The following is a 1153433-nucleotide window of genomic DNA, read 5'->3' on the forward strand; positions in this document are numbered from 1 at the left end:
TGGGTCTCGTATGGGTTTGGGACTGGTGTGGGTCTGGTGTGGGTATGGGACTTGTGTGGGTGTGGGGTGTGGGTCTGGTATGGGTATGGGACTGGTGTGGTTGTGGGGTGTGGGTCTGGTACGGGTATGGAACTGGTGTGGGTGTGGTATGGGTATGGGACTGGTGTGGGTGTGGGGTGTGGGTCTGGTGTGGGTATGGGACTGGTGTGGGTGTGGGGTGTGGGTCTGGTATGGGTATGGGACTGGTGTGGGTCTGGTATGGGTATGGGACTGGTGTGGGTCTGGTGTGGGGTGTGGGTCTGGTATGGGTATGGAACTGGTGTGGGTGTGGTATGGGTTTGGGACTGGTGTGGGTGTGGGTCTGGTATGGGTATGGAACTGGTGTGGGTGTGGTGTGGGTGTGGGGTGTGGGTCTGGTATGGGTTTGGGACTGGTATGGGTATGGTACTGGTGTGGGTGTGGGGTATGGGACTGGTATGGGTATGGGACTGGTTTGGGTTTGGTATGGGTTTGGGATTGGTGTGGGTCTGGTATGGGTATGGGACTGGTTTGGGTCTGGTATGGGTATGGTACTGGTTTGGGTCTGGTATGGGTTTGGGACTGGTATGGGTCTGGTATGGGTATGGGACTGGTGTGGGTGTGGGGTGTGGGTCTGGTATGGGTATGGGACTGGTGTGGGTGTGGGGTATGGGTCTGGTATGGGACTGGTGTGGGGTGTGGGTCTGGTATGGGACTGGTGTGGGGTGTGGGTCTGGTATGGGTATGGGACTGGTGTGGGTCTGGTATGGGTATGGGACTGGTGTGGGTGTGGGGTATGGTTCTGGTATGGGTATGGGACTGGTGTGGGTGTGGGGTATGGGTCTGGTATGGGTATGGGACTGGTGTGGGTGTGGGGTGTGGGTCTGGTATGGAACTGGTGTGGGTGTGGTATGGGTTTGGGACTGGTGTGGGTGTGGGGTTTGGGTCTGGTGTGGGGTGTGGGTCTGGTGTGGGTGTGGGGTGTGGGTCTGGTGTGGGTATGGGACTGGTGTGGGTCTGGTATGGGTATGGGACTGGTGTGGGTCTGGTATGGGTATGGGACTGGTGTGGGTCTGGTGTGGGGTGTGGGACTGGTGTGGGTCTGGTATGGGTATGGGACTGGTGTGTGTGTGAGGTGTGGGTCTGGTGTGGGTATGGGACTGGTGTGGGTCTGGTATGGGTATGGGACTGGTTTGGGTCTGGTACGGGTATGGGACTGGTTTGGGTCTGGTACGGGTATGGGACTGGTGTGGGTGTGGGGTGTGGGTCTGGTGTGGGTATGGGACTGGTTTGGGTCTGGTGTGGGGTGTGGGTCTGGTGTGGGTGAGGTGTGTGGGTCTGGTGTGGGTATGGGATTGGTGTGGGTCTGGGGTGTGGGTCTGGTGTGGGTATGGGACTGGTGTGGGTCTGGTATGGGTATGGGACTGGTGTGGGTCTGGTGTGGGGAGTGGGACTGGTGTGGGTCTGGTATGGGTATGGGACTGGTGTGGGTGTGGGGTGTGGGTCTGGTGTGGGTATGGGACTGGTGTGGGTCTGGGGTGTGGGGTGTGGGTCTGGTGTGGGTATGGAACTGGTGTGGGTCTGGTATGGGTATGGGACTGGTGTGGGTGTGGGGTGTGGGTCTGGTGTGGGTATGGGACTGGTGTGGGTCTGGTATGGGTATGGGACTGGTTTGGGTCTGGTACGGGTATGGGACTGGTGTGGGTGTGGGGTGTGGGTCTGGTGTGGGTATGGGACTGGTTTGGGTCTGGTGTGGGGTGTGGGTCTGGTGTGGGTGAGGTGTGTGGGTCTGGTGTGGGTATGGGATTGGTGTGGGTCTGGGGTGTGGGTCTGGTGTGGGTATGGGACTGGTGTGGGTCTGGTATGGGTATGGGACTGGTGTGGGTCTGGTGTGGGGAGTGGGACTGGTGTGGGTCTGGTATGGGTATGGGACTGGTGTGGGTGTGGGGTGTGGGTCTGGTGTGGGTATGGGACTGGTGTGGGTCTGGGGTGTGGGGTGTGGGTCTGGTGTGGGTATGGAACTGGTGTGGGTCTGGTATGGGTATGGGACTGGTGTGGGTGTGGGGTGTGGGTCTGGTGTGGGTATGGGACTGGTGTGGGTCTGGTGTGGGGTGTGGGACTGGTGTGTGTCTGGTATGGGTATGGGACTGGTGTGGGTGTGGGGTGTGGGTCTGGTTTGGGTATGGGACTGGTGTGGGTCTGGGGTGTGGGGTGTGGGTCTGGTGTGGGTATGGAACTGGTGTGGGTCTGGTATGGGTATGGGACTGGTTTGGGTCTGGTATGGGTATGGGACTGGTGTGGGTGTGGGGTGTGGGTCTGGTGTGGGTATGGGACTGGTGTGGGTCTGGTATGGGTATGGGACTGGTGTGGGGTGTGGGTCTGGTATGGGTATGGGACTGGTGTGGGTCTGGTATGGGTATGGGACTGGTGTGGGTGTGGGGTGTTGGTCTGGTATGGGTATGGGACTGGTGTGGGTCTGGTATGGGTATGGGACTGGTGTGGATGTGGGGTGTGGGTCTGGTATGGGTATGGGACTGGTGTGGGGTGTGGGTCTGGTAGGGGTATGGGACTGGTGTGGGTGTGGGGTATGGGTCTGGTATGGGTATGGGACTGGTGTGTGTCCGAGGTGCGGATATGGGTCTGGTATGGGTATGGGACTGGTGTGGGTCTTGTATGGGTATGGGACTGGTGTGGGTGTGGGGTATGGGTCTGGTATGGGTATGGGACTGGTTTGGGTTTGGTATAGGTTTGGGTCTGGTATGGGTATGGGACTGGTGTGGGTGTGGGGTATGGGTCTGGTATGGGTATGGGACTGGTGTGGGTCTGGTATGGGTTTGGGACTGGTGTGGGTGTGGGGTGTGGGTCTGGTATGGGTATGGGACTGGTTTGGGTTTGGTATGGGTTTGGGACTGGTGTGCGTGTGGGGTGTGGGTCTGGTATGGGTATGGGACTGGTGTGGGTCTGGTATGGGTATGGGACTGGTGTGGGTGTGGGGTATGGTTCAGGTATGGGTATGGGACTGGTGTGGGTGTGGGGTATGGGTCTGGTATGGGTATGGGACTGGTGTGGGTGTGGGGTGTGGGTCTGGTATGGAACTGGTGTGGGTGTGGTATGGGTTTGGGACTGGTGTGGGTGTGGGGTGTGGGTCTGGTGTGGGGTGTGGGTCTGGTGGGGGTATGGGATTGGTGTGGGTCTGGTGTGTGGGTCTGGTGTGGGTATGGGACTGGTGTGGGTCTGGTATGGGTATGGGACTGGTGTGGGTCTGGTGTGGGGTGTGGGACTGGTGTGGGTCTGGTATGGGTATGGGACTGGTGTGGGTGTGGGGTGTGTGTCTGGTGTGGGTATGATACTAGTGTGGGTCTGGGGTGTGGGGTGTGGGTCTGGTGTGGGTATGGAACTGGTGTGGGTCTGGTATGGGTATGGGACTGGTTTGGGTCTGGTATGGGTATGGGACTGGTGTGGGTGTGGGGTGTGGGTCTGGTGTGGGTATGGGACTGGTGTGGGTCTGATGTGGGGTGTGGGTCTGGTGTGGGTGTGGGGTGTGGGTCTGGTGTGGGTATGGGATTGGTGTGGGTCTGGGGTGTGGGTCTGGTGTGGGTATGGGACTGGTGTGGGTCTGGTGTGGGGTGTGGGTCTGGTGTGGGTATGGGACTGGTGTGGGTCTGGTGTGGGTATGGGACTGGTGTGGGTCTGGTGTGGGGTGTGGGTCTGGTGTGGGTATGGGACTGGTGTGGGTCTGGTGTGGGGTGTGGGTCTGGTGTGGGTGTGGGGTGTGGGTCTGGTGTGGGTATGGGATTGGTGTGGGTCTGGGGTGTGGGTCTGGTGTGGGTATGGGACTGGTGTGGGTCTGGGGTGTGGGTCTGGGACTGGTGTGGGTCTGGGGTGTGGGTCTGGTGTGGGTATGGGACTGGTGTGGGTCTGGTGTGGGTATGGGACTGGTGTATGTCTGGGGTGTGGGTCTGGTGTGGGTATGGGACTGGTGTGGGTGTGGGGTGTGGGTCTGGTATGGGTATGGGACTGGTGTGGGTCTGGGCTGTGGGTCTGGTGTGGGTATGGGACTGGTGTGGGTCTGGGGTGTGGGTCTCGTATGGGTATGGGACTGGTGTGGGTCTGGTATGGGTATGGGACTGGTGTGGGTGTGGGGTGTGGGTCTTGTATGGGTATGGAACTGGTGTGGGTGTGGTATGGGTTTGGGACTGGTGTGGGTGTGGGTCTGGTATGGGTATGGAACTGGTGTGGGTGTGGTATGGGTTTGGGACTGGTATGGGTATGGGACTGGTGTGGGTCTGGTGTGGGTGTGGGGTGTGGGTCTGGTATGGGTTTGGGACTGGTATGGGTATGGTACTGGTGTGGGTGTGGGGTATGGGACTGGTTTGGGTTTGGTATGGGTTTGGGACTGGTGTGGGTCTGGTATGGGTATGGGACAGTTTGCGTTTGGTATGGGTATGGGACTGGTTTGGGTCTGGTATGGGTTTGGGACTGGTATGGGTCTGGTATGGGTATGGGACGTGTGGGTGTGGGGTGTGGGTCTGGTATGGGTATGGGACTGGTGTGGGTGTGGGGTATGGGTCTGGTATGGGACTGGTGTGGGGTGTGTGTCTGGTATGGGACTGGTGTGGGGTGTGGGTCTGGTATGGGTATGGGACGTGTGGTGTGTGGGTCTGGTATGGGTATGGGACTGGTGTGGGGTGTGGGTCTGGTATGGGTATGGGACTGGTGTGGGTCTGGTATGGGTATGGGACTGGTGTGGGTGTGGGGTGTGGGTCTGGTATGGGTATGGGACTGGTGTGGGTCTGGTATGGGTATGGGACTGGTGTGGGTGTGGGGTGTGGGTCTGGTATGGGTATGGGACTGGTGTGGGGTGTGGGTCTGGTATGGGTATGGGACTGGTGTGGGTGTGGGGTATGGGTCTGGTATGGGTATGGGACTGGTGTGGGTCCGAGGTGCGGATATGGGTCTGGTATGGGTATGGGACTGGTGTGGGTCTGGTATGGGTATGGGACTGGTGTGGGTGTGGGGTATGGGTCTGGTATGGGTATGGGACTGGTGTGGGTGTGGGGTGTGGGTCTGGTATGGGTATGGGACTGGTTTGGGTTTGGTATGGGTTTGGGTCTGGTATTGGTATGGGACTGGTGTGGGTGTGGGGTATGGGTCTGGTATGGGTATGGGACTGGTGTGGGTCTGGTATGGATTTGGGACTGGTGTGGGTGTGGGGTGTGGGTCTGGTATGGGTATGGGACTGGTTTGGGTTTGGTATGGGTTTGGGACTGGTGTGCGTGTGGGGTGTGGGTCTGGTATGGGTATGGGACTGGTGTGGGTCTGGTATGGGTATGGGACTGGTGTGGGTGTGCGGTATGGTTCTGGTATGGGTATGGGACTGGTGTGGGTGTGGGGTATGGGTCTGGTATGGGTATGGGACTGGTGTGGGTGTGGGGTGTGGGTCTGGTATGGAACTGGTGTGGGTGTGGTATGGGTTTGGGACTGGTGTGGGTGTGGGGTGTGGGTCTGGTGTGGGGTGTGGGTCTGGTGTGGGTGTGGGGTGTGGGTCTGGTGTGGGTATGGGACTGGTGTGGTTCTGGTATGGGTATGGGACTGGTGTGGGTCTGGTGTGGGGTGTGGGACTGGTGTGGGTGTGGGGTGTGGGTCTAGTGTGGGTATGGGACTGGTGTGGGTCTGGGGTGTGGGGTGTGGGTCTGGTGTGGGTATGGAACTGGTGTGGGTCTGGTATGGGTATGGGACTGGTTTGGGTCTGGTACGGGTATGGGACTGGTGTGGGTGTGGGTATGGGACTGGTTTGGGTCTGGTGTGGGTGAGGGGTGTGGGTCTGGTGTGGGTATGGGATTGGTGTGGGTCTGGGGTGTGGGTCTGGTGTGGGTATGGGACTGGTGTGGCTCTGGTATGGGTATGGGACTGGTGTGGATCTGGTATGGGTATGGGACTGGTGTGGGTCTGGTGTGGGGTGTGGGTCTGGTGTGGGTATGGGACTGGTGTGGGTCTGGTGTGGGGTGTGGGTCAGGTGTGGGTATGGGACTGGTGTGGGTCTGGTGTGGGGTGTGTGTCTGGTGTGGGTGTGGGGTGTGGGTCTGGTGTGGGTATGGGATTGGTGTGTGTCTGGGGTGTGGGGCTGGTGTTGGTATGGGACTGGTGTGGGTCTGGTATGGGTATGGGACTGGTGTGGGTCTGGGGTGTGGGTCTGGTGTGGGTATGGGACTGGTGTGGGTCTGGGGTGTGGGTCTGGTGTCGGTATGGGACTGGTGTGGGTCTGGTGTGGGTATGGGACTGGTGTGGGTCTGGTGTGTGGGTCTCGTATGGATTTGGGATTGGTGTGGGTCTCGTGTGGGTATGGGATTGGTGTGGGTCCGGGGTGTGGGTCTGGTGTGGGTATGGGACTGGTGTGGGTCTGGGGTGTGGGTCTGGTGTGGGTATGGGACTGGTGTGGGTCTGGGGTGTGGGTCTGGTGTGGGTATGGGACTGGTGTGGGTCTCGTATGGGTTTGGGACTGGTGTGGGTCTCGTGTGGGTATGGGATTGGTGTGGGTCCGGGGTGTGGGTCTGGTATGGGACTGGTGTGGGTGTGGTATGGGTATGGGACTGGTGTGGGTCTGGGGTGTGGGTCTGGTGTGGGTATGGGACTGGTGTGGGTCTGGTGTGTGGGTCTCGTATGGGTTTGGGACTGGTGTGGGTCTGGTATGGGTATGGGACTGGTGTGGGTCTGGTGTGGGGTGTGGGACTGGTGTGGGTCTGGTATGGGTATGGGACTGGTGTGGGTGTGGGGTGTGGGTCTGGTGTGGGTATGGGACTGGTGTGGGTCTGGGGTGTGGGGTGTGGGTCTGGTGTGGGTATGGAACTGGTGTGGGTCTGGTATGGGTATGGGACTGGTTTGGGTCTGGTATGGGTATGGGACTGGTGTGGGTGTGGGGTGTGGGTCTGGTGTGGGTATGGGACTGGTGTGGGTCTGGTGTGGGGTGTGGGTCTGGTGTGGGTGTGGGGTGTGGGTCTGGTGTGGGTCTGGGGTGTGGGTCTGGTGTGGGTATGGGACTGGTGTGGGTCCGGTATGGGTATGGGACTGGTGTGGGTCTGGTGTGGGTCTGGTGTGGGGTGTGGGTCTGGTGTGGGGTGTGGGTCTGGTGTGGGTATGGGTCTGGTGTGGGTCTGGTGTGGTGTGTGGGTCTGGTGTGGGTATGGGACTGGTGTGGGTCTGGTGTGGGGTGTGGGTCTGGTGTGGGTGTGGGGTGTGGGTCTGGTGTGGGTATGGGATTGGTGTGGGTCTGGGGTGTGGGTCTGGTGTGGGTATGGGACTGGTGTGGGTCTGGTATGGGTATGGGACTGGTGTGGGTCTGGGGTGTGGGTCTGGTGTGGGTATGGGACTGGTGTGGGTCTGGGGTGTGGGTCTCGTATGGGTTTGGGACTGGTGTGGGTCTCGTGTGGGTATGGGATTGGTGTGGTTCCGGGGTGTGGGTCTGGTATGGGACTGGTGTGGGTGTGGTATGGGTATGGGACTGGTGTGGGTCTGGGGTGTGGGTCTGGTGTGGGTATGGTACTGGTGTAGGTCTGGGCTGTGGGTCTGGTGTGGGTATGGGACTGGTGTGGGTCTGGGGTGTGGGTCTCGTATGGGTTTGGGACTGGTGTGGGTCTGGTGTGGGTATGGGACCTGTGTATGTCTGGGGTGTGGGTCTGGTGTGGGTATGGGACTGGTGTGGGTCTGGTATGGGTATGGGACTGGTGTGGGTGTGGGGTGTGGGTCTGGTATGGGTATGGGACTGGTGTGGGTCTGGTATGGGTATGGGACTGGTGTGGGTGTGGGGTGTGGGTCTGGTATGGGTATGGGACTGGTGTGGGTCTGGTATGGGTATGGGACTGGTGTGGGTGTGGGGTGTGGGTCTGGTATGGGTATGGAACTGGTGTGGGTGTGGTATGGGTTTGGGACTGGTGTGGGTGTGGGTCTGGTATGGGTATGGAACTGTTGTGGGTGTGGTATGGGTTTGGGACTGGTATGGGTATGGGACTGGTGTGGGTCTGGTGTGGGTGTGGGGTGTGGGTCTGGTATGGGTTTGGGACTGGTATGGGTATGGTACTGTTGTGTGTGTGGGGTATGGGACTGGTATGGGTATGGGACTGGTTTGGGTTTGGTATGGGTTTGGGACTGGTGTGTGTCTGGTATGGGTATGGGACTGGTTTGGGTCTGGTATGGGTTTGGGACTGGTATGGGTCTGGTATGGGTATGGGACTGGTGTGGGTGTGGGGTGTGGGTCTGGTATGGGTATGGGACTGGTGTGGGTGTGGGTCTGGTATGGGTATGGGACGTGTGGGGTGTGGGTCTGGTATGGGTATGGGACTGGTGTGGGGTGTGGGTCTGGTATGGGTATGGGACTGGTGTGGGTCTGGTATGGGTATGGGACTGGTGTGGGTGTGGGGTGTGGGTCTGGTATGGGTATGGGACTGGTGTGGGTCTGGGGTGTGGGTCTGGTGTGGGTATGGGACTGGTGTGGGTCTGGGGTGTGGGTCTGGTGTGGGTATGGGACTGGTGTGGGTCTGGGGTGTGGGTCTCGTATGGGTTTGGGACTGGTGTGGGTCTCGTGTGGGTATGGGATTGGTGTGGGTCTGGTGTGGGGTGTGGGTCTGGTGTGGGTGTGGGGTGTGGGTCTGGTGTGGGTATGGGATTGGTGTGGGTCTGGTGTGGGGTGTGGGTCTGGTGTGGGTATGGGACTGGTGTGGGTCTGGTGTGGGGTGTGGGTCTGGTGTGGGTATGGGACTGGTGTGGGTCTGGTGTGGGTATGGGACTGGTGTGGGTCTGGTGTGGGGTGTGGGTCTGGTGTGGGTATGGGACTGGTGTGGGTCTGGTGTGGGGTGTGGGTCTGGTGTGGGTGTGGGGTGTGGGTCTGGTGTGGGTATGGGATTGGTGTGGGTCTGGGGTGTGGGTCTGGTGTGGGTATGGGACTGGTGTGGGTCTGGGGTGTGGGTCTGGGACTGGTGTGGGTCTGGGGTGTGGGTCTGGTGTGGGTATGGGACTGGTGTGGGTCTGGTGTGGGTATGGGACTGGTGTATGTCTGGGGTGTGGGTCTGGTGTGGGTATGGGACTGGTGTGGGTGTGGGGTGTGGGTCTGGTATGGGTCTGGGACTGGTGTGGGTCTGGGCTGTGGGTCTGGTGTGGGTATGGGACTGGTGTGGGTCTGGGGTGTGGGTCTCGTATGGGTATGGGACTGGTGTGGGTCTGGTATGGGTATGGGACTGGTGTGGGTGTGGGGTGTGGGTCTGGTATGGGTATGGAACTGGTGTGGGTGTGGTATGGGTTTGGGACTGGTGTGGGTGTGGGTCTGGTATGGGTATGGAACTGGTGTGGGTGTGGTATGGGTTTGGGACTGGTATGGGTATGGGACTGGTGTGGGTCTGGTGTGGGTGTGGGGTGTGGGTCTGGTATCGGTTTGGGACTGGTATGGGTATGGTACTGGTGTGGGTGTGGGGTATGGGACTGGTTTGGGTCTGGTGTGGTGTGTGGGTCTGGTGTGGGTATGGGACTGGTGTGGGTCTGGTGTGGGGTGTGGGTCTGGTGTGGGTGTGGGGTGTGGGTCTGGTGTGGGTATGGGATTGGTGTGGGTCTGGGGTGTGGGTCTGGTGTGGGTATGGGACTGGTGTGGGTCTGGTATGGGTATGGGACTGGTGTGGGTCTGGGGTGTGGGTCTGGTGTGGGTATGGGACTGGTGTGGGTCTGGGGTGTGGGTCTCGTATGGGTTTGGGACTGGTGTGGGTCTCGTGTGGGTATGGGATTGGTGTGGGTCCGGGGTGTGGGTCTGGTATGGGACTGGTGTGGGTGTGGTATGGGTATGGGACTGGTGTGGGTCTGGGGTGTGGGTCTGGTGTGGGTATGGGACTGGTGTAGGTCTGGGCTGTGGGTCTGGTGTGGGTATGGGACTGGTGTGGGTCTGGGGTGTGGGTCTCGTATGGGTTTGGGACTGGTGTGGGTCTGGTGTGGGTATGGGACTGGTGTATGTCTGGGGTGTGAGTCTGGTGTGGGTATGGGACTGGTGTGGGTCTGGTATGGGTATGGGACTGGTGTGAGTGTGGGGTTTGGGTCTGGTATGGGTATGGGACTGGTGTGGGTCTGGTATGGGTATGGGACTGGTGTGGGTGTGGGGTGTGGGTCTGGTATGGGTATGGGACTGGTGTGGGTGTGGGGTGTGGGTCTGGTATGGGTATGGGACTGGTGTGGGTCTGGTATGGGTATGGGACTGGTGTGGGTGTGGGGTGTGGGTCTGGTATGGGTATGGAACTGGTGTGGGTGTGGTATGGGTTTGGGACTGGTGTGGGTGTGGGTCTGGTATGGGTATGGAACTGGTGTGGGTGTGGTATGGGTTTGGGACTGGTATGGGTATGGGACTGGTGTGGGTCTGGTATGGGTATGGGACTGGTGTGGGTGTGGGGGTGTGGGTCTGGTATGGGTATGGGACTGGTGTGGGTCTGGGGTGTGGGTCTGGTGTGGGTATGGGACTGGTGTGGGTCTGGGGTGTGGGTCTGGTGTGGGTATGGGACTGGTGTGGGTCTGGGGTGTGGGTCTCGTATGGGTTTGGGACTGGTGTGGGTCTCGTGTGGGTATGGGATTGGTGTGGGTCTGGTGTGGGGTGTGGGTCTGGTGTGGGTGTGGGGTGTGGGTCTGGTGTGGGTATGGGATTGGTGTGGGTCTGGTGTGGGGTGTGGGTCTGGTGTGGGTATGGGACTGGTGTGGGTCTGGTGTGGGGTGTGGGTCTGGTGTGGGTATGGGACTGGTGTGGGTCTGGTGTGGGTATGGGACTGGTGTGGGTCTGGTGTGGGGTGTGGGTCTGGTGTGGGTATGGGACTGGTGTGGGTCTGGTGTGGGGTGTGGGTCTGGTGTGGGTGTGGGGTGTGGGTCTGGTGTGGGTATGGGATTGGTGTGGGTCTGGGGTGTGGGTCTGGTGTGGGTATGGGACTGGTGTGGGTCTGGGGTGTGGGTCTGGGACTGGTGTGGGTCTGGGGTGTGGGTCTGGTGTGGGTATGGGACTGGTGTGGGTCTGGTGTGGGTATGGGACTGGTGTATGTCTGGGGTGTGGGTCTGGTGTGGGTATGGGACTGGTGTGGGTGTGGGGTGTGGGTCTGGTATGGGTCTGGGACTGGTGTGGGTCTGGGCTGTGGGTCTGGTGTGGGTATGGGACTGGTGTGGGTCTGGGGTGTGGGTCTCGTATGGGTATGGGACTGGTGTGGGTCTGGTATGGGTATGGGACTGGTGTGGGTGTGGGGTGTGGGTCTGGTATGGGTATGGAACTGGTGTGGGTGTGGTATGGGTTTGGGACTGGTGTGGGTGTGGGTCTGGTATGGGTATGGAACTGGTGTGGGTGTGGTATGGGTTTGGGACTGGTATGGGTATGGGACTGGTGTGGGTCTGGTGTGGGTGTGGGGTGTGGGTCTGGTATCGGTTTGGGACTGGTATGGGTATGGTACTGGTGTGGGTGTGGGGTATGGGACTGGTTTGGGTTTGGTATGGGTTTGGGACTGGTGTGGGTCTGGTATGGGTATGGGACAGTTTGGGTTTGGTATGGGTATGGGACTGGTTTGGGTCTGGTATGGGTTTGGGACTGGTATGGGTCTGGTATGGGTATGGGACGTGTGGGTGTGGGGTGTGGGTCTGGTATGGGTATGGGACTGGTGTGGGTGTGGGGTATGGGTCTGGTATGGGACTGGTGTGGGGTGTGTGTCTGGTATGGGACTGGTGTGGGGTGTGGGTCTGGTATGGGTATGGGACGTGTGGTGTGTGGGTCTGGTATGGGTATGGGACTGGTGTGGGGTGTGGGTCTGGTATGGGTATGGGACTGGTGTGGGTCTGGTATGGGTATGGGACTGGTGTGGGTGTGGGGTGTGGGTCTGGTATGGGTATGGGACTGGTGTGGGTCTGGTATGGGTATGGGACTGGTGTGGGTGTGGGGTGTGGGTCTGGTATGGGTATGGGACTGGTGTGGGGTGTGGGTCTGGTATGGGTATGGGACTGGTGTGGGTGTGGGGTATGGGTCTGGTATGGGTATGGGACTGGTGTGGGTCCGAGGTGCGGATATGGGTCTGGTATGGGTATGGGACTGGTGTGGGTCTGGTATGGGTATGGGACTGGTGTGGGTGTGCGGTATGGTTCTGGTATGGGTATGGGACTGGTGTGGGTGTGGGGTATGGGTCTGGTATGGGTATGGGACTGGTGTGGGTGTGGGGTGTGGGTCTGGTATGGAACTGGTGTGGGTGTGGTATGGGTTTGGGACTGGTGTGGGTGTGGGGTGTGGGTCTGGTGTGGGGTGTGGGTCTGGTGTGGGTGTGGGGTGTGGGTCTGGTGTGGGTATGGGACTGGTGTGGTTCTGGTATGGGTATGGGACTGGTGTGGGTCTGGTGTGGGGTGTGGGACTGTTGTGGGTCTGGTATGGGTATGGGACTGGTGTGGGTGTGGGGTGTGGGTCTAGTGTGGGTATGGGACTGGTGTGGGTCTGGGGTGTGGGGTGTGGGTCTGGTGTGGGTATGGAACTGGTGTGGGTCTGGTATGGGTATGGGACTGGTTTGGGTCTGGTACGGGTATGGGACTGGTGTGGGTGTGGGTATGGGACTGGTTTGGGTCTGGTGTGGGGTGTGGGTCTGGTGTGGGTGAGGGGTGTGGGTCTGGTGTGGGTATGGGATTGGTGTGGGTCTGGGGTGTGGGTCTGGTGTGGGTATGGGACTGGTGTGGCTCTGGTATGGGTATGGGACTGGTGTGGATCTGGTATGGGTATGGGACTGGTGTGGGTCTGGTGTGGGGTGTGGGTCTGGTGTGGGTATGGGACTGGTGTGGGTCTGGTGTGGGGTGTGGGTCAGGTGTGGGTATGGGACTGGTGTGGGTCTGGTGTGGGGTGTGTGTCTGGTGTGGGTGTGGGGTGTGGGTCTGGTGTGGGTATGGGATTGGTGTGGGTCTGGGGTGTGGGGCTGGTGTGGGTATGGGACTGGTGTGGGTCTGGTATGGGTATGGGACTGGTGTGGGTCTGGGGTGTGGGTCTGGTGTGGGTATGGGACTGGTGTGGGTCTGGGGTGTGGGTCTGGTGTGGGTATGGGACTGGTGTGGGTCTGGTGTGGGTATGGGACTGGTGTGGGTCTGGTGTGTGGGTCTCGTATGGATTTGGGACTGGTGTGGGTCTCGTGTGGGTATGGGATTGGTGTGGGTCCGGGGTGTGGGTCTGGTGTGGGTATGGGACTGGTGTGGGTCTGGGGTGTGGGTCTGGTGTGGGTATGGGACTGGTGTGGGTCTGGGGTGTGGGTCTGGTGTGGGTATGGGACTGGTGTGGGTCTCGTATGGGTTTGGGACTGGTGTGGGTCTCGTGTGGGTATGGGATTGGTGTGGGTCCGGGGTGTGGGTCTGGTATGGGACTGGTGTGGGTGTGGTATGGGTATGGGACTGGTGTGGGTCTGGGGTGTGGGTCTGGTGTGGGTATGGGACTGGTGTGGGTCTGGTGTGTGGGTCTCGTATGGGTTTGGGACTGGTGTGGGTCTGGTATGGGTATGGGACTGGTGTGGGTCTGGTGTGGGGTGTGGGACTGGTGTGGGTCTGGTATGGGTATGGGACTGGTGTGGGTGTGGGGTGTGGGTCTGGTGTGGGTATGGGACTGGTGTGGGTCTGGGGTGTGGGGTGTGGGTCTGGTGTGGGTATGGAACTGGTGTGGGTCTGGTATGGGTATGGGACTGGTTTGGGTCTGGTATGGGTATGGGACTGGTGTGGGTGTGGGGTGTGGGTCTGGTGTGGGTATGGGACTGGTGTGGGTCTGGTGTGGGGTGTGGGTCTGGTGTGGGTGTGGGGTGTGGGTCTGGTGTGGGTCTGGGGTGTGGGTCTGGTGTGGGTCTGGGGTGTGGGTCTGGTGTGGGTATGGGACTCGTGTGGGTCCGGTATGGGTATGGGACTGGTGTGGGTCTGGTGTGGGTCTGGTGTGGGGTGTGGGTCTGGTGTGGGGTGTGGGTCTGGTGTGGGTATGGGTCTGGTGTGGGTCTGGTGTGGTGTGTGGGTCTGGTGTGGGTATGGGACTGGTGTGGGTCTGGTGTGGGGTGTGGGTCTGGTGTGGGTGTGGGGTGTGGGTCTGGTGTGGGTATGGGATTGGTGTGGGTCTGGGGTGTGGGTCTGGTGTGGGTATGGGACTGGTGTGGGTCTGGTATGGGTATGGGACTGGTGTGGGTCTGGGGTGTGGGTCTGGTGTGGGTATGGGACTGGTGTGGGTCTGGGGTGTGGGTCTCGTATGGGTTTGGGACTGGTGTGGGTCTCGTGTGGGTATGGGATTGGTGTGGGTCCGGGGTGTGGGTCTGGTATGGGACTGGTGTGGGTGTGGTATGGGTATGGGACTGGTGTGGGTCTGGGGTGTGGGTCTGGTGTGGGTATGGGACTGGTGTAGGTCTGGGCTGTGGGTCTGGTGTGGGTATGGGACTGGTGTATGTCTGGGGTGTGAGTCTGGTGTGGGTATGGGACTGGTGTGGGTCTGGTATGGGTATGGGACTGGTGTGGGTGTGGGGTTTGGGTCTGGTATGGGTATGGGACTGGTGTGGGTCTGGTATGGGTATGGGACTGGTGTGGGTGTGGGGTGTGGGTCTGGTATGGGTATGGGACTGGTGTGGGTGTGGGGTGTGGGTCTGGTATGGGTATGGGACTGGTGTGGGTCTGGTATGGGTATGGGACTGGTGTGGGTGTGGGGTGTGGGTCTGGTATGGGTATGGAACTGGTGTGGGTGTGGTATGGGTTTGGGACTGGTGTGGGTGTGGGTCTGGTATGGGTATGGAACTGGTGTGGGTGTGGTATGGGTTTGGGACTGGTATGGGTATGGGACTGGTGTGGGTCTGGTGTGGGTGTGGGGTGTTGGTCTGGTATGGGTTTGGGACTGGTATGGGTATGGTACTGTTGTGGGTGTGGGGTATGGGACTGGTATGGGTATGGGACTGGTTTGGGTTTGGTATGGGTTTGGGACTGGTGTGTGTCTGGTATGGGTATGGGACTGGTTTGGGTCTGGTATGGGTTTGGGACTGGTATGGGTCTGGTATGGGACTGGTGTGGGTGTGGGGTGTGGGTCTGGTATGGGTATGGGACTGGTGTGGGTGTGGGTCTGGTATGGGTATGGGACGTGTGGGGTGTGGGTCTGGTATGGGTATGGGACTGGTGTGGGGTGTGGGTCTGGTATGGGTATGGGACTGGTGTGGGTCTGGTATGGGTATGGGACTGGTGTGGGTGTGGGGTGTGGGTCTGGTATGGGTATGGGACTGGTGTGGGTCTGGGTTGTGGGTCTGGTGTGGGTATGGGACTGGTGTGGGTCTGGGGTGTGGGTCTGGTGTGGGTATGGGACTGGTGTGGGTCTGGGGTGTGGGTCTCGTATGGGTTTGGGACTGGTGTGGGTCTCGTGTGGGTATGGGATTGGTGTGGGTCTGGTGTGGGGTGTGGGTCTGGTGTGGGTGTGGGGTGTGGGTCTGGTGTGGGTATGGGATTGGTGTGGGTCTGGTGTGGGGTGTGGGTCTGGTGTGGGTATGGGACTGGTGTGGGTCTGGTGTGGGGTGTGGTTCTGGTGTGGGTGTGGGGTGTGGGTCTGGTGTGGGTATGGGATTGGTGTGGGTCTGGGGTGTGGGTCTGGTGTGGGTATGGGACGTGTGTGTCTGGTATGGGTATGGGACTGGTGTGGGTCTGGGGTGTGGGTCTGGTGTGGGTATGGGACTGGTGTGGGTCTGGGGTGTGGGTCTGGTGTGGGTATTGGACTGGTGTGGGTCTGGGGTGTGGGTCTGGTGTGGGTATGGGACTGGTGTGGGTCTGGGGTGTGGGTCTCGTATGGGTTTGGGACTGGTGTGGGTCTCGTGTGGGTATGGGATTGGTGTGGGTCCGGGGTGTGGGTCTGGTATGGGACTGGTGTGGGTGTGGTATGGGTATGGGACTGGTGTGGGTCTGGGGTGTGGGTCTGGTGTGGGTATGGGACTGGTGTAGGTCTGGGCTGTGGGTCTGGTGTGGGTATGGGACTGGTGTGGGTCTGGGGTGTGGGTCTCGTATGGGTTTGGGACTGGTGTGGGTCTGGTGTGGGTATGGGACTGGTGTATGTCTGGGGTGTGGGTCTGGTGTGGGTATGGGACTGGTGTGGGTCTGGTATGGGTATGGGACTGGTGTGGGTGTGGGGTGTGGGTCTGGTATGGGTATGGGAAAGGTGTGGGTCTGGTATGGGTATGGGACTGGTGTGGGTCTGGTATGGGTATGGGACTGGTGTGGGTGTGGGGTGTGGGTCTGGTATGGGTATGGAACTGGTGTGGGTGTGGTATGGGTTTGGGACTGGTGTGGGTGTGGGGTGTGGGTCTGGTATGGGTATGGAACTGGTGTGGGTGTGGTATGGGTTTGGGACTGGTATGGGTATGGGACTGGTGTGGGTCTGGTGTGGGTCTGGTGTGGGTGTGGGGTGTGGGTCTGGTATGGGTTTGGGACTGGTATGGGTATGGTACTGTTGTGGGTGTGGGGTATGGGACTGGTATGGGTATGGGACTGGTTTGGGTTTGGTATGGGTTTGGGACTGGTGTGTGTCTGGTATGGGTATGGGACTGGTTTGGGTCTGGTATGGGTATGGACTGGTTTGGGTCTGGTATGGGTTTGGGACTGGTATGGGTCTGGTATGGGTATGGGACTGGTGTGGGTGTGGGGTGTGGGTCTGGTATGGGTATGGGACTGGTGTGGGTGTGGGGTATGGGTCTGGTATGGGACTGGTGTGGGGTGTGGGTCTGGTATGGGTATGGGACGTGTGGGGTGTGGGTCTGGTATGGGTATGCGACTGGTGTGGGGTGTGGGTCTGGTATGGGTATGGGACTGGTGTGGGTCTGGTATGGGTATGGGACTGGTGTGGGTGTGGGGTGTGGGTCTGGTATGGGTATGGGACTGGTGTGGGTCTGGTATGGGTATGGGACTGGTGTGGGTGTGGGGTGTGGGTCTGGTATGGGTATGGGACTGGTGTGGGTCTGGTATGGGTATGGGACTGGTGTGGGTGTGGGGTGTGGGTCTGGTATGGGTATGGGATTGGTGTGGGTCTGGGGTGTGGGGCTGGTGTGGGTATGGGACTGGTGTGGGTCTGGTATGGGTATGGGACTGGTGTGGGTCTGGGGTGTGGGTCTGGTGTGGGTATGGGACTGGTGTGGGTCTTGGGTGTGGGTCTGGTGTGGGTATGGGACTGGTGTGGGTCTGGTGTGGGTATGGGACTGGTGTGGGTCTGGTGTGTGGGTCTCGTATGGATTTGGGACTGGTGTGGGTCTCGTGTGGGTATGGGATTGGTGTGGGTCCGGGGTGTGGGTCTGGTGTGGGTATGGGACTGGTGTGGGTCTGGGGTGTGGGTCTGGTGTGGGTATGGGACTGGTGTGGGTCTGGGGTGTGGGTCTGGTGTGGGTATGGGACTGGTGTGGGTCTCGTATGGGTTTGGGACTGGTGTGGGTCTCGTGTGGGTATGGGATTGGTGTGGGTCCGGGGTGTGGGTCTGGTATGGGACTGGTGTGGGTGTGGTATGGGTATGGGACTGGTGTGGGTCTGGGGTGTGGGTCTGGTGTGGGTATGGGACTGGTGTGGGTCTGGTGTGTGGGTCTCGTATGGGTTTGGGACTGGTGTGGGTCTGGTATGGGTATGGGACTGGTGTGGGTCTGGTGTGGGGTGTGGGACTGGTGTGGGTCTGGTATGGGTATGGGACTGGTGTGGGTGTGGGGTGTGGGTCTGGTGTGGGTATATGACTGGTGTGGGTCTGGGGTGTGGGGTGTGGGTCTGGTGTGGGTATGGAACTGGTGTGGGTCTGGTATGGGTATGGGACTGGTTTGGGTCTGGTATGGGTATGGGACTGGTGTGGGTGTGGGGTGTGGGTCTGGTGTGGGTATGGGACTGGTGTGGGTCTGGTGTGGGGTGTGGGTCTGGTGTGGGTCTGGGGTGTGGGTCTGGTGTGGGTCTGGGGTGTGGGTCTGGTGTGGGTATGGGCCTGGTGTGGGTCCGGTATGGGTATGGGACTGGTGTGGGTCTGGTGTGGGTCTGGTGTGGGGTGTGGGTCTGGTGTGGGGTGTGGGTCTGGTGTGGGTATGGGTCTGGTGTGGGTCTGGTGTGGTGTGTGGGTCTGGTCTGGGTATGGGACTGGTGTGGGTCTGGTGTGGGGTGTGGGTCTGGTGTGGGTGTGGGGTGTGGGTCTGGTGTGGGTATGGGATTGGTGTGGGTCTGGGGTGTGGGTCTGGTGTGGGTATGGGACTGGTGTGGGTCTGGTATGGGTATGGGACTGGTGTGGGTCTGGGGTGTGGGTCTGGTGTGGGTATGGGACTGGTGTGGGTCTGGGGTGTGGGTCTCGTATGGGTTTGGGACTGGTGTGGGTCTCGTGTGGGTATGGGATTGGTGTGGGTCCGGGGTGTGGGTCTGGTATGGGACTGGTGTGGGTGTGGTATGGGTATGGGATTGGTGTGGGTCTGGGGTGTGGGTCTGGTGTGGGTATGGGACTGGTGTAGGTCTGGGCTGTGGGTCTGGTGTGGGTATGGGACTGGTGTGGGTCTGGGGTGTGGGTCTCGTATGGGTTTGGGACTGGTGTGGGTCTGGTGTGGGTATGGGACTGGTGTATGTCTGGGGTGTGAGTCTGGTGTGGGTATGGGACTGGTGTGGGTCTGGTATGGGTATGGGACTGGTGTGGGTGTGTGGTTTGGGTCTGGTATGGGTATGGGACTGGTGTGGGTCTGGTATGGGTATGGGACTGGTGTGGGTGTGGGGTGTGGGTCTGGTATGGGTATGGGACTGGTGTGGGTGTGGGGTGTGGGTCTGGTATGGGTATGGGACTGGTGTGGGTCTGGTATGGGTATGGGACTGGTGTGGGTGTGGGGTGTGGGTCTGGTATGGGTATGGAACTGGTGTGGGTGTGGTATGGGTTTGGGACTGGTGTGGGTGTGGGTCTGGTATGGGTATGGAACTGGTGTGGGTGTGGTATGGGTTTGGGACTGGTATGGGTATGGGACTGGTGTGGGTCTGGTGTGGGTGTGGGGTGTGGGTCTGGTATGGGTTTGGGACTGGTATGGGTATGGTACTGTTGTGGGTGTGGGGTATGGGACTGGTATGGGTATGGGACTGGTTTGGGTTTGGTATGGGTTTGGGACTGGTGTGTGTCTGGTATGGGTATGGGACTGGTTTGGGTCTGGTATGGGTTTGGGACTGGTATGGGTCTGGTATGGGTATGGGACTGGTGTGGGTGTGGGGTGTGGGTCTGGTATGGGTATGGGACTGGTGTGGGTGTGGGTCTGGTATGGGTATGGGACGTGTGGGGTGTGGGTCTGGTATGGGTATGGGACTGGTGTGGGGTGTGGGTCTGGTATGGGTATGGGACTGGTGTGGGTCTGGTATGGGTATGGGACTGGTGTGGGTGTGGGGTGTGGGTCTGGTATGGGTATGGGACTGGTGTGGGTCTGGGTTGTGGGTCTGGTGTGGGTATGGGACTGGTGTGGGTCTGGGGTGTGGGTCTGGTGTGGGTATGGGACTGGTGTGGGTCTGGGGTGTGGGTCTCGTATGGGTTTGGGACTGGTGTGGGTCTCGTGTGGGTATGGGATTGGTGTGGGTCTGGTGTGGGGTGTGGGTCTGGTGTGGGTGTGGGGTGTGGGTCTGGTGTGGGTATGGGATTGGTGTGGGTCTGGTGTGGGGTGTGGGTCTGGTGTGGGTATGGGACTGGTGTGGGTCTGGTGTGGGGTGTGGTTCTGGTGTGGGTGTGGGGTGTGGGTCTGGTGTGGGTATGGGATTGGTGTGGGTCTGGGGTGTGGGTCTGGTGTGGGTATGGGACGTGTGTGTCTGGTATGGGTATGGGACTGGTGTGGGTCTGGGGTGTGGGTCTGGTGTGGGTATGGGACTGGTGTGGGTCTGGGGTGTGGGTCTGGTGTGGGTATTGGACTGGTGTGGGTCTGGGGTGTGGGTCTGGTGTGGGTATGGGACTGGTGTGGGTCTGGGGTGTGGGTCTCGTATGGGTTTGGGACTGGTGTGGGTCTCGTGTGGGTATGGGATTGGTGTGGGTCCGGGGTGTGGGTCTGGTATGGGACTGGTGTGGGTGTGGTATGGGTATGGGACTGGTGTGGGTCTGGGGTGTGGGTCTGGTGTGGGTATGGGACTGGTGTAGGTCTGGGCTGTGGGTCTGGTGTGGGTATGGGACTGGTGTGGGTCTGGGGTGTGGGTCTCGTATGGGTTTGGGACTGGTGTGGGTCTGGTGTGGGTATGGGACTGGTGTATGTCTGGGGTGTGGGTCTGGTGTGGGTATGGGACTGGTGTGGGTCTGGTATGGGTATGGGACTGGTGTGGGTGTGGGGTGTGGGTCTGGTATGGGTATGGGAAAGGTGTGGGTCTGGTATGGGTATGGGACTGGTGTGGGTCTGGTATGGGTATGGGACTGGTGTGGGTGTGGGGTGTGGGTCTGGTATGGGTATGGAACTGGTGTGGGTGTGGTATGGGTTTGGGACTGGTGTGGGTGTGGGGTGTGGGTCTGGTATGGGTATGGAACTGGTGTGGGTGTGGTATGGGTTTGGGACTGGTATGGGTATGGGACTGGTGTGGGTCTGGTGTGGGTCTGGTGTGGGTGTGGGGTGTGGGTCTGGTATGGGTTTGGGACTGGTATGGGTATGGTACTGTTGTGGGTGTGGGGTATGGGACTGGTATGGGTATGGGACTGGTTTGGGTTTGGTATGGGTTTGGGACTGGTGTGTGTCTGGTATGGGTATGGGACTGGTTTGGGTCTGGTATGGGTATGGACTGGTTTGGGTCTGGTATGGGTTTGGGACTGGTATGGGTCTGGTATGGGTATGGGACTGGTGTGGGTGTGGGGTGTGGGTCTGGTATGGGTATGGGACTGGTGTGGGTGTGGGGTATGGGTCTGGTATGGGACTGGTGTGGGGTGTGGGTCTGGTATGGGTATGGGACGTGTGGGGTGTGGGTCTGGTATGGGTATGCGACTGGTGTGGGGTGTGGGTCTGGTATGGGTATTTGACTGGTGTGGGTCTGGTATGGGTATGGGACTGGTGTGGGTGTGGGGTGTGGGTCTGGTATGGGTATGGGACTGGTGTGGGTCTGGTATGGGTATGGGACTGGTGTGGGTGTGGGGTGTGGGTCTGGTATGGGTATGGGACTGGTGTGGGTCTGGTATGGGTATGGGACTGGTGTGGGTGTGGGGTGTGGGTCTGGTATGGGTATGGAACTGGTGTGGGTGTGGTATGGGTTTGGGACTGGTGTGGGTGTGGGTCTGGTATGGGTATGGAACTGGTGTGGGTGTGGTATGGGTTTGTGACTGGTATGGGTATGGGACTGGTGTGTGTCTGGTGTGGGTGTGGGGTGTGGGTCTGGTATGGGTTTGGGACTGGTATGGGTATGGTACTGGTTTGGGTTTGGTATGGGTTTGGGACTGGTGTGTGTCTGGTATGGGTATGGGACTGGTTTGGGTCTGGTATGGGTATGGGACTGGTTTGGGTCTGGTATGGGTTTGGGACTGGTATGGGTCTGGTATGGGTATGGGACTGGTGTGGGTGTGGGGTGTGGGTCTGGTATGGGTATGGGACTGGTGTGGGTGTGGGTCTGGTATGGGTATGGGACATGTGGGGTGTGGGTCTGGTATGGGTATGGGACTGGTGTGGGGTGTGGGTCTGGTATGGGTATGGGACTGGTGTGGGTCTGGTATGGGTATGGGACTGGTGTGGGTGTGGGGTGTGGGTCTGGTATGGGTATGGGACTGGTGTGGGTCTGGGGTGTGGGTCTGGTGTGGGTATGGGACGTGTGGGTCTGGGGTGTGGGTCTGCTGTGGGTATGGGACTGGTGTGGGTCTGGTGTGTGGGTCTCGTATGGGTTTGGGGACTGGTGTGGGTCTCGTGTGGGTATGGGATTGGTGTGGGTCTGGTGTGGGTGTGGGGTGTGGGTCTGGTGTGGGTATGGGATTGGTGTGGGTCTGGTGTGGGGTGTGGGTCTGGTGTGGGTATGGGACTGGTGTGGGACTGGTGTGGGTGTGGTATGGGTATGGGACTGGTGTGGGTCTGGGGTGTGGGTCTGGTGTGGGTATGGGACTGGTTTAGGTCTGGGCTGTGGGTCTGGTGTGGGTATGGGACTGGTGTGGGTCTGGGGTGTGGGTCTCGTATGGGTTTGGGACTGGTGTGGGTCTGGTGTGGGTATGGGACTGGTGTATGTCTGGGGTGTGGGTCTGGTGTGGGTATGGGACTGGTGTGGGTCTGGTATGGGTATGGGACTGGTGTGGGTGTGGGGTGTGGGTCTGGTATGGGTATGGGACTGGTGTGGGTCTGGTATGGGTATGGGACTGGTGTGGGTGTGGGGTGTGGGTCTGGTATGGGTATGGGACTGGTGTGGGTCTGGTATGTGTATGGGACTGGTGTGGGTGTGGGGTGTGGGTCTGGTATGGGTATGGAACTGGTGTGGGTGTGGTATGGGTTTGGGACTGGTGTGGGTGTGGGTCTGGTATGGGTATGGAACTGGTGTGGGTGTGGTATGGGTTTGGGACTGGTATGGGTATGGGACTGGTGTGGGTCTGGTGTGGGTGTGGGGTGTGGGTCTGGTATGGGTTTGGGACTGGTATGGGTATGGTACTGTTGTGGGTGTGGGGTATGGGACTGGTATGGGTATGGGACTGGTTTGGGTTTGGTATGGGTTTGGGACTGGTGTGTGTCTGGTATGGGTATGGGACTGGTTTGGGTCTGGTATGGGTTTGGGACTGGTATGGGTCTGGTATGGGTATGGGACTGGTGTGGGTGTGGGGTGTGGGTCTGGTATGGGTATGGGACTGGTGTGGGTGTGGGTCTGGTATGGGTATGGGACGTGTGGGGTGTGGGTCTGGTATGGGTATGGGACTGGTGTGGGGTGTGGGTCTGGTATGGGTATGGGACTGGTGTGGGTCTGGTATGGGTATGGGACTGGTGTGGGTGTGGGGTGTGGGTCTGGTATGGGTATGGGACTGGTGTGGGTCTGGGGTGTGGGTCTGGTGTGGGTATGGGACTGGTGTGGGTCTGGGGTGTGGGTCTCGTATGGGTTTGGGACTGGTGTGGGTCTCGTGTGGGTATGGGATTGGTGTGGGTCCGGGGTGTGGGTCTGGTATGGGACTGGTGTGGGTGTGGTATGGGTATGGGACTGGTGTGGGTCTGGGGTGTGGGTCTGGTGTGGGTATGGGACTGGTGTGGGTCTGGGGTGTGGGTCTCGTATGGGTTTGGGACTGGTGTGGGTCTCGTGTGGGTATGGGATTGGTGTGGGTCCGGGGTGTGGGTCTGGTATGGGACTGGTGTGGGTCTGGTATGGGTATGGGACGTGTGGGGTGTGGGTCTGGTATGGGTATGGGACTGGTGTGGGGTGTGGGTCTGGTATGGGTATGGGACTGGTGTGGGTCTGGTATGGGTATGGGACTGGTGTGGGTGTGGGGTGTGGGTCTGGTATGGGTATGGGACTGGTGTGGGTCTGGGGTGTGGGTCTGGTGTGGTTATGGGACTGGTGTGGGTCTGGGGTGTGGGTCTGGTGTGGGTATGGGACTGGTGTGGGTCTGGGGTGTGGGTCTCGTATGGGTTTGGGACTGGTGTGGGTCTCGTGTGGGTATGGGATTGGTGTGGGTCTGGTGTGGGGTGTGGGTCTGGTGTGGGTGTGGGGTGTGGGTCTGGTATGGGTATGGGACTGGTGTGGGTGTGGGGTATGGGTCTGGTATGGGACTGGTGTGGGGTGTGGGTCTGGTATGGGTATGGGACGTGTGGGGTGTGGGTCTGGTATGGGTATGCGACTGGTGTGGGGTGTGGGTCTGGTATGGGTATGGGACTGGTGTGGGTCTGGTATGGGTATGGGACTGGTGTGGGTGTGGGGTGTGGGTCTGGTATGGGTATGGGACTGGTGTGGGTCTGGTATGGGTATGGGACTGGTGTGGGTGTGGGGTGTGGGTCTGGTATGGGTATGGGACTGGTGTGGGTCTGGTATGGGTATGGGACTGGTGTGGGTGTGGGGTGTGGGTCTGGTATGGGTATGGGATTGGTGTGGGTCTGGGGTGTGGGGCTGGTGTGGGTATGGGACTGGTGTGGGTCTGGTATGGGTATGGGACTGGTGTGGGTCTGGGGTGTGGGTCTGGTGTGGGTATGGGACTGGTGTGGGTCTTGGGTGTGGGTCTGGTGTGGGTATGGGACTGGTGTGGGTCTGGTGTGGGTATGGGACTGGTGTGGGTCTGGTGTGTGGGTCTCGTATGGATTTGGGACTGGTGTGGGTCTCGTGTGGGTATGGGATTGGTGTGGGTCCGGGGTGTGGGTCTGGTGTGGGTATGGGACTGGTGTGGGTCTGGGGTGTGGGTCTGGTGTGGGTATGGGACTGGTGTGGGTCTGGGGTGTGGGTCTGGTGTGGGTATGGGACTGGTGTGGGTCTCGTATGGGTTTGGGACTGGTGTGGGTCTCGTGTGGGTATGGGATTGGTGTGGGTCCGGGGTGTGGGTCTGGTATGGGACTGGTGTGGGTGTGGTATGGGTATGGGACTGGTGTGGGTCTGGGGTGTGGGTCTGGTGTGGGTATGGGACTGGTGTGGGTCTGGTGTGTGGGTCTCGTATGGGTTTGGGACTGGTGTGGGTCTGGTATGGGTATGGGACTGGTGTGGGTCTGGTGTGGGGTGTGGGACTGGTGTGGGTCTGGTATGGGTATGGGACTGGTGTGGGTGTGGGGTGTGGGTCTGGTGTGGGTATGGGACTGGTGTGGGTCTGGGGTGTGGGGTGTGGGTCTGGTGTGGGTATGGAACTGGTGTGGGTCTGGTATGGGTATGGGACTGGTTTGGGTCTGGTATGGGTATGGGACTGGTGTGGGTGTGGGGTGTGGGTCTGGTGTGGGTATGGGACTGGTGTGGGGTGTGGGTCTGGTGTGGGTGTGGGGTGTGGGTCTGGTGTGGGTCTGGGGTGTGGGTCTGGTGTGGGTCTGGGGTGTGGGTCTGGTGTGGGTATGGGACTGGTGTGGGTCCGGTATGGGTATGGGACTGGTGTGGGTCTGGTGTGGGTCTGGTGTGGGGTGTGGGTCTGGTGTGGGGTGTGGGTCTGGTGTGGGTATGGGTCTGGTGTGGGTGTGGGGTGTGGGTCTGGTGTGGGTATGGGATTGGTGTGGGTCTGGGGTGTGGGTCTGGTGTGGGTATGGGACTGGTGTGGGTCTGGTATGGGTATGGGACTGGTGTGGGTCTGGGGTGTGGGTCTGGTGTGGGTATGGGACTGGTGTGGGTCTGGGGTGTGGGTCTCGTATGGGTTTGGGACTGGTGTGGGTCTCGTGTGGGTATGGGATTGGTGTGGGTCCGGGGTGTGGGTCTGGTATGGGACTGGTGTGGGTGTGGTATGGGTATGGGATTGGTGTGGGTCTGGGGTGTGGGTCTGGTGTGGGTATGGGACTGGTGTAGGTCTGGGCTGTGGGTCTGGTGTGGGTATGGGACTGGTGTGGGTCTGGGGTGTGGGTCTCGTATGGGTTTGGGACTGGTGTGGGTCTGGTGTGGGTATGGGACTGGTGTATGTCTGGGGTGTGAGTCTGGTGTGGGTATGGGACTGGTGTGGGTCTGGTATGGGTATGGGACTGGTGTGGGTGTGTGGTTTGGGTCTGGTATGGGTATGGGACTGGTGTGGGTCTGGTATGGGTATGGGACTGGTGTGGGTGTGGGGTGTGGGTCTGGTATGGGTATGGGACTGGTGTGGGTGTGGGGTGTGGGTCTGGTATGGGTATGGGACTGGTGTGGGTCTGGTATGGGTATGGGACTGGTGTGGGTGTGGGGTGTGGGTCTGGTATGGGTATGGAACTGGTGTGGGTGTGGTATGGGTTTGGGACTGGTGTGGGTGTGGGTCTGGTATGGGTATGGAACTGGTGTGGGTGTGGTATGGGTTTGGGACTGGTATGGGTATGGGACTGGTGTGGGTCTGGTGTGGGTGTGGGGTGTGGGTCTGGTATGGGTTTGGGACTGGTATGGGTATGGTACTGTTGTGGGTGTGGGGTATGGGACTGGTATGGGTATGGGACTGGTTTGGGTTTGGTATGGGTTTGGGACTGGTGTGTGTCTGGTATGGGTATGGGACTGGTTTGGGTCTGGTATGGGTTTGGGACTGGTATGGGTCTGGTATGGGTATGGGACTGGTGTGGGTGTGGGGTGTGGGTCTGGTATGGGTATGGGACTGGTGTGGGTGTGGGTCTGGTATGGGTATGGGACGTGTGGGGTGTGGGTCTGGTATGGGTATGGGACTGGTGTGGGGTGTGGGTCTGGTATGGGTATGGGACTGGTGTGGGTCTGGTATGGGTATGGGACTGGTGTGGGTGTGGGGTGTGGGTCTGGTATGGGTATGGGACTGGTGTGGGTCTGGGTTGTGGGTCTGGTGTGGGTATGGGACTGGTGTGGGTCTGGGGTGTGGGTCTGGTGTGGGTATGGGACTGGTGTGGGTCTGGGGTGTGGGTCTCGTATGGGTTTGGGACTGGTGTGGGTCTCGTGTGGGTATGGGATTGGTGTGGGTCTGGTGTGGGGTGTGGGTCTGGTGTGGGTGTGGGGTGTGGGTCTGGTGTGGGTATGGGATTGGTGTGGGTCTGGTGTGGGGTGTGGGTCTGGTGTGGGTATGGGACTGGTGTGGGTCTGGTGTGGGGTGTGGTTCTGGTGTGGGTGTGGGGTGTGGGTCTGGTGTGGGTATGGGATTGGTGTGGGTCTGGGGTGTGGGTCTGGTGTGGGTATGGGACGTGTGTGTCTGGTATGGGTATGGGACTGGTGTGGGTCTGGGGTGTGGGTCTGGTGTGGGTATGGGACTGGTGTGGGTCTGGGGTGTGGGTCTGGTGTGGGTATTGGACTGGTGTGGGTCTGGGGTGTGGGTCTGGTGTGGGTATGGGACTGGTGTGGGTCTGGGGTGTGGGTCTCGTATGGGTTTGGGACTGGTGTGGGTCTCGTGTGGGTATGGGATTGGTGTGGGTCCGGGGTGTGGGTCTGGTATGGGACTGGTGTGGGTGTGGTATGGGTATGGGACTGGTGTGGGTCTGGGGTGTGGGTCTGGTGTGGGTATGGGACTGGTGTAGGTCTGGGCTGTGGGTCTGGTGTGGGTATGGGACTGGTGTGGGTCTGGGGTGTGGGTCTCGTATGGGTTTGGGACTGGTGTGGGTCTGGTGTGGGTATGGGACTGGTGTATGTCTGGGGTGTGGGTCTGGTGTGGGTATGGGACTGGTGTGGGTCTGGTATGGGTATGGGACTGGTGTGGGTGTGGGGTGTGGGTCTGGTATGGGTATGGGAAAGGTGTGGGTCTGGTATGGGTATGGGACTGGTGTGGGTCTGGTATGGGTATGGGACTGGTGTGGGTGTGGGGTGTGGGTCTGGTATGGGTATGGAACTGGTGTGGGTGTGGTATGGGTTTGGGACTGGTGTGGGTGTGGGGTGTGGGTCTGGTATGGGTATGGAACTGGTGTGGGTGTGGTATGGGTTTGGGACTGGTATGGGTATGGGACTGGTGTGGGTCTGGTGTGGGTCTGGTGTGGGTGTGGGGTGTGGGTCTGGTATGGGTTTGGGACTGGTATGGGTATGGTACTGTTGTGGGTGTGGGGTATGGGACTGGTATGGGTATGGGACTGGTTTGGGTTTGGTATGGGTTTGGGACTGGTGTGTGTCTGGTATGGGTATGGGACTGGTTTGGGTCTGGTATGGGTATGGACTGGTTTGGGTCTGGTATGGGTTTGGGACTGGTATGGGTCTGGTATGGGTATGGGACTGGTGTGGGTCTGGGGTGTGGGTCTGGTGTGGTTATGGGACTGGTGTGGGTCTGGGGTGTGGGTCTGGTGTGGGTATGGGACTGGTGTGGGTCTGGGGTGTGGGTCTCGTATGGGTTTGGGACTGGTGTGGGTCTCGTGTGGGTATGGGATTGGTGTGGGTCTGGTGTGGGGTGTGGGTCTGGTGTGGGTGTGGGGTGTGGGTCTGGTATGGGTATGGGACTGGTGTGGGTGTGGGGTATGGGTCTGGTATGGGACTGGTGTGGGGTGTGGGTCTGGTATGGGTATGGGACGTGTGGGGTGTGGGTCTGGTATGGGTATGCGACTGGTGTGGGGTGTGGGTCTGGTATGGGTATGGGACTGGTGTGGGTCTGGTATGGGTATGGGACTGGTGTGGGTGTGGGGTGTGGGTCTGGTATGGGTATGGGACTGGTGTGGGTCTGGTATGGGTATGGGACTGGTGTGGGTGTGGGGTGTGGGTCTGGTATGGGTATGGGACTGGTGTGGGTCTGGTATGGGTATGGGACTGGTGTGGGTGTGGGGTGTGGGTCTGGTATGGGTATGGGATTGGTGTGGGTCTGGGGTGTGGGGCTGGTGTGGGTATGGGACTGGTGTGGGTCTGGTATGGGTATGGGACTGGTGTGGGTCTGGGGTGTGGGTCTGGTGTGGGTATGGGACTGGTGTGGGTCTTGGGTGTGGGTCTGGTGTGGGTATGGGACTGGTGTGGGTCTGGTGTGGGTATGGGACTGGTGTGGGTCTGGTGTGTGGGTCTCGTATGGATTTGGGACTGGTGTGGGTCTCGTGTGGGTATGGGATTGGTGTGGGTCCGGGGTGTGGGTCTGGTGTGGGTATGGGACTGGTGTGGGTCTGGGGTGTGGGTCTGGTGTGGGTATGGGACTGGTGTGGGTCTGGGGTGTGGGTCTGGTGTGGGTATGGGACTGGTGTGGGTCTCGTATGGGTTTGGGACTGGTGTGGGTCTCGTGTGGGTATGGGATTGGTGTGGGTCCGGGGTGTGGGTCTGGTATGGGACTGGTGTGGGTGTGGTATGGGTATGGGACTGGTGTGGGTCTGGGGTGTGGGTCTGGTGTGGGTATGGGACTGGTGTGGGTCTGGTGTGTGGGTCTCGTATGGGTTTGGGACTGGTGTGGGTCTGGTATGGGTATGGGACTGGTGTGGGTCTGGTGTGGGGTGTGGGACTGGTGTGGGTCTGGTATGGGTATGGGACTGGTGTGGGTGTGGGGTGTGGGTCTGGTGTGGGTATGGGACTGGTGTGGGTCTGGGGTGTGGGGTGTGGGTCTGGTGTGGGTATGGAACTGGTGTGGGTCTGGTATGGGTATGGGACTGGTTTGGGTCTGGTATGGGTATGGGACTGGTGTGGGTGTGGGGTGTGGGTCTGGTGTGGGTATGGGACTGGTGTGGGTCTGGTGTGGGGTGTGGGTCTGGTGTGGGTGTGGGGTGTGGGTCTGGTGTGGGTCTGGGGTGTGGGTCTGGTGTGGGTCTGGGGTGTGGGTCTGGTGTGGGTATGGGACTGGTGTGGGTCCGGTATGGGTATGGGACTGGTGTGGGTCTGGTGTGGGTCTGGTGTGGGGTGTGGGTCTGGTGTGGGGTGTGGGTCTGGTGTGGGTATGGGTCTGGTGTGGGTCTGGTGTGGTGTGTGGGTCTGGTGTGGGTATGGGACTGGTGTGGGTCTGGTGTGGGGTGTGGGTCTGGTGTGGGTGTGGGGTGTGGGTCTGGTGTGGGTATGGGATTGGTGTGGGTCTGGGGTGTGGGTCTGGTGTGGGTATGGGACTGGTGTGGGTCTGGTATGGGTATGGGACTGGTGTGGGTCTGGGGTGTGGGTCTGGTGTGGGTATGGGACTGGTGTGGGTCTGGGGTGTGGGTCTCGTATGGGTTTGGGACTGGTGTGGGTCTCGTGTGGGTATGGGATTGGTGTGGGTCCGGGGTGTGGGTCTGGTATGGGACTGGTGTGGGTGTGGTATGGGTATGGGATTGGTGTGGGTCTGGGGTGTGGGTCTGGTGTGGGTATGGGACTGGTGTAGGTCTGGGCTGTGGGTCTGGTGTGGGTATGGGACTGGTGTGGGTCTGGGGTGTGGGTCTCGTATGGGTTTGGGACTGGTGTGGGTCTGGTGTGGGTATGGGACTGGTGTATGTCTGGGGTGTGAGTCTGGTGTGGGTATGGGACTGGTGTGGGTCTGGTATGGGTATGGGACTGGTGTGGGTGTGTGGTTTGGGTCTGGTATGGGTATGGGACTGGTGTGGGTCTGGTATGGGTATGGGACTGGTGTGGGTGTGGGGTGTGGGTCTGGTATGGGTATGGGACTGGTGTGGGTGTGGGGTGTGGGTCTGGTATGGGTATGGGACTGGTGTGGGTCTGGTATGGGTATGGGACTGGTGTGGGTGTGGGGTGTGGGTCTGGTATGGGTATGGAACTGGTGTGGGTGTGGTATGGGTTTGGGACTGGTGTGGGTGTGGGTCTGGTATGGGTATGGAACTGGTGTGGGTGTGGTATGGGTTTGGGACTGGTATGGGTATGGGACTGGTGTGGGTCTGGTGTGGGTGTGGGGTGTGGGTCTGGTATGGGTTTGGGACTGGTATGGGTATGGTACTGTTGTGGGTGTGGGGTATGGGACTGGTATGGGTATGGGACTGGTTTGGGTTTGGTATGGGTTTGGGACTGGTGTGTGTCTGGTATGGGTATGGGACTGGTTTGGGTCTGGTATGGGTTTGGGACTGGTATGGGTCTGGTATGGGTATGGGACTGGTGTGGGTGTGGGGTGTGGGTCTGGTATGGGTATGGGACTGGTGTGGGTGTGGGTCTGGTATGGGTATGGGACGTGTGGGGTGTGGGTCTGGTATGGGTATGGGACTGGTGTGGGGTGTGGGTCTGGTATGGGTATGGGACTGGTGTGGGTCTGGTATGGGTATGGGACTGGTGTGGGTGTGGGGTGTGGGTCTGGTATGGGTATGGGACTGGTGTGGGTCTGGGTTGTGGGTCTGGTGTGGGTATGGGACTGGTGTGGGTCTGGGGTGTGGGTCTGGTGTGGGTATGGGACTGGTGTGGGTCTGGGGTGTGGGTCTCGTATGGGTTTGGGACTGGTGTGGGTCTCGTGTGGGTATGGGATTGGTGTGGGTCTGGTGTGGGGTGTGGGTCTGGTGTGGGTGTGGGGTGTGGGTCTGGTGTGGGTATGGGATTGGTGTGGGTCTGGTGTGGGGTGTGGGTCTGGTGTGGGTATGGGACTGGTGTGGGTCTGGTGTGGGGTGTGGTTCTGGTGTGGGTGTGGGGTGTGGGTCTGGTGTGGGTATGGGATTGGTGTGGGTCTGGGGTGTGGGTCTGGTGTGGGTATGGGACGTGTGTGTCTGGTATGGGTATGGGACTGGTGTGGGTCTGGGGTGTGGGTCTGGTGTGGGTATGGGACTGGTGTGGGTCTGGGGTGTGGGTCTGGTGTGGGTATTGGACTGGTGTGGGTCTGGGGTGTGGGTCTGGTGTGGGTATGGGACTGGTGTGGGTCTGGGGTGTGGGTCTCGTATGGGTTTGGGACTGGTGTTGGTCTCGTGTGGGTATGGGATTGGTGTGGGTCCGGGGTGTGGGTCTGGTATGGGACTGGTGTGGGTGTGGTATGGGTATGGGACTGGTGTGGGTCTGGGGTGTGGGTCTGGTGTGGGTATGGGACTGGTGTAGGTCTGGGCTGTGGGTCTGGTGTGGGTATGGGACTGGTGTGGGTCTGGGGTGTGGGTCTCGTATGGGTTTGGGACTGGTGTGGGTCTGGTGTGGGTATGGGACTGGTGTATGTCTGGGGTGTGGGTCTGGTGTGGGTATGGGACTGGTGTGGGTCTGGTATGGGTATGGGACTGGTGTGGGTGTGGGGTGTGGGTCTGGTATGGGTATGGGAAAGGTGTGGGTCTGGTATGGGTATGGGACTGGTGTGGGTCTGGTATGGGTATGGGACTGGTGTGGGTGTGGGGTGTGGGTCTGGTATGGGTATGGAACTGGTGTGGGTGTGGTATGGGTTTGGGACTGGTGTGGGTGTGGGGTGTGGGTCTGGTATGGGTATGGAACTGGTGTGGGTGTGGTATGGGTTTGGGACTGGTATGGGTATGGGACTGGTGTGGGTCTGGTGTGGGTCTGGTGTGGGTGTGGGGTGTGGGTCTGGTATGGGTTTGGGACTGGTATGGGTATGGTACTGTTGTGGGTGTGGGGTATGGGACTGGTATGGGTATGGGACTGGTTTGGGTTTGGTATGGGTTTGGGACTGGTGTGTGTCTGGTATGGGTATGGGACTGGTTTGGGTCTGGTATGGGTATGGACTGGTTTGGGTCTGGTATGGGTTTGGGACTGGTATGGGTCTGGTATGGGTATGGGACTGGTGTGGGTGTGGGGTGTGGGTCTGGTATGGGTATGGGACTGGTGTGGGTGTGGGGTATGGGTCTGGTATGGGACTGGTGTGGGGTGTGGGTCTGGTATGGGTATGGGACGTGTGGGGTGTGGGTCTGGTATGGGTATGCGACTGGTGTGGGGTGTGGGTCTGGTATGGGTATGGGACTGGTGTGGGTCTGGTATGGGTATGGGACTGGTGTGGGTGTGGGGTGTGGGTCTGGTATGGGTATGGGACTGGTGTGGGTCTGGTATGGGTATGGGACTGGTGTGGGTGTGGGGTGTGGGTCTGGTATGGGTATGGGACTGGTGTGGGTCTGGTATGGGTATGGGACTGGTGTGGGTGTGGGGTGTGGGTCTGGTATGGGTATGGAACTGGTGTGGGTGTGGTATGGGTTTGGGACTGGTGTGGGTGTGGGTCTGGTATGGGTATGGAACTGGTGTGGGTGTGGTATGGGTTTGTGACTGGTATGGGTATGGGACTGGTGTGTGTCTGGTGTGGGTGTGGGGTGTGGGTCTGGTATGGGTTTGGGACTGGTATGGGTATGGTACTGGTTTGGGTTTGGTATGGGTTTGGGACTGGTGTGTGTCTGGTATGGGTATGGGACTGGTTTGGGTCTGGTATGGGTATGGGACTGGTTTGGGTCTGGTATGGGTTTGGGACTGGTATGGGTCTGGTATGGGTATGGGACTGGTGTGGGTGTGGGGTGTGGGTCTGGTATGGGTATGGGACTGGTGTGGGTGTGGGTCTGGTATGGGTATGGGACGTGTGGGGTGTGGGTCTGGTATGGGTATGGGACTGGTGTGGGGTGTGGGTCTGGTATGGGTATGGGACTGGTGTGGGTCTGGTATGGGTATGGGACTGGTGTGGGTGTGGGGTGTGGGTCTGGTATGGGTATGGGACTGGTGTGGGTCTGGGGTGTGGGTCTGGTGTGGGTATGGGACGTGTGGGTCTGGGGTGTGGGTCTGCTGTGGGTATGGGACTGGTGTGGGTCTGGTGTGTGGGTCTCGTATGGGTTTGGGACTGGTGTGGGTCTCGTGTGGGTATGGGATTGGTGTGGGTCTGGTGTGGGTGTGGGGTGTGGGTCTGGTGTGGGTATGGGATTGGTGTGGGTCTGGTGTGGGGTGTGGGTCTGGTGTGGGTATGGGACTGGTGTGGGACTGGTGTGGGTGTGGTATGGGTATGGGACTGGTGTGGGTCTGGGGTGTGGGTCTGGTGTGGGTATGGGACTGGTTTAGGTCTGGGCTGTGGGTCTGGTGTGGGTATGGGACTGGTGTGGGTCTGGGGTGTGGGTCTCGTATGGGTTTGGGACTGGTGTGGGTCTGGTGTGGGTATGGGACTGGTGTATGTCTGGGGTGTGGGTCTGGTGTGGGTATGGGACTGGTGTGGGTCTGGTATGGGTATGGGACTGGTGTGGGTGTGGGGTGTGGGTCTGGTATGGGTATGGGACTGGTGTGGGTCTGGTATGGGTATGGGACTGGTGTGGGTGTGGGGTGTGGGTCTGGTATGGGTATGGGACTGGTGTGGGTCTGGTATGTGTATGGGACTGGTGTGGGTGTGGGGTGTGGGTCTGGTATGGGTATAGAACTGGTGTGGGTGTGGTATGGGTTTGGGACTGGTGTGGGTGTGGGTCTGGTATGGGTATGGAACTGGTGTGGGTGTGGTATGGGTTTGGGACTGGTATGGGTATGGGACTGGTGTGGGTCTGGTGTGGGTGTGGGGTGTGGGTCTGGTATGGGTTTGGGACTGGTATGGGTATGGTACTGTTGTGGGTGTGGGGTATGGGACTGGTATGGGTATGGGACTGGTTTGGGTTTGGTATGGGTTTGGGACTGGTGTGTGTCTGGTATGGGTATGGGACTGGTGTGGGTGTGGTATGGGTTTGGGACTGGTATGGGTATGGGACTGGTGTGGGTCTGGTGTGGGTGTGGGGTGTGGGTCTGGTATGGGTTTGGGACTGGTATGGGTATGGTACTGTTGTGGGTGTGGGGTATGGGACTGGTATGGGTATGGGACTGGTTTGGGTTTGGTATGGGTTTGGGACTGGTGTGTGTCTGGTATGGGTATGGGACTGGTTTGGGTCTGGTATGGGTTTGGGACTGGTATGGGTCTGGTATGGGTATGGGACTGGTGTGGGTGTGGGGTGTGGGTCTGGTATGGGTATGGGACTGGTGTGGGTGTGGGTCTGGTATGGGTATGGGACGTGTGGGGTGTGGGTCTGGTATGGGTATGGGACTGGTGTGGGGTGTGGGTCTGGTATGGGTATGGGACTGGTGTGGGTCTGGTATGGGTATGGGACTGGTGTGGGTGTGGGGTGTGGGTCTGGTATGGGTATGGGACTGGTGTGGGTCTGGGTTGTGGGTCTGGTGTGGGTATGGGACTGGTGTGGGTCTGGGGTGTGGGTCTGGTGTGGGTATGGGACTGGTGTGGGTCTGGGGTGTGGGTCTCGTATGGGTTTGGGACTGGTGTGGGTCTCGTGTGGGTATGGGATTGGTGTGGGTCTGGTGTGGGGTGTGGGTCTGGTGTGGGTGTGGGGTGTGGGTCTGGTGTGGGTATGGGATTGGTGTGGGTCTGGTGTGGGGTGTGGGTCTGGTGTGGGTATGGGACTGGTGTGGGTCTGGTGTGGGGTGTGGTTCTGGTGTGGGTGTGGGGTGTGGGTCTGGTGTGGGTATGGGATTGGTGTGGGTCTGGGGTGTGGGTCTGGTGTGGGTATGGGACGTGTGTGTCTGGTATGGGTATGGGACTGGTGTGGGTCTGGGGTGTGGGTCTGGTGTGGGTATGGGACTGGTGTGGGTCTGGGGTGTGGGTCTGGTGTGGGTATTGGACTGGTGTGGGTCTGGGGTGTGGGTCTGGTGTGGGTATGGGACTGGTGTGGGTCTGGGGTGTGGGTCTCGTATGGGTTTGGGACTGGTGTGGGTCTCGTGTGGGTATGGGATTGGTGTGGGTCCGGGGTGTGGGTCTGGTATGGGACTGGTGTGGGTGTGGTATGGGTATGGGACTGGTGTGGGTCTGGGGTGTGGGTCTGGTGTGGGTATGGGACTGGTGTAGGTCTGGGCTGTGGGTCTGGTGTGGGTATGGGACTGGTGTGGGTCTGGGGTGTGGGTCTCGTATGGGTTTGGGACTGGTGTGGGTCTGGTGTGGGTATGGGACTGGTGTATGTCTGGGGTGTGGGTCTGGTGTGGGTATGGGACTGGTGTGGGTCTGGTATGGGTATGGGACTGGTGTGGGTGTGGGGTGTGGGTCTGGTATGGGTATGGGAAAGGTGTGGGTCTGGTATGGGTATGGGACTGGTGTGGGTCTGGTATGGGTATGGGACTGGTGTGGGTGTGGGGTGTGGGTCTGGTATGGGTATGGAACTGGTGTGGGTGTGGTATGGGTTTGGGACTGGTGTGGGTGTGGGGTGTGGGTCTGGTATGGGTATGGAACTGGTGTGGGTGTGGTATGGGTTTGGGACTGGTATGGGTATGGGACTGGTGTGGGTCTGGTGTGGGTCTGGTGTGGGTGTGGGGTGTGGGTCTGGTATGGGTTTGGGACTGGTATGGGTATGGTACTGTTGTGGGTGTGGGGTATGGGACTGGTATGGGTATGGGACTGGTTTGGGTTTGGTATGGGTTTGGGACTGGTGTGTGTCTGGTATGGGTATGGGACTGGTTTGGGTCTGGTATGGGTATGGACTGGTTTGGGTCTGGTATGGGTTTGGGACTGGTATGGGTCTGGTATGGGTATGGGACTGGTGTGGGTGTGGGGTGTGGGTCTGGTATGGGTATGGGACTGGTGTGGGTGTGGGGTATGGGTCTGGTATGGGACTGGTGTGGGGTGTGGGTCTGGTATGGGTATGGGACGTGTGGGGTGTGGGTCTGGTATGGGTATGCGACTGGTGTGGGGTGTGGGTCTGGTATGGGTATGGGACTGGTGTGGGTCTGGTATGGGTATGGGACTGGTGTGGGTGTGGGGTGTGGGTCTGGTATGGGTATGGGACTGGTGTGGGTCTGGTATGGGTATGGGACTGGTGTGGGTGTGGGGTGTGGGTCTGGTATGGGTATGGGACTGGTGTGGGTCTGGTATGGGTATGGGACTGGTGTGGGTGTGGGGTGTGGGTCTGGTATGGGTATGGAACTGGTGTGGGTGTGGTATGGGTTTGGGACTGGTGTGGGTGTGGGTCTGGTATGGGTATGGAACTGGTGTGGGTGTGGTATGGGTTTGTGACTGGTATGGGTATGGGACTGGTGTGTGTCTGGTGTGGGTGTGGGGTGTGGGTCTGGTATGGGTTTGGGACTGGTATGGGTATGGTACTGGTTTGGGTTTGGTATGGGTTTGGGACTGGTGTGTGTCTGGTATGGGTATGGGACTGGTTTGGGTCTGGTATGGGTATGGGACTGGTTTGGGTCTGGTATGGGTTTGGGACTGGTATGGGTCTGGTATGGGTATGGGACTGGTGTGGGTGTGGGGTGTGGGTCTGGTATGGGTATGGGACTGGTGTGGGTGTGGGTCTGGTATGGGTATGGGACGTGTGGGGTGTGGGTCTGGTATGGGTATGGGACTGGTGTGGGGTGTGGGTCTGGTATGGGTATGGGACTGGTGTGGGTCTGGTATGGGTATGGGACTGGTGTGGGTGTGGGGTGTGGGTCTGGTATGGGTATGGGACTGGTGTGGGTCTGGGGTGTGGGTCTGGTGTGGGTATGGGACGTGTGGGTCTGGGGTGTGGGTCTGCTGTGGGTATGGGACTGGTGTGGGTCTGGTGTGTGGGTCTCGTATGGGTTTGGGACTGGTGTGGGTCTCGTGTGGGTATGGGATTGGTGTGGGTCTGGTGTGGGTGTGGGGTGTGGGTCTGGTGTGGGTATGGGATTGGTGTGGGTCTGGTGTGGGGTGTGGGTCTGGTGTGGGTATGGGACTGGTGTGGGACTGGTGTGGGTGTGGTATGGGTATGGGACTGGTGTGGGTCTGGGGTGTGGGTCTGGTGTGGGTATGGGACTGGTTTAGGTCTGGGCTGTGGGTCTGGTGTGGGTATGGGACTGGTGTGGGTCTGGGGTGTGGGTCTCGTATGGGTTTGGGACTGGTGTGGGTCTGGTGTGGGTATGGGACTGGTGTATGTCTGGGGTGTGGGTCTGGTGTGGGTATGGGACTGGTGTGGGTCTGGTATGGGTATGGGACTGGTGTGGGTGTGGGGTGTGGGTCTGGTATGGGTATGGGACTGGTGTGGGTCTGGTATGGGTATGGGACTGGTGTGGGTGTGGGGTGTGGGTCTGGTATGGGTATGGGACTGGTGTGGGTCTGGTATGTGTATGGGACTGGTGTGGGTGTGGGGTGTGGGTCTGGTATGGGTATGGAACTGGTGTGGGTGTGGTATGGGTTTGGGACTGGTGTGGGTGTGGGTCTGGTATGGGTATGGAACTGGTGTGGGTGTGGTATGGGTTTGGGACTGGTATGGGTATGGGACTGGTGTGGGTCTGGTGTGGGTGTGGGGTGTGGGTCTGGTATGGGTTTGGGACTGGTATGGGTATGGTACTGTTGTGGGTGTGGGGTATGGGACTGGTATGGGTATGGGACTGGTTTGGGTTTGGTATGGGTTTGGGACTGGTGTGTGTCTGGTATGGGTATGGGACTGGTTTGGGTCTGGTATGGGTTTGGGACTGGTATGGGTCTGGTATGGGTATGGGACTGGTGTGGGTGTGGGGTGTGGGTCTGGTATGGGTATGGGACTGGTGTGGGTGTGGGTCTGGTATGGGTATGGGACGTGTGGGGTGTGGGTCTGGTATGGGTATGGGACTGGTGTGGGGTGTGGGTCTGGTATGGGTATGGGACTGGTGTGGGTCTGGTATGGGTATGGGACTGGTGTGGGTGTGGGGTGTGGGTCTGGTATGGGTATGGGACTGGTGTGGGTCTGGGGTGTGGGTCTGGTGTGGGTATGGGACTGGTGTGGGTCTGGGGTGTGGGTCTCGTATGGGTTTGGGACTGGTGTGGGTCTCGTGTGGGTATGGGATTGGTGTGGGTCCGGGGTGTGGGTCTGGTATGGGACTGGTGTGGGTGTGGTATGGGTATGGGACTGGTGTGGGTCTGGGGTGTGGGTCTGGTGTGGGTATGGGACTGGTGTGGGTCTGGGGTGTGGGTCTCGTATGGGTTTGGGACTGGTGTGGGTCTCGTGTGGGTATGGGATTGGTGTGGGTCCGGGGTGTGGGTCTGGTATGGGACTGGTGTGGGTCTGGTATGGGTATGGGACGTGTGGGGTGTGGGTCTGGTATGGGTATGGGACTGGTGTGGGGTGTGGGTCTGGTATGGGTATGGGACTGGTGTGGGTCTGGTATGGGTATGGGACTGGTGTGGGTGTGGGGTGTGGGTCTGGTATGGGTATGGGACTGGTGTGGGTCTGGGGTGTGGGTCTGGTGTGGTTATGGGACTGGTGTGGGTCTGGGGTGTGGGTCTGGTGTGGGTATGGGACTGGTGTGGGTCTGGGGTGTGGGTCTCGTATGGGTTTGGGACTGGTGTGGGTCTCGTGTGGGTATGGGATTGGTGTGGGTCTGGTGTGGGGTGTGGGTCTGGTGTGGGTGTGGGGTGTGGGTCTGGTGTGGGTATGGGATTGGTGTGGGTCTGTTGTGGGGTGTGGGTCTGGTGTGGGTATGGGACTGGTGTGGGTCTGGTGTGGGGTGTGGGTCTGGTGTGGGTGTGGGGTGTGGGTCTGGTGTGGGTATGGGATTGCTGTGGGTCTGGGGTGTGGGTCTGGTGTGGGTATGGGACGTGTGTGTCTGGTATGGGTATGGGACTGGTGTGGGTCTGGGGTGTGGGTCTGGTGTGGGTATGGGACTGGTGTGGGTCTGGGGTGTGGGTCTGGTGTGGGTATTGGACTGGTGTGGGTCTGGGGTGTGGGTCTGGTGTGGGTATGGGACTGGTGTGCGTCTGGGGTGTGGGTCTCGTATGGGTTTGGGACTGGTGTGGGTCTCGTGTGGGTATGGGATTGGTGTGGGTCCGGGGTGTGGGTCTGGTATGGGACTGGTGTGGGTGTGGTATGGGTATGGGACTGGTGTGGGTCTGGGGTGTGGGTCTGGTGTGGGTATGGGACTGGTGTAGGTCTGGGCTGTGGGTCTGGTGTGGGTATGGGACTGGTGTGGGTCTGGGGTGTGGGTCTCGTATGGGTTTGGGACTGGTGTGGGTCTGGTGTGGGTATGGGACTGGTGTATGTCTGGGGTGTGGGTCTGGTGTGGGTATGGGACTGGTGTGGGTCTGGTATGGGTATGGGACTGGTGTGGGTGTGGGGTGTGGGTCTGGTATGGGTATGGGAAAGGTGTGGGTCTGGTATGGGTATGGGACTGGTGTGGGTCTGGTATGGGTATGGGACTGGTGTGGGTGTGGGGTGTGGGTCTGGTATGGGTATGGAACTGGTGTGGGTGTGGTATGGGTTTGGGACTGGTGTGGGTGTGGGGTGTGGGTCTGGTATGGGTATGGAACTGGTGTGGGTGTGGTATGGGTTTGGGACTGGTATGGGTATGGGACTGGTGTGGGTCTGGTGTGGGTTTGGGGTGTGGGTCTGGTATGGGTTTGGGACTGGTATGGGTATGGTACTGTTGTGGGTGTGGGGTATGGGACTGGTATGGGTATGGGACTGGTTTGGGTTTGGTATGGGTTTGGGACTGGTGTGTGTCTGGTATGGGTATGGGACTGGTTTGGGTCTGGTATGGGTATGGGACTGGTTTGGGTCTGGTATGGGTTTGGGACTGGTATGGGTCTGGTATGGGTATGGGACTGGTGTGGGTGTGGGGTGTGGGTCTGGTATGGGTATGGGACTGGTGTGGGTGTGGGGTATGGGTCTGGTATGGGACTGGTGTGGGGTGTGGGTCTGGTATGGGTATGGGACGTGTGGGGTGTGGGTCTGGTATGGGTATGGGACTGGTGTGGGGTGTGGGTCTGGTATGGGTATGGGACTGGTGTGGGTCTGGTATGGGTATGGGACTGGTGTGGGTGTGGGGTGTGGGTCTGGTATGGGTATGGGACTGGTGTGGGTCTGGTATGGGTATGGGACTGGTGTGGGTGTGGGGTGTGGGTCTGGTATGGGTATGGGACTGGTGTGGGTCTGGTATGGGTATGGGACTGGTGTGGGTGTGGGGTGTGGGTCTGGTATGGGTATGGAACTGGTGTGGGTGTGGTATGGGTTTGGGACTGGTGTGGGTGTGGGTCTGGTATGGGTATGGAACTGGTGTGGGTGTGGTATGGGTTTGTGACTGGTATGGGTATGGGACTGGTGTGGGTCTGGTGTGGGTGTGGGGTGTGGGTCTGGTATGGGTTTGGGACTGGTATGGGTATGGTACTGGTTTGGGTTTGGTATGGGTTTGGGACTGGTGTGTGTCTGGTATGGGTATGGGACTGGTTTGGGTCTGGTATGGGTATGGGACTGGTTTGGGTCTGGTATGGGTTTGGGACTGGTATGGGTCTGGTATGGGTATGGGACTGGTGTGGGTGTGGGGTGTGGGTCTGGTATGGGTATGGGACTGGTGTGGGTGTGGGTCTGGTATGGGTATGGGACGTGTGGGGTGTGGGTCTGGTATGGGTATGGGACTGGTGTGGGGTGTGGGTCTGGTATGGGTATGGGACTGGTGTGGGTCTGGTATGGGTATGGGACTGGTGTGGGTGTGGGATGTGGGTCTGGTATGGGTATGGGACGTGTGGGTCTGGGGTGTGGGTCTGGTGTGGGTATGGGACTGGTGTGGGTCTGGGGTGTGGGTCTGTTGTGGGTATGGGACTGGTGTGGGTCTGGGGTGTGGGTCTCGTATGGGTTTGGGACTGGTGTGGGTCTCGTGTGGGTATGGGATTGGTGTGGGTCTGGTGTGGGGTGTGGGTCTGGTGTGGGTGTGGGGTGTGGGTCTGGTGTGGGTATGGGATTGGTGTGGCTCTGGTGTGGGGTGTGGGTCTGGTGTGGGTATGGGACTGGTGTGGGTCTGGTGTGGGGTGTGGGTCTGGTGTGGGTGTGGGGAGTGGGTCTGGTGTGGGTATGGGATTGGTGTGGGTCTGGGGTGTGGGTCTGGTGTGGGTATGGGACTGGTGTGGGTCTGGTATGGGTATGGGACTGGTGTGGGTCTGGGGTGTGGGTCTGGTGTGGTTATGGGACTGGTGTGGGTCTGGGGTGTGGGTCTGGTGTGGGTATGGGACTGGTGTGGGTCTGGGGTGTGGGTCTGGTGTGGGTATGGGACTGGTGTGGGTCTGGGGTGTGGGTCTCGTATGGGTTTGGGACTGGTGTGGGTCTCGTGTGGGTATGGGATTGGTGTGGGTCCGGGGTGTGGGTCTGGTATGGGACTGGTGTGGGTGTGGTATGGGTATGGGACTGGTGTGGGTCTGGGGTGTGGGTCTGGTGTGGGTATGGGACTGGTGTAGGTCTGGGCTGTGGGTCTGGTGTGGGTATGGGACTGGTGTGGGTCTGGGGTGTGGGTCTCGTATGGGTTTGGGACTGGTGTGGGTCTGGTGTGGGTATGGGACTGGTGTATGTCTGGGGTGTGGGTCTGGTGTGGGTATGGGACTGGTGTGGGTCTGGTATGGGTATGGGACTGGTGTGGGTGTGGGGTGTGGGTCTGGTATGGGTATGGGACTGGTGTGGGTCTGGTATGGGTATGGGACTGGTGTGGGTGTGGGGTGTGGGTCTGGTATGGGTATGGGACTGGTGTGGGTCTGGTATGGGTATGGGACTGTTGTGGGTGTGGGGTGTGGGTCTGGTATGGGTATGGAACTGGTGTGGGTGTGGTATGGGTTTGGGACTGGTGTGGGTGTGGGGTGTGGGTCTGGTATGGGTATGGAACTGGTGTGGGTGTGGTATGGGTTTGGGACTGGTATGGGTATGGGACTGGTGTGGGTCTGGTGTGGGTGTGGGGTGTGGGTCTGGTATGGGTTTGGGACTGGTATGGGTATGGTACTGTTGTGGGTGTGGGGTATGGGACTGGTATGGGTATGGGACTGGTTTGGGTTTGGTATGGGTTTGGGACTGGTGTGTGTCTGGTATGGGTATGGGACTGGTTAGGGTCTGGTATGGGTATGGGACTGTTTTGGGTCTGGTATGGGTTTGGGACTGGTATGGGTCTGGTATGGGTATGGGACTGGTGTGGGTGTGGGGTGTGGGTCTGGTATGGGTATGGGACTGGTGTGGGTGTGGGGTATGGGTCTGGTATGGGACTGGTGTGGGGTGTGGGTCTGGTATGGGTATGGGACGTGTGGGGTGTGGGTCTGGTATGGGTATGGGACTGGTGTGGTTGTGGGGTGTGGGTCTGGTATGGGCATGGGACTGGTGTGGGTGTGGGGTATGGGTCTGGTATGGGACTGGTGTGGGGTGTGGGTCTGGTATGGGTATGGGACGTGTGGGGTGTGGGTCTGGTATGGGTATGGGACTGGTGTGGGGTGTGGGTCTGGTATGGGTATGGGACTGGTGTGTGTCTGGTATGGGTATGGGACTGGTGTGGGTGTGGGGTGTGGGTCTGGTATGGGTATGGGACTGGTGTGGGTCTGGTATGGGTATGGGACTGGTGTGGGTGTGGGGTGTGGGTCTGGTATGGGTATGGGTATGGGACTGGTGTGGGGTGTGGGTCTGGTATGGGTATGGGACTGGTGTGGGTGTGTGGTATGGGTCTGGTATGGGTATGGGACTGGTGTGGGTCCGAGGTGCGGATATGGGTCTGGTATGGGTATGGGACTGGTGTGGGTCTGGTATGGGTATGGGACTGGTGTGGGTGTGGGGTATGGGTCTGGTATGGGTATGGGACTGGTTTGGGTTTGGTATGGGTTTGGGTCTGGTATGGGTATGGGACTGGTGTGGGTGTGGGGTATGGGTCTGGTATGGGTATGGGACTGGTGTGGGTCTGGTATGGGTTTTGGACTGGTGTGGGTGTGGGGTGTGGGTCTGGTATGGGTATGGAACTGGTGTGGGTCTGGTATGGGATTGGGACTGGTGTGGGTCCGAGGTGCGGATATGGGTCTGGTATGGGTATGGGACTGGTGTGGGTGTGGTATGGGTTTGGGACTGGTTTGGGTTTGGTATGGGTTTGGGACTGGTGAGCGTGTGGGGTGTGGGTCTGGTATGGGTATGGGACTGGTGTGGGTCTGGTATGGGTATGGGACTGGTGTGGGTGTGGGGTATGGGTCTGGTATGGGTATGGGACTGGTGTGGGTGTGGGGTATGGGTCTGGTATGGGTATGGGACTGGTGTGGGTGTGGGGTGTGGGTCTGGTATGGAACTGGTGTGGGTGTGGGGTGTGGGTCTGGTATGGAACTGGTGTGGGTGTGGTATGGGTTTGGGACTTGTGTGTGTGTGGGGTGTGGGTCTGGTGTGGGTCTGGTGTGGATGTGGGGTGTGGGTCTGGTGTGGGTATGGGATTGGTGTTGGTCTGGGGTGTGGGTCTGGTGTGGGTATGGGACTGGTGTGGGTCTGGTATGGGTATGGGACTGGTGTGGGTCTGGTGTGGGGTGTGGGTCTGGTGTGGGTCTGGTGTGGGGTGTGGGTCTGGTGTGGGGTGTGGGTCTAGTGTGGGTATGGGACTGGTGTGGGTCTGGTGTGGGGTGTGGGTCTGGTGTGGGTGTGGGGTGTGGGTCTGGTGTGGGTATGGGATTGGTGTGGGTCTGGGGTGTGGGTCTGGTGTGGGTATGGGACTGGTGTGGGTCTGGTATGGGTATGGGACTGGTGTGGGTCTGGGGTGTGGGTCTGGTGTGGGTATGGGACTGGTGTGGGTCTGGGGTGTGGGTCTGGTGTGGGTATGGGACTGGTGTGGGTCTGTGGTGTGGGTCTCGTGTGGGTATGGGATTGGTGTGGGTCCGGGGTGTGGGTCTGGTATGGGACTGGTGTGGGTGTGGTATGGGTATGGGACTGGTGTGGGTCTGGTATGGGTATGGGACTGGTGTAGGTGTGGGGTATGGGTCTGGTATGGGTATGGGACTGGTGTGGGTGTGGGGTATGGGTCTGGTATGGGTATGGGACTGGTGTGGGTCTGGTATGGGTATGGGACGTGTGGGTATGGGGTATGGGTCTGGTATGGGTATGGGACTGGTGTGGTTGTGGGGTATGGGTCTGGTATGGGTATGGGACTGGTGTGGGTCCGAGGTGCGGATATGGGTCTGGTATGGGTATGGGACTGGTGTGGGTCTGGTATGGGTATGGGACTGGTGTGGGTGTGGGGTGTGGGTCTGGTATGTGTATTGGACTGGTGTGGGTCTGGTATGGGTATGGGACTGGTTTGGGTTTGGTATGGGTTTGGGACTGGTGTGGGTGTGGGGTGTGGGTCTGGTATGGGTATGGGACTGGTGTGGGTGTGGGGTATGGGTCTGGTATGGGTATGGGACTGGTGTGGGTATGGGACTTTTTTGGGTGTGGGGTATGGGTCTGGTATGGGTATGGGACTGGTGTGGGTCTGGTATGGGTATGGGACTGGTGTGGGTATGGGGTATGGGTCTGGTATGGGTATGGGACTGGTGTGGGGTGTGGGTCTGGTATGGGTATGGGACTGGTGTGGGTCTGGTATAGGTTTGGGACTGGTGTGGGTGTGGGGTGTGGGTCCGGTATGGGTATGGGACTGGTGTGGGTGTGGGGTGTGGGTCTGGTATGGGTATGGGACTGGTGTGGGTGTGGGGTGTGGGTCCGGTATGGGTTTGGGACTGTTGTGGGTGTGGGGTGTGGGTCCGGTATGGGTATGGGACTGGTGTGGGTGTGTGTCTGGTATGGGTATGGGACTGGTGTGGGTCTGGTATGGGTATGGGACTGGTGTGGGTGTGGGGTGTGGGTCTGGTATGGGTATGGAACTGGTGTGGGTCTGGTATGGGTATGGGACTGGTGTGGGTGTGGGGTGTGGGTGTGGTATGGGTATGGGACTGGTGTGGGTGTGGGGTGTGTGTCTGGTATGGGTTTGGGACTGGTGTGGGGTGTGGGTCTGGTATGGGACTGGTGTGGGTCTGGTATGGGTTTGGGACTGGTGTGGGGTGTGGGTCTGGTATGGGTATGGGACTGGTGTGGGTCTGGTATGGGTATGGGACTGGTGTAGGTCTGGTATGGGTTTGGGACTGGTGTGGGTGTGGGGTGTGGGTCTGGTATGGGAATGGGACTGGTGTGGGTCTGGTATGGGTTTGGGACTGGTGTGGGTGTGGGGTGTGGGTCTGGTATGGGTATGGGACTGGTGTGGGTGTGGTATGGGTTTGGGACTGGTGTGGGTCTGGTATGGGTATGGGACTGGTGTGGGTCTGGTATGGGTATGGAACTGGTGTGGGTCTGGTATGGGTATGGGACTGGTGTGGGTGTGGGGTGTGGGTCTGGTATGGGTATGGGACTGGTGTGGGTCTGGTATGGGTTTGGGACTGGTGTGGGTGTGGGGTGTGGGTCTGGTATGGGTATGGGACTGGTGTGGGTGTGGTATGGGTTTGGGACTGGTGTGGGTCTGGTATGGGTATGGGACTGGTGTGGGTATGGGGTGTGGGTCTGGTATGGGTTTGGGACTGGTGTGGGTGTGGGGTGTGGGTCTGGTATGGAACTGGTGTGGGTGTGGGGTGTGGATCTGGTATGGGTATGGAACTGGTGTGGGTGTGGTATGGGTATGGGACTGGTGTGGTTGTGGGGTGGGTCTGGTATGGGTATGGGACTGGTGTGGGTCTGGTATAGGTTTGGGACTGGTGTGGGTGTGGGGTGTGGGTCTGGTATGGGTTTGGGACTGGTATGGGTCTGGTATGGGTGTGGGACTGGTGTGGGTTTGGGGTGTGGGTCTGGTATGGGTATGGAACTGGTGTGGGTGTGGTATGGGTTTGGGACTGGTGTGGGTCTGGTATGGGTATGGGACTGGTGTGGGTGTGGGGTGTGGGTCTGGTATGGGTATGGAACTGGTGTGGGTCTGGTATGGGTATGGGACTGGTGTGGGTGTGGGGTGTGGGTCTCGTATGGGTATGGAACTGGTGTGGGTGTGGGGTGTGGGTCTGGTATGGGTATGGGACTGGTGTGGGTCTGGTATGGGTATGGGAGAGGTGTGGGTGTGGGGTGGGGGTCTGGTATGGGTATGGAACTGGTGTGGGTGTGGTATGGGTTTGGGACTGGTGTGGGTGTGGGTCTGGTATGGGTATGGAACTGGTGTGGGTGTGGTATGGGTTTGGGACTGGTGTGGGTGTGGGTCTGGTATGGGTATGGAACTGGTGTGGGTGTGGTATGTGTTTGGGACTGGTATGGGTATGGGACTGGTGTGGGTCTGGTGTGGGTGTGGGGTATGGGTCTGGTATGGGTTTGGGACTGGTATGGGTATGGTACTGGTTTGGGTCTGGTATGGGTTTGGGACTGGTGTGGGTCTGGTATGGGTATGGGACTGGTTTGGGTCTGGTATGGGTATGGGACTGGTTTGGGTCTGGTATGGGTTTGGGACTGGTATGGATCTGGTATGGGTATGGGACTGGTGTGGGTGTGGGGTGTGGGTCTGGTATGGGACTGGTGTGGGTGTGGGGTATGGGTCTGGTATGGGTATGGGACTGGTGTGGGTCTGGTATGGGTATGGGACTGGTGTGGGGTGTGGGTCTGGTATGGGTATGGGACTGGTGTGGGGTGTGGGTCTGGTATGTTTATGGGACTGGTGTGGGTCTCGTATGGGAATGGGACTGGTGTGGGTGTGGGGTGTGGGTCTGGTATGGGTATGGGACTGGTGTGGGTCTGGTATGGGTATGGGACTGGTGTGGGTGTGGGGTGTGGGTCTGGTATGGGTATGGGACTGGTGTGGGGTGTGGGTCTGGTATGGGTATGGGACTGGTGTGGGTCTGGTATGGGTATGGGACTGGTGTGGGTGTGGGGTATGGGTCTGGTATGGGTATGGGACTGGTGTGGGTCTGGTATGGGTATGGGACTGGTGTGGGTGTGGGGTATGGGTCTGGTATGGGTATGGGACTGGTTTGGGTTTGGTATGGGTTTGGGTCTGGTATGGGTATGGGACTGGTGTGGGTGTGGGTTATGGTTCTAGTATGGGTATGGGACTGGTGTGGGTCTGGTATGGGTATGGGACTGGTGTGGGTGTCTGGTGTGGGTCTGGTATGGGTATGGGACTGGTGTGGATCTGGTATGGGATTGGGACTGGTGTGGGTCCGAGGTGCGGATATGGGTCTGGTATGGGTATGGGACTGGTGTGGGTCTGGTATGGGTATGGGACTGGTTTGGGTTTGGTATGGGTTTGGGTCTCGTATGGGTATGGGACTGGTGTGGGTGTGGGTTATGGGTCTAGTATGGGTATGGGACTGGTGTTGGTCTGGTATGGGATGGGACTGGTGTGGGTGTCGGGTGTGGGTCTGGTATGGGTATGGGACTGGTGTGGGTCTGGTATGGGTTTGGGACTGGTGTGGGTGTGGGGTGTGGGTCTGGTATGGGTATGGGACTGGTGTGGGTCTGGTATGGGTTTGGGACTGGTGTGGGTGTGTGGTGTGGGTCTGGTATGGGTATGGGACTGGTGTGGGTCTGGTATGGGTTTGGGACTGGTGTGGGTGTGGGGTGTGGGTCTGGTATGGGTATGGGACTGGTGTGGGTCTGGTATGGGTTTGGGACTGGTGTGGGTGTGGGGTGTGGGTCTGGTATGGAACTGGTGTGGGTGTGGGGTGTGGGTCTGGTATGGGTATGGAACTGGTGTGGGTGTGGTATGGGTATGGGACTGGTGTGGTTGTGGGGTGGGTCTGGTATGGGTATGGGACTGGTGTGGGTCTGGTATAGGTTTGGGACTGGTGTGGGTGTGGGGTGTGGGTCTGGTGTGGGTATGGAACTGGTGTGGGTGTGGTATGGGTTTGGGACTGGTGTGGGTCTGGTATGGGTATGGGACTGGTGTGGGTGTGGGGTGTGGGTCTGGTATGGGTATGGAACTGGTGTGCGTCTGGTATGGGTATGGGACTGGTGTGGGTGTGGGGTGTGGGTCTCGTATGGGTATGGAACTGGTGTGGGTGTGGGGTGTGGGTCTGGTATGGGTATGGGACTGGTGTGGGTCTGGTATGGGTATGGGAGAGGTGTGGGTGTGGGGTGTGGGTCTGGTATGGGTATGGAACTGGTGTGGGTGTGGTATGGGTTTGGGACTGGTGTGGGTGTGGGTCTGGTATGGGTATGGAACTGGTGTGGGTGTGGTATGGGTTTGGGACTGGTGTGGGTGTGGGTCTGGTATGGGTATGGAACTGGTGTGGGTGTGGTATGTGTTTGGGACTGGTATGGGTATGGGACTGGTGTGGGTCTGGTGTGGGTGTGGGGTATGGGTCTGGTATGGGTTTGGGACTGGTATGGGTATGGTACTGGTTTGGGTCTGGTATGGGTTTGGGACTGGTGTGGGTCTGGTATGGGTATGGGACTGGTTTGGGTCTGGTATGGGTATGGGACTGGTTTGGGTGTGGTATGTGTTTGGGACTGGTATGGGTATGGGACTGGTGTGGGACTGGTGTGGGTGTGGGGTGTGGGTCTGGTATGGGTTTGGGACTGGTATGGGTATGGTACTGGTTTGGGTCTGGTATGGGTTTGGGACTGGTGTGGGTCTGGTATGGGTATGGGACTGGTTTGGGTCTGGTATGGGTATGGGACTGGTTTGGGTCTGGTATGGGTTTGGGACTGGTATGGATCTGGTATGGGTATGGGACTGGTGTGGGTGTGGGGTGTGGGTCTGGTATGGGTATGGGACTGGTGTGGGTGTGGGGTATGGGTCTGGTATGGGTATGGGACTGGTGTGGGTCTGGTATGGGTATGGGACTGGTGTGGGTGTGGGGTATGGGTCTGGCATGGGTATGGGACTGGTTTGGGTCTGGTATGGGTTTGGGACTGGTATGGATCTGGTATGGGTATGGGACTGGTGTGGGTGTGGGGGTGTGGGTCTGGTATGGGTATGGGACTGGTGTGGGTGTGGGGTATGGGTCTGGTATGGGTATGGGACTGGTGTGGGTCTGGTATGGGTATGGGACTGGTGTGGGGTGTGGGTCTGGTATGGGTATGGGACTGGTGTGGGGTGTGGGTCTGGTATGTTTATGGGACTGGTGTGGGTCTCGTATGGGTATGGGACTGGTGTGGGTGTGGGGTGTGGGTCTGGTATGGGTATGGGACTGGTGTGGGTCTGGTATGGGTATGGGACTGGTGTGGGTGTGGGGTGTGGGTCTGGTATGGGTATGGGACTGGTGTGGGGTGTGGGTCTGGTATGGGTATGGGACTGGTGTGGGTCTGGTATGGGTATGGGACTGGTGTGGGTGTGGGGTATGGGTCTGGTATGGGTATGGGACTGGTGTGGGTCTGGTATGGGTATGGGACTGGTGTGGGTGTCGGGTGTGGGTCTGGTATGGGTATGGGACTGGTGTGGATCTGGTATGGATTGGGACTGGTGTGGGTCCGAGGTGCGGATATGGGTCTGGTATGGGTATGGGACTGGTGTGGGTCTGGTATGGGTATGGGACTGGTTTGGGTTTGGTATGGGTTTGGGTCTCGTATGGGTATGGGACTGGTGTTGGTCTGGTATGGGATGGGACTGGTGTGGGTGTCGGGTGTGGGTCTGGTATGGGTATGGGACTGGTGTGGGTCTGGTATGGGTTTGGGACTGGTGTGGGTGTGGGGTGTGGGTCTGGTATGGGTATGGGACTGGTGTGGGTCTGGTATGTGTTTGGGACTGGTGTGGGTGTGTGGTGTGGGTCTGGTATGGGTATGGGACTGGTGTGGGTCTGGTATGGGTTTGGGACTGGTGTGGGTGTGGGGTGTGGGTCTGGTATGGGTATGGGACTGGTGTGGGTCTGGTATGGGTTTGGGACTGGTGTGGGTGTGGGGTGTGGGTCTGGTATGGAACTGGTGTGGGTGTGGGGTGTGGGTCTGGTATGGGTATGGAACTGGTGTGGGTGTGGTATGGGTTTGGGACTGGTGTGGGGTGTGGGTCTGGTATGGGACTGGTGTGGGTCTGGTATGGGTTTGGGACTGGTGTGGGGTGTGGGTCTGGTATGGGTATGGGACTGGTGTGGGTCTGGTATGGGTATGGGACTGGTGTAGGTCTGGTATGGGTGTGGGTCTGGTGTGGGTATGGGACTGGTGTGGGTCTGGGGTGTGGGTCTGGTGTGGGTATGGGACTGGTGTGGGTCTGGGGTGTGGGTCTCGTATGGGTTTGGGACTGGTGTGGGTCTCGTGTGGGTATGGGATTGGTGTGGGTCCGGGGTGTGGGTCTGGTATGGGACTGGTGTGGGTGTGGTATGGGTATGGGACTGGTGTGGGTCTGGGGTGTGGGTCTGGTGTGGGTATGGGACTGGTGTAGGTCTGGGCTGTGGGTCTGGTGTGGGTATGGGACTGGTGTGGGTCTGGGGTGTGGGTCTCGTATGGGTTTGGGACTGGTGTGGGTCTGGTGTGGGTATGGGACTGGAGTATGTCTGGGTGTGGGTCTGGTGTGGGTATGGGACTGGTGTGGGTCTGGTATGGGTATGGGACTGGTGTGGGTGTGGGGTGTGGGTCTGGTATGGGTATGGGACTGGTGTGGGTCTGGTATGGGTATGGGACAGGTGTGGGTGTGGGGTGTGGGTCTGGTATGGGTATGGGACTGGTGTGGGTCTGGTATGGGTATGGGACTGGTGTGGGTGTGGGGTGTGGGTCTGGTATGGGTATGGAACTGGTGTGGGTGTGGTATGGGTTTGGGACTGGTGTGGGTGTGGGGTGTGGGTCTGGTATGGGTATGGAACTGGTGTGGGTGTGGTATGGGTTTGGGACTGGTATGGGTATGGGACTGGTGTGGGTCTGGTGTGGGTGTGGGGTGTGGGTCTGGTATGGGTTTGGGACTGGTATGGGTATGGTACTGTTGTGGGTGTGGGGTATGGGACTGGTATGGGTATGGGACTGGTTTGGGTTTGGTATGGGTTTGGGACTGGTGTGTGTCTGGTATGGGTATGGGGACTGGTTAGGGTCTGGTATGGGTATGGGACTGTTTTGGGTCTGGTATGGGTTTGGGACTGGTATGGGTCTGGTATGGGTATGGGACTGGTGTGGGTGTGGGGTGTGGGTCTGGTATGGGTATGGGACTGGTGTGGGTGTGGGGTATGGGTCTGGTATGGGACTGGTGTGGGGTGTGGGTCTGGTATGGGTATGGGACGTGTGGGGTGTGGGTCTGGTATGGGTATGGGACTGGTGTGGTTGTGGGGTGTGGGTCTGGTATGGGCATGGGACTGGTGTGGGTGTGGGGTATGGGTCTGGTATGGGACTGGTGTGGGGTGTGGGTCTGGTATGGGTATGGGACGTGTGGGGTGTGGGTCTGGTATGGGTATGGGACTGGTGTGGGGTGTGGGTCTGGTATGGGTATGGGACTGGTGTGTGTCTGGTATGGGTATGGGACTGGTGTGGGTGTGGGGTGTGGGTCTGGTATGGGTATGGGACTGGTGTGGGTCTGGTATGGGTATGGGACTGGTGTGGGTGTGGGGTGTGGGTCTGGAATGGGTATGGGTATGGGACTGGTGTGGGGTGTGGGTCTGGTATGGGTATGGGACTGGTGTGGGTGTGTGGTATGGGTCTGGTATGGGTATGGGACTGGTGTGGGTCCGAGGTGCGGATATGGGTCTGGTATGGGTATGGGACTGGTGTGGGTCTGGTATGGGTATGGGACTGGTGTGGGTGTGGGGTATGGGTCTGGTATGGGTATGGGACTGGTTTGGGTTTGGTATGGGTTTGGGTCTGGTATGGGTATGGGACTGGTGTGGGTGTGGGGTATGGGTCTGGTATGGGTATGGGACTGGTGTGGGTCTGGTATGGGTTTTGGACTGGTGTGGGTGTGGGGTGTGGGTCTGGTATGGGTATGGAACTGGTGTGGGTCTGGTATGGGATTGGGACTGGTGTGGGTCCGAGGTGCGGATATGGGTCTGGTATGGGTATGGGACTGGTGTGGGTGTGGTATGGGTTTGGGACTGGTTTGGGTTTGGTATGGGTTTGGGACTGGTGTGCGTGTGGGGTGTGGGTCTGGTATGGGTATGGGACTGGTGTGGGTCTGGTATGGGTATGGGACTGGTGTGGGTGTGGGGTATGGGTCTGGTATGGGTATGGGACTGGTGTGGGTGTGGGGTATGGGTCTGGTATGGGTCTGGGACTGGTGTGGGTGTGGGGTGTGGGTCTGGTATGGAACTGGTGTGGGTGTGGGGGTGTGGGTCTGGTATGGAACTGGTGTGGGTGTGGTATGGGTTTGGGACTTGTGTGTGTGTGGGGTGTGGGTCTGGTGTGGGTCTGGTGTGTGTGTGGGGTGTGGGTCTGGTGTGGGTATGGGATTGGTGTTGGTCTGGGGTGTGGGTCTGGTGTGGGTATGGGACTGGTGTGGGTCTGGTATGGGTATGGGACTGGTGTGGGTCTGGTGTGGGGTGTGGGTCTGGTGTGGGTCTGGTGTGGGGTGTGGGTCTGGTGTGGGGTGTGGGTCTAGTGTGGGTATGGGACTGGTGTGGGTCTGGTGTGGGGTGTGGGTCTGGTGTGGGTGTGGGGTGTGGGTCTGGTGTGGGTATGGGATTGGTGTGGGTCTGGGGTGTGGGTCTGGTGTGGGTATGGGACTGGTGTGGGTCTGGTATGGGTATGGGACTGGTGTGGGTCTGGGGTGTGGGTCTGGTGTGGGTATGGGACTGGTGTGGGTCTGGGGTGTGGGTCTGGTGTGGGTATGGGTCTGGTGTGGGTCTGTGGTGTGGGTCTCGTGTGGGTATGGGATTGGTGTGGGTCCGGGGTGTGGGTCTGGTATGGGACTGGTGTGGGTGTGGTATGGGTATGGGACTGGTGTGGGTCTGGTATGGGTATGGGACTGGTGTAGGTGTGGGGTATGGGTCCGGTATGGGTATGGGACTGGTGTGGGTGTGGGGTATGGGTCTGGTATGGGTATGGGACTGGTGTGGGTCTGGTATGGGTATGGGACGTGTGGGTATGGGGTATGGGTCTGGTATGGGTATGGGACTGGTCTGGTTGTGGGGTATGGGTCTGGTATGGGTATGGGACTGGTGTGGGTCCGAGGTGCGGATATGGGTCTGGTATGGGTATGGGACTGGTGTGGGTCTGGTATGGGTATGGGACTGGTGTGGGTGTGGGGTGTGGGTCTGGTATGTGTATTGGACTGGTGTGGGTCTGGTATGGGTATGGGACTGGTTTGGGTTTGGTATGGGTTTGGGACTGGTGTGGGTGTGGGGTGTGGGTCTGGTATGGGTATGGGACTGGTGTGGGTGTGGGGTATGGGTCTGGTATGGGTATGGGACTGGTGTGGGTATGGGACTTTTTTGGGTGTGGGGTATGGGTCTGGTATGGGTATGGGACTGGTGTGGGTCTGGTATGGGTATGGGACTGGTGTGGGTATGGGGTATGGGTCTGGTATGGGTATGGGACTGGTGTGGGGTGTGGGTCTGGTATGGGTATGGGACTGGTGTGGGTCTGGTATAGGTTTGGGACTGGTGTGGGTGTGGGGTGTGGGTCCGGTATGGGTATGGGACTGGTGTGGGTGTGGGGTGTGGGTCTGGTATGGGTATGGGACTGGTGTGGGTGTGGGGTGTGGGTCCGGTATGGGTTTGGGACTGTTGTGGGTGTGGGGTGTGTGGGTCCGGTATGGGTATGGGACTGGTGTGGGTGTGTGTCTGGTATGGGTATGGGACTGGTGTGGGTCTGGTATGGGTATGGGGACTGGTGTGGGTGTGGGGTGTGGGTCTGGTATGGGTATGGAACTGGTGTGGGTCTGGTATGGGTATGGGACTGGTGTGGGTGTGGGGTGTGGGTGTGGTATGGGTATGGGACTGGTGTGGGTGTGGGGTGTGTGTCTGGTATGGGTTTGGGACTGGTGTGGGGTGTGGGTCTGGTATGGGACTGGTGTGGGTCTGGTATGGGTTTGGGACTGGTGTGGGGTGTGGGTCTGGTATGGGTATGGGACTGGTGTGGGTCTGGTATGGGTATGGGACTGGTGTTGGTCCTGGTATGGGTTTGGGGACTGGTGTGGGTGTGGGGTGTGGGTCTGGTATGGGAATGGGACTGGTGTGGGTCTGGTATGGGTTTGGGACTGGTGTGGGTGTGGGGTGTGGGTCTGGTATGGGTATGGGACTGGTGTGGGTCTGGTATGGGTTTGGGACTGGTGTGGGGTGTGGGGGGGTGTGGGTCTGGGTATGGGGTATGGGACTGGTGTGGGTGTGGTATGGGTTTGGGACTGGTGTGGGTCCTGGTATGGGTATGGGACTGGTGTGGGTGTGGGGGTGTGGGTCTGGTATGGGTATGGAACTGGTGTGGGTCTGGTATGGGTATGGGACTGGTGTAGGTGTGGGGTATGGGTCTGGTATGGGTATGGGACTGGTGTGGGTGTGGGGTATGGGTCTGGTATGGGTATGGGACTGGTGTGGGTCTGGTATGGGTATGGGACGTGTGGGTATGGGGTATGGGTCTGGTATGGGTATGGGACTGGTGTGGTTGTGGGGTATGGGTCTGGTATGGGTATGGGACTGGTGTGGGTCCGAGGTGCGGATATGGGTCTGGTATGGGTAAGGGACTGGTGTGGGTCTGGTATGGGTATGGGACTGGTGTGGGTGTGGGGTGTGGGTCTGGTATGTGTATTGGACTGGTGTGGGTCTGGTATGGGTATGGGACTGGTTTGGGTTTGGTATGGGTTTGGGACTGGTGTGGGTGTGGGGTGTGGGTCTGGTATGGGTATGGGACTGGTGTGGGTGTGGGGTATGGGTCTGGTATGGGTATGGGACTGGTGTGGGTATGGGACTTTTTTGGGTGTGGGGTATGGGTCTGGTATGGGTATGGGACTGGTGTGGGTCTGGTATGGGTATGGGACTGGTGTGGGTATGGGGTATGGGTCTGGTATGGGTATGGGACTGGTGTGGGGTGTGGGTCTGGTATGGGTATGGGACTGGTGTGGGTCTGGTATAGGTTTGGGACTGGTGTGGGTGTGGGGTGTGGGTCCGGTATGGGTATGGGACTGGTGTGGGTGTGGGGTGTGGGTCTGGTATGGGTATGGGACTGGTGTGGGTGTGGGGTGTGGGTCCGGTATGGGTTTGGGACTGTTGTGGGTGTGGGGTGTGGGTCCGGTATGGGTATGGGACTGGTGTGGGTGTGTGTCTGGTATGGGTATGGGACTGGTGTGGGTCTGGTATGGGTATGGGACTGGTGTGGGTGTGGGGTGTGGGTCTGGTATGGGTATGGAACTGGTGTGGGTCTGGTATGGGTATGGGACTGGTGTGGGTGTGGGGTGTGGGTGTGGTATGGGTATGGGACTGGTGTGGGTGTGGGGTGTGTGTCTGGTATGGGTTTGGGACTGGTGTGGGGTGTGGGTCTGGTATGGGACTGGTGTGGGTCTGGTATGGGTTTGGGACTGGTGTGGGGTGTGGGTCTGGTATGGGTATGGGACTGGTGTGGGTCTGGTATGGGTATGGGACTGGTGTAGGTCTGGTATGGGTTTGGGACTGGTGTGGGTGTGGGGTGTGGGTCTGGTATGGGAATGGGACTGGTGTGGGTCTGGTATGGGTTTGGGACTGGTGTGGGTGTGGGGTGTGGGTCTGGTATGGGTATGGGACTGGTGTGGGTCTGGTATGGGTTTGGGACTGGTGTGGGTGTGGGGTGTGGGTCTGGTATGGGTATGGGACTGGTGTGGGTGTGGTATGGGTTTGGGACTGGTGTGGGTCTGGTATGGGTATGGGACTGGTGTGGGTGTGGGGTGTGGGTCTGGTATGGGTATGGAACTGGTGTGGGTCTGGTATGGGTATGGGACTGGTGTGGGTGTGGGGTGTGGGTCTGGTATGGGTATGGGACTGGTGTGGGTCTGGTATGGGTTTGGGACTGGTGTGGGTGTGGGGTGTGGGTCTGGTATGGGTATGGGACTGGTGTGGGTGTGGTATGGGTTTGGGACTGGTGTGGGTCTGGTATGGGTATGGGACTGGTGTGGGTATGGGGTGTGGGTCTGGTATGGGTTTGGGACTGGTGTGGGTGTGGGGTGTGGGTCTGGTATGGAACTGGTGTGGGTGTGGGGTGTGGGTCTGGTATGGGTATGGAACTGGTGTGGGTGTGGTATGGGTATGGGACTGGTGTGGTTGTGGGGTGGGTCTGGTATGGGTATGGGACTGGTGTGGGTCTGGTATAGGTTTGGGACTGGTGTGGGTGTGGGGTGTGGGTCTGGTATGGGTTTGGGACTGGTATGGGTCTGGTATGGGTTTGGGACTGGTGTGGGTTTGGGGTGTGGGTCTGGTATGGGTATGGAACTGGTGTGGGTGTGGTATGGGTTTGGGACTGGTGTGGGTCTGGTATGGGTATGGGACTGGTGTGGGTGTGGGGTGTGGGTCTGGTATGGGTATGGAACTGGTGTGGGTCTGGTATGGGTATGGGACTGGTGTGGGTGTGGGGTGTGGGTCTCGTATGGGTATGGAACTGGTGTGGGTGTGGGGTGTGGGTCTGGTATGGGTATGGGACTGGTGTGGGTCTGGTATGGGTATGGGAGAGGTGTGGGTGTGGGGTGGGGGTCTGGTATGGGTATGGAACTGGTGTGGGTGTGGTATGGGTTTGGGACTGGTGTGGGTGTGGGTCTGGTATGGGTATGGAACTGGTGTGGGTGTGGTATGGGTTTGGGACTGGTGTGGGTGTGGGTCTGGTATGGGTATGGAACTGGTGTGGGTGTGGTATGTGTTTGGGACTGGTATGGGTATGGGACTGGTGTGGGTCTGGTGTGGGTGTGGGGTATGGGTCTGGTATGGGTTTGGGACTGGTATGGGTATGGTACTGGTTTGGGTCTGGTATGGGTTTGGGACTGGTGTGGGTCTGGTATGGGTATGGGACTGGTTTGGGTCTGGTATGGGTATGGGACTGGTTTGGGTCTGGTATGGGTTTGGGACTGGTATGGATCTGGTATGGGTATGGGACTGGTGTGGGTGTGGGGTGTGGGTCTGGTATGGGTATGGGACTGGTGTGGGTGTGGGGTATGAGTCTGGTATGGGTATGGGACTGGTGTGGGTCTGGTATGGGTATGGGACTGGTGTGGGGTGTGGGTCTGGTATGGGTATGGGACTGGTGTGGGGTGTGGGTCTGGTATGTTTATGGGACTGGTGTGGGTCTCGTATGGGTATGGGACTGGTGTGGGTGTGGGGTGTGGGTCTGGTATGGGTATGGGACTGGTGTGGGTCTGGTATGGGTATGGGACTGGTGTGGGTGTGGGGTGTGGGTCTGGTATGGGTATGGGACTGGTGTGGGGTGTGGGTCTGGTATGGGTATGGGACTGGTGTGGGTCTGGTATGGGTATGGGACTGGTGTGGGTGTGGGGTATGGGTCTGGTATGGGTATGGGACTGGTGTGGGTCTGGTATGGGTATGGGACTGGTGTGGGTGTGGGGTATGGGTCTGGTATGGGTATGGGACTGGTTTGGGTTTGGTATGGGTTTGGGTCTGGTATGGGTATGGGACTGGTGTGGGTGTGGTTTATGGTTCTAGTATGGGTATGGGACTGGTGTGGGTCTGGTATGGGTATGGGACTGGTGTGGGTGTCTGGTGTGGGTCTGGTATGGGTATGGGACTGGTGTGGATCTGGTATGGGATTGGGACTGGTGTGGGTCCGAGGTGCGGATATGGGTCTGGTATGGGTATGGGACTGGTGTGGGTCTGGTATGGGTATGGGACTGGTTTGGGTTTGGTATGGGTTTGGGTCTCGTATGGGTATGGGACTGGTGTGGGTGTGGGTTATGGGTCTAGTATGGGTATGGGACTGGTGTTTGTCTGGTATGGGATGGGACTGGTGTGGGTGTCGGGTGTGGGTCTGGTATGGGTATGGGACTGGTGTGGGTCTGGTATGGGTTTGGGACTGGTGTGGGTGTGGGGTGTGGGTCTGGTATGGGTATGGGACTGGTGTGGGTCTGGTATGGGTTTGGGACTGGTGTGGGTGTGTGGTGTGGGTCTGGTATGGGTATGGGACTGGTGTGGGTCTGGTATGGGTTTGGGACTGGTGTGGGTGTGGGGTGTGGGTCTGGTATGGGGATGGGACTGGTGTGGGTCTGGTATGGGTTTGGGACTGGTGTGGGTGTGGGGTGTGGGTCTGGTATGGAACTGGTGTGGGTGTGGGGTGTGGGTCTGGTATGGGTATGGAACTGGTGTGGGTGTGGTATGGGTATGGGACTGGTGTGGTTGTGGGGTGGGTCTGGTATGGGTATGGGACTGGTGTGGGTCTGGTATAGGTTTGGGACTGGTGTGGGTGTGGGGTGTGGGTCTGGTGTGGGTATGGAACTGGTGTGGGTGTGGTATGGGTTTGGGACTGGTGTGGGTCTGGTATGGGTATGGGACTGGTGTGGGTGTGGGGTGTGGGTCTGGTATGGGTATGGAACTGGTGTGCGTCTGGTATGGGTATGGGACTGGTGTGGGTGTGGGGTGTGGGTCTCGTATGGGTATGGAACTGGTGTGGGTGTGGGGTGTGGGTCTGGTATGGGTATGGGACTGGTGTGGGTCTGGTATGGGTATGGGAGAGGTGTGGGTGTGGGGTGTGGGTCTGGTATGGGTATGGAACTGGTGTGGGTGTGGTATGGGTTTGGGACTGGTGTGGGTGTGGGTCTGGTATGGGTATGGAACTGGTGTGGGTGTGGTATGGGTTTGGGACTGGTGTGGGTGTGGGTCTGGTATGGGTATGGAACTGGTGTGGGTGTGGTATGTGTTTGGGACTCGTATGGGTATGGGACTGGTGTGGGTCTGGTGTGGGTGTGGGGTATGGGTCTGGTATGGGTTTGGGACTGGTATGGGTATGGTACTGGTTTGGGTCTGGTATGGGTTTGGGACTGGTGTGGGTCTGGTATGGGTATGGGACTGGTTTGGGTCTGGTATGGGTATGGGACTGGTTTGGGTGTGGTATGTGTTTGGGACTGGTATGGGTATGGGACTGGTGTGGGACTGGTGTGGGTGTGGGGTGTGGGTCTGGTATGGGTTTGGGACTGGTATGGGTATGGTACTGGTTTGGGTCTGGTATGGGTTTGGGACTGGTGTGGGTCTGGTATGGGTATGGGACTGGTTTGGGTCTGGTATGGGTATGGGACTGGTTTGGGTCTGGTATGGGTTTGGGACTGGTATGGATCTGGTATGGGTATGGGACTGGTGTGGGAGTGGGGTGTGGGTCTGGTATGGGTATGGGACTGGTGTGGGTGTGGGGTATGGGTCTGGTATGGGTATGGGACTGGTGTGGGTCTGGTATGGGTATGGGACTGGTGTGGGTGTGGGGTATGGGTCTGGTATGGGTATGGGACTGGTTTGGGTCTGGTATGGGTTTGGGACTGGTATGGATCTGGTATGGGTATGGGACTGGTGTGGGTGTGGGGTGTGGGTCTGGTATGGGTATGGGACTGGTGTGGGTGTGGGGTATGGGTCTGGTATGGGTATGGGACTGGTGTGGGTCTGGTATGGGTATGGGACTGGTGTGGGGGTGTGGGTCTGGTATGGGTATGGGACTGGTGTGGGGTGTGGGTCTGGTATGTTTATGGGACTGGTGTGGGTCTCGTATGGGTATGGGACTGGTGTGGGTGTGGGGTGTGGGTCTGGTATGGGTATGGGACTGGTGTGGGTCTGGTATGGGTATGGGACTGGTGTGGGTGTGGGGTGTGGGTCTGGTATGGGTATGGGACTGGTGTGGGGTGTGGGTCTGGTATGGGTATGGGACTGGTGTGGGTCTGGTATGGGTATGGGACTGGTGTGGGTGTGGGGTATGGGTCTGGTATGGGTATGGGACTGGTGTGGGTCTGGTATGGGTATGGGACTGGTGTGGGTGTCGGGTGTGGGTCTGGTATGGGTATGGGACTGGTGTGGATCTGGTATGGGATTGGGACTGGTGTGGGTCCGAGGTGCGGATATGGGTCTGGTATGGGTATGGGACTGGTGTGGGTCTGGTATGGGTATGGGACTGGTTTGGGTTTGGTATGGGTTTGGGTCTCGTATGGGTATGGGACTGGTGTTGGTCTGGTATGGGATGGGACTGGTGTGGGTGTCGGGTGTGGGTCTGGTATGGGTATGGGACTGGTGTGGGACTGGTATGTGTTTGGGACTGGTGTGGGTGTGGGGTGTGGGTCTGGTATGGGTATGGGACTGGTGTGGGTCTGGTATGGGTTTGGGACTGGTGTGGGTGTGTGGTGTGGGTCTGGTATGGGTATGGGACTGGTGTGGGTCTGGTATGGGTTTGGGACTGGTGTGGGTGTGGGGTGTGGGTCTGGTATGGGTATGGGACTGGTGTGGGTCTGGTATGGGTTTGGGACTGGTGTGGGTGTGGGGTGTGGGTCTGGTATGGAACTGGTGTGGGTGTGGGGTGTGGGTCTGGTATGGGTATGGAACTGGTGTGGGTGTGGTATGGGTTTGGGACTGGTGTGGGGTGTGGGTCTGGTATGGGACTGGTGTGGGTCTGGTATGGGTTTGGGACTGGTGTGGGGTGTGGGTCTGGTATGGGTATGGGACTGGTGTGGGTCTGGTATGGGTATGGGACTGGTGTAGGTCTGGTATGGGTTTGGGACTGGTGTGGGTGTGGGGTGTGGGTCTGGTATGGGAATGGTACTGGTGTGGGTCTGGTATGGGTTTGGGACTGGTGTGGGTGTGGGGTGTGGGTCTGGTATGGGTATGGGACTGGTGTGGGTCTGGTATGGGTTTGGGACTGGTGTGGGTGTGGGGTGTGGGTCTGGTATGGGTATGGGACTGGTGTGGGTGTGGTATGGGTTTGGGACTGGTGTGGGTCTGGTATGGGTATGGGACTGGTGTGGGTGTGGGGTGTGGGTCTGGTATGGGTATGGAACTGGTGTGGGTCTGGTATGGGTATGGGACTGCTGTGGGTGTGGGGTGTGGGTCTGGTATGGGTATGGGACTGGTGTGGGTCTGGTATGGGTTTGGGACTGGTGTGGGTGTGGGGTGTGGGTCTGGTATGGGTATGGGACTGGTGTGGGTGTGGTATGGGTTTGGGACTGGTGTGGGTCTGGTATGGGTATGGGACTGGTGTGGGTATGGGGTGTGGGTCTGGTATGGGTTTGGGACTGGTGTGGGTGTGGGGTGTGGGTCTGGTATGGAACTGGTGTGGGTGTGGGGTGTGGGTCTGGTATGGGTATGGAACTGGTGTGGGTGTGGTATGGGTATGGGACTGGTGTGGTTGTGGGGTGGGTCTGGTATGGGTATGGGACTGGTGTGGGTCTGGTATAGGTTTGGGACTGGTGTGGGTGTGGGGTGTGGGTCTGGTATGGGTTTGGGACTGGTATGGGTCTGGTATGGGTTTGGGACTGGTGTGGGTTTGGGGTGTGGGTCTGGTATGGGTATGGAACTGGTGTGGGTGTGGTATGGGTTTGGGACTGGTGTGGGTCTGGTATGGGTATGGGACTGGTGTGGGTGTGGGGTGTGGGTCTGGTATGGGTATGGAACTGGTGTGGGTCTGGTATGGGTATGGGACTGGTGTGGGTGTGGGGTGTGGGTCTGGTATGGGTATGGAACTGGTGTGGGTGTGGGGTGTGGGTCTGGTATGGGTATTGGACTGGTGTGGGTCTTATATGGGTATGGGAGAGGTGTGGGTGTGGGGTGGGGGTCTGGTATGGGTATGGAACTGGTGTGGGTGTGGTATGGGTTTGGGACTGGTGTGGGTGTGGGTCTGGTATGGGTATGGAACTGGTGTGGGTGTGGTATGGGTTTGGGACTGGTTTGGGTTTGGTATGGGTTTGGGTCTCGTATGGGTATGGGACTGGTGTGGGTGTGGGTTATGGGTCTAGTATGGGTATGGGACTGGTGTTGGTCTGGTATGGGATGGGACTGGTGTGGGTGACGGGTGTGGGTCTGGTATGGGTATGGGACTGGTGTGGGTCTGGTATGGGTTTGGGACTGGTGTGGGTGTGGGGTGTGGGTCTGGTATGGGTATGGGACTGGTGTGGGTCTGGTATGGGTTTGGGACTGGTGTGGGTGTGTGGTGTGGGTCTGGTATGGGTATGGGACTGGTGTGGGTCTGGTATGGGTTTGGGACTGGTGTGGGTGTGGGGTGTGGGTCTGGTATGGGTATGGGACTGGTGTGGGTCTGGTATGGGTTTGGGACTGGTGTGGGTGTGGGGTGTGGGTCTGGTATGGAACTGGTGTGGGTGTGGGGTGTGGGTCTGGTATGGGTATGGAACTGGTGTGGGTGTGGTATGGGTTTGGGACTGGTGTGGGGTGTGGGTCTGGTATGGGACTGGTGTGGGTCTGGTATGGGTTTGGGACTGGTGTGGGTGTGTGGTGTGGGTCTGGTATGGGTATGGGACTGGTGTGGGTCTGGTATGGGTTTGGGACTGGTGTGGGTGTGGGGTGTGGGTCTGGTATGGGTATGGGACTGGTGTGGGTCTGGTATGGGTTTGGGACTGGTGTGGGTGTGGGGTGTGGGTCTGGTATGGAACTGGTGTGGGTGTGGGGTGTGGGTCTGGTATGGGTATGGAACTGGTGTGGGTGTGGTATGGGTTTGGGACTGGTGTGGGGTGTGGGTCTGGTATGGGACTGGTGTGGGTCTGGTATGGGTTTGGGACTGGTGTGGGGTGTGGGTCTGGTATGGGTATGGGACTGGTGTGGGTCTGGTATGGGTATGGGACTGGTGTAGGTCTGGTATGGGTTTGGGACTGGTGTGGGTGTGGGGTGTGGGTCTGGTATGGGAATGGGACTGGTGTGGGTCTGGTATGGGTTTGGGACTGGTGTGGGTGTGGGGTGTGGGTCTGGTATGGGTATGGGACTGGTGTGGGTCTGGTATGGGTTTGGGACTGGTGTGGGTGTGGGGTGTGGGTCTGGTATGGGTATGGGACTGGTGTGGGTGTGGTATGGGTTTGGGACTGGTGTGGGTCTGGTATGGGTATGGGACTGGTGTGGGTGTGGGGTGTGGGTCTGGTATGGGTATGGAACTGGTGTGGGTCTGGTATGGGTATGGGACTGGTGTGGGTGTGGGGTGTGGGTCTGGTATGGGTATGGGACTGGTGTGGGTCTGGTATGGGTTTGGGACTGGTGTGGGTGTGGGGTGTGGGTCTGGTATGGGTATGGGACTGGTGTGGGTGTGGTATGGGTTTGGGACTGGTGTGGGTCTGGTATGGGTATGGGACTGGTGTGGGTATGGGGTGTGGGTCTGGTATGGGTTTGGGACTGGTGTGGGTGTGGGGTGTGGGTCTGGTATGGAACTGGTGTGGGTGTGGGGTGTGGGTCTGGTATGGGTATGGAACTGGTGTGGGTGTGGTATGGGTATGGGACTGGTGTGGTTGTGGGGTGGGTCTGGTATGGGTTTGGGACTGGTGTGGGTTTGGGGTGTGGGTCTGGTATGGGTATGGAACTGGTGTGGGTGTGGTATGGGTTTGGGACTGGTGTGGGTCTGGTATGGGTATGGGACTGGTGTGGGTGTGGGGTGTGGGTCTGGTATGGGTATGGAACTGGTGTGGGTCTGGTATGGGTATGGGACTGGTGTGGGTGTGGGGTGTGGGTCTGGTATGGGTATGGAACTGGTGTGGGTGTGGGGTGTGGGTCTGGTATGTGTATGGGACTGGTGTGGGTCTGGTATGGGTATGGGAGAGGTGTGGGTGTGGGGTGGGGGTCTGGTATGGGTATGGAACTGGTGTGGGTGTGGTATGGGTTTGGGACTGGTGTGGGTGTGGGTCTGGTATGGGTATGGAACTGGTGTGGGTGTGGTATGGGTTTGGGACTGGTTTGGGTTTGGTATGGGTTTGGGTCTCGTAGGTATGGGACTGGTGTGGGTGTGGGTTATGGTTCTAGTATGGGTATGGGACTGGTGTTGGTCTGGTATGGGATGGGACTGGTGTGGGTGTCGGGTGTGGGTCTGGTATGGGTATGGGACTGGTGTGGGTCTGGTATGGGTTTGGGACTGGTGTGGGTGTGGGGTGTGGGTCTGGTATGGGTATGGGACTGGTGTGGGTCTGGTATGGGTTTGGGACTGGTGTGGGTGTGTGGTGTGGGTCTGGTATGGGTATGGGACAGGTGTGGGTCTGGTATGGGTTTGGGACTGGTGTGGGTGTGGGGTGTGGGTCTGGTATGGGTATGGGACTGTGTGGGTCTGGTATGGGTTTGGGACTGGTGTGGGTGTGGGGTGTGGGTCTGGTATGGAACTGGTGTGGGTGTGGGGTGTGGGTCTGGTATGGGTATGGAACTGGTGTGGGTGTGGTATGGGTTTGGGACTGGTGTGGGGTGTGGGTCTGGTATGGGACTGGTGTGGGTCTGGTATGGGTTTGGGACTGGTGTGGGGTGTGGGTCTGGTATGGGTATGGGGCTGGTGTGGGTCTGGTATGGGTATGGGACTGGTGTAGGTCTGGTATGGGTTTGGGACTGGTGTGGGTGTGGGGTGTGGGTCTGGTATGGGAATGGGACTGGTTTGGGTCTGGTATGGGTTTGGGACTGGTGTGGGTGTGGGGTGTGGGTCTGGTATGGGTATGGGACTGGTGTGGGTCTGGTATGGGTTTGGGACTGGTGTGGGTGTGGGGTGTGGGTCTGGTATGGGTATGGGACTGGTGTGGGTGTGGTATGGGTTTGGGACTGGTGTGGGTCTGGTATGGGTATGGGGACTGGTGTGGGTGTGGGGTGTGGGTCTGGTATGGGTATGGAACTGGTGTGGGTCTGGTATGGGTATGGGACTGGTGTGGGTGTGGGGTGTGGGTCTGGTATGGGTATGGGACTGGTGTGGGTCTGGTATGGGTTTGGGACTGGTGTGGGTGTGGGGTGTGGGTCTGGTATGGGTATGGGACTGGTGTGGGTGTGGTATGGGTTTGGGACTGGTGTGGGTCTGGTATGGGTATGGGACTGGTGTGGGTATGGGGTGTGGGTCTGGTATGGGTTTGGGACTGGTGTGGGTGTGGGGTGTGGGTCTGGTATGGGTATGGAACTGGTGTGGGTGTGGTATGGGTATGGGACTGGTGTGGTTGTGGGGTGGGTCTGGTATGGGTATGGGACTGGTGTGGGTCTGGTATAGGTTTGGGACTGGTGTGGGTGTGGGGTGTGGGTCTGGTATGGGTTTGGGACTGGTATGGGTCTGGTATGGGTTTGGGACTGGTGTGGGTTTGGGGTGTGGGTCTGGTATGGGTATGGAACTGGTGTGGGTGTGGTATGGGTTTGGGACTGGTGTGGGTCTGGTATGGGTATGGGACTGGTGTGGGTGTGGGGTGTGGGTCTGGTATGGGTATGGAACTGGTGTGGGTCTGGTATGGGTATGGGACTGGTGTGGGTGTGGGGTGTGGGTCTGGTATGGGTATGGAACTGGTGTGGGTGTGGGGTGTGGGTCTGGTATGGGTATGGGACTGGTGTGGGTCTGGTATGGGTATGGGAGAGGTGTGGTTGTGGGGTGGGGGTCTGGTATGGGTATGGAACTGGTGTGGGTGTGGTATGGGTTTGGGACTGGTGTGGGTGTGGGTCTGGTATGGGTATGGAACTGGTGTGGGTGTGGTATGGGTTTGGGACTGGTGTGGGTGTGGGTCTGGTATGGGTATGGAACTGGTGTGGGTGTGGTATGTGTTTGGGACTGGTATGGGTTTGGGACTGGTGTGGGTCTGGTGTGGGTGTGGGGTATGGGTCTGGTATGGGTTTGGGACTGGTATGGGTATGGTACTGGTTTGGGTCTGGTATGGGTTTGGGACTGGTGTGGGTCTGGTATGGGTATGGGACTGGTTTGGGTCTGGTATGGGTATGGGACTGGTTTGGGTCTGGTATGGGTTTGGGACTGGTATGGATCTGGTATGGGTATGGGACTGGTGTGGGTGTGGGGTGTGGGTCTGGTATGGGTATGGTACTGGTGTGGGTGTGGGGTATGGGTCTGGTATGGGTATGGGACTGGTGTGGGTCTGGTATGGGTATGGGACTGGTGTGGGGTGTGGGTCTGGTATGGGTATGGGACTGGTGTGGGGTGTGGGTCTGGTATGTTTATGGGACTGGTGTGGGTCTCGTATGGGTATGGGACTGGTGTGGGTGTGGGGTGTGGGTCTGGTATGGGTATGGGACTGGTGTGGGTCTGGTATGGGTATGGGACTGGTGTGGGTGTGGGGTATGGGTCTGGTATGGGTATGGGACTGGTGTGGGTCTGGTATGGGTATGGGACTGGTGTGGGTGTGGGGTATGGGTCTGGTATGGGTATGGGACTGGTTTGGGTTTGGTATGGGTTTGGGTCTGGTATGGGTATGGGACTGGTGTGGGTGTGGGTTATGGTTCTAGTATGGGTATGGGACTGGTGTGGGTCTGGTATGGGTATGGGACTGGTGTGGGTGTCGGGTGTGGGTCTGGTATGGATATGGGACTGGTGTGGATCTGGTATGGGATTGGGACTGGTGTGGGTCCGAGGTGCGGATATGGGTCTGGTATGGGTATGGGACTGGTGTGGGTCTGGTATGGGTATGGGACTGGTTTGGGTTTGGTATGGGTTTGGGTCTCGTATGGGTATGGGACTGGTGTGGGTGTGGGTTATGGGTCTAGTATGGGTATGGGACTGGTGTTGGTCTGGTATGGGATGGGACTGGTGTGGGTGTCGGGTGTGGGTCTGGTATGGGTATGGGACTGGTGTGGGTCTGGTATGGGTTTGGGACTGGTGTGGGTGTGGGGTGTGGGTCTGGTATGGGTATGGGACTGGTGTGGGTCTGGTATGGGTTTGGGACTGGTGTGGGAGTGTGGTGTGGGTCTGGTATGGGTATGGGACTGGTGTGGGTCTGGTATGGGTTTGGGACTGGTGTGGGTGTGGGGTGTGGGTCTGGTATGGGTATGGGACTGGTGTGGGTCTGGTATGGGTTTGGGACTGGTGTGGGTGTGGGGTGTGGGTCTGGTATGGAACTGGTGTGGGTGTGGGGTGTGGGTCTGGTATGGGTATGGAACTGGTGTGGGTGTGGTATGGGTATGGGACTGGTGTGGTTGTGGGGTGGGTCTGGTATGGGTATGGGGCTGGTGTGGGTCTGGTATAGGTTTGGGACTGGTGTGGGTGTGGGGTGTGGGTCTGGTGTGGGTATGGAACTGGTGTGGGTGTGGTATGGGTTTGGGACTGGTGTGGGTCTGGTATGGGTATGGGACTGGTGTGGGTGTGGGGTGTGGGTCTGGTATGGGTATGGAACTGGTGTGCGTCTGGTATGGGTATGGGACTGGTGTGGATGTGGGGTGTGGGTCTGGTATGGGTATGGAACTGGTGTGGGTGTGGGGTGTGGGTCTGGTATGGGTATGGGACTGGTGTGGGTCTGGTATGGGTATGGGAGAGGTGTGGGTGTGGGGTGTGGGTCTGGTATGGGTATGGAACTGGTGTGGGTGTGGTATGGGTTTGGGACTGGTGTGGGTGTGGGTCTGGTATGGGTATGGAACTGGTGTGGGTGTGGTATGGGTTTGGGACGTGTGGGTGTGGGTCTGGTATGGGTATGGAACTGGTGTGGGTGTGGTATGTGTTTGGGACTGGTATGGGTATGGGACTGGTGTGGGTCTGGTGTGGGTGTGGGGTATGGGTCTGGTATGGGTTTGGGACTGGTATGGGTATGGTACTGGTTTGGGTCTGGTATGGGTTTGGGACTGGTGTGGGTCTGGTATGGGTATGGGACTGGTTTGGGTCTGGTATGGGTATGGGACTGGTTTGGGTCTGGTATGGGTTTGGGACTGGTATGGATCTGGTATGGGTATGGGACTGGTGTGGGTGTGGGGTGTGGGTCTGGTATGGGTATGGGACTGGTGTGGGTGTGGGGTATGGGTCTGGTATGGGTATGGGACTGGTGTGGGTCTGGTATGGGTATGGGACTGGTGTGGGTGTGGGGTATGGGTCTGGTATGGGTATGGGACTGGTTTGGGTCTGGTATGGGTTTGGGACTGGTATGGATCTGGTATGGGTATGGGACTGGTGTGGGTGTGGGGTGTGGGTCTGGTATGGGTATGGGACTGGTGTGGGTGTGGTGTATGGGTCTGGTATGGGTATGGGACTGGTGTGGGTCTGGTATGGGTATGGGACTGGTGTGGGGTGTGGGTCTGGTATGGGTATGGGACTGGTGTGGGGTGTGGGTCTGGTATGTTTATGGGACTGGTGTGGGTCTCGTATGGGTATGGGACTGGTGTGGGTGTGGGGTGTGGGTCTGGTATGGGTATGGGACTGGTGTGGGTCTGGTATGGGTATGGGACTGGTGTGGGTGTGGGGTGTGGGTCTGGTATGGGTATGGGACTGGTGTGGGGTGTGGGTCTGGTATGGGTATGGGACTGGTGTGGGTCTGGTATGGGTATGGGACTGGTGTGGGTGTGGGGTATGGGTCTGGTATGGGTATGGGACTGGTGTGGGTCTGGTATGGGTATGGGACTGGTGTGGGTGTCGGGTGTGGGTCTGGTATGGGTATGGGACTGGTGTGGATCTGGTATGGGATTGGGACTGGTGTGGGTCCGAGGTGCGGATATGGGTCTGGTATGGGTATGGGACTGGTGTGGGTCTGGTATGGGTATGGGACTGGTTTGGGTTTGGTATGGGTTTGGGTCTCGTATGGGTATGGGACTGGTGTGGGTGTGGGTTATGGGTCTAGTATGGGTATGGGACTGGTGTTGGTCTGGTATGGGATGGGACTGGTGTGGGTGTCGGGTGTGGGTCTGGTATGGGTATGGGACTGGTGTGGGTCTGGTATGGGTTTGGGACTGGTGTGGGTGTGCGGTGTGGGTCTGGTATGGGTATGGGACTGGTGTGGGTCTGGTATGGGTTTGGGACTGGTGTGGGTGTGTGGTGTGGGTCTGGTATGGGTATGGGACTGGTGTGGGTCTGGTATGGGTTTGGGACTGGTGTGGGTGTGGGGTGTGGGTCTGGTATGGGTATGGGACTGGTGTGGGTCTGGTATGGGTTTGGGACTGGTGTGGGTGTGGGGTGTGGGTCTGGTATGGAACTGGTGTGGGTGTGGGGTGTGGGTCTGGTATGGGTATGGAACTGGTGTGGGTGTGGTATGGGTATGGGACTGGTGTGGTTGTGGGGTGGGTCTGGTATGGGTATGGGACTGGTGAGGGTCTGGTATAGGTTTGGGACTGGTGTGGGTGTGGGGTGTGGGTCTGGTGTGGGTATGGAACTGGTGTGGGTGTGGTATGGGTTTGGGACTGGTGTGGGTCTGGTATGGGTATGGGACTGGTGTGGGTGTGGGGTGTGGGTCTGGTATGGGTATGGAACTGGTGTGGGTCTGGTATGGGTATGGGACTGGTGTGGGTGTGGGGTGTGGGTCTGGTATGGGTATGGAACTGGTGTGGGTGTGGGGTGTGGGTCTGGTATGGGTATGGGACTGGTGTGGGTCTGGTATGGGTATGGGAGAGGTGTGGGTGTGGGGTGTGGGTCTGGTATGGGTATGGAACTGGTGTGGGTGTGGTATGGGTTTGGGACTGGTGTGGGTGTGGGTCTGGTATGGGTATGGAACTGGTGTGGGTGTGGTATGGGTTTGGGACTGGTGTGGGTGTGGGTCTGGTATGGGTATGGAACTGGTGTGGGTGTGGTATGTGTTTGGGACTGGTATGGGTATGGGACTGGTGTGGGTCTGGTGTGGGTGTGGGGTATGGGTCTGGTATGGGTTTGGGACTGGTATGGGTATGGTACTGGTTTGGGTCTGGTATGGGTTTGGGACTGGTGTGGGTCTGGTATGGGTATGGGACTGGTTTGGGTCTGGTATGGGTATGGGACTGGTTTGGGTCTGGTATGGGTTTGGGACTGGTATGGATCTGGTATGGGTATGGGACTGGTGTGGGTGTGGGGTGTGGGTCTGGTATGGGTATGGGACTGGTGTGGGTGTGGGGTATGGGTCTGGTATGGGTATGGGACTGGTGTGGGTCTGGTATGGGTATGGGACTGGTGTGGGGTCTGGGTCTGGTATGGGTATGGGACTGGTGTGGGGTGTGGGTCTGGTATGTTTATGGGACTGGTGTGGGTCTGGTATGGGTATGGGACTGGTGTGGGTGTGGGGTGTGGGTCTGGTATGGGTATGGGACTGGTGTGGGTCTGGTATGGGTATGGGACTGGTGTGGGTGTGGGGTGTGGGTCTGGTATGGGTATGGGACTGGTGTGGGTGTGGTATGGGTTTGGGACTGGTGTGGGTCTGGTATGGGTATGGGACTGGTGTGGGTGTGGGGTGTGGGTCTGGTATGGGTTTGGGACTGGTGTGGGTGTGGGGTGTGGGTCTGGTATGGAACTGGTGTGGGTGTGGGGTGTGGGTCTGGTATGGGTATGGAACTGGTGTGGGTGTGGTATGGGTATGGGACTGGTGTGGTTGTGGGGTGGGTCTGGTATGGGTATGGGACTGGTGTGGGTCTGGTATAGGTTTGGGACTGGTGTGGGTGTGGGGTGTGGGTCTGGTATGGGTTTGGGACTGGTATGGGTCTGGTATGGGTTTGGGACTGGTGTGGGTTTGGGGTGTGGGTCTGGTATGGGTATGGAACTGGTGTGGGTGTGGTATGGGTTTGGGACTGGTGTGGGTCTGGTATGGGTATGGGACTGGTGTGGGTGTGGGGTGTGGGTCTGGTATGGGTATGGAACAGGTGTGGGTCTGGTATGGGTATGGGACTGGTGTGGGTGTGGGGTGTGGGTCTGGTCTGGGTATGGAACTGGTGTGGGTGTGGGGTGTGGGTCTGGTATGGGTATGGGACTGGTGTGGGTCTGGTATGGGTATGGGAGAGGTGTGGGTGTGGGGTGTGGGTCTGTTATGGGTATGGAACTGGTGTGGGTGTGGTATGGGTTTGGGACTGGTGTGGGTGTGGGTCTGGTATGGGTATGGAACTGGTGTGGGTGTGGTATGGGTTTGGGACTGGTGTGGGTGTGGGTCTGGTATGGGTATGGAACTGGTGTGGGTGTGGTATGTGTTTGGGACTGGTATGGGTATGGGACTGGTGTGGGTCTGGTGTGGGTGTGGGGTATGGGTCTGGTATGGGTTTGGGACTGGTATGGGTATGGTACTGGTTTGGGTCTGGTATGGGTTTGGGACTGGTGTGGGTCTGGTATGGGTATGGGACTGGTTTGGGTCTGGTATGGGTATGGGACTGGTTTGGGTCTGGTATGGGTTTGGGACTGGTATGGATCTGGTATGGGTATGGGACTGGTGTGGGTGTGGGGTGTGGGTCTGGTATGGGTATGGGACTGGTGTGGGTGTGGGGTATGGGTCTGGTATGGGTATGGGACTGGTGTGGGTCTGGTATGGGTATGGGACTGGTGTGGGGTGTGGGTCTGGTATGGGTATGGGACTGGTGTGGGGTGTGGGTCTGGTATGTTTATGGGACTGGTGTGGGTCTCGTATGGGTATGGGACTGGTGTGGGTGTGGGGTGTGTGTCTGGTATGGGTATGGGACTGGTGTGGATCTGGTATGGGTATGGGACTGGTGTGGGTGTGGGGTGTGGGTCTGGTATGGGTATGGGACTGGTGTGGGGTGTGGGTCTGGTATGGGTATGGGACTGGTGTGGGTCTGGTATGGGTATGGGACTGGTGTGGGTGTGGGGTATGGGTCTGGTATGGGTATGGGACTGGTGTGGGTCTGGTATGGGTATGGGACTGGTGTGGGTGTGGGGTATGGGTCTGGTATGGGTATGGGACTGGTTTGGGTTTGGTATGGGTTTGGGTCTGGTATGGGTATGGGACTGGTGTGGGGTGTGGGTCTGGTATGTTTATGGGACTGGTGTGGGTCTGGTATGGGTATGGGACTGGTGTGGGTGTGGGGTGTGGGTCTGGTATGGGTATGGGACTGGTGTGGGTCTGGTATGGGTATGGGACTGGTGTGGGTGTGGGGTGTGGGTCTGGTATGGGTATGGGACTGGTGTGGGGTGTGGGTCTGGTATGGGTATGGGACTGGTGTGGGTCTGGTATGGGTATGGGACTGGTGTGGGTGTGGGGTATGGGTCTGGTATGGGTATGGGACTGGTGTGGGTCTGGTATGGGTATGGGACTGGTGTGGGTGTGGGGTATGGGTCTGGTATGGGTATGGGACTGGTTTGGGTTTGGTATGGGTTTGGGTCTGGTATGGGTATGGGACTGGTGTGGGTGTGGGTTATGGTTCTAGTATGGGTATGGGACTGGTGTGGGTCTGGTATGGGTATGGGACTGGTGTGGGTGTCGGGTGTGGGTCTGGTATGGGTATGGGACTGGTGTGGATCTGGTATGGGATTGGGACTGGTGTGGGTCCGAGGTGCGGATATGGGTCTGGTATGGGTATGGGACTGGTGTGGGTCTGGTATGGGTATGGGACTGGTTTGGGTTTGGTATGGGTTTGGGTCTGGTATGGGTATGGGACTGGTGTGGGTGTGGGTTATGGGTCTAGTATGGGTATGGGACTGGTGTTGGTCTGGTATGGGTATGGGACTGGTGTGGGTGTCGGGTGTGGGTCTGGTATGGGTATGGGACTGGTGTGGGTCTGGTATGGGTTTGGGACTGGTGTGGGTGTGGGGTGTGGGTCTGGTATGGGTATGGGACTGGTGTGGGTCTGGTATGGGTTTGGGACTGGTGTGGGTGTGGGGTGTGGGTCTGGTATGGGTATGGGACTGGTTTGGGTCTGGTATGGGTTTGGGACTGGTATGGATCTGGTATGGGTATGGGACTGGTGTGGGTGTGGGGTTTGGGTCTGGTATGGGTATGGGACTGGTGTGGGTGTGGGGTATGGGTCTGGTATGGGTATGGGACTGGTGTGGGTCTGGTATGGGTATGGGACTGGTGTGGGGTGTGGGTCTGGTATGGGTATGGGACTGGTGTGGGGTGTGGGTCTGGTATGTTTATGGGACTGGTGTGGGTCTGGTATGGGTATGGGACTGGTGTGGGTGTGGGGTGTGGGTCTGGTATGGGTATGGGACTGGTGTGGGTCTGGTATGGGTATGGGACTGGTGTGGGTGTGGGGTGTGGGTCTGGTATGGGTATGGGACTGGTGTGGGTGTGGTATGGGTTTGGGACTGGTGTGGGTCTGGTATGGGTATGGGACTGGTGTGGGTGTGGGGTGTGGGTCTGGTATGGGTTTGGGACTGGTGTGGGTGTGGGGTGTGGGTCTGGTATGGAACTGGTGTGGGTGTGGGGTGTGGGTCTGGTATGGGTATGGAACTGGTGTGGGTGTGGTATGGGTATGGGACTGGTGTGGTTGTGGGGTGGGTCTGGTATGGGTATGGGACTGGTGTGGGTCTGGTATAGGTTTGGGACTGGTGTGGGTGTGGGGTGTGGGTCTGGTATGGGTTTGGGACTGGTATGGGTCTGGTATGGGTTTGGGACTGGTGTGGGTTTGGGGTGTGGGTCTGGTATGGGTATGGAACTGGTGTGGGTGTGGTATGGGTTTGGGACTGGTGTGGGTCTGGTATGGGTATGGGACTGGTGTGGGTGTGGGGTGTGGGTCTGGTATGGGTATGGAACTGGTGTGGGTCTGGTATGGGTATGGGACTGGTGTGGGTGTGGGGTGTGGGTCTGGTATGGGTATGGAACTGGTGTGGGTGTGGGGTGTGGGTCTGGTATGGGTATGGGACTGGTGTGGGTGTGGTATGGGTTTGGGACTGGTGTGGGTGTGGGTCTGGTATGGGTATGGAACTGGTGTGGGTGTGGTATGGGTTTGGGACTGGTGTGGGTGTGGGTCTGGTATGGGTATGGAACTGGTGTGGGTGTGGTATGTGTTTGGGACTGGTATGGGTATGGGACTGGTGTGGGTCTGGTGTGGGTGTGGGGTATGGGTCTGGTATGGGTTTGGGACTGGTATGGGTATGGTACTGGTTTGGGTCTGGTATGGGTTTGGGACTGGTGTGGGTCTGGTATGGGTATGGGACTGGTTTGGGTCTTGTATGGGTATGGGACTGGTTTGGGTCTGGTATGGGTTTGGGACTGGTATGGATCTGGTATGGGTATGGGACTGGTGTGGGTGTGGGGTGTGGGTCTGGTATGGGTATGGGACTGGTGTGGGTGTGGGGTATGGGTCTGGTATGGGTATGGGACTGGTGTGGGTCTGGTATGGGTATGGGACTGGTGTGGGGTGTGGGTCTGGTATGGGTATGGGACTGGTGTGGGGTGTGGGTCTGGTATGTTTATGGGACTGGTGTGGGTCTCGTATGGGTATGGGACTGGTGTGGGTGTGGGGTGTGGGTCTGGTATGGGTATGGGACTGGTGTGGGTCTGGTATGGGTATGGGACTGGTGTGGGTGTGGGGTGTGGGTCTGGTATGGGTATGGGACTGGTGTGGGGTGTGGGTCTGGTATGGGTATGGGACTGGTGTGGGTCTGGTATGGGTATGGGACTGGTGTGGGTGTGGGGTATGGGTCTGGTATGGGTATGGGACTGGTGTGGGTCTGGTATGGGTATGGGACTGGTGTGGGTGTGGGGTATGGGTCTGGTATGGGTATGGGACTGGTTTGGGTTTGGTATGGGTTTGGGTCTGGTATGGGTATGGGACTGGTGTGGGGTGTGGGTCTGGTATGTTTATGGGACTGGTGTGGGTCTGGTATGGGTATGGGACTGGTGTGGGTGTGGGGTGTGGGTCTGGTATGGGTATGGGACTGGTGTGGGTCTGGTATGGGTATGGGACTGGTGTGGGTGTGGGGTGTGGGTCTGGTATGGGTATGGGACTGGTGTGGGGTGTGGGTCTGGTATGGGTATGGGACTGGTGTGGGTCTGGTATGGGTATGGGACTGGTGTGGGTGTGGGGTATGGGTCTGGTATGGGTATGGGACTGGTGTGGGTCTGGTATGGGTATGGGACTGGTGTGGGTGTGGGGTATGGGTCTGGTATGGGTATGGGACTGGTTTGGGTTTGGTATGGGTTTGGGTCTGGTATGGGTATGGGACTGGTGTGGGTGTGGGTTATGGTTCTAGTATGGGTATGGGACTGGTGTGGGTCTGGTATGGGTATGGGACTGGTGTGGGTGTCGGGTGTGGGTCTGGTATGGGTATGGGACTGGTGTGGATCTGGTATGGGATTGGGACTGGTGTGGGTCCGAGGTGCGGATATGGGTCTGGTATGGGTATGGGACTGGTGTGGGTCTGGTATGGGTATGGGACTGGTTTGGGTTTGGTATGGGTTTGGGTCTCGTATGGGTATGGGACTGGTGTGGGTGTGGGTTATGGGTCTAGTATGGGTATGGGACTGGTGTTGGTCTGGTATGGGATGGGACTGGTGTGGGTGTCGGGTGTGGGTCTGGTATGGGTATGGGACTGGTGTGGGTCTGGTATGGGTATGGGACTGGTGTGGGTCTGGTATGGGTTTGGGACTGGTGTGGGTGTGTGGTGTGGGTCTGGTATGGGTATGGGACTGGTGTGGGTCTGGTATGGGTTTGGGACTGGTGTGGGTGTGGGGTGTGGGTCTGGTATGGGTATGGGACTGGTGTGGGTCTGGTATGGGTTTGGGACTGGTGTGGGTGTGGGGTGTGGGTCTGGTATGGAACTGGTGTGGGTGTGGGGTGTGGGTCTGGTATGGGTATGGAACTGGTGTGGGTGTGGTATGGGTATGGGACTGGTGTGGTTGTGGGGTGGGTCTGGTATGGGTATGGGACTGGTGTGGGTCTGGTATAGGTTTGGGACTGGTGTGGGTGTGGGGTGTGGGTCTGGTGTGGGTATGGAACTGGTGTGGGTGTGGTATGGGTTTGGGACTGGTGTGGGTCTGGTATGGGTATGGGACTGGTGTGGGTGTGGGGTGTGGGTCTGGTATGGGTATGGAACTGGTGTGGGTCTGGTATGGGTATGGGACTGGTGTGGGTGTGGGGTGTGGGTCTGGTATGGGTATGGATCTGGTGTGGGTGTGGGGTGTGGGTCTGGTATGGGTATGGGACTGGTGTGGGTCTGGTATGGGTATGGGAGAGGTGTGGGTGTGGGGTGTGGGTCTGGTATGGGTATGGAACTGGTGTGGGTGTGGTATGGGTTTGGGACTGGTGTGGGTGTGGGTCTGGTATGGGTATGGAACTGGTGTGGGTGTGGTATGGGTTTGGGACTGGTGTGGGTGTGGGTCTGGTATGGGTATGGAACTGGTGTGGGTGTGGTATGTGTTTGGGACTGGTATGGGTATGGGACTGGTGTGGGTCTGGTGTGGGTGTGGGGTATGGGTCTGGTATGGGTTTGGGACTGGTATGGGTATGGTACTGGTTTGGGTCTGGTATGGGTTTGGGACTGGTGTGGGTCTGGTATGGGTATGGGACTGGTTTGGGTCTGGTATGGGTATGGGACTGGTTTGGGTCTGGTATGGGTTTGGGACTGGTATGGATCTGGTATGGGTATGGGACTGGTGTGGGTGTGGGGTGTGGGTCTGGTATGGGTATGGGACTGGTGTGGGTGTGGGGTATGGGTCTGGTATGGGTATGGGACTGGTGTGGGTCTGGTATGGGTATGGGACGTGTGGGGTATGGGTCTGGTATGGGTATGGGACTGGTGTGGGGTGTGGGTCTGGTATGTTTATGGGACTGGTGTGGGTCTGGTATGGGTATGGGACTGGTGTGGGTGTGGGGTGTGGGTCTGGTATGGGTATGGGACTGGTGTGGGTGTGGGGTGTGGGTCTGGTATGGGTATGGGACTGGTGTGGGTGTGGTATGGGTTTGGGACTGGTGTGGGTCTGGTATGGGTATGGGACTGGTGTGGGTGTGGGGTGTGGGTCTGGTATGGGTTTGGGACTGGTGTGGGTGTGGGGTGTGGGTCTGGTATGGAACTGGTGTGGGTGTGGGGTGTGGGTCTGGTATGGGTATGGAACTGGTGTGGGTGTGGTATGGGTATGGGACTGGTGTGGTTGTGGGGTGGGTCTGGTATGGGTATGGGACTGGTGTGGGTCTGGTATAGGTTTGGGACTGGTGTGGGTGTGGGGTGTGGGTCTGGTATGGGTTTGGGACTGGTATGGGTCTGGTATGGGTTTGGGACTGGTGTGGGTTTGGGGTGTGGGTCTGGTATGGGTATGGAACTGGTGTGGGTGTGCTATGGGTTTGGGACTGGTGTGGGTCTGGTATGGGTATGGGACTGGTGTGGGTGTGGGGTGTGGGTCTGGTATGGGTATGGAACAGGTGTGGGTCTGGTATGGGTATGGGACTGGTGTGGGTGTGGGGTGTGGGTCTGGTATGGGTATGGAACTGGTGTGGGTGTGGGGTGTGGGTCTGGTATGGGTATGGGACTGGTGTGGGTCTGGTATGGGTATGGGAGAGGTGTGGGTGTGGGGTGTGGGTCTGTTATGGGTATGGAACTGGTGTGGGTGTGGTATGGGTTTGGGACTGGTGTGGGTGTGGGTCTGGTATGGGTATGGAACTGGTGTGGGTGTGGTATGGGTTTGGGACTGGTGTGGGTGTGGGTCTGGTATGGGTATGGAACTGGTGTGGGTGTGGTATGTGTTTGGGACTGGTATGGGTATGGGACTGGTGTGGGTCTGGTGTGGGTGTGGGGTATGGGTCTGGTATGGGTTTGGGACTGGTATGGGTATGGTACTGGTTTGGGTCTGGTATGGGTTTGGGACTGGTGTGGGTCTGGTATGGGTATGGGACTGGTTTGGGTCTGGTATGGGTATGGGACTGGTTTGGGTCTGGTATGGGTTTGGGACTGGTATGGATCTGGTATGGGTATGGGACTGGTGTCGGTGTGGGGTGTGGGTCTGGTATGGGTATGGGACTGGTGTGGGTGTGGGGTATGGGTCTGGTATGGGTATGGGACTGGTGTGGGTCTGGTATGGGTATGGGACTGGTGTGGGGTGTGGGTCTGGTATGGGTATGGGACTGGTGTGGGGTGTGGGTCTGGTATGTTTATGGGACTGGTGTGGGTCTCGTATGGGTATGGGACTGGTGTGGGTGTGGGGTGTGGGTCTGGTATGGGTATGGGACTGGTGTGGATCTGGTATGGGTATGGGACTGGTGTGGGTGTGGGGTGTGGGTCTGGTATGGGTATGGGACTGGTGTGGGGTGTGGGTCTGGTATGGGTATGGGACTGGTGTGGGTCTGGTATGGGTATGGGACTGGTGTGGGTGTGGGGTATGGGTCTGGTATGGGTATGGGACTGGTGTGGGTCTGGTATGGGTATGGGACTGGTGTGGGTGTGGGGTATGGGTCTGGTATGGGTATGGGACTGGTTTGGGTTTGGTATGGGTTTGGGTCTGGTATGGGTATGGGACTGGTGTGGGGTGTGGGTCTGGTATGTTTATGGGACTGGTGTGGGTCTGGTATGGGTATGGGACTGGTGTGGGTGTGGGGTGTGGGTCTGGTATGGGTATGGGACTGGTGTGGGTCTGGTATGGGTATGGGACTGGTGTGGGTGTGGGGTGTGGGTCTGGTATGGGTATGGGACTGGTGTGGGGTGTGGGTCTGGTATGGGTATGGGACTGGTGTGGGTCTGGTATGGGTATGGGACTGGTGTGGGTGTGGGGTATGGGTCTGGTATGGGTATGGGACTGGTGTGGGTCTGGTATGGGTATGGGACTGGTGTGGGTGTGGGGTATGGGTCTGGTATGGGTATGGGACTGGTTTGGGTTTGGTATGGGTTTGGGTCTGGTATGGGTATGGGACTGGTGTGGGTGTGGGTTATGGTTCTAGTATGGGTATGGGACTGGTGTGGGTCTGGTATGGGTATGGGACTGGTGTGGGTGTCGGGTGTGGGTCTGGTATGGGTATGGGACTGGTGTGGATCTGGTATGGGATTGGGACTGGTGTGGGTCCGAGGTGCGGATATGGGTCTGGTATGGGTATGGGACTGGTGTGGGTCTGGTATGGGTATGGGACTGGTTTGGGTTTGGTATGGGTTTGGGTCTGGTATGGGTATGGGACTGGTGTGGGTGTGGGTTATGGGTCTAGTATGGGTATGGGACTGGTGTTGGTCTGGTATGGGTATGGGACTGGTGTGGGTGTCGGGTGTGGGTCTGGTATGGGTATGGGACTGGTGTGGATCTGGTATGGGATTGGGACTGGTGTGGGTCCGAGGTGCGGATATGGGTCTGGTATGGGTATGGGACTGGTGTGGGTCTGGTATGGGTATGGGACTGGTTTGGGTTTGGTATGGGTTTGGGTCTGGTATGGGTATGGGACTGGTGTGGGTGTGGGTTATGGGTCTAGTATGGGTATGGGACTGGTGTTGGTCTGGTATGGGTATGGGACTGGTGTGGGTGTCGGGTGTGGGTCTGGTATGGGTATGGGACTGGTGTGGGTCTGGTATGGGTTTGGGACTGGTGTGGGTGTGGGGTGTGGGTCTGGTATGGGTATGGGACTGGTGTGGGTCTGGTATGGGTTTGGGACTGGTGTGGGTGTGGGGTGTGGGTCTGGTATGGGTATGGGACTGGTTTGGGTCTGGTATGGGTTTGGGACTGGTATGGATCTGGTATGGGTATGGGACTGGTGTGGGTGTGGGGTGTGGGTCTGGTATGGGTATGGGACTGGTGTGGGTGTGGGGTATGGGTCTGGTATGGGTATGGGACTGGTGTGGGTCTGGTATGGGTATGGGACTGGTGTGGGGTGTGGGTCTGGTATGGGTATGGGACTGGTGTGGGGTGTGGGTCTGGTATGTTTATGGGACTGGTGTGGGTCTGGTATGGGTATGGGACTGGTGTGGGTGTGGGGTGTGGGTCTGGTATGGGTATGGGACTGGTGTGGGTCTGGTATGGGTATGGGACTGGTGTGGGTGTGGGGTGTGGGTCTGGTATGGGTATGGGACTGGTGTGGGTGTGGTATGGGTTTGGGACTGGTGTGGGTCTGGTATGGGTATGGGACTGGTGTGGGTGTGGGGTGTGGGTCTGGTATGGGTTTGGGACTGGTGTGGGTGTGGGGTGTGGGTCTGGTATGGAACTGGTGTGGGTGTGGGGTGTGGGTCTGGTATGGGTATGGAACTGGTGTGGGTGTGGTATGGGTATGGGACTGGTGTGGTTGTGGGGTGGGTCTGGTATGGGTATGGGACTGGTGTGGGTCTGGTATAGGTTTGGGACTGGTGTGGGTGTGGGGTGTGGGTCTGGTATGGGTTTGGGACTGGTATGGGTCTGGTATGGGTTTGGGACTGGTGTGGGTTTGGGGTGTGGGTCTGGTATGGGTATGGAACTGGTGTGGGTGTGGTATGGGTTTGGGACTGGTGTGGGTCTGGTATGGGTATGGGACTGGTGTGGGTGTGGGGTGTGGGTCTGGTATGGGTATGGAACTGGTGTGGGTCTGGTATGGGTATGGGACTGGTGTGGGTGTGGGGTGTGGGTCTGGTATGGGTATGGAACTGGTGTGGGTGTGGGGTGTGGGTCTGGTATGGGTATGGGACTGGTGTGGGTGTGGTATGGGTTTGGGACTGGTGTGGGTGTGGGTCTGGTATGGGTATGGAACTGGTGTGGGTGTGGTATGGGTTTGGGACTGGTGTGGGTGTGGGTCTGGTATGGGTATGGAACTGGTGTGGGTGTGGTATGTGTTTGGGACTGGTATGGGTATGGGACTGGTGTGGGTCTGGTGTGGGTGTGGGGTATGGGTCTGGTATGGGTTTGGGACTGGTATGGGTATGGTACTGGTTTGGGTCTGGTATGGGTTTGGGACTGGTGTGGGTCTGGTATGGGAATGGGACTGGTTTGGGTCTTGTATGGGTATGGGACTGGTTTGGGTCTGGTATGGGTTTGGGACTGGTATGGATCTGGTATGGGTATGGGACTGGTGTGGGTGTGGGGTGTGGGTCTGGTATGGGTATGGGACTGGTGTGGGTGTGGGGTATGGGTCTGGTATGGGTATGGGACTGGTGTGGGTCTGGTATGGGTATGGGACTGGTGTGGGGTGTGGGTCTGGTATGGGTATGGGACTGGTGTGGGGTGTGGGTCTGGTATGTTTATGGGACTGGTGTGGGTCTCGTATGGGTATGGGACTGGTGTGGGTGTGGGGTGTGGGTCTGGTATGGGTATGGGACTGGTGTGGGTCTGGTATGGGTATGGGACTGGTGTGGGTGTGGGGTGTGGGTCTGGTATGGGTATGGGACTGGTGTGGGGTGTGGGTCTGGTATGGGTATGGGACTGGTGTGGGTCTGGTATGGGTATGGGACTGGTGTGGTTGTGGGGTATGGGTCTGGTATGGGTATGGGACTGGTGTGGGTCTGGTATGGGTATGGGACTGGTGTGGGTGTGGGGTATGGGTCTGGTATGGGTATGGGACTGGTTTGGGTTTGGTATGGGTTTGGGTCTGGTATGGGTATGGGACTGGTGTGGGGTGTGGGTCTGGTATGTTTATGGGACTGGTGTGGGTCTGGTATGGGTATGGGACTGGTGTGGGTGTGGGGTGTGGGTCTGGTATGGGTATGGGACTGGTGTGGGTCTGGTATGGGTATGGGACTGGTGTGGGTGTGGGGTGTGGGTCTGGTATGGGTATGGGACTGGTGTGGGGTGTGGGTCTGGTATGGGTATGGGACTGGTGTGGGTCTGGTATGGGTATGGGACTGGTGTGGGTGTGGGGTATGGGTCTGGTATGGGTATGGGACTGGTGTGGGTCTGGTATGGGTATGGGACTGGTGTGGGTGTGGGGTATGGGTCTGGTATGGGTATGGGACTGGTTTGGGTTTGGTATGGGTTTGGGTCTGGTATGGGTATGGGACTGGTGTGGGTGTGGGTTATGGTTCTAGTATGGGTATGGGACTGGTGTGGGTCTGGTATGGGTATGGGACTGGTGTGGGTGTCGGGTGTGGGTCTGGTATGGGTATGGGACTGGTGTGGATCTGGTATGGGATTGGGACTGGTGTGGGTCCGAGGTGCGGATATGGGTCTGGTATGGGTATGGGACTGGTGTGGGTCTGGTATGGGTATGGGACTGGTTTGGGTTTGGTATGGGTTTGGGTCTCGTATGGGTATGGGACTGGTGTGGGTGTGGGTTATGGGTCTAGTATGGGTATGGGACTGGTGTTGGTCTGGTATGGGATGGGACTGGTGTGGGTGTCGGGTGTGGGTCTGGTATGGGTATGGGACTGGTGTGGGTCTGGTATGGGTTTGGGACTGGTGTGGGTGTGGGGTGTGGGTCTGGTATGGGTATGGGACTGGTGTGGGTCTGGTATGGGTTTGGGACTGGTGTGGGTGTGTGGTGTGGGTCTGGTATGGGTATGGGACTGGTGTGGGTCTGGTATGGGTTTGGGACTGGTGTGGGTGTGGGGTGTGGGTCTGGTATGGGTATGGGACTGGTGTGGGTCTGGTATGGGTTTGGGACTGGTGTGGGTGTGGGGTGTGGGTCTGGTATGGAACTGGTGTGGGTGTGGGGTGTGGGTCTGGTATGGGTATGGAACTGGTGTGGGTGTGGTATGGGTATGGGACTGGTGTGGTTGTGGGGTGGGTCTGGTATGGGTATGGGACTGGTGTGGGTCTGGTATAGGTTTGGGACTGGTGTGGGTGTGGGGTGTGGGTCTGGTGTGGGTATGGAACTGGTGTGGGTGTGGTATGGGTTTGGGACTGGTGTGGGTCTGGTATGGGTATGGGACTGGTGTGGGTGTGGGGTGTGGGTCTGGTATGGGTATGGAACTGGTGTGGGTCTGGTATGGGTATGGGACTGGTGTGGGTGTGGGGTGTGGGTCTGGTATGGGTATGGAACTGGTGTGGGTGTGGGGTGTGGGTCTGGTATGGGTATGGGACTGGTGTGGGTCTGGTATGGGTATGGGAGAGGTGTGGGTGTGGGGTGTGGGTCTGGTATGGGTATGGAACTGGTGTGGGTGTGGTATGGGTTTGGGACTGGTGTGGGTGTGGGTCTGGTATGGGTATGGAACTGGTGTGGGTGTGGTATGGGTTTGGGACTGGTGTGGGTGTGGGTCTGGTATGGGTATGGAACTGGTGTGGGTGTGGTATGTGTTTGGGACTGGTATGGGTATGGGACTGGTGTGGGTCTGGTGTGGGTGTGGGGTATGGGTCTGGTATGGGTTTGGGACTGGTATGGGTATGGTACTGGTTTGGGTCTGGTATGGGTTTGGGACTGGTGTGGGTCTGGTATGGGTATGGGACTGGTTTGGGTCTGGTATGGGTATGGGACTGGTTTGGGTCTGGTATGGGTTTGGGACTGGTATGGATCTGGTATGGGTATGGGACTGGTGTGGGTGTGGGGTGTGGGTCTGGTATGGGTATGGGACTGGTGTGGGTGTGGGGTATGGGTCTGGTATGGGTATGGGACTGGTGTGGGTCTGGTATGGGTATGGGACGTGTGGGGTGTGGGTCTGGTATGGGTATGGGACTGGTGTGGGGTGTGGGTCTGGTATGTTTATGGGACTGGTGTGGGTCTGGTATGGGTATGGGACTGGTGTGGGTGTGGGGTGTGGGTCTGGTATGGGTATGGGACTGGTGTGGGTCTGGTATGGGTATGGGACTGGTGTGGGTGTGGGGTGTGGGTCTGGTATGGGTATGGGACTGGTGTGGGTGTGGTATGGGTTTGGGACTGGTGTGGGTCTGGTATGGGTATGGGACTGGTGTGGGTGTGGGGTGTGGGTCTGGTATGGGTTTGGGACTGGTGTGGGTGTGGGGTGTGGGTCTGGTATGGAACTGGTGTGGGTGTGGGGTGTGGGTCTGGTATGGGTATGGAACTGGTGTGGGTGTGGTATGGGTATGGGACTGGTGTGGTTGTGGGGTGGGTCTGGTATGGGTATGGGACTGGTGTGGGTCTGGTATAGGTTTGGGACTGGTGTGGGTGTGGGGTGTGGGTCTGGTATGGGTTTGGGACTGGTATGGGTCTGGTATGGGTTTGGGACTGGTGTGGGTTTGGGGTGTGGGTCTGGTATGGGTATGGAACTGGTGTGGGTGTGGTATGGGTTTGGGACTGGTGTGGGTCTGGTATGGGTATGGGACTGGTGTGGGTGTGGGGTGTGGGTCTGGTATGGGTATGGAACAGGTGTGGGTCTGGTATGGGTATGGGACTGGTGTGGGTGTGGGGTGTGGGTCTGGTATGGGTATGGAACTGGTGTGGGTGTGGGGTGTGGGTCTGGTATGGGTATGGGACTGGTGTGGGTCTGGTATGGGTATGGGAGAGGTGTGGGTGTGGGGTGTGGGTCTGTTATGGGTATGGAACTGGTGTGGGTGTGGTATGGGTTTGGGACTGGTGTGGGTGTGGGTCTGGTATGGGTATGGAACTGGTGTGGGTGTGGTATGGGTTTGGGACTGGTGTGGGTGTGGGTCTGGTATGGGTATGGAACTGGTGTGGGTGTGGTATGTGTTTGGGACTGGTATGGGTATGGGACTGGTGTGGGTCTGGTGTGGGTGTGGGGTATGGGTCTGGTATGGGTTTGGGACTGGTATGGGTATGGTACTGGTTTGGGTCTGGTATGGGTTTGGGACTGGTGTGGGTCTGGTATGGGTATGGGACTGGTTTGGGTCTGGTATGGGTATGGGACTGGTTTGGGTCTGGTATGGGTTTGGGACTGGTATGGATCTGGTATGGGTATGAGACTGGTGTGGGTGTGGGGTGTGGGTCTGGTATGGGTATGGGACTGGTGTGGGTGTGGGGTATGGGTCTGGTATGGGTATGGGACTGGTGTGGGTCTGGTATGGGTATGGGACTGGTGTGGGGTGTGGGTCTGGTATGGGTATGGGACTGGTGTGGGGTGTGGGTCTGGTATGTTTATGGGACTGGTGTGGGTCTCGTATGGGTATGGGACTGGTGTGGGTGTGGGGTGTGGGTCTGGTATGGGTATGGGACTGGTGTGGATCTGGTATGGGTATGGGACTGGTGTGGGTGTGGGGTGTGGGTCTGGTATGGGTATGGGACTGGTGTGGGGTGTGGGTCTGGTATGGGTATGGGACTGGTGTGGGTCTGGTATGGGTATGGGACTGGTGTGGGTGTGGGGTATGGGTCTGGTATGGGTATGGGACTGGTGTGGGTCTGGTATGGGTATGGGACTGGTGTGGGTGTGGGGTATGGGTCTGGTATGGGTATGGGACTGGTTTGGGTTTGGTATGGGTTTGGGTCTGGTATGGGTATGGGACTGGTGTGGGGTGTGGGTCTGGTATGTTTATGGGACTGGTGTGGGTCTGGTATGGGTATGGGACTGGTGTGGGTGTGGGGTGTGGGTCTTGTATGGGTATGGGACTGGTGTGGGTCTGGTATGGGTATGGGACTGGTGTGGGTGTGGGGTGTGGGTCTGGTATGGGTATGGGACTGGTGTGGGGTGTGGGTCTGGTATGGGTATGGGACTGGTGTGGGTCTGGTATGGGTATGGGACTGGTGTGGGTGTGGGGTATGGGTCTGGTATGGGTATGGGACTGGTGTGGGTCTGGTATGGGTATGGGACTGGTGTGGGTGTGGGGTATGGGTCTGGTATGGGTATGGGACTGGTTTGGGTTTGGTATGGGTTTGGGTCTGGTATGGGTATGGGACTGGTGTGGGTGTGGGTTATGGTTCTAGTATGGGTATGGGACTGGTGTGGGTCTGGTATGGGTATGGGACTGGTGTGGGTGTCGGGTGTGGGTCTGGTATGGGTATGGGACTGGTGTGGATCTGGTATGGGATTGGGACTGGTGTGGGTCCGAGGTGCGGATATGGGTCTGGTATGGGTATGGGACTGGTGTGGGTCTGGTATGGGTATGGGACTGGTTTGGGTTTGGTATGGGTTTGGGTCTGGTATGGGTATGGGACTGGTGTGGGTGTGGGTTATGGGTCTAGTATGGGTATGGGACTGGTGTTGGTCTGGTATGGGTATGGGACTGGTGTGGGTGTCGGGTGTGTGTCTGGTATGGGTATGGGACTGGTGTGGGTCTGGTATGGGTTTGGGACTGGTGTGGGTGTGGGTTGTGGGTCTGGTATGGGTATGGGACTGGTGTGGGTCTGGTATGGGTTTGGGACTGGTGTGGGTGTGGGGTGTGGGTCTGGTATGGGTATGGGACTGGTTTGGGTCTGGTATGGGTTTGGGACTGGTATGGATCTGGTATGGGTATGGGACTGGTGTGGGTGTGGGGTGTGGGTCTGGTATGGGTATGGGACTGGTGTGGGTGTGGGGTATGGGTCTGGTATGGGTATGGGACTGGTGTGGGTCTGGTATGGGTATGGGACTGGTGTGGGGTGTGGGTCTGGTATGGGTATGGGACTGGTGTGGGGTGTGGGTCTGGTATGTTTATGGGACTGGTGTGGGTCTGGTATGGGTATGGGACTGGTGTGGGTGTGGGGTGTGGGTCTGGTATGGGTATGGGACTGGTGTGGGTGTGGGGTGTGGGTCTGGTATGGGTATGGGACTGGTGTGGGTGTGGTATGGGTTTGGGACTGGTGTGGGTCTGGTATGGGTATGGGACTGGTGTGGGTGTGGGGTGTGGGTCTGGTATGGGTTTGGGACTGGTGTGGGTGTGGGGTGTGGGTCTGGTATGGAACTGGTGTGGGTGTGGGGTGTGGGTCTGGTATGGGTATGGAAGTGGTGTGGGTGTGGTATGGGTATGGGACTGGTGTGGTTGTGGGGTGGGTCTGGTATGGGTATGGGACTGGTGTGGGTCTGGTATAGGTTTGGGACTGGTGTGGGTGTGGGGTGTGGGTCTGGTATGGGTTTGGGACTGGTATGGGTCTGGTATGGGTTTGGGACTGGTGTGGGTTTGGGGTGTGGGTCTGGTATGGGTATGGAACTGGTGTGGGTGTGGTATGGGTTTGGGACTGGTGTGGGTCTGGTATGGGTATGGGACTGGTGTGGGTGTGGGGTGTGGGTCTGGTATGGGTATGGAACTGGTGTGGGTCTGGTATGGGTATGGGACTGGTGTGGGTGTGGGGTGTGGGTCTGGTATGGGTATGGAACTGGTGTGGGTGTGGGGTGTGGGTCTGGTATGGGTATGGGACTGGTGTGGGTGTGGTATGGGTTTGGGACTGGTGTGGGTGTGGGTCTGGTATGGGTATGGAACTGGTGTGGGTGTGGTATGGGTTTGGGACTGGTGTGGGTGTGGGTCTGGTATGGGTATGGAACTGGTGTGGGTGTGGTATGTGTTTGGGACTGGTATGGGTATGGGACTGGTGTGGGTCTGGTGTGGGTGTGGGGTATGGGTCTGGTATGGGTTTGGGACTGGTATGGGTATGGTACTGGTTTGGGTCTGGTATGGGTTTGGGACTGGTGTGGGTCTGGTATGGGTATGGGACTGGTTTGGGTCTTGTATGGGTATGGGACTGGTTTGGGTCTGGTATGGGTTTGGGACTGGTATGGATCTGGTATGGGTATGGGACTGGTGTGGGTGTGGGGTGTGGGTCTGGTATGGGTATGGGACTGGTGTGGGTGTGGGGTATGGGTCTGGTATGGGTATGGGACTGGTGTGGGTCTGGTATGGGTATGGGACTGGTGTGGGGTGTGGGTCTGGTATGGGTATGGATCTGGTATGGGTATGGGACTGGTGTGGGTGTGGGGTGTGGGTCTCGTATGGGTATGGGACTGGTGTGGGTGTGGGGTGTGGGTCTGGTATGGGTATGGGACTGGTGTGGGTCTGGTATGGGTATGGGACTGGTGTGGGTGTGGGGTGTGGGTCTGGTATGGGTATGGGACTGGTGTGGGGTGTGGGTCTGGTATGGGTATGGGACTGGTGTGGGTCTGGTATGGGTATGGGACTGGTGTGGGTGTGGGGTATGGGTCTGGTATGGGTATGGGACTGGTGTGGGTCTGGTATGGGTATGGGACTGGTGTGGGTGTGGGGTATGGGTCTGGTATGGGTATGGGACTGGTTTGGGTTTGGTATGGGTTTGGGTCTGGTATGGGTATGGGACTGGTGTGGGGTGTGGGTCTGGTATGTTTATGGGACTGGTGTGGGTCTGGTATGGGTATGGGACTGGTGTGGGTGTGGGGTGTGGGTCTGGTATGGGTATGGGACTGGTGTGGGTCTGGTATGGGTATGGGACTGGTGTGGGTGTGGGGTGTGGGTCTGGTATGGGTATGGGACTGGTGTGGGGTGTGGGTCTGGTATGGGTATGGGACTGGTGTGGGTCTGGTATGGGTATGGGACTGGTGTGGGTGTGGGGTATGGGTCTGGTATGGGTATGGGACTGGTGTGGGTCTGGTATGGGTATGGGACTGGTGTGGGTGTGGGGTATGGGTCTGGTATGGGTATGGGACTGGTTTGGGTTTGGTATGGGTTTGGGTCTGGTATGGGTATGGGACTGGTGTGGGTGTGGGTTATGGTTCTAGTATGGGTATGGGACTGGTGTGGGTCTGGTATGGGTATGGGACTGGTGTGGGTGTCGGGTGTGGGTCTGGTATGGGTATGGGACTGGTGTGGATCTGGTATGGGATTGGGACTGGTGTGGGTCCGAGGTTCGGATATGGGTCTGGTATGGGTATGGGACTGGTGTGGGTCTGGTATGGGTATGGGACTGGTTTGGGTTTGGTATGGGTTTGGGTCTGGTATGGGTATGGGACTGGTGTGGGTGTGGGTTATGGGTCTAGTATGGGTATGGGACTGGTGTTGGTCTGGTATGGGTATGGGACTGGTGTGGGTGTCGGGTGTGGGTCTGGTATGGGTATGGGACTGGTGTGGGTCTGGTATGGGTTTGGGACTGGTGTGGGTGTGGGGTGTGGGTCTGGTATGGGTATGGGACTGGTTTGGGTCTGGTATGGGTTTGGGACTGGTATGGATCTGGTATGGGTATGGGACTGGTGTGGGTGTGGGGTGTGGGTCTGGTATGGGTATGGGACTGGTGTGGGTCTGGTATGGGTATGGGACTGGTGTGGGGTTTGGGTCTGGTATGGGTATGGGACTGGTGTGGGTGTGGGTTATGGGTCTAGTATGGGTATGGGACTGGTGTTGGTCTGGTATGGGTATGGGACTGGTGTGGGTGTCGGGTGTGGGTCTGGTATGGGTATGGGACTGGTGTGGGTCTGGTATGGGTTTGGGACTGGTGTGGGTGTGGGGTGTGGGTCTGGTATGGGTATGGGACTGGTTTGGGTCTGGTATGGGTTTGGGACTGGTATGGATCTGGTATGGGTATGGGACTGGTGTGGGTGTGGGGTGTGGGTCTGGTATGGGTATGGGACTGGTGTGGGTGTGGGGTATGGGTCTGGTATGGGTATGGGACTGGTGTGGGTCTGGTATGGGTATGGGACTGGTGTGGGGTGTGGGTCTGGTATGGGTATGGGACTGGTGTGGGGTGTGGGTCTGGTATGTTTATGGGACTGGTGTGGGTCTGGTATGGGTATGGGACTGGTGTGGGTGTGGGGTGTGGGTCTGGTATGGGTATGGGACTGGTGTGGGTGTGGGGTGTGGGTCTGGTATGGGTATGGGACTGGTGTGGGTGTGGTATGGGTTTGGGACTGGTGTGGGTCTGGTATGGGTATGGGACTGGTGTGGGTGTGGGGTGTGGGTCTGGTATGGGTTTGGGACTGGTGTGGGTGTGGGGTGTGGGTCTGGTATGGAACTGGTGTGGGTGTGGGGTGTGGGTCTGGTATGGGTATGGAAGTGGTGTGGGTGTGGTATGGGTATGGGACTGGTGTGGTTGTGGGGTGGGTCTGGTATGGGTATGGGACTGGTGTGGGTCTGGTATAGGTTTGGGACTGGTGTGGGTGTGGGGTGTGGGTCTGGTATGGGTTTGGGACTGGTATGGGTCTGGTATGGGTTTGGGACTGGTGTGGGTTTGGGGTGTGGGTCTGGTATGGGTATGGAACTGGTGTGGGTGTGGTATGGGTTTGGGACTGGTGTGGGTCTGGTATGGGTATGGGACTGGTGTGGGTGTGGGGTGTGGGTCTGGTATGGGTATGGAACTGGTGTGGGTCTGGTATGGGTATGGGACTGGTGTGGGTGTGGGGTGTGGGTCTGGTATGGGTATGGAACTGGTGTGGGTGTGGGGTGTGGGTCTGGTATGGGTATGGGACTGGTGTGGGTGTGGTATGGGTTTGGGACTGGTGTGGGTGTGGGTCTGGTATGGGTATGGAACTGGTGTGGGTGTGGTATGGGTTTGGGACTGGTGTGGGTGTGGGTCTGGTATGGGTATGGAACTGGTGTGGGTGTGGTATGTGTTTGGGACTGGTATGGGTATGGGACTGGTGTGGGTCTGGTGTGGGTGTGGGGTATGGGTCTGGTATGGGTTTGGGACTGGTATGGGTATGGTACTGGTTTGGGTCTGGTATGGGTTTGGGACTGGTGTGGGTCTGGTATGGGTATGGGACTGGTTTGGGTCTTGTATGGGTATGGGACTGGTTTGGGTCTGGTATGGGTTTGGGACTGGTATGGATCTGGTATGGGTATGGGACTGGTGTGGGTGTGGGGTGTGGGTCTGGTATGGGTATGGGACTGGTGTGGGTGTGGGGTATGGGTCTGGTATGGGTATGGGACTGGTGTGGGTCTGGTATGGGTATGGGACTGGTGTGGGGTGTGGGTCTGGTATGGGTATGGATCTGGTATGGGTATGGGACTGGTGTGGGTGTGGGGTGTGGGTCTCGTATGGGTATGGGACTGGTGTGGGTGTGGGGTGTGGGTCTGGTATGGGTATGGGACTGGTGTGGGTCTGGTATGGGTATGGGACTGGTGTGGGTGTGGGGTGTGGGTCTGGTATGGGTATGGGACTGGTGTGGGGTGTGGGTCTGGTATGGGTATGGGACTGGTGTGGGTCTGGTATGGGTATGGGACTGGTGTGGGTGTGGGGTATGGGTCTGGTATGGGTATGGGACTGGTGTGGGTCTGGTATGGGTATGGGACTGGTGTGGGTGTGGGGTATGGGTCTGGTATGGGTATGGGACTGGTTTGGGTTTGGTATGGGTTTGGGTCTGGTATGGGTATGGGACTGGTGTGGGGTGTGGGTCTGGTATGTTTATGGGACTGGTGTGGGTCTGGTATGGGTATGGGACTGGTGTGGGTGTGGGGTGTGGGTCTGGTATGGGTATGGGACTGGTGTGGGTCTGGTATGGGTATGGGACTGGTGTGGGTGTGGGGTGTGGGTCTGGTATGGGTATGGGACTGGTGTGGGGTGTGGGTCTGGTATGGGTATGGGACTGGTGTGGGTCTGGTATGGGTATGGGACTGGTGTGGGTGTGGGGTATGGGTCTGGTATGGGTATGGGACTGGTGTGGGTCTGGTATGGGTATGGGACTGGTGTGGGTGTGGGGTATGGGTCTGGTATGGGTATGGGACTGGTTTGGGTTTGGTATGGGTTTGGGTCTGGTATGGGTATGGGACTGGTGTGGGTGTGGGTTATGGTTCTAGTATGGGTATGGGACTGGTGTGGGTCTGGTATGGGTATGGGACTGGTGTGGGTGTCGGGTGTGGGTCTGGTATGGGTATGGGACTGGTGTGGATCTGGTATGGGATTGGGACTGGTGTGGGTCCGAGGTTCGGATATGGGTCTGGTATGGGTATGGGACTGGTGTGGGTCTGGTATGGGTATGGGACTGGTTTGGGTTTGGTATGGGTTTGGGTCTGGTATGGGTATGGGACTGGTGTGGGTGTGGGTTATGGGTCTAGTATGGGTATGGGACTGGTGTTGGTCTGGTATGGGTATGGGACTGGTGTGGGTGTCGGGTGTGGGTCTGGTATGGGTATGGGACTGGTGTGGGTCTGGTATGGGTTTGGGACTGGTGTGGGTGTGGGGTGTGGGTCTGGTATGGGTATGGGACTGGTTTGGGTCTGGTATGGGTTTGGGACTGGTATGGATCTGGTATGGGTATGGGACTGGTGTGGGTGTGGGGTGTGGGTCTGGTATGGGTATGGGACTGGTGTGGGTCTGGTATGGGTATGGGACTGGTGTGGGGTTTGGGTCTGGTATGGGTATGGGACTGGTGTGGGTGTGGGTTATGGGTCTAGTATGGGTATGGGACTGGTGTTGGTCTGGTATGGGTATGGGACTGGTGTGGGTGTCGGGTGTGGGTCTGGTATGGGTATGGGACTGGTGTGGGTCTGGTATGGGTTTGGGACTGGTGTGGGTGTGGGGTGTGGGTCTGGTATGGGTATGGGACTGGTTTGGGTCTGGTATGGGTTTGGGACTGGTATGGATCTGGTATGGGTATGGGACTGGTGTGGGTGTGGGGTGTGGGTCTGGTATGGGTATGGGACTGGTGTGGGTGTGGGGTATGGGTCTGGTATGGGTATGGGACTGGTGTGGGTCTGGTATGGGTATGGGACTGGTGTGGGGTGTGGGTCTGGTATGGGTATGGGACTGGTGTGGGGTGTGGGTCTGGTATGTTTATGGGACTGGTGTGGGTCTCGTATGGGTATGGGACTGGTGTGGGTGTGGGGTGTGGGTCTGGTATGGGTATGGGACTGGTGTGGGTCTGGTATGGGTATGGGACTGGTGTGGGTGTGGGGTGTGGGTCTGGTATGGGTATGGGACTGGTGTGGGGTGTGGGACTGGTATGGGTATGGGACTGGTGTGGGTCTGGTATGGGTATGGGACTGGTGTGGGTGTGGGGTATGGGTCTGGTATGGGTATGGGACTGGTGTGGGTCTGGTATGGGTATGGGACTGGTGTGGGTGTCGGGTGTGGTTCTGGTATGGGTATGGGACTGGTGTGGATCTGGTATGGGATTGGGACTGGTGTGGGTCCGAGGTGCGGATATGGGTCTGGTATGGGTATGGGACTGGTGTGGGTCTGGTATGGGTATGGGACTGGTTTGGGTTTGGTATGGGTTTGGGTCTCGTATGGGTATGGGACTGGTGTGGGTGTGGGTTATGGGTCTAGTATGGGTATGGGACTGGTGTTGGTCTGGTATGGGATGGGACTGGTGTGGGTGTCGGGTGTGGGTCTGGTATGGGTATGGGACTTGTGTGGGTCTGGTATGGGTTTGGGACTGGTGTGGGTGTGGGGTGTGGGTCTGGTATGGGTATGGGACTGGTGTGGGTCTGGTATGGGTTTGGGACTGGTGTGGGTGTGTGGTGTGGGTCTGGTATGGGTATGGGACTGGTGTGGGTCTGGTATGGGTTTGGGACTGGTGTGGGTGTGGGGTGTGGGTCTGGTATGGGTATGGGACTGGTTTGGGTCTGGTATGGGTTTGGGACTGGTATGGATCTGGTATGGGTATGGGACTGGTGTGGGTGTGGGGTGTGGGTCTGGTATGGGTATGGGACTGGTGTGGGGTGTGGGACTGGTATGGGTATGGGACTGGTGTGGGTCTGGTATGGGTATGGGACTGGTGTGGGTGTGGGGTATGGGTCTGGTATGGGTATGGGACTGGTGTGGGTCTGGTATGGGTATGGGACTGGTGTGGGTGTCGGGTGTGGGTCTGGTATGGGTATGGGACTGGTGTGGATCTGGTATGGGATTGGGACTGGTGTGGGTCCGAGGTGCGGATATGGGTCTGGTATGGGTATGGGACTGGTGTGGGTCTGGTATGGGTATGGGACTGGTTTGGGTTTGGTATGGGTTTGGGTCTCGTATGGGTATGGGACTGGTGTGGGTGTGGGTTATGGGTCTAGTATGGGTATGGGACTGGTGTTGGTCTGGTATGGGTTTGGGACTGGTGTGGGTGTGTGGTGTGGGTCTGGTATGGGTATGGGACTGGTGTGGATCTGGTATGGGATTGGGACTGGTGTGGGTCCGAGGTGCGGATATGGGTCAGGTATGGGTATGGGACTGGTGTGGGTCTGGTATGGGTATGGGACTGGTTTGGGTTTGGTATGGGTTTGGGTCTCGTATGGGTTTGGGACTGGTGTGGGTGTGGCGTGTGGGTCTGGTATGGGTATGGGACTGGTGTGGGTCTGGTATGGGTTTGGGACTGGTGTGGGTGTGTGGTGTGGGTCTGGTATGGGTATGGGACTGGTGTGGGTCTGGTATGGGTTTGGGACTGGTGTGGGTGTGGGGTGTGGGTCTGGTATGGGTATGGGACTGGTGTGGGTCTGGTATGGGTTTGGGACTGGTGTGGGTGTGGGGTGTGGGTCTGGTATGGAACTGGTGTGGGTGTGGGGTGTGGGTCTGGTATGGGTATGGAACTGGTGTGGGTGTGGTATGGGTATGGGACTGGTGTGGTTGTGGGGTGGGTCTGGTATGGGTATGGGACTGGTGTGGGTCTGGTATAGGTTTGGGAGTGGTGTGGGTGTGGGGTGTGGGTCTGGTGTGGGTATGGAACTGGTGTGGGTGTGGTATGGGTTTGGGACTGGTGTGGGTCTGGTATGGGTATGGGACTGGTGTGGGTGTGGGGTGTGGGTCTGGTATGGGTATGGAACTGGTGTGGGTCTGGTATGGGTATGGGACTGGTGTGGGTGTGGGGTGTGGGTCTGGTATGGGTATGGAACTGGTGTGGGTGTGGGGTGTGGGTCTGGTATGGGTATGGGACTGGTGTGGGTCTGGTATGGGTATGGGAGAGGTGTGGGTGTGGGGTGTGGGTCTGGTATGGGTATGGAACTGGTGTGGGTGTGGTATGGGTTTGGGACTGGTGTGGGTGTGGGTCTGGTATGGGTATGGAACTGGTGTGGGTGTGGTATGGGTTTGGGACTGGTGTGGGTGTGGGTCTGGTATGGGTATGGAACTGGTGTGGGTGTGGTATGTGTTTGGGACTGGTATGGGTATGGGACTGGTGTGGGTCTGGTGTGGGTGTGGGGTATGGGTCTGGTATGGGTTTGGGACTGGTATGGGTATGGTACTGGTTTGGGTCTGGTATGGGTTTGGGACTGGTGTGGGTCTGGTATGGGTATGGGACTGGTTTGGGTCTGGTATGGGTATGGGACTGGTTTGGGTCTGGTATGGGTTTGGGACTGGTATGGATCTGGTATGGGTATGGGACTGGTGTGGGTGTGGGGTGTGGGTCTGGTATGGGTATGGGACTGGTGTGGGTGTGGGGTATGGGTCTGGTATGGGTATGGGACTGGTGTGGGTCTGGTATGGGTATGGGACTGGTGTGGGGTGTGGGTCTGGTATGGGTATGGGACTGGTGTGGGGTGTGGGTCTGGTATGTTTATGGGACTGGTGTGGGTCTGGTATGGGTATGGGACTGGTGTGGGTGTGGGGTGTGGGTCTGGTATGGGTATGGGACTGGTGTGGGTCTGGTATGGGTATGGGACTGGTGTGGGTGTGGGGTGTGGGTCTGGTATGGGTATGGGACTGGTGTGGGTGTGGTATGGGTTTGGGACTGGTGTGGGTCTGGTATGGGTATGGGACTGGTGTGGGTGTGGGGTGTGGGTCTGGTATGGGTTTGGGACTGGTGTGGGTGTGGGGTGTGGGTCTGGTATGGAACTGGTGTGGGTGTGGGGTGTGGGTCTGGTATGGGTATGGAACTGGTGTGGGTGTGGTATGGGTATGGGACTGGTGTGGTTGTGGGGTGGGTCTGGTATGGGTATGGGACTGGTGTGGGTCTGGTATAGGTTTGGGACTGGTGTGGGTGTGGGGTGTGGGTCTGGTATGGGTTTGGGACTGGTATGGGTCTGGTATGGGTTTGGGACTGGTGTGGGTTTGGGGTGTGGGTCTGGTATGGGTATGGAACTGGTGTGGGTGTGGGTCTGGTATGTTTATGGGACTGGTGTGGGTCTGGTATGGGTATGGGACTGGTGTGGGTGTGGGGTGTGGGTCTGGTATGGGTATGGGACTGGTGTGGGTCTGGTATGGGTATGGGACTGGTGTGGGTGTGGGGTGTGGGTCTGGTATGGGTATGGGACTGGTGTGGGGTGTGGGTCTGGTATGGGTATGGGACTGGTGTGGGTCTGGTATGGGTATGGGACTGGTGTGGGTGTGGGGTATGGGTCTGGTATGGGTATGGGACTGGTGTGGGTCTGGTATGGGTATGGGACTGGTGTGGGTGTGGGGTATGGGTCTGGTATGGGTATGGGACTGGTTTGGGTTTGGTATGGGTTTGGGTCTGGTATGGGTATGGGACTGGTGTGGGTGTGGGTTATGGTTCTAGTATGGGTATGGGACTGGTGTGGGTCTGGTATGGGTATGGGACTGGTGTGGGTGTCGGGTGTGGGTCTGGTATGGGTATGGGACTGGTGTGGATCTGGTATGGGATTGGGACTGGTGTGGGTCCGAGGTGCGGATATGGGTCTGGTATGGGTATGGGACTGGTGTGGGTCTGGTATGGGTATGGGACTGGTTTGGGTTTGGTATGGGTTTGGGTCTCGTATGGGTATGGGACTGGTGTGGGTGTGGGTTATGGGTCTAGTATGGGTATGGGACTGGTGTTGGTCTGGTATGGGATGGGACTGGTGTGGGTGTCGGGTGTGGGTCTGGTATGGGTATGGGACTGGTGTGGGTCTGGTATGGGTTTGGGACTGGTGTGGGTGTGGGGTGTGGGTCTGGTATGGGTATGGGACTGGTGTGGGTCTGGTATGGGTTTGGGACTGGTGTGGGTGTGTGGTGTGGGTCTGGTATGGGTATGGGACTGGTGTGGGTCTGGTATGGGTTTGGGACTGGTGTGGGTGTGGGGTGTGGGTCTGGTATGGGTATGGGACTGGTGTGGGTCTGGTATGGGTTTGGGACTGGTGTGGGTGTGGGGTGTGGGTCTGGTATGGAACTGGTGTGGGTGTGGGGTGTGGGTCTGGTATGGGTATGGAACTGGTGTGGGTGTGGTATGGGTATGGGACTGGTGTGGTTGTGGGGTGGGTCTGGTATGGGTATGGGACTGGTGTGGGTCTGGTATAGGTTTGGGACTGGTGTGGGTGTGGGGTGTGGGTCTGGTGTGGGTATGGAACTGGTGTGGGTGTGGTATGGGTTTGGGACTGGTGTGGGTCTGGTATGGGTATGGGACTGGTGTGGGTGTGGGGTGTGGGTCTGGTATGGGTATGGAACTGGTGTGGGTCTGGTATGGGTATGGGACTGGTGTGGGTGTGGGGTGTGGGTCTGGTATGGGTATGGAACTGGTGTGGGTGTGGGGTGTGGGTCTGGTATGGGTATGGGACTGGTGTGGGTCTGGTATGGGTATGGGAGAGGTGTGGGTGTGGGGTGTGGGTCTGGTATGGGTATGGAACTGGTGTGGGTGTGGTATGGGTTTGGGACTGGTGTGGGTGTGGGTCTGGTATGGGTATGGAACTGGTGTGGGTGTGGTATGGGTTTGGGACTGGTGTGGGTGTGGGTCTGGTATGGGTATGGAACTGGTGTGGGTGTGGTATGTGTTTGGGACTGGTATGGGTATGGGACTGGTGTGGGTCTGGTGTGGGTGTGGGGTATGGGTCTGGTATGGGTTTGGGACTGGTATGGGTATGGTACTGGTTTGGGTCTGGTATGGGTTTGGGACTGGTGTGGGTCTGGTATGGGTATGGGACTGGTTTGGGTCTGGTATGGGTATGGGACTGGTTTGGGTCTGGTATGGGTTTGGGACTGGTATGGATCTGGTATGGGTATGGGACTGGTGTGGGTGTGGGGTGTGGGTCTGGTATGGGTATGGGACTTGTGTGGGTGTGGGGTATGGGTCTGGTATGGGTATGGGACTGGTGTGGGTCTGGTATGGGTATGGGACGTGTGGGGTGTGGGTCTGGTATGGGTATGGGACTGGTGTGGGGTGTGGGTCTGGTATGTTTATGGGACTGGTGTGGGTCTGGTATGGGTATGGGACTGGTGTGGGTGTGGGGTGTGGGTCTGGTATGGGTATGGGACTGGTGTGGGTCTGGTATGGGTATGGGACTGGTGTGGGTGTGGGGTGTGGGTCTGGTATGGGTATGGGACTGGTGTGGGTGTGGTATGGGTTTGGGACTGGTGTGGGTCTGGTATGGGTATGGGACTGGTGTGGGTGTGGGGTGTGGGTCTGGTATGGGTTTGGGACTGGTGTGGGTGTGGGGTGTGGGTCTGGTATGGAACTGGTGTGGGTGTGGGGTGTGGGTCTGGTATGGGTATGGAACTGGTGTGGGTGTGGTATGGGTATGGGACTGGTGTGGTTGTGGGGTGGGTCTGGTATGGGTATGGGACTGGTGTGGGTCTGGTATAGGTTTGGGACTGGTGTGGGTGTGGGGTGTGGGTCTGGTATGGGTTTGGGACTGGTATGGGTCTGGTATGGGTTTGGGACTGGTGTGGGTTTGGGGTGTGGGTCTGGTATGGGTATGGAACTGGTGTGGGTGTGGTATGGGTTTGGGACTGGTGTGGGTCTGGTATGGGTATGGGACTGGTGTGGGTGTGGGGTGTGGGTCTGGTATGGGTATGGAACAGGTGTGGGTCTGGTATGGGTATGGGACTGGTGTGGGTGTGGGGTGTGGGTCTGGTATGGGTATGGAACTGGTGTGGGTGTGGGGTGTGGGTCTGGTATGGGTATGGGACTGGTGTGGGTCTGGTATGGGTATGGGAGAGGTGTGGGTGTGGGGTGTGGGTCTGTTATGGGTATGGAACTGGTGTGGGTGTGGTATGGGTTTGGGACTGGTGTGGGTGTGGGTCTGGTATGGGTATGGAACTGGTGTGGGTGTGGTATGGGTTTGGGACTGGTGTGGGTGTGGGTCTGGTATGGGTATGGAACTGGTGTGGGTGTGGTATGTGTTTGGGACTGGTATGGGTATGGGACTGGTGTGGGTCTGGTGTGGGTGTGGGGTATGGGTCTGGTATGGGTTTGGGACTGGTATGGGTATGGTACTGGTTTGGGTCTGGTATGGGTTTGGGACTGGTGTGGGTCTGGTATGGGTATGGGACTGGTTTGGGTCTGGTATGGGTATGGGACTGGTTTGGGTCTGGTATGGGTTTGGGACTGGTATGGATCTGGTATGGGTATGGGACTGGTGTGGGTGTGGGGTGTGGGTCTGGTATGGGTATGGGACTGGTGTGGGTGTGGGGTATGGGTCTGGTATGGGTATGGGACTGGTGTGGGTCTGGTATGGGTATGGGACTGGTGTGGGGTGTGGGTCTCGTATGGGTATGGGACTGGTGTGGGTGTGGGGTGTGGGTCTGGTATGGGTATGGGACTGGTGTGGATCTGGTATGGGTATGGGACTGGTGTGGGTGTGGGGTGTGGGTCTGGTATGGGTATGGGACTGGTGTGGGGTGTGGGTCTGGTATGGGTATGGGACTGGTGTGGGTCTGGTATGGGTATGGGACTGGTGTGGGTGTGGGGTATGGGTCTGGTATGGGTATGGGACTGGTGTGGGTCTGGTATGGGTATGGGACTGGTGTGGGTGTGGGGTATGGGTCTGGTATGGGTATGGGACTGGTTTGGGTTTGGTATGGGTTTGGGTCTGGTATGGGTATGGGACTGGTGTGGGGTGTGGGTCTGGTATGTTTATGGGACTGGTGTGGGTCTGGTATGGGTATGGGACTGGTGTGGGTGTGGGGTGTGGGTCTGGTATGGGTATGGGACTGGTGTGGGTCTGGTATGGGTATGGGACTGGTGTGGGTGTGGGGTGTGGGTCTGGTATGGGTATGGGACTGGTGTGGGGTGTGGGTCTGGTATGGGTATGGGACTGGTGTGGGTCTGGTATGGGTATGGGACTGGTGTGGGTGTGGGGTATGGGTCTGGTATGGGTATGGGACTGGTGTGGGTCTGGTATGGGTATGGGACTGGTGTGGGTGTGGGGTATGGGTCTGGTATGGGTATGGGACTGGTTTGGGTTTGGTATGGGTTTGGGTCTGGTATGGGTATGGGACTGGTGTGGGTGTGGGTTATGGTTCTAGTATGGGTATGGGACTGGTGTGGGTCTGGTATGGGTATGGGACTGGTGTGGGTGTCGGGTGTGGGTCTGGTATGGGTATGGGACTGGTGTGGATCTGGTATGGGATTGGGACTGGTGTGGGTCCGAGGTGCGGATATGGGTCTGGTATGGGTATGGGACTGGTGTGGGTCTGGTATGGGTATGGGACTGGTTTGGGTTTGGTATGGGTTTGGGTCTGGTATGGGTATGGGACTGGTGTGGGTGTGGGTTATGGGTCTAGTATGGGTATGGGACTGGTGTTGGTCTGGTATGGGTATGGGACTGGTGTGGGTGTCGGGTGTGGGTCTGGTATGGGTATGGGACTGGTGTGGATCTGGTATGGGATTGGGACTGGTGTGGGTCCGAGGTGCGGATATGGGTCTGGTATGGGTATGGGACTGGTGTGGGTCTGGTATGGGTATGGGACTGGTTTGGGTTTGGTATGGGTTTGGGTCTGGTATGGGTATGGGACTGGTGTGGGTGTGGGTTATGGGTCTAGTATGGGTATGGGACTGGTGTTGGTCTGGTATGGGTATGGGACTGGTGTGGGTGTCGGGTGTGGGTCTGGTATGGGTATGGGACTGGTGTGGGTCTGGTATGGGTTTGGGACTGGTGTGGGTGTGGGGTGTGGGTCTGGTATGGGTATGGGACTGGTGTGGGTCTGGTATGGGTTTGGGACTGGTGTGGGTGTGGGGTGTGGGTCTGGTATGGGTATGGGACTGGTTTGGGTCTGGTATGGGTTTGGGACTGGTATGGATCTGGTATGGGTATGGGACTGGTGTGGGTGTGGGGTGTGGGTCTGGTATGGGTATGGGACTGGTGTGGGTGTGGGGTATGGGTCTGGTATGGGTATGGGACTGGTGTGGGTCTGGTATGGGTATGGGACTGGTGTGGGGTGTGGGTCTGGTATGGGTATGGGACTGGTGTGGGGTGTGGGTCTGGTATGTTTATGGGACTGGTGTGGGTCTGGTATGGGTATGGGACTGGTGTGGGTGTGGGGTGTGGGTCTGGTATGGGTATGGGACTGGTGTGGGTCTGGTATGGGTATGGGACTGGTGTGGGTATGGGGTGTGGGTCTGGTATGGGTATGGGACTGGTGTGGGTGTGGTATGGGTTTGGGACTGGTGTGGGTCTGGTATGGGTATGGGACTGGTGTGGGTGTGGGGTGTGGGTCTGGTATGGGTTTGGGACTGGTGTGGGTGTGGGGTGTGGGTCTGGTATGGAACTGGTGTGGGTGTGGGGTGTGGGTCTGGTATGGGTATGGAACTGGTGTGGGTGTGGTATGGGTATGGGACTGTTGTGGTTGTGGGGTGGGTCTGGTATGGGTATGGGACTGGTGTGGGTCTGGTATAGGTTTGGGACTGGTGTGGGTGTGGGGTGTGGGTCTGGTATGGGTTTGGGACTGGTATGGGTCTGGTATGGGTTTGGGACTGGTGTGGGTTTGGGGTGTGGGTCTGGTATGGGTATGGAACTGGTGTGGGTGTGGTATGGGTTTGGGACTGGTGTGGGTCTGGTATGGGTATGGGACTGGTGTGGGTGTGGGGTGTGGGTCTGGTATGGGTATGGAACTGGTGTGGGTCTGGTATGGGTATGGGACTGGTGTGGGTGTGGGGTGTGGGTCTGGTATGGGTATGGAACTGGTGTGGGTGTGGGGTGTGGGTCTGGTATGGGTATGGGACTGGTGTGGGTGTGGTATGGGTTTGGGACTGGTGTGGGTGTGGGTCTGGTATGGGTATGGAACTGGTGTGGGTGTGGTATGGGTTTGGGACTGGTGTGGGTGTGGGTCTGGTATGGGTATGGAACTGGTGTGGGTGTGGTATGTGTTTGGGACTGGTATGGGTATGGGACTGGTGTGGGTCTGGTGTGGGTGTGGGGTATGGGTCTGGTATGGGTTTGGGACTGGTATGGGTATGGTACTGGTTTGGGTCTGGTATGGGTTTGGGACTGGTGTGGGTCTGGTATGGGAATGGGACTGGTTTGGGTCTTGTATGGGTATGGGACTGGTTTGGGTCTGGTATGGGTTTGGGACTGGTATGGATCTGGTATGGGTATGGGACTGGTGTGGGTGTGGGGTGTGGGTCTGGTATGGGTATGGGACTGGTGTGGGTGTGGGGTATGGGTCTGGTATGGGTATGGGACTGGTGTGGGTCTGGTATGGGTATGGGACTGGTGTGGGGTGTGGGTCTGGTATGGGTATGGGACTGGTGTGGGGTGTGGGTCTGGTATGTTTATGGGACTGGTGTGGGTCTCGTATGGGTATGGGACTGGTGTGGGTGTGGGGTGTGGGTCTGGTATGGGTATGGGACTGGTGTGGGTCTGGTATGGGTATGGGACTGGTGTGGGTGTGTGGTGTGGGTCTGGTATGGGTATGGGACTGGTGTGGGGTGTGGGTCTGGTATGGGTATGGGACTGGTGTGGGTCTGGTATGGGTATGGGACTGGTGTGGGTGTGGGGTATGGGTCTGGTATGGGTATGGGACTGGTGTGGGTCTGGTATGGGTATGGGACTGGTGTGGGTGTGGGGTATGGGTCTGGTATGGGTATGGGACTGGTTTGGGTTTGGTATGGGTTTGGGTCTGGTATGGGTATGGGACTGGTGTGGGGTGTGGGTCTGGTATGGGTATGGGACTGGTGTGGGTCTGGTATGGGTATGGGACTGGTGTGGGTGTGGGGTATGGGTCTGGTATGGGTATGGGACTGGTGTGGGTCTGGTATGGGTATGGGACTGGTGTGGGTGTGGGGTATGGGTCTGGTATGGGTATGGGACTGGTTTGGGTTTGGTATGGGTTTGGGTCTGGTATGGGTATGGGACTGGTGTGGGTGTGGGTTATGGTTCTAGTATGGGTATGGGACTGGTGTGGGTCTGGTATGGGTATGGGACTGGTGTGGGTGTCGGGTGTGGGTCTGGTATGGGTATGGGACTGGTGTGGATCTGGTATGGGATTGGGACTGGTGTGGGTCCGAGGTGCGGATATGGGTCTGGTATGGGTATGGGACTGGTGTGGGTCTGGTATGGGTATGGGACTGGTTTGGGTTTGGTATGGGTTTGGGTCTCGTATGGGTATGGGACTGGTGTGGGTGTGGGTTATGGGTCTAGTATGGGTATGGGACTGGTGTTGGTCTGGTATGGGATGGGACTGGTGTGGGTGTCGGGTGTGGGTCTGGTATGGGTATGGGACTGGTGTGGGTCTGGTATGGGTTTGGGACTGGTGTGGGTGTGGGGTGTGGGTCTGGTATGGGTATGGGACTGGTGTGGGTCTGGTATGGGTTTGGGACTGGTGTGGGTGTGTGGTGTGGGTCTGGTATGGGTATGGGACTGGTGTGGGTCTGGTATGGGTTTGGGACTGGTGTGGGTGTGGGGTGTGGGTCTGGTATGGGTATGGGACTGGTGTGGGTCTGGTATGGGTTTGGGACTGGTGTGGGTGTGGGGTGTGGGTCTGGTATGGAACTGGTGTGGGTGTGGGGTGTGGGTCTGGTATGGGTATGGAACTGGTGTGGGTGTGGTATGGGTATGGGACTGGTGTGGTTGTGGGGTGGGTCTGGTATGGGTATGGGACTGGTGTGGGTCTGGTATAGGTTTGGGACTGGTGTGGGTGTGGGGTGTGGGTCTGGTGTGGGTATGGAACTGGTGTGGGTGTGGTATGGGTTTGGGACTGGTGTGGGTCTGGTATGGGTATGGGACTGGTGTGGGTGTGGGGTGTGGGTCTGGTATGGGTATGGAACTGGTGTGGGTCTGGTATGGGTATGGGACTGGTGTGGGTGTGGGGTGTGGGTCTGGTATGGGTATGGAACTGGTGTGGGTGTGGGGTGTGGGTCTGGTATGGGTATGGGACTGGTGTGGGTCTGGTATGGGTATGGGAGAGGTGTGGGTGTGGGGTGTGGGTCTGGTATGGGTATGGAACTGGTGTGGGTGTGGTATGGGTTTGGGACTGGTGTGGGTGTGGGTCTGGTATGGGTATGGAACTGGTGTGGGTGTGGTATGGGTTTGGGACTGGTGTGGGTGTGGGTCTGGTATGGGTATGGAACTGGTGTGGGTGTGGTATGTGTTTGGGACTGGTATGGGTATGGGACTGGTGTGGGTCTGGTGTGGGTGTGGGGTATGGGTCTGGTATGGGTTTGGGACTGGTATGGGTATGGTACTGGTTTGGGTCTGGTATGGGTTTGGGACTGGTGTGGGTCTGGTATGGGTATGGGACTGGTTTGGGTCTGGTATGGGTATGGGACTGGTTTGGGTCTGGTATGGGTTTGGGACTGGTATGGATCTGGTATGGGTATGGGACTGGTGTGGGTGTGGGGTGTGGGTCTGGTATGGGTATGGGACTGGTGTGGGTGTGGGGTATGGGTCTGGTATGGGTATGGGACTGGTGTGGGTCTGGTATGGGTATGGGACGTGTGGGGTGTGGGTCTGGTATGGGTATGGGACTGGTGTGGGGTGTGGGTCTGGTATGTTTATGGGACTGGTGTGGGTCTGGTATGGGTATGGGACTGGTGTGGGTGTGGGGTGTGGGTCTGGTATGGGTATGGGACTGGTGTGGGTCTGGTATGGGTATGGGACTGGTGTGGGTGTGGGGTGTGGGTCTGGTATGGGTATGGGACTGGTGTGGGTGTGGTATGGGTTTGGGACTGGTGTGGGTCTGGTATGGGTATGGGACTGGTGTGGGTGTGGGGTGTGGGTCTGGTATGGGTTTGGGACTGGTGTGGGTGTGGGGTGTGGGTCTGGTATGGAACTGGTGTGGGTGTGGGGTGTGGGTCTGGTATGGGTATGGAACTGGTGTGGGTGTGGTATGGGTATGGGACTGGTGTGGTTGTGGGGTGGGTCTGGTATGGGTATGGGACTGGTGTGGGTCTGGTATAGGTTTGGGACTGGTGTGGGTGTGGGGTGTGGGTCTGGTATGGGTTTGGGACTGGTATGGGTCTGGTATGGGTTTGGGACTGGTGTGGGTTTGGGGTGTGGGTCTGGTATGGGTATGGAACTGGTGTGGGTGTGGTATGGGTTTGGGACTGGTGTGGGTCTGGTATGGGTATGGGACTGGTGTGGGTGTGGGGTGTGGGTCTGGTATGGGTATGGAACAGGTGTGGGTCTGGTATGGGTATGGGACTGGTGTGGGTGTGGGGTGTGGGTCTGGTATGGGTATGGAACTGGTGTGGGTGTGGGGTGTGGGTCTGGTATGGGTATGGGACTGGTGTGGGTCTGGTATGGGTATGGGAGAGGTGTGGGTGTGGGGTGTGGGTCTGTTATGGGTATGGAACTGGTGTGGGTGTGGTATGGGTTTGGGACTGGTGTGGGTGTGGGTCTGGTATGGGTATGGAACTGGTGTGGGTGTGGTATGGGTTTGGGACTGGTGTGGGTGTGGGTCTGGTATGGGTATGGAACTGGTGTGGGTGTGGTATGTGTTTGGGACTGGTATGGGTATGGGACTGGTGTGGGTCTGGTGTGGGTGTGGGGTATGGGTCTGGTATGGGTTTGGGACTGGTATGGGTATGGTACTGGTTTGGGTCTGGTATGGGTTTGGGACTGGTGAGGGTCTGGTATGGGTATGGGACTGGTTTGGGTCTGGTATGGGTATGGGACTGGTTTGGGTCTGGTATGGGTTTGGGACTGGTATGGATCTGGTATGGGTATGGGACTGGTGTGGGTGTGGGGTGTGGGTCTGGTATGGGTATGGGACTGGTGTGGGTGTGGGGTATGGGTCTGGTATGGGTATGGGACTGGTGTGGGTCTGGTATGGGTATGGGACTGGTGTGGGGTGTGGGTCTGGTATGGGTATGGGACTGGTGTGGGGTGTGGGTCTGGTATGTTTATGGGACTGGTGTGGGTCTCGTATGGGTATGGGACTGGTGTGGGTGTGGGGTGTGGGTCTGGTATGGGTATGGGACTGGTGTGGATCTGGTATGGGTATGGGACTGGTGTGGGTGTGGGGTGTGGGTCTGGTATGGGTATGGGACTGGTGTGGGGTGTGGGTCTGGTATGGGTATGGGACTGGTGTGGGTCTGGTATGGGTATGGGACTGGTGTGGGTGTGGGGTATGGGTCTGGTATGGGTATGGGACTGGTGTGGGTCTGGTATGGGTATGGGACTGGTGTGGGTGTGGGGTATGGGTCTGGTATGGGTATGGGACTGGTTTGGGTTTGGTATGGGTTTGGGTCTGGTATGGGTATGGGACTGGTGTGGGGTGTGGGTCTGGTATGTTTATGGGACTGGTGTGGGTCTGGTATGGGTATGGGACTGGTGTGGGTGTGGGGTGTGGGTCTGGTATGGGTATGGGACTGGTGTGGGTCTGGTATGGGTATGGGACTGGTGTGGGTGTGGGGTGTGGGTCTGGTATGGGTATGGGACTGGTGTGGGGTGTGGGTCTGGTATGGGTATGGGACTGGTGTGGGTCTGGTATGGGTATGGGACTGGTGTGGGTGTGGGGTATGGGTCTGGTATGGGTATGGGACTGGTGTGGGTCTGGTATGGGTATGGGACTGGTGTGGGTGTGGGGTATGGGTCTGGTATGGGTATGGGACTGGTTTGGGTTTGGTATGGGTTTGGGTCTGGTATGGGTATGGGACTGGTGTGGGTGTGGGTTATGGTTCTAGTATGGGTATGGGACTGGTGTGGGTCTGGTATGGGTATGGGACTGGTGTGGGTGTCGGGTGTGGGTCTGGTATGGGTATGGGACTGGTGTGGATCTGGTATGGGATTGGGACTGGTGTGGGTCCGAGGTGCGGATATGGGTCTGGTATGGGTATGGGACTGGTGTGGGTCTGGTATGGGTATGGGACTGGTTTGGGTTTGGTATGGGTTTGGGTCTGGTATGGGTATGGGACTGGTGTGGGTGTGGGTTATGGGTCTAGTATGGGTATGGGACTGGTGTTGGTCTGGTATGGGTATGGGACTGGTGTGGGTGTCGGGTGTGTGTCTGGTATGGGTATGGGACTGGTGTGGGTCTGGTATGGGTTTGGGACTGGTGTGGGTGTGGGGTGTGGGTCTGGTATGGGTATGGGACTGGTGTGGGTCTGGTATGGGTTTGGGACTGGTGTGGGTGTGGGGTGTGGGTCTGGTATGGGTATGGGACTGGTTTGGGTCTGGTATGGGTTTGGGACTGGTATGGATCTGGTATGGGTATGGGACTGGTGTGGGTGTGGGGTGTGGGTCTGGTATGGGTATGGGACTGGTGTGGGTGTGGGGTATGGGTCTGGTATGGGTATGGGACTGGTGTGGGTCTGGTATGGGTATGGGAATGGTGTGGGGTGTGGGTCTGGTATGGGTATGGGACTGGTGTGGGGTGTGGGTCTGGTATGTTTATGGGACTGGTGTGGGTCTGGTATGGGTATGGGACTGGTGTGGGTGTGGGGTGTGGGTCTGGTATGGGTATGGGACTGGTGTGGGTCTGGTATGGGTATGGGACTGGTGTGGGTGTGGGGTGTGGGTCTGGTATGGGTATGGGACTGGTGTGGGTGTGGTATGGGTTTGGGACTGGTGTGGGTCTGGTATGGGTATGGGACTGGTGTGGGTGTGGGGTGTGGGTCTGGTATGGGTTTGGGACTGGTGTGGGTGTGGGGTGTGGGTCTGGTATGGAACTGGTGTGGGTGTGGGGTGTGGGTCTGGTATGGGTATGGAACTGGTGTGGGTGTGGTATGGGTATGGGTCTGGTGTGGTTGTGGGGTGGGTCTGGTATGGGTATGGGACTGGTGTGGGTCTGGTATAGGTTTGGGACTGGTGTGGGTGTGGGGTGTGGGTCTGGTATGGGTTTGGGACTGGTATGGGTCTGGTATGGGTTTGGGACTGGTGTGGGTTTGGGGTGTGGGTCTGGTATGGGTATGGAACTGGTGTGGGTGTGGTATGGGTTTGGGACTGGTGTGGGTCTGGTATGGGTATGGGACTGGTGTGGGTGTGGGGTGTGGGTCTGGTATGGGTATGGAACTGGTGTGGGTCTGGTATGGGTATGGGACTGGTGTGGGTGTGGGGTGTGGGTCTGGTATGGGTATGGAACTGGTGTGGGTGTGGGGTGTGGGTCTGGTATGGGTATGGGACTGGTGTGGGTGTGGTATGGGTTTGGGACTGGTGTGGGTGTGGGTCTGGTATGGGTATGGAACTGGTGTGGGTGTGGTATGGGTTTGGGACTGGTGTGGGTGTGGGTCTGGTATGGGTATGGAACTGGTGTGGGTGTGGTATGTGTTTGGGACTGGTATGGGTATGGGACTGGTGTGGGTCTGGTGTGGGTGTGGGGTATGGGTCTGGTATGGGTTTGGGACTGGTATGGGTATGGTACTGGTTTGGGTCTGGTATGGGTTTGGGACTGGTGTGGGTCTGGTATGGGTATGGGACTGGTTTGGGTCTTGTATGGGTATGGGACTGGTTTGGGTCTGGTATGGGTTTGGGACTGGTATGGATCTGGTATGGGTATGGGACTGGTGTGGGTGTGGGGTGTGGGTCTGGTATGGGTATGGGACTGGTGTGGGTGTGGGGTATGGGTCTGGTATGGGTATGGGACTGGTGTGGGTCTGGTATGGGTATGGGACTGGTGTGGGGTGTGGGTCTGGTATGGGTATGGGACTGGTGTGGGGTGTGGGTCTGGTATGTTTATGGGACTGGTGTGGGTCTCGTATGGGTATGGGACTGGTGTGGGTGTGGGGTGTGGGTCTGGTATGGGTATGGGACTGGTGTGGGTCTGGTATGGGTATGGGACTGGTGTGGGTGTGGGGTGTGGGTCTGGTATGGGTATGGGACTGGTGTGGGGTGTGGGTCTGGTATGGGTATGGGACTGGTGTGGGTCTGGTATGGGTATGGGACTGGTGTGGGTGTGGGGTATGGGTCTGGTATGGGTATGGGACTGGTGTGGGTCTGGTATGGGTATGGGACTGGTGTGGGTGTGGGGTATGGGTCTGGTATGGGTATGGGACTGGTTTGGGTTTGGTATGGGTTTGGGTCTGGTATGGGTATGGGACTGGTGTGGGGTGTGGGTCTGGTATGTTTATGGGACTGGTGTGGGTCTGGTATGGGTATGGGACTGGTGTGGGTGTGGGGTGTGGGTCTGGTATGGGTATGGGACTGGTGTGGGTCTGGTATGGGTATGGGACTGGTGTGGGTGTGGGGTGTGGGTCTGGTATGGGTATGGGACTGGTGTGGGGTGTGGGTCTGGTATGGGTATGGGACTGGTGTGGGTCTGGTATGGGTATGGGACTGGTGTGGGTGTGGGGTATGGGTCTGGTATGGGTATGGGACTGGTGTGGGTCTGGTATGGGTATGGGACTGGTGTGGGTGTGGGGTATGGGTCTGGTATGGGTATGGGACTGGTTTGGGTTTGGTATGGGTTTGGGTCTGGTATGGGTATGGGACTGGTGTGGGTGTGGGTTATGGTTCTAGTATGGGTATGGGACTGGTGTGGGTCTGGTATGGGTATGGGACTGGTGTGGGTGTCAGGTGTGGGTCTGGTATGGGTATGGGACTGGTGTGGATCTGGTATGGGATTGGGACTGGTGTGGGTCCGAGGTGCGGATATGGGTCTGGTATGGGTATGGGACTGGTGTGGGTCTGGTATGGGTATGGGACTGGTTTGGGTTTGGTATGGGTTTGGGTCTGGTATGGGTATGGGACTGGTGTGGGTGTGGGTTATGGGTCTAGTATGGGTATGGGACTGGTGTTGGTCTGGTATGGGTATGGGACTGGTGTGGGTGTCGGGTGTGGGTCTGGTATGGGTATGGGACTGGTGTGGGTCTGGTATGGGTTTGGGACTGGTGTGGGTGTGGGGTGTGGGTCTGGTATGGGTATGGGACTGGTTTGGGTCTGGTATGGGTTTGGGACTGGTATGGATCTGGTATGGGTATGGGACTGGTGTGGGTGTGGGGTGTGGGTCTGGTATGGGTATGGGACTGGTGTGGGTCTGGTATGGGTATGGGACTGGTGTGGGGTTTGGGTCTGGTATGGGTATGGGACTGGTGTGGGTGTGGGTTATGGGTCTAGTATGGGTATGGGACTGGTGTTGGTCTGGTATGGGTATGGGACTGGTGTGGGTGTCGGGTGTGGGTCTGGTATGGGTATGGGACTGGTGTGGGTCTGGTATGGGTTTGGGACTGGTGTGGGTGTGGGGTGTGGGTCTGGTATGGGTATGGGACTGGTTTGGGTCTGGTATGGGTTTGGGACTGGTATGGATCTGGTATGGGTATGGGACTGGTGTGGGTGTGGGGTGTGGGTCTGGTATGGGTATGGGACTGGTGTGGGTGTGGGGTATGGGTCTGGTATGGGTATGGGACTGGTGTGGGTCTGGTATGGGTATGGGACTGGTGTGGGGTGTGGGTCTGGTATGGGTATGGGACTGGTGTGGGGTGTGGGTCTGGTATGTTTATGGGACTGGTGTGGGTCTCGTATGGGTATGGGACTGGTGTGGGTGTGGGGTGTGGGTCTGGTACGGGTATGGGACTGGTGTGGGTCTGGTATGGGTATGGGACTGGTGTGGGTGTGGGGTGTGGGTCTGGTATGGGTATGGGACTGGTGTGGGGTGTGGGACTGGTATGGGTATGGGACTGGTGTGGGTCTGGTATGGGTATGGGACTGGTGTGGGTGTGGGGTATGGGTCTGGTATGGGTATGGGACTGGTGTGGGTCTGGTATGGGTATGGGACTGGTGTGGGTGTCGGGTGTGGGTCTGGTATGGGTATGGGACTGGTGTGGATCTGGTATGGGATTGGGACTGGTGTGGGTCCGAGGTGCGGATATGGGTCTGGTATGGGTATGGGACTGGTGTGGGTCTGGTATGGGTATGGGACTGGTTTGGGTTTGGTATGGGTTTGGGTCTCGTATGGGTATGGGACTGGTGTGGGTGTGGGTTATGGGTCTAGTATGGGTATGGGACTGGTGTTGGTCTGGTATGGGATGGGACTGGTGTGGGTGTCGGGTGTGGGTCTGGTATGGGTATGGGACTGGTGTGGGTCTGGTATGGGTTTGGGACTGGTGTGGGTGTGGGGTGTGGGTCTGGTATGGGTATGGGACTGGTGTGGGTCTGGTATGGGTTTGGGACTGGTGTGGGTGTGTGGTGTGGGTCTGGTATGGGTATGGGACTGGTGTGGGTCTGGTATGGGTTTGGGACTGGTGTGGGTGTGGGGTGTGGGTCTGGTATGGGTATGGGACTGGTGTGGGTCTGGTATGGGTTTGGGACTGGTGTGGGTGTGGGGTGTGGGTCTGGTATGGAACTGGTGTGGGTGTGGGGTGTGGGTCTGGTATGGGTATGGAACTGGTGTGGGTGTGGTATGGGTATGGGACTGGTGTGGTTGTGGGGTGGGTCTGGTATGGGTATGGGACTGGTGTGGGTCTGGTATAGGTTTGGGACTGGTGTGGGTGTGGGGTGTGGGTCTGGTGTGGGTATGGAACTGGTGTGGGTGTGGTACGGGTTTGGGACTGGTGTGGGTCTGGTATGGGTATGGGACTGGTGTGGGTGTGGGGTGTGGGTCTGGTATGGGTATGGAACTGGTGTGGGTCTGGTATGGGTATGGGACTGGTGTGGGTGTGGGGTGTGGGTCTGGTATGGGTATGGAACTGGTGTGGGTGTGGGGTGTGGGTCTGGTATGGGTATGGGACTGGTGTGGGTCTGGTATGGGTATGGGAGAGGTGTGGGTGTGGGGTGTGGGTCTGGTATGGGTATGGAACTGGTGTGGGTGTGGTATGGGTTTGGGACTGGTGTGGGTGTGGGTCTGGTATGGGTATGGAACTGGTGTGGGTGTGGTATGGGTTTGGGACTGGTGTGGGTGTGGGTCTGGTATGGGTATGGAACTGGTGTGGGTGTGGTATGTGTTTGGGACTGGTATGGGTATGGGACTGGTGTGGGTCTGGTGTGGGTGTGGGGTATGGGTCTGGTATGGGTTTGGGACTGGTATGGGTATGGTACTGGTTTGGGTCTGGTATGGGTTTGGGACTGGTGTGGGTCTGGTATGGGTATGGGACTGGTTTGGGTCTGGTATGGGTATGGGACTGGTTTGGGTCTGGTATGGGTTTGGGACTGGTATGGATCTGGTATGGGTATGGGACTGGTGTGGGTGTGGGGTGTGGGTCTGGTATGGGTATGGGACTGGTGTGGGTGTGGGGTATGGGTCTGGTATGGGTATGGGACTGGTGTGGGTCTGGTATGGGTATGGGACTGGTGTGGCGTGTGGGTCTGGTATGGGTATGGGACTGGTGTGGGGTGTGGGTCTGGTATGTTTATGGGACTGGTGTGGGTCTGGTATGGGTATGGGACTGGTGTGGGTGTGGGGTGTGGGTCTGGTATGGGTATGGGACTGGTGTGGGTCTGGTATGGGTATGGGACTGGTGTGGGTGTGGGGTGTGGGTCTGGTATGGGTATGGGACTGGTGTGGGTGTGGTATGGGTTTGGGACTGGTGTGGGTCTGGTATGGGTATGGGACTGGTGTGGGTGTGGGGTGTGGGTCTGGTATGGGTTTGGGACTGGTGTGGGTGTGGGGTGTGGGTCTGGTATGGAACTGGTGTGGGTGTGGGGTGTGGGTCTGGTATGGGTATGGAACTGGTGTGGGTGTGGTATGGGTATGGGACTGGTGTGGTTGTGGGGTGGGTCTGGTATGGGTATGGGACTGGTGTGGGTCTGGTATAGGTTTGGGACTGGTGTGGGTGTGGGGTGTGGGTCTGGTATGGGTTTGGGACTGGTATGGGTCTGGTATGGGTTTGGGACTGGTGTGGGTTTGGGGTGTGGGTCTGGTATGGGTATGGAACTGGTGTGGGTGTGGTATGGGTTTGGGACTGGTGTGGGTCTGGTATGGGTATGGGACTGGTGTGGGTGTGGGGTGTGGGTCTGGTATGGGTATGGAACTGGTGTGGGTCTGGTATGGGTATGGGACTGGTGTGGGTGTGGGGTGTGGGTCTGGTATGGGTATGGAACTGGTGTGGGTGTGGGGTGTGGGTCTGGTATGGGTATGGGACTGGTGTGGGTCTGGTATGGGTATGGGAGAGGTGTGGGTGTGGGGTGTGGGTCTGGTATGGGTATGGAACTGGTGTGGGTGTGGTATGGGTTTGGGACTGGTGTGGGTGTGGGTCTGGTATGGGTATGGAACTGGTGTGGGTGTGGTATGGGTTTGGGACTGGTGTGGGTGTGGGTCTGGTATGGGTATGGAACTGGTGTGGGTGTGGTATGTGTTTGGGACTGGTATGGGTATGGGACTGGTGTGGGTCTGGTGTGGGTGTGGGGTATGGGTCTGGTATGGGTTTGGGACTGGTATGGGTATGGTACTGGTTTGGGTCTGGTATGGGTTTGGGACTGGTGTGGGTCTGGTATGTTTATGGGACTGGTTTGGGTCTGGTATGGGTATGGGACTGGTTTGGGTCTGGTATGGGTTTGGGACTGGTATGGATCTGGTATGGGTATGGGACTGGTGTGGGTGTGGGGTGTGGGTCTGGTATGGGTATGGGACTGGTGTGGGTGTGGGGTATGGGTCTGGTATGGGTATGGGACTGGTGTGGGTCTGGTATGGGTATGGGACTGGTGTGGGGTGTGGGTCTGGTATGGGTATGGGACTGGTGTGGGGTGTGGGTCTGGTATGTTTATGGGACTGGTGTGGGTCTCGTATGGGTATGGGACTGGTGTGGGTGTGGGGTGTGCGTCTGGTATGGGTATGGGACTGGTGTGGGTCTGGTATGGGTATGGGACTGGTGTGGGTGTGGGGTGTGGGTCTGGTATGGGTATGGGACTGGTGTGGGGTGTGGGTCTGGTATGGGTATGGGACTGGTGTGGGTCTGGTATGGGTATGGGACTGGTGTGGGTGTGGGGTATGGGTCTGGTATGGGTATGGGACTGGTGTGGGTCTGGTATGGGTATGGGACTGGTGTGGGTGTGGGGTATGGGTCTGGTATGGGTATGGGACTGGTTTGGGTTTGGTATGGGTTTGGGTCTGGTATGGGTATGGGACTGGTGTGGGGTGTGGGTCTGGTATGTTTATGGGACTGGTGTGGGTCTGGTATGGGTATGGGACTGGTGTGGGTGTGGGGTGTGGGTCTGGTATGGGTATGGGACTGGTGTGGGTCTGGTATGGGTATGGGACTGGTGTGGGTGTGGGGTGTGGGTCTGGTATGGGTATGGGACTGGTGTGGGGTGTTGGTCTGGTATGGGTATGGGACTGGTGTGGGTCTGGTATGGGTATGGGACTGGTGTGGGTGTGGGGTATGGGTCTGGTATGGGTATGGGACTGGTGTGGGTCTGGTATGGGTATGGGACTGGTGTGGGTGTGGGGTATGGGTCTGGTATGGGTATGGGACTGGTTTGGGTTTGGTATGGGTTTGGGTCTGGTATGGGTATGGGACTGGTGTGGGTGTGGGTTATGGTTCTAGTATGGGTATGGGACTGGTGTGGGTCTGGTATGGGTATGGGACTGGTGTGGGTGTCGGGTGTGGGTCTGGTATGGGTATGGGACTGGTGTGGATCTGGTATGGGATTGGGACTGGTGTGGGTCCGAGGTGCGGATATGGGTCTGGTATGGGTATGGGACTGGTGTGGGTCTGGTATGGGTATGGGACTGGTTTGGGTTTGGTATGGGTTTGGGTCTGGTATGGGTATGGGACTGGTGTGGGTGTGGGTTATGGGTCTAGTATGGGTATGGGACTGGTGTTGGTCTGGTATGGGTATGGGACTGGTGTGGGTGTCGGGAGTGGGTCTGGTATGGGTATGGGACTGGTGTGGGTCTGGTATGGGTTTGGGACTGGTGTGGGTGTGGGGTGTGGGTCTGGTATGGGTATGGGACTGGTGTGGGTCTGGTATGGGTTTGGGACTGGTGTGGGTGTGGGGTGTGGGTCTGGTATGGGTTTGGGACTGGTGTGGGTCTGGTATGGGTTTGGGACTGGTGTGGGTGTGGGGTGTGGGTCTGGTATGGAACTGGTGTGGGTGTGGTATGGGTTTGGGACTGGTGTGGGTGTGGGGTGGGTCTGGTATGGGTTTGGGACTGGTATGGGTCTGGTATGGGTTTGGGACTGGTGTGGGTGTGGGGTGTGGGTCTGGTATGGGTATGGAACTGGTTTGGGTGTGGTATGGGTTTGGGACTGGTGTGGGGTTTGGGTCTGGTATGGGTATGGGACTGGTGTGGGTCTGGTATGGGTATGGGACTGGTGTGGGTGTGGGGTGTGGGTCTGGTATGGGTATGGAACTGGTGTGGGTCTGGTATGGGTATGGGACTGGTGTGGGTCTGGTATGGGTATGAGACTGGTGTGGGTGTGGGGTGTGGGTCTGGTATGGGTATGGAACTGGTGTGGGTCTGGTATGGGTATGGGACTGGTGTGGGTGTGGGGTGTGGGTCTGGTATGGGTATGGGACTGGTGTGGGTCTGGTATGGGTATGGGAGTGGTGTGGGTGTGGGGTGTGGGTCTGGTATGGGTATGGAACTGGTGTGGGTGTGGTATGGGTTTGAGACTGGTATGGGTATGGGACTGGTGTGGGTCTGGTGTGGGTGTGGGGTGTGGGTCTGGTATGGGTTTGGGACTGGTATGGGTATGGTACTGGTGTGGGTTTGGGGTATGGGACTGGTATGGGTATGGGACTTGTTTGGGGTTGGTATGGGTTTGGGACTGGTGTGGGTCTGGTATGGGTATGGGACTGGTTTGGGTCTGGTATGGGTATGGGACTGGTGTGGGTTTGGGGTGTGGGTCTGGTATGGGTATGGGACTGGTGTGGGTGTGGGGTATGGGTCTGGTATGGGTATGGGACTGGTGTGGGGTGTGGGTCTGGTATGGGTATGGGACTGGTGTGGGTGTGGGGTGTGGGTCTGGTATGGGTATGGGACTGGTGTGGGGTGTGGGTCTGGTATGGGTATGGGACTGGTGTGGGTCTGGTATGGGTATGGGATTGGTGTGGGTGTGCGGTATGGGTCTGGTATGGGTATGGGACTGGTGTGGGTCTGGTATGGGTATGGGACTGGTGTGGGTGTGGGGTGTGGGTCTGGTATGGGTATGGGACTGGTTTGGGTTTGGTATGGGTTTGGGTCTGGTATGGGTATGGGACTGGTGTGGGTGTGGGTTATGGGTCTAGTATGGTTATGGGACTGGTGTGGGTCTGGTATGGGTATGGGACTGGTGTGGGTGTCGGGTGTGGGTCTGGTATGGGTATGGGACTGGTGTGGGTCTGGTATGGGATTGGGACTGTTGTGGGTCCGAGGTGCGGATATGGGTCTGGTATGGGTATGGGACTGGTGTGGGTCTGGTATGGGTATGGGACTGGTTTGGGTTTGGTATGGGTTTGGGACTGGTGTGGGTGTGGGGTGTGGTTCTGGTATGGGTATGGGACTGGTGTGGGTCTGGTATGGTTATGGGACTGGTGTGGGTGTGGCGTATGGGTCTGGTATGGGTATGGGACTGGTGTGGGTGTGGCGTATGGGTCTGGTATGGGTATGGGACTGGTGTGGGTGTGGGGTATGGGTCTGGTATGGGTATGGGACTGGTGTGGGTGTGGAGTATGGGTCTGGTATGGGTATGGGACTGGTGTGGGGTGTGGGTCTGGTATGGTTATGGGACTGGTGTGGGTCTGGTATGGGATTGGGACTGGTGTGGGTCCGAGGTGCGGATATGGGTCTGGTATGGGTATGGGACTGGTGTGGGTCTGGTATGGGTATGGGACTGGTTTGGGTTTGGTATGGGTTTGGGTCTGGTATGGGTATGGGACTGGTGTGGGTGTGGGTTATGGGTCTAGTATGGGTATGGGACTGGTGTTGGTCTGGTATGGGTATGGGACTGGTGTGGGTGTCGGGAGTGGGTCTGGTATGGGTATGGGACTGGTGTGGGTCTGGTATGGGTTTGGGACTGGTGTGGGTGTGGGGTGTGGGTCTGGTATGGGTATGGGACTGGTGTGGGTCTGGTATGGGTTTGGGACTGGTGTGGGTGTGGGGTGTGGGTCTGGTATGGGTTTGGGACTGGTGTGGGTCTGGTATGGGTTTGGGACTGGTGTGGGTGTGGGGTGTGGGTCTGGTATGGAACTGGTGTGGGTGTGGTATGGGTTTGGGACTGGTGTGGGTGTGGGGTGGGTCTGGTATGGGTTTGGGACTGGTATGGGTCTGGTATGGGTTTGGGACTGGTGTGGGTGTGGGGTGTGGGTCTGGTATGGGTATGGAACTGGTTTGGGTGTGGTATGGGTTTGGGACTGGTGTGGGGTTTGGGTCTGGTATGGGTATGGGACTGGTGTGGGTCTGGTATGGGTATGGGACTGGTGTGGGTGTGGGGTGTGGGTCTGGTATGGGTATGGAACTGGTGTGGGTCTGGTATGGGTATGGGACTGGTGTGGGTCTGGTATGGGTATGAGACTGGTGTGGGTGTGGGGTGTGGGTCTGGTATGGGTTTGGAACTGGTGTGGGTCTGTTATGGGTATGGGACTGGTGTGGGTGTGGGGTGTGGGTCTGGTATGGGTATGGGACTGGTGTGGGTCTGGTATGGGTATGGGAGTGGTGTGGGTGTGGGGTGTGGGTCTGGTATGGGTATGGAACTGGTGTGGGTGTGGTATGGGTTTGAGACTGGTATGGGTATGGGACTGGTGTGGGTCTGGTGTGGGTGTGGGGTGTGGGTCTGGTATGGGTTTGGGACTGGTATGGGTATGGTACTGGTGTGGGTTTGGGGTATGGGACTGGTATGGGTATGGGACTTGTTTGGGGTTGGTATGGGTTTGGGACTGGTGTGGGTCTGGTATGGGTATGGGACTGGTTTGGGTCTGGTATGGGTATGGGACTGGTGTGGGTTTGGGGTGTGGGTCTGGTATGGGTATGGGACTGGTGTGGGTGTGGGGTATGGGTCTGGTATGGGTATGGGACTGGTGTGGGGTGTGGGTCTGGTATGGGTATGGGACTGGTGTGGGTGTGGGGTGTGGGTCTGGTATGGGTATGGGACTGGTGTGGGGTGTGGGTCTGGTATGGGTATGGGACTGGTGTGGGTCTGGTATGGGTATGGGATTGGTGTGGGTGTGGGGTATGGGTCTGGTATGGGTATGGGACTGGTGTGGGTCTGGTATGGGTATGGGACTGGTGTGGGTGTGGGGTGTGGGTCTGGTATGGGTATGGGACTGGTTTGGGTTTGGTATGGGTTTGGGTCTGGTATGGGTATGGGACTGGTGTGGGTGTGGGTTATGGGTCTAGTATGGTTATGGGACTGGTGTGGGTCTGGTATGGGTATGGGACTGGTGTGGGTGTCGGGTGTGGGTCTGGTATGGGTATGGGACTGGTGTGGGTCTGGTATGGGATTGGGACTGTTGTGGGTCCGAGGTGCGGATATGGGTCTGGTATGGGTATGGGACTGGTGTGGGTCTGGTATGGGTATGGGACTGGTTTGGGTTTGGTATGGGTTTGGGACTGGTGTGGGTGTGGGGTGTGGTTCTGGTATGGGTATGGGACTGGTGTGGGTCTGGTATGGTTATGGGACTGGTGTGGGTGTGGCGTATGGGTCTGGTATGGGTATGGGACTGGTGTGGGTGTGGCGTATGGGTCTGGTATGGGTATGGGACTGGTGTGGGTGTGGGGTATGGGTCTGGTATGGGTATGGGACTGGTGTGGGTGTGGAGTATGGGTCTGGTATGGGTATGGGACTGGTGTGGGGTGTGGGTCTGGTATGGTTATGGGACTGGTGTGGGTCTGGTATGGGTTTGGGACTGGTGTGGGTGTAGGGTGTGGGTCCGGTATGGGTATGGGACTGGTGTGGGTGTGGGTCTGGTATGGGTATGGGACTGGTGTGGGTGTGGGGTGTGGGTCCGGTATGGGTATGGGACTGGTGTGGGTGTGGGGTATGGGTCCGGTATGGGTATGGGACTGGTGTGGGTGTCTGGTATGGGTCTGGTATGGGTATGGGACTGCTGTGGGTCTGGTATGGGTTTGGGACAGGTGTGGGTCCGAGGTGCGGATATGGGTCTGGTGTTGATCTGGTGCAGGCTGCTTGGGAAAAGAGAGTGGCCGGGAGATGAGAAGTTTGTTTGCTTATGTTTGTCATGGAATGCATTGTGCTGCAGCTGCAAGTAAAACTCGTTTTCTTAGCATTGCTATGTTGAATATGAAAACATATGACAATGAACTTGAAGGTGAGACCAAAATTACCTGGCATTGGAACATTGAATAATTACCCCCCTGCAGATTACCCAGGCCAAAGGTGAAGGACGGTTTTTTGTGTTGGAACGAGTGGCCTAGAGGGAAACCGGTGCTAGTACTGATCCCACGGGGTCCTGGGTGCTGGAGTCTGAAGACAGAATCCTGCCCCTTCCAACATCATGGAAAACCTCCATCCTCTCGCAGAGTTTAACTAGTAGCCGACAGCGGCGGCAAGAAGCAGCACCTTAGGACAGTGTAACCGGAATAATTACAGCAATGATATTAAAATAAGTAGTACCGTTGAAAAGAAAAGACAATCCAGCTTTAAATACCGGAGGCTGGTCTCGCCTCTGCAAGGAGCTCAGTCTGACCGGGTGCCGTGTGGATTGAGGACAATCTGCTCCGCAGCTCCGCTCGTCATGCCCCGTTGCAGTCTTTGGGTCGGCATCTTATTGTTCCAACTTTTATTATGGACCTTGCTCTTTGCTGAAACTGAACTGGACTCGAAAACTGCGGCACCGAACAACGAGAGTGGCCAATGGGATTCGGCAGCCTCCAGCCAGCCCGAATCCAAAGCGATGCAGCCGGCATTGGAGCCCGAGGAGAAAGAGAGCGCAGGCGGCGCCGCACTCAAGATTTTCTCCATTGAATATCACCACGTCCAGGTCCCCTTTGAGATAACACTATGGATTATGTTAGCGTCGCTGGCAAAAATAGGTAAGGATGTAGAACCGTCCTTTACCGGTCCGGTATACATCTGCAGGTTCTCTGATTGCTGCTTTGTGCGGATTAGAGAATCTGCCAGTTTATCTGCCTTTGCAGCTCAGTATGTAAAGATGCTTTTGTTGGGGTTCGGACTGAGGATGCAAATCATGTAAATTCTGCTGCTTTAGTTGCTATGGAAGTGGGAGAGATTACATGACATCGTTAGAGACGGTCGCCGATGCCCGGCGCTGCGATCAATACACTGGTTGTTTACGTTGTTAGTCCGTACTGCAGTTCAGCGCTGTGGAAGAAAACTCCCAAACTGTTTGGCTTTAAGCCCTGCACTGAAAGGACGAGAAACTGTCATTACATTCAATCCAGTTTGTTATTTATTTAACGTTTTGATGACTTTAACTAATTCCAAGTGAGATACCCAAGTAGTCTGTGTTGACAATGGGACAGATTCATATCTTTTTATATATTTTCAGGCTGGTCCGAGAAACGGGATGGACGTGGGTGTGTGTGGCGGGGCGGGGGTTGCCATTTCCACAGATCGGTTGTATTAAGGAGATGCAGTGATTTCTGAGTTGGCCTTGTCTTTCCGAGGGACATTGAGATGTAATGTTTTCCCAGGGCTTGCGCAGGTGTGCTAAGATTCCTGGAAGCAATCCTTGGATAAGACTGGGGGAACATTAGTTTATAAAACATGAGTTTTTTTGTGCAAAACTGTTTTCAAACATACTGAGTTTGGATAAATACAAAGAGTGGTGCTCTGACTAACGTTAACCTATAGCGAGGTCATTCGGCCTATCAGATATGATGGTTTACTGAGAGAGCTATCCAATTAGCCCCAGGCCACTGATTTTTACCTCAGAGCCCTGCACTGATTTTCTTTTACAAAAATCTTTCTTGTACCCCATGAGGATTACTATTTCTCCAGGAAAATAATAACCTATGTAATATTTGTCTGTGAAGTGAAGTAGAAGGAAATATTTTTATTCCATGAATCACTGCTGTGCTGGCACTTATTACCCAGTCTTATTCCAAGGAGGAGGTGATGATGAGCAATTTTAGACCAGTACAGAAGAGAAACAGACCCTTTGGCCCATTGCATCTCTGCAAGACATCATGCCAATCGATACTAATCCCTCTTGTCTGTATTAGTTCCATATACATCTGTGCTTTGCTCATTAAACGATCTATCTGGGTGGCTCTGAAATGTCATCACTGTCCCTAATACCAAATAGCCAAGCAGTACCCTGACAGCACTAGTCAAAATGGACATGGGTTAATACATGGGTGCCACAGTAGCATAACATGATAACAGGTCCAGCACTCAGTCTGGGTCTCCATTCTGATGCCGGCTGTGAGGGGCTTGAATGTTCCACCCTGTAAGCACACGGGTTTCCTCCGAGTGCTCCGGTTTCCTCCCACATTCCAAAGATGTACCAGTTAGTAGTATTACAAAATTTCCCCTGATTAGGCTAGGCTTACATCTGTGGGTTGCAGCTCAATGGGCTAGAAACAATAAATAAATAAAAGAGGGGCCTGTGGAGGGTCAGGATTGTTCCTTCAAGCAGTATGTCACATCGGCAAAAAGCTAATTTAGATTTGGTCAAGAGTTACAGGTAGGGTTAAAGACAGAGGTGAAATGAACAGACAAGTCTTCCTGTCCCACCACTCGGGGGGGGGGGGTGGTGATCAGTAACTCCCACCACCTGGGGGGGTGATCAGTAATTCCCACCACCCGGGGAGGGGGTGATCAGTAATTCCCACCACCCGGGGAGGGGGTGATCAGTAATTCCCACCACCCGGGGAGGTGATCAGTAATTCTCACCACCCGGGGGGGCGATCAGTAATTCTCACCACCCGGGGAGGGGGTGCGGTCAGTAATTCCAGGTGAAGCAACAGTTCTCTTCCACTTCTGACAACCTAATCCACTACATTTGGTGTTCACGATTGTGACCTCCTCTACGCTGTAGAACACAAACACAGTTTGGACAATTGTTTCACAGAGCATTAATACAATGCTGGAAATCCAGAGCAACACAGACAAAATACTGAGTACCTCTAGCAGTTTTTGCATGTCACTTCACAGAACAACCATGCTCCATGTGCAAACGTGATTCAAGTTTCCTTCTGCCTGCTGCTTCAATTCCCAATCCCAGTTCCTTTCCAACCTATCTGTCTATAGTCTCCTGCACTACCATCCCAATGTACATAAGTTATTACAAAATATGAGATCAACAATCTGGACATTTTTCAACCTTCTGGATAAACACTGAAATCCTCAACTTCAGATAAGCTCCCACTATCATGTTCCTTTCGCACGCAGTCTTTTTGAAATGCCTCACTAATGGACAGTACCCATGCTCTTTTCAGCCAGACTAGATAAGTTGCACCCTAGGGTTCTGAAAGAGGTATTGTTACAGATTGTGGCAACATTAGAAATGATCTTTTAAAAATCATTGGACTCTGGCATGGTTCTGGAGGACTGGAAAATCGCAAATATCACTCCACTCTTTATGAAAGGAGGAAGGCAGCAGAAAGGAAATTATAGACCAGTTTGTTTGACCTCAGTGGTTGGGAAGATGTTGGAGTCAATTGTTAAGGATGAGGTAATGGAGTTCTTGGTGACACAGGACAAGATAGTACAAAGTCAGCATGGTTTCCTTAAGGGAAAATCTTGCCTGATGAACCTGTTGGAATTCTCTGAGGAGATTACAAGTAGGATAGATAAAGGGGATGTAGTAGATGTTGTATATTTGGATTTTCAGAAGGCCTTTGACAAGGTGCCACATATGAGGCTGCTTACCAAGTTAAGAGCCCATGGTATTACAGGAAAATTACTAAAATGGTTAGAGCATTGGCTGATTGGTAGGAGGCAGCCAGTGGAAATAAAAGGATCCCTTTCTGGTTGACTGCCAATGACTAATGGTGTTCCACATGGGTCAGTGTTGGGACCGCTTCTTTTTATGCTGTATATCAATGATTTAGATGATGGAATAGATGGCTTTGTTCCCAAGTTTGCAGATGATATGAAGATTTGTGGAGGGGCAAGTAGTATTGAGAAAACAGGTAGGATGCAGAACAACTTAGACAGATTAGGAGAATGGGCAAGAAATTGGCAAATAAAATACAATGTTTGAAAATGCATGGTCATGCACTTTGGTAGCAGAAATAAATATTCAGACTATTTTCTAAATGGGGAGAAAATCCAAAAATCTGAGATGTAAAGGGACTTGTTCAGAACACCCTAAAGGTTAACTTGCGGGTTGAGTTGGTGGTGAGGAAGGCAAATGCAATGTTAGCATTCATTTCAATAGGTCTAGAATACAAGAGCAGGGATGTGATGCTGAGGCTTTGTAAGGCACTGGTGAGGCCCCACCTTGAGTATTGTGAACAGTTTTGGGCTCCTCATCTCAGAAAAGATGTGCTAGCATTGGAGAGGAGGTTCACAAGGATGATTCTGGGAATGAAAGGTTTATCATACAAGGAAGATTTGATGGGTGGATCTGTACTTGCTGAAATTTAGAAGGATGGGAGGGGATCTCACTGAAACCATTCAAATGTTGAAAGGCCTGCACAGAGTAGATGTGGAAAGGATGTTTCCCATGATGAGGGGCTGTGACAAGAGGGCACAGCCTCAGAGTAGAGGGGCATCCATTTAAAACAGAGATGCGGAGAAATTTCTTTTGCCAGAGGGTGGTGAATTTGTGGAATTTATTACCACAGGCAGCTGTGGAGGCCAGGTCATTGGGTGTATTTAAGGCAGAGATAGATAGTTTCTTGACTGGACATGGTATTAATCATTACCGGGAGAAGGCTGGGGAGTGAGGTTGAGAAGGGAAAAAAAATGATCAGCCATGATTGAATGGGGGAGCAGACTTGATGGGCCAAATGGCCTTATTCTGCTCCAATGTCTTATAGTCTTAAGGTGTTATCAATATCCATGGGATCTTTTGTCTTACTCCCCTTTTGTCACACCTCCCCAGCCCCCAGCTCTGCTTTCAAAATTGTACACGCTCAGCTTGTCCTCTATTTTTGAGAATGGGTCGCTGGCCCAGATTTCTTTCCACAGATTCCGCTTAACTAGCTCATTTCTTCCACTATTTCCGTTTTTGATCAAATCCCATTATTTGCAGTTTTATTTGTTCTATGTAAGTGAGGGATCGAGGTGTTCTTCTGCATAAATCACAAAGTGTTGGCAGCCTGCTGCAGCAAGTGATTCAGAAATCAAATGACATGTTGGCTTTTACTGTGTGTGGGAAATCTTGCAAAGCCTTCTTGAATTGCTGCATTCCTTTCAAAGTCAAAGGAAATGCATTATCTAAATATATATATATATATATATCACCATATGCTACCTTGAGATTCATTTTCTTGCAGGCATTTACAGGAAATTAAAGAAATACAATGGAAATTATGAAAATCTTTTGCAGGTTGTGACCCTGCTGAACCTCACATCACAGCGCTAAGCAATATTGCACCCATATTGTACTGTCTCAGTACTTTTATATCTGTGTGCTCTCGCACTTACTTTTTATTCACAGTTATTTTGTAAATAACACTATTCTTTGCATTTCTGGTTAGATGCTAACTGCATTTCATTGGCTTTGTATCTGTATTCAGCACAATAACAATAAAATTGAATCTAATCTAATCTAATAAATAAAGACTGCCAAACAACCAGTGTACAAAAAAAACAAATAGTGCCAATAAAAAAAACAAATAAATAATTCTGAGAACATGACTTGTAGAGTCTTGGAAAGTGAGCCTGTAGGCTGTGGAATTAGTTGAGAGTTGAGGTGAGTGTAATTACTCACACTGGTTCAGGAGCCTGATGTTTGTAGGGCAGTAACTGTTCCTGAACCTGGTGGTCGGGTGTGTAGGCTCCTGTACCTCCTGCCCAATGGTAGTAGTGAGAAGAGATTATGGCCGGGTTGGTGGAGGTCTTTGATGGATGCTGCTTTCCTGTGACTGCACTCACAAGAAAGAAGTGAAGTAGAAGGATCTCCCAGGGTGCTACTGGAGAGGTGTAATGGGCTGGATTAATCAGTCCCAACCTTCAAGTGTCCAAGAGATGTGGTATTAAGTGTACAAGCACAACAAAGTATCTTCAGCCTAATTTGTTGCCATAAAGCAGAAAACACAAATAAACCACACAACGTACTACATAGCAAGTCACAAAGATTTCCACAAACAATTCTGTAAGACACAAAGACTTTGGGGCTCATGATTGTTAGTCGCCACTTGATTGTGCTGTTATCAGTGGAACTTCGAATTTTGACTCGTTAGTGAAACTGATTGTGATCAGTGAAACTGTCCTGCTTGAAGCCTAATGAAACGGGAAAGGCATCCCCATAAATACAAGTTTCACAAATGCGGAGGCACACAGGGACAGACAAATTCTTTGATCTTTTGTTCCCTTTCCATTAACTCAGTCTGGTTTCTTTCTTTCAGACAGTACATGTGTTCAACAACACAATGTTTAGCATAGCCTCAAAAATCAATTAGACATTTTCATGGTTACAACTCATTATCTGTAAGACACAACATTCCTTGGATTTACAGAAGTATATTAACGTTTATGTATAAGTGATAAACCTGGATCCAAAAAATAATCCATGAAGCTACCTATCAAACCATTTGACAGACAACCACATTTAATGGTGTCTGAGACTAAGAAAGAATTCAGCTACTTTTACAAGCATTTTACAGACATTAACAGCGTTTACTCTGTCATTCTACACCATTACTCACTCACAGACCTCGCATGCCACAAGATCAGAAAGAGCTGAATTATCATTTTGACCTTCCAGTCATTCATCTAAAGTTTTACAAAATCTAATATGACTCAAGAGGGATCTCTGGTGTTCAGGACTGGCCATATACTTCTACATCAGGATGCTGAGTGCCTCAGAGGAGAACTTGCTAGTCATAGTCAATTCTCCTGGACACTGCTGCGCTTGGCTTTCTAGATGGAGTGGTCACAGGTTGGAAAGCTGCAGCTGGTGATCAATAACTGTGGTTTATTTTTAAAAGGGTACATGCTGTAACCACCGTGCATCTGTAGTGGGGAAACTAACTTTTCATTGTTCTGAATGGGTGCCAATTAAGCAGGCTGCTTTAGAACTTTAGAATAAAAGAACATAAGGAATAAGAGCAGAAGTAGGCCATCTGGCCCATCGAGACTGCTCCGCCATTCAATAAAATCATGGCTGATCTGTCAATGGATTCATCTCCACCTACCTGCCTTTTTCCTCATAACCCTTAATTCCCCTACTATGCAATGATCTATCCAACCTTGTCTTAAGTATATTTACTGAGGTAGCCTCCACTGCTTCACTAGGCAGAAAATTCGACAGATTCCCCACTCTCTCGGAAAAGCAGTTCCTCTTCATCTCCATCCTAAATCTACTCCCACAATCTTGAGGCTATATCCCCTATCTCTAGTCTCACCTTCTAGTGGAAACAACTTTCCTGCCTCTTATCTATCCCTTTCATAATTTTATATGTTTCTACAAGATCTCCTCTTATCCTTCTGAATTCCAGTGAGTACAGTGGCAGGCGACTCAATCTCTCCTCATAGTCTAACCCCCTGATCTCTGGAATCAACCTGGTGAACCTCCTCTGCACTGTCTCCAAAACCAGTATGTCCTTTCTCAAGTAAGGAGACCAGAACTGCATGCAGTACTCCAGGTGTGGCCTCACCAGCACCCTGTACAGTTGCAGCATAACCTCCCTGCTCTTAAATTCAATCCCTCTAACAATGTTCCATTTGCCTTTTTCATAACCTGCTGCACCTGCAAACCAACCATTTGTGATTCATGCACAAGCACTCCCAAGTCCCTTTGCACAGCAGCATGCTGCAATTTTTTTTATCATTTAAGTAATCTGCTCTTCCACTTTTCCTTCCAAGGTGGATGACCTTGCATTTATCAGCATTATACTCCATCTGCTGGACCCTTGCTCACTCACTTAACCTGTCTATATTTCTCTGCAGACTCTCCGTATCTCTGCAGAACTTGCTTTTCCACTCAGTTTGGTGTCATCAGCAAACTTAGATACACTACACTCGGTTCCCTCTTCCACATCGTTAATGTATATCGTTAACAGTTGTGGGCCCAACACCGACTCCTGCAGCACACCGCCCACCACTAATTGCCAACCAGGCTTTAGAGCATTGCTGCCTTGGTATTCATCCAAGGAGTAATGCAGTACAAACTTCACTTGTCTTTTCTTGGCACTATCTACAACACACAGCCTCCTGTGGTTGCAACAACTGCAATAGAATTGTGGCTGCTCCTTTTGAGTTTCTGGTCAATGGTAATTCCAAAATGTTCCTTAAGTTCCTTGAGTTCCCATGCTCACCTCACAATTTTGGAATTGACATATAGATGCACTTATATAAATGTTCTCATTCAGTGATGAAATTGCTAGGTTGTGTTGTTAATTTGGATCCTGTTTCTGTCAGCTTCTTTCATTATCACTGCACACAAACATAGATATCTATTTTACTTGGCAAAATATAATAATTCCAAAATAGAACTGAAAATGACTTCTGCTGTCTCTTTCTGCAAGTGAGAGTTATAGAGAAAGAAGCCCTTCAGCCACTCTGTCCACACTGACCAGGATTCAGCCAGTGAACAGACTCTCCAGCCGCTCTATCCACACTGACCACTGAAATGAAGTAGATGGGAGATGCCAGAGAGTAGTGGTGGATAATTGTTTATCGGGATGGAGGCCGGTGACTAGCGGGGTGCCTCAGGGATCTGTTTTGGGCCCAATGTTGTTTGTAATATACATAAATGATCTGGATGATGGGGTGGTAAATTGGATTAGTAAGTATGCTGATGATACTAAGGTAGGAGGTGTTGTGGATAATGAGGTGGGTTTTCAAAGCTTGCAGGGAGATTTATGCCGGTTAGAAGAATGGGCTGAACGTTGGCAGATGGAGTTTAATGCTGAGAAGTGTGAGGTTCTACATTTTGGCAGGAATAATCCAAATAGAACATACAGGGTAAATGGTAGGGCATTGAGGAATGCAGTGGAACAGAGAGATCTAGGAATAACAGTGCATAGTTCCCTGAAGGTGGAGTCTCATGTAGATAGGGTGGTGAAGAAGGCTTTTGGAACGCTGGCCTTTATAAATCAGAGCATTGAGTACAGAAGTTGGGATGTAATGTTAAAATTGTACAAGGCATTGGTAAGGCCAAATTTGGAATATTGTGTACAGTTCTGGTCACCGAATTATAGGAAAGATATCAATAAATTAGAGAGAGTGCAGAGACGATTTACTAGGATGTTACCAGGGTTTCAGCACTTAAGTTACAGAGAAAGGTTGAACAAGTTAGGTCTCTATTCATTGGAGCGTAGAAGGTTGAGGGGGGATTTGATCGAGGTATTTAAAATGTTGAGAGGGATAGATAGAGTTGACGTGAATAGGCTGTTTCCATTGAGAGTAGGGGAGATTCAAACGAGAGGACATGATTTGAGAGTTAGGGGGCAAAAGTTTAAGGGAAACACGAGGGGGTATTTCTTTACTCAGAGAGTGATAGCTGTGTGGAATGAGCTTCCTGTAGAAGTAGTAGAGGCCAGATCAGTTGTGTCATTTAAGGTAAAATTGGATAGGTATATGGATAGGAAAGGAGTGGAGGGTTATGGGCTGAGTGCGGGTAGGTGGGACTAGGTGAGATTAAGAGTTCGGCACGGACTAGGAGGGCCGGAATGGCCTGTTTCCGTGCTGTGATTGTTATATGGTTATATGGAATCGCTGAGCTTTTTTCCTCTTTGTCAGCTAAAGCAGCTTTCAATTTTGTTGTAATTAAAAATCCCCAACCATTCATTAGCATTTTCTTTCTGAGTTAATTTTTAAACTCTTTGATTTGACAGCTATTTACAGATTTACAAGCTGTATATTTTTATTTTAGATTCATTTCTAGCTGATCAAATATTAATGAAACGTTGCCCTGAAGGTGGGATTCGATACTTCTCAGCAATGAATCAATATGCACCATATAGCGGGTACAGAAATGAATCACCAATATTTGAGGGACACAATCTCAAAGAATTTATTTCATAATACCATGCTTTTTGCTGTCATATTTTGAATTTTTGCTTCCTACAGTCAAATTATTAAGGATTTGCTGAGAAATTATAGATCAGTTTTAAAATGACGCGATGCCGCTTTAATTTTTTACGTTAGCCGTGGCCTCAGCTGGTTACACTCATAGTCCCAGCAAGAATTTAACCACAAAATCAGAGTCATAAATCATGCGGCACTAAGACAGGACCTTCAGCCCAGTGAGTGCATACTAACCCCATTTTACTCTACCCAACTCCTACAGTTCCTAACCCACACATGTCCTAGAGTAAATTTATAGTGGTCAGCTAACCCAGCAATTTAAAAGTCTGGAGATGTTAGAAGAAACTGGAGCACCCAGAGAAATTCATGCATTGAGTGGAGAACATGTAGACTCCACATAGACAGTGGCAGAGGCTACAACTGAACCCAGCTCACGAGAGCAGTAAGATAGCAGCTCCACTCGCTGTGCCATAATGTGGTTGGAAGTCCTACTCTAGAGACTGAAAAAGACATTTGGGGCTGAGACTTGGGGCAGAATGAAGACGGTAAACAGTCTACCGTTCAGCTATGTCAGCTGGATGTAAAAATCATACTGCCGTATTCTGAAGAAGAGCAATGGTTATCATGGTTCACCCTAACGCCAGTGTCATCTTTAGTGTGTTCGTTAATATCATCAATGTGTGTTGATATACCAACAAAACCTGCAATCAATAACCTCTATTGTTTACTCACTGGTAATCAAGGAATAAGTCAAGCTAAAAGCTGAGCACCATTCATGAGTTGAAGGATTCCTGCTTCAACATCAATTCATCCTCATTTTCAAAGACTCCCCAACACTGATTTTAATATGCAATGCCTTGTTCAATCATCTGCACTAAGAAGGGGAAGTAGGAAGCTGAAGGGAATCTTATGGAGGGGTCTAATCATACTGTGGGCTATCAAGACTAAAGGACTTATTGGCCACTCTTTAGCACATGACCCCACAAAATTACACTAATTAACATGTGACTATGCCCTAGATACCCACCTCAATTTTCTTCCCTCAACTTTGCACAAACCCTCCCCACTTTTGCATGCTATTTCCATCTCCTTCACCCTCATGGTGGCTCGTGGTCCTGCCACAGACAGCACTGATCAACTTGCTAGCTGGAGTGTGCGAATGGGGCAGCAGCTGTGAGCTCAGAATTTGTGGGGTGAGTAGAACACAGTAAGGAAGCACTATTATGATTTCTTAAAGTGATTATATCGCAATTCGCAAAACATCCCTCATTTAATTCCTAGGCCATTTCTATATTGTTATTATATTGCTGTTTGTGGATGTTTGTTAAAAGCAAACTGGATTTCCTAATTTACAACAGGGCTACACTTTAAAACGCCTGAACTGTGAATAGCACTGTATGCATGTTTTTCTTTGCTTTTGTGAAAATGTCCATATTCGTTGGGCCAGACTTTGCTGCTGTCCCTAATCAGTACTGACACATTTAGAAACATCTGTATTCAAGAGGATCAGAGAAGAGTTCATGGGCATCTCAGAGTGAATAGGGTACAAGGGAACAAGAAGTGGGAGAATGAAATGGAGGGAGCTGACATAAACTCAATGGGCTGAAGGGTGTTCATCTATTGCATAGGTAATATGTAGATTCCCAAACATTAACATGTTGGGATGTAAATTCTTTATAGAAATAGTAGATCTTCGCTCTGCTGTGGGACCTTGTTAACCTACTATTGTCAGGTTGATTAAATCCCTCCGCAAAACAACTGAGAGAAATGCTTGCAGCTCCCCCCATTCCCTTTTGTCAAAAACATTGAAGACCCCTTATTGAAACAATTAAAATGCATTGAAAATTAATGAAAAATAAGAAATTTTATCACTTGAAAGCATTTGGAAAAGTGTTTAAACATATTTAAGGAAAATCTAACTAAGTAAAAGTTAACACAAAATGCTGGAGGAACTCAGCAGGCTAGGCAGCATCCACGGAAAAAAGTACAGTCAACATTTCGAACCGAGGCCCTTCAGCGGGTCCTGAAGGGTTTTGGCCTGAAACTTCTTTTCCACATTTACTTTATCTAGGCCTTTATCTTGCATTATTTTGCTTTTACTATTTTAATGTACTTATGTCCACAATCTGTGTGGAGGACACACAAAACAAAAGCTTTTCACTGTATATGTGACACCAATAATTCAATATTTGCAACAGTATGGTTCTAAATATATTCAAACTTCTGAACTTTAAATAAACAGTGAAAATCACATTTCAAAGGCAACTAACAACATGGGTAATAGTTTCATGCACCAGCAACAACACATCAATATAAAATCACACGGGGATCTACAGGTGGCTGTAGAGGTCAAGCCATTGGGTATATTTAAGGCAGAGGTTGATAAATTCTTGATTGATCAGGGCATGAAGGGATACAGGTAGAAGACAGGAGATTGGGGCTGAGAGGGTAAATGGATCAGCCATTTTTAAATGGTGGAGCAGACTCAATAGGCCAAATGGCTTAATTCTGGCCTATATCTTATGGTCTTGTGGTCTCATAAGATTGCAGTTACAGAACATTGCAAGTAGACAAATAATATGTGAGGGAGGGCTACGACAAAGTAGGCCAGGTCATCTTTGGATTTGCTGAAGCCATCTTGCTCCAGTATTTCCTGTAGTAATAGGGTTGGGAAAGTTTCTGCAAGATAGTTGAAATCAAAACATGTGATATGACAGAACATAGAACAATTTGGCTCAGGGAAAGTTTTTTGCTCCACTATTTTGTGCTGAACTATTTCATAATTAAATGCTAAATTTAACTAGCAATGGATTTAATCACAAAATAATCATGCACTGCACAAATGCATGCCCTTTACCTTGGGCATAAAGATACTGGTAGCCTACTCTATCTATTCCTCTCATAATCTTATAAACTTCTATCAGATCTCCTCTCAGCCTCCACAGTTCCAAAGAAATAACACAATGCATGACCACGTTAATGGGAATATATTATTGACCACAACAGTCCGTGGGATTTAGAGGAACAAAGTTGTAGAGAGATCGCAAACTGTTGCAAGAAACATAAGGTTGTTAAGGTGGATGATTTTAACTATCCATAGATTGACTGGGACTCCCACACTGTAAAAGGACTGGATGGGATAGAGTTTGTCAAATGTATTTAGGCAAGTTTCCTTAATCAGTATATATCAGTCCCAATGAGTGAGTGTGGAATACTTGATCTCCTATTAGGGAATCAGACAAGACAGGTGACAGAAGTTTGTGTAGGGAAACACTTTGCATCTAGTGATCATAATGCTATTATGTTCAAAGTAAGTGTGGAAAAAGATAGATTTGGTCCATGAGTTGAGATTCTAAATTGGAGAAAGGCCAATTATGGTGGTATCAGAACAGATCTGGCAAGTGTGGATTGGGAAAGGTTGTTTTCTGGCAAAGTTGTACTTGGTAAGTGGGAGGCTTTCAAAAGTGAAATTTTAAGAATACAAAGCTTGTATGCGCCTGTCAGAATAAAAGGTAAAGGTGATGGGTTTAGGGAACCTTGGTTTTCAAGAGATATTGAAGCCCTGGTTCAGAATAAAAAGGAGGTGTGTAACAGGTATAGACAAGTGGAATCAAATGAGGTACTTATGGAGTATACAAAATGCAAGAGAATATTTAAGAAAGAAATCAGGAGGACTAAACAAAGGTATGAGCGAAGAAGAATCCTAAGGGATTCTACAAATATATTAAGAGTCAAGGATTGCAAAATTGGACCTCTGGAAGATCAGAATGGCAATCTATGAGTGGGGTGAAAGAGATGGGGAAGATATTAAATGGATTTTTTTTTTGCATCTGTATTTACTCAGGAGATGGATACAAAGCCTATTGAAGTGAGGCAAAGCAGCATTAAGGTAATGGACCTGATACAGATTACAGAGGAGCAGGTGCTTGCTGTCTTGAGGCAGATCAGGGTGGACAAATCTCAAGGGTCTGACAAGGTGTTCCCTCAGACCCTGCGGGAGGCAAGTGCAGAAATTGCAGGGTCTGAGCAGAGATGTTTACACCATCCTTAGTGACAGGTGAGGGACCAGAGGGTTGGAGGATTTCCAATGTTGTTCCGCTGTTTACAAAAGGCTCTAAGATTAACCCAGGAAATTATAGACTGGTGAACCTGATATCAGTAGTGGGAAAGTCATTGGAAGACAGTCTAAGGGACCAGATATATGAATGTTTGGATAGACAGGGACTGATTAGAGATAGTCAGTATGACTTTGTGTGTGGTAGGTTGTGTCTAACTAATCCTACAGAGTTTTTTGAGGAAGTTACCAGGAAAGTTGATGAAGGGAAGGCAGTGGATGTTGTCTACATGGATTTTAGCAAGGCATTTGACAAGGTCCTGCATGGGAGTTTAGTCACAATAGTTCAGTCACTTGGCATTCAAGATGAGGTTGAATTAGACATTGGATTTGGGGGAGAAGCCAGACAGTGGTAGTAGATGGTTGCCTCTCTGACTGGTGGCTTATGACTGATGGAGTGCTGCAGGGATCATTGCTGGGTCCATTGCTGGTTAACTGGATCAACAAATTTGTGGATGACACCAAGACTAGGGGTGGAGTGGACAGTGAGGTAGGCTATCAGAGCTTGCAGTGGGGTCTGGACCAGCTGGAAAAATAAGCTGAAAAATGGAAGATGGAGTTTAATGCAGACAAGTGTTTCAATTCGGTAGGACCAACTAGGATTGGTCTTACACACTGAAGGGTAGGACACTGAAGGGTAGTGTGTTAGAACAAAGGAAACAAGGAATACAGGTCCATAATTCATTGAAACTGGCAACACAGGTAGATAGAGTCATAAAGAAAGCTTTTGGCATATTGGCCTTCATAAATCAAAGTCTTTCGTACAGGGATGTTATGTTGAAGTTGTTAAGATGTTGGTGAGGCCTAATGTGGAGTATTGTGTGCCGTTTTGGTCATCTAGCTGCAGGAACAGATGTAAACAAGGTTAAAAGACTGCAGAGAAAATTTACAAGTATGTTGTCAGGACTGGATGACTTGAGTTGTAAGGAAAGGTTAAGACTTTATTCCTTGGAACATAAAAGATTGAGAGAAGATATGATAGAGGTATACAAAATTATCTATAGGGTATAAATAGGATAAATACAAGCAAGATTTTTTCAACAAGGTTGGATGGGACTACAAATGGAGGCCATGCATTAAGGGTAAAAGGTGAAATGTTTAACGGGAAGATGAAAGGAAACTTCTTCACTCCGAGAGTGTGGGTGGAATGAGCTGCCAGTGCAAGTGGTGCATATGAGTTTGGATAGGTATATGAATAGGAGGGGTATGGAGGCTATGGTCCGGATGCCGGTTGATGGGTATAGGTCGTTTAAACGGTTTGGCATGGATTAGATGGGCCAAAGGCCTGTTTTTCTGCTGTGCTTTTCTATGACTCTATTACAAATTTGTCCAAGCTCTCCCTATACTATGTTTCCCTAACCCAGGCTGCATCCTGGTACAGCTCTTCTACACTCTTCCCAAAGCTTTCACATACTCCCGAGAATGGGTTGACCAGAAATGAATGCAAACCTTATGCTATTTTCAGAAGGCATTTGATAAGGTCCCACATAGGAGATTGGTGGGTAAAATCGGGGGGAAGGCATTGACATGGATAGAAAACTGGTTGGCAGATAGAAAGCAAAGGGTAGCGGTGAATGGGTGTTTCTCGGAATGGCAGGTGGTGACTAGTGGGGTGCCACAGGGCTCGGTATTGGGACCACAGCTGTTTACCATTTACGTTAACGATTTGGATGAAGGCATAGAAAATAACATCAGCAAATTTGCTGATGATACTAAGCTGGGTGGCAGTGTGACATGTGATGAGGATGTTAGGAGAATTCAGGGTGACTTGGATAGGCTGGGTGAGTGGGCAGATACTTGGCAGATGGCGTTTAATGTGAACAAGTGTGAGGTTATCCACTTTGGGAGTAAGAACAGGAAGGCAGATTATTATCTGAACGGTGTAGAGTTAGGTAAGGGAGAAATACAAAGAGATCTCGGAGTCCTTGTTCATCAGTCACTGAAGGTGAATGAGCAAGTGCAGCAGGCAGTGAAGAAGGCTAATGGAATGTTGGCCTTTATTACAAAGGGAATTGAGTACAAGAGCAAGGAAATCCTCTTGCATTTATACAGAGCCCTGGTGAGACCACACCTGGAGTATTGTGTACAGTTTTGGTCTCCAGGGTTAAGGAAGGACATCCTGGCTGTAGAGGAAGTGCAGCGTAGATTCACAAGGTTAATTCCTGGGATGTCTGGACTGTCTTACGCAGAGAGGTTAGAGAGACTGGGCTTGTACACGCTGGAATTAAGGAGATTGAGAGGGGATCTGATTGAAACATATAAGATTATTAAGGGATTGGACAAGATAGAGGCAGGAAATATGTTCCAGATGCTGGGAGAGTCCAGTACCAGAGGGCATGGTTTGAGAATAAGGGGTAGGTCATTTAGGACAGAGTTAAGGAAAAACTTCTTCTCCCAGAGAGTTGTGGGGGTCTGGAATGCACTGCCTCAGAAGGTAGTGGAGGCCAATTCTCTGGATGCTTTCAAGAAGGAGCTAGATAGGTATCTTATGGATAGGGGAATCAAGGGATATGGGGACAAGGCAGGAACTGGGTATTGATAGTAATTGATCAGCCATGATCTCAAAATGGCGGTGCAGGCTCGAAGGGCCGAATGGTCTACTTCTGCACCTATTGTCTATTGTCTATATGTTCTAAATCAATAGTAATAACACTGCGACATAAGCTGCTGCCACTTGACCTGAGTGCCTTGTAAATATAACATATAACAATTACAGCACGGAAACAGGCCATCTCGGCCCTTCTAGTCCGTGTCGACGCTTACACTCACCTAGTCCCACTGACCTGCACTCAGCCCATAACCCTCCATTCCTTTCCTGTCCATATACCTATCCAATTTTACTTTAAATGACAATACTGTACCTGCCTCTACCACTACTACTGGAAGCTCATTCCACACAGCTACCACTCTCTGAGTAAAGAAATTCCCCCTCATGTTACCCTTAAACTTTTGCCCCCTAACTCTCAATCATGTCCTCTTGTTTGAATCTCCCCTACTCTCATTGGAAAAAGCCTATCCACGTCAACTCGATCTATCCCCCTCATTATTTTAAATACCTCTATCAAGTCCCCCCTCAACCTTCTATGCTCCAAAGAATAAAGACCTAACTTGTTCAACCTTTCTCTGTAACTTAGGTGTTGAAACCCAGGTAACATTCTAGTAAATCTTCTCTGTACTCTCTCTATTTTGTTGATATCTTTCCTATAATTCAGTGACCAGAACTGTACACGATTCTCCAAATTCAGCCTTACCAATGCCTTGTACAATTTTAACATTACATGCTATATATGCTATATGCATTCTTTACCTCCCCATCAATCCAGGCAGCCATTTTTAGGAAACCATTGTCAACATTGTAAATGGACTTTGTGCAGTCCCTTTACATTTCATTTTGAATATCTCCAAAATTGTTAGTTATACTAACAGGTATAACCTAGGCAAGTCCTTCATTGCAAAAGATGCTGCAGAATTGGAAGTTATCAACTGTGAGCACACCACAACACACCTTCTGCCACATTAGAACATAGTGCATAGATCAGTACAGTAGAGCAGCCCACAGGCCCTTCAGATCACGATGTCATGCCAACTCTTTAACGTACACTTATATTAGTCTAAACCTTCCCTGCCACACAGCTATTCATGTTTCCATGTCCACTTGCCTTTCTAAGAGTTCCTTAAATGTTCCTAATGTATCTGCATCAACCATCACCTTAACTGTATGTTCCCACTCTCTGTGTAAAAAAAGAACTACCTATGACATTCCCCCTCTACACCTTAAAGTTATATCCTTCGCACTAGTCATTGCTACTCTGGGAACATGTATCTGGCTGTCCACTCTATCTATGCCACTTAACATTTCGTACACCTCTATCAAGTATTTTCTCATTCTCCTTGGCTCCAAAGGGAAAAGCCCAGGCTTGGTCAACATATCCTCATAAGAGATACTCTCTAATTACAGGCAGATCCTGATAAACTTACATTGGACCCTCTCTTAAAGCTTACACGTCCTTCGGATAGTGAGGTAACCAGAAGAACCCAGTACTGATTTATTTGTTCAGAGATACAGCACAGGATAGACCCTTTGAGTCAGCTACACACCGACTTCACTCTAGCCTACTCATGGGACAATTTACAAATGACCAATTAACCCACTAGCCGGTACGTCTCTGGACTGTGGGGGAAAAAATCAAAGCACCCAGAGGAAACTCACAAACATACAGAAAAAAACATACAAACTAGCTTACAGAGGATTCTGGAATTGAACTCTGAACTCTAATGCCCTGAGCTGTGATATAGTTGCTACGCTACCGTGACGTCCCACTTCAACTGTGTTCTAACTGGAGTGTCAGGGGGCAGCTCTTAAATACAATTCCTCCAGTCATGAAACCCAACACACCCTGTGCCTTCTTAACTACCCTATCGACTTGCACTGCAGCTTTGAGGGATCTATGAACGTGGACCCCACACTGTTAAGAATTCTGCCATTCACCCTGTATTGTGCCTTCAAGATTAACCTCACTTTACATCTTTCAGGATTGAACTCCATCTGCCCTGCTCAATCCTGCTCTGCATCCCATCAATGCTCCGTTGAAACCCTCAATAACCTCCTACATAGTACCTCCAATCTTCAAGTCATCTGCAAACTTACTAACACATCCTTCCAATTCTTCATCCAAGTAGTTTATAAATATCTCAGGAAGTAGGGATGCCAGAACAGATCTCTATGGAAGACCCATGGTCACCGACCTCCGGGAATAATAGGCTCTATGTACTACCTCCATATCCTTTTTGTGGGAGAGCGATTCTGAATCCACACAGCTGTCTTTCCCTGGATCCCATGCCTCCTGGCATTCTGAATGAGCCTATCTTATCAAATGTCTTACTAGAGTCCACATGCATCACATCCACTGCCCTACCTTCATCAATTTATTTTGTCACTTCCTCAAAGAATTGAATCAGGCTCATGTGGCATCCCTGATCAGACTATCCCTGATCAGACTCAAGGCTCTCAGTGGATGTTACATCCCCTGTGTCTACGTGATACACAAGACAGGGCAGTACGATATGGAGAGCAAATTGTTGCCCATTGTTCCCCTTCTCCATGAAGCTGATGAATCCAAACAAACCACAGAGTCCAATACAGTTTGGCACCAGCGGTGTCACAGGAATTGCCAGTCAGTGTTGAACTCAACGGAAGACTGCCTTAGGGGTCGTAGCTCTGGATTTTTCCTGGGGGTTTACTCCTGAATTGTTCCCTGTGAGTGGTTATAGTCACAAGGTAGCAGAGGTTTGAGATCAGAGTTTTCTTTCTCTTAGATGAGCTGTCAACCACAGCTGATGAGCCCCATCTTCCCGAAGCGACTGGTTTTAAGGTAGTAACCCACCTATGGCCCTACTTCTGTCACTGAGCTTTGTAACTGAACCACACATGAAGACCAGGACTTAGTCAGGACTCTGACTTAGTGGTCAGAGGCTATTTGAGATGCACGCCATTAGGAGAATTTAATAGACAGTGGGTGCTTATTCCCACTACCACCCCTGGCTATAACAACCTTAACAAACCTGAAGAATACATAGTCTAATCAGACTGTATCTTCTGATGCTTGTAAATCATGTGTCTAGGAATCCACTCTGGTAGTTTGCTCACCACTGACATCAGACTCACTGGTCTATAATTCCCAGGTTTACCTTACTCCCTTCCTTTCAAAAAGGAATAACATTTTCCAATCTCCAATCTTCTAGTACTACTCCTGTGGCCAGGGACGACATGAAGATCATTGCCAAGGTGCAGCAATCTCTTTCCTTACTTCCTGTAGTAATGTAGGATAAATCCCATCCAGCCTTGAGGACTTATCTATCAAAATGTTTGTCAAGAGTTCCAGCATATCCTCTTTCTTAACTTCTACATGTTTCAGCATAGCAGCCTGTTCTATGCTGATTTCACATTCATCAAAGGCCCTCTTACTAGTGAATACTGAAGAAAGTATTCATTAAGGACTTCCCCTGATTCGTCTGACTCCAGGTATATGTTTCCTTTTTCATCCCTGATCAGTTCCACCCTCACTCAAGTCATCCTCCTGTTCTTCATGTATGTTTAAAACATCTAGGTGTATTCCATAATCCTACTGAACAAGGCTTTCTCATGTCCCTTCTAGGTCTTCTAAGTCTATTCTTAAGCTCCCTCTTGGCTACTTTGTATCTTACTAGAGCTCTGTCCAATCCTTGCTTCCTATACCTTAAGTATGCTAACAACGCACACAAAATGCTGGTGGAATGCAGCAGGCCAGGCAGCATCTATAGGGAGAAGCACTGTCAATGTTTCGGGCTGAAACCCTTCGTCAGGACGAACCCAAAATGTCGACAGTGCTTCTCCCTATAGATGCTGCCTGGCCTGCTGTGTTCCACCAGCATTTTGTGTGTGTTGTTCAAATATTTTCCAGCATCTGCAGATTTCATGGTGTTTGCACCTTAAGTATGCTTCTTTCTTCCTCTTGACTAGGTGGTCCTCCTCATTTTCAACCATGCTTCCTTCACATGCAACCTACCATTCTTTCCCTGCCTCAATGGGACAACATTATCTAGAACCCCATGAAAGTCCTCCTTCAACCACTTCCTCTGGTTGGCCCATCTATATACTGTGTCAGGAATCCTAGCTAAATTTACTAACAAATTCCACACCATCTAAACATTTTGCACTGAGGAAGTGCCAATGAAAATTAGGGAAGTTGAAGCCCCCATGATAAAAACCCTGTTATTTTTGCATCTTTCCGAAATCTGTCTCTCGATCTACTCCTCAGTGTCTCTTTGCTATTGGGAGGTTTATTGGATATGCTCCCTTCCTGTCTCTAACTTCTACCTAACTGATTCAGTAGACAATCCCTCCAAGATGTCCCGCTTTCTGCAGTTGTGATAGTATTTCTGATTAGCAATGCCACTCCCCCACCTCATTACACTCCCTCGCTGTCCTTTTTGAAACATGTAAACCCTGGAACATCCATCAGACATCCTCCCTTTGGGACTACCATGAGTCTGTAATGGCCACAATGTCACTGCCCCATGCGCTGTTCATCGCCTTGTTCCTGACACTTCTCACATTAAAATAGACACACTTCAACCCAACCAACTGGCTGCAATTGTGCCCTTTCCACTGTTGATCCGTCCTCACAGTCTCTCTACATGGCGCATCTACCTTTATACCAACTGGCTCATCATACTCTGACCCATCACTCTGCTTCCTGTCCATCTGCCAAACTAGGTTAGACCCTGTAAAACAGCTCTAGCAAACCTGCTTGTAAGGATATTGGTCCCCCTTGAATTCAGGTGTAAATCATCCCTTTTGTATAATAGTTCATGCCTTTTCCAGAAGAGGTAGATCCCAATGAGCCACAAATCTGAAACACTGTCCCCTACACCAGTTCTTCAGCCATACATTCATCTTATTCTTACCCTCACTGATGCATGACATAGGCAACAATCCAGAGGCTACCACCCTTCAGGCCCTGCTTTTTAGCTTTCTAGCTTCCTATATTCTCTCCTCAGTACCCCATCCTTTAACCTAGTGGTCACAAACCTTTGTCAGCCCAAGATCCCCTTAGTGAAAGCAAGATCAACCTACTAAATCATTCAGAAAAAACAGCTCAGATTGCACTTCCAACTTGAGGCCCTTTATTTGGGCTAATTGCATTTGAATTACATAGAATGCTTTTGTCAAACTTTCAAATTAATTCAACCAAGAAAACACTGTAACTAGCATATCAAACAGGCCATAGCTGTCTTTCTTTAAGAATATTACAATACTTCATACCTTTAATTCTGAGATGGTCTGTGAGGTGCTTGTCAGTAAGACAGCTCCTGTACTTAGATTTAATAATTTTCATCTGTAAAGATGCAATTCCACACAGATAACTTGACCCGGAGTAGGCACTGAATTTTAGTGCACATGGGGTGAGATGAGGAAACTTCTCCCTGCTGACAAGCCCCAAAAGTCACCGTACCTTGATTTTGCAAAATGTCATTTTGCAAATCAATTATTTCCATTTCAATATCACTTGGCACACCAAATACTTGCTGGAATTTGGCTGCTATCTGTTCTATATCGATTGGCAGAAATGGGTTTTAAATAAATGCAGCAATATCTTTCATGCTGTTTACCTCCACAAAACACTGAAATCCAAACACCGAGCTTGGCCTTAAACGCATTTACTGCACTTATCATGTGGGGCAGGTGTCAGTCTTTTCCCATGAGCTCGTTGTTAAGTACGTTTAATTTAGCCGTTAGGTCTGTCAGAAACCCTACATCCACTAGCCATGCATCATCCGACAGTTCTTCGTGCTCCTCGTTTCTTGTCGACAAGAAAGTCTTAATCTCAGGCAGCAAGTCAACAAATCATTGCAGTACTTTGCTGCAACTCAACCACCGAACATCAGAGTAAGTCTCTGTAAGCGGCATCGAGTTCATCCAATAACACCTTGAATAAGCAGTACTGAAGCGCTTTTGCTCAAATCAAGTTTATCAGTTTGACCATCAGTGTCATTACAATCGAAGCAAGAGGCTGAGAGTGGAAGACTGAAGCATCGCTGAGGGAAAGTCGTTTTTCTTTTGTTTAACTGATCAGGGAAAAGAAGCTAGACTGCTCAGGCGCATGACATAGCACGCCTAGGTTTAAAAGAAAGACTGCCATATACAGCGGCCATCATTGGAGTGGACTGAGTCGGAGTGGGACGGCTTTGGCTCAATCAGGCTTCGGCGAGAAACAGGCAGAGGCGAGGGTAGGTTCTGGTAAGTTTCTGTTTTTCTTTTTTTTTGTTCAGACTAGAGAATATGCCAGGCAGGATGTTGGCAAGCTCCTCTTGCAGGATGTGGGAAGTCAGGGAGCCCTCCGGTGTCCCTGACAACGATACCTGCAAGAAAAGCATCCAGCTGCAGCTCCTAATAGACCGCATTAGGGAACTGGAGCAGGAGCTGGATGACCTCCGGATCATTCGGGAGACTGAGCAGTTTATAGATGGTAGCTTCCGGGAGGTAGTTACACCTAAGGAACAGGGCACAGGTAATTGGGTTACCGTCAGGTGAGGGAAGGGGAAAGGGCAGGTAGTGCAGGGTTTCCCTGTGGCCATTCCCCTCCAAAACAGGTATACCGATTTGGATACTGTTGGAGGGGATGGCTTACCTGGGACAAGCTGCGGCAGCCGGATCTCTGGCTCTGAGTCTGGTTCTGCAGTGCAGAAGGGAGGGAGGAAGAAGAGGAGAGCGGTAGTGATAGGGGACTCCTTAGTCAGGGGACTCTGTCACTCTGTGGTCGTGACAGAGACTCCCGGATGGTTTGTTGCCTCCTGGGTGCCAGGGTCAGGGATGTCTCTGATCGCGTGCACAGCATTCTGAAGTGGGAGGGAGATCAGCCAGATGTCGTGGTACACAACGGTACCAATGACATAGGTAGAAAGAGTCAGGAGGTCCTGAAGAGTGAGTACAGAGAGCTTGATAGGAAGTTGAAAAACAGGACCTCGAGGGTAGTAATCTCCGGATTGCTGCCTGTGCCACGTGTCAGTGAGGGTAAGAGTAGGATGCTCTGGCAGATGAACATGTGGCTGAGAAACTGGTGTAGGGGGCAGGGTTTCAGATTTCTAGATCATTGGGACCTCTTCTGGGGCAGGTGGGACCTGTGCAAGAGAGACGGGTTGCACCAATATACTTGCAGGGAGGCTTATTGGGGAGGTTTAAACTAGATTTGCAGGGGGATGGGAACCAGAGTGCCAGAGTAGATAGTGGAACAGGGGTAAAAATAAATGATGTTAGTAGTTCATGCAAAGTCACAAATAGTAAGGTTGTGTGTGGTGGTAATAATCTTCTGAGGTGTGTATATTTCAATGCGAGGAGTATTGTGGGAAAGACAGACAAGCCGAGGGCCTGGATTGACACGTGGAATTATGACATCATAGCCATTACTGAAACTTGGCTACGGGAGGGGCAGGACTGGCAGCTCAATGTTCCAGGGTTCCAATGTTTCAGACGTGATAGAGGCAGGGGGATGAAGGGTGCGGGGGTGGCTTTGCCAGTCAGGGAAAATGTTACAGCAGTGCTTCGGCAGGACAGATTAGAGGGCTTGTCTACTGAGGCCATATGGGTGGAGCTGAGAAACAGGAAAGGTATGACCACATTAACAGGGTTGTATTATAGACCACCCAATAGTCAGCGAGAATTGGAGGAGCAAATCTGCAGAGAGATAACAGACAACTGCAGGAGACAGAAAGTTGTGATTGTAGGGGATTTTAATTTTCCACACATTGATTGTGACTCTCATACTGTTAAAGGTCTAGATGGGTTAGAGTTTGTGAAATGTGTTCAGGAAAGTTTTCTAAATCAATATATAGATGTACCAACTAGGGAGGATGCAATATTAGATCTCCTATTAGGAAATGAGTTAGGGCAGGTGACGGAAGTGTGTGTAGGGGAACACTTTGGTTCCAGTGATCATAACGTCATTAGTTTCAACTTGATCATGGATAAAGATAGATCTGGTCCTTGGGTTGAAGTATTACACTGGAAAAAGGCCAAATCTGAAGAAATGAGAAAGGATCTAAAAAATGTAGATTGGGACAGGTTATTCTCTGGCAAGGATGTGATTGGTAAGTGGGAGGTCTTCAAAGGAGAAATTTTGAGAGTGCAGAGTTTGTATGTTCCTGTAAGGGTTAAAGGCAAAATGAATAGGAATAAGGAACCTTGGTTCTCGAGGGATATTGGAACTCTGATAAAGAAGAAGAGAGAGATATATAACATGTATAGGCAACAGGGAGGAAATAAGATGCTTGAGGAGTATAAAAAGAGTAAGAAAATACTTAATAAAGAAATCAGGAAAGCTGAAAGAAGACATGAGGTTGCTTTGGCAGTCAGGGTGAAGGATAATCCTAAGAGCTTCTACAGCTATGTTAAGAGCAAAAGGATAGTAAGTGATAAAATTGGTCCTCTTGAAGATCAGAGTGGTCAGCTATGTATGGAACCAAAAGAAATGGGAGAGATATTAAATGGGTTTTTTGCATCTGTATTTACTAAGGAAACTAGAATGGAGTCTATGGAAACAAGGCAAACAAGTAGGGAGATCATGGAACTTATACAGATTAAAGAGGAGGAGGTGCTTGCTGTCTTGAGGCAAATCAGAGTAGATAAATCCCCAGGACCTGACAGGGTATTCCCTCGGTCCTTGAAGGAGACTAGTGTTCAAATTGCAGGGGCCTTGGCAGACATAGTTAAAATGTCGATATCCACGGGTCAGGTGCCGGAGGATTGGAGGATAGCTCATGTAGTTCCGTTGTTTAAAAAAGGCTCAAAAAGTAAGCTGGGAAATTATAGGCCGATAAGTTTGACATCGGTAGTAGGTAAATTATTGGAAGGAATACTAAGAGATAGGATCTACAAGTATTTGGATAGACAGGGACTTATTAGAAAAAGTCAGCATGGCTTTGTGCGTAGTAGGTCATGTTTAACCAATCTATCAGAGTTTTTTGAGGAAGTTACCAGGAAAGTGGATGAAGGGAAGGCAGTGGATGTTGTATACATGGACTTCAGTAAGGCCTTTGACAAGGTCCCACATGGGAGGTTAGTTAGGAAGATTCAGTCGCTAGGTATACATGGAGAGGTGGTAAATTGGATTAGACATTGGCTCAATGGGAGAAGCCAGAGAGTGGTAGTGGAGGATTGCTACTCTGAGTGGAGGCCTGTGACTAGTGGTGTGCCACAGGGATCAGTGCTGGGTCCATTGTTATTTGTCATCTATATCAATGATCTGGATGATAATGTGGTAAATTGGATCAGCAAATTTGCTGATGATACAAGATTGGAGGTGTAGTGGACAGTGAGGAAGGTTTTCAAAGCTTGCAGAGGGATTTGGACCAGTTGGAGGAATGGGCTGAAAAATGGCAGATGGAGTTTAATGTGGACAAGTGTGAGGTATTGCACTTCGGAAGGTCAAACCAAGGTAGAACACACAAGGTAAATGGTAGGACACTGAGGAGTGCAGTAGAACAGAGGGATCTGGGAGTACAGATACATAATTCCCTAAAAGTGGCATCACAGGTGGATAGGGTCATAAAGAGAGCTTTTGGTACATTGGCCTTTATAAATCGAAGTATTGTGTATAAGAGTTGGAATGTTATGGTGAGGTTGTATAAGGCATTGGTGAGACCGAATTTGGAGTATTGTGTGCAGTTTTGGTCACCTAGTTACAGGAAGGATATTAATAAGGTTGAAAGAGTGCAGAGAAGGTTTACAAGGATGTTGCCGGGACTTGAGAAACTGAGTTACAGAGAAAGGTTAAAAAGGTTAGGACTTTATTCCCTGGAGCATAGGAGAATGAGGGGTGATTTGATAGAGATATATAAAATTAAGATGGGTATAGATAGAGTGAATGCAAGCAGGCTTTTTCCACTGAGGCTAGAGGAGAAAAAAAACAGAGGTCATGGGTTAAGGGTGAAGGGGGAAAAGTTTAAAGGGAACATTGGGGGGGCTTCTTCACGCAGAGAGTGGTGGGAGTGTGGAATGAGCTGCCAGATGAAGTGGTGAATATGGGCTCACTTTTGACATTTAAAAAAAAACTTGGACAGGTATATGGATGAGAGGGGTTTGAAGGGTTATGGCCCAGATGCATGTCAGTGGGACTAGGCAGAAAATAGTTCAGCACAGCCAATAAGGGCCAAAAGGCCTGTTTCTGTGCTGTAATGTTCTATGGTTCTATGAGAAAAGTCCACGACCTTCCCAGCCATGGCCTGCTGATGAATGACATAGTGATAATCAAGGAAGTCGGGAAAATCAGGGTCACTATGGCACAGTGCTATAAAACCAACGTGCGAACTGTGCAGTGCTGGGGCCCCAGCAGTAGTAATTGCCACCAGTTTATGAATGGGGATGTCATGTTCAGGGACATATTTTTTAAACTCATTGTAAGTATCCTCACCTCTCGTTCTCTCCTTTAAGTGCAAAAGAGTGAAGAAGTCCTACTTTGTTGTAAAATTCCAGAAAGCCATTCTGACAAATACAAACAACAAGCTGAGCTGCTTGCATTACATACAGGGATTCTTCGAACTATAGTGAAAAATATTCACAGAGTGCAAGTCCTTTAACACTTATCGATCCATGTCCTCTGACAGTGACTCTGCCCTCCTTGTCACTGTTGCAGGGCCAAGCGGTATATTACATATTGCAGTTTTGATGTCGTTTTTGTTTTTAAAGTCATTAAAAACAGTCTCTGGCAGTATGGCCATTGCTTCCTTGAATAAATAGCCACCTGTAAAAAACTTCTTGTGTTTAGCCAAAAGGTGACTTACACAAAATGATGCTTCAATAGCAGCCTTATTTTGAGCAGCATGTTTTGTGAAAAACGATTGCTGGGCCTTCAACCCCGAATGGAAGTAAAATCCTGCAACCCCGGAAACAACCTCTCTTTACAAACAGCTTTCCGTAGCGGGAGTATTGCTGTATTACCATTATCCTAATTAGTATTACTTATTTTTATAATGCTCACATTACAACAGTATATGTGCATTTATTTTTATTTTTATTTTCGGGATCTACTGGAAAGTCTCAAAGATCGACCAGTCTATCACGATCGAATGGTTGGCGACCACTACTTTAACCGAATGTCACGAGTGTCATTGGTGTCAATTTGTACCATGACTACCAGTTGCTCCCCCTCCACGTTAAGAATGCTATGGATGCAATATGATTCAGCCCTAACCTGATTCATTGCTTAGCACCAAACCCAATATGGCCTCTGCTCTTGTCGAACTGTCCACATATTGAGTCAGGAATGCTTCCTGGATACATCTAACAAATTCTGCCCCATCTGAATGTTTTGCACTAAGGCGACATCAATCAATATTAGCGAAGTTGAAGCCTGTGATTTTTGCATCTTTCTAAAATCTACCTCTCAGTGTCTCTGTTGCTATTGGAGGGAGAGTCCTATGGATACTCCCAAGTGAATGATTGCTTCCTTCCTTTTTCTGGCTACCACCCACATTCACTCAGTAGACAACCCCTCCAAGACATCCTCCCTTTCTATAGCTGTGAGACTATCTCTGATTATTAATGCCACATATTACTGAAAGTTTTTATCCTTTATCATCAGCAAGTGATATCCAGAGTACCTATCTTTCAATGTTCGTACAGCTATATTCATACACCTGTATAGCTTGAATCCTGAGGAAAACACACAAAATGCTGGTGTCACACAGTACTGTAATGGTTACATCTCAGGGCATCAGAGTTCGGATTTCAATTCCAGCGTCCTCTGTTAGGAGATTGTGCTTCTTCCCCTTGGAACGTGAGGGCTTTCCCAGGTGCCCCAGTAACCTCCCACTGTCCAAAGATGAGTACTTTAAATGGCCATTGTAAACTGTCTCATGAGTATGCCAGGGTTAAATCAAGGTGGTCGGGGGTTGTTGGGGTGATGAGGCTCAAAGGGCTGGAAAGACTGACTCCATCCTGTATCACTAAATAAGCTCAGCAGGTCAGCCAGCACCTATGGAAATCAGTTTGGTGCAGCTGCTCGTAATGCAAACTTCTAATCAGACATTCGTGTGGCAGTGGCTCAACACATAACACCACACAGACAAGAGGTTCAGTTGTTGTTCAGAATGGGGAAGAACTGTGATCTCAGTGACTTTGGCTGTGGATTGGAATGGTTTGTGTACCTCAGAAACTGCTGATAGCCTGGGATTTTCATGCACAACAATATTTACAGAGAATGGTGTAAAAAACAAAAAAAAATCAGTAAGTGACAGTTCTATGGGCAAAAATGCCTTTTTAATGAGAGAGATCAGAGGAGACTGGCCAGACTGGTTAAGCTAATAGCAGATCAAATAACAACAGTGGTGTGTAGAACATACAGCACGTCAAAACTTGAAATGGATGGGCTACAGCAGCAGGAGCCCAGAAACGTGCACTGACTGAACACTTTATCAGGTACAGGAGCTAACCAATGAAGCGGCCACTGAGTGCTTTGTGGAAATTTGCTTCATCGTCTATGCCTCCAGTTGCTGGTTCAGTAAATTAGCACTAATAGTTATCAAACTAATAGTGGGATGACATCAGAGGCAAAGGTCACATTTGGCTCAGATCCATAGTAAATGAGCTGAAGAAGATTAATGTAGGTCAGGAACGCAAAGATAATGAAAAGGGTTAAAGAAAGCAAGCTGGGAGAGAGAAATGTGAAATGCAGTAATAAAGCATCTGAACAAGAGAGATTGAGGCGTGTGGTCTAAATTGAGTTCTTTATATGAAGAAACAAATTGAATGAGCTATTTCACATCAAAGAGTATTCATCTGTAAGACATGACTGAAGATGAAGTACAGCAGGACCAAAACACACCACCTTTACAAGATCTACAGTATATTTAGTAAAAAGGTGATTGAGCGGAAGGTTATCATTATAGTGATTATTATGGTAAAAATCATGTCAGCATGTGCAGATCACTTCTGCATCCAACTGCCAGCTGGCTGTCCAGTTAAGCATCATGTAGGTTTACGGAAAATGATCACAGAACCTGGCCTTCATATCTAGAAGGTTCAAAGGTCAAATTTCATATCAGAGAAATGTTTAAAATATACATCCTGCAATGCTTTTTTTCGCAAACATCCACGAAAACAGAGAAGTACCCCAAAGAATGAATGACAGTTAAACATGAGAACCCCAAAGTCCTCCCAGTTCCCCCTCCTGCACCTAAGCAGCAACAAGCAATGATCCCCCTCTCCCCACCAGCAAAAAAGGCACATCGGTACCATCACCAAGCCCAAGAATGTGCTAAGCAAAGGCACAGACCAAAGTTTCCCCAAAAGCTTTGCATTTCATCCAAAATTCAACAACTCACAGGTTCTCTCTCTCCCTGGCAAGAGAGAGGGAGGTGTCCCCCATTTTCACAGCAAGCGGGAGACATAACAACAACCCACTGGTTTATGGTCTTAAAATTCTTTTTCATCGCTTTTTTCAAGCTCTGTGTCCGAAGATCACGAAGAGTTCGGATCTTCAGGCCCACGGTGAAAGATTTTCCGGCCTCCGCGACAGCACACAAGTCTCCGGCCGTGACACTGACTCTCGATCCACCCGTCTCCAGAGCCCTGAGATCTTAGGCTTCTGAACTCGATCGAGACTTTCAGGCCAGTCATGGAACCCCATACACAGGTCCTATTCCGGCAAAGAATCGAAGCCCGTGTGTAACTCCAGGTGAGGGTCTTCAAAAGAACTCTGAAAGGGAAAAATAGAGATATTAAAGATAGAAACAGAGCTGTTTCCGAAGATGCAAGCAAAGGAGTCGCCGTTAGGCGCCATTAACCCTCCTAAGCTCCTCTTTCAAGAAGACTGAAATACAAGCAGATGGAAGGGCTACCTCAGGTATGCAGGGCTTTGTTCAGACTGACAACAGTTCTGGGCATCACCGCTTGGAGGGAGCTCATGGATTTAACTTGAACCTCAACTCCAAAGGTTAAAGTTTTGAGGGCAGATTAGATAAACTAGTGTTATATTCCTGGAATTTTAAGGTGAAATGATGCTAACTTTTTTGAATATTAAAAGATGCTGATGAAACAAATAGAATACTGCTGTCCCTGGTGAAGGGTTTGGACTCAAAACATCAGCTGTCCATTTTCCCCCACAGAAGTTCCCCTTGCAGATTGTGTTGCTCCAGACTCCAGTACCACTGCTGCTGGTTGGGATGTACGACACCAGGAGCACATTCTAAAAACTGGAGTCAGGATTTAAGAATGAAGTTAGCAAACAATTCTATTTACACTTCTGGCAGAGGTTTGCAACTCTCTGATACTAGGTCAGCTCTCCATTATAAATCTGAATTTGATAGTAGTAGCCACTGGAATACATGGTTAAAGGGCAAAGGTCACATGGTAACTTGCTCAAATAGCCACAGTGAAGTCTAGGACCTCATCCCCATCTTCCATCCTAAACATTTCTTCCTTTTACCACTGAAATATGATGGCAGTGTTTGTCTTCTATGTGATTAACTGCTGTATACCTACTGTACCCACAAGTGCCACCTGCTAGGACAACAGATACCAGGCATTTGGCTGATGGCAGGTTCCTTCCCTGTTCTCTGGCCAATAGTTGTGAATGGGAGTAATTCAGCACTGTGGCTACAGCAGTTCAAGGCAGCCGATCATCACCTTTGCAGTAATCAATAATAAATCCTCAGAGCCAACGTCAACCTGTGAATGAAAATCCAAACTTATCATTGCACTCTTTCTGATAATCCAGAATTGTGCTGAGTGTTGGCAGTCTTAATTCTAAAAGTCCACAGTGATAAAGGGAACTCAAATGCTTGCGACTCTTTGAACTTACACAATTTCTTTGGCTATTAAGATCCTCCTCTGGAATATTTAAGTGGCTGGAAAAACCATTCTCTGATTGGCCAAGATAGATAGCAATTGTAGAACCAGACGGAGGCAGCAGTAATCATGGTGGCTTCAACACTTTGTTGTTTCTTTTCAAGTATAATTTATGTTAGTGTACTGTGAATTTACATTAGCTTATGCTTGTCCTCATCGTGCACATGACTGGCATTGCACATTTGGATGGAGATGTCAACCTAACGATTTTTACTCCTCATGTATATGAAGGATGTAGGAAATAAAGTCAATTCAATTTAATCTTGTAATGGATTGTGCAGCTGCTGCAAGAGGTAATTTCATGGCATTTATTCCCTTTGTATGTATGGCTAAGACAACAATAAAATCAAACTCATTTTCACCCTCTACTACAAGCACCGGCCACTGAGATTGTTGCTGATAAACCATAAAGAGATTCCACTACAGCAACAGAGATTAATTCCTTCCACGGGGCTGACAATCAAAAACCTTCTTCTGACTAAATGGAGATTTGGGCTTTTATCTCCCCCATCTTGTTTAGGATCTGAATGGGTAGCTTGGGTAGCTGTCTGTTGCCCGTCCCCTATTCTTCAGGAAGTGGCGATGAGCAGTCTTCTGGTGAAAGTTCTCTCACAGTGCTGATGGGAAGTTGTTCCATGATTCCAACTCAGTGATGGTGAAGGACTATCCATGTACTTTGAAGTCAGGACGGTGTGTGACTGGAAGGGAACCAGCTGATCGTGATGCTCCTGTGTCCCTTGTGGTGCTAGACATTTCACAGATTTGGAAGGTGCTGAAAGAGGAATAACATGGGCAAGGAAATGCAGTGCCTTTTACCAGTGGTACTGTCACACCTGATACATTTATGATCCAAAGGTTCTTTGGAAGTCAAGAGTGAGGCATTAAATTATATTGCTTATAAACATTTTATAAAGTGTTAAAGAGCAGAAATGAATGAGAAAGATGAGACAAGAGAACAAAGAAAAAAAGAAAAAACAGTCACGGTTATCAAATACTCAGACTAGAGATAATAAAATGCAGTAATATCTGATAAAATAGTAAGATTCAAGTGGTGTGACACGTGTTACTGAAAACCTAGGTGATGGTATTAAAATACAATCACGCATAGGAAAACTCAACCGCAAGAAAAAACACAAGGAAAATAACAATACTACTTTGTAATCCAACGGGAGACACTGCAGTCCTTGAAGGAAGGGAGTATTAAGGTGGTTGTCAGTCACGTTCTTCTGAATGGTTTTGACTTGTTGAGAGTTATGTCATGGTCAGCTGTTGTTATGAATTGTTGTCATGGTGATGGTGGCTTCTATTCTTTCAAAATAGCTCCAACAATGTGTAAGACTAATGGAAAAGATCTGCCTGTAATAAATTGAGCATATGCAGTTACTTGGTTCAGAGACATGTGAAGAATGTTTGAAAGAAAACTGCAACAAACCCAGCTGACACAGAAATGCAAACACGAGGAAATCTGCAGATGCTGGAAATTCAAACAACACACACAAAATTCTGGCGGAACACAGCAGGCCAGGCAGCATCCATAAGGAGAAGCACTGTCAATGTTTCGGGCCGAGACCCTTCGTCTGGACTTCTCCTTATGGATGCTGCCTGGCCTGCTGTGTTCCGCCAGAATTTTGTGTGTGTTGTTTGAATTTCCAGCATCTGCAGATTTCCTCGTGTTTGCATTTCTGTGTCAGCTGGGTTTGTTGCAGTTTTCTTTCAAACATTCTTCACATGTCTCTGAACCAAGTAACTGCATATGCTCAATTTATTACAGGCAGATCTTTTCCATTAGGGAGTGCGGTATAATTTAATACTAGCAATCGTGAAGCAATACCTTGGGAAGAATTTATTTTAGCAAAATGAGCTTTATTCATAATAGAAATTATTTACAAGAATAAACTGTACAATCCCTTTTCATTCTTCACATTCAGAGTCAATACTTCCAGTACTGTCCATTATATTCCTACACATCAATAGCATGCTACCACTCTGGGGCAGCCCTCTGAGTTAGTATACTACTAAAATTATTGAGGTGACTCCTCCTCCTCCAGTGGCAGAAGAACCCTACACCCTGGTCCTCCCCTTACAGTGGCTGTACTGAGCTTCAGTGAGTCCCTCAGCATGCACCGTAAAATGGACAGTCGAATGCAAGTCAGCAGCATTCCTGCACAGATATCTCAACATGGTGGCAGACCCACCACTTTCAGACACCATCTTTCACTGAGCTGATGATCTTCTAACACACTTGAGGTTTTTTGCCATGTGTGTCCCTGAGAAAAGGCCATAGATCAGAGAGTAAACTGTCATGGAGCTGTTCAGGATGAACCGTCATACATCTTTCTCCATGTCCTCTTCACAAACCCACAGTCCACTAAACGGTGAGCTGCCATCTCTTCCCCACCACAGTCACCCTGCAGGCAGATGTGGTGGGAGTGATCCTCTGGGCATTCTGGAAGGAAGGCTCCCTCTCACTGCCAGTCAGGCAGGGTCTTGGTGCCTGTTGGTAAGGGCCGCTGATGAGGCATCCTGCCAGAAGGTCTGGATGACCTGTTCGGGAATCACCCCAGTGTTTCCATTGAGTCCTTCTCCTGCAGTGTTTACAGGATGTTCACGCTGACCACTGCCTAGTGGACCAGTGCTCAAAGGAGTTCGTCCACAACAAACTTTTCATGAGAGGGAGAGGCGGGGTGGGGGGGGGGGGGGGGGGGAGAAGAGAGAGAGAGATAGATGTGGAACCCGACAGACACCGAAGAGAGATGGGACCTGACACTGAAGAGAGATGGGACCCAACAGACACTGAAGAGAGATGGAACCCGACAGACACTGAAGAGAGATGGAACCCGACAGACACCGAAGAGAGATGGGACCTGACACCGAAGAGAGATGGGACCCAACAGACACTGAAGAGAGATGGAACCCGACAGACACCGAAGAGAGATGGAACCCGACAGACACCGAAGAGAGATGGGACCTGACACCGAAGAGAGATGGGACCCGACACCGAAGAGAGATGGGACCCGACAGACACCGAAGAGAGATGGGACCCGACAGACACCGAAGAGAGATGGAACCCGACAGACACTGAAGAGAGATGGGACCCGACAGACACTGAAGAGAGATGGAACCCGACAGACACCGAAGAGAGATGGGACCCGACAGACACCGAAGAGAGATGGGACCCGACAGACACCGAAGAGAGATGGGACCCGACAGACACTGAAGAGAGATGGAACCCGACAGACACTGAAGAGAGATGGGACCCGACAGACACCGAAGAGAGATGGAACCCGACAGACACCGAAGAGAGATGGGACCCGACACCGAAGAGAGATGGGACCCGACAGACACCGAAGAGAGATGGGACCCGACAGACACCAAAGAGAGATGGGACCCGACAGACACCGAAGAGAGATGGGACCCGACAGACACCGAAGAGAGATGGGACCCAACAGACACCGAAGAGAGATGGGACCCGACACATGGTGGTACTTTTTGTTCATATTTTTAGGTTCCACACACAATCAGGTGGAGCCACACACAAAAGTGATCATGAAGGCAAGGGTGCCGTTGGATGTGTTTCTTCCCCCGTTGCCCAGGGACATGCACGGTGCCCTGGTCCATATTGAACCACCAGATGAACCTGAAGACAGGCTCAAATGAGGATAATTGCATAGTTTGGGTTGTTCTCACATGAATGCGGGAGACTGAGAGCTGATCGTATGAAGGTGGCACGTTATGTTAGTGATTAGTGTAACACTATTACAGTGTTAGCGACTTGGGTTCAATCCATCGCTGTCTGTAAGGAGTTTTAAATTACTCTCCCTGACTCTGCGGGTTTCCTCCAACTGCTCTGATTTGCACCCACATTCTATGGTAAATGGGTGGTAGATTAATTGGTCAGATGGGTGTAATTGGGCTCGATGAGTCAGTTACCGTGCTGTATCTCTAAATAAAATCACTGTCTCACAGAGCCCTGTAGACTGTCTGTTGCATCAGGAAGTTCCTGCTGTCTGCCTCAGGGAACAGTACTGCCAATTCCTGGTCTCAACTCAGGAAACAGCACTGCCATTTCTCTGTTCATCTCAGGAAACAGCACTGTCATTTCCCTGTTCATCTCAGGAAACAGCACTGTCATTTCCCCGTTCGTCTCAGAGAACAGTACCAGCATTTCCCTGTTCATCTCAGGTAACAGCACCGGCATTTCCCCATTCATCTCAGAGAACAGCGCTGCCAATTCTTAGTCTCACCTCATTGCTATTCTCGCTTTTATGGAGCCAGAGTTATACAGACTAGAGACAGTTCCTTGGACCCAGCTCATTTGTGTCAACTATGGTGCATAATTGAGTTAGTTCCATTTCCCTATTTATTTGCTATTGATTAACTGTTGTTACATGCACCAAAATATGGTGGAAAGATTGAATTGCCTACTGTTTATACATATCAAATTATTACACAGAGCATTGACATAAAATAAGATAAAGCAATAAAGCTACAATCGAGCAGAATAACGTGCAAAATTCTACTGAAAAATGCAGTGCAGGTAAACAATAAAGTACAAATTTATAGCGAGGTAGGTTTCAAGGCCTAGATTCTTTATTATCATAGACGAGGTCCATTTAAACGTCTGATAACAGGGGTTAGAAGCTGTCCTTTCAGGCTTTTGTATCTTTTGCCCCTGTTATGACCCCAGCCCCCTCCTTTGTGAGATTCGCAAGAGCCCTAGTCAAAGGGGGGGGGGTCAAATGACCCAAGAGAGAGAGGGAGACGTGCTGAAGACCACGTTCCCCAGGGAAGCAGAATAAAGCGACTCTTTGACTATTGTCTCATGAAGACCACGTGTAAAGCCCTCGGGCAAAGTGGGCTGGTCGCTCAACAAGACAAAAGCCTCGGACATAGCCATTGTCTTGGGAGACACCTTTGTGAGATAAGGAACTGGCCTACGTGCAAAATCTCAGGGCAATGTGAGATGGGTGATGGGGGAAGGATTGCCTCGCCCCCCCCCCCACCCTGATGGACATCTACAACCCTGCCAGTCCAGATAAAAGGTGGGCTGCCGAGGCGGGGCGCCAGATGCACCAGAAGATATGTGAGAATTCCTGCGACTGCGTTTAGAGAGCGACAGCCGGTGGTGGGGTTCGTGTGCATCCTTCCCTTGCCTGGGATTGGCGACCTCACCACGGAAGAACGGCTTAGCTACAGGGGAAGCCACAGATGAGCGTTCATTCCCCAACGAGACTTCCGACTACCTCCTGCAGGTTGGAAAACCTGTCGGGTAAATGTTTCATTCTCTCTCTCTCTTTCTAACAAAAGTGCACCAACGCGACACCACGACAACGGCGGCTGGTGGAACTGAAGTGACCGCAAAAAGACTTTTAAATATCCAGTAAACAATATATATCTACATTACCCCTAGACAACTGTAGAGCTTATTTCTGATTGATTATTACTATACCTGTGCTTTAGATTGAGTTGTGACGACGTATACGATCTGAATGTTTTGTATTAACCATACGTTTGTGCCCCTTTATAAATAAAAACTTTTGAAAATAGTAGCATCAGGCTTCGGTGGACCCATCTATCTTTGCTGGAAAACTACCCGGTTACTGGGGAACGTAACACCCCATGGGAGAAGAGAGAAAAAAGAATATCTGGGGTTGAGTATTTCTAGATCCAACATGAAACAGGCTATTCTGGGCCAATAACCTGCACTGCCCAGCAGGGTAACTATCTATTTAACCCTAGGTTCTTCACAGGACAATCCACTGTGATCAATTAACCTATATGTTTGGACTGTGGGAGGAAACTGGAGCACCCGGAGGAAACCCATGTGCTCACAGGAAGGATGTATAAACTTCTTCCTGATGGCATCACACTTGAACTCCTAACTCTGACTCTAGGGTTGGCTTCTTTAACGTGGAAGCAAGTAGGAGAGACAGAGTCCGTAGAGGGGGAACGTCTTTTCCATGATGTGCTGAGTTGTCTCCACAACCCTGCATGTTCTGGTGGCCGGTCGTGTGTGGGGCAATTGACAGACGAAGTGATGATGCATCCAGACAGAATGGTGCAATTGGTAAGAGTCAACAGAGACATGCTGAATTCCTTTAGCCTCCTGAGGAATAGAGACGATGGTGATTCCCCTAAACACTTGCTTTCCATTTACCTGTCCAAATGTTTACCTACCACTACCACTTCCTCTGGCAGTTTGTTCCATAAATCTACACTGACTGTGTGGAAGGAGATACCCTTCAGGCCCTATATCTTTCTCCTCTCACCCTAAATCTACACCCTCTAGTTTCAGACTCCTCTACTGTAGAAACAGATAGTGACCATGTACCATATCTAGACCCTCATGACTTTATAAACTGCTATAAGATCACCCGTCAGCCACCTAACTCCAGGAGAAATCTCCAGCCTGTCTCGTTTCTCCTTTAATGAAGGTGCTCCAGGTCCAAACCATCCTTCTGAGTTCTTTTCTGAACTTGCTCTATTTTATAAATTAAATTAGACTAGATTAGATTTGGGGTGTATGTGGTGTCCTGGGAGGGGTAGTGTCTCTGGTGAAGGGGACTATTGAGTCCATTCCGGGGCAGTTCACTCACCTTTGGACCCCTCTCACCTGTGGCTCAAACTTAGCTGTTTGCATGAGATGAGGAAACACTCCAGTACACTGCTTCGACAGGCAGACTGAACAATTGAGGACAGTCTGATAGCCTTTCAGCATCATGCCCTGGTGAGATAGGGGCATGCCTGTCCCAGCATATGAAGCCAGCTTTGGTGGAATGGGTGGACGATATCAGCAGTGGGATCCTATAGCCAGGAAGGTAGTTCTGCATGGTCATCTACTACAATATAAAAAAAACCCAGTTTGCGATGACTACTTGTACCACTGGACGCGGAATTCCAAGTCAAGAGAATGGAACAGTCCCAGTGACCTGGTTTTTCCATTTTAACTCATCTCCTGTCATTGTTGGATAGGACAGATAAGCAATCAGATCAGAGTAAATAAGATATTAGTCACATACAGTGCAATGTGTTGTTTCTATTATTTATTTAGAGATACATTGAACAAAGAAGTTTGCAGCACATTACAGGCCCTTCGGCCCACAATCTTGTGCCAACCATGTAATCTACTGTACTCTAGAAACTGCCTAGAATTTCCCTAGCACGTAGCCTTCTAATTTTCTAAGCTCCATGCACCTATCTAAGAGGATCTTAAAAGACCCTATTGTATCCGCCTCCACCACCACGACCGGCAGTGCATTCCACACACTCACCATTCTCTGTGTGAAAAACTTACCCCTGTCATCTCCTCTGTACCTATTTCCAAGCACATTGAAACTGTTAACTCTTGTGTTAGCCATTTCAGCCCTGGGAAAAAGCCTCTGACTATCAACAAGATCAATGCCTCTCATCATCTTATACACCTCTATCAGGTCACCTCTCATCCTCCGTCGCTCCAAGGAGAAAAGGCCAAGTTCACTCAATCTATTCTCATAAGGTACACACTCCAATCCAGGCAAATCCTCGTAAATCTCCTCTGCACTCTCTCTATAGTATCTACATCCTTCCCGTAGAGAGGTGACCAGAACTGAACACAGTACTCCAAGTGGGGTCTGACCAAATTTTTATATAGCTGTAACATTACCTCACTGCTCTTGAACTCAATCCCACAGCTGATGAATGCCAACACACCATATACCTTCTTAACAACCGGCTCAGCAACTTTGAGTGTCCTATGGTCACGGACCCAACATCCCTTTGATCCTCCACACTGCCAAGAGTCTTACCATTAATACTATATTCTGCCATCATGTTTGACCTAGCAAAATGAACCACTTCACACTTATTTGGGTTGAACATTTGCCACTTCTGGGCCCAGTTCTGCATCCTGTTGATGTCCTGCTGTTACCTCTGACAGCCCACCACACTATCCAGAACACCCCCAACCTTTGTGTCATCAGCAAACTTACTAACCCACCCCTCTACTTCTTCATCCAGGTCATTTATAAAAATCACGAAGAGAAAGGGTCCCGACCCCCATGCAGAATACGAACCATCTATAACCAACCACTGCCTTCTGTAGGCAAGCCAATTCTGGATCCACAAAGCAAGGTCTCCTTGGATCCCATGCCTCCTTACTTTCTGAATGAGCCTTGCATGGGGAACCTTATCAGAGATAAGATGAGATAAGAAATAAGATAACCTTGCTGTATCAGAGATAAAGCACAGAATCGGTCCTTCTGGCCTTTCAAGCCATACCATGCAGCAACCCCATAACAATCTGCTATTTAACCCTAACTCACAATGACCAATAACTCTGCTAAGCATGTACCTGGACTGTGGGAGGAAACTGGAGCAGCTGAAGAATACCCATGCATTCCGCGGGGAGGAAGTACAGACTCCTTACAGAGTACCCTGGGGTTGAGCTCCCGAACTCCAGTGAACTGAGCTGTGATAATATCACACTAACCACTATGCTACCATGGTGACTGATTTTTGCAGCCAGCACAGTCTGAGGATGTGCTAGGGACAGCCTGCAAGTGTCACCACACAGCCGCACTTCTGCTGTCAACACAGGATGCCCATAACTTTCGTCAAAACAACTTGCAGCCACAAAACAAACCAAACACCACAACAGCAAAACAAATCCTTTATCCCTCCCGCTCCCATACTGGCCCTAGTCCTCAGTGCCTGCCGACAGTGACTCTTGACCTTGGGGATCAGGGAACATCCTTCCATTCCTAAAGCTGAGCCACACAACTATACACAATACTCCAAGTGCTTTCTCACCTCTGTCTTCTACAGCTGGAATACAACTCCATTTGCAGATGTTGCACTGAGTGGAGCTACAAGCTAGGGGTCACAGGTAGGATCGATATCCCTGGTGAAGCTTTGAAAGTGCAACCAGCAATCTTTTCATAATCTCCCCCTGTCTGAGGAGCAGTGTGTCTGGAGCTGAAGGATTTGGAGGCACTGGTGGAAAATGAACCATTTCACCTCTCTGATAAGGAATGATTATAACTAAATAGGTCTCTGATGCTTCAGTCTTAGATATGCATTCAATGTTATTTTCAACAGCATATGATGGAACAGATCTTCCTACTACTCTATGGACTGTATCTAATGTTGTTTGTTGCTGTACAGATGAGTGACAAAAGACAGAGGTAAAACTGTAACAGAATCTATTGTTAATACAGTAAGTATTTTTGGCTTTCTGCTTGATGAAAATAGTGAAAAATCACACTAATATTTCCTACTCATCCAAATGGCTGCTCAACTAGTATACAGAGAACTGATTCTGTTCTCCACAAAGTTTTTGCCTTCATGGACTGAGTTGAGATGAGCATGTGCTGTGCCCAGCTGAAATTCCCAAGGCCAGGGACAGAGTGTCTGCACCCCCTGGAGTCAGGCAGACAGCTACAACAGGGCCTCAGTGGTCATTAGTCCATTGCCAAGGACCCATTATTATCCCACTTCTCACCGTGAGATGTCATAACAATCTTTCCACCAGCACCAAGGAAGCTTTTCAAGCTTTTTTTAAATGTTTCTGACGTTCAAATTCAGATCCATCAGAGATACAAAATCCTCCACCAGGCTAAAGCACAGCTTGTATCACACTGAGACTATTGAATGGATCTTTTAAGATAAATATGAACTCTTGACTTCACAATCTAGCTTGCATGACCATTGCACTTTATAGTCTACTTGCACTCTGCTTTCTCCATAACTGCGATACTAGAGTCTACATTCTTCTATTCCTTTCCTCTGTTACTGCCTTGATGGACTCACAGTGCTTAAAAAAGGTATTCACACCCCCCCAGAAGTTTTCATCTTTTATTGTTTTACAACATTGAATCACAGTGGATTTAATTTGGCTTTTTGACACGTCAACAGAAAAAGACTCTTTCATGTCAAAGTGAAAACAGATCTCTACAAAGTGATTTAAATTAATTACAAATATAAAACACAAAATAATTGATTGCATAAGTATTCACCCCTTAAAGTCAGTATTTAGTAGATGCATCTTTGGCAGCTATTGTATCCTTGAGTCTGTGTGGATAGATCTCTATCAGCTTTGCACATCTGGACACTACAATTTTTCCCCACTGTTCTTTACAGAACTGCCCAAACTCTGTCAGATTGCATGGGGATTGTGAGTGAACAGCTCTTTTCAAGTCCAACCACAACTTGTCAATTGGATTGAGGTCTGGACTCTGATTTGGCCACTCCAGGACATTAACTTTGCTGTTTTTTAAGCCATTCCTGTGTAGCTTTGGCTTTATGCTTGGGGTCATTGTCGTGCTGTAAAACAAATCTGCTCACAAGTCACAGTTCTTTTGCAAATGGCATCAGGTTTTCCTCCAGGATTTCCCTGTATTTTGCTGCATTCATTTTACCCTCTACCTTCACAAGCTTTCCAGGGCCTGGTGCAGTGAAGCATCTCCACAGCATAATGCAGCCACCACCATACTTCACAGTAGGGATAGTGTGTTTTCGGTGATGCTTATGCTACACATAGCATTTAGTCTGATGGCTAAAATTTTGATTTCATCAGACCATAGAACCTTCTTCCAGCTGACTTCAGAGTCTCCAACATGCCTTCTCACAAACTCCAGTCAAGATTTCATATGAGTTTTTTTTCAACAGTGTCTTTCTCTTTGTCACTTTGTGACTGGTGAAGCACCTGGACAACAGTTGTATGCGCAGTCTCTCCCATCTCCCATCTCAGCCACTGAAGCCTGTAACCCCTCCAGAGTTGTCACAGGTCTCTTGGTGGCCTCCCTCACTCGTCCCCTTCTTGCACGGTCACTCAGTTTTTGAGGACGGCCTGCTCTAGGCAGATTTGCAGCTGTGCCATATTCTTTCCGTTTCTTGATGATTGACTTAACTGTACTCCAAGGGATATTCAGTGACTTGGAAATTTTCTTGTATCCCTCTCCTGACTTGTGCTTTTCAATAACCTTTTCACAGAATTGCTTGGAATGTTCATTTGTCTTCATGGTGTAGTCTTTACCAGGATACTGACTCACCAGCAGCTGGATCTTTCAAATACAGGTATACTTTAACTACAGTTAATTGAAACACATTGACTGTACACTAGTGATCTCTATTTGACTAATTATGTGACTTCTAAAAGCAATTATCTGCATGATTTGGTGTGTCATATTAAAGCAGGTGAATGCTTATGCAATCAATTATTTTGTGTTTTGTAACAATAATACATGAAAACTTACAATAGTTGGGGGGGAGTGGTGAATACTTTTTACAGGCACTGTATATTTTGAAATTCTCTGCATGTAGAACTAACTTTTTCCTTGTATCTCAGCATGGGTGAGAAAAATAAGCCAATCTGAATTTCCTATTTCCAAAATGCTTTCAATAATTTAAATAGAAAATAATTATTGAACCATTAACAAATACAATTAATTTAAATCCAAAGAAATAATTCAAAACTTAAGTAATAAATAGGTAAAATAATCTTTTGTCTTTAATTCCTGGACAAGAGTTCTGATGGGGAATTCCTATTCACAAATAAAAGAGGAACCTGGCACTACTGAAGTAAACTTGGGAAGCCTGGCGATTTGAGGAACTGGCAGCACTAAAGTTCTATGACACTGATCCCGAACCATTTTTCTTTTTTCTTGTACTTTATTTTTTATTGAAGTTCATCATCAAACAAACATTTCCATAAGATGTATTTCAGACATTGTACGTATATATCATATAATCTATGAAACAAAATCTTTACATAAGAAAGTTAATACAGTTTTTGAGGATGTTGGTTTAATTGATATATGGAGGGACCTTTTCCCCGACAGAAGGGATTACACTCATTATTCTGCTACACGTTCTGTATATACAAGAATAGACTATTTCATAACATTTGGAAAAGACAAAGACAAAATAAACACCTGTGGAATTGGGACAATAGATGTAAGTGACCATGCACCTATATATTTATCTGTTGATTTTGACCTACAACTGAAGAATACTATTTGGAAACTAAATTCAAGTCTACTCAATGATCCATACTTTAAGGAACAAATTAAAAAAGAAATTGGTCTCTACTTAGAATTTAATGATAATGGAGAGGTTTCACCTCCCATTTTATGGGATACTCTGAAGGCGGTCTTAAGAGGGAAAATTATAGTGATATCTTCATATAAGAAAAAAAAGGAATAAAACATTAGAGGAATTACAAAATAGGCTGAAGGAACTAGAGAAAAAACACAAATTGAATTTGGCACAGGATACATTAGGGGAAATTAAAAGAATTAGGAATGAAATAAATAATTTGGCTACACAAGAAATCAGGAAAAACTTAATGTTTCTGAAACAGAGACATTATGAAAGTGGATCGAAATCTATGAAAATACTGGCGTGGAAACTGAAAAAAAAATAGCAGAAAATACAATTCATAGAATTAGGGACCCAAGAACGAAAATGATTAAAAAAATAAGCAAAGTGAAATTCAAGAAGCTTTTGAAGTGTTTTACAAAATGCTATATTCCAAAGTTCCAAGGGGAAGCATAACCCAAATTGACACCTTCTTGAATTCTCTAGAGTTACCCACTTTAAGTGAAGAACAAAATAGAAGGATGACTGTTGACATAACTGAAGTTGAATTAAAAGCTGCAATTAGTAGGCTTAAATTAAGCAAGTCACCAGGATCAGATGGGTATACGGCAGAGTGGTACAAAGAATTTAAAAATGAGTTAATTCCTGTTTTACTCCCCACACTGAACTGGGCTCTAAAAAAGGCACAAATGCCACCTAGTTGGAAGGAAGCGATAATCTCAGCTATACCGAAAGAAGGCAAGGATAAAATAGAATGCGGGTCATTTAGACCAATATCCGTTCTTAATGTAGATTATAGGTTATTTACCTCCATCATGGCCAAACGATTAAAGGAGTTTCTACCCATACTGATATGTAACGATCAGACAGGTTTTATACGACAACGCCAAAGACAAGACAATATACAAAGGACACTTCACATTATGGATCATATACAAAAAAATAAAATCGAAGCAATAGTGATGTGTGGACGCTGAAAAGGCATTTGATTCAGTTAACTGGAATTTTCTTTACAGAGTTTTACATAGATTTGGTTTCCAAGACACAATCATTAAAACTATACAGACACTATATGACAACACTACTGCTAGGATTAAAATCAATGGATATTTATCAAATAGTCTTACCCTAGAAAGGGGCGCAAGACAGGGTTGTGCATGATCACTGTTACTCTTCGCATTATATCTGGAACCATTAGCACAATACATCAGACAAACTGAAGATATCAGGGGAATTACTATTAAAGGGACAGAGCATAAATTGGCATGTTACGCGGATGACACTTTGATCTATCTAGGGCAACCAACATACTCTTTACCTAAATTGATGCAATCCTTTGAACAATATGGTCAATTAACAGGATACAAGATCAACAGATAAAACCCAATTACTTTCATATTACTATAGTCCACCAAGGGAAATTGAAAGTAGATATCACTGGGCATGGCACACAGAGTCTTTCAAATATTTGGGCATCATTATGCCAAAAGATTTGGCAAAATGATCAGAATGTAATTATCAGCCTTTATATAAAAAAAATTAAGGAAGATGTGGCAAGATGGAACCTGATTTCTTTTTTCAGTCTCAGTTCAAGGATTGAGTCTATTAAAATGAATATACTGCCCAGACTGTTATATCTCTTTAAGACCCTACCAATACAGATTAATCAAAATCAATTCAATGAATGGAACAAGATGCTCTCAAGGTATATTTGGCAGGGTAAAAGGCCTAGAGTTCATCTCAAAACTTGGCAATTAGCAAAGGAAAAGGGGGGATGGGGCTTGCCTTCTCTTAGAGATTATTATTTTGCAGCACAGTTGAGAACTTTGATATGTTGGTGCAACTCATCATATGACGCTCAATGGAAAAACATTGAGGAGCGGGTACTTCCCATCCCCATACAAGCAATTTTGGCTGATAACAACCTGCAAAGGTACATAAATACTATTGATAACCCATGGGTGAAATTGACTCTTAAAATATGAAAAACTACTATAAAAGAATATAATCTAGAGAGAGATATTGTAATTCTTAAATGGTGTGCATATGACACTGATTTTACATCAAATAAATTGGATGCTAGATTTAAGGACTGGACAGCTAAAGGAATAACAGTTCTTTGCAACATAATGAAAGAAGGAACACTGTTCAGTTTTGAAATGCTTAAAGAGAAACACTTATTAGAAAAACAAGATTTTTATTGGTATTTACAGATGCGACAATATGTTAATAAGACACTTTGAATGTAACCAAGGCAAATACATGCTTGATAGAGCTCTTTAAAAAAGCATATAATTCAGATAATGGTAGTAGAATCATTTCAAGCATGTATAAGGGGTTGTCAAATCTTAAAACACATTCGACTTCATACATTAAAACAAAATGGGAGAAGGAAGGAGGGATAATTATATCTGAGGAAGAATGGACAACAATATGGAGGTATCAATGAAAGTGTACCAGTTCACAGAAATGGAGGGAGTTTGGATGGAAAAACTTGATAAGATATTTTATTACACCCTCTCAGAAATCCCACAATGATAGTAACCTCCCTGTTTGCTGGAGAAATTATGGAAATCAAAATGCAAATCGTTATCATATTTTTTGGGACTGCCCTATTATCAATAACTATTGGAGGGGTTACACAATGCCCTACAAGACAACTTTAAATGTGGAATACCCTTGGAGAGTAAGACCATATATTTTGGATATATATACCTCAAGAATGGTTGAAAAGAGATAAATATTTAATGAATATACTGTTGGTGGCTGGTAAAAAGACTCTTACTAGGAAATGATTATCACAGGAGAGCCCAACTTTAAATACATGGATGGAAATTACAATGGACATTTACAAAATGGAGAAGATAACAGCATCTGTTAATCATAAGCTGGAACAATTTGATTCATACTGGGAAAAATGGTTTAACTACATAATGCCTCATAGGCCTGATTTTATTCTCACAAATCAATGAATCTGTTGTAAAAAAAAAGATCACTCCCTACTTGTACATAGTTCTTTCCTTTTGCTTTGTGGAAATTTTGTGATTTATTTTCATTTTGAAAGAATGGCTTTTTGGCAGCAACTCTTCCATAAAAAACACTTCTGACAAAACTGCTCTGGACTATAGAGGGGTGTATTTGGGTTCCAGAGGTTTTCGTGAGCTCAGAGCTGATAGTAGTGCTGTACTTTGTCCGATTTAGAAGGCTTGTCAGTTTGATGTATCTCTTGTCTGCTGAACTCATTTTCCTTGCTGACAACTGCATTTCTGGTCCTCAACCATTCCTGTTTCTTTGTGCTTCTTCAGAAGAGCTTGAACAGTACATCTTGAACCTCCTGCCTGCTGTGAAATTTCTGCTTAGGAGACCTTGCTGATGCAGGATGACCACCTTGTGCCCTGTTGCTATGTCTATTCTTGCCATGGAGTCAGAATAAATGCTATAAGGTCACATCTGCCACACCCTCACCTTTTAGTTTGGTTGTCCTTCACCCAGTTTGATTCCTTCTGCTTCGATTCTGTTTCAGCGTGTCAGTTTAGTTCATTCAACTCATTATGTCATTGATCATTAGCACATTTGTTATCTTTGTTTAATCATGCACTGGGCTAGATACCTACAAAATAATCAAGCTTTTATTTGAAAAATGGTCTATTATTTAATATGTTACTTTCTTTAACAAAATACAAACATTTCTCTGTAACATTTAATTTTTTGTAAAATGAATGTTTGGAAATCCAAATTTGCTCTTTTCTACTGCCACACTAATGCAGAAGACAAGAAATAAATATCTAAAGCAAAATTTATATAAAAAATCTAGGGTGCCTAAGACTTGAACACCATGGCTAACTGGTTTCCTACCACTGGTAGTACCTACAGAAAGTAAGGTTTCAAGAAGGCTATATCCATAGTCAAAGCTGACCACCACACAGGCCACGCCAACTGTTCACAGTAACTGCCAGACCGGAGGTGCAGAAGCTTGAAGTCCAATACCAGCAGGTTCAAGACACTAACTTTCCTTCAACCATTCCGATCTTCAACCGACAAGCCAATCCCTAATCACTACAGCTTAAAGACTTTATGATGATGCTGAGCACTTTGCACTAATTTTGTTCTAATTATGTTCTTTCTTACAAAATATATGTACAATTGATGTTTACTTTCATGTGAATGTGACTGTAATGCTGTCGCAAGTTTTAACACTGCACCTATGCATAAATGCCTTTGTGCATATGACATGACCCTTGTCTTTGAATATTAAGTGCTCCTATTGTTGGATAATTTAAAAAAATTATTTTAATGAACAAAAAGCCATATCAATAACTAGAAAGAAAGCTTCCAACCAACTCCCATGTTTGTGAGATTTTCTCAGGTCAGCTTGCTCCCCCTTTGATCTTTGACTAACCTTCGTGGGTTGATGGACAGATTCTCCCTTTCAGATGTGTGGGCTGTAGCTCGCTGTGAGGAATGGTCAAGGACAGTTCTAGGACTGGAGCATTGGTAACTGCAGCATTTTCGGTTAGTGGGATGTACCATCAGTTTGATGACTATGGGGTGCAGGTGAGAAAACTGCTTGAAAGACATTGGTGGGAAGGGAACTGCTGCTATTGTGAGAGAGGGCAGAAATCCAAGTTTCACTGTCCCATTGGGAGTATTGGGCAAAACGCCAGCACAGAATGGGACAAACATAGACATGATATTCAACATTGGGAGGGGTAGATGCACAGCAACTCTGCAGAAATATTTGTTTTAGAAGTTCATAAAGTTCTGGAGCATCAGGTCAACAGCAAATGCCATCTCTCTGGCACTACATTCCTCCTTAGAACACCTGGAGAATAAAGACTCATATGTAGGGCTCCTTTTCATCGACTACAGCTCTGCCTTTAATACCATCATTCCAAATAAACTGATTCCTGTGCTCCGGAACCTGGGTCTTAGCACTCAGATCTTCAGCTGGATCTTCAACTTCCTCACAGACAGGACCCAGGCAGTAAAGATCGGGGATAAGCTCTCCTATACAATCACTCTGAGCACCGGTGCCCCACAAGGCCATGTACTCAGCCCCCTGCTGTACTCACTGTACACCCATGATTGTGTAGCCAAGTTTCCAGTGAACTCAATAAATAAGTTTGCTGATGACACCACAATTGTAGGCCGCATCTTGGGTAATGATGAGTCTGAGTACAGAGAGGAAATTAAGAACCTGGTGGCATGGTGTGAAGACAATAACCTATCCTTCAATGTCAGCAAGACGAAGGAATTGGTTGTTGACTTCAGAAGGAGTAGCAGACCGCATGACCCCATCTACATCGGTGGTGTGCAGGTGGAACAGGTCAAAAGCTTTAAGTTCCTCAGGATGAATATCACAAATGACCTGACTTGGTCTAACCAAGCAGAGTCCACTGCCAAGAAGGCCCACCAGTGCCTTTACTTCCTGAGAAAACTGAAGAAATTTGGCCTGTCCCCTAAAACCCTCACTAATTTTTATAGGTGCACCATAGAAAGCATTCTTCTAGGGTGCATCACAACCTGGTATGGAAGTTGTCCTGTCCAAGACCGGAAGAAGCTGCAGAAGATCGTGAACCTAGTCCAGCACATCACACAAACCAATCTTCCATCCTTGGACTCACTTTACACCATATGCTGTCGGAGCAGTGCTGCCAGGATAATCAAGGACACGACCCACCCAGCCAACACACTTTTTGTCCCACTTCCCTCCGGGAGAAGCTTCAGGAGCATGAAGATACGTATGGCCAGATTTGGGAACAGCTTCTTTCCAACTGTGATAAGACTGCTGAACAGATCCTGACCCGGATCTGGGCCGTACCTTCCAAATATCTGGAGCTGACCTTCACTACCGTACTTTCCCTTTTCTATTTTCTAATTATGAGTTATAATTTAAATTTTTATTATATTTACTTTGATTTGTACTTCAGGGAGTGTGAAGGGCAGGGACAAATATCACTGTGATGATTGTACACTCTAGTATCAATTGTTTGGTGACAATAAAGTATTTGTATTTTGTATTTGTATTTATAAAATGACAAGAGGCATAGATAGTGTAGGTAGACAGAGGCATCTTCTGGTCAAGATGGTGCCAAGTTCTGATGTTCTTCGATGTTGTTCTTCAGATGTTCTCCAAGTCCCAGCTTGGAGATCAGTATAGGTGAGAGTTATGAGGATTGATAACTCCCCCAGACCATTGAGATCAGAGGTACTTGTGGGTCTGGAAGTTGAGGCCCAAAGTTCAAACTCATGGTCAACAAGTCCCAGAATCGTGGCCCAATAATCCATCCCATAACTGGAGAGATATCATTAAAGCCACAATGTGGATCAGTTAGAAATTTGGCCAGAGAAATTGCAGATGGAGTTTAATCTGGACAAGTGTGAAGAGTTGTATTTTGGGAGGTCAAATGGCAGAGGTCTGAAGAAGATTGATGTAATGATGTTCTGAGTGCAAGTCCCTAAAAGTGGCAAAAGAAGTACACACGTGTCATGCTTGCTTTCATTGACCATTGAGTATAAAGACTTGGAACATTTGGAGAGGGTTCAGAAGTATTTCATTATATGGTTGCCTGGATTAGAGAATATTAGCTGTAAGGAGAGGTTGGATAAACCTAGATAGTTTCTCTGATGTGTCAGAGACAAAATTATGCATATATAAAATTATGCAAAGCATAGAGATGGTAGAAATCAGAGTCTTTTTCCAGTTGTAGTAATGTCAAATATAGGATGGCATAGCTTTAAGAAGAGAGTTTAAAAGAGTTGTGCAAGACAAGTTACACAAAGTGTGGTTAGATGCCTGGCACTACCAGAGGAAGTTGCAGAAGCAGATGAAACAGCAACATTTAAGAAACATTTAGACAGATACACAAATAGGCAGGGAATGGAAGGATATAAGCCATGGACAAGCAGGTGGGCCTAATTTAAGTTGAAATCATGGTTGGACAGACATGGTGACTCAAAGGCCCATGCCTGTGTAGTTCACGTCTATGTAAGCTGCCGCCATGCTTTGCCTCCTTGCCCGATATTGGTGCTTTCAACAACATTCCTAACTGTCAGACCACTTGGATGAGGATTTGGTAGAATTGTAGCTCACAGCTCCAGTTATCACCTTTGGAGCTCCTCTATGTGGAGTATGCATGTTCTCCCTGTAGCCGCTTAGCTTTCCAATTTCCTCACTCATCCCCAAGAAATGGTTAGATTAATTGACCACTGTAAGTTACTTCTATTGATTAGGTGGTCAAATTGGGCTGGGAGTGGAGATGGCAGGAAAATAGTGAGAAAATAAAACAGTAAACATAAATGGTTGCATGCTAGTGCTAATTTTTGTGCTGATTGACTCCATAATCTATCTATATTTATTATATCTAATTTTCTTTTATTTTAATACCCTATTCAGGATTTCATCTCTACATCAAACTTCCCTCAATTGTGCCTGAAAGCTGCCTGCTGATAATTGTGGGCCTGATAATGGGAGGAATAATGTATGGAGTGAATGAAAGGTCAGCACCTGTAATGAGCACTGACACCTTCTTTCTTTACCTGCTGCCACCCATCGTACTGGATGCAGGCTATTTTATGCCAAGTCGGCCTTTCTTTGAGAACATTGGAACAATCCTTTGGTATGCGGTTGTGGGGACCATATGGAATGCTTTTGGAGTTGGCTTGTCTCTCTACGGGATTTGTCAGATTGAATCATTTGGCCTGAAGGATATCTCCCTTCTCTACAACCTGTTGTTTGGAAGCTTGATCGCAGCCGTGGACCCAGTGGCCGTCCTGTCTGTGTTTGAAGAGATTCACGTAAATGAGCAGCTGCACATTCTGGTTTTTGGTGAATCCCTGCTCAATGATGCTATCACAGTGGTAAGTGATCCCTGTTAGTATCTGCTTTTTTAAAAAAAAATAATTTTTTAATTGTATTTTCAAATAGGTTACAGAAAGAAAAAAAAAATTATCAACCCTTCCCCCCTCCCCTTAACCTCTCCCCCCTAACATATCCCTATAGAAAAAAAAGAGAAGAAAAAAGAAAGAAAGAAAGAAAAAATAAAGAAAGAATGCCTGGATATCAGAAGATCCCCACATGCTCCATGGAGTTCATAATAGCTTTAATATGTATATTTATTTATTTCTCCAGATAACCAATAATTTTATCTTCAGAGCACCTATATATTTAATCATATCTTTTGTAAATAAGGGCGCCAAATTTTCAGAAATATTTCATATTTATCTCTTAAATTATAAGTAACTTTTTCAAGTGGAATGCAGCTAAAAATTTCATTCTTCCAACGATCTATACTTAAATATGAATCCAATTTCCAAGTAACTGCAATAGCCTTTTTGGCTACTGCCAATGCAATTTTTACGAATGCTTTCTGATATTTATTCAATTTGGATTTCGATTTTATCCCTTCAATATTGCCTAGTAAAAATAATGTTGGATAATGTGAAAGTTGTATTCCAATAATTTGTTCCAGTAAAACTCTTAAATTTGTCCAAAAAGGTTGAATTTTAAAACAAGACCAAGTAGAGTGTAAAAAAGTACCAATTTCTTGATTACATCGGAAGCATTGATCAGATAAATTTGGGTTTAGTTTATTTATTTTTTGTGGTTTAATATATAATTGATGTAAAAAATTATATTGCACTAGTCTTAGCTGGACATTTGTTGTATTTGTCATACTGTCAAGACATAGTCTTGACCAATTTGTTACTTCAATTTTAATATTCAAATCAGTTTCCCATTTTTGTCTTGACTTATGAATTCCTTGTTTAATTGCCTGCTTTTGAATCAAACTATACATACAAGAAATAAATTTTTTAATTTTTCCTTTTTGAATTAAAATTTCTATTTCATTAGGTTTTGGCAATAACATTGTTTGACCCAATTTATCTCTTAAATAAGCCCTTAATTGGAAATAACAAAAAAGAGTGTTTTATATTTATTCTTTAATTGATCAAATGACATTAATATACCTCCTTCAAAACAATCTCCTATATATCTAATCCCTTTTTAAAACCAGTTGTATAAAAGTTGGTTATCCATTGTAAAAGGAATAAGTTTATTTTGAATTAAAGGTCTCTTTGCTAATAAAGATTTCTTTATCTCATCATCAACATTTATCTTAATCCATAAATCAATCAAATGTTTTAATATAGGAGATTCTTTCTTTTCCCGTATCCATTTAGATTCCCATTTATATATAAAATCTTCTGGTATATTTTCTCCTATTTTATCTAGTTCTATTCTAATCTATGCTGGTTTATCTTCATCAAAAAATATGCAATAAATCAAAGTTGATTTGCTTTATAATAATTTCTAAAGTTTGGACGTTGTAACCCTCCTAGGTCAAATTTCCATGTCAGTTTTTCCAACGATATTCTTGACATCTTACCTTTCCAAAGGAACTTCCTCACACATTTATTTAACTCTTGAAAAAACTTCTGCAGTAATTGTATTGGTAGTGTTTGGAATAAATATTGTAATCTAGGGAATACATTCATTTTTACAGCATTTACTCTGCCTACTAATGTTATTGGTAACATCATCCATTTATCAAGATCTTCTTGAATTTTTTTCAATAATGGTAAATAATTTAATTTATATAAATTCTTTATATCATTATCAACTCTTATACCTAAATATTTTATACCATTTATCGGCCATCTAAATTAAGTTATTAATTGACATCGACTATAATCTCTCTTAGTAAGGGGTAGAATTTCACTTTCATCCCAATTTATTTTGTAGCCTGATATTTTCTCATATTCTTCCAATCTAGAAGATAATTTACGCAGCAAATACAATGGGTTTGTTAAATAAAGCAGAACATCGTCAGCAAATAAATTAATCTTATATTCCTCCTGGTTAACTCTGAAACTCTTAATATCTGGGTCCATTCTGATTAATTCAGCTAATGGTTCTATCGCCAACACAAATAAAGCAGGTGATAATGGACAACCTTGTCTAGTTGACCTTGTTAACTGAAATGATGTTGAAATTTGACCATTTGTCATTACTTTTATCTTTGGGATTAGTATTTAAGGTTTTAATCCATTTTATAAAAGATTTTCCTAACCCATACTTTTCCAATACCTTAAATAAAAAATCCCATTCCAATCTATCAAATGCTTTTTCTGCAACTAAAGCAACTGCCACACTCATTTCCTCCCTCTTTTGTGCCAGATGAATTATACTAAGTAACTGAGTTACATTATCTGCCGATTGTCTATTTTTGATAAATCCTGTTTGATCCATATGTATTAATTTTGGTAAGTATTTAGATAATCTATTAGATAAAATTTTTGCTATTATTTTATAGTTGGTGTTCAACAAAGAAATATGTCTATATGATGTTGGCTTTAAAAGATCTCTGTCTTTTTTTGACAATACCATTAAAATAGCTGTCGAAAAAGATTCTGGAAGTTTATGCGTTCTTTCCGCTTGGTGTATTAACTCCATAAAAGGAGGAATTAGTAAATCTTTAAACATTTTGTAAAATTCAGGTGGAAAACCATCTTCTCCTGGGGATTTATTACTCTGAAGTGATCCTAGAGCTTCTTCGACCTCTTTTAATATAAAAGGCATATCTAATCCCTTCTGTTCTTCTGAATTCAATTTTGGAAGAGTTATTTGTGATAAAAACTTTTCTATCTCAACATTATCATTTTGTGATTCTGATTGATACAGTTCAGAATAAAGATTCTTAAGAATTTCATTGACTTCTAAAGGTTTATAAGTAATTTTATTTACACTTGTTCTAATTGCATTTATCGTTTTGGAAGTCTGGTCTGTTTTTAACTGCCAAGCAAGAATCTTGTGTGATCTTTCACCTAGTTCATAATATCTCTGTTTAGTTCTCATAATTGCTTTTTCTGTTCAGTATGTCTGAAGTGTATTATATTGTAACTTCTTGTTAACAAGTTGTCTTCTTTTTTCTTCTGTCATATATCTTTGAGATTCTTTTTCTAATTTTGTAATCTCTTTCTCCAAATGATCTGTTTCTACCATATATTCCTTCTTAATTTTAGAAGTATAACGTATTATCTGACCTCTCAAATATGCCTTCATTGCTTCCCACAATATAAATCTATCATTAACTGAATGTAAATTTGTATCTAAAAAAAACTGAATCTGCTTTTTCATGAAATCACAAAGATCTTGACATTTTAATAATATTGAATTAAATCTCCATCTGTAAATTGATTCCTCTTTATCCATCATTATCAAGGGGGAATGATCTGACAATATTCTTGCTTTATATTCCATATTTTTCACTCTGTCTTGAATATTCGTTGATAATAGAAAAAAATCTATCCTTGAAAAAGTTTTATGTCTATTTGAATAAAATGAATAATCTCATTTTTTTGGATTAATTCTTCTCCATATATCAATCAAATTTAAAACTTTCATCAATGATTAAGTTAATTTTGCTACTTTTCATTTTGTAACAACCTTTGTTGATCTATCTAAAACTGGGTCTAGACAAAAATTAAAATCTCCACCTATTAATATTTTGTCAAATGCATCAGCCAAATTCAAAAAGGCCTCTTGTATAAATTTTACATCATTTTCATTTGGTGCATAAATATTCATAAGAGTCCATAGTTCTGAAAAAATTTGACAATGTATAATTACATATCTCCCCGCAGAATCAATTAATATATTTTGTATTTTAATTGGTAAAGTTTTATTAACCAAAATTGCAACTCCCTTCGCCTTTGAGTTAAATGAAGCTGCGATAACATTTCCGACCCAATTTCTCTTTAATTTCTGATGTTCTTTCTCTGTTAAGTGTGTTTCTTGTAAAAAAGCTATATCTATTTTCATTTTCTTAATAGATGTTAAAATTCTTTTTCTTTTCACCGGTCCATTAAGCCCATTAAAATTAAAACTTTAAAAATTCAGTAAATTAGTCATTATTTTTAACAGAGTTACTCCAATCTATAATAATACCTAATCTTTCAACTTTTGTAGTACCTTGGGGAATCTTTTTAAAATTCTTCATGTTGCTCTGTGTCTTCCCCCCCCCCCCCCCCCGATTGTCCAGGTGAAGAAAGAAAGATAAAAGAAAAATAGATTATAAAGAAAAAAATAACAAAATACCCCCCTACTAATGTTGTGAATGAAAAAAAACACATCATTATCCCCCTTCATTGTACGGGTCATGGCAATCGCCATGATTACACATGTGAATCCCGTAGCAATCGATCCAAAGTTCCCCCAGCTCCCCATAACATAAAAAATTATATATGAGAAGAAAAAAATAATATCACTACTCTCAATTAATATTTCTCAAGTTTCACTTTTAAATCTTTGACTATAATTAACGAATATTTGGGAGTTCTTGTGCGAATTCTTCTGCATCCCGATAATCAATAAAAAATCTTCTTTTTCTGTCATCCAAAAAAATTATCAGGGTTGCTGGGTGGCGCAATATAAATTTATAGCCTTTTTCCCATAAAACACTTTTCGCTGGGTTAAATTCCTTCTTTCTCTTCAAAAGGTCATAACTTATATCAGGATAGAAAAGAACTTTTTTCCCTTCTATCATCAATGGCCCATTTCTCTTTCTGGAACGTTGGGCAGCTGCCTTCAGGATCTTTTCTTTATCTTGCTATCTTAAGCATTTTATCAAGATTGATTGAGGGTTTGATCAACTTGAGGTCTTGGTCTTAAGGCTCTGTGAGCCCTTTCAATTTCAATTAACTGGGTTCCTTCTTCCATTTCCAAATTTTCCGGAATCCATTTTTGAAAAAAAATTATTGGATCCTCTCCCTCTATACCTTCTTTAAGTCCAACAATCTTAATATTATTTTGTCTGCTAAAATTTTCAAGTACATCCACTTTTTCCAACAACCGTTTTCTTTCTGATGTCCAGGCAGAAATATTATCTTCCATTTTATTCACTCTATCAATGGTGTCTCCCATTGTTTCTTCCAAGTTTTTAATTTTCTTGTCCATTTTGTCCTGTCTTTTCATCATTTTATCAAACATAATCTTCATATTTTTAATATCTTTTTATTACTTTTAATGCTATTAATTCATGCATTATTTGCACCAAAGTTTTTCTTATGTCTCCATCACCTCCAACCTCTTCCTGTTGCTCTTCTTTGTTTGTCTCTTCATCTTCATCTGATTTATCCAGAGAATCTGATTCCACCTCATCTTCACTTTCACTTTCAGTTCCGATCATAGCTGGGATTTGTAGTTTGGGTTGCTCGTGTTTGCGCATGCCCCTTCCTTCATGCATGCACAATTCCTGTTGCTCTTTTTTTTTTGGAAATGGTTGATGTTGCCATAGATTCCTGTTCTGTATCGCCATAGGTAAAATGCAGTTGAGCCCAAGGCTCATTCATAGCGACTGGCCTTGATTCTTTTCCAACTTGTGTTGTCTTCAAAGTAGTAGTTTTCTTCTGCTTCTGTTTAGGAGGCATATCTTAAGACAATCCTGAATAGATTATAAGAAGTTTTTAAAAAGTATTTACTAACTTTTCTTCACTTAAACGTTATTTTACTGTTTTTTTACGGGAGAGCTGGATTTCCACGTCTCGATCCTACATCATCACGTGATGTCCCCTCAGTATCTGCTTTACAGGACGAAATTCATGATTATAGAAAACAAGAGGAGAATATGTCTCAGAGAATGGAGACATATTCCAGCTGGGTAGTCTACCACAGGCCACATGAGCATTGCATTCTCCAGCTTCCAAGAACTTCTCTCCCTCTGTCCCTTTACTCTCACTTTCTGATCTACCCAGTTCTTCCTACACTCGTTCCATCCCCATCACCCTATTTATTTCCCTCTCTCTGCTTACTCCATCATCACTATATTACTCCCTCACTGTTCCCATTTGCCCTCCACCTCCCTTGCTTGATTCCATGTTCCTCCTTACTTGCCCGTCAGATTTCCTATTCTGCAGTTCTGTGTCTGCTACTCCCAATCTCTTTCACAGTCCAGATTCTCCTCTCTCCATTTGTCTATCATCCCTTCCCATCAGCTGGATCCACCTACAGTATCACTTGTTAGCTCTTGTTATGCTCCTTCCCCTTACCATTCTATACTGCTGTCTCCCCCCTCTCTCCTCTATCCTTCAGGCCAGATAAAACATCTTAGCCCAAAATGCTATTTCCCTCTACAGATCCTGCCAGCATCTTGTTTATTCCTTTATTCCAGATGAACTCTTGTCTGTGCTGAGAAACTGATCGATGTTCTAGAATCACTTTTTTTATAAGATAATGTTGGTGCATACTTTGGGACATATATCCATTTTGGTACCAGGGTAGATCAGAGCACTTTGAATTCAATGTGGTAGAATTGAATCTATTGTTGGAAGGTACTGGAGATTAAATATTTTGCTGGAAGCGGCTATTCAATGGATGGAAATAGAAACAACATGAACCAGAGAAATTTATGTTGAACACTGAAGTATCCCATCACAAACAAAATTTAACAATTTCATCTATAGAAGCATCAGGAAGGTTGACTTAAAGGTTTTTAGGGAGGTAGGGAAGAAAGGTAGAGAGGTCAAGGGTGGGAATTCCTGAGGTTGAGGTCAGAGAAAATGATCAGCATTGGTAGATCAATAAAAATCAAGGACGTGAAAATAAAAAGAAACTGCAGGTACAGGAAATCTGAACTTAAAATGTGAAACTGGTGTAAATACTCAACAGTCAACATGCCATCAGCCAGTCAGCATATGCAAAGCCAATGGCATCTTGTAACTTCAGCAGTCCTCCAATTGCTGCTCTCCAATGATTGGAAATTAACCATAGTAACTTTATTTAGATACAACTCGTAGAATCAGTTCAGAATCGTGGTGATTCGTGAATCGTGAAGTTACATTTTGGTAGGAATAATCAAAATAGGACATACATGGTAAATGGTACGGCACTGAAGAATGCAGTAGAACAGAGTGATCTAGGAATAATGGTGCATAGTTCCCTGAAGGTGGAATCTCATGTGGATAGGGTGGTGAAGAAAACTTTTGGTATGTTGGCCTTTATAAATCAGAGCATTGAGTATAGGAGTTGGGATGTAATGTTAAAATTGTACAAGGCATTGGTGAGGCCAAATTTGGAGTATTGTGTACAGTTCTGGTCACTGAATTATAGGAAAGATGTGTCAACAAAATAGAGAGAGTACAGAGGAGATTTACTAGAATGTTACCTGGGTTTCAGCACCTAAGTTACAGGGAAAGGCTGAACAAGTTAGATCTTTATTCTTTGGAGTGTAGAAGGTTGAGGGGGGACTTGATAGAGGTATTTAAAATAATGAGAGGGATAGATTGAGTTGACGTGGATAGGCTTTTTCCATTGAGAGTAGGGGAGATTCAAACAAGAGGACATGATTTAAGAGTCAGGAGGCAAAAATTTAAGGGTAACACGAGGGGGAATTTCTTTACTCAGAGAGTGGTAGCTGTGTGGAACGAGCTTCCAGTAGAAGTGGTAGAGGCAGGTTCGGTATTGTCATTTAAAGTAAAATTGGATAGGTATATGGACAGGAAAGGAATGGAGGGTTATGGGCTGAGTACGGGCCAGTGGGACTAGGTGAGTGTAAGCGTCGGCACGGACTAGAAGGGCCAAGATGGCCTGTTTCCGTGCTGTAATTGTTATATGTTATATGGTTATATTGAATATCAGGGTAAAGTTTTTCACACAAAGAGTGGTGGGTGGCATGGAATGCACTGCCAATGGTGGTGGCGGAAGTGGATACAATAGGGTCTTTTAAGAGCCTGTTAGATAGGTATGTGGAGCTTTGAAAAATAGAGGGCTATGTGGTAGGGAAATTCTAGGCAGTTTGTAGAGTAGGTTACATGGTCGGCATAACACTGTGGGCCGAAAGGCCTGTAATGTGCTGCAGGTTCCTAGATTCTATATTCTATGTGCCTTTTCACAGGATGATATTGGGCAGAGTGCAGTACTCTCTGCAGCTTCTTGTGTCGCTGTACATTTGAACAGCCATACTAGACCACAATGGAACCATCAAAAGTACACTAGTCAAAGATTATCAGAGTGCTTGATGACAAGCTGGACTTGCTCAAGCTGCTAAGGAAATAAAGACACTGCTGTGTTTCCCCATGACCACATCTACATGCTGGTCTTGGGACATTTCACCCGATATGCTGTTACTCAGGGGTTTAAAGCTGATGACTCTCTCCACTACCAGTTGTACAATGTAGATTCCTGAAGTCAACAACAGCACTTTAGTTTTGCAGCACAACTCAAACAAGTGTCCTGTCTCAGTCGAGTTAGCTGACTCATGAATATCTGTGATTCGTCCAACTACAGAAATGTTGTTGATGAATTTTACGATGGCATTGGAACTGTTAATAACTATACAATTATGTGTGTATGCAGCAGAAGCTAAGGTGTGTGGCCCTGAGGTGTATCAGTACTGATGGTCAGTGAGGAGGAGATTTTGCACCATTTGTCATGGACTGAAGTCTGTCTATGTGGAAGTTGAGCATCCAGTTACAGAGGCCCGGGTCTTGATGCTTGATGATGAGCTTGGATGGGATGATTGTGTTGAACACTGAGCCGTAGTCAATGTACAGCAGCTTGACGTATGAGTTCCTGTTGTCGAAATGGTCCAGAGCAGTGGGAAGAGTCAGAGAAGTCGCATCTGCCTTTGACTTGCTTTGGTGGTAGGCAAACCAGAGAGGATCCAGATGATCTCAGAGGGAGGAGTTAATCTGCACCATAAAAAACCTCCCAGAACTCTTCATTAGAGTGGAGTAAGTACTAACAGACAGTAGTCATCAGGGTAGTTCACCATGCTCTCCTTGGGCACTGATACAATAGCTACCTTTCTGAAGCAGGTGGAAACCCCGGACCACAGAAGTGAGAAGTTGAATATATCCACTAATATTCCAGTGCATTGGTCAGGTACACTGTCAGGACCTGATGCCTTTCATGAATTCACCCTCTTAAAGAATGTTCGGACATCAGCCTCAGAGAATGAAAGATGTCAACAAAACAGAGAGAGTACAGAGGAGATTTACTAGAATGTTACCTGGGTTTCAGCACCTAAATTACAGAGAAAGTTTGAACAGGTCTTTATTCTTTGGAGCGTAGAAGGTTAAGGGGAGACTTGATAGAGGTGTTTAAAATTATGAGGGGGATAGATAGAGTTGACGTTGATAGGCTTTTTCAATTGAGAGTAGAAGAGATTCAAACAAGAGCACATGAGTTCAGAGTTAGGGGGCAAAATTTAGGGGTAACATGAAGGGGAATTTCTGTACTCAGAGAGTGGTAGCTGTGTGGAATGAGCTTCCAGTAGAAGTGGTAGAGGCAGGTTCGGTATTGTCATTTAAAGTAAAATTGGATAGGTATATGGACAGGAAAGGAATGGAGGATTATGGGCTGAATGCAGGTTGGTGGGACTAGGTGAGAGTAAGCATTCGGCATGGACTAGAAGAGCCGAGATGGCCTGTTTCTGTGATGTAATTGTTGTATGGTTATATGGTTATCCATGCTGGTTCAGGAGCCTGATGATTGTAGAGTTCCTGAACCTGGTGGTGTGGAACATAAGGTTTCTGTTCTTCCTGCTGCATGATACTAGTGAGAAGAAGTAATGGCCTGGATGATGGGGGTCTTTGATGATGGACATTGCTTTCTATGGCAGTGCTCCATTTAAATGTGCACACTGGTGTGGAATGTTTTGCTTGTGATGGACTGGGTGCTATCTACCACTTTCTGTAGCCTTTTCCATTCTTTAGCAATGGCACTTCCATACCAGACCATGATGCCACCAGCTGGGAAATTCTACAGACCTAACCTAACATTAGTTTGCATAGTATTTGCCTCGTATTGGCCCATTTCCTTCTAAACCTTTCCTGTCCATGATTCAGTCCAAATGACTTTCAATTATTTACTTATGCCAATCCCTAGGGCAGCTCATTCCATATACCTAACATTTTCTGTGTGAAACATTTGCATGTCAGGCACCCTTTAAATCCTTCAGCATAAACCTATCCCCTCTTGTTTTAAAATCCTCTTCCTTGGGAAAAAGACTGCGACCAATGGATGATGGTTTGAGTAAAAGCCCTGACATCAGAAAACCTGCCACAACTTTCCCATTGACCTCTGCAAGTAGAAGCAACTCCTGAAGATATCAGCAGCTAATAATCCACCCGGGTAAATCAGTGAACCCTTTTAAGAGCATTGAGAGGGGTCCCTTCACTGTGTTCAACCACTATGGCAGGGCAGTGATTTGACAATTGTTCTCCAAAATCTCAATACTGCCATCAAACTAGTGTTGCATGCTGACTGACATTATGGTCTGTGTGTATTGACGCCATGAGCAATTCACCACCAAATTGCATCATATACTGCAGATGTCATTTTGGATCTCTGAAGTACCATTAAAAAGGGTGCTAATAATGCCTGCTCCCATTAAGAAGTAAGCTGTCCTACCTGTCCTGGAGCTTTGCTACAAGTACCTTATGAAGTGAAAAAAGAATGTTAGACTTGAAACCTTCCCCTCCCTAACATCGGCCTGTGACCTTGCTCATGCAATGTTTAAACATCTTTTCAGATAACTGAAAATTACCACGATTACATTCCAGACTCAAGTTTTGTGGACCTGGAGGCTATCTTCTACTCAACCCCTTCTCAAATACAATCCAGGTGGTAAACCTTATGCAGATCTGTCTGCATGCTGAGGCAAGCAGGGCAAAAGGACAGCAGTTCCTCACTGTGACATTGTTGAGGGGCCAGTCATCAATGCAGGGACAGAGCTTGCTATCTCTCTTGCTCAGGGAAAGAAAGCCTACCCCTGCTGATGAAGTTGACAATGGATAAACCCTAAGGTCATGTCTCCCTTAGTGTATTCCTCTCCGGTCCCCATTTCAGTATGAGAGAGGGCAAAGAGCTGGTCATGGAGGGGACTAGTGCTGGGCAAGGAGAGGTCAGTGGTGCAGTCACACGGCTGTTGTGCAGGCAAGGAAGTGGCCTTTTTACTGAACCCCTCAAGAAGACAGGTCCATACTAGTAGTTGATGCTCGAGGCGATTAAAGACAGCAGCTTCTGCTGGACCCAGAAAGGTAAACTGGCATGCCGGTCCCCACTTTTGGATCACCTTTAAGGATAATCAATCCATTGGTTGTGTCGAGATAACCAGGGGAGACCAGACACAAGTTGGAAAGGCGGATCTTGCTGGTACCCAGACGTGACCTGCCAGGGCCTTGACATCGATACTACCTCTCAGCTGCTGATTTGGAACTCTCCACTTTTGAGACAGAGATGTCCATGAGGTTCCTGGCTGCCCTGGAGTCAATAAATGCCTGAAGCTCATGGGTCTGGGACCACCACAACCTGGAAGCTGGGAACGTTACCTGATTATGGGAGGATGTTTGCAGGGAGAACCAATCCAACTGAACTCCCTGCTGAGGGTATGCTCTTTCACTGGGTGCTCGGGACATGGACTGGAAGTGTCCTGGATCGTCACAATGGAGACAGCAACTTGTTCTCCTGCACTCATCTCGTTCCTCTGGAGATAGGTGCATGGCCCTCACCTGCACGGGCTCCTTTGTGGACTAGGTAATGCAGACAAATGGTGATCTAAGTATCTTGGGCATTCTTTCTTTGCGAAACTCAGTTGCCTGGTTGTCAATTCAAAAGTCCAGATTAATCAGGTCATCCAACCTTGTCATGCACTACGAACTCATTCCAGGCCCCAATGGTAAATCTCTGCTGGAAAGCACAGATGAGGGCTCTCTTGTTCCACCACAAGTGTGTGGAACTTTACTACATAGTCCCTCATTGTCCCAGTAGTCAGTGGGCAGCTTCCTGACCCCATACTAGAAGATCAAAACTCTCTTGAGCTCGGCAACAAATTGCTGAAATGACTGGCTGTTTGGTAACCTTGTTCCCAGACAGTTGAGCAGCCTGAGTGGGGGTTCATTGAAGGGATTCATTGTGTACCTCAGTTTACATGCATCATCACCCAACAGACTAGCCTGGGCTTGGAAAGTCAACTCCCACTGAGTAACAACAAGCTGCAGCCTTCAGGCCCACCGGAGTATCAGCCTGGTGGCGGACTCAGTTCTGGTCCAGACATAGTTACGAGAGATGGGACATTAGTAGCCGAGTTTGCTGAAGTGAAGCTGCTGAAGAGGACGATCTGGGACTGGGACTGATGTGGCTAATGGCTGCTGAGTGGCGATAGTGAGAAAGGTAGTGCCTTCACCTGATTCTGGTTGTTGGTAGCAATTTGCTGAACCGCTACATTATTTCGGCTGCTGTCAGCAGTGAATTGCCAAACCATTGCTCTAAGGGCTGATAACTGTTCCTCCAGCTGGGACTGGCTCACCACTCTGAGAGTAGCTGTCTCACTGTATGTTGACCAACCTAGTTTTTATTGATTTTCGTTTCTCCTCCACAAACTTTGGTCTGGACTGGTCTCATCATTCTGTGAGTGTCTATTGCACTGCTTGAGTCACAACATAACTTCGACTGACTGTAACTTCTCTCCTATCTGGCCAAGGTCAGCTGTTCTCCCTCTTGTGGGTCTGTTTTCTTTGGTTGAGACTTGCTGACAGGAATGCACTGTTATGTCAAATGCTGAGATGGAGAGACATTGAAGCCAATCACTGAAGCTGACTTTTAATAGGAACTGTGTGGAAATAAAGGAAAAATAATTAATGCCAGGCCATTAACTAGAACTTCCAAACTAAAGGTAGCATCAATACAGCAGCTTGGCTGCAGTAGCTTAACAATAAAGTGATACTGCACTTTAATATCATTAGTCTAAACAGCAGTCTTCTTTCCTAGAACCAAGAAAACAATAAGCCAGGAACATCAACATTGCTCTGCTTTAGGTCAAGTTTCAACAACACTGAAATGAGAAAAAAGGAGTTAAGTACCACCACGATGAAGCACTAATTGGCCGTAATGTGCATAGTCTTGAGTATGATTGTTGAACACGGTCTGCAGTTCACCTGCAAAGGTGCATAACCCCGCAGCAGAGTTTGCGGTCGTGACAGGAACTGCTGTTTCTGAGGAGCACAGCAGAACACCTTGTAATTTAGGATATAACCAGTTGTCAATGATACTTTGTGGTAAAGAGACTGAGATTATAAGTATCTACACCAAATATCAGAGACAAAAGCAAGGGGAGCCCATTGTGCTGCCCACACCTTCCTCACTATTCAACACCGTCATTGGTGATCAAGAGCTTTTCTGTCCTACTACTCCCTTTCCCACATATTCCTTGATCACTTTTGCATTAATATATTATCTATTTCCTTGGGCTTCATTGCATCTCAGGTAGAGAAAGGACATAGGGGCATGAGACAGACTTCTCATGGTCTATAGTACACAGGTCTGATCTCCCTACCTAAAGGGGAATGCAGAAGGGATTCACCAGCTTGGTACTCCTGGTGGGGTGGCGTGGTTTTTTCAATATAGAGACTTTGAGTAGACCATAACTATTCTGTCTTGAGTTTAGAAGAATAATACGTAATCTCATACAAAATTCTTATGGGCTCTTCAGGGTAGCTGTTCCTCTGACTGGGGTGTCCAGAACCAAGATAAGGATTCTGACATTCAGAACAGATGTGAGGAGATATCTCTTCTCTCAGAGTCAGGAGAATCATTGCAGTTCTCTACCCAAGAGGGCTGTAAAGGCTGAAGAAACAGCTGCATGGAATCACAAGGGAAATGGAGGTACTACAGGAAACGTGCTGGAGTTCAGGGTCAATTGTGATTCGAATGAATGGCAGAACCTAATCCTGCTTCTATTCCTTGTGTTTGCTGAGATTGTATTCCATACAACTGCACTGGAACATGCAATACACAATCGGAAAACCTGTGGGATCCAGGTCTCTGTCATCTGTTTTTTAAACAATATTTTTTATTGAATTTTACATATATTTCACATATACAAATAAACAATAATAATAATTAAACTAAATAGTGAAACATGTCCTTATGTTTTTCCCAACCATCAAAGGAAAAGAGATATAACATTTCACATACTTCACATATTTAATAAAGAAATAAAATAAAAACACATCAGAAATAAAAACCATAGAAGCACTCAACAACACACACCTATTTCAAAATGACTGTGCACCTTGACATCCAAGAAACTCCAATAAAGTTTTCCACACATTTTCAAATTCTCCTGCCCTACTCCTGGTTATGTAAATCAGTCTCTCCAATATAATACAAGATGCCATCTTCACCCATACATGTATTGAAGGTATATTTATTTTTCTCCAAGATAAAGATCCATTTCCTACTGGCCTGTAGGAGTCCAAAGTCAATTAAAGTTGACTGTTTTCGACTAACAGTAAAGTTCTTTGGATACTGTATATACCTAGTACACACATTTTTGGTTGGTGAGGCATCTTTACTCCAACAATCTCAGATATAGTCTGAACAACTGTTTTCCAGTATTTTTTTTAAATTTAGGGCAGTCCCATACACAGTGAAACACAGTACCCTTTTCTTCTAAACATTTAACACAAGTGTACAGGATGTCAGGAGTCCAACGGTTCAGTTTGACTGGGGTAATATAAGTTCTCATCAACCATTTGTATTGCCATAGCTTCATTCTTGAGTTAATTGATTGTTTTTGGGCTTTTAAGGATGCCATTTCCCACACAGTTTCTTGTATGTCCTTTTGAACATCCAGTCTCCATGCCTCCAGCCTGTCAACGGTGGACTCCATATCATATGCCATCAGAGCTGGATAGAATAAAGAAATCTGACTCCTCCCCTTTAGGTTTAGAAGTGTAAGATTTTCAAGATGTGATAGTGGTGGTTCAGAAATTCAATGCTTTTATTTTGATAGTATGAAATGTTTCAGTTGCAAATATTTTTTAAAGTATTTTTCAGGAATATGGTATGTCTGACACAATTGATCAAATGTAATAAGATTACCATTCATATAAAGGTCCTCTATTTTCTCCACACCTTTGTCTGCCCAGATTCTGAAACTATCATCAGCTCTTCCTGCACTGAAGTATGTGTTGCTCCATACTGGGGAGAAGCGGGAGATGGGAGGAGTATCTTCAATATGCTGATGTGCTTTCTACCAGATGTCAATAGTATTTTTGAGGAAAGGGTTCTCGGTTGATCTGTTCAGATTTCTTGGGGCTGCAGGGTATAGATAGAGCTTTAATGGGAGGTTTGGTACTGATGCCTGTTCAATACTCACCCAGGCTGGAAGGGCCTCCATTGAGAAATAAAACATTGCAGAACGTAACTGAGCAGACCAATAATACCATTTCAGGTTGGGGAGCCATAGCCCCCCCCCCTTTCATAAGGCAGATATAACAGCCCAAGTCTCAGTCTAGAGTTTTTAGTATTCCAAATGAATTTACTAAAAATACTATCAAGCTGATCAAAAAATGATTTTTGTTGTGGGAGAGGAAGTGATTGAAAAAGGTATAGAAATGTTGGTAATATATTCATCTTGATCATGTTTATACGGCCAATTATTGATATGGGCATTGTTATCCATCGATCCAACGTCTCTTTCACTTCATCCACTAGTGGGTCATAATTTGTTGGGACGATCGTTTTAATTTTGGGGGTAATTTTGACACCAAGGTAGGTAAATCCTTCCTTTGCATTTATAAATAGGGTTTTTATGACTGGTTTCAGTCTTTCTTCTTTGTTCAAAAATAGCATTGATGATCTTGAGTTGTTAATGTTATAATCAGAGAACTGCCCAAACAATTCAATCTGTTGCATTACGTTTGGAATACTGATGGATAAATTTGTTAAAAAAAAAGAATCACGGTGTCAGCATATAAGGATATTCTACATTCCTGTTCTCCTAGCTGGATGCCCGACAGGCCCATCTGCACGCTTATTGCCATAGCCAGGGGTTCTATGCCCAGTATAAACAACATCGGTGACAAAGGGCATCCCTGGCGAGTAAATCACTCCAAGATGACAGGTTTAGAAACTATACTATTTGTTAAGACACTGGCTATTGGGTTTGTATATAAGATCTGAATCTATTTAAGGAAGTTCTTTTCAAATCCAAATCTAGGCAATACATTAAATAAATATGGTCATTCTATTCTATGAAAGGCCTACTGAACATCCAGTGATAATACTGCTGTATCTTTAGCATCCAATTTTTCATGAATTATGTTAAGAACTCTTCTAATATTATGGAACCCTTGACGTTCTTGCACAAAACCATTCTGATCATTATGAACTAGATATGGGATATAAGGATCCGATCTTTTTGCTAAGGCTTTACAAAGTATTTTTGCATCCAATCCAGTTAGACATCAGTCTAAATGTAGGAGGTTTGCCTGGCTTCAAGATCAGCGTTATCATTGCCAGCCTTAAAGAGGGTGGGAGAGTTCCATTCTGATAAGATTTGTCATACATATTTAAGAGTGGGACTGGTAATTTTTCTTGAAATGTTTTGTAGAATTCAACTGGTAGGCTCTCAGGCCCTGGTGCTTTACCACTGTTAATATTGTTACGAACCCCATAACTGGGTGTCTTACCAGCAAAGATAGGAGTAGCCGTTGAAGTCTGATGATACTATTTTTAACAGTATTTATTAGTAAAAATACACAAAAATAATATCAATGCAAATATACAGATAATATACATCATCAATACTAAACCTAAAAGTGCAGGTATAATAATAATCAATAAGAAATATGTTCTATCGTTGTCTAGGGGATAATGTATTGTCCGATGGAAATATAAAGTTCACTCAGTTCATGCAGGCTGCAGCCTTTAGGGACCGCTGGTTGCAATGGTTGGAGAGAGAGAGAGAGAAAAACTTGCCGACTTTCCTTTTACGATCTTGATCCGTATTCGTCCTTTAGCTAGACCGTTCCATGGAGGACTCATCACCCAGGCAAGGGCGGACACACACACAAGCCCCCACCGGTCTCATACGTTTCTCCTGGTGTGTCTGAGGGGTGTTCCCCAGACCCTACTTTTATCCCCACTCAGGATGTCAATCAGGTTGGGATGTTGCAATCCCTCAACCAGACCACTCAGGTTGCTCCCTGAGGGGTTTCAATGAATAGAACAGTACTCAATACACAATTCCTCCTTCAAGAGACAATAGCAGTAATCTCTCTTTGTCAATAGGAGACATTCCATCTTTGTGTATTCTGGTGTTGTCTCTCTCTCATTACTGACATGCTGTGTATCTCTCTCACTTCCTGGGTATCAGACCCGAAATAATAGCGATCTTGCGATTCTCAAAAGGAGGGGGGCAGGCATTGGCGATTCTGTACCCTTCTGCCCATCAGAGTTGCTCCTCATTTGTAACAATATTTTGGATAGCCTGTGATAACTCTTCAATTGTTAAACCTCTATCTAACTCCTTTTTTGCATCTTCTGTCAGTGTCAAAATCAAACTCATCAAGAAATGTATCCCGTTCTTCTGAGGCTTGGGGACATTCTGATCTATATGAATGTTCATAAAATTCTCTAAAACTGTTATTAATTTCCAATGGGCCTATTGTTAGGCTTCCTGAAGAGGTTATTATACTGTTGGTTGCTCTATCAGACTGTAATTTTTTAATTCTCCATGCCAAAAGTTTCCCAGCTTTTTCTCCTTGATTGTAATAAGATTGCTTCAGCCACATTAAAATTTTTGCAGCTTTATCAGCAGGTAATTTATTATATTTAGCTCTCAAAAGTAGCAGATCTCTGTTTTGTTGGATCATGTCTCTGTTATCTGTTTATTATTTCAGGGTTACAGATATCACGATCAAAGGTTGAGAAATAATAATGATTAGCAACCTATAACCAAGTGCTTGATGGATACGGTCAGTCAGACAGCCAGTAAGGACATGATCAGGATTAGAATCATTTGTGTATTTCTTGTTCAGTATCATAATCTCTGAGGAGCAGTTGCAAGAATTTTCTGGAACAATACAACTGCAGAGAAGGGGCAGTTAGATTTAATTAATAATGAGCTAGAATTAGCCTCTTGATTGATAATTTGATATATCTTGGGAAAGTAAGATGATTAAATGTGATATTAGACTTGGAATTGAGCAGGAAAGGCCACAAGTTAAGGTATTAAACCTAACTAAAGACAATTATTTACCACATTAAACTAGCCAAGTCCACAGGTGAACAGAGATAAAGTATTTGCTATAATGCAAGGCGAGGAAACACTTACTTTGTAAATGAAACATGATTAGCAAGTGAGGGAAGAGACTGCATCAAAATGAAGGATAGAACATCAGACAGAACAGAACAGCAACAGGCCTTTCAGCTCCAGATGTCTATGCCAATTCAAACTAACCCTGCATTTGATCCATATCCCGTCATTCCCTCTTTAAATGCCTCCTGAAAGTTTTACACACTTTGTAGATTGCCACAAAATTGTAAGACAGGCTGACACAGATATTTGTATTCACATGATCATCCATCAGGTGCTATCTCAATGGAGATATTGCAACTCTACAGTGTACAGCAAAAGGCAATCGTGAGTTTCACTCCAGGGAGCAGACCTGTGGCAATGGGCTTATGGAGCTATTTGTGGAACTCTCATATTCAGCTCATTCTCATATTCCCTAACAATGTCGATAGAAGATATTCAGCCACTAGGGCTCTGCTCACAATCCAATCTCCCCACCTATTCCCTCTTTATTGTTGATTGTCCCTCCCTACAACCCCCCCCCCCCCCACTTCTCATATGCCCACTTACTCAGGGTAATTTACAATGAACCTACCAATCAGCTCATCTTTCAAGGGAAATAAGTGGTCCCGTGTGACCACCGCAGACACAATGGCAGATGTCAGGATTATTGGAGCTATGAGTACCAGCACTACCAGTGGTATCTCTGTGTGCCATGTTGCTCACTAGTCAGTACAGTCAGCATAAACTGGCCACTTCCATTGGATAGGGACAGTGCTCTGAATCACTGGTCCACTATGGATATTACTCTCAGAGTGACCTTTAACTAACTGCTGCCTCAAATTTCCAGACTTTCTGGAAAGAAGTAACATAAATCACATAACTGGTGAAAGACAATAATGATTTTCTTTCTTCTTTCAGGTTTTATACAAATTGTTTAAGACTTTCTGCATCATGCCCTCAATTGCAGTGTCCGATATTTTGGTTGGAATTATCAAGTTCTTTCTTGTGGGATTCGGAGGTTTACTTGTGGGAGTTATTTATGGAATCATTGCAGCCCTTACCACTCGCTTCACAGAGAATATCCGCGTGATCGAACCTCTGTTCGTATTCCTGTACAGCTATTTGTCATACCTGACTGCTGAAATGTTGCACTTCTCTGGCATTGTAGCGTAAGTATTATCTTCAACACTCTAATCTCACTGATAAGCAATGCACCTAATAAGCATGTGGAAAAAATTGTTCTTGGACCTTTACCAGAGGACTTTGGAGCTCACCTGAGAGGAATTCTCGAGGGGAGAATTAAATTCCATGTTTTAGTTTCTGAGTTTCTCAATAATAATTGCCTGCAGATTTATCCTGCTTTTAATGAAAGTCCTATATTTTCTGAGGTTAAAGCAAAACTGACTCAGAGCCAAAAGTGCGAATGAGAATGAATGGTGGCCTAAATGCATTCAAGGTTGGACTTTGCAATGTGCATTAAGGGAAGGAAGTGCTTTAGGATAAATGGACAGGAAGATGGATGCACTGTACTTGAAGGCAAATCGAAATGAACCCAGTCCTTGGCTGGGGGATGGGAACTGGAGTGATAGGGCTGACATTAAAGTGCTTTAGGATAAATGGACAGGTAGATGGATGCACTGTACTGGAAAGCAAATCGAAATGAATCTGGTCCTTGGCTGGGGGATGGGAACTGGAGTGATAGGGCTGAGGGTGGGGCAGTTGGTATACAAGTAGATGCAGCACTTCCCAAGACGTGAGGAAGGACAGGACAAAATTGCAGTCAGTGGGATGAGTTGAAGTGTACTGTGGGGGCAAACTCAAAAGGGAGAATACAGGACTGAAGGTGTTGTATTTGAATGTGCACGCATACAGAGTAAAGTAGATGATCTTGTAGCACAGTTACAGATTGGCAAGTATGACATTGTATGGGCATCACTGAATTGTGGCTAAAAGATCACAGTTGGGAGCTAAAATATCCCAAGATGCGCATTGTATCAAAAGGACAGGCAGGTAGGGAGAAAGAGTGGGGTGGCTCTGCTAATTAAAATTGAAATCAAATCTTTAAAAAGAGGTGACATAGGATCGGAAAATGTAGAATGCTTGTTGGTAGAGTTAACCCTTACATACTGTTTGGGTCAAATTTGACCCATTTTGACATTTGACAGCAGTAAAACACCATAAATGACATTTTTTTAGCCAAAATTTGATGACTTTTCCTAAACTGACCCAAAATGTGCAAAAATGAAAATATTTAAAAATTTTACAGGTGCTACAAATTTTTGTACATTGAGGCTGTTCCGGGTCAAATTTGACTTGTATCTATTAAAATGGATTTTAGACCTCTGAAACATTAATTAAGGATTAATCACCCATTTATTAATGTCAGATAGGCTATTTATACATTCTAAATAGATCCGTGGTTCAAAATTTGGTATAGACACTTGTTATGAGGGAATTCTTGGTTCGGGTCAAATGACCTGGACCATACTGTGAAGGTATAGAATATGAACAGATTGCCTGGGTTAAGGAACTGCAAAGGTAAAAAGACTCTGATAGGAGTGAAATATAGGCCTCCCCGTAGTAGCCAGGGTGTGGAATATAAATTAGAATTGGAGGTATAAAATGCTTGTAATAAGGACAATGTTACTATAGTCACAGGGGATTTCAGTATGCAGGTTAATTGGGAAAATCAGGTTGACGCTGGATCCCAAAAGATGGAATCTGTAGAATGCCTATGAGGTGGCTTTTTAGAGCTGCTTGTGGGTTTGATTAGGAAGCTTAAAGTAAATGGACATTTGGAAGGCAGTGATCATAATAAGGAATAATTCACCATGCAGTTTGAGAGGGAGCATATAAATTCAGACCTATTAACATTACAGTGGAGGAAAGGGAATTAGAGGCATGAGAGAGGAGTTGGTCAAAGGATTGGAAGGGGATACTAGCAGGGATGATGGCAGAACAACAATGGCTGGAGTTTCTGGTGGCAATTCAGAAGGTGCAGGGTAGATACTCTACATCCCAATGATGAAGGCACAATGAGGCAACCTTGGCTGACAAGGGAGGTGAAAGACAGCAAAACAGGAAAAGAGAGAGCATAAAATATGGCAAAAATTATTGGGAAGTTAAAGGATGGGGAAGGTTTTAAAAACCAACAGAAGACAACTAAAAAGCTATTAGGAGAGAAAAGATGAGATATGAAGGTAAGCTAGCCAATAATATAAAAGAGGATACTGTACTAAAGGTGTTTATGAATATAGAGAGTAAAAGAGAGGCAAAAGCAGGACTCAATGGGCCAAATGGCTTCATTCTGCTCCCATGTCTAATGATTCGGAACTGTGACATTTGAATGGTGTCTGTCTTTACCTGAACCGTATATTTAAACTACAGCCTTACTTAAATTGCATTACACTGTCATGTGATGCATGAATCATCATGCCCTGCATTTATGGTTTGCATTGCATACTTGATGCTTCGTATTACACAGCTGATGAATATGAGACAGATTGACAGTGCAAATGCCTTCCAAGGCCACTCACAGGAAACACATTTCACCTTAATGACATTGTTAATTGTTAGTTTATTTTTGAAGGCACATGTTTTAGAACTTTCAAACTGCCATAATACTATTCAAAGTACAATCGAACAGTAACAAGCCAACAGTATTTTCTCCTTTGAAATACAAGGAATTGTGGACTATGGTTTTAATGGACCCCTTAAAATCATTTGTAACCTCTGTCAATCTCAGAATCCATCTCATTGTTGATATTACACAAATCAAATTAAACATTAATTGTGAAATATAAGCCATTTTCTCAAGCCTCACCCCTGGATACATCAGACCAAGGCCATGGACGTGGAAGGGAGCGACGGGGTGATAGGTGTGGATGAATATATACGTTATCAAGGAGACAAATTTTGATTAGTCAGAAACTCGAACAGTTGATGAGTCGAGTCTACAATAAAAAAAGCATTAATGTTGTCAGCCTACAGGGTAACAGACAAACACTCCTGCACACTGCAATCCTTTCCACAAACCTCATAGGCATTTTCAATGACAGCAGCAGGATTTGGCTTCAGAGTAGCTGACAGGAACTCTCACTCCTTCCAGAGACTGAATGTAATCTCTCAGGTTGAATAATTTTGGAAGGGAAAGTGGAATTATATTGTTTCTGTTTACTTATCCAACTTTCAACTGCTCATTCAGAGATCACAGTCATTGCTGACTGATAATAGAATCTTCTCCTATCTGGCAGTCAACACAGGCACACTTCAAGGACGTCTGCTTGACAAACTGCTCTACTCTCCCTGTATTGCTAAGCACTGCTCAAACGGCATCTATAAATTCAGTGATGACACCACAGAATCTGAGCAGAATCTCAGATGGCAATGAGGAGCAAGATAGACCGGCTGGTTGAGTGTTGCTGCAATAACGGCCTCGGACAACACTGATTATGGACTTCAGGAGGGTGAAGCCAAGAGAAACACACACCAGTCCTCACTGAGGGGTCAGTCATGGAAAGGGTGAACAACTTTTAGTTCCAGAGCATCAACATCTCAGAAATCTATCTTGGCTCAACACATTGACACAACCACAAAGCAGGTATATCAGTGACGAGATCTGGTATGCCACTACAAACCATTAAATTTCTACAGATGTACAGTAGAGAGCATATAAACTGGTTGTATCACAGTGCGCTGTGGAACCTCCAACACACAGGATCGCAGGAGGCTGCAGAGGCTTGAAAACTCAGCCCATCCATCACAGGCACAACCATCCTGCCATCGAGGACATCTTCAAACATCCTCACAAAGTTGACATCCATCACCAAAGACCTTCACCAACATGCCCCTTTTACAGGAAGTTTACAACCCTGAAGACCCACACTCAATGTTTTTGGAACAGCCTCTTTCCATCTGGCATCAGATTTCTAAATGGCCCATGAACACTCTCTCAATATTCATCCTTGGTATTATTTATTTAATTTTGTAATTTATAGCTATTTTTATAATACCATACTGCTGCTGAAAACCTATGTCAGTGATAATAAACCTGGCTTTGATTCTAACACTTGCAGTTAGTTTATATGCTGAGACTAAAATCCAGTGGCACTGATCCTGAATCTGATGCCCTAGTGAATAGGCCAGAAAACTTTGTCAGGATAGGACCGAGTTTGACAAACTGCATGCTAATGAATGAAACAGGTTTCATTACAATATCAAGCAAAACCCAAAAATGCTGGAAATGCTCAAAAGGAAAAGCAGCATCCTCGCGAAGTGAGAAAGAGTTAATGTATCAAGTTAGCACATTTGGGAATGAGATAAAAGCAAGATCACTATGCAGATTGTGGATACTGAATGCAGTACACTAGATTGGAAGAAATCATACACTTCGTCACCTAGGAAGACTAGTTCCCTGGATAGTTGGAAGAGAAAAAGTGAAAAGATGCATATTGCACCAGTTGCGGTTGCAAGGGGAAGTGCTTTAAAAGGGGAGTGGTTGGTGGGAACAAGAGTGGACCAGGGAGTTATGGAAGGACATGTTAGCAGGTTTCAAGCTGTAGATCACTCCTTGAAGCAACTGGGTTTTACTGGTATTGCTGCAGATTTCAGCTGATCTGCTGAGAATGAGAGACAAGATGCAGACATCAGGAAGTGACTGGATAATTGAAAGATGCAAAACTGATTGGGCTGGGGTGGTCATACTGTACTTAACAGATGCATTATAGGACCTGCCGGAGATAGTAGACAAAATGTTAAATTATTTATTGATCAATTTTGATGATTTGCAACATGTTAATCTATACTAACTGCATATTGATACATTGTCTATTAACTTAGACAATTTATTTACCACACATCAGTAAACATCCTTGATGAACCTCATTCAGAAACCCTGAAAAATGAATGAGGGCATTCCCATTGAGTCTCTGTGTGGAAAGCTGTAGAAATAGCCCTTCAGCACATGCAGTATTGCAATCCAGTGTGCTATTCTCCTAAGGAGAGGGTCCTCAGGTAGCTGTGGAAGCTGATCTGGTATCCACTTTCGGGATATCGAGGTGGATTCCCTCAAAGGAGAACGCCTGAGCGTGATTTTGTTTAATGTGAGGAGGCTGATGCAGGGGTAGCGACCTCATGGTCCCTGACAGATCAGGGTCAGGGGCCAGAGCATTAAATGCAAAATGATGAGGGGAATGTTTACTGCAACAGCCTTCCTCCGCCATCACTGCCCTTGTGAGGTGTCACCTTCCAAATGCTCCACTATTTAGGTCTTGGTAGGCTCATTCTTTGCCTGGAACTTCGCTCTTGACTTTAGCACAATGAGTAACCCTACCAGGAGCTAAGTATCAGATGGCGAAACTCCAGAAAGTGTCACTCTCGGGATCTCAGAAGTTCATACATTTCTCCATCATGACAAGGTGACAATCCTTGGAGAAGTATAACACATGAAAATAGTGGCAGAAGTAGATAGGTTAGTGAAGAAGCCTTTTGGCCTGCTGGCCTTTATCACTTAGGGAATTGAGAATAGAATATTACGTTGTATAGTGTTACAAGGCATTCCTGAGGCTCTCTTGGTTCAGTTTGGTCACCTTGCTGTAAGAAATTGTTTAGAGGAGTTTTGCGAGATGCTGCAGGGACTCAAGGGACTGAGTACTAGAGAGACAATGAGCACGTTGGGACTTTTCTCACTGGAGCTTATGAGGATGAGAGGTGATCTTACAGGTGTACAAGATCATGAAGGCATCAATAAGGTGAATGCAGAGTCTTGAGGAATCAGAATTAGAGTGCATCGGGGTAAGATCATATAACCTGAGGAGCACCCAGAATAGAGCGCACAGCGGTGGAATGAACTGCCAGAGAAAGTAGTTGAGGCAGGTATATTAACAAGTATTTGGACAGGTACTGTACATGAATAGGAAAGGTTTAGAGGGATATGGGCCACACACAGGCAAATGGGACTAGCTTAGAATGGAGCATTTGCTGGGATGGACCAGTTGGGCCGATAGACCTGTTTCTGTGCTCTACGACTCCGTGACTCTAGGATATACTGTATTTTCAAGTTCATAAAATGCGTTGTATTTTAGACCTTGGAGATGGGAAGTGGAGCTGACCAGTTTAAGCCTGCTGTATGTAGCCATGGTGGCAGCTTTCGGCAGAGCAAGTAAGAAAGACTTCAGAAGCTATATGCTTCATGCTTCAAGAATTCCACACTGTCACCATCTCATGATGCCTATCAATGTTAGCTTCACTCTGGTGTTCTGATTTGAAACCTGTGACAATATCAGGGACAACACCTATGCCCTTCAGGGACAAACTCTTCAATTCTTTAACGATCTATTCTTCACTTACCTGAATGAGTGATACTCCAACAACAAAGTACATTTATTATCAAAGGGTGTATAATTATACAACCTTGAGATTTGCCCACTTACAGGCAGCTACAAAGTATAAATCCAAAAGAACCCAGTTTAAAAAAGACCAACACCCAATGTGCAGAGAGACAGAAAAAACACACCATGCAAAAATAAAAGCAAAGTTTTCAGAAACACAGTGAGTCCATAGCCTCTGCCTCAGTACATCGCACAGTGGGCCAAATCATCATGAAGCTCGCAGACACAAAGCCGAGAGTAGCCGTGGCAGGACATAATCCAAGCCTCAGCCCTGCGGAGAGCGGAGGAAGTGTAACTGAGGATGTCGTGGAGCAATGAGCTGAACTGGCTCGATCCTTTTCTCCGGTCCTGACATCCAGCCTTTTTAATCCATCTGGCCCAGCATTTAAATCGCCACCCTGCCCCCGCACTAGGACCTGCGCCCTGCTGCATCAATACGCTCTGAGCCCAGAACCAACTGCCACGGTCCAGTTCGTACCCGACGTTTCCAAATTGATCCAAGGACTCTCTTGGTTTAGATGGAAGGACTCTGAAACTCATCCACTCCAACTTTTCTCTGCTCCGCTCACTCCAACTTCATCTCCAACTGCGATGTCGTCCCAAGCATTCCTCGACCTCACTCTGGCCAATTCTCCTTGACCTTGTTCTCTGCATCGACCTTTGAGTGTTCCTCGCCTTTGCTCACTTTTCATTATTTGTTAATGATAGTTATTCACAAAGTGTAATTAATAAAGTCTGTATTATATATCTTTCCTTATGAACCACCAATAAGCTGTTGCCCATCTTCCATTGCAAAACATTAAACCACATAAAAAGAAAGCTGAAATCATCCAACACAAAATAACCTGCTTGATTTCCAAAGCACCTCCCCGTACCATACAAAGTCAACAATTTCTCCTGCTACAGTGCATCTGGGAGTGGTGTGTAACAGATAAAAAGTACACTGCAGTTATGTAAGAAAGTGAGAAGTAGAAGGTAAAGTGGGGCATGTACCTTGTCCCTGCCTCATCATTCAACCATGGCGAATATTTCAAATCAATACACCTTTCCCTTATCAAATCAGCATTCCAAATGTCCAGGAATAACTCGGGCAATTCTATACGCATCACCCAAATGTTCAACTGCCACCTCAAAAACGGATAAGGGCAGCAAATACATGGGAAAACCACGTACCACCTCCATGTCTGACCACCCTACTCCATGTCTGATCACTCTACTCCATGTCCGATCTCTTTACTCCGTGTCTGATCGCTCTACTCCATGTCTGATCTCTGTACTCCATGTCCGATCTCTTTACTCCGTGTCTGATGTGACACTGTACTCCATGTCTGATCACTCTACTCCATGTCTGATCACTCTACTCCATGTCTGATGTGACACTTTACTCCATGTCTGATCTGACACTCTACTCTATGTCCGATCACTCTACTCCATTTCTGATCACCCTACTTCATGTCTGATCAATGTACTCCATGTCTGATGACTCTCCTCCATGTCTGATGTGACACTCTACTCAATGTTTGATGTGACACTCTACTCCATGTCCGATCACTCTACTCTATGTCTGATGTGACTCTACTCCATGACTGATCACCCTACTCCATGTCTGAACTGTCTACACCATGGCTGATGTGATACTCTACTCCATGTCTGATCACTCTACTCCATGTCTGATCACTCTACTCCATGTCTGATCACTCTACTCCATTTCTGATCACTCTACTCCATATCTGATCACTCTACTCCATTTCTGATCACTCTACTCCATTTCTGATCACTCTACTCCATTTCTGATCACTCTACTCCATTTCTGATCAACCTACTGCATGTCTGATCACTCTAGTCCATGTCTGATCACTCTATTCCATGTCCTATAACTGTACTCCATGTCCGATGTGACACTCTACTCCATGTCTGATGTGACTCTACTCCATGTCTGATCACTCTACTCCATGTCTGATCACTCTACTCCGTGTCTGATCACTCTACTCAATGTCTGATGTGACTCTACTGCTTATCTGATCACCCTACTCCATGGCTGATTACTCTACTCCATGCCTGATCACTCTACTCCCTATCTGATTACACTACTCCATGTCTGATCACACAATTCCATGTCTGATCACTCTACTCCATGACTGATTACACTACTCCATTTCTGATCACTCTACTCCATGTCTGATCACACTACTCCTTGTCTGATCACACTACTCCATGTCTGATCACACTACTCCATGTCTGATCACACTACTCCATGTCTGATCACACTACTCCATGTCTGATCACACTACTCCTTGTCTGATCACTCTACTCCATTTGTGATGTGACACTCTACTCCATGTCTGATCACACAATTCCATGTCTGATCACTCTACTCCATGTCTGTTCACTCTACTCCTTATCTGATCACACTACTCCATGTCTGATCTCACAATTCCATGTCTGATCACTCTACTCCGTCTGATGTGTCACCCTTCTCCATATCTGATCACTCTTCTCCATGTCTGATCACTCTACTTCATGTCTGATCACTCTGCTCCATTTGTGATGTGACACTCTACTCCATGTCTGATGTGACACACTACTCCATCTCTGATCACAGTACTCCATGTCTGATCTCACAATTCCACGTCTGATCACTCTACTCCCTATCTGATTACACTACTCCATGTCTGATCACACAATTCCATGTCTGATCACTCCACTCCATGTCTGATTACTCTACCCAATTTCTGATCACACTACACCATGTCTAATCTGAAAGTCTACTCCATGTCTGATCACTCTACTCCTTGTCAGATGTGACACACTACTCCATGTCTGATCACTCTACTCCCTATCTGATTACACCACTCCATGTCCGATAAATCTACTCCATGTCTGATCACTCTACTCCATGTCTGATGTGACTCTACTGCTTATCTGATTACTCAACTCCATGTCTGATTACTCTACTCCATTTGTGAAGTGACAATCTACTCCATGTCTGATGTGACACTCTACTCCATGTCCGATCAATCTACTCCATGTCTGATCACACAATTCCATGTCTGATCACTCTACTCCATGTCTGATTACAATACTCCATTTCTGATCAGACTACTCCATGTCTAACCTGACACACTACTCCATGTCTGATCAATCTACTCCCTATCTGATTACACTACTCCATGTCTGATCACACAATTCCATGGCTGATCATGCTACTCCATGACTGATTACTCTACTCCATTTGTGATGTGACACTCTACTCCATGTCTGATGTGACACCCTACTCCATGTCCGATCACTCTACTCCATGTCCGATCAATCTACTCCATGTCTGATCACTCTACTCCATGTCTGATCACACAATTCCATATCTGATCACTCTACTCCATGTCTGATTACTCTACTCCATGTCTGATCACTCTACTCCATATCTGATTACTCTACTCCATATCTGATCACTCTACTCCATGTCTGATCACTCTACTCCATATCTGATGTGACACTCTACTCCATGTCTGATCACTCTACTCCATGTCTGATCACTCTACTCCATGTCTGATTACTCTCCTCCATGTCTGATCACTCTACTCCATGTCTGATTACTCTACTCCATGTCTGATCACTCTGCCCCATTTGTGATGTGACACTCTACTCCATGTCTGATGTGACACCCTACTCCATGTCCGATCACTCTACTCCATGTCCAATCAATCTACTCCATGTCTGATCACTCTACTCCATGTCTGATCACACAATTCCATGTGTGATCATTCTACTCCATGTCTGATCACACAATTCCATATCTGAACACTCTACTCCATGTCTGATCACACAATTCCATATCTGATCACTCTACTCCATGTCTGATCACACAATTCCATGTGTGATCATTCTACTCCATGTCTGATCACACAATTCCATATCTGAACACTCTACTCCATGTCTGATCACACAATTCCATATCTGATCTCTCTACTCCATGTCTGATCACTCTACTCCCTATCTGATCACTCTACTCCATGACTGATCTCACTACACCATGTCTGATCTGTCACTCTACTCCATGTCTGATCACTCTACTCCATGTCTGATTACTCTACTCCATGTCTGATCACTCTATTCCATGTCTGATCACTCTTCTCCATGTCTGATTACTCTCCTCGATGTCTGATCACTCTACTCCATGTCTGATTACTCTACTCCATATCTGATCACTCTCCTCCATGTCTGATCACGCTACTCCATGTCTGATTACTCTACTACATATCTGATCACACTACTCCATGTCTCATCACACAATTCCATGTCTGATCACTCTACTCCCTATCAGATCACACTACTCCATGTCTGATCACACAATTCCATGTCTGATCACTCTTCTCCATGTCTGATTACTCTACTCCTTTTCTGATCACTCTACTCCATATCTGATCACTCTACTCCATGTCTGATCACTCTACTCCATATCTGATGTGACACTCTACTCCATGTCTGATCACTATGCCCCATTTGTGATGTGACACTCTACTCCATGTCTGATCACTATGCCCCATTTGTGATGTGACACTCTACTCCATGTCTGATCACACAATTCCATGTGTGATCATTCTACTCCATGTCTGATCACACAATTCCATATCTGATCACTCTACTCCATGTCTGATCACACAATTCCATATCTGATCACTCTACTCCATGTCTGATCACTCTACTCCCTATCTGATCACTCTACTCCATGACTGATCTCACTACACCATGTCTGATCTGTCACTCTACTCCATGTCTGATCACACTACTCTATGTCTCATGACTCTCCTCCATGTCTGATGTGACACTCTACACCATGACTGATGTGACACTCTACTCCATGACTGATGTGACACTCCACTCCATGTCTGATCACTCTGATGCATGGCTGATCACACAATTCCATGTCTGTTCACTCTACTCGGTCTGATTACACTACTCCATGTCTGATAGTCTACTCCATGTCTGATCACACTACTCCATGTCTGATCATTCTACTCCATGTCTGATCACTCTACTCCATGTCTGATTACTCTACTCCATGACTGATCTCACTACACCATGCCTGATCTGACACTCTACTCCATGTCTGATTAGTCTACTCCATGTCTGATCACTCTGCTTCATGTCTGATTACTCTACTCCATGACTGATCTCACTAAATCATGTCTGATCTGACACTCTACACCATGTCTGATTACTCTACTCCATATCTGATCTCACTACTCCATGTCTGATCACTCTACTCCATGTCTGATCTCACTACTCCATGTCTGATCACTCTAATCCATGTCTGATCACTCTACTCCATATCTGATGTGAACCTCTACTCCTTGTCTGATCACTCTACTCCATATCTAATCACTCTACTCCATTTGTGATGTGACACTCTAATCCATGTCTGATGTGAAATTCTACTCCATGTCCAATCAATCTACTCCATGTATGACCACTCTACTCCATGTCTGATTACTCTACTCCATGTCTGATCACTCTGCCCCATTTGTGATGTGACACTCTACACCATGTCTGATGTGACACCCTACTCCATGTCCGATCACTCTACTCCATGTCCAATCAATCTAGTCCATGTCTGATCACACAATTCCATATCTGATCACTCTACTCCATGTCTGATCACTCTACTCCCTATCTGATCACTCTACTCCATGACTGATCTCACTACACCATGTCTGATCTGTCACTCTACTCCATGTCTGATCACTCTACTCCATGTCTGATTACTCTACTCCATGTCTGATCACGCTACTCCATGTCTGATCACACAATTCCATGTCTGATCACTCTACTCCCTATCTGATCACACTACTCCATGTCTGATCACACAATTCCATGTCTGATCACTCTAATCCATGTCTGATTACTCTACTCCATTTCTGATCACTCTACTCCATATCTGATCACTCTACTCCATGTCTGATCACACTACTCCATGACTGATGTGACACAGTTCTCTATGTCTGATCACACTACTCTATGTCTCATGACTCTCCTCCATGTCTGATGTGACACTCTACTCCATGACTGATGTGACACTCCACTCCATGTCTGATCACTCTACTCCATATCTGATGTGACACTCTACTCCATGTCTGATCACTCTACTCCATGTCTGATCACTCTACTCCATGTCTGATTACTCTCCTCCATGTCTGATCACTCTACTCCATGTCTGATTACTCTACTCCATGTCCGATCAATCTACTCCATGTCTGATTACTCTACTCCATGTCTGATCACTCTACTCCATATCTGATTACTCTACTCCATATCTGATCACTCTACTCCATGTCTGATCACTCTACTCCATATCTGATGTGACACTCTACTCCATGTCTGATCACTCTACTCCATGTCTGATCACTCTACTCCATGTCTGATTACTCTCCTCCATGTCTGATCACTCTAATCCATGTCTGATTACTCTACTCCATTTCTGATCACTCTACTCCATATCTGATCACTCTACTCCATGTCTGATCACACTACTCCATGACTGATGTGACACAGTTCTCTATGTCTGATCACACTACTCTATGTCTCATGACTCTCCTCCATGTCTGATGTGACACTCTACTCCATGACTGATGTGACACTCCACTCCATGTCTGATCACTCTGATGCATGGCTGATCACACAATTCCATGTCTGTTCACTCTACTCGGTCTGATTACTCTACTCCATGTCTGATAGTCTACTCCATGTCTGATCACACTACTCCCTATCTGATTACACTACTCCATGTCTGATCACACAATTCCATGGCTGATCATGCTACTCCATTACTGATTACTCTACTCCATTTGTGATGTGACACTCTACTCCATGTCTGATGTGACACCCTACTCCATGTCCGATCAATCTACTCCATGTCTGATTACTCTACTCCATGTCTGATCACTCTACTCCATATCTGATTACTCTACTCCATATCTGATCACTCTACTCCATGTCTGAACACTCTACTCCATATCTGATGTGACACTCTACTCCATGTCTGATCACTCTACTCCATGTCTGATCACTCTACTCCATGTCTAATTACTCTCCTCCATGTCTGATCACTCTACTCCATGTCTGATTACTCTACTCCATGTCTGATCACTCTGCCCCATTTGTGATGTGACACTCTACTCCCTGTCTGATGTGACACCCTACTCCATGTCCGATCACTCTACTCCATGTCCAATCAATCTACTCCATGTCTGATCACTCTACTCCATGTCTGATCACACAATTCCATGTGTGATCATTCTACTCCATGTCTGATCACACAATTCCATATCTGAACACTCTCCTCCATGTCTGATCACACAATTCCATATCTGATCTCTCTACTCCATGTCTGATCACTCTACTCCCTATCTGATCACTCTACTCCATGACTGATCTCACTACACCATGTCTGATCTGTCACTCTACTCCATGTCTGATCACTCTACTCCATTTCTGATTACTCTACTCCATGTCTGATCACTCTATTCCATGTCTGATCACTCTTCTCCATGTCTGAATACTCCCCTCGATGTCTGATCACTCTACTCCATGTCTGATTACTCTACTCCATATCTGATCACTCTCCTCCATGTCTGATCACGCTACTCCATGTCTGATCACACAATTCCATGTCTGATCACTCTACTCCCTATCTGATCACACTACTCCATGTCTGATCACACAATTCCATGTCTGATCACTCTTCTCCATGTCTGATTACTCTACTCCTTTTCTGATCACTCTACTCCATATCTGATCACTCTACTCCATGTCTGATCACTCTACTCCATATCTGATGTGACACTCTACTCCATGTCTGATCACTATGCCCCATTTGTGATGTGACACCCTACTCCATGTCCGATCACTCTACTCCATGTCCAATCAATCTACTCCATGTCTGATCACTCTACTCCATGTCTGATCACACAATTCCATGTGTGATCATTCTACTCCATGTCTGATCACACAATTCCATATCTGATCACTCTACTCCATGTCTGATCACACAATTCCATATCTGATCACTCTACTCCATGTCTGATCACTCTACTCCCTATCTGATCACTCTACTCCATGACTGATCTCACTACACCATGTCTGATCTGTCACTCTACTCCATGTCTGATCACTCTACTGCATGTCTGATTACTCTACTCCATGTCTGATCACTCTATTCCATCTCTGATCACTCTACTCCATGTCTGATTACTCTCCTCCATGTCTGATCACTCGACTCCATGTCTGATTACGCTACTCCATATCTGATCACTCTACTCCATGTCTGATCACGCTACTCCATGTCTGATTACTCTACTCCATATCTGATCACACTACTCCATGTCTGATCACACAATTCCATGTCTGATCACTCTACTCCCTATCTGATCACACTACTCCATATCTGATCACTCTAATCCATGTCTGATTACTCTACTCCATTTCTGATCACTATACTCCATGTCTGATCACTCTACTCCATGTCTGATCACACTACTCCATGACTGATGTGACATAGTTCTCTATGTCTGATCACACTACTCTATGTCTCATGACTCTCCTCCATGTCTGATGTGACACTCTACACCATGACTGATGTGACACTCTACTCCATGACTGATGTGACACTCCACTCCATGTCTGATCACTCTGATGCATGGCTGATCACACAATTCCATGTCTGTTCACTCTACTCGGTCTGATTACTCTACTCCATGTCTGATAGTCTACTCCATGTCTGATCACACTACTCCATGTCTGATCATTCTACTCCATGTCTGATCACTCTACTCCATGTCTGATTACTCTACTCCATGACTGATCTCACTACACCATGCCTGATCTGACACTCTACTCCATGTCTGATTAGTCTACTCCATGTCTGATCACTCTACTCCATGTCTGATTACTCTACTCCATGACTGATCTCACTACACCATGCCTGATCTGACACTCTACTCCATGTCTGATTAGTCTACTCCATGTCTGATCACTCTACTTCATGTCTGATTACTCTACTCCATGACTGATCTCACTAAATCATGTCTGATCTGACACTCTACACCATGTCTGATTACTCTACTCCATATCTGATCTCACTACTCCATGTCTGATCACTCTACTCCATGTCTGATCTCACTATTCCATGTCTGATCACTCTAATCCATGTCTGATCACTCTACTCCATATCTGATGTGAACCTCTACTCCTTGTCTGATCACTCTACTCCATATCTAATCACTCTACTCCATTTGTGATGTGACACTCTAATCCATGTCTGATGTGAAATTCTACTCCATGTCCAATCAATCTACTCCATGTATGACCACTCTACTCCATGTCTGATTACTCAACTCCATGTCTGATTACTCTACTCCATGTCTGATCACTCTGCCCCATTTGTGATGTGACACTCTACACCATGTCTGATGTGACACCCTACTCCATGTCCGATCACTCTACTCCATGTCCAATCAATCTAGTCCATGTCTGATCACTCTACTCCATGTCTGATCACACAATTCCATATCTGATCACTCTACTCCATGTCTGATCACTCTACTCCCTATCTGATCACTCTACTCCATGACTGATCTCACTACTCCATGTCTGATCTGTCACTCTACTCCATGTCTGATCACTCTACTCCATGTCTGATTACTCTACTCCATGTCTGATCACTCTATTCCATGTCTGATCACTCTACTCCATGTCTGATCACTCTACTCCATGTCTGATTACTCTACTCCATGTCTGATCACTCTATTCCATGTCTGATCACTCTACCCCATGTCTGATTACTCTCCTCCATGTCTGATCACTCTAATCCATGTCTGATTACTCTACTCCATTTCTGATCACTCTACTCCATATCTGATCACTCTACTCCATGTCTGATCACACTACTCCATGACTGATGTGACACAGTTCTCTATGTCTGATCACACTACTCTATGTCTCATGACTCTCCTCCATGTCTGATGTGACACTCTACTCCATGACTGATGTGACACTCCACTCCATGTCTGATCACTCTGATGCATGGCTGATCACACAATTCCATGTCTGTTCACTCTACTCGGTCTGATTACTCTACTCCATGTCTGATAGTCTACTCCATGTCTGATCACTCTACTCCATGTCTGATCACACTACTCCATGTCTGATCACTCTACTCCATGACTGATTACTCTACTCCATGACTGATTACTCTACTCCATGACTGATCTCACTACACCATGCCTGATCTAACACTCTACTCCATGTCTGATTAGTCTACACCATGTCTGATCACTCTACTCCATGTCTGATTACTCTACTCCATGACTGATCTCACTACACCATGCCTGATCTAACACTCTACTCCATGTCTGATTAGTCTACACCATGTCTGATCACTCTACTCCATGTCTAATTACTCTCCTCCATGTCTGATTACTCTACTCCATGTCTGATTACTCTACTCCATGTCTGATCACTCTGCCCCATTTGTGATGTGACACTCTACTCCATGTCTGATGTGACACCCTACTCCATGTCCGATCACTCTACTCCATGTCCAATCAATCTACTCCATGTCTGATCACTCTACTCCATGTCTGATCACACAATTCCATGTGTGATCATTCTACTCCATGTCTGATCACACAATTCCATATCTGAACACTCTACTCCATGTCTGATCACACAATTCCATATCTGATCTCTCTACTCCATGTCTGATCACTCTACTCCCTATCTGATCACTCTACTCCATGACAGATCTCACTACACCATGTCTGATCTGTCACTCTACTCCATGTCTGATCACTCTACTCCATTTCTGATTACTCTACTCCATGTCTGATCACTCTATTCCATGTCTGATCACTCTTCTCCATGTCTGAATACTCTCCTCGATGTCTGATCACTCTACTCCATGTCTGATTACTCTACTCCATATCTGATCACTCTCTTCCATGTCTGATCACGCTACTCCATGTCTGATCACACAATTCCATGTCTGATCACTCTACTCCCTATCTGATCACACTACTCCATGTCTGATCACACAATTCCATGTCTGATCACTCTTCTCCATGTCTGATTACTCTACTCCTTTTCTGATCACTCTACTCCATATCTGATCACTCTACTCCATGTCTGATCACTCTACTCCATATCTGATGTGACACTCTACTCCATGTCTGATCACTATGCCCCATTTGTGATGTGACACCCTACTCCATGTCCGATCACTCTACTCCATGTCCAATCAATCTACTCCACGTCTGATCACTCTACTCCATGTCTGATCACACAATTCCATGTGTGATCATTCTACTCCATGTCTGATCACACAATTCCATATCTGATCACTCTACTCCATGTCTGATCACACAATTCCATATCTGATCACTCTACTCCATGTCTGATCACTCTACTCCCTATCTGATCACTCTACTCCATGACTGATCTCACTACACCATGTCTGATCTGTCACTCTACTCCATGTCTGATCACTCTACTGCATGTCTGATTACTCTACTCCATGTCTGATCACTCTATTCCATGTCTGATCACTCTACTCCATGTCTGATTACTCTCCTCCATGTCTGATCACTCGACTCCATGTCTGATTACGCTACTCCATATCTGATCACTCTACTCCATGTCTGATCACGCTACTCCATGTCTGATTACTCTACTCCATATCTGATCACACTACTCCATGTCTGATCACACAATTCCATGTCTGATCACTCTACTCCCTATCTGATCACACTACTCCATGTCTGATCACACAGTTTCATGTCTGATCACTCTAATCCATGTCTGATTACTCTACTCCATTTCTGATCACTATACTCCATGTCTGATCACTCTACTCCATGTCTGATCACACTACTCCATGACTGATGTGACATAGTTCTCTATGTCTGATCACACTACTCTATGTCTCATGACTCTCCTCCATGTCTGATGTGACACTCTACACCATGACTGATGTGACACTCTACTCCATGACTGATGTGACACTCCACTCCATGTCTGATCACTCTGATGCATGGCTGATCACACAATTCCATGTCTGTTCACTCTACTCGGTCTGATTACACTACTCCATGTCTGATAGTCTACTCCATGTCTGATCACACTACTCCATGTCTGATCATTCTACTCCATGTCTGATCACTCTACTCCATGTCTGATTACTCTACTCCATGACTGATCTCACTACACCATGCCTGATCTGACACTCTACTCCATGTCTGATTAGTCTACTCCATGTCTGATCACACTACTCCATGTCTGATCATTCTACTCCATGTCTGATCACTCTACTCCATGTCTGATTACTCTACTCCATGACTGATCTCACTAAATCATGTCTGATCTGACACTCTACACCATGTCTGATTACTCTACTCCATATCTGATCTCACTACTCCATGTCTGATCACTCTACTCCATGTCTGATCTCACTACTCCATGTCTGATCACTCTAATCCATGTCTGATCACTCTACTCCATATCTGATGTGAACCTCTACTCCTTGTCTGATCACTCTACTCCATATCTAATCACTCTACTCCATTTGTGATGTGACACTCTAATCCATGTCTGATGTGAAATTCTACTCCATGTCCAATCAATCTACTCCATGTATGACCACTCTACTCCATGTCTGATTACTCTACTCCATGTCTGATCACTCTGCCCCATTTGTGATGTGACACTCTACTCCATGTCTGATGTGACACCCTACTCCATGTCCGATCACTCTACTCCATGTCCAATCAATCTAGTCCATGTCTGATCACTCTACTCCATGTCTGATCACACAATTCCATATCTGATCACTCTACTCCATGTCTGATCACTCTACTCCCTATCTGATCACTCTACTCCATGACTGATCTCACTACACCATGTCTGATCTGTCACTCTACTCCATGTCTGATCACTCTACTCCATGTCTGATTACTCTACTCCATGTCTGATCACTCTATTCCATGTCTGATCACTCTACTCCATGTCTGATCACTCTACTCCATGTCTGATCACTCTATTCCATGTCTGATCACTCTACCCCATGTCTGATTACTCTCCTCCATGTCTGATCACTCTAATCCATGTCTGATTACTCTACTCCATATCTGATCACTCTCCTCCATGTCTGATCATGCTACTCCATGTCTGATTACTCTACTCCATATCTGATCACACTACTCCATGTCTGATCACACAATTCCATGTCTGATCACTCTACTCCCGATCTGATCACACTACTCCATGTCTGATCACACAATTCCATGTCTGATCACTCTTCTCCATGTCTGATTACTCTACTCCATTTCTGATCACTCTACTCCATATCTGATCACTCTACTCCATGTCTGATCACTCTACTCCATATCTGATGTGACACTCTACTCCATGTCTGATCACTCTACTCCATGTCTGATCACTCTACTCCATGTCTGATCACCCTATCTGATCACTCTACTCCATGACTGATCTCACTACACCATGTCTGATCTGTCACACTACTCCATGTCTGATCACTCTATTCCATGTCTGATCACTCTACTCCATGTCTGATTACTCTCCTCCATGTCTGATCACTCGACTCCATGACTGATTACGCTACTCCATGTCTGATCACACAATTCCATGTCTGATCACTCTACTCCCTATCTGATCACACTACACCATGTCTGATCACACAATTCCATGTCTGATCACTCTAATCCATGTCTGATTACTCTACTCCATTTCTGATCACTCTACTCCATATCTGATCACTCTACTCCATGACTGATGTGACACAGTTCTCTATGTCTGATCACACTACTCTATGTCTCATGACTCTCCTCCATGTCTGATGTGACACTCTACTCCATGACTGATGTGACACTCCACTCCATGTCTGATCACTCTACTCCATATCTGATGTGACACTCTACTCCATGTCTGATCACTCTACTCCATGTCTGATCACTCTACTCCATGTCTGATTACTCTCCTCCATGTCTGATCACTCTACTCCATGTCTGATTACTCTACTCCATGTCCGATCAATCTACTCCATGTCTGATTACTCTACTCCATGTCTGATCACTCTACTCCATATCTGATTACTCTACTCCATATCTGATCACTCTACTCCATGTCTGATCACTCTACTCCATATCTGATGTGACACTCTACTCCATGTCTGATCACTCTACTCCATGTCTGATCACTCTACTCCATGTCTGATTACTCTCCTCCATGTCTGATCACTCTAATCCATGTCTGATTACTCTACTCCATTTCTGATCACACTACTCCATATCTGATCACTCTACTCCATGTCTGATCACACTACTCCATGACTGATGTGACACAGTTCTCTATGTCTGATCACACTACTCTATGTCTCATGACTCTCCTCCATGTCTGATGTGACACTCTATCCATGACTGATGTGACACTCCACTCCATGTCTGATCACTCTGATGCATGGCTGATCACACAATTCCATGTCTGTTCATTCTACTCGGTCTGATTACTCTACTCCATGTCTGATAGTCTACTCCATGTCTGATCACACTACTCCCTATCTGATTACACTACTCCATGTCTGATCACACAATTCCATGGCTGATCATGCTACTCCATGACTGATTACTCTACTCCATTTGTGATGTGACACTCTACTCCATGTCTGATGTGACACCCTACTCCATGTCCGATCAATCTACTCCATGTCTGATTACTCTACTCCATGTCTGATCACTCTACTCCATATCTGATTACTCTACTCCATATCTGATCTCACTACTCCATGTCTGATCACTCTACTCCATGTCTGATCTCACTACTCCATGTCTGATCACTCTAATCCATGTCTGATCACTCTACTCCATATCTGATGTGAACCTCTACTCCTTGTCTGATCACTCTACTCCATATCTAATCACTCTGCCCCATTTGTGATGTGACACTCTACTCCATGTCTGATGTGACACCCTACTCCATGTCCGATCACTCTACTCCATGTCCAATCAATCTAGTCCATGTCTGATCACTCTACTCCATGTCTGATCACACAATTCCATATCTGATCACTCTACTCCATGTCTGATCACTCTACTCCCTATCTGATCACTCTACTCCATGACTGATCTCACTACACCATGTCTGATCTGTCACTCTACTCCATGTCTGATCACTCTACTCCATGTCTGATTACTCTACTCCATGTCTGATCACTCTATTCCATGTCTGATCACTCTACTCCATGTCTGATCACTCTACTCCATGTCTGATCACTCTATTCCATGTCTGATCACTCTACCCCATGTCTGATTACTCTCCTCCATGTCTGATCACTCTAATCCATGTCTGATTACTCTACTCCATATCTGATCACTCTCCTCCATGTCTGATCATGCTACTCCATGTCTGATTACTCTACTCCATATCTGATCACACTACTCCATGTCTGATCACACAATTCCATGTCTGATCACTCTACTCCCGATCTGATCACACTACTCCATGTCTGATCACACAATTCCATGTCTGATCACTCTTCTCCATGTCTGATTACTCTACTCCATTTCTGATCACTCTACTCCATATCTGATCACTCTACTCCATGTCTGATCACTCTACTCCATATCTGATGTGACACTCTACTCCATGTCTGATCACTCTACTCCATGTCTGATCACTCTACTCCATGTCTGACTACTCTCCTCCATGTCTGATCACTCTACTCCATGTCTGATTACTCTACTCCATGTCTGATCACTATGCCCCATTTGTGATGTGACACTCTACTACATGTCTGATGTGACACCCTACTCCATGTCTGATCACTCTACTCCATGTCTGATTACTCTCCTCCATGTCTGATCACTCTACTCCATGTCTGATTACTCTACTCCATGTCTGATCACTATGCCCCATTTGTGATGTGACACTCTACTCCATGTCTGATGTGACACCCTACTCCATGTCCGATCACTCTACTCCATGTCCAATCAATCTACTCCATGTCTGATCACTCTACTCCATGTCTGATCACCCTATCTGATCACTCTACTCCATGACTGATCTCACTACACCATGTCTGATCTGTCACACTACTCCATGTCTGATCACTCTATTCCATGTCTGATCACTCTACTCCATGTCTGATTACTCTCCTCCATGTCTGATCACTCGACTCCATGACTGATTACGCTACTCCATATCTGATCACACTCCTCCATGTCTGATCACGCTACTCCATGTCTGATCACACAATTCCATGTCTGATCACTCTACTCCCTATCTGATCACACTACTCCATGACTGATCACACAATTCCATGTCTGATCACTCTAATCCATGTCTGATTACTCTACTCCATTTCTGATCACTCTACTCCATATCTGATCACACTACTCCATGTCTGATCACACTACTCCATGTCTGATCACACTACACCATATCTGATCACTCTACTCCATGTCTGATCACACTACTCCATGACTGATGTGACACAGTTCTCTATGTCTGATCACACTACTCTATGTCTCATGACTCTCCTCCATGTCTGATGTGACACTCTACTCCATGACTGATGTGACACTCCACTCCATGTCTGATCACTCTACTCCATATCTGATGTGACACTCTACTCCATGTCTGATCACTCTACTCCATGTCTGATCAATCTACTCCATGTCTGATTACTCTCCTCCATGTCTGATCACTCTACTCCATGTCTGATTACTCTACTCCATGTCCGATCAATCTACTCCATGTCTGATTACTCTACTCCATGTCTGATCACTCTACTCCATATCTGATTACTCTACTCCATATCTGATCACTCTACTCCATGTCTGATCACTCTACTCCATATCTGATGTGACACTCTACTCCATGTCTGATCACTCTACTCCATGTCTGATCACTCTACTCCATGTCTGATTACTCTCCTCCATGTCTGATCACTCTAATCCATGTCTGATTACTCTACTCCATTTCTGATCACACTACTCCATATCTGATCACTCTACTCCATGTCTGATCACACTACTCCATGACTGATGTGACACAGTTCTCTATGTCTGATCACACTACTCTATGTCTCATGACTCTCCTCCATGTCTGATGTGACACTCTATCCATGACTGATGTGACACTCCACTCCATGTCTGATCACTCTGATGCATGGCTGATCACACAATTCCATGTCTGTTCATTCTACTCGGTCTGATTACTCTACTCCATGTCTGATAGTCTACTCCATGTCTGATCACACTACTCCCTATCTGATTACAGTACTCCATGTCTGATCACACAATTCCATGGCTGATCATGCTACTCCATATCTAATCACTCTGCCCCATTTGTGATGTGACACTCTACTCCATGTCTGATGTGACACCCTACTCCATGTCCGATCACTCTACTCCATGTCCAATCAATCTAGTCCATGTCTGATCACTCTACTCCATGTCTGATCACACAATTCCATATCTGATCACTCTACTCCATGTCTGATCACTCTACTCCCTATCTGATCACTCTACTCCATGACTGATCTCACTACACCATGTCTGATCTGTCACTCTACTCCATGTCTGATCACTCTACTCCATGTCTGATTACTCTACTCCATGTCTGATCACTCTATTCCATGTCTGATCACTCTACTCCATGTCTGATCACTCTACTCCATGTCTGATCACTCTATTCCATGTCTGATCACTCTACCCCATGTCTGATTACTCTCCTCCATGTCTGATCACTCTAATCCATGTCTGATTACTCTACTCCATATCTGATCACTCTCCTCCATGTCTGATCATGCTACTCCATGTCTGATTACTCTACTCCATATCTGATCACACTACTCCATGTCTGATCACACAATTCCATGTCTGATCACTCTACTCCCGATCTGATCACACTACTCCATGTCTGATCACACAATTCCATGTCTGATCACTCTTCTCCATGTCTGATTACTCTACTCCATTTCTGATCACTCTACTCCATATCTGATCACTCTACTCCATGTCTGATCACTCTGATGCATGGCTGATCACACAATTCCATGTCTGTTCACTCTACTCGGTCTGATTACTCTACTCCATGTCTGATAGTCTACTCCATGTCTGATCACACTACTCCATGTCTGATCATTCTACTCCATGTCTGATCACTCTACTCCATGTCTGATTACTCTACTCCATGACTGATCTCACTACACCATGCCTGATCTGACACTCTACTCCATGTCTGATTAGTCTACTCCATGTCTGATCACTCTACTCCATGTCTGATTACTCTACTCCATGACTGATCTCACTACACCATGCCTGATCTGACACTCTACTCCATGTCTGATTAGTCTACTCCATGTCTGATCACTCTACTTCATGTCTGATTACTCTACTCCATGACTGATCTCACTAAATCATGTCTGATCTGACACTCTACACCATGTCTGATTACTCTACTCCATATCTGATCTCACTACTCCATGTCTGATCACTCTACTCCATGTCTGATCTCACTATTCCATGTCTGATCACTCTAATCCATGTCTGATCACTCTACTCCATATCTGATGTGAACCTCTACTCCTTGTCTGATCACTCTACTCCATATCTAATCACTCTACTCCATTTGTGATGTGACACTCTAATCCATGTCTGATGTGAAATTCTACTCCATGTCCAATCAATCTACTCCATGTATGACCACTCTACTCCATGTCTGATTACTCAACTCCATGTCTGATTACTCTACTCCATGTCTGATCACTCTGCCCCATTTGTGATGTGACACTCTACACCATGTCTGATGTGACACCCTACTCCATGTCCGATCACTCTACTCCATGTCCAATCAATCTAGTCCATGTCTGATCACTCTACTCCATGTCTGATCACACAATTCCATATCTGATCACTCTACTCCATGTCTGATCACTCTACTCCCTATCTGATCACTCTACTCCATGACTGATCTCACTACACCATGTCTGATCTGTCACTCTACTCCATGTCTGATCACTCTACTCCATGTCTGATTACTCTACTCCATGTCTGATCACTCTATTCCATGTCTGATCACTCTACTCCATGTCTGATCACTCTACTCCATGTCTGATTACTCTACTCCATGTCTGATCACTCTATTCCATGTCTGATCACTCTACCCCATGTCTGATTACTCTCCTCCATGTCTGATCACTCTAATCCATGTCTGATTACTCTACTCCATTTCTGATCACTCTACTCCATATCTGATCACTCTACTCCATGTCTGATCACACTACTCCATGACTGATGTGACACAGTTCTCTATGTCTGATCACACTACTCTATGTCTCATGACTCTCCTCCATGTCTGATGTGACACTCTACTCCATGACTGATGTGACACTCCACTCCATGTCTGATCACTCTGATGCATGGCTGATCACACAATTCCATGTCTGTTCACTCTACTCGGTCTGATTACTCTACTCCATGTCTGATAGTCTACTCCATGTCTGATCACTCTACTCCATGTCTGATCACACTACTCCATGTCTGATCACTCTACTCCATGACTGATTACTCTACTCCATGACTGATTACTCTACTCCATGACTGATCTCACTACACCATGCCTGATCTAACACTCTACTCCATGTCTGATTAGTCTACACCATGTCTGATCACTCTACTCCATGTCTGATTACTCTACTCCATGACTGATCTCACTACACCATGCCTGATCTAACACTCTACTCCATGTCTGATTAGTCTACACCATGTCTGATCACTCTACTCCATGTCTAATTACTCTCCTCCATGTCTGATTACTCTACTCCATGTCTGATTACTCTACTCCATGTCTGATCACTCTGCCCCATTTGTGATGTGACACTCTACTCCATGTCTGATGTGACACCCTACTCCATGTCCGATCACTCTACTCCATGTCCAATCAATCTACTCCATGTCTGATCACTCTACTCCATGTCTGATCACACAATTCCATGTGTGATCATTCTACTCCATGTCTGATCACACAATTCCATATCTGAACACTCTACTCCATGTCTGATCACACAATTCCATATCTGATCTCTCTACTCCATGTCTGATCACTCTACTCCCTATCTGATCACTCTACTCCATGACAGATCTCACTACACCATGTCTGATCTGTCACTCTACTCCATGTCTGATCACTCTACTCCATTTCTGATTACTCTACTCCATGTCTGATCACTCTATTCCATGTCTGATCACTCTTCTCCATGTCTGAATACTCTCCTCGATGTCTGATCACTCTACTCCATGTCTGATTACTCTACTCCATATCTGATCACTCTCTTCCATGTCTGATCACGCTACTCCATGTCTGATCACACAATTCCATGTCTGATCACTCTACTCCCTATCTGATCACACTACTCCATGTCTGATCACACAATTCCATGTCTGATCACTCTTCTCCATGTCTGATTACTCTACTCCTTTTCTGATCACTCTACTCCATATCTGATCACTCTACTCCATGTCTGATCACTCTACTCCATATCTGATGTGACACTCTACTCCATGTCTGATCACTATGCCCCATTTGTGATGTGACACCCTACTCCATGTCCGATCACTCTACTCCATGTCCAATCAATCTACTCCACGTCTGATCACTCTACTCCATGTCTGATCACACAATTCCATGTGTGATCATTCTACTCCATGTCTGATCACACAATTCCATATCTGATCACTCTACTCCATGTCTGATCACACAATTCCATATCTGATCACTCTACTCCATGTCTGATCACTCTACTCCCTATCTGATCACTCTACTCCATGACTGATCTCACTACACCATGTCTGATCTGTCACTCTACTCCATGTCTGATCACTCTACTGCATGTCTGATTACTCTACTCCATGTCTGATCACTCTATTCCATGTCTGATCACTCTACTCCATGTCTGATTACTCTCCTCCATGTCTGATCACTCGACTCCATGTCTGATTACGCTACTCCATATCTGATCACTCTACTCCATGTCTGATCACGCTACTCCATGTCTGATTACTCTACTCCATATCTGATCACACTACTCCATGTCTGATCACACAATTCCATGTCTGATCACTCTACTCCCTATCTGATCACACTACTCCATGTCTGATCACACAGTTTCATGTCTGATCACTCTAATCCATGTCTGATTACTCTACTCCATTTCTGATCACTATACTCCATGTCTGATCACTCTACTCCATGTCTGATCACACTACTCCATGACTGATGTGACATAGTTCTCTATGTCTGATCACACTACTCTATGTCTCATGACTCTCCTCCATGTCTGATGTGACACTCTACACCATGACTGATGTGACACTCTACTCCATGACTGATGTGACACTCCACTCCATGTCTGATCACTCTGATGCATGGCTGATCACACAATTCCATGTCTGTTCACTCTACTCGGTCTGATTACACTACTCCATGTCTGATAGTCTACTCCATGTCTGATCACACTACTCCATGTCTGATCATTCTACTCCATGTCTGATCACTCTACTCCATGTCTGATTACTCTACTCCATGACTGATCTCACTACACCATGCCTGATCTGACACTCTACTCCATGTCTGATTAGTCTACTCCATGTCTGATCACACTACTCCATGTCTGATCATTCTACTCCATGTCTGATCACTCTACTCCATGTCTGATTACTCTACTCCATGACTGATCTCACTAAATCATGTCTGATCTGACACTCTACACCATGTCTGATTACTCTACTCCATATCTGATCTCACTACTCCATGTCTGATCACTCTACTCCATGTCTGATCTCACTACTCCATGTCTGATCACTCTAATCCATGTCTGATCACTCTACTCCATATCTGATGTGAACCTCTACTCCTTGTCTGATCACTCTACTCCATATCTAATCACTCTACTCCATTTGTGATGTGACACTCTAATCCATGTCTGATGTGAAATTCTACTCCATGTCCAATCAATCTACTCCATGTATGACCACTCTACTCCATGTCTGATTACTCTACTCCATGTCTGATCACTCTGCCCCATTTGTGATGTGACACTCTACTCCATGTCTGATGTGACACCCTACTCCATGTCCGATCACTCTACTCCATGTCCAATCAATCTAGTCCATGTCTGATCACTCTACTCCATGTCTGATCACACAATTCCATATCTGATCACTCTACTCCATGTCTGATCACTCTACTCCCTATCTGATCACTCTACTCCATGACTGATCTCACTACACCATGTCTGATCTGTCACTCTACTCCATGTCTGATCACTCTACTCCATGTCTGATTACTCTACTCCATGTCTGATCACTCTATTCCATGTCTGATCACTCTACTCCATGTCTGATCACTCTACTCCATGTCTGATCACTCTATTCCATGTCTGATCACTCTACCCCATGTCTGATTACTCTCCTCCATGTCTGATCACTCTAATCCATGTCTGATTACTCTACTCCATATCTGATCACTCTCCTCCATGTCTGATCATGCTACTCCATGTCTGATTACTCTACTCCATATCTGATCACACTACTCCATGTCTGATCACACAATTCCATGTCTGATCACTCTACTCCCGATCTGATCACACTACTCCATGTCTGATCACACAATTCCATGTCTGATCACTCTTCTCCATGTCTGATTACTCTACTCCATTTCTGATCACTCTACTCCATATCTGATCACTCTACTCCATGTCTGATCACTCTACTCCATATCTGATGTGACACTCTACTCCATGTCTGATCACTCTACTCCATGTCTGATCACTCTACTCCATGTCTGATCACCCTATCTGATCACTCTACTCCATGACTGATCTCACTACACCATGTCTGATCTGTCACACTACTCCATGTCTGATCACTCTATTCCATGTCTGATCACTCTACTCCATGTCTGATTACTCTCCTCCATGTCTGATCACTCGACTCCATGACTGATTACGCTACTCCATGTCTGATCACACAATTCCATGTCTGATCACTCTACTCCCTATCTGATCACACTACACCATGTCTGATCACACAATTCCATGTCTGATCACTCTAATCCATGTCTGATTACTCTACTCCATTTCTGATCACTCTACTCCATATCTGATCACACTACTCCATGACTGATGTGACACAGTTCTCTATGTCTGATCACACTACTCTATGTCTCATGACTCTCCTCCATGTCTGATGTGACACTCTACTCCATGACTGATGTGACACTCCACTCCATGTCTGATCACTCTACTCCATATCTGATGTGACACTCTACTCCATGTCTGATCACTCTACTCCATGTCTGATCACTCTACTCCATGTCTGATTACTCTCCTCCATGTCTGATCACTCTACTCCATGTCTGATTACTCTACTCCATGTCCGATCAATCTACTCCATGTCTGATTACTCTACTCCATGTCTGATCACTCTACTCCATATCTGATTACTCTACTCCATATCTGATCACTCTACTCCATGTCTGATCACTCTACTCCATATCTGATGTGACACTCTACTCCATGTCTGATCACTCTACTCCATGTCTGATCACTCTACTCCATGTCTGATTACTCTCCTCCATGTCTGATCACTCTAATCCATGTCTGATTACTCTACTCCATTTCTGATCACACTACTCCATATCTGATCACTCTACTCCATGTCTGATCACACTACTCCATGACTGATGTGACACAGTTCTCTATGTCTGATCACACTACTCTATGTCTCATGACTCTCCTCCATGTCTGATGTGACACTCTATCCATGACTGATGTGACACTCCACTCCATGTCTGATCACTCTGATGCATGGCTGATCACACAATTCCATGTCTGTTCATTCTACTCGGTCTGATTACTCTACTCCATGTCTGATAGTCTACTCCATGTCTGATCACACTACTCCCTATCTGATTACACTACTCCATGTCTGATCACACAATTCCATGGCTGATCATGCTACTCCATGACTGATTACTCTACTCCATTTGTGATGTGACACTCTACTCCATGTCTGATGTGACACCCTACTCCATGTCCGATCAATCTACTCCATGTCTGATTACTCTACTCCATGTCTGATCACTCTACTCCATATCTGATTACTCTACTCCATATCTGATCTCACTACTCCATGTCTGATCACTCTACTCCATGTCTGATCTCACTACTCCATGTCTGATCACTCTAATCCATGTCTGATCACTCTACTCCATATCTGATGTGAACCTCTACTCCTTGTCTGATCACTCTACTCCATATCTAATCACTCTGCCCCATTTGTGATGTGACACTCTACTCCATGTCTGATGTGACACCCTACTCCATGTCCGATCACTCTACTCCATGTCCAATCAATCTAGTCCATGTCTGATCACTCTACTCCATGTCTGATCACACAATTCCATATCTGATCACTCTACTCCATGTCTGATCACTCTACTCCCTATCTGATCACTCTACTCCATGACTGATCTCACTACACCATGTCTGATCTGTCACTCTACTCCATGTCTGATCACTCTACTCCATGTCTGATTACTCTACTCCATGTCTGATCACTCTATTCCATGTCTGATCACTCTACTCCATGTCTGATCACTCTACTCCATGTCTGATCACTCTATTCCATGTCTGATCACTCTACCCCATGTCTGATTACTCTCCTCCATGTCTGATCACTCTAATCCATGTCTGATTACTCTACTCCATATCTGATCACTCTCCTCCATGTCTGATCATGCTACTCCATGTCTGATTACTCTACTCCATATCTGATCACACTACTCCATGTCTGATCACACAATTCCATGTCTGATCACTCTACTCCCGATCTGATCACACTACTCCATGTCTGATCACACAATTCCATGTCTGATCACTCTTCTCCATGTCTGATTACTCTACTCCATTTCTGATCACTCTACTCCATATCTGATCACTCTACTCCATGTCTGATCACTCTACTCCATATCTGATGTGACACTCTACTCCATGTCTGATCACTCTACTCCATGTCTGATCACTCTACTCCATGTCTGACTACTCTCCTCCATGTCTGATCACTCTACTCCATGTCTGATTACTCTACTCCATGTCTGATCACTATGCCCCATTTGTGATGTGACACTCTACTACATGTCTGATGTGACACCCTACTCCATGTCTGATCACTCTACTCCATGTCTGATTACTCTCCTCCATGTCTGATCACTCTACTCCATGTCTGATTACTCTACTCCATGTCTGATCACTATGCCCCATTTGTGATGTGACACTCTACTCCATGTCTGATGTGACACCCTACTCCATGTCCGATCACTCTACTCCATGTCCAATCAATCTACTCCATGTCTGATCACTCTACTCCATGTCTGATCACCCTATCTGATCACTCTACTCCATGACTGATCTCACTACACCATGTCTGATCTGTCACACTACTCCATGTCTGATCACTCTATTCCATGTCTGATCACTCTACTCCATGTCTGATTACTCTCCTCCATGTCTGATCACTCGACTCCATGACTGATTACGCTACTCCATATCTGATCACACTCCTCCATGTCTGATCACGCTACTCCATGTCTGATCACACAATTCCATGTCTGATCACTCTACTCCCTATCTGATCACACTACTCCATGTCTGATCACACAATTCCATGTCTGATCACTCTAATCCATGTCTGATTACTCTACTCCATTTCTGATCACTCTACTCCATATCTGATCACACTACTCCATGTCTGATCACACTACTCCATGTCTGATCACACTACACCATATCTGATCACTCTACTCCATGTCTGATCACACTACTCCATGACTGATGTGACACAGTTCTCTATGTCTGATCACACTACTCTATGTCTCATGACTCTCCTCCATGTCTGATGTGACACTCTACTCCATGACTGATGTGACACTCCACTCCATGTCTGATCACTCTACTCCATATCTGATGTGACACTCTACTCCATGTCTGATCACTCTACTCCATGTCTGATCAATCTACTCCATGTCTGATTACTCTCCTCCATGTCTGATCACTCTACTCCATGTCTGATTACTCTACTCCATGTCCGATCAATCTACTCCATGTCTGATTACTCTACTCCATGTCTGATCACTCTACTCCATATCTGATTACTCTACTCCATATCTGATCACTCTACTCCATGTCTGATCACTCTACTCCATATCTGATGTGACACTCTACTCCATGTCTGATCACTCTACTCCATGTCTGATCACTCTACTCCATGTCTGATTACTCTCCTCCATGTCTGATCACTCTAATCCATGTCTGATTACTCTACTCCATTTCTGATCACACTACTCCATATCTGATCACTCTACTCCATGTCTGATCACACTACTCCATGACTGATGTGACACAGTTCTCTATGTCTGATCACACTACTCTATGTCTCATGACTCTCCTCCATGTCTGATGTGACACTCTATCCATGACTGATGTGACACTCCACTCCATGTCTGATCACTCTGATGCATGGCTGATCACACAATTCCATGTCTGTTCATTCTACTCGGTCTGATTACTCTACTCCATGTCTGATAGTCTACTCCATGTCTGATCACACTACTCCCTATCTGATTACAGTACTCCATGTCTGATCACACAATTCCATGGCTGATCATGCTACTCCATATCTAATCACTCTGCCCCATTTGTGATGTGACACTCTACTCCATGTCTGATGTGACACCCTACTCCATGTCCGATCACTCTACTCCATGTCCAATCAATCTAGTCCATGTCTGATCACTCTACTCCATGTCTGATCACACAATTCCATATCTGATCACTCTACTCCATGTCTGATCACTCTACTCCCTATCTGATCACTCTACTCCATGACTGATCTCACTACACCATGTCTGATCTGTCACTCTACTCCATGTCTGATCACTCTACTCCATGTCTGATTACTCTACTCCATGTCTGATCACTCTATTCCATGTCTGATTAGTCTACTCCATGTCTGATCACACTACTCCATGTCTGATCATTCTACTCCATGTCTGATCACTCTACTCCATGTCTGATTACTCTACTCCATGACTGATCTCACTAAATCATGTCTGATCTGACACTCTACACCATGTCTGATTACTCTACTCCATATCTGATCTCACTACTCCATGTCTGATCACTCTACTCCATGTCTGATCTCACTACTCCATGTCTGATCACTCTAATCCATGTCTGATCACTCTACTCCATATCTGATGTGAACCTCTACTCCTTGTCTGATCACTCTACTCCATATCTAATCACTCTACTCCATTTGTGATGTGACACTCTAATCCATGTCTGATGTGAAATTCTACTCCATGTCCAATCAATCTACTCCATGTATGACCACTCTACTCCATGTCTGATTACTCTACTCCATGTCTGATCACTCTGCCCCATTTGTGATGTGACACTCTACTCCATGTCTGATGTGACACCCTACTCCATGTCCGATCACTCTACTCCATGTCCAATCAATCTAGTCCATGTCTGATCACTCTACTCCATGTCTGATCACACAATTCCATATCTGATCACTCTACTCCATGTCTGATCACTCTACTCCCTATCTGATCACTCTACTCCATGACTGATCTCACTACACCATGTCTGATCTGTCACTCTACTCCATGTCTGATCACTCTACTCCATGTCTGATTACTCTACTCCATGTCTGATCACTCTATTCCATGTCTGATCACTCTACTCCATGTCTGATCACTCTACTCCATGTCTGATCACTCTATTCCATGTCTGATCACTCTACCCCATGTCTGATTACTCTCCTCCATGTCTGATCACTCTAATCCATGTCTGATTACTCTACTCCATATCTGATCACTCTCCTCCATGTCTGATCATGCTACTCCATGTCTGATTACTCTACTCCATATCTGATCACACTACTCCATGTCTGATCACACAATTCCATGTCTGATCACTCTACTCCCGATCTGATCACACTACTCCATGTCTGATCACACAATTCCATGTCTGATCACTCTTCTCCATGTCTGATTACTCTACTCCATTTCTGATCACTCTACTCCATATCTGATCACTCTACTCCATGTCTGATCACTCTACTCCATATCTGATGTGACACTCTACTCCATGTCTGATCACTCTACTCCATGTCTGATCACTCTACTCCATGTCTGATCACCCTATCTGATCACTCTACTCCATGACTGATCTCACTACACCATGTCTGATCTGTCACACTACTCCATGTCTGATCACTCTATTCCATGTCTGATCACTCTACTCCATGTCTGATTACTCTCCTCCATGTCTGATCACTCGACTCCATGACTGATTACGCTACTCCATGTCTGATCACACAATTCCATGTCTGATCACTCTACTCCCTATCTGATCACACTACACCATGTCTGATCACACAATTCCATGTCTGATCACTCTAATCCATGTCTGATTACTCTACTCCATTTCTGATCACTCTACTCCATATCTGATCACACTACTCCATGACTGATGTGACACAGTTCTCTATGTCTGATCACACTACTCTATGTCTCATGACTCTCCTCCATGTCTGATGTGACACTCTACTCCATGACTGATGTGACACTCCACTCCATGTCTGATCACTCTACTCCATATCTGATGTGACACTCTACTCCATGTCTGATCACTCTACTCCATGTCTGATCACTCTACTCCATGTCTGATTACTCTCCTCCATGTCTGATCACTCTACTCCATGTCTGATTACTCTACTCCATGTCCGATCAATCTACTCCATGTCTGATTACTCTACTCCATGTCTGATCACTCTACTCCATATCTGATTACTCTACTCCATATCTGATCACTCTACTCCATGTCTGATCACTCTACTCCATATCTGATGTGACACTCTACTCCATGTCTGATCACTCTACTCCATGTCTGATCACTCTACTCCATGTCTGATTACTCTCCTCCATGTCTGATCACTCTAATCCATGTCTGATTACTCTACTCCATTTCTGATCACACTACTCCATATCTGATCACTCTACTCCATGTCTGATCACACTACTCCATGACTGATGTGACACAGTTCTCTATGTCTGATCACACTACTCTATGTCTCATGACTCTCCTCCATGTCTGATGTGACACTCTATCCATGACTGATGTGACACTCCACTCCATGTCTGATCACTCTGATGCATGGCTGATCACACAATTCCATGTCTGTTCATTCTACTCGGTCTGATTACTCTACTCCATGTCTGATAGTCTACTCCATGTCTGATCACACTACTCCCTATCTGATTACACTACTCCATGTCTGATCACACAATTCCATGGCTGATCATGCTACTCCATGACTGATTACTCTACTCCATTTGTGATGTGACACTCTACTCCATGTCTGATGTGACACCCTACTCCATGTCCGATCAATCTACTCCATGTCTGATTACTCTACTCCATGTCTGATCACTCTACTCCATATCTGATTACTCTACTCCATATCTGATCTCACTACTCCATGTCTGATCACTCTACTCCATGTCTGATCTCACTACTCCATGTCTGATCACTCTAATCCATGTCTGATCACTCTACTCCATATCTGATGTGAACCTCTACTCCTTGTCTGATCACTCTACTCCATATCTAATCACTCTGCCCCATTTGTGATGTGACACTCTACTCCATGTCTGATGTGACACCCTACTCCATGTCCGATCACTCTACTCCATGTCCAATCAATCTAGTCCATGTCTGATCACTCTACTCCATGTCTGATCACACAATTCCATATCTGATCACTCTACTCCATGTCTGATCACTCTACTCCCTATCTGATCACTCTACTCCATGACTGATCTCACTACACCATGTCTGATCTGTCACTCTACTCCATGTCTGATCACTCTACTCCATGTCTGATTACTCTACTCCATGTCTGATCACTCTATTCCATGTCTGATCACTCTACTCCATGTCTGATCACTCTACTCCATGTCTGATCACTCTATTCCATGTCTGATCACTCTACCCCATGTCTGATTACTCTCCTCCATGTCTGATCACTCTAATCCATGTCTGATTACTCTACTCCATATCTGATCACTCTCCTCCATGTCTGATCATGCTACTCCATGTCTGATTACTCTACTCCATATCTGATAACACTACTCCATGTCTGATCACACAATTCCATGTCTGATCACTCTACTCCCGATCTGATCACACTACTCCATGTCTGATCACACAATTCCATGTCTGATCACTCTTCTCCATGTCTGATTACTCTACTCCATTTCTGATCACTCTACTCCATATCTGATCACTCTACTCCATGTCTGATCACTCTACTCCATATCTGATGTGACACTCTACTCCATGTCTGATCACTCTACTCCATGTCTGATCACTCTACTCCATGTCTGACTACTCTCCTCCATGTCTGATCACTCTACTCCATGTCTGATTACTCTACTCCATGTCTGATCACTATGCCCCATTTGTGATGTGACACTCTACTACATGTCTGATGTGACACCCTACTCCATGTCTGATCACTCTACTCCATGTCTGATTACTCTCCTCCATGTCTGATCACTCTACTCCATGTCTGATTACTCTACTCCATGTCTGATCACTATGCCCCATTTGTGATGTGACACTCTACTCCATGTCTGATGTGACACCCTACTCCATGTCCGATCACTCTACTCCATGTCCAATCAATCTACTCCATGTCTGATCACTCTACTCCATGTCTGATCACCCTATCTGATCACTCTACTCCATGACTGATCTCACTACACCATGTCTGATCTGTCACACTACTCCATGTCTGATCACTCTATTCCATGTCTGATCACTCTACTCCATGTCTGATTACTCTCCTCCATGTCTGATCACTCGACTCCATGACTGATTACGCTACTCCATATCTGATCACACTCCTCCATGTCTGATCACGCTACTCCATGTCTGATCACACAATTCCATGTCTGATCACTCTACTCCCTATCTGATCACACTACTCCATGTCTGATCACACAATTCCATGTCTGATCACTCTAATCCATGTCTGATTACTCTACTCCATTTCTGATCACTCTACTCCATATCTGATCACACTACTCCATGTCTGATCACACTACTCCATGTCTGATCACACTACACCATATCTGATCACTCTACTCCATGTCTGATCACACTACTCCATGACTGATGTGACACAGTTCTCTATGTCTGATCACACTACTCTATGTCTCATGACTCTCCTCCATGTCTGATGTGACACTCTACTCCATGACTGATGTGACACTCCACTCCATGTCTGATCACTCTACTCCATATCTGATGTGACACTCTACTCCATGTCTGATCACTCTACTCCATGTCTGATCAATCTACTCCATGTCTGATTACTCTCCTCCATGTCTGATCACTCTACTCCATGTCTGATTACTCTACTCCATGTCCGATCAATCTACTCCATGTCTGATTACTCTACTCCATGTCTGATCACTCTACTCCATATCTGATTACTCTACTCCATATCTGATCACTCTACTCCATGTCTGATCACTCTACTCCATATCTGATGTGACACTCTACTCCATGTCTGATCACTCTACTCCATGTCTGATCACTCTACTCCATGTCTGATTACTCTCCTCCATGTCTGATCACTCTAATCCATGTCTGATTACTCTACTCCATTTCTGATCACACTACTCCATATCTGATCACTCTACTCCATGTCTGATCACACTACTCCATGACTGATGTGACACAGTTCTCTATGTCTGATCACACTACTCTATGTCTCATGACTCTCCTCCATGTCTGATGTGACACTCTATCCATGACTGATGTGACACTCCACTCCATGTCTGATCACTCTGATGCATGGCTGATCACACAATTCCATGTCTGTTCATTCTACTCGGTCTGATTACTCTACTCCATGTCTGATAGTCTACTCCATGTCTGATCACACTACTCCCTATCTGATTACAGTACTCCATGTCTGATCACACAATTCCATGGCTGATCATGCTACTCCATATCTAATCACTCTGCCCCATTTGTGATGTGACACTCTACTCCATGTCTGATGTGACACCCTACTCCATGTCCGATCACTCTACTCCATGTCCAATCAATCTAGTCCATGTCTGATCACTCTACTCCATGTCTGATCACACAATTCCATATCTGATCACTCTACTCCATGTCTGATCACTCTACTCCCTATCTGATCACTCTACTCCATGACTGATCTCACTACACCATGTCTGATCTGTCACTCTACTCCATGTCTGATCACTCTACTCCATGTCTGATTACTCTACTCCATGTCTGATCACTCTATTCCATGTCTGATCACTCTACTCCATGTCTGATCACTCTACTCCATGTCTGATCACTCTATTCCATGTCTGATCACTCTACCCCATGTCTGATTACTCTCCTCCATGTCTGATCACTCTAATCCATGTCTGATTACTCTACTCCATATCTGATCACTCTCCTCCATGTCTGATCATGCTACTCCATGTCTGATTACTCTACTCCATATCTGATCACACTACTCCATGTCTGATCACACAATTCCATGTCTGATCACTCTACTCCCGATCTGATCACACTACTCCATGTCTGATCACACAATTCCATGTCTGATCACTCTTCTCCATGTCTGATTACTCTACTCCATTTCTGATCACTCTACTCCATATCTGATCACTCTACTCCATGTCTGATCACTCTACTCCATATCTGATGTGACACTCTACTCCATGTCTGATCACTCTACTCCATGTCTGATCACTCTACTCCATGTCTGACTACTCTCCTCCATGTCTGATCACTCTACTCCATGTCTGATTACTCTACTCCATGTCTGATCACTATGCCCCATTTGTGATGTGACACTCTACTACATGTCTGATGTGACACCCTACTCCATGTCTGATCACTCTACTCCATGTCTGATTACTCTCCTCCATGTCTGATCACTCTACTCCATGTCTGATTACTCTACTCCATGTCTGATCACTATGCCCCATTTGTGATGTGACACTCTACTCCATGTCTGATGTGACACCCTACTCCATGTCCGATCACTCTACTCCATGTCCAATCAATCTACTCCATGTCTGATCACTCTACTCCATGTCTGATCACCCTATCTGATCACTCTACTCCATGACTGATCTCACTACACCATGTCTGATCTGTCACACTACTCCATGTCTGATCACTCTATTCCATGTCTGATCACTCTACTCCATGTCTGATTACTCTCCTCCATGTCTGATCACTCGACTCCATGACTGATTACGCTACTCCATATCTGATCACACTCCTCCATGTCTGATCACGCTACTCCATGTCTGATCACACAATTCCATGTCTGATCACTCTACTCCCTATCTGATCACACTACTCCATGTCTGATCACACAATTCCATGTCTGATCACTCTAATCCATGTCTGATTACTCTACTCCATTTCTGATCACTCTACTCCATATCTGATCACTCTACTCCATGTCTGATCACACTACTCCATGACTGATGTGACACAGTTCTCTATGTCTGATCACACTACTCTATGTCTCATGACTCTCCTCCATGTCTGATGTGACACTCTACTCCATGACTGATGTGACACTCCACTCCATGTCTGATCACTCTACTCCATATCTGATGTGACACTCTACTCCATGTCTGATCACTCTACTCCATGTCTGATCAATCTACTCCATGTCTGATTACTCTCCTCCATGTCTGATCACTCTACTCCATGTCTGATTACTCTACTCCATGTCCGATCAATCTACTCCATGTCTGATTACTCTACTCCATGTCTGATCACTCTACTCCATATCTGATTACTCTACTCCATATCTGATCACTCTACTCCATGTCTGATCACTCTACTCCATATCTGATGTGACACTCTACTCCATGTCTGATCACTCTACTCCATGTCTGATCACTCTACTCCATGTCTGATTACTCTCCTCCATGTCTGATCACTCTAATCCATGTCTGATTACTCTACTCCATTTCTGATCACACTACTCCATATCTGATCACTCTACTCCATGTCTGATCACACTACTCCATGACTGATGTGACACAGTTCTCTATGTCTGATCACACTACTCTATGTCTCATGACTCTCCTCCATGTCTGATGTGACACTCTATCCATGACTGATGTGACACTCCACTCCATGTCTGATCACTCTGATGCATGGCTGATCACACAATTCCATGTCTGTTCATTCTACTCGGTCTGATTACTCTACTCCATGTCTGATAGTCTACTCCATGTCTGATCACACTACTCCCTATCTGATTACACTACTCCATGTCTGATCACACAATTCCATGGCTGATCATGCTACTCCATGACTGATTACTCTACTCCATTTGTGATGTGACACTCTACTCCATGTCTGATGTGACACCCTACTCCATGTCCGATCAATCTACTCCATGTCTGATTACTCTACTCCATGTCTGATCACTCTACTCCATATCTGATTACTCTACTCCATATCTGATCACTCTACTCCATGTCTGATCACTCTACTCCATATCTGATGTGACACTCTACTCCATGTCTGATCACTCTACTCCATGTCTGATCTCTCTACTCCATGTCTAATTACTCTCCTCCATGTCTGATCACTCTACTCCATGTCTGATTACTCTACTCCATGTCTGATCACTCTGCCCCATTTGTGATGTGACACTCTACTCCATGTCTGATGTGACACCCTACTCCATGTCCGATCACTCTACTCCATGTCCAATCAATCTACTCCATGTCTGATCACTCTACTCCATGTCTGATCACACAATTCCATGTGTGATCATTCTACTCCATGTCTGATCACACAATTCCATATCTGAACACTCTACTCCATGTCTGATCACACAATTCCATATCTGATCTCTCTACTCCATGTCTGATCACTCTACTCCCTATCTGATCACTCTACTCCATGACTGATCTCACTACACCATGTCTGATCTGTCACTCTACTCCATGTCTGATCACTCTACTCCATGTCTGATTAGTCTACTCCATTTCTGATCACTCTACTCCATTTCTGATCACTCTACTCCATATCTGATCACTCTACTCCATTTCTGATCACTCTACTCCATTTCTGATCACTCTACTCCATTTCTGATCACTCTACTCCATTTCTGATCAACCTACTGCATGTCTGATCACTCTAGTCCATGTCTGATCACTCTATTCCATGTCCTATAACTGTACTCCATGTCCGATGTGACACTCTACTCCATGTCTGATGTGACTCTACTCCATGTCTGATCACTCTACTCCATGTCTGATTACTCTACTCCATGTCTGATCACTCTACTCCGTGTCTGATCACTCTACTCAATGTCTGATGTGACTCTACTGCTTATCTGATCACCCTACTCCATGGCTGATTACTCTACTCCATGCCTGATCACTCTACTCCCTATCTGATTACACTACTCCATGTCTGATCACACAATTCCATGTCTGATCACTCTACTCCATGACTGATTACACTACTCCATTTCTGATCACTCTACTCCATGTCTGATCACACTACTCCTTGTCTGATCACACTACTCCATGTCTGATCACACTACTCCATGTCTGATCACACTACTCCATGTCTGATCACACTACTCCTTGTCTGATCACTCTACTCCATTTGTGATGTGACACTCTACTCCATGTCTGATCACACAATTCCATGTCTGATCACTCTACTCCATGTCTGTTCACTCTACTCCTTATCTGATCACACTACTCCATGTCTGATCTCACAATTCCATGTCTGATCACTCTACTCCGTCTGATGTGTCACCCTTCTCCATATCTGATCACTCTTCTCCATGTCTGATCACTCTACTTCATGTCTGATCACTCTGCTCCATTTGTGATGTGACACTCTACTCCATGTCTGATGTGACACACTACTCCATCTCTGATCACAGTACTCCATGTCTGATCTCACAATTCCACGTCTGATCACTCTACTCCCTATCTGATTACACTACTCCATGTCTGATCACACAATTCCATGTCTGATCACTCCACTCCATGTCTGATTACTCTACCCAATTTCTGATCACACTACACCATGTCTAATCTGAAAGTCTACTCCATGTCTGATCACTCTACTCCTTGTCAGATGTGACACACTACTCCATGTCTGATCACTCTACTCCCTATCTGATTACACCACTCCATGTCCGATAAATCTACTCCATGTCTGATCACTCTACTCCATGTCTGATGTGACTCTACTGCTTATCTGATTACTCAACTCCATGTCTGATTACTCTACTCCATTTGTGAAGTGACAATCTACTCCATGTCTGATGTGACACTCTACTCCATGTCCGATCAATCTACTCCATGTCTGATCACACAATTCCATGTCTGATCACTCTACTCCATGTCTGATTACAATACTCCATTTCTGATCAGACTACTCCATGTCTAACCTGACACACTACTCCATGTCTGATCAATCTACTCCCTATCTGATTACACTACTCCATGTCTGATCACACAATTCCATGGCTGATCATGCTACTCCATGACTGATTACTCTACTCCATTTGTGATGTGACACTCTACTCCATGTCTGATGTGACACCCTACTCCATGTCCGATCACTCTACTCCATGTCCGATCAATCTACTCCATGTCTGAACACTCTACTCCATGTCTGATCACACAATTCCATATCTGATCACTCTACTCCATGTCTGATTACTCTACTCCATGTCTGATCACTCTACTCCATATCTGATCACTCTACTCCATGTCTGATCACTCTACTCCATATCTGATGTGACACTCTACTCCATGTCTGATCACTCTACTCCATGTCTGATCACTCTACTCCATGTCTGATTACTCTCCTCCATGTCTGATCACTCTACTCCATGTCTGATTACTCTACTCCATGTCTGATCACTCTGCCCCATTTGTGATGTGACACTCTACTCCATGTCTGATGTGACACCCTACTCCATGTCCGATCACTCTACTCCATGTCCAATCAATCTACTCCATGTCTGATCACTCTACTCCATGTCTGATCACACAATTCCATGTGTGATCATTCTACTCCATGTCTGATCACACAATTCCATATCTGAACACTCTACTCCATGTCTGATCACACAATTCCATATCTGATCACTCTACTCCATGTCTGATCACACAATTCCATGTGTGATCATTCTACTCCATGTCTGATCACACAATTCCATATCTGAACACTCTACTCCATGTCTGATCACACAATTCCATATCTGATCTCTCTACTCCATGTCTGATCACTCTACTCCCTATCTGATCACTCTACTCCATGACTGATCTCACTACACCATGTCTGATCTGTCACTCTACTCCATGTCTGATCACTCTACTCCATGTCTGATTACTCTACTCCATGTCTGATCACTCTATTCCATGTCTGATCACTCTTCTCCATGTCTGATTACTCTCCTCGATGTCTGATCACTCTACTCCATGTCTGATTACTCTACTCCATATCTGATCACTCTCCTCCATGTCTGATCACGCTACTCCATGTCTGATTACTCTACTACATATCTGATCACACTACTCCATGTCTCATCACACAATTCCATGTCTGATCACTCTACTCCCTATCAGATCACACTACTCCATGTCTGATCACACAATTCCATGTCTGATCACTCTTCTCCATGTCTGATTACTCTACTCCTTTTCTGATCACTCTACTCCATATCTGATCACTCTACTCCATGTCTGATCACTCTACTCCATATCTGATGTGACACTCTACTCCATGTCTGATCACTATGCCCCATTTGTGATGTGACACTCTACTCCATGTCTGATCACTATGCCCCATTTGTGATGTGACACTCTACTCCATGTCTGATCACTCTACTCCATGTCTGATCACACAATTCCATGTGTGATCATTCTACTCCATGTCTGATCACACAATTCCATATCTGATCACTCTACTCCATGTCTGATCACACAATTCCATATCTGATCACTCTACTCCATGTCTGATCACTCTACTCCCTATCTGATCACTCTACTCCATGACTGATCTCACTACACCATGTCTGATCTGTCACTCTACTCCATGTCTGATCACACTACTCTATGTCTCATGACTCTCCTCCATGTCTGATGTGACACTCTACACCATGACTGATGTGACACTCTACTCCATGACTGATGTGACACTCCACTCCATGTCTGATCACTCTGATGCATGGCTGATCACACAATTCCATGTCTGTTCACTCTACTCGGTCTGATTACACTACTCCATGTCTGATAGTCTACTCCATGTCTGATCACACTACTCCATGTCTGATCATTCTACTCCATGTCTGATCACTCTACTCCATGTCTGATTACTCTACTCCATGACTGATCTCACTACACCATGCCTGATCTGACACTCTACTCCATGTCTGATTAGTCTACTCCATGTCTGATCACTCTGCTTCATGTCTGATTACTCTACTCCATGACTGATCTCACTAAATCATGTCTGATCTGACACTCTACACCATGTCTGATTACTCTACTCCATATCTGATCTCACTACTCCATGTCTGATCACTCTACTCCATGTCTGATCTCACTACTCCATGTCTGATCACTCTAATCCATGTCTGATCACTCTACTCCATATCTGATGTGAACCTCTACTCCTTGTCTGATCACTCTACTCCATATCTAATCACTCTACTCCATTTGTGATGTGACACTCTAATCCATGTCTGATGTGAAATTCTACTCCATGTCCAATCAATCTACTCCATGTATGACCACTCTACTCCATGTCTGATTACTCTACTCCATGTCTGATCACTCTGCCCCATTTGTGATGTGACACTCTACACCATGTCTGATGTGACACCCTACTCCATGTCCGATCACTCTACTCCATGTCCAATCAATCTAGTCCATGTCTGATCACACAATTCCATATCTGATCACTCTACTCCATGTCTGATCACTCTACTCCCTATCTGATCACTCTACTCCATGACTGATCTCACTACACCATGTCTGATCTGTCACTCTACTCCATGTCTGATCACTCTACTCCATGTCTGATTACTCTACTCCATGTCTGATCACGCTACTCCATGTCTGATCACACAATTCCATGTCTGATCACTCTACTCCCTATCTGATCACACTACTCCATGTCTGATCACACAATTCCATGTCTGATCACTCTAATCCATGTCTGATTACTCTACTCCATTTCTGATCACTCTACTCCATATCTGATCACTCTACTCCATGTCTGATCACACTACTCCATGACTGATGTGACACAGTTCTCTATGTCTGATCACACTACTCTATGTCTCATGACTCTCCTCCATGTCTGATGTGACACTCTACTCCATGACTGATGTGACACTCCACTCCATGTCTGATCACTCTACTCCATATCTGATGTGACACTCTACTCCATGTCTGATCACTCTACTCCATGTCTGATCACTCTACTCCATGTCTGATTACTCTCCTCCATGTCTGATCACTCTACTCCATGTCTGATTACTCTACTCCATGTCCGATCAATCTACTCCATGTCTGATTACTCTACTCCATGTCTGATCACTCTACTCCATATCTGATTACTCTACTCCATATCTGATCACTCTACTCCATGTCTGATCACTCTACTCCATATCTGATGTGACACTCTACTCCATGTCTGATCACTCTACTCCATGTCTGATCACTCTACTCCATGTCTGATTACTCTCCTCCATGTCTGATCACTCTAATCCATGTCTGATTACTCTACTCCATTTCTGATCACTCTACTCCATATCTGATCACTCTACTCCATGTCTGATCACACTACTCCATGACTGATGTGACACAGTTCTCTATGTCTGATCACACTACTCTATGTCTCATGACTCTCCTCCATGTCTGATGTGACACTCTACTCCATGACTGATGTGACACTCCACTCCATGTCTGATCACTCTGATGCATGGCTGATCACACAATTCCATGTCTGTTCACTCTACTCGGTCTGATTACTCTACTCCATGTCTGATAGTCTACTCCATGTCTGATCACACTACTCCCTATCTGATTACACTACTCCATGTCTGATCACACAATTCCATGGCTGATCATGCTACTCCATTACTGATTACTCTACTCCATTTGTGATGTGACACTCTACTCCATGTCTGATGTGACACCCTACTCCATGTCCGATCAATCTACTCCATGTCTGATTACTCTACTCCATGTCTGATCACTCTACTCCATATCTGATTACTCTACTCCATATCTGATCACTCTACTCCATGTCTGAACACTCTACTCCATATCTGATGTGACACTCTACTCCATGTCTGATCACTCTACTCCATGTCTGATCACTCTACTCCATGTCTAATTACTCTCCTCCATGTCTGATCACTCTACTCCATGTCTGATTACTCTACTCCATGTCTGATCACTCTGCCCCATTTGTGATGTGACACTCTACTCCCTGTCTGATGTGACACCCTACTCCATGTCCGATCACTCTACTCCATGTCCAATCAATCTACTCCATGTCTGATCACTCTACTCCATGTCTGATCACACAATTCCATGTGTGATCATTCTACTCCATGTCTGATCACACAATTCCATATCTGAACACTCTCCTCCATGTCTGATCACACAATTCCATATCTGATCTCTCTACTCCATGTCTGATCACTCTACTCCCTATCTGATCACTCTACTCCATGACTGATCTCACTACACCATGTCTGATCTGTCACTCTACTCCATGTCTGATCACTCTACTCCATTTCTGATTACTCTACTCCATGTCTGATCACTCTATTCCATGTCTGATCACTCTTCTCCATGTCTGAATACTCCCCTCGATGTCTGATCACTCTACTCCATGTCTGATTACTCTACTCCATATCTGATCACTCTCCTCCATGTCTGATCACGCTACTCCATGTCTGATCACACAATTCCATGTCTGATCACTCTACTCCCTATCTGATCACACTACTCCATGTCTGATCACACAATTCCATGTCTGATCACTCTTCTCCATGTCTGATTACTCTACTCCTTTTCTGATCACTCTACTCCATATCTGATCACTCTACTCCATGTCTGATCACTCTACTCCATATCTGATGTGACACTCTACTCCATGTCTGATCACTATGCCCCATTTGTGATGTGACACCCTACTCCATGTCCGATCACTCTACTCCATGTCCAATCAATCTACTCCATGTCTGATCACTCTACTCCATGTCTGATCACACAATTCCATGTGTGATCATTCTACTCCATGTCTGATCACACAATTCCATATCTGATCACTCTACTCCATGTCTGATCACACAATTCCATATCTGATCACTCTACTCCATGTCTGATCACTCTACTCCCTATCTGATCACTCTACTCCATGACTGATCTCACTACACCATGTCTGATCTGTCACTCTACTCCATGTCTGATCACTCTACTGCATGTCTGATTACTCTACTCCATGTCTGATCACTCTATTCCATCTCTGATCACTCTACTCCATGTCTGATTACTCTCCTCCATGTCTGATCACTCGACTCCATGTCTGATTACGCTACTCCATATCTGATCACTCTACTCCATGTCTGATCACGCTACTCCATGTCTGATTACTCTACTCCATATCTGATCACACTACTCCATGTCTGATCACACAATTCCATGTCTGATCACTCTACTCCCTATCTGATCACACTACTCCATATCTGATCACTCTAATCCATGTCTGATTACTCTACTCCATTTCTGATCACTATACTCCATGTCTGATCACTCTACTCCATGTCTGATCACACTACTCCATGACTGATGTGACATAGTTCTCTATGTCTGATCACACTACTCTATGTCTCATGACTCTCCTCCATGTCTGATGTGACACTCTACACCATGACTGATGTGACACTCTACTCCATGACTGATGTGACACTCCACTCCATGTCTGATCACTCTGATGCATGGCTGATCACACAATTCCATGTCTGTTCACTCTACTCGGTCTGATTACTCTACTCCATGTCTGATAGTCTACTCCATGTCTGATCACACTACTCCATGTCTGATCATTCTACTCCATGTCTGATCACTCTACTCCATGTCTGATTACTCTACTCCATGACTGATCTCACTACACCATGCCTGATCTGACACTCTACTCCATGTCTGATTAGTCTACTCCATGTCTGATCACTCTACTCCATGTCTGATTACTCTACTCCATGACTGATCTCACTACACCATGCCTGATCTGACACTCTACTCCATGTCTGATTAGTCTACTCCATGTCTGATCACTCTACTTCATGTCTGATTACTCTACTCCATGACTGATCTCACTAAATCATGTCTGATCTGACACTCTACACCATGTCTGATTACTCTACTCCATATCTGATCTCACTACTCCATGTCTGATCACTCTACTCCATGTCTGATCTCACTATTCCATGTCTGATCACTCTAATCCATGTCTGATCACTCTACTCCATATCTGATGTGAACCTCTACTCCTTGTCTGATCACTCTACTCCATATCTAATCACTCTACTCCATTTGTGATGTGACACTCTAATCCATGTCTGATGTGAAATTCTACTCCATGTCCAATCAATCTACTCCATGTATGACCACTCTACTCCATGTCTGATTACTCAACTCCATGTCTGATTACTCTACTCCATGTCTGATCACTCTGCCCCATTTGTGATGTGACACTCTACACCATGTCTGATGTGACACCCTACTCCATGTCCGATCACTCTACTCCATGTCCAATCAATCTAGTCCATGTCTGATCACTCTACTCCATGTCTGATCACACAATTCCATATCTGATCACTCTACTCCATGTCTGATCACTCTACTTCCTATCTGATCACTCTACTCCATGACTGATCTCACTACACCATGTCTGATCTGTCACTCTACTCCATGTCTGATCACTCTACTCCATGTCTGATTACTCTACTCCATGTCTGATCACTCTATTCCATGTCTGATCACTCTACTCCATGTCTGATCACTCTACTCCATGTCTGATTACTCTACTCCATGTCTGATCACTCTATTCCATGTCTGATCACTCTACCCCATGTCTGATTACTCTCCTCCATGTCTGATCACTCTAATCCATGTCTGATTACTCTACTCCATTTCTGATCACTCTACTCCATATCTGATCACTCTACTCCATGTCTGATCACACTACTCCATGACTGATGTGACACAGTTCTCTATGTCTGATCACACTACTCTATGTCTCATGACTCTCCTCCATGTCTGATGTGACACTCTACTCCATGACTGATGTGACACTCCACTCCATGTCTGATCACTCTGATGCATGGCTGATCACACAATTCCATGTCTGTTCACTCTACTCGGTCTGATTACTCTACTCCATGTCTGATAGTCTACTCCATGTCTGATCACACTACTCCATGTCTGATCATTCTACTCCATGTCTGATCACTCTAATCCATGTCTGATTACTCTACTCCATGACTGATCTCACTACACCATGCCTGATCTAACACTCTACTCCATGTCTGATTAGTCTACACCATGTCTGATCACTCTACTCCATGTCTAATTACTCTCCTCCATGTCTGATTACTCTACTCCATGTCTGATTACTCTACTCCATGACTGATCTCACTACACCATGCCTGATCTAACACTCTACTCCATGTCTGATCACTCTACTCCATGTCTGATTACTCTACTCCATGACTGATCTCACTACACCATGCCTGATCTAACACTCTACTCCATGTCTGATTAGTCTACACCATGTCTGATCACTCTACTCCATGTCTAATTACTCTCCTCCATGTCTGATTACTCTACTCCATGTCTGATTACTCTACTCCATGTCTGATCACTCTGCCCCATTTGTGATGTGACACTCTACTCCATGTCTGATGTGACACCCTACTCCATGTCCGATCACTCTACTCCATGTCCAATCAATCTACTCCATGTCTGATCACTCTACTCCATGTCTGATCACACAATTCCATGTGTGATCATTCTACTCCATGTCTGATCACACAATTCCATATCTGAACACTCTACTCCATGTCTGATCACACAATTCCATATCTGATCTCTCTACTCCATGTCTGATCACTCTACTCCCTATCTGATCACTCTACTCCATGACAGATCTCACTACACCATGTCTGATCTGTCACTCTACTCCATGTCTGATCACTCTACTCCATTTCTGATTACTCTACTCCATGTCTGATCACTCTATTCCATGTCTGATCACTCTTCTCCATGTCTGAATACTCTCCTCGATGTCTGATCACTCTACTCCATGTCTGATTACTGTACTCCATATCTGATCACTCTCTTCCATGTCTGATCACGCTACTCCATGTCTGATCACACAATTCCATGTCTGATCACTCTACTCCCTATCTGATCACACTACTCCATGTCTGATCACACAATTCCATGTCTTATCACTCTTCTCCATGTCTGATTACTCTACTCCTTTTCTGATCACTCTACTCCATACCTGATCACTCTACTCCATGTCTGATCACTCTACTCCATATCTGATGTGACACTCTACTCCATGTCTGATCACTATGCCCCATTTGTGATGTGACACCCTACTCCATGTCCGATCACTCTACTCCATGTCCAATCAATCTACTCCACGTCTGATCACTCTACTCCATGTCTGATCACACAATTCCATGTGTGATCATTCTACTCCATGTCTGATCACACAATTCCATATCTGATCACTCTACTCCATGTCTGATCACACAATTCCATATCTGATCATTCTACTCCATGTCTGATCACTCTACTCCCTATCTGATCACTCTACTCCATGACTGATCTCACTACACCATGTCTGATCTGTCACTCTACTCCATGTCTGATCACTCTACTGCATGTCTGATTACTCTACTCCATGTCTGATCACTCTATTCCATGTCTGATCACTCTACTCCATGTCTGATTACTCTCCTCCATGTCTGATCACTCGACTCCATGTCTGATTACGCTACTCCATATCTGATCACTCTACTCCATGTCTGATCACGCTACTCCATGTCTGATTACTCTACTCCATATCTGATCACACTACTCCATGTCTGATCACACAATTCCATGTCTGATCACTCTACTCCCTATCTGATCACACTACTCCATGTCTGATCACACAGTTTCATGTCTGATCACTCTAATCCATGTCTGATTACTCTACTCCATTTCTGATCACTATACTCCATGTCTGATCACTCTACTCCATGTCTGATCACACTACTCCATGACTGATGTGACACAGTTCTCCATGTCTGATCACACTACTCTATGTCTCATGACTCTCCTCCATGTCTGATGTGACACTCTACACCATGACTGATGTGACACTCTACTCCATGACTGATGTGACACTCCACTCCATGTCTGATCACTCTGATGCATGGCTGATCACACAATTCCATGTCTGTTCACTCTACTCGGTCTGATTACACTACTCCATGTCTGATAGTCTACTCCATGTCTGATCACACTACTCCATGTCTGATCATTCTACTCCATGTCTGATCACTCTACTCCATGTCTGATTACTCTACTCCATGACTGATCTCACTACACCATGCCTGATCTGACACTCTACTCCATGTCTGATTAGTCTACTCCATGTCTGATCACACTACTCCATGTCTGATCATTCTACTCCATGTCTGATCACTCTACTCCATGTCTGATTACTCTACTCCATGACTGATCTCACTAAATCATGTCTGATCTGACACTCTACACCATGTCTGATTACTCTACTCCATATCTGATCTCACTACTCCATGTCTGATCACTCTACTCCATGTCTGATCTCACTACTCCATGTCTGATCACTCTAATCCATGTCTGATCACTCTACTCCATATCTGATGTGAACCTCTACTCCTTGTCTGATCACTCTACTCCATATCTAATCACTCTACTCCATTTGTGATGTGACACTCTAATCCATGTCTGATGTGAAATTCTACTCCATGTCCAATCAATCTACTCCATGTATGACCACTCTACTCCATGTCTGATTACTCTACTCCATGTCTGATCACTCTGCCCCATTTGTGATGTGACACTCTACTCCATGTCTGATGTGACACCCTACTCCATGTCCGATCACTCTACTCCATGTCCAATCAATCTAGTCCATGTCTGATCACTCTACTCCATGTCTGATCACACAATTCCATATCTGATCACTCTACTCCATGTCTGATCACTCTACTCCCTATCTGATCACTCTACTCCATGACTGATCTCACTACACCATGTCTGATCTGTCACTCTACTCCATGTCTGATCACTCTACTCCATGTCTGATTACTCTACTCCATGTCTGATCACTCTATTCCATGTCTGATCACTCTACTCCATGTCTGATCACTCTACTCCATGTCTGATCACTCTATTCCATGTCTGATCACTCTACCCCATGTCTGATTACTCTCCTCCATGTCTGATCACTCTACTCCATGTCTGATTACTCTACTCCATATCTGATCACTCTCCTCCATGTCTGATCATGCTACTCCATGTCTGATTACTCTACTCCATATCTGATCACACTACTCCATGTCTGATCACACAATTCCATGTCTGATCACTCTACTCCCGATCTGATCACACTACTCCATGTCTGATCACACAATTCCATGTCTGATCACTCTTCTCCATGTCTGATTACTCTACTCCATTTCTGATCACTCTACTCCATATCTGATCACTCTACTCCATGTCTGATCACTCTACTCCATATCTGATGTGACACTCTACTCCATGTCTGATCACTCTACTCCATGTCTGATCACTCTACTCCATGTCTGACTACTCTCCTCCATGTCTGATCACTCTACTCCATGTCTGATTACTCTACTCCATGTCTGATCACTATGCCCCATTTGTGATGTGACACTCTACTCCATGTCTGATGTGACACCCTACTCCATGTCTGATCACTCTACTCCATGTCTGATTACTCTCCTCCATGTCTGATCACTCTACTCCATGTCTGATTACTCTACTCCATGTCTGATCACTATGCCCCATTTGTGATGTGACACTCTACTCCATGTCTGATGTGACACCCTACTCCATGTCCGATCACTCTACTCCATGTCCAATCAATCTACTCCATGTCTGATCACTCTACTCCATGTCTGATCACCCTATCTGATCACTCTACTCCATGACTGATCTCACTACACCATGTCTGATCTGTCACACTACTCCATGTCTGATCACTCTATTCCATGTCTGATCACTCTACTCCATGTCTGATTACTCTCCTCCATGTCTGATCACTCGACTCCATGACTGATTACGCTACTCCATATCTGATCACACTCCTCCATGTCTGATCACGCTACTCCATGTCTGATCACACAATTCCATGTCTGATCACTCTACTCCCTATCTGATCACACTACACCATGTCTGATCACACAATTCCATGTCTGATCACTCTAATCCATGTCTGTTTACTCTACTCCATTTCTGATCACTCTACTCCATATCTGATCACTCTACTCCATGTCTGATCACACTACTCCATGACTGATGTGACACAGTTCTCTATGTCTGATCACACTACTCTATGTCTCATGACTCTCCTCCATGTCTGATGTGACACTCTACTCCATGACTGATGTGACACTCCACTCCATGTCTGATCACTCTACTCCATATCTGATGTGACACTCTACTCCATGTCTGATCACTCTACTCCATGTCTGATCACTCTACTCCATGTCTGATTACTCTCCTCCATGTCTGATCACTCTACTCCATGTCTGATTACTCTACTCCATGTCCGATCAATCTACTCCATGTCTGATTACTCTACTCCATGTCTGATCACTCTACTCCATATCTGATTACTCTACTCCATATCTGATCACTCTACTCCATGTCTGATCACTCTACTCCATATCTGATGTGACACTCTACTCCATGTCTGATCACTCTACTCCATGTCTGATCACTCTACTCCATGTCTGATTACTCTCCTCCATGTCTGATCACTCTAATCCATGTCTGATTACTCTACTCCATTTCTGATCACACTACTCCATATCTGATCACTCTACTCCATGTCTGATCACACTACTCCATGACTGATGTGACACAGTTCTCTATGTCTGATCACACTACTCTATGTCTCATGACTCTCCTCCATGTCTGATGTGACACTCTATCCATGACTGATGTGACACTCCACTCCATGTCTGATCACTCTGATGCATGGCTGATCACACAATTCCATGTCTGTTCATTCTACTCGGTCTGATTACTCTACTCCATGTCTGATAGTCTACTCCATGTCTGATCACACTACTCCCTATCTGATTACACTACTCCATGTCTGATCACACAATTCCATGGCTGATCATGCTACTCCATGACTGATTACTCTACTCCATTTGTGATGTGACACTCTACTCCATGTCTGATGTGACACCCTACTCCATGTCCGATCAATCTACTCCATGTCTGATTACTCTACTCCATGTCTGATCACTCTACTCCATATCTGATTACTCTACTCCATATCTGATCTCACTACTCCATGTCTGATCACTCTACTCCATGTCTGATCTCACTACTCCATGTCTGATCACTCTAATCCATGTCTGATCACTCTACTCCATATCTGATGTGAACCGCTACTCCTTGTCTGATCACTCTACTCCATATCTAATCACTCTACTCCATTTGTGATGTGACACTCTAATCCATGTCTGATGTGAAATTCTACTCCATGTCCAATCAATCTACTCCATGTATGACCACTCTACTCCATGTCTGATTACTCTACTCCATGTCTGATCACTCTGCCCCATTTGTGATGTGACACTCTACTCCATGTCTGATGTGACACCCTACTCCATGTCCGATCACTCTACTCCATGTCCAATCAATCTAGTCCATGTCTGATCACTCTACTCCATGTCTGATCACACAATTCCATATCTGATCACTCTACTCCATGTCTGATCACTCTACTCCCTATCTGATCACTCTACTCCATGACTGATCTCACTACACCATGTCTGATCTGTCACTCTACTCCATGTCTGATCACTCTACTCCATGTCTGATTACTCTACTCCATGTCTGATCACTCTATTCCATGTCTGATCACTCTACTCCATGTCTGATCACTCTACTCCATGTCTGATCACTCTATTCCATGTCTGATCACTCTACCCCATGTCTGATTACTCTCCTCCATGTCTGATCACTCTACTCCATGTCTGATTACTCTACTCCATATCTGATCACTCTCCTCCATGTCTGATCATGCTACTCCATGTCTGATTACTCTACTCCATATCTGATCACACAATTCCATGTCTGATCACTCTACTCCCGATCTGATCACACTACTCCATGTCTGATCACACAATTCCATGTCTGATCACTCTTCTCCATGTCTGATTACTCTACTCCATTTCTGATCACTCTACTCCATATCTGATCACTCTACTCCATGTCTGATCACTCTACTCCATATCTGATGTGACACTCTACTCCATGTCTGATCACTCTACTCCATGTCTGATCACTCTACTCCATGTCTGACTACTCTCCTCCATGTCTGATCACTCTACTCCATGTCTGATTACTCTACTCCATGTCTGATCACTATGCCCCATTTGTGATGTGACACTCTACTACATGTCTGATGTGACACCCTACTCCATGTCTGATCACTCTACTCCATGTCTGATTACTCTCCTCCATGTCTGATCACTCTACTCCATGTCTGATTACTCTACTCCATGTCTGATCACTATGCCCCATTTGTGATGTGACACTCTACTCCATGTCTGATGTGACACCCTACTCCATGTCCGATCACTCTACTCCATGTCCAATCAATCTACTCCATGTCTGATCACTCTACTCCATGTCTGATCACCCTATCTGATCACTCTACTCCATGACTGATCTCACTACACCATGTCTGATCTGTCACACTACTCCATGTCTGATCACTCTATTCCATGTCTGATCACTCTACTCCATGTCTGATTACTCTCCTCCATGTCTGATCACTCGACTCCATGACTGATTACGCTACTCCATATCTGATCACACTCCTCCATGTCTGATCACGCTACTCCATGTCTGATCACACAATTCCATGTCTGATCACTCTACTCCCTATCTGATCACACTACTCCATGTCTGATCACACAATTCCATGTCTGATCACTCTAATCCATGTCTGATTACTCTACTCCATTTCTGATCACTCTACTCCATATCTGATCACTCTACTCCATGTCTGATCACACTACTCCATGACTGATGTGACACTCTACTCCATGTCTGATCACACTACCCTATGTCTCATGACTCTCCTCCATGTCTGATGTGACACTCTACTCCATGACTGATGTGACACTCCACTCCATGTCTGATCACTCTACTCCATATCTGATGTGACACTCTACTCCATGTCTGATCACTCTACTCCATGTCTGATCAATCTACTCCATGTCTGATTACTCTCCTCCATGTCTGATCACTCTACTCCATGTCTGATTACTCTACTCCATGTCCGATCACTCTACTCCATATCTGATTACTCTACTCCATATCTGATCACTCTACTCCATGTCTGATCACTCTACTCCATATCTGATGTGACACTCTACTCCATGTCTGATCACTCTACTCCATGTCTGATCACTCAACTCCATGTCTGATTACTCTCCTCCATGTCTGATCACACTACTCCAAGTCTCATGACTCTCCTCCATGTCTGATTACTCTACTCCATATCTGATCACTCTCCTCCATGTCTGATCACGCTACTCCATGTCTGATTACTCTACTCCATATCTGATCACACTACTCCATGTCTGATCACACAATTCCATGTCTGATCACTCTACTCCCTATATGATCACACTACTCCATGTCTGATCACACAATTCCATGTCTGATCACTCTACTCCATGTCTGATTACTCTACTCCATTTCTGATCTCTCTACTCCATATCTGATCACTCTACTCCATGTCTGATCACACTACTCCATGACTGATGTGACACAGTTCTCCATGTCTGATCACACTACTCTATGTCTCATGACTCTCCTCCATGTTTGATGTGACACTCTACACCATGACTGATGTGACACTCTACTTCATGACTGATGTGACACTCCACTCCATGTCTGATCACTCTGATGCATGGCTGATCACACAATTCCATGTCTGTTCACTCTACTCGGTCTGATTACTCTACTCCATGTCTGATAGTCTACTCCATGTCTGATCACACTACTCCATGTCTGATCATTCTACTCCATGTCTGATCACTCTACTCCATGTCTGATTACTATACTCCATGACTGATCTCACTATACCATGCCTGATCTGACACTCTACTTCATGTCTGATTACTCTACTCCATGTCTGATCACTCTACTTCATGTCTGATTACTCTACTCCATGTCTGATCTCACTACACCATGCCTGATCTGACACTCTACTCCATGTCTGATTAGTCTACTCCATGTCTGATCACTCTACTTCATGTCTGATTACTCTACTCCATTACCGATCTCACTAAATCATGTCTGATCTGACAGTCTACACCATGTCTGATTACTCTACTCCATATCTGATCTCACTACTCCATGTCTGATCACTCTACTCCATGTCTGATCTCACTACTCCATGTATGATCACTCTACTCCATGTCTGATCACTCTACTCCATATCTGATGTGAAGCTCTACTCCTTGTCTGATCACTCTACGCCATACCTGATCACTCTACTCCATTTGTGATGTGACACTCTAATCCATGTCTGATGTGACACTCTACTCCATGTCCAATCAATCTACTCCATATATGATCACTCTACTCCATGTCTGATTACTCTACTCCATGTCTGATCTGACACTTTACTCCATGTGTGATCATTCTACTCCATGTCCGATCACTCTACTCCATGTCCAATCACTCTACTCCATGTCTGATGTGACACAGTGCTCCATGTCTGATCACACAATTCCATGTCTGTTCATTCTTCTCCTTATGATTACTCTACTCCATGACTGATCACACTGCACCATGTCTGATCTGACACTCTACTCCATGTCCGATCACAGTGCTCCATGTCTGATCACACTACTCCATTTCTGTTCTCACAATTCCATGTCTGATCACTCTACTCCATGTCTAATGTGACACACTGCTCCATGTCTGATCACTCTACTCCCTATCTGATCACACTACTCCATTTCTGATCTCACAATTCCATGTCTGATCACTCTACTCCCTATCTGATCACACTACTCCATTTCTGTTCTCACAATTCCATGCCTAATCACTCTACTCCATGTCTGATGTGACACACTTCTCCATGTCTGATCACACTACTCCATGTCTCATGACTCTCCTCCATGTCTGATTAATCTACTCCATGATTGATCTCACTACACCATGACTCATCTGACACTCTACTCCACGTCTGACCACTCTACTCCATGTCCGATTACTCTACTCCATGTCTGATTACTCTACTCCATGTCTGATCACTCTACTCCATGTCTGATCACTCTACTCCATGTCTGATCACACTACTCCATGTCTGATTACTCAACTCCATGTCTGATCTCACTACTCCATGTCTGATCACTCTACTCCATATCTGATCACACTACTCCATGTCTGATCACTCTACTCCATGTCTGATCTCACTACTCCATGTCTGATCACTGTACTCCATGTCTGATCACTCTACTCCATATCTGATGTGACGCTCTACTCCTTGTCTGATCACTCTATGCCATACCTGATCACTCTACTCCATTTGTGATGTGACACTCTACTCCATGTCCAATCAATCTACTCCATATATGATCACTCTACTCCATGTCTGATTACTCTACTCCATGTCTGATCTGACACTTTACTCCATGTGTGATCATTCTACTCCATGTCCGATCACTCTACTCCATGTCCAATCACTCTACTCCATGTCTGATGTGACACAGTGCTCCATGTCTGTTCACTCTGCTCCATGTCTGATCACACAATTCCATGTGTGATCACTCTACTCCATGTCTGATCAGACAATTCCATCTGTGATCACTCTACTCCATGTTTGATCACACAATTCCATGTGTGATCACTCTACTCCATGACTGATATCACTACACCATGTCTTATCTGACACTCTACTCCATGTCTGATCACTCTACTCCATATCTGATGTGACACACTACTCCTTGTCTGATCAATCTACTCCATAACTGATCACTCTACTCCATTTGTGATGTGACACTCTAATCAATGTCTGATGTGACACTCTACACCATGACAGATGTGACACTCTACTCCATGACTGATGTGACACTCCACTCCATGTCTGATCACTCTGATGCATGGCTGATCACACAATTCCATGTCTGTTCACTCTACTCGGTCTGATTACTCTACTCCATGTCTGATAGTCTACTCCATGTCTGATCACTCTACTCCTTGTCTGATTACTCTACTCCATGACTGATCTCACTACACCATGCCTGATCTGACACTCTACTCCATGTCTGATTAGTCTACTCAATGTCTGATCACTCTACTTCATGTCTGATTACTCTACTCCATGACTGCTCTCACTACACCATGCCTGATCTGACACTCTACTCCATGTCTGGTTAGTCTACTCCATGTCTGATCACTCTACTTCATGTCTGATTACTATACTCCATGACTGATCTCACTAAATCATGTCTGATCTGACTCTCTACACCATGTCTGATTACTCTACTCCATATCTGATCTCACTACTCCATGTCTGATCACTCTACTCCATGTCTGATCTCACTACTCCATGTCTGATCACTCTACTCCATGTCTGATCACTCTACTCCATATCTGATGTGACACTCTACTCCTTGTCTGATCACTCTACTCCATATCTGATCACTCTACTCCATTTGTGATGTGACACTCTAATCCATGTCTAATGTGACAATCTACTCCAGGTCCAATCAATCTACTCCATGTATGATCACTCTACTCCATGTCTGATTACTCTACTCCATGTCTGATCTGACACTTTACTCCATGTGTGATCATTCTACTCCATGTCCGATCACTCTACTCCATGTCCAATCACTCTACTCCATGTCTGATGTGACACAGTGCTCCATGTCTGTTCACTCTGCTCCATGTCTGATCACACAATTCCATGTCTGTTCATTCTTCTCCTTATGATTACTCTACTCCATGACTGATCACACTACACCATGTCTGATCTGACACTCTACTCCATGTCCGATCACAGTGCTCCATGTCTGATTACACTACTCCATGTCTGATGTGACACAGTGCTCCATGTCTGTTCACTCTGCTCCATGTCTGATCACACAATTCCATGTCTGTTCATTCTTCTCCTTATGATTACTCTACTCCATGACTGATCACACTACACCATGTCTGATCTGACACTCTACTCCATGTCCGATCACAGTGCTCCATGTCTGATTACACTACTCCATTTCTGTTCTCACAATTCCATGTCTGATCACTCTACTCCATGTCTAATGTGACACACTGCTCCATGTCTGATCACTCTACTCCCTATCTGATCACTCTACTCCATGTCTGATGTGACACAGTGCTCCATGTCTGTTCACTCTGCTCCATGTCTGATCACACAATTCCATGTGTGATCACTCTACTCCATGTCTGATCAGACAATTCCATCTGTGATCACTCTACTCCATGTTTGATCACACAATTCCATGTGTGATCACTCTACTCCATGACTGATATCACTACACCATGTCTTATCTGACACTCTACTCCATGTCTGATCACTCTACTCCATATCTGATGTGACACACTACTCCCTGTCTGATCAATCTACTCCATAACTGATCACTCTACTCCATTTGTGATGTGACACTCTAATCAATGTCTGATGTGACACTCTACACCATGACAGATGTGACACTCTACTCCATGACTGATGTGACACTCCACTCCATGTCTGATCACTCTGATGCATGGCTGATCACACAATTCCATGTCTGTTCACTCTACTCGGTCTGATTACTCTACTCCATGTCTGATAGTCTACTCCATGTCTGATCACTCTACTCCTTGTCTGATTACTCTACTCCATGACTGATCTCACTACACCATGCCTGATCTGACACTCTACTCCATGTCTGATTAGTCTACTCAATGTCTGATCACTCTACTTCATGTCTGATTACTCTACTCCATGACTGCTCTCACTACACCATGCCTGATCTGACACTCTACTCCATGTCTGGTTAGTCTACTCCATGTCTGATCACTCTACTTCATGTCTGATTACTATACTCCATGACTGATCTCACTAAATCATGTCTGATCTGACTCTCTACACCATGTCTGATTACTCTACTCCATATCTGATCTCACTACTCCATGTCTGATCACTCTACTCCATGTCTGATCTCACTACTCCATGTCTGATCACTCTACTCCATGTCTGATCACTCTACTCCATATCTGATGTGACACTCTACTCCTTGTCTGATCACTCTACTCCATATCTGATCACTCTACTCCATTTGTGATGTGACACTCTAATCCATGTCTGATGTGACAATCTACTCCAGGTCCAATCAATCTACTCCATGTATGATCACTCTACTCCATGTCTGATTACTCTACTCCATGTCTGATCTGACACTTTACTCCATGTGTGATCATTCTACTCCATGTCCGATCACTCTACTCCATGTCCAATCACTCTACTCCATGTCTGATGTGACACAGTGCTCCATGTCTGTTCACTCTGCTCCATGTCTGATCACACAATTCCATGTCTGTTCATTCTTCTCCTTATGATTACTCTACTCCATGACTGATCACACTACACCATGTCTGATCTGACACTCTACTCCATGTCCGATCACAGTGCTCCATGTCTGATCACACTACTCCATTTCTGTTCTCACAATTCCATGTCTGATCACTCTACTCCATTACTAATGTGACACACTGCTCCATGTCTGATCACTCTACTCCCTATCTGATCACACTACTCCATTTCTGATCTCACAATTCCATGTCTAATCACTCTACTCCATGTCTGATGTGACACACTTCTCCATGTCTGATCACACTACTCCAAGTCTCATGACTCTCCTCCATGTCTGATTACTCTACTCCATATCTGATCACTCTCCTCCATGTCTGATCACGCTACACCATGTCTGATTACTCTACTCCATATCTGATCACACTACTCCATGTCTGATCACACAATTCCATGTCTGATCACTCTACTCCCTATCTGATCACACTACTCCATGTCTGATCACACAATTCCATGTCTGATCACTCTACTCCATGTCTGATTACTCTACTCCATTTCTGATCACTCTACTCCATATCTGATCACTCTACTCCATGTCTGATCACACTACTCCATGACTGATGTGACACAGTTCTCCATGTCTGATCACTCTACTCCATATCTGATCACTCTACTCCATGTCTGATCACACTACTCCATGACTGATGTGACACAGTTCTCCATGTCTGATCACTCTACTCCATATCTGATCACTCTACTCCATGTCTGATCACACTACTCCATGACTGATGTGACACAGTTCTCCATGTCTGATCACTCTACTCCATATCTGATCACTCTACTCCATGTCTGATCACACTACTTCATGACTGATGTGACACTCCACTCCATGTCTGATCACTCTGATGCATGGCTGATCACACAATTCCATGTCTGTTCACTCTACTCGGTCTGATTACTCTACTCCATGTCTGATAGTCTACTCCATGTCTGATCACACTACTCCATGTCTGATCATTCTACTCCATGGCTGATCACTCTACTCCATGTCTGATTACTATACTCCATGACTGATCTCACTACACCATGCCTGATCTGACACTCTACTTCATGTCTGATTACTCTACTCCATGTCTGATCACTCTACTTCATGTCTGATTACTCTACTCCATGTCTGATCTCACTACACCATGCCTGATCTGACACTCTACTCCATGTCTGATTAGTCTACTCCATGTCTGATCATTCTACTCCATGGCTGATCACTCTACTCCATGTCTGATTACTCTACTCCATTACCGATCTCACTAAATCATGTCTGATCTGACAGTCTACACCATGTCTGATTACTCTACTCCATATCTGATCTCACTACTCCATGTCTGATCACTCTACTCCATGTCTGATCTCACTACTCCATGTATGATCACTCTACTCCATGTCTGATCACTCTACTCCATATCTGATGTGAAGCTCTACTCCTTGTCTGATCACTCTACGCCATACCTGATCACTCTACTCCATTTGTGATGTGACACTCTAATCCATGTCTGATGTGACACTCTACTCCATGTCCAATCAATCTACTCCATATATGATCACTCTACTCCATGTCTGATTACTCTACTCCATGTCTGATCTGACACTTTACTCCATGTGTGATCATTCTACTCCATGTCCGATCACTCTACTCCATGTCCAATCACTCTACTCCATGTCTGATGTGACACAGTGCTCCATGTCTGATCACACAATTCCATGTCTGTTCATTCTTCTCCTTATGATTACTCTACTCCATGACTGATCACACTGCACCATGTCTGATCTGACACTCTACTCCATGTCCGATCACAGTGCTCCATGTCTGATCACACTACTCCATTTCTGTTCTCACAATTCCATGTCTGATCACTCTACTCCATGTCTAATGTGACACACTGCTCCATGTCTGATCACTCTACTCCCTATCTGATCACACTACTCCATTTCTGATCTCACAATTCCATGTCTGATCACTCTACTCCCTATCTGATCACACTACTCCATTTCTGTTCTCACAATTCCATGCCTAATCACTCTACTCCATGTCTGATGTGACACACTTCTCCATGTCTGATCACACTACTCCATGTCTCATGACTCTCCTCCATGTCTGATTAATCTACTCCATGATTGATCTCACTACACCATGACTCATCTGACACTCTACTCCACGTCTGACCACTCTACTCCATGTCCGATTACTCTACTCCATGTCTGATTACTCTACTCCATGTCTGATCACTCTACTCCATGTCTGATCACTCTACTCCATGTCTGATCACACTACTCCATGTCTGATTACTCAACTCCATGTCTGATCTCACTACTCCATGTCTGATCACTCTACTCCATATCTGATCACACTACTCCATGTCTGATCACTCTACTCCATGTCTGATCTCACTACTCCATGTCTGATCACTGTACTCCAAGTCTGATCACTCTACTCCATATCTGATGTGACGCTCTACTCCTTGTCTGATCACTCTATGCCATACCTGATCACTCTACTCCATTTGTGATGTGACACTCTACTCCATGTCCAATCAATCTACTCCATATATGATCACTCTACTCCATGTCTGATTACTCTACTCCATGTCTGATCTGACACTTTACTCCATGTGTGATCATTCTACTCCATGTCCGATCACTCTACTCCATGTCCAATCACTCTACTCCATGTCTGATGTGACACAGTGCTCCATGTCTGATCACTCTGCTCCATGTCTGATCACACAATTCCATGTCTGTTCATTCTTCTCCTTATGATTACTCTACTCCATGACTGATCACACTACACCATGTCTGATCTGACACTCTACTCCATGTCCGTTCACAGTGCTCCATGTCTGATCACACTACTCCATTTCTGTTCTCACAATTCCATGTCTGATCACTCTACTCCATGTCTAATGTGACACACTGCTCCATGTCTGATCACTCTACTCCCTATCTGATCACACTACTCCATTTCTGATCTCACAATTCCATGTCTGATCACTCTACTCCCTATCTGATCACACTACTCCATTTCTGTTCTCACAATTCCATGTCTAATCACTCTACTCCATGTCTGATCACTCTACTCCATATCTGATGTGACACACTACTCCTTGTCTGATCAATCTACTCCATAACTGATCACTCTACTCCATTTGTGATGTGACACTCTAATCAATGTCTGATGTGACACTCTACACCATGACAGATGTGACACTCTACTCCATGACTGATGTGACACTCCACTCCATGTCTGATCACTCTGATGCATGGCTGATCACACAATTCCATGTCTGTTCACTCTACTCGGTCTGATTACTCTACTCCATGTCTGATAGTCTACTCCATGTCTGATCACACTACTCCATGTCTGATCATTCTACTCCATGTCTGATCACTCTACTCCTTGTCTGATTACTCTACTCCATGACTGATCTCACTACACCATGCCTGATCTGACACTCTACTCCATGTCTGATTAGTCTACTCAATGTCTGATCACTCTACTTCATGTCTGATTACTCTACTCCATGACTGCTCTCACTACACCATGCCTGATCTGACACTCTACTCCATGTCTGGTTAGTCTACTCCATGTCTGATCACTCTACTTCATGTCTGATTACTATACTCCATGACTGATCTCACTAAATCATGTCTGATCTGACTCTCTACACCATGTCTGATTACTCTACTCCATATCTGATCTCACTACTCCATGTCTGATCACTCTACTCCATGTCTGATCTCACTACTCCATGTCTGATCACTCTACTCCATGTCTGATCACTCTACTCCATATCTGATGTGACACTCTACTCCTTGTCTGATCACTCTACTCCATATCTGATCACTCTACTCCATTTGTGATGTGACACTCTAATCCATGTCTGATGTGACAATCTACTCCATGTCCAATCAATCTTCTCCATGTATGATCACTCTACTCCATGTCTGATTACTCTACTCCATGTCTGATCTGACACTTTACTCCATGTGTGATCATTCTACTCCATGTCCGATTACTCTACTCCATGTCCAATCACTCTACTCCATGTCTGATGTGACACAGTGCTCCATGTCTGTTCACTCTGCTCCATGTCTGATCACACAATTCCATGTCTGTTCATTCTTCTCCTTATGATTACTCTACTCCATGACTGATCACACTACACCATGTCTGATCTGACACTCTACTCCATGTCCGATCACAGTGCTCCATGTCTGATCACACTACTCCATTTCTGTTCTCACAATTCCATGTCTGATCACTCTACTCCATGTCTAATGTGACACACTGCTCCATGTCTGATTACACTACTCCATGTCTGATTACACTACTCCATGTCTGATGTGACACAGTGCTCCATGTCTGTTCACTCTGCTCCATGTCTGATCACACAATTCCATGTCTGTTCATTCTTCTCCTTATGATTACTCTACTCCATGACTGATCACACTACACCATGTCTGATCTGACACTCTACTCCATGTCCGATCACAGTGCTCCATGTCTGATTACACTACTCCATTTCTGTTCTCACAATTCCATGTCTGATCACTCTACTCCATTACTAATGTGACACACTGCTCCATGTCTGATCACTCTACTCCCTATCTGATCACACTACTCCATTTCTGATCTCACAATTCCATGTCTAATCACTCTACTCCATGTCTGATGTGACACACTTCTCCATGTCTGATCACACTACTCCAAGTCTCATGACTCTCCTCCATGTCTGATTACTCTACTCCATATCTGATCACTCTCCTCCATGTCTGATCACGCTACACCATGTCTGATTACTCTACTCCATATCTGATCACACTACTCCATGTCTGATCACACAATTCCATGTCTGATCACTCTACTCCCTATCTGATCACACTACTCCATGTCTGATCACACAATTCCATGTCTGATCACTCTACTCCATTTCTGATTAATCTACTCCATTTCTGATCACTCTACTCCATATCTGATCACTCTACTCCATGTCTGATCACACTACTCCATGACTGATGTGACACAGTTCTCCATGTCTGATCACTCTACTCCATATCTGATCACTCTACTCCATGTCTGATCACACTACTCCATGACTGATGTGAAACTCTACTTCATGACTGATGTGACACTCCACTCCATGTCTGATCACTCTGATGCATGGCTGATCACACAATTCCATGTCTGTTCACTCTACTCGGTCTGATTACTCTACTCCATGTCTGATAGTCTACTCCATGTCTGATCACACTACTCCATGTCTGATCATTCTACTCCATGTCTGATCACTCTACTCCATGTCTGATTACTATACTCCATGACTGATCTCACTACACCATGCCTGATCTGACACTCTACTTCATGTCTGATTACTCTACTCCATGTCTGATCACTCTACTTCATGTCTGATTACTCTACTCCATGTCTGATCTCACTACACCATGCCTGATCTGACACTCTACTCCATGTCTGATTAGTCTACTCCATGTCTGATCACTCTACTTCATGTCTGATTACTCTACTCCATTACCGATCTCACTAAATCATGTCTGATCTGACAGTCTACACCATGTCTGATTACTCTACTCCATATCTGATCTCACTACTCCATGTCTGATCACTCTACTCCATGTCTGATCTCACTACTCCATGTATGATCACTCTACTCCATGTCTGATCACTCTACTCCATATCTGATGTGAAGCTCTACTCCTTGTCTGATCACTCTACGCCATACCTGATCACTCTACTCCATTTGTGATGTGACACTCTAATCCATGTCTGATGTGACACTCTACTCCATGTCCAATCAATCTACTCCATATATGATCACTCTACTCCATGTCTGATTACTCTACTCCATGTCTGATCTGACACTTTACTCCATGTGTGATCATTCTACTCCATGTCCGATCACTCTACTCCATGTCCAATCACTCTACTCCATGTCTGATGTGACACAGTGCTCCATGTCTGATCACACAATTCTATGTCTGTTCATTCTTCTCCTTATGATTACTCTACTCCATGACTGATCACACTGCACCATGTCTGATCTGACACTCTACTCCATGTCCGATCACAGTGCTCCATGTCTGATCACACTACTCCATTTCTGTTCTCACAATTCCATGTCTGATCACTCTACTCCATGTCTAATGTGACACACTGCTCCATGTCTGATCACTCTACTCCCTATCTGATCACACTACTCCATTTCTGATCTCACAATTCCATGTCTGATCACTCTACTCCCTATCTGATCACACTACTCCATTTCTGTTCTCACAATTCCATGCCTAATCACTCTACTCCATGTCTGATGTGACACACTTCTCCATGTCTGATCACACTACTCCATGTCTCATGACTCTCCTCCATGTCTGATTAATCTACTCCATGATTGATCTCACTACACCATGACTCATCTGACACTCTACTCCACGTCTGACCACTCTACTCCATGTCCGATTACTCTACTCCATGTCTGATTACTCTACTCCATGTCTGATCACTCTACTCCATGTCTGATCACTCTACTCCATGTCTGATCACACTACTCCATGTCTGATTACTCAACTCCATGTCTGATCTCACCACTCCATGTCTGATCACTCTACTCCATATCTGATCACACTACTCCATGTCTGATCACTCTACTCCATGTCTGATCTCACTACTCCATGTCTGATCACTGTACTCCATGTCTGATCACTCTACTCCATATCTGATGTGACGCTCTACTCCTTGTCTGATCACTCTATGCCATACCTGATCACTCTACTCCATTTGTGATGTGACACTCTACTCCATGTCCAATCAATCTACTCCATATATAATCACTCTACTCCATGTCTGATTACTCTACTCCATGTCTGATCTGACACTTTACTCCATGTGTGATCATTCTACTCCATGTCCGATCACTCTACTCCATGTCCAATCACTCTACTCCATGTCTGATGTGACACAGTGCTCCATGTCTGATCACTCTGCTCCATGTCTGATCACACAATTCCATGTCTGTTCATTCTTCTCCTTATGATTACTCTACTCCATGACTGATCACACTACACCATGTCTGATCTGACACTCTACTCCATGTCCGTTCACAGTGCTCCATGTCTGATCACACTACTCCATTTCTGTTCTCACAATTCCATGTCTGATCACTCTACTCCATGTCTAATGTGACACACTGCTCCATGTCTGATCACTCTACTCCCTATCTGATCACACTACTCCATTTCTGATCTCACAATTCCATGTCTGATCACTCTACTCCCTATCTGATCACACTACTCCATTTCTGTTCTCACAATTCCATGTCTAATCACTCTACTCCATGTCTGATCACTCTACTCCATATCTGATGTGACACACTACTCCTTGTCTGATCAATCTACTCCATAACTGATCACTCTACTCCATTTGTGATGTGACACTCTAATCAATGTCTGATGTGACACTCTACACCATGACAGATGTGACACTCTACTCCATGACTGATGTGACACTCCACTCCATGTCTGATCACTCTGATGCATGGCTGATCACACAATTCCATGTCTGTTCACTCTACTCGGTCTGATTACTCTACTCCATGTCTGATAGTCTACTCCATGTCTGATCACACTACTCCATGTCTGATCATTCTTCTCCATGTCTGATCACTCTACTCCTTGTCTGATTACTCTACTCCATGACTGATCTCACTACACCATGCCTGATCTGACACTCTACTCCATGTCTGATTAGTCTACTCAATGTCTGATCACTCTACTTCATGTCTGATTACTCTACTCCATGACTGCTCTCACTACACCATGCCTGATCTGACACTCTACTCCATGTCTGGTTAGTCTACTCCATGTCTGATCACTCTACTTCATGTCTGATTACTATACTCCATGACTGATCTCACTAAATCATGTCTGATCTGACTCTCTACACCATGTCTGATTACTCTACTCCATATCTGATCTCACTACTCCATGTCTGATCACTCTACTCCATGTCTGATCTCACTACTCCATGTCTGATCACTCTACTCCATGTCTGATCACTCTACTCCATATCTGATGTGACACTCTACTCCTTGTCTGATCACTCTACTCCATATCTGATCACTCTACTCCATTTGTGATGTGACACTCTAATCCATGTCTGATGTGACAATCTACTCCATGTCCAATCAATCTTCTCCATGTATGATCACTCTACTCCATGTGTGATCATTCTACTCCATGTCCGATCACTCTACTCCATGTCCAATCACTCTACTCCATGTCTGATGTGACACAGTGCTCCATGTCTGTTCACTCTGCTCCATGTCTGATCACACAATTCCATGTCTGTTCATTCTTCTCCTTATGATTACTCTACTCCATGACTGATCACACTACACCATGTCTGATCTGACACTCTACTCCATGTCCGATCACAGTGCTCCATGTCTGATTACACTACTCCATGTCTGATGTGACACAGTGCTCCATGTCTGTTCACTCTGCTCCATGTCTGATCACACAATTCCATGTCTGTTCATTCTTCTCCTTATGATTACTCTACTCCATGACTGATCACACTACACCATGTCTGATCTGACACTCTACTCCATGTCCGATCACAGTGCTCCATGTCTGATTACACTACTCCATTTCTGTTCTCACAATTCCATATCTGATCACTCTACTCCATTACTAATGTGACACACTGCTCCATGTCTGATCACTCTACTCCCTATCTGATCACACTACTCCATTTCTGATCTCACAATTCCATGTCTAATCACTCTACTCCATGTCTGATGTGACACACTTCTCCATGTCTGATCACACTACTCCATGTCTCATGACTCTCCTCCATGTCTGATTACTCTACTCCATATCTGATCACTCTCCTCCATGTCTGATCACGCTACTCCATGTCTGATTACTCTACTCCATATCTGATCACACTACTCCATGTCTGATCACACAATTCCATGTCTGATCACTCTACTCCCTATCTGATCACACTACTCCATGTCTGATCACACAATTCCATGTCTGATCACTCTACTCCATGTCTGATTACTCTACTCCATTTCTGATCACTCTACTCCATATCTGATCACTCTACTCCATGTCTGATCACACTACTCCATGACTGATGTGACACAGTTCTCCATGTCTGATCACACTACTCTATGTCTCATGACTCTCCTCCATGTCTGATGTGACACTCTACACCATGACTGATGTGACACTCTACTTCATGACTGATGTGACACTCCACTCCATGTCTGATCACTCTGATGCATGGCTGATCACACAATTCCATGTCTGTTCACTCTACTCGGTCTGATTACTCTACTCCATGTCTGATAGTCTACTCCATGTCTGATCACACTACTCCATGTCTGATCATTCTACTCCATGTCTGATCACTCTACTCCATGTCTGATTACTATACTCCATGACTGATCTCACTACACCATGCCTGATCTGACACTCTACTTCATGTCTGATTACTCTACTCCATGTCTGATCACTCTACTTCATGTCTGATTACTCTACTCCATGTCTGATCTCACTACACCATGCCTGATCTGACACTCTACTCCATGTCTGATTAGTCTACTCCATGTCTGATCACTCTACTTCATGTCTGATTACTCTACTCCATTACCGATCTCACTAAATCATGTCTGATCTGACAGTCTACACCATGTCTGATTACTCTACTCCATATCTGATCTCACTACTCCATGTCTGATCACTCTACTCCATGTCTGATCTCACTACTCCATGTATGATCACTCTACTCCATGTCTGATCACTCTACTCCATATCTGATGTGACGCTCTACTCCTTGTCTGATCACTCTACGCCATACCTGATCACTCTACTCCATTTGTGATGTGACACTCTAATCCATGTCTGATGTGACACTCTACTCCATGTCCAATCAATCTACTCCATATATGATCACTCTACTCCATGTCTGATTACTCTACTCCATGTCTGATCTGACACTTTACTCCATGTGTGATTATTCTACTCCATGTCCGATCACTCTACTCCATGTCCAATCACTCTACTCCATGTCTGATGTGACACAGTGCTCCATGTCTGATCACACAATTCCATGTCTGTTCATTCTTCTCCTTATGATTACTCTACTCCATGACTGATCACACTGCACCATGTCTGATCTGACACTCTACTCCATGTCCGATCACAGTGCTCCATGTCTGATCACACTACTCCATTTCTGTTCTCACAATTCCATGTCTGATCACTCTACTCCATGTCTAATGTGACACACTGCTCCATGTCTGATCACTCTACTCCCTATCTGATCACACTACTCCATTTCTGATCTCACAATTCCATGTCTGATCACTCTACTCCCTATCTGATCACACTACTCCATTTCTGTTCTCACAATTCCATGCCTAATCACTCTACTCCATGTCTGATGTGACACACTTCTCCATGTCTGATCACACTACTCCATGTCTCATGACTCTCCTCCATGTCTGATTAATCTACTCCATGACTGGTCTCACTACACCATGACTCATCTGACACTCTACTCCACGTCTGACCACTCTACTCCATGTCCGATTACTCTACTCCATGTCTGATTACTCTACTCCATGTCTGATTACTCTACTCCATGTCTGATCACTCTACTCCATGTCTGATCACTCTACTCCATGTCTGATCACACTACTCCATGTCTGATTACTCAACTCCATGTCTGATCTCACTACTCCATGTCTGATCACTCTACTCCATATCTGATCACACTACTCCATGTCTGATCACTCTACTCCATGTCTGATCTCACTACTCCATGTCTGATCACTCTACTCCATATCTGATGTGACGCTCTACTCCTTGTCTGATCACTCTATGCCATACCTGATCACTCTACTCCATTTGTGATGTGACACTCTACTCCATGTCCAATCAATCTACTCCATATATAATCACTCTACTCCATGTCTGATTACTCTACTCCATGTCTGATCTGACACTTTACTCCATGTGTGATCATTCTACTCCATGTCCGATCACTCTACTCCATGTCCAATCACTCTACTCCATGTCTGATGTGACACAGTGCTCCATGTCTGATCACTCTGCTCCATGTCTGATCACACAATTCCATGTCTGTTCATTCTTCTCCTTATGATTACTCTACTCCATGACTGATCACACTACACCATGTCTGATCTGACACTCTACTCCATGTCCGTTCACAGTGCTCCATGTCTGATCACACTACTCCATTTCTGTTCTCACAATTCCATGTCTGATCACTCTACTCCATGTCTAATGTGACACACTGCTCCATGTCTGATCACTCTACTCCCTATCTGATCACACTACTCCATTTCTGATCTCACAATTCCATGTCTGATCACTCTACTCCCTATCTGATCACACTACTCCATTTCTGTTCTCACAATTCCATGTCTAATCACTCTACTCCATGTCTGATCACTCTACTCCATATCTGATGTGACACACTACTCCTTGTCTGATCAATCTACTCCATAACTGATCACTCTACTCCATTTGTGATGTGACACTCTAATCAATGTCTGATGTGACACTCTACACCATGACAGATGTGACACTCTACTCCATGACTGATGTGACACTCCACTCCATGTCTGATCACTCTGATGCATGGCTGATCACACAATTCCATGTCTGTTCACTCTACTCGGTCTGATTACTCTACTCCATGTCTGATAGTCTACTCCATGTCTGATCACACTACTCCATGTCTGATCATTCTTCTCCATGTCTGATCACTCTACTCCTTGTCTGATTACTCTACTCCATGACTGATCTCACTACACCATGCCTGATCTGACACTCTACTCCATGTCTGATTAGTCTACTCAATGTCTGATCACTCTACTTCATGTCTGATTACTCTACTCCATGACTGCTCTCACTACACCATGCCTGATCTGACACTCTACTCCATGTCTGGTTAGTCTACTCCATGTCTGATCACTCTACTTCATGTCTGATTACTATACTCCATGACTGATCTCACTAAATCATGTCTGATCTGACTCTCTACACCATGTCTGATTACTCTACTCCATATCTGATCTCACTACTCCATGTCTGATCACTCTACTCCATGTCTGATCTCACTACTCCATGTCTGATCACTCTACTCCATGTCTGATCACTCTACTCCATATCTGATGTGACACTCTACTCCTTGTCTGATCACTCTACTCCATATCTGATCACTCTACTCCATTTGTGATGTGACACTCTAATCCATGTCTGATGTGACAATCTACTCCATGTCCAATCAATCTTCTCCATGTATGATCACTCTACTCCATGTGTGATCATTCTACTCCATGTCCGATCACAGTGCTCCATGTCTGATTACACTACTCCATGTCTGATGTGACACAGTGCTCCATGTCTGTTCACTCTGCTCCATGTCTGATCACACAATTCCATGTCTGTTCATTCTTCTCCTTATGATTACTCTACTCCATGACTGATCACACTACACCATGTCTGATCTGACACTCTACTCCATGTCCGATCACAGTGCTCCATGTCTGATTACACTACTCCATTTCTGTTCTCACAATTCCATATCTGATCACTCTACTCCATTACTAATGTGACACACTGCTCCATGTCTGATCACTCTACTCCCTATCTGATCACACTACTCCATTTCTGATCTCACAATTCCATGTCTAATCACTCTACTCCATGTCTGATGTGACACACTTCTCCATGTCTGATCACACTACTCCATGTCTCATGACTCTCCTCCATGTCTGATTACTCTACTCCATATCTGATCACTCTCCTCCATGTCTGATCACGCTACTCCATGTCTGATTACTCTACTCCATATCTGATCACACTACTCCATGTCTGATCACACAATTCCATGTCTGATCACTCTACTCCCTATCTGATCACACTACTCCATGTCTGATCACACAATTCCATGTCTGATCACTCTACTCCATGTCTGATTACTCTACTCCATTTCTGATCACTCTACTCCATATCTGATCACTCTACTCCATGTCTGATCACACTACTCCATGACTGATGTGACACAGTTCTCCATGTCTGATCACACTACTCTATGTCTCATGACTCTCCTCCATGTCTGATGTGACACTCTACACCATGACTGATGTGACACTCTACTCCATGACTGATGTGACACTCCACTCCATGTCTGATCACTCTGATGCATGGCTGATCACACAATTCCATGTCTGTTCACTCTACTCGGTCTGATTACTCTACTCCATGTCTGATAGTCTACTCCATGTCTGATCACACTACTCCATGTCTGATCATTCTACTCCATGTCTGATCACTCTACTCCATGTCTGATTACTATACTCCATGACTGATCTCACTACACCATGCCTGATCTGACACTCTACTTCATGTCTGATTACTCTACTCCATGTCTGATCACTCTACTTCATGTCTGATTACTCTACTCCATGTCTGATCTCACTACACCATGCCTGATCTGACACTCTACTCCATGTCTGATTAGTCTACTCCATGTCTGATCACTCTACTTCATGTCTGATTACTCTACTCCATTACCGATCTCACTAAATCATGTCTGATCTGACAGTCTACACCATGTCTGATTACTCTACTCCATATCTGATCTCACTACTCCATGTCTGATCACTCTACTCCATGTCTGATCTCACTACTCCATGTATGATCACTCTACTCCATGTCTGATCACTCTACGCCATACCTGATCACTCTACTCCATTTGTGATGTGACACTCTAATCCATGTCTGATGTGACACTCTACTCCATGTCCAATCAATCTACTCCATATATGATCACTCTACTCCATGTCTGATTACTCTACTCCATGTCTGATCTGACACTTTACTCCATGTGTGATTATTCTACTCCATGTCCGATCACTCTACTCCATGTCCAATCACTCTACTCCATGTCTGATGTGACACAGTGCTCCATGTCTGATCACACAATTCCATGTCTGTTCATTCTTCTCCTTATGATTACTCTACTCCATGACTGATCACACTGCACCATGTCTGATCTGACACTCTACTCCATGTCCGATCACAGTGCTCCATGTCTGATCACACTACTCCATTTCTGTTCTCACAATTCCATGTCTGATCACTCTACTCCATGTCTAATGTGACACACTGCTCCATGTCTGATCACTCTACTCCCTATCTGATCACACTACTCCATTTCTGATCTCACAATTCCATGTCTGATCACTCTACTCCCTATCTGATCACACTACTCCATTTCTGTTCTCACAATTCCATGCCTAATCACTCTACTCCATGTCTGATGTGACACACTTCTCCATGTCTGATCACACTACTCCATGTCTCATGACTCTCCTCCATGTCTGATTAATCTACTCCATGACTGGTCTCACTACACCATGACTCATCTGACACTCTACTCCACGTCTGACCACTCTACTCCATGTCCGATTACTCTACTCCATGTCTGATTACTCTACTCCATGTCTGATCACTCTACTCCATGTCTGATCACTCTACTCCATGTCTGATCACACTACTCCATGTCTGATTACTCAACTCCATGTCTGATCTCACTACTCCATGTCTGATCACTCTACTCCATATCTGATCACACTACTCCATGTCTGATCACTCTACTCCATGTCTGATCTCACTACTCCATGTCTGATCACTCTACTCCATATCTGATGTGACGCTCTACTCCTTGTCTGATCACTCTATGCCATACCTGATCACTCTACTCCATTTGTGATGTGACACTCTACTCCATGTCCAATCAATCTACTCCATATATGATCACTCTACTCCATGTCTGATTACTCTACTCCATGTCTGATCTGACACTTTACTCCATGTGTGATCATTCTACTCCATGTCCGATCACTCTACTCCATGTCCAATCACTCTACTCCATGTCTGATGTGACACTGTGCTCCATGTCTGATCACTCTGCTCCATGTCTGATCACACAATTCCATGTCTGTTCATTCTTCTCCTTATGATTACTCTACTCCATGACTGATCACACTACACCATGTCTGATCTGACACTCTACTCCATGTCCGTTCACAGTGCTCCATGTCTGATCACACTACTCCATTTCTGTTCTCACAATTCCATGTCTGATCACTCTACTCCATGTCTGATCACACAACTCCATGTCTGATTACTCAACTCCATGTCTGATCTCACTACTCCATGTCTGATCACTCTACTCCATATCTGATCACACTACTCCATGTCTGATCACTCTACTCCATGTCTGATCACACTACTCCATGTCTGATTACTCAACTCCATGTCTGATCTCACTACTCCATGTCTGATCACTCTACTCCATATCTGATCACACTACTCCATGTCTGATCACACTACTCCATGTCTGATTACTGAACTCCATGTCTGATCTCACTACTCCATGTCTGATCACTCTACTCCATATCTGATCACACTACTCCATGTCTGATCACTCTACTCCATGTCTGATCTCACTACTCCATGTCTGATCACTGTACTCCATGTCTGATCACTCTACTCCATATCTGATGTGACGCTCTACTCCTTGTCTGATCACTCTATGCCATTCCTGATCACTCTACTCCATTTGTGATGTGACACTCTACTCCATGTCCAATCAATCTACTCCATATATGATCACTCTACTCCATGTCTGATTACTCTACTCCATGTCTGATCTGACACTTTACTCCATGTGTGATCATTCTACTCCATGTCCGATCACTCTACTCCATGTCCAATCACTCTACTCCATGTCTGATGTTACACAGTGCTCCATGTCTGATCACTCTGCTCCATGTCTGATCACACAATTCCATGTCTGTTCATTCTTCTCCTTATGATTACTCTACTCCATGACTGATCACACTACACCATGTCTGATCTGACACTCTACTCCATGTCCGTTCACAGTGCTCCATGTCTGATCACACTACTCCATTTCTGTTCTCACAATTCCATGTCTGATCACTCTACTCCATGTCTAATGTGACACACTGCTCCATGTCTGATCACTCTACTCCCTATCTGATCACACTACTCCATTTCTGATCTCACAATTCCATGTCTGATCACTCTACTCCCTATCTGATCACACTACTCCATTTCTGTTCTCACAATTCCATGTCTAATCACTCTACTCCATGTCTGATCACTCTACTCCATATCTGATGTGACACACTACTCCTTGTCTGATCAATCTACTCCATAACTGATCACTCTACTCCATTTGTGATGTGACACTCTAATCAATGTCTGATGTGACACTCTACACCATGACAGATGTGACACTCTAATCCATGACTGATGTGACACTCCACTCCATGTCTGATCACTCTGATGCATGGCTGATCACACAATTCCATGTCTGTTCACTCTACTCGGTCTGATTACTCTACTCCATGTCTGATAGTCTACTCCATGTCTGATCACACTACTCCATGTCTGATCATTCTACTCCATGTCTGATCACTCTACTCCTTGTCTGATTACTCTACTCCATGACTGATCTCACTACACCATGCCTGATCTGACACTCTACTCCATGTCTGATTAGTCTACTCAATGTCTGATCACTCTACTTCATGTCTGATTACTCTACTCCATGACTGCTCTCACTACACCATGCCTGATCTGACACTCTACTCCATGTCTGGTTAGTCTACTCCATGTCTGATCACTCTACTTCATGTCTGATTACTATACTCCATGACTGATCTCACTAAATCATGTCTGATCTGACTCTCTACACCATGTCTGATTACTCTACTCCATATCTGATCTCACTACTCCATGTCTGATCACTCTACTCCATGTCTGATCTCACTACTCCATATCTGATCACTCTACTCCATGTCTGATCACTCTACTCCCTATCTGATGTGACACTCTACTCCTTGTCTGATCACTCTAGTCCATATCTGATCACTCTACTCCATTTGTGATGTGACACTCTAATCCATGTCTGATGTGACAATCTACTCCATGTCCAATCAATCTACTCCATGTATGATCACTCTACTCCATGTCTGATTACTCTACTCCATGTCTGATCTGACACTTTACTCCATGTGTGATCATTCTACTCCATGTCCGATCACTCTACTCCATGTCCAATCACTCTACTCCATGTCTGATGTGACACAGTGCTCCATGTCTGTTCACTCTGCTCCATGTCTGATCACACAATTCCATGTCTGTTCATTCTTCTCCTTATGATTACTCTACTCCATGACTGATCACACTACACCATGTCTGATCTGACACTCTACTCCATGTCCGATCACAGTGCTCCATGTCTGATCACTCTACTCCCTATCTGATCACACTACTACATTTCTGATCTCACAATTCCATGTCTAATCACTCTACTCCATGTCTGATGTGACACACTTCTCCATGTCTGATCACACTACTCCATGTCTCATGACTCTCCTCCATGTCTGATTACTCTACTCCATATCTGATCACTCTCCTCCATGTCTGATCACGCTACTCCATGTCTGATTACTCTACTCCATATCTGATCACACTACTCCATGTCTGATCACACAATTCCATGTCTGATCACTCTACTCCCTATCTGATCACACTACTCCATGTCTGATCACACAATTCCATGTCTGATCACTCTACTCCATGTCTGATTACTCTACTCCATTTCTGATCACTCTACTCCATATCTGATCACTCTACTCCATGTCTGATCACACTACTCCATGACTGATGTGACACAGTTCTCCATGTCTGATCACACTACTCTATGTCTCATGACTCTCCTCCATGTCTGATGTGACACTCTACACCATGACTGATGTGACACTCTACTTCATGACTGATGTGACACTCCACTCCATGTCTGATCACTCTGTTGCATGGCTGATCACACAATTCCATGTCTGTTCACTCTACTCGGTCTGATTACTCTACTCCATGTCTGATAGTCTACTCCATGTCTGATCACACTACTCCATGTCTGATCATTCTACTCCATGTCTGATCACTCTACTCCATGTCTGATTACTATACTCCATGACTGATCTCACTACACCATGCCTGATCTGAAACTCTACTTCATGTCTGATTACTCTACTCCATGTCTGATCACTCTACTTCATGTCTGATTACTCTACTCCATGTCTGATCTCACTACACCATGCCTGATCTGACACTCTACTCCATGTCTGATTAGTCTACTCCATGTCTGATCACTCTACTTCATGTCTGATTACTCTACTCCATTACCGATCTCACTAAATCATGTCTGATCTGACAGTCTACACCATGTCTGATTACTCTACTCCATATCTGATCTCACTACTCCATGTCTGATCACTCTACTCCATGTCTGATCTCACTACTCCATGTATGATCACTCTACTCCATGTCTTATCACTCTACTCCATATCTGATGTGACGCTCTACTCCTTGTCTGATCACTCTACGCCATACCTGATCACTCTACTCCATTTGTGATGTGACACTCTAATCCATGTCTGATGTGACACTCTACTCCATGTCCAATCAATCTACTCCATATATGATCACTCTACTCCATGTCTGATTACTCTACTCCATGTCTGATCTGACACTTTACTCCATGTGTGATCATTCTACTCCATGTCCGATCACTCTACTCCATGTCCAATCACTCTACTCCATGTCTGATGTGACACAGTGCTCCATGTCTGATCACTCTGCTCCATGTCTGATCACACAATTCCATGTCTGTTCATTCTTCTCCTTATGATTACTCTACTCCATGACTGATCACACTACACCATGTCTGATCTGACACTCTACTCCATGTCCGTTCACAGTGCTCCATGTCTGATCACACTACTCCATTTCTGTTCTGACAATTCCATGTCTGATCACTCTACTCCATGTCTAATGTGACACACTGCTCCATGTCTGATCACTCTACTCCCTATCTGATCACACTACTCCATTTCTGATCTCACAATTCCATGTCTGATCACTCTACTCCCTATCTGATCACACTACTCCATTTCTGTTCTCACAATTCCATGTCTAATCACTCTACTCCATGTCCGATGTGACACACTTCTCCATGTCTGATCACACTACTCCATGTCTTATGACTCTCCTCCATGTCTGATTAATCTACTCCATGACTGATCTCACTACACCATGACTCATCTGACACTCTACTCCACGTCTGACCACTCTACTCCATGTCCGATTACTCTACTCCATGTCTGATTACTCTACTCCATGTCTGATCTCACTACTCCATGTCTGATCACTCTACTCCATGTCTGATCACACTACTCCATGTCTGATTACTCAACTCCATGTCTGATCTCACTACTCCATGTCTGATCACTCTACTCCATGTCTGATCACACTACTCCATGTCTGATCACTCTACTCCATGTCTGATCTCACTACTCCATGTCTGATCACTCTACTCCATGTCTGATCACTCTACTCCATATCTGATGTGACGCTCTACTCCTTGTCTGATCACTCTACGCCATACCTGATCACTCTACTCCATTTGTGATGTGACACTCTAATCCATGTCTGATGTGACACTCTACTCCATGTCCAATCAATCTACTCCATATATGATCACTCTACTCGATGCCTGATTACTCTACTCCATGTCTGATCTGACACTTTACTCCATGTGTGATCATTCTACTCCATGTCCGATCACTCTACTCCATGTCCAATCACTCTACTCCATGTCTGATGTGACACAGTGCTCCATGTCTGATCACTCTGCTCCATGTCTGATCACACAATTCCATGTCTGTTCATTCTTCTCCTTATGATTACTCTACTCCATGACTGATCACACTACACCATGTCTGATCTGACACTCTACTCCATGTCCGATCACAGTGCTCCATGTCTGATCACACTACTCCATTTCTGTTCTCACAATTCCATGTCTGATCACTCTACTCCATGTCTAATGTGACACACTGCTCCATGTCTGATCACTCTACTCCCTATCTGATCACACTACTCCATTTCTGATCTCACAATTCCATGTCTGATCACACTACTCCCTATCTGATCACACTACTCCATTTCTGTTCTCACAATTCCATGTCTAATCACTCTACTCCATGTCTGATGTGACACACTTCTCCATGTCTGATCACACTACTCCATGTCTCATGACTCTCCTCCATGTCTGATTAATCTACTCCATGACTGATCTCACTACACCATGACTCATCTGACACTCTACTCCACGTCTGACCACTCTACTCCATGTCCGATTACTCTACTCCATGTCTGATTACTCTACTCCATGTCTGATTACTCTACTCCATGTCTGATCTCACTACTCCATGTCTGATCACTCTACTCCATGTCTGATCACACTACTCCATGTCTGATTACTCAACTCCATGTCTGATCTCACTACTCCATGTCTGATCACTCTACTCCATGTCTGATCACACTACTCCATGTCTGATCACTCTACTCCATGTCTGATTACTCTACTCCATGTGTGATCACTCTACTCCATGACTGATCTCACTACTCCATGTCTGATCTGACACTCTACTCCACGTCTGATCACTCTACTCCTTGTCTGATTACTCTACTCCATGTCTGATCTCACTACTCCATGTCTGATCTGACACTCTACTCCACGTCTGATCACTCAACTCCATGTCTGATCTCACTACTCCATGTCTGATCACTCTACTCCATGTCTGATCACACTACTCCATGTCTGATCTGTCACTCTACTCCATGTCTGATCACACTACACCATGTCTGATCACACTACTCAATGTCTGATCACTCTACTCCATGACTGATGTGATGCACTTCTCCATGTCTGATCACACTACCCCATGTCTCATGACTCTCTTCCATGTCTGATGTGACACTTTACTCCTTGTCTGACCACTGTACTCCATATCTGATGACACTACACCATGTCCGATCAATCTACTCTGTGTCTGATGTGACACTCTATTCCATGTCTGATCACACAATACCATGTCTGATCACTGTACTCTGTGTCTGATGTGACATTCTACTCCATGTCTGATCACACAATTCCATGTGTGATCACTCTACTCCATGTCTGATCAGACAATTCCATCTGTGATCACTCTACTCCATGTTTGATCACACAATTCCATGTGTGATCACTCTACTCCATGACTGATATCACTACACCATGTCTTATCTGACACTCTACTCCATGTCTGATCACTCTACTCCATATCTGATGTGACACACTACTCCTTGTCTGATCAATCTACTCCATAACTGATCACTCTACTCCATTTGTGATGTGACACTCTAATCAATGTCTGATGTGACACTCTACTCCATGTCCAATCAATCTACTCCATGTATGACCACTCTACTCCATGTCTGATTACTCTACTCCATGTCTGATTACTCTACTCCATGTCTGATCACTCTGCCCCATTTGTGATGTGACACTCTACTCCATGTCTGATGTGACATCCTACTCCATGTCCGATCACTCTACTCCATGTCCAATCAATCTACTCCATGTCTGATCACTCTACTCCATGACTGATGTGACGCACTTCTCCATGTCTGATCACACTACCCCATGTCTCATGACTCTCTACCATGTCTGATGTGACACTCTACTCCATGACTGATGTGTCACTCCACTCTATGTCTGAGCACTCTACTCCATGTCTGATTATTCTACTCCATGTATGATCACACTACTCCACGTCCGATCAATCTACTCTGTGTCTGATGTGACACTCTACTCCATGTCTGATCACACAATTCCATGTCTGATCACTCTACTCCATGTCTGATCTCACTACTCCATGTCTGATCACTCTACTCCATGTCTGATCACTCTACTCCATATCTGATGTGACACTCTACTCCTTGTCTGATCACTCTACTCCATATCTGATCACTCTACTCCATTTGTGATGTGACACTCTAATCCATGTCTGATGTGACAATCTACTCCATGTCCAATCAATCTACTCCATGTATGATCATTCTACTCCATGTCTGATTACTCTACTCCATGTCTGATCTGACACTTTACTCCATGTGTGATCATTCTACTCCATGTCCGATCACTCTACTCCATGTACAATCACTCTACTCCATGTCCAATCACTCTACTCCATGTCTGATGTGACACAGTGCTCCATGTCTGTTCACTCTGCTCCATGTCTGATCACACAATTCCATGTCTGTTCATTCTTCTCCTTATGATTACTCTACTCCATGACTGATCACACTACACCATGTCTGATCTGACACTCTACTCCATGTCCGATCACAGTGCTCCATGTCTGATCACACTACTCCATTTCTGTTCTCACAATTCCATGTCTGATCCCTCTACTCCATGTCTAATGTGCACACTGCTCCATGTCTGATCACTCTACTCCCTATCTGATCACAATACTCCATTTCTGATCTCACAATTCCATGTCTAATCACTCTACTCCATGTCTGATGTGACACACTTCTCCATGTCTGATCACACTACTCCATGTCTCATGACTCTCCTCCATGACTGATTACTCTACTCCATATCTGATCACTCTCCTCCATGTCTGATCACGCTACTCCATGTCTGATTACTCTACTCCATATCTGATCACACTACTCCATGTCTGATCACACTACTCCATGTCTGATCACACAATTCCATGTCTGATCACTCTACTCCCTATCTGATCACACTAATCCATGTCTGATCACACAATTCCATGTCTGATCACTCTACTCCATGTCTGATTACTCTACTCCATTTCTGATCACTCTACTCCATATCTGATCACTCTACTCCATGTCTGATCACACTACTCCATGACTGATGTGAAACAGTTCTCCATGTCTGATCACACTACTCTATGTCTCATGACTCTCCTCCATGTCTGATGTGACACTCTACACCATGACTGATGTGACACACTACTTCATGACTGATGTGACACTCCACTCCATGTCTGATCACTCTGATGCATGGCTGATCACACAATTCCATGTCTGTTCACTCTACTCGGTCTGATTACTCTACTCCATGTCTGATAGTCTACTCCATGTCTGATCACACTACTCCATGTCTGATCATTCTACTCCATGTCTGATCACTCTACTCCATGTCTGATTACTATACTCCATGACTGATCTCACTACACCATGCCTGATCTGACACTCTACTTCATGTCTGATCACTCTACTCCATGTCTGATTACTATACTCCATGTCTGATCTCACTACACCATGCCTGATCTGACACTCTACTTCATGTCTGATTACTCTACCCCATGTCTGATCACTCTACTTCATGTCTGATTACTCTACTCCATGTCTGATCTCACTACACCATGCCTGATCTGACACTCTACTCCATGTCTGATTAGTCTACTCCATGTCTGATCACTCTACTTCATGTCTGATTACTCTACTCCATTACCGATCTCACTAAATCATGTCTGATCTGACAGTCTACACCATGTCTGATTACTCTACTCCATATCTTATCTCACTACTCCATGTCTGATCACTCTACTCCATGTCTGATCTCACTACTCCATGTCTGATCACTCTACTCCATGTCTGATCACTCTACTCCATATCTGATGTGACGCTCTACTCCTTGTCTGATCACTCTACGCCATACCTGATCACTCTACTCCATTTGTGATGTGACACTCTAATCCATGTCTGATGTGACACTCTACTCCATGTCCAATCAATCTACTCCATATATGATCACTCTACTCCATGACTGATTACTCTACTCCATGTCTGATCTGACACTTTACTCCATGTGTGATCATTCTACTCCATGTCTGATCACTCTACTCCATGTCCAATCACTCTACTCCATGTCTGATGTGACGCAGTGCTCCATGTCTGATCACTCTGCTCCATGTCTGATCACACAATTCCATGTCTGTTCATTCTTCTCCTTATGATTACTCTACTCCATGACTGATCACACTACACCATGTCTGATCTGACATTCTACTCCATGTCCGATCACAGTGCTCCATGTCTGATCACACTACTCCATTTCTGTTCTCACAATTCCATGTCTGATCACTCTACTCCATGTCTAATGTGACACACTGCTCCATGTCTGATCACTCTACTCCCTATCTGATCACACTACTCCATTTCTGATCTCACAATTCCATGTCTGATCACTCTACTCCCTATCTGATCACACTACTCCATTTCTGTTCTCACAATTCCATGTCTAATCACTCTACTCCATGTCTGATGTGACACACTTCTCCATGTCTGATCACACTACTCCATGTCTCATGACTCTCCTCCATGTCTGATTACTCTACTCCATGACTGATCTCACTACACCATGACTCATCTGACACTCTACTCCACGTCTGACCACTCTACTCCATGTTCGATTACTCTACTCCATGTCTGATTACTCTACTCCATGTCTGATTACTCTACTCCATGTCTGATCACACTACTCCATGTCTGATTACTCAACTCCATGTCTGATCTCACTACTCCATGTCTGATCACTCTACTCCATGTCTGATCACACTACTCCATGTCTGATCACTCTACTCCATGTCTGATCTCACTACTCCATGTCTGATCACTCTACTCCATGTCTGATCACTCTACTCCATATCTGATGTGACGCTCTACTCCTTGTCTGATCACTCTACGCCATACCTGATCACTCTACTCCATTTGTGATGTGACACTCTAATCCATGTCTGATGTGACACTCTACTCCATGTCCAATCAATCTACTCCATATATGATCACTCTACTCCATTTCTGATTACTCTACTCCATGTCTGATCTGACACTTTACTCCATGTGTGATCATTCTACTCCATGTCCGATCACTCTACTCCATGTCCAATCACTCTATTCCATGTCTGATGTGACACAGTGCTCCATGTCTGATAACTCTGCTCCATGTCTGATCACACAATTCCATGTCTGTTCATTCTTCTCCTTATGATTACTCTACTCCATGACTGATCACACTACACCATGTCTGATCTGACACTCTACTCCATGTCCGATCACAGTGCTCCATGTCTGATCACACTACTCCATTTCTGTTCTCACAATTCCATGTCTGATCACTCTACTCCATGTCTAATGTGACACACTGCTCCATGTCTGATCACTCTACTCCCTATCTGATCACACTACTCCATTTCTGATCTCACAATTCCATGTCTGATCACTCTACTCCCTATCTGATCACACTACTCCATTTCTGTTCTCACAATTCCATGTCTAATCACTCTACTCCATGTCTGATGTGACACACTTCTCCATGTCTGATCACACTACTCCATGTCTCATGACTCTCTTCCATGTCTGATTAATCTACTCCATGACTGATCTCACTACACCATGACTCATCTGACACTCTACTCCACGTCTGACCACTCTACTCCATGTCCGATTACTCTACTCCATGTCTGATCTCACTACTCCATGTCTGATCACTCTACTCCATGTCTGATCACACTACTCCATGTCTGATTACTCAACTCCATGTCTGATCTCACTACTCCATGTCTGATCACTCTACTCCATGTCTGATCACACTACTCCATGTCTGATCACTCTACTCCATGTCTGATCTCACTACTGCATGTCTGATCACTCTACTCCATGTCTGATCACTCTACTCCATATCTGATGTGACGCTCTACTCCTTGTCTGATCACTCTACGCCATACCTGATCACTCTACTCCATTTGTGATGTGACACTCTAATCCATGTCTGATGTGACACTCTACTCCATGTCCAATCAATCTACTCCATATATGATCACTCTACTCCATGTCCGATCACTCTACTCCATTTCCAATCACTCTACTCCATGTCTGATGTGACACAGTGCTCCATGTCTGATCACTCTGCTCCATGTCTGATCACACAATTCCATGTCTGTTCATTCTTCTCCTTATGATTACTCTACTCCATGACTGATCACACTACACCATGTCTGATCTGACACTGTACTCCATGTCCGATCACAGTGCTCCATGTCTGATCACACTACTCCATTTCTGTTCTCACAATTCCATGTCTGATCACTCTACTCCATGTCTAATGTGACACACTGCTCCATGTCTGATCACTCTACTCCCTATCTGATCACACTACTCCATTTCTGTTCTCACAATTCCATGTCTAATCACTCTACTCCATGTCTGATCACACTACTCCATGTCTCATGACTCTCCTCCATGTCTGATTAATCTACTCCGTGACTGATCTCACTACACCATGACTCATCTGACACTCTACTCCACGTCTGACCGCTCTACTCCATGTCCGATTACTCTACTCTATGTCTGATTACTCTACTCCATGTCTGATTACTCTACTCCATGTCTGATCTCACTACTCCATGTCTGATCACTCTACTCCATGTCTGATCACACTACTCCATGTCTGATTACTCAACTCCATGTCTGATCTCACTACTCCATGTCTGATCACTCTACTCCATGTCTGATCACACTACTCCATGTCTGATCACTCTGCTCCATGTCTGATTACTCTACTCCATGTGTGATCACTCTACTCCATGACTGATCTCACTACTCCATGTCTGATCTGACACTCTACTCCACGTCTGATCACTCTACTCCATGTCTGATTACTCTACTCCATGTCTGATCTCACTACTCCATGTCTGATCTGACACTCTACTCCACGACTGATCACTCTACTCCATGTCTGATTACTCAACTCCATGTCTGATCTCACTACTCCATGTCTGATCACTCTACTCCATGTCTGATCACACTACTCCATGTCTGATCTGTCACTCTACTCCATGTCTGATCACACAATTCCATGTCTGATCACTCTACTCTGTGTCTGATCACACTACTCCATGTCTGATCACTCTACTCCATGTCTGATCACACTACTCCAAGTCTGATCTGTCACTCTACTCCATGTCTGATCACACAATTCCACGTCTGATCACTCTACTCCATGTCTGATGTGACACTTTACTCCTTGTCTGACCACTGTACTCCATATCTGATGACACTCACCATGTCCGATCAATCTACTCTGTGTCTGATGTGACACTCTATTCCATGTCTGATCACACAATACCATGTCTGATCACTGTACTCTGTGTCTGATGTGACATTCTACTCCATGTCTGATCACACAATTCCATATCTGATCACTGTACTCCATGTCTGATCACACTACTCCATGTCAGATCACACAATTCCATGTGTGATCACTCTACTCCATGTCTGATCAGACAATTCCATCTGTGATCACTCTGCTCCATGTTTGATCACACAATTCCATGTGTGATCACTCTACTCCATGACTGATATCACTACACCATGTCTTATCTGACACTCTACTCCATGTCTGATCACTCTACTCCATATCTGATGTGACTCTCTACTCCTTGTTGATCACTTTACTCCATGTCTGATTACTCTGCTCCATGTCTGATCACTCTACTCCATGTCTGATGTGACACACTACTCCTTGTCTGATCAATCTACTCCATAACTGATCACTCTACTCCATTTGTGATGTGACACTCTAATCAATGTCTGATGTGACTCTCTACTCCATGTCCAATCAATCTACTCCATGTATGACCACTCTACTCCATGTCTGATTACTCTACTCCATGTCTGATTACTCTACTCCATGTCTGATCACTCTGCCCCATTTGTGATGTGACACTCTACTCCATGTCTGATGTGACATCCTACTCCATGTCCGATCACTCTACTCCATGTCCAATCAATCTACTCCATGTCTGATCACTCTACTCCATGACTGATGTGACACTCTACTCCATGTCCGATCACAGTGCTCCATGTCTGATCACACTACTCCATTTCTGTTCTCACAATTCCATGTCTGATCACTCTACTCCATGTCTAATGTGACACACTGCTCCATGTCTGATCACTCTACTCCCTATCTGATCACACTACTCCATTTCTGATCTCACAATTCCATGTCTGATCACTCTACTCCCTATCTGATCACACTACTCCATTTCTGTTCTCACAATTCCATATCTAATCACTCTACTCCATGTCTGATGTGACACACTTCTCCATGTCTGATCACACTACTCCATGTCTCATGACTCTCCTCCATGTCTGATTACTCTACTCCATGACTGATCTCACTACACCATGACTCATCTGACACTCTACTCCACGTCTGACCACTCTACTCCATGTTCGATTACTCTACTCCATGTCTGATTACTCTACTCCATGTCTGATTACTCTACTCCATGTCTGATCACACTACTCCATGTCTGATTACTCAACTCCATGTCTGATCTCACTACTCCATGTCTGATCACTCTACTCCATGTCTGATCACACTACTCCATGTCTGATCACTCTACTCCATGTCTGATCTCACTACTCCATGTCTGATCACTCTACTCCATGTCTGATCACTCTACTCCATATCTGATGTGACGCTCTACTCCTTGTCTGATCACTCTACGCCATACCTGATCACTCTACTCCATTTGTGATGTGACACTCTAATCCATGTCTGATGTGACACTCTACTCCATGTCCAATCAATCTACTCCATATATGATCACTCTACTCCATTTCTGATTACTCTACTCCATGTCTGATCTGACACTTTACTCCATGTGTGATCATTCTACTCCATGTCCGATCACTCTACTCCATGTCCAATCACTCTACTCCATGTCTGATGTGACACAGTGCTCCATGTCTGATAACTCTGCTCCATGTCTGGTCACACAATTCCATGTCTGTTCATTCTTCTCCTTATGATTACTCTACTCCATGACTGATCACACTACACCATGTCTGATCTGACACTCTACTCCATGTCCGATCACAGTGCTCCATGTCTGATTACACTACTCCATGTCTGATGTGACACAGTGCTCCATGTCTGTTCACTCTGCTCCATGTCTGATCACACAATTCCATGTCTGTTCATTCTTCTCCTTATGATTACTCTACTCCATGACTGATCACACTACACCATGTCTGATCTGACACTGTACTCCATGTCCGATCACAGTGCTCCATGTCTGATCACACTACTCCATTTCTGTTCTCACAATTCCATGTCTGATCACTCTACTCCATGTCTAATGTGACACACTGCTCCATGTCTGATCACTCTACTCCCTATCTGATCACACTACTCCATTTCTGATCTCACAATTCCATGTCTAATCACTCTACTCCATGTCTGATGTGACACACTTCTCCATGTCTGATATCACTTCTCCATGTCTCATGACTCTCCTCCATGTCTGATTACTCTACTCCATATCTGATCACTCTCCTCCATGTCTGATCACGCTACTCCATGTCTGATTACTCTACTCCATATCTGATCACACTACTCCGTCTGATCACACAATTCCATGTCTGATCACTCTACTCCATGTCTGATTACTCTACTCCATTTCTGATCACTCTACTCCATATCTGATCACTCTACTCCATGTCTGATCACACTACTCCATGTCTGATTTGACACAGTTCTCCATGTCTGATCACACTACTCTATGTCTCATGACTCTCCTCCATGTCTGATGTGACACTCTACACCATGACTGATGTGACACTCTACTTCATGACTGATGTGACACTCCACTCCATGTCTGATCACTCTGATGCATGGCTGATCACACAATTCCATGTCTGTTCACTCTACTCGGTCTGATTACTCTACTCCATGTCTGATAGTCTACTCCATGTCTGATCACACTACTCCATGTCTGATCATTCTACTCCATGTCTGATCACTCTACTCCATGTCTGATTACTATACTCCATGACTGATCTCACTACACCATGCCTGATCTGACACTCTACTTCATGTCTGATTACTCTACCCCATGTCTGATCACTCTACTTCATGTCTGATTACTCTACTCCATGTCTGATCTCACTACACCATGCCTGATCTGACACTCTACTCCATGTCTGATTAGTCTACTCCATGTCTGATCACTCTACTTCATGTCTGATTACTCTACTCCATTACCGATCTCACTAAATCATGTCTGATCTGACAGTCTACACCATGTCTGATTACTCTACTCCATATCTTATCTCACTACTCCATGTCTGATCACTCTACTCCATGTCTGATCTCACTACTCCATGTCTGATCACTCTACTCCATGTCTGATCACTCTACTCCATATCTGATGTGACGCTCTACTCCTTGTCTGATCACTCTACGCCATACCTGATCACTCTACTCCATTTGTGATGTGACACTCTAATCCATGTCTGATGTGACACTCTACTCCGTCCAATCAATCTACTCCATATATGATCACTCTACTCCATGACTGATTACTCTACTCCATGTCTGATCTGACACTTTACTCCATGTGTGATCATTCTACTCCATGTCTGATCACTCTACTCCATGTCCAATCACTCTACTCCATGTCTGATGTGACACAGTGCTCCATGTCTGATCACTCTGCTCCATGTCTGATCACACAATTCCATGTCTGTTCATTCTTCTCCTTATGATTACTCTACTCCATGACTGATCACACTACACCATGTCTGATCTGACATTCTACTCCATGTCCGATCACAGTGCTCCATGTCTGATCACACTACTCCATTTCTGTTCTCACAATTCCATGTCTGATCACTCTACTCCATGTCTAATGTGACACACTGCTCCATGTCTGATCACTCTACTCCCTATCTGATCACACTACTCCATTTCTGATCTCACAATTCCATGTCTGATCACTCTACTCCCTATCTGATCACACTACTCCATTTCTGTTCTCACAATTCCATGTCTAATCACTCTACTCCATGTCTGATGTGACACACTTCTCCATGTCTGATCACACTACTCCATGTCTCATGACTCTCCTCCATGTCTGATTACTCTACTCCATGACTGATCTCACTACACCATGACTCATCTGACACTCTACTCCACGTCTGACCACTCTACTCCATGTTCGATTACTCTACTCCATGTCTCATTACTCTACTCCATGTCTGATTACACTACTCCATGTCTGATCTCACTACACCATGACTCATCTGACACTCTACTCCACGTCTGACCACTCTACTCCATGTTCGATTACTCTACTCCATGTCTGATTACTCTACTCCATGTCTGATTACTCTACTCCATGTCTGATCACACTACTCCATGTCTGATTACTCAACTCCATGTCTGATCTCACTACTCCATGTCTGATCACTCTACTCCATGTCTGATCACACTACTCCATGTCTGATCACACTACTCCATGTCTGATCTCACTACTCCATGTCTGATCACTCTACTCCATGTCTGATCACTCTACTCCATATCTGATGTGACGCTCTACTCCTTGTCTGATCACTCTACGCCATACCTGATCACTCTACTCCATTTGTGATGTGACACTCTAATCCATGTCTGATGTGACACTCTACTCCATGTCCAATCAATCTACTCCATATATGATCACTCTACACCATTTCTGATTACTCTACTCCATGTCTGATCTGACACTTTACTCCATGTGTGATCATTCTACTCCATGTCCGATCACTCTACTCCATGTCCAATCACTCTACTCCATGTCTGATGTGACACAGTGCTCCATGTCTGATAACTCTGCTCCATGTCTGATCACACAATTCCATGTCTGTTCATTCTTCTCCTTATGATTACTCTACTCCATGACTGATCACACGACACCATGTCTGATCTGACACTCTACTCCATGTCCGATCACAGTGCTCCATGTCTGATCACACTACTCCATTTCTGTTCTCACAATTCCATGTCTGATCACTCTACTCCATGTCTAATGTGACACACTGCTCCATGTCTGATCACTCTACTCCCTATCTGATCACACTACTCCATTTCTGATCTCACAATTCCATGTCTGATCACTCTACTCCCTATCTGATCACACTACTCCATTTCTGTTCTCACAATTCCATGTCTAATCACTCTACTCCATGTCTGATGTGACACACTTCTCCATGTCTGATCACACTACTCCATGTCTCATGACTCTCTTCCATGTCTGATTAATCTACTCCATGACTGATCTCACTACACCATGACTCATCTGACACTCTACTCCACGTCTGACCACTCTACTCCATGTCCGATTACTCTACTCTATGTCTGATCTCACTACTCCATGTCTGATCACTCTACTCCATGTCTGATCACACTACTCCATGTCTGATTACTCAACTCCATGTCTGATCTCACTACTCCATGTCTGATCACTCTACTCCATGTCTGATCACACTACTCCATGTCTGATCACTCTACTCCATGTCTGATCTCACTACTCCATGTCTGATCACTCTACTCCATGTCTGATCACTCTACTCCATATCTGATGTGACGCTCTACTCCTTGTCTGATCACTCTACGCCATACCTGATCACTCTACTCCATTTGTGATGTGACACTCTAATCCATGTCTGATGTGACACTCTACTCCATGTCCAATCAATCTACTCCATATATGATCACTCTACTCCATGTCCGATCACTCTACTCCATTTCCAATCACTCTACTCCATGTCTGATGTGACACAGTGCTCCATGTCTGATCACTCTGCTCCATGTCTGATCACACAATTCCATGTCTGTTCATTCTTCTCCTTATGATTACTCTACTCCATGACTGATCACACTACACCATGTCTGATCTGACACTGTACTCCATGTCCGATCACAGTGCTCCATGTCTGATCACACTACTCCATTTCTGTTCTCACAATTCCATGTCTGATCACTCTACTCCATGTCTAATGTGACACACTGCTCCATGTCTGACCACTCTACTCCCTATCTGATCACACTACTCCATTTCTGTTCTCACAATTCCATGTCTAATCACTCTACTCCATGTCTGATGTGACACACTTCTCCATGTCTGATCACACTACTCCATGTCTCATGACTCTCCTCCATGTCTGATTAATCTACTCCATGACTGATCTCACTACACCATGACTCATCTGACACTCTACTCCACGTCTGACCGCTCTACTCCATGTCCGATTACTCTACTCCATGTCTGATTACTCTACTCCATGTCTGATTACTCTACTCCATGTCTGATCTCACTACTCCATGTCTGATCACTCTACTCCATGTCTGATCACACTACTCCATGTCTGATTACTCAACTCCATGTCTGATCTCACTACTCCATGTCTGATCACTCTACTCCATGTCTGATCACACTACTCCATGTCTGATCACTCTACTCCATGTCTGATTACTCTACTCCATGTGTGATCACTCTACTCCATGACTGATCTCACTACTCCATGTCTGATCTGACACTCTACTCCACGTCTGATCACTCTACTCCATGTCTGATTACTCTACTCCATGTCTGATCTCACTACTCCATGTCTGATCTGACACTCTACTCCACGTCTGATCACTCTACTCCATGTCTGATTACTCAACTCCATGTCTGATCTCACTACTCCATGTCTGATCACTCTACTCCATGTCTGATCACACTACTCCATGTCTGATCTGTCACTCTACTCCATGTCTGATCACACAATTCCATGTCTGATCACTCTACTCTGTGTCTGATCACACTACTCCATGTCTGATCTGTCACTCTACTCCATGTCTGATCACACAATTCCATGTCTGATCACTCTACTCTGTGTCTGATCACACTACTCCATGTCTGATCACTCTACTCCATGTCTGATCACACTACTCCATGTCTGATCTGTCACTCTACTCCATGTCTGATCACACAATTCCACGTCTGATCACTCTACTCCATGTCTGATGTGACACTTTACTCCTTGTCTGACCACTGTACTCCATATCTGATGACACTACACCATGTCCGATCAATCTACTCTGTGTCTGATGTGACACTCTATTCCATGTCTGATCACACAATACCATGTCTGATCACTGTACTCTGTGTCTGATGTGACATTCTACTCCATGTCTGATCACACAATTCCATATCTGATCACTGTACTCCATGTCTGATCACACTACTCCATGTCAGATCACACAATTCCATGTGTGATCACTCTACTCCATGTCTGATCAGACAATTCCATCTGTGATCACTCTGCTCCATGTTTGATCACACAATTCCATGTCTGATTAATCTACTCCATGACTGATCTCACTACACCATGACTCATCTGACACTCTACTCCACGTCTGACCGCTCTACTCCATGTCCGATTACTCTACTCCATGTCTGATTACTCTACTCCATGTCTGATTACTCTACTCCATGTCTGATCTCACTACTCCATGTCTGATCACTCTACTCCATGTCTGATCACACTACTCCATGTCTGATTACTCAACTCCATGTCTGATCTCACTACTCCATGTCTGATCACTCTACTCCATGTCTGATCACACTACTCCATGTCTGATCACTCTACTCCATGTCTGATTACTCTACTCCATGTGTGATCACTCTACTCCATGACTGATCTCACTACTCCATGTCTGATCTGACACTCTACTCCACGTCTGATCACTCTACTCCATGTCTGATTACTCTACTCCATGTCTGATCTCACTACTCCATGTCTGATCTGACACTCTACTCCACGTCGGATCACTCTACTCCATGTCTGATAGCTCAACTCCATGTCTGATCTCACTACTCCATGTCTGATCACTCTACTCCATGTCTGATCACACTACTCCATGTCTGATCTGTCACTCTACTCCATGTCTGATCACACAATTCCATGTCTGATCACTCTACTCTGTGTCTGATCACACTACTCCATGTCTGATCTGTCACTCTACTCCATGTCTGATCACACAATTCCATGTCTGATCACTCTACTCTGTGTCTGATCACACTACTCCATGTCTGATCACTCTACTCCATGTCTGATCACACTACTCCATGTCTGATCTGTCACTCTACTCCATGTCTGATCACACAATTCCACGTCTGATCACTCTACTCCATGTCTGATGTGACACTTTACTCCTTGTCTGACCACTGTACTCCATATCTGATGACACTACACCATGTCCGATCAATCTACTCTGTGTCTGATGTGACACTCTATTCCATGTCTGATCACACAATACCATGTCTGATCACTGTACTCTGTGTCTGATGTGACATTCTACTCCATGTCTGATCACACAATTCCATATCTGATCACTGTACTCCATGTCTGATCACACTACTCCATGTCAGATCACACAATTCCATGTGTGATCACTCTACTCCATGTCTGATCAGACAATTCCATCTGTGATCACTCTGCTCCATGTTTGATCACACAATTCCATGTGTGATCACTCTACTCCATGACTGATATCACTACACCATGTCTTATCTGACACTCTACTCCATGTCTGATCACTCTACTCCATATCTGATGTGACTCTCTACTCCTTGTTGATCACTTTACTCCATGTCTGATTACTCTGCTCCATGTCTGATCACTCTACTCCATGTCTGATGTGACACACTACTCCTTGTCTGATCAATCTACTCCATAACTGATCACTCTACTCCATTTGTGATGTGACACTCTAATCAATGTCTGATGTGACACTCTACTCCATGTCCAATCAATCTACTCCATGTATGACCACTCTACTCCATGTCTGATTACTCTACTCCATGTCTGATTACTCTACTCCATGTCTGATCACTCTGCCCCATTTGTGATGTGACACTCTACTCCATGTCTGATGTGACATCCTACTCCATGTCCGATCACTCTACTCCATGTCCAATCAATCTACTCCATGTCTGATCACTCTACTCCATGACTGATGTGACACTCTACTCCATGTCCGATCACAGTGCTCCATGTCTGATCACACTACTCCATTTCTGTTCTCACAATTCCATGTCTGATCACTCTACTCCATGTCTAATGTGACACACTGCTCCATGTCTGATCACTCTACTCCCTATCTGATCACACTACTCCATTTCTGATCTCACAATTCCATGTCTGATCACTCTACTCCCTATCTGATCACACTACTCCATTTCTGTTCTCACAATTCCATGTCTAATCACTCTACTCCATGTCTGATGTGACACACTTCTCCATGTCTGATCACACTACTCCATGTCTCATGACTCTCCTCCATGTCTGATTACTCTACTCCATGACTGATCTCACTACACCATGACTCATCTGACACTCTACTCCACGTCTGACCACTCTACTCCATGTCCGATTACTCTACTCCATGTCTGATTACTCTACTCCATGTCTGATTACTCTACTCCATGTCTGATCTCACTACTCCATGTCTGATCACTCTACTCCATGTCTGATCACACTACTCCATGTCTGATTACTCAACTCCATGTCTGATCTCACTACTCCATGTCTGATCACTCTACTCCATGTCTGATCACACTACTCCATGTCTGATCACTCTACTCCATGTCTGATTACTCTACTCCATGTGTGATCACTCTACTCCATGACTGATCTCACTACTCCATGTCTGATCTGACACTCTACTCCACGTCTGATCACTCTACTCCTTGTCTGATTACTCTACTCCATGTCTGATCTCACTACTCCATGTCTGATCTGACACTCTACTCCACGTCTGATCACTCAACTCCATGTCTGATCACTCTACTCCATGTCTGATTACTCTACTCCATGTCTGATCTCACTACTCCATGTCTGATCTGACACTCTACTCCACGTCTGATCACTCTACTCCATGTCTGATTACTCAACTCCATGTCTGATCTCACTACTCCATGTCTGATCACTCTACTCCATGTCTGATCACACTACTCCATGTCTGATCTGTCACTCTACTCCATGTCTGATCACACAATTCCATGTCTGATCACTCTACTCTGTGTCTGATCACACTACTCCATGTCTGATCTGTCACTCTACTCCATGTCTGATCACACAATTCCATGTCTGATCACTCTACTCTGTGTCTGATCACACTACTCCATGTCTGATCACTCTACTCCATGTCTGATCACACTACTCCATGTCTGATCTGTCACTCTACTCCATGTCTGATCACACAATTCCACGTCTGATCACTCTACTCCATGTCTGATGTGACACTTTACTCCTTGTCTGACCACTGTACTCCATATCTGATGACACTACACCATGTCCGATCAATCTACTCTGTGTCTGATGTGACACTCTATTCCATGTCTGATCACACAATACCATGTCTGATCACTGTACTCTGTGTCTGATGTGACATTCTACTCCATGTCTGATCACACAATTCCATATCTGATCACTGTACTCCATGTCTGATCACACTACTCCATGTCAGATCACACAATTCCATGTGTGATCACTCTACTCCATGTCTGATCAGACAATTCCATCTGTGATCACTCTGCTCCATGTTTGATCACACAATTCCATGTCTGATTAATCTACTCCATGACTGATCTCACTACACCATGACTCATCTGACACTCTACTCCACGTCTGACCGCTCTACTCCATGTCCGATTACTCTACTCCATGTCTGATTACTCTACTCCATGTCTGATTACTCTACTCCATGTCTGATCTCACTACTCCATGTCTGATCACTCTACTCCATGTCTGATCACACTACTCCATGTCTGATTACTCAACTCCATGTCTGATCTCACTACTCCATGTCTGATCACTCTACTCCATGTCTGATCACACTACTCCATGTCTGATCACTCTACTCCATGTCTGATTACTCTACTCCATGTGTGATCACTCTACTCCATGACTGATCTCACTACTCCATGTCTGATCTGACACTCTACTCCACGTCTGATCACTCTACTCCATGTCTGATTACTCTACTCCATGTCTGATCTCACTACTCCATGTCTGATCTGACACTCTACTCCACGTCGGATCACTCTACTCCATGTCTGATAGCTCAACTCCATGTCTGATCTCACTACTCCATGTCTGATCACTCTACTCCATGTCTGATCACACTACTCCATGTCTGATCTGTCACTCTACTCCATGTCTGATCACACAATTCCATGTCTGATCACTCTACTCTGTGTCTGATCACACTACTCCATGTCTGATCTGTCACTCTACTCCATGTCTGATCACACAATTCCATGTCTGATCACTCTACTCTGTGTCTGATCACACTACTCCATGTCTGATCACTCTACTCCATGTCTGATCACACTACTCCATGTCTGATCTGTCACTCTACTCCATGTCTGATCACACAATTCCACGTCTGATCACTCTACTCCATGTCTGATGTGACACTTTACTCCTTGTCTGACCACTGTACTCCATATCTGATGACACTACACCATGTCCGATCAATCTACTCTGTGTCTGATGTGACACTCTATTCCATGTCTGATCACACAATACCATGTCTGATCACTGTACTCTGTGTCTGATGTGACATTCTACTCCATGTCTGATCACACAATTCCATATCTGATCACTGTACTCCATGTCTGATCACACTACTCCATGTCAGATCACACAATTCCATGTGTGATCACTCTACTCCATGTCTGATCAGACAATTCCATCTGTGATCACTCTGCTCCATGTTTGATCACACAATTCCATGTGTGATCACTCTACTCCATGACTGATATCACTACACCATGTCTTATCTGACACTCTACTCCATGTCTGATCACTCTACTCCATATCTGATGTGACTCTCTACTCCTTGTTGATCACTTTACTCCATGTCTGATTACTCTGCTCCATGTCTGATCACTCTACTCCATGTCTGATGTGACACACTACTCCTTGTCTGATCAATCTACTCCATAACTGATCACTCTACTCCATTTGTGATGTGACACTCTAATCAATGTCTGATGTGACACTCTACTCCATGTCCAATCAATCTACTCCATGTATGACCACTCTACTCCATGTCTGATTACTCTACTCCATGTCTGATTACTCTACTCCATGTCTGATCACTCTGCCCCATTTGTGATGTGACACTCTACTCCATGTCTGATGTGACATCCTACTCCATGTCCGATCACTCTACTCCATGTCCAATCAATCTACTCCATGTCTGATCACTCTACTCCATGACTGATGTGACACTCTACTCCATGTCCGATCACAGTGCTCCATGTCTGATCACACTACTCCATTTCTGTTCTCACAATTCCATGTCTGATCACTCTACTCCATGTCTAATGTGACACACTGCTCCATGTCTGATCACTCTACTCCCTATCTGATCACACTACTCCATTTCTGATCTCACAATTCCATGTCTGATCACTCTACTCCCTATCTGATCACACTACTCCATTTCTGTTCTCACAATTCCATGTCTAATCACTCTACTCCATGTCTGATGTGACACACTTCTCCATGTCTGATCACACTACTCCATGTCTCATGACTCTCCTCCATGTCTGATTACTCTACTCCATGACTGATCTCACTACACCATGACTCATCTGACACTCTACTCCACGTCTGACCACTCTACTCCATGTTCGATTACTCTACTCCATGTCTGATTACTCTACTCCATGTCTGATTACTCTACTCCATGTCTGATCACACTACTCCATGTCTGATTACTCAACTCCATGTCTGATTAATCTACTCCATGACTGATCTCACTACACCATGACTCATCTGACACTCTACTCCACGTCTGACCGCTCTACTCCATGTCCGATTACTCTACTCCATGTCTGATTACTCTACTCCATGTCTGATTACTCTACTCCATGTCTGATCTCACTACTCCATGTCTGATCACTCTACTCCATGTCTGATCACACTACTCCATGTCTGATTACTCAACTCCATGTCTGATCTCACTACTCCATGTCTGATCACTCTACTCCATGTCTGATCACACTACTCCATGTCTGATCACTCTACTCCATGTCTGATTACTCTACTCCATGTGTGATCACTCTACTCCATGACTGATCTCACTACTCCATGTCTGATCTGACACTCTACTCCACGTCTGATCACTCTACTCCATGTCTGATTACTCTACTCCATGTCTGATCTCACTACTCCATGTCTGATCTGACACTCTACTCGACGTCTGATCACTCTACTCCATGTCTGATTACTCAACTCCATGTCTGATCTCACTACTCCATGTCTGATCACTCTACTCCATGTCTGATCACACTACTCCATGTCTGATCTGTCACTCTACTCCATGTCTGATCACACAATTCCATGTCTGATCACTCTACTCTGTGTCTGATCACACTACTCCATGTCTGATCTGTCACTCTACTCCATGTCTGATCACACAATTCCATGTCTGATCACTCTACTCTGTGTCTGATCACACTACTCCATGTCTGATCACTCTACTCCATGTCTGATCACACTACTCCATGTCTGATCTGTCACTCTACTCCATGTCTAATCACACAATTCCACGTCTGATCACTCTACTCCATGTCTGATGTGACACTTTACTCCTTGTCTGACCACTGTACTCCATATCTGATGACACTACACCATGTCCGATCAATCTACTCTGTGTCTGATGTGACACTCTATTCCATGTCTGATCACACAATACCATGTCTGATCACTGTACTCTGTGTCTGATGTGACATTCTACTCCATGTCTGATCACACAATTCCATATCTGATCACTGTACTCCATGTCTGATCACACTACTCCATGTCTGATCAGACAATTCCATCTGTGATCACTCTGCTCCATGTTTGATCACACAATTCCATGTGTGATCACTCTACTCCATGACTGATATCACTACACCATGTCTTATCTGACACTCTACTCCATGTCTGATCACTCTACTCCATATCTGATGTGACTCTCTACTCCTTGTTGATCACTTTACTCCATGTCTGATTACTCTGCTCCATGTCTGATCACTCTACTCCATGTCTGATGTGACACACTACTCCTTGTCTGATCAATCTACTCCATAACTGATCACTCTACTCCATTTGTGATGTGACACTCTAATCAATGTCTGATGTGACACTCTACTCCATGTCCAATCAATCTACTCCATGTATGACCACTCTACTCCATGTCTGATTACTCTACTCCATGTCTGATTACTCTACTCCATGTCTGATCACTCTGCCCCATTTGTGATGTGACACTCTACTCCATGTCTGATGTGACATCCTACTCCATGTCCGATCACTCTACTCCATGTCCAATCAATCTACTCCATGTCTGATCACTCTACTCCATGACTGATGTGACACTCTACTCCATGTCCGATCACAGTGCTCCATGTCTGATCACACTACTCCATTTCTGTTCTCACAATTCCATGTCTGATCACTCTACTCCATGTCTAATGTGACACACTGCTCCATGTCTGATCACTCTACTCCCTATCTGATCACACTACTCCATTTCTGTTCTCACAATTCCATGTCTAATCACTCTACTCCATGTCTGATGTGACACACTTCTCCATGTCTGATCACACTACTCCATGTCTCATGACTCTCCTCCATGTCTGATTACTCTACTCCATGACTGATCTCACTACACCATGACTCATCTGACACTCTACTCCACGTCTGACCACTCTACTCCATGTTCGATTACTCTACTCCATGTCTGATTACTCTACTCCATGTCTGATTACTCTACTCCATGTCTGATCACACTACTCCATGTCTGATTACTCAACTCCATGTCTGATCTCACTACTCCATGTCTGATCACTCTACTCCATGTCTGATCACACTACTCCATGTCTGATCACTCTAATCCATGTCTGATCTCACTACTCCATGTCTGATCACTCTACGCCATACCTGATCACTCTACTCCATTTGTGATGTGACACTCTAATCCATGTCTGATGTGACACTCTACTCCATGTCCAATCAATCTACTCCATATATGATCACTCTACTCCATTTCTGATTACTCTACTCCATGTCTGATCTGACACTTTACTCCATGTGTGATCATTCTACTCCATGTCCGATCACTCTACTCCATGTCCAATCACTCTACTCCATGTCTGATGTGACACAGTGCTCCATGTCTGATAACTCTGCTCCATGTCTGATCACACAATTCCATGTCTGTTCATTCTTCTCCTTATGATTACTCTACTCCATGACTGATCACACTACACCATGTCTGATCTGACACTGTACTCCATGTCCGATCACAGTGCTCCATGTCTGATCACACTACTCCATTTCTGTTCTCACAATTCCATGTCTGATCACTCTACTCCATGTCTAATGTGACACACTGCTCCATGTCTGATCACTCTACTCCCTATCTGATCACACTACTCCATTTCTGTTCTCACAATTCCATGTCTAATCACTCTACTCCATGTCTGATGTGACACACTTCTCCATGTCTGATCACACTACTCCATGTCTCATGACTCTCCTCCATGTCTGATTAATCTACTCCATGACTGATCTCACTACACCATGGCTCATCTGACACTCTACTCCACGTCTGACCGCTCTACTCCATGTCCGATTACTCTACTCCATGTCTGATTACTCTACTCCATGTCTGATTACTCTACTCCATGTCTGATCTCACTACTCCATGTCTGATCACTCTACTCCATGTCTGATCACACTACTCCATGTCTGATTACTCAACTCCATGTCTGATCTCACTACTCCATGTCTGATCACTCTACTCCATGTCTGATCACACTACTCCATGTCTGATTACTCAACTCCATGTCTGATCTCACTACTCCATGTCTGATCACTCTACTCCATGTCTGATCACACTACTCCATGTCTGATCTGTCACTCTACTCCATGTCTGATCACACAATTCCATGTCTGATCACTCTACTCTGTGTCTGATCACACTACTCCATGTCTGATCTGTCACTCTACTCCATGTCTGATCACACAATTCCATGTCTGATCACTCTACTCTGTGTCTGATCACACTACTCCATGTCTGATCACTCTACTCCATGTCTGATCACACTACTCCATGTCTGATCTGTCACTCTACTCCATGTCTGATCACACAATTCCACGTCTGATCACTCTACTCCATGTCTGATGTGACACTTTACTCCTTGTCTGACCACTGTACTCCATATCTGATGACACTACACCATGTCCGATCAATCTACTCTGTGTCTGATGTGACACTCTATTCCATGTCTGATCACACAATACCATGTCTGATCACTGTACTCTGTGTCTGATGTGACATTCTACTCCATGTCTGATCACACAATTCCATATCTGATCACTGTACTCCATGTCTGATCACACTACTCCATGTGAGATCACACAATTCCATGTGTGATCACTCTACTCCATGTCGGATCAGACAATTCCATCTGTGATCACTCTGCTCCATGTTTGATCACACAATTCCATGTGTGATCACTCTACTCCATGACTGATATCACTACACCATGTCTTATCTGACACTCTACTCCATGTCTGATCACTCTACTCCATATCTGATGTGACTCTCTACTCCTTGTTGATCACTTTACTCCATGTCTGATTACTCTGCTCCATGTCTGATCACTCTACTCCATGTCTGATGTGACACACTACTCCTTGTCTGATCAATCTACTCCATAACTGATCACTCTACTCCATTTGTGATGTGACACTCTACTCCATGTCTGATGTGACACTCTACTCCATGTCCAATCAATCTACTCCATGTATGACCACTCTACTCCATGTCTGATTACTCTACTCCATGTCTGATTACTCTACTCCATGTCTGATCACTCTGCCCCATTTCTGATGTGACACTCTACTCCATGTCTGATGTGACATCCTACTCCATGTCCGATCACTCTACTCCATGTCCAATCAATCTACTCCATGTCTGATCACTCTACTCCATGACTGATGTGACACTCTACTCCATGTCTGATCACACTACTCCATTTCTGTTCTCAGAATTCCATGTCTGATCACTCTACTCCATGTCTAATGTGACACACTGCTCCATGTCTGATCACTCTACTCCCTATCTGATCACACTACTCCATTTCTGATCTCACAATTCCATGTCTGATCACTCTACTCCCTATCTGATCACACTACTCCATTTCTGTTCTCACAATTCCATGTCTAATCACTCTACTCCATGTCTGATGTGACACACTTCTCCATGTCTGATCACCCTACTCCATGTCTCATGACTCTCCTCCATGTCTGATTACTCTACTCCATGACTGATCTCACTACACCATGACTCATCTGACACTCTACTCCACGTCTGACCACTCTACTCCATGTTCGATTACTCTACTCCATGTCTGATTACTCTACTCCATGTCTGATCACACAACTCCATGTCTGATTACTCAACTCCATGTCTGATTAATCTACTCCATGACTGATCTCACTACACCATGACTCATCTGACACTCTACTCCACGTCTGACCGCTCTACTCCATGTCCGATTACTCTACTCCATGTCTGATTACTCTACTCCATGTCTGATCTCACTACTCCATGTCTGATCACTCTACTCCATGTCTGATCACACTACTCCATGTCTGATTACTCAACTCCATGTCTGATCTCACTACTCCATGTCTGATCACTCTACTCCATGTCTGATCACACTACTCCATGTCTGATCACTCTACTCCATGTCTGATTACTCTACTCCATGTGTGATCACTCTACTCCATGACTGATCTCACTACTCCATGTCTGATCTGACACTCTACTCCACGTCTGATCACTCTACTCCATGTCTGATTACTCTACTCCATGTCTGATCTCACTACTCCATGTCTGATCTGACACTCTACTCCACGTCTGATCACTCTACTCCATGTCTGATTACTCAACTCCATGTCTGATCTCACTACTCCATGTCTGATCACTCTACTCCATGTCTGATCACACTACTCCATGTCTGATCTGTCACTCTACTCCATGTCTGATCACACAATTCCATGTCTGATCACTCTACTCTGTGTCTGATCACACTACTCCATGTCTGATCTGTCACTCTACTCCATGTCTGATCACACAATTCCATGTCTGATCACTCTACTCTGTGTCTGATCACACTACTCCATGTCTGATCACTCTACTCCATGTCTGATCACACTACTCCATGTCTGATCTGTCACTCTACTCCATGTCTGATCACACAATTCTACGTCTGATCACTCTACTCCATGTCTGATGTGACACTTTACTCCTTGTCTGACCACTGTACTCCATATCTGATGACACTACACCATGTCCGATCAATCTACTCTGTGTCTGATGTGACACTCTATTCCATGTCTGATCACACAATACCATGTCTGATCACTGTACTCTGTGTCTGATGTGACATTCTACTCCATGTCTGATCACACAATTCCATATCTGATCACTGTCCTCCATGTCTGATCACACTACTCCATGTGAGATCACACAATTCCATGTGTGATCACTCTACTCCATGTCGGATCAGACAATTCCATCTGTGATCACTCTGCTCCATGTTTGATCACACAATTCCATGTGTGATCACTCTACTCCATGACTGATATCACTACACCATGTCTTATCTGACACTCTACTCCATGTCTGATCACTCTACTCCATATCTGATGTGACTCTCTACTCCTTGTTGATCACTTTACTCCATGTCTGATTACTCTGCTCCATGTCTGATCACTCTACTCCATGTCTGATGTGACACACTACTCCTTGTCTGATCAATCTACTCCATAACTGATCACTCTACTCCATTTGTGATGTGACACTCTAATCAATGTCTGATGTGACACTCTACTCCATGTCCAATCAATCTACTCCATGTATGACCACTCTACTCCATGTCTGATTACTCTACTCCATGTCTGATTACTCTACTCCATGTCTGATCACTCTGCCCCATTTGTGATGTGACACTCTACTCCATGTCTGATGTGACATCCTACTCCATGTCCGATCACTCTACTCCATGTCCAATCAATCTACTCCATGTCTGATCACTCTACTCCATGACTGATGTGACACTCTACTCCATGTCCGATCACAGTGCTCCATGTCTGATCACACTACTCCATTTCTGTTCTCACAATTCCATGTCTGATCACTCTACTCCATGTCTAATGTGACACACTGCTCCATGTCTGATCACTCTACTCCCTATCTGATCACACTACTCCATTTCTGTTCTCACAATTCCATGTCTAATCACTCTACTCCATGTCTGATGTGACACACTTCTCCATGTCTGATCACACTACTCCATGTCTCATGACTCTCCTCCATGTCTGATTACTCTACTCCATGACTGATCTCACTACACCATGACTCATCTGACACTCTACTCCACGTCTGACCACTCTACTCCATGTTCGATTACTCTACTCCATGTCTGATTACTCTACTCCATGTCTGATTACTCTACTCCATGTCTGATCACACTACTCCATGTCTGATTACTCAACTCCATGTCTGATCTCACTACTCCATGTCTGATCACTCTACTCCATGTCTGATCACACTACTCCATGTCTGATCACTCTAATCCATGTCTGATCTCACTACTCCATGTCTGATCACTCTACGCCATACCTGATCACTCTACTCCATTTGTGATGTGACACTCTAATCCATGTCTGATGTGACACTCTACTCCATGTCCAATCAATCTACTCCATATATGATCACTCTACTCCATTTCTGATTACTCTACTCCATGTCTGATCTGACACTTTACTCCATGTGTGATCATTCTACTCCATGTCCGATCACTCTACTCCATGTCCAATCACTCTACTCCATGTCTGATGTGACACAGTGCTCCATGTCTGATAACTCTGCTCCATGTCTGATCACACAATTCCATGTCTGTTCATTCTTCTCCTTATGATTACTCTACTCCATGACTGATCACACTACACCATGTCTGATCTGACACTGTACTCCATGTCCGATCACAGTGCTCCATGTCTGATCACACTACTCCATTTCTGTTCTCACAATTCCATGTCTGATCACTCTACTCCATGTCTAATGTGACACACTGCTCCATGTCTGATCACTCTACTCCCTATCTGATCACACTACTCCATTTCTGTTCTCACAATTCCATGTCTAATCACTCTACTCCATGTCTGATGTGACACACTTCTCCATGTCTGATCACACTACTCCATGTCTCATGACTCTCCTCCATGTCTGATTAATCTACTCCATGACTGATCTCACTACACCATGACTCATCTGACACTCTACTCCACGTCTGACCGCTCTACTCCATGTCCGATTACTCTACTCCATGTCTGATTACTCTACTCCATGTCTGATTACTCTACTCCATGTCTGATCTCACTACTCCATGTCTGATCACTCTACTCCATGTCTGATCACACTACTCCATGTCTGATTACTCAACTCCATGTCTGATCTCACTACTCCATGTCTGATCACTCTACTCCATGTCTGATCACACTACTCCATGTCTGATTACTCAACTCCATGTCTGATCTCACTACTCCATGTCTGATCACTCTACTCCATGTCTGATCACACTACTCCATGTCTGATCTGTCACTCTACTCCATGTCTGATCACACAATTCCATGTCTGATCACTCTACTCTGTGTCTGATCACACTACTCCATGTCTGATCTGTCACTCTACTCCATGTCTGATCACACAATTCCATGTCTGATCACTCTACTCTGTGTCTGATCACACTACTCCATGTCTGATCACTCTACTCCATGTCTGATCACACTACTCCATGTCTGATCTGTCACTCTACTCCATGTCTGATCACACAATTCCACGTCTGATCACTCTACTCCATGTCTGATGTGACACTTTACTCCTTGTCTGACCACTGTACTCCATATCTGATGACACTACACCATGTCCGATCAATCTACTCTGTGTCTGATGTGACACTCTATTCCATGTCTGATCACACAATACCATGTCTGATCACTGTACTCTGTGTCTGATGTGACATTCTACTCCATGTCTGATCACACAATTCCATATCTGATCACTGTACTCCATGTCTGATCACACTACTCCATGTGAGATCACACAATTCCATGTGTGATCACTCTACTCCATGTCGGATCAGACAATTCCATCTGTGATCACTCTGCTCCATGTTTGATCACACAATTCCATGTGTGATCACTCTACTCCATGACTGATATCACTACACCATGTCTTATCTGACACTCTACTCCATGTCTGATCACTCTACTCCATATCTGATGTGACTCTCTACTCCTTGTTGATCACTTTACTCCATGTCTGATTACTCTGCTCCATGTCTGATCACTCTACTCCATGTCTGATGTGACACACTACTCCTTGTCTGATCAATCTACTCCATAACTGATCACTCTACTCCATTTGTGATGTGACACTCTAATCAATGTCTGATGTGACACTCTACTCCATGTCCAATCAATCTACTCCATGTATGACCACTCTACTCCATGTCTGATTACTCTACTCCATGTCTGATTACTCTACTCCATGTCTGATCACTCTGCCCCATTTCTGATGTGACACTCTACTCCATGTCTGATGTGACATCCTACTCCATGTCCGATCACTCTACTCCATGTCCAATCAATCTACTCCATGTCTGATCACTCTACTCCATGACTGATGTGACACTCTACTCCATGTCTGATCACACTACTCCATTTCTGTTCTCAGAATTCCATGTCTGATCACTCTACTCCATGTCTAATGTGACACACTGCTCCATGTCTGATCACTCTACTCCCTATCTGATCACACTACTCCATTTCTGATCTCACAATTCCATGTCTGATCACTCTACTCCCTATCTGATCACACTACTCCATTTCTGTTCTCACAATTCCATGTCTAATCACTCTACTCCATGTCTGATGTGACACACTTCTCCATGTCTGATCACCCTACTCCATGTCTCATGACTCTCCTCCATGTCTGATTACTCTACTCCATGACTGATCTCACTACACCATGACTCATCTGACACTCTACTCCACGTCTGACCACTCTACTCCATGTTCGATTACTCTACTCCATGTCTGATTACTCTACTCCATGTCTGATCACACTACTCCATGTCTGATTACTCAACTCCATGTCTGATTAATCTACTCCATGACTGATCTCACTACACCATGACTCATCTGACACTCTACTCCACGTCTGACCGCTCTACTCCATGTCCGATTACTCTACTCCATGTCTGATTACTCTACTCCATGTCTGATCTCACTACTCCATGTCTGATCACTCTACTCCATGTCTGATCACACTACTCCATGTCTGATTACTCAACTCCATGTCTGATCTCACTACTCCATGTCTGATCACTCTACTCCATGTCTGATCACACTACTCCATGTCTGATCACTCTACTCCATGTCTGATTACTCTACTCCATGTGTGATCACTCTACTCCATGACTGATCTCACTACTCCATGTCTGATCTGACACTCTACTCCACGTCTGATCACTCTACTCCATGTCTGATTACTCTACTCCATGTCTGATCTCACTACTCCATGTCTGATCTGACACTCTACTCCACGTCTGATCACTCTACTCCATGTCTGATTACTCAACTCCATGTCTGATCTCACTACTCCATGTCTGATCACTCTACTCCATGTCTGATCACACTACTCCATGTCTGATCTGTCACTCTACTCCATGTCTGATCACACAATTCCATGTCTGATCACTCTACTCTGTGTCTGATCACACTACTCCATGTCTGATCTGTCACTCTACTCCATGTCTGATCACACAATTCCATGTCTGATCACTCTACTCTGTGTCTGATCACACTACTCCATGTCTGATCACTCTACTCCATGTCTGATCACACTACTCCATGTCTGATCTGTCACTCTACTCCATGTCTGATCACACAATTCTACGTCTGATCACTCTACTCCATGTCTGATGTGACACTTTACTCCTTGTCTGACCACTGTACTCCATATCTGATGACACTACACCATGTCCGATCAATCTACTCTGTGTCTGATGTGACACTCTATTCCATGTCTGATCACACAATACCATGTCTGATCACTGTACTCTGTGTCTGATGTGACATTCTACTCCATGTCTGATCACACAATTCCATATCTGATCACTGTCCTCCATGTCTGATCACACTACTCCATGTCTGATCAGACAATTCCATCTGTGATCACTCTGCTCCATGTTTGATCACACAATTCCATGTGTGATCACTCTACTCCATGACTGATATCACTACACCATGTCTTATCTGACACTCTACTCCATGTCTGATCACTCTACTCCATATCTGATGTGACTCTCTACTCCTTGTTGATCAATCTACTCCATAACTGATCACTCTACTCCATTTGTGATGTGACACTCTAATCAATGTCTGATGTGACACTCTACTCCATGTCCAATCAATCTACTCCATGTATGACCACTCTACTCCATGTCTGATTACTCTACTCCATGTCTGATTACTCTACTCCATGTCTAATCACTCTGCCCCATTTGTGATGTGACACTCTACTCCATGTCTGATGTGACATCCTACTCCATGTCCGATCACTCTACTCCATGTCCAATCAATCTACTCCATGTCTGATCACTCTACTCCATGACTGATGTGACACTCTACTCCATGTCCGATCACAGTGCTCCATGTCTGATCACACTACTCCATTTCTGTTCTCACAATTCCATGTCTGATCACTCTACTCCATGTCTAATGTGACACACTTCTCCATGTCTGATCACACTACTCCATGTCTCATGACTCTCCTCCATGTCTGATTACTCTACTCCATGACTGATCTCACTACACCATGACTCATCTGACACTCTACTCCACGTCTGACCACTCTACTCCATGTTCGATTACTCTACTCCATGTCTGATTACTCTACTCCATGTCTGATTACTCTACTCCATGTCTGATCACACTACTCCACGTCTGATTACTCAACTCCATGTCTGATCTCACTACTCCATGTCTGATCACTCTACTCCATGTCTGATCACACTACTCCATGTCTGATCACTCTAATCCATGTCTGATCTCACTACTCCATGTCTGATCACTCTACGCCATACCTGATCACTCTACTCCATTTGTGATGTGACACTCTAATCCATGTCTGATGTGACACTCTACTCCATGTCCAATCAATCTACTCCATATATGATCACTCTACTCCATTTCTGATTACTCTACTCCATGTCTGATCTGACACTTTACTCCATGTGTGATCATTCTACTCCATGTCCGATCACTCTACTCCATGTCCAATCACTCTACTCCATGTCTGATGTGACACAGTGCTCCATGTCTGATAACTCTGCTCCATGTCTGATCACACAATTCCATGTCTGTTCATTCTTCTCCTTATGATTACTCTACTCCATGACTGATCACACTACACCATGTCTGATCTGACACTCTACTCCATGTCCGATCACAGTGCTCCATGTCTGATTACACTACTCCATGTCTGATGTGACACAGTGCTCCATGTCTGTTCACTCTGCTCCATGTCTGATCACACAATTCCATGTCTGTTCATTCTTCTCCTTATGATTACTCTACTCCATGACTGATCACACTACACCATGTCTGATCTGACACTCTACTCCATGTCCGATCACAGTGCTCCATGTCTGATTACACTACTCCATTTCTGTTCTCACAATTCCATGTCTGATCACTCTACTCCATGTCTAATGTGACACACTGCTCCATGTCTGATCACTCTACTCCCTATCTGATCACACTACTCCATTACTGATCTCACAATTCCATGTCTAATCACTCTACTCCATGTCTGATGTGACACACTTCTCCATGTCTGATATCACTTCTCCATGTCTCATGACTCTCCTCCATGTCTGTTTACTCTACTCCATATCTGATCACTCTCCTCCATGTCTGATCACGCTACTCCATGTCTGATTACTCTACTCCATATCTGATCACACTACTCCATGTCTGATCACACAATTCCATGTCTGATCACTCTACTCCCTATCTGATCACACTAATCCATGTCTGATCACACAATTCCATGTCTGATCACTCTACTCCATGTCTGATTACTCTACTCCATTTCTGATCACTCTACTCCATATCTGATCACTCTACTCCATGTCTGATCACACTACTCCATGCCTGATGTGACACAGTTCTCCATGTCTGATCACACTACTCTATGTCTCATGACTCTCCTCCATGTCTGATGTGACACTCTACACCATGGCTGATGTGACACTCTACTTCATGACTGATGTGACACTCCACTCCATGTCTGATCACTCTGATGCATGGCTGATCACACAATTCCATGTCTGTTCACTCTACTCGGTCTGATTACTCTACTCCATGTCTGATAGTCTACTCCATGTCTGATCACACTACTCCATGTCTGATCATTCTACTCCATGTCTGATCACTCTACTCCATGTCTGATTACTATACTCCATGACTGATCTCACTACACCATGCCTGATCTGACACTCTACTTCATGTCTGATTACTCTACCCCATGTCTGATCACTCTACTTCATGTCTGATTACTCTACTCCATGTCTGATCTCACTACACCATGCCTGATCTGACACTCTACTCCATGTCTGATTAGTCTACTCCATGTCTGATCACTCTACTTCATGTCTGATTACTCTACTCCATTACCGATCTCACTAAATCATGTCTGATCTGACAGTCTACACCATGTCTGATTACTCTACTCCATATCTTATCTCACTACTCCATGTCTGATCACTCTACTCCATGTCTGATCTCACTACTCCATGTCTGATCACTCTACTCCATGTCTGATCACTCTACTCCATATCTGATGTGACGCTCTACTCCTTGTCTGATCACTCTACGCCATACCTGATCACTCTACTCCATTTGTAATGTGACACTCTAATCCATGTCTGATGTGACACTCTACTCCATGTCCAATCAATCTACTCCATATATGATCACTCTACTCCATGACTGATTACTCTACTCCATGTCTGATCTGACACTTTACTCCATGTGTGATCATTCTACTCCATGTCTGATCACTCTACTCCATGTCCAATCACTCTACTCCATGTCTGATGTGACACAGTGCTCCATGTCTGATCACTCTGCTCCATGTCTGATCACACAATTCCATGTCTGTTCATTCTTCTCCTTATGATTACTCTACTCCATGACTGATCACACTACACCATGTCTGATCTGACATTCTACTCCATGTCCGATCACAGTGCTCCATGTCTGATCACACTACTCCATTTCTGTTCTCACAATTCCATGTCTGATCACTCTACTCCATGTCTAATGTGACACACTGCTCCATGTCTGATCACTCTACTCCCTATCTGATCACACTACTCCATTTCTGATCTCACAATTCCATGTCTAATCACTCTACTCCATGTCTGATGTGACACACTTCTCCATGTCTGATATCACTTCTCCATGTCTCATGACTCTCCTCCATGTCTGATTACTCTACTCCATATCTGATCACTCTCCTCCATGTCTGATCACGCTACTCCATGTCTGATTACTTTACTCCATATCTGATCACACTACTCCATGTCTGATCACACAATAACATGTCTGATCACTCTACTCCCTATCTGATCACACTAATCCATGTCTGATCACACAATTCCATGTCTGATCACTCTACTCCATGTCTGATTACTCTACTCCATTTCTGATCACTCTACTCCATATCTGATCACTCTACTCCATGTCTGATCACACTACACCATGTCTGATCACTCTACTCCATGTCTGATCACACTACTCCATGACTGATGTGACACAGTTCTCCATGTCTGATCACACTACTCTATGTCTCATGACTCTCCTCCATGTCTGATGTGACACTCTACACCATGACTGATGTGACACTCTACTTCATGACTGATGTGACACTCCACTCCATGTCTGATCACTCTGATGCATGGCTGATCACACAATTCCATGTCTGTTCACTCTACTCGGTCTGATTACTCTACTCCATGTCTGATAGTCTACTCCATGTCTGATCACACTACTCCATGTCTGATCATTCTACTCCATGTCTGATCACTCTACTCCATGTCTGATTACTATACTCCATGACTGATCTCACTACACCATGCCTGATCTGACACTCTACTTCATGTCTGATTACTCTACCCCATGTCTGATCACTCTACTTCATGTCTGATTACTCTACTCCATGTCTGATCTCACTACACCATGCCTGATCTGACACTCTACTCCATGTCTGATTAGTCTACTCCATGTCTGATCACTGTACTTCATGTCTGATTACTCTACTCCATTACCGATCTCACTAAATCATGTCTGATCTGACAGTCTACACCATGTCTGATTACTCTACTCCATATCTTATCTCACTACTCCATGTCTGATCACTCTACTCCATGTCTGATCTCACTACTCCATGTCTGATCACTCTACTCCATGTCTGATCACTCTACTCCATATCTGATGTGACGCTCTACTCCTTGTCTGATCACTCTACGCCATACCTGATCACTCTACTCCATTTGTGATGTGACACTCTAATCCATGTCTGATGTGACACTCTACTCCATGTCCAATCAATCTACTCCATATATGATCACTCTACTCCATGACTGATTACTCTACTCCATGTCTGATCTGACACTTTACTCCATGTGTGATCATTCTACTCCATGTCTGATCACTCTACTCCATGTCCAATCACTCTACTCCATGTCTGATGTGACACAGTGCTCCATGTCTGATCATTCTGCTCCATGTCTGATCACACAATTCCATGTCTGTTCATTCTTCTCCTTATGATTACTCTACTCCATGACTGATCACACTACACCATGTCTGATCTGACATTCTACTCCATGTCCGATCACAGTGCTCCATGTCTGATCACACTACTCCATTTCTGTTCTCACAATTCCATGTCTGATCACTCTACTCCATGTCTAATGTGACACACTGCTCCATGTCTGATCACTCTACTCCCTATCTGATCACACTACTCCATTTCTGATCTCACAATTCCATGTCTGATCACTCTACTCCCTATCTGATCACACTACTCCATTTCTGTTCTCACAATTCCATGTCTAATCACTCTACTCCATGTCTGATGTGACACACTTCTCCATGTCTGATCACACTACTCCATGTCTCATGACTCTCCTCCATGTCTGATTACTCTACTCCATGACTGATCTCACTACACCATGACTCATCTGACACTCTACTCCACGTCTGACCACTCTACTCCATGTTCGATTACTCTACTCCATGTCTGATTACTCTACTCCATGTCTGATTACTCTACTCCATGTCTGATCACACTACTCCATGTCTGATTACTCAACTCCATGTCTGATTAATCTACTCCATGACTGATCTCACTACACCATGACTCATCTGACACTCTACTCCACGTCTGACCGCTCTACTCCATGTCCGATTACTCTACTCCATGTCTGATTACTCTACTCCATGTCTGATCTCACTACTCCATGTCTGATCACTCTACTCCATGTCTGATCACACTACTCCATGTCTGATTACTCAACTCCATGTCTGATCTCACTACTCCATGTCTGATCACTCTACTCCATGTCTGATCACACTACTCCATGTCTGATCACTCTACTCCATGTCTGATTACTCTACTCCATGTGTGATCACTCTACTCCATGACTGATCTCACTACTCCATGTCTGATCTGACACTCTACTCCACGTCTGATCACTCTACTCCATGTCTGATTACTCTACTCCATGTCTGATCTCACTACTCCATGTCTGATCTGACACTCTACTCCACGTCTGATCACTCTACTCCATGTCTGATTACTCAACTCCATGTCTGATCTCACTACTCCATGTCTGATCACTCTACTCCATGTCTGATCACACTACTCCATGTCTGATCTGTCACTCTACTCCATGTCTGATCACACAATTCCATGTCTGATCACTCTACTCTGTGTCTGATCACACTACTCCATGTCTGATCTGTCACTCTACTCCATGTCTGATCACACAATTCCATGTCTGATCACTCTACTCTGTGTCTGATCACAATACTCCATGTCTGATCACTCTACTCCATGTCTGATCACACTACTCCATGTCTGATCTGTCACTCTACTCCATGTCTGATCACACAATTCTACGTCTGATCACTCTACTCCATGTCTGATGTGACACTTTACTCCTTGTCTGACCACTGTACTCCATATCTGATGACACTACACCATGTCCGATCAATCTACTCTGTGTCTGATGTGACACTCTATTCCATGTCTGATCACACAATACCATGTCTGATCACTGTACTCTGTGTCTGATGTGACATTCTACTCCATGTCTGATCACACAATTCCATATCTGATCACTGTCCTCCATGTCTGATCACACTACTCCATGTCTGATCAGACAATTCCATCTGTGATCACTCTGCTCCATGTTTGATCACACAATTCCATGTGTGATCACTGTACTCCATGACTGATATCACTACACCATGTCTTATCTGACACTCTACTCCATGTCTGATCACTCTACTCCATATCTGATGTGACTCTCTACTCCTTGTTGATCACTTTACTCCATGTCTGATTACTCTGCTCCATGTCTGATCACTCTACTCCATGTCTGATGTGACACACTACTCCTTGTCTGATCAATCTACTCCATAACTGATCACTCTACTCCATTTGTGATGTGACACTCTAATCAATGTCTGATGTGACACTCTACTCCATGTCCAATCAATCTACTCCATGTATGACCACTCTACTCCATGTCTGATTACTCTACTCCATGTCTGATTACTCTACTCCATGTCTGATCACTCTGCCCCATTTGTGATGTGACACTCTACTCCATGTCTGATGTGACATCCTACTCCATGTCCGATCACTCTACTCCATGTCCAATCAATCTACTCCATGTCTGATCACTCTACTCCATGACTGATGTGACACTCTACTCCATGTCCGATCACAGTGCTCCATGTCTGATCACACTACTCCATTTCTGTTCTCACAATTCCATGTCTGATCACTCTACTCCATGTCTAATGTGACACACTGCTCCATGTCTGATCACTCTACTCCCTATCTGATCACACTACTCCATTTCTGATCTCACAATTCCATGTCTGATCACTCTACTCCCTATCTGATCACACTACTCCATTTCTGTTCTCACAATTCCATGTCTAATCACTCTACTCCATGTCTGATGTGACACACTTCTCCATGTCTGATCACACTACTCCATGTCTCATGACTCTCCTCCATGTCTGATTACTCTACTCCATGACTGATCTCACTACACCATGACTCATCTGACACTCTACTCCACGTCTGACCACTCTACTCCATGTTCGATTACTCTACTCCATGTCTGATTACTCTACTCCATGTCTGATTACTCTACTCCATGTCTGATCACACTACTCCACGTCTGATTACTCAACTCCATGTCTGATCTCACTACTCCATGTCTGATCACTCTACTCCATGTCTGATCACACTACTCCATGTCTGATCACTCTAATCCATGTCTGATCTCACTACTCCATGTCTGATCACTCTACGCCATACCTGATCACTCTACTCCATTTGTGATGTGACACTCTAATCCATGTCTGATGTGACACTCTACTCCATGTCCAATCAATCTACTCCATATATGATCACTCTACTCCATTTCTGATTACTCTATTCCATGTCTGATCTGACACTTTACTCCATGTGTGATCATTCTACTCCATGTCCGATCACTCTACTCCATGTCCAATCACTCTACTCCATGTCTGATGTGACACAGTGCTCCATGTCTGATAACTCTGCTCCATGTCTGATCACACAATTCCATGTCTGTTCATTCTTCTCCTTATGATTACTCTACTCCATGACTGATCACACTACACCATGTCTGATCTGACACTCTACTCCATGTCCGATCACAGTGCTCCATGTCTGATTACACTACTCCATGTCTGATGTGACACAGTGCTCCATGTCTGATCACTCTGCTCCATGTCTGATCACACAATTCCATGTCTGTTCATTCTTCTCCTTATGATTACTCTACTCCATGACTGATCACACTACACCATGTCTGATCTGACACTCTACTCCATGTCCGATCACAGTGCTCCATGTCTGATTACACTACTCCATTTCTGTTCTCACAATTCCATGTCTGATCACTCTACTCCATGTCTAATGTGACACACTGCTCCATGTCTGATCACTCTACTCCCTATCTGATCACACTACTCCATTTCTGATCTCACAATTCCATGTCTAATCACTCTACTCCATGTCTGATGTGACACACTTCTCCATGTCTGATATCACTTCTCCATGTCTCATGACTCTCCTCCATGTCTGTTTACTCTACTCCATATCTGATCACTCTCCTCCATGTCTGATCACGCTACTCCATGTCTGATTACTCTACTCCATATCTGATCACACTACTCCATGTCTGATCACACAATTCCATGTCTGATCACTCTACTCCCTATTTGATCACACTAATCCATGTCTGATCACACAATTCCATGTCTGATCACTCTACTCCATGTCTGATTACTCTACTCCATTTCTGATCACTCTACTCCATATCTGATCACTCTACTCCATGTCTGATCACACTACTCCATGACTGATGTGACACAGTTCTCCATGTCTGATCACACTACTCTATGTCTCATGACTCTCCTCCATGTCTGATGTGACACTCTACACCATGACTGATGTGACACTCTACTTCATGACTGATGTGACACTCCACTCCATGTCTGATCACTCTGATGCATGGCTGATCACACAATTCCATGTCTGTTCACTCTACTCGGTCTGATTACTCTACTCCATGTCTGATAGTCTACTCCATGTCTGATCACACTACTCCATGTCTGATCATTCTACTCCATGTCTGATCACTCTACTCCATGTCTGATTACTATACTCCATGACTGATCTCACTACACCATGCCTGATCTGACACTCTACTTCATGTCTGATTACTCTACCCCATGTCTGATCACTCTACTTCATGTCTGATTACTCTACTCCATGTCTGATCTCACTACACCATGCCTGATCTGACACTCTACTCCATGTCTGATTAGTCTACTCCATGTCTGATCACTCTACTTCATGTCTGATTACTCTACTCCATTACCGATCTCACTAAATCATGTCTGATCTGACAGTCTACACCATGTCTGATTACTCTACTCCATATCTTATCTCACTACTCCATGTCTGATCACTCTACTCCATGTCTGATCTCACTACTCCATGTCTGATCACTCTACTCCATGTCTGATCACTCTACTCCATATCTGATGTGACGCTCTACTCCTTGTCTGATCACTCTACGCCATACCTGATCACTCTACTCCATTTGTGATGTGACACTCTAATCCATGTCTGATGTGACACTCTACTCCATGTCCAATCAATCTACTCCATATATGATCACTCTACTCCATGACTGATTACTCTACTCCATGTCTGATCTGACACTTTACTCCATGTGTGATCATTCTACTCCATGTCTGATCACTCTACTCCATGTCCAATCACTCTACTCCATGTCTGATGTGACACAGTGCTCCATGTCTGATCATTCTGCTCCATGTCTGATCACACAATTCCATGTCTGTTCATTCTTCTCCTTATGATTACTCTACTCCATGACTGATCACACTACACCATGTCTGATCTGACATTCTACTCCATGTCCGATCACAGTGCTCCATGTCTGATCACACTACTCCATTTCTGTTCTCACAATTCCATGTCTGATCACTCTACTCCATGTCTAATGTGACACACTGCTCCATGTCTGATCACTCTACTCCCTATCTGATCACACTACTCCATTTCTGATCTCACAATTCCATGTCTGATCACTCTACTCCCTATCTGATCACACTACTCCATTTCTGTTCTCACAATTCCATGTCTAATCACTCTACTCCATGTCTGATGTGACACACTTCTCCATGTCTGATCACACTACTCCATGTCTCATGACTCTCCTCCATGTCTGATTACTCTACTCCATGACTGATCTCACTACACCATGACTCATCTGACACTCTACTCCACGTCTGACCACTCTACTCCATGTTCGATTACTCTACTCCATGTCTGATTACTCTACTCCATGTCTGATTACTCTACTCCATGTCTGATCACACTACTCCATGTCTGATTACTCAACTCCATGTCTGATTAATCTACTCCATGACTGATCTCACTACACCATGACTCATCTGACACTCTACTCCACGTCTGACCGCTCTACTCCATGTCCGATTACTCTACTCCATGTCTGATTACTCTACTCCATGTCTGATCTCACTACTCCATGTCTGATCACTCTACTCCATGTCTGATCACACTACTCCATGTCTGATTACTCAACTCCATGTCTGATCTCACTACTCCATGTCTGATCACTCTACTCCATGTCTGATCACACTACTCCATGTCTGATCACTCTACTCCATGTCTGATTACTCTACTCCATGTGTGATCACTCTACTCCATGACTGATCTCACTACTCCATGTCTGATCTGACACTCTACTCCACGTCTGATCACTCTACTCCATGTCTGATTACTCTACTCCATGTCTGATCTCACTACTCCATGTCTGATCTGACACTCTACTCCACGTCTGATCACTCTACTCCATGTCTGATTACTCAACTCCATGTCTGATCTCACTACTCCATGTCTGATCACTCTACTCCATGTCTGATCACACTACTCCATGTCTGATCTGTCACTCTACTCCATGTCTGATCACACAATTCCATGTCTGATCACTCTACTCTGTGTCTGATCACACTACTCCATGTCTGATCTGTCACTCTACTCCATGTCTGATCACACAATTCCATATCTGATCACTCTACTCTGTGTCTGATCACACTACTCCATGTCTGATCACTCTACTCCATGTCTGATCACACTACTCCATGTCTGATCTGTCACTCTACTCCATGTCTGATCACACAATTCTACGTCTGATCACTCTACTCCATGTCTGATGTGACACTTTACTCCTTGTCTGACCACTGTACTCCATATCTGATGACACTACACCATGTCCGATCAATCTACTCTGTGTCTGATGTGACACTCTATTCCATGTCTGATCACACAATACCATGTCTGATCACTGTACTCTGTGTCTGATGTGACATTCTACTCCATGTCTGATCACACAATTCCATATCTGATCACTGTCCTCCATGTCTGATCACACTACTCCATGTCTGATCAGACAATTCCATCTGTGATCACTCTGCTCCATGTTTGATCACACAATTCCATGTGTGATCACTGTACTCCATGACTGATATCACTACACCATGTCTTATCTGACACTCTACTCCATGTCTGATCACTCTACTCCATATCTGATGTGACTCTCTACTCCTTGTTGATCACTTTACTCCATGTCTGATTACTCTGCTCCATGTCTGATCACTCTACTCCATGTCTGATGTGACACACTACTCCTTGTCTGATCAATCTACTCCATAACTGATCACTCTACTCCATTTGTGATGTGACACTCTAATCAATGTCTGATGTGACACTCTACTCCATGTCCAATCAATCTACTCCATGTATGACCACTCTACTCCATGTCTGATTACTCTACTCCATGTCTGATTACTCTACTCCATGTCTGATCACTCTGCCCCATTTGTGATGTGACACTCTACTCCATGTCTGATGTGACATCCTACTCCATGTCCGATCACTCTACTCCATGTCCAATCAATCTACTCCATGTCTGATCACTCTACTCCATGACTGATGTGACACTCTACTCCATGTCCGATCACAGTGCTCCATGTCTGATCACACTACTCCATTTCTGTTCTCACAATTCCATGTCTGATCACTCTACTCCATGTCTAATGTGACACACTGCTCCATGTCTGATCACTCTACTCCCTATCTGATCACACTACTCCATTTCTGATCTCACAATTCCATGTCTGATCACTCTACTCCCTATCTGATCACACTACTCCATTTCTGTTCTCACAATTCCATGTCTAATCACTCTACTCCATGTCTGATGTGACACACTTCTCCATGTCTGATCACACTACTCCATGTCTCATGACTCTCCTCCATGTCTGATTACTCTACTCCATGACTGATCTCACTACACCATGACTCATCTGACACTCTACTCCACGTCTGACCACTCTACTCCATGTTCGATTACTCTACTCCATGTCTGATTACTCTACTCCATGTCTGATTACTCTACTCCATGTCTGATCACACTACTCCACGTCTGATTACTCAACTCCATGTCTGATCTCACTACTCCATGTCTGATCACTCTACTCCATGTCTGATCACACTACTCCATGTCTGATCACTCTAATCCATGTCTGATCTCACTACTCCATGTCTGATCACTCTACGCCATACCTGATCACTCTACTCCATTTGTGATGTGACACTCTAATCCATGTCTGATGTGACACTCTACTCCATGTCCAATCAATCTACTCCATATATGATCACTCTACTCCATTTCTGATTACTCTATTCCATGTCTGATCTGACACTTTACTCCATGTGTGATCATTCTACTCCATGTCCGATCACTCTACTCCATGTCCAATCACTCTACTCCATGTCTGATGTGACACAGTGCTCCATGTCTGATAACTCTGCTCCATGTCTGATCACACAATTCCATGTCTGTTCATTCTTCTCCTTATGATTACTCTACTCCATGACTGATCACACTACACCATGTCTGATCTGACACTCTACTCCATGTCCGATCACAGTGCTCCATGTCTGATTACACTACTCCATGTCTGATGTGACACAGTGCTCCATGTCTGTTCACTCTGCTCCATGTCTGATCACACAATTCCATGTCTGTTCATTCTTCTCCTTATGATTACTCTACTCCATGACTGATCACACTACACCATGTCTGATCTGACACTCTACTCCATGTCCGATCACAGTGCTCCATGTCTGATTACACTACTCCATTTCTGTTCTCACAATTCCATGTCTGATCACTCTACTCCATGTCTAATGTGACACACTGCTCCATGTCTGATCACTCTACTCCCTATCTGATCACACTACTCCATTTCTGATCTCACAATTCCATGTCTAATCACTCTACTCCATGTCTGATGTGACACACTTCTCCATGTCTGATATCACTTCTCCATGTCTCATGACTCTCCTCCATGTCTGTTTACTCTACTCCATATCTGATCACTCTCCTCCATGTCTGATCACGCTACTCCATGTCTGATTACTCTACTCCATATCTGATCACACTACTCCATGTCTGATCACACAATTCCATGTCTGATCACTCTACTCCCTATCTGATCACACTAATCCATGTCTGATCACACAATTCCATGTCTGATCACTCTACTCCATGTCTGATTACTCTACTCCATTTCTGATCACTCTACTCCATATCTGATCACTCTACTCCATGTCTGATCACACTACTCCATGCCTGATGTGACACAGTTCTCCATGTCTGATCACACTACTCTATGTCTCATGACTCTCCTCCATGTCTGATGTGACACTCAACACCATGGCTGATGTGACACTCTACTTCATGACTGATGTGACACTCCACTCCATGTCTGATCACTCTGATGCATGGCTGATCACACAATTCCATGTCTGTTCACTCTACTCGGTCTGATTACTCTACTCCATGTCTGATAGTCTACTCCATGTCTGATCACACTACTCCATGTCTGATCATTCTACTCCATGTCTGATCACTCTACTCCATTTGTAATGTGACACTCTAATCCATGTCTGATGTGACACTCTACTCCATGTCCAATCAATCTACTCCATATATGATCACTCTACTCCATGACTGATTACTCTACTCCATGTCTGATCTGACACTTTACTCCATGTGTGATCATTCTACTCCATGTCTGATCACTCTACTCCATGTCCAATCACTCTACTCCATGTCTGATGTGACACAGTGCTCCATGTCTGATCACTCTGCTCCATGTCTGATCACACAATTCCATGTCTGTTCATTCTTCTCCTTATGATTACTCTACTCCATGACTGATCACACTACACCATGTCTGATCTGACATTCTACTCCATGTCCGATCACAGTGCTCCATGTCTGATCACACTACTCCATTTCTGTTCTCACAATTCCATGTCTGATCACTCTACTCCATGTCTAATGTGACACACTGCTCCATGTCTGATCACTCTACTCCCTATCTGATCACACTACTCCATTTCTGATCTCACAATTCCATGTCTAATCACTCTACTCCATGTCTGATGTGACACACTTCTCCATGTCTGATATCACTTCTCCATGTCTCATGACTCTCCTCCATGTCTGATTACTCTACTCCATATCTGATCACTCTCCTCCATGTCTGATCACGCTACTCCATGTCTGATTACTCTACTCCATATCTGATCACACTACTCCATGTCTGATCACACAATTCCATGTCTGATCACTCTACTCCCTATCTGATCACACTAATCCATGTCTGATCACACAATTCCATGTCTGATCACTCTACTCCATGTCTGATTACTCTACTCCATTTCTGATCACTCTACTCCATATCTGATCACTCTACTCCATGTCTGATCACACTACTCCATGACTGATGTGACACAGTTCTCCATGTCTGATCACACTACTCTATGTCTCATGACTCTCCTCCATGTCTGATGTGACACTCTACACCATGACTGATGTGACACTCTACTTCATGACTGATGTGACACTCCACTCCATGTCTGATCACTCTGATGCATGGCTGATCACACAATTCCATGTCTGTTCACTCTACTCGGTCTGATTACTCTACTCCATGTCTGATAGTCTACTCCATGTCTGATCACACTACTCCATGTCTGATCATTCTACTCCATGTCTGATCACTCTACTCCATGTCTGATTACTATACTCCATGACTGATCTCACTACACCATGCCTGATCTGACACTCTACTTCATGTCTGATTACTCTACCCCATGTCTGATCACTCTACTTCATGTCTGATTACTCTACTCCATGTCTGATCTCACTACACCATGCCTGATCTGACACTCTACTCCATGTCTGATTAGTCTACTCCATGTCTGATCACTCTACTTCATGTCTGATTACTCTACTCCATTACCGATCTCACTAAATCATGTCTGATCTGACAGTCTACACCATGTCTGATTACTCTACTCCATATCTTATCTCACTACTCCATGTCTGATCACTCTACTCCATGTCTGATCTCACTACTCCATGTCTGATCACTCTACTCCATGTCTGATCACTCTACTCCATATCTGATGTGACGCTCTACTCCTTGTCTGATCACTCTACGCCATACCTGATCACTCTACTCCATTTGTGATGTGACACTCTAATCCATGTCTGATGTGACACTCTACTCCATGTCCAATCAATCTACTCCATATATGATCACTCTACTCCATGACTGATTACTCTACTCCATGTCTGATCTGACACTTTACTCCATGTGTGATCATTCTACTCCATGTCTGATCACTCTACTCCATGTCCAATCACTCTACTCCATGTCTGATGTGACACAGTGCTCCATGTCTGATCACTCTGCTCCATGTCTGATCACACAATTCCATGTCTGTTCTTTCTTCTCCTTATGATTACTCTACTCCATGACTGATCACACTACACCATGTCTGATCTGACATTCTACTCCATGTCCGATCACAGTGCTCCATGTCTGATCACACTACTCCATTTCTGTTCTCACAATTCCATGTCTGATCACTCTACTCCATGTCTAATGTGACACACTGCTCCATGTCTGATCACTCTACTCCCTATCTGATCACACTACTCCATTTCTGATCTCACAATTCCATGTCTGATCACTCTACTCCCTATCTGATCACACTACTCCATTTCTGTTCTCACAATTCCATGTCTAATCACTCTACTCCATGTCTGATGTGACACACTTCTCCATGTCTGATCACACTACTCCATGTCTCATGACTCTCCTCCATGTCTGATTACTCTACTCCATGACTGATCTCACTACACCATGACTCATCTGACACTCTACTCCACGTCTGACCACTCTACTCCATGTTCGATTACTCTACTCCATGTCTGATTACTCTACTCCATGTCTGATTACTCTACCTCATGTCTGATCACACTACTCCATGTCTGATTACTCAACTCCATGTCTGATCTCACTACTCCATGTCTGATCACTCTACTCCATGTCTGATCACACTACTCCATGTCTGATCACTCTACTCCATGTCTGATCTCACTACTCCATGTCTGATCACTCTACTCCATGTCTGATCACTCTACTCCATATCTGATGTGACGCTCTACTCCTTGTCTGATCACTCTACGCCATACCTGATCACTCTACTCCATTTGTGATGTGACTCTCTACTCCTTGTTGATCACTTTACTCCATGTCTGATTACTCTGCTCCATGTCTGATCACTCTACTCCATGTCTGATGTGACACACTACTCCTTGTCTGATCACACTACTCCATGTCTGATTACTCAACTCCATGTCTGATCTCACTACTCCATGTCTGATCACTCTACTCCATGTCTGATCACACTACTCCATGTCTGATCACTCTACTCCATGTCTGATTACTCTACTCCATGTGTGATCACTCTACTCCATGACTGATCTCACTACTCCATGTCTGATCTGACACTCTACTCCACGTCTGATCACTCTACTCCATGTCTGATTACTCTACTCCATGTCTGATCTCACTACTCCATATCTGATCTGACACTCTACTCCACGTCTGATCACTCTACTCCATGTCTTATTACTCAACTCCATGTCTGATCTCACTACTACATGTCTGATCACTCTACTCCATGTCTGATCACACTACTCCATGTCTGATCTGTCACTCTACTCCATGTCTGATCACACAATTCCATGTCTGATCACTCTACTCTGTGTCTGATCACACTACTCCATGTCTGATCTGTCACTCTACTCCATGTCTGATCACACAATTCCATGTCTGATCACTCTACTCTGTGTCTGATCACACTACTCCATGTCTGATCACTCTACTCCATGTCTGATCACACTACTCCATGTCTGATCTGTCACTCTACTCCATGTCTGATCACACAATTCCACGTCTGATCACTCTACTCCATGTCTGATGTGACACTTTACTCCTTGTCTGACCACTGTACTCCATATCTGATGACACTACACCATGTCCGATCAATCTACTCTGTGTCTGATGTGACACTCTATTCCATGTCTGATCACACAATACCATGTCTGATCACTGTACTCTGTGTCTGATGTGACATTCTACTCCATGTCTGATCACACAATTCCATATCTGATCACTGTACTCCATGTCTGATCACACTACTCCATGTCTGATCACACAATTCCATGTGTGATCACTCTACTCCATGTCTGATCAGACAATTCCATCTGTGATCACTCTGCTCCATGTTTGATCACACAATTCCATGTGTGATCACTCTACTCCATGACTGATATCACTACACCATGTCTTATCTGACACTCTACTCCATGTCTGATCACTCTACTCCATATCTGATGTGACTCTCTACTCCTTGTTGATCACTTTACTCCATGTCTGATTACTCTGCTCCATGTCTGATCACTCTACTCCATGTCTGATGTGACACACTACTCCTTGTCTGATCAATCTACTCCATAACTGATCACTCTACTCCATTTGTGATGTGACACTCTAATCAATGTCTGATGTGACACTCTACTCCATGTCCAATCAATCTACTCCATGTATGACCACTCTACTCCATGTCTGATTACTGTACTCCATGTCTGATTACTCTACTCCATGTCTGATCACTCTGCCCCATTTGTGATGTGACACTCTACTCCATGTCTGATGTGACATCCTACTCCATGTCCGATCACTCTACTCCATGTCCAATCAATCTACTCCATGTCTGATCACTCTACTCCATGACTGATGTGACACTCTACTCCATGTCCGATCACAGTGCTCCATGTCTGATCACACTACTCCATTTCTGTTCTCACAATTCCATGTCTGATCACTCTACTCCATGTCTAATGTGACACACTGCTCCATGTCTGATCACTCTACTCCCTATCTGATCACACTACTCCATTTCTGATCTCACAATTCCATGTCTGATCACTCTACTCCCTATCTGATCACACTACTCCATTTCTGTTCTCACAATTCCATGTCTAATCACTCTACTCCATGTCTGATGTGACACACTTCTCCATGTCTGATCACACTACTCCATGTCTCATGACTCTCCTCCATGTCTGATTACTCTACTCCATGACTGATCTCACTACACCATGACTCATCTGACACTCTACTCCACGTCTGACCACTCTACTCCATGTTCGATTACTCTACTCCATGTCTGATTACTCTACTCCATGTCTGATTACTCTACTCCATGTCTGATCACACTACTCCATGTCTGATTACTCAACTCCATGTCTGATCTCACTACTCCATGTCTGATCACTCTACTCCATGTCTGATCACACTACTCCATGTCTGATCACTCTACTCCATGTCTGATCTCACTACTCCATGTCTGATCACTCTACTCCATGTCTGATCACTCTACTCCATATCTGATGTGACGCTCTACTCCTTGTCTGATCACTCTACGCCATACCTGATCACTCTACTCCATTTGTGATGTGACTCTCTACTCCTTGTTGATCACTTTACTCCATGTCTGATTACTCTGCTCCATGTCTGATCACTCTACTCCATGTCTGATGTGACACACTACTCCTTGTCTGATCACACTACTCCATGTCTGATTACTCAACTCCATGTCTGATCTCACTACTCCATGTCTGATCACTCTACTCCATGTCTGATCACACTACTCCATGTCTGATCTGTCACTCTACTCCATGTCTGATCACACAATTCCATGTCTGATCACTCTACTCTGTGTCTGATCACACTACTCCATGTCTGATCTGTCACTCTACTCCATGTCTGATCACACAATTCCATGTCTGATCACTCTACTCTGTGTCTGATCACACTACTCCATGTCTGATCACTCTACTCCATGTCTGATCACACTACTCCATGTCTGATCTGTCACTCTTCTCCATGTCTGATCACACAATTCCACGTCTGATCACTCTACTCCATGTCTGATGTGACACTTTACTCCTTGTCTGACCACTGTACTCCATATCTGATGACACTACACCATGTCCGATCAATCTACTCTGTGTCTGATGTGACACTCTATTCCATGTCTGATCACACAATACCATGTCCGATCACTGTACTCCATGTCTGATCACACTACTCCATGTCTGATCACACAATTCCATGTGTGATCACTCTACTCCATGTCTGATCAGACTACGCCATACCTGATCACTCTACTCCATTTGTGATGTGACACTCTAATCCATGTCTGATGTGACACTCTACTCCATGTCCAATCAATCTACTCCATATATGATCACTCTACTCCATTTCTGATTACTCTACTCCATGTCTGATCTGACACTTTACTCCATGTGTGATCATTCTACTCCATGTCCGATCAGACTACGCCATACCTGATCACTCTACTCCATTTGTGATGTGACACTCTAATCCATGTCTGATGTGACACTCTACTCCATGTCCAATCAATCTACTCCATATATGATCACTCTACTCCATTTCTGATTACTCTACTCCATGTCTGATCTGACACTTTACTCCATGTGTGATCATTCTACTCCATGTCCGATCACTCTACTCCATGTCCAATCACTCTACTCCATGTCTGATGTGACACAGTGCTCCATGTCTGATAACTCTGCTCCATGTCTGATCACACAATTCCATGTCTGTTCATTCTTCTCCTTATGATTACTCTACTCCATGACTGATCACACTACACCATGTCTGATCTGACACTCTACTCCATGTCCGATCACAGTGCTCCATGTCTGATTACACTACTCCATGTCTGATGTGACACAGTGCTCCATGTCTGTTCACTCTGCTCCATGTCTGATCACACAATTCCATGTCTGTTCATTCTTCTCCTTATGATTACTCTACTCCATGACTGATCACACTACACCATGTCTGATCTGACACTCTACTCCATGTCCGATCACAGTGCTCCATGTCTGATTACACTACTCCATTTCTGTTCTCACAATTCCATGTCTGATCACTCTACTCCATGTCTAATGTGACACACTGCTCCATGTCTGATCACTCTACTCCCTATCTGATCACACTACTCCATTTCTGATCTCACAATTCCATGTCTAATCACTCTACTCCATGTCTGATGTGACACACTTCTCCATGTCTGATATCACTTCTCCATGTCTCATGACTCTCCTCCATGTCTGATTACTCTACTCCATATCTGATCACACTACTCCATGTCTGATCACACAATTCCATGTCTGATCACTCTACTCCCTATCTGATCACACTAATCCATGTCTGATCACACAATTCCATGTCTGATCACTCTACTCCATGTCTGATTACTCTACTCCATTTCTGATCACTCTACTCCATATCTGATCACTCTACTCCATGTCTGATCACACTACTCCATGACTGATGTGACACAGTTCTCCATGTCTGATCACACTACTCTATGTCTCATGACTCTCCTCCATGTCTGATGTGACACTCTACACCATGGCTGATGTGACACTCTACTTCATGACTGATGTGACACTCCACTCCATGTCTGATCACTCTGATGCATGGCTGATCACACAATTCCATGTCTGTTCACTCTACTCGGTCTGATTACTCTACTCCATGTCTGATAGTCTACTCCATGTCTGATCACACTACTCCATGTCTGATCATTCTACTCCATGTCTGATCACTCTACTCCATGTCTGATTACTATACTCCATGACTGATCTCACTACACCATGCCTGATCTGACACTCTACTTCATGTCTGATTACTCTACCCCATGTCTGATCACTCTACTTCATGTCTGATTACTCTACTCCATGTCTGATCTCACTACACCATGCCTGATCTGACACTCTACTCCATGTCTGATTAGTCTACTCCATGTCTGATCACTCTACTTCATGTCTGATTACTCTACTCCATTACCGATCTCACTAAATCATGTCTGATCTGACAGTCTACACCATGTCTGATTACTCTACTCCATATCTTATCTCACTACTCCATGTCTGATCACTCTACTCCATGTCTGATCTCACTACTCCATGTCTGATCACTCTACTCCATGTCTGATCACTCTAATCCATGTCTGATGTGACACTCTACTCCATGTCCAATCAATCTACTCCATATATGATCACTCTACTCCATGACTGATTACTCTACTCCATGTCTGATCTGACACTTTACTCCATGTGTGATCATTCTACTCCATGTCTGATCACTCTACTCCATATCCAATCACTCTACTCCATGTCTGATGTGACACAGTGCTCCATGTCTGATCACTCTGCTCCAGGTCTGATCACACAATTCCATGTCTGTTCATTCTTCTCCTTATGATTACTCTACTCCATGACTGATCACACTACACCATGTCTGATCTGACATTCTACTCCATGTCCGATCACAGTGCTCCATGTCTGATCACACTACTCCATTTCTGTTCTCACAATTCCATGTCTGATCACTCTACTCCATGTCTAATGTGACACACTGCTCCATGTCTGATCACTCTACTCCCTATCTGATCACACTACTCCATTTCTGATCTCACAATTCCATGTCTAATCACTCTACTCCATGTCTGATGTGACACACTTCTCCATGTCTGATATCACTTCTCCATGTCTCATGACTCTCCTCCATGTCTGATTACTCTACTCCATATCTGATCACTCTCCTCCATGTCTGATCACGCTACTCCATGTCTGATTACTCTACTCCATATCTGATCACACTACTCCATGTCTGATCACACAATTCCATGTCTGATCACTCTACTCCCTATCTGATCACACTAATCCATCTCTGATCACACAATTCCATGTCTGATCACTCTACTCCATGTCTGATTACTCTACTCCATTTCTGATCACTCTACTCCATATCTGATCACTCTACTCCATGTCTGATCACACTACTCCATGACTGATGTGAAACAGTTCTCCATGTCTGATCACACTACTCTATGTCTCATGACTCTCCTCCATGTCTGATGTGACCCTCTACACCATGACTGATGTGACACTCTACTTCATGACTGATGTGACACTCCACTCCATGTCTGATCACTCTGATGCATGGCTAATCACACAATTCCATGTCTGTTCACTCTACTCGGTCTGATTACTCTACTCCATGTCTGATCACACTACTATATGTCTGATCATTCTACTCCATTCGTGATGTGACACTCTAATCCATGTCTGATGTGACACTCTACTCCATGTCCAATCAATCTACTCCATATATGATCACTCTACTCCATGACTGATTACTCTACTCCATGTCTGATCTGACACTTTACTCCATGTGTGATCATTCTACTCCATGTCTGATCACTCTACTCCATGTCCAATCACTCTACTCCATGTCTGATGTGACACAGTGCTCCATGTCTGATCACTCTGCTCCATGTCTGATCACACAATTCCATGTCTGTTCATTCTTCTCCTTATGATTACTCTACTCCATGACTGATCACACTACACCATGTCTGATCTGACATTCTACTCCATGTCCGATCACAGTGCTCCATGTCTGATCACACTACTCCATTTCTGTTCTCACAATTCCATGTCTGATCACTCTACTCCATGTCTAATGTGACACACTGCTCCATGTCTGATCACTCTACTCCCTATCTGATCACACTACTCCATTTCTGATCTCACAATTCCATGTCTGATCACTCTACTCCCTATCTGATCACACTACTCCATTTCTGTTCTCACAATTCCATGTCTAATCACTCTACTCCATGTCTGATGTGACACACTTCTCCATGTCTGATCACACTACTCCATGTCTCATGACTCTCCTCCATGTCTGATTACTCTACTCCATGACTGATCTCACTACACCATGACTCATCTGACACTCTACTCCACGTCTGACCACTCTACTCCATGTTCGATTACTCTACTCCATGTCTGATTACTCTACTCCATGTCTGATCACACTACTCCATGTCTGATTACTCAACTCCATGTCTGATCTCACTACTCCATGTCTGATCACTCTACTCCATGTCTGATCACACTACTCCATGTCTGATCACTCTACTCCATGTCTGATCTCACTACTCCATGTCTGATCACTCTACTCCATGTCTGATCACTCTACTCCATATCTGATGTGACGCTCTACTCCTTGTCTGATCACTCTACGCCATACCTGATCACTCTACTCCATTTGTGATGTGACACTCTAATCCATGTCTGATGTGACACTCTACTCCATGTCCAATCAATCTACTCCATATATGATCACTCTACTCCATTTCTGATTACTCTACTCCATGTCTGATCTGACACTTTACTCCATGTGTGATCATTCTACTCCATGTCCGATCACTCTACTCCATGTCCAATCACTCTACTCCATGTCTGATGTGACACAGTGCTCCATGTCTGATAACTCTGCTCCATGTCTGATCACACAATTCCATGTCTGTTCATTCTTCTCCTTATGATTACTCTACTCCATGACTGATCACACTACACCATGTCTGATCTGACACTCTACTCCATGTCCGATCACAGTGCTCCATGTCTGATCACACTACTCCATTTCTGTTCTCACAATTCCATGTCTGATCACTCTACTCCATGTCTAATGTGACACACTGCTCCATGTCTGATCACTCTACTCCCTATCTGATCACACTACTCCATTTCTGATCTCACAATTCCATGTCTGATCACTCTACTCCCTGTCTGATCACACTACTCCATTTCTGTTCTCACAATTCCATGTCTAATCTCTCTACTCCATGTCTGATGTGACACACTTCTCCATGTCTGATCACACTACTCCATGTCTCATGACTCTCCTCCATGTCTGATTACTCTACTCCATGACTGATCTCACTACACCATGACTCATCTGACACTCTACTCCACGTCTGACCACTCTACTCCATGTTCGATTACTCTACTCCATGTCTCATTACTCTACTCCATGTCTGATTACACTACTCCATGTCTGATCTCACTACTCCATGTCTGATCACTCTACTCCATGTCTGATCACACTACTCCATGTCTGATTACTCAACTCCATGTCTGATCTCACTACTCCATGTCTGATCACTCTACTCCATGTCTGATCACACTACTCCATGTCTGATCACTCTACTCCATGTCTGATCTCACTACTCCATGTCTGATCACTCTACTCCATGTCTGATCACTCTACTCCATATCTGATGTGACGCTCTACTCCTTGTCTGATCACTCTACGCCATACCTGATAACTCTACTCCATTTGTGATGTGACACTCTAATCCATGTCTGATGTGACACTCTACTCCATGTCCAATCAATCTACTCCATATATGATCACTCTACTCCATTTCTGATTACTCTACTCCATGTCTGATCTGACACTTTACTCCATGTGTGATCATTCTACTCCATGTCCGATCACTCTACTCCATGTCCAATCACTCTACTCCATGTCTGATGTGACACAGTGTTCCATGTCTGATAACTCTGCTCCATGTCTGATCACACAATTCCATGTCTGTTCATTCTTCTCCTTATGATTACTCTACTCCATGACTGATCACACTACACCATGTCTGATCTGACACTCTACTCCATGTCCGATCACAGTGCTCCATGTCTGATCACACTACTCCATTTCTGTTCTCACAATTCCATGTCTGATCACTCTACTCCATGTCTAATGTGACACACTGCTCCATGTCTGATCACTCTACTCCCTATCTGATCACACTACTCCATTTCTGATCTCACAATTCCATGTCTGATCACTCTACTCCCTATCTGATCACACTACTCCATTTCTGTTCTCACAATTCCATGTCTAATCACTCTACTCCATGTCTGATGTGACACACTTCTCCATGTCTGATCACACTACTCCATGTCTCATGACTCTCTTCCATGTCTGATTAATCTACTCCATGACTGATCTCACTACACCATGACTCATCTGACACTCTACTCCACGTCTGACCACTCTACTCCATGTCCGATTACTCTACTCCATGTCTGATCTCACTTCTCCATGTCTGATCACTCTACTCCATGTCTGATCACACTACTCCATGTCTGATTACTCAACTCCATGTCTGATCTCACTACTCCATGTCTGATCACTCTACTCCATGTCTGATCACACTACTCCATGTCTGATCACTCTACTCCATGTCTGATCTCACTACTCCATGTCTGATCACTCTACTCCATGTCTGATCACTCTACTCCATATCTGATGTGACGCTCTACTCCTTGTCTGATCACTCTACGCCATACCTGATCACTCTACTCCATTTGTGATGTGACACTCTAATCCATGTCTGATGTGACACTCTACTCCATGTCCAATCAATCTACTCCATATATGATCATTCTACTCCATGTCCGATCACTCTACTCCATTTCCAATCACTCTACTCCATGTCTGATGTGACACAGTGCTCCATGTCTGATCACTCTGCTCCATGTCTGATCACACAATTCCATGTCTGTTCATTCTTCTCCGTATGATTACTCTACTCCATGACTGATCACACTACACCATGTCTGATCTGACACTGTACTCCATGTCCGATCACAGTGCTCCATGTCTGATCACACTACTCCATTTCTGTTCTCACAATTCCATGTCTGATCACTCTACTCCATGTCTAATGTGACACACTGCTCCATGTCTGATCACTCTACTCCCTATCTGATCACACTACTCCATTTGGTTTTCTCACAATTCCATGTCTAATCACTCTACTCCATGTCTGATGTGACACACTTCTCCATGTCTGATCACACTACTCCATGTCTCATGACTCTCCTCCATGTCTGATTACTCTACTCCATGACTGATCTCACTACACCATGACTCATCTGACACTCTACTCCACGTCTGACCACTCTACTCCATGTTCGATTACTCTACTCCATGTCTGATTACTCTACTCCATGTCTGATTACTCTACTCCATGTCTGATCACACTACTCCATGTCTGATTACTCAACTCCATGTCTGATCTCACTACTCCATGTCTGATCACTCTACTCCATGTCTGATCACACTACTCCATGTCTGATCACTCTACTCCATGTCTGATCTCACTACTCCATGTCTGATCACTCTACTCCATGTCTGATCACTCTACTCCATATCTGATGTGACGCTCTACTCCTTGTCTGATCACTCTACGCCATACCTGATCACTCTACTCCATTTGTGATGTGACACTCTAATCCATGTCTGATGTGACACTCTACTCCATGTCCAATCAATCTACTCCATATATGATCACTCTACTCCATTTCTGATTACTCTACTCCATGTCTGATCTGACACTTTACTCCATGTGTGATCATTCTACTCCATGTCCGATCACTCTACTCCATGTCCAATCACTCTACTCCATGTCTGATGTGACACAGTGCTCCATGTCTGATAACTCTGCTCCATGTCTGATCACACAATTCCATGTCTGTTCATTCTTCTCCTTATGATTACTCTACTCCATGACTGATCACACTACACCATGTCTGATCTGACACTCTACTCCATGTCCGATCACAGTGCTCCATGTCTGATCACACTACTCCATTTCTGTTCTCACAATTCCATGTCTGATCACTCTACTCCATGTCTAATGTGACACACTGCTCCATGTCTGATCACTCTACTCCCTATCTGATCACACTACTCCATTTCTGATCTCACAATTCCATGTCTGATCACTCTACTCCCTGTCTGATCACACTACTCCATTTCTGTTCTCACAATTCCATGTCTAATCTCTCTACTCCATGTCTGATGTGACACACTTCTCCATGTCTGATCACACTACTCCATGTCTCATGACTCTCCTCCATGTCTGATTACTCTACTCCATGACTGATCTCACTACACCATGACTGATCTGACACTCTACTCCACGTCTGACCACTCTACTCCATGTTCGATTACTCTACTCCATGTCTCATTACTCTACTCCATGTCTGATCTCACTACTCCATGTCTGATCACTCTACTCCATGTCTGATCACACTACTCCATGTCTGATTACTCAACTCCATGTCTGATCTCACTACTCCATGTCTGATCACTCTACTCCATGTCTGATCACACTACTCCATGTCTGATCACTCTACTCCATGTCTGATCTCACTACTCCATGTCTGATCACTCTACTCCATGTCTGATCACTCTACTCCATATCTGATGTGACGCTCTACTCCTTGTCTGATCACTCTACGCCATACCTGATCACTCTACTCCATTTGTGATGTGACACTCTAATCCATGTCTGATGTGACACTCTACTCCATGTCCAATCAATCTACTCCATATATGATCACTCTACTCCATTTCTGATTACTCTACTCCATGTCTGATCTGACACTTTACTCCATGTGTGATCATTCTACTCCATGTCCGATCACTCTACTCCATGTCCAATCACTCTACTCCATGTCTGATGTGACACAGTGCTCCATGTCTGATAACTCTGCTCCATGTCTGATCACACAATTCCATGTCTGTTCATTCTTCTCCTTATGATTACTCTACTCCATGACTGATCACACTACACCATGTCTGATCTGACACTCTACTACATGTCCGATCACAGTGCTCCATGTCTGATCACACTACTCCATTTCTGTTCTCACAATTCCATGTCTGATCACTCTACTCCATGTCTAATGTGACACACTGCTCCATGTCTGATCACTCTACTCCCTATCTGATCACACTACTCCATTTCTGATCTCACAATTCCATGTCTGATCACTCTACTCCCTATCTGATCACACTACTCCATTTCTGTTCTCACAATTCCATGTCTAATCACTCTACTCCATGTCTGATGTGACACACTTCTCCATGTCTGATCACACTACTCCATGTCTCATGACTCTCTTCCATGTCTGATTAATCTACTCCATGACTGATCTCACTACACCATGACTCATCTGACACTCTACTCCACGTCTGACCACTCTACTCCATGTCCGATTACTCTACTCCATGTCTGATCTCACTTCTCCATGTCTGATCACTCTACTCCATGTCTGATCACACTACTCCATGTCTGATTACTCAACTCCATGTCTGATCTCACTACTCCATGTCTGATCACTCTACTCCATGTCTGATCACACTACTCCATGTCTGATCACTCTACTCCATGTCTGATCTCACTACTCCATGTCTGATCACTCTACTCCATGTCTGATCACTCTACTCCATATCTGATGTGACGCTCTACTCCTTGTCTGATCACTCTACGCCATACCTGATCACTCTACTCCATTTGTGATGTGACACTCTAATCCATGTCTGATGTGACACTCTACTCCATGTCCAATCAATCTACTCCATATATGATCACTCTACTCCATGTCCGATCACTCTACTCCATTTCCAATCACTCTACTCCATGTCTGATGTGACACAGTGCTCCATGTCTGATCACTCTGCTCCATGTCTGATCACACAATTCCATGTCTGTTCATTCTTCTCCTTATGATTACTCTACTCCATGACTGATCACACTACACCATGTCTGATCTGACACTGTACTCCATGTCCGATCACAGTGCTCCATGTCTGATCACACTACTCCATTTCTGATCACACTACTCCATTTCTGTTCTCACAATTCCATGTCTAATCACTCTACTCCATGTCTGATGTGACACACTTCTCCATGTCTGATCACACTACTCCATGTCTCATGACTCTCCTCCATGTCTGATTAATCTACTCCATGACTGATCTCACTACACCATGACTCATCTGACACTCTACTCCACGTCTGACCGCTCTACTCCATGTCCGATTACTCTACTCCATGTCTGATTACTCTACTCCATGTCTGATTACTCTACTCCATGTCTGATCTCACTACTCCATGTCTGATCACTCTACTCCATGTCTGATCACACTACTCCATGTCTGATTACTCAACTCCATGTCTGATCTCACTACTCCATGTCTGATCACTCTACTCCATGTCTGATCACACTACTCCAAGTCTGATCACTCTACTCCATGTCTGATTACTCTACTCCATGTCTGATCACTCTACTCCATATCTGATCACACTACTCCATGTCTGATCACTCTACTCCATGTCTGATCTCACTACTCAATGTCTGATCACTCTACTCCATGTCTGATCTCACTACTCCATATCTGATCTGACACTCTACTCCACGTCTGATCACTCTACTCCATGTCTGATTACTCAACTCCATGTCTGATCTCACTACTCCATGTCTGATCACTCTACTCCATGTCTGATCACACTACTCCATGTCTGATCTGTCACTCTACTCCATGTCTGATCACACAATTCCATGTCTGATCACTCTACTCTGTGTCTGATCACACTACTCCATGTCTGATCTGTCACTCTACTCCATGTCTGATCACACAATTCCATGTCTGATCACTCTACTCTGTGTCTGATCACACTACTCCATGTCTGATCACTCTACTCCATGTCTGATCACACTACTCCATGTCTGATCTGTCACTCTACTCCATGTCTGATCACACAATTCCACGTCTGATCACTCTACTCCATGTCTGATGTGACACTTTACTCCTTGTCTGACCACTGTACTCCATATCTGATGACACTACACCATGTCCGATCAATCTACTCTGTGTCTGATGTGACACTCTATTCCATGTCTGATCACACAATACCATGTCTGATCACTGTACTCTGTGTCTGATGTGACATTCTACTCCATGTCTGATCACACAATTCCATATCTGATCACTGTACTCCATGTCTGATCACACTACTCCATGTCTGATCACACAATTCCATGTGTGATCACTCTACTCCATGTCTGATCAGACAATTCCATCTGTGATCACTCTGCTCCATGTTTGATCACACAATTCCATGTGTGATCACTCTACTCCATGACTGATATCACTACACCATGTCTTATCTGACACTCTACTCCATGTCTGATCACTCTACTCCATATCTGATGTGACTCTCTACTCCTTGTTGATCACTTTACTCCATGTCTGATTACTCTGCTCCATGTCTGATCACTCTACTCCATGTCTGATGTGACACACTACTCCTTGTCTGATCAATCTACTCCATAACTGATCACTCTACTCCATTTGTGATGTGACACTCTAATCAATGTCTGATGTGACACTCTACTCCATGTCCAATCAATCTACTCCATGTATGACCACTCTACTCCATGTCTGATTACTCTACTCCATGTCTGATTACTCTACTCCATGTCTGATCACTCTGCCCCATTTGTGATGTGACACTCTACTCCATGTCTGATGTGACATCCTACTCCATGTCCGATCACTCTACTCCATGTCCAATCAATCTACTCCATGTCTGATCACTCTACTCCATGACTGATGTGACACTCTACTCCATGTCCGATCACAGTGCTCCATGTCTGATCACACTACTCCATTTCTGTTCTCACAATTCCATGTCTGATCACTCTACTCCATGTCTAATGTGACACACTGCTCCATGTCTGATCACTCTACTCCCTATCTGATCACACTACTCCATTTCTGATCTCACAATTCCATGTCTGATCACTCTACTCCCTATCTGATCACACTACTCCATTTCTGTTCTCACAATTCCATGTCTAATCACACTACTCCATGTCTGATGTGACACACTTCTCCATGTCTGATCACACTACTCCATGTCTCATGACTCTCCTCCATGTCTGATTACTCTACTCCATGACTGATCTCACTACACCATGACTCATCTGACACTCTACTCCACGTCTGACCACTCTACTCCATGTTCGATTACTCTACTCCATGTCTGATTACTCTACTCCATGTCTGATTACTCTACTCCATGTCTGATCACACTACTCCATGTCTGATTACTCAACTCCATGTCTGATCTCACTACTCCATGTCTGATCACTCTACTCCATGTCTGATCACACTACTCCATGTCTGATCACTCTACTCCATGTCTGATCACTCTACTCCATATCTGATGTGACGCTCTACTCCTTGTCTGATCACTCTACGCCATACCTGATCACTCTACTCCATTTGTGATGTGACACTCTAATCCATGTCTGATGTGACACTCTACTTCATGTCCAATCAATCTACACCATATATGATCACTCTACTCCATTTCTGATTACTCTACTCCATGTCTGATCTGACACTTTACTCCATGTGTGATCATTCTACTCCATGTCCGATCACTCTACTCCATGTCCAATCACTCTACTCCATGTCTGATGTGACACAGTGCTCCATGTCTGATAACTCTGCTCCATGTCTGATCACACAATTCCATGTCTGTTCATTCTTCTCCTTATGATTACTCTACTCCATGACTGATCACACTACACCATGTCTGATCTGACACTCTACTACATGTCCGATCACAGTGCTCCATGTCTGATCACACTACTCCATTTCTGTTCTCACAATTCCATGTCTGATCACTCTACTCCATGTCTAATGTGACACACTGCTCCATGTCTGATCACTCTACTCCCTATCTGATCACACTACTCCATTTCTGATCTCACAATTCCATGTCTGATCACTCTACTCCCTATCTGATCACACTACTCCATTTCTGTTCTCACAATTCCATGTCTAATCACTCTACTCCATGTCTGATGTGACACACTTCTCCATGTCTGATCACACTACTCCATGTCTCATGACTCTCTTCCATGTCTGATTAATCTACTCCATGACTGATCTCACTACACCATGACTCATCTGACACTCTACTCCACGTCTGACCACTCTACTCCATGTCCGATTACTCTACTCCATGTCTGATCTCACTTCTCCATGTCTGATCACTCTACTCCATGTCTGATCACACTACTCCATGTCTGATTACTCAACTCCATGTCTGATCTCACTACTCCATGTCTGATCACTCTACTCCATGTCTGATCACACTACTCCATGTCTGATCACTCTACTCCATGTCTGATCTCACTACTCCATGTCTGATCACTCTACTCCATGTCTGATCACTCTACTCCATATCTGATGTGACGCTCTACTCCTTGTCTGATCACTCTACGCCATACCTGATCACTCTACTCCATTTGTGATGTGACACTCTAATCCATGTCTGATGTGACACTCTACTCCATGTCCAATCAATCTACTCCATATATGATCACTCTACTCCATGTCCGATCACTCTACTCCATTTCCAATCACTCTACTCCATGTCTGATGTGACACAGTGCTCCATGTCTGATCACTCTGCTCCATGTCTGATCACACAATTCCATGTCTGTTCATTCTTCTCCTTATGATTACTCTACTCCATGACTGATCACACTACACCATGTCTGATCTGACACTGTACTCCATGTCCGATCACAGTGCTCCATGTCTGATCACACTACTCCATTTCTGTTCTCACAATTCCATGTCTGATCACTCTACTCCATGTCTAATGTGACACACTGCTCCATGTCTGATCACTCTACTCCCTATCTGATCACACTACTCCATTTCTGTTCTCACAATTCCATGTCTAATCACTCTACTCCATGTCTGATGTGACACACTTCTCCATGTCTGATCACACTACTCCATGTCTCATGACTCTCCTCCATGTCTGATTAATCTACTCCATGACTGATCTCACTACACCATGACTCATCTGACACTCTACTCCACGTCTGACCGCTCTACTCCATGTCCGATTACTCTACTCCATGTCTGATTACTCTACTCCATGTCTGATTACTCTACTCCATGTCTGATCTCACTACTCCATGTCTGATCACTCTACTCCATGTCTGATCACACTACTCCATGTCTGATTACTCAACTCCATGTCTGATCTCACTACTCCATGTCTGATCACTCTACTCCATGTCTGATCACACTACTCCAAGTCTGATCACTCTACTCCATGTCTGATTACTCTACTCCATGTCTGATCACTCTACTCCATATCTGATCACACTACTCCATGTCTGATCACTCTACTCCATGTCTGATCTCACTACTCAATGTCTGATCACTCTACTCCATGTCTGATCTCACTACTCCATATCTGATCTGACACTCTACTCCACGTCTGATCACTCTACTCCATGTCTGATTACTCAACTCCATGTCTGATCTCACTACTCCATGTCTGATCACTCTACTCCATGTCTGATCACACTACTCCATGTCTGATCTGTCACTCTACTCCATGTCTGATCACACAATTCCATGTCTGATCACTCTACTCTGTGTCTGATCACACTACTCCATGTCTGATCTGTCACTCTACTCCATGTCTGATCACACAATTCCATGTCTGATCACTCTACTCTGTGTCTGATCACACTACTCCATGTCTGATCACTCTACTCCATGTCTGATCACACTACTCCATGTCTGATCTGTCACTCTACTCCATGTCTGATCACACAATTCCACGTCTGATCACTCTACTCCATGTCTGATGTGACACTTTACTCCTTGTCTGACCACTGTACTCCATATCTGATGACACTACACCATGTCCGATCAATCTACTCTGTGTCTGATGTGACACTCTATTCCATGTCTGATCACACAATACCATGTCTGATCACTGTACTCTGTGTCTGATGTGACATTCTACTCCATGTCTGATCACACAATTCCATATCTGATCACTGTACTCCATGTCTGATCACACTACTCCATGTCTGATCACACAATTCCATGTGTGATCACTCTACTCCATGTCTGATCAGACAATTCCATCTGTGATCACTCTGCTCCATGTTTGATCACACAATTCCATGTGTGATCACTCTACTCCATGACTGATATCACTACACCATGTCTTATCTGACACTCTACTCCATGTCTGATCACTCTACTCCATATCTGATGTGACTCTCTACTCCTTGTTGATCACTTTACTCCATGTCTGATTACTCTGCTCCATGTCTGATCACTCTACTCCATGTCTGATGTGACACACTACTCCTTGTCTGATCAATCTACTCCATAACTGATCACTCTACTCCATTTGTGATGTGACACTCTAATCAATGTCTGATGTGACACTCTACTCCATGTCCAATCAATCTACTCCATGTATGACCACTCTACTCCATGTCTGATTACTCTACTCCATGTCTGATTACTCTACTCCATGTCTGATCACTCTGCCCCATTTGTGATGTGACACTCTACTCCATGTCTGATGTGACATCCTACTCCATGTCCGATCACTCTACTCCATGTCCAATCAATCTACTCCATGTCTGATCACTCTACTCCATGACTGATGTGACACTCTACTCCATGTCCGATCACAGTGCTCCATGTCTGATCACACTACTCCATTTCTGTTCTCACAATTCCATGTCTGATCACTCTACTCCATGTCTAATGTGACACACTGCTCCATGTCTGATCACTCTACTCCCTATCTGATCACACTACTCCATTTCTGATCTCACAATTCCATGTCTGATCACTCTACTCCCTATCTGATCACACTACTCCATTTCTGTTCTCACAATTCCATGTCTAATCACACTACTCCATGTCTGATGTGACACACTTCTCCATGTCTGATCACACTACTCCATGTCTCATGACTCTCCTCCATGTCTGATTACTCTACTCCATGACTGATCTCACTACACCATGACTCATCTGACACTCTACTCCACGTCTGACCACTCTACTCCATGTTCGATTACTCTACTCCATGTCTGATTACTCTACTCCATGTCTGATTACTCTACTCCATGTCTGATCACACTACTCCATGTCTGATTACTCAACTCCATGTCTGATCTCACTACTCCATGTCTGATCACTCTACTCCATGTCTGATCACACTACTCCATGTCTGATCACTCTACTCCATGTCTGATCACTCTACTCCATGTCTGATCACTCTACTCCATATCTGATGTGACGCTCTACTCCTTGTCTGATCACTCTACGCCATACCTGATCACTCTACTCCATTTGTGATGTGACACTCTAATCCATGTCTGATGTGACACTCTACTCCATGTCCAATCAATCTACACCATATATGATCACTCTACTCCATTTCTGATTACTCTACTCCATGTCTGATCTGACACTTTACTCCATGTGTGATCATTCTACTCCATGTCCGATCACTCTACTCCATGTCCAATCACTCTACTCCATGTCTGATGTGACACAGTGCTCCATGTCTGATAACTCTGCTCCATGTCTGATCACACAATTCCATGTCTGTTCATTCTTCTCCTTATGATTACTCTACTCCATGACTGATCACACTACACCATGTCTGATCTGACACTCTACTCCATGTCCGTTCACAGTGCTCCATGTCTGATCACACTACTCCATTTCTGTTCTCACAATTCCATGTCTGATCACTCTACTCCATGTCTAATGTGACACACTGCTCCATGTCTGATCACTCTACTCCCTATCTGATCACACTACTCCATTTCTGATCTCACAATTCCATGTCTGATCACTCTACTCCCTATCTGATCACACTACTCCATTTCTGTTCTCACAATTCCATGTCTAATCTCTCTACTCCATGTCTGCTGTGACACACTTCTCCATGTCTGATCACACTACTCCATGTCTCATGACTCTCCTCCATGTCTGATTACTCTACTCCATGACTGATCTCACTACACCATGACTCATCTGACACTCTACTCCACGTCTGACCACTCTACTCCATGTTCGATTACTCTACTCCATGTCTCATTACTCTACTCCATGTCTGATTACACTACTCCATGTCTGATCTCACTACTCCATGTCTGATCACTCTACTCCATGTCTGATCACACTACTCCATGTCTGATTACTCAACTCCATGTCTGATCTCACTACTCCATGTCTGATCACTCTACTCCATATCTGATCACACTACTCCATGTCTGATCACTCTACTCCATGTCTGATCTCACTACTCCATGTCTGATCACTCTACTCCATGTCTTATCACTCTACTCCATATCTGATGTGACGCTCTACTCCTTGTCTGATCACTCTACGCCATACCTGATCACTGTACTCCATTTGTGATGTGACACTCTAATCCATGTCTGATGTGACACTCTACTCCATGTCCAATCAATCTACTCCATATATGATCACTCTACTCCATTTCTGATTACTCTACTCCATGTCTGATCTGACACTTTACTCCATGTGTGATCATTCTACTCCATGTCCGATCACTCTACTCCATGTCCAATCACTCTACTCCATGTCTGATGTGACACAGTGCTCCATGTCTGATAACTCTGCTCCATGTCTGATCACACAATTCCATGTCTGTTCATTCTTCTCCTTATGATTACTCTACTCCATGACTGATCACACTACACCATGTCTGATCTGACACTCTACTCCATGTCCGATCACAGTGCCCCATGTCTGATCACACTACTCCATTTCTGTTCTCACAATTCCATGTCTGATCACTCTACTCCATGTCTAATGTGACACACTGCTCCATGTCTGATCACTCTACTCCCTATCTGATCACACTACTCCATTTCTGATCTCACAATTCCATGTCTGATCACTCTACTCCCTATCTGATCACACTACTCCATTTCTGTTCTCACAATTCCATGTCTAATCACACTACTCCATGTCTGATCTGTCACTCTACTCCATGTCTGATCACACAATTCCATGTCTGATCACTCTACTCTGTGTCTGATCACACTACTCCATGTCTGATCACTCTACTCCATGTCTGATCACACTACTCCATGTCTGATCTGTCACTCGACTCCATGTCTGATCACACAATTCCATGTCTGATCACTCTACTCCATGTCTGATGTGACACTTTACTCCTTGTCTGACCACTGTACTCCATATCTGATGACACTACACCATGTCCGATCAATCTACTCTGTGTCTGATGTGACACTCTATTCCATGTCTGATCACACAATACCATGTCTGATCACTGTACTCTGTGTCTGATGTGACATTCTACTCCATGTCTGATCACACAATTCCATATCTGATCACTGTACTCCATGTCTGATCACACTACTCCATGTCTGATCACACAATTCCATGTGTGATCACTCTACTCCATGTCTGATCAGACAATTTCATCTGTGATCACTCTACTCCATGTTTGATCACACAATTCCATGTGTGATCACTCTACTCCATGACTGATATCACTACACCATGTCTTATCTGACACTCTACTCCATGTCTGATCACTCTACTCCATATCTGATGTGACTCTCTACTCCTTGTTGATCACTTTACTCCATGTCTGATTACTCTGCTCCATGTCTGATCACTCTACTCCATGTCTGATGTGACACACTACTCCTTGTCTGATCAATCTACTCCATAACTGATCACTCTACTCCATTTGTGATGTGACACTCTAATCAATGTCTGATGTGACACTCTACTCCATGTCCAATCAATCTACTCCATGTATGACCACTCTACTCCATGTCTGATTACTCTACTCCATGTCCGATCACTCTACTCCATGTCCAATCAAACTACTCCATGTCTGATCACTCTACTCCATGACTGATGTGACGCACTTCTCCATGTCTGATCACACTACCCCATGTCTCATGACTCTCTTCCATGTCTGATGTGACACTCTACTCCATGACTGATGTGTCACTCCACTCTATGTCCGATCACTCTAATCCATGTCTGATGTGACTCTACTGCATATCTGATCATTCTACTCCATGTCTGATTACTCTACTCCATATCTGATCATTCTACTCCATGTATGATCTCTCTATTCCATGTCCTATAACTGTACTCCATGTCCGATCACTCTACTCCATGTCCGATCACTCTACTCCATGTCTGATGACTCTCCTCCATGTCTGATGTGACATACTGCTCCATGTCTGATCACACAATTCCATGTCTGTTTACTCTACTCCGTCTAATTACTCTGCTCTATGACTGATCACACTACACCATGTCTTATCTGACACTCTTCTCTATGTCTAATGTGACACACTTCTCCATGTCTGATCACTCTACTCCCTATCTGATTACACTACTCCATGTCTGATCTCACAATTCCATGTCTGATCACTCTACTCTATGTCTGATTACTCTACTCCATTTCTGATCACTCTACTCCATATCTGATCACTCTACTCCATGTCTGATTACTCTACTCCATTTCTGATCACACTACACCATGTCTAATCTGAAAGTCTACTCCATGTCTGATCACCCTACAACATGACTCGTCACTCTACTCCATGTTTGATCACTCTCCTCCATTTCTGATCATACAATTCCATGTCTGTTCACTCTACTACATGTCTGATGTGACTCTACTCAATATCTGATCACTCTACTCCATATCTGTTCACTCTACTCCATCTCCGATCACTCTACTCCATGTCCAATCACTCTACTCCATGTCCAATCACTCTACTCCATGTCTGATGTGACACAGTGCTCCATGTCTGATCACTCTGCTCCATGTCTGATCACACAATTCCATGTCTGTTCACTCTACTCCATCTGATTACTGTACTCCATGACTGATCACACTACACAATGTCTGATCAGACACTCTACTCTATGTCTGATGTGACACTCTACTCCATGTCTAACCACTCTGCTCCGTATCTGACCACTCTAGTCCATGTCAGATCACACAATTCCATGTCTGATCACTCTACTCCATGTCTGATTACTCTACTCCATGTATGATCACACTACTCCATGTCCGATCAATCTACTCTGTGTCTGATGTGACACTCTACTCCATGTCTGATCACACAATTCCATGTCTGATCACTCTACTCTGTGTCTGATCACACAATTCCATTTCTGATCACTCTGCTCCATGTCTGATCACACAATTCCATGTCTGATCACTCTACTCCATGTCTGATCACACTACTCCATGTCTGATCTCACTACTCCATGTCTGATTACTCAACTCCATGTCTGATCTCACTACTCCATGTCTGATCACTCTACTCCATGTCTGATCACACTACTCCATGTCTGATCACTCTACTCCATGTCTGATCACACTACTCCATGTCTGATCACTCTACTCCATGTCTGATTACTCTACTCCATGTGTGATCACTCTACTCCATGACTGATCTCACTACTCCATGTCTGATCTGACACTCTACTCCACGTCTGATCACTCTACTCCTTGTCTGATTACTCTACTCCATGTCTGACCTCACTTCTCCATGTCTGATCTGACACTCTACTCCACGTCTGATCACCCTACTCCATGTCTGATTACTCAACTCCATGTCTGATCTCACTACTCCATGTCTGATCACTCTACTCCATGTCTGATCACACTACTCCATGTCTGATCTGTCACTCTACTCCATGTCTGATCACACAATTCCATATCTGATCACTCTACTCCATGTCTGATGTGACAGTTTACTCCTTGTCTGACCACTGTACTCCATATCTGATGACACTACACCATTTCCGATCAATCTACTCTGTGTCTGATGTGACACTCTACTCCATGTCTGATCACACAATTCCATATCTGATCACTCTACTCCATGTCCAATCACTCTACTCCATGTCCAATCACTCTACTCCATGTCTGATGTGACACAGTGCTCCATGTCTGATCACTCTGCTCCATGTCTGATCACACAATTCCATGTCTGTTCACTCTACTCCATCTGATTACTGTACTCCATGACTGATCACACTACACAATGTCTGATCAGACACTCTACTCTATGTCTGATGTGACACTCTACTCCATGTCTAACCACTCTGCTCCGTATCTGACCACTCTAGTCCATGTCAGATCACACAATTCCATGTCTGATCACTCTACTCCATGTCTGATTACTCTACTCCATGTATGATCACACTACTCCATGTCCGATCAATCTACTCTGTGTCTGATGTGACACTCTACTCCATGTCTGATCACACAATTCCATGTCTGATCACTCTACTCTGTGTCTGATCACACAATTCCATTTCTGATCACTCTGCTCCATGTCTGATCACACAATTCCATGTCTGATCACTCTACTCCATATCTGATTACTCTACTCCATATCTGATCTCACTACTCCATGTCTGATCACTCTACTCCATGTCTGATCACTCTACTCCATATCTAATGTGACGCTCTACTCCTTGTCTGATCACTCTACTCCATATCTGATCACTCTACTCCATGTATGATCATTCTACTCCATGTCCAATCACTCTACTCCATGTCTGATGTGACACAGTGCTCCATGTCTGATCACTCTGCTCCATGACTGATCACACAATTCCATGTCTGTTCATTCTACTCCTTATGATTACTCTACTCCATGACTGATCACACTACACCATGTCTGATCTGACACTCTACTCCATGTCCGATCACAGTGCTCCATGTCTGATCACACTACTCCATTTCTGTTCTCACAATTCCATGTCTGATCACTCTACTCCATGTCTAATGTGACACACTGCTCCATGTCTGATCACTCTACTCCCTATCTGATCACACTACTCCATTTCTGTTCTCACAATTCCATGTCTAATCACACTACTCCATGTCTGATCTGTCACTCTACTCCATGTCTGATCACACAATTCCATGTCTGATCACTCTACTCTGTGTCTGATCACACTACTCCATGTCTGATCACTCTACTCCATGTCTGATCACACTACTCCATGTCTGATCTGTCACTCGACTCCATGTCTGATCACACAATTCCATGTCTGATCACTCTACTCCATGTCTGATGTGACACTTTACTCCTTGTCTGACCACTGTACTCCATATCTGATGACACTACACCATGTCCGATCAATCTACTCTGTGTCTGATGTGACACTCTATTCCATGTCTGATCACACAATACCATGTCTGATCACTGTACTCTGTGTCTGATGTGACATTCTACTCCATGTCTGATCACACAATTCCATATCTGATCACTGTACTCCATGTCTGATCACACTACTCCATGTCTGATCACACAATTCCATGTGTGATCACTCTACTCCATGTCTGATCAGACAATTTCATCTGTGATCACTCTACTCCATGTTTGATCACACAATTCCATGTGTGATCACTCTACTCCATGACTGATATCACTACACCATGTCTTATCTGACACTCTACTCCATGTCTGATCACTCTACTCCATATCTGATGTGACTCTCTACTCCTTGTTGATCACTTTACTCCATGTCTGATTACTCTGCTCCATGTCTGATCACTCTACTCCATGTCTGATGTGACACACTACTCCTTGTCTGATCAATCTACTCCATAACTGATCACTCTACTCCATTTGTGATGTGACACTCTAATCAATGTCTGATGTGACACTCTACTCCATGTCCAATCAATCTACTCCATGTATGACCACTCTACTCCATGTCTGATTACTCTACTCCATGTCCGATCACTCTACTCCATGTCCAATCAAACTACTCCATGTCTGATCACTCTACTCCATGACTGATGTGACGCACTTCTCCATGTCTGATCACACTACCCCATGTCTCATGACTCTCTTCCATGTCTGATGTGACACTCTACTCCATGACTGATGTGTCACTCCACTCTATGTCCGATCACTCTAATCCATGTCTGATGTGACTCTACTGCATATCTGATCATTCTACTCCATGTCTGATTACTCTACTCCATATCTGATCATTCTACTCCATGTATGATCTCTCTATTCCATGTCCTATAACTGTACTCCATGTCCGATCACTCTACTCCATGTCCGATCACTCTACTCCATGTCTGATGACTCTCCTCCATGTCTGATGTGACATACTGCTCCATGTCTGATCACACAATTCCATGTCTGTTTACTCTACTCCGTCTAATTACTCTGCTCTATGACTGATCACACTACACCATGTCTTATCTGACACTCTTCTCTATGTCTAATGTGACACACTTCTCCATGTCTGATCACTCTACTCCCTATCTGATTACACTACTCCATGTCTGATCTCACAATTCCATGTCTGATCACTCTACTCTATGTCTGATTACTCTACTCCATTTCTGATCACTCTACTCCATATCTGATCACTCTACTCCATGTCTGATTACTCTACTCCATTTCTGATCACACTACACCATGTCTAATCTGAAAGTCTACTCCATGTCTGATCACCCTACAACATGACTCGTCACTCTACTCCATGTTTGATCACTCTCCTCCATTTCTGATCATACAATTCCATGTCTGTTCACTCTACTACATGTCTGATGTGACTCTACTCAATATCTGATCACTCTACTCCATATCTGTTCACTCTACTCCATCTCCGATCACTCTACTCCATGTCCAATCACTCTACTCCATGTCCAATCACTCTACTCCATGTCTGATGTGACACAGTGCTCCATGTCTGATCACTCTGCTCCATGTCTGATCACACAATTCCATGTCTGTTCACTCTACTCCATCTGATTACTGTACTCCATGACTGATCACACTACACAATGTCTGATCAGACACTCTACTCTATGTCTGATGTGACACTCTACTCCATGTCTAACCACTCTGCTCCGTATCTGACCACTCTAGTCCATGTCAGATCACACAATTCCATGTCTGATCACTCTACTCCATGTCTGATTACTCTACTCCATGTATGATCACACTACTCCATGTCCGATCAATCTACTCTGTGTCTGATGTGACACTCTACTCCATGTCTGATCACACAATTCCATGTCTGATCACTCTACTCTGTGTCTGATCACACAATTCCATTTCTGATCACTCTGCTCCATGTCTGATCACACAATTCCATGTCTGATCACTCTACTCCATGTCTGATCACACTACTCCATGTCTGATCTCACTACTCCATGTCTGATTACTCAACTCCATGTCTGATCTCACTACTCCATGTCTGATCACTCTACTCCATGTCTGATCACACTACTCCATGTCTGATCACTCTACTCCATGTCTGATCACACTACTCCATGTCTGATCACTCTACTCCATGTCTGATTACTCTACTCCATGTGTGATCACTCTACTCCATGACTGATCTCACTACTCCATGTCTGATCTGACACTCTACTCCACGTCTGATCACTCTACTCCTTGTCTGATTACTCTACTCCATGTCTGACCTCACTTCTCCATGTCTGATCTGACACTCTACTCCACGTCTGATCACCCTACTCCATGTCTGATTACTCAACTCCATGTCTGATCTCACTACTCCATGTCTGATCACTCTACTCCATGTCTGATCACACTACTCCATGTCTGATCTGTCACTCTACTCCATGTCTGATCACACAATTCCATATCTGATCACTCTACTCCATGTCTGATGTGACAGTTTACTCCTTGTCTGACCACTGTACTCCATATCTGATGACACTACACCATTTCCGATCAATCTACTCTGTGTCTGATGTGACACTCTACTCCATGTCTGATCACACAATTCCATATCTGATCACTCTACTCCATGTCCAATCACTCTACTCCATGTCCAATCACTCTACTCCATGTCTGATGTGACACAGTGCTCCATGTCTGATCACTCTGCTCCATGTCTGATCACACAATTCCATGTCTGTTCACTCTACTCCATCTGATTACTGTACTCCATGACTGATCACACTACACAATGTCTGATCAGACACTCTACTCTATGTCTGATGTGACACTCTACTCCATGTCTAACCACTCTGCTCCGTATCTGACCACTCTAGTCCATGTCAGATCACACAATTCCATGTCTGATCACTCTACTCCATGTCTGATTACTCTACTCCATGTATGATCACACTACTCCATGTCCGATCAATCTACTCTGTGTCTGATGTGACACTCTACTCCATGTCTGATCACACAATTCCATGTCTGATCACTCTACTCTGTGTCTGATCACACAATTCCATTTCTGATCACTCTGCTCCATGTCTGATCACACAATTCCATGTCTGATCACTCTACTCCATATCTGATTACTCTACTCCATATCTGATCTCACTACTCCATGTCTGATCACTCTACTCCATGTCTGATCACTCTACTCCATATCTAATGTGACGCTCTACTCCTTGTCTGATCACTCTACTCCATATCTGATCACTCTACTCCATGTATGATCATTCTACTCCATGTCCAATCACTCTACTCCATGTCTGATGTGACACAGTGCTCCATGTCTGATCACTCTGCTCCATGACTGATCACACAATTCCATGTCTGTTCATTCTACTCCTTATGATTACTCTACTCCATGACTGATCACACTACACCATGTCTGATCTGACACTCTACTCCATGTCCGATCACAGTGCTCCATGTCTGATCACACTACTCCATTTCTGTTCTCACAATTCCATGTCTGATCACTCTACTCCATGTCTAATGTGACACACTGCTCCATGTCTGATCACTCTACTCCCTATCTGATCACACTACTCCATTTCTGATCTCACAATTCCATGTCTGATCACTCTACTCCCTATCTGATCACACTACTCCACTTCTGATCTCACAATTCCATGTCTAATCACTCTACTCCATGTCTGATGTGACGCACTTCTCCATGTCTGATCACGCTACATGTCTCATGACTCTCCTCCATGTCTGATTACTCTACTCCATGACTGATCTCACTACACCATGACTCATCTGGCACTCTACTCCACGTCTGACCACTCTACTCAATGTCTGATTACTCTACTCCATGTCTGATCTCACTACTCCATGTCTGATCACTCTACTCCATGTCTGATCACACTACTCCATGTCTGATCTCACTACTCCATGTCTGATTACTCAACTCCATGTCTGATCTCACTACTCCATGTCTGATCACTCTACTCCATGTCTGATCACACTACTCCATGTCTGATCACTCTACTCCATGTCTGATCACACTACTCCATGTCTGATCACTCTACTCCATGTCTGATTACTCTACTCCATGTGTGATCACTCTACTCCATGACTGATCTCACTACTCCATGTCTGATCTGACACTCTACTCCACGTCTGATCACTCTACTCCTTGTCTGATTACTCTACTCCATGTCTGACCTCACTTCTCCATGTCTGATCTGACACTCTACTCCACGTCTGATCACCCTACTCCATGTCTGATTACTCAACTCCATGTCTGATCTCACTACTCCATGTCTGATCACTCTACTCCATGTCTGATCACACTACTCCATGTCTGATCTGTCACTCTACTCCATGTCTGATCACACAATTCCATATCTGATCACTCTACTCCATGTCTGATGTGACAGTTTACTCCTTGTCTGACCACTGTACTCCATATCTGATGACACTACACCATTTCCGATCAATCTACTCTGTGTCTGATGTGACACTCTACTCCATGTCTGATCACACAATACCATGTCTGATCACTCTACTCTGTGTCTGATGTGACATTCTACTCCATGTCTGATCACACAATTCCATATCTGATCACTCTACTCCATGTCTGATTACTCTACTCCATTTCTGATCACACTACACCATGTCTAATCTGAAAGTCTACTCCATGTCTGATCACCCTACAACATGACTCGTCACTCTACTCCATGTTTGATCACTCTCCTCCATTTCTGATCATACAATTCCATGTCTGTTCACTCTACTACATGTCTGATGTGACTCTACTCAATATCTGATCACTCTACTCCATATCTGTTCACTCTACTCCATCTCCGATCACTCTACTCCATGTCCAATCACTCTACTCCATGTCCAATCACTCTACTCCATGTCTGATGTGACACAGTGCTCCATGTCTGATCACTCTGCTCCATGTCTGATCACACAATTCCATGTCTGTTCACTCTACTCCATCTGATTACTGTACTCCATGACTGATCACACTACACAATGTCTGATCAGACACTCTACTCTATGTCTGATGTGACACTCTACTCCATGTCTAACCACTCTGCTCCGTATCTGACCACTCTAGTCCATGTCAGATCACACAATTCCATGTCTGATCACTCTACTCCATGTCTGATTACTCTACTCCATGTATGATCACACTACTCCATGTCCGATCAATCTACTCTGTGTCTGATGTGACACTCTACTCCATGTCTGATCACACAATTCCATGTCTGATCACTCTACTCTGTGTCTGATCACACAATTCCATTTCTGATCACTCTGCTCCATGTCTGATCACACAATTCCATGTCTGATCACTCTACTCCATATCTGATTACTCTACTCCATATCTGATCTCACTACTCCATGTCTGATCACTCTACTCCATGTCTGATCACTCTACTCCATATCTAATGTGACGCTCTAATCCTTGTCTGATCACTCTACTCCATATCTGATCACTCTACTCCATGTATGATCATTCTACTCCATGTCCAATCACTCTACTCCATGTCTGATGTGACACAGTGCTCCATGTCTGATCACTCTGCTCCATGTCTGATCACACAATTCCATGTCTGTTCATTCTTCTCCTTATGATTACTCTACTCCATGACTGATCACACTACACCATGTCTGATCTGACACTCTACTCCATGTCCGATCACAGTGCTCCATGTCTGATCACACTACTCCATTTCTGTTCTCACAATTCCATGTCTGATCACTCTACTCCATGTCTAATGTGACACACTGCTCCATGTCTGATCACTCTACTCCCTATCTGATCACACTACTCCATTTCTGATCTCACAATTCCATGTCTGATCACTCTACTCCCTATCTGATCACACTACTCCACTTCTGATCTCACAATTCCATGTCTAATCACTCTACTCCATGTCTGATGTGACGCACTTCTCCATGTCTGATCACAGTGCTCCATGTCTGATTACACTACTCCATGTCTGATGTGACACAGTGCTCCATGTCTGATCACTCTGCTCCATGTCTGATCACACAATTCCATGTCTGTTCATTCTTCTCCTTATGATTACTCTACTCCATGACTGATCACACTACACCATGTCTGATCTGACACTGTACTCCATGTCCAATCACAGTGCTCCATGTCTGATCACACTACTCCATTTCTGTTCTCACAATTCCATGTCTGATCACTCTACTCCATGTCTAATGTGACACACTGCTCCATGTCTGATCACTCTACTCCCTATCTGATCACACTACTCCATTTCTGTTCTCACAATTCCATGTCTAATCACTCTACTCCATGTCTGATGTGACACACTTCTCCATGTCTGATCACACTACTCCATGTCTCATGACTCTCCTCCATGTCTGATTAATCTACTCCATGACTGATCTCACTACACCATGACTCATCTGACACTCTACTCCACGTCTGACCGCTCTACTCCATGTCCGATTACTCTACTCCATGTCCGATTACTCTACTCCATGTCTGATTACTCTACTCCATGTCTGATTACTCTACTCCATGTCTGATCTCACTACTCCATGTCTGATCACTCTACTCCATGTCTGATCACACTACTCCATGTCTGATTACTCAACTCCATGTCTGATCTCACTACTCCATGTCTGATCACTCTACTCCATGTCTGATCACACTACTCCAAGTCTGATCACTCTACTCCATGTCTGATCACACTACTCCATGTCTGATGTGACACTCTACTCCATGTCTGATCACACAATTCCATGTCTGATCACTCTACTCTGTGTCTGATCACACAATTCCATTTCTGATCACTCTGCTCCATGTCTGATCACACAATTCCATGTCTGATCACTCTACTCCATATCTGATTACTCTACTCCATATCTGATCTCACTACTCCATGTCTGATCACTCTACTCCATGTCTGATCACTCTACTCCATATCTAATGTGACGCTCTAATCCTTGTCTGATCACTCTACTCCATATCTGATCACTCTACTCCATGTATGATCATTCTACTCCATGTCCAATCACTCTACTCCATGTCTGATGTGACACAGTGCTCCATGTCTGATCACTCTGCTCCATGTCTGATCACACAATTCCATGTCTGTTCATTCTTCTCCTTATGATTACTCTACTCCATGACTGATCACACTACACCATGTCTGATCTGACACTCTACTCCATGTCCGATCACAGTGCTCCATGTCTGATCACACTACTCCATTTCTGTTCTCACAATTCCATGTCTGATCACTCTACTCCATGTCTAATGTGACACACTGCTCCATGTCTGATCACTCTACTCCCTATCTGATCACACTACTCCATTTCTGATCTCACAATTCCATGTCTGATCACTCTACTCCCTATCTGATCACACTACTCCACTTCTGATCTCACAATTCCATGTCTAATCACTCTACTCCATGTCTGATGTGACGCACTTCTCCATGTCTGATCACAGTGCTCCATGTCTGATTACACTACTCCATGTCTGATGTGACACAGTGCTCCATGTCTGATCACTCTGCTCCATGTCTGATCACACAATTCCATGTCTGTTCATTCTTCTCCTTATGATTACTCTACTCCATGACTGATCACACTACACCATGTCTGATCTGACACTGTACTCCATGTCCGATCACAGTGCTCCATGTCTGATCACACTACTCCATTTCTGTTCTCACAATTCCATGTCTGATCACTCTACTCCATGTCTAATGTGACACACTGCTCCATGTCTGATCACTCTACTCCCTATCTGATCACACTACTCCATTTCTGTTCTCACAATTCCATGTCTAATCACTCTACTCCATGTCTGATGTGACACACTTCTCCATGTCTGATCACACTACTCCATGTCTCATGACTCTCCTCCATGTCTGATTAATCTACTCCATGACTGATCTCACTACACCATGACTCATCTGACACTCTACTCCACGTCTGACCGCTCTACTCCATGTCCGATTACTCTACTCCATGTCCGATTACTCTACTCCATGTCTGATTACTCTACTCCATGTCTGATTACTCTACTCCATGTCTGATCTCACTACTCCATGTCTGATCACTCTACTCCATGTCTGATCACACTACTCCATGTCTGATTACTCAACTCCATGTCTGATCTCACTACTCCATGTCTGATCACTCTACTCCATGTCTGATCACACTACTCCAAGTCTGATCACTCTACTCCATGTCTGATTACTCTACTCCATGTCTGATCACTCTACTCCATATCTGATCACACTACTCCATGTCTGATCACTCTACTCCATGTCTGATCTCACTACTCCATGTCTGATCACTCTACTCCATGTCTGATCTCACTACTCCATATCTGATCTGACACTCTACTCCACGTCTGATCACTCTACTCCATGTCTGATTACTCAACTCCATGTCTGATCTCACTACTCCATGTCTGATCACTCTACTCCATGTCTGATCACACTACTCCATGTCTGATCTGTCACTCTACTCCATGTCTGATCACACAATTCCATGTCTGATCACTCTACTCTGTGTCTGATCACACTACTCCATGTCTGATCTGTCACTCTACTCCATGTCTGATCACACAATTCCATGTCTGATCACTCTACTCTGTGTCTGATCACACTACTCCATGTCTGATCACTCTACTCCATGTCTGATCACACTACTCCATGTCTGATCTGTCACTCTACTCCATGTCTGATCACACAATTCCACGTCTGATCACTCTACTCCATGTCTGATGTGACACTTTACTCCTTGTCTGACCACTGTACTCCATATCTGATGACACTACACCATGTCCGATCAATCTACTCTGTGTCTGATGTGACACTCTATTCCATGTCTGATCACACAATACCATGTCTGATCACTGTACTCTGTGTCTGATGTGACATTCTACTCCATGTCTGATCACACAATTCCATATCTGATCACTGTACTCCATGTCTGACCACACTACTCCATGTCTGATCACACAATTCCATGTGTGATCACTCTACTCCATGTCTGATCAGACAATTCCATCTGTGATCACTCTGCTCCATGTTTGATCACACAATTCCATGTGTGATCACTCTACTCCATGACTGATATCACTACACCATGTCTTATCTGACACTCTACTCCATGTCTGATCACTCTACTCCATATCTGATGTGACTCTCTACTCCTTGTTGATCACTTTACTCCATGTCTGATTACTCTGCTCCATGTCTGATCACTCTACTCCATGTCTGATGTGACACACTACTCCTTGTCTGATCAATCTACTCCATAACTGATCACTCTACTCCATTTGTGATGTGACACTCTAATCAATGTCTGATGTGACACTCTACTCCATGTCCAATCAATCTACTCCATGTATGACCACTCTACTCCATGTCTGATTACTCTACTCCATGTCTGATTACTCTACTCCATGTCTGATCACTCTGCCCCATTTGTGATGTGACACTCTACTCCATGTCTGATGTGACATCCTACTCCATGTCCGATCACTCTACTCCATGTCCAATCAATCTACTCCATGTCTGATCACTCTACTCCATGACTGATGTGACACTCTACTCCATGTCCGATCACAGTGCTCCATGTCTGATCACACTACTCCATTTCTGATCTCACAATTCCATGTCTGATCACTCTACTCCATGTCTAATGTGACACACTGCTCCATGTCTGATCACTCTACTCCCTATCTGATCACACTACTCCATTTCTGATCTCACAATTCCATGTCTGATCACTCTACTCCCTATCTGATCACACTACTCCATTTCTGTTCTCACAATTCCATGTCTAATCACACTACTCCATGTCTGATGTGACACACTTCTCCATGTCTGATCACACTACTCCATGTCTCATGACTCTCCTCCATGTCTGATTACTCTACTCCATGACTGATCTCACTACACCATGACTCATCTGACACTCTACTCCACGTCTGACCACTCTACTCCATGTTCGATTACTCTACTCCATGTCTGATTACTCTACTGCATGTCTGATTACTCTACTCCATGTCTGATCACACTACTCCATGTCTGATTACTCAACTCCATGTCTGATCTCACTACTCCATGTCTGATCACTCTACTCCATGTCTGATCTCACTACTCCATGTCTGATCACTCTACTCCATGTCTGATCACACTACTCCATGTCTGATTACTCAACTCCATGTCTGATCTCACTACTCCATGTCTGATCACTCTACTCCATATCTGATCACACTACTCCATGTCTGATCACTCTACTCCATGTCTGATCTCACTACTCCATGTCTGATCACTCTACTCCATGTCTGATCACTCTACTCCATATCTGATGTGACGCTCTACTCCTTGTCTGATCACTCTACGCCATACCTGATCACTGTACTCCATTTGTGATGTGACACTCTAATCCATGTCTGATGTGACACTCTACTCCATGTCCAATCAATCTACTCCATATATGATCACTCTACTCCATTTCTGATTACTCTACTCCATGTCTGATCTGACACTTTACTCCATGTGTGATCATTCTACTCCATGTCCGATCACTCTACTCCATGTCCAATCACTCGACTCCATGTCTGATGTGACACAGTGCTCCATGTCTGATAACTCTGCTCCATGTCTGATCACACAATTCCATGTCTGTTCATTCTTCTCCTTATGATTACTCTACTCCATGACTGATCACACTACACCATGTCTGATCTGACACTCTACTCCATGTCCGTTCACAGTGCTCCATGTCTGATCACACTACTCCATTTCTGTTCTCACAATTCCATGTCTGATCACTCTACTCCATGTCTAATGTGACACACTGCTCCATGTCTGATCACTCTACTCCCTATCTGATCACACTACTCCATTTCTGATCTCACAATTCCATGTCTGATCACTCTACTCCCTATCTGATCACACTACTCCATTTCTGTTCTCACAATTCCATGTCTAATCTCTCTACTCCATGTCTGATGTGACACACTTCTCCATGTCTGATCACACTACTCCATGTCTCATGACTCTCCTCCATGTCTGATTACTCTACTCCATGACTGATCTCACTACACCATGACTCATCTGACACTCTACTCCACGTCTGACCACTCTACTCCATGTTCGATTACTCTACTCCATGTCTCATTACTCTACTCCATGTCTGATTACACTACTCCATGTCTGATCTCACTACTCCATGTCTGATCACTCTACTCCATGTCTGATCACACTACTCCATGTCTGATTACTCAACTCCATGTCTGATCTCACTACTCCATGTCTGATCACTCTACTCCATATCTGATCACACTACTCCATGTCTGATCACTCTACTCCATGTCTGATCTCACTACTCCATGTCTGATCACTCTACTCCATGTCTGATCACTCTACTCCATTTGTGATGTGACACTCTAATCCATGTCTGATGTGACACTCTACTCCATGTCCAATCAATCTACTCCATATATGATCACTCTACTCCATTTCTGATTACTCTACTCCATGTCTGATCTGACACTTTACTCCATGTGTGATCATTCTACTCCATGTCCGATCACTCTACTCCATGTCCAATCACTCGACTCCATGTCTGATGTGACACAGTGCTCCATGTCTGATAACTCTGCTCCATGTCTGATCACACAATTCCATGTCTGTTCATTCTTCTCCTTATGATTACTCTACTCCATGACTGATCACACTACACCATGTCTGATCTGACACTCTACTCCATGTCCGATCACAGTGCTCCATGTCTGATCACACTACTCCATTTCTGTTCTCACAATTCCATGTCTGATCACTCTACTCCATGTCTAATGTGACACACTGCTCCATGTCTGATCACTCTACTCCCTATCTGATCACACTACTCCATTTCTGATCTCACAATTCCATGTCTGATCACTCTACTCCCTATCTGATCACACTACTCCATTTCTGTTCTCACAATTCCATGTCTAATCACACTACTCCATGTCTGATCTGTCACTCTACTCCATGTCTGATCACACAATTCCATGTCTGATCACTCTACTCTGTGTCTGATCACACTACTCCATGTCTGATCACTCTACTCCATGTCTGATCACACTACTCCATGTCTGATCTGTCACTCTACTCCATGTCTGATCACACAATTCCATGTCTGATCACTCTACTCCATGTCTGATGTGACACTTTACTCCTTGTCTGACCACTGTACTCCATATCTGATGACACTACACCATGTCCGATCAATCTACTCTGTGTCTGATGTGACACTCTATTCCATGTCTGATCACACAATACCATGTCTGATCACTGTACTCTGTGTCTGATGTGACATTCTACTCCATGTCTGATCACACAATTCCATATCTGATCACTGTACTCCATGTCTGATCACACTACTCCATGTCTGATCACACAATTCCATGTGTGATCACTCTACTCCATGTCTGATCAGACAATTCCATCTGTGATCACTCTACTCCATGTTTGATCACACAATTCCATGTGTGATCACTCTACTCCATGACTGATATCACTACACCATGTCTTATCTGACACTCTACTCCATGTCTGATCACTCTACTCCATATCTGATGTGACTCTCTACTCCTTGTTGATCACTTTACTCCATGTCTGATTACTCTGCTCCATGTCTGATCACTCTACTCCATGTCTGATGTGACACACTACTCCTTGTCTGATCAATCTACTCCATAACTGATCACTCTACTCCATTTGTGATGTGACACTCTAATCAATGTCTGATGTGACACTCTACTCCATGTCCAATCAATCTACTCCATGTATGACCACTCTACTCCATGTCTGATTACTCTACTCCATGTCCGATCACTCTACTCCATGTCCAATCAAACTACTCCATGTCTGATCACTCTACTCCATGACTGATGTGACGCACTTCTCCATGTCTGATCACACTACCCCATGTCTCATGACTCTCTTCCATGTCTGATGTGACACTCTACTCCATGACTGATGTGTCACTCCACTCTATGTCCGATCACTCTAATCCATGTCTGATGTGACTCTACTGCATATCTGATCATTCTACTCCATGTCTGATTACTCTACTCCATATCTGATCATTCTACTCCATGTATGATCTCTCTATTCCATGTCCTATAACTGTACTCCATGTCCGATCACTCTACTCCATGTCCGATCACTCTACTCCATGTCTGATGACTCTCCTCCATGTCTGATGTGACATACTGCTCCATGTCTGATCACACAATTCCATGTCTGTTTACTCTACTCCGTCTAATTACTCTGCTCCATGACTGATCACACTACACCATGTCTTATCAGACACTCTTCTCTATGTCTAATGTGACACACTTCTCCATGTCTGATCACTCTACTCCCTATCTGATTACACTACTCCATGTCTGATCTCACAATTCCATGTCTGATCACTCTACTCTATGTCTGATTACTCTACTCCATTTCTGATCACTCTACTCCATATCTGATCACTCTACTCCATGTCTGATTACTCTACTCCATTTCTGATCACACTACACCATGTCTAATCTGAAAGTCTACTCCATGTCTGATCCCCCTACAACATGACTCGTCACTCTACTCCATGTTTGATCACTCTCCTCCATTTCTGATCATACAATTCCATGTCTGTTCACTCTACTACATGTCTGATGTGACTCTACTCAATATCTGATCACTCTACTCCATATCTGTTCACTCTACTCCATGTCTGATCACACTACTCCATGTCTGATCTCACTACTCCATGTCTGATTACTCAACTCCATGTCTGATCTCACTACTCCATGTCTGATCACTCTACTCCATGTCTGATCACACTACTCCATGTCTGATCACTCTACTCCATGTCTGATCACACTACTCCATGTCTGATCACTCTACTCCATGTCTGATTACTCTACTCCATGTGTGATCACTCTACTCCATGACTGATCTCACTACTCCATGTCTGATCTGACACTCTACTCCACGTCTGATCACTCTACTCCTTGTCTGATTACTCTACTCCATGTCTGACCTCACTTCTCCATGTCTGATCTGACACTCTACTCCACGTCTGATCACCCTACTCCATGTCTGATTACTCAACTCCATGTCTGATCTCACTACTCCATGTCTGATCACTCTACTCCATGTCTGATCACACTACTCCATGTCTGATCTGTCACTCTACTCCATGTCTGATCACACAATTCCATATCTGATCACTCTACTCCATGTCTGATGTGACAGTTTACTCCTTGTCTGACCACTGTACTCCATATCTGATGACACTACACCATTTCCGATCAATCTACTCTGTGTCTGATGTGACACTCTACTCCATGTCTGATCACACAATACCATGTCTGATCACTCTACTCTGTGTCTGATGTGACATTCTACTCCATGTCTGATCACACAATTCCATATCTGATCACTCTACTCCATGTCTGATTACTCTACTCCATTTCTGATCACACTACACCATGTCTAATCTGAAAGTCTACTCCATGTCTGATCACCCTACAACATGACTCGTCACTCTACTCCATGTTTGATCACTCTCCTCCATTTCTGATCATACAATTCCATGTCTGTTCACTCTACTACATGTCTGATGTGACTCTACTCAATATCTGATCACTCTACTCCATATCTGTTCACTCTACTCCATCTCCGATCACTCTACTCCATGTCCAATCACTCTACTCCATGTCCAATCACTCTACTCCATGTCTGATGTGACACAATGCTCCATGTCTGATCACTCTGCTCCATGTCTGATCACACAATTCCATGTCTGTTCACTCTACTCCATCTGATTACTGTACTCCATGACTGATCACACTACACAATGTCTGATCAGACACTCTACTCTATGTCTGATGTGACACTCTACTCCATGTCTAACCACTCTGCTCCGTATCTGACCACTCTAGTCCATGTCAGATCACACAATTCCATGTCTGATCACTCTACTCCATGTCTGATTACTCTACTCCATGTATGATCACACTACTCCATGTCCGATCAATCTACTCTGTGTCTGATGTGACACTCTACTCCATGTCTGATCACACAATTCCATGTCTGATCACTCTACTCTGTGTCTGATCACACAATTCCATTTCTGATCACTCTGCTCCATGTCTGATCACACAATTCCATGTCTGATCACTCTACTCCATATCTGATTACTCTACTCCATATCTGATCTCACTACTCCATGTCTGATCACTCTACTCCATGTCTGATCACTCTACTCCATATCTAATGTGACGCTCTAATCCTTGTCTGATCACTCTACTCCATATCTGATCACTCTACTCCATGTATGATCATTCTACTCCATGTCCAATCACTCTACTCCATGTCTGATGTGACACAGTGCTCCATGTCTGATCACTCTGCTCCATGTCTGATCACACAATTCCATGTCTGTTCATTCTTCTCCTTATGATTACTCTACTCCATGACTGATCACACTACACCATGTCTGATCTGACACTCTACTCCATGTCCGATCACAGTGCTCCATGTCTGATCACACTACTCCATTTCTGTTCTCACAATTCCATGTCTGATCACTCTACTCCATGTCTAATGTGACACACTGCTCCATGTCTGATCACTCTACTCCCTATCTGATCACACTACTCCATTTCTGATCTCACAATTCCATGTCTGATCACTCTACTCCCTATCTGATCACACTACTCCACTTCTGATCTCACAATTCCATGTCTAATCACTCTACTCCATGTCTGATGTGACGCACTTCTCCATGTCTGATCACGCTACATGTCTCATGACTCTCCTCCATGTCTGATTACTCTACTCCATGACTGATCTCACTACACCATGACTCATCTGGCACTCTACTCCACGTCTGACCACTCTACTCAATGTCTGATTACTCTACTCCATGTCTGATCACACTACTCCATGTCTGATCTCACTACTCCATGTCTGATTACTCAACTCCAAGTCTGATCTCACTACTCCATGTCTGATCACTCTACTCCATGTCTGATCACACTACTCCATGTCTGATCACTCTACTCCATGTCTGATCACACTACTCCATGTCTGATCACTCTACTCCATGTCTGATTACTCTACTCCATGTGTGATCACTCTACTCCATGACTGATCTCACTACTCCATGTCTGATCTGACACTCTACTCCACGTCTGATCACTCTACTCCTTGTCTGATTACTCTACTCCATGTCTGACCTCACTTCTCCATGTCTGATCTGACACTCTACTCCACGTCTGATCACCCTACTCCATGTCTGATTACTCAACTCCATGTCTGATCTCACTACTCCATGTCTGATCACTCTACTCCATGTCTGATCACACTACTCCATGTCTGATCTGTCACTCTACTCCATGTCTGATCACACAATTCCATATCTGATCACTCTACTCCATGTCTGATGTGACAGTTTACTCCTTGTCTGACCACTGTACTCCATATCTGATGACACTACACCATTTCCGATCAATCTACTCTGTGTCTGATGTGACACTCTACTCCATGTCTGATCACACAATACCATGTCTGATCACTCTACTCTGTGTCTGATGTGACATTCTACTCCATGTCTGATCACACAATTCCATATCTGATCACTGTACTCCATGTCTGATCACACTACTCCATGTCTGATCACACAATTCCATGTGTGATCACTCTACTCCATGTCTGATCACACAGTTCCATCTGTGATCACTCTACTCCATGTTTGATCACACAATGCCATGTGTGATCACTCTACTCCATGACTGATATCACTACACCATGTCTTATCTGACACTCTACTCCATGTCTGATCACTCTACTCCATATCTGATGTGACACTCTACTCCTTGTTGATCACTTTACTCCATGTCTGATGTGACACACTACTCCTTGTCTGATCAATCTACTCCATAACTGATCACTCTACTCCATTTGTGATGTGACACTCTAATCCATGTCTGATGTGACACTCTACTCCATGTCCAATCAATCTACTCCATGTATGACCACTCTACTCCATGTCTGATTACTCTACTCCATGTCTGATTACTCTACTCCATGTCTGATCACTCTGCCCCATTTGTGATGTGACACTCTACTCCATGTCTGATGTGACATCCTACTCCATGTCCAATCACTCTACTCCATGTCCAATCAATCTACTCCATGTCTGATCACTCTACTCCATGACTGATGTGACGCACTTCTCCATGTCTGATCACACTACCCCATGTCTCATGACTCTCTTCCATGTCTGATGTGACACTCTACTCCATGACTGATGTGTCACTCCACTCTATGTCCTATCACTCTAATCCATGTCTGATGTGACTCTACTGATTATCTGATCATTCTACTCCATGTCTGATTACTCTACTCAATATCTGATCATTCTACTCCATGTCTGATCTCTCTATTCCATGTCCTATAACTGTACTCCATGTCCGATGACTCTACTCCATGTCCGATCACTCTACTCCATGTCTGATGACTCTCCTCCATGTCTGATGTGACATACTGCTCCATGTCTGATCACACAATTCCATGTCTGTTTACTCTACTCCGTCTAATTACTCTGCTCCATGACTGATCACACTACACCATGTCTGATCTGACACTCTTCTCTATGTCTAATGTGACACACTTATCCATGTCTGATCACTCTACTCCCTATCTGATTACACTACTCCATGTCTGATCTCACAATTCCATGTCTGATCACTCTACTCCATGTCTGATTACTCTACTCCATTTCTGATCACTCTACTCCATATCTGATCACTCTACTCCATATCTGATTACTCTACTCCATTTCTGATCACACTACACCATGTCTAATCTGAAAGTCTACTCCATGTCTGATCACCCTACTGCATGACTCGTCACTCTACTCCATGTTTGATCACTCTCCTCCATTTCTGATCATACAATTCCATGTCTTTTCACTCTACTACATATCTGATTACTGTACTCCATTTCTGATCACACAATTCCATGTCTGTTCACTCTACTACATGTCTGATGTGACTCTACTCAATATCTGATCACTCTACTCCATATCTGATCACTCTACTCCATGTCCGATCACTCAACTCCATGTCCAATCACTCTACTCCATGTCCAATCACTCTACTCCATGTCTGATGTGACACAGTGCAACATGTCTGATCACTCTGCTCCATGTCTGATCACACAATTCCATGTCTGTTCACTCTACTCCATCTGATTACTGTACTCCATGACTGATCACACTACACAATGTCTGATCAGACACTCTACTCTATGTCTGATGTGACACTCTACTCCATGTCTAACCACTCTGCTCCGTATCTGACCACTCTAGTCCATGTCTGATCACACAATTCCATGTCTGATCACTCTACTCCATGTCTGATTACTCTACTCCATGTATGATCACACTACTCCACGTCCGATCAATCTACTCTGTGTCTGATGTGACACTCTACTCCATGTCTGATCACACAATTCCATGTCTGATCACTCTACTCTGTGTCTGATCACACAATTCCATTTCTGATCACTCTGCTCCATGTCTGATCACACAATTCCATGTCTGATCACTCTACTCCATATCTGATTACTCTACTCCATTTCTGATCACTCTACTCCATATCTGATCACTCTACTCCATGTCTGATCACACTACTCCAAGACTGATGTGACACAGTTCTCCATGTCTGATCACACTACTCTATGTCTCATGACTCTCCTCCATGTCTGATGTGACACTCTACACCATGACTGATGTGACACTCTACTCCATGACTGATGTGACACTCCACTCCATGTCTGATCACATTGATGCATGGCTGATCACACAATTCCATGTCTGTTCACTCTACTCGGTCTGATTACTCTACTCCATGTCTGATATGACACTCTACTCCATGTCTGATAGTCTACTCCATGTCTGATCACACTACTCCATGTCTGATCATTCTACTCCATGTCTGATCACTCTACTCCATGTCTGATTAGTCTACTCCATGTCTGATCACTCTACTCCATGTCTGATTACTCTACTCCATGTATGATCACACTACTCCACGTCCGATCAATCTACTCTGTGTCTGATGTGACACTCTACTCCATGTCTGATCACACAATTCCATGTCTGATCACTCTACTCTGTGTCTGATCACACAATTCCATTTCTGATCACTCTGCTCCATGTCTGATCACACAATTCCATGTCTGATCACTCTACTCCATATCTGATTACTCTACTCCATTTCTGATCACTCTACTCCATATCTGATCACTCTACTCCATGTCTGATCACACTACTCCAAGACTGATGTGACACAGTTCTCCATGTCTGATCACACTACTCTATGTCTCATGACTCTCCTCCATGTCTGAGGTGACACTCTACACCATGACTGATGTGACACTCTACTTCATGACTGATGTGACACTCCACTCCATGTCTGATCACTCTGATGCATGGCTGATCACTCAATTCCATGTCTGTTCACTCTACTCGGTCTGATTACTCTACTCCATGTCTGATCTGACACTCTATTCCATGTCTGATAGTCTACTCCATGTCTGATCACACTACTCCATGTCTGATCATTCTACTCCATGTCTGATCACTCTACTCCATGTCTGATTAGTCTACTCCATGTCTGATCACTCTACTTCATGTCTGATTACTCTACACCTTGACTGATCTCACTAAATCATGACTGATCTGACACTCTACACCATGTCTGATTACTCTACTCCATATCTGATCACACTACTCCATGTCCGATCACTCTACTCCATGTCCAATCAATCTACTCCATGTCTGATCACTCTACTCCATGTCTGATCACACAATTCCATATCTGATCACTCTACTCCATGTCTGATCACACAATTCCATATCTGATCACTCTGCTCCATGTCTGATCACACAATTCCATGTCTGATCACACTACTCCATGACTGATGTGACACAGTTCTCCATGTCTGATCACACTACTCTATGTCTCATGACTCTCCTCCATGTCTGATGTGACACTCTACACCATGACTGATGTGACACTCTACTCCATGACTGATGTGACACTCCACTCCATGTCTGATCACTCTGATGCATGGCTGATCACACAATTCCATGTCTGTTCACTCTACTCGGTCTGATCACTCTACTCCATGTCTGATTACACTACTCCATGACTGATCTCACTACACCATGCCTGATCTGCCACTCTACTCCATGTCTGATTAGTCTACTCCATGTCTGATCACTCTACTTCATGTCTGATTACTCTACTCCATGACTGATTTCACTAAATCATGTCTGATCTGACACTCTACACCATGTCTGATTACTCTACTCCATATCTGATCACACTATTCCATGTCTGATCACTCTACTCCATGTCTAATCTCACTACTCCATGTCTGATCACTCTACTCCATTTGTGATGTGACACTCTAATCCATGTCTGATGTGACACTCTACTCCATGTCCAATCAATCTACTCCATGTATGACCACTCTACTCCATGTCTGATTACTCTACTCCATGTCTGATTACTCTACTCCATGTCTGATCACTCTGCTCCATGTCTGATCACACAATTCCATGTCTGTTCACTCTACTCCATCTGATTACTGTACTCCATGACTGATCACACTACACAATGTCTGATCAGACACTCTACTCTATGTCTGATGTGACACTCTACTCCATGTCTAACCACTCTGCTCCGTATCTGACCACTCTAGTCCATGTCTGATCACACAATTCCATGTCTGATCACACTACTCCATGTCTGAAACTCTACTCCATGTATGATCACACTACTCCACGTCCGATCAATCTACTCTGTGTCTGATGTGACACTCTACTCCATGTCTGATCACACAATTCCATGTCTGATCACTCTACTCCATGTCTGATCACACAATTCCATTTCTGATCACTCTGCTCCATGTCTGATCACAGAATTCCATGTCTGATCACTCTGCTCCATATCTGATTACTCTACTCCATTTCTGATCACTCTACTCCATATCTGATCACTCTACTCCATGTCTGATCACACTACTCCATGACTGATGTGACACAGTTCTCCATGTCTGATCACACTACTCTATGTCTCATGACTCTCCTCCATGTCTGATGTGACACTCTACACCATGACTGATGTGACACTCCACTCCATGTCTGATCACTCTGATGCATGGCTGATCACACAATTCCATGTCTGTTCACTCTACTCGGTCTGATTACTCTACTCCATGTCTGATCTGACACTCTACTCCATGTCTGATAGTCTACTCCATGTCTGATCACACTACTCCATGTCTGATCATTCTACTCCACGTCTGATCACTCTACTCCATGTCTGATTACTCTACTCCATGACTGATCTCACTGCACCATGCCTGATCTGACACTCTACTCCATGTCTGATTAGTCTACTCCATGTCTGATCACTCTACTTCATGTCTGATTACTCTACTCCATGACTGATCTCACTAAATCATGTCTGATCTGACACTCTACACCATGTCTGATTACTCTACTCCATATCTGATCACACTATTCCATGTCTGATCACTCTACTCCATGTCTAATCTCACTACTCCATGTCTGATCACTCTACTCCATTTGTGATGTGACACTCTAATCCATGTCTGATGTGACACTCTACTCCATGTCCAATCAATCTACTCCATGTATGACCACTCTACTCCATGTCTGATTACTCTACTCCATGTCTGATCACTCTGCCCCATTTGTGATGTGACACTGTACTCCATGTCTGATGTGACATCCTACTCCATGTCCGATCACTCTACTCCATGTCCAATCAATCTACTCCATGTCTGATCACTCTACTCCATGACTGATGTGACGCACTTCTCCATGTCTGATCACACTACCCCATGTCTCATGACTCTCTTCCATGTCTGATGTGACACTCTTCTCCATGACTGATGTGTCACTCCACTCTATGTCCGATCACTCTAATCCATGTCTGATGTGACTCTACTGCTTATCTGATCACTCTACTCCATGTCTGATTACTCTACTCCATATCTGATCATTCTACTCCATGTCTGTTCTCTCTATTCCATGTCCTATAACTGTACTCCATGTCCGATCAGTCTACTCCATGTCCGATCACTCTACTCCATGTCTGATGACTCTCCTCCATGTCTGATGTGACATACTGCTCCATGTCTGATCACACAATTCCATGTCTGTTTACTCTACTCCGTCTAATTACTCTACTCCCTATCTGATTACACTACTCCATGTCTGATCTCACAATTCCATGTCTGATCACTCTACTCCATGTCTGATTACTCTACTCCATTTCTGATCACACTACACCATGTCTAATCTGAAAGTCTACTCCATGTCTGATCACCCTACTACATGATTCGTCACTCTACTCCATGTTTGATCACTCTCCTCCATTTCTGCTCGTACAATTCCATGTCTGTTCACTCTACTACATGTCTGATTACTGTACTCCATTTCTGATCACACAATTCCATGTCTGTTCACTCTACTACATGTCTGATGTGACTCTACTCAATATCTGATCACTCTACTCCATATCTGATCACTCTACTCCATGTCCGATCACTCTACTCCAAGTCCAATCACTCTACTCCATGTCCAATCACTCTACTCCATGTCTGATGTGACACAGTGCTCCATGTCTGATCACACAATTCCATGTCTGTTCACTCTACTCCATCTGATTACTGTACTCCATGACTGATCACACTACACAATGTCTGATCAGACACTCTACTCTATGTCTGATGTGACACTCTACTCCATGTCTAACCACTCTGCTCCGTATCTGACCACTCTAGTCCATGTCTGATCACACAATTCCATGTCTGATCACACTACTCCATGTCTGAAACTCTACTCCATGTATGATCACACTACTCCACGTCCGATCAATCTACTCTGTGTCTGATGTGACACTCTACTCCATGTCTGATCACACAATTCCATGTCTGATCACTCTACTCTGTGTCTGATCACACAATTCCATTTCTGATCACTCTGCTCCATGTCTGATCACACAATTCCATGTCTGATCACTCTGCTCCATATCTGATTACTCTACTCCATTTCTGATCACTCTACTCCATATCTGATCACTCTACTCCATGTCTGATCACACTACTCCATGACTGATGTGACACAGTTCTCCATGTCTGATCACACTACTCTATGTCTCATGACTCTCCTCCATGTCTGATGTGACACTCTACACCATGACTGATGTGACACTCTACTCCATGACTGATGTGACACTCCACTCCATGTCTGATCACTCTGATGCATGGCTGATCACACAATTCCATGTCTGTTCACTCTACTCGGTCTGATTACTCTACTCCATGTCTGATCTGACACTCTACTCCATGTCTGATAGTCTACTCCATGTCTGATCACACTACTCCATGTCTGATCATTCTACTCCACGTCTGATCACTCTACTCCATGTCTGATTACTCTACTCCATGACTGATCTCACTGCACCATGCCTGATCACTCTACTTCATGTCTGATTACTCTACTCCATGACTGATCTCACTAAATCATGTCTGATCTGACACTCTACACCATGTCTGATTACTCTACTCCATATCTGATCACACTACTCCATGTCTGATCACTCTACTCCATGTCTGATCTCACTACTCCATGTCTGATCACTCTACTCCATGTCTGATTACTCTACTCCATGTCTGATTACTCTACTCCATGTCTGATCACTCTGCCCCATTTGTGATGTGACACTCTACTCCATGTCTGATGTGACATCCTACTCCATGTCCGATCACTCTACTCCATGTCTAATCTCACTACTCCATGTCTGATCACTCTACTCCATTTGTGATGTGACACTCTAATCCATGTCTGATGTGACACTCTACTCCATGTCCAATCAATCTACTCCATGTATGACCACTCTACTCCATGTCTGATTACTCTACTCCATGTCTGATTACTCTACTCCATGTCTGATCACTCTGCCCCATTTGTGATGTGACACTGTACTCCATGTCTGATGTGACATCCTACTCCATGTCCGATCACTCTACTCCATGTCCAATCAATCTACTCCATGTCTGATCACTCTACTCCATGACTGATGTGACGCACTTCTCCATGTCTGATCACACTACCCCATGTCTCATGACTCTCTTCCATGTCTGATGTGACACTCTTCTCCATGACTGATGTGTCACTCCACTCTATGTCCGATCACTCTAATCCATGTCTGATGTGACTCTACTGCTTATCTGATCACTCTACTCCATGTCTGATTACTCTACTCCATATCTGATCATTCTACTCCATGTCTGTTCTCTCTATTCCATGTCCTATAACTGTACTCCATGTCCGATCAGTCTACTCCATGTCCGATCACTCTACTCCATGTCTGATGACTCTCCTCCATGTCTGATGTGACATACTGCTCCATGTCTGATCACACAATTCCATGTCTGTTTACTCTACTCCGTCTAATTACTCTACTCCCTATCTGATTACACTACTCCATGTCTGATCTCACAATTCCATGTCTGATCACTCTACTCCATGTCTGATTACTCTACTCCATTTCTGATCACACTACACCATGTCTAATCTGAAAGTCTACTCCATGTCTGATCACCCTACTACATGATTCGTCACTCTACTCCATGTTTGATCACTCTCCTCCATTTCTGCTCGTACAATTCCATGTCTGTTCACTCTACTACATGTCTGATTACTGTACTCCATTTCTGATCACACAATTCCATGTCTGTTCACTCTACTACATGTCTGATGTGACTCTACTCAATATCTGATCACTCTACTCCATATCTGATCACTCTACTCCATGTCCGATCACTCTACTCCAAGTCCAATCACTCTACTCCATGTCCAATCACTCTACTCCATGTCTGATGTGACACAGTGCTCCATGTCTGATCACACAATTCCATGTCTGTTCACTCTTCTCCATCTGATTACTGTACTCCATGACTGATCACACTACACAATGTCTGATCAGACACTCTACTCTATGTCTGATGTGACACTCTACTCCATGTCTAACCACTCTGCTCCGTATCTGACCACTCTAGTCCATGTCTGATCACACAATTCCATGTCTGATCACACTACTCCATGTCTGAAACTCTACTCCATGTATGATCACACTACTCCACGTCCGATCAATCTACTCTGTGTCTGATGTGACACTCTACTCCATGTCTGATCACACAATTCCATGTCTGATCACTCTACTCTGTGTCTGATCACACAATTCCATTTCTGATCACTCTGCTCCATGTCTGATCACACAATTCCATGTCTGATCACTCTGCTCCATATCTGATTACTCTACTCCATTTCTGATCACTCTACTCCATATCTGATCACTCTACTCCATGTCTGATCACACTACTCCATGACTGATGTGACACAGTTCTCCATGTCTGATCACACTACTCTATGTCTCATGACTCTCCTCCATGTCTGATGTGACACTCTACACCATGACTGATGTGACACTCTACTCCATGACTGATGTGACACTCCACTCCATGTCTGATCACTCTGATGCATGGCTGATCACACAATTCCATGTCTGTTCACTCTACTCGGTCTGATTACTCTACTCCATGTCTGATCTGACACTCTACTCCATGTCTGATAGTCTACTCCATGTCTGATCACACTACTCCATGTCTGATCATTCTACTCCACGTCTGATCACTCTACTCCATGTCTGATTACTCTACTCCATGACTGATCTCACTGCACCATGCCTGATCTGACACTCTACTCCATGTCTGATTAGTCTACTCCATGCCTGATCACTCTACTTCATGTCTGATTACTCTACTCCATGACTGATCTCACTAAATCATGTCTGATCTGACACTCTACACCATGTCTGATTACTCTACTCCATATCTGATCACACTACTCCATGTCTGATCACTCTACTCCATGTCTGATCTCACTACTCCATGTCTGATCACTCTACTCCATGTCTGATTACTCTACTCCATGTCTGATTACTCTACTCCATGTCTGATCACTCTGCCCCATTTGTGATGTGACACTCTACTCCATGTCTGATGTGACATCCTACTCCATGTCCGATCACTCTACTCCATGTCCAATCAATCTACTCCATGTCTGATCACTATACTCCATGACTGATGTGACGCACATCTCCATGTCTGATCACACTACCCCATGTCTCATGACTCTCTTCCATGTCTGATGTGACACTCTACTCCATGACTGATGTGTCACTCCACTCTATGACCGATCACTCTAATCAATGTCTGATGTGACTCTACTGCTTATCTGATCACTCTACTCCATGTCTGATTACTCTACTCCATGTCTGATCACTCTGCCCCATTTGTGATGTGACACTCTACTCCATGTCTGATGTGACACCCTACTCCATGTCCGATCACTATACTCCATGTCCAATCAATCTACTCCATGTCTGATCACTCTACTCCATGTCTGATCACTCTACTCCATGTCTGATTACTCTCCTCCATGTCTAATCACTCTACTCCATGTCTGATTACTCTACTCCATATCTGATCACTCTCCTCCATGTCTGATCACGCTACTCCATGTCTGATTACTCTACTCCATATCTGATCACACTACTCCATGTCTGATCACACAATTCCATGTCTGATCACTCTACTCCCTATCTGATCACACTACTCCATGTCTGATCACACAATTCCATGTCTGATCACTCTACTCCATTTCTGATTACTCTACTCCATTTCAGATCACTCTACTCCATGACTGATGTGTCACTCCACTCTATGTCCGATCACTCTAATCCATGTCTGATGTGACTCTACTGCTTATCTGATCACTCTACTCCATGTCTGATTACTCTACTCCATGTATGATCACACTACTCCACGTCCGATCAATCTACTCTGTGTCTGATGTGACACTCTACTCCATGTCTGATCACACAATTCCATGTCTGATCACTCTACTCTGTGTCTGATCACACTACTCCATATCTGATCACTCTGCTCCATGTCTGATCACACAATTCCATGTCTGATCACTCTACTCCATATCTGATTACTCTACTCCATTTCTGATCACTCTACTCCATATCTGATCACTCTACTCCATGTCCGATCACTCAACTCCATGTCCAATCACTCTACTCCATGTCCAATCACTCTACTCCATGTCTGATGTGACACAGTGCTCCATGTCTGATCACTCTGCAGCATGTCTGATCACACAATTCCATGTCTGTTCACTCTACTCCATCTGATTACTGTACTCCATGACTGATCACACTACACAATGTCTGATCAGACACTCTACTCTATGTCTGATGTGACACTCTACTCCATGTCTAACCACTCTGCTCCGTATCTGACCACTCTAGTCCATGTCTGATCACACAATTCCATGTCTGATCACTCTACTCCATGTCTGATTACTCTACTCCATGTATGATCACACTACTCCACGTCCGATCAATCTACTCTGTGTCTGATGTGACACTCTACTCCATGTCTGATCACACAATTCCATGTCTGATCACTCTACTCTGTGTCTGATCACACAATTCCATTTCTGATCACTCTGCTCCATGTCTGATCACACAATTCCATGTCTGATCACTCTACTCCATATCTGATTACTCTACTCCATATCTGATCTCACTACTCCATGTCTGATCACTCTACTCCATGTCTGATCACTCTACTCCATATCTAATGTGACGCTCTACTCCTTGTCTGATCACTCTACTCCATATCTGATCACTCTACTCCATGTATGATCATTCTACTCCATGTCCAATCACTCTACTCCATGTCTGATGTGACACAGTGCTCCATGTCTGATCACTCTGCTCCATGTCTGATCACACAATTACATGTCTGTTCATTCTTCTCCTTATGATTACTCTACTCCATGACTGATCACACTACACCATGTCTGATCTGACACTCTACTCCATGTCCGATCACAGTGCTCCATGTCTGATCACACTACTCCATTTCTGTTCTCACAATTCCATGTCTGATCACTCTACTCCATGTCTAATGTGACACACTGCTCCATGTCTGATCACTCTACTCCCTATCTGATCACACTACTCCATTTCTGATCTCACAATTCCATGTCTTATCACTCTACTCCCTATCTCATCACACTACTCCACTTCTGATCTCACAATTCCATGTCTAATCACTCTACTCCATGTCTGATGTGACGCACTTCTCCATGTCTGATCACTCCACTCCATGTCTCATGACTCTCCTCCATGTCTGATTACTCTACTCCATGACTGATCTCACTACACCATGACTCATCTGGCACTCTACTCCACGTCTGACCACTCTACTCAATGTCTGATTACTCTACTCCATGTCTGATCTCACTACTCCATGTCTGATCACTCTACTCCATGTCTGATCACACTACTCCATGTCTGATCTCACTACTCCATGTCTGATTACTCAACTCCATGTCTGATCTCACTACTCCATGTCTGATCACTCTACTCCATGTCTGATCACACTACTCCATGTCTGATCACTCTACTCCATGTCTGATCACACTACTCCATGTCTGATCACTCTACTCCATGTCTGATTACTCTACTCCATGTGTGATCACTCTACTCCATGACTGATCTCACTACTCCATGTCTGATCTGACACTCTACTCCACGTCTGATCACTCTACTCCTTGTCTGATTACTCTACTCCATGTCTGACCTCACTTCTCCATGTCTGATCTGACACTCTACTCCACGTCTGATCACCCTACTCCATGTCTGATTACTCAACTCCATGTCTGATCTCACTACTCCATGTCTGATCACTCTACTCCATGTCTGATCACACTACTCCATGTCTGATCTGTCACTCTACTCCATGTCTGATCACACAATTCCATATCTGATCACTCTACTCCATGTCTGATGTGACACTTTACTCCTTGTCTGACCACTGTACTCCATATCTGATGACACTACACCATTTCCGATCAATCTACTCTGTGTCTGATGTGACACTCTACTCCATGTCTGATCACACAATACCATGTCTGATCACTCTACTCTGTGTCTGATGTGACATTCTACTCCATGTCTGATCACACAATTCCATATCTGATCACTGTACTCCATGTCTGATCACACTACTCCATGTCTGATCACACAATTCCATGTGTGATCACTCTACTCCATGTCTGATCACACAGTTCCATCTGTGATCACTCTACTCCATGTTTGATCACACAATTCCATGTGTGATCACTCTACTCCATGACTGATATCACTACACCATGTCTTATCTGACACTCTACTCCATGTCTGATCACTCTACTCCATATCTGATGTGACACTCTACTCCTTGTTGATCACTTTACTCCATGTCTGATTACTCTGCTCCATGTCTGATCACTCTACTCCATGTCTGATGTGACACACTACTCCTTGTCTGATCAATCTACTCCATAACTGATCACTCTACTCCATTTGTGATGTGACACTCTAATCCATGTCTGATGTGACACTCTACTCCATGTCCAATCAACCTACTCCATGTATGACCACTCTACTCCATGTCTGATTACTCTACTCCATGTCTGATTACTCTACTCCATGTCTGATCACTCTGCCCCATTTGTGATGTGACACTCTACTCCATGTCTGATGTGACATCCTACTCCATGTCCAATCACTCTACTCCATGTCCAATCAATCTACTCCAAGTCTGATCACTCTACTCCATGACTGATGTGACGCACTTCTCCATGTCTGATCACACTACCCCATGTCTCATGACTCTCTTCCATGTCTGATGTGACACTCTACTCCATGACTGATGTGTCACTCCACTCTATGTCCTATCACTCTAATCCATGTCTGATGTGACTCTACTGATTATCTGATCATTCTACTCCATGTCTGATTACTCTACTCAATATCTGATCATTCTACTCCATGTCTGATCTCTCTATTCCATGTCCTATAACTGTACTCCATGTCCGATGACTCTACTCCATGTCCGATCACTCTACTCCATGTCTGATGACTCTCCTCCATGTCTGATGTGTCATACTGCTCCATGTCTGATCACACAATTCCATGTCTGTTTACTCTACTCCGTCTAATTACTCTGCTCCATGACTGATCACACTACACCATGTCTGATCTGACACTCTTCTCTATGTCTAATGTGACACACTTATCCATGTCTGATCACTCTACTCCCTATCTGATTACACTACTCCATGTCTGATCTCACAATTCCATGTCTGATCACTCTACTCCATGTCTGATTACTCTACTCCATTTCTGATCACTCTACTCCATATCTGATCACTCTACTCCATATCTGATTACTCTACTCCATTTCTGATCACACTACACCATGTCTAATCTGAAAGTCTACTCCATGTCTGATCACCCTACTGCATGACTCGTCACTCTACTCCATGTTTGATCACTCTCCTCCATTTCTGATCATACAATTCCATGTCTTTTCACTCTACTACATATCTGATTACTGTACTCCATTTCTGATCACACAATTCCATGTCTGTTCACTCTACTACATGTCTGATGTGACTCTACTCAATATCTGATCACTCTACTCCATATCTGATCACTCTACTCCATGTCCGATCACTCAACTCCATGTCCAATCACTCTACTCCATGTCCAATCACTCTACTCCATGTCTGATGTGACACAGTGCTCCCTATCTGATCACTCTACTCCATGACTGATCTCACTACACCATGTCTGATCTGTCACTCTACTCCATGTCTGATCACTCTATTCCATGTCTGATCACTCTACTCCATGTCTGATTACTCTCCTCCATGTCTAATCACTCTACTCCATGTCTGATTACTCTACTCCATATCTGATCACTCTCCTCCATGTCTGATCACGCTACTCCATGTCTGATTACTCTACTCCATATCTGATCACACTACTCCATGTCTGATCACACAATTCCATGTCTGATCACTCTACTCCCTATCTGATCACACTACTCCATGTCTGATCACACAATTCCATGTCTGATCACTCTACTCCATTTCTGATTACTCTACTCCATTTCAGATCACTCTACTCCATATCTGATCACTCTACTCCATGTCTGATCACACTACTCCATGACTGATGCTGACACAGTTCTCCATGTCTGATCACACTACTCTATGTCTCATGACTCTCTTCCATGTCTGATGTGACACTCTACTCCATGACTGATGTGTCACTCCACTCTATGTCCGATCACTCTAATCCATGTCTGATGTGACTCTACTGCTTATCTGATCACTCTACTCCATGTCTGATTACTCTACTCCATGTATGATCACACTACTCCACGTCCGATCAATCTACTCTGTGTCTGATGTGACACCCTACTCCATGTCTGATCACACAATTCCATGTCTGATCACTCTACTCTGCGTCTGATCACACTACTCCATATCTGATCACTCTGCTCCACGTCTGATCACACAATTCCATGTCTGATCACTCTACTCCATATCTGATTACTCTACTCCATTTCTGATCACTCTACTCCATATCTGATCACTCTACTCCATGTCCGATCACTCAACTCCATGTCCAATCACTCTACTCCATGTCCAATCACTCTACTCCATGTCTGATGTGACACAGTGCTCCATGTCTGATCACTCTGCTCCATGTCTGATCACACAATTCCATGTCTGTTCACTCTACTCCATCTGATTACTGTACTCCATGACAGATCACACTACACAATGTCTGATCAGACACTCTACTCTATGTCTGATGTGACACTCTACTCCATGTCTAACCACTCTGCTCCGTATCTGACCACTCTAGTCCATGTCTGATCACTCTACTCCATGTCTGATTACTCTACTCCATGTATGATCACACTACTCCACGTCCGATCAATCTACTCTGTGTCTGATGTGACACTCTACTCCATGTCTGATCACACAATTCCATGTCTGATCACTCTACTCTGTGTCTGATCACACAATTCCATTTCTGATCACTCTGCTCCATGTCTGATCACACAATTCCATGTCTGATCACTCTACTCCATATCTGATTACTCTACTCCATATCTGATCTCACTACTCCATGTCTGATCACTCTACTCCATGTCTGATCACTCTACTCCATATCTAATGTGACGCTCTACTCCTTGTCTGATCACTCTACTCCATATCTGATCACTCTACTCCATGTATGATCATTCTACTCCATGTCCAATCACTCTACTCCATGTCTGATGTGACACAGTGCTCCATGTCTGATCACTCTGCTCCATGTCTGATCACACAATTCCATGTCTGTTCATTCTTCTCCTTATGATTACTCTACTCCATGACTGATCACACTACACCATGTCTGATCTGACACTCTACTCCATGTCCGATCACAGTGCTCCATGTCTGATCACACTACTCCATTTCTGTTCTCACAATTCCATGTCTGATCACTCTACTCCATGTCTAATGTGACACACTGCTCCATGTCTGATCACTCTACTCCCTATCTGATCACACTACTCCATTTCTGATCTCACAATTCCATGTCTGATCACTCTACTCCCTATCTCATCACACTACTCCACTTCTGATCTCACAATTCCATGTCTAATCACTCTACTCCATGTCTGATGTGACGCACTTCTCCATGTCTGATCACGCTACATGTCTCATGACTCTCCTCCATGTCTGATTATTCTACTCCATGACTGATCTCACTACACCATGACTCATCTGGCACTCTACTCCACGTCTGACCACTCTACTCAATGTCTGATTACTCTACTCCATGTCTGATCTCACTACTCCATGTCTGATCACTCTACTCCATGTCTGATCACACTACTCCATGTCTGATCTCACTACTCCATGTCTGATTACTCAACTCCATGTCTGATCTCACTACTCCATGTCTGATCACTCTACTCCATGTCTGATCACACTACTCCATGTCTGATCACTCTACTCCATGTCTGATCACACTACTCCATGTCTGATCACTCTACTCCATGTCTGATTACTCTACTCCATGTGTGATCACTCTACTCCATGACTGATCTCACTACTCCATGTCTGATCTGACACTCTACTCCACGTCTGATCACTCTACTCCTTGTCTGATTACTCTACTCCATGTCTGACCTCACTTCTCCATGTCTGATCTGACACTCTACTCCACGTCTGATCACCCTACTCCATGTCTGATTACTCAACTCCATGTCTGATCTCACTACTCCATGTCTGATCACTCTACTCCATGTCTGATCACACTACTCCATGTCTGATCTGTCACTCTACTCCATGTCTGATCACACAATTCCATATCTGATCACTCTACTCCATGTCTGATGTGACACTTTACTCCTTGTCTGACCACTGTACTCCATATCTGATGACACTACACCATTTCCGATCAATCTACTCTGTGTCTGATGTGACACTCTACTCCATGTCTGATCACACAATACCATGTCTGATCACTCTACTCTGTGTCTGATGTGACATTCTACTCCATGTCTGATCACACAATTCCATATCTGATCACTGAACTCCATGTCTGATCACACTACTCCATGTCTGATCACACAATTCCATGTGTGATCACTCTACTCCATGTCTGATCACACAGTTCCATCTGTGATCACTCTACTCCATGTTTGATCACACAATTCCATGTGTGATCACTCTACTCCATGACTGATATCACTACACCATGTCTTATCTGACACTCTACTCCATGTCTGATCACTCTACTCCATATCTGATGTGACACTCTACTCCTTGTTGATCACTTTACTCCATGTCTGATTACTCTGCTCCATGTCTGATCACTCTACTCCATGTCTGATGTGACACACTACTCCTTGTCTGATCAATCTACTCCATAACTGATCACTCTACTCCATTTGTGATGTGACACTCTAATCCATGTCTGATGTGACACTCTACTCCATCTCCAATCAATCTACTCCATGTATGACCACTCTACTCCATGTCTGATTACTCTACTCCATGTCTGATTACTCTACTCCATGTCTGATCACTCTGCCCCATTTGTGATGTGACACTCTACTCCATGTCTGATGTGACATCCTACTCCATGTCCAATCACTCTACTCCATGTCCAATCAATCTACTCCATGTCTGATCACTCTACTCCATGACTGATGTGACGCACTTCTCCATGTCTGATCACACTACCCCATGTCTCATGACTCTCTTCCATGTCTGATGTGACACTCTACTCCATGACAGATGTGTCACTCCACTCTATGTCCTATCACTCTAATCCATGTCTGATGTGACTCTACTGATTATCTGATCATTCTACTCGATGTCTGATTACTCTACTCAATATCTGATCATTCTACTCCATGTCTGATCTCTCTATTCCATGTCCTATAACTGTACTCCATGTCCGATGACTCTACTCCATGTCCGATCACTCTACTCCATGTCTGATGACTCTCCTCCATGTCTGATGTGACATACTGCTCCATGTCTGATCACACAATTCCATGTCTGTTTACTCTACTCCGTCTAATTACTCTGCTCCATGACTGATCACACTACACCATGTCTGATCTGACACTCTTCTCTATGTCTAATGTGACACACTTATCCATGTCTGATCACTCTACTCCCTATCTGATTACACTACTCCATGTCTGATCTCACAATTCCATGTCTGATCACTCTACTCCATGTCTGATTACTCTACTCCATTTCTGATCACTCTACTCCATATCTGATCACTCTACTCCATATCTGATTACTCTACTCCATTTCTGATCACACTACACCATGTCTAATCTGAAAGTCTACTCCATGTCTGATCACCCTACTGCATGACTCGTCACTCTACTCCATGTTTGATCACTCTCCTCCATTTCTGATCATACAATTCCATGTCTTTTCACTCTACTACATATCTGATTACTGTACTCCATTTCTGATCACACAATTCCATGTCTGTTCACTCTACTACATGTCTGATGTGACTCTACTCAATATCTGATCACTCTACTCCATATCTGATCACTCTACTCCATGTCCGATCACTCAACTCCATGTCCAATCACTCTACTCCATGTCCAATCACTCTACTCCATGTCTGATGTGACACAGTGCTCCATGTCTGATCACTCTGCTCCATGTCTGATCACACAATTCCATGTCTGTTCACTCTACTCCATCTGATTACTGTACTCCATGACTGATCACACTACACAATGTCTGATCAGACACTCTACTCTATGTCTGATGTGACACTCTACTCCATGTCTAACCACTCTGCTCCGTATCTGACCACTCTAGTCCATGTCTGATCACACAATTCCATGTCTGATCACTCTACTCCATGTCTGATTACTCTACTCCATGTATGATCACACTAATCCACGTCCGATCAATCTACTCTGTGTCTGATGTGACACTCTACTCCATGTCTGATCACACAATTCCATGTCTGATCACTCTACTCTGTGTCTGATCACACAATTCCATTTCTGATCACTCTGCTCCATGTCTGATCACACAATTCCATGTCTGATCACTCTACTCCATATCTGATTACTCTACTCCATTTCTGATCACTCTACTCCATATCTGATCACTCTACTCCATGTCTGATCACACTACTCCAAGACTGATGTGACACAGTTCTCCATGTCTGATCACACTACTCTATGTCTCATGACTCTCCTCCATGTCTGATGTGACACTCTACACCATGACTGATGTGACACTCTACTCCATGACGGATGTGACACTCCACTCCATGTCTGATCACACTGATGCATGGCTGATCACACAATTCCATGTCTGTTCACTCTACTCGGTCTGATTACTCTACTCCATGTCTGATATGACACTCTACTCCATGTCTGATAGTCTACTCCATGTCTGATCACACTACTCCATGTCTGATCATTCTACTCCATGTCTGATCACTCTACTCCATGTCTGATTAGTCTACTCCATGTCTGATCACTCTACTTCATGTCTGATTACTCTACTCCATGACTGATCTCACTAAATCATGACTGATCTGACACTCTACACCATATCTGATTACTCTACGCCATTTCTGATCACACTACACCATGTCTAATCTGAAAGTCTACTCCATGTCTGATCACCCTACTACATGACTCGTCACTCTACTCCATGTTTGATCACTCTCCTCCATTTCTGATCATACAATTCCATGTCTTTTCACTCTACTACATATCTGATTACTGTACTCCATTTCTGATCACACAATTCCATGTCTGTTCACTCTACTACATGTCTGATGTGACTCTACTCAATATCTGATCACTCTACTCCATATCTGATCACTCTACTCCATGTCCGATCACTCAACTCCATGTCCAATCACTCTACTCCATGTCCAATCACTCTACTCCATGTCTGATGTGACACAGTGCTCCATGTCTGATCACTCTGCTCCATGTCTGATCACACAATTCCATGTCTGTTCACTCTACTCCATCTGATTACTGTACTCCATGACTGATCACACTACACAATGTCTGATCAGACACTCTACTCTATGTCTGATGTGACACTCTACTCCATGTCTAACCACTCTGCTCCGTATCTGACCACTCTAGTCCATGTCTGATCACACAATTCCATGTCTGATCACTCTACTCCATGTCTGATTACTCTACTCCATGTATGATCACACTACTCCACGTCCGATCAATCTACTCTGTGTCTGATGTGACACTCTACTCCATGTCTGATCACACAATTCCATGTCTGATCACTCTACTCTGTGTCTGATCACACAATTCCATTTCTGATCACTCTGCTCCATGTCTGATCACACAATTCCATGTCTGATCACTCTACTCCATATCTGATTACTCTACTCCATTTCTGATCACTCTACTCCATATCTGATCACTCTACTCCATGTCTGATCACACTACTCCAAGACTGATGTGACACAGTTCTCCATGTCTGATCACACTACTCTATGTCTCATGACTCTCCTCCATGTCTGATGTGACACTCTACACCATGACTGATGTGACACTCTACTCCATGACTGATGTGACACTCCACTCCATGTCTGATCACACTGATGCATGGCTGATCACACAATTCCATGTCTGTTCACTCTACTCGGTCTGATTACTCTACTCCATGTCTGATCTGACACTCTACTCCATGTCTGATAGTCTACTCCATGTCTGATCACACTACTCCATGTCTGATCATTCTACTCCATGTCTGATCACTCTACTCCATGTCTGATTAGTCTACTCCATGTCTGATCACTCTACTTCATGTCTGATTACTCTACTCCTTGACTGATCTCACTAAATCATGACTGATCTGACACTCTACACCATGTCTGATTACTCTACTCCATATCTGATCACACTACTCCATGTCTGATCACTCTACTCCATGTCTGATCTCACTACTCCATGTCTGATCACTCTACTCCATGTCTGATTACTCTACTCCATGTCTGATTACTCTACTCCATGTCTGATCACTCTGCCCCATTTGTGATGTGACACTGTACTCCATGTCTGATGTGACATCCTACTCCATGTCCGATCACTCTACTCCATGTCCAATCAATCTACTCCATGTCTGATCACTCTACTCCATGACTGATGTGACACTCTACTCCATGTCTGATGTGACACCCTACTCCATGTCCGATCACTCTACTCCATGTCCAATCAATCTACTCCATGTCTGATCACTCTACTCCATGTCTGATCACACAATTCCATATCTGATCACTCTACTCTGTGTCTGATCACACTACTCCATATCTGATCACTCTGCTCCATGTCTGATCACACAATTCCATGTCTGATCACATTACTCCATGACTGATGTGACACAGTTCTCCATGTCTGATCACACTACTCTATGTCTCATGACTCTCCTCCATGTTTGATGTGACACTCTACACCATGACTGATGTGACACTCTACTCCATGACTGATGTGACACTCCACTCCATGTCTGATCACTCTGATGCATGGCTGATCACACAATTCCATGTCTGTTCACTCTACTCGGTCTGATCACTCTACTCCATGTCTGATTACACTACTCCATGACTGATCTCACTACACCATGCCTGATCTGCCACTCTACTCCATGTCTGATTAGTCTACTCCATGTCTGATCACTCTACTTCATGTCTGATCACTCTACTCCATGTCTGATCACTCTACTCCATGTCTGATCACTCTATTCCATGTCTGATCACTCTACTCCATGACTGATCTCACTACACCATGCCTGATCTGACACTCTACTCCATGTCTGATTAGTCTACTCCATGTCTGATCACTCTACTTCATGTCTGATTACTCTACTCCATGACTGATCTCACTAAATCATGTCTGATCTGACACTCTACACCATGTCTGATTACTCTACTCCATATCTGATCACACTATTCCATGTCTGATCACTCTACTCCATGTCTAATCTCACTACTCCATGTCTGATCACTCTACTCCATTTGTGATGTGACACTCTAATCCATGTCTGATGTGACACTCTACTCCATGTCCAATCAATCTACTCCATGTATGACCACTCTACTCCATGTCTGATTACTCTACTCCATGTCTGATTACTCTACTCCATGTCTGATCACTCTGCCCCATTTGTGATGTGACACTGTACTCCATGTCTGATGTGACATCCTACTCCATGTCCGATCACTCTACTCCATGTCCAATCAATCTACTCCATGTCTGATCACTCTACTCCATGACTGATGTGACGCACTTCTCCATGTCTGATCACACTACCCCATGTCTCATGACTCTCTTCCATGTCTGATGTGACACTCTACTCCATGACTGATGTGTCACTCCACTCTATGTCCGATCACTCTAATCCATGTCTGATGTGACTCTACTGCTTATCTGATCACTCTACTCCATGTCTGATTACTCTACTCCATATCTGATCATTCTACTCCATGTCTGTTCTCTCTATTCCATGTCCTATAACTGTACTCCATGTCCGATCAGTCTACTCCATGTCCGATCACTCTACTCCATGTCTGATGACTCTCCTCCATGTCTGATGTGACATACTGCTCCATGTCTGATCACACAATTCCATGTCTGTTTACTCTACTCCGTCTAATTACTCTGCTCCATGACTGATCACACTACACCATGTCTGATCTGACACTCTTCTCTATGTCTAATGTGACACACTTCTCCATGTCTGATCACTCTACTCCCTATCTGATTACACTACTCCATGTCTGATCTCACAATTCCATGTCTGATCACTCTACTCCATGTCTGATTACTCTACTCCATTTCTGATCACACTACACCATGTCTAATCTGAAAGTCTACTCCATGTCTGATCACTCTACTACATGATTCGTCACTCTACTCCATGTTTGATCACTCTCCTCCATTTCTGCTCGTACAATTCCATGTCTGTTCACTCTACTACATGTCTGATTACTGTACTCCATTTCTGATCACACAATTCCATGTCTGTTCACTCTACTACATGTCTGATGTGACTCTACTCAATATCTGATCACTCTACTCCATATCTGATCACTCTACTCCATGTCCGATCACTCTACTCCAAGTCCAATCACTCTACTCCATGTCCAATCACTCTACTCCATGTCTGATGTGACACAGTGCTCCATGTCTGATCACTCTGCTCCATGTCTGATCACACAATTCCATGTCTGTTCACTCTACTCCATCTGATTACTGTACTCCATGACTGATCACACTACACAATGTCTGATCAGACACTCTACTCTATGTCTGATGTGACACTCTACTCCATGTCTAACCACTCTGCTCCGTATCTGACCACTCTAGTCCATGTCTGATCACACAATTCCATGTCTGATCACACTACTCCATGTCTGATTACTCTACTCCATGTATGATCACACTACTCCACGTCCGATCAATCTACTCTGTGTCTGATGTGACACTCTACTCCATGTCTGATCACACAATTCCATGTCTGATCACTCTACTCTGTGTCTGATCACACAATTCCATTTCTGATCACTCTGCTCCATGTCTGATCACACAATTCCATGTCTGATCACTCTACTCCATATCTGATTACTCTACTCCATTTCTGATCACTCTACTCCATATCTGATCACTCTACTCCATGTCTGATCACACTACTCCATGACTGATGTGACACAGTTCTCCATGTCTGATCACACTACTCTATGTCTCATGACTCTCCTCCATGTCTGATGTGACACTCTACACCATGACTGATGTGACACTCTACTCCATGACTGATGTGACACTCCACTCCATGTCTGATCACTCTGATGCATGGCTGATCACACAATTCCATGTCTGTTCACTCTACTCGGTCTGATTACTCTACTCCATGTCTGATCTGACACTCTACTCCATGTCTGATAGTCTACTCCATGTCTGATCACACTACTCCATGTCTGATCATTCTACTCCACGTCTGATCACTCTACTCCATGTCTGATTACTCTACTCCATGACTGATCTCACTGCACCATGCCTGATCTGACACTCTACTCCATGTCTGATTAGTCTACTCCATGTCTGATCACTCTACTTCATGTCTGATTACTCTACTCCATGACTGATCTCAATAAATCATGTCTGATCTGACACTCTACACCATGTCTGATTACTCTACTCCATATCTGATCACACTACTCCATGTCTGATCACTCTACTCCATGTCTGATCTCACTACTCCATGTCTGATCACTCTACTCCATGTCTGATTACTCTACTCCATGTCTGATTACTCTACTCCATGTCTGATCACTCTGCCCCATTTGTGATGTGACACTCTACTCCATGTCTGATGTGACATCCTACTCCATGTCCGATCACTCTACTCCATGTCCAATCAATCTACTCCATGTCTGATCACTATTCTCCATGACTGATGTGACGCACATCTCCATGTCTGATCACACTACCCCATGTCTCATGACTCTCTTCCATGTCTGATGTGACACTCTACTCCATGACTGATGTGTCACTCCACTCTATGACCGATCACTCTAATCAATGTCTGATGTGACTCTACTGCTTATCTGATCACTCTACTCCATGTCTGATTACTCTACTCCATGTCTGATCACTCTGCCCCATTTGTGATGTGACACTCTACTCCATGTCTGATGTGACACCCTACTCCATGTCCGATCACTATACTCCATGTCCAATCAATCTACTCCATGTCTGATCACTCTACTCCATGTCTGATCACACAATTCCATATCTGATCACTCTACTCCATGTCTGATCACTCTTCTCCCTATCTGATCACTCTACTCCATGACTGATCTCACTACACCATGTCTGATCTGTCACCCTACTCCATGTCTGATCACTCTACTCCATGTCTGATTACTCTACTCCATGTCTGATCACTCTATTCCATGTCTGATCACTCTACTCCATGTCTGATTACTCTCCTCCATGTCTAATCACTCTACTCCATGTCTGATTACTCTACTCCATATCTGATCACTCTCCTCCATGTCTGATCACGCTACTCCATGTCTGATTACTCTACACCATATCTGATCACACTACTCCATGTCTGATCACACAATTCCATGTCTGATCACTCTACTCCCTATCTGATCACACTACTCCATGTCTGATCACACAATTCCATGTCTGATCACTCTACTCCATTTCTGATTACTCTACTCCATTTCAGATCACTCTACTCCATATCTGATCACTCTACTCCATGTCTGATCACACTACTCCATGACTGATGCTGACACAGTTCTCCATGTCTGATCACACTACTCTATGTCTCATGACTCTCTTCCATGTCTGATGTGACACTCTACTCCATGACTGATGTGTCACTCCACTCTATGTCCGATCACTCTAATCCATGTCTGATGTGACTCTACTGCTTATCTGATCACTCTACTCCATGTCTGATTACTCTACTCCATGTATGATCACACTACTCCACGTCCGATCAATCTACTCTGTGTCTGATGTGACACTCTACTCCATGTCTGATCACACAATTCCATGTCTGATCACTCTACTCTGTGTCTGATCACACTACTCCATATCTGATCACTCTGCTCCATGTCTGATCACACAATTCCATGTCTGATCACTCTACTCCATATCTGATTACTCTACTCCATTTCTGATCACTCTACTCCATATCTGATCACTCTACTCCATGTCTGATCACACTACTCCATGACTGATGTGACACAGTTCTCCATGTCTGATCACACTACTCTATGTCTCATGACTCTCCTCCATGTCTGATGTGACACTCTACACCATGACTGATGTGACACTCTACTCCATCACTGATGTGACACTCCACTCCATGTCTGATCACTCTGATGCATGGCTGATCACACAATTCCATGTCTGTTCACTCTACTCGGTCTGATTACTCTACTCCATGTCTGATAGTCTACTCCATGTCTGATCACACTACTCCAAGACTGATCATTCTACTCCATGTCTGATCACTCTACTCCATGTCTGATTACTCTACTCCATGACTGATCTCACTACACCATGCCTGATCTGACACTCTACTCCATGTCTGATCACTCTACTCCATGTCTGATTACTCTACTCCATGTCTGATCACTCTATTCCATGTCTGATCACTCTACTCCATGTCTGATCACACTACTCCATGACTGATGTGACACAGTTCTCCATGTCTGATCACACTCCTCTATGTCTCATGACTCTCCTCCATGTCTGATGTGACACTCTACACCATGACTGATGTGACACTCTACTCCATGACTGATGTGACACTCCACTCCATGTCTGATCACTCTACTCCATGTCTGATTACTCTACTCCATGACTGATCTCACTGCACCATGCCTGATCTGACACTCTACTCCATGTCTGATTAGTCTACTCCATGTCTGATCACTCTACTTCATGTCTGATTACTCTACTCCATGACTGATCTCACTAAATCATGTCTGATCTGACACTCTACACCATGTCTGATTACTCTTCTCCATATCTGATCACACTACTCCATGTCTGATCACTCTACTCCATGTCTGATCTCACTACTCCATCTCTGATCACTCTACTCCATTTGTGATGTGACACTCTAATCCATGTCTGATGTGACACTCTACTCCATGTCCAATCAATCTACTCCATGTATGACCACTCTACTCCATGTCTGATTACTCTACTCCATTTCTGATTACTCTACTCCATGTCTGATCACTCTGCCCCATTTGTGATGTGACACTCTACTCCATGTCTGTTGTGACATCCTACTCCATGTCCGATCACTCTACTCCATGTCCAATCAATCTACTCCATGTCTGATCACTCTACTCCATGACTGATGTGACGCACTTCTCCATGTCTGATCACACTACCCCATGTCTCATGACTCTCTTCCATGTCTGATGTGACACTCTACTCCATGACTGATGTGTCACTCCACTCTATGACCGATCACTCTAATCAATGTCTGATGTGACTCTACTGCTTATCTGATCACTCTACTCCATGTCTGATCACTCTGCCCCATTTGTGATGTGACACTCTACTCCATGTCTGATGTGACACCCTACTCCATGTCCGATCACTATACTCCATGTCCAATCAATCTACTCCATGTCTGATCACTCTACTCCATGTCTGATCACACAATTCCATATCTGATCACTCTACTCCATGTCTGATCACTCTACTCCCTATCTGATCACTCTACTCCATGACTGATCTCACTACACCATGTCTGATCTGTCACTCTACTCCATGTCTGATCACTCTACTCCATGTCTGATTACTCTACTCCATGTCTGATCACTCTATTCCATGTCTGATCACTCTACTCCATGTCTGATTACTCTCCTCCATGTCTAATCACTCTACTCCATGTCTGATTACTCTACTCCATATCTGATCACTCTCCTCCATGTCTGATCACGCTACTCCATGTCTGATTACTCTACTCCATATCTGATCACACTACTCCATGTCTGATCACACAATTCCATGTCTGATCACTCTACTCCCTATCTGATCACACTACTCCATGTCTGATCACACAATTCCATGTCTGATCACTCTACTCCATTTCTGATTACTCTACTCCATTTCTGATCACTCTACTCCATATCTGATCACTCTACTCCATGTCTGATCACACTACTCCATGACTGATGCTGACACAGTTCTCCATGTCTGATCACACTACTCTATGTCTCATGACTCTCCTCCATGTCTGATGTGACACTCTACTCCATGACTGATGTGTCACTCCACTCCATGTCTGATCACTCTGATGCATGGCTGATCACACAATTCCATGTCTGTTCACTCTACTCGGTCTGATTACTCTACTCCATGTCTGATAGTCTACTCCATGACTGATCACACCACTCCATGTCTGATCATTCTACTCCATGTCTGATCACTCTACTCCATGTCTGATTACTCTACTCCATGACTGATCTCACTACACCATGCCTGATCTGTCACTCTACTCCAAGTCTGATTAGTCTACTCCATGTCTGATCACTCTACTTCATGTCTGATTACTCTACTCCATGACTGATCTCACTAAATCATGCCTGATCTGACACTCTACACCATGTCTGATTACCCTACTCCATATCTGATCACACTACTCCATGTCTGATCACTCTACTCCATGTCTGATCTCGCTACTCCATGTCTGATCACTCTACTCCATTTGTGATGTGACACTCTAATCCATGTCTGATGTGACACTCTACTCCATGTCCAATCAATCTACTCCATGTATGACCACTCTACTCCATGTCTGATTACTCTACTCCATGTCTGATCTCACTACTCCATGTCTGATCACTCTACTCCATTTGTGATGTGACACTCTAATCCATGTCTGATGTGACATCCTACTCCATGTCCGATCACTCTACTCCATGTCCAATCAATCTACTCCATGTCTGATCACTCTACTCCATGACTGATGTGACGCACATCTCCATGTCTGATCACACTACCCCATGTCTCATGACTCTCTTCCATGTCTGATGTGACACTCTACTCCATGACTGATGCGTCACTCCACTCTATGACCGATCACTCTAATCAATGTCTGATGTGACTCTACTGCTTATCTGATCACTCTACTCCATGTCTGATTACTCTACTCCATGTCTGATCACTCTGCCCCATTTGTGATGTGACACTCTACTCCATGTCTGATGTGACACCCTACTCCATGTCCGATCACTATACTCCATGTCCAATCAATCTACTCCATGTCTGATCACTCTACTCCATGTCTGATCACTCTATTCCATGTCTGATTACTCTACTCCATGACTGATCTCACTACACCATGCCTGATCTGACACTCTACTCCATGTCTGATCACTCTACTCCATGTATGATCACTCTACTCCATATTTGATCACTCTACTCCATGTCTGATCACACTACACCATGTCTGATCACACAATTCCATGTCTGATCACTCTACTCCATGTCTGATTACTCTACTCCATTTCTGATCACTCTACTCCATATCTGATCACTCTACTCCATGTCTGATCACACTACTCCATGACTGATGTGACACAGTTCTCCATGTCTGATCACACTACTATATGTCTCATGACTCTCCTCCATGTCTGATGTGACACTCTACACCATGACTGATGTGACACTCTACTCCATGACTGATGTGACACTCCACTCCATGTCTGATCACTCTGATGCATGGCTGATCACACAATTCCATGTCTGTTCACTCTACTCGGTCTGATTACTCTACTCCATGTCTGATCTGACACTCTACTCCATGTCTGATAGTCTACTCCATGTCTGATCACACTACTCCATGTCTGATCATTCTACTCCATGTCTGATCACTCTACTCCATGTCTGATTACTCTACTCCATGTCTGATCTCACTACTCCATGTCTGATCACTCTACTCCATGTCTGATCACTCTATTCCATGTCTGATCACTCTACTCCATGTCTGATCACACTACTCCATGACTGATGTGACACAGTTCTCCATGTCTGATCACACTACTCTATGTCTCATGACTCTCCTCCATGTCTGATGTGACACTCTACACCATGACTGATGTGACACTCTACTCCATGACTGATGTGACACTCCACTCCATGTCTGATCACTCTACTCCATGTCTGATTACTCTACTCCATGACTGATCTCACTACACCATGCCTGATCTGACACTCTACTCCATGTCTGATTAGTCTACTCCATGTCTGATCACTCTACTTCATGTCTGATTACTCTACTCCATGACTGATCTCACTAAATCATGTCTGATCTGACACTCTACACCATGTCTGATTACTCTTCTCCATATCTGATCACACTACTCCATGTCTGATCACTCTACTCCATGTCTGATCTCACTACTCCATCTCTGATCACTCTACTCCATTTGTGATGTGACACTCTAATCCATGTCTGATGTGACACTCTACTCCATGTCCAATCAATCTACTCCATGTATGACCACTCTACTCCATGTCTGATTACTCTACTCCATTTCTGATTACTCTACTCCATGTCTGATCACTCTGCCCCATTTGTGATGTGACACTCTACTCCATGTCTGTTGTGACATCCTACTCCATGTCCGATCACTCTACTCCATGTCCAATCAATCTACTCCATGTCTGATCACTCTACTCCATGACTGATGTGACGCACTTCTCCATGTCTGATCACACTACCCCATGTCTCATGACTCTCTTCCATGTCTGATGTGACACTCTACTCCATGACTGATGTGTCACTCCACTCTATGACCGATCACTCTAATCAATGTCTGATGTGACTCTACTGCTTATCTGATCACTCTACTCCATGTCTGATCACTCTGCCCCATTTGTGATGTGACACTCTACTCCATGTCTGATGTGACACCCTACTCCATGTCCGATCACTATACTCCATGTCCAATCAATCTACTCCATGTCTGATCACTCTACTCCATGTCTGATCACACAATTCCATATCTGATCACTCTACTCCATGTCTGATCACTCTACTCCCTATCTGATCACTCTACTCCATGACTGATCTCACTACACCATGTCTGATCTGTCACTCTACTCCATGTCTGATCACTCTACTCCATGTCTGATTACTCTACTCCATGTCTGATCACTCTATTCCATGTCTGATCACTCTACTCCATGTCTGATTACTCTCCTCCATGTCTAATCACTCTACTCCATGTCTGATTACTCTACTCCATATCTGATCACTCTCCTCCATGTCTGATCACGCTACTCCATGTCTGATTACTCTACTCCATATCTGATCACACTACTCCATGTCTGATCACACAATTCCATGTCTGATCACTCTACTCCCTATCTGATCACACTACTCCATGTCTGATCACACAATTCCATGTCTGATCACTCTACTCCATTTCTGATTACTCTACTCCATTTCTGATCACTCTACTCCATATCTGATCACTCTACTCCATGTCTGATCACACTACTCCATGACTGATGCTGACACAGTTCTCCATGTCTGATCACACTACTCTATGTCTCATGACTCTCCTCCATGTCTGATGTGACACTCTACTCCATGACTGATGTGTCACTCCACTCCATGTCTGATCACTCTGATGCATGGCTGATCACACAATTCCATGTCTGTTCACTCTACTCGGTCTGATTACTCTACTCCATGTCTGATAGTCTACTCCATGACTGATCACACTACTCCATGTCTGATCATTCTACTCCATGTCTGATCACTCTACTCCATGTCTGATTACTCTACTCCATGACTGATCTCACTACACCATGCCTGATCTGTCACTCTACTCCAAGTCTGATTAGTCTACTCCATGTCTGATCACTCTACTTCATGTCTGATTACTCTACTCCATGACTGATCTCACTAAATCATGCCTGATCTGACACTCTACACCATGTCTGATTACTCTACTCCATATCTGATCACACTACTCCATGTCTGATCACTCTACTCCATGTCTGATCTCGCTACTCCATGTCAGATCACTCTACTCCATTTGTGATGTGACACTCTAATCCATGTCTGATGTGACACTCTACTCCATGTCCAATCAATCTACTCCATGTATGACCACTCTACTCCATGTCTGATTACTCTACTCCATGTCTGATCTCACTACTCCATGTCTGATCACTCTACTCCATTTGTGATGTGACACTCTAATCCATGTCTGATGTGACATCCTACTCCATGTCCGATCACTCTACTCCATGTCCAATCAATCTACTCCATGTCTGATCACTCTACTCCATGACTGATGTGACGCACATCTCCATGTCTGATCACACTACCCCATGTCTCATGACTCTCTTCCATGTCTGATGTGACACTCTACTCCATGACTGATGCGTCACTCCACTCTATGACCGATCACTCTAATCAATGTCTGATGTGACTCTACTGCTTATCTGATCACTCTACTCCATGTCTGATTACTCTACTCCATGTCTGATCACTCTGCCCCATTTGTGATGTGACACTCTACTCCATGTCTGATGTGACACCCTACTCCATGTCCGATCACTATACTCCATGTCCAATCAATCTACTCCATGTCTGATCACTCTACTCCATGTCTGATCACTCTATTCCATGTCTGATTACTCTACTCCATGACTGATCTCACTACACCATGCCTGATCTGACACTCTACTCCATGTCTGATCACTCTACTCCATGTATGATCACTCTACTCCATATTTGATCACTCTACTCCATGTCTGATCACACTACACCATGTCTGATCACACAATTCCATGTCTGATCACTCTACTCCATGTCTGATTACTCTACTCCATTTCTGATCACTCTACTCCATATCTGATCACTCTACTCCATGTCTGATCACACTACTCCATGACTGATGTGACACAGTTCTCCATGTCTGATCACACTACTATATGTCTCATGACTCTCCTCCATGTCTGATGTGACACTCTACACCATGACTGATGTGACACTCTACTCCATGACTGATGTGACACTCCACTCCATGTCTGATCACTCTGATGCATGGCTGATCACACAATTCCATGTCTGTTCACTCTACTCGGTCTGATTACTCTACTCCATGTCTGATCTGACACTCTACTCCATGTCTGATAGTCTACTCCATGTCTGATCACACTACTCCATGTCTGATCATTCTACTCCATGTCTGATCACTCTACTCCATGTCTGATTACTCTACTCCATGACTGATCTCACTACACCATGCCTGATCTGACACTCTACTCCATGTCTGATCTCACTACTCCATGTCTGATCACTCTAATCCATTTGTGATGTGACACTCTAATCCATGTCTGATGTGACACTCTACTCCATGTCCAATCAATCTACTCCATGTATGACCACTCTACTCCATGTCTGATTACTCTACTCCATGTCTGATTAATCTACTCCATGTCTGATCACTCTGCCCCATTTGTGATGTGACACTCTACTCCATGTCTGATGTGACACCCTACTCCATGTCCGATCACTCTACTCCATGTCCAATCAATCTACTCCATGTCTGATCACTCTACTCCATGTCTGATCACTCTACTCCCTATCTGATCACTCTACTCCATGACTGATCTCACTACACCATGTCTGATCTGTCACTCTACTCCATGTCTGATCACTCTACTCCATGTCTGATTACTCTACTCCATGTCAGATCACTCTATTCCATGTCTGATCACTCTACTCCATGTCTGATTTCTCTCCTCCATGTCTAATCACTCTACTCCATGTCTGATTACTCTACTCCATTTCTGATCACACTACTCCATGTCTGATCACACAATTCCATGTCTGATCACTCTACTCCCTATCTGATCACACTACTCCATGTCTGATCACACAATTCCATGTCTGATCACTCTACTCCATATCTGATCACTCTACTCCATGTCTGATCACACTACACCATGTCTGATCACACTACCCAATGTCTGATCACACTACTCCATGACTGATGTGACACAGTTCTCCATGTCTGATCACACTACCCCATATCTCATGACTCTCTTCCATGTCTGATGTGACACTCTACTCCATGACTGATGTGTCACTCCACTCTATGTCCTATCACTCTAATCCATGTCTGATGTGACTCTACTGCTTATCTGATCACTCTACTCCATGTCTGATTACTCTACTCCATGTATGATCACACTACTCCACGTCCGATCAATCTACTCTGTGTCTGATGTGACACTCTACTCCATGTCTGATCACACAATTCCATGTCTGATCACTCTACTCTGTGTCTGATCACACTACTCCATATCTGATCACTCTGCTCCATGTCTGATCACACAATTCCATGTCTGATCACTCTACTCCATATCTGATTACTCTACTCCATTTCTGATCACTCTACTCCATATCTGATCACTCTACTCCATGTCTGATCACACTACTCCATGACTGATGTGACACAGTTCTCCATGTCTGATCACACTACTCTATGTCTGATTACTCTACTCCATGTCAGATCACTCTATTCCATGTCTGATCACTCTACTCCATGTCTGATTTCTCTCCTCCATGTCTAATCACTCTACTCCATGTCTGATTACTCTACTCCATGTCTGATCACTCTACTCCCTATCTGATCACTCTACTCCATGACTGATCTCACTACACCATGTCTGATCTGTCACTCTACTCCATGTCTGATCACTCTACTCCATGTCTGATTACTCTACTCCATGTCTGATTACTCTACTCCATGTCTGATTACTCTACTCCATGACTGATCTCACTACACCATGCCTGATCTGACACTCTACTCCATGTCCGTTCACAGTGCTCCATGTCTGATCACACTACTCCATGTATGATCACTCTACTCCATATTTGATCACTCTACTCCATGTCTGATCACACTACACCATGTCTGATCACACAATTCCATGTCTGATCACTCTACTCCATGTCTGATTACTCTACTCCATTTCTGATCACTCTACTCCATATCTGATCACTCTACTCCATGTCTGATCACACTACTCCATGACTGATGTGACACAGTTCTCCATGTCTGATCACACTACTATATGTCTCATGACTCTCCTCCATGTCTGATGTGACACTCTACACCATGACTGATGTGACACTCTACTCCATGACTGATGTGACACTCCACTCCATGTCTGATCACTCTGATGCATGGCTGATCACACAATTCCATGTCTGTTCACTCTACTCGGTCTGATTACTCTACTCCATGTCTGATCTGACACTCTACTCCATGTCTGATAGTCTACTCCATGTCTGATCACACTACTCCATGTCTGATCATTCTACTCCATGTCTGATCACTCTACTCCATGTCTGATTACTCTACTCCATGACTGATCTCACTACACCATGCCTGATCTGACACTCTACTCCATGTCTGATCTCACTACTCCATGTCTGATCACTCTAATCCATTTGTGATGTGACACTCTAATCCATGTCTGATGTGACACTCTACTCCATGTCCAATCAATCTACTCCATGTATGACCACTCTACTCCATGTCTGATTACTCTACTCCATGTCTGATTAATCTACTCCATGTCTGATCACTCTGCCCCATTTGTGATGTGACACTCTACTCCATGTCTGATGTGACACCCTACTCCATGTCCGATCACTCTACTCCATGTCCAATCAATCTACTCCATGTCTGATCACTCTACTCCATGTCTGATCACTCTACTCCCTATCTGATCACTCTACTCCATGACTGATCTCACTACACCATGTCTGATCTGTCACTCTACTCCATGTCTGATCACTCTACTCCATGTCTGATTACTCTACTCCATGTCAGATCACTCTATTCCATGTCTGATCACTCTACTCCATGTCTGATTTCTCTCCTCCATGTCTAATCACTCTACTCCATGTCTGATTACTCTACTCCATTTCTGATCACACTACTCCATGTCTGATCACACAATTCCATGTCTGATCACTCTACTCCCTATCTGATCACACTACTCCATGTCTGATCACACAATTCCATGTCTGATCACTCTACTCCATATCTGATCACTCTACTCCATGTCTGATCACACTACACCATGTCTGATCACACTACCCAATGTCTGATCACTCTACTCCATGACTGATGTGATGCACCTCTCCATGTCTGATCACACTACCCCATATCTCATGACTCTCTTCCATGTCTGATGTGACACTCTACTCCATGACTGATGTGTCACTCCACTCTATGTCCTATCACTCTAATCCATGTCTGATGTGACTCTACTGCTTATCTGATCACTCTACTCCATGTCTGATTACTCTACTCCATGTATGATCACACTACTCCACGTCCGATCAATCTACTCTGTGTCTGATGTGACACTCTACTCCATGTCTGATCACACAATTCCATGTCTGATCACTCTACTCTGTGTCTGATCACACTACTCCATATCTGATCACTCTGCTCCATGTCTGATCACACAATTCCATGTCTGATCACTCTACTCCATATCTGATTACTCTACTCCATTTCTGATCACTCTACTCCATATCTGATCACTCTACTCCATGTCTGATCACACTACTCCATGACTGATGTGACACAGTTCTCCATGTCTGATCACACTACTCTATGTCTCATGACTCTCCTCCATGTCTGATGTGACACTCTACACCATGGCTGATGTGACACTCTACTCCATGACTGATGTGATACTCCACTCCGTGTCTGATCACTCTGATGCATGGCTGATCACACAATTCCATGTCTGTTCACTCTACTCGGTCTGATCACTCTACTCCATGTCTGATTACTCTACTCCATGACTGATCTCACTACACCATGCCTGATCTGACACTCTACTCCATGTCTGATTAGTCTACTCCATGTCTGATCACTCTACTTCATGTCTGATTACTCTACTCCATGACTGATCTCACTAAATCATGTCTGATCTGACACTCTACACCATGTCTGATTACTCTACTCCATGTCTGATCTCACTACTCCATCTCTGATCACTCTACTCCATTTGTGATGTGACACTCTAATCCATGTCTGATGTAACACTCTACTCCATGTCCAATCAATCTACTCCATGTATGACCACACTACTCCATGTCTGATTACTCTACTCCATGTCTGATTACTCTCCTCCATGTCTGATCACTCTGCCCATTTGTGATGTGACACTCTACTCCATGTCTGATGTGACATCCTACTCCATGTCCGATCACTCTACTCCATGTCCAATCAATCTACTCCATGTCTGATTACTCTACTCCATGACTGATGTGACGCACTTCTCCATGTCTGATCACACTACTATATGTCTCATGACTCTCCTCCATGTCTGATGTGACACTCTACTCCATGACTGATGTGACACTCCACTCCATGTCTGATCACTCTGATGCATGGCTGATCACACAATTCCATGTCTGTTCACTCTACTCGGTCTGATTACTCTACTCCATGTCTGATCTGACACTCTACTCCATGTCTGATAGTCTACTCCATGTCTGATCACACTACTCCATGTCTGATCATTCTACTCCATGTCTGATCACTCTACTCCATGTCTGATTACTCTACTCCATGACTGATCTCACTACACCATGCCTGATCTGACACTCTACTCCATGTCTGATCTCACTACTCCATGTCTGATCACTCTAATCCATTTGTGATGTGACACTCTAATCCATGTCTGATGTGACACTCTACTCCATGTCCAATCAATCTACTCCATGTATGACCACTCTACTCCATGTCTGATTACTCTACTCCATGTCTGATTAATCTACTCCATGTCTGATCACTCTGCCCCATTTGTGATGTGACACTCTACTCCATGTCTGATGTGACACCCTACTCCATGTCCGATCACTCTACTCCATGTCCAATCAATCTACTCCATGTCTGATCACTCTACTCCATGTCTGATCACTCTACTCCCTATCTGATCACTCTACTCCATGACTGATCTCACTACACCATGTCTGATCTGTCACTCTACTCCATGTCTGATCACTCTACTCCATGTCTGATTACTCTACTCCATGTCAGATCACTCTATTCCATGTCTGATCACTCTACTCCATGTCTGATTTCTCTCCTCCATGTCTAATCACTCTACTCCATGTCTGATTACTCTACTCCATTTCTGATCACACTACTCCATGTCTGATCACACAATTCCATGTCTGATCACTCTACTCCCTATCTGATCACACTACTCCATGTCTGATCACACAATTCCATGTCTGATCACTCTACTCCATATCTGATCACTCTACTCCATGTCTGATCACACTACACCATGTCTGATCACACTACTCCACGTCCGATCAATCTACTCTGTGTCTGATGTGACACTCTACTCCATGTCTGATCACACAATTCCATGTCTGATCACTCTACTCTGTGTCTGATCACACTACTCCATATCTGATCACTCTGCTCCATGTCTGATCACACAATTCCATGTCTGATCACTCTACTCCATATCTGATTACTCTACTCCATTTCTGATCACTCTACTCCATATCTGATCACTCTACTCCATGTCTGATCACACTACTCCATGACTGATGTGACACAGTTCTCCATGTCTGATCACACTACTCTATGTCTCATGACTCTCCTCCATGTCTGATGTGACACTCTACACCATGGCTGATGTGACACTCTACTCCATGACTGATGTGATACTCCACTCCGTGTCTGATCACTCTGATGCATGGCTGATCACACAATTCCATGTCTGTTCACTCTACTCGGTCTGATCACTCTACTCCATGTCTGATTACTCTACTCCATGACTGATCTCACTACACCATGCCTGATCTGACACTCTACTCCATGTCTGATTAGTCTACTCCATGTCTGATCACTCTACTTCATGTCTGATTACTCTACTCCATGACTGATCTCACTAAATCATGTCTGATCTGACACTCTACACCATGTCTGATTACTCTACTCCATGTCTGATCTCACTACTCCATCTCTGATCACTCTACTCCATTTGTGATGTGACACTCTAATCCATGTCTGATGTAACACTCTACTCCATGTCCTATCAATCTACTCCATGTATGACCACACTACTCCATGTCTGATTACTCTACTCCATGTCTGATTACTCTCCTCCATGTCTGATCACTCTGCCCATTTGTGATGTGACACTCTACTCCATGTCTGATGTGACATCCTACTCCATGTCCGATCACTCTACTCCATGTCCAATCAATCTACTCCATGTCTGATTACTCTACTCCATGACTGATGTGACGCACTTCTCCATGTCTGATCACACTACCCCATGTCTCATGACTCTCTTCCATGTCTGATGTGACACTCTACTCCATGACTGATGTGTCACTCCACTCTATGTCCGATCACTCTAATCAATGTCTGATGTGACTCTACTGCTTATCTGATCACACTACTCCATGTCTGATTACTCTACTCCATGTCTGATCACTCTGCACCATTTGTGATGTGACACTCTACTCCATGACTGATGTGACACCCTACTCCATGTCCGATCACTATACTCCATGTCCAATCAATCTACTCCATGTCTGATCACTCTACTCCATGTCTGATCACACAATTCCATATCTGATCACTCTACTCCATGTCTGATCACTCTACTCCCTATCTGATCACTCTACTCCATGACTGATCTCACTACACCATGTCTGATCTGTCACTCTACTCCATGTCTGATCACTCTACTCCATGTCTGATTACTCTACTCCATGTCTGATTACTCTCCTCCATGTCTGATCACTCTGCCCATTTGTGATGTGACACTCTACTCCATGTCTGATGTGACATCCTACTCCATGTCCGATCACTCTACTCCATGTCCAATCAATCTACTCCATGTCTGATCACTCTACTCCATGACTGATGTGATGCACTTCTCCATGTCTGATCACACTACCCCTTGTCTCATGACTCTCTTCCATGTCTGATGTGACACTCCACTCCATGACTGATGTGTCACTCCACTCTATGTCCGATCACTCTAATCCATGTCTGATGTGACTCTTCTGCTTATCTGATCACTCTACTCCATGTCTGATTACTCTACTCCATGTATGATCACACTACTCCACGTCCGATCAATCTACTCTGTGTCTGATGTGACACTCTACTCCATGTCTGATCACACAATTCCATGTCTGATCACTCTACTCTGTGTCTGATCACACTTCTCCATATCTGATCACTCTGCTCCATGTCTGATCACACAATTCCATGTCTGATCACTCTACTCCATATCTGATTACTCTACTCCATTTCTGATCACTCTACTCCATATCTGATCACTCTACTCCATGTCTGATCACACTACTCCATGACTGATGTGACACAGTTCTCCATGTCTGATCACACTACTCTATGTCTCATGACTCTCCTCCATGTCTGATGTGACACTCTACACCATGACTGATGTGACACTCTACTCCATGACTGATGTGACACTCCACTCCATGTCTGATCACTCTGATGCATGGCTGATCACACAATTCCATGTCTGTTCACTCTACTCGGTCTGATCACTCTACTCCATGTCTGATTACTCTACTCCATGACTGATCTCACTACACCATGCCTGATCTGACACTCTACTCCATGTCTGATTAGTCTACTCCATGTCTGATCACTCTACTTCATGTCTGATTACTCTACTCCATGACTGATCTCACAAAATCATGTCTGATCTGACACTCTACACCATGTCTGATTACTCTACTCCATATCTGATCACACTACTCCATGTCTGATCACTCTACTCCATGTCTGATCTCACAACTCCATGTCTGATCACTCTACTCCATTTGTGATGTGACACTCTAATCCATGTCTGATGTGACACTCTACTCCATGTCCAATCAATCTACTCCATGTATGACCACTCTACTCCATGTCTGATTACTCTACTCCATGTCTGATTACTCTACTCCATGTCTGATCACTCTGCCCCATTTGTGACGTGACACTCTACTCCATGTCTGATGTGACATCCTACTCCATGTCCGATCACTCTACTCCATGTTCAATCAATCTACTCCATGTCTGATCACTCTACTCCATGACTGATGTGACGCACATTTCCATGTCTGATCACACTACCCCATGTCTCATGACTCTCTTCCATGTCTGATGTGACACTCTACTCCATGACTGATGTGTCACTCCACTCTATGACCGATCACTCTAATCAATGTCTGATGTGACTCTACTGCTTATCTGATCACTCTACTCCATGTCTGATTACTCTACTCCATGTCTGATCACTCTGCCCCATTTGTGATGTGACACTCTACTCCATGTCTGATGTGACACCCTACTCCATGTCCGATCACTATACTCCATGTCCAATCAATCTACTCCATGTCTGATCACTCTACTCCATGTCTGATCACACAATTCCATATCTGATCACTCTACTCCATGTCTGATCACTCTACTCCCTATCTGATCACTCTACTCCATGACTGATCTCACTACACCATGTCTGATCTGTCACTCTACTCCATGTCTGATCACTCTACTCCATGTCTGATTACTCTACTCCATGTCTGATCACTCTATTCCATGTCTGATCACTCTACTCCATGTCTGATTACTCTCCTCCATGTCTAATCACTCTACTCTATGTCTGATTACTCTACTCCATATCTGATCACTCTCCTCCATGTCTGATCACGCTACTCCATGTCTGATTACTCTACTCCATATCTGATCACACTACTCCATGTCTGATCACACAATTCCATGTCTGATCACTCTACTCCCTATCTGATCACACTACTCCATGTCTGATTACACAATTCCATGTCTGATCACTCTACTCCATTTCTGATTACTCTACTCCATTTCTGATCACTCTACTCCATATCTGATCACTCTACTCCATGTCTGACCACACTACTCCATGACTGATGCTGACACAGTTCTCCATGTCTGATCACACTACTCTATGTCTCATGACTCTCTTCCATGTCTGATGTGACACTCTACTCCATGACTGATGTGTCACTCCACTCTATGTCCGATCACTCTAATCCATGTCTGATGTGACTCTACTGCTTATCTGATCACTCTACTCCATGTCTGATTACTCTACTCCATGTATGATCACACTACTCCACGTCCGATCAATCTACTCTGTGTCTGATGTGACACTCTACTCCATGTCTGATCACACAATTCCATGTCTGATCACTCTACTCTGTGTCTGATCACACTACTCCATATCTGATCACTCTGCTCCATGTCTGATCACAGAATTCCATGTCTGATCACTCTACTCCATATCTGATTACTCTACTCCATTTCTGATCACTCTACTCCATATCTGATCACTCTACTCCATGTCTGATCACACTACTCCATGACTGATGTGACACAGTTCTCCATGTCTGATCACACTACTCTATGTCTCATGACTCTCCTCCATGTCTGATGAGACACTCTACACCATGACTGATGTGACACTCTACTCCATGACTGATGTGACACTCCACTCCATGTCTGATCACTCTGATGCATGGCTGATCACACAATTCCATGTCTGTTCACTCTACTCGGTCTGATCACTCTACTCCATGTCTGATTACTCTACTCCATGACTGATCTCACTACACCATGCCTGATCTGGCACTCTACACCATGTCTGATTACTCTACTCCATATCTGATCTCACTACTCCATGTCTGATCAATCTACTCCATGTCTGATCACTCTACTCCATGTCTGATCTCACTACTCCATGTCTGATCACTCTACTCCATTTGTGATGTGACACTCTAATCCATGTCTGATGTGACACTGTACCACATGTCCAATCAATCTACTCCATGTATGACCACTCTACTCCATGTCTGATTACTCTACTCCATGTCTGATTACTTTACTCCATGTCTGATCACTCTGCCCCATTTGTGACGTGACACTCTACTGCATGTCTGATGTGACATCCTACTCCATGTCCGATCACTCTACTCCATGTCCAATCAATCTACTCCATGTCTGATCACTCTACTCCATGACTGATGTGACGCACATCTCCATGTCTGATCACACTACCCCATGTCTCATGACTCTCTTCCATGTCTGATGTGACACTCTACTCCATGACTGATGTGTCACTCCACTCTATGACCGATCACTCTAATCAATGTCTGATGTGACTCTACTGCTTATCTGATCACTCTACTCCATGTCTGATTACTCTACTCCATGTCTGATCACACAATTCCATATCTGATCACTCTACTCCATGACTGATCTCACTACACCATGTCTGATCTGTCACTCTACTCCATGTCTGATCACTCTACTCCATGTCAGATCACTCTACTCCATGTCTGATCACTCTGCCCCATTTGTGATGTGACACTCTACTCCATGTCTGATGTGACACCCTACTCCATGTCCGATCACTATACTCCATGTCCAATTAATCTACTCCATGTCTGATCACTCTACTCCATGTCTGATCACTCTACTCCCTATCTGATCACTCTACTCCATGACTGATCTCACTACACCATGTCTGATCTGTCACTCTACTCCATGTCTGATCACTCTACTCCATGTCAGATCACTCTACTCCATGTCTGATTACTCTACTCCATGTCTGATCACTCTATTCCATGTCTGATCACTCTACTCCATGTCTGATTACTCTCCTCCATGTGTAATCACTCTACTCCATGTCTGATTACTCTACTCCATATCTGATCACTCTCCTCCATGACTGATCACGCTACTCCATGTCTGATTACTCTACTCCATATCTGATCACACTACTCCATGTCTGATCACACAATTCCATGTCTGATCACTTTACTCCCTATCTGATCACACTACTCCATGTCTAATCACACAATTCCATGTCTGATCACTCTACTCCATTTCTGATTACTCTACTCCATTTCTGATCACTCTACTCCATATCTGATCACTCTACTCCATGTCTGATCACACTACTCCATGACTGATGCTGACACAGTTCTCCATGTCTGATCACACTACTCTATGTCTCATGACTCTCTTCCATGTCTGATGTGACACTCTACTCCATGACTGATGTGTCACTCCACTCTATGTCCGATCACTCTAATCCATGTCTGATGTGACTCTACTGCTTATCTGATCACTCTACTCCATGTCTGATTACTCTACTCCATGTATGATCACACTACTCCACGTCCGATCAATCTACTCTGTGTCTGATGTGACACTCTACTCCATGTCTGATCACACAATTCCATGTCTGATCACTCTACTCTGTGTCTGATCACACTACTCCATATCTGATCACTCTGCTCCATGTCTGATCACACAATTCCATGTCTGATCACTCTACTCCATATCTGATTACTCTACTCCATTTCTGATCACTCTACTCCATATCTGATCACTCTACTCCATGTCTGATCACACTACTCCATGACTGATGTGACACAGTTCTCCATGTCTGATCACACTACTCTATGTCTCATGACTCTCCTCCATGTCTGATGAGACACTCTACACCATGACTGATGTGACACTCTACTCCATGACTGATGTGACACTCCACTCCATGTCTGATCACTCTGATGCATGGCTGATCACACAATTCCATGTCTGTTCACTCTACTCGGTCTGATCACTCTACTCCATGTCTGATTACTCTACTCCATGACTGATCTCACTACACCATGCCTGATCTGGCACTCTACACCATGTCTGATTACTCTACTCCATATCTGATCTCACTACTCCATGTCTGATCAATCTACTCCATGTCTGATCACTCTACTCCATTTGTGATGTGACACTCTAATCCATGTCTGATGTGACACTGTACCACATGTCCAATCAATCTACTCCATGTATGACCACTCTACTCCATGTCTGATTACTCTCCTCCATGTCTGATTACTCTACTCCATGTCTGATCACTCTGCCCCATTTGTGACGTGACACTCTACTGCATGTCTGATGTGACATCCTACTCCATGTCCGATCACTCTACTCCATGTCCAATCAATCTACTCCATGTCTGATCACTCTACTCCATGACTGATGTGATGCACATCTCCATGTCTGATCACACTACCCCATGTCTCATGACTCTCTTCCATGTCTGATGTGACACTCTACTCCATGACTGATGTGTCACTCCACTCTATGACCGATCACTCTAATCAATGTCTGATGTGACTCTACTGCTTATCTGATCACTCTACTCCATGTCTGATTACTCTACTCCATGTCTGATCACACAATTCCATATCTGATCACTCTACTCCATGACTGATCTCACTACACCATGTCTGATCTGTCACTCTACTCCATGTCTGATCACTCTACTCCATGTCAGATCACTCTACTCCATGTCTGATCACTCTGCCCCATTTGTGATGTGACACTCTACTCCATGTCTGATGTGACACCCTACTCCATGTCCGATCACTATACTCCATGTCCAATTAATCTACTCCATGTCTGATCACTCTACTCCATGTCTGATCACTCTACTCCCTATCTGATCACTCTACTCCATGACTGATCTCACTACACCATGTCTGATCTGTCACTCTACTCCATGTCTGATCACTCTACTCCATGTCAGATCACTCTACTCCATGTCTGATTACTCTACTCCATGTCTGATCACTCTATTCCATGTCTGATCACTCTACTCCATGTCTGATTACTCTCCTCCATGTCTAATCACTCTACTCCATGTCTGATTACTCTACTCCATATCTGATCACTCTCCTCCATGACTGATCACGCTACTCCATGTCTGATTACTCTACTCCATATCTGATCACACTACTCCATGTCTGATCACACAATTCCATGTCTGATCACTTTACTCCCTATCTGATCACACTACTCCATGTCTAATCACACAATTCCATGTCTGATCACTCTACTCCATTTCTGATTACTCTACTCCATTTCTGATCACTCTATTCCATATCTGATCACTCTACTCCATGTCTGATCACACTACTCCATGACTGATGCTGACACAGTTCTCCATGTCTGATCACACTACTCTATGTCTCATGACTCTCTTCCATGTCTGATGTGACACTCTACTCCATGACTGATGTGTCACTCCACTCTATGTCCGATCACTCTAATCCATGTCTGATGTGACTCTACTGCTTATCTGATCACTCTACTCCATGTCTGATTACTCTACTCCATGTATGATCACACTACTCCACGTCCGATCAATCTACTCTGTGTCTGATGTGACACTCTACTCCATGTCTGATCACACAATTCCATGTCTGATCACTCTACTCTGTGTCTGATCACACTACTCCATATCTGATCACTCTGCTCCATGTCTGATCACACAATTCCATGTCTGATCACCCTACTCCATATCTGATTACTCTACTCCATTTCTGATCACTCTACTCCATATCTGATCACTCTACTCCATGTCTGATCACACTACTCCATGACTGATGTGACACAGTTCTCCATGTCTGATCACACTACTCTATGTCTCATGACTCTCCTCCATGTCTGATGTGAAACTCTACACCATGACTGATGTGACACTCCACTCCATGTCTGATCACTCTGATGCATGGCTGATCACACAATTCCATGTCTGATCACTCTGCCCCATTTGTGACGTGACGCTCTACTCCATGTCTGATGTGACATCCTACTCCATGTCCGATCACTCTACTCCATGTCCAATCAATCTACTCCATGTCTGATCACTATACTCCATGACTGATGTGACGCACATCTCCATGTCTGATCACACTACCCCATGTCTCATGACTCTCTTCCATGTCTGATGTGACACTCTACTCCATGACTGATGTGTCACTCCACTCTATGACCGATCACTCTAATCAATGTCTGATGTGACTCTACTGCTTATCTGATCACTCTACTCCATGTCTGATTACTCTACTCTATGTCTGATCACTCTGCCCCATTTGTGATGTGACACTCTACTCCATGTCTGATGTGACACCCTACTCCATGTCCGATTACTATACTACATGTCCAATCAATCTACTCCATGTCTGATCACTCTACTCCATGTCTGATCACACAATTCCATATCTGATCACTCTACTCCATGACTGATCTCACTACACCATGTCTGATCTGTCACTGTACACCATGTCTGATCACTCTACTCCATGTCTGATTACTCTACTCCATGTCTGATCACTCTATTCCATGTCTGATCACTCTACTCCATGTCTGATTGCTCTCCTCCATGTCTAATCAATCTACTCCATGTCTGATTACTCTACTCCATATCTGATCACTCCCCTCCATGTCTGATCACGCTACTCCATGTCTGATTACTCTACTCCATATCTGATCACACTACTCCATGTCTGATCACACAATTCCATGTCTGATCACTCTACTCCCTATCTGATCACACTACTCCATGTCTGATCACACAATTCCATGTCTGATCACTCTACTCCATGTCTGATCACTCTACTCCATGACTGATCTCACTACACCATGTCTGATCTGTCACTATACTCCATGTCTGATCACTCTACTCCATGTCTGATTACTCTACTCCATGTCTGATCACACTATTCCATGTCTGATCACTCTACTCCATGTCTGATTACTCTCCTCCATGTCTAATCACTCTACTCCATGTCTGATTACTCTACTCCATATCTGATCTCTCTCCTCCATGTCTGATCACGCTACTCCATGTCTGATTACTCTACTCCATATCTGATCACACTACTCCATGTCTGATCACACAATTCCATGTCTGATCACTCTACTCCCTATCTGATCACACTACTCCATGTCTGATCACACAATTCCATGTCTGATCTCTCTACTCCATTTCTGATTACTCTACTCCATTTCTGATCACTCTACTCCATATCTGATCACTCTACTCCATGTCTGATCACACTACTCCATGACTGATGTGACACAGTTCTCCATGTCTGATCACACTACTCTATGTCTCATGACTCTCCTCCAAGTCTGATGTGACACTCTACACCATGACTGATGTGACACTCTACTCCATGACTGATGTGACACTCCACTCCATGTCTGATCACTCTGATGCATGGCTGATCACACAATTCCATGTCTGTTCACTCTACTCGGTCTGATTACTCTACTCCATGTCTGATAGTCTACTCCATGTCTGATCACACTACTCCATGTCTGATCATTGTACTCCATGTTTGATCATTCTATTCCATGTCTGATTACTCTACTCCATGACTGATCTCACTACACCATGCCTGATCTGATACTCTACTCCATGTCTGATCACTCTACTCCATGTCTGATCACTCTACTCCATATCTGATCACTCTACTCCATGTCTGATCACACTACACCATATCTGATCACACTACTCCATGTCTAATCACTCTTCTCCATGACTGATGTGATGCACTTCTCCATGTCTGATCACACTACCCCATGTCTCATGACTCTCTTCCATGTCTGATGTGACACTTTACTCCATGACTGATGTGTCACTCCACTCTATGTCCGATCACTCTAATCCATGTCTGATGTGACTCCACTGCTTATCTGAGCACTCTACTCCATGTCTGATTATTCTACTCCATGTATGATCACACTACTCCACGTCCGATCAATCTACTCTGTGTCTGATGTGACACTCTATTCCATGTCTGATCACACAATTCCATGTCTGATCACTCTACTCTGTGTCTGATCACACTACTCCATATCTGATCACTCTGCTCCATATCTGATCACTCTACTCCATGTCTGATCACTCTACTCCATATCTGATCACTCTACTCCATGTCTGATCACACTACTCCATGACTGATGTGACACAGTAGTCCATGTCTGATCACACTACTCTATGTCTCATGACTCTCCTCCATGTCTGATGTGACACTCTACACCATGACCGATCTGACACTCTACTCCATGACTGATGTGACACTCCACTCCATGTCTGATCACTCTGATGCATGTCTGATCACACAATTCCATGTCTGTTCACTCTACTCGGTCTGATCACTCTACTCCATGTCTGATTACTCTACTCCATATCTGATCTCAATACACCATGCCTGATCTGACACTCTACTCCATGTCTGATTAGTCTACTCCATGTCTGATCACTCTACTTCATGTCTGATTACTCTACTCCATATCTGATCACACTACTCCATGTCTGATCACTCTACTCCAAGTCAAATCAATCTACTCCATGTCTGATGACTCTCCTCCATGTCTGATGTGACATACTGCTCCATGTCTGATCACACAATTCCATGTCTGTTTACTCTACTCCGTCTAATTACTCTGTTCCATGACTGATCACACTACACCATGTCTGATCTGACACTCTTCTCTATATCTAATGTGACACACTTCTCCATGTCTGATCACTCTACTCCCTATCTGATTACACTACTCCATGTCTGATCTCACAATTCCATGTCTGATCACTCTACTCCATGTCTGATTACTCTACTCCATTTCTGATCACTCTACTCCATATCTGATCACTCTACTCCATGTCTGATTACTCTACTCCATTTCTGATCACACTACACCCTGTCTAATCTGAAAGTCTACTCCATGTCTGATCACCCTACAACATGACTCGTCACTCTACTCCATGTTTGATCACTCTCCTCCATTTCTGATCATACAATTCCATGTCTGTTCACTCTACTACATGTCTGATTACTGTACTCCATTTCTGATCACACAATTCCATGTCTGTTCACTCTACTACATGTCTGATGTGACTCTACTCAATATCTGATCACTCTACTCCATATCTGATCACTCTACTCCATGTCAGATCACTCTACTCCATGTCCAATAACTCTACTCCATGTCTGATGTGACACAGTGCTCCATGTCTAACCACTCTAGACCATGTCTGATCACACAATTCCATGTCTGATCACTCTACTCCATGTCTGATTACTCTACTGCATGTATGATCACACTACTCCACGTCCGATCAATCTACTCTGTGTCTGATGTGACACTCTACTCCATGTCTGATCACACAATTCCATGTCTGATCACTCTACTCTGTGTCTGATCACACAATTCCATATCTGATCACTCTGCTCCATGTCTGATCACACAATTCCATGTCTGATCACTCTACTCCATATCTGATTACTCTACTCCATTTCTGATCACTCTACTCCATATCTGATCACTCTACTCCATGTCTAATCACACTACTCCATGTCTGATGTGACACTCTACACCATGACTGATGTGACACTCTACTCCATGACTGATGTGACACTCCACTCCATGTCTGATCACTCTGATGCATGGCTGATCACACAATTCCATGTCTGTTCACTCTACTCCGTCTGATTACTCTACTCCATGTCTGATCTGACACTCTACTCCATGTCTGATAGTCTACTACATGTCTGATCACACTACTCCATGTCTGATCATTCTACTCCATGTCTGATCACTCTACTCCATGTCTGATTACTCTACTCCATGACTGATCTCACTACACCATGCCTGATCTGACACTCTACTCCATGTCTGATTAGTCTACTCCATGTCTGATCACTCTACTTCATGTCTGATTACTCTACTCCATGACTGATCTCACTAAATCATGTCTGATCTGACACTCTACACCATGTCTGATTACTCTACTCCATATCTGATCACACTACTCCATGTCCAATCAATCTACTCCATGTATGACCACTCTACTCCATGTCTGATCACTCTACTCCATGTCCAATCAATCTACTCCAGGTCTGATCACTCTACTCCATGTCTGATCACACAATTCCATATCTGATCACTCTACTCTGTGTCTGATCACACTACTCCATATCTGATCACTCTGCTCCATGTCTGATCACACAATTCCATGTCTGATCACTCTACTCCATATCTGATTACTCTACTCCATTTCTGATCACTCTACTCCATATCTGATCACTCTACTCCATGTCTGATCACACTACTCCATGACTGATGTGACACAGTTCTCCATGTCTGATCACACTACTCTATGTCTCATGACTCTCCTCCATGTCTGATGTGACACTCTACTCCATGACTGATGTGACACTCCACTCCATGTCTGATCACTCTGATGCATGGCTGATCACACAATTCCATGTCTGTTCACTCTACTCGGTCTGATTACTCTACTCCATGTCTGATAGTCTACTCCATGTCTGATAGTCTACTCCATGTCTGATCATTCTACTCCATGTCTGATCACTCTACTCCATGTCTGATTACTCTACTCCATGACTGATCTCACTACACCATGCCTGATCTGACACTCTACTCCATGTCTGATCACTCTACTCCATGTCTGATTACTCTACTCCATGTCTGATCACACTATTCCATGTCTGATCACTCTACTCCATGTCTGATTACTCTCCTCCATGTCTGATCACTCTACTCCATGTCTGATTACTCTACTCCATATCTGATCACTCTCCTCCATGTCTGATCACGCTACTCCATGTCTGATTACTCTACTCCATATCTGATCACACTACTCCATGTCTGATCACACTACTCCATGTCTGATCACACAATTCCATGTCTGATCACTCTACTCCCTATCTGATCACACTACTCCATGTCTGATCACACAATTCCATGTCTGATCACTCTACTCCATGTCTGATTACTCTACTCCATTTCTGATCACTCTACTCCATATCTGATCACTCTACTCCATGTCTGATCACACTACTCCATGACTGATGTGACACAGTTCTCCATGTCTGATCACACTACTCTATGTCTCATGACTCTCCTCCATGTCTGATGTGACACTCTACACCATGACTGATGTGACACTCTACTCCATGACTGATGTGACACTCCACTCCATGTCTGATCACTCTGATGCATGGCTGATCACACAATTCCATGTCTGTTCACTCTACTCGGTCTGATTACTCTACTCCATGTCTGATAGTCTACTCCATGTCTGATCACACTACTCCATGTCTGATCATTCTACTCCATGTTTGATCACTCTACTCCATGTCTGATTACTCTACTCCATGACTGATCTCACTACACCATGCCTGATCTGACACTCTACTCCATGTCTGATCACTCTACTCCATGTCTGATCACTCTACTCCATATCTGATCACTCTACTCCATGTCTGATCACACTACACCATGTCTGATCACACTACTCAATGTCTGATCACTCTACTCCATGACTGATGTGATGCACTTCTCCATGTCTGATCACACTACCCCATGTCTCATGACTCTCTTCCATGTCTGATGTGACACTCTACTCCATGACTGATGTGTCACTCCACTCTATGTCCGATCACTCTAATCCATGTCTGATGTGACTCTACTGCTTATCTGAGCACTCTACTCCATGTCTGATTATTCAACTCCATGTATGATCACACTACTCCACGTCCGATCAATCTACTCTGTGTCTGATGTGACACTCTATTCCATGTCTGATCACACAATTCCATGTCTGATCACTCTACTCTGTGTCTGATCACACTACTCCATATCTGATCACTCTGCTCCATGTCTGATCACACAATTCCATGTCTGATCACTCTACTCCATATCTGATTACTCTACTCCATTTCTGATCACTCTACTCCATATCTGATCACTCTACTCCATGTCTGATCACACTACTCCATGACTGATGTGACACTCTACACCATGACTGATGTGACACTCTACTCCATGACTGATGTGACACTCCACTCCATGTCTGATCACTCTGATGCATGGCTGATCACACAATTCCATGTCTGTTCACTCTACTCCGTCTAATTACTCTGCTCCATGACTGATCACACTACACCATGTCTGATCTGACACTCTTCTCTATGTCTAATGTGACACACTTCTCCATGTCTGATCACTCTACTCCCTATCTGACTACACTACTCCATGTCTGATCTCACAATTCCATGTCTGATCACTCTACTCCATGTCTGATTACTCTACTCCATTTCTGATCACTCTACTCCATATCTGATCACTCTACTCCATGTCTGATTACTCTACTCCATTTCTGATCACACTACACCATGTCTAATCTGAAAGTCTACTCCATGTCTGATCACCATACTACATGACTCGTCACTCTACTACATGTCTGATTACTGTACTCCATTTCTGATCACACAATTCATTGTCTGTTCACTCTACTACATGTCTGATGTGACTCTACTCAATATCTGATCACTCTACTCCATATCTGATCACTCTACTCCATGTCCGATCACTCTACACCATGTCCAATCACTCTACTCCATGTCCAATCACTCTACTCCATGTCTGATGTGACACAGTGCTCCATGTCTGATCACTCTGCTCCATGTCTGATCACACAATTCCATGTCTGTTCACTCTACTCCATCTGATTACTGTACTCCATGACTGATCACACTACACAATGTCTGATCAGACACTCTACTCTATGTCTGATGTGACACTCTACTCCATGTCTGACCACTCTGCTCCGTATCTGACCACTCTAGTCCATGTCTGATCACACAATTCCATGTCTGATCACTCTACTCCATGTCTGATTACTCTACTCCATGTCTGATCTCACTACTCCATGTCTGATTACTCAACTCCATGTCTGATCTCACTACTCCATGTCTGATCACACTACTCCATTTCTGATCACACTACTCCATGTCTGATCACTCTACTCCATGTCTGATTACTCTACTCCATGTGTGATCACTCTACTCCATGACTGATCTCACTACTCCATGTCTGATCTGACACTTTACACCACGTCTGATCACTCTACTCCATGTCTGATTACTCTACTCCATGTCTGATCTCACTACTCCATGTCTGATCACTCTACTCCATGTCTGATCACACTACTCCATGTCTGATCTCACTACTCCATGTCTGATTACTCAACTCCATGTCTGATCTCACTACTCTATGTCTGATCACTCTACTCCATGTCTGATCACACTACTCCATGTCTGATCACTCTACTCCATGTCTGATCACTCTACTTCATGTCTGATTACTCTACTCCATGACTGATCTCACTAAATCAAGTCTGATCTGACACTCTACACCATGTCTGATTACTCTACTCCATATCTGGTCACACTACTCCATGTCTGATCACTCTACTCCATGTCTGATCTCACTACTCCATGTCTGATCACTCTACTCCATTTGTGATGTGACACTCTAATCCATGTCTGATGTGACACTCTAATCCATGTCTGATGTGACACTCTACTCCATGTCCAATCAATCTACTCCATGTATGACCACTCTACTCCATGTCTGATTACTCTACTCCATGTCTGATTACTCTACTCCATGTCTGATCACTCTGCCCCATTTGTGATGTGACACTCTACTCCATGTCTGATGTGACATCCTACTCCATGTCCGATCACTCTACTCCATGTCCAATCAATCTACTCCATGTCTGATCACTCTACTCCATGACTGATGTGACGCACTTCTCCGTCTGATCACACTACCCCATGTCTCATGACTCTCTTCCATGTCTGATGTGACACTCTACTCCATGACTGATGTGACACCCTACTCCATGTCCGATCACTATACTCCATGTCCAATCAATCTACTCCATGTCTGATCACTCTACTCCATGTCTGATCACACAATTCCATATCTGATCACTCTACTCCATGTCTGATCACTCTACTCCATGTCTGATCACTCTACTCCATGACTGATCTCACTACACCATGTCTGATCTGTCACTATACTCCATGTCTGATCACTCAACTCCATGTCTGATTACTCTACTCCTTGTCTGATCACACTATTCCATGTCTGATCACTCTACTCCATGTCTGATTACTCTCCTCCATGTCTAATCACTCTACTCCATGTCTGATTACTCTACTCCATATCTGATCTCTCTCCTCCATGTCTGATCACGCTACTCCATGTCTGATTACTCTACTCCATATCTGATCACACTACTCCATGTCTGATCACACAATTCCATGTCTGATCACTCTACTCCCTATCTGATCACACTACTCCATGTCTGATCACACAATTCCATGTCTGATCTCTCTACTCCATTTCTGATTAATCTACTCCATTTCTGATCACTCTACTCCATATCTGATCACTCTACTCCATGTCTGATCACACTACTCCATGACTGATGTGACACAGTTCTCCATGTCTGATCACACTACTCTATGTCTCATGACTCTCCTCCAAGTCTGATGTGACACTCTACACCATGACTGATGTGACACTCTACTCCATGACTGATGTGACACTCCACTCCATGTCTGATCACTCTGATGCATGGCTGATCACACAATTCCATGTCTGTTCATTCTACTCGGTCTGATTACTCTACTCCATGTCTGATAGTCTACTCCATGTCTGATAGTCTACTCCATGTCTGATCATTCTACTCCATGTCTGATCACTCTACTCCATGTCTGATCACTCTACTCCATGTCTGATTACTCTACTCCATGACTGATCTCACTACACCATGCCTGATCTGACACTCTACTCCATGTCTGATCACTCTACTCCATGTCTGATTACTCTACTCCATGTCTGATCACTCTATTCCATGTCTGATCACTCTACTCCATGTCTGATTACTCTCCTCCATGTCTGATCACTCTACTCCATGTCTGATTACTCTACTCCATATCTGATCACACTACTCCATGTCTGATCACACTACTCCATGTCTGATCACACAATTCCATGTCTGATCACTCTACTCCCTATCTGATCACACTACTCCATGTCTGATCACACAATTCCATGTCTGATCACTCTACTCCATGTCTGATTACTCTACTCCATTTCTGATCACTCTACTCCATATCTGATCACTCTACTCCATGTCTGATCACACTACTCCATGACTGATGTGACACAGTTCTCCATGTCTGATCACACTACTCTATGTCTCATGACTCTCCTCCATGTCTGATGTGACACTCTACACCATGACTGATGTGACACTCTACTCCATGACTGATGTGACACTCCACTCCATGTCTGATCACTCTGATGCATGGCTGATCACACAATTCCATGTCTGTTCACTCTACTCGGTCTGATTACTCTACTCCATGTCTGATAGTCTACTCCATGTCTGATCACACTACTCCATGTCTGATCATTCTACTCCATGTTTGATCATTCTATTCCATGTCTGATTACTCTACTCCATGACTGATCTCACTACACCATGCCTGATCTGACACTCTACTCCATGTCTGATCACTCTACTCCATGTCTGATCACTCTACTCCATGTATGATCACACTACTCCACGTCCGATCAATCTACTCTGTGTCTGATGTGACACTCTATTCCATGTCTGATCACACAATTCCATGTCTGATCACTCTACTCTGTGTCTGATCACACTACTCCATATCTGATCACTCTGCTCCATGTCTGATCACACAATTCCATGTCTGATCACTCTACTCCATATCTGATTACTCTACTCCATTTCTGATCACTCTACTCCATATCTGATCACTCTACTCCATGTCTGATCACACTACTCCATGACTGATGTGACACAGTAGTCCATGTCTGATCACACTACTCTATGTCTCATGACTCTCCTCCATGTCTGATGTGACACTCTACACCATGACCGATCTGACACTCTACTCCATGACTGATGTGACACTCCACTACATGTCTGATCACTCTGATGCATGTCTGATCACACAATTCCATGTCTGTTCACTCTACTCGGTCTGATCACTCTACTCCATGTCTGATTACTCTACTCCATATCTGATCTCAATACACCATGCCTGATCTGACACTCTACTCCATGTCTGATTAGTCTACTCCATGTCTGATCACTCTACTTCATGTCTGATTACTCTACTCCATATCTGATCACACTACTCCATGTCTGATCACTCTACTCCATGTCAAATCAATCTACTCCATGTCTGATGACTCTCCTCCATGTCTGATGTGACATACTGCTCCATGTCTGATCACACAATTCCATGTCTGTTTACTCTACTCCGTCTAATTACTCTGTTCCATGACTGATCACACTACACCATGTCTGATCTGACACTCTTCTCTATGTCTAATGTGACACACTTCTCCATGTCTGATCACTCTACTCCCTATCTGATTACACTACTCCATGTCTGATCTCACAATTCCATGTCTGATCACTCTACTCCATGTCTGATTACTCTACTCCATTTCTGATCACTCTACTCCATATCTGATCACTCTACTCCATGTCTGATTACTCTACTCCATTTCTGATCACACTACACCCTGTCTAATCTGAAAGTCTACTCCATGTCTGATCACCCTACAACATGACTCGTCACTCTACTCCATGTTTGATCACTCTCCTCCATTTCTGATCATACAATTCCATGTCTGTTCACTCTACTACATGTCTGATTACTGTACTCCATTTCTGATCACACAATTCCATGTCTGTTCACTCTACTACATGTCTGATGTGACTCTACTCAATATCTGATCACTCTACTCCATATCTGATCACTCTACTCCATGTCAGATCACTCTACTCCATGTCCAATCACTCTACTCCATGTCTGATGTGACACAGTGCTCCATGTCTAACCACTCTAGACCATGTCTGATCACACAATTCCATGTCTGATCACTCTACTCCATGTCTGATTACTCTACTGCATGTATGATCACACTACTCCACGTCCGATCAATCTACTCTGTGTCTGATGTGACACTCTACTCCATGTCTGATCACTCTACTCTGTGTCTGATCACACAATTCCATATCTGATCACTCTGCTCCATGTCTGATCACACAATTCCATGTCTGATCACTCTACTCCATATCTGATTACTCTACTCCATTTCTGATCACTCTACTCCATATCTGATCACTCTACTCCATGTCTGATCACACTACTCCATGTCTGATGTGACACTCTACACCATGACTGATGTGACACTCTACTCCATGACTGATGTGACACTCCACTCCATGTCTGATCACTCTGATGCATGGCTGATCACACAATTCCATGTCTGTTCACTCTACTCCGTCTGATTACTCTACTCCATGTCTGATCTGACACTCTACTCCATGTCTGATTAGTCTACTCCATGTCTGATCACTCTACTTCATGTCTGATTACTCTACTCCATGACTGATCTCACTAAATCATGTCTGATCTGACACTCTACACCATGTCTGATTACTCTACTCCATATCTGATCACACTACTCCATGTCCAATCAATCTACTCCATGTATGACCACTCTACTCCATGTCTGATCACACAATTCCATATCTGATCACTCTACTCTGTGTCTGATCACACTACTCCATATCTGATCACTCTGCTCCATGTCTGATCACACAATTCCATGTCTGATCACTCTACTCCATATCTGATTACTCTACTCCATTTCTGATCACTCTACTCCATATCTGATCACTCTACTCCATGTCTGATCACACTACTCCATGACTGATGTGACACAGTTCTCCATGTCTGATCACTCTACTCTATGTCTCATGACTCTCCTCCATGTCTGATGTGACACTCCACTCCATGTCTGATCACTCTGATGCATGGCTGATCACACAATTCCATGTCTGTTCACTCTACTCGGTCTGATTACTCTACTCCATGTCTGATAGTCTACTCCATGTCTGATAGTCTACTCCATGTCTGATCATTCTACTCCATGTCTGATCACTCTACTCCATGTCTGATTACTCTACTCCATGACTGATCTCACTACACCATGCCTGATCTGACACTCTACTCCATGTCTGATCACTCTACTCCATGTCTGATTACTCTACTCCATGTCTGATCACACTATTCCATGTCTGATCACTCTACTCCATGTCTGATTACTCTCCTCCATGTCTGATCACTCTACTCCATGTCTGATTACTCTACTCCATATCTGATCACTCTCCTCCATGTCTGATCACGCTACTCCATGTCTGATTACTCTACTCCATATCTGATCACACTACTCCATGTCTGATCACACTACTCCATGTCTGATCACACAATTCCATGTCTGATCACTCTACTCCCTATCTGATCACACTACTCCATGTCTGATCACACAATTCCATGTCTGATCACTCTACTCCATGTCTGATTACTCTACTCCATTTCTGAACACTCTACTCCATATCTGATCACACTACTCCATGACTGATGTGACACAGTTCTCCATGTCTGATCACACTACTCTATGTCTCATGACTCTCCTCCATGTCTGATGTGACACTCTACTCCATGTCTGATGTGACACTCTACACCATGACTGATGTGACACTCTACTCCATGACTGATGTGACACTCCACTCCATGTCTGATCACTCTGATGCATGGCTGATCACACAATTCCATGTCTGTTCACTCTACTCGGTCTGATTACTCTACTCCATGTCTGATAGTCTACTCCATGTCTGATCACACTACTCCATGTCTGATCATTCTACTCCATGTCTGATCACTCTACTCCATGTCTGATCACTCTACTCCATATCTGATCACTCTACTCCATGTCTGATCACACTACACCATGTCTGATCACTCTACTCCCTATCTGATCACACTACTCCATGTCTGATCACACAATTCCATGTCTGATCACTCTACTCCATGTCTGATTACTCTACTCCATTTCTGAACACTCTACTCCATATCTGATCACACTACTCCATGACTGATGTGACACAGTTCTCCATGTCTGATCACACTACTCTATGTCTCATGACTCTCCTCCATGTCTGATGTGACACTCTACACCATGACTGATGTGACACTCTACTCCATGACTGATGTGACACTCCACTCCATGTCTGATCACTCTGATGCATGGCTGATCACACAATTCCATGTCTGTTCACTCTACTCGGTCTGATTACTCTACTCCATGTCTGATAGTCTACTCCATGTCTGATCACACTACTCCATGTCTGATCATTCTACTCCATGTTTGATCACTCTACTCCATGTCTGATTACTCTACTCCATGACTGATCTCACTACACCATGCCTGATCTGACACTCTACTCCATGTCTGATCACTCTACTCCATGTCTGATCACTCTACTCCATATCTGATCACTCTACTCCATGTCTGATCACACTACACCATGTCTGATCACACTACTCAATGTCTGATCACTCTACTCCATGACTGATGTGATGCACTTCTCCATGTCTGATCACACTACCCCATGTCTCATGACTCTCTTCCATGTCTGATGTGACACTCTACTCCATGACTGATGTGTCACTCCACTCTATGTCCGATCACTCTAATCCATGTCTGATGTGACTCTACTGCTTATCAGAGCACTCTACTCCATGTCTGATTATTCAACTCCATGTATGATCACACTACTCCACGTCCGATCAATCTACTCTGTGTCTGATGTGACACTCTATTCCATGTCTGATCACACAATTCCATGTCTGATCACTCTACTCTGTGTCTGATCACACTACTCCATATCTGATCACTCTGCTCCATGTCTGATCACACAATTCCATGTCTGATCACTCTACTCCATATCTGATTACTCTACTCCATTTCTGATCACTCTACTCCATATCTGATCACTCTACTCCATGTCTGATCACACTACTCCATGACTGATGTGACACTCTACACCATGACTGATGTGACACTCTACTCCATGACTGATGTGACACTCCACTCCATGTCTGATCACTCTGATGCATGGCTGATCACACAATTCCATGTCTGTTCACTCTACTCCGTCTAATTACACTGCTCCATGACTGATCACACTACACCATGTCTGATCTGACACTCTTCTCTATGTCTAATGTGACACACTTCTCCATGTCTGATCACTCTACTCCCTATCTGACTACACTACTCCATGTCTGATCTCACAATTCCATGTCTGATCACTCTACTCCATGTCTGATTACTCTACTCCATTTCTGATCACTCTACTCCATATCTGATCACTCTACTCCATGTCTGATTACTCTACTCCATTTCTGATCACACTACACCATGTCTAATCTGAAAGTCTACTCCATGTCTGATCACCATACTACATGACTCGTCACTCTACTACATGTCTGATTACTGTACTCCATTTCTGATCACACAATTCATTGTCTGTTCACTCTACTACATGTCTGATGTGACTCTACTCAATATCTGATCACTCTACTCCATATCTGATCACTCTACTCCATGTCCGATCACTCTACACCATGTCCAATCACTCTACTCCATGTCCAATCACTCTACTCCATGTCTGATGTGACACAGTGCTCCATGTCTGATCACTCTGCTCCATGTCTGATCACACAATTCCATGTCTGTTCACTCTACTCCATCTGATTACTGTACTCCATGACTGATCACACTACACAATGTCTGATCAGACACTCTACTCTATGTCTGATGTGGCACTCTACTCCATGTCTGACCACTCTGCTCCGTATCTGACCACTCTAGTCCATGTCTGATCACACAATTCCATGTCTGATCACTCTACTCCATGTCTGATTACTCTACTCCATGTCTGATCTCACTACTCCATGTCTGATTACTCAACTCCATGTCTGATCTCACTACTCCATGTCTGATCACACTACTCCATTTCTGATCACACTACTCCATGTCTGATCACTCTACTCCATGTCTGATTACTCTACTCCATGTCTGATTACTCTACTCCATGTCTGATCTCACTACTCCATGTCTGATCTCACTACTCCATGTCTGATCACTCTACTCCATGTCTGATCACACTACTCCATGTCTGATCTCACTACTCCATGTCTGATTACTCAACTCCATGTCTGATCTCACTACTCTATGTCTGATCACTCTACTCCATGTCTGATCACACTACTCCATGTCTGATTACTCTACTCCATGTCTGATTACTCTACTCCATGTGTGATCACTCTACTCCATGACTGATCTCACTACTCCATGTCTGATCTGACACTCTACACCACGTCTGATCACTCTACTCCATGTCTGATTACTCTACTCCATGTCTGATCTCACTACTCCATGTCTGATCACTCTACTCCATGTCTGATCACACTACTCCATGTCTGATCTCACTACTCCATGTCTGATTACTCAACTCCATGTCTGATCTCACTACTCTATGTCTGATCACTCTACTCCATGTCTGATCACACTACTCCTTGTCTGATCACTCTACTCCATGACTGATCTCACTACTCCATGTCTGATCTGACACTGTACTCCACGTCTGATCACTCTACTCCGTGTCTGATTACTATACTCCATGTCTGATCTGACACACTACTCCACGTCTGATCACTCTACTCCATGTCTGATTACTCAACTCCATGTCTGATCTCACTACTCCATGTCTGATCACTCTACTCCATGTCTGATCACACAATTCCATGTGTGTTCACTCTACTCCATGACTGATCTCACTACACCATGTCTGATCTGACACTCTACTCCATGTCTGGTCACACAATTCCATGTCTGATCACTCTACTCTGTGTCTGATGTGACATTCTACTCCATGTCTGATCACACAATTCCATATCTGATCACTCTACTCCATGTCTGATGTGACACTTTACTCCTTGTCTGACCACTGTACTCCATATCTGATGACACTACACCATGTCCGATCAATCTACTCTGTGTCTGATGTGACCCTCTACTCCATGTCTGATCACACAATACCATGTCTGATCACTCTACTCTGTGTCTGATGTGACATTATACTCCATGTCTGATCACACAATTCCATATCTGATCACTCTACTCCATGTCTGATCACTCTACTCCCTATCTGATCACTCTACTCCATGTCTGATCGCACAATTCCATGTGTGATCACTCTACTCCATGACTGATAACACTACACCATGTCTTATCTGACACTCTACTCCATGTCTGATCACACAATTCTATGTCTGATCACTCTACTCTGTGTCTGATGTGACACTCTACTCCATGTCTGATCACACAATTCCATGTCTGATCACTCTACTCTGTGTCTGATGTGACACTCTACTCCATGTCTGATCACCCAATACCATGTCTGATCACTCTACTCCATGTCTGATCACTCTACTCCATGTCTGATTGCTCTACTCCATGTCTGATTACTCTACTCCATGTCTGATTACTGTACTCCATTTCTGATCACACAATTCCATGTCTGTTCACTCTACTACATGTCTGATGTGACTCTACTCAATATCTGATCACTCTACTCCATATCTGATCACTCTACTCCATGTCCGATCACTCTACTCCATGTCCAATCACTCTACTCCATGTCTGATGTGACACAGTGCTCCATGTCTGATCACTCTGCTCCATGTCTGATCACACAATTCCATGTCTGTTCACTCTACTCCATCTGATTACTGTACTCCATGACTGATCACACTACACAATGTCTGATCAGACACTCTACTCTATGTCTGATGTGACACTCTACTCCATGTCTGACCACTCTGCTCCGTATCTGACCACTCTAGTCCATGTCTGATCACACAATTCCATGTATAAATCACTCTACTCCATGTCTGATTACTCTACTCCATGTATGATCACACTACTCCACGTCCGATCAATCTACTCTGTGTCTGATGTGACACTCTACTCCATGTCTGATCATACAATTCCATGTCTGATCACTCTACTCTGTGTCTGATCACACTACTCTATATCTGATCACTCTGCTCCATGTCTGATCACACAATTCCATGTCTGATCACTCTACTCCATGTCTGATTGCTCTACTCCATGTCTGATCACTCTACTCCATGTCTGATTACTGTACTCCATTTCTGATCACACAATTCCATGTCTGTTCACTCTACTACATGTCTGATGTGACTCTACTCAATATCTGATCACTCTACTCCATATCTGATCACTCTACTCCATGTCCGATCACTCTACTCCATGTCCAATCACTCTAATCCATGTCCAATCACTCTACTCCATGTCTGATGTGACACAGTGCTCCATGTCTGATCACTCTGCTCCATGTCTGATCACACAATTCCATGTCTGTTCACTCTACTCCATCTGATTACTGTACTCCATGACTGATCACACTACACAATGTCTGATCAGACACTCTACTCTATGTCTGATGTTACTCTCTCTCCATGTCTGATCACTCTACTCCATGTCTGATTACTCTACTCCATGTATGATCACACTACTCCACGTCCGATCAATCTACTCTGTGTCTGATGTGACACTCTACTCCATGTCTGATCACACAATTCCATGTCTGATCACTCTACTCTGTGTCTGATCACACTACTCCATATCTGATCACTCTGCTCCATGTCTGATCACACAATTCCATGTCTGATCACTCTACTCCATATCTGATCACTCTACTCCATGTCTGATCACACTACTCCATGACTGATGTGACACAGTTCTCCATGTCTGATCACACTACTCTATGTCTCATGACTCTCCTCCATGTCTGATGTGACACTCTACACCATGACTGATGTGACACTCTACTCCATGACTGATGTGACACTCTACTCCATGACTGATGTGACACTCCACTCCATGTCTGATCACTCTGATGCATGGCTGATCACACAATTCCATGTCTGTTCACTCTACTCGGTCTGGTTACTCTACTCCATATCTGATCATTCTACTCCATGTCTGATCACTCTACTCCATGTCTGATTACTCTACTCCATGACTGATCTTACTACACCATGCCTGATCTGACACTCTACTCCATGTCTGATTAGTCTACACCATGTCTGATCTTACTACACCATGCCTGATCTGACACTCTACTCCATGTCTGATTACTCTACTCCATGACTGATCTTACTACACCATGCCTGATCTGACACTCTACTCCATGTCTGATTATCTACTCCATGTCTGATCAATTACTTCATGTCTGTTTACTCTACTCCATGACTTATCTCACTAAATCATGTCTGATCTGACACTCTACTCCATGTCTGATCACTCTACTCCATGTCTGATCTCACTACTCCATGTCTGATCACTCTACTCCATGTCTGATCACTCTACTCCATATCTGATGTGACACTCTACTCCTTGTCTGATCACTCTACTCCATATCTGATCACTCTACTCCATTTGTGATGTGACACTCTAATCCATGTCTGATGTGACACTCTACTCCAAGTCCAATCAATCTACTCCATGTATGATCACTCTACTCCATGTCTGATTACTCTCATCCATGTCTGATCTGACACTTTACTCCATGTGTGATCATTCTACTCCATGTCCGATCACTCTACTCCATGTCCAATCACTCTACTCCATGTCCATTCACTCTACTCCATGTCTGATGTGACACAGTGCTCCATGTCTGATCACTCTGCTCCATGTCTGATCACACAATTCCATGTCTGTTCATTCTTCTCCTTATGATTACTCTACTCCATGACTGATCACACTACACCATGTCTGATCTGACACTCTACTCCATGTCCGATCACAGTGCTCCATGTCTGATCACACTACTCCATTTCTGTTCTCACAATTCCATGTCTGATCACTCTACTCCATGTCTAATGTGACACACTGCTCAATGTCTGATCACTCTACTCCCTATCTGATCACACTACTCCATTTCTGATCTCACAATTCCATGTCTGAGCACTCTACTCCCTATCTGATCACACTACTCCACTTCTGATCTCACAATTCCATGTCTAATCACTCTACTCCATGTCTGATGTGACACACTTCTCCATGTCTGATCACACTACTCCATGTCTCATGACTCTCCTCCATGTCTGATTACTCTACTCCATGACTGATCTCACTACACCATGACTGATCTGACACTCTACTCCACGTCTGACCACTCTACTCCATGTCCGATTACTCTACTCCATGTCTGATCTCACTACTCCATGTCTGATCTGACACTTTACTCCACGTCTGATCACTCTACTCCATGTCTGATTACTCTACTCCATGTCTGATCTCACTACTCCATGTCTGATCTGACACTCTACTCCACGTCTGATCACTCTACTCCATGTCTGATTACTCAACTCCATGTCTGATCTCACTACTCCATGTCTGATCTCACTACTCCATATCTGATTACTCAACTCCATGTCTGATCTCACTACTCCATGTCTGATTACTCAACTCCATGTCTGATCTCACTACTCCATGTCTGATCACTCTACTCCATGTCTAATGCGACACACTACTCCATGTCTGAATACCCTACTCCATGACTCATCACTCTACTCCATGTCTGATCACTCTCCTCAATGTATGATCACACAATTCCATGTATTATCACGCTACTCCATGTCTGATCACCCTACTCCATGACTGATCACACTACTCCATGTCTGATCTGACACTCTAATCCACGTCTGATGACTCTACTCCATGTCTGATTACTCAACTCCATGTCTGATCTCACTACTGCATGTCTGATCACTCTACTCCATGTCTGATCACACTACTCCATGTCTGATCTCACTACTCCATGTCTGATTACTCTACTCCATGTCTGATTACTCAACTCCATGTCTGATCTCACTACTCCATGTCTGATCACTCTACTCCATGTCTGATCACACTACTCCATGTCTGATCACTCTACTCCATGTCTGATTACTCTACTCCATGTCTGATCACACTACTCCATGTCTGATCACTCTACTCCACATCTGATCACTCTACTCCATTTGTGATGTGACACTCTACTCCATTTCTGATGTGTCTCTCTAATCCATCTCCGATCAATCTACTCCATTTCTGATGTGACACTCTACTCCATGTCTGATCACACAATACCATGTCTGATCACACAATTCCATGTGTGATCACTCTACTCCATGACTGATCTCACTACACCATGTCTGATCTGACACTCTACTCCATGTCTGATCACACAATTCCATATCTGATCACTCTACTCCATGTCTGATGTGACACTTTACTCCTTGTCTGACCACTGTACTCCATATCTGATGACACTACACCATGTCCGATCAATCTACTCTGTGTCTGATGTGACACTCTACTCCATGTCTGATCACACAATACCATGTCTGATCTCTCTACTCTGTGTCTGATGTGACATTCTACTCCATGTCTGATCACACAATTCCATATCTGATCACTCTACACCATGTCTGATCACTCTACTCCCTATCTGATCACTCTACTCCATGTCTGATCACACAATTCCATGTGTGATCACTCTACTCCATGTCTGATCACACAATTCCATGTGTGATCACTCTACTCCATGTCTGATCACACAATTCCATGTGTGATCACTCTACTCCATGACTGATCTCACTACACCATGTCTGATCTGACACTGTACTCCATGTCTGATCACTCTACTCTGTGTCTGATGTGACATTCTACTCCATGTCTGATGTGACACTTTACTCCTTGTCTGACCACTGTACTCCATATCTGATGACACTACACCATGTCCGATCAATCTACTCTGTGTCTGATGTGACATTCTACTCCATGTCTGATCACACAATTCCATATCTGATCACTCTACTCCATGTCTGATCACTCTACTCCCTATCTGATCACTCTACTCCATGTCTGATCACACAATTCCATGTGTGATCACTCTACTCCATGTCTGATCACACAATTCCATGTGTGTTCACTCTACTCCATGACTGATATCACTACACCATGTCTTATCTGACACTCTACTCCATGTCTGATCACTCTACTCCATGTCTGATTACTCTACTCCATGTCTGATTACTCTCCTCCATGTCTGATCAGTCTACTCCATATCTGATTACTCTACTCCATGTCTGATCTCACTACTCCATGTCTGATCTGACACTCTAATCCACGTCTGATCACTCTACTCCATGTCTTATTACTCAACTCCATGTCTGATCTCACTACTCCATGTCTGATCACTCTACTCCATGTCTGACCACATTACTCCATGTCTGATCACTCTACTCCATGTCTAATGCGACACACTACTCCATGTCTGAATACCCTACTCCATGACTCATCACTCTACTCCATGTCTGATCACTCTCCTCAATGTATGATCACACAATTCCATGTATTATCACGCTACTCCATGTCTGATCACCCTACTCCATGACTGATCACACTACTCCATGTCTGATCTGACACTCTAATCCACGTCTGATCACTCTACTCCATGTCTGATTACTCAACTCCATGTCTGATCTCACTACTGCATGTCTGATCACTCTACTCCATGTCTGATCACACTACTCCATGTCTGATCTCACTACTCCATGTCTGATTACTCTACTCCATGTCTGATTACTCAACTCCATGTCTGATCTCACTACTCCATGTCTGATCACTCTACTCCATGTCTGATCACACTACTCCATGTCTGATCACTCTACTCCATGTCTGATTACTCTACTCCATGTCTGATCACACTACTCCATGTCTGATCACTCTACTCCACATCTGATCACTCTACTCCATTTGTGATGTGACACTCTACTCCATTTCTGATGTGTCTCTCTATTCCATCTCCGATCAATCTACTCCATTTCTGATGTGACACTCTACTCCATGTCTGATCACACAATACCATGTCTGATCACACAATTCCATGTGTGATCACTCTACTCCATGACTGATCTCACTACACCATGTCTGATCTGACACTCTACTCCATGTCTGATCACACAATTCCATATCTGATCACTCTACTCCATGTCTGATGTGACACTTTACTCCTTGTCTGACCACTGTACTCCATATCTGATGACACTACACCATGTCCGATCAATCTACTCTGTGTCTGATGTGACACTCTACTCCATGTCTGATCACACAATACCATGTCTGATCTCTCTACTCTGTGTCTGATGTGACATTCTACTCCATGTCTGATCACACAATTCCATATCTGATCACTCTACACCATGTCTGATCACTCTACTCCCTATCTGATCACTCTACTCCATGTCTGATCACACAATTCCATGTGTGATCACTCTACTCCATGTCTGATCACACAATTCCATGTGTGATCACTCTACTCCATGTCTGATCACACAATTCCATGTGTGATCACTCTACTCCATGACTGATCTCACTACACCATGTCTGATCTGACACTGTACTCCATGTCTGATCACTCTACTCTGTGTCTGATGTGACATTCTACTCCATGTCTGATGTGACACTTTACTCCTTGTCTGACCACTGTACTCCATATCTGATGACACTACACCATGTCCGATCAATCTACTCTGTGTCTGATGTGACATTCTACTCCATGTCTGATCACACAATTCCATATCTGATCACTCTACTCCATGTCTGATCACTCTACTCCCTATCTGATCACTCTACTCCATGTCTGATCGCACAATTCCATGTGTGATCACTCTACTCCATGTCTGATCACACAATTCCATGTGTGTTCACTCTACTCCATGTCTGATCACACAATTCCATGTGTGATCACTCTACTCCATGTCTGATCACACAATTCCATGTGTGATCACTCTACTCCATGACTGATATCACTACACCATGTCTTATCTGACACTCTACTCCATGTCTGATCACTCTACTCTGTGTCTGATCACACTACTCTATATCTGATCACTCTGCTCCATGTCTGATCACACAATTCCATGTCTGATCACTCTACTCCATGTCTGATTGCTCTACTCCATGTCTGATCACTCTACTCCATGTCTGATTACTGTACTCCATTTCTGATCACACAATTCCATGTCTGTTCACTCTACTACATGTCTGATGTGACTCTACTCAATATCTGATCACTCTACTCCATATCTGATCACTCTACTCCATGTCCGATCACTCTACTCCATGTCCAATCACTCTAATCCATGTCCAATCACTCTACTCCATGTCTGATGTGACACAGTGCTCCATGTCTGATCACTCTGCTCCATGTCTGATCACACAATTCCATGTCTGTTCACTCTACTCCATCTGATTACTGTACTCCATGACTGATCACACTACACAATGTCTGATCAGACACTCTACTCTATGTCTGATGTTACTCTCTCTCCATGTCTGATCACTCTACTCCATGTCTGATTACTCTACTCCATGTATGATCACACTACTCCACGTCCGATCAATCTACTCTGTGTCTGATGTGACACTCTACTCCATGTCTGATCACACAATTCCATGTCTGATCACTCTACTCTGTGTCTGATCACACTACTCCATATCTGATCACTCTGCTCCATGTCTGATCACACAATTCCATGTCTGATCACTCTACTCCATATCTGATCACTCTACTCCATGTCTGATCACACTACTCCATGACTGATGTGACACAGTTCTCCATGTCTGATCACACTACTCTATGTCTCATGACTCTCCTCCATGTCTGATGTGACACTCTACACCATGACTGATGTGACACTCTACTCCATGACTGATGTGACACTCCACTCCATGTCTGATCACTCTGATGCATGGCTGATCACACAATTCCATGTCTGTTCACTCTACTCGGTCTGATTACTCTACTCCATATCTGATCATTCTACTCCATGTCTGATCACTCTACTCCATGTCTGATTACTCTACTCCATGACTGATCTTACTACACCATGCCTGATCTGACACTCTACTCCATGTCTGATTAGTCTACACCATGTCTGATCTTACTACACCATGCCTGATCTGACACTCTACTCCATGTCTGATTACTCTACTCCATGACTGATCTTACTACACCATGCCTGATCTGACACTCTACTCCATGTCTGATTATCTACTCCATGTCTGATCAATTACTTCATGTCTGTTTACTCTACTCCATGACTTATCTCACTAAATCATGTCTGATCTGACACTCTACTCCATGTCTGATCACTCTACTCCATGTCTGATCTCACTACTCCATGTCTGATCACTCTACTCCATGTCTGATCACTCTACTCCATATCTGATGTGACACTCTACTCCTTGTCTGATCACTCTACTCCATATCTGATCACTCTACTCCATTTGTGATGTGACACTCTAATCCATGTCTGATGTGACACTCTACTCCAAGTCCAATCAATCTACTCCATGTATGATCACTCTACTCCATGTCTGATTACTCTCATCCATGTCTGATCTGACACTTTACTCCATGTGTGATCATTCTACTCCATGTCCGATCACTCTACTCCATGTCCAATCACTCTACTCCATGTCCATTCACTCTACTCCATGTCTGATGTGACACAGTGCTCCATGTCTGATCACTCTGCTCCATGTCTGATCACACAATTCCATGTCTGTTCATTCTTCTCCTTATGATTACTCTACTCCATGACTGATCACACTACACCATGTCTGATCTGACACTCTACTCCATGTCCGATCACAGTGCTCCATGTCTGATCACACTACTCCATTTCTGTTCTCACAATTCCATGTCTGATCACTCTACTCCATGTCTAATGTGACACACTGCTCAATGTCTGATCACTCTACTCCCTATCTGATCACACTACTCCATTTCTGATCTCACAATTCCATGTCTGAGCACTCTACTCCCTATCTGATCACACTACTCCACTTCTGATCTCACAATTCCATGTCTAATCACTCTACTCCATGTCTGATGTGACACACTTCTCCATGTCTGATCACACTACTCCATGTCTCATGACTCTCCTCCATGTCTGATTACTCTACTCCATGACTGATCTCACTACACCATGACTGATCTGACACTCTACTCCACGTCTGACCACTCTACTCCATGTCCGATTACTCTACTCCATGTCTGATCTCACTACTCCATGTCTGATCTGACACTTTACTCCACGTCTGATCACTCTACTCCATGTCTGATTACTCTACTCCATGTCTGATCTCACTACTCCATGTCTGATCTGACACTCTACTCCACGTCTGATCACTCTACTCCATGTCTGATTACTCAACTCCATGTCTGATCTCACTACTCCATGTCTGATCTCACTACTCCATATCTGATTACTCAACTCCATGTCTGATCTCACTACTCCATGTCTGATTACTCAACTCCATGTCTGATCTCACTACTCCATGTCTGATCACTCTACTCCATGTCTAATGCGACACACTACTCCATGTCTGAATACCCTACTCCATGACTCATCACTCTACTCCATGTCTGATCACTCTCCTCAATGTATGATCACACAATTCCATGTATTATCACGCTACTCCATGTCTGATCACCCTACTCCATGACTGATCACACTACTCCATGTCTGATCTGACACTCTAATCCACGTCTGATGACTCTACTCCATGTCTGATTACTCAACTCCATGTCTGATCTCACTACTGCATGTCTGATCACTCTACTCCATGTCTGATCACACTACTCCATGTCTGATCTCACTACTCCATGTCTGATTACTCTACTCCATGTCTGATTACTCAACTCCATGTCTGATCTCACTACTCCATGTCTGATCACTCTACTCCATGTCTGATCACACTACTCCATGTCTGATCACTCTACTCCATGTCTGATTACTCTACTCCATGTCTGATCACACTACTCCATGTCTGATCACTCTACTCCACATCTGATCACTCTACTCCATTTGTGATGTGACACTCTACTCCATTTCTGATGTGTCTCTCTAATCCATCTCCGATCAATCTACTCCATTTCTGATGTGACACTCTACTCCATGTCTGATCACACAATACCATGTCTGATCACACAATTCCATGTGTGATCACTCTACTCCATGACTGATCTCACTACACCATGTCTGATCTGACACTCTACTCCATGTCTGATCACACAATTCCATATCTGATCACTCTACTCCATGTCTGATGTGACACTTTACTCCTTGTCTGACCACTGTACTCCATATCTGATGACACTACACCATGTCCGATCAATCTACTCTGTGTCTGATGTGACACTCTACTCCATGTCTGATCACACAATACCATGTCTGATCTCTCTACTCTGTGTCTGATGTGACATTCTACTCCATGTCTGATCACACAATTCCATATCTGATCACTCTACACCATGTCTGATCACTCTACTCCCTATCTGATCACTCTACTCCATGTCTGATCACACAATTCCATGTGTGATCACTCTACTCCATGTCTGATCACACAATTCCATGTGTGATCACTCTACTCCATGTCTGATCACACAATTCCATGTGTGATCACTCTACTCCATGACTGATCTCACTACACCATGTCTGATCTGACACTGTACTCCATGTCTGATCACTCTACTCTGTGTCTGATGTGACATTCTACTCCATGTCTGATGTGACACTTTACTCCTTGTCTGACCACTGTACTCCATATCTGATGACACTACACCATGTCCGATCAATCTACTCTGTGTCTGATGTGACATTCTACTCCATGTCTGATCACACAATTCCATATCTGATCACTCTACTCCATGTCTGATCACTCTACTCCCTATCTGATCACTCTACTCCATGTCTGATCACACAATTCCATGTGTGATCACTCTACTCCATGTCTGATCACACAATTCCATGTGTGTTCACTCTACTCCATGACTGATATCACTACACCATGTCTTATCTGACACTCTACTCCATGTCTGATCACTCTACTCCATGTCTGATTACTCTACTCCATGTCTGATTACTCTCCTCCATGTCTGATCAGTCTACTCCATATCTGATTACTCTACTCCATGTCTGATCTCACTACTCCATGTCTGATCTGACACTCTAATCCACGTCTGATCACTCTACTCCATGTCTTATTACTCAACTCCATGTCTGATCTCACTACTCCATGTCTGATCACTCTACTCCATGTCTGACCACATTACTCCATGTCTGATCACTCTACTCCATGTCTAATGCGACACACTACTCCATGTCTGAATACCCTACTCCATGACTCATCACTCTACTCCATGTCTGATCACTCTCCTCAATGTATGATCACACAATTCCATGTATTATCACGCTACTCCATGTCTGATCACCCTACTCCATGACTGATCACACTACTCCATGTCTGATCTGACACTCTAATCCACGTCTGATCACTCTACTCCATGTCTGATTACTCAACTCCATGTCTGATCTCACTACTGCATGTCTGATCACTCTACTCCATGTCTGATCACACTACTCCATGTCTGATCTCACTACTCCATGTCTGATTACTCTACTCCATGTCTGATTACTCAACTCCATGTCTGATCTCACTACTCCATGTCTGATCACTCTACTCCATGTCTGATCACACTACTCCATGTCTGATCACTCTACTCCATGTCTGATTACTCTACTCCATGTCTGATCACACTACTCCATGTCTGATCACTCTACTCCACATCTGATCACTCTACTCCATTTGTGATGTGACACTCTACTCCATTTCTGATGTGTCTCTCTATTCCATCTCCGATCAATCTACTCCATTTCTGATGTGACACTCTACTCCATGTCTGATCACACAATACCATGTCTGATCACACAATTCCATGTGTGATCACTCTACTCCATGACTGATCTCACTACACCATGTCTGATCTGACACTCTACTCCATGTCTGATCACACAATTCCATATCTGATCACTCTACTCCATGTCTGATGTGACACTTTACTCCTTGTCTGACCACTGTACTCCATATCTGATGACACTACACCATGTCCGATCAATCTACTCTGTGTCTGATGTGACACTCTACTCCATGTCTGATCACACAATACCATGTCTGATCTCTCTACTCTGTGTCTGATGTGACATTCTACTCCATGTCTGATCACACAATTCCATATCTGATCACTCTACACCATGTCTGATCACTCTACTCCCTATCTGATCACTCTACTCCATGTCTGATCACACAATTCCATGTGTGATCACTCTACTCCATGTCTGATCACACAATTCCATGTGTGATCACTCTACTCCATGTCTGATCACACAATTCCATGTGTGATCACTCTACTCCATGACTGATCTCACTACACCATGTCTGATCTGACACTGTACTCCATGTCTGATCACTCTACTCTGTGTCTGATGTGACATTCTACTCCATGTCTGATGTGACACTTTACTCCTTGTCTGACCACTGTACTCCATATCTGATGACACTACACCATGTCCGATCAATCTACTCTGTGTCTGATGTGACATTCTACTCCATGTCTGATCACACAATTCCATATCTGATCACTCTACTCCATGTCTGATCACTCTACTCCCTATCTGATCACTCTACTCCATGTCTGATCGCACAATTCCATGTGTGATCACTCTACTCCATGTCTGATCACACAATTCCATGTGTGTTCACTCTACTCCATGTCTGATCACACAATTCCATGTGTGATCACTCTACTCCATGTCTGATCACACAATTCCATGTGTGATCACTCTACTCCATGACTGATATCACTACACCATGTCTTATCTGACACTCTACTCCATGTCTGATCACTCTACTCCATGTCTGATTACTCTACTCCATGTCTGATTACTCTCCTCCATGTCTGATCAGTCTACTCCATATCTGATTACTCTACTCCATATCTTATCACACTACTCCATGTCTGATCACTCTACTCCATATATGATGTGACACTCTACTCCTTGTTGATCACTTTACTCCATGTCTGATTACTCTACTCCATGTCTGATCACTCTACTCCATGTCTGATTACTCAACTCCATTTCTGATCTCACTACACCATGTCTAATCTGAAAGTCTACTCCATGTCTGATAACTCTACTCCATGTCTGATCACCCTACTATATGACTCGTCACTCTACTCCATGTCTGATCACTCTTCTCCATTTCTGATCTTACAATTCCATGTCTGTTCACTCTACTACATGTCTGATGTGACTCTACTCAATATCTGATCACTCTACTCCATATCTGATCACTCTACTCCATGTCTGATCACTCTACTCCATGACTGATGTGACGCACTTCTCCATGTCTGATCACACTACCCCATGTCTCATGACTCTCTTCCATGTCTGATGTGACACTCTACTCCATGACTGATGTGACACTCCACTCCATGTCCAATCACTCTAATCCATGTCTATTGTGTCTCTACCGCTTATCTGATCACTCTACTCCATGTCTGATTACTCTACTCCATATCTGATCATTCTACTCCATGTCTGATCACTCTACTCCACATCTGATCACTCTACTCCATATCTGATCACTCTACTCCATGTCTGATTACTCTACTCCATATCTGATCATTCTACTCCATGTCTGATCACTCTACTCCATATCTGATCATTCCACTCCATATCTGATCACTCTACTCCATGTCTGATTACTCTACTCCATATCTGATCATTCTACTCCATGTCTGATCTGACACTCTACTCCATGTCTGATCTCTCTATTCCATGTCCTATAACTGTACTCCATGTCCGATCACTCTACTCCATGTCAGATGACTCTCCTCCATGTCTGATGTGACATACTGCTCCATGTCTGATCACACAATTCCATATCTGTTCACTCTACTCCGTCTAATTACTCTGCTCCATGACTGATCACACTACACCATGTCTGATCTGACACTCTTCTCTATGTCTAATGTGACACACTTCTCCATGTCTGATCACTCTACACCCTATCTGATTACACTACTCCATGTCTGTTCTCACAATTCCATGTCTGATCACTCTACTCCATGTCTGATTACTCTACTCCATTTCTGATCACACTACACCATGTCTAATCTGAAAGTCTACTCCATTTCTGATAACTCTACTCCATGTCTGATCACTCTACTACATGACTCGTCACTCTACTCCATGTCTGATCACTCTCCTCCATTTCTGATCTTACAATTCCATGTCTGTTCACTCTACTACATGTCTGATGTGACTCTACTCAATATCTGATCACTCTACGCCATAGCTGATCACTCTACTCCATGTCTGATTACTGTACTCCATTTCTGATCACACAATTCCATGTCTGTTCACTCTACTACATGTCTGATGTGACTCTACTCAATATCTGATCACTCTACTCCATATCTGATCACTCTACTCCATGTCAGATCACTCTACTCCATGTCCAATCACTCTACTCCATGTCTGATGTGACACACTTCTCATGTCTGATCACACTACTCCATGTCTCATGACTCTGGTGACAGGGAAAATGCAGAATGCGGTGTTCCGGTCACAGGTGCAGAATGTGGTGTTCCAGTCACAGGGAAAATGCAGCATGTGGTGTTCCGGTCACAGGAAAAATGCAGAATGTGCTGTTCCAGTCACAGGGAAAATGCAGAATGTGGTGTTCCTGTCACAGGAAAAATGCAGAATGTGGTGTTCCAGTCACAGGGAAAATGCAGAATGTGGTGTTCTGGTCACAGGTGCAGAATGTGGTGTTCCAGTCACAGGGAAAATGCAGAATGTGGTGTTCCGGTCACAGGTGCAGAATGTGGTGTTCCGGTCACAGGGAAAATGCAGAATGTGGTGTTCTGGTCACAGGGAAAATGCAGAATGTGGTGTTCTGGTCACAGGTGCAGAATGTGTTGTTCCGGTCACAGGTGAAGAATGTGGTGTTTTGGTCACACGGAAAATGCAGAATGTGGTGTTCTGGTCACAGGGAAAATGCAGAATGTGGTGTTCTGGTCACAGGGAAAATGCAGAATGTGGTGTTCTGGTCACAGGTGCAGAATGTGTTGTTCCGGTCACAGGTGCAGAATGTGGTGTTCCGGTCACAGGTGCAGAATGTGGTGTTCCGGTCACAGGTGCAGAATGTGTTGTTCCGGTCACAGGTGCAGAATGTGTTGTTCCGGTCACAGGTGCAGAATGTGGTGTTCCGGTCACAGGTGCAGAATGTGGTGTTCCGGTCTCAGGTGAAGAATGTGGTGTTTTGGTCACACGGAAAATGCAGAATGTGGTGTTCTGGTCACAGGTGCAGAATGTGTTGTTCCGGTCACAGGTGCAGAATGTGTTGTTCCGGTCACAGGTGCAGAATGTGGTGTTCTGGTCACAGGTGCAGAATGTGGTGTTCCAGTCACAGGGAAAATGCAGAATGTGGTGTTCTGGTCACAGGTGCAGAATGTGGTGTTCCGGTCACAGGGAAAATGCAGAATGTGGTGTTCTGGTCACAGGTGCAGAATGTGGTGTTCTGGTCACAGGTGCAGAATGTGTTGTTCCGGTCACAGGTGCAGAATGTGGTGTTCTGGTCACAGGTGCAGAATGTGGTGTTCTGGTCACAGGGAAAATGCAGAATGTGGTGTTCTGGTCACAGGTGCAGAATGTGTTGTTCCGGTCACAGGTGCAGAATGTGGTGTTCCGGTCACAGGTGCAGAATGTGTTGTTCCGGTCACAGGTGCAGAATGTGGTGTTCCGGTCACAGGTGCAGAATGTGGTGTTCTGGTCACAGGTGCAGAATGTGGTGTTCCGGTCACAGGTGCAGAATGTGGTGTTCCAGTCACAGGTGCAGAATGTGGTGTTCCGGTCACAGGTGCAGAATGTGGTGTTCCGGTCACAGGTGCAGAATGTGGTGTTCCGGTCACAGGGAAAATGCAGAATGTGGTGTTCCGGTCACAGATGCAGAATGTGGTGTTCCGGTCACAGGTGCAGAATGTGGTGTTCCGGTCACAGGTGCAGAATGTGGTGTTCCCGTCACAGGTGCAGAATGTGGTGTTCCGGTCACAGGTGCAGAATGTGGTGTTCTGGTCACAGGTGCAGAATGTGGTGTTCCGGTCACAGGTGCAGAATGTGGTGTTCCGGTCACAGGGAAAATGCAGAATGTGGTGTTCCGGTCACAGGTGCAGAATGTGGTGTTCCGGTCACAGGTGCAGAATGTGGTGTTCTGGTCACAGGTGCAGAATGTGGTGATCCGGTCACAGGTGCAGAATGTGGTGTTCCAGTCACAGGTGCAGAATGTGGTGTTCCGGTCACAGGTGCAGAATGTGGTGTTCCGGTCACAGGTGCAGAATGTGGTGTTCTGGTCACAGGTGCAGAATGTGGTGTTCCGGTCACAGGTGCAGAATGTGGTGTTCCGGTCACAGGGAAAATGCAGAATGTGGTGTTCCGGTCACAGGTGCAGAATGTGGTGTTCCGGTCACAGGTGCAGAATGTGGTGTTCTGGTCACAGGTGCAGAATGTGGTGATCCGGTCACAGGTGCAGAATGTGGTGTTCCGGTCACAGGGAAAATGCAGAATGTGGTGTTCCGGTCACAGGAAAAATGCAGAATGTGGTGTTCCAGTCACAGGGAAAATACAGAATGCGGTGTTCCGGTCACAGGTGCAGAATGTGGTGTTCCGGTCACAGGGAAAATGCAGAATGTGGTGTTCCGGTCACAGGGAAAATGCAGAATGTAGTGTTCCGGTCACAGGGAAAATGCAGAATGTGGTGTTCCGGTCACAGGGAAAATGCAGAATGTAGTGTTCCGGTCACAGGGAAAATACAGAATGCCGTGTTACAGTCACAGGTGCAGAATGTGGTGTTCCGGTCACAGGTGCAGAATGTGGTGTTCCGGTCACAGGGAAAATGCAGAATGTAGTGTTCCGGTCACAGGGAAAATGCAGAATGTGGTGTTCCGGTCACAGGGAAAATACAGAATGCCGTGTTACAGTCACAGGTGCAGAATGTGGTGTTCCGGTCACAGGGAAAATGCAGAATGTGGTGTTCCGGTCACAGGGAAAATGCAGAATGTGGTGTTCCGGTCACAGGGAAAATGCAGAATGTAGTGTTCCGGTCACAGGGAAAATGCAGAATGTGGTGTTCCGGTCACAGGTGCAGAATGTGGTGTTCCGGTCACAGGTGCAGAATATAGTGTTCCGGTCACAGTTTCAGAATGTGGTGTTCCGGTCACAGGTGCAGAATGTGGTGTTCTGGTCACACGTGCAGAATGTGGTGTTTTGTTGACAGGGAAAATACAGAATGTGGTGTTCTGGTCACAGGGAAAATGCAGAATGTGGTGTTCAGGTCACAGGGAAAATGCAGAATGTTGTGTTCCGGTCACAGGTGCAGAATGTGGTGTTACGGTCACAGGTGAAGAATGTGGTGTTTTGGTCACAGGGAAAATGCAGAATGTGGTGTTCCGGTGACAGGGACAATGTAAAATACGGTGTTCCGGTCCCAGGTGCAGAATGTGGTTTTCTGGTCACAGGGAAAATGTAGAATACAGTGTTCTGGTCACAGGTGCAGAATGTGGTGTTCCGGTCACAGGTGCAGAATGTTGTGTTCCGGTCACAGGTGCAGAATGTGGTGTTACGGTCACAGGTGAAGAATGTGGTGTTTTGGTCACAGGGAAAATGCAGAATGTGGTATTCCGGTGACAGGGACAATGTAGAATACGGTGTTCCGGTCCCAGGTGCAGAATGTGGTTTTCCGGTCACAGGGAAAATGTAGAATACAGTGTTCTGGTCACAGGTGCAGAATCTGGTGTTCCGGTCACAGGTGCAGAATGTGGTGTTCCGGTCACAGGTGCAGAAAGTGGTGTTCCAGTCACAGGGAAAATACAGAATGCGGTGTTCCGGTCATAGGTGCAGATTGTGGTGATCCGGTCACAGGGAAAATACATAATGTGGTGTTCCGGTCACAGGTGCAGAATGTGGTGTTCCGGTCACAGGGAAAATGCAGAATGTAGTCTTCCGGTCACAGGGAAAATGCAGAATGTGGTGTTCCGGTCACAGGGAAAATGCAGAATGTGGTGTTCCGGTCACAGGGAAAATGCAGAATGTGGTGTTCCGGTCACAGGGAAAATGCAGAATGTGGTGTTCTGGTCACAGGTGCAGCATGTGATGTTCCGGTCACAGGTGAAGAATGTGCTGTTCTGGTCACAGGTGCAGAATGTGGTGTTCCAGTCACAGGTGCAGAATGTGTTGTTCTGGTCACAGGTGCAGAATGTGGTGTTCCGGTCACAGGGAAAATGCAGAATGTGCTGTTCTGGTCACAGGTGCAGAATGTGGTGTTCCGGTCACAGGTGCAGAATGTGGTGTTCCGGTCACAGGTGCAGAATGTGTTGTTCCGGTCACAGGTGCAGAATGTGATTTTCCGGTCACAGGTGAAGAATGTGGTGTTTTGGTCACAGGGAAAATGCAGAATGTGGTGTTCCGGTGACAGGGACAATGTAGAATACGGTGTTCCGGTCCCAGGTGCAGAATGTGGGTTTTCCGGTCACAGGGAAAGTGTAGAATACAGTGTTCTGGTCACAGGTGCAGAATCTAGTGTTCCGGTCACAGGTACAGAATGTGGTGTTCCGGTCACAGGGAAAATGCAGAATGTGGTGTTCCGGTCACAGGTGCAGAATGTGGTGTTCCGGTCACAGGTGCAGAATGTGTTGCTCCGGTCACAGGTGCAGAATGTGATGTTCCGGTCACAGGTGAAGAATGTGGTGTTTTGGTCACAGGGAAAATGCAGAATGTGGTGTTCCGGTGACAGGGACAATGTAGAATACGGTGTTCCGGTCCCAGGTGCAGAATGTGGTTTTCCGGTCACAGGGAAAATGTAGAATACAGTGTTCTGGTCACAGGTGCAGAATATAGTGTTCCGGTCACAGGGAAAATGCAAAATGTGGTGTTCCGGTCACAGGGAAAATGCAAAGTACGGCATTCCGGTCACAAGGAAAATGCAGAATGTGGTGTTCCGGTCACATGGAAAATGCAGTATGTGTTGTTCCGTTCACAGGGAAAATGCAGAATGCGGAGATCAGGTCACAGGTGCAGAATGTGGTGTTCTGGTCACAGGTGCAGAATGTGGTTTTCCGGTCACAGGGAAAATGCAGAATGTGGTGTTCCGTTCACAGGGAAAATGCAGAATGTGGTGTTCCGGTCACAGGGAAAATGCAGAATGTGGTGTTCCGGTCACAGGGAAAATGCAGAATGTGGTGTTCTCGTCACAGGTGCAGAATGTGGTGTTCTGGTCACAGGTGCAGAATGTGGTTTTCCGGTCACAGGGAAAATGCAGAATGTGGTGTTCCGTTCACAGGGAAAATGCAGAATGTGGTGTTCCGGTCACAGGGAAAATGCAGAATGTGGTGTTCCGGTCACAGGGAAAATGCAGAATGTGGTGTTCCGTTCACAGGGAAAATGCAGAATGCGGTGATCAGGTCACAGGTGCAGAATGTGGTGTTCCGGTCACAGGTGCAGAATGTGGTGCTCTGGTCACAGGTGCAGAATGTGGTGTTCTGGTCACAGGTGCAGAATGTGGTGTTCTGGTCACAGGGAAAATGCAGAATGTGGTGTTCCGGTCACAGGGAAAATGCAGAATGTGGTGTTCCGGTCACAGGGAAAATGCAGAATGTGGTGTTCCGTTCACAGGGAAAATGCAGAATGTGGTGTTCCGGTCACAGGGAAAATGCAGAATGTGGTGTTCCGGTCACAGGGAAAATGCAGAATGTGGTGTTCCGGTCACAGGGAAAATGCAGAATGTGGTGTTCCGTTCACAGGGAAAATGCAGAATGCGGTGATCAGGTCACAGGTGCAGAATTTGGTGTTCTGGTCACAGGTGCAGAATGTGGTGTTCCGGTCACAGGTGCAGAATGTGGTGTTCCGGTCACAGGTGCAGAATGTGGTGTTCTGGTCACAGGTGCAGAATGTGGTGTTCTGGTCACAAGTGCAGAATGTGGTGTTCTGGTCACAGGGAAAATGCAGAATGTGATGTTCCAGTCACAGGGAAAATGCAGAATGTGGTGTTCCGGTCACAGGGAAAATGCAGAATGTGGTGTTCCAGTCACAGGGAAAATGCAGAATGTGATGTTCCAGTCACAGGGAAAATGCAGAATGTGGTGTTCCGGTCACAGGGAAAATGCAGAATGTGGTGTTCCGTTCACAGGGAAAATGCAGAATGTGGTGTTCCGGTCACAGGGAAAATGCAGAATGTGATGTTCCGGTCACAGGGAAAATGCAGAATGTGGTGTTCCGTTCACAGGGAAAATGCAGAATGCGGTGATCAGGTCACAGGTGCAGAATGTGGTGTTCCGGTCACAGGTGCAGAATGTGGTGTTCTGGTCACACGGAAAATGCAGAATGTGGTGTTCAGGTCACACGGAAAATGCAGAATGTGGTGTTCTGTTGACAGGGAAAATGCAGAATGTTGTGTTCCGGTGACAGGGACAATGTAGAATGTGGTGTTCCGGTCACAGGGAAAATGCAGAATGTGGTGTTCTGGTCACAGGTGCAGAATGTGTTGTTCCGGTCACAGGTGCAGAATGTGGTTTTCCGGTCACAGGTGAAGAATGTGGTGTTCCGGTGACAGGGAAAATGTAGAATACGGTGTTCCGGTCCCATGTGCAGAATGTGGTTTTCCGGTCACAGGGAAAATGTAGAATACAGTGTTCTGGTAACAGGTGCAGAATGTGGTGTTCCGGTCACAGGTGCAGAATGTGTTGTTCCGGTCACAGGTGCAGAATGTGATGTTCCGGTCACAGGTGAAGAATGTGGTGTTTTGGTCACAGGGAAAATGCAGAATGTGGTGTTCCGGTGACAGGGACAATGTAGAATACGGTGTTCCGGTCCCAGGTGCAGAATGTGGTTTTCCGGTCACAGGGAAAATGTAGAATACAGTGTTCTGGTCACAGGTGCAGAATATAGTGTTCCGGTCACAGGTGCAGAATGTGGTGTTCCGGTCACAGGTGCAGAATGTGGTGTTCTCGTCACAGGTGCAGAATGTGGTGTTCTGGTCACAGGTGCAGAATGTGGTGTTCTCGTCACAGGTGCAGAATGTGGTGTTCTGGTCACAGGTGCAGAATGTGGTGTTCCGGTCACAGGGAAAATGCAGAATGTGGTGTTCCAGTCACAGGTACAGAATGTGGTGTTCCGGTCACACGTGCAGAATCTGTTGTTCTCGTCACAGGTGCAGAATGTGGTGTTCTGGTCACAGGTGCAGAATGTGGTGTTCCGGTCACAGGGAAAATGCAGAATGTGGTGTTCCGGTCACAGGGAAAATGCAGAATGTGGTGTTCCGGTCACAGGGAAAATGCAGAATGTGGTGTTCCGTTCACAGGGAAAATGCAGAATGCGGTGATCAGGTCACAGGTGCAGAATGTGGTGTTCCGGTCACAGGTGCAGAATGTGGTGTTCCGGTCACAGGGAAAATGCAGAATGTGGTGTTCCGTTCACAGGGAAAATGCAGAATGCGGTGATCAGGTCACAGGTGCAGAATGTGGTGTTCTGGTCACAGGTGCAGAATATAGTGTTCCGGTCACAGGGAAAATGCAGAATGTGGTGTTCCGGTCACAGGGAAAATGCAGAATGTGGTGTTCCGGTCACAGGGAAAATGCAGAATGTGGTGTTCCGGTCACAGGGAAAATGCAGAATGTGGTGTTCCGTTCACAGGGAAAATGCAGAATGCGGTGATCAGGTCACAGGTGCAGAATGTGGTGTTCTGGTCACAGGTGCAGAATGTGGTGTTCCGGTCACAGGTGCAGAATGTGGTGTTCTGGTCACAGGTGCAGAATGTGGTGTTCTGGTCACAGGTGCAGAATGTGGTGTTCTGGTCACAGGGAAAATGCAGAATGTGATGTTCCAGTCACAGGGAAAATGCAGAATGTGGTGTTCCGGTCACAGGGAAAATGCAGAATGTGGTGTTCCAGTCACAGGGAAAATGCAGAATGTGATGTTCCAGTCACAGGGAAAATGCAGAATGTGGTGTTCCGGTCACAGGGAAAATGCAGAATGTGGTGTTCCGTTCACAGGGAAAATGCAGAATGTGGTGTTCCGGTCACAGGGAAAATGCAGAATGTGGTGTTCCGGTCACAGGGAAAATGCAGAATGTGGTGTTCCGTTCACAGGGAAAATGCAGAATGCGGTGATCAGGTCACAGGTGCAGAATGTGGTGTTCCGGTCACAGGTGCAGAATGTGGTGTTCTGGTCACAGGTGCAGAATGTGGTGTTCAGGTCACACGGAAAATGCAGAATGTGGTGTTCAGGTCACACGGAAAATGCAGAATGTGGTGTTCTGTTGACAGGGAAAATGCAGAATGTTGTGTTCCGGTGACAGGGACAATGTAGAATGTGGTGTTCCGGTCACAGGGAAAATGCAGAATGTGGTGTTCTGGTCACAGGTGCAGAATGTGTTGTTCCGGTCACAGGTGCAGAATGTGGTGTTCCGGTCACAGGTGAAGAATGTGGTGTTCCGGTGACAGGGAAAATGTAGAATACGGTGTTCCGGTCCCATGTGCAGAATGTGGTTTTCCGGTCACAGGGAAAATGTAGAATACAGTGTTCTGGTAACTGGTGCAGAATGTGGTGTTCCGGTCACAGGGAAAATGTAGAATACAGTGTTCTGGTCACAGGTGCAGAATGTGGTGTTCCGGTCACAGGTGCAGAATGTGTTGTTCCGGTCACAGGTGCAGAATGTGATGTTCCGGTCACAGGTGAAGAATGTGGTGTTTTGGTCTCAGGGAAAATGCAGAATGTGGTGTTCCGGTGACAGGGACAATGTAGAATACGGTGTTCCGGTCCCAGGTGCAGAATGTGGTTTTCCGGTCACAGGGAAAATGTAGAATACAGTGTTCTGGTCACAGGTGCAGAATATAGTGTTCCGGTCACAGATGCAGAATGTGGTGTTCCGGTCACAGGTGCAGAATGTGGTGTTCTCGTCACAGGTGCAGAATGTGGTGTTCTGGTCACAGGTGCAGAATGTGGTGTTCTCGTCACAGGTGCAGAATGTGGTGTTCTGGTCACAGGTGCAGAATGTGGTGTTCCGGTCACAGGGAAAATGCAGAATGTGGTGTTCCAGTCACAGGTACAGAATGTGGTGTTCCGGTCACAGGTGCAGAATGTGGTGTTCTCGTCACAGGTGCAGAATGTGGTGTTCTGGTCACAGGTGCAGAATGTGGTGTTCCGGTCACAGGGAAAATGCAGAATGTGGTGTTCCGTTCACAGGGAAAATGCAGAATGTGGTGTTCCGGTCACAGGGAAAATGCAGAATGTGGTGTTCCGTTCACAGGGAAAATGCAGAATGCGGTGATCAGGTCACAGGTGCAGAATGTGGTGTTCTGGTCACAGGTGCAGAATGTGGTGTTCTGGTCACAGGTGCAGAATATAGTGTTCCGGTCACAGGGAAAATGCAGAATGTGGTGTTCTGGTCACAGGTGCAGAATGTGTTGTTCCGGTCACAGGTGCAGAATGTGGTGTTCTGGTCACAGGTGCAGAATGTGGTGTTCCGGTCACAGGTGCAGAATGTGGTGTTCCGGTCACAGGTGCAGAATGTGGTGTTCCGGTCACAGGGAAAATGCAGAATGCGGTGATCAGGTCACAGGTGCAGAATGTGGTGTTCTGGTCACAGGTGCAGAATGTGGTGTTCCGGTCACAGGTGCAGAATGTGGTGTTCCGGTCACAGGGAAAATGCAGAATGCGGTGATCAGGTCACAGGTGCAGAATGTGGTGTTCTGGTCACAGGTGCAGAATGTTGTGTTCCGGTCACAGGTGCAGAATGTGGTGTTCCAGTCACAGGGAAAATACAGAATGCGGTGTTCCGGTCATAGGTGCAGATTGTGGTGTTCCGGTCACAGGGAAAATGCAGAATGTGGTGTTCCGTTCACAGGGAAAATGCAGAATGTGGTGTTCCGGTCACAGGGAAAATGCAGAATGTGGTGTTCCGGTCACAGGGAAAATGCAGAATGTGGTGTTCCGTTCACAGGGAAAATGCAGAATGCGGTGATCAGGTCACAGGTGCAGAATGTGGTGTTCCGGTCACAGGTGCAGAATGTGGTGTTCTGGTCACAGGTGCAGAATGTGGTGTTCAGGTCACACGGAAAATGCAGAATGTGGTGTTCAGGTCACACAGAAAATGCAGAATGTGGTGTTCTGTTGACAGGGAAAATGCAGAATGTTGTGTTCCGGTGACAGGGACAATGTAGAATGTGGTGTTCCGGTCACAGGGAAAATGCAGAATGTGGTGTTCTGGTCACAGGTGCAGAATGTGTTGTTCCGGTCACAGGTGCAGAATGTGGTGTTCCGGTCACAGGTGAAGAATGTGGTGTTCCGGTGACAGGGAAAATGTAGAATACGGTGTTCCGGTCCCATGTGCAGAATGTGGTTTTCCGGTCACAGGGAAAATGTAGAATACAGTGTTCTGGTAACTGGTGCAGAATGTGGTGTTCCGGTCACAGGGAAAATGTAGAATACAGTGTTCTGGTCACAGGTGCAGAATGTGGTGTTCCGGTCACAGGTGCAGAATGTGTTGTTCCGGTCACAGGTGCAGAATGTGATGTTCCGGTCACAGGTGAAGAATGTGGTGTTTTGGTCTCAGGGAAAATGCAGAATGTGGTGTTCCGGTGACAGGGACAATGTAGAATACGGTGTTCCGGTCCCAGGTGCAGAATGTGGTTTTCCGGTCACAGGGAAAATGTAGAATACAGTGTTCTGGTCACAGGTGCAGAATATAGTGTTCCGGTCACAGATGCAGAATGTGGTGTTCCGGTCACAGGTGCAGAATGTGGTGTTCTCGTCACAGGTGCAGAATGTGGTGTTCTGGTCACAGGTGCAGAATGTGGTGTTCTCGTCACAGGTGCAGAATGTGGTGTTCTGGTCACAGGTGCAGAATGTGGTGTTCCGGTCACAGGGAAAATGCAGAATGTGGTGTTCCAGTCACAGGTACAGAATGTGGTGTTCCGGTCACAGGTGCAGAATGTGGTGTTCTCGTCACAGGTGCAGAATGTGGTGTTCTGGTCACAGGTGCAGAATGTGGTGTTCCGGTCACAGGGAAAATGCAGAATGTGGTGTTCCGGTCACAGGGAAAATGCAGAATGTGGTGTTCCGGTCACAGGGAAAATGCAGAATGTGGTGTTCCGTTCACAGGGAAAATGCAGAATGCGGTGATCAGGTCACAGGTGCAGAATGTGGTGTTCTGGTCACAGGTGCAGAATGTGGTGTTCTGGTCACAGGTGCAGAATATAGTGTTCCGGTCACAGGGAAAATGCAGAATGTGGTGTTCTGGTCACAGGTGCAGAATGTGTTGTTCCGGTCACAGGTGCAGAATGTGGTGTTCTGGTCACAGGTGCAGAATGTGGTGTTCCGGTCACAGGTGCAGAATGTGGTGTTCCGGTCACAGGTGCAGAATGTGGTGTTCCGGTCACAGGGAAAATGCAGAATGCGGTGATCAGGTCACAGGTGCAGAATGTGGTGTTCTGGTCACAGGTGCAGAATGTGGTGTTCCGGTCACAGGTGCAGAATGTGGTGTTCCGGTCACAGGGAAAATGCAGAATGCGGTGATCAGGTCACAGGTGCAGAATGTGGTGTTCTGGTCACAGGTGCAGAATGTTGTGTTCCGGTCACAGGTGCAGAATGTGGTGTTCCGGTCACAGGTGCAGAATGTGGTGTTCCCGTCACAGGTGCAGAATGTGGTGTTCTGGTCACAGGTGCAGAATCTGGTGTTCTGGTCACAGGTGCAGAATGTTGTGTTCCGGTCACAGGTGCAGAATGTGGTGTTCCAGTCACAGGGAAAATACAGAATGCGGTGTTCCGGTCATAGGTGCAGATTGTGGTGATCCGGTCACAGGGAAAATACATAATGTGGTGTTCCGGTCACAGGTGCAGAATGTGGTGTTCCGGTCACAGGGAAAATGCAGAATGTAGTCTTCCGGTCACAGGGAAAATGCAGAATGTGGTGTTCCGATCACAGGGAAAATGCAGAATGTGGTGTTCCGGTCACAGGGAAAATGCAGAATGTGGTGTTCCGGTCACAGGGAAAATGCAGAATGTGGTGTTCTGGTCACAGGTGCAGCATGTGATGTTCCGGTCACAGGTGAAGAATGTGCTGTTCTGGTCACAGGTGCAGAATGTGGTGTTCCAGTCACAGGTGCAGAATGTGGTGTTCCGGTCACAGGTGCAGAATGTGGTGTTCCGGTCACAGGGAAAATGCAGAATGTGCTGTTCTGGTCACAGGTGCAGAATGTGGTGTTCCGGTCACAGGTGCAGAATGTGTTGTTCCGGTCACAGGTGCAGAATGTGATTTTCCGGTCACAGGTGAAGAATGTGGTGTTTTGGTCACAGGGAAAATGCAGAATGTGGTGTTCCGGTGACAGGGACAATGTAGAATACGGTGTTCCGGTCCCAGGTGCAGAATGTGGGTTTTCCGGTCACAGGGAAAGTGTAGAATACAGTGTTCTGGTCACAGATGCAGAATCTAGTGTTCCGGTCACAGGTACAGAATGTGGTGTTCCGGTCACAGGGAAAATGCAGAATGTGGTGTTCCGGTCACAGGTGCAGAATGTGGTGTTCCGGTCACAGGTGCAGAATGTGTTGCTCCGGTCACAGGTGCAGAATGTGATGTTCCGGTCACAGGTGAAGAATGTGGTGTTTTGGTCACAGGGAAAATGCAGAATGTGGTGTTCCGGTGACAGGGACAATGTAGAATACGGTGTTCCGGTCCCAGGTGCAGAATGTGGTTTTCCGGTCACAGGGAAAATGTAGAATACAGTGTTCTGGTCACAGGTGCAGAATATAGTGTTCCGGTCACAGGGAAAATGCAAAATGTGGTGTTCCGGTCACAGGGAAAATGCAAAGTACGGCATTCCGGTCACAAGGAAAATGCAGAATGTGGTGTTCCGGTCACAGGGAAAATGCAGAATGCGGTGATCAGGTCACAGGTGCAGAATGTGGTGTTCTGGTCACAGGTGCAGAATGTGGTTTTCCGGTCACAGGGAAAATGCAGAATGTGGTGTTCCGGTCACAGGGAAAATGCAGAATGTGGTGTTCCGGTCACAGGGAAAATGCAGAATGTGGTGTTCCGGTCACAGGGAAAATGCAGAATGTGGTGTTCCGTTCACAGGGAAAATGCAGAATGCGGTGATCAGGTCACAGGTGCAGAATGTGGTGTTCCGGTCACAGGTGCAGAATGTGGTGTTCCGGTCACAGGGAAAATGCAGAATGTGGTGTTCCGGTCACAGGGAAAATGCAGAATGTGGTGTTCCGTTCACAGGGAAAATGCAGAATGTGGTGTTCCGGTCACAGGGAAAATGCAGAATGTGGTGTTCCGGTCACAGGGAAAATGCAGAATGCGGTGTTCCGGTCACAGGGAAAATGCAGAATGTGGTGTTCCGTTCACAGGGAAAATGCAGAATGCGGTGATCAGGTCACAGGTGCAGAATTTGGTGTTCTGGTCACAGGTGCAGAATGTGGTGTTCCAGTCACAGGTACAGAATGTGGTGTTCCGGTCACAGGTGCAGAATGTGGTGTTCCGGTCACAGGTGCAGAATGTGGTGTTCTGGTCACAGGTGCAGAATGTGGTGTTCTGGTCACAGGTGCAGAATGTGGTGTTCCAGTCACAGGTACAGAATGTGGTGTTCCGGTCACAGGTGCAGATTGTGGTGTTCTGGTCACAGGTGCAGAATGTGGTGTTCCAGTCACAGGTACAGAATGTGGTGTTCCGGTCACAGGTGCAGATTGTGGTGTTCTGGTCACAGGTGCAGAATGTGGTGTTCCAGTCACAGGTACAGAATGTGGTGTTCCGGTCACAGGTGCAGAATGTGGTGTTCCGGTCACAGGTGCAGAATGTGGTGTTCTGGTCACAGGTGCAGAATGTGGTGTTCTGGTCACAGGTGCAGAATGTGGTGTTCTGGTCACAGGGAAAATGCAGAATGTGATGTTCCAGTCACAGGGAAAATGCAGAATGTGGTGTTCCGGTCACAGGGAAAATGCAGAATGTGGTGTTCCAGTCACAGGGAAAATGCAGAATGTGATGTTCCAGTCACAGGGAAAATGCAGAATGTGGTGTTCCGGTCACAGGGAAAATGCAGAATGTGGTGTTCCGTTCACAGGGAAAATGCAGAATGTGGTGTTCCGGTCACAGGGAAAATGCAGAATGTGGTGTTCCGGTCACAGGGAAAATGCAGAATGTGGTGTTCCGTTCACAGGGAAAATGCAGAATGCGGTGATCAGGTCACAGGTGCAGAATGTGGTGTTCCGGTCACAGGTGCAGAATGTGGTGTTCTGGTCACAGGTGCAGAATGTGGTGTTCAGGTCACACGGAAAATGCAGAATGTGGTGTTCAGGTCACACGGAAAATGCAGAATGTGGTGTTCTGTTGACAGGGAAAATGCAGAATGTTGTGTTCCGGTGACAGGGACAATGTAGAATGTGGTGTTCCGGTCACAGGGAAAATGCAGAATGTGGTGTTCTGGTCACAGGTGCAGAATGTGTTGTTCCGGTCACAGGTGCAGAATGTGGTGTTCCGGTCACAGGTGAAGAATGTGGTGTTCCGGTGACAGGGAAAATGTAGAATACGGTGTTCCGGTCCCATGTGCAGAATGTGGTTTTCCGGTCACAGGGAAAATGTAGAATACAGTGTTCTGGTAACAGGTGCAGAATGTGGTGTTCCGGTCACAGGGAAAATGTAGAATACAGTGTTCTGGTCACAGGTGCAGAATGTGGTGTTCTGGTCACAGGTGCAGAATGTGTTGTTCCGGTCACAGGTGCAGAATGTGATGTTCCGGTCACAGGTGAAGAATGTGGTGTTTTGGTCACAGGGAAAATGCAGAATGTGGTGTTCCGGTGACAGGGACAATGTAGAATACGGTGTTCCGGTCCCAGGTGCAGAATGTGGTTTTCCGGTCACAGGGAAAATGTAGAATACAGTGTTCTGGTCACAGGTGCAGAATATAGTGTTCCGGTCACAGGTGCAGAATGTGGTGTTCCGGTCACAGGTGCAGAATGTGGTGTTCTCGTCACAGGTGCAGAATGTGGTGTTCTGGTCACAGGTGCAGAATGTGGTGTTCTCGTCACAGGTGCAGAATGTGGTGTTCTGGTCACAGGTGCAGAATGTGGTGTTCCGGTCACAGGGAAAATGCAGAATGTGGTGTTCCAGTCACAGGTACAGAATGTGGTGTTCCGGTCACAGGTGCAGAATGTGGTGTTCTCGTCACAGGTGCAGAATGTGGTGTTCTGGTCACAGGTGCAGAATGTGGTGTTCCGGTCACAGGGAAAATGCAGAATGTGGTGTTCCGGTCACAGGGAAAATGCAGAATGTGGTGTTCCGTTCACAGGGAAAATGCAGAATGCGGTGATCAGGTCACAGGTGCAGAATGTGGTGTTCCAGTCACAGGTGCAGAATGTGGTGTTCTGGTCACAGGTGCAGAATGTGGTGTTCTGGTCACAGGTGCAGAATATAGTGTTCCGGTCACAGGGAAAATGCAGAATGTGGTGTTCCGGTCACAGGGAAAATGCAGAATGTGGTGTTCCGGTCACAGGGAAAATGCAGAATGTGGTGTTCCGGTCACAGGGAAAATGCAGAATGCGGTGATCAGGTCACAGGTGCAGAATGTGGTGTTCCGGTCACAGGTGCAGAATGTGGTGTTCTGGTCACAGGTGCAGAATGTGGTGTTCTGGTCACAGGGAAAATGCAGAATGTGATGTTCCAGTCACAGGGAAAATGCAGAATGTGGTGTTCCGGTCACAGGGAAAATGCAGAATGTGGTGTTCCAGTCACAGGGAAAATGCAGAATGTGATGTTCCAGTCACAGGGAAAATGCAGAATGTGGTGTTCCGGTCACAGGGAAAATGCAGAATGTGGTGTTCCGTTCACAGGGAAAATGCAGAATGTGGTGTTCCGGTCACAGGGAAAATGCAGAATGTGGTGTTCCGGTCACAGGGAAAATGCAGAATGTGGTGTTCCGTTCACAGGTGCAGAATGTGGTGTTCCGGTCACAGGTGCAGAATGTGGTGTTCTGGTCACAGGTGCAGAATGTGGTGTTCTGGTCACAGGTGCAGAATGTGGTGTTCTGGTCACAGGGAAAATGCAGAATGTGATGTTCCAGTCACAGGGAAAATGCAGAATGTGGTGTTCCGGTCACAGGGAAAATGCAGAATGTGGTGTTCCAGTCACAGGGAAAATGCAGAATGTGATGTTCCAGTCACAGGGAAAATGCAGAATGTGGTGTTCCGGTCACAGGGAAAATGCAGAATGTGGCTTTCCGTTCACAGGGAAAATGCAGAATGTGGTGTTCCGGTCACAGGGAAAATGCAGAATGTGGTGATCAGGTCACAGGTGCAGAATGTGGTGTTCCGGTCACAGGGAAAATGCAGAATGTGGTGATCAGGTCACAGGTGCAGAATGTGGTGTTCCGTTCACAGGTACAGAATGTGGTGTTCCGGTCACAGGTGCAGAATGTGGTGTTCCGGTCACAGGTGCAGAATGTGGTGTTCTGGTCACAGGTGCAGAATGTGGTGTTCTGGTCACAGGTGCAGAATGTGGTGTTCTGGTCACAGGGAAAATGCAGAATGTGATGTTCCAGTCACAGGGAAAATGCAGAATGTGGTGTTCCGGTCACAGGGAAAATGCAGAATGTGGTGTTCCAGTCACAGGGAAAATGCAGAATGTGATGTTCCAGTCACAGGGAAAATGCAGAATGTGGTGTTCCGGTCACAGGGAAAATGCAGAATGTGGTGTTCCGTTCACAGGGAAAATGCAGAATGTGGTGTTCCGGTCACAGGGAAAATGCAGAATGTGGTGTTCCGGTCACAGGGAAAATGCAGAATGTGGTGTTCCGTTCACAGGGAAAATGCAGAATGCGGTGATCAGGTCACAGGTGCAGAATGTGGTGTTCCGGTCACAGGTGCAGAATGTGGTGTTCTGGTCACAGGTGCAGAATGTGGTGTTCAGGTCACACGGAAAATGCAGAATGTGGTGTTCAGGTCACACGGAAAATGCAGAATGTGGTGTTCTGTTGACAGGGAAAATGCAGAATGTGGTGTTCCGGTCACAGGTGCAGAATGTGGTGTTCTGGTCACAGGTGCAGAATGTGGTGTTCAGGTCACACGGAAAATGCAGAATGTGGTGTTCAGGTCACACGGAAAATGCAGAATGTGGTGTTCTGTTGACAGGGAAAATGCAGAATGTTGTGTTCCGGTGACAGGGACAATGTAGAATGTGGTGTTCCGGTCACAGGGAAAATGCAGAATGTGGTGTTCTGGTCACAGGTGCAGAATGTGTTGTTCCGGTCACAGGTGCAGAATGTGGTGTTCCGGTCACAGGTGAAGAATGTGGTGTTCCGGTGACAGGGAAAATGTAGAATACGGTGTTCCGGTCCCATGTGCAGAATGTGGTTTTCCGGTCACAGGGAAAATGTAGAATACAGTGTTCTGGTAACTGGTGCAGAATGTGGTGTTCCGGTCACAGGGAAAATGTAGAATACAGTGTTCTGGTCACAGGTGCAGAATGTGGTGTTCCGGTCACAGGTGCAGAATGTGTTGTTCCGGTCACAGGTGCAGAATGTGATGTTCCGGTCACAGGTGAAGAATGTGGTGTTTTGGTCTCAGGGAAAATGCAGAATGTGGTGTTCCGGTGACAGGGACAATGTAGAATACGGTGTTCCGGTCCCAGGTGCAGAATGTGGTTTTCCGGTCACAGGGAAAATGTAGAATACAGTGTTCTGGTCACAGGTGCAGAATATAGTGTTCCGGTCACAGGTGCAGAATGTGGTGTTCCGGTCACAGGTGCAGAATGTGGTGTTCTCGTCACAGGTGCAGAATGTGGTGTTCTGGTCACAGGTGCAGAATGTGGTGTTCTGGTCACAGGTGCAGAATGTGGTGTTCCGGTCACAGGGAAAATGCAGAATGTGGTGTTCCAGTCACAGGTACAGAATGTGGTGTTCCGGTCACAGGTGCAGAATGTGGTGTTCTCGTCACAGGTGCAGAATGTGGTGTTCTGGTCACAGGTGCAGAATGTGGTGTTCCGGTCACAGGGAAAATGCAGAATGTGGTGTTCCGGTCACAGGGAAAATGCAGAATGTGGTGTTCCGGTCACAGGGAAAATGCAGAATGTGGTGTTCCGTTCACAGGGAAAATGCAGAATGCGGTGATCAGGTCACAGGTGCAGAATGTGGTGTTCTGGTCACAGGTGCAGAATGTGGTGTTCTGGTCACAGGTGCAGAATATAGTGTTCCGGTCACAGGGAAAATGCAGAATGTGTTGTTCCGGTCACAGGTGCAGAATGTGGTGTTCCGGTCACAGGTGCAGAATGTGGTGTTCCAGTCACAGGTGCAGAATGTGGTGTTCCGGTCACAGGTGCAGAATGTGGTGTTCTGGTCACAGGTGCAGAATGTGGTGTTCCGGTCACAGGTGCAGAATGTGGTGTTCCGGTCACAGGTGCAGAATGTGGTGTTCCGGTCACAGGTGCAGAATGTGGTGTTCCGGTCACAGGGAAAATGCAGAATGCGGTGATCAGGTCACAGGTGCAGAATGTGGTGTTCTGGTCACAGGTGCAGAATGTGGTGTTCCGGTCACAGGTGCAGAATGTGGTGTTCCGGTCACAGGTGCAGAATGTGGTGTTCCGGTCACAGGGAAAATGCAGAATGCGGTGATCAGGTCACAGGTGCAGAATGTGGTGTTCTGGTCACAGGTGCAGAATGTGGTGTTCCGGTCACAGGTGCAGAATGTGGTGTTCCGGTCACAGGGAAAATGCAGAATGCGGTGATCAGGTCACAGGTGCAGAATGTGGTGTTCTGGTCACAGGTGCAGAATGTTGTGTTCCGGTCACAGGTGCAGAATGTGGTGTTCCGTTCACAGGGAAAATACAGAATGCGGTGTTCCGGTCACAGGTGCAGAATGTGGTGTTCCGGTCACAGGGAAAATGCAGAATGTGGTGTTCCGGTCACAGGGAAAATGCAGAATGTAGTGTTCCGGTCACAGGGAAAATGCAGAATGTGGTGTTCCGGTCACAGGGAAAATGCAGAATGTGGTGTTCTGGTCACAGGTGCAGAATGTGGTGTTCTGGTCACAGGTGCAGAATGTGGTGTTCCGGTCACAGGGAAAATGCAGAATGTGGTGATCAGGTCACAGGTGCAGAATGTGGTGTTCTGGTCACAGGTGCAGAATGTGGTGTTCCGGTCACAGGGAAAATACAGAATGCGGTGTTCCGGTCACAGGTGCAGAATGTGGTGTTCCGGTCACAGGGAAAATGCAGAATGTGGTGTTCCGGTCACAGGGAAAATGCAGAATGTAGTGTTCCGGTCACAGGGAAAATGCAGAATGTAGTGTTCCGGTCACAGGGAAAATACAGAATGCCGTGTTACAGTCACAGGTGCAGAATGTGGTGTTCCGGTCACAGGTGCAGAAGGTGGTGTTCCGGTCACAGGGAAAATGCAGAATGTAGTGTTCCGGTCACAGGGAAAATGCAGAATGTGGTGTTCCGGTCACAGGGAAAATACAGAATGCCGTGTTACAGTCACAGGTGCAGAATGTGGTGTTCCGGTCACAGGGAAAATGCAGAATGTGGTGTTCCGGTCACAGGGAAAATGCAGAATGTGGTGTTCCGGTCACAGGGAAAATGCAGAATGTGGTGTTCAGGTCACAGGGAAAATGCAGAATGTTGTGTTCCGGTCACAGGTGCAGAATGTGGTGTTACGGTCACAGGTGAAGAATGTGGTGTTTTGGTCACAGGGAAAATGCAGAATGTGGTGTTCCGGTGACAGGGACAATGTAAAATACGGTGTTCCGGTCCCAGGTGCAGAATGTGGTTTTCTGGTCACAGGGAAAATGTAGAATACAGTGTTCTGGTCACAGGTGCCGAATGTGGTGTTCCGGTCACAGGTGCAGAATGTTGTGTTCCGGTCACAGGTGCAGAATGTGGTGTTTTGGTCACAGGGAAAATGCAGAATGTAGTCTTCCGGTCACAGGGAAAATGCAGAATGTGGTGTTCCGGTCACAGGGAAAATGCAGAATGTGGTGTTCCGGTCACAGGGAAAATGCAGAATGTGGTGTTCTGGTCACAGGTGCAGCATGTGATGTTCCGGTCACAGGTGAAGAATGTGCTGTTCTGGTCACAGGTGCAGAATGTGGTGTTCTGGTCACAGGTGCAGAATGTGGTGTTCCGGTCACAGGTGCAGAATGTGTTGTTCCGGTCACAGGTGCAGAATGTGATGTTCCGGTCACAGGTGAAGAATGTGGTGTTTTGGTCACAGGGAAAATGCAGAATGTGGTGTTCCGGTGACAGGGACAATGTAGAATACGGTGTTCCGGTCCCAGGTGCAGAATGTGGTTTTCCGGTCACAGGGAAAGTGTAGAATACAGTGTTCCGGTCACAGGTACAGAATGTGGTGTTCCGGTCACAGGGAAAATGCAGAATGTGGTGTTCCGGTCACAGGTGCAGAATGTGGTGTTCCGGTCACAGGTGCAGAATGTGTTGCTCCGGTCACAGGTGCAGAATGTGATGTTCTGGTCACAGGTGAAGAATGTGGTGTTTTGGTCACAGGGAAAATGCAGAATGTGGTGTTCCGGTGACAGGGACAATGTAGAATACGGTGTTCCGGTCCCAGGTGCAGAATGTGGTTTTCCGGTCACAGGGAAAATGTAGAATACAGTGTTCTGGTCACAGGTGCAGAATATAGTGTTCCGGTCACAGGGAAAATGCAAAATGTGGTGTTCCGGTCACAGGGAAAATGCAAAGTACGGCATTCCGGTCACAAGGAAAATGCAGAATGTGGTGTTCCGGTCACAGGGAAAATGCAGCATGTGTTGTTCCGTTCACAGGGAAAATGCAGAATGCGGTGATCAGGTCACAGGTGCAGAATGTGGTGTTCTGGTCACAGGTGCAGAATGTGGTTTTCCGGTCACAGGGAAAATGCAGAATGTGGTGTTCCGTTCACAGGGAAAATGCAGAATGTGGTGTTCCGGTCACAGGGAAAATGCAGAATGTGGTGTTCCGGTCACAGGGAAAATGCAGAATGTGGTGTTCCGTTCACAGGGAAAATGCAGAATGCGGTGATCAGGTCACAGGTGCAGAATGTGGTGTTCCGGTCACAGGTGCAGAATGTGGTGTTCTGGTCACAGGTGCAGAATGTGGTGTTCTGGTCACAGGTGCAGAATGTGGTGTTCTGGTCACAGGTGCAGAATGTGGTGTTCTGGTCACAGGGAAAATGCAGAATGTGGTGTTCCGTTCACAGGGAAAATGCAGAATGTGGTGTTCCGGTCACAGGGAAAATGCAGAATGTGGTGTTCCGGTCACAGGGAAAATGCAGAATGTGGTGTTCCGGTCACAGGGAAAATGCAGAATGTGGTGTTCCGTTCACAGGGAAAATGCAGAATGCGGTGATCAGGTCACAGGTGCAGAATGTGGTGTTCTGGTCACAGGTGCAGAATGTGGTGTTACGGTCACAGGTGCAGAATGTGGTGTTACGGTCACAGGGAAAATGCAGAATGTGGTGGTCCGGTCACAGGGAAAATGCAGAATGTGGTGTTCCGGTCACAGGGAAAATGCAGAATGTGGTGTTCCGTTCACAGGGAAAATGCAGAATGCGGTGATCAGGTCACAGGTGCAGAATGTGGTGTTCCGGTCACAGGTGCAGAATGTGGTGTTCCGGTCACAGGTGCAGAATGTGGTGTTCTCGTCACAGGTGCAGAATGTGGTGTTCTGGTCACAGGTGCAGAATGTGGTGTTCTCGTCACAGGTGCAGAATGTGGTGTTCTGGTCACAGGTGCAGAATGTGGTGTTCCGGTCACAGGGAAAATGCAGAATGTGGTGTTCCGTTCACAGGGAAAATGCAGAATGTGGTGTTCCGGTCACAGGGAAAATGCAGAATGTGGTTTTCCGTTCACAGGGAAAATGCAGAATGTGGTGTTCCGGTCACAGGTGCAGAATGTGGTGTTCCGGTCACAGGTGCAGAATGCGGTGATCAGGTCACAGGTGCAGAATGTGGTGTTCTGGTCACAGGCGCAGAATGTGGTGTTACGGTCACAGGTGCAGAATGTGGTGATCAGGTCACAGGTGCAGAATGTGGTGTTCTGGTCACAGGTGCAGAATGTGGTGTTACGGTCACAGGTGCAGAATGTGGTGTTCCGGTCACAGGGAAAATGCAGAATGTGGTGTTCCGGTCACAGGGAAAATGCAGAATGTGGTGTTCCGTTCACAGGGAAAATGTAGAATACGGTGATCAGGTCACAGGTGCAGAATGTGGTGTTCCGGTCACAGGTGCAGAATGTGGTGTTCTGGTCACAGGTGCAGAATGTGGTGTTCCGGTCACAGGTGCAGAATGTGGTGTTCCGGTCACAGGTGCAGAATGTGGTGTTCTGGTCACAGGTGCAGAATGTGGTGTTCTGGTCACAGGTGCAGAATGTGGTGTTCTGGTCACAGGGAAAATGCAGAATGTGATGTTCCAGTCACAGGGAAAATGCAGAATGTGGTGTTCCGGTCACAGGGAAAATGCAGAATGTGGTGTTCCAGTCACAGGGAAAATGCAGAATGTGATGTTCCAGTCACAGGGAAAATGCAGAATGTGGTGTTCCGGTCACAGGGAAAATGCAGAATGTGGTGTTCCGTTCACAGGGAAAATGCAGAATGTGGTGTTCCGGTCACAGGGAAAATGCAGAATGTGGTGTTCCGTTCACAGGGAAAATGCAGAATGCGGTGATCAGGTCACAGGTGCAGAATGTGGTGTTCCGGTCACAGGTGCAGAATGTGGTGTTCCGGTCACAGGTGCAGAATGTGGTGTTCTGGTCACAGGTGCAGAATGTGGTGTTCAGGTCACACGGAAAATGCAGAATGTGGTGTTCAGGTCACACGGAAAATGCAGAATGTGGTGTTCTGTTGACAGGGAAAATGCAGAATGTTGTGTTCCGGTGACAGGGACAATGTAGAATGTGGTGTTCCGGTCACAGGGAAAATGCAGAATGTGGTGTTCTGGTCACAGGTGCAGAATGTGTTGTTCCGGTCACAGGTGCAGAATGTGGTGTTCCGGTCACAGGTGAAGAATGTGGTGTTCCGGTGACAGGGAAAATGTAGAATACGGTGTTCCGGTCCCATGTGCAGAATGTGGTTTTCCGGTCACAGGGAAAATGTAGAATACAGTGTTCTGGTAACAGGTGCAGAATGTGGTGTTCCGGTCACAGGGAAAATGTAGAATACAGTGTTCTGGTCACAGGTGCAGAATGTGGTGTTCCGGTCACAGGTGCAGAATGTGTTGTTCCGGTCACAGGTGCAGAATGTGATGTTCCGGTCACAGGTGAAGAATGTGGTGTTCCAGTCACAGGGAAAATGCAGAATGTGGTGTTCCGGTGACAGGGACAATGTAGAATACGGTGTTCCGGTCCCAGGTGCAGAATGTGGTTTTCCGGTCACAGGGAAAATGTAGAATACAGTGTTCTGGTCACAGGTGCAGAATATAGTGTTCCGGTCACAGGGAAAATGCAAAATGTGGTCTTCCGGTCACAGGGAAAATGCAGAATGTGGTGTTCCGGTCACAGGGAAAATGCAGAATGTGGTGTTCCGTTCACAGGGAAAATGCAGAATGCGGTGATCAGGTCACAGGTGCAGAATGTGGTGTTCCGGTCACAGGTGCAGAATGTGGTGTTCCGGTCACAGGTGCAGAATGTGGTGTTCTCGTCACAGGTGCAGAATGTGGTGTTCTGGTCACAGGTGCAGAATGTGGTGTTCTCGTCACAGGTGCAGAATGTGGTGTTCTGGTCACAGGTGCAGAATGTGGTGTTCCGGTCACAGGGAAAATGCAGAATGTGGTGTTCCGTTCACAGGGAAAATGCAGAATGTGGTGTTCCGGTCACAGGGAAAATGCAGAATGTGGTTTTCCGTTCACAGGGAAAATGCAGAATGTGGTGTTCCGGTCACAGGTGCAGAATGTGGTGTTCCGGTCACAGGTGCAGAATGCGGTGATCAGGTCACAGGTGCAGAATGTGGTGTTCTGGTCACAGGTGCAGAATGTGGTGTTACGGTCACAGGTGCAGAATGTGGTGATCAGGTCACAGGTGCAGAATGTGGTGTTCTGGTCACAGGTGCAGAATGTGGTGTTACGGTCACAGGTGCAGAATGTGGTGTTCCGGTCACAGGGAAAATGCAGAATGTGGTGTTCCGGTCACAGGGAAAATGCAGAATGTGGTGTTCCGTTCACAGGGAAAATGTAGAATACGGTGATCAGGTCACAGGTGCAGAATGTGGTGTTCCGGTCACAGGTGCAGAATGTGGTGTTCTGGTCACAGGTGCAGAATGTGGTGTTCCGGTCACAGGTGCAGAATGTGGTGTTCCGGTCACAGGTGCAGAATGTGGTGTTCTGGTCACAGGTGCAGAATGTGGTGTTCTGGTCACAGGTGCAGAATGTGGTGTTCTGGTCACAGGGAAAATGCAGAATGTGATGTTCCAGTCACAGGGAAAATGCAGAATGTGGTGTTCCGGTCACAGGGAAAATGCAGAATGTGGTGTTCCAGTCACAGGGAAAATGCAGAATGTGATGTTCCAGTCACAGGGAAAATGCAGAATGTGGTGTTCCGGTCACAGGGAAAATGCAGAATGTGGTGTTCCGTTCACAGGGAAAATGCAGAATGTGGTGTTCCGGTCACAGGGAAAATGCAGAATGTGGTGTTCCGTTCACAGGGAAAATGCAGAATGCGGTGATCAGGTCACAGGTGCAGAATGTGGTGTTCCGGTCACAGGTGCAGAATGTGGTGTTCCGGTCACAGGTGCAGAATGTGGTGTTCTGGTCACAGGTGCAGAATGTGGTGTTCAGGTCACACGGAAAATGCAGAATGTGGTGTTCAGGTCACACGGAAAATGCAGAATGTGGTGTTCTGTTGACAGGGAAAATGCAGAATGTTGTGTTCCGGTGACAGGGACAATGTAGAATGTGGTGTTCCGGTCACAGGGAAAATGCAGAATGTGGTGTTCTGGTCACAGGTGCAGAATGTGTTGTTCCGGTCACAGGTGCAGAATGTGGTGTTCCGGTCACAGGTGAAGAATGTGGTGTTCCGGTGACAGGGAAAATGTAGAATACGGTGTTCCGGTCCCATGTGCAGAATGTGGTTTTCCGGTCACAGGGAAAATGTAGAATACAGTGTTCTGGTAACAGGTGCAGAATGTGGTGTTCCGGTCACAGGGAAAATGTAGAATACAGTGTTCTGGTCACAGGTGCAGAATGTGGTGTTCCGGTCACAGGTGCAGAATGTGTTGTTCCGGTCACAGGTGCAGAATGTGATGTTCCGGTCACAGGTGAAGAATGTGGTGTTCCAGTCACAGGGAAAATGCAGAATGTGGTGTTCCGGTGACAGGGACAATGTAGAATACGGTGTTCCGGTCCCAGGTGCAGAATGTGGTTTTCCGGTCACAGGGAAAATGTAGAATACAGTGTTCTGGTCACAGGTGCAGAATATAGTGTTCCGGTCACAGGGAAAATGCAAAATGTGGTCTTCCGGTCACAGGGAAAATGCAGAATGTGGTGTTCCGGTCACAGGGAAAATGCAGAATGTGGTGTTCCGTTCACAGGGAAAATGCAGAATGCGGTGATCAGGTCACAGGTGCAGAATGTGGTGTTCCGGTCACAGGTGCAGAATGTGGTGTTCCGGTCACAGGTGCAGAATGTGGTGTTCTCGTCACAGGTGCAGAATGTGGTGTTCTGGTCACAGGTGCAGAATGTGGTGTTCTCGTCACAGGTGCAGAATGTGGTGTTCTGGTCACAGGTGCAGAATGTGGTGTTCCGGTCACAGGGAAAATGCAGAATGTGGTGTTCCGTTCACAGGGAAAATGCAGAATGTGGTGTTCCGGTCACAGGGAAAATGCAGAATGTGGTTTTCCGTTCACAGGGAAAATGCAGAATGTGGTGTTCCGGTCACAGGTGCAGAATGTGGTGTTCCGGTCACAGGTGCAGAATGCGGTGATCAGGTCACAGGTGCAGAATGTGGTGTTCTGGTCACAGGTGCAGAATGTGGTGTTACGGTCACAGGTGCAGAATGTGGTGATCAGGTCACAGGTGCAGAATGTGGTGTTCTGGTCACAGGTGCAGAATGTGGTGTTACGGTCACAGGTGCAGAATGTGGTGTTCCGGTCACAGGGAAAATGCAGAATGTGGTGTTCCGGTCACAGGGAAAATGCAGAATGTGGTGTTCCGTTCACAGGGAAAATGTAGAATACGGTGATCAGGTCACAGGTGCAGAATGTGGTGTTCCGGTCACAGGTGCAGAATGTGGTGTTCTGGTCACAGGTGCAGAATGTGGTGTTCCGGTCACAGGTGCAGAATGTGGTGTTCCGGTCACAGGTGCAGAATGTGGTGTTCTGGTCACAGGTGCAGAATGTGGTGTTCTGGTCACAGGTGCAGAATGTGGTGTTCTGGTCACAGGGAAAATGCAGAATGTGATGTTCCAGTCACAGGGAAAATGCAGAATGTGGTGTTCCGGTCACAGGGAAAATGCAGAATGTGGTGTTCCAGTCACAGGGAAAATGCAGAATGTGATGTTCCAGTCACAGGGAAAATGCAGAATGTGGTGTTCCGGTCACAGGGAAAATGCAGAATGTGGTGTTCCGTTCACAGGGAAAATGCAGAATGTGGTGTTCCGGTCACAGGGAAAATGCAGAATGTGGTGTTCCGTTCACAGGGAAAATGCAGAATGCGGTGATCAGGTCACAGGTGCAGAATGTGGTGTTCCGGTCACAGGTGCAGAATGTGGTGTTCCGGTCACAGGTGCAGAATGTGGTGTTCTGGTCACAGGTGCAGAATGTGGTGTTCAGGTCACACGGAAAATGCAGAATGTGGTGTTCAGGTCACACGGAAAATGCAGAATGTGGTGTTCTGTTGACAGGGAAAATGCAGAATGTTGTGTTCCGGTGACAGGGACAATGTAGAATGTGGTGTTCCGGTCACAGGGAAAATGCAGAATGTGGTGTTCTGGTCACAGGTGCAGAATGTGTTGTTCCGGTCACAGGTGCAGAATGTGGTGTTCCGGTCACAGGTGAAGAATGTGGTGTTCCGGTGACAGGGAAAATGTAGAATACGGTGTTCCGGTCCCATGTGCAGAATGTGGTTTTCCGGTCACAGGGAAAATGTAGAATACAGTGTTCTGGTAACAGGTGCAGAATGTGGTGTTCCGGTCACAGGGAAAATGTAGAATACAGTGTTCTGGTCACAGGTGCAGAATGTGGTGTTCCGGTCACAGGTGCAGAATGTGTTGTTCCGGTCACAGGTGCAGAATGTGATGTTCCGGTCACAGGTGAAGAATGTGGTGTTCCAGTCACAGGGAAAATGCAGAATGTGGTGTTCCGGTGACAGGGACAATGTAGAATACGGTGTTCCGGTCCCAGGTGCAGAATGTGGTTTTCCGGTCACAGGGAAAATGTAGAATACAGTGTTCTGGTCACAGGTGCAGAATATAGTGTTCCGGTCACAGGGAAAATGCAAAATGTGGTGTTCCGGTCACAGGGAAAATGCAAAGTACGGCATTCCGGTCACAAGGAAAATGCAGAATGTGGTGTTCCAGTCACAGGGAAAATGCAGCATGTGTTGTTCCGTTCACAGGGAAAATGCAGAATGCGGTGATCAGGTCACAGGTGCAGAATGTGGTGTTCTGGTCACAGGTGCAGAATGTGGTTTTCCGTTCACAGGGAAAATGCAGAATGTGGTGTTCCGTTCACAGGGAAAATGCAGAATGTGGTGTTCCGGTCACAGGGAAAATGCAGAATGTGGTGTTCCGGTCACAGGGAAAATGCAGAATGTGGTGTTCCGTTCACAGGGAAAATGCAGAATGCGGTGATCAGGTCACAGGTGCAGAATGTGGTGTTCTGGTCACAGGTGCAGAATGTGGTGTTCTGGTCACAGGTGCAGAATGTGGTGTTCTGGTCACAGGGAAAATGCAGAATGTGGTGTTCCGGTCACAGGGAAAATGCAGAATGTGGTGTTCCGGTCACAGGGAAAATGCAGAATGTGGTGTTCCGGTCACAGGGAAAATGCAGAATGTGGTGTTCCGGTCACAGGGAAAATGCAGAATGTGGTGTTCCGTTCACAGGGAAAATGCAGAATGTGGTGTTCCGGTCACAGGGAAAATGCAGAATGTGGTGTTCCGGTCACAGGGAAAATGCAGAATGTGGTGTTCCGGTCACAGGGAAAATGCAGAATGCGGTGATCAGGTCACAGGTGCAGAATGTGGTGTTCTGGTCACAGGTGCAGAATGTGGTGTTACGGTCACAGGTGCAGAATGTGGTGTTACGGTCACAGGGAAAATGCAGAATGTGGTGGTCCGGTCACAGGGAAAATGCAGAATGTGGTGTTCCGGTCACAGGGAAAATGCAGAATGTGGTGTTCCGTTCACAGGGAAAATGCAGAATGCGGTGATCAGGTCACAGGTGCAGAATGTGGTGTTCCGGTCACAGGTGCAGAATGTGGTGTTCCGGTCACAGGTGCAGAATGTGGTGTTCTGGTCACAGGTGCAGAATGTGGTGTTCTGGTCACAGGTGCAGAATGTGGTGTTCCGGTCACAGGTGCAGAATGTGGTGTTCCGGTCACAGGTGCAGAATGTGGTGTTCTGGTCACAGGTGCAGAATGTGGTGTTCTGGTCACAGGTGCAGAATGTGGTGTTCTGGTCACAGTGAAAATGCAGAATGTGATGTTCCAGTCACAGGGAAAATGCAGAATGTGGTGTTCCGGTCACAGGGAAAATGCAGAATGTGGTGTTCCAGTCACAGGGAAAATGCAGAATGTGATGTTCCAGTCACAGGGAAAATGCAGAATGTGGTGTTCCGGTCACAGGGAAAATGCAGAATGTGGTGTTCCGTTCACAGGGAAAATGCAGAATGTGGTGTTCCGGTCACAGGGAAAATGCAGAATGTGGTGTTCCGTTCACAGGGAAAATGCAGAATGCGGTGATCAGGTCACAGGTGCAGAATGTGGTGTTCCAGTCACAGGTGCAGAATGTGGTGTTCAGGTCACACGGAAAATGCAGAATGTGGTGTTCAGGTCACACGGAAAATGCAGAATGTGGTGTTCTGTTGACAGGGAAAATGCAGAATGTTGTGTTCCGGTGACAGGGACAATGCAGAATGTGGTGTTCCGGTGACAGGGACAATGTAGAATACGGTGTTCCGGTCCCAGGTGCAGAATGTGGTTTTCCGGTCACAGGGAAAATGTAGAATACAGTGTTCTGGTCACAGGTGCAGAATATAGTGTTCCGGTCACAGGGAAAATGCAAAATGTGGTGTTCCGGTCACAGGGAAAATGCAAAGTACGGCATTCCGGTCACAAGGAAAATGCAGAATGTGGTGTTCCGGTCACAGGGAAAATGCAGCATGTGTTGTTCCGTTCACAGGGAAAATGCAGAATGCGGTGATCAGGTCACAGGTGCAGAATGTGGTGTTCTGGTCACAGGTGCAGAATGTGGTTTTCCGTTCACAGGGAAAATGCAGAATGTGGTGTTCCGTTCACAGGGAAAATGCAGAATGTGGTGTTCCGGTCACAGGGAAAATGCAGAATGTGGTGTTCCGGTCACAGGGAAAATGCAGAATGTGGTGTTCCGTTCACAGGGAAAATGCAGAATGCGGTGATCAGGTCACAGGTGCAGAATGTGGTGTTCTGGTCACAGGTGCAGAATGTGGTGTTCTGGTCACAGGTGCAGAATGTGGTGTTCTGGTCACAGGGAAAATGCAGAATGTGGTGTTCCGGTCACAGGGAAAATGCAGAATGTGGTGTTCCGGTCACAGGGAAAATGCAGAATGTGGTGTTCCGGTCACAGGGAAAATGCAGAATGTGGTGTTCCGGTCACAGGGAAAATGCAGAATGTGGTGTTCCGGTCACAGGGAAAATGCAGAATGTGGTGTTCCGGTCACAGGGAAAATGCAGAATGTGGTGTTCCGTTCACAGGGAAAATGCAGAATGTGGTGTTCCGGTCACAGGGAAAATGCAGAATGTGGTGTTCCGGTCACAGGGAAAATGCAGAATGTGGTGTTCCGGTCACAGGGAAAATGCAGAATGTGGTGTTCCGTTCACAGGGAAAATGCAGAATGCGGTGATCAGGTCACAGGTGCAGAATGTGGTGTTCTGGTCACAGGTGCAGAATGTGGTGTTACGGTCACAGGTGCAGAATGTGGTGTTACGGTCACAGGGAAAATGCAGAATGTGGTGGTCCGGTCACAGGGAAAATGCAGAATGTGGTGTTCCGGTCACAGGGAAAATGCAGAATGTGGTGTTCCGTTCACAGGGAAAATGCAGAATGCGGTGATCAGGTCACAGGTGCAGAATGTGGTGTTCCGGTCACAGGTGCAGAATGTGGTGTTCCGGTCACAGGTGCAGAATGTGGTGTTCTGGTCACAGGTGCAGAATGTGGTGTTCTGGTCACAGGTGCAGAATGTGGTGTTCCGGTCACAGGTGCAGAATGTGGTGTTCCGGTCACAGGTGCAGAATGTGGTGTTCTGGTCACAGGTGCAGAATGTGGTGTTCTGGTCACAGGTGCAGAATGTGGTGTTCTGGTCACAGTGAAAATGCAGAATGTGATGTTCCAGTCACAGGGAAAATGCAGAATGTGGTGTTCCGGTCACAGGGAAAATGCAGAATGTGGTGTTCCAGTCACAGGGAAAATGCAGAATGTGATGTTCCAGTCACAGGGAAAATGCAGAATGTGGTGTTCCGGTCACAGGGAAAATGCAGAATGTGGTGTTCCGTTCACAGGGAAAATGCAGAATGTGGTGTTCCGGTCACAGGGAAAATGCAGAATGTGGTGTTCCGTTCACAGGGAAAATGCAGAATGCGGTGATCAGGTCACAGGTGCAGAATGTGGTGTTCCAGACACAGGTGCAGAATGTGGTGTTCTGGTCACAGGTGCAGAATGTGGTGTTCAGGTCACACGGAAAATGCAGAATGTGGTGTTCAGGTCACACGGAAAATGCAGAATGTGGTGTTCTGTTGACAGGGAAAATGCAGAATGTTGTGTTCCGGTGACAGGGACAATGTAGAATGTGGTGTTCCGGTCACAGGGAAAATGCAGAATGTGGTGTTCTGGTCACAGGTGCAGAATGTGTTGTTCCGGTCACAGGTGCAGAATGTGGTGTTCCGGTCACAGGTGAAGAATGTGGTGTTCCGGTGACAGGGAAAATGTAGAATACGGTGTTCCGGTCCCATGTGCAGAATGTGGTTTTCCGGTCACAGGGAAAATGTAGAATACAGTGTTCTGGTAACAGGTGCAGAATGTGGTGTTCCGGTCACAGGGAAAATGTAGAATACAGTGTTCTGGTCACAGGTGCAGAATGTGGTGTTCCGGTCACAGGTGCAGAATGTGTTGTTCCGGTCACAGGTGCAGAATGTGATGTTCCGGTCACAGGTGAAGAATGTGGTGTTTTGGTCACAGGGAAAATGCAGAATGTGGTGTTCCGGTGACAGGGACAATGTAGAATACGGTGTTCCGGTCCCAGGTGCAGAATGTGGTTTTCCGGTCACAGGGAAAATGTAGAATACAGTGTTCTGGTCACAGGTGCAGAATATAGTGTTCCGGTCACAGGTGCAGAATGTGGTGTTCCGGTCACAGGTGCAGAATGTGGTGTTCTCGTCACAGGTGCAGAATGTGGTGTTCTGGTCACAGGTGCAGAATGTGGTGTTCTCGTCACAGGTGCAGAATGTGGTGTTCTGGTCACAGGTGCAGAATGTGGTGTTCCGGTCACAGGGAAAATGCAGAATGTGGTGTTCCGTTCACAGGGAAAATGCAGAATGTGGTGTTCCGGTCACAGGGAAAATGCAGAATGTGGTGTTCCGTTCACAGGGAAAATGCAGAATGCGGTGATCAGGTCACAGGTGCAGAATGTGGTGTTCTGGTCACAGGTGCAGAATGTGGTGTTACGGTCACAGGTGCAGAATGTGGTGTTACGGTCACAGGGAAAATGCAGAATGTGGTGGTCCGGTCACAGGGAAAATGCAGAATGTGGTGTTCCGGTCACAGGGAAAATGCAGAATGTGGTGTTCAATTCACAGGGAAAATGCAGAATGCGGTGATCAGGTCACAGGTGCAGAATGTGGTGTTCCGGTCACAGGTGCAGAATGTGGTGTTCCGGTCACAGGTGCAGAATGTGGTGTTCCGGTCACAGGGAAAATGCAGAATGTGGTGTTCCGGTCACAGGGAAAATGCAGAATGTGGTGTTCCGTTCACAGGGAAAATGTAGAATACGGTGATCAGGTCACAGGTGCAGAATGTGGTGTTCCGGTCACAGGTGCAGAATGTGGTGTTCTGGTCACAGGTGCAGAATGTGGTGTTCTGGTCACAGGTGCAGAATGTGGTGTTCCGGTCACAGGTGCAGAATGTGGTGTTCCGGTCACAGGTGCAGAATGTGGTGTTCTGGTCACAGGTGCAGAATGTGGTGTTCTGGTCACAGGTGCAGAATGTGGTGTTCTGGTCACAGGGAAAATGCAGAATGTGATGTTCCAGTCACAGGGAAAATGCAGAATGTGGTGTTCCGGTCACAGGGAAAATGCAGAATGTGGTGTTCCAGTCACAGGGAAAATGCAGAATGTGATGTTCCAGTCACAGGGAAAATGCAGAATGTGGTGTTCCGGTCACAGGGAAAATGCAGAATGTGGTGTTCCGTTCACAGGGAAAATGCAGAATGTGGTGTTCCGGTCACAGGGAAAATGCAGAATGTGGTGTTCCGTTCACAGGGAAAATGCAGAATGCGGTGATCAGGTCACAGGTGCAGAATGTGGTGTTCCGGTCACAGGTGCAGAATTTGGTGTTCCGGTCACAGGTGCAGAATGTGGTGTTCTGGTCACAGGTGCAGAATGTGGTGTTCAGGTCACACGGAAAATGCAGAATGTGGTGTTCAGGTCACACGGAAAATGCAGAATGTGGTGTTCTGTTGACAGGGAAAATGCAGAATGTTGTGTTCCGGTGACAGGGACAATGTAGAATGTGGTGTTCCGGTCACAGGGAAAATGCAGAATGTGGTGTTCTGGTCACAGGTGCAGAATGTGTTGTTCCGGTCACAGGTGCAGAATGTGGTGTTCCGGTCACAGGTGAAGAATGTGGTGTTCCGGTGACAGGGAAAATGTAGAATACGGTGTTCCGGTCCCATGTGCAGAATGTGGTTTTCCGGTCACAGGGAAAATGTAGAATACAGTGCTCTGGTAACAGGTGCAGAATGTGGTGTTCCGGTCACAGGGAAAATGTAGAATACAGTGTTCTGGTCACAGGTGCAGAATATAGTGTTCCGGTCACAGGTGCAGAATGTGGTGTTCCGGTCACAGGTGCAGAATGTGGTGTTCTCGTCACAGGTGCAGAATGTGGTGTTCTGGTCACAGGTGCAGAATGTGGTGTTCTCGTCACAGGTGCAGAATGTGGTGTTCTGGTCACAGGTGCAGAATGTGGTGTTCCGGTCACAGGGAAAATGCAGAATGTGGTGTTCCAGTCACAGGTACAGAATGTGGTGTTCCGGTCACAGGTGCAGAATGTGGTGTTCTCGTCACAGGTGCAGAATGTGGTGTTCTGGTCACAGGTGCAGAATGTGGTGTTCCGGTCACAGGGAAAATGCAGAATGTGGTGTTCCGGTCACAGGTAAAATGCAGAATGTGGTGTTCCGGTCACAGGGAAAATGCAGAATGTGGTGTTCCGTTCACAGGGAAAATGCAGAATGCGGTGATCAGGTCACAGGTGCAGAATGTGGTGTTCTGGTCACAGGTGCAGAATGTGGTGTTCCGTTCACAGGTGCAGAATGTGGTGTTCTGGTCACAGGTGCAGAATGTGGTGTTCCGGTCACAGGTGCAGAATGTGGTGTTCCGGTCACAGGTGCAGAATGTGGTGTTCTGGTCACAGGTGCAGAATGTGGTGTTCCGGTCACAGGTGCAGAATGTGGTGTTCTGGTCACAGGTGCAGAATGTGGTGTTCTGGTCACAGGTGCAGAATGTGGTGTTCTGGTCACAGGTGCAGAATATAGTGTTCCGGTCACAGGGAAAATGCAGAATGTGGTGTTCTGGTCACAGGTGCAGAATGTGTTGTTCCGGTCACAGGTGCAGAATGTGGTGTTCTGGTCACAGGTGCAGAATGTTGTGTTCCGGTCACAGGTGCAGAATGCGGTGTTCCGGTCACAGGTGCAGAATGTGGTGTTCCGGTCACAGGTGCAGAATGTGGTGTTCTGGTCACAGGTGCAGAATGTGGTGTTCCGGTCACAGGTGCAGAATGTGGTGTTCTGGTCACAGGGAAAATGCAGAATGTGGTGTTCTGGTCACAGGGAAAATGCAGAATGTGGTGTTCCGGTCACAGGGAAAATGCAGAATGTGGTGTTCCGGTCACAGGGAAAATGCAGAATGTGGTGTTCCGGTCACAGGGAAAATGCAGAATGTGGTGTTCCGGTCACAGGGAAAATGCAGAATGTGGTGTTCCGGTCACAGGGAAAATGCAGAATGTGGTGTTCTGGTCACAGGTGCAGAATGTGTTGTTCCGGTCACAGGTGCAGAATGTGGTGTTCCGGTCACAGGTGCAGAATGTGGTGTTCCGGTCACAGGTGCAGAATGTGGTGTTCCGGTCACAGGTGAAGAATGTGGTGTTTTGGTCACAGGGAAATTTCAGAATGTGGTGTTCCGGTGACAGGGACAATGTAGAATATGGTGTTCCGGTCCCAGGTGCAGAATGTGGTTTTCCGGTCACAGGGAAAATGTAGAATACAGTGTTCTGGTCACAGGTGCAGAATGTGGTGTTCCGGTCACAGGGAAAATGCAGAATGTGGTGTTCCGGTCACAGGGAAAATGCAGAATGTGGTGTTCTGGTCACAGGTGCAGAATGTGGTGTTCCGGTCACAGGTGCAGAATGTGGTGTTCCGGTCACAGGTGCAGAATGTGGTGTTCTGGTCACAGGGAAAATGCAGAATGTGGTGTTCTGTTGACAGGTGCAGAATGTGGTGTTCTGGTCACAGGTGCAGAATGTGGTGTTCTGGTCACAGGTGCAGAATATAGTGTTCTGGTCACAGGTGCAGAATGTGGTGTTCCGGTCACAGGTGCAGAATGTGGTGTTCCAGTCACAGGTGCAGAATGTGGTGTTCCGGTCACAGGTGCAGAATGTGGTGTTCTGGTCACAGGGAAAATGCAGAATGTGGTGTTCTGGTCACAGGTGCAGAATGTGGTGTTCCAGTCACAGGTGCAGAATGTGGTGTTCTGGTCACAGGTACAGAATGTGGTGTTCTGGTCTCAGGTGAAGAATGTGGTGTTCTGGTCACAGGTGCAGAATGTGGTGTTCCAGTCACAGGTGCAGAATGTGGTGTTCCAGTCAGAGGTGAAGAATGTGGTGTTCCGGTCACAGGTGCAGAATGTGGTGTTCTGGTCACAGGTGCAGAATGTGGTGTTCCGGTATCAGGTGAAGAATGTGGTGTTCTGGTCACAGGTGCAGAATGTGGTGTTCCAGTCACAGGTGCAGAATGTGGTGTTCTGGTCACAGGGAAAATGCAGAATGTGGTGTTCTGGTCACAGGTGCAGAATGTGGTGTTCCAGTCACAGGTGCAGAATGTGGTGTTCTGGTCACAGGTGCAGAATGTGGTGTTCTCGTCACAGGTGCAGAATGTGGTGTTCTGGTCACAGGTGCAGAATGTGGTGTTCCGGTCACAGGGAAAATGCAGAATGTGGTGTTCCAGTCACAGGTACAGAATGTGGTGTTCCGGTCACAGGTGCAGAATGTGGTGTTCCGGTCACAGGTGCAGAATGTGGTGTTCTCGTCACAGGTGCAGAATGTGGTGTTCTGGTCACAGGTGCAGAATGTGGTGTTCCGGTCACAGGGAAAATGCAGAATGTGGTGTTCCGGTCACAGGGAAAATGCAGAATGTGGTGTTCCGGTCACAAGGAAAATGCAGAATGTGGTGTTCCGTTCACAGGGAAAATGCAGAATGCGGTGATCAGGTCACAGGTGAAGAATGTGCTGTTCTGGTCACAGGTGCAGAATGTGGTGTTCTGGTCACAGGTGCAGAATGTGGTGTTCTGGTCACAGGTGCAGAATATAGTGTTCCGGTCACAGGGAAAATGCAGAATGTGGTGTTCTGGTCACAGGTGCAGAATGTGTTGTTCCGGTCACAGGTGCAGAATGTGGTGTTCTGGTCACAGGTGCAGAATGTGGTGTTCCGGTCACAGGTGCAGAATGTGGTGTTCCGGTCACAGGTGCAGAATGTGGTGTTCCGGTCACAGGGAAAATGCAGAATGTGGTGTTCCAGTCACAGGGAAAATGCAGAATGTGGTGTTCTGGTCACAGGTGCAGAATGTGGTGTTCCGGTCACAGGTGCAGAATGCGGTGTTCCAGTCACAGGTGCAGAATGTGGTGTTCCGGTCACAGGTGCAGAATGTGGTGTTCTGGTCACAGGTGCAGAATGTGGTGTTCTGGTCACAGGTGCAGAATGTGGTGTTCCGGTCACAGGTGCAGAATGTGGTGTTCTGTTCACAGGGAAAATGCAGAATGTGGTGTTCTGGTCACAGGGAAAATGCAGAATGTGGTGTTCCGGTCACAGGGAAAATGCAGAATGTGGTGTTCTGGTCACAGGGAAAATGCAGAATGTGGTGTTCCGGTCACAGGGAAAATGCAGAATGTGGTTTTCCGGTCACAGGGAAAATGCAGAATGTGGTGTTCCGGTCACAGGGAAAATGCAGAATGTGGTGTTCCAGTCACAGGTACAGAATGTGGTGATCCGTTCACAGGTGCAGAATGTGGTGTTCTCGTCACAGGTGCAGAATGTGGTGTTCTGGTCACAGGTGCAGAATGTGGTGTTCCGGTCACAGGGAAAATGCAGAATGTGGTGTTCCGGTCACAGGGAAAATGCAGAATGTGGTGTTCTGGTCACAGGGAAAATGCAGAATGTGGTGTTCCGTTCACAGGGAAAATGCAGAATGCGGTGATCAGGTCACAGGTGCAGAATGTGGTGTTCTGGTCACAGGTGCAGAATGTGGTGTTCTGGTCACAGGTGCAGAATGTGGTGTTCCGTTCACATCTGCAGAATGTGGTGTTCTGGTCACAGGTGCAGAATGTGGTGTTCTGGTCACAGGTGCAGAATGTGGTGTTCTGGTCACAGGTGCAGAATGTGGTGTTCCGGTCACAGGTGCAGAATGTGGTGTTCTGGTCACAGGTGCAGAATGTGGTGTTCCGGTCACAGGTGCAGAATGTGGTGTTCTGGTCACAGGTGCAGAATGTGGTGTTCTGGTCACAGGTGCAGAATATAGTGTTCCGGTCACAGGGAAAATGCAGAATGTGGTGTTCTGGTCACAGGTGCAGAATGTGGTGTTCTGGTCACAGGTGCAGAATGTGGTGTTCCGGTCACAGGTGCAGAATGTGGTGTTCCGGTCACAGGTACAGAATGTGGTGTTCCGGTCACAGGTGCAGAATGCGGTGTTCCAGTCACAGGTGCAGAATGTGGTGTTCTGGTCACAGGTGCAGAATGTGGTGTTCTGGTCACAGGGAAAATGCAGAATGTGGTGTTCCGGTCACAGGTGCAGAATGTGGTGTTCTGGTCACAGGTGCAGAATGTGGTGTTCCGGTCACAGGTGCAGAATGTGGTGTTCTGGTCACAGGGAAAATGCAGAATGTGGTGTTCTGGTCACAGGGAAAATGCAGAATGTGGTGTTCCGGTCACAGGGAAAATGCAGAATGTGGTGTTCCGGTCACAGGGAAAATGCAGAATGTGGTGTTCCGGTCACAGGGAAAATGCAGAATGTGGTGTTCCGGTCACAGGGAAAATGCAGAATGTGGTGTTCTGGTCACAGGTGCAGAATGTGTTGTTCCGGTCACAGGTGCAGAATGTGGTGTTCCGGTCACAGGTGCAGAATGTGGTGTTCCGGTCACAGGTGCAGAATGCGGTGTTCCAGTCACAGGGAAAATGCAGAATGTGGTGTTCTGGTCACAGGTGCAGAATGTGTTGTTCCGGTCACAGGTGCAGAATGTGGTGTTCCGGTCACAGGTGCAGAATGTGGTGTTCCAGTCACAGGGAAAATGCAGAATGTGGTGTTCTGGTCACAGGTGCAGAATGTGTTGTTCCGGTCACAGGTGCAGAATGTGGTGTTCCGGTCACAGGTGCAGAATGTGGTGTTCCGGTCACAGGTGCAGAATGTGGTGTTCCGGTCACAGGTGCAGAATGTGGTGTTCCGGTCACAGGTGAAGAATGTGGTGTTTTGGTCACAGGGAAAATGCAGAATGTGGTGTTCCGGTGACAGGGACAATGTAGAATATGGTGTTCCGGTCCCAGGTGCAGAATGTGGTTTTCCGGTCACAGGGAAAATGTAGAATACAGTGTTCTGGTCACAGGTGCAGAATGTGGTGTTCCGGTCACAGGGAAAATGCAGAATGTGGTGTTCCGGTCACAGGGAAAATGCAGAATGTGGTGTTCTGGTCACAGGTGCAGAATGTGGTGTTCCGGTCACAGGTGCAGAATGTGGTGTTCCGGTCACAGGTGCAGAATGTGGTGTTCTGGTCACAGGGAAAATGCAGAATGTGGTGTTCTGTTGACAGGTGCAGAATGTGGTGTTCTGGTCACAGGTGCAGAATGTGGTGTTCTGGTCACAGGTGCAGAATATAGTGTTCTGGTCACAGGTGCAGAATGTGGTGTTCTGGTCACAGGTGCAGAATGTGGTGTTCCGGTCACAGGTGCAGAATGTGGTGTTCCAGTCACAGGTGCAGAATGTAATGTTCCGGTCACAGGTGCAGAATGTGGTGTTCTGGTCACAGGGAAAATGCAGAATGTGGTGTTCTGGTCACAGGTGCAGAATGTGGTGTTCCAGTCACAGGTGCAGAATGTGGTGTTCTGGTCACAGGTACAGAATGTGGTGTTCTGGTCTCAGGTGAAGAATGTGGTGTTCTGGTCACAGGTGCAGAATGTGGTGTTCCAGTCACAGGTGCAGAATGTGGTGTTCCAGTCACAGGTGAAGAATGTGGTGTTCCGGTCACAGGTGCAGAATGTGGTGTTCTGGTCACAGGTGCAGAATGTGGTGTTCCGGTCTCAGGTGAAGAATGTGGTGTTCTGGTCACAGGTGCAGAATGTGGTGTTCCAGTCACAGGTGCAGAATGTGGTGTTCTGGTCACAGGGAAAATGCAGAATGTGGTGTTCTGGTCACAGGTGCAGAATGTGGTGTTCCAGTGACAGGTGCAGAATGTGGTGTTCTGGTCACAGGTGCAGAATGTGGTGTTCTCGTCACAGGTGCAGAATGTGGTGTTCTGGTCACAGGTGCAGAATGTGGTGTTCCGGTCACAGGGAAAATGCAGAATGTGGTGTTCCAGTCACAGGTACAGAATGTGGTGTTCCGGTCACAGGTGCAGAATGTGGTGTTCCGGTCACAGGTGCAGAATGTGGTGTTCTCGTCACAGGTGCAGAATGTGGTGTTCTGGTCACAGGTGCAGAATGTGGTGTTCCGGTCACAGGGAAAATGCAGAATGTGGTGTTCCGGTCACAGGGAAAATGCAGAATGTGGTGTTCCGTTCACAGGGAAAATGCAGAATGCGGTGATCAGGTCACAGGTGAAGAATGTGCTGTTCTGGTCACAGGTGCAGAATGTGGTGTTCTGGTCACAGGTGCAGAATGTGGTGTTCTGGTCACAGGGAAAATGCAGAATGTGGTGTTCTGGTCACAGGTGCAGAATGTGGTGTTCTGGTCACAGGTGCAGAATATAGTGTTCCGGTCACAGGGAAAATGCAGAATGTGGTGTTCTGGTCACAGGTGCAGAATGTGTTGTTCCGGTCACAGGTGCAGAATGTTGTGTTCTGGTCACAGGTGCAGAATGTGGTGTTCCGGTCACAGGTGCAGAATGTGGTGTTCCGGTCACAGGTGCAGAATGTGGTTTTCCGGTCACAGGTGCAGAATGCGGTGTTCCGGTCACAGGTGCAGAATGTGGTGTTCCGGTCACAGGTGCAGAATGTGGTGTTCTGGTCACAGGTGCAGAATGTGGTGTTCAGGTCACAGGTGCAGAATGTGGTGTTCCGGTCACACGGAAAATGCAGAATGTGGTGTTCTGGTCACAGGTGCAGAATGTGGTGTTCCAGTCACAGGTGCAGAATGTGGTGTTCTGGTCACAGGTACAGAATGTGGTGTTCTGGTCTCAGGTGAAGAATGTGGTGTTCTGGTCACAGGTGCAGAATGTGGTGTTCCAGTCACAGGTGCAGAATGTGGTGTTCCAGTCACAGGTGAAGAATGTGGTGTTCCGGTCACAGGTGCAGAATGTGGTGTTCTGGTCACAGGTGCAGAATGTGGTGTTCCGGTCTCAGGTGAAGAATGTGGTGTTCTGGTCACAGGTGCAGAATGTGGTGTTCCAGTCACAGGTGCAGAATGTGGTGTTCTGGTCACAGGGAAAATGCAGAATGTGGTGTTCTGGTCACAGGTGCAGAATGTGGTGTTCCAGTCACAGGTGCAGAATGTGGTGTTCTGGTCACAGGGAAAATGCAGAATGTGGTGTTCCGGTCACAGGTGCAGAATGTGGTGTTCCGGTCACAGGTGCTGAATGTGGTGTTCTGTTGACAGGTGCAGAATGTGGTGTTCTGGTCACAGGTGCAGATTGTGGTGTTCTGCTCACAGGTGCAGAATGTGGTGTTCCGGTCACAGGTGCAGAATGTGGTGTTCTGTTGACAGGTGCAGAATGTGGTGTTCTGGTCACAGGTGCAGAATGTGGTGTTCCAGTCACAGGTGCAGAATGTGGTGTTCTGGTCACAGGTGCAGAATGTGGTGTTCCAGTCACAGGTGCAGAATGTGGTGTTCTGGTCACAGGTGCAGAATGTGGTGTTCCGGTCACAGGGAAAATGCAGAATGTGGTGTTCTGGTCACAGGTGCAGAATGTGGTGTTCCTGTCACAGGTGCAGAATGTGGTGTTCTGGTCACAGGTGCAGAATGTGGTGTTCCGGTCTCAGGTGAAGAATGTGGTGTTCTGGTCACAGGTGCAGAATGTGGTGTTCTGGTCACAGGTGCAGAATGTGGTGTTCCGGTCTCAGGTGAAGAATGTGGTGTTCTGGTCACAGGTGCAGAATGTGGTGTTCCAGTCACAGGTGCAGAATGTGGTGTTCCGGTCACAGGTGCAGAATGTGGTGTTCCGGTCACAGGTGCAGAATGTGGTGTTCTGTTGACAGGTGCAGAATGTGGTGTTCCGGTCACAGGTGCAGAATGTGGTGTTCCGATCACAGGTGCAGAATGTGGTGTTCCGGTCACAGGTGCAGAATGTGGTGTTCTGTTGACAGGTGCAGAATGTGGTGTTCTGGTCACAGGTGCAGAATGTGGTGTTCTGGTCACAGGTGCAGAATGTGGTGTTCCGGTCACAGGGAAAATGCAGAATGTGGTGTTCTGGTCACAGGGAAAATGCAGAATGTGGTGTTCTGGTCACAGGTGCAGAATGTGGTGTTCCGGTCACAGGGAAAATGCAGAATGTGGTGTTCTGGTCACAGGTGCAGAATGTGGTGTTCTGGTCACAGGTGCAGAATGTGGTGTTTTGGTCACAGGGACAATGTAGAATACGGTGTTCCGGTCCCAGGTGCAGAATGTAGTTTTCCGGTCACAGGGAAAATGTAGAATACAGTGTTCTGGTCACAGGTGCAGAATCTAGTGTTCCAGTCACAGGTGCAGAATGTGGTGTTCCGGTGACAGGGACAATGTAGAATACGGTGTTCCGGTCCCAGGTGCAGAATGTAGTTTTCCGGTCACAGGGAAAATGTAGAATACAGTGTTCTGGTCACAGGTGCAGAATCTAGTGTTCCAGTCACAGGTGCAGAATCTAGTGTTCCAGTCACAGGTGCAGAATGTGTTGTTCCGTTCACAGGGAAAATGCAGAATGCGGTGTTCCGGTCACAGGTGCAGAATGTGGTGTTCTGTTGACAGGTGCAGAATGTGGTGTTCCGGTCGCAGGTGCAGAATGTGATGTTCCGGTCACAGGGAAAATGCAGAATGTGGTGTTCTGGTCACAAGGAAAATGCAGAATGTGGTGTTCCGGTCACAGGGAAAATGCAGAATGTGGTGTTCCGGTCACAGGGAAAATGCAGAATGAGGTGTTCTGGTCACCGGGAAAATTCAGAATGTAGTGTTCCGGTCACAGGGAAAATGCAGAATGTGGTGTTCCGGTCACAGGGAAAATGCAGAATGTGGTGTTCCGGTCACAGGTGCAGAATGTGGTGTTCTGTTGACAGGGAAAATGCAGAATGTGGTGTTCTGGTCACAGGGAAAATGCAGAATGTGGTGTTCTGTTGACAGGGAAAATGCAGAATGTTGTGTTCCGGACACAGGGAAAATGCAGAATGTGGTGTTCTGGTCACAGGGAAAATGCAGAATGTGGTGTTCTGGTCACAGGTGCAGAATGTGTTGTTCCGGTCACAGGTGCAGAATGTGATGTTCCGGTCACAGGTGAAGAATGTGGTGTTTTGGTCACAGGGAAAATGCAGAATGTGGTGTTCCGGTGACAGGGACAATGTAGAATACGGTGTTCCGGTCCCAGGTGCAGAATGTGGTTTTCCGATCACATGGAAAATGTAGAATACGGTGTTCTGGTAACAGGTGCAGAATCTACTGTTCCGGTCACAGGTGCAGAATGTGGTGTTCCGGTCACAGGGAAAATGCAGAATGTGGTGTTCTGGTCACAGGGAAAATGTAGAATACGGTGTTCTGGTAACAGGTGCAGAATCTAGTGTTCCGGTCACAGGTGCAGAATGTGGTGTTCTGTTGACAGGGAAAATGCAGAATGTGGTGTTCTGGTCACAGGTGCAGAATGTGGTGGTCTGGTCACAGGGAAAATGCAAAATACGGCATTCCGGTCACAGGGAAAATGCAAAATGTGGTGTTCAGGTCACAGTTGCAGAATGTGTTGTTCCATTCAAAGGGAAAATGCAGAATGTGGTGTTCCGGTCACAGGTGCAGAATGTGGTGTTACGGTCACAGGTGCAGAATGTGGTGTTCCGGTCACAGGTGCAGAATGTGGTGTTCCGGTCACAGGTGCAGAATGTGATGTTCCGGTCACAGGTGAAGAATGTGGTGTTTTGGTCACAGGGAAAATGCAGAATGTGGTGTTCCGGTGACAGGGACAATGTAGAATACGGTGTTCCGGTCCCAGGTGCAGAATGTGGTTTTCCGGTCACAGGGAAAATGTAGAATACAGTGTTCTGGTCACAGGTGCAGAATATAGTGTTCCGGTCACAGGTGCAGAATGTGGTGTTCCAGTCACAGCTGCAGAATGTGGTGTTCCGGTCAAAGGGAAAATGCAGAAAGTGGTTTTCCGGTCACAGGTGCAGAATGTGGTGTTCCGGTCACAGGTGCAGAATGTGGTGTTCCGGTCACAGGGAAAATGCAGAATGTGGTGTTCTGGTCACAGGTGCAGAATGTGGTGTTCCGGTCACAGGTGCAGAATGTGGTGTTCAGGTCACAGGTGCAGAATGTGGTGTTCCTGTCACAGGTACAGAATGTGGTGTTCTGGTCACAGGTGCAGATTGTGGTGTTCCTGTCACAGGTGCAGAATGTGGTGTTCTGGTCACAGGTGCAGAATGTGGTTTTCCGGTCACAGGTGCAGAATGCGGTGTTCCGGTCACAGGTGCAGAATGTGGTGTTCCGGTCACAGGGAAAATGCAGAATGTGGTGTTCCGGTCACAGGGAAAATGCAGAATGTGGTGTTCCGGTCACAGGGAAAATGCGGAATGTGGTGTTCCGTTCACAGGGAAAATGCAGAATGTGGTGTTCTGGTCACAGGGAAAATGCAAAATGTGGTGTTCCGGTCACAGGGAAAATGCAGAATGTGGTGTTCCGTTCACAGGGAAAATGCAGAATGCGGTGATCAGGTCACAGGTGCAGAATGTGGTGTTCCGGTCACAGGTGCAGAATGTGGTGTTCCGGTCACAGGTGCAGAATGTGGTGTTCCGGTCACAGGTGCAGAATGTGGTGTTCTGGTCACAGGTGCAGAATGTGGTGTTCTGTTGACAGGGAAAATGCAGAATGTTGTGTTCCATTCAAAGGGAAAATGCAGAATGTGGTGTTCTGGTCACAGGTGCAGAATGTGGTGTTCCGGTCACAGGTGCAGAATGTGATGTTCCGGTCACAGGTGAAGAATGTGGTGTTTTGGTCACAGGGAAAATGCAGAATGTGGTGTTCCGGTGACAGGGACAATGTAGAATACGGTGTTCCGGTCCCAGGTGCAGAATGTGGTTTTCCGGTCACAGGGAAAATGTAGAATACAGTGTTCTGGTCACAGGTGCAGAATATAGTGTTCCGGTCACAGGTGCAGAATGTGGTGTTCCGGTCACAGCAGCAGAATGTGGTGTTCCGGTCAAAGGGAAAATGCAGAATGTGGTTTTCCGGTCACAGGTGCAGAATGTGGTGTTCCGGTCACAGGTGCAGAATGTGGTGTTCCGGTCACAGGGAAAATGCAGAATGTGGTGTTCTGGTCACAGGTGCAGAATGTGGTGTTCCGGTCACAGGTGCAGAATGTGGTGTTCAGGTCACAGGTGCAGAATGTGGTGTTCCTGTCACAGGTACAGAATGTGGTGTTCTGGTCACAGGTGCAGATTGTGGTGTTCCTGTCACAGGTGCAGAATGTGGTGTTCTGGTCACAGGTGCAGAATGTGGTTTTCCGGTCACAGGTGCAGAATGCGGTGTTCCGGTCACAGGTGCAGAATGTGGTGTTCCGGTCACAGGGAAAATGCAGAATGTGGTGTTCCGTTCACAGGTGCAGAATGTGGTGTTCTGGTCACAGGTGCAGAATGTGGTGTTCCGGTCACAGGTGCAGAATGTGGTTTTCCGGTCACAGGTGCAGAATGTGGTGTTCCGGTCACAGGTGCAGAATGTGGTGTTCTGGTCACAGGTGCAGAATGTGGTTTTCCGGTCACAGGTGCAGAATGTGGTGTTCCGGTCACAGGGAAAATGCAGAATGTGGTGTTCCGGTCACAGGGAAAATGCAGAATGTGGTGTTCCGGTCACAGGGAAAATGCGGAATGTCGTGTTCCGTTCACAGGGAAAATGCAGAATGTGGTGTTCCGGTCACAGGGAAAATGCAAAATGTGGTGTTCCGGTCACAGGGAAAATGCAAAATGTGGTGTTCCGGTCACAGGGAAAATGCAAAATGTGGTGTTCCGGTCACAGGGAAAATGCAGAATGTGGTGTTCCGTTCACAGGGAAAATGCAGAATGCGGTGATCAGGTCACAGGTGCAGAATGTGGTGTTCCGGTCACAGGTGCAGAATGTGGTGTTCCGGTCACAGGTGCAGAATGTGGTGTTCCGGTCACAGGTGCAGAATGTGGTGTTCTGGTCACAGGTGCAGAATGTGGTGTTCTGGTCACAGGTGCAGAATGTGGTGTTCTGTTGACAGGGAAAATGCAGAATGTTGTGTTCCGGTCACAGGGACAATGTAGAATGTAGTGTTCCGGTCACAGGGAAAATGCAGAATGTGGTGTTCTGGTCACAGGTGCAGAATGTGTTGTTCCGGTCACAGGTGCAGAATGTGGTGTTCCGGTCACAGGGAAAATGCAGAATGTGGTGTTTTGGTCACACGGAAAATGCAGAATGTGGTGTTCCGGTGACAGGGACAAAGTAGAATACGGTGTTCCGGTCCCATGTGCAGAATGTGGTTTTCCGGTCACAGGGAAAATGTAGAATACAGTGTTCTGGTAACAGGTGCAGAATGTGGTGTTCCGGTCACAGGGAAAATGTAGAATACAGTGTTCTGGTCACAGGTGCAGAATGTGGTGTTCCGGTCACAGGTGCAGAATGTGTTGTTCCGGTCACAGGTGCAGAATGTGATGTTCCGGTCACAGGTGAAGAATGTGGTGTTTTGGTCACAGGGAAAATGCAGAATGTGGTGTTCCGGTGACAGGGACAATGTAGAATACGGTGTTCCGGTCCCAGGTGCAGAATGTGGTTTTCCGGTCACAGGGAAAATGTAGAATACAGTGTTCTGGTCACAGGTGCAGAATATAGTGTTCCGGTCACAGGTGCAGAATGTGGTGTTCCGGTCACAGGTGCAGAATGTGGTGTTCCAGTCACAGGTACAGAATGTGGTGTTCCGGTCACAGGTGCAGAATGTGGTGTTCCGGTCACAGGTGCAGAATGTGGTGTTCTGGTCACAGGTGCAGAATGTGGTGTTCTGGTCACAGGGAAAATGCAGAATGTGGTGTTCCGGTCACAGGGAAAATGCAGAATGTGGTGTTCCGGTCACAGGTGCAGAATGTGGTGTTCTGGTCACAGGTGCAGAATGTGGTTTTCCGGTCACAGGTGCAGAATGCGGTGTTCCGGTCACAGGTGCAGAATGTGGTGTTCCGGTCACAGGGAAAATGCAGAATGTGGTGTTCCGTTCACAGGTGCAGAATGTGGTGTTCTGGTCACAGGTGCAGAATGTGGTGTTCCGGTCACAGGTGCAGAATGTGGTTTTCCGGTCACTGGTGCAGAATGTGGTGTTCCGGTCACAGGTGCAGAATGTGGTGTTCTGGTCACAGGTGCAGAATGTGGTTTTCCGGTCACAGGTGCAGAATGTGGTGTTCCGGTCACAGGGAAAATGCAGAATGTGGTGTTCCGGTCACAGGGAAAATGCGGAATGTGGTGTTCCGTTCACAGGGAAAATGCAGAATGTGGTGTTCCGGTCACAGGGAAAATGCAAAATGTGGTGTTCCGGTCACAGGGAAAATGCAGAATGTGGTGTTCCGTTCACAGGGAAAATGCAGAATGCGGTGATCAGGTCACAGGTGCAGAATGTGGTGTTCCGGTCACAGGTGCAGAATGTGGTGTTCCGGTCACAGGTGCAGAATGTGGTGTTCTGGTCACAGGTGCAGAATGTGGTGTTCTGGTCACAGGTGCAGAATGTGGTGTTCTGTTGACAGGGAAAATGCAGAATGTTGTGTTCCGGTCACAGGGACAATGTAGAATGTGGTGTTCCGGTCACAGGGAAAATGCAGAATGTGGTGTTCTGGTCACAGGTGCAGAATGTGTTGTTCCGGTCACAGATGCAGAATGTGGTGTTCCGGTCACAGGGAAAATGCAGAATGTGGTGTTTTGGTCACACGGAAAATGCAGAATGTGGTGTTCCGGTGACAGGGACAAAGTAGAATACGGTGTTCCGGTCCCATGTGCAGAATGTGGTTTTCCGGTCACAGGGAAAATGTAGAATACAGTGTTCTGGTAACAGGTGCAGAATGTGGTGTTCCGGTCACAGGGAAAATGTAGAATACAGTGTTCTGGTCACAGGTGCTGAATGTGGTGTTCCGGTCACAGGTGCAGAATGTGTTGTTCCGGTCACAGGTGCAGAATGTGATGTTCCGGTCACAGGTGAAGAATGTGGTGTTTTGGTCACAGGGAAAATGCAGAATGTGGTGTTCCGGTGACAGGGACAATGTAGAATACGGTGTTCCGGTCCCAGGTGCAGAATGTGGTTTTCCGGTCACAGGGAAAATGTAGAATACAGTGTTCTGGTCACAGGTGCAGAATATAGTGTTCCGGTCACAGGTGCAGAATGTGGTGTTCCGGTCACAGGTGCAGAATGTGGTGTTCCAGTCACAGGTACAGAATGTGGTGTTCCGGTCACAGGTGCAGAATGTGGTGTTCCGGTCACAGGTGCAGAATGTGGTGTTCTGGTCACAGGTGCAGAATGTGGTGTTCTGGTCACAGGGAAAATGCAGAATGTGGTGTTCCGGTCACAGGGAAAATGCAGAATGTGGTGTTCCGGTCACAGGGAAAATGCAGAATGTGGTGTTCCGTTCACAGGGAAAATGCAGAATGCGGTGATCAGGTCACAGGTGCAGAATGTGGTGTTCTGGTCACAGGTGCAGAATGTGGTGTTCCGGTCACAGGTGCAGAATGTGGTGTTCTGGTCACAGGTGCAGAATGTGGTGTTCCGGTCACAGGTGCAGAATGTGGTGTTCTGGTCACAGGTGCAGAATGTGGTGTTCCGGTCACAGGTGCAGAATGTGGTGTTCTGGTCACAGGTGCAGAATGTGGTGTTCTGTTGACAGGGAAAATGCAGAATGTGGTGTTCTGGTCACAGGGAAAATGCAGAATGTGGTGTTCCGGTCACAGGGAAAATGCAGAATGTGGTGTTCCGGTCACAGGGAAAATGCAGAATGTGGTGTTCCGGTTACAGGGAAAATGCAGAATGTGGTGTTCCAGTCACAGGGAAAATGCAGAATGTGGTGTTCTGGTCACAGGTGCAGAATGTGTTGTTCCGGTCACAGGTGCAGAATGTGGTGTTCCGGTCACAGGTGAAGAATGTGGTGTTTTGGTCACACGGAAAATGCAGAATGTGGTGTTCCGGTGACAGGGACAATGTAGAATATGGTGTTCCGGTCCCAGGTGCAGAATGTGGTTTTCCGGTCACAGGGAAAATGTAGAATACAGTGTTCTGGTAACAGGTGCAGAATGTGGTGTTCCGGTCACAGGGAAAATGCAGAATGTGGTGTTCCGGTCACAGGGAAAATGCAGAATGTGGTGTTCTGGTCACAGGTGCAGAATGTGGTGTTCCGGTCACAGGTGCAGAATGTGGTTTTCCGGTCACAGGTGCAGAATGTGGTGTTCTGGTCACAGGGAAAATGCAGAATGTGGTGTTCTGTTGACAGGTGTAGAATGTGGTGTTCAGGTCACAGGTGCAGAATGTTTTGTTCCGGTCACAGGGAAAATGCAGAATGTGGTGTTCCGGTCACAGGTGCAGAATGTGGTGTTCCGGTCACAGGTGCAGAATGTGGTGTTCCGGTCACAGGTGCAGAATGTGGTTTTCCGGTCACAGGTGCAGAATGTGGTTTTCCGGTCACAGGTGCAGAATGTGGTTTTCCGGTCACAGGTGCAGAATGTGGTGTTCTGGTCACAGGGAAAATGCAGAATGTGGGGTTCTGTTGACAGGTGCAGAATGTGGTGTTCTGGTCACAGGTGCAGAATGTGGTTTTCCGGTCACAGGTGCAGAATGTTTTGTTCCGGTCACAGGGAAAATGCAGAATGTGGTGTTCCGGTCACAGGTGCAGAATGTGGTGTTCCAGTCACAGGTGCAGAATGTGGTGTTCCGGTCACAGGTGCAGAATGTGGTGTTCTGTTGACAGGTGCAGAATGTGGTGTTCTGGTCACAGGTGCAGAATGTGGTGTTCTGGTCACAGGTGCAGAATGTGGTGTTCCGGTCACAGGGAAAATGCAGAATGTGGTGTTCCGGTCACAGGTGCAGAATGTGGTGTTCCGGTCACAGGTGCAGAATGTGGTTTTCCGGTCACAGGTGCAGAATGTGGTTTTCCGGTCACAGGTGCAGAATGTGGTGTTCTGGTCACAGGGAAAATGCAGAATGTGGTGTTCTGTTGACAGGTGCAGAATGTGGTGTTCTGGTCACAGGTGCAGAATGTGGTTTTCCGGTCACAGGTGCAGAATGTTTTGTTCCGGTCACAGGGAAAATGCAGAATGTGGTGTTCCGGTCACAGGTGCAGAATGTGGTGTTCCAGTCACAGGTGCAGAATGTGGTGTTCCGGTCACAGGTGCAGAATGTGGTGTTCTGTTGACAGGTGCAGAATGTGGTGTTCTGGTCACAGGTGCAGAATGTGGTGTTCCGGTCACAGGGAAAATGCAGAATGTGGTGTTCCGGTCACAGGGAAAATGCAGAATGTGGTGTTCCGGTCACAGGGAAAATGCAGAATGTGGTGTTCTGGTCACAGGTGCAGAATGTGGTGTTCCGGTCACAGGGAAAATGCAGAATGTGGTGTTCTGGTCACAGGGAAAATGCAGAATGTGGTGTTCTGGTCACAGGTGCAGAATGTGGTGTTCCGGTCACAGGGAAAATGCAGAATGTGGTGTTCTGGTCACAGGTGCAGAATGTGGTGTTCAGGTCACAGGTGCAGAATGTGGTGTTCCGGTCGCAGGTGCAGAATGTGATGTTCCGGTCACAGGGAAAATGCAGAATGTGGTGTTCCGGTCACAGGGAAAATGCAGAATGAGGTGTTCTGGTCACCGGGAAAATTCAGAATGTAGTGTTCCGGTCACAGGGAAAATGCAGAATGTGGTGTTCTGGTCACAGGGAAAATGCAGAATGTGGTGTTCCGGTCACAGGGAAAATGCAGAATGAGGTGTTCTGGTCACCGGGAAAATTCAGAATGTAGTGTTCCGGTCACAGGGAAAATGCAGAATGTGATGTTCCGGTCACAGGGAAAATGCAGAATGTGGTGTTCCGGTCACAGGGAAAATGCAGAATGTGATGTTCCGGTCACAGGGAAAATGCAGAATGTGGTGTTCCGGTCACAGGGAAAATGCAGAATGAGGTGTTCTGGTCACCGGGAAAATTCAGAATGTAGTGTTCCGGTCACAGGGAAAATGCAGAATGTGGTGTTCTGGTCACAGGGAAAATGCAGAATGTGGTGTTCCGGTCACAGGGAAAATGCAGAATGTGGTGTTCCGTTCACAGGGAAAATGCAGAATGCGGTGATCAGGTCACAGGTGCAGAATGTGGTGTTCCAGTCACAGGTGCAGAATGTGGTGTTCTGGTCACAGGTGCAGAATGTGGTGTTCAGGTCACACGGAAAATGCAGAATGTGGTGTTCAGGTCACACGGAAAATGCAGAATGTGGTGTTCTGTTGACAGGGAAAATGCAGAATGTTGTGTTCCGGTGACAGGGACAATGTAGAATGTGGTGTTCCGGTCACAGGGAAAATGCAGAATGTGGTGTTCTGGTCACAGGTGCAGAATGTGTTGTTCCGGTCACAGGTGCAGAATGTGGTGTTCCGGTCACAGGTGAAGAATGTGGTGTTCCGGTGACAGGGAAAATGTAGAATACGGTGTTCCGGTCCCATGTGCAGAATGTGGTTTTCCGGTCACAGGGAAAATGTAGAATACAGTGTTCTGGTAACAGGTGCAGAATGTGGTGTTCCGGTCACAGGGAAAATGTAGAATACAGTGTTCTGGTCACAGGTGCAGAATGTGGTGTTCCGGTCACAGGTGCAGAATGTGTTGTTCCGGTCACAGGTGCAGAATGTGATGTTCCGGTCACAGGTGAAGAATGTGGTGTTTTGGTCACAGGGAAAATGCAGAATGTGGTGTTCCGGTGACAGGGACAATGTAGAATACGGTGTTCCGGTCCCAGGTGCAGAATGTGGTTTTCCGGTCACAGGGAAAATGTAGAATACAGTGTTCTGGTCACAGGTGCAGAATATAGTGTTCCGGTCACAGGTGCAGAATGTGGTGTTCCGGTCACAGGTGCAGAATGTGGTGTTCTCGTCACAGGTGCAGAATGTGGTGTTCTGGTCACAGGTGCAGAATGTGGTGTTCTCGTCACAGGTGCAGAATGTGGTGTTCTGGTCACAGGTGCAGAATGTGGTGTTCCGGTCACAGGGAAAATGCAGAATGTGGTGTTCCGTTCACAGGGAAAATGCAGAATGCGGTGATCAGGTCACAGGTGCAGAATGTGGTGTTCTGGTCACAGGTGCAGAATGTGGTGTTCCGGTCACAGGTGCAGAATGTGGTGTTCTGGTCACAGGTGCAGAATGTGGTGTTCCGGTCACAGGTGCAGAATGTGGTGTTCTGTTGACAGGGAAAATGCAGAATGTGGTGTTCTGGTCACAGGGAAAATGCAGAATGTGGTGTTCCAGTCACAGGGAAAATGCAGAATGTGGTGTTCTGGTCACAGGTGCAGAATGTGTTGTTCCGGTCACAGGTGCAGAATGTGGTGTTCCGGTCACAGGTGAAGAATGTGGTGTTTTGGTCACACGGAAAATGCAGAATGTGGTGTTCCGGTGACAGGGACAATGTAGAATATGGTGTTCCGGTCCCAGGTGCAGAATGTGGTTTTCCGGTCACAGGGAAAATGTAGAATACAGTGTTCTGGTAACAGGTGCAGAATGTGGTGTTCCGGTCACAGGGAAAATGCAGAATGTGGTGTTCCGGTCACAGGGAAAATGCAGAATGTGGTGTTCTGGTCACAGGTGCAGAATGTGGTGTTCCGGTCACAGGTGCAGAATGTGGTTTTCCGGTCACAGGTGCAGAATGTGGTGTTCTGGTCACAGGGAAAATGCAGAATGTGGTGTTCTGTTGACAGGTGTAGAATGTGGTGTTCAGGTCACAGGTGCAGAATGTTTTGTTCCGGTCACAGGGAAAATGCAGAATGTGGTGTTCCGGTCACAGGGAAAATGCAGAATGAGGTGTTCTGGTCACCGGGAAAATTCAGAATGTAGTGTTCCGGTCACAGGGAAAATGCAGAATGTGGTGTTCCGGTCACAGGGAAAATGCAGAATGTGATGTTCCGGTCACAGGGAAAATGCAGAATGTGGTGTTCCGGTCACAGGGAAAATGCAGAATGAGGTGTTCTGGTCACCGGGAAAATTCAGAATGTAGTGTTCCGGTCACAGGGAAAATGCAGAATGTGGTGTTCTGGTCACAGGGAAAATGCAGAATGTGGTGTTCCGGTCACAGGGAAAATGCAGAATGTGGTGTTCCGTTCACAGGGAAAATGCAGAATGTGGTGTTCCGGTCACAGGGAAAATGCAGAATGTGATGTTCCGGTCACAGGGAAAATGCAGAATGTGGTGTTCCGGTCACAGGGAAAATGCAGAATGAGGTGTTCTGGTCACCGGGAAAATTCAGAATGTAGTGTTCCGGTCACAGGGAAAATGCAGAATGTGGTGTTCTGGTCACAGGGAAAATGCAGAATGTGGTGTTCCGGTCACAGGGAAAATGCAGAATGAGGTGTTCTGGTCACCGGGAAAATTCAGAATGTAGTGTTCCGGTCACAGGGAAAATGCAGAATGTGGTGTTCCGGTCACAGGGAAAATGCAGAATGTGATGTTCCGGTCACAGGGAAAATGCAGAATGTGGTGTTCCGGTCACAGGGAAAATGCAGAATGAGGTGTTCTGGTCACCGGGAAAATTCAGAATGTAGTGTTCCGGTCACAGGGAAAATGCAGAATGTGGTGTTCTGGTCACAGGGAAAATGCAGAATGTGGTGTTCCGGTCACAGGGAAAATGCAGAATGTGGTGTTCCGTTCACAGGGAAAATGCAGAATGCGGTGATCAGGTCACAGGTGCAGAATGTGGTGTTCCAGTCACAGGTGCAGAATGTGGTGTTCTGGTCACAGGTGCAGAATGTGGTGTTCAGGTCACACGGAAAATGCAGAATGTGGTGTTCAGGTCACATGGAAAATGCAGAATGTGGTGTTCTGTTGACAGGGAAAATGCAGAATGTTGTGTTCCGGTGACAGGGACAATGTAGAATGTGGTGTTCCGGTCACAGGGAAAATGCAGAATGTGGTGTTCTGGTCACAGGTGCAGAATGTGTTGTTCCGGTCACAGGTGCAGAATGTGGTGTTCCGGTCACAGGTGAAGAATGTGGTGTTCCGGTGACAGGGAAAATGTAGAATACGGTGTTCCGGTCCCATGTGCAGAATGTGGTTTTCCGGTCACAGGGAAAATGTAGAATACAGTGTTCTGGTAACAGGTGCAGAATGTGGTGTTCCGGTCACAGGGAAAATGCAGAATGTGGTGTTCTGGTCACAGGGAAAATGCAGAATGTGGTGTTCCGGTCACAGGGAAAATGCAGAATGAGGTGTTCTGGTCACCGGGAAAATTCAGAATGTAGTGTTCCGGTCACAGGGAAAATGCAGAATGTGATGTTCCGGTCACAGGGAAAATGCAGAATGTGGTGTTCCGGTCACAGGGAAAATGCAAAATGTGATGTTCCGGTCACAGGGAAAATGCAGAATGTGGTGTTCCGGTCACAGGGAAAATGCAGAATGAGGTGTTCTGGTCACCGGGAAAATTCAGAATGTAGTGTTCCGGTCACAGGGAAAATGCAGAATGTGGTGTTCTGGTCACAGGGAAAATGCAGAATGTGGTGTTCCGGTCACAGGGAAAATGCAGAATGTGGTGTTCCGTTCACAGGGAAAATGCAGAATGCGGTGATCAGGTCACAGGTGCAGAATGTGGTGTTCCAGTCACAGGTGCAGAATGTGGTGTTCTGGTCACAGGTGCAGAATGTGGTGTTCAGGTCACACGGAAAATGCAGAATGTGGTGTTCAGGTCACACGGAAAATGCAGAATGTGGTGTTCTGTTGACAGGGAAAATGCAGAATGTTGTGTTCCGGTGACAGGGACAATGTAGAATGTGGTGTTCCGGTCACAGGGAAAATGCAGAATGTGGTGTTCTGGTCACAGGTGCAGAATGTGTTGTTCCGGTCACAGGTGCAGAATGTGGTGTTCCGGTCACAGGTGAAGAATGTGGTGTTCCGGTGACAGGGAAAATGTAGAATACGGTGTTCCGGTCCCATGTGCAGAATGTGGTTTTCCGGTCACAGGGAAAATGTAGAATACAGTGTTCTGGTAACAGGTGCAGAATGTGGTGTTCCGGTCACAGGGAAAATGTAGAATACAGTGTTCTGGTCACAGGTGCAGAATGTGGTGTTCCGGTCACAGGTGCAGAATGTGATGTTCCGGTCACAGGTGAAGAATGTGGTGTTTTGGTCACAGGGAAAATGCAGAATGTGGTGTTCCGGTGACAGGGACAATGTAGAATACGGTGTTCCGGTCCCAGGTGCAGAATGTGGTTTTCCGGTCACAGGGAAAATGTAGAATACAGTGTTCTGGTCACAGGTGCAGAATATAGTGTTCCGGTCACAGGTGCAGAATGTGGTGTTCCGGTCACAGGTGCAGAATGTGGTGTTCTCGTCACAGGTGCAGAATGTGGTGTTCTGGTCACAGGTGCAGAATGTGGTGTTCTCGTCACAGGTGCAGAATGTGGTGTTCTGGTCACAGGTGCAGAATGTGGTGTTCCGGTCACAGGGAAAATGCAGAATGTGGTGTTCCAGTCACAGGTACAGAATGTGGTGTTCCGGTCACAGGTGCAGAATGTGGTGTTCTCGTCACAGGTGCAGAATGTGGTCTTCTGGTCACAGGTGCAGAATGTGGTGTTCCGGTCACAGGGAAAATGCAGAATGTGGTGTTCCGGTCACAGGGAAAATGCAGAATGTGGTGTTCCGGTCACAGGGAAAATGCAGAATGTGGTGTTCCGTTCACAGGGAAAATGCAGAATGTGGTGTTCTGGTCACAGGTGCAGAATGTGTTGTTCCGGTCACAGGTGCAGAATGTGGTGTTCCGGTCACAGGTGCAGAATGTGGTGTTCCGGTCACAGGTGCAGAATGTGGTGTTCCGGTCACAGGTGAAGAATGTGGTGTTTTGGTCACAGGGAAAATGCAGAATGTGGTGTTCCGGTGACAGGGACAATGTAGAATATGGTGTTCCGGTCCCAGGTGCAGAATGTGGTTTTCCGGTCACAGGGAAAATGTAGAATACAGTGTTCTGGTCACAGGTGCAGAATGTGGTGTTCCGGTCACAGGTGCAGAATGTGTTGTTCCGGTCACAGGTGCAGAATGTGATGTTCCGGTCACAGGTGAAGAATGTGGTGTTTTGGTCACAGGGAAAATGCAGAATGTGGTGTTCCGGTGACAGGGACAATGTAGAATACGGTGTTCCGGTCCCAGGTGCAGAATGTGGTTTTCCGGTCACAGGGAAAATGTAGAATACAGTGTTCTGGTCACAGGTGCAGAATGTAGTGTTCCGGTCACAGGTGCAGAATGTGGTGTTCCGGTCACAGGTGCAGAATGTGGTGTTCTCGTCACAGGTGCAGAATGTGGTGTTCTGGTCACAGGTGCAGAATGTGGTGTTCTCGTCACAGGTGCAGAATGTGGTGTTCTGGTCACAGGTGCAGAATGTGGTGTTCCGGTCACAGGGAAAATGCAGAATGTGGTGTTCCAGTCACAGGTACAGAATGTGGTGTTCTGGTCACAGGTGCAGAATGTGGTGTTCCGGTCACAGGGAAAATGCAGAATGTGGTGTTCCGGTCACAGGGAAAATGCAGAATGTGGTGTTCCGGTCACAGGGAAAATGCAGAATGTGGTGTTCCGTTCACAGGGAAAATGCAGAATGTGTTGTTCCGGTCACAGGTGCAGAATGTGGTGTTCCGGTCACAGGTGCAGAATGTGGTGTTCCGGTCACAGGTGCAGAATGCGGTGTTCCAGTCACAGGTGCAGAATGTGATGTTCCGGTCACAGGTGAAGAATGTGGTGTTTTGGTCACAGGGAAAATGCAGAATGTGGTGTTCCGGTGACAGGGACAATGTAGAATACGGTGTTCCGGTCCCAGGTGCAGAATGTGGTTTTCCGGTCACAGGGAAAATGTAGAATACAGTGTTCTGGTCACAGGTGCAGAATGTAGTGTTCCGGTCACAGGTGCAGAATGTGGTGTTCCGGTCACAGGTGCAGAATGTGGTGTTCTCGTCACAGGTGCAGAATGTGGTGTTCTGGTCACAGGTGCAGAATGTGGTGTTCTCGTCACAGGTGCAGAATGTGGTGTTCTGGTCACAGGTGCAGAATGTGGTGTTCCGGTCACAGGGAAAATGCAGAATGTGGTGTTCCAGTCACAGGTACAGAATGTGGTGTTCCGGTCACAGGTGCAGAATGTGGTGTTCTCGTCACAGGTGCAGAATGTGGTGTTCTGGTCACAGGTGCAGAATGTGGTGTTCCGGTCACAGGGAAAATGCAGAATGTGGTGTTCCGGTCACAGGGAAAATGCAGAATGTGGTGTTCCGGTCACAGGGAAAATGCAGAATGTGGTGTTCCGTTCACAGGGAAAATGCAGAATGTGTTGTTCCGGTCACAGGTGCAGAATGTGGTGTTCCGGTCACAGGTGCAGAATGTGGTGTTCCGGTCACAGGTGCAGAATGCGGTGTTCCAGTCACAGGTGCAGAATGTGGTGTTCCGGTCACAGGTGCAGAATGTGGTGTTCCGGTCACAGGTGCAGAATGTGGTGTTCCGGTCACAGGTGAAGAATGTGGTGTTTTGGTCACAGGGAAAATGCAGAATGTGGTGTTCCGGTGACAGGGACAATGTAGAATATGGTGTTCCGGTCCCAGGTGCAGAATGTGGTTTTCCGGTCACAGGGAAAATGTAGAATACAGTGTTCTGGTCACAGGTGCAGAATGTAGTGTTCCGGTCACAGGTGCAGAATGTGGTGTTCCGGTCACAGGTGCAGAATGTGGTGTTCTCGTCACAGGTGCAGAATGTGGTGTTCTGGTCACAGGTGCAGAATGTGGTGTTCTCGTCACAGGTGCAGAATGTGGTGTTCTGGTCACAGGTGCAGAATGTGGTGTTCCGGTCACAGGGAAAATGCAGAATGTGGTGTTCCAGTCACAGGTACAGAATGTGGTGTTCCGGTCACAGGTGCAGAATGTGGTGTTCTCGTCACAGGTGCAGAATGTGGTGTTCTGGTCACAGGTGCAGAATGTGGTGTTCCGGTCACAGGGAAAATGCAGAATGTGGTGTTCCGGTCACAGGGAAAATGCAGAATGTGGTGTTCCGGTCACAGGGAAAATGCAGAATGTGGTGTTCCGTTCACAGGGAAAATGCAGAATGTGTTGTTCCGGTCACAGGTGCAGAATGTGGTGTTCCGGTCACAGGTGCAGAATGTGGTGTTCCGGTCACAGGTGCAGAATGCGGTGTTCCAGTCACAGGTGCAGAATGTGGTGTTCCGGTGACAGGGACAATGTAGAATATGGTGTTCCGGTCCCAGGTGCAGAATGTGGTTTTCCGGTCACAGGGAAAATGTAGAATACAGTGTTCTGGTAACAGGTGCAGAATGTGGTGTTCCGGTCACAGGGAAAATGTAGAATACAGTGTTCTGGTCACAGGTGCAGAATGTGGTGTTCCGGTCACAGGTGCAGAATGTGATGTTCCGGTCACAGGTGAAGAATGTGGTGTTTTGGTCACAGGGAAAATGCAGAATGTGGTGTTCCGGTGACAGGGACAATGTAGAATACGGTGTTCCGGTCCCAGGTGCAGAATGTGGTTTTCCGGTCACAGGGAAAATGTAGAATACAGTGTTCTGGTCACAGGTGCAGAATATAGTGTTCCGGTCACAGGTGCAGAATGTGGTGTTCCGGTCACAGGTGCAGAATGTGGTGTTCTCGTCACAGGTGCAGAATGTGGTGTTCTGGTCACAGGTGCAGAATGTGGTGTTCTCGTCACAGGTGCAGAATGTGGTGTTCTGGTCACAGGTGCAGAATGTGGTGTTCCGGTCACAGGGAAAATGCAGAATGTGGTGTTCCAGTCACAGGTACAGAATGTGGTGTTCCGGTCACAGGTGCAGAATGTGGTGTTCTCGTCACAGGTGCAGAATGTGGTGTTCTGGTCACAGGTGCAGAATGTGATGTTCCGGTCACAGGGAAAATGCAGAATGTGGTGTTCCGGTCACAGGGAAAATGCAGAATGTGGTGTTCCGGTCACAGGGAAAATGCAGAATGTGGTGTTCCGTTCACAGGGAAAATGCAGAATGTGGTGTTCTGGTCACAGGTGCAGAATGTGTTGTTCCGGTCACAGGTGCAGAATGTGGTGTTCCGGTCACAGGTGCAGAATGTGGTGTTCCGGTCACAGGTGCAGAATGTGGTGTTCCGGTCACAGGTGAAGAATGTGGTGTTTTGGTCACAGGGAAAATGCAGAATGTGGTGTTCCGGTGACAGGGACAATGTAGAATATGGTGTTCCGGTCCCAGGTGCAGAATGTGGTTTTCCGGTCACAGGGAAAATGTAGAATACAGTGTTCTGGTCACAGGTGCAGAATGTGGTGTTCCGGTCACAGGTGCAGAATGTGTTGTTCCGGTCACAGGTGCAGAATGTGATGTTCCGGTCACAGGTGAAGAATGTGGTGTTTTGGTCACAGGGAAAATGCAGAATGTGGTGTTCCGGTGACAGGGACAATGTAGAATACGGTGTTCCGGTCCCAGGTGCAGAATGTGGTTTTCCGGTCACAGGGAAAATGTAGAATACAGTGTTCTGGTCACAGGTGCAGAATGTAGTGTTCCGGTCACAGGTGCAGAATGTGGTGTTCCGGTCACAGGTGCAGAATGTGGTGTTCTCGTCACAGGTGCAGAATGTGGTGTTCTGGTCACAGGTGCAGAATGTGGTGTTCTCGTCACAGGTGCAGAATGTGGTGTTCTGGTCACAGGTGCAGAATGTGGTGTTCCGGTCACAGGGAAAATGCAGAATGTGGTGTTCCAGTCACAGGTACAGAATGTGGTGTTCCGGTCACAGGTGCAGAATGTGGTGTTCTCGTCACAGGTGCAGAATGTGGTGTTCTGGTCACAGGTGCAGAATGTGGTGTTCCGGTCACAGGGAAAATGCAGAATGTGGTGTTCCGGTCACAGGGAAAATGCAGAATGTGGTGTTCCGGTCACAGGGAAAATGCAGAATGTGGTGTTCCGTTCACAGGGAAAATGCAGAATGTGGTGTTCTGGTCACTGGTGCAGAATGTGTTGTTCCGGTCACAGGTGCAGAATGTGGTGTTCCGGTCACAGGTGCAGAATGTGTTGTTCCGTTCACAGGTGCAGAATGCGGTGTTCCAGTCACAGGTGCAGAATGTGGTGTTCCGGTCACAGGTGCAGAATGTGGTGTTCCGGTCACAGGTGCAGAATGTGGTGTTCCGGTCACAGGTGCAGAATGTGTTGTTCCGGTCACAGGTGCAGAATGTGATTTTCCGGTCACAGGTGAAGAATGTGGTGTTTTGGTCACAGGGAAAATGCAGAATGTGGTGTTCCGGTGACAGGGACAATGTAGAATATGGTGTTCCGGTCCCAGGTGCAGAATGTGGTTTTCCGGTCACAGGGAAAATGTAGAATACAGTGTTCTGGTCACAGGTGCAGAATGTGGTGTTCCGGTCACAGGGAAAATGCAGAATGTGGTGTTCCGGTCACAGGGAAAATGCAGAATGTGGTGTTCTGGTCACAGGTGCAGAATGTGGTGTTCCGGTCACAGGTGCAGAATGTGGTGTTCCGGTCACAGGTGCAGAATGTGGTGTTCCGGTCACAGGGAAAATGCAGAATGTGGTGTTCTGGTCACAGGTGCAGAATGTGTTGTTCCGGTCACAGGTGCAGAATGTGGTGTTCCGGTCACAGGTGAAGAATGTGGTGTTCCGGTGACAGGGAAAATGTAGAATACGGTGTTCCGGTCCCATGTGCAGAATGTGGTTTTCCGGTCACAGGGAAAATGTAGAATACAGTGTTCTGGTAACAGGTGCAGAATGTGGTGTTCCGGTCACAGGGAAAATGCAGAATGTGGTGTTCTGGTCACAGGGAAAATGCAGAATGTGGTGTTCCGGTCACAGGGAAAATGCAGAATGAGGTGTTCTGGTCACCGGGAAAATTCAGAATGTAGTGTTCCGGTCACAGGGAAAATGCAGAATGTGATGTTCCGGTCACAGGGAAAATGCAGAATGTGGTGTTCCGGTCACAGGGAAAATGCAAAATGTGATGTTCCGGTCACAGGGAAAATGCAGAATGTGGTGTTCCGGTCACAGGGAAAATGCAGAATGAGGTGTTCTGGTCACCGGGAAAATTCAGAATGTAGTGTTCCGGTCACAGGGAAAATGCAGAATGTGGTGTTCTGGTCACAGGGAAAATGCAGAATGTGGTGTTCCGGTCACAGGGAAAATGCAGAATGTGGTGTTCCGTTCACAGGGAAAATGCAGAATGCGGTGATCAGGTCACAGGTGCAGAATGTGGTGTTCCAGTCACAGGTGCAGAATGTGGTGTTCTGGTCACAGGTGCAGAATGTGGTGTTCAGGTCACACGGAAAATGCAGAATGTGGTGTTCAGGTCACACGGAAAATGCAGAATGTGGTGTTCTGTTGACAGGGAAAATGCAGAATGTTGTGTTCCGGTGACAGGGACAATGTAGAATGTGGTGTTCCGGTCACAGGGAAAATGCAGAATGTGGTGTTCTGGTCACAGGTGCAGAATGTGTTGTTCCGGTCACAGGTGCAGAATGTGGTGTTCCGGTCACAGGTGAAGAATGTGGTGTTCCGGTGACAGGGAAAATGTAGAATACGGTGTTCCGGTCCCATGTGCAGAATGTGGTTTTCCGGTCACAGGGAAAATGTAGAATACAGTGTTCTGGTAACAGGTGCAGAATGTGGTGTTCCGGTCACAGGGAAAATGTAGAATACAGTGTTCTGGTCACAGGTGCAGAATGTGGTGTTCCGGTCACAGGTGCAGAATGTGATGTTCCGGTCACAGGTGAAGAATGTGGTGTTTTGGTCACAGGGAAAATGCAGAATGTGGTGTTCCGGTGACAGGGACAATGTAGAATACGGTGTTCCGGTCCCAGGTGCAGAATGTGGTTTTCCGGTCACAGGGAAAATGTAGAATACAGTGTTCTGGTCACAGGTGCAGAATATAGTGTTCCGGTCACAGGTGCAGAATGTGGTGTTCCGGTCACAGGTGCAGAATGTGGTGTTCTCGTCACAGGTGCAGAATGTGGTGTTCTGGTCACAGGTGCAGAATGTGGTGTTCTCGTCACAGGTGCAGAATGTGGTGTTCTGGTCACAGGTGCAGAATGTGGTGTTCCGGTCACAGGGAAAATGCAGAATGTGGTGTTCCAGTCACAGGTACAGAATGTGGTGTTCCGGTCACAGGTGCAGAATGTGGTGTTCTCGTCACAGGTGCAGAATGTGGTCTTCTGGTCACAGGTGCAGAATGTGGTGTTCCGGTCACAGGGAAAATGCAGAATGTGGTGTTCCGGTCACAGGGAAAATGCAGAATGTGGTGTTCCGGTCACAGGGAAAATGCAGAATGTGGTGTTCCGTTCACAGGGAAAATGCAGAATGTGGTGTTCTGGTCACAGGTGCAGAATGTGTTGTTCCGGTCACAGGTGCAGAATGTGGTGTTCCGGTCACAGGTGCAGAATGTGGTGTTCCGGTCACAGGTGCAGAATGTGGTGTTCCGGTCACAGGTGAAGAATGTGGTGTTTTGGTCACAGGGAAAATGCAGAATGTGGTGTTCCGGTGACAGGGACAATGTAGAATATGGTGTTCCGGTCCCAGGTGCAGAATGTGGTTTTCCGGTCACAGGGAAAATGTAGAATACAGTGTTCTGGTCACAGGTGCAGAATGTGGTGTTCCGGTCACAGGTGCAGAATGTGTTGTTCCGGTCACAGGTGCAGAATGTGATGTTCCGGTCACAGGTGAAGAATGTGGTGTTTTGGTCACAGGGAAAATGCAGAATGTGGTGTTCCGGTGACAGGGACAATGTAGAATACGGTGTTCCGGTCCCAGGTGCAGAATGTGGTTTTCCGGTCACAGGGAAAATGTAGAATACAGTGTTCTGGTCACAGGTGCAGAATGTAGTGTTCCGGTCACAGGTGCAGAATGTGGTGTTCCGGTCACAGGTGCAGAATGTGGTGTTCTCGTCACAGGTGCAGAATGTGGTGTTCTGGTCACAGGTGCAGAATGTGGTGTTCTCGTCACAGGTGCAGAATGTGGTGTTCTGGTCACAGGTGCAGAATGTGGTGTTCCGGTCACAGGGAAAATGCAGAATGTGGTGTTCCAGTCACAGGTACAGAATGTGGTGTTCTGGTCACAGGTGCAGAATGTGGTGTTCCGGTCACAGGGAAAATGCAGAATGTGGTGTTCCGGTCACAGGGAAAATGCAGAATGTGGTGTTCCGGTCACAGGGAAAATGCAGAATGTGGTGTTCCGTTCACAGGGAAAATGCAGAATGTGTTGTTCCGGTCACAGGTGCAGAATGTGGTGTTCCGGTCACAGGTGCAGAATGTGGTGTTCCGGTCACAGGTGCAGAATGCGGTGTTCCAGTCACAGGTGCAGAATGTGATGTTCCGGTCACAGGTGAAGAATGTGGTGTTTTGGTCACAGGGAAAATGCAGAATGTGGTGTTCCGGTGACAGGGACAATGTAGAATACGGTGTTCCGGTCCCAGGTGCAGAATGTGGTTTTCCGGTCACAGGGAAAATGTAGAATACAGTGTTCTGGTCACAGGTGCAGAATGTAGTGTTCCGGTCACAGGTGCAGAATGTGGTGTTCCGGTCACAGGTGCAGAATGTGGTGTTCTCGTCAAAGGTGCAGAATGTGGTGTTCTGGTCACAGGTGCAGAATGTGGTGTTCTCGTCACAGGTGCAGAATGTGGTGTTCTGGTCACAGGTGCAGAATGTGGTGTTCCGGTCACAGGGAAAATGCAGAATGTGGTGTTCCAGTCACAGGTACAGAATGTGGTGTTCCGGTCACAGGTGCAGAATGTGGTGTTCTCGTCACAGGTGCAGAATGTGGTGTTCTGGTCACAGGTGCAGAATGTGGTGTTCCGGTCACAGGGAAAATGCAGAATGTGGTGTTCCGGTCACAGGGAAAATGCAGAATGTGGTGTTCCGGTCACAGGGAAAATGCAGAATGTGGTGTTCCGTTCACAGGGAAAATGCAGAATGTGTTGTTCCGGTCACAGGTGCAGAATGTGGTGTTCCGGTCACAGGTGCAGAATGTGGTGTTCCGGTCACAGGTGCAGAATGCGGTGTTCCAGTCACAGGTGCAGAATGTGGTGTTCCGGTCACAGGTGCAGAATGTGGTGTTCCGGTCACAGGTGCAGAATGTGGTGTTCCGGTCACAGGTGAAGAATGTGGTGTTTTGGTCACAGGGAAAATGCAGAATGTGGTGTTCCGGTGACAGGGACAATGTAGAATATGGTGTTCCGGTCCCAGGTGCAGAATGTGGTTTTCCGGTCACAGGGAAAATGTAGAATACAGTGTTCTGGTCACAGGTGCAGAATGTAGTGTTCCGGTCACAGGTGCAGAATGTGGTGTTCCGGTCACAGGTGCAGAATGTGGTGTTCTCGTCACAGGTGCAGAATGTGGTGTTCTGGTCACAGGTGCAGAATGTGGTGTTCTCGTCACAGGTGCAGAATGTGGTGTTCTGGTCACAGGTGCAGAATGTGGTGTTCCGGTCACAGGGAAAATGCAGAATGTGGTGTTCCAGTCACAGGTACAGAATGTGGTGTTCCGGTCACAGGTGCAGAATGTGGTGTTCTCGTCACAGGTGCAGAATGTGGTGTTCTGGTCACAGGTGCAGAATGTGGTGTTCCGGTCACAGGGAAAATGCAGAATGTGGTGTTCCGGTCACAGGGAAAATGCAGAATGTGGTGTTCCGGTCACAGGGAAAATGCAGAATGTGGTGTTCCGTTCACAGGGAAAATGCAGAATGTGTTGTTCCGGTCACAGGTGCAGAATGTGGTGTTCCGGTCACAGGTGCAGAATGTGGTGTTCCGGTCACAGGTGCAGAATGCGGTGTTCCAGTCACAGGTGCAGAATGTGGTGTTCCGGTGACAGGGACAATGTAGAATATGGTGTTCCGGTCCCAGGTGCAGAATGTGGTTTTCCGGTCACAGGGAAAATGTAGAATACAGTGTTCTGGTAACAGGTGCAGAATGTGGTGTTCCGGTCACAGGGAAAATGTAGAATACAGTGTTCTGGTCACAGGTGCAGAATGTGGTGTTCCGGTCACAGGTGCAGAATGTGATGTTCCGGTCACAGGTGAAGAATGTGGTGTTTTGGTCACAGGGAAAATGCAGAATGTGGTGTTCCGGTGACAGGGACAATGTAGAATACGGTGTTCCGGTCCCAGGTGCAGAATGTGGTTTTCCGGTCACAGGGAAAATGTAGAATACAGTGTTCTGGTCACAGGTGCAGAATATAGTGTTCCGGTCACAGGTGCAGAATGTGGTGTTCCGGTCACAGGTGCAGAATGTGGTGTTCTCGTCACAGGTGCAGAATGTGGTGTTCTGGTCACAGGTGCAGAATGTGGTGTTCTCGTCACAGGTGCAGAATATGGTGTTCTGGTCACAGGTGCAGAATGTGGTGTTCCGGTCACAGGGAAAATGCAGAATGTGGTGTTCCAGTCACAGGTACAGAATGTGGTGTTCCGGTCACAGGTGCAGAATGTGGTGTTCTCGTCACAGGTGCAGAATGTGGTGTTCTGGTCACAGGTGCAGAATGTGATGTTCCGGTCACAGGGAAAATGCAGAATGTGGTGTTCCGGTCACAGGGAAAATGCAGAATGTGGTGTTCCGGTCACAGGGAAAATGCAGAATGTGGTGTTCCGTTCACAGGGAAAATGCAGAATGTGGTGTTCTGGTCACAGGTGCAGAATGTGTTGTTCCGGTCACAGGTGCAGAATGTGGTGTTCCGGTCACAGGTGCAGAATGTGGTGTTCCGGTCACAGGTGCAGAATGTGGTGTTCCGGTCACAGGTGAAGAATGTGGTGTTTTGGTCACAGGGAAAATGCAGAATGTGGTGTTCCGGTGACAGGGACAATGTAGAATATGGTGTTCCGGTCCCAGGTGCAGAATGTGGTTTTCCGGTCACAGGGAAAATGTAGAATACAGTGTTCTGGTCACAGGTGCAGAATGTGGTGTTCCGGTCACAGGTGCAGAATGTGTTGTTCCGGTCACAGGTGCAGAATGTGATGTTCCGGTCACAGGTGAAGAATGTGGTGTTTTGGTCACAGGGAAAATGCAGAATGTGGTGTTCCGGTGACAGGGACAATGTAGAATACGGTGTTCCGGTCCCAGGTGCAGAATGTGGTTTTCCGGTCACAGGGAAAATGTAGAATACAGTGTTCTGGTCACAGGTGCAGAATGTAGTGTTCCGGTCACAGGTGCAGAATGTGGTGTTCCGGTCACAGGTGCAGAATGTGGTGTTCTCGTCACAGGTGCAGAATGTGGTGTTCTGGTCACAGGTGCAGAATGTGGTGTTCTCGTCACAGGTGCAGAATGTGGTGTTCTGGTCACAGGTGCAGAATGTGGTGTTCCGGTCACAGGGAAAATGCAGAATGTGGTGTTCCAGTCACAGGTACAGAATGTGGTGTTCCGGTCACAGGTGCAGAATGTGGTGTTCTCGTCACAGGTGCAGAATGTGGTGTTCTGGTCACAGGTGCAGAATGTGGTGTTCCGGTCACAGGGAAAATGCAGAATGTGGTGTTCCGGTCACAGGGAAAATGCAGAATGTGGTGTTCCGGTCACAGGGAAAATGCAGAATGTGGTGTTCCGTTCACAGGGAAAATGCAGAATGTGGTGTTCTGGTCACTGGTGCAGAATGTGTTGTTCCGGTCACAGGTGCAGAATGTGGTGTTCCGGTCACAGGTGCAGAATGTGTTGTTCCGTTCACAGGTGCAGAATGCGGTGTTCCAGTCACAGGTGCAGAATGTGGTGTTCCGGTCACAGGTGCAGAATGTGGTGTTCCGGTCACAGGTGCAGAATGTGGTGTTCCGGTCACAGGTGCAGAATGTGTTGTTCCGGTCACAGGTGCAGAATGTGATTTTCCGGTCACAGGTGAAGAATGTGGTGTTTTGGTCACAGGGAAAATGCAGAATGTGGTGTTCCGGTGACAGGGACAATGTAGAATATGGTGTTCCGGTCCCAGGTGCAGAATGTGGTTTTCCGGTCACAGGGAAAATGTAGAATACAGTGTTCTGGTCACAGGTGCAGAATGTGGTGTTCCGGTCACAGGGAAAATGCAGAATGTGGTGTTCCGGTCACAGGGAAAATGCAGAATGTGGTGTTCTGGTCACAGGTGCAGAATGTGGTGTTCCGGTCACAGGTGCAGAATGTGGTGTTCCGGTCACAGGTGCAGAATGTGGTGTTCTGGTCACAGGGAAAATGCAGAATGTGGTGTTCTGTTGACAGGTGCAGAATGTGGTGTTCTGGTCACAGGTGCAGAATGTGGTGTTCTGGTCACAGGTGCAGAATGTGGTGTTCTGGTCACAGGTGCAGAATATAGTGTTCTGGTCACAGGTGCAGAATGTGGTGTTCTGGTCACAGGTGCAGAATGTGGTGTTCCGGTCACAGGTGCAGAATGTGGTGTTCCAGTCACAGGTGCAGAATGTGGTGTTCCGGTCACAGGTGCAGAATGTGGTGTTCTGGTCACAGGGAAAATGCAGAATGTGGTGTTCTGGTCACAGGTGCAGAATGTGGTGTTCCAGTCACAGGTGCAGAATGTGGTGTTCTGGTCACAGGTACAGAATGTGGTGTTCTGGTCTCAGGTGAAGAATGTGGTGTTCTGGTCACAGGTGCAGAATGTGGTGTTCCAGTCACAGGTGCAGAATGTGGTGTTCCAGTCACAGGTGAAGAATGTGGTGTTCCGGTCACAGGTGCAGAATGTGGTGTTCTGGTCACAGGTGCAGAATGTGGTGTTCCGGTCTCAGGTGAAGAATGTGGTGTTCTGGTCACAGGTGCAGAATGTGGTGTTCCAGTCACAGGTGCAGAATGTGGTGTTCTGGTCACAGGGAAAATGCAGAATGTGGTGTTCTGGTCACAGGTGCAGAATGTGGTGTTCCAGTCACAGGTGCAGAATGTGGTGTTCTGGTCACAGGTGCAGAATGTGGTGTTCTCGTCACAGGTGCAGAATGTGGTGTTCTGGTCACAGGTGCAGAATGTGGTGTTCCGGTCACAGGGAAAATGCAGAATGTGGTGTTCCAGTCACAGGTACAGAATGTGGTGTTCCGGTCACAGGTGCAGAATGTGGTGTTCCGGTCACAGGTGCAGAATGTGGTGTTCTCGTCACAGGTGCAGAATGTGGTGTTCTGGTCACAGGTGCAGAATGTGGTGTTCCGGTCACAGGGAAAATGCAGAATGTGGTGTTCCGGTCACAGGGAAAATGCAGAATGTGGTGTTCCGGTCACAGGGAAAATGCAGAATGTGGTGTTCCGTTCACAGGGAAAATGCAGAATGCGGTGATCAGGTCACAGGTGAAGAATGTGCTGTTCTGGTCACAGGTGCAGAATGTGGTGTTCTGGTCACAGGTGCAGAATGTGGTGTTCTGGTCACAGGTGCAGAATATAGTGTTCCGGTCACAGGGAAAATGCAGAATGTGGTGTTCTGGTCACAGGTGCAGAATGTGTTGTTCCGGTCACAGGTGCAGAATGTGGTGTTCCGGTCACAGGTGCAGAATGTGGTGTTCCGGTCACAGGTGCAGAATGCGGTGTTCCAGTCACAGGTGCAGAATGTGGTGTTCTGGTCACAGGTGCAGAATGTGGTGTTCTGGTCACAGGTGCAGAATGTGGTGTTCAGGTCACAGGTGCAGAATGTGGTGTTCCGGTCACAGGTGCAGAATGTGGTGTTCCGGTCACAGGTGCAGAATGTGGTGTTCTGGTCACAGGTGCAGAATGTGGTGTTCCGGTCACAGGTGCAGAATGTGGTGTTCTGGTCACAGGGAAAATGCAGAATGTGGTGTTCCGGTCACAGGTGCAGAATGTGGTGTTCCAGTCACAGGTGCAGAATGTGGTGTTCCGGTCACAGGTGCAGAATGTGGTGTTCCGGTCACAGGTGCAGAATGTGGTGTTCTGTTGACAGGTGCAGAATGTGGTGTTCCAGTCACAGGTGCAGAATGTGGTTTTCCGGTCACAGGTGCAGAATGTGGTGTTCCGATCACAGGTGCAGAATGTGGTGTTCCGGTCACAGGTGCAGAATGTGGTGTTCTGTTGACAGGTGCAGAATGTGGTGTTCTGGTCACAGGTGCAGAATGTGGTGTTCCGGTCACAGGGAAAATGCAGAATGTGGTGTTCTGGTCACAGGGAAAATGCAGAATGTGGTGTTCTGGTCACAGGTGCAGAATGTGGTGTTCCGGTCACAGGGAAAATGCAGAATGTGGTGTTCTGGTCACAGGTGCAGAATGTGGTGTTCTGGTCACAGGTGCAGAATGTGGTGTTTTGGTCACAGGGAAAATGCAGAATGTGGTGTTCCGGTGACAGGGACAATGTAGAATACGGTGTTCCGGTCCCAGGTGCAGAATGTAGTTTTCCGGTCACAGGGAAAATGTAGAATACAGTGTTCTGGTCACAGGTGCAGAATCTAGTGTTCCAGTCACAGGTGCAGCATGTGTTGTTCCGTTCACAGGGAAAATGCAGAATGTGGTGTTCTGGTCACAGGTGCAGAATGTGGTGTTCCGGTCACAGGTGCAGAATGTGGTGTTCCGGTCACAGGTGCAGAATGTGGTGTTCTGTTGACAGGTGCAGAATGTGGTGTTCTGTTGACAGGTGCAGAATGTGGTGTTCCGGTCGCAGGTGCAGAATGTGATGTTCCGGTCACAGGGAAAATGCAGAATGTGGTGTTCTGGTCACAAGGAAAATGCAGAATGTGGTGTTCCGGTCACAGGGAAAATGCAGAATGAGGTGTTCTGGTCACCGGGAAAATTCAGAATGTAGTGTTCCGGTCACAGGGAAAATGCAGAATGTGGTGTTCCGGTCACAGGGAAAATGCAGAATGTGGTGTTCCGGTCACAGGTGCAGAATGTGGTGTTCTGTTGACAGGGAAAATGCAGAATGTGGTGTTCTGGTCACAGGGAAAATGCAGAATGTGGTGTTCTGTTGACAGGGAAAATGCAGAATGTTGTGTTCCGGACACAGGGAAAATGCAGAATGTGGTGTTCTGGTCACAGGGAAAATGCAGAATGTGGTGTTCTGGTCACAGGTGCAGAATGTGTTGTTCCGGTCACAGGTGCAGAATGTGATGTTCCGGTCACAGGTGAAGAATGTGGTGTTTTGGTCACAGGGAAAATGCAGAATGTGGTGTTCCGGTGACAGGGACAATGTAGAATACGGTGTTCCGGTCCCAGGTGCAGAATGTGGTTTTCCGATCACATGGAAAATGTAGAATACGGTGTTCTGGTAACAGGTGCAGAATCTACTGTTCCGGTCACAGGTGCAGAATGTGGTGTTCCGGTCACAGGGAAAATGCAGAATGTGGTGTTCTGGTCACAGGGAAAAAGTAGAATACGGTGTTCTGGTAACAGGTGCAGAATCTAGTGTTCCGGTCACAGGTGCAGAATGTGGTGTTCTGTTGACAGGGAAAATGCAGAATGTGGTGTTCTGGTCACAGGTGCAGAATGTGGTGGTCTGGTCACAGGGAAAATGCAAAATACGGCATTCCGGTCACAGGGAAAATGCAAAATGTGGTGTTCAGGTCACAGTTGCAGAATGTGTTGTTCCATTCAAAGGGAAAATGCAGAATGTGGTGTTCTGGTCACAGGTGCAGAATGTGGTGTTCCGGTCACAGGTGCAGAATGTGGTGTTCCGGTCACAGGTGCAGAATGTGATGTTCCGGTCACAGGTGAAGAATGTGGTGTTTTGGTCACAGGGAAAATGCAGAATGTGGTGTTCCGGTGACAGGGACAATGTAGAATACGGTGTTCCGGTCCCAGGTGCAGAATGTGGTTTTCCGGTCACAGGGAAAATGTAGAATACAGTGTTCTGGTCACAGGTGCAGAATATAGTGTTCCGGTCACAGGTGCAGAATGTGGTGTTCCGGTCACAGGTGCAGAATGTGGTGTTCTGGTCACAGGTGCAGAATGTGGTTTTCCGGTCACAGGTGCAGAATGTGGTGTTCCGGTCACAGGTGCAGAATGTGGTGTTCCGGTCACAGGGAAAATGCAGAATGTGGTGTTCTGGTCACAGGTGCAGAATGTGGTGTTCCGGTCACAGGTGCAGAATGTGGTGTTCAGGTCACAGGTGCAGAATGTGGTGTTCCTGTCACAGGTACAGAATGTGGTGTTCTGGTCACAGGTGCAGATTGTGGTGTTCCTGTCACAGGTGCAGAATGTGGTGTTCTGGTCACAGGTGCAGAATGTGGTTTTCCGGTCACAGGTGCAGAATGCGGTGTTCCGGTCACAGGTGCAGAATGTGGTGTTCCGGTCACAGGGAAAATGCAGAATGTGGTGTTCCGGTCACAGGTGCAGAATGTGGTGTTCTGTTGACAGGTGCAGAATGTGGTGTTCCAGTCACAGGTGCAGAATGTGGTTTTCCGGTCACAGGTGCAGAATGTGGTGTTCCGATCACAGGTGCAGAATGTGGTGTTCCGGTCACAGGTGCAGAATGTGGTGTTCTGGTCACAGGTGCAGAATGTGGTGTTCCGGTCACAGGGAAAATGCAGAATGTGGTGTTCTGGTCACAGGGAAAATGCAGAATGTGGTGTTCTGGTCACAGGTGCAGAATGTGGTGTTCCGGTCACAGGGAAAATGCAGAATGTGGTGTTCTGGTCACAGGTGCAGAATGTGGTGTTCTGGTCACAGGTGCAGAATGTGGTGTTTTGGTCACAGGGAAAATGCAGAATGTGGTGTTCCGGTGACAGGGACAATGTAGAATACGGTGTTCCGGTCCCAGGTGCAGAATGTAGTTTTCCGGTCACAGGGAAAATGTAGAATACAGTGTTCTGGTCACAGGTGCAGAATCTAGTGTTCCAGTCACAGGTGCAGCATGTGTTGTTCCGTTCACAGGGAAAATGCAGAATGTGGTGTTCCGGTCACAGGTGCAGAATGTGGTGTTCCAGTCACAGGTGCAGAATCTAGTGTTCCGGTTGCAGGTGCAGAATGTGATGTTCCGGTCACAGGGAAAATGCAGAATGTGGTGTTCTGGTCACAAGGAAAATGCAGAATGTTGTGTTCCGGTCACAGGGAAAATGCAGAATGTGGTGTTCCGGTCACAGGGAAAATGCAGAATGAGGTGTTCTGGTCACCGGGAAAATTCAGAATGTAGTGTTCCGGTCACAGGGAAAATGCAGAATGTGGTGTTCCGGTCACAGGGAAAATGCAGAATGTGGTGTTCCGGTCACAGGTGCAGAATGTGGTGTTCTGTTGACAGGGAAAATGCAGAATGTGGTGTTCTGGTCACAGGGAAAATGCAGAATGTGGTGTTGTGTTGACAGGGAAAATGCAGAATGTTGTGTTCCGGACACAGGGAAAATGCAGAATGTGGTGTTCTGGTCACAGGGAAAATGCAGAATGTGGTGTTCTGGTCACAGGTGCAGAATGTGTTGTTCCGGTCACAGGTGCAGAATGTGATGTTCCGGTCACAGGTGAAGAATGTGGTGTTTTGGTCACAGGGAAAATGCAGAATGTGGTGTTCCGGTGACAGGGACAATGTAGAATACGGTGTTCCGGTCCCAGGTGCAGAATGTGGTTTTCCGATCACATGGAAAATGTAGAATACGGTGTTCTGGTAACAGGTGCAGAATCTACTGTTCCGGTCACAGGTGCAGAATGTGGTGTTCCGGTCACAGGGAAAATGCAGAATGTGGTGTTCTGGTCACAGGGAAAATGTAGAATACGGTGTTCTGGTAACAGGTGCAGAATCTAGTGTTCCGGTCACAGGTGCAGAATGTGGTGTTCTGTTGACAGGGAAAATGCAGAATGTGGTGTTCTGGTCACAGGTGCAGAATGTGGTGGTCTGGTCACAGGGAAAATGCAAAATACGGCATTCCGGTCACAGGGAAAATGCAAAATGTGGTGTTCAGGTCGCAGTTGCAGAATGTGTTGTTCCATTCAAAGGGAAAATGCAGAATGTGGTGTTCTGGTCACAGGTGCAGAATGTGGTGTTCCGGTCACAGGTGCAGAATGTGGTGTTCCGGTCACAGGTGCAGAATGTGATGTTCCGGTCACAGGTGAAGAATGTGGTGTTTTGGTCACAGGGAAAATGCAGAATGTGGTGTTCCGGTGACAGGGACAATGTAGAATACGGTGTTCCGGTCCCAGGTGCAGAATGTGGTTTTCCGGTCACAGGGAAAATGTAGAATACAGTGTTCTGGTCACAGGTGCAGAATATAGTGTTCCGGTCACAGGTGCAGAATGTGGTGTTCCGGTCACAGCTGCAGAATGTGGTGTTCCGGTCAAAGGGAAAATGCAGAATGTGGTTTTCCGGTCACAGGTGCAGAATGTGGTGTTCCGGTCACAGGTGCAGAATGTGGTGTTCCGGTCACAGGGAAAATGCAGAATGTGGTGTTCTGGTCACAGGTGCAGAATGTGGTGTTCCGGTCACAGGTGCAGAATGTGGTGTTCAGGTCACAGGTGCAGAATGTGGTGTTCCTGTCACAGGTACAGAATGTGGTGTTCTGGTCACAGGTGCAGATTGTGGTGTTCCTGTCACAGGTGCAGAATGTGGTGTTCTGGTCACAGGTGCAGAATGTGGTCTTCCGGTCACAGGTGCAGAATGCGGTGTTCCGGTCACAGGTGCAGAATGTGGTGTTCCGGTCACAGGGAAAATGCAGAATGTGGTGTTCCGTTCACAGGTGCAGAATGTGGTGTTCTGGTCACAGGTGCAGAATGTGGTGTTCCGGTCACAGGTGCAGAATGTGGTTTTCCGGTCACAGGTGCAGAATGAGGTGTTCCGGTCACAGGTGCAGAATGTGGTGTTCTGGTCACAGGTGCAGAATGTGGTTTTCCGGTCACAGGTGCAGAATGTGGTGTTCCGGTCACAGGGAAAATGCAGAATGTGGTGTTCCGGTCACAGGGAAAATGCGGAATGTGGTGTTCCGTTCACAGGGAAAATGCGGAATGTGGTGTTCCGGTCACAGGGAAAATGCAAAATGTGGTGTTCCGGTCACAGGGAAAATGCAGAATGTGGTGTTCCGTTCACAGGGAAAATGCAGAATGCGGTGATCAGGTCACAGGTGCAGAATGTGGTGTTCCGGTCACAGGTGCAGAATGTGGTGTTCCGGTCACAGGTGCAGAATGTGGTGTTCCGGTCACAGGTGCAGAATGTGGTGTTCTGGTCACAGGTGCAGAATGTGGTGTTCTGGTCACAGGTGCAGAATGTGGTGTTCTGTTGACAGGGAAAATGCAGAATGTTGTGTTCCGGTCACAGGGACAATGTAGAATGTGGTGTTCCGGTCACAGGGAAAATGCAGAATGTGGTGTTCTGGTCACAGGTGCAGAATGTGTTGTTCCGGTCACAGGTGCAGAATGTGGTGTTCCGGTCACAGGGAAAATGCAGAATGTGGTGTTTTGGTCACACGGAAAATGCAGAATGTGGTGTTCCGGTGACAGGGACAAAGTAGAATACGGTGTTCCGGTCCCATGTGCAGAATGTGGTTTTCCGGTCACAGGGAAAATGTAGAATACAGTGTTCTGGTAACAGGTGCAGAATGTGGTGTTCCGGTCACAGGGAAAATGTAGAATACAGTGTTCTGGTCACAGGTGCAGAATGTGGTGTTCCGGTCACAGGTGCAGAATGTGTTGTTCCGGTCACAGGTGCAGAATGTGATGTTCCGGTCACAGGTGAAGAATGTGGTGTTTTGGTCACAGGGAAAATGCAGAATGTGGTGTTCCGGTGACAGGGACAATGTAGAATACGGTGTTCCGGTCCCAGGTGCAGAATGTGGTTTTCCGGTCACAGGGAAAATGTAGAATACAGTGTTCTGGTCACAGGTGCAGAATATAGTGTTCCGGTCACAGGTGCAGAATGTGGTGTTCCGGTCACAGGTGCAGAATGTGGTGTTCCAGTCACAGGTACAGAATGTGGTGTTCCGGTCACAGGTGCAGAATGTGGTGTTCCGGTCACAGGTGCAGAATGTGGTGTTCTGGTCACAGGTGCAGAATGTGGTGTTCTGGTCACAGGGAAAATGCAGAATGTGGTGTTCCGGTCAGAGGGAAAATGCAGAATGTGGTGTTCCGGTCACAGGGAAAATGCAGAATGTGGTGTTCCGTTCACAGGGAAAATGCAGAATGCGGTGATCAGGTCACAGGTGCAGAATGTGGTGTTCTGGTCACAGGTGCAGAATGTGGTGTTCCGGTCACAGGTGCAGAATGTGGTGTTCTGGTCACAGGTGCAGAATGTGGTGTTCTGGTCACAGGTGCAGAATGTGGTGTTCCGGTCACAGGTGCAGAATGTGGTGTTCTGGTCACAGGTGCAGAATGTGGTGTTCCGGTCACAGGTGCAGAATGTGGTGTTCTGGTCACAGGTGCAGAATGTGGTGTTCCGGTCACAGGTGCAGAATGTGGTGTTCTGGTCACAGGTGCAGAATGTGTTGTTCTGTTGACAGGGAAAATGCAGAATGTGGTGTTCCGGTCACAGGGAAAATGCAGAATGTGGTGTTCCGGTCACAGGGAAAATGCAGAATGTGGTGTTCCGGTCACAGGGAAAATGCAGAATGTGGTGTTCCAGTCACAGGGAAAATGCAGAATGTGGTGTTCTGGTCACAGGTGCAGAATGTGTTGTTCCGGTCACAGGTGCAGAATGTGGTGTTCCGGTCACAGGTGAAGAATGTGGTGTTTTGGTCACACGGAAAATGCAGAATGTGGTGTTCCGGTGACAGGGACAATGTAGAATATGGTGTTCCGGTCCCAGGTGCAGAATGTGGTTTTCCGGTCACAGGGAAAATGTAGAATACAGTGTTCTGGTAACAGGTGCAGAATGTGGTGTTCCGGTCACAGGGAAAATGCAGAATGTGGTGTTCCGGTCACAGGGAAAATGCAGAATGTGGTGTTCCGGTCACAGGGAAAATGCAGAATGTGGTGTTCTGGTCACAGGTGCAGAATGTGGTGTTCCGGTCACAGGTGCAGAATGTGGTTTTCCGGTCACAGGTGCAGAATGTGGTGTTCTGGTCACAGGGAAAATGCAGAATGTGGTGTTCTGTTGACAGGTGTAGAATGTGGTGTTCAGGTCACAGGTGCAGAATGTTTTGTTCCGGTCACAGGGAAAATGCAGAATGTGGTGTTCCGGTCACAGGTGCAGAATGTGGTGTTCCGGTCACAGGTGCAGAATGTGGTGTTCCGGTCACAGGTGCAGAATGTGGTTTTCCGGTCACAGGTGCAGAATGTGGTTTTCCGGTCACAGGTGCAGAATGTGGTGTTCTGGTCACAGGGAAAATGCAGAATGTGGTGTTCTGTTGACAGGTGCAGAATGTGGTGTTCTGGTCACAGGTGCAGAATGTGGTTTTCCGGTCACAGGTGCAGAATGTTTTGTTCCGGTCACAGGGAAAATGCAGAATGTGGTGTTCCGGTCACAGGTGCAGAATGTGGTGTTCCAGTCACAGGTGCAGAATGTGGTGTTCCGGTCACAGGTGCAGAATGTGGTGTTCTGTTGACAGGTGCAGAATGTGGTGTTCTGGTCACAGGTGCAGAATGTGGTGTTCTGGTCACAGGTGCAGAATGTGGTGTTCCGGTCACAGGGAAAATGCAGAATGTGGTGTTCCGGTCACAGGTGCAGAATGTGGTGTTCCGGTCACAGGTGCAGAATGTGGTTTTCCGGTCACAGGTGCAGAATGTGGTTTTCCGGTCACAGGTGCAGAATGTGGTTTTCCGGTCACAGGTGCAGAATGTGGTGTTCTGGTCACAGGGAAAATGCAGAATGTGGTGTTCTGTTGACAGGTGCAGAATGTGGTGTTCTGGTCACAGGTGCAGAATGTGGTTTTCCGGTCACAGGTGCAGAATGTTTTGTTCCGGTCACAGGGAAAATGCAGAATGTGGTGTTCCGGTCACAGGTGCAGAATGTGGTGTTCCAGTCACAGGTGCAGAATGTGGTGTTCTGGTCACAGGTGCAGAATGTGGTGTTCTGTTGACAGGTGCAGAATGTGGTGTTCTGGTCACAGGTGCAGAATGTGGTGTTCTGGTCACAGGTGCAGAATTTGGTGTTCCGGTCACAGGGAAAATGCAGAATGTGGTGTTCCGGTCACAGGGAAAATGCAGAATGTGGTGTTCCGGTCACAGGGAAAATGCAGAATGTGGTGTTCTGGTCACAGGTGCAGAATGTGGTGTTCCGGTCACAGGGAAAATGCAGAATGTGGTGTTCTGGTCACAGGTGCAGAATGTGGTGTTCCGGTCACAGGTGCAGAATGTGGTGTTCCGGTCGCAGGTGCAGAATGTGATGTTCCGGTCACAGGGAAAATGCAGAATGTGGTTTTCCGGTCACAGGGAAAATGCAGAATGTGGTGTTCCGGTCACAGGGAAAATGCAGAATGAGGTGTTCTGGTCACCGGGAAAATTCAGAATGTAGTGTTCCGGTCACAGGGAAAATGCAGAATGTGGTGTTCTGGTCACAGGGAAAATGCAGAATGTGGTGTTCCGGTCACAGGGAAAATGCAGAATGTGGTGTTCCGTTCACAGGGAAAATGCAGAATGCGGTGATCAGGTCACAGGTGCAGAATGTGGTGTTCCAGTCACAGGTGCAGAATGTGGTGTTCTGGTCACAGGTGCAGAATGTGGTGTTCAGGTCACACGGAAAATGCAGAATGTGGTGTTCAGGTCACACGGAAAATGCAGAATGTGGTGTTCTGTTGACAGGGAAAATGCAGAATGTTGTGTTCCGGTGACAGGGACAATGTAGAATGTGGTGTTCCGGTCACAGGGAAAATGCAGAATGTGGTGTTCTGGTCACAGGTGCAGAATGTGTTGTTCCGGTCACAGGTGCAGAATGTGGTGTTCCGGTCACAGGTGAAGAATGTGGTGTTCCGGTGACAGGGAAAATGTAGAATACGGTGTTCCGGTCCCATGTGCAGAATGTGGTTTTCCGGTCACAGGGAAAATGTAGAATACAGTGTTCTGGTAACAGGTGCAGAATGTGGTGTTCCGGTCACAGGGAAAATGTAGAATACAGTGTTCTGGTCACAGGTGCAGAATGTGGTGTTCCGGTCACAGGTGCAGAATGTGTTGTTCCGGTCACAGGTGCAGAATGTGATGTTCCGGTCACAGGTGAAGAATGTGGTGTTTTGGTCACAGGGAAAATGCAGAATGTGGTGTTCCGGTGACAGGGACAATGTAGAATACGGTGTTCCGGTCCCAGGTGCAGAATGTGGTTTTCCGGTCACAGGGAAAATGTAGAATACAGTGTTCTGGTCACAGGTGCAGAATATAGTGTTCCGGTCACAGGTGCAGAATGTGGTGTTCCGGTCACAGGTGCAGAATGTGGTGTTCTCGTCACAGGTGCAGAATGTGGTGTTCTGGTCACAGGTGCAGAATGTGGTGTTCTCGTCACAGGTGCAGAATGTGGTGTTCTGGTCACAGGTGCAGAATGTGGTGTTCCGGTCACAGGGAAAATGCAGAATGTGGTGTTCCAGTCACAGGTACAGAATGTGGTGTTCCGGTCACAGGTGCAGAATGTGGTGTTCTCGTCACAGGTGCAGAATGTGGTGTTCTGGTCACAGGTGCAGAATGTGGTGTTCTGGTCACAGGTGCAGAATGTGGTGTTCTCGTCACAGGTGCAGAATGTGGTGTTCTGGTCACAGGTGCAGAATGTGGTGTTCCGGTCACAGGGAAAATGAAGAATGTGGTGTTCCAGTCACAGGTACAGAATGTGGTGTTCCGGTCACAGGTGCAGAATGTGGTGTTCTCGTCACAGGTGCAGAATGTGGTGTTCTGGTCACAGGTGCAGAATGTGGTGTTCTGGTCACAGGTGCAGAATGTGGTGTTCTCGTCACAGGTGCAGAATGTGGTGTTCTGGTCACAGGTGCAGAATGTGGTGTTCCGGTCACAGGGAAAATGCAGAATGTGGTGTTCCAGTCACAGGTACAGAATGTGGTGTTCCGGTCACAGGTGCAGAATGTGGTGTTCTGGTCACAGGTGCAGAATGTGGTGTTCCGGTCACAGGGAAAATGCAGAATGTGGTGTTCGGGTCACAGGGAAAATGCAGAATGTGGTGTTCCGGTCACAGGGAAAATGCAGAATGTGGTGTTCCGTTCACAGGGAAAATGCAGAATGCGGTGATCAGGTCACAGGTGCAGAATGTGGTGTTCTGGTCACAGGTGCAGAATGTGGTGTTCTGGTCACAGGTGCAGAATGTGGTGTTCCGTTCACAGCTGCAGAATGTGGTGTTCTGGTCACAGGTGCAGAATGTGGTGTTCTGGTTACAGGTGCAGAATGTGGTGTTCTGGTCACAGGTGCAGAATGTGGTGTTCTGGTCACAGGTGCAGAATGTGGTGTTCCGGTCACAGGTGCAGAATGTGGTGTTCTGGTCACAGGTGCAGAATGTGGTGTTCCGGTCACAGGTGCAGAATGTGGTGTTCTGGTCACAGGTGCAGAATGTGGTGTTCTGGTCACAGGTGCAGAATGTGGTGTTCTGGTCACAGGTGCAGAATATAGTGTTCCGGTCACAGGGAAAATGCAGAATGTGGTGTTCTGGTCACAGGTGCAGAATGTGTTGTTCCGGTCACAGGTGCAGAATGTGGTGTTCTGGTCACAGGTGCAGAATGTGGTGTTCCGGTCACAGGTGCAGAATGTGGTGTTCCAGTCACAGGTGCAGAATGTGGTGTTCTGGTCACAGGTGCAGAATGTGGTGTTCCAGTCACAGGTGCAGAATGTGGTGTTCCGGTCACAGGTGCAGAATGTGGTGTTCTGGTCACAGGTGCAGAATGTGGTGTTCTGGTCACAGGTGCAGAATGTGGTGTTCCGGTCACAGGTGCAGAATGTGGTGTTCTGGTCACAGGTGCAGAATGTGGTGTTCCGGTCACAGGTGCAGAATGTGGTGTTCTGTTCACAGGGAAAATGCAGAATGTGGTGTTCTGGTCACAGGGAAAATGCAGAATGTGGTGTTCCGGTCACAGGGAAAATGCAGAATGTGGTGTTCTGGTCACAGGGAAAATGCAGAATGTGGTGTTCCGGTCACAGGGAAAATGCAGAATGTGGTGTTACGGTCACAGGGAAAATGCAGAATGTGGTGTTCCGGTCACAGGGAAAATGCAGAATGTGGTGTTCTGGTCACAGGTGCAGAATGTGTTGTTCCAGTCACAGGTGCAGAATGTGGTGTTCCGGTCACAGGTGCAGAATGTGGTGTTCCGGTCACAGGTGCAGAATGCGGTGTTCCAGTCACAGGTGCAGAATGTGGTGTTCCGGTCACAGGTGCAGAATGTGGTGTTCCGGTCACAGGTGCAGAATGTGGTGTTCTGGTCACAGGTGAAGAATGTGGTGTTTTGGTCACAGGGAAAATGCAGAATGTGGTGTTCCGGTGACAGGGACAATGTAGAATATGGTGATCCGGTCCCAGGTGCAGAATGTGGTTTTCCGGTCACAGGGAAAATGTAGAATACAGTGTTCTGGTCACAGGTGCAGAATGTGGTGTTCCGGTCACAGGTGCAGAATGTGTTGTTCCGGTCACAGGTGCAGAATGTGATGTTCCGGTCACAGGTGAAGAATGTGGTGTTTTGGTCACAGGGAAAATGCAGAATGTGGTGTTCCGGTGACAGGGACAATGTAGAATACGGTGTTCCGGTCCCAGGTGCAGAATGTGGTTTTCCGGTCACAGGGAAAATGTAGAATACAGTGTTCTGGTCACAGGTGCAGAATATAGTGTTCCGGTCACAGGTGCAGAATGTGGTGTTCCGGTCACAGGTGCAGAATGTGGTGTTCTCGTCACAGGTGCAGAATGTGGTGTTCTGGTCACAGGTGCAGAATGTGGTGTTCTCGTCACAGGTGCAGAATGTGGTGTTCTGGTCACAGGTGCAGAATGTGGTGTTCCGGTCACAGGGAAAATGCAGAATGTGGTGTTCCAGTCACAGGTACAGAATGTGGTGTTCCGGTCACAGGTGCAGAATGTGGTGTTCTCGTCACAGGTGCAGAATGTGGTGTTCTGGTCACAGGTGCAGAATGTGGTGTTCTGGTCACAGGTGCAGAATGTGGTGTTCTCGTCACAGGTGCAGAATGTGGTGTTCTGGTCACAGGTGCAGAATGTGGTGTTCCGGTCACAGGGAAAATGAAGAATGTGGTGTTCCAGTCACAGGTACAGAATGTGGTGTTCCGGTCACAGGTGCAGAATGTGGTGTTCTCGTCACAGGTGCAGAATGTGGTGTTCTGGTCACAGGTGCAGAATGTGGTGTTCTGGTCACAGGTGCAGAATGTGGTGTTCTCGTCACAGGTGCAGAATGTGGTGTTCTGGTCACAGGTGCAGAATGTGGTGTTCCGGTCACAGGGAAAATGCAGAATGTGGTGTTCCGGTCACAGGGAAAATGCAGAATGTGGTGTTCCGTTCACAGGGAAAATGCAGAATGCGGTGATCAGGTCACAGGTGCAGAATGTGGTGTTCTGGTCACAGGTGCAGAATGTGGTGTTCTGGTCACAGGTGCAGAATGTGGTGTTCCGTTCACAGCTGCAGAATGTGGTGTTCTGGTCACAGGTGCAGAATGTGGTGTTCTGGTTACAGGTGCAGAATGTGGTGTTCTGGTCACAGGTGCAGAATGTGGTGTTCCGGTCACAGGTGCAGAATGTAGTGTTCTGGTCACAGGTGCAGAATGTGGTGTTCCGGTCACAGGTGCAGAATGTGGTGTTCTGGTCACAGGTGCAGAATGTGGTGTTCTGGTCACAGGTGCAGAATATAGTGTTCCGGTCACAGGGAAAATGCAGAATGTGGTGTTCTGGTCACAGGTGCAGAATGTGTTGTTCCGGTCACAGGTGCAGAATGTGGTGTTCTGGTCACAGGTGCAGAATGTGGTGTTCCGGTCACAGGTGCAGAATGTGGTGTTCCAGTCACAGGTGCAGAATGTGGTGTTCTGGTCACAGGTGCAGAATGTGGTGTTCCAGTCACAGGTGCAGAATGTGGTGTTCCGGTCACAGGTGCAGAATGTGGTGTTCTGGTCACAGGTGCAGAATGTGGTGTTCTGGTCACAGGTGCAGAATGTGGTGTTCCGGTCACAGGTGCAGAATGTGGTGTTCTGGTCACAGGTGCAGAATGTGGTGTTCCGGTCACAGGTGCAGAATGTGGTGTTCTGTTCACAGGGAAAATGCAGAATGTGGTGTTCTGGTCACAGGGAAAATGCAGAATGTGGTGTTCCGGTCACAGGGAAAATGCAGAATGTGGTGTTCTGGTCACAGGGAAAATGCAGAATGTGGTGTTCCGGTCACAGGGAAAATGCAGAATGTGGTGTTACGGTCACAGGGAAAATGCAGAATGTGGTGTTCCGGTCACAGGGAAAATGCAGAATGTGGTGTTCTGGTCACAGGTGCAGAATGTGTTGTTCCGGTCACAGGTGCAGAATGTGGTGTTCCGGTCACAGGTGCAGAATGTGGTGTTCCGGTCACAGGTGCAGAATGCGGTGTTCCAGTCACAGGTGCAGAATGTGGTGTTCCGGTCACAGGTGCAGAATGTGGTGTTCCGGTCACAGGTGCAGAATGTGGTGTTCTGGTCACAGGTGAAGAATGTGGTGTTTTGGTCACAGGGAAAATGCAGAATGTGGTGTTCCGGTTACAGGGACAATGTAGAATATGGTGATCCGGTCCCAGGTGCAGAATGTGGTTTTCCGGTCACAGGGAAAATGTAGAATACAGTGTTCTGGTCACAGGTGCAGAATGTGGTGTTCCGGTCACAGGGAAAATGCAGAATGTGGTGTTCCGGTCACAGGGAAAATGCAGAATGTGGTGTTCTGGTCACAGGTGCAGAATGTGGTGTTCCGGTCACAGGTGCAGAATGTGGTGTTCCGGTCACAGGTGCAGAATGTGGTGTTCTGGTCACAGGGAAAATGCAGAATGTGGTGTTCTGTTGACAGGTGCAGAATGTGGTGTTCCAGTCACAGGTGCAGAATATAGTGTTCTGGTCACAGGTGCAGAATGTGGTGTTCCGGTCACAGGTGCAGAATGTGGTGTTCCGGTCACAGGTGCAGAATGTGGTGTTCCAGTCACAGGTGCAGAATGTGGTGTTCTGGTCACAGGTACAGAATGTGGTGTTCTGGTCTCAGGTGAAGAATGTGGTGTTCTGGTCACAGGTGCAGAATGTGGTGTTCCAGTCACAGGTGCAGAATGTGGTGTTCCAGTCACAGGTGAAGAATGTGGTGTTCCGGTCACAGGTGCAGAATGTGGTGTTCTGGTCACAGGTGCAGAATGTGGTGTTCCGGTCTCAGGTGAAGAATGTGGTGTTCTGGTCACAGGTGCAGAATGTGGTGTTCCAGTCACAGGTGCAGAATGTGGTGTTCTGGTCACAGGGAAAATGCAGAATGTGGTGTTCTGGTCACAGGTGCAGAATGTGGTGTTCCAGTCACAGGTGCAGAATGTGGTGTTCTGGTCACAGGTGCAGAATGTGGTGTTCTCGTCACAGGTGCAGAATGTGGTGTTCTGGTCACAGGTGCAGAATGTGGTGTTCCGGTCACAGGGAAAATGCAGAATGTGGTGTTCCAGTCACAGGTACAGAATGTGGTGTTCCGGTCACAGGTGCAGAATGTGGTGTTCCGGTCACAGGTGCAGAATGTGGTGTTCTCGTCACAGGTGCAGAATGTGGTGTTCTGGTCACAGGTGCAGAATGTGGTGTTCCGGTCACAGGGAAAATGCAGAATGTGGTGTTCCGGTCACAGGGAAAATGCAGAATGTGGTGTTCCGGTCACAGGGAAAATGCAGAATGTGGTGTTCCGTTCACAGGGAAAATGCAGAATGCGGTGATCAGGTCACAGGTGAAGAATGTGCTGTTCTGGTCACAGGTGCAGAATGTGGTGTTCTGGTCACAGGTGCAGAATGTGGTGTTCTGGTCACAGGTGCAGAATATAGTGTTCCGGTCACAGGGAAAATGCAGAATGTGGTGTTCTGGTCACAGGTGCAGAATGTGTTGTTCCGGTCACAGGTGCAGAATGTTGTGTTCTGGTCACAGGTGCAGAATGTGGTGTTCTGGTCACAGGTGCAGAATGTGTTGTTCCGGTCACAGGTGCAGAATGTTGTGTTCTGGTCACAGGTGCAGAATGTGTTGTTCCGGTCACAGGTGCAGAATGTTGTGTTCTGGTCACAGGTGCAGAATGTGTTGTTCCGGTCACAGGTGCAGAATGTTGTGTTCTGGTCACAGGTGCAGAATGTGTTGTTCCGGTCACAGGTGCAGAATGTTGTGTTCTGGTCACAGGTGCAGAATGTGGTGTTCTGGTCACAGGTGCAGAATATAGTGTTCCGGTCACAGGGAAAATGCAGAATGTGGTGTTCTGGTCACAGGTGCAGAATGTGTTGTTCCGGTCACAGGTGCAGAATGTTGTGTTCTGGTCACAGGTGCAGAATGTGGTGTTCTGGTCACAGGTGCAGAATGTGGTGTTCCGGTCACAGGGAAAATGCAGAATGTGGTGTTCCGGTCACAGGGAAAATGCAGAATGTGGTGTTCCGGTCACAGGGAAAATGCAGAATGTGGTGTTCCGGTCACAGGGAAAATGCAGAATGTGGTGTTCCGTTCACAGGGAAAATGCAGAATGCGGTGATCAGGTCACAGGTGAAGAATGTGCTGTTCTGGTCACAGGTGCAGAATGTGGTGTTCTGGTCACAGGTGCAGAATGTGGTGTTCTGGTCACAGGTGCAGAATATAGTGTTCCGGTCACAGGGAAAATGCAGAATGTGGTGTTCTGGTCACAGGTGCAGAATGTGTTGTTCCGGTCACAGGTGCAGAATGTTGTGTTCTGGTCACAGGTGCTGAATGTGGTGTTCTGGTCACAGGTGCAGAATGTGGTGTTCCGGTCACAGGGAAAATGCAGAATGTGGTGTTCCGGTCACAGGGAAAATGCAGAATGTGGTGTTCCGGTCACAGGGAAAATGCAGAATGTGGTGTTCCAGTCACAGGTGCAGAATGTGGTGTTCCGGTCACAGGTGCAGAATGTGGTGTTCTGTTGACAGGTGCAGAATGTGGTGTTCTGGTCACAGGTGCAGAATGTGGTGTTCTGGTCACAGGTGCAGAATGTGGTGTTCCGGTCACAGGGAAAATGCAGAATGTGGTGTTCCGGTCACAGGTGCAGAATGTGGTGTTCCGGTCACAGGTGCAGAATGTGGTTTTCCGGTCACAGGTGCAGAATGTGGTTTTCCGGTCACAGGTGCAGAATGTGGTTTTCCGGTCACAGGTGCAGAATGTGGTGTTCTGGTCACAGGGAAAATGCAGAATGTGGTGTTCTGTTGACAGGTGCAGAATGTGGTGTTCTGGTCACAGGTGCAGAATGTGGTTTTCCGGTCACAGGTGCAGAATGTTTTGTTCCGGTCACAGGGAAAATGCAGAATGTGGTGTTCCGGTCACAGGTGCAGAATGTGGTGTTCCAGTCACAGGTGCAGAATGTGGTGTTCCGGTCACAGGTGCAGAATGTGGTCTTCTGTTGACAGGTGCAGAATGTGGTGTTCTGGTCACAGGTGCAGAATGTGGTGTTCTGGTCACAGGTGCAGAATGTGGTGTTCCGGTCACAGGGAAAATGCAGAATGTGGTGTTCCGGTCACAGGGAAAATGCAGAATGTGGTGTTCTGGTCACAGGTGCAGAATGTGGTGTTCCGGTCACAGGGAAAATGCAGAATGTGGTGTTCTGGTCACAGGGAAAATGCAGAATGTGGTGTTCTGGTCACAGGTGCAGAATGTGGTGTTCCGGTCACAGGGAAAATGCAGAATGTGGTGTTCTGGTCACAGGTGCAGAATGTGGTGTTCAGGTCACAGGTGCAGAATGTGGTGTTCCGGTCGCAGGTGCAGAATGTGATGTTCCGGTCACAGGGAAAATGCAGAATGTGGTGTTCCGGTCACAGGGAAAATGCAGAATGTGGTGTTCCGGTCACAGGGAAAATGCAGAATGAGGTGTTCTGGTCACCGGGAAAATTCAGAATGTAGTGTTCCGGTCACAGGGAAAATGCAGAATGTGGTGTTCTGGTCACAGGGAAAATGCAGAATGTGGTGTTCCGGTCACAGGGAAAATGCAGAATGTGGTGTTCCGTTCACAGGGAAAATGCAGAATGCGGTGATCAGGTCACAGGTGCAGAATGTGGTGTTCCAGTCACAGGTGCAGAATGTGGTGTTCTGGTCACAGGTGCAGAATGTGGTGTTCAGGTCACACGGAAAATGCAGAATGTGGTGTTCAGGTCACACGGAAAATGCAGAATGTGGTGTTCTGTTGACAGGGAAAATGCAGAATGTTGTGTTCCGGTGACAGGGACAATGTAGAATGTGGTGTTCCGGTCACAGGGAAAATGCAGAATGTGGTGTTCTGGTCACAGGTGCAGAATGTGTTGTTCCGGTCACAGGTGCAGAATGTGGTGTTCCGGTCACAGGTGAAGAATGTGGTGTTCCGGTGACAGGGAAAATGTAGAATACGGTGTTCCGGTCCCATGTGCAGAATGTGGTTTTCCGGTCACAGGGAAAATGTAGAATACAGTGTTCTGGTAACAGGTGCAGAATGTGGTGTTCCGGTCACAGGGAAAATGTAGAATACAGTGTTCTGGTCACAGGTGCAGAATGTGGTGTTCCGGTCACAGGTGCAGAATGTGTTGTTCCGGTCACAGGTGCAGAATGTGATGTTCCGGTCACAGGTGAAGAATGTGGTGTTTTGGTCACAGGGAAAATGCAGAATGTGGTGTTCCGGTGACAGGGACAATGTAGAATACGGTGTTCCGGTCCCAGGTGCAGAATGTGGTTTTCCGGTCACAGGGAAAATGTAGAATACAGTGTTCTGGTCACAGGTGCAGAATATAGTGTTCCGGTCACAGGTGCAGAATGTGGTGTTCCGGTCACAGGTGCAGAATGTGGTGTTCTCGTCACAGGTGCAGAATGTGGTGTTCTGGTCACAGGTGCAGAATGTGGTGTTCTCGTCACAGGTGCAGAATGTGGTGTTCTGGTCACAGGTGCAGAATGTGGTGTTCCGGTCACAGGGAAAATGCAGAATGTGGTGTTCCAGTCACAGGTACAGAATGTGGTGTTCCGGTCACAGGTGCAGAATGTGGTGTTCTCGTCACAGGTGCAGAATGTGGTGTTCTGGTCACAGGTGCAGAATGTGGTGTTCTGGTCACAGGTGCAGAATGTGGTGTTCTCGTCACAGGTGCAGAATGTGGTGTTCTGGTCACAGGTGCAGAATGTGGTGTTCCGGTCACAGGGAAAATGCAGAATGTGGTGTTCCAGTCACAGGTACAGAATGTGGTGTTCCGGTCACAGGTGCAGAATGTGGTGTTCTCGTCACAGGTGCAGAATGTGGTGTTCCGGTCACAGGGAAAATGCAGAATGTGGTGTTCCAGTCACAGGTACAGAATGTGGTGTTCCGGTCACAGGTGCAGAATGTGGTGTTCTCGTCACAGGTGCAGAATGTGGTGTTCTGGTCACAGGTGCAGAATGTGGTGTTCCGGTCACAGGGAAAATGCAGAATGTGGTGTTCCAGTCACAGGTACAGAATGTGGTGTTCCGGTCACAGGTGCAGAATGTGGTGTTCTGGTCACAGGTGCAGAATGTGGTGTTCCGGTCACAGGGAAAATGCAGAATGTGGTGTTCCGGTCACAGGGAAAATGCAGAATGTGGTGTTCCGGTCACAGGGAAAATGCAGAATGTGGTGTTCCGTTCACAGGGAAAATGCAGAATCCGGTGATCAGGTCACAGGTGCAGAATGTGGTGTTCTGGTCACAGGTGCAGAATGTGGTGTTCTGGTCACAGGTGCAGAATGTGGTGTTCCGTTCACAGCTGCAGAATGTGGTGTTCTGGTCACAGGTGCAGAATGTGGTGTTCTGGTCACAGGTGCAGAATGTGGTGTTCCGGTCACAGGTGCAGAATGTGGTGTTCTGGTCACAGGTGCAGAATGTGGTGTTCCGGTCACAGGTGCAGAATGTGGTGTTCTGGTCACAGGTGCAGAATGTGGTGTTCTGGTCACAGGTGCAGAATGTGGTGTTCTGGTCACAGGTGCAGAATATAGTGTTCCGGTCACAGGGAAAATGCAGAATGTGGTGTTCTGGTCACAGGTGCAGAATGTGTTGTTCCGGTCACAGGTGCAGAATGTGGTGTTCTGGTCACAGGGAAAATGCAGAATGTGTTGTTCCGGTCACAGGTGCAGAATGTGGTGTTCCGGTCACAGGTGCAGAATGTGGTGTTCTGGTCACAGGTGCAGAATGTGGTGTTCCGGTCACAGGTGCAGAATGTGGTGTTCCGGTCACAGGGAAAATGCAGAATGTGGTGTTCTGGTCACAGGGAAAATGCAGAATGTGGTGTTCCGGTCACAGGGAAAATGCAGAATGTGGTGTTCTGGTCACAGGGAAAATGCAGAATGTGGTGTTCCGGTCACAGGGAAAATGCAGAATGTGGTGTTCCGGTCACAGGGAAAATGCAGAATGTGGTGTTCCGGTCACAGGGAAAATGCAGAATGTGGTGTTCTGGTCACAGGTGCAGAATGTGTTGTTCCGGTCACAGGTGCAGAATGTGGTGTTCCGGTCACAGGTGCAGAATGTGGTGTTCCGGTCACAGGTGCAGAATGCGGTGTTCCAGTCACAGGTGCAGAATGTGGTGTTCCGGTCACAGGTGCAGAATGTGGTGTTCCGGTCACAGGTGCAGAATGTGGTGTTCCGGTCACAGGTGAAGAATGTGGTGTTCCGGTCACAGGTGCAGAATGTGGTGTTCCGGTCACAGGTGCAGAATGTGGTGTTCCGGTCACAGGTGCAGAATGTGGTGTTCCGGTCACAGGTGAAGAATGTGGTGTTTTGGTCACAGGGAAAATGCAGAATGTGGTGTTCCGGTGACAGGGACAATGTAGAATATGGTGTTCCGGTCCCAGGTGCAGAATGTGGTTTTCCGGTCACAGGGAAAATGTAGAATACAGTGTTCTGGTCACAGGTGCAGAATGTGGTGTTCCGGTCACAGGGAAAATGCAGAATGTGGTGTTCCGGTCACAGGGAAAATGCAGAATGTGGTGTTCTGGTCACAGGTGCAGAATGTGGTGTTCCGGTCACAGGTGCAGAATGTGGTGTTCCGGACACAGGTGCAGAATGTGGTGTTCTGGTCACAGGGAAAATGCAGAATGTGGTGTTCTGTTGACAGGTGCAGAATGTGGTGTTCTGGTCACAGGTGCAGAATGTGGTGTTCTGGTCACAGGTGCAGAATGTGGTGTTCTGGTCACAGGTGCAGAATATAGTGTTCTGGTCACAGGTGCAGAATGTGGTGTTCTGGTCACAGGTGCAGAATGTGGTGTTCCGGTCACAGGTGCAGAATGTGGTGTTCCAGTCACAGGTGCAGAATGTGGTGTTCCGGTCACAGGTGCAGAATGTGGTGTTCTGGTCACAGGTGCAGAATGTGGTGTTCTGGTCACAGGTGCAGAATATAGTGTTCTGGTCACAGGTGCAGAATGTGGTGTTCTGGTCACAGGTGCAGAATGTGGTGTTCCGGTCACAGGTGCAGAATGTGGTGTTCCAGTCACAGGTGCAGAATGTGGTGTTCCGGTCACAGGTGCAGAATGTGGTGTTCTGGTCACAGGGAAAATGCAGAATGTGGTGTTCTGGTCACAGGTGCAGAATGTGGTGTTCCAGTCACAGGTGCAGAATGTGGTGTTCTGGTCACAGGTACAGAATGTGGTGTTCTGGTCTCAGGTGAAGAATGTGGTGTTCTGGTCACAGGTGCAGAATGTGGTGTTCCAGTCACAGGTGCAGAATGTGGTGTTCCAGTCACAGGTGAAGAATGTGGTGTTCCGGTCACAGGTGCAGAATGTGGTGTTCTGGTCACAGGTGCAGAATGTGGTGTTCCGGTCTCAGGTGAAGAATGTGGTGTTCTGGTCACAGGTGCAGAATGTGGTGTTCCAGTCACAGGTGCAGAATGTGGTGTTCTGGTCACAGGGAAAATGCAGAATGTGGTGTTCTGGTCACAGGTGCAGAATGTGGTGTTCCAGTCACAGGTGCAGAATGTGGTGTTCTGGACACAGGTGCAGAATGTGGTGTTCTCGTCACAGGTGCAGAATGTGGTGTTCTGGTCACAGGTGCAGAATGTGGTGTTCCGGTCACAGGGAAAATGCAGAATGTGGTGTTCCAGTCACAGGTACAGAATGTGGTGTTCCGGTCACAGGTGCAGAATGTGGTGTTCCGGTCACAGGTGCAGAATGTGGTGTTCTCGTCACAGGTGCAGAATGTGGTGTTCTGGTCACAGGTGCAGAATGTGGTGTTCCGGTCACAGGGAAAATGCAGAATGTGGTGTTCCGGTCACAGGGAAAATGCAGAATGTGGTGTTCCGGTCACAGGGAAAATGCAGAATGTGGTGTTCCGTTCACAGGGAAAATGCAGAATGCGGTGATCAGGTCACAGGTGAAGAATGTGCTGTTCTGGTCACAGGTGCAGAATGTGGTGTTCTGGTCACAGGTGCAGAATGTGGTGTTCTGGTCACAGGTGCAGAATATAGTGTTCCGGTCACAGGGAAAATGCAGAATGTGGTGTTCTGGTCACAGGTGCAGAATGTGTTGTTCCGGTCACAGGTGCAGAATGTGTTGTTCAGGTCACAGGTGCAGAATTTTGTGTTCTGGTCACAGGTGCAGAATGTGGTGTTCCAGTCACAGGTGCAGAATGTGGTTTTCCGGTCACAGGTGCAGAATGTGGTGTTCCAGTCACAGGTGCAGAATGTGGTGTTCCGGTCACAGGTGCAGAATGTGGTGTTCCGGTCACAGGTGCAGAATGCGGTGTTCAGGTCACAGGTGCAGAATGTGGTGTTCTGGTCACAGGTGCAGAATGTGGTGTTCCGGTCACAGGTGCAGAATGTGGTGTTCCGGTCACAGGTGCAGAATGCGGTGTTCCGGTCACAGGTGCAGAATGTGGTGTTCAGGTCACAGGTGCAGAATGTTGTGTTCTGGTCACAGGTGCAGAATGTGGTGTTCCGGTCACAGGTGCAGAATGTGGTGTTCCGGTCACAGGTGCAGAATGTGGTGTTCCGGTCACAGGTGCAGAATGTGGTGTTCAGGTCACAGGTGCAGAATGTGGTGTTCCGGTCACAGGTGCAGAATGTGGTGTTCTGGTCACAGGTGCAGAATGTGGTGTTCTGGTCACAGGTGCAGAATGTGGTGTTCCGGTCACAGGTGCAGAATGTGGTGTTCTGGTCACAGGGAAAATGCAGAATGTGGTGTTCCGGTCACAGGGAAAATGCAGAATGTGGTGTTCCGGTCACAGGGAAAATGCAGAATGTGGTGTTCTGGTCACAGGGAAAATGCAGAATGTGGTGTTCCGGTCACAGGGAAAATGCAGAATGTGGTGTTCCGGTCACAGGGAAAATGCAGAATGTGGTGTTCCGGTCACAGGGAAAATGCAGAATGTGGTGTTCTGGTCACAGGTGCAGAATGTGTTGTTCCGGTCACAGGTGCAGAATGTGGTGTTCTGGTCACAGGTGCAGAATGTGGTGTTCCGTTCACAGGTGCAGAATGTGGTGTTCCGGTCACAGGTGCAGAATGTGGTGTTCCGGTCACAGGTGAAGAATGTGGTGTTTTGGTCACAGGGAAAATGCAGAATGTGGTGTTCCGGTGACAGGGACAATGTAGAATATGGTGTTCCGGTCCCAGGTGCAGAATGTGGTTTTCCGGTCACAGGGAAAATGTAGAATACAGTGTTCTGGTCACAGGTGCAGAATGTGGTGTTCCGGTCACAGGGAAAATGCAGAATGTGGTGTTCCGGTCACAGGGAAAATGCAGAATGTGGTGTTCTGGTCACTGGTGCAGAATGTGGTGTTCCGGTCACAGGTGCAGAATGTGGTGTTCCTGTCACAGGTGCAGAATGTGGTGTTCTGGTCACAGGGAAAATGCAGAATGTGGTGTTCTGTTGACAGGTGCAGAATGTGGTGTTCTGGTCACAGGTGCAGAATGTGGTGTACTGGTCACAGGTGCAGAATGTGGTGTTCTGGTCACAGGTGCAGAATATAGTGTTCTGGTCACAGGTGCAGAATGTGGTGTTCTGGTCACAGGTGCAGAATGTGGTGTTCCGGTCACAGGTGCAGAATGTGGTGTTCCAGTCACAGGTGCAGAATGTGGTGTTCCGGTCACAGGGAAAATGCAGAATGCGGTGATCAGGTCACAGGTGCAGAATGTGGTGTTCTGGTCACAGGGAAAATGCAGAATGTGGTGTTCTGGTCACAGGTGCAGAATGTGGTGTTCCAGTCACAGGTGCAGAATGTGGTGTTCTGGTCACAGGTGAAGAATGTGGTGTTCTGGTCACAGGTGCAGAATGTGGTGTTCCGGTCACAGGTACAGAATGTGGTGTTCCGGTCACAGGTGCAGAATGTGGTGTTCCGGTCACAGGGAAAATGCAGAATGTGGTGTTCCGGTCACAGGGAAAATGCAGAATGTGGTGTTCTGGTCACAGGTGCAGAATGTGGTGTTCCAGTCACAGGTGCAGAATGTGGTGTTCTGGTCACAGGTACAGAATGTGGTGTTCTGGTCTCAGGTGAAGAATGTGGTGTTCTGGTCACAGGTGCAGAATGTGGTGTTCCGGTCACAGGTACAGAATGTGGTGTTCCGGTCACAGGTGCAGAATGTGGTGTTCCAGTCACAGGTGCAGAATGTGGTGTTCCGGTCACAGGGAAAATGCAGAATGCGGTGATCAGGTCACAGGTGCAGAATGTGGTGTTCTGGTCACAGGGAAAATGCAGAATGTGGTGTTCTGGTCACAGGTGCAGAATGTGGTGTTCTGGTCACAGGTACAGAATGTGGTGTTCTGGTCTCAGGTGAAGAATGTGGTGTTCTGGTCACAGGTGCAGAATGCGGTGTTCCAGTCACAGGTGCAGAATGTGGTGTTCCGGTCACAGGTGCAGAATGTGGTGTTCCGGTCACAGGTGCAGAATGTGGTGTTCCAGTCACAGGTGCAGAATGTGGTGTTCCAGTCACAGGTGAAGAATGTGGTGTTCCGGTCACAGGTGCAGAATGTGGTGTTCCGGTCACAGGTGCAGAATGTGGTGTTCCGGTCACAGGTGCAGAATGTGGTGTTCCGGTCACAGGTGCAGAATGTGGTGTTCCGGTCACAGGTGCAGAATGTGGTGTTCCGGTCACAGGTGAAGAATGTGGTGTTTTGGTCACAGGGAAAATGCAGAATGTGGTGTTCCGGTGACAGGGACAATGTAGAATATGGTGTTCCGGTCCCAGGTGCAGAATGTGGTTTTCCGGTCACAGGGAAAATGTAGAATACAGTGTTCTGGTCACAGGTGCAGAATGTGGTGTTCCGGTCACAGGGAAAATGCAGAATGTGGTGTTCCGGTCACAGGGAAAATGCAGAATGTGGTGTTCTGGTCACAGGTGCAGAATGTGGTGTTCCGGTCACAGGTGCAGAATGTGGTGTTCCGGACACAGGTGCAGAATGTGGTGTTCTGGTCACAGGGAAAATGCAGAATGTGGTGTTCTGTTGACAGGTGCAGAATGTGGTGTTCTGGTCACAGGTGCAGAATGTGGTGTTCTGGTCACAGGTGCAGAATGTGGTGTTCTGGTCACAGGTGCAGAATATAGTGTTCTGGTCACAGGTGCAGAATGTGGTGTTCTGGTCACAGGTGCAGAATGTGGTGTTCCGGTCACAGGTGCAGAATGTGGTGTTCCAGTCACAGGTGCAGAATGTGGTGTTCCGGTCACAGGTGCAGAATGTGGTGTTCTGGTCACAGGTGCAGAATGTGGTGTTCTGGTCACAGGTGCAGAATATAGTGTTCTGGTCACAGGTGCAGAATGTGGTGTTCTGGTCACAGGTGCAGAATGTGGTGTTCCGGTCACAGGTGCAGAATGTGGTGTTCCAGTCACAGGTGCAGAATGTGGTGTTCCGGTCACAGGTGCAGAATGTGGTGTTCTGGTCACAGGGAAAATGCAGAATGTGGTGTTCTGGTCACAGGTGCAGAATGTGGTGTTCCAGTCACAGGTGCAGAATGTGGTGTTCTGGTCACAGGTACAGAATGTGGTGTTCTGGTCTCAGGTGAAGAATGTGGTGTTCTGGTCACAGGTGCAGAATGTGGTGTTCCAGTCACAGGTGCAGAATGTGGTGTTCCAGTCACAGGTGAAGAATGTGGTGTTCCGGTCACAGGTGCAGAATGTGGTGTTCTGGTCACAGGTGCAGAATGTGGTGTTCCGGTCTCAGGTGAAGAATGTGGTGTTCTGGTCACAGGTGCAGAATGTGGTGTTCCAGTCACAGGTGCAGAATGTGGTGTTCTGGTCACAGGGAAAATGCAGAATGTGGTGTTCTGGTCACAGGTGCAGAATGTGGTGTTCCAGTCACAGGTGCAGAATGTGGTGTTCTGGACACAGGTGCAGAATGTGGTGTTCTCGTCACAGGTGCAGAATGTGGTGTTCTGGTCACAGGTGCAGAATGTGGTGTTCCGGTCACAGGGAAAATGCAGAATGTGGTGTTCCAGTCACAGGTACAGAATGTGGTGTTCCGGTCACAGGTGCAGAATGTGGTGTTCCGGTCACAGGTGCAGAATGTGGTGTTCTCGTCACAGGTGCAGAATGTGGTGTTCTGGTCACAGGTGCAGAATGTGGTGTTCCGGTCACAGGGAAAATGCAGAATGTGGTGTTCCGGTCACAGGGAAAATGCAGAATGTGGTGTTCCGGTCACAGGGAAAATGCAGAATGTGGTGTTCCGTTCACAGGGAAAATGCAGAATGCGGTGATCAGGTCACAGGTGAAGAATGTGCTGTTCTGGTCACAGGTGCAGAATGTGGTGTTCTGGTCACAGGTGCAGAATGTGGTGTTCTGGTCACAGGTGCAGAATATAGTGTTCCGGTCACAGGGAAAATGCAGAATGTGGTGTTCTGGTCACAGGTGCAGAATGTGTTGTTCCGGTCACAGGTGCAGAATGTGTTGTTCAGGTCACAGGTGCAGAATTTTGTGTTCTGGTCACAGGTGCAGAATGTGGTGTTCCAGTCACAGGTGCAGAATGTGGTTTTCCGGTCACAGGTGCAGAATGTGGTGTTCCAGTCACAGGTGCAGAATGTGGTGTTCCGGTCACAGGTGCAGAATGTGGTGTTCCGGTCACAGGTGCAGAATGCGGTGTTCAGGTCACAGGTGCAGAATGTGGTGTTCTGGTCACAGGTGCAGAATGTGGTGTTCCGGTCACAGGTGCAGAATGTGGTGTTCCGGTCACAGGTGCAGAATGCGGTGTTCCGGTCACAGGTGCAGAATGTGGTGTTCAGGTCACAGGTGCAGAATGTTGTGTTCTGGTCACAGGTGCAGAATGTGGTGTTCCGGTCACAGGTGCAGAATGTGGTGTTCCGGTCACAGGTGCAGAATGTGGTGTTCAGGTCACAGGTGCAGAATGTGGTGTTCCGGTCACAGGTGCAGAATGTGGTGTTCTGGTCACAGGTGCAGAATGTGGTGTTCTGGTCACAGGTGCAGAATGTGGTGTTCCGGTCACAGGTGCAGAATGTGGTGTTCTGGTCACAGGGAAAATGCAGAATGTGGTGTTCCGGTCACAGGGAAAATGCAGAATGTGGTGTTCCGGTCACAGGGAAAATGCAGAATGTGGTGTTCTGGTCACAGGGAAAATGCAGAATGTGGTGTTCCGGTCACAGGGAAAATGCAGAATGTGGTGTTCCGGTCACAGGGAAAATGCAGAATGTGGTGTTCCGGTCACAGGGAAAATGCAGAATGTGGTGTTCTGGTCACAGGTGCAGAATGTGTTGTTCCGGTCACAGGTGCAGAATGTGGTGTTCTGGTCACAGGTGCAGAATGTGGTGTTCCGTTCACAGGTGCAGAATGTGGTGTTCCGGTCACAGGTGCAGAATGTGGTGTTCCGGTCACAGGTGAAGAATGTGGTGTTTTGGTCACAGGGAAAATGCAGAATGTGGTGTTCCGGTGACAGGGACAATGTAGAATATGGTGTTCCGGTCCCAGGTGCAGAATGTGGTTTTCCGGTCACAGGGAAAATGTAGAATACAGTGTTCTGGTCACAGGTGCAGAATGTGGTGTTCCGGTCACAGGGAAAATGCAGAATGTGGTGTTCCGGTCACAGGGAAAATGCAGAATGTGGTGTTCCAGTCACAGGTACAGAATGTGGTGTTCCGGTCACAGGTGCAGAATGTGGTGTTCCGGTCACAGGTGCAGAATGTGGTGTTCTCGTCACAGGTGCAGAATGTGGTGTTCTGGTCACAGGTGCAGAATGTGGTGTTCCGGTCACAGGGAAAATGCAGAATGTGGTGTTCCGGTCACAGGGAAAATGCAGAATGTGGTGTTCCGGTCACAGGGAAAATGCAGAATGTGGTGTTCCGTTCACAGGGAAAATGCAGAATGCGGTGATCAGGTCACAGGTGAAGAATGTGCTGTTCTGGTCACAGGTGCAGAATGTGGTGTTCTGGTCACAGGTGCAGAATGTGGTGTTCTGGTCACAGGTGCAGAATATAGTGTTCCGGTCACAGGGAAAATGCAGAATGTGGTGTTCTGGTCACAGGTGCAGAATGTGTTGTTCCGGTCACAGGTGCAGAATGTGTTGTTCAGGTCACAGGTGCAGAATTTTGTGTTCTGGTCACAGGTGCAGAATGTGGTGTTCCAGTCACAGGTGCAGAATGTGGTTTTCCGGTCACAGGTGCAGAATGTGGTGTTCCAGTCACAGGTGCAGAATGTGGTGTTCCGGTCACAGGTGCAGAATGTGGTGTTCCGGTCACAGGTGCAGAATGCGGTGTTCAGGTCACAGGTGCAGAATGTGGTGTTCTGGTCACAGGTGCAGAATGTGGTGTTCCGGTCACAGGTGCAGAATGTGGTGTTCCGGTCACAGGTGCAGAATGCGGTGTTCCGGTCACAGGTGCAGAATGTGGTGTTCAGGTCACAGGTGCAGAATGTTGTGTTCTGGTCACAGGTGCAGAATGTGGTGTTCCGGTCACAGGTGCAGAATGTGGTGTTCCGGTCACAGGTGCAGAATGTGGTGTTCAGGTCACAGGTGCAGAATGTGGTGTTCCGGTCACAGGTGCAGAATGTGGTGTTCTGGTCACAGGTGCAGAATGTGGTGTTCTGGTCACAGGTGCAGAATGTGGTGTTCCGGTCACAGGTGCAGAATGTGGTGTTCTGGTCACAGGGAAAATGCAGAATGTGGTGTTCCGGTCACAGGGAAAATGCAGAATGTGGTGTTCCGGTCACAGGGAAAATGCAGAATGTGGTGTTCTGGTCACAGGGAAAATGCAGAATGTGGTGTTCCGGTCACAGGGAAAATGCAGAATGTGGTGTTCCGGTCACAGGGAAAATGCAGAATGTGGTGTTCCGGTCACAGGGAAAATGCAGAATGTGGTGTTCTGGTCACAGGTGCAGAATGTGTTGTTCCGGTCACAGGTGCAGAATGTGGTGTTCTGGTCACAGGTGCAGAATGTGGTGTTCCGTTCACAGGTGCAGAATGTGGTGTTCCGGTCACAGGTGCAGAATGTGGTGTTCCGGTCACAGGTGAAGAATGTGGTGTTTTGGTCACAGGGAAAATGCAGAATGTGGTGTTCCGGTGACAGGGACAATGTAGAATATGGTGTTCCGGTCCCAGGTGCAGAATGTGGTTTTCCGGTCACAGGGAAAATGTAGAATACAGTGTTCTGGTCACAGGTGCAGAATGTGGTGTTCCGGTCACAGGGAAAATGCAGAATGTGGTGTTCCGGTCACAGGGAAAATGCAGAATGTGGTGTTCTGGTCACTGGTGCAGAATGTGGTGTTCCGGTCACAGGTGCAGAATGTGGTGTTCCTGTCACAGGTGCAGAATGTGGTGTTCTGGTCACAGGGAAAATGCAGAATGTGGTGTTCTGTTGACAGGTGCAGAATGTGGTGTTCTGGTCACAGGTGCAGAATGTGGTGTACTGGTCACAGGTGCAGAATGTGGTGTTCTGGTCACAGGTGCAGAATATAGTGTTCTGGTCACAGGTGCAGAATGTGGTGTTCTGGTCACAGGTGCAGAATGTGGTGTTCCGGTCACAGGTGCAGAATGTGGTGTTCCAGTCACAGGTGCAGAATGTGGTGTTCCGGTCACAGGGAAAATGCAGAATGCGGTGATCAGGTCACAGGTGCAGAATGTGGTGTTCTGGTCACAGGGAAAATGCAGAATGTGGTGTTCTGGTCACAGGTGCAGAATGTGGTGTTCCAGTCACAGGTGCAGAATGTGGTGTTCTGGTCACAGGTGAAGAATGTGGTGTTCTGGTCACAGGTGCAGAATGTGGTGTTCCGGTCACAGGTACAGAATGTGGTGTTCCGGTCACAGGTGCAGAATGTGGTGTTCCGGTCACAGGGAAAATGCAGAATGTGGTGTTCCGGTCACAGGGAAAATGCAGAATGTGGTGTTCTGGTCACAGGTGCAGAATGTGGTGTTCCAGTCACAGGTGCAGAATGTGGTGTTCTGGTCACAGGTACAGAATGTGGTGTTCTGGTCTCAGGTGAAGAATGTGGTGTTCTGGTCACAGGTGCAGAATGTGGTGTTCCGGTCACAGGTACAGAATGTGGTGTTCCGGTCACAGGTGCAGAATGTGGTGTTCCAGTCACAGGTGCAGAATGTGGTGTTCCGGTCACAGGGAAAATGCAGAATGCGGTGATCAGGTCACAGGTGCAGAATGTGGTGTTCTGGTCACAGGGAAAATGCAGAATGTGGTGTTCTGGTCACAGGTGCAGAATGTGGTGTTCTGGTCACAGGTACAGAATGTGGTGTTCTGGTCTCAGGTGAAGAATGTGGTGTTCTGGTCACAGGTGCAGAATGCGGTGTTCCAGTCACAGGTGCAGAATGTGGTGTTCCGGTCACAGGTGCAGAATGTGGTGTTCCGGTCACAGGTGCAGAATGTGGTGTTCCAGTCACAGGTGCAGAATGTGGTGTTCCAGTCACAGGTGAAGAATGTGGTGTTCCGGTCACAGGTGCAGAATGTGGTGTTCTGGTCACAGGTGCAGAATGTGGTGTTCCGGTCTCAGGTGAAGAATGTGGTGTTCTGGTCACAGGTGCAGAATGTGGTGTTCCAGTCACAGGTGCAGAATGTGGTGTTCTGGTCACAGGAAAAATGCAGAATGTGGTGTTCTGGTCACAGGTGCAGAATGTGGTGTTCCAGTCACAGGTGCAGAATGTGGTGTTCTGGTCACAGGGAAAATGCAGAATGTGGTGTTCCGGTCACAGGTGCAGAATGTGGTGTTCCGGTCACAGGTGCAGAATGTGGTGTTCTGTTGACAGGTGCAGAATGTGGTGTTCTGGTCACAGGTGCAGAATGTGGTGTTCCAGTCACAGGTGCAGAATGTGGTGTTCTGGTCACAGGTGCAGAATGTGGTGTTCCGGTCACAGGGAAAATGCAGAATGTGGTGTTCTGGTCACAGGTGCAGAATGTGGTGTTCTGGTCACAGGTGCAGAATGTGGTGTTCCAGTCACAGGTGCAGAATGTGGTGTTCTGGTCACAGGTGCAGAATGTGGTGTTCCAGTCACAGGTGCAGAATGTGGTGTTCTGGTCACAGGTGCAGAATGTGGTGTTCCTGTCACAGGTGCAGAATGTGGTGTTCTGGTCACAGGTGCAGAATGTGGTGTTCCGGTCTCAGGTGAAGAATGTGGTGTTCTGGTCACAGGTGCAGAATGTGGTGTTCCAGTCACAGGTGAAGAATGTGGTGTCCGGTCACAGGTGCAGAATGTGGTGTTCTGGTCACAGGTGCAGAATGTGGTGTTCCGGTCTCAGGTGAAGAATGTGGTGTTCTGGTCACAGGTGCAGAATGTGGTGTTCCAGTCACAGGTGCAGAATGTGGTGTTCCGGTCACAGGTGCAGAATGTGGTGTTCCGGTCACAGGTGCAGAATGTGGTGTTCCGATCACAGGTGCAGAATGTGGTGTTCCGGTCACAGGTGCAGAATGTGGTGTTCTGTTGACAGGTGCAGAATGTGGTGTTCTGGTCACAGGTGCAGAATGTGGTGTTCTGGTCACAGGTGCAGAATGTGGTGTTCTGGTCACAGGTGCAGAATGTGGTGTTCCGGTCACAGGGAAAATGCAGAATGTGGTGTTCTGGTCACAGGGAAAATGCAGAATGTGGTGTTCTGGTCACAGGTGCAGAATGTGGTGTTCCGGTCACAGGGAAAATGCAGAATGTGGTGTTCTGGTCACAGGTGCAGAATGTGGTGTTCCGGTCACAGGTGCAGAATGTGGTGTTCCGATCACAGGTGCAGAATGTGGTGTTCCGGTCACAGGTGCAGAATGTGGTGTTCTGTTGACAGGTGCAGAATGTGGTGTTCTGGTCACAGGTGCAGAATGTGGTGTTCTGGTCACAGGTGCAGAATGTGGTGTTCTGGTCACAGGTGCAGAATGTGGTGTTCCGGTCACAGGGAAAATGCAGAATGTGGTGTTCTGGTCACAGGGAAAATGCAGAATGTGGTGTTCTGGTCACAGGTGCAGAATGTGGTGTTCCGGTCACAGGGAAAATGCAGAATGTGGTGTTCTGGTCACAGGTGCAGAATGTGGTGTTCTGGTCACAGGTGCAGAATGTGGTGTTTTGGTCACAGGGAAAATGCAGAATGTGGTGTTCCGGTGACAGGGACAATGTAGAATACGATGTTCCGGTCCCAGGTGCAGAATGTAGTTTTCCGGTCACAGGGAAAATGTAGAATACAGTGTTCTGGTCACAGGTGCAGAATCTAGTGTTCCAGTCACAGGTGCAGCATGTGTTGTTCCGTTCACAGGGAAAATGCAGAATGTGGTGTTCCGGTCACAGGTGCAGAATGTGGTGTTCCGGTCGCAGGTGCAGAATGTGATGTTCTGTTGACAGGTGCAGAATGTGGTGTTCCGGTCGCAGGTGCAGAATGTGATGTTCTGTTGACAGGTGCAGAATGTGGTGTTCCGGTCGCAGGTGCAGAATGTGATGTTCTGTTGACAGGTGCAGAATGTGGTGTTCCGGTCACAGGTGCAGAATGTGGTGTTCTGTTGACAGGTGCAGAATGTGGTGTTCTGTTGACAGGTGCAGAATGTGGTGTTCCGGTCGCAGGTGCAGAATGTGATGTTCTGTTGACAGGTGCAGAATGTGGTGTTCCGGTCACAGGTGCAGAATGTGGTGTTCTGTTGACAGGTGCAGAATGTGGTGTTCCGGTCGCAGGTGCAGAATGTGATGTTCCGGTCACAGGGAAAATGCAGAATGTGGTGTTCTGGTCACAAGGAAAATGCAGAATGTGGTGTTCCGGTCACAGGGAAAATGCAGAATGTGGTGTTCCGGTCACAGGGAAAATGCAGAATGAGGTGTTCTGGTCACCGGGAAAATTCAGAATGTAGTGTTCCGGTCACAGGGAAAATGCAGAATGTGGTGTTCCGGTCACAGGGAAAATGCAGAATGTGGTGTTCCGGTCACAGGTGCAGAATGTGGTGTTCTGTTGACAGGGAAAATGCAGAATGTGGTGTTCTGGTCACAGGGAAAATGCAGAATGTGGTGTTCTGTTGACAGGGAAAATGCAGAATGTTGTGTTCCGGACACAGGGAAAATGCAGAATGTGGTGTTCTGGTCACAGGGAAAATGCAGAATGTGGTGTTCTGGTCACAGGTGCAGAATGTGTTGTTCCGGTCACAGGTGCAGAATGTGATGTTCCGGTCACAGGTGAAGAATGTGGTGTTTTGGTCACAGGGAAAATGCAGAATGTGGTGTTCCGGTGACAGGGACAATGTAGAATACGGTGTTCCGGTCCCAGGTGCAGAATGTGGTTTTCCGATCACATGGAAAATGTAGAATACGGTGTTCTGGTAACAGGTGCAGAATCTACTGTTCCGGTCACAGGTGCAGAATGTGGTGTTCCGGTCACAGGGAAAATGCAGAATGTGGTGTTCTGGTCACAGGGAAAATGTAGAATACGGTGCTCTGGTAACAGGTGCAGAATCTAGTGTTCCGGTCACAGGTGCAGAATGTGGTGTTCTGTTGACAGGGAAAATGCAGAATGTGGTGTTCTGGTCACAGGTTCAGAATGTGGTGGTCTGGTCACAGGGAAAATGCAAAATACGGCATTCCGGTCACAGGGAAAATGCAAAATGTGGTGTTCAGGTCACAGTTGCAGAATGTGTTGTTCCATTCAAAGGGAAAATGCAGAATGTGGTGTTCTGGTCACAGGTGCAGAATGTGGTGTTCCGGTCACAGGTGCAGAATGTGGCATTCTGGTCACAGGTGCAGAATGTGGTGTTCCGGTCACAGGTGCAGAATGTGTTGTTCCGGTCACAGGTGCAGAATGTGATGTTCCGGTCACAGGTGAAGAATGTGGTGTTTTGGTCACAGGGAAAATGCAGAATGTGGTGTTCCGGTGACAGGGACAATGTAGAATACGGTGTTCCGGTCCCAGGTGCAGAATGTGGTTTTCCGGTCACAGGGAAAATGTAGAATACAGTGTTCTGGTCACAGGTGCAGAATATAGTGTTCCGGTCACAGGTGCAGAATGTGGTATTCCGGTCACAGCTGCAGAATGTGGTGTTCCGGTCAAAGGGAAAATGCAGAATGTGGTTTTCCGGTCACAGGTGCAGAATGTGGTGTTCCGGTCACAGGTGCAGAATGTGGTGTTCCGGTCACAGGGAAAATGCAGAATGTGGTGTTCTGGTCACAGGTGCAGAATGTGGTGTTCCGGTCACAGGTGCAGAATGTGGTGTTCCGGTCACAGGGAAAATGCAGAATGTGGTGTTCTGGTCACAGGTGCAGAATGTGGTGTTCCGGTCACAGGTGCAGAATGTGGTGTTCCGGTCACAGGTGCAGAATGTGGTGTTCAGGTCACAGGTGCAGAATGTGGTGTTCCTGTCACAGGTACAGAATGTGGTGTTCTGGTCACAGGTGCAGATTGTGGTGTTCCTGTCACAGGTGCAGAATGTGGTTTTCCGGTCACAGGTGCAGAATGCGGTGTTCCGGTCACAGGTGCAGAATGTGGTGTTCCGGTCACAGGGAAAATGCAGAATGTGGTGTTCCGTTCACAGGTGCAGAATGTGGTGTTCTGGTCACAGGTGCAGAATGTGGTGTTCCGGTCACAGGTGCAGAATGTGGTTTTCCGGTCACAGGTGCAGAATGTGGTGTTCCGGTCACAGGTGCAGAATGTGGTGTTCTGGTCACAGGTGCAGAATGTGGTTTTCCAGTCACAGGTGCAGAATGTGGTGTTCCGGTCACAGGGAAAATGCAGAATGTGGTGTTCCGGTCACAGGGAAAATGCAGAATGTGGTGTTCCGGTCACAGGGAAAATGCGGAATGTGGTGTTCCGTTCACAGGGAAAATGCAGAATGTGATGTTCCGGTCACAGGGAAAATGCAGAATGTGGTGTTCTGGTCACAAGGAAAATGCAGAATGTGGTGTTCCGGTCACAGGGAAAATGCAGAATGTGGTGTTCCGGTCACAGGGAAAATGCAGAATGAGGTGTTCTGGTCACCGGGAAAGTTCAGAATGTAGTGTTCCGGTCACAGGGAAAATGCAGAATGTGGTGTTCCGGTCGCAGGTGCAGAATGTGATGTTCCGGTCACAGGGAAAATGCAGAATGTGGTGTTCTGGTCACAAGGAAAATGCAGAATGTGGTGTTCCGGTCACAGGGAAAATGCAGAATGTGGTGTTCCGGTCACAGGGAAAATGCAGAATGAGGTGTTCTGGTCACCGGGAAAATTCAGAATGTAGTGTTCCGGTCACAGGGAAAATGCAGAATGTGGTGTTCCGGTCACAGGTGCAGAATGTGGTGTTCTGGTCACAGGGAAAATTCAGAATGTGGTGTTCCGGTGACAGGGACAATGCAGAATGTGGTGTTCCGGTCACAGGGAAAATGCAGAATGTGGTGTTCTGGTCACAAGGAAAATGCAGAATGTGGTGTTCCGGTCACAGGGAAAATGCAGAATGTGGTGTTCCGGTCACAGGGAAAATGCAGAATGAGGTGTTCTGGTCACCGGGAAAATTCAGAATGTAGTGTTCCGGTCACAGGGAAAATGCAGAATGTGGTGTTCCGGTCGCAGGTGCAGAATGTGATGTTCCGGTCACAGGGAAAATGCAGAATGTGGTGTTCTGGTCACAAGGAAAATGCAGAATGTGGTGTTCCGGTCACAGGGAAAATGCAGAATGTGGTGTTCCGGTCACAGGGAAAATGCAGAATGAGGTGTTCTGGTCACCGGGAAAATTCAGAATGTAGTGTTCCGGTCACAGGGAAAATGCAGAATGTGGTGTTCCGGTCCCAGGTGCAGAATGTGGTTTTCCGATCACATGGAAAATGTAGAATACGGTGTTCTGGTAACAGGTGCAGAATCTACTGTTCCGGTCACAGGTGCAGAATGTGGTGTTCTGGTCACAGGGAAAATGCAGAATGTGGTGTTCTGGTCACAGGGAAAATGTAGAATACGGTGTTCTGGTAACAGGTGCAGAATCTAGTGTTCCGGTCACAGGTGCAGAATGTGGTGTTCTGTTGACAGGGAAAATGCAGAATGTGGTGTTCTGGTCACAGGTGCAGAATGTGGTGGTCTGGTCACAGGGAAAATGCAAAATGTGGTGTTCAGGTCACAGTTGCAGAATGTGTTGTTCCATTCAAAGGGAAAATGCAGAATGTGGTGTTCTGGTCACAGGTGCAGAATGTGGTGTTCCGGTCACAGGTGCAGAATGTGTTGTTCCGGTCACAGGTGCAGAATGTGATGTTCCGGTCACAGGTGAAGAATGTGGTGTTTTGGTCACAGGGAAAATGCAGAATGTGGTGTTCCGGTGACAGGGACAATGTAGAATACGGTGTTCCGGTCCCAGGTGCAGAATGTGGTTTTCCGGTCACAGGGAAAATGTAGAATACAGTGTTCTGGTCACAGGTGCAGAATATAGTGTTCCGGTCACAGGTGCAGAATGTGGTGTTCCGGTCACAGCTGCAGAATGTGGTGTTCCGGTCAAAGGGAAAATGCAGAATGTGGTTTTCCGGTCACAGGTGCAGAATGTGGTGTTCCGGTCACAGGTGCAGAATGTGGTGTTCCGGTCACAGGGAAAATGCAGAATGTGGTGTTCTGGTCACAGGTGCAGAATGTGGTGTTCCGGTCACAGGTGCAGAATGTGGTGTTCCGGTCACAGGTGCAGAATGTGGTGTTCAGGTCACAGGTGCAGAATGTGGTGTTCCTGTCACAGGTACAGAATGTGGTGTTCTGGTCACAGGTGCAGATTGTGGTGTTCCTGTCACAGGTGCAGAATGTGGTTTTCCGGTCACAGGTGCAGAATGCAGTGTTCCGGTCACAGGTGCAGAATGTGGTGTTCCGGTCACAGGGAAAATGCAGAATGTGGTGTTCCGTTCACAGGTGCAGAATGTGGTGTTCTGGTCACAGGTGCAGAATGTGGTGTTCCGGTCACAGGTGCAGAATGTGGTTTTCCGGTCACAGGTGCAGAATGTGGTGTTCCGGTCACAGGTGCAGAATGTGGTGTTCTGGTCACAGGTGCAGAATGTGGTTTTCCGGTCACAGGTGCAGATTGTGGTGTTCCGGTCACAGGGAAAATGCAGAATGTGGTGTTCCGGTCACAGGGAAAATGCAGAATGTGGTGTTCCGGTCACAGGGAAAATGCGTAATGTGGTGTTCCGTTCACAGGGAAAATGCAGAATGTGGTGTTCCGGTCACAGGGAAAATGCAAAATGTGGTGTTCCGGTCACAGGGAAAATGCAGAATGTGGTGTTCCGTTCACAGGGAAAATGCAGAATGCGGTGATCAGGTCACAGGTGCAGAATGTGGTGTTCCGGTCACAGGTGCAGAATGTGGTGTTCCGGTCACAGGTGCAGAATGTGGTGTTCTGGTCACAGGTGCAGAATGTGGTGTTCTGGTCACAGGTGCAGAATGTGGTGTTCTGTTGACAGGGAAAATGCAGAATGTTGTGTTCCGGTCACAGGGACAATGTAGAATGTGGTGTTCCGGTCACAGGGAAAATGCAGAATGTGGTGTTCTGGTCACAGGTGCAGAATGTGTTGTTCCGGTCACAGGTGCAGAATGTGGTGTTCCGGTCACAGGGAAAATGCAGAATGTGGTGTTTTGGTCACACGGAAAATGCAGAATGTGGTGTTCCGGTGACAGGGACAATGTAGAATACGGTGTTCCGGTCCCATGTGCAGAATGTGGTTTTCCGGTCACAGGGAAAATGTAGAATACAGTGTTCTGGTAACAGGTGCAGAATGTGGTGTTCCGGTCACAGGGAAAATGTAGAATACAGTGTTCTGGTCACAGGTGCAGAATGTGGTGTTCCGGTCACAGGTGCAGAATGTGTTGTTCCGGTCACAGGTGCAGAATGTGATGTTCCGGTCACAGGTGAAGAATGTGGTGTTTTGGTCACAGGGAAAATGCAGAATGTGGTGTTCCGGTGACAGGGACAATGTAGAATACGGTGTTCCGGTCCCAGGTGCAGAATGTGGTTTTCCGGTCACAGGGAAAATGTAGAATACAGTGTTCTGGTCACAGGTGCAGAATATAGTGTTCCGGTCACAGGTGCAGAATGTGGTGTTCCGGTCACAGGTGCAGAATGTGGTGTTCCAGTCACAGGTACAGAATGTGGTGTTCCGGTCACAGGTGCAGAATGTGGTGTTCCGGTCACAGGTGCAGAATGTGGTGTTCTGGTCACAGGTGCAGAATGTGGTGTTCTGGTCACAGGGAAAATGCAGAATGTGGTGTTCCGGTCACAGGGAAAATGCAGAATGTGGTGTTCCGTTCACAGGGAAAATGCAGAATGCGGTGATCAGGTCACAGGTGCAGAATGTGGTGTTCTGGTCACAGGTGCAGAATGTGGTGTTCCGGTCACAGGTGCAGAATGTGGTGTTCTGGTCACAGGTGCAGAATGTGGTGTTCCGGTCACAGGTGCAGAATGTGGTGTTCTGGTCACAGGTGCAGAATGTGGTGTTCCGGTCACAGGTGCAGAATGTGGTGTTCTGGTCACAGGTGCAGAATGTGGTGTTCTGTTGACAGGGAAAATGCAGAATGTGGTGTTCTGGTCACAGGGAAAATGCAGAATGTGGTGTTCCGGTCACAGGGAAAATGCAGAATGTGGTGTTCCGGTCACAGGGAAAATGCAGAATGTGGTGTTCCGGTCACAGGGAAAATGCAGAATGTGGTGTTCCAGTCACAGGGAAAATGCAGAATGTGGTGTTCTGGTCACAGGTGCAGAATGTGTAGTTCCGGTCACAGGTGCAGAATGTGGTGTTCCGGTCACAGGTGAAGAATGTGGTGTTTTGGTCACACGGAAAATGCAGAATGTGGTGTTCCGGTGACAGGGACAATGTAGAATATGGTGTTCCGGTCCCAGGTGCAGAATGTGGTTTTCCGGTCACAGGGAAAATGTAGAATACAGTGTTCTGGTAACAGGTGCAGAATGTGGTGTTCCGGTCACAGGGAAAATGCAGAATGTGGTGTTCCGGTCACAGGGAAAATGCAGAATGTGGTGTTCTGGTCACAGGTGCAGAATGTGGTGTTCCGGTCACAGGTGCAGAATGTGGTTTTCCGGTCACAGGTGCAGAATGTGGTGTTCTGGTCACAGGGAAAATGCAGAATGTGGTGTTCTGTTGACAGGTGTAGAATGTGGTGTTCAGGTCACAGGTGCAGAATGTTTTGTTCCGGTCACAGGGAAAATGCAGAATGTGGTGTTCCGGTCACAGGTGCAGAATGTGGTGTTCCGGTCACAGGTGCAGAATGTGGTGTTCCGGTCACAGGTGCAGAATGTGGTTTTCCGGTCACAGGTGCAGAATGTGGTTTTCCGGTCACAGGTGCAGAATGTGGTTTTCCGGTCACAGGTGCAGAATGTGGTGTTCTGGTCACAGGGAAAATGCAGAATGTGGTGTTCTGTTGACAGGTGCAGAATGTGGTGTTCTGGTCACAGGTGCAGAATGTGGTTTTCCGGTCACAGGTGCAGAATGTTTTGTTCCGGTCACAGGGAAAATGCAGAATGTGGTGTTCCGGTCACAGGTGCAGAATGTGGTGTTCCAGTCACAGGTGCAGAATGTGGTGTTCCGGTCACAGGTGCAGAATGTGGTGTTCTGTTGACAGGTGCAGAATGTGGTGTTCTGGTCACAGGTGCAGAATGTGGTGTTCTGGTCACAGGTGCAGAATGTGGTGTTCCGGTCACAGGGAAAATGCAGAATGTGGTGTTCCGGTCACAGGTGCAGAATGTGGTGTTCCGGTCACAGGTGCAGAATGTGGTTTTCCGGTCACAGGTGCAGAATGTGGTTTTCCGGTCACAGGTGCAGAATGTGGTTTTCCGGTCACAGGTGCAGAATGTGGTGTTCTGGTCACAGGGAAAATGCAGAATGTGGTGTTCTGTTGACAGGTGCAGAATGTGGTGTTCTGGTCACAGGTGCAGAATGTGGTTTTCCGGTCACAGGTGCAGAATGTTTTGTTCCGGTCACAGGGAAAATGCAGAATGTGGTGTTCCGGTCACAGGTGCAGAATGTGGTGTTCCAGTCACAGGTGCAGAATGTGGTGTTCCGGTCACAGGTGCAGAATGTGGTGTTCTGTTGACAGGTGCAGAATGTGGTGTTCTGGTCACAGGTGCAGAATGTGGTGTTCTGGTCACAGGTGCAGAATGTGGTGTTCCGGTCACAGGGAAAATGCAGAATGTGGTGTTCCGGTCACAGGGAAAATGCAGAATGTGGTGTTCCGGTCACAGGGAAAATGCAGAATGTGGTGTTCTGGTCACAGGTGCAGAATGTGGTGTTCCGGTCACAGGGAAAATGCAGAATGTGGTGTTCTGGTCACAGGGAAAATGCAGAATGTGGTGTTCTGGTCACAGGTGCAGAATGTGGTGTTCCGGTCACAGGGAAAATGCAGAATGTGGTGTTCTGGTCACAGGTGCAGAATGTGGTGTTCAGGTCACAGGTGCAGAATGTGGTGTTCAGGTCGCAGGTGCAGAATGTGATGTTCCGGTCACAGGGAAAATGCAGAATGTGGTGTTCCGGTCACAGGGAAAATGCAGAATGTGGTGTTCCGGTCACAGGGAAAATGCAGAATGAGGTGTTCTGGTCACCGGGAAAATTCAGAATGTAGTGTTCCGGTCACAGGGAAAATGCAGAATGTGGTGTTCTGGTCACAGGGAAAATGCAGAATGTGGTGTTTTGGTCACAGGGAAAATGCACAATGTGGTGTTCCGGTCACAGTTGCAGAATGTGTTGTTCCGTTCACAGGGAAAATGCAGAATGTGGTGTTCTGGTCACAGGGAAAATGCAGAATGTGGTGTTTTGGTCACAGGGAAAATGCAGAATGTGGTGTTCCGGTGACAGGGACAATGTAGAATACGGTGTTCCGGTCCCAGGTGCAGAATCTAGTGTTCCAGTCACAGGTGCAGCATGTGTTGTTCCGTTCACAGGGAAAATGCAGAATGCGGTGTTCCGGTCACAGGTGCAGAATGTGGTGTTCCGGTCACAGGTGCAGAATGTGGTGTTCTGGTCACAGGTGCAGAATGTGGTGTTCTGGTCACAGGTGCAGAATGTGGTGTTCCGGTCACAGGTGCAGAATGTGGTGTTCTGGTCACAGGTGCAGAATGTGGTGTTCTGGTCACAGGTGCAGAATGTGGTGTTCTGGTCACAGGTGCAGAATGTGGTGTTCCGGTCACAGGGAAAATGCAGAATGTGGTGTTCCGGTCACAGGTGCAGAATGTGGTGTTCCGGTCACAGGTGCAGAATGTGGTTTTCCGGTCACAGGTGCAGAATGTGGTTTTCCGGTCACAGGTGCAGAATGTGGTTTTCCGGTCACAGGTGCAGAATGTGGTGTTCTGGTCACAGGGAAAATGCAGAATGTGGTGTTCTGTTGACAGGGGCAGAATGTGGTGTTCTGGTCACAGGTGCAGAATGTGGTTTTCCGGTCACAGGTGCAGAATGTTTTGTTCCGGTCACAGGGAAAATGCAGAATGTGGTGTTCCGGTCACAGGTGCAGAATGTGGTGTTCCAGTCACAGGTGCAGAATGTGGTGTTCCGGTCACAGGTGCAGAATGTGGTGTTCTGTTGACAGGTGCAGAATGTGGTGTTCTGGTCACAGGTGCAGAATGTGGTGTTCTGGTCACAGGTGCAGAATGTGGTGTTCCGGTCACAGGGAAAATGCAGAATGTGGTGTTCCGGTCACAGGGAAAATGCAGAATGTGGTGTTCCGGTCACAGGGAAAATGCAGAATGTGGTGTTCTGGTCACAGGTGCAGAATGTGGTGTTCCGGTCACAGGGAAAATGCAGAATGTGGTGTTCTGGTCACAGGGAAAATGCAGAATGTGGTGTTCTGGTCACAGGTGCAGAATGTGGTGTTCCGGTCACAGGGAAAATGCAGAATGTGGTGTTCTGGTCACAGGTGCAGAATGTGGTGTTCAGGTCACAGGTGCAGAATGTGGTGTTCCGGTCGCAGGTGCAGAATGTGATGTTCCGGTCACAGGGAAAATGCAGAATGTGGTGTTCCGGTCACAGGGAAAATGCAGAATGTGGTGTTCCGGTCACAGGGAAAATGCAGAATGAGGTGTTCTGGTCACCGGGAAAATTCAGAATGTAGTGTTCCGGTCACAGGGAAAATGCAGAATGTGGTGTTCTGGTCACAGGGAAAATGCAGAATGTGGTGTTTTGGTCACAGGGAAAATGCACAATGTGGTGTTCCGGTCACAGTTGCAGAATGTGTTGTTCCGTTCACAGGGAAAATGCAGAATGTGGTGTTCTGGTCACAGGGAAAATGCAGAATGTGGTGTTTTGGTCACAGGGAAAATGCAGAATGTGGTGTTCCGGTGACAGGGACAATGTAGAATACGGTGTTCCGGTCCCAGGTGCAGAATCTAGTGTTCCAGTCACAGGTGCAGCATGTGTTGTTCCGTTCACAGGGAAAATGCAGAATGCGGTGTTCCGGTCACAGGTGCAGAATGTGGTGTTCTGGTCACAGGTGCAGAATGTGGTGTTCCGGTCTCAGGTGAAGAATGTGGTGTTCCGGTCACAGGTGCAGAATGTGGTGTTCCGGTCACAGGGAAAATGCAGAATGTGGTGTTCCGGTCACAGGTGCAGAATGTGGTGTTCTGGTCACAGGTGCAGAATGTGTTGTTCCGGTCACAGGTGCAGAATGTGGTGTTCTGGTCACAGGTGCAGAATGTGGTGTTCCGGTCACAGGTGCAGAATGCGGTGTTCCGGTCACAGGTGCAGAATGTGGTGTTCTGGTCACAGGTGCAGAATGTGGTGTTCTGGTCACAGGTGCAGAATGTGTTGTTCCGGTCACAGGTGCAGAATGTGGTGTTCCGGTCACAGGTGCAGAATGTGGTGTTCCGGTCACAGGTGCAGAATGTGGTGTTCTGTTGACAGGTGCAGAATGTGGTGTTCCGGTCGCAGGTGCAGAATGTGATGTTCCGGTCACAGGGAAAATGCAGAATGTGGTGTTCTGGTCACAAGGAAAATGCAGAATGTGGTGTTCCGGTCACAGGGAAAATGCAGAATGTGGTGTTCCGGTCACAGGGAAAATGCAGAATGAGGTGTTCTGGTCACCGGGAAAATTCAGAATGTAGTGTTCCGGTCACAGGGAAAATGCAGAATGTGGTGTTCCGGTCGCAGGTGCAGAATGTGATGTTCCGGTCACAGGGAAAATGCAGAATGTGGTGTTCTGGTCACAAGGAAAATGCAGAATGTGGTGTTCCGGTCACAGGGAAAATGCAGAATGTGGTGTTCCGGTCACAGGGAAAATGCAGAATGAGGTGTTCTGGTCACCGGGAAAATTCAGAATGTAGTGTTCCGGTCACAGGGAAAATGCAGAATGTGGTGTTCCGGTCACAGGGAAAATGCAGAATGTGGTGTTCCGGTCACAGGTGCAGAATGTGGTGTTCTGTTGACAGGGAAAATGCAGAATGTGGTGTTCTGGTCACAGGGAAAATGCAGAATGTGGTGTTCTGTTGACAGGGAAAATGCAGAATGTTGTGTTCCGGACACAGGGAAAATGCAGAATGTGGTGTTCTGGTCACAGGGAAAATGCAGAATGTGGTGTTCTGGTCACAGGTGCAGAATGTGTTGTTCCGGTCACAGGTGCAGAATGTGATGTTCCGGTCACAGGTGAAGAATGTGGTGTTTTGGTCACAGGGAAAATGCAGAATGTGGTGTTCCGGTGACAGGGACAATGTAGAATACGGTGTTCCGGTCCCAGGTGCAGAATGTGGTTTTCCGATCACATGGAAAATGTAGAATACGGTGTTCTGGTAACAGGTGCAGAATCTACTGTTCCGGTCACAGGTGCAGAATGTGGTGTTCCGGTCACAGGGAAAATGCAGAATGTGGTGTTCTGGTCACAGGTGCAGAATGTGGTTTTCCGGTCACAGGTGCAGAATGTGGTGTTCCGGTCAAAGGGAAAATGCAGAATGTGGTGTTCTGTTGACAGGGAAAATGCAGAATGTGGTGTTCCGGTCACAGGTGCAGAATGTGGTGTTCTGGTCACAGGTGCAGAATGTGGTGTTCCGGTCACAGGGAAAATGCAGAATGTGGTGTTCTGTTGACAGGGAAAATGCAGAATGTGGTGTTCTGGTCACAGGTGCAGAATCTACTGTTCCGGTCACAGGTGCAGAATGTGGTGTTCCGGTCACAGGGAAAATGCAGAATGTGGTGTTCTGTTGACAGGGAAAATGCAGAATGTGGTGTTCCGGTCACAGGTGCAGAATGTGGTGTTCTGTTGACAGGGAAAATGCAGAATGTGGTGGTCTGGTCACAGGGAAAATGCAAAATACGGCATTCCGGTCACAGGGAAAATGCAAAATGTGGTGTTCAGGTCACAGTTGCAGAATGTGTTGTTCCATTCAAAGGGAAAATGCAGAATGTGGTGTTCTGGTCACAGGTGCAGAATGTGTTGTTCCATTCAAAGGGAAAATGCAGAATGTGGTGATCTGGTCACAGGTGCAGAATGTGGTGTTCCGGTCACAGGTGCAGAATGTGTTGTTCCGGTCACAGGTGCAGAATGTGGTGTTCTGTTGACAGGGAAAATGCAGAATGTGGTGGTCTGGTCACAGGTGCAGAATGTGGTGTTCCGGTCACAGGGAAAATGCAAAATACGGCATTCCGGTCACAGGGAAAATGCAAAATGTGGTGTTCAGGTCACAGTTGCAGAATGTGTTGTTCCATTCAAAGGGAAAATGCAGAATGTGGTGTTCTGGTCACAGGTGCAGAATGTGGTGTTCCGGTCACAGGTGCAGAATGTGTTGTTCCGGTCACAGGTGAAGAATGTGGTGTTTTGGTCACAGGGAAAATGCAGAATGTGGTGTTCCGGTGACAGGGACAATGTAGAATACGGTGTTCCGGTCCCAGGTGCAGAATGTGGTTTTCCGGTCACAGGGAAAATGTAGAATACAGTGTTCTGGTCACAGGTGCAGAATATAGTGTTCCGGTCACAGGTGCAGAATGTGGTGTTCCGGTCACAGGTGCAGAATGTGGTGTTCCGGTCAAAGGGAAAATGCAGAATGTGGTGTTCCGGTCACAGGTGCAGAATGTGGTGTTCAGGTCACAGGTGCAGAATGTGGTGTTCCTGTCACAGGTACAGAATGTGGTGTTCTGGTCACAGGTGCAGATTGTGGTGTTCCTGTCACAGGTGCAGAATGTGGTGTTCTGGTCACAGGTGCAGAATGTGGTTTTCCGGTCACAGGTGCAGAATGTGGTGTTCCGGTCACAGGTGCAGAATGTGGTGTTCCGGTCACAGGTACAGAATGTGGTGTTCCGGTCACAGGGAAAATGCAGAATGTGGTGTTCCGGTCACAGGTGCAGAATGTGGTGTTCCGGTCACAGGGAAAATGCAGAATGTGGTGTTCCGGTCACAGGTGCAGAATGTGGTGTTCTGGTCACAGGTGCAGAATGTGGTTTTCCGGTCACAGGTGCAGAATGTGGTGTTCCGGTCACAGGGAAAATGCAGAATGTGGTGTTCCGGTCACAGGTGCAGAATGTGGTGTTCTGGTCACAGGTGCAGAATGTGGTTTTCCGGTCACAGGTGCAGAATGTGGTGTTCTGGTCACAGGTGCAGAATGTGGTGTTCCGTTCACAGGGAAAATGCAGAATGCGGTTTCCAGTCACAGGTGCCAGATATTCGCAGCACCCAGTTAGTGAACGCGATCTTCCACTCATGCCCTGGTTGTGGTGGATCAATTGTATGTGCTCTGTAAATCTAGTCTGATGGAGATCTGGTCTCTGCGCAGTGTTTTCAGTGTGCGATCCATCAAGGGAAGAGAGTATCAGTTCATAAAGGTGATTTTGTTGAGTCATAGCAGCAGAGATATCCATTTTTCTTTATTGACGAAGAAAAATCCTGTACCAATTAGAGACTGGGATGGTCAGTTGAAGCCGTGCTGTAGCACTTTGGCACTGTAGTGTCCCAGGAGGGTAGAGAGAGAACAATCTCATGGATGGTTGGTGACTGTGAAGAGGTCTGTGGTCTGTGAGGTGGCAGGATGCTGGCTTCCCTTTTATTGAATGTTTTGGCTAAATTGTGATATTCTATCAGAGTCTGGTGAGGTTGAGGGTTTCCTCTGCTTCCACAGATTTACAGGGTGAAGTCAACTGAGATTGCAGGCAGGTGTGTCCCCATTTCAGCACAGAACTGGATAATCAGATGAAATAATGGTCATAAGTGAAGAGCCAGGATGGGAGCACAAGATGGGAGGAGTCAATAAGGAGGAATTAGATGGACTTGTGTTCTTTCTCGTACTCATGTGCACAGGCTGTGTGTGTGATCTGACCATTGCAGGACTTGTCTTTGGCTGTAATGCTGAAGGGCTGAGAGATAGGTTTGGTCGGGAGTCCAAGCTGCACACATAGAGTCTTGTCCTGAAAGTTGCCATCTGTACTGGAATCCACCAGAGCCTCCAGTGCTTATAGAGCATTTGGACAGAGAGAGTGAGTCAGGCTATGGTGATGGAATGAGGGGCCAGGGAGAGTTTAACAGATAGAAGCCCCTCGTGTCTTCCTGGTGGTGCCACTTACTGAATGCAGTGAGCATTTGATGTGTGGATGGTTGGCTGCTCCACAGTAAGTGCACAAGTTTTTTTATCTTCACTAACAATCACGCTCAGGGGGTTTAAGGGAGCTCTCCTTAACACAATGGGTTCCAGTGACATGTGGATCCTGCAGCCTGAAATGATTCTGGGAATGGAACTGGTGTCCTGGAGGGTTGTTCCATAAGACACCACAGTGCAGAGGGCCAGGGTGATGAGGCTTGCATGGGGATCTAAAGAATTTGCTACATCAGGAGTTACCATAATTGCATTAAAAGCTTGCTTATGAATTCCTGTGAGATGTCCCAGGAGAGAATTATGGCTAGATTTTAGACTTTGGGACATGGGGTCTAAATTTTTGTAATTTTTAGCAGTGACATGAAAGAAGTGCAAGTTTTCTTCAGTTCTTGGGTAACATTGGTATCTTTCCACCTGTCCAGTGCCATCTATTTTGGTCCTAGTAATACTTAGTGACTGGACTAAGACTGTCTGTATTTTCCATTTATGATGCATCATCAGCAGAGTATCATAGAATATATTGTCAGATTTTGGTGGTTTAAAGTGGTGTTTTAAATTGAAACAGTTGGCCTCCAAATTTCCTGTAACTGTAACTGTAGCTCAGTGGCAGCACACTCATTTCAGAATGAGATTCATGCCCCAGTCAGAGACTTGAGCGGGTTATCTCAGTATTGTACTGAGGGAGGGCTGGCTGGTGGTGTAGTGATATCAGTGCTGGTTCCTCCAACTGGCTTTCATTGGTTTGCTGGAAGAAGCTGGCTAAATCTGTTATCAAGAAAAAAATTTATTTTGATGAGGGCTCATTCAATACAATAATGCTGGGATGTTATTAAGTAATCACAACCCAAATACTGATAAAACTAATTGTAATAAAAAGAAAGTTCTGATTGTTTCACAATTAAAAGAATCTTTGTAAATGTCTATTCCAGAATAATAACTTGTTCAATGAGTATGAAACGATATGTGGAGGCTAACATTTCTCAGAAATCTCACACTACAATCAAGTACTTCATGAAGATGTGGAGTAGCGTGAGTGAGACACTCATCTTCATTTTCCTCGGAGTTTCTACGATTGGGGACAAGCACGAGTGGAGCTGGCCTTATATCTCTTTCACAATGCTATTTTGCCTTGTCTGGAGAGCTGTTGGTAATGAACATTTATTTTCCCTCTTCAAATAGTGAAAAAAAAATCACTTTCCTCATTTTTATCATCAGCGGAATTTCTGGTTTGACACTTGAATGCAATATCTAGTAATGGATTTCTTTGTTTGATTCCAGGAGTTATTTTCCTGACATTTATTGTAAATAAGTTTCGTGTGAATATGGTGACCAAGAAGGACCAGTTCATTATAGCCTATGGTGGATTGCGGGGAGCAATATGTTTCTCCCTTGTTTTCTTACTGCCAAACTTCCCTCAGAAGAAACTGTTCACTACAGCCACAATAGTCGTCATTTTCTTTACAGTTTTTGTTCAGGTAAGCAGAGAACTTTTTGACAAGTCAATCTGTTACATTTATGCAAATCTAAAAACTGCTGATGCTGGATATCTGAAAATACTGTAGACACTCAACAGTCAAAAAGTATCTGTGGAGAGAGAAGCAGAGTTAATAGTCAACCTGATGAGTGTGATCAATTCTGCATTAGCATGCCAGGTCCAGTCAATCCACACCACAACAGGCGAAATGTCAGGACCAGCAATCCACACCACAACAGGTGAAATGTCCGGTCCAGTCAATCCACACCACAACAGGTGAAATGTCCGGACCAGTCAATCCACACCACAACAGGAGAAATGTCCGGTCCAGACAATCCACACCACAACAGGAGAAATGACCGGTCCAGTCAATCCACACCACAACAGGAGAAATGACCGGTCCAGTCAATCCACACCACAACAGGAGAAATGTCAGGTCCAGTCAATCCACACCACAACAGGGGAAATGTCAGGTCCAGTCAATCCACACCACAACAGGGGAACTGTCCGGTCCAGTCAATCCACACCACAACAGAAGAAATGTCAAGTCCAGACAATCCACACCACAACAGGGGAAATGACAAGTCCAGACAATCCACACCACAACAGGAGAAATGTCCGGTCCAGTCAATCCACACCACAAAAGGAGAAATGTCCGGTCCAGTCAATCCACACCACAACAGGAGAAATGTCAAGTCCAGACAATCCACACCACAACAGGAGAAATGTCCGGTCCAGTCAATACACACCACAACAGGAGAAATGTCCGGTCCAGTCAATCCACACCACAACAGGGGAACTGTCAAGTCCAGACAATCCACACCACAACAGGAGAAATGTCAGGTCCAGTCAATACACACCACAACAGGAGAAATGTCAGGTCCAGTCAATCCACACCACAACAGGGGAACTGTCAAGTCCAGACAATCCACACCACAACAGGGGAAATGTCCGGCCCAGTCAATCCACACCACAACAGGAGAAATGTCCGGACCAGTCAATTCACACCACAACAGGAGAAATGTCCGGCCCAGTCAATCCACACCACAACAGGAGAAATGTCCGGTCCAGTCAATCCAGACCACAACATGGGAAATGTCAGGTCCTGTCAATCCACACCACAACAGGAGAAATGTCCGGACCAGTCAATTCACACCACAACAGGAGAAATGTCCGGCCCAGTCAATCCACACCACAACAGGAGAAATGTCCGGCCCAGTCAATCCACACCACAACAGGAGAAATGTCCGGCCCAGTCAATCCACACCACAACAGGAGAAATGTCCGGTCCAGTCAATCCAGACCACAACAGGGGAAATGTCAAGTCCAGACAATCCACACCACAACAGGGGAAATGTCAGGTCCTGTCAATCCACACCACAACAGGAGAAATGTCCGGTCCAGTCAATCCAGACCACAACAGGAGAAATGTCAGGTCCAGTCAATCCACACCACAACAGGAGAAATGTCCGGTCCAGTCAATCCAGACCACAACAGGGGAAATGTCAAGTCCAGACAATCCACACCACAACAGGAGAAATGTCCGGTCCAGTCAATCCACACCACAACAGGAGAAATGTACGGTCCAGTCAATCCAGACCACAACAGGGGAAATGTCAAGTCCAGTCAATCCACAACACAACAGGAGAAATGTTCGGTCCAGTCAATCCACACAACAACAGGGGAAATGTCCGGCCCAGTCAATCCACACCACAACAGGAGAAATGTCCGGTCCAGTCAATCCAGACCACAACAGGGGAAATGTCAAGTCCAGACATTCCACACCACAACAGGGGAAATGTCCAGTTCAGTCAATCCACACCACAACAGGGGAAATGTCAAGTCCAGTCAATCCACACCACAACAGGGGAAATGTCAGGTCCAGTCAATCCACGCCACAACAGGGGAAATGTCAGGTCCAGTCAATCCACACCACAACAAGGGAAATGTCCAGTTCAGTCAATCCACACCACAACTGGAGAAATGTCAAGTCCAGACAGTCCACACCACAACAGGGGAAATGTCAGGTCCAGTCAATCCACACCACAACAGGGGAAATGTCTGGTCCAGTCAATCCACACCACAACAGGAGAAATGTCCGGTCCAGTCAATCCACACCACAACAGGAGAAATGTCCGGTCCAGTCAATCCACACCACAACAGGAGAAATGTCAGGTGCAGTCAATCCACACCACAACAGGAGAAATGTCCGGTCCAGTCAATCCACACCACAACAGGAGAAATGTCAGGTCCAGTCAATCCACACCACAACAGGAGAAATGTCCGGTGCAGTCAATCCACACCACAACAGGAGAAATGTCAGGTGCAGTCAATCCACACCACAACAGGGGAAATGTCCGGTCCAGACAATCCACACCACAACAGGAAAAATGTCAGGTGCAGTCAATCCACACCACAACAGGAGAAATGTCCGGTCCAGTCAATCCACACCACAACAGGAGAAATGTCAGGTGCAGTCAATCCACACCACAACAGGAGAAATGTCCGGTCCAGTCAATCCACACCACAACAGGAGAAATGTCAGGTCCAGTCAATCCACACCACAACAGGAGAAATGTCAAGTCCAGACAATCCACACCACAACTGGAGAAATGTCAGGACCAGCAATCCACACCACAACAGGAGAAATGTCAAGTCCAGACAATCCACACCACAACAGGAGAAATGACAAGTCCAGACAATCCACACCACAACAGGCGAAATGTCAGGACCAGCAATCCACACCACAACAGGTGAAATGTCCGGTCCAGTCAATCCACACCACAACAGGTGAAATGTCCGGACCAGTCAATCCACACCACAACAGGAGAAATGTCCGGTCCAGACAATCCACACCACAACAGGAGAAATGACCGGTCCAGTCAATCCACACCACAACAGGAGAAATGACCGGTCCAGTCAATCCACACCACAACAGGAGAAATGTCAGGTGCAGTCAATCCACACCACAACAGGAGAAATGTCCGGTCCAGTCAATCCACACCACAACATGAGAAATGTCCGGTCCAGTCAATCCACACCACAACAGGAGAAATGTCAGGTCCAGTCAATCCACACCACAACAGGAGAAATGTCCGGTCCAGTCAATCCACACCACAACAGGAGAAATGTCAGGTGCAGTCAATCCACACCACAACAGGGGAAATGTCCGGTCCAGACAATCCACACCACAACAGGAAAAATGTCAGGTGCAGTCAATCCACACCACAACAGGAGAAATGTCCGGTCCAGTCAATCCACACCACAACAGGAGAAATGTCAGGTGCAGTCAATCCACACCACAACAGGGGAAATGTCCGGTCCAGACAATCCACACCACAACAGGGGAAATGTCAGGTCCAGTCATTCCACACCACAACAGGAGAAATGTCCGGTCCAGTCAATCCACACCACAACAGGGGAAATGTCAGGTCCAGTCAATCCACACCACAACAGGGGAAATGTCAGGTCCAGTCAATCCACACCACAACAGGGGAAATGTCAGGTCCAGTCAATCCACACCACAACAGGGGAAATGTCCGGTCCAGTCAATCCACACCACAACAGGGGAAATGTCCGGTCCAGTCAATCCACACCACAACAGGAGAAATGTCAGGTCCAGTCAATCCACACCACAACAGGAGAAATGTCAGGTGCAGTCAATCCACACCACAACAGGAGATTTGTCCGGTCCAGTCAATCCACACCACAACAGGGGAAATGTCAGGTCCAGTCAATCCACACCACAATAGGGGAAATGTCCGGCCCAGTCTATCCACACCACAACAGGAGAAATGTCAGGTCCAGTCAATCCACACCACAGCAGGGGAAATGTCCGGTACAGTCAATCCACACCACAACAGGGGAAATGTCAAGTCCAGACAATCCACACCACAACAGGAGAAATGTCCGGTCCTGTCAATCCACACCACAACAGGAGAAATGTCAGGTCCAGTCAATCCACACCACAACAGGGGAACTGTCAAGTCCAGACAATCCACACCACAACAGGGGAAATGTCAGGTCCAGTCAATCCACACCACAACAGGGGAAATGTCAGGTCCAGTCAATCCACACCACAACAGGGGAAATGTCAGGTCCAGTCAATCCACACCACAACAGGGGAACTGTCAAGTCCAGACAATCCACACCACAACAGGGGAACTGTCAAGTCCAGACAATCCACACCACAACAGGGGAAATGTCAGGTCCAGTCAATCCACACCACAACAGGGGAAATGTCAGGTCCAGTCAATCCACACCAGAACAGGAGAAATGTCCGGTCCAGTCAATCCACACCACAACAGGAGAAATGTCAGGTCCAGTCAATCCACACCACAACAGGGGAACTGTCAAGTCCAGACAATCCACACCACAACAGGGGAAATGTCCGGTCCAGTCAATCCACACCACAACAGGAGAAATGTCAGGTCCAGTCAATCCACACCACAACAGGAGAAATGTCCGGTCCAGTCAATCCACACCACAACAGGAGAAATGTCAGGTCCAGTCAATCCACACCACAACAGGGGAACTGTCAAGTCCAGACAATCCACACCACAACAGGGGAAATGTCAGGTCCAGTCAATACACACCACAACAGGAGAAATGTCAGGTCCAGTCAATCCACACCACAACAGGGGAACTGTCAAGTCCAGACAATCCACACCACAACAGGGGAAATGTCAGGTCCAGTCAATCCACACCACAACAGGGGAAATGTCCGGCCCAGTCTATCCACACCACAACAGGGGAAATGTCCGGCCCAGTCTATCCACACCACAACAGGAGAAATGTCAGGTCCAGTCAATCCACAGCACAACAGGGGAACTGTCCGGTCCAGTCAATCCACACCACAACAGGAGAAATGTCAGGTCCAGTCAATCCACACCACAACAGGGGAACTGTCCGGACCAGTCAATCCACACCACAACAGGGGAACTGTCAAGTCCAGTCAATCCACACCACAACAGGGGAACTGTCAAGTCCAGACAATCCACACCACAACAGGAGAAATGTCCGGTCCAGTCAATACACACCACAACAGGAGAAATGTCCGGTCCAGTCAATCCACACCACAACAGGGGAACTGTCAAGTCCAGACAATCCACACCACAACAGGAGAAATGTCAGGTCCAGTCAATACACACCACAACAGGAGAAATGTCAGGTCCAGTCAATCCACACCACAACAGGGGAACTGTCAAGTCCAGACAATCCACACCACAACAGGGGAAATGTCCGGCCCAGTCAATCCACACCACAACAGGAGAAATGTCCGGACCAGTCAATTCACACCACAACAGGAGAAATGTCCGGCCCAGTCAATCCACACCACAACAGGAGAAATGTCCGGTCCAGTCAATCCAGACCACAACAGGGGAAATGTCAGGTCCTGTCAATCCACACCACAACAGGAGAAATGTCCGGACCAGTCAATTCACACCACAACAGGAGAAATGTCCGGCCCAGTCAATCCACACCACAACAGGAGAAATGTCCGGCCCAGTCAATCCACACCACAACAGGAGAAATGTCCGGCCCAGTCAATCCACACCACAACAGGAGAAATGTCCGGTCCAGTCAATCCAGACCACAACAGGGGAAATGTCGTCCAGACAATCCACACCACAACAGGGGAAATGTCAGGTCCTGTCAATCCACACCACAACAGGAGAAATGTCCGGTCCAGTCAATCCAGACCACAACAGGAGAAATGTCAGGTCCAGTCAATCCACACCACAACAGGAGAAATGTCCGGTCCAGTCAATCCAGACCACAACAGGGGAAATGCCAAGTCCAGACAATCCACACCACAACAGGAGAAATGTCCGGTCCAGTCAATCCACACCACAACAGGAGAAATGTACGGTCCAGTCAATCCTGACCACAACAGGGGAAATGTCAAGTCCAGTCAATCCACAACACAACAGGAGAAATGTTCGGTCCAGTCAATCCACACAACAACAGGGGAAATGTCCGGCCCAGTCAATCCACACCACAACAGGAGAAATGTCAGGTCCAGTCAATCCACACCACAACAGGAGAAATGTCAGGTGCAGTCAATCCACACCACAACAGGAGATTTGTCCGGTCCAGTCAATCCACACCACAACAGGGGAAATGTCAGGTCCAGTCAATCCACACCACAATAGGGGAAATGTCCGGCCCAGTCAATCCACACCACAACAGGAGAAATGTCAGGTCCAGTCAATCCACACCACAGCAGGGGAAATGTCCGGTACAGTCAATCCACACCACAACAGGGGAAATGTCAAGTCCAGACAATCCACACCACAACAGGAGAAATGTCCGGTCCTGTCAATCCACACCACAACAGGAGAAATGTCAGGTCCAGTCAATCCACACCACAACAGGGGAACTGTCAAGTCCAGACAATCCACACCACAACAGGGGAAATGTCAGGTCCAGTCAATCCACACCACAACAGGGGAAATGTCAGGTCCAGTCAATCCACACCACAACAGGGGAAATGTCAGGTCCAGTCAATCCACACCACAACAGGGGAACTGTCAAGTCCAGACAATCCACACCACAACAGGGGAACTGTCAAGTCCAGACAATCCACACCACAACAGGGGAAATGTCAGGTCCAGTCAATCCACACCACAACAGGGGAAATGTCAGGTCCAGTCAATCCACACCAGAACAGGAGAAATGTCCGGTCCAGTCAATCCACACCACAACAGGAGAAATGTCAGGTCCAGTCAATCCACACCACAACAGGGGAACTGTCAAGTCCAGACAATCCACACCACAACAGGGGAAATGTCCGGTCCAGTCAATCCACACCACAACAGGAGAAATGTCAGGTCCAGTCAATCCACACCACAACAGGAGAAATGTCCGGTCCAGTCAATCCACACCACAACAGGAGAAATGTCAGGTCCAGTCAATCCACACCACAACAGGGGAACTGTCAAGTCCAGACAATCCACACCACAACAGGGGAAATGTCAGGTCCAGTCAATACACACCACAACAGGAGAAATGTCAGGTCCAGTCAATCCACACCACAACAGGGGAACTGTCAAGTCCAGACAATCCACACCACAACAGGGGAAATGTCAGGTCCAGTCAATCCACACCACAACAGGGGAAATGTCCGGCCCAGTCTATCCACACCACAACAGGGGAAATGTCCGGCCCAGTCTATCCACACCACAACAGGAGAAATGTCAGGTCCAGTCAATCCACAGCACAACAGGGGAACTGTCCGGTCCAGTCAATCCACACCACAACAGGAGAAATGTCAGGTCCAGTCAATCCACACCACAACAGGGGAACTGTCCGGACCAGTCAATCCACACCACAACAGGGGAACTGTCAAGTCCAGTCAATCCACACCACAACAGGGGAACTGTCAAGTCCAGACAATCCACACCACAACAGGAGAAATGTCCGGTCCAGTCAATACACACCACAACAGGAGAAATGTCCGGTCCAGTCAATCCACACCACAACAGGGGAACTGTCAAGTCCAGACAATCCACACCACAACAGGAGAAATGTCAGGTCCAGTCAATACACACCACAACAGGAGAAATGTCAGGTCCAGTCAATCCACACCACAACAGGGGAACTGTCAAGTCCAGACAATCCACACCACAACAGGGGAAATGTCCGGCCCAGTCAATCCACACCACAACAGGAGAAATGTCCGGACCAGTCAATTCACACCACAACAGGAGAAATGTCCGGCCCAGTCAATCCACACCACAACAGGAGAAATGTCCGGTCCAGTCAATCCAGACCACAACAGGGGAAATGTCAGGTCCTGTCAATCCACACCACAACAGGAGAAATGTCCGGACCAGTCAATTCACACCACAACAGGAGAAATGTCCGGCCCAGTCAATCCACACCACAACAGGAGAAATGTCCGGCCCAGTCAATCCACACCACAACAGGAGAAATGTCCGGCCCAGTCAATCCACACCACAACAGGAGAAATGTCCGGTCCAGTCAATCCAGACCACAACAGGGGAAATGTCGTCCAGACAATCCACACCACAACAGGGGAAATGTCAGGTCCTGTCAATCCATACCACAACAGGAGAAATGTCCGGTCCAGTCAATCCAGACCACAACAGGAGAAATGTCAGGTCCAGTCAATCCACACCACAACAGGAGAAATGTCCGGTCCAGTCAATCCAGACCACAACAGGGGAAATGCCAAGTCCAGACAATCCACACCACAACAGGAGAAATGTCCGGTCCAGTCAATCCACACCACAACAGGAGAAATGTACGGTCCAGTCAATCCTGACCACAACAGGGGAAATGTCAAGTCCAGTCAATCCACAACACAACAGGAGAAATGTTCGGTCCAGTCAATCCACACAACAACAGGGGAAATGTCCGGCCCAGTCAATCCACACCACAACAGGAGAAATGTCCAGTCCAGTCAATCCAGACCACAACAGGGGAAATGTCAAGTCCAGACATTCCACACCACAACAGGGGAAATGTCCAGTTCAGTCAATCCACACCACAACAGGGGAAATGTCAAGTCCAGTCAATCCACACCACAACAGGGGAAATGTCAGGTCCAGTCAATCCACACCACAACAGGGGAAATGTCAGGTCCAGTCAATCCACACCACAACAGGAGAAATGTGCTGTCCAGACAATCCACACCACAACTGGAGAAATGTTAAGTCCAGTCAATCCACACCACAACAGGAGAAATGTCAGGTGCAGTCAATCCACACCACAACAGGAGAAATGTCCGGTCCAGTCAATCCACACCACAACAGGAGAAATGTCAGGTCCAGCCAATCCACACCACAACAGTAGAAATGTCCGGTACAGTCAATCCACACCACAACAGGAGAAATGTCAGGTGCAGTCAATCCACACCACAACAGGGGAAATGTCTGGTCCAGACAATCCACACCACAACAGGAAAAATGTCAGGTGCAGTCAATCCACACCACAACAGGAGAAATGTCCGGTCCAGTCAATCCACACCACAACAGGAGAAATGTCAGGTGCAGTCAATCCACACCACAACAGGAGAAATGTCCGGTCCAGTCAATCCACACCACAACAGGAGAAATGTCAGGTGCAGTCAATCCACACCACAACAGGGGAAATGTCAGGACCAGCAATCCACACCACAACAGGAGAAATGTCAAGTCCAGACAATCCACACCACAACAGGAGAAATGTCCGGTCCAGTCAATCCACACCACAACAGGAGAAATGTACGGTCCAGTCAATCCAGACCACAACAGGGGAAATGTCAAGTCCAGTCAATCCACAACACAACAGGAGAAATGTTCGGTCCAGTCAATCCACACAACAACAGGGGAAATGTCCGGCCCAGTCAATCCACACCACAACAGGAGAAATGTCCGGTCCAGTCAATCCAGACCACAACAGGGGAAATGTCAAGTCCAGACATTCCACACCACAACAGGGGAAATGTCCAGTTCAGTCAATCCACACCACAACAGGGGAAATGTCAAGTCCAGTCAATCCACACCACAACAGGGGAAATGTCAGGTCCAGTCAATCCACGCCACAACAGGGGAAATGTCAGGTCCAGTCAATCCACACCACAACAAGGGAAATGTCCAGTTCAGTCAATCCACACCACAACAGGGGAAATGTCAAGTCCAGTCAATCCACACAACAACAGGGGAAATGTCAGGTCCAGTCAATCCACACCACAACAGGAGAAATGTGCTGTCCAGACAATCCACACCACAACTGGAGAAATGTCAAGTCCAGACAGTCCACACCACAACAGGGGAAATGTCAGGTCCAGTCAATCCACACCACAACAGGGGAAATGTCTGGTCCAGTCAATCCACACCACAACAGGAGAAATGTCCGGTCCAGTCAATCCACACCACAACAGGAGAAATGTCCGGTCCAGTCAATCCACACCACAACAGGAGAAATGTCAGGTGCAGTCAATCCACACCACAACAGGAGAAATGTCCGGTCCAGTCAATCCACACCACAACAGGAGAAATGTCAGGTCCAGTCAATCCACACCACAACAGGAGAAATGTCCGGTGCAGTCAATCCACACCACAACAGGAGAAATGTCAGGTGCAGTCAATCCACACCACAACAGGGGAAATGTCCGGTCCAGACAATCCACACCACAACAGGAAAAATGTCAGGTGCAGTCAATCCACACCACAACAGGAGAAATGTCCGGTCCAGTCAATCCACACCACAACAGGAGAAATGTCAGGTGCAGTCAATCCACACCACAACAGGAGAAATGTCCGGTCCAGTCAATCCACACCACAACAGGAGAAATGTCAGGTGCAGTCAATCCACACCACAACAGGGGAAATGTCAGGACCAGCAATCCACACCACAACAGGAGAAATGTCAAGTCCAGACAATCCACACCACAACAGGAGAAATGTCAAGTCCAGACAATCCACACCACAACAGGCGAAATGTCAGGACCAGCAATCCACACCACAACAGGTGAAATGTCCGGTCCAGTCAATCCACACCACAACAGGTGAAATGTCCGGACCAGTCAATCCACACCACAACAGGAGAAATGTCCGGTCCAGACAATCCACACCACAACAGGAGAAATGACCGGTCCAGTCAATCCACACCACAACAGGAGAAATGACCGGTCCAGTCAATCCACACCACAACAGGAGAAATGTCAGGTGCAGTCAATCCACACCACAACAGGAGAAATGTCCGGTCCAGTCAATCCACACCACAACATGAGAAATGTCCGGTCCAGTCAATCCACACCACAACAGGAGAAATGTCAGGTCCAGTCAATCCACACCACAACAGGAGAAATGTCCGGTCCAGTCAATCCACACCACAACAGGAGAAATGTCAGGTGCAGTCAATCCACACCACAACAGGGGAAATGTCCGGTCCAGACAATCCACACCACAACAGGAAAAATGTCAGGTGCAGTCAATCCACACCACAACAGGAGAAATGTCCGGTCCAGTCAATCCACACCACAACAGGAGAAATGTCAGGTGCAGTCAATCCACACCACAACAGGGGAAATGTCCGGTCCAGACAATCCACACCACAACAGGGGAAATGTCAGGTCCAGTCATTCCACACCACAACAGGAGAAATGTCCGGTCCAGTCAATCCACACCACAACAGAGGAAATGTCAGGTCCAGTCAATCCACACCACAACAGGGGAAATGTCAGGTCCAGTCAATCCACACCACAACAGGGGAAATGTCAGGTCCAGTCAATCCACACCACAACAGGGGAAATGTCCGGTCCAGTCAATCCACACCACAACAGGGGAAATGTCCGGTCCAGTCAATCCACACCACAACAGGAGAAATGTCAGGTCCAGTCAATCCACACCACAACAGGAGAAATGTCAGGTGCAGTCAATCCACACCACAACAGGAGATTTGTCCGGTCCAGTCAATCCACACCACAACAGGGGAAATGTCAGGTCCAGTCAATCCACACCACAATAGGGGAAATGTCCGGCCCAGTCTATCCACACCACAACAGGAGAAATGTCAGGTCCAGTCAATCCACACCACAGCAGGGGAAATGTCCGGTACAGTCAATCCACACCACAACAGGGGAAATGTCAAGTCCAGACAATCCACACCACAACAGGAGAAATGTCCGGTCCTGTCAATCCACACCACAACAGGAGAAATGTCAGGTCCAGTCAATCCACACCACAACAGGGGAACTGTCAAGTCCAGACAATCCACACCACAACAGGGGAAATGTCAGGTCCAGTCAATCCACACCACAACAGGGGAAATGTCAGGTCCAGTCAATCCACACCACAACAGGGGAAATGTCAGGTCCAGTCAATCCACACCACAACAGGGGAACTGTCAAGTCCAGACAATCCACACCACAACAGGGGAACTGTCAAGTCCAGACAATCCACACCACAACAGGGGAAATGTCAGGTCCAGTCAATCCACACCACAACAGGGGAAATGTCAGGTCCAGTCAATCCACACCAGAACAGGAGAAATGTCCGGTCCAGTCAATCCACACCACAACAGGAGAAATGTCAGGTCCAGTCAATCCACACCACAACAGGGGAACTGTCAAGTCCAGACAATCCACACCACAACAGGGGAAATGTCCGGTCCAGTCAATCCACACCACAACAGGAGAAATGTCAGGTCCAGTCAATCCACACCACAACAGGAGAAATGTCCGGTCCAGTCAATCCACACCACAACAGGAGAAATGTCAGGTCCAGTCAATCCACACCACAACAGGGGAACTGTCAAGTCCAGACAATCCACACCACAACAGGGGAAATGTCAGGTCCAGTCAATACACACCACAACAGGAGAAATGTCAGGTCCAGTCAATCCACACCACAACAGGGGAACTGTCAAGTCCAGACAATCCACACCACAACAGGGGAAATGTCAGGTCCAGTCAATCCACACCACAACAGGGGAAATGTCCGGCCCAGTCTATCCACACCACAACAGGGGAAATGTCCGGCCCAGTCTATCCACACCACAACAGGAGAAATGTCAGGTCCAGTCAATCCACAGCACAACAGGGGAACTGTCCGGTCCAGTCAATCCACACCACAACAGGAGAAATGTCAGGTCCAGTCAATCCACACCACAACAGGGGAACTGTCCGGACCAGTCAATCCACACCACAACAGGGGAACTGTCAAGTCCAGTCAATCCACACCACAACAGGGGAACTGTCAAGTCCAGACAATCCACACCACAACAGGAGAATTGTCCGGTCCAGTCAATACACACCACAACAGGAGAAATGTCCGGTCCAGTCAATCCACACCACAACAGGGGAACTGTCAAGTCCAGACAATCCACACCACAACAGGAGAAATGTCAGGTCCAGTCAATACACACCACAACAGGAGAAATGTCAGGTCCAGTCAATCCACACCACAACAGGGGAACTGTCAAGTCCAGACAATCCACACCACAACAGGGGAAATGTCCGGCCCAGTCAATCCACACCACAACAGGAGAAATGTCCGGACCAGTCAATTCACACCACAACAGGAGAAATGTCCGGCCCAGTCAATCCACACCACAACAGGAGAAATGTCCGGTCCAGTCAATCCAGACCACAACAGGGGAAATGTCAGGTCCTGTCAATCCACACCACAACAGGAGAAATGTCCGGACCAGTCAATTCACACCACAACAGGAGAAATGTCCGGCCCAGTCAATCCACACCACAACAGGAGAAATGTCCGGCCCAGTCAATCCACACCACAACAGGAGAAATGTCCGGCCCAGTCAATCCACACCACAACAGGAGAAATGTCCGGTCCAGTCAATCCAGACCACAACAGGGGAAATGTCGTCCAGACAATCCACACCACAACAGGGGAAATGTCAGGTCCTGTCAATCCACACCACAACAGGAGAAATGTCCGGTCCAGTCAATCCAGACCACAACAGGAGAAATGTCAGGTCCAGTCAATCCACACCACAACAGGAGAAATGTCCGGTCCAGTCAATCCAGACCACAACAGGGGAAATGCCAAGTCCAGACAATCCACACCACAACAGGAGAAATGTCCGGTCCAGTCAATCCACACCACAACAGGAGAAATGTACGGTCCAGTCAATCCTGACCACAACAGGGGAAATGTCAAGTCCAGTCAATCCACAACACAACAGGAGAAATGTTCGGTCCAGTCAATCCACACAACAACAGGGGAAATGTCCGGCCCAGTCAATCCACACCACAACAGGAGAAATGTCAGGTCCAGTCAATCCACACCACAACAGGAGAAATGTCAGGTGCAGTCAATCCACACCACAACAGGAGATTTGTCCGGTCCAGTCAATCCACACCACAACAGGGGAAATGTCAGGTCCAGTCAATCCACACCACAATAGGGGAAATGTCCGGCCCAGTCAATCCACACCACAACAGGAGAAATGTCAGGTCCAGTCAATCCACACCACAGCAGGGGAAATGTCCGGTACAGTCAATCCACACCACAACAGGGGAAATGTCAAGTCCAGACAATCCACACCACAACAGGAGAAATGTCCGGTCCTGTCAATCCACACCACAACAGGAGAAATGTCAGGTCCAGTCAATCCACACCACAACAGGGGAACTGTCAAGTCCAGACAATCCACACCACAACAGGGGAAATGTCAGGTCCAGTCAATCCACACCACAACAGGGGAAATGTCAGGTCCAGTCAATCCACACCACAACAGGGGAAATGTCAGGTCCAGTCAATCCACACCACAACAGGGGAACTGTCAAGTCCAGACAATCCACACCACAACAGGGGAACTGTCAAGTCCAGACAATCCACACCACAACAGGGGAAATGTCAGGTCCAGTCAATCCACACCACAACAGGGGAAATGTCAGGTCCAGTCAATCCACACCAGAACAGGAGAAATGTCCGGTCCAGTCAATCCACACCACAACAGGAGAAATGTCAGGTCCAGTCAATCCACACCACAACAGGGGAACTGTCAAGTCCAGACAATCCACACCACAACAGGGGAAATGTCCGGTCCAGTCAATCCACACCACAACAGGAGAAATGTCAGGTCCAGTCAATCCACACCACAACAGGAGAAATGTCCGGTCCAGTCAATCCACACCACAACAGGAGAAATGTCAGGTCCAGTCAATCCACACCACAACAGGGGAACTGTCAAGTCCAGACAATCCACACCACAACAGGGGAAATGTCAGGTCCAGTCAATACACACCACAACAGGAGAAATGTCAGGTCCAGTCAATCCACACCACAACAGGGGAACTGTCAAGTCCAGACAATCCACACCACAACAGGGGAAATGTCAGGTCCAGTCAATCCACACCACAACAGGGGAAATGTCCGGCCCAGTCTATCCACACCACAACAGGGGAAATGTCCGGCCCAGTCTATCCACACCACAACAGGAGAAATGTCAGGTCCAGTCAATCCACAGCACAACAGGGGAACTGTCCGGTCCAGTCAATCCACACCACAACAGGAGAAATGTCAGGTCCAGTCAATCCACACCACAACAGGGGAACTGTCCGGACCAGTCAATCCACACCACAACAGGGGAACTGTCAAGTCCAGTCAATCCACACCACAACAGGGGAACTGTCAAGTCCAGACAATCCACACCACAACAGGAGAAATGTCCGGTCCAGTCAATACACACCACAACAGGAGAAATGTCCGGTCCAGTCAATCCACACCACAACAGGGGAACTGTCAAGTCCAGACAATCCACACCACAACAGGAGAAATGTCAGGTCCAGTCAATACACACCACAACAGGAGAAATGTCAGGTCCAGTCAATCCACACCACAACAGGGGAACTGTCAAGTCCAGACAATCCACACCACAACAGGGGAAATGTCCGGCCCAGTCAATCCACACCACAACAGGAGAAATGTCCGGACCAGTCAATTCACACCACAACAGGAGAAATGTCCGGCCCAGTCAATCCACACCACAACAGGAGAAATGTCCGGTCCAGTCAATCCAGACCACAACAGGGGAAATGTCAGGTCCTGTCAATCCACACCACAACAGGAGAAATGTCCGGACCAGTCAATTCACACCACAACAGGAGAAATGTCCGGCCCAGTCAATCCACACCACAACAGGAGAAATGTCCGGCCCAGTCAATCCACACCACAACAGGAGAAATGTCCGGCCCAGTCAATCCACACCACAACAGGAGAAATGTCCGGTCCAGTCAATCCAGACCACAACAGGGGAAATGTCGTCCAGACAATCCACACCACAACAGGGGAAATGTCAGGTCCTGTCAATCCACACCACAACAGGAGAAATGTCCGGTCCAGTCAATCCAGACCACAACAGGAGAAATGTCAGGTCCAGTCAATCCACACCACAACAGGAGAAATGTCCGGTCCAGTCAATCCAGACCACAACAGGGGAAATGCCAAGTCCAGACAATCCACACCACAACAGGAGAAATGTCCGGTCCAGTCAATCCACACCACAACAGGAGAAATGTACGGTCCAGTCAATCCTGACCACAACAGGGGAAATGTCAAGTCCAGTCAATCCACAACACAACAGGAGAAATGTTCGGTCCAGTCAATCCACACAACAACAGGGGAAATGTCCGGCCCAGTCAATCCACACCACAACAGGAGAAATGTCCAGTCCAGTCAATCCAGACCACAACAGGGGAAATGTCAAGTCCAGACATTCCACACCACAACAGGGGAAATGTCCAGTTCAGTCAATCCACACCACAACAGGGGAAATGTCAAGTCCAGTCAATCCACACCACAACAGGGGAAATGTCAGGTCCAGTCAATCCACACCACAACAGGGGAAATGTCAGGTCCAGTCAATCCACACCACAACAGGAGAAATGTGCTGTCCAGACAATCCACACCACAACTGGAGAAATGTTAAGTCCAGTCAATCCACACCACAACAGGAGAAATGTCAGGTGCAGTCAATCCACACCACAACAGGAGAAATGTCCGGTCCAGTCAATCCACACCACAACAGGAGAAATGTCAGGTCCAGCCAATCCACACCACAACAGTAGAAATGTCCGGTACAGTCAATCCACACCACAACAGGAGAAATGTCAGGTGCAGTCAATCCACACCACAACAGGGGAAATGTCTGGTCCAGACAATCCACACCACAACAGGAAAAATGTCAGGTGCAGTCAATCCACACCACAACAGGAGAAATGTCCGGTCCAGTCAATCCACACCACAACAGGAGAAATGTCAGGTGCAGTCAATCCACACCACAACAGGAGAAATGTCCGGTCCAGTCAATCCACACCACAACAGGAGAAATGTCAGGTGCAGTCAATCCACACCACAACAGGGGAAATGTCAGGACCAGCAATCCACACCACAACAGGAGAAATGTCAAGTCCAGACAATCCACACCACAACAGGAGAAATGTCAAGTCCAGACAATCCACACCACAACAGGCGAAATGCCAGGACCAGCAATCCACACCACAACAGGTGAAATGTCCGGTCCAGTCAATCCACACCACAACAGGTGAAATGTCCGGACCAGTCAATCCACACCACAACAGGAGAAATGTCCGGTCCAGACAATCCACACCACAACAGGAGAAATGACCGGTCCAGTCAATCCACACCACAACAGGAGAAATGACCGGTCCAGTCAATCCACACCACAACAGGAGAAATGTCAGGTGCAGTCAATCCACACCACAACAGGAGAAATGTCCGGTCCAGTCAATCCACACCACAACAGGAGAAATGTCCGGTCCAATCAATCCACACCACAACAGGAGAAATGTCAGGTCCAGTCAATCCACACCACAACAGGAGAAATGTCCGGTCCAGTCAATCCACACCACAACAGGAGAAATGTCAGGTGCAGTCAATCCACACCACAACAGGGGAAATGTCCGGTCCAGACAATCCACACCACAACAGGAAAAATGTCAGGTGCAGTCAATCCACACCACAACAGGAGAAATGTCCGGTCCAGTCATTCCACACCACAACAGGAGAAATGTCAGGTGCAGTCAATCCACACCACAACAGGGGAAATGTCCGGTCCAGTCAATCCACACCACAACAGGGGAAATGTCAGGTCCAGTCAATCCACACCACAACAGGGGAAATGTCAGGTCCAGTCAATCCACACCACAACAGGGGAAATGTCCGGTCCAGTCAATCCACACCACAACAGGGGAAATGTCCGGTCCAGTCAATCCACACCACAACAGGAGAAATGTCAGGTCCAGTCAATCCACACCACAACAGGAGAAATGTCAGGTGCAGTCAATCCACACCACAACAGGAGATTTGTCCGGTCCAGTCAATCCACACCACAACAGGGGAAATGTCAGGTCCAGTCAATCCACACCACAATAGGGGAAATGTCCGGCCCAGTCAATCCACACCACAACAGGAGAAATGTCAGGTCCAGTCAATCCACACCACAGCAGGGGAAATGTCCGGTACAGTCAATCCACACCACAACAGGGGAAATGTCAAGTCCAGACAATCCACACCACAACAGGAGAAATGTCCGGTCCAGTCAATCCACACCACAACAGGAGAAATGTCAGGTCCAGTCAATCCACACCACAACAGGGGAACTGTCAAGTCCAGACAATCCACACCACAACAGGGGAAATGTCAGGTCCAGTCAATCCACACCACAACAGGGGAAATGTCAGGTCCAGTCAATCCACACCACAACAGGGGAAATGTCCGGCCCAGTCAATCCACACCACAACAGGAGAAATGTCAGGTCCAGTCAATCCACACCACAACAGGGGAACTGTCAAGTTCAGACAATCCACACCACCACAGGGGAACTGTCAAGTCCAGACAATCCACACCACAACAGGGGAAATGTCAGGTCCAGTCAATCCACACCACAACAGGGGAAATGTCAGGTCCAGTCAATCCACACCAGAACAGGAGAAATGTCCGGTCCAGTCAATACACACCACAACAGGAGAAATGTCCGGTCCAGTCAATCCACACCACAACAGGGGAACTGTCAAGTCCAGACAATCCACACCACAACAGGAGAAATGTCAGGTCCAGTCAATACACACCACAACAGGAGAAATGTCAGGTCCAGTCAATCCACACCACAACAGGGGAACTGTCAAGTCCAGACAATCCACACCACAACAGGGGAAATGTCCGGTCCAGTCAATCCAGACCACAACAGGGGAAATGTCAGGTCCTGTCAATCCACACCACAACAGGAGAAATGTCCGGACCAGTCAATTCACACCACAACAGGAGAAATGTCCGGCCCAGTCAATCCACACCACAACAGGAGAAATGTCCGGCCCAGTCAATCCACACCACAACAGGAGAAATGTCCGGCCCAGTCAATCCACACCACAACAGGAGAAATGTCCGGTCCAGTCAATCCAGACCACAACAGGGGAAATGTCAAGTCCAGACAATCCACACCACAACAGGGGAAATGTCAGGTCCTGTCAATCCACACCACAACAGGAGAAATGTCCGGTCCAGTCAATCCAGACCACAACAGGAGAAATGTCAGGTCCAGTCAATCCACACCACAACAGGAGAAATGTCCGGTCCAGTCAATCCAGACCACAACAGGGGAAATGTCAAGTCCAGACAATCCACACCACAACAGGAGAAATGTCCGGTCCAGTCAATCCACACCACAACAGGAGAAATGTACGGTCCAGTCAATCCTGACCACAACAGGGGAAATGTCAAGTCCAGTCAATCCACAACACAACAGGAGAAATGTTCGGTCCAGTCAATCCACACAACAACAGGGGAAATGTCCGGCCCAGTCAATCCACACCACAACAGGAGAAATGTCCAGTCCAGTCAATCCAGACCACAACAGGGGAAATGTCAAGTCCAGACATTCCACACCACAACAGGGGAAATGTCCAGTTCCGTCAATCCACACCACAACAGGGGAAATGTCAAGTCCAGTCAATCCACACCACAACAGGGGAAATGTCAGGTCCAGTCAATCCACACCACAACAGGGGAAATGTCAGGTCCAGTCAATCCACACCACAACAGGAGAAATGTCCGGTCCAGTCAATCCACACCACAACAGGAGAAATGTCAGGTGCAGTCAATCCACACCACAACAGGGGAAATGTCAGGACCAGCAATCCACACCACAACAGGAGAAATGTCAAGTCCAGACAATCCACACCACAACAGGAGAAATGTCAAGTCCAGACAATCCACACCACAACAGGCGAAATGTCAGGACCAGCAATCCACACCACAACAGGTGAAATGTCCGGTCCAGTCAATCCACACCACAACAGGTGAAATGTCCGGACCAGTCAATCCACACCACAACAGGAGAAATGTCAGGTGCAGTCAATCCACACCACAACAGGGGAAATGTCTGGTCCAGGCAATCCACACCACAACAGGAAAAATGTCAGGTGCAGTCAATCCACACCACAACAGGAGAAATGTCCGGTCCAGTCAATCCACACCACAACAGGAGAAATGTCAGGTGCAGTCAATCCACACCACAACAGGAGAAATGTCCGGTCCAGTCAATCCACACCACAACAGGAGAAATGTCAGGTGCAGTCAATCCACACCACAACAGGGGAAATGTCAGGACCAGCAATCCACACCACAACAGGAGAAATGTCAAGTCCAGACAATCCACACCACAACAGGAGAAATGTCAAGTCCAGACAATCCACACCACAACAGGCGAAATGCCAGGACCAGCAATCCACACCACAACAGGTGAAATGTCCGGTCCAGTCAATCCACACCACAACAGGTGAAATGTCCGGACCAGTCAATCCACACCACAACAGGAGAAATGTCCGGTCCAGACAATCCACACCACAACAGGAGAAATGACCGGTCCAGTCAATCCACACCACAACAGGAGAAATGACCGGTCCAGTCAATCCACACCACAACAGGAGAAATGTCAGGTGCAGTCAATCCACACCACAACAGGAGAAATGTCCGGTCCAGTCAATCCACACCACAACAGGAGAAATGTCCGGTCCAATCAATCCACACCACAACAGGAGAAATGTCAGGTCCAGTCAATCCACACCACAACAGGAGAAATGTCCGGTCCAGTCAATCCACACCACAACAGGAGAAATGTCAGGTGCAGTCAATCCACACCACAACAGGGGAAATGTCCGGTCCAGACAATCCACACCACAACAGGAAAAATGTCAGGTGCAGTCAATCCACACCACAACAGGAGAAATGTCCGGTCCAGTCATTCCACACCACAACAGGAGAAATGTCAGGTGCAGTCAATCCACACCACAACAGGGGAAATGTCCGGTCCAGTCAATCCACACCACAACAGGGGAAATGTCAGGTCCAGTCAATCCACACCACAACAGGGGAAATGTCAGGTCCAGTCAATCCACACCACAACAGGGGAAATGTCCGGTCCAGTCAATCCACACCACAACAGGGGAAATGTCCGGTCCAGTCAATCCACACCACAACAGGAGAAATGTCAGGTCCAGTCAATCCACACCACAACAGGAGAAATGTCAGGTGCAGTCAATCCACACCACAACAGGAGATTTGTCCGGTCCAGTCAATCCACACCACAACAGGGGAAATGTCAGGTCCAGTCAATCCACACCACAATAGGGGAAATGTCCGGCCCAGTCAATCCACACCACAACAGGAGAAATGTCAGGTCCAGTCAATCCACACCACAGCAGGGGAAATGTCCGGTACAGTCAATCCACACCACAACAGGGGAAATGTCAAGTCCAGACAATCCACACCACAACAGGAGAAATGTCCGGTCCAGTCAATCCACACCACAACAGGAGAAATGTCAGGTCCAGTCAATCCACACCACAACAGGGGAACTGTCAAGTCCAGACAATCCACACCACAACAGGGGAAATGTCAGGTCCAGTCAATCCACACCACAACAGGGGAAATGTCAGGTCCAGTCAATCCACACCACAACAGGGGAAATGTCCGGCCCAGTCAATCCACACCACAACAGGAGAAATGTCAGGTCCAGTCAATCCACACCACAACAGGGGAACTGTCAAGTTCAGACAATCCACACCACCACAGGGGAACTGTCAAGTCCAGACAATCCACACCACAACAGGGGAAATGTCAGGTCCAGTCAATCCACACCACAACAGGGGAAATGTCAGGTCCAGTCAATCCACACCAGAACAGGAGAAATGTCCGGTCCAGTCAATACACACCACAACAGGAGAAATGTCCGGTCCAGTCAATCCACACCACAACAGGGGAACTGTCAAGTCCAGACAATCCACACCACAACAGGAGAAATGTCAGGTCCAGTCAATACACACCACAACAGGAGAAATGTCAGGTCCAGTCAATCCACACCACAACAGGGGAACTGTCAAGTCCAGACAATCCACACCACAACAGGGGAAATGTCCGGCCCAGTCAATCCACACCACAACAGGAGAAATGTCCGGACCAGTCAATTCACACCACAACAGGAGAAATGTCCGGCCCAGTCAATCCACACCACAACAGGAGAAATGTCCGGTCCAGTCAATCCAGACCACAACAGGGGAAATGTCAGGTCCTGTCAATCCACACCACAACAGGTGAAATGTCCGGACCAGTCAATTCACACCACAACAGGAGAAATGTCCGGCCCAGTCAATCCACACCACAACAGGAGAAATGTCCGGCCCAGTCAATCCACACCACAACAGGAGAAATGTCCGGCCCAGTCAATCCACACCACAACAGGAGAAATGTCCGGTCCAGTCAATCCAGACCACAACAGGGGAAATGTCAAGTCCAGACAATCCACACCACAACAGGGGAAATGTCAGGTCCTGTCAATCCACACCACAACAGGAGAAATGTCCGGTCCAGTCAATCCAGACCACAACAGGAGAAATGTCAGGTCCAGTCAATCCACACCACAACAGGAGAAATGTCCGGTCCAGTCAATCCAGACCACAACAGGGGAAATGTCAAGTCCAGACAATCCACACCACAACAGGAGAAATGTCCGGTCCAGTCAATCCACACCACAACAGGAGAAATGTACGGTCCAGTCAATCCTGACCACAACAGGGGAAATGTCAAGTCCAGTCAATCCACAACACAACAGGAGAAATGTTCGGTCCAGTCAATCCACACAACAACAGGGGAAATGTCCGGCCCAGTCAATCCACACCACAACAGGAGAAATGTCCAGTCCAGTCAATCCAGACCACAACAGGGGAAATGTCAAGTCCAGACATTCCACACCACAACAGGGGAAATGTCCAGTTCAGTCAATCCACACCACAACAGGGGAAATGTCAAGTCCAGTCAATCCACACCACAACAGGGGAAATGTCAGGTCCAGTCAATCCACACCACAACAGGGGAAATGTCAGGTCCAGTCAATCCACACCACAACAGGGGAAATGTCCAGTTCAGTCAATCCACACCACAACAGGGGAAATGTCAAGTCCAGTCAATCCACACAACAACAGGGGAAATGTCAGGTCCAGTCAATCCACACCACAACAGGAGAAATGTGCTGTCCAGACAATCCACACCACAACTGGAGAAATGTCAAGTCCAGACAATCCACACCACAACAGGGGAAATGTCAGGTCCAGTCAATCCACACCACAACAGGGGAAATGTCTGGTCCAGTCAATCCACACCACAACAGGAGAAATGTCCGGTCCAGTCAATCCACACCACAACAGGAGAAATGTCCGGTCCAGTCAATCCACACCACAACAGGAGAAATGTCAGGTGCAGTCAATCCACACCACAACAGGAGAAATGTCCGGTCCAGTCAATCCACACCACAACAGGAGAAATGTCAGGTCCAGTCAATCCACACCACAACAGGAGAAATGTCCGGTGCAGTCAATCCACACCACAACAGGAGAAATGTCAGGTGCAGTCAATCCACACCACAACAGGGGAAATGTCTGGTCCAGACAATCCACACCACAACAGGAAAAATGTCAGGTGCAGTCAATCCACACCACAACAGGAGAAATGTCCGGTCCAGTCAATCCACACCACAACAGGAGAAATGTCAGGTGCAGTCAATCCACACCACAACAGGAGAAATGTCCGGTCCAGTCAATCCACACCACAACAGGAGAAATGTCAGGTGCAGTCAATCCACACCACAACAGGGGAAATGTCAGGACCAGCAATCCACACCACAACAGGAGAAATGTCAAGTCCAGACAATCCACACCACAACAGGAGAAATGTCAAGTCCAGACAATCCACACCACAACAGGCGAAATGTCAGGACCAGCAATCCACACCACAACAGGTGAAATGTCCGGTCCAGTCAATCCACACCACAACAGGTGAAATGTCCGGACCAGTCAATCCACACCACAACAGGAGAAATGTCCGGTCCAGACAATCCACACCACAACAGGAGAAATGACCGGTCCAGTCAATCCACACCACAACAGGAGAAATGACCGGTCCAGTCAATCCACACCACAACAGGAGAAATGTCAGGTGCAGTCAATCCACACCACAACAGGAGAAATGTCCGGTCCAGTCAATCCACACCACAACAGGAGAAATGTCCGGTCCAGTCAATCCACACCACAACAGGAGAAATGTCAGGTCCAGTCAATCCACACCACAACAGGAGAAATGTCCGGTCCAGTCAATCCACACCACAACAGGAGAAATGTCAGGTGCAGTCAATCCACACCACAACAGGGGAAATGTCCGGTCCAGACAATCCACACCACAACAGGAAAAATGTCAGGTGCAGTCAATCCACACCACAACAGGAGAAATGTCCGGTCCAGTCATTCCACACCACAACAGGAGAAATGTCAGGTGCAGTCAATCCACACCACAACAGGGGAAATGTCCGGTCCAGTCAATCCACACCACAACAGGGGAAATGTCAGGTCCAGTCAATCCACACCACAACAGGGGAAATGTCAGGTCCAGTCAATCCACACCACAACAGGGGAAATGTCCGGTCCAGTCAATCCACACCACAACAGGGGAAATGTCCGGTCCAGTCAATCCACACCACAACAGGAGAAATGTCAGGTCCAGTCAATCCACACCACAACAGGAGAAATGTCAGGTGCAGTCAATCCACACCACAACAGGAGATTTGTCCGGTCCAGTCAATCCACACCACAACAGGGGAAATGTCAGGTCCAGTCAATCCACACCACAATAGGGGAAATGTCCGGCCCAGTCAATCCACACCACAACAGGAGAAATGTCAGGTCCAGTCAATCCACACCACAGCAGGGGAAATGTCCGGTACAGTCAATCCACACCACAACAGGGGAAATGTCAAGTCCAGACAATCCACACCACAACAGGAGAAATGTCCGGTCCAGTCAATCCACACCACAACAGGAGAAATGTCAGGTCCAGTCAATCCACACCACAACAGGGGAACTGTCAAGTCCAGACAATCCACACCACAACAGGGGAAATGTCAGGTCCAGTCAATCCACACCACAACAGGGGAAATGTCAGGTCCAGTCAATCCACACCACAACAGGGGAAATGTCCGGCCCAGTCAATCCACACCACAACAGGAGAAATGTCAGGTCCAGTCAATCCACACCACAACAGGGGAACTGTCAAGTCCAGACAATCCACACCACCACAGGGGAACTGTCAAGTCCAGACAATCCACACCACAACAGGGGAAATGTCAGGTCCAGTCAATCCACACCACAACAGGGGAAATGTCAGGTCCAGTCAATCCACACCAGAACAGGAGAAATGTCCGGTCCAGTCAATCCACACCACAACAGGAGAAATGTCAGGTCCAGTCAATCCACACCACAACAGGGGAACTGTCAAGTCCAGACAATCCACACCACAACAAGGGAAATGTCCGGTCCAGTCAATCCACACCACAACAGGAGAAATGTCAGGTCCAGTCAATCCACACCACAACAGGAGAAATGTCCGGTCCAGTCAATCCACACCACAACAGGAGAAATGTCAGGTCCAGTCAATCCACACCACAACAGGGGAACTGTCAAGTCCAGACAATCCACACCACAACAGGGGAAATGTCAGGTCCAGTCAATACACACCACAACAGGAGAAATGTCAGGTCCAGTCAATCCACACCACAACAGGGGAACTGTCAAGTCCAGACAATCCACACCACAACAGGGGAAATGTCAGGTCCAGTCAATCCACACCACAACAGGGGAAATGTCCGGCCCAGTCTATCCACACCACAACAGGGGAAATGTCCGGCCCAGTCTATCCACACCACAACAGGAGAAATGTCAGGTCCAGTCAATCCACAGCACAACAGGGGAACTGTCCGGTCCAGTCAATCCACACCACAACAGGAGAAATGTCAGGTCCAGTCAATCCACACCACAACAGGGGAACTGTCCGGACCAGTCAATCCACACCACAACAGGGGAACTGTCAAGTCCAGTCAATCCACACCACAAATGGGGAAATGTCAAGTCCAGACAATCCACACCACAACAGGGGAAATGTCAGGTCCAGTCAATCCACACCACAACAGGGGAAATGTCTGGTCCAGTCATTCCACACCACAAGAGGGGAAATGTCCGGCCCAGTCAATCCACACCACAACAGGAGAAATGTCAGGTCCAGTCAATCCACACCACAACAGGAGAAATGTCAGGTCCAGACAATCCACACCACAACAGGGGAAATGTCCGGTCCAGTCGATCCACACCACAAGAGGGGAAATGTCCGGCCCAGTCAATCCACACCACAACAGGAGAAATGTCAGGTCCAGTCAATCCACACCACAACAGGAGAAATGTCAAATCCAGACAATCCACACCACAACAGGAGAAATGTCAGGTCCAGTCAATCCACACCACAACAGGAGAAATGTCCGGTCCAGTCAATCCACACCACAACAGGGGAAATGTCCGGTCCAGACAATCCACACCACAACAGGGGAAATGTCTGGTCCAGTCAATCTACACCACAATAGGAGAGAACATCCTCGGTATGTTGTTCTCTCAGCATCCTGGTAGCTGCAAAAGATCATTATTTTTTGACCAAAGGCACAACCTTCTGTTATAAATGTGAGTGAAAAATATTGTTGTAACTGCAATATTACAGTTGCAGTAATATTGCAAAAAATTAGCAAGATTGCCCTCGCCTTGTTATAGTTAGGATCGAGCTACATTGCACCTTGGAACTGGGTTTTCTGTGTGTAACATTTCTAGTTTTCTCTTTATTGACTTACTGACTGTAATTGGAGTTGATACTTCTGTATGTTGATGTTAATTTTGGGTTCAGTATGTCTCCTTGCCCCACTGTCATTACTTTTTGTTAATAATGTTACAGATTTATCTTTTGTTTGCTATTTTCTCTTTAATGTCTGTTAAGTTGGCTTTACTTTGGAGTACTTATGGGCAATATGGAATTATTTCACATATATGAAATCGTCCCTGTGAGATGTATAATGTGGTAGTGTAGTGGGTAGTGCTTGTCACTCTCATTTTCAGCTTCTACCGCTGGCTAGCAGTCTTGTGAAAAGGAGAGCTGAGTGTGTAAGTCTCTCCCTGGCAGTACACAGCCACTCCAACAGCAAGCCTCATGTAGTGCCTCTTCATTGGCGACACATGGAAACTGAACTCCTTTCAGACTCAGGCTGAACTATAGAGGACAGGAGGAGGTCTGGCCTCTGTACAAACAGCACGCAAACCCACCGGTGCGTGGAGAGGCCCTGGTGCTTGTGAACCAGCTATGGGTAAATAGCCCCACTCACTGCCTTGTGAACAGCCTCAGGAGGGACAAAGGCTATGGGAGCAAATCCAGTGTGGAGCCCCAAGGCGGCCGGACGTCATTAAACATCCTTCTGGCAGTTCTTGCAGCCAAGCTGGTGCCAAACATATTGCTTTATAAACTTTCCTTTGGACTCCACTTGTGAGGCTGAGAGGGAGATCTTGGCAACTGGACATCTCAGGATCTCCATACCCTCTGCCCAGGCTTGTGATGATGATCATAACTCATTGTCCTTCGAGACAGATGATGCCAACCAACAACATCTGCAGTTTACTTTATATTTAAACTGAGGATAATTTACGTTACTAGTGTTTAGGGAAATCGCTTCTTTCTCTGTTGTTCCTATTATTCCTTCAAAAGAAGGTTGTTCCACGTGAACAACTCAGAAGCCCCATGGCGATATAGATACCTTCTTCAAAAGCTATGAGATCCATCTTGTTGATGAAGTTGCACCACCGTAAATTACTGTAAATTGGTTTATTGGTATCAGATGCACTGAAAGAGAGTAAAAACTTTGATTTGCATGCCACACACTCAGATCATTTCATCACATCAGTGTACCAAAGTAAAACAAAAGCTGAATGCAGAATTAAAGATTTTTAAAAGTTGTTACTGTCCAAACCTGCCTCAACTACCTCCTCTTGCAACTGATTCCACATAGATACAACTTTGTGTAAAAATTTAACCCTCAGGTTCCTCTTAAATATTTCCACTCTCACTTTGAACTTGTGTCCTCCAGTTCTTGATGCCTGAACTCTGGAATAAAGACTGAGTACACTTGCCCTATATATGCTCCTCATGATTTATACACATCCATAAGATCACTTCCCCGTCTCCTATAGTCTATGCAATAAAGTCAAAGTAAACTTAATATGAAAGTATGTATACATACATGACCGTACACTATCTTGGGGTCCATTTTCTTCTAGGATTTACAGAAAATTAATAGAAACGATAGAATTTATGTAAAACTATATGTAAACAAAGAACCGATGTCCAAAAGAAAGCAAATTGTGCAAAAATTAACAAGTTTAAAAATTACTGAGAACTTAAATTGCAGAATTCTTGAAAGTGAGTTGATTGTGAAATCAGTTCAATGTTGTGGTGAGGGAAGTCATCTATGCTGATCAGGGGCCTGATAGTTATAGGGTATCAGGTGTTCCTGACCATTGGTTATAGGGTACCAGCTGTTCCTGACCATTGGTTATAGGGTACCAGCTCTTCCTGATGGCTGGTTATAGGGTACCAGCTGTTCCTGACCGATGGTTATCGGGTACCAGCTGTTCCTGACCGATGGTTATAGGGTACCAGCTGTTCCTGACTCGATGGTTATCAGGTACCAGCAGTTCCTGACCGATGGTTATAGGATACCAGCTGTTCCTGACCAATGGTTATCAGGTACCAGCTGTTCCTGACCAATGGTTATAGAATACCAGCTGTTCCTGACTCGACGGTTATCAGGTACCAGCAGTTCCTGACCAATGGTTATTGGGTCCCAGCTGTTCCTAAACCAATGGTTATCAGGTACCAGCTGTTCCTGACCGACGGTTATCAGGTACCAGCTGTTCCTGAACAATGGTTATAGGGTACCAGCGGTTCCAGACTCGATGGTTATCAGGTACCAGCTGTTCCTGACCGATGGTTATAGGGTGCCAGCTGTTCCTGAATTGATGGTTATCAGGTACCAGCTGTTCCTGACTGATGGTTATAGGGTACCAGCTGTTCCTGACCGATGGTTATAGGGTACCAGCTGTTCCTCACTGATGGTTATCAGGTACCAGCTGTTCCTCACTGATGGTTATTGGGTACCAGCTGTTCCTGACTCGATGGTTATTGGGTACCAGCTGTTCCTGACTCGATGGTTATAGGGTGCCAGCTCTTCCTGACGGCTGGTTATAGCGTGCAAACTGTTCCGGACTGATGGTTATAGGATACCAGCTGTTCCTGACCGATGGTTAAAGGGTGCCAGCTGTTCCTAAACCAATGGTTATAGGGTACCAGCTGTTCCTGACCGATGGTTATAGGGTACCAGCTGTTCCTGACTGATGGTTATAGGGTATCAGCTGTTCCTGACCGTTGGTTATAGGGTACCAGCTGTTCCTAAACCAATGGTTATAGGGTACCAGCTATTCCTGACCGTTGGTTATAGGGTACCAGCTCTTTCTGACCGATGGTCATAGGGTACCAAGTGTTCCTGACCGATTGTTATAGGGTACCAGCTGTTCCTGCCCCGATGGTTATAGGGTGCCAGCTGTTCCTGACTGATGGTTATAGGGTACCAGCTGTTCCTGACCAATGGTTATAGGGTACCAGCTTTTCCTGACCGTTGGTTATAGGGTACCAGCTGTTCCTGACCGATGTTTATAGGGTACCAGCTGTTCCTAGCCTGATGGACTGGGCTTATGCACCACCATTTGTCAATTTTTTTTCATTCCTGGGCAGAGGAATTTCCATACCAGGCCATGATGCATCTAATCAGAATACTCAGCACTGTGCATCTAAAGAAGTTTGTCAAAGCTTTAGATTACATGCCAGATCTATGCAAAGTTCTATGAAAGTAGAGGCACTGTTGTGTCTTCTTTGTGGTCCTAGTCTGTCCAATCTCTCTCTATAATTCTGTGCTTCAAGTCCTGGCAGCATCTTGTAATTTTTTATGCAATCTTTCCATTTTAGTAACATATTTTCTATCATAGGATGACCAAAGCTGAACATTATACTCCTAATGCGGCTTCACCATCGTTCTCAGCAGCTGTACCATACCTCCCCAATTTTACATTCAATGCCTTGGCAAATGAAGTCCAGCATGCCAAATGCTTTCTTCTTCCCCTGTCGACCTGTGACTCCACTTACAGTGAACCATATACTTGTTCTGCAAGGTCTCTCTTTTCTAAAGCACTTCCCATGCCTCTGCCATTTACTGTGAAAATCCAAATTACAACACCTCATAATGAAAGTCCATTTTGCTGTTCCTTGGCTCACTTACTCAGCTGATGAAGATCTCTTTGTCATATTTGCTAATCATACTCATGGTCCACTACATGATCTATTTTAGTGTCATCTATAGATGATAGATCTCGATGGAGTCAGCACCAATGTCTGAGGCACATGACAAGTTATGGGTCTCCCAGTCCAAGAAACAACCTTCTACCATCACGCTCTGCTTTCAATATTGTTGTAGCCAATTAGCCAGCTCTCCCTGGGTTCCATGGAACCTTCCATGTGGAACCTTATAAATGGCCTTACTGAAGTCCTTGTCTACTCATTAACTCTGGGGATGTTCTCCATTAAAGTATGACAGCAACAAATTTAGATTGAATGTGTAAACTGAACATTTCTAAAGTTCTATTCAGCAGAGCTTACTCAAGTGTTCAAGGAATTTTAAACCTAACTAATGTGCACATGAGTGGAGCTTCCCAACATCTCACAAATTGTAGCCATACCACATATTGAACTGGACAGGAAATAGAAGTTGACGAACTGAAATACCGACTGTTCATTTCCTTCTACAGATGCTGTCTGATCCATTGGGTTCTTCAGGCACTTTGTCTGTTGCTCTATCTCCTCAATTGTCCATTGTTTGCATATATGGCTCTTACATTAAGGCTCTTACATTTAAGTTTAGGATATTAATATACGCATTTTGTTCACTTCGTTAAGAATCTGATTACATCTGATAAAACAGGAAAAGATTCTAAAGTTAGTTTTAGATTCTGAAGCTTTCTAAAGTTAGTTTTAGTTATTTAGAGTGGATACATTGTGATTATGAATGTGCTTACTTTTTTGAGAGGGAAAACCCCAGTCTTCAGAGACCAATCCGACTATCACTGTTAACTGTATCAAGAATGTTCTTAAAGCACTTTCAAAATACTTCAAATGATATCATCATTCATCGATAGAAAAAAAAAGCTTTGAACACAAATAGCAAATGGAAACTAGGGCTTTGTCTGTCTTTTAATTGCATCCATAATGGAAATTTGTCGCCTTGATATTCATTATTTGCTCAATATAATGTTAATAGAGATATAAACATATAACAATTACAGCACGGAAACAGGCCATCTTGGCCCTTCTAGTCTGTGCCGAACGCTTACTCTCACCTAGTCCCATCTACCTGCACTCAGCCCATAGCCCTCCATTCCTTTCCTGTCCATATACCTATCCATTTTTAAAAAAAATGATAATATCGAACCTGTCTCTACCACTTCTACTGGAAGCTCATTCCACACAGCTACCACTCTCTGAGTAAACAAGTTCCCCCTCACGTTACCTCTAAATTTTTGCCCCTTAACTTTCAACTCATGTCCTTTTGTTTGAATCTCCCCTGAAAGCCTATCCACGTCAACTCTATCTATCCCCCTCATAATTTTAAATACCTCTATCAAGTCTCACCTCAACCTTCTACACTCCAAAGAATAAAGACCTAACTTGTTAAATCTTTCTCTGTAACTTAGGTGCTGATACCCAGGTAACATTCTAGTAACTCTCCTCTGTACTCTCTCTACTTTGTTGACATCTTTCCTCTAATTCGGTGACCAGAACTGTACACAATACTCCAATTTGGCCTTACCAATGCCTTGTGCAATTTTAACATTACATCCCAACTCCTATACTCAATGCTCTGATTTATAAAGGCCAGCATACCAAAAGCTTTTTTTTACCACCCTATCCACATCAGATTCCACCTTCAGGGAACTATGCACCATTATTCCTAGATCACTCTGTTCTACTGCATTCCTCAATGCCCTACCATTTACCATGTACTTTACTTTATTGTCACCAAACAATTGATACTAGAGCATACAATCATCACAGCGATATTTGATTCTGTGCTTCGCGCTTCCTGGAGTACAAATCAAAGTAAATATAATAAAAATTTAAATTATAAATCATAATTAGAAAATAGAAAAGGGAAAGTAAGGTAGTGCAAGTCGGGTCCGGATATTTGGAAGTTACGGCCCAGATCTGGGTCAGGATCCGTTCAGCAGTCTTATCACAGTTGGAAAGAAGCTGTTCCCAAATCTGGCCTTACGAATCTTCAAGCTCCTGAACCTTCTCCCGGAGGGAAGAGGGACAAAAAGTGTGTTGGCTGGGTGGGTCGTGTCCTTGATTATCCTGGCAGCACTGCTCTGACAGCGTGTGGTGTAAAGTGAGTCCAAGAATGGAAGATTGGTTTGTGTGATGTGCTGGACTATGTTCACAAGCTTCTGCAGCTTCTTCCGGTCTTGGACAGGACAACTTCCATACCAGGTTGTGATGCACCCTAGAAGAATGCTTTCTATGGTGCATCTATAAAAATTTGTGAGAGTTTTAGGGGACAGGCCAGATTTCTTCAGCTTTCTCAGGAAGTAAAAGCGCTGGTGGGCCTTCTTGGCAATGGACTCTGCTTGGTTAGACCAAGTCAGGTCATTTGTGATATTCACCCCGAGGAACTTAAAGCTTTTGACCTGTCCACCTGCACACCACCAATGTAGATGGGGTTGTGCGGTCTGCTACTCCTTCTGAAGTCAACAACCAATTCCTTCATCTTGCTGACATTGAGGGATAGGTTATTGTCTTCACACCATGCCACCAGGTTCTTAATTTCCTCTCTGTACTCAGACTCATCATTACCCAAGATACGGCCTACAATTGTGGTGTCATCAGCAAACTTATATATTGAGTTCGATGGAAACTTGGCTACACAATCACGGGTGTACAGTGAGTACAGCAGGGGGCTGAGTACATGGCCTTGTGGGGCACCTGTGCTCAGAGTGATTGTATAGGAGAGCTTATCCCCGATCTTTACAGCCTGGGTCCTGTCTGTGAGGAAGTTGAAGATCCAGCTGAAGATCTGAGTGCTAAGACCCATGTTCCGGAGCTCAGGAATCAGTTTATTTGGAATGATGGTATTAAAGGCAGAGCTGTAGTCAATGAAAAGGAGCCTTACATATGCGTCTTTATTCTCCAGGTGTTCTAAGGAGGAATGTAGTGCCAGAGAGATGGCATCTGCCATTGACCTGTTGTTCCAGTAGGCAAATTGCAAAGCGTTGAGGTTGACCGGTAGGCTATGGTCTATGTATGCCATAACCAATTGAACAAAGCACTTCATAGCAATTGATGTCAGAACCACAGGTCGATAGTCATTCAGGCATGCCACCTTGCCTTTCTTCGGCACTGGGATTATCACTGCTTTCTTAAAACATGAGGGGATCTTAGACTGAAGCAAGGTGCAGTTGAAGATGTCAGCAAACACTCCAGCTAGCTCGCTTACACAGGCCCGGAGAACCCCTCCCGGGACACCATCTGGGGCCGTCGTCTTCCTTGGATTTATCTTCAGGAAGGCTCTTCTAACATCTTCCTCGATGACGGTGAATCTTGATGCCACCAGGTCTGTTTCATCTTGTGTAGAATACGTTAAATTCATCAGGAAGAGAAGCGCTACAGTTATTGATATTCCCAGCCTTTTCTTTGCTCCCAGTGATCTCATTTAGACTCTGCCACAGTCTACTGGTATCCCTCTGGTTAGTCTGAGCTTCCAACTTGGCTCGATATTGCCTCTTGGCGCCCTTAATGGTTTTCCGGAGTTCATGCCTGGATTCCGTGTAGCGACTGGTATGCCCAGACCTAAATGCTGCAGCTCTAGCCTTCAAAAGGGACAGGACCTCATAGTTCATCCAAGGTTTCCGGTTAGGGAATACCTGGATCATCTTGCGAGACACACAGTCCTCTGTGCATTTCCAGATAAAGTCTGTGACAGCTGAGGCTAACTCATCGAGGTTAGCTGCCGAGTCCTTGAATACTCACCAGTCCACTGATTCAAAGCAGTCACGGAGGACCTCATCTGTATCCTCTGTCCAATGCGACACCACGTTTGACACTGTGTACCTCCCGCTTCAGTTTCTGTTTGTAAGCTGGAAGGAGAAGAAGGATGGTCCGATTTTCTGAAGTGAGGTCGTGGGACGGAACGGTAGGCACCCTTGACTGCTGTGTAGCAGTGGTCAAGTATATTTGGGCCTCTAGTGGAGCAGGAGACGTGTTGGTGTAACTTCGGCAGTGCTTTTCTGAGGTTGGTCTGGTTAAAGTCCCCGGCTGTAATGAGCAAAGCCTCCGGATACCTGGTCTCAAGTTCACTGATGTTAGCATACAGTGTATTCACAGCACACTCCACGTCCGCCTGGGGGGGAATGTAGACCACTGTCAGTATGAGCGAGGTGAATTCCCGTGGCAGATAATAGGGACGACACTTCACCAACTTTCCAGGTCTGGACTGCAGGAGCTTGTCAGTGCCACTGTGTCCAAGCAACACGCAGTGTTGATCAGTATGTTCTGTTTTGATTAGTCCTACCAAAATGTAGCACCTCACACTTATGCATATGGATTTTACTGTGATTTAATGTCAATAGAGTTATGTGTATGGATATTACTGTTATTTATTGTCAATAGAGATATGTGTATGGATATTACTGTGATTTTATGTCAATGGCCAGTGCATTGGGATACCCACTACTGATGTGATGAAGGTGACAATCCTCCTTTTGTTGAACATTTTCTTGTAAAAGGACACACAGTGCAGCTGAGTTTATTCAGTATTTTGCACAATGAGGATTAGTTAATTTGCTGCTGATTCAGAAAGTGAAAAGATTTCTCTCTTTCTTCAATCGTCACAGGGCATGACAATTAAACCATTGGTTGAGTTGCTGGAAGTTAAAAGAACAAGCCAATCCCCTCCCACAGTCAGTGAGCAAATTCACATTCGGGTAAGTTTAAACCCTTGAGGAGCAGCCAGTCATGGTGTTACTGCAATCCTGCAATTATGGTGCCATGTTTTTTTGCAATGTATACAGTTGGCCCTCCTTATCCGCGGGTTCTGCATGTGCGGATTCAACTAACCGTGCATCGGGAAAACCCGGAATTTTTCTCTCCAGCACTGTACAGACTTTTTTTTTCTTGTCATTATTCCCTAAACAATACAGTATAACAACTATTTACATAGCATTTACATTGTATTAGGTATTATAAGTAATCTAGAAATGATTTAAAGTATACGGGAGGATGTGCGTAGGTTACCGTGGATCGGGAATCAAAAAAAAAACGTAAGTTCTCTAAGTTGGAACAGGTACATCCGGTATTATTTAGCGTCAGTTAGTTAAACGTTTGTCTTAGTATATAGTAGTGGTCACCAACCTTTTTAAGCCCAAGATCCCCTACCTCCACCGTAGTGAAAGGCAAGATCGACCTACTAAATCACTCAGAGAAAAAGCAGCTCAGATTGCACTTCCAACTTGAGGCCCTTTATTTGGGCTAATTGCATTTTAATTACATAGAATGCTTTTGTCAAACTTTCAAATTAACTTTACCAAGTAAACACTGTAACTAGCATATCAAACAGGCCATAACGCCTTGAATAAGCGGTGCTGAAGCACTTTTGCTGGAATCAAGTTTATCAGTTTGACCACCAGTGTTATTACATGAGAAAAGTCCACGAACTTCCCAGCCAAGGCCTGCTGATGAATCACACAGTGATAATCCAGGAAGTCGGGAAAATCAGGGTCATTACGGTACAGTGCTATAAAAACCAACGCGCACACCGTGCACTGCTATGGCCCCATCAGTAATAATTGCCACCAGTTTATGAATGGGGATGTCATTTTCATGAACATTTTTTTAAAACTCATTGTAAATATCCTCACCTCTTGTTCTCTCCTTTAAGTGCAAAAGAGTGAGGAAGTCCTCTTTTGTTGTAAAGCCCTGGAAAGCCATTCTGACAAATACAACAAGCTGAGCTGTTTGCATTACATCCAGGGATTCATCAAACTGCCATGAAAAATATTCACAGAATGACAAGTCCTTTAACACTGTCAATCCACGTCCTCTGAGCAGCATGTTTGCTTTGCCTTCAACCCCAATTTCAGCTCCTCAACCTTCCTGGTATTGGTAAACTGTTACTGAGACACTAGTATAAGTTTCAGGGGTACGCAAGCTAATGACACCACTGTTTTTGTTTCCAATTTCTTGTACATTTGGGTAATGTTGGAATTTAAAGGGGGAGAAGGGTTGTAATGTGAGTATTGTAAAGATAAGTTAATACCAATTAAGATAATGGTAATATAGCAATACTCCTGCTACGGAAAACTGTTTGTAAAGAGAGATTGTTTCCGGGGTTGCAGGGTTTTCCTTCCAGTCTTTTCTGCCTGGTGCGGATCAGTGAAAACCTCGGTATGTGAATATCGGTTTACCGTCCTAGATAAAGTTGTTCCTTTTGGGCATGAAGTTGTTGGGTGGTCCTTTTTCAAAGTAGAAGTTACTACATATTTGCATCAAAAGGTTTATCAGGCATAATGTATTTCTGTATTTATTTTTCATTCTTTTTCGAGATCTACCGGGAAAGTCTCAAAGATCGACCGGTCGATCGTGATCAACTGGTTGGCAACCACTAGTATATAGTATATATTTTACCTTTCTATGCATATCAAACAGTTAAGGAGCATATGTCTTTCAATAATTAAACCACTGCGTTGCTTAGCAATAATTGTAGCTTTCATCGGGGTAGGACCTTCACATGCTCCATTATTCTTACTTTATCCTTTAAAATTGTTCCAATTGTTGACTGACTGTAGACTAACACTTCACCAATGACCAATGCCATTTCATCTCTTTCTGATCGCTTTATTATTTTCACTTTATTTTCAATCGTGATCGTTTTCCAGAACAGAAACACAGCCGACAGTGGGTCCCGAGCTCCTCCGGGTCCTAAAGTCCACTGCACTGAGACAGGTTAAGTAAGGTCTGGAGCTCCACCGGGTCCTAAAGTCCACTGACTTGAGCATCCACGGGGGCTCCCAGAACCAATCCCCCATGGATAAGGAGGGCCGACTGTACTATAATCTAACATTGCATTTCAGTCGATTTATATATGTTACACACTGCTAATTGTTTGGTATGATATAATTATTATGAGCTCTATACAGTTATAAAGGATAGAGCACTAGAACACAGAAGCAAATCATTTCTGTGCTGGCCTGGTTTTCTGCCTAGGCTCAACTACCTGCATCTGCAGCATAGCCCTACGCACCTCTCTTATCACTGAACCTATTCAAAGTTCTCTTAAATTTTACAATTAAACCTGCATCTACCACTTCTGTTGGCAGCTCACTCCACTCTCACACCAGTCTCGGAATAAAGTAGTGTTCTCTCAGATTCCCCTTAAATATTTCACCTTTCACCCTAAATGTGTGACCTCTAGATCTGGTCTAACCAAACTTACATGCATTCACCTTATCTATACACGCCATTATTTTGTGTAGCCTTATCAAATCTCCCCTCTAGATCTCCCTGAACAATAGGAAAGCTCAACTGTAAAACTGAAGAGCAGTTTGGATAGGTACCTACACAAGAGGATATGGTCTGGATACAGGTAGTTGATTAACACGGATAAAGGATTGGCTGACTGGCAAAAATCACAGTGGAAATAAAGGGGGCCTTTACTAGTTGGCTGCTGGTGACTAGTGGCGTTCCACATGAGTTAGTGTTGGGTCCGCTTCTTTTCAGATTATATGTCAATAATCTGGAGGACGGAATTGGTGCCTTTGTGGCCGATTTGTGGATGATACAAAGATAGGTGAGGGGATGCTGTAGTATTGAGGAAGCTGGGAGTCTACAGAAGGACTTTGACAGATTGGGAGAGTTGGTGGTAAAGAAGGAAAATGCAATGTTAGCAGAAGGACTAGAATATATAAACAATGATGTAATGCCGGGACTATATAAGGCATTTGTCAATTAAGGATTATGGGGAAAAGGCAGGTAGGTGGAGATGAGTCCATGGCCAGATCAGCCATGATTTTATTGAATGGCAGAGCAGGCTCAATGGGCTAGATGGCCTACTCCTATTTCTTACGTTCTTATGTCCATATGTCAGACCGTACTTGGAGTATTGTTAGCAGTTTTGGTCTCCTTATCTAAGAAAAGATGTGCTGGCATTGGAGAGGGTCCAGAGGAGGTTCAGAAGAATGATCTCAGGGTTAATGTATGAGGAGTGTTTGGTGGCTCATGGCATGTACTAACTGGAGTGTAAAAGACTGTAGGGGGTTCTCATTTAAACCTATCGAATATTGAAAAGCTTAAACAGAGTGGATATGCAGTAGCTGTTTCTATAGTTCGGGAGTTAGGGCCCAGAGGGTGCAGTCTCAGAATAGAATGATATTACTTTAGAACAGATAGCAGGAATTACTTTAGACAAAGGGTGGTGAATCTGTGGAACTGATTGCCACAGATGGCTGTAGAGGCCAATTCATTGGGTATATTTAAAGCAAAGGTGGATAGATTCTTGACTAGTAAAGGAATCTAAATTACAGGGACAAGGCAGGAAAGTGGGGTTGAAAGGGATAATAAATCACAGTTGGCTCCTTAATGTGTCATGGTATTGTAGCGGTTAACACAACACTATTACGGCTTGGGCCGCTCTGGTGTTTGGAGTTCAATTTCCTGTGAGGCTTCACTGTAGAATGTGTAAGTTTTCTCCGGGTGCTCTGATTTCCTCCCACAGTCCAGAGACATTCCAGGTAAATCGGTCTTGTAAATGCACCATGATTGGGTTAGGGTTAATCTGGATTGTCGAGGGTTGCTGGGGTAATATGCGTCGAAGGGTCAAAGGGCCTAATCAGCACTGTATTGCTATATAATTAAATCACCCTCCCACATTAAATGGCAGAACACACTCGATGGGCTGAAAGACCTAATTATGCTCCTATGCTACGTAACTTCCCAACTCCTCTACTCAGTACTTTCATTTATAAAGGTCCATGTGCCAAAAGATCCCTTTATGACTTTATCTACCTGTGGAATTATGCATCTGTATTTTTAGATGTTCTACCACACACTTCAGTGTCCTACCGCTCTCTGTGTAAATCTTACCCTAGCTCATCCTCCCAAAGTGTAACACCTCACACTTGTCTGCATTAAATTCCATCTGCCACTTTTCAGCCATGTTCCCAGCTGGTCCAGATCTCTTTGAAATCTTTGATAGCTTTCCTCACTTTCCACTATGCTGCCAATCTTGGTGTCATCTGCAAATTTGCTGATCCAATTCACCACATTATCATCTAACTCATTAATGTATAGTAATGCGAGAAAATTTGGGAACCCTGTCGAATTTTCTCTATTTCTACATAAACATGACCTAAAATGTGATCAAATCTTCACATGTCCTAAAACTAGATAAAGGAACCCAATTAAATAAAAATCACAAAAAGTACATCTGCTCTTTTATTTATTGAGACAAATGATCCAATATTACATGTATTTTTTGGAAAAAGTACGAGAACCTCTGAGATAATGCTTTCTACAAAAGCTCTTTGGAGTCTGGTTTTCCAGTCAATGTGATGAGAGTTGAGGTGTGGGTTCTAGAAGTGCCCAGCCCTATATAAGAGACACACAAAGTCAGGTTACTGACGGAGCCTGCTCTTCTCAAGAAAGATCTGCTTATGTGCGCCATGCAATAACTTTTAGAGGATCTTGAAAGAAGAATTGTAGGGATGCATGAAGCTGGAAAAGGTTACAAAAGCATTTCTAAAGACCTGAGTGTTCATCAGTCTACAGTAAATTATCTGCAAATGGAGGAAACTCAGTACTGTTGTAACCTTCCCTCAGAGTGGGTGTCCTGCAAAGATCACTCCAAGAGCACAATGTGCAATGCTGAAGGAGGAGAAAGAGAACCAAAGGGTAACAGCAAAAGATCTGCAGAAATCCCTAGAACTTGCTAAATCCCTAGAACTCTGTTCATATGTCCACTGTAAGAAAAATACTGAACAAGAATGGTGTTCATGGAAGGACACCACTGCTCTCCAAATAAAAACATTGATGCTTGTCTCAAGTTTGCAAAAGACCATCTGGATGTTCTACGATGCTTCTGGGAAAATGTTTTCTGGGCAGATGAGAGAAAAGTTCAACTTTTTGGCAGAAATGCACATTGCTATGTTTCAAGGGAAAAGGGCACTGCACGCCAACACCAAAACCTCATCCCAACTGTGAAGCATGGTGGAAGTAGCATCCTGGTTTGGGCTTCTTTGTTGCTTCAGGGCCTGGATAGCTTGCAATTGTTAAGGGAACAATGAAATCTAAATTGTATAAAGACATTTTACAGGAATATGTCAGGGTAGCAGTCCATCACCCGAAGCTTAATAGAAGTTGAATAATGCAGCAAGACAATGATCCAAAAGACAAGAGTAGATCAACAACAGAATGGTTTAAAAGAAAATTTGTGTTTTGGAATGGCTGTTTCAAAATCTTGACCTTAATCTTATAGAAATGTGGTGGAAGGACCTGAAGCAAACATGGAAACCCACCAATACCCCAGAGGTGAAGCAGTTTTGTAAGGAGGAATGACCTAAAATTCATTGAAGCCAGTGTGCAGGACTGATCAACTGCCACTGGAAATGTTTGGTTGCAGTTAATACTGTACAAGGGGGTAACACCAGTTACTGAAAGCAAAGGTTCACAAACTTTTACCAATACATGTAATATTGAATCATTTTTCTCAATAAATAATGAATAAATGAATGAATAAGTATACTGGCAACGCATACAAAATGCTGGTGGAACGCAGCAGGTCAGGCAGCATCTATAGGAAGAAGCACTGTCGACGTTTCGGGCCGAGACCCTTCGTCAGGACTAACTGAAAGGAAAGATGGTAATGGATTTGAAAGTAGGAGGGGGAGGGGGAAATGTGAAATGATAGAAGACCAGAGGGGATGGGGTGAAACTGAGAGCTGGAAAGGTGATTGGCAAAAGGGATACAGAGCTGGAGATGGGAAAGGATCATGGGACAGGAGGCCTAGGGAGAAAGAAAGGGGGAGGGGAGCACCAGAGGTGGATGGAGAACAGGCAGGGTGATGGGCAGAAAGAGAGAAAAAAACCAAACAATTAAATATGTCAGGGATGGGGTAAGAAGGGGAGGAGGGGCATCAACGGAAGTTAGAGAAGTCAATGTTCATGCCATCAGGTTGGAGGCTACCCAGCCGGTATATAAGGTGTTGTTCCTCCAACCTGAGTGTGGCTTCATCTTGACAGTAGAGGAGGCCATAGGTAGACATATCAGAATGGGAATGGGACGTGGAATTAAAATGTATGGTGTTACGTATTCGGGCAACAATAATATAGATGAGTTAGGCAAGGGGTTTTATAACGAATAACACGTTTATTAAACACTGATAACAAACCCCCTTCAAATGTAAACAAACCCAAACAATGATCCGAGCTCAGCTGCTCAAACAGTCCTTAATAGCGTTGCAGTCCCAAACAGTCTTTAAAGCGGTATTGAAAAGAACTCAGTTCGTTAAAACGGTATGCCAAAAGAAAACAGACTTTAAAACGATATGCCGACAGTTCAAAAGCTCACGGTACTTTTAAAAGGAGAGACTTTTTAAAGCGATGTAAATTCTCTTCCACGTCGATGTCCTTCGATTCCCAGCGTCGAACTCCCACGTCGAATTTTATTAAATATAACAACTTAAAGTGACTGACCTTCCTTCCACAATATTCTCAATCTCCCGCTTTTTCCAGCGGAGACTATCGTGAGAATAGTAAACGAAATCCTTCCGAATGAGGATCACACAAGGTCGAAGTCAATCCATCGAAAATCGATTCTTCTCGATCTCCATTTTCCAAACTTTTCTTCACTCTCCCTTAGCAAAGAAACCGTTGGCTCTGACCTTTTAAACTTTAGGCATTATATAAAACTTCATTTTTAACTAAACTGCGTCATCACATTAAATCACACAGTAACATGAAGTCATCTTGGCAAATCCTGCCACGAACTGCCCCACCTGACAGGGTGGGTCTTCCTTTTATACCCTGTAGAAAAAACCTGTCACATGACCTCTACTGGCGGGAAAATGACATCACTCCACCATCACAAGACCATTACCTCATGTCCAGTATAACTTCAACCCCAGTCACGTGACAAGGGTACCACTGTCACGTGTCACGGGTACGTAACAATGGCCACTGGGAGATTCTGCTTTCTCTGGTGGGCAGAGTGTAGGTGTTCAGCGAAATGAGAAGTATACTGTACTGTTTTGTGTTATTTATTTAATTGGGTTCTCTTTATCTTGTTTTAGGATGTGGGAAGATCTAATCATATTTTAGGTCATATTTATGCAGAATTAGAGAAAATTCTCCAGGTTCACAAACTTTTTAGTACCACTGCAGATGATAAACAACAATGGACCAGATGGCACACCACTGGCCTCCAACCAGAAAGGCAATCATCTACCACCACCTTCTAGTTTCTCATGCTTACGTTGAATCCAATTAATTATTTCACCCTGAATGCCAAGGCACTGAACCTTCTGGACCAACCTTGCATGTGGGACTTTGCAAAAAGTCTTGCTAAAGTCCATCTAGACAACATCTACATTCCCTTCAATGTTCCTGGTAATTTCCTCAAAAGGCTCTATAAGCTTTGCTAGACAACACAAAGCCATATTGACTACCTCACCAAGTCCTATCTATCAAATACTTATAATATCTTGTCACTTCCAATATTTTACCCAGCTTACAATTTTCTGCCTTATTCTTAGAGCCTTTCTTAAACAACAGAACAACATAACTTGGCCTCCTGTCCTTGAGCACCTCATCCATGCTGAAGAACACATTAAATATTGCTGTCAGGGCTTCTGCAATTTCAGCACTAGACTTCCATGAGGTCTAGTGGGCACCTCATTGGCCTTTGGGGATTTATCACTGGGACACCTCATCAGCCTCTGGGATTTATCAAATTTGCCTCTAGACAGTAGATACCTGCTCTTCCACAATCTGGATATGGCCTTTGGCATTACTACTCTTTTTCCTCAGTTCGATAGATTCTGTGTCTGCCTCTCAAGTAAATACAGACACAAAATATAATTTCAGATCTCCCTCATCACTTTTGTCTCCATGTGTGGATGACAATGCTGATCTTCAAGATTAGTGTTCTGATGTTTACCTTGTGATACCTGAATGTAACATAATTATAAGAATAATAATTGTAATTAATGCATGCCAGAGAGATGCTAAAGTTACTGGCTTTACCTTCTCGGTTTGGAGTCTTAAGCCGTTGAAGCCATGCTATTGGATCCAATATAAACTCATTCTTTAATTGTGATGTATATGTAAAGAAATGTAATTCGAGTTTTGAAACAACAGGAATATGTTAACCTGGAACTCTCTTTATCTCATTGCTCAAAACTAAAGAAATGTGGTAAGATTTTGCTTGAGTTCCAGAATAGGACTGATCAGTAGAGTCACAGTTTTGTAAACCCTGTCAAAGAGACGAGTGTCATTTAGAAATACGCTTGTGTGTCTCCTAAGGGGAATCTTAGGATTGTGACTTCCCCTTTAGTCCTAAGGATTACCAAACCAAGGGAAACAGGGCCAAAGGTGCACAGAAATCATGTCAGTAAATTACACTACTGGTGGGCTAAGGCAAGACAATCTGGAATACTGTATGTCACTCCCTGCCCTCCTCCACCCTACCTTCTCTTATAGTCTTTCAAACTACTCTTTGCTAGTGGCTGGGCAAATCAGAGTTGACAGAACTTTTCTGAATCTTGATACCTCTATCTCAACAGTCAGGCTTGCCACTGACATTTTCAAATGCATTGATTCCCACAGACTATGCCTCCTCCCAGCCCACCTCCGGTAAGAATGCCACTCCTTTTCTCCATTTCTGTCTCCAACATAGGTATTCTCAGCAAGAGACCTTTTGCTCTTGGACTTCTAAAATATTTTCCTTCCAGAAATATGGGGAAGTGATATATCTGTCACACTGACCAGACCTTCTATTGGGAAACAGGGCTGGGAAACTAACATAAGTGTCAGTGGGAGAGCACTTTGGGATCAACAATCATAATTCTATCAGTTTTTAATTAGTTACATTAAAAAAATAGAATTGGTCCACAAATTAAAATCCTAATTGGGTCATGGTAAATTTTGAGACTGGCTGATGGGAATTTGCAAAGGTTTATAGTGAGAGGCTGCTTGTAAGTAAAGGGGTGTAGAGCAAGTGGGAAGTAATTAGCGATGAGATAAAGAGAATTCTAGGCCAACAAGTTCCTGCTGTAATGAAGGCTGTATTGGCAGAATCAAAGAGCCTGAGATGACAAAGGATACTGATAGGGGAAAAGAAGCTGGTATTTATCAGGTATAGGGAACTGAGATCTAGCAAATCCCTTTGGGAGTAAAAGAAATGTATCACACAGTCAAGAAAGAAATCAGGAGGGAAAAGAGGGGACATGCAAAAGCTTTGGTAGATAAGCAAAAAGAGAATCCTAAGAGATTCTACAAATATCTTAAGGGCAAAAGGGTAACTAGGGAGAGAATAGGTCCTCATAAGGAACAATATGCAGAGCCACAGGAAATGGGTGAATTAAATGAATATTTCTCATTTGTATTTAACATGGAACAGGTCATGGAGGTTAAGGAATTAAGGGAAATGAACAGTGATGTATCCGTGTTATGAAAGAGAAGATGCCGGTGGTCTTGAGTCCTTACCGAGGTGGATAAATCTCAGGGCATTGTGGGAAGTCAGGGAATACACTGTAGGGTCCAGCTATGATATTTGCATCACCTTTACCCTTATGTGAGACACCAGAAGACCCGAGTATGGCTAATGTTGTGTCTTTATATCAGAATGGATTCAAGAATAAGCCAGGGAATTACATATCAGTGAGCCTCACATCAGTAGTGCAAAAGCTATTGGGAGGGTATTCTGAGAGACAGTATCTATCTGCATTTGTAAAGTCAGGGGTTAGAAACAGAAACATAGAAAACCTACAGCACAATATAGGCCCTTCGGCCCACAATGCTGTGCCGAACATGTCCTTACCTGAGAAATTACCTAGGGTTACTCATAGCCCTCTATTTTTCTTAGTTCCATATACCTATCCAGGAGTCTCTTAAAAGACCCTATCGTATCTGCACTGTTGATTAGGGATAGCCAGCATCAACTTGTATGTGGGAAAGTATGTTTCACAAAGTTGAGTTTTGAGGTGACAAAGAGGATTGATGACTGTGGAGTTACAGATATTGTCTGCCTGCACTTCGGCAAGGACTTTGACAAGCTGAAGACCATAAGACCAGAAAATATAGGAGAACTAGGTCATTTGGCCCATTGAGCCCCATCATGGCTCTCAACCCTAATTTCCTGTCGTCTCCACATGTCCCTTAATGTCTTGACAAATCTAGAACCTATCAACCTCTGCCACAGATTCACCACTCTCTGGCTAAAGAAATTCCTCCTTATCGCCGTTCTAAATGGATGTCCCTACATTCTAAGTCTGTGTCCTCTAGGGTTAAATGGTCCCACTATAGGAAATATCCTCTTCACATCCACTCTATTGAGGCCTTTCAACATTCAACAGATTTCAATGTGAGCCCCCCCCGCCTCATTCTTCCATAAAAAGAAGCAATCCCAACTCAGACCCTTGTGCAAGACCACTTGTCACCGACAGCCAACCATAAAAGGCTCCCTTTATTCCCACTCAATGCTTCCTGCCAATCAGTTCCCTATTATCAGATAGATAATCACATCTATCCATGTGATAATCTTTCCTGTAATACCATAGGCTCTTAACATACATGATAAGCAGCTTTATGTGTGACACCTTGTTGAAGGACTTCTGAAAATCCAAGTACACAACAACAACCAATGTCTATCCTGCTTGTTATTTCTTCAAAGAATTCCAACTGATCTGTCAGGCAAGATTTTCCCTTGAGGAAACCTATTTTATCATCTGTCCCCAAGTACCCTGAAACCACATTCTTAATTCAGCTCCAACAGCTTCCGAACCACTGGGATCAGACTAACTAGCCTATAATTTCCTTTCCTCTGACCCTCTCCCAACCTGAAGACTAGAGTAACATCTGCAATTTTCTGGTCTTCCAGAGCCATGCCAGAATCCACTCATTCTTGAAAGATCATTACTGATATATCCACAATCTCTTCAGCTACCTCCTTCAGAACCCTGGAGTCCATCAGGTCCAGGTAACCTATCTAACTTCAGACCTTTCAGTTTCCCAAGCACCTTCTCCTTAGTAATGGCTACTTCACTCACTTCTGCCCCCGACCCTCTAGAACCTCCAACGTAATGCTTGTGTCTTCCACAGTGAAGACTGTGGCAAAATACTTATTCAGTTCATCCACCATTGCCTTATCCCCCATTACTACCTCTCCAGCATCATTTCCCAGTGGTCCAATATCTACTCCTGCCTCTCTTTTACACTCTATATATCTGAAGAATCTTTTGGTATCCTCTTTAATCTTATTAGCCTGCTTACCTTTGTATTCCAACTTTGCCTTCCTTTATGAATTTTATAGTTGCCTTCTGCTGGTTTTTAATTTAATTTTTGCTCTATTCCAGTATATGCCCTCCCTTTGACTTTTATGTTGGCTTTGACTTCTGGTGTCAGAAGTTGTGTCATCGTGCCTTTAGAATACTACTTCTTCGTTTCCTGTCTATCCTGCACATTCTGAATTGCTTCCAAAAACTCCATTGCTGCTCTGCCTTCATCCGTGGCAGTGTTCCTTTCCAATTAATTTTGGCCAGCTCCCCTCTCTCTAATTCCCTCTACTCCACCGCAATAGTGATACATCTAAGGTTAGCTTTTTCTTTTCAAATTGCAGGTGAGTTCTATCATATGATGATCCCTGGCCCTTAAGGGTTCCTTTACCTTAAGCTCTCTAATCAATTTTGGTTCATTGCACAACCGCCAATACAGAATAGTTGATCCCTGAGTGGGCTGAACCACAAGCTTCTCTGAAAAGCCATCTCAAAGGCATTGTACAAATCCCCCCTCTTGGGAACCAGCACCAACCTGATTTTCACAACCTACCTACATATGGAAATCCCCTTGGGTCTTTTTGCTCTTGCAGTTTCTTAGCTCTACCCACAATGATTTTACACTTCCAATACTGTGTCACTTCTTTCTAATGATTTGATTTCACGTTTTACCAACAGAGTCACGCCACCCCTCTGCTTACCTACTTGTCTTAGATACAATGTGTATCCTTGGATGTTAAGCTCCCAGCTATAATCTTCTTTCAGCCATGATTTAGTGATACCCACACCATTCTACCTGCCAATCTGTAACTGCGCTACAAGTTTATCTGCCTTATTCAGTATACTGCGTGCATTCAAATATAACACCTTCAGTCCTGTATTCACTCTTTTCAATTTTGTCACCTCTTTCATTACAATTCATCCCGTTGACTGCAATTTGCCCCATCATCAGCCTGTCCTTACTATCAGTCTCACTGCACACTTATCTCTATTTGTAAACCAATTACCTCTTCCTCAGCCCTATATACAAGTTCCCAAACCCCTGCCAAGTTAGTTTAAAACCTTCTGAACAACTCTAGCAAAACTGACCACAAGGATATTTGTTCCCCTCGGATTTAAGTGTAACTCATCCCTTTTGTACATCATACCTTCCAAAGAAGAGATCACAATGATCCAGAAATCTGAATCCCTGTCCCCTGCACCACTTACTCAGCAGTGCATTCATCTTGCCTATTCTTGCCCTCGTGGGCACGTGTCACAGTCAGCAATCCAGAGATTACTACCCCGAAGTCCTGCTTTCAGCTTTCTACCAAACTTCCTAAAATCATTCTTCGCCTTTCCTGCATATGTCATTGGTGTTGATATGTACCAAGGCCCTGGCTGCTCCGCCTCCCCCTCCCCTTTAAGAAAGCTGTAGACCCAATCTGAGACATCCCTGACCCTGACACCTGGGAGGCAACATACCATCTGGGTGTCTGTATTGTGTTCACAGAATCTCAAAAGATTGTAGGCTATGCTTCAAGTTTGGAGCTAGGCAACTGGATACAAAATTGGCTTGGTGGAAAGAATCAGAGGTGGTTGTGAAGGGTTGATTTTCAAACTGGAGATCTGTGACCAGTGGTGTTCCACAAGAATCTGTGCTGGGTCCACTAAGTTAACTATTTAGATGATAACATTCTTAATATGAATAAATTCTTCTTGGGCCTCCTGCCAGGTACAAATAACAATTATAACTGACGTTTTGATGACAAACTCTGCGATCTTCATTGGGAATGATGTCTGGGCATGTCTAGTCCAGTGGAATGTAGTCCCCTGTAGTCAGTCCTCCTAATTGGTTAGTCTTCATCCAATCAGGTTTCTGCTCTCCCACCTTGTTTACAACCAAATTCCAGTTCTTAGAGTGAGTTCCTCGACTTTGTTAAAATTCTTTTCCTCTAGCTTTATTTCAATGGCTTCCATTACCAGGCAGTCTCAAAAGGCACAGTACAGTAGTTTTGTACCATTGAAGTCAATCCAATGGCCATTGCAAATGCAGTGTTCTGCATTGTCCCACTTTGGTTCAAGAACCTGATAGTTGAGGGGTAGTAACTCTTCTGGGATTTTGTGTTGTGAGCCCTGAGGCTCCTATACTTTTTCCTGATGGTGGCTGTTATTGTTGAAGTACAAGTCTGTGTGAAAAAATGGTCAATGGAAAAACCAGGAAACCTAACAACAAGGAGGAACCCATCGTTACCAACTGTCTTCCCTATATTTCCACGATTTCTGGAAGGATCACCAGGATCCTGAAGAAATACTGGATTAATACCATCCACAGACCTATAAGGAAGCTCAGATCAAAACTTATGCAGGTCAAAGATGACCTGGGACTCAGGTCTGTTGGCATTTACAGGATTCCTTGTGAATGTGGAGCAGTACTGGAGAGTTTAACATCGGTAGCTGAGCGAAGGGCGCTGAGTAGGCTACGGTCAATTATGGATAACTCTGAACATCCTCTACATAGCACCATCCAGAGACAGAGAAGCAGTTTCAGCGACAGGTTACTATCGATGCAATGCTCCTCAGACAGGATGAAGAGGTCAATACTCCCCAATGCCATTAGGCTTTACAATTCTACCGCCAGGACTTAAGAACTTTTTAAAAGCTATTATTAATGCTTTTTGAGATAGTGATTTAGATGCATATCATATTTTTTACTGAGTTAAGTATTGTATGTAATTAGTTTTGCTACAAGAAGTGTATGGGACATTGGAAAAAAGTTGAATTTCCCCATGGGGATGAATAAAGTATCTATCTATCTATCAGTAGATATTGGCCAAACGCACAATGAAAACTAGGGACAAAGAGCACAAGAGGTATATCTGTTTGGGTTACCCAGACAAATCAGTAGTAGCAGAACACTGCATTCGTAATGGCCACAAGATTGAAAAAGGATCAAATGCTTTATTTGATTATGATTGATACCCAGCTGGAAGCCGAAGCAGAGTTTACTTGCCATAGGATTGACTTCAATGGCACAATACTATTCTGCTGTGCCAATGGCTCTTGGGACTACCTGTTAACGGAAACCATTGAAATACAACTACAGGATACGAATCCTAACAAAGATGGAGCTCTTGCTCTAAGTAAGAACTGGAATTCAATTATATATGCCAGGAAGCACTCGATCCTTTGTCGGTAATATGACTAGTAAGTTTGTGGATGAGTTGGTGGTGTATCGAACAGTGAAGAAGGCTATTTAAGACTATAACAGGTTCTAGATGAACTGGGTAAGTGAGCCAGATGGAATTTTAACTGAGACAATGTTGTGTTTGGTCAGATAAACTAGAGTGGGACTTACAGAGTAAATGGCAGGGCCCTGAGGACTGTGCTGAACAGAAGGATCACAGGCACAAGTACCTGGTTCTCTGCAAGTAGCACAGAAACTGACAGACTGTGGGTGAAGAAGGTGTTTGGCATCTTTGCTTTCAATGGTCAATGTAATGAGTACAGGAATTGGAACCTCACAATATTAGTAAGACCACTTTTGGAATAATGTCTACAATGTTGGTCAACTTGTTATAGGGAGGATGAGAGAGGTTGGAGAGGGTTAGAAATGATTTGTGAGGATGTTACTGTGACTGGAGGGTTTGAATTATAAGTGACTGGATAGATTGGAATTGTTTTCCCTAGAGCTAATGAGGCTGACAGGTTTATAAAATTTTGATGGTCATAGTCTTTTTCCCTCAGTAAGGAAGTCTAAATCTAGAGTGCATTTGATTTAAGATGACTGGGGAAATATTTAAAGAAGACTTAAATGGCAAGTTTTTCACATGCAGAGTGAAGGGTATATGGAAGAAGCTGATCCAGGAAGACAGACAACACTTTGGACAGATTTGGACAGATTCATGCATTATAAAAAGGGCGAGAGGAATATAGGAATATTCATGGATTAGTTGGGGCTCTGACAGAAATATTTCAAATGTCATTAGAAACGGGGATGGTGCCGGAGGATTGGCGTATTGCTCATGTTGTTCCATTGTTTAAAAAGGGTTCTAAGAGTAAACCTAGCAATTATAGGCCTGTAAGTTTGACATCAGTGGTGGGTAAATTAATGGAAAGTTAGAGATGGTATATATAATTATCTGGATAGACAGGGTCTGATTAGGAACAGTCAACATGGATTTGTGCGTGGAAGGTCATGTTTGACAAATCTTATTGAATTTTTTGAAGAGGCTACTAGGAAAGTTGACGAGGGTAAAGCAGTGGATGTTGTCTATATGGACTTCAGTAAGGCCTTTGACAAGGTTCCACACGGAAAGGTAGTTAGGAAGGTTCAATTGTTAGATATTAATATTGAAGTAGTAATATGGATTCAACTGTGGCTGGATGGGAGATGCCAGAGAGTAGTGGTGGATAACTGTTTGTCAGGTTGGAGGCTGGTAACTAATGGTGTGCCTCAGGGATCTGTACTGGGTCCAATGTTGTTTGTCATATACATTAATGATCTGGATGATGGGGTAGTAAATTGGATTAGTAAGTATGCAGATGATACTAAGATAGGTGGCGTTGTGGATTATGAAGTAGGTTTTCAAAGCTTGCAGAGAGATTTAGGCCAGTTAGAAGAGTGGGCTGAAAGATGGCAGATGGAGTTTAATGCTGATAAGTGTGAGGTGATACATTTTGGTAGGACAAATCAAAATAGGACACACATGGTAAATGGTAGGGCATTGAAGAATGCAGTAGAACAGAGTGATCTAGGAATAATGGTGCATAGTTCCCTGAAAGTGGAATCTCATGTGGATAGAGTGGGGAAGAAAGCTTTTGGTATGCTGGCCTTTATAAATCAGAGCATTGAGTATAGGAGTTGGGATGTAATGTTAAAATTGTACAAGGCATTGGTAAGGCCAAATTTGGAGTATTGTGTACTGTTCTGGTCACCGAATTATAGGAAAGATGTCAACAAAATAGAGAGAGTACAGAGAAGATTTACGAGAATGTTACCTGGGTTTCAGCACCCAAGTTACAAGGAAAGGTTGAACAAGTTAGGTCTTTATTCTTTGGAACGTAGAAAGTCGAGGCGGGACTTGATAGAGGTATTTAAAATTATGAGGGGGATAGATAGAGTTGACGTTGATAGGCTTTTTCCACTGAGAGTAGGGGAGATTCAAACAAGAGGACATGAGTTGAGAGTTAGGGGGCAAAAGTTTAGCGGTAATACGAGGGGGAGCTTCTTTACTCAGAGAGTGGTAGCTGTGTGGAACGAGCTTCCAGTAGAAGTGGTAGAGGCAGGTTCGATATTGTCATTTAAAGTAAAATTGGATAGGTATATGGACAGGAAAGGAATGGAGGGTTATGGGCTGAGTGCAGGTCGATGGGACTAGGTGAGAGTAAGCATTCGGCACAGACTAGCAGGGCCGAGATGGCCTGTTTCCGTGCTGTAATTGTTATATGGTTATATATTAAAAGGGCGAGAATAACATAGCAATATTTATGGATTATAAAAAGGGCGAGAATAATATAGGAATATTTATGGATTATAAAAAAGGGTGAGAATAATACAGGAATATTCATGGACTATAAAAAGGGCGGGAGGAATACAGGCTAAGTGCGGGCAAATAGGATGAGAGATACAGCAGGATGTTTTGTGCCTAAGGGCCTATGTGACTGATTCTAATCCTTCCACTTCCCAGACAGAGGGGCAAAGAATTCCCCTGGTCTTCACCCTTCACCTCAACAGCCTCTGTATCTAACACATTATCCACTAACAATTTTTTGTCAGTTCCAACATGATCCCACCATCACTCATATCTCCCCCTTCCCACCCCTTCCTGTCTTCGCAGTGACCACTCTCCCTATGGCTCCTCTTTTCTTTTCCCATTTCTCCAGTTTGCCTTCCCTACCTGCTATCAGTGCCCTGCAAAAGCACGAGCAGCAATACCTGCCCCTTCACTACCATCCAGTTCCTCTTCGGAGCCTAGGGCACCTCAGCTCGGCAGGAAGTGAGGCAGGAAACCCACACTGATTTCAATCTTGTTGCCATGGATACTGATTGGCATAATGCATTGCATACAGTAAACATAGCCAATACGTTACATAAACCACAGGCACAGCACAGCTGCAGAGCGTTTAAATGATAAAATCAAATATTTCCACCTAGGCACACTCCTTGACTTGATTATCACAGCCAGCATCATCAGAAATAATAGATATTGCAGATGCTGGACTGAGAGTCTATGTGGAGTGAGAAGCTGGGGGCGGGGGTGATCGGTGCAAAAGGTAAAGGGCTGAAGAAGATGGAATCTGATAGGGGAAAGGAGGAGACCATGGGAGAAAGGGAAGGAGGTGATAGGCAAGTGAGGCAGAGAAGAGGTAAGAGGGGAGCCAGAGTGGGAAATGGAAGCAGAAGGTAGGAGGAGGGAGAGCAATTCCTAAAGTTAAGAGAAATCGCAGTGCAGCATCAGCCCTTAAGGAGATGAACATCTCATTTTTCCATATTGTCTCACTGAGAAAATGGTCTAACTGTCTCTGTGCCATCTGAGAAACAGTCCTTTCTCACAGACGACACCAATCCTGGTCACAGTTAACCATCACCTACACACTCAGGTATGCATGAACTCAAACATAAGTGAGCATGAACGCACACAGACAGCATGAACTTCCGCTGTTATATTTCAGGGCCTTGTTATTTTTAGCTCAGAGCCCTATGTTTCTGCCGTGAGAGGGAATAACTGAGCAGCAGGAAGTGAGAGTAGGACAGCCAAAGGCATCAGTTTTCCTGCTCAAGATCCATCATCTTTGCTTTAATCCAGCTTGATTGGTATTTAATTAAAACCACAATTGTAACTATCCGGAACTAGAAGCTGCCAGTTCATTAATTTTGCATCAGTCAGCTCTAACAGCATGCAGCAGATTGCTGACTCACTGGTCCAAATGTATATTTTATGTGTCTCTAACCTTGCAGAGTATTGTTGAGAAACAATGATCTAGAGAAGTGAGAACAGGCTAATATCAGAACTTCTATAAACACATAGTTATAAGTTTAAAATTGCTAGCCTTAGCTTCTGTTCTTCCTTTGACTCCAAGGTCACCCAGCCTGTAACCTAATACCTGGCAGAATATATACACATGCATACATGCAGCTACATACATAATTACCTATAAACACACTGCCTCAGTATAATTATATATTTCATCATTGGACTGGGTGGCACGCAGAAGCTTTTCATTGTATCTTGTATCTGTGACAATAATACACTAGTACACTTTACTCCATACAGATACACACATGTTGATATGCTCATGCCCATGAGCATGGTATGTACATGCCCATACATGTGTGTTAATATGTTTTTGCATATTGTGTGCACATTCCTATAAGAATATGTACACAGATAATGTGCGATGCAGTAATTTGGCCATTGAGTGTGAACACTATTTTCCTCACTGCTGCTTTGCTCTTAAACTACAAAATGGCCATGGTTAAATGATTTGTACAGTTCTTTTCCTCACTTCGTTTCTTCTGACCTATTCACTCTCCTTAATAACCTTCTGATTAATTTCTGCCCACTAACCAAGACTCTGGGCATCTTACAGTGGGTAATCACATGGGATGTGGAAGGAACTGGAGCACTCCAGGTAAACTTCCATGGTCACAGGAAGAGTGAGCACACTCCAAGGAGAAAGCAGGATTGGTCCTGTGCCACTTCAGTTCGAGGGAGATACAGTACCTGTGCTAAGTGAATGCCCACTGTGACTACCCACCTCCCACACACACAGATGCAGACACGTGTGCATGTGTGTGCTCACCCGTATACACTAAACACAGATGCAGACACAGTCATAGAAACATCACCAGGCCAGAGTGAAGAACCTGACACACGTGCATTTGGTATGTTTGATGATGCATTACCTTTTCCCAGTGTTAAACTACTCCAGTGGAACAAGTTCAGCCCAAGAGCAGAATGAATTTTTTCATATGATGTTTACTGAATTGGCTTGAGATTTTAAGTTCTCCTTCCATCCTCCCTCCCCCACCAAAGGCTCAGTGTAGTGAGTGTGCTGGCCAACATTGGCAACTTCCCACCATCAATACCTTCTCATGTCACTTGGCTGCTCCTAATTCAGAAGATGTAAACAGAGCAGGCTGAATTCACCCCACCCACTTACCATCTTATTGCTGTTTTCCCCAGGGGCAAGAAGGTAGTTGGAGCAGGAATACGCACCTTGAACCATTCACCTTGATCACCTCAGAGCCATTCTGCTAAACGCTCCCCTTCAGAACATTTCCAGTTCTCATTCTTACTAAACTCTTGATTCTTCAGTATACAGTATCTGTTAGGTTTTGTGTATTTTCTTTCCACCTCAAAGCCAGTTGGGATGGTATCACCCAACACATCCAATTCAATTTCTCTGTGATAACAGTACAATTGTGGGCTGAATTCCTTCAAAGTATTTCTTAACATGCAGAGATCCTTTCAGAACACAGGAGTCTGCAGGTCCTTTTAGAGCACAGCAGCCTGAAAATTCTTTCAGAGTACAGGAGCCTGCAGATACTGGAGCTGGAGCAAAATAAACTGCTGGAGGAACTCAGCAGGTAATGCAGCATTTAAAGAGAGAGATGGTTAACTGACATTTTATGTCACGCTCCAGGTGAAGTGTCTCGACCGAATCATCGATTGTCCATTTGCCTCCAGAGGTGCTGCCAGATCTATTAAGTTCCACCAGCAGTTTGTTTTTGCTCTTAAACTACATAATGGCCATGGTTAATGACTGACAAAATAATTGATTTGTAAACTTTGCTTTCTGCAGTTCTTGGACCACTTGTTGGCAGGAATTGAAGATATCTGTGGACATTGGGGCCAATATTACTGGAAAGACAGGTATAACATTCTCCAAGTTGTGAGTGTTTGTTGGTGAAGTTTCTTCCTGTGTCGAAGTGCTGGTGTGAGATACTGAAACCCGTTCCTGTTTCTATTCAATGGCTGGAAATGTTCTGAATTCATATCATAACTTGCAAGTATGGTATAAGAAAAGGTCTTCATTTAAAGATCACTGATGACTCTTTAGTTTTCAAAATAAAACACACAGGTTGAACTCATGGACATCAGAAATGTTTCCTGTACCACGTATGTGTTTGTTTGCCAAAGTAATGGGATTCAGAAACTCAGATTGAGAGGCATTTACAACTATCACACGATACACAGTTCAGAATACATCAACATCTCTACCTGCCTGGGAGATGTTAAGAATCAATGTCTCTGTCAAGTGTGACAGACCTGAGAATAGTTATGAACCAGCTGGATTTTAAAGTCAATGGTAAATTGTACATTCAATTTTTGGCTTGCAGTTAATTATCTTTACACGTCGCCATTTGTTCAGGACTGTGGAATGATCTGGACTTCAACAGAGATTCAGGTAGAGTTGCAATGGTTTTGCTGTTCCTCCAACTGTTTACAATCAGACCAGCCATTTTCCATTTATGTTATGATGTCCATAACCACTCATTAAAGTGACACTCTGCCTTTTGATGCCATCCATGCTACATTTCATCTTGAATCAAAAGTTTATTTAGAAACCGGACCACAAATGAACAGATTTAGTGAATTCTGTGGCATTAAAATTTGAGTTCATTGTCTGTGGATTACTGACTATATACCGTAGTCATAAGACCATAAGGCATAGGAGCAGAATCAGGCCATTCAGCCCATTGAGTCTGCTCTGCCATTCCAGATCCCAGATCCCACTAAATCCCATACACCCGCCTTCTCACCATATTCTTTGATGCACTGACCGATCAGGAAACGATCAACTTCTGCCTTAAATGCACCCACAGACTTGACCTCCACCATAGCGTGCAGCAGAGCATTCCACAGATTGACTACTCTCTGGCTAAAAGAATTCTTCCTTGCCTCTGTTCTAAAAGATCATCCCTCCATTTTGAGACTGTGCCCTCTTGTTCTGGATATCCCGACCATGGGAAACATCCTCTCCACATCAACCCTATCTCTACCTTTCAACATTCGGTAGGTTTCAATGAGATCCCCACGCATTCTTCTAAATTCCAGTGAGTACAGGCCCAAAACTGCCAAATGCTCTTCATATGTTAACTCCTTCATTCCTGGAATCATCCTCGTGAACCTTCTCTGGACTCTGTCCAATGACAACACATCCTTTCTGAGATATGGAGCCCAAAACTGTTGACAATACTCCAAGTGTGGCCTGACTAGTGCCTTATAAAGCTTCGGTATCATCTCCTTGCATTAACATTCTATCCCCCTTGAAATAAATGCCAACATTGTATTTGCCTTCTTTACCACAGACTCAACCTGTGAATTAACCTTCTGAGAGACTTGCACGAGCACTCCCAAGTCCCTCTGCACCTCTGATGTTTGAATCTTCTCCCTATTTAGATACTTGTCTGCACTATTGTTCCTTTTACCAAAACGTATTATCATACATTTCCCAACACTGTATGCCATCTGTCACTTTCTTGACCATTCTTCCAATTTGTCTAAGTCCTGCTGCAATTGCATTGCTTCCTCAGCACTACCTACCCCTCCACCTATCTTTGTATCATCCAGAAACTTTGCCACAAAGCCATCAATTCCATTATCCAAATCACTGACAAGCAATGGGAAAAGCAGCGGTCCCAATACTGATCCCTGAGGAACACCACTAGTCACTGGCATCCAACCGGTAAAGGCCCCTTTTATTCTCACTTGCTGCTTCCTGCATGTCAGCCATTTCTCTATTCATGCCAGTCTCTTTCCTGTAATGCCATAGGATTTTATCTTGTTAAGCAGCCTCATGTGTGGCACCTTATCAAATGCCTTCAGAAAATCCAAGTAAATGACATCCACTGCCTCTCCTTTGCCCACTCTGCTTGATACTTCCTCAAAGACCTCTAACAGATTTGTCAGACAAGATTTCCCTTTACACAAATCATGCTGATTTGATTTATTTTATCATTAGTCTCCAAGTACCCTGAAACCTCATCCTTAATAATAGACTCCAACACTTTCCCATCCTCTGAGGTTAGGCTAATTGGCCTATAATTTCCTTTCTTTTACCTTCCTCCCTTCTTAAAGAGTGGAGTAACGTTTGCAATCTTCAGTCCTCCAGGACCATGCCAGAATCAAGTGATTCTTGAAAGACCATGACAAATGCATCTGTTCTCTTCATCAACCTCTCTCAGGACTCTGAGATGTAGTCCATCTGGTTCAGGTGACTTATCTTCCTTAAGACCTTTCAGTTTGCCTAGCATTTTTGCCTAGCATTTGCCTAGCATTTTGTTGTAATAACAACGAAACTCACTCCTGGTCCCTGACATTCACAGATCTCTGGCACACTGCTACTGTCTTCCACAGTGAAGACTGATGCAAAGTACTCATTAAGTAATCTGGCATTTCTTTGTCCCCCATTACTAACTCACCAGTATCATTTTCCAGTGCTCCAATATTAACTCTCACCTCCCTTTTACTCTTTATATAACTGAAAAAACTTTTGTTATCCTGCTTTATATTATTGGCTAGTTTGCCCTCATATTTCATATTTTCCCTTCTTACAGCCTTTTTAGTTGCCTTTTTGTTGGATTTTAAAAGCTTCCCAATTATCCAACTTCCCACTCACTTTTGTTACCTTATATGCCCTTTCCTTGGCTTTCATGCAATCCTTAAATTCCTTTGTCTGCCACAGTTGCCTACCCCTGTCATTTGAGAACTTCCTTTGTGGGACATATCTATCCTTTGCCTTATGAACTATTCCCAGAAACTTCAGCCTCCTCTGCTCTGCCATCATTCCTGCCAGTATCGTCGTCCAATCCACCTGGTTAAGCTCCTTCGTCACGCCTCTGTAATTCCCTTTATTTCATTGTGATATTGATACATGTGACTATGTTCCCCCCCCCCCAAAAAATTGCAGTAGGAATTCAAACATATTATGATCACTGCCTCCTAAGGGTTCCTTTACATTAAGCTCCTTAATAAGATCTGTGTTATTCCACAACACCCAAAGATAGTCCTTCCCCCAGTAGGTTCAAGTACAAACTGCTCTAAAAACTACCTCATAGGCATTCAATAAATTCCCTCTCTTGTGATTCAACACCAACCTGATTTTCCTAACTACCTGGCATATTGAAGTCCCCCATTATAATTGTGACATTACCCTTATTACATGCCTTTTTCAGTTACTTTTGCAATCTCAACCACACATCTTGACTACCATTTAGAGGCCTATATATGGTTCCCATGATGGTTTTTTCCCTTGCAGTTTCTTAATTCCACCCGCAATGATTCAACATTCTCTGACCCTATGTCACCTCTTTCTAAAGATGTAATTCCATCTCTTACCAACAGAGCCACACCACCGTCTATGCTTTCCTGCCTGTCCTTTCGATACAAAGCATATCCTTTGACATTAAGCTCACAACTATGGCCTTCTTTCAGCCATGACTCAGCGATGCTCACAGCGTCATACCGACCAATCTCTAATTGCGCCATGAGTTCATCCACCTTATTCTGATTGCTATGCACATTTAAATACAAAACCTTCAGTCCAGCATTCTTTGCCCTTATGAATTTTACTTTTGTGGTACAACTTAACTCTTTGATCTGTCTGCATTTATACCCAATCATTGGTTTGTCCTTCCTTACATTCATGTTACATCAATCATCTACTTATAAACCTGCTGGCTTATCAGTTCTCTCACACTGGTTTCCATCTCCCTGCCATATTAGATTAATCCAATCCCAACAGCTCTAGTAAACCTGCCCGCAGGATATAGGCCCTCCTCGGATTCAAATGCAACCTGACCCTTTTGTACGGGTCCCACCTGTCCCAGGAGAAGTCCCAATGATCCTGAAATCTGAATCCCCGCACTCCTGTTCTCCAATTCTTCAGCAATGCATTTATCTGCCTCCTCATTCTATTCCTATCCTCGCTGTTGTGTGGCACAGGCAGCAATCCCAAGATTACTACCCTTGAGGTCCTGTTTCTCAGTTCCCTTCCTCACTCCATGTATTCTGATTTCTCCCTGCAGCCATCACAGTGTTATCACGGCTCAAGCTAATGCTGCTTTGAACAATCAGCACCATCTTTGTCCATAAGATTGCCCCACTCATTAGTTCTATCAGCACCTTTTTGTGTTATTACAACTTTTATTTACTACACAGTTTTCTGTAATTTAAGTAGCTGGAGCCTCAGTGACTTGAGAATGACCAACAGGTCACTATTAAAAGATCACCACTGACCATTTCTATCCAGTGACTCTCCTACGCAGTCAATCTCACAATTACCCTGAAATGCCAACTCATTCCGATTCCTCCTCCATGGCATCTGATCCGAAAATGTCTGAAGAGACAGAATCACCAAAGGTACGAAGTCTGATGTGACACCAAACAGCAATGCATGACTGGCCACAGACAGAGTGTTCTCAAGAAGATTATACAGGCAACAGTAATTATCGTAATTTCACTGAGTACTCATTAATATTGCTAACATCTGATATACTAGCATACGTTTTGTTCTATTTACTGCTCGACACTGCTGCATATTAGAACTGAAAGAAAAATCATTGAAAGATATATATATCTGTCAAAGCAAATTATAAAACTTGTCCACCAATGTAAGATCAAAGAACAACACCTCTCTTAGTTTGTTGCAGGCATAAATTATTTCAATGGATTGTAAAAACCAGATTTTCCTGTTTGTTGTTAAAATTGGAAAAATTCTGATATACAGCCATAGTGCATGGAAACTGGTCTATGCTGACAAGGATTCCCATCTCAGTTTATCCCATTGTGGTTAGCCTACATCCCTCTCATCACCTCTTATCCACATGTTATACAAATATCTGTCAAGTGTTGTTATTGTAGCTGTCGCAACCACCTCCTCTGACAGCTCACCACCTCTGTGTGAAGAAGTTGCAACAAACAATTCTTGGAGGAACTCTAAAGGTTGAGCAGCCTCTGTGGTGGGAAGAGAAATGTCAATGTTTCAGGGCTGACGTGGGTGGTCCAATGGTTAACAGTAAGATGATCTCTGTTTTCCGCTCCACACATCTGCTGACTGTTGCCAGTATTCTCTTGTATTTCAAGTTTCCAGCTAATTCTCCATTCCGCATCTCACATTTCTAGCATTGTTTCATTTCCTTCTATTGAACTCTTAGTCTAGGCAGATCAGCTGTAATTAATAAGTCTTCCTCGCCCTCTTTGAGACAGCATGAAATGCACTTGAGTAATCTGAGCAAGCATTTTTCTCCAGCCCATTACCGACATTTCCTCTTTTCCTCCACTCTCCCTTCCTCTACACATTTAAATAAAGTTGTTTTCCCTTGTTTCAGTGATCAATGTGAAACAGCAACCACTGTTCTGTTGTGGTATCTTCAGCATTTTCTGTTTTTATTTCAAGTTTCCAGCATCTTCAGCTTTTTTGGGGAGGTTTCAAACAATGGTTTTTAATGCGATATTTCTTGATTCAGAATCAGAATCAGGTTTATTATCATTGGCATGTGTCGTGAAATTTGTCATCTTAGCAACAGCAGTTAAATGCAATACATAATATAGAAGAAAGAATAATAAGTATATCAATTACAGTTTATGTATATTGAATAGATTAAAAATTGTGCAAAAAATATGAGTTCAATGTCCATTTAGGAATCGGATTGCAGAGGGGAAGCAGCTGTTCCTGAATTGCTGAGTGTGCGCCTTCAGGCTTCTGTATCTCCTACCTGATGGTAACAGTGAGAACAGGGCATGTCCTGGGTGCTGGAGGTCCTTAATAATGGATGCTGCCTTTCTGAGACATCACTCCTTGAAGATGACCTGGGTACTTTGTAGGCCAGTACCCAAATGGAGCCGGCTAAGTTTATGACTCTCTGCATCTCCTTTCGGTCCTGTGCAGTAGACCCTCCCCCCATACCACACAGTAATGTAGCCTGTCAGAATGCTCTCCATGGTACATCTATAGAAGTTTTTGAGTGTATTTGTTGACATACCAAATCTCTTCAACTCCTAATGAAGTAGAGTTGTTGTCTTTCCTTCTTTATAACTGCAGATCTCTCAGTGGGAGAGCACTTTGGAGACAGTGATCACAATTCTATCTCCTTTACTGTAGCATTGGAGAGGAATAGGAACAGACAAGTTAGGAGAGCGTTTAATTGGAGTAAGGGGAAATATGAAGCTATCAGGCAGGAACTTGGAAGCATAAATTGGGAACAGATGTTCTCAGGAAAATGTACGGAAGAAATGTGGCAAATGTTCAAGGGATATTTGCGTGGAGTTCTGCATAGGTACATTCCAATGAGACAGGGCAACAATGGTGGGGTACAGGAACTGTGGGGTACAAAGGCTGTTGTAAGTCTAGTCAAGAAGAACAGAGTGCTCTAGGAATAATGGTGCATTGTTCTCTGAAGGTGGAATCTCATGTGGATAAGGTGATGAAGAAAGCTTTTGGTATGTTGGCCTTTATAAATCAGAGCATTGAGTATAGGAGTTGGGATGTAATGTTAAAATTGTACAAGGCATTGGTAAGGCCGAATTTGGAGTATTGTGTACAGTTCTGATCACTGAATTATAGGAAAGATGTCAACAAAACAGAGAGAGTACAGAGAAGATTTACTAGAATGTTATCTGGGTTTCAGCACCTAAGTTAGAGGGAAAGATTGAACAAGTTAGGTCTTTATTCTTTGGAGTATAGAAGGTTGAGGGGGGACTTGATAGAGGTATTTAAAATTATGAGGGGGATAGATAGAGGTATTTAAAATTATGAGGGGGATAGATAGAGTTGACATGGATAGGCTTTTGCCATTGAGAGTAGGGGAGATTCAAACAAGAGGACATAAGTTGAGACTTAGGGGGCAAAAGTTTAAGGGTAACATGAGCGGGTATTTCTTTACTCAGAGAGTGGTAGCTGTGTGGAATGAGCTTCCAGTAGAAGTGGTAGAGGCAGGTTCGGTATTGTCATTTAAAGCAAAATTGGATAGGTATATGGACAGGAATACCTGGGGATATGAATTGACAATAAACTGGACTGGTCAAAGAACACTGAGGCTGTTTACAAGAAGGGTCAGAGCTGTCTCAATTTCCTGAGGAGACTGAGGTCCTTTAACATCTGCCGGACGATGCTGAGGATGTTCTACGAGTCTGTGGTGGCCAGTGCTATCATGTTTGCTGTTGTGTGCTGGGGTAGCAGGCTGAGGGTAGCAAACACCAACAGAATCAATAAACTTATTCATAAGGCCAGTGATGTTGTGGGGGTGGAACTGGACTCTCTGACGGTGGTGGCTGAAAAGAGGATGCTGTCCAAGTTGTAATGAGTGTATTTTGAGTATATTTGTTGACATACCAAATCTCTTCAACTCCTAATGAAGTAGAGTTGCTGTCTTTCCTTCTTTATAACTGCAGATCTCTCAGTGGGAGAGCACTTTGGAGACAGTGATCACAATTCTATCTCCTTTATTATAGCATTGGAGAGGGATAGGAACAGACAAGTTAGGAGAGCGTTTAATTGGAGTAAGGGGAAATATGAAGCTATCAGGCAGGAACTTGGAAGCATAAATTGGGAACAGATGTTCTCAGGAAAATGTACTGCTGGACGATGCTGAGGATGTTCTACGAGTCTGTGGTGGCCAGTGTACTGCATAATGTACTGGTTAGGCACAGGAGTACATTCAGCCAGAGACTCATTCCATCGAGATGTAACACTGAGCATCATAGGAAATCATTCCTACCTGCAGCCATCAAACTTTACAACTCCTCCCTCGGAGTGTCAGACACCCTGAGCTGGTCCTGGACTTATTTTTCCACTTGGCATGATTAACTTATTATTATTTAATTATTTATTGTTTTATATTGCTATATTTCTTCACTATTCTTGGTTAGTGCGGCTGTAACAAAACCCTGTTTCCCTCCGGATCAATAAAGTATGTCTGTCTGTCTATCTGTCTGAAAGGAATGGAGGGTTATGGGCTGAGTGTGGGTCAGTGGGATTAGGTGAGAGTAAGCATTGGGCATGGACTAGAAGGGTCGAGATGGCCTGTTTCCGTGCTGTAATTGTTATATGGTTATAAGAAAAGAAAAGCTTACGTATGGTTCAAAAAACTAAGTAATGATAGAGATCTAGAAGCTTATAAGGCTAGCAGGAAGGAGCTTAAGAAAGAAATTAGGAGAGCCAGAAGGGGGCATGAGAACTCCTTGGTTTAACAGGATTAAGGAAACCCCCAAGGCATTCAACAAGTATGTGAACAGCAAGCGGATAAGACATGAGAGAATAGGACCAATCAAGCGTGACAGTGGAAAAGTGTGTATGGAACCAGAGGAGATAGCAGAGTACCAATTAATAAGTACTTTGCTTCAGTATTCACTATGGAAAAGGATCTTGGTGATTGTACTGTTGACTTACAGCAGACTGAATAGCTCGAGCATGTAGATATTAAGAAAGAGGATGTGCTGGATCTTTAGGAAAGCATCAAGTTGGATAAGTCACCAGGACCGGATGAGATGTACCCCAAGCTGCCGTAGGAAGTGAGGGAAGAGATTGCTGAGCCTCTGGTGATAATCTTTGCATCATCAATGGGAATGGGAAAGGTTCTGGAGGACTGAAGGGTTGCAGATGTTGTTCCATTATTCAAGAAAGGAATTAGAGATAGCTCAGGAAATTATAGACCAGTGAGTCTTATTTCAGTGGTTGGTAAGTTGATGGAGAAGATCCTGAGAGGCAGGATTTATAAACATTTGGAGAGGCACAACATGATTAGGAATATTCAGCATGTCTTTGTCAAAGGTATGTCGTGCCTTACTAGCCTGATTTTAATTTTTTGAAGATATAACTAAACACATTGAAGGGGACCTTGTTTGTGGATCCAAAACTGGCTTGCACACAGAGGGCAAACAGTGATTGTAGATGGGTCATATTCTGAATGGAGGTGGTGCCTCAGGGATCTGTTCTGGGACCCCTGCTCTGCGTGATTTTTATAAATGACCTAGATGAAGAAGTGGAGGGATGGGTTAGTAAATTTGCCAATGAAGCAAAGGTTAGAGGTGTTGTTGATCGTGTGGAGGGCTGTCAGAGGTTACAGTGGGACATTGATAAGATGCAAAACTGGGCTGAGAAGTGGCAGATGGAGTTCAACCCAAATAAGTGTGAGGTGGTTTATTTTGGTAGGTCAAATATGATGGCAGAATATAGTATTAATGGTAAGATTCTTGACAGTGTGGAGGCAGAGAGTGGTGAGTGTATGGAAAGGGTTGCTGGCGACTGTGGTGGAGGCGGATACGATAGGGTCTTTTCAGAGACACCTGAACAGGTACATGAGCTGAGAAAAATAGAGGGTTATGGGTAACCCTAGGTAATTTCTAAGGTAGGGACATGATTGGCACAGCTTTGTGGGTCAAAGGGCCTGTATTGTGCTGTAGGTTTTCTATATTTCTATGTTCTAAATTTCTATGCATTGATATGTTGGAACCAAGTGAGGTCCTCAGAGATCTTGACACCCAAGAACTTGAAACTGCTTACTCTGTACTTCTGATCCCTCTATGATGATTGGTGTTTGTTCCTTCATCTCACCCTTCCTTAAGTCCACAATCAGCTCTTTCAACTTACTGACGTAGAGTGCAAGTTGTTGCTGCGGCACCACTCCACTAGTTGGCATATCTCGCTCCTGCACGCTCTCTCATCACCACCTGAGATTCTACAAACAATGGTTGTGTCGTTCGCAAGTATTTAGATGGTATTTGAGAAATGCCCAGCCACACAGTCATGGATATAGACAGAGTAGAGCAGTGGGCTAAGCACACATCCCTGAGGTGTACCAATGTTTATTGTCAGTGAGGGGGAGATGTTATCACCAATCTGCACAGATTGTGGTCTTCCGGTTAGGAAGCTGAGGATCCAATTGCAGAGGGAGGTACAGAGGCCCAGATTCTGTAACTTCTCAATCAGGATTGTGGGAATGATGGTGTTAAATGTTGACCTATAGTCGACAAACAGGATCCTGACATAGGTGTTTATATTGTCCAGGTGGTCTAAAGTCATGTGAAGAGCCATTGAGATTGTGCCTGCCATTGATCAATTGTGGTGATAGGCAAATTGCAATGGGTCCAGGTCCTTGCTGAGGCAGGAGTTCAGTCTAGTCATGACCACCCTCTCAAAGCATTTCATCATTGTCGATGTGATTGTTACTGGGAGATAGATTCAATTGATTTAATTAAGTTACCCCATGATTAAAAGAACCAGATCATGAATTACTTGCTAATTCCTCTCAATGGCATTTGTCTGATTTTGCCATCACAGTTTCTTCCATAATCTGTCAATTTTCTTCAACTCTTTCATTATCCTTAATGCATTTGAGTACTTCTGAACATTAAGGTAATGGATAAAATAAACATTAGGGTTCTGCTCTGGGAAAGGGGCAGTCCACCTCGTCTGCTCTCTAGATGAGGTTTTTCATTCCAGAATGAAGAAGATGTTCTCCCTTTTTAAAGAAAAGGGGCTTCCCTTCATCCACCATCAAAGCTGTCCTCAACCACATCTCTTTCATTTCATGCACGTCTGCTCTTACCCCAACCTCCTACCACACTACCAGGGATAGGTAGTAACCACCTATCACTCCACGAGCCTCCACATCCTGCACATAATTCTCTGTAGCTTCTGCCATCTCCAATGGGATCACACAGCCAATCACATCTTACCCCACTCCCCACTTTCTGCTTTCCACACAACTCCCTTGTCCATTTGCAGCCAGTCAGTCAGGATGCTCACAATTGTGCTCCTGCAAAAAGTTCTTAGAATTTGGGGGCCCATACCAATCTTCCTCAACTGTCTGAGGTGAAAGAGGCATTGTTGTTCCTTTTTCACCACACAGCCGGTATGTATAGATCACATGAGATCCTTGGTGATGTTTATGCTGACAAACTTAAAGCTGTCCACCTCTCAACCACAGATCCATTGGTGTCTATAGGGGATAGTCTCTCCATTCCTCCTGTCATCCACAACCAGCTCCTTTGTATTTGCAACATTGAGGGAGAGAGTTTCTTGACACCACTGTGTCAGAGGGATGACTTCTTCTCTATAGGCTGCCTTGTTATTATTTGAGATTAGACCAATCATTGTAGTGTCACCAGCAAATTTAATCAGAAGATTGGAACTGTGGGTGGTGACACAGTCATGGGTATACAGAGAGTAAAGGAGGGGGCTTAGGACACAGTCCTGAGGGGCTCCTGTGTTGAGGGTCAGAACTGTAGTCCAAGAACAGCATTCTCACATAAGTTACTTTTACACGCAACCGTGTAAAAGTATTAGCAGCAATAGAACACACCTGGAGTCTGGTTTTGCTGTTAATAAAACACTATTTTATTAGTAACTACATCATATAGTAACCTAAACCAGGTAAATCAAGAGTTAACTGTGTTATGTATATATAGGTGTAAATGTATAAATCCCCAAACTTCTTCAAGCTTAGGTGGTAAGTGATACAGTCTTACAATGGTACGTAAGAAAAGTTCAGTTCAGATGCACAGGTTAATTAATGCGAGATGTTTGTAATCCAAAGGCGAATGTTGTGAGAAGGCAATTACGTCAATTTTCCACAGATTCCATGACAGCAGCACAAAATAACAATAGCAGAATGTTTTATCTCTGAAGTTGTTTCACTCCACATATGAAGAATCACTGACAGTGATCTTCAATGAATATCGTTTCAACAGAAGTGGTACCACACCCGAATTCAGCTACGGGACATCTCTAAGTGGTGGCCACAGGATACTCAAACAGAATCCATGTATAGATTATCACCAACAGTAGCTTATCACAAAGGGGACCATCTTCAAGGGAACCACCACCCAGGCAAGGGTCGACACACCGGTAGATTCCACAATGTTACCCCAATCAAACACAACGTGATAGCCACTTATCCAGTTCCACAACATACGAAATAACTCCAACAGTGATTTGCCACAGGGGTGCCTTTCTTCAGTGAACTACCACACCCAGACAAAGGGTAAACACAAATGTGGTATTCACAAAGGTTTCCCCTCACCAGAGAACCCACTCCTGTGGATTAACTAAGTGACAATCAAACTTTCGTATTTGAATGGAATCAACCTCACTCTCACGGGCAACTTGCAGAGAGAGTCCAAACAGTGATCTCTTTGTCACTAGGTTTCTTCTGTTTCAAACCTTCCTCCCCTCTCCTCTCCTCTCCGTCTGTCTCTGCAAACTTCTTCTAGTTGCAGCACTTGTGAGAGTAATTTATCAATACTCTGGATCGATCTTAACTCATCCCTTTTGGACTACTGAAAGTTTAAACCAGCGACCGTCTCACTGGTGTTTTCCATTGACCGAATCCATCTTGACTCTAACTGTCTTTGTCTGTGTGTCCTTGTATATTCAAAACAAGCTGCAGAGAAACCATAACATCGATTGTCCATCAAATAATTACACCTCTCTCTCTCTCTCGCTCTCTATGGAGCAGCTCAAACAGTGTGCAAAAGTCAGTCTCATTCTCCCGGTGTTTTAAAGTGACAGTCCATCGAAAAAATGAACCCTAGGGGTATATAAGACCTCCCCCCAAGAAAGTAAAATTTTGATCAAGGAGCAAAAATTTTAACTGTAGATTACAGAGTACAAAGCAATACATATGTGATCAACATGTAGCACACTACAGAAGCCTATACAAATACTAGTTTCTATTTCATTCTTAAACTTAACATCCAGACAAATAATCTATCATGTATTTGTCTCTATCTTTCACATGCTTTATTATAAAAAATTAAATTCCTTCAAAACCAAATCCTGTGATATTCAAAATGGCGTTTGGTCAATCATTTTCCCTTTTCCACTTCACCATAGAACAATTAACCATCAAGTGACCAGCTTGCTTATGAGCTCATATAGGTCCTTCACAGACTGCCTGAACTTTACCTTGCACAGGTACCAACTCATCACCAATGTTTTCCTTGTAAAAAGTTCAGAACAAGTTATTGGGTCCAACTCTACAACCTTTAGTTCCACAGGTTTCCATGATAACCCCTACAGATGGCCTCTCCAAATGAAAACAACACTTTGAGCCCTGTCTCTCCAAGCTTGAGGTTGTTTAACTTTAAATATAGTTAAACAAATCAACATGCATTGTCTCAGCAGACTTGGTTCTTGAAACCAATCCAGACTTCAATATCACCTTATTCAAAGGTTCAGAAACAACATCTTTCCCAATACCTTCTGGTAATATCCCCCACCTCTCCTCCTTCACCAATCCTCACCCCTTTTCCCTCTCTCACTTTATCTCCCTGCCTGTCCATCATCTCCCTTCCCCCTTTTCTTTCTCCCATGGCCTTCTACTCTCTCCTATCGGACTCCCCCTTCTCCAGCCCTGTATCTCTTTCACCAATCAGCTTCCCAGCTCTTTATTCATCCCTCCCCCTTCAGGATTCCCCTGTCACCTTGTGTATCTCCCTCCCCTCCCCCCCCCCCACCTTTTAAATCTACTCAACTTGTTTTCTTCAGTCCTGCAGAAGGGTCTCTACTTGAAACATTGACTGTACTTTTTTCCATAGATGCTGCCTGGCCTGCTGAGCTCCTCCAGCATTTTGTGTGTGTTGTTTGGATTTCCAGCATCTGAAGATGTTCTCTTGTTTGTGGTTGGATCCTACTTTCATATCAGTTTTGAAACATAGAATGCAGAGGAAAACAAAGCCACTGACTGAGTGTGATGGCTCTGCTAAAGATCACAGTTACACAGTAAAAAAAATTATCCATCCGAACAAATGCAGATTTGCTGTTGGTTCGCAAGTGGGTGATATCACCTATATTGTGCACACTGCATTAGCTGGCTGTATAGCTGAATTAGCTAATGATCAACTTAAAGCAGACCCAAAGAAATCACATGTCAGCCTGTTCCACCTACAACTGTGGTACAAATGGAAGCTACAGTGGCATGCAAAAGTTTGGGCAGTCCTAGTCAAAATTTCTGTTACTATGAATAGATAAGCGAGTAAAAGATGACCTGATTTCCAAAAGACATAAAGTTAAAGATGACACATTTCTTTAATATTTTAAGCAAGATTACTTTTTTATATCAATCTTTTACAGTTTCAAAATAACAAAAAGGAAAAGGGCCCAAAGCAAAAGTTTGAGCACCCTGCATGATCAGTACTTAGTAACACCCCCTTTGGCAAGTATCATAGCTTGGAAACGCTTTCTGTAGCCAGCTAAGAGTGTTTCAATTCTTGTTTGGGGGATTTTCACCCATTCTTCCTTGCAAAAGGCTTCTAGTTCTGTGAGATTCTTGGGCCGTCTTGCATACACTGCTCTTTTGAGGTCTATCCACAGATTTTTGATGATGTTTAGGTTGGGGGACTGTGAGGGCCATGGCAAAACCTTCAGTTTGTGCCTCTTGAAGTAGTCCATTGTGGATTTTGAGGTGTGTTTAGGATTATTATCCTGTTGTAGAAGCCATCCTCTTTTCATCTTCAGCTTTTTTACAGATGGTGTGATGTTTTCTTCAAGAATTTGTTGGTAATTAATTGAATTCATCTTCCCTATACCAGTGAAATATTCTCCGTGCCACTGGCTGCAACACAAGCCCAAAGCATGATCGATCCACCCCCATGCTTAACAGTTGGAGAAGTGTTCTTTTCATGAAATTTTGCACCCTTTTTCCTCCAAACATACCATTGCGACCAAAAGTTCTATTTTATCTTCATCAGATCACAGGACTTGTTTCCAAAATGCATCAGGCTTGTTTAGATGTTCCTTTGAAAACTTCTGACACTGAATTTTGTGGTGAAGACGCAGAAAATGTTTTCTTCTGATGATTCTTCCATGAAAGTCATATTTGTGCAGGTGTTGCTGTACAGTAGAACAGTGCACCACCACTCCAGAGTCTGCTAAATCTTCCTCAAGGTCTATTGCTGCCAAACGGAGGCTTTGATTTGCCTTTCTAGCAAACATATGAGCAGTTCTCTCGGAAAGTTTTCTTGGTCTTCCAGACTTCAGCTTGACCTCCACCATTCCTGTTAACTGCCATTTCTTAATTACAATACAAACTGAGGAAATGGCAACCTGGAAATGCTTTCCTATCTTCTTAGACCCTTCTGCTTTGAGGGAAACATTTATTATAATTTTCAGAGTGCTAGGCAGCTGCTTAGAGGAGCCCATGGATGCTGATTGTTGAGACAAGGTTTCAGAAATCAGGGTATATACTTTATTCAGGGTATAAAGCTTTGACATTTGCATCACCTAGCCTTTCCTAATAATGACTGTCAACAAGCTATATCCCTAACAAGCTAATTAAGGTCTGAGAACTGAGTAAAAGTTACTGAGTGCCCAAACTTTAGCATGGTCCCTCTTTCCATTTTTTCACTCTAAAATTGTACAAAACAAATTTAATACACTAATCTTGCTTGAAATGTTGAAAAGAATGTTTCATCTTTAACTTTATGACATTTGGAATCAATCCATCTTCTACTCTCTTAACTATCCAGAGTAACAGAAATTTTGACCAGAGGTGCCCAAACTTATGCATGCCAGTGTAAACAATATTTTCCCCCCAAACTGACTCAGCAAACCGTAATTATACTGGACAGGCACAGGGCTTCAAGACAAGAGCAAGTATAAGAGGATGAAATGTAAAGTCCATGCTCAAAACAAGATTATGAGAAATGCAGGTCGTGACACCAGCTGTCGGAAACTCCACAGAAGAATGTCCTGCCACTCCCAGAAAATCTACCCATTAACAGTGTAGGCACTCTGAACCATGCTCACAAAACCCACCCATCAACATTGTAGGCAATCTATCCCCACTCACACCAGAACCCAGACATCAACAGAAGAGGAACTCTGACCCTCTCCCACAGAACACACCCATCTACAGTGTAGGGACTCGGACCCACGCCCCACTCCCACAGAACCCACCGAACAACAGTACAGGCACTCTGATACATTCCCCACTCCCCCAAATCCCACCCATCAACAGTGTAGGCACACTGACCCTCTCCCACAAAACCCACACGTCAACAGTGTCGGCACACTGTCCCCATTCCCACAGAACCCACCCGTCAACAGTGTAGGCACACTGTCCCCACTCCCACAGAAACCACCCGTCAACAGTGTAGGCACACTGTCCCCACTCCCACAGAACCCACCAATCAACAGTGTAGGCACACAGTCCCCACTCCCACAAAACCCATCAGTCAACAGTGTAGGCACACTGTCCCCACTCCCACAGAACCCACCCATCAACAGTGTAGGCACACAGTCCCCACTCACACAGAACCCACCCGTCAACAGTGTAGGCACACTGTCCCCACTCCCACAGAACCCACCAATAAACAGTGTAGGCACACAGTCCCCACTCCCACAGAACCCACCCATCAACAGTGTAGGCACACAGTCCCCACTCACACAGAACCCACCCGTCAACAGTGTAGGCACACTGTCCCCACTCCCACAGAACCCACCCATCAACAGTGTAGGCACACAGTCCCCACTCACACAGAACCCACCCGTCAACAGTGTAGGCACACTGTCCCCACTCCCACAGAACCCACCAATCAACAGTGTAGGCACACAGTCCCCACTCCCACAAAACCCATCAGTCAACAGTGTAGGCACACTGTCCCCACTCCCACAAAACCCACCAGTCAACAGTGTAGGCACACAGTCCCCACTCCCACAGAACCCATCAGTCAACAGTGTAGGCACACTGTCCCCACTCCCACAAACCCACCCGTCAACAGTGTAGGCACACAGTCCCCACTCCCACAGAACCCACCAGTCAACAGTGTAGGCACACTGTCCCCACTCCCACAGAACCCACCCGTCAACAGTGTAGGCACACTGTCCCCACTCCCACAGAACCCACCCGTCAACAGTGTAGGCACACTGTCCCCACTCCCACAGAACCCACCCGTCAACAGTGTAGGCACACTGTCCCCACTCCCACAGAACCCACCCATCAACAGTGTAGGCACACTGTCCCCACTCCCACAGAACCCACCGATCAACAGTGTAGGCACACAGTCCCCACTCCCACAGAACCCACCAGTCAACAGTGTAGGCACACTGTCCCCACTCCCACAAAACCCACCAGTCAACAGTGTAGGCACACAGTCCCCACTCCCACAAAACCCACCAGTCAACAGTGTAGGCACACTGTCCCCACTCCCACAGAACCCACCAGTCAACAGTGTGGGTACACAGTCCCCACTCCCACAGACCCCACCCGTCAACAGTGTAGGCACACAGTCCCCACTCCCACAAAACCCACCCGTCAACAGTGTAGGCACACAGTCCCCACTCCCACAGAACCCACCCGTCAACAGTGTAGGCACACAGTCCCTACTCCCACAAAACCCACCAGTCAACAGTGTAAGCACACTGTCCCCACTCCCACAGAACCCACCCGTCAACAGTGTAGGCACACTGTCCCCACTCCCACAGAACCCACCAGTCAACAGTGTAGCCACACAGTCCCCACTCCCACAGAACACACCAGTCAACAGTGTAGGCACACTGTCCCCACTCCCACAAAACCCACCAGTCAACAGTGTGGGCACACTGTCCCCACTCCCACAGAACCCACCAGTCAACAGTGTAGGCACACAGTCCCCACTCCCACAGACCCCACCCATCAACAGTGTGGGTACACTGTCCCCACTCACACAGAACCCACCCATCAACAGTGTGCACACAATCCCCACTCCCACAGAACCCACCAGTCAACAGTGTAGGCACACAGTCCCCACTCCCACAGACCCCACCCATCAACAGTGTGGGTACACTGTCCCCACTCACACAGAACCCACCCGTCAACAATGTGGGCACACTGTCTCCACTCCCACAGAACCCACCCGTCAACAGTGTAGGCACACAGTCCCCACTCCCACAGAACCCACCGATCAACAGTGTAGGCACACTGTCCCCACTCCCACAGAACCCACCCGTCAACAGTGTAGGCACACAGTCCCCACTCCCACAGAACCCACCGATCAACAGTGTAGGCACACAGTCCCCACTCCCACAGAACCCACCAGTCAACAGTGTAGGCACACAGTCCCCACTCCCACAAAACCCACCAGTCAACAGTGTGCACACAGTCCCCACTCCCACAGAACCCACACGTCAACAGTGTAGGCACACAGTCCCAACTCCCACAGAACCCACCCGTCAACAGTGTGGGTACACTGTCCCCACTCACACAGAACCCACCCATCAACAGTGTAGGCACACTGTCCCCACTCCCACAAACCCACCCGTCAACAGTGTAGGCACACAGTCCCCACTCCCACAGAACCCACCAGTCAACAGTGTAGGCACACAGTCCCAACTCCCACAGAACCCACCAGTCAACAGTGTGGGCACACAGTCCGCACTCCCACAGAACCCACCAGTCAACAGTGTAGGCACACTGTCCCCACTCCCACAGAACCCACCCATCAACAGTGTAGGCACACTGTCCCCACTCCCACAGAACCCACCGATCAACAGTGTAGGCACACAGTCCCCACTCCCACAGAACCCACCAGTCAACTGTGTAGGCACACTGTCCCCACTCCCACAAAACCCACCAGTCAACAGTGTAGGCACTCTGTCCCCACTCCCACAAAACCCACCCGTCAACAGTGTAGGCACACAGTCCCCACTCCCACAGAACCCACCCGTCAACAGTGTAGGCACACAGTCCCCACTCCCACAGAACACACCAGTCAACAGTGTAGGCACACTGTCCCCACTCCCACAAAACCCACCAGTCAACAGTGTGGGCACACAGTCCCCACTCCCACAGAACCCACCCGTCAACAGTGTAGGCACACAGTCCCCACTCCCACAGAACCCACCAGTCAACAGTGTAGGCACACAGTCCCAACTCCCACAGAACCCACCAGTCAACAGTGTAGGCACACAGTCCGCACTCCCACAGAACCCACCAGTCAACAGTGTAGGCACACTGTCCCCACTCCCACAGAACCCACCCGTCAACAGTGTAGGCACACTGTCCCCACTCCCACAGAACCCACCGATCAACAGTGTAGGCACACAGTCCCCACTCCCACAGAACCCACCAGTCAACTGTGTAGGCACACTGTCCCCACTCCCACAAAACCCACCAGTCAACAGTGTAGGCACTCTGTCCCCACTCCCACAAAACCCACCCGTCAACAGTGTAGGCACACAGTCCCCACTCCCACAGAACCCACCCGTCAACAGTGTAGGCACACAGTCCCCACTCCCACAGAACACACCAGTCAACAGTGTAGGCACACTGTCCCCACTCCCACAAAACCCACCAGTCAACAGTGTGGGCACACAGTCCCCACTCCCACAGAACCCACCCGTCAACAGTGTAGGCACACAGTCCCCACTCCCACAGAACCCACCCGTCAACAGTGTAGGCACACAGTCCCCACTACCACAGAACCCACCAGTCAACAGTGTAGGCACACTGTCCCCACTCCCACAGAACCCACCCGTCAACAGTGTAGGCACACAGTCCCCACTCCCACAGAACCCACCAGTCAACAGTGTAGGCACACAGTCCCCACTCCCACAGACCCCACCCATCAACAGTGTGGGTACACTGTCCCCACTCACACAGAACCCACCCATCAACAGTGTGCACACAATCCCCACTCCCACAGAACCCACCAGTCAACAGTGTAGGCACACAGTCCCCACTCCCACAGACCCCACCCATCAACAGTGTGGGTACACTGTCCCCACTCACACAGAACCCACCCGTCAACAATGTGGGCACACTGTCCCCACTCACACAGAATCCACCGATCAACAGTGTAGGCACACAGTCCCCACTCCCACAGAACCCACCAGTCAACAGTGTAGGCACACAGTCCCAACTCCCACAGAACCCACCAGTCAACAGTGTGCACACAGTCCCCACTCCCAGAGAACCCACACGTCAACAGTGTAGGCACAAAGTCCCCACTCCCACAGACCCCACCCATCAACAGTGTGGGTGCACTGTCCCCACTCACACAGAACCCACCCATCAACAGTGTGCACACAGTCCCAACTCCCACAGAACCCACCCATCAACAGTGTGGGTACACTGTCCCCACTCACACAGAACCCACCCATCAACAGTGTGCACACAGTCCCCACTCCCACAGAACCCACCCGTCAACAGTGTAGGCACACAGTCCCCACTCCCACAGACCCCACCCATCAACAGTGTGGGCACACTGTCTCCACTCACACAGAACCCACCCGTCAACAGTGTAGGCACACAGTCCCCACTCCCACAGAACCCACCCGTCAACAGTGTAGGCACACAGTCCCCACTCCCACAAAACCCACCAGTCAACAGTGTAAGCACACTGTCCCCACTCCCACAGAACCCACCCGTCAACAGTGTAGGCACACTGTCCCCACTCCCACAGAACCCACCCGTCAACAGTGTAGGCACACAGTCCCCACTCCCACAGAACACACCAGTCAACAGTGTAGGCACACTGTCCCCACTCCCACAAAACCCACCAGTCAACAGTGTGGGCACACTGTCCCCACTCCCACAGAACCCACCAGTCAACAGTGTAGGCACACAGTCCCCACTCCCACAGACCCCACCCATCAACAGTGTGGGTACACTGTCCCCACTCACACAGAACCCACCCATCAACAGTGTGCACACAATCCCCACTCCCACAGAACCCACCAGTCAACAGTGTAGGCACACAGTCCCCACTCCCACAGACCCCACCCATCAACAGTGTGGGTACACTGTCCCCACTCACACAGAACCCACCCGTCAACAATGTGGGCACACTATCTCCACTCCCACAGAACCCACCCGTCAACAGTGTAGGCACACAGTCCCCACTCCCACAGAACCCACCGATCAACAGTGTAGGCACACTGTCCCCTCTCCCACAGAACCCACCCGTCAACAGTGTAGGCACACAGTCCCCACTCCCACAGAACCCACCGATCAACAGTGTAGGCACACAGTCCCCACTCCCACAGAACCCACCAGTCAACAGTGTAGGCACACAGTCCCCACTCCCACAAAACCCACCAGTCAACAGTGTGCACACAGTCCCCACTCCCACAGAACCTACACGTCAACAGTGTAGGCACACAGTCCCAACTCCCACAGAACCCACCCGTCAACAGTGTGGGTACACTGTCCCCACTCACACAGAACCCACCCATCAACAGTGTAGGCACACAGTCCCAACTCCCACAGAACCCACCCGTCAACAGTGTAGGTACACTGTCCCCACTCCCACAAACCCACCCGTCAACAGTGTAGGCACACAGTCTACACTCCCACAGAACCCACCAGTCAACAGTGTAGGTACACTGTCCCCACTCCCACAAACCCACCCGTCAACAGTGTAGGCACACAGTCCCCACTCCCACAGAACCCACCAGTCAACAGTGTAGGCACACAGTCCCAACTCCCACAGAACCCACCAGTCAACAGTGTAGGCACACAGTCCCCACTCCCACAGAACCCACCAGTCAACAGTGTAGGCACACTGTCCCCACTCCCACAAACCCACCCGTCAACAGTGTAGGCACACAGTCCCCACTCCCACAGAACCCACCAGTCAACAGTGTAGGCACACAGTCCCAACTCCCACAGAACCCACCAGTCAACAGTGTAGGCACACAGTCCCCACTCCCACAGAACCCACCAGTCAACAGTGTAGGCACACTGTCCCCACTCCCACAGAACCCACCGATCAACAGTGTAGGCACACAGTCCCCACTCCCACAGAACCCACCAGTCAACAGTGTAGGCACACTGTCCCCACTCCCACAAAACCCACCAGTCAACAGTGTAGGCACTCTGTCCCCACTCCCACAAAACCCACCCGTCAACAGTGTAGGCACACAGTCCCCACTCCCACAGAACCCACCCGTCAACAGTGTAGGCACACAGTCCCCACTCCCACAGAACACACCAGTCAACAGTGTAGGCAGACTGTCCCCACTCCCACAAAACCCACCAGTCAACAGTGTGGGCACACAGTCCCCACTCCCACAGAACCCACCCGTCAACAGTGTAGGCACACAGTCCCCACTCCCACAGAACCCACCCGTCAACAGTGTAGGCACACAGTCCCCACTCCCACAGAACCCACCAGTCAACAGTGTAGGCACACTGTCCCCACTCCCACAGAACCCACCCGTCAACAGTGTAGGCACACAGTCCCCACTCCCACAGAACCCACCAGTCAACAGTGTAGGCACACAGTCCCCACTCCCACAGACCCCACCCATCAACAGTGTGGGTACACTGTCCCCACTCGCACAGAACCCACCCATCAACAGTGTGCACACAATCCCCACTCCCAAGAACCCACCAGTCAACAGTGTAGGCACACAGTCCCCACTCCCACAGACCCCACCCATCAACAGTGTGGGTACACTGTCCCCACTCACACAGAACCCACCCGTCAACAATGTGGGCACACTGTCCCCACTCACACAGAATCCACCGATCAACAGTGTAGGCACACAGTCCCCACTCCCACAGAACCCACCAGTCAACAGTGTAGGCACACTGTCCCCACTCCCACAAATCCCACCAGTCAACAGTGTGCACACAGTCCCCACTCCCACAGAACCCACCAGTCAACAGTGTGCACACAGTCCCCACTCCCACAGAACCCACACGTCAACAGTGTAGGCACACAGTCCCCACTCCCACAGACCCCACCCATCAACAGTGTGCACACAGTCCCCACTCCCACAGAACCCACACGTCAACAGTGTAGGCACACAGTCCCCACTCCCACAGAACCCACCAGTCAACAGTGTAGGCACACAGTCCCCACTCCCACAGAACCCACCAGTCAACAGTGTGCACACAGTCCCCACTCCCACAGAACCCACCCATCAACAGTGTAGGCACACAGTCCCCACTCCCACAGAACCCACCAGTCAATAGTGTAGGCACACAGTCCCCACTCCCACAGAACCCACCCATCAACAGTGTAGGCACACAGTCCCCACTCCCACAGAACACACCCATCAACAGTGTAGGCACACAGTCCCCACTCCCACAGAACCCACCCATCAACAGTGTAGGCACACAGTCCCCACTCCCACAGAACCCACCAGTCAATAGTGTAGGCACACTGTCCCCACTCCCACAGATCCCACCCATCAACAGTGTAGGCACAAAGTCCCCACTCCCACAGACCCCACCCATCAACAGTGTGGGTGCACTGTCCCCACTCACACAGAACCCACCCATCAACAGTGTGCACACAGTCCCAACTCCCACAGAACCCACCCATCAACAGTGTGGGTACACTGTCCCCACTCACACAGAACCCACCCATCAACAGTGTGCACACAGTCCCCACTCCCACAGAACCCACCCGTCAACAGTGTAGGCACACAGTCCCCACTCCCACAGACCCCACCCATCAACAGTGTGGGTACACTGTCCCCACTCCCACAGAACCCACCCGTCAACAATGTGGGCACACTGTCTCCACTCACACAGAACGCACCCGTCAACAATGTGGGCACACAGTCCCCACTCACACAGAATCCACCGATCAGCAGTGTGGGCACACAGTCCCCACTCCCACAGAACCCACCTGTCCACAGTGTGGGCACACTGTCCCCACTCCCACAGACCCCACCCATCAACAGTGTGGGTACACTGTCCCCACTCACACAGAACCCACCCATCAACAGTGTGCACACAATCCCCACTCCCACAGAACCCACCAGTCAACAGTGTAGGCACACAGTCCCCACTCCCACAGACCCCACCCATCAACAGTGTGGGTACACTGTCCCCACTCACACAGAACCCACCCGTCAACAATGTGGGCACACTGTCCCCACTCACACAGAATCCACCGATCAACAGTGTAGGCACACAGTCCCCACTCCCACAGAACCCACCAGTCAACAGTGTAGGCACACAGTCCCAACTCCCACAGAACCCACCAGTCAACAGTGTGCACACAGTCCCCACTCCCAGAGAACCCACACGTCAACAGTGTAGGCACAAAGTCCCCACTCCCACAGACCCCACCCATCAACAGTGTGGGTGCACTGTCCCCACTCACACAGAACCCACCCATCAACAGTGTGCACACAGTCCCAACTCCCACAGAACCCACCCATCAACAGTGTGGGTACACTGTCCCCACTCACACAGAACCCACCCATCAACAGTGTGCACACAGTCCCCACTCCCACAGAACCCACCCGTCAACAGTGTAGGCACACAGTCCCCACTCCCACAGACCCCACCCATCAACAGTGTGGGCACACTGTCTCCACTCACACAGAACCCACCCGTCAACAGTGTAGGCACACAGTCCCCACTCCCACAGAACCCACCCGTCAACAGTGTAGGCACACAGTCCCCACTCCCACAAAACCCACCAGTCAACAGTGTAAGCACACTGTCCCCACTCCCACAGAACCCACCCGTCAACAGTGTAGGCACACTGTCCCCACTCCCACAGAACCCACCCGTCAACAGTGTAGGCACACAGTCCCCACTCCCACAGAACACACCAGTCAACAGTGTAGGCACACTGTCCCCACTCCCACAAAACCCACCAGTCAACAGTGTGGGCACACTGTCCCCACTCCCACAGAACCCACCAGTCAACAGTGTAGGCACACAGTCCCCACTCCCACAGACCCCACCCATCAACAGTGTGGGTACACTGTCCCCACTCACACAGAACCCACCCATCAACAGTGTGCACACAATCCCCACTCCCACAGAACCCACCAGTCAACAGTGTAGGCACACAGTCCCCACTCCCACAGACCCCACCCATCAACAGTGTGGGTACACTGTCCCCACTCACACAGAACCCACCCGTCAACAATGTGGGCACACTATCTCCACTCCCACAGAACCCACCCGTCAACAGTGTAGGCACACAGTCCCCACTCCCACAGAACCCACCGATCAACAGTGTAGGCACACTGTCCCCTCTCCCACAGAACCCACCCGTCAACAGTGTAGGCACACAGTCCCCACTCCCACAGAACCCACCGATCAACAGTGTAGGCACACAGTCCCCACTCCCACAGAACCCACCAGTCAACAGTGTAGGCACACAGTCCCCACTCCCACAAAACCCACCAGTCAACAGTGTGCACACAGTCCCCACTCCCACAGAACCTACACGTCAACAGTGTAGGCACACAGTCCCAACTCCCACAGAACCCACCCGTCAACAGTGTGGGTACACTGTCCCCACTCACACAGAACCCACCCATCAACAGTGTAGGCACACAGTCCCAACTCCCACAGAACCCACCCGTCAACAGTGTAGGTACACTGTCCCCACTCCCACAAACCCACCCGTCAACAGTGTAGGCACACAGTCTACACTCCCACAGAACCCACCAGTCAACAGTGTAGGTACACTGTCCCCACTCCCACAAACCCACCCGTCAACAGTGTAGGCACACAGTCCCCACTCCCACAGAACCCACCAGTCAACAGTGTAGGCACACAGTCCCAACTCCCACAGAACCCACCAGTCAACAGTGTAGGCACACAGTCCCCACTCCCACAGAACCCACCAGTCAACAGTGTAGGCACACTGTCCCCACTCCCACAAACCCACCCGTCAACAGTGTAGGCACACAGTCCCCACTCCCACAGAACCCACCAGTCAACAGTGTAGGCACACAGTCCCAACTCCCACAGAACCCACCAGTCAACAGTGTAGGCACACAGTCCCCACTCCCACAGAACCCACCAGTCAACAGTGTAGGCACACTGTCCCCACTCCCACAGAACCCACCGATCAACAGTGTAGGCACACAGTCCCCACTCCCACAGAACCCACCAGTCAACAGTGTAGGCACACTGTCCCCACTCCCACAAAACCCACCAGTCAACAGTGTAGGCACTCTGTCCCCACTCCCACAAAACCCACCCGTCAACAGTGTAGGCACACAGTCCCCACTCCCACAGAACCCACCCGTCAACAGTGTAGGCACACAGTCCCCACTCCCACAGAACACACCAGTCAACAGTGTAGGCAGACTGTCCCCACTCCCACAAAACCCACCAGTCAACAGTGTGGGCACACAGTCCCCACTCCCACAGAACCCACCCGTCAACAGTGTAGGCACACAGTCCCCACTCCCACAGAACCCACCCGTCAACAGTGTAGGCACACAGTCCCCACTCCCACAGAACCCACCAGTCAACAGTGTAGGCACACTGTCCCCACTCCCACAGAACCCACCCGTCAACAGTGTAGGCACACAGTCCCCACTCCCACAGAACCCACCAGTCAACAGTGTAGGCACACAGTCCCCACTCCCACAGACCCCACCCATCAACAGTGTGGGTACACTGTCCCCACTCGCACAGAACCCACCCATCAACAGTGTGCACACAATCCCCACTCCCAAGAACCCACCAGTCAACAGTGTAGGCACACAGTCCCCACTCCCACAGACCCCACCCATCAACAGTGTGGGTACACTGTCCCCACTCACACAGAACCCACCCGTCAACAATGTGGGCACACTGTCCCCACTCACACAGAATCCACCGATCAACAGTGTAGGCACACAGTCCCCACTCCCACAGAACCCACCAGTCAACAGTGTAGGCACACTGTCCCCACTCCCACAAATCCCACCAGTCAACAGTGTGCACACAGTCCCCACTCCCACAGAACCCACCAGTCAACAGTGTGCACACAGTCCCCACTCCCACAGAACCCACACGTCAACAGTGTAGGCACACAGTCCCCACTCCCACAGACCCCACCCATCAACAGTGTGCACACAGTCCCCACTCCCACAGAACCCACACGTCAACAGTGTAGGCACACAGTCCCCACTCCCACAGAACCCACCAGTCAACAGTGTAGGCACACAGTCCCCACTCCCACAGAACCCACCAGTCAACAGTGTGCACACAGTCCCCACTCCCACAGAACCCACCCATCAACAGTGTAGGCACACAGTCCCCACTCCCACAGAACCCACCAGTCAATAGTGTAGGCACACAGTCCCCACTCCCACAGAACCCACCCATCAACAGTGTAGGCACACAGTCCCCACTCCCACAGAACACACCCATCAACAGTGTAGGCACACAGTCCCCACTCCCACAGAACCCACCCATCAACAGTGTAGGCACACAGTCCCCACTCCCACAGAACCCACCAGTCAATAGTGTAGGCACACTGTCCCCACTCCCACAGATCCCACCCATCAACAGTGTAGGCACAAAGTCCCCACTCCCACAGACCCCACCCATCAACAGTGTGGGTGCACTGTCCCCACTCACACAGAACCCACCCATCAACAGTGTGCACACAGTCCCAACTCCCACAGAACCCACCCATCAACAGTGTGGGTACACTGTCCCCACTCACACAGAACCCACCCATCAACAGTGTGCACACAGTCCCCACTCCCACAGAACCCACCCGTCAACAGTGTAGGCACACAGTCCCCACTCCCACAGACCCCACCCATCAACAGTGTGGGTGCACTGTCCCCACTCACACAGAACCCACCCATCAACAGTGTGCACACAGTCCCAACTCCCACAGAACCCACCCATCAACAGTGTGGGTACACTGTCCCCACTCACACAGAACCCACCCATCAACAGTGTGCACACAGTCCCCACTCCCACAGAACCCACCCGTCAACAGTGTGGGTACACTGTCCCCACTCCCACAGAACCCACCCGTCAACAATGTGGGCACACTGTCTCCACTCACACAGAACGCACCCGTCAACAATGTGGGCACACAGTCCCCACTCACACAGAATCCACCGATCAGCAGTGTGGGCACACAGTCCCCACTCCCACAGAACCCACCTGTCCACAGTGTGGGCACACTGTCCCCACTCCCACAGAACCCACCCGTCAACAATGTGGGCACACTGTCCCCACTCACACAGAACCCACCCGTCAACAGTGTGGGCACACTGTCCCTACTCCCACAGAACCCACCCGGCAACAGTGTAGGCACACTGTCCCCACTCCCACAGAACCCACCCGTTAACAGTGTAGGCACACAGTCCCCACTCCCACAGAACCCACCAGTCAAAAGTGTAAGCACACTGTCCCTACTCCCACAGAACCCACCCGGCAACAGTGTAGGCACACTGTCCCCACTCCCACAGAACCCACCCGTTAACAGTGCAGGCACACAGTCCCCACTCCCACAGAACCCACCCGTCAAAAGTGTAGGCACACTGTCCCTACTCCCACAGAATCCACCCGTCAACAGTGTAGGCACACTGTCCCTACTCCCACAGAACCCACCCGTCCACAGTGTGGGCACACTGTCCCCACTCCCACAGAACCCACCCATCAACAGTTTAGGCACACTGTCCCCACTCCCACAGAACCCACCCGTCAACAGTGTTGGCATACTGTCCCCACTCCCACAGAACCCACCCGTCCACAGTGTGGGCACACAGTCCCCACTCATACAGAACCCACCGATCGGCAGTGTGGGCACACAGTCCCCACTCCCACAGAACCCACCCGTCCACAGTGTGGGCACACTGTCCCCACTCCCACAGAACCCACCCGTCAACAGTGTTGGCACACTGTCCCCACTCCCACAGAACCCACCCGTCCACAGTGTGGGCACACTGTCCCCACTCCCACAGAACCCACCAGTCAACAGTGTAGGCACACAGTCCCCACTCCCACAGAACCCACCCGTCAACAGTGTGGGCACACTGTCCCCACTCCCACAGAACCCACCAGTCAACAGTGTAGGCGCACAGTCCCCACTCCCACAGAACCCACCCGTCAACAGTGTAGGCACACAGTCCCCACTCCCACAGAACCCACCCGTCCACAGTGTGGGCACACAGTCCCCACTCATACAGAACCCACCGATCAGCAGTGTGGGCACACAGTCCCCACTCCCACAGAACCCACCTGTCCACAGTGTGGGCACACTGTTCCCACTCGCACAGAACCCACCCGTCAACAGTGTAGGCACACTGTCCCCACTCCCACAGAACCCAACCGTCAACAGTGTAGGCACACAGTCCCCACTCACACAGAACCCACCAGTCAACAGTGTAGGCACACAGTCCCCACTCCCACAGAACCCACCCATCAATAGTGTAGGCACACTGTCCCTACTCCCACAGAACCCACCAGTCAACAGTGTAGGCACACTGTCCCCACTCCCACTAAACCCACCAGTCAACAGTGTAGGCACTCTGTCCCCACTCCCACAGAACCCACTGATCAGCAGTGTAGGCACTCTGACCCAGTCCCCTTTCCCACAGTACCCACCCATCAACAGTATGTCAAAGATTGGTGGGCTCAGCAATATCAGCATTAAAAACAGCTACCCTCTCTCCTTGTTGGATAATGCATTTGAAACATTCCACTGGGACCACATATTCACCAAAGTCGATCATGCATTTGCAAGACTGCACAGAGCCCACAACTTCTCCAAACTGGATAGTGTATTTGAAACACTCCACGGGGGTCACAACTTCTCCAAACTGGATAGTGTATTTGATACACTCCACGTGGGCCACAACTTCTCCAAACTGGATACTGTATTTGAAACACTCCACGGGGGCCACAACTTCTCCAAACTGGATAGTGTATTTGAAACACTCCACGGGGGTCACAACTTCTCCAAACTGGATAGTGTATTTGAAACACTCCACGTGGGCCACAACTTCTCCAAACTCGATAGTGTATTTGAAACACTCCACGGGGGCCACATCTTCTCCAAACTGGATAGTGTATTTGAAACACTCCACGGGGGCCACATCTTCTCCAAACTGGATAGTGTATTTGAAACATTCCATGGGGGCCACATCTTCTCCAAACTGGATAGTGTATTTGAAACACTCCATGGGGGCCACATCTTCTCCAAACTGGACAGTGTATTTGAAACACTCCACGGGGGCCACAACTTCTCCAAACTGGATCTACAGAGTGCGTACAACCTGATGCACATCTGCTGGAGAAGAATGGCGGATGTCATCGTAACTCCCACTGGTCACTCAGAATTCCTGGAGAAGCCTGTCAGAATTTCCAACAGTCCAGCCATTTTCCAAGCCTTCATCAACCAGACTCTCTGAGACATGCTATACAGATCTGTGTTCATCTCATCTACTTCTTCGACATTCTCATCTTCTCTGAGGACCAGACAGGAAGACACTCCCCTGAGCCTTCTTTTCGTGCAAATTCAGCTCTACACAGTGTTTAGGAGACTGGGAACTACTCGCCACCAAATGGGCCTGGGAGAAGTGGAAACAATGGCCGATGGGAAACATCAAGCCCTTCCTGATCTGGTTTGACCACCAGAACCTCAGATCAGTTCAACAGACCCACCAACTCAACCCATGGCAGAGTCCCTAGGCTCGCTTCTTTACAATTCAGCTCCACCTTCTCCTACTGACCCAGGTCCAAGAAGACTAAGGTAGATGTCCTATCATGATATTTCAACCCAGCTGAAATGGAAATCAACCCTCAGCCCATTATTTCAACCTTACAGATCTCCATCACGATCATCTGGGACCTTGCAAACCAGATCTGCCAGGCCCTACAGCCTGAGCCCGCTCCAGCCGACACACCTGACCACACCATGTATGTGCCACTGCCAGTCCTGTGATTTTGGTTCTGTTGGCTGACCGTGATCACAGACGTATGTCAGTTCATTGCTGCCTGACCTCAATGTGACCAGTCCATCTCCTGCCACCAGCATCCCTCTGGGCTCCTGCAGTCCTTGCCCGTCCTTTAACACCAGGTGGTTCCACATCACCATGGATTTCACCACAGGTTTGCATCTTTGCAATGGGGTCACAGTGATCATGACAGTAGTGTCCACTTCACTGCTCTTGCTAAATTGCTGTCAGCCACTGAGATGGTGGACCATGTTCTCTAACATGTTATTCATCTCCCCGGCTTTCCCCAGGACATTGTGTTGCACTGGAGTCTACATCGGGTGAGCTTTCTGCTCCATCCCCTGTACCCCAGGGAGCTTTTCCTCTGGCTATCGCCAGCAGAACAATGACAGTCACAAAGAGACAATCATCAAGTGGAGAACTTTCTGCGATGCTGAGCTGCTTCTAACTCTTCTACATGGAAGAAGCATCTGCTCCACCCAGCTAACAGGAGTCACCTGTCACTCATTTCCGACTCATCAGCTGCAGTCAATCCAGCTCTCACCCACTGTCCTTGTTCACTCATACAAACCAGCCAGCCTGAACCAGTGGCTCTGAGCCTTCGGTTACCTTGTTTTTGGTATTTGGTCTCTCTTATTTTGTGGCCCTTCGTCGTTTCTTATTTTGCAGTTTGTTACTAATGTACTGAAGTCCCTGGCTGTACTCAGTGTAAATGGTGATATATGAATACAAAGCAGAAATAAAAACTAAGTACAGATTGTAGGAAATGTCGCCCTTCTTTATGTGTGATGCGCACTCACGTTGACATGGTAATAACTGCTTCAACTTCAGGCTCGATGAAGTGTTGTTCTGCAAAGTACACGTCCACAGCAACGTGGGTGTTCCGATAAATCATCAAAATGTTAGAAATAAGCTTAATGCATCTTTCAGTTATATTTTACAGAGCAACTCCATTAGCATTTTATTTTGGGTTTGGCTTGGCTGCATGGTGCAGAGATGAGAATCCTCTGACATTGACAGGAAGCAGAGATTGGAAGCAAGAGAAATGGGACTTGGTCAATGGATGTTGTCTGGTCAAAAGCTGCGGCCCATATTAATCAGAGCTCTACATCTCTGTGTTTGGTCTTTGAGAAGCAGCAAACAGATACAATGAGAAAAAAGTGTTGCCACATAGTGTAATGGGTGCTGGAGGAATGTCAGGGGAACCCCGGTGCCCGCCTCCTAGTTTCAGTGGAGTAAAGATGTTAAACTCGTAGGTAAGTTAGGAAAGGTAAGTTGACCATATAACCCTCAGTTCTTTTTCTGCATCTTTCCCTGCACATGGTTATTCTGTCATCACCTGCACATGCCTGATAAGTACAATAATCATTTATCATCCTGATGATCCACGAGCATCTCTGTCCCTAATGTTGGCACAATTTCTTCCTTCCTCAGACAGTCAGTATATTAACTGTCCAATCCATTGTGTAAAATCTGTACCCACTCGCAGGGTTGCACACTCTCTTACTTCAGGAGGAAGAAGGCGGCGGCAGAAGAACAGAAAACAGAAAGTGGCCCTCTAAAGATTTCCCAGCTCTCCATGCAGAGGAGAGACACCAGAGCTCTTGAATCAGTTGCATTTTGACAAGGTTAGATGCGGGTCACTGCTTCACAGTGCTGGAGAACTAATCTCAAGTGCTGTCTGTTCTCTCTGTGACCATGTAGGTCCAGTAGGTGTTCCGGATCGTGCCCACATCACAATGGTATGCAGCCTGCTAGGTTACTAGGCCAATGTAAATTGCCTCACCGCTTCGGTGAATGATAGAATATGGGAAGAGTTGATGGAAATGTGGGGAGAATAAAAATAACATTTATGTAAATCAGTAGGTGAGGGTCAGTATGGATTTGCTGGGCTGAAGGGCATGTTACTGTTTTGTATCTACACATTAATGATCACTGGAGGTCCGTCACTAAGGTTAGGTACAGATAACTACTCATCCATCGTTGTGTGACTGATCAGCATGGATCTGTCACCCTGCTGGTAAGGACAGAGGAGATGGGAACTGGGTTAGACCCCAGGAACCTGCTCTGCTTTTCACTACCATCATGGCTGATCTAAACCTGTACCATTTTCCAATAATAGTCCAATATCCCCGTATCCCTAATATCCACAAGTGTATTGATCCTGTTTTAAAACAAATCCACAGCTTTCAAATTACTCTGCTTGAAGCCATATTTATTCACCCCAGCTCTAAATAGCTGAGGAGGATGATATCTGGATTAGAGAACATGTCACAGAGTCACAGAAAACTACAGTGCTGAAATAGGCCCTTTGGCCCGTTCAGTCTGTGCTAAACCATTTAAACTGCTTAGTCCCATTGGGCTGCACTCGGCCCTCTAAACACCTATCATCCATGTCCCTATCCAAACTATTCTTCAACATTGACATTCAAATCACTCCCACCACTTGTGCTGGCAGCTCGTTCCACACTCTCACCACTCTCTGAGTGAAGAAATTTCCCCTCATGTTCTCTTTAAACATTTCATCATTCACACTTAACCCATGACCTACTTGTAGTCTCTCCCATCCTCAGCAGAAAAAGCCTGCTCACATTTACACTATCTATACCCCACATTGTTTTGCACACCTCTATCAATTCTCCTCTCAATCTTCTACATTCCAGGAAATAAAGTGTTAACCTTTTCAATCTTTCCATATAACTCAGGTCCTCAAGTCCCAGTAACATCCTTGTAAACTGTCTCTGTTCTCTTTCAACGTTATTTATACTGTGGCGTGTACTTGGTCCATAATGACAGATGAGGAAGTTCTTTGAACTCAACAACAGTTTTACTGTGATAGACACAAAGCAGATGGGGCACCATGACTCGGAGAGAGAACCTGATCAGTCTAACACAGACGGGGGAGGTGATCATCACACACCCGTTACAGTCAGGGTGACCCACAAATACACAAGCAAATAACTGTATAACCCAAGCTAAAATGTAACAATAACTGAACTGGAACTTCCCACCATAATCCCACAAAACCATTTTAACACAAGAACAATAAACAGTACTGGTCATTAGAAATGCAGAGGTGGGCTGTCGAAAACGCCCCTTCCAGGAGGGTCACACTGCCCCCACCCAAGGTGTCAGCCGTCCCCAGCAACCCCAGAGTTCATAGCAAAGTCCAAAAGTTCAGGTGGGCATCGACACTGCCGCCTGTTTATGCGAGGCAAGGGGCAGGGCACCCGGAGAGTCACTTCCTTCCTTCAGCCTCTCTGGGTCAGTGCTGCCTGAAGACTGACAACATGCCAGCTGGTCCCGGTGCAGCACGACTGACTCCCACCGCTCAGGCAACCACACCCGATATTTCACATCAGAGATGCAGCTGAGCACCTCTCCAGGCCCCCTTCAGAGGTTTCCAAGCCTGGGGGAATAGTTCCTTCTTCCGTGAGGGGCTGTGGACCCATACTGGCATCCCCACCATGTACTGCTGCATTGGCACCCCAGACTGGCAGCCTGGCCCCTTCTGGGATGTGCAGGCGTCGCAGCAGTGCATGAACAGCTCCACATCCCGCCTGTACCCAGGCCAGTCGAAGTGTTCACGCAGCCTACCCAACGTCTTTGCAACTCCAAGATGGCCGGCCCCCACCAGCCCGAGAGTCGACCGCAGCATCGCCCCTGGGGACCACCAGCTACAAGAGTCTATCACCGTCGGATAACTGCCACCCGTCGCACGCCCCCAGCGTTCACCACTGCGAGTACAGGGCTTTGGTCTCTGGGTCCAGAGCGGAGACCTCTGCTCACTCCAACTGGTCGGAATCCCACACTCAGCCATTCCCTCACCTGGGCCAACACAGGATCTCTGGTCCATGGCGGTCATTCTTGCTTGCTCCTGGTTCAGCTGTGTTTTGCTGGGCTGCTGTGAAACCGGAGGTGGTTGCTGCTGTCGCTGGGTCCTGAAGCTGTCCTGCCAGAGAGCCAAGGCTTCAGCACTGAATAGTGTTGCCCCCAACACATCCACACGGGCCCCCCAGCCGAACAGCAGGTCGAGGCCAAGGATGCAGGACTCTCGGATGTCAGCGAGCCACACCTCGTGCTCTGCTGCGTTTCTCCCCACTGCAATGCGCAGCCTCCTCGTCAGCGGGTACCGTGCCAGTGTTCTAGGTGCCGGAGCTGTACCAGGGTGATTGATAAGTTCATGGCCTAAAGTTATACAGCTGTTGTTACTCTTTGAATGATTATGGAGAAAGTTTTGAGTTAACAACTTTTGTGGTATTTCTGTTTCAGATAATAGAAAATTGTTAGGTTTTCTAAAATTGACTCCTTCCACCTTAGTCCCCGAACTTATGAATCGCCCCTTGTATGTCACACCCAATTTGTGTACCTGCGCATTTCATGTACTGGGCAACTTCCTTGCCCCATTCATGTAATGAACAGGTACACAAAAATTGAGTGTGACATTTTTATTTATATATACATATATATATAAATATATATATATATCTTCTTATAATGTCAAGCACTAAACCAAGATGAAAGAAATATTAATTCCAGGGCTGTACAGAAATATAGTGATAGTTAAGACATTAACAAGACTATAACCTATCACATTTCAATGTATAAATGGTGCAATAAAACATGTGAACAGGGATACAAGCCCGACTTCAAAGGACCATTACTTTTAGAACTGCATTTGGACACGGTTAGAAAGTTTGAACTAGAAACAGGCGAAACAGAGATTTTGTCTCTTGTACGTTATTCTTGTTACACCCCTCAGCTTGTTTATGAAAGAAAGAAGTTAACATTGTTTGCTTAGAAGCCATAGGATTGTTAGTGAGAAAAATTTACTTTTGTATAAGCGAGTAATCCACGGACCACCACAGATATAGCCTTACTAATATGACTGAATCAGAGCAGACAGCAGGTCCCGCAGTGCTCAGCAGTGTTCCTAAACAGGTATAAAAATAACAAAAAAAAAGCAAATAAGCTTTTTACACTTTTAGCCACCTAAATTGGAAACAAGTAATCAAGTATAAAATAAGAATGTCTAATGAACGTCTAAAGCCATGAATATTATTGAATATTAGTATCAAAAGCAGTAGGTTGGCAACTCTGCCTTGTACCATTTCTCTCGCAGAAATGGTTGGACAGGAAGTTTACCTGTGAGCGTCGATACTCACAATATCCTCACACAACGGGTATTAAATGATTAGACCAATACAGATCCTGTTTAGTCTTTAAATACATAAAAAGTTAAAGAAGCTTGAATCTTTACATAAATTATTGTATCTATACGAATAAAAAAATTGTTATTTTGGAAGTGACAAATGTTAACGGGGAGGAGAGCAACCATTTGGGAGGTTTGGAAATACGTCTTGTCTCAGTCATTGCCTCACTAAATTCTTCTTCTTCCTATCAACACAAAGAGAAAAAGAGCCACTTTCCAATCAACTACAGTTGGTGGAACTAGGCCAAGGGGTTGATCAGCTATTAATGATAGTTGAAATAATATAAAACTAGCTTATAGCCTGGAAATGTTTTTTTTTCCATTTGGCTTGTAACAAAACTAAATTCACTTTATCCAGGTGTAGAAGAGGATTTTGGAAGATTACCTTGAATATTTCATCAAAATCAGGTCGAAGATAAGCGAGCAGTGAATTTTCTGTCATTATTTTTGAGTTTTAGCCTTGGGTTTCAATGTTCATTCCTTGCTTATATAGCTCCTACCTGGAATCCAGTGGTACCCATTGGAAAGAGCGGAAAAATGCTCACACATGTGTACAGTCGTCCCTCAGCTGAACAGAGACTGAGGATCTGTGAAATGGCGGGAGGCTACATCAGGGTATGCTGGGACAACAACGGGCCTAGCGAGGACGAATTTCACAAATAACCTAAATAAAAACAGTCACAGCTCCAGGATTTCACCAAAAACGATCAAATATCCTATCCTAATGTTATTAGTGGTATTTTCCCCACCAGCCACTAACCTCTCTCCCCAACCCCCACTTCCATAAAATTCCCTCTATTTAATATGCGGCCGCTGTTAAATTCCCCGCTTGTTTATTTTGACTTTTTGATGAGCTCCGAGTACAGCAGCACTGCACCCCCGTCCTCTTCCCTCACATTGCAGCACAGTTACCGCTCACCACAGCCAGCTGGACCGCCGGCGGTGTCCACCCAGGCGGGGGTGGTTGACTCGTGTTGGGGAGGACACCGGGATGGGTGATGGTGATGGCTGAGCCCGTGTCCACCAACGCCCGGCATCTGATGCACCTCCCCCCACCACGCAGTCCACGTATAAGACTTGCGCTCCCCCCAAACGGCCCACCGGAGGGGTCTGCTGGAGGACTCGTTTCCCGATGGCTGCGCTGGGCCGTGGCGAGGTGCTGGTGTGGGGCATTCCCGGGCCAAATGACCTGCCTCACCGCATCAGTCGCTGAGGTCGTTTCGTGGACCGCGGCGGGGTTGGACCTGTTTTACGGGCTCCTCCACACCCTTGGTGACAAACCGGTCTCGCTGCGTGTTGGAATGCCTCGAGGAGCTAAAATTACTTCTGCCCTCTCAGCCTCGTCCAGCGATGATGGTGACATCAAGCGAACAAGCTGCCGAAGGCGCAAGCACCTTTACAAAGGCGTGGAGGGCCATCTCTTCCAGGGCGGTAGGAGGGAACTCGGGGTGGCCACAGTGACGGAGATTCGCTGCCAATGCCCCCAGACTTTCCCCCATACGGCGCCGTCTGCTGCACAGTTCTTCCCTCATTGCTTCCGCCCTCGGCCTCTGCTCATAACACCGCTCCGGCACCACTTCAAGCGCCCTGTGGTCATGCTGCTCTGCAGCCATTCGGTCGAGGAGGGCCCGCAGGGCATCTCCCTCCAGTAGCAAGGCAAGGTGCACCGCTGTCTCGGTAGAGCCTCCACCGGTTGTGCTGTTCGGCAAGTTTGACTTGCGTTACTGTGGAGATTCAGTGTGGACCTTGAGGCGCAAATCGTCGAGGCCCTTGGATCTTCCTATTGCTCCGGCGGCGTCTGTCATGGTGCCCATCCTCCCATGGGTGCGGCGTCTTGGGTTCGCCGGTGTGGTGTTCCGTTCTGTCCCCCGGGTTGGGGAGCCTGGGGACGCTTGCTCCGTCGGGGCTCCCTGGGAAGGCTCGATACTCAGTCCCCAGGTCCCGTCTTCACGAGCCCTGCCCATGGCTGCAGCGTCTTGGGTTCGCCGGTGTGGTGTTCCGTTCTGTCCCCCAGGTTGGGGAGCCTGGGGACGCTTGCTCCGTCGGGGCTCCCTGGGAAGGCTCGATACTCAGTCCCCAGGTCCCATCTTCACGAGCCCTGCCTATGGCTGCGGGGGAGGCATACAGCTCGGTCCCTCGTCTTACCCTTAAGGCACTCTATCCGATGTCGTAGCTCTTCAATCTCGTCGTCCGGCTCGCATCCCACTCCTGACACCAGGGTGGTGTTGGATGTTGATGTTGAGAGACATTTAAGAGCATCTTGTGTTAGTATAAAGAGGAAAGTGAAATGGAGAGGTTGGGCCATGTAGGAGGGATGGGTTAGAATGATTGTGGAGCGTGTTATAAAGTTGACAAAACATCATGGACTGAAGTGCCCATTCAAGTTCATGTTCAAGTTTATCATCATCTGAGTACACATTGTACAAGTAAACACAACAATATTCCTCTGGACAATGTTCCACTTCATCATGCTCTAACTGTACATACTGTACAACTAAACACAACAACGTTCCTCCAGACCATGTGCACAACAATACATATATCATACACAGCACATAAACCAAAATATTATGACAAATAAGTCAATAAAATATCATCTGTATATTTACATTAGATTCCCTTAAATGTCTCTCAACATCAGCATCCACCATCATGCTGGAAGTGTGTTTCAGGAACTTATGGCGCTCTGTGCAAATAAACTACCTCCAGCATCTCCCCCCGAACCTTCCTCCACTCACTTTAAAACAATGTCCTTTGGTATTAGCCATTGCTGTCCTGGGGAAAAGGCACTGAAGTCCATTCTATCTCTGCCTCTCATCATGTTATACACCTCTATCAAGTCACCTCTCATCCTCCTTCACTCCAAAAAGGAAAAGCCCTAGCTCAGGCAAAGTGCAGCAGAGGTGAACAGTGACCATTACAGTAAGGGCAAGACGCTTAGAGTGTGATTCAGTTCCAGCTTGGGGCATTCCGGAACTCTGACGCTGCCTGTAACCAGTTTGTATGTTCTCCCCGTGAACCAAGTCAGTGTCCTCTGGGTGCTCCCATTTCTGCCCACAGTCTCCAGACATTAACTGGTCACTGTAAATTGTCCTACTGTTAGACTACCGTTAAATTGGTGGTTGCTGAGTGGGCTGGCACAGCTTGTTGGGCCAGAATGGCCTGTTCCAGGCTGCATGTCTAAATAAAATAAAACAGCAAACAGCTGGCAGGCTGAATGACACGAGCTCAGTGGTGGCAGGGTATTCATAGTCTCAGAGCCTGGGGAAGAAGCTCTTACCCGGTCTGCAGTCCTAGTCCTGATGCTCCTGGACCTCCTTCCTGAAGGGAGTGGGTCAAAGAGATGGTGGGATGGGTGGTTGGGATCCTCAACAATGCTTTGGGCCCTTCTTATAGATTGCTCCAGGAAAGTGTCACAAGGAGAGGGGAGAGATTTGCTGGCAGTTCTCATTGTTCTCTGTAGGGTCTGCAGTCCGATGCCTCGCAGCCTCTGTGCCACACATTGATGCAGCCAGACAGAACATCTTAGTGCTCCTGTAGAAAGGTGTTACAAGTGGAGTGGGGAGGCTTGCACGCCTCAATCTCCTCAGAATGTGTAGACACTGCTGTGCCTCCGTGACTAATGAGGAGGTGTTAGATCTTTGTTACGTGCACACCAAGGAACTTGGCCCACACTGTTCTGTAGGAGTATGACAGTGTGAAAGGGAATATGTCAGTGGCTATGATGATGAGGCACAGCACTTTCATTGTAGAACTCTGGGAAAAGCATTGGCAAGTACTCAGCAACTTAATCTGGGCAGATTTTGTTTTTATTTAGAAAGAGAGCGTAGAAAAAGCCCTTCCAGCCCTTTGAGCCACTCCACCCAGCGAATCATCGCTTTAACCCTTGCCGAATCACGGGACAATTTCCAATGACCAATTAACGACCAACCAGTACATCGTTGGACTGTGGGAGGAACCCAGAGCACCCAGAGGGAAACATGGGAAAGAACATAGAAACTCATTTACAGAGGTTGTGGGAACAGAACTCCAGATTCCAGTGGTCCGGGCTGTACAGTGTCGTGCTAACCATTATGCGATGCCCAGGTCTGTCACTTTCCAACGGCAGGTTAATATTTGTTTGATGTTGTAAAATGATGAAGAGATGGTTGACGTTGGTGTGCCTGTATATAATACTGTGCTCCAATGCGGTGAGTTTACACTTCTGGTAAGATGGTGGCACGCTTAGTCGTAGTGGCCTCTCCGGTCTGAATGTTTGTCTTACACATTTTTCTTATGATTTCAAGATGCTGTTGAATATTAATAACTCAAATACTGTAAGTCCAGTTCATTAGTGACACCAACAGCAGAGGAGCTGCGTAGCACTGGGTTACTGCTTAGACCAGGCCCTTCATCCCATCGTACCCTGTTATAGCTACCCAGGGCAGGAGCTGCCGGGAGCGTTGTGGGGGAAAAGAGAAGAGTGGTAAGCCTGCTGGAATCAATGCGAGGTTAAATGGCTAACTGCTGCTTGCTGGTTACCCCGTCAGTACTGCTCCCCAATATTCACACCTTGGAAAACAAACTGGAATATCTTTAGCTGCAACTGACCCAGCAAGCTCTGTGCTTGTTCTTATGGAAATGTGGCCCCAGGGGAAAATCCTATGCACCATCAATCATCAGGCCATGTCACTCCGGGAACTGAGCTAATGTTATTCTGTGACTCTATTGTGCTTTATTACAACGATATGTACTGTGTTTTACACCTTGACCCCAGAGGAATGATGTTTCGTTTAGCTGTATACGTGTGTATTGTTGAATGATGATAAACTTAATCATCTGCCTCTGTGTTTAACTAGGTTGAAGAACAGTAGGTCTACATATTGACACCAACTATAATTTGAAAGAGCTCTTCTAACCAGTTCCAATGGTTGTTCATTTCTTTAAATTACCGTTCCTCGACATCTTCCCTCCCAGACTGTAGTTTTGTTGAAGTAAAGCATAGGCTCGAGATAACTTTGTAAGGTGGTTATTGCAGGTAGACAGGGAGGAATACAGTCAGCCATAGGGGAGTACGAGCTGTTGCTCTCTGAAAGGGTGGAAAATCTTATTTTCTATATGATCTGTTTATTTATCTATTTATTTCAGTTTATTTCTGAATGTTAAAAAGATAAACAGGAAGAATGAACTGCTTCCAGAGGAAGGCAAAATTTTAACTGTTATTTCAGCTACTTGAGGCCACTTCATGTTAACTCCAACATGAGTTTCACTGACTGAAGCCGTGTTGCTGTGATCTTGCCTCAAACAGTGGGGTCAGTGGCTATCCCCTTGTTATCAGCATACAGGGTTAGAGCTGAAGAGTTCTGCTGGAAACTGTTCGGCTGAGGGAAGATCACCAGTAGGCAACTGTTCGGCTGAGGGAAGATCACCAGTAGGCAACTGTTCGCTGAGGGAAGATCACCAGTAGGCAACTGTTCGGCTGAGGGAAGATCACCAGTAGGCAACTGTTCGCTGAGGGAAGATCACCAGTAGGCAACTGTTCGGCTGAGGGAAGATCACCAGTAGGCACTGGCAGATCATGCACTAGCCTTTCAGGATATCAATTTTAACAGGAAGTTGTTTTTTTCAAACTGCCTGGTGACTCACCCTTCACCACTGAGCAAGAGCAGATGGTGGATGCAGGGACTGGGTCTGTGTGAAAGAGCACAGCTCAGCTAGACACAGATGCTGCTTCCGAGGAGGCACTGATAAACTGGAGAACCGTGGGGCAGCAGCATGTAACGTCTACTGACACACTCTGTGTGATTGTGGTGAGAATGCCTCGATTTGGCAGGGCATTACATTGGTATATTTGTTCACCAGAGGGGAGTCAGTCCTAGGGAACATCAACAGCAGCTGGACAGCCTCAGCTGCCTCCAGGGCTGATACAGTAGTAAATCTGAAGCATCGTTGCCTAGGAGAAGAATAACGAGAGGACACCTCCATCACTGCTTGGGGCCCCAGCGTGTGCGCTCCCCATGCTCATGTAAAGAATGAACTAGTCTTGGCCGAGTGATTCTCGTGGAAGTGTTGACACAAGAGGTTGCAGATGCTGAGATCAAGAGCAAAAAGCAAGCCTCCAGCTGACTCAATATGTCAGCATTGCCTTTGCCGGCAAGGATGTTGCCTGACCTGCTGAGTTCTTGCAACAGCTCATATTTTGATCTTGAAAGTATCCTTTGGTTCTTCTGGTCAGTGAAAACAGACTCTACTCATTTCTGTTTCATGATTTTAAATCTCATCTTAACCTTCTTTGCTTCAACTAAATGTCTGATTTTCCTGATAACTGAGGTTTGCAAGCTCAGTAATGTCATACTGCAGCGGTCTGAGAGCTTTGGTGAGAATTTGGGTATTTGTCCAAGCTCAAGAAAATGAAACACCCCTCCCACCTAAATATTGTTTTGCAATGTCTTACAGATTTGAAAATTTCAACAACAAGTATCTGAACAAGATCTTCATCAGAGAGCAACACCTTTCCAAATCCAGCATTGTTGTGTTGTACCAGAAGCTGGAAAAGAAGCATGCCATTGAGCTTGCTGAGGCAGGTCAGCTGACAAGTGCACCGTCCCTGCCTTGTCTCCAGTGAGTAAATCCTGCAGACTCAGCATTGTGGTTTCAACATCTTCAACAGGATCGTAATAAACACATTCCCCACATCACTCTCTGCTTTCTGCAAGGATCGCTCCCTCTGTGATTTCCTTGTACTTTTGTCCCTCCCCACTAATCTCCCTCCTGGCTTATAGCCTTTGAAGCAACAGAATTGCAACACCTCCCATTCACCTCCTCCCTTACCTCCTCCAATTCACCTCCTCCCTTACCTCCATTCAGGACTCTAAACAATCCTTCCAGGTGAGGCAACACTTCACCTGTACATCTGTTGGTGTTGTCTATTGTATATGATGCTCCCAAAGTGGCCTCCTCTACATTGGTGAGGCCCAATGTAAATTGGTCCTGTTACATCAAGCATCTCCACTACATCCACCAGAAGTAGAACCTCCCAGTGGCCAACCATTTTAGTTCCGTTTCCCATTGCCATTCCGATATGTCAGTCCATGGCTTCCTCTTTTGTCACAATGAGGATGCTCACAGGATTGAGGAGCAACACTTCATATTCCATCTAGGTAGCCTCCAACATTATTTATCCTTTCGGTAGTAAGTTTTTCTCTCTCTTCCTTTCCCTAACTCTTCTTACCTGTTCTCCTCACCTGCCTATCTCCTCCCCCTGGTGCTCCTCCGCCTTCCCTCTCCTCCTCCTATCAGATTCCTTCTTCTCCAGCCCTTTACCTTTCCCACCCATCTGGCTTCACCTAACACCTTCAAGCTAACCTCCTCCCCCCCCACCTTTTTACTCTGGCATCTTACCCCTTCCTTTCCAGTCCTAAAGAAAGGTTGTGAGGCAAAACATTGACTGTTTATTCATTTCCATAAATGCTGCCTGGCCTGCTGAGTTCCTCCAGCATTTTGTGTCTGTTGCTTGCTTTCCAGAATCTGCAGATTTTCTCTTGTCTGCAAAATCTCTTGTGTTTTTAACAAAATTAATGCAAGTTGAAGGAGATAAATTGTGAGGTAGAATTAGGATTTTTTGAGTCAGTTGAAGAATCTAATGGTAGGGGGGAAGCGGGTGTTACTGAGCCTTAACGTGTGGGCCTTCAGGCTTCAGTACCTCTGCCTGATGGCAGCTATGAGAAGAGGGCGCGACCCACCAACTGGCGGGAGTTATTAATGATGGTGGCCACCTTCCTTGACATCACCTTTTTAAAATGTTCTCAATGGAATAGAGAGCTATACTGATGATGGAAATGGCTGTCCACCCCTCTCTTTACCCTCTTGTGTTCCTTTGCAATGGAGTTTCCATACCAGGTTGTGATGCAACCAGTCTTCCTCAGTAAACCTGTAGAAATTAGTTCCATTTTTTGATGACATACCGAATCTTCTTAAACCTCTAAGAAAATAGAGATGCTAGCGCATCTTCATTATGGTTGTATCTCGAACCTTTGCACCCTTCAATGAGAAGGCTCTGCTGTACCTACCTGACTTTACTCTCTTAAAGCCAGTTCTTTGGCTTTGCTGACTTTGGACACAAAGTTATTATTCAGATATCACTTAGTCAGCTCACCTCTCTCTCTCTAGTACACCACCTCATCACTATCCACAATTCTATAAATAACAGTGATGTCATCGGAGCTGTGCTACTACAGCTCTGATTAGGAGAATCATTTGTTCTGTAAGACTCTGAGTTTCACTTTTCCTGCAGAGTAAATGCTATAAAATGATAAAACATAGGAGCAGAAATTAGGCTATTCGGCCCGCTGAGTACACTCAACTATTCAATCATGGTGATTTATTATCCCTCTCAACCCCACTCTCCTGCCACTTCCCCATAACCTTTGATAAACTTACTAATTAAGAAAATACTTTAAATATACCCAATGACATGGTCACCACAATCATCTGTGTCAATTAATTCCACCTCATGCTGGCTAATGGAATTCCTTCTCATCTCTGTTCTAAAGGGACGTCCTTGTTTTCTGAGGCTGTGCCCTCTGGTCCTCGACTCCCCCACTATAGGAAACATCCTCTCCACATCCCCTCTATCTGTGCCCTCTGGTCCTCGACCCCCACTATAGGAAACATCCTCTCCACATCCACTCTATCTGTGCCCTCTGGTCCTCGACCCCCACTATAGGAAACATCCTCTCCACATCCACTCTATCTGTGCCCTCTGGTCCTCGACTCCCCCACTATAGGAAACATCCTCTCCACATCCACTCTATCTGTGCCCTCTGGTCCTAGACTCCCCCACTATAGGAAACATCCTCTCCACATCCACTCTATCTGTGCCCTCTGGTCCTCGACCCCCACTATAGGAAACATCCTCTCCACATCCACTCTATCTGTGCCCTCTGGTCCTCGACTCCCCCACTATAGGAAACATCCTCTCCACATCCACTCTATCTGTGCCCTCTGGTCCTAGACTCCCCCACTATAGGAAACATCCTCTCCACATCCACTCTATCTGTGCCCTCTGGTCCTAGACTCCCCCACTATAGGAAACATCCTCTCCACATCCACTCTATCTGTGCCCTCTGGTCCTCGACTCCCCCACTATAGGAAACATCCTCTCCACATCCACTCTATCTCTGCCCTCTGGTCCTCGACTCCCCCACTATAGGAAACATCCTCTCCACATCCACTCTATCTGTGCCCTCTGGTCCTAGACTCCCCCACTATAGGAAACATCCTCTCCACATCCCCTCTATCTGTGCCCTCTGGTCCTCGACTCCCCCACTATAGGAAACATACTCTCCACATCCCCTCTATCTGTGCCCTCTGGTCCTCGACTCCCCCACTATAGGAAACATCCTCTCCACATCCCCTCTATCTGTGCCCTCTGGTCCTCGACTCCCACACTATAGGAAACATCCTCTCCACATCCACTCTATCTGTGCCCTCTGGTCCTCGACTCCCCCACTATAGGAAACATCCTCTCCACATCCACTCTATCTGTGCCCTCTGGTCCTCGACTCCCCCACTATAGGAAACATCCTCTCCACATCCACTCTATCTGTGCCCTCTGGTCCTAGACTCCCCCACTATAGGAAACATCCTCTCCACATCCACTCTATCTGTGCCCTCTGGTCCTAGACTCCCCCACTATAGGAAACATCCTCTCCACATCCACTCTATCTGTGCCCTCTGGTCCTCGACTCCCCCACTATAGGAAACATCCTCTCCACATCCACTCTATCTCTGCCCTCTGGTCCTCGACTCCCCCACTATAGGAAACATCCTCTCCACATCCACACTATCTGTGCCCTCTGGTCCTAGACTCCCCCACTATAGGAAACATCCTCTCCACATCCACTCTATCTGTGCCCTCTGGTCCTCGACTCCCCCACTATAGGAAACATACTCTCCACATCCCCTCTATCTGTGCCCTCTGGTCCTCGACTCCCCCACTATAGGAAACATACTCTCCACATCCCCTCTATCTGTGCCCTCTGGTCCTCGACTCCCCCACTATAGGAAACATCCTCTCCACATCCCCTCTATCTGTGCCCTCTGGTCCTCGACTCCCCCACTATAGGAAACATCCTCTCCACATCCACTCTATCTGTGCCCTCTGGTCCTCGACTCCCCCACTATAGGAAACATCCTCTCCACATCCACTCTATCTGTGCCCTCTGGTCCTCGACTCCCCCACTATAGGAAACATCCTCTCCACATCCACTCTATCTGTGCCCTCTGGTCCTCGACCCCCACTATAGGAAACAGCCTCTCCACATCCACTCTATCTGTGCCCTCTGGTCCTCGACTCCCCCACTATAGGAAACATCCTCTCCACATCCCCTCTATCTGTGCCCTCTGGTCCTCGACTCCCCCACTATAGGAAACATCCTCTCCACATCCACTCTATCTGTGCCCTCTGGTCCTCGACTCCCTCACTATAGGAAACAGCCTCTCCACATCCACTCTATCTGTGCCCTCTGGTCCTCGACTCCCCCACTATAGGAAACATCCTCTCCACATCCACTCTATTTGTGCCCTCTGGTCCTCGACTCCCCCACTATAGGAAACATCCTCTCCACATCCCCTCTATCTGTGCCCTCTGGTCCTCGACTCCCCCACTATAGGAAACATCCTCTCCACATCCACTCTATCTGTGCCCTCTGGTCCTCGACTCCCTCACTATAGGAAACAGCCTCTCCACATCCCCTCTATCTGTGCCCTCTGGTCCTCGACTCCCCCACTATAGGAAACATCCTCTCCACATCCACTCTATCTGTGCCCTCTGGTCCTCGACTCCCCCACTATAGGAAACATTCTCTCCACATCCACTCTATCTGTGCCCTCTGGTCCTCGACTCCCCCACTATAGGAAACATTCTCTCCACATCCACTCTATCTGTGCCCTCTGGTCCTAGACACCCCCACTATAGGAAACATCCTCTCCACATCCACTCTATCCGTGCCCTCTGGTCCTCGACTCCCCCACTAAAGGAAACATCCTCTCCACATCCACTCTATCTGTGCCCTCTGGTCCTCGACTCCCCCACTATAGGAAACATCCTCTCCACATCCACTCTATCTGTGCCCTCTGGTCCTCAACTCCCCCACTATAGGAAACATTCTCTCCACATCCACTCTATCTGTGCCCTCTGGTCCTAGACACCCCCACTATAGGAAACATCCTCTCCACATCCACTCTATCTGTGCCCTCTGGTCCTAGACTCCCCCACTATAGGAAACATCCTCTCCACATCCACTCTATCTGTGCCCTCTGGTCCTAGACTCCCTCACTATAGGAAACATCCTCTCCACATCCACTCTATCTGTGCCCTCTGGTCCTCGACTCCCTCACTATAGGAAACAGCCTCTCCACATCCCCTCTATCTGTGCCCTCTGGTCCTCGACTCCCCCACTATAGGAAACATCCTCTCCACATCCCCTCTATCTGTGCCCTCTGGTCCTCGACTCCCCCACTATAGGAAACATCCTCTCCACATCCACTCTATCTGTGCCCTCTGGTCCTAGACTCCCCCACTATAGGAAACATCCTCTCCACATCCACTCTATCCGTGCCCTCTGGTCCTCGACTCCCCCACTAAAGGAAACATCCTCTCCACATCCACTCTATCTGTGCCCTCTGGTCCTCGACTCCCTCACTATAGGAAACAGCCTCTCCACATCCACTCTATCTGTGCCCTCTGGTCCTCGACTCCCCCACTATAGGAAACATCCTCTCCACATCCACTCTATCTGTGCCCTCTGGTCCTCGACTCCCCCACTATAGGAAACATCCTCTCCACATCCCCTCTATCTGTGCCCTCTGGTCCTCGACTCCCCCACTATAGGAAACATCCTCTCCACATCCACTCTATCTGTGCCCTCTGGTCCTAGACTCCCCCACTATAGGAAACATCCTCTCCACATCCACTCTATCCGTGCCCTCTGGTCCTCGACTCCCCCACTAAAGGAAACATCCTCTCCACATCCACTCTATCTGTGCCCTCTGGTCCTCGACTCCCTCACTATAGGAAACAGCCTCTCCACATCCCCTCTATCTGTGCCCTCTGGTCCTCGACTCCCCCACTATAGGAAACATCCTCTCCACATCCACTCTATCTGTGCCCTCTGGTCCTCGACTCCCCCACTATAGGAAACATTCTCTCCACATCCACTCTATCTGTGCCCTCTGGTCCTAGACACCCCCACTATAGGAAACATCCTCTCCACATCCACTCTATCTGTGCCCTCTGGTCCTAGACTCCCCCACTATAGGAAACATCCTCTCCACATCCACTCTATCTGTGCCCTCTGGTCCTAGACTCCCTCACTATAGGAAACATCCTCTCCACATCCACTCTATCTGTGCCCTCTGGTCCTCGACTCCCTCACTATAGGAAACAGCCTCTCCACATCCCCTCTATCTGTGCCCTCTGGTCCTCGACTCCCCCACTATAGGAAACATCCTCTCCACATCCACTCTATCTGTGCCCTCTGGTCCTCGACTCCCCCACTATAGGAAACATCCTCTCCACATCCCCTCTATCTGTGCCCTCTGGTCCTCGACTCCCCCACTATAGGAAACATCCTCTCCACATCCACTCTATCTGTGCCCTCTGGTCCTCGTCTCCCCCACTATAGGAAACATCCTCTCCACATCCACTCTATCTGTGCCCTCTGGTCCTAGACTCCCCCACTATAGGAAACATCCTCTCCACATCCACTCTATCTGTGCCCTCTGGTCCTCGACTCCCCCACTATAGGAAACATCCTCTCCACATCCACTCTATCTGTGCCCTCTGGTCCTCGACTCCCTCACTATAGGAAACAGCCTCTCCACATCCCCTCTATCTGTGTCCTCTGGTCTGAGACTCCCCCACTATAGGAAACATCCTCTCCACATCCACTCTATCTGTGCCCTCTGGTCCTCGACTCCCCCACTATAGGAAACATCCTCTGTCAGGAGGTGTAAGAGAGTCCTGACCCAAACACAGAGCAGCGGAGACAGTCCAATGGTCAGCAATAACTTCAATAATGCAAAGTACAAGGGGTGATTGATAAGTTTGTGTCCTAAGGTAGATGAGATGAGTTATTAACTTCAAACTTTCTGCATAATCACTCAAAGAGTTGAACTGCACGTGCATGAAATGAGAGCTGTATAACTCATCTCCTTCTACCGTAGGCCACAAACTTATCAATCATCCATCTGTGGACTACCTAGAGGTCCAAGACACTCTTGTTACATGCACGTGCAGTTCAGCTCTTTGATTATGCAGCAAGTTTGAAGTTAATAACTCATCTCCTTCTACCATAGGCCACAAACTTATCAATCACCCCTGCTGTGGACCACTTCTGCAGAGAAGGGACCCGTATGCTCCACGACCGCTGGACTAAGTGTGTACATGTAGGAGGGGACTATGTTGAAAAATAAATGTGCTAGGTTTTCTAAAATTGACTCCTTCGACCTTAGGCCACGAACTTATCAATCACCCCTCGTAACAAGTTAATTCAAGAGATTGCTAGATAGATAATTGTGGCTATTTGTAAAATTCACTGTGATAGTACAGGGCAAGAAATACTTCGAGAAATTAATTTCTTTTTTTTTGATATTTTTCTTCCTGCTCTAAAGTGGCACCGGTTTGAACCCAGACCACAACAACAAGCCATAGAATGCAGTGATTTATAAGTTCCATTCACTGAGAGGAAACATCTCTTTAAAACTGCATTCTACTTGCATGCACTGAGTTCAGGTAGAGGTCTCCATAGGAACAATGTTTGTCGCAGAGGAACAACGTAGGACAGTTTTGGAGGTGGTGGATTCAGACGATGGTGCACAAAGGAGAAGGCCGGCTGCCCATGACTTTCTGAAATCACAAAATTAATGTTTACTCTGACCTGCTGATGTCAGGAAGGTGCTTCGGACTCCTGCTCTCAATAGCAGTTAGGACAGATTAGCACAGGAACAGGACCTGTCCTGTGGGCCACAATGTCTGTGCTGAGCAAGATGCCAAATTAAATCAAATCTGATCTGCCAGATAATCCAATTCCGTATATTTATGTCTCTATCCAAAAGCCATGCTTACACCATTACTCCTGTAAGCACCTACCACACTTGGGGTAAGAATCTTGTCCCACACTTTTCCTTTGAACTTTTCCTTTACACTGTAAATGCATTTCCTCTGGTATTTATGGAGTCATAGAAGATCACTGCACAGAAACAGGCTCATAAACACATCTAGTCCATGCCAAACAATTATTCTGCCATATCCCATTGATCTGTAAGTGGAGCATTGCTCTCCACACCCCTCCCATCCATGTACTTATCTAAACTTCTCTTAAATATGGAAATTGAGAGTGCATCCTCCCCTCAGTTGGCAGCTAGCTCCACGTACTTATCACCCTCTGAGTGAAGAAATTCCCCCTTATGTTCCACTTGAATATTTCACCTTTCACCCTTAATTCGTGACCTCTAGATCTAGTTTCACCCAACCTCAGTGGAAAAAGCATGCGTGAATTTTCTCTATCCATACCGCTAATAATTTTGTAAACCTCTACCACATTTCCTTTGGGCAAATAGTGCTTGTCAGCTGTGGTTGGCAGTTCATTGAGGAGAAGGAAAAATCTGATCTCAGGCTTTCCATTCAAGGGAAAGGCTTCAGGAGTAAACCTGGAGGAAAACTCCAGAGGTGGAGTCCCTAAGGCAATTCTACATTGAGATCAATGCTAACTGCCGCCTCCTGTGACACAGCAAGTGCCAAATATTTTCGGTCTTTCAATTCATCAGTTGTTTGGAGAGACAGAGCCTGTTTCACGGGCACCAGCTTGCCCTCCATATCATACTGGCCTGGCTTGCTCAATAACTGAACGTAGACTGGTGGGATGCAGCATCCGTGGTTGACTCGGACCAAAAGGGGGGCCTTCTATCAAATCTCACTTCATCCTCCGAAGCTCCAGGGAAAACAGCCCTGACTTGTTCAACCTTTCCCTATAATTGAAGTCATCATGTCCCAGCAACATCCTTATAAATGTTCCCTGCACTCTTTCAGTCTTAGCAATGTAATATACAAATTCAGCATAACATCCCATCTCCCGTATTCATTACTTTGAATTATGAAGACCAATCTGCCAAGAGCTCTTTTTACAACCCTGTCTCCCTGTGACACCACTTTCAATGAATTATGGATCTGTATTCCCAGATCCCTCAGTTCTGCCACACTCCTCAATGTCCTACCATTCATGATGCAAGTTCTACCCTGGTTGGTCCTCCCAACACCTCACATTTATTGGCATTAAATTCCATCTGCTATTTTTCCAGCAGGTCCTGATCCCACTGCAAGCTCTGATCATCTTCCTTGCTGTCCACTACACCCCCAGTCTTGGTGTCATTTGCAAATCTGCTGAACCAGTTTATCACAATATCAACCAAAATGTTGGTGTAAATGACAAAAACAATGGTCTCAGATCTGATCCCTTCGGCACACTGCAAGTCACAGGCCGTCAGTCAGAGAAGCAACCATCTACTTCTCTGACACTTCTACCCTGGGAAAAGGATTCTGAGTCACTATCTGAACTATACCTCTCATAATCTTATAATACCAGTCTCAGTCTCCAATGCTCCAAAGAAAACCACTGACCTTTGTCTAACTTCCCCTTTTAGATAAAGTCTTTAACCTCTGGCAGCATTCTGGTAACCCTCTTCTGTACCCTTCCCAAAGACTCCACTTGCTTCCTGCCACGGGGTGGCACAATAATCCATCTTTTCTACTAGAACAGTAATATAACAAACTAATATGGACATTTTAACTTCCAGCAGTATTTTAAGGGAATTACAGAGATGAGAAGAATATGATATTAATTTGAATAACTCACCTCATGTTCTCTTGTTATTCTACACTTGTTTGTGCTGTCACTGTAGAAAGCACATTTGTACATTTACAATAATGGCAAGTTCAAAATGAAACTAAATTAAATTCTAGAAAGCCTATTAACTATTTAATAATTACTTAAGGTCTCAGAAATTGAAAAATAAGTAGATGTTGTTAACAGTGCAGCTGTGGGGAGTTAAAATAGGTGTCTGAATGGGGCCATAATTAAATTTAACATCAAGAGCTTTCCTGTTGAAATAAGTGCAAGGCAGAAGAAAGTTGCTGAGCTGCATGTCCTATTCTCTCGGCCTGTTATACTGTGATCGCCTATTGCCCTTTTTCTAAGAGCTTCCTTCTCTTAGCAGTAAGCTGGACACTGGTGCAAAAGTTTGAAAGGTTTTATGTATATAGAAACATTGAAAACCTACAGCATGATACAGGCCCTTTGGCCCACAATGCTGTGCCGAACATGTCCTTACCTTAGAAATTACCTGGGGTTACCCACAGCCCTCTATTTTTCTAAGCTCCATGTACCTATCCAGGAGACTAATAAAAGACCCTATCGTATCCACCTCCACCACCATCGCCAGCAGCCCATTCCACTCTCTGCATAAAAAAATTTACCCCTGACATCTCCTCTGTACCTACTTCCAAGCTCCTTAAAACTATGCCCTCTCGTGCAAGCCATTTCAGCCCTGGGAAAAAGCCTCTGACTATCCACTGACCTCCATGCAGAATATGTCCCATCTACAACCACTCTTTGCATTCTGAAAGCAAACCAATTCTGGATCCACAAAGTAAGGTCCCCTTGGTTCCCATGCCTCCTTACTTTCTCAATAATCCTTGCATGGGGTACCTTATCAAATGCCTTGCTGAGATCCATATACACTACATCTACTGCTCTACCTTCATTAATGTATTTAGACACATCCTCAAAAAATTCAATCAGGCTCATAAGGTATGACCTGCCTTTGACAAAGTCATGCTGACTATTCCTAATCATATTATACCTCTCCAAATGTTCATAAATCCTGCCTCTCAGGATCTTCTCCATCAACTTACCAACCACTGAAGTAAGACTCACTGGTCTATAATTCCCTGGGCTATCTCTACTCACTTTCTTGAATAAGGGAACAACATCTGCAACCCTCCAATCCACTGGAACCTCTCCCATCCCCATTGGTAATGCAAAGATTGTCGCCAGAGGCTCAGCAATCTCCCCTCTCACCTCCCACAGTAGCCTGGGGTACATTTCGTCCCATCCTGGAGACTTATCCAACTTGATGCTTTCCAAAACCTCCAGGACATATAGTTCATTAAATTAAAGGGACAATTAAAACCGAAAGCTTCATCTAATTTGTTGAATTATTTTTGCTTCTTTGTGATGGCAGTATTTGAACTGGGCAACTGAATGTTTAAATATGTGGGGCATTTGTAAGCCAAGGTCCAGTGATGAATCTTCCAGGATAGTTTGTAATTGGTTTATTATTTTCTCTCATATACCAACACAGAGTGTAAAACTTGTCTTGTACAGTAAACTGTTCATAGAGATCAATTCATTACAACAGGACAAACAATAACATATTGAAGAATAAAGTGTAACGGTTGCAGAGAAACTGATATGCACATGTGTAGATAGAAAGATACAATGTCACAATGAGCTCAATGGTGAGGTTAAGATTCAATGCCGTTGTCCCAGCAAATATTCAATAGTTTTACAACAGTGGGAGAGAAGCGGCATGAGCCTTTTGCATCTTCTTATCAATGTCAGAGAGTCTGTCCAGAGTGGGTGGGGTCTTTCATTATGCTGTATGCTTTAGCAAAGCAGCGAGAAATGTGGACAGTGTCCATGCAAGTTATCATGTTGTCTTAGTTGTATCCACAACTTGCTTTCGTTTCTTGTGGCTGTGAGCAGAAGAATTGCCATAATGCATCTGGATAGTAAACATGAGAAATTCTGCAGATGCTGGAAACCCAGAGCAACACACACAAAATACCAGAGGAACTCAGCACGTCAGACAGCATCTATGGAAATGAATAAACAGTCAAATTTTTGGGCTTAGATCCTTCTTCAGGACTGGAAAGGAAGGGAGAAGAAGCCCAAATAAGGTAGGGGGAGGGGAAGGAGTACAAGCCAGAAGGTGATAGGTGAAACCAGGAGAATGGGGGAGGGTGATGGAGTAAGAAGCTAGGCGGTGATAGAAAAAGTAAAGGGCTGGAGAAGAAGGAATCTGATAGCAGACGAGAGTGGAGCATGGGAGAAAAGGAAGGAGGAGGGACATCAGGGAAGGTGATAGGCAGGTGAATTGAAGAAAAGATACAAGAGGGGGCCAGAATGGGAAATTGGAGAAGAGGTAAGGGAGAGAGGAGAAAATTTACCAGAAGCTGGAGAAATCAATAGTTATGCTATCAGATGGAGGCCATCCAGATGGAATAGGAGGTGTTGCTACTGTAATCTGAGAGTGACATCGTACTGGCATAGAGGAGGCTGTGGAATTGCGTGTCCAATGGGGAATATGGATTGGAATTAAAATGGTTGGCCTCCAGGAAATCATACTTTTTGTGGAAGGGCCAAAGGTGCTTGACAAAGTAGAGCCCCAGTCTATGTCAGGTCTCACCAATGTAGAGGAGGCCTCATTGCAAACACCAGATACATTAGGTGACACCAACAGATTTGCTTTCCTCACCTGGCAGGATTGTTTGGGTCCTTGAATGGAGGTGAGAGAGGAGGTGAATAGGCAGGTGTAGCACTTCTTCAGTTTGCAGGGATAAGAGGGAAATTAGTGGGGAGAGGCGAAGGGTGTGATCGCTGTGGAAATGGAGAGTGAGGGGAGATAAAGATGTGTTTGTTCACCGAGAGAGTGATCGCTGTGGAAAGGGATCCCTGTGGATTCTTTTACCTTCCTCCCATTCTACTCTTTCCATAAAACTTCCTATAAAACTGTTGCCAACAGGAGTTTCTGCAGTTATGTCAGAAGCAATAAGTAAATCAATTATTAGAGCATTTCGAGAGACAACTGAATGCAGAAATTTAAAACTGACTGGAATTTCAGAAACTTTCTCTATGTGGTCGGTAATGGGAAAGCCTCAGAACACCGAATATGGAACAGTACAGTACAGGGACTAGCCCTTTCACCAACATTAACTGTGCCAAGCACACTGTCCATTAAACCAAATCTCTTCTGCCTGAACATGATCTGTATCCCTCATGCTCACATGTCTATCCAAGAGCCACTGTCACCACCTCCACTGACAGGATCTTCCAGAAAACTAAAACTTGCCCTACACGTCCCCTTTAAACTTCTTCCCTCTCACCATTACTGTATATCCTCTAGTGTTAAATGTTTCTACAATGGCACAAACAATCGCAAACTCTAATATGTTTATGCATTTTATAATTCTATGAACTTCTATCGGATCTCCCCTCAGCCTCCAGTGCTCCCGAGAAATCAATCCAACTTTATTCAACTCCTCGAGGTAACATGAGGGGGAATTTCTGTACTCAGAGAGTGGTAGCTGTGTGGAATGAGCTTCCAGTAGAAATGGTAGAGGCAGGTTCAGTATTGTCATTTAAAGTAAAATTGGATAGGTATATGGACAGGAAAGGAATGGAGGGCTATGGGCTGAGTGCGGGCCAGTAGGACTAGGTGAGTGTAAGCATCGACACAGAGTAGAAGGGCCGAGATGGCCTGTTTCCGTGCAGTAATTGTTATATGTTATTTGTTATATGGTTCTCCTTCTAGAGCATACCTTGTAACCCAGCATCCTGATAAACTTCTTCTGTAGCCTTTGCAAAGCCTCCATATCTTCCTATAGTAAGGCGACTAGAGTTGCTCAGTACTCTGTGCTAAACTAACACCTAACACAGCTGCAAGATGGCTCTCCTACTTAATGCTTCACCAAATGAGGGCAAACATGCTATAGGCACAAGCAATATTATCGATGTGGAAATCTTGAGCAATACACACAAATTGCTGGAGAAACTAAGCAAGTCAGAGAGCATCAGGGAGGATCTCATGCCAAAGCACCAGCTGTTTATTCCCATCGAGAGATGCCTGAGTTCCTCCAGCTTTCTCGGTGCTGCTCTGTCTACAGAGGGCCACGTGCAACAAGCTGTATACTCGGACTCCAAAATCCTTCTGTACTTCCTGCCTTTAAAAGAATTACTTTCCCCTTGACAGTTTACTCCAAGCCAGAGCAACACCTCACACTGGCTTTTACTAATCTCCATTCGCCATGTCTCCATCCCGATCTGTAACTGATCTATGTCCCACTGTTTCCTTCGATTATCATATGAGCTGTTTACACCTCCCAGCTTTTCGTCATCTGCAAACTTACCAATCCACCCACCTGAATCTTCATCCAAGTCAGTAATATACAGTGTCCAGTTAACTGCAATTCAACAGGGCCAGTACATTCTGGCCAAATTAAACGGCCGGCCCAATTCATGAAAATAGTTAAAAACTATGAAAAAGACAAATGGAGAAAAAAGGATCTGTTTAAATGAAATACAGAACAAATTAGAACACTGCCAATACTACTGCAGTACTATAAAACTATGTATTAGTTCCTAATATTTATTGACAGAGGAATTCATCCATGTTTCATTCTTTTGACTGGAAATGAACAAAATCATTGTAGACACCGAGTGCAGACACTGGACTGTCTTCATACAGTGCCTACGACGACTGCATCCCCCAAATCTTCATCAAGATACATTCAAATTCTTCATAGTTTCTAACTTGTTGAAGTTGTGAAATTGTTTCATTTTCACTCCTGGCTGTTCTGGCTCCTGAATGCTTGAAACCGCAGTGAATAAAACAGTTCTGAATTGTCTTACTGATTATTTCTCACCAGTTGTCTGTGACACAAATTGCTGCTTATTGAACATAAACACACACAACTGAAACTATTTAAAAACTGTTTGCTCAAAGCTCAGTGTTGTGTCTAATGGCCACACAAGCACACAAGTCTGACACTAGTTAGAAATTATTCAGCAACAGGCTCCTGCCCCAATTAAGCAGCATAGTGACCCAAACAAGCAAAAGGAATCTCGGCTAGTTTCTTGATTTGTTTTTGTTCTCTAAGAGTTGTGCCAAATAAGTTGCTGCTCCAATTTACTGATGGGCAAATTAATCAGAATCCACTGTACATCACAAACAACAGAGGGCTCAGGACACATCCCTGCAAAAAAAATCACTTGTCACAGATCTCCACCCAGAATACACCTTTTCACTGCCAGCGGCTGTCTGCTATGGGAAAACCAATTCTGATTCAAGACGATTAAGTCATTGTGAATCTCATGCCTTGAGTTAACTGAATACTCCACAGCTCCCAGCTCTTGATCAGAAGGGTTTCACTGTGCAGTCTCAATTCCCAGAACTAGGCTCTGGTTAAAAATGAATCCTGGTCAATTCTGACACAGAAGACTCTGAATTGACCCTATTTGCTGTGTTTTTCATAATATTTATTTGCTTATATCCACAAGAATATGTGCAATAAAATCATGCCCCCTTGCAGATGTCACAGAAACATAGCATCTATAGTATAGTTTGCCTCAGTGTTACAAGGGGAAATGACCAAACAAGTGTTAACACACAGCCAACAGTTTAAGAATTTGAAAATGGTAAGAGTAGGGTAATGACCAGAAACCTGGTCAAAGGATCAATTATGAAAGATGAATTTAAAGTAGAGTGGAGAGGCAGAGGCATTTGGGATGGAGTTTCTAGTTGTTGTGGTCCAGGCATGGAGCAGGACTGAAGTTAACACGATTGGGGATTCCACTCTGAGATTTATGCTGGCTACTGTACATCAGTGTAGATTAATGATCAAAATTACAAGAAATACTTCAAGAAAAAAAATATTCTTCTCCCAGAATCATTACCTTATCTAGTGAAAAGTCTTGTGAGTTCCTGAAGCTTAACTCCTGTGGGGTCACCATGGTGGTAAAATCAATTAGGAGGTTCCAAACAAAGAGTAAAGGGCCCCCAGTCTAAGCTACAGGACCCAGACCCTGATCTGTCAAGCAGCACGTAAAGGCTGCCCATGCATCAACGTCCCCAAATTAAACAACTAGGGAGATTTCCTTTCATATTCGTCCTTTGGTTAATATAGATCAAATCTCTGTTGAATCCGTTAACTAGATCTTTCATGTAGTTCTCTGTTCCAAATTACACATTAATATAGAGACATAAATCAGTCTTGTTTACCGATTGAACAGCCCCCAAAACCTTTCCCTGTAACCTGTTCCAAGCTCCTCCAGCCCAGTTCTTGTCTGGTATATAGAAGAGTCAAATAACACCTTATATTCCGTCTGGGTAGCCGCCAACCTAATAGCATGGCATGAACATTGATTTCTCTAACTTCTGTTAATGCCCATCCTCCCCTTCTTACCCCATCCCTATTTATTTACTTATATATGCACACTGTACATATATATATATATTTCTCTCTCTCTCTCTCTCTCTCTCTCTCTCTCTCTCTCTCTCTCTCTCTCTCTCTCTCTCTCTCTCTCCCTCTCTCTTTTCCTCTCAAAATAACTCCTTGCCTGTTTTTCATCTTCCTCTGAGCTCCCCTCCCCCTTTCTTTCCCCTGGGCCTTCCATCCCATGATCCTCCCCCTTCTCCAGCCTTGTATCACTTTTGCCAATCAACTTCCCAACTCTTAGCTTCATCCCTCCCCCTCCTGTCTTCTCTTATCATTTTGGATCTCCCCCTCCCCCTCCCACTTTCAACTCTCATTATCTCTTTTTTCCATTAGTCCTGACGAAGGGTCTCGGCCCGAAACGTCGACTGTACTTCTTCCTATAGATGCTGCCTTTGCCTTCTGCGTTCCACCAGCATTTTGTGTGTGTTGCTTGAATCTCCAGGTTCTGCAGATTTCCTCGTGTTGGCCTTAATGTTTGCTTTAGGTGTTAGTTTTGTTTGCTTCCTCTGTCTAAAATGGGACTCCTAATTATGACAATAAATTCCTCGAACCAGAGCTTCATTAAACTTAACAAGCTGAAATTCAGTAAGGGCATAAATTTCACTGTCATCAGATCATTGCTAATAAGCTAACTCGAGTAATAGGCATACTGTGAAAGTGAATTATGTTTTTAATCTTTTGAACACAGCGACGAGAAAACAACTGAAGTATCCAAAAGTCCAGTGCCTTCAGAAGAGCTTGATAACATCCAGGAGCTGTTGATAAGAAACCTATATCGAATTAGGCAAACGGTATGGACGTTTATTTGTTTTGTGTAGTAATTGCTACTTAAAGTGTGCAGGAAGCCAGATCTTTCACTGGTTTGCCACCTGGTTTTTTCAATGGACTTCTTTGTGCATAGCTTAAAGGCTCAGGATGGCTCAATGCTTTCCTTTTGTATTTGTTTAATTTGACATTCCACATCCTGAACATAATAATTTCTGGAGTCAAATTTTAACATTGTATATGTTACACCAATTCAGCTTTTTCAGATTTTGTAAAATCTATTAAGTGATGCTTCTCTGGATTTCCCACTGAAGTGGCCCATTGAGTCACCGAGTTCAAGGACAGTTGGTGATGGTGTGTACAAAAGTCCTTGCCATTGATACACACAGCATCTGGGTGAATAAAGACATCCACGTTTTATTTCAAAAAATATTGAATGACAGATTGCTTCAAACATGTTTGCTTCTATTTACACATTTCACTCTGTGTTTTATGCTATTTACAAACTGTAAAGTTGTGCTTTTTACTTCCTAGCTTCCATCTGTGAACAGTCATGTGATTGGCCTCACAACAATCTTGCTGGGTCAGTAGTACTGACTGGCAGAGCTAGCTCCCAAGAACAACTGCAGCGATGAGAAACCCCATACCACAAAGTTTACTAGCCAGACATTGGTGCTTCGGCATATTCCTTCCTATGCCCCTATTTTAGATTCGTAGATACATATATTTATAAATATATATCATAGATATATCTCAATCATATTACCATTCAGCATTTTCTAATGCCTATCATTCCATTTCAATGTCCTATTGGGTTGTTCCTTGTGGCTCATGCAAGTGGTGAAGTGAGTGAAAAGAACAATAATTGTGTGGCACCTTCCTGATGCTGTGATATGTTGATTCCATTTGAACAGATGCCATCTTATAGCAGACACACCTTGCCTCAAGGGAAAAACTCAAACCAGGCAAAAGAAATTTTTCTACGTCGTCAAGAGAGTTTACTGAAAGATGATGTCATTCGAAATTCTCTAAAGGTATGATGAATTAACCAGTAAGGTTGACAATAGCAGGTATTTTTTAATAGATATTATTGTGCTTTCTTTCATACTATATTTTCCAATTGAAATAGAGAAGAAATATTACTTAACAAATTAATATACAGAAGTCTGGACATACAGCATTTATCTAGAGCATAAAAGAGGTAATTTCTTCTGTCGTGCCTCTGCTAATTTAATTTAGTCTTCATAACTCTACAAGGAAAAATATTGGATTCCATTGACCTACTCTGTTGATCATTTTAATAACTACATACAAAACGTGTAGACTTATGCTTCCATTAAAGTAACTAACAATGACAGGATCCCAGACTCACGCAGTTAATGTAGAGTTATAGGTCATAGATCACTACAGCACATAAACAGAATTTTGTCCCATGTAGTCCATTCCAAACTGTTATTCTGCCTAGTCCCATTGACTTGCATCCATACAGTTGACCTCCAAAAAACATCCCATCAATGCACCTATCCAAATTTCTCTTAAATTTTGAAATTTATCCCACATTCACCACTTCCGCTGGCAGCTTGTTCCACACTCTCACCATCCTGTGAGTGAAGAAGTTCCGTATCGTGTTTCCCATAGACATTTCACCTTTCTCCTTTAACCCGCAAATGCCTGCTTGCATTTACCCTATCAATACCCTTCATAATTTTGTATAACTCTATCAAATTTGCACTTATTCCCCTATGCTCTAGGGATTAAAGCATTAATCTATTCCACTTTTTCTTATAATTCATGCCCTCAAGACCCAGCAACATCCTTGTAAATTTTCTCTGCAGTCTTTCAATCTTATTGATATCCTTTCTGTAGGTAGGTGACCAGAACTATACACAATACTCCAAATTAGGTGTCACCAACATCTTATTTCAACATGATATCCCAACTCCTGCACTCAGTACTTTGAGTTATGAAGGCCAATGTGCTAAAAGCTCTCTTTATGATGCCATCTACTTGTGATGCTACTTTCAAGGAATTATGGACGTATTTGCAGATCCCACTGTCCTACTGTCCTCCTCAGTACCCTACTATTCACTGTGTAAGTTCTACCCTGGTCTGTCCTCCCAAAGTGTAACACCTCACACTTGTCTGCAGTAAATTCCATCTGCCATTTTCCAAGCTGGTCCAAATCTCACTGCAAGCTTTGATTGTTTTCCTCACAGTCCAATAGACCCTAGTCTTGGTGTCATGCACAAATTTTCTGATCCATTTTACCACATTATTGTCCATGTTGTTGCTATTGTTTGCATTATCCTCCCTTTAGAATACTTCTTCATCTTTGGTAGACATCAATCCTGCACCTTTGAATTGCTCCCAGAAACTCCAGCCATTAGTGTTTTGCTGTCATCCGTGCTACTGTCTCCTTCCAATCAACTGTAGTCAGCTTCTTTCTCAAGCCTCTGTAATTCCCTTTACTCCACTGTAATACTGATACATCTGACTTTATCTTCTCCCTCTAATACTGCAGGATGAATTCTATCATATTATGATCACTGTCTCCTAAGTGTTCCTTTACTTGAAGCTCCTGATTCAAATCTGGTTCATTACACAATACCCAATCCAGAATTGCCTTTCCCCTAGTGTGCTCAACCACAAGTTGCTCTAATAATCCATCTCATTGGCATTCTACAAATTCCTTCCCTTGGGATCCAGCACCAATCTGATTTTCCCAATCTACCTGCATATTGAAATCCCCCATGACTATCGTAAAATTGTCCTTTTCTATCTCCATAATAATTTATATCCCACATCCTGGCTATTGTTCAGAGGCCTGGATATAACTCCCAGCAAGGTCTATTTACCCTTGCAGTTTCTTAACTCTACCCACAGAGATTCTACTTCTTCTGATCGTATGTCACCTCTTTCTAAGGATAAGATTTCAATTTTTTATCAACAAAGCCATCTGCCCCTCTTTGCCTACCATCCTGTCCCTTCAATACTATGTGTATCCTTGGATGTTCAACTCCTTACTATAATCTTCCTTCAGCCATGACTCAGTGATGCCCACAACATCATACCTGTCAATTTCCTACTGTGCTACAAGACTGTCTACCTTATTCTGTACCCTGCATGCATTCAAGTGTAATTTCAGTCTTGTATTCATCAGATTTTTTGATGTTCCCCCCATGTCACACTTCAACTCATCCCCCTGACTGTAATTTGTCCGCTTATCTGCCTGTCCTTCCATGGTCTCACTACAAAATGATATGACTTGTATACCAACTGTCCATCCACAGCTCTATCATTGCAGTTCCCATCCCCCTGCTAACTTAGTTTAAACTTTCCCCAAGAACTCCAGTGGACCTGTCTGCAAGAGTATTGGGTCCCTCAGGTTCAGGTGTAATTTGTCCATTTTTACAGGTCATACCTTCCCCAGAAGATATCTCAATGACCCAGAAATCTGAATCCCTGTGCCCTGCATCACGTTGTCAGCCACTCTTTCGTGTGTACTATCATCCTATTCCTGCCCTGACTGGCACGAGATTACTGCCTTGTAGCTCCTGCACTTCAGCCTCTTCTCTGTACTCCCTGTGCAGGATCGCTTCCCCCTTTCTACCTCTGTCAATGGTGCAGCACAAACTCTGGCTGCTCACCCTCCCTCTTGAGAATCTTCTCTGAGACATTCTAGACCCTTGCTCCTGGGAGGCATCACACCACCCTGGCATCTCTTTTGCAGCCACAGAATCTCCTGTCAATCCCCTAGTTATTGAGTCTCCTGTCACTATTGCTCTGCCTGACTTTACTCTTCCCTGCTGATCCTCAGAGCCGGCCACGGTGCCACTGGCCTGGCTACTGCTGCTGTGCTCTGCCGGGTCATATTCCCAGCAGTATCCATAGTTGTTACAGGACGGAACGGCCACAGGGGAACACTGAACTGACTACTTACTTCCATTACTTCTCCTGGCAGTCACCCATCTACTGTCTGATCCTTTCAGTAAAAGTCTCCCCTATGAGGTTTTTACCTTCTAATGATCCTGAGGACGTCCGGCTCCAGCTCCTTGTCAGTCCAGTCAGAAGCTGCAGTTGGATGCATTTCCCACAGACTTTGTCATCAGAGAGTGTGTCAGGTACCCTGAAATCCCACATCTCACAGGAAGAATATACTCCAAATGAGGCCTCACCAGAGCTTTATAAAGTTGCAACATTACATCCTTGCTTTTATATTCTTGTCCTCTTGAAATGAATGCTAACATCGCATTTGCCCTTCTCACCACAGACTCAACCTGCAAATTAACCTTTATGGAATTCTGTATAGGGACTTGCAAGCCTGCTTTGCACCTCAGATTTTTGTATTTTCTCTCCATTTAGAAAATAGTCAACCCTTTCACTTCTTCTACCAAAGTGTATGACCATACACTTCCCAACACTATATTCCATCTGCCACTTATTTGCCCACTCTCCTAATCTGTCTAAGTCCTTCTGAACCCTCTCTACTTCCTCAAAACTACCTGCCCCTCCACTGTCTTCATATTGTCTGCAAACTTTGCAGCAAAGCCAGCAAAACATAAAAAGAATCTGACCCAACACAGACCCCTGTGGAACACCACTAGCCACTGGCAGACAACCAGCAAAGCCTCCCTTTATTCCTACTCTTTGCCTCCTGCCAATCAGCGACTGCTTTATCCACGCTAGAATCTTTCCTGTAATACCATGGGCTCAATTTGTTAAGCAGCTTCATGTGTGGTGCCTTGTCAAAGGACTTCTAAAAATCCAAATGCTCAACATCAACTGATTTTCCTCTGTTTATCCTGCCTGCTATTTCTTCAAAGAATTCCAATCAAGTTGTCAGGCAAGATTTTCCCTTGGGGAAACCATGCTGACTATGGCCTATTTTATCATGTGCCTCCAAGTACCCTGAGATCTCATCCCGAAAAAATTGATTCCAACATCTTCCCAACCTCTGAGGTCAGACTAACTGACCTATAATTTCCTTTCTTCTGCCTCTCTCCTTCTTGAAGAATGGTGTGATATTTGCAATTTTCCAGTCTTCTAGAACCATTCCAGAATCTTGTGATTCTTGAAAGATCATTACTAATGCATCCACAGTCTCTTCAGCCACCTCTTTCAGAACCCTAGAATGTACACCATCTGGTCCAGGATGACTTATCTACCTTCAGACCTTTCAGTTTCCCAAGAACCTTCTCTCTGATAATGGTAACTTCTCACACTTCATGACCCCTGACACCTGGAATTTGCACCATACAGTTAATGTCTTCCACAGTGAAGACTGATGCAAAATACTTATTCTGTTTATCTGCAGTTTTGTTGTCCCCCATTACTACCTCTCCAGCATCATTTTCCAGCAGTCCAATATCCACTCTTACCTCTTTTATACTATGTATCTGAAAAAACTTTTGGTATCTTCTTTAATATTATTGGTTAGCTTACTTTCATATTCCATTTTTACCTTCTTAATGACGTTCTAGTTGCCTTCTGTTAGTTTTAAGAACTTCTCAATCCTCTAACTTCCCACTAATTTTTCTTCTATGACATGCCCTCTCTTTGGCTTTTATGCTGGCTTTGACTTCTCTTGTTAGCCACAGATCTGTCATCTTTCCTTTAGAATACTTCTTCCTTTTTGGGATGTTTCTACCCTGTCCCTTCTGAATTGCTTCCAGAAATTCCAACCATTACTGCTCTGCCATCATCCCTGCCAGTGTTCTTTTCCAATCAATTCTGACCAACTCCTCTCTTATGCTTCTGTAATTCCCTTTACTCACATATAATATTGATACATCTGACTTTAGCTTCTCCTTCTTGAATCTCAGGGTGAATTCAATCATATTATGATCACTTACCCCGAAGGGTTCTTTTATCTTAAGCTCTCTAATCAATTCTGGTTCATTGCACAACACCCAAAACAGAATAACTCATCCCATAGTGGGCTCAATCATGAGTTGCTCTGAAAAGCCATCCTGTAAGCATTCAAGAAATTACTCCTCTTGGAATCCCACATCAATTTGATCCTCCCAATCTACCTGCATACTGAAATCCCCCATGACTATTGTAACATTCACCCTCTTGGCATACATTTTCTACTTCCCATTGTAATTTGTAGACCACATCCTTACTACTGTTTGGGGGTCTGTATACAATTCCCATCAGGGTCTTTTAACCCTTGCAACTTCCTAGCTCTGTTCAAAACCTTCTGACCCTATGTCACCTCTTTCCAATAATTTAAATTATTTTTTTTACCAACAGAGCAACACTGCCCCCTCTGCCTCCTTGCCCGTCTTTTCAATACAGTGTGTATACCTGGTCAGTAAGTTCCCAGCTATAATCTTCTTTCAGCCATGATTCAGTGATGCCTCTAACATCATACCTGCCAAACTCTAACTGCGCGACAAGTTCATCTACCTTATTCCATATACTGTGCGCATTCAAATATAACTCTTCCAGCCCTGTATTCACCCCTTTCGATTTTGTCCACCATTTACGTTCCAAGTCAACCTGTTGACTGCAGTTTTGTCCTATCAACAGCCATTCCTCATGACATATTGCTGTTTTTAAGTCAGCTACCTAATCTTCAGCACTATCATTCCAGTTCCTATCCCCTGGCTAAATTAGTTTAAACCCTCCCAAGTACCTCCAGCTAACCTGCCTGTACAGATATTTGACTCCCTCTGGTTCAGGTGTAACCCATCCCTTTTGTACAGGTCATACCTTACCCAGAAAAGATCCCAATGATCCATACATCTGAGCCCCTGCCCCCTGCTTCAGATCCTCAGGGTGATTCTTACCCTCACTGGCACATGGAACAGGCAGCAACTGAGAGATTACTGTTTGGTGCTCTATAATACAATCCTATTAACATGGTTGACCCTTTCTTTTTCCTTAGTTCCACTCATACAGCCTCAATGGATGAGTTCTCCAGTCTGTCCTGTCTGATCACTGCCCTGATGTTTTCCTTACGCCACCCCTCCCACTCTATCATGTCTAAAACAATGGATCCCCAGAATAATGAGCTGGCAATCCTACCGCTCCTGCAACCACCCCTCACTAAGTCCCGATGCTGAGCCTTACTCTCAGCTGATCCGCCTTTCCTACAATACTCCTTGCATTGAAATAGACACAGCCAAGAACATCATTCCCACTTTGCTCAACCTTTCAATTCCTGTCTTTGTATCGGCTTAACAACATCTTTTCCCATGTCCACTCCTCTGTCTGCTTTGGTGTTCTGCTTCCCATACCCTGCAACCTAAACATCCCCTGTGAGTCATAGCAAACTTTTCCACAGTATTTGTCCCTCTCCTGTTCAGGTGCAAACTGTCCCATCAGTACCTTCCCTGAAAGAGAGCCCAATGATCCAAAAATGTGAAGCCACCCCTCCCTCTTGTGACATCTCCTTAGTCATGTGTATTATCTTCTTATTTCTGGCCTCAGTAACTTGTGGATTGTGTATCATTCCTGGGATCACAACCTAGGAGGTCCTGTTCTTTAACTTAGTATCTAACTCCCCGAACTCACTCTACAGGCTCTTGTCACCCTTCTTCCCCATGTCAATGGTATGGATGTGGACCATCACCTCTGCCTACTCACTCTCCCACTTAAGAATGCTATTGACTTGATCCAAGATGTTCCTGACCCTGGCACCAGGAAGCAACAGACCATCCGGGAATCATGTCCACGGCCACAGATCCTCCTGCCTGTTCCCCTAAGCATTGAAATTTCTATCTTCTCCCCATTCCTTTCTGGGACACAGTGTCAGATATCTGACCGCTGTGGCTTTCCTCTGCCTTCATTTCTCCCAACAGCAGTATTCAGACCCTGCACTGGCAGCCATAAGACACGGGAGTAGAATTAGGCCCATTAAGTCTGTTTCAGCTTTCCATCATGGTTGATTTATTATCTCTTTCAATCCCATTCTGTAAACTCTGATGCCCTGAACAAGCCTATCCCCTTTCCCCCTCCTGACTTGTTACTTATGTCTTGCAAGTTCAGTGTAACTGCTTCCCTGTCTTGCCTGACATCCAACCTCTCAGCCTCCCAAAGTCATTTATTAATTTAGCACATCTGGCCCTTTGAGCTGCACTGCCCAGGAACACCCAACAACCACAGCTTAACCCTCCCCTATTCATGGGGCAATTTACAATGACCAAATAACCTACTAATGGTACGTCTTTGGACTGCGGGAGGAAATTAGAGTACCCGGAGAAAACCCACACATTCCTCATGGAGAAATTACAGAGAATGCCAGGACTGAACTGTGACCTCCAACATCCCGACCTGTAATCGCGTAACGATAACCGCTAAGCTACCATGGCACCAAATGATCCAGAGCTCATCCAACTGCAATCCAAAACAGTCTGAAAGAGGATGTAACTGAATGCGCTTTTTGCAGGTGTAGTCATCAGGGACACTGGAGGTTTCAAAGGTACATTTAATGTCAGAGAATTGTATACAATACACATCCTGAAATGTTTTTCCTTTGACCTACTTTCCCACATCCCGCAAGGGGAGCATCCCACTACCTTGTTTGGCGTTCCTACTGCAATAGGACAGAATGAAAGTTAACCAAAAAACTCTACCTGGACCCTACGCCTCTCCTTGTTGAAACCTCGATGAGCCAAAGCCTCAACTCCTCACTCCAACACTGGACAGTCATATCATGTCCACTCCGCTTAAGCCTTATTTCTTTTTACTGGTGCTTGTTAAGTGCCGAATCACACCGCAATTTGCAGCGTGCCGATGTCCTGTCCTGACTGCCTCCACCCTCCCTTTTTTTGAAATCTCTCCTGCGCACAACCCAACAGCTCCAAGCAATCTGTGGTGTGTAGAATGTCTGACTGCCCAGCTCACCTACTTTCAAATCCCACTCCCACTACACACAAACTAGCGGCCGCTAACAATCTGTGGTGTGCAGAATGTCTGACTGCCCAGCTCACCTACTTTTAAATCCCACTCCCACTACACACAAACTAGCAGCCGCTAACAATCTGTGGTGTGCAGAATGTCTGACTGCCCAGCTCACCTACTTTTAAATCCTACTCCCACTACACACAAACTAGCAGCCGCTAACAATCTGTGGTGTGCAGAATGTCTGACTGCCCAGCTCACCTACTTTTAAATCCCACTCCCACTACACACAAACTAGCAGCCGCTAACAATCTGTGGTGTGCAGAATGTCTGACTGCCCAGCTCACCTACTTTTAAATCCCACTCCCACTACACACAAACTAGCAGCCGCTAACAATCTGTGGTGTGTAGAATGTCTGACTGCCCCGCTGGCTTTTTCCTCAAATCTCACTCGCACTACAATGATTCCTAGTGACCTGTAGTGCTGGGGATGTTCCAACAGTGTCCATTATTTTTTTCTTCAATTCTCACTACCACTTTGCATAATCCATAGCCATCTAGTGATGTGTAGCACACAGAATGTCCTGAGTACCCCACAAACTCTTTTCAGATCTTGCTCCCGCTACGCATAAATCCAGTGGTTCCTAGTGATCTATGCTGCTAATGGTGGAGTTCTTTTAGCATTTTGTGTGTGTCGCTAAGATGCTGGGGATGTCCCAACAGCCCCCACTGGCTTTTTTTTCCACAAATCTCACTCTTGCTATACCCAACCAATGGCTCCTAGTGGTCTCTGATGTGGAGGATGTCCCCGACTTGCCTCACTGGCTTTTTTCAGATCTTGCTCATACAATGCACTGCCCAGTGGCTTTTAATGATGTGTGATGTGCAGAATTACCAACTTCCCCCATTAATTTCTATTTAAAATTTCATTCCTGCTTCCTGGAAATACATTCCCTATTCATTTCCAGAGATTTGATTCCATTTAAAGATTTGAAGATAGAAATATTTTTTTCCCATATTCAGCTTATTGTATTCATACCCAGCAAAGAAGAGCCTGTTCCCAGCTGTTATATAAAAGTTATATATAAACTCAAGTGATAAAAATTAATTAGGACCATTAAGTTTAATTAAGAGAAAAATAAAACACAATCCCAGTTTTTTTCAACTATACTCAATAACTGAATCCAACAGCCCAGGTCGAGCCAGTCAAGCCTGGCATAAGCCAGCGTCCCCTCAGTCAGTTCACTACAGCCACGTCCCACTGTCTGGTCTCTATACTGAGTCCAGAACAGAATGTGGATTAGGAGGGGCCTGCATCTAACTCACATTTAAGCAAGGATAAAAAAAACTGACCTGTGAAGCCCATTTTGATGGTAAAAGGTAAGACCATTTTGGAGCAATGTGTGTAACTATTACTCCTGATGGGAGAAGTTTAATTTAAAGTTAACTGCTTCCCAGTAACAGTGAGAACAGTTTGACTCCTTTGCAGGCTACCTGCAGTTGAGTAAAGGACAACAAATAACGTTGTTGGGTGAACGCTCTTTGAAAGGGAGGGTTGATCAGCTCTTTTATCAGGCTTGTGTCAATGCTCAGCACACCGATTCTTTGCAATATCTGTAGGAGGAAGCGGCTAACTCTTTCAGTTAGCAGAAAGCAATGTGCTGAAGAAATCAGCAGCTCGAGCAGCGACTGAGGGGGAGAGGAGTTGTCGACAGTTTAGGTTGAAACCCTGCATTGTGGCTGCAATGAGACTTCGACCTTTTCTACAGTGGGGTCAGGTCTCTAATGAAGGCCGGTGTAGGTGTGGGGCTGTCCACTGATGGGGAGGAACTACTGGGCTCTGTGCTCACACACTGGGAGACAAGGGCTCTTACCCATCAGTTACTCTTTATTCCCTTGTGCCACAGAGGAGATCAGTTTGCTTAGCTGATGACTCGCAAAAGAAAGGCAAACTGGCTCGATCACTTACAGGTAAGGAATATCATTTTTGCAATAACTTCTCTGTATGTTGCATTATTTCCCCATTTGAGCTTGTCACTTTTTCCCATCACTTGCTGTCCAGGAGATTACTCACCAGCACAATCTATACATTACCCACCACCACATTCTACACATTACCCACCACCACATCATATACATTACCCACCACCACATTCTACACATTACCCACCACCACATTCTATACATTTGCTGTCCAAGTGATTGCCTACCACCATATTCTAAACATTACCCACCATCACATTCTATACATTACCCACCACCACATCATATACATTACCCACCACCACATTCTATACATTACCCACATTTGCTGTCCAGGTGATTGCCTACCACCACATCCTATACATTACCCACCACCACATTATATGCATTTGGTGAACAAAAATCCACCCTTACAGAATTTAAAAGTCACTACCCAAAAATTTGAGATGTGAAATAAATTTTACTCTCACTGAACTTTTGCAAATAAAAGTATAAAAGTAAACATAAGTTTTTCCTTCATTCCTCACCCATGCGCAGATGGTACAGCTTTCCATTATGGAAAACCATGATACGGACTGCTTTGTAGAGCACAAATCCACTAGCTGTAATGCAGGCTTCTCATATCTTTTTCTTGGTACAATACTGTGGACTCATTTGGCCTACTCCTCCTGTCCTTACAACTTTTCTTGTTCACTATGTGTCAAGTTACCTAGAAACACTATGATATTTTTGAAGACTAGCCATCTAATTTCTGTTTCAATAATTCGATCCTAACAGTGTCTGGCACCTTCAGTGAAGAATTGTTCATAGATTGACCACTGCTGTCTAATGTAATGTCTGGCTGAAACAGGGTGGAGTCTCCAAGTTTCAGGAGTGACATTAGCAGCAGACAGCACTCCTCCACCCTTCATCCAATCTGACCAGATCTTACAAGCATGGGCTTAGGTTGTAATAATACTGAAGAGTGACAGCCTGACAGTTTGAAATCTGGATTACTGAGTCTGTAACATGGTTCACATTTTATAATCAATCAAAAATTCAGCAGCCTCTTTGGAAAACTGAACCAGTCCATCCCCTGCGATCACCTTCACTCTATCCCTGGCTATTGAGAGTTCTGCTTTACAGTCACAACCTCCTCCCAATAGTCTACAAAGACTCAGGACCCAGACATGAGAAAAAACCCCGGTATGTACAGGGAGGGAATGAGGATGCCGTTGAGTTATGTTGGTGGTATTCAGGAGCACAGTTTTCCCTCTTAATGATCATTTTTAGAATCAACATTCTGGTATAGGCTGCCCAGTAGGAGACTGCTGGTGAGATGGTGGCTTTGGAGAGTCCAGACTGCTGATGTTTGAGAGATTGATGGGATAATTATGGACCATGGAACCCTGACTGGGGCAGGACAGGTCAATAAGGTAGTAAAAAGGTCATGTGGGATACTTACCTTCATTCGCCTGGGCAAGGAGGACAAAGAGCAAGGAGTAGATTATAGAATTGGGGAGATGCATATATAGGATAAATGAGACTATATATAATATAGGATGAGTGTACACATTTTTTATTCTCTTCACATTCCCATCATCGCTCTCCAGATTCTACCAATGTGGGAGAAAAAGAGAGAACCCAGAGAACCACATGTTGTCATAGGGAGAACATGCAGACTCCACACAGTCAGCACCCAAGGTCAAGATTCAACCTGGGTCTTTGGTGCTGTGAGGTAGTGACTATGTTAGTTAAACTACTGTGCTACCTCAGGTTACACAGAATTAGTATTGTGTTCAGTTCTGGTCACCTCATTATAGGAAGGATGTGGAAGCTATGGAGAGAGTGCAGAGGAGCTTTACCAGGATGTTGCCTGGATTGGAAAACAAGTCTTATGAGGCAAGGTTAGCAGAGCTGGGACTTTTCTCTTTGGAGCATAAAAGGATGAGAGGGGACTTGATAGTGGTCTACAATTATGAGGGGCATAGATAGGGTGAATAGCCAGTACCTGTTTCCCAGCGCATGAATAGCAAACACCAGAGGGCATATGTGCAAAGTTTAGGGGAGACATCAGGGGTAAGTTTTTTACACAGAGGGTTGTGGGTGCCTGGAATGACTTGCCAGGAATGGTGGTGGAGGCTAAAACATTAGGGGTATTTAAGAGCCTCTTGGACAGACACATGAATGAAAGAAAAATAGAGGGTTATGGGGTAGTGTGGGTTTAGTACCTTTTTTTAAGGAATATATAGGTCGGCATAACATTGAGTGCCAAAGGGCCTGTACTGTGCTGTAGTGTTCTAGTGTCTAGTTACAGTACTAATTTATTTAAACAACTAATTAGGTGACAGCTGGAGTGCTGCAGACAATTATAGATAGATAAATAGATAGATAGGTACTTTATTGAGCCCAAATGAAATTACAGTATCACAGTAGCATTAAAGGTGCACAGATATTAGAAGAGAGATAATAAAGATAAAAATTTTGCCTTAAAAATAAGATATATAAAATTTACATGAAAGATTACAAGATTTCCAAGTTCACACTGATAAGTTGGTAGTGCAAGAATTACCATAATATTAAACGGCAATGGGTTCACATTCACACCGTCCAGATCAGATGTGATGGTGATGTTGCACGGTATTGCACAGACTGTCCACGGTATTAGTGTGTGGTAGACAGATCTCAGACAGAACTCTGGTAAACTGAGGTCAATAACAATCTAACAGAAGGGGCTATAGGTTGACTGATTTATAGAACCTAATGGCCGAGGGTAAGAATTACCTCATATTGTGCTCTTTAGAGCAGCACCATTCTTTTAGTCTATTACTAAATCACCACAACCTCCAGTGTGTCCAGTTTGACTCCTATAACAGTGCCAGCCTTTCTAATCAGTTTATTGATCCTGTTGGCATCACCCATGTTGATGCCATTGCCCCAGCACACCACTGCATTTGAAGATTGTACTGGTGACAACAGACTGGGAGAACATGTGAAGGAGGTGCCTGCTTAGTCCAAAGGACCTCAGTCTCCTCAGGAAGTAGAGGTGACTCTGGCCCTTCTTGTACACAGCCTCTGTGTTGGTGCTCCACTGTCATTCAGGTGCACCCCCTAACCCCCAGGTACTTGTAGGTCCTCACCACATCCACGTCCTCACCATCAATAGTAACAGGGAGCAATGCAGGCTTAGTTTTCCTAAAGCCTATCACCATCTCTATTGTCTTATTAATGTTGAGCTGCAGATGTTCAGCTTGCACCATTTGACAAAGTCCTCCACCAGGGTCCTGTATTTATCCACCCATCCTCCCTTTATACACCCGACTATTGCTGAGTCATCAGGGAATTTCCGCAGATGACATGTCTCAGTGTTGTATCTAAAGTCAGAAGTATACAGCATAAACAGGAAGGGAGCCAATGCAGTCCCTGTAGGGCCCCAGTGCTGCTTATAGCCATGTCTGACACACAGCTCTGAAGCTGCACGAACTGTGGTCAGGTCGTCCGTTATCCAGGATACAATGGAAGTGCCAATCTGCATTAAAGGGAGCCTTTCCCCAGCAATCAGGGCTGTATGGTATTGAAGGCACTTGAGAAAACAAAAAAAAAACACAATCCTCACAGTGTTGCCCTGGGAGTAGGCTCTGTTCAGCAGGCAGATGACCGTATCATCAACCCCAATGTGCTCCTGGTAGGCAAACTGCAGAGGATTGAGGAACTGTTTCACCCAGAGGGTGGCTGGAATCCAAAGTATCGGCTTGAGGGCGTGTTTGAGGTAGAGACTCTCACACCATTTAAGGAGTATCTACTGGAGACATAGAAGTGAACATATTGAAAGCAGTTAATTGGACAGAGGGGGCTGATGAGGTAGTTTCAGTGCTGTATGGCTTTGTGACTGTAACCCACTGACCCTTGATATAAAGTACATCCCACCAAATCTAAGCACACCTCTATCCCGCACTTATCAGACTCTTAAATGGCCTCTCATCATCTCCCAGTCTACCCCTTGCACTTTATTTGTCTGTGTGCATTGCACTTTCTCTACAGCTGCTACACTTCATTCCACATCACTGCTCTGATGCACCAATGTATGGAGTGATGTGTCTGGATGACATCCAAACAGAAGCGTTCCACTCTATCTCAATACACATGACGAGAACAAATCAATCCCAGTACCACTACTGAATGACCAACATTGCCATCTGGGGGGGTTCAAAGTTTACAGTGTATTTATTATCAAAGTACATACAGTATCTGACAACCCCGAGATTCATTTTCTTGAGAGCATTCAGAGTAAATACAATAAGCACAGTAGAATCAATGAAAGACCACTTCCAACTAGTGTGCAAAAGACAACAATGTGCAAATATACAAAAAGTAATAGTAATAAGCAAGAAATATCAAGAACATGTTATAGTTAAAAGTTGAGTCCCTAGGTTGTGGGAACAGTTCAGTGGTGAAATGAGTGAAGTTGATTAAAATGGTTCAGGGGTTGAGGGGTAATAGTAGTTTATTAACTTGATGTGGGTGCTAAGGCTCATGTACCAGCAAGAAGAGAGCGTAACCTTGATGGTGGAGGTCTTTGATGCTGGGGAGGACTTTACTCTTGATGGACTGGGCTGTATCTACTACTTTTTGTAGGCATTTCCATTCCAGGACATTAGTGTTTCAAAACCTGGCCATGATGCAACCAGTCAATGTACTCTCCATCACAAATCTACTGAAGTTTGTCACACTTACCTAAAAACTAAACTGAAGCAGCCTATTGACCCTGTGGCTACAAAAGCGGATCAGGAGCTGAGATCTGCAGCCAAAAATCCTCCTTTTGAAGTCCAAAGCCTTTCCACTCTCTGTGTGGGACAAGTCAGGAGCATGGGAGCATGCTTTCTGCTTTCCTGAGTGAATTCAGTTCTGACAACACTCAACAAGCTTCACACTATCTTGAGCGAAACAATTCATTCCATTCAACCCCAGTCACAACATAAACTTTCACTCCCTCCACACTAGCACTCAATGGCACCTTGATTACTCAGCCAGGCCACTCTGAGAGGTCCCTGACACCCACAATCTCTTTGTTGAGAAGGACAAGGAGAGCCATGCAAGAAAGTGCCACAGCAGCAGGTTCTCCATCAAATCACGTCATTACCACCATCCTCCCATAATCCCTGGGCATACATCTCACAATGCCCTCCCCACCAAGAAGCGGGAGCACCTTCCCCGCAAGAAGACGGTTCAGCCCTTCTCCAGGTAACTTAGGGATGGGCTGTAAATGATTACTTTGTCAGCAAAGTACAGATCGTAAAAGTTGAATAAATAAACATCAAATTATGGTGGTGTGGTGGTGACAAGTGGAGGTTGGTGAGGAGTGGAGGTTGGTGAGGAGTGGAGGTTTTTGACAAGTGGAGGTTGGTGAGGAGTGGAGGTTTTTGACAAGTGGAGGTTGGTGAGGAGTGGAGGTTTTTGACAAGAGGAGATTGGTGAGGAGTGGAGTTTGGTGAGGAGTGGATGTTTTTGACAAGAGGAGATTGGTGAGGAGGGAAGTTTGGTGGCAAGGGGAGGTCAGTGAGTTTCGTGAGGAGTAGAGGTGGTTTTGGGGGAGGTTGGTGATGAGGGGAGTGTGAGAGAGAGAGGAAGGTGCTGAGACAGCTCTGAGAGGTGAAGATCTCTGCTGTGAACATCATTTGATGACCATGGCAGTGGGGAGTGCTGGCAGGGTGAGAGATGGTTAAAGTGTTTGCTGATAAGCTTGTGCTGCATTCATGCTGACCCACTGGTAGCTCCTTCATCCATTTCTCTCCATCCACTGAGTATGCTGAAGCCCATGTGAGCTTGTTCAGCTCAGCTACAGATAGAGCAGAGAAACGATTCAGAAACGCACTATATAACTGGGCCTCCAGGAGCAGGCCTATATTCCATTTCCCCATTTCTATTAAAAATGGATGTGGGTGGTTTAGGATTTGATTTTTTTTTAATTTTACATACATGTCATTCCAGCGGTTGATTCACATTTGTACATTGTGAAATGATCAATGACTTTATAACCTCTCTCCATGATACCACACCATCTGCCTGACACCGATCTACACTAACAGCTGATGTAATTAGCCCTTCTGGAAAATATGTTGTATTTTCTCCAGGTGAGGAAATATGCGCCACAGATAATTGAAATTCATTTACCTATCATTTAGTGCACCTGAAGTGGAAATTTAATACCCAGCCTGCAGATGCTATGGTTGCAAACTCGAGAAATTACCTTGTACCTCTTGTGATGGGGCAATTGACCAGCACCGTCTTTTATTCACCTACAGAGATCATGTCGTATGCAGATACATTAAAAATAGAACTAGCAGAAATTGTGTGGGACACTTCTGCAATTATGCTGCAGTGTAAGTCACCTTAAAGGGCAATGAGAGAATCAATTCTTGCCAAGCAGAAGGTTCCCCTCAGCTTGGCTAGCTGTAAAAGCATTAATATATGGAGGGATCTTGGAGGGCAAGTCTATAGTTGCCACACAAGTAGATGGGGTGAAACAAGATGTATGAGGCACTGGGTATGAGAGTAAGGAAGTCATGTTTCAGCTGTAGACGCTGCCAGGCTTGATCTGCTGAGTTCCTCCAGCATGTCATGTGTGATTCCTTGATTTCCAGTGGCTGTAGATTGTAAAACTTTGGTTAGGCTGCATTTGAAGTTTAGTGTTCAGTCTGGCCATTCGATTACAGTAGGGATGCAGAAGCTTTGGAAAGAGTGCAGAAGGGTTGCCTGGATTAGAGTATTAGCTGTGAGAAGAGGGCAGGCAAACTTGGGTTGTTTTCTTTGGAATGTCAGAGGCTGAGGAGAGATCTGATAGAGGTTTATAAAATTATGAAAGGCGTAGATCAGGTAGACAGTCAGAATATTTTTCCCAGGATGAAAATGTTGAATTATACAGGGCAAAAGTTTTAATGTGGGGTGATGGGGAGGTACCACCCCCCACGTACCAATCCTCATAGAGGGTTCAGAAGTGGAGAGAGTGAGCAGCTTCAAGTTCCTGGGTATCAAGATCTCTGAGGATCTAACTTGGTCCCAACATATCGATGTAGTTATAAAGAAGGCAAGACAGTGGCGATACTTTATTAGGAGTTTGAAGAGATTTGGTATGTCAACAAATACACTCAAAAGCATCTATAGTTGTACCGTGGAGAGCATTCTGGCAGGCTGCATCACTGTCTGGTATGGAGGGGGCTACTGCATTGGACCGTAAGAAGCTGCAGAAGGTTATAAATCTAGTCAGTTCCATCAGTACTAGCCTACAAAGTGCCCAGGACATCTTCAGGGAGCGGTGTCTCAGAAAGACAGTGTCCATTATTAAGGACCTCCAGCACCCAGGGTAGCCCTTTTCTCACTGTTACCATCAAGTAGGAGGTACAGAAGCCTGAAGGTACACACACATTGATTCAGGAACAGCTTCTTCCCTTCTGCTATCCGATTCCTAAATGGACATTGAAGCTTTGGACACTATCTCACATTTTTTAATATACAGTATTTCTGTTTTTACATGTTTTTTAAATCTATTCAATATAAGTAATTGATTTACTTGTTTATTTATTATTAATATTATTTTTCTCTTATATTTTTCTCTGCTAGATTATGTATTGCACTGAACTGCTGCTGCTAAGTTAACAAATTTCACATCACATGCCGGTGATAATAAACCTGATTCTGATCCTGATTTAAAGGGGGTGTGCAGATGGTGGGTGCCTGACATGCTCTGCTGGAGATGGCATGAGAATAGCACTTAGACAGACACCTGAACACAAAGGGATTGGGGAAATGTAGATCAAATGCAGGCAAATGGAATTAATTTCATTTGGCATCCTAATCACCACAGACATCCCAGGCCGAAGCACCTGTTCCTGTGCTGTTTGTTAATTGGTAGTCTACAAGGCCACAGGGTACTTCTGCCTAATCAAAACAAGGGTATTTTCCAGTGTAAAGGAACATGTTTTAACTGCAGCTAATGTTGGAAAAGGACATCTTCATCTAGTAGGTGAGGACAATGTGATGGTGCAGTGACTAAAGTAATTCTTTCTCAACTCCAGGGACTAATGTTGACTCTGGACCACTAATTTAATTGGCTACTGTACATTTCTCTCAGTGTAATTTAATTGTAAAGAGAATAAAGGAGGAGTTTGGGGTGTGGGGGGGGGGGGGGGAGTAGTGGACATGTGTCATAGGGAAGAAGTGTTACTGAGAAGGAATACGTGTTACAGGTACAGGGAAAAGAACAACAGGATTGCCATTGACCCGTATAAACATAACCACAACTTTGGAACTTTGGTTCCAGCCTTTATCTGAACTCAAAAGTTGTTGACAGGTTTTTGTCAGAGAATTTGTTACTCCATTCAGTTGCCGGACAGCAGACAGAATCAAAAACAAACATACTGAAGTTCTCTGGCATGTGGTCCAGGGAACCGGGTCACAGTTTGAAGTGACCCAGTATCCAGGAGCCTTCAGCTAAAATTTTGAAACATCTGAGAAAAATGGTTTAAAAAAAGAACTTTTTCTAATTACTACTTTCTGCAGTAATGTTTCATAATGATTTAAGTGTTTTATTGTGTTTTCAATTATTTATATTATTAAGTGTTTAGTAATTTTTTAAAATAGTTTTAGAGTATTTTGAATATTGGAGACAACTCTAATAGATAGCTAAATGGGAGTGTGGGTTTGCTGTCAATCCAAAGATCATCCCAATGGCTTTGTGTGTGAGGTTTTGGTCCAAGTCTATCCACTTTTATTCCATTTTCACTTTATTCGCATTATTTCTAGAGTCTGAGTGTTTCTGGTAAGGCTGGATTGATCGCTCATCTCCGATTGCTCTTGAGCAGGGGATTGTTTGTGAACACTTAGTGCAAGTCCTCTTGCTGAACTGATCGGTAGGGTATTTCAATGGTGGGAGGGCAAAGCTGACACACACCAAAAAGGTGCCATTGTCTTTCCATTCTGACACAATACAACCCAGAAATGGTCACTATCGGCTCTGATTCAAAAAAGAAATAAATAATTTTCAGAGCAAACACGAGGAAATCTGCAGATGCTGGAAATTCAAACAACAACACACACAAAATGCTGGTAGAACACAACAGGCCAGGCAGCATCTTCCTAGCCTGCTGTGTTCTACCAGCATTTTGTGTGTGTTGTTGTTTAAATAATTTTCAGTCTCATACTGCTGTCAAAAAGCAGCATGGTATAGTTGAATTTCTAGTTGTACATTGTGGAAGGTCATGCTGCCTCCTGGGGCCTTACACTTGTAAAATGCTGGAGGAACTCAGCAGTCAAGGCAGCATCTATGGAAAATAGCAAACTATCGAAGTTTCAGGCCAAAACCCTTCGGCAGGACTCTGAAACGTCAGAGGATCTTGCCAAAGGGTCTCGGCCCAAAACATCGACTGTACTTTTTTCAATAGATGCTGCCTGGACTGCTGAGTTCCTCCAGCAGGTTGTGAAAGGCTTTCCTGCAGTAAGTTTCCTTTATAGCTCGAGGCCAATCGATATCTTGGTGGTTTGTGCACCCAATAGCTCCACACACCTCTTCTTTCTAATTGTTATTTTTAAGAGTCTAATAATGCTCTATAGATGAAATAGACAGACTTAGTGAAAGGTTAGACCCTGCTGTAGTTGTAGTCTTCAACCACAGCCTGTCATTATTAAGACTGCTTTACATACTAAGGAAGTGACAGTAAGTTAAGAGTTAATGTTGTTGACTTCATTGAAATGCTTAAACTCAGACTAACTCCCACTCAGTAACAGCAACACTCACATAATTAATTAACTATCATTATAAAGTATTTGTCAGGGACATTGTTTTTCTTGTATCTTGAAGTATGAAAGCATCTATATTAAGTAAAGTGTAGGCAGAATGCTTGTGCAAGTTTGAACCACACATGGATAGTGGGTGAGTTTCTCGATAAGCAGGTGACTCACGGATGGGAAGTTGCAAAAGGACCCAGACGTATGGAAATTCCTGCTGCCACCTCAGTCCAATCTACTCAAAGACTGCATCTGGTGGAGTACCTGAGCAGGTCAGGCAGTATCTGTGGAGGAATATAGACAGTGGAGACCCTTCATCCAGATTGAAGGATAGGGAAGAGGTAACCAGTAGAAACAGGTGGGGGTGGCAAGTGATAGGTAGATCTGCGTGAGAAGGGAGGAGGGAAAGTGGAAGTAGGAAGAGAAGGCTGGAAGGTGATGGGGGCTGGAAAAGATAGGAAAGGAGAGGAAGGTGGAGAATGGAATCAGGTGAGGGAGGTGGGGAGGACACATGGGAACAGTGGGTCTGGAGACCAAGAAGAAATAGCATATGGGTGATAAACCGGTGGGAGGGGAAAGGAACAGGTTGATGGAATTGACTCGATCAGGTGGAGATCGAAATGGAACAGAGGAGCAGTAGGTTACCTGAACTTGGGTCTTTGACTAGGCATTAAACAAGTTTCTGCTAAAATGGCTTGGTGTTAAACCTATTTTAAAACTACCTTAGGAACATTAACAGATGTATTTCTATAGATTGAGTGCTACATATGGTGTAAATAGACTTAGCATGAATAATGACACAAAGTGAAGATTATTATCACACGCACAACTAAATGTACACACCGGTGCAAAGAAAAATTACGTTCAGAAGCATCACAACGCATAGCATTAAACATACAACATTCACGAGAAAAACAAACATAACTTCTACTAACTTATACAACAAAGAGCTCAATTTAAACCAAAGAAATATGAATATTTTAGCGCAAGGTGGTTCTAGTGTTGTTGTCCAGGGTAGAGATTAGGATTTTTTTTTAGTTCCTGTTTTTATTTAAAATAAAATACATAAGAAATCTAAAGAAAAAAAAACACAAACAAAAAAAGCAAACACCCTGCCATTAAAGAAAGCAGTTAATTCAGTTTGTTACTTTCATCATCCTAAATATTGTTCTCTAGAAATTTCTCCCAAATTTCCCAAAATTTGCTAAGTTTGTTTTTTGTGATGTAGCTTATCTTATCTAGAGCAAGATAAGAATTTATTCCTTTCAACTACTGTGAGAGTCCACTGGTTGTTGATTTCTTCCATGAATAGGCTATGCAGCGTTTGTCTTCCAAAAATAATAAGCAGAGACTTAACATTTTTGGAGGTTACAAAGTCCTTTGGATAAATGTTCAGAATACATAATTTAGGATCAAGGGGCACCTTTTTTCCAATAATCTGACCAATCAAATCCAGCACCTTCCTCCAGAAGCAGATTATCTGGGGGCACACCCACATACAATGGAACAGAGACCCCTTTTGGTGATTACATGTAACGCATGCGTAGAGATCAGGATTGTTATACAAATCCCAACACAACCTCCTATCCTACAAACCATGCATAAGCAGACAGAAACTCATTAAAATGCATCTTTTACCTAAACTCACACTGTACTTTGGGCAGCATTGCACTATCAATAATCTCACAGCAACAAGGAAAGATTTTTTAAAATATCAGAGACAAAATGGAATGACTTATTGTAGGTAATGCATGGTTTCATATACACTTGCTGAATACATAGCTAAGATTTTAACATGACATGTTTATAGCCCTCTACAACACATCTTTCTGCACTGCCACATTCATAGCAGGCAATAACCATCCATGTGATCTATCCTGCACAAAGTAACTGAAGCTTCTATTTAACTCTCCACTGGATCAGAACGCAACTCCCTAAAAGTTTAAAGAAGTAACGTTTATTATCAAAGTACATTTATGTCACCATATACAACTCTGAGATTCATTTCCCCCTGGGCATTTGCAGTAAATACAAGAAGCACAATAGAACATATGAAAGACTGCACCTAACAGGATGGCCAAGCATCCAATGTGCAAAAAGAAACACGAAATTGTGCAAATAAAAAAGAGAAAAAATAATAACAATAACAAACAAACAAAAAATAAATATTGAGAACATGAGATGAAGAGCTCTTGAAAGTGAGTCCAGTTACTTGGGAACAGTTCAGTGACAGGGCGAGTGGAGTAGTGTGAAGTTATCCTCTCTGGCTCAACAATCTGATGGTTAAGTGGTAGTAACTGTTCCTAAACCTGGTGGTGAGGATCCTGAGGCTTCTGTACCTCCTTCCTGATAGCAGCAGCAAAAAGAGAACACGGCCTGGGTGGTGGGGGTCCTTGATGCTACTTTCCTATGTAGATGTGCTCAGTAGTAGTGAGGGCTTTACCCATGATGGACAGGGACACATCCACTACTTCTCCATTTACAGGCATTTTCCTTAGGCTTGTCCATTCAAGGGCATTAGCCTTGCATCCATGTTATAATCAATCAATATACTCTCCAGCACGCATCTACAGGAGTTTGTCAAAGTTTTAGATAATATGCCAAATCAATCTCTTCTGGGGGTGAACACTTGTCACCAATATATGTTGCTTAAAGGGAAATTACAGGCTGCAGATCACAGAGGGTAATTCCGAAGAACTAGAACTGCTTGTCTTCCTAATATTTGGGCTACAGATTTTTTTCACGTTTGGCCTCTGTGAGCAGCTGATTGTATTGTGGACCATCATCCAGGAGAAGAAAACCCATTTTCCTTTCTCTTTTTTATGTCCATCGCTGTCTCTCTCTTCTCTCTTTATCTGTTCGTTTCTCTCTTCCTCTTTTCCCTGTACATGCTCTCACTCCCCAACCATCTCTCTTTAATCACAATCTCTCCCACCTTCACTGTCTTTCTAATGGGATGTTTCAATGGAAGAGAACTTGTTTCAAGGCATTGATAATGTCAGAGGCTTTTTCCCAGTGTTGAAATGGCTAGCATGAGAGGGCACAGTTTAAGGTGCTTGGAAGTAGGTACAGAGGAGATCTCGTCAGGAGTAAGTTTTTTACGTATAAAGTGGTGAGTGTGTGGAATGGGCTACCAATGACAGTGGTAGAGGTGGATACGATAGGATCTTTTAAGAGACTCCTGGATAGATACACGGAGCTTAGAAAAATAGAGGGCTATGGACAACCCTAGATATTTCTAAGGTAGGGCTATGTTCAGCACAGCTGTATTGTGCTGTAGGTTTTGTATGTTTCTATGAAACAACAAAACCCCTGTATCATTTTAGACTCTTGGCAGATTCTCACAGTGTATGTCCAGATCACAGAAGCACCATCAGTTCCAATCTGGTTAACTTGACAGCTTCTACTCGTCTCACTCTTTTCCCTGCATAATGTTGTAACACCACATGAAAACAGGTTGTTTGGCTCAACTTGTCAATGTCAATTAAGATGCTGATCTAAACTATTCCCATTTTCTGTGAGAAGAATAGACTCAAGGCAATGGGAGTGGCTGTGGAGTTGGTTTACATGTTGTGCCATTTGTAAGATCAATCTAATTCTTCCTCAGCACACAGCCCACCATTCTGTCATCTATGTGCCTATCTCAGAGTTTCTTAAATGCCCCCAATGTATCTGCCTCTACCACCACCCCAACAGGCCATTCCATGCAATCACCACTCTGTGTAATAAAACCTACCTCTGACATCTCTCCCTATACCTTCCTCCATTCACCTTAAAATTATGCCCACTGGTATCAGCCATTTCTGCCCTTGGAAAAATTCTCTGGCTGTCTACTCAATTTATGCCTCTTCTCATCTTGTACATCTCTATCAAGTCACTTCCTAACCTCCATTGCTCCAAAGAGAAAAACACTCAACCTCTTCTCATTAGACTTGCTCTCTAATCCAGGCAGCAGCCTGTTATATTTCCTCTGCACCCTCTCCAAAGCTTCTACATTCTTCCTATAATGAGGTGACCAGAACTGAGCACAATATTCGAAGTGCGATCGAACCGGGGCTTTATAGAGCTGTAACACCACCTCATGGTCCTTAAGCTCAGTGCCCTGACTAATGAGGGTCAACATTCCATACACCTTCTTAATCATCCTATCCATTTGCACAGCAACTTTGCGAGGCCTATGGACATTGCAGGGATTGCCACAGAGACAGGAAGAGAAACCAAGTCAATATCTGCTAAGTAGTTTAGAACCAGCATTGGAACTTCACTGTAGGAATTTTATTATGTCAAGGTTTCTGAATGCCCTTTGTGTCTTCTGTGTGCAGTTGGTGGATATGGAGGCAGTAAAAACCGTTCCGAAGATCCACGCCCAAAGTTACCCAAGTCCATTTCAGTGATGCCTCAGCAGCCAAGCTCCACAGAGTGGATCAATGAGGAGGAATTGGAGATCCTACAAAGTTCTGATGAAAAAGATATGAATCTGAAAGGAAGGGAGCAGAACGAAACTAACAATGAAACCAATAAGTCTGAGTTAAAATTAAAGATCAGATTTGCTCCTCCAGATACAACTGGAAATGAATTTTCACAGAGTGAAATCAGCAATGGTCGGAGACTGTCCCATGCGCCTCCATTAATGCGACAGTTTTCTGAACGAATCAGTGACGGAGAGACAATACAGGATGAATAGAAAGCATGTAACATTGATTCAGGAGTTGGAGGGAGTCAAGCTTACCTTAGAAACCGTTGTTTTCTCTATGTTTTTCTAGTATCACATTACACTATTTGCAAATAATGGATTAGTGTCATTTCATCTCCCCCTCCCCCTCTCTCCCCATTCCCCTCCCCACTCCCTCTTTCCCCACTCTCCCCCTCTTCCTCTTCCTCTCACCCTCTCCCTCTCTGTGTCTCCCCCTCTCTGCCTCTCTCTCTGGAACAGTCGACAGTTCAGTAGCTGGCATTTTGGCTCCTACAACTGAGACACACTCATTGGATAAAATTTCTTTAATAATTAAACTAATATCAACACAACACCATGATGAATATAAGTTTCAGAATCATGACCAAAGAGTGGTGACTGGAAATCACCGTTAATTACAGAAATATGGAAGATGTTCTTTTGCATCTTGCTGTAATACAAGTTATACTACAGGGTAACAACATCATTAACATGCATGTCAGAAGCAAGTCACATTTAGACACAGGTGTTGAAATCGATCCTCAGTCATTTGTGCATGAAAGGTTGATTTAATTGCTTTTAATCGAATTACATTTCCAAAGTGAAATGGTACATGGACAAATATACAGTTACATAGGCAAAGCAAGAGAACTTTCTACCCCTTCAAGTCTTTATGTACAAATAACATCAATTTCCAATTACCAGGCCAGTCTTATAAACTGCTGTTTGCAATTTAAACCCCTAATCTCCATAACCTTTCAATAGTCAGCAGGGGAGAAAGATATATCTCACCAGTTTGATCACTTGGTGTTGTAAGTATTCTGTACAATTAGTCACATTACCTTGTCAGAACCTGCTCGCAACTTTGTAGAGTCATTTAAATAAATGTAATTGCAAATGGCTTTGCTCATCTAAACATCAACATTTGACATAATCTAACAAAGAGGCTGAATCCTACTGGGAGGCTATCAGATTCCAAACCAATCTGATGAGCTGCCTTACCATGAGCATGAAACACTGCGCACTTTATAAATATAACGAAATGTCTGGGACTCTCTAGTCTCTGTTGAATATAATATGTATATTATATGCACTATAACTTGTTCACATGAATGTTCTTGGACTATTAAACTCCACACCTCTGATTCAAATATACCTTCCATCTTGTGGTTTTCCCTGTTGAAATGCATTTTGAAAGTGGAAGATAGTACAATATTAAACATTTGCTTATCATCTCATGTATAATGTAACTATGTACTGTATATATCCAATACCATATGGTATTGTACATATAGCCAATTTTATCACAAGCTTGAAAGTAATTGTGTGTATATAGAATCTGATAACTGGCCCCAGATCAATGTTATTGTTGGATAGATGAACACAGACTCTCAGAATCTTCCCCTTTACAAACACATCAATTTATTACACCAGTCCATTTCCTTTTCAGGGTTCTGAAACTAAAGGTAATTAAATTAAAAGCCATACTTTGACCCAGAACCTTTCAGATTTCTTTCAGAATGTCCCAACACACATTAAAACCAATCATGTACTTCTTGAACTGTAGTGATTATAACCAAGCAAGTGCTGCAATTTTTATTCAGATATCTTAGAGCTGTCAATGTACAGTGGGTTCTGGTCAGGATAACAAAAATCTTTGTAATGGCAGTGTGGAGGATCAGAGGGATCTTGGGTTCCGAGCCCATAAGACACTCAAACCTGCTGTGCAGGTTGACTCCATGGCTAAGAAGACATACGGTGCATTTGCCTTCATCAGCTATATAGGACCCTGGTCAGACCCCACTTGGAGTACTGTGCTCAGTTCTGGTCACCTCACTACAGGAAGGATGTAGAAATAATAGAAAGGGTGCAGAGGAGATTTACAAGGATGTTGCCTGGATTGGGGAGCATGCCTTATGAAAATAGGTTGAGTGAACTTGGCTTTTTCTCCTTGGAGCAGCGAAGGATCAGAGGTGACCTGACAGAGGTGTACAAGATGATGAGAGGCATTGATCATGTGGATAGTCAGAGGCTTTTTCCCAGAGCTGAAATGGCTAACAAGAGAGGGCACAGTTTTAAGGTGCTTGGAGGTAGGTACAGAGGAGATATCAGGGGCAAGTTTTTTATGCAGAGAGTGGTGAGTGCATGGAATGGGCTGCCGGCGACAGTGATAGAGGTGGATACGATAAGGTCTTTTAAGAGACTCCTGGATAGGTACATGGAGCTTAGAAAAACAAAGGGCTATGGGTAACCTTGGGTAATTTCTAAAGTAAGTACATGTTTGGCACAGTATCGTGGGCTGAAGGACCTGTATTGTGATGTAGGTTTTCTATGTTTCTATGATATTATTAAAGATTTTCCACATGGCAGGTCACGTAAATGTATAAATCTAGTACCTGTGGCTCAGAGGTGAAGGGTGCTATTAATTGGACCACAGCCAATGTTAGAAAATGCAAGATGGACGAGGAAAGGGAAATGGAAGAGGGTTTAGCTGAGAGGTGTGCTAAATCATTGAACAAACCAAATGTGTTGTGATTACAGCTTTTTCTTAGTAAGATCTAGCCCAGTGTTTGAAACAGTATACCCTATTTTTTAGAAATCTTGTTTTTTTAATCTATTAATCTTACAGATAGGTCTGCTGTAAACCATAAAGTGGTTCATTATAAATTCCATAGTGAATTCATTATAACATGATTAATGGACTAGGGATCACTGTTTACATTACGCGGTTATGGCCTTGTCGTGAGCAGGAAATGCTGTATGAGTCTGTGCCTTGAAGGCAGCTACAACCTGTTTTGCTGTAACAGTGATGCCTATATTGCAAGGTTTTCTCACAATGCATTGTCATCGTATAGAATAACTAGCTGTATTTACCTTTCTGGTAACCTATTAACAATGGCTTTTTTAAAAATGTGCATGCACTTTATTTGTTTAAAGTTCCCACTTGATAGTTTCTTTATCCACTCTTGGTTATTTACATAAAAGAGAAACCCATCCCTCTGTAGTCGATTGTGCTGCAGTGCTGAGACCAAATTACCCAATGAGTAGCCTGTTCCATATTCGGTACATACAGATCCCCACAAAGGCATGAGAAAAAACTCATTAAAATCTTCCACTTCAAATTTAGTTAGAGTTTGGAATTATTTTGTGAAATCGTGGCCAATAATTTACTTTCACAAAACCTGAAAATAAACTATCTGGGTGTTATCACATTGATCTTTAAGGGAAATTGATTTCCAGAAGTTGCATGCTGAATTTAGTTCAGCTTTAATTTCTGTGTGTGTAATTAACCTTGCTGGTCTAGTCTAAGATGGGTGGAGACTGCAGAATCCAGTCACTGGAGCAACCCACAAAGAGGTACACTGAAGGTGAGAGAACATTGTGAGACAAATGGACATTGATGTTTGGGTCAGTCATCTTTGGAACTGAAAGAGAGAGACAGAGCTGAAGGGAAGGGATTACAGCAAGAGCTGGTAGGTCTAAGTGGAGGAGTGGCAGGCAGATGGGAGGGGGAAGAGTAGTAATGATGTCACAAGCAGGGAGGTGATCAGTTGGCTGAGGGTGATGGATTAAGGTGGGTGAGGAAGATGGTCTGCTCACCCCCCCCCCCCCCCCCACACTCAGCCCTTTCCCAGGTACTCATCCCTAAACACAAGAGGAGTAACACCTGTCCCTACACTTTCTCATTCACGGCCATCTACAGCGCTGAACAGCCCTTCTCAGTGAATCCTGTGGTGTAATTTATTGCATCAGGTGCTCCCGTTGTGATCTGCACATCAGTGAGACCAAAGCAGGTTGCATCCTAGTGTTAGAGTCCTGTTTGTATGTGTGGACCTGAGAGCCTAGGCAAGAACTCACCTGTCCTAGGGTTGGAGGCTTGTCTGTCTGTGTGAACTTGTGCCAAGGACTAAAGGCCTATACTGGGGTTGGAGGCCTATCTGTTTGAGTGAACCTGGGAGCCTGGGCAAAAAAATTAAGGCCTGGATGAGCCTGTACTGGGTTTGGAGGCCTGTCCGTATTTGTGAATCTGCGAGTCTGTGCCATGGACTGACAGCCTGGAGGTGGTATGTCCTGGGATTGGAGGCCTCTCTGTTTGTGTGAGCTAGGCCACAGACTGAAATCCTGAATGTGTCCTGTCTGGGGTTGGAGGCCTGTTTGTATGTCTGAGCCTGAGAGCCTGGGCCAAGGTCTGAACCCCTGTCCTGGGGATGGAGGCCTGTTTGTGCTTGTCAGCCTGAGAGCCTGGGCCAAAAACTGAAGGCCTGGAGGTGTCCTGTCCTGGGTGGGAAGCCTGTATGTGTGCATAAGTTTGGTAGTGGGTGTGAGAGTGTGAACCTGACTTGTTTTCCTGTTGGTTTGTTTTGTTGCTGCTGCTAAAGGGTTTGCTCTGCTGAACCTTGTGGGCTACTCTGCTGGCACCAGAGTATCAATGAGTGACCATTGCAGGCTGACCTCAGCACACCCACAGTTGTGTTAGTTAAACGGTGCATTTCACTGAATGTACATGTGGTAAATAAATCTCAATCTGATCTAAAGACATTGACATTGTTTATTGACTGAAGCTCCCCCTACAGTACAGTACTGGTATGCAAACTCATCCTCAAAGACCATAACCTGGGACCCCACACTTCCCTCTGCAAATGGCTTGTTGTCTTCTTGACCAATAAACCACGTTCAGTAAGGACAGGCAGTGACTCCGCTGCCAGTATTTTGGGAGTAGAGCAGGAGCTCGGATGCAGCCTTGCAGTCTGCCAGTGCTTAGAATAGTTGATAGGTTTACTTTGAACTTTGAGGAATTATTCGAAACACTGGCAGTCTGCAAAGCTGCATGCCCAGTTCCTAGTCCGCTCCCGAAATACTCACCAGTGTGTCCATATTCTGCTCTAGCTGTGTCTGCAAGTTTATAGGGAATAGGTAACGGTGATCAGTATCTCAAAAAAAGTAATGAGGTGAAGAACAAGAAGGTGATCGAGCGTCTAATGACTTGGTATCATGGTAACAAGCTCAATGTCTGCAAAAACAAAAGATCTGCTCATTGACTTGAGGAAGACGTGTTTGTATTGATGAAGGTAGTACTGAGTTTGAGATGGTTGAGAGTTTCTTTTTCCTAGGAGTGAACGTCACCAATGGCCAACATCTAACCACATTTCTCCCATGGCAAAGAAAGCACAGCAGTGGTTCCACTTCCTCAGCAGGCCAAAGGAAGATGGTGTGTCTCCTTTGGCCCTCACTAAGTATTACTGATGCACCACAGAAGGCACCCCACCTGAATAATCGTGGCTTGATATGGTGACTATTCTCAGAGCTTCACAGAAATCAGCCTCTGTCAACACTTGCTGCTTCATTGTAACGCAGTCAGCATAATCAAAGATCCCACCCACTTCTGACATACTCCCTTCTTTGCCCTCCATTGGGCAAAAATAGAAAAGCCTGGAGAGTGTCCCAGCAAGCCCAGACAAAGTTTCGTTCCACTATTATAGGATGTCTCTGGGGTACAATAAGAGGATCGTTGTCTTTACAATCTACCCCATTGTGACCTTGCACCTTCCTGTCTTTGTGCACAGCCCTTTCCCTGTAAGTGTAATCCTTTACTCTGCATTCGTTATCCTTCCTCAATCCAATATTGTCATTCATTGATTTCTCGGGCAGCATGCAAGACAGGCTCTTCATTATACCTTAGTACATGTGATAATATTAAACCAAGAAAACAATTTATCAACTTTCTCGAGCTTTATCTGCCAGAAATCTTTCAGGAACCATGAAGGGTTGAGATTTTTGATTGGAGAAGGCTAACTTTGAGGAGATGCGAAAGGACTTAGAAGGAGTGGATTGGGACAATTTGTTTTATGGGAAGGAAGTAATAGAGAAATGGAGGTCATTTAAAGGTGAAATTTTGGGGGTACAGAATCTTTATGTTCCTGTTAGGTTGAAAGGAAAAGTTAAAAGTTTGAGAGCACCATGGTTTTCAAGGGGTATTGGAAACTTGGTTCGGAAAAAGAGGGAGATCTATAATAAATATAGGCAGCATGGAGTAAATGAAGTGCTCGAGAAATATAAAGAATGTAAAAAGAATCTTAAGAAAGAAATTAGAAAAGCTAAAAGAAGATACGAGGTTGCTTTGGCAAGTAAGGTGAAAATAAATCCGAAGGGTTTCTACAGTTATATTAATAGCAAAAGGATAGTGAGGGATAAAATTGGTCCCTTAGAGAATCAGAGTGGACAGCTATGTGTGGAGCCGAAAGAGATGGGGGAGATTTTGAACAATTTCTTTTCTTCTGTATTCACTAAGGGGAAGGATATTTAATTGTGTAAGGTAAGGAAAACAAGTAGGGAAGTTATGGAAACTATGACAATTAAAGAGGAGGAAGTACTGGCACTTTTAAGGAATATAAAAGTGGATAAATCTCCGGGTCCTGACCGGATATTCCCCAGGACCTTGAGGGAAGTTGGTGTAGAAATAGCAGGAGCTCTGACAGAAATATTTCAAATGTCATTAGAAACGGGGATGGTGCCAGAGGATTGGCATATTGCTCATGTGGTTCCATTGTTTAAAAAGGGTTCTAAGAGTAAACCTAGCAATTATAGGCCTATCAGTTTGATGTCAGTGGTGGGTAAATTAATACAAAGTATTCTTAGAGATGGTATATATAATTATCTGGATAGACAGGGTCTGATTAGGAACAGTCAGCGTGGATTTGTGCATGGAAGGTCATGTTTGACAAATCTTATTGAATTTTTTGAAGAGGTTACGAGGAAAGTTGACAAGGGTAAAGCAGTATATGTTGTCTGTATGGATTTCAGTAAGGCCTTTGACAAGGTTCCACATGGAAAGTAGTTAGGAAGGTTCAATCGTTAGGTATTAACATTGAAGTAGTAAAATGGATTCAACAGTGGCTAGATGGGAGATGCCAGAGAGTAGTGGTGGATAACTGTTTGTCAGGTTGGAGGTCGGTGACTAGTGGTGTGCCTCAGGGATCTGTATTGGGTCCAATGTTGTTTGTCATATATACTAATGATCTGGATGATGGGGTGGTAAATTGGATTAGTAGGTATGCAGATGATACTAAGGTAGGTGGCGTTGTGGATAATGAAGTAGGTTTTCAAAGCTTGCAGAGAGATTTAGGCCAGTTAGAAGAGTAGACTGAAAGATGGCAGATGGAGTTTAATGCTGATAAGTGTGAGGTGCTACATTTTAGTAGGAATAATCCAAATAGGACATACATAGTAAATGGTAGTGCATTGAAGAATGTGGTAGAACAGGGTGATCTAGGAATAATGGTGCATAGTTCCCTGAAGGTGGAATCTCATGTGGATAGGGTGGTGAAGAAAGCTTTTGGTATGCTGGCCTTTATAAATCAGAGCATTGAGTATAGGAGTTGGGATGTAATGTTAAAATTGTACAAGGCATTGGTAAAGCCAAATTTGGAGTATTGTGTACAGTTCTGGTCACCGAATTATAGGAAAGATATCAACAAAATAGAGAGAGTACAGAGAAGATTTACTAGAATGTTACCTGTGTTTCAGCACCTAAGTTACAGGGAAAGGCTGAACAAGTTAGGTGTTTATTCTTTGGAGCGTAGAAGGTTGAGGGGGGACTTGATAGAGGTATTTAAAATTATGAGGGGGATAGATCGAGTTGACGTAGATAGGCTTTTTCCATTGAGAGCAGGGGAGATTCAAACAAGAGGACATGAGTTGAGAGTTAGGGGGCAGAAGTTTAAGGGTAACATGAGGGGGAATTTCTTTACTCAGAGAGTGGTAGCTGTGTGGAATGAGCTTCCAGTAGAAGTGAAGTTTGGTATTGTCATTTAAAGTAAAATTGGATAGGTATATGGACAGGAAAGGAATGGAGGGTTATGGACTGAGTGCAGGTCGGTGGGACTAGGTGAGTGTAAGCATCGGCACGGACTAGAAGGACCAAGATGGCCTGTTTCCGTGCTGTAATTGTTATATGTTATATGGTTATAAGACCTTACATCAGGCCTTTATCAAGGTCACTATACCGAGTATCAAGATGATAGCTTGTTTACAGGAGCATCATGTGCTTACTGAGATCTTTAACCTCTCGCCCTGGCAGTATGAGGTACCCTGCTGCTTCAAGCATATTGGCTCTCAACAAGAAAGTTGCAAACTTCCTCATTGACTATTGTCCAGTAACACCTATATCAACTGTGAGGTCATTTTTTTGCAAGATCGCAACAGTGAACCATGACAATGTTCTGTGGGCTACATACAATACTTCCAAATATCTCTCCCACTCCCACTGTAAATAACAGCATGTCATTTCCCTTTAAGCAATATACTTTTCAATTGACTTAATGAACTACTGTTTTCACCATCTCCTGAAGGACTCAGGGGACTTGAGTCTCAAGCAAGCAGGTATGGCACCTTTAAACAGATGAAGGTACATTGCCGTACTGGACGTGAGGCAGGAGAGGGGTGCTCCAAGGCAGGCTGGAAGGTAGAGAGATGAGACCAACTCTAGACAGCATCTTGGTAGCAAACGTACAGTGGCTGAAAAAGAAAACTGCGGACCTGAGGGCCAGATTGGTATACAGAAGGAAATGAGAAATTGTTGTGTTCTGTGTTTTACAAGCATATGGCTTACTCCCACACAGCAGACACGGCAATCAGTCTTGAAGGGTTCTTGATACACAGGATGAACAGCTGATTCAGAAAAGGCAAAAGGGGGTTGGGTGGGATGTATGTTTCATGATAAATTCTCTGTGATGCCCTGATGTGGTGGTTTTGTCATACTCATGCTCCCCTGATCTTGAGCATGGAATCATCAAATGCCATTCATTCTACTTACCAAGGGAGTTCTCCTCCATGATCCTGGCTGCAGCTTAAATAGAGCAATGGGGCATATAACAGAGCAAAGCCTAGTGGGAAGTTAAAGGATTGGGAAGCTTTTAAAAACCAAAAGAAAGCAACTGGAAAAGTAATTAAGAAGGTAAAGATAGTAAGCTAGCCAGTAATATTAAAGAGGATACCAAACATTTCTTCAGATGCATACAATGTAAAAGAGAGATGACAGTGGAGATCGGACTACTGGGAAACAACGCTGGAGAGGTAATGGAGACAAGGAAAGGGTAGACAAACTGAGTAAGTATTTTGCATCACTCTTCACTGTGGAAGACTCTAGCAGTCTGGTGGAAGTTCTGTGTGTCAGGGATCATGAGTGTGTGAAGTTACCATTATTAGAGAGAAGGTTCTTAAGAAACAGAAACATCTGCAGGTAGATAAGTCACCTGGCCCAGATGGTGTACACCCCAGAGTTCTGAAAAAGATGGCTGATAAGATTTTGGAGGCATTAGTAATGATCTTACAAAAATCATTAGATTCTGGAATGTATCCAGAAGACTGGAAAATTGCAAATATCTTCCACCTTCAAGAAAGGAGAGAAGCAGAAGAAGGGGAACTTAGTCTGACTTCAGTGGTTGGGAAGATGTTGGAGTTGATTATTAAGGATGGGGGCTCAGGGTTTTTGAAGGCACATGATAGGCACAAATAGGCTGTAGTCAGCATGGTTTTCTTAAGTGAAAATCTTGCCCATCATATCTGTTGGAATTCTTTGAAGAAATAACAAGCAGAATAGACAAAGGAGAATCAGTTGATGTTTGTGAACTTAGATTTTCAGAAGGCCTTTGATAAGATGCCACACATGAGGCTGCTTAAAAAGCTATGAGCCCATGGTATTATAGGAAAGATTCTAGCATGGGTATAGCAGTGGCTGATTGTCGGGAGGCAATGAGTAGAAATAAAGGAAGACTTTTTGTGTAGGCTGCTAGTGGCAAGCAGTGTTCTGCAGGGGTGTGTGTTGGGTCTGGTTCTTTTTACTTTATGTCAATGACTTGGATGATGGAATTGACGGCTATTTTGCAAAGTTTGCAGACAATATGAACATAGGTGGAGGGGAAGGTAGTTTTGAGGTAGTTTACAGAAGTACATGGACAGATTGAGAGAATAAGCAGAGAAGTGGTAGATGGAATATAGTGTCAGGAGATGTATGGTCATGCAGTTTGTTAGAAGATATTAAAGGGTTGACTACTTACTAAATGGAGAGGAAATACCCAAAGTGGAGGCACAAAGGGACATAGGAATCTTTGTGCAGGATTCCCTAAAGGTTAATTTGCTAGTTGAGACTGTGGTAAGTTAGGCAAATGCGATGTTAGCATTCATTTCAAAAGGACTAGAATATAAAAGCAATGATATAATATTGGGACTTTATAAAGCACTGGTGAGGCTTCACATAGAGTATTGTGAAAAGTTTTGGGTCCCTTATCTTAGAAAGGATGTACTGAAACTGTAGAGTTTTCAAAGGAGGTTCATGAAAATGATTCCAGAATTGAATGGCTTGTCATATGAAGAATGTTTGATGGCTCTGGGTCTGTATTCACTAGAATGAGTGGTGACCTCATGTGGAGGCAATGTTCCCTATGGTGGGAGAGATTAAGACCAGAGAGCACAACTTCAGAATAGAGGGGTGTCCTTCTAGAACGGAGATGAGGAGTAATTTCTTTAGCCAGAGATTGGTGAATCTGTGGGATTCTTTGCCACAGGCAGCTGTAGAGGCCAAGTCATGATGTATATTTAAGTGAGAGGTTGATAGATTTTTGATTGGTCAGGGCATGAATGGATACTGGGAAAAGGCAGGAGATTGGGACTGAGAGGAAAATTGGATCAGCCACGATGAAATAGTGAAGCAGACTTGATGGGCCAAATGGCCTAATCTTATGCTCCTATATCTTATGGTCTTATTGTCTTAAATACCACCAGTGGCCAGCTATTATCAAGCCCGTTTGATACTGTATGTTGCCATCACCAAACAAGAAATTGTCCATCCCAGTACATTTCATATCATAGTCATGGATATCAACCCGGATTGCCTGAAGCAGTCCTGGCCCAATTACCATCAACTACCATAACCAGTAACACCAGAATTCTCAAAACAGTGACCACTGTTAAATTAGAAAAGGAATGTCGACCATGCCACACCAGATCACAGTTCCCAAAATCAGATCACTTGGCTGTCCTACCTGGACTCAGGCAGAGGTTGAAGAGCAAAACTCCAGAGATTAGAACAAAAATGTGGACACAGGAGACCAAGGAGAGGCTATGGGATTGCTTCAAGTCGGTGGAGTGGGCCATGTTCAAGGACACATCTCTGGATCTGAATGAACACACCATTGTTGTCACGGACTTTATAAAAACAATCACAGACAAGTATGTCCCCACAAAATCATTCAGAATTCCCCAACTAGAAGCCCTGGATGATCCATGAGATCTGCTGAGGGCCAGATCAGAGTCTGGCGACTGAAAAAGCTACAAGATGCCCAGTTAGGATCTCCAGAAAGCCACCTTACAGGTGAAATGGCAATTCCGGACTAAACCTGGATCAATGAAGAATGCTCGAGAGTTGTGGCAGGGCTTGAATGTTATCACCTCTAACAAAGTGAATCAAGGACTCATCATGGGCTTTATAAAAATGGTCATAGACAAGTGTATCCCCACAACATCATAAGACTTCCAAATGAGCTCAATGCCTTCTATGCTTGTTTTGACCACTGCAACATAGAGTAACCATCACAAAACTCCCAAAGGCCCCGATGATCCAGTGATTACCATTTCTGAGGCCAATGCAAGAGCATCCTCCAGCCCAGAAGGGGTACCTGGCCAAGTATTAAAGACTTGCTGATCAACTGGCTGGAGTTTTTAACTTCTTACTTCAGTAGTCTGAGGTACACACCTGCTTCAAGCAGGCTTTAATCGTAACGGTGCTTCAGAAGAACGTAGTGCCTGGCCTCAACAACCATTGTCCAGTAGTACTTCGATCCACAGTGAAGAAGTGTTTTAAGAGTTTAATGATGAAACATCAACACCTGCTTGAGAAGCAATTTGGATCTGCTCCAACTTGCCTGCTGTCACAACAGATCCATAGCAGATGCCATCTCATTGGCTCTAAACTCAACCCTGGAGCATCTGGATAGCAAAGATGCATACATCAAGATGCTCTTCAACAACTACAGCTCAGCATTCAAACCCCCTCCCCCCCAAAAAAAACTAATCAGTAATCATCAATACCTTGGACTGAATATCTCCTTGTGCTATTGGGTCTTGAATTTCCTTGCTGTCCCCCAGTCAGTTCAGATTGGCAACAACATTTCTTCCACAAACTCCATCAGCACAAGTGCATGATAATTGTTCTACTCACTTTACACATTTAACTGTAAGGCTAAGCACAGATCTGATGCAATATTTAAGTTTGCTGATGACGCCAGTGTCACTGGCCAAATCAAAGGAGGTGATGAATTAGCATATAGGACAGAGATTGAAAATCTGGCTGAGTGATGTCACAACAACAATCTCTCATACAATGTCAGCAACACCAAGAAGCTGATTATTGACTTTAGGAGGGATAAGGTTAAGCTTTTTGATCATCTCTGGTTCATTACATAACAGCCAATCCAGTTTAGCTGATCCCCTAGCAGGCTCAACGACAAACTGCTCTAAAAAGCCATCTTGTAGGCATTCAACAACCTCACTTTTTTGAGATCCATTACCAACCTGATTTTTCCAATCAACCTGCATGTTGAAATCTCCCATGACTATTCACAACATTGCCCTTTTAACGTGCCTTTTTTATTTCTTGTTGTAATCTGTGGTCCACATCCCAGCTACTGTTAGGACATCTACAAATTATATATAACTGCTATCAGGGTCCTTTTACCCTTGCAGTTCTTTAACTCAACCCACATCTTCCAATCCTATGTCACATCTTTCTACTGATTTTATGTCATTCTTTACCAGCCTCCTCTTCTGGCTACCTTCCTATCCCTCCAATACAACGTGTAACCTTGGACATTCAGTTCCCAACTACAACCATCTTTCACCTATGATTCAGTGATGGCCACAACATCATACCTGACAATCTGTGACAGTGCAACAAGATCATCCACCTTATTTCTTATATGCCATGCATTGAAATATAACATTTTGTGTACTGTATTTGTTACCCTTTTTGATTTTGTATCGCAAATACACTGATACTCTCCTTGCTGGCTGCAATTTTGTCCTATCATCTGCCTGCCCTTCCTGACAGACTGACTGTACACTATTTTGCTTTTTTACCATCCATCCTATCCTGAGCCCCTTCACCCTGGTTCCCACCTCCTACCACCGGCCAAATTAGTCTTGTTACGAATGAGGAGCAACTCTGATGGACAGAAGGGTCCAGAATCGCCAATGCCCCCCCCCTTTTTGAGAATCGCAAAATCGCTATTATTTCGGGTCTGAGACCCAGGAAATGAGAGAGATACACAGCATGTCAGGAAATGAGAGAGAGAGAGACGCAGAATACACAACCAGGTGGAATGTCTCTTAACAAAAGCGGAACGGAACCACTGATTACTGCTAATGTCTCTTGGAGAAGGAATTGTGTATTGAGTGCTGTACTAGTCATTGAAACCCCTCGGGGACAACCAGAGTGGTCTGGTTGAGGGATTGCATCATCCCAACCTGATTGACATCTGAGACCCCGTGAGTGAGGATAAAAGACGGGTCTGGGGAACACCCCTCAGACGCACCAGGAGAAACGTATGAGACCGGTGGGGGGCTTGTGTGTGTGTCCATCCTTGCCTGGGTGATGAGTCCTCCACGGAACGGTCTAGCTAAAGGACGGATACGGATCAAGATCATACCAAGGAAAGTCGGCAAGTTATTCTTCTATTTCTCTCTCTCTCTCCAACAATTGTAACACAGCGGCAAACAAACAACGGCTGCAGCCTGTATGAACTGAAATGAACTTTAGATTTCCATCGGACAATTCATTATCCCCTAGACAACGATAGAGCTTATTTCTTATTGATTATTATTATACCCGCACTTTTAGGTTTAGTATTGACGACATATATTATCTGTATATTTGCATTGATATTGTTTTTGTGTATTTTTACTAATAAATACTGTTAAAAATAGTATCACCAGACTCCAATGGATGTCTCTATCTTTGCTGGTAAGTAACCCAGTTACGGGGTTCGTAACAGTCTAAACCCTCCCTAACAGCTCGAACAAACCTTTCCACGAGAATATTGGCCCTCCTCCGGTTCAGGTGCAACCCATCACTTTTGAACAGGTCATCCCTCCCCCAGAAGAGATCCCAATTATCCAAGAACCTGAAGCCCTGCCCCCTGCACCAGCTTCTCAGCCAGGCATTTATCTGCCAGACCATCCTGTTTCTACCTTCACTGGTACGTGGCACAGGCAGCAATCCAGAAATTACTACCCAGGAGCTCCTGCTTCTCAGCTTTCTACCAAGCTCTCTAAATTCTCTTTTCAGAATCTCATTGCTTTTTCTTCCTGTGTTATTGGTACTAACATGTATCAAGACATCTGGCTGCACCCTCTCCCTCTCCAAAAATGTTGTGGACACGATCTGAGGCATCCCTGACCCTGGCACCTGGGAGGCAACATATCATCCGAGTGTCCCATTCACACCCACAGAATCTCCTGTCTGTTTCCATGACAACTGAGTTCCCTATCACTACCGTTCCCCTCTTCTCCCTCTTTTCCCTTCAGCACCACAGACCTATGCTCAGTGCTAGTAACCCGGTGTCTGAGACATTCCCCTGGGAGGTCATCCTCCCATAACAATATCCAAACGGTATACTTATTATTAAGGGGAATGGTCACGGGGTGCTTTGCACTAATTGCCTATTCACATTTCCATTACTCCTGATGGCCACCCAGCTACTCGCCTCTCACAACTTAGGGGTGACTACTTCCCTGTAACCCTGATCAACAATCTCCTCACTCTCCCGTACAAGCCAAAGATCATCCAGCTGCTGCTCCAGATCCCTAACATGGTCTTCAAGGAGCTGCAGCCAGATGCACTTCACACAGATATAGTTCCTTGGGAGACTCTGGGTCCAACATCCAGCATGATGAACACACAACAGCCATTTACTACACTAGGTACAGTAAGAGAGAAAAAAGGAACCTTAGCAGAAACTTACCCAGAGCCAACGTCTCTTCTGAGCTGAAGCCTGGCACTCCTACTCTCACTACCGGCCTACTCCAATTGTGGCCGCCTCACTAGACTCTGCTTGCTTTGGAATTTTGTGAAGATTTGGCCTAACATCTAAAACTTTGAACAACTTTTATAGATGTGTGGTGGACAGTATATGGACTGGCTGCATTACAGCTCGGTACGGAAACACCAATGCTCTTGAACTAAAATCCTACAACAAGTATTGGATACAGCCCAGTCAATCATGGATATAGCCCTCCCCACTTTTGAGCATATCTACACGGAGCTTTATTGCAGGATACTAGCGTCCATCATCAGGGACCCCCACCACCCAGGACATGCTGTCTTCTTGCTGCTTCCATCAGGTAGAAGGTACAGGAGCCTCAGGACCCACACCACCAGGTTCTGGAATATTTATAACCCCTCAACCATCAGACTCTTGAACCAGAGGGGATAACCTCACTCAACTTCACTTGCCCCATCACTGAATCGCTCCCACAACCTATGGACTCATTTTCAAGGAGTCTTCATCTCATGTTCTCAATATTTATTGCATCTGTATTTATTATTATTTATTTATTTTTGTACGTGTACAGTTTACAAACTGGTGTATGCCAGTGCAGTCTTTCATTGATCCTATCATGGTTATTGGATTTACTAAGTATGCCTGCAAAAAAATTGAATGTCAGGATTCTATAAGGTGACATACATGTAGTTTGATAATAAATTTACTTTGAACTTTTTGAACTTTGTGTTTGTGTGGGTTGGCAACACCATCTCCTCCATGCTCACCAACAGCACAGAGAATCACAACAAGGCTGTGAGCTTAACCCCTGTTTTACTTACCTTACAGCTATGATTCTGAGGCTCAGCACAGCTCTAATGCCATAGTCAAGTTTGCTGACAACACCAGTGTCATAGACTGAATCAAAGGTGGTGACAAATCAGCATATAGGAGGGAGATTGAAAATCTGGCTGTGTGGTGTCACAACCACCACCTCACACTCAATGTCGGCAAGACCAAGGAGCTGATTACTGAGTTCAGGAGGAGGAAAGCGGAGGTCCAGGAGCCAGTCCTCATCTGAGGGTCAGCAACTTTTAATTCCTTGACGTTATCATTTCAAAGGTTCTCACCAGCGTTTAAGTGTCATTACAGTGAAGAAACAGATTTGGCATGTTATCTAAAACCTTGACAAACTTCTGTAGATGTACCTGCAGAGTATCCTAACTAGTTGCATCACAGCCTGCAATAGAAACTCTGAATGGAAAAACCCACAAAAGGTAGTGGACGCAACCCTGTCCACCCAATGAATCCCTTCCTACCACTGAGTCCATCTACATGGGGCATCAACGCAGGAAAGCAGCACCCCCACCAACCAGGCCAGGCTCTTTTCTCACTGCTGCCATCAGGAAGGAGATTGTCATTTTTGTATTTACACAGTTTGTTTGTCATGAGCCCTTCAGACCAGCGAGGGGCGCCGGGCAGCGTCAGGTCTCAATACACCATTTATTGGAGTTAATTTGAGTTGTTTAATGACCACATTTATCACTAAGCTGTCACTGTGTTTCCGGACCCTCATTATGTGAAGACAGTTTCCTTATGCTTCTCGTCCTTATGTGATTAGGTCTTGATTTCAACCCACACGGGTTTCCTGTGTTTTCTGCTCTGTTTAAGGTTATTCTGGGCCGGCGCTCATCATTGAGCCTGGATTTGAGTTCTGTGTGAACTTTGTGATCAAGTCCCGAGTAAGTGAGCCTTTAGTTTGATTATTCCCTGTATTATGCTCTGCATAAATCCTCATCATTAACTTCTGCTATCGAGTCCGGAGTCTACTCCACACTAAGGCCGCTTGTCTGAAGATTGTAACAGGACCCAGCCATCATGGACCCAGCAGAGATTGACCCATTACTAACCAAAGAGAGGCATTTGAACAGCATGGGCATCAACATCACTGGAGCAGAACCCTGAGAGCAATGAGCGGGACTCGGGGGATGCAGTCTGGTTTCAAGCATTCACCCATGTGTTCCCAGAACCGCTGTGAAGATTCAATTAACCTGCTGGCTCTAGAATCATACAGTAGGGACCCCAAGTCTTGTGGGTTTTGAAACCATTGCTCTCCAGTCATTGAATTACAATGCACAAAGTTTTCTTCGCACAGCAGGAAGGTACCTCCTCTCGGGCAGCGTCCTTTCATGGGCAATGCCTTTATGGGAAGAAGATGCTCCCGTGTGTTCAGATGTAAATTTTTTTCTAAGAATAATAAAGAGTGTTTTCTTTTGTCCAGCCAGGGGCTGAGGTAGCCAGCAGACTGAGTCAGGGAGTGCAGATCGACTACTCCATTCATTCCCGGCGGCTTTAGTTGCTCTGTTTAGACACAGAAAAATGAAAAACTTTAAAATGTACTTGCAACCAGGGACCAGCTGGAGGATTTGGAGGAGCTTATGGAATGGCCATAAGAATCAACAACCATATTTCTGAAAGAAGGAGGGAAAGACGTGGGAAGTTCACCTGGAGGGCTGGTGCTCAGAACTCCCAATGTCTACCCCAGTTCCTCAATCTGATACCAATACAGGTCCCCGCAGTCATCTCTAGAAGAACCCATGCAATTTGTTGGAAGGACCGGAGTCTCCCCATCAGAGTGAGGGACACATGTGAGGCAGAGGTGTTGCTTATACTGTGGTAGGCCCAGCCACTTCCGACTCACCTGCCCTGAGTTGTCAGTAAACTCCCAAGATCATCCAGAGAGGGGAGAGCTTTAACGTTCTCAAGTCTCTTTCCAGTTTTGTCAAGTCCTGAAGTGGTGTTACAATCCTGTTACCTTGGGGGACACATCAACATTCTATGAGAGCTTTGGTAGACTATGGCTCAGCGGGGAATTTTTTGAATATTGGACTAGCAGAGAGAATCCAAATTCCTGAGGTACATCTCAACCAGCCTATCTCTGCTTACACCCTGGATGGCATTGTTCAGAGTTGCTTCACCCAGCTTTTTATCTGTAGTTTTTTATTGATTCTATTGTGTTTACTGTGAATGCCTGGAAGAAAATGACTTTCACGTGGTATATAATGGTATTTATTTATCTATTTAGCGATACAGCAGGAAGTCAGCCCTTCAAGCCACAAACCCCGATTTAACCCAGTGTTTCTGGCCCAACTAATGTAACTATGTCACCACCACGGATTCGGCGGCACAACAGATTCAGTAATTGCGCTCATGAATATGCACGTGTCAGCTAATTATTATTTTGTTGTGATAGTATTTAACGCCATTCATTTTGGCCTAGTATTTGTTGAGACTTGGACTCAGCAACGCTTTGCTGCCTGTTTGCATTCTGACTTGATTGAGAAATTGGACTGTTGAGTCAACTGACTCTGAAGACTAATGGTATTCATTTTATTCTTAGTAGTTCTTTTCAGCCACAGTCAAGGCCTCGTTTTCCATCTGAGAATTTTAGTCAATGGCCCTGTTTGGCCTAGCATTTATTGTTTTCTTTTCCCTTTAACACTGTTCGCATTAAAGTCTGTGAACTATCAACCTGATTCAGTGGCTCTCACTCTCCACTTGGGCCATATCCACATCAGGTGACAGCAAGTCTTGACCACACAAAGATGGACCCAGCAGAGAGAGAATAGCTGACCATGGCCATGAGATTCATTGGTCAGAGTGATTTGTCAAGGCAACAATGTTCTGTTGGAATTCCTATGTATTAACTCTTGTTTCTGTCTCCAGCGTGACAGAAGGATCTTGCCGAGTAATGAACCCAGCAAGGTTTGAACAGTGACGTTTTGAAATTGGTAGCTTGAGTGCATGTCCTGACTTTACATTCCAAGAGTCCCGAGTCCACATTCCGAGTTTCTCTAGTCTACATTGTTTTCCGATATCCATTCCAAGCTTTTCAAGTCAACAAAAACCCAGGTTCCCAGCTTTCTGGTCCTGTGATTTGGGTCTGCATAACAAAAGAGTGCTTCAAGCAACCTTGTCAAATGATTCAACAAATCATCATTCAAGTCAATAGTGTGAATTCTGGAAGAGCCCTACTCCAAAAACTGATCCCTGACTGGAGTGTGCAAGTACACAAGTAAAGTAACCCTATCAAGAGTATTGTTAACCTCTTGATGAAAGTCATGGTACAGACTGGGAAAATTGAACTTCCATGTAACAAATTAAACAGATCTATAGAGAACCAGCTAGCTTAGTGATGAAAGAAACCTGTCTGTGCTGTCTTGATCTGTAAATTTGACAGTATATCCTAATTGTCTCTGGAAAAAATTGACAAAGATAAAATACTGAGCAAGACTTGAAAAGCTTCATTCTCTAGGTTTCAAGTTTCATGTTTTCAAGGCTTCCCAAGGACTATCCTCTATGTTCCCAAGGTTTTCATTTTTTTCAAATGTTTCCAAGGCATGTTCAATGTGTTTAGGGCTTTTCAATGTCCTCCTCATCTCGAAGTCTCCCAAGCCTCCTTCTAAGCCCTGCCTGAGGTTTCTTGATCTCACTCGAGGTCCATGGTTTCTCTGTCTGTTGGGGTTCCCAGGACTCAGTCTCTCTGGATCCCTGAGTCTCCCTGCCTCTTGAGTTCCCCATTCCTCCCTCTCAAGTTCCCCAGGTCTCTTGAGTCATTCCTGGATCTCGGATTTTCAGGTCTCCCTGGGCCATCAGATGCCAGCTATAGGGAGGGGGGTCCTGTAGTGACTATTTCAGGCCTGTGCAGGGCATCAGAGAGCATTGGGCTCTGAGATTTTTAGAGCACCTGAACTGGTTAATGGTTGCTTAACAATTATTAATGGTTTTAGAGTTTCTTGGGTTTTTCTCGAGCAACTCACTCTTTGCAGTTTCCTGGTGCTTTCTGTTTAAGTTTAAGTTTATTCTGATAGGCTCAGGGATTCTGTGTTAGTTTTATTCTTGAAGCAGATGCCCAATTAGCTCAATTCAGAGGGTCCTCATTTTGAGAATGATTCGTCTCACGGTGTCACTTGCTTGAGCTACCTCTGTCTAAGCTCTTGTTTCTGTCTCTACATGGAAGTCTTTGGCTCCAATATTGGCAGTGCACACCACGGCACTTATCTACCAGCATCACTGAACGACATCTTGGAAAGGTCCCTCATCCGGGACTTCCAGCGGACACAGGTAGAGAGGGGGCCCTGTCACAACCACAGATTCAGCAGCATAGTAGATACGGCAATTGCACTCGTGAATTTGCACGTATCAATTAATTATTATTTCATTGTGATAGTATTTAACTCCATTCATTCCAGCGTAGTATTTGTCGAGACTTGGACACAGTAACACTGCTTGCATTCTGACTTGCCTGAGAAACTGGACTGTCGAGTCGAATGACTCTGAAGACTAATGGTATTTGTTTTATTCTTAGTTGTTCTTCCTAGCCACAGCGTAGCCTCCATTGTCCATTTGAGTGTTTTAGTCAACAGCCCTGTTTGGCCTAGTGTTTATCATCTTCTTTTCTCTTTAACACTGTTTGTATTAAAGTCTATGAACTATCGACCTGATTCAGTGTCTCTCACTCCACACTTGGGCCATATCCAAACCGGGTGACAAACTAAGCTGATGGGCATCTGGAAATATTGAATTAATATAACAAATTGCAGACAAATCTAGCAATATTTATTTTATGGTGAAATAATGTGCAGTAAAAATTCAACTCGAACACTCAATCGACCTCGTAGGCCTCTTGCACTTCATTTACCCGCTTTCCTTGTAAAACAATGTTCTGCATTTTGCATGCTCTTTCATTTACCATTCACACTAACTTGATGCACTTGATATGACTGGATGGTGTGCAAACAGCCTTTCTCTGACAATCATCTAATTACTAATTATCATTTCAGACCAAAGTTCAGGAAAAGGCTTTGAACTTTCCAAAGAAATACTGCAGGCTGCTAATCAACTCAATTATCAGTTACAGTAGTTGATCTTGTGATGCATCATCGTTGGCATTGGTATTTAGTTGATTGGAAGAGCATATTCTGAAAAGCTTTCAACATCTTATGTGTACGATATTGAAAGCAGCACAGAAAATGTATACCCACCCAGGAAGGTTCAGTCATGGGCTTTATAAAGATACTAGTGGACAAGTGTGTCCCCACAAAGCCTGGATGAACAAAGATTCACAATCTGCCGAGGGCTAGATCAATAGTCTTCAGGACTGGCAACTGAAGCAAGTACAAAAGATGTGCCAAGAGACAATTTCAGACTAAATTGCAAAGGGATGCTTAACAACTGTGGTGGGGCTTGACTGGCTGCAGCTGCTCTAAAACCAACCCACATAACCAATGACAGAGGTTTCACTCCCAGGTGAGCTCACTGTGACCAACAGAACATGGAGGGACCTTCATAAACCCTCAACCACCCCACGATTTTAGTGTCTGAGGCCAATGTGAGACCATCTTTCAGGAGGATGAATCCATGGAGAGCATCTGGCCCAGATGTCATAGCTAGCTGAATACTCAAGGCCAGTACTAATCAACTCCCACTTCAGCAGTCTGAGGCCCTTACCCACTTCAGAAAGACTTCAGTTGTATCAGTGCCCAAGAGAATGTAGTGACCAACCTCAATGACTTGCATCCACTGTGATGAAATGCCTTGAGAGATTGGTGATGAAGCATATCAACTCCTGCCTGAGAAGTGACTTGGACCCACTCCAATTTAATGCTCCATCTGTCACAACAGGTCGAAAACAGATGCCAATTCACTGGTCCTATCCTCAGCTCTGGAACAAATGGACAATTGTAGTGTGCCAGATTAACACTCCACTGGTTGAAAGTCACTGCTACTGGGTTAGAGTGGTCTATCTGAAAAATGCTGCACCCCTTCCATTGGCTGCTTTTGGTACTACAGTAGACATTTTGATGAAGTACCACTGTCGTATAAATACAGCACACATGGAGCTCTCAACTCTTGCTTCAGGGGCTCACTGATGCACAGTGTCGCAGGAAGATCATGGAGGGTGCACACACTTAGGTAAGTAACTGTGTAACTGGAATGTTTTGAGAAATAGTTTAATGTTCGTCTGTTTTTAAATAGTTAAGATACTTACACCTGGGTGTTTCCTGTACCATTTACTGAATCCACGAATCTATTTCCAAGCAACAATTGACATCATAATGGAATAGAAGATTAAAATGCTTAAAAGAAATTGTGATGAGAGTCCTTGACAAGGATAGCTTGGACCAAATGCTGGAGTATCTGAGGCTGGGATCAAGAACCTGACCGCAAAACGAACACTAGGCTTACGATTGAGCACCGAACCTCAATCCTTGGTGCCCAAAACATGATTGCCAATTAACAGGAATGTCCTATATATTTAAAGGAACTGTGGCAGATATCCATACTCCAGCCAGGGTGTCTAAACCTCAGAAGCTGGAGCAGATGGTGCGTGTCGTAACGGACCCCCTCCCCTACAGCCGACACCTAACGACCCTGGCTGCTTGGAGAGATGATGGTTATTGTCATGGATGAGAACCAGATCCAAGATGTCTCTTTCAGGCACCCAGCATCTCTCCTCCTGTCCGAGTCCTTCCCAGTCTATGAGATATTGCCAAACACCTAAGAGAATGGGTGAGAGGGGAACCAAAATAGGGAATGAAAAAGAGGGAATGAAGAGGATGAGAAGCAATGGAAGTTAGAGTCCACAAAAGCCGTCTCCTGCCTCAAGTTCTTACCCCAGGTAAACTGCGCCTTCAGCACAAAACCAGAATCTGTGGGATTGGGTGTAGTGGCTGCTGCTGTCACAGTCCTTCTGACACTGGACGGTCCTAGCAGTTCCCCAGGTGGCTGCAGCTTTGGACATTTGGCCCACAGGTGACCTGCTTCCCCACAGTGAAAGCAGAAACCTTTCCTGACGCTGGGACCTCTCATCGGCACAGAGTCTCATGTAACTGATCTGCATGGGTTCGACTGGATCTTGAGCAGGTAACGGGCTGGTCATGGTCCAAGGCTGGGGAGTGGAACAATGATATATTGAGTCCAGGCTTGGGCTAGCCCTCCTCGACCTCATGATGTAGTCCCACTTAGGCTCTGCCAGACAATTATCGCCTGTTCCCCTGTTCAATCTTCATTACACAGTCTGAGGCTTGGCTGGCTCCAGCAGTGTTTTTTTTAAATTTATTCACTTATAGGATGTGGATGCCGCCAGCTAAGCCAGTATTTATTGCCCATCCCTAGTTGCCCTTGAGAAGGTGGTGATGAGCTGCAATCCCTGAGGTGTAGGTACACCCACAGTGCTGTTAGGGAGGGAATTCCATGATTTTGACCCAGCAACAATGAAGGAATGGCAATATTTTTTCAAGTCAGGATGGTGAGGGACTTGGAGGGGGATTTCCATGTGGTGGTTTTCCCAGGTATCTGCTGTTCTCGTCCTTCTAGATGGTAGTGGTCGTGGGTCTGGACGGTGCTGCCTTAGGAACTTTGGTGTGTTGTTGCAGTGCATCTTGTAGATAGCACACACTGCCGCAACTGTCCGTCGATGGTGGAGGGATAAGATGCTTGTGGAAGGGGTACCATTCAAGTGGGCTGCCTTGTACTGGATGGTGTCAAGCTTTGTGCGAGTGGCGAGAATTCCTTTACACTCCTGATCTGAGCCTTGTAGATGGTGGACAGACTTTGTGAAGTCAAGAGGTGAGTTACACACCACAAGCTTTCCTAGCCTTTGACCTTCTCTTGTTGTCACAGTTTTTATATGGCTAGACCAGTTCAGTTTCCTGTCAATGGTAACTCCAGATCTACAGAGAACCAGCTAGTTTAGCGATGAAAAAAACCTGTCTGTGCTGTATTGATCTGTAAAATTGAGAGTATATCCTAAATTACACTGGAAAAATTGTGAAAGATAAAACACTGTGAGCAAGATTTGAAAAGGTTCCTTCTCCAGGTTTCAAGTTTCATGGTTCAAGGTTCCCAAGGACTTTTCTCTATGTTTCCAGGGTTTTTTTCTGATCATTTCCAAGGCTTATTCAACGTGTTCAGGGTTTTTCATTGTCCTCCCCAACTCAAGGACTTCCAAGCCTCCCTCTTGGCCCCGCCTGAGGTTTCTTGATCTCAGTCTTGTTAGAGTTCCCAGTCTCTCAGGATTCCCCGGTCTCTCAGACTGTTGTGGTTCGCAGGTCTGTCAAACTTTCTGGATCCCTGAGTCTTCCGGCCTCTCGAGATCCCCATCCCTCCCTCTCCGGTTCCCCAGATCTCTCGAGTCTTCCCTGGATCTCGAGTTTTCAGGTCTTCCTCGGCCATCAGGTGCCAGCTATGGGGTGGGAGTGGGCAAGTCCTGTAGTAACTTCTTCAGGCATGTGCAGGGCATCAGAGAGCATTGGGCTCTGAGGGATTTAGAGCACCTGAATTGATTAATTGTTGCTTAACAGTTATTAATGCTTTTAGAGTTTGTGTTTTTCTCGAAAGGCTCACTCTTTGCAGTTTCCTGGTGCTTTCTGCTTAAGTTTAAGTTTATTCTGATAGGCTCAGGGATTCTGTGTTTTATTCTTGAAGCAGATGTTGGATTAGCTCCAATCAGACGGTCCTCCTTTTGAGAATGATTTATCTCACGGTGTCACTTGGTTGAGCTACTTCTGTATAAACACTTGTTTCTGTCTCTACGTGGAAGTGTTTGACTCCGATATTGGAAGTGCACACCATGGCACTTATCTACCAGCATCACTGAAGGACATTTTGGAAAAGTCCCTCATCTGGGACTTCCAGCAGACTCAGGTCCATGGCACCTCAGAGACTGCACCTAGTGAGGGGCCCTGTCACTACCATGGATTCAGCAATTCCGCTTGTGGAGATACACGTGTCAGCTAACTATTATTTCCTTGTGATAGTATTTAACTCATTTCATTCCATCATAGTATTTGTCGAGACTTGGACACAGCAACGCTTTGTTGCTTGCATTCCGCCATGCCTGAGAAACTGGACTGTCGAGTCAGCTGACTCTGAAGACTAGCGGTATTCATTTTATCCTTAGTTGTTCATTTCAGCCGCAGTGTAGGCTTTGTTTTCCATTTGAGAGTTTTAGTTAATGGCTTGTGTTTATTGTTTTCTTTTCCCTTTAACACTGTTCGCATTAAAGTCTGTGAACTATTGATCCACTTCAGTGTCTCTCACTCTGCACTTGGGCCATATCTGCACTGGGTGACTCTCCCTAATTGCCTCTGCACACTCCTCAGGCCACCACTGTACAACCTTTCTCCTGTTAATGCCCTTTTTAATAGGAATCACTTCCACCACAGTTTGATGAATAATGCAAAATAATCTTTCATTGCAGAAATCCACATCATCCTCAACATTCGGCCCTGATAGACGTTTGTCACATAGAACCTTAAACCACTCCCAATTTGCTTTACCAAAATTCCACCTGCTGAAACTGGGACACCAAACCTCAGTTCAGGTGTTCCTTAAATGTCCAATCCTTGGCACCCAAACCATGATTGCCAATTAGCTGGATGGACCTGAATCTTCAAAAGGGGCCGTATCACCCATCCACACTCCGGGGAGTGAGTGTCTGAGCCTCAGAAGCTGGTGTGGATGGGTCCATGTTGTAAGGAAGAGAACCCGCCTCCTGTGTGAGGAACGCTAAGTCCTGAAGTGAACTTATAACTGTGCAGGATTCAAAGTCTGAATAACCTATAGTTGGCCACATGGATTGGTCAGGCACGCTGAATCCCTGGAGGATGAGAAAAGGACCCCACATTGTGAATGTGCTGAGCGAGGTAGGGCTCCCAAGGAAGCAGAGCCAGTGGGGATCATAAGGCAAACGTGCGAGATGATTTCACAGAAAGAGCAGGAAGTTAAAAGCCTTAAAAATGAGGTGGAAGCAGAACCAGGCTAAAGAACTAGAGGACAAGGGCACCTGTCAGCCTGTAAAAGTAAAATTAGAGGAGGTCCAAAGGGTTAATTGGCAACTGGACCCTGTTAAGGTCCAGCCTTGATGATCCCAATGCGAGGATGGGGAATGGTGATGGGGAAGAGAGGTTAGATGAGAGTCCTGTAATTCGCCCTCAAAGTGATCGCTCTTGCCCTTAGGCGGCAGAGCCAGTACAGGCCAGACTGATGACCACCCGGTCCCATACACATAGGGGGCTTTGACCCCTGGCCTCTCCAACCCCCATGGCACAAAATGATGAAGAGGAATATGGGGCAGATAGCATGACCCTTCTGAGACAACAATGATTAAGTTTTCCACTCAGGAACTGGCGGGATTTAGGGACAAATTGAAACCAAAGCCAGGGAGCCTCTAGCCGCATGGCTATTGAGGATTTGGGATGCAAGAGGTACTGGAATGATTTTATCTACTAGAGAGATGGTCATCCTGTAGGGCTGTCATCCCATCAGATGATAAATAACACGCTGATAATGCCGCCCACTTCCCAAAGGGATGATAAATATTTATAGGATTGAGTGACAGTGGCAGTTAAGGTTAGCTACTTCAACCTTCTTGAATGAGATTTAAAGTTTCGGGAGGAGTGGGGCACAGTAGAGGAGGGACAAAAGCCCTCATCAGTGGCTTTGATCATGGGTATACACAATGGTAGTCAGAGGACCATAAACTAACCACAACCATGGTGGGGTCCTTGGTTAAAACAGCAGCTCCCCATTTAAAAGCGGGCTGCCTTTAATCGAACCAGTGATTGGTGATAATGTAATGGTAGACATCCAATAGTTTGGAGGGTTAGAGTACTCAGGAGAAGGTACCCGTTGCAAAGAACAATAGCTGGATAAGCAGACTGGGAGTGGGGAGTCCAACTTAAGCTGTAAGGAGATGTTTTTATCATTGTTTAGGGCAGGGCTCCTGAAGGAACAGATCAATGAGGTTCCCACTCCCACCTGCAATGTGATGTAGAGGGAACATTGCCAGGGAGAGAAGGACAAGGAAACTGTAAAGCAAAGGGTTCATCCCATAAGCCCTCCCCTGATAAGGGTTCCTTCTAATCCTTGCACAATTCCTTATATCAGTGTTCCTTTTTTTCCTCGCTGGAGGCTTTACAAAGGCTATAGCTGACCTTCAGCAGCAGCAGCAGATGTTGGGTGGTTGATGGGCCCCTACTGCCTCACCCTTATAGGAATGGGTTCAGGGCTCCCAGCGGATATGCGAGGCAGCGCTGTCCCGGCTGGGGAGCCTGAGACTCTGCTACCCATTGCAGTACTTCGGGGAAAGTGAAGTGTGCAGTGAGGGACGGAACTGGTGGACTCTGGTGCTGAGCGCACCATCATTCCAGGCAGTCTCAATAATCGGTGGTGGAGCCCTAGGGCTAGGTGGCTCACTTTTCCGTGCCTGGAAGGGCACGTTGCAGGTGGTATCAGACCAGCACAGCCAGGACCCATGACTATCTTGAGAGTGGCATCTCCTGAGTTCATCCTGGGCATGAACATGCAGAAGGGCAGGTCCCTGTGATCAAGTGAGGGTTGTTTTACCTTCGGAGTGCCACAGGCAGTAGTATTGGTGGGACTGGCCAAACGATACCAGCCCCACCAAGCTGGTGAACATCAAACTGTACAGAATCCCAGAAAGCACGTAAGAAATTGGGGAGACCTTAGATGTCTTGTCACAGGAGGAGGTTATTCACTCTGTAACCTCCCCCATAGCTCTGTCACAAATGCCAGGGATCACCTGAGTCCTCCAGGTTCCAGTCCTCTTCCTCCTGATTGTTAGTTGATTATTTCCACCAGTGTCTAGTTTCAGTTACCAACGCACCTGTACCTTGTTCTGTTTGCCTTTGCTCAAGCAAGGTGGAACGGTAGTGCAGACACGATGGGCCAAATGGCTTAATTCTGATCCTATATCTTCTAGTCTCTTGTGAAAGTACGGATGCCATATTGAGTGAGATATGTGTCTTTTCCTACTTAACAAACTCAATGTCAGTAAAAATATAATTTGTTCATCGCCAAGGGATGGCCTGTTGCCATAAAATTCATCTCCTCAAGCTAATGATGTAAAAATACGCCTGTTCCTGATGTTCTGTTTGTTTGTATTTGAGAAAACTCTGAGAGCATTGAGTTTGAATGACAATGGGAGAGCATTGAGTTTGAATGACAATGGGAGAGCATTGAGTTTGAATGACAATGGGAGAGCATTGAGTTTGAATGACAAAGGGAGGGCATTGAGTTTGAATGACAATGGGAGAGCATTGAGTTTGAATGACAATGGGAAAGCATTGAGTTTGAATGACAATGGGAGAGAATTGAGTTTGAATGACAATGGGAGAGCATTATTCGAATGACAATGGGAGAGCATTGAGTTTGAATGACAATGGGAAAGCATTGAGTTTGAATGACAATGGGAGAGCATTGAGTTTGAATGACAATGGGAGAGCATTGAGTTTGAATGACAATGGGAGAGAATTGAGTTTGAATGACAATGGGAGAGCATTGAGTTTGAATGACAATGGGAGAGCATTGAGTTTGAATGACAATGGGAAAGCATTGAGTTTGAATGACAATGGGAGAGCATTGAGTTCGAATGACAAAGGGAGGGCATTGAGTTTGAATGACAATGTGAGCTCATTGAGTTTGAATGACAATGGGAGAACATTGCTCGAATGACAATTGGAGAGAATTGAGTTTGAATGACAATGTGAGCTCATTGAGTTTGAATGACAATGGGAAAGCATTGAGTTTGAATGACAATGGGAGTGCATTGAGTTTGAATGACAATGGGAGAGCATTGAGTTTGAATGACAATAGGAGTGCATTGAGTTGGAATGACAATGGGAGTGCATTGAGATTGAATGACAATGGGAGAGCATTGAGTTTGAATGACAATGGGAGAGCATTGAGTTTGAATGACAATGTGAGCTCATTGAGTTTGAATGACAATGGGAGAACATTGAGTTTGAATGATAATGGGAAAGCATTGAGTTTGAATGACAATGGGAGAGCATTGAGTTTGAATGACAATGGGAGAGCATTGTGTTTGAATGACAATGTGAGCTCATTGAGTTTGAATGACAATGGGAAAGCATTGACTTTGAATGACAATGGGAGAGCGTTGAGTTTGAATGACAATGGGAGAGCGTTGAGTTTGAATGACAATGGGAAAGCATTGACTTTGAATGACAATGGGAGAGCGTTGAGTTTGAATGACAATGGGAGAGCATTGAGTTTCAATGACAATGGGAGAGCTTTGAGTTTGAATGACAATGGGAAAGCATTGACTTTGAATGACAATGGGAGAGCGTTGAGTTCGAATGACAATGGGAGAGCATTGTTCGAATGACAATGGGAAAGCATTGAGTTTGAATGACAATGGGAGAGCATTGTTCGAATGAGAATGGGAAAGCATTGAGTTTGAATGACAATGGGAGTGCATTGAGTTTGAATGACAATGTGAGCTCATTGAGTTTGAATGACAATGGGAGAGCATTGAGTTTGAATGACAATGTGAGCTCATTGAGTTTGAATAACAATGGGAAAGCATTGTTCGAATGACAATGGGAGAGCATTGTTCGAATGACAATGAGAAAGCATTGAGTTTGAATGACAATGGGAGTGCATTGAGTTTGAATGACAATGGGAGTGCATTGAGTTTGAATGACAATGGGAGTGCATTGAGTTTGAATGACAATGTGAGCTCTTTGAGTTAGAATGACAATGGGAGAGCATTGTTCGAATGACAATGGGAGAGCATTGTTCGAATGACAATGGGAAAGCATTGAGTTTGAATGACAATGGGAGAGCATTGAGTTTGAATGACAATGTGAGCTCATTGAGTTCGAATGAGAATGGGAGTGCATTGAGTTTGAATGACAATGGGAGTGCATTGAGTTTGAATGACAATGTGAGCTCATTGAGTTTGAATGACAATGGGAGTGCTTTGATTTTGAATGACAATGGGAGAGCATTATTTGAATGACAATGGGAAAGCATTGAGTTTGAATGACAATGGGAGAGCATTGAGTTTGAATGACAACGGGAGAGCATTGAGTTTGAATGACAATGGGAAAGCATTGAGTTTGAATGACAATGGGAGTGCATTGAGTTTGAATGACATAGTGAGCTCATTGAGTTTGAATGACAATGGGAGAGCATTGTTCGAATGACAATGGGAGTTTTTTGAGTTTGAATGACAATGGGAGTGCATTGAGTTTGAATGAGAATGGGAGAGCATTGAGTTTGAATGACAATGGGAGTACATTGAGTTTGAATGACAATGGGAGAGCATTGTTCGAATGACAATGGGAGTTTTTTGAGTTTGAATGACAATGGGAGTGCATTGAGTTTGAATGACAATGTGAGCTCATTGAGTTTGAATGACAATGGGAGAGCATTGAGTTTGAATGACAATGGGAGAGCATTGAGTTTGAATGACAATGGGAGAGAATTGAGTTTGAATGACAATGGGAGAGCATTGAGTTTGAATGACAATGGGAGAGCATTGAGTTTGAATGACAATGGGAAAGCATTGAGTTTGAATGACAATGGGAGAGCATTGAGTTCGAATGACAAAGGGAGGGCATTGAGTTTGAATGACAATGTGAGCTCATTGAGTTTGAATGACAATGGGAGAACATTGCTCGAATGACAATTGGAGAGAATTGAGTTTGAATGACAATGTGAGCTCATTGAGTTTGAATGACAATGGGAAAGCATTGAGTTTGAATGACAATGGGAGTGCATTGAGTTTGAATGACAATGGGAGAGCATTGAGTTTGAATGACAATAGGAGTGCATTGAGTTGGAATGACAATGGGAGTGCATTGAGATTGAATGACAATGGGAGAGCATTGAGTTTGAATGACAATGGGAGAGCATTGAGTTTGAATGACAATGTGAGCTCATTGAGTTTGAATGACAATGGGAGAACATTGAGTTTGAATGATAATGGGAAAGCATTGAGTTTGAATGACAATGGGAGAGCATTGAGTTTGAATGACAATGGGAGAGCATTGTGTTTGAATGACAATGTGAGCTCATTGAGTTTGAATGACAATGGGAAAGCATTGACTTTGAATGACAATGGGAGAGCGTTGAGTTTGAATGACAATGGGAGAGCGTTGAGTTTGAATGACAATGGGAAAGCATTGACTTTGAATGACAATGGGAGAGCGTTGAGTTTGAATGACAATGGGAGAGCATTGAGTTTCAATGACAATGGGAGAGCTTTGAGTTTGAATGACAATGGGAAAGCATTGACTTTGAATGACAATGGGAGAGCGTTGAGTTCGAATGACAATGGGAGAGCATTGTTCGAATGACAATGGGAAAGCATTGAGTTTGAATGACAATGGGAGAGCATTGTTCGAATGAGAATGGGAAAGCATTGAGTTTGAATGACAATGGGAGTGCATTGAGTTTGAATGACAATGTGAGCTCATTGAGTTTGAATGACAATGGGAGAGCATTGAGTTTGAATGACAATGTGAGCTCATTGAGTTTGAATAACAATGGGAAAGCATTGTTCGAATGACAATGGGAGAGCATTGTTCGAATGACAATGAGAAAGCATTGAGTTTGAATGACAATGGGAGTGCATTGAGTTTGAATGACAATGGGAGTGCATTGAGTTTGAATGACAATGGGAGTGCATTGAGTTTGAATGACAATGTGAGCTCTTTGAGTTAGAATGACAATGGGAGAGCATTGTTCGAATGACAATGGGAGAGCATTGTTCGAATGACAATGGGAAAGCATTGAGTTTGAATGACAATGGGAGAGCATTGAGTTTGAATGACAATGTGAGCTCATTGAGTTCGAATGAGAATGGGAGTGCATTGAGTTTGAATGACAATGGGAGTGCATTGAGTTTGAATGACAATGTGAGCTCATTGAGTTTGAATGACAATGGGAGTGCTTTGATTTTGAATGACAATGGGAGAGCATTATTTGAATGACAATGGGAAAGCATTGAGTTTGAATGACAATGGGAGAGCATTGAGTTTGAATGACAACGGGAGAGCATTGAGTTTGAATGACAATGGGAAAGCATTGAGTTTGAATGACAATGGGAGTGCATTGAGTTTGAATGACATAGTGAGCTCATTGAGTTTGAATGACAATGGGAGAGCATTGTTCGAATGACAATGGGAGTTTTTTGAGTTTGAATGACAATGGGAGTGCATTGAGTTTGAATGACAATGGGAGAGCATTGAGTTTGAATGACAATGGGAGTACATTGAGTTTGAATGACAATGGGAGAGCATTGTTCGAATGACAATGGGAGTTTTTTGAGTTTGAATGACAATGGGAGTGCATTGAGTTTGAATGACAATGTGAGCTCATTGAGTTTGAATGACAATGGGAGTGCTTTGAGTTTGAATGACAATGGGAGAGCATTATTCGAATGTCAATGGGAAAGCATTGAGTTTGAATGACAATGGGAGAGCATTGAGTTTGAATGACAATGGGAGAGAATTGAGTTTGAATGACAATGGGAAAGCATTGAGTTTGAATGACAATGGGAGAGCATTGTTCGAATGACAATGGGAATGCATTGAGTTTGAATGACAATGGGAGTGCATTGAGTTTGAATGACATTGTGACCTCATTGAGTTTGAATGACAATGGGAGAGCATTGAGTTTGAATGACAATGGGAGAGCATTGTTCGAATGACAATGGGAGTTTTTTGAGTTTGAATGACAATGGGAGAGCATTATTCGAATGACAATAGGAAAGCATTGAGTTTGAATGACAATGGGAGAGCATTGAGTTTGAATGACAATGGGAGTACATTGAGTTTGAATGACAATGGGAGAGCATTGTTCGAATGACAATGGGAGTTTTTTGAGTTCGAATGACAATGGGAGAGCATTATTCGAATGACAATAGGAAAGCATTGAGTTTGAATGACAATGGGAGAGCATTGAGTTTGAATGACAATGGGAGAGCATTGAGTTGGAATGACAATGTGAGCTCTTTGAGTTAGAATGACAATGGGAGAGCATTGTTCGAATGACAATGGGAGAGCATTGTTCGAATGACAATGGGAAAGCATTGAGTTTGAATGACAATGGGAGAGCATTGAGTTTGAATGACAATGTGAGCTCATTGAGTTCGAATGAGAATAGGAGTGCATTGAATTTGAATGACAATGGGAGTGCATTGAGTTTGAATGACAATGTGAGCTCATTGAGTTTGAATGACAATGGGAGTGCTTTGATTTTGAATGACAATGGGAGAGCATTATTCGAATGACAATGGGAAAGCATTGAGTTTGAATGACAATGGGAGAGCATTGAGTTTGAATGACAACGGGAGAGCATTGAGTTTGAATGACAATGGGAAAGCATTGAGTTTGAATGACAATGGGAGTGCATTGAGTTTGAATGACATAGTGAGCTCATTGAGTTTGAATGACAATGGGAGAGCATTGTTCGAATGACAATGGGAGTTTTTTTGAGTTTGAATGACAATGGGAGTGCATTGAGTTTGAATGACAATGGGAGAGCATTGAGTTTGAATGACAATGGGAGTACATTGAGTTTGAATGACAATGGGAGAGCATTGTTCGAATGACAATGGGAGTTTTTTGAGTTTGAATGACAATGGGAGTGCATTGAGTTTGAATGACAATGTGAGCTCATTGAGTTTGAATGACAATGGGAGTTTTTTGAGTTCGAATGACAATGGGAGAGCATTATTCGAATGACAATAGGAAAGCATTGAGTTTGAATGACAATGGGAGAGCATTGTTCGAATGACATTGGGAGAGCATTGTTCGAATGACAATGGGAAAGCATTGAGTTTGAATGACAATGGGAGAGCATTGAGTTTGAATGACAATGTGAGCTCATTGAGTTCGAATGAGAATAGGAGTGCATTGAGTTTGAATGACAATGGGAGTGCATTGAGTTTGAATGACAATGTGAGCTCATTGAGTTTGAATGACAATGGGAGTGCTTTGATTTTGAATGACAATGGGAGAGCATTATTCGAATGACAATGGGAAAGCATTGAGTTTGAATGACAATGGGAGAGCATTGAGTTTGAATGACAACGGGAGAGCATTGAGTTTGAATGACAATGGGAAAGCATTGAGTTTGAATGACAATGGGAGTGCATTGAGTTTGAATGACATAGTGAGCTCATTGAGTTTGAATGACAATGGGAGAGCATTGTTCGAATGACAATGGGAGTTTTTTGAGTTTGAATGACAATGGGAGTGCATTGAGTTTGAATGACAATGTGAGCTCTTTGAGTTAGAATGACAATGGGAGAGCATTGTTCGAATGACAATGGGAGAGCATTGTTCGAATGACAATGGGAAAGCATTGAGTTTGAATGACAATGGGAGAGCATTGAGTTTGAATGACAATGTGAGCTCATTGAGTTCGAATGAGAATGGGAGTGCATTGAGTTTGAATGACAATGGGAGTGCATTGAGTTTGAATGACAATGTGAGCTCATTGAGTTTGAATGACAATGGGAGTGCTTTGATTTTGAATGACAATGGGAGAGCATTATTCGAATGACAATGGGAAAGCATTGAGTTTGAATGACAATGGGAGAGCATTGAGTTTGAATGACAACGGGAGAGCATTGAGTTTGAATGACAATGGGAAAGCATTGAGTTTGAATGACAATGGGAGTGCATTGAGTTTGAATGACATAGTGAGCTCATTGAGTTTGAATGACAATGGGAGAGCATTGTTCGAATGACAATGGGAGTTTTTTGAGTTTGAATGACAATGGGAGTGCATTGAGTTTGAATGACAATGGGAGAGCATTGAGTTTGAATGACAATGGGAGTACATTGAGTTTGAATGACAATGGGAGAGCATTGTTCGAATGACAATGGGAGTTTTTTGAGTTTGAATGACAATGGGAGTGCATTGAGTTTGAATGACAATGTGAGCTCATTGAGTTTGAATGACAATGGGAGTGCTTTGAGTTTGAATGACAATGGGAGAGCATTATTCGAATGTCAATGGGAAAGCATTGAGTTTGAATGACAATGGGAGAGCATTGAGTTTGAATGACAATGGGAGAGAATTGAGTTTGAATGACAATGGGAAAGCATTGAGTTTGAATGACAATGGGAGAGCATTGTTCGAATGACAATGGGAATGCATTGAGTTTGAATGACAATGGGAGTGCATTGAGTTTGAATGACATTGTGACCTCATTGAGTTTGAATGACAATGGGAGAGCATTGAGTTTGAATGACAATGGGAGAGCATTGTTCGAATGACAATGGGAGTTTTTTGAGTTTGAATGACAATGGGAGAGCATTATTCGAATGACAATAGGAAAGCATTGAGTTTGAATGACAATGGGAGAGCATTGAGTTTGAATGACAATGGGAGTACATTGAGTTTGAATGACAATGGGAGAGCATTGTTCGAATGACAATGGGAGTTTTTTGAGTTCGAATGACAATGGGAGAGCATTATTCGAATGACAATAGGAAAGCATTGAGTTTGAATGACAATGGGAGAGCATTGAGTTTGAATGACAATGGGAGAGCATTGAGTTGGAATGACAATGTGAGCTCTTTGAGTTAGAATGACAATGGGAGAGCATTGTTCGAATGACAATGGGAGAGCATTGTTCGAATGACAATGGGAAAGCATTGAGTTTGAATGACAATGGGAGAGCATTGAGTTTGAATGACAATGTGAGCTCACTGAGTTCGAATGAGAATAGGAGTGCATTGAATTTGAATGACAATGGGAGTGCATTGAGTTTGAATGACAATGTGAGCTCATTGAGTTTGAATGACAATGGGAGTGCTTTGATTTTGAATGACAATGGGAGAGCATTATTCGAATGACAATGGGAAAGCATTGAGTTTGAATGACAATGGGAGAGCATTGAGTTTGAATGACAACGGGAGAGCATTGAGTTTGAATGACAATGGGAAAGCATTGAGTTTGAATGACAATGGGAGTGCATTGAGTTTGAATGACATAGTGAGCTCATTGAGTTTGAATGACAATGGGAGAGCATTGTTCGAATGACAATGGGAGTTTTTTGAGTTTGAATGACAATGGGAGTGCATTGAGTTTGAATGACAATGGGAGAGCATTGAGTTTGAATGACAATGGGAGTACATTGAGTTTGAATGACAATGGGAGAGCATTGTTCGAATGACAATGGGAGTTTTTTGAGTTTGAATGACAATGGGAGTGCATTGAGTTTGAATGACAATGTGAGCTCATTGAGTTTGAATGACAATGGGAGTTTTTTGAGTTCGAATGACAATGGGAGAGCATTATTCGAATGACAATAGGAAAGCATTGAGTTTGAATGACAATGGGAGAGCATTGTTCGAATGACAATGGGAGAGCATTGTTCGAATGACAATGGGAAAGCATTGAGTTTGAATGACAATGGGAGAGCATTGAGTTTGAATGACAATGTGAGCTCATTGAGTTCGAATGAGAATAGGAGTGCATTGAGTTTGAATGACAATGGGAGTGCATTGAGTTTGAATGACAATGTGAGCTCATTGAGTTTGAATGACAATGGGAGTGCTTTGATTTTGAATGACAATGGGAGAGCATTATTCGAATGACAATGGGAAAGCATTGAGTTTGAATGACAATGGGAGAGCATTGAGTTTGAATGACAACGGGAGAGCATTGAGTTTGAATGACAATGGGAAAGCATTGAGTTTGAATGACAATGGGAGTGCATTGAGTTTGAATGACATAGTGAGCTCATTGAGTTTGAATGACAATGGGAGAGCATTGTTCGAATGACAATGGGAGTTTTCTGAGTTTGAATGACAATGGGAGTGCATTGAGTTTGAATGACAATGGGAGAGCATTGAGTTTGAATGTCAATGGGAGTACATTGAGTTTGAATGACAATGGGAGAGCATTGTTCGAATGACAATGGGAGTTTTTTGGTTTGAATGACAATGGGAGTGCATTGAGTTTGAATGACAATGTGAGCTCATTGAGTTTGAATGACAATGGGAGTTTTTTGAGTTCGAATGACAATGGGAGAGCATTATTCGAATGACAATAGGAAAGCATTGAGTTTGAATGACAATGGGAGAGCATTGAGTTTGAATGACAATGGGAGAGCATTGAGTTGGAATGACAATGGGAGAGCATTGTTCGAATGACAATGGGAAAGCATTGAGTTTGAATGACAATGGGAGAGCATTGAGTTTGAATGACAATGGGAAAGCATTGAGTTTGAATGACAATGTGAGCTCATTGAGTTTGAATGACAATGGGAAAGCATTGAGTTTGAATGACAATGGGAGAGCATTGTTCAAATGACAATGGGAGAGCATTGTTCGAATGACAATGGGAAAGCATTGACTTTGAATGACAATGGGAGAGCATTGAGTTTGAATGACAATGTGAGCTCTTTGAGTTCGAATGAGAATGGGAGTGCATTGAGTTTCAATGACAATGGGAGTGCATTGAGTTTGAATTACAATGTGAGCTCATTGAGTTTGAATGACAATGGGAGTGCTTTGATTTTGAATGACAATGGGAGAGCATTGTTCGAATGACAATGGGAAAGCATTGAGTTTGAATGACAATGGGAGAGCATTGAGTTTGAATGACAATGGGAGGGCATTGAGTTTGAATGACAATGGGAGAGCATTGAGTTTGAATGACAATGCGAAAGCATTAGGTTTGAATGACAATGGGAGAGCATTGAGTTTGAATGACAATTGGAAAGCATTGAGTTTGAATGACAATGGGAGAGCATTGTTCGAATGACAATGGGAGTGCATTGAGTTTGAATGACAATGGAGAAAATTGTTTGAATGACAATGGGAGAGCATCGATTTTGAATGACAATGGGAGACCATTGTTTGAATGAGAAAGGGAGAGCATTGAGTTCGAATGACAAACAGAGAGTATTGAGTTCCAGGGATAATGGGAGTGAATTGAGTTGCAATGAAAATGGTAGATCATTGTTTCAATGACAATGGGAGAAGATTGATTTCAATGACAATGGGAGAGCGTTGAGTTTGAATGATAATGGGAAAGCATTGAGTTTGAATGACAATGGGAGAGCATTGAGTTTGAATGACAATGGGAGAGCATTGTGTTTGAATGACAATGTGAGCTCATTGAGTTTGAATGACAATGGGAAAGCATTGACTTTGAATGACAATGGGAGAGCGTTGGGTTTGAATGACAATGGGAGAGCGTTGAGTTTGAATGACAATGGGAAAGCATTGACTTTGAATGACAATGGGAGAGCGTTGAGTTTGAATGACAATGGGAGAGCATTGAGTTTCAATGACAATGGGAGAGCTTTGAGTTTGAATGACAATGGGAAAGCATTGACTTTGAATGACAATGGGAGAGCGTTGAGTTCGAATGACAATGGGAGAGCATTGTTCGAATGACAATGGGAAAGCATTGAGTTTGAATGACAATGGGAGAGCATTGTTCGAATGAGAATGGGAAAGCATTGAGTTTGAATGACAATGGGAGTGCATTGAGTTTGAATGACAATGTGAGCTCATTGAGTTTGAATGACAATGGGAGAGCATTGAGTTTGAATGGCAATGTGAGCTCATTGAGTTTGAATAACAATGGGAAAGCATTGTTCGAATGACAATGGGAGAGCATTGTTCGAATGACAATGAGAAAGCATTGAGTTTGAATGACAATGGGAGTGCATTGAGTTTGAATGACAATGGGAGTGCATTGAGTTTGAATGACAATGGGAGTGCATTGAGTTTGAATGACAATGGGAGAGCATTGAGTTTGAATGACAATGTGAGCTCTTTGAGTTAGAATGACAATGGGAGAGCATTGTTCGAATGACAATGGGAGAGCATTGTTCGAATGACAATGGGAAAGCATTGAGTTTGAATGACAATGGGAGAGCATTGAGTTTGAATGACAATGTGAGCTCATTGAGTTCGAATGAGAATGGGAGTGCATTGAGTTTGAATGACAATGGGAGTGCATTGAGTTTGAATGACAATGTGAGCTCATTGAGTTTGAATGACAATGGGAGTGCTTTGATTTTGAATGACAATGGGAGAGCATTATTCGAATGACAATGGGAAAGCATTGAGTTTGAATGACAATGGGAGAGCATTGAGTTTGAATGACAACGGGAGAGCATTGAGTTTGAATGACAATGGGAAAGCATTGAGTTTGAATGACAATGGGAGTGCATTGAGTTTGAATGACATAGTGAGCTCATTGAGTTTGAATGACAATGGGAGAGCATTGTTCGAATGACAATGGGAGTTTTTTGAGTTTGAATGACAATGGGAGTGCATTGAGTTTGAATGACAATGGGAGAGCATTGAGTTTGAATGACAATGGGAGTACATTGAGTTTGAATGACAATGGGAGAGCATTGTTCGAATGACAATGGGAGTTTTTTGAGTTTGAATGACAATGGGAGTGCATTGAGTTTGAATGACAATGTGAGCTCATTGAGTTTGAATGACAATGGGAGTGCTTTGAGTTTGAATGACAATGGGAGAGCATTATTCGAATGTCAATGGGAAAGCATTGAGTTTGAATGACAATGGGAGAGCATTGAGTTTGAATGACAATGGGAGAGTATTGAGTTTGAATGACAATGGGAAAGCATTGAGTTTGAATGACAATGGGAGAGCATTGTTCGAATGACAATGGGAATGCATTGAGTTTGAATGACAATGGGAGTGCATTGAGTTTGAATGACATTGTGACCTCATTGAGTTTGAATGACAATGGGAGAGCATTGAGTTTGAATGACAATGGGAGAGCATTGTTCGAATGACAATGGGAGTTTTTTGAGTTTGAATGACAATGGGAGTGCATTGAGTTTGAATGACAATGGGAGAGCATTGAGTTTGAATGACAATGGGAGTACATTGAGTTTGAATGACAATGGGAGAGCATTGTTCGAATGACAATGGGAGTTTTTTGAGTTCGAATGACAATGGGAGAGCATTATTCGAATGACAATAGGAAAGCATTGAGTTTGAATGACAATGGGAGAGCATTGAGTTTGAATGACAATGGGAGAGCATTGAGTTGGAATGACAATGTGAGCTCTTTGAGTTTGAATGACAATGGGAGAGCATTGTTCGAATGACAATGGGAGAGCATTGTTCGAATGACAATGGGAAAGCATTGAGTTTGAATGACAATGGGAGAGCATTGAGTTTGAATGACAATGTGAGCTCATTGAGTTCGAATGAGAATAGGAGTGCATTGAGTTTGAATGACAATGGGAGTGCATTGAGTTTGAATGACAATGTGAGCTCATTGAGTTTGAATGACAATGGGAGTGCTTTGATTTTGAATGACAATGGGAGAGCATTATTCGAATGACAATGGGAAAGCATTGAGTTTGAATGACAATGGGAGAGCATTGAGTTTGAATGACAACGGGAGAGCATTGAGTTTGAATGACAATGGGAAAGCATTGAGTTTGAATGACAATGGGAGTGCATTGAGTTTGAATGACATAGTGAGCTCATTGAGTTTGAATGACAATGGGAGAGCATTGTTCGAATGACAATGGGAGTTTTTTGAGTTTGAATGACAATGGGAGTGCATTGAGTTTGAATGACAATGGGAGAGCATTGAGTTTGAATGACAATGGGAGTACATTGAGTTTGAATGACAATGGGAGAGCATTGTTCGAATGACAATGGGAGTTTTTTGAGTTTGAATGACAATGGGAGTGCATTGAGTTTGAATGACAATGTGAGCTCATTGAGTTTGAATGACAATGGGAGTTTTTTGAGTTCGAATGACAATGGGAGAGCATTATTCGAATGACAATAGGAAAGCATTGAGTTTGAATGACAATGGGAGAGCATTGAGTTTGAATGACAATGGGAGAGCATTGAGTTGGAATGACAATGGGAGAGCATTGTTCGAATGACAATGGGAGAGCATTGAGTTTGAATGACAATGGGAGAGCATTGAGTTTGAATGACAATGGGAGAGCATTGAGTTTGAATGACAATGGGAAAGCATTGAGTTTGAATGACAATGGGAAAGCATTGAGTTTGAATGACAATGGGAGAGCATTGTTCGAATGACAATGGGAGAGCATTGAGTTTGAATGACAATGGGAAAGCATTGAGTTTGAATGACAATGTGAGCTCATTGAGTTTGAATGACAATGGGAAAGCATTGAGTTTGAATGACAATGGGAGAGCATTGTTCAAATGACAATGGGAGAGCATTGTTTGAATGACAATGGGAAAGCATTGAGTTTGAATGACAATGGGAGAGCATTGAGTTTGAATGACAATGTGAGCTCTTTGAGTTCGAATGAGAATGGGAGTGCATTGAGTTTGAATGACAATGGGAGTGCATTGAGTTTGAATTACAATGTGAGCTCATTGAGTTTGAATGACAATGGGAGTGCTTTGATTTTGAATGACAATGGGAGAGCTTTGTTCGAATGACAATGGGAAAGCATTGAGTTTGAATGACAATGGGAGAGCATTGAGTTTGAATGACAATGGGAGGGCATTGAGTTTGAATGACAATGGGAGAGCATTGAGTTTGAATGACAATGCGAAAGCATTAGGTTTGAATGACAATGGGAGAGCATTGAGTTTGAATGACAATTGGAAAGCATTGAGTTTGAATGACAATGGGAGAGCATTGTTCGAATGACAATGGGAGTGCATTGAGTTTGAATGACAATGGAGAAAATTGTTTGAATGACAATGGGAGAGCATCGATTTTGAATGACAATGGGAGACCATTGTTTAAATGAGAAAGGGAGAGCATTGAGTTCGAATGACAAACAGAGAGTATTGAGTTCCAGTGATAATGGGAGTGAATTGAGTTGCAATGAAAATGGTAGATCATTGTTTCAATGACAATGGGAGAAGATTGATTTCAATGACAATGGGAGAGCGTTGAGTTTGAATGACAATGGGAGAGCGTTGAGTTTGAATGACAATGGGCGAGCATTGAGTTTGAATGACAATGGGCGAGCATTGAGATTGAAAGACAATGGGAGAGCACTGAGTTCGAATGACAATGGGAGTGCTTTGAGTTTGAATGACAATGGGAGAGCATTATTCGAATGACAATGGGAAAGCATTGAGTTTGAATGACAATGGGAGTGCATTGAGTTTGAATGACAATGGAGAGCATTGAGTTTGAATGACAATGGGAGAGCATTGTGTTTGAATGACAATGTGAGCTCATTGAGTTTGAATGACAATGGGAAAGCATTGAGTTTGAATGACAATGGGAGAGCTTTGAGTTTGTATGACAATGGGAGTGCATTGATTTTGAATGACAATGGGACAGCATTGTTCGAATGACAATGGGAATGCATTGAGTTTGAATGACAATGGGAGTGCATTGAGTTTGAATGACAATGTGAGCTCATTGAGTTTGAATGATAATGGGAGTGCTTTGAGTTTGAATGACAATGGTAGAGCATTATTCGAATGACAGTGGGAAAGCATTGAGTTTGAATGACAATGGGAGTGCATTCAGTTTGAATGACAATGGGAGAGCATTGATTTTGAATGATAATGGGAGAGCATTGTGTTTGAATGACAATGTGAGCTCATTGAGTTTGAATGACAATGGGAAAGCATTGAGTTTGAATGACAATGGGAAAGCATTGAGTTTGAATGACAATGGGAGAGCATTGAGTTTGAATGACAATGGGAGTGCATTGAGTTTGAATGACAATGGGAGAGCATTGTTCGAATGACAATGGGAGTGCTTTGAGTTTGAATGACAATGTGAGCTCATTGAGTTTGAATGACAATGGGAGAGCATTGAGTTTGAATGACAATGGGAAAGCATTGAGTTTGAATGACAATGGGAGAGCATTGTTCGAATGACAATGGGAATGCATTGAGTTTGAATGCCAATGGGAGTGCATTGAGTTTGAATGACAATGGGAGAGCATTGTTCGAATGACAATGGGAGTTTTTTGAGTTTGAATGACAATGGGAGTGCATTGAGTTTGAATGACAATGGGAGAGCATTGAGTTTGAATGACAATGGGAGTACATTGAGTTTGAATGTCAATGGGAGAGCATTGTTCGAATGACAATGGGAGTTTTTTGAGTTCGAATGACAATGGGAGAGCATTGTTTGAATGACAATGGGAGTTTTTTGAGTTTGAATGACAATGGGAGTGCATTGAGTTTGAATGACAATGTGTGCTCATTGAGTTTGAATGACAATGGGAGTGCTTTGAGTTTGAAAGACAATGGGAGAGCATTATTCGAATGACAATGGGAAAGCATTGAGTTTGAATGACAATGGGAGAGCATTGAGTTTGAATGACAATGGGAGAGCATTGAGTTTGAATGACAATGGGAAAGCATTGAGTTTGAATGACAATGGGAGAGCATTGAGTTTGAATGACAATGGGAGAGCATTGAGTTTGAATGACAATGGGAGAGCATTGAGTTTGAATGACAATGGGAGAGCATTGAGTTTGAATGACAATGGGAAAGCATTGAGTTTGAATGACAATGGGAGAGCATTGTTCGAATGACAATGGGAATGCATTGAGTTTGAATGACAATGGGAATGCATTGAGTTTGAATGACAATGGGAGTGCATTGAGTTTGAATGACATTGTGAGCTCATTGAGTTTGAATGACAATGGGAGAGCATTGAGTTTGAATGACAATGTGAGAGCATTGTTCGAATGACAATGGGAGTTTTTTGAGTTTGAATGACAATGGGAGTGCATTGAGTTTGAATGACAATGGGAGAGCATTGAGTTTGAATGACAATGGGAGTACATTGAGTTTGAATGACAATGGGAGAGCATTGTTCGAATGACAATGGGAGTTTTTTGAGTTAGAATGACAATGGGAGAGCATTATTCGAATGACAATAGGAAAGCATTGAGTTTGAATGACAATGGGAGAGCATTGAGTTTGAATGACAATGGGAGAGCATTGAGTTGGAGTGACAATGGGAGAGCATTGAGTTTGAATGACAATGCGAAAGCATTGAGTTTGAATGACAATGGGAGAGCATTGAGTTTGAATGACAATGGGAGAGCATTGAGTTTGAATGACAATGGGAGAGCATTGAGTTTGAATGACAATGGGAGTGCATTGAGTTTGAATGACAATGGGAGAGCATTGAGTTTGAATGACAATGGGAGTACATTGAGTTTGAATGTCAATGGGAGAGCATTGTTCGAATGACAATGGGAGTTTTTTGAGTTCGAATGACAATGGGAGAGCATTGTTTGAATGACAATGGGAGTTTTTTGAGTTTGAATGACAATGGGAGTGCATTGAGTTTGAATGACAATGTGTGCTCATTGAGTTTGAATGACAATGGGAGTGCTTTGAGTTTGAAAGACAATGGGAGAGCATTATTCGAATGACAATGGGAAAGCATTGAGTTTGAATGACAATGGGAGAGCATTGAGTTTGAATGACAATGGGAGAGCATTGAGTTTGAATGACAATGGGAAAGCATTGAGTTTGAATGACAATGGGAGAGCATTGAGTTTGAATGACAATGGGAGAGCATTGAGTTTGAATGACAATGGGAGAGCATTGAGTTTGAATGACAATGGGAGAGCATTGAGTTTGAATGACAATGGGAAAGCATTGAGTTTGAATGACAATGGGAGAGCATTGTTCGAATGACAATGGGAATGCATTGAGTTTGAATGACAATGGGAATGCATTGAGTTTGAATGACAATGGGAGTGCATTGAGTTTGAATGACATTGTGAGCTCATTGAGTTTGAATGACAATGGGAGAGCATTGAGTTTGAATGACAATGTGAGAGCATTGTTCGAATGACAATGGGAGTTTTTTGAGTTTGAATGACAATGGGAGTGCATTGAGTTTGAATGACAATGGGAGAGCATTGAGTTTGAATGACAATGGGAGTACATTGAGTTTGAATGACAATGGGAGAGCATTGTTCGAATGACAATGGGAGTTTTTTGAGTTCGAATGACAATGGGAGAGCATTATTCGAATGACAATAGGAAAGCATTGAGTTTGAATGACAATGGGAGAGCATTGAGTTTGAATGACAATGGGAGAGCATTGAGTTGGAGTGACAATGGGAGAGCATTGAGTTTGAATGACAATGGGAAAGCATTGAGTTTGAATGACAATGGGAGAGCATTGAGTTTGAATGACAATGGGAGAGCATTGAGTTTGAATGACAATGGGAGAGCATTGAGTTTGAATGACAATGGGAAAGCATTGAGTTTGAATGACAATGGGAGAGCATTGAGTTTGAATGACAATTGGAAAGCATTTAGTTTGAATGACAATGGGAGAGCATTGTTCGAATGACAATGGGAGTGCATTGAGTTTGAATGACAATGGAGAAAATTGTTTGAATGACAATGGCAGAGCATCGATTTTGAATGACAATGGGAGACCATTGTTTGATTGAGAAAGGGAGAGCATTGAGTTCGAATGACAAACAGAGAGTATTGAGTTCCAGTGATAATGGGAGTGAATTGAGTTGCAATGAAAATGGTAGATCATTGTTTCAATGACAATGGGAGAAGATTGATTTCAATGACAATGGGAGAGCGTTGAGTTTGAATGACAATGGGAGAGCGTTGAGTTTGAATGACAATGGGCGAGCATTGAGTTTGAATGACAATGGGCGAGCATTGAGATTGAAAGACAATGGGAGAGCACTGAGTTCGAATGACAATGGGAGTGCATTGAGTTTGAATGACAATGTGAGCTCATTGAGTTTGAATGACAATGGGAGTGCTTTGAGTTTGAATGACAATGGGAGAGCATTATTCGAATGACAATGGGAAAGCATTGAGTTTGAATGACAATGTGAGCTCATTGAGTTTGAATGACAATGTGACCTCATTGAGTTTGAATGATAATGGGAGTCCTTTGAGTTTGAATGACAATGGGAGAGCATTATTCGAATGACAGTGGGAAAGCATTGAGTTTGAATGACAATGGGATTGCATTCAGTTTGAATGACAATGGGAGAGCATTGAGTTTGAATGATAATGGGAGAGCATTGTGTTTGAATGACAATGTGAGCTCATTGAGTTTGAATGACAATGGGAAAGCATTGAGTTTGAATGACAATGGGAAAGCATTGAGTTTGAATGACAATGGGAGAGCATTGAGTTTGAATGACAATGGGAGAGCATTGTTCGAATGACAATGGGAGTTTTTTGAGTTTGAATGACAATGGGAGTGCATTGAGTTTGAATGACAATGGGAGAGCATTGAGTTTGAATGACAATGGGAGTACATTGAGTTTGAATGACAATGGGAGAGCATTGTTCGAATGACAATGGGAGAGCATTGAGTTTGAATGACAATGGGAGAGCATTGAGTTTGAATGACAATGGGAGAGCATTGAGTTTGAATGACAATGGGAAAGCATTGAGTTTGAATGACAATGGGAGAGCATTGTTCGAATGACAATGGGAATGCATTGAGTTTGAATGACAATGGGAGTGCATTGAGTTTGAATGACAATGGGAGAGCATTGAGTTTGAATGACAATGGGAGTACATTGAGTTTGAATGACAATGGGAGAGCATTGTTCGAATGACAATGGGAGTTTTTTGAGTTCGAATGACAATGGGAGAGCATTATTCGAATGACAATAGGAAAGCATTGAGTTTGAATGACAATGGGAGAGCATTGAGTTTGAATGACAATGGGAGAGCATTGAGTTGGAGTGACAATGGGAGAGCATTGAGTTTGAATGACAATGGGAAAGCATTGAGTTTGAATGACAATGGGAGAGCATTGAGTTTGAATGACAATGGGAGAGCATTGAGTTTGAATGACAATGGGAGAGCATTGAGTTTGAATGACAATGGGAAAGCATTGAGTTTGAATGACAATGGGAGAGCATTGAGTTTGAATGACAATTGGAAAGCATTTAGTTTGAATGACAATGGGAGAGCATTGTTCGAATGACAATGGGAGTGCATTGAGTTTGAATGACAATGGAGAAAATTGTTTGAATGACAATGGCAGAGCATCGATTTTGAATGACAATGGGAGACCATTGTTTGTTGAGAAAGGGAGAGCATTGAGTTCGAATGACAAACAGAGAGTATTGAGTTCCAGTGATAATGGGAGTGAATTGAGTTGCAATGAAAATGGTAGATCATTGTTTCAATGACAATGGGAGAAGATTGATTTCAATGACAATGGGAGAGCGTTGAGTTTGAATGACAATGGGAGAGCGTTGAGTTTGAATGACAATGGGCGAGCATTGAGTTTGAATGACAATGGGCGAGCATTGAGATTGAAAGACAATGGGAGAGCACTGAGTTCGAATGACAATGGGAGTGCATTGAGTTTGAATGACAATGTGAGCTCATTGAGTTTGAATGACAATGGGAGTGCTTTGAGTTTGAATGACAATGGGAGAGCATTATTCGAATGACAATGGGAAAGCATTGAGTTTGAATGACAATGGGAGTGCATTGAGTTTGAATGACAATGGAGAGCATTGAGTTTGAATGACAATGGGAGAGCATTGTGTTTGAATGACAATGTGAGCTCATTGAGTTTGAATGACAATGGGAAAGCATTGAGTTTGAATGACAATGGGAGAGCTTTGAGTTTGAATGACAATGGGAGTGCATTGATTTTGAATGACAATGGGACAGCATTGTTCGAATGACAATGGGAATGCATTGAGTTTGAATGACAATGGGAGTGCATTGAGTTTGAATGACAAGGTGAGCTCATTGAGTTTGAATGATAATGGGAGTGCATTCAGTTTGAATGACAATGGCAGAGCATTGAGTTTGAATGACAATGTGAGCTCATTGAGTTTGAATGACAATGTGACCTCATTGAGTTTGAATGATAATGGGAGTCCTTTGAGTTTGAATGACAATGGGAGAGCATTATTCGAATGACAGTGGGAAAGCATTGAGTTTGAATGACAATGGGATTGCATTCAGTTTGAATGACAATGGGAGAGCATTGAGTTTGAATGATAATGGGAGAGCATTGTGTTTGAATGACAATGTGAGCTCATTGAGTTTGAATGACAATGGGAAAGCATTGAGTTTGAATGACAATGGGAAAGCATTGAGTTTGAATGACAATGGGAGAGCATTGAGTTTGAATGACAATGGGAGAGCATTGTTCGAATGACAATGGGAGTTTTTTGAGTTTGAATGACAATGGGAGTGCATTGAGTTTGAATGACAATGGGAGAGCATTGAGTTTGAATGACAATGGGAGTACATTGAGTTTGAATGACAATGGGAGAGCATTGTTCGAATGACAATGGGAGAGCATTGAGTTTGAATGACAATGGGAGAGCATTGAGTTTGAATGACAATGGGAGAGCATTGAGTTTGAATGACAATGGGAAAGCATTGAGTTTGAATGACAATGGGAGAGCATTGTTCGAATGACAATGGGAATGCATTGAGTTTGAATGACAATGGGAGTGCATTGAGTTTGAATGACAATGGGAGAGCATTGAGTTTGAATGACAATGGGAGTACATTGAGTTTGAATGACAATGGGAGAGCATTGTTCGAATGACAATGGGAGAGCATTGAGTTTGAATGACAATGGGAGAGCATTGAGTTTGAATGACAATGGGAGAGCATTGAGTTTGAATGACAATGGGAAAGCATTGAGTTTGAATGACAATGGGAGAGCATTGTTCGAATGACAATGGGAATGCATTGAGTTTGAATGACAATGGGAGTGCATTGAGTTTGAATGACATTGTGAGCTCATTGAGTTTGAATGACAATGGGAGAGCATTGAGTTTGAATGACAATGGGAGAGCATTGTTCGAATGACAATGGGAGTTTTTTGAGTTTGAATGACAATGGGAGTGCATTGAGTTTGAATGACAATGGGAGAGCATTGAGTTTGAATGACAATGGGAGTACATTGAGTTTGAATGACAATGGGAGAGCATTGTTCGAATGACAATGGGAGTTTTTTGAGTTCGAATGACAATGGGAGAGCATTATTCGAAAGACAATAGGAAAGCATTGAGTTTGAATGACAATGGGAGAGCATTGAGTTTGAATGACAATGGGAGAGCATTGAGTTGGAATGACAATGGGAGAGCATTGTTCGAATGACAATGGAGAGCATTGAGTTTGAATGACAATGGGAGAGCATTGTGTTTGAATGACAATGTGAGCTCATTGAGTTTGAATGACAATGGGAAAGCATTGAGTTTGAATGACAATGGGAGAGCTTTGAGTTTGAATGACAATGGGAGTGCATTGATTTTGAATGACAATGGGACAGCATTGTTCGAATGACAATGGGAATGCATTGAGTTTGAATGACAATGGGAGTGCATTGAGTTTGAATGACAATGTGAGCTCATTGAGTTTGAATGATAATGGGAGTCCTTTGAGTTTGAATGACAATGGGAGAGCATTATTCGAATGACAGTGGGAAAGCATTGAGTTTGAATGACAATGGGATTTCATTCAGTTTGAATGACAATGGGAGAGCATTGAGTTTGAATGATAATGGGAGAGCATTGTGTTTGAATGACAATGTGAGCTCATTGAGTTTGAATGACAATGGGAAAGCATTGAGTTTGAATGACAATGGGAAAGCATTGAGTTTGAATGACAATGGGAGAGCATTGAGTTTGAATGACAAACAGAGAGTATTGAGTTCCAGTGATAATGGGAGTGAATTGAGTTGCAATGAAAATGGTAGATCATTGTTTCAATGACAATGGGAGAAGATTGATTTCAATGACAATGGGAGAACGTTGAGTTTGAATGACAATGGGAGAGCGTTGAGTTTGAATGACAATGGGCGAGCATTGAGTTTGAATGACAATGGGCGAGCATTGAGATTGAAAGACAATGGGAGAGCACTGAGTTCGAATGACAATGGGAGTGCATTGAGTTTGAATGACAATGTGAGCTCATTGAGTTTGAATGACAATGGGAGTGCTTTGAGTTTGAATGACAATGGGAGAGCATTATTCGAATGACAATGGGAAAGCATTGAGTTTGAATGACAATGGGAGTGCATTGAGTTTGAATGACAATGGAGAGCATTGAGTTTGAATGACAATGGGAGAGCATTGTGTTTGAATGACAATGTGAGCTCATTGAGTTTGAATGACAATGGGAAAGCATTGAGTTTGAATGACAATGGGAGAGCTTTGAGTTTGTATGACAATGGGAGTGCATTGATTTTGAATGACAATGGGACAGCATTGTTCGAATGACAATGGGAATGCATTGAGTTTGAATGACAATGTGAGCTCATTGAGTTTGAATGATAATGGGAGTGCTTTGAGTTTGAATGACAATGGGAGAGCATTATTCGAATGACAGTGGGAAAGCATTGAGTTTGAATGACAATGGGAGTGCATTCAGTTTGAATGACAATGGGAGAGCATTGAGTTTGAATGATAATGGGAGAGCATTGTGTTTGAATGACAATGTGAGCTCATTGAGTTTGAATGACAATGGGAAAGCATTGAGTTTGAATGACAATGGGAAAGCATTGAGTTTGAATGACAATGGGAGAGCATTGAGTTTGAATGACAATGGGAGAGCATTGTTCGAATGACAATGGGAGTTTTTTGAGTTTGAATGACAATGGGAGTGCATTGAGTTTGAATGACAATGGGAGAGCATTGTTCGAATGACAATGGGAGTGCTTTGAGTTTGAATGACAATGTGAGCTCATTGAGTTTGAATGACAATGGGAGAGCATTGAGTTTGAATGACAATGGGAAAGCATTGAGTTTGAATGACAATGGGAGAGCATTGTTCGAATGACAATGGGAATGCATTGAGTTTGAATGCCAATGGGAGTGCATTGAGTTTGAATGACAATGGGAGAGCATTGTTCGAATGACAATGGGAGTTTTTTGAGTTTGAATGACAATGGGAGTGCATTGAGTTTGAATGACAATGGGAGAGCATTGAGTTTGAATGACAATGGGAGTACATTGAGTTTGAATGTCAATGGGAGAGCATTGTTCGAATGACAATGGGAGTTTTTTGAGTTCGAATGACAATGGGAGAGCATTGTTCGAATGACAATGGGAGTTTTTTGAGTTTGAATGACAATGGGAGTGCATTGAGTTTGAATGACAATGTGTGCTCATTGAGTTTGAATGACAATGGGAGTGCTTTGAGTTTGAAAGACAATGGGAGAGCATTATTCGAATGACAATGGGAAAGCATTGAGTTTGAATGACAATGGGAGAGCATTGAGTTTGAATGACAATGGGAGAGCATTGAGTTTGAATGACAATGGGAAAGCATTGAGTTTGAATGACAATGGGAGAGCATTGTGTTTGAATGACAATGGGAGAGCATTGAGTTTGAATGACAATGGGAGAGCATTGAGTTTGAATGACAATGGGAGAGCATTGAGTTTGAATGACAATGGGAAAGCATTGAGTTTGAATGACAATGGGAGAGAATTGTTCGAATGACAATGGGAATGCATTGAGTTTGAATGACAATGGGAGTGCATTGAGTTTGAATGACATTGTGAGCTCATTGAGTTTGAATGACAATGGGAGAGCATTGAGTTTGAATGACAATGGGAGAGCATTGTTCGAATGACAATGGGAGTTTTTTGAGTTTGAATGACAATGGGAGTGCATTGAGTTTGAATGACAATGGGAGAGCATTGAGTTTGAATGACAATGGGAGTACATTGAGTTTGAATGACAATGGGAGAGCATTGTTCGAATGACAATGGGAGTTTTTTGAGTTCGAATGACAATGGGAGAGCATTATTCGAATGACAATAGGAAAGCATTGAGTTTGAATGACAATGGGAGAGCATTGAGTTTGAATGACAATGGGAGACCATTGAGTTGGAATGACAATGGGAGAGCATTGAGTTTGAATGACAATGGGAAAGCATTGAGTTTGAATGACAATGGGAGAGCATTGAGTTTGAATGACAATGGGAGAGCATTGAGTTTGAATGACAATGGGAGAGCATTGAGTTTGAATGACAATGGGAAAGCATTGAGTTTGAATGACAATGGGAGAGCATTGAGTTTGAATGACAATTGGAAAGCATTGAGTTTGAATGACAATGGGAGAGCATTGTTCGAATGACAATGGGAGTGCATTGAGTTTGAATGACAATGGAGAAAATTGTTTGAATGACAATGGCAGAGCATCGATTTTGAATGACAATGGGAGACCATTGTTTGAATGAGAAAGGGAGAGCATTGAGTTCGAATGACAAACAGAGAGTATTGAGTTCCAGTGATAATGGGAGTGAATTGAGTTGCAATGAAAATGGTAGATCATTGTTTCAATGACAATGGGAGAAGATTGATTTCAATGTCAATGGGAGAGCGTTGAGTTTGAATGACAATGGGAGAGCGTTGAGTTTGAATGACAATGGGCGAGCATTGAGTTTGAATGACAATGGGAGAGCATTGAGTTTGAATGACAATGTGAGCTCATTGAGTTTGAATGACAATGGGAGTGCTTTGAGGTTGAATGACAATGGGAGAGCATTATTCGAATGACAATGGGAAAGCATTGAGTTTGAATGACAATGGGAGTGCATTGAGTTTGAATGACAATGGAGAGCATTGAGTTTGAATGACAATGGGAGAGCATTGAGTTTGAATGACAATGGGAGAGCATTGAGTTTGAATGACAATGTGAGCTCATTGAGTTTGAATGACAATGGGAGTGCTTTGAGGTTGAATGACAATGGGAGAGCATTATTCGAATGACAATGGGAAAGCATTGAGTTTGAATGACAATGGGAGTGCATTGAGTTTGAATGACAATGGAGAGAATTGAGTTTGAATGACAATGGGAGAGCATTGTGTTTGAATGACAATGTGAGCTCATTGAGTTTGAATGACAATGGGAAAGCATTGAGTTTGAATGACAATGGGAGAGCTTTGAGTTTGAATGACAATGGGAGTGCATTGATTTTGAATGACAATGGGACAGCATTGTTCGAATGACAATGGGAATGCATTGAGTTTGAATGACAATGGGAGTGCATTGAGTTTGAATGACAATGTGAGCTCATTGAGTTTGAATGATAATGGGAGTCCTTTGAGTTTGAATGACAATGGGAGAGCATTATTCGAATGACAATGGGAATGCATTGAGTTTGAATGACAATGGGAGTGCATTGAGTTTGAATGACAATGGGAGAGCATTGAGTTTGAATGATAATGGGAGAGCATTGTGTTTGAATGACAATGTGAGCTCATTGAGTTTGAATGACAATGGGAAAGCATTGAGTTTGAATGACAATGGGAAAGCATTGAGTTTGAATGACAATGGGAGAGCATTGAGTTTGAATGACAATGGGAGAGCATTGTTCGAATGACAATGGGAGTTTTTTGAGTTTGAATGACAATGGGAGTGCATTGAGTTTGAATGACAATGGGAGAGCATTGAGTTTGAATGACAATGGGAGTACATTGAGTTTGAATGACATTGGGAGAGCATTGTTCGAATGACAATGGGAGAGCATTGAGTTTGAATGACAATGGGAGAGCATTGAGTTTGAATGACAATGGGAGAGCATTGAGTTTGAATGACAATGGGAAAGCATTGAGTTTGAATGACAATGGGAGAGCATTGTTCGAATGACAATGGGAATGCATTGAGTTTGAATGACAATGGGAGTGCATTGAGTTTGAATGACAATGGGAGAGCATTGAGTTTGAATGACAATGGGAGTACATTGAGTTTGAATGACAATGGGAGAGCATTGTTCGAATGACAATGGGAGAGCATTGAGTTTGAATGACAATGGGAGAGCATTGAGTTTGAATGACAATGGGAGAGCATTGAGTTTGAATGACAATGGGAAAGCATTGAGTTTGAATGACAATGGGAGAGCATTGTTCGAATGACAATGGGAATGCATTGAGTTTGAATGACAATGGGAGTGCATTGAGTTTGAATGACATTGTGAGCTCATTGAGTTTGAATGACAATGGTAGAGCATTGAGTTTGAATGACCATGGTAGAGCATTGTTCGAATGACAATGGGAGTTTTTTGAGTTTGAATGACAATGAGAGTGCATTGAGTTTGAATGACAATGGGAGAGAATTGAGTTTGAATGACAATGGGAGTGCATTGAGTTTGAATGACAATGGGAGAGCATTGAGTTTGAATGATAATGGGAGAGCATTGTGTTTGAATGACAATGTGAGCTCATTGAGTTTGAATGACAATGGGAAAGCATTGAGTTTGAATGACAATGGGAAAGCATTGAGTTTGAATGACAATGGGAGAGCATTGAGTTTGAATGACAATGGGAGAGCATTGTTCGAATGACAATGGGAGTTTTTTGAGTTTGAATGACAATGGGAGTGCATTGAGTTTGAATGACAATGGGAGAGCATTGAGTTTGAATGACAATGGGAGTACATTGAGTTTGAATGACAATGGGAGAGCATTGTTCGAATGACAATGGGAGAGCATTGAGTTTGAATGACAATGGGAGAGCATTGAGTTTGAATGACAATGGGAGAGCATTGAGTTTGAATGACAATGGGAAAGCATTGAGTTTGAATGACAATGGGAGAGCATTGTTCGAATGACAATGGGAATGCATTGAGTTTGAATGACAATGGGAGTGCATTGAGTTTGAATGACAATGGGAGAGCATTGAGTTTGAATGACAATGGGAGTACATTGAGTTTGAATGACAATGGGAGAGCATTGTTCGAATGACAATGGGAGTGCATTGAGTTTGAATGACAATGGAGAGCATTGAGTTTGAATGACAATGGGAGAGCATTGTGTTTGAATGACAATGTGAGTTCATTGAGTTTGAATGACAATGGGAAAGCATTGAGTTTGAATGACAATGGGAGAGCTTTGAGTTTGAATGACAATGGGAGTGCATTGATTTTGAATGACAATGGGACAGCATTGTTCGAATGACAAAGGGAATGCATTGAGTTTGAATGACAATGGGAGTGCATTGAGTTTGAATGACAATCTGAGCTCATTGAGTTTGAATGATAATGGGAGTCCTTTGAGTTTGAATGACAATGGAAGAGCATTATTCGAATGACAGTGGGAAAGCATTGAGTTTGAATGACAATGGGAGTGCATTCAGTTTGAATGACAATGGGAGAGCATTGAGTTTGAATGATAATGGGAGAGCATTGTGTTTGAATGACAATGTGAGCTCATTGAGTTTGAATGACAATGGGAAAGCATTGAGTTTGAATGACAATGGGAAAGCATTGAGTTTGAATGACAATGGGAGAGCATTGAGTTTGAATGACAATGTGAGCTCATTGAGTTTGAATGACAATGGGAGTGCTTTGAGTTTGAATGACAATGGGAGAGCATTATTCGAATGACAATGGGAAAGCATTGAGTTTGAATGACAATGGGAGTGCATTGAGTTTGAATGACAATGGGAAAGCATTGAGTTTGAATGACAATGGGAGAGCTTTGAGTTTGAATGACAATGGGAGTGCATTGATTTTGAATGACAATGGGACAGCATTGTTCGAATGACAATGGGAATGCATTGAGTTTGAATGACAATGGGAGTGCATTGAGTTTGAATGACAATGGGAGAGCATTGAGTTTGAATGATAATGGGAGAGCATTGTGTTTGAATGACAATGTGAGCTCATTGAGTTTGAATGACAATGGGAAAGCATTGAGTTTGAATGACAATGGGAAAGCATTGAGTTTGAATGACAATGGGAGAGCATTGAGTTTGAATGACAATGGGAGAGCATTGTTCGAATGACAATGGGAGTTTTTTGAGTTTGAATGACAATGGGAGTGCATTGAGTTTGAATGACAATGGGAGAGCATTGAGTTTGAATGACAATGGGAGTACATTGAGTTTGAATGACAATGGGAGAGCATTGTTCGAATGACAATGGGAGAGCATTGAGTTTGAATGACAATGGGAGAGCATTGAGTTTGAATGACAATGGGAGAGCATTGAGTTTGAATGACAATGGGAAAGCATTGAGTTTGAATGACAATGGGAGAGCATTGTTCGAATGACAATGGGAATGCATTGAGTTTGAATGACAATGGGAGTGCATTGAGTTTGAATGACAATGGGAGAGCACTGAGTTTGAATGACAATGGGAGTACATTGAGTTTGAATGACAATGGGAGAGCATTGTTCGAATGACAATGGGAGAGCATTGAGTTTGAATGACAATGGGAGAGCATTGAGTTTGAATGACAATGGGAGAGCATTGAGTTTGAATGACAATGGGAAAGCATTGAGTTTGAATGACAATGGGAGAGCATTGTTCGAATGACAATGGGAATGCATTGAGTTTGAATGACAATGGGAGTGCATTGAGTTTGAATGACAATGGGAGTGCTTTGAGGTTGAATGACAATGGGAGAGCATTATTCGAATGACAATGGGAAAGCATTGAGTTTGAATGACAATGGGAGTGCATTGAGTTTGAATGACAATGGAGAGAATTGAGTTTGAATGACAATGGGAGAGCATTGTGTTTGAATGACAATGTGAGCTCATTGAGTTTGAATGACAATGGGAAAGCATTGAGTTTGAATGACAATGGGAGAGCTTTGAGTTTGAATGACAATGGGAGTGCATTGATTTTGAATGACAATGGGACAGCATTGTTCGAATGACAATGGGAATGCATTGAGTTTGAATGACAATGGGAGTGCATTGAGTTTGAATGACATTGTGAGCTCATTGAGTTTGAATGACAATGGGAGAGCATTGAGTTTGAATGACAATGGGAGAGCATTGTTCGAATGACAATGGGAGTTTTTTGAGTTTGAATGACAATGGGAGTGCATTGAGTTTGAATGACAATGGGAGAGCATTCAGTTTGAATGACAATGGGAGTGCATTGAGTTTGAATGACAATGGGAGAGCATTGTTCGAATGACAATGGGAGTTTTTTGAGTTCGAATGACAATGGGAGAGCATTATTCGAATGACAATAGGAAAGCATTGAGTTTGAATGACAATGGGAGAGCATTGAGTTTGAATGACAATGGGAGAGCATTGAGTTGGAATGACACTGGGAGAGCATTGTTCGAATGACAATGGAGAGCATTGAGTTTGAATGACAATGGGAGAGCATTGTGTTTGAATGACAATGTGAGCTCATTGAGTTTGAATGACAATGGGAAAGCATTGAGTTTGAATGACAATGGGAGAGCTTTGAGTTTGAATGACAATGGGAGTGCATTGATTTTGAATGACAATGGGACAGCATTGTTCGAATGACAATGGGAATGCATTGAGTTTGAATGACAATGGGAGTGCATTGAGTTTGAATGACAATGTGAGCTCATTGAGTTTGAATGATGATGGGAGTCCTTTGAGTTTGAATGACAATGGGAGAGCATTATTCGAATGACAGTGGGAAAGCATTGAGTTTGAATGACAATGGGATTTCATTCAGTTTGAATGACAATGGGAGAGCATTGAGTTTGAATGATAATGGGAGAGCATTGTGTTTGAATGACAATGTGAGCTCATTGAGTTTGAATGACAATGGGAAAGCATTGAGTTTGAATGACAATGGGAAAGCATTGAGTTTGAATGACAATGGGAGAGCATTGAGTTTGAATGACAATGGGAGAGCATTGAGTTTGAATGACAATGGGAAAGCATTGAGTTTGAATGACAATGGGAGAGCATTGTTCGAATGACAATGCGAAAGCATTGAGTTTGAATGACAATGGGAGAGCATTGAGTTTGAATGACAATGGGAGAGCATTGAGTTTGAATGACAATGGGAGAGCATTGAGTTTGAATGACAATGGGAGTGCATTGAGTTTGAATGACAATGGGAGAGCATTGAGTTTGAATGACAATGGGAGTACATTGAGTTTGAATGTCAATGGGAGAGCATTGTTCGAATGACAATGGGAGTTTTTTGAGTTCGAATGACAATGGGAGAGCATTGTTTGAATGACAATGGGAGTTTTTTGAGTTTGAATGACAATGGGAGTGCATTGAGTTTGAATGACAATGTGTGCTCATTGAGTTTGAATGACAATGGGAGTGCTTTGAGTTTGAAAGACAATGGGAGAGCATTATTCGAATGACAATGGGAAAGCATTGAGTTTGAATGACAATGGGAGAGCATTGAGTTTGAATGACAATGGGAGAGCATTGAGTTTGAATGACAATGGGAAAGCATTGAGTTTGAATGACAATGGGAGAGCATTGAGTTTGAATGACAATGGGAGAGCATTGAGTTTGAATGACAATGGGAGAGCATTGAGTTTGAATGACAATGGGAGAGCATTGAGTTTGAATGACAATGGGAAAGCATTGAGTTTGAATGACAATGGGAGAGCATTGTTCGAATGACAATGGGAATGCATTGAGTTTGAATGACAATGGGAATGCATTGAGTTTGAATGACAATGGGAGTGCATTGAGTTTGAATGACATTGTGAGCTCATTGAGTTTGAATGACAATGGGAGAGCATTGAGTTTGAATGACAATGTGAGAGCATTGTTCGAATGACAATGGGAGTTTTTTGAGTTTGAATGACAATGGGAGTGCATTGAGTTTGAATGACAATGGGAGAGCATTGAGTTTGAATGACAATGGGAGTACATTGAGTTTGAATGACAATGGGAGAGCATTGTTCGAATGACAATGGGAGTTTTTTGAGTTCGAATGACAATGGGAGAGCATTATTCGAATGACAATAGGAAAGCATTGAGTTTGAATGACAATGGGAGAGCATTGAGTTTGAATGACAATGGGAGAGCATTGAGTTGGAGTGACAATGGGAGAGCATTGAGTTTGAATGACAATGGGAAAGCATTGAGTTTGAATGACAATGGGAGAGCATTGAGTTTGAATGACAATGGGAGAGCATTGAGTTTGAATGACAATGGGAGAGCATTGAGTTTGAATGACAATGGGAAAGCATTGAGTTTGAATGACAATGGGAGAGCATTGAGTTTGAATGACAATTGGAAAGCATTTAGTTTGAATGACAATGGGAGAGCATTGTTCGAATGACAATGGGAGTGCATTGAGTTTGAATGACAATGGAGAAAATTGTTTGAATGACAATGGCAGAGCATCGATTTTGAATGACAATGGGAGACCATTGTTTGATTGAGAAAGGGAGAGCATTGAGTTCGAATGACAAACAGAGAGTATTGAGTTCCAGTGATAATGGGAGTGAATTGAGTTGCAATGAAAATGGTAGATCATTGTTTCAATGACAATGGGAGAAGATTGATTTCAATGACAATGGGAGAGCGTTGAGTTTGAATGACAATGGGAGAGCGTTGAGTTTGAATGACAATGGGCGAGCATTGAGTTTGAATGACAATGGGCGAGCATTGAGATTGAAAGACAATGGGAGAGCACTGAGTTCGAATGACAATGGGAGTGCATTGAGTTTGAATGACAATGTGAGCTCATTGAGTTTGAATGACAATGGGAGTGCTTTGAGTTTGAATGACAATGGGAGAGCATTATTCGAATGACAATGGGAAAGCATTGAGTTTGAATGACAATGTGAGCTCATTGAGTTTGAATGACAATGTGACCTCATTGAGTTTGAATGATAATGGGAGTCCTTTGAGTTTGAATGACAATGGGAGAGCATTATTCGAATGACAGTGGGAAAGCATTGAGTTTGAATGACAATGGGATTGCATTCAGTTTGAATGACAATGGGAGAGCATTGAGTTTGAATGATAATGGGAGAGCATTGTGTTTGAATGACAATGTGAGCTCATTGAGTTTGAATGACAATGGGAAAGCATTGAGTTTGAATGACAATGGGAAAGCATTGAGTTTGAATGACAATGGGAGAGCATTGAGTTTGAATGACAATGGGAGAGCATTGTTCGAATGACAATGGGAGTTTTTTGAGTTTGAATGACAATGGGAGTGCATTGAGTTTGAATGACAATGGGAGAGCATTGAGTTTGAATGACAATGGGAGTACATTGAGTTTGAATGACAATGGGAGAGCATTGTTCGAATGACAATGGGAGAGCATTGAGTTTGAATGACAATGGGAGAGCATTGAGTTTGAATGACAATGGGAGAGCATTGAGTTTGAATGACAATGGGAAAGCATTGAGTTTGAATGTCAATGGGAGAGCATTGTTCGAATGACAATGGGAATGCATTGAGTTTGAATGACAATGGGAGTGCATTGAGTTTGAATGACATTGTGAGCTCATTGAGTTTGAATGACAATGGGAGAGCATTGAGTTTGAATGACAATGGGAGAGCATTGAGTTTGAATGACAATGGGAAAGCATTGAGTTTGAATGACAATGGGAGAGCATTGTTCGAATGACAATGGGAATGCATTGAGTTTGAATGACAATGGGAGTGCATTGAGTTTGAATGACAATGGGAGAGCATTGAGTTTGAATGACAATGGGAGTACATTGAGTTTGAATGACAATGGGAGAGCATTGTTCGAATGACAATGGGAGTTTTTTGAGTTCGAATGACAATGGGAGAGCATTATTCGAATGACAATAGGAAAGCATTGAGTTTGAATGACAATGGGAGAGCATTGAGTTTGAATGACAATGGGAGAGCATTGAGTTGGAGTGACAATGGGAGAGCATTGAGTTTGAATGACAATGGGAAAGCATTGAGTTTGAATGACAATGGGAGAGCATTGAGTTTGAATGACAATGGGAGAGCATTGAGTTTGAATGACAATGGGAGAGCATTGAGTTTGAATGACAATGGGAAAGCATTGAGTTTGAATGACAATGGGAGAGCATTGAGTTTGAATGACAATTGGAAAGCATTTAGTTTGAATGACAATGGGAGAGCATTGTTCGAATGACAATGGGAGTGCATTGAGTTTGAATGACAATGGAGAAAATTGTTTGAATGACAATGGCAGAGCATTGAGTTTGAATGACAATGGGCGAGCATTGAGATTGAAAGACAATGGGAGAGCACTGAGTTCGAATGACAATGGGAGTGCATTGAGTTTGAATGACAATGTGAGCTCATTGAGTTTGAATGACAATGGGAGTGCTTTGAGTTTGAATGACAATGGGAGAGCATTATTCGAATGACAATGGGAAAGCATTGAGTTTGAATGACAATGGGAGTGCATTGAGTTTGAATGACAATGGAGAGCATTGAGTTTGAATGACAATGGGAGAGCATTGTGTTTGAATGACAATGTGAGCTCATTGAGTTTGAATGACAATGGGAAAGCATTGAGTTTGAATGACAATGGGAGAGCTTTGAGTTTGAATGACAATGGGAGTGCATTGATTTTGAATGACAATGGGACAGCATTGTTCGAATGACAATGGGAATGCATTGAGTTTGAATGACAATGGGAGTGCATTGAGTTTGAATGACAAGGTGAGCTCATTGAGTTTGAATGATAATGGGAGTGCATTCAGTTTGAATGACAATGGCAGAGCATTGAGTTTGAATGACAATGTGAGCTCATTGAGTTTGAATGACAATGTGACCTCATTGAGTTTGAATGATAATGGGAGTCCTTTGAGTTTGAATGACAATGGGAGAGCATTATTCGAATGACAGTGGGAAAGCATTGAGTTTGAATGACAATGGGATTGCATTCAGTTTGAATGACAATGGGAGAGCATTGAGTTTGAATGATAATGGGAGAGCATTGTGTTTGAATGACAATGTGAGCTCATTGAGTTTGAATGACAATGGGAAAGCATTGAGTTTGAATGACAATGGGAAAGCATTGAGTTTGAATGACAATGGGAGAGCATTGAGTTTGAATGACAATGGGAGAGCATTGTTCGAATGACAATGGGAGTTTTTTGAGTTTGAATGACAATGGGAGTGCATTGAGTTTGAATGACAATGGGAGAGCATTGAGTTTGAATGACAATGGGAGTACATTGAGTTTGAATGACAATGGGAGAGCATTGTTCGAATGACAATGGGAGAGCATTGAGTTTGAATGACAATGGGAGAGCATTGAGTTTGAATGACAATGGGAGAGCATTGAGTTTGAATGACAATGGGAAAGCATTGAGTTTGAATGACAATGGGAGAGCATTGTTCGAATGACAATGGGAATGCATTGAGTTTGAATGACAATGGGAGTGCATTGAGTTTGAATGACAATGGGAGAGCATTGAGTTTGAATGACAATGGGAGTACATTGAGTTTGAATGACAATGGGAGAGCATTGTTCGAATGACAATGGGAGAGCATTGAGTTTGAATGACAATGGGAGAGCATTGAGTTTGAATGACAATGGGAGAGCATTGAGTTTGAATGACAATGGGAAAGCATTGAGTTTGAATGACAATGGGAGAGCATTGTTCGAATGACAATGGGAATGCATTGAGTTTGAATGACAATGGGAGTGCATTGAGTTTGAATGACATTGTGAGCTCATTGAGTTTGAATGACAATGGGAGAGCATTGAGTTTGAATGACAATGGGAGAGCATTGTTCGAATGACAATGGGAGTTTTTTGAGTTTGAATGACAATGGGAGTGCATTGAGTTTGAATGACAATGGGAGAGCATTGAGTTTGAATGACAATGGGAGTACATTGAGTTTGAATGACAATGGGAGAGCATTGTTCGAATGACAATGGGAGTTTTTTGAGTTCGAATGACAATGGGAGAGCATTATTCGAAAGACAATAGGAAAGCATTGAGTTTGAATGACAATGGGAGAGCATTGAGTTTGAATGACAATGGGAGAGCATTGAGTTGGAATGACAATGGGAGAGCATTGTTCGAATGACAATGGAGAGCATTGAGTTTGAATGACAATGGGAGAGCATTGTGTTTGAATGACAATGTGAGCTCATTGAGTTTGAATGACAATGGGAAAGCATTGAGTTTGAATGACAATGGGAGAGCTTTGAGTTTGAATGACAATGGGAGTGCATTGATTTTGAATGACAATGGGACAGCATTGTTCGAATGACAATGGGAATGCATTGAGTTTGAATGACAATGGGAGTGCATTGAGTTTGAATGACAATGTGAGCTCATTGAGTTTGAATGATAATGGGAGTCCTTTGAGTTTGAATGACAATGGGAGAGCATTATTCGAATGACAGTGGGAAAGCATTGAGTTTGAATGACAATGGGATTTCATTCAGTTTGAATGACAATGGGAGAGCATTGAGTTTGAATGATAATGGGAGAGCATTGTGTTTGAATGACAATGTGAGCTCATTGAGTTTGAATGACAATGGGAAAGCATTGAGTTTGAATGACAATGGGAAAGCATTGAGTTTGAATGACAATGGGAGAGCATTGAGTTTGAATGACAAACAGAGAGTATTGAGTTCCAGTGATAATGGGAGTGAATTGAGTTGCAATGAAAATGGTAGATCATTGTTTCAATGACAATGGGAGAAGATTGATTTCAATGACAATGGGAGAACGTTGAGTTTGAATGACAATGGGAGAGCGTTGAGTTTGAATGACAATGGGCGAGCATTGAGTTTGAATGACAATGGGCGAGCATTGAGATTGAAAGACAATGGGAGAGCACTGAGTTCGAATGACAATGGGAGTGCATTGAGTTTGAATGACAATGTGAGCTCATTGAGTTTGAATGACAATGGGAGTGCTTTGAGTTTGAATGACAATGGGAGAGCATTATTCGAATGACAATGGGAAAGCATTGAGTTTGAATGACAATGGGAGTGCATTGAGTTTGAATGACAATGGAGAGCATTGAGTTTGAATGACAATGGGAGAGCATTGTGTTTGAATGACAATGTGAGCTCATTGAGTTTGAATGACAATGGGAAAGCATTGAGTTTGAATGACAATGGGAGAGCTTTGAGTTTGTATGACAATGGGAGTGCATTGATTTTGAATGACAATGGGACAGCATTGTTCGAATGACAATGGGAATGCATTGAGTTTGAATGACAATGTGAGCTCATTGAGTTTGAATGATAATGGGAGTGCTTTGAGTTTGAATGACAATGGGAGAGCATTATTCGAATGACAGTGGGAAAGCATTGAGTTTGAATGACAATGGGAGTGCATTCAGTTTGAATGACAATGGGAGAGCATTGAGTTTGAATGATAATGGGAGAGCATTGTGTTTGAATGACAATGTGAGCTCATTGAGTTTGAATGACAATGGGAAAGCATTGAGTTTGAATGACAATGGGAAAGCATTGAGTTTGAATGACAATGGGAGAGCATTGAGTTTGAATGACAATGGGAGAGCATTGTTCGAATGACAATGGGAGTTTTTTGAGTTTGAATGACAATGGGAGTGCATTGAGTTTGAATGACAATGGGAGAGCATTGTTCGAATGACAATGGGAGTGCTTTGAGTTTGAATGACAATGTGAGCTCATTGAGTTTGAATGACAATGGGAGAGCATTGAGTTTGAATGACAATGGGAAAGCATTGAGTTTGAATGACAATGGGAGAGCATTGTTCGAATGACAATGGGAATGCATTGAGTTTGAATGCCAATGGGAGTGCATTGAGTTTGAATGACAATGGGAGAGCATTGTTCGAATGACAATGGGAGTTTTTTGAGTTTGAATGACAATGGGAGTGCATTGAGTTTGAATGACAATGGGAGAGCATTGAGTTTGAATGACAATGGGAGTACATTGAGTTTGAATGTCAATGGGAGAGCATTGTTCGAATGACAATGGGAGTTTTTTGAGTTCGAATGACAATGGGAGAGCATTGTTCGAATGACAATGGGAGTTTTTTGAGTTTGAATGACAATGGGAGTGCATTGAGTTTGAATGACAATGTGTGCTCATTGAGTTTGAATGACAATGGGAGTGCTTTGAGTTTGAAAGACAATGGGAGAGCATTATTCGAATGACAATGGGAAAGCATTGAGTTTGAATGACAATGGGAGAGCATTGAGTTTGAATGACAATGGGAGAGCATTGAGTTTGAATGACAATGGGAAAGCATTGAGTTTGAATGACAATGGGAGAGCATTGTGTTTGAATGACAATGGGAGAGCATTGAGTTTGAATGACAATGGGAGAGCATTGAGTTTGAATGACAATGGGAGAGCATTGAGTTTGAATGACAATGGGAAAGCATTGAGTTTGAATGACAATGGGAGAGAATTGTTCGAATGACAATGGGAATGCATTGAGTTTGAATGACAATGGGAGTGCATTGAGTTTGAATGACATTGTGAGCTCATTGAGTTTGAATGACAATGGGAGAGCATTGAGTTTGAATGACAATGGGAGAGCATTGTTCGAATGACAATGGGAGTTTTTTGAGTTTGAATGACAATGGGAGTGCATTGAGTTTGAATGACAATGGGAGAGCATTGAGTTTGAATGACAATGGGAGTACATTGAGTTTGAATGACAATGGGAGAGCATTGTTCGAATGACAATGGGAGTTTTTTGAGTTCGAATGACAATGGGAGAGCATTATTCGAATGACAATAGGAAAGCATTGAGTTTGAATGACAATGGGAGAGCATTGAGTTTGAATGACAATGGGAGACCATTGAGTTGGAATGACAATGGGAGAGCATTGAGTTTGAATGACAATGGGAAAGCATTGAGTTTGAATGACAATGGGAGAGCATTGAGTTTGAATGACAATGGGAGAGCATTGAGTTTGAATGACAATGGGAGAGCATTGAGTTTGAATGACAATGGGAAAGCATTGAGTTTGAATGACAATGGGAGAGCATTGAGTTTGAATGACAATTGGAAAGCATTGAGTTTGAATGACAATGGGAGAGCATTGTTCGAATGACAATGGGAGTGCATTGAGTTTGAATGACAATGGAGAAAATTGTTTGAATGACAATGGCAGAGCATCGATTTTGAATGACAATGGGAGACCATTGTTTGAATGAGAAAGGGAGAGCATTGAGTTCGAATGACAAACAGAGAGTATTGAGTTCCAGTGATAATGGGAGTGAATTGAGTTGCAATGAAAATGGTAGATCATTGTTTCAATGACAATGGGAGAAGATTGATTTCAATGTCAATGGGAGAGCGTTGAGTTTGAATGACAATGGGAGAGCATTGAGTTTGAATGACAATGGGCGAGCATTGAGTTTGAATGACAATGGGAGAGCATTGAGTTTGAATGACAATGTGAGCTCATTGAGTTTGAATGACAATGGGAGTGCTTTGAGGTTGAATGACAATGGGAGAGCATTATTCGAATGACAATGGGAAAGCATTGAGTTTGAATGACAATGGGAGTGCATTGAGTTTGAATGACAATGGAGAGCATTGAGTTTGAATGACAATGGGAGAGCATTGAGTTTGAATGACAATGGGAGAGCATTGAGTTTGAATGACAATGTGAGCTCATTGAGTTTGAATGACAATGGGAGTGCTTTGAGGTTGAATGACAATGGGAGAGCATTATTCGAATGACAATGGGAAAGCATTGAGTTTGAATGACAATGGGAGTGCATTGAGTTTGAATGACAATGGAGAGAATTGAGTTTGAATGACAATGGGAGAGCATTGTGTTTGAATGACAATGTGAGCTCATTGAGTTTGAATGACAATGGGAAAGCATTGAGTTTGAATGACAATGGGAGAGCTTTGAGTTTGAATGACAATGGGAGTGCATTGATTTTGAATGACAATGGGACAGCATTGTTCGAATGACAATGGGAATGCATTGAGTTTGAATGACAATGGGAGTGCATTGAGTTTGAATGACAATGTGAGCTCATTGAGTTTGAATGATAATGGGAGTCCTTTGAGTTTGAATGACAATGGGAGAGCATTATTCGAATGACAATGGGAATGCATTGAGTTTGAATGACAATGGGAGTGCATTGAGTTTGAATGACAATGGGAGAGCATTGAGTTTGAATGATAATGGGAGAGCATTGTGTTTGAATGACAATGTGAGCTCATTGAGTTTGAATGACAATGGGAGAGCATTGAGTTTGAATGACAATGGGAGAGCATTGTTCGAATGACAATGGGAGTTTTTTGAGTTTGAATGACAATGGGAGTGCATTGAGTTTGAATGACAATGGGAGAGCATTGAGTTTGAATGACAATGGGAGTACATTGAGTTTGAATGACATTGGGAGAGCATTGTTCGAATGACAATGGGAGAGCATTGAGTTTGAATGACAATGGGAGAGCATTGAGTTTGAATGACAATGGGAGAGCATTGAGTTTGAATGACAATGGGAAAGCATTGAGTTTGAATGACAATGGGAGAGCATTGTTCGAATGACAATGGGAATGCATTGAGTTTGAATGACAATGGGAGTGCATTGAGTTTGAATGACAATGGGAGAGCATTGAGTTTGAATGACAATGGGAGTACATTGAGTTTGAATGACAATGGGAGAGCATTGTTCGAATGACAATGGGAGAGCATTGAGTTTGAATGACAATGGGAGAGCATTGAGTTTGAATGACAATGGGAGAGCATTGAGTTTGAATGACAATGGGAAAGCATTGAGTTTGAATGACAATGGGAGAGCATTGTTCGAATGACAATGGGAATGCATTGAGTTTGAATGACAATGGGAGTGCATTGAGTTTGAATGACATTGTGAGCTCATTGAGTTTGAATGACAATGGGAGAGCATTGAGTTTGAATGACCATGGTAGAGCATTGTTCGAATGACAATGGGAGTTTTTTGAGTTTGAATGACAATGAGAGTGCATTGAGTTTGAATGACAATGGGAGAGAATTGAGTTTGAATGACAATGGGAGTGCATTGAGTTTGAATGACAATGGGAGAGCATTGAGTTTGAATGATAATGGGAGAGCATTGTGTTTGAATGACAATGTGAGCTCATTGAGTTTGAATGACAATGGGAAAGCATTGAGTTTGAATGACAATGGGAAAGCATTGAGTTTGAATGACAATGGGAGAGCATTGAGTTTGAATGACAATGGGAGAGCATTGTTCGAATGACAATGGGAGTTTTTTGAGTTTGAATGACAATGGGAGTGCATTGAGTTTGAATGACAATGGGAGAGCATTGAGTTTGAATGACAATGGGAGTACATTGAGTTTGAATGACAATGGGAGAGCATTGTTCGAATGACAATGGGAGAGCATTGAGTTTGAATGACAATGGGAGAGCATTGAGTTTGAATGACAATGGGAGAGCATTGAGTTTGAATGACAATGGGAAAGCATTGAGTTTGAATGACAATGGGAGAGCATTGTTCGAATGACAATGGGAATGCATTGAGTTTGAATGACAATGGGAGTGCATTGAGTTTGAATGACAATGGGAGAGCATTGAGTTTGAATGACAATGGGAGTACATTGAGTTTGAATGACAATGGGAGAGCATTGTTCGAATGACAATGGGAGTGCATTGAGTTTGAATGACAATGGAGAGCATTGAGTTTGAATGACAATGGGAGAGCATTGTGTTTGAATGACAATGTGAGTTCATTGAGTTTGAATGACAATGGGAAAGCATTGAGTTTGAATGACAATGGGAGAGCTTTGAGTTTGAATGACAATGGGAGTGCATTGATTTTGAATGACAATGGGACAGCATTGTTCGAATGACAAAGGGAATGCATTGAGTTTGAATGACAATGGGAGTGCATTGAGTTTGAATGACAATCTGAGCTCATTGAGTTTGAATGATAATGGGAGTCCTTTGAGTTTGAATGACAATGGAAGAGCATTATTCGAATGACAGTGGGAAAGCATTGAGTTTGAATGACAATGGGAGTGCATTCAGTTTGAATGACAATGGGAGAGCATTGAGTTTGAATGATAATGGGAGAGCATTGTGTTTGAATGACAATGTGAGCTCATTGAGTTTGAATGACAATGGGAAAGCATTGAGTTTGAATGACAATGGGAAAGCATTGAGTTTGAATGACAATGGGAGAGCATTGAGTTTGAATGACAATGTGAGCTCATTGAGTTTGAATGACAATGGGAGTGCTTTGAGTTTGAATGACAATGGGAGAGCATTATTCGAATGACAATGGGAAAGCATTGAGTTTGAATGACAATGGGAGTGCATTGAGTTTGAATGACAATGGAGAGCATTGAGTTTGAATGACAATGGGAGAGCATTGTGTTTGAATGACAATGTGAGCTCATTGAGTTTGAATGACAATGGGAAAGCATTGAGTTTGAATGACAATGGGAGAGCTTTGAGTTTGAATGACAATGGGAGTGCATTGATTTTGAATGACAATGGGACAGCATTGTTCGAATGACAATGGGAATGCATTGAGTTTGAATGACAATGGGAGTGCATTGAGTTTGAATGACAATGGGAGAGCATTGAGTTTGAATGATAATGGGAGAGCATTGTGTTTGAATGACAATGTGAGCTCATTGAGTTTGAATGACAATGGGAAAGCATTGAGTTTGAATGACAATGGGAAAGCATTGAGTTTGAATGACAATGGGAGAGCATTGAGTTTGAATGACAATGGGAGAGCATTGTTCGAATGACAATGGGAGTTTTTTGAGTTTGAATGACAATGGGAGTGCATTGAGTTTGAATGACAATGGGAGAGCATTGAGTTTGAATGACAATGGGAGTACATTGAGTTTGAATGACAATGGGAGAGCATTGTTCGAATGACAATGGGAGAGCATTGAGTTTGAATGACAATGGGAGAGCATTGAGTTTGAATGACAATGGGAGAGCATTGAGTTTGAATGACAATGGGAAAGCATTGAGTTTGAATGACAATGGGAGAGCATTGTTCGAATGACAATGGGAATGCATTGAGTTTGAATGACAATGGGAGTGCATTGAGTTTGAATGACAATGGGAGAGCACTGAGTTTGAATGACAATGGGAGTACATTGAGTTTGAATGACAATGGGAGAGCATTGTTCGAATGACAATGGGAGAGCATTGAGTTTGAATGACAATGGGAGAGCATTGAGTTTGAATGACAATGGGAGAGCATTGAGTTTGAATGACAATGGGAAAGCATTGAGTTTGAATGACAATGGGAGAGCATTGTTCGAATGACAATGGGAATGCATTGAGTTTGAATGACAATGGGAGTGCATTGAGTTTGAATGACAATGGGAGTGCTTTGAGGTTGAATGACAATGGGAGAGCATTATTCGAATGACAATGGGAAAGCATTGAGTTTGAATGACAATGGGAGTGCATTGAGTTTGAATGACAATGGAGAGCATTGAGTTTGAATGACAATGGGAGAGCATTGTGTTTGAATGACAATGTGAGCTCATTGAGTTTGAATGACAATGGGAAAGCATTGAGTTTGAATGACAATGGGAGAGCTTTGAGTTTGAATGACAATGGGAGTGCATTGATTTTGAATGACAATGGGACAGCATTGTTCGAATGACAATGGGAATGCATTGAGTTTGAATGACAATGGGAGTGCATTGAGTTTGAATGACAATGTGAGCTCATTGAGTTTGAATGATAATGGGAGTCCTTTGAGTTTGAATGACAATGGGAGAGCATTATTCGAATGACAGTGGGAAAGCATTGAGTTTGAATTACAATGGGAGTGCATTCAGTTTGAATGACAATGGGAGAGCATTGAGTTTGAATGATAATGGGAGAGCATTGTGTTTGAATGACAATGTGAGCTCATTGAGTTTGAATGACAATGGGAAAGCATTGAGTTTGAATGACAATGGGAAAGCATTGAGTTTGAATGACAATGGGAGAGCATTGAGTTTGAATGACAATGTGAGGTCATTGAGTTTGAATGACAATGGGAGTGCTTTGAGTTTGAATGACAATGGGAGAGCATTATTCGAATGACAATGGGAAAGCATTGAGTTTGAATGACAATGGGAGTGCATTGAGTTTGAATGACAATGGAGAGCATTGAGTTTGAATGACAATGGGAGAGCATTGTGTTTGAATGACAATGTGAGCTCATTGAGTTTGAATGACAATGGGAAAGCATTGAGTTTGAATGACAATGGGAGAGCTTTGAGTTTGAATGACAATGGGAGTGCATTGATTTTGAATGACAATGGGACAGCATTGTTCGAATGACAATGGGAATGCATTGAGTTTGAATGACAATGGGAGTGCATTGAGTTTGAATGACAATGGGAGAGCATTGAGTTTGAATGATAATGGGAGAGCATTGTGTTTGAATGACAATGTGAGCTCATTGAGTTTGAATGACAATGGGAAAGCATTGAGTTTGAATGACAATGGGAAAGCATTGAGTTTGAATGACAATGGGAGATCATTGAGTTTGAATGACAATGGGAGAGCATTGTTCGAATGACAATGGGAGTTTTTTGAGTTTGAATGACAATGGGAGTGCATTGAGTTTGAATGACAATGGGAGAGCATTGCGTTTGAATGACAATGGGAGTACATTGAGTTTGAATGACATTGGGAGAGCATTGTTCGAATGACAATGGGAGAGCATTGAGTTTGAATGACAATGGGAGAGCATTGAGTTTGAATGACAATGGGAGAGCATTGAGTTTGAATGACAATGGGAAAGCATTGAGTTTGAATGACAATGGGAGAGTATTGTTCGAATGACAATGGGAATGCATTGAGTTTGAATGACAATGGGAGTGCATTGAGTTTGAATGACAATGGGAGAGCATTGAGTTTGAATGACAATGGGAGTACATTGAGTTTGAATGACAATGGGAGAGCATTGAGTTTGAATGACAATGGGAGAGCATTGAGTTTGAATGACAATGGGAAAGCATTGAGTTTGAATGACAATGGGAGAGCATTGTTCGAATGACAATGGGAATGCATTGAGTTTGAATGACAATGGGAGTGCATTGAGTTTGAATGACATTGTGAGCTCATTGAGTTTGAATGACAATGGGAGAGCATTGAGTTTGAATGACCATGGTAGAGCATTGTTCGAATGACAATGGGAGTTTTTTGAGTTTGAATGACAATGAGAGTGCATTGAGTTTGAATGACAATGGGAGAGAATTGAGTTTGAATGACAATGGGAGTGCATTGAGTTTGAATGACAATGGGAGAGCATTGAGTTTGAATGATAATGGGAGAGCATTGTGTTTGAATGACAATGTGAGCTCATTGAGTTTGAATGACAATGGGAAAGCATTGAGTTTGAATGACAATGGGAAAGCATTGAGTTTGAATGACAATGGGAGAGCATTGAGTTTGAATGACAATGGGAGAGCATTGTTCGAATGACAATGGGAGTTTTTTGAGTTTGAATGACAATGGGAGTGCATTGAGTTTGAATGACAATGGGAGAGCATTGAGTTTGAATGACAATGGGAGTACATTGAGTTTGAATGACAATGGGAGAGCATTGTTCGAATGACAATGGGAGAGCATTGAGTTTGAATGACAATGGGAGAGCATTGAGTTTGAATGACAATGGGAGAGCATTGAGTTTGAATGACAATGGGAAAGCATTGAGTTTGAATGACAATGGGAGAGCATTGTTCGAATGACAACGGGAATGCATTGAGTTTGAATGACAATGGGAGTGCATTGAGTTTGAATGACAATGGGAGAGCATTGAGTTTGAATGACAATGGGAGTACATTGAGTTTGAATGACAATGGGAGAGCATTGTTCGAATGACAATGGGAGTGCATTGAGTTTGAATGACAATGGAGAGCATTGAGTTTGAATGACAATGGGAGAGCATTGTGTTTGAATGACAATGTGAGCTCATTGAGTTTGAATGACAATGGGAAAGCATTGAGTTTGAATGACAATGGGAGAGCTTTGAGTTTGAATGACAATGGGAGTGCATTGATTTTGAATGACAATGGGACAGCATTGTTCGAATGACAAAGGGAATGCATTGAGTTTGAATGACAATGGGAGTGCATTGAGTTTGAATGACAATGTGAGCTCATTGAGTTTGAATGATAATGGGAGTCCTTTGAGTTTGAATGACAATGGGAGAGCATTATTCGAATGACAGTGGGAAAGCATTGAGTTTGAATGACAATGGGAGTGCATTCAGTTTGAATGACAATGGGAGAGCATTGAGTTTGAATGATAATGGGAGAGCATTGTGTTTGAATGACAATGTGAGCTCATTGAGTTTGAATGACAATGGGAAAGCATTGAGTTTGAATGACAATGGGAAAGCATTGAGTTTGAATGACAATGGGAGAGCATTGAGTTTGAATGACAATGTGAGCTCATTGAGTTTGAATGACAATGGGAGTGCTTTGAGTTTGAATGACAATGGGAGAGCATTATTCGAATGACAATGGGAAAGCATTGAGTTTGAATGACAATGGGAGTGCATTGAGTTTGAATGACAATGGAGAGCATTGAGTTTGAATGACAATGGGAGAGCATTGTGTTTGAATGACAATGTGAGCTCATTGAGTTTGAATGACAATGGGAAAGCATTGAGTTTGAATGACAATGGGAGAGCTTTGAGTTTGAATGACAATGGGAGTGCATTGATTTTGAATGACAATGGGACAGCATTGTTCGAATGACAATGGGAATGCATTGAGTTTGAATGACAATGGGAGTGCATTGAGTTTGAATGACAATGGGAGAGCATTGAGTTTGAATGATAATGGGAGAGCATTGTGTTTGAATGACAATGTGAGCTCATTGAGTTTGAATGACAATGGGAAAGCATTGAGTTTGAATGACAATGGGAAAGCATTGAGTTTGAATGACAATGGGAGAGCATTGAGTTTGAATGACAATGGGAGAGCATTGTTCGAATGACAATGGGAGTTTTTTGAGTTTGAATGACAATGGGAGTGCATTGAGTTTGAATGACAATGGGAGAGCATTGAGTTTGAATGACAATGGGAGTACATTGAGTTTGAATGACAATGGGAGAGCATTGTTCGAATGACAACGGGAGAGCATTGAGTTTGAATGACAATGGGAGAGCATTGAGTTTGAATGACAATGGGAGAGCATTGAGTTTGAATGACAATGGGAAAGCATTGAGTTTGAATGACAATGGGAGAGCATTGTTCGAATGACAATGGGAATGCATTGAGTTTGAATGACAATGGGAGTGCATTGAGTTTGAATGACAATGGGAGAGCATTGAGTTTGAATGACAATGGGAGTACATTGAGTTTGAATGACAATGGGAGAGCATTGTTCGAATGACAATGGGAGAGCATTGAGTTTGAATGACAATGGGAGAGCATTGAGTTTGAATGACAATGGGAGAGCATTGAGTTTGAATGACAATGGGAAAGCATTGAGTTTGAATGACAATGGGAGAGCATTGTTCGAATGACAATGGGAATGCATTGAGTTTGAATGACAATGGGAGTGCATTGAGTTTGAATGACATTGTGAGCTCATTGAGTTTGAATGACAATGGGAGAGCATTGAGTTTGAATGACAATGGGAGAGCATTGTTCGAATGACAATGGGAGTTTTTTGAGTTTGAATGACAATGGGAGTGCATTGAGTTTGAATGACAATGGGAGAGCATTCAGTTTGAATGACAATGGGAGTGCATTGAGTTTGAATGACAATGGGAGAGCATTGTTCGAATGACAATGGGAGTTTTTTGAGTTCGAATGACAATGGGAGAGCATTATTCGAATGACAATAGGAAAGCATTGAGTTTGAATGACAATGGGAGAGCATTGAGTTTGAATGACAATGGGAGAGCATTGAGTTGGAATGACACTGGGAGAGCATTGTTCGAATGACAATGGAGAGCATTGAGTTTGAATGACAATGGGAGAGCATTGTGTTTGAATGACAATGTGAGCTCATTGAGTTTGAATGACAATGGGAAAGCATTGAGTTTGAATGACAATGGGAGAGCTTTGAGTTTGAATGACAATGGGAGTGCATTGATTTTGAATGACAATGGGACAGCATTGTTCGAATGACAATGGGAATGCATTGAGTTTGAATGACAATGGGAGTGCATTGAGTTTGAATGACAATGTGAGCTCATTGAGTTTGAATGATGATGGGAGTCCTTTGAGTTTGAATGACAATGGGAGAGCATTATTCGAATGACAGTGGGAAAGCATTGAGTTTGAATGACAATGGGATTTCATTCAGTTTGAATGACAATGGGAGAGCATTGAGTTTGAATGATAATGGGAGAGCATTGTGTTTGAATGACAATGTGAGCTCATTGAGTTTGAATGACAATGGGAAAGCATTGAGTTTGAATGACAATGGGAAAGCATTGAGTTTGAATGACAATGGGAGAGCATTGAGTTTGAATGACAATGGGAGAGCATTGAGTTTGAATGACAATGGGAAAGCATTGAGTTTGAATGACAATGGGAGAGCATTGTTCGAATGACAATGGGAATGCATTGAGTTTGAATGACAATGGGAGTGCATTGAGTTTGAATGACAATGGGAGAGCATTGAGTTTGAATGACAATGGGAGTACATTGATTTTGAAAGACAATGGGAGAGCATTGTTCGAATGACAATGGGAGAGCATTGAGTTTGAATGACAATGGGAGAGCATTGAGTTTGAATGACAATGGGAGAGCATTGAGTTTGAATGACAATGGGAAAGCATTGAGTTTGAATGACAATGGGAGAGCATTGTTCGATTGACAATGGGAATGCATTGAGTTTGAATGACAATGGGAGTGCATTGAGTTTGAATGACATTGTGAGCTCATTGAGTTTGAATGACAATGGGAGAGCATTGAGTTTGAATGACAATGGGAGTACATTGAGTTTGAATGACAATGGGAGAGCATTGTTCGAATGACAATGGGAGAGCATTGAGTTTGAATGATAATGGGAGAGCATTGTGTTTGAATGACAATGTGAGCTCATTGAGTTGAATGACAATGGGAAAGCATTGAGTTTGAATGACAATGGGAAAGCATTGAGTTTGAATGACAATGGGAGAGCATTGAGATTGAATGACAATGGGAGAGCATTGTTCGAATGACAATGGGAGTTTTTTGAGTTTGAATGACAATGGGAGTGCATTGAGTTTGAATGACAATGGGAGAGCATTGAGTTTGAATGACAATGGGAGTACATTGAGTTTGAATGACAATGGGAGAGCATTGTTGGAATGACAATGGGAGAGCATTGAGTTTCAATGACAATGGGAGAGCATTGAGTTTGAATGACAATGGGAGAGCATTGAGTTTGAATGACAATGGGAAAGCATTGAGTTTGAATGACAATGGGAGAGCATTGTTCGAATGACAATGGGAATGCATTGAGTTTGAATGACAATGGGAGTGCATTGAGTTTGAATGACAATGGGAGAGCATTGAGTTTGAATGACAATGGGAGTACATTGAGTTTGAATGGCAATGGGAGAGCATTGTTCGAATGACAATGGGAGAGCATTGAGTTTGAATGACAATGGGAGAGCATTGAGTTTGAATGACAATGGCAGAGCATTGAGTTTGAATGACAATGGGAAAGCATTGAGTTTGAATGACAATGGGAGAGCATTGTTCGAATGACAATGGGAATGCATTGAGTTTGAATGACAATGGGAGTGCATTGAGTATGAATGACATTGTGAGCTCATTGAGTTTGAATGACAATGGGAGAGCATTGAGTTTGAATGACAATGGGAGAGCATTGTTCGAATTACAATGGGAGTTTTTTGAGTTTGAATGACAATGGGAGTGCATTGAGTTTGAATGACAATGGGAGAGCATTGATTTTGAATGACAATGGGAGTACATTGAGTTTGAATGACAATGGGAGAGCATTGTTCGAATGACAATGGGAGTTTTTTGAGTTCGAATGACAATGGGAGAGCATTATTCGAATGACAATAGGAAAGCATTGAGTTTGAATGACAATGGGAGAGCATTGAGTTTGAATGACAATGGAGAGCATTGAGTTTGAATGAGAATGGGAGAGCATTGTGTTTGAATGACAATGTGAGCTCATTGAGTTTGAATGTCAATGGGAAAGCATTGAGTTTGAATGACAATGGGAGAGCTTTGAGTTTGAATGACAATGGGAGTGCATTGATTTTGAATGACAATGGGACAGCATTGTTCGAATGACAATGCGAATGCATTGAGTTTGAATGACAATGGGAGTGCATTGAGTTTGAATGACAATGTGAGCTCATTGAGTTTGAATGATAATGGGAGTCCTTTGAGTTTGAATGACAATGGGAGAGCATTATTCGAATGACAGTGGGAAAGCATTGAGTTTGACTGACAATTGGATTTCATTCAGTTTGAATGACAATGGGAGAGCATTGAGTTTGAATGATAATGGGAGAGCATTGTGTTTGAATGACAATGTGAGCTCATTGAGTTTGAATGACAATGGGAAAGCATTGAGTTTGAATGACAATGGGAAAGCATTGAGTTTGAATGACAATGGGAGAGCATTGAGTTTGAATGACAATGGGAGAGCATTGTTCGAATGACAATGGGAATGCATTGAGTTTGAATGACAATGGGAGTGCATTGAGTTTGAATGACATTGTGAGCTCATTGAGTTTGAATGACAATGGGAGAGCATTGAGTTTGAATGACAATGGGAGAGCATTGTTCGAATGACAATGGGAGTTTTTTGAGTTTGAATGACAATGGGAGTGCATTGAGTTTGAATGACAATGGGAGAGCATTGTTCGAATGACAATGGGAGTTTTTTGAGTTTGAATGACAATGGGAGTGCATTGAGTTTGAATGACAATGGGAGAGCATTGAGTTTGAATGACAATGGGAGTACATTGAGTTTGAATGACAATGGGAGAGCATTGTTCGAATGACAATGGGAGAGCATTGAGTTGGAATGACAATGGGAGAGCATTGTTCGAATGACAATGGGAGAGCATTGAGTTTGAATGACAATGGGAGAGCATTGAGTTTGAATGACAATGGGAGAGCATTGAGTTTGAATGACAATGGGAGTACTTTGAGTTTGAATGACAATTGGAGAGCATTGTTGGAATGACAATGGGAGAGCATTGAGTTTGAATGACAATGGGAGAGCATTGAGTTTGAATGACAATGGGAGAGCATTGAGTTTGAATGACAATGGGAAAGCATTGAGTTTGAATGACAATGGGAGAGCATTGTTCGAATGACAATGGGAATGCATTGAGTTTGAATGACAATGGGAGTGCATTGAGTTTGAATGACAATGGGAGAGCATTGAGTTTGAATGACAATGGGAGTACATTGAGTTTGAATGACAATGGGAGAGCATTGTTCGAATGACAATGGGAGAGCATTGAGTTTGAATGACAATGGGAGAGCATTGAGTTTGAATGACAATGGGAGAGCATTGAGTTTGAATGACAATGGGAAAGCATTGAGTTTGAATGTCAATGGGAGAGCATTGTTCGAATGACAATGGGAATGCATTGAGTTTGAATGACAATGGGAGTGCATTGAGTTTGAATGACATTGTGAGCTCATTGAGTTTGAATGACAATGGGAGAGCATTGAGTTTGAATGACAATGGGAGAGCATTGTTCGAATGACAATGGGAGTTATTTGAGTTTGAATGACAATGGGAGTGCATTGAGTTTGAATGACAATGGGAGAGCATTGAGTTTGAATGACAATGGGAGTACATTGAGTTTGAATGACAATGGGAGAGCATTGTTCGAATGACAATGGGAGTTTTTTGAGTTCGAATGACAATGGGAGAGCATTATTCGAATGACAATAGGAAAGCATTGAGTTTGAATGACAATGGGAGAGCATTGAGTTTGAATGACAATGGGAGAGCATTGTGTTGGAATGACAATGGGAGAGCATTGTTCGAATGACAATGGAGAGCATTGAGTTTGAATGACAATGGGAGAGCATTGTGTTTGAATGACAATGTGAGCTCATTGAGTTTGAATGACAATGGGAAAGCATTGAGTTTGAATGACAATGGGAGAGCTTTGAGTTTGAATGACAATGGGAGTGCATTGATTTTGAATGACAATGGGAGAGCATTGAGTTTGAATGACAATGGGAGTGCATTGATTTTGAATGACAATGGGACAGCATTGTTCGAATGACAATGGGAATGCATTGAGTTTGAATGACAATGGGAGTGCATTGAGTTTGAATGACAATGTGAGCTCATTGAGTGTGAATGATAATGGGAGTCCTTTGAGTTTGAATGACAATGGGAGAGCATTATTCGAATGACAGTGGGAAAGCATTGAGTTTGAATGACAATGGGATTTCATTCAGTTTGAATGACAATGGGAGAGCATTGAGTTTGAATGATAATGGGAGAGCATTGTGTTTGAATGACAATGTGAGCTCATTGAGTTTGAATGACAATGGGAAAGCATTGAGTTTGAATGACAATGGGAAAGCATTGAGTTTGAATGACAATGGGAGAGCATTGAGTTTGAATGACAATGGGAGAGCATTGTTCGAATGACAATGGGAGTTTTTTGAGTTTGAATGACAATGGGAGTGCATTGAGTTTGAATGACAATGGGAGAGCATTGAGTTTGAATGACAATGGGAGTACATTGAGTTTGAATGACAATGGGAGAGCATTGTTCGAATGACAATGGGAGAGCATTGTTCGAATGACAATGGGAATGCATTGAGTTTGAATGACAATGGGAGTGCATTGAGTTTGAATGACAATGGGAGAGCATTGAGTTTGAATGACAATGGGAGTACATTGAGTTTGAAAGACAATGGGAGAGCATTGTTCGAATGACAATGGGAGAGCATTGAGTTTGAATGACAATGGGAGAGCATTGAGTTTGAATGACAATGGGAGAGCATTGAGTTTGAATGACAATGGGAAAGCATTGAGTTTGAATGACAATGGGAGAGCATTGTTCGAATGACAATGGGAATGCATTGAGTTTGAATGACAATGGGAGTGCATTGAGTTTGAATGACATTGTGAGCTCATTGAGTTTGAATGACAATGGGAGAGCATTGAGTTTGAATGACAATGGGAGTACATTGAGTTTGAATGACAATGGGAGAGCATTGTTCGAATGACAATGGGAGATCATTGAGTTTGAATGACAATGGGAGAGCATTGAGTTTGAATGGCAATGGGAGAGCATTGAGTTTGAATGACAATGGGAAAGCATTGAGTTTGAATGACAATGGGAGAGCATTGTTCGAATGACAATGGGAATGCATTGAGTTTGAATGACAATGGGAGTGCATTGAGTTTGAATGACATTGTGAGCTCATTGAGTTTGAATGACAATGGGAGAGCATTGAGTTTGAATGACAATGGGAGAGCATTGTTCGAATGACAATGGGAGTTTTTTGAGTTTGAATGACAATGGGAGTGCATTGAGTTTGAATGACAATGGGAGTACATTGAGTTTGAATGACAATGGGAGAGCATTGTTCGAATGACAATGGGAGAGCATTGAGTTGGAATGACAATGGGAGAGCATTGTTCGAATGACAATGGGAGAGCATTGAGTTTGAATGACAATGGGAGAGCATTGAGTTTGAATGACAATGGGAAAGCATTGAGTTTGAATGACAATGGGAGAGCATAGTTCGAATGACAATGGGAATGCATTGAGTTTGAATGACAATGGGAGTGCATTGAGTTTGAATGACATTGTGAGCTCATTGAGTTTGAATGACAATGGGAGAGCATTGAGTTTGAATGACAATGGGAGAGCATTGTTCGAATTACAATGGGAGTTTTTTGAGTTTGAATGACAATGGGAGTGCATTGAGTTTGAATGACAATGGGAGAGCATTGAGTTTGAATGACAATGGGAGTACATTGAGTTTGAATGACAATGGGAGAGCATTGTTCGAATGACAATGGGAGTTTTTTGAGTTCGAATGACAATGGGAGAGAATTATTCGAATGACAATAGGAAAGCATTGAGTTTGAATGACAATGGGAGAGCAATGAGTTTGAATGACAATGGAGAGCATTGAGTTTGAATGAGAATGGGAGAGCATTGTGTTTGAATGACAATGTGAGCTCATTGAGTTTGAATGACAATGGGAAAGCATTGAGTTTGAATGACAATGGGAGAGCTTTGAGTTTGAATGACAATGGGAGTGCATTGATTTTGAATGACAATGGGACAGCATTGTTCGAATGACAATGGGAATGCATTGAGTTTGAATGACAATGGGAGTGCATTGAGTTTGAATGACAATGTGAGCTCATTGAGTTTGAATGATAATGGGAGTCCTTTGAGTTTGAATGACAATGGGAGAGCATTATTCGAATGACAGTGGGAAAGCATTGAGTTTGACTGACAATGGGATTTCATTCAGTTTGAATGACAATGGGAGAGCATTGAGTTTGAATGATAATGGGAGAGCATTGTGTTTGAATGACAATGTGAGCTCATTGAGTTTGAATGACAATGGGAAAGCATTGAGTTTGAATGACAATGGGAAAGCATTGAGTTTGAATGACAATGGGAGAGCATTGAGTTTGAATGACAATGGGAGAGCATTGTTCGAATGACAATGGGAATGCATTGAGTTTGAATGACAATGGGAGTGCATTCAGTTTGAATGACATTGTGAGCTCATTGAGTTTGAATGACAATGGGAGAGCATTGAGTTTGAATGACAATGGGAGAGCATTGTTCGAATGACAATGGGAGTTTTTTGAGTTTGAATGACAATGGGAGTGCATTGAGTTTGAATGACAATGGGAGAGCATTGTTCGAATGACAATGGGAGTTTTTTGAGTTTGAATGACAATGGGAGTGCATTGAGTTTGAATGACAATGGGAGAGCATTGAGTTTGAATGACAATGGGAGAGCATTGTTCGAATGACAATGGGAGAGCATTGAGTTGGAATGACAATGGGAGAGCATTGTTCGAATGACAATGGGAGAGCATTGAGTTTGAATGACAATGGGAGAGCATTGAGTTTGAATGACAATGGGAGAGCATTGAGTTTGAATGACAATGGGAGTACATTGAGTTTGAATGACAATGGGAGAGCATTGTTGGAATGACAATGGGAGAGCATTGAGTTTGAATGACAATGGGAGAGCATTGAGTTTGAATGACAATGGGAGAGCATTGAGTTTGAATGACAATGGGAAAGCATTGAGTTTGAATGACAATGGGAGAGCATTGTTCGAATGACAATGGGAATGCATTGAGTTTGAATGACAATGGGAGTGCATTGAGTTTGAATGACAATGGGAGAGCATTGAGTTTGAATGACAATGGGAGTACATTGAGTTTGAATGACAATGGGAGAGCATTGTTCGAATGACAATGGGAGAGCATTGAGTTTGAATGACAATGGGAGAGCATTGAGTTTGAATGACAATGGGAGAGCATTGAGTTTGAATGACAATGGGAAAGCATTGAGTTTGAATGTCAATGGGAGAGCATTGTTCGAATGACAATGGGAATGCATTGAGTTTGAATGACAATGGGAGTGCATTGAGTTTGAATGACATTGTGAGCTCATTGAGTTTGAATGACAATGGGAGAGCATTGAGTTTGAATGACAATGGGAGAGCATTGTTCGAATGACAATGGGAGTTTTTTGAGTTTGAATGACAATGGGAGTGCATTGAGTTTGAATGACAATGGGAGAGCATTGAGTTTGAATGACAATGGGAGTACATTGAGTTTGAATGACAATGGGAGAGCATTGTTCGAATGACAATGGGAGTTTTTTGAGTTCGAATGACAATGGGAGAGCATTATTCGAATGACAATAGGAAAGCATTGAGTTTGAATGACAATGGGAGAGCATTGAGTTTGAATGACAATGGGAGAGCATTGTGTTGGAATGACAATGGGAGAGCATTGTTCGAATGACAATGGAGAGCATTGAGTTTGAATGACAATGGGAGAGCATTGTGTTTGAATGACAATGTGAGCTCATTGAGTTTGAATGACAATGGGAAAGCATTGAGTTTGAATGACAATGGGAGAGCTTTGAGTTTGAATGACAATGGGAGTGCATTGATTTTGAATGACAATGGGAGAGCATTGAGTTTGAATGACAATGGGAGTGCATTGATTTTGAATGACAATGGGACAGCATTGTTCGAATGACAATGGGAATGCATTGAGTTTGAATGACAATGGGAGTGCATTGAGTTTGAATGACAATGTGAGCTCATTGAGTGTGAATGATAATGAGAGTCCTTTGAGTTTGAATGACAATGGGAGAGCATTATTCGAATGACAGTGGGAAAGCATTGAGTTTGAATGACAATGGGATTTCATTCAGTTTGAATGACAATGGGAGAGCATTGAGTTTGAATTATAATGGGAGAGCATTGTGTTTGAATGACAATGTGAGCTCATTGAGTTTGAATGACAATGGGAAAGCATTGAGTTTGAATGACAATGGGAAAGCATTGAGTTTGAATGACAATGGGAGAGCATTGAGTTTGAATGACAGTGGGAGAGCATTGTTCGAATGACAATGGGAGTTTTTTGAGTTTGAATGACAATGGGAGTGCATTGAGTTTGAATGACAATGGGAGAGCATTGAGTTTGAATGACAATGGGAGTACATTGAGTTTGAATGACAATGGGAGAGCATTGTTCGAATGACAATGGGAGAGCATTGTTCGAATGACAATGGGAATGCATTGAGTTTGAATGACAATGGGAGTGCATTGAGTTTGAATGACAATGGGAGAGCATTGAGTTTGAATGACAATGGGAGTACATTGAGTTTGAAAGACAATGGGAGAGCATTGTTCGAATGACAATGGGAGAGCATTGAGTTTGAATGACAATGGGAGAGCATTGAGTTTGAATGACAATGGGAGAGCATTGAGTTTGAATGACAATGGGAAAGCATTGAGTTTGAATGACAATGGGAGAGCATTGTTCGAATGACAATGGGAATGCATTGAGTTTGAATGACAATGGGAGTGCATTGAGTTTGAATGACATTGTGAGCTCATTGAGTTTGAATGACAATGGGAGAGCATTGAGTTTGAATGACAATGGGAGTACATTGAGTTTGAATGACAATGGGAGAGCATTGTTCGAATGACAATGGGAGATCATTGAGTTTGAATGACAATGGGAGAGCATTGAGTTTGAATGACAATGGGAGAGCATTGAGTTTGAATGACAATGGGAAAGCATTGAGTTTGAATGACAATGGGAGAGCATTGTTCGAATGACAATGGGAATGCATTGAGTTTGAATGACAATGGGAGTGCATTGAGTTTGAATGACATTGTGAGCTCATTGAGTTTGAATGACAATGGGAGAGCATTGAGTTTGAATGACAATGGGAGAGCATTGTTCGAATGACAATGGGAGTTTTTTGAGTTTGAATGACAATGGGAGTGCATTGAGTTTGAATGACAATGGGAGTACATTGAGTTTGAATGTCAATGGGAGAGCATTGTTCGAATGACAATGGGAGAGCATTGAGTTGGAATGACAATGGGAGAGCATTGAGTTTGAATGACAATGGGAGAGCATTGAGTTTGAATGACAATGGGAGTACATTGAGTTTGAATGACAATGGGAGAGCATTGTTGGAATGACAATGGGAGAGCATTGAGTTTGAATGACAATGGGAGAGCATTGAGTTTGAATGACAATGGGAGAGCACTGAGTTTGAATGACAATGGGAAAGCATTGAGTTTGAATGACAATTGTAGAGCATTGTTCGAATGACAATGGGAATGCATTGAGTTTGAATGACAATGGGAGTGCATTGAGTTTGAATGACAATGGGAGAGCATTGAGTTTGAATGACAATGGGAGTACATTGAGTTTGAATGACAATGGGAGAGCATTGTTCGAATGACAATGGGAGAGCATTGAGTTTGAATGACAATGGGAGAGCATTGAGTTTGAATGACAATGGGAGAGCATTGAGTTTGAATGACAATGGGAAAGCATTGAGTTTGAATGACAATGGGAGAGCATTGTTCGAATGACAATGGGAATGCATTGAGTTTGAATGACAATGGGAGTGCATTGAGTTTGAATGACATTGTGAGCTCATTGAGTTTGAATGACAATGGGAGAGCATTGAATTTGAATGACAATGGGAGAGCATTGTTCGAATGACAATGGGAGTTTTTTGAGTTTGAATGACAATGGGAGTGCATTGAGTTTGAATGACAATGGGAGAGCATTGAGTTTGAATGACAATGGGAGTACATTGAGTTTGAATGACAATGGGAGAGCATTGTTCGAATGACAATGGGAGTTTTTTGAGTTCGAATGACAATGGGAGAGCATTATTCGAATGACAATAGGAAAGCATTGAGTTTGAATGACAATGGGAGAGCATTGAGTTTGAATGACAATGGGAGAGCATTGAGTTGGAATGACAATGGGAGAGCATTGTTCGAATGACAATGGAGAGCATTGAGTTTGAATGACAATGGGAGAGCATTGTGTTTGAATGACAATGTGAGCTCATTGATTATGAATGACAATGGGACAGCATTGTTCGAATGACAATGGGAATGCATTGAGTTTGAATGACAATGGGAGTGCATTGAGTTTGAATGACAATGTGAGCTCATTGAGTTTGAATGATAATGGGAGTCCTTTGAGTTTGAATGACAATGGGAGAGCATTATTCGAATGACAGTGGGAAAGCATTGAGTTTGAATGACAATGGGATTTCATTCAGTTTGAATGACAATGGGAGAGCATTGAGTTTGAATGATAATGGGAGAGCATTGTGTTTGAATGACAATGTGAGCTCATTGAGTTTGAATGACAATGGGAAAGCATTGAGTTTGAATGACAATGGGAAAGCATTGAGTTTGAATGACAATGGGAGAGCATTGAGTTTGAATGACAATGGGAGAGCATTGTTCGAATGACAATGGGAGTTTTTTGAGTTTGAATGACAATCGGAGTGCATTGAGTTTGAATGACAATGGGAGAGCATTGAGTTTGAATGACAATGGGAGTACATTGAGTTTGAATGACAATGGGAGAGCATTCTTCGAATGACAATGGGAGAGCATTGTTCGAATGACAATGGGAATGCATTGAGTTTGAATGACAATGGGAGTGCATTGAGTTTGAATGACAATGGGAGAGCATTGAGTTTGAATGACAATGGGAGTACATTGAGTTTGAAAGACAATGGGAGAGCATTGTTCGAATGACAATGGGAGAGCATTGAGTTTGAATGACAATGGGAGTACATTGAGTTTGAATGACAATGGGAGAGCATTGAGTTTGAATGACAATGGGAAAGCATTGAGTTTGAATGACAATGGGAGTGCATTGAGTTTGAATGACATTGTGAGCTCATTGAGTTTGAATGACAATGGGAGAGCATTGAGTTTGAATGACAATGGGAGTACATTGAGTTTGAATGACAATGGGAGAGCACTGTTCGAATGACAATGGGAGAGCATTGAGTTTGAATGACAATGGGAGAGCATTGAGTTTGAATGACAATGGGAGAGCATTGAGTTTGAATGACAATGGGAAAGCATTGAGTTTGAATGACAATGGGAGAGCATTGTTCGAATGACAATGGGAATGCATTGAGTTTGAATGACAATGGGAGTGCATTGAGTTTGAATGACATTGTGAGCTCATTGAGTTTGAATGACAATGGGAGAGCATTGTTCGAATGACAATGGGAGTTTTTTGAGTTTGAATGACAATGGGAGTGCATTGAGTTTGAATGACAATGGGAGTACATTGAGTTTGAATGACAATGGGAGAGCATTGTTCGAATGACAATGGGAGAGCATTGAGTTGGAATGACAATGGGAGAGCATTGTTCGAATGACAATGGGAGAGCATTGAGTTTGAATGACAATGGGAGAGCATTGAGTTTGAATGACAATGGGAAAGCATTGAGTTTGAATGACAATGGGAGAGCATTGTTCGAATGACAATGGGAATGCATTGAGTTTGAATGACAATGGGAGTGCATTGAGTTTGAATGACATTGTGAGCTCATTGAGTTTGAATGACAATGGGAGAGCATTGAGTTTGAATGACAATGGGAGAGCATTGTTCGAATTACAATGGGAGTTTTTTGAGTTTGAATGACAATGGGAGTGCATTGAGTTTGAATGACAATGGGAGAGCATTGAGTTTGAATGACAATGGGAGTACATTGAGTTTGAATGACAATGGGAGAGCATTGTTCGAATGACAATGGGAGTTTTTTGAGTTCGAATGACAATGGGAGAGCATTATTCGAATGACAATAGGAAAGCATTGAGTTTGAATGACAATGGGAGAGCATTGAGTTTGAATGACAATGGAGAGCATTGAGTTTGAATGAGAATGGGAGAGCATTGTGTTTGAATGACAATGTGAGCTCATTGAGTTTGAATGACAATGGGAAAGCATTGAGTTTGAATGACAATGGGAGAGCTTTGAGTTTGAATGACAATGGGAGTGCATTGATTTTGAATGACAATGGGACAGCATTGTTCGAATGACAATGGGAATGCATTGAGTTTGAATGACAATGGGAGTGCATTGAGTTTGAATGACAATGTGAGCTCATTGAGTTTGAATGATAATGGGAGTCCTTTGAGTTTGAATGACAATGGGAGAGCATTATTCGAATGACAGTGGGAAAGCATTGAGTTTGACTGACAATGGGATTTCATTCAGTTTGAATGACAATGGGAGAGCATTGAGTTTGAATGATAATGGGAGAGCATTGTGTTTGAATGACAATGTGAGCTCATTGAGTTTGAATGACAATGGGAAAGCATTGAGTTTGAATGACAATGGGAAAGCATTGAGTTTGAATGACAATGGGAGAGCATTGAGTTTGAATGACAATGGGAGAGCATTGTTCGAATGACAATGGGAATGCATTGAGTTTGAATGACAATGGGAGTGCATTCAGTTTGAATGACATTGTGAGCTCATTGAGTTTGAATGACAATGGGAGAGCATTGAGTTTGAATGACAATGGGAGAGCATTGTTCGAATGACAATGGGAGTTTTTTGAGTTTGAATGACAATGGGAGTGCATTGAGTTTGAATGACAATGGGAGAGCATTGTTCGAATGACAATGGGAGTTTTTTGAGTTTGAATGACAATGGGAGTGCATTGAGTTTGAATGACAATGGGAGAGCATTGAGTTTGAATGACAATGGGAGTACATTGAGTTTGAATGACAATGGGAGAGCATTGTTCGAATGACAATGGGAGAGCATTGAGTTGGAATGACAATGGGAGAGCATTGTTCGAATGACAATGGGAGAGCATTGAGTTTGAATGACAATGGGAGAGCATTGAGTTTGAATGACAATGGGAGAGCATTGAGTTTGAATGACAATGGGAGTACATTGAGTTTGAATGACAATGGGAGAGCATTGTTGGAATGACAATGGGAGAGCATTGAGTTTGAATGACAATGGGAGAGCATTGAGTTTGAATGACAATGGGAGAGCATTGAGTTTGAATGACAATGGGAAAGCATTGAGTTTGAATGACAATGGGAGAGCATTGTTCGAATGACAATGGGAATGCATTGAGTTTGAATGACAATGGGAGTGCATTGAGTTTGAATGACAATGGGAGAGCATTGAGTTTGAATGACAATGGGAGTACATTGAGTTTGAATGACAATGGGAGAGCATTGTTCGAATGACAATGGGAGAGCATTGAGTTTGAATGACAATGGGAGAGCATTGAGTTTGAATGACAATGGGAGAGCATTGAGTTTGAATGACAATGGGAAAGCATTGAGTTTGAATGTCAATGGGAGAGCATTGTTCGAATGACAATGGGAATGCATTGAGTTTGAATGACAATGGGAGTGCATTGAGTTTGAATGACATTGTGAGCTCATTGAGTTTGAATGACAATGGGAGAGCATTGAGTTTGAATGACAATGGGAGAGCATTGTTCGAATGACAATGGGAGTTTTTTGAGTTTGAATGACAATGGGAGTGCATTGAGTTTGAATGACAATGGGAGAGCATTGAGTTTGAATGACAATGGGAGTACATTGAGTTTGAATGACAATGGGAGAGCATTGTTCGAATGACAATGGGAGTTTTTTGAGTTCGAATGACAATGGGAGGCCATTATTCGAATGACAATAGGAAAGCATTGAGTTTGAATGACAATGGGAGAGCATTGAGTTTGAATGACAATGGGAGAGCATTGTGTTGGAATGACAATGGGAGAGCATTGTTCGAATGACAATGGAGAGCATTGAGTTTGAATGACAATGGGAGAGCATTGTGTTTGAATGACAATGTGAGCTCATTGAGTTTGAATGACAATGGGAAAGCATTGAGTTTGAATGACAATGGGAGAGCTTTGAGTTTGAATGACAATGGGAGTGCATTGATTTTGAATGACAATGGGAGAGCATTGAGTTTGAATGACAATGGGAGTGCATTGATTTTGAATGACAATGGGACAGCATTGTTCGAATGACAATGGGAATGCATTGAGTTTGAATGACAATGGGAGTGCATTGAGTTTGAATGACAATGTGAGCTCATTGAGTGTGAATGATAATGGGAGTCCTTTGAGTTTGAATGACAATGGGAGAGCATTATTCGAATGACAGTGGGAAAGCATTGAGTTTGAATGACAATGGGATTTCATTCAGTTTGAATGACAATGGGAGAGCATTGAGTTTGAATGATAATGGGAGAGCATTGTGTTTGAATGACAATGTGAGCTCATTGAGTTTGAATGACAATGGGAAAGCATTGAGTTTGAATGACAATGGGAAAGCATTGAGTTTGAATGACAATGGGAGAGCATTGAGTTTGAATGACAATGGGAGAGCATTGTTCGAATGACAATGGGAGTTTTTTGAGTTTGAATGACAATGGGAGTGCATTGAGTTTGAATGACAATGGGAGAGCATTGAGTTTGAATGACAATGGGAGTACATTGAGTTTGAATGACAATGGGAGAGCATTGTTCGAATGACAATGGGAGAGCATTGTTCGAATGACAATGGGAATGCATTGAGTTTGAATGACAATGGGAGTGCATTGAGTTTGAATGACAATGGGAGAGCATTGAGTTTGAATGACAATGGGAGTACATTGAGTTTGAAAGACAATGGGAGAGCATTGTTCGAATGACAATGGGAGAGCATTGAGTTTGAATGACAATGGGAGAGCATTGAGTTTGAATGACAATGGGAGAGCATTGAGTTTGAATGACAATGGGAAAGCATTGAGTTTGAATGACAATGGGAGAGCATTGTTCGAATGACAATGGGAATGCATTGAGTTTGAATGACAATGGGAGTGCATTGAGTTTGAATGACATTGTGAGCTCATTGAGTTTGAATGACAATGGGAGAGCATTGAGTTTGAATGACAATGGGAGTACATTGAGTTTGAATGACAATGGGAGAGCATTGTTCGAATGACAATGGGAGATCATTGAGTTTGAATGACAATGGGAGAGCATTGAGTTTGAATGACAATGGGAGAGCATTGAGTTTGAATGACAATGGGAAAGCATTGAGTTTGAATGACAATGGGAGAGCATTGTTCGAATGACAATGGGAATGCATTGAGTTTGAATGACAATGGGAGTGCATTGAGTTTGAATGACATTGTGGGCTCATTGAGTTTGAATGACAATGGGAGAGCATTGAGTTTGAATGACAATGGGAGAGCATTGTTCGAATGACAATGGGAGTTTTTTGAGTTTGAATGACAATGGGAGTGCATTGAGTTTGAATGACAATGGGAGTACATTGAGTTTGAATGTCAATGGGAGAGCATTGTTCGAATGACAATGGGAGAGCATTGAGTTGGAATGACAATGGGAGAGCATTGTTCGAATGACAATGGGAGAGCATTGAGTTTGAATGACAATGGGAGAGCATTGAGTTTGAATGACAATGGGAGTACATTGAGTTTGAATGACAATGGGAGAGCATTGTTGGAATGACAATGGGAGAGCATTGAGTTTGAATGACAATGGGAGAGCATTGAGTTTGAATGACAATGGGAGAGCACTGAGTTTGAATGACAATGGGAAAGCATTGAGTTTGAATGACAATTGTAGAGCATTGTTCGAATGACAATGGGAATGCATTGAGTTTGAATGACAATGGGAGTGCATTGAGTTTGAATGACAATGGGAGAGCATTGAGTTTGAATGACAATGGGAGTACATTGAGTTTGAATGACAATGGGAGAGCATTGTTCGAATGACAATGGGAGAGCATTGAGTTTGAATGACAATGGGAGAGCATTGAGTTTGAATGACAATGGGAGAGCATTGAGTTTGAATGACAATGGGAAAGCATTGAGTTTGAATGACAATGGGAGAGGATTGTTCGAATGACAATGGGAATGCATTGAGTTTGAATGACAATGGGAGTGCATTGAGTTTGAATGACATTGTGAGCTCATTGAGTTTGAATGACAATGGGAGAGCATTGAGTTTGAATGACAATGGGAGAGCATTGTTCGAATGACAATGGGAGTTTTTTGAGTTTGAATGACAATGGGAGTGCATTGAGTTTGAATAACAATGGGAGAGCATTGAGTTTGAATGACAATGGGAGTGCATTGAGTTTGAATGACAATGTGAGCTCATTGAGTTTGAATGATAATGGGAGTCCTTTGAGTTTGAATGACAATGGGAGAGCATTATTCGAATGACAGTGGGAAAGCATTGAGTTTGAATGACAATGGGATTTCATTCAGTTTGAATGACAATGGGAGAGCATTGAGTTTGAATGATAATGGGAGAGCATTGTGTTTGAATGACAATGTGAGCTCATTGAGTTTGAATGACAATGGGAAAGCATTGAGTTTGAATGACAATGGGAAAGCATTGAGTTTGAATGACAATGGGAGAGCATTGAGTTTGAATGACAATGGGAGAGCATTGTTCGAATGACAATGGGAGTTTTTTGAGTTTGAATGACAATGGGAGTGCATTGAGTTTGAATGACAATGGGAGAGCATTGAGTTTGAATGACAATGGGAGTACATTGAGTTTGAATGACAATGGGAGAGCATTCTTCGAATGACAATGGGAGAGCATTGTTCGAATGACAATGGGAATGCATTGAGTTTGAATGACAATGGGAGTGCATTGAGTTTGAATGACAATGGGAGAGCATTGAGTTTGAATGACAATGGGAGTACATTGAGTTTGAAAGACAATGGGAGAGCATTGTTCGAATGACAATGGGAGAGCATTGAGTTTGAATGACAATGGGAGTACATTGAGTTTGAATGACAATGGGAGAGCATTGAGTTTGAATGACAATGGGAAAGCATTGAGTTTGAATGACAATGGGAGTGCATTGAGTTTGAATGACATTGTGAGCTCATTGAGTTTGAATGACAATGGGAGAGCATTGAGTTTGAATGACAATGGGAGTACATTGAGTTTGAATGACAATGGGAGAGCACTGTTCGAATGACAATGGGAGAGCATTGAGTTTGAATGACAATGGGAGAGCATTGAGTTTGAATGACAATGGGAGAGCATTGAGTTTGAATGACAATGGGAAAGCATTGAGTTTGAATGACAATGGGAGAGCATTGTTCGAATGACAATGGGAATGCATTGAGTTTGAATGACAATGGGAGTGCATTGAGTTTGAATGACATTGTGAGCTCATTGAGTTTGAATGACAATGGGAGAGCATTGAGATTGAATGACAATGGGAGAGCATTGTTCGAATGACAATGGGAGTTTTTTGAGTTTGAATGACAATGGGAGTGCATTGAGTTTGAATGACAATGGGAGAGCATTGAGTTTGAATGACAATGGGAGTACATTGAGTTTGAATGACAATGGGAGAGCATTGTTCGAATGACAATGGGAGAGCATTATTCGAATGACAATAGGAAAGCATTGAGTTTGAATGACAATGGGAGAGCAATGAGTTTGAATGACAATGGGAGAGCATTGAGTTGGAATGACAATGGGAGAGCATTGTTCGAATGACAATGGGAGAGCATTGAGTTTGAATGACAATGGGAGAGCATTGAGTTTGAATGACAATGGGAGAGCATTGAGTTTGAATGACAATAGGAAAGCATTGAGTTTGAATGACAATGGGAAAGCATTGAGTTTGAATGACAATGGGAGAGCATTGTTCGATTGACAATGGGAGAGCATTGAGTTTGAATGACAATGGGAAAGCATTGAGATTGAATGACAATGGGAGAGCATTGAGTTTGAATGACAATGGGAAAGCATTGAGTTTGAATGACAATGGGAGAGCATTGAGTTTGAATGACAATGGGAGAGCATTGAGTTTGAATGACAATGGAGAGCATTGAGTTTGAATGACAATGGGAGAGCATTGTGTTTGAATGACAATGTGAGCTCATTGAGTTTGAATGACAATGGGAAAGCATTGAGTTTGAATGACAATGGGAGAGCTTTGAGTTTGAATGACAATGGGAGTGCATTGATTTTGAATGACAATGGGACAGCATTGTTCGAATGACAATGGGAATGCATTGAGTTTGAATGACAATGGGAGAGCATTGAGTTTGAATGACAATGGGAGAGCATTGAGTTGGAATGACAATGGGAGAGCATTGATCGAATGACAATGGGAGAGCATTGAGTTTGAATGACAATGGGAGAGCATTGAGTTTGAATGACAATGGGAGAGCATTGAGTTTGAATGACAATAGGAAAGCATTGAGTTTGAATGACAATGGGAGAGCATTATTCGAATGACAATAGGAAAGCATTGAGTTTGAATGACAATGGGAGAGCATTGAGTTTGAATGACAATGGGAGAGCATTGAGTTGGAATGACAATGGGAGAGCATTGATCGAATGACAATGGGAGAGCATTGAGTTTGAATGACAATGGGAGAGCATTGAGTTTGAATGACAATAGGAAAGCATTGAGTTTGAATGACAATGGGAAAGCATTGAGTTTGAATGACAATGGGAGAGCATTGTTCGATTGACAATGGGAGAGCATTGAGTTTGAATGACAATGGGAAAGCATTGAGTTTGAATAACAATGGGAGAGCATTGAGTTTGAATGACAATGGGAAAGCATTGAGTTTGAATGACAATGGGAGAGCATTGAGTTTGAATGACAATGGGAGAGCATTGAGTTTGAATGACAATGGAGAGCATTGAGTTTGAATGACAATGGGAGAGCATTGTGTTTGAATGACAATGTGAGCTCATTGAGTTTGAATGACAATGGGAAAGCATTGAGTTTGAATGACAATGGGAGAGCTTTGAGTTTGAATGACAATGGGAGTGCATTGATTTTGAATGACAATGGGACAGCATTGTTCGAATGACAATGGGAATGCATTGAGTTTGAATGACAATGGGAGTGCATTGAGTTTGAATGACAATGTGAGCTCATTGAGTTTGAATGATAATGGGAGTCCTTTGAGTTTGAATGACAATGGGAGAGCATTGAGTTTGAATGACATTGTGAGCTCATTGAGTTTGAATGACAATGGGAGAGCATTGAGTTTGAATGACAATGGGAGTACATTGAGTTTGAATGACAATGGGAGAGCATTGTTCGAATGACAATGGGAGAGCATTGAGTTTGAATGACAATGGGAGAGCATTGAGTTTGAATGACAATGGGAGAGCATTGAGTTTGAATGACAATGGGAAAGCATTGAGTTTGAATGACAATGGGAGAGCATTGTTCGAATGACAATGGGAATGCATTGAGTTTGAATGACAATGGGAGTGCATTGAGTTTGAATGACATTGTGAGCTCATTGAGTTTGAATGACAATGGGAGAGCATTGAGTTTGAATGACAATGGGAGAGCATTGAGTTTGAATGACAATGGGAGAGCATTGTTCGAATGACAATGGGAGTTTTTTGAGTTTGAATGACAATGGGAGTGCATTGAGTTTGAATGACAATGGGAGAGCATTGAGTTTGAATGACAATGGGAGTACATTGAGTTTGAATGACAATGGGAGAGCATTGTTCGAATGACAATGGGAGAGCATTATTCGAATGACAATAGGAAAGCATTGAGTTTGAATGACAATGGGAGAGCATTGAGTTGGAATGACAATGGGAGAGCATTGTTCGAATGACAATGGGAGAGCATTGAGTTTGAATGACAATGGGAGAGCATTGAGTTTGAATGACAATGGGAGAGCATTGAGTTTGAATGACAATGGGAGTACATTGAGTTTGAATGACAATGGGAGAGCATTATTGGAATGACAATGGGAGAGCATTGAGTTTGAATGACAATGGGAGAGCATTGAGTTTGAATAACAATGGGAGAGCATTGAGTTTGAATGACAATGGGAAAGCATTGAGTTTGAATGACAATGGGAGAGCATTGTTCGAATGACAATGGGAATGCATTGAGTTTGAATGACAATGGGAGTGCATTGAGTTCGAATGACAATGTGAGCTCATTGAGTTTGAATGATATTGGGAGTCCTTTGAGTTTGAATGACAATGGGAGTGCATTGAGTTTGAATGACATTGTGAGCTCATTGAGTTTGAATGACAATGGGAGAGCATTGAGTTTGAATGACAATGGGAGTACATTGAGTTTGAATGACAATGGGAGAGCATTGTTCGAATGACAATGGGAGAGCATTGAGTTTGAATGACAATGGGAGAGCATTGAGTTTGAATGACAGTGGGAGAGCATTGAGTTTGAATGACAATGGGAAAGCATTGAGTTTGAATGACAATGGGAGAGCATTGTTCGAATGACAATGGGAATGCATTGAGTTTGAATGACAATGGGAGTGCATTGAGTTTGAATGACATTGTGAGCTCATTGAGTTTGAATGACAATGGGAGAGCATTGAGTTTGAATGACAATGGGAGAGCATTGTTCGAATGACAATGGGAGTTTTTTGAGTTTGAATGACAATGGGAGTGCATTGAGTTTGAATGACAATGGAAGAGCATTGAGTTTGAATGACAATGGGAGTACATTGAGTTTGAATGACAATGGGAGAGCATTGTTCGAATGACAATGGGAGAGCATTATTCGAATGACAATAGGAAAGCATTGAGTTTGAATGACAATGGGAGAGCATTGAGTTTGAATGACAATGGGAGAGCATTGAGTTGGAATGACAATGGGAGAGCATTGTTCGAATGACAATGGGAGAGCATTGAGTTTGAATAACAATGGGAGAGCATTGAGTTTGAATGACAATGGGAGAGCATTGAGTTTGAATGACAATGGGAAAGCATTGAGTTTGAATGACAATGAGAGAGCATTGTTCGAATGACAATGGAAATGCATTGAGTTTGAATGACAATGGGAGTGCATTGAGTTTGAATGACATTGTGAGCTCATTGAGTTTGAATGACAATGGGAGAGCATTGAGTTTGAATGACAATGGGAGAGCATTGTTCGAATGACAATGGGAGTTTTTTGAGTTTGAATGACAATGGGAGTGCATTGAGTTTGAATGACAATGGGAGAGCATTGAGTTTGAATGACAATGGGAGTACATTGAGTTTGAATGACAATGGGAGAGCATTGTTCGAATGACAATGGGAGTTTTTTGAGTTCGAATGAGAATGGGAGAGCATTATTCGAATGACAATAGGAAAGCATTGAGTTTGAATGACAATGGGAGAGCATTGAGTTTGAATGACAATGGGAGAGCATTGAGTTGGAATGACAATGGGAGAGCATTGTTCGAATGACAATGGAGAGCATTGAGTTTGAATGACAATGGGAGAGCATTGTGTTTGAATGACAATGTGAGCTCATTGAGTTTGAATGACAATGGGAAAGCATTGAGTTTGAATGACAATGGTAGAGCTTTGAGTTTGAATGACAATGGGAGTGCATTGATTTTGAATGACAATGGGACAGCATTGTTCGAATGACAATGGGAATGCATTGAGTTTGAATGACAATGGGAGTGCATTGAGTTTGAATGACAATGTGAGTTCATTGAGTTTGAATGATAATGGGAGTCCTTTGAGTTTGAATGACAATGGGAGAGCATTATTCGAATGACAATGGGAAAGCATTGAGTTTGAATGACAATGGGATTTCATTCAGTTTGAATGACAATGGGAGAGCATTGAGTTTGAATGATAATGGGAGAGCATTGTGTTTGAATGCCAATGTGAGCTCATTGAGTTTGAATGACAATGGGAAAGCATTGAGTTTGAATGACAATGGGAAAGCATTGAGTTTGAATGACAATGGGAGAGCATTGAGTTTGAATGACAATGGGAGAGCATTGTTCGAATGACAATGGGAGTTTTTTGAGTTTGAATGACAATGGGAGTGCATTGAGTTTGAATGACAATGGGAGAGCATTGAGTTTGAATGACAATGGGAGTACATTGAGTTTGAATGACAATGGGAGAGCATTGTTCGAATGACAATGGGAGAGCATTGTTCGAATGACAATGGGAATGCATTGAGTTTGAATGACAATGGGAGTGCATTGAGTTTGAATGACAATGGGAGAGCATTGAGTTTGAATGACAATGGGAGTACATTGAGTTTGAAAGACAATGGGAGAGCATTGTTCGAATGACAATGGGAGAGCATTGAGTTTGAATGACAATGGGAGAGCATTGAGTTTGAATGACAATGGGAGAGCATTGAGTTTGAATGACAATGGGAAATCATTGAGTTTGAATGACAATGGGAGAGCATTGTTCGAATGACAATGGGAATGCATTGAGTTTGAATGACAATGGGAGAGCATTGTTCGAATGACAATGGGAATGCATTGAGTTTGAATGACAATGGGAGTGCATTGAGTTTGAATGACATTGTGAGCTCATTGAGTTTGAATGACAATGGGAGAGCATTGAGTTTGAATGACAATGGGAGTACATTGAGTTTGAATGACAATGGGAGAGCATTGTTCGAATGACAATGGGAGAGCATTGAGTTTGAATGACAATGGGAGAGCATTGAGTTTGAATGACAATGGGAGAGCATTGAGTTTGAATGACAATGGGAAAGCATTGAGTTTGAATGACAATGGGAGAGCATTGTTCGAATGACAATGGGAATGCATTGAGTTTGAATGACAATGGGAGTGCATTGAGTTTGAATGACATTGTGAGCTCATTGAGTTTGAATGACAATGGGAGAGCATTGAGTTTGAATGACAATGGGAGAGCATTGTTCGAAAGACAATGGGAGTTTTTTGAGTTTGAATGACAATGGGAGTGCATTGAGTTTGAATGACAATGGGAGAGCATTGAGTTTGAATGACAATGGGAGTACATTGAGTTTGAATGACAATGGGAGAGCATTGTTCGAATGACAATGGGAGAGCATTATTCGAATGACAATAGGAAAGCATTGAGTTTGAATGACAATGGGAGAGCATTGAGTTTGAATGACAATGGGAGAGCATTGAGTTGGAATGACAATGGGAGGGCATTGTTCGAATGACAATGGGAGAGCATTGAGTTTGAATGACAATGGGAGAGCATTGAGTTTGAATGACAATGGGAGAGCATTGAGTTTGAATGACAATAGGAAAGCATTGAGTTTGAATGACAATGGGAAAGCATTGAGTTTGAATGACAATGGGAGAGCATTGTTCGATTGACAATGGGAGAGCATTGAGTTTGAATGACAATGGGAAAGCATTGAGTTTGAATGACAATGGGAGAGCATTGAGTTTGAATGACAATGGGAAAGCATTGAGTTTGAATGACAATGGGAGAGCATTGAGTTTGAATGACAATGGGAGAGCATTGAGTTTGAATGACAATGGAGAGCATTGAGTTTGAATGACAATGGGAGAGCATTGTGTTTGAATGACAATGTGAGCTCATTGAGTTTGAATGACAATGGGAGAGCATTGTTCGAATGACAATGGGAGAGCATTGTTCGAATGACAATGGGAAAGTATTGAGTTTGAATGACAATGGGAGAGCATTGAGTTTGAATGACAATGTGAGCTCATTGAGTTCGAATGAGAATGGGAGTGCATTGAGTTTGAATGACAATGGGAGTGCATTGAGTTTGAATGACAATGTGAGCTCATTGAGTTTGAATGACAATGGGAGTGCTTTGAGTTTGAATGACAATGGGAGAACATTGAGTTTGAATGACAATGGGAGAGCATTGAGTTTGAATTACAATGGGAAAGCATTGAGTTTGAATGACAATGGGAGAGCATTGTTCGAATGTCAATGGGAATGCATTGAGTTTGAATGACAATGTGAGCTCATTGAGTTTGAATGACAATGGGAGAGCATTGAGTTTGAATGACAATGGGAAAGCATTGAGTTTGAATGACAATGGGAGAGCATTGTTCGAATGACAATGGGAGTGCTTTGAGTTTGAATGACAATGTGAGCTCATTGAGTTGAATGACAATGGGAGAGCATTGAGTTTGAATGACAATGGGAAAGCATTGAGTTTGAATGACAATGGGAGAGCATTGTTCGAATGACAATGGGAATGCATTGAGTTTGAATGCCAATGGGAGTGCATTGAGTTTGAATGACATTGTGAGCTCATTGAGTTTGAATGACAATGGGAGAGCATTGTTCGAATGACAATGGGAGTTTTTTGAGTTTGAATGACAATGGGAGTGCATTGAGTTTGAATGACAATGGGAGAGCATTGAGTTTGAATGACAATGGGAGTACATTGAGTTTGAATGTCAATGGGAGAGCATTGTTCGAATGACAATGGGAGTTTTTTGAGTTCGAATGACAATGGGAGAGCATTGTTCGAATGACAATGGGAGTTTTTTGAGTTTGAATGACAATGGGAGTTTTTTGAGTTCGAATGACAATGGGAGAGCATTATTCGAATGACAATGGGAAAGCATTGAGTTTGAATGACAATGGGAGAGCATTGAGTTTGAATGACAATGGGAGAGCATTGTTCGAATGACAATGGGAATTCATTGAGTTTGAATGACAATGGGAGAGCATTGAGTTTGAATGACAATGTGAGCTCATTGAGTTTGAATGATAATGGGAGTGCTTTGAGTTTGAATGACAATGGGAGAGCATTATTCGAATGACAATGGGAAAGCATTGAGTTTGAATGACAATGGGAGTGCATTCAGTTTGAATGACAATGGGAGAGCATTGAGTTTGAATGATAATGGGAGAGCATTGTGTTTGAATGACAATGTGAGCTCATTGAGTTTGAATGACAATGGGAAAGCATTGAGTTTGAATGACAATGGGAGAGCATTGAGTTTGAATGACAATGGGAGAGCATTGTTCGAATGAGAATGGGAATGCATTGAGTTTGAATGACAATGGGAGAGCGTTGAGTTTGAATGACAATGGGAAAGCATTGACTTTGAATGACAAGGGGAGAGCGTTGAGTTCGAATGACAATGGGAGAGCATTGTTCGAATGACAATGGGAAAGCATTGAGTTTGAATGACAATGGGAGAACATTGTTCGAATGAGAATGGGAAAGCATTGAGTTTGAATGACAATGGGAGTGCATTGAGTTTGAATGACAATGTGAGCTCTTTGAGTTAGAATGACAATGGGAGAGCATTGTTCGAATGACAATGGGAGAGCATTGTTCGAATGACAATGGGAAAGTATTGAGTTTGAATGACAATGGGAGAGCATTGAGTTTGAATGACAATGTGAGCTCATTGAGTTCGAATGAGAATGGGAGTGCATTGAGTTTGAATGACAATGGGAGTGCATTGAGTTTGAATGACAATGTGAGCTCATTGAGTTTGAATGACAATGGGAGTGCTTTGAGTTTGGATGACAATGGGAGAGCATTGAGTTTGAATGACAATGGGAGAACATTGAGTTTGAATGACAATGGGAAAGCATTGAGTTTGAATGACAATGGGAGAGCATTGTTCGAATGTCAATGGGAATGCATTGAGTTTGAATGACAATGTGAGCTGTTTGAGTTTGAATGACAATGGGAGAGCATTGAGTTTGAATGACAATGGGAAAGCATTGAGTTTGAATGACAATGGGAGAGCATTGTTCGAATGACAATGGGAGTTTTTTGAGTTTGAATGACAATGGGAGTGCATTGAGTTTGAATGACAATGGGAGAGCATTGAGTTTGAATGACAATGGGAGTACATTGAGTTTGAATGACAATGGGAGAGCATTGTTCGAATGACAATGGGAGAGCATTGAGTTTGAATGACAATGGGAGAGCATTGAGTTTGAATGACAATGGGAGAGCATTGAGTTTGAATGACAATGGGAAAGCATTGAGTTTGAATGACAATGGGAGAGCATTGTTCGAATGACAATGGGAATGCATTGAGTTTGAATGACAATGGGAGTGCATTGAGTTTGAATGACATTGTGAGCTCATTGAGTTTGAATGACAATGGGAGAGCATTGAGTTTGAATGACAATGGGAGAGCATTGTTCGAATGACAATGGGAGTTTTTTGAGTTTGAATGACAATGGGAGTGCATTGAGTTTGAATGACAATGGGAGAGCATTGAGTTTGAATGACAATGGGAGTAGATTGAGTTTGAATGACAATGGGAGAGCATTGTTCGAATGACAATGGGAGTTTTTTGAGTTCGAATGACAATGGGAGAGCATTATTCGAATTACAATAGGAAAGCATTGAGTTTGAATGACAATGGGAGAGCATTGAGTTTGAATGACAATGGGAGAGCATTGAGTTGGAATGACAATGGGAGAGCATTGTTCGAATGACAATGGGAGAGCATTGAGTTTGACTGACAATGGGAGAGCATTGAGTTTGAATGACAATAGGAAAGCATTGAGTTTGAATGACAATGGGAAAGCATTGAGTTTGAATGACAATGGGAGAGCATTGAGTTTGAATGACAATGGGAGAGCATTGTTCGAATGAGAATGGGAATGCATTGAGTTTGAATGACAATGGGAGAGCGTTGAGTTTGAATGACAATGGGAAAGCATTGACTTTGAATGACAAGGGGAGAGCGTTGAGTTCGAATGACAATGGGAGAGCATTGTTCGAATGACAATGGGAAAGCATTGAGTTTGAATGACAATGGGAGAACATTGTTCGAATGAGAATGGGAAAGCATTGAGTTTGAATGACAATGGGAGTGCATTGAGTTTGAATGACAATGTGAGCTCTTTGAGTTAGAATGACAATGGGAGAGCATTGTTCGAATGACAATGGGAGAGCATTGTTCGAATGACAATGGGAAAGTATTGAGTTTGAATGACAATGGGAGAGCATTGAGTTTGAATGACAATGTGAGCTCATTGAGTTCGAATGAGAATGGGAGTGCATTGAGTTTGAATGACAATGGGAGTGCATTGAGTTTGAATGACAATGTGAGCTCATTGAGTTTGAATGACAATGGGAGTGCTTTGAGTTTGGATGACAATGGGAGAGCATTGAGTTTGAATGACAATGGGAGAACATTGAGTTTGAATGACAATGGGAAAGCATTGAGTTTGAATGACAATGGGAGAGCATTGTTCGAATGTCAATGGGAATGCATTGAGTTTGAATGACAATGTGAGCTGTTTGAGTTTGAATGACAATGGGAGAGCATTGAGTTTGAATGACAATGGGAAAGCATTGAGTTTGAATGACAATGGGAGAGCATTGTTCGAATGACAATGGGAGTTTTTTGAGTTTGAATGACAATGGGAGTGCATTGAGTTTGAATGACAATGGGAGAGCATTGAGTTTGAATGACAATGGGAGTACATTGAGTTTGAATGACAATGGGAGAGCATTGTTCGAATGACAATGGGAGAGCATTGAGTTTGAATGACAATGGGAGAGCATTGAGTTTGAATGACAATGGGAGAGCATTGAGTTTGAATGACAATGGGAAAGCATTGAGTTTGAATGACAATGGGAGAGCATTGTTCGAATGACAATGGGAATGCATTGAGTTTGAATGACAATGGGAGTGCATTGAGTTTGAATGACATTGTGAGCTCATTGAGTTTGAATGACAATGGGAGAGCATTGAGTTTGAATGACAATGGGAGAGCATTGTTCGAATGACAATGGGAGTTTTTTGAGTTTGAATGACAATGGGAGTGCATTGAGTTTGAATGACAATGGGAGAGCATTGAGTTTGAATGACAATGGGAGTAGATTGAGTTTGAATGACAATGGGAGAGCATTGTTCGAATGACAATGGGAGTTTTTTGAGTTCGAATGACAATGGGAGAGCATTATTCGAATTACAATAGGAAAGCATTGAGTTTGAATGACAATGGGAGAGCATTGAGTTTGAATGACAATGGGAGAGCATTGAGTTGGAATGACAATGGGAGAGCATTGTTCGAATGACAATGGGAGAGCATTGAGTTTGAATGACAATGGGAGAGCATTGAGTTTGACTGACAATGGGAGAGCATTGAGTTTGAATGACAATAGGAAAGCATTGAGTTTGAATGACAATGGGAAAGCATTGAGTTTGAATGACAATGGGAGAGCATTGTTCGATTGACAATGGGAGAGCATTGAGTTTGAATGACAATGGGAAAGCATTGAGTTTGAATGACAATGGGAGAGCATTGAGTTTGAATGACAATGGGAAAGCATTGAGTTTGAATGACAATGGGAGAGCATTGAGTTTGAATGACAATGGGAGAGCATTGAGTTTGAATGTCAATGGGAGAGCATTGAGTTTGAATGACAATGGGAAAGCATTGAGTTTGAATGACAATGGGAGAGCATTGAGTTTGAATGACAATTGGAAAGCATTGAGTTTGAATGACAATGGGAGAGCATTGTTCGAATGACAATGGGAGAGCATCGATTTTGAATGACAATGGGAGACCATTGTTTGAATGAGAAAGGGAGAGCATTGAGTTCGAATGACAAACAGAGAGTATTGAGTTCCAGTGATAATGGGAGTGAATTGAGTTGCAATGAAAATGGTAGATCATTGTTTCAATGACAATGGGAGAAGATTGATTTCAATGACAAAGGGAGACCGTTGAGTTTGAATGACAATGGGAGAGCGTTGAGTTTGAATGACAATGGGCGAGCATTGAGTTTGAATGACAATGGGCGAGCATTGAGATTGAAAGACAATGGGAGAGCACTGAGTTCGAATGACAATGGGAGTGCATTGAGTTTGAATGACAATGTGAGCTCATTGAGTTTGAATGACAATGGGAGTGCTTTGAGTTTGAATGACAATGGGAGAGCATTATTCGAATGACAATGGGAAAGCATTGAGTTTGAATGACAATGGGAGTGCATTGAGTTTGAATGACAATGGAGAGCATTGAGTTTGAATGACAATGGGAGAGCATTGTGTTTGAATGACAATGTGATCTCATTGAGTTTGAATGACAATGGGAGAGCATTGTTCGAATGACAATGGGAATGCATTGAGTTTGAATGACAATGGGAGAGCATTGAGTTTGAATGACAATGTGAGCTCATTGAGTTTGAATGATAATGGGAGTGCTTTGAGTTTGAATGACAATGGGAGAGCATTATTCGAATGACAATGGGAAAGCATTGAGTTTGAATGACAATGGGAGTGCATTCAGTTTGAATGACAATGGGAGAGCATTGAGTTTGAATGATAATGGGAGAGCATTGTGTTTGAATGACAATGTGAGCTCATTGAGTTTGAATGACAATGGGAAAGCATTGAGTTTGAATGACAATGGGAGAGCATTGAGTTTGAATGACAATGGGAGAGCATTGTTCGAATGAGAATGGGAATGCATTGAGTTTGAATGACAATGGGAGAGCGTTGAGTTTGAATGACAATGGGAGAGCATTGTTCGAATGAGAATGGGAATGCATTGAGTTTGAATGACAATGGGAGAGCGTTGAGTTTGAATGACAATGGGAAAGCATTGACTTTGAATGACAAGGGGAGAGCGTTGAGTTCGAATGACAATGGGAGAGCATTGTTCGAATGACAATGGGAAAGCATTGAGTTTGAATGACAATGGGAGAACATTGTTCGAATGAGAATGGGAAAGCATTGAGTTTGAATGACAATGGGAGTGCATTGAGTTTGAATGACAATGTGAGCTCTTTGAGTTAGAATGACAATGGGAGAGCATTGTTCGAATGACAATGGGAGAGCATTGTTCGAATGACAATGGGAAAGTATTGAGTTTGAATGACAATGGGAGAGCATTGAGTTTGAATGACAATGTGAGCTCATTGAGTTCGAATGAGAATGGGAGTGCATTGAGTTTGAATGACAATGGGAGTGCATTGAGTTTGAATGACAATGTGAGCTCATTGAGTTTGAATGACAATGGGAGTGCTTTGAGTTTGGATGACAATGGGAGAGCATTGAGTTTGAATGACAATGGGAGAACATTGAGTTTGAATGACAATGGGAAAGCATTGAGTTTGAATGACAATGGGAGAGCATTGTTCGAATGTCAATGGGAATGCATTGAGTTTGAATGACAATGTGAGCTGTTTGAGTTTGAATGACAATGGGAGAGCATTGAGTTTGAATGACAATGGGAAAGCATTGAGTTTGAATGACAATGGGAGAGCATTGTTCGAATGACAATGGGAGTTTTTTGAGTTTGAATGACAATGGGAGTGCATTGAGTTTGAATGACAATGGGAGAGCATTGAGTTTGAATGACAATGGGAGTACATTGAGTTTGAATGACAATGGGAGAGCATTGTTCGAATGACAATGGGAGAGCATTGAGTTTGAATGACAATGGGAGAGCATTGAGTTTGAATGACAATGGGAGAGCATTGAGTTTGAATGACAATGGGAAAGCATTGAGTTTGAATGACAAAGGTAGAGCATTGTTCGAATGACAATGGGAATGCATTGAGTTTGAATGACAATGGGAGTGCATTGAGTTTGAATGACATTGTGAGCTCATTGAGTTTGAATGACAATGGGAGAGCATTGAGTTTGAATGACAATGGGAGAGCATTGTTCGAATGACAATGGGAGTTTTTTGAGTTTGAATGACAATGGGAGTGCATTGAGTTTGAATGACAATGGGAGAGCATTGAGTTTGAATGACAATGGGAGTAGATTGAGTTTGAATGACAATGGGAGAGCATTGTTCGAATGACAATGGGAGTTTTTTGAGTTCGAATGACAATGGGAGAGCATTATTCGAATGACAATAGGAAAGCATTGAGTTTGAATGACAATGGGAGAGCATTGAGTTTGAATGACAATGGGAGAGCATTGAGTTGGAATGGCAATGGGAGAGCATTGTTCGAATGACAATGGGAGAGCATTGAGTTTGAATGACAATGGGAGAGCATTGAGTTTGATTGACAATGGGAGAGCATTGAGTTTGAATGACAATAGGAAAGCATTGAGTTTGAATGACAATGGGAAAGCATTGAGTTTGAATGACAATGGGAGAGCATTGTTCGAATGACAATGGGAGTTTTTTGAGTTTGAATGACAATGGGAGTGCATTGAGTTTGAATGACAATGGGAGAGCATTGAGTTTGAATGACAATGGGAGTAGATTGAGTTTGAATGACAATGGGAGAGCATTGTTCGAATGACAATGGGAGAGCATTGTTCGAATGACAATGGGAATGCATTGAGTTTGAATGACAATGGGAGAGCATTGAGTTTGAATGACAATGTGAGCTCATTGAGTTTGAATGATAATGGGAGTGCTTTGAGTTTGAATGACAATGGGAGAGCATTATTCGAATGACAATGGGAAAGCATTGAGTTTGAATGACAATGGGAGTGCATTCAGTTTGAATGACAATGGGAGAGCATTGAGTTTGAATGATAATGGGAGAGCATTGTGTTTGAATGACAATGTGAGCTCATTGAGTTTGAATGACAATGGGAAAGCATTGAGTTTGAATGACAATGGGAGAGCATTGAGTTTGAATGACAATGGGAGAGCATTGTTCGAATGAGAATGGGAATGCATTGAGTTTGAATGACAATGGGAGAGCGTTGAGTTTGAATGACAATGGGAGAGCATTGTTCGAATGAGAATGGGAATGCATTGAGTTTGAATGACAATGGGAGAGCGTTGAGTTTGAATGACAATGGGAAAGCATTGACTTTGAATGACAAGGGGAGAGCGTTGAGTTCGAATGACAATGGGAGAGCATTGTTCGAATGACAATGGGAAAGCATTGAGTTTGAATGACAATGGGAGAACATTGTTCGAATGAGAATGGGAAAGCATTGAGTTTGAATGACAATGGGAGTGCATTGAGTTTGAATGACAATGTGAGCTCTTTGAGTTAGAATGACAATGGGAGAGCATTGTTCGAATGACAATGGGAGAGCATTGTTCGAATGACAATGGGAAAGTATTGAGTTTGAATGACAATGGGAGAGCATTGAGTTTGAATGACAATGTGAGCTCATTGAGTTCGAATGAGAATGGGAGTGCATTGAGTTTGAATGACAATGGGAGTGCATTGAGTTTGAATGACAATGTGAGCTCATTGAGTTTGAATGACAATGGGAGTGCTTTGAGTTTGGATGACAATGGGAGAGCATTGAGTTTGAATGACAATGGGAGAACATTGAGTTTGAATGACAATGGGAAAGCATTGAGTTTGAATGACAATGGGAGAGCATTGTTCGAATGTCAATGGGAATGCATTGAGTTTGAATGACAATGTGAGCTGTTTGAGTTTGAATGACAATGGGAGAGCATTGAGTTTGAATGACAATGGGAAAGCATTGAGTTTGAATGACAATGGGAGAGCATTGTTCGAATGACAATGGGAGTTTTTTGAGTTTGAATGACAATGGGAGTGCATTGAGTTTGAATGAGAATGGGAGTGCATTGAGTTTGAATGACAATGGGAGTGCATTGAGTTTGAATGACAATGTGAGCTCATTGAGTTTGAATGACAATGGGAGTGCTTTGAGTTTGAATGACAATGGGAGAACATTGAGTTTGAATGACAATGGGAGAGCATTGAGTTTGAATTACAATGGGAAAGCATTGAGTTTGAATGACAATGGGAGAGCATTGTTCGAATGTCAATGGGAATGCATTGAGTTTGAATGACAATGTGAGCTCATTGAGTTTGAATGACAATGGGAGAGCATTGAGTTTGAATGACAATGGGAAAGCATTGAGTTTGAATGACAATGGGAGAGCATTGTTCGAATGACAATGGGAGTGCTTTGAGTTTGAATGACAATGTGAGCTCATTGAGTTGAATGACAATGGGAGAGCATTGAGTTTGAATGACAATGGGAAAGCATTGAGTTTGAATGACAATGGGAGAGCATTGTTCGAATGACAATGGGAATGCATTGAGTTTGAATGCCAATGGGAGTGCATTGAGTTTGAATGACATTGTGAGCTCATTGAGTTTGAATGACAATGGGAGAGCATTGTTCGAATGACAATGGGAGTTTTTTGAGTTTGAATGACAATGGGAGTGCATTGAGTTTGAATGACAATGGGAGAGCATTGAGTTTGAATGACAATGGGAGTACATTGAGTTTGAATGTCAATGGGAGAGCATTGTTCGAATGACAATGGGAGTTTTTTGAGTTCGAATGACAATGGGAGAGCATTGTTCGAATGACAATGGGAGTTTTTTGAGTTTGAATGACAATGGGAGTTTTTTGAGTTCGAATGACAATGGGAGAGCATTATTCGAATGACAATGGGAAAGCATTGAGTTTGAATGACAATGGGAGAGCATTGAGTTTGAATGACAATGGGAGAGCATTGTTCGAATGACAATGGGAATTCATTGAGTTTGAATGACAATGGGAGAGCATTGAGTTTGAATGACAATGTGAGCTCATTGAGTTTGAATGATAATGGGAGTGCTTTGAGTTTGAATGACAATGGGAGAGCATTATTCGAATGACAATGGGAAAGCATTGAGTTTGAATGACAATGGGAGTGCATTCAGTTTGAATGACAATGGGAGAGCATTGAGTTTGAATGATAATGGGAGAGCATTGTGTTTGAATGACAATGTGAGCTCATTGAGTTTGAATGACAATGGGAAAGCATTGAGTTTGAATGACAATGGGAGAGCATTGAGTTTGAATGACAATGGGAGAGCATTGTTCGAATGAGAATGGGAATGCATTGAGTTTGAATGACAATGGGAGAGCGTTGAGTTTGAATGACAATGGGAGAGCATTGTTCGAATGAGAATGGGAATGCATTGAGTTTGAATGACAATGGGAGAGCGTTGAGTTTGAATGACAATGGGAAAGCATTGACTTTGAATGACAAGGGGAGAGCGTTGAGTTCGAATGACAATGGGAGAGCATTGTTCGAATGACAATGGGAAAGCATTGAGTTTGAATGACAATGGGAGAACATTGTTCGAATGAGAATGGGAAAGCATTGAGTTTGAATGACAATGGGAGTGCATTGAGTTTGAATGACAATGTGAGCTCTTTGAGTTAGAATGACAATGGGAGAGCATTGTTCGAATGACAATGGGAGAGCATTGTTCGAATGACAATGGGAAAGTATTGAGTTTGAATGACAATGGGAGAGCATTGAGTTTGAATGACAATGTGAGCTCATTGAGTTCGAATGAGAATGGGAGTGCATTGAGTTTGAATGACAATGGGAGTGCATTGAGTTTGAATGACAATGTGAGCTCATTGAGTTTGAATGACAATGGGAGTGCTTTGAGTTTGGATGACAATGGGAGAGCATTGAGTTTGAATGACAATGGGAGAACATTGAGTTTGAATGACAATGGGAAAGCATTGAGTTTGAATGACAATGGGAGAGCATTGTTCGAATGTCAATGGGAATGCATTGAGTTTGAATGACAATGTGAGCTGTTTGAGTTTGAATGACAATGGGAGAGCATTGAGTTTGAATGACAATGGGAAAGCATTGAGTTTGAATGACAATGGGAGAGCATTGTTCGAATGACAATGGGAGTTTTTTGAGTTTGAATGACAATGGGAGTGCATTGAGTTTGAATGACAATGGGAGAGCATTGAGTTTGAATGACAATGGGTGTACATTGAGTTTGAATGACAATGGGAGAGCATTGTTCGAATGACAATGGGAGAGCATTGAGTTTGAATGACAATGGGAGAGCATTGAGTTTGAATGACAATGGGAGAGCATTGAGTTTGAATGACAATGGGAAAGCATTGAGTTTGAATGACAATGGGAGAGCATTGTTCGAATGACAATGGGAATGCATTGAGTTTGAATGACAATGGGAGTGCATTGAGTTTGAATGACATTGTGAGCTCATTGAGTTTGAATGACAATGGGAGAGCATTGAGTTTGAATGACAATGGGAGAGCATTGTTCGAATGACAATGGGAGTTTTTTGAGTTTGAATGACAATGGGAGTGCATTGAGTTTGAATGACAATGGGAGAGCATTGAGTTTGAATGACAATGGGAGTAGATTGAGTTTGAATGACAATGGGAGAGCATTGTTCGAATGACAATGGGAGTTTTTTGAGTTCGAATGACAATGGGAGAGCATTATTCGAATTACAATAGGAAAGCATTGAGTTTGAATGACAATGGGAGAGCATTGAGTTTGAATGACAATGGGAGAGCATTGAGTTGGAATGACAATGGGAGAGCATTGTTCGAATGACAATGGGAGAGCATTGAGTTTGAATGACAATGGGAGAGCATTGAGTTTGACTGACAATGGGAGAGCATTGAGTTTGAATGACAATAGGAAAGCATTGAGTTTGAATGACAATGGGAAAGCATTGAGTTTGAATGACATTGTGAGCTCATTGAGTTTGAATGACAATGGGAGAGCATTGAGTTTGAATGACAATGGGAGAGCATTGTTCGAATGACAATGGGAGTTTTTTGAGTTTGAATGACAATGGGAGTGCATTGAGTTTGAATGACAATGGGAGAGCATTGAGTTTGAATGACAATGGGAGTAGATTGAGTTTGAATGACAATGGGAGAGCATTGTTCGAATGACAATGGGAGTTTTTTGAGTTCGAATGACAATGGGAGAGCATTATTCGAATGACAATAGGAAAGCATTGAGTTTGAATGACAATGGGAGAGCATTGAGTTTGAATGACAATGGGAGAGCATTGAGTTGGAATGGCAATGGGAGAGCATTGTTCGAATGACAATGGGAGAGCATTGAGTTTGAATGACAATGGGAGAGCATTGAGTTTGACTGACAATGGGAGAGCATTGAGTTTGAATGACAATAGGAAAGCATTGAGTTTGAATGACAATGGGAAAGCATTGAGTTTGAATGACAATGGGAGAGCATTGTTCGAATGACAATGGGAGTTTTTTGAGTTTGAATGACAATGGGAGTGCATTGAGTTTGAATGACAATGGGAGAGCATTGAGTTTGAATGACAATGGGAGTAGATTGAGTTTGAATGACAATGGGAGAGCATTGTTCGAATGACAATGGGAGAGCATTGTTCGAATGACAATGGGAATGCATTGAGTTTGAATGACAATGGGAGAGCATTGAGTTTGAATGACAATGTGAGCTCATTGAGTTTGAATGATAATGGGAGTGCTTTGAGTTTGAATGACAATGGGAGAGCATTATTCGAATGACAATGGGAAAGCATTGAGTTTGAATGACAATGGGAGTGCATTCAGTTTGAATGACAATGGGAGAGCATTGAGTTTGAATGATAATGGGAGAGCATTGTGTTTGAATGACAATGTGAGCTCATTGAGTTTGAATGACAATGGGAAAGCATTGAGTTTGAATGACAATGGGAGAGCATTGAGTTTGAATGACAATGGGAGAGCATTGTTCGAATGAGAATGGGAATGCATTGAGTTTGAATGACAATGGGAGAGCGTTGAGTTTGAATGACAATGGGAGAGCATTGTTCGAATGAGAATGGGAATGCATTGAGTTTGAATGACAATGGGAGAGCGTTGAGTTTGAATGACAATGGGAAAGCATTGACTTTGAATGACAAGGGGAGAGCGTTGAGTTCGAATGACAATGGGAGAGCATTGTTCGAATGACAATGGGAAAGCATTGAGTTTGAATGACAATGGGAGAACATTGTTCGAATGAGAATGGGAAAGCATTGAGTTTGAATGACAATGGGAGTGCATTGAGTTTGAATGACAATGTGAGCTCTTTGAGTTAGAATGACAATGGGAGAGCATTGTTCGAATGACAATGGGAGAGCATTGTTCGAATGACAATGGGAAAGTATTGAGTTTGAATGACAATGGGAGAGCATTGAGTTTGAATGACAATGTGAGCTCATTGTGTTCGAATGAGAATGGGAGTGCATTGAGTTTGAATGACAATGGGAGTGCATTGAGTTTGAATGACAATGTGAGCTCATTGAGTTTGAATGACAATGGGAGTGCTTTGAGTTTGGATGACAATGGGAGAGCATTGAGTTTGAATGACAATGGGAGAACATTGAGTTTGAATGACAATGGGAAAGCATTGAGTTTGAATGACAATGGGAGAGCATTGTTCGAATGTCAATGGGAATGCATTGAGTTTGAATGACAATGTGAGCTGTTTGAGTTTGAATGACAATGGGAGAGCATTGAGTTTGAATGACAATGGGAAAGCATTGAGTTTGAATGACAATGGGAGAGCATTGTTCGAATGACAATGGGAGTTTTTTGAGTTTGAATGACAATGGGAGTGCATTGAGTTTGAATGAGAATGGGAGTGCATTGAGTTTGAATGACAATGGGAGTGCATTGAGTTTGAATGACAATGTGAGCTCATTGAGTTTGAATGACAATGGGAGTGCTTTGAGTTTGAATGACAATGGGAGAACATTGAGTTTGAATGACAATGGGAGAGCATTGAGTTTGAATTACAATGGGAAAGCATTGAGTTTGAATGACAATGGGAGAGCATTGTTCGAATGTCAATGGGAATGCATTGAGTTTGAATGACAATGTGAGCTCATTGAGTTTGAATGACAATGGGAGAGCATTGAGTTTGAATGACAATGGGAAAGCATTGAGTTTGAATGACAATGGGAGAGCATTGTTCGAATGACAATGGGAGTGCTTTGAGTTTGAATGACAATGTGAGCTCATTGAGTTGAATGACAATGGGAGAGCATTGAGTTTGAATGACAATGGGAAAGCATTGAGTTTGAATGACAATGGGAGAGCATTGTTCGAATGACAATGGGAATGCATTGAGTTTGAATGCCAATGGGAGTGCATTGAGTTTGAATGACATTGTGAGCTCATTGAGTTTGAATGACAATGGGAGAGCATTGTTCGAATGACAATGGGAGTTTTTTGAGTTTGAATGACAATGGGAGTGCATTGAGTTTGAATGACAATGGGAGAGCATTGAGTTTGAATGACAATGGGAGTACATTGAGTTTGAATGTCAATGGGAGAGCATTGTTCGAATGACAATGGGAGTTTTTTGAGTTCGAATGACAATGGGAGAGCATTGTTCGAATGACAATGGGAGTTTTTTGAGTTTGAATGACAATGGGAGTTTTTTGAGTTCGAATGACAATGGGAGAGCATTATTCGAATGACAATGGGAAAGCATTGAGTTTGAATGACAATGGGAGAGCATTGAGTTTGAATGACAATGGGAGAGCATTGTTCGAATGACAATGGGAATTCATTGAGTTTGAATGACAATGGGAGAGCATTGAGTTTGAATGACAATGTGAGCTCATTGAGTTTGAATGATAATGGGAGTGCTTTGAGTTTGAATGACAATGGGAGAGCATTATTCGAATGACAATGGGAAAGCATTGAGTTTGAATGACAATGGGAGTGCATTCAGTTTGAATGACAATGGGAGAGCATTGAGTTTGAATGATAATGGGAGAGCATTGTGTTTGAATGACAATGTGAGCTCATTGAGTTTGAATGACAATGGGAAAGCATTGAGTTTGAATGACAATGGGAGAGCATTGAGTTTGAATGACAATGGGAGAGCATTGTTCGAATGAGAATGGGAATGCATTGAGTTTGAATGACAATGGGAGAGCGTTGAGTTTGAATGACAATGGGAGAGCATTGTTCGAATGAGAATGGGAATGCATTGAGTTTGAATGACAATGGGAGAGCGTTGAGTTTGAATGACAATGGGAAAGCATTGACTTTGAATGACAAGGGGAGAGCGTTGAGTTCGAATGACAATGGGAGAGCATTGTTCGAATGACAATGGGAAAGCATTGAGTTTGAATGACAATGGGAGAACATTGTTCGAATGAGAATGGGAAAGCATTGAGTTTGAATGACAATGGGAGTGCATTGAGTTTGAATGACAATGTGAGCTCTTTGAGTTAGAATGACAATGGGAGAGCATTGTTCGAATGACAATGGGAGAGCATTGTTCGAATGACAATGGGAAAGTATTGAGTTTGAATGACAATGGGAGAGCATTGAGTTTGAATGACAATGTGAGCTCATTGAGTTCGAATGAGAATGGGAGTGCATTGAGTTTGAATGACAATGGGAGTGCATTGAGTTTGAATGACAATGTGAGCTCATTGAGTTTGAATGACAATGGGAGTGCTTTGAGTTTGGATGACAATGGGAGAGCATTGAGTTTGAATGACAATGGGAGAACATTGAGTTTGAATGACAATGGGAAAGCATTGAGTTTGAATGACAATGGGAGAGCATTGTTCGAATGTCAATGGGAATGCATTGAGTTTGAATGACAATGTGAGCTGTTTGAGTTTGAATGACAATGGGAGAGCATTGAGTTTGAATGACAATGGGAAAGCATTGAGTTTGAATGACAATGGGAGAGCATTGTTCGAATGACAATGGGAGTTTTTTGAGTTTGAATGACAATGGGAGTGCATTGAGTTTGAATGACAATGGGAGAGCATTGAGTTTGAATGACAATGGGAGTACATTGAGTTTGAATGACAATGGGAGAGCATTGTTCGAATGACAATGGGAGAGCATTGAGTTTGAATGACAATGGGAGAGCATTGAGTTTGAATGACAATGGGAGAGCATTGAGTTTGAATGACAATGGGAAAGCATTGAGTTTGAATGACAATGGGAGAGCATTGTTCGAATGACAATGGGAATGCATTGAGTTTGAATGACAATGGGAGTGCATTGAGTTTGAATGACATTGTGAGCTCATTGAGTTTGAATGACAATGGGAGAGCATTGAGTTTGAATGACAATGGGAGAGCATTGTTCGAATGACAATGGGAGTTTTTTGAGTTTGAATGACAATGGGAGTGCATTGAGTTTGAATGACAATGGGAGAGCATTGAGTTTGAATGACAATGGGAGTAGATTGAGTTTGAATGACAATGGGAGAGCATTGTTCGAATGACAATGGGAGTTTTTTGAGTTCGAATGACAATGGGAGAGCATTATTCGAATTACAATAGGAAAGCATTGAGTTTGAATGACAATGGGAGAGCATTGAGTTTGAATGACAATGGGAGAGCATTGAGTTGGAATGACAATGGGAGAGCATTGTTCGAATGACAATGGGAGAGCATTGAGTTTGAATGACAATGGGAGAGCATTGAGTTTGACTGACAATGGGAGAGCATTGAGTTTGAATGACAATAGGAAAGCATTGAGTTTGAATGACAATGGGAAAGCATTGAGTTTGAATGACAATGGGAGAGCATTGTTCGATTGACAATGGGAGAGCATTGAGTTTGAATGACAATGGGAAAGCATTGAGTTTGAATGACAATGGGAGAGCATTGAGTTTGAATGACAATGGGAAAGCATTGAGTTTGAATGACAATGGGAGAGCATTGAGTTTGAATGACAATGGGAGAGCATTGAGTTTGAATGACAATGGGAGAGCATTGAGTTTGAATGACAATGGGAAAGCATTGAGTTTGAATGACAATGGGAGAGCATTGAGTTTGAATGACAATTGGAAAGCATTGAGTTTGAATGACAATGGGAGAGCATTGTTCGAATGACAATGGGAGAGCATCGATTTTGAATGACAATGGGAGACCATTGTTTGAATGAGAAAGGGAGAGCATTGAGTTCGAATGACAAACAGAGAGTATTGAGTTCCAGTGATAATGGGAGTGAATTGAGTTGCAATGAAAATGGTAGATCATTGTTTCAATGACAATGGGAGAAGATTGATTTCAATGACAAAGGGAGACCGTTGAGTTTGAATGACAATGGGAGAGCGTTGAGTTTGAATGACAATGGGCGAGCATTGAGTTTGAATGACAATGGGCGAGCATTGAGATTGAAAGACAATGGGAGAGCACTGAGTTCGAATGACAATGGGAGTGCATTGAGTTTGAATGACAATGTGAGCTCATTGAGTTTGAATGACAATGGGAGTGCTTTGAGTTTGAATGACAATGGGAGAGCATTATTCGAATGACAATGGGAAAGCATTGAGTTTGAATGACAATGGGAGTGCATTGAGTTTGAATGACAATGGAGAGCATTGAGTTTGAATGACAATGGGAGAGCATTGTGTTTGAATGACAATGTGAGCTCATTGAGTTTGAATGACAATGGGAGAGCATTGTTCGAATGACAATGGGAATGCATTGAGTTTGAATGACAATGGGAGAGCATTGAGTTTGAATGACAATGTGAGCTCATTGAGTTTGAATGATAATGGGAGTGCTTTGAGTTTGAATGACAATGGGAGAGCATTATTCGAATGACAATGGGAAAGCATTGAGTTTGAATGACAATGGGAGTGCATTCAGTTTGAATGACAATGGGAGAGCATTGAGTTTGAATGATAATGGGAGGGCATTGTGTTTGAATGACAATGTGAGCTCATTGAGTTTGAATGACAATGGGAAAGCATTGAGTTTGAATGACAATGGGAGAGCATTGAGTTTGAATGACAATGGGAGAGCATTGTTCGAATGAGAATGGGAATGCATTGAGTTTGAATGACAATGGGAGAGCGTTGAGTTTGAATGACAATGGGAGAGCATTGTTCGAATGAGAATGGGAATGCATTGAGTTTGAATGACAATGGGAGAGCGTTGAGTTTGAATGACAATGGGAAAGCATTGACTTTGAATGACAAGGGGAGAGCGTTGAGTTCGAATGACAATGGGAGAGCATTGTTCGAATGACAATGGGAAAGCATTGAGTTTGAATGACAATGGGAGAACATTGTTCGAATGAGAATGGGAAAGCATTGAGTTTGAATGACAATGGGAGTGCATTGAGTTTGAATGACAATGTGAGCTCTTTGAGTTAGAATGACAATGGGAGAGCATTGTTCGAATGACAATGGGAGAGCATTGTTCGAATGACAATGGGAAAGTATTGAGTTTGAATGACAATGGGAGAGCATTGAGTTTGAATGACAATGTGAGCTCATTGAGTTCGAATGAGAATGGGAGTGCATTGAGTTTGAATGACAATGGGAGTGCATTGAGTTTGAATGACAATGTGAGCTCATTGAGTTTGAATGACAATGGGAGTGCTTTGAGTTTGGATGACAATGGGAGAGCATTGAGTTTGAATGACAATGGGAGAACATTGAGTTTGAATGACAATGGGAAAGCATTGAGTTTGAATGACAATGGGAGAGCATTGTTCGAATGTCAATGGGAATGCATTGAGTTTGAATGACAATGTGAGCTGTTTGAGTTTGAATGACAATGGGAGAGCATTGAGTTTGAATGACAATGGGAAAGCATTGAGTTTGAATGACAATGGGAGAGCATTGTTCGAATGACAATGGGAGTTTTTTGAGTTTGAATGACAATGGGAGTGCATTGAGTTTGAATGACAATGGGAGAGCATTGAGTTTGAATGACAATGGGAGTACATTGAGTTTGAATGACAATGGGAGAGCATTGTTCGAATGACAATGGGAGAGCATTGAGTTTGAATGACAATGGGAGAGCATTGAGTTTGAATGACAATGGGAGAGCATTGAGTTTGAATGACAATGGGAAAGCATTGAGTTTGAATGACAATGGTAGAGCATTGTTCGAATGACAATGGGAATGCATTGAGTTTGAATGACAATGGGAGTGCATTGAGTTTGAATGACATTGTGAGCTCATTGAGTTTGAATGACAATGGGAGAGCATTGAGTTTGAATGACAATGGGAGAGCATTGTTCGAATGACAATGGGAGTTTTTTGAGTTTGAATGACAATGGGAGTGCATTGAGTTTGAATGACAATGGGAGAGCATTGAGTTTGAATGACAATGGGAGTAGATTGAGTTTGAATGACAATGGGAGAGCATTGTTCGAATGACAATGGGAGTTTTTTGAGTTCGAATGACAATGGGAGAGCATTATTCGAATGACAATAGGAAAGCATTGAGTTTGAATGACAATGGGAGAGCATTGAGTTTGAATGACAATGGGAGAGCATTGAGTTGGAATGGCAATGGGAGAGCATTGTTCGAATGACAATGGGAGAGCATTGAGTTTGAATGACAATGGGAGAGCATTGAGTTTGACTGACAATGGGAGAGCATTGAGTTTGAATGACAATAGGAAAGCATTGAGTTTGAATGACAATGGGAAAGCATTGAGTTTGAATGACAATGGGAGAGCATTGTTCGAATGACAATGGGAGTTTTTTGAGTTTGAATGACAATGGGAGTGCATTGAGTTTGAATGACAATGGGAGAGCATTGAGTTTGAATGACAATGGGAGTAGATTGAGTTTGAATGACAATGGGAGAGCATTGTTCGAATGACAATGGGAGAGCATTGTTCGAATGACAATGGGAATGCATTGAGTTTGAATGACAATGGGAGAGCATTGAGTTTGAATGACAATGTGAGCTCATTGAGTTTGAATGATAATGGGAGTGCTTTGAGTTTGAATGACAATGGGAGAGCATTATTCGAATGACAATGGGAAAGCATTGAGTTTGAATGACAATGGGAGTGCATTCAGTTTGAATGACAATGGGAGAGCATTGAGTTTGAATGATAATGGGAGAGCATTGTGTTTGAATGACAATGTGAGCTCATTGAGTTTGAATGACAATGGGAAAGCATTGAGTTTGAATGACAATGGGAGAGCATTGAGTTTGAATGACAATGGGAGAGCATTGTTCGAATGAGAATGGGAATGCATTGAGTTTGAATGACAATGGGAGAGCGTTGAGTTTGAATGACAATGGGAGAGCATTGTTCGAATGAGAATGGGAATGCATTGAGTTTGAATGACAATGGGAGAGCGTTGAGTTTGAATGACAATGGGAAAGCATTGACTTTGAATGACAAGGGGAGAGCGTTGAGTTCGAATGACAATGGGAGAGCATTGTTCGAATGACAATGGGAAAGCATTGAGTTTGAATGACAATGGGAGAACATTGTTCGAATGAGAATGGGAAAGCATTGAGTTTGAATGACAATGGGAGTGCATTGAGTTTGAATGACAATGTGAGCTCTTTGAGTTAGAATGACAATGGGAGAGCATTGTTCGAATGACAATGGGAGAGCATTGTTCGAATGACAATGGGAAAGTATTGAGTTTGAATGACAATGGGAGAGCATTGAGTTTGAATGACAATGTGAGCTCATTGAGTTCGAATGAGAATGGGAGTGCATTGAGTTTGAATGACAATGGGAGTGCATTGAGTTTGAATGACAATGTGAGCTCATTGAGTTTGAATGACAATGGGAGTGCTTTGAGTTTGGATGACAATGGGAGAGCATTGAGTTTGAATGACAATGGGAGAACATTGAGTTTGAATGACAATGGGAAAGCATTGAGTTTGAATGACAATGGGAGAGCATTGTTCGAATGTCAATGGGAATGCATTGAGTTTGAATGACAATGTGAGCTGTTTGAGTTTGAATGACAATGGGAGAGCATTGAGTTTGAATGACAATGGGAAAGCATTGAGTTTGAATGACAATGGGAGAGCATTGTTCGAATGACAATGGGAGTTTTTTGAGTTTGAATGACAATGGGAGTGCATTGAGTTTGAATGACAATGGGAGGGCATTGAGTTTGAATGACAATGGGAGTACATTGAGTTTGAATGACAATGGGAGAGCATTGTTCGAATGACAATGGGAGAGCATTGAGTTTGAATGACAATGGGAGAGCATTGAGTTTGAATGACAATGGGAGAGCATTGAGTTTGAATGACAATGGGAAAGCATTGAGTTTGAATGACAATGGGAGAGCATTGTTCGAATGACAATGGGAATGCATTGAGTTTGAATGACAATGGGAGTGCATTGAGTTTGAATGACATTGTGAGCTCATTGAGTTTGAATGACAATGGGAGAGCATTGAGTTTGAATGACAATGGGAGAGCATTGTTCGAATGACAATGGGAGTTTTTTGAGTTTGAATGACAATGGGAGTGCATTGAGTTTGAATGACAATGGGAGAGCATTGAGTTTGAATGACAATGGGAGTAGATTGAGTTTGAATGACAATGGGAGAGCATTGTTCGAATGACAATGGGAGTTTTTTGAGTTCGAATGACAATGGGAGAGCATTATTCGAATGACAATAGGAAAGCATTGAGTTTGAATGACAATGGGAGAGCATTGAGTTTGAATGACAATGGGAGAGCATTGAGTTGGAATGACAATGGGAGAGCATTGTTCGAATGACAATGGGAGAGCATTGAGTTTGAATGACAATGGGAGAGCATTGAGTTTGACTGACAATGGGAGAGCATTGAGTTTGAATGACAATAGGAAAGCATTGAGTTTGAATGACAATGGGAAAGCATTGAGTTTGAATGACAATGGGAGAGCATTGTTCGATTGACAATGGGAGAGCATTGAGTTTGAATGACAATGGGAAAGCATTGAGTTTGAATGACAATGGGAGAGCATTGAGTTTGAATGACAATGGGAAAGCATTGAGTTTGAATGACAATGGGAGAGCATTGAGTTTGAATGACAATGGGAGAGCATTGAGTTTGAATGACAATGGGAGAGCATTGAGTTTGAATGACAATGGGAAAGCATTGAGTTTGAATGACAATGGGAGAGCATTGAGTTTGAATGACAATTGGAAAGCATTGAGTTTGAATGACAATGGGAGAGCATTGTTCGAATGACAATGGGAGAGCATCGATTTTGAATGACAATGGGAGACCATTGTTTGAATGAGAAAGGGAGAGCATTGAGTTCGAATGACAAACAGAGAGTATTGAGTTCCAGTGATAATGGGAGTGAATTGAGTTGCAATGAAAATGGTAGATCATTGTTTCAATGACAATGGGAGAAGATTGATTTCAATGACAAAGGGAGAGCGTTGAGTTTGAATGACAATGGGAGAGCGTTGAGTTTGAATGACAATGGGCGAGCATTGAGTTTGAATGACAATGGGCGAGCATTGAGATTGAAAGACAATGGGAGAGCACTGAGTTCGAATGACAATGGGAGTGCATTGAGTTTGAATGACAATGTGAGCTCATTGAGTTTGAATGACAATGGGAGTGCTTTGAGTTTGAATGACAATGGGAGAGCATTATTCGAATGACAATGGGAAAGCATTGAGTTTGAATGACAATGGGAGTGCATTGAGTTTGAATGACAATGGAGAGCATTGAGTTTGAATGACAATGGGAGAGCATTGTGTTTGAATGACAATGTGAGCTCATTGAGTTTGAATGACAATGGGAGAGCATTGTTCGAATGACAATGGGAATGCATTGAGTTTGAATGACAATGGGAGAGCATTGAGTTTGAATGACAATGTGAGGTCATTGAGTTTGAATGATAATGGGAGTGCTTTGAGTTTGAATGACAATGGGAGAGCATTATTCGAATGACAATGGGAAAGCATTGAGTTTGAATGACAATGGGAGTGCATTCAGTTTGAATGACAATGGGAGAGCATTGAGTTTGAATGATAATGGGAGAGCATTGTGTTTGAATGACAATGTGAGCTCATTGAGTTTGAATGACAATGGGAAAGCATTGAGTTTGAATGACAATGGGAGAGCATTGAGTTTGAATGACAATGGGAGAGCATTGTTCGAATGAGAATGGGAATGCATTGAGTTTGAATGACAATGGGAGAGCGTTGAGTTTGAATGACAATGGGAGAGCATTGTTCGAATGAGAATGGGAATGCATTGAGTTTGAATGACAATGGGAGAGCGTTGAGTTTGAATGACAATGGGAAAGCATTGACTTTGAATGACAAGGGGAGAGCGTTGAGTTCGAATGACAATGGGAGAGCATTGTTCGAATGACAATGGGAAAGCATTGAGTTTGAATGACAATGGGAGAACATTGTTCGAATGAGAATGGGAAAGCATTGAGTTTGAATGACAATGGGAGTGCATTGAGTTTGAATGACAATGTGAGCTCTTTGAGTTAGAATGACAATGGGAGAGCATTGTTCGAATGACAATGGGAGAGCATTGTTCGAATGACAATGGGAAAGTATTGAGTTTGAATGACAATGGGAGAGCATTGAGTTTGAATGACAATGTGAGCTCATTGAGTTCGAATGAGAATGGGAGTGCATTGAGTTTGAATGACAATGGGAGTGCATTGAGTTTGAATGACAATGTGAGCTCATTGAGTTTGAATGACAATGGGAGTGCTTTGAGTTTGGATGACAATGGGAGAGCATTGAGTTTGAATGACAATGGGAGAACATTGAGTTTGAATGACAATGGGAAAGCATTGAGTTTGAATGACAATGGGAGAGCATTGTTCGAATGTCAATGGGAATGCATTGAGTTTGAATGACAATGTGAGCTGTTTGAGTTTGAATGACAATGGGAGAGCATTGAGTTTGAATGACAATGGGAAAGCATTGAGTTTGAATGACAATGGGAGAGCATTGTTCGAATGACAATGGGAGTTTTTTGAGTTTGAATGACAATGGGAGTGCATTGAGTTTGAATGACAATGGGAGAGCATTGAGTTTGAATGACAATGGGAGTACATTGAGTTTGAATGACAATGGGAGAGCATTGTTCGAATGACAATGGGAGAGCATTGAGTTTGAATGACAATGGGAGAGCATTGAGTTTGAATGACAATGGGAGAGCATTGAGTTTGAATGACAATGGGAAAGCATTGAGTTTGAATGACAATGGTAGAGCATTGTTCGAATGACAATGGGAATGCATTGAGTTTGAATGACAATGGGAGTGCATTGAGTTTGAATGACATTGTGAGCTCATTGAGTTTGAATGACAATGGGAGAGCATTGAGTTTGAATGACAATGGGAGAGCATTGTTCGAATGACAATGGGAGTTTTTTGAGTTTGAATGACAATGGGAGTGCATTGAGTTTGAATGACAATGGGAGAGCATTGAGTTTGAATGACAATGGGAGTAGATTGAGTTTGAATGACAATGGGAGAGCATTGTTCGAATGACAATGGGAGTTTTTTGAGTTCGAATGACAATGGGAGAGCATTATTCGAATGACAATAGGAAAGCATTGAGTTTGAATGACAATGGGAGAGCATTGAGTTTGAATGACAATGGGAGAGCATTGAGTTGGAATGGCAATGGGAGAGCATTGTTCGAATGACAATGGGAGAGCATTGAGTTTGAATGACAATGGGAGAGCATTGAGTTTGACTGACAATGGGAGAGCATTGAGTTTGAATGACAATAGGAAAGCATTGAGTTTGAATGACAATTGGAAAGCATTGAGTTTGAATGACAATGGGAGAGCATTGTTCGATTGACAATGGGAGAGCATTGAGTTTGAATGACAATGGGAAAGCATTGAGTTTGAATGACAATGGGAGAGCATTGAGTTTGAATGACAATGGGAAAGCATTGAGTTTGAATGACAATGGGAGAGCATTGAGTTTGAATGACAATGGGAGAGCATTGAGTTTGAATGACAATGGGAGAGCATTGAGTTTGAATGACAATGGGAAAACATTGAGTTTGAATGACAATGGGAGAGCATTGAGTTTGAATGACAATTGGAAAGCATTGAGTTTGAATGACAATGGGAGAGCATTGTTCGAATGACAATGGGAGAGCATCGATTTTGAATGACAATGGGAGACCATTGTTTGAATGAGAAAGGGAGAGCATTGAGTTCGAATGACAAACAGAGAGTATTGAGTTCCAGTGATAATGGGAGTGAATTGAGTTGCAATGAAAATGGTAGATCATTGTTTCAATGACAATGGGAGAAGATTGATTTCAATGACAATGGGAGAGCGTTGAGTTTGAATGACAATGGGCGAGCATTGAGTTTGAATGACAATGGGCGAGCATTGAGATTGAAAGACAATGGGAGAGCACTGAGTTCGAATGACAATGGGAGTGCATTGAGTTTGAATGACAATGTGAGCTCATTGAGTTTGAATGACAATGGGAGTGCTTTGAGTTTGAATGACAATGGGAGAGCATTATTCGAATGACAATGGGAAAGCATTGAGTTTGAATGACAATGGGAGTGCATTGAGTTTGAATGACAATGGAGAGCATTGAGTTTGAATGACAATGGGAGAGCATTGTGTTTGAATGACAATGTGAGCTTATTGAGTTTGAATGACAATGGGAAAGCATTGAGTTTGAATGACAATGGGAGAGCTTTGAGTTTGAATGACAATGGGAGTGCATTGATTTTGAATGACAATGGGACAGCATTGTTCGAATGACAATGGGAATGCATTGAGTTTAAATGACAATGGGAGTGCATTGAGTTTGAATGACAATGTGAGCTCATTGAGTTTGAATGATAATGGGAGTCCTTTGAGTTTGAATGACAATGGGAGAGCATTATTCGAATGACAGTGGGAAAGCATTGAGTTTGAATGACAATGGGAGTGCATTCAGTTTGAATGATAATGGGAGAGCATTGTGTTTGAATGACAATGTGAGCTCATTGAGTTTGAATGACAATGGGAAAGCATTGAGTTTGAATGACAATGGGAAAGCATTGAGTTCGAATGACAATGGGAAAGCATTGAGTTTGAATGACAATGGGAGAGCATTGAGTTTGAATGATAATGGGAGAGCATTGTGTTTGAATGACAATGTGAGCTCATTGAGTTTGAATGACAATGGGAAAGCATTGAGTTTGAATGACAATGGGAATGCATTGAGTTTGAATGACAATGGGAGTGCATTGAGTTTGAATGACAATGGGAGAGCATTGAGTTTGAATGACAATGGGAGTACATTGAGTTTGAATGACAATGGGAGAGCATTGTTCGAATGACAATGGGAGAGCATTGAGTTTGAATGTCAATGGGAGAGCATTGAGTTTGAATGACAATGGGAGAGTATTGTTCGAATGAGAATGGGAATGCATTGAGTTTGAATGACAATGGGAGAGCATTGTTCGAATGAGAATGGGAATGCATTGAGTTTGAATGACAATGGGAGTGCATTGAGTTTGAATGACATTGTGAGCTCATTGAGTTTGAATGACAATGGGAGAGCATTGAGTTTGAATGACAATGGGAGAGCATTGTTCGAATGACAATGGGAGTTTTTTGAGTTTGAATGACAATGGGAGTGCATTGAGTTTGAATGACAATGGGAGAGCATTGAGTTTGAATGACAATGGGAGTACATTGAGTTTGAATGACAATGGGAGAGCATTGTTCGAATGACAATGGGAGAGCATTGAGTTTGAATGACAATGGGAGAGCATTGAGTTTGAATGACAATGGGAGAGTATTGAGTTTGAATGACAATGGGAGTGCATTGAGTTTGAATGACAATGGGAGAGCATTGAGTTTGAAGGACAATGGGAGAGTATTGAGTTTGAATGACAATGGGAGTGCATTGAGTTTGAATGACAATGGGAGAGCATTGAGTGTGAATGACAATGTGAGCTCTTTGAGTTCGAATGAGAATGGGAGTGCATTGAGTTTGAATGACAATGGGAGTGCATTGAGTTTGAATGACAATGTGAGCTCATTGAGTTTGAATGTCAATGGGAGTGCTTTGAGTTTGAATGACAATGGGAGAGCATTATTCGAATGAAAATGGGAAAGCATTGAGTTTGAATGACAATGGGAGAGCATTGTTCGAATGACAATGGGAGAGCATTGAGTTTGAATGACAATGGGAAAGCATTGAGTTTGAATGACAATGGGAGAGCATTGAGTTTGAATGACAATGGGAAAGCATTGAGTTTGAATGACAATGGGAAAGCATTGAGTTTGAATGACAATGGGAGAGCATTGTTCGAATGACAATGGGAGAGCATTGAGTTTGAATGACAATGGGAAAGCATTGAGTTTGAATGACAATGGGAGAGCATTGAGTTTGAATGACAATGTGAAAGCATTGAGTTTGAATGACAATGGGAAAGCATTGAGTTTGAATGACAATGGGAGAGCATTGAGTTTGAATGACAATTGGAAAGCATTGAGTTTGAATGACAATGGGAGAGCATTGAGTTTGAATGACAATGGGAGAGCATCGATTTTGAATGACAATGGGAGACCATTGTTTGAATGAGAAAGGGAGAGCATTGAGTTCGAATGACAAACAGAGAGTATTGAGTTCCAGTGATAATGGGAGAATTGAGTTGCAATGAAAATGGTAGATCATTGTTTCAATGACAATGGGAGAAGATTGATTTCAATGACAATGGGAGAGCGTTGAGTTTGAATGACAATGGGCGAGCATTGAGTTTGAATGACAATGGGCGAGCATTGAGATTGAAAGACAATGGGAGAGCACTGAGTTCGAATGACAATGGGAGTGCATTGAGTTTGAATGACAATGTGAGCTCATTGAGTTTGAATGACAATGGGAGTGCTTTGAGTTTGAATGACAATGGGAGAGCATTATTCGAATGACAATGGGAAAGCATTGAGTTTGAATGACAATGTGAGCTCATTGAGTTTGAATGACAATGGGAGAGCATTGAGTTTGAATGACAATGTGAGCTCATTGAGTTTGAATGACAATGGGAAAGCATTGAGTTTGAATGACAATGGGAATGCATTGAGTTTGAATGACAATGGGAGTGCATTGAGTTTGAATGACAATGTGAGCTCATTGAGTTTGAATTACAATGGGAGAGCGTTGATTTTGAATGACAATGGGCGAGCATTGAGTTTGAATGACAATGGGCGAGCATTGAGATTGAAAGACAATGGGAGAGCACTGAGTTCGAATGACAATGGGAGTGCATTGAGTTTGAATGACAATGGGAGTGCTTTGAGTTTGAATGACAAAGGGAGAGCATTATTCGAATGACAATGGGAAAGCATTGAGTTTGAATGACAATGGGAGTGCATTGAGTTTGAATGACAATGGGAGAACATTGAGTTTGAATGACAATGGGAGAGCATTGTGTTTGAATGACAATGTGAGCTCATTGAGTTTGAATGACAATGGGAAAGCATTGAGTTTGAATGACAATGGGAGTGCTTTGAGTTTGAAAGAAAATGGGAGAGCATTATTCGAATGACAATGGGAAAGCATTGAGTTTGAATGACAATGGGAGAGCATTGAGTTTGAATGACAATGGGAATGCATTGAGTTTGAATGACAATGGGAGTGCATTGAGTTTGAATGACAATGTGAGCTCATTGAGTTTGAATGATAATGGGAGTGCTTTGAGTTTGAATGACAATGGGAGAGCATTATTCGAATGACAATGGGAAAGCATTGAGTTTGAATGACAATGGGAGTGCATTCAGTTTGAATGACAATGGGAGAGCATTGAGTTTGAATGATAATGGGAAAGCATTGTGTTTGAATGACAATGTGAGCTCATTGAGTTTGAATGACAATGGGAAAGCATTGAGTTTGAATGACAACGGGAAAGCATTGAGTTTGAATGACAAAGGGAGAGCATTGAGTTTGAATGACAATGGGAGAGCATTGTTCGAATGAGAATGGGAATGCATTGAGTTTGAATGACAATGGGAGAGCATTGTTCGAATGAGAATGGGAATGCATTGAGTTTGAATGACAATGGGAGTGCATTGAGTTTGAATGACATTGTGAGAGCATTGAGTTTGATTGACAATGAGAGTACATTGAGTTTGAATGACAATGGGAGAGCATTGTTCGAATGACAATGGGAGAGCATTGAGTTTGAATGACAATGGGAGAGCATTGAGTTTGAATGACAATGGGAGAGTATTGAGTTTGAATGACAATGGGAGTGCATTGAGTTTGAATGACAATGGGAGAGCATTGAGTGTGAATGACAATGTGAGCTCTTTGAGTTCGAATGACAATGGGAGTGCTTTGAGTTTGAATGACAATGGGAGAGCATTATTCGAATGACAATGGGAAAGCATTGAGTTTGAATGACAATGGGAGAGCATTGTTCGAATGACAATGGGAGAGCATTGAGTTTGAATGACAATGGGAAAGCATTGAGTTTGAATGACAATGGGAAAGCATTGAGTTTGAATGACAATGGGAAAGCATTGAGTTTGAATGACAATGGGAGAGCATTGAGTTTGAATGACAATGGGAAAGCATTGAGTTTGAATGACAATGGGAGAGCATTATTCGAATGACAATGGGAAAGCATTGAGTTTGAATGACAATGGGAGTGCATTGAGTTTGAATGACAATGGGAGAACATTGAGTTTGAATGACAATGGGAGAGCATTGTGTTTGAATGACAATGTGAGCTCATTGAGTTTGAATGACAATGGGAAAGCATTGAGTTTGAATGACAATGGGAGTGCTTTGAGTTTGAAAGAAAATGGGAGAGCATTATTCGAATGACAATGGGAAAGCATTGAGTTTGAATGACAATGGGAGAGCATTGAGTTTGAATGACAATGGGAATGCATTGAGTTTGAATGACAATGGGAGTGCATTGAGTTTGAATGACAATGTGAGCTCATTGAGTTTGAATGATAATGGGAGTGCTTTGAGTTTGAATGACAATGGGAGAGCATTATTCGAATGACAATGGGAAAGCATTGAGTTTGAATGACAATGGGAGAGCATTATTCGAATGACAATGGGAAAGCATTGAGTTTGAATGACAATGGGAGTGCATTCAGTTTGAATGACAATGGGAGAGCATTGAGTTTGAATGATAATGGGAAAGCATTGTGTTTGAATGACAATGTGAGCTCATTGAGTTTGAATGACAATGGGAAAGCATTGAGTTTGAATGACAACGGGAAAGCATTGAGTTTGAATGACAAAGGGAGAGCATTGAGTTTGAATGACAATGGGAGAGCATTGTTCGAATGAGAATGGGAATGCATTGACTTTGAATGACAATGGGAGAGCATTGTTCGAATGAGAATGGGAATGCATTGAGTTTGAATGACAATGGGAGAGCATTGAGTTTGAATGACAATGGGAAAGCATTGAGTTTGAATGACAATGGGAGAGCATTGAGTTTGAATGACAATTGGAAAGCATTGAGTTTGAATGACAATGGGAGAGCATTGTTCGAATGACAATGGGAGAGCATCGATTTTGAATGACAATGGGAGACCATTGTTTGAATGAGAAAGGGAGAGCATTGAGTTCGAATGACAAACAGAGAGTATTGAGTTCCAGTGATAATGGGAGTGAATTGAGTTGCAATGAAAATGGTAGATCATTGTTTCAATGACAATGGGAGAAGATTGATTTCAATGACAATGGGAGAGCGTTGAGTTTGAATGACAATGGGCGAGCATTGAGTTTGAATGACAATGGGCGAGCATTGAGATTGAAAGACAATGGGAGAGCACTGAGTTCGAATGACAATGGGAGTGCATTGAGTTTGAATGACAATGTGAGCTCATTGAGTTTGAATGACAATGGGAGTGCTTTGAGTTTGAATGACAATGGGAGAGCATTATTCGAATGACAATGGGAAAGCATTGAGTTTGAATGACAATGGGAGTGCATTGAGTTTGAATGACAATGGAGAGCATTGAGTTTGAATGACAATGGGAGAGCATTGTGTTTGAATGACAATGTGAGCTCATTGAGTTTGAATGACAATGGGAAAGCATTGAGTTTGAATGACAATGGGAGAGCTTTGAGTTTGAATGACAATGGGAGTGCATTGATTTTGAATGACAATGGGACAGCATTGTTCGAATGACAATGGGAATGCATTGAGTTTAAATGACAATGGGAGTGCATTGAGTTTGAATGACAATGTGAGCTCATTGAGTTTGAATGATAATGGGAGTGCTTTGAGTTTGAATGACAATGGGAGAGCATTATTCGAATGACAATGGGAAAGCATTGAGTTTGAATGACAATGGGAGTGCATTCAGTTTGAATGACAATGGGAGAGCATTGAGTTTGAATGATAATGGGAAAGCATTGTGTTTGAATGACAATGTGAGCTCATTGAGTTTGAATGACAATGGGAAAGCATTGAGTTTGAATGACAACGGGAAAGCATTGAGTTTGAATGACAAAGGGAGAGCATTGAGTTTGAATGACAATGGGAGAGCATTGTTCGAATGAGAATGGGAATGCATTGAGTTTGAATGACAATGGGAGAGCATTGTTCGAATGAGAATGGGAATGCATTGAGTTTGAATGACAATGGGAGTGCATTGAGTTTGAATGACATTGTGAGAGCATTGAGTTTGATTGACAATGAGAGTACATTGAGTTTGAATGACAATGGGAGAGCATTGTTCGAATGACAATGGGAGAGCATTGAGTTTGAATGACAATGGGAGAGCATTGAGTTTGAATGACAATGGGAGAGTATTGAGTTTGAATGACAATGGGAGTGCATTGAGTTTGAATGACAATGGGAGAGCATTGAGTGTGAATGACAATGTGAGCTCTTTGAGTTCGAATGACAATGGGAGTGCTTTGAGTTTGAATGACAATGGGAGAGCATTATTCGAATGACAATGGGAAAGCATTGAGTTTGAATGACAATGGGAGAGCATTGTTCGAATGACAATGGGAGAGCATTGAGTTTGAATGACAATGGGAAAGCATTGAGTTTGAATGACAATGGGAAAGCATTGAGTTTGAATGACAATGGGAAAGCATTGAGTTTGAATGACAATGGGAGAGCATTGAGTTTGAATGACAATGGGAAAGCATTGAGTTTGAATGACAATGGGAGAGCATTATTCGAATGACAATGGGAAAGCATTGAGTTTGAATGACAATGGGAGTGCATTGAGTTTGAATGACAATGGGAGAACATTGAGTTTGAATGACAATGGGAGAGCATTGTGTTTGAATGACAATGTGAGCTCATTGAGTTTGAATGACAATGGGAAAGCATTGAGTTTGAATGACAATGGGAGTGCTTTGAGTTTGAAAGAAAATGGGAGAGCATTATTCGAATGACAATGGGAAAGCATTGAGTTTGAATGACAATGGGAGAGCATTGAGTTTGAATGACAATGGGAATGCATTGAGTTTGAATGACAATGGGAGTGCATTGAGTTTGAATGACAATGTGAGCTCATTGAGTTTGAATGATAATGGGAGTGCTTTGAGTTTGAATGACAATGGGAGAGCATTATTCGAATGACAATGGGAAAGCATTGAGTTTGAATGACAATGGGAGAGCATTATTCGAATGACAATGGGAAAGCATTGAGTTTGAATGACAATGGGAGTGCATTCAGTTTGAATGACAATGGGAGAGCATTGAGTTTGAATGATAATGGGAAAGCATTGTGTTTGAATGACAATGTGAGCTCATTGAGTTTGAATGACAATGGGAAAGCATTGAGTTTGAATGACAACGGGAAAGCATTGAGTTTGAATGACAAAGGGAGAGCATTGAGTTTGAATGACAATGGGAGAGCATTGTTCGAATGAGAATGGGAATGCATTGACTTTGAATGACAATGGGAGAGCATTGTTCGAATGAGAATGGGAATGCATTGAGTTTGAATGACAATGGGAGAGCATTGAGTTTGAATGACAATGGGAAAGCATTGAGTTTGAATGACAATGGGAGAGCATTGAGTTTGAATGACAATTGGAAAGCATTGAGTTTGAATGACAATGGGAGAGCATTGTTCGAATGACAATGGGAGAGCATCGATTTTGAATGACAATGGGAGACCATTGTTTGAATGAGAAAGGGAGAGCATTGAGTTCGAATGACAAACAGAGAGTATTGAGCTCCAGTGATAATGGGAGTGAATTGAGTTGCAATGAAAATGGTAGATCATTGTTTCAATGACAATGGGAGAAGATTGATTTCAATGACAATGGGAGAGCGTTGAGTTTGAATGACAATGGGCGAGCATTGAGTTTGAATGACAATGGGCGAGCATTGAGATTGAAAGACAATGGGAGAGCACTGAGTTCGAATGACAATGGGAGTGCATTGAGTTTGAATGACAATGTGAGCTCATTGAGTTTGAATGACAATGGGAGTGCTTTGAGTTTGAATGACAATGGGAGAGCATTATTCGAATGACAATGGGAAAGCATTGAGTTTGAATGACAATGGGAGTGCATTGAGTTTGAATGACAATGGAGAGCATTGAGTTTGAATGACAATGGGAGAGCATTGTGTTTGAATGACAATGTGAGCTCATTGAGTTTGAATGACAATGGGAAAGCATTGAGTTTGAATGACAATGGGAGAGCTTTGAGTTTGAATGACAATGGGAGTGCATTGATTTTGAATGACAATGGGACAGCATTGTTCGAATGACAATGGGAATGCATTGAGTTTAAATGACAATGGGAGTGCATTGAGTTTGAATGACAATGTGAGCTCATTGAGTTTGAATGATAATGGGAGTGCTTTGAGTTTGAATGACAATGGGAGAGCATTATTCGAATGACAGTGGGAAAGCATTGAGTTTGAATGACAATGGGAGTGCATTCAGTTTGAATGATAATGGGAGAGCATTGTGTTTGAATGACAATGTGAGCTCATTGAGTTTGAATGACAATGGGAAAGCATTGAGTTTGAATGACAATGGGAAAGCATTGAGTTCGAATGACAATGGGAAAGCATTGAGTTTGAATGACAATGGGAGAGCATTGAGTTTGAATGATAATGGGAGAGCATTGTGTTTGAATGACAATGTGAGCTCATTGAGTTTGAATGACAATGGGAAAGCATTGAGTTTGAATGACAATGGGAATGCATTGAGTTTGAATGACAATGGGAGTGCATTGAGTTTGAATGACAATGGGAGAGCATTGAGTTTGAATGACAATGGGAGTACATTGAGTTTGAATGACAATGGGAGAGCATTGTTCGAATGACAATGGGAGAGCATTGAGTTTGAATGACAATGGGAGAGCATTGAGTTTGAATGACAATGGGAGAGTATTGTTCGAATGAGAATGGGAATGCATTGAGTTTGAATGACAATGGGAGAGCATTGTTCGAATGAGAATGGGAATGCATTGAGTTTGAATGACAATGGGAGTGCATTGAGTTTGAATGACATTGTGAGCTCATTGAGTTTGAATGACAATGGGAGAGCATTGAGTTTGAATGACAATGGGAGAGCATTGTTCGAATGACAATGGGAGTTTTTTGAGTTTGAATGACAATGGGAGTGCATTGAGTTTGAATGACAATGGGAGAGCATTGAGTTTGAATGACAATGGGAGTACATTGAGTTTGAATGACAATGGGAGAGCATTGTTCGAATGACAATGGGAGAGCATTGAGTTTGAATGACAATGGGAGAGCATTGAGTTTGAATGACAATGGGAGAGTATTGAGTTTGAATGACAATGGGAGTGCATTGAGTTTGAATGACAATGGGAGAGCATTGAGTTTGAAGGACAATGGGAGAGTATTGAGTTTGAATGACAATGGGAGTGCATTGAGTTTGAATGACAATGGGAGAGCATTGAGTGTGAATGACAATGTGAGCTCTTTGAGTTCGAATGAGAATGGGAGTGCATTGAGTTTGAATGACAATGGGAGTGCATTGAGTTTGAATGACAATGTGAGCTCATTGAGTTTGAATGTCAATGGGAGTGCTTTGAGTTTGAATGACAATGGGAGAGCATTATTCGAATGAAAATGGGAAAGCATTGAGTTTGAATGACAATGGGAGAGCATTGTTCGAATGACAATGGGAGAGCATTGAGTTTGAATGACAATGGGAAAGCATTGAGTTTGAATGACAATGGGAGAGCATTGAGTTTGAATGACAATGGGAAAGCATTGAGTTTGAATGACAATGGGAAAGCATTGAGTTTGAATGACAATGGGAGAGCATTGTTCGAATGACAATGGGAGAGCATTGAGTTTGAATGACAATGGGAAAGCATTGAATTTGAATGACAATGGGAGAGCATTGAGTTTGAATGACAATGTGAAAGCATTGAGTTTGAATGACAATGGGAAAGCATTGAGTTTGAATGACAATGGGAGAGCATTGAGTTTGAATGACAATTGGAAAGCATTGAGTTTGAATGACAATGGGAGAGCATTGAGTTTGAATGACAATGGGAGAGCATCGATTTTGAATGACAATGGGAGACCATTGTTTGAATGAGAAAGGGAGAGCATTGAGTTCGAATGACAAACAGAGAGTATTGAGTTCCAGTGATAATGGGAGAATTGAGTTGCAATGAAAATGGTAGATCATTGTTTCAATGACAATGGGAGAAGATTGATTTCAATGACAATGGGAGAGCGTTGAGTTTGAATGACAATGGGCGAGCATTGAGTTTGAATGACAATGGGCGAGCATTGAGATTGAAAGACAATGGGAGAGCACTGAGTTCGAATGACAATGGGAGTGCATTGAGTTTGAATGACAATGTGAGCTCATTGAGTTTGAATGACAATGGGAGTGCTTTGAGTTTGAATGACAATGGGAGAGCATTATTCGAATGACAATGGGAAAGCATTGAGTTTGAATGACAATGTGAGCTCATTGAGTTTGAATGACAATGGGAGAGCATTGAGTTTGAATGACAATGTGAGCTCATTGAGTTTGAATGACAATGGGAAAGCATTGAGTTTGAATGACAATGGGAATGCATTGAGTTTGAATGACAATGGGAGTGCATTGAGTTTGAATGACAATGTGAGCTCATTGAGTTTGAATTACAATGGGAGAGCGTTGATTTTGAATGACAATGGGCGAGCATTGAGTTTGAATGACAATGGGCGAGCATTGAGATTGAAAGACAATGGGAGAGCACTGAGTTCGAATGACAATGGGAGTGCATTGAGTTTGAATGACAATGGGAGTGCTTTGAGTTTGAATGACAAAGGGAGAGCATTATTCGAATGACAATGGGAAAGCATTGAGTTTGAATGACAATGGGAGTGCATTGAGTTTGAATGACAATGGGAGAACATTGAGTTTGAATGACAATGGGAGAGCATTGTGTTTGAATGACAATGTGAGCTCATTGAGTTTGAATGACAATGGGAAAGCATTGAGTTTGAATGACAATGGGAGTGCTTTGAGTTTGAAAGAAAATGGGAGAGCATTATTCGAATGACAATGGGAAAGCATTGAGTTTGAATGACAATGGGAGAGCATTGAGTTTGAATGACAATGGGAATGCATTGAGTTTGAATGACAATGGGAGTGCATTGAGTTTGAATGACAATGTGAGCTCATTGAGTTTGAATGATAATGGGAGTGCTTTGAGTTTGAATGACAATGGGAGAGCATTATTCGAATGACAATGGGAAAGCATTGAGTTTGAATGACAATGGGAGTGCATTCAGTTTGAATGACAATGGGAGAGCATTGAGTTTGAATGATAATGGGAAAGCATTGTGTTTGAATGACAATGTGAGCTCATTGAGTTTGAATGACAATGGGAAAGCATTGAGTTTGAATGACAACGGGAAAGCATTGAGTTTGAATGACAAAGGGAGAGCATTGAGTTTGAATGACAATGGGAGAGCATTGTTCGAATGAGAATGGGAATGCATTGAGTTTGAATGACAATGGGAGAGCATTGTTCGAATGAGAATGGGAATGCATTGAGTTTGAATGACAATGGGAGTGCATTGAGTTTGAATGACATTGTGAGAGCATTGAGTTTGATTGACAATGAGAGTACATTGAGTTTGAATGACAATGGGAGAGCATTGTTCGAATGACAATGGGAGAGCATTGAGTTTGAATGACAATGGGAGAGCATTGAGTTTGAATGACAATGGGAGAGTATTGAGTTTGAATGACAATGGGAGTGCATTGAGTTTGAATGACAATGGGAGAGCATTGAGTGTGAATGACAATGTGAGCTCTTTGAGTTCGAATGACAATGGGAGTGCTTTGAGTTTGAATGACAATGGGAGAGCATTATTCGAATGACAATGGGAAAGCATTGAGTTTGAATGACAATGGGAGAGCATTGTTCGAATGACAATGGGAGAGCATTGAGTTTGAATGACAATGGGAAAGCATTGAGTTTGAATGACAATGGGAAAGCATTGAGTTTGAATGACAATGGGAAAGCATTGAGTTTGAATGACAATGGGAGAGCATTGAGTTTGAATGACAATGGGAAAGCATTGAGTTTGAATGACAATGGGAGAGCATTATTCGAATGACAATGGGAAAGCATTGAGTTTGAATGACAATGGGAGTGCATTGAGTTTGAATGACAATGGGAGAACATTGAGTTTGAATGACAATGGGAGAGCATTGTGTTTGAATGACAATGTGAGCTCATTGAGTTTGAATGACAATGGGAAAGCATTGAGTTTGAATGACAATGGGAGTGCTTTGAGTTTGAAAGAAAATGGGAGAGCATTATTCGAATGACAATGGGAAAGCATTGAGTTTGAATGACAATGGGAGAGCATTGAGTTTGAATGACAATGGGAATGCATTGAGTTTGAATGACAATGGGAGTGCATTGAGTTTGAATGACAATGTGAGCTCATTGAGTTTGAATGATAATGGGAGTGCTTTGAGTTTGAATGACAATGGGAGAGCATTATTCGAATGACAATGGGAAAGCATTGAGTTTGAATGACAATGGGAGAGCATTATTCGAATGACAATGGGAAAGCATTGAGTTTGAATGACAATGGGAGTGCATTCAGTTTGAATGACAATGGGAGAGCATTGAGTTTGAATGATAATGGGAAAGCATTGTGTTTGAATGACAATGTGAGCTCATTGAGTTTGAATGACAATGGGAAAGCATTGAGTTTGAATGACAACGGGAAAGCATTGAGTTTGAATGACAAAGGGAGAGCATTGAGTTTGAATGACAATGGGAGAGCATTGTTCGAATGAGAATGGGAATGCATTGAGTTTGAATGACAATGGGAGAGCATTGTTCGAATGAGAATGGGAATGCATTGAGTTTGAATGACAATGGGAGTGCATTGAGTTTGAATGACATTGGGAGAGCATTGAGTTTGATTGACAATGAGAGTACATTGAGTTTGAATGACAATGGGAGAGCATTGTTCAAATGACAATGGGAGAGCATTGAGTTTGAATGACAATGGGAGAGCATTGAGTTTGAATGACAATGGGAGAGTATTGAGTTTGAATGACAATGGGAGTGCATTGAGTTTGAATGACAATGGGAGAGCATTGAGTGTGAATGACAATGTGAGCTCTTTGAGTTCGAATGACAATGGGAGTGCTTTGAGTTTGAATGACAATGGGAGAGCATTATTCGAATGACAATGGGAAAGCATTGAGTTTGAATGACAATGGGAGAGCATTGTTCGAATGACAATGGGAGAGCATTGAGTTTGAATGACAATGGGAAAGCATTGAGTTTGAATGACAATGGGAAAGCATTGAGTTTGAATGACAATGGGAAAGCATTGAGTTTGAATGACAATGGGAGAGCATTGAGTTTGAATGACAATGGGAAAGCATTGAGTTTGAATGACAATGGGAGAGCATTGAGTTTGAATGACAATGGGAAAGCATTGAGTTTGAATGACAATGGGAAAGCATTGAGTTTGAATGACAATGGGAGAGCATTGAGTTTGAATGACAATTGGAAAGCATTGAGTTTGAATGACAATGGGAGAGCATTGAGTTTGAATGACAATGGGAAAGCATTGAGTTTGAATGACAATGGGAAATCATTGAGTTTGAATGACAATGGGAGAGCGTTGAGTTTGAATGACAATGGGAGAGCGTTGAGTTTGAATGACAATGGTCGAGCATTGAGTTTGAATGACAATGGGCGAGCATTGAGATTGAAAGACAATGGGAGAGCACTGAGTTCGAATGACAATGGGAGTGCATTGAGTTTGAATGCAATGTGAGCTCATTGAGTTTGAATGACAATGGGAGTGCTTTGAGTTTGAATGACAATGGGAGAGCATTATTCGAATGACAATGGGAAAGCATTGAGTTTGAATGACAATGGGAGTGCATTGAGTTTGAATGACAATGGGAGAGCATTGAGTTTGAATGACAATGGGAGAGCATTGTGTTTGAATGACAATGTGAGCTCATTGAGTTTGAATGACAATGGGAAAGCATTGAGTTTGAATGACAATGGGAGAGCATTGAGTTTGAATGACAATGGGAGAGCATTGAGTTTGAATGACAATGGGAGAGCATTGAGTTTGAATGACAATGGGAGTGCTTTGAGTTTGAAAGAAAATGGGAGTGCATTATTCGAATGACAATGGGAAAGCATTGAGTTTGAATGACAATGGGCGAGCATTGAGTTTGAATGACAATGGGACAGCATTGTTCGAATGACAATGGGAATGCATTGAGTTTGAATGACAATGGGAGAGCATTGAGTTTGAATGACAATGTGAGCTCATTGAGTTTGAATGATAATGGGAGTGCTTTGAGTTTGAATGACAATGGGAGAGCATTATTCGAATGACAATGGGAAAGCATTGAGTTTGAATGACAATGGGAGTGCATTCAGTTTGAATGACAATGGGAGAGCATTGAGTTTGAATGATAATGGGAGAGCATTGTGTTTGAATGACAATGTGAGCTCATTGAGTTTGAATGACAATGGGAAAGCATTGAGTTTGAATGACAATGGGAGAGCATTGAGTTTGAATGACAATGGGAGAGCATTGTTCGAATGAGAATGGGAATGCATTGAGTTTGAATGACAATGGGAGAGCGTTGAGTTTGAATGACAATGGGAGAGCATTGTTCGAATGAGAATGGGAATGCATTGAGTTTGAATGACAATGGGAGAGCGTTGAGTTTGAATGACAATGGGAAAGCATTGACTTTGAATGACAAGGGGAGAGCGTTGAGTTCGAATGACAATGGGAGAGCATTGTTCGAATGACAATGGGAAAGCATTGAGTTTGAATGACAATGGGAGAGCATTGTTCGAATGAGAATGGGAAAGCATTGTGTTTGAATGACAATGGGAGTGCATTGAGTTTGAATGACAATGTGAGCTCTTTGAGTTAGAATGACAATGGGAGAGCATTGTTCGAATGACAATGGGAGAGCATTGTTCAAATGACAATGGGAAAGTATTGAGTTTGAATGACAATGGGAGAGCATTGAGTTTGAATGACAATGTGAGCTCATTGAGTTCGAATGAGAATGGGAGTGCATTGAGTTTGAATGACAATGGGAGTGCTTTGAGTTTGAATGACAATGGGAGAACATTGAGTTTGAATGACAATGGGAGAGCATTGAGTTTGAATTACAATGGGAGAGCATTGTTCGAATGAGAATGGGAATGCATTGAGTTTGAATGACAATGGGAGAGCGTTGAGTTTGAATGACAATGGGAGAGCATTGTTCGAATGAGAATGGGAATGCATTGAGTTTGAATGACAATGTGAGCTCATTGAGTTTGAATGACAATGGGAGTGCTTTGAGTTTGAATGACAATGGGAGAGCATTATTCGAATGACAATGGGAAAGCATTGAGTTTGAATGACAATGGGAGTGCATTGAGTTTGAATGACAATGGGAGAGCATTGAGTTTGAATGACAATGGGAGAGCATTGTGTTTGAATGACAATGTGAGCTCATTGAGTTTGAATGACAATGGGAAAGCATTGAGTTTGAATGACAATGGGAGAGCATTGAGTTTGAATGACAATGGGAGAGCATTGAGTTTGAATGACAATGGGAGAGCATTGAGTTTGAATGACAATGGGAGTGCTTTGAGTTTGAAAGAAAATGGGAGTGCATTATTCGAATGACAATGGGAAAGCATTGAGTTTGAATGACAATGGGAGAGCATTGAGTTTGAATGACAATGGGACAGCATTGTTCGAATGACAATGGGAATGCATTGAGTTTGAATGACAATGGGAGAGCATTGAGTTTGAATGACAATGTGAGCTCATTGAGTTTGAATGATAATGGGAGTGCTTTGAGTTTGAATGACAATGGGAGAGCATTATTCGAATGACAATGGGAAAGCATTGAGTTTGAATGACAATGGGAGTGCATTCAGTTTGAATGACAATGGGAGAGCATTGAGTTTGAATGATAATGGGAGAGCATTGTGTTTGAATGACAATGTGAGCTCATTGAGTTTGAATGACAATGGGAAAGCATTGAGTTTGAATGACAATGGGAGAGCATTGAGTTTGAATGACAATGGGAGAGCATTGTTCGAATGAGAATGGGAATGCATTGAGTTTGAATGACAATGGGAGAGCGTTGAGTTTGAATGACAATGGGAGAGCATTGTTCGAATGAGAATGGGAATGCATTGAGTTTGAATGACAATGGGAGAGCGTTGAGTTTGAATGACAATGGGAAAGCATTGACTTTGAATGACAAGGGGAGAGCGTTGAGTTCGAATGACAATGGGAGAGCATTGTTCGAATGACAATGGGAAAGCATTGAGTTTGAATGACAATGGGAGAGCATTGTTCGAATGAGAATGGGAAAGCATTGTGTTTGAATGACAATGGGAGTGCATTGAGTTTGAATGACAATGTGAGCTCTTTGAGTTAGAATGACAATGGGAGAGCATTGTTCGAATGACAATGGGAGAGCATTGTTCGAATGACAATGGGAAAGTATTGAGTTTGAATGACAATGGGAGAGCATTGAGTTTGAATGACAATGTGAGCTCATTGAGTTCGAATGAGAATGGGAGTGCATTGAGTTTGAATGACAATGGGAGTGCTTTGAGTTTGAATGACAATGGGAGAACATTGAGTTTGAATGACAATGGGAGAGCATTGAGTTTGAATTACAATGGGAAAGCATTGAGTTTGAATGACAATGGGAGAGCATTGTTCGAATGTCAATGGGAATGCATTGAGTTTGAATGACAATGTGAGCTCATTGAGTTTGAATGACAATGGGAGAGCATTGAGTTTGAATGACAATGGGAAAGCATTGAGTTTGAATGACAATGGGAGAGCATTGTTCGAATGACAATGGGAGTGCTTTGAGTTTGAATGACAATGTGAGCTCATTGAGTTGAATGACAATGGGAGAGCATTGAGTTTGAATGACAATGGGAAAGCATTGAGTTTGAATGACAATGGGAGAGCATTGTTCGAATGACAATGGGAATGCATTGAGTTTGAATGCCAATGGGAGTGCATTGAGTTTGAATGACATTGTGAGCTCATTGAGTTTGAATGACAATGTGAGAGCATTGTTCGAATGACAATGGGAGTTTTTTGAGTTTGAATGACAATGGGAGTGCATTGAGTTTGAATGACAATGGGAGAGCATTGAGTTTGAATGACAATGGGAGTACATTGAGTTTGAATGTCAATGGGAGAGCATTGTTCGAATGACAATGGGAGTGCATTGAGTTTGAATGACATTGTGAGAGCATTGAGTTTGATTGACAATGAGAGTACATTGAGTTTGAATGACAATGGGAGAGCATTGTTCGAATGACAATGGGAGAGCATTGAGTTTGAATGACAATGGGAGAGCATTGAGTTTGAATGACAATGGGAGAGTATTGAGTTTGAATGACAATGGGAGTGCATTGAGTTTGAATGACAATGGGAGAGCATTGAGTGTGAATGACAATGTGAGCTCTTTGAGTTCGAATGACAATGGGAGTGCTTTGAGTTTGAATGACAATGGGAGAGCATTATTCGAATGACAATGGGAAAGCATTGAGTTTGAATGACAATGGGAGAGCATTGTTCGAATGACAATGGGAGAGCATTGAGTTTGAATGACAATGGGAAAGCATTGAGTTTGAATGACAATGGGAAAGCATTGAGTTTGAATGACAATGGGAAAGCATTGAGTTTGAATGACAATGGGAGAGCATTGAGTTTGAATGACAATGGGAAAGCATTGAGTTTGAATGACAATGGGAGAGCATTATTCGAATGACAATGGGAAAGCATTGAGTTTGAATGACAATGGGAGTGCATTGAGTTTGAATGACAATGGGAGAACATTGAGTTTGAATGACAATGGGAGAGCATTGTGTTTGAATGACAATGTGAGCTCATTGAGTTTGAATGACAATGGGAAAGCATTGAGTTTGAATGACAATGGGAGTGCTTTGAGTTTGAAAGAAAATGGGAGAGCATTATTCGAATGACAATGGGAAAGCATTGAGTTTGAATGACAATGGGAGAGCATTGAGTTTGAATGACAATGGGAATGCATTGAGTTTGAATGACAATGGGAGTGCATTGAGTTTGAATGACAATGTGAGCTCATTGAGTTTGAATGATAATGGGAGTGCTTTGAGTTTGAATGACAATGGGAGAGCATTATTCGAATGACAATGGGAAAGCATTGAGTTTGAATGACAATGGGAGAGCATTATTCGAATGACAATGGGAAAGCATTGAGTTTGAATGACAATGGGAGTGCATTCAGTTTGAATGACAATGGGAGAGCATTGAGTTTGAATGATAATGGGAAAGCATTGTGTTTGAATGACAATGTGAGCTCATTGAGTTTGAATGACAATGGGAAAGCATTGAGTTTGAATGACAACGGGAAAGCATTGAGTTTGAATGACAAAGGGAGAGCATTGAGTTTGAATGACAATGGGAGAGCATTGTTCGAATGAGAATGGGAATGCATTGAGTTTGAATGACAATGGGAGAGCATTGTTCGAATGAGAATGGGAATGCATTGAGTTTGAATGACAATGGGAGTGCATTGAGTTTGAATGACATTGGGAGAGCATTGAGTTTGATTGACAATGGGAGAGCATTGAGTGTGAATGACAATGTGAGCTCTTTGAGTTCGAATGACAATGGGAGTGCTTTGAGTTTGAATGACAATGGGAGAGCATTATTCGAATGACAATGGGAAAGCATTGAGTTTGAATGACAATGGGAGAGCATTGTTCGAATGACAATGGGAGAGCATTGAGTTTGAATGACAATGGGAAAGCATTGAGTTTGAATGACAATGGGAAAGCATTGAGTTTGAATGACAATGGGAAAGCATTGAGTTTGAATGACAATGGGAGAGCATTGAGTTTGAATGACAATGGGAAAGCATTGAGTTTGAATGACAATGGGAGAGCATTGAGTTTGAATGACAATGGGAAAGCATTGAGTTTGAATGACAATGGGAAAGCATTGAGTTTGAATGACAATGGGAGAGCATTGAGTTTGAATGACAATTGGAAAGCATTGAGTTTGAATGACAATGGGAGAGCATTGAGTTTGAATGACAATGGGAAAGCATTGAGTTTGAATGACAATGGGAAATCATTGAGTTTGAATGACAATGGGAGAGCGTTGAGTTTGAATGACAATGGGAGAGCGTTGAGTTTGAATGACAATGGTCGAGCATTGAGTTTGAATGACAATGGGCGAGCATTGAGATTGAAAGACAATGGGAGAGCACTGAGTTCGAATGACAATGGGAGTGCATTGAGTTTGAATGCAATGTGAGCTCATTGAGTTTGAATGACAATGGGAGTGCTTTGAGTTTGAATGACAATGGGAGAGCATTATTCGAATGACAATGGGAAAGCATTGAGTTTGAATGACAATGGGAGTGCATTGAGTTTGAATGACAATGGGAGAGCATTGAGTTTGAATGACAATGGGAGAGCATTGTGTTTGAATGACAATGTGAGCTCATTGAGTTTGAATGACAATGGGAAAGCATTGAGTTTGAATGACAATGGGAGAGCATTGAGTTTGAATGACAATGGGAGAGCATTGAGTTTGAATGACAATGGGAGAGCATTGAGTTTGAATGACAATGGGAGTGCTTTGAGTTTGAAAGAAAATGGGAGTGCATTATTCGAATGACAATGGGAAAGCATTGAGTTTGAATGACAATGGGCGAGCATTGAGTTTGAATGACAATGGGACAGCATTGTTCGAATGACAATGGGAATGCATTGAGTTTGAATGACAATGGGAGAGCATTGAGTTTGAATGACAATGTGAGCTCATTGAGTTTGAATGATAATGGGAGTGCTTTGAGTTTGAATGACAATGGGAGAGCATTATTCGAATGACAATGGGAAAGCATTGAGTTTGAATGACAATGGGAGTGCATTCAGTTTGAATGACAATGGGAGAGCATTGAGTTTGAATGATAATGGGAGAGCATTGTGTTTGAATGACAATGTGAGCTCATTGAGTTTGAATGACAATGGGAAAGCATTGAGTTTGAATGACAATGGGAGAGCATTGAGTTTGAATGACAATGGGAGAGCATTGTTCGAATGAGAATGGGAATGCATTGAGTTTGAATGACAATGGGAGAGCGTTGAGTTTGAATGACAATGGGAGAGCATTGTTCGAATGAGAATGGGAATGCATTGAGTTTGAATGACAATGGGAGAGCGTTGAGTTTGAATGACAATGGGAAAGCATTGACTTTGAATGACAAGGGGAGAGCGTTGAGTTCGAATGACAATGGGAGAGCATTGTTCGAATGACAATGGGAAAGCATTGAGTTTGAATGACAATGGGAGAGCATTGTTCGAATGAGAATGGGAAAGCATTGTGTTTGAATGACAATGGGAGTGCATTGAGTTTGAATGACAATGTGAGCTCTTTGAGTTAGAATGACAATGGGAGAGCATTGTTCGAATGACAATGGGAGAGCATTGTTCAAATGACAATGGGAAAGTATTGAGTTTGAATGACAATGGGAGAGCATTGAGTTTGAATGACAATGTGAGCTCATTGAGTTCGAATGAGAATGGGAGTGCATTGAGTTTGAATGACAATGGGAGTGCTTTGAGTTTGAATGACAATGGGAGAACATTGAGTTTGAATGACAATGGGAGAGCATTGAGTTTGAATTACAATGGGAGAGCATTGTTCGAATGAGAATGGGAATGCATTGAGTTTGAATGACAATGGGAGAGCGTTGAGTTTGAATGACAATGGGAGAGCATTGTTCGAATGAGAATGGGAATGCATTGAGTTTGAATGACAATGTGAGCTCATTGAGTTTGAATGACAATGGGAGTGCTTTGAGTTTGAATGACAATGGGAGAGCATTATTCGAATGACAATGGGAAAGCATTGAGTTTGAATGACAATGGGAGTGCATTGAGTTTGAATGACAATGGGAGAGCATTGAGTTTGAATGACAATGGGAGAGCATTGTGTTTGAATGACAATGTGAGCTCATTGAGTTTGAATGACAATGGGAAAGCATTGAGTTTGAATGACAATGGGAGAGCATTGAGTTTGAATGACAATGGGAGAGCATTGAGTTTGAATGACAATGGGAGAGCATTGAGTTTGAATGACAATGGGAGTGCTTTGAGTTTGAAAGAAAATGGGAGTGCATTATTCGAATGACAATGGGAAAGCATTGAGTTTGAATGACAATGGGAGAGCATTGAGTTTGAATGACAATGGGACAGCATTGTTCGAATGACAATGGGAATGCATTGAGTTTGAATGACAATGGGAGAGCATTGAGTTTGAATGACAATGTGAGCTCATTGAGTTTGAATGATAATGGGAGTGCTTTGAGTTTGAATGACAATGGGAGAGCATTATTCGAATGACAATGGGAAAGCATTGAGTTTGAATGACAATGGGAGTGCATTCAGTTTGAATGACAATGGGAGAGCATTGAGTTTGAATGATAATGGGAGAGCATTGTGTTTGAATGACAATGTGAGCTCATTGAGTTTGAATGACAATGGGAAAGCATTGAGTTTGAATGACAATGGGAGAGCATTGAGTTTGAATGACAATGGGAGAGCATTGTTCGAATGAGAATGGGAATGCATTGAGTTTGAATGACAATGGGAGAGCGTTGAGTTTGAATGACAATGGGAGAGCATTGTTCGAATGAGAATGGGAATGCATTGAGTTTGAATGACAATGGGAGAGCGTTGAGTTTGAATGACAATGGGAAAGCATTGACTTTGAATGACAAGGGGAGAGCGTTGAGTTCGAATGACAATGGGAGAGCATTGTTCGAATGACAATGGGAAAGCATTGAGTTTGAATGACAATGGGAGAGCATTGTTCGAATGAGAATGGGAAAGCATTGTGTTTGAATGACAATGGGAGTGCATTGAGTTTGAATGACAATGTGAGCTCTTTGAGTTAGAATGACAATGGGAGAGCATTGTTCGAATGACAATGGGAGAGCATTGTTCGAATGACAATGGGAAAGTATTGAGTTTGAATGACAATGGGAGAGCATTGAGTTTGAATGACAATGTGAGCTCATTGAGTTCGAATGAGAATGGGAGTGCATTGAGTTTGAATGACAATGGGAGTGCTTTGAGTTTGAATGACAATGGGAGAACATTGAGTTTGAATGACAATGGGAGAGCATTGAGTTTGAATTACAATGGGAAAGCATTGAGTTTGAATGACAATGGGAGAGCATTGTTCGAATGTCAATGGGAATGCATTGAGTTTGAATGACAATGTGAGCTCATTGAGTTTGAATGACAATGGGAGAGCATTGAGTTTGAATGACAATGGGAAAGCATTGAGTTTGAATGACAATGGGAGAGCATTGTTCGAATGACAATGGGAGTGCTTTGAGTTTGAATGACAATGTGAGCTCATTGAGTTGAATGACAATGGGAGAGCATTGAGTTTGAATGACAATGGGAAAGCATTGAGTTTGAATGACAATGGGAGAGCATTGTTCGAATGACAATGGGAATGCATTGAGTTTGAATGCCAATGGGAGTGCATTGAGTTTGAATGACATTGTGAGCTCATTGAGTTTGAATGACAATGTGAGAGCATTGTTCGAATGACAATGGGAGTTTTTTGAGTTTGAATGACAATGGGAGTGCATTGAGTTTGAATGACAATGGGAGAGCATTGAGTTTGAATGACAATGGGAGTACATTGAGTTTGAATGTCAATGGGAGAGCATTGTTCGAATGACAATGGGAGTGCATTGAGTTTGAATGACATTGTGAGAGCATTGAGTTTGATTGACAATGAGAGTACATTGAGTTTGAATGACAATGGGAGAGCATTGTTCGAATGACAATGGGAGAGCATTGAGTTTGAATGACAATGGGAGAGCATTGAGTTTGAATGACAATGGGAGAGTATTGAGTTTGAATGACAATGGGAGTGCATTGAGTTTGAATGACAATGGGAGAGCATTGAGTGTGAATGACAATGTGAGCTCTTTGAGTTCGAATGACAATGGGAGTGCTTTGAGTTTGAATGACAATGGGAGAGCATTATTCGAATGACAATGGGAAAGCATTGAGTTTGAATGACAATGGGAGAGCATTGTTCGAATGACAATGGGAGAGCATTGAGTTTGAATGACAATGGGAAAGCATTGAGTTTGAATGACAATGGGAAAGCATTGAGTTTGAATGACAATGGGAAAGCATTGAGTTTGAATGACAATGGGAGAGCATTGAGTTTGAATGACAATGGGAAAGCATTGAGTTTGAATGACAATGGGAGAGCATTATTCGAATGACAATGGGAAAGCATTGAGTTTGAATGACAATGGGAGTGCATTGAGTTTGAATGACAATGGGAGAACATTGAGTTTGAATGACAATGGGAGAGCATTGTGTTTGAATGACAATGTGAGCTCATTGAGTTTGAATGACAATGGGAAAGCATTGAGTTTGAATGACAATGGGAGTGCTTTGAGTTTGAAAGAAAATGGGAGAGCATTATTCGAATGACAATGGGAAAGCATTGAGTTTGAATGACAATGGGAGAGCATTGAGTTTGAATGACAATGGGAATGCATTGAGTTTGAATGACAATGGGAGTGCATTGAGTTTGAATGACAATGTGAGCTCATTGAGTTTGAATGATAATGGGAGTGCTTTGAGTTTGAATGACAATGGGAGAGCATTATTCGAATGACAATGGGAAAGCATTGAGTTTGAATGACAATGGGAGAGCATTATTCGAATGACAATGGGAAAGCATTGAGTTTGAATGACAATGGGAGTGCATTCAGTTTGAATGACAATGGGAGAGCATTGAGTTTGAATGATAATGGGAAAGCATTGTGTTTGAATGACAATGTGAGCTCATTGAGTTTGAATGACAATGGGAAAGCATTGAGTTTGAATGACAACGGGAAAGCATTGAGTTTGAATGACAAAGGGAGAGCATTGAGTTTGAATGACAATGGGAGAGCATTGTTCGAATGAGAATGGGAATGCATTGAGTTTGAATGACAATGGGAGAGTATTGTTCGAATGAGAATGGGAATGCATTGAGTTTGAATGACAATGGGAGTGCATTGAGTTTGAATGACATTGGGAGAGCATTGAGTTTGATTGACAATGAGAGTACATTGAGTTTGAATGACAATGGGAGAGCATTGTTCAAATGACAATGGGAGAGCATTGAGTTTGAATGACAATGGGAGAGCATTGAGTTTGAATGACAATGGGAGAGTATTGAGTTTGAATGACAATGGGAGTGCATTGAGTTTGAATGACAATGGGAGAGCATTGAGTGTGAATGACAATGTGAGCTCTTTGAGTTCGAATGACAATGGGAGTGCTTTGAGTTTGAATGACAATGGGAGAGCATTATTCGAATGACAATGGGAAAGCATTGAGTTTGAATGACAATGGGAGAGCATTGTTCGAATGACAATGGGAGAGCATTGAGTTTGAATGACAATGGGAAAGCATTGAGTTTGAATGACAATGGGAAAGCATTGAGTTTGAATGACAATGGGAAAGCATTGAGTTTGAATGACAATGGGAGAGCATTGAGTTTGAATGACAATGGGAAAGCATTGAGTTTGAATGACAATGGGAGAGCATTGAGTTTGAATGACAATGGGAAAGCATTGAGTTTGAATGACAATGGGAAAGCATTGAGTTTGAATGACAATGGGAGAGCATTGAGTTTGAATGACAATTGGAAAGCATTGAGTTTGAATGACAATGGGAGAGCATTGAGTTTGAATGACAATGGGAAAGCATTGAGTTTGAATGACAATGGGAAATCATTGAGTTTGAATGACAATGGGAGAGCGTTGAGTTTGAATGACAATGGGAGAGCGTTGAGTTTGAATGACAATGGTCGAGCATTGAGTTTGAATGACAATGGGCGAGCATTGAGATTGAAAGACAATGGGAGAGCACTGAGTTCGAATGACAATGGGAGTGCATTGAGTTTGAATGCAATGTGAGCTCATTGAGTTTGAATGACAATGGGAGTGCTTTGAGTTTGAATGACAATGGGAGAGCATTATTCGAATGACAATGGGAAAGCATTGAGTTTGAATGACAATGGGAGTGCATTGAGTTTGAATGACAATGGGAGAGCATTGAGTTTGAATGACAATGGGAGAGCATTGTGTTTGAATGACAATGTGAGCTCATTGAGTTTGAATGACAATGGGAAAGCATTGAGTTTGAATGACAATGGGAGAGCATTGAGTTTGAATGACAATGGGAGAGCATTGAGTTTGAATGACAATGGGAGAGCATTGAGTTTGAATGACAATGGGAGTGCTTTGAGTTTGAAAGAAAATGGGAGTGCATTATTCGAATGACAATGGGAAAGCATTGAGTTTGAATGACAATGGGCGAGCATTGAGTTTGAATGACAATGGGACAGCATTGTTCGAATGACAATGGGAATGCATTGAGTTTGAATGACAATGGGAGAGCATTGAGTTTGAATGACAATGTGAGCTCATTGAGTTTGAATGATAATGGGAGTGCTTTGAGTTTGAATGACAATGGGAGAGCATTATTCGAATGACAATGGGAAAGCATTGAGTTTGAATGACAATGGGAGTGCATTCAGTTTGAATGACAATGGGAGAGCATTGAGTTTGAATGATAATGGGAGAGCATTGTGTTTGAATGACAATGTGAGCTCATTGAGTTTGAATGACAATGGGAAAGCATTGAGTTTGAATGACAATGGGAGAGCATTGAGTTTGAATGACAATGGGAGAGCATTGTTCGAATGAGAATGGGAATGCATTGAGTTTGAATGACAATGGGAGAGCGTTGAGTTTGAATGACAATGGGAGAGCATTGTTCGAATGAGAATGGGAATGCATTGAGTTTGAATGACAATGGGAGAGCGTTGAGTTTGAATGACAATGGGAAAGCATTGACTTTGAATGACAAGGGGAGAGCGTTGAGTTCGAATGACAATGGGAGAGCATTGTTCGAATGACAATGGGAAAGCATTGAGTTTGAATGACAATGGGAGAGCATTGTTCGAATGAGAATGGGAAAGCATTGTGTTTGAATGACAATGGGAGTGCATTGAGTTTGAATGACAATGTGAGCTCTTTGAGTTAGAATGACAATGGGAGAGCATTGTTCGAATGACAATGGGAGAGCATTGTTCAAATGACAATGGGAAAGTATTGAGTTTGAATGACAATGGGAGAGCATTGAGTTTGAATGACAATGTGAGCTCATTGAGTTCGAATGAGAATGGGAGTGCATTGAGTTTGAATGACAATGGGAGTGCTTTGAGTTTGAATGACAATGGGAGAACATTGAGTTTGAATGACAATGGGAGAGCATTGAGTTTGAATTACAATGGGAGAGCATTGTTCGAATGAGAATGGGAATGCATTGAGTTTGAATGACAATGGGAGAGCGTTGAGTTTGAATGACAATGGGAGAGCATTGTTCGAATGAGAATGGGAATGCATTGAGTTTGAATGACAATGTGATCTCATTGAGTTTGAATGACAATGGGAGTGCTTTGAGTTTGAATGACAATGGGAGAGCATTATTCGAATGACAATGGGAAAGCATTGAGTTTGAATGACAATGGGAGTGCATTGAGTTTGAATGACAATGGGAGAGCATTGAGTTTGAATGACAATGGGAGAGCATTGTGTTTGAATGACAATGTGAGCTCATTGAGTTTGAATGACAATGGGAAAGCATTGAGTTTGAATGACAATGGGAGAGCATTGAGTTTGAATGACAATGGGAGAGCATTGAGTTTGAATGACAATGGGAGAGCATTGAGTTTGAATGACAATGGGAGTGCTTTGAGTTTGAAAGAAAATGGGAGTGCATTATTCGAATGACAATGGGAAAGCATTGAGTTTGAATGACAATGGGAGAGCATTGAGTTTGAATGACAATGGGACAGCATTGTTCGAATGACAATGGGAATGCATTGAGTTTGAATGACAATGGGAGAGCATTGAGTTTGAATGACAATGTGAGCTCATTGAGTTTGAATGATAATGGGAGTGCTTTGAGTTTGAATGACAATGGGAGAGCATTATTCGAATGACAATGGGAAAGCATTGAGTTTGAATGACAATGGGAGTGCATTCAGTTTGAATGACAATGGGAGAGCATTGAGTTTGAATGATAATGGGAGAGCATTGTGTTTGAATGACAATGTGAGCTCATTGAGTTTGAATGACAATGGGAAAGCATTGAGTTTGAATGACAATGGGAGAGCATTGAGTTTGAATGACAATGGGAGAGCATTGTTCGAATGAGAATGGGAATGCATTGAGTTTGAATGACAATGGGAGAGCGTTGAGTTTGAATGACAATGGGAAAGCATTGACTTTGAATGACAAGGGGAGAGCGTTGAGTTCGAATGACAATGGGAGAGCATTGTTCGAATGACAATGGGAAAGCATTGAGTTTGAATGACAATGGGAGAGCATTGTTCGAATGAGAATGGGAAAGCATTGTGTTTGAATGACAATGGGAGTGCATTGAGTTTGAATGACAATGTGAGCTCTTTGAGTTAGAATGACAATGGGAGAGCATTGTTCGAATGACAATGGGAGAGCATTGTTCGAATGACAATGGGAAAGTATTGAGTTTGAATGACAATGGGAGAGCATTGAGTTTGAATGACAATGTGAGCTCATTGAGTTCGAATGAGAATGGGAGTGCATTGAGTTTGAATGACAATGGGAGTGCTTTGAGTTTGAATGACAATGGGAGAACATTGAGTTTGAATGACAATGGGAGAGCATTGAGTTTGAATTACAATGGGAAAGCATTGAGTTTGAATGACAATGGGAGAGCATTGTTCGAATGTCAATGGGAATGCATTGAGTTTGAATGACAATGTGAGCTCATTGAGTTTGAATGACAATGGGAGAGCATTGAGTTTGAATGACAATGGGAAAGCATTGAGTTTGAATGACAATGGGAGAGCATTGTTCGAATGACAATGGGAGTGCTTTGAGTTTGAATGACAATGTGAGCTCATTGAGTTGAATGACAATGGGAGAGCATTGAGTTTGAATGACAATGGGAAAGCATTGAGTTTGAATGACAATGGGAGAGCATTGTTCGAATGACAATGGGAATGCATTGAGTTTGAATGCCAATGGGAGTGCATTGAGTTTGAATGACATTGTGAGCTCATTGAGTTTGAATGACAATGTGAGAGCATTGTTCGAATGACAATGGGAGTTTTTTGAGTTTGAATGACAATGGGAGTGCATTGAGTTTGAATGACAATGGGAGAGCATTGAGTTTGAATGACAATGGGAGTACATTGAGTTTTAATGTCAATGGGAGAGCATTGTTCGAATGACAATGGGAGTTTTTTGAGTTTGAATGACAATGGGAATGCATTGAGTTTGAATGACAATGGGAGTGCTTTGAGTTTGAAGGAGAATGGGAGAGCATTATTCGAATGACAATGGGAAAGCATTGAGTTTGAATGACAATGGGAGAGCATTGAGTTTGAATGACAATGGGAGAGCATTGTTCGAATGACAATGGGAATGCATTGAGTTTGAATGACAATGGGAGAGCATTGAGTTTGAATGACAATGTGAGCTCATTGAGTTTGAATGATAATGGGAGTGCTTTGAGTTTGAATGACAATGGGAGAGCATTATTCGAATGACAATGGGAAAGCATTGAGTTTGAATGACAATGGGAGTGCATTCAGTTTGAATGACAATGGGAGAGCATTGAGTTTGAATGATAATGGGAGAGCATTGTGTTTGAATGACAATGTGAGCTCATTGAGTTTGAATGACAATGGGAAAGCATTGAGTTTGAATGACAATGGGAGAGCATTGAGTTTGAATGACAATGGGAGAGCATTGTTCGAATGAGAATGGGAATGCATTGAGTTTGAATGACAATGGGAGAGCGTTGAGTTTGAATGACAATGGGAGAGCATTGTTCGAATGAGAATGGGAATGCATTGAGTTTGAATGACAATGGGAGAGCGTTGAGTTTGAATGACAATGGGAAAGCATTGACTTTGAATGACAAGGGGAGAGCGTTGAGTTCGAATGACAATGGGAGAGCATTGTTCGAATGACAATGGGAAAGCATTGAGTTTGAATGACAATGGGAGAACATTGTTCGAATGAGAATGGGAAAGCATTGAGTTTGAATGACAATGGGAGTGCATTGAGTTTGAATGACAATGTGAGCTCTTTGAGTTAGAATGACAATGGGAGAGCATTGTTCGAATGACAATGGGAGAGCATTGTTCGAATGACAATGGGAAAGTATTGAGTTTGAATGACAATGGGAGAGCATTGAGTTTGAGTGACAATGGGAGTGCTTTGAGTTTGAATGACAATGGGAGAGCGTTGAGTTTGAATGACAATGGGAGAGCATTGTTCGAATGAGAATGGGAATGCATTGAGTTTGAATGACAATGGGAGAGCGTTGAGTTTGAATGACAATGGGAGAGCATTGTTCGAATGAGAATGGGAATGCATTGAGTTTGAATGACAATGGGAGAGCGTTGAGTTTGAATGACAATGGGAAAGCATTGACTTTGAATGACAAGGGGAGAGCGTTGAGTTCGAATGACAATGGGAGAGCATTGTTCGAATGACAATGGGAAAGCATTGAGTTTGAATGACAATGGGAGAACATTGTTCGAATGAGAATGGGAAAGCATTGAGTTTGAATGACAATGGGAGTGCATTGAGTTTGAATGACAATGTGAGCTCTTTGAGTTAGAATGACAATGGGAGAGCATTGTTTGAATGACAATGGGAGAGCATTGAGTTTGAATGACAATGGGAGTACATTGAGTTTGAATGTCAATGGGAGAGCATTGTTCGAATGACAATGGGAGTTTTTTGAGTTCGAATGACAATGGGAGAGCATTGTTCGAATGACAATGGGAGTTTTTTGAGTTTGAATGACAATGGCAGAGCATTGAGTTTGAATGACAATGTGTGCTCATTGAGTTTGAATGACAATGGGAGTGCTTTGAGTTTGAAGGACAATGGGAGAGCATTGTTCGAATGTCAATGGGAATGCATTGAGTTTGAATGACAATGTGAGCTCATTGAGTTTGAATGACAATGGGAGAGCATTGAGTTTGAATGACAATGGGAAAGCATTGAGTTTGAATGACAATGGGAGAGCATTGTTCGAATGTCAATGGGAATGCATTGAGTTTGAATGACAATGTGAGCTCATTGAGTTTGAATGACAATGGGAGAGCATTGAGTTTGAATGACAATGGGAAAGCATTGAGTTTGAATGACAATGGGAGAGCATTGTTCGAATGACAATGGGAGTGCTTTGAGTTTGAATGACAATGTGAGCTCATTGAGTTGAATGACAATGGGAGAGCATTGAGTTTGAATGACAATGGGAAAGCATTGAGTTTGAATGACAATGGGAGAGCATTGTTCGAATGACAATGGGAATGCATTGAGTTTGAATGCCAATGGGAGTGCATTGAGTTTGAATGACATTGTGAGCTCATTGAGTTTGAATGACAATGGGAGAGCATTGTTCGAATGACAATGGGAGTTTTTTGAGTTTGAATGACAATGGGAGTGCATTGAGTTTGAATGACAATGGGAGAGCATTGAGTTTGAATGACAATGGGAGTACATTGAGTTTGAATGTCAATGGGAGAGCATTGTTCGAATGACAATGGGAGTTTTTTGAGTTCGAATGACAATGGGAGAGCATTGTTCGAATGACAATGGGAGTTTTTTGAGTTTGAATGACAATGGGAATGCATTGAGTTTGAATGACAATGTGTGCTCATTGAGTTTGAATGACAATGGGAGTGCTTTGAGTTTGAAGGACAATGGGAGAGCATTATTCGAATGACAATGGGAAAGCATTGAGTTTGAATGACAATGGGAGAGCATTGAGTTTGAATGACAATGGGAGAGCATTGTTCGAATGACAATGGGAATGCATTGAGTTTGAATGACAATGGGAGAGCATTGAGTTTGAATGACAATGTGAGCTCATTGAGTTTGAATGATAATGGGAGTGCTTTGAGTTTGAATGACAATGGGAGAGCATTATTCGAATGACAATGGGAAAGCATTGAGTTTGAATGACAATGGGAGTGCATTCAGTTTGAATGACAATGGGAGAGCATTGAGTTTGAATGATAATGGGAGAGCATTGTGTTTGAATGACAATGTGAGCTCATTGAGTTTGAATGACAATGGGAAAGCATTGAGTTTGAATGACAATGGGAGAGCATTGAGTTTGAATGACAATGGGAGAGCATTGTTCGAATGAGAATGGGAATGCATTGAGTTTGAATGACAATGGGAGAGCGTTGAGTTTGAATGACAATGGGAGAGCATTGTTCGAATGAGAATGGGAATGCATTGAGTTTGAATGACAATGGGAGAGCGTTGAGTTTGAATGACAATGGGAAAGCATTGACTTTGAATGACAAGGGGAGAGCGTTGAGTTCGAATGACAATGGGAGAGCATTGTTCGAATGACAATGGGAAAGCATTGAGTTTGAATGACAATGGGAGAACATTGTTCGAATGAGAATGGGAAAGCATTGAGTTTGAATGACAATGGGAGTGCATTGAGTTTGAATGACAATGTGAGCTCTTTGAGTTAGAATGACAATGGGAGAGCATTGTTCGAATGACAATGGGAGAGCATTGTTCGAATGACAATGGGAAAGTATTGAGTTTGAATGACAATGGGAGAGCATTGAGTTTGAGTGACAATGGGAGTGCTTTGAGTTTGAATGACAATGGGAGAGCGTTGAGTTTGAATGACAATGGGAGAGCATTGTTCGAATGAGAATGGGAATGCATTGAGTTTGAATGACAATGGGAGAGCGTTGAGTTTGAATGACAATGGGAGAGCATTGTTCGAATGAGAATGGGAATGCATTGAGTTTGAATGACAATGGGAGAGCGTTGAGTTTGAATGACAATGGGAAAGCATTGACTTTGAATGACAAGGGGAGAGCGTTGAGTTCGAATGACAATGGGAGAGCATTGTTCGAATGACAATGGGAAAGCATTGAGTTTGAATGACAATGGGAGAACATTGTTCGAATGAGAATGGGAAAGCATTGAGTTTGAATGACAATGGGAGTGCATTGAGTTTGAATGACAATGTGAGCTCTTTGAGTTAGAATGACAATGGGAGAGCATTGTTTGAATGACAATGGGAGAGCATTGAGTTTGAATGACAATGGGAGTACATTGAGTTTGAATGTCAATGGGAGAGCATTGTTCGAATGACAATGGGAGTTTTTTGAGTTCGAATGACAATGGGAGAGCATTGTTCGAATGACAATGGGAGTTTTTTGAGTTTGAATGACAATGGGAGAGCATTGAGTTTGAATGACAATGTGTGCTCATTGAGTTTGAATGACAATGGGAGTGCTTTGAGTTTGAAGGACAATGGGAGAGCATTATTTGAATGACAATGGGAAAGCATTGAGTTTGAATGACAATGGGAGAGCATTGAGTTTGAATGACAATGGGAGAGCATTGAGTTTGAATGACAATGGGAAAGCATTGAGTTTGAATGACAATGGGAGAGCATTGTGTTTGAATGACAATGTGAGCTCATTGAGTTTGAATGACAATGGGAAAGCATTGAGTTTGAATGACAATGGGAGAGCATTGAGTTTGAATGACAATGGGAAAGCATTGAGTTTGAATGACAATGGGAGAGCATTGTTCGAATGACAATGGGAATGCATTGAGTTTGAATGACAATGGGAGTGCATTGAGTTTGAATGACAATGGGAGAGCATTGTTCGAATGTCAATGGGAATGCATTGAGTTTGAATGACAATGGGAGTGCATTGAGTTTGAATGACATTCTGAGCTCATTGAGTTTGAATGACAATGGGAGAGCATTGAGTTTGAATGACAATGGGAAAGCATTGTTCGAATGACAATGGGAGTTTTTTGAGTTTGAATGACAATGGGAGTGCATTGATTTTGAATGACAATGGGAGAGCATTGAGTTTGAATGACAATGGGAGTACATTGAGTTTGAATGACAATGGGAGAGCGTTGAGTTTGAATGATAATGGGAGAGCGTTGAGTTTGAATGACAAATGGGCGAGCATTGAGTTTGAATGACAATGGGCGAGCATTGAGATTGAAAGACAATGGGAGAGCACTGAGTTCGAATGACAATGGGAGTGCATTGAGTTTGAATGACAATGTGAGCTCATTGAGTTTGAATGACAATGGGAGTGCTTTGAGTTTGAATGACAATGGGAGAGCATTATTCGAATGACAATGGGAAAGCATTGAGTTTGAATGACAACGGGAGTGCATTGAGTTTGAATGACAATGGAGAGCATTGAGTTTGAATGACAATCGGAGAGCATTGTGTTTGAATGACAATGTGAGCTCATTGAGTTTGTATAACAATGGGAAAGCATTGAGTTTGAATGACAATGGGAGAGCATTGAGTTTGAATGACAATGGGAGTGCATTGATTTTGAATGACAATGGGACAGCATTGTTCGAATGACAATGGGAATGCATTGAGTTTGAATGACAATGTGAGCTCATTGAGTTTGAATGACAATGGGAGAGCATTGAGTTTGAATGACAATGGGAAAGCATTGAGGTTGAATGACAATGGGAGAGCATTGTTCGAATGACAATGGGAGTGCTTTGAGTTTGAATGACAATGTGAGCTCATTGAGTTTGAATGACAATGGGAGAGCATTGAGTTTGAATGACAATGGGAAAGCATTGAGTTTGAATGACAATGGGAGAGCATTGTTCGAATGACAATGGGAATGCATTGAGTTTGAATGCCAAAGGGAGTGCATTGAGTTTGAATGACAATGGGAGAGCATTGTTCGAATGACAATGGGAGTTTTTTGAGTTTGAATGACAATGGGAGTGCATTGAGTTTGAATGACAATGGGAGAGCATTGAGTTTGAATGACAATGGGAGAGCATTGTTAGAATGACAAAGGGAGTTTTTTGAGTTTGAATGACAATGGGAGTGCATTGAGTTTGAATGACAATGGGAGAGCATTGAGTTTGAATGACAATGGGAGAGCATTGTTCGAATGACAATGGGAGTTTTTTGAGTTTGAATGACAATGGGAGTGCATTGAGTTTGAATGACAATGGGAGAGCATTGAGTTTGAATGACAATGGGAGAGCATTGTTCGAATGACAATGGGAGTTTTTTGAGTTTGAATGACAATGGGAGTGCATTGAGTTTGAATGACAATGGGAGAGCATTGAGTTTGAATGACAATGGGAGTACATTGAGTTTGAATGTCAATGGGAGAGCATTGTTCGAATGACAATGGGAGTTTTTTGAGTTCGAATGACAATGGGAGAGCATTGTTCAAATGACAATGGGAGTTTTTTGAGTTTGAATGACAATGGGAGTGCATTGAGTTTGAATGACAATGTGTGCTCATTGAGTTTGAATGACAATGGGAGTGCTTTGAGTTTGAAAGACAATGGGAGAGCATTATTCGAATGACAATGGGAAAGCATTGAGTTTGAATGACAATGGGAGAGCATTGAGTTTGAATGACAATGGGAGAGCATTGAGTTTGAATGACAATGGGAAAGCATTGAGTTTGAATGACAATGGGAGAGCATTTTGTTTGAATGACAAAGGGAGAGCATTGAGTTTGAATGACAATGGGAGAGCATTGAGTTTGAATGACAATGGGAGAGCATTGAGTTTGAATGACAATGGGAGAGCATTGTTCGAATGACAATGGGAATGCATTGAGTTTGAATGACAATGGGAGAGCATTGAGTTTGAATGACAATGTGAGCTCATTGAGTTTGAATGATAATGGGAGTGCTTTGAGTTTGAATGACAATGGGAGAGCATTATTCGAATGACAATGGGAAAGCATTGAGTTTGAATGACAATGGGAGTGCATTCAGTTTGAATGACAATGGGAGAGCATTGAGTTTGAATGATAATGGGAGAGCATTGTGTTTGAATGACAATGTGAGCTCATTGAGTTTGAATGACAATGGGAAAGCATTGAGTTTGAATGACAATGGGAGAGCATTGAGTTTGAATGACAATGGGAGAGCATTGTTCGAATGAGAATGGGAATGCATTGAGTTTGAATGACAATGGGAGAGCGTTGAGTTTGAATGACAATGGGAGAGCATTGTTCGAATGAGAATGGGAATGCATTGAGTTTGAATGACAATGGGAGAGCGTTGAGTTTGAATGACAATGGGAAAACATTGACTTTGAATGACAAGGGGAGAGCGTTGAGTTCGAATGACAATGGGAGAGCATTGTTCGAATGACAATGGGAAAGCATTGAGTTTGAATGACAATGGGAGAACATTGTTCGAATGAGAATGGGAAAGCATTGAGTTTGAATGACAATGGGAGTGCATTGAGTTTGAATGACAATGTGAGCTCTTTGAGTTAGAATGACAATGGGAGAGCATTGTTCGAATGACAATGGGAGAGCATTGTTCGAATGACAATGGGAAAGTATTGAGTTTGAATGACAATGGGAGAGCATTGAGTTTGAGTGACAATGGGAGTGCTTTGAGTTTGAATGACAATGGGAGAGCGTTGAGTTTGAATGACAATGGGAGAGCATTGTTCGAATGAGAATGGGAATGCATTGAGTTTGAATGACAATGGGAGAGCGTTGAGTTTGACTGACAATGGGAGAGCATTGTTCGAATGAGAATGGGAATGCATTGAGTTTGAATGACAATGGGAGAGCGTTGAGTTTGAATGACAATGGGAAAGCATTGACTTTGAATGACAAGGGGAGAGCGTTGAGTTCGAATGACAATGGGAGAGCATTGTTCGAATGACAATGGGAAAGCATTGAGTTTGAATGACAATGGGAGAACATTGTTCGAATGAGAATGGGAAAGCATTGAGTTTGAATGACAATGGGAGTGCATTGAGTTTGAATGACAATGTGAGCTCTTTGAGTTAGAATGACAATGGGAGAGCATTGTTTGAATGACAATGGGAGAGCATTGAGTTTGAATGACAATGGGAGTACATTGAGTTTGAATGTCAATGGGAGAGCATTGTTCGAATGACAATGGGAGTTTTTTGAGTTCGAATGACAATGGGAGAGCATTGTTCGAATGACAATGGGAGTTTTTTGAGTTTGAATGACAATGGGAGAGCATTGAGTTTGAATGACAATGTGTGCTCATTGAGTTTGAATGACAATGGGAGTGCTTTGAGTTTGAAGGACAATGGGAGAGCATTGTTCGAATGTCAATGGGAATGCATTGAGTTTGAATGACAATGTGAGCTCATTGAGTTTGAATGACAATGGGAGAGCATTGAGTTTGAATGACAATGGGAAAGCATTGAGTTTGAATGACAATGGGAGAGCATTGTTCGAATGTCAATGGGAATGCATTGAGTTTGAATGACAATGTGAGCTCATTGAGTTTGAATGACAATGGGAGAGCATTGAGTTTGAATGACAATGGGAAAGCATTGAGTTTGAATGACAATGGGAGAGCATTGTTCGAATGACAATGGGAGTGCTTTGAGTTTGAATGACAATGTGAGCTCATTGAGTTGAATGACAATGGGAGAGCATTGAGTTTGAATGACAATGGGAAAGCATTGAGTTTGAATGACAATGGGAGAGCATTGTTCGAATGACAATGGGAATGCATTGAGTTTGAATGCCAATGGGAGTGCATTGAGTTTGAATGACATTGTGAGCTCATTGAGTTTGAATGACAATGGGAGAGCATTGTTCGAATGACAATGGGAGTTTTTTGAGTTTGAATGACAATGGGAGTGCATTGAGTTTGAATGACAATGGGAGAGCATTGAGTTTGAATGACAATGGGAGTACATTGAGTTTGAATGTCAATGGGAGAGCATTGTTCGAATGACAATGGGAGTTTTTTGAGTTCGAATGACAATGGGAGAGCATTGTTCGAATGACAATGGGAGTTTTTTGAGTTTGAATGACAATGGGAATGCATTGAGTTTGAATGACAATGTGTGCTCATTGAGTTTGAATGACAATGGGAGTGCTTTGAGTTTGAAGGACAATGGGAGAGCATTATTCGAATGACAATGGGAAAGCATTGAGTTTGAATGACAATGGGAGAGCATTGAGTTTGAATGACAATGGGAGAGCATTGTTCGAATGACAATGGGAATGCATTGAGTTTGAATGACAATGGGAGAGCATTGAGTTTGAATGACAATGTGAGCTCATTGAGTTTGAATGATAATGGGAGTGCTTTGAGTTTGAATGACAATGGGAGAGCATTATTCGAATGACAATGGGAAAGCATTGAGTTTGAATGACAATGGGAGTGCATTCAGTTTGAATGACAATGGGAGAGCATTGAGTTTGAATGATAATGGGAGAGCATTGTGTTTGAATGACAATGTGAGCTCATTGAGTTTGAATGACAATGGGAAAGCATTGAGTTTGAATGACAATGGGAGAGCATTGAGTTTGAATGACAATGGGAGAGCATTGTTCGAATGAGAATGGGAATGCATTGAGTTTGAATGACAATGGGAGAGCGTTGAGTTTGAATGACAATGGGAGAGCATTGTTCGAATGAGAATGGGAATGCATTGAGTTTGAATGACAATGGGAGAGCGTTGAGTTTGAATGACAATGGGAAAGCATTGACTTTGAATGACATGGGGAGAGCGTTGAGTTCGAATGACAATGGGAGAGCATTGTTCGAATGACAATGGGAAAGCATTGAGTTTGAATGACAATGGGAGAACATTGTTCGAATGAGAATGGGAAAGCATTGAGTTTGGATGACAATGGGAGTGCATTGAGTTTGAATGACAATGTGAGCTCTTTGAGTTAGAATGACAATGGGAGAGCATTGTTCGAATGACAATGGGAGAGCATTGTTCGAATGACAATGGGAAAGTATTGAGTTTGAATGACAATGGGAGAGCATTGAGTTTGAGTGACAATGGGAGTGCTTTGAGTTTGAATGACAATGGGAGAGCGTTGAGTTTGAATGACAATGGGAGAGCATTGTTCGAATGAGAATGGGAATGCATTGAGTTTGAATGACAATGGGAGAGCGTTGAGTTTGAATGACAATGGGAGAGCATTGTTCGAATGAGAATGGGAATGCATTGAGTTTGAATGACAATGGGAGAGCGTTGAGTTTGAATGACAATGGGAAAGCATTGACTTTGAATGACAAGGGGAGAGCGTTGAGTTCGAATGACAATGGGAGAGCATTGTTCGAATGACAATGGGAAAGCATTGAGTTTGAATGACAATGGGAGAACATTGTTCGAATGAGAATGGGAAAGCATTGAGTTTGAATGACAATGGGAGTGCATTGAGTTTGAATGACAATGTGAGCTCTTTGAGTTAGAATGACAATGGGAGAGCATTGTTTGAATGACAATGGGAGAGCATTGAGTTTGAATGACAATGGGAGTACATTGAGTTTGAATGTCAATGGGAGAGCATTGTTCGAATGACAATGGGAGTTTTTTGAGTTCGAATGACAATGGGAGAGCATTGTTCGAATGACAATGGGAGTTTTTTGAGTTTGAATGACAATGGGAGAGCATTGAGTTTGAATGACAATGTGTGCTCATTGAGTTTGAATGACAATGGGAGTGCTTTGAGTTTGAAGGACAATGGGAGAGCATTATTTGAATGACAATGGGAAAGCATTGAGTTTGAATGACAATGGGAGAGCATTGAGTTTGAATGACAATGGGAGAGCATTGAGTTTGAATGACAATGGGAAAGCATTGAGTTTGAATGACAATGGGAGAGCATTGTGTTTGAATGACAATGTGAGCTCATTGAGTTTGAATGACAATGGGAAAGCATTGAGTTTGAATGACAATGGGAGAGCATTGAGTTTGAATGACAATGGGAAAGCATTGAGTTTGAATGACAATGGGAGAGCATTGTTCGAATGACAATGGGAATGCATTGAGTTTGAATGACAATGGGAGTGCATTGAGTTTGAATGACAATGGGAGAGCATTGTTCGAATGTCAATGGGAATGCATTGAGTTTGAATGACAATGGGAGTGCATTGAGTTTGAATGACATTCTGAGCTCATTGAGTTTGAATGACAATGGGAGAGCATTGAGTTTGAATGACAATGGGAAAGCATTGTTCGAATGACAATGGGAGTTTTTTGAGTTTGAATGACAATGGGAGTGCATTGAGTTTGAATGACAATGGGAGAGCATTGAGTTTGAATGACAATGGGAGTACATTGAGTTTGAATGACAATGGGAGAGCGTTGAGTTTGAATGATAATGGGAGAGCGTTGAGTTTGAATGACAAATGGGCGAGCATTGAGTTTGAATGACAATGGGCGAGCATTGAGATTGAAAGACAATGGGAGAGCACTGAGTTCGAATGACAATGGGAGTGCATTGAGTTTGAATGACAATGTGAGCTCATTGAGTTTGAATGACAATGGGAGTGCTTTGAGTTTGAATGACAATGGGAGAGCATTATTCGAATGACAATGGGAAAGCATTGAGTTTGAATGACAACGGGAGTGCATTGAGTTTGAATGACAATGGAGAGCATTGAGTTTGAATGACAATCGGAGAGCATTGTGTTTGAATGACAATGTGAGCTCATTGAGTTTGTATAACAATGGGAAAGCATTGAGTTTGAATGACAATGGGAGAGCATTGAGTTTGAATGACAATGGGAGTGCATTGATTTTGAATGACAATGGGACAGCATTGTTCGAATGACAATGGGAATGCATTGAGTTTGAATGACAATGTGAGCTCATTGAGTTTGAATGACAATGGGAGAGCATTGAGTTTGAATGACAATGGGAAAGCATTGAGTTTGAATGACAATGGGAGAGCATTGTTCGAATGACAATGGGAGTGCTTTGAGTTTGAATGACAATGTGAGCTCATTGAGTTTGAATGACAATGGGAGAGCATTGAGTTTGAATGACAATGGGAAAGCATTGAGTTTGAATGACAATGGGAGAGCATTGTTCGAATGACAATGGGAATGCATTGAGTTTGAATGCCAAAGGGAGTGCATTGAGTTTGAATGACAATGGGAGAGCATTGTTCGAATGACAATGGGAGTTTTTTGAGTTTGAATGACAATGGGAGTGCATTGAGTTTGAATGACAATGGGAGAGCATTGAGTTTGAATGACAATGGGAGAGCATTGTTAGAATGACAAAGGGAGTTTTTTGAGTTTGAATGACAATGGGAGTGCATTGAGTTTGAATGACAATGGGAGAGCATTGAGTTTGAATGACAATGGGAGAGCATTGTTCGAATGACAATGGGAGTTTTTTGAGTTTGAATGACAATGGGAGTGCATTGAGTTTGAATGACAATGGGAGAGCATTGAGTTTGAATGACAATGGGAGAGCATTGTTCGAATGACAATGGGAGTTTTTTGAGTTTGAATGACAATGGGAGTGCATTGAGTTTGAATGACAATGGGAGAGCATTGAGTTTGAATGACAATGGGAGTACATTGAGTTTGAATGTCAATGGGAGAGCATTGTTCGAATGACAATGGGAGTTTTTTGAGTTCGAATGACAATGGGAGAGCATTGTACGAATGACAATGGGAGTTTTTTGAGTTTGAATGACAATGGGAGTGCATTGAGTTTGAATGACAATGTGTGCTCATTGAGTTTGAATGACAATGGGAGTGCTTTGAGTTTGAAAGACAATGGGAGAGCATTATTCGAATGACAATGGGAAAGCATTGAGTTTGAATGACAATGGGAGAGCATTGAGTTTGAATGACAATGGGAGAGCATTGAGTTTGAATGACAATGGGAAAGCATTGAGTTTGAATGACAATGGGAGAGCATTGAGTTTGAATGACAAAGGGAGAGCATTGAGTTTGAATGACAATGGGAGAGCATTGAGTTTGAATGACAATGGGAGAGCATTGAGTTTGAATGACAATGGGAAAGCATTGAGTTTGAATGACAATGGGAGAGCATTGTTCGAATGACAATGGGAATGCATTGAGTTTGAATGACAATGGGAGTGCATTGAGTTTGAATGACATTGTGAGCTCATTGAGTTTGAATGACAATGGGAGAGCATTGAGTTTGAATGACAATGGGAGAGCATTGTTCGAATGACAATGGGAGTTTTTTGAGTTTGAATGACAATGGGAGTGCATTGAGTTTGAATGACAATGGGAGAGCATTGAGTTTGAATGACAATGGGAGTACATTGAGTTTGAATGACAATGGGAGAGCATTGTTCGAATGACAATGGGAGTTTTTTGAGTTCGAATGACAATGGGAGAGCATTATTCGAATGACAATAGGAAAGCATTGAGTTTGAATGACAATGGGAGAGCATTGAGTTTGAATGACAATGGGAGAGCATTGAGTTGGAATGACAATGGGAGAGCATTGAGTTTGAATGACAATGGGAGAGCATTGAGTTTGAATGACAATGGGAGAGCATTGAGTTTGAATGACAATAGGAAAGCATTGAGTTTGAATGACAATGGGAAAGCATTGAGTTTGAATGACAATGAGAGAGCATTGTTCGATTGACAATGGGAGAGCATTGAGTTTGAATGACAATGGGAAAGCATTGAGTTTGAATGACAATGGGAGAGCATTGAGTTTGAATGACAATGGGAAAGCATTGAGTTTGAATGACAATGGGAGAGCATTGAGTTCGAATGACAATGGGAAAGCATTGAGTTTGAATGACAATGGGAGAGCATTGTTCGATTGACAATGGGAGAGCATTGAGTTTGAATGACAATGGGAAAGCATTGAGTTTGAATGACAATGGGAGAGCATTGAGTTTGAATGACAATGGGAAAGCATTGAGTTTGAATGACAATGGGAAAGCATTGAGTTTGAATGACAATGGGAGAGCATTGAGTTTGAATGACAATTGGAAAGCATTGAGTTTGAATGACAATGGGAGAGCATTGTTCGAATGACAATGGGAGTGCATTGAGTTTGAATGACAATGGGAGTGCATTGAGTTTGAATGACAATGGAGAAAATTGTTTGAATGACAATGGGAGAGCATCGATTTTGAATGACAATGGGAGACCATTGTTTGAATGAGAAAGGGAGAGCATTGAGTTCGAATGACAAACAGAGAGTATTGAGTTCCAGTGATAATGGGAGTGAATTGAGTTGCAATGAAAATGGTAGATCATTGTTTCAATGACAATGGGAGAAGATTGATTTCAATGACAATGGGAGAGCGTTGAGTTCGAATGACAATGGGAGAGCATTGAGTTTGAATGACAATGGGAGAGCATTGAGTTTGAATGACAATGGGAGAGCATTGAGTTTGAATGACAATAGGAAAGCATTGAGTTTGAATGACAATGGGAAAGCATTGAGTTTGAATGACAATGAGAGAGCATTGTTCGATTGACAATGGGAGAGCATTGAGTTTGAATGACAATGGGAGAGCATTGTTAGAATGACAAAGGGAGTTTTTTGAGTTTGAATGACAATGGGAGAGCATTGAGTTTGAATGACAATGGGAGAGCATTGTTCGAATGACAATGGGAGTTTTTTGAGTTTGAATGACAATGGGAGTGCATTGAGTTTGAATGACAATGGGAGAGCATTGAGTTTGAATGACAATGGGAGAGCATTGTTCGAATGACAATGGGAGTTTTTTGAGTTTGAATGACAATGGGAGTGCATTGAGTTTGAATGACAATGGGAGAGCATTGAGTTTGAATGACAATGGGAGTACATTGAGTTTGAATGTCAATGGGAGAGCATTGTTCGAATGACAATGGGAGTTTTTTGAGTTCGAATGACAATGGGAGAGCATTGTTCGAATGACAATGGGAGTTTTTTGAGTTTGAATGACAATGGGAGTGCATTGAGTTTGAATGACAATGTGTGCTCATTGAGTTTGAATGACAATGGGAGTGCTTTGAGTTTGAAAGACAATGGGAGAGCATTATTCGAATGACAATGGGAAAGCATTGAGTTTGAATGACAATGGGAGAGCATTGAGTTTGAATGACAATGGGAGAGCATTGAGTTTGAATGACAATGGGAAAGCATTGAGTTTGAATGACAATGGGAGAGCATTGAGTTTGAATGACAAAGGGAGAGCATTGAGTTTGAATGACAATGGGAGAGCATTGAGTTGAATGACAATGGGAGAGCATTGAGTTTGAATGACAATGGGAAAGCATTGAGTTTGAATGACAATGGGAGAGCATTGTTCGAATGACAATGGGAATGCATTGAGTTTGAATGACAATGGGAGTGCATTGAGTTTGAATGACATTGTGAGCTCATTGAGTTTGAATGACAATGGGAGAGCATTGAGTTTGAATGACAATGGGAGAGCATTGTTCGAATGACAATGGGAGTTTTTTGAGTTTGAATGACAATGGGAGTGCTTTGAGTTTGAATGACAATGGGAGAGCATTGAGTTTGAATGACAATGGGAGTACATTGAGTTTGAATGACAATGGGAGAGCATTGTTCGAATGACAATGGGAGTTTTTTGAGTTCGAATGACAATGGGAGAGCATTATTCGAATGACAATAGGAAAGCATTGAGTTTGAATGACAATGGGAGAGCATTGAGTTTGAATGACAATGGGAGAGCATTGAGTTGGAATGACAATGGGAGAGCATTGAGTTTGAATGACAATGGGAGAGCATTGAGTTTGAATGACAATGGGAGAGCATTGAGTTTGAATGACAATGGGAGAGCATTGAGTTTGAATGACAATAGGAAAGCATTGAGTTTGAATGACAATGGGAAAGCATTGAGTTTGAATGACAATGAGAGAGCATTGTTCGATTGACAATGGGAGAGCATTGAGTTTGAATGACAATGGGAAAGCATTGAGTTTGAATGACAATGGGAGAGCATTGAGTTTGAATGACAATGGGAAAGCATTGAGTTTGAATGACAATGGGAGAGCATTGAGTTCGAATGACAATGGGAAAGCATTGAGTTTGAATGACAATGGGAGAGCATTGTTCGATTGACAATGGGAGAGCATTGAGTTTGAATGACAATGGGAAAGCATTGAGTTTGAATGACAATGGGAGAGCATTGAGTTTGAATGACAATGGGAAAGCATTGAGTTTGAATGACAATGGGAAAGCATTGAGTTTGAATGACAATGGGAGAGCATTGAGTTTGAATGACAATTGGAAAGCATTGAGTTTGAATGACAATGGGAGAGCATTGTTCGAATGACAATGGGAGTGCATTGAGTTTGAATGACAATGGGAGTGCATTGAGTTTGAATGACAATGGAGAAAATTGTTTGAATGACAATGGGAGAGCATCGATTTTGAATGACAATGGGAGACCATTGTTTGAATGAGAAAGGGAGAGCATTGAGTTCGAATGACAAACAGAGAGTATTGAGTTCCAGTGATAATGGGAGTGAATTGAGTTGCAATGAAAATGGTAGATCATTGTTTCAATGACAATGGGAGAAGATTGATTTCAATGACAATGGGAGAGCGTTGAGTTCGAATGACAATGGGAGAGCATTGAGTTTGAATGACAATGGGAGAGCATTGAGTTTGAATGACAATGGGAGAGCATTGAGTTTGAATGACAATAGGAAAGCATTGAGTTTGAATGACAATGGGAAAGCATTGAGTTTGAATGACAATGAGAGAGCATTGTTCGATTGACAATGGGAGAGCATTGAGTTTGAATGACAATGGGAAAGCATTGAGTTTGAATGACAATGGGAGAGCATTGAGTTTGAATGACAATGGGAAAGCATTGAGTTTGAATGACAATGGGAGAGCATTGAGTTCGAATGACAATGGGAAAGCATTGAGTTTGAATGACAATGGGAGAGCATTGTTCGATTGACAATGGGAGAGCATTGAGTTTGAATGACAATGGGAAAGCATTGAGTTTGAATGACAATGGGAGAGCATTGAGTTTGAATGACAATGGGAAAGCATTGAGTTTGAATGACAATGGGAAAGCATTGAGTTTGAATGACAATGGGAGAGCATTGAGTTTGAATGACAATTGGAAATCATTGAGTTTGAATGACAATGGGAGAGCATTGTTCGAATGACAATGGGAGTGCATTGAGTTTGAATGACAATGGGAGTGCATTGAGTTTGAATGACAATGGAGAAAATTGTTTGAATGACAATGGGAGAGCATCGATTTTGAATGACAATGGGAGACCATTGTTTGAATGAGAAAGGGAGAGCATTGAGTTCGAATGACAAACAGAGAGTATTGAGTTCCAGTGATAATGGGAGTGAATTGAGTTGCAATGAAAATGGTAGATCATTGTTTCAATGACAATGGGAGAAGATTGATTTCAATGACAATGGGAGAGCGTTGAGTTTGAATGACAATGGGAGAGCGTTGAGTTTGAATGTCAATGAGCGAGCATTGAGTTCAAATGACAATGGGAGTGCATTGAGTTTGAATGACAATGTGAGCTCATTGAGTTTGAATGACAATGGGAGAGCATTGAGTTTGAATGACAATGGGAGAGCATTATTCGAATGACAATGGGAAAGCATTGAGTTTGAATGACAATGGGAGTGCATTGAGTTTGAATGACAATGGAGAGCATTGTGTTTGAATGACAATGTGAGCTCATTGAGTTTGAATGACAATGGGAAAGCATTGAGTTTGAATGACAATGGGAGAGCATTTAGTTTGAATGACAATGGGAGTGCATTGATTTTGAATGACAATGGGAATGCATTGAGTTTGAATGACAATGGGAGTGCATTGAGTTTGAATGACAATGTGAGCTCATTGAGTTTGAATGATAATGGGAGTGCTTTGAGTTTGAATGACAATGGGAGTGCATTCAGTTTGAATGACAATGGGAGAGCATTGAGTTTGAATGATAATGGGAGAGCATTGTGTTTGAATGACAATGTGAGCTCATTGAGTTTGAATGACAATGGAGAGCATTGAGTTTGAATGACAATGGGAGAGCATTGTGTTTGAATGACAATGTGAGCTCATTGAGTTTGAATGACAATGGGAAAGCATTGAGTTTGAATGACAATGGGAGAGCATTGAGTTTGAATGACAATGGGAGTGCATTGATTTTGAATGACAATGGGACAGCATTGTTCTAATGACAATGGGAATGCATTGAGTTTGAATGACAATGTGAGCTCATTGAGTTTGAATGATAATGGGAGTGCTTTGAGTTTGAATGACAATGGGAGTGCATTCAGTTTGAATGACAATGGGAGAGCATTGAGTTTGAATGATAATGGGAGAGCATTGTGTTTGAATGACAATGTGAGCTCATTGAGTTTGAATGACAATGTGAGCTCATTGAGTTTGAATGACAATGGGAGTGCATTCAGTTTGAATGACAATGGGAGAGCATTGAGTTTGAATGATAATGGGAGAGCATTGTGTTTGAATGACAATGTGAGCTCATTGAGTTTGAATGACAATGGAGAGCATTGAGTTTGAATGACAATGGGAGAGCATTGTGTTTGAATGACAATGTGAGCTCATTGAGTTTGAATGACAATGGGAAAGCATTGAGTTTGAATGACAATGGGAGAGCATTGAGTTTGAATGACAATGGGAGTGCATTGATTTTGAATGACAATGGGACAGCATTGTTCTAATGACAATGGGAAAGCATTGAGTTTGAATGACAATGGGAGAGCATTGAGTTTGAATGACAATGGGAGTGCTTTGAGTTTGAATGACAATGTGAGCTCATTGAGTTTGAATGACAATGGGAGAGCATTGAGTTTGAATGACAATGGGAAAGCATTGAGTTTGAATGACAATGGGAGAGCATTGTTCGAATGACAATGGGAATGCATTGAGTTTGAATGCCAAAGGGAGTGCATTGAGTTTGAATGACAATGGGAGAGCATTGTTCGAATGACAATGGGAGTTTTTTGAGTTTGAATGACAATGGGAGTGCATTGAGTTTGAATGACAATGGGAGAGCATTGAGTTTGAATGACAATGGGAGAGCATTGTTAGAATGACAAAGGGAGTTTTTTGAGTTTGAATGACAATGGGAGTGCATTGAGTTTGAATGACAATGGGAGAGCATTGAGTTTGAATGACAATGGGAGAGCATTGTTCGAATGACAATGGGAGTTTTTTGAGTTTGAATGACAATGGGAGTGCATTGAGTTTGAATGACAATGGGAGAGCATTGAGTTTGAATGACAATGGGAGAGCATTGTTCGAATGACAATGGGAGTTTTTTGAGTTTGAATGACAATGGGAGTGCATTGAGTTTGAATGACAATGGGAGAGCATTGAGTTTGAATGACAATGGGAGTACATTGAGTTTGAATGTCAATGGGAGAGCATTGTTCGAATGACAATGGGAGTTTTTTGAGTTCGAATGACAATGGGAGAGCATTGTTCGAATGACAATGGGAGTTTTTTGAGTTTGAATGACAATGGGAGTGCATTGAGTTTGAATGACAATGTGTGCTCATTGAGTTTGAATGACAATGGGAGTGCTTTGAGTTTGAAAGACAATGGGAGAGCATTATTCGAATGACAATGGGAAAGCATTGAGTTTGAATGACAATGGGAGAGCATTGAGTTTGAATGACAATGGGAGAGCATTGAGTTTGAATGACAATGGGAAAGCATTGAGTTTGAATGACAATGGGAGAGCATTGAGTTTGAATGACAAAGGGAGAGCATTGAGTTTGAATGACAATGGGAGAGCATTGAGTTTGAATGACAATGGGAGAGCATTGAGTTTGAATGACAATGGGAAAGCATTGAGTTTGAATGACAATGGGAGATCATTGTTCGAATGACAATGGGAATGCATTGAGTTTGAATGACAATGGGAGTGCATTGAGTTTGAATGACATTGTGAGCTCATTGAGTTTGAATGACAATGGGAGAGCATTGAGTTTGAATGACAATGGGAGAGCATTGTTCGAATGACAATGGGAGTTTTTTGAGTTTGAATGACAATGGGAGTGCATTGAGTTTGAATGACAATGGGTGTACATTGAGTTTGAATGACAATGGGAGAGCATTGTTCGAATGACAATGGGAGTTTTTTGAGTTCGAATGACAATGGGAGAGCATTATTCGAATGACAATAGGAAAGCATTGAGTTTGAATGACAATGGGAGAGCATTGAGTTTGAATGACAATGGGAGAGCATTGAGTTGGAATGACAATGGGAGAGCATTGAGTTTGAATGACAATGGGAGAGCATTGAGTTTGAATGACAATGGGAGAGCATTGAGTTTGAATGACAATGGGAGAGCATTGAGTTTGAATGACAATAGGAAAGCATTGAGTTTGAATGACAATGGGAAAGCATTGAGTTTGAATGACAATGAGAGAGCAATGTTCGATTGACAATGGGAGAGCATTGAGTTTGAATGACAATGGGAAAGCATTGAGTTTGAATGACAATGGGAGAGCATTGAGTTTGAATGACAATGGGAAAGCATTGAGTTTGAATGACAATGGGAGAGCATTGAGTTCGAATGACAATGGGAAAGCATTGAGTTTGAATGACAATGGGAGAGCATTGTTCGATTGACAATGGGAGAGCATTGAGTTTGAATGACAATGGGAAAGCATTGAGTTTGAATGACAATGGGAGAGCATTGAGTTTGAATGACAATGGGAAAGCATTGAGTTTGAATGACAATGGGAAAGCATTGAGTTTGAATGACAATGGGAGAGCATTGAGTTTGAATGACAATTGGAAAGCATTGAGTTTGAATGACAATGGGAGAGCATTGTTCGAATGACAATGGGAGTGCATTGAGTTTGAATGACAATGGGAGTGCATTGAGTTTGAATGACAATGGAGAAAATTGTTTGAATGACAATGGGAGAGCATCGATTTTGAATGACAATGGGAGACCATTGTTTGAATGAGAAAGGGAGAGCATTGAGTTCGAATGACAAACAGAGAGTATTGAGTTCCAGTGATAATGGGAGTGAATTGAGTTGCAATGAAAATGGTAGATCATTGTTTCAATGACAATGGGAGAAGATTGATTTCAATGACAATGGGAGAGCGTTGAGTTCGAATGACAATGGGAGAGCATTGAGTTTGAATGACAATGGGAGAGCATTGAGTTTGAATGACAATGGGAGAGCATTGAGTTTGAATGACAATAGGAAAGCATTGAGTTTGAATGACAATGGGAAAGCATTGAGTTTGAATGACAATGAGAGAGCATTGTTCGATTGACAATGGGAGAGCATTGAGTTTGAATGACAATGGGAGAGCATTGTTAGAATGACAAAGGGAGTTTTTTGAGTTTGAATGACAATGGGAGAGCATTGAGTTTGAATGACAATGGGAGAGCATTGTTCGAATGACAATGGGAGTTTTTTGAGTTTGAATGACAATGGGAGTGCATTGAGTTTGAATGACAATGGGAGAGCATTGAGTTTGAATGACAATGGGAGAGCATTGTTCGAATGACAATGGGAGTTTTTTGAGTTTCAATGACAATGGGAGTGCATTGAGTTTGAATGACAATGGGAGAGCATTGAGTTTGAATGACAATGGGAGTACATTGAGTTTGAATGTCAATGGGAGAGCATTGTTCGAATGACAATGGGAGTTTTTTGAGTTCGAATGACAATGGGAGAGCATTGTTCGAATGACAATGGGAGTTTTTTGAGTTTGAATGACAATGGGAGTGCATTGAGTTTGAATGACAATGTGTGCTCATTGAGTTTGAATGACAATGGGAGTGCTTTGAGTTTGAAAGACAATGGGAGAGCATTATTCGAATGACAATGGGAAAGCATTGAGTTTGAATGACAATGGGAGAGCATTGAGTTTGAATGACAATGGGAGAGCATTGAGTTTGAATGACAATGGGAAAGCATTGAGTTTGAATGACAATGGGAGAGCATTGAGTTTGAATGACAAAGGGAGAGCATTGAGTTTGAATGACAATGGGAGAGCATTGAGTTTGAATGACAATGGGAGAGCATTGAGTTTGAATGACAATGGGAAAGCATTGAGTTTGAATGACAATGGGAGAGCATTGTTCGAATGACAATGGGAATGCATTGAGTTTGAATGACAATGGGAGTGCATTGAGTTTGAATGACATTGTGAGCTCATTGAGTTTGAATGACAATGGGAGAGCATTGAGTTTGAATGACAATGGGAGAGCATTGTTCGAATGACAATGGGAGTTTTTTGAGTTTGAATGACAATGGGAGTGCATTGAGTTTGAATGACAATGGGAGAGCATTGAGTTTGAATGACAATGGGAGTACATTGAGTTTGAATGACAATGGGAGAGCATTGTTCGAATGACAATGGGAGTTTTTTGAGTTCGAATGACAATGGGAGAGCATTATTCGAATGACAATAGGAAAGCATTGAGTTTGAATGACAATGGGAGAGCATTGAGTTTGAATGACAATGGGAGAGCATTGAGTTGGAATGACAATGGGAGAGCATTGAGTTTGAATGACAATGGGAGAGCATTGAGTTTGAATGACAATGGGAGAGCATTGAGTTTGAATGACAATGGGAGAGCATTGAGTTTGAATGACAATAGGAAAGCATTGAGTTTGAATGACAATGGGAAAGCATTGAGTTTGAATGACAATGAGAGAGCATTGTTCGATTGACAATGGGAGAGCATTGAGTTTGAATGACAATGGGAAAGCATTGAGTTTGAATGACAATGGGAGAGCATTGAGTTTGAATGACAATGGGAAAGCATTGAGTTTGAATGACAATGGGAGAGCATTGAGTTCGAATGACAATGGGAAAGCATTGAGTTTGAATGACAATGGGAGAGCATTGTTCGATTGACAATGGGAGAGCATTGAGTTTGAATGACAATGGGAAAGCATTGAGTTTGAATGACAATGGGAGAGCATTGAGTTTGAATGACAATGGGAAAGCATTGAGTTTGAATGACAATGGGAAAGCATTGAGTTTGAATGACAATGGGAGAGCATTGAGTTTGAATGACAATTGGAAAGCATTGAGTTTGAATGACAATGGGAGAGCATTGTTCGAATGACAATGGGAGTGCATTGAGTTTGAATGACAATGGGAGTGCATTGAGTTTGAATGACAATGGAGAAAATTGTTTGAATGACAATGGGAGAGCATCGATTTTGAATGACAATGGGAGACCATTGTTTGAATGAGAAAGGGAGAGCATTGAGTTCGAATGACAAACAGAGAGTATTGAGTTCCAGTGATAATGGGAGTGAATTGAGTTGCAATGAAAATGGTAGATCATTGTTTCAATGACAATGGGAGAAGATTGATTTCAATGACAATGGGAGAGCGTTGAGTTCGAATGACAATGGGAGAGCATTGAGTTTGAATGACAATGGGAGAGCATTGAGTTTGAATGACAATGGGAGAGCATTGAGTTTGAATGACAATAGGAAAGCATTGAGTTTGAATGACAATGGGAAAGCATTGAGTTTGAATGACAATGAGAGAGCATTGTTCGATTGACAATGGGAGAGCATTGAGTTTGAATGACAATGGGAAAGCATTGAGTTTGAATGACAATGGGAGAGCATTGAGTTTGAATGACAATGGGAAAGCATTGAGTTTGAATGACAATGGGAGAGCATTGAGTTCGAATGACAATGGGAAAGCATTGAGTTTGAATGACAATGGGAGAGCATTGTTCGATTGACAATGGGAGAGCATTGAGTTTGAATGACAATGGGAAAGCATTGAGTTTGAATGACAATGGGAGAGCATTGAGTTTGAATGACAATGGGAAAGCATTGAGTTTGAATGACAATGGGAAAGCATTGAGTTTGAATGACAATGGGAGAGCATTGAGTTTGAATGACAATTGGAAAGCATTGAGTTTGAATGACAATGGGAGAGCATTGTTCGAATGACAATGGGAGTGCATTGAGTTTGAATGACAATGGGAGTGCATTGAGTTTGAATGACAATGGAGAAAATTGTTTGAATGACAATGGGAGAGCATCGATTTTGAATGACAATGGGAGACCATTGTTTGAATGAGAAAGGGAGAGCATTGAGTTCGAATGACAAACAGAGAGTATTGAGTTCCAGTGATAATGGGAGTGAATTGAGTTGCAATGAAAATGGTAGATCATTGTTTCAATGACAATGGGAGAAGATTGATTTCAATGACAATGGGAGAGCGTTGAGTTTGAATGACAATGGGAGAGCGTTGAGTTTGAATGTCAATGAGCGAGCATTGAGTTCAAATGACAATGGGAGTGCATTGAGTTTGAATGACAATGTGAGCTCATTGAGTTTGAATGACAATGGGAGAGCATTGAGTTTGAATGACAATGGGAGAGCATTATTCGAATGACAATGGGAAAGCATTGAGTTTGAATGACAATGGGAGTGCATTGAGTTTGAATGACAATGGAGAGCATTGTGTTTGAATGACAATGTGAGCTCATTGAGTTTGAATGACAATGGGAAAGCATTGAGTTTGAATGACAATGGGAGAGCATTTAGTTTGAATGACAATGGGAGTGCATTGATTTTGAATGACAATGGGAATGCATTGAGTTTGAATGACAATGGGAGTGCATTGAGTTTGAATGACAATGTGAGCTCATTGAGTTTGAATGATAATGGGAGTGCTTTGAGTTTGAATGACAATGGGAGTGCATTCAGTTTGAATGACAATGGGAGAGCATTGAGTTTGAATGATAATGGGAGAGCATTGTGTTTGAATGACAATGTGAGCTCATTGAGTTTGAATGACAATGTGAGCTCATTGAGTTTGAATGACAATGGGAGTGCATTCAGTTTGAATGACAATGGGAGAGCATTGAGTTTGAATGATAATGGGAGAGCATTGTGTTTGAATGACAATGTGAGCTCATTGAGTTTGAATGACAATGGAGAGCATTGAGTTTGAATGACAATGGGAGAGCATTGTGTTTGAATGACAATGTGAGCTCATTGAGTTTGAATGACAATGGGAAAGCATTGAGTTTGAATGACAATGGGAGAGCATTGAGTTTGAATGACAATGGGAGTGCATTGATTTTGAATGACAATGGGACAGCATTGTTCTAATCACAATGGGAATGCATTGAGTTTGAATGACAATGTGAGCTCATTGAGTTTGAATGATAATGGGAGTGCTTTGAGTTTGAATGACAATGGGAGTGCATTCAGTTTGAATGACAATGGGAGAGCATTGAGTTTGAATGATAATGGGAGAGCATTGAGTTTGAAAGACAATGGGAGAGCATTATTCGAATGACAATGGGAAAGCATTGAGTTTGAATGACAATGGGAGAGCATTGAGTTTGAATGACAATGGGAGAGCATTGAGTTTGAATGACAATGGGAAAGCATTGAGTTTGAATGACAATGGGAGAGCATTGAGTTTGAATGACAATGGGAGAGCATTGAGTTTGAATGACAATGGGAGAGCATTGAGTTTGAATGACAATGGGAGAGCATTGAGTTTGAATGACAATGGGAAAGCATTGAGTTTGAATGACAATGGGAGAGCATTGTTCGAATGACAATGGGAATGCATTGAGTTTGAATGACAATGGGAGTGCATTGAGTTTGAATGACATTGTGAGCTCATTGAGTTTGAATGACAATGGGAGAGCATTGAGTTTGAATGACAATGGGAGAGCATTGTTCGAATGACAATGGGAGTTTTTTGAGTTTGAATGACAATGGGAGTGCATTGAGTTTGAATGACAATGGGAGAGCATTGAGTTTGAATGACAATGGGAGTACATTGAGATTGAATGACAATGGGAGAGCATTGTTCGAATGACAATGGGAGTTTTTTGAGTTCGAATGACAATGGGAGAGCATTATTCGAATGACAATAGGAAAGCATTGAGTTTGAATGACAATGGGAGAGCATTGAGTTTGAATGACAATGGGAGAGCATTGAGTTGGAATGACAATGGGAGAGCATTGTTCGAATGACAATGGGAGAGCATTGAGTTTGAATGACAATGGGAGAGCATTGAGTTTGAATGACAATGGGAGTGCTTTGAGTTTGAATGACAATGTGAAAGCATTGAGTTTGAATGACAATGGGAAAGCATTGAGTTTGAATGACAATGGGAGAGCATTGAGTTTGAATGACAATGGGAGAGCATTGAGTTTGAATGTCAATGGGAGAGCATTGTTCGAATGACAATGGGAGTTTTTTGAGTTTGAATGACAATGGGAGTGCATTGAGTTTGAATGACAATGGGAGAGCATTGAGTTTGAATGACAATGGGAGAGCATTGAGTTTGAATGACAATGGGAATGCATTGAGTTTGAATGACAATGGGAGAGCATTGAGTTTGAATGACAATTGGAAAGCATTGAGTTTGAATGACAATGGGAGAGCATTGTTCGAATGACAATGGGAGTGCATTGAGTTTGAATGACAATGGGAGTGCATTGAGTTTGAATGACAATGGAGAAAATTGTTTGAATGACAATGGGAGAGCATCGATTTTGAATGACAATGGGAGACCATTGTTTGAATGAGAAAGGGAGAGCATTGAGTTCGAATGACAAACAGAGAGTATTGAGTTCCAGTGATAATGGGAGTGAATTGAGTTGCAATGAAAATGGTAGATCATTGTTTCAATGACAATGGGAGAAGATTGATTTCAATGACAATGGGAGAGCGTTGAGTTTGAATGACAATGGGAGAGCGTTGAGTTTGAATGTCAATGAGCGAGCATTGAGTTCGAATGACAATGGGAGTGCATTGAGTTTGAATGACAATGTGAGCTCATTGAGTTTGAATGACAATGGGAAAGCATTGAGTTTGAATGACAATGGGAGAGCATTGAGTTTGAATGACAATGGGAGTGCATTGATTTTGAATGACAATGGGACAGCATTGTTCTAATGACAATGGGAAAGCATTGAGTTTGAATGACAATGGGAGAGCATTGAGTTTGAATGACAATGGGAGTGCTTTGAGTTTGAATGACAATGTGAGCTCATTGAGTTTGAATGACAATGGGAGAGCATTGAGTTTGAATGACAATGGGAAAGCATTGAGTTTGAATGACAATGGGAGAGCATTGTTCGAATGACAATGGGAATGCATTGAGTTTGAATGCCAAAGGGAGTGCATTGAGTTTGAATGACAATGGGAGAGCATTGTTCGAATGACAATGGGAGTTTTTTGAGTTTGAATGACAATGGGAGTGCATTGAGTTTGAATGACAATGGGAGAGCATTGAGTTTGAATGACAATGGGAGAGCATTGTTAGAATGACAAAGGGAGTTTTTTGAGTTTGAATGACAATGGGAGTGCATTGAGTTTGAATGACAATGGGAGAGCATTGAGTTTGAATGACAATGGGAGAGCATTGTTCGAATGACAATGGGAGTTTTTTGAGTTTGAATGACAATGGGAGTGCATTGAGTTTGAATGACAATGGGAGAGCATTGAGTTTGAATGACAATGGGAGAGCATTGTTCGAATGACAATGGGAGTTTTTTGAGTTTGAATGACAATGGGAGTGCATTGAGTTTGAATGACAATGGGAGAGCATTGAGTTTGAATGACAATGGGAGTACATTGAGTTTGAATGTCAATGGGAGAGCATTGTTCGAATGACAATGGGAGTTTTTTGAGTTCGAATGACAATGGGAGAGCATTGTTCGAATGACAATGGGAGTTTTTTGAGTTTGAATGACAATGGGAGTGCATTGAGTTTGAATGACAATGTGTGCTCATTGAGTTTGAATGACAATGGGAGTGCTTTGAGTTTGAAAGACAATGGGAGAGCATTATTCGAATGACAATGGGAAAGCATTGAGTTTGAATGACAATGGGAGAGCATTGAGTTTGAATGACAATGGGAGAGCATTGAGTTTGAATGACAATGGGAAAGCATTGAGTTTGAATGACAATGGGAGAGCATTGAGTTTGAATGACAAAGGGAGAGCATTGAGTTTGAATGACAATGGGAGAGCATTGAGTTTGAATGACAATGGGAGAGCATTGAGTTTGAATGACAATGGGAAAGCATTGAGTTTGAATGACAATGGGAGATCATTGTTCGAATGACAATGGGAATGCATTGAGTTTGAATGACAATGGGAGTGCATTGAGTTTGAATGACATTGTGAGCTCATTGAGTTTGAATGACAATGGGAGAGCATTGAGTTTGAATGACAATGGGAGAGCATTGTTCGAATGACAATGGGAGTTTTTTGAGTTTGAATGACAATGGGAGTGCATTGAGTTTGAATGACAATGGGAGAGCATTGAGTTTGAATGACAATGGGTGTACATTGAGTTTGAATGACAATGGGAGAGCATTGTTCGAATGACAATGGGAGTTTTTTGAGTTCGAATGACAATGGGAGAGCATTATTCGAATGACAATAGGAAAGCATTGAGTTTGAATGACAATGGGAGAGCATTGAGTTTGAATGACAATGGGAGAGCATTGAGTTGGAATGACAATGGGAGAGCATTGAGTTTGAATGACAATGGGAGAGCATTGAGTTTGAATGACAATGGGAGAGCATTGAGTTTGAATGACAATGGGAGAGCATTGAGTTTGAATGACAATAGGAAAGCATTGAGTTTGAATGACAATGGGAAAGCATTGAGTTTGAATGACAATGAGAGAGCAATGTTCGATTGACAATGGGAGAGCATTGAGTTTGAATGACAATGGGAAAGCATTGAGTTTGAATGACAATGGGAGAGCATTGAGTTTGAATGACAATGGGAAAGCATTGAGTTTGAATGACAATGGGAGAGCATTGAGTTCGAATGACAATGGGAAAGCATTGAGTTTGAATGACAATGGGAGAGCATTGTTCGATTGACAATGGGAGAGCATTGAGTTTGAATGACAATGGGAAAGCATTGAGTTTGAATGACAATGGGAGAGCATTGAGTTTGAATGACAATGGGAAAGCATTGAGTTTGAATGACAATGGGAAAGCATTGAGTTTGAATGACAATGGGAGAGCATTGAGTTTGAATGACAATTGGAAAGCATTGAGTTTGAATGACAATGGGAGAGCATTGTTCGAATGACAATGGGAGTGCATTGAGTTTGAATGACAATGGGAGTGCATTGAGTTTGAATGACAATGGAGAAAATTGTTTGAATGACAATGGGAGAGCATCGATTTTGAATGACAATGGGAGACCATTGTTTGAATGAGAAAGGGAGAGCATTGAGTTCGAATGACAAACAGAGAGTATTGAGTTCCAGTGATAATGGGAGTGAATTGAGTTGCAATGAAAATGGTAGATCATTGTTTCAATGACAATGGGAGAAGATTGATTTCAATGACAATGGGAGAGCGTTGAGTTCGAATGACAATGGGAGAGCATTGAGTTTGAATGACAATGGGAGAGCATTGAGTTTGAATGACAATGGGAGAGCATTGAGTTTGAATGACAATAGGAAAGCATTGAGTTTGAATGACAATGGGAAAGCATTGAGTTTGAATGACAATGAGAGAGCATTGTTCGATTGACAATGGGAGAGCATTGAGTTTGAATGACAATGGGAGAGCATTGTTAGAATGACAAAGGGAGTTTTTTGAGTTTGAATGACAATGGGAGAGCATTGAGTTTGAATGACAATGGGAGAGCATTGTTCGAATGACAATGGGAGTTTTTTGAGTTTGAATGACAATGGGAGTGCATTGAGTTTGAATGACAATGGGAGAGCATTGAGTTTGAATGACAATGGGAGAGCATTGTTCGAATGACAATGGGAGTTTTTTGAGTTTCAATGACAATGGGAGTGCATTGAGTTTGAATGACAATGGGAGAGCATTGAGTTTGAATGACAATGGGAGTACATTGAGTTTGAATGTCAATGGGAGAGCATTGTTCGAATGACAATGGGAGTTTTTTGAGTTCGAATGACAATGGGAGAGCATTGTTCGAATGACAATGGGAGTTTTTTGAGTTTGAATGACAATGGGAGTGCATTGAGTTTGAATGACAATGTGTGCTCATTGAGTTTGAATGACAATGGGAGTGCTTTGAGTTTGAAAGACAATGGGAGAGCATTATTCGAATGACAATGGGAAAGCATTGAGTTTGAATGACAATGGGAGAGCATTGAGTTTGAATGACAATGGGAGAGCATTGAGTTTGAATGACAATGGGAAAGCATTGAGTTTGAATGACAATGGGAGAGCATTGAGTTTGAATGACAAAGGGAGAGCATTGAGTTTGAATGACAATGGGAGAGCATTGAGTTTGAATGACAATGGGAGAGCATTGAGTTTGAATGACAATGGGAAAGCATTGAGTTTGAATGACAATGGGAGAGCATTGTTCGAATGACAATGGGAATGCATTGAGTTTGAATGACAATGGGAGTGCATTGAGTTTGAATGACATTGTGAGCTCATTGAGTTTGAATGACAATGGGAGAGCATTGAGTTTGAATGACAATGGGAGAGCATTGTTCGAATGACAATGGGAGTTTTTTGAGTTTGAATGACAATGGGAGTGCATTGAGTTTGAATGACAATGGGAGAGCATTGAGTTTGAATGACAATGGGAGTACATTGAGTTTGAATGACAATGGGAGAGCATTGTTCGAATGACAATGGGAGTTTTTTGAGTTCGAATGACAATGGGAGAGCATTATTCGAATGACAATAGGAAAGCATTGAGTTTGAATGACAATGGGAGAGCATTGAGTTTGAATGACAATGGGAGAGCATTGAGTTGGAATGACAATGGGAGAGCATTGAGTTTGAATGACAATGGGAGAGCATTGAGTTTGAATGACAATGGGAGAGCATTGAGTTTGAATGACAATGGGAGAGCATTGAGTTTGAATGACAATAGGAAAGCATTGAGTTTGAATGACAATGGGAAAGCATTGAGTTTGAATGACAATGAGAGAGCATTGTTCGATTGACAATGGGAGAGCATTGAGTTTGAATGACAATGGGAAAGCATTGAGTTTGAATGACAATGGGAGAGCATTGAGTTTGAATGACAATGGGAAAGCATTGAGTTTGAATGACAATGGGAGAGCATTGAGTTCGAATGACAATGGGAAAGCATTGAGTTTGAATGACAATGGGAGAGCATTGTTCGATTGACAATGGGAGAGCATTGAGTTTGAATGACAATGGGAAAGCATTGAGTTTGAATGACAATGGGAGAGCATTGAGTTTGAATGACAATGGGAAAGCATTGAGTTTGAATGACAATGGGAAAGCATTGAGTTTGAATGACAATGGGAGAGCATTGAGTTTGAATGACAATTGGAAAGCATTGAGTTTGAATGACAATGGGAGAGCATTGTTCGAATGACAATGGGAGTGCATTGAGTTTGAATGACAATGGGAGTGCATTGAGTTTGAATGACAATGGAGAAAATTGTTTGAATGACAATGGGAGAGCATCGATTTTGAATGACAATGGGAGACCATTGTTTGAATGAGAAAGGGAGAGCATTGAGTTCGAATGACAAACAGAGAGTATTGAGTTCCAGTGATAATGGGAGTGAATTGAGTTGCAATGAAAATGGTAGATCATTGTTTCAATGACAATGGGAGAAGATTGATTTCAATGACAATGGGAGAGCGTTGAGTTCGAATGACAATGGGAGAGCATTGAGTTTGAATGACAATGGGAGAGCATTGAGTTTGAATGACAATGGGAGAGCATTGAGTTTGAATGACAATAGGAAAGCATTGAGTTTGAATGACAATGGGAAAGCATTGAGTTTGAATGACAATGAGAGAGCATTGTTCGATTGACAATGGGAGAGCATTGAGTTTGAATGACAATGGGAAAGCATTGAGTTTGAATGACAATGGGAGAGCATTGAGTTTGAATGACAATGGGAAAGCATTGAGTTTGAATGACAATGGGAGAGCATTGAGTTCGAATGACAATGGGAAAGCATTGAGTTTGAATGACAATGGGAGAGCATTGTTCGATTGACAATGGGAGAGCATTGAGTTTGAATGACAATGGGAAAGCATTGAGTTTGAATGACAATGGGAGAGCATTGAGTTTGAATGACAATGGGAAAGCATTGAGTTTGAATGACAATGGGAAAGCATTGAGTTTGAATGACAATGGGAGAGCATTGAGTTTGAATGACAATTGGAAAGCATTGAGTTTGAATGACAATGGGAGAGCATTGTTCGAATGACAATGGGAGTGCATTGAGTTTGAATGACAATGGGAGTGCATTGAGTTTGAATGACAATGGAGAAAATTGTTTGAATGACAATGGGAGAGCATCGATTTTGAATGACAATGGGAGACCATTGTTTGAATGAGAAAGGGAGAGCATTGAGTTCGAATGACAAACAGAGAGTATTGAGTTCCAGTGATAATGGGAGTGAATTGAGTTGCAATGAAAATGGTAGATCATTGTTTCAATGACAATGGGAGAAGATTGATTTCAATGACAATGGGAGAGCGTTGAGTTTGAATGACAATGGGAGAGCGTTGAGTTTGAATGTCAATGAGCGAGCATTGAGTTCAAATGACAATGGGAGTGCATTGAGTTTGAATGACAATGTGAGCTCATTGAGTTTGAATGACAATGGGAGAGCATTGAGTTTGAATGACAATGGGAGAGCATTATTCGAATGACAATGGGAAAGCATTGAGTTTGAATGACAATGGGAGTGCATTGAGTTTGAATGACAATGGAGAGCATTGTGTTTGAATGACAATGTGAGCTCATTGAGTTTGAATGACAATGGGAAAGCATTGAGTTTGAATGACAATGGGAGAGCATTTAGTTTGAATGACAATGGGAGTGCATTGATTTTGAATGACAATGGGAATGCATTGAGTTTGAATGACAATGGGAGTGCATTGAGTTTGAATGACAATGTGAGCTCATTGAGTTTGAATGATAATGGGAGTGCTTTGAGTTTGAATGACAATGGGAGTGCATTCAGTTTGAATGACAATGGGAGAGCATTGAGTTTGAATGATAATGGGAGAGCATTGTGTTTGAATGACAATGTGAGCTCATTGAGTTTGAATGACAATGGAGAGCATTGAGTTTGAATGACAATGGGAGAGCATTGTGTTTGAATGACAATGTGAGCTCATTGAGTTTGAATGACAATGGGAAAGCATTGAGTTTGAATGACAATGGGAGAGCATTGAGTTTGAATGACAATGGGAGTGCATTGATTTTGAATGACAATGGGACAGCATTGTTCTAATCACAATGGGAATGCATTGAGTTTGAATGACAATGTGAGCTCATTGAGTTTGAATGATAATGGGAGTGCTTTGAGTTTGAATGACAATGGGAGTGCATTCAGTTTGAATGACAATGGGAGAGCATTGAGTTTGAATGATAATGGGAGAGCATTGAGTTTGAAAGACAATGGGAGAGCATTATTCGAATGACAATGGGAAAGCATTGAGTTTGAATGACAATGGGAGAGCATTGAGTTTGAATGACAATGGGAGAGCATTGAGTTTGAATGACAATGGGAAAGCATTGAGTTTGAATGACAATGGGAGAGCATTGAGTTTGAATGACAATGGGAGAGCATTGAGTTTGAATGACAATGGGAGAGCATTGAGTTTGAATGACAATGGGAGAGCATTGAGTTTGAATGACAATGGGAAAGCATTGAGTTTGAATGACAATGGGAGAGCATTGTTCGAATGACAATGGGAATGCATTGAGTTTGAATGACAATGGGAGTGCATTGAGTTTGAATGACATTGTGAGCTCATTGAGTTTGAATGACAATGGGAGAGCATTGAGTTTGAATGACAATGGGAGAGCATTGTTCGAATGACAATGGGAGTTTTTTGAGTTTGAATGACAATGGGAGTGCATTGAGTTTGAATGACAATGGGAGAGCATTGAGTTTGAATGACAATGGGAGTACATTGAGATTGAATGACAATGGGAGAGCATTGTTCGAATGACAATGGGAGTTTTTTGAGTTCGAATGACAATGGGAGAGCATTATTCGAATGACAATAGGAAAGCATTGAGTTTGAATGACAATGGGAGAGCATTGAGTTTGAATGACAATGGGAGAGCATTGAGTTGGAATGACAATGGGAGAGCATTGTTCGAATGACAATGGGAGAGCATTGAGTTTGAATGACAATGGGAGAGCATTGAGTTTGAATGACAATGGGAGTGCTTTGAGTTTGAATGACAATGTGAAAGCATTGAGTTTGAATGACAATGGGAAAGCATTGAGTTTGAATGACAATGGGAGAGCATTGAGTTTGAATGACAATGGGAGAGCATTGAGTTTGAATGTCAATGGGAGAGCATTGTTCGAATGACAATGGGAGTTTTTTGAGTTTGAATGACAATGGGAGTGCATTGAGTTTGAATGACAATGGGAGAGCATTGAGTTTGAATGACAATGGGAGAGCATTGAGTTTGAATGACAATGGGAATGCATTGAGTTTGAATGACAATGGGAGAGCATTGAGTTTGAATGACAATTGGAAAGCATTGAGTTTGAATGACAATGGGAGAGCATTGTTCGAATGACAATGGGAGTGCATTGAGTTTGAATGACAATGGGAGTGCATTGAGTTTGAATGACAATGGAGAAAATTGTTTGAATGACAATGGGAGAGCATCGATTTTGAATGACAATGGGAGACCATTGTTTGAATGAGAAAGGGAGAGCATTGAGTTCGAATGACAAACAGAGAGTATTGAGTTCCAGTGATAATGGGAGTGAATTGAGTTGCAATGAAAATGGTAGATCATTGTTTCAATGACAATGGGAGAAGATTGATTTCAATGACAATGGGAGAGCGTTGAGTTTGAATGACAATGGGAGAGCGTTGAGTTTGAATGTCAATGAGCGAGCATTGAGTTCGAATGACAATGGGAGTGCATTGAGTTTGAATGACAATGTGAGCTCATTGAGTTTGAATGACAATGGGAGAGCATTGAGTTTGAATGACAATGGGAGAGCATTATTCGAATGACAATGGGAAAGCATTGAGTTTGAATGACAATGGGAGTGCATTGAGTTTGAATGACAATGGAGAGCATTGAGTTTGAATGACAATGGGAGAGCATTGTGTTTGAATGACAATCTGAGCTCATTGAGTTTGAATGACAATGGGAAAGCATTGAGTTTGAATGACAATGGGAGAGCATTGAGTTTGAATGACAATGGGAGTGCATTGATTTATAATGACAATGGGAATGCATTGAGTTTGAATGACAATGGGAGTGCATTGAGTTTGAATGACAATGTGAGCTCATTGAGTTTGAATGATAATGGGAGTGCTTTGAGTTTGAATGACAATGGGAGTGCATTCAGTTTGAATGACAATGGGAGAGCATTGAGTTTGAATGATAATGGGAGAGCATTGTGTTTGAATGACAATGTGAGCTCATTGAGTTTGAATGACAATGTGAGCTCATTGAGTTTGAATGACAATGGGAGTGCATTCAGTTTGAATGACAATGGGAGAGCATTGAGTTTGAATGATAATGGGAGAGCATTGTGTTTGAATGACAATGTGAGCTCAATGAGTTTGAATGACAATGGAGAGCATTGAGTTTGAATGACAATGGGAGAGCATTGTGTTTGAATGACAATGTGAGCTCATTGAGTTTGAATGACAATGGGAAAGCATTGAGTTTGAATGACAATGGGAGAGCATTGAGTTTGAATGACAATGGGAGTGCATTGATTTTGAATGACAATGGGACAGCATTGTTCTAATGACAATGGGAATGCATTGAGTTTGAATGACAATGTGAGCTCATTGAGTTTGAATGACAATGGGAGAGCATTGAGTTTGAATGACAATGGGAAAGCATTGAGTTTGAATGACAATGGGAGAGCATTGTTCGAATGACAATGGGAGTGCTTTGATTTTGAATGACAATGTGAGCTCATTGAGTTTGAATGACAATGGGAGAGCATTGAGTTTGAATGACAATGGGAAAGCATTGAGTTTGAATGACAATGGGAGAGCGTTGTTCGAATGACAATGGGAATGCATTGAGTTTGAATGCCAATGGGAGTGCATTGAGTTTGAATGACAATGGGAGAGCATTGTTCGAATGACAATGGGAGTTTTTTGAGTTTGAATGACAATGGGAGTGCATTGAGTTTGAATGACAATGGGAGAGCATTGAGTTTGAATGACAATGGGAGTACATTGAGTTTGAATGTCAATGGGAGAGCATTGTTCGAATGACAATGGGAGTTTTTTGAGTTCGAATGTCAATGGGAGAGCAATGTTCGAATGACAATGGGAGAGCATTGAGTTTGAATGATAATGGGAGTGCATTCAGTTTGAATGACAATGGGAGAGCATTGAGTTTGAATGACAGTGGGAAAGCATTGAGTTTGAATGACAATGGGAGTGCATTCAGTTTGAATGACAATGGGAGAGCATTGAGTTTGAATGATAATGGGAGAGCATTGTGTTTGAATGACAATGTGAGCTCATTGAGTTTGAATGACAATGGGAAAGCATTGAGTTTGAATGACAATGGGAGTACATTGAGTTTGAATGTCAATGGGAGAGCATTGTTCGAATGACAATGGGAGTTTTTTGAGTTCGAATGTCAATGGGAGAGCAATGTTCGAATGACAATGGGAGTTTTTTGAGTTTGAATGACAATGGGAGTGCATTGAGTTTGAATGACAATGGGAGAGCATTGAGTTTGAATGATAATGGGAGTGCATTCAGTTTGAATGACAATGGGAGAGCATTGAGTTTGAATGACAGTGGGAAAGCATTGAGTTTGAATGACAATGGGAGTGCATTCAGTTTGAATGACAATGGGAGAGCATTGAGTTTGAATGATAATGGGAGAGCATTGTGTTTGAATGACAATGTGAGCTCATTGAGTTTGAATGACAATGGGAAAGCATTGAGTTTGAATGACAATGGGAAAGCACTGAGTTTGAATGACAATGGGCGAGCATTGAGTTTGAAAGACAATGGGAGAGCATTGTTCGAATGACAATGGGAGTTTTTTGAGTTTGAATGACAATGGGAGTGCATTGAGTTTGAATGACAATGGGAGAGCATTGAGTTTGAATGACAATGGGAGTACATTGAGTTTGAATGACAATGGGAGAGCATTGTTCGAATGACAATGGGAGAGCATTGAGTTTGAATGACAATGGGAGAGCATTGAGTTTGAATGACAATGGGAGAGTATTGAGTTTGAATGACAATGGGAGTGCATTGAGTTTGAATGACAATGGGAGAGCATTGAGTGTGAATGACAATGTGAGCTCTTTGAGTTCGAATGAGAATGGGAGTGCATTGAGTTCGAATGAGAATGGGAGTGCATTGAGTTTGAATGACAATGGGAGTGCATTGAGTTTGAATGACAATGTGAGCTCATTGAGTTTGAATGACAATGGGAGTGCTTTGAGTTTGAATGACAATGGGAGAGCATTGAGTGTGAATGACAATGGGAGAGCATTGAGTTTGAATGACAATGGGAGAGCATTGAGTTTGAATGACAATGGGAAAGCATTGAGTTTGAATGACAATGGGGAAGCATTGAGTTTGAATGACAATGGGAGAGCATTGAGTTTGAATGACAATTGGAAAGCATTGAGTTTGAATGACAATGGGAGAGCATTGTTCGAATGACAATGGGAAAGCATTGAGTTTGAATGACAATGGGAGAGCATCGATTTTGAATGACAATGGGAATGCATTGAGTTTGAATGACAATGGGAGAGCATTGAGTTTGAATGACAATTGGAAAGCATTGAGTTTGAATGACAATGGGAGAGCATTGTTCGAATGACAATGGGAGTGCATTGAGTTTGAATGACAATGGGAGTGCATTGAGTTTGAATGACAATGGAGAAAATTGTTTGAATGACAATGGGAGAGCATCGATTTTGAATGACAATGGGAGACCATTGTTTGAATGAGAAAGGGAGAGCATTGAGTTCGAATGACAAACAGAGAGTATTGAGTTCCAGTGATAATGGGAGTGAATTGAGTTGCAATGAAAATGGTAGATCATTGTTTCAATGACAATGGGAGAAGATTGATTTCAATGACAATGGGAGAGCGTTGAGTTTGAATGACAATGGGAGAGCGTTGAGTTTGAATGTCAATGAGCGAGCATTGAGTTCGAATGACAATGGGAGTGCATTGAGTTTGAATGACAGTGTGAGCTCATTGAGTTTGAATGACAATGGGAGAGCATTGAGTTTGAATGACAATGGGAGAGCATTATTCGAATGACAATGGGAAAGCATTGAGTTTGAATGACAATGGGAGTGCATTGAGTTTGAATGACAATGGAGAGCATTGAGTTTGAATGACAATGGGAGAGCATTGTGTTTGAATGACAATCTGAGCTCATTGAGTTTGAATGACAATGGGAAAGCATTGAGTTTGAATGACAATGGGAGAGCATTGAGTTTGAATGACAATGGGAGTGCATTGATTTTGAATGACAATGGGAATGCATTGAGTTTGAATGACAATGGGAGTGCATTGAGTTTGAATGACAATGTGAGCTCATTGAGTTTGAATGATAATGGGAGTGCTTTGAGTTTGAATGACAATGGGAGTGCATTCAGTTTGAATGACAATGGGAGAGCATTGAGTTTGAATGATAATGGGAGAGCATTGTGTTTGAATGACAATGTGAGCTCATTGAGTTTGAATGACAATGTGAGCTCATTGAGTTTGAATGACAATGGGAGTGCATTCAGTTTGAATGACAATGGGAGAGCATTGAGTTTGAATGATAATGGGAATGCATTGAGTTTGAATGACAATGGGAGTGCATTGAGTTTGAATGACAATGTGAGCTCATTGAGTTTGAATGATAATGGGAGTGCTTTGAGTTTGAATGACAATGGGAGTGCATTCAGTTTGAATGACAATGGGAGAGCATTGAGTTTGAATGATAATGGGAGAGCATTGTGTTTGAATGAAAATGTGAGCTCATTGAGTTTGAATGACAATGTGAGCTCATTGAGTTTGAATGACAATGGGAGTGCATTCAGTTTGAATGACAATGGGAGAGCATTGAGTTTGAATGATAATGGGAGAGCATTGTGTTTGAATGACAATGTGAGCTCAATGAGTTTGAATGACAATGGAGAGCATTGAGTTTGAATGACAATGGGAGAGCATTGTGTTTGAATGACAATGTGAGCTCATTGAGTTTGAATGACAATGGGAAAGCATTGAGTTTGAATGACAATGGGAGAGCATTGAGTTTGAATGACAATGGGAGTGCATTGATTTTGAATGACAATGGGACAGCATTGTTCTAATGACAATGGGAATGCATTGAGTTTGAATGACAATGTGAGCTCATTGAGTTTGAATGACAATGGGAGAGCATTGAGTTTGAATGACAATGGGAAAGCATTGAGTTTGAATGACAATGGGAGAGCATTGTTCGAATGACAATGGGAGTGCTTTGAGTTTGAATGACAATGTGAGCTCATTGAGTTTGAATGACAATGGGAGAGCATTGAGTTTGAATGACAATGGGAAAGCATTGAGTTTGAATGACAATGGGAGAGCGTTGTTCGAATGACAATGGGAATGCATTGAGTTTGAATGCCAATGGGAGTGCATTGAGTTTGAATGACAATGGGAGAGCATTGTTCGAATGACAATGGGAGTTTTTTGAGTTTGAATGACAATGGGAGTGCATTGAGTTTGAATGACAATGGGAGAGCATTGAGTTTGAATGACAATGGGAGTACATTGAGTTTGAATGTCAATGGGAGAGCATTGTTCGAATGACAATGGGAGTTTTTTGAGTTCGAATGTCAATGGGAGAGCAATGTTCGAATGACAATGGGAGTTTTTTGAGTTCGAATGACAATGGGAGAGCATTGTTCGAATGACAATGGGAGTTTTTTGAGTTTGAATGACAATGGGAGTGCATTGAGTTTGAATGACAATGGGAGAGCATTGAGTTTGAATGATAATGGGAGTGCATTCAGTTTGAATGACAATGGGAGAGCATTGAGTTTGAATGACAGTGGGAAAGCATTGAGTTTGAATGACAATGGGAGTGCATTCAGTTTGAATGACAATGGGAGAGCATTGAGTTTGAATGATAATGGGAGAGCATTGTGTTTGAATGACAATGTGAGCTCATTGAGTTTGAATGACAATGGGAAAGCATTGAGTTTGAATGACAATGGGAAAGCACTGAGTTTGAATGACAATGGGCGAGCATTGAGTTTGAAAGACAATGGGAGAGCATTGTTCGAATGACAATGGGAGTTTTTTGAGTTTGAATGACAATGGGAGTGCATTGAGTTTGAATGACAATGGGAGAGCATTGAGTTTGAATGACAATGGGAGTACATTGAGTTTGAATGACAATGGGAGAGCATTGTTCGAATGACAATGGGAGAGCATTGAGTTTGAATGACAATGGGAGAGCATTGAGTTTGAATGACAATGGGAGAGTATTGAGTTTGAATGACAATGGGAGTGCATTGAGTTTGAATGACAATGGGAGAGCATTGAGTGTGAATGACAATGTGAGCTCTTTGAGTTCGAATGAGAATGGGAGTGCATTGAATTCGAATGAGAATGGGAGTGCATTGAGTTTGAATGACAATGGGAGTGCATTGAGTTTGAATGACAATGTGAGCTCATTGAGTTTGAATGACAATGGGAGTGCTTTGAGTTTGAATGACAATGGGAGAGCATTGAGTGTGAATGACAATGGGAGAGCATTGAGTTTGAATGACAATGGGAGAGCATTGAGTTTGAATGACAATGGGAAAGCATTGAGTTTGAATGACAATGGGGAAGCATTGAGTTTGAATGACAATGGGAGAGCATTGAGTTTGAATGACAATTGGAAAGCATTGAGTTTGAATGACAATGGGAGAGCATTGTTCGAATGACAATGGGAAAGCATTGAGTTTGAATGACAATGGGAGAGCATCGATTTTGAATGACAATGGGAATGCATTGAGTTTGAATGACAATGGGAGAGCATTGAGTTTGAATGACAATGGGAGAGCATTGTGTTTGAATGACAATGTGAGCTCATTGAGTTTGAATGACAATGGGAAAGCATTGAGTTTGAATGACAATGGGAGAGCATTGAGTTTGAATGACAATGGGAGTGCATTGATTTTGAATGACAATGGGACAGCATTGTTCTAATGACAATGGGAATGCATTGAGTTTGAATGACAATGTGAGCTCATTGAGTTTGAATGACAATGGGAGAGCATTGAGTTTGAATGACAATGGGAAAGCATTGAGTTTGAATGACAATGGGAGAGCATTGTTCGAATGACAATGGGAGTGCTTTGAGTTTGAATGACAATGTGAGCTCATTGAGTTTGAATGACAATGGGAGAGCATTGAGTTTGAATGACAATGGGAAAGCATTGAGTTTGAATGACAATGGGAGAGCGTTGTTCGAATGACAATGGGAATGCATTGAGTTTGAATGCCAATGGGAGTGCATTGAGTTTGAATGACAATGGGAGAGCATTGTTCGAATGACAATGGGAGTTTTTTGAGTTTGAATGACAATGGGAGTGCATTGAGTTTGAATGACAATGGGAGAGCATTGAGTTTGAATGACAATGGGAGTACATTGAGTTTGAATGTCAATGGGAGAGCATTGTTCGAATGACAATGGGAGTTTTTTGAGTTCGAATGTCAATGGGAGAGCAATGTTCGAATGACAATGGGAGTTTTTTGAGTTCGAATGACAATGGGAGAGCATTGTTCGAATGACAATGGGAGTTTTTTGAGTTTGAATGACAATGGGAGTGCATTGAGTTTGAATGACAATGGGAGAGCATTGAGTTTGAATGACAATGGGAGTGCATTCAGTTTGAATGACAATGGGAGAGCATTGAGTTTGAATGATAATGGGAGAGCATTGTGTTTGAATGACAATGTGAGCTCATTGAGTTTGAATGACAATGGGAAAGCATTGTTCGAATGACAATGGGAGTTTTTTGAGTTCGAATGTCAATGGGAGAGCAATGTTCGAATGACAATGGGAGTTTTTTGAGTTCGAATGACAATGGGAGAGCATTGTTCGAATGACAATGGGAGTTTTTTGAGTTTGAATGACAATGGGAGTGCATTGAGTTTGAATGACAATGGGAGAGCATTGAGTTTGAATGATAATGGGAGTGCATTCAGTTTGAATGACAATGGGAGAGCATTGAGTTTGAATGACAGTGGGAAAGCATTGAGTTTGAATGACAATGGGAGTGCATTCAGTTTGAATGACAATGGGAGAGCATTGAGTTTGAATGATAATGGGAGAGCATTGTGTTTGAATGACAATGTGAGCTCATTGAGTTTGAATGACAATGGGAAAGCATTGAGTTTGAATGACAATGGGAAAGCACTGAGTTTGAATGACAATGGGCGAGCATTGAGTTTGAAAGACAATGGGAGAGCATTGTTCGAATGACAATGGGAGTTTTTTGAGTTTGAATGACAATGGGAGTGCATTGACTTTGAATGACAATGGGAGAGCATTGTTCGAATGACAATGGGAGAGCATTGAGTTTGAATGACAATGGGAGAGCATTGAGTTTGAATGACAATGGGAGAGTATTGAGTTTGAATGACAATGGGAGTGCATTGAGTTTGAATGACAATGGGAGAGCATTGAGTGTGAATGACAATGTGAGCTCTTTGAGTTCGAATGAGAATGGGAGTGCATTGAGTTCGAATGAGAATGGGAGTGCATTGAGTTTGAATGACAATGGGAGTGCATTGAGTTTGAATGACAATGTGAGCTCATTGAGTTTGAATGACAATGGGAGTGCTTTGAGTTTGAATGACAATGGGAGAGCATTGAGTGTGAATGACAATGGGAGAGCATTGAGTTTGAATGACAATGGGAGAGCATTGAGTTTGAATGACAATGGGAAAGCATTGAGTTTGAATGACAATGGGGAAGCATTGAGTTTGAATGACAATGGGAGAGCATTGAGTTTGAATGACAATTGGAAAGCATTGAGTTTGAATGACAATGGGAGAGCATTGTTCGAATGACAATGGGAAAGCATTGAGTTTGAATGACAATGGGAGAGCATCGATTTTGAATGACAATGGGAATGCATTGAGTTTGAATGACAATGGGAGAGCATTGAGTTTGAATGACAATTGGAAAGCATTGAGTTTGAATGATAATGGGAGAGCATTGTTCGAATGACAATGGGAGTGCATTGAGTTTGAATGACAATGGGAGTGCATTGAGTTTGAATGACAATGGAGAAAATTGTTTGAATGACAATGGGAGAGCATCGATTTTGAATGACAATGGGAGACCATTGTTTGAATGAGAAAGGGAGAGCATTGAGTTCGAATGACAAACAGAGAGTATTGAGTTCCAGTGATAATGGGAGTGAATTGAGTTGCAATGAAAATGGTAGATCATTGTTTCAATGACAATGGGAGAAGATTGATTTCAATGACAATGGGAGAGCGTTGAGTTTGAATGACAATGGGAGAGCGTTGAGTTTGAATGTCAATGAGCGAGCATTGAGTTCGAATGACAATGGGAGTGCATTGAGTTTGAATGACAATGTGAGCTCATTGAGTTTGAATGACAATGGGAGAGCATTGAGTTTGAATGACAATGGGAGAGCATTATTCGAATGACAATGGGAAAGCATTGAGTTTGAATGACAATGGGAGTGCATTGAGTTTGAATGACAATGGAGAGCATTGAGTTTGAATGACAATGGGAGAGCATTGTGTTTGAATGACAATCTGAGCTCATTGAGTTTGAATGACAATGGGAAAGCATTGAGTTTGAATGACAATGGGAGAGCATTGAGTTTGAATGACAATGGGAGTGCATTGATTTTGAATGACAATGGGAATGCATTGAGTTTGAATGACAATGGGAGTGCATTGAGTTTGAATGACAATGTGAGCTCATTGAGTTTGAATGATAATGGGAGTGCTTTGAGTTTGAATGACAATGGGAGTGCATTCAGTTTGAATGACAATGGGAGAGCATTGAGTTTGAATGATAATGGGAGAGCATTGTGTTTGAATGACAATGTGAGCTCATTGAGTTTGAATGACAATGTGAGCTCATTGAGTTTGAATGACAATGGGAGTGCATTCAGTTTGAATGACAATGGGAGAGCATTGAGTTTGAATGATAATGGGAGAGCATTGTGTTTGAATGACAATGTGAGCTCAATGAGTTTGAATGACAATGGAGAGCATTGAGTTTGAATGACAATGGGAGAGCATTGTGTTTGAATGACAATGTGAGCTCATTGAGTTTGAATGACAATGGGAAAGCATTGAGTTTGAATGACAATGGGAGAGCATTGAGTTTGAATGACAATGGGAGTGCATTGATTTTGAATGACAATGGGACAGCATTGTTCTAATGACAATGGGAATGCATTGAGTTTGAATGACAATGTGAGCTCATTGAGTTTGAATGACAATGGGAGAGCATTGAGTTTGAATGACAATGGGAGTGCATTGAGTTTGAATGACAATGGGAGAGCATTGAGTTTGAATGACAATGGGAGTACATTGAGATTGAATGACAATGGGAGAGCATTGTTCGAATGACAATGGGAGTTTTTTGAGTTCGAATGACAATGGGAGAGCATTATTCGAATGACAATAGGAAAGCATTGAGTTTGAATGACAATGGGAGAGCATTGAGTTTGAATGACAATGGGAGAGCATTGAGTTGGAATGACAATGGGAGAGCATTGTTCGAATGACAATGGGAGAGCATTGAGTTTGAATGACAATGGGAGAGCATTGAGTTTGAATGACAATGGGAGTGCTTTGAGTTTGAATGACAATGTGAAAGCATTGAGTTTGAATGACAATGGGAAAGCATTGAGTTTGAATGACAATGGGAGAGCATTGAGTTTGAATGACATTGGGAGAGCATTGAGTTTGAATGACAATGGGAGAGCATTGTTCGAATGACAATGGGAGTTTTTTGAGTTTGAATGACAATGGGAGTGCATTGAGTTTGAATGACAATGGGAGAGCATTGAGTTTGAATGACAATGGGAGAGCATTGAGTTTGAATGACAATGGGAATGCATTGAGTTTGAATGACAATGGGAGAGCATTGAGTTTGAATGACAATTGGAAAGCATTGAGTTTGAATGACAATGGGAGAGCATTGTTCGAATGACAATGGGAGTGCATTGAGTTTGAATGACAATGGGAGTGCATTGAGTTTGAATGACAATGGAGAAAATTATTTGAATGACAATGGGAGAGCATCGATTTTGAATGACAATGGGAGACCATTGTTTGAATGAGAAAGGGAGAGCATTGAGTTCGAATGACAAACAGAGAGTATTGAGTTCCAGTGATAATGGGAGTGAATTGAGTTGCAATGAAAATGGTAGATCATTGTTTCAATGACAATGGGAGAAGATTGATTTCAATGACAATGGGAGAGCGTTGAGTTTGAATGACAATGGGAGAGCGTTGAGTTTGAATGTCAATGAGCGAGCATTGAGTTCGAATGACAATGGGAGTGCATTGAGTTTGAATGACAATGTGAGCTCATTGAGTTTGAATGACAATGGAAGAGCATTGAGTTTGAATGACAATGGGAGAGCATTATTCGAATGACAATGGGAAAGCATTGAGTTTGAATGACAATGGGAGTGCATTGAGTTTGAATGACAATGGAGAGCATTGAGTTTGAATGACAATGGGAGAGCATTGTGTTTGAATGACAATCTGAGCTCATTGAGTTTGAATGACAATGGGAAAGCATTGAGTTTGAATGACAATGGGAGAGCATTGAGTTTGAATGACAATGGGAGTGCATTGATTTTGAATGACAATGGGAATGCATTGAGTTTGAATGACAATGGGAGTGCATTGAGTTTGAATGACAATGTGAGCTCATTGAGTTTGAATGATAATGGGAGTGCTTTGAGTTTGAATGACAATGGGAGTGCATTCAGTTTGAATGACAATGGGAGAGCATTGAGTTTGAATGATAATGGGAGAGCATTGTGTTTGAATGACAATGTGAGCTCATTGAGATTGAATGACAATGTGAGCTCATTGAGTTTGAATGACAATGGGAGTGCATTCAGTTTGAATGACAATGGGAGAGCATTGAGTTTGAATGATAATGGGAGAGCATTGTGTTTGAATGACAATGTGAGCTCAATGAGTTTGAATGACAATGGAGAGCATTGAGTTTGAATGACAATGGGAGAGCATTGTGTTTGAATGACAATGTGAGCTCATTGAGTTTGAATGACAATGGGAAAGCATTGAGTTTGAATGACAATGGGAGAGCATTGAGTTTGAATGACAATGGGAGTGCATTGATTTTGAATGACAATGGGACAGCATTGTTCTAATGACAATGGGAATGCATTGAGTTTGAATGACAATGTGAGCTCATTGAGTTTGAATGACAATGGGAGAGCATTGAGTTTGAATGACAATGGGAAAGCATTGAGTTTGAATGACAATGGGAGAGCATTGTTCGAATGACAATGGGAGTGCTTTGAGTTTGAATGACAATGTGAGCTCATTGAGTTTGAATGACAATGGGAGAGCATTGAGTTTGAATGACAATGGGAAAGCATTGAGTTTGAATGACAATGGGAGAGCGTTGTTCGAATGACAATGGGAATGCATTGAGTTTGAATGCCAATGGGAGAGCATTGAGTTTGAATGACAATGGGAGAGCATTGTTCGAATGACAATGGGAGTTTTTTGAGTTTGAATGACAATGGGAGTGCATTGAGTTTGAATGACAATGGGAGAGCATTGAGTTTGAATGACAATGGGAGTACATTGAGTTCGAATGTCAATGGGAGAGCATTGTTCGAATGACAATGGGAGTTTTTTGAGTTCGAATGTCAATGGGAGAGCAATGTTCGAATGACAATGGGAGTTTTTTGAGTTCGAATGACAATGGGAGAGCATTGTTCGAATGACAATGGGAGTTTTTTGAGTTTGAATGACAATGGGAGTGCATTGAGTTTGAATGACAATGGGAGAGCATTGAGTTTGAATGATAATGGGAGTGCATTCAGTTTGAATGACAATGGGAGAGCATTGAGTTTGAATGACAGTGGGAAAGCATTGAGTTTGAATGACAATGGGAGTGCATTCAGTTTGAATGACAATGGGAGAGCATTGAGTTTGAATGATAATGGGAGAGCATTGTGTTTGAATGACAATGGGAAAGCACTGAGTTTGAATGACAATGGGCGAGCATTGAGTTTGAAAGACAATGGGAGAGCATTGTTCGAATGACAATGGGAGTTTTTTGAGTTTGAATGACAATGGGAGTGCATTGAGTTTGAATGACAATGGGAGAGCATTGAGTTTGAATGACAATGGGAGTACATTGAGTTTGAATGACAATGGGGAGCATTGTTCGAATGACAATGGGAGAGCATTGAGTTTGAATGACAATGGGAGAGCATTGAGTTTGAATGACAATGGGAGAGTATTGAGTTTGAATGACAATGGGAGTGCATTGAGTTTGAATGACAATGGGAGAGCATTGAGTGTGAATGACAATGTGAGCTCTTTGAGTTCGAATGAGAATGGGAGTGCATTGAGTTCGAATGAGAATGGGAGTGCATTGAGTTTGAATGACAATGGGAGTGCATTGAGTTTGAATGACAATGTGAGCTCATTGAGTTTGAATGACAATGGGAGTGCTTTGAGTTTGAATGACAATGGGAGAGCATTGAGTGTGAATGACAATGGGAGAGCATTGAGTTTGAGTGACAATGGGAGAGCATTGAGTTTGAATGACAATGGGAAAGCATTGAGTTTGAATGACAATGGGGAAGCATTGAGTTTGAATGACAATGGGAGAGCATTGAGTTTGAATGACAATTGGAAAGCATTGAGTTTGAATGACAATGGGAGAGCATTGTTCGAATGACAATGGGAAAGCATTGAGTTTGAATGACAATGGGAGAGCATCGATTTTGAATGACAATGGGAATGCATTGAGTTTGAATGACAATGGGAGAGCATTGAGTTTGAATGACAATTGGAAAGCATTGAGTTTGAATGACAATGGGAGAGCATTGTTCGAATGACAATGGGAGTGCATTGAGTTTGAATGACAATGGGAGTGCATTGAGTTTGAATGACAATGGAGAAAATTGTTTGAATGACAATGGGAGAGCATCGATTTTGAATGACAATGGGAGACCATTGTTTGAATGAGAAAGGGAGAGCATTGAGTTCGAATGACAAACAGAGAGTATTGAGTTCCAGTGATAATGGGAGTGAATTGAGTTGCAATGAAAATGGTAGATCATTGTTTCAATGACAATGGGAGAAGATTGATTTCAATGACAATGGGAGAGCGTTGAGTTTGAATGACAATGGGAGAGCGTTGAGTTTGAATGTCAATGAGCGAGCATTGAGTTCGAATGACAATGGGAGTGCATTGAGTTTGAATGACAATGTGAGCTCATTGAGTTTGAATGACAATGGGAGAGCATTGAGTTTGAATGACAATGGGAGAGCATTATTCGAATGACAATGGGAAAGCATTGAGTTTGAATGACAATGGGAGTGCATTGAGTTTGAATGACAATGGAGAGCATTGAGTTTGAATGACAATGGGAGAGCATTGTGTTTGAATGACAATCTGAGCTCATTGAGTTTGAATGACAATGGGAAAGCATTGAGTTTGAATGACAATGGGAGAGCATTGAGTTTGAATGACAATGGGAGTGCATTGATTTTGAATGACAATGGGAATGCATTGAGTTTGAATGACAATGGGAGTGCATTGAGTTTGAATGACAATGTGAGCTCATTGAGTTTGAATGATAATGGGAGTGCTTTGAGTTTGAATGACAATGGGAGTGCATTCAGTTTGAATGACAATGGGAGAGCATTGAGTTTGAATGATAATGGGAGAGCATTGTGTTTGAATGACAATGTGAGCTCATTGAGTTTGAATGACAATGTGAGCTCATTGAGTTTGAATGACAATGGGAGTGCATTCAGTTTGAATGAAAATGGGAGAGCATTGAGTTTGAATGATAATGGGAGAGCATTGTGTTTGAATGACAATGTGAGCTCAATGAGTTTGAATGACAATGGAGAGCATTGAGTTTGAATGACAATGGGAGAGCATTGTGTTTGAATGACAATGTGAGCTCATTGAGTTTGAATGACAATGGGAAAGCATTGAGTTTGAATGACAATGGGAGAGCATTGAGTTTGAATGACAATGGGAGTGCATTGATTTTGAATGACAATGGGACAGCATTGTTCTAATGACAATGGGAATGCATTGAGTTTGAATGACAATGTGAGCTCATTGAGTTTGAATGACAATGGGAGAGCATTGAGTTTGAATGACAATTGGAAAGCATTGAGTTTGAATGACAATGGGAGAGCATTGTTCGAATGACAATGGGAGTGCATTGAGTTTGAATGACAATGGGAGTGCATTGAGTTTGAATGACAATGGAGAAAATTGTTTGAATGACAATGGGAGAGCATCGATTTTGAATGACAATGGGAGACCATTGTTTGAATGAGAAAGGGAGAGCATTGAGTTCGAATGACAAACAGAGAGTATTGAGTTCCAGTGATAATGGGAGTGAATTGAGTTGCAATGAAAATGGTAGATCATTGTTTCAATGACAATGGGAGAAGATTGATTTCAATGACAATGGGAGAGCGTTGAGTTTGAATGACAATGGGAGAGCGTTGAGTTTGAATGTCAATGAGCGAGCATTGAGTTCGAATGACAATGGGAGTGCATTGAGTTTGAATGACAATGTGAGCTCATTGAGTTTGAATGACAATGGGAGAGCATTGAGTTTGAATGACAATGGGAGAGCATTATTTGTAATGACAATGGGAAAGCATTGAGTTTGAATGACAATGGGAGTGCATTGAGTTTGAATGACAATGGAGAGCATTGAGTTTGAATGACAATGGGAGAGCATTGTGTTTGAATGACAATCTGAGCTCATTGAGTTTGAATGACAATGGGAAAGCATTGAGTTTGAATGACAATGGGAGAGCATTGAGTTTGAATGACAATGGGAGTGCATTGATTTTGAATGACAATGGGAATGCATTGAGTTTGAATGACAATGGGAGTGCATTGAGTTTGAATGATAATGGGAGTGCTTTGAGTTTGAATGACAATGGGAGTGCATTCAGTTTGAATGACAATGGGAGAGCATTGAGTTTGAATGATAATGGGAGAGCATTGTGTTTAAATGACAATGTGAGCTCATTGAGTTTGAATGACAATGTGAGCTCATTGAGTTTGAATGACAATGGGAGTGCATTCAGTTTGAATGAAAATGGGAGAGCATTGAGTTTGAATGATAATGGGAGAGCATTGTGTTTGAATGACAATGTGAGCTCAATGAGTTTGAATGACAATGGAGAGCATTGAGTTTGAATGACAATGGGAGAGCATTGTGTTTGAATGACAATGTGAGCTCATTGAGTTTGAATGACAATGGGAAAGCATTGAGTTTGAATGACAATGGGAGAGCATTGAGTTTGAATGACAATGGGAGTGCATTGATTTTGAATGACAATGGGACAGCATTGTTCTAATGACAATGGGAATGCATTGAGTTTGAATGACAATGTGAGCTCATTGAGTTTGAATGACAATGGGAGAGCATTGAGTTTGAATGACAATGGGAAAGCATTGAGTTTGAATGACAATGGGAGAGCATTGTTCGAATGACAATGGGAGTGCTTTGAGTTTGAATGACAATGTGAGCTCATTGAGTTTGAATGACAATGGGAGAGCATTGAGTTTGAATGACAATGGGAAAGCATTGAGTTTGAATGACAATGGGAGAGCGTTGTTCGAATGACAATGGGAGTTTTTTGAGTTTGAATGACAATGGGAGTGCATTGAGTTTGAATGACAATGGGAGAGCATTGAGTTTGAATGACAATGGGAGTACATTGAGTTTGAATGTCAATGGGAGAGCATTGTTCGAATGACAATGGGAGTTTTTTGAGTTTGAATGACAATGGGAGTGCATTGAGTTTGAATGACAATGGGAGTGCATTGAGTTTGAATGACAATGGGAGAGCATTGAGTTTGAATGATAATGGGAGTGCATTCAGTTTGAATGACAATGGGAGAGCATTGAGTTTGAATGACAGTGGGAAAGCATTGAGTTTGAATGACAATGGGAGTGCATTCAGTTTGAATGACAATGGGAGAGCATTGAGTTTGAATGATAATGGGAGAGCATTGTGTTTGAATGACAGTGAGCTCATTGAGTTTGAATGACAATGGGAAAGCATTGAGTTTGAATGACAATGGGAAAGCACTGAGTTTGAATGACAATGGGCGAGCATTGAGTTTGAAAGACAATGGGAGAGCATTGTTCGAATGACAATGGGAGTTTTTTGAGTTTGAATGACAATGGGAGTGCATTGAGTTTGAATGACAATGGGAGAGCATTGAGTTTGAATGACAATGGGAGTACATTGAGTTTGAATGACAATGGGAGAGCATTGTTCGAATGACAATGGGAGAGCATTGAGTTTGAATGACAATGGGAGAGCATTGAGTTTGAATGACAATGGGAGAGTATTGAGTTTGAATGACAATGGGAGTGCATTGAGTTTGAATGACAATGGGAGAGCATTGAGTGTGAATGACAATGTGAGCTCTTTGAGTTCGAATGAGAATGGGAGTGCATTGAGTTCGAATGAGAATGGGAGTGCATTGAGTTTGAATGACAATGGGAGTGCATTGAGTTTGAATGACAATGTGAGCTCATTGAGTTTGAATGACAATGGGAGTGCTTTGAGTTTGAATGACAATGGGAGAGCATTGAGTGTGAATGACAATGGGAGAGCATTGAGTTTGAATGACAATGGGAGAGCATTGAGTTTGAATGACAATGGGAAAGCATTGAGTTTGAATGACAATGGGGAAGCATTGAGTTTGAATGACAATGGGAGAGCATTGAGTTTGAATGACAATTGGAAAGCATTGAGTTTGAATGACAATGGGAGAGCATTGTTCGAATGACAATGGGAAAGCATTGAGTTTGAATGACAATGGGAGAGCATCGATTTTGAATGACAATGGGAGACCATTGTTTGAATGAGAAAGGGAGAGCATTGAGTTCGAATGACAAACAGAGAGTATTGAGTTCCAGTGATAATGGGAGAATTGAGTTGCAATGAAAATGGTAGATCATTGTTTCAATGACAATGGGAGAAGATTGATTTCAATGACAATGGGAGAGCGTTGAGTTTGAATGACAATGGGCGAGCATTGAGTTTGAATGACAATGGGCGAGCATTGAGATTGAAAGACAATGGGAGAGCACTGAGTTCGAATGACAATGGGAGTGCATTGAGTTTGAATGACAATGTGAGCTCATTGAGTTTGAATGACAATGGGAGTGCTTTGAGTTTGAATGACAATGGGAGAGCATTATTCGAATGACAATGGGAAAGCATTGAGTTTGAATGACAATGGGAGTGCATTGAGTTTGAATGACAATGGGAGAGCATTGAGTTTGAATGACAATGGGAGAGCATTGTGTTTGAATGACAATGTGAGCTCATTGAGTTTGAATGACAATGGGAAAGCATTGAGTTTGAATGACAATGGGAGAGCATTGAGTTTGAATGACAATGGGAGAGCATTGTTCGAATGACAATGGGAATGCATTGAGTTTGAATGACAATGGGAGTGCATTGAGTTTGAATGACAATGGGAGAGCATTGAGTTTGAATGACAATGGGAGAGCATTATTCGAATGACAATGGGAAAGCATTGAGTTTGAATGACAATGGGAGTGCATTGAGTTTGAATGACAATGGGCGAGCATTGAGATTGAAAGACAATGGGAGAGCACTGAGTTCGAATGACAATGGGAGTGCATTGAGTTTGAATGACAATGTTAGCTCATTGAGTTTGAATGACAATGGGTGTGCTTTGAGTTTGAATGACAATGGGAGAGCATTATTCGAATGACAATGGGAAAGCATTGAGTTTGAATGACAATGGGAGTGGATTGAGTTTGAATGACAATGGGAGAGCATTGAGTTTGAATGACAATGGGAGAGCATTGTGTTTGAATGACAATGTGAGCTCATTGAGTTTGAATGACAATGGGAAAGCATTGAGTTTGAATGACAATGGGAGAGCATTGAGTTTGAATGACAATGGGACAGCATTGTTCGAATGACAATGGGAATGCATTGAGTTTGAATGACAATGGGAGTGCATTGAGTTTGAATGACAATGGGAGAGCATTGAGTTTGAATGACAATGGGAGTGCATTGAGTTTGAATGACAATGTGAGCTCTTTGAGTTTGAATGATAATGGGAGTGCTTTGAGTTTGAATGACAATGGGAGAGCATTATTCGAATGACAATGGGAATGCATTGAGTTTGAATGACAATGGGAGTGCATTGAGTTTGAATGACAATGTGAGCTCATTGAGTTTGAATGACAATGGGAGTGCTTTGAGTTTGAAAGAAAATGGGAGAGCATTATCCGAATGACAATGGGAAAGCATTGAGTTTGAATGACAATGGGATAGCATTGAGTTTGAATGACAATGGGACAGCATTGTTCGAATGACAATGGGAATGCATTGAGTTTGAATGACAATGGGAGTGCATTGAGTTTGAATGACAATGTGAGCTCATTGAGTTTGAATGATAATGGGAGTGCTTTGAGTTTGAATGACAATGGGAGAGCATTATTCGAATGACAATGGGAAAGCATTGAGTTTGAATGACAATGGGAGTGCATTCAGTTTGAATGACAATGGGAGAGCATTGAGTTTGAATGATAATGGGAGAGCATTGTGTTTGAATGACAATGTGAGCTCATTGAGTTTGAATGACAATGGGAAAGCATTGAGTTTGAATGACAACGGGAAAGCATTGAGTTTGAATGACGATGGGAGTGCATTGAGTTTGAATGACAATGGGAGAGCATTGAGTTTGAATGACAATGGGAGAGTATTGTTCGAATGAGAATGGGAATGCATTGAGTTTGAATGACAATGTGAGCTCATTGAGTTTGAATGACAATGGGAGAGCATTGAGTTTGAATGACAATGGGAGTACATTGAGTTTGAATGTCAATGGGAGAGCATTGTTCGAATGACAATGGGAGTTTTTTGAGTTCGAATGTCAATGGGAGAGCATTGTTCGAATGACAATGGGAGTTTTTTGAGTTCGAATGACAATGGGAGAGCATTGTTCGAATGACAATGGGAGTTTTTTGAGTTTGAATGACAATGGGAGTGCATTGAGTTTGAATGACAATGGGAGAGCATTGAGTTTGAATGATAATGGGAGTGCATTCAGTTTGAATGACAATGGGAGAGCATTGAGTTTGAATGACAGTGGGAAAGCATTGAATTTGAATGACAATGGGAGTGCATTCAGTTTGAATGACAATGGGAGAGCATTGAGTTTGAATGATAATGGGAGAGCATTGTGTTTGAATGACAATGTGAGCCCATTGAGTTTGAATGACAATGGGAAAGCATTGAGTTTGAATGACAATGGGAAAGCACTGAGTTTGAATGACAATGGGCGAGCATTGAGTTTGAAAGACAATGGGAGAGCATTGTTCGAATGACAATGGGAGTTTTTTGAGTTTGAATGACAATGGGAGTGCATTGAGTTTGAATGACAATGGGAGAGCATTGAGTTTGAATGACAATGGGACAGCATTGTTCGAATGACAATGGGAATGCATTGAGTTTGAATGACAATGGGAGAGCATTGAGTTTGAATGACAATGGGAGTGCATTGAGTTTGAATGACAATGTGAGCTCTTTGAGTTTGAATGATAATGGGAGTGCTTTGAGTTTGAATGACAATGGGAGAGCATTATTCGAATGACAATGGGAATGCATTGAGTTTGAATGACAATGGGAGTGCATTGAGTTTGAATGACAATGTGAGCTCATTGAGTTTGAATGACAATGGGAGTGCTTTGAGTTTGAAAGAAAATGGGAGAGCATTATCCGAATGACAATGGGAAAGCATTGAGTTTGAATGACAATGGGAGTGCATTGAGTTTGAATGACAATGGGAGAGCATTGAGTTTGAATGACAATGGGAGAGTATTGTTCGAATGAGAATGGGAATGCATTGAGTTTGAATGACAATGTGAGCTCATTGAGTTTGAATGACAATGGGAGAGCATTGAGTTTGAATGACAATGGGAGTACATTGAGTTTGAATGTCAATGGGAGAGCATTGTTCGAATGACAATGGGAGTTTTTTGAGTTCGAATGTCAATGGGAGAGCATTGTTCGAATGACAATGGGAGTTTTTTGAGTTCGAATGACAATGGGAGAGTATTGTTCGAATGACAATGGGAGTTTTTTGAGTTTGAATGACAATGGGAGTGCATTGAGTTTGAATGACAATGGGAGAGCATTGAGTTTGAATGATAATGGGAGTGCATTCAGTTTGAATGACAATGGGAGAGCATTGAGTTTGAATGACAGTGGGAAAGCATTGAATTTGAATGACAATGGGAGTGCATTCAGTTTGAATGACAATGGGAGAGCATTGAGTTTGAATGATAATGGGAGAGCATTGTGTTTGAATGACAATGTGAGCCCATTGAGTTTGAATGACAATGGGAAAGCATTGAGTTTGAATGACAATGGGAAAGCACTGAGTTTCAATGACAATGGGCGAGCATTGAGTTTGAAAGAGAATGGGAGAGCATTGTTCGAATGACAATGGGAGTTTTTTGAGTTTGAATGACAATGGGAGTGCATTGAGTTTGAATGACAATGGGAGAGCATTGAGTTTGAATGACAATGGGACAGCATTGTTCGAATGACAATGGGAATGCATTGAGTTTGAATGACAATGGGAGTGCATTGAGTTTGAATGATAATGGGAGAGCATTGAGTTTGAATGACAATGGGAGAGCATTATTCGAATGACAATGGGAATGCATTGAGTTTGAATGACAATGGGAGTGCATTGAGTTTGAATGACAATGTGAGCTCATTGAGTTTGAATGACAATGGGAGTGCTTTGAGTTTGAAAGAAAATGGGAGAGCATTATCCGAATGACAATGGGAAAGCATTGAGTTTGAATGACAATGGGACAGCATTGTTCGAATGACAATGGGAATGCATTGAGTTTGAATGACAATGGGAGTGCATTGAGTTTGAATGACAATGTGAGCTCATTGAGTTTGAATGATAATGGGAGTGCTTTGAGTTTGAATGACAATGGGAGAGCATTATTCGAATGACAATGGGAAAGCATTGAGTTTGAATGACAATGGGAGTGCATTCAGTTTGAATGACAATGGGAGAGCATTGAGTTTGAATGATAATGGGAGAGCATTGTGTTTGAATGACAATGTGAGCTCATTGAGTTTGAATGACAATGGGAAAGCATTGAGTTTGAATGACAACGGGAAAGCATTGAGTTTGAATGACAATGGGAGTGCATTGAGTTTGAATGACAATGGGAGAGCATTGAGTTTGAATGACAATGGGAGAGTATTGTTCGAATGAGAATGGGAATGCATTGAGTTTGAATGACAATGTGAGCTCATTGAGTTTAAATGACAATGGGAGAGCATTGAGTTTGAATGACAATGGGAGTACATTGAGTTTGAATGTCAATGGGAGAGCATTGTTCGAATGACAATGGGAGTTTTTTGAGTTCGAATGTCAATGGGAGAGCATTGTTCGAATGACAATGGGAGTTTTTTGAGTTCGAATGACAATGGGAGAGCATTGTTCGAATGACAATGGGAGTTTTTTGAGTTTGAATGACAATGGGAGTGCATTGAGTTTGAATGACAATGGGAAAGCATTGAGTTTGAATGACAATGGGAGAGCATTGAGTTTGAATGACAATGGGAGAGCATTGTTCGAATGACAATGGGAATGCATTGAGTTTGAATGACAATGGGAGTGCATTGAGTTTGAATGACAATGGGAGAGCATTGAGTTTGAATGACAATGGGAGAGCATTATTCGAATGACAATGGGAAAGCATTGAGTTTGAATGACAATGGGAGTGGATTGAGTTTGAATGACAATGGGAGAGCATTGAGTTTGAATGACAATGGGAGAGCATTGTGTTTGAATGACAATGTGAGCTCATTGAGTTTGAATGACAATGGGAAAGCATTGAGTTTGAATGACAATGGGAGAGCATTGAGTTTGAATGACAATGGGACAGCATTGTTCGAATGACAATGGGAATGCATTGAGTTTGAATGACAATGGGAGTGCATTGAGTTTGAATGACAATGGGAGAGCATTGAGTTTGAATGACAATGGGAGTGCATTGAGTTTGAATGACAATGTGAGCTCTTTGAGTTTGAATGATAATGGGAGTGCTTTGAGTTTGAATGACAATGGGAGAGCATTATTCGAATGACAATGGGAATGCATTGAGTTTGAATGACAATGGGAGTGCATTGAGTTTGAATGACAATGTGAGCTCATTGAGTTTGAATGACAATGGGAGTGCTTTGAGTTTGAAAGAAAATGGGAGAGCATTATCCGAATGACAATGGGAAAGCATTGAGTTTGAATGACAATGGGATAGCATTGAGTTTGAATGACAATGGGACAGCATTGTTCGAATGACAATGGGAATGCATTGAGTTTGAATGACAATGGGAGTGCATTGAGTTTGAATGACAATGTGAGCTCATTGAGTTTGAATGATAATGGGAGTGCTTTGAGTTTGAATGACAATGGGAGAGCATTATTCGAATGACAATGGGAAAGCATTGAGTTTGAATGACAATGGGAGTGCATTCAGTTTGAATGACAATGGGAGAGCATTGAGTTTGAATGATAATGGGAGAGCATTGTGTTTGAATGACAATGTGAGCTCATTGAGTTTGAATGACAATGGGAAAGCATTGAGTTTGAATGACAACGGGAAAGCATTGAGTTTGAATGACAATGGGAGTGCATTGAGTTTGAATGACAATGGGAGAGCATTGAGTTTGAATGACAATGGGAGAGTATTGTTCGAATGAGAATGGGAATGCATTGAGTTTGAATGACAATGTGAGCTCATTGAGTTTGAATGACAATGGGAGAGCATTGAGTTTGAATGACAATGGGAGTACATTGAGTTTGAATGTCAATGGGAGAGCATTGTTCGAATGACAATGGGAGTTTTTTGAGTTCGAATGTCAATGGGAGAGCATTGTTCGAATGACAATGGGAGTTTTTTGAGTTCGAATGACAATGGGAGAGCATTGTTCGAATGACAATGGGAGTTTTTTGAGTTTGAATGACAATGGGAGTGCATTGAGTTTGAATGACAATGGGAGAGCATTGAGTTTGAATGATAATGGGAGTGCATTCAGTTTGAATGACAATGGGAGAGCATTGAGTTTGAATGACAGTGGGAAAGCATTGAGTTTGAATGACAATGGGAGTGCATTCAGTTTGAATGACAATGGGAGAGCATTGAGTTTGAATGATAATGGGAGAGCATTGTGTTTGAATGACAATGTGAGCCCATTGAGTTTGAATGACAATGGGAAAGCATTGAGTTTGAATGACAATGGGAAAGCACTGAGTTTGAATGACAATGGGCGAGCATTGAGTTTGAAAGACAATGGGAGAGCATTGTTCGAATGACAATGGGAGTTTTTTGAGTTTGAATGACAATAGGAGTGCATTGAGTTTGAATGACAATGGGAGAGCATTGAGTTTGAATGACAATGGGACAGCATTGTTCGAATGACAATGGGAATGCTTTGAGTTTGAATGACAATGGGAGTGCATTGAGTTTGAATGACAATGTGAGCTCATTGAGTTTGAATGACAATGGGAGAGCATTGAGTTTGAATGACAATGGGAGAGCATTATTTGTAATGACAATGGGAAAGCATTGAGTTTGAATGACAATGGGAGTGCATTGAGTTTGAATGACAATGGAGAGCATTGAGTTTGAATGACAATGGGAGAGCATTGTGTTTGAATGACAATCTGAGCTCATTGAGTTTGAATGACAATGGGAAAGCATTGAGTTTGAATGACAATGGGAGAGCATTGAGTTTGAATGACAATGGGAGTGCATTGATTTTGAATGACAATGGGAATGCATTGAGTTTGAATGACAATGGGAGTGCATTGAGTTTGAATGATAATGGGAGTGCTTTGAGTTTGAATGACAATGGGAGTGCATTCAGTTTGAATGACAATGGGAGAGCATTGAGTTTGAATGATAATGGGAGAGCATTGTGTTTAAATGACAATGTGAGCTCATTGAGTTTGAATGACAATGTGAGCTCATTGAGTTTGAATGACAATGGGAGTGCATTCAGTTTGAATGAAAATGGGAGAGCATTGAGTTTGAATGATAATGGGAGAGCATTGTGTTTGAATGACAATGTGAGCTCAATGAGTTTGAATGACAATGGAGAGCATTGAGTTTGAATGACAATGGGAGAGCATTGTGTTTGAATGACAATGTGAGCTCATTGAGTTTGAATGACAATGGGAAAGCATTGAGTTTGAATGACAATGGGAGAGCATTGAGTTTGAATGACAATGGGAGTGCATTGATTTTGAATGACAATGGGACAGCATTGTTCTAATGACAATGGGAATGCATTGAGTTTGAATGACAATGTGAGCTCATTGAGTTTGAATGACAATGGGAGAGCATTGAGTTTGAATGACAATGGGAAAGCATTGAGTTTGAATGACAATGGGAGAGCATTGTTCGAATGACAATGGGAGTGCTTTGAGTTTGAATGACAATGTGAGCTCATTGAGTTTGAATGACAATGGGAGAGCATTGAGTTTGAATGACAATGGGAAAGCATTGAGTTTGAATGACAATGGGAGAGCGTTGTTCGAATGACAATGGGAGTTTTTTGAGTTTGAATGACAATGGGAGTGCATTGAGTTTGAATGACAATGGGAGAGCATTGAGTTTGAATGACAATGGGAGTACATTGAGTTTGAATGTCAATGGGAGAGCATTGTTCGAATGACAATGGGAGTTTTTTGAGTTTGAATGACAATGGGAGTGCATTGAGTTTGAATGACAATGGGAGTGCATTGAGTTTGAATGACAATGGGAGAGCATTGAGTTTGAATGATAATGGGAGTGCATTCAGTTTGAATGACAATGGGAGAGCATTGAGTTTGAATGACAGTGGGAAAGCATTGAGTTTGAATGACAATGGGAGTGCATTCAGTTTGAATGACAATGGGAGAGCATTGAGTTTGAATGATAATGGGAGAGCATTGTGTTTGAATGACAGTGAGCTCATTGAGTTTGAATGACAATGGGAAAGCATTGAGTTTGAATGACAATGGGAAAGCACTGAGTTTGAATGACAATGGGCGAGCATTGAGTTTGAAAGACAATGGGAGAGCATTGTTCGAATGACAATGGGAGTTTTTTGAGTTTGAATGACAATGGGAGTGCATTGAGTTTGAATGACAATGGGAGAGCATTGAGTTTGAATGACAATGGGAGTACATTGAGTTTGAATGACAATGGGAGAGCATTGTTCGAATGACAATGGGAGAGCATTGAGTTTGAATGACAATGGGAGAGCATTGAGTTTGAATGACAATGGGAGAGTATTGAGTTTGAATGACAATGGGAGTGCATTGAGTTTGAATGACAATGGGAGAGCATTGAGTGTGAATGACAATGTGAGCTCTTTGAGTTCGAATGAGAATGGGAGTGCATTGAGTTCGAATGAGAATGGGAGTGCATTGAGTTTGAATGACAATGGGAGTGCATTGAGTTTGAATGACAATGTGAGCTCATTGAGTTTGAATGACAATGGGAGTGCTTTGAGTTTGAATGACAATGGGAGAGCATTGAGTGTGAATGACAATGGGAGAGCATTGAGTTTGAATGACAATGGGAGAGCATTGAGTTTGAATGACAATGGGAAAGCATTGAGTTTGAATGACAATGGGGAAGCATTGAGTTTGAATGACAATGGGAGAGCATTGAGTTTGAATGACAATTGGAAAGCATTGAGTTTGAATGACAATGGGAGAGCATTGTTCGAATGACAATGGGAAAGCATTGAGTTTGAATGACAATGGGAGAGCATCGATTTTGAATGACAATGGGAGACCATTGTTTGAATGAGAAAGGGAGAGCATTGAGTTCGAATGACAAACAGAGAGTATTGAGTTCCAGTGATAATGGGAGAATTGAGTTGCAATGAAAATGGTAGATCATTGTTTCAATGACAATGGGAGAAGATTGATTTCAATGACAATGGGAGAGCGTTGAGTTTGAATGACAATGGGCGAGCATTGAGTTTGAATGACAATGGGCGAGCATTGAGATTGAAAGACAATGGGAGAGCACTGAGTTCGAATGACAATGGGAGTGCATTGAGTTTGAATGACAATGTGAGCTCATTGAGTTTGAATGACAATGGGAGTGCTTTGAGTTTGAATGACAATGGGAGAGCATTATTCGAATGACAATGGGAAAGCATTGAGTTTGAATGACAATGGGAGTGCATTGAGTTTGAATGACAATGGGAGAGCATTGAGTTTGAATGACAATGGGAGAGCATTGTGTTTGAATGACAATGTGAGCTCATTGAGTTTGAATGACAATGGGAAAGCATTGAGTTTGAATGACAATGGGAGAGCATTGAGTTTGAATGACAATGGGAGAGCATTGTTCGAATGACAATGGGAATGCATTGAGTTTGAATGACAATGGGAGTGCATTGAGTTTGAATGACAATGGGAGAGCATTGAGTTTGAATGACAATGGGAGAGCATTATTCGAATGACAATGGGAAAGCATTGAGTTTGAATGACAATGGGAGTGCATTGAGTTTGAATGACAATGGGCGAGCATTGAGATTGAAAGACAATGGGAGAGCACTGAGTTCGAATGACAATGGGAGTGCATTGAGTTTGAATGACAATGTTAGCTCATTGAGTTTGAATGACAATGGGTGTGCTTTGAGTTTGAATGACAATGGGAGAGCATTATTCGAATGACAATGGGAAAGCATTGAGTTTGAATGACAATGGGAGTGGATTGAGTTTGAATGACAATGGGAGAGCATTGAGTTTGAATGACAATGGGAGAGCATTGTGTTTGAATGACAATGTGAGCTCATTGAGTTTGAATGACAATGGGAAAGCATTGAGTTTGAATGACAATGGGAGAGCATTGAGTTTGAATGACAATGGGACAGCATTGTTCGAATGACAATGGGAATGCATTGAGTTTGAATGACAATGGGAGTGCATTGAGTTTGAATGACAATGGGAGAGCATTGAGTTTGAATGACAATGGGAGTGCATTGAGTTTGAATGACAATGTGAGCTCTTTGAGTTTGAATGATAATGGGAGTGCTTTGAGTTTGAATGACAATGGGAGAGCATTATTCGAATGACAATGGGAATGCATTGAGTTTGAATGACAATGGGAGTGCATTGAGTTTGAATGACAATGTGAGCTCATTGAGTTTGAATGACAATGGGAGTGCTTTGAGTTTGAAAGAAAATGGGAGAGCATTATCCGAATGACAATGGGAAAGCATTGAGTTTGAATGACAATGGGATAGCATTGAGTTTGAATGACAATGGGACAGCATTGTTCGAATGACAATGGGAATGCATTGAGTTTGAATGACAATGGGAGTGCATTGAGTTTGAATGACAATGTGAGCTCATTGAGTTTGAATGATAATGGGAGTGCTTTGAGTTTGAATGACAATGGGAGAGCATTATTCGAATGACAATGGGAAAGCATTGAGTTTGAATGACAATGGGAGTGCATTCAGTTTGAATGACAATGGGAGAGCATTGAGTTTGAATGATAATGGGAGAGCATTGTGTTTGAATGACAATGTGAGCTCATTGAGTTTGAATGACAATGGGAAAGCATTGAGTTTGAATGACAACGGGAAAGCATTGAGTTTGAATGACAATGGGAGTGCATTGAGTTTGAATGACAATGGGAGAGCATTGAGTTTGAATGACAATGGGAGAGTATTGTTCGAATGAGAATGGGAATGCATTGAGTTTGAATGACAATGTGAGCTCATTGAGTTTGAATGACAATGGGAGAGCATTGAGTTTGAATGACAATGGGAGTACATTGAGTTTGAATGTCAATGGGAGAGCATTGTTCGAATGACAATGGGAGTTTTTTGAGTTCGAATGTCAATGGGAGAGCATTGTTCGAATGACAATGGGAGTTTTTTGAGTTCGAATGACAATGGGAGAGCATTGTTCGAATGACAATGGGAGTTTTTTGAGTTTGAATGACAATGGGAGTGCATTGAGTTTGAATGACAATGGGAGAGCATTGAGTTTGAATGATAATGGGAGTGCATTCAGTTTGAATGACAATGGGAGAGCATTGAGTTTGAATGACAGTGGGAAAGCATTGAATTTGAATGACAATGGGAGTGCATTCAGTTTGAATGACAATGGGAGAGCATTGAGTTTGAATGATAATGGGAGAGCATTGTGTTTGAATGACAATGTGAGCCCATTGAGTTTGAATGACAATGGGAAAGCATTGAGTTTGAATGACAATGGGAAAGCACTGAGTTTGAATGACAATGGGCGAGCATTGAGTTTGAAAGACAATGGGAGAGCATTGTTCGAATGACAATGGGAGTTTTTTGAGTTTGAATGACAATGGGAGTGCATTGAGTTTGAATGACAATGGGAGAGCATTGAGTTTGAATGACAATGGGACAGCATTGTTCGAATGACAATGGGAATGCATTGAGTTTGAATGACAATGGGAGAGCATTGAGTTTGAATGACAATGGGAGTGCATTGAGTTTGAATGACAATGTGAGCTCTTTGAGTTTGAATGATAATGGGAGTGCTTTGAGTTTGAATGACAATGGGAGAGCATTATTCGAATGACAATGGGAATGCATTGAGTTTGAATGACAATGGGAGTGCATTGAGTTTGAATGACAATGTGAGCTCATTGAGTTTGAATGACAATGGGAGTGCTTTGAGTTTGAAAGAAAATGGGAGAGCATTATCCGAATGACAATGGGAAAGCATTGAGTTTGAATGACAATGGGAGTGCATTGAGTTTGAATGACAATGGGAGAGCATTGAGTTTGAATGACAATGGGAGAGTATTGTTCGAATGAGAATGGGAATGCATTGAGTTTGAATGACAATGTGAGCTCATTGAGTTTGAATGACAATGGGAGAGCATTGAGTTTGAATGACAATGGGAGTACATTGAGTTTGAATGTCAATGGGAGAGCATTGTTCGAATGACAATGGGAGTTTTTTGAGTTCGAATGTCAATGGGAGAGCATTGTTCGAATGACAATGGGAGTTTTTTGAGTTCGAATGACAATGGGAGAGTATTGTTCGAATGACAATGGGAGTTTTTTGAGTTTGAATGACAATGGGAGTGCATTGAGTTTGAATGACAATGGGAGAGCATTGAGTTTGAATGATAATGGGAGTGCATTCAGTTTGAATGACAATGGGAGAGCATTGAGTTTGAATGACAGTGGGAAAGCATTGAATTTGAATGACAATGGGAGTGCATTCAGTTTGAATGACAATGGGAGAGCATTGAGTTTGAATGATAATGGGAGAGCATTGTGTTTGAATGACAATGTGAGCCCATTGAGTTTGAATGACAATGGGAAAGCATTGAGTTTGAATGACAATGGGAAAGCACTGAGTTTCAATGACAATGGGCGAGCATTGAGTTTGAAAGAGAATGGGAGAGCATTGTTCGAATGACAATGGGAGTTTTTTGAGTTTGAATGACAATGGGAGTGCATTGAGTTTGAATGACAATGGGAGAGCATTGAGTTTGAATGACAATGGGACAGCATTGTTCGAATGACAATGGGAATGCATTGAGTTTGAATGACAATGGGAGTGCATTGAGTTTGAATGATAATGGGAGAGCATTGAGTTTGAATGACAATGGGAGAGCATTATTCGAATGACAATGGGAATGCATTGAGTTTGAATGACAATGGGAGTGCATTGAGTTTGAATGACAATGTGAGCTCATTGAGTTTGAATGACAATGGGAGTGCTTTGAGTTTGAAAGAAAATGGGAGAGCATTATCCGAATGACAATGGGAAAGCATTGAGTTTGAATGACAATGGGACAGCATTGTTCGAATGACAATGGGAATGCATTGAGTTTGAATGACAATGGGAGTGCATTGAGTTTGAATGACAATGTGAGCTCATTGAGTTTGAATGATAATGGGAGTGCTTTGAGTTTGAATGACAATGGGAGAGCATTATTCGAATGACAATGGGAAAGCATTGAGTTTGAATGACAATGGGAGTGCATTCAGTTTGAATGACAATGGGAGAGCATTGAGTTTGAATGATAATGGGAGAGCATTGTGTTTGAATGACAATGTGAGCTCATTGAGTTTGAATGACAATGGGAAAGCATTGAGTTTGAATGACAACGGGAAAGCATTGAGTTTGAATGACAATGGGAGTGCATTGAGTTTGAATGACAATGGGAGAGCATTGAGTTTGAATGACAATGGGAGAGTATTGTTCGAATGAGAATGGGAATGCATTGAGTTTGAATGACAATGTGAGCTCATTGAGTTTAAATGACAATGGGAGAGCATTGAGTTTGAATGACAATGGGAGTACATTGAGTTTGAATGTCAATGGGAGAGCATTGTTCGAATGACAATGGGAGTTTTTTGAGTTCGAATGTCAATGGGAGAGCATTGTTCGAATGACAATGGGAGTTTTTTGAGTTCGAATGACAATGGGAGAGCATTGTTCGAATGACAATGGGAGTTTTTTGAGTTTGAATGACAATGGGAGTGCATTGAGTTTGAATGACAATGGGAAAGCATTGAGTTTGAATGACAATGGGAGAGCATTGAGTTTGAATGACAATGGGAGAGCATTGTTCGAATGACAATGGGAATGCATTGAGTTTGAATGACAATGGGAGTGCATTGAGTTTGAATGACAATGGGAGAGCATTGAGTTTGAATGACAATGGGAGAGCATTATTCGAATGACAATGGGAAAGCATTGAGTTTGAATGACAATGGGAGTGGATTGAGTTTGAATGACAATGGGAGAGCATTGAGTTTGAATGACAATGGGAGAGCATTGTGTTTGAATGACAATGTGAGCTCATTGAGTTTGAATGACAATGGGAAAGCATTGAGTTTGAATGACAATGGGAGAGCATTGAGTTTGAATGACAATGGGACAGCATTGTTCGAATGACAATGGGAATGCATTGAGTTTGAATGACAATGGGAGTGCATTGAGTTTGAATGACAATGGGAGAGCATTGAGTTTGAATGACAATGGGAGTGCATTGAGTTTGAATGACAATGTGAGCTCTTTGAGTTTGAATGATAATGGGAGTGCTTTGAGTTTGAATGACAATGGGAGAGCATTATTCGAATGACAATGGGAATGCATTGAGTTTGAATGACAATGGGAGTGCATTGAGTTTGAATGACAATGTGAGCTCATTGAGTTTGAATGACAATGGGAGTGCTTTGAGTTTGAAAGAAAATGGGAGAGCATTATCCGAATGACAATGGGAAAGCATTGAGTTTGAATGACAATGGGATAGCATTGAGTTTGAATGACAATGGGACAGCATTGTTCGAATGACAATGGGAATGCATTGAGTTTGAATGACAATGGGAGTGCATTGAGTTTGAATGACAATGTGAGCTCATTGAGTTTGAATGATAATGGGAGTGCTTTGAGTTTGAATGACAATGGGAGAGCATTATTCGAATGACAATGGGAAAGCATTGAGTTTGAATGACAATGGGAGTGCATTCAGTTTGAATGACAATGGGAGAGCATTGAGTTTGAATGATAATGGGAGAGCATTGTGTTTGAATGACAATGTGAGCTCATTGAGTTTGAATGACAATGGGAAAGCATTGAGTTTGAATGACAACGGGAAAGCATTGAGTTTGAATGACAATGGGAGTGCATTGAGTTTGAATGACAATGGGAGAGCATTGAGTTTGAATGACAATGGGAGAGTATTGTTCGAATGAGAATGGGAATGCATTGAGTTTGAATGACAATGTGAGCTCATTGAGTTTGAATGACAATGGGAGAGCATTGAGTTTGAATGACAATGGGAGTACATTGAGTTTGAATGTCAATGGGAGAGCATTGTTCGAATGACAATGGGAGTTTTTTGAGTTCGAATGTCAATGGGAGAGCATTGTTCGAATGACAATGGGAGTTTTTTGAGTTCGAATGACAATGGGAGAGCATTGTTCGAATGACAATGGGAGTTTTTTGAGTTTGAATGACAATGGGAGTGCATTGAGTTTGAATGACAATGGGAGAGCATTGAGTTTGAATGATAATGGGAGTGCATTCAGTTTGAATGACAATGGGAGAGCATTGAGTTTGAATGACAGTGGGAAAGCATTGAGTTTGAATGACAATGGGAGTGCATTCAGTTTGAATGACAATGGGAGAGCATTGAGTTTGAATGATAATGGGAGAGCATTGTGTTTGAATGACAATGTGAGCCCATTGAGTTTGAATGACAATGGGAAAGCATTGAGTTTGAATGACAATGGGAAAGCACTGAGTTTGAATGACAATGGGCGAGCATTGAGTTTGAAAGACAATGGGAGAGCATTGTTCGAATGACAATGGGAGTTTTTTGAGTTTGAATGACAATAGGAGTGCATTGAGTTTGAATGACAATGGGAGAGCATTGAGTTTGAATGACAATGGGACAGCATTGTTCGAATGACAATGGGAATGCTTTGAGTTTGAATGACAATGGGAGTGCATTGAGTTTGAATGACAATGGGAGAGCATTGAGTTTGAATGACAATGGGAGTGCATTGAGTTTGAATGACAATGTGAGCTCTTTGAGTTTGAATGATAATGGGAGTGCTTTGAGTTTGAATGACAATGGGAGAGCATTATTCGAATGACAATGGGAATGCATTGAGTTTGAATGACAATGGGAGTGCATTGAGTTTGAATGACAATGTGAGCTCATTGAGTTTGAATGACAATGGGAGTGCTTTGAGTTTGAAAGAAAATGGGAGAGCATTATCCGAATGACAATGGGAAAGCATTGAGTTTGAATGACAATGGGATAGCATTGAGTTTGAATGACAATGGGACAGCATTGTTCGAATGACAATGGGAATGCATTGAGTTTGAATGACAATGGGAGTGCATTGAGTTTGAATGACAATGTGAGCTCATTGAGTTTGAATGATAATGGGAGTGCTTTGAGTTTGAATGACAATGGGAGAGCATTATTCGAATGACAATGGGAAAGCATTGAGTTTGAATGACAATGGGAGTGCATTCAGTTTGAATGACAATGGGAGAGCATTGAGTTTGAATGATAATGGGAGAGCATTGTGTTTGAATGACAATGTGAGCTCATTGAGTTTGAATGACAATGGGAAAGCATTGAGTTTGAATGACAACGGGAAAGCATTGAGTTTGAATGACAATGGGAGTGCATTGAGTTTGAATGACAATGGGAGAGCATTGAGTTTGAATGACAATGGGAGAGTATTGTTCGAATGAGAATGGGAATGCATTGAGTTTGAATGACAATGTGAGCTCATTGAGTTTGAATGACAATGGGAGAGCATTGAGTTTGAATGACAATGGGAGTACATTGAGTTTGAATGTCAATGGGAGAGCATTGTTCGAATGACAATGGGAGTTTTTTGAGTTCGAATGTCAATGGGAGAGCATTGTTCGAATGACAATGGGAGTTTTTTGAGTTCGAATGACAATGGGAGAGCATTGTTCGAATGACAATGGGAGTTTTTTGAGTTTGAATGACAATGGGAGTGCATTGAGTTTGAATGACAATGGGAGAGCATTGAGTTTGAATGATAATGGGAGTGCATTCAGTTTGAATGACAATGGGAGAGCATTGAGTTTGAATGACAGTGGGAAAGCATTGAGTTTGAATGACAATGGGAGTGCATTCAGTTTGAATGACAATGGGAGAGCATTGAGTTTGAATGATAATGGGAGAGCATTGTGTTTGAATGACAATGTGAGCCCATTGAGTTTGAATGACAATGGGAGTGCATTGAGTTTGAATGACAATGTGAGCTCATTGAGTTTGAATGATAATGGGAGTGCATTCAGTTTGAATGACAATGGGAGAACATTGAGTTTGAATGACAGTGGGAAAGCATTGAGTTTGAATGACAATGGGAGTGCATTCAGTTTGAATGACAATGGGAGAGCATTGAGTTTGAATGATAATGGGAGAGCATTGTGTTTGAATGACAATGTGAGCCCATTGAGTTTGAATGACAATGGGAAAGCATTGAGTTTGAATGACAATGGGAAAGCACTGAGTTTGAATGACAATGGGCGAGCATTGAGTTTGAAAGACAATGGGAGAGCATTGTTCGAATGACAATGGGAGTTTTTTGAGTTTGAATGACAATAGGAGTGCATTGAGTTTGAATGACAATGGGAGAGCATTGAGTTTGAATGACAATGGGACAGCATTGTTCGAATGACAATGGGAATGCTTTGAGTTTGAATGACAATGGGAGTGCATTGAGTTTGAATGACAATGGGAGAGCATTGAGTTTGAATGACAATGGGAGTGCATTGAGTTTGAATGACAATGTGAGCTCTTTGAGTTTGAATGATAATGGGAGTGCTTTGAGTTTGAATGACAATGGGAGAGCATTATTCGAATGACAATGGGAATGCATTGAGTTTGAATGACAATGGGAGTGCATTGAGTTTGAATGACAATGTGAGCTCATTGAGTTTGAATGACAATGGGAGTGCTTTGAGTTTGAAAGAAAATGGGAGAGCATTATCCGAATGACAATGGGAAAGCATTGAGTTTGAATGACAATGGGATAGCATTGAGTTTGAATGACAATGGGACAGCATTGTTCGAATGACAATGGGAATGCATTGAGTTTGAATGACAATGGGAGTGCATTGAGTTTGAATGACAATGTGAGCTCATTGAGTTTGAATGATAATGGGAGTGCTTTGAGTTTGAATGACAATGGGAGAGCATTATTCGAATGACAATGGGAAAGCATTGAGTTTGAATGACAATGGGAGTGCATTCAGTTTGAATGACAATGGGAGAGCATTGAGTTTGAATGATAATGGGAGAGCATTGTGTTTGAATGACAATGTGAGCTCATTGAGTTTGAATGACAATGGGAAAGCATTGAGTTTGAATGACAACGGGAAAGCATTGAGTTTGAATGACAATGGGAGTGCATTGAGTTTGAATGACAATGGGAGAGCATTGAGTTTGAATGACAATGGGAGAGTATTGTTCGAATGAGAATGGGAATGCATTGAGTTTGAATGACAATGTGAGCTCATTGAGTTTGAATGACAATGGGAGAGCATTGAGTTTGAATGACAATGGGAGTACATTGAGTTTGAATGTCAATGGGAGAGCATTGTTCGAATGACAATGGGAGTTTTTTGAGTTCGAATGTCAATGGGAGAGCATTGTTCGAATGACAATGGGAGTTTTTTGAGTTCGAATGACAATGGGAGAGCATTGTTCGAATGACAATGGGAGTTTTTTGAGTTTGAATGACAATGGGAGTGCATTGAGTTTGAATGACAATGGGAGAGCATTGAGTTTGAATGATAATGGGAGTGCATTCAGTTTGAATGACAATGGGAGAGCATTGAGTTTGAATGACAGTGGGAAAGCATTGAGTTTGAATGACAATGGGAGTGCATTCAGTTTGAATGACAATGGGAGAGCATTGAGTTTGAATGATAATGGGAGAGCATTGTGTTTGAATGACAATGTGAGCCCATTGAGTTTGAATGACAATGGGAGTGCATTGAGTTTGAATGACAATGTGAGCTCATTGAGTTTGAATGACAATGGGAGTGCTTTGAGTTTGAATGACAATGGGAGAACATTGAGTTTGAATGACAATGGGAGAGCATTGAGTTTGAATTACAATGGGAAAGCATTGAGTTTGAATGACAATGGGAGAGCATTGTTCGAATGACAATGGGAAAGCATTGAGTTTGAATGACAATGGGAGAGCATTGTTCGAATGAGAATGGGAAAGCATTGTGTTTGAATGACAATGGGAGTGCATTGAGTTTGAATGACAATGTGAGCTCTTTGAGTTAGAATGACAATGGGAGAGCATTGTTCGAATGACAATGGGAGAGCATTGTTCGAATGACAATGGGAAAGTATTGAGTTTGAATGACAATGGGAGAGCATTGAGTTTGAATGACAATGTGAGCTCATTGAGTTCGAATGAGAATGGGAGTGCATTGAGTTTGAATGACAATGGGAGTGCTTTGAGTTTGAATGACAATGGGAGAACATTGAGTTTGAATGACAATGGGAGAGCATTGAGTTTGAATTACAATGGGAAAGCATTGAGTTTGAATGACAATGGGAGAGCATTGAGTTTGAATGACAATGGGAGAGCATTGAGTTTGAATGACAATGGGAGTGCTTTGAGTTTGAAAGAAAATGGGAGTGCATTATTCGAATGACAATGGGAAAGCATTGAGTTTGAATGACAATGGGAGAGCATTGAGTTTGAATGACAATGGGACAGCATTGTTCGAATGACAATGGGAATGCATTGAGTTTGAATGACAATGGGAGAGCATTGAGTTTGAATGACAATGTGAGCTCATTGAGTTTGAATGATAATGGGAGTGCTTTGAGTTTGAATGACAATGGGAGAGCATTATTCGAATGACAATGGGAAAGCATTGAGTTTGAATGACAATGGGAGTGCATTCAGTTTGAATGACAATGGGAGAGCATTGAGTTTGAATGATAATGGGAGAGCATTGTGTTTGAATGACAATGTGAGCTCATTGAGTTTGAATGACAATGGGAAAGCATTGAGTTTGAATGACAATGGGAGAGCATTGAGTTTGAATGACAATGGGAGAGCATTGTTCGAATGAGAATGGGAATGCATTGAGTTTGAATGACAATGGGAGAGCGTTGAGTTTGAATGACAATGGGAGAGCATTGTTCGAATGAGAATGGGAATGCATTGATTTTGAATGACAATGGGAAAGCATTGACTTTGAATGACAAGGGGAGAGCGTTGAGTTCGAATGACAATGGGAGAGCATTGTTCGAATGACAATGGGAAAGCATTGAGTTTGAATGACAATGGGAGAGCATTGTTCGAATGAGAATGGGAAAGCATTGTGTTTGAATGACAATGGGAGTGCATTGAGTTTGAATGACAATGTGAGCTCTTTGAGTTAGAATGACAATGGGAGAGCATTGTTCGAATGACAATGGGAGAGCATTGTTCGAATGACAATGGGAAAGTATTGAGTTTGAATGACAATGGGAGAGCATTGAGTTTGAATGACAATGTGAGCTCATTGAGTTCGAATGAGAATGGGAGTGCATTGAGTTTGAATGACAATGGGAGTGCATTGAGTTTGAATGACAATGTGAGCTCATTGAGTTTGAATGACAATGGGAGTGCTTTGAGTTTGAATGACAATGGGAGAACATTGAGTTTGAATGACAATGGGAGAGCATTGAGTTTGAATTACAATGGGAAAGCATTGAGTTTGAATGACAATGGGAGAGCATTGTTCGAATGTCAATGGGAATGCATTGAGTTTGAATGACAATGTGAGCTCATTGAGTTTGAATGACAATGGGAGAGCATTGAGTTTGAATGACAATGGGAAAGCATTGAGTTTGAATGACAATGGGAGAGCATTGTTCGAATGACAATGGGAGTGCTTTGAGTTTGAATGACAATGTGAGCTCATTGAGTTGAATGACAATGGGAGAGCATTGAGTTTGAATGACAATGGGAAAGCATTGAGTTTGAATGACAATGGGAGAGCATTGTTCGAATGACAATGGGAATGCATTGAGTTTGAATGCCAATGGGAGTGCATTGAGTTTGAATGACATTGTGAGCTCATTGAGTTTGAATGACAATGGGAGAGCATTGTTCGAATGACAATGGGAGTTTTTTGAGTTTGAATGACAATGGGAGTGCATTGAGTTTGAATGACAATGGGAGAGCATTGAGTTTGAATGACAATGGGAGTACATTGAGTTTGAATGTCAATGGGAGAGCATTGTTCGAATGACAATGGGAGTTTTTTGAGTTCGAATGACAATGGGAAAGCATTGTTCGAATGACAATGGGAGTTTTTTGAGTTTGAATGACAATGGGAGTGCTTTGAGTTTGAAGGACAATGGGAGAGCATTATTCGAATGACAATGGGAAAGCATTGAGTTTGAATGACAATGGGAGAGCATTGAGTTTGAATGACAATGGGAGAGCATTGTTCGAATGACAATGGGAATGCATTGAGTTTGAATGACAATGGGAGAGCATTGAGTTTGAATGACAATGTGAGCTCATTGAGTTTGAATGATAATGGGAGTGCTTTGAGTTTGAATGACAATGGGAGAGCATTATTCGAATGACAATGGGAAAGCATTGAGTTTGAATGACAATGGGAGTGCATTCAGTTTGAATGACAATGGGAGAGCATTGAGTTTGAATGATAATGGGAGAGCATTGTGTTTGAATGACAATGTGAGCTCATTGAGTTTGAATGACAATGGGAAAGCATTGAGTTTGAATGACAATGGGAGAGCATTGAGTTTGAATGACAATGGGAGAGCATTGTTCGAATGAGAATGGGAATGCATTGAGTTTGAATGACAATGGGAGAGCGTTGAGTTTGAATGACAATGGGAGAGCATTGTTCGAATGAGAATGGGAATGCATTGAGTTTGAATGACAATGGGAGAGCGTTGAGTTTGAATGACAATGGGAAAGCATTGACTTTGAATGACAAGGGGAGAGCGTTGAGTTCGAATGACAATGGGAGAGCATTGTTCGAATGACAATGGGAAAGCATTGAGTTTGAATGACAATGGGAGAACATTGTTCGAATGAGAATGGGAAAGCATTGAGTTTGAATGACAATGGGAGTGCATTGAGTTTGAATGACAATGTGAGCTCTTTGAGTTAGAATGACAATGGGAGAGCATTGTTCGAATGACAATGGGAGAGCATTGTTCGAATGACAATGGGAAAGTATTGAGTTTGAATGACAATGGGAGAGCATTGAGTTTGAATGACAATGTGAGCTCATTGATTTCGAATGAGAATGGGAGTGCATTGAGTTTGAATGACAATGGGAGTGCATTGAGTTTGAATGACAATGTGAGCTCATTGAGTTTGAATGACAATGGGAGAACATTGAGTTTGAATGACAATGGGAGAGCATTGAGTTTGAATTACAATGGGAAAGCATTGAGTTTGAATGACAATGGGAGAGCATTGTTCGAATGTCAATGGGAATGCATTGAGTTTGAATGACAATGTGAGCTGTTTGAGTTTGAATGACAATGGGAGAGCATTGAGTTTGAATGACAATGGGAAAGCATTGAGTTTGAATGACAATGGGAGAGCATTGTTCGAATGACAATGGGAGTTTTTTGAGTTTGAATGACAATGGGAGTGCATTGAGTTTGAATGACAATGGGAGAGCATTGAGTTTGAATGACAATGGGAGTACATTGAGTTTGAATGACAATGGGAGAGCATTGTTCGAATGACAATGGGAGAGCATTGAGTTTGAATGACAATGGGAGAGCATTGAGTTTGAATGACAATGGGAGAGCATTGAGTTTGAATGACAATGGGAAAGCATTGAGTTTGAATGACAATGGGAGAGCATTGTTCGAATGACAATGGGAATGCATTGAGTTTGAATGACAATGGGAGTGCATTGAGTTTGAATGACATTGTGAGCTCATTGAGTTTGAATGACAATGGGAGAGCATTGAGTTTGAATGACAATGGGAGAGCATTGTTCGAATGACAATGGGAGTTTTTTGAGTTTGAATGACAATGGGAGTGCATTGAGTTTGAATGACAATGGGAGAGCATTGAGTTTGAATGACAATGGGAGTAGATTGAGTTTGAATGACAATGGGAGAGCATTGTTCGAATGACAATGGGAGTTTTTTGAGTTCGAATGACAATGGGAGAGCATTATTCGAATGACAATAGGAAAGCATTGAGTTTGAATGACAATGGGAGAGCATTGAGTTTGAATGACAATGGGAGAGCATTGAGTTGGAATGACAATGGGAGAGCATTGTTCGAATGACAATGGGAGAGCATTGAGTTTGAATGACAATGGGAGAGCATTGAGTTTGACTGACAATGGGAGAGCATTGAGTTTGAATGACAATAGGAAAGCATTGAGTTTGAATGACAATGGGAAAGCATTGAGTTTGAATGACAATGGGAGAGCATTGAGTTTGAATGATAATGGGAGAGCATTGTGTTTGAATGACAATGTGAGCTCATTGAGTTTGAATGACAATGGGAAAGCATTGAGTTTGAATGACAATGGGAGAGCATTGAGTTTGAATGACAATGGGAAAGCATTGTTCGAATGAGAATGGGAATGCATTGAGTTTGAATGACAATGGGAGAGCGTTGAGTTTGAATGACAATGGGAGAGCATTGTTCGAATGAGAATGGGAATGCATTGAGTTTGAATGACAATGGGAGAGCGTTGAGTTTGAATGACAATGGGAAAGCATTGACTTTGAATGACAAGGGGAGAGCGTTGAGTTCGAATGACAATGGGAGAGCATTGTTCGAATGACAATGGGAAAGCATTGAGTTTGAATGACAATGGGAGAACATTGTTCGAATGAGAATGGGAAAGCATTGAGTTTGAATGACAATGGGAGTGCATTGAGTTTGAATGACAATGTGAGCTCTTTGAGTTAGAATGACAATGGGAGAGCATTGTTCGAATGACAATGGGAGAGCATTGTTCGAATGACAATGGGAAAGTATTGAGTTTGAATGACAATGGGAGAGCATTGAGTTTGAATGACAATGTGAGCTCATTGATTTCGAATGAGAATGGGAGTGCATTGAGTTTGAATGACAATGGGAGTGCATTGAGTTTGAATGACAATGTGAGCTCATTGAGTTTGAATGACAATGGGAGTGCTTTGAGTTTGAATGACAATGGGAGAACATTGAGTTTGAATGACAATGGGAGAGCATTGAGTTTGAATTACAATGGGAAAGCATTGAGTTTGAATGACAATGGGAGAGCATTGTTCGAATGTCAATGGGAATGCATTGAGTTTGAATGACAATGTGAGCTGTTTGAGTTTGAATGACAATGGGAGAGCATTGAGTTTGAATGACAATGGGAAAGCATTGAGTTTGAATGACAATGGGAGAGCATTGTTCGAATGACAATGGGAGTTTTTTGAGTTTGAATGACAATGGGAGTGCATTGAGTTTGAATGACAATGGGAGAGCATTGAGTTTGAATGACAATGGGAGTACATTGAGTTTGAATGACAATGGGAGAGCATTGTTCGAATGACAATGGGAGAGCATTGAGTTTGAATGACAATGGGAGAGCATTGAGTTTGAATGACAATGGGAGAGCATTGAGTTTGAATGACAATGGGAAAGCATTGAGTTTGAATGACAATGGGAGAGCATTGTTCGAATGACAATGGGAATGCATTGAGTTTGAATGACAATGGGAGTGCATTGAGTTTGAATGACATTGTGAGCTCATTGAGTTTGAATGACAATGGGAGAGCATTGAGTTTGAATGACAATGGGAGAGCATTGTTCGAATGACAATGGGAGTTTTTTGAGTTTGAATGACAATGGGAGTGCATTGAGTTTGAATGACAATGGGAGAGCATTGAGTTTGAATGACAATGGGAGTAGATTGAGTTTGAATGACAATGGGAGAGCATTGTTCGAATGACAATGGGAGTTTTTTGAGTTCGAATGACAATGGGAGAGCATTATTCGAATGACAATAGGAAAGCATTGAGTTTGAATGACAATGGGAGAGCATTGAGTTTGAATGACAATGGGAGAGCATTGAGTTGGAATGACAATGGGAGAGCATTGTTCGAATGACAATGGGAGAGCATTGAGTTTGAATGACAATGGGAGAGCATTGAGTTTGACTGACAATGGGAGAGCATTGAGTTTGAATGACAATAGGAAAGCATTGAGTTTGAATGACAATGGGAAAGCATTGAGTTTGAATGACAATGGGAGAGCATTGTTCGATTGACAATGGGAGAGCATTGAGTTTGAATGACAATGGGAAAGCATTGAGTTTGAATGACAATGGGAGAGCATTGAGTTTGAATGACAATGGGAAAGCATTGAGTTTGAATGACAATGGGAGAGCATTGAGTTTGAATGACAATGGGAGAGCATTGAGTTTGAATGACAATGGGAGAGCATTGAGTTTGAATGACAATGGGAAAGCATTGAGTTTGAATGACAATGGGAGAGCATTGAGTTTGAATGACAATTGGAAAGCATTGACTTTGAATGACAAGGGGAGAGCGTTGAGTTCGAATGACAATGGGAGAGCATTGTTCGAATGACAATGGGAAAGCATTGAGTTTGAATGACAATGGGAGAACATTGTTCGAATGAGAATGGGAAAGCATTGAGTTTGAATGACAATGGGAGTGCATTGAGTTTGAATGACAATGTGAGCTCTTTGAGTTAGAATGACAATGGGAGAGCATTGTTCGAATGACAATGGGAGAGCATTGTTCGAATGACAATGGGAAAGTATTGAGTTTGAATGACAATGGGAGAGCATTGAGTTTGAATGACAATGTGAGCTCATTGATTTCGAATGAGAATGGGAGTGCATTGAGTTTGAATGACAATGGGAGTGCATTGAGTTTGAATGACAATGTGAGCTCATTGAGTTTGAATGACAATGGGAGAACATTGAGTTTGAATGACAATGGGAGAGCATTGAGTTTGAATTACAATGGGAAAGCATTGAGTTTGAATGACAATGGGAGAGCATTGTTCGAATGTCAATGGGAATGCATTGAGTTTGAATGACAATGTGAGCTGTTTGAGTTTGAATGACAATGGGAGAGCATTGAGTTTGAATGACAATGGGAAAGCATTGAGTTTGAATGACAATGGGAGAGCATTGTTCGAATGACAATGGGAGTTTTTTGAGTTTGAATGACAATGGGAGTGCATTGAGTTTGAATGACAATGGGAGAGCATTGAGTTTGAATGACAATGGGAGTACATTGAGTTTGAATGACAATGGGAGAGCATTGTTCGAATGACAATGGGAGAGCATTGAGTTTGAATGACAATGGGAGAGCATTGAGTTTGAATGACAATGGGAGAGCATTGAGTTTGAATGACAATGGGAAAGCATTGAGTTTGAATGACAATGGGAGAGCATTGTTCGAATGACAATGGGAATGCATTGAGTTTGAATGACAATGGGAGTGCATTGAGTTTGAATGACATTGTGAGCTCATTGAGTTTGAATGACAATGGGAGAGCATTGAGTTTGAATGACAATGGGAGAGCATTGTTCGAATGACAATGGGAGTTTTTTGAGTTTGAATGACAATGGGAGTGCATTGAGTTTGAATGACAATGGGAGAGCATTGAGTTTGAATGACAATGGGAGTAGATTGAGTTTGAATGACAATGGGAGAGCATTGTTCGAATGACAATGGGAGTTTTTTGAGTTCGAATGACAATGGGAGAGCATTATTCGAATGACAATAGGAAAGCATTGAGTTTGAATGACAATGGGAGAGCATTGAGTTTGAATGACAATGGGAGAGCATTGAGTTGGAATGACAATGGGAGAGCATTGTTCGAATGACAATGGGAGAGCATTGAGTTTGAATGACAATGGGAGAGCATTGAGTTTGACTGACAATGGGAGAGCATTGAGTTTGAATGACAATAGGAAAGCATTGAGTTTGAATGACAATGGGAAAGCATTGAGTTTGAATGACAATGGGAGAGCATTGAGTTTGAATGATAATGGGAGAGCATTGTGTTTGAATGACAATGTGAGCTCATTGAGTTTGAATGACAATGGGAAAGCATTGAGTTTGAATGACAATGGGAGAGCATTGAGTTTGAATGACAATGGGAAAGCATTGTTCGAATGAGAATGGGAATGCATTGAGTTTGAATGACAATGGGAGAGCGTTGAGTTTGAATGACAATGGGAGAGCATTGTTCGAATGAGAATGGGAATGCATTGAGTTTGAATGACAATGGGAGAGCGTTGAGTTTGAATGACAATGGGAAAGCATTGACTTTGAATGACAAGGGGAGAGCGTTGAGTTCGAATGACAATGGGAGAGCATTGTTCGAATGACAATGGGAAAGCATTGAGTTTGAATGACAATGGGAGAACATTGTTCGAATGAGAATGGGAAAGCATTGAGTTTGAATGACAATGGGAGTGCATTGAGTTTGAATGACAATGTGAGCTCTTTGAGTTAGAATGACAATGGGAGAGCATTGTTCGAATGACAATGGGAGAGCATTGTTCGAATGACAATGGGAAAGTATTGAGTTTGAATGACAATGGGAGAGCATTGAGTTTGAATGACAATGTGAGCTCATTGATTTCGAATGAGAATGGGAGTGCATTGAGTTTGAATGACAATGGGAGTGCATTGAGTTTGAATGACAATGTGAGCTCATTGAGTTTGAATGACAATGGGAGTGCTTTGAGTTTGAATGACAATGGGAGAACATTGAGTTTGAATGACAATGGGAGAGCATTGAGTTTGAATTACAATGGGAAAGCATTGAGTTTGAATGACAATGGGAGAGCATTGTTCGAATGTCAATGGGAATGCATTGAGTTTGAATGACAATGTGAGCTGTTTGAGTTTGAATGACAATGGGAGAGCATTGAGTTTGAATGACAATGGGAAAGCATTGAGTTTGAATGACAATGGGAGAGCATTGTTCGAATGACAATGGGAGTTTTTTGAGTTTGAATGACAATGGGAGTGCATTGAGTTTGAATGACAATGGGAGAGCATTGAGTTTGAATGACAATGGGAGTACATTGAGTTTGAATGACAATGGGAGAGCATTGTTCGAATGACAATGGGAGAGCATTGAGTTTGAATGACAATGGGAGAGCATTGAGTTTGAATGACAATGGGAGAGCATTGAGTTTGAATGACAATGGGAAAGCATTGAGTTTGAATGACAATGGGAGAGCATTGTTCGAATGACAATGGGAATGCATTGAGTTTGAATGACAATGGGAGTGCATTGAGTTTGAATGACATTGTGAGCTCATTGAGTTTGAATGACAATGGGAGAGCATTGAGTTTGAATGACAATGGGAGAGCATTGTTCGAATGACAATGGGAGTTTTTTGAGTTTGAATGACAATGGGAGTGCATTGAGTTTGAATGACAATGGGAGAGCATTGAGTTTGAATGACAATGGGAGTAGATTGAGTTTGAATGACAATGGGAGAGCATTGTTCGAATGACAATGGGAGTTTTTTGAGTTCGAATGACAATGGGAGAGCATTATTCGAATGACAATAGGAAAGCATTGAGTTTGAATGACAATGGGAGAGCATTGAGTTTGAATGACAATGGGAGAGCATTGAGTTGGAATGACAATGGGAGAGCATTGTTCGAATGACAATGGGAGAGCATTGAGTTTGAATGACAATGGGAGAGCATTGAGTTTGACTGACAATGGGAGAGCATTGAGTTTGAATGACAATAGGAAAGCATTGAGTTTGAATGACAATGGGAAAGCATTGAGTTTGAATGACAATGGGAGAGCATTGTTCGATTGACAATGGGAGAGCATTGAGTTTGAATGACAATGGGAAAGCATTGAGTTTGAATGACAATGGGAGAGCATTGAGTTTGAATGACAATGGGAAAGCATTGAGTTTGAATGACAATGGGAGAGCATTGAGTTTGAATGACAATGGGAGAGCATTGAGTTTGAATGACAATGGGAGAGCATTGAGTTTGAATGACAATGGGAAAGCATTGAGTTTGAATGACAATGGGAGAGCATTGAGTTTGAATGACAATTGGAAAGCATTGAGTTTGAATGACAATGGGAGAGCATTGTTCGAATGACAATGGGAGAGCATCGATTTTGAATGACAATGGGAGACCATTGTTTGAATGAGAAAGGGAGAGCATTGACTTCGATTGACAAACAGAGAGTATTGAGTTCCAGTGATAATGGGAGTGAATTGAGTTGCAATGAAAATGGTAGATCATTGTTTCAATGACAATGGGAGAAGATTGATTTCAATGACAAAGGGAGAGCGTTGAGTTTGAATGACAATGGGAGAGCGTTGAGTTTGAATGACAATGGGCGAGCATTGAGTTTGAATGACAATGGGCGAGCATTGAGATTGAAAGACAATGGGAGAGCACTGAGTTCGAATGACAATGGGAGTGCATTGAGTTTGAATGACAATGTGAGCTCATTGAGTTTGAATGACAATGGGAGTGCTTTGAGTTTGAATGTCAATGGGAGAGCATTATTCGAATGACAATGGGAAAGCATTGAGTTTGAATGACAATGGGAGTGCATTGAGTTTGAATGACAATGGAGAGCATTGAGTTTGAATGACAATGGGAGAGCATTGTGTTTGAATGACAATGTGAGCTCATTGAGTTTGAATGACAATGGGAAAGCATTGAGTTTGAATGACAATGGGAGAGCTTTGAGTTTGAATGACAATGGGAGTGCATTGATTTTGAATGACAATGGGACAGCATTGTTCGAATGACAATGGGAATGCATTGAGTTTAAATGACAATGGGAGTGCATTGAGTTTGAATGACAATGTGAGCTCATTGAGTTTGAATGATAATGGGAGAGCGTTGAGTTTGAATGACAATGGGAGAGCATTGTTCGAATGAGAATGGGAATGCATTGAGTTTGAATGACAATGGGAGAGCGTTGAGTTTGAATGACAATGGGAAAGCATTGACTTTGAATGACAAGGGGAGAGCGTTGAGTTCGAATGACAATGGGAGAGCATTGTTCGAATGACAATGGGAAAGCATTGAGTTTGAATGACAATGGGAGAACATTGTTCGAATGAGAATGGGAAAGCATTGAGTTTGAATGACAATGGGAGTGCATTGAGTTTGAATGACAATGTGAGCTCTTTGAGTTAGAATGACAATGGGAGAGCATTGTTCGAATGACAATGGGAGAGCATTGTTCGAATGACAATGGGAAAGTATTGAGTTTGAATGACAATGGGAGAGCATTGAGTTTGAATGACAATGTGAGCTCATTGATTTCGAATGAGAATGGGAGTGCATTGAGTTTGAATGACAATGGGAGTGCATTGAGTTTGAATGACAATGTGAGCTCATTGAGTTTGAATGACAATGGGAGTGCTTTGAGTTTGAATGACAATGGGAGAACATTGAGTTTGAATGACAATGGGAGAGCATTGAGTTTGAATTACAATGGGAAAGCATTGAGTTTGAATGACAATGGGAGAGCATTGTTCGAATGTCAATGGGAATGCATTGAGTTTGAATGACAATGTGAGCTGTTTGAGTTTGAATGACAATGGGAGAGCATTGAGTTTGAATGACAATGGGAAAGCATTGAGTTTGAATGACAATGGGAGAGCATTGTTCGAATGACAATGGGAGTTTTTTGAGTTTGAATGACAATGGGAGTGCATTGAGTTTGAATGACAATGGGAGAGCATTGAGTTTGAATGACAATGGGAGTACATTGAGTTTGAATGACAATGGGAGAGCATTGTTCGAATGACAATGGGAGAGCATTGAGTTTGAATGACAATGGGAGAGCATTGAGTTTGAATGACAATGGGAGAGCATTGAGTTTGAATGACAATGGGAAAGCATTGAGTTTGAATGACAATGGGAGAGCATTGTTCGAATGACAATGGGAATGCATTGAGTTTGAATGACAATGGGAGTGCATTGAGTTTGAATGACATTGTGAGCTCATTGAGTTTGAATGACAATGGGAGAGCATTGAGTTTGAATGACAATGGGAGAGCATTGTTCGAATGACAATGGGAGTTTTTTGAGTTTGAATGACAATGGGAGTGCATTGAGTTTGAATGACAATGGGAGAGCATTGAGTTTGAATGACAATGGGAGTAGATTGAGTTTGAATGACAATGGGAGAGCATTGTTCGAATGACAATGGGAGTTTTTTGAGTTCGAATGACAATGGGAGAGCATTATTCGAATGACAATAGGAAAGCATTGAGTTTGAATGACAATGGGAGAGCATTGAGTTTGAATGACAATGGGAGAGCATTGAGTTGGAATGACAATGGGAGAGCATTGTTCGAATGACAATGGGAGAGCATTGAGTTTGAATGACAATGGGAGAGCATTGAGTTTGACTGACAATGGGAGAGCATTGAGTTTGAATGACAATAGGAAAGCATTGAGTTTGAATGACAATGGGAAAGCATTGAGTTTGAATGACAATGGGAGAGCATTGAGTTTGAATGATAATGGGAGAGCATTGTGTTTGAATGACAATGTGAGCTCATTGAGTTTGAATGACAATGGGAAAGCATTGAGTTTGAATGACAATGGGAGAGCATTGAGTTTGAATGACAATGGGAGAGCATAGTTCGAATGAGAATGGGAATGCATTGAGTTTGAATGACAATGGGAGAGCGTTGAGTTTGAATGACAATGGGAGAGCATTGTTCGAATGAGAATGGGAATGCATTGAGTTTGAATGACAATGGGAGAGCGTTGAGTTTGAATGACAATGGGAAAGCATTGACTTTGAATGACAAGGGGAGAGCGTTGAGTTCGAATGACAATGGGAGAGCATTGTTCGAATGACAATGGGAAAGCATTGAGTTTGAATGACAATGGGAGAACATTGTTCGAATGAGAATGGGAAAGCATTGAGTTTGAATGACAATGGGAGTGCATTGAGTTTGAATGACAATGTGAGCTCTTTGAGTTAGAATGACAATGGGAGAGCATTGTTCGAATGACAATGGGAGAGCATTGTTCGAATGACAATGGGAAAGTATTGAGTTTGAATGACAATGGGAGAGCATTGAGTTTGAATGACAATGTGAGCTCATTGATTTCGAATGAGAATGGGAGTGCATTGAGTTTGAATGACAATGGGAGTGCATTGAGTTTGAATGACAATGTGAGCTCATTGAGTTTGAATGACAATGGGAGTGCTTTGAGTTTGAATGACAATGGGAGAACATTGAGTTTGAATGACAATGGGAGAGCATTGAGTTTGAATTACAATGGGAAAGCATTGGGTTTGAATGACAATGGGAGAGCATTGTTCGAATGTCAATGGGAATGCATTGAGTTTGAATGACAATGTGAGCTGTTTGAGTTTGAATGACAATGGGAGAGCATTGAGTTTGAATGACAATGGGAAAGCATTGAGTTTGAATGACAATGGGAGAGCATTGTTCGAATGACAATGGGAGTTTTTTGAGTTTGAATGACAATGGGAGTGCATTGAGTTTGAATGACAATGGGAGAGCATTGAGTTTGAATGACAATGGGAGTACATTGAGTTTGAATGACAATGGGAGAGCATTGTTCGAATGACAATGGGAGAGCATTGAGTTTGAATGACAATGGGAGAGCATTGAGTTTGAATGACAATGGGAGAGCATTGAGTTTGAATGACAATGGGAAAGCATTGAGTTTGAATGACAATGGGAGAGCATTGTTCGAATGACAATGGGAATGCATTGAGTTTGAATGACAATGGGAGTGCATTGAGTTTGAATGACATTGTGAGCTCATTGAGTTTGAATGACAATGGGAGAGCATTGAGTTTGAATGACAATGGGAGAGCATTGTTCGAATGACAATGGGAGTTTTTTGAGTTTGAATGACAATGGGAGTGCATTGAGTTTGAATGATAATGGGAGAGCATTGAGTTTGAATGACAATGGGAGTAGATTGAGTTTGAATGACAATGGGAGAGCATTGTTCGAATGACAATGGGAGTTTTTTGAGTTCGAATGACAATGGGAGAGCATTATTCGAATGACAATAGGAAAGCATTGAGTTTGAATGACAATGGGAGAGCATTGAGTTTGAATGACAATGGGAGAGCATTGAGTTGGAATGACAATGGGAGAGCATTGTTCGAATGACAATGGGAGAGCATTGAGTTTGAATGACAATGGGAGAGCATTGAGTTTGACTGACAATGGGAGAGCATTGAGTTTGAATGACAATAGGAAAGCATTGAGTTTGAATGACAATGGGAAAGCATTGAGTTTGAATGACAATGGGAGAGCATTGTTCGATTGACAATGGGAGAGCATTGAGTTTGAATGACAATGGGAAAGCATTGAGTTTGAATGACAATGGGAGAGCATTGAGTTTGAATGACAATGGGAAAGCATTGAGTTTGAATGACAATGGGAGAGCATTGAGTTTGAATGACAATGGGAGAGCATTGAGTTTGAATGACAATGGGAGAGCATTGAGTTTGAATGACAATGGGAAAGCATTGAGTTTGAATGACAATGGGAGAGCATTGAGTTTGAATGACAATTGGAAAGCATTGAGTTTGAATGACAATGGGAGAGCATTGTTCGAATGACAATGGGAGAGCATCGATTTTGAATGACAATGGGAGACCATTGTTTGAATGAGAAAGGGAGAGCATTGACTTCGATTGACAAACAGAGAGTATTGAGTTCCAGTGATAATGGGAGTGAATTGAGTTGCAATGAAAATGGTAGATCATTGTTTCAATGACAATGGGAGAAGATTGATTTCAATGACAAAGGGAGAGCGTTGAGTTTGAATGACAATGGGAGAGCGTTGAGTTTGAATGACAATGGGCGAGCATTGAGTTTGAATGACAATGGGCGAGCATTGAGATTGAAAGACAATGGGAGAGCACTGAGTTCGAATGACAATGGGAGTGCATTGAGTTTGAATGACAATGTGAGCTCATTGAGTTTGAATGACAATGGGAGTGCTTTGAGTTTGAATGTCAATGGGAGAGCATTATTCGAATGACAATGGGAAAGCATTGAGTTTGAATGACAATGGGAGTGCATTGAGTTTGAATGACAATGGAGAGCATTGAGTTTGAATGACAATGGGAGAGCATTGTGTTTGAATGACAATGTGAGCTCATTGAGTTTGAATGACAATGGGAAAGCATTGAGTTTGAATGACAATGGGAGAGCTTTGAGTTTGAATGACAATGGGAGTGCATTGATTTTGAATGACAATGGGACAGCATTGTTCGAATGACAATGGGAATGCATTGAGTTTAAATGACAATGGGAGTGCATTGAGTTTGAATGACAATGTGAGCTCATTGAGTTTGAATGATAATGGGAGTCCTTTGAGTTTGAATGACAATGGGAGAGCATTATTCGAATGACAGTGGGAAAGCATTGAGTTTGAATGACAATGGGAGTGCATTCAGTTTGAATGATAATGGGAGAGCACTGTGTTTGAATGACAATGTGAGCTCATTGAGTTTGAATGACAATGGGAAAGCATTGAGTTTGAATGACAATGGGAAAGCATTGAGTTCGAATGACAATGGGAAAGCATTGTGTTTGAATGACAATGTGAGCTCATTGAGTTTGAATGACAATGGGAAAGCATTGAGTTTGAATGACAATGGGAAAGCATTGAGTTTGAATGACAATGGGAGTGCATTGAGTTTGAATGACAATGGGAGAGCATTGAGTTTGAATGACAATGGGAGTACATTGAGTTTGAATGACAATGGGAGAGCATTGTTCGAATGACAATGGGAGAGCATTGAGTTTGAATGACAATGGGAGAGCATTGAGTTTGAATGACAATGGGAGAGTATTGTTCGAATGAGAATGGGAATGCATTGAGTTTGAATGACAATGGGAGAGCATTGTTCGAATGAGAATGGGAATGCATTGAGTTTGAATGACAATGGGAGTGCATTGAGTTTGAATGACATTGTGAGCTCATTGAGTTTGAATGACAATGGGAGAGCATTGAGTTTGAATGACAATGGGAGAGCATTGTTCGAATGACAATGGGAGTTTTTTGAGTTTGAATGACAATTGGAGTGCATTGAGTATGAATGACAATGGGAGAGCATTGAGTTTGAATGACAATGGGAGTACATTGAGTTTGAATGACAATGGGAGAGCATTGTTCGAATGACAATGGGAGAGCATTGAGTTTGAATGACAATGGGAGAGCATTGAGTTTGAATGACAATGGGAGAGTATTGAGTTTGAATGACAATGGGAGTGCATTGAGTTTGAATGACAATGGGAGAGCATTGAGTTTGAATGACAATGGGAGAGTATTGAGTTTGAATGACAATGGGAGTGCATTGAGTTTGAATGACAATGGGAGAGCATTGAGTGTGAATGACAATGTGAGCTCTTTGAGTTCGAATGAGAATGGGAGTGCATTGAGTTTGAATGACAATGGGAGTGCATTGAGTTTGAATGACAATGTGAGCTCATTGAGTTTGAATGTCAATGGGAGTGCTTTGAGTTTGAATGACAATGGGAGAGCATTATTCGAATGAAAATGGGAAAGCATTGAGTTTGAATGACAATGGGAGAGCATTGTTCGAATGACAATGGGAGAGCATTGAGTTTGAATGACAATGGGAAAGCATTGAGTTTGAATGACAATGGGAGAGCATTGAGTTTGAATGACAATGGGAAAGCATTGAGTTTGAATGACAATGGGAGAGCATTGTTCGAATGACAATGGGAGAGCATTGTTCGAATGACAATGGGAGAGCATTGAGTTTGAATGACAATGGGAAAGCATTGAGTTTGAATGACAATGGGAGAGCATTGAGTTTGAATGACAATGTGAAAGCATTGAGTTTGAATGACAATTGGAAAGCATTGAGTTTGAATGACAATGGGAGAGCATTGAGTTTGAATGACAATGGGAGAGCATCGATTTTGAATGACAATGGGAGACCATTGTTTGAATGAGAAAGGGAGAGCATTGAGTTCGAATGACAAACAGAGAGTATTGAGTTCCAGTGATAATGGGAGAATTGAGTTGCAATGAAAATGGTAGATCATTGTTTCAATGACAATGGGAGAAGATTGATTTCAATGACAATGGGAGAGCGTTGAGTTTGAATGACAATGGGCGAGCATTGAGTTTGAATGACAATGGGCGAGCATTGAGATTGAAAGACAATGGGAGAGCACTGAGTTCGAATGACAATGGGAGAGCATTGAGTTTGAATGACAATGGGAAAGCATTGTTCGAATGAGAATGGGAATGCATTGAGTTTGAATGACAATGGGAGAGCGTTGAGTTTGAATGACAATGGGAGAGCATTGTTCGAATGAGAATGGGAATGCATTGAGTTTGAATGACAATGGGAGAGCGTTGAGTTTGAATGACAATGGGAAAGCATTGACTTTGAATGACAAGGGGAGAGCGTTGAGTTCGAATGACAATGGGAGAGCATTGTTCGAATGACAATGGGAAAGCATTGAGTTTGAATGACAATGGGAGAACATTGTTCGAATGAGAATGGGAAAGCATTGAGTTTGAATGACAATGGGAGTGCATTGAGTTTGAATGACAATGTGAGCTCTTTGAGTTAGAATGACAATGGGAGAGCATTGTTCGAATGACAATGGGAGAGCATTGTTCGAATGACAATGGGAAAGTATTGAGTTTGAATGACAATGGGAGAGCATTGAGTTTGAATGACAATGTGAGCTCATTGATTTCGAATGAGAATGGGAGTGCATTGAGTTTGAATGACAATGGGAGTGCATTGAGTTTGAATGACAATGTGAGCTCATTGAGTTTGAATGACAATGGGAGTGCTTTGAGTTTGAATGACAATGGGAGAACATTGAGTTTGAATGACAATGGGAGAGCATTGAGTTTGAATTACAATGGGAAAGCATTGAGTTTGAATGACAATGGGAGAGCATTGTTCGAATGTCAATGGGAATGCATTGAGTTTGAATGACAATGTGAGCTGTTTGAGTTTGAATTACAATGGGAGAGCATTGAGTTTGAATGACAATGGGAAAGCATTGAGTTTGAATGACAATGGGAGAGCATTGTTCGAATGACAATGGGAGTTTTTTGAGTTTGAATGACAATGGGAGTGCATTGAGTTTGAATGACAATGGGAGAGCATTGAGTTTGAATGACAATGGGAGTACATTGAGTTTGAATGACAATGGGAGAGCATTGTTCGAATGACAATGGGAGAGCATTGAGTTTGAATGACAATGGGAGAGCATTGAGTTTGAATGACAATGGGAGAGCATTGAGTTTGAATGACAATGGGAAAGCATTGAGTTTGAATGACAATGGGAGAGCATTGTTCGAATGACAATGGGAATGCATTGAGTTTGAATGACAATGGGAGTGCATTGAGTTTGAATGACATTGTGAGCTCATTGAGTTTGAATGACAATGGGAGAGCATTGAGTTTGAATGACAATGGGAGAGCATTGTTCGAATGACAATGGGAGTTTTTTGAGTTTGAATGACAATGGGAGTGCATTGAGTTTGAATGACAATGGGAGAGCATTGAGTTTGAATGACAATGGGAGTAGATTGAGTTTGAATGACAATGGGAGAGCATTGTTCGAATGACAATGGGAGTTTTTTGAGTTCGAATGACAATGGGAGAGCATTATTCGAATGACAATAGGAAAGCATTGAGTTTGAATGACAATGGGAGAGCATTGAGTTTGAATGACAATGGGAGAGCATTGAGTTGGAATGACAATGGGAGAGCATTGTTCGAATGACAATGGGAGAGCATTGAGTTTGAATGACAATGGGAGAGCATTGAGTTTGACTGACAATGGGAGAGCATTGAGTTTGAATGACAATAGGAAAGCATTGAGTTTGAATGACAATGGGAAAGCATTGAGTTTGAATGACAATGGGAGAGCATTGTTCGATTGACAATGGGAGAGCATTGAGTTTGAATGACAATGGGAAAGCATTGAGTTTGAATGACAATGGGAGAGCATTGAGTTTGAATGACAATGGGAAAGCATTGAGTTTGAATGACAATGGGAGAGCATTGAGTTTGAATGACAATGGGAGAGCATTGAGTTTGAATGACAATGGGAGAGCATTGAGTTTGAATGACAATGGGAAAGCATTGAGTTTGAATGACAATGGGAGAGCATTGAGTTTGAATGACAATTGGAAAGCATTGAGTTTGAATGACAATGGGAGAGCATTGTTCGAATGACAATGGGAGAGCATCGATTTTGAATGACAATGGGAGACCATTGTTTGAATGAGAAAGGGAGAGCATTGACTTCGATTGACAAACAGAGAGTATTGAGTTCCAGTGATAATGGGAGTGAATTGAGTTGCAATGAAAATGGTAGATCATTGTTTCAATGACAATGGGAGAAGATTGATTTCAATGACAAAGGGAGAGCGTTGAGTTTGAATGACAATGGGAGAGCGTTGAGTTTGAATGACAATGGGCGAGCATTGAGTTTGAATGACAATGGGCGAGCATTGAGATTGAAAGACAATGGGAGAGCACTGAGTTCGAATGACAATGGGAGTGCATTGAGTTTGAATGACAATGTGAGCTCATTGAGTTTGAATGACAATGGGAGTGCTTTGAGTTTGAATGTCAATGGGAGAGCATTATTCGAATGACAATGGGAAAGCATTGAGTTTGAATGACAATGGGAGTGCATTGAGTTTGAATGACAATGGAGAGCATTGAGTTTGAATGACAATGGGAGAGCATTGTGTTTGAATGACAATGTGAGCTCATTGAGTTTGAATGACAATGGGAAAGCATTGAGTTTGAATGACAATGGGAGAGCTTTGAGTTTGAATGACAATGGGAGTGCATTGATTTTGAATGACAATGGGACAGCATTGTTCGAATGACAATGGGAATGCATTGAGTTTAAATGACAATGGGAGTGCATTGAGTTTGAATGACAATGTGAGCTCATTGAGTTTGAATGATAATGGGAGAGCGTTGAGTTTGAATGACAATGGGAGAGCATTGTTCGAATGAGAATGGGAATGCATTGAGTTTGAATGACAATGGGAGAGCGTTGAGTTTGAATGACAATGGGAAAGCATTGACTTTGAATGACAAGGGGAGAGCGTTGAGTTCGAATGACAATGGGAGAGCATTGTTCGAATGACAATGGGAAAGCATTGAGTTTGAATGACAATGGGAGAACATTGTTCGAATGAGAATGGGAAAGCATTGAGTTTGAATGACAATGGGAGTGCATTGAGTTTGAATGACAATGTGAGCTCTTTGAGTTAGAATGACAATGGGAGAGCATTGTTCGAATGACAATGGGAGAGCATTGTTCGAATGACAATGGGAAAGTATTGAGTTTGAATGACAATGGGAGAGCATTGAGTTTGAATGACAATGTGAGCTCATTGATTTCGAATGAGAATGGGAGTGCATTGAGTTTGAATGACAATGGGAGTGCATTGAGTTTGAATGACAATGTGAGCTCATTGAGTTTGAATGACAATGGGAGTGCTTTGAGTTTGAATGACAATGGGAGAACATTGAGTTTGAATGACAATGGGAGAGCATTGAGTTTGAATTACAATGGGAAAGCATTGAGTTTGAATGACAATGGGAGAGCATTGTTCGAATGTCAATGGGAATGCATTGAGTTTGAATGACAATGTGAGCTGTTTGAGTTTGAATGACAATGGGAGAGCATTGAGTTTGAATGACAATGGGAAAGCATTGAGTTTGAATGACAATGGGAGAGCATTGTTCGAATGACAATGGGAGTTTTTTGAGTTTGAATGACAATGGGAGTGCATTGAGTTTGAATGACAATGGGAGAGCATTGAGTTTGAATGACAATGGGAGTACATTGAGTTTGAATGACAATGGGAGAGCATTGTTCGAATGACAATGGGAGAGCATTGAGTTTGAATGACAATGGGAGAGCATTGAGTTTGAATGACAATGGGAGAGCATTGAGTTTGAATGACAATGGGAAAGCATTGAGTTTGAATGACAATGGGAGAGCATTGTTCGAATGACAATGGGAATGCATTGAGTTTGAATGACAATGGGAGTGCATTGAGTTTGAATGACATTGTGAGCTCATTGAGTTTGAATGACAATGGGAGAGCATTGAGTTTGAATGACAATGGGAGAGCATTGTTCGAATGACAATGGGAGTTTTTTGAGTTTGAATGACAATGGGAGTGCATTGAGTTTGAATGACAATGGGAGAGCATTGAGTTTGAATGACAATGGGAGTAGATTGAGTTTGAATGACAATGGGAGAGCATTGTTCGAATGACAATGGGAGTTTTTTGAGTTCGAATGACAATGGGAGAGCATTATTCGAATGACAATAGGAAAGCATTGAGTTTGAATGACAATGGGAGAGCATTGAGTTTGAATGACAATGGGAGAGCATTGAGTTGGAATGACAATGGGAGAGCATTGTTCGAATGACAATGGGAGAGCATTGAGTTTGAATGACAATGGGAGAGCATTGAGTTTGACTGACAATGGGAGAGCATTGAGTTTGAATGACAATAGGAAAGCATTGAGTTTGAATGACAATGGGAAAGCATTGAGTTTGAATGACAATGGGAGAGCATTGAGTTTGAATGATAATGGGAGAGCATTGTGTTTGAATGACAATGTGAGCTCATTGAGTTTGAATGACAATGGGAAAGCATTGAGTTTGAATGACAATGGGAGAGCATTGAGTTTGAATGACAATGGGAGAGCATAGTTCGAATGAGAATGGGAATGCATTGAGTTTGAATGACAATGGGAGAGCGTTGAGTTTGAATGACAATGGGAGAGCATTGTTCGAATGAGAATGGGAATGCATTGAGTTTGAATGACAATGGGAGAGCGTTGAGTTTGAATGACAATGGGAAAGCATTGACTTTGAATGACAAGGGGAGAGCGTTGAGTTCGAATGACAATGGGAGAGCATTGTTCGAATGACAATGGGAAAGCATTGAGTTTGAATGACAATGGGAGAACATTGTTCGAATGAGAATGGGAAAGCATTGAGTTTGAATGACAATGGGAGTGCATTGAGTTTGAATGACAATGTGAGCTCTTTGAGTTAGAATGACAATGGGAGAGCATTGTTCGAATGACAATGGGAGAGCATTGTTCGAATGACAATGGGAAAGTATTGAGTTTGAATGACAATGGGAGAGCATTGAGTTTGAATGACAATGTGAGCTCATTGATTTCGAATGAGAATGGGAGTGCATTGAGTTTGAATGACAATGGGAGTGCATTGAGTTTGAATGACAATGTGAGCTCATTGAGTTTGAATGACAATGGGAGTGCTTTGAGTTTGAATGACAATGGGAGAACATTGAGTTTGAATGACAATGGGAGAGCATTGAGTTTGAATTACAATGGGAAAGCATTGGGTTTGAATGACAATGGGAGAGCATTGTTCGAATGTCAATGGGAATGCATTGAGTTTGAATGACAATGTGAGCTGTTTGAGTTTGAATGACAATGGGAGAGCATTGAGTTTGAATGACAATGGGAAAGCATTGAGTTTGAATGACAATGGGAGAGCATTGTTCGAATGACAATGGGAGTTTTTTGAGTTTGAATGACAATGGGAGTGCATTGAGTTTGAATGACAATGGGAGAGCATTGAGTTTGAATGACAATGGGAGTACATTGAGTTTGAATGACAATGGGTGAGCATTGTTCGAATGACAATGGGAGAGCATTGAGTTTGAATGACAATGGGAGAGCATTGAGTTTGAATGACAATGGGAGAGCATTGAGTTTGAATGACAATGGGAAAGCATTGAGTTTGAATGACAATGGGAGAGCATTGTTCGAATGACAATGGGAATGCATTGAGTTTGAATGACAATGGGAGTGCATTGAGTTTGAATGACATTGTGAGCTCATTGAGTTTGAATGACAATGGGAGAGCATTGAGTTTGAATGACAATGGGAGAGCATTGTTCGAATGACAATGGGAGTTTTTTGAGTTTGAATGACAATGGGAGTGCATTGAGTTTGAATGATAATGGGAGAGCATTGAGTTTGAATGACAATGGGAGTAGATTGAGTTTGAATGACAATGGGAGAGCATTGTTCGAATGACAATGGGAGTTTTTTGAGTTCGAATGACAATGGGAGAGCATTATTCGAATGACAATAGGAAAGCATTGAGTTTGAATGACAATGGGAGAGCATTGAGTTTGAATGACAATGGGAGAGCATTGAGTTGGAATGACAATGGGAGAGCATTGTTCGAATGACAATGGGAGAGCATTGAGTTTGAATGACAATGGGAGAGCATTGAGTTTGACTGACAATGGGAGAGCATTGAGTTTGAATGACAATAGGAAAGCATTGAGTTTGAATGACAATGGGAAAGCATTGAGTTTGAATGACAATGGGAGAGCATTGTTCGATTGACAATGGGAGAGCATTGAGTTTGAATGACAATGGGAAAGCATTGAGTTTGAATGACAATGGGAGAGCATTGAGTTTGAATGACAATGGGAAAGCATTGAGTTTGAATGACAATGGGAGAGCATTGAGTTTGAATGACAATGGGAGAGCATTGAGTTTGAATGACAATGGGAGAGCATTGAGTTTGAATGACAATGGGAAAGCATTGAGTTTGAATGACAATGGGAGAGCATTGAGTTTGAATGACAATTGGAAAGCATTGAGTTTGAATGACAATGGGAGAGCATTGTTCGAATGACAATGGGAGAGCATCGATTTTGAATGACAATGGGAGACCATTGTTTGAATGAGAAAGGGAGAGCATTGACTTCGATTGACAAACAGAGAGTATTGAGTTCCAGTGATAATGGGAGTGAATTGAGTTGCAATGAAAATGGTAGATCATTGTTTCAATGACAATGGGAGAAGATTGATTTCAATGACAAAGGGAGAGCGTTGAGTTTGAATGACAATGGGAGAGCGTTGAGTTTGAATGACAATGGGCGAGCATTGAGTTTGAATGACAATGGGCGAGCATTGAGATTGAAAGACAATGGGAGAGCACTGAGTTCGAATGACAATGGGAGTGCATTGAGTTTGAATGACAATGTGAGCTCATTGAGTTTGAATGACAATGGGAGTGCTTTGAGTTTGAATGTCAATGGGAGAGCATTATTCGAATGACAATGGGAAAGCATTGAGTTTGAATGACAATGGGAGTGCATTGAGTTTGAATGACAATGGAGAGCATTGAGTTTGAATGACAATGGGAGAGCATTGTGTTTGAATGACAATGTGAGCTCATTGAGTTTGAATGACAATGGGAAAGCATTGAGTTTGAATGACAATGGGAGAGCTTTGAGTTTGAATGACAATGGGAGTGCATTGATTTTGAATGACAATGGGACAGCATTGTTCGAATGACAATGGGAATGCATTGAGTTTAAATGACAATGGGAGTGCATTGAGTTTGAATGACAATGTGAGCTCATTGAGTTTGAATGATAATGGGAGTCCTTTGAGTTTGAATGACAATGGGAGAGCATTATTCGAATGACAGTGGGAAAGCATTGAGTTTGAATGACAATGGGAGTGCATTCAGTTTGAATGATAATGGGAGAGCACTGTGTTTGAATGACAATGTGAGCTCATTGAGTTTGAATGACAATGGGAAAGCATTGAGTTTGAATGACAATGGGAAAGCATTGAGTTCGAATGACAATGGGAAAGCATTGTGTTTGAATGACAATGTGAGCTCATTGAGTTTGAATGACAATGGGAAAGCATTGAGTTTGAATGACAATGGGAAAGCATTGAGTTTGAATGACAATGGGAGTGCATTGAGTTTGAATGACAATGGGAGAGCATTGAGTTTGAATGACAATGGGAGTACATTGAGTTTGAATGACAATGGGAGAGCATTGTTCGAATGACAATGGGAGAGCATTGAGTTTGAATGACAATGGGAGAGCATTGAGTTTGAATGACAATGGGAGAGTATTGTTCGAATGAGAATGGGAATGCATTGAGTTTGAATGACAATGGGAGAGCATTGTTCGAATGAGAATGGGAATGCATTGAGTTTGAATGACAATGGGAGTGCATTGAGTTTGAATGACATTGTGAGCTCATTGAGTTTGAATGACAATGGGAGAGCATTGAGTTTGAATGACAATGGGAGAGCATTGTTCGAATGACAATGGGAGTTTTTTGAGTTTGAATGACAATTGGAGTGCATTGAGTATGAATGACAATGGGAGAGCATTGAGTTTGAATGACAATGGGAGTACATTGAGTTTGAATGACAATGGGAGAGCATTGTTCGAATGACAATGGGAGAGCATTGAGTTTGAATGACAATGGGAGAGCATTGAGTTTGAATGACAATGGGAGAGTATTGAGTTTGAATGACAATGGGAGTGCATTGAGTTTGAATGACAATGGGAGAGCATTGAGTTTGAATGACAATGGGAGAGTATTGAGTTTGAATGACAATGGGAGTGCATTGAGTTTGAATGACAATGGGAGAGCATTGAGTGTGAATGACAATGTGAGCTCTTTGAGTTCGAATGAGAATGGGAGTGCATTGAGTTTGAATGACAATGGGAGTGCATTGAGTTTGAATGACAATGTGAGCTCATTGAGTTTGAATGTCAATGGGAGTGCTTTGAGTTTGAATGACAATGGGAGAGCATTATTCGAATGAAAATGGGAAAGCATTGAGTTTGAATGACAATGGGAGAGCATTGTTCGAATGACAATGGGAGAGCATTGAGTTTGAATGACAATGGGAAAGCATTGAGTTTGAATGACAATGGGAGAGCATTGAGTTTGAATGACAATGGGAAAGCATTGAGTTTGAATGACAATGGGAAAGCATTGAGTTTGAATGACAATGGGAGAGCATTGTTCGAATGACAATGGGAGAGCATTGAGTTTGAATGACAATGGGAAAGCATTGAGTTTGAATGACAATGGGAGAGCATTGAGTTTGAATGACAATGTGAAAGCATTGAGTTTGAATGACAATTGGAAAGCATTGAGTTTGAATGACAATGGGAGAGCATTGAGTTTGAATGACAATGGGAGAGCATCGATTTTGAATGACAATGGGAGACCATTGTTTGAATGAGAAAGGGAGAGCATTGAGTTCGAATGACAAACAGAGAGTATTGAGTTCCAGTGATAATGGGAGAATTGAGTTGCAATGAAAATGGTAGATCATTGTTTCAATGACAATGGGAGAAGATTGATTTCAATGACAATGGGAGAGCGTTGAGTTTGAATGACAATGGGCGAGCATTGAGTTTGAATGACAATGGGCGAGCATTGAGATTGAAAGACAATGGGAGAGCACTGAGTTCGAATGACAATGGGAGTGCATTGAGGTTGAATGACAATGTGAGCTCATTGAGTTTGAATGACAATGGGAGTGCTTTGAGTTTGAATGACAATGGGAGAGCATTATTCGAATGACAATGGGAAAGCATTGAGTTTGAATGACAATGTGAGCTCATTGAGTTTGAATGACAATGGGAGAGCATTGAGTTTGAATGACAATGTGAGCTCATTGAGTTTGAATGACAATGGGAAAGCATTGAGTTTGAATGACAATGGGAATGCATTGAGTTTGAATGACAATGGGAGTGCATTGAGTTTGAATGACAATGTGAGCTCATTGAGTTTGAATTACAATGGGAGAGCGTTGATTTTGAATGACAATGGGCGAGCATTGAGTTTGAATGACAATGGGCGAGCATTGAGATTGAAAGACAATGGGAGAGCACTGAGTTCGAATGACAATGGGAGTGCATTGAGTTTGAATGACAATGGGAGTGCTTTGAGTTTGAATGACAAAGGGAGAGCATTATTCGAATGACAATGGGAAAGCATTGAGTTTGAATGACAATGGGAGTGCATTGAGTTTGAATGACAATGGGAGAAAATTGAGTTTGAATGACAATGGGAGAGCATTGTGTTTGAATGACAATGTGAGCTCATTGAGTTTGAATGACAATGGGAAAGCATTGAGTTTGAATGACAATGGGAGTGCTTTGAGTTTGAAAGAAAATGGGAGAGCATTATTCGAATGACAATGGGAAAGCATTGAGTTTGAATGACAATGGGAGAGCATTGAGTTTGAATGACAATGGGAATGCATTGAGTTTGAATGACAATGGGAGTGCATTGAGTTTGAATGACAATGTGAGCTCATTGAGTTTGAATGATAATGGGAGTGCTTTGAGTTTGAATGACAATGGGAGAGCATTATTCGAATGACAATGGGAAAGCATTGAGTTTGAATGACAATGGGAGAGCATTATTCGAATGACAATGGGAAAGCATTGAGTTTGAATGACAATGGGAGTGCATTCAGTTTGAATGACAATGGGAGAGCATTGAGTTTGAATGATAATGGGAAAGCATTGTGTTTGAATGACAATGTGAGCTCATTGAGTTTGAATGACAATGGGAAAGCATTGAGTTTGAATGACAACGGGAAAGCATTGAGTTTGAATGACAAAGGGAGAGCATTGAGTTTGAATGACAATGGGAGAGCATTGTTCGAATGAGAATGGGAATGCATTGAGTTTGAATGACAATGGGAGAGCATTGTTCGAATGAGAATGGGAATGCATTGAGTTTGAATGACAATGGGAGTGCATTGAGTTTGAATGACATTGGGAGAGCATTGAGTTTGATTGACAATGAGAGTACATTGAGTTTGAATGACAATGGGAGAGCATTGTTCGAATGACAATGGGAGAGCATTGAGTTTGAATGACAATGGGAGAGCATTGAGTTTGAATGACAATGGGAGAGTATTGAGTTTGAATGACAATGGGAGTGCATTGAGTTTGAATGACAATGGGAGAGCATTGAGTGTGAATGACAATGTGAGCTCTTTGAGTTCGAATGACAATGGGAGTGCTTTGAGTTTGAATGACAATGGGAGAGCATTATTCGAATGACAATGGGAAAGCATTGAGTTTGAATGACAATGGGAGAGCATTGTTCGAATGACAATGGGAGAGCATTGAGTTTGAATGACAATGGGAAAGCATTGAGTTTGAATGACAATGGGAGAGCATTGAGTTTGAATGACAATTGGAAAGCATTGAGTTTGAATGACAATGGGAGAGCATTGAGTTTGAATGACAATGGGAAAGCATTGAGTTTGAATGACAATGGGAAAGCATTGAGTTTGAATGACAATGGGAGAGCGTTGAGTTTGAATGACAATGGGAGAGCGTTGAGTTTGAATGACAATGGTCGAGCATTGAGTTTGAATGACAATGGGCGAGCATTGAGATTGAAAGACAATGGGAGAGCACTGAGTTCGAATGACAATGGGAGTGCATTGAGTTTGAATGACAATGTGAGCTCATTGAGTTTGAATGACAATGGGAGTGCTTTGAGTTTGAATGACAATGGGAGAGCATTATTCGAATGACAATGGGAAAGCATTGAGTTTGAATGACAATGGGAGTGCATTGAGTTTGAATGACAATGGGAGAGCATTGAGTTTGAATGACAATGGGAGAGCATTGTGTTTGAATGACAATGTGAGCTCATTGAGTTTGAATGACAATGGGAAAGCATTGAGTTTGAATGACAATGGGAGAGCATTGAGTTTGAATGACAATGGGAGAGCATTGAGTTTGAATGACAATGGGAGAGCATTGAGTTTGAATGACAATGGGAGTGCTTTGAGTTTGAAAGAAAATGGGAGTGCATTATTCGAATGACAATGGGAAAGCATTGAGTTTGAATGACAATGGGAATGCATTGAGTTTGAATGACAATGGGAGAGCATAGAGTTTGAATGACAATGTGAGCTCATTGAGTTTGAATGATAATGGGAGTGCTTTGAGTTTGAATGACAATGGGAGAGCATTATTCGAATGACAATGGGAAAGCATTGAGTTTGAATGACAATGGGAGTGCATTCAGTTTGAATGACAATGGGAGAGCATTGAGTTTGAATGATAATGGGAGAGCATTGTGTTTGAATGACAATGTGAGCTCATTGAGTTTGAATGACAATGGGAAAGCATTGAGTTTGAATGACAATGGGAGAGCATTGAGTTTGAATGACAATGGGAGAGCATTGTTCGAATGAGAATGGGAATGCATTGAGTTTGAATGACAATGGGAGAGCGTTGAGTTTGAATGACAATGGGAGAGCATTGTTCGAATGAGAATGGGAATGCATTGAGTTTGAATGACAATGGGAGAGCGTTGAGTTTGAATGACAATGGGGAAGCATTGACTTTGAATGACAAGGGGAGAGTGTTGAGTTCGAATGACAATGGGAGAGCATTGTTCGAATGACAATGGGAAAGCATTGAGTTTGAATGACAATGGGAGAGCATTGTTCGAATGAGAATGGGAAAGCATTGTGTTTGAATGACAATGGGAGTGCATTGAGTTTGAATGACAATGTGAGCTCTTTGAGTTAGAATGACAATGGGAGAGCATTGTTCGAATGACAATGGGAGAGCATTGTTCGAATGACAATGGGAAAGTATTGAGTTTGAATGACAATGGGAGAGCATTGAGTTTGAATGACAATGTGAGCTCATTGAGTTCGAATGAGAATGGGAGTGCATTGAGTTTGAATGACAATGGGAGTGCTTTGAGTTTGAATGACAATGGGAGAACATTGAGTTTGAATGACAATGGGAGAGCATTGAGTTTGAATTACAATGGGAAAGCATTGAGTTTGAATGACAATGGGAGAGCATTGTTCGAATGTCAATGGGAATGCATTGAGTTTGAATGACAATGTGAGCTCATTGAGTTTGAATGACAATGGGAGAGCATTGAGTTTGAATGACAATGGGAAAGCATTGAGTTTGAATGACAATGGGAGAGCATTGTTCGAATGACAATGGGAGTGCTTTGAGTTTGAATGACAATGTGAGCTCATTGAGTTGAATGACAATGGGAGAGCATTGAGTTTGAATGACAATGGGAAAGCATTGAGTTTGAATGACAATGGGAGAGCATTGTTCGAATGACAATGGGAATGCATTGAGTTTGAATGCCAATGGGAGTGCATTGAGTTTGAATGACATTGTGAGCTCATTGAGTTTGAATGACAATGGGAGAGCATTGTTCGAATGACAATGGGAGTTTTTTGAGATTGAATGACAATGGGAGTGCATTGAGTTTGAATGACAATGGGAGAGCATTGAGTTTGAATGACAATGGGAGTACATTGAGTTTGAATGTCAATGGGAGAGCATTGTTCGAATGACAATGGGAGTTTTTTGAGTTCGAATGACAATGGGAGAGCATTGTTCGAATGACAATGGGAGTTTTTTGAGTTTGAATGACAATGGGAATGCATTGAGTTTGAATGACAATGTGTGCTCATTGAGTTTGAATGACAATGGGAGTGCTTTGAGTTTGAAGGACAATGGGAGAGCATTATTCGAATGACAATGGGAAAGCATTGAGTTTGAATGACAATGGGAGAGCATTGAGTTTGAATGACAATGGGAGAGCATTGTTCGAATGACAATGGGAATGCATTGAGTTTGAATGACAATGGGAGAGCATTGAGTTTGAATGACAATGTGAGCTCATTGAGTTTGAATGATAATGGGAGTGCTTTGAGTTTGAATGACAATGGGAGAGCATTATTCGAATGACAATGGGAAAGCATTGAGTTTGAATGACAATGGGAGTGCATTCAGTTTGAATGACAATGGGAGAGCATTGAGTTTGAATGATAATGGGAGAGCATTGTGTTTGAATGACAATGTGAGCTCATTGAGTTTGAATGACAATGGGAAAGCATTGAGTTTGAATGACAATGGGAGAGCATTGAGTTTGAATGACAATGGGAGAGCATTGTTCGAATGAGAATGGGAATGCATTGAGTTTGAATGACAATGGGAGAGCGTTGAGTTTGAATGACAATGGGAGAGCATTGTTCGAATGAGAATGGGAATGCATTGAGTTTGAATGACAATGGGAGAGCGTTGAGTTTGAATGACAATGGGAAAGCATTGACTTTGAATGACAAGGGGAGAGCGTTGAGTTCGAATGACAATGGGAGAGCATTGTTCGAATGACAATGGGAAAGCATTGAGTTTGAATGACAATGGGAGAACATTGTTCGAATGAGAATGGGAAAGCATTGAGTTTGAATGACAATGGGAGTGCATTGAGTTTGAATGACAATGTGAGCTCTTTGAGTTAGAATGACAATGGGAGAGCATTGTTCGAATGACAATGGGAGAGCATTGTTCGAATGACAATGGGAAAGTATTGAGTTTGAATGACAATGGGAGAGCATTGAGTTTGAATGACAATGTGAGCTCATTGAGTTCGAATGAGAATGGGAGTGCATTGAGTTTGAATGACAATGGGAGTGCATTGAGTTTGAATGACAATGTGAGCTCATTGAGTTTGAATGACAATGGGAGTGCTTTGAGTTTGAATGACAATGGGAGAGCATTGAGTTTGAATGACAATGGGAGAGCATTGAGTTTGAATGACAATGGGAAAGCATTGAGTTTGAATGACAATGGGAGAGCATTGTTCGAATGTCAATGGGAATGCATTGAGTTTGAATGACAATGTGAGCTGTTTGAGTTTGAATGACAATGGGAGAGCATTGAGTTTGAATGACAATGGGAAAGCATTGAGTTTGAATGACAATGGGAGAGCATTGTTCGAATGCAATGGGAGTGCTTTGAGTTTGAATGACAATGTGAGCTCATTGAGTTGAATGACAATGGGAGAGCATTGAGTTTGAATGACAATGGGAAAGCATTGAGTTTGAATGACAATGGGAGAGCATTGTTCGAATGACAATGGGAATGCATTGAGTTTGAATGCCAATGGGAGTGCATTGTGTTTGAATGACATTGTGAGCTCATTGAGTTTGAATGACAATGGGAGAGCATTGTTCGAATGACAATGGGAGTTTTTTGAGTTTGAATGACAATGGGAGTGCATTGAGTTTGAATGACAATGGGAGAGCATTGAGTTTGAATGACAATGGGAGTACATTGAGTTTGAATGTCAATGGGAGAGCATTGTTCGAATGACAATGGGAGTTTTTTGAGTTCGAATGACAATGGGAGAGCATTGTTCGAATGACAATGGGAGTTTTTTGAGTTTGAATGACAATGGGAGTGCATTGAGTTTGAATGACAATGTGTGCTCATTGAGTTTGAATGACAATGGGAGTGCTTTGAGTTTGAAGGACAATGGGAGAGCATTATTTGAATGACAATGGGAAAGCATTGAGTTTGAATGACAATGGGAGAGCATTGAGTTTGAATGACAATGGGAGAGCATTGAGTTTGAATGACAATGGGAAAGCATTGAGTTTGAATGACAATGGGAGAGCATTGTGTTTGAATGACAATGTGAGCTAATTGAGTTTGAATGACAATGGGAAAGCATTGAGTTTGAATGACAATGGGAGAGCATTGAGTTTGAATGACAATGGGAAAGCATTGAGTTTGAATGACAATGGGAGAGCATTGTTCGAATGACAATGGGAATGCATTGAGTTTGAATGACAATGTGAGCTCTTTGAGTTAGAATGACAATGGGAGAGCATTGTTCGAATGACAATGGGAGAGCATTGTTCGAATGACAATGGGAAAGTATTGAGTTTGAATGACAATGGGAGAGCATTGAGTTTGAATGACAATGTGAGCTCATTGAGTTCGAATGAGAATGGGAGTGCATTGAGTTTGAATGACAATGGGAGTGCATTGAGTTTGAATGACAATGTGAGCTCATTGAGTTTGAATGACAATGGGAGTGCTTTGAGTTTGAATGACAATGGGAGAGCATTGTTCGAATGTCAATGGGAATGCATTGAGTTTGAATGACAATGGGAGTGCATTGAGTTTGAATGACATTCTGAGCTCATTGAGTTTGAATGACAATGGGAGAGCATTGAGTTTGAATGACAATGGGAAAGCATTGTTCGAATGACAATGGGAGTTTTTTGAGTTTGAATGACAATGGGAGTGCATTGAGTTTGAATGACAATGGGAGAGCATTGAGTTTGAATGACAATGGGAGTACATTGAGTTTGAATGACAATGGGAGAGCGTTGAGTTTGAATGATAATGGGAGAGCGTTGAGTTTGAATGACAATGGGCGAGCATTGAGTTTGAATGACAATGGGCGAGCATTGAGATTGAAAGACAATGGGAGAGCACTGAGTTCGAATGACAATGGGAGTGCATTGAGTTTGAATGACAATGTGAGCTCATTGAGTTTGAATGACAATGGGAGTGCTTTGAGTTTGAATGACAATGGGAGAGCATTATTCGAATGACAATGGGAAAGCATTGAGTTTGAATGACAACGGGAGTGCATTGAGTTTGAATGACAATGGAGAGCATTGAGTTTGAATGACAATCGGAGAGCATTGTGTTTGAATGACAATGTGAGCTCATTGAGTTTGTATAACAATGGGAAAGCATTGAGTTTGAATGACAATGGGAGAGCATTGAGTTTGAATGACAATGGGAGTGCATTGATTTTGAATGACAATGGGACAGCATTGTTCGAATGACAATGGGAATGCATTGAGTTTGAATGACAATGTGAGCTCATTGAGTTTGAATGACAATGGGAGAGCATTGAGTTTGAATGACAATGGGAAAGCATTGAGTTTGAATGACAATGGGAGAGCATTGTTCGAATGACAATGGGAGTGCTTTGAGTTTGAATGACAATGTGAGCTCATTGAGTTTGAATGACAATGGGAGAGCATTGAGTTTGAATGACAATGGGAAAGCATTGAGTTTGAATGACAATGGGAGAGCATTGTTCGAATGACAATGGGAATGCATTGAGTTTGAATGCCAAAGGGAGTGCATTGAGTTTGAATGACAATGGGAGAGCATTGTTCGAATGACAATGGGAGTTTTTTGAGTTTGAATGACAATGGGAGTGCATTGAGTTTGAATGACAATGGGAGAGCATTGAGTTTGAATGACAATGGGAGAGCATTGTTAGAATGACAAAGGGAGTTTTTTGAGTTTGAATGACAATGGGAGTGCATTGAGTTTGAATGACAATGGGAGAGCATTGAGTTTGAATGACAATGGGAGAGCATTGTTCGAATGACAATGGGAGTTTTTTGAGTTTGAATGACAATGGGAGTGCATTGAGTTTGAATGACAATGGGAGATCATTGAGTTTGAATGACAATGGGAGAGCATTGTTCGAATGACAATGGGAGTTTTTTGAGTTTGAATGACAATGGGAGTGCATTGAGTTTGAATGACAATGGGAGAGCATTGAGTTTGAATGACAATGGGAGTACATTGAGTTTGAATGTCAATGGGAGAGCATTGTTCGAATGACAATGGGAGTTTTTTGAGTTCGAATGACAATGGGAGAGCATTGTTCGAATGACAATGGGAGTTTTTTGAGTTTGAATGACAATGGGAGTGCATTGAGTTTGAATGACAATGTGTGCTCATTGAGTTTGAATGACAATGGGAGTGCTTTGAGTTTGAAAGACAATGGGAGAGCATTATTCGAATGACAATGGGAAAGCATTGAGTTTGAATGACAATGGGAGAGCATTGAGTTTGAATGACAATGGGAGAGCATTGAGTTTGAATGACAATGGGAAAGCATTGAGTTTGAATGACAAAGGGAGAGCATTGAGTTTGAATGACAATGGGAGAGCATTGAGTTTGAATGACAATGGGAGAGCATTGAGTTTGAATGACAATGGGAAAGCATTGAGTTTGAATGACAATGGGAGAGCATTGTTCGAATGACAATGGGAATGCATTGAGTTTGAATGACAATGGGAGTGCATTGAGTTTGAATGACATTGTGAGCTCATTGAGTTTGAATGACAATGGGAGAGCATTGAGTTTGAATGACAATGGGAGAGCATTGTTCGAATGACAATGGGAGTTTTTTGAGTTTGAATGACAATGGGAGTGCATTGAGTTTGAATGACAATGGGAGAGCATTGAGTTTGAATGACAATGGGAGTACATTGAGTTTGAATGACAATGGGAGAGCATTGTTCGAATGACAATGGGAGTATTTTGAGTTCGAATGACAATGGGAGAGCATTATTCGAATGACAATAGGAAAGCATTGAGTTTGAATGACAATGGGAGAGCATTGAGTTTGAATGACAATGGGAGAGCATTGAGTTGGAATGACAATGGGAGAGCATTGAGTTTGAATGACATTGGGAGAGCATTGAGTTTGAATGACAATGGGAGAGCATTGAGTTTGAATGACAATGGGAGAGCATTGAGTTTGAATGACAAGAGGAAAGCATTGAGTTTGAATGACAATGGGAAAGCATTGAGTTTGAATGACAATGAGAGAGCATTGTTCGATTGACAATGGGAGAGCATTGAGTTTGAATGACAATGGGAAAGCATTGAGTTTGAATGACAATGGGAGAGCATTGAGTTTGAATGACAATGGGAAAGCATTGAGTTTGAATGACAATGGGAGAGCATTGAGTTTGAATGACAATGGGAAAGCATTGAGTTTGAATGACAATGGGAGAGCATTGTTCGATTGACAATGGGAGAGCATTGAGTTTGAATGACAATGGGAAAGCATTGAGTTTGAATGACAATGGGAGAGCATTGAGTTTGAATGACAATGGGAAAGCATTGAGTTTGAATGACAATGGGAAAGCATTGAGTTTGAATGACAATGGGAGAGCATTGAGTTTGAATGACAATTGGAAAGCATTGAGTTTGAATGACAATGGGAGAGCATTGTTCGAATGACAATGGGAGTGCATTGAGTTTGAATGACAATGGGAGTGCATTGAGTTTGAATGACAATGGAGAAAATTGTTTGAATGACAATGGGAGAGCATCGATTTTGAATGACAATGGGAGACCATTGTTTGAATGAGAAAGGGAGAGCATTGAGTTCGAATGACAAACAGAGAGTATTGAGTTCCAGTGATAATGGGAGTGAATTGAGTTGCAATGAAAATGGTAGATCATTGTTTCAATGACAATGGGAGAAGATTGATTTCAATGACAATGGGAGAGCGTTGAGTTCGAATGACAATGGGAGAGCATTGAGTTTGAATGACAATGGGAGAGCATTGAGTTTGAATGACAATGGGAGAGCATTGAGTTTGAATGACAATAGGAAAGCATTGAGTTTGAATGACAATGGGAAAGCATTGAGTTTGAATGACAATGAGAGAGCATTGTTCGATTGACAATGGGAGAGCATTGAGTTTGAATGACAATGGGAAAGCATTGAGTTTGAATGACAATGGGAGAGCATTGAGTTTGAATGACAATGGGAAAGCATTGAGTTTGAATGACAATGGGAGAGCATTGAGTTCGAATGACAATGGGAAAGCATTGAGTTTGAATGACAATGGGAGAGCATTGTTCGATTGACAATGGGAGAGCATTGAGTTTGAATGACAATGGGAAAGCATTGAGTTTGAATGACAATGGGAAAGCATTGAGTTTGAATGACAATGGGAAAGCATTGAGTTTGAATGACAATGGGAAAGCATTGAGTTTGAATGACAATGGGAGAGCATTGAGTTTGAATGACAATTGGAAAGCATTGAGTTTGAATGACAATGGGAGAGCATTGTTCGAATGACAATGGGAGTGCATTGAGTTTGAATGACAATGGGAGTGCATTGAGTTTGAATGACAATGGAGAAAATTGTTTGAATGACAATGGGAGAGCATCGATTTTGAATGACAATGGGAGACCATTGTTTGAATGAGAAAGGGAGAGCATTGAGTTCGAATGACAAACAGAGAGTATTGAGTTCCAGTGATAATGGGAGTGAATTGAGTTGCAATGAAAATGGTAGATCACTGTTTCAATGACAATGGGAGAAGATTGATTTCAATGACAATGGGAGAGCGTTGAGTTCGAATGACAATGGGAGAGCATTGAGTTTGAATGACAATGGGAGAGCATTGAGTTTGAATGACAATGGGAGAGCATTGAGTTTGAATGACAATAGGAAAGCATTGAGTTTGAATGACAATGGGAAAGCATTGAGTTTGAATGACAATGAGAGAGCATTGTTCGATTGACAATGGGAGAGCATTGAGTTTGAATGACAATGGGAAAGCATTGAGTTTGAATGACAATGGGAGAGCATTGAGTTTGAATGACAATGGGAAAGCATTGAGTTTGAATGACAATGGGAGAGCATTGAGTTCGAATGACAATGGGAAAGCATTGAGTTTGAATGACAATGGGAGAGCATTGTTCGATTGACAATGGGAGAGCATTGAGTTTGAATGACAATGGGAAAGCATTGAGTTTGAATGACAATGGGAGAGCATTGAGTTTGAATGACAATGGGAAAGCATTGAGTTTGAATGACAATGGGAAAGCATTGAGTTTGAATGACAATGGGAGAGCATTGAGTTTGAATGACAATTGGAAAGCATTGAGTTTGAATGACAATGGGAGAGCATTGTTCGAATGACAATGGGAGTGCATTGAGTTTGAATGACAATGGGAGTGCATTGAGTTTGAATGACAATGGAGAAAATTGTTTGAATGACAATGGGAGAGCATCGATTTTGAATGACAATGGGAGACCATTGTTTGAATGAGAAAGGGAGAGCATTGAGTTCGAATGACAAACAGAGAGTATTGAGTTCCAGTGATAATGGGAGTGAATTGAGTTGCAATGAAAATGGTAGATCATTGTTTCAATGACAATGGGAGAAGATTGATTTCAATGACAATGGGAGAGCGTTGAGTTTGAATGACAATGGGAGAGCGTTGAGTTTGAATGTCAATGAGCGAGCATTGAGTTCAAATGACAATGGGAGTGCATTGAGTTTGAATGACAATGTGAGCTCATTGAGTTTGAATGACAATGGGAGAGCATTGAGTTTGAATGACAATGGGAGAGCATTTAGTTTGAATGACAATGGGAGTGCATTGATTTTGAATGACAATGGGAATGCATTGAGTTTGAATGACAATGGGAGTGCATTGAGTTTGAATGACAATGTGAGCTCATTGAGTTTGAATGATAATGGGAGTGCTTTGAGTTTGAATGACAATGGGAGTGCATTCAGTTTGAATGACAATGGGAGAGCATTGAGTTTGAATGATAATGGGAGAGCATTGTGTTTGAATGACAATGTGAGCTCATTGAGTTTGAATGACAATGTGAGCTCATTGAGTTTGAATGACAATGGGAGTGCATTCAGTTTGAATGACAATGGGAGAGCATTGAGTTTGAATGATAATGGGAGAGCATTGTGTTTGAATGACAATGTGAGCTCATTGAGTTTGAATGACAATGGAGAGCATTGAGTTTGAATGACAATGGGAGAGCATTGTGTTTGAATGACAATGTGAGCTCATTGAGTTTGAATGACAATGGGAAAGCATTGAGTTTGAATGACAATGGGAGAGCATTGAGTTTGAATGACAATGGGAGTGCATTGATTTTGAATGACAATGGGACAGCATTGTTCTAATGACAATGGGAATGCATTGAGTTTGAATGACAATGTGAGCTCATTGAGTTTGAATGATAATGGGAGTGCTTTGAGTTTGAATGACAATGGGAGTGCATTCAGTTTGAATGACAATGGGAGAGCATTGAGTTTGAATGATAATGGGAGAGCATTGTGTTTGAATGACAATGTGAGCTCATTGAGTTTGAATGACAATGTGAGCTCATTGAGTTTGAATGACAATGGGAGTGCATTCAGTTTGAATGACAATGGGAGAACATTGAGTTTGAATGATAATGGGAGAGCATTGTGTTTGAATGACAATGTGAGCTCATTGAGTTTGAATGACAATGGAGAGCATTGAGTTTGAATGACAATGGGAGAGCATTGTGTTTGAATGACAATGTGAGCTCATTGAGTTTGAATGACAATGGGAAAGCATTGAGTTTGAATGACAATGGGAGAGCATTGAGTTTGAATGACAATGGGAGTGCATTGATTTTGAATGACAATGGGACATCATTGTTCTAATGACAATGGGAAAGCATTGAGTTTGAATGACAATGGGAGAGCATTGTTCGAATGACAATGGGAGTGCTTTGAGTTTGAATGACAATGTGAGCTCATTGAGTTTGAATGACAATGGGAGAGCATTGAGTTTGAATGACAATGGGAAAGCATTGAGTTTGAATGACAATGGGAGAGCATTGTTCGAATGACAATGGGAATGCATTGAGTTTGAATGCCAAAGGGAGTGCATTGAGTTTGAATGACAATGGGAGAGCATTGTTCGAATGACAATGGGAGTTTTTTGAGTTTGAATGACAATGGGAGTGCATTGAGTTTGAATGACAATGGGAGAGCATTGAGTTTGAATGACAATGGGAGAGCATTGTTAGAATGACAATGGGAGTTTTTTGAGTTTGAATGACAATGGGAGTGCATTGAGTTTGAATGACAATGGGAGAGCATTGAGTTTGAATGACAATGGGAGAGCATTGTTCGAATGACAATGGGAGTTTTTTGAGTTTGAATGACAATGGGAGTGCATTGAGTTTGAATGACAATGGGAGAGCATTGAGTTTGAATGACAATGGGAGAGCATTGTTCGAATGAAAATGGGAGTTTTTTGAGTTTGAATGACAATGGGAGTGCATTGAGTTTGAATGACAATGGGAGAGCATTGAGTTTGAATGACAATGGGAGTACATTGAGTTTGAATGTCAATGGGAGAGCATTGTTCGAATGACAATGGGAGTTTTTTGAGTTCGAATGACAATGGGAGAGCATTGTTCGAATGACAATGGGAGTTTTTTGAGTTTGAATGACAATGGGAGTGCATTGAGTTTGAATGACAATGTGTGCTCATTGAGTTTGAATGACAATGGGAGTGCTTTGAGTTTGAAAGACAATGGGAGAGCATTATTCGAATGACAATGGGAAAGCATTGAGTTTGAATGACAATGGGAGAGCATTGAGTTTAAATGACAATGGGAGAGCATTGAGTTTGAATGACAATGGGAAAGCATTGAGTTTGAATGACAATGGGAGAGCATTGAGTTTGAATGACAATGGGAGAGCATTGAGTTTGAATGACAATGGGAGAGCATTGAGTTTGAATGACAATGGGAGAGCATTGAGTTTGAATGACAATGGGAAAGCATTGAGTTTGAATGACAATGGGAGAGCATTGTTCGAATGACAATGGGAATGCATTGAGTTTGAATGACAATGGGAGTGCATTGAGTTTGAATGACATTGTGAGCTCATTGAGTTTGAATGACAATGGGAGAGCATTGAGTTTGAATGACAATGGGAGAGCATTGTTCGAATGACAATGGGAGTTTTTTGAGTTTGAATGACAATGGGAGTGCATTGAGTTTGAATGACAATGGGAGAGCATTGAGTTTGAATGACAATGGGAGTACATTGAGATTGAATGACAATGGGAGAGCATTGTTCGAATGACAATGGGAGTTTTTTGAGTTCGAATGACAATGGGAGAGCATTATTCGAATGACAATAGGAAAGCATTGAGTTTGAATGACAATGGGAGAGCATTGAGTTTGAATGACAATGGGAGAGCATTGAGTTGGAATGACAATGGGAGAGCATTGTTCGAATGACAATGGGAGAGCATTGAGTTTGAATGACAATGGGAGAGCATTGAGTTTGAATGACAATGGGAGTGCTTTCAGTTTGAATGACAATGTGAAAGCATTGAGTTTGAATGACAATGGGAAAGCATTGAGTTTGAATGACAATGGGAGAGCATTGAGTTTGAATGACAATGGGAGAGCATTGAGTTTGAATGTCAATGGGAGAGCATTGTTCGAATGACAATGGGAGTTTTTTGAGTTTGAATGACAATGGGAGTGCATTGAGTTTGAATGACAATGGGAGAGCATTGAGTTTGAATGACAATGGGAGAGCATTGAGTTTGAATGACAATGGGAATGCATTGAGTTTGAATGACAATGGGAGAGCATTGAGTTTGAATGACAATTGGAAAGCATTGAGTTTGAATGACAATGGGAGAGCATTGTTCGAATGACAATGGGAGTGCATTGAGTTTGAATGACAATGGGAGTGCATTGAGTTTGAATGACAATGGAGAAAATTGTTTGAATGACAATGGGAGAGCATCGATTTTGAATGACAATGGGAGACCATTGTTTGAATGAGAAAGGGAGAGCATTGAGTTCGAATGACAAACAGAGAGTATTGAGTTCCAGTGATAATGGGAGTGAATTGAGTTGCAATGAAAATGGTAGATCATTGTTTCAATGACAATGGGAGAAGATTGATTTCAATGACAATGGGAGAGCGTTGAGTTTGAATGACAATGGGAGAGCGTTGAGTTTGAATGTCAATGAGCGAGCATTGAGTTCGAATGACAATGGGAGTGCATTGAGTTTGAATGACAATGTGAGCTCATTGAGTTTGAATGACAATGGGAGAGCATTGAGTTTGAATGACAATGGGAGAGCATTATTCGAATGACAATGGGAAAGCATTGAGTTTGAATGACAATGGGAGTGCATTGAGTTTGAATGACAATGGAGAGCATTGAGTTTGAATGACAATGGGAGAGCATTGTGTTTGAATGACAATCTGAGCTCATTGAGTTTGAATGACAATGGGAAAGCATTGAGTTTGAATGACAATGGGAGAGCATTGAGTTTGAATGACAATGGGAGTGCATTGATTTTGAATGACAATGGGAATGCATTGAGTTTGAATGACAATGGGAGTGCATTGAGTTTGAATGACAATGTGAGCTCATTGAGTTTGAATGATAATGGGAGTGCTTTGAGTTTGAATGACAATGGGAGTGCATTCAGTTTGAATGACAATGGGAGAGCATTGAGTTTGAATGATAATGGGAGAGCATTGTGTTTGAATGACAATGTGAGCTCATTGAGTTTGAATGACAATGTGAGCTCATTGAGTTTGAATGACAATGGGAGTGCATTCAGTTTGAATGACAATGGGAGAGCATTGAGTTTGAATGATAATGGGAGAGCATTGTGTTTGAATGACAATGTGAGCTCAATGAGTTTGAATGACAATGGAGAGCATTGAGTTTGAATGACAATGGGAGAGCATTGTGTTTGAATGACAATGTGAGCTCATTGAGTTTGAATGACAATGGGAAAGCATTGAGTTTGAATGACAATGGGAGAGCATTGAGTTTGAATGACAATGGGAGTGCATTGATTTTGAATGACAATGGGACAGCATTGTTCTAATGACAATGGGAATGCATTGAGTTTGAATGACAATGTGAGCTCATTGAGTTTGAATGACAATGGGAGAGCATTGAGTTTGAATGACAATGGGAAAGCATTGAGTTTGAATGACAATGGGAGAGCATTGTTCGAATGACAATGGGAGTGCTTTGAGTTTGAATGACAATGTGAGCTCATTGAGTTTGAATGACAATGGGAGAGCATTGAGTTTGAATGACAATGGGAAAGCATTGAGTTTGAATGACAATGGGAGAGCGTTGTTCGAATGACAATGGGAATGCATTGAGTTTGAATGCCAATGGGAGTGCATTGAGTTTGAATGACAATGGGAGAGCATTGTTCGAATGACAATGGGAGTTTTTTGAGTTTGAATGACAATGGGAGTGCATTGAGTTTGAATGACAATGGGAGAGCATTGAGTTTGAATGACAATGGGAGTACATTGAGTTTGAATGTCAATGGGAGAGCATTGTTCGAATGACAATGGGAGTTTTTTGAGTTCGAATGTCAATGGGAGAGCAATGTTCGAATGACAATGGGAGTTTTTTGAGTTCGAATGACAATGGGAGAGCATTGTTCGAATGACAATGGGAGTTTTTTGAGTTTGAATGACAATGGGAGTGCATTGAGTTTGAATGACAATGGGAGAGCATTGAGTTTGAATGATAATGGGAGTGCATTCAGTTTGAATGACAATGGGAGAGCATTGAGTTTGAATGACAGTGGGAAAGCATTGAGTTTGAATGACAATGGGAGTGCATTCAGTTTGAATGACAATGGGAGAGCATTGAGTTTGAATGATAATGGGAGAGCATTGTGTTTGAATGACAATGTGAGCTCATTGAGTTTGAATGACAATGGGAAAGCATTGAGTTTGAATGACAATGGGAAAGCACTGAGTTTGAATGACAATGGGCGAGCATTGAGTTTGAAAGACAATGGGAGAGCATTGTTCGAATGACAATGGGAGTTTTTTGAGTTTGAATGACAATGGGAGTGCATTGAGTTTGAATGACAATGGGAGAGCATTGAGTTTGAATGACAATGGGAGTACATTGAGTTTGAATGACAATGGGAGAGCATTGTTCGAATGACAATGGGAGAGCATTGAGTTTGAATGACAATGGGAGAGCATTGAGTTTGAATGACAATGGGAGAGTATTGAGTTTGAATGACAATGGGAGTGCATTGAGTTTGAATGACAATGGGAGAGCATTGAGTGTGAATGACAATGTGAGCTCTTTGAGTTCGAATGAGAATGTGAGTGCATTGAGTTCGAATGAGAATGGGAGTGCATTGAGTTTGAATGACAATGGGAGTGCATTGAGTTTGAATGACAATGTGAGCTCATTGAGTTTGAATGACAATGGGAGTGCTTTGAGTTTGAATGACAATGGGAGAGCATTGAGTGTGAATGACAATGGGAGAGCATTGAGTTTGAATGACAATGGGAGAGCATTGAGTTTGAATGACAATGGGAAAGCATTGAGTTTGAATGACAATGGGGAAGCATTGAGTTTGAATGACAATGGGAGAGCATTGAGTTTGAATGACAATTGGAAAGCATTGAGTTTGAATGACAATGGGAGAGCATTGTTCGAATGACAATGGGAAAGCATTGAGTTTGAATGACAATGGGAGAGCATCGATTTTGAATGACAATGGGAATGCATTGAGTTTGAATGACAATGGGAGAGCATTGAGTTTGAATGACAATTGGAAAGCATTGAGTTTGAATGACAATGGGAGAGCATTGTTCGAATGACAATGGGAGTGCATTGAGTTTGAATGACAATGGGAGTGCATTGAGTTTGAATGACAATGGAGAAAATTGTTTGAATGACAATGGGAGAGCATCGATTTTGAATGACAATGGGAGACCATTGTTTGAATGAGAAAGGGAGAGCATTGAGTTCGAATGACAAACAGAGAGTATTGAGTTCCAGTGATAATGGGAGTGAATTGAGTTGCAATGAAAATGGTAGATCATTGTTTCAATGACAATGGGAGAAGATTGATTTCAATGACAATGGGAGAGCGTTGAGTTTGAATGACAATGGGAGAGCGTTGAGTTTGAATGTCAATGAGCGAGCATTGAGTTCGAATGACAATGGGAGTGCATTGAGTTTGAATGACAATGTGAGCTCATTGAGTTTGAATGACAATGGGAGAGCATTGAGTTTGAATGACAATGGGAGAGCATTATTCGAATGACAATGGGAAAGCATTGAGTTTGAATGACAATGGGAGTGCATTGAGTTTGAATGACAATGGAGAGCATTGAGTTTGAATGACAATGGGAGAGCATTGTGTTTGAATGACAATCTGAGCTCATTGAGTTTGAATGACAATGGGAAAGCATTGAGTTTGAATGACAATGGGAGAGCATTGAGTTTGAATGACAATGGGAGTGCATTGATTTTGAATGACAATGGGAATGCATTGAGTTTGAATGACAATGGGAGTGCATTGAGTTTGAATGACAATGTGAGCTCATTGAGTTTGAATGATAATGGGAGTGCTTTGAGTTTGAATGACAATGGGAGTGCATTCAGTTTGAATGACAATGGGAGAGCATTGAGTTTGAATGATAATGGGAGAGCATTGTGTTTGAATGACAATGTGAGCTCATTGAGTTTGAATGACAATGTGAGCTCATTGAGTTTGAATGACAATGGGAGTGCATTCAGTTTGAATGACAATGGGAGAGCATTGAGTTTGAATGATAATGGGAGAGCATTGTGTTTGAATGACAATGTGAGCTCAATGAGTTTGAATGACAATGGAGAGCATTGAGTTTGAATGACAATGGGAGAGCATTGTGTTTGAATGACAATGTGAGCTCATTGAGTTTGAATGACAATGGGAAAGCATTGAGTTTGAATGACAATGGGAGAGCATTGAGTTTGAATGACAATGGGAGTGCATTGATTTTGAATGACAATGGGACAGCATTGTTCTAATGACAATGGGAATGCATTGAGTTTGAATGACAATGTGAGCTCATTGAGTTTGAATGACAATGGGAGAGCATTGAGTTTGAATGACAATGGGAGTGCATTGAGTTTGAATGACAATGGGAGAGCATTGAGTTTGAATGACAATGGGAGTACATTGAGATTGAATGACAATGGGAGAGCATTGTTCGAATGACAATGGGAGTTTTTTGAGTTCGAATGACAATGGGAGAGCATTATTCGAATGACAATAGGAAAGCATTGAGTTTGAATGACAATGGGAGAGCATTGAGTTTGAATGACAATGGGAGAGCATTGAGTTGGAATGACAATGGGAGAGTATTGAGTTCCAGTGATAATGGGAGTGAATTGAGTTGCAATGAAAATGGTAGATCATTGTTTCAATGACAATGGGAGAAGATTGATTTCAATGACAATGGGAGAGCGTTGAGTTTGAATGACAATGGGAGAGCGTTGAGTTTGAATGTCAATGAGCGAGCATTGAGTTCGAATGACAATGGGAGTGCATTGAGTTTGAATGACAATGTGAGCTCATTGAGTTTGAATGACAATGGGAGAGCATTGAGTTTGAATGACAATGGGAGAGCAGTATTCGAATGACAATGGGAAAGCATTGAGTTTGAATGACAATGGGAGTGCATTGAGTTTGAATGACAATGGAGAGCATTGAGTTTGAATGACAATGGGAGAGCATTGTGTTTGAATGACAATCTGAGCTCATTGAGTTTGAATGACAATGGGAAAGCATTGAGTTTGAATGACAATGGGAGAGCATTGAGTTTGAATGACAATGGGAGTGCATTGATTTTGAATGACAATGGGAATGCATTGAGTTTGAATGACAATGGGAGTGCATTGAGTTTGAATGACAATGTGAGCTCATTGAGTTTGAATGATAATGGGAGTGCTTTGAGTTTGAATGACAATGGGAGTGCATTCAGTTTGAATGACAATGGGAGAGCATTGAGTTTGAATGATAATGGGAGAGCATTGTGTTTGAATGACAATGTGAGCTCATTGAGATTGAATGACAATGTGAGCTCATTGAGTTTGAATGACAATGGGAGTGCATTCAGTTTGAATGACAATGGGAGAGCATTGAGTTTGAATGATAATGGGAGAGCATTGTGTTTGAATGACAATGTGAGCTCAATGAGTTTGAATGACAATGGAGAGCATTGAGTTTGAATGACAATGGGAGAGCATTGTGTTTGAATGACAATGTGAGCTCATTGAGTTTGAATGACAATGGGAAAGCATTGAGTTTGAATGACAATGGGAGAGCATTGAGTTTGAATGACAATGGGAGTGCATTGATTTTGAATGACAATGGGACAGCATTGTTCTAATGACAATGGGAATGCATTGAGTTTGAATGACAATGTGAGCTCATTGAGTTTGAATGACAATGGGAGAGCATTGAGTTTGAATGACAATGGGAAAGCATTGAGTTTGAATGACAATGGGAGAGCATTGTTCGAATGACAATGGGAGTGCTTTGAGTTTGAATGACAATGTGAGCTCATTGAGTTTGAATGACAATGGGAGAGCATTGAGTTTGAATGACAATGGGAAAGCATTGAGTTTGAATGACAATGGGAGAGCGTTGTTCGAATGACAATGGGAATGCATTGAGTTTGAATGCCAATGGGAGTGCATTGAGTTTGAATGACAATGGGAGAGCATTGTTCGAATGACAATGGGAGTTTTTTGAGTTTGAATGACAATGGGAGTGCATTGAGTTTGAATGACAATGGGAGAGCATTGAGTTTGAATGACAATGGGAGTACATTGAGTTTGAATGTCAATGGGAGAGCATTGTTCGAATGGCAATGGGAGTTTTTTGAGTTCGAATGTCAATGGGAGAGCAATGTTCGAATGACAATGGGAGTTTTTTGAGTTCGAATGACAATGGGAGAGCATTGTTCGAATGACAATGGGAGTTTTTTGAGTTTGAATGACAATGGGAGTGCATTGAGTTTGAATGACAATGGGAGAGCATTGAGTTTGAATGATAATGGGAGTGCATTCAGTTTGAATGACAATGGGAGAGCATTGAGTTTGAATGACAGTGGGAAAGCATTGAGTTTGAATGACAATGGGAGTGCATTCAGTTTGAATGACAATGGGAGAGCATTGAGTTTGAATGATAATGGGAGAGCATTGTGTTTGAATGACAATGTGAGCTCATTGAGTTTGAATGACAATGGGAAAGCATTGAGTTTGAATGACAATGGGAAAGCACTGAGTTTGAATGACAATGGGCGAGCATTGAGTTTGAAAGACAATGGGAGAGCATTGTTCGAATGACAATGGGAGTTTTTTGAGTTTGAATGACAATGGGAGTGCATTGAGTTTGAATGACAATGGGAGAGCATTGAGTTTGAATGACAATGGGAGTACATTGAGTTTGAATGACAATGGGAGAGCATTGTTCGAATGACAATGGGAGAGCATTGAGTTTGAATGACAATGGGAGAGCATTGAGTTTGAATGACAATGGGAGAGTATTGAGTTTGAATGACAATGGGAGTGCATTGAGTTTGAATGACAATGGGAGAGCATTGAGTGTGAATGACAATGTGAGCCCTTTGAGTTCGAATGAGAATGGGAGTGCATTGAGTTCGAATGAGAATGGGAGTGCATTGAGTTTGAATGACAATGGGAGTGCATTGAGTTTGAATGACAATGTGAGCTCATTGAGTTTGAATGACAATGGGAGTGCTTTGAGTTTGAATGACAATGGGAGAGCATTGAGTGTGAATGACAATGGGAGAGCATTGAGTTTGAATGACAATGGGAGAGCATTGAGTTTGAATGACAATGGGAAAGCATTGAGTTTGAATGACAATGGGGAAGCATTGAGTTTGAATGACAATGGGAGAGCATTGAGTTTGAATGACAATTGGAAAGCATTGAGTTTGAATGACAATGGGAGAGCATTGTTCGAATGACAATGGGAAAGCATTGAGTTTGAATGACAATGGGCAGCATCGATTTTGAATGACAATGGGAATGCATTGAGTTTGAATGACAATGGGAGAGCATTGAGTTTGAATGACAATTGGAAAGCATTGAGTTTGAATGACAATGGGAGAGCATTGTTCGAATGACAATGGGAGTGCATTGAGTTTGAATGACAATGGGAGTGCATTGAGTTTGAATGACAATGGAGAAAATTATTTGAATGACAATGGGAGAGCATCGATTTTGAATGACAATGGGAGACCATTGTTTGAATGAGAAAGGGAGAGCATTGAGTTCGAATGACAAACAGAGAGTATTGAGTTCCAGTGATAATGGGAGTGAATTGAGTTGCAATGAAAATGGTAGATCATTGTTTCAATGACAATGGGAGAAGATTGATTTCAATGACAATGGGAGAGCGTTGAGTTTGAATGACAATGGGAGAGTGTTGAGTTTGAATGTCAATGAGCGAGCATTGAGTTCGAATGACAATGGGAGTGCATTGAGTTTGAATGACAATGTGAGCTCATTGAGTTTGAATGACAATGGGAGAGCATTGAGTTTGAATGACAATGGGAGAGCATTATTCGAATGACAATGGGAAAGCATTGAGTTTGAATGACAATGGGAGTGCATTGAGTTTGAATGACAATGGAGAGCATTGAGTTTGAATGACAATGGGAGAGCATTGTGTTTGAATGACAATCTGAGCTCATTGAGTTTGAATGACAATGGGAAAGCATTGAGTTTGAATGACAATGGGAGAGCATTGAGTTTGAATGACAATGGGAGTGCATTGATTTTGAATGACAATGGGAATGCATTGAGTTTGAATGACAATGGGAGTGCATTGAGTTTGAATGACAATGTGAGCTCATTGAGTTTGAATGATAATGGGAGTGCTTTGAGTTTGAATGACAATGGGAGTGCATTCAGTTTGAATGACAATGGGAGAGCATTGAGTTTGAATGATAATGGGAGAGCATTGTGTTTGAATGACAATGTGAGCTCATTGAGTTTGAATGACAATGTGAGCTCATTGAGTTTGAATGACAATGGGAGTGCATTCAGTTTGAATGACAATGGGAGAGCATTGAGTTTGAATGATAATGGGAGAGCATTGTGTTTGAATGACAATGTGAGCTCAATGAGTTTGAATGACAATGGAGAGCATTGAGTTTGAATGACAATGGGAGAGCATTGTGTTTGAATGACAATGTGAGCTCATTGAGTTTGAATGACAATGGGAAAGCATTGAGTTTGAATGACAATGGGAGAGCATTGAGTTTGAATGACAATGGGAGTGCATTGATTTTGAATGACAATGGGACAGCATTGTTCTAATGACAATGGGAATGCATTGAGTTTGAATGACAATGTGAGCTCATTGAGTTTGAATGACAATGGGAGAGCATTGAGTTTGAATGACAATGGGAAAGCATTGAGTTTGAATGACAATGGGAGAGCATTGTTCGAATGACAATGGGAGTGCTTTGAGTTTGAATGACAATGTGAGCTCATTGAGTTTGAATGACAATGGGAGAGCATTGAGTTTGAATGACAATGGGAAAGCATTGAGTTTGAATGACAATGGGAGAGCGTTGTTCGAATGACAATGGGAATGCATTGAGTTTGAATGCCAATGGGAGTGCATTGAGTTTGAATGACAATGGGAGAGCATTGTTCGAATGACAATGGGAGTTTTTTGAGTTTGAATGACAATGGGAGTGCATTGAGTTTGAATGACAATGGGAGAGCATTGAGTTTGAATGACAATGGGAGTACATTGAGTTTGAATGTCAATGGGAGAGCATTGTTCGAATGACAATGGGAGTTTTTTGAGTTCGAATGTCAATGGGAGAGCATTGTTCGAATGACAATGGGAGTTTTTTGAGTTCGAATGACAATGGGAGAGCATTGTTCGAATGACAATGGGAGTTTTTTGAGTTTGAATGACAATGGGAGTGCATTGAGTTTGAATGACAATGGGAGAGCATTGAGTTTGAATGATAATGGGAGTGCATTCAGTTTGAATGACAATGGGAGAGCATTGAGTTTGAATGACAGTGGGAAAGCATTGAGTTTGAATGACAATGGGAGTGCATTCAGTTTGAATGACAATGGGAGAGCATTGAGTTTGAATGATAATGGGAGAGCATTGTGTTTGAATGACAACGGGAAAGCACTGAGTTTGAATGACAATGGGCGAGCATTGAGTTTGAAAGACAATGGGAGAGCATTGTTCGAATGACAATGGGAGTTTTTTGAGTTTGAATGACAATGGGAGTGCATTGAGTTTGAATGACAATGGGAGAGCATTGAGTTTGAATGACAATGGGAGTACATTGAGTTTGAATGACAATGGGAGAGCATTGTTCGAATGACAATGGGAGAGCATTGAGTTTGAATGACAATGGGAGAGCATTGAGTTTGAATGACAATGGGAGAGTATTGAGTTTGAATGACAATGGGAGTGCATTGAGTTTGAATGACAATGGGAGAGCATTGAGTGTGAATGACAATGTGAGCTCTTTGAGTTCGAATGAGAATGGGAGTGCATTGAGTTTGAATGACAATGGGAGTGCATTGAGTTTGAATGACAATGTGAGCTCATTGAGTTTGAATGACAATGGGAGTGCTTTGAGTTTGAATGACAATGGGAGAGCATTGAGTGTGAATGACAATGGGAGAGCATTGAGTTTGAATGACAATGGGAGAGCATTGAGTTTGAATGACAATGGGAAAGCATTGAGTTTGAATGACAATGGGGAAGCATTGAGTTTGAATGACAATGGGAGAGCATTGAGTTTGAATGACAATTGGAAAGCATTGAGTTTGAATGACAATGGGAGAGCATTGTTCGAATGACAATGGGAAAGCATTGAGTTTGAATGACAATGGGAGAGCATCGATTTTGAATGACAATGGGAGACCATTGTTTGAATGAGAAAGGGAGAGCATTGAGTTCGAATGACAAACAGAGAGTATTGAGTTCCAGTGATAATGGGAGAATTGAGTTGCAATGAAAATGGTAGATCATTGTTTCAAAGACAATGGGAGAAGATTGATTTCAATGACAATGGGAGAGCGTTGAGTTTGAATGACAATGGGCGAGCATTGAGTTTGAATGACAATGGGCGAGCATTGAGATTGAAAGACAATGGGAGAGCACTGAGTTCGAATGACAATGGGAGTGCATTGAGTTTGAATGACAATGTGAGCTCATTGAGTTTGAAATACAATGGGAGTGCTTTGAGTTTGAATGACAATGGGAGAGCATTATTCGAATGACAATGGGAAAGCATTGAGTTTGAATGACAATGGGAGTGCATTGAGTTTGAATGACAATGGGAGAGCATTGAGTTTGAATGACAATGGGAGAGCATTGTGTTTGAATGACAATGTGAGCTCATTGAGTTTGAATGACAATGGGAAAGCATTGAGTTTGAATGACAATGGGAGAGCATTGAGTTTGAATGACAATGGGAGAGCATTGTTCGAATGACAATGGGAATGCATTGAGTTTGAATGACAATGGGAGTGCATTGAGTTTGAATGACAATGGGAGAGCATTGAGTTTGAATGACAATGGGAGAGCATTATTCGAATGACAATGGGAAAGCATTGAGTTTGAATGACAATGGGAGTGCATTGAGTTTGAATGACAATGGGCGAGCATTGAGATTGAAAGACAATGGGAGAGCACTGAGTTCGAATGACAATGGGAGTTCATTGAGTTTGAATGACAATGTTAGCTCATTGAGTTTGAATGACAATGGGAGTGCTTTGAGTTTGAATGACAATGGGAGAGCATTATTCGAATGACAATGGGAAAGCATTGAGTTTGAATGACAATGGGAGTGGATTGAGTTTGAATGACAATGGGAGAGCATTGAGTTTGAATGACAATGGGAGAGCATTGTGTTTGAATGACAATGTGAGCTCATTGAGTTTGAATGACAATGGGAAAGCATTGAGTTTGAATGACAATGGGAGAGCATTGAGTTTGAATGACAATGGGACAGCATTGTTCGAATGACAATGGGAATGCATTGAGTTTGAATGACAATGGGAGTGCATTGAGTTTGAATGACAATGGGAGAGCATTGAGTTTGAATGACAATGGGAGTGCATTGAGTTTGAATGACAATGTGAGCTCTTTGAGTTTGAATGATAATGGGAGTGCTTTGAGTTTGAATGACAATGGGAGAGCATTATTCGAATGACAATGGGAATGCATTGAGTTTGAATGACAATGGGAGTGCATTGAGTTTGAATGACAATGTGAGCTCATTGAGTTTGAATGACAATGGGAGTGCTTTGAGTTTGAAAGAAAATGGGAGAGCATTATCCGAATGACAAAGGGAAAGCATTGAGTTTGAATGACAATGGGATAGCATTGAGTTTGAATGACAATGGGACAGCATTGTTCGAATGACAATGGGAATGCATTGAGTTTGAATGACAATGGGAGTGCATTGAGTTTGAATGACAATGTGAGCTCATTGAGTTTGAATGATAATGGGAGTGCTTTGAGTTTGAATGACAATGGGAGAGCATTATTCGAATGACAATGGGAAAGCATTGAGTTTGAATGACAATGGGAGTGCATTCAGTTTGAATGACAATGGGAGAGCATTGAGTTTGAATGATAATGGGAGAGCATTGTGTTTGAATGACAATGTGAGCTCATTGAGTTTGAATGACAATGGGAAAGCATTGAGTTTGAATGACAACGGGAAAGCATTGAGTTTGAATGACAATGGGAGTGCATTGAGTTTGAATGACAATGGGAGAGCATTGAGTTTGAATGACAATGGGAGAGTATTGTTCGAATGAGAATGGGAATGCATTGAGTTTGAATGACAATGTGAGCTCATTGAGTTTGAATGACAATGGGAGAGCATTGAGTTTGAATGACAATGGGAGTACATTGAGTTTGAATGTCAATGGGAGAGCATTGTTCGAATGACAATGGGAGTTTTTTGAGTTCGAATGTCAATGGGAGAGCATTGTTCGAATGACAATGGGAGTTTTTTGAGTTCGAATGACAATGGGAGAGCATTGTTCGAATGACAATGGGAGTTTTTTGAGTTTGAATGACAATGGGAGTGCATTGAGTTTGAATGACAATGGGAGAGCATTGAGTTTGAATGATAATGGGAGTGCATTCAGTTTGAATGACAATGGGAGAGCATTGAGTTTGAATGACAGTGGGAAAGCATTGAATTTGAATGACAATGGGAGTGCATTCAGTTTGAATGACAATGGGAGAGCATTGAGTTTGAATGATAATGGGAGAGCATTGTGTTTGAATGACAATGTGAGCCCATTGAGTTTGAATGACAACGGGAAAGCATTGAGTTTGAATGACAATGGGAAAGCACTGAGTTTGAATGACAATGGGCGAGCATTGAGTTTGAAAGACAATGGGAGAGCATTGTTCGAATGACAATGGGAGTTTTTTGAGTTTGAATGACAATGGGAGTGCATTGAGTTTGAATGACAATGGGAGAGCATTGAGTTTGAATGACAATGGGACAGCATTATTCGAATGACAATGGGAATGCATTGAGTTTGAATGACAATGGGAGTGCATTGAGTTTGAATGACAATGGGAGAGCATTGAGTTTGAATGACAATGGGAGTGCATTGAGTTTGAATGACAATGTGAGCTCTTTGAGTTTGAATGATAATGGGAGTGCTTTGAGTTTGAATGACAATGGGAGAGCATTATTCGAATGACAATGGGAATGCATTGAGTTTGAATGACAATGGGAGTGCATTGAGTTTGAATGACAATGTGAGCTCATTGAGTTTGAATGACAATGGGAGTGCTTTGAGTTTGAAAGAAAATGGGAGAGCATTATCCGAATGACAATGGGAAAGCATTGAGTTTGAATGACAATGGGATAGCATTGAGTTTGAATGACAATGGGACAGCATTGTTCGAATGACAATGGGAATGCATTGAGTTTGAATGACAATGGGAGTGCATTGAGTTTGAATGACAATGTGAGCTCATTGAGTTTGAATGATAATGGGAGTGCTTTGAGTTTGAATGACAATGGGAGAGCATTATTCGAATGACAATGGGAGTGCATTGAGTTTGAATGACAATGTGAGCTCATTGAGTTTGAATGACAATGGGAGTGCTTTGAGTTTGAATGACAATGGGAGAGCATTATTCGAATGACAATGGGAAAGCATTGAGTTTGAATGACAATGGGAGTGCATTGAGTTTGAATGACAATGGGAGAGCATTGAGTTTGAATGACAATGGGAGAGCATTGTGTTTGAATGACAATGTGAGCTCATTGAGTTTGAATGACAATGGGAAAGCATTGAGTTTGAATGACAATGGGAGAGCATTGAGTTTGAATGACAATGGGAGAGCATTGTTCGAATGACAATGGGAATGCATTGAGTTTGAATGACAATGGGAGTGCATTGAGTTTGAATGACAATGGGAGAGCATTGAGTTTGAATGACAATGGGAGTGCATTGAGTTTGAATGACAATGTGAGCTCTTTGAGTTTGAATGATAATGGGAGTGCTTTGAGTTTGAATGACAATGGGAGAGCATTATTCGAATGACAATGGGAATGCATTGAGTTTGAATGACAATGGGAGTGCATTGAGTTTGAATGACAATGTGAGCTCATTGAGTTTGAATGACAATGGGAGTGCTTTGAGTTTGAAAGAAAATGGGAGAGCATTATCCGAATGACAATGGGAAAGCATTGAGTTTGAATGACAATGGGAGTGCATTGAGTTTGAATGACAATGGGAGAGCATTGAGTTTGAATGACAATGGGAGAGTATTGTTCGAATGAGAATGGGAATGCATTGAGTTTGAATGACAATGTGAGCTCATTGAGTTTGAATGACAATGGGAGAGCATTGAGTTTGAATGACAATGGGAGTACATTGAGTTTGAATGTCAATGGGAGAGCATTGTTCGAATGACAATGGGAGTTTTTTGAGTTCGAATGTCAATGGGAGAGCATTGTTCGAATGACAATGGGAGTTTTTTGAGTTCGAATGACAATGGGAGAGCATTGTTCGAATGACAATGGGAGTTTTTTGAGTTTGAATGACAATGGGAGTGCATTGAGTTTGAATGACAATGGGAGAGCATTGAGTTTGAATGATAATGGGAGTGCATTCAGTTTGAATGACAATGGGAGAGCATTGAGTTTGAATGACAGTGGGAAAGCATTGAATTTGAATGACAATGGGAGTGCATTCAGTTTGAATGACAATGGGAGAGCATTGAGTTTGAATGATAATGGGAGAGCATTGTGTTTGAATGACAATGTGAGCCCATTGAGTTTGAATGACAATGGGAAAGCATTGAGTTTGAATGACAATGGGAAAGCACTGAGTTTGAATGACAATGGGCGAGCATTGAGTTTGAAAGACAATGGGAGAGCATTGTTCGAATGACAATGGGAGTTTTTTGAGTTTGAATGACAATGGGAGTGCATTGAGTTTGAATGACAATGGGAGAGCATTGAGTTTGAATGACAATGGGACAGCATTGTTCGAATGACAATGGGAATGCATTGAGTTTGAATGACAATGGGAGTGCATTGAGTTTGAATGACAATGGGAGAGCATTGAGTTTGAATGACAATGGGAGTGCATTGAGTTTGAATGACAATGTGAGCTCTTTGAGTTTGAATGATAATGGGAGTGCTTTGAGTTTGAATGACAATGGGAGAGCATTATTCGAATGACAATGGGAATGCATTGAGTTTGAATGACAATGGGAGTGCATTGAGTTTGAATGACAATGTGAGCTCATTGAGTTTGAATGACAATGGGAGTGCTTTGAGTTTGAAAGAAAATGGGAGAGCATTATCCGAATGACAATGGGAAAGCATTGAGTTTGAATGACAATGGGATAGCATTGAGTTTGAATGACAATGGGACAGCATTGTTCGAATGACAATGGGAATGCATTGAGTTTGAATGACAATGGGAGTGCATTGAGTTTGAATGACAATGTGAGCTCATTGAGTTTGAATGATAATGGGAGTGCTTTGAGTTTGAATGACAATGGGAGAGCATTATTCGAATGACAATGGGAGTGCATTGAGTTTGAATGACAATGTGAGCTCATTGAGTTTGAATGACAATGGGAGTGCTTTGAGTTTGAATGACAATGGGAGAGCATTATTCGAATGACAATGGGAAAGCATTGAGTTTGAATGACAATGGGAGTGCATTGAGTTTGAATGACAATGGGAGAGCATTGAGTTTGAATGACAATGGGAGAGCATTGTGTTTGAATGACAATGTGAGCTCATTGAGTTTGAATGACAATGGGAAAGCATTGAGTTTGAATGACAATGGGAGAGCATTGAGTTTGAATGACAATGGGAGAGCATTGTTCGAATGACAATGGGAATGCATTGAGTTTGAATGACAATGGGAGTGCATTGAGTTTGAATGACAATGGGAGAGCATTGAGTTTGAATGACAATGGGAGAGCATTATTCGAATGACAATGGGAAAGCATTGAGTTTGAATGACAATGGGAGTGCATTGAGTTTGAATGACAATGGGCGAGCATTGAGATTGAAAGACAATGGGAGAGCACTGAGTTCGAATGACAATGGGAGTGCATTGAGTTTGAATGACAATGTTAGCTCATTGAGTTTGAATGACAATGGGAGTGCTTTGAGTTTGAATGACAATGGGAGAGCATTATTCGAATGACAATGGGAAAGCATTGAGTTTGAATGACAATGGGAGTGGATTGAGTTTGAATGACAATGGGAGAGCATTGAGTTTGAATGACAATGGGAGAGCATTGTGTTTGAATGACAATGTGAGCTCATTGAGTTTGAATGACAATGGGAAAGCATTGAGTTTGAATGACAATGGGAGAGCATTGAGTTTGAATGACAATGGGACAGCATTGTTCGAATGACAATGGGAATGCATTGAGTTTGAATGACAATGGGAGTGCATTGAGTTTGAATGACAATGGGAGAGCATTGAGTTTGAATGACAATGGGAGTGCATTGAGTTTGAATGACAATGTGAGCTCTTTGAGTTTGAATGATAATGGGAGTGCTTTGAGTTTGAATGACAATGGGAGAGCATTATTCGAATGACAATGGGAATGCATTGAGTTTGAATGACAATGGGAGTGCATTGAGTTTGAATGACAATGTGAGCTCATTGAGTTTGAATGACAATGGGAGTGCTTTGAGTTTGAAAGAAAATGGGAGAGCATTATCCGAATGACAATGGGAAAGCATTGAGTTTGAATGACAATGGGATAGCATTGAGTTTGAATGACAATGGGACAGCATTGTTCGAATGACAATGGGAATGCATTGAGTTTGAATGACAATGGGAGTGCATTGAGTTTGAATGACAATGTGAGCTCATTGAGTTTGAATGATAATGGGAGTGCTTTGAGTTTGAATGACAATGGGAGAGCATTATTCGAATGACAATGGGAAAGCATTGAGTTTGAATGACAATGGGAGTGCATTCAGTTTGAATGACAATGGGAGAGCATTGAGTTTGAATGATAATGGGAGAGCATTGTGTTTGAATGACAATGTGAGCTCATTGAGTTTGAATGACAATGGGAAAGCATTGAGTTTGAATGACAACGGGAAAGCATTGAGTTTGAATGACAATGGGAGTGCATTGAGTTTGAATGACAATGGGAGAGCATTGAGTTTGAATGACAATGGGAGAGTATTGTTCGAATGAGAATGGGAATGCATTGAGTTTGAATGACAATGTGAGCTCATTGAGTTTGAATGACAATGGGAGAGCATTGAGTTTGAATGACAATGGGAGTACATTGAGTTTGAATGTCAATGGGAGAGCATTGTTCGAATGACAATGGGAGTTTTTTGAGTTCGAATGTCAATGGGAGAGCATTGTTCGAATGACAATGGGAGTTTTTTGAGTTCGAATGACAATGGGAGAGCATTGTTCGAATGACAATGGGAGTTTTTTGAGTTTGAATGACAATGGGAGTGCATTGAGTTTGAATGACAATGGGAGAGCATTGAGTTTGAATGATAATGGGAGTGCATTCAGTTTGAATGACAATGGGAGAGCATTGAGTTTGAATGACAGTGGGAAAGCATTGAATTTGAATGACAATGGGAGTGCATTCAGTTTGAATGACAATGGGAGAGCATTGAGTTTGAATGATAATGGGAGAGCATTGTGTTTGAATGACAATGTGAGCCCATTGAGTTTGAATGACAATGGGAAAGCATTGAGTTTGAATGACAATGGGAAAGCACTGAGTTTGAATGACAATGGGCGAGCATTGAGTTTGAAAGACAATGGGAGAGCATTGTTCGAATGACAATGGGAGTTTTTTGAGTTTGAATGACAATGGGAGTGCATTGAGTTTGAATGACAATGGGAGAGCATTGAGTTTGAATGACAATGGGACAGCATTGTTCGAATGACAATGGGAATGCATTGAGTTTGAATGACAATGGGAGTGCATTGAGTTTGAATGACAATGGGAGAGCATTGAGTTTGAATGACAATGGGAGTGCATTGAGTTTGAATGACAATGTGAGCTCTTTGAGTTTGAATGATAATGGGAGTGCTTTGAGTTTGAATGACAATGGGAGAGCATTATTCGAATGACAATGGGAATGCATTGAGTTTGAATGACAATGGGAGTGCATTGAGTTTGAATGACAATGTGAGCTCATTGAGTTTGAATGACAATGGGAGTGCTTTGAGTTTGAAAGAAAATGGGAGAGCATTATCCGAATGACAATGGGAAAGCATTGAGTTTGAATGACAATGGGAGTGCATTGAGTTTGAATGACAATGGGAGAGCATTGAGTTTGAATGACAATGGGAGAGTATTGTTCGAATGAGAATGGGAATGCATTGAGTTTGAATGACAATGTGAGCTCATTGAGCTTGAATGACAATGGGAGAGCATTGAGTTTGAATGACAATGGGAGTACATTGAGTTTGAATGTCAATGGGAGAGCATTGTTCGAATGACAATGGGAGTTTTTTGAGTTCGAATGTCAATGGGAGAGCATTGTTCGAATGACAATGGGAGTTTTTTGAGTTCGAATGACAATGGGAGAGCATTGTTCGAATGACAATGGGAGTTTTTTGAGTTTGAATGACAATGGGAGTGCATTGAGTTTGAATGACAATTGGAGAGCATTGAGTTTGAATGATAATGGGAGTGCATTCAGTTTGAATGACAATGGGAGAGCATTGAGTTTGAATGACAGTGGGAAAGCATTGAATTTGAATGACAATGGGAGTGCATTCAGTTTGAATGACAATGGGAGAGCATTGAGTTTGAATGATAATGGGAGAGCATTGTGTTTGAATGACAATGTGAGCCCATTGAGTTTGAATGACAATGGGAAAGCATTGAGTTTGAATGACAATGGGAAAGCACTGAGTTTGAATGACAATGGGCGAGCATTGAGTTTGAAAGACAATGGGAGAGCATTGTTCGAATGACAATGGGAGTTTTTTGAGTTTGAATGACAATGGGAGTGCATTGAGTTTGAATGACAATGGGAGAGCATTGAGTTTGAATGACAATGGGACAGCATTGTTCGAATGACAATGGGAATGCATTGAGTTTGAATGACAATGGGAGTGCATTGAGTTTGAATGACAATGGGAGAGCATTGAGTTTGAATGACAATGGGAGTGCATTGAGTTTGAATGACAATGTGAGCTCTTTGAGTTTGAATGATAATGGGAGTGCTTTGAGTTTGAATGACAATGGGAGAGCATTATTCGAATGACAATGGGAATGCATTGAGTTTGAATGACAATGGGAGTGCATTGAGTTTGAATGACAATGTGAGCTCATTGAGTTTGAATGACAATGGGAGTGCTTTGAGTTTGAAAGAAAATGGGAGAGCATTATCCGAATGACAATGGGAAAGCATTGAGTTTGAATGACAATGGGATAGCATTGAGTTTGAATGACAATGGGACAGCATTGTTCGAATGACAATGGGAATGCATTGAGTTTGAATGACAATGGGAGTGCATTGAGTTTGAATGACAATGTGAGCTCATTGAGTTTGAATGATAATGGGAGTGCTTTGAGTTTGAATGACAATGGGAGAGCATTATTCGAATGACAATGGGAAAGCATTGAGTTTGAATGACAATGGGAGTGCATTCAGTTTGAATGACAATGGGAGAGCATTGAGTTTGAATGATAATGGGAGAGCATTGTGTTTGAATGACAATGTGAGCTCATTGAGTTTGAATGACAATGGGAAAGCATTGAGTTTGAATGACAACGGGAAAGCATTGAGTTTGAATGACAATGGGAGTGCATTGAGTTTGAATGACAATGGGAGAGCATTGAGTTTGAATGACAATGGGAGAGTATTGTTCGAATGAGAATGGGAATGCATTGAGTTTGAATGACAATGTGAGCTCATTGAGTTTGAATGACAATGGGAGAGCATTGAGTTTGAATGACAATGGGAGTACATTGAGTTTGAATGTCAATGGGAGAGCATTGTTCGAATGACAATGGGAGTTTTTTGAGTTCGAATGTCAATGGGAGAGCATTGTTCGAATGACAATGGGAGTTTTTTGAGTTCGAATGACAATGGGAGAGCATTGTTCGAATGACAATGGGAGTTTTTTGAGTTTGAATGACAATGGGAGTGCATTGAGTTTGAATGACAATGGGAAAGCATTGAGTTTGAATGACAATGGGAGAGCATTGAGTTTGAATGACAATGGGAGAGCATTGTTCGAATGACAATGGGAATGCATTGAGTTTGAATGACAATGGGAGTGCATTGAGTTTGAATGACAATGGGAGAGCATTGAGTTTGAATGACAATGGGAGAGCATTATTCGAATGACAATGGGAAAGCATTGAGTTTGAATGACAATGGGAGTGGATTGAGTTTGAATGACAATGGGAGAGCATTGAGTTTGAATGACAATGGGAGAGCATTGTGTTTGAATGACAATGTGAGCTCATTGAGTTTGAATGACAATGGGAAAGCATTGAGTTTGAATGACAATGGGAGAGCATTGAGTTTGAATGACAATGGGACAGCATTGTTCGAATGACAATGGGAATGCATTGAGTTTGAATGACAATGGGAGTGCATTGAGTTTGAATGACAATGGGAGAGCATTGAGTTTGAATGACAATGGGAGTGCATTGAGTTTGAATGACAATGTGAGCTCTTTGAGTTTGAATGATAATGGGAGTGCTTTGAGTTTGAATGACAATGGGAGAGCATTATTCGAATGACAATGGGAATGCATTGAGTTTGAATGACAATGGGAGTGCATTGAGTTTGAATGACAATGTGAGCTCATTGAGTTTGAATGACAATGGGAGTGCTTTGAGTTTGAAAGAAAATGGGAGAGCATTATCCGAATGACAATGGGAAAGCATTGAGTTTGAATGACAATGGGATAGCATTGAGTTTGAATGACAATGGGACAGCATTGTTCGAATGACAATGGGAATGCATTGAGTTTGAATGACAATGGGAGTGCATTGAGTTTGAATGACAATGTGAGCTCATTGAGTTTGAATGATAATGGGAGTGCTTTGAGTTTGAATGACAATGGGAGAGCATTATTCGAATGACAATGGGAAAGCATTGAGTTTGAATGACAATGGGAGTGCATTCAGTTTGAATGACAATGGGAGAGCATTGAGTTTGAATGATAATGGGAGAGCATTGTGTTTGAATGACAATGTGAGCTCATTGAGTTTGAATGACAATGGGAAAGCATTGAGTTTGAATGACAACGGGAAAGCATTGAGTTTGAATGACAATGGGAGTGCATTGAGTTTGAATGACAATGGGAGAGCATTGAGTTTGAATGACAATGGGAGAGTATTGTTCGAATGAGAATGGGAATGCATTGAGTTTGAATGACAATGTGAGCTCATTGAGTTTGAATGACAATGGGAGAGCATTGAGTTTGAATGACAATGGGAGTACATTGAGTTTGAATGTCAATGGGAGAGCATTGTTCGAATGACAATGGGAATTTTTTGAGTTCGAATGTCAATGGGAGAGCATTGTTCGAATGACAATGGGAGTTTTTTGAGTTCGAATGACAATGGGAGAGCATTGTTCGAATGACAATGGGAGTTTTTTGAGTTTGAATGACAATGGGAGTTCATTGAGTTTGAATGACAATGGGAGAGCATTGAGTTTGAATGATAATGGGAGTGCATTCAGTTTGAATGACAATGGGAGAGCATTGAGTTTGAATGACAGTGGGAAAGCATTGAGTTTGAATGACAATGGGAGTGCATTCAGTTTGAATGACAATGGGAGAGCATTGAGTTTGAATGATAATGGGAGAGCATTGTGTTTGAATGACAATGTGAGCCCATTGAGTTTGAATGACAATGGGAAAGCATTGAGTTTGAATGACAATGGGAAAGCACTGAGTTTGAATGACAATGGGCGAGCATTGAGTTTGAAAGACAATGGGAGAGCATTGTTCGAATGACAATGGGAGTTTTTTGAGTTTGAATGACAATAGGAGTGCATTGAGTTTGAATGACAATGGGAGAGCATTGAGTTTGAATGACAATGGGACAGCATTGTTCGAATGACAATGGGAATGCATTGAGTTTGAATGACAATGGGAGTGCATTGAGTTTGAATGACAATGGGAGAGCATTGAGTTTGAATGACAATGGGAGTGCATTGAGTTTGAATGACAATGTGAGCTCTTTGAGTTTGAATGATAATGGGAGTGCTTTGAGTTTGAATGACAATGGGAGAGCATTATTCGAATGACAATGGGAATGCATTGAGTTTGAATGACAATGGGAGTGCATTGAGTTTGAATGACAATGTGAGCTCATTGAGTTTGAATGACAATGGGAGTGCTTTGAGTTTGAAAGAAAATGGGAGAGCATTATCCGAATGACAATGGGAAAGCATTGAGTTTGAATGACAATGGGATAGCATTGAGTTTGAATGACAATGGGACAGCATTGTTCGAATGACAATGGGAATGCATTGAGTTTGAATGACAATGGGAGTGCATTGAGTTTGAATGACAATGTGAGCTCATTGAGTTTGAATGATAATGGGAGTGCTTTGAGTTTGAATGACAATGGGAGAGCATTATTCGAATGACAATGGGAAAGCATTGAGTTTGAATGACAATGGGAGTGCATTCAGTTTGAATGACAATGGGAGAGCATTGAGTTTGAATGATAATGGGAGAGCATTGTGTTTGAATGACAATGTGAGCTCATTGAGTTTGAATGACAATGGGAAAGCATTGAGTTTGAATGACAACGGGAAAGCATTGAGTTTGAATGACAATGGGAGTGCATTGAGTTTGAATGACAATGGGAGAGCATTGAGTTTGAATGACAATGGGAGAGTATTGTTCGAATGAGAATGGGAATGCATTGAGTTTGAATGACAATGTGAGCTCATTGAGTTTGAATGACAATGGGAGAGCTTTGAGTTTGAATGACAATGGGAGTACATTGAGTTTGAATGTCAATGGGAGAGCATTGTTCGAATGACAATGGGAGTTTTTTGAGTTCGAATGTCAATGGGAGAGCATTGTTCGAATGACAATGGGAGTTTTTTGAGTTCGAATGACAATGGGAGAGCATTGTTCGAATGACAATGGGAGTTTTTTGAGTTTGAATGACAATGGGAGTGCATTGAGTTTGAATGACAATGGGAGAGCATTGAGTTTGAATGATAATGGGAGTGCATTCAGTTTGAATGACAATGGGAGAGCATTGAGTTTGAATGACAGTGGGAAAGCATTGAGTTTGAATGACAATGGGAGTGCATTCAGTTTGAATGACAATGGGAGAGCATTGAGTTTGAATGATAATGGGAGAGCATTGTGTTTGAATGACAATGTGAGCCAATTGAGTTTGAATGACAATGGGAGTGCATTGAGTTTGAATGACAATGTGAGCTCATTGAGTTTGAATGACAATGGGAGTGCTTTGAGTTTGAATGACAATGGGAGAACATTGAGTTTGAATGACAATGGGAGAGCATTGAGTTTGAATTACAATGGGAAAGCATTGAGTTTGAATGACAATGGGAGAGCATTGTTCGAATGACAATGGGAAAGCATTGAGTTTGAATGACAATGGGAGAGCATTGTTCGAATGAGAATGGGAAAGCATTGTGTTTGAATGACAATGGGAGTGCATTGAGTTTGAATGACAATGTGAGCTCTTTGAGTTAGAATGACAATGGGAGAGCATTGCTCGAATGACAATGGGAGAGCATTGTTCGAATGACAATGGGAAAGTATTGAGTTTGAATGACAATGGGAGAGCATTGAGTTTGAATGACAATGTGAGCTCATTGAGTTCGAATGAGAATGGGGGTGCATTGAGTTTGAATGACAATGGGAGTGCTTTGAGTTTGAATGACAATGGGAGAACATTGAGTTTGAATGACAATGGGAGAGCATTGAGTTTGAATTACAATGGGAAAGCATTGAGTTTGAATGACAATGGGAGAGCATTGAGTTTGAATGACAATGGGAGAGCATTGAGTTTGAATGACAATGGGAGTGCTTTGAGTTTGAAAGAAAATGGGAGTGCATTATTCGAATGACAATGGGAAAGCATTGAGTTTGAATGACAATGGGAGAGCATTGAGTTTGAATGACAATGGGACAGCATTGTTCGAATGACAATGGGAATGCATTGAGTTTGAATGACAATGGGAGAGCATTGAGTTTGAATGACAATGTGAGCTCATTGAGTTTGAATGATAATGGGAGTGCTTTGAGTTTGAATGACAATGGGAGAGCATTATTCGAATGACAATGGGAAAGCATTGAGTTTGAATGACAATGGGAGTGCATTCAGTTTGAATGACAATGGGAGAGCATTGAGTTTGAATGATAATGGGAGAGCATTGTGTTTGAATGACAATGTGAGCTCATTGAGTTTGAATGACAATGGGAAAGCATTGAGTTTGAATGACAATGGGAGAGCATTGAGTTTGAATGACAATGGGAGAGCATTGTTCGAATGAGAATGGGAATGCATTGAGTTTGAATGACAATGGGAGAGCGTTGAGTTTGAATGACAATGGGAGAGCATTGTTCGAATGAGAATGGGAATGCATTGAGTTTGAATGACAATGGGAAAGCATTGACTTTGAATGACAAGGGGAGAGCGTTGAGTTCGAATGACAATGGGAGAGCATTGTTCGAATGACAATGGGAAAGCATTGAGTTTGAATGACAATGGGAGAGCATTGTTCGAATGAGAATGGGAAAGCATTGTGTTTGAATGACAATGGGAGTGCATTGAGTTTGAATGACAATGTGAGCTCTTTGAGTTAGAATGACAATGGGAGAGCATTGTTCGAATGACAATGGGAGAGCATTGTTCGAATGACAATGGGAAAGTATTGAGTTTGAATGACAATGGGAGAGCATTGAGTTTGAATGACAATGTGAGCTCATTGAGTTCGAATGAGAATGGGAGTGCATTGAGTTTGAATGACAATGGGAGTGCATTGAGTTTGAATGACAATGTGAGCTCATTGAGTTTGAATGACAATGGGAGTGCTTTGAGTTTGAATGACAATGGGAGAACATTGAGTTTGAATGACAATGGGAGAGCATTGAGTTTGAATTACAATGGGAAAGCATTGAGTTTGAATGACAATGGGAGAGCATTGTTCGAATGTCAATGGGAATGCATTGAGTTTGAATGACAATGTGAGCTCATTGAGTTTGAATGACAATGGGAGAGCATTGAGTTTGAATGACAATGGGAAAGCATTGAGTTTGAATGACAATGGGAGAGCATTGTTCGAATGACAATGGGAGTGCTTTGAGTTTGAATGACAATGTGAGCTCATTGAGTTGAATGACAATGGGAGAGCATTGAGTTTGAATGACAATGGGAAAGCATTGAGTTTGAATGACAATGGGAGAGCATTGTTCGAATGACAATGGGAATGCATTGAGTTTGAATGCCAATGGGAGTGCATTGAGTTTGAATGACATTGTGAGCTCATTGAGTTTGAATGACAATGGGAGAGCATTGTTCGAATGACAATGGGAGTTTTTTGAGTTTGAATGACAATGGGAGTGCATTGAGTTTGAATGACAATGGGAGAGCATTGAGTTTGAATGACAATGGGAGTACATTGAGTTTGAATGTCAATGGGAGAGCATTGTTCGAATGACAATGGGAGTTTTTTGAGTTCGAATGACAATGGGAAAGCATTGTTCGAATGACAATGGGAGTTTTTTGAGTTTGAATGACAATGGGAATGCATTGAGTTTGAATGACAATGTGTGCTCATTGAGTTTGAATGACAATGGGAGTGCTTTGAGTTTGAAGGACAATGGGAGAGCATTATTCGAATGACAATGGGAAAGCATTGAGTTTGAATGACAATGGGAGAGCATTGAGTTTGAATGACAATGGGAGAGCATTGTTCGAATGACAATGGGAATGCATTGAGTTTGAATGACAATGGGAGAGCATTGAGTTTGAATGACAATGTGAGCTCATTGAGTTTGAATGATAATGGGAGTGCTTTGAGTTTGAATGACAATGGGAGAGCATTATTCGAATGAAAATGGGAAAGCATTGAGTTTGAATGACAATGGGAGTGCATTCAGTTTGAATGACAATGGGAGAGCATTGAGTTTGAATGATAATGGGAGAGCATTGTGTTTGAATGACAATGTGAGCTCATTGAGTTTGAATGACAATGGGAAAGCATTGAGTTTGAATGACAACGGGAAAGCATTGAGTTTGAATGACAATGGGAGTGCATTGAGTTTGAATGACAATGGGAGAGCATTGAGTTTGAATGACAATGGGAGAGTATTGTTCGAATGAGAATGGGAATGCATTGAGTTTGAATGACAATGTGAGCTCATTGAGTTTGAATGACAATGGGAGAGCATTGAGTTTGAATGACAATGGGAGTACATTGAGTTTGAATGTCAATGGGAGAGCATTGTTCGAATGACAATGGGAGTTTTTTGAGTTCGAATGTCAATGGGAGAGCATTGTTCGAATGACAATGGGAGTTTTTTGAGTTCGAATGACAATGGGAGAGCATTGTTCGAATGACAATGGGAGTTTTTTGAGTTTGAATGACAATGGGAGTGCATTGAGTTTGAATGACAATGGGAGAGCATTGAGTTTGAATGATAATGGGAGTGCATTCAGTTTGAATGACAATGGGAGAGCATTGAGTTTGAATGACAGTGGGAAAGCATTGAGTTTGAATGACAATGGGAGTGCATTCAGTTTGAATGACAATGGGAGAGCATTGAGTTTGAATGATAATGGGAGAGCATTGTGTTTGAATGACAATGTGAGCCCATTGAGTTTGAATGACAATGGGAGTGCATTGAGTTTGAATGACAATGTGAGCTCATTGAGTTTGAATGACAATGGGAGTGCTTTGAGTTTGAATGACAATGGGAGAACATTGAGTTTGAATGACAATGGGAGAGCATTGAGTTTGAATTACAATGGGAAAGCATTGAGTTTGAATGACAATGGGAGAGCATTGTTCGAATGACAATGGGAAAGCATTGAGTTTGAATGACAATGGGAGAGCATTGTTCGAATGAGAATGGGAAAGCATTGTGTTTGAATGACAATGGGAGTGCATTGAGTTTGAATGACAATGTGAGCTCTTTGAGTTAGAATGACAATGGGAGAGCATTGTTCGAATGACAATGGGAGAGCATTGTTCGAATGACAATGGGAAAGTATTGAGTTTGAATGACAATGGGAGAGCATTGAGTTTGAATGACAATGTGAGCTCATTGAGTTCGAATGAGAATGGGAGTGCATTGAGTTTGAATGACAATGGGAGTGCTTTGAGTTTGAATGACAATGGGAGAACATTGAGTTTGAATGACAATGGGAGAGCATTGAGTTTGAATTACAATGGGAAAGCATTGAGTTTGAATGACAATGGGAGAGCATTGAGTTTGAATGACAATGGGAGAGCATTGAGTTTGAATGACAATGGGAGTGCTTTGAGTTTGAAAGAAAATGGGAGAGCATTATTCGAATGACAATGGGAAAGCATTGAGTTTGAATGACAATGGGAGAGCATTGAGTTTGAATGACAATGGGACAGCATTGTTCGAATGACAATGGGAATGCATTGAGTTTGAATGACAATGGGAGAGCATGGAGTTTGAATGACAATGTGAGCTCATTGAGTTTGAATGATAATGGGAGTGCTTTGAGTTTGAATGACAATGGGAGAGCATTATTCGAATGACAATGGGAAAGCATTGAGTTTGAATGACAATGGGAGTGCATTCAGTTTGAATGACAATGGGAGAGCATTGAGTTTGAATGATAATGGGAGAGCATTGTGTTTGAATGACAATGTGAGCTCATTGATTTTGAAAGACAATGGGAAAGCATTGAGTTTGAATGACAATGGGAGAGCATTGAGTTTGAATGACAATGGGAGAGCATTGTTCGAATGAGAATGGGAATGCATTGAGTTTGAATGACAATGGGAGAGCGTTGAGTTTGAATGACAATGGGAGAGCATTGTTCGAATGAGAATGGGAATGCATTGAGTTTGAATGACAATGGGAAAGCATTGACTTTGAATGACAAGGGGAGAGCGTTGAGTTTGAATGACAATGGGAGAGCATTGTTCGAATGAGAATGGGAAAGCATTGTGTTTGAATGACAATGGGAGTGCATTGAGTTTGAATGACAATGTGAGCTCTTTGAGTTAGAATGACAATGGGAGAGCATTGTTCGAATGACAATGGGAGAGCATTGTTCGAATGACAATGGGAAAGTATTGAGTTTGAATGACAATGGGAGAGCATTGAGTTTGAATGACAATGTGAGCTCATTGAGTTCGAATGAGAATGGGAGTGCATTGAGTTTGAATGACAATGGGAGTGCATTGAGTTTGAATGACAATGTGAGCTCATTGAGTTTGAATGACAATGGGAGTGCTTTGAGTTTGAATGACAATGGGAGAACATTGAGTTTGAATGACAATGGGAGAGCATTGAGTTTGAATTACAATGGGAAAGCATTGAGTTTGAATGACAATGGGAGAGCATTGTTCGAATGTCAATGGGAATGCATTGAGTTTGAATGACAATGTGAGCTCATTGAGTTTGAATGACAATGGGAGAGCATTGAGTTTGAATGACAATGGGAAAGCATTGAGTTTGAATGACAATGGGAGAGCATTGTTCGAATGACAATGGGAGTGCTTTGAGTTTGAATGACAATGTGAGCTCATTGAGTTGAATGACAATGGGAGAGCATTGAGTTTGAATGACAATGGGAAAGCATTGAGTTTGAATGACAATGGGAGAGCATTGTTCGAATGACAATGGGAATGCATTGAGTTTGAATGCCAATGGGAGTGCATTGAGTTTGAATGACATTGTGAGCTCATTGAGTTTGAATGACAATGGGAGAGCATTGTTCGAATGACAATGGGAGTTTTTTGAGTTTGAATGACAATGGGAGTGCATTGAGTTTGAATGACAATGGGAGAGCATTGAGTTTGAATGACAATGGGAGTACATTGAGTTTGAATGTCAATGGGAGAGCATTGTTCGAATGACAATGGGAGTTTTTTGAGTTCGAATGACAATGGGAAAGCATTGTTCGAATGACAATGGGAGTTTTTTGAGTTTGAATGACAATGGGAATGCATTGAGTTTGAATGACAATGTGTGCTCATTGAGTTTGAATGACAATGGGAGTGCTTTGAGTTTGAAGGACAATGGGAGAGCATTATTCGAATGACAATGGGAAAGCATTGAGTTTGAATGACAATGGGAGAGCATTGAGTTTGAATGACAATGGGAGAGCAATGTTCGAATGACAATGGGAATGCATTGAGTTTGAATGACAATGGGAGAGCATTGAGTTTGAATGACAATGTGAGCTCATTGAGTTTGAATGATAATGGGAGTGCTTTGAGTTTGAATGACAATGGGAGAGCATTATTCGAATGACAATGGGAAAGCATTGAGTTTGAATGACAATGGGAGTGCATTCAGTTTGAATGACAATGGGAGAGCATTGAGTTTGAATGATAATGGGAGAGCATTGTGTTTGAATGACAATGTGAGCTCATTGAGTTTGAATGACAATGGGAAAGCATTGAGTTTGAATGACAATGGGAGAGCATTGAGTTTGAATGACAATGGGAGAGCATTGTTCGAATGAGAATGGGAATGCATTGAGTTTGAATGACAATGGGAGAGCGTTGAGTTTGAATGACAATGGGAGAGCATTGTTCGAATGAGAATGGGAATGCATTGAGTTTGAATGACAATGGGAGAGCGTTGAGTTTGAATGACAATGGGAAAGCATTGACTTTGAATGACAAGGGGAGAGCGTTGAGTTCGAATGACAATGGGAGAGCATTGTTCGAATGACAATGGGAAAGCATTGAGTTTGAATGACAATGGGAGAACATTGTTCGAATGAGAATGGGAAAGCATTGAGTTTGAATGACAATGGGAGTGCATTGAGTTTGAATGACAATGTGAGCACTTTGAGTTAGAATGACAATGGGAGAGCATTGTTCGAATGACAATGGGAGAGCATTGTTCGAATGACAATGGGAAAGTATTGAGTTTGAATGACAATGGGAGAGCATTGAGTTTGAATGACAATGTGAGCTCATTGAGTTCGAATGAGAATGGGAGTGCATTGAGTTTGAATGACAATGGGAGTGCATTGAGTTTGAATGACAATGTGAGCTCATTGAGTTTGAATGACAATGGGAGTGCTTTGAGTTTGAATGACAATGGGAGAACATTGAGTTTGAATGACAATGGGAGAGCATTGAGTTTGAATTACAATGGGAAAGCATTGAGTTTGAATGACAATGGGAGAGCATTGTTCGAATGTCAATGGGAATGCATTGAGATTGAATGACAATGTGAGCTGTTTGAGTTTGAATGACAATGGGAGAGCATTGAGTTTGAATGACAATGGGAAAGCATTGAGTTTGAATGACAATGGGAGAGCATTGTTCGAATGACAATGGGAGTTTTTTGAGTTTGAATGACAATGGGAGTGCATTGAGTTTGAATGACAATGGGAGTACATTGAGTTTGAATGACAATGGGAGAGCATTGTTCGAATGACAATGGGAGAGCATTGAGTTTGAATGACAATGGGAGAGCATTGAGTTTGAATGACAATGGGAGAGCATTGAGTTTGAATGACAATGGGAAAGCATTGAGTTTGAATGACAATGGGAGAGCATTGTTCGAATGACAATGGGAATGCATTGAGTTTGAATGACAATGGGAGTGCATTGAGTTTGAATGACATTGTGAGCTCATTGAGATTGAATGACAATGGGAGAGCATTGAGTTTGAATGACAATGGGAGAGCATTGTTCGAATGACAATGGGAGTTTTTTGAGTTTGAATGACAATGGGAGTGCATTGAGTTTGAATGACAATGGGAGAGCATTGAGTTTGAATGACAATGGGAGTAGATTGAGTTTGAATGACAATGGGAGAGCATTGTTCGAATGACAATGGGAGTTTTTGGAGTTCGAATGACAATGGGAGAGCATTATTCGAATGACAATAGGAAAGCATTGAGTTTGAATGACAATGGGAGAGCATTGAGTTTGAATGACAATGGGAGAGCATTGAGTTGGAATGACAATGGGAGAGCATTGTTCGAATGACAATGGGAGAGCATTGAGTTTGAATGACAATGGGAGAGCATTGAGTTTGACTGACAATGGGAGAGCATTGAGTTTGAATGACAATAGGAAAGCATTGAGTTTGAATGACAATGGGAAAGCATTGAGTTTGAATGACAATGGGAGAGCATTGTTCGATTGACAATGGGAGAGCATTGAGTTTGAATGACAATGGGAAAGCATTGAGTTTGAATGACAATGGGAGAGCATTGAGTTTGAATGACAATGGGAAAGCATTGAGTTTGAATGACAATGGGAGAGCATTGAGTTTGAATGACAATGGGAGAGCATTGAGTTTGAATGACAATGGGAGAGCATTGAGTTTGAATGACAATGGGAAAGCATTGAGTTTGAATGACAATGGGAGAGCATTGAGTTTGAATGACAATTGGAAAGCATTGAGTTTGAATGACAATGGGAGAGCATTGTTCGAATGACAATGGGAGAGCATCAATTTTGAATGACAATGGGAGACCATTGTTTGAATGAGAAAGGGAGAGCATTGAGTTCGAATGACAAACAGAGAGTATTGAGTTCCAGTGATAATGGGAGTGAATTGAGTTGCAATGAAAATGGTAGATCATTGTTTCAATGACAATGGGAGAAGATTGATTTCAATGACAAAGGGAGAGCGTTGAGTTTGAATGACAATGGGAGAGCGTTGAGTTTGAATGACAATGGGCGAGCATTGAGTTTGAATGACAATGGGCGAGCATTGAGATTGAAAGACAATGGGAGAGCACTGAGTTCGAATGACAATGGGAGTGCATTGAGTTTGAATGACAATGTGAGCTCATTGAGTTTGAATGACAATGGGAGTGCTTTGAGTTTGAATGTCAATGGGAGAGCATTATTCGAATGACAATGGGAAAGCATTGAGTTTGAATGACAATGGGAGTGCATTGAGTTTGAATGACAATGGAGAGCATTGAGTTTGAATGACAATGGGAGAGCATTGTGTTTGAATGACAATGTGAGCTCATTGAGTTTGAATGACAATGGGAAAGCATTGAGTTTGAATGACAATGGGAGAGCTTTGAGTTTGAATGACAATGGGAGTGCATTGATTTTGAATGACAATGGGACAGCATTGTTCGAATGACATTGGGAATGCATTGAGTTTAAATGACAATGGGAGTGCATTGAGTTTGAATGACAATGTGAGCTCATTGAGTTTGAATGATAATGGGAGTCCTTTGAGTTTGAATGACAATGGGAGAGCATTATTCGAATGACAGTGGGAAAGCATTGAGTTTGAATGACAATGGGAGTGCATTCAGTTTGAATGATAATGGGAGAGCATTGTGTTTGAATGACAATGTGAGCTCATTGAGTTTGAATGACAATGGGAAAGCATTGAGTTTGAATGACAATGGGAAAGCATTGAGTTCGAATGACAATGGGAAAGCATTGAGTTTGAATGACAATGGGAAAGCATTGAGTTTGAATGACAATGGGAGAGCTTTGAGTTTGAATGACAATGGGAGTGCATTGATTTTGAATGACAATGGGACAGCATTGTTCGAATGACATTGGGAATGCATTGAGTTTAAATGACAATGGGAGTGCATTGAGTTTGAATGACAATGTGAGCTCATTGAGTTTGAATGATAATGGGAGTCCTTTGAGTTTGAATGACAATGGGAGAGCATTATTCGAATGACAGTGGGAAAGCATTGAGTTTGAATGACAATGGGAGTGCATTCAGTTTGAATGATAATGGGAGAGCATTGTGTTTGAATGACAATGTGAGCTCATTGAGTTTGAATGACAATGGGAAAGCATTGAGTTTGAATGACAATGGGAAAGCATTGAGTTCGAATGACAATGGGAAAGCATTGAGTTTGAATGACAATGGGAGTGCATTGAGTTTGAATGACAATGGGAGAGCATTGAGTTTGAATGACAATGGGAGTACATTGAGTTTGAATGACAATGGGAGAGCATTGTTCGAATGACAATGGGAGAGCATTGAGTTTGAATGACAATGGGAGAGCATTGAGTTTGAATGACAATGGGAGAGTATTGTTCGAATGAGAATGGGAATGCATTGAGTTTGAATGACAATGGGAGAGCATTGTTCGAATGAGAATGGGAATGCATTGAGTTTGAATGACAATGGGAGTGCATTGAGTTTGAATGACATTGTGAGCTCATTGAGTTTGAATGACAATGGGAGAGCATTGAGTTTGAATGACAATGGGAGAGCATTGTTCGAATGACAATGGGAGTTTTTTGAGTTTGAATGACAATGGGAGTGCATTGAGTTTGAATGACAATGGGAGAGCATTGAGTTTGAATGACAATGGGAGTACATTGAGTTTGAATGACAATGGGAGAGCATTGTTCGAATGACAATGGGAGAGCATTGAGTTTGAATGACAATGGGAGAGCATTGAGTTCGAATGACAATGGGAAAGCATTGAGTTTGAATGACAATGGGAGAGCATTGTTCGAATGACAATGGGAGAGCATTGAGTTTGAATGACAATGGGAAAGCATTGAGTTTGAATGACAATGGGAGAGCATTGAGTTTGAATGACAATGTGAAAGCATTGAGTTTGAATGACAATGGGAAAGCATTGAGTTTGAATGACAATGGGAGAGCATTGAGTTTGAATGACAATTGGAAAGCATTGAGTTTGAATGACAATGGGAGAGCATTGAGTTTGAATGACAATGGGAGAGCATCGATTTTGAATGACAATGGGAGACCATTGTTTGAATGAGAAAGGGAGAGCATTGAGTTCGAATGACAAACAGAGAGTATTGAGTTCCAGTGATAATGGGAGAATTGAGTTGCAATGAAAATGGTAGATCATTGTTTCAATGACAATGGGAGAAGATTGATTTCAATGACAATGGGAGAGCGTTGAGTTTGAATGACAATGGGCGAGCATTGAGTTTGAATGACAATGGGCGAGCATTGAGATTGAAAGACAATGGGAGAGCACTGAGTTCGAATGACAATGGGAGTGCATTGAGGTTGAATGACAATGTGAGCTCATTGAGTTTGAATGACAATGGGAGTGCTTTGAGTTTGAATGACAATGGGAGAGCATTATTCGAATGACAATGGGAAAGCATTGAGTTTGAATGACAATGTGAGCTCATTGAGTTTGAATGACAATGGGAGAGCATTGAGTTTGAATGACAATGTGAGCTCATTGAGTTTGAATGACAATGGGAAAGCATTGAGTTTGAATGACAATGGGAATGCATTGAGTTTGAATGACAATGGGAGTGCATTGAGTTTGAATGACAATGTGAGCTCATTGAGTTTGAATTACAATGGGAGAGCGTTGATTTTGAATGACAATGGGCGAGCATTGAGTTTGAATGACAATGGGCGAGCATTGAGATTGAAAGACAATGGGAGAGCACTGAGTTCGAATGACAATGGGAGTGCATTGAGTTTGAATGACAATGGGAGTGCTTTGAGTTTGAATGACAAAGGGAGAGCATTATTCGAATGACAATGGGAAAGCATTGAGTTTGAATGACAATGGGAGTGCATTGAGTTTGAATGACAATGGGAGAACATTGAGTTTGAATGACAATGGGAGAGCATTGTGTTTGAATGTCAATGTGAGCTCATTGAGTTTGAATGACAATGGGAAAGCATTGAGTTTGAATGACAATGGGAGTGCTTTGAGTTTGAAAGAAAATGGGAGAGCATTATTCGAATGACAATGGGAAAGCATTGAGTTTGAATGACAATGGGAGAGCATTGAGTTTGAATGACAATGGGAATGCATTGAGTTTGAATGACAATGGGAGTGCATTGAGTTTGAATGACAATGTGAGCTCATTGAGTTTGAATGATAATGGGAGTGCTTTGAGTTTGAATGACAATGGGAGAGCATTATTCGAATGACAATGGGAAAGCATTGAGTTTGAATGACAATGGGAGAGCATTATTCGAATGACAATGGGAAAGCATTGAGTTTGAATGACAATGGGAGTGCATTCAGTTTGAATGACAATGGGAGAGCATTGAGTTTGAATGATAATGGGAAAGCATTGTGTTTGAATGACAATGTGAGCTCATTGAGTTTGAATGACAATGGGAAAGCATTGAGTTTGAATGACAACGGGAAAGCATTGAGTTTGAATGACAAAGGGAGAGCATTGAGTTTGAATGACAATGGGAGAGCATTGTTCGAATGAGAATGGGAATGCATTGAGTTTGAATGACAATGGGAGAGCATTGTTCGAATGAGAATGGGAATGCATTGAGTTTGAATGACAATGGGAGTGCATTGAGTTTGAATGACATTGGGAGAGCATTGAGTTTGATTGACAATGAGAGTACATTGAGTTTGAATGACAATGGGAGAGCATTGTTCGAATGACAATGGGAGAGCATTGAGTTTGAATGACAATGGGAGAGCATTGAGTTTGAATGACAATGGGAGAGTATTGAGTTTGAATGACAATGGGAGTGCATTGAGTTTGAATGACAATGGGAGAGCATTGAGTGTGAATGACAATGTGAGCTCTTTGAGTTCGAATGACAATGGGAGTGCTTTGAGTTTGAATGACAATGGGAGAGCATTATTCGAATGACAATGGGAAAGCATTGAGTTTGAATGACAATGGGAGAGCATTGTTCGAATGACAATGGGAGAGCATTGAGTTTGAATGACAATGGGAAAGCATTGAGTTTGAATGACAATGGGAAAGCATTGAGTTTGAATGACAATGGGAAAGCATTGAGTTTGAATGACAATGGGAGAGCATTGAGTTTGAATGACAATGGGAAAGCATTGAGTTTGAATGACAATGGGAGAGCATTGAGTTTGAATGACAATGGGAAAGCATTGAGTTTGAATGACAATGGGAAAGCATTGAGTTTGAATGAAAATGGGAGAGCATTGAGTTTGAATGACAATTGGAAAGCATTGAGTTTGAATGACAATGGGAGAGCATTGAGTTTGAATGACAATGGGAAAGCATTGAGTTTGAATGACAATGGGAAAGCATTGAGTTTGAATGACAATGGGAGAGCGTTGAGTTTGAATGACAATGGGAGAGCGTTGAGTTTGAATGACAATGGTCGAGCATTGAGTTTGAATGACAATGGGCGAGCATTGAGATTGAAAGACAATGGGAGAGCACTGAGTTCGAATGACAATGGGAGTGCATTGAGTTTGAATGACAATGTGAGCTCATTGAGTTTGAATGACAATGGGAGTGCTTTGAGTTTGAATGACAATGGGAGAGCATTATTCGAATGACAATGGGAAAGCATTGAGTTTGAATGACAATGGGAGTGCATTGAGTTTGAATGACAATGGGAGAGCATTGAGTTTGAATGACAATGGGAGAGCATTGTGTTTGAATGACAATGTGAGCTCATTGAGTTTGAATGACAATGGGAAAGCATTGAGTTTGAATGACAATGGGAGAGCATTGAGTTTGAATGACAATGGGAGAGCATTGAGTTTGAATGACAATGGGAGAGCATTGAGTTTGAATGACAATGGGAGTGCTTTGAGTTTGAAAGAAAATGGGAGTGCATTATTCGAATGACAATGGGAAAGCATTGAGTTTGAATGACAATGGGACAGCATTGTTCGAATGACAATGGGAATGCATTGAGTTTGAATGACAATGGGAGAGCATTGAGTTTGAATGACAATGTGAGCTCATTGAGTTTGAATGATAATGGGAGTGCTTTGAGTTTGAATGACAATGGGAGAGCATTATTCGAATGACAATGGGAAAGCATTGAGTTTGAATGACAATGGGAGTGCATTCAGTTTGAATGACAATGGGAGAGCATTGAGTTTGAATGATAATGGGAGAGCATTGTGTTTGAATGACAATGTGAGCTCATTGAGTTTGAATGACAATGGGAAAGCATTGAGTTTGAATGACAATGGGAGAGCATTGAGTTTGAATGACAATGGGAGAGCATTGTTCGAATGAGAATGGGAATGCATTGAGTTTGAATGACAATGGGAGAGCGTTGAGTTTGAATGACAATGGGAGAGCATTGTTCGAATGAGAATGGGAATGCATTGAGTTTGAATGACAATGGGAGAGCGTTGAGTTTGAATGACAATGGGAAAGCATTGACTTTGAATGACAAGGGGAGAGCGTTGAGTTCGAATGACAGTGGGAGAGCATTGTTCGAATGACAATGGGAAAGCATTGAGTTTGAATGACAATGGGAGAGCATTGTTCGAATGAGAATGGGAAAGCATTGTGTTTGAATGACAATGGGAGTGCATTGAGTTTGAATGACAATGTGAGCTCTTTGAGTTAGAATGACAATGGGAGAGCATTGTTCGAATGACAATGGGAGAGCATTGTTCGAATGACAATGGGAAAGTATTGAGTTTGAATGACAATGGGAGAGCATTGAGTTTGAATGACAATGTGAGCTCATTGAGTTCGAATGAGAATGGGAGTGCATTGAGTTTGAATGACAATGGGAGTGCTTTGAGTTTGAATGACAATGGGAGAACATTGAGTTTGAATGACAATGGGAGAGCATTGAGTTTGAATTACAATGGGAAAGCATTGAGTTTGAATGACAATGGGAGAGCATTGTTCGAATGTCAATGGGAATGCATTGAGTTTGAATGACAATGTGAGCTCATTGAGTTTGAATGACAATGGGAGAGCATTGAGTTTGAATGACAATGGGAAAGCATTGAGTTTGAATGACAATGGGAGAGCATTGTTCGAATGACAATGGGAGTGCTTTGAGTTTGAATGACAATGTGAGCTCATTGAGTTGAATGACAATGGGAGAGCATTGAGTTTGAATGACAATGGGAAAGCATTGAGTTTGAATGACAATGGGAAAGCATTGAGTTTGAATGACAATGGGAGAGCGTTGAGTTTGAATGACAATGGGAGAGCGTTGAGTTTGAATGACAATGGTCGAGCATTGAGTTTGAATGACAATGGGCGAGCATTGAGATTGAAAGACAATGGGAGAGCACTGAGTTCGAATGACAATGGGAGTGCATTGAGTTTGAATGACAATGTGAGCTCATTGAGTTTGAATGACAATGGGAGTGCTTTGAGTTTGAATGACAATGGGAGAGCATTATTCGAATGACAATGGGAAAGCATTGAGTTTGAATGACAATGGGAGTGCATTGAGTTTGAATGACAATGGGAGAGCATTGAGTTTGAATGACAATGGGAGAGCATTGTGTTTGAATGACAATGTGAGCTCATTGAGTTTGAATGACAATGGGAAAGCATTGAGTTTGAATGACAATGGGAGAGCATTGAGTTTGAATGACAATGGGAGAGCATTGAGTTTGAATGACAATGGGAGAGCATTGAGTTTGAATGACAATGGGAGTGCTTTGAGTTTGAAAGAAAATGGGAGTGCATTATTCGAATGACAATGGGAAAGCATTGAGTTTGAATGACAATGGGACAGCATTGTTCGAATGACAATGGGAATGCATTGAGTTTGAATGACAATGGGAGAGCATTGAGTTTGAATGACAATGTGAGCTCATTGAGTTTGAATGATAATGGGAGTGCTTTGAGTTTGAATGACAATGGGAGAGCATTATTCGAATGACAATGGGAAAGCATTGAGTTTGAATGACAATGGGAGTGCATTCAGTTTGAATGACAATGGGAGAGCATTGAGTTTGAATGATAATGGGAGAGCATTGTGTTTGAATGACAATGTGAGCTCATTGAGTTTGAATGACAATGGGAAAGCATTGAGTTTGAATGACAATGGGAGAGCATTGAGTTTGAATGACAATGGGAGAGCATTGTTCGAATGAGAATGGGAATGCATTGAGTTTGAATGACAATGGGAGAGCGTTGAGTTTGAATGACAATGGGAGAGCATTGTTCGAATGAGAATGGGAATGCATTGAGTTTGAATGACAATGGGAGAGCGTTGAGTTTGAATGACAATGGGAAAGCATTGACTTTGAATGACAAGGGGAGAGCGTTGAGTTCGAATGACAGTGGGAGAGCATTGTTCGAATGACAATGGGAAAGCATTGAGTTTGAATGACAATGGGAGAGCATTGTTCGAATGAGAATGGGAAAGCATTGTGTTTGAATGACAATGGGAGTGCATTGAGTTTGAATGACAATGTGAGCTCTTTGAGTTAGAATGACAATGGGAGAGCATTGTTCGAATGACAATGGGAGAGCATTGTTCGAATGACAATGGGAAAGTATTGAGTTTGAATGACAATGGGAGAGCATTGAGTTTGAATGACAATGTGAGCTCATTGAGTTCGAATGAGAATGGGAGTGCATTGAGTTTGAATGACAATGGGAGTGCTTTGAGTTTGAATGACAATGTGAGCTCATTGAGTTTGAATGACAATGGGAAAGCATTGAGTTTGAATGACAATGGGAGAGCATTGTTCGAATGACAATGGGAGAGCATTGAGTTTGAATGACAATGGGAAAGCATTGAGTTTGAATGACAATGGGAGAGCATTGAGTTTGAATGACAATGTGAAAGCATTGAGTTTGAATGACAATGGGAAAGCATTGAGTTTGAATGACAATGGGAGAGCATTGAGTTTGAATGACAATTGGAAAGCATTGAGTTTGAATGACAATGGGAGAGCATTGAGTTTGAATGACAATGGGAGAGCATCGATTTTGAATGACAATGGGAGACCATTGTTTGAATGAGAAAGGGAGAGCATTGAGTTCGAATGACAAACAGAGAGTATTGAGTTCCAGTGATAATGGGAGAATTGAGTTGCAATGAAAATGGTAGATCATTGTTTCAATGACAATGGGAGAAGATTGATTTCAATGACAATGGGAGAGCGTTGAGTTTGAATGACAATGGGCGAGCATTGAGTTTGAATGACAATGGGCGAGCATTGAGATTGAAAGACAATGGGAGAGCACTGAGTTCGAATGACAATGGGAGTGCATTGAGGTTGAATGACAATGTGAGCTCATTGAGTTTGAATGACAATGGGAGTGCTTTGAGTTTGAATGACAATGGGAGAGCATTATTCGAATGACAATGGGAAAGCATTGAGTTTGAATGACAATGTGAGCTCATTGAGTTTGAATGACAATGGGAGAGCATTGAGTTTGAATGACAATGTGAGCTCATTGAGTTTGAATGACAATGGGAAAGCATTGAGTTTGAATGACAATGGGAATGCATTGAGTTTGAATGACAATGGGAGTGCATTGAGTTTGAATGACAATGTGAGCTCATTGAGTTTGAATTACAATGGGAGAGCGTTGATTTTGAATGACAATGGGCGAGCATTGAGTTTGAATGACAATGGGCGAGCATTGAGATTGAAAGACAATGGGAGAGCACTGAGTTCGAATGACAATGGGAGTGCATTGAGTTTGAATGACAATGGGAGTGCTTTGAGTTTGAATGACAAAGGGAGAGCATTATTCGAATGACAATGGGAAAGCATTGAGTTTGAATGACAATGGGAGTGCATTGAGTTTGAATGACAATGGGAGAACATTGAGTTTGAATGACAATGGGAGAGCATTGTGTTTGAATGTCAATGTGAGCTCATTGAGTTTGAATGACAATGGGAAAGCATTGAGTTTGAATGACAATGGGAGTGCTTTGAGTTTGAAAGAAAATGGGAGAGCATTATTCGAATGACAATGGGAAAGCATTGAGTTTGAATGACAATGGGAGAGCATTGAGTTTGAATGACAATGGGAATGCATTGAGTTTGAATGACAATGGGAGTGCATTGAGTTTGAATGACAATGTGAGCTCATTGAGTTTGAATGATAATGGGAGTGCTTTGAGTTTGAATGACAATGGGAGAGCATTATTCGAATGACAATGGGAAAGCATTGAGTTTGAATGACAATGGGAGAGCATTATTCGAATGACAATGGGAAAGCATTGAGTTTGAATGACAATGGGAGTGCATTCAGTTTGAATGACAATGGGAGAGCATTGAGTTTGAATGATAATGGGAAAGCATTGTGTTTGAATGACAATGTGAGCTCATTGAGTTTGAATGACAATGGGAAAGCATTGAGTTTGAATGACAACGGGAAAGCATTGAGTTTGAATGACAAAGGGAGAGCATTGAGTTTGAATGACAATGGGAGAGCATTGTTCGAATGAGAATGGGAATGCATTGAGTTTGAATGACAATGGGAGAGCATTGTTCGAATGAGAATGGGAATGCATTGAGTTTGAATGACAATGGGAGTGCATTGAGTTTGAATGACATTGGGAGAGCATTGAGTTTGATTGACAATGAGAGTACATTGAGTTTGAATGACAATGGGAGAGCATTGTTCGAATGACAATGGGAGAGCATTGAGTTTGAATGACAATGGGAGAGCATTGAGTTTGAATGACAATGGGAGAGTATTGAGTTTGAATGACAATGGGAGTGCATTGAGTTTGAATGACAATGGGAGAGCATTGAGTGTGAATGACAATGTGAGCTCTTTGAGTTCGAATGACAATGGGAGTGCTTTGAGTTTGAATGACAATGGGAGAGCATTATTCGAATGACAATGGGAAAGCATTGAGTTTGAATGACAATGGGAGAGCATTGTTCGAATGACAATGGGAGAGCATTGAGTTTGAATGACAATGGGAAAGCATTGAGTTTGAATGACAATGGGAAAGCATTGAGTTTGAATGACAATGGGAAAGCATTGAGTTTGAATGACAATGGGAGAGCATTGAGTTTGAATGACAATGGGAAAGCATTGAGTTTGAATGACAATGGGAGAGCATTGAGTTTGAATGACAATGGGAAAGCATTGAGTTTGAATGACAATGGGAAAGCATTGAGTTTGAATGAAAATGGGAGAGCATTGAGTTTGAATGACAATTGGAAAGCATTGAGTTTGAATGACAATGGGAGAGCATTGAGTTTGAATGACAATGGGAAAGCATTGAGTTTGAATGACAATGGGAAAGCATTGAGTTTGAATGACAATGGGAGAGCGTTGAGTTTGAATGACAATGGGAGAGCGTTGAGTTTGAATGACAATGGTCGAGCATTGAGTTTGAATGACAATGGGCGAGCATTGAGATTGAAAGACAATGGGAGAGCACTGAGTTCGAATGACAATGGGAGTGCATTGAGTTTGAATGACAATGTGAGCTCATTGAGTTTGAATGACAATGGGAGTGCTTTGAGTTTGAATGACAATGGGAGAGCATTATTCGAATGACAATGGGAAAGCATTGAGTTTGAATGACAATGGGAGTGCATTGAGTTTGAATGACAATGGGAGAGCATTGAGTTTGAATGACAATGGGAGAGCATTGTGTTTGAATGACAATGTGAGCTCATTGAGTTTGAATGACAATGGGAAAGCATTGAGTTTGAATGACAATGGGAGAGCATTGAGTTTGAATGACAATGGGAGAGCATTGAGTTTGAATGACAATGGGAGAGCATTGAGTTTGAATGACAATGGGAGTGCTTTGAGTTTGAAAGAAAATGGGAGTGCATTATTCGAATGACAATGGGAAAGCATTGAGTTTGAATGACAATGGGACAGCATTGTTCGAATGACAATGGGAATGCATTGAGTTTGAATGACAATGGGAGAGCATTGAGTTTGAATGACAATGTGAGCTCATTGAGTTTGAATGATAATGGGAGTGCTTTGAGTTTGAATGACAATGGGAGAGCATTATTCGAATGACAATGGGAAAGCATTGAGTTTGAATGACAATGGGAGTGCATTCAGTTTGAATGACAATGGGAGAGCATTGAGTTTGAATGATAATGGGAGAGCATTGTGTTTGAATGACAATGTGAGCTCATTGAGTTTGAATGACAATGGGAAAGCATTGAGTTTGAATGACAATGGGAGAGCATTGAGTTTGAATGACAATGGGAGAGCATTGTTCGAATGAGAATGGGAATGCATTGAGTTTGAATGACAATGGGAGAGCGTTGAGTTTGAATGACAATGGGAGAGCATTGTTCGAATGAGAATGGGAATGCATTGAGTTTGAATGACAATGGGAGAGCGTTGAGTTTGAATGACAATGGGAAAGCATTGACTTTGAATGACAAGGGGAGAGCGTTGAGTTCGAATGACAGTGGGAGAGCATTGTTCGAATGACAATGGGAAAGCATTGAGTTTGAATGACAATGGGAGAGCATTGTTCGAATGAGAATGGGAAAGCATTGTGTTTGAATGACAATGGGAGTGCATTGAGTTTGAATGACAATGTGAGCTCTTTGAGTTAGAATGACAATGGGAGAGCATTGTTCGAATGACAATGGGAGAGCATTGTTCGAATGACAATGGGAAAGTATTGAGTTTGAATGACAATGGGAGAGCATTGAGTTTGAATGACAATGTGAGCTCATTGAGTTCGAATGAGAATGGGAGTGCATTGAGTTTGAATGACAATGGGAGTGCTTTGAGTTTGAATGACAATGGGAGAACATTGAGTTTGAATGACAATGGGAGAGCATTGAGTTTGAATTACAATGGGAAAGCATTGAGTTTGAATGACAATGGGAGAGCATTGTTCGAATGTCAATGGGAATGCATTGAGTTTGAATGACAATGTGAGCTCATTGAGTTTGAATGACAATGGGAGAGCATTGAGTTTGAATGACAATGGGAAAGCATTGAGTTTGAATGACAATGGGAGAGCATTGTTCGAATGACAATGGGAGTGCTTTGAGTTTGAATGACAATGTGAGCTCATTGAGTTGAATGACAATGGGAGAGCATTGAGTTTGAATGACAATGGGAAAGCATTGAGTTTGAATGACAATGGGAAAGCATTGAGTTTGAATGACAATGGGAGAGCGTTGAGTTTGAATGACAATGGGAGAGCGTTGAGTTTGAATGACAATGGTCGAGCATTGAGTTTGAATGACAATGGGCGAGCATTGAGATTGAAAGACAATGGGAGAGCACTGAGTTCGAATGACAATGGGAGTGCATTGAGTTTGAATGACAATGTGAGCTCATTGAGTTTGAATGACAATGGGAGTGCTTTGAGTTTGAATGACAATGGGAGAGCATTATTCGAATGACAATGGGAAAGCATTGAGTTTGAATGACAATGGGAGTGCATTGAGTTTGAATGACAATGGGAGAGCATTGAGTTTGAATGACAATGGGAGAGCATTGTGTTTGAATGACAATGTGAGCTCATTGAGTTTGAATGACAATGGGAAAGCATTGAGTTTGAATGACAATGGGAGAGCATTGAGTTTGAATGACAATGGGAGAGCATTGAGTTTGAATGACAATGGGAGAGCATTGAGTTTGAATGACAATGGGAGTGCTTTGAGTTTGAAAGAAAATGGGAGTGCATTATTCGAATGACAATGGGAAAGCATTGAGTTTGAATGACAATGGGACAGCATTGTTCGAATGACAATGGGAATGCATTGAGTTTGAATGACAATGGGAGAGCATTGAGTTTGAATGACAATGTGAGCTCATTGAGTTTGAATGATAATGGGAGTGCTTTGAGTTTGAATGACAATGGGAGAGCATTATTCGAATGACAATGGGAAAGCATTGAGTTTGAATGACAATGGGAGTGCATTCAGTTTGAATGACAATGGGAGAGCATTGAGTTTGAATGATAATGGGAGAGCATTGTGTTTGAATGACAATGTGAGCTCATTGAGTTTGAATGACAATGGGAAAGCATTGAGTTTGAATGACAATGGGAGAGCATTGAGTTTGAATGACAATGGGAGAGCATTGTTCGAATGAGAATGGGAATGCATTGAGTTTGAATGACAATGGGAGAGCGTTGAGTTTGAATGACAATGGGAGAGCATTGTTCGAATGAGAATGGGAATGCATTGAGTTTGAATGACAATGGGAGAGCGTTGAGTTTGAATGACAATGGGAAAGCATTGACTTTGAATGACAAGGGGAGAGCGTTGAGTTCGAATGACAGTGGGAGAGCATTGTTCGAATGACAATGGGAAAGCATTGAGTTTGAATGACAATGGGAGAGCATTGTTCGAATGAGAATGGGAAAGCATTGTGTTTGAATGACAATGGGAGTGCATTGAGTTTGAATGACAATGTGAGCTCTTTGAGTTAGAATGACAATGGGAGAGCATTGTTCGAATGACAATGGGAGAGCATTGTTCGAATGACAATGGGAAAGTATTGAGTTTGAATGACAATGGGAGAGCATTGAGTTTGAATGACAATGTGAGCTCATTGAGTTCGAATGAGAATGGGAGTGCATTGAGTTTGAATGACAATGGGAGTGCTTTGAGTTTGAATGACAATGGGAGAACATTGAGTTTGAATGACAATGGGAGAGCATTGAGTTTGAATTACAATGGGAAAGCATTGAGTTTGAATGACAATGGGAGAGCATTGTTCGAATGTCAATGGGAATGCATTGAGTTTGAATGACAATGTGAGCTCATTGAGTTTGAATGACAATGGGAGAGCATTGAGTTTGAATGACAATGGGAAAGCATTGAGTTTGAATGACAATGGGAGAGCATTGTTCGAATGACAATGGGAGTGCTTTGAGTTTGAATGACAATGTGAGCTCATTGAGTTGAATGACAATGGGAGAGCATTGAGTTTGAATGACAATGGGAAAGCATTGAGTTTGAATGACAATGGGAGAGCATTGTTCGAATGACAATGGGAATGCATTGAGTTTGAATGCCAATGGGAGTGCATTGAGTTTGAATGACATTGTGAGCTCATTGAGTTTGAATGACAATGGGAGAGCATTGTTCGAATGACAATGGGAGTTTTTTGAGTTTGAATGACAATGGGAGTGCATTGAGTTTGAATGACAATGGGAGAGCATTGAGTTTGAATGACAATGGGAGTACATTGAGTTTGAATGTCAATGGGAGAGCATTGTTCGAATGACAATGGGAGTTTTTTGAGTTCGAATGACAATGGGAGAGCATTGTTCGAATGACAATGGGAGTTTTTTGAGTTTGAATGACAATGGGAATGCATTGAGTTTGAATGACAATGTGTGCTCATTGAGTTTGAATGACAATGGGAGTGCTTTGAGTTTGAAGGACAATGGGAGAGCATTATTCGAATGACAATGGGAAAGCATTGAGTTTGAATGACAATGGGAGAGCATTGAGTTTGAATGACAATGGGAGAGCATTGTTCGAATGACAATGGGAATGCATTGAGTTTGAATGACAATGGGAGAGCATTGAGTTTGAATGACAATGTGAGCTCATTGAGTTTGAATGATAATGGGAGTGCTTTGAGTTTGAATGACAATGGGAGAGCATTATTCGAATGACAATGGGAAAGCATTGAGTTTGAATGACAATGGGAGTGCATTCAGTTTGAATGACAATGGGAGAGCATTGAGTTTGAATGATAATGGGAGAGCATTGTGTTTGAATGACAATGTGAGCTCATTGAGTTTGAATGACAATGGGAAAGCATTGAGTTTGAATGACAATGGGAGAGCATTGAGTTTGAATGACAATGGGAGAGCATTGTTCGAATGAGAATGGGAATGCATTGAGTTTGAATGACAATGGGAGAGCGTTGAGTTTGAATGACAATGGGAGAGCATTGTTCGAATGAGAATGGGAATGCATTGAGTTTGAATGACAATGGGAGAGCGTTGAGTTTGAATGACAATGGGAAAGCATTGACTTTGAATGACAAGGGGAGAGCGTTGAGTTCGAATGACAATGGGAGAGCATTGTTCGAATGACAATGGGAAAGCATTGAGTTTGAATGACAATGGGAGAACATTGTTCGAATGAGAATGGGAAAGCATTGAGTTTGAATGACAATGGGAGTGCATTGAGTTTGAATGACAATGTGAGCTCTTTGAGTTAGAATGACAATGGGAGAGCATTGTTCGAATGACAATGGGAGAGCATTGTTCGAATGACAATGGGAAAGTATTGAGTTTGAATGACAATGGGAGAGCATTGAGTTTGAATGACAATGTGAGCTCATTGAGTTCGAATGAGAATGGGAGTGCATTGAGTTTGAATGACAATGGGAGTGCATTGAGTTTGAATGACAATGTGAGCTCATTGAGTTTGAATGACAATGGGAGTGCTTTGAGTTTGAATGACAATGGGAGAGCATTGAGTTTGAATGACAATGGGAGAGCATTGAGTTTGAATGACAATGGGAAAGCATTGAGTTTGAATGACAATGGGAGAGCATTGTTCGAATGTCAATGGGAATGCATTGAGTTTGAATGACAATGTGAGCTGTTTGAGTTTGAATGACAATGGGAGAGCATTGAGTTTGAATGACAATGGGAAAGCATTGAGTTTGAATGACAATGGGAGAGCATTGTTCGAATGACAATGGGAGTGCTTTGAGTTTGAATGACAATGTGAGCTCATTGAGTTGAATGACAATGGGAGAGCATTGAGTGTGAATGACAATGGGAAAGCATTGAGTTTGAATGACAATGGGAGAGCATTGTTCGAATGACAATGGGAATGCATTGAGTTTGAATGCCAATGGGAGTGCATTGTGTTTGAATGACATTGTGAGCTCATTGAGTTTGAATGACAATGGGAGAGCATTGTTCGAATGACAATGGGAGTTTTTTGAGTTTGAATGACAATGGGAGTGCATTGAGTTTGAATGACAATGGGAGAGCATTGAGTTTGAATGACAATGGGAGTACATTGAGTTTGAATGTCAATGGGAGAGCATTGTTCGAATGACAATGGGAGTTTTTTGAGTTCGAATGACAATGGGAGAGCATTGTTCGAATGACAATGGGAGTTTTTTGAGTTTGAATGACAATGGGAGTGCATTGAGTTTGAATGACAATGTGTGCTCATTGAGTTTGAATGACAATGGGAGTGCTTTGAGTTTGAAGGACAATGGGAGAGCATTATTTGAATGACAATGGGAAAGCATTGAGTTTGAATGACAATGGGAGAGCATTGAGTTTGAATGACAATGGGAGAGCATTGAGTTTGAATGACAATGGGAAAGCATTGAGTTTGAATGACAATGGGAGAGCATTGTGTTTGAATGACAATGTGAGCTCATTGAGTTTGAATGACAATGGGAAAGCATTGAGTTTGAATGACAATGGGAGAGCATTGAGTTTGAATGACAATGGGAAAGCATTGAGTTTGAATGACAATGGGAGAGCATTGTTCGAATGACAATGGGAATGCATTGAGTTTGAATGACAATGGGAGTGCATTGAGTTTGAATGACAATGGGAGAGCATTGTTCGAATGTCAATGGGAATGCATTGAGTTTGAATGACAATGGGAGTGCATTGAGTTTGAATGACATTCTGAGCTCATTGAGTTTGAATGACAATGGGAGAGCATTGAGTTTGAATGACAATGGGAAAGCATTGTTCGAATGACAATGGGAGTTTTTTGAGTTTGAATGACAATGGGAGTGCATTGAGTTTGAATGACAATGGGAGAGCATTGAGTTTGAATGACAATGGGAGTACATTGAGTTTGAATGACAATGGGAGAGCGTTGAGTTTGAATGATAATGGGAGAGCGTTGAGTTTGAATGACAATGGGCGAGCATTGAGTTTGAATGACAATGGGCGAGCATTGAGATTGAAAGACAATGGGAGAGCACTGAGTTCGAATGACAATGGGAGTGCATTGAGTTTGAATGACAATGTGAGCTCATTGAGTTTGAATGACAATGGGAGTGCTTTGAGTTTGAATGACAATGGGAGAGCATTATTCGAATGACAATGGGAAAGCATTGAGTTTGAATGACAACGGGAGTGCATTGAGTTTGAATGACAATGGAGAGCATTGAGTTTGAATGACAATCGGAGAGCATTGTGTTTGAATGACAATGTGAGCTCATTGAGTTTGTATAACAATGGGAAAGCATTGAGTTTGAATGACAATGGGAGAGCATTGAGTTTGAATGACAATGGGAGTGCATTGATTTTGAATGACAATGGGACAGCATTGTTCGAATGACAATGGGAATGCATTGAGTTTGAATGACAATGTGAGCTCATTGAGTTTGAATGACAATGGGAGAGCATTGAGTTTGAATGACAATGGGAAAGCATTGAGTTTGAATGACAATGGGAGAGCATTGTTCGAATGACAATGGGAGTGCTTTGAGTTTGAATGACAATGTGAGCTCATTGAGTTTGAATGACAATGGGAGAGCATTGAGTTTGAATGACAATGGGAAAGCATTGAGTTTGAATGACAATGGGAGAGCATTGTTCGAATGACAATGGGAATGCATTGAGTTTGAATGCCAAAGGGAGTGCATTGAGTTTGAATGACAATGGGAGAGCATTGTTCGAATGACAATGGGAGTTTTTTGAGTTTGAATGACAATGGGAGTGCATTGAGTTTGAATGACAATGGGAGAGCATTGAGTTTGAATGACAATGGGAGAGCATTGTTAGAATGACAAAGGGAGTTTTTTGAGTTTGAATGACAATGGGAGTGCATTGAGTTTGAATGACAATGGGAGAGCATTGAGTTTGAATGACAATGGGAGAGCATTGTTCGAATGACAATGGGAGTTTTTTGAGTTTGAATGACAATGGGAGTGCATTGAGTTTGAATGACAATGGGAGAGCATTGAGTTTGAATGACAATGGGAGAGCATTGTTCGAATGACAATGGGAGTTTTTTGAGTTTGAATGACAATGGGAGTGCATTGAGTTTGAATGACAATGGGAGAGCATTGAGTTTGAATGACAATGGGAGTACATTGAGTTTGAATGTCAATGGGAGAGCATTGTTCGAATGACAATGGGAGTTTTTTGAGTTCGAATGACAATGGGAGAGCATTGTTCGAATGACAATGGGAGTTTTTTGAGTTTGAATGACAATGGGAGTGCATTGAGTTTGAATGACAATGTGTGCTCATTGAGTTTGAATGACAATGGGAGTGCTTTGAGTTTGAAAGACAATGGGAGAGCATTATTCGAATGACAATGGGAAAGCATTGAGTTTGAATGACAATGGGAGAGCATTGAGTTTGAATGACAATGGGAGAGCATTGAGTTTGAATGACAATGGGAAAGCATTGAGTTTGAATGACAATGGGAGAGCATTGAGTTTGAATGACAAAGGGAGAGCATTGAGTTTGAATGACAATGGGAGAGCATTAAGTTTGAATGACAATGGGAGAGCATTGAGTTTGAATGACAATGGGAAAGCATTGAGTTTGAATGACAATGGGAGAGCATTGTTCGAATGACAATGGGAATGCATTGAGTTTGAATGACAATGGGAGTGCATTGAGTTTGAATGACATTGTGAGCTCATTGAGTTTGAATGACAATGGGAGAGCATTGAGTTTGAATGACAATGGGAGAGCATTGTTCGAATGACAATGGGAGTTTTTTGAGTTTGAATGACAATGGGAGTGCATTGAGTTTGAATGACAATGGGAGAGCATTGAGTTTGAATGACAATGGGAGTACATTGAGTTTGAATGACAATGGGTGAGCATTGTTCGAATGACAATGGGAGTTTTTTGAGTTCGAATGACAATGGGAGAGCATTATTCGAATGACAATAGGAAAGCATTGAGTTTGAATGACAATGGGAGAGCATTGAGTTTGAATGACAATGGGAGAGCATTGAGTTGGAATGACAATGGGAGAGCATTGAGTTGGAATGACAATGGGAGAGCATTGAGTTTGAATGACAATGGGAGAGCATTGAGTTTGAATGACAATGGGAGAGCATTGAGTTTGAATGACAATAGGAAAGCATTGAGTGTGAATGACAATGGGAAAGCATTGAGTTTGAATGACAATGAGAGAGCATTGTTCGATTGACAATGGGAGAGCATTGAGTTTGAATGACAATGGGAAAGCATTGAGTTTGAATGACAATGGGAGAGCATTGAGTTTGAATGACAATGGGAAAGCATTGAGTTTGAATGACAATGGGAGAGCATTGAGTTCGAATGACAATGGGAAAGCATTGAGTTTGAATGACAATGGGAGAGCATTGTTCGATTGACAATGGGAGAGCATTGAGTTTGAATGACAATGGGAAAGCATTGAGTTTGAATGACAATGGGAGAGCATTGAGTTTGAATGACAATGGGAAAGCATTGAGTTTGAATGACAATGGGAAAGCATTGAGTTTGAATGACAATGGGAGAGCATTGAGTTTGAATGACAATTGGAAAGCATTGAGTTTGAATGACAATGGGAGAGCATTGTTCGAATGACAATGGGAGTGCATTGAGTTTGAATGACAATGGGAGTGCATTGAGTTTGAATGACAATGGAGAAAATTGTTTGAATGACAATGGGAGAGCATCGATTTTGAATGACAATGGGAGACCATTGTTTGAATGAGAAAGGGAGAGCATTGAGTTCGAATGACAAACAGAGAGTATTGAGTTCCAGTGATAATGGGAGTGAATTGAGTTGCAATGAAAATGGTAGATCATTGTTTCAATGACAATGGGAGAAGATTGATTTCAATGACAATGGGAGAGCGTTGAGTTCGAATGACAATGGGAGAGCATTGAGTTTGAATGACAATGGGAGAGCATTGAGTTTGAATGACAATGGGAGAGCATTGAGTTTGAATGACAATAGGAAAGCATTGAGTTTGAATGACAATGGGAAAGCATTGAGTTTGAATGACAATGAGAGAGCATTGTTCGATTGACAATGGGAGAGCATTGAGTTTGAATGACAATGGGAAAGCATTGAGTTTGAATGACAATGGGAGAGCATTGAGTTCGAATGACAATGGGAAAGCATTGAGTTTGAATGACAATGGGAGAGCATTGTTCGATTGACAATGGGAGAGCATTGAGTTTGAATGACAATGGGAAAGCATTGAGTTTGAATGACAATGGGAGAGCATTGAGTTTGAATGACAATGGGAAAGCATTGAGTTTGAATGACAATGGGAAAGCATTGAGTTTGAATGACAATGGGAGAGCATTGAGTTTGAATGACAATTGGAAAGCATTGAGTTTGAATGACAATGGGAGAGCATTGTTCGAATGACAATGGGAGTGCATTGAGTTTGAATGACAATGGGAGTGCATTGAGTTTGAATGACAATGGAGAAAATTGTTTGAATGACAATGGGAGAGCATCGATTTTGAATGACAATGGGAGACCATTGTTTGAATGAGAAAGGGAGAGCATTGAGTTCGAATGACAAACAGAGAGTATTGAGTTCCAGTGATAATGGGAGTGAATTGAGTTGCAATGAAAATGGTAGATCATTGTTTCAATGACAATGGGAGAAGATTGATTTCAATGACAATGGGAGAGCGTTGAGTTTGAATGACAATGGGAGAGCGTTGAGTTTGAATGTCAATGAGCGAGCATTGAGTTCAAATGACAATGGGAGTGCATTGAGTTTGAATGACAATGTGAGCTCATTGAGTTTGAATGACAATGGGAGAGCATTGAGTTTGAATGACAATGGGAGAGCATTATTCGAATGACAATGGGAAAGCATTGAGTTTGAATGACAATGGGAGTGCATTGAGTTTGAATGACAATGGAGAGCATTGTGTTTGAATGACAATGTGAGCTCATTGAGTTTGAATGACAATGGGAAAGCATTGAGTTTGAATGACAATGGGAGAGCATTTAGTTTGAATGACAATGGGAGTGCATTGATTTTGAATGACAATGGGAATGCATTGAGTTTGAATGACAATGGGAGTGCATTGAGTTTGAATGACAATGTGAGCTCATTGAGTTTGAATGATAATGGGAGTGCTTTGAGTTTGAATGACAATGGGAGTGCATTCAGTTTGAATGACAATGGGAGAGCATTGAGTTTGAATGATAATGGGAGAGCATTGTGTTTGAATGACAATGTGAGCTCATTGAGTTTGAATGACAATGTGAGCTCATTGAGTTTGAATGACAATGGGAGTGCATTCAGTTTGAATGACAATGGGAGAGCATTGAGTTTGAATGATAATGGGAGAGCATTGTGTTTGAATGACAATGTGAGCTCATTGAGTTTGAATGACAATGGAGAGCATTGAGTTTGAATGACAATGGGAGAGCATTGTGTTTGAATGACAATGTGAGCTCATTGAGTTTGAATGACAATGGGAAAGCATTGAGTTTGAATGACAATGGGAGAGCATTGAGTTTGAATGACAATGGGAGTGCATTGATTTTGAATGTCAATGGGACAGCATTGTTCTAATGACAATGGGAATGCATTGAGTTTGAATGACAATGTGAGCTCATTGAGTTTGAATGATAATGGGAGTGCTTTGAGTTTGAATGACAATGGGAGTGCATTCAGTTTGAATGACAATGGGAGAGCATTGAGTTTGAATGATAATGGGAGAGCATTGTGTTTGAATGACAATGTGAGCTCATTGAGTTTGAATGACAATGTGAGCTCATTGAGTTTGAATGACAATGGGAGTGCATTGAGTTTGAATGACAATGGGAGAGCATTGAGTTTGAATGACAATGGGAGTGCATTGATTTTGAATGACAATGGGACAGCATTGTTCTAATGACAATGGGAAAGCATTGAGTTTGAATGACAATGGGAGAGCATTGTTCGAATGACAATGGGAGTGCTTTGAGTTTTAATGACAATGTGAGCTCATTGAGTTTGAATGACAATGGGAGAGCATTGAGTTTGAATGACAATGGGAAAGCATTGAGTTTGAATGACAATGGGAGAGCATTGTTCGAATGACAATGGGAATGCATTGAGTTTGAATGCCAAAGGGAGTGCATTGAGTTTGAATGACAATGGGAGAGCATTGTTCGAATGACAATGGGAGTTTTTTGAGTTTGAATGACAATGGGAGTGCATTGAGTTTGAATGACAATGGGAGAGCATTGAGTTTGAATGACAATGGGAGTACATTGAGTTTGAATGTCAATGGGAGAGCATTGTTCGAATGACAATGGGAGTTTTTTGAGTTCGAATGACAATGGGAGAGCATTGTTCGAATGACAATGGGAGTTTTTTGAGTTTGAATGACAATGGGAATGCATTGAGTTTGAATGACAATGTGTGCTCATTGAGTTTGAATGACAATGGGAGTGCTTTGAGTTTGAAGGACAATGGGAGAGCATTATTCGAATGACAATGGGAAAGCATTGAGTTTGAATGACAATGGGAGAGCATTGAGTTTGAATGACAATGGGAGAGCATTGTTCGAATGACAATGGGAATGCATTGAGTTTGAATGACAATGGGAGAGCATTGAGTTTGAATGACAATGTGAGCTCATTGAGTTTGAATGATAATGGGAGTGCTTTGAGTTTGAATGACAATGGGAGAGCATTATTCGAATGACAATGGGAAAGCATTGAGTTTGAATGACAATGGGAGTGCATTCAGTTTGAATGACAATGGGAGAGCATTGAGTTTGAATGATAATGGGAGAGCATTGTGTTTGAATGACAATGTGAGCTCATTGAGTTTGAATGACAATGGGAAAGCATTGAGTTTGAATGACAATGGGAGAGCATTGAGTTTGAATGACAATGGGAGAGCATTGTTCGAATGAGAATGGGAATGCATTGAGTTTGAATGACAATGGGAGAGCGTTGAGTTTGAATGACAATGGGAGAGCATTGTTCGAATGAGAATGGGAATGCATTGAGTTTGAATGACAATGGGAGAGCGTTGAGTTTGAATGACAATGGGAAAGCATTGACTTTGAATGACAAGGGGAGAGCGTTGAGTTCGAATGACAATGGGAGAGCATTGTTCGAATGACAATGGGAAAGCATTGAGTTTGAATGACAATGGGAGAACATTGTTCGAATGAGAATGGGAAAGCATTGAGTTTGAATGACAATGGGAGTGCATTGAGTTTGAATGACAATGTGAGCTCTTTGAGTTAGAATGACAATGGGAGAGCATTGTTCGAATGACAATGGGAGAGCATTGTTCGAATGACAATGGGAAAGTATTGAGTTTGAATGACAATGGGAGAGCATTGAGTTTGAATGACAATGTGAGCTCATTGAGTTCGAATGAGAATGGGAGTGCATTGAGTTTGAATGACAATGGGAGTGCATTGAGTTTGAATGACAATGTGAGCTCATTGAGTTTGAATGACAATGGGAGTGCTTTGAGTTTGAATGACAATGGGAGAGCATTGAGTTTGAATGACAATGGGAGAGCATTGAGTTTGAATGACAATGGGAAAGCATTGAGTTTGAATGACAATGGGAGAGCATTGTTCGAATGTCAATGGGAATGCATTGAGTTTGAATGACAATGTGAGCTGTTTGAGTTTGAATGACAATGGGAGAGCATTGAGTTTGAATGACAATGGGAAAGCATTGAGTTTGAATGACAATGGGAGAGCATTGTTCGAATGACAATGGGAGTGCTTTGAGTTTGAATGACAATGTGAGCTCATTGAGTTGAATGACAATGGGAGAGCATTGAGTGTGAATGACAATGGGAAAGCATTGAGTTTGAATGACAATGGGAGAGCATTGTTCGAATGACAATGGGAATGCATTGAGTTTGAATGCCAATGGGAGTGCATTGTGTTTGAATGACATTGTGAGCTCATTGAGTTTGAATGACAATGGGAGAGCATTGTTCGAATGACAATGGGAGTTTTTTGAGTTTGAATGACAATGGGAGTGCATTGAGTTTGAATGACAATGGGAGAGCATTGAGTTTGAATGACAATGGGAGTACATTGAGTTTGAATGTCAATGGGAGAGCATTGTTCGAATGACAATGGGAGTTTTTTGAGTTCGAATGACAATGGGAGAGCATTGTTCGAATGACAATGGGAGTTTTTTGAGTTTGAATGACAATGGGAGTGCATTGAGTTTGAATGACAATGTGTGCTCATTGAGTTTGAATGACAATGGGAGTGCTTTGAGTTTGAAGGACAATGGGAGAGCATTATTTGAATGACAATGGGAAAGCATTGAGTTTGAATGACAATGGGAGAGCATTGAGTTTGAATGACAATGGGAGAGCATTGAGTTTGAATGACAATGGGAAAGCATTGAGTTTGAATGACAATGGGAGAGCATTGTGTTTGAATGACAATGTGAGCTCATTGAGTTTGAATGACAATGGGAAAGCATTGAGTTTGAATGACAATGGGAGAGCATTGAGTTTGAATGACAATGGGAAAGCATTGAGTTTGAATGACAATGGGAGAGCATTGTTCGAATGTCAATGGGAATGCATTGAGTTTGAATGACAATGGGAGTGCATTGAGTTTGAATGACATTCTGAGCTCATTGAGTTTGAATGACAATGGGAGAGCATTGAGTTTGAATGACAATGGGAAAGCATTGTTCGAATGACAATGGGAGTTTTTTGAGTTTGAATGACAATGGGAGTGCATTGAGTTTGAATGACAATGGGAGAGCATTGAGTTTGAATGACAATGGGAGTACATTGAGTTTGAATGACAATGGGAGAGCGTTGAGTTTGAATGATAATGGGAGAGCGTTGAGTTTGAATGACAATGGGCGAGCATTGAGTTTGAATGACAATGGGCGAGCATTGAGATTGAAAGACAATGGGAGAGCACTGAGTTCGAATGACAATGGGAGTGCATTGAGTTTGAATGACAATGTGAGCTCATTGAGTTTGAATGACAATGGGAGTGCTTTGAGTTTGAATGACAATGGGAGAGCATTATTCGAATGACAATGGGAAAGCATTGAGTTTGAATGACAACGGGAGTGCATTGAGTTTGAATGACAATGGAGAGCATTGAGTTTGAATGACAATCGGAGAGCATTGTGTTTGAATGACAATGTGAGCTCATTGAGTTTGTATAACAATGGGAAAGCATTGAGTTTGAATGACAATGGGAGAGCATTGAGTTTGAATGACAATGGGAGTGCATTGATTTTGAATGACAATGGGACAGCATTGTTCGAATGACAATGGGAATGCATTGAGTTTGAATGACAATGTGAGCTCATTGAGTTTGAATGACAATGGGAGAGCATTGAGTTTGAATGACAATGGGAAAGCATTGAGTTTGAATGACAATGGGAGAGCATTGTTCGAATGACAATGGGAGTGCTTTGAGTTTGAATGACAATGTGAGCTCATTGAGTTTGAATGACAATGGGAGAGCATTGAGTTTGAATGACAATGGGAAAGCATTGAGTTTGAATGACAATGGGAGAGCATTGTTCGAATGACAATGGGAATGCATTGAGTTTGAATGCCAAAGGGAGTGCATTGAGTTTGAATGACAATGGGAGAGCATTGTTCGAATGACAATGGGAGTTTTTTGAGTTTGAATGACAATGGGAGTGCATTGAGTTTGAATGACAATGGGAGAGCATTGAGTTTGAATGACAATGGGAGAGCATTGTTAGAATGACAAAGGGAGTTTTTTGAGTTTGAATGACAATGGGAGTGCATTGAGTTTGAATGACAATGGGAGAGCATTGAGTTTGAATGACAATGGGAGAGCATTGTTCGAATGACAATGGGAGTTTTTTGAGTTTGAATGACAATGGGAGTGCATTGAGTTTGAATGACAATGGGAGAGCATTGAGTTTGAATGACAATGGGAGAGCATTGTTCGAATGACAATGGGAGTTTTTTGAGTTTGAATGACAATGGGAGTGCATTGAGTTTGAATGACAATGGGAGAGCATTGAGTTTGAATGACAATGGGAGTACATTGAGTTTGAATGTCAATGGGAGAGCATTGTTCGAATGACAATGGGAGTTTTTTGAGTTCGAATGACAATGGGAGAGCATTGTTCGAATGACAATGGGAGTTTTTTGAGTTTGAATGACAATGGGAGTGCATTGAGTTTGAATGACAATGTGTGCTCATTGAGTTTGAATGACAATGGGAGTGCTTTGAGTTTGAAAGACAATGGGAGAGCATTATTCGAATGACAATGGGAAAGCATTGAGTTTGAATGACAATGGGAGAGCATTGAGTTTGAATGACAATGGGAGAGCATTGAGTTTGAATGACAATGGGAAAGCATTGAGTTTGAATGACAATGGGAGAGCATTGAGTTTGAATGACAAAGGGAGAGCATTGAGTTTGAATGACAATGGGAGAGCATTAAGTTTGAATGACAATGGGAGAGCATTGAGTTTGAATGACAATGGGAAAGCATTGAGTTTGAATGACAATGGGAGAGCATTGTTCGAATGACAATGGGAATGCATTGAGTTTGAATGACAATGGGAGTGCATTGAGTTTGAATGACATTGTGAGCTCATTGAGTTTGAATGACAATGGGAGAGCATTGAGTTTGAATGACAATGGGAGAGCATTGTTCGAATGACAATGGGAGTTTTTTGAGTTTGAATGACAATGGGAGTGCATTGAGTTTGAATGACAATGGGAGAGCATTGAGTTTGAATGACAATGGGAGTACATTGAGTTTGAATGACAATGGGTGAGCATTGTTCGAATGACAATGGGAGTTTTTTGAGTTCGAATGACAATGGGAGAGCATTATTCGAATGACAATAGGAAAGCATTGAGTTTGAATGACAATGGGAGAGCATTGAGTTTGAATGACAATGGGAGAGCATTGAGTTGGAATGACAATGGGAGAGCATTGAGTTGGAATGACAATGGGAGAGCATTGAGTTTGAATGACAATGGGAGAGCATTGAGTTTGAATGACAATGGGAGAGCATTGAGTTTGAATGACAATAGGAAAGCATTGAGTGTGAATGACAATGGGAAAGCATTGAGTTTGAATGACAATGAGAGAGCATTGTTCGATTGACAATGGGAGAGCATTGAGTTTGAATGACAATGGGAAAGCATTGAGTTTGAATGACAATGGGAGAGCATTGAGTTTGAATGACAATGGGAAAGCATTGAGTTTGAATGACAATGGGAGAGCATTGAGTTCGAATGACAATGGGAAAGCATTGAGTTTGAATGACAATGGGAGAGCATTGTTCGATTGACAATGGGAGAGCATTGAGTTTGAATGACAATGGGAAAGCATTGAGTTTGAATGACAATGGGAGAGCATTGAGTTTGAATGACAATGGGAAAGCATTGAGTTTGAATGACAATGGGAAAGCATTGAGTTTGAATGACAATGGGAGAGCATTGAGTTTGAATGACAATTGGAAAGCATTGAGTTTGAATGACAATGGGAGAGCATTGTTCGAATGACAATGGGAGTGCATTGAGTTTGAATGACAATGGGAGTGCATTGAGTTTGAATGACAATGGAGAAAATTGTTTGAATGACAATGGGAGAGCATCGATTTTGAATGACAATGGGAGACCATTGTTTGAATGAGAAAGGGAGAGCATTGAGTTCGAATGACAAACAGAGAGTATTGAGTTCCAGTGATAATGGGAGTGAATTGAGTTGCAATGAAAATGGTAGATCATTGTTTCAATGACAATGGGAGAAGATTGATTTCAATGACAATGGGAGAGCGTTGAGTTCGAATGACAATGGGAGAGCATTGAGTTTGAATGACAATGGGAGAGCATTGAGTTTGAATGACAATGGGAGAGCATTGAGTTTGAATGACAATAGGAAAGCATTGAGTTTGAATGACAATGGGAAAGCATTGAGTTTGAATGACAATGAGAGAGCATTGTTCGATTGACAATGGGAGAGCATTGAGTTTGAATGACAATGGGAAAGCATTGAGTTTGAATGACAATGGGAGAGCATTGAGTTTGAATGACAATGGGAAAGCATTGAGTTTGAATGACAATGGGAGAGCATTGAGTTCGAATGACAATGGGAAAGCATTGAGTTTGAATGACAATGGGAGAGCATTGTTCGATTGACAATGGGAGAGCATTGAGTTTGAATGACAATGGGAAAGCATTGAGTTTGAATGACAATGGGAGAGCATTGAGTTTGAATGACAATGGGAAAGCATTGAGTTTGAATGACAATGGGAAAGCATTGAGTTTGAATGACAATGGGAGAGCATTGAGTTTGAATGACAATTGGAAAGCATTGAGTTTGAATGACAATGGGAGAGCATTGTTCGAATGACAATGGGAGTGCATTGAGTTTGAATGACAATGGGAGTGCATTGAGTTTGAATGACAATGGAGAAAATTGTTTGAATGACAATGGGAGAGCATCGATTTTGAATGACAATGGGAGACCATTGTTTGAATGAGAAAGGGAGAGCATTGAGTTCGAATGACAAACAGAGAGTATTGAGTTCCAGTGATAATGGGAGTGAATTGAGTTGCAATGAAAATGGTAGATCATTGTTTCAATGACAATGGGAGAAGATTGATTTCAATGACAATGGGAGAGCGTTGAGTTTGAATGACAATGGGAGAGCGTTGAGTTTGAATGTCAATGAGCGAGCATTGAGTTCAAATGACAATGGGAGTGCATTGAGTTTGAATGACAATGTGAGCTCATTGAGTTTGAATGACAATGGGAGAGCATTGAGTTTGAATGACAATGGGAGAGCATTATTCGAATGACAATGGGAAAGCATTGAGTTTGAATGACAATGGGAGTGCATTGAGTTTGAATGACAATGGAGAGCATTGTGTTTGAATGACAATGTGAGCTCATTGAGTTTGAATGACAATGGGAAAGCATTGAGTTTGAATGACAATGGGAGAGCATTTAGTTTGAATGACAATGGGAGTGCATTGATTTTGAATGACAATGGGAATGCATTGAGTTTGAATGACAATGGGAGTGCATTGAGTTTGAATGACAATGTGAGCTCATTGAGTTTGAATGATAATGGGAGTGCTTTGAGTTTGAATGACAATGGGAGTGCATTCAGTTTGAATGACAATGGGAGAGCATTGAGTTTGAATGATAATGGGAGAGCATTGTGTTTGAATGACAATGTGAGCTCATTGAGTTTGAATGACAATGTGAGCTCATTGAGTTTGAATGACAATGGGAGTGCATTCAGTTTGAATGACAATGGGAGAGCATTGAGTTTGAATGATAATGGGAGAGCATTGTGTTTGAATGACAATGTGAGCTCATTGAGTTTGAATGACAATGGAGAGCATTGAGTTTGAATGACAATGGGAGAGCATTGTGTTTGAATGACAATGTGAGCTCATTGAGTTTGAATGACAATGGGAAAGCATTGAGTTTGAATGACAATGGGAGAGCATTGAGTTTGAATGACAATGGGAGTGCATTGATTTTGAATGTCAATGGGACAGCATTGTTCTAATGACAATGGGAATGCATTGAGTTTGAATGACAATGTGAGCTCATTGAGTTTGAATGATAATGGGAGTGCTTTGAGTTTGAATGACAATGGGAGTGCATTCAGTTTGAATGACAATGGGAGAGCATTGAGTTTGAATGATAATGGGAGAGCATTGTGTTTGAATGACAATGTGAGCTCATTGAGTTTGAATGACAATGTGAGCTCATTGAGTTTGAATGACAATGGGAGTGCATTGAGTTTGAATGACAATGGGAGAGCATTGAGTTTGAATGACAATGGGAGTGCATTGATTTTGAATGACAATGGGACAGCATTGTTCTAATGACAATGGGAAAGCATTGAGTTTGAATGACAATGGGAGAGCATTGTTCGAATGACAATGGGAGTGCTTTGAGTTTTAATGACAATGTGAGCTCATTGAGTTTGAATGACAATGGGAGAGCATTGAGTTTGAATGACAATGGGAAAGCATTGAGTTTGAATGACAATGGGAGAGCATTGTTCGAATGACAATGGGAATGCATTGAGTTTGAATGCCAAAGGGAGTGCATTGAGTTTGAATGACAATGGGAGAGCATTGTTCGAATGACAATGGGAGTTTTTTGAGTTTGAATGACAATGGGAGTGCATTGAGTTTGAATGACAATGGGAGAGCATTGAGTTTGAATGACAATGGGAGAGCATTGTTAGAATGACAATGGGAGTTTTTTGAGTTTGAATGACAATGGGAGTGCATTGAGTTTGAATGACAATGGGAGAGCATTGAGTTTGAATGACAATGGGAGAGCATTGTTCGAATGACAATGGGAGTTTTTTGAGTTTGAATGACAATGGGAGTGCATTGAGTTTGAATGACAATGGGAGAGCATTGAGTTTGAATGACAATGGGAGAGCATTGTTCGAATGAAAATGGGAGTTTTTTGAGTTTGAATGACAATGGGAGTGCATTGAGTTTGAATGACAATGGGAGAGCATTGAGTTTGAATGATAATGGGAGTACATTGAGTTTGAATGTCAATGGGAGAGCATTGTTCGAATGACAATGGGAGTTTTTTGAGTTCGAATGACAATGGGAGAGCATTGTTCGAATGACAATGGGAGTTTTTTGAGTTTGAATGACAATTGGAGTGCATTGAGTTTGAATGACAATGTGTGCTCATTGAGTTTGAATGACAATGGGAGTGCTTTGAGTTTGAAAGACAATGGGAGAGCATTATTCGAATGACAATGGGAAAGCATTGAGTTTGAATGACAATGGGAGAGCATTGAGTTTGAATGACAATGGGAAAGCATTGAGTTTGAATGACAATGGGAGAGCATTGAGGTTGAATGACAATGGGAGAGCATTGAGTTTGAATGACAATGGGAGAGCATTGAGTTTGAATGACAATGGGAGAGCATTGAGTTTGAATGACAATGGGAAAGCATTGAGTTTGAATGACAATGGGAGAGCATTGTTCGAATGACAATGGGAATGCATTGAGTTTGAATGACAATGGGAGTGCATTGAGTTTGAATGACATTGTGAGCTCATTGAGTTTGAATGACAATGGGAGAGCATTGAGTTTGAATGACAATGGGAGAGCATTGTTCGAATGACAATGGGAGTTTTTTGAGTTTGAATGACAATGGGAGTGCATTGAGTTTGAATGACAATGGGAGAGCATTGAGTTTGAATGACAATGGGAGTACATTGAGATTGAATGACAATGGGAGAGCATTGTTCGAATGACAATGGGAGTTTTTTGAGTTCGAATGACAATGGGAGAGCATTATTCGAATGACAATAGGAAAGCATTGAGTTTGAATGACAATGGGAGAGCATTGAGTTTGAATGACAATGGGAGAGCATTGAGTTGGAATGACAATGGGAGAGCATTGTTCGAATGACAATGGGAGAGCATTGAGTTTGAATGACAATGGGAGAGCATAGAGTTTGAATGACAATGGGAGTGCTTTGAGTTTGAATGACAATGTGAAAGCATTGAGTTTGAATGACAATGGGAAAGCATTGAGTTTGAATGACAATGGGAGAGCATTGAGTTTGAATGACAATGGGAGAGCATTGAGTTTGAATGACAATGGGAGAGCATTGTTCGAATGACAATGGGAGTTTTTTGAGTTTGAATGACAATGGGAGTGCATTGAGTTTGAATGACAATGGGAGAGCATTGAGTTTGAATGACAATGGGAGAGCATTGAGTTTGAATGACAATGGGAATGCATTGAGTTTGAATGACAATGGGAGAGCATTGAGTTTGAATGACAATTGGAAAGCATTGAGTTTGAATGACAATGGGAGAGCATTGTTCGAATGACAATGGGAGTGCATTGAGTTTGAATGACAATGGGAGTGCATTGAGTTTGAATGACAATGGAGAAAATTGTTTGAATGACAATGGGAGAGCATCGATTTTGAATGACAATGGGAGACCATTGTTTGAATGAGAAAGGGAGAGCATTGAGTTCGAATGACAAACAGAGAGTATTGAGTTCCAGTGATAATGGGAGTGAATTGAGTTGCAATGAAAATGGTAGATCATTGTTTCAATGACAATGGGAGAAGATTGATTTCAATGACAATGGGAGAGCGTTGAGTTTGAATGACAATGGGAGAGCGTTGAGTTTGAATGTCAATGAGCGAGCATTGAGTTCGAATGACAATGGGAGTGCATTGAGTTTGAATGACAATGTGAGCTCATTGAGTTTGAATGACAATGGGAGAGCATTATTCGAATGACAATGGGAAAGCATTGAGTTTGAATGACAATGGGAGTGCATTGAGTTTGAATGACAATGGAGAGCATTGAGTTTGAATGACAATGGGAGAGCATTGTGTTTGAATGACAATCTGAGCTCATTGAGTTTGAATGACAATGGGAGTGCTTTGAGTTTGAATGACAATGGGAGTGCATTCAGTTTGAATGACAATGGGAGAGCATTGAGTTTGAATGATAATGGGAGAGCATTGTGTTTGAATGACAATGTGAGCTCATTGAGTTTGAATGACAATGTGAGCTCATTGAGTTTGAATGACAATGGGAGTGCATTCAGTTTGAATGACAATGGGAGAGCATTGAGTTTGAATGACAATGGGACAGCATTGTTCGAATGACAATGGGAATGCATTGAGTTTGAATGACAATGGGAGAGCATTGAGTTTGAATGACAATGTGAGCTCATTGAGTTTGAATGATAATGGGAGTGCTTTGAGTTTGAATGACAATGGGAGAGCATTATTCGAATGACAATGGGAAAGCATTGAGTTTGAATGACAATGGGAGTGCATTCAGTTTGAATGACAATGGGAGAGCATTGAGTTTGAATGATAATGGGAGAGCATTGTGTTTGAATGACAATGTGAGCTCATTGAGTTTGAATGACAATGGGAAAGCATTGAGTTTGAATGACAATGGGAGAGCATTGAGTTTGAATGACAATGGGAGAGCATTGTTCGAATGAGAATGGGAATGCATTGAGTTTGAATGACAATGGGAGAGCGTTGAGTTTGAATGACAATGGGAGAGCATTGTTCGAATGAGAATGGGAATGCATTGAGTTTGAATGACAATGGGAGAGCGTTGAGTTTGAATGACAATGGGAAAGCATTGACTTTGAATGACAAGGGGAGAGCGTTGAGTTCGAATGACAGTGGGAGAGCATTGTTCGAATGACAATGGGAAAGCATTGAGTTTGAATGACAATGGGAGAGCATTGTTCGAATGAGAATGGGAAAGCATTGTGTTTGAATGACAATGGGAGTGCATTGAGTTTGAATGACAATGTGAGCTCTTTGAGTTAGAATGACAATGGGAGAGCATTGTTCGAATGACAATGGGAGAGCATTGTTCGAATGACAATGGGAAAGTATTGAGTTTGAATGACAATGGGAGAGCATTGAGTTTGAATGACAATGTGAGCTCATTGAGTTCGAATGAGAATGGGAGTGCATTGAGTTTGAATGACAATGGGAGTGCTTTGAGTTTGAATGACAATGGGAGAACATTGAGTTTGAATGACAATGGGAGAGCATTGAGTTTGAATTACAATGGGAAAGCATTGAGTTTGAATGACAATGGGAGAGCATTGTTCGAATGTCAATGGGAATGCATTGAGTTTGAATGACAATGTGAGCTCATTGAGTTTGAATGACAATGGGAGAGCATTGAGTTTGAATGACAATGGGAAAGCATTGAGTTTGAATGACAATGGGAGAGCATTGTTCGAATGACAATGGGAGTGCTTTGAGTTTGAATGACAATGTGAGCTCATTGAGTTGAATGACAATGGGAGAGCATTGAGTTTGAATGACAATGGGAAAGCATTGAGTTTGAATGACAATGGGAGAGCATTGTTCGAATGACAATGGGAATGCATTGAGTTTGAATGCCAATGGGAGTGCATTGAGTTTGAATGACATTGTGAGCTCATTGAGTTTGAATGACAATGGGAGAGCATTGTTCGAATGACAATGGGAGTTTTTTGAGTTTGAATGACAATGGGAGTGCATTGAGTTTGAATGACAATGGGAGAGCATTGAGTTTGAATGACAATGGGAGTACATTGAGTTTGAATGTCAATGGGAGAGCATTGTTCGAATGACAATGGGAGTTTTTTGAGTTCGAATGACAATGGGAGAGCATTGTTCGAATGACAATGGGAGTTTTTTGAGTTTGAATGACAATGGGAATGCATTGAGTTTGAATGACAATGTGTGCTCATTGAGTTTGAATGACAATGGGAGTGCTTTGAGTTTGAAGGACAATGGGAGAACATTATTCGAATGACAATGGGAAAGCATTGAGTTTGAATGACAATGGGAGAGCATTGAGTTTGAATGACAATGGGAGAGCATTGTTCGAATGACAATGGGAATGCATTGAGTTTGAATGACAATGGGAGAGCATTGAGTTTGAATGACAATGTGAGCTCATTGAGTTTGAATGATAATGGGAGTGCTTTGAGTTTGAATGACAATGGGAGAGCATTATTCGAATGACAATGGGAAAGCATTGAGTTTGAATGACAATGGGAGTGCATTCAGTTTGAATGACAATGGGAGAGCATTGAGTTTGAATGATAATGGGAGAGCATTGTGTTTGAATGACAATGTGAGCTCATTGAGTTTGAATGACAATGGGAAAGCATTGAGTTTGAATGACAATGGGAGAGCATTGAGTTTGAATGACAATGGGAGAGCATTGTTCGAATGAGAATGGGAATGCATTGAGTTTGAATGACAATGGGAGAGCGTTGAGTTTGAATGACAATGGGAGAGCATTGTTCGAATGAGAATGGGAATGCATTGAGTTTGAATGACAATGGGAGAGCGTTGAGTTTGAATGACAATGGGAAAGCATTGACTTTGAATGACAAGGGGAGAGCGTTGAGTTCGAATGACAATGGGAGAGCATTGTTCGAATGACAATGGGAAAGCATTGAGTTTGAATGACAATGGGAGAACATTGTTCGAATGAGAATGGGAAAGCATTGAGTTTGAATGACAATGGGAGTGCATTGAGTTTGAATGACAATGTGAGCTCTTTGAGTTAGAATGACAATGGGAGAGCATTGTTCGAATGACAATGGGAAAGTATTGAGTTTGAATGACAATGGGAGAGCATTGAGTTTGAATGACAATGTGAGCTCATTGAGTTCGAATGAGAATGGGAGTGCATTGAGTTTGAATGACAATGGGAGTGCATTGAGTTTGAATGACAATGTGAGCTCATTGAGTTTGAATGACAATGGGAGTGCTTTGAGTTTGAATGACAATGGGAGAGCATTGAGTTTGAATGACAATGGGAGAGCATTGAGTTTGAATGACAATGGGAAAGCATTGAGTTTGAATGACAATGGGAGAGCATTGTTCGAATGTCAATGGGAATGCATTGAGTTTGAATGACAATGTGAGCTGTTTGAGTTTGAATGACAATGGGAGAGCATTGAGTTTGAATGACAATGGGAAAGCATTGAGTTTGAATGACAATGGGAGAGCATTGTTCGAATGACAATGGGAGTGCTTTGAGTTTGAATGACAATGTGAGCTCATTGAGTTGAATGACAATGGGAGAGCATTGAGTGTGAATGACAATGGGAAAGCATTGAGTTTGAATGACAATGGGAGAGCATTGTTCGAATGACAATGGGAATGCATTGAGTTTGAATGCCAATGGGAGTGCATTGTGTTTGAATGACATTGTGAGCTCATTGAGTTTGAATGACAATGGGAGAGCATTGTTCGAATGACAATGGGAGTTTTTTGAGTTTGAATGACAATGGGAGTGCATTGAGTTTGAATGACAATGGGAGAGCATTGAGTTTGAATGACAATGGGAGTACATTGAGTTTGAATGTCAATGGGAGAGCATTGTTCGAATGACAATGGGAGTTTTTTGAGTTCGAATGACAATGGGAGAGCATTGTTCGAATGACAATGGGAGTTTTTTGAGTTTGAATGACAATGGGAGTGCATTGAGTTTGAATGACAATGTGTGCTCATTGAGTTTGAATGACAATGGGAGTGCTTTGAGTTTGAAGGACAATGGGAGAGCATTATTTGAATGACAATGGGAAAGCATTGAGTTTGAATGACAATGGGAGAGCATTGAGTTTGAATGACAATGGGAGAGCATTGAGTTTGAATGACAATGGGAAAGCATTGAGTTTGAATGACAATGGGAGAGCATTGTGTTTGAATGACAATGTGAGCTCATTGAGTTTGAATGACAATGGGAAAGCATTGAGTTTGAATGACAATGGGAGAGCATTGAGTTTGAATGACAATGGGAAAGCATTGAGTTTGAATGACAATGGGAGAGCATTGTTCGAATGACAATGGGAATGCATTGAGTTTGAATGACAATGGGAGTGCATTGAGTTTGAATGACAATGGGAGAGCATTGTTCGAATGTCAATGGGAATGCATTGAGTTTGAATGACAATGGGAGTGCATTGAGTTTGAATGACATTCTGAGCTCATTGAGTTTGAATGACAATGGGAGAGCATTGAGTTTGAATGACAATGGGAAAGCATTGTTCGAATGACAATGGGAGTTTTTTGAGTTTGAATGACAATGGGAGTGCATTGAGTTTGAATGACAATGGGAGAGCATTGAGTTTGAATGACAATGGGAGTACATTGAGTTTGAATGACAATGGGAGAGCGTTGAGTTTGAATGATAATGGGAGAGCGTTGAGTTTGAATGACAATGGGCGAGCATTGAGTTTGAATGACAATGGGCGAGCATTGAGATTGAAAGACAATGGGAGAGCACTGAGTTCGAATGACAATGGGAGTGCATTGAGTTTGAATGACAATGTGAGCTCATTGAGTTTGAATGACAATGGGAGTGCTTTGAGTTTGAATGACAATGGGAGAGCATTATTCGAATGACAATGGGAAAGCATTGAGTTTGAATGACAACGGGAGTGCATTGAGTTTGAATGACAATGGAGAGCATTGAGTTTGAATGACAATCGGAGAGCATTGTGTTTGAATGACAATGTGAGCTCATTGAGTTTGTATAACAATGGGAAAGCATTGAGTTTGAATGACAATGGGAGAGCATTGAGTTTGAATGACAATGGGAGTGCATTGATTTTGAATGACAATGGGACAGCATTGTTCGAATGACAATGGGAATGCATTGAGTTTGAATGACAATGTGAGCTCATTGAGTTTGAATGACAATGGGAGAGCATTGAGTTTGAATGACAATGGGAAAGCATTGAGTTTGAATGACAATGGGAGAGCATTGTTCGAATGACAATGGGAGTGCTTTGAGTTTGAATGACAATGTGAGCTCATTGAGTTTGAATGACAATGGGAGAGCATTGAGTTTGAATGACAATGGGAAAGCATTGAGTTTGAATGACAATGGGAGAGCATTGTTCGAATGACAATGGGAATGCATTGAGTTTGAATGCCAAAGGGAGTGCATTGAGTTTGAATGACAATGGGAGAGCATTGTTCGAATGACAATGGGAGTTTTTTGAGTTTGAATGACAATGGGAGTGCATTGAGTTTGAATGACAATGGGAGAGCATTGAGTTTGAATGACAATGGGAGAGCATTGTTAGAATGACAAAGGGAGTTTTTTGAGTTTGAATGACAATGGGAGTGCATTGAGTTTGAATGACAATGGGAGAGCATTGAGTTTGAATGACAATGGGAGAGCATTGTTCGAATGACAATGGGAGTTTTTTGAGTTTGAATGACAATGGGAGTGCATTGAGTTTGAATGACAATGGGAGAGCATTGAGTTTGAATGACAATGGGAGAGCATTGTTCGAATGACAATGGGAGTTTTTTGAGTTTGAATGACAATGGGAGTGCATTGAGTTTGAATGACAATGGGAGAGCATTGAGTTTGAATGACAATGGGAGTACATTGAGTTTGAATGTCAATGGGAGAGCATTGTTCGAATGACAATGGGAGTTTTTTGAGTTCGAATGACAATGGGAGAGCATTGTTCGAATGACAATGGGAGTTTTTTGAGTTTGAATGACAATGGGAGTGCATTGAGTTTGAATGACAATGTGTGCTCATTGAGTTTGAATGACAATGGGAGTGCTTTGAGTTTGAAAGACAATGGGAGAGCATTATTCGAATGACAATGGGAAAGCATTGAGTTTGAATGACAATGGGAGAGCATTGAGTTTGAATGACAATGGGAGAGCATTGAGTTTGAATGACAATGGGAAAGCATTGAGTTTGAATGACAATGGGAGAGCATTGAGTTTGAATGACAAAGGGAGAGCATTGAGTTTGAATGACAATGGGAGAGCATTGAGTTTGAATGACAATGGGAGAGCATTGAGTTTGAATGACAATGGGAAAGCATTGAGTTTGAATGACAATGGGAGAGCATTGTTCGAATGACAATGGGAATGCATTGAGTTTGAATGACAATGGGAGTGCATTGAGTTTGAATGACATTGTGAGCTCATTGAGTTTGAATGACAATGGGAGAGCATTGAGTTTGAATGACAATGGGAGAGCATTGTTCGAATGACAATGGGAGTTTTTTGAGTTTGAATGACAATGGGAGTGCATTGAGTTTGAATGACAATGGGAGAGCATTGAGTTTGAATGACAATGGGAGTACATTGAGTTTGAATGACAATGGGTGAGCATTGTTCGAATGACAATGGGAGTTTTTTGAGTTCGAATGACAATGGGAGAGCATTATTCGAATGACAATAGGAAAGCATTGAGTTTGAATGACAATGGGAGAGCATTGAGTTTGAATGACAATGGGAGAGCATTGAGTTGGAATGACAATGGGAGAGCATTGAGTTGGAATGACAATGGGAGAGCATTGAGTTTGAATGACAATGGGAGAGCATTGAGTTTGAATGACAATGGGAGAGCATTGAGTTTGAATGACAATAGGAAAGCATTGAGTGTGAATGACAATGGGAAAGCATTGAGTTTGAATGACAATGAGAGAGCATTGTTCGATTGACAATGGGAGAGCATTGAGTTTGAATGACAATGGGAAAGCATTGAGTTTGAATGACAATGGGAGAGCATTGAGTTTGAATGACAATGGGAAAGCATTGAGTTTGAATGACAATGGGAGAGCATTGAGTTCGAATGACAATGGGAAAGCATTGAGTTTGAATGACAATGGGAGAGCATTGTTCGATTGACAATGGGAGAGCATTGAGTTTGAATGACAATGGGAAAGCATTGAGTTTGAATGACAATGGGAGAGCATTGAGTTTGAATGACAATGGGAAAGCATTGAGTTTGAATGACAATGGGAAAGCATTGAGTTTGAATGACAATGGGAGAGCATTGAGTTTGAATGACAATTGGAAAGCATTGAGTTTGAATGACAATGGGAGAGCATTGTTCGAATGACAATGGGAGTGCATTGAGTTTGAATGACAATGGGAGTGCATTGAGTTTGAATGACAATGGAGAAAATTGTTTGAATGACAATGGGAGAGCATCGATTTTGAATGACAATGGGAGACCATTGTTTGAATGAGAAAGGGAGAGCATTGAGTTCGAATGACAAACAGAGAGTATTGAGTTCCAGTGATAATGGGAGTGAATTGAGTTGCAATGAAAATGGTAGATCATTGTTTCAATGACAATGGGAGAAGATTGATTTCAATGACAATGGGAGAGCGTTGAGTTCGAATGACAATGGGAGAGCATTGAGTTTGAATGACAATGGGAGAGCATTGAGTTTGAATGACAATGGGAGAGCATTGAGTTTGAATGACAATAGGAAAGCATTGAGTTTGAATGACAATGGGAAAGCATTGAGTTTGAATGACAATGAGAGAGCATTGTTCGATTGACAATGGGAGAGCATTGAGTTTGAATGACAATGGGAAAGCATTGAGTTTGAATGACAATGGGAGAGCATTGAGTTTGAATGACAATGGGAAAGCATTGAGTTTGAATGACAATGGGAGAGCATTGAGTTCGAATGACAATGGGAAAGCATTGAGTTTGAATGACAATGGGAGAGCATTGTTCGATTGACAATGGGAGAGCATTGAGTTTGAATGACAATGGGAAAGCATTGAGTTTGAATGACAATGGGAGAGCATTGAGTTTGAATGACAATGGGAAAGCATTGAGTTTGAATGACAATGGGAAAGCATTGAGTTTGAATGACAATGGGAGAGCATTGAGTTTGAATGACAATTGGAAAGCATTGAGTTTGAATGACAATGGGAGAGCATTGTTCGAATGACAATGGGAGTGCATTGAGTTTGAATGACAATGGGAGTGCATTGAGTTTGAATGACAATGGAGAAAATTGTTTGAATGACAATGGGAGAGCATCGATTTTGAATGACAATGGGAGACCATTGTTTGAATGAGAAAGGGAGAGCATTGAGTTCGAATGACAAACAGAGAGTATTGAGTTCCAGTGATAATGGGAGTGAATTGAGTTGCAATGAAAATGGTAGATCATTGTTTCAATGACAATGGGAGAAGATTGATTTCAATGACAATGGGAGAGCGTTGAGTTTGAATGACAATGGGAGAGCGTTGAGTTTGAATGTCAATGAGCGAGCATTGAGTTCAAATGACAATGGGAGTGCATTGAGTTTGAATGACAATGTGAGCTCATTGAGTTTGAATGACAATGGGAGAGCATTGAGTTTGAATGACAATGGGAGAGCATTATTCGAATGACAATGGGAAAGCATTGAGTTTGAATGACAATGGGAGTGCATTGAGTTTGAATGACAATGGAGAGCATTGTGTTTGAATGACAATGTGAGCTCATTGAGTTTGAATGACAATGGGAAAGCATTGAGTTTGAATGACAATGGGAGAGCATTTAGTTTGAATGACAATGGGAGTGCATTGATTTTGAATGACAATGGGAATGCATTGAGTTTGAATGACAATGGGAGTGCATTGAGTTTGAATGACAATGTGAGCTCATTGAGTTTGAATGATAATGGGAGTGCTTTGAGTTTGAATGACAATGGGAGTGCATTCAGTTTGAATGACAATGGGAGAGCATTGAGTTTGAATGATAATGGGAGAGCATTGTGTTTGAATGACAATGTGAGCTCATTGAGTTTGAATGACAATGTGAGCTCATTGAGTTTGAATGACAATGGGAGTGCATTCAGTTTGAATGACAATGGGAGAGCATTGAGTTTGAATGATAATGGGAGAGCATTGTGTTTGAATGACAATGTGAGCTCATTGAGTTTGAATGACAATGGAGAGCATTGAGTTTGAATGACAATGGGAGAGCATTGTGTTTGAATGACAATGTGAGCTCATTGAGTTTGAATGACAATGGGAAAGCATTGAGTTTGAATGACAATGGGAGAGCATTGAGTTTGAATGACAATGGGAGTGCATTGATTTTGAATGTCAATGGGACAGCATTGTTCTAATGACAATGGGAATGCATTGAGTTTGAATGACAATGTGAGCTCATTGAGTTTGAATGATAATGGGAGTGCTTTGAGTTTGAATGACAATGGGAGTGCATTCAGTTTGAATGACAATGGGAGAGCATTGAGTTTGAATGATAATGGGAGAGCATTGTGTTTGAATGACAATGTGAGCTCATTGAGTTTGAATGACAATGTGAGCTCATTGAGTTTGAATGACAATGGGAGTGCATTGAGTTTGAATGACAATGGGAGAGCATTGAGTTTGAATGACAATGGGAGTGCATTGATTTTGAATGACAATGGGACAGCATTGTTCTAATGACAATGGGAAAGCATTGAGTTTGAATGACAATGGGAGAGCATTGTTCGAATGACAATGGGAGTGCTTTGAGTTTTAATGACAATGTGAGCTCATTGAGTTTGAATGACAATGGGAGAGCATTGAGTTTGAATGACAATGGGAAAGCATTGAGTTTGAATGACAATGGGAGAGCATTGTTCGAATGACAATGGGAATGCATTGAGTTTGAATGCCAAAGGGAGTGCATTGAGTTTGAATGACAATGGGAGAGCATTGTTCGAATGACAATGGGAGTTTTTTGAGTTTGAATGACAATGGGAGTGCATTGAGTTTGAATGACAATGGGAGAGCATTGAGTTTGAATGACAATGGGAGAGCATTGTTAGAATGACAATGGGAGTTTTTTGAGTTTGAATGACAATGGGAGTGCATTGAGTTTGAATGACAATGGGAGAGCATTGAGTTTGAATGACAATGGGAGAGCATTGTTCGAATGACAATGGGAGTTTTTTGAGTTTGAATGACAATGGGAGTGCATTGAGTTTGAATGACAATGGGAGAGCATTGAGTTTGAATGACAATGGGAGAGCATTGTTCGAATGAAAATGGGAGTTTTTTGAGTTTGAATGACAATGGGAGTGCATTGAGTTTGAATGACAATGGGAGAGCATTGAGTTTGAATGATAATGGGAGTACATTGAGTTTGAATGTCAATGGGAGAGCATTGTTCGAATGACAATGGGAGTTTTTTGAGTTCGAATGACAATGGGAGAGCATTGTTCGAATGACAATGGGAGTTTTTTGAGTTTGAATGACAATGGGAGTGCATTGAGTTTGAATGACAATGTGTGCTCATTGAGTTTGAATGACAATGGGAGTGCTTTGAGTTTGAAAGACAATGGGAGAGCATTATTCGAATGACAATGGGAAAGCATTGAGTTTGAATGACAATGGGAGAGCATTGAGTTTGAATGACAATGGGAAAGCATTGAGTTTGAATGACAATGGGAGAGCATTGAGGTTGAATGACAATGGGAGAGCATTGAGTTTGAATGACAATGGGAGAGCATTGAGTTTGAATGACAATGGGAGAGCATTGAGTTTGAATGACAATGGGAAAGCATTGAGTTTGAATGACAATGGGAGAGCATTGTTCGAATGACAATGGGAATGCATTGAGTTTGAATGACAATGGGAGTGCATTGAGTTTGAATGACATTGTGAGCTCATTGAGTTTGAATGACAATGGGAGAGCATTGAGTTTGAATGACAATGGGAGAGCATTGTTCGAATGACAATGGGAGTTTTTTGAGTTTGAATGACAATGGGAGTGCATTGAGTTTGAATGACAATGGGAGAGCATTGAGTTTGAATGACAATGGGAGTACATTGAGATTGAATGACAATGGGAGAGCATTGTTCGAATGACAATGGGAGTTTTTTGAGTTCGAATGACAATGGGAGAGCATTATTCGAATGACAATAGGAAAGCATTGAGTTTGAATGACAATGGGAGAGCATTGAGTTTGAATGACAATGGGAGAGCATTGAGTTGGAATGACAATGGGAGAGCATTGTTCGAATGACAATGGGAGAGCATTGAGTTTGAATGACAATGGGAGAGCATAGAGTTTGAATGACAATGGGAGTGCTTTGAGTTTGAATGACAATGTGAAAGCATTGAGTTTGAATGACAATGGGAAAGCATTGAGTTTGAATGACAATGGGAGAGCATTGAGTTTGAATGACAATGGGAGAGCATTGAGTTTGAATGACAATGGGAGAGCATTGTTCGAATGACAATGGGAGTTTTTTGAGTTTGAATGACAATGGGAGTGCATTGAGTTTGAATGACAATGGGAGAGCATTGAGTTTGAATGACAATGGGAGAGCATTGAGTTTGAATGACAATGGGAATGCATTGAGTTTGAATGACAATGGGAGAGCATTGAGTTTGAATGACAATTGGAAAGCATTGAGTTTGAATGACAATGGGAGAGCATTGTTCGAATGACAATGGGAGTGCATTGAGTTTGAATGACAATGGGAGTGCATTGAGTTTGAATGACAATGGAGAAAATTGTTTGAATGACAATGGGAGAGCATCGATTTTGAATGACAATGGGAGACCATTGTTTGAATGAGAAAGGGAGAGCATTGAGTTCGAATGACAAACAGAGAGTATTGAGTTCCAGTGATAATGGGAGTGAATTGAGTTGCAATGAAAATGGTAGATCATTGTTTCAATGACAATGGGAGAAGATTGATTTCAATGACAATGGGAGAGCGTTGAGTTTGAATGACAATGGGAGAGCGTTGAGTTTGAATGTCAATGAGCGAGCATTGAGTTCGAATGACAATGGGAGTGCATTGAGTTTGAATGACAATGTGAGCTCATTGAGTTTGAATGACAATGGGAGAGCATTATTCGAATGACAATGGGAAAGCATTGAGTTTGAATGACAATGGGAGTGCATTGAGTTTGAATGACAATGGAGAGCATTGAGTTTGAATGACAATGGGAGAGCATTGTGTTTGAATGACAATCTGAGCTCATTGAGTTTGAATGACAATGGGAGTGCTTTGAGTTTGAATGACAATGGGAGTGCATTCAGTTTGAATGACAATGGGAGAGCATTGAGTTTGAATGATAATGGGAGAGCATTGTGTTTGAATGACAATGTGAGCTCATTGAGTTTGAATGACAATGTGAGCTCATTGAGTTTGAATGACAATGGGAGTGCATTCAGTTTGAATGACAATGGGAGAGCATTGAGTTTGAATGATAATGGGAGAGCATTGTGTTTGAATGACAATGTGAGCTCAATGAGTTTGAATGACAATGGAGAGCATTGAGTTTGAATGACAATGGGAGAGCATTGTGTTTGAATGACAATGTGAGCTCATTGAGTTTGAATGACAATGGGAAAGCATTGAGTTTGAATGACAATGGGAGAGCATTGAGTTTGAATGACAATGGGAGTGCATTGATTTTGAATGACAATGGGACAACATTGTTCTAATGACAATGGGAATGCATTGAGTTTGAATGACAATGTGAGCTCATTGAGTTTGAATGACAATGGGAGAGCATTGAGTTTGAATGACAATGGGAAAGCATTGAGTTTGAATGACAATGGGAGAGCATTGTTCGAATGACAATGGGAGTGCTTTGAGTTTGAATGACAATGTGAGCTCATGGAGTTTGAATGACAATGGGAGAGCATTGAGTTTGAATGACAATGGGAAAGCATTGAGTTTGAATGACAATGGGAGAGCGTTGTTCGAATGACAATGGGAATGCATTGAGTTTGAATGCCAATGGGAGTGCATTGAGTTTGAATGACAATGGGAGAGCATTGTTCGAATGACAATGGGAGTTTTTTGAGTTTGAATGACAATGGGAGTGCATTGAGTTTGAATGACAATGGGAGAGCATTGAGTTTGAATGACAATGGGAGTACATTGAGTTTGAATGTCAATGGGAGAGCATTGTTCGAATGACAATGGGAGTTTTTTGAGTTCGAATGTCAATGGGAGAGCAATGTTCGAATGACAATGGGAGTTTTTTGAGTTCGAATGACAATGGGAGAGCATTGTTCGAATGACAATGGGAGTTTTTTGAGTTTGAATGACAATGGGAGTGCATTGAGTTTGAATGACAATGGGAGAGCATTGAGTTTGAATGATAATGGGAGTGCATTCAGTTTGAATGACAATGGGAGAGCATTGAGTTTGAATGACAGTGGGAAAGCATTGAGTTTGAATGACAATGGGAGTGCATTCAGTTTGAATGACAATGGGAGAGCATTGAGTTTGAATGATAATGGGAGAGCATTGTGTTTGAATGACAATGTGAGCTCATTGAGTTTGAATGACAATGGGAAAGCATTGAGTTTGAATGACAATGGGAAAGCACTGAGTTTGAATGACAATGGGCGAGCATTGAGTTTGAAAGACAATGGGAGAGCATTGTTCGAATGACAATGGGAGTTTTTTGAGTTTGAATGACAATGGGAGTGCATTGAGTTTGAATGACAATGGGAGAGCATTGAGTTTGAATGACAATGGGAGTACATTGAGTTTGAATGACAATGGGAGAGCATTGTTCGAATGACAATGGGAGAGCATTGAGTTTGAATGACAATGGGAGAGTATTGAGTTTGAATGACAATGGGAGTGCATTGAGTTTGAATGACAATGGGAGAGCATTGAGTGTGAATGACAATGTGAGCTCTTTGAGTTCGAATGAGAATGGGAGTGCATTGAGTTCGAATGAGAATGGGAGTGCATTGAGTTTGAATGACAATGTGAGCTCATTGAGTTTGAATGACAATGGGAGTGCTTTGAGTTTGAATGACAATGGGAGAGCATTGAGTGTGAATGACAATGGGAGAGCATTGAGTTTGAATGACAATGGGAGAGCATTGAGTTTGAATGACAATGGGAAAGCATTGAGTTTGAATGACAATGGGGAAGCATTGAGTTTGAATGACAATGGGAGAGCATTGAGTTTGAATGACAATTGGAAAGCATTGAGTTTGAATGACAATGGGAGAGCATTGTTCGAATGACAATGGGAAAGCATTGAGTTTGAATGACAATGGGAGAGCATCGATTTTGAATGACAATGGGAATGCATTGAGTTTGAATGACAATGGGAGAGCATTGAGTTTGAATGACAATTGGAAAGCATTGAGTTTGAATGACAATGGGAGAGCATTGTTCGAATGACAATGGGAGTGCATTGAGTTTGAATGACAATGGGAGTGCATTGAGTTTGAATGACAATGGAGAAAATTGTTTGAATGACAATGGGAGAGCATCGATTTTGAATGACAATGGGAGACCATTGTTTGAATGAGAAAGGGAGAGCATTGAGTTCGAATGACAAACAGAGAGTATTGAGTTCCAGTGATAATGGGAGTGAATTGAGTTGCAATGAAAATGGTAGATCATTGTTTCAATGACAATGGGAGAAGATTGATTTCAATGACAATGGGAGAGCGTTGAGTTTGAATGACAATGGGAGAGCGTTGAGTTTGAATGTCAATGAGCGAGCATTGAGTTCGAATGACAATGGGAGTGCATTGAGTTTGAATGACAATGTGAGCTCATTGAGTTTGAATGACAATTGGAGAGCATTGAGTTTGAATGACAATGGGAGAGCATTAATCGAATGACAATGGGAAAGCATTGAGTTTGAATGACAATGGGAGTGCATTGAGTTTGAATGACAATGGAGAGCATTGAGTTTGAATGACAATGGGAGAGCATTGTGTTTGAATGACAATCTGAGCTCATTGAGTTTGAATGACAATGGGAAAGCATTGAGTTTGAATGACAATGGGAGAGCATTGAGTTTGAATGACAATGGGAGTGCATTGATTTTGAATGACAATGGGAATGCATTGAGTTTGAATGACAATGGGAGTGCATTGAGTTTGAATGACAATGTGAGCTCATTGAGTTTGAATGATAATGGGAGTGCTTTGAGTTTGAATGACAATGGGAGTGCATTGAGTTTGAATGACAATGGAGAGCATTGAGTTTGAATGACAATGGGAGAGCATTGTGTTTGAATGACAATGTGAGCTCATTGAGTTTGAATGACAATGGGAAAGCATTGAGTTTGAATGACAATGGGAGAGGATTGAGTTTGAATGACAATGGGAGTGCATTGATTTTGAATGACAATGGGACAGCATTGTTCTAATGACAATGGGAATGCATTGAGTTTGAATGACAATGTGAGCTCATTGAGTTTGAATGACAATGGGAGAGCATTGAGTTTGAATGACAATGGGAAAGCATTGAGTTTGAATGACAATGGGAGAGCATTGTTCGAATGACAATGGGAGTGCTTTGAGTTTGAATGACAATGTGAGCTCATTGAGTTTGAATGACAATGGGAGAGCATTGAGTTTGAATGACAATGGGAAAGCATTGAGTTTGAATGACAATGGGAGAGCGTTGTTCGAATGACAATGGGAATGCATTGAGTTTGAATGCCAATGGGAGTGCATTGAGTTTGAATGACAATGGGAGAGCATTGTTCGAATGACAATGGGAGTTTTTTGAGTTTGAATGACAATGGGAGTGCATTGAGTTTGAATGACAATGGGAGAGCATTGAGTTTGAATGACAATGGGAGTACATTGAGTTTGAATGTCAATGGGAGAGCATTGTTCGAATGACAATGGGAGTTTTTTGAGTTCGAATGTCAATGGGAGAGCATTGTTCGAATGACAATGGGAGTTTTTTGAGTTCGAATGACAATGGGAGAGCATTGTTCGAATGACAATGGGAGTTTTTTGAGTTTGAATGACAATGGGAGTGCATTGAGTTTGAATGACAATGGGAGAGCATTGAGTTTGAATGATAATGGGAGTGCATTCAGTTTGAATGACAATGGGAGAGCATTGAGTTTGAATGACAGTGGGAAAGCATTGAGTTTGAATGACAATGGGAGTGCATTCAGTTTGAATGACAATGGGAGAGCATTGAGTTTGAATGATAATGGGAGAGCATTGTGTTTGAATGACAATGTGAGCTCATTGAGTTTGAATGACAATGGGAAAGCATTGAGTTTGAATGACAATGGGAAAGCACTGAGTTTGAATGACAATGGGCGAGCATTGAGTTTGAAAGACAATGGGAGAGCATTGTTCGAATGACAATGGGAGTTTTTTGAGTTTGAATGACAATGGGAGTGCATTGAGTTTGAATGACAATGGGAGAGCATTGAGTTTGAATGACAATGTGAGTACATTGAGTTTGAATGACAATGGGAGAGCATTGTTCGAATGACAATGGGAGAGCATTGAGTTTGAATGACAATGGGAGAGCATTGAGTTTGAATGACAATGGGAGAGTATTGAGTTTGAATGACAATGGGAGTGCATTGAGTTTGAATGACAATGGGAGAGCATTGAGTGTGAATGACAATGTGAGCTCTTTGAGTTCGAATGAGAATGGGAGTGCATTGAGTTCGAATGAGAATGGGAGTGCATTGAGTTTGAATGACAATGGGAGTGCATTGAGTTTGAATGACAATGTGAGCTCATTGAGTTTGAATGACAATGGGAGTGCTTTGAGTTTGAATGACAATGGGAGAGCATTGAGTGTGAATGACAATGGGAGAGCATTGAGTTTGAATGACAATGGGAGAGCATTGAGTTTGAATGACAATGGGAAAGCATTGAGTTTGAATGACAATGGGGAAGCATTGAGTTTGAATGACAATGGGAGAGCATTGAGTTTGAATGACAATTGGAAAGCATTGAGTTTGAATGACAATGGGAGAGCATTGTTCGAATGACAATGGGAAAGCATTGAGTTTGAATGACAATGGGAGAGCATCGATTTTGAATGACAATGGGAGACCATTGTTTGAATGAGAAAGGGAGAGCATTGAGTTCGAATGACAAACAGAGAGTATTGAGTTCCAGTGATAATGGGAGAATTGAGTTGCAATGAAAATGGTAGATCATTGTTTCAATGACAATGGGAGAAGATTGATTTCAATGACAATGGGAGAGCGTTGAGTTTGAATGACAATGGGTGAGCATTGAGTTTGAATGACAATGGGCGAGCATTGAGATTGAAAGACAATGGGAGAGCACTGAGTTCGAATGACAATGGGAGTGCATTGAGTTTGAATGACAATGTGAGCTCATTGAGTTTGAATGACAATGGGAGTGCTTTGAGTTTGAATGACAATGGGAGAGCATTATTCGAATGACAATGGGAAAGCATTGAGTTTGAATGACAATGGGAGTGCATTGAGTTTGAATGACAATGGGAGAGCATTGAGTTTGAATGACAATGGGAGAGCATTGTGTTTGAATGACAATGTGAGCTCATTGAGTTTGAATGACAATGGGAAAGCATTGAGTTTGAATGACAATGGGAGAGCATTGAGTTTGAATGACAATGGGAGAGCATTGTTCGAATGACAATGGGAATGCATTGAGTTTGAATGACAATGGGAGTGCATTGAGTTTGAATGACAATGGGAGAGCATTGAGTTTGAATGACAATGGGAGAGCATTATTCGAATGACAATGGGAAAGCATTGAGTTTGAATGACAATGGGAGTGCATTGAGTTTGAATGACAATGGGCGATCATTGAGATTGAAAGACAATGGGAGAGCACTGAGTTCGAATGACAATGGGAGTGCATTGAGTTTGAATGACAATGTTAGCTCATTGAGTTTGAATGACAATGGGAGTGCTTTGAGTTTGAATGACAATGGGAGAGCATTATTCGAATGACAATGGGAAAGCATTGAGTTTGAATGACAATGGGAGTGGATTGAGTTTGAATGACAATGGGAGAGCATTGAGTTTGAATGACAATGGGAGAGCATTGTGTTTGAATGACAATGTGAGCTCATTGAGTTTGAATGACAATGGGAAAGCATTGAGTTTGAATGACAATGGGAGAGCATTGAGTTTGAATGACAATGGGACAGCATTGTTCGAATGACAATGGGAATGCATTGAGTTTGAATGACAATGGGAGTGCATTGAGTTTGAATGACAATGGGAGAGCATTGAGTTTGAATGACAATGGGAGTGCATTGAGTTTGAATGACAATGTGAGCTCTTTGAGTTTGAATGATAATGGGAGTGCTTTGAGTTTGAATGACAATGGGAGAGCATTATTCGAATGACAATGGGAATGCATTGAGTTTGAATGACAATGGGAGTGCATTGAGTTTGAATGACAATGTGAGCTCATTGAGTTTGAATGACAATGGGAGTGCTTTGAGTTTGAAAGAAAATGGGAGAGCATTATCCGAATGACAATGGGAAAGCATTGAGTTTGAATGACAATGGGATAGCATTGAGTTTGAATGACAATGGGACAGCATTGTTCGAATGACAATGGGAATGCATTGAGTTTGAATGACAATGGGAGTGCATTGAGTTTGAATGACAATGTGAGCTCATTGAGTTTGAATGATAATGGGAGTGCTTTGAGTTTGAATGACAATGGGAGAGCATTATTCGAATGACAATGGGAAAGCATTGAGTTTGAATGACAATGGGAGTGCATTCAGTTTGAATGACAATGGGAGAGCATTGAGTTTGAATGATAATGGGAGAGCATTGTGTTTGAATGACAATGTGAGCTCATTGAGTTTGAATGACAATGGGAAAGCATTGAGTTTGAATGACAACGGGAAAGCATTGAGTTTGAATGACAATGGGAGTGCATTGAGTTTGAATGACAATGGGAGAGCATCGATTTTGAATGACAATGGGAGACCATTGTTTGAATGAGAAAGGGAGAGCATTGAGTTCGAATGACAAACAGAGAGTATTGAGTTCCAGTGATAATGGGAGTGAATTGAGTTGCAATGAAAATGGTAGATCATTGTTTCAATGACAATGGGAGAAGATTGATTTCAATGACAATGGGAGAGCGTTGAGTTTGAATGACAATGGGAGAGCGTTGAGTTTGAATGTCAATGAGCGAGCATTGAGTTCGAATGACAATGGGAGTGCATTGAGTTTGAATGACAATGTGAGCTCATTGAGTTTGAATGACAATTGGAGAGCATTGAGTTTGAATGACAATGGGAGAGCATTAATCGAATGACAATGGGAAAGCATTGAGTTTGAATGACAATGGGAGTGCATTGAGTTTGAATGACAATGGAGAGCATTGAGTTTGAATGACAATGGGAGAGCATTGTGTTTGAATGACAATCTGAGCTCATTGAGTTTGAATGACAATGGGAAAGCATTGAGTTTGAATGACAATGGGAGAGCATTGAGTTTGAATGACAATGGGAGTGCATTGATTTTGAATGACAATGGGAATGCATTGAGTTTGAATGACAATGGGAGTGCATTGAGTTTGAATGACAATGTGAGCTCATTGAGTTTGAATGATAATGGGAGTGCTTTGAGTTTGAATGACAATGGGAGTGCATTGAGTTTGAATGACAATGGAGAGCATTGAGTTTGAATGACAATGGGAGAGCATTGTGTTTGAATGACAATGTGAGCTCATTGAGTTTGAATGACAATGGGAAAGCATTGAGTTTGAATGACAATGGGAGAGGATTGAGTTTGAATGACAATGGGAGTGCATTGATTTTGAATGACAATGGGACAGCATTGTTCTAATGACAATGGGAATGCATTGAGTTTGAATGACAATGTGAGCTCATTGAGTTTGAATGACAATGGGAGAGCATTGAGTTTGAATGACAATGGGAAAGCATTGAGTTTGAATGACAATGGGAGAGCATTGTTCGAATGACAATGGGAGTGCTTTGAGTTTGAATGACAATGTGAGCTCATTGAGTTTGAATGACAATGGGAGAGCATTGAGTTTGAATGACAATGGGAAAGCATTGAGTTTGAATGACAATGGGAGAGCGTTGTTCGAATGACAATGGGAATGCATTGAGTTTGAATGCCAATGGGAGTGCATTGAGTTTGAATGACAATGGGAGAGCATTGTTCGAATGACAATGGGAGTTTTTTGAGTTTGAATGACAATGGGAGTGCATTGAGTTTGAATGACAATGGGAGAGCATTGAGTTTGAATGACAATGGGAGTACATTGAGTTTGAATGTCAATGGGAGAGCATTGTTCGAATGACAATGGGAGTTTTTTGAGTTCGAATGTCAATGGGAGAGCATTGTTCGAATGACAATGGGAGTTTTTTGAGTTCGAATGACAATGGGAGAGCATTGTTCGAATGACAATGGGAGTTTTTTGAGTTTGAATGACAATGGGAGTGCATTGAGTTTGAATGACAATGGGAGAGCATTGAGTTTGAATGATAATGGGAGTGCATTCAGTTTGAATGACAATGGGAGAGCATTGAGTTTGAATGACAGTGGGAAAGCATTGAGTTTGAATGACAATGGGAGTGCATTCAGTTTGAATGACAATGGGAGAGCATTGAGTTTGAATGATAATGGGAGAGCATTGTGTTTGAATGACAATGTGAGCTCATTGAGTTTGAATGACAATGGGAAAGCATTGAGTTTGAATGACAATGGGAAAGCACTGAGTTTGAATGACAATGGGCGAGCATTGAGTTTGAAAGACAATGGGAGAGCATTGTTCGAATGACAATGGGAGTTTTTTGAGTTTGAATGACAATGGGAGTGCATTGAGTTTGAATGACAATGGGAGAGCATTGAGTTTGAATGACAATGTGAGTACATTGAGTTTGAATGACAATGGGAGAGCATTGTTCGAATGACAATGGGAGAGCATTGAGTTTGAATGACAATGGGAGAGCATTGAGTTTGAATGACAATGGGAGAGTATTGAGTTTGAATGACAATGGGAGTGCATTGAGTTTGAATGACAATGGGAGAGCATTGAGTGTGAATGACAATGTGAGCTCTTTGAGTTCGAATGAGAATGGGAGTGCATTGAGTTCGAATGAGAATGGGAGTGCATTGAGTTTGAATGACAATGGGAGTGCATTGAGTTTGAATGACAATGTGAGCTCATTGAGTTTGAATGACAATGGGAGTGCTTTGAGTTTGAATGACAATGGGAGAGCATTGAGTGTGAATGACAATGGGAGAGCATTGAGTTTGAATGACAATGGGAGAGCATTGAGTTTGAATGACAATGGGAAAGCATTGAGTTTGAATGACAATGGGGAAGCATTGAGTTTGAATGACAATGGGAGAGCATTGAGTTTGAATGACAATTGGAAAGCATTGAGTTTGAATGACAATGGGAGAGCATTGTTCGAATGACAATGGGAAAGCATTGAGTTTGAATGACAATGGGAGAGCATCGATTTTGAATGACAATGGGAGACCATTGTTTGAATGAGAAAGGGAGAGCATTGAGTTCGAATGACAAACAGAGAGTATTGAGTTCCAGTGATAATGGGAGAATTGAGTTGCAATGAAAATGGTAGATCATTGTTTCAATGACAATGGGAGAAGATTGATTTCAATGACAATGGGAGAGCGTTGAGTTTGAATGACAATGGGTGAGCATTGAGTTTGAATGACAATGGGCGAGCATTGAGATTGAAAGACAATGGGAGAGCACTGAGTTCGAATGACAATGGGAGTGCATTGAGTTTGAATGACAATGTGAGCTCATTGAGTTTGAATGACAATGGGAGTGCTTTGAGTTTGAATGACAATGGGAGAGCATTATTCGAATGACAATGGGAAAGCATTGAGTTTGAATGACAATGGGAGTGCATTGAGTTTGAATGACAATGGGAGAGCATTGAGTTTGAATGACAATGGGAGAGCATTGTGTTTGAATGACAATGTGAGCTCATTGAGTTTGAATGACAATGGGAAAGCATTGAGTTTGAATGACAATGGGAGAGCATTGAGTTTGAATGACAATGGGAGAGCATTGTTCGAATGACAATGGGAATGCATTGAGTTTGAATGACAATGGGAGTGCATTGAGTTTGAATGACAATGGGAGAGCATTGAGTTTGAATGACAATGGGAGAGCATTATTCGAATGACAATGGGAAAGCATTGAGTTTGAATGACAATGGGAGTGCATTGAGTTTGAATGACAATGGGCGATCATTGAGATTGAAAGACAATGGGAGAGCACTGAGTTCGAATGACAATGGGAGTGCATTGAGTTTGAATGACAATGTTAGCTCATTGAGTTTGAATGACAATGGGAGTGCTTTGAGTTTGAATGACAATGGGAGAGCATTATTCGAATGACAATGGGAAAGCATTGAGTTTGAATGACAATGGGAGTGGATTGAGTTTGAATGACAATGGGAGAGCATTGAGTTTGAATGACAATGGGAGAGCATTGTGTTTGAATGACAATGTGAGCTCATTGAGTTTGAATGACAATGGGAAAGCATTGAGTTTGAATGACAATGGGAGAGCATTGAGTTTGAATGACAATGGGACAGCATTGTTCGAATGACAATGGGAATGCATTGAGTTTGAATGACAATGGGAGTGCATTGAGTTTGAATGACAATGGGAGAGCATTGAGTTTGAATGACAATGGGAGTGCATTGAGTTTGAATGACAATGTGAGCTCTTTGAGTTTGAATGATAATGGGAGTGCTTTGAGTTTGAATGACAATGGGAGAGCATTATTCGAATGACAATGGGAATGCATTGAGTTTGAATGACAATGGGAGTGCATTGAGTTTGAATGACAATGTGAGCTCATTGAGTTTGAATGACAATGGGAGTGCTTTGAGTTTGAAAGAAAATGGGAGAGCATTATCCGAATGACAATGGGAAAGCATTGAGTTTGAATGACAATGGGATAGCATTGAGTTTGAATGACAATGGGACAGCATTGTTCGAATGACAATGGGAATGCATTGAGTTTGAATGACAATGGGAGTGCATTGAGTTTGAATGACAATGTGAGCTCATTGAGTTTGAATGATAATGGGAGTGCTTTGAGTTTGAATGACAATGGGAGAGCATTATTCGAATGACAATGGGAAAGCATTGAGTTTGAATGACAATGGGAGTGCATTCAGTTTGAATGACAATGGGAGAGCATTGAGTTTGAATGATAATGGGAGAGCATTGTGTTTGAATGACAATGTGAGCTCATTGAGTTTGAATGACAATGGGAAAGCATTGAGTTTGAATGACAACGGGAAAGCATTGAGTTTGAATGACAATGGGAGTGCATTGAGTTTGAATGACAATGGGAGAGCATTGAGTTTGAATGACAATGGGAGAGTATTGTTCGAATGAGAATGGGAATGCATTGAGTTTGAATGACAATGTGAGCTCATTGAGTTTGAATGACAATGGGAGAGCATTGAGTTTGAATGACAATGGGAGTACATTGAGTTTGAATGTCAATGGGAGAGCATTGTTCGAATGACAATGGGAGTTTTTTGAGTTCGAATGTCAATGGGAGAGCATTGTTCGAATGACAATGGGAGTTTTTTGAGTTCGAATGACAATGGGAGAGCATTGTTCGAATGACAATGGGAGTTTTTTGAGTTTGAATGACAATGGGAGTGCATTGAGTTTGAATGACAATGGGAGAGCATTGAGTTTGAATGATAATGGGAGTGCATTCAGTTTGAATGACAATGGGAGAGCATTGAGTTTGAATGACAGTGGGAAAGCATTGAATTTGAATGACAATGGGAGTGCATTCAGTTTGAATGACAATGGGAGAGCATTGAGTTTGAATGATAATGGGAGAGCATTGTGTTTGAATGACAATGTGAGCCCATTGAGTTTGAATGACAATGGGAAAGCATTGAGTTTGAATGACAATGGGAAAGCACTGAGTTTGAATGACAATGGGCGAGCATTGAGTTTGAAAGACAATGGGAGAGCATTGTTCGAATGACAATGGGAGTTTTTTGAGTTTGAATGACAATGGGAGTGCATTGAGTTTGAATGACAATGGGAGAGCATTGAGTTTGAATGACAATGGGACAGCATTGTTCGAATGACAATGGGAATGCATTGAGTTTGAATGACAATGGGAGTGCATTGAGTTTGAATGACAATGGGAGAGCATTGAGTTTGAATGACAATGGGAGTGCATTGAGTTTGAATGACAATGTGAGCTCTTTGAGTTTGAATGATGATGGGAGTGCTTTAAGTTTGAATGACAATGGGAGAGCATTATTCGAATGACAATGGGAATGCATTGAGTTTGAATGACAATGGGAGTGCATTGAGTTTGAATGACAATGTGAGCTCATTGAGTTTGAATGACAATGGGAGTGCTTTGAGTTTGAAAGAAAATGGGAGAGCATTATCCGAATGACAATGGGAAAGCATTGAGTTTGAATGACAATGGGATAGCATTGAGTTTGAATGACAATGGGACAGCATTGTTCGAATGACAATGGGAATGCATTGAGTTTGAATGACAATGGGAGTGCATTGAGTTTGAATGACAATGTGAGCTCATTGAGTTTGAATGACAATGGGAGAGCATTGAGTTTGAATGACAATGGGAGAGTATTGTTCGAATGAGAATGGGAATGCATTGAGTTTGAATGACAATGTGAGCTCATTGAGTTTGAATGACAATGGGAGAGCATTGAGTTTGAATGACAATGGGAGTACATTGAGTTTGAATGTCAATGGGAGAGCATTGTTCGAATGACAATGGGAGTTTTTTGAGTTCGAATGTCAATGGGAGAGCATTGTTCGAATGACAATGGGAGTTTTTTGAGTTCGAATGACAATGGGAGAGCATTGTTCGAATGACAATGGGAGTTTTTTGAGTTTGAATGACAATGGGAGTGCATTGAGTTTGAATGACAATGGGAAAGCATTGAGTTTGAATGACAATGGGAGAGCATTGAGTTTGAATGACAATGGGAGAGCATTGTTCGAATGACAATGGGAATGCATTGAGTTTGAATGACAATGGGAGTGCATTGAGTTTGAATGACAATGGGAGAGCATTGAGTTTGAATGACAATGGGAGAGCATTATTCGAATGACAATGGGAAAGCATTGAGTTTGAATGGCAATGGGAGTGGATTGAGTTTGAATGACAATGGGAGAGCATTGAGTTTGAATGACAATGGGAGAGCATTGTGTTTGAATGACAATGTGAGCTCATTGAGTTTGAATGACAATGGGAAAGCATTGAGTTTGAATGACAATGGGAGAGCATTGAGTTTGAATGACAATGGGACAGCATTGTTCGAATGACAATGGGAATGCATTGAGTTTGAATGACAATGGGAGTGCATTGAGTTTGAATGACAATGGGAGAGCATTGAGTTTGAATGACAATGGGAGTGCATTGAGTTTGAATGACAATGTGAGCTCTTTGAGTTTGAATGATAATGGGAGTGCTTTGAGTTTGAATGACAATGGGAGAGCATTATTCGAATGACAATGGGAATGCATTGAGTTTGAATGACAATGTGAGCTCATTGAGTTTGAATGACAATGGGAAAGCATTGAGTTTGAATGACAATGGGAGAGCATTGAGTTTGAATGACAATGGGACAGCATTGTTCGAATGACAATGGGTATGCATTGAGTTTGAATGACAATGGGAGTGCATTGAGTTTGAATGACAATGGGAGAGCATTGAGTTTGAATGACAATGGGAGTGCATTGAGTTTGAATGACAATGTGAGCTCTTTGAGTTTGAATGATAATGGGAGTGCTTTGAGTTTGAATGACAATGGGAGAGCATTATTCGAATGACAATGGGAATGCATTGAGTTTGAATGACAATGGGAGTGCATTGAGTTTGAATGACAATGTGAGCTCATTGAGTTTGAATGACAATGGGAGTGCTTTGAGTTTGAAAGAAAATGGGAGAGCATTATCCGAATGACAATGGGAAAGCATTGAGTTTGAATGACAATGGGATAGCATTGAGTTTGAATGACAATGGGAGAGCATTGTTCGAATGACAATGGGAATGCATTGAGTTTGAATGACAATGGGAGTGCATTGAGTTTGAATGACAATGGGAGAGCATTGAGTTTGAATGACAATGGGAGAGCATTATTCGAATGACAATGGGAAAGCATTGAGTTTGAATGACAATGGGAGTGGATTGAGTTTGAATGACAATGGGAGAGCATTGAGTTTGAATGACAATGGGAGAGCATTGTGTTTGAATGACAATGTGAGCTCATTGAGTTTGAATGACAATGGGAAAGCATTGAGTTTGAATGACAATGGGAGAGCATTGAGTTTGAATGACAATGGGACAGCATTGTTCGAATGACAATGGGAATGCATTGAGTTTGAATGACAATGGGAGTGCATTGAGTTTGAATGACAATGGGAGAGCATTGAGTTTGAATGACAATGGGAGTGCATTGAGTTTGAATGACAATGTGAGCTCTTTGAGTTTGAATGATAATGGGAGTGCTTTGAGTTTGAATGACAATGGGAGAGCATTATTCGAATGACAATGGGAATGCATTGAGTTTGAATGGCAATGTGAGCTCATTGAGTTTGAATGACAATGGGAAAGCATTGAGTTTGAATGACAATGGGAGAGCATTGAGTTTGAATGACAATGGGACAGCATTGTTCGAATGACAATGGGAATGCATTGAGTTTGAATGACAATGGGAGTGCATTGAGTTTGAATGACAATGGGAGAGCATTGAGTTTGAATGACAATGGGAGTGCATTGAGTTTGAATGACAATGTGAGCTCTTTGAGTTTGAATGATAATGGGAGTGCTTTGAGTTTGAATGACAATGGGAGAGCATTATTCGAATGACAATGGGAATGCATTGAGTTTGAATGACAATGGGAGTGCATTGAGTTTGAATGACAATGTGAGCTCATTGAGTTTGAATGACAATGGGAGTGCTTTGAGTTTGAAAGAAAATGGGAGAGCATTATCCGAATGACAATGGGAAAGCATTGAGTTTGAATGACAATGGGATAGCATTGAGTTTGAATGACAATGGGACAGCATTGTTCGAATGACAATGGGAATGCATTGAGTTTGAATGACAATGGGAGTGCATTGAGTTTGAATGACAATGTGAGCTCATTGAGTTTGAATGATAATGGGAGTGCTTTGAGTTTGAATGACAATGGGAGAGCATTATTCGAATGACAATGGGAAAGCATTGAGTTTGAATGACAATGGGAGTGCATTCAGTTTGAATGACAATGGGAGAGCATTGAGTTTGAATGATAATGGGAGAGCATTGTGTTTGAATGACAATGTGAGCTCATTGAGTTTGAATGACAATGGGAGAGCATTGTTCGAATGACAATGGGAATGCATTGAGTTTGAATGACAATGGGAGTGCATTGAGTTTGAATGACAATGGGAGAGCATTGAGTTTGAATGACAATGGGAGAGCATTATTCGAATGACAATGGGAAAGCATTGAGTTTGAATGACAATGGGAGTGCATTGAGTTTGAATGACAATGGGAAAGCATTGAGTTTGAATGACAATGGGAGAGCATTGAGTTTGAATGACAATGGGAGAGCATTGTTCGAATGACAATGGGAATGCATTGAGTTTGAATGACAATGGGAGTGCATTGAGTTTGAATGACAATGGGAGAGCATTGAGTTTGAATGACAATGGGAGAGCATTATTCGAATGACAATGGGAAAGCATTGAGTTTGAATGGCAATGGGAGTGGATTGAGTTTGAATGACAATGGGAGAGCATTGAGTTTGAATGACAATGGGAGAGCATTGTGTTTGAATGACAATGTGAGCTCATTGAGTTTGAATGACAATGGGAAAGCATTGAGTTTGAATGACAATGGGAGAGCATTGAGTTTGAATGACAATGGGACAGCATTGTTCGAATGACAATGGGAATGCATTGAGTTTGAATGACAATGGGAGTGCATTGAGTTTGAATGACAATGGGAGAGCATTGAGTTTGAATGACAATGGGAGTGCATTGAGTTTGAATGACAATGTGAGCTCTTTGAGTTTGAATGATAATGGGAGTGCTTTGAGTTTGAATGACAATGGGAGAGCATTATTCGAATGACAATGGGAATGCATTGAGTTTGAATGACAATGTGAGCTCATTGAGTTTGAATGACAATGGGAAAGCATTGAGTTTGAATGACAATGGGAGAGCATTGAGTTTGAATGACAATGGGACAGCATTGTTCGAATGACAATGGGTATGCATTGAGTTTGAATGACAATGGGAGTGCATTGAGTTTGAATGACAATGGGAGAGCATTGAGTTTGAATGACAATGGGAGTGCATTGAGTTTGAATGACAATGTGAGCTCTTTGAGTTTGAATGATAATGGGAGTGCTTTGAGTTTGAATGACAATGGGAGAGCATTATTCGAATGACAATGGGAATGCATTGAGTTTGAATGACAATGGGAGTGCATTGAGTTTGAATGACAATGTGAGCTCATTGAGTTTGAATGACAATGGGAGTGCTTTGAGTTTGAAAGAAAATGGGAGAGCATTATCCGAATGACAATGGGAAAGCATTGAGTTTGAATGACAATGGGATAGCATTGAGTTTGAATGACAATGGGAGAGCATTGTTCGAATGACAATGGGAATGCATTGAGTTTGAATGACAATGGGAGTGCATTGAGTTTGAATGACAATGGGAGAGCATTGAGTTTGAATGACAATGGGAGAGCATTATTCGAATGACAATGGGAAAGCATTGAGTTTGAATGACAATGGGAGTGGATTGAGTTTGAATGACAATGGGAGAGCATTGAGTTTGAATGACAATGGGAGAGCATTGTGTTTGAATGACAATGTGAGCTCATTGAGTTTGAATGACAATGGGAAAGCATTGAGTTTGAATGACAATGGGAGAGCATTGAGTTTGAATGACAATGGGACAGCATTGTTCGAATGACAATGGGAATGCATTGAGTTTGAATGACAATGGGAGTGCATTGAGTTTGAATGACAATGGGAGAGCATTGAGTTTGAATGACAATGGGAGTGCATTGAGTTTGAATGACAATGTGAGCTCTTTGAGTTTGAATGATAATGGGAGTGCTTTGAGTTTGAATGACAATGGGAGAGCATTATTCGAATGACAATGGGAATGCATTGAGTTTGAATGGCAATGTGAGCTCATTGAGTTTGAATGACAATGGGAAAGCATTGAGTTTGAATGACAATGGGAGAGCATTGAGTTTGAATGACAATGGGACAGCATTGTTCGAATGACAATGGGAATGCATTGAGTTTGAATGACAATGGGAGTGCATTGAGTTTGAATGACAATGGGAGAGCATTGAGTTTGAATGACAATGGGAGTGCATTGAGTTTGAATGACAATGTGAGCTCTTTGAGTTTGAATGATAATGGGAGTGCTTTGAGTTTGAATGACAATGGGAGAGCATTATTCGAATGACAATGGGAATGCATTGAGTTTGAATGACAATGGGAGTGCATTGAGTTTGAATGACAATGTGAGCTCATTGAGTTTGAATGACAATGGGAGTGCTTTGAGTTTGAAAGAAAATGGGAGAGCATTATCCGAATGACAATGGGAAAGCATTGAGTTTGAATGACAATGGGATAGCATTGAGTTTGAATGACAATGGGACAGCATTGTTCGAATGACAATGGGAATGCATTGAGTTTGAATGACAATGGGAGTGCATTGAGTTTGAATGACAATGTGAGCTCATTGAGTTTGAATGATAATGGGAGTGCTTTGAGTTTGAATGACAATGGGAGAGCATTATTCGAATGACAATGGGAAAGCATTGAGTTTGAATGACAATGGGAGTGCATTCAGTTTGAATGACAATGGGAGAGCATTGAGTTTGAATGATAATGGGAGAGCATTGTGTTTGAATGACAATGTGAGCTCATTGAGTTTGAATGACAATGGGAAAGCATTGAGTTTGAATGACAACGGGAAAGCATTGAGTTTGAATGACAATGGGAGTGCATTGAGTTTGAATGACAATGGGAGAGCATTGAGTTTGAATGACAATGGGAGAGTATTGTTCGAATGAGAATGGGAATGCATTGAGTTTGAATGACAATGTGAGCTCATTGAGTTTGAATGACAATGGGAGAGCATTGAGTTTGAATGACAATGGGAGTACATTGAGTTTGAATGTCAATGGGAGAGCATTGTTCGAATGACAATGGGAGTTTTTTGAGTTCGAATGTCAATGGGAGAGCATTGTTCGAATGACAATGGGAGTTTTTTGAGTTCGAATGACAATGGGAGAGCATTGTTCGAATGACAATGGGAGTTTTTTGAGTTTGAATGACAATGGGAGTGCATTGAGTTTGAATGACAATGGGAGAGCATTGAGTTTGAATGATAATGGGAGTGCATTCAGTTTGAATGACAATGGGAGAGCATTGAGTTTGAATGACAGTGGGAAAGCATTGAATTTGAATGACAATGGGAGTGCATTCAGTTTGAATGACAATGGGAGAGCATTGAGTTTGAATGATAATGGGAGAGCATTGTGTTTGAATGACAATGTGAGCCCATTGAGTTTGAATGACAATGGGAAAGCATTGAGTTTGAATGACAATGGGAAAGCACTGAGTTTGAATGACAATGGGCGAGCATTGAGTTTGAAAGACAATGGGAGAGCATTGTTCGAATGACAATGGGAGTTTTTTGAGTTTGAATGACAATGGGAGTGCATTGAGTTTGAATGACAATGGGAGAGCATTGAGTTTGAATGACAATGGGACAGCATTGTTCGAATGACAATGGGAATGCATTGAGTTTGAATGACAATGGGAGTGCATTGAGTTTGAATGACAATGGGAGAGCATTGAGTTTGAATGACAATGGGAGTGCATTGAGTTTGAATGACAATGTGAGCTCATTGAGTTTGAATGACAATGGGAGTGCTTTGAGTTTGAAAGAAAATGGGAGAGCATTATCCGAATGACAATGGGAAAGCATTGAGTTTGAATGACAATGGGAGTGCATTGAGTTTGAATGACAATGTGAGCTCATTGAGTTTGAATGACAATGGGAGTGCTTTGAGTTTGAAAGAAAATGGGAGAGCATTATCCGAATGACGATGGGAAAGCATTGAGTTTGAATGACAATGGGAGTGCATTGAGTTTGAATGACAATGGGAGAGCATTGAGTTTGAATGACAATGGGAGAGTATTGTTCGAATGAGAATGGGAATGCATTGAGTTTGAATGACAATGTGAGCTCATTGAGTTTGAATGACAATGGGAGAGCATTGAGTTTGAATGACAATGGGAGTACATTGAGTTTGAATGTCAATGGGAGAGCATTGTTCGAATGACAATGGGAGTTTTTTGAGTTCGAATGTCAATGGGAGAGCATTGTTCGAATGACAATGGGAGTTTTTTGAGTTCGAATGACAATGGGAGAGCATTGTTCGAATGACAATGGGAGTTTTTTGAGTTTGAATGACAATGGGAGTGCATTGAGTTTGAATGACAATGGGAGAGCATTGAGTTTGAATGATAATGGGAGTGCATTCAGTTTGAATGACAATGGGAGAGCATTGAGTTTGAATGACAGTGGGAAAGCATTGAATTTGAATGACAATGGGAGTGCATTCAGTTTGAATGACAATGGGAGAGCATTGAGTTTGAATGATAATGGGAGAGCATTGTGTTTGAATGACAATGTGAGCCCATTGAGTTTGAATGACAATGGGAAAGCATTGAGTTTGAATGACAATGGGAAAGCACTGAGTTTGAATGACAATGGGCGAGCATTGAGTTTGAAAGACAATGGGAGAGCATTGTTCGAATGACAATGGGAGTTTTTTGAGTTTGAATGACAATGGGAGTGCATTGAGTTTGAATGACAATGGGAGAGCATTGAGTTTGAATGACAATGGGACAGCATTGTTCGAATGACAATGGGAATGCATTGAGTTTGAATGACAATGGGAGTGCATTGAGTTTGAATGACAATGGGAGAGCATTGAGTTTGAATGACAATGGGAGTGCATTGAGTTTGAATGACAATGTGAGCTCATTGAGTTTGAATGACAATGGGAGTGCTTTGAGTTTGAAAGAAAATGGGAGAGCATTATCCGAATGACAATGGGAAAGCATTGAGTTTGAATGACAATGGGAGTGCATTGAGTTTGAATGACAATGGGAGAGCATTGAGTTTGAATGACAATGGGAGAGTATTGTTCGAATGAGAATGGGAATGCATTGAGTTTGAATGACAATGTGAGCTCATTGAGTTTGAATGGCAATGGGAGAGCATTGAGTTTGAATGACAATGGGAGTACATTGAGTTTGAATGTCAATGGGAGAGCATTGTTCGAATGACAATGGGAGTTTTTTGAGTTCGAATGTCAATGGGAGAGCATTGTTCGAATGACAATGGGAGTTTTTTGAGTTCGAATGACAATGGGAGAGCATTGTTCGAATGACAATGGGAGTTTTTTGAGTTTGAATGACAATGGGAGTGCATTGAGTTTGAATGACAATGGGAGAGCATTGAGTTTGAATGATAATGGGAGTGCATTCAGTTTGAATGACAATGGGAGAGCATTGAGTTTGAATGACAGTGGGAAAGCATTGAATTTGAATGACAATGGGAGTGCATTCAGTTTGAATGACAATGGGAGAGCATTGAGTTTGAATGATAATGGGAGAGCATTGTGTTTGAATGACAATGTGAGCCCATTGAGTTTGAATGACAATGGGAAAGCATTGAGTTTGAATGACAATGGGAAAGCACTGAGTTTGAATGACAATGGGCGAGCATTGAGTTTGAAAGACAATGGGAGAGCATTGTTCGAATGACAATGGGAGTTTTTTGAGTTTGAATGACAATGGGAGTGCATTGAGTTTGAATGACAATGGGAGAGCATTGAGTTTGAATGACAATGGGACAGCATTGTTCGAATGACAATGGGAATGCATTGAGTTTGAATGACAATGGGAGTGCATTGAGTTTGAATGACAATGGGAGAGCATTGAGTTTGAATGACAATGGGAGTGCATTGAGTTTGAATGACAATGTGAGCTCTTTGAGTTTGAATGATAATGGGAGTGCTTTAAGTTTGAATGACAATGGGAGAGCATTATTCGAATGACAATGGGAATGCATTGAGTTTGAATGACAATGGGAGTGCATTGAGTTTGAATGACAATGTGAGCTCATTGAGTTTGAATGACAATGGGAGTGCTTTGAGTTTGAAAGAAAATGGGAGAGCATTATCCGAATGACAATGGGAAAGCATTGAGTTTGAATGACAATGGGATAGCATTGAGTTTGAATGACAATGGGACAGCATTGTTCGAATGACAATGGGAATGCATTGAGTTTGAATGACAATGGGAGTGCATTGAGTTTGAATGACAATGTGAGCTCATTGAGTTTGAATGATAATGGGAGTGCTTTGAGTTTGAATGACAATGGGAGAGCATTATTCGAATGACAATGGGAAAGCATTGAGTTTGAATGACAATGGGAGTGCATTCAGTTTGAATGACAATGGGAGAGCATTGAGTTTGAATGATAATGGGAGAGCATTGTGTTTGAATGACAATGTGAGCTCATTGAGTTTGAATGACAATGGGAAAGCATTGAGTTTGAATGACAACGGGAAAGCATTGAGTTTGAATGACAATGGGAATGCATTGAGTTTGAATGACAATGGGAGAGCATTGAGTTTGAATGACAATGGGAGAGTATTGTTCGAATGAGAATGGGAATGCATTGAGTTTGAATGACAATGTGAGCTCATTGAGTTTGAATGACAATGGGAGAGCATTGAGTTTGAATGACAATGGGAGTACATTGAGTTTGAATGTCAATGGGAGAGCATTGTTCGAATGACAATGGGAGTTTTTTGAGTTCGAATGTCAATGGGAGAGCATTGTTCGAATGACAATGGGAGTTTTTTGAGTTCGAATGACAATGGGAGAGCATTGTTCGAATGACAATGGGAGTTTTTTGAGTTTGAATGACAATGGGAGTGCATTGAGTTTGAATGACAATGGGAAAGCATTGAGTTTGAATGACAATGGGAGAGCATTGAGTTTGAATGACAATGGGAGAGCATTGTTCGAATGACAATGGGAATGCATTGAGTTTGAATGACAATGGGAGTGCATTGAGTTTGAATGACAATGGGAGAGCATTGAGTTTGAATGACAATGGGAGAGCATTATTCGAATGACAATGGGAAAGCATTGAGTTTGAATGACAATGGGAGTGGATTGAGTTTGAATGACAATGGGAGAGCATTGAGTTTGAATGACAATGGGAGAGCATTGTGTTTGAATGACAATGTGAGCTCATTGAGTTTGAATGACAATGGGAAAGCATTGAGTTTGAATGACAATGGGAGAGCATTGAGTTTGAATGACAATGGGACAGCATTGTTTGAATGACAATGTGAGCTCTTTGAGTTTGAATGATAATGGGAGTGGATTGAGTTTGAATGACAATGGGAGAGCATTATCCCGAATGACAATGGGAAAGCATTGAGTTTGAATGACAATGGGATAGCATTGAGTTTGAATGACAATGGGACAGCATTGTTCGAATGACAATGGGAATGCATTGAGTTTGAATGACAATGGGAGTGCATTGAGTTTGAATGACAATGTGAGCTCATTGAGTTTGAATGATAATGGGAGTGCTTTGAGTTTGAATGACAATGGGAGAGCATTATTCGAATGACAATGGGAAAGCATTGAGTTTGAATGACAATGGGAGTGCATTCAGTTTGAATGACAATGGGAGAGCATTGAGTTTGAATGAAATTGGGAGAGCATTGTGTTTGAATGACAATGTGAGCTCATTGAGTTTGAATGACAATGGGAAAGCATTGAGTTTGAATGACAACGGGAAAGCATTGAGTTTGAATGACAATGGGAGTGCATTGAGTTTGAATGACAATGGGAGAGCATTGAGTTTGAATGACAATGGGAGAGTATTGAGTTTGAATGTCAATGGGAGAGCATTGTTCGAATGACAATGGGAGTTTTTTGAGTTCGAATGTCAATGGGAGAGCATTGTTCGAATGACAATGGGAGTTTTTTGAGTTCGAATGACAATGGGAGAGCATTGTTCGAATGACAATGGGAGTTTTTTGAGTTTGAATGACAATGGGAGTGCATTGAGTTTGAATGACAATGGGAGAGCATTGAGTTTGAATGATAATGGGAGTGCATTCAGTTTGAATGACAATGGGAGAGCATTGAGTTTGAATGACAGTGGGAAAGCATTGAGTTTGAATGACAATGGGAGTGCATTCAGTTTGAATGACAATGGGAGAGCATTGAGTTTGAATGATAATGGGAGAGCATTGTGTTTGAATGACAATGTGAGCCCATTGAGTTTGAATGACAATGGGAAAGCATTGAGTTTGAATGACAATGGGAAAGCACTGAGTTTGAATGACAATGGGCGAGCATTGAGTTTGAAAGACAATGGGAGAGCATTGTTCGAATGACAATGGGAGTTTTTTGAGTTTGAATGACAATAGGAGTGCATTGAGTTTGAATGACAATGGGAGAGCATTGAGTTTGAATGACAATGGGACAGCATTGTTCGAATGACAATGGGAATGCATTGAGTTTGAATGACAATGGGAGTGCATTGAGTTTGAATGACAATGGGAGAGCATTGAGTTTGAATGACAATGGGAGAGCATTGAGTTTGAATGACAATGTGAGCTCTTTGAGTTTGAATGATAATGGGAGTGCTTTGAGTTTGAATGACAATGGGAGAGCATTATTCGAATGACAATGGGAATGCATTGAGTTTGAATGACAATGGGAGTGCATTGAGTTTGAATGACAAAGTGAGCTCATTGAGTTTGAATGACAATGGGAGTGCTTTGAGTTTGAAAGAAAATGGGAGAGCATTATCCGAATGACAATGGGAAAGCATTGAGTTTGAATGACAATGGGACAGCATTGTTCGAATGACAATGGGAATGCATTGAGTTTGAATGACAATGGGAGTGCATTGAGTTTGAATGAGAATGGGAATGCATTGAGTTTGAATGACAATGTGAGCTCATTGAGTTTGAATGACAATGGGAGAGCATTGAGTTTGAATGACAATGGGAGTACATTGAGTTTGAATGTCAATGGGAGAGCATTGTTCGAATGACAATGGGAGTTTTTTGAGTTCGAATGTCAATGGGAGAGCATTGTTCGAATGACAATGGGAGTTTTTTGAGTTCGAATGACAATGGGAGAGCATTGTTCGAATGACAATGGGAGTTTTTTGAGTTTGAATGACAATGGGAGTGCATTGAGTTTGAATGACAATGGGAGAGCATTGAGTTTGAATGATAATGGGAGTGCATTCAGTTTGAATGACAATGGGAGAGCATTGAGTTTGAATGACAGTGGGAAAGCATTGAGTTTGAATGACAATGGGAGTGCATTCAGTTTGAATGACAATGGGAGAGCATTGAGTTTGAATGATAATGGGAGAGCATTGTGTTTGAATGACAATGTGAGCCCATTGAGTTTGAATGACAATGGGAAAGCATTGAGTTTGAATGACAATGGGAAAGCACTGAGTTTGAATGACAATGGGCGAGCATTGAGTTTGAAAGACAATGGGAGAGCATTGTTCGAATGACAATGGGAGTTTTTTGAGTTTGAATGACAATGGGAGTGCATTGAGTTTGAATGACAATGGGAGAGCATTGAGTTTGAATGACAATGGGAGTACATTGAGTTTGAATGACAATGGGAGAGCATTGTTCGAATGACAATGGGAGAGCATTGAGTTTGAATGACAATGGGAGAGCATTGAGTTTGAATGACAATGGGAGAGTATTGAGTTTGAATGACAATGGGAGTGCATTGAGTTTGAATGACAATGTGAGAGCATTGAGTGTGAATGACAATGTGAGCTCATTGAGTTTGAATGACAATGTGAGCTCATTGAGTTTGAATGACAATGGGAGTGCTTTGAGTTTGAATGACAATGGGAGAGCATTGAGTGTGAATGACAATGGGAGAGCATTGAGTTTGAATGACAATGGGAGAGCATTGAGTTTGAATGACAATGGGAAAGCATTGAGTTTGAATGACAATGGGGAAGCATTGAGTTTGAATGACAATGGGAGAGCATTGAGTTTGAATGACAATTGGAAAGCATTGAGTTTGAATGACAATGGGAGAGCATTGTTCGAATGACAATGGGAAAGCATTGAGTTTGAATGACAATGGGAGAGCATCGATTTTGAATGACAATGGGAGACCATTGTTTGAATGAGAAAGGGAGAGCATTGAGTTCGAATGACAAACAGAGAGTATTGAGTTCCAGTGATAATGGGAGAATTGAGTTGCAATGTAAATGGTAGATCATTGTTTCAATGACAATGGGAGAAGATTGATTTCAATGACAATGGGAGAGCGTTGAGTTTGAATGACAATGGGCGAGCATTGAGTTTGAATGACAATGGGCGAGCATTGAGATTGAAAGACAATGGGAGAGCACTGAGTTCGAATGACAATGGGAGTGCATTGAGTTTTAATGACAATGTGAGCTCATTGAGTTTGAATGACAATGGGAGTGCTTTGAGTTTGAATGACAATGGGAGAGCATTATTCGAATGACAATGGGAAAGCATTGAGTTTGAATGACAATGGGAGTGCATTGAGTTTGAATGACAATGGGAGAGCATTGAGTTTGAATGACAATGGGAGAGCATTGTGTTTGAATGACAATGTGAGCTCATTGAGTTTGAATGACAATGGGAAAGCATTGAGTTTGAATGACAATGGGAGAGCATTGAGTTTGAATGACAATGGGACAGCATTGTTCGAATGACAATGGGAATGCATTGAGTTTGAATGACAATGGGAGTGCATTGAGTTTGAATGACAATGGGAGAGCATTGAGTTTGAATGACAATGGGAGAGCATTATTCGAATGACAATGGGAAAGCATTGAGTTTGAATGACAATGGGAGTGCATTGAGTTTGAATGACAATGGGCGAGCATTGAGATTGAAAGACAATGGGAGAGCACTGAGTTCGAATGACAATGGGAGTGCATTGAGTTTGAATGACAATGTGAGCTCATTGAGTTTGAATGACAATGGGAGTGCTTTGAGTTTGAATGACAATGGGAGAGCATTATTCGAATGACAATGGGAAAGCATTGAGTTTGAATGACAATGGGAGTGGATTGAGTTTGAATGACAATGGGAGAGCATTGAGTTTGAATGACAATGGGAGAGCATTGTGTTTGAATGACAATGGGAATGCATTGAGTTTGAATGACAATGGGAGTGCATTGAGTTTGAATGACAATGGGAGAGCATTGAGTTTGAATGACAATGGGAGTGCATTGAGTTTGAATGACAATGTGAGCTCTTTGAGTTTGAATGATAATGGGAGTGCTTTGAGTTTGAATGACAATGGGAGAGCATTATTCGAATGACAATGGGAATGCATTGAGTTTGAATGACAATGGGAGTGCATTGAGTTTGAATGACAATGTGAGCTCATTGAGTTTGAATGACAATGGGAGTGCTTTGAGTTTGAAAGAAAATGGGAGAGCATTATTCGAATGACAATGGGAAAGCATTGAGTTTGAATGACAATGGGAGAGCATTGAGTTTGAATGACAATGGGACAGCATTGTTCGAATGACAATGGGAATGCATTGAGTTTGAATGACAATGGGAGTGCATTGAGTTTGAATGACAATGTGAGCTCATTGAGTTTGAATGATAATGGGAGTGCTTTGAGTTTGAATGACAATGGGAGAGCACTATTCGAATGACAATGGGAAAGCATTGAGTTTGAATGACAATGGGAGTGCATTCAGTTTGAATGACAATGGGAGAGCATTGACTTTGAATGATAATGGGAGAGCATTGTGTTTGAATGACAATGTGAGCTCATTGAGTTTGAATGACAATGGGAAAGCATTGAGTTTGAATGACAATGGGCGAGCATTGAGTTTGAAAGACAATGGGAGAGCATTGTTCGAATGACAATGGGAGTTTTTTGAGTTTGAATGACAATGGGAGTGCATTGAGTTTGAATGACAATGGGAGAGCATTGAGTTTGAATGACAATGGGAGTACATTGAGTTTGAATGACAATGGGAGAGCATTGTTCGAATGACAATGGGAGAGCATTGAGTTTGAATGACAATGGGAGAGCATTGAGTTTGAATGACAATGGGAGAGTATTGAGTTTGAATGACAATGGGAGTGCATTGAGTTTGAATGACAATGTGAGAGCATTGAGTGTGAATGACAATGTGAGCTCTTTGAGTTCGAATGAGAATGGGAGTGCATTGAGTTTGAATGACAATGGGAGTGCATTGAGTTTGAATGACAATGTGAGCTCATTGAGTTTGAATGACAATGGGAGTGCTTTGAGTTTGAATGACAATGGGAGAGCATTGAGTGTGAATGACAATGGGAGAGCATTGAGTTTGAATGACAATGGGAGAGCATTGAGTTTGAATGACAATGGGAAAGCATTGAGTTTGAATGACAATGGGGAAGCATTGAGTTTGAATGACAATGGGAGAGCATTGAGTTTGAATGACAATTGGAAAGCATTGAGTTTGAATGACAATGGGAGAGCATTGTTCGAATGACAATGGGAAAGCATTGAGTTTGAATGACAATGGGAGAGCATCGATTTTGAATGACAATGGGAGACCATTGTTTGAATGAGAAAGGGAGAGCATTGAGTTCGAATGACAAACAGAGAGTATTGAGTTCCAGTGATAATGGGAGAATTGAGTTGCAATGTAAATGGTAGATCATTGTTTCAATGACAATGGGAGAAGATTGATTTCAATGACAATGGGAGAGCGTTGAGTTTGAATGACAATGGGCGAGCATTGAGTTTGAATGACAATGGGCGAGCATTGAGATTGAAAGACAATGGGAGAGCACTGAGTTCGAATGACAATGGGAGTGCATTGAGTTTTAATGACAATGTGAGCTCATTGAGTTTGAATGACAATGGGAGTGCTTTGAGTTTGAATGACAATGGGAGAGCATTATTCGAATGACAATGGGAAAGCATTGAGTTTGAATGACAATGGGAGTGCATTGAGTTTGAATGACAATGGGAGAGCATTGAGTTTGAATGACAATGGGAGAGCATTGTGTTTGAATGACAATGTGAGCTCATTGAGTTTGAATGACAATGGGAAAGCATTGAGTTTGAATGACAATGGGAGAGCATTGAGTTTGAATGACAATGGGACAGCATTGTTCGAATGACAATGGGAATGCATTGAGTTTGAATGACAATGGGAGTGCATTGAGTTTGAATGACAATGGGAGAGCATTGAGTTTGAATGACAATGGGAGAGCATTATTCGAATGACAATGGGAAAGCATTGAGTTTGAATGACAATGGGAGTGCATTGAGTTTGAATGACAATGGGCGAGCATTGAGATTGAAAGACAATGGGAGAGCACTGAGTTCGAATGACAATGGGAGTGCATTGAGTTTGAATGACAATGTGAGCTCATTGAGTTTGAATGACAATGGGAGTGCTTTGAGTTTGAATGACAATGGGAGAGCATTATTCGAATGACAATGGGAAAGCATTGAGTTTGAATGACAATGGGAGTGGATTGAGTTTGAATGACAATGGGAGAGCATTGAGTTTGAATGACAATGGGAGAGCATTGTGTTTGAATGACAATGGGAATGCATTGAGTTTGAATGACAATGGGAGTGCATTGAGTTTGAATGACAATGGGAGAGCATTGAGTTTGAATGACAATGGGAGTGCATTGAGTTTGAATGACAATGTGAGCTCTTTGAGTTTGAATGATAATGGGAGTGCTTTGAGTTTGAATGACAATGGGAGAGCATTATTCGAATGACAATGGGAATGCATTGAGTTTGAATGACAATGGGAGTGCATTGAGTTTGAATGACAATGTGAGCTCATTGAGTTTGAATGACAATGGGAGTGCTTTGAGTTTGAAAGAAAATGGGAGAGCATTATTCGAATGACAATGGGAAAGCATTGAGTTTGAATGACAATGGGAGAGCATTGAGTTTGAATGACAATGGGACAGCATTGTTCGAATGACAATGGGAATGCATTGAGTTTGAATGACAATGGGAGTGCATTGAGTTTGAATGACAATGTGAGCTCATTGAGTTTGAATGATAATGGGAGTGCTTTGAGTTTGAATGACAATGGGAGAGCACTATTCGAATGACAATGGGAAAGCATTGAGTTTGAATGACAATGGGAGTGCATTCAGTTTGAATGACAATGGGAGAGCATTGACTTTGAATGATAATGGGAGAGCATTGTGTTTGAATGACAATGTGAGCTCATTGAGTTTGAATGACAATGGGAAAGCATTGAGTTTGAATGACAACGGGAAAGCATTGAGTTTGAATGACAATGGGAGAGCATTGAGATTGAATGAAAATGGGAGAGCATTGAGTTTGAATGACAATGGGAGAGTATTGTTCGAATGAGAATGGGAATGCATTGAGTTTGAATGACAATGGGAGTGCATTGAGTTTGAATGACATTGTGAGCTCATTGAGTTTGAATGACAATGGGAGTGCTTTGAATTTGAAAGACAATGGGAGAGCATTATTCGAATGACAATGGGAAAGCATTGAGTTTGAATGACAATGGGAGAGCATTGAGTTTGAATGACAATGGGAGAGCATTGAGTTTGAATGACAATGGGAAAGCATTGAGTTTGAATGACAATGGGAGAGCATTGAGTTTGAATGACAATGGGAGAGCATTGAGTTTGAATGACAATGGGAGAGCATTGAGCTTGAATGACAATGGGAAAGCATTGAGTTTGAATGACAATGGGAGAGCATTGTTCGAATGACAATGGGAATGCATTGAGTTTGAATGACAATGGGAGTGCATTGAGTTTGAATGACATTGTTAGCTCATTGAGTTTGAATGACAATGGGAGAGCATTGAGTTTGAATGACAATGGGAGAGCATTGTTCGAATGACAATGGGAGTTTTTTGAGTTTGAATGACAATGGGAGTGCATTGAGTTTGAATGACAATGGGAGAGCATTGAGTTTGAATGACAATGGGAGTACATTGAAATTGAATGGCAATGGGAGAGCATTGTTCGAATGACAATGGGAGTTTTTTGAGTTCGAATGACAATGGGAGAGCATTATTCGAATGACAATAGGAAAGCATTGAGTTTGAATGACAATGGGAGAGCATTGAGTTTGAATGACAATGGGAGAGCATTGAGTTTGAATGACAATGGGAGTACATTGAGTTTGAATGACAATGGGAGAGCATTGTTCGAATGACAATGGGAGAGCATTGAGTTTGAATGACAATGGGAGAGCATTGAGTTTGAATGACAATGGGAGAGTATTGAGTTTGAATGACAATGGGAGTGCATTGAGTTTGAATGACAATGGGAGAGCATTGAGTGTGAATGACAATGTGAGCTCTTTGAGTTCGAATGAGAATGGGAGTGCATTGAGTTTGAATGACAATGGGAGTGCATTGAGTTTGAATGACAATGTGAGCTCATTGAGTTTGAATGACAATGGGAGTGCTTTGAGTTTGAATGACAATGGGAGAGCATTGAGTGTGAATGACAATGGGAGAGCATTGAGTTTGAATGACAATGGGAGAGCATTGAGTTTGAATGACAATGGGAAAGCATTGAGTTTGAATGACAATGGGGAAGCATTGAGTTTGAATGACAATGGGAGAGCATTGAGTTTGAATGACAATTGGAAAGCATTGAGTTTGAATGACAATGGGAGAGCATTGTTCTAATGACAATGGGAAAGCATTGAGTTTGAATGACAATGGGAGAGCATCGATTTTGAATGACAATGGGAGACCATTGTTTGAATGAGAAAGGGAGAGCATTGAGTTCGAATGACAAACAGAGAGTATTGAGTTCCAGTGATAATGGGAGAATTGAGTTGCAATGTAAATGGTAGATCATTGTTTCAATGACAATGGGAGAAGATTGATTTCAATGACAATGGGAGAGCGTTGAGTTTGAATGACAATGGGCGAGCATTGAGTTTGAATGACAATGGGCGAGCATTGAGATTGAAAGACAATGGGAGAGCACTGAGTTCGAATGACAATGGGAGTGCATTGAGTTTGAATGACAATGTGAGCTCATTGAGTTTGAATGACAATGGGAGTGCTTTGAGTTTGAATGACAATGGGAGAGCATTATTCGAATGACAATGGGAAAGCATTGAGTTTGAATGACAATGGGAGTGCATTGAGTTTGAATGACAATGGGAGAGCATTGAGTTTGAATGACAATGGGAGAGCATTGTGTTTGAATGACAATGTGAGCTCATTGAGTTTGAATGACAATGGGAAAGCATTGAGTTTGAATGACAATGGGAGAGCATTGAGTTTGAATGACAATGGGACAGCATTGTTCGAATGACAATGGGAATGCATTGAGTTTGAATGACAATGGGAGTGCATTGAGTTTGAATGACAATGGGAGAGCATTGAGTTTGAATGACAATGGGAGAGCATTATTCGAATGACAATGGGAAAGCATTGAGTTTGAATGACAATGGGAGTGCATTGAGTTTGAATGACAATGGGCGAGCATTGAGATTGAAAGACAATGGGAGAGCACTGAGTTCGAATGACAATGGGAGTGCATTGAGTTTGAATGACAATGTGAGCTCATTGAGTTTGAATGACAATGGGAGTGCTTTGAGTTTGAATGACAATGGGAGAGCATTATTCGAATGACAATGGGAAAGCATTGAGTTTGAATGACAATGGGAGTGGATTGAGTTTGAATGACAATGGGAGAGCATTGAGTTTGAATGACAATGGGAGAGCATTGTGTTTGAATGACAATGGGAATGCATTGAGTTTGAATGACAATGGGAGTGCATTGAGTTTGAATGACAATGGGAGAGCATTGAGTTTGAATGACAATGGGAGTGCATTGAGTTTGAATGACAATGTGAGCTCTTTGAGTTTGAATGATAATGGGAGTGCTTTGAGTTTGAATGACAATGGGAGAGCATTATTCGAATGACAATGGGAATGCATTGAGTTTGAATGACAATGGGAGTGCATTGAGTTTGAATGACAAAGTGAGCTCATTGAGTTTGAATGACAATGGGAGTGCTTTGAGTTTGAAAGAAAATGGGAGAGCATTATCCGAATGACAATGGGAAAGCATTGAGTTTGAATGACAATGGGATAGCATTGAGTTTGAATGACAATGGGACAGCATTGTTCGAATGACAATGGGAATGCATTGAGTTTGAATGACAATGGGAGTGCATTGAGTTTGAATGACAATGTGAGCTCATTGAGTTTGAATGATAATGGGAGTGCTTTGAGTTTGAATGACAATGGGAGAGCATTATTCGAATGACAATGGGAAAGCATTGAGTTTGAATGACAATGGGAGTGCATTCAGTTTGAATGACAATGGGAGAGCATTGAGTTTGAATGATAATGGGAGAGCATTGTGTTTGAATGACAATGTGAGCTCATTGAGTTTGAATGACAATGGGAAAGCATTGAGTTTGAATGACAACGGGAAAGCATTGAGTTTGAATGACAATGGGAGTGCATTGAGTTTGAATGACAATGGGAGAGCATTGAGTTTGAATGACAATGGGAGAGTATTGTTCGAATGAGAATGGGAATGCATTGAGTTTGAATGACAATGTGAGCTCATTGAGTTTGAATGACAATGGGAGAGCATTGAGTTTGAATGACAATGGGAGTACATTGAGTTTGAATGTCAATGGGAGAGCATTGTTCGAATGACAATGGGAGTTTTTTGAGTTCGAATGTCAATGGGAGAGCATTGTTCGAATGACAATGGGAGTTTTTTGAGTTCGAATGACAATGGGAGAGCATTGTTCGAATGACAATGGGAGTTTTTTGAGTTTGAATGACAATGGGAGTGCATTGAGTTTGAATGACAATGGGAGAGCATTGAGTTTGAATGATAATGGGAGTGCATTCAGTTTGAATGACAATGGGAGAGCATTGAGTTTGAATGACAGTGGGAAAGCATTGAGTTTGAATGACAATGGGAGTGCATTCAGTTTGAATGACAATGGGAGAGCATTGAGTTTGAATGATAATGGGAGAGCATTGTGTTTGAATGACAATGTGAGCCCATTGAGTTTGAATGACAATGGGAAAGCATTGAGTTTGAATGACAATGGGAAAGCACTGAGTTTGAATGACAATGGGCGAGCATTGAGTTTGAAAGACAATGGGAGAGCATTGTTCGAATGACAATGGGAGTTTTTTGAGTTTGAATGACAATGGGAGTGCATTGAGTTTGAATGACAATGGGAGAGCATTGAGTTTGAATGACAATGGGAGTACATTGAGTTTGAATGACAATGGGAGAGCATTGTTCGAATGACAATGGGAGAGCATTGAGTTTGAATGACAATGGGAGAGCATTGAGTTTGAATGACAATGGGAGAGTATTGAGTTTGAATGACAATGGGAGTGCATTGAGTTTGAATGACAATGTGAGAGCATTGAGTGTGAATGACAATGTGAGCTCTTTGAGTTCGAATGAGAATGGGAGTGCATTGAGTTTGAATGACAATGGGAGTGCATTGAGTTTGAATGACAATGTGAGCTCATTGAGTTTGAATGACAATGGGAGTGCTTTGAGTTTGAATGACAATGGGAGAGCATTGAGTGTGAATGACAATGGGAGAGCATTGAGTTTGAATGACAATGGGAGAGCATTGAGTTTGAATGACAATGGGAAAGCATTGAGTTTGAATGACAATGGGGAAGCATTGAGTTTGAATGACAATGGGAGAGCATTGAGTTTGAATGACAATTGGAAAGCATTGAGTTTGAATGACAATGGGAGAGCATTGTTCGAATGACAATGGGAAAGCATTGAGTTTGAATGACAATGGGAGAGCATCGATTTTGAATGACAATGGGAGACCATTGTTTGAATGAGAAAGGGAGAGCATTGAGTTCGAATGACAAACAGAGAGTATTGTGTTCCAGTGATAATGGGAGAATTGAGTTGCAATGTAAATGGTAGATCATTGTTTCAATGACAATGGGAGAAGATTGATTTCAATGACAATGGGAGAGCGTTGAGTTTGAATGACAATGGGCGAGCATTGAGTTTGAATGACAATGGGCGAGCATTGAGATTGAAAGACAATGGGAGAGCACTGAGTTCGAATGACAATGGGAGTGCATTGAGTTTGAATGACAATGTGAGCTCATTGAGTTTGAATGACAATGGGAGTGCTTTGAGTTTGAATGACAATGGGAGAGCATTATTCGAATGACAATGGGAAAGCATTGAGTTTGAATGACAATGGGAGTGCATTGAGTTTGAATGACAATGGGAGAGCATTGAGTTTGAATGACAATGGGAGAGCATTGTGTTTGAATGACAATGTGAGCTCATTGAGTTTGAATGACAATGGGAAAGCATTGAGTTTGAATGACAATGGGAGAGCATTGAGTTTGAATGACAATGGGACAGCATTGTTCGAATGACAATGGGAATGCATTGAGTTTGAATGACAATGGGAGTGCATTGAGTTTGAATGACAATGGGAGAGCATTGAGTTTGAATGACAATGGGAGAGCATTATTCGAATGACAATGGGAAAGCATTGAGTTTGAATGACAATGGGAGTGCATTGAGTTTGAATGAGAATGGGCGAGCATTGAGATTGAAAGACAATGGGAGAGCACTGAGTTCGAATGACAATGGGAGTGCATTGAGTTTGAATGACAATGTGAGCTCATTGAGTTTGAATGACAATGGGAGTGCTTTGAGTTTGAATGACAATGGGAGAGCATTATTCGAATGACAATGGGAAAGCATTGAGTTTGAATGACAATGGGAGTGGATTGAGTTTGAATGACAATGGGAGAGCATTGAGTTTGAATGACAATGGGAGAGCATTGTGTTTGAATGACAATGGGAATGCATTGAGTTTGAATGACAATGGGAGTGCATTGAGTTTGAATGACAATGGGAGAGCATTGAGTTTGAATGACAATGGGAGTGCATTGAGTTTGAATGACAATGTGAGCTCTTTGAGTTTGAATGATAATGGGAGTGCTTTGAGTTTGAATGACAATGGGAGAGCATTATTCGAATGACAATGGGAATGCATTGAGTTTGAATGACAATGGGAGTGCATTGAGTTTGAATGACAATGTGAGCTCATTGAGTTTGAATGACAATGGGAGTGCTTTGAGTTTGAAAGAAAATGGGAGAGCATTATTCGAATGACAATGGGAAAGCATTGAGTTTGAATGACAATGGGAGAGCATTGAGTTTGAATGACAATGGGACAGCATTGTTCGAATGACAATGGGAATGCATTGAGTTTGAATGACAATGGGAGTGCATTGAGTTTGAATGACAATGTGAGCTCATTGAGTTTGAATGATAATGGGAGTGCTTTGAGTTTGAATGACAATGGGAGAGCATTATTCGAATGACAATGGGAAAGCATTGAGTTTGAATGACAATGGGAGTGCATTCAGTTTGAATGACAATGGGAGAGCATTGACTTTGAATGATAATGGGAGAGCATTGTGTTTGAATGACAATGTGAGCTCATTGAGTTTGAATGACAATGGGAAAGCATTGAGTTTGAATGACAACGGGAAAGCATTGAGTTTGAATGACAATGGGAGAGCATTGAGATTGAATGAAAATGGGAGAGCATTGAGTTTGAATGACAATGGGAGAGTATTGTTCGAATGAGAATGGGAATGCATTGAGTTTGAATGACAATGGGAGTGCATTGAGTTTGAATGACATTGTGAGCTCATTGAGTTTGAATGACAATGGGAGTGCTTTGAATTTGAAAGACAATGGGAGAGCATTATTCGAATGACAATGGGAAAGCATTGAGTTTGAATGACAATGGGAGAGCATTGAGTTTGAATGACAATGGGAGAGCATTGAGTTTGAATGACAATGGGAAAGCATTGAGTTTGAATGACAATGGGAGAGCATTGAGTTTGAATGACAATGGGAGAGCATTGAGTTTGAATGACAATGGGAGAGCATTGAGCTTGAATGACAATGGGAAAGCATTGAGTTTGAATGACAATGGGAGAGCATTGTTCGAATGACAATGGGAATGCATTGAGTTTGAATGACAATGGGAGTGCATTGAGTTTGAATGACATTGTTAGCTCATTGAGTTTGAATGACAATGGGAGAGCATTGAGTTTGAATGACAATGGGAGAGCATTGTTCGAATGACAATGGGAGTTTTTTGAGTTTGAATGACAATGGGAGTGCATTGAGTTTGAATGACAATGGGAGAGCATTGAGTTTGAATGACAATGGGAGTACATTGAAATTGAATGGCAATGGGAGAGCATTGTTCGAATGACAATGGGAGTTTTTTGAGTTCGAATGACAATGGGAGAGCATTATTCGAATGACAATAGGAAAGCATTGAGTTTGAATGACAATGGGAGAGCATTGAGTTTGAATGACAATGGGAGAGCATTGAGTTTGAATGACAATGGGAGTACATTGAGTTTGAATGACAATGGGAGAGCATTGTTCGAATGACAATGGGAGAGCATTGAGTTTGAATGACAATGGGAGAGCATTGAGTTTGAATGACAATGGGAGAGTATTGAGTTTGAATGACAATGGGAGTGCATTGAGTTTGAATGACAATGGGAGAGCATTGAGTGTGAATGACAATGTGAGCTCTTTGAGTTCGAATGAGAATGGGAGTGCATTGAGTTTGAATGACAATGGGAGTGCATTGAGTTTGAATGACAATGTGAGCTCATTGAGTTTGAATGACAATGGGAGTGCTTTGAGTTTGAATGACAATGGGAGAGCATTGAGTGTGAATGACAATGGGAGAGCATTGAGTTTGAATGACAATGGGAGAGCATTGAGTTTGAATGACAATGGGAGAGCATTGAGTTTGAATGACAATTGGAAAGCATTGAGTTTGAATGACAATGGGAGAGCATTGTTCGAATGACAATGGGAAAGCATTGAGTTTGAATGACAATGGGAGAGCATCGATTTTGAATGACAATGGGAGACCATTGTTTGAATGAGAAAGGGAGAGCATTGAGTTCGAATGACAAACAGAGAGTATTGAGTTCCAGTGATAATGGGAGAATTGAGTTGCAATGTAAATGGTAGATCATTGTTTCAATGACAATGGGAGAAGATTGATTTCAATGACAATGGGAGAGCGTTGAGTTTGAATGACAATGGGCGAGCATTGAGTTTGAATGACAATGGGCGAGCATTGAGATTGAAAGACAATGGGAGAGCACTGAGTTCGAATGACAATGGGAGTGCATTGAGTTTGAATGACAATGTGAGCTCATTGAGTTTGAATGACAATGGGAGTGCTTTGAGTTTGAATGACAATGGGAGAGCATTATTCGAATGACAATGGGAAAGCATTGAGTTTGAATGACAATGGGAGTGCATTGAGTTTGAATGACAATGGGAGAGCATTGAGTTTGAATGACAATGGGAGAGCATTGTGTTTGAATGACAATGTGAGCTCATTGAGTTTGAATGACAATGGGAAAGCATTGAGTTTGAATGACAATGGGAGAGCATTGAGTTTGAATGACAATGGGACAGCATTGTTCGAATGACAATGGGAATGCATTGAGTTTGAATGACAATGGGAGTGCATTGAGTTTGAATGACAATGGGAGAGCATTGAGTTTGAATGACAATGGGAGAGCATTATTCGAATGACAATGGGAAAGCATTGAGTTTGAATGACAATGGGAGTGCATTGAGTTTGAATGACAATGGGCGAGCATTGAGATTGAAAGACAATGGGAGAGCACTGAGTTCGAATGACAATGGGAGTGCATTGAGTTTGAATGACAATGTGAGCTCATTGAGTTTGAATGACAATGGGAGTGCTTTGAGTTTGAATGACAATGGGAGAGCATTATTCGAATGACAATGGGAAAGCATTGAGTTTGAATGACAATGGGAGTGGATTGAGTTTGAATGACAATGGGAGAGCATTGAGTTTGAATGACAATGGGAGAGCATTGTGTTTGAATGACAATGGGAATGCATTGAGTTTGAATGACAATGGGAGTGCATTGAGTTTGAATGACAATGGGAGAGCATTGAGTTTGAATGACAATGGGAGTGCATTGAGTTTGAATGACAATGTGAGCTCTTTGAGTTTGAATGATAATGGGAGTGCTTTGAGTTTGAATGACAATGGGAGAGCATTATTCGAATGACAATGGGAATGCATTGAGTTTGAATGACAATGGGAGTGCATTGAGTTTGAATGACAATGTGAGCTCATTGAGTTTGAATGACAATGGGAGTGCTTTGAGTTTGAAAGAAAATGGGAGAGCATTATTCGAATGACAATGGGAAAGCATTGAGTTTGAATGACAATGGGAGAGCATTGAGTTTGAATGACAATGGGACAGCATTGTTCGAATGACAATGGGAATGCATTGAGTTTGAATGACAATGGGAGTGCATTGAGTTTGAATGACAATGTGAGCTCATTGAGTTTGAATGATAATGGGAGTGCTTTGAGTTTGAATGACAATGGGAGAGCATTATTCGAATGACAATGGGAAAGCATTGAGTTTGAATGACAATGGGAGTGCATTCAGTTTGAATGACAATGGGAGAGCATTGAGTTTGAATGATAATGGGAGAGCATTGTGTTTGAATGACAATGTGAGCTCATTGAGTTTGAATGACAATGGGAAAGCATTGAGTTTGAATGACAACGGGAAAGCATTGAGTTTGAATGACAATGGGAGAGCATTGAGATTGAATGAAAATGGGAGAGCATTGAGTTTGAATGACAATGGGAGAGTATTGTTCGAATGAGAATGGGAATGCATTGAGTTTGAATGACAATGGGAGTGCATTGAGTTTGAATGACATTGTGAGCTCATTGAGTTTGAATGACAATGGGAGTGCTTTGAATTTGAAAGACAATGGGAGAGCATTATTCGAATGACAATGGGAAAGCATTGAGTTTGAATGACAATGGGAGAGCATTGAGTTTGAATGACAATGGGAGAGCATTGAGTTTGAATGACAATGGGAAAGCATTGAGTTTGAATGACAATGGGAGAGCATTGAGTTTGAATGACAATGGGAGAGCATTGAGTTTGAATGACAATGGGAGAGCATTGAGTTTGAATGACAATGGGAAAGCATTGAGTTTGAATGACAATGGGAGAGCATTGTTCGAATGACAATGGGAATGCATTGAGTTTGAATGACAATGGGAGTGCATTGAGTTTGAATGACATTGTTAGCTCATTGAGTTTGAATGACAATGGGAGAGCATTGAGTTTGAATGACAATGGGAGAGCATTGTTCGAATGACAATGGGAGTTTTTTGAGTTTGAATGACAATGGGAGTGCATTGAGTTTGAATGACAATGGGAGAGCATTGAGTTTGAATGACAATGGGAGTACATTGAAATTGAATGGCAATGGGAGAGCATTGTTCGAATGACAATGGGAGTTTTTTGAGTTCGAATGACAATGGGAGAGCATTATTCGAATGACAATAGGAAAGCATTGAGTTTGAATGACAATGGGAGAGCATTGAGTTTGAATGACAATGGGAGAGCATTGAGTTGGAATGACAATGGGAGAGCATTGTTCGAATGACAATGGGAGAGCATTGAGTTTGAATGACAATGGGAGAGCATTGAGTTTGAATGACAATGGGAGAGCATTGAGATTGAATGACAATAGGAAAGCATTGAGTTTGAATGACAATGGGAAAGCATTGAGTTTGAATGACAATGGGAGAGCATTGTTCGATTGACAATGGGAGAGCATTGAGTTTGAATGACAATGGGAAAGCATTGAGTTTGAATGACATTGGGAGAGCATTGAGTTTGAATGACAATGGGAAAGCATTGAGTTTGAATGACAATGGGAAAGCATTGAGTTTGAATGACAATGGGAGAGCATTGAGTTCGAATGACAATGGGAAAGCATTGAGTTTGAATGACAATGGGAGAGCATTGTTCGATTGACAATGGGAGAGCATTGAGTTTGAATGACAATGGGAAAGCATTGAGTTTGAATGACAATGGGAGAGCATTGAGTTTGAATGACAATGGGAAAGCATTGAGTTGAATGACAATGGGAAAGCATTGAGTTTGAATGACAATGGGAGAGCATTGAGTTTGAATGACAATTGGAAAGCATTGAGTTTGAATGACAATGGGAGAGCATTGTTCGAATGACAATGGGAGTGCATTGAGTTTGAATGACAATGGGAGTGCATTGAGTTTGAATGACAATGGAGAAAATTGTCTGAATGACAATGGGAGAGCGTCGATTTTGAATGACAATGGGAGACCATTGTTTGAATGAGAAAGGGAGAGCATTGAGTTCGAATGACAAACAGAGAGTATTGAGTTCCAGTGATAATGGGAGTGAATTGAGTTGCAATGAAAATGGTAGATCATTGTTTCAATGACAATGGGAGAAGATTGATTTCAATGACAATGGGAGAGCGTTGAGTTTGAATGACAATGGGAGAGCGTTGAGTTTGAATGACAATGGGCGAGCATTGAGTTCAAATGACAATGGGAGAGCATTATTCGAATGACAATGGGAGAGCATTGAGTTTGAATGACAATGGGAGTGCATTGAGTTTGAATGACAATGGAGAGCATTGAGTTTGAATGACAATGGGAGAGCATTGTGTTTGAATGACAATGTGAGCTCATTGAGTTTGAATGACAATGGGAAAGCATTGAGTTTGAATGACAATGGGAGAGCATTGAGTTTGAATGACAATGGGAGTGCATTGATTTTGAATGACAATGGGAATGCATTGAGTTTGAATGACAATGGGAGTGCATTGAGTTTGAATGACAATGTGAGCTCATTGAGTTTGAATGATAATGGGAGTGCTTTGAGTTTGAATGACAATGGGAGTGCATTCAGTTTGAATGACAATGGGAGAGCATTGAGTTTGAATGATAATGGGAGAGCATTGTGTTTGAATGACAATGTGAGCTCATTGAGTTTGAATGACAATGTGAGCTCATTGAGTTTGAATGACAATGGGAGGGCATTCAGTTTGAATGATAATGGGAGAGCATTGTGTTTGAATGACAATGTGAGCTCATTGAGTTTGAATGACAATGGAGAGCATTGAGTTTGAATGACAATGGGAGAGCATTGTGTTTGAATGACAATGTGAGCTCATTGAGTTTGAATGACAATGGGAGTGCTTTGAGTTTGAATGACAATGGGAGAGCATTATTCGAATGACAATGGGAAAGCATTGAGTTTGAATGACAATGGGAGTGCATTGAGTTTGAATGACAATGGGAGAGCATTGAGTTTGAATGACAATGGGAGAGCATTTTGTTTGAATGACAATGTGAGCTCATTGAGTTTGAATGACAATGGGAAAGCATTGAGTTTGAATGACAATGGGAGAGCATTGAGTTTGAATGACAATGGGAGAGCATTGTTCGAATGACAATGGGAATGCATTGAGTTTGAATGACAATGGGAGTGCATTGAGTTTGAATGACAATGGGAGAGCATTGAGTTTGAATGACAATGGGAGAGCATTATTCGAATGACAATGGGAAAGCATTGAGTTTGAATGACAATGGGAGTGCATTGAGTTTGAATGACAATGGGCGAGCATTGAGATTGAAAGACAATGGGAGAGCACTGAGTTCGAATGACAATGGGAGTGCATTGAGTTTGAATGACAATGTGAGCTCATTGAGTTTGAATGACAATGGGAGTGCTTTGAGTTTGAATGACAATGGGAGAGCATTATTCGAATGACAATGGGAAAGCATTGAGTTTGAATGACAATGGGAGTGGATTGAGTTTGAATGACAATGGGAGAGCATTGAGTTTGAATGACAATGGGAGAGCATTGTGTTTGAATGACAATGTGAGCTCATTGAGTTTGAATGACAATGGGAAAGCATTGAGTTTGAATCACAATGGGAGAGCATTGAGTTTGAATGACAATGGGACAGCATTGTTCGAATGACAATGGGAATGCATTGAGTTTGAATGACAATGGGAGTGCATTGAGTTTGAATGACAATGGGAGAGCATTGAGTTTGAATGACAATGGGAGTGCATTGAGTTTGAATGACAATGTGAGCTCTTTGAGTTTGAATGATAATGGGAGTGCTTTGAGTTTGAATGACAATGGGAGAGCATTATTCGAATGACAATGGGAATGCATTGAGTTTGAATGACAATGGGAGTGCATTGAGTTTGAATGACAATGTGAGCTCATTGAGTTTGAATGACAATGGGAGTGCTTTGAGTTTGAAAGAAAATGGGAGAGCATTATTCGAATGACAATGGGAAAGCATTGAGTTTGAATGACAATGGGAGAGCATTGAGTTTGAATGACAATGGGACAGCATTGTTCGAATGACAATGGGAATGCATTGAGTTTGAATGACAATGGGAGTGCATTGAGTTTGAATGACAATGTGAGCTCATTGAGTTTGAATGATAATGGGAGTGCTTTGAGTTTGAATGACAATGGGAGAGCATTATTCGAATGACAATGGGAAAGCATTGAGTTTGAATGACAATGGGAGTGCATTCAGTTTGAATGACAATGGGAGAGCATTGAGTTTGAATGATAATGGGAGAGCATTGTGTTTGAATGACAATGTGAGCTCATTGAGTTTGAATGACAATGGGAAAGCATTGAGTTTGAATGACAACGGGAAAGCATTGAGTTTGAATGACAATGGGAGAGCATTGAGATTGAATGAAAATGGGAGAGCATTGAGTTTGAATGACAATGGGAAAGCATTGAGTTGAATGACAATGGGAAAGCATTGAGTTTGAATGACAATGGGAGAGCATTGAGTTTGAATGACAATTGGAAAGCATTGAGTTTGAATGACAATGGGAGAGCATTGTTCGAATGACAATGGGAGTGCATTGAGTTTGAATGACAATGGGAGTGCATTGAGTTTGAATGACAATGGAGAAAATTGTCTGAATGACAATGGGAGAGCATCGATTTTGAATGACAATGGGAGACCATTGTTTGAATGAGAAAGGGAGAGCATTGAGTTCGAATGACAAACAGAGAGTATTGAGTTCCAGTGATAATGGGAGTGAATTGAGTTGCAATGAAAATGGTAGATCATTGTTTCAATGACAATGGGAGAAGATTGATTTCAATGACAATGGGAGAGCGTTGAGTTTGAATGACAATGGGAGAGCGTTGAGTTTGAATGACAATGGGCGAGCATTGAGTTCGAATGACAATGGGAGAGCATTATTCGAATGACAATGGGAGAGCATTATTCGAATGACAATGGGAGAGCATTGAGTTTGAATGACAATGGGAGTGCATTGAGTTTGAATGACAATGGAGAGCATTGAGTTTGAATGACAATGGGAGAGCATTGTGTTTGAATGACAATGTGAGCTCATTGAGTTTGAATGACAATGGGAAAGCATTGAGTTTGAATGACAATGGGAGAGCATTGAGTTTGAATGACAATGGGAGTGCATTGATTTTGAATGACAATGGGAATGCATTGAGTTTGAATGACAATGGGAGTGCATTGAGTTTGAATGACAATGTGAGCTCATTGAGTTTGAATGATAATGGGAGTGCTTTGAGTTTGAATGACAATGGGAGTGCATTCAGTTTGAATGACAATGGGAGAGCATTGAGTTTGAATGATAATGGGAGAGCATTGTGTTTGAATGACAATGTGAGCTCATTGAGTTTGAATGACAATGTGAGCTCATTGAGTTTGAATGACAATGGGAGGGCATTCAGTTTGAATGATAATGGGAGAGCATTGTGTTTGAATGACAATGTGAGCTCATTGAGTTTGAATGACAATGGAGAGCATTGAGTTTGAATGACAATGGGAGAGCATTGTGTTTGAATGACAATGTGAGCTCATTGAGTTTGAATGACAATGGGAGTGCTTTGAGTTTGAATGACAATGGGAGAGCATTATTCGAATGACAATGGGAAAGCATTGAGTTTGAATGACAATGGGAGTGCATTGAGTTTGAATGACAATGGGAGAGCATTGAGTTTGAATGACAATGGGAGAGCATTGTGTTTGAATGACAATGTGAGCTCATTGAGTTTGAATGACAATGGGAAAGCATTGAGTTTGAATGACAATGGGAGAGCATTGAGTTTGAATGACAATGGGAGAGCATTGTTCGAATGACAATGGGAATGCATTGAGTTTGAATGACAATGGGAGTGCATTGAGTTTGAATGACAATGGGAGAGCATTGAGTTTGAATGACAATGGGAGAGCATTATTCGAATGACAATGGGAAAGCATTGAGTTTGAATGACAATGGGAGTGCATTGAGTTTGAATGACAATGGGCGAGCATTGAGATTGAAAGACAATGGGAGAGCACTGAGTTCGAATGACAATGGGAGTGCATTGAGTTTGAATGACAATGTGAGCTCATTGAGTTTGAATGACAATGGGAGTGCTTTGAGTTTGAATGACAATGGGAGAGCATTATTCGAATGACAATGGGAAAGCATTGAGTTTGAATGACAATGGGAGTGGATTGAGTTTGAATGACAATGGGAGAGCATTGAGTTTGAATGACAATGGGAGAGCATTGTGTTTGAATGACAATGTGAGCTCATTGAGTTTGAATGACAATGGGAAAGCATTGAGTTTGAATGACAATGGGAGTGCATTGAGTTTGAATGACAATGTGAGCTCTTTGAGTTTGAATGATAATGGGAGTGCTTTGAGTTTGAATGACAATGGGAAAGCATTGAGTTTGAATGACAATGGGAGTACATTGAGTTTGAATGTCAATGGGAGAGCATTGTTCGAATGACAATGGGAGTTTTTTGAGTTCGAATGTCAATGGGAGAGCATTGTTCGAATGACAATGGGAGTTTTTTGAGTTCGAATGACAATGGGAGAGCATTGTTCGAATGACAATGGGAGTTTTTTGAGTTTGAATGACAATGGGAGTGCATTGAGTTTGAATGACAATGGGAGAGCATTGAGTTTGAATGATAATGGGAGTGCATTCAGTTTGAATGACAATGGGAGAGCATTGAGTTTGAATGACAGTGGGAAAGCATTGAGTTTGAATGACAATGGGAGTGCATTCAGTTTGAATGACAATGGGAGAGCATTGAGTTTGAATGATAATGGGAGAGCATTGTGTTTGAATGACAATGTGAGCCCATTGAGTTTGAATGACAATGGGAAAGCATTGAGTTTGAATGACAATGGGAAAGCACTGAGTTTGAATGACAATGGGCGAGCATTGAGTTTGAAAGACAATGGGAGAGCATTGTTCGAATGACAATGGGAGTTTTTTGAGTTTGAATGACAATGGGAGTGCATTGAGTTTGAATGACAATGGGAGAGCATTGAGTTTGAATGACAATGGGAGTACATTGAGTTTGAATGACAATGGGAGAGCATTGTTCGAATGACAATGGGAGAGCATTGAGTTTGAATGACAATGGGAGAGCATTGAGTTTGAATGACAATGGGAGAGTATTGAGTTTGAATGACAATGGGAGTGCATTGAGTTTGAATGACAATGTGAGAGCATTGAGTGTGAATGACAATGTGAGCTCTTTGAGTTCGAATGAGAATGGGAGTGCATTGAGTTTGAATGACAATGGGAGTGCATTGAGTTTGAATGACAATGTGAGCTCATTGAGTTTGAATGACAATGGGAGTGCATTCAGTTTGAATGACAATGGGAGAGCATTGACTTTGAATGATAATGGGAGAGCATTGTGTTTGAATGACAATGTGAGCTCATTGAGTTTGAATGACAATGGGAAAGCATTGAGTTTGAATGACAACGGGAAAGCATTGAGTTTGAATGACAATGGGAGAGCATTGAGATTGAATGAAAATGGGAGAGCATTGAGTTTGAATGACAATGGGAGAGTATTGTTCGAATGAGAATGGGAATGCATTGAGTTTGAATGACAATGGGAGTGCATTGAGTTTGAATGACATTGTGAGCTCATTGAGTTTGAATGACAATGGGAGTGCTTTGAATTTGAAAGACAATGGGAGAGCATTATTCGAATGACAATGGGAAAGCATTGAGTTTGAATGACAATGGGAGAGCATTGAGTTTGAATGACAATGGGAGAGCATTGAGTTTGAATGACAATGGGAAAGCATTGAGTTTGAATGACAATGGGAGAGCATTGAGTTTGAATGACAATGGGAGAGCATTGAGTTTGAATGACAATGGGAGAGCATTGAGCTTGAATGACAATGGGAAAGCATTGAGTTTGAATGACAATGGGAGAGCATTGTTCGAATGACAATGGGAATGCATTGAGTTTGAATGACAATGGGAGTGCATTGAGTTTGAATGACATTGTTAGCTCATTGAGTTTGAATGACAATGGGAGAGCATTGAGTTTGAATGACAATGGGAGAGCATTGTTCGAATGACAATGGGAGTTTTTTGAGTTTGAATGACAATGGGAGTGCATTGAGTTTGAATGACAATGGGAGAGCATTGAGTTTGAATGACAATGGGAGTACATTGAAATTGAATGGCAATGGGAGAGCATTGTTCGAATGACAATGGGAGTTTTTTGAGTTCGAATGACAATGGGAGAGCATTATTCGAATGACAATAGGAAAGCATTGAGTTTGAATGACAATGGGAGAGCATTGAGATTGAATGACAATGGGAGAGCATTGAGTTTGAATGACAATGGGAGTACATTGAGTTTGAATGACAATGGGAGAGCATTGTTCGAATGACAATGGGAGAGCATTGAGTTTGAATGACAATGGGAGAGCATTGAGTTTGAATGACAATGGGAGAGTATTGAGTTTGAATGACAATGGGAGTGCATTGAGTTTGAATGACAATGGGAGAGCATTGAGTGTGAATGACAATGTGAGCTCTTTGAGTTCGAATGAGAATGGGAGTGCATTGAGTTTGAATGACAATGGGAGTGCATTGAGTTTGAATGACAATGTGAGCTCATTGAGTTTGAATGACAATGGGAGTGCTTTGAGTTTGAATGACAATGGGAGAGCATTGAGTGTGAATGACAATGGGAGAGCATTGAGTTTGAATGACAATGGGAGAGCATTGAGTTTGAATGACAATGGGAGAGCATTGAGTTTGAATGACAATTGGAAAGCATTGAGTTTGAATGACAATGGGAGAGCATTGTTCGAATGACAATGGGAAAGCATTGAGTTTGAATGACAATGGGAGAGCATCGATTTTGAATGACAATGGGAGACCATTGTTTGAATGAGAAAGGGAGAGCATTGAGTTCGAATGACAAACAGAGAGTATTGAGTTCCAGTGATAATGGGAGAATTGAGTTGCAATGTAAATGGTAGATCATTGTTTCAATGACAATGGGAGAAGATTGATTTCAATGACAATGGGAGAGCGTTGAGTTTGAATGACAATGGGCGAGCATTGAGTTTGAATGACAATGGGCGAGCATTGAGATTGAAAGACAATGGGAGAGCACTGAGTTCGAATGACAATGGGAGTGCATTGAGTTTGAATGACAATGTGAGCTCATTGAGTTTGAATGACAATGGGAGTGCTTTGAGTTTGAATGACAATGGGAGAGCATTATTCGAATGACAATGGGAAAGCATTGAGTTTGAATGACAATGGGAGTGCATTGAGTTTGAATGACAATGGGAGAGCATTGAGTTTGAATGACAATGGGAGAGCATTGTGTTTGAATGACAATGTGAGCTCATTGAGTTTGAATGACAATGGGAAAGCATTGAGTTTGAATGACAATGGGAGAGCATTGAGTTTGAATGACAATGGGACAGCATTGTTCGAATGACAATGGGAATGCATTGAGTTTGAATGACAATGGGAGTGCATTGAGTTTGAATGACAATGGGAGAGCATTGAGTTTGAATGACAATGGGAGAGCATTATTCGAATGACAATGGGAAAGCATTGAGTTTGAATGACAATGGGAGTGCATTGAGTTTGAATGACAATGGGCGAGCATTGAGATTGAAAGACAATGGGAGAGCACTGAGTTCGAATGACAATGGGAGTGCATTGAGTTTGAATGACAATGTGAGCTCATTGAGTTTGAATGACAATGGGAGTGCTTTGAGTTTGAATGACAATGGGAGAGCATTATTCGAATGACAATGGGAAAGCATTGAGTTTGAATGACAATGGGAGTGGATTGAGTTTGAATGACAATGGGAGAGCATTGAGTTTGAATGACAATGGGAGAGCATTGTGTTTGAATGACAATGGGAATGCATTGAGTTTGAATGACAATGGGAGTGCATTGAGTTTGAATGACAATGGGAGAGCATTGAGTTTGAATGACAATGGGAGTGCATTGAGTTTGAATGACAATGTGAGCTCTTTGAGTTTGAATGATAATGGGAGTGCTTTGAGTTTGAATGACAATGGGAGAGCATTATTCGAATGACAATGGGAATGCATTGAGTTTGAATGACAATGGGAGTGCATTGAGTTTGAATGACAATGTGAGCTCATTGAGTTTGAATGACAATGGGAGTGCTTTGAGTTTGAAAGAAAATGGGAGAGCATTATTCGAATGACAATGGGAAAGCATTGAGTTTGAATGACAATGGGAGAGCATTGAGTTTGAATGACAATGGGACAGCATTGTTCGAATGACAATGGGAATGCATTGAGTTTGAATGACAATGGGAGTGCATTGAGTTTGAATGACAATGTGAGCTCATTGAGTTTGAATGATAATGGGAGTGCTTTGAGTTTGAATGACAATGGGAGAGCATTATTCGAATGACAATGGGAAAGCATTGAGTTTGAATGACAATGGGAGTGCATTCAGTTTGAATGACAATGGGAGAGCATTGAGTTTGAATGATAATGGGAGAGCATTGTGTTTGAATGACAATGTGAGCTCATTGAGTTTGAATGACAATGGGAAAGCATTGAGTTTGAATGACAACGGGAAAGCATTGAGTTTGAATGACAATGGGAGAGCATTGAGATTGAATGAAAATGGGAGAGCATTGAGTTTGAATGACAATGGGAGAGTATTGTTCGAATGAGAATGGGAATGCATTGAGTTTGAATGACAATGGGAGTGCATTGAGTTTGAATGACATTGTGAGCTCATTGAGTTTGAATGACAATGGGAGTGCTTTGAATTTGAAAGACAATGGGAGAGCATTATTCGAATGACAATGGGAAAGCATTGAGTTTGAATGACAATGGGAGAGCATTGAGTTTGAATGACAATGGGAGAGCATTGAGTTTGAATGACAATGGGAAAGCATTGAGTTTGAATGACAATGGGAGAGCATTGAGTTTGAATGACAATGGGAGAGCATTGAGTTTGAATGACAATGGGAGAGCATTGAGTTTGAATGACAATGGGAAAGCATTGAGTTTGAATGACAATGGGAGAGCATTGTTCGAATGACAATGGGAATGCATTGAGTTTGAATGACAATGGGAGTGCATTGAGTTTGAATGACATTGTTAGCTCATTGAGTTTGAATGACAATGGGAGAGCATTGAGTTTGAATGACAATGGGAGAGCATTGTTCGAATGACAATGGGAGTTTTTTGAGTTTGAATGACAATGGGAGTGCATTGAGTTTGAATGACAATGGGAGAGCATTGAGTTTGAATGACAATGGGAGTACATTGAAATTGAATGGCAATGGGAGAGCATTGTTCGAATGACAATGGGAGTTTTTTGAGTTCGAATGACAATGGGAGAGCATTATTCGAATGACAATAGGAAAGCATTGAGTTTGAATGACAATGGGAGAGCATTGAGTTTGAATGACAATGGGAGAGCATTGAGTTGGAATGACAATGGGAGAGCATTGTTCGAATGACAATGGGAGAGCATTGAGTTTGAATGACAATGGGAGAGCATTGAGTTTGAATGACAATGGGAGAGCATTGAGATTGAATGACAATAGGAAAGCATTGAGTTTGAATGACAATGGGAAAGCATTGAGTTTGAATGACAATGGGAGAGCATTGTTCGATTGACAATGGGAGAGCATTGAGTTTGAATGACAATGGGAAAGCATTGAGTTTGAATGACATTGGGAGAGCATTGAGTTTGAATGACAATGGGAAAGCATTGAGTTTGAATGACAATGGGAAAGCATTGAGTTTGAATGACAATGGGAGAGCATTGAGTTCGAATGACAATGGGAAAGCATTGAGTTTGAATGACAATGGGAGAGCATTGTTCGATTGACAATGGGAGAGCATTGAGTTTGAATGACAATGGGAAAGCATTGAGTTTGAATGACAATGGGAGAGCATTGAGTTTGAATGACAATGGGAAAGCATTGAGTTGAATGACAATGGGAAAGCATTGAGTTTGAATGACAATGGGAGAGCATTGAGTTTGAATGACAATTGGAAAGCATTGAGTTTGAATGACAATGGGAGAGCATTGTTCGAATGACAATGGGAGTGCATTGAGTTTGAATGACAATGGGAGTGCATTGAGTTTGAATGACAATGGAGAAAATTGTCTGAATGACAATGGGAGAGCGTCGATTTTGAATGACAATGGGAGACCATTGTTTGAATGAGAAAGGGAGAGCATTGAGTTCGAATGACAAACAGAGAGTATTGAGTTCCAGTGATAATGGGAGTGAATTGAGTTGCAATGAAAATGGTAGATCATTGTTTCAATGACAATGGGAGAAGATTGATTTCAATGACAATGGGAGAGCGTTGAGTTTGAATGACAATGGGAGAGCGTTGAGTTTGAATGACAATGGGCGAGCATTGAGTTCAAATGACAATGGGAGAGCATTATTCGAATGACAATGGGAGAGCATTGAGTTTGAATGACAATGGGAGTGCATTGAGTTTGAATGACAATGGAGAGCATTGAGTTTGAATGACAATGGGAGAGCATTGTGTTTGAATGACAATGTGAGCTCATTGAGTTTGAATGACAATGGGAAAGCATTGAGTTTGAATGACAATGGGAGAGCATTGAGTTTGAATGACAATGGGAGTGCATTGATTTTGAATGACAATGGGAATGCATTGAGTTTGAATGACAATGGGAGTGCATTGAGTTTGAATGACAATGTGAGCTCATTGAGTTTGAATGATAATGGGAGTGCTTTGAGTTTGAATGACAATGGGAGTGCATTCAGTTTGAATGACAATGGGAGAGCATTGAGTTTGAATGATAATGGGAGAGCATTGTGTTTGAATGACAATGTGAGCTCATTGAGTTTGAATGACAATGTGAGCTCATTGAGTTTGAATGACAATGGGAGGGCATTCAGTTTGAATGATAATGGGAGAGCATTGTGTTTGAATGACAATGTGAGCTCATTGAGTTTGAATGACAATGGAGAGCATTGAGTTTGAATGACAATGGGAGAGCATTGTGTTTGAATGACAATGTGAGCTCATTGAGTTTGAATGACAATGGGAGTGCTTTGAGTTTGAATGACAATGGGAGAGCATTATTCGAATGACAATGGGAAAGCATTGAGTTTGAATGACAATGGGAGTGCATTGAGTTTGAATGACAATGGGAGAGCATTGAGTTTGAATGACAATGGGAGAGCATTTTGTTTGAATGACAATGTGAGCTCATTGAGTTTGAATGACAATGGGAAAGCATTGAGTTTGAATGACAATGGGAGAGCATTGAGTTTGAATGACAATGGGAGAGCATTGTTCGAATGACAATGGGAATGCATTGAGTTTGAATGACAATGGGAGTGCATTGAGTTTGAATGACAATGGGAGAGCATTGAGTTTGAATGACAATGGGAGAGCATTATTCGAATGACAATGGGAAAGCATTGAGTTTGAATGACAATGGGAGTGCATTGAGTTTGAATGACAATGGGCGAGCATTGAGATTGAAAGACAATGGGAGAGCACTGAGTTCGAATGACAATGGGAGTGCATTGAGTTTGAATGACAATGTGAGCTCATTGAGTTTGAATGACAATGGGAGTGCTTTGAGTTTGAATGACAATGGGAGAGCATTATTCGAATGACAATGGGAAAGCATTGAGTTTGAATGACAATGGGAGTGGATTGAGTTTGAATGACAATGGGAGAGCATTGAGTTTGAATGACAATGGGAGAGCATTGTGTTTGAATGACAATGTGAGCTCATTGAGTTTGAATGACAATGGGAAAGCATTGAGTTTGAATCACAATGGGAGAGCATTGAGTTTGAATGACAATGGGACAGCATTGTTCGAATGACAATGGGAATGCATTGAGTTTGAATGACAATGGGAGTGCATTGAGTTTGAATGACAATGGGAGAGCATTGAGTTTGAATGACAATGGGAGTGCATTGAGTTTGAATGACAATGTGAGCTCTTTGAGTTTGAATGATAATGGGAGTGCTTTGAGTTTGAATGACAATGGGAGAGCATTATTCGAATGACAATGGGAATGCATTGAGTTTGAATGACAATGGGAGTGCATTGAGTTTGAATGACAATGTGAGCTCATTGAGTTTGAATGACAATGGGAGTGCTTTGAGTTTGAAAGAAAATGGGAGAGCATTATTCGAATGACAATGGGAAAGCATTGAGTTTGAATGACAATGGGAGAGCATTGAGTTTGAATGACAATGGGACAGCATTGTTCGAATGACAATGGGAATGCATTGAGTTTGAATGACAATGGGAGTGCATTGAGTTTGAATGACAATGTGAGCTCATTGAGTTTGAATGATAATGGGAGTGCTTTGAGTTTGAATGACAATGGGAGAGCATTATTCGAATGACAATGGGAAAGCATTGAGTTTGAATGACAATGGGAGTGCATTCAGTTTGAATGACAATGGGAGAGCATTGAGTTTGAATGATAATGGGAGAGCATTGTGTTTGAATGACAATGTGAGCTCATTGAGTTTGAATGACAATGGGAAAGCATTGAGTTTGAATGACAACGGGAAAGCATTGAGTTTGAATGACAATGGGAGAGCATTGAGATTGAATGAAAATGGGAGAGCATTGAGTTTGAATGACAATGGGAAAGCATTGAGTTGAATGACAATGGGAAAGCATTGAGTTTGAATGACAATGGGAGAGCATTGAGTTTGAATGACAATTGGAAAGCATTGAGTTTGAATGACAATGGGAGAGCATTGTTCGAATGACAATGGGAGTGCATTGAGTTTGAATGACAATGGGAGTGCATTGAGTTTGAATGACAATGGAGAAAATTGTCTGAATGACAATGGGAGAGCATCGATTTTGAATGACAATGGGAGACCATTGTTTGAATGAGAAAGGGAGAGCATTGAGTTCGAATGACAAACAGAGAGTATTGAGTTCCAGTGATAATGGGAGTGAATTGAGTTGCAATGAAAATGGTAGATCATTGTTTCAATGACAATGGGAGAAGATTGATTTCAATGACAATGGGAGAGCGTTGAGTTTGAATGACAATGGGAGAGCGTTGAGTTTGAATGACAATGGGCGAGCATTGAGTTCGAATGACAATGGGAGAGCATTATTCGAATGACAATGGGAGAGCATTGAGTTTGAATGACAATGGGAGTGCATTGAGTTTGAATGACAATGGAGAGCATTGAGTTTGAATGACAATGGGAGAGCATTGTGTTTGAATGACAATGTGAGCTCATTGAGTTTGAATGACAATGGGAAAGCATTGAGTTTGAATGACAATGGGAGAGCATTGAGTTTGAATGACAATGGGAGTGCATTGATTTTGAATGACAATGGGAATGCATTGAGTTTGAATGACAATGGGAGTGCATTGAGTTTGAATGACAATGTGAGCTCATTGAGTTTGAATGATAATGGGAGTGCTTTGAGTTTGAATGACAATGGGAGTGCATTCAGTTTGAATGACAATGGGAGAGCATTGAGTTTGAATGATAATGGGAGAGCATTGTGTTTGAATGACAATGTGAGCTCATTGAGTTTGAATGACAATGTGAGCTCATTGAGTTTGAATGACAATGGGAGGGCATTCAGTTTGAATGATAATGGGAGAGCATTGTGTTTGAATGACAATGTGAGCTCATTGAGTTTGAATGACAATGGAGAGCATTGAGTTTGAATGACAATGGGAGAGCATTGTGTTTGAATGACAATGTGAGCTCATTGAGTTTGAATGACAATGGGAGTGCTTTGAGTTTGAATGACAATGGGAGAGCATTATTCGAATGACAATGGGAAAGCATTGAGTTTGAATGACAATGGGAGTGCATTGAGTTTGAATGACAATGGGAGAGCATTGAGTTTGAATGACAATGGGAGAGCATTGTGTTTGAATGACAATGTGAGCTCATTGAGTTTGAATGACAATGGGAAAGCATTGAGTTTGAATGACAATGGGAGAGCATTGAGTTTGAATGACAATGGGAGAGCATTGTTCGAATGACAATGGGAATGCATTGAGTTTGAATGACAATGGGAGTGCATTGAGTTTGAATGACAATGGGAGAGCATTGAGTTTGAATGACAATGGGAGAGCATTATTCGAATGACAATGGGAAAGCATTGAGTTTGAATGACAATGGGAGTGCATTGAGTTTGAATGACAATGGGCGAGCATTGAGATTGAAAGACAATGGGAGAGCACTGAGTTCGAATGACAATGGGAGTGCATTGAGTTTGAATGACAATGTGAGCTCATTGAGTTTGAATGACAATGGGAGTGCTTTGAGTTTGAATGACAATGGGAGAGCATTATTCGAATGACAATGGGAAAGCATTGAGTTTGAATGACAATGGGAGTGGATTGAGTTTGAATGACAATGGGAGAGCATTGAGTTTGAATGACAATGGGAGAGCATTGTGTTTGAATGACAATGTGAGCTCATTGAGTTTGAATGACAATGGGAAAGCATTGAGTTTGAATGACAATGGGAGTGCATTGAGTTTGAATGACAATGTGAGCTCTTTGAGTTTGAATGATAATGGGAGTGCTTTGAGTTTGAATGACAATGGGAAAGCATTGAGTTTGAATGACAATGGGAGTACATTGAGTTTGAATGTCAATGGGAGAGCATTGTTCGAATGACAATGGGAGTTTTTTGAGTTCGAATGTCAATGGGAGAGCATTGTTCGAATGACAATGGGAGTTTTTTGAGTTCGAATGACAATGGGAGAGCATTGTTCGAATGACAATGGGAGTTTTTTGAGTTTGAATGACAATGGGAGTGCATTGAGTTTGAATGACAATGGGAGAGCATTGAGTTTGAATGATAATGGGAGTGCATTCAGTTTGAATGACAATGGGAGAGCATTGAGTTTGAATGACAGTGGGAAAGCATTGAGTTTGAATGACAATGGGAGTGCATTCAGTTTGAATGACAATGGGAGAGCATTGAGTTTGAATGATAATGGGAGAGCATTGTGTTTGAATGACAATGTGAGCCCATTGAGTTTGAATGACAATGGGAAAGCATTGAGTTTGAATGACAATGGGAAAGCACTGAGTTTGAATGACAATGGGCGAGCATTGAGTTTGAAAGACAATGGGAGAGCATTGTTCGAATGACAATGGGAGTTTTTTGAGTTTGAATGACAATGGGAGTGCATTGAGTTTGAATGACAATGGGAGAGCATTGAGTTTGAATGACAATGGGAGTACATTGAGTTTGAATGACAATGGGAGAGCATTGTTCGAATGACAATGGGAGAGCATTGAGTTTGAATGACAATGGGAGAGCATTGAGTTTGAATGACAATGGGAGAGTATTGAGTTTGAATGACAATGGGAGTGCATTGAGTTTGAATGACAATGTGAGAGCATTGAGTGTGAATGACAATGTGAGCTCTTTGAGTTCGAATGAGAATGGGAGTGCATTGAGTTTGAATGACAATGGGAGTGCATTGAGTTTGAATGACAATGTGAGCTCATTGAGTTTGAATGACAATGGGAGTGCTTTGAGTTTGAATGACAATGGGAGAGCATTGAGTGTGAATGACAATGGGAGAGCATTGAGTTTGAATGACAATGGGAGAGCATTGAGTTTGAATGACAATGGGAAAGCATTGAGTTTGAATGACAATGGGGAAGCATTGAGTTTGAATGACAATGGGAGAGCATTGAGTTTGAATGACAATTGGAAAGCATTGAGTTTGAATGACAATGGGAGAGCATTGTTCGAATGACAATGGGAAAGCATTGAGTTTGAATGACAATGGGAGAGCATCGATTTTGAATGACAATGGGAGACCATTGTTTGAATGAGAAAGGGAGAGCATTGAGTTCGAATGACAAACAGAGAGTATTGAGTTCCAGTGATAATGGGAGAATTGAGTTGCAATGTAAATGGTAGATCATTGTTTCAATGACAATGGGAGAAGATTGATTTCAATGACAATGGGAGAGCGTTGAGTTTGAATGACAATGGGCGAGCATTGAGTTTGAATGACAATGGGCGAGCATTGAGATTGAAAGACAATGGGAGAGCACTGAGTTCGAATGACAATGGGAGTGCATTGAGTTTGAATGACAATGTGAGCTCATTGAGTTTGAATGACAATGGGAGTGCTTTGAGTTTGAATGACAATGGGAGAGCATTATTCGAATGACAATGGGAAAGCATTGAGTTTGAATGACAATGGGAGTGCATTGAGTTTGAATGACAATGGGAGAGCATTGAGTTTGAATGACAATGGGAGAGCATTGTGTTTGAATGACAATGTGAGCTCATTGACTTTGAATGACAATGGGAAAGCATTGAGTTTGAATGACAATGGGAGAGCATTGAGTTTGAATGACAATGGGACAGCATTGTTCGAATGACAATGGGAATGCATTGAGTTTGAATGACAATGGGAGTGCATTGAGTTTGAATGACAATGGGAGAGCATTGAGTTTGAATGACAATGGGAGAGCATTATTTGAATGACAATGGGAAAGCATTGAGTTTGAATGACAATGGGAGTGCATTGAGTTTGAATGACAATGGGCGAGCATTGAGATTGAAAGACAATGGGAGAGCACTGAGTTCGAATGACAATGGGAGTGCATTGAGTTTGAATGACAATGTGAGCTCATTGAGTTTGAATGACAATGGGAGTGCTTTGAGTTTGAATGACAATGGGAGAGCATTATTCGAATGACAATGGGAAAGCATTGAGTTTGAATGACAATGGGAGTGGATTGAGTTTGAATGACAATGGGAGAGCATTGAGTTTGAATGACAATGGGAGAGCATTGTGTTTGAATGACAATGGGAATGCATTGAGTTTGAATGACAATGGGAGTGCATTGAGTTTGAATGACAATGGGAGAGCATTGAGTTTGAATGACAATGGGAGTGCATTGAGTTTGAATGACAATGTGAGCTCTTTGAGTTTGAATGATAATGGGAGTGCTTTGAGTTTGAATGACAATGGGAGAGCATTATTCGAATGACAATGGGAATGCATTGAGTTTGAATGACAATGGGAGTGCATTGAGTTTGAATGACAATGTGAGCTCATTGAGTTTGAATGACAATGGGAGTGCTTTGAGTTTGAAAGAAAATGGGAGAGCATTATTCGAATGACAATGGGAAAGCATTGAGTTTGAATGACAATGGGAGAGCATTGAGTTTGAATGACAATGGGACAGCATTGTTCGAATGACAATGGGAATGCATTGAGTTTGAATGACAATGGGAGTGCATTGAGTTTGAATGACAATGTGAGCTCATTGAGTTTGAATGATAATGGGAGTGCTTTGAGTTTGAATGACAATGGGAGAGCATTATTCGAATGACAATGGGAAAGCATTGAGTTTGAATGACAATGGGAGTGCATTCAGTTTGAATGACAATGGGAGAGCATTGACTTTGAATGATAATGGGAGAGCATTGTGTTTGAATGACAATGTGAGCTCATTGAGTTTGAATGACAATGGGAAAGCATTGAGTTTGAATGACAACGGGAAAGCATTGAGTTTGAATGACAATGGGAGAGCATTGAGATTGAATGAAAATGGGAGAGCATTGAGTTTGAATGACAATGGGAGAGTATTGTTCGAATGAGAATGGGAATGCATTGAGTTTGAATGACAATGGGAGTGCATTGAGTTTGAATGACATTGTGAGCTCATTGAGTTTGAATGACAATGGGAGTGCTTTGAATTTGAAAGACAATGGGAGAGCATTATTCGAATGACAATGGGAAAGCATTGAGTTTGAATGACAATGGGAGAGCATTGAGTTTGAATGACAATGGGAGAGCATTGAGTTTGAATGACAATGGGAAAGCATTGAGTTTGAATGACAATGGGAGAGCATTGAGTTTGAATGACAATGGGAGAGCATTGAGTTTGAATGACAATGGGAGAGCATTGAGCTTGAATGACAATGGGAAAGCATTGAGTTTGAATGACAATGGGAGAGCATTGTTCGAATGACAATGGGAATGCATTGAGTTTGAATGACAATGGGAGTGCATTGAGTTTGAATGACATTGTTAGCTCATTGAGTTTGAATGACAATGGGAGAGCATTGAGTTTGAATGACAATGGGAGAGCATTGTTCGAATGACAATGGGAGTTTTTTGAGTTTGAATGACAATGGGAGTGCATTGAGTTTGAATGACAATGGGAGAGCATTGAGTTTGAATGACAATGGGAGTACATTGAAATTGAATGGCAATGGGAGAGCATTGTTCGAATGACAATGGGAGTTTTTTGAGTTCGAATGACAATGGGAGAGCATTATTCGAATGACAATATGAAAGCATTGAGTTTGAATGACAATGGGAGAGCATTGAGTTTGAATGACAATGGGAGAGCATTGAGTTTGAATGACAATGGGAGTACATTGAGTTTGAATGACAATGGGAGAGCATTGTTCGAATGACAATGGGAGAGCATTGAGTTTGAATGACAATGGGAGAGCATTGAGTTTGAATGACAATGGGAGAGTATTGTGTTTGAATGACAATGGGAGTGCATTGAGTTTGAATGACAATGGGAGAGCATTGAGTGTGAATGACAATGTGAGCTCTTTGAGTTCGAATGAGAATGGGAGTGCATTGAGTTTGAATGACAATGGGAGTGCATTGAGTTTGAATGACAATGTGAGCTCATTGAGTTTGAATGACAATGGGAGTGCTTTGAGTTTGAATGACAATGGGAGAGCATTGAGTGTGAATGACAATGGGAGAGCATTGAGTTTGAATGACAATGGGAGAGCATTGAGTTTGAATGACAATGGGAAAGCATTGAGTTTGAATGACAATGGGGAAGCATTGAGTTTGAATGACAATGGGAGAGCATTGAGTTTGAATGACAATTGGAAAGCATTGAGTTTGAATGACAATGGGAGAGCATTGTTCGAATGACAATGGGAAAGCATTGAGTTTGAATGACAATGGGAGAGCATCGATTTTGAATGACAATGGGAGACCATTGTTTGAATGAGAAAGGGAGAGCATTGAGTTCGAATGACAAACAGAGAGTATTGAGTTCCAGTGATAATGGGAGAATTGAGTTGCAATGTAAATGGTAGATCATTGTTTCAATGACAATGGGAGAAGATTGATTTCAATGACAATGGGAGAGCATTGAGTTTGAATGACAATGGGCGAGCATTGAGTTTGAATGACAATGGGCGAGCATTGAGATTGAAAGACAATGGGAGAGCACTGAGTTCGAATGACAATGGGAGTGCATTGAGTTTGAATGACAATGTGAGCTCATTGAGTTTGAATGACAATGGGAGTGCTTTGAGTTTGAATGACAATGGGAGAGCATTATTCGAATGACAATGGGAAAGCATTGAGTTTGAATGACAATGGGAGTGCATTGAGTTTGAATGACAATGGGAGAGCATTGAGTTTGAATGACAATGGGAGAGCATTGTGTTTGAATGACAATGTGAGCTCATTGAGTTTGAATGACAATGGGAAAGCATTGAGTTTGAATGACAATGGGAGAGCATTGAGTTTGAATGACAATGGGACAGCATTGTTCGAATGACAATGGGAATGCATTGAGTTTGAATGACAATGGGAGTGCATTGAGTTTGAATGACAATGGGAGAGCATTGAGTTTGAATGACAATGGGAGAGCATTATTCGAATGACAATGGGAAAGCATTGAGTTTGAATGACAATGGGAGTGCATTGAGTTTGAATGACAATGGGCGAGCATTGAGATTGAAAGACAATGGGAGAGCACTGAGTTCGAATGACAATGGGAGTGCATTGAGTTTGAATGACAATGTGAGCTCATTGAGTTTGAATGACAATGGGAGTGCTTTGAGTTTGAATGACAATGGGAGAGCATTATTCGAATGACAATGGGAAAGCATTGAGTTTGAATGACAATGGGAGTGGATTGAGTTTGAATGACAATGGGAGAGCATTGAGTTTGAATGACAATGGGAGAGCATTGTGTTTGAATGACAATGGGAATGCATTGAGTTTGAATGACAATGGGAGTGCATTGAGTTTGAATGACAATGGGAGAGCATTGAGTTTGAATGACAATGGGAGTGCATTGAGTTTGAATGACAATGTGAGCTCTTTGAGTTTGAATGATAATGGGAGTGCTTTGAGTTTGAATGACAATGGGAGAGCATTATTCGAATGACAATGGGAATGCATTGAGTTTGAATGACAATGGGAGTGCATTGAGTTTGAATGACAATGTGAGCTCATTGAGTTTGAATGACAATGGGAGTGCTTTGAGTTTGAAAGAAAATGGGAGAGCATTATTCGAATGACAATGGGAAAGCATTGAGTTTGAATGACAATGGGAGAGCATTGAGTTTGAATGACAATGGGACAGCATTGTTCGAATGACAATGGGAATGCATTGAGTTTGAATGACAATGGGAGTGCATTGAGTTTGAATGACAATGTGAGCTCATTGAGTTTGAATGATAATGGGAGTGCTTTGAGTTTGAATGACAATGGGAGAGCATTATTCGAATGACAATGGGAAAGCATTGAGTTTGAATGACAATGGGAGTGCATTCAGTTTGAATGACAATGGGAGAGCATTGAGTTTGAATGATAATGGGAGAGCATTGTGTTTGAATGACAATGTGAGCTCATTGAGTTTGAATGACAATGGGAAAGCATTGAGTTTGAATGACAACGGGAAAGCATTGAGTTTGAATGACAATGGGAGAGCATTGAGATTGAATGAAAATGGGAGAGCATTGAGTTTGAATGACAATGGGAGAGTATTGTTCGAATGAGAATGGGAATGCATTGAGTTTGAATGACAATGGGAGTGCATTGAGTTTGAATGACATTGTGAGCTCATTGAGTTTGAATGACAATGGGAGTGCTTTGAATTTGAAAGACAATGGGAGAGCATTATTCGAATGACAATGGGAAAGCATTGAGTTTGAATGACAATGGGAGAGCATTGAGTTTGAATGACAATGGGAGAGCATTGAGTTTGAATGACAATGGGAAAGCATTGAGTTTGAATGACAATGGGAGAGCATTGAGTTTGAATGACAATGGGAGAGCATTGAGTTTGAATGACAATGGGAGAGCATTGAGTTTGAATGACAATGGGAAAGCATTGAGTTTGAATGACAATGGGAGAGCATTGTTCGAATGACAATGGGAATGCATTGAGTTTGAATGACAATGGGAGTGCATTGAGTTTGAATGACATTGTTAGCTCATTGAGTTTGAATGACAATGGGAGAGCATTGAGTTTGAATGACAATGGGAGAGCATTGTTCGAATGACAATGGGAGTTTTTTGAGTTTGAATGACAATGGGAGTGCATTGAGTTTGAATGACAATGGGAGAGTATTGAGTTTGAATGACAATGGGAGTACATTGAAATTGAATGGCAATGGGAGAGCATTGTTCGAATGACAATGGGAGTTTTTTGAGTTCAAATGACAATGGGAGAGCATTATTCGAATGACAATAGGAAAGCATTGAGTTTGAATGACAATGGGAGAGCATTGAGTTTGAATGACAATGGGAGAGCATTGAGTTGGAATGACAATGGGAGAGCATTGTTCGAATGACAATGGGAGAGCATTGAGTTTGAATGACAATGGGAGAGCATTGAGTTTGAATGACAATGGGAGAGCATTGAGTTTGAATGACAATAGGAAAGCATTGAGTTTGAATGACAATGGGAAAGCATTGAGTTTGAATGACAATGGGAGAGCATTGTTCGATTGACAATGGGAGAGCATTGAGTTTGAATGACAATGGGAAAGCATTGAGTTTGAATGACAATGGGAGAGCATTGAGTTTGAATGACAATGGGAAAGCATTGAGTTTGAATGACAATGGGAAAGCATTGAGTTTGAATGACAATCGGAGAGCATTGAGTTCGAATGACAATGGGAAAGCATTGAGTTTGAATGACAATGGGAGAGCATTGTTCGATTGACAATGGGAGAGCATTGAGTTTGAATGACAATGGGAAAGCATTGAGTTTGAATGACAATGGGAGAGCATTGAGTTTGAATGACAATGGGAAAGCATTGAGTTGAATGACAATGGGAAAGCATTGAGTTTGAATGACAATGGGAGAGCATTGAGTTTGAATGACAATTGGAAAGCATTGAGTTTGAATGACAATGGGAGAGCATTGTTCGAATGACAATGGGAGTGCATTGAGTTTGAATGACAATGGGAGTGCATTGAGTTTGAATGACAATGGAGAAAATTGTCTGAATGACAATGGGAGAGCATCGATTTTGAATGACAATGGGAGACCATTGTTTGAATGAGAAAGGGAGAGCATTGAGTTCGAATGACAAACAGAGAGTATTGAGTTCCAGTGATAATGGGAGTGAATTGAGTTGCAATGAAAATGGTAGATCATTGTTTCAATGACAATGGGAGAAGATTGATTTCAATGACAATGGGAGAGCGTTGAGTTTGAATGACAATGGGAGAGCGTTGAGTTTGAATGACAATGGGCGAGCATTGAGTTCAAATGACAATGGGAGAGCATTATTCGAATGACAATGGGAGAGCATTGAGTTTGAATGACAATGGGAGTGCATTGAGTTTGAATGACAATGGAGAGCATTGAGTTTGAATGACAATGGGAGAGCATTGTGTTTGAATGACAATGTGAGCTCATTGAGTTTGAATGACAATGGGAAAGCATTGAGTTTGAATGACAATGGGAGAGCATTGAGTTTGAATGACAATGGGAGTGCATTGATTTTGAATGACAATGGGAATGCATTGAGTTTGAATGACAATGGGAGTGCATTGAGTTTGAATGACAATGTGAGCTCATTGAGTTTGAATGATAATGGGAGTGCTTTGAGTTTGAATGACAATGGGAGTGCATTCAGTTTGAATGACAATGGGAGAGCATTGAGTTTGAATGATAATGGGAGAGCATTGTGTTTGAATGACAATGTGAGCTCATTGAGTTTGAATGACAATGTGAGCTCATTGAGTTTGAATGACAATGGGAGGGCATTCAGTTTGAATGATAATGGGAGAGCATTGTGTTTGAATGACAATGTGAGCTCATTGAGTTTGAATGACAATGGAGAGCATTGAGTTTGAATGACAATGGGAGAGCATTGTGTTTGAATGACAATGTGAGCTCATTGAGTTTGAATGACAATGGGAGTGCTTTGAGTTTGAATGACAATGGGAGAGCATTATTCGAATGACAATGGGAAAGCATTGAGTTTGAATGACAATGGGAGAGCATTGAGTTTGAATGACAATGGGAAAGCATTGAGTTTGAATGACAATGGGAGAGCATTGAGTTTGAATGACAATGGGAGAGCATTGAGTTTGAATGACAATGGGAGAGCATTGAGCTTGAATGACAATGGGAAAGCATTGAGTTTGAATGACAATGGGAGAGCATTGTTCGAATGACAATGGGAATGCATTGAGTTTGAATGACAATGGGAGTGCATTGAGTTTGAATGACATTGTTAGCTCATTGAGTTTGAATGACAATGGGAGAGCATTGAGTTTGAATGACAATGGGAGAGCATTGTTCGAATGACAATGGGAGTTTTTTGAGTTTGAATGACAATGGGAGTGCATTGAGTTTGAATGACAATGGGAGAGCATTGAGTTTGAATGACAATGGGAGTACATTGAAATTGAATGGCAATGGGAGAGCATTGTTCGAATGACAATGGGAGTTTTTTGAGTTCGAATGACAATGGGAGAGCATTATTCGAATGACAATATGAAAGCATTGAGTTTGAATGACAATGGGAGAGCATTGAGTTTGAATGACAATGGGAGAGCATTGAGTTTGAATGACAATGGGAGTACATTGAGTTTGAATGACAATGGGAGAGCATTGTTCGAATGACAATGGGAGAGCATTGAGTTTGAATGACAATGGGAGAGCATTGAGTTTGAATGACAATGGGAGAGTATTGTGTTTGAATGACAATGGGAGTGCATTGAGTTTGAATGACAATGGGAGAGCATTGAGTGTGAATGACAATGTGAGCTCTTTGAGTTCGAATGAGAATGGGAGTGCATTGAGTTTGAATGACAATGGGAGTGCATTGAGTTTGAATGACAATGTGAGCTCATTGAGTTTGAATGACAATGGGAGTGCTTTGAGTTTGAATGACAATGGGAGAGCATTGAGTGTGAATGACAATGGGAGAGCATTGAGTTTGAATGACAATGGGAGAGCATTGAGTTTGAATGACAATGGGAAAGCATTGAGTTTGAATGACAATGGGGAAGCATTGAGTTTGAATGACAATGGGAGAGCATTGAGTTTGAATGACAATTGGAAAGCATTGAGTTTGAATGACAATGGGAGAGCATTGTTCGAATGACAATGGGAAAGCATTGAGTTTGAATGACAATGGGAGAGCATCGATTTTGAATGACAATGGGAGACCATTGTTTGAATGAGAAAGGGAGAGCATTGAGTTCGAATGACAAACAGAGAGTATTGAGTTCCAGTGATAATGGGAGAATTGAGTTGCAATGTAAATGGTAGATCATTGTTTCAATGACAATGGGAGAAGATTGATTTCAATGACAATGGGAGAGCATTGAGTTTGAATGACAATGGGCGAGCATTGAGTTTGAATGACAATGGGCGAGCATTGAGATTGAAAGACAATGGGAGAGCACTGAGTTCGAATGACAATGGGAGTGCATTGAGTTTGAATGACAATGTGAGCTCATTGAGTTTGAATGACAATGGGAGTGCTTTGAGTTTGAATGACAATGGGAGAGCATTATTCGAATGACAATGGGAAAGCATTGAGTTTGAATGACAATGGGAGTGCATTGAGTTTGAATGACAATGGGAGAGCATTGAGTTTGAATGACAATGGGAGAGCATTGTGTTTGAATGACAATGTGAGCTCATTGAGTTTGAATGACAATGGGAAAGCATTGAGTTTGAATGACAATGGGAGAGCATTGAGTTTGAATGACAATGGGACAGCATTGTTCGAATGACAATGGGAATGCATTGAGTTTGAATGACAATGGGAGTGCATTGAGTTTGAATGACAATGGGAGAGCATTGAGTTTGAATGACAATGGGAGAGCATTATTCGAATGACAATGGGAAAGCATTGAGTTTGAATGACAATGGGAGTGCATTGAGTTTGAATGACAATGGGCGAGCATTGAGATTGAAAGACAATGGGAGAGCACTGAGTTCGAATGACAATGGGAGTGCATTGAGTTTGAATGACAATGTGAGCTCATTGAGTTTGAATGACAATGGGAGTGCTTTGAGTTTGAATGACAATGGGAGAGCATTATTCGAATGACAATGGGAAAGCATTGAGTTTGAATGACAATGGGAGTGGATTGAGTTTGAATGACAATGGGAGAGCATTGAGTTTGAATGACAATGGGAGAGCATTGTGTTTGAATGACAATGGGAATGCATTGAGTTTGAATGACAATGGGAGTGCATTGAGTTTGAATGACAATGGGAGAGCATTGAGTTTGAATGACAATGGGAGTGCATTGAGTTTGAATGACAATGTGAGCTCTTTGAGTTTGAATGATAATGGGAGTGCTTTGAGTTTGAATGACAATGGGAGAGCATTATTCGAATGACAATGGGAATGCATTGAGTTTGAATGACAATGGGAGTGCATTGAGTTTGAATGACAATGTGAGCTCATTGAGTTTGAATGACAATGGGAGTGCTTTGAGTTTGAAAGAAAATGGGAGAGCATTATTCGAATGACAATGGGAAAGCATTGAGTTTGAATGACAATGGGAGAGCATTGAGTTTGAATGACAATGTGTCAGCATTGTTCGAATGACAATGGGAATGCATTGAGTTTGAATGACAATGGGAGTGCATTGAGTTTGAATGACAATGTGAGCTCATTGAGTTTGAATGATAATGGGAGTGCTTTGAGTTTGAATGACAATGGGAGAGCATTATTCGAATGACAATGGGAAAGCATTGAGTTTGAATGACAATGGGAGTGCATTCAGTTTGAATGACAATGGGAGAGCATTGAGTTTGAATGATAATGGGAGAGCATTGTGTTTGAATGACAATGTGAGCTCATTGAGTTTGAATGACAATGGGAAAGCATTGAGTTTGAATGACAACGGGAAAGCATTGAGTTTGAATGACAATGGGAGAGCATTGAGATTGAATGAAAATGGGAGAGCATTGAGTTTGAATGACAATGGGAGAGTATTGTTCGAATGAGAATGGGAATGCATTGAGTTTGAATGACAATGGGAGTGCATTGAGTTTGAATGACATTGTGAGCTCATTGAGTTTGAATGACAATGGGAGTGCTTTGAATTTGAAAGACAATGGGAGAGCATTATTCGAATGACAATGGGAAAGCATTGAGTTTGAATGACAATGGGAGAGCATTGAGTTTGAATGACAATGGGAGAGCATTGAGTTTGAATGACAATGGGAAAGCATTGAGTTTGAATGACAATGGGAGAGCATTGAGTTTGAATGACAATGGGAGAGCATTGAGTTTGAATGACAATGGGAGAGCATTGAGTTTGAATGACAATGGGAAAGCATTGAGTTTGAATGACAATGGGAGAGCATTGTTCGAATGACAATGGGAATGCATTGAGTTTGAATGACAATGGGAGTGCATTGAGTTTGAATGACATTGTTAGCTCATTGAGTTTGAATGACAATGGGAGAGCATTGAGTTTGAATGACAATGGGAGAGCATTGTTCGAATGACAATGGGAGTTTTTTGAGTTTGAATGACAATGGGAGTGCATTGAGTTTGAATGACAATGGGAGAGCATTGAGTTTGAATGACAATGGGAGTACATTGAAATTGAATGGCAATGGGAGAGCATTGTTCGAATGACAATGGGAGTTTTTTGAGTTCAAATGACAATGGGAGAGCATTATTCGAATGACAATAGGAAAGCATTGAGTTTGAATGACAATGGGAGAGCATTGAGTTTGAATGACAATGGGAGAGCATTGAGTTGGAATGACAATGGGAGAGCATTGTTCGAATGACAATGGGAGAGCATTGAGTTTGAATGACAATGGGAGAGCATTGAGTTTGAATGACAATGGGAGAGCATTGAGTTTGAATGACAATAGGAAAGCATTGAGTTTGAATGACAATGGGAAAGCATTGAGTTTGAATGACAATGGGAGAGCATTGTTCGATTGACAATGGGAGAGCATTGAGTTTGAATGACAATGGGAAAGCATTGAGTTTGAATGACAATGGGAGAGCATTGAGTTTGAATGACAATGGGAAAGAATTGAGTTTGAATGACAATGGGAAAGCATTGAGTTTGAATGACAATGGGAGAGCATTGAGTTCGAATGACAATGGGAAAGCATTGAGTTTGAATGACAATGGGAGAGCATTGTTCGATTGACAATGGGAGAGCATTGAGTTTGAATGACAATGGGAAAGCATTGAGTTTGAATGACAATGGGAGAGCATTGAGTTTGAATGACAATGGGAAAGCATTGAGTTGAATGACAATGGGAAAGCATTGAGTTTGAATGACAATGGGAGAGCATTGAGTTTGAATGACAATTGGAAAGCATTGAGTTTGAATGACAATGGGAGAGCATTGTTCGAATGACAATGGGAGTGCATTGAGTTTGAATGACAATGGGAGTGCATTGAGTTTGAATGACAATGGAGAAAATTGTCTGAATGACAATGGGAGAGCATCGATTTTGAATGACAATGGGAGACCATTGTTTGAATGAGAAAGGGAGAGCATTGAGTTCGAATGACAAACAGAGAGTATTGAGTTCCAGTGATAATGGGAGTGAATTGAGTTGCAATGAAAATGGTAGATCATTGTTTCAATGACAATGGGAGAAGATTGATTTCAATGACAATGGGAGAGCGTTGAGTTTGAATGACAATGGGAGAGCGTTGAGTTTGAATGACAATGGGCGAGCATTGAGTTCAAATGACAATGGGAGAGCATTATTCGAATGACAATGGGAGAGCATTGAGTTTGAATGACAATGGGAGTGCATTGAGTTTGAATGACAATGGAGAGCATTGAGTTTGAATGACAATGGGAGAGCATTGTGTTTGAATGACAATGTGAGCTCATTGAGTTTGAATGACAATGGGAAAGCATTGAGTTTGAATGACAATGGGAGAGCATTGAGTTTGAATGACAATGGGAGTGCATTGATTTTGAATGACAATGGGAATGCATTGAGTTTGAATGACAATGGGAGTGCATTGAGTTTGAATGACAATGTGAGCTCATTGAGTTTGAATGATAATGGGAGTGCTTTGAGTTTGAATGACAATGGGAGTGCATTCAGTTTGAATGACAATGGGAGAGCATTGAGTTTGAATGATAATGGGAGAGCATTGTGTTTGAATGACAATGTGAGCTCATTGAGTTTGAATGACAATGTGAGCTCATTGAGTTTGAATGACAATGGGAGGGCATTCAGTTTGAATGATAATGGGAGAGCATTGTGTTTGAATGACAATGTGAGCTCATTGAGTTTGAATGACAATGGAGAGCATTGAGTTTGAATGACAATGGGAGAGCATTGTGTTTGAATGACAATGTGAGCTCATTGAGTTTGAATGACAATGGGAGTGCTTTGAGTTTGAATGACAATGGGAGAGCATTATTCGAATGACAATGGGAAAGCATTGAGTTTGAATGACAATGGGAGTGCATTGAGTTTGAATGACAATGGGAGAGCATTGAGTTTGAATGACAATGGGAGAGCATTGTGTTTGAATGACAATGTGAGCTCATTGAGTTTGAATGACAATGGGAAAGCATTGAGTTTGAATGACAATGGGAGAGCATTGAGTTTGAATGACAATGGGAGAGCATTGTTCGAATGACAATGGGAATGCATTGAGTTTGAATGACAATGGGAGTGCATTGAGTTTGAATGACAATGGGAGAGCATTGAGTTTGAATGACAATGGGAGAGCATTATTCGAATGACAATGGGAAAGCATTGAGTTTGAATGACAATGGGAGTGCATTGAGTTTGAATGACAATGGGCGAGCATTGAGATTGAAAGACAATGGGAGAGCACTGAGTTCGAATGACAATGGGAGTGCATTGAGTTTGAATGACAATGTGAGCTCATTGAGTTTGAATGACAATGGGAGTGCTTTGAGTTTGAATGACAATGGGAGAGCATTATTCGAATGACAATGGGAAAGCATTGAGTTTGAATGACAATGGGAGTGGATTGAGTTTGAATGACAATGGGAGAGCATTGAGTTTGAATGACAATGGGAGAGCATTGTGTTTGAATGACAATGTGAGCTCATTGAGTTTGAATGACAATGGGAAAGCATTGAGTTTGAATCACAATGGGAGAGCATTGAGTTTGAATGACAATGGGACAGCATTGTTCGAATGACAATGGGAATGCATTGAGTTTGAATGACAATGGGAGTGCATTGAGTTTGAATGACAATGGGAGAGCATTGAGTTTGAATGACAATGGGAGTGCATTGAGTTTGAATGACAATGTGAGCTCTTTGAGTTTGAATGATAATGGGAGTGCTTTGAGTTTGAATGACAATGGGAGAGCATTATTCGAATGACAATGGGAATGCATTGAGTTTGAATGACAATGGGAGTGCATTGAGTTTGAATGACAATGTGAGCTCATTGAGTTTGAATGACAATGGGAGTGCTTTGAGTTTGAAAGAAAATGGGAGAGCATTATTCGAATGACAATGGGAAAGCATTGAGTTTGAATGACAATGGGAGAGCATTGAGTTTGAATGACAATGGGACAGCATTGTTCGAATGACAATGGGAATGCATTGAGTTTGAATGACAATGGGAGTGCATTGAGTTTGAATGACAATGTGAGCTCATTGAGTTTGAATGATAATGGGAGTGCTTTGAGTTTGAATGACAATGGGAGAGCATTATTCGAATGACAATGGGAAAGCATTGAGTTTGAATGACAATGGGAGTGCATTCAGTTTGAATGACAATGGGAGAGCATTGAGTTTGAATGATAATGGGAGAGCATTGTGTTTGAATGACAATGTGAGCTCATTGAGTTTGAATGACAATGGGAAAGCATTGAGTTTGAATGACAACGGGAAAGCATTGAGTTTGAATGACAATGGGAGAGCATTGAGATTGAATGAAAATGGGAGAGCATTGAGTTTGAATGACAATGGGAAAGCATTGAGTTGAATGACAATGGGAAAGCATTGAGTTTGAATGACAATGGGAGAGCATTGAGTTTGAATGACAATTGGAAAGCATTGAGTTTGAATGACAATGGGAGAGCATTGTTCGAATGACAATGGGAGTGCATTGAGTTTGAATGACAATGGGAGTGCATTGAGTTTGAATGACAATGGAGAAAATTGTCTGAATGACAATGGGAGAGCATCGATTTTGAATGACAATGGGAGACCATTGTTTGAATGAGAAAGGGAGAGCATTGAGTTCGAATGACAAACAGAGAGTATTGAGTTCCAGTGATAATGGGAGTGAATTGAGTTGCAATGAAAATGGTAGATCATTGTTTCAATGACAATGGGAGAAGATTGATTTCAATGACAATGGGAGAGCGTTGAGTTTGAATGACAATGGGAGAGCGTTGAGTTTGAATGACAATGGGCGAGCATTGAGTTCGAATGACAATGGGAGAGCATTATTCGAATGACAATGGGAGAGCATTGAGTTTGAATGACAATGGGAGTGCATTGAGTTTGAATGACAATGGAGAGCATTGAGTTTGAATGACAATGGGAGAGCATTGTGTTTGAATGACAATGTGAGCTCATTGAGTTTGAATGACAATGGGAAAGCATTGAGTTTGAATGACAATGGGAGAGCATTGAGTTTGAATGACAATGGGAGTGCATTGATTTTGAATGACAATGGGAATGCATTGAGTTTGAATGACAATGGGAGTGCATTGAGTTTGAATGACAATGTGAGCTCATTGAGTTTGAATGATAATGGGAGTGCTTTGAGTTTGAATGACAATGGGAGTGCATTCAGTTTGAATGACAATGGGAGAGCATTGAGTTTGAATGATAATGGGAGAGCATTGTGTTTGAATGACAATGTGAGCTCATTGAGTTTGAATGACAATGTGAGCTCATTGAGTTTGAATGACAATGGGAGGGCATTCAGTTTGAATGATAATGGGAGAGCATTGTGTTTGAATGACAATGTGAGCTCATTGAGTTTGAATGACAATGGAGAGCATTGAGTTTGAATGACAATGGGAGAGCATTGTGTTTGAATGACAATGTGAGCTCATTGAGTTTGAATGACAATGGGAGTGCTTTGAGTTTGAATGACAATGGGAGAGCATTATTCGAATGACAATGGGAAAGCATTGAGTTTGAATGACAATGGGAGTGCATTGAGTTTGAATGACAATGGGAGAGCATTGAGTTTGAATGACAATGGGAGAGCATTGTGTTTGAATGACAATGTGAGCTCATTGAGTTTGAATGACAATGGGAAAGCATTGAGTTTGAATGACAATGGGAGAGCATTGAGTTTGAATGACAATGGGAGAGCATTGTTCGAATGACAATGGGAATGCATTGAGTTTGAATGACAATGGGAGTGCATTGAGTTTGAATGACAATGGGAGAGCATTGAGTTTGAATGACAATGGGAGAGCATTATTCGAATGACAATGGGAAAGCATTGAGTTTGAATGACAATGGGAGTGCATTGAGTTTGAATGACAATGGGCGAGCATTGAGATTGAAAGACAATGGGAGAGCACTGAGTTCGAATGACAATGGGAGTGCATTGAGTTTGAATGACAATGTGAGCTCATTGAGTTTGAATGACAATGGGAGTGCTTTGAGTTTGAATGACAATGGGAGAGCATTATTCGAATGACAATGGGAAAGCATTGAGTTTGAATGACAATGGGAGTGGATTGAGTTTGAATGACAATGGGAGAGCATTGAGTTTGAATGACAATGGGAGAGCATTGTGTTTGAATGACAATGTGAGCTCATTGAGTTTGAATGACAATGGGAAAGCATTGAGTTTGAATCACAATGGGAGAGCATTGAGTTTGAATGACAATGGGACAGCATTGTTCGAATGACAATGGGAATGCATTGAGTTTGAATGACAATGGGAGTGCATTGAGTTTGAATGACAATGGGAGAGCATTGAGTTTGAATGACAATGGGAGTGCATTGAGTTTGAATGACAATGTGAGCTCTTTGAGTTTGAATGATAATGGGAGTGCTTTGAGTTTGAATGACAATGGGAGAGCATTATTCGAATGACAATGGGAATGCATTGAGTTTGAATGACAATGGGAGTGCATTGAGTTTGAATGACAATGTGAGCTCATTGAGTTTGAATGACAATGGGAGTGCTTTGAGTTTGAAAGAAAATGGGAGAGCATTATTCGAATGACAATGGGAAAGCATTGAGTTTGAATGACAATGGGAGAGCATTGAGTTTGAATGACAATGGGACAGCATTGTTCGAATGACAATGGGAATGCATTGAGTTTGAATGACAATGGGAGTGCATTGAGTTTGAATGACAATGTGAGCTCATTGAGTTTGAATGATAATGGGAGTGCTTTGAGTTTGAATGACAATGGGAGAGCATTATTCGAATGACAATGGGAAAGCATTGAGTTTGAATGACAATGGGAGTGCATTCAGTTTGAATGACAATGGGAGAGCATTGAGTTTGAATGATAATGGGAGAGCATTGTGTTTGAATGACAATGTGAGCTCATTGAGTTTGAATGACAATGGGAAAGCATTGAGTTTGAATGACAACGGGAAAGCATTGAGTTTGAATGACAATGGGAGAGCATTGAGATTGAATGAAAATGGGAGAGCATTGAGTTTGAATGACAATGGGAGAGTATTGTTCGAATGAGAATGGGAATGCATTGAGTTTGAATGACAATGGGAGTGCATTGAGTTTGAATGACATTGTGAGCTCATTGAGTTTGAATGACAATGGGAGAGCATTGAGTTTGAATGACAATGGGAGAGCATTGAGTTTGAATGACAATGTGTGCTCATTGAGTTTGAATGACAATGGGAGTGCTTTGAGTTTGAAAGACAATGGGAGAGCATTATTCGAATGACAATGGGAAAGCATTGAGTTTGAATGACAATGGGAGAGCATTGAGTTTGAATGACAATGGGAGAGCATTGAGTTTGAATGACAATGGGAAAGCATTGAGTTTGAATGACAATGGGAGAGCATTGAGTTTGAATGACAATGGGAGAGCATTGAGTTTGAATGACAATGGGAGAGCATTGAGTTTGAATGACAATGGGAGAGCATTGAGTTTGAATGACAATGGGAAAGCATTGAGTTTGAATGACAATGGGAGAGAATTGTTCGAATGACAATGGGAATGCATTGAGTTTGAATGACAATGGGAGTGCATTGAGTTTGAATGACATTGTTAGCTCATTGAGTTTGAATGACAATGGGAGAGCATTGAGTTTGAATGACAATGGGAGAGCATTGTTCGAATGACAATGGGAGTTTTTTGAGTTTGAATGACAATGGGAGTGCATTGAGTTTGAATGACAATGGGAGAGCATTGAGTTTGAATGACAATGGGAGTACATTGAAATTGAATGGCAATGGGAGAGCATTGTTCGAATGACAATGGGAGTTTTTTGAGTTCGAATGACAATGGGAGAGCATTATTCGAATGACAATAGGAAAGCATTGAGTTTGAATGACAATGGGAGAGCATTGAGTTTGAATGACAATGGGAGAGCATTGAGTTGGAATGACAATGGGAGAGCATTGTTCGAATGACAATGGGAGAGCATTGAGTTTGAATGACAATGGGAGAGCATTGAGTTTGAATGACAATGGGAGAGCATTGAGTTTGAATGACAATAGGAAAGCATTGAGTTTGAATGACAATGGGAAAGCATTGAGTTTGAATGACAATGGGAGAGCATTGTTCGATTGACAATGGGAGAGCATTGAGTTTGAATGACAATGGGAAAGCATTGAGTTTGAATGACAATGGGAGAGCATTGAGTTTGAATGACAATGGGAAAGCATTGAGTTTGAATGACAATGGGAAAGCATTGAGTTTGAATGACAATGGGAGAGCATTGAGTTCGAATGACAATGGGAAAGCATTGTGTTTGAATGACAATGGGAGAGCATTGTTCGATTGACAATGGGAGAGCATTGAGTTTGAATGACAATGGGAAAGCATTGAGTTTGAATGACAATGGGAGAGCATTGAGTTTGAATGACAATGGGAAAGCATTGAGTTGAATGACAATGGGAAAGCATTGAGTTTGAATGACAATGGGAGAGCATTGAGTTTGAATGACAATTGGAAAGCATTGAGTTTGAATGACAATGGGAGAGCATTGTTCGAATGACAATGGGAGTGCATTGAGTTTGAATGACAATGGGAGTGCATTGAGTTTGAATGACAATGGAGAAAATTGTCTGAATGACAATGGGAGAGCATCGATTTTGAATGACAATGGGAGACCATTGTTTGAATGAGAAAGGGAGAGCATTGAGTTCGAATGACAAACAGAGAGTATTGAGTTCCAGTGATAATGGGAGTGAATTGAGTTGCAATGAAAATGGTAGATCATTGTTTCAATGACAATGGGAGAAGATTGATTTCAATGACAATGGGAGAGCGTTGAGTTTGAATGACAATGGGAAAGCATTGAGTTTGAATGACAATGGGAGAGCATTGAGTTTGAATGACAATGGGAGTGCATTGATTTTGAATGACAATGGGAATGCATTGAGTTTGAATGACAATGGGAGTGCATTGAGTTTGAATGACAATGTGAGCTCATTGAGTTTGAATGATAATGGGAGTGCTTTGAGTTTGAATGACAATGGGAGTGCATTCAGTTTGAATGACAATGGGAGAGCATTGAGTTTGAATGATAATGGGAGAGCATTGTGTTTGAATGACAATGTGAGCTCATTGAGTTTGAATGACAATGTGAGCTCATTGAGTTTGAATGACAATGGGAGGGCATTCAGTTTGAATGATAATGGGAGAGCATTGTGTTTGAATGACAATGTGAGCTCATTGAGTTTGAATGACAATGGAGAGCATTGAGTTTGAATGACAATGTGAGCTCATTGAGTTTGAATGACAATGGGAGTGCTTTGAGTTTGAATGGCAATGGGAGAGCATTATTCGAATGACAATGGGAAAGCATTGAGTTTGAATGACAATGGGAGTGCATTGAGTTTGAATGACAATGGGAGAGCATTGAGTTTGAATGACAATGGGAGAGCATTGTGTTTGAATGACAATGTGAGCTCATTGAGTTTGAATGACAATGGGAAAGCATTGAGTTTGAATGACAATGGGAGAGCATTGAGTTTGAATGACAATGGGAGAGCATTGTTCGAATGACAATGGGAATGCATTGAGTTTGAATGACAATGGGAGTGCATTGAGTTTGAATGACAATGGGAGAGCATTGAGTTTGAATGACAATGGGAGAGCATTATTCGAATGACAATGGGAAAGCATTGAGTTTGAATGACAATGGGAGTGCATTGAGTTTGAATGACAATGGGCGAGCATTGAGATTGAAAGACAATGGGAGAGCACTGAGTTCGAATGACAATGGGAGTGCATTGAGTTTGAATGACAATGTGAACTCATTGAGTTTGAATGACAATGGGAGTGCTTTGAGTTTGAATGACAATGGGAGAGCATTATTCGAATGACAATGGGAAAGCATTGAGTTTGAATGACAATGGGAGTGGATTGAGTTTGAATGACAATGGGAGAGCATTGAGTTTGAATGACAATGGGAGAGCATTGTGTTTGAATGACAATGTGAGCTCATTGAGTTTGAATGACAATGGGAAAGCATTGAGTTTGAATCACAATGGGAGAGCATTGAGTTTGAATGACAATGGGACAGCATTGTTCGAATGACAATGGGAATGCATTGAGTTTGAATGACAATGGGAGTGCATTGAGTTTGAATGACAATGGGAGAGCATTGAGTTTGAATGACAATGGGAGTGCATTGAGTTTGAATGACAATGTGAGCTCTTTGAGTTTGAATGATAATGGGAGTGCTTTGAGTTTGAATGACAATGGGAGAGCATTATTCGAATGACAATGGGAATGCATTGAGTTTGAATGACAATGGGAGTGCATTGAGTTTGAATGACAATGTGAGCTCATTGAGTTTGAATGACAATGGGAGTGCTTTGAGTTTGAAAGAAAATGGGAGAGCATTATTCGAATGACAATGGGAAAGCATTGAGTTTGAATGACAATGGGAGAGCATTGAGTTTGAATGACAATGGGACAGCATTGTTCGAATGACAATGGGAATGCATTGAGTTTGAATGACAATGGGAGTGCATTGAGTTTGAATGACAATGTGAGCTCATTGAGTTTGAATGATAATGGGAGTGCTTTGAGTTTGAATGACAATGGGAGAGCATTATTCGAATGACAATGGGAAAGCATTGAGTTTGAATGACAATGGGAGTGCATTCAGTTTGAATGACAATGGGAGAGCATTGAGTTTGAATGATAATGGGAGAGCATTGTGTTTGAATGACAATGTGAGCTCATTGAGTTTGAATGACAATGGGAAAGCATTGAGTTTGAATGACAACGGGAAAGCATTGAGTTTGAATGACAATGGGAGAGCATTGAGATTGAATGAAAATGGGAGAGCATTGAGTTTGAATGACAATGGGAGAGTATTGTTCGAATGAGAATGGGAATGCATTGAGTTTGAATGACAATGGGAGTGCATTGAGTTTGAATGACATTGTGAGCTCATTGAGTTTGAATGACAATGGGAGAGCATTGAGTTTGAATGACAATGGGAGAGCATTGAGTTTGAATGACAATGTGTGCTCATTGAGTTTGAATGACAATGGGAGTGCTTTGAGTTTGAAAGACAATGGGAGAGCATTATTCGAATGACAATGGGAAAGCATTGAGTTTGAATGACAATGGGAGAGCATTGAGTTTGAATGACAATGGGAGAGCATTGAGTTTGAATGACAATGGGAAAGCATTGAGTTTGAATGACAATGGGAGAGCATTGAGTTTGAATGACAATGGGAGAGCATTGAGTTTGAATGACAATGGGAGAGCATTGAGTTTGAATGACAATGGGAGAGCATTGAGTTTGAATGACAATGGGAAAGCATTGAGTTTGAATGACAATGGGAGAGAATTGTTCGAATGACAATGGGAATGCATTGAGTTTGAATGACAATGGGAGTGCATTGTGTTTGAATGACATTGTTAGCTCATTGAGTTTGAATGACAATGGGAGAGCATTGAGTTTGAATGACAATGGGAGAGCATTGTTCGAATGACAATGGGAGTTTTTTGAGTTTGAATGACAATGGGAGTGCATTGAGTTTGAATGACAATGGGAGAGCATTGAGTTTGAATGACAATGGGAGTACATTGAAATTGAATGGCAATGGGAGAGCATTGTTCGAATGACAATGGGAGTTTTTTGAGTTTGAATGACAATGGGAGAGCATTATTCGAATGACAATAGGAAAGCATTGAGTTTGAATGACAATGGGAGAGCATTGAGTTTGAATGACAATGGGAGAGCATTGAGTTGGAATGACAATGGGAGAGCATTGTTCGAATGACAATGGGAGAGCATTGAGTTTGAATGACAATGGGAGAGCATTGAGTTTGAATGACAATGGGAGAGCATTGAGTTTGAATGACAATAGGAAAGCATTGAGTTTGAATGACAATGGGAAAGCATTGAGTTTGAATGACAATGGGAGAGCATTGTTCGATTGACAATGGGAGAGCATTGAGTTTGAATGACAATGGGAAAGCATTGAGTTTGAATGACAATGGGAGAGCATTGAGTTTGAATGACAATGGGAAAGCATTGAGTTTGAATGACAATGGGAAAGCATTGAGTTTGAATAACAATGGGAGAGCATTGAGTTCGAATGACAATGGGAAAGCATTGAGTTTGAATGACAATGGGAGAGCATTGTTCGATTGACAATGGGAGAGCATTGAGTTTGAATGACAATGGGAAAGCATTGAGTTTGAATGACAATGGGAGAGCATTGAGTTTGAATGACAATGGGAAAGCATTGAGTTGAATGACAATGGGAAAGCATTGAGTTTGAATGACAATGGGAGAGCATTGAGTTTGAATGACAATTGGAAAGCATTGAGTTTGAATGACAATGGGAGAGCATTGTTCGAATGACAATGGGAGTGCATTGAGTTTGAATGACAATGGGAGTGCATTGAGTTTGAATGACAATGGAGAAAATTGTCTGAATGACAATGGGAGAGCATCGATTTTGAATGACAATGGGAGACCATTGTTTGAATGAGAAAGGGAGAGCATTGAGTTCGAATGACAAACAGAGAGTATTGAGTTCCAGTGATAATGGGAGTGAATTGAGTTGCAATGAAAATGGTAGATCATTGTTTCAATGACAATGGGAGAAGATTGATTTCAATGACAATGGGAGAGCGTTGAGTTTGAATGACAATGGGAGAGCGTTGAGTTTGAATGACAATGGGCGAGCATTGAGTTCGAATGACAATGGGAGAGCATTATTCGAATGACAATGGGAGAGCATTGAGTTTGAATGACAATGGGAGTGCATTGAGTTTGAATGACAATGGAGAGCATTGAGTTTGAATGACAATGGGAGAGCATTGTGTTTGAATGACAATGTGAGCTCATTGAGTTTGAATGACAATGGGAAAGCATTGAGTTTGAATGACAATGGGAGAGCATTGAGTTTGAATGACAATGGGAGTGCATTGATTTTGAATGACAATGGGAATGCATTGAGTTTGAATGACAATGGGAGTGCATTGAGTTTGAATGACAATGTGAGCTCATTGAGTTTGAATGATAATGGGAGTGCTTTGAGTTTGAATGACAATGGAGAGCATTGAGTTTGAATGACAATGGGAGAGCATTGTGTTTGAATGACAATGTGAGCTCATTGAGTTTGAATGACAATGTGAGCTCATTGAGTTTGAATGACAATGGGAGTGCATTCAGTTTGAATGACAATGGGAGAGCATTGAGTTTGAATGATAATGGGAGAGCATTGTGTTTGAATGACAATGTGAGCTCATTGAGTTTGAATGACAATGGAGAGCATTGAGTTTGAATGACAATGGGAGAGCATTGTGTTTGAATGACAATGTGAGCTCATTGAGTTTGAATGACAATGGGAGTGCTTTGAGTTTGAATGACAATGGGAGAGCATTATTCGAATGACAATGGGAAAGCATTGAGTTTGAATGACAATGGGAGTGCATTGAGTTTGAATGACAATGGGAGAGCATTGAGTTTGAATGACAATGGGAGAGCATTGTGTTTGAATGACAATGTGAGCTCATTGAGTTTGAATGACAATGGGAAAGCATTGAGTTTGAATGACAATGGGAGAACATTGAGTTTGAATGACAATGGGAGAGCATTGTTCGAATGACAATGGGAATGCATTGAGTTTGAATGACAATGGGAGTGCATTGAGTTTGAATGACAATGGGAGAGCATTGAGTTTGAATGACAATGGGAGAGCATTATTCGAATGACAATGGGAAAGCATTGAGTTTGAATGACAATGGGAGTGCATTGAGTTTGAATGACAATGGGCGAGCATTGAGATTGAAAGACAATGGGAGAGCACTGAGTTCGAATGACAATGGGTGTGCATTGAGTTTGAATGACAATGTGAGCTCATTGAGTTTGAATGACAATGGGAGTGCTTTGAGTTTGAATGACAATGGGAGAGCATTATTCGAATGACAATGGGAAAGCATTGAGTTTGAATGACAATGGGAGTGGATTGAGTTTGAATGACAATGGGAGAGCATTGAGTTTGAATGACAATGGGAGAGCATTGTGTTTGAATGACAATGTGAGCTCATTGAGTTTGAATGACAATGGGAAAGCATTGAGTTTGAATCACAATGGGAGAGCATTGAGTTTGAATGACAATGGGACAGCATTGTTCGAATGACAATGGGAATGCATTGAGTTTGAATGACAATGGGAGTGCATTGAGTTTGAATGACAATGGGAGAGCATTGAGTTTGAATGACAATGGGAGTGCATTGAGTTTGAATGACAATGTGAGCTCTTTGAGTTTGAATGATAATGGGAGTGCTTTGAGTTTGAATGACAATGGGAGAGCATTATTCGAATGACAATGGGAATGCATTGAGTTTGAATGACAATGGGAGTGCATTGAGTTTGAATGACAATGTGAGCTCATTGAGTTTGAATGACAATGGGAGTGCTTTGAGTTTGAAAGAAAATGGGAGAGCATTATTCGAATGACAATGGGAAAGCATTGAGTTTGAATGACAATGGGAGAGCATTGAGTTTGAATGACAATGGGACAGCATTGTTCGAATGACAATGGGAATGCATTGAGTTTGAATGACAATGGGAGTGCATTGAGTTTGAATGACAATGTGAGCTCATTGAGTTTGAATGATAATGGGAGTGCTTTGAGTTTGAATGACAATGGGAGAGCATTATTCGAATGACAATGGGAAAGCATTGAGTTTGAATGACAATGGGAGTGCATTCAGTTTGAATGACAATGGGAGAGCATTGAGTTTGAATGATAATGGGAGAGCATTGTGTTTGAATGACAATGTGAGCTCATTGAGTTTGAATGACAATGGGAAAGCATTGAGTTTGAATGACAACGGGAAAGCATTGAGTTTGAATGACAATGGGAGAGCATTGAGATTGAATGAAAATGGGAGAGCATTGAGTTTGAATGACAATGGGAGAGTACTGTTCGAATGAGAATGGGAATGCATTGAGTTTGAATGACAATGGGAGTGCATTGAGTTTGAATGACAATGTGAGCTCATTGAGTTTGAATGACAATGGGAGAGCATTGAGTTTGAATGACAATGGGAGAGCATTGAGTTTGAATGACAATGTGTGCTCATTGAGTTTGAATGACAATGGGAGTGCTTTGAGTTTGAAAGACAATGGGAGAGCATTATTCGAATGACAATGGGAAAGCATTGAGTTTGAATGACAATGGGAGAGCATTGAGTTTGAATGACAATGGGAGAGCATTGAGTTTGAATGACAATGGGAAAGCATTGAGTTTGAATGACAATGGGAGAGCATTGAGTTTGAATGACAATGGGAGAGCATTGAGTTTGAATGACAATGGGAGAGCATTGAGTTTGAATGACAATGGGAAAGCATTGAGTTTGAATGACAATGGGAGAGCATTGTTCGAATGACAATGGGAATGCATTGAGTTTGAATGACAATGGGAGTGCATTGAGTTTGAATGACATTGTTAGCTCATTGAGTTTGAATGACAATGGGAGAGCATTGAGTTTGAATGACAATGGGAGAGCATTGTTCGAATGACAATGGGAGTTTTTTGAGTTTGAATGACAATGGGAGTGCATTGAGTTTGAATGACAATGGGAGAGCATTGAGTTTGAATGACAATGGGAGTACATTGAAATTGAATGGCAATGGGAGAGCATTGTTCGAATGACAATGGGAGTTTTTTGAGTTCGAATGACAATGGGAGAGCATTATTCGAATGACAATAGGAAAGCATTGAGTTTGAATGACAATGGGAGAGCATTGAGTTTGAATGACAATGGGAGAGCATTGAGTTGGAATGACAATGGGAGAGCATTGTTCGAATGACAATGGGAGAGCATTGAGTTTGAATGACAATGGGAGAGCATTGAGTTTGAATGACAATGGGAGAGCATTGAGTTTGAATGACAATAGGAAAGCATTGAGTTTGAATGACAATGGGAAAGCATTGAGTTTGAATGACAATGGGAGAGCATTGTTCGATTGACAATGGGAGAGCATTGAGTTTGAATGACAATGGGAAAGCATTGAGTTTGAATGACAATGGGAGAGCATTGAGTTTGAATGACAATGGGAATGCATTGAGTTTGAATGACAATGGGAAAGCATTGAGTTTGAATGACAATGGGAGAGCATTGAGTTTGTATGACAATTGGAAAGCATTGAGTTTGAATGACAATGGGAGAGCATTGTTCGAATGACAATGGGAGTGCATTGAGTTTGAGTGACAATGGGAGTGCATTGAGTTTGAATGACAATGGAGAAAATTGTCTGAATGACAATGGGAGAGCATCGATTTTGAATGACAATGGGAGACCATTGTTTGAATGAGAAAGGGAGAGCATTGAGTTCGAATGACAAACAGAGAGTATTGAGTTCCAGTGATAATGGGAGTGAATAGAGTTGCAATGAAAATGGTAGATCATTGTTTCAATGACAATGGGAGAAGATTGATTTCAATGACAATGGGAGAGCGTTGAGTTTGAATGACAATGGGAGAGCGTTGAGTTTGAATGACAATGGGCGAGCATTGAGTTCGAATGACAATGGGAGAGCATTATTCGAATGACAATGGGAAAGCATTGAGTTTGAATGACAATGGGAGTGCATTGAGTTTGAATGACAATGGAGAGCATTGAGTTTGAATGACAATGGGAGAGCATTGTGTTTGAATGACAATGTGAGCTCATTGAGTTTGAATGACAATGGGAAAGCATTGAGTTTGAATGACAATGGGAGAGCATTGAGTTTGAATGACAATGGGAGTGCATTGATTTTGAATGACAATGGGAATGCATTGAGTTTGAATGACAATGGGAGTGCATTGAGTTTGAATGACAATGTGAGCTCATTGAGTTTGAATGATAATGGGAGTGCTTTGAGTTTGTATGACAATGGGAGTGCATTCAGTTTGAATGACAATGGGAGAGCATTGAGTTTGAATGATAATGGGAGAGCATTGTGTTTGAATGACAATGTGAGCTCATTGAGTTTGAATGACAATGTGAGCTCATTGAGTTTGAATGACAATGGGAGTGCATTCAGTTTGAATGACAATGGGAGAGCATTGAGTTTGAATGATAATGGGAGAGCATTGTGTTTGAATGACAATGTGAGCTCATTGAGTTTGAATGACAATGGAGAGCATTGAGTTTGAATGACAATGGGAGAGCATTGTGTTTGAATGACAATGTGAGCTCATTGAGTTTGAATGACAATGGGAAAGCATTGAGTTTGAATGACTATGGGAGAGCATTGAGTTTGAATGACAATGGGAGTGCATTGATTTTGAATGACAATGGGACAGCATTGTTCGAATGACAATGGGAATGCATTGAGTTTGAATGACAATGTGAGCTCATTGAGTTTGAATGACAATGGGAGAGCATTGAGTTTGAATGACAATGGGAAAGCATTGAGTTTGAATGACAATGGGAGAGCATTGTTCGAATGACAATGGGAGTGCTTTGAGTTTGAATGACATTGTGAGCTCATTGAGTTTGAATGACAATGGGAGAGCATTGAGTTTGAATGACAATGGGAAAGCATTGATTTTGAATGACAATGGGAGAGCATTGTTCGAATGACAATGGGAATGCATTGAGTTTGAATGCCAATGGGAGTGCATTGAGTTTGAATGACAATGGGAGAGCATTGTTCGAATGACAATGGGAGTTTTTTGAGTTTGAATGACAATGGGAGTGCATTGAGTTTGAATGACAATGGGAGAGCATTGAGTTTGAATGACAATGGGAGTACATTGAGTTTGAATGTCAATGGGAGAGCATTGTTCGAATGACAATGGGAGTTTTTTGAGTTCGAATGTCAATGGGAGAGCATTCTTCGAATGACAATGGGAGTTTTTTGAGTTCGAATGACAATCGGAGTGCATTGAGTTTGAATGACAATGGGAGTTTTTTGAGTTTGAATGACAATGGGAGTGCATTGAGTTTGAATGACAATGGGAGAGCATTGAGTTTGAATGATAATGGGAGTGCATTCAGTTTGAATGACAATGGGAGAGCATTGAGTTTGAATGACAGTGGGAAAGCATTGAGTTTGAATGACAATGGGAGTGCATTCAGTTTGAATGACAATGGTAAAGCATTGAGTTTGAATGATAATGGGAGAGCATTGTGTTTGAATGACAATGTGAGCTCATTGAGTTTGAATGACAATGGGAAAGCATTGAGTTTGAATGACAATGGGAAAGCACTGAGTTTGAATGACAATGGGCGAGCATTGAGTTTGAAAGACAATGGGAGAGCATTGTTCGAATGACAATGGGAGTTTTTTGAGTTTGAATGACAATGGGAGTGCATTGAGTTTGAATGACAATGGGAGAGCATTGAGTTTGAATGACAAAGGGAGTACATTGAGTTTGAATGACAATGGGAGTGCATTGAGTTTGAATGACAATGGGAGAGCATTGAGTGTGAATGACAATGTGAGCGCTTTGAGTTCGAATGAGAATGGGAGTGCATTGAGTTTGAATGACAATGGGAGTGCATTGAGTTTGAATGACAATGTGAGCTCATTGAGTTTGAATGACAATGGGAGTGCTTTGAGTTTGAATGACAATGGGAGAGCATTGAGTGTGAATGACAATGGGAGAGCATTGAGTTTGAATGACAATGGGAGAGCATTGAGTTTGAATGACAATGGGAAAGCATTGAGTTTGAATGACAATGGGGAAGCATTGAGTTTGAATGACAATGGGAGAGCATTGAGTTTGAATGACAATTGGAAAGCATTGAGTTTGAATGACAATGGGAGAGCATTGTTCGAATGACAATGGGAAAGCATTGAGTTTGAATGACAATGGGAGAGCATCGATTTTGAATGACAATGGGAGACCATTGTTTGAATGAGAAAGGGAGAGCATTGAGTTCGAATGACAAACAGAGAGTATTGAGTTCCAGTGATAATGGGAGAATTGAGTTGCAATGAAAATGGTAGATCATTGTTTCAATGACAATGGGAGAAGATTGATTTCAATGACAATGGGAGAGCGTTGAGTTTGAATGACAATGGGCGAGCATTGAGTTTGAATGACAATGGGCGAGCATTGAGATTGAAAGACAATGGGAGAGCACTGAGTTCGAATGACAATGGGAGTGCATTGAGTTTGAATGACAATGTGAGCTCATTGAGTTTGAATGACAATGGGAGTGCTTTGAGTTTGAATGACAATGGGAGAGCATTATTCGAATGACAATGGGAAAGCATTGAGTTTGAATGACAATGGGAGTGCATTGAGTTTGAATGACAATGGGAGAGCATTGAGTTTGAATGACAATGGGAGAGCATTGTGTTTGAATGACAATGTGAGCTCATTGAGTTTGAATGACAATGGGAAAGCATTGAGTTTGAATGACAATGGGAGAGCATTGAGTTTGAATGACAATGGGAGAGCATTGTTCGAATGACAATGGGAATGCATTGAGTTTGAATGACAATGGGAGTGCATTGAGTTTGAATGACAATGGGAGAGCATTGAGTTTGAATGACAATGGGAGAGCATTATTCGAATGACAATGGGAAAGCATTGAGTTTGAATGACAATGGGAGTGCATTGAGTTTGAATGACAATGGGCGAGCATTGAGATTGAAAGACAATGGGAGAGCACTGAGTTCGAATGACAATGGGAGTGCATTGAGTTTGAATGACAATGTGAGCTCATTGAGTTTGAATGACAATGGGAGTGCTTTGAGTTTGAATGACAATGGGAGAGCATTATTCGAATGACAATGGGAAAGCATTGAATTTGAATGACAATGGGAGTGGATTGAGTTTGAATGACAATGGGAGAGCATTGAGTTTGAATGACAATGGGAGAGCATTGTGTTTGAATGACAATGTGAGCTCATTGAGTTTGAATGACAATGGGAAAGCATTGAGTTTGAATGACAATGGGAGAGCATTGAGTTTGAATGACAATGGGACAGCATTGTTCGAATGACAATGGGAATGCATTGAGTTTGAATGACAATGGGAGTGCATTGAGTTTGAATGACAATGGGAGAGCATTGAGTTTGAATGACAATGGGAGTGCATTGAGTTTGAATGACAATGTGAGCTCTTTGAGTTTGAATGATAATGGGAGTGCTTTGAGTTTGAATGACAATGGGAGAGCATTATTCGAATGACAATGGGAAAGCATTGAGTTTGAATGACAATGGGAGTGGATTGAGTTTGAATGACAATGGGAGAGCATTGAGTTTGAATGACAATGGGAGAGCATTGAGTTTGAATGACAATGGGAGTGCTTTGAGTTTGAAAGAAAATGGGAGAGCATTATTCGAATGACAATGGGAAAGCATTGAGTTTGAATGACAATGGGACAGCATTGTTCGAATGACAATGGGAATGCATTGAATTTGAATGACAATGGGAGGGCATTGAGTTTGAATGACAATGTGAGCTCATTGAGTTTGAATGATAATGGGAGTGCTTTGAGTTTGAATGACAATGGGAGAGCATTATTCGAATGACAATGGGAAAGCATTGAGTTTGAATGACAATGGGAGAGCATTGAGTGTGAATGACAATGTGAGCGCTTTGAGTTCGAATGAGAATGGGAGTGCATTGAGTTTGAATGACAATGGGAGTGCATTGAGTTTGAATGACAATGTGAGCTCATTGAGTTTGAATGACAATGGGAGTGCTTTGAGTTTGAATGACAATGGGAGAGCATTGAGTGTGAATGACAATGGGAGAGCATTGAGTTTGAATGACAATGGGAGAGCATTGAGTTTGAATGACAATGGGAAAGCATTGAGTTTGAATGACAATGGGGAAGCATTGAGTTTGAATGACAATGGGAGAGCATTGAGTTTGAATGACAATTGGAAAGCATTGAGTTTGAATGACAATGGGAGAGCATTGTTCGAATGACAATGGGAAAGCATTGAGTTTGAATGACAATGGGAGAGCATCGATTTTGAATGACAATGGGAGACCATTGTTTGAATGAGAAAGGGAGAGCATTGAGTTCGAATGACAAACAGAGAGTATTGAGTTCCAGTGATAATGGGAGAATTGAGTTGCAATGAAAATGGTAGATCATTGTTTCAATGACAATGGGAGAAGATTGATTTCAATGACAATGGGAGAGCGTTGAGTTTGAATGACAATGGGCGAGCATTGAGTTTGAATGACAATGGGCGAGCATTGAGATTGAAAGACAATGGGAGAGCACTGAGTTCGAATGACAATGGGAGTGCATTGAGTTTGAATGACAATGTGAGCTCATTGAGTTTGAATGACAATGGGAGTGCTTTGAGTTTGAATGACAATGGGAGAGCATTATTCGAATGACAATGGGAAAGCATTGAGTTTGAATGACAATGGGAGTGCATTGAGTTTGAATGACAATGGGAGAGCATTGAGTTTGAATGACAATGGGAGAGCATTGTGTTTGAATGACAATGTGAGCTCATTGAGTTTGAATGACAATGGGAAAGCATTGAGTTTGAATGACAATGGGAGAGCATTGAGTTTGAATGACAATGGGAGAGCATTGTTCGAATGACAATGGGAATGCATTGAGTTTGAATGACAATGGGAGTGCATTGAGTTTGAATGACAATGGGAGAGCATTGAGTTTGAATGACAATGGGAGAGCATTATTCGAATGACAATGGGAAAGCATTGAGTTTGAATGACAATGGGAGTGCATTGAGTTTGAATGACAATGGGCGAGCATTGAGATTGAAAGACAATGGGAGAGCACTGAGTTCGAATGACAATGGGAGTGCATTGAGTTTGAATGACAATGTGAGCTCATTGAGTTTGAATGACAATGGGAGTGCTTTGAGTTTGAATGACAATGGGAGAGCATTATTCGAATGACAATGGGAAAGCATTGAATTTGAATGACAATGGGAGTGGATTGAGTTTGAATGACAATGGGAGAGCATTGAGTTTGAATGACAATGGGAGAGCATTGTGTTTGAATGACAATGTGAGCTCATTGAGTTTGAATGACAATGGGAAAGCATTGAGTTTGAATGACAATGGGAGAGCATTGAGTTTGAATGACAATGGGACAGCATTGTTCGAATGACAATGGGAATGCATTGAGTTTGAATGACAATGGGAGTGCATTGAGTTTGAATGACAATGGGAGAGCATTGAGTTTGAATGACAATGGGAGTGCATTGAGTTTGAATGACAATGTGAGCTCTTTGAGTTTGAATGATAATGGGAGTGCTTTGAGTTTGAATGACAATGGGAGAGCATTATTCGAATGACAATGGGAAAGCATTGAGTTTGAATGACAATGGGAGTGGATTGAGTTTGAATGACAATGGGAGAGCATTGAGTTTGAATGACAATGGGAGAGCATTGAGTTTGAATGACAATGGGAGTGCTTTGAGTTTGAAAGAAAATGGGAGAGCATTATTCGAATGACAATGGGAAAGCATTGAGTTTGAATGACAATGGGAGAGCATTGAGTTTGAATGACAATGGGACAGCATTGTTCGAATGACAATGGGAATGCATTGAATTTGAATGACAATGGGAGGGCATTGAGTTTGAATGACAATGTGAGCTCATTGAGTTTGAATGATAATGGGAGTGCTTTGAGTTTGAATGACAATGGGAGAGCATTATTCGAATGACAATGGGAAAGCATTGAGTTTGAATGACAATGGGAGTGCATTCAGTTTGAATGACAATGGGAGAGCATTGAGTTTGAATGATAATGGGAGAGCATTGTGTTTGAATGACAATGTGAGCTCATTGAGTTTGAATGACAATGGGAAAGCATTGAGTTTGAATGACAACGGGAAAGCATTGAGTTTGAATGACAATGGGAGAGCATTGAGTTTGAATGACAATGGGAGAGCATTGAGTTTGAATGACAATGGGAGAGTATTGTTCGAATGAGAATGGGAATGCATTGAGTTTGAATGACAATGGGAGTGCATTGAGTTTGAATGACATTGTGAGCTCATTGAGTTTGAATGACAATGGGAGAGCATTGAGTTTGAATGACAATGGGAGAGCATTGAGTTTGAATGACAATGGGAGAGCATTGTTCGAATAAGAATGGGAATGCATTGAGTTTGAATGACAATGGGAGAGCATTGTTCGAATGAGAATGGGAATGCATTGAGTTTGAATGACAATGGGAGTGCATTGAGTTTGAATGACATTGTGAGCTCATTGAGTTTGAATGACAATGGGAGAGCATTGAGTTTGAATGACAATGGGAGAGCATTGTTCGAATGAGAATGGGAATGCATTGAGTTTGAATGACATTGTGAGCTCATTGACTTTGAATGACAATGGGAGAGCATTGAGTTTGAATGACAATGGGAGTACATTGAGTTTGAATGACAATGGGAGAGCATTGTTCGAATGACAATGGGAGAGCATTGAGTTTGAATGAGAATGGGAGAGCATTGAGTTTGAATGACAATGGGAGAGCATTGAGTTTGAATGACAATGGGAGAGCATTGAGTGTGAATGACAATGTGAGCTCTTTGAGTTCGAATGAGAATGGGAGTGCATTGAGTTTGAATGACAATGGGAGTGCATTGAGTTTGAATGACAATGTGAGCTCATTGAGTTTGAATGACAATGGGAGTGCTTTGAGTTTGAATGACAATGGGAGAGCATTATTCGAATGACAATGGGAAAGCATTGAGTTTGAATGACAATGGGAGAGCATTGAGTTTGAATGACAATGGGAGAGCATTGTTCGAATGACAATGGGAGAGCATTGAGTTTGAATGACAATGGGAAAGCATTGAGTTTGAATGACAATGGGAGGGCATTGAGTTTGAATGACAATGGGAAAGCATTGAGTTTGAATGACAATGGGAGAGCATTGTTCGAATGACAATGGGAGAGCATTGAGTTTGAATGACAATGGGAATGCATTGAGTTTGAATGACAATGGGAGAGCATTGAATTTGAATGACAATGGGAAAGCATTGAGTTTGAATGACAATGGGAAAGCATTGAGTTTGAATGACAATGGGAGAGCATTGTTCGAATGACAATGGGAGAGCATTGTGTTTGAATGACAATGGGAAAGCATTGAGTTTGAATGACAATGGGAAAGCATTGAGTTTGAATGACAATGGGAGAGCATTGAGTTTGAATGACAATTGGAAAGCATTGAGTTTGAATGACAATGGGAAAGCATTGAGTTTGAATGACAATGGGAAAGCATTGAGTTTGAATGACAATGGGAAAGCATTGAGTTTGAATGACAATGGGAGAGCGTTGAGTTTGAATGACAATGGGAGAGCGTTGAGTTTGAATGACAATGGGAGAGCATTGAGTTTGAATGACAATGGGCGAGCATTGAGATTGAAAGACAATGGGAGAGCATCGAGTTTGAATGACAATGGGAGTGCATTGAGTTTGAATGACAATGTGAGCTCATTGAGTTTGAATGACAATGGGAGTGCTTTGAGTTTGAATGACAATGGGAGAGCATTGAATTTGAAAGACAATGGGACAGCATTGAGTTTGAATGACAATGGGAAAGCATTGAGTTTGAATGACAATGGGAGAGCACTGAGTTCGTATGACAATGGGAGTGCATTGAGTTTGAATGACAATGTGAGCTCATTGAGTTTGAATGACAATGGGAGTGCTTTGAGTTTGAATGACAATGGGAGAGCATTGAATTTGAATGACAATGGGAAAGCATTGAGTTTGAATGACAATGGGAAAGCATTGAGTTTGAATGACAATGGGAGTGGATTGAGTTTGAATGACAATGGGAGAGCATTGAGTTTGAATGACAATGGGAGAGCATTATTCGAATGACAATGGGAAAGCATTGAGTTTGAATGACAATGGGAGTGGATTGAGTTTGAATGACAATGGGAGAGCATTGAGTTTGAATGACCATGGGAGAGCATTGTGTTTGAATGACAATGTGAGCTCATTGAGTTTGAATGACAATGGGAAAGCATTGAGTTTGAATGACAATGGGAGAGCATTGAGTTTGAATGACAATGGGACAGCATTGTTCGAATGACAATGGGAATGCATTGAGTTTGAATGACAATGGGAGTGCATTGAGTTTGAATGACAATGGGAGAGCATTGAGTTTGAATGACAATGGGAGTGCATTGAGTTTGAATGACAATGTGAGCTCTTTGAGTTTGAATGATAATGGGAGTGCTTTGAGTTTGAATGACAATGGGAGAGCATTATTCGAATGACAATGGGAAAGCATTGAGTTTGAATGACAATGGGAGTGGATTGAGTTTGAATGACAATGGGAGAGCATTGAGTTTGAATGACAATGGGAGAGCATTGAGTTTGAATGACAATGGGAGTGCTTTGAGTTTGAAAGAAAATGGGAGAGCATTATTCGAATGACAATGGGAAAGCATTGAGTTTGAATGACAATGGGAGAGCATTGAGTTTGAATGACAATGGGACAGCATTGTTCGAATGACAATGGGAGTGCATTGAGTTTGAATGACAATGTGAGCTCATTGAGTTTGAATGATAATGGGAGTGCTTTGAGTTTGAATGACAATGGGAGAGCATTATTCGAATGACAATGGGAAAGCATTGTGTTTGAATGACAATGGGAGTGCATTCAGTTTGAATGACAATGGGAGAGCATTGAGTTTGAATGATAATGGGAGAGCATTGTGTTTGAATGACAATGTGAGCTCATTGAGTTTGAATGACAATGGGAAAGCATTGAGTTTGAATGACAACGGGAAAGCATTGAGTTTGAATGACAATGGGAGAGCATTGAGTTTGAATGACAATGGGAGTGCATTGAGTTTGAATGACAATGTGAGCTCTTTGAGTTTGAATGATAATGGGAGTGCTTTGAGTTTGAATGACAATGGGAGAGCATTATTCGAATGACAATGGGAAAGCATTGAGTTTGAATGACAATGGGAGTGGATTGAGTTTGAATGACAATGGGAGAGCATTGAGTTTGAATGACAATGGGAGAGCATTGAGTTTGAATGACAATGGGAGTGCTTTGAGTTTGAAAGAAAATGGGAGAGCATTATTCGAATGACAATGGGAAAGCATTGAGTTTGAATGACAATGGGAGAGCATTGAGTTTGAATGACAATGGGACAGCATTGTTCGAATGACAATGGGAGTGCATTGAGTTTGAATGACAATGTGAGCTCATTGAGTTTGAATGATAATGGGAGTGCTTTGAGTTTGAATGACAATGGGAGAGCATTATTCGAATGACAATGGGAAAGCATTGTGTTTGAATGACAATGGGAGTGCATTCAGTTTGAATGACAATGGGAGAGCATTGAGTTTGAATGATAATGGGAGAGCATTGTGTTTGAATGACAATGTGAGCTCATTGAGTTTGAATGACAATGGGAAAGCATTGAGTTTGAATGACAACGGGAAAGCATTGAGTTTGAATGACAATGGGAGAGCATTGAGTTTGAATGACAATGGGAGAGCATTGAGTTTGAATGACAATGGGAGAGTATTGTTCGAATGAGAATGGGAATGCATTGAGTTTGAATGACAATGGGAGTGCATTGAGTTTGAATGACATTGTGAGCTCATTGAGTTTGAATGACAATGGGAGAGCATTGAGTTTGAATGACAATGGGAGAGCATTGAGTTTGAATGACAATGGGAGAGCATTGTTCGAATGAGAATGGGAATGCATTGAGTTTGAATGACAATGGGAGAGCATTGTTCGAATGAGAATGGGAATGCATTGAGTTTGAATGACAATGGGAGTGCATTGAGTTTGAATGACATTGTGAGCTCATTGAGTTTGAATGACAATGGGAGAGCATTGAGTTTGAATGACAATGGGAGAGCATTGAGTTTGAATGACAATGTGAGCTCATTGAGTTTGAATGACAATGGGAGTGCTTTGAGTTTGAATGACAATGGGAGAGCATTGAATTTGAATGACAATGGGAAAGCATTGAGTTTGAATGACAATGGGAAAGCATTGAGTTTGAATGACAATGGGAGAGCATTGAGTTTGAATGACAATTGGAAAGCATTGAGTTTTAATGACAATGGGAGAGCATTGTTCGAATGACAATGGGAAAGCATTGAGTTTGAATGACAATGGGAGAGCATCGATTTTGAATGACAATGGGAGATCATTGTTTGAATGAGAAAGGGAGAGCATTGAGTTCGAATGACAAACTGAGAGTATTGAGTTCCAGTGATAATGGGAGAATTGAGTTGCAATGAAAATGGTAGACCATTGATTCAATGACAATGGGAGAAGATTGATTTCAATGACAATGGGAGAGCGTTGAGTTTGAATGACAATGGGCGAGCATTGAGTTTGAATGACAATGGGAGTGCATTGAGTTTGAATGACAATGTGAGCTCATTGAGTTTGAATGACAATGGGAGTGCTTTATTGGAATGACAATGGGAAAGCATTGAGTTTGAATGACAATGGGAGTGCATTGAGTTTGAATGACAATGGGAGAGCATTGAGTTTGAATGACAATGGGAGAGCATTGTGTTTGAATGACAATGTGAGCTCATTGAGTTTGAATGACAATGGGAGAGCATTGAGTTTGAATGATAATGGGAGAGCATTGTGTTTGAATGACAATGTGAGCTCATTGAGTTTGAATGACAATGGAGAGCATTGAGTTTGAATGACAATGGGAGAGCATTGTGTTTGAATGACAATGTGAGCTCATTGAGTTTGAATGACAATGGGAAAGCATTGAGTTTGAATGACAATGGGAGAGCATTGAGTTTGAATGACAATGGGAGTGCATTGATTTTGAATGACAATGGGACAGCATTGTTTGAATGACAATGGGAATGCATTGAGTTTGAATGACAATGTGAGCTCATTGAGTTTGAATGACAATGGGAGAGCATTGAGTTTGAATGACAATGGGAAAGCATTGAGTTTGAATGACAATGGGAGAGCATTGTTCGAATGACAATGGGAGTGCTTTGAGTTTGAATGACAATGTGAGCTCATGAGTTTGAATGACAATGGGAGAGCATTGAGTTTGAATGACAATGGGAAAGCATTGAGTTTGAAAGACAATGGGAGAGCATTGTTCGAATGACAATGGGAGTTTTTTGAGTTTGAAAGACAATGGGAGTGCATTGAGTTTGAATGACAATGGGAGAGCATTGAGTTTGAATGACAATGGGAGTACATTGAGTTTGAATGACAATGGGAGAGCATTGTTCGAATGACAATGGGAGAGCATTGAGTTTGAATGACAATGGGAGAGCATTGAGTTTGAATGACAATGGGAGAGTATTGAGTTTGAATGACAATGGGAGTGCATTGAGTTTGAATGACAATGGGAGAGCATTGAGTGTGAATGACAATGTGAGCTCTTTGAGTTCGAATGAGAATGGGAGTGCATTGAGTTTGAATGACAATGGGAGTGCATTGAGTTTGAATGACAATGTGAGCTCATTGAGTTTGAATGACAATGGGAGTGCTTTGAGTTTGAATGACAATGGGAGAGCATTGAGTGTGAATGACAATGGGAGAGCATTGAGTTTGAATGACAATGGGAGAGCATTGAGTTTGAATGACAATGGGAAAGCATTGAGTTTGAATGACAATGGGGAAGTATTGAGTTTGAATGACAATGGGAGACCATTGTTTGAATGAGAAAGGGAGAGCATTGAGTTCGAATGACAAACAGAGAGTATTGAGTTCCCGTGATAATGGGAGAATTGAGTTGCAATGAAAATGGTAGATCATTGTTTCAATGACAATGGGAGAAGATTGATTTCAATGACAATGGGAGAGCGTTGAGTTTGAATGACAATGGGCGAGCATTGAGTTTGAATGACAATGGGCGAGCATTGAGATTGAAAGACAATGGGAGAGCACTGAGTTCGAATGACAATGGGAGTGCATTGAGTTTGAATGACAATGTGAGCTCATTGAGTTTGAATGACAATGGGAGTGCTTTGAGTTTGAATGACAATGGGAGAGCATTATTCGAATGACAATGGGAAAGCATTGAGTTTGAATGACAATGGGAGTGCATTGAGTTTGAATGACAATGGGAGAGCATTGAATTTGAATGACAATGGGAGAGCATTGTGTTTGAATGACAATGTGAGCTCATTGAGTTTGAATGACAATGGGAAAGCATTGAGTTTGAATGACAATGGGAGAGCATTGAGTTTGAATGACAATGGGAGAGCATTGTTCGAATGACAATGGGAATGCATTGAGTTTGAATGACAATGGGAGTGCATTGAGTTTGAATGACAATGGGAGAGCATTGAGTTTGAATGACAATGGGAGAGCATTATTCGAATGACAATGGGAAAGCATTGAGTTTGAATGACAATGGGAGTGCATTGAGTTTGAATGACAATGGGCGAGCATTGAGATTGAAAGACAATGGGAGAGCACTGAGTTCGAATGACAATGGGAGTGCATTGAGTTTGAATGACAATGTGAGCTCATTGAGTTTGAATGACAATGGGAGTGCTTTGAGTTTGAATGACAATGGGAGAGCATTATTCGAATGACAATGGGAAAGCATTGAGTTTGAATGACAATGGGAGTGGATTGAGTTTGAATGACAATGGGAGAGCATTGAGTTTGAATGACAATGGGAGAGCATTGTGTTTGAATGACAATGTGAGCTCATTGAGTTTGAATGACAATGGGAAAGCATTGAGTTTGAATGACAATGGGAGAGCATTGAGTTTGAATGACAATGGGACAGCATTGTTCGAATGACAATGGGAGTTTTTTGAGTTTGAATGACAATGGGAGTGCATTGAGTTTGAATGACAATGGGAGAGCATTGAGTTTGAATGACAATGGGAGTACATTGAGTTTGAATGTCAATGGGAGAGCATTGTTCGAATGACAATGGGAGTTTTTTGAGTTCGAATGTCAATGGGAGAGCATTCTTCGAATGACAATGGGAGTTTTTTGAGTTCGAATGACAATCGGAGTGCATTGAGTTTGAATGACAATGGGAGTTTTTTGAGTTTGAATGACAATGGGAGTGCATTGAGTTTGAATGACAATGGGAGAGCATTGAGTTTGAATGATAATGGGAGAGCATTGTGTTTGAATGACAATGTGAGCTCATTGAGTTTGAATGACAATGGGAAAGCATTGAGTTTGAATGACAACGGGAAAGCATTGAGTTTGAATGACAATGGGAGAGCATTGAGTTTGAATGACAATGGGAGAGCATTGAGTTTGAATGACAATGGGAGAGTATTGTTCGAATGAGAATGGGAATGCATTGAGTTTGAATGACAATGGGAGTGCATTGAGTTTGAATGACATTGTGAGCTCATTGAGTTTGAATGACAATGGGAGAGCATTGAGTTTGAATGACAATGGGAGAGCATTGAGTTTGAATGACAATGGGAGAGCATTGTTCGAATGAGAATGGGAATGCATTGAGTTTGAATGACAATGGGAGAGCATTGTTCGAATGAGAATGGGAATGCATTGAGTTTGAATGACAATGGGAGTGCATTGAGTTTGAATGACATTGTGAGCTCATTGAGTTTGAATGACAATGGGAGAGCATTGAGTTTGAATGACAATGGGAGAGCATTGAGTTTGAATGACAATGTGAGCTCATTGAGTTTGAATGACAATGGGAGTGCTTTGAGTTTGAATGACAATGGGAGAGCATTGAATTTGAATGACAATGGGAAAGCATTGAGTTTGAATGACAATGGGAAAGCATTGAGTTTGAATGACAATGGGAGAGCATTGAGTTTGAATGACAATTGGAAAGCATTGAGTTTTAATGACAATGGGAGAGCATTGTTCGAATGACAATGGGAAAGCATTGAGTTTGAATGACAATGGGAGAGCATCGATTTTGAATGACAATGGGAGATCATTGTTTGAATGAGAAAGGGAGAGCATTGAGTTCGAATGACAAACTGAGAGTATTGAGTTCCAGTGATAATGGGAGAATTGAGTTGCAATGAAAATGGTAGACCATTGATTCAATGACAATGGGAGAAGATTGATTTCAATGACAATGGGAGAGCGTTGAGTTTGAATGACAATGGGCGAGCATTGAGTTTGAATGACAATGGGAGTGCATTGAGTTTGAATGACAATGTGAGCTCATTGAGTTTGAATGACAATGGGAGTGCTTTATTGGAATGACAATGGGAAAGCATTGAGTTTGAATGACAATGGGAGTGCATTGAGTTTGAATGACAATGGGAGAGCATTGAGTTTGAATGACAATGGGAGAGCATTGTGTTTGAATGACAATGTGAGCTCATTGAGTTTGAATGACAATGGGAGAGCATTGAGTTTGAATGATAATGGGAGAGCATTGTGTTTGAATGACAATGTGAGCTCATTGAGTTTGAATGACAATGGAGAGCATTGAGTTTGAATGACAATGGGAGAGCATTGTGTTTGAATGACAATGTGAGCTCATTGAGTTTGAATGACAATGGGAAAGCATTGAGTTTGAATGACAATGGGAGAGCATTGAGTTTGAATGACAATGGGAGTGCATTGATTTTGAATGACAATGGGACAGCATTGTTTGAATGACAATGGGAATGCATTGAGTTTGAATGACAATGTGAGCTCATTGAGTTTGAATGACAATGGGAGAGCATTGAGTTTGAATGACAATGGGAAAGCATTGAGTTTGAATGACAATGGGAGAGCATTGTTCGAATGACAATGGGAGTGCTTTGAGTTTGAATGACAATGTGAGCTCATGAGTTTGAATGACAATGGGAGAGCATTGAGTTTGAATGACAATGGGAAAGCATTGAGTTTGAAAGACAATGGGAGAGCATTGTTCGAATGACAATGGGAGTTTTTTGAGTTTGAATGACAATGGGAGTGCATTGAGTTTGAATGACAATGGGAGAGCATTGAGTTTGAATGACAATGGGAGTACATTGAGTTTGAATGACAATGGGAGAGCATTGTTCGAATGACAATGGGAGAGCATTGAGTTTGAATGACAATGGGAGAGCATTGAGTTTGAATGACAATGGGAGAGTATTGAGTTTGAATGACAATGGGAGTGCATTGAGTTTGAATGACAATGGGAGAGCATTGAGTGTGAATGACAATGTGAGCTCTTTGAGTTCGAATGAGAATGGGAGTGCATTGAGTTTGAATGACAATGGGAGTGCATTGAGTTTGAATGACAATGTGAGCTCATTGAGTTTGAATGACAATGGGAGTGCTTTGAGTTTGAATGACAATGGGAGAGCATTGAGTGTGAATGACAATGGGAGAGCATTGAGTTTGAATGACAATGGGAGAGCATTGAGTTTGAATGACAATGGGAAAGCATTGAGTTTGAATGACAATGGGGAAGTATTGAGTTTGAATGACAATGGGAGAGCATTGAGTTTGAATGACAATTGGAAAGCATTGAGTTTGAATGACAATGGGAGAGCATTGTTCGAATGACAATGGGAAAGCATTGAGTTTGAATGACAATGGGAGAGCATCGATTTTGAATGACAATGGGAGACCATTGTTTGAATGAGAAAGGGAGAGCATTGAGTTCGAATGACAAACAGAGAGTATTGAGTTCCCGTGATAATGGGAGAATTGAGTTGCAATGAAAATGGTAGATCATTGTTTCAATGACAATGGGAGAAGATTGATTTCAATGACAATGGGAGAGCGTTGAGTTTGAATGACAATGGGCGAGCATTGAGTTTGAATGACAATGGGCGAGCATTGAGATTGAAAGACAATGGGAGAGCACTGAGTTCGAATGACAATGGGAGTGCATTGAGTTTGAATGACAATGTGAGCTCATTGAGTTTGAATGACAATGGGAGTGCTTTGAGTTTGAATGACAATGGGAGAGCATTATTCGAATGACAATGGGAAAGCATTGAGTTTGAATGACAATGGGAGTGCATTGAGTTTGAATGACAATGGGAGAGCATTGAGTTTGAATGACAATGGGAGAGCATTGTGTTTGAATGACAATGTGAGCTCATTGAGTTTGAATGACAATGGGAAAGCATTGAGTTTGAATGACAATGGGAGAGCATTGAGTTTGAATGACAATGGGAGAGCATTGTTCGAATGACAATGGGAATGCATTGAGTTTGAATGACAATGGGAGTGCATTGAGTTTGAATGACAATGGGAGAGCATTGAGTTTGAATGACAATGGGAGAGCATTATTCGAATGACAATGGGAAAGCATTGAGTTTGAATGACAATGGGAGTGCATTGAGTTTGAATGACAATGGGCGAGCATTGAGATTGAAAGACAATGGGAGAGCACTGAGTTCGAATGACAATGGGAGTGCATTGAGTTTGAATGACAATGTGAGCTCATTGAGTTTGAATGACAATGGGAGTGCTTTGAGTTTGAATGACAATGGGAGAGCATTATTCGAATGACAATGGGAAAGCATTGAGTTTGAATGACAATGGGAGTGGATTGAGTTTGAATGACAATGGGAGAGCATTGAGTTTGAATGACAATGGGAGAGCATTGTGTTTGAATGACAATGTGAGCTCATTGAGTTTGAATGACAATGGGAAAGCATTGAGTTTGAATGACAATGGGAGAGCATTGAGTTTGAATGACAATGGGACAGCATTGTTCGAATGACAATGGGAGTTTTTTGAGTTTGAATGACAATGGGAGTGCATTGAGTTTGAATGACAATGGGAGAGCATTGAGTTTGAATGACAATGGGAGTACATTGAGTTTGAATGTCAATGGGAGAGCATTGTTCGAATGACAATGGGAGTTTTTTGAGTTCGAATGTCAATGGGAGAGCATTCTTCGAATGACAATGGGAGTTTTTTGAGTTCGAATGACAATCGGAGTGCATTGAGTTTGAATGACAATGGGAGTTTTTTGAGTTTGAATGACAATGGGAGTGCATTGAGTTTGAATGACAATGGGAGAGCATTGAGTTTGAATGATAATGGGAGTGCATTCAGTTTGAATGACAATGGGAGAGCATTGAGTTTGAATGACAGTGGGAAAGCATTGAGTTTGAATGACAATGGGAGTGCATTCAGTTTGAATGACAATGGGAAAGCATTGAGTTTGAATGATAATGGGAGAGCATTGTGTTTGAATGACAATGTGAGCTCATTGAGTTTGAATGACAATGGGAAAGCATTGAGTTTGAATGACAATGGGAAAGCACTGAGTTTGAATGACAATGGGCGAGCATTGAGTTTGAAAGACAATGTGAGAGCATTGTTCGAATGACAATGGGAGTTTTTTGAGTTTGAATGACAATGGGAGTGCATTGAGTTTGAATGACAATGGGAGAGCATTGAGTTTGAATGACAAAGGGAGTACATTGAGTTTGAATGACAATGGGAGTGCATTGAGTTTGAATGACAATGGGAGAGCATTGAGTGTGAATGACAATGTGAGCGCTTTGAGTTCGAATGAGAATGGGAGTGCATTGAGTTTGAATGACAATGGGAGAGCATTGAGTTTGAATGACAATGGGAGAGCATTGAGTTTGAATGACAATGGGAAAGCATTGAGTTTGAATGACAATGGGGAAGCATTGAGTTTGAATGACAATGGGAGAGCATTGAGTTTGAATGACAAACAGAGAGTATTGAGTTCCAGTGATAATGGGAGAATTGAGTTGCAATGAAAATGGTAGATCATTGTTTCAATGACAATGGGAGAAGATTGATTTCAATGACAATGGGAGAGCGTTGAGTTTGAATGACAATGGGCGAGCATTGAGTTTGAATGACAATGGGCGAGCATTGAGATTGAAAGACAATGGGAGAGCACTGAGTTCGAATGACAATGGGAGTGCATTGAGTTTGAATGACAATGTGAGCTCATTGAGTTTGAATGACAATGGGAGTGCTTTGAGTTTGAATGACAATGGGAGAGCATTATTCGAATGACAATGGGAAAGCATTGAGTTTGAATGACAATGGGAGTGCATTGAGTTTGAATGACAATGGGAGAGCATTGAGTTTGAATGACAATGGGAAAGCATTGAGTTTGAATGACAATGGGAGAGCATTGAGTTTGAATGACAATGGGAGAGCATTGTTCGAATGACAATGGGAATGCATTGAGTTTGAATGACAATGGGAGTGCATTGAGTTTGAATGACAATGGGAGAGCATTGAGTTTGAATGACAATGGGAGAGCATTATTCGAATGACAATGGGAAAGCATTGAGTTTGAATGACAATGGGAGTGCATTGAGTTTGAATGACAATGGGCGAGCATTGAGATTGAAAGACAATGGGAGAGCACTGAGTTTGAATGACAATGGGAGAGCATCGATTTTGAATGACAATGGGAGACCATTGTTTGAATGAGAAAGGGAGAGCATTGAGTTCGAATGACAAACAGAGAGTATTGAGTTCCAGTGATAATGGGAGAATTGAGTTGCAATGAAAATGGTAGATCATTGTTTCAATGACAATGGGAGAAGATTGATTTCAATGTCAATGGGAGAGCGTTGAGTTTGAATGACAATGGGCGAGCATTGAGTTTGAATGACAATGGGCGAGCATTGAGATTGAAAGACAATGGGAGAGCACTGAGTTCGAATGACAATGGGAGTGCATTGAGTTTGAATGACAATGTGAGCTCATTGAGTTTGAATGACAATGGGAGTGCTTTGAGTTTGAATGACAATGGGAGAGCATTATTCGAATGACAATGGGAAAGCATTGAGTTTGAATGACAATGGGAGTGCATTGAGTTTGAATGACAATGGGAGAGCATTGAGTTTGAATGACAATGGGAGAGCATTGTGTTTGAATGACAATGTGAGCTCATTGAGTTTGAATGACAATGGGAAAGCATTGAGTTTGAATGACAATGGGAGAGCATTGAGTTTGAATGACAATGGGAGAGCATTGTTCGAATGACAATGGGAATGCATTGAGTTTGAATGACAATGGGAGTGCATTGAGTTTGAATGACAATGTGAGAGCATTGAGTTTGAATGACAATGGCAGAGCATTATTCGAATGACAATGGGAAAGCATTGAGTTTGAATGACAATGGGAGTGCATTGAGTTTGAATGACAATGGGCGAGCATTGAGATTGAAAGACAATGGGAGAGCACTGAGTTCGAATGACAATGGGAGTGCATTGAGTTTGAATGACAATGTGAGCTCATTGAGTTTGAATGACAATGGGAGTGCTTTGAGTTTGAATGACAATGGGAGAGCATTATTCGAATGACAATGGGAAAGCATTGAATTTGAATGACAATGGGAGTGGATTGAGTTTGAATGACAATGGGAGAGCATTGAGTTTGAATGACAATGGGAGAGCATTGTGTTTGAATGACAATGTGAGCTCATTGAGTTTGAATGACAATGGGAAAGCATTGAGTTTGAATGACAATGGGAGAGCATTGAGTTTGAATGACAATGGGACAGCATTGTTCGAATGACAATGGGAATGCATTGAGTTTGAATGACAATGGGAGTGCATTGAGTTTGAATGACAATGGGAGAGCATTGAGTTTGAATGATAATGGGAGTGCTTTGAGTTTGAATGACAATGGGAGAGCATTATTCGAATGACAATGGGAAAGCATTGAGTTTGAATGACAATGGGAGTGGATTGAGTTTGAATGACAATGGGAGAGCATTGAGTTTGAATGACAATGGGAGAGCATTGAGTTTGAATGACAATGGGAGTGCTTTGAGTTTGAAAGAAAATGGGAGAGCATTATTCGAATGACAATGGGAAAGCATTGAGTTTGAATGACAATGGGAGAGCATTGAGTTTGAATGACAATGGGACAGCATTGTTCGAATGACAATGGGAATGCATTGAATTTGAATGACAATGGGAGGGCATTGAGTTTGAATGACAATGTGAGCTCATTGAGTTTGAATGATAATGGGAGTGCTTTGAGTTTGAATGACAATGGGAGAGCATTATTCGAATGACAATGGGAAAGCATTGAGTTTGAATGACAATGGGAGTGCATTCAGTTTGAATGACAATGGGAGAGCATTGAGTTTGAATGATAATGGGAGAGCATTGTGTTTGAATGACAATGTGAGCTCATTGAGTTTGAATGACAATGGGAAAGCATTGAGTTTGAATGACAACGGGAAAGCATTGAGTTTGAATGACAATGGGAGAGCATTGAGTTTGAATGACAATGGGAGAGCATTGAGTTTGAATGACAATGGGAGAGTATTGTTCGAATGAGAATGGGAATGCATTGAGTTTGAATGACAATGGGAGTGCATTGAGTTTGAATGACATTGTGAGCTCATTGAGTTTGAATGACAATGGGAGAGCATTGAGTTTGAATGACAATGGGAGAGCATTGAGTTTGAATGACAATGGGAGAGCATTGTTCGAATGAGAATGGGAATGCATTGAGTTTGAATGACAATGGGAGAGCATTGTTCGAATGAGAATGGGAATGCATTGAGTTTGAATGACAATGGGAGTGCATTGAGTTTGAATGACATTGTGAGCTCATTGAGTTTGAATGACAATGGGAGAGCATTGAGTTTGAATGACAATGGGAGAGCATTGTTCGAATGAGAATGGGAATGCATTGAGTTTGAATGACATTGTGAGCTCATTGACTTTGAATGACAATCGGAGAGCATTGAGTTTGAATGACAATGGGAGTACATTGAGTTTGAATGACAATGGGAGAGCATTGTTCGAATGACAATGGGAGAGCATTGAGTTTGAATGAGAATGGGAGAGCATTGAGTTTGAATGACAATGGGAGAGCATTGAGTTTGAATGACAATGGGAGAGCATTGAGTGTGAATGACAATGTGAGCTCTTTGAGTTCGAATGAGAATGGGAGTGCATTGAGTTTGAATGACAATGGGAGTGCATTGAGTTTGAATGACAATGTGAGCTCATTGAGTTTGAATGACAATGGGAGTGCTTTGAGTTTGAATGACAATGGGAGAGCATTATTCGAATGACAATGGGAAAGCATTGAGTTTGAATGACAATGGGAGAGCATTGAGTTTGAATGACAATGGGAGAGCATTGTTCGAATGACAATGGGAGAGCATTGAGTTTGAATGACAATGGGAAAGCATTGAGTTTGAATGACAATGGGAGGGCATTGAGTTTGAATGACAATGGGAAAGCATTGAGTTTGAATGACAATGGGAGAGCATTGTTCGAATGACAATGGGAGAGCATTGAGTTTGAATGACAATGGGAATGCATTGAGTTTGAATGACAATGGGAGAGCATTGAGTTTGAATGACAATGGGAAAGCATTGAGGTTGAATGACAATGGGAAAGCATTGAGTTTGAATGACAATGGGAGAGCATTGTTCGAATGACAATGGGAGAGCATTGTGTTTGAATGACAATGGGAAAGCATTGAGTTTGAATGACAATGGGAAAGCATTGAGTTTGAATGACAATGGGAGAGCATTGAGTTTGAATGACAATTGGAAAGCATTGAGTTTGAATGACAATGGGAAAGCATTGAGTTTGAATGACAATGGGAAAGCATTGAGTTTGAATGACAATGGGAAAGCATTGAGTTTGAATGACAATGGGAGAGCGTTGAGTTTGAATGACAATGGGAGAGCGTTGAGTTTGAATGACAATGGGAGAGCATTGAGTTTGAATGACAATGGGCGAGCATTGAGATTGAAAGACAATGGGAGAGCATCGAGTTTGAATGACAATGGGAGTGCATTGAGTTTGAATGACAATGTGAGCTCATTGAGTTTGAATGACAATGGGAGTGCTTTGAGTTTGAATGACAATGGGAGAGCATTGAATTTGAATGACAATGGGAAAGCATTGAGTTTGAATGACAATGGGAAAGCATTGAGTTTGAATGACAATGGGAGAGCACTGAGTTCGTATGACAATGGGAGTGCATTGAGTTTGAATGACAATGTGAGCTCATTGAGTTTGAATGACAATGGGAGTGCTTTGAGTTTGAATGACAATGGGAGAGCATTGAACTTGAATGACAATGGGAAAGCATTGAGTTTGAATGACAATGGGAAAGCATTGAGTTTGAATGACAATGGGAGTGGATTGAGTTTGAATGACAATGGGAGAGCATTGAGTTTGAATGACAATGGGAGAGCATTATTCGAATGACAATGGGAAAGCATTGAGTTTGAATGACAATGGGAGTGGATTGAGTTTGAATGACAATGGGAGAGCATTGAGTTTGAATGACCATGGGAGAGCATTGTGTTTGAATGACAATGTGAGCTCATTGAGTTTGAATGACAATGGGAAAGCATTGAGTTTGAATGACAATGGGAGAGCATTGAGTTTGAATGACAATGGGACAGCATTGTTCGAATGACAATGGGAATGCATTGAGTTTGAATGACAATGGGAGTGCATTGAGTTTGAATGACAATGGGAGAGCATTGAGTTTGAATGACAATGGGAGTGCATTGAGTTTGAATGACAATGTGAGCTCTTTGAGTTTGAATGATAATGGGAGTGCTTTGAGTTTGAATGACAATGGGAGAGCATTATTCGAATGACAATGGGAAAGCATTGAGTTTGAATGACAATGGGAGTGGATTGAGTTTGAATGACAATGGGAGAGCATTGAGTTTGAATGACAATGGGAGAGCATTGAGTTTGAATGACAATGGGAGTGCTTTGAGTTTGAAAGAAAATGGGAGAGCATTATTCGAATGACAATGGGAAAGCATTGAGTTTGAATGACAATGGGAGAGCATTGAGTTTGAATGACAATGGGACAGCATTGTTCGAATGACAATGGGAGTGCATTGAGTTTGAATGACAATGTGAGCTCATTGAGTTTGAATGATAATGGGAGTGCTTTGAGTTTGAATGACAATGGGAGAGCATTATTCGAATGACAATGGGAAAGCATTGTGTTTGAATGACAATGGGAGTGCATTCAGTTTGAATGACAATGGGAGAGCATTGAGTTTGAATGATAATGGGAGAGCATTGTGTTTGAATGACAATGTGAGCTCATTGAGTTTGAATGACAATGGGAAAGCATTGAGTTTGAATGACAACGGGAAAGCATTGAGTTTGAATGACAATGGGAGAGCATTGAGTTTGAATGACAATGGGAGAGCATTGAGTTTGAATGACAATGGGAGAGTATTGTTCGAATGAGAATGGGAATGCATTGAGTTTGAATGACAATGGGAGTGCATTGAGTTTGAATGACATTGTGAGCTCATTGAGTTTGAATGACAATGGGAGAGCATTGAGTTTGAATGACAATGGGAGAGCATTGAGTTTGAATGACAATGGGAGAGCATTGTTCGAATGAGAATGGGAATGCATTGAGTTTGAATGACAATGGGAGAGCATTGTTCGAATGAGAATGGGAATGCATTGAGTTTGAATGACAATGGGAGTGCATTGAGTTTGAATGACATTGTGAGCTCATTGAGTTTGAATGACAATGGGAGAGCATTGAGTTTGAATGACAATGGGAGAGCATTGAGTTTGAATGACAATGTGAGCTCATTGAGTTTGAATGACAATGGGAGTGCTTTGAGTTTGAATGACAATGGGAGAGCATTGAATTTGAATGAAAATGGGAAAGCATTGAGTTTGAATGACAATGGGAAAGCATTGAGTTTGAATGACAATGGGAGAGCATTGAGTTTGAATGACAATTGGAAAGCATTGAGTTTTAATGACAATGGGAGAGCATTGTTCGAATGACAATGGGAAAGCATTGAGTTTGAATGACAATGGGAGAGCATCGATTTTGAATGACAATGGGAGATCATTGTTTGAATGAGAAAGGGAGAGCATTGAGTTCGAATGACAAACTGAGAGTATTGAGTTCCAGTGATAATGGGAGAATTGAGTTGCAATGAAAATGGTAGACCATTGATTCAATGACAATGGGAGAAGATTGATTTCAATGACAATGGGAGAGCGTTGAGTTTGAATGACAATGGGCGAGCATTGAGTTTGAATGACAATGGGAGTGCATTGAGTTTGAATGACAATGTGAGCTCATTGAGTTTGAATGACAATGGGAGTGCTTTATTGGAATGACAATGGGAAAGCATTGAGTTTGAATGACAATGGGAGTGCATTGAGTTTGAATGACAATGGGAGAGCATTGAGTTTGAATGACAATGGGAGAGCATTGTGTTTGAATGACAATGTGAGCTCATTGAGTTTGAATGACAATGGGAGAGCATTGAGTTTGAATGATAATGGGAGAGCATTGTGTTTGAATGACAATGGGAGAGCATTGTTCGAATGAGAATGGGAATGCATTGAGTTTGAATGACATTGTGAGCTCATTGACTTTGAATGACAATGGGAGAGCATTGAGTTTGAATGACAATGGGAGTACATTGAGTTTGAATGACAATGGGAGAGCATTGTTCGAATGACAATGGGAGAGCATTGAGTTTGAATGAGAATGGGAGAGCATTGAGTTTGAATGACAATGGGAGAGCATTGAGTTTGAATGACAATGGGAGAGCATTGAGTGTGAATGACAATGTGAGCTCTTTGAGTTCGAATGAGAATGGGAGTGCATTGAGTTTGAATGACAATGGGAGTGCATTGAGTTTGAATGACAATGTGAGCTCATTGAGTTTGAATGACAATGGGAGTGCTTTGAGTTTGAATGACAATGGGAGAGCATTATTCGAATGACAATGGGAAAGCATTGAGTTTGAATGACAATGGGAGAGCATTGAGTTTGAATGACAATGGGAGAGCATTGTTCGAATGACAATGGGAGAGCATTGAGTTTGAATGACAATGGGAAAGCATTGAGTTTGAATGACAATGGGAGGGCATTGAGTTTGAATGACAATGGGAAAGCATTGAGTTTGAATGACAATGGGAGAGCATTGTTCGAATGACAATGGGAGAGCATTGAGTTTGAATGACAATGGGAATGCATTGAGTTTGAATGACAATGGGAGAGCATTGAGTTTGAATGACAATGGGAAAGCATTGAGGTTGAATGACAATGGGAAAGCATTGAGTTTGAATGACAATGGGAGAGCATTGTTCGAATGACAATGGGAGAGCATTGTGTTTGAATGACAATGGGAAAGCATTGAGTTTGAATGACAATGGGAAAGCATTGAGTTTGAATGACAATGGGAGAGCATTGAGTTTGAATGACAATTGGAAAGCATTGAGTTTGAATGACAATGGGAAAGCATTGAGTTTGAATGACAATGGGAAAGCATTGAGTTTGAATGACAATGGGAAAGCATTGAGTTTGAATGACAATGGGAGAGCGTTGAGTTTGAATGACAATGGGAGAGCGTTGAGTTTGAATGACAATGGGAGAGCATTGAGTTTGAATGACAATGGGCGAGCATTGAGATTGAAAGACAATGGGAGAGCATCGAGTTTGAATGACAATGGGAGTGCATTGAGTTTGAATGACAATGTGAGCTCATTGAGTTTGAATGACAATGGGAGTGCTTTGAGTTTGAATGACAATGGGAGAGCATTGAATTTGAATGACAATGGGAAAGCATTGAGTTTGAATGACAATGGGAAAGCATTGAGTTTGAATGACAATGGGAGAGCACTGAGTTCGTATGACAATGGGAGTGCATTGAGTTTGAATGACAATGTGAGCTCATTGAGTTTGAATGACAATGGGAGTGCTTTGAGTTTGAATGACAATGGGAGAGCATTGAATTTGAATGACAATGGGAAAGCATTGAGTTTGAATGACAATGGGAAAGCATTGAGTTTGAATGACAATGGGAGTGGATTGAGTTTGAATGACAATGGGAGAGCATTGAGTTTGAATGACAATGGGAGAGCATTATTCGAATGACAATGGGAAAGCATTGAGTTTGAATGACAATGGGAGTGGATTGAGTTTGAATGACAATGGGAGAGCATTGAGTTTGAATGACCATGGGAGAGCATTGTGTTTGAATGACAATGTGAGCTCATTGAGTTTGAATGACAATGGGAAAGCATTGAGTTTGAATGACAATGGGAGAGCATTGAGTTTGAATGACAATGGGACAGCATTGTTCGAATGACAATGGGAATGCATTGAGTTTGAATGACAATGGGAGTGCATTGAGTTTGAATGACAATGGGAGAGCATTGAGTTTGAATGACAATGGGAGCGCATTGAGTTTGAATGACAATGTGAGCTCTTTGAGTTTGAATGATAATGGGAGTGCTTTGAGTTTGAATGACAATGGGAGAGCATTATTCGAATGACAATGGGAAAGCATTGAGTTTGAATGACAATGGGAGTGGATTGAGTTTGAATGACAATGGGAGAGCATTGAGTTTGAATGACAATGGGAGAGCATTGAGTTTGAATGACAATGGGAGTGCTTTGAGTTTGAAAGAAAATGGGAGAGCATTATTCGAATGACAATGGGAAAGCATTGAGTTTGAATGACAATGGGAGAGCATTGAGTTTGAATGACAATGGGACAGCATTGTTCGAATGACAATGGGAGTGCATTGAGTTTGAATGACAATGTGAGCTCATTGAGTTTGAATGATAATGGGAGTGCTTTGAGTTTGAATGACAATGGGAGAGCATTATTCGAATGACAATGGGAAAGCATTGTGTTTGAATGACAATGGGAGTGCATTCAGTTTGAATGACAATGGGAGAGCATTGAGTTTGAATGATAATGGGAGAGCATTGTGTTTGAATGACAATGTGAGCTCATTGAGTTTGAATGACAATGGGAAAGCATTGAGTTTGAATGACAACGGGAAAGCATTGAGTTTGAATGACAATGGGAGAGCATTGAGTTTGAATGACAATGGGAGAGCATTGAGTTTGAATGACAATGGGAGAGTATTGTTCGAATGAGAATGGGAATGCATTGAGTTTGAATGACAATGGGAGTGCATTGAGTTTGAATGACATTGTGAGCTCATTGAGTTTGAATGACAATGGGAGAGCATTGAGTTTGAATGACAATGGGAGAGCATTGAGTTTGAATGACAATGGGAGAGCATTGTTCGAATGAGAATGGGAATGCATTGAGTTTGAATGACAATGGGAGAGCATTGTTCGAATGAGAATGGGAATGCATTGAGTTTGAATGACAATGGGAGTGCATTGAGTTTGAATGACATTGTGAGCTCATTGAGTTTGAATGACAATGGGAGAGCATTGAGTTTGAATGACAATGGGAGAGCATTGAGTTTGAATGACAATGTGAGCTCATTGAGTTTGAATGACAATGGGAGTGCTTTGAGTTTGAATGACAATGGGAGAGCATTGAATTTGAATGAAAATGGGAAAGCATTGAGTTTGAATGACAATGGGAAAGCATTGAGTTTGAATGACAATGGGAGAGCATTGAGTTTGAATGACAATTGGAAAGCATTGAGTTTTAATGACAATGGGAGAGCATTGTTCGAATGACAATGGGAAAGCATTGAGTTTGAATGACAATGGGAGAGCATCGATTTTGAATGACAATGGGAGATCATTGTTTGAATGAGAAAGGGAGAGCATTGAGTTCGAATGACAAACTGAGAGTATTGAGTTCCAGTGATAATGGGAGAATTGAGTTGCAATGAAAATGGTAGACCATTGATTCAATGACAATGGGAGAAGATTGATTTCAATGACAATGGGAGAGCGTTGAGTTTGAATGACAATGGGCGAGCATTGAGTTTGAATGACAATGGGAGTGCATTGAGTTTGAATGACAATGTGAGCTCATTGAGTTTGAATGACAATGGGAGTGCTTTATTGGAATGACAATGGGAAAGCATTGAGTTTGAATGACAATGGGAGTGCATTGAGTTTGAATGACAATGGGAGAGCATTGAGTTTGAATGACAATGGGAGAGCATTGTGTTTGAATGACAATGTGAGCTCATTGAGTTTGAATGACAATGGGAGAGCATTGAGTTTGAATGATAATGGGAGAGCATTGTGTTTGAATGACAATGTGAGCTCATTGAGTTTGAATGACAATGGAGAGCATTGAGTTTGAATGACAATGGGAGAGCATTGTGTTTGAATGACAATGTGAGCTCATTGAGTTTGAATGACAATGGGAAAGCATTGAGTTTGAATGACAATGGGAGAGCATTGAGTTTGAATGACAATGGGAGTGCATTGATTTTGAATGACAATGGGACAGCATTGTTCGAATGACAATGGGAATGCATTGAGTTTGAATGACAATGTGAGCTCATTGAGTTTGAATGACAATGGGAGAGCATTGAGTTTGAATGACAATGGGAAAGCATTGAGTTTGAATGACAATGGGAGAGCATTGTTCGAATGACAATGGGAGTGCTTTGAGTTTGAATGACAATGTGAGCTCATGAGTTTGAATGACAATGGGAGAGCATTGAGTTTGAATGACAATGGGAGACCATTGTTTGAATGAGAAAGGGAGAGCATTGAGTTCGAATGACAAACAGAGAGTATTGAGTTCCAGTGATAATGGGAGAATTGAGTTGCAATGAAAATGGTAGATCATTGTTTCAATGACAATGGGAGAAGATTGATTTCAATGACAATGGGAGAGCGTTGAGTTTGAATGACAATGGGCGAGCATTGAGTTTGAATGACAATGGGCGAGCATTGAGATTGAAAGACAATGGGAGAGCACTGAGTTCGAATGACAATGGGAGTGCATTGAGTTTGAATGACAATGTGAGCTCATTGAGTTTGAATGACAATGGGAGTGCTTTGAGTTTGAATGACAATGGGAGAGCATTATTCGAATGACAATGGGAAAGCATTGAGTTTGAATGACAATGGGAGTGCATTGAGTTTGAATGACAATGGGAGAGCATTGAGTTTGAATGACAATGGGAGAGCATTGTGTTTGAATGACAATGTGAGCTCATTGAGTTTGAATGACAATGGGAAAGCATTGAGTTTGAATGACAATGGGAGAGCATTGAGTTTGAATGACAATGGGAGAGCATTGTTCGAATGACAATGGGAATGCATTGAGTTTGAATGACAATGGGAGTGCATTGAGTTTGAATGACAATGGGAGAGCATTGAGTTTGAATGACAATGGGAGAGCATTATTCGAATGACAATGGGAAAGCATTGAGTTTGAATGACAATGGGAGTGCATTGAGTTTGAATGACAATGGGCGAGCATTGAGATTGAAAGACAATGGGAGAGCACTGAGTTCGAATGACAATGGGAGTGCATTGAGTTTGAATGACAATGTGAGCTCATTGAGTTTGAATGACAATGGGAGTGCTTTGAGTTTGAATGACAATGGGAGAGCATTATTCGAATGACAATGGGAAAGCATTGAGTTTGAATGACAATGGGAGTGGATTGAGTTTGAATGACAATGGGAGAGCATTGAGTTTGAATGACAATGGGAGAGCATTGTGTTTGAATGACAATGTGAGCTCATTGAGTTTGAATGACAATGGGAAAGCATTGAGTTTGAATGACAATGGGAGAGCATTGAGTTTGAATGACAATGGGACAGCATTGTTCGAATGACAATGGGAATGCATTGAGTTTGAATGACAATGGGAGTGCATTGAGTTTGAATGACAATGGGAGAGCATTGAGTTTGAATGACAATGGGAGTGCATTGAGTTTGAATGACAATGTGAGCTCTTTGAGTTTGAATGATAATGGGAGTGCTTTGAGTTTGAATGACAATGGGAGAGCATTATTCGAATGACAATGGGAATGCATTGAGTTTGAATGACAATGGGAGTGCATTGAGTTTGAATGACAATGTGAGCTCATTGAGTTTGAATGACAATGGGAGAGCATTGAGTTTGAATGACAATGGGACAGCATTGTTCGAATGACAATGGGAATGCATTGAGTTTGAATGACAATGGGAGTGCATTGAGTTTGAATGACAATGTGAGCTCATTGAGTTTGAATGATAATGGGAGTGCTTTGAGTTTGAATGACAATGGGAGAGCATTATTCGAATGATAATGGGAAAGCATTGAGTTTGAATGACAATGGGAGTGCATTCAGTTTGAATGACAATGGGAGAGCATTGAGTTTGAATGATAATGGGAGAGCATTGTGTTTGAATGACAATGTGAGCTCATTGAGTTTGAATGACAATGGGAAAGCATTGAGTTTGAATGACAATGGGAGAGCATTGAGTTTGAATGACAATGGGACAGCATTGTTCGAATGACAATGGGAATGCATTGAGTTTGAATGACAATGGGAGTGCATTGAGTTTGAATGACAATGGGAGAGCATTGAGTTTGAATGACAATGGGAGTGCATTGAGTTTGAATGACAATGTGAGCTCTTTGAGTTTGAATGATAATGGGAGTGCTTTGAGTTTGAATGACAATGGGAGAGCATTATTCGAATGACAATGGGAATGCATTGAGTTTGAATGACAATGGGAGTGCATTGAGTTTGAATGACAATGTGAGCTCATTGAGTTTGAATGACAATGGGAGAGCATTGAGTTTGAATGACAATGGGACAGCATTGTTCGAATGACAATGGGAATGCATTGAGTTTGAATGACAATGGGAGTGCATTGAGTTTGAATGACAATGTGAGCTCATTGAGTTTGAATGATAATGGGAGTGCTTTGAGTTTGAATGACAATGGGAGAGCATTATTCGAATGATAATGGGAAAGCATTGAGTTTGAATGACAATGGGAGTGCATTCAGTTTGAATGACAATGGGAGAGCATTGAGTTTGAATGATAATGGGAGAGCATTGTGTTTGAATGACAATGTGAGCTCATTGAGTTTGAATGACAATGGGAAAGCATTGAGTTTGAATGACAACGGGAAAGCATTGAGTTTGAATGACAATGGGAGAGCATTGAGTTTGAATGACAATGGGAGAGCATTGAGTTTGAATGACAATGGGAGAGTATTGTTCGAATGAGAATGGGAATGCATTGAGTTTGAATGACAATGGGAGTGCATTGAGTTTGAATGACATTGTGAGCTCATTGAGTTTGAATGACAATGGGAGAGCATTGAGTTTGAATGACAATGGGAGAGCATTGAGTTTGAATGACAATGGGAGAGCATTGTTCGAATGAGAATGGGAATGCATTGAGTTTGAATGACAATGGGAGAGCATTGTTCGAATGAGAATGGGAATGCATTGAGTTTGAATGACAATGGGAGAGCATTGAGTTTGAATGACATTGTGAGCTCATTGAGTTTGAATGACAATGGGAGAGCATTGAGTTTGAATGACAATGGGAGAGCATTGTTCGAATGAGAATGGGAATGCATTGAGTTTGAATGACATTGTGAGCTCATTGACTTTGAATGACAATGGGAGAGCATTGAGTTTGAATGACAATGGGAGTACATTGAGTTTGAATGACAATGTGTGCTCTTTGAGTTCGAATGAGAATGGGAGTGCATTGAGTTTGAATGACAATGGGAGTGCTTTGAGTTTGAATGACAATGGGAGAGCATTATTCGAATGACAATGGGAATGCATTGAGTTTGAATGACAATGGGAGTGCATTGAGTTTGAATGACAATGTGAGCTCATTGAGTTTGAATGACAATGGGAGAGCATTGAGTTTGAATGACAATGGGACAGCATTGTTCGAATGACAATGGGAATGCATTGAGTTTGAATGACAATGGGAGTGCATTGAGTTTGAATGAAAATGTGAGCTCATTGAGTTTGAATGATAATGGGAGTGCTTTGAGTTTGAATGACAATGGGAGAGCATTATTCGAATGACAATGGGAAAGCATTGAGTTTGAATGACAATGGGAGTGCATTCAGTTTGAATGACAATGGGAGAGCATTGAGTTTGAATGATAATGGGAGAGCATTGTGTTTGAATGACAATGTGAGCTCATTGAGTTTGAATGACAATGGGAAAGCATTGAGTTTGAATGACAACGGGAAAGCATTGAGTTTGAATGACAATGGGAGAGCATTGAGTTTGAATGACAATGGGAGAGCATTGAGTTTGAATGACAATGGGAGAGTATTGTTCGAATGAGAATGGGAATGCATTGAGTTTGAATGACAATGGGAGTGCATTGAGTTTGAATGACATTGTGAGCTCATTGAGTTTGAATGACAATGGGAGAGCATTGAGTTTGAATGACAATGGGAGAGCATTGAGTTTGAATGACAATGGGAGAGCATTGTTCGAATGAGAATGGGAATGCATTGAGTTTGAATGACAATGGGAGAGCATTGTTCGAATGAGAATGGGAATGCATTGAGTTTGAATGACAATGGGAGAGCATTGAGTTTGAATGACATTGTGAGCTCATTGAGTTTGAATGACAATGGGAGAGCATTGAGTTTGAATGACAATGGGAGAGCATTGTTCGAATGAGAATGGGAATGCATTGAGTTTGAATGACATTGTGAGCTCATTGACTTTGAATGTCAATGGGAGAGCATTGAGTTTGAATGACAATGGGAGTACATTGAGTTTGAATGACAATGGGAGAGCATTGTTCGAATGACAATGGGAGAGCATTGAGTTTGAATGACAATGGGAGAGCATTGAGTTTGAATGACAATGGGAGAGCATTGAGTTTGAATGACAATGGGAGAGCATTGAGTGTGAATGACAATGTGAGCTCTTTGAGTTCGAATGAGAATGGGAGTGCATTGAGTTTGAATGACAATGGGAGTGCATTGAGTTTGAATGACAATGTGAGCTCATTGAGTTTGAATGACAATGGGAGTGCTTTGAGTTTGAATGACAATGGGAGAGCATTGAGTTTGAATGACAATGGGAGAGCATTGAGTTTGAATGACAATGGGAAAGCATTGAGTTTGAATGACAATGGGAAAGCATTGAGTTTGAATGACAATGGGAGAGCATTGTTCGAATGACAATGGGAGAGCATTGAGTTTGAATGACAATGGGAAAGCATTGAGTTTGAATGACATTGGGAAAGCATTGAGTTTGAATGACAATGGGAGAGCATTGAGTTTGAATGACAATTGGAAAGCATTGAGTTTGAATGACAATGGGAAAGCATTGAGTTTGAATGACAATGGCAGAGCGTTGAGTTTGAATGACAATGGGAAAGCATTGAGTTTGAATGACAATGGGAGAGCGTTGAGTTTGAATGACAATGGGAGAGCGTTGAGTTTGAATGACAATGGGAGAGCATTGAGTTTGAATGACAATGGGCGAGCATTGAGATTGAAAGACAATGGGAGAGCATCGAGTTCGAATGACAATGGGAGTGCATTGAGTTTGAATGACAATGTGAGCTCATTGAGTTTGAATGACAATGGGAGTGCTTTGAGTTTGAATGACAATGGGAGAGCATTGAATTTGAATGACAATGGGAAAGCATTGAGTTTGAATGACAATGGGAAAGCATTGAGTTTGAATGACAATGGGAGAGCACTGAGTTCGTATGACAATGGGAGTGCATTGAGTTTGAATGACAATGTGAGCTCATTGAGTTTGAATGACAATGGGAGTGCTTTGAGTTTGAATGACAATGGGAGAGCATTGAATTTGAATGACAATGGGAAAGCATTGAGTTTGAATGACAATGGGAAAGCATTGAGTTTGAATGACAATGGGAGAGCATTGAGTTTGAATGACAATTGGAAAGCATTCAGTTTGAATGACAATGGGAGAGCATTGTTCGAATGACAATGGGAAAGCATTGAGTTTGAATGACAATGGGAGAGCATCAATTTTGAATGACAATGGGAGACCATTGTTTGAATGAGAAAGGGAGAGCATTGAGTTCGAATGACAAACTGAGAGTATTGAGTTCCAGTGATAATGGGAGAATTGAGTTGCAATGAAAATGGTAGATCATTGATTCAATGACAATGGGAGAAGATTGATTTCAATGACAATGGGAGAGCGTTGAGTTTGAATGACATTGGGCGAGCATTGAGTTTGAATGACAATGGGAGTGCATTGAGTTTGAATGACAATGTGAGCTCATTGAGTTTGAATGACAATGGGAGTGCTTTATTGGAATGACAATGGGAAAGCATTGAGTTTGAATGACAATGGGAGTGCATTGAGTTTGAATGACAATGGGAGAGCATTGAGTTTGAATGACAATGGGAGAGCATTGTGTTTGAATGACAATGTGAGCTCATTGAGTTTGAATGACAATGGGAAAGCATTGAGTTTGAATGACAATGGGAGAGCATTGAGTTTGAATGACAATGGGAGAGCATTGTTCGAATGACAATGGGAATGCATTGAGTTTGAATGACAATGGGAGTGCATTATTCGAATGACAATGGGAAAGCATTGAGTTTGAATGACAATGGGAGTGCATTGAGTTTGAATGACAATGGGAGAGCATTGAGTTTGAATGACAATGGGAGAGCATTGTGTTTGAATGACAATGTGAGCTCATTGAGTTTGAATGACAATGGGAAAGCATTGAGTTTGAATGACAATGGGAGAGCATTGAGTTTGAATGACAATGGGAAAGCATTGAGTTTGAATGACAATGGGAGAGCATTCAGTTTGAATGACAATGGGAGAGCATTGTTCGAATGACAATGGGAGTTTTTTGAGTTTGAATGACAATGGGAGTGCATTGAGTTTGAATGACAATGGGAGAGCATTGAGTTTGAATGATAATGGGAGTGCATTCAGTTTGAATGACAATGGGAGAGCATTGAGTTTGAATGACAGTGGGAAAGCATTGAATTTGAATGACAATGGGAGTGCATTCAGTTTGAATGACAATGGGAGAGCATTGAGTTTGAATGATAATGGGAGAGCATTGTGTTTGAATGACAATGTGAGCCCATTGAGTTTGAATGACAATGGGAAAGCATTGAGTTTGAATGACAATGGGAAAGCACTGAGTTTGAATGACAATGGGCGAGCATTGAGTTTGAAAGACAATGGGAGAGCATTGTTCGAATGACAATGGGAGTTTTTTGAGTTTGAATGACAATGGGAGAGCATTGAGTTTGAATGACAATGGGACAGCATTGTTCGAATGACAATGGGAATGCATTGAGTTTGAATGACAATGGGAGTGCATTGAGTTTGAATGACAATGGGAGAGCATTGAGTTTGAATGACAATGGGAGTGCATTGAGTTTGAATGACAATGTGAGCTCTTTGAGTTTGAATGATAATGGGAGTGCTTTAAGTTTGAATGACAATGGGAGAGCATTATTCGAATGACAATGGGAATGCATTGAGTTTGAATGACAATGGGAGTGCATTGAGTTTGAATGACAATGTGAGCTCATTGAGTTTGAATGACAATGGGAGTGCTTTGAGTTTGAAAGAAAATGGGAGAGCATTATCCGAATGACAATGGGAAAGCATTGAGTTTGAATGACAATGGGATAGCATTGAGTTTGAATGACAATGGGACAGCATTGTTCGAATGACAATGGGAATGCATTGAGTTTGAATGACAATGGGAGTGCATTGAGTTTGAATGACAATGTGAGCTCATTGAGTTTGAATGATAATGGGAGTGCTTTGAGTTTGAATGACAATGGGAGAGCATTATTCGAATGACAATGGGAAAGCATTGAGTTTGAATGACAATGGGAGTGCATTCAGTTTGAATGACAATGGGAGAGCATTGAGTTTGAATGATAATGGGAGAGCATTGTGTTTGAATGACAATGTGAGCTCATTGAGTTTGAATGACAATGGGAAAGCATTGAGTTTGAATGACAACGGGAAAGCATTGAGTTTGAATGACAATGGGAGTGCATTGAGTTTGAATGACAATGGGAGAGCATTGAGTTTGAATGACAATGGGAGAGTATTGTTCGAATGAGAATGGGAATGCATTGAGTTTGAATGACAATGTGAGCTCATTGAGTTTGAATGACAATGGGAGAGCATTGAGTTTGAATGACAATGGGAGTACATTGAGTTTGAATGTCAATGGGAGAGCATTGTTCGAATGACAATGGGAGTTTTTTGAGTTCGAATGTCAATGGGAGAGCATTGTTCGAATGACAATGGGAGTTTTTTGAGTTCGAATGACAATGGGAGAGCATTGTTCGAATGACAATGGGAGTTTTTTGAGTTTGAATGACAATGGGAGTGCATTGAGTTTGAATGACAATGGGAAAGCATTGAGTTTGAATGACAATGGGAGAGCATTGAGTTTGAATGACAATGGGAGAGCATTGTTCGAATGACAATGGGAATGCATTGAGTTTGAATGACAATGGGAGTGCATTGAGTTTGAATGACAATGGGAGAGCATTGAGTTTGAATGACAATGGGAGAGCATTATTCGAATGACAATGGGAAAGCATTGAGTTTGAATGACAATGGGAGTGGATTGAGTTTGAATGACAATGGGAGAGCATTGAGTTTGAATGACAATGGGAGAGCATTGTGTTTGAATGACAATGTGAGCTCATTGAGTTTGAATGACAATGGGAAAGCATTGAGTTTGAATGACAATGGGAGAGCATTGAGTTTGAATGACAATGGGACAGCATTGTTCGAATGACAATGGGAATGCATTGAGTTTGAATGACAATGGGAGTGCATTGAGTTTGAATGACAATGGGAGAGCATTGAGTTTGAATGACAATGGGAGTGCATTGAGTTTGAATGACAATGTGAGCTCTTTGAGTTTGAATGATAATGGGAGTGCTTTGAGTTTGAATGACAATGGGAGAGCATTATTCGAATGACAATGGGAATGCATTGAGTTTGAATGACAATGGGAGTGCATTGAGTTTGAATGACAATGTGAGCTCATTGAGTTTGAATGACAATGGGAGTGCTTTGAGTTTGAAAGAAAATGGGAGAGCATTATCCGAATGACAATGGGAAAGCATTGAGTTTGAATGACAATGGGATAGCATTGAGTTTGAATGACAATGGGACAGCATTGTTCGAATGACAATGGGAATGCATTGAGTTTGAATGACAATGGGAGTGCATTGAGTTTGAATGACAATGTGAGCTCATTGAGTTTGAATGATAATCGGAGTGCTTTGAGTTTGAATGACAATGGGAGAGCATTATTCGAATGACAATGGGAAAGCATTGAGTTTGAATGACAATGGGAGTGCATTCAGTTTGAATGACAATGGGAGAGCATTGAGTTTGAATGAAATTGGGAGAGCATTGTGTTTGAATGACAATGTGAGCTCATTGAGTTTGAATGACAATGGGAAAGCATTGAGTTTGAATGACAACGGGAAAGCATTGAGTTTGAATGACAATGGGAGTGCATTGAGTTTGAATGACAATGGGAGAGCATTGAGTTTGAATGACAATGGGAGAGTATTGTTCGAATGAGAATGGGAATGCATTGAGTTTGAATGACAATGTGAGCTCATTGAGTTTGAATGACAATGGGAGAGCATTGAGTTTGAATGACAATGGGAGTACATTGAGTTTGAATGTCAATGGGAGAGCATTGTTCGAATGACAATGGGAGTTTTTTGAGTTCGAATGTCAATGGGAGAGCATTGTTCGAATGACAATGGGAGTTTTTTGAGTTCGAATGACAATGGGAGAGCATTGTTCGAATGACAATGGGAGTTTTTTGAGTTTGAATGACAATGGGAGTGCATTGAGTTTGAATGACAATGGGAGAGCATTGAGTTTGAATGATAATGGGAGTGCATTCAGTTTGAATGACAATGGGAGAGCATTGAGTTTGAATGACAGTGGGAAAGCATTGAGTTTGAATGACAATGGGAGTGCATTCAGTTTGAATGACAATGGGAGAGCATTGAGTTTGAATGATAATGGGAGAGCATTGTGTTTGAATGACAATGTGAGCCCATTGAGTTTGAATGACAATGGGAAAGCATTGAGTTTGAATGACAATGGGAAAGCACTGAGTTTGAATGACAATGGGCGAGCATTGAGTTTGAAAGACAATGGGAGAGCATTGTTCGAATGACAATGGGAGTTTTTTGAGTTTGAATGACAATAGGAGTGCATTGAGTTTGAATGACAATGGGAGAGCATTGAGTTTGAATGACAATGGGACAGCATTGTTCGAATGACAATGGGAATGCATTGAGTTTGAATGACAATGCGAGTGCATTGAGTTTGAATGACAATGGGAGAGCATTGAGTTTGAATGACAATGGGAGTGCATTGAGTTTGAATGACAATGTGAGCTCTTTGAGTTTGAATGATAATGGGAGTGCTTTGAGTTTGAATGACAATGGGAGAGCATTATTCGAATGACAATGGGAATGCATTGAGTTTGAATGACAATGGGAGTGCATTGAGTTTGAATGACAAAGTGAGCTCATTGAGTTTGAATGACAATGGGAGTGCTTTGAGTTTGAAAGAAAATGGGAGAGCATTATCCGAATGACAATGGGAAAGCATTGAGTTTGAATGACAATGGGATAGCATTGAGTTTGAATGACAATGGGACAGCATTGTTCGAATGACAATGGGAATGCATTGAGTTTGAATGACAATGGGAGTGCATTGAGTTTGAATGACAATGTGAGCTCATTGAGTTTGAATGATAATGGGAGTGCTTTGAGTTTGAATGACATTGGGAGAGCATTATTCGAATGACAATGGGAAAGCATTGAGTTTGAATGACAATGGGAGTGCATTCAGTTTGAATGACAATGGGAGAGCATTGAGTTTGAATGATAATGGGAGAGCATTGTGTTTGAATGACAATGTGAGCTCATTGAGTTTGAATGACAATGGGAAAGCATTGAGTTTGAATGACAACGGGAAAGCATTGAGTTTGAATGACAATGGGAGTGCATTGAGTTTGAATGACAATGGGAGAGCATTGAGTTTGAATGACAATGGGAGAGTATTGTTCGAATGAGAATGGGAATGCATTGAGTTTGAATGACAATGTGAGCTCATTGAGTTTGAATGACAATGGGAGAGCATTGAGTTTGAATGACAATGGGAGTACATTGAGTTTGAATGTCAATGGGAGAGCATTGTTCGAATGACAATGGGAGTTTTTTGAGTTCGAATGTCAATGGGAGAGCATTGTTCGAATGACAATGGGAGTTTTTTGAGTTCGAATGACAATGGGAGAGCATTGTTCGAATGACAATGGGAGTTTTTTGAGTTTGAATGACAATGGGAGTGCATTGAGTTTGAATGACAATGGGAAAGCATTGAGTTTGAATGACAATGGGAGAGCATTGAGTTTGAATGACAATGGGAGAGCATTGTTCGAATGACAATGGGAATGCATTGAGTTTGAATGACAATGGGAGTGCATTGAGTTTGAATGACAATGGGAGAGCATTGAGTTTGAATGACAATGGGAGAGCATTATTCGAATGACAATGGGAAAGCATTGAGTTTGAATGACAATGGGAGTGGATTGAGTTTGAATGACAATGGGAGAGCATTGAGTTTGAATGACAATGGGAGAGCATTGTGTTTGAATGACAATGTGAGCTCATTGAGTTTGAATGACAATGGGAAAGCATTGAGTTTGAATGACAATGGGAGAGCATTGAGTTTGAATGACAATGGGACAGCATTGTTCGAATGACAATGGGAATGCATTGAGTTTGAATGACAATGGGAGTGCATTGAGTTTGAATGACAATGGGAGAGCATTGAGTTTGAATGACAATGGGAGTGCATTGAGTTTGAATGACAATGTGAGCTCTTTGAGTTTGAATGATAATGGGAGTGCTTTGAGTTTGAATGACAATGGGAGAGCATTATTCGAATGACAATGGGAATGCATTGAGTTTGAATGACAATGGGAGTGCATTGAGTTTGAATGACAATGTGAGCTCATTGAGTTTGAATGACAATGGGAGTGCTTTGAGTTTGAAAGAAAATGGGAGAGCATTATCCGAATGACAATGGGAAAGCATTGAGTTTGAATGACAATGGGATAGCATTGAGTTTGAATGACAATGGGACAGCATTGTTCGAATGACAATGGGAATGCATTGAGTTTGAATGACAATGGGAGTGCATTGAGTTTGAATGACAATGTGAGCTCATTGAGTTTGAATGATAATCGGAGTGCTTTGAGTTTGAATGACAATGGGAGAGCATTATTCGAATGACAATGGGAAAGCATTGAGTTTGAATGACAATGGGAGTGCATTCAGTTTGAATGACAATGGGAGAGCATTGAGTTTGAATGAAATTGGGAGAGCATTGTGTTTGAATGACAATGTGAGCTCATTGAGTTTGAATGACAATGGGAAAGCATTGAGTTTGAATGACAACGGGAAAGCATTGAGTTTGAATGACAATGGGAGTGCATTGAGTTTGAATGACAATGGGAGAGCATTGAGTTTGAATGACAATGGGAGAGTATTGTTCGAATGAGAATGGGAATGCATTGAGTTTGAATGACAATGTGAGCTCATTGAGTTTGAATGACAATGGGAGAGCATTGAGTTTGAATGACAATGGGAGTACATTGAGTTTGAATGTCAATGGGAGAGCATTGTTCGAATGACAATGGGAGTTTTTTGAGTTCGAATGTCAATGGGAGAGCATTGTTCGAATGACAATGGGAGTTTTTTGAGTTCGAATGACAATGGGAGAGCATTGTTCGAATGACAATGGGAGTTTTTTGAGTTTGAATGACAATGGGAGTGCATTGAGTTTGAATGACAATGGGAGAGCATTGAGTTTGAATGATAATGGGAGTGCATTCAGTTTGAATGACAATGGGAGAGCATTGAGTTTGAATGACAGTGGGAAAGCATTGAGTTTGA

At 44.3% G+C, this 1153433-nt stretch overlaps 1 protein-coding gene across 4 annotated transcripts; it reads left to right on the forward strand.

Moving 5' to 3' along the window:
• The first annotated feature begins 118401 nt into the window (after positions 1-118401).
• LOC140734547 (sodium/hydrogen exchanger 2-like) lies at positions 118402-691923 on the forward strand. 4 transcript variants are annotated; one of them, XM_073058669.1, is made up of 12 exons: positions 118402-118963; positions 169008-169471; positions 188617-188867; positions 550541-550758; positions 550890-551086; positions 585983-586072; positions 606416-606486; positions 648864-649028; positions 665432-665534; positions 666423-666542; positions 676266-676329; positions 690423-691923. In XM_073058669.1, the coding sequence occupies exons 1-12, from the start codon at positions 118666-118668 to the stop codon at positions 690782-690784; spliced, it is 2403 nt and encodes an 800-aa protein (XP_072914770.1). In that variant the 5' UTR covers positions 118402-118665; the 3' UTR covers positions 690785-691923. The 4 variants fall into 4 exon arrangements, with proteins under 4 accessions (XP_072914770.1, XP_072914771.1, XP_072914772.1 ...); XM_073058671.1 differs by lacking the exon at positions 118402-118963 and adding an exon at positions 148263-148364; XM_073058672.1 differs by lacking the exon at positions 118402-118963 and adding an exon at positions 148490-148532.
• Positions 691924-1153433: the final 461510 nt, after the last annotated feature.

This window comes from Hemitrygon akajei, chromosome 10, assembly GCF_048418815.1.
Source record: "Hemitrygon akajei chromosome 10, sHemAka1.3, whole genome shotgun sequence".
Lineage (NCBI taxonomy): Eukaryota > Metazoa > Chordata > Chondrichthyes > Myliobatiformes > Dasyatidae > Hemitrygon > Hemitrygon akajei.

What these genes read in the sequence shown, in the direction of transcription:
- LOC140734547 (XM_073058669.1), top strand. Translation starts at nt 118,666, where the DNA reads ATGCCCCGTTGCAGTCTTTGGGTCGGCATCTTATTGTTCCAACTTTTA. An exon ending in CCTTGTCTGGAGAGCTGTTG is followed by an intron (nt 550,759 to 550,889) that starts GTAATGAACATT and finishes GTTTGATTCCAG; the next exon opens with GAGTTATTTTCCTGACATTT. An exon ending in GTGAGCAAATTCACATTCGG is followed by an intron (nt 586,073 to 606,415) that starts GTAAGTTTAAAC and finishes TGCTTTCTGCAG; the next exon opens with TTCTTGGACCACTTGTTGGC.